General features: G+C 42.6%; 1 protein-coding gene and 2 long non-coding RNA genes across 22 annotated transcripts; 2 read left to right on the top strand and 1 right to left on the bottom strand.

The window, feature by feature from the left end:
- Positions 1-26,274: 26,274 nt before the first annotated feature.
- PAPPA (pappalysin 1) lies at positions 26,275-508,264 on the bottom strand. Of its 8 annotated transcripts, none has more exons than XM_072960003.1 (26): positions 507,880-508,264; positions 501,435-501,474; positions 491,824-491,903; positions 461,702-461,889; positions 263,997-264,114; positions 221,879-222,941; positions 202,923-203,068; positions 198,449-198,742; positions 191,009-191,201; positions 184,481-184,602; positions 176,693-177,191; positions 151,051-151,179; positions 146,002-146,093; positions 117,193-117,386; positions 91,539-91,652; positions 90,488-90,623; positions 88,284-88,497; positions 79,945-80,113; positions 77,568-77,751; positions 69,013-69,223; positions 68,206-68,377; positions 59,916-60,063; positions 54,946-55,055; positions 46,017-46,088; positions 41,706-41,804; positions 26,275-30,037 (listed from the first exon to the last, which is right to left on the bottom strand). In XM_072960003.1, exons 6-26 carry the CDS (start codon positions 222,733-222,735, stop codon positions 29,930-29,932), a joined length of 4,263 nt encoding a protein of 1,420 aa, XP_072816104.1. In that variant the 5' UTR covers positions 222,736-222,941; positions 263,997-264,114; positions 461,702-461,889; positions 491,824-491,903; positions 501,435-501,474; positions 507,880-508,264; the 3' UTR covers positions 26,275-29,929. The 8 variants fall into 8 exon arrangements, with proteins under 8 accessions (XP_072816104.1, XP_072816103.1, XP_072816101.1 ...); XM_072960002.1 differs by lacking the exon at positions 507,880-508,264 and adding an exon at positions 506,074-506,379; XM_072960000.1 differs by lacking the exon at positions 491,824-491,903.
- LOC140696143 (uncharacterized) lies at positions 34,691-49,368 on the top strand. The gene is made up of 2 exons (XR_012072226.1): positions 34,691-35,073; positions 48,727-49,368. It is a non-coding gene; the product is annotated as an uncharacterized lncRNA (long non-coding RNA).
- Positions 506,368-836,670, top strand: LOC140696136 (uncharacterized). Of its 13 annotated transcripts, XR_012072213.1 has the most exons (10): positions 508,060-508,548; positions 508,729-508,961; positions 515,373-515,468; positions 560,757-560,856; positions 574,936-575,079; positions 576,098-576,288; positions 743,318-743,450; positions 822,709-822,858; positions 833,563-833,699; positions 836,433-836,670. It is a non-coding gene; the product is annotated as an uncharacterized lncRNA (long non-coding RNA). The 13 variants fall into 13 exon arrangements; XR_012072203.1 differs by lacking the exon at positions 574,936-575,079 and having other exon boundaries at positions 508,063-508,548; positions 560,764-560,856; XR_012072205.1 differs by lacking the exon at positions 574,936-575,079 and having other exon boundaries at positions 508,063-508,548.
- Positions 836,671-853,809: the final 17,139 nt, after the last annotated feature.

Here is an 853,809-nt window from a genome sequence, read left to right as displayed (position 1 = left end):
TCATTGAGAACGGAGATCAAAGTAGGAAGAAGCAGGAGGTGAGGCTGGGAGCTAGGCATAGCATTGGAAGTCTCGGGGAAACAGTCTGATGGTATTTGAAGTAACTGAGAGTCACTGCAGAACATTAACACAGGAGTCGACTTGTTCTTTAAGAAAAACCATCCCAGATCCAGAGCGTAGGTTGGACTGGAGAAAGCTTCGAAGAAGAGAGTGACTTCTGTCATTTTCCAGACGTGATGGCAGTTTGGATCCTGAGGTAATGGGGAAGACCTTCCACCATTCGATCTCCTTTTAAATGGCAATTATTTCCCTTCCGTTGTGTTGCCTGGGAGGGTAATGAGTACAAAGAGGCTTGATAAGTTCTTAACTTCCTGGCAAAAGCTCAGAGAGGCTGGCTTGCTGGAGGAAATGGGATGGAGGTCAGGTATTTCATATGCAGGGATGATGCCCGTTAAAGAGTGTAGGGCCCTATGGGAATTCAGAGGGGAAGATACTGAATATCAATAAAATATATGCAGCCGGAAATAAGCGTACTTCCCGGGTTTGATGAGCACTGATGAGATCCATAACCCCCTTCCCGAAAACCTCCAGTAGAGTTTTTTCTCCCCGCCCCAGGACTCTAATAATCCTACACGGGGAAAGAAGGAGGTTCTTCCAGACAACTCACGTGCCTAAAGATCTGCTCAACTTCCAACAATCTAAGCTCAAAGATGCTCTTTCAAGAAGTTTTATTATTCTTGGGCTTACATTTCTGCAAGCATATAGGTGGCATTTAGACGAATGAATTCCCACTACACTGTGGATGACTCTTCTTCCAGGAATAGTATATTCAGAGAAAAGCAAACATCTTTTAGAAAAAAACAAAAATGAAAAGAAAAGGAATAGTTACCATTCATTGAGTACTTGTCAGTCTTAGTGATGGTAAAACAGAACCTCCGAGACTAGGTGACTTATAAATAATACAAATTTGTTTTTCACAGTTCTGGAGGCTGGAAAGTCCAAGATCAAGGCATCAGCAGATCTGGTGTCTGGGGAGAGCTGGTGAGTTCATAGACACCGTCTTCTTGCTGTGTCCTCACATGGTGGAAGGGGAGAGGGAGCTCTCTGGGGTGTCTTTCTTAAGAGCACTAGTCCCATTCGTGAGGGCCCCACCCTCATGACCTTATCGTCCCTGAGAGACCCCACCTTTAAATACCATCACACTGGGGATTAGGTTCCAACACAGGGCTTTGGGGAGAACACAAGCATTCAGTCTATAGTGTTGCCACACGCCAAGCTGTTCTCCATTGCTCTCATGTGCACCCTTTCCCGAGGCCTAGGCCCCAGGCCTTCGCCGAGTCACCCCGCTGCTGTAGCTTTCCATTGTCTTGACACAACCCGGGGAAAAGTTTAGCTCAACGGTTGCATTAAGTTAAATTCCCCAGTGCTCTGGGGCTGTGGTCTGATCCTGAGTAAGTGTGAGTCTGACTCTGCCACCGTTCACCAGGTCTTCCCCTTGCGTGAGTCACTTGATGCCTTCACCCAGTTTCCCCATCAGCAAAATGGAGTAAATGGTGGTCTGTCCCTGCGGGGTTATTGTGAGGCTTGAGTGTGATAACAGCTGTAATGCGCCAGCGCAATACATACAGTAGGGTCCTTTTTTTTTTTTTTCTCCTAATAGACAATATGCATAATGCTATTAATCTTGGAGAGATAACTAGGAAACTGTCTGGGAAAGGCTTAGAGAACTCTGCTTAAGAGCAGGAATTAATGACTAGCCGAAGTATATGGATTGTAAATAGTATCAGAGTTGAAGCCAGAGAGAGGTGGCCAGGGTGGTGGAACTTAGCAAGAGCCGCAAGAAGTGTGTGCTTGTCTCTGAACTCTCACAGGTGGCCGTAGCCTCTGGATAGCTGCCTGGTTTGCCAGAGTTAGCTGGCCCCTGAGGATATCCACCATCAGGCTGTCTGCAGCTTGATCTTCCGTCCACGCCCCTCTGGTCTCAACCTCCCTTTCCTGGCATCGTGGGGCCTATTGCCCTTTGCAGCCCCAGTAAGTCCCTCAGGAGTGGGATTGAGAAGCCTGGTGCGACAGGTGTGTGTGTCTGGGCCTTGCCATTGCAGGAAAGGAGGTTAGACCAATATTTCTTAAGATGTTTCATTGGAAAAAGAAAAAGAAAAATTCTTGATGTGCTACCGAAGCTGCCAGGCCCAGCGCCCTGGCCTCTGCACAGCCAGCTAGATTCATGTGCTTTTGCAGAAAATGCCAGGAACCTCATGTCCTCCTGGCTGGTGAAGGTGGGGCTTTGCATGTGGTCTCCACCCCTGAATAAAGACATTGTGAACACACGGAGGTGTGTGTCAGGGGTGCTCAGGAAATCACCCTCCGTGCCTCCTATCTTCTGTGTGGTCAAGAAGTGTCTCCTCCAGGCAGGCGTCGGGATTGAGAGTGGATGGCATGGATGCATGCTGACAACTGCCACTGAGGGAGTCCCCATCCTAGCAGGGACTCTACACACTTTGTTAATCACGTGCGAAATGATCATAGGCCAGGGGGATTGCCGTTTTTTCAATGAAAGAAAGTGAGGTTTAGACAGGTCGAACAGCATGTTCCAAATCCTATAGTTAGAAAGTCACTGAGATCTAAACTTGGACAGATTAAGTATTTCTATCTGGTGAGCCCTGTTGCTTACTCGAACAGATGCATGTTATGCACCTCTTCTCTGTCTTAAGTCAGAAGCTAAGTCCGTCTGACTTCCGACCAATGCTCGAGTACTGATTTCCAGGTTTGGGGTACTGAGATGAACAGGACCCAGATCCTGCCCGTAAGGAACTCCCAGAACTTAGCCAACTAAATGCAGTGTGATAAACTCAAGACATTTTGGAATCTAGCCAGCCTGAATTTAAATATCAGCTGTATATTTTACCGTGAGGGGAGGTTGGACCCTAAGAAATATATATGACACAAACTCAACAGATCTTGCTAATTAACAGGCTCAGATTGGCTGACAGTAACTTCTCTAAGCCTCACTTTCTTTATAAAGGGGATGAATAGACTACCTCAAAATACTGTTGGAAAGTTTAAATTAGATAATGTATATAAAGCCATTGGATGCTTGAAAACAAAAGCTCTCAATAAATAGTTATTACAATGACTTATTTATATGGGAAAGAATGGATGAGATCAACTCTGTATCAGGAAGGCAGGCACTGGGACGGCCTTCACAGTAAAAGGATGTTTACATTCAGTAAGCAGAGCAGTGGAGAAAGGTCATTATAAGCAGTGAGACCAGCATATTCCTGAGAGAGTGTGCCGCTTTTGAGGGACAGTGAACTGGTGTGGACTGAGAGATGGAGGGTGTATTTGGAGAGGATGGCAGTACAGACCACGTTGGCCACTGGAAGGCATTAGATTGAAGTCAGGGATGTGACATAGGCAGATAAGCATTCTGAAAAGACACTTCTGGCTGCAAAGTAGGAGAGAGGAGGTAAGGGAGAGAGCCAGTGGCACTAGACAGGTCAGGATGGGGTGGGATAAGGTGGATAGGGTAGGGCAGATAAGTGTTGTTTAGGAGGGAGATGAAGATGCCTGAGCCAGAGCCACTGCAATGGTGAGGCTGGATCTGAGTGGCATGAAGGAGCTTGACTCAACAGGAGTTGCTAAGAGGCCCAGAGACTTGGGTCTTGCCTTTCTTCTCTAGTGTCTGAGTGTTGGACTGGCAGAATGTGGGACATGAATTAGGTGATGAATCCACTTGGGCTCAGTGGACAGTGCATGGATGAGGCAGGATTTGCATCATGCAGATACAGTAACTAAAACATAAGAGAGCCAAGAGTATCATTTAGGTTTATGTGGAAACCTTGTGTGGAATTGCGTGCATCTGTGCACAAATTTGTCATGGGTTCCAAATGTCCCATAGTGAGGGACTATGTAAAGCTAGTGTAGAATCTTGTGGAAGGGTGAGGTCCTGGACTTATGAAAAGAGTGATGGATTCTTCACCATCATCTTCTCCTCTTCCTTCTCTTCCTCCTCCTTCCTCTTCCTTCATCATCATCATTATCCTCATCACCATGATCACTTGATTGATTGATTACTTACTATATGCCAGACTCTTTACACATATATTTCATATACTTCTCACAACTCTGCAATGTATAAATCATCACCTGCGATATAGATGAAACAACTGAACCCAAAGGATTCAAGAAATGTCCTGATTTTAGGCAGCTAGTAAATGGCAGAACCAAAATTTCAATCCAGATGTCATCTGACCCTAGAATGTTACCTATACTCTGTGGCCTTCTGAGGTGTGGAGCTCTGGGTTCTAGTTTTGCCTCCGTAGCAGAGTGACTGGGTGACCCTGAGCAAGCCGTTCACTCTCTGTGGGCCTTGGGTTCTCCACGTGCGCCTGCCATACTGGGGAAGATGCACGTGCCATGGATATGAGGAAGTATATTAGATGATGACTCAAGTGTAAAGAATATTTTTCACTTCACTCTCCCTTTTATCTTAACTACCTCCCTTTGAGGTTGACTGTGGCAGAATGAATGGTTCCATTTGGCCAGTCTAGAGAGAGTGAAGGTCCCAGCAAGGCTGTAGATCCTGGATTCCCAGCCAACTCTATTGCCCTAGAGACAACCCCAGTCCCACTCATGGTCGTACAAGCCACAGGTTGCCAGGGACCCAACAGCCTTGGCAAGTGACAGCCTCTCCATGCCCTGATTTTCTCTTCTGCCCAGTTGGGAGAAATAATAGCACCTCTCCTAAGATTATAGTGCGGATTAAATAAGTTAACATATATCAGGTACTGAGAACAGTGTGTGGCATGGAACAAGTACTGATAAGTAGTAGTTGTTGTTACCATTCTTGTACTCAGCACCGTACTCTGCAGCTGCACTGAAAAATCCCCAGAAATGCCCTTCCAGATGTTCCCTCTTAGCCTTTGCATGTACTGATCACCCTGCTGGGAATGCCCTTCCAGCTTGGACATACCCAGCTGAAATGTCTTTCACTGGCTCCGTGAGACCCGTTGCCCCTCTCTCCTCTGGGGTCTTACGGGGAGGAGTCCCTGCCTCTGTTTCAGCATTTTCCTCACTCGGTGTCATTGTCACAACCCCCAAGGACTATGAGGAGTAGAAGGGCGTGGCCTGGGTAAGATTCTCTCTGTACCTTGGAGCCTTTTCACTGGCCCTAGCTCATAGCTGGCATTCAGCAAAATCGAGCTTGATGCCTAGAACGAGGGGATCCTTAGGGAGGATCTGGGAAGCACGCAGCATGCCCGGGGGATCCCTTGAGAACAGTGGCACTTCCAGTGCGCGCTGTCAGCGCCGCATACGAGGGTCCTGGGGAGAAAGCCATAGCCAAACGAAACCCACGGGCTTTGTGTGGGGGTGTGCTTTTTAATTGGCTTCTGCCCATAAAACTGCCAGACCCTGAAAGGCGCTCACTGTCTGTCTCCCTTTGGAAACTTTGCTGCATGTGTTTGTACTTGTTACAGCTGAAGCCAAGCTGCTCTGTTTTCCTGTTTTCCAGGAGTTGGCAGCAGGGGAGGGCAAGGGGCCACAGGTGTGCTCTGCTGGACAGGCGCGTGCACGCACGTGTGTGTGTTTGCGCGCATGTGTGTGAAATGAGGAGCCTGGGGCGGAGGTTGTCCGTTCTGGTGGCAGTGAGCGCTCCAAATACAAAGTTGAGAATTCAGATTCTGGACCCATCTCTGGCGCTGGCAGACCGTGGGACCCAGGTCCAGTTTCTCCCCTGTCTTGCCCTCAGTGTCTTTTCATAAACACACTGGTAAGACTGGAAAATCACTGAAGAATCCTTCAGTGCTAACATTCTAGGCTCTCGAGCCCTCGGGGCCCACAACTGGAAATGGGGAGAGTAAACAATGCTGTGTATTTGCAGAGGACGTTGTTGTTTACAGATCAACCCCCCGGAGAGGTGCTACTTCTCCCAGGAAAGCTGCTCTGACCATGACCCCCCAAATTCAGGATGGGAACCGGCTCCTCTTGGTTCTCACAATCTCCCTACTCTTGTAATATTTCCACTTAGTCCATCGAGGTTTCATTTTGCCTTTAGGATTCTACGTTCTCCTAACATGTGAACTCTTGGGCGGGGCCCTATTTGTGTCATCTGTGCCCAGGACAGGTCAAACCATGTGGCAAGTGTTCAGAAAATACGTGCTGCTGCAGTTCCACCTGGTCTCAAAGCTGTTTTTTTTTCCGAGTCTTCTAGGACAGGGCTCATGACCTGTACTTTTGACATAAGAAATTGAGGCTGTATTTGTGGTCACACGGGATCTCCAGGCCAGAGCAGGCCTTTGGGCTTCTGACTTCTGACCCTCAGAGCAAGCCCCTTTGGGGTGTGCCAAGCGCTTCTCCGGTGGAATTGCCGAGGGCCCACTGGGTGCTGAAAGTCTTCTGTACCAGAACAGAAGTCTGTGCACATGTAAAGCCCCAGCACCCTCCCCCGTGAGCAGAGAGGCTGGTCTCTTGGGGATTCAGATTAGAAATGACAAATTTCGGTAACGAGCGCAACAATTGCCATTTGTTGAGCACTCTCCACAGGCAGGGTCTGTGCCACACGCATTATTTGCAATATCTCATTTAGCTGTCACATGCACCCCACGATGTATTTCCCATTATCCCCATTGTACAGAACAGGTCCTGAGGCGCAGGGAGCTTGGGTGATATGCCTGGAGTCACACTGTTAGTAAGGAGCTGGAGTACGGTTCTAACTTAAGACACTGTGACTCTACATTGCTGTTCTCATAGCCACCCCTGAGGCCAGTGCTCCCATTTTATAACTGGGAAGACTGAGTACCAGAAAGGAGAAAGAACCCATCCAGGGTCACGCGGCTGACAAAATCAAGTGTGGAATATTCCGATTTTTTTCCAGTGCTGTTCTGACCCCTCGGTAACCTCAGGCCCATCCCCTTTCCTGACGTCTGGGCGGGTAGGGAGGGGCAGGCAAGAAAGCCTTACCTCTGTTCAGGAAGCAAGGCCAGTGCCAAGTCAGGCCAGGCTCCCCAGGTGGTTTTGTAGTCCAAATACCAGCCTGGTTGCGGTTCACTAGGTTTTACGATCAGGGATGACGTAGTTTCTTCACTTACTTACAAGCTATTCAGCTCCACAGTCTACGAATAGCCTTCCTGGGCAGAGAAAGAGCCGTGTGTTTAGAGGGGCTGTCTGAGGGGGTCAGTGAGGACAGCCCTGCCTTATCGGCAAATAAAAACATGACCGATCAGCGGTGGCCTTGGGCAAATTTCTTGCCCTCTTGGGATCTCCATCTCCCATGGAATATAATTTGGAAAATGGGGTTGAAACTTCCAGATGACCTGAGTGCTTAGGGGAAGTGCTGACTTTTAGTCCCTGCTCATTGAGATTCCAATGAGTAAGTCTTGGGAGAGGCCTGGGAATCTGTAATTTTACATTTACAGGGTGGGCTTTGATGCATGCCATGTGGAAGAATCACAGATCTAGAAGATGTCCAAGAACCTTCCCAACTGGAGCATAGAGAGTTTGTGACTCTCCGTGGAAAATACACGGAGGCCCCGTCTCATCTTTAGATGCTGTGATAGTAGGCATGCAGCTGAGGGAATGGACTCTTTTGTTGGGGTTTAAGAGAGTAGAATGGAGACCAGAGGTTTGCCCAGGGAAGACCTCTTTTTCGGTCAGATGGTGAGCTTCCTATTGCTAGACAGGTGCAGACTGAGAGTCAAGCAGGTTGAGATTCGAGTCTCTGTGGGGAGGGAGAAATGACCACAGAGCCATTGAGGGAGAGAGTGATTCTGAGGAATGAATAGGGGTCTTCGGAGTCAGACAAACTCAGATTTAAATTCCAGACTCCCTAGGCATGGGAGTTGTATAGACCTGAGACTCACTGTTCTCACCAGAAAAATAGGAATCACCAGATTCATCTGTCTCACTGGGACATTGTAGGGAAGACATTATCTGTAAATAAAAGGCCTGACATAGAGCCCAGCACACAGTAGGTGCTCAGTAAAGGCCTGGAGTTTGCTTTTTCTTTAGTTTTCAATTACTCATTCCTTTGGCATTGTTATTAGTTCCAGGAAAGTCTAACTTCAGGGACAAAGAGCTGCTCGCCCAGCCGCATGTTCTGTTACATAGGAAACGGGTTTGTGCTAAAAGCAAAGCCAACAGACAGCAACAGAACAAAGGAGGATAAGACTGGGCAGGAGAGGTTTCTGCAGTTGGCAGGGGGCAAGGGGCATGGGCCATAGATGAGAATTTTTGGCCTTGGTCCTTTTAAGTCTTGAAGGGAAACTTCCAGTGGGGGATGAGCCAAAGCTCGGCACCCTCTAAGCACATCTGTAATCGGGTTAATGGCATTTGGCCTTGTTTAATCTCTTTGTCCCAGTATGAGTGGGATGTGACAGTCACAGAACGTGCCGTGGCCTTGACACTGGGCAAAAACAGCATAATGTTTCCAAGTAGCAGGGACACACGCAGGAGTGGCATTCCGTAGCCTCCTCCATCATCCCAGTCACTCCACAGTGCATCGTCAAGTCTAAGCACCGTCATGTCATGGCCCTGTTCACACTCAGTTACTTTTTGTCTCACGCCTCAGACGCAAGTAATGCCAAACTGCTGGAACTTCCCTGCCCAGTCCATATTTTTCCAGACCTCTGTAACTTTGCTTTCATGAGTAGGCATCCTCTTGCCATCTTTATTCATCTAAGTCTATTAGGTAGCTGCAGTGTCTTTTTTGGCTGTTCATCAACTGTTACTCCTTCCCAGCAACGCCCGGATTTGGGGTGAGGGAGGGGGTGGGGTTCACCCCACTGGGTATGGTCCTGGTGAAATGTAAATCAAAGCGTTATGTTCCCCGCTGCAGATGAACTCCTCTCATTACTGTGCATCCAGGCAGAGGTGCCAACTGGAGCCTCACTGTCAGGACTCTGAGTCTCGAGCAGAGTGATGCAAGAGAGGGACTGTGGGGTTTGTTTCGCGGTAGATCCTGGTTGAGATTTTTGAGCTTTTCTTACTGCTGAGCCCCTGAATCCACCTGGCTTTCTAGCTCCTTCAAGTCTTGTTCTGTAGCCTTCCCTCACGGGTGGGCAGAACTTCCCCGAACACTCGCGTTAAGTTCTCTTTGTGTCAAATTCTGTTGCTGCCACTTGCAACCTATGAGCCGGGGCACAGACACTCAACCATGGTTCAAGAGTGTTTTCTTTGGGAAGCCTTCGTTGAACTGTCAGATCTAAAGCTCATTCATTCATCAAGAGATTCCTCTCAAGACCTGCTCTGTGCTGGGCACAGGCAACACACAAGCCGGGCACCTGCCCCCTCCTTTGAGATTCCCCAAGTGCCAGGGGTCACATCTACGTTCGCCCTGCCCCAGCGGGTCAGAGAGCTAGTTTTGTATGTGATCTTCCACAGCGGGGCAGTGCTCCATTCACCTCAGGGCCTCTGTGGCCCAGGATGGCTGCCAGTGCAGACTTGATGCTAAAGAAATGCGTATTGAACAGGACTGACTGACTTTGGGAGACTCCCTACAAAGCAGTCTAAGCCTTCAATCCAAAACTGCTTTGAGAACTAACCTAGACAGTGTGGTATTTCAGAAAGCAAAGAGGGAAAAATGGTCGGGGAAAAAAAAATTGCAGTGGATGTGTGCTTCGATTCAATGAAGCTCTCTTTTGCTGTTGATCTATGTGTGTGTGTGTTTTTTTTTTTTTAATCACACTCTAGCCATGACCCACTGAGGGCTTTGGTGACTGGATGGAAAGATTTCACTTAGGGGCTCTAGTGAAAGGGATTCCCACTCCCTCTCGCTCTCCACACCCTTCTCTCTTCTCATAAGAAGCCTTAATGGACCTTCAGTGCAACTCTGACATGATGGAAATTGCGAAGAGATGGAATTTCCACGCTGGGCAGAGAACAGAGGAATGTTATTCTTTTTGCTCCATCCCTGGAACTGCCCGCCTCTGGGTGGGAGAAGAGACTTTGGGAGGAAAAGGAATAGAGCAGGAGGGGAAAGGGAGGTAGAAGTCAGGATGATGGAATGCCAGGCCTCCAGATGTTTGCTCCTTGCAAGATGCATCCACGAGGGCTTGGCCCACACATCTGGGAGATAATCATCACCACGGCTCACCTCTGGAGAGTGCTTTACAGGTTATGAAGTCCTTCCACTGATGCCTCTGATAATATTCCCACAGCAAAATGGGCAGCACAGATGTCCCTGTCCCCATTTGACCAATGAAGTTCCTAAAGTTGTCACACGCCCCAGCTTAGGCAGTCATGGCAATAGCAATGACAATGATATTCACGATAGCCAGCACTTATAAACCCTCAAACTGGGCCAGGCACTGGCCTGTGCATTCTGCATCTAGAGTATTCGTTGCTGAATCTACACGGCATTTCTGCAAGATAGGTGTTTTTGTCCCTACTTTACAGACAAGGAGAACGGATCACACAAGGGTCTAGCAGTTGGCCCCACGATCACACAGAGCGCCTGTGGCAGAGCCAAGAGCCAAGCCCAGACAAATTTCCTCCAAAAATCTATGTTCTTAATCATTATTTCATGCCTGCCTGTCTGTCAAAGCTGGGGCTAGAAACAGATCTGACTCCTAATCTCACTTCATTCACTCAGATATGTGCTGGGTGACAACAGCACGCTTGGTCCTGGGGTGGACAGTGGGGAGACGGAGTTGAGGGAGAGTGGTCTTACCACCCCATTAGACAGGCTGTAAGTGCCTTGAGCACTGTCACCATTCAGTTCCTGAAGCATGGTGGGCACGTCAGTAAATAGTGTTGAGTGAATGTGTTGTTTCTACTCCTGAGCAGTTCACAGTCTAGAGAAGAAAGACTTCTAAGTGAGTATATAGTCATTTTATTATAATTACATGTTATATATAAAAACATACATGTTATAAATGTATGTAATATATACACAACTGCATGTACAAATATGCATATAATATACTTTTGTATATGTACTCGTGTATAATATGAATAAATATATAAAACAGAGCGTTGAGAGCTGCAGTGCCGCCTGGAGATGGAATGGCAGAGCAAGAGTGTAGGAGGTTTCCTGGCCCTGCCAGTTGTTTCACACACACGAAACAGAGAGGTGTTGTAGGTGGAGTACCATCAGATACGCCTGGATGGGTAGGCAGTGATGTGTCCTACGGGGATGGGCTTTATCTAATAGGGTAGGGGTCAGCAAACTTTCTTTAAAAGATATAAACATTTTAAGCTTTGTGGACCATATGGCCTCTGTCACAACTACTCACCTCTACTTCAAAAGTAGACATACGTAAAAGTAGATGGTGTGTAAACAAATGAGTGTAGCTGTATTTAAAAAAGAATATGTACAAAAGTAGGCAGCAGGCCAGATTTGGCTGGTGGGCTGTGATTTGCCAACCACTGTTACAGGGTGTTGGGTGTCACTGAGGCAGTGTGACCGGGTTAGACTTCCTTCCTTCATGTACGCACCATGTACAGCAGCAATTCCCTCACTCTTGTTGCTTACAGTCTGGAGGGACAGAAAGAGTCCATCACAGCAGCCTGGCAAGTGCTGTGATGGATCAAAACAGAGGGGGCCATGGGGTTACAGAGAGAGGCTCTTAAACCCAAATTTAGAAGGCTGAGCACACACCACGCTATTCCAAGGAAATCATATTTGAACTCTGGCCCAAAGGTTGAGTAAGAGTAAATGAAATGAAAAAAAAATGTTCCAGATAAATAAAAGCCGGGTCGAGGAGAAGACTTTCAAGGCTAGAAGGCCTAAAAGGAGTCCCGTGTACCCGAACACAGATTGTGATGGGAAGAGTGGCAGGAATCGAGGCTGAATGTTACATATCTGTTATCTGATCAGTGCCACCCCATGGAAATACAGTGTCAGCCGTGTGTAATTTTAAACTTTCTAGTAGCCATGCTAAAAAGAAATGAGTGAAATTAAATGTAATGATGCAGATGATCCCTGAGTTTCAGTTTTTAGATTCAGCAGTGGTGCAAAAGTGCTAGACATTCAGTAGAAACGGTACTTCAGGTTTTGAACGTTGAGCCCCCCAGGGCTGGCGGCGTGACATGTGGTAGGGTCCTCTCTCCTGATGCTGGACAGCGGCAGCCACGGCTCCTCGTCAGCCACGTGATCACGAGGGTGAGCCACAGATACACTTACCACCCTTCTGTGCCCAGGCAGCCGTCCTGCCTTTCACTTCCAGTACAGTATTCCATAGATTACATGAGAGACTCAATACTGTATTATAAAGTAGGCTTTGTGTTGGATGATTTTTCCCAACTGTAGGCTAGTGTGTTCTGTACATGTTTAAGGTAAGCTCGGCTAAGCTATGATGTTCGGTAGGTTGGGTGTATTAAATGCATCTTCGACTTAAGACATTTTGAACTTACGACGAGTTTATAGGGGTGTAACCCCATCATAAATCAAGGCAGATATGTATGTTTTATTTAACCCACAATGCTCAACATATTATCCTTTCAACATGTGATTAATACAAACAATTAAAAATGAAATTTTACTATTTTTGGGGGGGGTACAAAGTCTTTAAAATCTAATGTGAATTTTCCACTTGTAGCACATCTCAACTCACACTAACCGAGTCTTAAGTGCTCGATAGTCACATGTGGCTGGTGGCTGCTGTGGCGGACAGTGCTGGGCCGATCACCCAAGGCCATGTGGGCCATCGATGGAGTCTGGGCTGTAGCATGAGTGCAGTGGGATTTTTATGTACCATTCTGGTAGCAGGGTAAGCCTGTTATCTTTAAGCTTGTGGCTTCCTTCTGACCAATTAACGTGTTAGGAAGTTCAAGGAAGAAAAGCAAAAAGCAGAAGAAAGGAAGAAGGGAGAATGGCCAACTTCAGATGGGAAAGAAAAGGAGTGTGTGTGGCTTTACTTGAAAACCTGTGAAAACTGAAAATGATGGAACCAAATTTCCAACTGACTTAGATAGATGATGGTCAAGAGGTCAGATGTCTGAGAGATCCTGCTCACACAGGGGCAGTCAAAGCCTTAGAGTCCAGTCGGTCATCAGCTCCGTAATCTGACAAGCAGCAGTGCTCTCAGGTGCTCAGATGTCCTTCTGTTGGCCTGATTCCCCGCCGGCCACTAGAACTTTAAACGTAGGCTTCTACTTATTATCCATATTTGACTCTGATTTATTCACACGCAGGCAGTTGGGACGCACTAAGTGATGAAATTACTGGTCATTTTTTAAAATCGTGTTTTCTGTTTCTAGCCACATGCTCTTCTTGGTTAAGCCTTAGCAGTTGGAGGTCTTTGGGGCACCTTCTGTAATGAAAAAAAATGAAACAGGTTGGAAATTAACGTAATTTTTGTGTTAGCATACTTTATCAAAGTGCTGAAAAAAATTTGTTTCATTAATTGGTTTGGCTGCAGCCTGGAGTTTATATCACTAATTGGATTAGTGTGTGTTTGCTTTATGAATGGTACTTAACTCAGATTCTGTCCAAATCTTTTCACGTCTTTCTCAAACAACCCCAGAAGACCTGTGGTGAGCCAGGAGATCCAGGGCGAATGAGAAGCCGCTTGTGTGTTTCAAGAAATGGAAGAAGTAAATGGCAAAGTAGTGGAGTGTGGGTAAGGCAGTTTCAGAGGAAGCAGGGGCTGGTAGGGTCCCACAGGCCTGCCAGGCTTGGCTGAGCTTAGAGAGGCTTCCCGGAGCACCAACAGACATAATTATATTAAGGGGTTCAAATTCAGATTTCACCCCTTAATGGTTTCATGACCGTGGGGGAAGTTGTTTAAAATTTCCTGCCTCAGTTTCCTCATTTATAAAATGAGAATACTGATTGCTGTATCTGTTTCAGAGGACTATTGTGTATGCTAAATAAATGAGTGCAAAGTACTTAGTTCCAGGTCAGGCATACGGTGGGCCTACAATCAGTGTAAGCTGTAATAATAATTACGAATATGCTTATCTGAGCTGAGACCTAAAGAATGAAGAGGAATGAGCTCTGTGTCGTTAAGAGAAAGTGTTCCAGGTAAAGGGCAGAGCCTGAGTCCAAAGCTCGGAATTGAGAAGACACGGCATGCCACAGTAACCAAGGGAAGTTCGCTCTGGCTGGAGCGTAAAGTGAGGAGTGGGTAGGTGGGAGTGGCGGGGATGGTAGCAAAAGACAAGTCTTGCAGGGTAGGCAGAATTTAAAACTTTGGGCAGCTGTATTCTTGAGAAGTGAGCCTATTTGCAAATTCAGGCTCTGAAGACAACTTAAATTTACAGGTGAATGGAGTCCCAATAACTGATGCTTTGTATGTGTTAACGTGAGTTACAGGGGAACTGCAGACGTTTGAGATGAAAGCATTTGGCAGGGAGCTTTGTGGAAAATATTTTTAAAATATCAACACAGAGAAAAATTAGTAACGACTTGACAGAAAGCCATTCTCCTAGCGGAAGAGAAATATCAAGGTTTTGGGCTCAGGTCTTGGATGGTGCACTAAATGTCTGGAAACTAAGTTCTCTCTTTGGCTTCTTGGGAGGAGATTTTGAAATTGGTCCTTGGGAATTCTACCTCCCTGGCCTGTGCTGGTAGAGAGGGTGTGTGTATGTATGTATGTAGAGATGAATGGATGGATGGATAGACACTTTGTGTCTGTCCAGGAATTGGAGAAAACGGGACGTCTGGTCCCTTCTTGTCCTACATGTGGCCTGTGTTACCTTGGCATGTTTTTAACCCTGGAAAGGATCGTGTTTGTACAGTGCGAAGTTATTGAGAATGAGCTGCTCTTTTTTCTTGCAAAGCCCAGACATGTTCCTGGTAGGACCCATAGGGGAAGACCCCAACTCCTAGACAAACTTTGGTCAAAGGACAGCACCTGTGTGCTCCCTCGTACATTGAGAAGGTGGAGGGAACGAGGGAGACCATGTAAAGTCCCTGAAGTCAGGTGAACCTGACCTTTTTATTAGCCAGGCCATCCTTCCTTCCCTTTTCTGAAGCCCTACTTGTTCTCCAAGGCTCATCTCAAGTGTTGCCTCCTCTAAGCAGCCTTCTGGGTTCTTCTCCAGTCCCATGTCCTCTGATTGCCCACAGGCTGACAATGTTACAACCTTACTGCTTGCTGTTCTCTAAACCCATCACCAAGCATTGTCCCACTAGCGTCCTCTTGCCCAGGCCGCCCCCTCTGCCTGGAACCCCATCTCTCCCTTCTTGGTCTGACCAACTCCTGCTCATGTTCAGAACTCCATTTGATCATCACACAATCTTATCCTCAAGCCTCAGTCCCTCTCAAACTTGGCTTTTGACATTAGAAAACGTGTGTTCCCTCTTGTGTCTTTACCAACAGACAAGACGCTCCCTGAGGGCAGGGGCCATGTGCTGTTCATTTGATCCATTTAGAATCCTCATCACCACAGCAGAGTGGGTGTGTGAATATGTGGACAATTGAGGGATTGGATCTGTGGTTCCAAATTGTGGTCCCCTGATCAGCAGCAACCTCATCCCATGGAAAGTTTTCAGAAATGCAAAATTCTTGGGCCCTACTCCAGAACTACTGAATCAGAAACTCTGGAATGGGGCCCAGAAATCTTAACAAGCCTTTCAGGGGATTCTGACGCATGCCAAAGTTTGAGTACCACTAGTCTAGAAGAATGGGTTGGACCATGGCGATGAGGATGCCATAATTTCTAAGAGGTTCTGTGGACACTAGCTTCAGTAGAACTGGAGGACATCGTGAGCTATGGACAAGTTCTTTGCTCTGTGAGGAGGCTAATTCTGGGAACTCTCTGGGAAGTTTGCTGTACATTTCAGCTGTTAAAAGGACTCAAGCAACCATCCATGTGTCATGACACATATTCCCAGCACTCAGTTCTCCTTTTCTAGGAAAAATAAATTGCTGTGGGTTTGAACCCTCATGTCCTTTGTACAATTTCCTGCTACATTTAGCTCCTTAAATACCCTGGATTATACAGATGTCCATGGCAAGTATATGCATTCTAAGTAAATCATACCACCTTTCCCCCAGTCACCAATATCAAATTAATCACTGATGCTATCCTGCTCAACTTCCTACCACCCTCTTGATCCCAGCTGCTTTTTTTCCATTATTGCCCATTGTGATCAGGTCACTTCTCACCTGGGCCCCTGTTCCAGCCTCCCATTTGGTCTCAGTACATGCTTGTTTTCCCCTGCAACCCTTGTTCTACACAAAGGGCTCTTCCTCCAAATTTAAATTTCTTACATCTCTTTCCCTGAAAATGTCCATTTCTGTCTGTCACCCTCAGAATAAGGTTCACACTCTTTAGTCCTGCAGCAGATCCCAGTGAATCCCTGCCCATATCCCTGAGCTTCGCCATCCTAGGGTATCCTGGTCTCACTTCCCATGGTCAGTATCCACACCTCTCTGCCTGAGAGCATTTTATGATGGCCCAAGTCTGTTCCTCCCACCAGCATGAAATACAAGCGTGCCAAAGAATTAACGTTCCAGGAGAATCCCCTGACGGGAGAGGCTGGATAAATTCCCCAATTCCCTATCATCTCAGGCGAGGTAACTCTGAGGAGTGTGTTCTTCACCAGCTCAGAGTCCCCTTAGGGAATTAAGCTGTAGTTGCGCACAGTCGTGAACTGTTTGATAACACATCCTCTTTTGGCTACCTTCCCATCCTTGTTTCACATCCCCTCTCCTCTCCAGTTACTGGGATCATTATACAGATAGACGCCTTGCACTTAAACACTTGCCTCAGGGTTTGCTTCAGGGAACCCAAACTAAGACACACAATTACAAAGCTCTTGGCAGTTTGGCGTCTGTATAACTCTGGCATCAGCTGGCAACTTTCTTCCCCGGTGTTGTCCCTTGGTTATTCTTATCCCCAAACCAGATCCCAGTGGCCTGAACACTTGCCACTCCCCAGGCAAGCCGGGCCCTGTTTCATCCTCTTGGTCTTTGCACGTGCTGTTAGCTGTGCCTGCAACGTGTACCATTTTCCCTCTGGGTTGGATTCCCCCATTTTCAACACAACATTCCAAGAGCTCATTGCTTGTCTCTCTCTATATTTGGATGGTAAACTCTGTGAGAGCCATGACTGTGGATGTCTGTCTTGGCCATCACTCTTCTCAGTACTTAGTCTAATGCATTACAGATAGTAATGTGCAATAAACAGTTGTTCAATGTGTAATTGAATAAATGAATATCTTTAATGGTTAACAAAAGTATTTTGTGAAGTATTAAGTCATAGATGAATGGAAGGATCTATTTGTACAATGATTTCAGCAAGCTGACACCCAGAGGTTGTCCAAAAGACTTGGTTACCATCTCTGCAGCCTCTGGAAAGAATTCTGCTTAGCCTGGAGAGCCATGAGTTAAAGGGGGAAGTAGAAGCACTTAGCTAGGCAGATAACCTGGGCGAGGCTATGCCTGGTGCAGCCGCAGAGTCACAGGGGGATAAGAAACGTTTCCCGCTCAGGGGTGGGCCATGGCCCGCTGTGTGTCAAGAAGAGAAAAACCAGATAATCTCAAAAACTGTGGGCCTTGGCTGCTTCCAAACCCCCTTTATTTTATCTCTAGGCCTGGAGTCTAGTCTTCTAAGACCCCGTAGGTCCCTACTTCTCATCAAGAGCCCTGTGGAAAGGGCCCAGATACAGGCAGCCGCAAGGCAAGTCGGTCAGCAATGTTATCCTGTCCCCTGCTCAGTGGTTCTGGGCAAGTGACGAGCTCAAGTTCTAACTGAGCCTCTGTTAATTTCCCCGTCTGTTTAAAAAAAAAGATTAGATCAGTTGCTTTTACATCATGCTTTTCAGAACCCCAGAGCTCTAGGGGGTTGTCACCGGGATGATCCTGGGTTGGTTAGAGAAGATAGAGTTGAGCTAACTAGGAGGGTCCTTCGTCCCCTCTTTGATTGGAGGAGCTCTTTTGACTTGTTGGCATTTCCTGTAATATTGTACTTGAAGACTGGATTGCATGGCCAAAGTGTTTAGAAATCATTGACTGGCCTGATTACATCTGACCCAGTTTCCCAAGAACATGAAGCCCAGAGAAGAAGGCAGGCATCAAAATGGGGCAGTTGGTGCCAGGGCTGCATTATTACAACTTGGAGACTCCTTGGGTAAAGCAGATTAAAAACTGTTCCAGCTCTGTTTGGGGTAGAATGAGGTTCCCCAGGGAGTGAGCTCCACCCTTCTGGCTGCTTCTTCCCCGCTTCTCCTGGGCACTTCATGCAGTAGGCTCAGGTCAGCTCATTTCATCTTCATCTTGCTCATCATTGTCTCATCATTATCCAAGATGAGAATGCAGGATGCCCTGAGGTGGAGTAGCTTGTGCATGGTCCCAGAGCTATAAAGCAGGACAGCAGAACCAGAATCCAGGAATCCAACTATTCATTCTTCCACAATCCCAGCCCCTGTTGCTTCTCTTCCCCACACTTTGCATAGTCAAGCTCTGTTGTATTGTAAAGAATCATTGCTAATTCGGGAAAAAATGTGGGTGCCAGTTTCTGCTGAAATGAAGTGCAGTCTTATTTCCACTTTCAGTTCCTCTAGGAAAGTATCTTCTTTCTAATGGAGAATTTTTAAACATTTTTTTATATTGACGAATAATATTCTTGCACAAAAGGCTGTGCACTTATGATAAGTGCTTGATGAACTTTCATAAACTGAATAGACTTGTGTAACCAGCATTCAAATCTGGAAACGGGACATCACCAGCATCCCAACAGCCCCCTTATTGTCCCCTTCCAGTGACTGCCCCTTCTCCCCTCTGAAAGGTCCCCACTATCCTGATATCTAACAGCACTGAAATTTTTCTTCTTATTTTTTCTTGCTTTTCATGTTTGGGTTTCTTTCATTCTCTTTTTAAAAAAAATACTTATTTGAATGAAATTCACATCAAGTTAACCACTTAAAAGTGAATAATTCAGTGGCATTTAATATATTCACAGTCTTGTGCAGTGAGTACCTGTATCTGATTCTCAAACATTTCCATCACACTGAAGTAAAACCCCCTACCCAGTAATCAGCTGCTCCCCATTTGCCCTCCCCAAGTCTCTGGCACCACCAATCTGTGCTATGTCTATATGGATTTATCTATCCTGGCTATTTCACATAAATGGAATCATGATCTGTAACCTTTTGTGTCTGGTTTCTCTCACTTCACATGTTTTGGAGGTTCATCCACTTTTAAGCATGTATCAATACTTCATTCTTTTTTATGGCTGAATAATATCCATTTGTTTTTGAATACCACGGTTTTGTTTGTTCTTTCATCTATTGATGGACATTTGGGCCATTTCACCTTTTGGCTATTGTGAATAGCACTGCTATAAACATGTGTGTACATATAGTAGTTTAAATATTTTTCAGTTACTTTGGGCATATATCTTGGAGTGGAATTATGGGATCATATGGTAATTCTATGTTTAACTTCTTAAGGAACCAGCAGTCTGTTTCCCACAGTGGCAGAACCATTTTATGTGCCCACCAGCAATGGACAACAGTTCTAATTTGTCCATGTCTTTGTCAACACTTGTTATTTCTCATTTTTAAAAAACTAAAATTAAGTTGTATCCATCCTTTGTCTTCAATCTTTGGGAAAATGTCTATTCAAGTTAATTGTCTATTTAAAACATTTTTTAATTGAGTTATAGTCAGTGTACAATGTGTCAATTTCTGGTGTACAGCACAATTCTTCAGTCATACATGAATACACATATATTCATTTTCACATTCTTTTTCACAATGAGCTACTACTAGATCTTGAATATATTTCCCTGTGCTATACAGTATAAAATTGTTTATCTATTTTATATATACCAGTCAGTATCTTCAAATCTCGAACTCCCAGTTTATCCCTTCCCACCCTCCTCCCCCCAGCAACCACAAGTCTGTATTGTATGTCTGTAAGTCTGTTTCTGTTTTATATACAAGTTCATTTGTCTTTTTTTTTTAGATTCCACATATGAGTAATATCATATGGTATTTTTCTTTCTCTTTCTGGCTTATATCATTTAAAAGTCCACAAATAATAAATGCTGGCGAGGGTATGGAGAAAAGGGAACCCTCCTACACTGTTGGTGGGAATGCATTTTGATGCAGCCATTGTGGAAACAGTATGAATATTCCTCAAAACACTAAAAATAGACTTACCATATGACCCAGCAATCCCACTACTGGCCACATATCCAGAAGGAACCCTAATTCAAAAAGACACCTACACCACAATGTTCATAGCAGCACTATTTACAATAGCCCAGACATGGAAACAACCTAAATGTCCATTGACAGATGACTGGATAAAGAAGTTGTGGTATATTTATACAATGGAATACTACTCAGCCATAAAAAAAACAACATAATGCCATTTGCAGCAACATGGATGTGCCTGGAGAATGTCATTCTAATTGCCCATTTTTAATTGGATTTTCTGTCTCTTTGTAGTTTTTTATATATTCTTGATAAATGATTTGGAAATATTTTCTCTGATTCCTTGATAATATTTTTTGATGCACAAAACTTTTTTGCTTTTGATGAAGTAAATTTATTTTTTTTATCTTTTGTTGTTTATTCTTTTGGTGTCATCTTTAAAATCCATCACCAAATCCAAGGACATGAATATTTGCTTCTATGTTTTCTTCTGAGAATTTTATGGTTTTAGCTTTTATATTTAGGTCATTGATGCATTTTTAGTTTGTGCATATCGTGTGAGGTAGGGGTCCACCTTCATTCTTTTGCACGTGTATATTCAGTTGTCCCTGTACCATTAATTGTGCTTTACTTAGTTTTGTACTTCATAAAATGGAAATCATACAGTATGTATTTGTTGTCTTGCGTCTTTTGTTTGATGTCATTTTTGTGAGATTCATTCATGTTGTTGTGTAAAGTTGTAAGATCTTTTGTTCTTATTGCTGCATAGCAGTTCAGTGCATTAACATGTATTACTTATTTGCCCATGGTACTGTTGATGGACATTTGGGTAGTTTCCAACTTTGGTCTGTCACGAATAGTCCTGCTATAAACATTCTAGAACCTGTCCTTTGGTGAACATATGTATGCATTTCTTTTGGGTGTACTCATAGAAGTGGAATTCCTGGATCTTAGGGCCTGCTTGTCTGCAGTGTTGGATACATTTATAGCACTTTTTTAATGAAGAAAAAACTAAGAGATTAGTTTTTTCAATGTCTCTTTTTATGAATAGGTATTCTACCTATTTTTATTGAGTATGGGAAGTAAGACAGGTAGATATGTGGAAACTGAATAAGCTACAAATAAACTACACATTTCCCTAATGAGTGCTTTAATTGCCAGCCTGAAGGTTCCCCTGACTGTGGACTGTGCTTCTTCATTTGCAAAATGAAAATTCTAGAAACCAACACTGATCCTCTCCAAAGATGGCATAATGATGCTCTCAAAAGCATCACTGAATGGTTTAAATGTCCACCCTCACCTTACAATAGGTAAACTCTGCCTTTATGTCCAGAAAGTCCCAGACTATCCATCACAGAATCACTAACCATAAGAAATGGAAAGATTCTTAGAAACCTAAAGTTTCATGCTGTTTTTGCAAATGAGAAGTCTCAGGACAGGAGAGAAGAAATTTGCTCTAGCCAGACAAACCTTTTTTTCTTTTTCCATTTTTATGATTAGGAGAAAGAATAGTTCAGGAAAAAAAAAAACCCCGAAACAAAAAAACAAAACATGGCTTTGGAAATCTGACATACCTGGGCTAAAATCCTGGCTCTGCTAGTACTTTACTGTGTACTTTTGAGGAAGGTACCTCATTTCTCTGGATCTTGATATCTTCATCCATAAAATGCATTTAAAGATGTGTGTTGATAGCGTTGCTGTTAGGATTAAATTTTAGAGTGGGTAAAGGATGATTTCTCAGTAAATGGAGCTTCTTTTTTTTTAAGATTATTTTGGGGGTGCTCTTTTCCGTGCTGTCAGTAGAACTAGAGGAGTCAGGGAAGTGCACGTGAGCCGTCCTCCCCCTAGGTCTGGGACACGACCAGTGCCATCCCAAGAACCAGGATTCTGCTAGTCGTGGAAGGAAACTTTTGGCAAAAATGCTCACTTAGCAGCAGTTATGGCACAAACTGGTACCTCATTCGAGGGGATGAGAACAGAACAAAGACGATTCTATCTCTCACCAGGTTAGACAAGAGGCATCCTGGCCAAGGAGGGAGAGTACTGGCTCAGGAGGCAGATGTGGGACTCTGTGGCTGCGCGATGTGTGGCCCCAGAGAGTCTCCTCCCTCGCCCAGTCTTCCATTTACTATTTGACAAATAAGGAAATTGTACTCAACACAAAAAAGCAGATATAACGTTTATATTGCCACTGTCCCTTCCCTTTCCGTGGTGAGCAGCTCTAGATGAGGAAAGAAGTTCAGAGAGTGTCTGTCCAACATTACCCTCTTTTTCTGCTTTCTAAGTATGTTGGCCTTTTCTTAGTTTCTTGAGATTACCATGTTCTTTCTTAGTTAGGATGCTGTACCCGCTGGTCCCATTTCCTTACAGATGTCTCCTGATTTTCTCTCATTGCCATGTCCTCCCATCTTAGCAAAGACAGTTGACTTGCCCCTGGTCACAAGGATCAGAAGGTGCTTGAATCTGGTTCCCTGATTCCTAACCTGTGTAACAGTCTTATTTTCCACCTCAGACCTTGTTCCTTTTGAGAGTTTAAAACATTCACCCAGAGAAGCCAGTCTTCTCCTGGGTTGAAGGCTGGAGAGGCTGTGCTTTTTGTCCTAGGTTCTTAAGGCTGGCATGAAAGGTTCAGAGCCGGGTAGACTTACTAATACCAGCATAGCATAATAGATCGCCGGCTCTGTCTTTGAAAACTTTTTTAAACTTTAAAACCATTTTCCTTGGTTAGACGAATTCTAAATCTCGAATAGCAAATATAAATAGATCTAAGTGCTGAATGTTTCTGCCTATTTCGAAGTGAAAAAGGAATCGTTGTCCCACTTGACAGATTAAGCAACTATAGCCCAGTGAACTTTTCCATTATTCTCTGTGTGTGTGTGTATGTTGGAGAAGGAGGGGAGAAGACACAGGTGTCACCTATTTCCAAGCAAAATCTCTTTGCCCCGTGGCTTTCTGTCTCTGCAGACAAAAACCGAGGAGTACAAAAAGCCTTATTAAGACTTTCTCTCTCAATCTGTTTGCAAAACATTTGCCTCTTTTCATGAAACTATTCTTTAAATCTTGTTTTAGTCTTCACAGTAAATTGAATAGAACTGAGCAAAACATTCTCTTTGGTACTTTGGAAATAACCAGTTATCTGGCAGAGTTTAGCAATGACTTACTTTATCATCGGTGCCCTCTCTCATGTCTCCCCATGGGTTGTGTTTGTAAAGAGTCCAAAAACTCTGCTATGGGTGGTTCTTGACTTCCCTACCCCTGCCCTTTTATGTAATTCACACTAATGTCCCCAGACTACTCTTTTGTGTGGAATTCAGCATTTCAAGTCTCAGCAGATAAACCTGTCTTACGGTGGTGCTGCCAGCCCGTGGCTCAGTGCACGGCGCCAATGACTTTACTCCATGGCGATGCCTGTGCAAATACTTGAAGGCTTTAGTGAATCTTGTTTTTATGCTTTAAAAAAAATGAACAGGTATTAGGAAAATGAGCGCATTATTAACATCTGTCCCAAGCAGCCCTACCTCATCATAACCCTGACAAGAGTTCAGTTTGTCTGTTACCCGGCAAAGCTCTAAAACCTTTGCGTATTTATCTCTTTCTACCAACAACTTCATGAGGTGTGGGTAGGTTTATTATTTCCATTCTACAGATGGGAAAACTAAATCTTAAAGCAATTAAATAACTTTCCAAAGATCCCCTAGCTACTAAGTAGTGATGAGATGAAAAATGAGACCCAGTGGGCAGACCAAAACCAGCAAAGCTTTTGGCCCCGATGCCAGTTCATTTGATGAACTGGATGACTGAGTGTTCAACCCTGAAGAAGAAAGATGAAAATAATGACTCTGCTGAAGTACAGTGTTGAAGACAGCATCCGAAAGGCTAGCTATGACTGGAGGTGATGCTCGTCGCAGCTCCCTGAAAAGTGAACTTCCTCATAACACGGAAGAATGGGCTGCAGTTTTTACACGTTAAACGTAGATGCTTTCGGGAACTATTTGTGTAGAAGACTGGGTGGATATTAGACTCAGCTGCACACTACCATTGCTGTTCTAACTCTCAGCCTCGGAATTCTCTTCCACAGCAGTGTGTCTATGTGAGAGTCTTTCAGGTTTCCGCAACAGACAAAAACCACGCCACTCCACATTGAAGCATACAAGCTATTATATATTTTCATAATATAGAACTTTAAGGTATAGTAATCAACAGTGGCAAAATATTTCTTTGACATTATTATTATTATTTTTTTTGTGAGATCCAACCTGTAATTGAGACCAGAGAAAACAGTATGGAAAAACAAATCCACGAGAACAGGATAAAAATATCATGAACAGCAAAATATGTCTGAGTATTTAAAACTGTATAGAAAAAATAAATTAGATGAACAATTGTGTAAATATAAATTAAAAAAAGATGACATTCTTAATAAATAAAGTTTACTATTTACATTTTTATATATTGCTGAAAGACTTAACTTAGATCCATAAAAACACATAAACAGGAAAAAATAAAACCCAAAAAAGGAGCAGCAAATTTATGCGCGTGAGGTACAGAAAAAGGGCTGGGATTGTGTTTTGGTTTTGGTGCTTAGTTTTTTTTTCTTTCTTTCTTTTTTTTTTTTTTTTAATAGTAGGCCAGTAGAATTCTCATGAGAACAGATTTGAAGCACTTCAATGGAGAGTCATTTTTTTTTGGTAGTTTCCAGAAGATGCCAAACAGATTTCAACATCATAATAATTAGAAATACCCATAATAATTATAAACAATAATAAAAAGGTATAATATGAAACATAAATATGGAAGAGCAGTTTGTAATATGAATACATTTTCTCTAGACGAGATCACAGTTTTATTTTGTAAATATTACATTTAAGTATATATATACACACATATATGTACAACTATATATACATGTGCATATATATGTAAATTTATATATAATATCTTTATATAGATAGATATCTGCGGACAGGTTATTGATTATAGAGACCCAAGAAAGCAAGTCAATAATTGTTCAAAATTCTCCTCACTGACTGCTGGTGTAGAGTTTAAGAAGCCCCGAGTTTGCACTCAGAATGCCGTATCTTCTTTTAATGGAACACTCGGTGTGGGATTTTAAGTCTGAGAAGAAAAAGAGATCTTAGGGACCCCCTTCCTCCATAAAGTTGGAAATGGCCCGAAGTCTTGAATAAACAGTGAACTTTTACATTGTAGGAAGTCATTGGTTTTTAAAATCAAACTGTAGAACTGGTAAAGGCCAGAATAAGGGGGAGAAAATCCAATTTACCTACAAGTGAAATATTCTCAAAGACAAGCCTCTCTCTTAAGGCGAATTCTAATCTAGGACCTCCACCTTCATTCCTTAAACTATCAAATGAGCGCTCCCTGTGTTTCCTAAATGGCCAGTGGGCCTGTGCATTCTTACAAAATAGCCCGCGGACTTTGCATCGAGCCTTGGCTCTCACAGATGGCCACAGCCCCTGTAAAACCTCAGGGCCTCACAATCCCCTGCCCTCCCACTGTGAGGTAGGTAAGTAGTAGTGTCCCCAGTTTGCAGCTGGAGAAACTGAGGCAGATGGAGAGGCAAGATGGTGACTTGTTCAAGATCACTGAGCAAACTGCTGCCTGGAGTCAAGAATTCTATGTTCTTACTCTAGGGACCGAATTCCTCTCTTGGCTGTTACACGTTTCTTTTTAAAGATCAAACAGTGGGTAGGAATTTGGCAAACCTCGAGCGAATTACAAGAATAGGCTTTTATTTCTTTGCTATTTAGTTTTTATGTTTATTGTTTTCTTGGTTTGTTTTGTTTCTCAAAAAACCATGGGAAGTACCTGTCTGGTCATGTAGCAGCTTTTTAGGAAAGTGGACTGTGCAGTGATTCTAAGTGCAGACTTTAGAAAGCCCAGTGCTCTACTGGTAAATACAAACATTTTATCATGTGAAACGCATGACACAGTATGTCCCCTTAATGTTTGGTAAGACCAATTTCCAGCCCTCCCCACGCCCTGCTATCACCGACTGCCACCAAACTAACAGACACAATGCTCCCCCACGAACGACAACTGCATATTCATGGGGGAGATGCCTTAGTGCCCGGACCTGCCACAATGTACGGACAATAAGAGACAGCGATATAAAACCCCACGCTGTCTCCTGCCCAGAAAACCTTTATGCTCATGTCTACATACTCAGTCTGCAGAATAAACATTTCCTTTAGGAAGCACAAAAATAGGGTTTTAAAATTCTCATTTTTTAATCATGCATTTTTATTTACTTTTAATCTCCTTGTCTTCTATCAATCTCTCTCTGTACAGTTTTGACACCATCAATTCATTCTTTTTATTTTCCTACTCGAAGTAGTTCCAGAAAAAAACATAAAACCTCTAAACTGTTCATTTGTGGTTTCCTTTCTCTCTTCCCTCCCTCCTTTCCTTCCTGCTCTCCTTCCTTCCATTCTTTTTTAAACACAGGTAAGACCTATAACAAACTGACAGTTACAACCAAGTTAAATCAAACCTGGAAGGGAGGTAGCTGAAATCTGTCTCAAAGGATTATTTTCAACAAATAGCACATAAGCATTGGCCAAGGTGGGAAGGACCAGGAGCGCTGTCTAGGCAGTGACTCCTCATGCCGAAGCCCAGAGGAGCAGCTGATCCTCTCCATCTTCAGAGCCCTACAATTTACAACCACTGTTTTCTCCCTGTCGACACACCCCCATTCAGCCACCAGAGTGGACTTCCCAAGGACTGTCGTCCCTTAAGGGTGGTTGGCATGGAACCTGGGGGTAACGCAAGTCCTCTGGCAGCCAGGAGGGCTGTGGTTTGGAAAGTCTTCCTAAGAGAAGGCTTGGAGAACTGTCCACCTCATCTTTTCTTTCTTGCTGCTTACAGGCTAATCCTTCTTCAGAACCTCCAAGTTCTGAAGAAAGTTCTGAAGAAGCTAATATGTCTTCAGAACCTCCAAGTGCTTTAGGGCCCCTGAGCTGCTGGCAGACAACAGCGCTTCAGAGCTGCCTCCCTGTGAGCACGCCACTGTCCCAGACGGGAGGTGACCGAAGGGATGAGGCAATGAGTTCATCCCCAGGAAGACATGAAACCGAGACTCAGGGTGTGGCACGGCTCGAGCTGACTGTCCTCCACTGAGGTTTGAGAGGGGCCTGTCACGGACACCTTCCGGGGAGGCGCGAGGTTGGCCATCAGCCAGGTAGCCTGCCGTGCCTCACAGCCTCGGCAAGTATGAATTTGTGAGTAACAGGTTTGAATGCTGGTAAGAAGGCGACTGGGGGGATCTTTGCTCGGAAGGGCTCAACTCAGTCTGAGCGTCTGAAGGTAGAAGTCAGCCTCCAGGAAGCTTTGCTCAGCTGACGAGTGTGTGGGGACAGACAAGGGTGCCAGTAAAGAGGGAAAGAGGGTGGGAGCTGATCTAGGGGAAGCTGGAGAGGCTCTCCCATGGCTTCTGCAACCCCATCACTGGTGCTGTTGTCCTCGGGTCTCCAAGGCTTTTTGTGCTGCTTCCTGGCGTCAGGAAGCGCCTGGGAGGCTGACTCCTGTACCTTTCTTGGTTTGTTCCTTCCTGGCTAACACCACACAGGTTGGTAACTCAGCTAGTGCAAGAGAGGGACTTTCCGAGTTGGCAAGGGTTCTAAGATGCTGGAGGGGGGGTGAAAAATGGGATCAGTTCTTACATTGTTGTTATTATTTTGCCAAGGATTGGCTTTGGTAATTATAGCGGGGGGGAAAACAGGCCTTGAATATAAATGAGATATGAGTTTGTAAGAAGGAACCCTAAAGGATTTGAGCCAGGCCTTAAGAGCGGGGAGCCTGGTAGTCTCTCCATTCCGGAACCCAGGCGCAGAGTCTGCACTGTGGTCCAGGCCATGGCATCCTTATTTGTGGGCACCTGTGTGAGAAGCACCTTGATCTGTTTCTTAAGATAACAGACCACAGATGGCCAACAAGATGTCTCCTCAAACGTTCCTGATCAGCAGGTAGTTGCTGTTGGGACTGATACAGAAAGAAGGTTTCTGGAGTTATTTTTGGTCCCCAGAGGAAAAAGGCTGGGGGATGCAGGGGTAAGGAGCGTCAGCACACGTACCTGGTACTTCCCATTTCTATGCTAAGCTTTGTTTTTGTGGGTTGTCTTCACCGGACTAGAGATGACTCGATTTGTAGCACTCTTTGTGTGACACATCTAGTTTAGACCCTCCCATCACCTCACTTCCTCCGTTTCAGGTCTCAGAAATCCTGTCATTCTCTCTACCTCATTCTGTATTAATTAATCTCTTCCCATGTGAAATTCAAAAGGAGTGGACAGGTAACTGGCTGAAAAGAGGCAAAGACGACCCCAAAGAGGTGGGGGCTTCTACATGCGTTTGACTAATTTCCTCTTAACTTTTGGAGGCTGAACATGGGAGGAAGGGAGGGGTCACCCTTCCACAGGTGTGGGTGGGAGGACTGGTAGATGGAAGGCTAAGTGCAAAACATACTGGGTTGTTGGGGAGCAAGGCTGTGAACTCTTCAGCTTCCCCCGATGGCCCTCTAGGACACAGTCCAGATAGATCACATCCAAGACGACTGATTCTCTGTTTCAAATCATAGCTAATCAGGGCAACAGAGAGGTGCTCAGAACCAAAGTGTGCTCTAGCCTGGAGGGGCAGGAAGGCTCAGAAAAGGATGGTAACTCAAAGTTCCGACAATTCCAGCAGTCTCTAGATGGCTCCAACATCATAGAAACTTAACACTGTTCCATGTGGTTATAAAATCTAACACTGGCTTGGACATTCCGGACTCTCAGTGAGGATTCCAGCATCTTAAGTCCCTCAGTTCCCTTCCAGGATGAGTAGCCCAGCCACAGGGCACTTCACTTCTCACCGTGTGGGCCAAGGAGGGGTATTCTCTTGCAGAAGGGCCAAGGAGTAGGGGGCTGTGGAAGAGTGTGGGTCACTGTTAAGGCAGACTGTCTGGTTGTGTGGGGTTTTCCCTAACGGAGTCCTACCGTCTCGGGGTACTTACAGTGGAGGAGAGAGCAGCCAGAAGAGCAGCAGCAAATGTGGTCCCAAGGCAAGATTTGGGGAGTGGGAGGGATAGTACGGCCTCAGGCCTCAAGCAGGGGGCTGTTATAATACCTTGACACTGTAACCCTAAGCCATTTCCAGCTTGGCCTCTCACCCTGGAGCTGGGGTAGAGTCCCCCATGGCAGCGGAGGAACTTGGGGGCTCTGCACACCTTGCATCCTTTACCTCTTCCTGGTCCTGCTTCCCTAGAAGGTAGGTGATCAAGGCCCTTTTACTTCCTATCCCAAAGGACTACACACTTGTGCGTGTCTTACATATTCCAGGCCTCAGGGTGTGAGCTTTCTTGGCATTTCAACACTTGGTCTTAGCAGCTCCTACAACTCTCTTTCTCCCAGGGACAGTGTTGGCTGTGAGCTTGGGAAAGGAAAGGCTGAGTCTGTCCCAGTCTCTCTCTACTCAGTCTCCAAAATCGCCCTCACACGGATGTTTGCATGGGTGCATACGCATGCATGTGGACCAACCACGGGTGGGCACACTCCCACTCCTAGATACAGAACATGTTTCTTGCCATGGTCATACGACAAATGGTTAGAATTTTTAGGAGGCTCAGGGACTGCACACTGTATATGCAGTCCATCTAAGACTTTGGGATGGGATTCCATTGCAACATTCAACATGACGAGACGTGGTTCACGCCCCCCCCCCCCCGCCCACTGCAAGTCCTTCCTGGGTGAAATTAAAGGCAGACCGGTCGGGTGCTAAGGGTCCCTGGTGTGGAGAGGCCATTCCGTTGAGCAGCTGACTGTGAAATCAATACCAAAGGGATGCGGGTCCTGGCGCTGGGAATTCTTTGACAACTCCTTGTCCTTCCTTAGCCATGGCTGTATCCCCGGAGGTCTTTCCGGCTGTGTTCTTGGGCCTGCGGGTCCCGACAAGCACAGTCACCTTGTATGTCACAAGACATAGGGAAGGGGGTGACCTGCAAAGAGAAAGGCAGAAGATGTGAGCCCGATGGTTGGGAGCAGAGCAGTAACTTCCAGAGAGCAGTGCAGGGCAGAGGGACAGTCACTGGATTTGCGGGGCAGCGGATTCGAGTTCAAGTCATGGCGCTGCTTCTTGCTAACCCTGTGATAGCTTTTATCATGATCACCATGGTCATCAGCATAGCAGTTTTCATTCTGAGGGGCGTTTGTTAAGGGTCAGGCAATGTGCTAAACACTTTCCAAACAGGAAAACACTGAATCCTTTGACAGCCCTGTAACACAGGCACTAAAACAATCACCTTCTTACAGATGGAGAAACAGAGGCTCAGAAAGGGGGCAAGACTTTGCCCAAAGCAGTAAGTGACAAATCTAGTATTTAAGGTAAGACAGCGAGCTCCCCCGAGCCTCACACTCCTATGACAGCACGCAGAATTGGTGTAAGATCCACCTTGCACTGCGAACTCTAAGGGCTGGAAGAAGCATGGGTGAAAAACTGCAGCGTCCTACACAGAGCTGGTTAGTAGACTTGCACGGTGGAGTATCTCACTTCTAGCACCGTTGTGGTGATCAAGTGAAATGCAGGATGTGACGGTGTCTTTTAAGAAAACGTTGAACTCTCTGCACTTATCGGTAATTTTTTGGAGGTGATGATGAAAACAGCAGAAGCATTTCTCAGCAAGCTCAGACCACCTTCTGAGGGCCTGAAATCCTGGTGGGGACGATTTTGCAGAAAACATAGTTGAAGGATCTCGGGAGCAGATTTTAGCATAAGAAGAAGTGAGAGGCGTACAGCCTGACAATCTGATACATGTATATATCACGAAAGCTGGGAAAAATGGAAAGAAACTTAAAAAAAGGGAAAGTGAGAGGCCCGAGTTTCAGTTCTCAGTCCTCCCTTCACACGTTTTGTGACCTTGGGCTGGCTTTCCTTTCTAGAAACTGAGAGAAAGAGCCCAGCAGAGTGAATGTCGCCCTCCCCGTGCAGAGATGGTCTGTCCTTCCAAAGAGCACAGCGTGGTCCCTGCTTGAGCCCCAGCCCAGGCTACCGCAAGCGGATTGCGCCTCATTGCATCATGACATTTGCATATAACTTTCCCCAGAGGGTCCCCCATCTGCGCAGACAGGTTTAATGACCTCACTCGCCTCCTGCCTGGGCCGGGTCTCTGAGTGCTCACAGGCTCAGGGAGCATCTTCATCTCTCCAGGTTGTGGGCTCATGTTCTAAGTCTGACTCTTTCTTTCTGCCTCTTAGCCCTCTTTCCCTCCCTCCATCGTTCCTTCCTCTGTTTCCCTCCCAACCTCTCTCCATCCTGCAACTTTCAATAATTTAAAGTGTAGGAATGAATACGAAGGTTGAAGTGGAGGCCCCAGCTCTCCCACCTAATTGAAGTGTGACCTGGAGCATGTGACAATCTCTCTGAGCCTCCGTGAACTCCTTCATTAGGTGGGAGCGATGAAAGCGCACACCTCACGAGCTGTGATGAGGGATAATGAACTGATGGTGACACAGGCCTGGGGCTTCTCTGCCTCAGGCAGTGAGGCAGGGACTGCTGGTCTTGCTCGTTCTCGTCTTCCCGGGGCCTGGGCCACAGAATAGGAAGACGTGTCTGTCTGTTCCTCCAGCTTTCTCTGAGTCTCTCATCGCGCTCAGGCTAGTGTGCCTCTTTGCTTCTCTTGTCAACTTAAGCTTACGGGTGTGTGATGCCACGGTGAGCAACTGGTGCAGGACACTGACTTCCCAGCCGCCATGCCTACGCAGAGGCAGTGCCTTCCAATCTAGAATAGTCTTCTGCAGTCTCTTCACTTCTAAGAGAAGCAGAGACTGTCAGAATTGGAAGAGACATAGAGAAAACCCTCCAGTCCAAGTGGGGAAACGGAGGGGAGGGCAGAGCCATGTCCAAATCTAGCCGCTGAGGCCGAGTGGGAAGACCACCACCATGGGAGTCAGGAGGCCTGGGCTGGCGTCCTCCCCTGCCTCACAGTCGCTGAACAACTGCGGGAAAAATCCCTTGGCGCTGCCATCACCCTGAGTTTCTGCGTATAACAAAAGGGTGATTAAAAAATAGTACATTTCATATGGTTGTGAGGAGCCAGCCAGAGGATGCAGAAACCCCAGCACGTGGCCTAACACTTAGGAGATACTCAATGCCGAGTCCCTGGTGCTGAATCCGGCTTCCCGCCCGCTCGCATTTCCCCATCGGTGACGCCGGTCCTGCCTGTTGTCCCCTCTCCCACCTCCCCGACGTGGGCAGCCTCTTCTTCCTCAACTCCCCCACCCCGGTGTCTGCCTGTCTGCTGCCCTTGCCCACGCTCTGAGGGTGACCAGTCACTGCGCATGTCTGCACACGGCTCTCTGTGCCCACTCCCGTTGGGCTCAGCGTCACATCTGGCCTCTCCTCTCTCATGCATTCCTGCGGCGCTGCATACAAGCAAAAAGGCGACAGATTCTCTCAGAAGAGGGCACAAAGTCCTTAGCTAGAGTTCAAGGCCTTGCACGGTCTCTACACGCTTCTCAGACCTCACCTGGTTCCCTTTTCTCTCAGTGTCTGGGCTCGTTTATTTACCGGTTCCTAAATACTCCAAGTGTTCCCTGCTTTTCAGTCTCAGCCGTTCACGCTCCTCCCCCGTCCTGCTCCTCCCTGGCCAGCTCCTCTTCATTCGTCAGGTCTTATCTCAGACACCCCTCCTCCTCCCTCGTTAGTCCGACCAAAGGTAGTGCTCATCCCACAGCCCGTCATTCTGTTTTTACACCATTCTCGTATGGACTCAATTCTGCACTTGTAGGCCAACTCAAGCATGGTCTGAGCAGGGGCCATGTCTGTTGTTGAACTGAGTCTTTCTGTTTTTGTTTTTTTGGTTAATTGAACCCAGGACCTCGTGAACGCTAGGCACGTGCTCTACCACTGAGCTATACTTCCTCCCACCCTCTGCCCTCCGCCGAACTGAACCACGTGGCAGATGCATGAACGGAGGGACAAAGGCACAAACACGCAGGCAGAATACAAGTCAGGGAGCCTCAGCTGGTGTGCGCATTCACTGTGTGACTTTGTGCAAGTTACTTCCCTTCTCTGGGCTTCAGTCTTCCTGTCTGGACATTAAGAGTTGATTTTAATGAGCTCTACCTCCCTATCCATCTGAAAACCCTTTTCAGTCTGAGAAAGGCAGAAGGCAGTGCCCTGGGCAGAGGAGACGGAGAGATGGAGACTTTCTCCACAAACCCTGTCCTGCGTGTTCCTCTTTCTGGCGTCCCCAGTTCCGTTAGCTTCTCCCAGATTCTCAGCTGGCAGAGCCCGACCCCCAGCGAGCTGCTCAGGCCAGTCCGGCCGCTCTGGCTCTGCGGGCATGCTGTGACCATTGTCCTTCCTCCCTGGGTCGGCCCAGGCAGTCTCAGCACTTCCTGAAGGAAATGCGTTTGGAACCTCAGGGCGGGAACTCCAACCAGAACACAACCAAGTGGAAGGTATGGTCTCAGGGGAAGAGCGGGACCTCCCTGTCTCCCCCACATGCTTGTAAACGCAGCTGCCACTACCAGCCCTCGTCCGGGGTCTGGGCGGCGGGAGGCCTGGGTTCAGGTGAGCGCTCCCACTGTCCTTGGCACCTGCGGGCTTCATCTCCCCATCCGTGAGACGAGGCTTCCCGTGAGGAGTGGGGAGGCCGGGTGCCGGGGACGTGCGGGGCATCTTGCCCCTCCTCCTCCCCTCCTCTGGCCTCTCTGTGAGCTGCCCGCTCAGAGCCTGCCTGGGGCCTCCTCTCCTCACAGCATCCTCTCTGATGGGGGCCTATAGCTGGGAAGACACGGTGGAGCTCGCCCACCCACTCTCCCAGGTGTCCCCAGGTCTGAGCTGGAAGAGACGGGGAAGCCCGTTCGTGCAGGTTCGTGGCCGTGGACACCCCCTTACACACACAGGCCCTTCCTGAGGCTGTCCTCGTGCCGGCTCCGGGCACCACACAACCTCCTGAGCTAGTGTCACTAGCTCCCCAGCTTCCAGGTGGGAGAACAGAGGCTTCAGAATGTTTAAAATGGAACAGACTTGCCTCCAGCCCCCAACCAGTCAGTAAGTGGATGCTGCAGGATTCTGAAGCCCGCTCCAAACACTGAGAGCGTTTCAGCAGGTGAGAGTAAGGGGGGAGGCCGCGCTCCTCACACCCGGGTGTGCTGACTGCTGCGCTGTCTTGCTACTCACCGCTACCTTCCATCGCTCCCCGGGGCCTGGCCCCCAGTCCCCCTCACTCTTCCCAGCAGCCCCAGTAAGGCAGCCATTCTCACTGTCCTCGTTTTACACCTCAGGACATGAAGATGCAAAGAGGTGAGTCACCCCCGTGGCAGGGGGCTTGGGATCTGCACCCCTGCTCCTAAGGACTCCTGGGCACAGCCTCGCAGGAGGTGGGGTCCCCTTTTCGCAGAGGCACAGGGAGAAGAGTCCCCGCCTGGAAAAGCTGCCTCTGAGTCCCAGATTCCCTGACTCCCCAAGCAGCTTCCCACCTTCTCCCCCAGACGGCCTCCCAAGAAAGCCTACCACCCACAGCACGAACGCCCCGGGCGGCCAGTTTACATTTGGGATTCCCAGCACCATGTGGCTAGGCTGTCCTATAAATGGCTTGGCCACCCACTCTGGGATTCTGTCAACAAGCCCAGGTCAGTGACTAAAGGCCAGGATTCTCTCTCTCTCCTCTGGGCTGGAGACGGGACTCGGGCTCGGGTTTATTCCCGCGGGTGAGCTGCCCAGGATAACACCTCCATCTGCGTGGCATGTGAGTGGCTCAGGAATGCAGCCCGGGCTCCTGCACCCCAGGGCCCTGGCTGACGGTCTGCTCGGAGGCTGGGAGACAGGCACGGGCTGGGTTCTGACTCACACTCAACAGGGAGGTCACCCGCTGAGTGTGTGCAGTGACGGGGAGCAAGGGGCACCCTGTGCTGAAGGTCGGGGAGCCTCGACTGTCCACCTGCCGACTGTAGGGCCCCTGGCCGGTCACTTCGCCGCAGTGAGTCTCAGGGTCTTCAGAGAGCTGACAGCACGATTTAGTGTGATCAGGTAGGCAAAGGCGTGATGCTGAGGGGAGGCCTCCCCAGAAGCTCCCGGGGCTGGGGCAGATGCCCTCCTGGCACGGGGTGCGCGGCAGCCAGGGCACGCGTTAGCTCGTGTAAGGGGAAGAGGTGTGGGCAGAGGGGAGAAACCCACCCGGCTGTCCCAGGAGACCTGGGTTTCATTCCTTGCTGTTAGTGACGCAGTGTATGCGATTAGGCAAGTTTGTCCATCTATAACATGGAGGTAATAACAGACTTGCCACACAGACATTCAAGGAAAGCACCTGCACGATGCCTGATGTATAATACGTTCTCGGTACATGGTGGTGATGATGGTGGCAGTGATACGGGTGGAAATGACAGTGGGTATGATGATCGTAACTTCTGGACAGAAAGTCCTGATTCCTTTCATAGGATCAAGCTGAAATGAGTGTTTAATTCAACCACATGAAAGTCAAAGCCACACACCCCAAATGGGGGAAATTGTAACACCCCAGGAATAGAGGAAATTAGTCTAATTTGCTGAGCCATTTGCTTGTTATCTCTTACTAATCTTCCAAGTTGAGCCCAGCTAGCCCCTCTTCCAGGAAGCCTCCTAGGATCTTCCAGGCAGGTTTAGTGCTTCAAATCACTGAATACCCCTGTTGCTTCTTGGATAAGGTTCAAATTCCCCAGTGCAGCTTATTAAAGCCTTGCTCACCCATCTCGGCTCCCTGCTCACTGCCCCCCACCCCCGCCCAGCCCCCCGCACTGTGCTGTAGCCGTACTCAGGGAATTAGGAGTACGCTCCCTTAGGCTGGGGCCTTTGCACGGGCTGTGCCCTCTACCAGGAGCACTCTTCTCTCTCATCTGCATCTTCCACCTTCCTCCTGTCCCCTTCACCTGGCTGCGACCCACTGCACCTTCCACGTCTCACCTCTGACGTTGCCTTTTCTAAGGAGCCTGGTTGACCCTCGTCCCTTGCTGGGTCCTCTCCGTGCCTGGCCACCGGACCACACGATGGGAACTCAGCACGGCTGGGCCAGGCCCGTCTTTCTCATGGTCTAGCACGGTATCTGTCACACGGCAGGTTCTCAAGAGTCGGGTACATCAGACCCTGGGATACATCAGCGACCAAAGTAGATGCATGTTCGTTCCTGCCCCCGTGAAATTTCCATCCTAGCAGTGCGAGGTATAGGGGTTGCCAGATGATAAATCATACATACATTTTACAGGAGGTGCCAAAGTGATAGGTGGTGTGGAAGGAAGGAAAAAGTGGAAGGCAAGGCAAAGGGCTGTGGTTGTGCCAGAGGTGATGTAAGGTAGGTGGTCAGGGTGGGGCACGTTGAGAACACAGCACTTGGGCAAAGACTTGGAGTGAGTCATGGGGATGAATGGAGAAGAATGTTCTCGGCCAGAGGAACAGCTAGGGGTGACGGCTGGAAGGCAGCAGGATGCCTGGCCTGTGCAATGGGTGGCGGGGAGTCTGGATGGCTGGAGTTAAGGGAAGGACGGCACCCAGAGTGGGCGGTGAGGTCAGAGGGGTGCGGGGGCAGACAGAGTGCGCGGGGCCTTGCAGGCCGGAGGGAGGGCTGGTTCTCACCCTGACACGGAAGGGCTCTGCGTGGAGGTGCGAGGCCTCCGAGGACCGTTCTGGTCGCTCAGCCGAGATGCTGCAGCTGCTGACGGCCTCCCCTTTTTCAGCTCTGCCAAGACGGCCGCTTTTCATCTAGTGATTTTGATTAGCTTCCCACATCTTACAGAATCACTAGCTTCCTTAGACCCACGGGCTACATTTGGGTTTAATGCCCTTTCTCAAGGAACCACGTTTTCTCACTTAGATTTAGCAAATAAACGTGGCAGCCCTACACTTCGTGCCATCAGTTGGGCTTGTCCTGTGCCGAGACAGGTGCCTGGGATCGATGCCTTACTGTCCCCTGGCCCCGGCCCTCGTTAGCCTCCAGGCTCCTGCTCAGTGGCCACCTCACCCAGGAAGCCGTGTGGCGGGTCCCCAGACATGACTCTAATCCCGACATCAAAAGGTAACCACCTGAGGGCAGCCTGGCCTGCCCACGGCCACAGAGCTGAGCTGTGGAACTGGGACTGCACCCCAGCTCCCCAGACATCTCCCAGAATCAGTCTGTCAGCAGCCGCCCAGAACGCAACTGTGACTGGTGTGTTCCAGGCCACCACGCCTCAGAAAGGCCTGGTATGTCGAATATGCTAGGGTTGTTCTTCCTTCTTCCCTCTCCCCCTAGCAACACATGCTTGCTTAGAATGATTCCAGTTGTAAAGGGGTATATTTTTGTAGTTGTTATGAGGGGAACCTATTGAAACTACCATTCTGGAAATCTGCTCTGTGTTCAAGGCTCCAACGGGAAAATAATAAGCTGGCACGTGGAGCAGCTGAGCCCTGCCCCTTCCTGTCTGCCCTGAGCTGCAGACAGGTGTCTGTGTGGGAAGCTGGTCACCCTTGTCAGACAGAGTTTCCTGCATGTCTTGCTTCTGTCTGCCAGCGGGGGCCAGGTCACCCCACAAGGCAGACGTGGGGAGTAGCTGGTGTCTACACAGACGAGCAAGGGGAGGGAGGCCGGAGGGAGCAGACATCGTCCTGGGCAAAGCGACCAGGCGGCTTTGGCTCTGGGTATTGGGAAGAGATTTAGATGGAGAGCAGGCGACTGCGATTAACCCTGGCTAGGACCCCAGTCCAGGAGGACCAGGAGGAGAGAAGCCCACTGTCTAGAGGGAGGGCAAGCCCACTGCAACGAGAAGTTCAGGATGGGGCTTAGACCCACAAGGTCTGCATCCCAGCTCTACCACCTACTGGCTGTATGACCTTAACCTGCTCAGCCTGAGTTGTATCATCTGGAAAATGAGGCTAAAAAAGACAACACTTACAGCAGGGCTGCTGCGCTTGGTAAGCAGGAAGCTCTCGAAAAACAGTCACTATGGTTATTTGCCTGGAGTCAGGAAGTCCTAAATCCTACACGCAGCTCTGCCACCTTGGACAAGCGTTCACCTCTCCGATTCTCAGCTGTCTACTTTGCTGGGCTGTTCTGCAGTCTGAGAGAACACGCACAGAGATTCCAGCCCACAGCCAGGCACGTGGTGAGTGCTCCAGTGCTGCAATTCAGGAAGGAGCATGAAGTAACTCTGCCCTGTCAATAAGGTTCTGAGCACCAGGCTGGGGGTTACAGGCAGGGAGGGCCTTCCCACGACTTTGGACTGGGGCCAAGCGTACAGGTGGGGATTAAACTGGACCAGCAGGTAAGGGCAGGGGGAGGAGAGGACGGGAGTCAGCCTCTGGCTCCTCTCCTGCCCGAGAGGCTTCCTGCTGTGGAAGCTGGATCCAGAAACCAGGACGTTTTTATGCGCAGGGGAAACTCCTGTCTGGGAAGTCGGGACGATTGGCAAGGCTGAGAGCCTCAGCTACGCCCCATCCGGTCTTTGCTGCTGGGAAAAGATTTCCTTTCACCTTGTCAAGGAGAGGGGTCCACACCCACGGTTCCCTGGCAGTCTGGGTTCACAGTGCAATGTTTCCAGCTGGAACCAGGAAGGTCATGCCCCAGGTGCACTGAGGATAAGGTCCTATCCCCACCTGCTCTCCTTTTCAGAAACTCAGCCCCGTGCAGGAGAAAGAGAGAACTGGGTTCAAACAGCCAGTGAACCAAGTCAGTGCTGTAAGCACTCGGAGCCCAGGCCGTGCCATGGGGCCAACAGCTCCCCTTCGGGGTGGACACGGGGATGAGTGGATGGTAGTGAGGACAGGCGGCAGGTTCACCGAGGGGCGTCCCGTCTCACCACCTACCATCTCTACGAAGCAGTCTGCCGCGGGGAGCGCTGGCTGTGCACGAGAGAGCAGAAAGGTTGCAAGGAGTCGGAGTTGATGGAGAAGTCAGACTGGGACGTTTAACTTCTAGGAATCTTTCTTCTCCAGGGGTTTCGACTCTGGAGAAAGCTCCAAACGCTGCTGAACCACTCATAACTAGGGCAGGCCGCCCGCACCGTGAGAGGGGCGCCCGGGGCCTCACACGCAGGGGTCACCCACGGTTCTCAGGGCGCCCTCCCCAGGAAAGTGTCTACCCAGCCTTCAGGTCTCGGGCTTAACCATCTCTTCCTCGAAGCAGCTTTCTCTTACCGTCACACTGCTCCCCTTTCCTCCACCGTCCCTTCCACCCAGGACATCACACGCACGGCCGTGTAGCTCACTGCTCACTGGCCCCCCTGACAGACTGCGCGCCGCACGCGGGCAGGAGCCGCGACCGTCTGGACTCCTCCCGGGCCAGCGCTCAGCCCTGCTCCCAGATCACGCGTCTCCTTGCACAGGGTGGCGTGGCCATCTGCCTTCCGCAGCCTCGGCCGACAGGAAGAAGCAACAGTTTAAAGTGCAAGAAGGGACTCTTTTAACTCAAAAAGCCAAAATTACATGTATAATGCGAGTGGAAAAGGAAAGGGGGGAAAAGACAAGACTCGTATTCAGAACTAGCAGAGAACCGACTCTGGGTCTTACCAGCAAAGAGCCCACTCACCTCAGGGCCCTGGGGTCTGAAACTGCTGCAGCCCAGCAGAGAACAGAGTCCAAACGGCCATTTGAGATCTATATTCAAGCGACTATAATAATTTGGAATCTGCACCTGAACCTCAATCATGACTTCATGTCCCCACCACGCACTCTGTAGAAATAACAATCCATTTAAGGAAGTTTCCCAATAAAATTAGTTTTTTTACGTTTTAGTACTTAAGTTATAGTTGGTAGGAAAATTCTTTTCATCGGAGCTGCTCTTTCTCCAACTGATGGCGTCACAATTCTACACAAACCTCTCACCGTCATGAGCGACTTGAGTCCAATGGAGTGAGAGAGAGACACTGTATTCATTTGGCCACAGGTATCAGGAGCCTAAAAAAAAATGCTCACACCTTTTCTCCTACTCATTTCAAATCTAAGAACCGGTTGTGAATGAGTAACTAGAAATGAAACTATTTCTGTGTAAAGATGCTCATTATCATAGTGAGAGAACGAAATAATCTAAAAGTTAAAATCAAAAGTTGAAGAGAAATGGTTACATAAATTATTGTACATCACAACCCATACAGGAAATGAAATAAAAATACAACCAAGAAGTTCGTTTATACTAATGTCAGATAGTTCATAAATAAAAGATTTCCTGCACTAGGTAAACACAGTAACATAGGCAGAGGCACAAATACCAACATACTTTTATCCACACCAAGAAACACACCAAAAGAAAAGCAGTGGCCGTCTCTGGGTTTATAAGTTAATCAGTGAATTCTCTTATACTGTCTGGATTTCCCCAAAAGGTAGACTACATAGTGTTCTATAATTGTGAAAAAAGAATAAAAAAACTCATTAAGGGAAATGAATTTTCTCCTCCTGTACTTGAACAGAAAGTGTATACCTTCAGTGTTTCATTTGAAAAATGAAAAGAAGAGGGTAGGCGTGCTGGAACGCGTTGCCCACACGGAACTGACTGAGCCCGGAGAACCCTGGCACCAAACAAGAGATGCCGTTACAGTTCTCCAATTTGAGCGTGTTTCTTTGGTCTTGCCTTGTTCACCCTGCCGTTTAGAATCAGAGTCTTAAGGATGCTGAAATATTAAGGGATGAGAGTAGGAAGCCAGGAACCTCACTCTATTTCCATCACTTGTTATGGTCCCTCGGACAAATCATCCCTCCGTCCCGGGCCTCAGAGCTCCCATCAAGGAAATGAAAGGTTTGGACCAGCTCATCACAGAGGGCTCTTTAGCTAACCTGAGTGGGATTATTTGCCCCTCCTGTCTCAAGAACGTAGTTTCCCCCCTTTAAAGTGAGAGACTAGGGCAAATGAGCGTTCAGCTTAGTCTATAAACAGAAATAGTTTTCCATGCACTCATCCATCACAAGAAACTGTTTCAGCTTGGGTTGCTCAGGTTTACCAGCTCTCTCCCAACTCTTGTCTGGGGCCCCAGACTCTGGTCCCCACTCTCAGCAGGAGGAAGTGGAGGTGGCCACTTCCTGTGGGTGGCTGAGATGCATCTCAGTTGAATGTTCCATTTTTACTATAAATACCTGACTCACCCTTGTTGCATTCCTTAACACACAAAGGAAGAAACTGGCAACCAAGACCACACCCCCTAATTCTACAGGTGTGAACAACAAAAGAGATTATAAAACGCTTCAAGGCTATGACTGACCTTGTGCGTGTCCCATCTTCCCCTAGACTTTGGCCAGACCCCCTAAAAATGAGCGTTCTCTCTAGGATTTTACATGCCAGACTCCTGCTCCAGACGCTTTTCCCAGCCACCTCCCTGCCCCTTCTCATCCCTCGGCAGAGCTCTAACCCCTTTGCCTGGGCCCTCACAGAAATCTGTCCGTCCCTTCAAAAAGTATTGCACTTTAATTCGCTTCCATACCGGACTCTGAGCTTTGAGGATAAGGGACCGCATCTACAAAGATCATCCGTGAAACTCACACCTAGTTCAGGGCTCAGCACACGACATTAGCTCCACTACTGACGAGGAATGAAAAATACAACACAATATACTACAGCAAAGCTTGTGAGCGAGCAGTGGCAGAGCCAGGACAATGCGCTGTCCAGCACGGAGGGGTGGTCCTGGCCCTGCACGCTGGAGAGGCCTGCAGAGGGGAGCACACTGGCTTACCTTTTTGGTCTTCACCGAAGACGCGCAGCAATCCCCACCATCGTAGTTGCAGAAGGCTCGGTTGTTGATGGCATCACAGTAATTGTCTCCCATGAAGGGCTGTACGTGAGGAGAGAGGCAGGAAGACAAGGAGGCCTTGTTAGCATCCTGGAGGGAGCGAGGTCAGATACTCAGCTGACCCTCATCTTCTCCCAAACTGCTACAGTCAGCCCGCCTGGCTGCAAATCCCAACACCCTTTTGGACAAGTTATCAAGTCTACCAGAGATTTAAATCTAAGTTCGCGCTCGCGCGTGCTCTCTCTCTCCCTCTCTCCATCTCTCTCTCTCTCTCTCTCTCTCTATATATATATATATTTTTTAGCATTCTAGACCACATAGAGCGTATGTTGATTTCTTTCTTTTGTTAGAGTTCCTCCAGCTCTATGATGCTTGAAAGATGAGGGAAAGGTGATGGAGTTAAGTCATTACTGATCTGAACCCAGAGTCATCTTAGAGGGAAGTCAGGAGTCTGCAACTCCCCCAGCACTTTCCTTTCCCCTGCTGGAACACTTAGCACACTGTCTTCTGTGGTCCGTTTATGTACCTGCAGCCGGAGCGAGACTATGAGCTCCTTAAAGACATGGCCGGTATCCAGTTCATCTTCGTCTCCCAATCACCTAGTTTAATGCTGGGCACAACTAGTTTTAAAGATGTTTTTGGAATAAAGCATCACTGGATTGGCACAGTGGAAAGGCAGTTGTCAGGGGTTTAGAAAACCTGAGTTCTAGTCTTCCAAACCTCAGCCACCTGGTTGGTTACGGTCATTTTGATTAAGTGGCTTATCCTCTCTGAGCCTCAGGACTCGCAGTAGTGAAATAAAAGGCAGGACTGGTCCACTGACTTCTCAGTGCCATGAACATACTCCTCCTCTCATCAAAGGTAACACCGTGTAACTCTTTAGTAGAGAAAGCAGATGGGAGTGACAGGCCTCTGATGAACGTTCTGGTTGGGGGGCCCTAATGCTCAGTGATGTGCTGGTGGGAAGGATGTCATCAGGTGGCTAAGACCACTGCATCCCAGCACATCCCCTGTGACCCAGTGGTCTCCCCTTCCCAACCTGACTCTCTGTGGCTTGCTCTGGGGAGGGCCGGTTCACAAGGATCCCATCCTATGAGGCATCTCTGTCTCGTGCACCTCGACTCCACATTCACAGAATCTTTGTGCCCCCAACTCATGATGCCTGATTCCACCTCACCACTGCCCTACTAGGGTCTACAGAAGATCTTAGCAAGGCAGAGCCAAGAGCAGGCGAGAGCGCTGCTCAGCTGTGTGTGCACACGCATGTGGCCACGAGCACGGGTGTGGCCGCATGACTGCATCCGTCTTAGAGCAGAGAGGCACACACGGCCAACAAAAGACAAGCCCCTTGCCCTTTCCTTTGCCTTAGGAGAACTGCCTGTGGGCTCTGTTCCCTATTCTCATATGTAAAGGCGAATGAAGGAAACCAAGTGTCCCTGCCTTAGAATAAAAGGAACTGGCTTGGTAAAGGAGTAGCTGGAGAAGCAGAGGAGGAAGGAAACATAAATAAAAATGACTCTTTTTTTCTTCAGTTCAGCCCCTGAAAAAATCTCCAGTCTCATCACTAGCTCCTCTCTTCTATGGACCGTTTCCTGCTGCCACATCCAAGCATCCATCCTCCCATCTATCCACCCATCCACCCACCCACCCATCCATCCATCCATCCTTCCATCTTCTGTTCAACTCTATCTATTGAATGCCTACTATGTGTTACTAAAAACACTGAAAAACTCGGCACTAAGAAAAAAGGATGCAATCATGAGCCAGTATAGACTGAGCTCCTGCTCCTCTAGACGCCCCACTGTAGTGAGGAGGCAGACTTTCTGCAAATCATCACATATCTAATTGGCCAACTGCAGCTCAGAGGAGAGCTATGGAGGAGAGGTCCACGATGCTGTCAGAGTTAAGAGTAGGAGGATCTGACCTAATCAGATAGCCCCGTGAAGGAGTCCCTGAGGAAATGGCATTTCAGCTGAGATCACTAGATGAGTAGGACTTAATGAGATGGGGGGTGCAGAAGGGAGGATTTCTAGAGAAAGACAACAACATGCGAAAAATCTGCAACTTAGAGACTTCTCCTGTCTCTGGTATCTCTCATGCTCCTCCTTCCACTCATAGTGTGTTCTGGCAAACAATTCATCTTCCAAGATCTAACTCAAACACCACCCAACAAAGGGTCTTCCCTATAACCCCCGGGATGCTCTGCACTTCTGCAGCTTCTTGGACCTGCCTTGGTTACAGCTTTTGGTGTATCTGTTTAGAATTCTTTGTCTACCTGTTTCACTATCCTGGGGGTTCCTTATGGACAGGGAATAGATGCCACCCATTTTCATACCTTCAATTTCCTAGCAAAATGCCTGGCAGTTTGAGCACAACTTTATCAAATACATCTTCCTTAAATGTTTATCTTCTAGTAAAGTGATGGGTGGACGGGTGGGTGGGTGAGGAGCAAGAAGACATCCGGGTAAGTCGGGGAAAGCCTGGTCACTGTTTCCACCCAAGACCAGAACCTCGAGGAGAGCTGGACACACAACATGCACTCAGTGAACCTTCGATGAACAACAGCAATTGCCTCCTTTGGACACAGCTTGGAGCAGAGGGCACAGGGCACAGGGCTCAGGGCTCCCGCAACCCCCTCTCAGTCTTGGCTACCTGCAGACATTCCAGGCTGCTGGCTCCCCCCTGGACCCAGTATTTGCACCCCTGCTGAGCATACTTTCCAGCCTCAGACAAGAGACAAACTACTAGCTCTAAGTTAGGAGGAAGGGAGACAAGGGGGCACCTGCAAGGGCAAGGGCGATAAGCATCACTGGCAGGGCTCAGAGCCTGACCGGTGAGGGTCTCTTAGGTCTTAGTGCTGAGTCAAGGGAGGGATCGAATTCTGCTGTCACACTGGTTGCCCAGACCGCCACCTCAGCAGAATGAGTGCCCAGGTAATCCAAGCTTCCTTCTTCTGAAGTGCTGGACTGATCCAGAGCGATGGGAGGAAGCAACTGCCCTGGGTCCTCGGCTTTGGTTTTGCCATTCCTGCTGAATCTTGGGACGGGGGGGTGCTTAAACACTATAGTGACTTGTGCCCTGAAAGACGGTCCCTAACCATTACGGAGGGAAGAAAAATGTCTGACCCAGGGACTGTTCTACGACATTTACAGGTCAGGGGGAGGGTCACGGGCAGGAGGTGGCCCAGTGGAGGAGAGAAATCATGGAAGCCAGGAGTCCTGGGTTCCTGCTTTGGCTCTGTGTCTATTATGCTGTGCACCTGCAGTCCGGTCTATCCTCTCTCTGGTCCCCCTTTTCCAGCCTATAAGGAGTAGGGTTAGATCACACCAAGACCCGCTCCCGTCTGGCACCCCATCAGGTTTTAGAGCTGACCGTTGGCTAGGGCTCAGTCTCCCCGTCATCTAGAGGAGTATTCCGGTTGTGACATTTTAAGACTTCATCAAATACAAAGTTTCCTAGAGCACAGTCTAGTCTTTTTCACCTGGAACGGGCTCTGGAGGCAGGGACCACAGAGATTTGGACATCCACCTGGATGGGGTTTGGGGCTTTCTTTTCATGCCAGCTGAAAAGATCCACCGTGAGCACAGGGCTGCACAGCATGTCTCTCAGTTCATGGACAGCACCCCCTTGTGAACACATGTGACATGCTGGGTACCCTGGCCCTGCCCCTCCCTAAGCCTGTCTCTGGTACCGAGGGACAGAGCTCTGGGATGCCAAGTTCCAGGGAACGGCTCAACTGCACAGTCGGAGAATCAAAGGGTCAGAGAGGGTCTTCCACCTTCAGCTCAGTGGCTGGGCTGAAGGTGTCCACATTCCTTCTGGAGTTGATGAACGAGTGAATGACAAGGACGTACGGCAGGAGGAAGTGATCTACAACTCACAGGCATCAGGAAAGCAGACATTTTAAAAAACACAAGCTGCCTCAGGTGGTTCTGTAAAAGTTAACCGTGGTCATGTAGGTAAAATGCCTGGCGTCGTAGAGATACTCCATCCGTATGGCCTCCCTCCCAGAGGCAGTATTCTGTCTGCAGCCAGAAACACCTGGCTTGGAATCTCGCCTCTGTCAGCTATTGCCTGTCTATTTGAGTGTGTCTGTGGTTATCTCTGTGCCTCAGTTCCACCTCCAAAGTGGGGCTGCTGATTCCCATCCAAGAAGTCTGTTAAAGGAATATTGATAGCCCTGGGTTGGTACAGTCGACGGTAGCCGTGATTAACATAATAGTCACCACAGGAGGACCATTTCTAGGAACTCACCTCACAGCCTTTGATACAGTGGATCAGCGCTGGATGAGGATACCACTTGAGACCAGCCGTGCAGACGACTCTCTATAGAGAGAAAGAGAAAGAGAAAGAGGTCAGATGGGTCTGGGGCTGGGAGGGAGCCATCTCTTCATTGGCATCACGTTCAGCCACCCCACCTCTTCTTAGATCTTCCAAGTCCTGACCTCACCTAGCATATACATGGAGCCTTGCCCAGGTCCTTGCAATAACACGGGCCATAAGACTGAAATAATGTCTATGTTCACCGTAGGGGTCATGACTCTATTTCCCTGCAGGAATAAGAGCTGAGACGCAGAATTTGGTGGGACAGAGACATGATCAGAAAGGCCCTTTGGAAAATTCCTGGCTGTTTGACTCATGGACAGAGCTGAGGAATAGGAGGGAGGAAGGAAGAAGGGTGGAGTGTGTGTGTGTGTGTACATGCACGTGCACGTGTGTGGCTGCAGCAGGCAGATGGAGAACGGTGCCGAGGACCAGTCTAATCATGATTGCCGTGGGAGCAGGGAACACCCTGAAAAGGCAGATTCTTCAGCCCCGCCATGGAGCTAATGAATCTGAATCTCCGAGGCCAGGGCTTGGGGCTCTGCATTTTACAACCAAGCCTCCCAGATGATTCTGATATGCGCCACGGTTTGAGAGCAGTGGGCTGAGGACGTGTGGGCTAACCTTTGGGTGGGAACCCTGAAAAGGCAGAAAGGGCTGCCGCCTGGCCATAGGAGCCAGCTCACAGTTCCTGGGGTTGCCCGTGCATTCCCACCTCTGTGACTCTGTCCTTGCTCCTCTCCTTCACCGAAAGCCCCTGCTCATCTTGTCACCTAGAGAATCTTTAGTTTTTCTTTTCCATTTCTGTTCAAGACGACCTTCCTTCGTGATTTTCCCAGCCCCCATCAGGCAGAGCTTACAGGAATGCATATATGTTCTTACTTATAGCCTCCCTTAATAATAATTATTGTTATTATAATGACAACTACAATATATTGAGTGCATTCGTAGTGCTAATTACTTCATTCATTATCTTATTTATTTCTCACCACCATGCAGGGAGCTGGGCATTCATCTTGTGTCATAAGGAGAATAAATTCCCCAAGCTCCATAGCTGTGAAGAAACCAAGATTTGAAACCAAGCAATTGTTCTGGGCATGATTTAAGGCAGCTCGTAATATAAAATCCAACGTGATAATTTTTTTTCAGGTCGGTGAAAAAAGAAAAAAACAAGGAAGATGAAATACTGTCCGGAATGGTGCTCACATAACACTCCTAGAAGCTCCTGTTCCTTTTGTGCCACAGATGCCTCACTTCTCATGCTAGATTTCAATGATTTCTTAGAAAAAAAAATTAAAATAACCTGGAGGCAGTGCTTAGATTTGCAATGATAGGTAACTGTGTTGGGGAGCAGCCAAGGAAGTCTACATGATCGAGGCTCATTCTGCTGGCCTAGTGCCAGTTGGTTAATTTTAATTAAGAAATGAATAGTCACATGGGCCAGAAGGTGGAAAATCTATGTGACCAGCCCATGCTCTCCCCAAGGGCAGATCTATATGGGAGCAAAACTGGAATTAGGTTTCTTGGTGAGTTTGGAACAAAGGGAGTCACATGACTCCAAGCTCTGGCTAAGGCTGGGTTGGGTGCCTTCCTTCTCTGCCCACAGCACCTCTGGTTCCCCCTGAGGTCTTCCATGCCTAGAATGGTGCCTGGTGCATGGACAATGCTCAGTAAATATTCATGATATAAACGGACAGATCTATCAAAATAGAGAGGATTTTACCAAGGGACGATTATTTTCTATTTGTCTTCCTCTCTTCCAGAGCATCAGAAGAGCATTTACAATGCCAGGCACAGTCTTGTTTAGAGGACCAGCTTAGTGTAGAGTGAATTAAGAAAGATCTTGGACAAACAACCTAACTTGAAGGTCTGCTGTCTCCCAGTGTGAAATCTACCATTCAGCCCCTGCTCCTGCCTCTGTTGACACTGTGTACCTTCTCCTAACACACACACACACACACACACACACACACACACATACACACGGTGATGTATGGGAAAGACTGAGCAGTGAGGCAGGACAGACACGGCTGCGATTCTGACTTGAAATGTTTACCCCGAGGTTAGGTTTTCGCATCTGTGAAATGGGTACAGAACGTGTCATAGGCTTATGGTGATGATGCACTGAGATAAATGATGTGCAAGTGGTCAACCCAGGACTGACTCCTGCAGGTTCTTGCGGCATGACCCGGTGTTAGACACCTCTGTCTCCCCTCAGGTTCAGGAGTGTTTGCTTCACGAACAAACCCACGCTGACTAAGTGAAAGAATGCGAGAACTCCTGTGCTCCCTCCTTCCCGCCCAGCCACTTCCTTGCAGAAGTGGAGGGGATCACCTGCTCTCTTTCTTCCAGGAAACTCTAACCAGACCTTCATCTCTGGGTCTAAGAGTCTGTTCCCGGCCAAAATTCAGGGATGTTGGAGGAGCATTTAGGTAACGCTTCAAGTAGTAGAAAACAGCAGGGTTTGGACCCACAAGGGGTTTGCTGCCCATCCCTCCCCTGTTTATTTGAGAGCTAATTTAATCCATCTGTAGGAGTGTCTCGGTGTGGTTGTACAAGTTTCTGTCAGTTGAGGTTTACCTGACGTGAGTTCAGAAAAAGGACTTTTATACTATCTGCATGAGCCTATTTATCTTTCCAGGTCTTTCGGATTTTCCACTATTCCTCAGGGCTGCACGCCCCACCTGTCTCACTACAGGGCCCCTCTGTCTGCAAGGAGAACTGGGAAAGGGGACAGGCAGCAGGAGCTGAAGGAAAGCCCAGGCTGTTTACACCGTGCGCTGGGAGATCCCAGATGGGGCCCCTCAGATGTCAGCCTGTTCCCCTTGACGCCAGTGAGACCTCCCACCCCTCAGAGCCCTCAGACCAGGCTCTGTAACACGGCTTTCCTCCCCGCCTTGCTGCATGGGAAGAATGGACTGTCTTTTCTTCTTGGCTGCAGTGGCCATCAGCATCAGCACCGTCAGCACCACCACCACTACATCATCAGCGTCACCCGCACCGCCACCGTCACCTCCAGCATCGTCATCACAGCACCACTAGCAACCACATCATCGCTGTCCTCCTCCTCCTCAACACAAAACCCTCTGTGAAGCATACATTATGTGCCAGGCCCTGTGCTCAGAGCTTCCTTCTCATTTAAGTTTTACCGTAACTATGAGATGCTGTGTTTTGTCAGGTGCACCGCAGTGCTTCACCTTTTTTGTTAAAGATTATATTCCATTACAGACTATACTGAACATAATCCCCCATGCTAGACAGTAAACCCTTGTTGCTCATCTGTTCTGCATGTAGTAGTTTCTATCTGTTAAACCCTCCCCTCCGTCCGTCTCCTCTTTGATAATGTCAATTTGTCTCCTATGTCTGTGAGTCTGTTTCTGTCTTGTATATAGATTCATTTGTATTATTTTTAGATTCCACGACTAAGTGATACCGTATCATATATTCCTATGGTTTTTGACTGGTTTACACAAGAGGAAACTGAGGCACATTAAACAACCTGCCCCAAATCATCCACGTAGGTAGTGACAATCAGGAATTAAACTCACGTCTGTCTTATTTCCAGGTCTACATTTTGAACACTATACTCCCCTCCACATCGCCTTAGCCCCTGAACCTGCACGTACGAAAAGGCCTAGTCTCTGGACCGACGGAAAGACCGAGGTTAGGAAGGTAGAGAGGCTTTGAGACAACTGCAGTAGGGTACGAGTGTTTAAAAGCTGAAGCCCAGAGAAGACGGGCCCAAGGCAGAGCCAAAGACGTGAGAGAGCAGACGTTCTGAGGGGACACCCTCGTCCCAAGGCCCAGACCCGATGCCCCCGCTGAGGTCGTCAAAGATGACCCCTTTTTTCTCCTTTACTTCTCCTTGACTTAGGGAACCTCTATGAGTCAATGACACCATTTGTGTTTGCCTTTTGGTATCAGTCATGGAGCTTCTGGCTTTCTTCTGGGTAAGCTTTTTAAAAGCCCAGGCGTTTCCCACCCCTGTGTGCCTTGTGTCTGAGGACCGCCTACCATTTGTAGGTGTGTAATCAGCGTTTATCGGATGAGTTAACGAGCAAATGGCCAAATGAGTGACTGTATGAGTGTGTCTGTGAGTGAAGGAAAGTGCTCTGGGCTGGGAACACATCGCTCCATCTGTGGGCTTCCCCTCCGTGTGTGCGTGGAATAGACTGGGTTTCGTGCTCACTCAGAACCATTCTACCTCTGACCTCTAGGCCCTGGCAGGGTTTTCCACACGGATGCCTCCTCTTTGAGGAATGAGTGCTGCATTCTCTGTCTGATGTTCGCGTGTATTTATTCTTTATGACGTGCGAGGTGGCTGCCTTGCAGGACGGAACGCGTGACAATCAGGGTACTAATCCTGATGGAGTCACTTAGTTATGTGAATCCGGCAGTGACCACCTCTCAGAGCCTCAGCTTTTTTGTCTGTAAAACGGTGGTAGTATTTATCTCACTGGAGTGTGGTGAAGACAAAAGGAGGTGGTATGTATGAAACTGCCTAACGGACAGGGCCCACACGTCACAGTCAAGGTCACGTCCCTTTCCTTTCCTTAATTCCCCCTCTTCCTCCTCCTCACCTCCTTCCCTCCCTCCTTCCCTTTCCTCCTCTCTTTCTTCCTTCCATCCTTTTTCCAGAAGCCCTTATACAAGCCAAGATCCCAGCGACCTAGAGTAATTACACTCCTGAGGTTGTAAGCTGCACTTTCTCAGCACCCTGAGACTGGGGGAGTGCAGGGCAGGTGGGGGTGCTTCTTAGGAGCTAAAGGAAGAGAAGGTACCACCCCTGAATTCTGGTGTTCAGCCTGGAAGAGACTGTCTCATCCAAGGCCTGCAAGCCAACAGCTTCCAGGCTACACAACCCACAGAAATGTTTGGTTTGGCACACATGGTGCTCAACAAAATTCAAAATTAGTTGCCAATATATATAAAAAAAGAGAGATTTTCGTATTTTTAAAACTCAAGCATTCCTGTACTCAAGAGGAAAAAAAAACAGACAAATCTGGCCACACTGAGCCCACACTTCCACACTCAGCTAGAGCTTTCCCCTTTGGAAGCCAGCGTGTGATCTCCACAGTCGACCATAGTCTCCACCATTCCCTGCAGTCTGTCCAGCATGGAGCCCGCGGGGCATTTCCATCCATCACTGAGGGTCTGCATTGTCTTGTCTGTTAGATTAGAGGAAGGTCTCTCTGTATCTCTGTCACTTTCACAAGTGCATGTGTCTATGTGGGGAGGGGAGGTGGGGAGATTTAAAAGGGAGAGAACTTAAATAAAGGGACAGAGTGTTTTTCTCTATGAAGGCAAAAAGACATGCCTACAAAAGAATTTCATCAGATACATACTCTCTGATTCTAGCTCCATGAAGTTTCAACACAAGCAGAACCAGTACAGGTTACCTTGGTGGTGGGGGCACCGCCCGGCATGAGGGGAGTGGGGAACCGTCTGGGGAGCTGGAAACCGCCCCACCCCGATCTGGGCTTCATGAGTGGAAAACAAAACACTGAAATTCATCAAGCCCTGTGCTTAAGGTTAGCACGTGCGCTTTATCTCAATAAGAAAGTAAGAACTTCAACTGCGTCTGTAATGGCTTCTTTCTTAGACTGAGTAGGATGCGTGTGGGCGTTTGTTGTATTTCCTTGCAGTCTGTCTGTCTGATGTATTTATAGTAACGACCACCACTACTAATATTACCACTAACACGTCAAGGTGTTTAATGTGCAAAGTAAATGCTTGACTCGCTTCTCCCACGTGTCCCGCCCGCCTGCTTCCCCTGGCGTCTGAGTTTGGGACCCTCCATCTCGGTCTCTCACTGCACAGGTGGGGAAACTCTGGCGCAAACAGCACGCGGGTGCCTGGGCTTGGACTCGAACCTCGGTCCCCTGACTCAGCAACCATTAACATTTCGGGAGCAGCCACACTGGGCCTGAGGGGCGGGCGTGCTACGGTAAATGACAGGAGCACGGGCCTGTCCTCACAAAGGCCACTGGTCACGCACGTGACGTCGGTGTGGGTCTTCTGCTCCTGAGTAATCACCTCTCTCGTCTACGTGCCAGTCAATACAGGCCAAGAGCTTAACGCTGAGCCCGGCACACGGTAAGTGCCAGCGGTGGCCAGCGCTGGCCGCAGCCAGTTTGCGAGGGCTCCTGAGAGCCAGCCGAGCCCGTCTCCTCGGACTTGTGTCTAGGGACAGCCACCTGGAAAACCTGAGATCTGCCACGGTGAGAGTATTTCCACCACGGGGACTGGCAAGGGCTACAAACCAGAGAGGGTACCTTTTGGTGGAGGGCCAGGTGCTAACTATCTACCAGCTGGTGCGCAATTATAAACATTCTGCCTTTATGAATTATTATCATACATCCAACAGAAGCTGCAGGGGTGGCTGGAGTAAATGGCAGCACCAGACTGGCCTGGGTCCATCTTTCACTCCTCTTAGGAAGTGGCTTCCATCTCTGAGATTCTGTTTCCTCCACAGGAAAAACAGAGACTGATCCCCACCTCATAGGCGTGTGTGTGTGTGTGTGCGTGCACGCACGTGCACACGTGGGCACACGGTGGGGGCGGGGGTGCAAATAAAGGCTGGAAAGTGCCTGATCCCACGCTTGATTCACAGCAGGCATCTATGACGCGTAAGTTCTCACCTCTCTCTCTCTCTTCCTCTGGGGACAAACGCGACAGTTTGGGGCAGAGCCTTGCCCCTGACCATCTACCTTGCACGGGTGCTCAGAGGCCACCCCTCAGACAGCGGAGGAGCCACCCCGGGCCCGCCCCGGCCCGGCCGTGGCCACACCAGCAGCTCTGTCTCTGTAGCTCTCACCACACGAAGGGCAAGGGTGCAGCAGAGGCCAGCTTTTCTGCCTGATTCCTGGAAATCATCAATCTCTGCCCTTCGCCCTCCTCCCTTTTTCTACCACATTTTTTCCTCCTGGATAATGAGGCCTCCGGAGACCAGTGGAGGTCTGAACCTCGTTATGGCCCTCTCGGTAGGCCGGCATCAATAAAGGCCGGCAGACCAGGGAACTGGGTGGGGGCTGGGGCAGGCAAGCAGCGGGTGGGCGACTGAAGAGGGGGGACTCTGCAGGCTTTCAAATCCCTGGATTTATTTCACAGTGAATTATAACTGAACTCTTTAGTGCCCGGGGCTCACGGAGGGAAGGGTGGGAATTCACCTGGGGGTCGGAGGAGGGACCTGAGTGGGAGACGGGTGAGGGAGCCTGGTCTGGGCCCCAGGCAAAGAAGACCGCCAGTACTGGGGTGAGTCTGCTCTGGGTGGGAGCACGGGTCTCCTGTGTGGTGTGGGAGTCAGGGCAGGGAGCAGGGAGGGCGATACGGCATGCAAAGAGTGGCCACTCGTGATCCTGGCTCTGCGGCCTGTGTGACCCTGGCCTAGTCCCCTCCCTCTCTGATACGCAGTTTCCCCATCTGTACAGTGACGGGCATGTATCTGATGGTCTCCAGCTGTCTTGAGACTCTGATTACAGGCTCTGTGCGTGAGCCTGGGTGTGTGCAGCACGTCCGTGCACACAGGCGTTCGGTGAGAGTCTGCATGGGGGCTCTGGGTGAGGAGTGGGCAAAGGCATGCTGAGTGTGGAAAACAGGATGGAGATTAGGGAGACAGAGATGGAGAGAAAGAGTGTGGGCAGGAGGGGGTCAGGGCAAGGTGACAGAGGTATTGAGAGAAGGAAGAGAGTCATGGAGTGAAAACAGAGGCAGGAAAAGGGAAATACAGCTGGAGACGGGCAGAGAGCAGCAGTGGAGGCGGGAGAGCCCTGGGGTGCACAGGGGAGCCGAGCGGGCCGGCCGGTCCAGTGCCAGGTGGCTGGGCCCGGGGCGCTGAGTCAGCCCTCACAGCCGTGCCCTCAGCTCGTGGGGGAAACAGTACACCCGGTGTCGGGTTCTGCCCGGTTATCCAGGGCAGGATCTGCAGCAGGCGGGCAGACGGCACTGAGGCTGGTGAAGAGACACAGCTGAACCCACCCCGTGCCCCTGCCTCCCTCTCTCCTTCCCTCACTTCCTCCAGCGTGAGCGGCCCTTGCCCGGAGCCGGCACACAAGGCCTGGGATGGCGCTGCCCTGGAGGACGAGAGTGGGTCCCGCACCAGCTCTGGGAGCCCCAGTGAATTGGGGACCACAAAGGAATGCGGGAGGGACCAACCCCAACGTGAAGCAGGCGATGACACCGGCACCATGGGAAGAGCACAGCCCGTGGACTCAGGCTTGGGTTCGAGCCCTCACTCTGGGCCATTGCTCACACCTGCGATCTCAGTGTTGAGAAGCAGAGAATGCAGACAATGTCCCTGCCCCACGTAACATCCTGAGCTTTAAATGTGTGCTGAGTGCTCGGCGCACGAACGGAGGAGGTCCTTCATACACAATTGTTAACTAGTTCCCCAAGTCACATACTAATCACCTTCTACCGAACAAGCGAAGCACGGAGGAGACCCCAGAAACCTAGGCTGCAGAATGTGGAAGGCCCCTGCCAACCAGAGCTTACACCAGAGAAGCCAGGAGCCTCGTCCAGTCAGACACAGGTTTGCATCCCAACTCTGCTCTTTCTGTTCTTGGAACCTCAGTTTCCTCATCTGTAAACTGGGTGCACTAGTGTTCTTACTCCTAGGCTGTCATGAGGATTCAGTGGGATAGTACATAAAAGGTCCTCAACACAGGGCCTGCCAGAGGGAAAGTATCAAATACTTAAAGGCTGGAGAAACCACTGTGAACAAGTCCCCAGCCCACAGAGCAGGTGTGACCACCAGCCGCTTTCATGTTTACAGAGGGACTCATGCGGGACCAGGGCGCGGTAAGTGGTCAACAAGGTCATTTCCCTCCCTCAGTCCCGGGTGGGGGCCCTGGTCACTCACCTCCACTCGTGTGGGGTTCAGCCAGTGGGGGATGTCACGTACGGTCATGTTCACTGGCAGGATGATGGACTCGCTGTTGTGGTCCAGGCACGAGGTGGCACATTCCGACCCTGACGGGAAGCAGACGTGAGGCGGCGGCTCAGCCCCCAGTCTCCTGATGCAGGGCTGCTCCCCCGTCCCCACTGGCCTGGGCCGTCCCACTCTCGAGGGCCGTGGGAAGGAATGGACCCCCTGGCAGGGCCACCTCTGGTCCCCCTGACTGTTCCTGCTGCCACACTTATCCACCCTGAGCCCAGTTTCATCATGCTCCTCCTCTGCTGGAGCACCTTTCCAAGGTTCCGCACATCCAGGACAAAGTCCATCCCCTCTGCCCAGCTTTCACGGCCTCCCATGGCCTGGTCTGTCTCAGCTCCCACTACGCACCTTCACACACTCCCACCACCCGGGCTGCGCTTGGCTTGCCGTCTGAGTCCACACTTCCTCCCCTCCGTACTTCTGCCCCTGTTCATCCCCTTCCTGAATCAGCCCCTGATGTGCCTTCTCAGGGTCACATCCTACCAGTTCTTCAAAGCCCAGTTCAAATCCTCCAGGAAGCCTGCCCTGATTCCTGCAGCTGAGTGAGAGCAGCACCGAAATGGGTGAGCCTCACTCCAGTGTCGGTCTTACCTCCCGCCTTCCATGGTGCTGCCCTGGGAGGTGCCTGACACACAGGGATTGCTCAGCAAGCAAGCATCAGCCAAGCGACTGAAGAGCACATGAATGCAATGTCAGCCTCTCAGCCCCACAATGTCTCCTCGCACGGGGCCTGCGTTCATACCCTGCCCTGTGCCTTCAAGACCCTTCCCATTCCTCCTCAACTAGCACATGACTAAGGATCCCTCAGACCTTAATTCAGGTGCCCCTTGCTCAGAGCAGACCTACATCCCTGACAGGCCAAGCCCTCTCACAGTCACCGTCACGGCAGTGGTCACATCACCACTTCCCACCGGCCTGCCGACTGTCATATCCATAGCTCTCTTCCCTGCTCGCCTGTAACTCTGTGAGGCCAGCACTGTCTGCCTTCCCCGTTCTAGGCCCAGAGCCTGGCACTGTGCTTGGCAGATGGGGGCACCCAGTAAGTGTTTGTGAAATGACTGTGAGGAACAATAAGTGAATGAGTGCACGGATGGCTGAGGAAATGAATGCACGAATGAGTGAATGAATGAATGGCACAACACGGATGAGTGAACGGATAAAGGCATGAAGACATCAATCAGGCAGTGAGTCAACGAGAGCACGTTGACCAACACGGCACGGTCAGGACACAGAAGCCCTCAGTCCAGGGACTTCTTGAAGACGGCTGACTTCTGCGCTGTGAGCTGGTTGGCACACTGACTGTAATTTGACTCATCCGTTCTCTGTCCTGACCTCAAGGATTCTGAAATCTCCTAAAAATCAAGCTTATCCCATGAGATGTCCCAAGGACTCTAAAAAGGTGCTGATTCATGTAAGCAAAAAAACTGATGTGTCAGAATCTGACCAGGCCACCAGGGAGGTCACTCCCCTGCCTTCGTGCCAGGACCACTCTTGAACACTAAATGGCTCACAAGCGCCAACCCTCTTAAAAAGTACCCTATGCTGTTCGCCATTCTAAAGGCTCCCTTCCAGATGAGTGTGTGTGCATACACAAGGTGGGTTTATATGCATGTGCATATGTGCGCATGTATGTACATGTATATACATAGATCCTTACAGATGTATATAGAGTTCATCCATCCAGGGCCCTTCCTGTTGCCATCTTAAGACTCACAAAGTCTGAAGAGGAGGCAAGGGTGGGGTGGCAGGTCCAGGAAATCTTTAGAACCTCTTTACTTTAAACGTGGGGACACTGAGCCCAGAACAGGGGGGTATGGTGGAGGGGTCCTGGTCTTGTCAGGTTTTCATCTGTCACTCACCGCCAGCCCAGGGTGAGACCAGTGTCACCACACCCATCTCAGAGGTGAGACTGCGGTGTGTGGAGCTGGGGTCACAGAGCTGTGAGCAGGGGCCATGGAGGAGAGCCCATGCCTCTGACTGCCCAGCCCCAGGGTGGGTACTGGGACACACAGAGGAGGGAGGAATGGAGAGGGGTGAAGGGTCAGAAGAGAGAACATAAATGGGGGACAGGCAAAAAGCCAAACAAATGTGTGATGAGAATGAAGGGGGGTCACTAAGCTGTCGGGGACTCAGTGGTGCGTGTCTGTCACAAGCTCAGCTCTGAAGCGTTTAGGGACCAAGGACACAGCAAGTCCGCAGTGATAAAATTCTCTTGAATAAAGAAGATCTGAGAAATGGCAAAGGCTATCTTATCCCAAAGGGGGGAAAAAAGAAAAAAACCTGGTCAGCACAGGAGGCCCGCGCTGCCCAGGGATGCAGACACGCAGCCCCGGGCTCCTCCGCTGTGCACCCCTCCCCCAGGCTGCAGCTCTCTGGGCCCCTCGGCTCCGGCGGGCTGCTGTGTTGTGATATATGAGCCCTAATTGGCATCATTACAGAGTGGTGATCTCACCAGGCCCCCGCCTCTCCTTCCCGGGAGGAGCAGGGAAGGTGGCAGCTGCCTTGGTGGCAGCAGCAACTTTCTGAGGGCTCCTCACTGCCACCGCTGCTGGGCTGCTTGGGGAAGGGCCGGAGGGAGCTTCTGGGGCAACTCTAGAATGTGGTCGCCAGCCCCCAAGCCGGACACACACCTCACCCCTGCTTATGAAGCCTTTGGCTGAGTCCCTCTCTGATGAGGTGGGCTCTCCCTAGGGAGGGTCCCAGCCCGGGAGTGGACAGACGGGGAGGGGCGTCTGGAGGTGAGGAGGGGGACAGAGCTGGGGAGTCAGGAAGGGAAGCCTCTCCCCCACCACCTCCTGCCTCTCCCCCAGTGCCCCAGGCTGCTTCTGCTCTCCCAGCTCTCCCCATGTGCCCCCACCAGCCCACCGCCCACCCAGACCACCTCATTCATAAAACCGGCGTCTGCCTGGCAGTGGGAACTTGGGGTACAGAGGACAGAAGCACTCAGGTTCCAGTGTCGGATGGATTGCTTTCCCTCTCTGCTTTGGCCATGACAAAGCTCAGCTGGAAAGGAATGCTACTGTTACCCCTCCCGCTGCCTCTTGACCATTCTGTGGGCCAGCAGAGAGCCAAGCATTCTGGCTCACTTGCACGCGCCTGCGACATGCACACACAACATGTGTACATAGTGGCCACACGATGTATTTGTGTATGTGTGTGCAAGCCATGTGTAGGTATACATGTGTGTGCTTGTGTGGGTGATGTATTTGCGCCGGTCTGGCTGATGCGTATGTGCTGTGCATGAGCTCACGGCAGGGTGTGTGTGTCTGCGTCTGGTTATTAAGCTTTCGTGCCTGTGTTCATATACACATACGTGAATACACGCACTTGAACATGTCAGTGGATGCAGACAGGAGGGAAATCTGGTTTTAATTAGAATTTCCCCCCCATTGTTGCTCAATGCCAGTCACGAGCATGACTGAGTATTCACGTGCATGCTCTGGTTGAGCTGGGGGCAGGGACCCCATCACAGAAGTGTCCAGAGCCACGCACACTCATCAGGAATGACGGAGAGGAGACAGCCTTGGCCTTAGGATGGAGCAGCTGATGTGACTCACCATCGTTACGCCTGTTGTCCCAACTTCCTAGGATGCCTACCTTGACAGGCCCCACAAGATCCCACCTCTGCAACCCTCCTGGTCAGGGTCCTTCGGACTGGTGGCTCTGTAAGCCCCCGAAGTGCCTTCCTAACCACCAGGGAGAGCAACCTAGGGGGTTCCCTAACCCCATCCTGGACTAACGCAGGCTGCTGATCCCTACTTGGAGTTCAGGCGAAGAACCTCCGTGCTCTGACGCTACGTGTTTCTGTCTTTAACAGGAAGCGGTCAGGTCCCTCCCCACTTTGCTCTCCAGTCACTGGCCTCCCTTCTGGACATGAAATGATAACGCCTTTTACTGGGTGAGGAACACACTGCTCTGTGTGACTGGGAGTGAGTGTGTGCACAGATAACCTTCTGCTCCAGACATCCCTGGTGATTGTCCCATAAATCACACTGGCCATGAGAAAGGACACCCAATTCCCTGGGCTTTTCATCATGGTCAATTAGGGAATCAGCCCAAGAGGTCGGTATCCCGGCCCTCCACTGAGGTCAGCCTCCGTCACGCCCAGATCCCCAGGAAGTGGGGAGCCTATGATTAATCATCTGCCCCGACGCCTGGTGTGAACCAGGCAAACCCCTGGCATCAAACGCCAGGTTGCCTCCCTTCACTGCAAGAGCCGGCCTCTGGCCCCGCAAACAGTATTTTGAAAACGCTGCATATCCTTCTTTTGGAGGCAACTAAAATGCCACAGAAAGAGCGCGGGCTTTGGAGAAGGAGCGGTCTCGGGGTTTGGGCGCGTTCTGCTTTCCCTTTGCGCCTCACTGTCCCCCTCTGGGAGAGGGCGCTGAGAGGGTAAGCGCCAATGCGCTGGAAGCGCTTGAAGCAGCCCTGACCCGCAGTCAGCATGACAAGCGATCAGCATTCTGCACATTTTAAGGTTAATAACAAAGGCAGCTGCCCTGGACCACTATCGCTTCCCTAAATAGGATGTGTGCTTTCATATCTCCCTTTGCCGCAGGATCCCTTCCGTCTGGAATGCCACCTCTGCCCAGCGAGCTCCAGCAGATCCCTGTGCAAGCACCCCTTGCTCTGGGAGCCATCCATGTGCCCTGAGGCACCGGTCAGCCTGCCCGTAGTCCAGTGTAACTGCGCGCTCGCCCCCCACTGCCTCGCCAACATCTGTGCCCTCCAAGCTCGCTCTGGGAGGACAGGGCCTGGTCTCCTTCATCTTCACATCCCCAGTGCCTCTCGCAGGGCCTCACACGGGAGGGGAGCCCAGTTCCCAGCAAGGCGCGAGCCCCCACACCCCTGGAAGGACGTGCCCTCCCGCGGCTCGCGCCCGGCGCCCGGCGTACCTATGGCGTAGCCTTCGGGGCACTGCAGCTTGAGGTTGCTGTTGAGCTGGCCCGGGGCCGAGCACTGGCCTTGCATCTCCTGGCAGATGTGGAAGGACCCGTTCCAGGTGCCGTCCTTCCGACAGTGGATGACGTTGCTCCCGGGACCCTGAACAGCACAGGCGCACAGTCAGGAGCAGAAGAGACTCCCGCCCTCCACAGAGCAAGCCCCTCAGCATGCCCCCACCCCCGAGCTCTGAAAGTGTTCCAGAACGAGCCCTGAACCTAGGCGCACACCCAGCCACCGCACACAGGCACTGCAGAGAGGAAACAAGGCTCGGGGTGGGGGGAAACTTGCTCCAAGCTTCCCAGAGAGTTTAACTCCCAGGCTTCCTAAATGCTCGCAGTGTTCTTTCAGGGGTTTTGGTCAGAGGACTCTGTTTTGTCTGCCGGCGTTTTCACTGAGAAGGTGGGGGCCGCATGCACCCCATGGACGCGCGCAGGGAGTGAGGGTGGGTCCTGGAGCTGTCCGTGAGGAGGTGGGCACACACCAGAGCTCGTTTCCTCTCAGCCCAGGAGACCGTGTCCCAGGCCCTGGGCTCTGCCTGGCTGGACGAGGCCACCTTGGCCCCGCCGAGAAGCTTCCACTTCTGGGCTTTCCCTTCCTTCCTTCTGTTCCATTTCATTCCATTCCTTTCCATTCCAGCAGTCATGGCACCGAGGAGGTGGTGTGGGATACGTCTATCTGTGCCTCTCCCCGGCTCCTGATTCTCTAAAATAAGCAATACCCCAGTTCTCAATCTTCTGCAGAGTCTTAGGCAAGTGCAACTTGCATCGTGGTCCTTTCTCCAAGCCGCTTTCCATATCTGAGATTCTAATGGGAGGGCCAGCTCTGTCGAAATTTCAGAACCAAGGATCGCTTCTTAGTCTCTACGCTGGGCTCCGCTCTGTGGGGTCCAGAAGTGAAGCGAGCTGGCCTCTGCCCCAGGGAGTCCGGAGGAGAGACGGTCATGCCAGTGTGACTGGGCTTTGAGCACAGAGAGGAGTGGATGTGAGGGGTAAGCAGGGAAGGCCTCTCAGGGAAGGTTATACATGGAAACGTTTTCAAGGATGTGTAGAATCAGGCAGAACAGGGAGGGCAGGACATTGTGGAAGGTCAAGGGTATACACAAGTTTGAGAAGGAGAGGTCAGGCAGGATGAGCCAATTAGGCAGGTAAAGTGTGGGGCCTTAAATGTCCGCTTACGGCGTTTGGAATTCTACCCCTTGGAAGTGGAGAACCATGGGTATTTTCTGCACAGGGAGCTCAGTCTACCTGAGAATAAGCTATCTATTGTTTCCCTCTTTCAAGTTTACAATAGGAGGCAAACTCCACATGAGAGCAGAGGAGCTGACCGCGCCCCACTGATGAAAGCATCTGTGGAATGGCTCCCGTGCCTTCAGCTTCCATTCACACCCCTGCGTCTGGCCTTCAGAGCCCACGCAGCCTTAACTCCGCCTAATTCTCCACCTCCTTGCTCCCCCAGCACCACCGCCAACCTTGAACTTCGTCAACTGCCTGCATTCTCGAAGGCACCGTATGAGGTTTCACATGGCCCTGCTTCTGCACATGCTGCCCCGTCTGTCCACTCCATCTCCTCCCACTGCCTCCTTACCCAAACACTGGCACAAGCCATCCTGTCCTAACGCCACCCCAGTGCTGCAGAGTGTACGCCCTAAGGTCTCTGACACCTATCTCCCCTGTGTTTATCCTCTGCTCCCTCCTAGGTGATGAGCTCCTTAAGGCCCAGGATGGCACCCTGGCCATCCCTGCGGCCCCAGGGCCTTCCATAGCACCTAGCAGGTCCTGGCCACTCGGTCCGCTCACTCATCACTCAATAGCTGTTTCTGTTCATTCAAGCCCTGTTTAGCAGAAAATGAGGTGAATGGGTGGGCAGGTATAGGATGAATTTGTTTAAAACACAAGAAGAGAAATGAGTGCATGGACGAGGAAATAAATTAGCCACTGAAGAAATGAATGAATAAGAGAATAAATGAATAAGTGTGCACGTATGAGATGATAAACTCTTGGAAAGGGCTGGTGCCGGCTGAGCGCCCCTGTCTGAGAACACAGCTGCAAGGAGACAGGAATTAGAAGAGAAAGGGGGCCCCTCTCAGGGCCTCACGTGGGCCAGCATGAGGACGGTCCGAAACGGTGGAAACGTCTGTGGCCACAGAGAAGGGTGGCCCAACCCGAGCACGCAGCTGTGAGACGACTTGCTGAGTCCACCCACAGTGGTTCTGCGTGAGCTCGGCTTCATATGGCTTCAGAGAACCCCGACTCTCCCTCCCAGAGCCCCAGGCCCCATGATTCCGTCGGGCCCTCAGGGGAGTAGGACATTGACCCCAGTTTCCTGCAGCCTTGGCCTGGGCCTATGATGCGTCTGGCCTCCAGCCCCTCAAGGGCTGCAGACCTCAGCACCGCGTGGGCCAGAGCTGGCTGGGGAGCTCGGTTTGCAAGAGAGACTGTTAGGACTGGCTGGAATCTGCTCAGGGAATCCAAACTGGGGAGGCTCCACAACAGAAGGCGGGAACATAAAGACAGGGGTCTCACTGCCTTTAGTCTCTCTGCCTCCTGCCCAGTTCATTCGGCACTTTCTGCTGCAACTAAATCAGTATTTCAAAAGATGGAGCCCTTCTGCCAAACCAGGCGGACTCGAGGGCCGGAGTCCAGGGCTTCAACAGTGGAACCCCGGCGACGGGTCCAGCCCCACCTCTTGCTATGCACACATCCTCCCTTCTAGTCTGTGGTCACCTGTCTCTCCTGCACACTTCTCCTGTTCCCCATCCCGACGCCTTTGCCCTTGCTAGGTCCCCTGCACGGCAGACTTTCTGGAGCCTCTCTGGATTCTGAATCCTCCTTTGGGAACAGATCTTGGTGCACTCAGGGCTGCCGGCCACGTGGTACCGATCCTCAGGGTAGATCCATGAAGTTGGGTCTAGAAGACCTGACACTGAGGTCTTCCCAATCTGGGAAGACCAGAGACCACAGGCAGGGGACCCACTGTGGGCACTGGGCTCTGAATGCGCAATTCTGCACGCTAGGGTGAAACTGAACATCCCTCAGCATCTTGTGTCTCTCTGCCTGTGCATCCGTCTGTAAAAAAGCATACTGTGCCCTCGCCAACTCTCTTTAGTTATGCAGGTCCCCAAAGAGCCAAAGGCATGCGATAATCACATTATCAAATACCTATTATGTGCCAAGTGTTTTCGACACATTTAAAAATGCTTTTAACAATGTAGTTTCTGTAGAAATTATATTCCTTTTACAGATTTGGAAACTGAGGCTTAGCTAGGATGTGAAAAAGTGAATTTTTAAATGATGTTGGTGTGATGGTTAAGTGTATGGACTCAAGCCAAAGTGTCCAGGTTTGAATCCCATCTCTGCCACCTTCCAGCTGTGTGGACTTGGGGACGTACCTCAACTTCTCTGTGCCTCAATTTCCCCAATTGTTAAATGAGCCCGGAGTCCACTGTCTGGGCAAAAGTCATCATGAGGATCAACTGAGTTGGGTTACATGAAGTGTTTAGAGCTTAACACACACATGGAGCTCTCCAAGCGTTAGCTAAGCCCTTAACTGCGCTGTCATACTGTCTCCAAGGGAACTCCAGAATTAGCCCAACCACTGCCCACATATTAGAAATGGCAGCAGCCAGAACAGGGAGTCAGCGGGCCCAAGCCATGGAGGTCGCCAATGCCAGCCTCCTACCGTGAGCCTCTGTAGAGGGGAGGAGGGGGAGGGAGACCTAGACTTCTTCTACTTAGCAGAAATGAAAGTAAACACGTTGGCAGAGAGAAATGTGGCAGCATCAGAGCAAGGCAGAGCCAGGAAGTGCAGTGCAGGGTATAATTAGGCAGCTGACCTAGTAATTGGACTCTCAGTTCTACCTGGACTTCCTAGTTGTACAAGGTGGGGCGAGCCACTCTGCCTCACTGAACCACGCCTTCCTCATCTGCAGAATGGGACAGTAATGCCAGATGCTGTGTAAAGGAGTCTGTGTAAAGCACTTGGCCCAGAGGCTGGCGTGTAGTAAATGCTCAATAAATCGCAGCTGCTGTTCATGATTTGCCTTGGTGTCCAGTCAATGGCTTCACATGCATTTTGCTTCCTCCCAGTAAGATATAGGGGTGACATGTGGCTCCAGGAGTAAAGATGGGCAGAAAACGTGGTTTGTGTAATGACTAGGTTAGGAGAGCTGAGACTGTCTAAGATCTGACTCTGCTGGTAACTTGCTGTATGACTTGGGGTAGGTCCCTCTCCCTCTCTGGGCTCCAGTGGTCACATCTGTAAAATAAGTGGGTTGCAGAGGGAGATCTCTGAGGTTGTGCCTACCTCTAACATCACACAGACCTGGGATGTTTCTGGCTTCCTCTAGGAAGCCCTGCGTTCGTGGGCAAGCACGTGACGACACTGAAACTAGAAGCGGCCCCTGCCTGGGGAGGCACTGTACCTGTGCGGGCTGTGCTACGTCCAGATTAGAAGCCAGAAAGGCGGGGGCAGCAGCACACCCCCAGTGGCAGAAAGGCTCTTACAGCCACCCTCTGTGACCCGTGCAAAGAACTGGGTGCATCTCTGGCTCCACTCCCACCCTTTCCCTCCACCTCCTGCTGAGTTGCTGAAACCCTCCAAGGAGTGCATGAGTTGGTGCACAAAGCACATTTAGCTTCCTCCTCTCCTGCTGCAGCCCTTAAGCATGCATCGCCCACAGATCCTGTCTCCATCCCAAGACAGCTTGCTCCCCTAATCACCTACAAAGCCTTCACAGTGCTTTTCACACAGAACGAGGCCTGAGTTAACACCTCCGACAGTTCAGGGGCATCTGAGCTGGATTAAATGCTGAGACAATGAGCACTTCTCCCCAGTTGCCTGGAGATGGAATTCCTGCCTTTGCCATTCACCTGCCATGGAAATGTTAGGAGGCAGTGGGATAAACAGGGCTGGGAAGCCAGTTAGCACCACCTACTAACTCATAACCATGGGCAAGAGCTTGACCTCCCAAACCTTCTTTCCTCATCTGTAAAATGGGCATATTGTTTCTTTTTCAGAGATTTATTGTGAGTTGTCAAAATGAGAGAAAATCTGCAGATCCAGTTTGGCATTCAGGAAACACTTAAAAATAAAAAAGCTCTTATTATGAAGATTCTCTGTCTTATGAAGATTCTCTGTCTAGCACTGTAAATTCTCGAGCTGAGCTGTCAAATATGGTAGCCACTGTACAAGTGCAGTGGTTTACATTTAAATTTGAAGTATTTAAAATGAAATAAAACAGAATACTCAGTCACTCAGCCACGTTTCCAGTGCTAGACAGCCACACGTGGCTAGTGGTCACCAGATTGCACAGCACAGATACAGAACATTTTCATCATAACAGAAAGTTCTACTGGGCAGTGCTAGTCTAGAGAATCTATATATCCTACAGGCTTATTTGAGCAAGAGATCAGGTCTCCCTATGGTTCCTATTGGTCAACCTATTCCCTGGCCTCATGCATGATGGATGACTTTCTGGGGCTAGTTGCCAAAAGAGGGCTAACTTTCAAGCACTGCATTTATTTCCAGGTTCTGTAGGAGCCCACACAGAGCATCATGGATTCTCTCCACTAGAAGTGACATTAAAGGCAGACTAGTTCATTTGTGTGTTCCCCAGGGCTGCCAAGTATGGTGGCACAGGTTGAGCACTGCACAATTCCAGGGGTAACGCATAGACATGCCCTACTTTAATCCTCACAAACCATGAGGTGGGTGGTATTCTCCCCTCTCCCCCATTTTATGCATGGGGAAACTGAAGCTGAAAGAGTTAAATCACTTTCCCAAGTCCTACAGCTAGTAAGTGGTAGAGCCAGGATTCAAACTCGGAGTCCAGATCCAGCATCATACTGGCTCCCAGGGAATGAATGAAGTCGAGGTTAGATTGGTTAATCCGCTTTTAGTGGCAGCGGGAAGGAGTATGCAAACCTCCCCCACAACAGACCCCGTCCTCTCCTGCCAGGATCTGGGACTTGTTTGGAAAGCAAAGACTTCCTGCTCCATACAAGCTGTTCAATTCAAGATCCTCTGAGCCGTAAGTTTCGGCTGTGTTTACAGGCAGCAAGAGGGGATCTGAGGTGAATACTAGATTTGGCTCTCAGGCCCCTGGTCTGAGGGTAGAGGAAATTCATTTGCAGTACAAACTAGAAACGCCAGTTGTATGAGGAGCCCATTTGGCACGCGTTCCCTCATTCTTTCGGCCGGCAAGCAATACCCTGCTCCTTTGCGTCTGGCCACTCCGCCCGTTGCCAAACAGAACTGCTTGAGTCGTCTGATAAATTTACATTTTCCTCCCCTTTAAATACAAACTGGCCATGAAAGGTACTTGGCAGGCCCCAGGCAGACTGGGTTTCGGTTTGATAATACGACTACGGCCAGGATATTATTTGGCTCAGCAGTTTGGGTAACTGCTAGCAACAGTTTTCTGCAAAGGAGTGAGAGGGAAGTTGATGGGCTGCGCGAGGCCGTGGCAATCTCTGGCCTGAGCATGTCCCGCCCTGGCTTCTGCTTCACTGCAGCTGAGGACGGGAGGAGCCGGGTACACAGACATCCCTGGGTGTGCACTTCTGAGGATTTTCAGGTAGTGCCTACTGGATTCGGTCTGTCCACAGCTGGGGGAACCCGGGTTCTGATTCTGACGCAGCTGACACCAGCTGTGTCACTTTGGGTGGTTGAGTTACTTTCTCATCTGGAAAATAAGGAGACTGGCCTGCATGTTCCCTGCAGCTCTTTCTCATGCCCTGCCACTTCCTGAGCACCTACTAGGTGCTTGGCACTGTCCCAAGTGCTGAAAATGCAGGGACAATTAATGTTGTGGTTAGGCATTTCACAACCTAGTAGGGGAATGTGAAATGAATGACATTGCAGTGTGGTCGATGCTGTGAAGGGCGTACCCCCAGGAGGGGCACAGAGCCCTCAGAGGAAGAGGTGCCTGGGCTGAACTGTGAAGGATGGTTAGGAGTGAGGTGGCTGGAAAAGGTGAGAGGAGCTCTTTAACAGAGAATGCCAAGGTGAAGGGATATCAGTCTTACTGGTGATGGGGGGAGAGGCTCTGAATGTGAAGTTGGGACTTTACCCTAAAGGCAGATGGGGGTCACTGGATCACAAAGGGCTCTGAGCAGGGAAGCTCTCATGATCACATCTGTGCTCTAAACAAACCACTCTGGCCGAAATGTGGACAACATGCTGGAGACGATCAAGAATGTGAAAGCAGGCGGCTGGTCAGGAAGCTGCCATGGTGGCCCAGGAGAACGATGTTGGAGGCCTGAGTTAGGGTGGTGGCACTGGGACGCATGGGAACAGCATCAGATATCTTAGAGGGAGAATGGGTGGGACTTGGTTACTTTTTGGATGTGGGAGCAGAAGAGTTGAGGATGGTGCTTTGGCAGCATCTGGTATTTGGCAGATGCCAATAACAACTAAGGACTGACTGGGGGAGAAACGTGCACTAGGGCCCAGTTGGCTGAACTCTGGCCTCACCTGAGTGAAGATCCTTACACACCTGTGAGCCATGGGGCTTGAGATGTCAACACTACATGGTTGGCTCTGTCAAGGCTGGGGCTCCCTGTGGACTTAAGTCTTCTTTGGAGCCAGCGGGCCTCTCATTTCTCTTTCCTGTTCTTGGTTCCCTCCCATGTTAGCGGGTGGGGGTGGAGGAGCAGGTGGAAGGATTACGGAAGATACATTCACAGAACGCCTTCAGCAGGGCCGGCAGGAGTGCTGGACTTGAGATACAATTCAAATGTCTGCCTCTCCTCTTCTTCCTTCTTCCATAGTATCCTCAAAACTGTACATCTAGTCTAAAGATGGTTCCCTTTCTCCTTTTGCTTGAGGGAACAACGGATGTCTCAAGATAGTGAAGTCATGATTTCAAACATTTCAGTGATGGTGACGGTGGTAGAAATCTGGCAAAACAGTTCTGGCTACTCCCTAACTTTGATCAAATTCATACACTGGGGTTCCATATATGATTTCTTTCATAAGGGTTCCAATGCTAAAATTTGTTCAAAGGTAAGGATCTCTGAACCAATAAAATACAGTGTCACAGGCAGGAAAACAAGGTTCAGAGAGATTACAAAGGGAGGTCCTGAGAACCCAGTTTCTTGACTTCTGCATTCTGCTATTGCCACTATGCAATTCTGACACCTGTAGCTTCCTGGAGGAGGAGATTCTTAAAATACAGGCTGATCTTTGGTCAGCAGAGAGGAGGGGGGCCTACGTATTGTCCTCAGGACCGAGGAGTCTTACCTGGGCGGCATCGCTGTCTTCACACTTGATCCGACACTCGCTGTTGAACCGGAAGCCGTCGGTGCACTGGTAGAGCCCGTGGAATTTGGCGGGGGGAGGGTCACACGTCACGGCAACGCAAGCTCCCTCCTGCCAGCTGCCATCTTGGGTACACTGGGTCTTGAAGGCTCGTCTTCAAGGAAGAGATGAAAGAAGAGATACCTCAAGGACCAGGCGGCTGGAGCCATGCTCAACCCAAACCCCCACGGTTCTCTGGAGCCAGCTGGCCTCTGGTTTCCCTTGCCCATTCCTGAGTCCCTGCCCGGGGTGGTGGGGGGGATGTGCAGGGGTTCACAGGACTCCTTCCTCAGGGCCAAGCAGGAGTCTCACACCCTCTCACAGCTACACGTGGACTGACGTAAAATCCAAGCCCTGCTAGCCCGTCTCCTCTCCCTTCCTTCCGGAGTGTGCTGATGGGTTGGCATGACGATACCAATGCCCACCACCTACGACGTGCCAGGCACTCTGCTAGCACTTTGCATACACATCCTATTCTATCCTCAGCACTTTCTCCTGTGGTAACTGTTATCATCATCCCCGTCTTATTGCTGAAAAATAGAGGCCCAGAGAAGTGAAGTCACTTGCCTGAGGTCACACAGCCAGTAAGCAGTTATTAATAATGTCCTTCTAGAGTCTCAGTGAAGAGAATGGGATGAGTGGAGGGTACTGCCTCCAGTAAGGAAATGAGCGCTTCCTTCTAACCAGACAGCCAGACCTGGCTCTCCTCCTCCCCAGAACCTGGGAGTTGGCCTTTGCAGCCCCACTTACTTCTTTGACTTCCGGGAGGAGCCGGGCACGTGGTATCCAGGTTTGCACTTGTACTTGCAGAAAGAGCCCACCTTGTGCTTGTTCTCGCGGCACCGGGCCGTCTGGAGGTCCGCGTTGGGCACCGGGGGTGGAGCCAGGCACATGAGCTCGCACAGGGCCTCCGGGAAGGACCACAGCCCGTCCTCCATACAGGTCAGGAGGCTGTTGTTGCCTGGAGGACACAAGCAGGCGGGGTCAGCGGAGGGAGGGCAGAGTCACTGGTAGCCCAGCTAACGCACAGGCTGCCTGGACTTCAGTCAACTTGAAGAACCAGAGGGTCTCCCAAGTGTAATTCCACTTACAACTGAGGAACCTAGGGAGAGGGAGAGCCGCCACAAAGCAGAGGAGATGCAACTTCGGGGTTGACTGATCCCACGTCTATAGCGAATTAAAACTCAAGGCTCCTGACTCCTGATTCTGAACCTCTTAACTGCGTAGAAAAGAGAACTTCATAATCCTTCCATCCATCCTCCTGGCTTTGCCAGGTGAGCACTGGAGCCCAGAGATGAAGGCGCTTGCCTTCTAACAATTGGCAGAGCAGGCTCCGATGGGAACACACTCGGGGCTCTGAGATCCGTGTGCTGTGTGACCTCCAGCTGCTGCTCCTTCTCTGAGGCCTGCTCCCTTGTACTTGTCCTCGCCCCTCTCATGCCTGGAAGTGACAGCGTCGTGGTATCTGGAGGTTTGATTTTCTTCTCAGGCCCCTATATTCAGTGAAGTTTTGCCAAAGCAGCTGAGAGATGAGCACGTCCCCTGTAGCCCGCGCCAGCTCTGACAGACGTGCTGATGGCCATCGGGAAGCTGGCCTGATGGGGAATGTTACAAGTAAAAGTAAAAGACGGGGAGTCGGCTTTCCCCTGCCAGGTCGTATATTATCCATGCACAGCCTGCCCAAAACCTCCCCAAGACAATTAGAGATGGACTTGAAACTTGGGTCTCTCAACCAAACTCTCCTCTTTCCAGTTATTCTTGAAAGGTGCTGACAACCAGGGCTGGAAGCACATGGGAGGCTCCAGGACTTGGAAGCTGGAGGGGTGACAGGGACGACACTGACACTTGCTGATCATTTACAACGTACTGAGTACTTCTGAGACGTGATCGCATTTACTCTCACACCAGTGCTCTTGGGGTGACAACTCCCACTTGCAAACAGAGACTTAGCGAGGCAAGTGACTTGACCAAGTTCTCACGGTTAGCAAAAGACAAAAGTGAAGTTCAAGGCCAATTCTGTGTAACTACGAAGACAGCTGTGGTTTTTAGTAGGGAGTTGACTACGCGTGCTCAGCAGAGCCCTCGATGCGTGTGTATTCTGAGAGACCCAAGCCCCAAGCCTCCTATTTAGGGAAAGAAAGTGAGTGCCCCGCCTTTCGTGGTGATGAGAAGATAAAATGAAACATTTATGAACACTGTCCAGAAAAGAGCTGCCAAATTCCTGATTTGCTTCTCCCTCCATCAGGTCCCTTCTCTTCTTCCTCCCCTCCTCCCTCCTCCTAATCTTTGCCTCCGTCAGCAGATCTGACAGGACAGACACCTTCATTCATCCAACAAGCATCGATTTAGTGCTTCCTAGGTGCCGGCTCCTCTTGTCTATGTTGGCACAAAGCAGTGAACAAAACAAAACGCAAGCCCTGCCCCCTTGGAGCTTATGTTCTAGGGACTAGGGAGAGACGCAATACATTATCCTAAAAACGCAAACCATTTAGGGTGCTAGAAGGCAGGAAGTACCACGGAAAGAAATAAAGCAGGAAAAAGAAGAAAGGTGAGAGGCCATGTAGGCTTCTCGCGGCTTCCCTCCCTGTTCACTTGCCTCCTTTCCCTCCGGTCAGTGGGAGCTGTCTGATAAGCACAAGACAACTTAGGGTCCGTAAGCCCCAGAGGATTCCACACTGATAAACGGTGACACTGCAAACTACAGCTATTTCTACATCAAGTAAAAAGAATAAAGGGTGTGAGAGGATGATTTATCTGGAAGAAGCTCTCAAACACCAGCAACTGCAAACTGCTTTTCTTTTGCACGGCCCTCGTGACTGGGGCAGTGTTTCAGAGTGCCCAGACACAGCGAGAGCTTAGGGGGCAGGGGAGTCACAAAAGACAAGGGTAGAACACCCTCTCTATACTTCCCAAGAAGGATAGAGGATCTCTGGGAAAAGTGCTGAGATTCTTTAAAAATAAGTGCACCCTAGCAGCTATGTGAATCGTAAATTGTGAGATGGAAGTCATGCTTTTTTGGGGGCAGGCTAAAGCAAAAATTGCAAAATGTTAATCAAGAGAGAAAATGCAAACCAGAAATGTAAATTCTAGGAGAGGGTAAATAGGAGTTAACCTTGCACTACAGTCCAAAGGAGAACCACGCTAAAGCAGGAACTGGCGGTTCAGGACCATGGACATGCCCCCGCCCCGCAACAAAGGAAATCCAGGAGGCCAGACCCTGCATTGTGCAGAATCAGCATTTCCATGCTCCCAGCGGCTCTCATGGAGCCGCCACCCTGCATCCACCGCGTGGCTTTGAAGAAAGCAGGGTAGGACACGTGCTGTCCCTGCTCTGCCCTCGTCCCCTTGGCACTGACCTCTATACTCTGAAGGATGCCTCCTGCACCTGCAGCTACCTGCTGCTAGAGGTCTTTTGTTCTGATCACGGAGGCCGGCTCTGCCTGCACACCAGGCAAGCTCACGGTGCTGAGGTGTCATTGCTCCCGGAAGTAGCACAGATGGAGCTGCTGGATTAGCATGGCAGTTTCCAGAGTTGCAGTAACTCTGAGGAATGTTCTATCCTGTCTCCCATGCCTCCCTGGAGGGACTGAGCTCCTGGTGCCCACAGAGGTACTGACTTTAGAAGAGGCCCTTGATGCTCCAGTCCCTTCCATGCCTCCCTTTCTCAATCCCCTCCCTGTCTTTCCTGGGGAAGCATGACTCAGGATGCAAGGTGAAGGTATTTCTGAGTCTGGGGTTTCTGGCTGAGGATAAAGAGCACTGAAGTCAGAGACTGGGTTTCAAAAAGTTATGTGACCCTGTACTTTTGGTTGTTTATTGGTTCGTCAGGAAAATAAATCTTGCTCACCCAGCCTATAAATGTGGCTAAGGAAATTTCAATCTCTAGTGATTATTAAAATAATTATAGATGTACTGTCAAAAGAGATAGATCTATTTTTATTATTTTATTTAAAAGAGTACCCAGAAGACCACATTTTTGGGGGAGTGCCTTTAAGATTGAAGTTAACCTAGAGAAGAATACAAAGAGGGACAGGCCAGGAGACCTAGGTCTGGTTTTCTTAGTATCTTGCATATGGTGCTGACAACGCGCGTAGCCTAAGGTCAGGGACTGCATTGTGTTCATTCTTCTATTCCTGGAAACTACCCTAGTGCCAAGCACATAGTAGGCCCACATCCATTTGTTAAATGCACGGAGTATTATGAATCTACGTGTGACCTTGAACAAGTCACCTAACCTCTCTGGCCCTAGACCAAAAGCTGTCTTTAACTTCTGGTCCAGCTCTAATATTTTTTTTAGGATGTGAAAGGATATTGGCCACTGTATTGTTTTAAGAAAATGAAAATGCAGCTAGCTGGGCCTGGGATAAGGACAAACCGGCATTCAGGAGGCTGCGTTAACCCAAGGTTAGTGCTGGGAGGACAAGAAGGAGATTGGGTTTCATTGCTCCTGGTGAGAGACTGAGCTTCACAGGAGTCACAGAGCAAGAAGAGGAAGGAGGACAAGGAGGACAAGGAGGACAGGTGGAGAAGGAGCCTCAGCTGGTGCCGGGGCTGCAGAAAGTCAGACGGCGAAGCTGAGGCAGAGGAAATGAGGCATCAAGAGATGCATGTGATCCTCTGTTGTTTTTCGTCCTGAAGGCACATGTTTAGGCTCCTGGGATCCCAAGCTGTTAAAGAGAAAGCCTGAGCTGGGCTTGGCAGTCCCAGAAAGTATGTCATCTGTTCAGTAAAACTGGGTTCTCTCAGCTCCAGCCTGGGTGAGTCACATTACATTTTGATTGTTTCATTGTCCAATTTTTTTTCCCCTCCTTAAATATCTGAAAGGAATTCTACCCAATAGCTGTCTGTATTAAGTCCCTGAGGCAGGCCCAGGAAGAATTACTGGAGCCACCTCCTTGATCCTCCTAGTGACCCCGTTTGTCATTAATCCCATTTTGGAGGTGAGGAAACTAGAGGAAAGTGAGCTGCTCAAACTAGAACTGGGGTTCTCTCCACGTCTGTCTGACTGCTGAGTGCCCTCCCGACCCCACAACAGAGCTTTAAGCCAGGAGCACGGCCAAAGAGGAACTGCGGTCGGGGGGAACCTCATGGAATCAGGAATGTGGATGATTGGAGGATCCCCAAATCAAAATTAATCAGACAGTAAGATTTCATCATCCCCATCCTCTCCCCACGGTCCAGAATGGTGTCTCTCACTTCCAAATTTCTTAACCAAGCGGTCCCATATGTTAGACACAAAGGGAAAAGAATGTTCTAAGAGGCAATCATAGTTGGGGATAATTGGTGGAGAATGTCCTAAGATGAGGGAGAACCGAGCCTGGAACGCTGGACACTTGCAGTACAGGAGGTTGCCAGGGAACGCAAAGAGCAGGTGCAAGTCAGATTATTTCACCGGACTGGTGGGAACCGTGTGCCTGGCAAGGGGGCACCATTTCCAGGGTCAGGACCCCTGGGTGACCTTCTGGTCCCAACGTTGCATAAATGTCTTTCCCTCTGGGACCTCAGTTTCTGCACTGCGAAGTGAAATAACTAGCTTTGATCACCTCCAGGCTTCTCCCAGCTCTGAGGTTTCAGGGTGTGATGGGAGTTCTGGGTTGAGGGACATGGTTTAGGAGAGGCCAAAGGGCTTCCGAGGCAGCAAGTAAGAACCCTGAAGTAAGAATAGGCTTGACCCTCGAAGCTTCAGCAACCATTCAGAGTGGAAGAGGCGGGGGAGAGACAGGAAGAATTATCTAAGAGCTGAAACTAGTGCTTACTCTGTGTTCTTATCACTGCTCACTTCTAAAGGCAGCTTCGTAAGCAGCTATGTGATCCTGAGCCAGCTTCTCCACTGAGTCCCTCACGTCCCCGGGAATGACCTGAGCCATGGTTTACCATCCGCACCCAGTGGCGGTTTGGACCTGATGACATCCCAGACCCCGCCATCTCCAAGGCACTAGCGTGGTAAGATGAAGCAAGCAGCCTTCTCTCAGGAGTGGGACAAGAACTCCTCTGTGCAGTGGCCCTGTCTTTGTGGGGAACATGCCTTGATGAGACCCTTGGGGTAAAGCTGAATCCTCCCAGGCTCGCTATCTGCTTCTGAGCAAGATGAGGGGGTCTCTGCCTGAGAGAGGAGAGGGGATGTGAAATTCCTAGAGGGAGGGAGGTCCTGTCGGGATTCTGAGGCGGGGGGGTCAAGGGGTGAGGAAGAGCGCTGAGGGCAGGGAAGAAGGTTCACTGCTGGACCCTGCAGGATGTGGCCACTCCCCGTGTCCTCCCAGCTCACATTCCTATCTTCTAAGTCTAAGAAATCAGAAAGTGCTCCATGGTCTTGGGTATTTCCGGACACTAGGGAATAAACTGAGTTCTAAATCTGAGGTCAGACGGGCAAAACTGAGGTAGCAAAGGCAACAACAGGCAGAAGGAGACCGACAGGAGGCCTTTGAAAAAGCTCTCTGTCGGTTGAGTGCCTGCTAACTTTAGAAACCCCGCTCCAGAGTGGACATCAAGTGCACCCAACACGGTTGAGTTGAGGTTGACAAGGTGATGTAGGTAAAGTTGCATTTTTAGCCATTTAATTAAACATTTATGGTTTTTGATTTTGAAGTTGTTGTTGTTTTTTTTTTTTAATCTGAGAGGTATTTTTTCTCTCGTGCATTGTTGTGATTCAGTCTGTGCTCTTACTGCTCATTTCATAAAGGCCCTTGGCAGGAGTGACTCGAGGGCCGTGAATTCACAGACTATTTTGCATCCATCTTGAAGAAGGCTCAGAACGTAAGTGAAAGTCAGGATAGTGAAGAAAAGTTCACCTGGACTCTAGGGAGCAATTGGGTTTGTGGTGCTGCCCGCATTATACCAGTTTTAGGGCCACACTCGGTGCTTCTCCTGGTTGGTGGCTGCTTCCAAGGACACGAACCTCCAGGTCCTGAGAGGGGCGCCGAGGACGAGCATGTCTCCATGCTCCCAGGACTAAGCCTCCCTGGGACAAAGGGGTCGGGGCAGAGAGCAGCCGCCCCACAGATTCCCACAAGGTGCCCCTTGGAGACGAGTACTTACTGGGACTTCCTCCTGCTCTGAGATTTTATACACACCAGCTCTTTTAATCCTCAACATGACCCTTCAGAGTGGGTGCTCTTACACCCATTTTACAAGTAAGAGCACTGGGGCTCAGAGACATGAAACTACCCTCCTAAGATCAAACAGTTGGGGCAGACCCAGGAGTGGAATCCCAGACTGTCTGGCGAAAGCTCGCATTCCTTTTGCTGAAATCATGCTACAGGGAAAGGAAAAACAAAGGCAGGACAGGGAAGCAAACAAAAAATGGGGGGAAATTTTGTTTTGATCTTTATCTTCTGGTTTAAGAAGGGAGGCATGATTAAGATGCTCAAGTGAGAGACAGCAGGACCTATGTCCCATCTTTGCTGCCAGCAGACCCAAGCTGAAGCATCAGACCTGGAATTTGAGCATCGGATGATGCTTAGAACCAAGGGGCATGATATGCCAATACCTGGTGGGTCAGAGTGGCCACTGGAGAGATGCTTGCCTGTATTCTCAAGAGAAGAGCAAAGTTGGGATCAACAACTATCAAAATGATGGTCCTCCTGGGGCCATGTCTCCCCTCCAGCAGTCAACAGAGGAGCAGCGGCAGAAGGGCCTGAGTCACTCTGATTAAGGACTGTTACTAGCTGAATGAGGGCTCTGATAATCAATGCTGATTTATACACCTCCCTTTCCCAAGGGCCTCTGATTGAGAGCACAAGTGTGCTTTGCTAGTCTGGAGTTATTAATACACCCCACGTCTGGGCAAATGAGGCCAAGGGTGATAACCTGAAAGATGAAGGGTTTACAATTTCCACTGGTGTCTTCACGTCACTCTGATCTAAAACTTTACAGAGGCTCAAATAAAATGTCTACAATTTTATATTTCAATCTTCTTGGGTGAAAAATGAGAGGATCTTAGGGATGTATCCCAGAAGATGTGCCCTGCTTTTCTTTTGGGGCAGTTTATGACCTTGCTGGGTCCTTCATTCATTTCTTAAAAGAAACATTTCCTGTGGTATGACTTTCATCAATTTTTATCCAGCCACCCAGTCAATACACTTTACTGAATAGTACCATGTGTGATAATCTTTTGAAGTTCTGTATCCCCTTGAAAATCTGGGGACACTATTGACTCTCTCTAATCATCTAAATGCCTAAAACTCATGAACCTGTAATAGGACATCTAAGTTTCAGGGAATTTGCAAATTCCCTCCAAAACCCCCCATGCCCCAAAGAAGTCCTATAGAGTGGAAATGAGTGGACACCAAGGTAGGACTCATGCTTGAGTGACATATGGTTTTGGGTATCTGATAAAGGGGCAATGTCTCCTCTGATAAACCAAGCAAAGGAGAGGGTCCTGGCCCCTCTGTGAGTTGGATACAATGTCAAAATCCAATACTCAACTGGAAACCAAGGCATTCGTTCTGATGATGCCGCTAGCTTGCTCTGCAACTCTGTACAAGCCCCCTCCTTCCTCTCACCGGTCCTCGATCTCACCATCTTCCCAACAGTCAGTCATTCCTGATGAGCTCTAAGGACCCTTCTAGGTCTGGCAGCCTAGGTCACCCAGGCCAGCCTCTCACTCGTCTCCAAAATGAGTCTGCTTCTCCAGTTTGCCAGACTGACTCACTCACCTTAACGCCCCCCAGTACCCAGCCCAGGGGGTCCCAGTGAACTGTCCGTCCAGAACCACGCCTCTCTCAGCTAGCACTTCCTAGCGAGCAGCAGTTGGCTTTGGAGAAAGACCTGGGCCCCGTGGTGGAATCCAGCACTAGCAGCGTGGCCTTGGGCCATGTTCTTTCTACTCTCTGAGCCTTGATCTCCTCTTCTATGAAAATGAGAAGAATAAAAGCTCTTAGGCTTACCAAGCCCTCATCCTACCCAGTGAACTAGACCCATCAGTTCCAAATGTTACTTTCTTAGAGTCGATTTCTTCCCTCTACGCTCCCTCCCTTCTTTCTTCTCCCTTTTCTGTCCTTTTTTTGCAAGATTTGAAAGAGTGGCTGTCATATTGATCCACACCCTTCTTTCTCCTCAGCGGCACAGCAAGGCGGTTGGCATACACAGTATTGGTGGAATCAGAAGCAAGGATAACTAATTACCTCCCTCCACCCCAAAAGAAGAAGAAAAAAGAACTTAATGTGAAAAGCCAAATTGTGGAAGAAAATACCTAAAAAATTAAAAAAAAAAAAAGAAGCAAGGATAAAGCCTTGTCCAACCCTTGGTGGTTGAGACCCAGAAGGACCTGGGAGCAGCCTCTGGGTTTCCCCCGGAAAAAACAGTACCTTTCAACTGCGCTGGGTGACGGCACTGGAACGAGCATTTGCTGCCAAAGGTGGTGCCCTCGAGGCAGGAGAACGAGGCAGCGTAGACGTGGTGCTGGTCCGGGACGCCACAGTCCACCGGCTCACATGCCACCTGCTTGTTCCACTTGCCCTCCGTGCAGGTGACTGTGACACTGGGTCCTGTCTGAAAGGCGGAGGCAGGCGCAGTGAGGAGCGGCGGACTGGGTCCCCGGTGTGCGGAAACGCCCTCCCCCAGGCTGCGGCGCGGGATCTTAGATCAGTGCTTAGAGTCTAACTCCAGCTCACTCTCCCTGATCCCAACAACTGCTTGAAGTCAGTACTTCAGTTCCCATTTCACAGATGCAGCTCTAAGATACACAGCTGGAAAGAGGATAAGTGGGAACTGAGCCCAAGTGAGCTAGGCTCTTCACTGCTGTCTGGAGAGTCTCCCAGATCATGACTTTCATTGTGTTGGTGAGAATCTTAAGACTCAGACTTCTTGGGACCTATGACTTCTTTTAGGTGACCACCTCTGAAACATGGCACAAGCATGGGGCAGTGGCTGTTGATCTCTGTATCTTTTCTTGGCCCTGGAAGAGATGATGGGGATCTTCCCAGTGCCTCCTAGTGTCTGGCACAGGGTGGGCATCACCTGGGAAGACTGGAGAACTGGATTTTGTCCTCTGTGCTATGAGATCGTGGGCAAGTCCCCTTCCTTATTCGAGCTGACCCTTTAGCACTGAACCTATGGAGCCACTCCCTCCTCTTGAGAAGTGATGGTTCAGTAGCTGGGAGAGGTCGACATGAAGAAGGAATGAGGCTGCGACAACAAAAGGGTGGACAGAGACTTGAACCAAACTAGAAGACGGCAGGGCTGTGCGGGTGGAAGGGTGAGGCCAAGCCACAGAGCCAAGGGAGGGCCAGGCATTCAGAGCCCGCAGGCTTCCATTCAGGGAGAAAGCCGCCAAATCCCAGGGGGCTGGGGATGCCAAATGTTGATCTGGGATTTTAAAAGCAAAGGACACTTCTCCCCTCTAAAGCACGCATCAAAGGGGGAAGAAGTCCCTCGCTGCCGAAGACAGCTAATTGTTTCCACAGGAGTTGAGACCTGCCGTGTCTGACACACGGAAGCAGGTTCTAAGACAAGCAACTGAGGGCCCCAGAGCTCCTCACTGGGGCTCTTTTTAAGCCCAGAAGCTCTGTATAAATAGGTGTTCCCTGCAACATGGAACGTGTCCCGTGTACCTGGAGCACGAGGGTGGAGTCCGAGGGCGGGGCCCTACAAAAAGCTGTGTCTGGAATCCCCAGATCTCGGGGCTTCACGGACTGCCACTCCCCGCACCCACGGGAGACCCCACAGCCACGTCTGGCTGAAGCAGCATTCTGCCACGTCTCAAGTCCACTCGCTGCCACTACCCTCGTCCCTCCTCCACACGCTCTTCTGAGGGCTCTCCCCATGGCCCGTCTTCTGCCAGGTCCACGCTGCACCAAGTGGGCAGCTGGAAGGACCTTTATCAACCATGGTCCGACCACGTCACACTCTTCAACAGCTCTCTGTTGCCCCAAAGACAAATCTCAACCTTTCTGACCAAGCCCACAGGGCCTCGCGCCCGTGCACCTCGCTGGCCCTCCAGCCTCACTGCTTGGGTGAGTTCAGAAAAACAAACATCAGTCTGGAGCCTGCTCCTTCTCACCACCGGGCATCCGCGTGCCTCTCCTGCCTGCGCCCAGAGCCCACACTTCTCCCCTCACCCCAGCACGTGCCCCTCTGCTTGTGTCTGCAGTTCTCAGTTTTCACGTTGCTTCTTCCAAGGCCTTTCCTTGAAACCCCTGTGCTTCCATGGTACCCTGCACTTCCCTTTACAGTGTGTATCGCTCACTCATCATCTGCCCCCCAGTCACTAGTCACTAAGCTCCTTGAGAGGAGGAACCAGATTTATCTTAGTGAATTTTTCTTCTCCAGCACCTAGTACAGAGTCTGGTTCTCAGGGCACAGATGTTTCACAATGAATGAATGAATGAACACCTCACTGACAGAGGGCTCACTGCTTCCTAAAGCAGCCCATCCAATTTTGGCAGAGTTCTGACTGAGAGGGTTTCAGTCTCAAGTTCACGCTCGGCCCCAGGTTGTCCAGACTTGCAGCAGCCTACGCAAGGACTCTGGTACGTGTTGTGCAGAACACTATTCTGCCCAGGAAGGACTGGCTCAGAATCCCCAGACTGGTTGATTCGTTCATCCAAGCCACACGTGTTTAGTGAGCACCTACTACATGGCAGCAGCATTTTAAGAGCTGAGGACTCAGCAGAGAACGTGTTCAGCACCCGGTCAGCCTATGCTGAGCTGGAGAGGGACTCTGCACCCAGCACCTGCACATACCTGGCTCTTGATCAGCTCGTCATCCCGCTGTATCTGGAGCACGTAGCCTGTCCGGCAGCGCACAGTGCACTGGGCGCCGTGGTAGTGGTCACTGCTGGAGCAGTTGAGAGAAGCATTCTCCACGGCCAGCTTCGGGCAGTCAGTGGCCTCACATGCAAAGTGCACACAGCTGGAGAGGAAAGAAGCAAGAGGGTGAGAGGGTGCTTTCTTGCAGCACCCCAGCACTCCAGCTGGAAGATGAAGGCTGGTGGCCTTCCTCTCCAGAATTTCAGGAGGCTGAGACTGGAGAGAGACAGGGTGAACAAGACTCTGGAGGCAGTGGTCAAAGTTTATCATCAAGAGCACCATTTATGGAAACAGACAAACCAGGGCTCAAATCCTACAGCTTGAAAATTTTGTTATCAACCATTAAACCTTGCAGAACCTCAGTTTTCCCATCTGCAAAATGGGGATCACTATAATTACAGCAAGTATTCATCAAGGCTTGTATCCCAGGCACTGAGTTGAATGAAAGCCTCTCCATATTTTATAACAGCACTCACTTTCGAGGGGCATTGTGAGAATTAAATCAGATAGTTCAGGAAAAGCACAGAGCAGAATCCCTCGCACACAGAAGCACTCGATCAATGGTAGCTAATGTCATGAGTAAATCCATGCGCTATTACCTAGAAGCTGTCTGAATTTGGGCAGGGCACACCACCTCTCTGAGCTTCAGTGTACTCTCAAATTCAGCCAGCCCACGGGGCCATGAGGGTCAGCTGAGGCGCTGAATGTAGAAGTCTTGTAGAAACTGTAAAGCGGACTTCAGGATTGTTAGTAAAATTGTGCAGAGGTCATGCCTTGCACTTCGCTGCAGCTGCTCTTCCAATCTCCCTGCAATTTGAATTCTACCCATTCTTCAGCTCAGAGCTACGTGTACGTCTCTACAGGAGGTTTCCCGTGTCCTCAGGCACGCAGCCCTGGGCCCTCCTTTCTCTAATGCTGTGGCCTCTTGCTTCATGCAGTGAAAGCACAGGTCCTGGGTGCCCGCCACGTGCGGAATGTGTGCTAACCCTTACGGAAACGGAAAGCACATAAAACCCTGGTGCTTAGATGATCTTTCCCCTCATATTCCTGTCACGCAGACGCTTAGTAACAGTAGTGACTATTCACCGACTGCTTATACACATGAGCTCACCCATCCTCACGAGGACAACCCTCATGAGCTAAGTGTTACTCATTTTACAGTTGGAAAAGTCGGGGACCAGCGAGATCAAGTTACTTGTTTAAGTTCCATCCAGATGTGTGACTCCAAAGTCTCTGTTGCTACCCTCACCCCGCACCTGGACTACAACTTCCCTGAGGGTAGAGAGGGTGCCTGTTTCACCTCCGTGTACTTGGCACTGCCAGTAAAGATGCCTCTCGTATGACAGCTATTTCCCAAGCGGCAGGAAACCAACAGTGGCAGTGTCCTACAATAACTCTCAGGCGCTCTCCAGAGGCTGAGACGTTGATTTCGAACACTGACAGCATCTAGGAGGCAGTTTTCTCTGACTTTTGTCAGAGAAACTCTTATCTACCCCAATACCTGGCATGGGGTACGTGCTAGGTTGCCATCCACAGCCCCAAGGCTTTGGTTTTTGTGTTTTTTTTATCGAGGACACAGGGAGCAGCGGGCGGTCAAACCAACTTAAGAAATTCCCAATTTTTCTCTTGGTGCCAGTTGCAGGATGCCCCGCCGAGGCTTGTATAGGAACGTGGTTATTCTTCCCCACTCCCTACCCCCTGTTCAAAAGTATGGTGAGAATTAAAGTGGGATAAGGGAGGAGGCGAGGAGCTAAAATCCCCAAAACATCACACGCACATTCATTTTTTTTAAGCACCCGGACAAGGGCAAGGGTTTGGTTCAGGTCTCAGCCCAGCACTGAGGCGGGCTTCGCAGTCTCCACATCCCCGCCCCGCTGCAGAAGGGCAGGTGAGCGGGATGAAGCGTCACTCGCTGCGGGTTCTGATTCTCCGTCCTGCCTCCTGCTCCTGACAGCCCCCGCGATGCGCCACGCGGCGCCAACGCGAGGTCTCTGACACTGAACAATGCATCTGTTCACGTCCTGTGAGTGCTGGGGGAAGAGCCACGTGGTTCCAATTTAGATAGATTTACTCTGTCGGCTACCAGCTTCCAAGCTGGTCTCCTGACCTGTGCCTTACAGTTTGGCTGTTCTCGCCCTGCACTCCTGGAGTGGCGGGGACCCTGGGATGTCGTCTTAAGACAGCCGGGGGCTCTAGAAGCCCTTTTTGAAAGACAAGGGCTCCTGGCTTCTCTTGGCTGTGGGGCCATTGAGGTAAAATCAGTGTGCCCTCCTTTCTTCCATGTTCATTAACGTTCTTTGTCAGAAAAAGATAAACTGAAAAACCTGGTTTCCTTAGAAAGGAAACAACACAGGGCTTAGCAAGAGGGCAGATCTGGGGTCCAGCCCCAGCCCTGCCATTTATCAGATGTTTGATCTTGGAAGGGCATGTGACACCTTGAGCCTCAGTTTCCTCCTCTGTAAAGTGGAGGCAATAAGATGATTTCTCTCTCGAGATTGTCATGTCATGTTCTTCTATTTATCACAATTGCCTGGGGGGGTCTTGCTGCGTACAAGACACTGTCTAAATAAACACTGGGTAGACAGGGGAAGATGCCTGTCACCCTGTATATCTGAGGAGGGGGCACATGTGCCAAAGAAAAGTAATAAATACGCTGGTTTCAGATAGGCACGCAGCCAGGGCACCAAAACCAGGTGAAATTATGGAGGGTTACTGCTGGGGGGAGGGCAGGACACTCAGGGAAGCCTCCTTGAAGGGGCACATCTGGACTAAGACCTGGAGGGACTGACAGGCTCAGCCACACAAAGGTTTGGGGCCGAAGGAATTTCAGGCAGAGTGAAGGCCACACGAGAAAGTCCAGCCCAGCCTGGAGCACGGCATGTTTGTAGAACAGGAAGGTGAATGCATAGAAATGCTTTGGAAAATATGAAGCTCCATGAGAAGGTGGTTGCTCTCCTCTGGCTCTTTCTACTCTAGAAGGAAAACATTCCCGGGTCATATGGGTTCCCTGACCAAGAGGGGCTATGCTCAGATGGGGAGGGGTAGCGCTGGCTCAGTGAGACCAGTCAGCGGTCTTCACTGCAGGACTTCTCAGAACCTTGAATGTTCTTAATGCACACTGTGGATTTCTAGAAGGGACTACGGGGCAAACTCTGATAACCTTCCTTTGTGGGACACTGCTTAGGACTAGTGTCGTCCCGAACACACCTGGGTGCATGTGGCATCCCTGGCTTTTCAGCACATCTGTCTGCACTTGGCCTACATACTTGAACACAGGAAGGAAAAGAGGGAGAGGAAGCAGCATGTACCGGTATCGGCTGCCATGTTTCACCACATCATCTTATCTGCATCCTCACTGTAACTCCTTGGGGTAGTAGCATTACTCCCATTTTCGAGAAGAGGAGACTGAGACTAAACAAGTTCAAACTGCTTGCCCCAAGTCACTGCGGACAGAATTCCAGTGCGGCTCTGCCTGTCTGTCCCTGAAGTCCCTGCTTTTTCCCTTTGCTGTCCTGTTAGTTGGAAAGGGTTGTGTGAACACATTGTCCAAAAAAATGATAAACACTATCCCAACTGCCCCTCCCCAATGACTCCCTGACACAGCTCTGTCATTTCTGAAACACAAAAACAATCATCATAACAAGGAAAATGAAACAAAGAAAAGCCTCTGGCTTCATTAGGGAAAAAAGCGGGGGCAATGGGGGAGGACTTCATACCAGTGATGGGCTGTCAATACAAATAACAAAAGAAGGGAAAAAAAAAGAAGACACTTCTCAGAAGAGAGGAAAGTGGCTGATCCCAATGAGGGAAGGGACAGATGCTGTGGGATCACCTGAGAAGTGAGACAGAAAGAATTATCAAGTAAGGACTGGCTTTTCTGCCCAAGAGGAGGCTACTGTGGGGAGAGGTCCTCAAAGGCTCTTCTACCCTGGAAATCTAGAAGGGAGCCGGTGACACAGTGAGTGCAGCACCGGGACACCATGTCCGAGGCTGCAGGGTCCGGCAGGGCCGACCATCTGAATGGCCAGGTGAGCTGAGTGGGGTGTGGCCAGTGGGAGACACCCTGTGGCCAGAGCAGTGGCCGCCCTCCCATCCAGTCCCACGTTGCCTAGAGGGACTGAGGGCCTGGTGTGTCCCATCTTTGATGTGTTTAAGAGGAGGAAGAATTCTGGTCCTTAACATTTACTCTTCCGACAGTTAAATATTGCTACTAATTAAAGAAGACATCCAGTGAGGGCCAAACACAAGTTGTTTGTGGCCTAGTCCGACCCACGGGACAGCTGTTTTGACAGCTCTGATGAGGAGGGAAGAGCGTTGTCCTGCAAGTCCTGAGGACTGGATTCCCATGCCGCCGGGCTCTGCATCCTAACCTGCTCGGCCACTTGGGGAAACACACTTTCCTTGCCTCGACCTTGGGCTTCCCATCCTCAAACGAGGGTGCAGAACTAAAGAATCTCTCAGAGCCTCCCAGCTTTTAGGGATCAGGTTTTCTGAGGACAAAACCACAGGGACATGTAATTTCAGAGCTAGTTGGGATGGGAACACATAGACTTTGATAATCCCACGTATTGACAAGGACCAGGAACAACTGGAGTTCTGATACACCGCTTCTGGGAGTGTGAGTCGGACAGCATTTTGGAGACGAGCTGGGTGATGTCTGTACAGCTGAAGACGCACACATGCTCGGGCACAGAAGTTCCATTTGCAGGTGTGTCCCCCAGGCCAGCGACCCCTGACACATGTCTGAGAGGTGCTGATCCCTTCGTGGGCTGGGGACATTGGGTGAGCCTGTGGACAGTAATCTGAAGCCTGCAGTCTCTGGCCATGAGAAGCCCCCTTCTGGGCTCCAAATCTTATATATAGATTCCTATACAGTTATCTGATGGGACAGTCCACATGGGGGCTCCTACAGTGCACAGACTCTAGGAACCTTGGCTCCAGCCTGTTGGCACCCCCTACCCCCACTGCCACCACAGTAACAGCTACAGTCTAAGTCCACCCTGGCTGGAAAGAGTTAATCTAGTCCCACGAGGAATTTATTTTCCCCTAAGACTGACCTTCTAAAAGTTAGCTGTCCATCAGAACTTCCTCTCTCTGGATGTGCTGGCATGAAAAGCGGGAAGAGTTTGGGGTAGAGGAAGAAAAAGAATGCAAAAAAGAAAAGGGGTGGGAGGAAGGAAGAAAGGAAAAAAGGAAGTAAGGAAGGAAGGAGGGAGGGAGGGAGGAAGGGAAGTAAGTCAGTTCTCTAAACAATCGCCTGTGGAATTTTATAATAAACTGTTCAATCTCTGTTGAGAACCATAGGACAGACAGAGGCTGGTGTGTGTGTGTGTGTGACACACTGGGGTCTCAATTCAGGACTGTCCCTTTTAACTCACTGAAGATGCCTCATAACTTCCCTCACCATCATCACTAGGGTCCCCCATCTTTCCTCCTTCCCCCAATCTGGTGTAGAGCTGGAATTTGGCTAGAATTCTACAACTGGACCTCTCATCTGAAACCCAATCCGGTTTCCCTGGGCCTCTGAATTTATTCCAAGTACCGCAAGGGATGGAGACCCTTGAATCTAGGTCAGAACACACCTGCCTGGATGGATTTTGCTGTAGTGACACTTCTCCCATGACAGCTCACTGGCTATCATGCTGCTCTCAGAAGAGAAAGAAAATGAAGAGGGAAAAGGGGAAAGAGAAGAGGGAGGGGAGGAGACGGAGGAGAGGGAGGGGGGAAAGCCAGGAGGAGAGAGTGGAGGGGGAGGAGGCAGGGAGGGGGCTTCGGAAGCGGGGAGAGGAAGGGGAGCGGAGGGGAGGGAGGGGGACGGGGAAGCAGCCCTTCCCTACCTGGGAAGCAGCTGAGAGTGAAGCAAGCTGGCTCTACCTGAGCGAGCTGAAAGCTGTGCTAGAAACAGTGCCGCTCTTTACCCTGCTGCTTGGAGAAGGAAGGAAAACATCCCGTGGCTTTTACACTTGTTGCTTATTTTTTCTTTTCTCTCCTCCTGGTTTGTTTGTTTTAATGCATTTGCACGTTTGCACAGTCCTGTCTGTTTGGGTAAACACCTCTTCAGCGCCCCAGGAGCAGCTGCCGTCGGCCCCTCCCTCCCCTCCAGGCACTCAGGAGGGGTGGGGTGGGGGGGTGGCCTGTCAGAGCTCAGGGCCAAGACAGCTGGCCGGCTGGCCCTCGGAGCTGCATCTCCCTCACTTGGCTCAGTCTCCCTGGCGAAATGCTGACAAGGGAGCAGCGGTGAAAAGTCTTCTTCTCTCCTGGATATATACCTAGTCCTGCTGGGCAGAGTGTGGCTTTCAGGGGCAGACCAAGTGGGATTTTACGTCCTACTGTCTGGATGGCCTTGCCTCACTCATTCCACCCATCCCTCCCAGGACAGGTGTGATGATGACGTAAGAGAATGAAATCGATGTTGGCCCCTTCCTCTCCCCTCTCCCTTCTCCTAGCTCCTGGGAGTCACAGACTGTCCCACCTGGAAGGAACCACAGAGAACCTCACCCCATCACCATCATCCTTTCAGGGGAAACTGAAGCCCAAAGAGGAGGAGGGCCCGGATCCCGGTCCCACAGCCAGTCAGACATGGGGCAACGTTCTGCCCCTGTCCAGTGTTTTTCCAGTACAGGTTGAAGAACTCACAAATACTTATTGATTGACATGTTTCCAAGGTTAAACACTTCTCCCTGTTTACTTCGGACACAGGAACTGCTAATTAAGGATTCAAAGAAGCCAGTGCTGGCCGCAGTCAACTTGGGGATGGTCTCGGTGGCTGGTTAAGGATGGGAAAGCATTGCAGAGGAGGTCTGACGGATTTGCGTCCATCGACATTGTTTCCCTGGGTTCTGAGAATTAACTTATTTTTATAGTCTGGAGAGCCAGGGATGAAAAAGCCCTCTCAGGGTGAAGTACAACAATGAGGGATATTTAAGGAGCTCTTTTGCCTCCGAATGATTGCGACAGACTTTGCACAACAGAAGCTAGAGACAGTGGGTGCAAAACAATGTGAGTTTTGCAACCACATTTTGTGTCCTCTGTGGTAGCAGGGGCGTGGGAAAGGCGGGTGTCCCCCTCCCCACTCCTCTCTCCTCTCCTGCTCCCAGGTATACAGGGCAGGGCTGAACTGCCTTTCAGAGGGCTGCCCTCTGGGGGAGCCCAATGAGACCCCAACTCTTTCTTTCTCCCAGATCTCATTAAACCAACGTGAGAGTTGCTGTGTGATCCTGGACCAGTCCTTCCTCCTTTGGAAATCCAGAGGGTTAACATGGAAGTTTGGACACTATGGAAGTACTAGTTCATCTCTGAGACTTCTTCCAGCTCTATGAGAACTTTATGCAGAATTCTGTGCAGAAAAGCACCACTATCACATTAGAAAGTGGCGATAAATACTCTTTATCAATGCATCATTTTTGCACGGTCCCTAACCATTTGGAGGGGCATTTTCATCTGCAGCACACCACTGAATCCTCATAACCACTTTATGCTGTAGATATTATCACCCATTTATCCCAAAATAGAAAACTGAGACTCAGAAAAGTGAAGTGACTTGTCTAAGAACACACGATCAGGAAGGGGCAGATTCAAACCCCAGTAAGAGTATCATTAAACTGCACAGTCTTTCTAGGAAACGGCATCCTCTCTGAGCTGAGAACCAGGTGCATTAACAGCTGCCAGATCAAAGGCGCTGATGGAGCGATGCTATGCAGTTACAAGACAGAGACCCAGACCACGGGGGGATCTCAGGAGCTAGGTTTGGGGAAGACATAGAGGTTTACCCATCCCTGGAATACACAGTGAACTGGGATGAAGCAAACAGAAGTATCCTCACACCCCACTCCCTCTGCCCCACCATCACCCTTTAAACTCAGGAAGGTTCTATGTCTTGCCTGGGCTACTGAGGAAGCAGAAACTCCCAGGATTTCAGAGCTGCAAGAGAACTAAACCACCTCTCCTCTCTGTTCACATGAGGATGCTGAGGCCCAGAGAGGGAAAGCGGTGTTCCCAGGGTTATCCTATCAGCCACCGTCAGCTCCAGGACTGCGAGCCAGGTGAAGGAGTCTGACTTCCACAGCACTTAACCTGCTTCCCCCCACCCCTGGCATTCAGAGATGTGTGGGCCTCCCAAGCCCAAAGGCAGAGCCGGCCAGAGGCCAGAGGACAGAGAAGGGAGAAACACACAGACTTTTTCCAGCAACACACGTGGCTACCCAGGTCCAGAGTCCCTCCATCTCCCCTTGGCGACAGAACAGCCCCGGGGCGAGCAGACCCGGGTGCCTTACCTCTGCTCGGCAGAGCTGTAGGTCTCCCCTCTCTGGCAGCTGCTCAGGGTGACGGGGTCAAAGTTGTCGAAGGAGCGGAGGGCCACCCCCGAGATGGCGACCAAGGGTGAACTGAAGCTCACACGGACCGCCTGGCTGTGGTAGAAGGGCTGGCTGAGGTCATGGACCACAGGGATAATCAGGGGATTGTTCCTGCAGCTCAGGACATGGAGGCCTGTCAGGGGAGACAGAGGGCCGAGGGGCCAGGCTCATTACTCAAGGCCAGTCACGCCCTCCCCAACGGGCCCTTCCCGAAGCCCCCAGACCCTTTCATGTCACTGCACAAAAGCACCATTGGGTGGCCGGTGGGGATTTTGAGTTTGATTGAAAGTTTCATTGTCTGCCTTTTTCTCTTGCTTCCAAATCTTTCCAATCCCCTTGCCTCACTGCCCCCTAAGCTTTCCCGTCACCCAGGGCCCACAGCCCCTCTCCCTCCCCCAAACAGCCACCCCTCGGCCAAGCGTCACTGGCCCTCACTTCCCTCCCACAGTGCATTAGGGCTTGATGGTCTGAGTTGCTAGTTGCCTTCCTGGTCAGTCATAAAGATGATGGCAATAATTCACAGAAATAGGCCATTCCTGTGGTAAAAAGCCTACGCCCATTTTTGATCTGGGAACCTGGGAGCAGCCCTGTGAGGTAAGGACCTCTGCACTCATTCTACAGAAAGGAGACTGAGAACCGTGACCAGGAGGTGGCTTTCCAGAGGGACACAGAGAAGCGAGCCATATAAAGACCAAGCAGAACCCAAACTTGCTTCACTCAGAAGCCCTCAGTTCTTTCTAGAAGAGGAAACAGGTCCCCAGGCTTTGAAAAGGAAGAGGGAAGGGAGAGGGGCAGAGGGAAAAGGTACATCCAGAAGGAGAGGGCAGGGATGATGGGGTGGGATGGAGCTGGTGAAACGGAAGCTGGCTTCGGAGTTCCATGGACATCAGTCATTCAGTTCTTGGTCTAGCTGCTTCTTTATCACGTGGCTTCAGCAACCCCCTTAAACTCAGTGTCTGCATCTAAAAACGGGCGAATCCTAGCCAGGTCCTAGGAGGCCTGATCTGTCGGGATGCGAGGCTCTGAGCCTGGCAGGTCCCCTTCTGTGGTCCACTGTCTTAGAGCTGCAGAGCCTTGCAAGGGATGCCGCGATGCTGAGGACAGAGGACAGGGGACCAGGTAGGGAAGGACATGCAGACGCCTCAGGCATTAGGTAGTGGGATCAAGGAGCTTCCCCTGGAATCCGACCTCTCCCCACTCCTCTGAAAACCTCTCCTTAGAGCCCTTCGCGAGGCCAGGACAGCTATGAAAATATTTGTTTCTCACTTTGGGACGTTTCCCAGGAATCCAGATAAATCCAGAGGGGTTTTCTTTCTCTTCCTAATTAATGTGTTTCCCCCTTGCCTTGAAAACTAACCAAATAAGTAAACATAAAAACAAAACAAAAGCCCTCCCGCTCCCTTGGCTTCTGCTTGACCCTGAAGTGACCCCTTGCCTGCATGCTTCCTTCGGGTCTTTGAAATGAGCTCCCTGTGGAACAGTGCGGGCACAGCTTTGAAACCCGGACTTCCGTGCTGGCCTGGAATTCCAAACCCCCGGACTGGCTGCCCAGAGGCAGACTGGGCAGGTTGCATGTGAATCGTGGGGTCGGGGGTGATGGGGCTTCCTGAGTGCCAGGTCTCGTGCCCGGTCTTGCACATGGGTCACAACAGTCTCAAGTAATAGCTCGTTTACTGTCCTGGACATCCTTGGCTATAAGGCAAAGGGCAGTGGGCGACAATTCTGAAATCTGGCTACCCTGCTGTCTTCCTGCTGCACCACGTGCCCTGGGTCTCCTCGCTTTGGGTCGCAGGCAATGACACGTACAATGGGAAACAACCTTTGCTCAGTCTCCTTCCCAGGTTTTTTTTTTGATGATCTTATGGGATGTATCGGGATAAAGGTGTCTGGCAGAAGGCAGCTACTGAAGGGAAGACTTAAACTTGAACACTTATCCCCATACCTGTCAGATTCAGGCTCCTCTGGACACACAAACACATCCTGATTTGAAGGCAGACAGAACGGCAAATAGAGAAGCCAGGAGGAGGAGGAAAGAACTCCTTCTCCACTGATCCTCACAACCGCCCATGGGCAGACGTGGAAGCGGGTCCCGAGAGCAACCTCACCTGAAGGAAGATGCTCACCTAGATCGTGGCTCTGGTCTTTGGTATCAAACAGCTGGACGCTGATGGTTTCCTGTTTTTGGTCCCCGTAATAGGTCCCATCGGTCACCAGGTGGACAATGACAGCGGCAGCAACCATCGGCTGAGAAAAGTAAACCTGAAATGCAGACGGCATAGTGGGGTCGCTAGTGCAGTCAGACACACTGGGGAAGCAGCCACAGGGCAGGGGTTTGGAGGAGAATCTTCCATCTCAGGAGCCGGACTACTTCTCACGGCCCACGTGGGGAAGCAGGAGGCAGTGCAGAGCACAGGTTCAGAGGTCAGAAATCCTTCTACTCTGGGCTCTGCTCTGTGATGTCGAGGGGTGGCCGTGATGTTCTGGGCCTGTGTTCCCTCACCTCCAAGTGCTGGATACATAAAGAGCTTCATCACAGGATGGCTGGGAGGTCCCAGTAAAGTAATGGGTGTAAGGTGTCTGGCACACACTAAAATCACACCCCAATGGAACATAGGACCACTCATCACTTCTCCATGCTAATCTCTGTACCAGGCACCAAGGAGACGAAAGTAAGTAAGACGTGCCCTTGTGTTTCTGGGGACTGTGGAGTTCAAAGCAGGTCGGTGACACACAGATCAAAACTTGACACAATCACAGTCCACAGTCAGGAAGATGGGCCCACGGGCAGCTATGCAATACTGTGTGGCAAGTACCATCCAACAGGTGACCAGACGTGCAGGACTAGAAGGGGAAGGACAGTCACTTCTCTCTTTGGGGATCAGTGAAGACTTCGAGGAGAAGACAATTTAAAAGGCCTTGAACAATGACTAGGTGGTTCCAGGCAGACAAAAGTTACTTAAACTCTTGGCCTAAACAAGACTGACTGGACGCGTCCCACAGGCCATTAAGGAATTCCATTCCAGGAAGCATCCCACTGCTAAGTGTTTTGTTCTCTGTCCTTACAATTAACACCCTCAGTGGGAAGATAAAATCATCCTGAGAAAGGGTCATGGAAGGCAGTTCTTCCCAGAGGCCACTGCTGGACAGTCCAAGGATCTCAAAGCTTTGACTTACCCGGAGCCAGAAAGTGGTCTGAGCCAGCTGGGAGTATGGGTAGCTGATGGTACAGGGGTACCAGGCGTGCTGGGAGATGCCTTCGCTGAGATCTATCACCTTGGTTCGACACACCTGGAAAAAGACACAGGAAAACACATGTTTCAGAGGGTCTCAGGGGTTGAATCAAATTCAACTTGGCAACTCTTTACTAGCCTATTTTGTTCTTGACACCACAGAAAGAAACAGGGATGAACAGACAAGGGTCTATTCTAGGAGCCCAATGTTAACGTAGGAGAGAAAACCTTCAGTGTTATTTACGGAAACAGCAGATAATACGCTTTTGGTGGTAGAGAGGTCAGAGAAATTCTCACAGGGCCAAGTCCTGGAGGAGTTGACATCTGAGTTGGGTCTGGAAGAATGCAGTAGCCATAAAGGGAAGGGTCTGTGCACAGAGAGAACAGAGGCAAAGGCTCAGAGGAAAGCAGAAACCCAGACTGATTACGTTGTGATGCGCTGCCTGGTATCATTAGTGCCTGGGGAGAGTGGCAGAAAAGGCAGGCTTGAGGCACTGGACCTCCTGAATACCAAGTAGGCCACTTTAGAACATATCTGTAAATGGTGCTTAGAGCTGCGTGGATGACAGAGCAAAGAGTAAGACAGTATGTGGATTTGCTCCTCCTAAAGGAAATCAACTCCACCAAATGTGAGCATGTGTGTGTAAACACACACACACAAACACACGCACAATGATTCTCAATGAGAGATATACCAAATGGTATTAAAAGAAACATGAAGCGTGTACAGACAAGTAGAACTCTTCAAACGTGGGAGTTCCTTGTGTTTCTAAATGTCGTTTCATTCCATTGGTTGAACCATTCATTCAAATAATATTTATCAAGTAACTGCTATTTGCCAAGCACTCTAGGACAAGACAGCAGACAGGAGCTTAGAGTGACAACCTGTGCGGATATCCATCAAGGAGTCACAGATGCACACATGACTGTGAACTGCAGAACAGAAAGCAAGCTAGGATGGAGAAGGAGAGGAGCAGCAGAGACATTCTTGAGACTGGCCCGACTTTCTGCAGAAGCTCATCCCAAATCGGCACCTGCCCTCTGATCTCTAACGTGGCTCCTCTCTCAAATCTTCCCTGGGAATTTTGGCCTGTTCCTCCTTATCTGTGGGTCTCAGGCTACTCATCGAAAAAGTAAGGCCAATCTTGAGAACCCTAAAGCCATAACATCTTTGAGGAAAAAAAAGTGAGATAATCTAATCTCAATCACATAAAACAGACACACAGATGTAAAACAAACAAACAAAAAAAAAAAAAAGGAAGGGAAAAATATACATACAAGGATCAAGACTATCCAGCAACATAAGATTGGGGATAGTTTATATGTTCACCTGCTGAAGAAGGGATGCATAAAATATGAAATATTCACATGACAGGATTCTAGGAGCAAAAGAATATTAAAAGGACTGAATGAGGTTCATATGTAGGGATGACACTAACAATATTTATACATAATATGGTTCAGTACGGGCCCTGGCCGAACAAAGTGGAAGCCCTGTCTGCGAGTTCATCAACATGGAGAGACTGCAACAGCGTAACACTGAGCGAATAAAAAAAGAACAAGGTATAAGGGGGTAAGTACATGATGATGTCACTCATAAAAATCACGCGAAGCAAGACTATGCCCAGGGATTCCTACAGATGAGTGTAGAAGAATTCAGAATGGAATGGAAAAATTATGTATCACATTCATTTATCAAAGTCAAGCTAAAACACATAATCTACAATTGCAAGCATCGATGCTTTTTTTTTAAAAATCAACTTCTTAGTTTTTTTAGAGCAATTTTATACTTCTAGAAGGTTGCAAAGATAATACCAAGAGTTCCACATATGCTTCATCCCTTAATATTAACATCTCCAGTTCTTTCTTGAAACTTCAAACAGGGGAAGGTAAGTGTGTTAACCAGCTCTGGAGAATCACATCGTCACCCAGGAAGTTCTGCAGTGGGGATCTGGATGAAGAGACCTGCTTCTGGTTCAAACTCCCTCAAAATCTGGTCTGTAATTGTGGACTAGTTATCCCCCCTCTTTGGACCTTGTTTCATCCTTCACATTTGAATGTTGAGTTGGGTCATAGGTTTTCAAGGTGCTGACTATGGATTCCCAGGGTTTCTTGGAGGTACGAATCTGGAGGTGAGGATGTAGGAAGACCTGTTTAATTTCTGCTCCATTGTTTCAACCAGAGCATCTCCATTCATCTGTTTTATATATCAAGCTGTCTTGCAGTGTTTCACTTAAAAGTTTCACTGCTTTAAAAACACTGAAAAGCACTGAAACTTGTTCATTGCCGAAGTTCCCCTCACCCCTCCCCAAGGTGTCAGTGGGTCCTGGGAATACAGCATTAGTTCCCTGAATGTCACAGGTAACTTCCTAAGGAGAGTAAAGGTGCCAAGAATCAACCCCTTCATTGGTCAGCAATTAGCTTCAGTTATTCAAATCTCTAGCAGCCTAATACCGAGGAGACTACGGGTAAAACATAACCACTTTAATGGGCTGGAAGACTTTCTCAAGTTTATTTATTTTTCTCAAAAACAACTGAGACAGAGCTTAGGCAGATCTGCCAGTGGATTGTGTTACATTTTACAACAGTGCGAGACGTTGCATAAACTATCTATGGCATTTGAAATCCAGGCCAGCAATTCGACATGTATCATTTTGGAATTCTTCCCCCTTGTGCTCTTAGCTGACTGTCCCCCAGCAGAGCACGGTGCAGCCCCTCTCTGGACCGCTGGAGTTGGGGGCTTATCTCCGCATCTACAACCTTCACGGTCTGAGAAGTCTCCTACGTGAACAAAGCCCTCTTACGGCGTAAACACAATTTCCTCTTATCTCGTCAGCGCTCTCAGCACCAGACAGTGCTTTAGAGGAACGCATAGCTGTTATTTTGTTCTTCTGTTTTCCCATTTAGTTTTGTGTTTGTTTCAGGCTGGCTGCTATCCTGACCAGGAACAGTCAAAAGCAGATGAGAGAGGAACAAACAAATCCAGCTGAACCTTTGCCCAAAGCCTCAGTTGATCTTAAAACCATCTATGTTCCTGGGGAGGTGGGGGGGGTGGCAGAAGAAGGGGGACCCATACACTCACAAGCCTCCTGTTTTTATAGACCTTGTATGACTTTGCTCACTCGACAGTCATTTGCTGAAGGTGCGTGTCACATGGGGCTCTCCCCGAGAGAAAGAGAGCCTTGCCCTGGGCCAAAAGGTCCGTCACACACCCACGTGTGATCCCAAAGTAACTGATTCTACAGGGATGCTCTGTTCTCAACTCTTTACTTTTTTGCACCTTTTAAAAATGCAAATCCGATTTCAGAGAGTTTTGCTGAGCAGTGCAGACTTTACTGAATATTTTGTGGGGGAAGAAGAAAGAGACTTACATCACATACCCCATGTGGAGTCAAGCTCTCCCGCCATCACCTCAAGTTCCTCTTCACTCACCATCTCCCTTCATCAGGTTTCTTCAGTCACCTTCCCAATCTCTCTCACTCCCTCTCCCTTCCATTCTCTACTCTTGCAAACACAAATCCTTCGGGTGACACCAACGGCTCAGCCCCAGGGATGTTGGGGGTTGGACACGTGAACCTTTTCACCCTCTCCGTCATGCTAGTACGAACAAGATCTGACCCCTCCCTTCACATCACTCACTGGTTAGTGGAACACATCACAGAGGCTCTAGAAACATCAGCAGCTTCTAGGCTTCAGGTTGTTCTAGGGAGATTAAGAGGGGGGTCTCCTATAGCTGAGATTGATCTTTCTGCATTACCTACTCCCCTGGTCACTGCAGCATCATTCACAACAGCCAAGGTGTCGAAACGACCTATACGTCATCAACAGATAAATGGATAAACTAAATGTGGTGCATACATACCATGGAATATTATTTAGTCTTTAAAAAAGAAGGAAATCCTGCCACATGTGACTGCACGGATGAATCTTGAGGCCATTATGCTAAGTGCAATAAGGCAGTCACAAAAGGACAAACACTGCATGATTCTAAAACAGCCAACCCCATAGAATCAAAGAGTGGAACAGCAGTTGCCATGGGAAGAGGAAAAAAAGTTGCTAATCAACTTACAGATCAACAAAAAAGTTTCAGTTAAGCAAGATGATTAAATTTTAGAGATCAGCTGTACAACACTGTACCTGTATCACCAATATTCCCTAGAGTCGGTAATACTGTACACACAAAAACTTGTAAAGAGAGTAAATTTCTTTGTAAGTGTTCTCATCACAATAAAATGAAATAGAACACTGTTTTGAATGACTAAAATGTTGATATTCATTAAATAATTGAATACATTGATAAATAAATGATGCAGTAAAGAAGGGAAAAGAGAAATTCATATAATGTGATTGGGCTGGCAAGGTCTTTTCAAGGTTGGAGGAGGAATTACCCAGCATCTTCTTGATTACTTCATGGACAGAGAACTCACTTCCATTTCTAGACAGCCCAGTTGACCTTTGGACAGCTTCTTCCTACCAGGCAAGGGAAGATTTCTGGGTATACTTTCTCCTACTCTTTCCTCTAAACAGCAGCACTTACAAGCTTCCTTATTTTAGAGTTTTGGAGTCAGAGGGATGTAAACAGGTTATCCACTGAATGGTCGAGGGAGGGCAGGTACCTTGCAAAATATAACACAGTAAGTAAGTGGCAGAACTGACAGGAGAACACAAAATTTTCTGACTCCCAGAATGGATGCCCTGCCCTCGCCTATGTTCTGCACCCTCTCAGTCCTACCCCTGTTGTGTGGAACCGTCTCCAGTGAGATTCCTAGCCTCCCCCAAGAATTCACGGCAGAAACAGCAGAAGGGAATGCTGGTGCTCACGTCGCTCTCTCCTGCAGGAAGCCCGGCTCCCAGTCTTTGACAGGAGCTGGGCAGGTCACTGCCTTTCACATCCATCTTGGCCCCTGCAGGCAGCAAGGGGCGAGCAACACGTTTCCCCGCTGGCCTTGAAGGGGGTCTCTCATCATTAGCACCCTCCCCTAGGCTCTCTGTCATCTTCAGAGATAACCTGTGCTTACTTCAAAGACCCCCCCCCCAAGAGAAACAGCGAACCTGGGCCAGTTCTGGCTGTGGCACTCGTTAGCCGGACACCTCTCCCACCCTGCTCCCCGTCTGTGAAGTGGAGTGGTTGCCCCCGGAGCTTAAGGACACCCCCAGTAACAATATCCACCAAGGCCTCACGGTCACGATATCATCTAATCCTCACAATTACTCAGTGAGGTTGGAATTATCCCATTTTTCTGATGAGGAAATGAGGCACAGAGGTTTTCAGTAACTCTTTCAAGGTCATGTATCCAGGTGTGTATGTTAGCCAGACACTGGACCCTGACCCCTCGGACCCCATGTGTTCTGTGTATTCAACTACAAAGCAGGAGTGCTGCTTTCCTTGGTCAAAACCTCCACCTCCTCTGATGGGAGAAAGGCTACCGATTACCACCCTCCACGTCTGCAGACGTTCCACACGCTCTCCCTGCTCCAAAGGTTCCCCTAATTAACTTCGCAAAGTGAGAAACTCACCATATCGCCCTGCTACTTATCGCCCCCTCCAAGGCTGCCCAGGGACCACAGGACGGAAAATGCCCTAGGCACAGCTTACAAAGGCCTTCGGGAGCTGGTTTCAGCCGCATCCCCACTTCACTGCCAGCTGCTCCCCTCTCTGCGCAGGTGAACAGCGGTGCTCTGCTCTCGCTGGGCATCCCTTTCTCCCACCCACCACGGACTCCACCACCATGATGCCCGTGCCCAGATTTCTCCCCCCACCTCACCCCCACTTCCCTGCGCTGCACTGGACTGCCCATTTTGTGAAATACTACACACACTTCAAAGCCAGTCTCAAATATCACCCCTCCTCTGAAAGCCTCTGCTCACCCCCCAGGCAGAATTAATTGCTCCCTCTTATGTGTCCTTATAGTTCTTTATATATACCTCGGTTACAGCACTTGTCAAGTTGGATTATAGTTGTTTAGAGCTCAGTCTTATCCCTTTAAACTCTGAAGACTTCCAAGGTGAGAACTATGTTTTATTTATCCTCAAATAAATCCTAGCAGATTGTCCGGCACACAGGACTCAACAGGGACCCAGTGAACAGCGGCGAACACTGAGTGCCTGTTCCATGCCGGGCACAGGTTTCAGGTCTCCACGTGTACGAAATCATGCAAACTTCGACGACAACTCTGTGAGAGGTTACTCTTATAATGGTCATTGGATAGACAAGGGAATTGAAGCCCAACAGTTTGCCTAAGGTCACACAACTAGTTTGTAGAACCAGGATTCAAATCCAGGTGCAAACTCAGCCCCAACCCTTTTTTTTTTTTTTTTAAACATAGCCAGTTTACAATGTTGTGTGAATTTCTGGTGCACAGCACAATGTTTCAGCCATACATATACGTACATATATTCCTTTTCATATTTCTTTATTATAGGCTCCTACAAGATACTGAATATAGTCCCCTGTGCTCTACAGTAGAAGCTTGTGGTTAATCTGTTTTATATATAGCAGTTGGTATCTGAAAATCTCTAACTCCCAATTTATCCCTTCCTACCTCCTTCCCCCACTGACAACCATAAGTCTGTTTTCTATGTCTGTGACTTTTACCTGTAGATAGGCCTTTTTTTTTTCACTTTTTTTAAATTGAAGTATAGTCAGCTTACAATGTTGTGTCAGTTTCTGGTGTACAGCACAATGCTTCAGTCATACGTGAACGTACACGTATCTGTTTTCATATTCTTTTTCACTGTGAGCTACTACCAGATATCAAATATAGTTCCCTGTGCTATACACAGTGCAGATGTAACTTGAAAAGGGCCTGCCTGCGTACAGCTCAGGGCTGTTACAGAGGATGAACTTGGGATTTCTTCTTATCGCTTCTCCTGGGCTCCTGAATGGAAGCGGCTTCAGCAGAGAAAAGCAGGCCCTTACAGGACTGCCCTGGGGTGGGATCGTGCGGTTGTAAGAGGCCAGGACAGCCAGGCTCCAGGACGTGCCTCCTTCCTCTGACATGCATCCTTCCCACTTGTACACGGATGGAGTCAGACAAATCCCCAAAGCGCTTTTCCCTTCTGGTATTTGCCAGCTTTTGACGTCCAGCTGCTCCCAGGGACGGCTGCTGAAGACCATACTGACTCTGCAATGAAGTGTGCTCCTCCTGTGGGTCTGAGGTGACTCACGGATCCCATGTCTCCGATACCCTGATGCCGAAAGCTAACTAATGTCACAGCCACCTTTTCTGTCTAAGACAACTGGAGAAGCAACTTAGAAGTTTACTGCAGCCATTCCAGCAACGTGTTTTCTGTTTTGTTTTCTTTTTCTTTTCTTTCTGTGCATGCTGCAAAAGAGCTGAAAGTTCTTCCCTCACAGCTTTGAGATCCTTGGATGTTTGAGCTGGGAGGGTCCTCAGAGACCTGATTCCAGCCATCACATCCAATGGATGCCCAGTGGGGAACAGAGAGACTAGCTTGAAGGAACACTGTAAGGTCCTGTGGGACAAGCAGGGTGTCTGATGGTGACTGGGGGCACCTTGACTGACAGAAACAGAGGCCTCTGTGGCCCCAGGACCTGGGGACGTGGGTCCACTCTATGCACTGCCAGCCACTACCCCTAGCATCCGCCTCCAAACCTTCTTCTTTGCCGAAGACTGCTTTCAATTAGAGGAGTTAACGATGTCTTGCTTTCAAAGGGTTTTTTAAATCCAGTTTATCTTCCACCCACACACGATGTACACAAAGGCGGGGAGATGGAGGGAGAACAGGAGGAGCGGGAGTTCTGGTATTTTCCCACACAGGGGAGATGCCATGAGGTTTCTATTGAATTTCACTTTTACAGATTTACATGCCCTTTTGTCAATCACAGGAGGGAGGAAGTGCTCGTCAAACCTCTAGCCCATCCTCTCCAATTTCCTTTTTCAATCCAAAGGGGCCTGGGAATGGGCCTCATAGAAAAAGAGAGGAAAGGACTAGGGAGGGGGTGTGTGGGGGTGCAGGCTGACAGTAACAACACACCGAAGTGCAGAAGTGCGCGCACGTGCACACACAAACGCTCCCCAGGCAGCGTTTCAGAATACTTCTCCTTAGGCCACATTTTAACCTCAGGCTTGCAGGTCCAATGCCAAGTTATTTCTCCAAGAATTGCAAGGTTGCAAGGGATGGGCAGAGTTCCTTGATTTTGAGGACTGCAGGAGGGGAAGCCTGCGTGGGGTCTCGGGAGACCGGGACACAGAGTGGTCCAGGTGAGACAAAGCCACCTCTGTACAGCTGGCTTGGCTGTTCCCTAGAGAACATGCTTCTCCCTCCTCAGAGCTCCTGTGGGGAGGAAAAGGACACCAACTCTTAAAGACGGCCCCCAGTCCTGGAGCTGCCCTTGTGTTATCTGTCTTCTCTGGCCTCATAATAACCCTGAAGAACAAGTATTTTTTGTCCCTATTTTAGAGATAAGGACTCTGACGTTTGGGAGGCACTGGTCACTCTTCTATGGCTGATGGGTCAAAACCAAGTGGTCTGACTCAAAGTCTGTCCTCTTCCCGCCCTGTGGCTGGACTTCCAGAGAACGCCTGGTCCTGCCCTTTGTGCAACACACCGCACTGTGGTTTCTGGCCTGTCCATCTGTGTCTGCGCGTGAGCTCCGAGAAATCGCCTGATTTATCTCTCCTTTTCATTGGTGTCTAGTGCAGGTCACTGGGCAGGGCCCCACGAACGTTGCCGATGTGGAATCCATGTGGCTTTTCCAAGGCTGTCCATGCGGTTCAGGGGTGACGTACTTGACCCAGATGCCCAGGTCTCTGTAGGCCTAGACCAACGTCCAGTGGAGATGGTAATGATCATCTGGTGCAGGGGAGGCACCAGGAGATCCTCTACTCACTCATGAACACGAGAAGGCATTGCAGCCAGATTCGTCCACCACCCAGGCTCACATGGCAATAAGCATGCGGGTGGCCATGATACAACCAGATTCACAGCAACTTCTCTCATTGGTATAATGCACTCCGGAGCCTGTTTCATTCCATTATTTCATTTAATCCCAGAAGCCACCCTATGAGAAACGGAGGCTGAGAGCTAAAGCCAGTGCAATGACCCTTGAGCCCACTGGACCCGCTGGGGCAAACACATGGGACCAGAGCAGCCACTCCCCCCTCTCCTGCCAGGGACAGACGGCATTAAACAACACATGCTGTTCCCTCGAGTGTAGACCTCTGAATCCATCTGAACAAAACATTGCAGTGAGTCACTCGAGATCAGTCAGGACCGGCCAGGAGGTGAACCTATTTGCAATCCTTGAACTTGGCTGTTAGACTTGGTTGCCTTATTTGTCACAGCTTCAGTACTAAGAGCAGAGGAAGGCCTAAAGTGGGCACTACGCAAACATTTAGTTGAATAAAGAAGGAACTCATAACTGTTATTGATCCTTTATGATCTATCAGGCTCGCCAACACGTGCTCCACACGCCTTGTCTCCATTAAGGCCACACGAACACAGTCAACCCAAATGCTCCAATGCACGTCCAGGGCCTGTTTCACCAGCTGTGGTCCTCTCCTGCCTGGGTTCCTCTTCCCACTCCTGTGCCCATCCAGACCTCCTTCCTATGCCCCTTATCTCTTATTTCAAACGGATGTGTACTTTCTGAACACGAAGAAACTTTCAGAGCAACCAAGGGTTAACATTACACAACTCATACACACACACCTTCAACACACCTTCAGTCCTCTCCTCCAAACTCCTTTCCACACATTTAATAGTGAGCAAGACACACATACACACAGACAGAGACAGAGAGAGGAAAAAGAGCCAGGCTTTCTTTACCAACCATGAGAAATTATTATCACTTCTCCTAGACCCCAGAGCAGCTTTCCCCTTTGATGCCTGCCTTAAAAAGATAGACGGGAGGGGGAGGGCTGGATTGTCTTTTTTTCAATTTCAGGATTTATTATTTGGCCTGGACAGACAATCAAGCAAAGAAGCATGTCCTACATATTGGGCGGGTGTGTGGAGTTCTGGAAATAGCAGCAGACCTCAGGGCTCCACCCAGAAGACACTTCCAGATAAGATAACCTGGCGTTAGATGCCCTCTAGCCCTGGGGCTGAGCTCTGGGCGATTTGTGCCTTGCTGCCCCCACGGTCTGTCCTTAGCAAGTCAGGCACTTCATACTCCTTAGGGGTCTAATCCCGGCCTGCACTTCCCCTACACGTCTGGAATCCCGTGGTGTGGGCTGCAAACTTCTGGCCTGATCAATGGTCACAGAGAAGAAACCCAGGCCTTCAAGGGGAAAGGAGCAAGGAAATCACTTAAGACATCACTGTTCTACAGCACGCGAACCTCTTTCCAGGGTGGAAACTCAATTTCTTAGAAAAGAAGTGGGTCAGAGTCACGGAATTGACTCTTGGGGACCACTCATTCAAGGGCTTCGTTTCACAGACAGAGGCCCAGAATTGCTAGGGGACAGAAATCAGATGTCCCAACTTTCTTCTACGGGAAATGTTTGTGCAAGAGGCCTGAGAAATTGTCCATGATAAGTGGAAAAAACAAAGTATTTTCTTTGCCAACACTTAAACCAGCACCTATGTTCGCAGCACAGATGCTGACCTTCTTGTGCAAGACAGGAGCCACAGTCCTCACTTCCTGTACAGGTGACGTGCCTAACGCTCAGAGGGGATGAATAGCATCCTTATGCCTCCCCTGTCAGGAATATGAAGTCTGGGTCTGATTCCTGCTGGTGTCACTGCAAGTCCACCTCGTATTACACAGATGAGGAAAACTGAGGCCCACCCAGTGTAAGTGGTGATCCTGAGAAAGGCCTCGTGTAATTGCAAAAGGGAGGTTGGTGTCACCCATTTTCAGACAGGAAAACTGAGGCCAAGGGAGAGGAAGAGAAATCATCATGGCAGTGGTTGCGATAATCAAAATAAGGGCACTGATCGCCCACTGACGTGTATGAAGTGTTAGTTCTCACCACTCCACCCCACGGGGTCAGCACCCGCTCCCCAGCTCTCAGACAGCAGAGCCGGGCCTCGGGCCGTGCGCATCGCCGGAACCCAGACACCCGTTCTGAGGAGGGGCTGGGCAGGGGGCTCGGGCTCCTCCAGCTAGTAAATCCTCTAACAAGAGAGAGTGATTAGTGTCGGATGTGGCGGTCGGCTTTTGTGCTGCTGACAACTCGTCCCTTTAAAGGCCTGGCGGGTTCCTTTCACACGGGCCCTCCGCAGGCCTGCTCCCCGTCTCCGTAATTACGCCGTTCACCAGTCACCCAGGCCCGCCTCTGAACTCCTGACCCAGCAGTGAAAGACTGGGGATCTCATTACTAATCTCTTAAGCCACCTAGTCCTTCAAAATACATCCATTTAAGTTGGAGGCCAAGGCTTTGGGGGTGGGAGCCAGAGAGAGGGAAAGTCCAGCGCAGGGACTTCTCATGACACAGCCGTGTTCCTGCTCTGGGGCCCGGGGCCAGAGCCACAGGGCAGCTGGCCTGGTTGTCCGGCTCAGGGCAGGGCAGGCCTTGCTGAGGCTCAGGACTGGGCTCAGAGACCAAGCCTTTGCACAGAAAGGGCATCTGGGCCCACCTGTTTGTAATTTCAGGGGTGAGGGTAGGAGATGAGGCCTATGTTTGTTTTAATTATTATTATTGTTGTTGAAAAGGAAGGAAAAAAAATGAGCAGAAACTGCTAACATCTGGAGGCTGCTGTCCAGCTTACGTAATCTCCCACAGCAGAGGAGGAACATGGGATCCCCAGCCAGATGGTCCGTGGGTGACTTCACGGCACACGTGTAAGATGCTGACAGGGTTAGGAAAGTGGGTTTCGAGACCTTCTTAAAATTCTTTAGGGGTGAAGGACAGGGGTTCAGGGGCTCCCAGAGATGTGTTTTCTTTTGGAAGACTCAAAGATTTTTTTTCTAGCCAAAGATCGAATTTTTCTTATATTTCTCTCTCATGAACTCATTCATTCATTCATGCATTCATTCAATACACATTTACATAGCACTTCTGAGTTCGGCTGTTTATCCTCCATGGTCTACATGAGGACAATGGACCCCAGAGTGGGGGAAAAAGGGCATTACATATAAAATTCCTTCTCCCAAACAGCTCCCAGGCCCACGGGGGATGAGGTAAACGCTTGTGCAAACACTCATACAATGCGGTGGGTTCTGTGTTCGAGGTCCGTGAAGGCTGAGGGAAGGGCACGGAAAAGAAAGTTCCTGGGCCATCTCTGCCCAAGGGCCAGGTCTGAAATGCAAAATCTTAATGTCAAGCGGGCTCTGAAGAGCAGGGGCTGGAGAAAAAAAAGGCAAGAGAAGGGGAAAAACTGGGCCACAGCTGAGCCATGACAAACCCAGTTTCCCAGATGATGTCAACAGCAGAGGCATGAAGGATAATGTTCAAGATGTAGAATCTTGCTGCAAACACAGTTCTGAGCACATTGTTTTTTTGAAAACACATCGCTAATGTTCTGTGTTTCCAAATCTCTTAAAAAAAATTTTGTACTGAAAGCAATTAATGACATTTCTTGAATTCTAGGTCAGGACATACAGGCAGCGTCGATCAGAAAGGTACTGTTAGCTTCAACCAGAATACTCACTCCACTCTGGACTGAAACCCAGAGATCATGCCAACAGGAACTGAAAATCCTGAGGCATCTGGACATGAATCCTGAAGCATCGTGATGTTGATTTCAGCGCCCAGAGGCCCTGTCAGTTCTAGAGGAGTATGCTGAGTGTGGAAACTCTTCCAGTTCTAGACTAGAATGCTGGGGTGCCGTGATTCCAGAACAGGACCAGCAATGCTGTCTGCTATAAACCCAGCACCCAAAACCGCCCATGTAGAGAATCAGATATCAAAGACACATATCCAGTTAGCTTTACTCTAAACTGCTCTCCCTACTGGCTCTAGAGTGGAACCAGGAAACACAGCCAACTCAGGAGCAAAGCACTGAAACACGGAAACCTCCAACACCAGCTCAGAGCTACTGGGACTGAAGCAGGGTGTCTCAGGAGGCCTCCAGACTTCTTCTGGGCCTACTCTGGGAGCCCTGAGACGTTCACGGATTAGTCAGGAGAGTGGGGACCACAGCCAAGCTTGGTGACTGGTCACCAAAACCCTTGGTTAAGAAGAGTTGAGCAGTGGTTAAATGGCAGTCTTGACCACATGCCTATTCAAGAAAGGTCAGAGGAGTGATTTTTCACTTAAAAACATCTGTGTGTTAAAAGAACACGACTTTCTCAAGTTCATAAAACTAGGAGTTTCCAGGTTTGTTTGTTTGTTTCTTCTCTCTTCTTGCCCTTCCTCCTCTTCTCCTGTTTTCCTAATAAAGATCTGTGCTCCAAATTGTGACCAAAATGAGGTATGAGTCACCTTACCTGGAGGGAGCCCCCTCAATGCCAAGGTGCTCATGCAGAGTGCCTTGCCCCCGGGTTCTGCCCTTCACTGTGGACCTCAGGGTTTCCTGATCCCTCATAACCCTAGTAACCGAGTGACTGCCTCTCTCCTCTGCTTTTGAAGAGCAGACAGTCCTCCTGTCAGGGCTGCCTCCAGTGTGATTTCTCCTCATAAGAGGCTCCAAAGAATGGAATGCACTGACGTACGCAAGGGACAGGAGGACAGGGGTTGCTGATGCCTTTAATGGTGTCCTGCTGACCTTCCAGCTCAAATAAGGGCTCTTATTCTTAAGGACAAGGGTGGCATTTCTATCTCTTCCAGATTTCAGATGGGAGGAAAGTGATCATGTTATGCAAATTGGGGGTTTGCCCACCAAACAGTCACTGAACACTTCTGACTTATATGTCCACCACCCCAAGAAAGATTCCTCTGAGGCACAGAGACCTTCTATAGTGATGCTTTCCCCCAGGACCACCCTTGGCCAAGGTAGCAGACATCTGCAAACAAACAGGGTGTTGAAGCAGCTGTTCTAAGAAGCGGTCCATGGGAACCGTCCCAGCATGATCTGGGATCCACAATCTGATCTCCTCAACAATCCTGCACCTGCCACTTTCCTGAACTTTCCACGAGTGGTGAAAGTCACATGTATGTTACAGCTAAAGGGATAAGGGCTGGTACCTCAGCTTCTGCCACTGATTGTCACCATGGCTGTGAATGCTTCACAAATTCCTCCCCTGCAAAACGAGATGATGGGACTTACTTTGAAGGGCTGTTGCCAGGATTCAAAGGGCTCTTGCAAACGCCAAGTGTTTACACACAGTGCTGCACGCCAGCAACACACTTAACATTTCCCTCCTTTCTTCCTGGCTCTAGAGGAAGACAGTCCTGGCTTCAAATTCTAGATTTCCCTGCCCCACCTCTAGGCTGGCTGTAGAAACTTGGGTAAGTTACTTAACTCTCGTGAGTTTCAATTTACTCCTCTGTAAACTATGAAAGTTAGTGGCAGGTGTAAATATGCTAAAACAGCGTGAAAGTCTGGGGAGAGGTCTTGCCGCGGAGCAGCTCCCCTCCCGTGAGAGCCAGGCCATTCACACAGCGCTCGTCATGTTATCAACTATTGTTATTCCTATCGCGGCACTGGTATTCCTGTCAATATTGCTGAGTCATTCCTCTCCTCTCCCCCTTAATTCTATACTCCTCTTCCCCTCTCACCCTACCTCTCCTTCCTCCCTTCTTTCTCTTGATCCTTCATGCTCTCCTTGGCTGGGTCTCTCACTAGAAAACCTCTCTGAAGGGAAACCACACACTCTCAAGCCAGAAAGACAGCCCTTTATGTTTCCATCGGGCTCTGCAGAAATCTAGTCACAGGAACACCCCCGAGACCTTCTTCTTCCCTTGATTAATAAGAGGCAAAAGGGGAGAGCCTGTTTCCTAGGGTCCAGCCTCCAGAAGCCGTTTCCTACTCTCTGTGCAAAAAGTGCTGATTGGGCCGTAAATACTGACTGTGTGCCTACAGTGTGCCAGGTCCTGTTCTTAATCTTGGAACACACAGCAGAGGCCACATGAAAACAACATTGGAACCCCCTGTCCTTGTATCAGTAAGCCCCCGGAGGGGTGGTGGGATCGCGGAGGCACAGAGCAACAGACAGAGTCCAAGGCCGGGGCTCAGGGCGGGCTTTCAGGACCTCTGCTTCCCCCGGCTCATGCGGCGCCACTCGCCTCACCTGTACCACAGCACGTGAACCAGGGGACTTAAGAAGACCCTGCTCACTCTGGTCACCTATTGTGTTAACCTGGCCACTTAAGGGAATCACTTATAGACACTGATTTGTCTACGTAAGCCGATCATAAAGGAGACATGACTCAGCAGAATCTGTTTCCAACAGCATCATTCAGTGAATCCATAAACATTCTCTGAGTACTCTCCAGGCAGCAAACCCTGGGCCAGGCACTGGAAATACAAGGTGCAAGATGGAGCCCAAATCCTTAGCGGTCCATGGGCCATTTGGCATGAAAAGCCATGGACATAGGAAAATGCAAACTAAAAGGCAGCTTATGTCAGGTTATTGGATGATTCCAGAAGTGCTATGTGATATCAAAGAAGACGGGCTATTCACAGGCGGGGTGGTCAGAGGAGGCCACGAGGAAGAGGTGCTGTTGGAGGCAGACCCTGAAGGATAGGTGAGCTTTAATGAAGTGGATGAGCAAATGATGGTGTTTCCAGGCGGAAGAAACGGAAACTCCAAGGCCTGCCTGGGGATTGCAGGCGGCCCACACTGCCTGGGATGCCTCTGTTGAGTAACGGGGTGTGAAGAAAAGCTGGTAGAGGTTGTGGAAAGCCTCACCTGCTAAGGCTCCTGGATTGTATAGGCCATGGGGCACAATATGGAAACCTTCACAGGTGAGGGTTCCCCGAGACCAGTACTTACTGTGAATCATGGAAAATGTACTCTGAAAGGAAAAATCCTCCAATGAGGATATGTGCAGACTTGAAAGATTTAAGGCAATGTATCACAAAAAGATTAGATTGTCATATTTCACTCTGGAAATGAGAGAACGGCTATTAAAAAAATAATTCTTGGGAAAAGCGGTGTGCAAGCTGGAACGTGCATGGGCTGTGGAGAATTGGCTTTACTCCTGTTTCAGGGGAGGAGGGGACCCTGTGTGGACCTTTGCTTCCCCACCTGTGAAATGGGAACATGGTTCTTACTACATAGATTGGTTATAAGGATTTAATGCAATAACTGAATTGAATAAATGCAGATAGCAGTTATTATAGGCCAAGCAATGTTGCAGGTGCTTTGCAGGTGCTCTCTTCTGGAATACTCACCATCGCCACTTGATTTTCCTATTTTACAGATGTGGAAACTGAGGCTCAGAAAGACTAGGTTAACTTGCCCAGATCTTACCACAGGTGGCAGCACTGGAATGTGACAGACTCTAGACCAGCTCCAAGAGAGTAGCTCATTATCTCCATGTAGCTATTTGACTTTAAACTAATTAAAATGAGAAGTTCAGTTCCTCAGTTTCCTGAGCCACATCTCAAGGGCTCTACACAATGGTTAGCTAGAGGCTACGGTGCCAACACAGAGCACTTCCATCATCACCAAAAGGACTACTGGACAGCTGGCGTGGAGCCCGGGCTCTCAACACCGACACAATTCTGCCTTCTCTGGAACATAAACCCCTGACCATAGCTCCCCGACCATAGCTCAGTTTACCGCCTTCCTTGCCCTGCCCTGCTCTGCTCTTCCCGCACCTCTCTGACCCAGACAGCTGCGTTGCAGACTTGGGCATCACCCCAGAATCTGCATTCCTCAAAGCGGTATCCTGCCAGCAGACCAGCTCTGTCCCAAATTCACGCCTCTCTCCCAGGTTGGAGGGAAATGCGGACATCAGCCAAGCTTCCCCTTCCACCAGCTGCATATATGGGTCCAGTGTGGGGAATTTCCTAGGGTGCACAGGAGCCCCAGGGAAATCTCTGTTGGACCACCCTGGCACAGAAGCACGCCTCTCAGCACGGATGCTTTTCACGTGCCTCTCTGAGCCCACCTCTCCCTGAAAAAGGAACATGCACACACATACCTAGGACCTCCTGGCCTTTGGATCTGGCTGAAGAATTAGGTGAGTTCTAAGTAACCTGGGGCTGGGGTGGTAGAGAGGACAGAGGCCCCTTTTGGTCCGGTTCTATAGATGGGCACATCCACGGTAATTTAAAAAGTAAGGATGTTGGGATGGAGGGTGGAGGGTAGGGGGCTTGAAAAACAAATGCAAACACAACAAAACCAACATCCTGTGCACAAGCAACCCCCAGCTCCCCTCAGAACCCCGTCCTTTGGGCCCGGCTTGAGAAAGTTTACTTCCAGACTTCGCGAAATGAGCATGTGGTTTTGGGGACAGAGTCCAGCACCGCCAAGGCAGCAGGCTCGGCAAGCCCGCCCGGCTGTTGCTTCCTAAGAGCATGACGGTTTCGGAGGGTGAACGCTGTTTACATATTTGACATGTTTCTTGGGTACAGGACATGAAACTAAATTACACAGTGAGGGCCGTGCTGGCTCAACACCGGTGCCCCCACTTAAAACAACAACAATAATTAAAAAAAGAAAAGAAGAGAAAAATGAGAGGCAAGAACGGAGAGGGATCTCGAGGGAGCCTGAGTGGATGACAGGGATGGAAGGAAGGAGTCTGGTCCTGGATGGATGAGGAGGGAGAGAGGACGTGGAGAGTGAGGGCGACGAGGTGGCAGCGGGTCAGGCTTGAAGAAGCAGGGAAGACACAGGCCTCGGAACCCTCCTGGAGGGGCTGCGGAGAGGACTGGCAGGGCTGTGTCCCTCTCTCTCTGCGGAGAGCCAGTGGAAGCAGCCCCAAACCACAAAGCCTTGCCTGTTTCTGGGCTTCAGGACAGGAGTCCACTGGCAAGGGGGAGCCTTCCCTGCTCCACGTGGCACCTTCCCCGGGGACCCACACGTGTCTGCTGCAGCTGCTGGGCGCCGTGTTCACGCTCACCCCTCCCCGTCGACGTCCACCCGCTAAGGGTAACTCCCTGTGTCCACGTAGCAGAGCAGTTTGCCAGACTTCTTCCCTTCTTCTTAGAAGCCCCTGTTTCTGTGTTCCCCCTCCTCCCTGGACACTACAGACTGCTTGAGGGCAGTGGTTGCCTTATTCATCTCAATCTCAACCCACTGCTGAAAAGGATGCTTTGGACACAGTAGGTTCACCGTAAGATTACAGTGGGTTTTGAATCCAAGTATCAAAATCATTTCGTAACAGATAGGGGATGGAGGGGTTTAGGGAAGTTATTTAATCAAAGCCAAGTATTAATTAAGTGGAGGAAGACCAGAGACTCAGAAAGTCTCTCTGCTTATATTTCTGTGCCCCAAAAAGTGTCCCTTTAAAAACAACAACACAAAACTCAGTGGTTCCTAATCGAGTTCTGCACTTGCTAAAACTACAGGCAGAAAGAAGCATTTCTTTAAAAGGTTTCTGTTGCTGTCAGAAAACAAACCACATTTGTGGATCAGCTTCTCATCCTGGACAAGCACCTGCCACATGGATGCCATTACTCATGTTTCCTGGATAAGAGATTGGGTAAGGTCACAGAGAACCCGCCTGCCTGAAGGGACAGGGCTGAAAGCTGGTGGACTCTGGAACTGGAAGCCAGCTTGACCTGACCATAAATCTCATTTTTTTCCCCCTGTGAAACTTCTGTCACTCAGAGTTTTGGGGGGCCGGTCATGGCATCTGGCATTTTGTAAGTTCGAATAAATATCAAAAGAGTGAATGAGTCAAAGGGGGGAAGGAAGAAGAGGAGGTTGGAAGGGGAGTCTGGGAGATTCCTTCGCTGGGGTTCTGAAAAATTTGGTAGATTCAAAGTCCCTCCAAGTCCACATTTCCATGACAAGTTCAAGGCATTACAGCCACCAGAGCAGGGGACTCCCTTCTGGTGCAGGAGCTGGTTTTACTCTCCTGGAGGGAGTTCTGGGTGCCCCACACCAATGGGACAGGCTGTAACAGACCATGGGACTTGCTGTTCTGTCTCCTTAGATGACTCACACATGTGCTCTTGAAAAATTATTCAGAAACCACCAGGAGAAAGCAGATCCCTTGGGTATCTGGGAAAACTGCTTGGAATCTTCTCTGACATTCTGGCACAGTCCCTTGGCCTCCCTCATTCCTCCACCACCGGCAGATGCCGCCCTGTTTCACCAGCGAGAAGACTTGCATGCTCTGGTGAAGGGACTGGCATCGAAGGGACCAACCCTAGGAGTGATCTCATCACTGAGTGTTGAGCCCACGATTGCCCTCTGCCCATCAGAGAACCGCTTGTCCACGCAAAATTTCCCAGTGGGGCTGTTTCAATGTAATACCACAAGCGAGTGCAAGAAAAGAAAAAGTACCAGAAAGAGTGGCAAGGGTGAGACGGTGCATCTCCCTCACTGAAGGCAGCTCTTCGTCTGCAGAGACAGGAAGCGAAACTTCCAGTCTCACGATGTGCTTCAAAACCCTCGTACAGGGTCGGACATACAGGAGGTGTTTGATCGACGTCACTCAGCTTCCTCAAATGAACATCTGATTCTGCTAGTCCCCCGCTTAAAACCTCAGAGAAGTTCTCCATCACACTCAGAACACAGTCTACATTTCAAGGATCTGAAGGACATCCTCGCATCATTTTCACAGCACATCTCTCTTGATTTTCCCCATATTTCTTATTGGCCTTTTGTTGGATGTCTGTCTGTCTGTCCCCTCCCTTGGTCTCTGTCTCTCCCTCTGACATTCTCCTCCATCCACACCCCTTCTCCTATCCCAGCTTATCCTCCTGGTCACAACTCAGCAATCACTCCTATAGGACAAGTCTCCCCCCTGTCCCCTAGGTTCCCCTGTCCCAGCTCTTCCCACCCTGCACTGTAGGAGCCTGCAGAAAGATTTCTTACCCTTACGTCCAGAGAACCCAGTGGATGTCTGTTCCCTTCCTCTGGACACAAGGATGAAGAAGACACAGATAAACGTCCCTGCTCTCCGGGCTGAGACTTGGTGGCCTGCAGTGAATGCACACGTCTTACGAGTCCCTTACTGACCTTTCAGGGTTTGCTATGTTTGGCACATGGTTTGTGACAAGCCTGTAAATGAAGTAAAGTTTCCTCTTCCATCGACAAGTGTCCTGTTTGTGCTTTTCTTCATTTTCTCTCCTATAACCCAGAAATAATTAGGTATGGGTCCAGAATCTAAGAAATCTTTTCTTTTTTTAAAAAAAAATACATTCAGGGTTTGGTAACTTAAAACATTTCCTCTGTTTCACACATAGTTTCATGTACACATTTTATGGAAAGGGCGATACTTAACCCAGAAGAACAACTGCCTGAAGACAGAGATACAGGCAGCATGGCAGGACCAGTGGGGCAATATGTGGGGTCTTGGGGAGGGGGTTCCTGCTTTCCTGGAGTTCCTTAAATACACATGACATAAGGAAAGCTGCAAAAGACACCAGCTCTCCTTGCTTATCTTCCCGTGTCAGTCGTGGAAGTAGGTGCGAGCTGCCTTGTCCTGCACCTGGGCTCCCGTGATGACCACAGCGGCCTGAATCCAGGGTCCGCCTCTGCCTCCGAGAAGGGAGGTCCCCCGGACTGTCAGTCACTCAGCTCTCTGACCCTGAGTGTCCCTCATCTGTGAAGTGAGAACAGTGATTTTTATAGCAGTTTAAGTAAGAGACTCAAGGAATCTGAGGCAGCGCCTGGATGAACTTAGTAAACGTTATTTTTATAATTTGTCCAGGACCTTCTGAAAGTGGGCAAAGGACTTTTCCATCCCTCCGTGCTGGCTTTCGTCCCTGCTGGCTGAGTAAGCTGATAGCAGTGCGGTTTCTTCCTCAGGGAAACTCCCTCTGAATCTCAGACTCTTGGGTCTTGGCTGCTATTTCTAGTTGGATGCACCTCTCCAATGAAACAGTGAGCACTTGGAGGGCTGCAGAAGGACCAGCAAGTCTTTGGAGTGTCTCAAAATGCCTGGTACAGTCCTGACTGTGCAGGGAACATGAAACTCTGCTTATTCAACCAACCGAAGGTTGAGCTTCTGTGCCGTGTGGGCCATGGTGGCCAGCACTGGAGTGAGGGGTTCTAACACAAGTGGAAGAGGGAATTAACATTTGCACCACCCAGTAAAATGGAGAACCAGCCAGCCAACCAACAACAACCACCGAAACAGCATTCAGGTGCTTCCCCTGTTTACTCCCTTGACCTCCACCAAGTAGATGCAACCGTCCCCTTTTCCTAGAGGAGAAAACTGAGGTTCCTGGAGGAACAATTTGCTCAAGATTCCCAGGGAAAAAGAGCAGCTAAGGAGGGCAGAGCCACCTCTGCACGATTTCCATGTCAACCCATCAATGCCCACGTGCTTTACCTGCTCACATTCCTCAGCGTAGGATTCACAGACATCTCTGTTTGATCGAATGAATAAGTGAGTTAATCCAGAAGGACAAACTGGGATTTGGATTTTAATAGAGGCACACAGTCTTATGGACGTGCCAAGTGGGGTGGCAAAGAACGGATACGCCTAACCACAGGTAGGTGCAGCAAAGTCAGAGCACCAGTCACAAAGGAAGGAAGGAGAGAGATCGAGGTCTTGTCCACCTTCTAAGGCAGGAATCTCCTGTTCCATCACCAGCTCAGCCTGAGTGCCTGGTGATGGGGTGCTCCCTACACCACAAGGCACTCCAGCTCGGTGTGGATAGTTCTCATTCTTAGAAAGGTTTTCTTGACTTTGGCCCTGAAACAACAGCCCTGGAAATGCTTGGTCTAAATTTTACCCTCAAAGGATTAACCAAATAAATTGGTTAGTTGACTGAAGGTCTGTAATCCCTGGGAGAGCAGTGCACATTCCGAGAGTCTCAGTGTTTCCATTTCCTCCTTAGGCCACTGCAGAAGGCGGGGCGGGGAGGGGGGGTTGCCTGTTTGGATGGGAGGAAATGGGCTTTGGTAGAAATGCTAGGGGTAGGGGTGGGATGAAGGAACATCTACATCTCATTTTGGCAGCCTATGGTGTAAAGCACAGGAGAAATGCGAAACACAGAGACAAAATGAGAACAAGATGAGATCTTTGCAAACACTTAAACCAAACCATGCTAAGATTCCCGGAAGAGAGATAACTCAATACTTTCAGTTTGTTTCCACTTCCCAGCACTTGAATTCCAGCTGGGCCAGGAAGGTGCATGGCCAAAACACCCAAAGAATGTCTCTTACTATAGGGTGTTCAGCCCAACTGGCACAGCCAGGAAGTTTTGATACTTCTGGTAACATTTGGATGTAAGACTCAACATTCGTGATGGAGTAGCTTAGCTCTGACCAAATTTGGGGATCTTGTGTGAAGAGAATGGACAGGAGAGGGTGGCAACTATTAAAGGGGAGGGCTCATACAGAAACGACAGCTGAAGTTTTCATCGTTTCCTAGACTCATCGAGCACGAGTGGGTGCTGTGCCTCTGCGGGAGCCCCGGTGAGAACCTGTCCTCTCATTCTGATGGGGCTGCTCCTGATGGCGTTCTCACACTAACGTCTCCCACGCTAACAAGGTCAGAGGTTGGGTCTTTAACCTCTTTGGTTTCTTCCGTGGGCTCCAGCACAGATTTAGGCACATAACTCTCCAACAAGCACCTGTATCTGTCATGTTTACAGCATCAGGGGAAGGCAGAGAGTAGGACAAAACTGCTTTGTAAAGAGGAACTGGACATCACTGTGGTGATTTTATCACTCCCCTAGTTAACGGAGTGTCCCAGTGAACACCAGGGGACCAAGGAGCAGGGCCACCTAGACAGGGAGCGGGACCGCCTGGAGTCTGCAGGAGAACTCCAGCCCCTCACGGAGTGTGCACGGGAAGTCACACCACTGCTAAGCGCTGTCCATCCACCATTCTCCCTGCTTGTTTCACAGTGATGCTTTGTAGGAATCCAGTTATTTCCAGCTCTTTGATAGGACGACATAGTCCCAAGCTCCCACTACCATCTTCCATGAGATCCTTTCAATCCTAGATTTCCCACTCTAGGCTGTGTGACTCTGGGGAGACCACTCCACCTCCTAGTTTCTCCAAGGTAGGTAAAGACTCTTTCCTTGAAGAATGGTTGATTAAGAAGTGTGTATGAGGGTCCAGTGCGGTGGCTGCCGCACCTTGGCAACCACCGGTTCCCTGCACGACTCCCCTCTCTGTGCTTTAGTACCCACTCTCCGGACCATTATTCCTATATGGCGAGTTCCTGTAGGATGTCCCTGTGTGTGTGTGCACATGTGTGTGCCTGTGTGTGTGTAGAAGAGACAGAAGGTTCAGGGGAGGAGGAGGAGAAGTATATAATTGCACTGGGAGAAGGTGAGGGGCACGTGGTGCATCTAAGAACCTCCCAACTCCCTCTCTCAAGCCATCAACCTCTTCACCAGAGGTCCTGACAGGGTGAAAATTAACTACCAGCCTCCTCTAATCACCGCACAAGGTAATGAGGGCCACAGTTAGACTTCCTCCTCCTCTCTGTTGTCAGAAAGGAGCTATGTTTACACTCCAGGAGGAGCCTTTACACAGAATTATGCAGGTTGTGTGTGTGTGGTGGTGACAGGGTGTGTGTGTGTGTGTGTGTGTGTGTGTACGCACATGTCCGCCTGTGCATGATGGGGGGCGATGTGTAAATGACTTCTAGGTATTTGCTTTCACATGGGGAATGGGGTGGGGGGACTTTTGTTCCGCCGGCCTCCAGGCCACCCTGCCCGGCCCTGCACCCAGACTGCACACACATCCCTCCCCTGACCCTGTATTCTCCAGTGAGCTGATCTCATTATGGCAAATTTAGTTACAGCTGAAGTCTCCTTGTAACAAAGATTATGTCCAAGCCCAGAGTAATGGAACCTAGTCGATTTCATTAAAATAAAATTGGTTACAATGAATAATTCAATAGGATGATTTTGTTTCCTCATCTCCTCTTTGTAGATCGAAGCGCTAGTATTTATAATGATTTTTTAAATTGGATTTTTGTTTAGGAAGAGATAATCACCCATGATTCCTGACAGCCCCCACCTTAAGAGATTGGAATAATTGCTCCACGAAGTCTCTTTTCAAATGCTAAGATTGGAAAATTCTTTCTCTCCTTTTCTCACATTAGTAGCAATAACCTTTGAGTGGTTTTTGAAGCCCAGCTGCTACCTCGACTCTCGCTCATGCAAGATTCTGAGTGCGTTAATAATACCCTTGTTTGAATGATGTTTTTTTAAACATTTCTAGGAACTAGATGCCAGCGTTGAATTTGGAATTCCTGGTCCTGTGGCTTGGGGCCCTCCTATTCCTGAAGCCGGACACTGTGTGACAGGTGACTTGGGCATTTTCTCTTAGTGTTGTTCACTTGCCTGTTGTGTGTGTGTGTGTGTGTGTGTGTGGTCAATTAAATACACATCTCCTGAACGTCTAGTCATGGGGACACAGAGATGAAGAAAACCTCAAATCTGTTTTTAAAAAAACTAGCAGCCTAATGGGGAAGCCAGACACATCACCAGATAATTAGAGTTCAGAGCACGGGTGTAACCAAAGATGAATGCAGCAAGCACAGAGGCAGCACGGAGCAGGACGGGCCCCAGACAAGCATTCATTTATCCATTCATTCTTTCCTTCACTCCTGCACCAAGCTGTTACTGCACACGAGAAGCTTCCATTCCTCTCCATTCTCCGCGAGGCAGTCAGAAACAAACACGAACGAATAAATAAAGCATCTAATGCATGTAAACACAATCAGATAAACGAAAAAATAATCAAACAAGCACTACAACTTAAAAATGAAGTCGGATTCGTCTTGTACCTCATCCAACGATTTTTCACTGGGCTGCAGGACGAGGTCCCAACTCTCTTTCACCTAGAAACCAGGCTTCCCCTCCCTTGACCCTGAGTCTGGGAAGCGATACTAGACCAGAATGGCTAACGGCTCACCTGCCAGGCCGGGAGGCAGGCCGGCCTCAGGAATGGCTACTGGGCCAGGCGGCAGGAAGCACTGAGTCGTGTCTCTGGGAAATGGGAGTCTCGGAAGAAGGCAGGTGCTTGCTCAGCAGGATAATTGGAAAGGGGGCTCTGGGGACAGCAGGGCCATCCCGAGAATCACATAAGCTCTGGTGGCCCCAGCACTCTTGCTCCCTCAACTAAGCTGACAGTTCCTTGGGGGAAGAACTCTGGAACATAAATAGTGCATTAAGGGACTGAGGAATGAGTCACAGCTTCTTAGGGTTGAGAAAGTCCTTGGAGATCACCCAGCTCAACTACCCTCTAATCTAAGGATGAGGAAAATGGGGCCCAGAGAGGTGGAAGACTAGTCCGAAGCCACACAGCAAACCCATCATGGCAGAGATACCGTTAATTCACAGGACAGTGTTCAAGCAGCACCAACGTGACACCCTCCCTGCCCAAAGTGAGACTTCTCCACTGAATTCCGGCGGTATGTCCAAAATGGAGCACTTTCCCCAAATACGAATTACAATGGGTAAGGAAACAGGAGGATGCTCGTCGCTGCCATCACATTGCAGAAACATCTCTGATATTTCTTGCCCTTAATCATTCCAGTCATGTCCAATCTCTGACAAACAGTATTTATGAGACCTTACAAGTACATTTGGTTAGAGATATGGTCCAGTGGCCATGTCCGAGACACTGCCCGTTGCGACGGGCCACCTTCAGAGGCAGAGCAGAGATTCAGAATGTCTGCAGGAAACATCACACACGGCGGGGAGCTTACCTGGGATGCTGCTGGTTGGCCGATGATGACCCAGCCTGGGCACTGCGGGTCTTGATGCGATACGGAAGCATTGGATGCCCACTGATCCAGGAACCCCTGGGGCGTGTAGACACCACAGTCCTTGATGCTGGTTTTTTGCTCAAACTCCTCACATACCCCATCACCATCATGGAAATAGCACCGGCTGGGTTCATCTGCAGCAGACAGACAGAAAAGAGAGGGAACAGATTAGTCTTTGTTCTTTGGCCTCATCTATCGGCAGCAGCTACGGAATCAGCAGATCATCACCACCAAACCTATCACTGGCAGTCACAGCTGACAATCATTCAGTCTTTACAAAGAAGGAAATCTTGCCGTATGAGACAACATGGATGGACCTGGAGGACATTAATGACATCAAATAAGCTAGTCACAGAAGGACGAATATTGTAGGATTCCACTTGTATGATGCATACAAGACAATTAAACTCACAGACGAGACAGTAGAATGGTAGTCGTCAAGGGCTGAGAGGAGGGGAGCATGCTCGAGATTTGAGAGTTGCAGTTCAGTGGGTATCAAGCCTCAGTTATGCAAGATGAGTAAGTTCTAGAGATCTGCTGTACTATGCTGTGATTATAGGTAACAAAACTGTACGTACACTTAACATTTTTTTTAATGGGATAGATCTTGTATTACGTGACTACAGACTAGCACATACTAAGTTAACACTTTCACCTTCATTATCCCAAGTGCACCCCACAGCAACTTTGTGAGGAAGATGTTACTATTTAAATTATTACTTTAGTCTTCCAGATTAGGAAACTAAGATCCTGCAGGTCTTTAATAATTTGCCCAAGGTGTGTGCATGCAGTGTGTGCATGCCAGGTCCTGGTTGCAAACTCAAAGATTTCACTTTCCAAGTTCTGGGTACGCTATCTGACACCACAGAACTCCACAAAGCTGAAAACTGAGGTTTATTTACCTGTAAAGAAGATTATAGTTTCACATGAAGAGTGCACCTTATGGGAGACTCTAGCTGCACTCCCAGGTCTGTAACTAAATTGCTCTGTTACTTTAGACAAATCTCTTTCCTTCTCTGGTCTGCATCGTCATAAAGGGGGTTAGACGAATGAGACTCCGGGAGCCCTTCCTGTCCAAGGCGCTGAGCTTCTTAGGTGTTTCAGTTAAAGGCCAAGTGAGTTCTCAAGCTCCCACGTAACTCATATCCCAGCGAGGAATTCTGCCTGGGACAATTTACAGCTGCAGCTGGCTGCAATGGTTCTCACACAGCTGCAAGAACAAAAATCACAGAAGCACAGAGCAAGCCGGATGCCTTCTATGTAGGTAGGAACTTTACAGGACATGTTTCTTGTTTTACTATAAAAACCATGCAAGGAGACATCTGGATGTAGCCACCCAAAAGAGATCCCCCTGCCTGTCTTTTCATAACTCGAATGCCAGGTATTCTGTGCTGCTTTCCTAGCTCTTCTAGGAAAAGCAAAATACCCTCTCCTGCATGGGCTCCTATTTTATAAAGAGCCCCATCTGAACACCTATCACACTGCACTGCCATCACCTTTACATGATAGCAGCTCCTTTGAAAGGCTGTGAGCTCCTTGAAATCCAGGTCCTATTCAGGGTTTTGGAGCGACCTTATAATTCATCATCCAAACAGTGCACTTTGAGAGTGAGAGAGATGCTAGTAAAACTCTGTCCAGGCAATAGGCACACATCCCGAGAAAATCTAAGTATCGCAGAACGTGCAGTCACCCCGAGGATACTGCTTGACCTAGGACATCCTTGCCCTATTCACTCCGGAATAATGGAGTGAAGCTCCATTTCCAACCAGGGTTTGGCTTCTGTCCTTAATATTAGCTATGGAACTTTTGTGCAGTTATCTTCTCCGTTGATACAGAAATCATCATCCTAGCCAGGGCAACCTCTCAAGACACCCACAGAACTTTCATTAAGAAATGGACATAAATGTGCTTCCTACATTCCAAAACAATAGTCAAGAGAAAAAGTGCTCTTCTCCTAAGGGCTCGATTTATTCCTAAGTGGCTGAATTGGACCAGCTTGTAAAAATTAGCACTCACTTGAAACACTTTCAAGCAGCATTTCCCCAAACAGAAAGAGCCTGAGTCAAGTAGAAATAAGACTTGGATTTCAATGATGCTGACTATCTGAAAAAAGGAGCCATTGATTTCAGGGGCCCCTTCCAAGCTCCAAAATCCCATGTTTATTTCTGCAAACAGTTTACATAGTAAAATATTATCAAAAGAGCCAGAATAAGTCAATTCATTATAATTCAATTACTTAAGGATGAGTTTGAGCCAGCTGAGGACTCCAGTGATCAGTAGCATGCCTGGCAGCTCAAGTGTGGAGAGAACACAGGCTTTCTCAGTAGCTCCATCTTCATGGTGACTGTGGCCAACTTACCTACAATAAAACGTAGGCCCAGTCCGAGAGCGACCAGCCATCAATCCACACTTGACTCTTTAGAAACCCAATAAAGGGATTTGCGAAGGGCATAGATTTTGGCATCAGGCGAGATTCAAATCCCAACTCTGTCGTACACAAGTGGTACAGGGCTTGAACAAAATAACCTAATCTTTCTAAGCTTTATTTCCCTCATTCAAAAAAAAAAAAGGAGACAATATTTACATAGCATTGTTGCAGTGATTCCATTCGATGATGTGTATAATCCCATTTTATCTAGTGGAACATTGAGAGCCATAGGAGGTCGGGCGTCTGTTTCCAGATAACAGAGAGTTGGTGGCGGGGCTAGGAGGAGGAACCTGGCCTTCTTGTATCTAGCAGACAGATCTCCCCCACAACACATCATATCGACAGAATGATGAAGGCACCATCCTCTTCAGGAAAAGATCATGGGGTCTCCTGACTCTTTGGTGCCACCTTTCTTTGCCTCCAACATGAAGACAAAAAGGGTAAGATGATCGTCAGATCACATACGATCTGTTCTCCAGGATAAGTTAATTCATCTCATCCAAGAGACCTCAGAGAGGGCAGGAATTAGGGCTGGAACTGAGTTCATGTGAAGGCTGGTTTCTTCCTGATTATGTTTAAGACCTCAGTCTATCTGCCTGCTTAGAGCCAGCGGAACCTGGCAGTTCAGGTGGACAGGTAGAGGTCGAGGTGGACACAGGGAGGTAAATACGGACTTAGGCAACTGTACAAGGTATATAAGATACTTGCTGTAAAGATGGGCAGAAGCAGAGTGAAAACAGAGATAGGGAGTAAAGCTAAAGTGGAGGGAGGGGGACAGAGAGAGGGAGGGATGGGAAGAGAGAGGGGGAGGGGGAGAGAGAGAGAGAGAAAGGGAAGGAGAACTGTTTTCTCCCTGACGATTCTGCTGACAAAGCTACCGTGAGCCCCTTTTCTTGGAATAACATCCCTGCACTCTGCTATTCAGTTTCTCTTGCTACTAGGGAGACCAGGGGCCCTACAGCGGCATCTGCCAGTCTTCATCTGGGGAATTCTCTCTCCCTCTCTACTCCTAGGCCCCAAGCACTGAGGAAAGCAGGGCGAGGAACAGAATACAAATGTGCGGCCGGGAAAAACAAAGGCGGCAGCAACAAAACACTAAGACAAAACCAGCCTCCCTGTTCTCATCACACCCATTTACTCGGTGCTCCTCGACCACTTTATGCTGGGGGCTGAGCAGGTTGTAGGGGAAAGCATTTGAAGTCAACACCAAGGTCAAAATGAGGGCCCTGACACCTGCCTTCCACGTAATAGCTAGGTGGCGTTGATGATAATACGGCCCATTGGGAGGGGTACTGTGAAAACCAGTATGTGTTGAATGAATGAATGAATGAATGAGGAAAATTCAGCACCCGTGAGGCACATTCTCTTGTCCAAACAGAGTTGAGACTCTGTACCTTTTGAAACATTTCTGTTTCTTTCTTAGACTGGGTCTTGGGGTAAAGGGAGCAGGGCTGAGACACCGGTGGTGACTGGCTTCCAGTGGAATTGCACGGGGCAGTCTGATTTCTCCATCTCAGCCCCGTCCTCCCCTGACAGAAGGGAACTCCTCATTTCAGATCCACTCCCTTTCAGGCAGTGACACAGTTACAAGTCTGTTCCATCCAGCTAGGGGACTCGATGTGGGTGGGGAGACACTGCCAAGTCCGTCTTCCCTGCGTGAGCTTTCAATTGCCAGAGACCTTCTTTTCCTTTTGGAAGAAATGAGCTCATCTCTGAGAGCCCGAGGCAGATGGACCCTGGGTAAGTGGACAGCCGCTTCTCATTGACTTAACTGCCAAGTGCCATCTGTCTGGGAGCATCAGGATGGAATGCTATGCCTCGGCTCTCCTGCAGCAGGTCCGGAGGACACGACTGGAGATGAGCAGGAATTGTCATCTGATTCAAAAGCTTGGAAAGCCACACCTCAGGGCGGTGAGACAGGTTTACTTTAAATTACAAGCAAAGGCTGGCGTAGGAGCTATCGTTAAGCGTTCTCATCCCTGAAGTCAGAAACCCTGGATTCATTCAAACTCCTTATTTGTCCATGATTAGTGGGTAAGCCTGGGCAGGTTATCTCACCTCACCGCGCCTCAGTTTCCCCATCCTTAAGATGCAAACAAGGTTACCTTTTAGACTGCCTCAGTGAAGCACTGGGTATGATCAAACAGTGTAACAGACTTGGGGACGGGACAGGGACACGAGTCTTAGGCACACAGGGCTCATTAGCAACAAGGGCAGTGGTGGGATGAGGCAGGGGTTGGAGGAGACAGCTTCTCTATTAGATTTCTACTTTGATGTACCCAGACCTAGATCCTAACGACTCTTCAAGGAGAAAAATGATTGAAGACAGTACACAGGCTATTTTCAATGTAAATAGCAAGGAACCAAGTAAACCAGCAAAAAGGGGGGTAAAAGCAACAATCTAAAGGAAAGAATTATTTATAGTAGAACTATTTCTACCCAACTGGGGGCCACTAATTAACTTAGCTTGATTACAAACTTTGGTAATTTGTGATACCACTGGAATCCTTGAGGTGACTGAGTGAGAGAGAGCTAGAGAGCTCATGGCTGGAAGAGGGAGGAACTTAAATCACTCCTGTCGGCTCAGTACAAGATCTCAGGGATGGTTTCCACTAGGACGGCTGCCCTCACACTGACTCTTCTCGCCACTTTAAGTGCCTTGAAGACAGAGCCACAAGTTATTGGTCACTGCAAAAATGAACTTCAGCTCACATGTTCTTCATACAAGGCCTGAGATAACATGTATTTGTCAGGATAGTGAGATAATTTAGAAATCTGGACCATGAGCTGTCTACCCCGATACATATCTGACCATGTCCCGTGTTCACACGTAAGTCTTTGATAGATGCCAACTGCTTACAGAAGGTCGTTTTCCCTAGCATGGCACAGAGGACCCTCCACAGACTGGCCTCTTCCTGCAGTTTTCCAAACCAGCCATACCATTTCATTCTTCTGTGCCCTAACAAGGGTTGTTCCCTCTGCCCAGGTGGTATTTCTGACTGTTCATTTCACTAACTCCCACTGGTTCCTCAAGATTTAGCTCAAAGTGTTTTTCCTAGCAAGTTTTCTCTCCCATTCATGCTCTTTGCCTGACTCCTAGCTGGGTTAAGTGTCCTTCGTCTGTGTTCCCACAACTCCCAGATTTTACCAGCTTTTTCCAGCCTGCCTATGGGTCAGTCCCCAGGTGGGGCAGATCCCTGGATGCACAACCACTATTTCCTTCCTGTCTGTATTCCCAGTTCATAGCACTTAAGAGTGAAGGACGTGCCTGATAAGTGGCTGAGGAGTAAACAAATGGATGAATGACAAAGTCAAGCTAGCAAATGCCTTCTATTTAATTTCAATTATTACCAGATTCTGCAAAGTCTGAACTAACCAGGTGGAGGTAAACTTTATTTTTTTTTTGACTGTGATTACTGGCCATACCACAATCGTAATACAAACCAGAATCAATCCATCAGTACAGAGGCACCTTTTTCCAGCACAATGCCATGTTTTTGCCTACAAGATTTACCAGTTTCATGATGAAACTTCTTCAGACTTCGGGACTGATTGTCATTGTTCTACAACAAACCCCCAAGTGGTTATGAGACAAACATCTTTTTTGTTTTCAATTGATGTATAGTCAGTTTACAATGTTGGCTCAATTTCTGGCATACAGCATCATAGTTTAGTCATACATATACATACATATATTCATTTTCATATTCTTCTTCATTATAGGTTACTACAAGATATTGAATATAGTTTCCTGTGTTAAAACAGTATAAACTTGTTGTTTACCTGTTTTATATATAGTAGTTAGTATCTGCAAATCTCAAACTCCCAATTCATACCTTCCCACCCCTTTCCCCTCCTAGTAATGATAAGTTTGTTTTCTATATCTTCAAACATCTTCATAATACCCATCTGGGAAAAAGAACCCAGTAATTCATTTGCAATCATTTCAGCACTGAATGGGCAACGCATAAGAGGTGCCAAAACTTCCTGGAGATTTTAGGAATGGGGACATTATCATCTCCACCTAACTCCCAGATGGGAACGGGAGAAGATGATCCATTCATTTGACCAATATTTACTCACTATCTGCTCTGTGTCTGTGCTGATTTCTGGGGCTACACTGATCAATCAGGTCACGCTTCTTCCCTGCAGGGGGAATCAAGACTGCTTGGGAAAATGAAGGAAGCTTCCTTGAGAAGATGTTTTTGGGGGCAGCGTCTTGGAGGAAGAAAAGGATTTGAGTGCATGGAGGACAGAGTATGACAGATGGATGAGCCTCAGCCAATAGCTGCGTGTACAAACGAGTAACCCGGCTGGCAAGTGAGAGTTAAGGGAATGCAGCGCGTCCTAGAACTGATAAACTGACCCACTGACCTGAGGCCAGGCTAAGGAAGGACTGCAATGCTATGTCCAGGTATTTGAATTTTACCTTTTAGAAATGGGGAGACTTTAAAGATTTTTCTGAACAGGAAAACCTGTGTTTTTTACACCCTTAGAGGTGGTAGGGTGTAAGTCTTGATTTTGCTTCTCACATGTGCCATTTACTATTTATTTAGCTTTTGGCAAATAATTTAGAATTTCTAAACTTTGGTTTCCTCATCTGAAAATGGTTGAAGGATTGAATGTCTATTTTGATGCTCAAAATTTATTTAATAATCAATGCAATTAGGAAACAAGCAAAAATATTTACTTAGTTGCTCCTGTGTGTCAGATGTCATAACAAACTGTAAGCATAGAGTGGTAAACAAATAATCCGTGACCTTTACAAAGGGAACTTACAGTCCAGTGGTCAATGTAGGTAAAGCATTTAATACGTAACAGGTGATCAATAAATAGTCTATGACGGTGACGATCATGATGCTGATGACCTTGGAGCTGAATGCTGTTATTTCACTTTACAGTCAGGAAAACTGAGGTTTGTAAAGTTGAAGTAATTTGCTGAAAGCTGTAAAGAAATTTTCCAGTAGAGACAAGGCTAGAACTTTGGTTCTTAAACCCCTAATGCAATCAATGCCTTTTCTACTGCGCCACGCCACCTTATTAGATCAGGTTTTCAGTATGTAATTCTGGCAACAAAATAGTTTGTTATCTTTTACCAAGTTTCAGTATTACTTTGGGGAATGTCTGATTTCACGTTTCACAACAGCCCCATATGGCTAAGTGTAACAAGTCTGAGAAGCTATTGGAGTTACTAAGTCAACAGCTCACTGAGGGGAAAAAAAAAAAAAACAACAAACCTGCAGATGGAGAGATGAGAGTTATAAGTAACAGGAGATGGATCTGGTTTAGGACTCAAGGAGGAAACAAAGAATTTGAATGCACACTTTCCTTAGACAGCCCATCTTTCAAAGGATGGGTCAATTTACCTGTCTTTCTAAACTTCTTGATTATGAAGATGCATCATTTTTTGAGAAGTTAGCATCTGTTTCCATTTCCAGCAGAGGGAACAGGACTGGTATTAGGTATTCTCTTTTAGTCCAATGATTACTATTTTTTCAAACACCAGGAAAAAAAAATGGTATTTTTTAAGTTCAGCTGTTTGTTTAGGGATGGGTCCAACCACAACAAGCTTCATGCCACTAACAATTCATCCAAACAACAACAACAAAAAGAGACCAAAGAATGCACAAGCTTTGTGTCCAAAGAAGAGCTTCTTGGAACAGGGGAAATTGGATGGAGTGCCTAACCCCCGACGGTTTCTAAAGGGGAAGCTTGCGAGGGGGTGGCGGCTATATTGGCAAATATTTCCTCTGGAACAGAAATATCTGGACTTTACGTTGCCTGTCTTTTAAAGGCTTCATGTCAAACCCGCATTGCTGATCTCATTTAATTCTATGCAAACCAAGGTTTGTTCTAAACCTCCTCAACCAGATTAGCCCATCCAGAGTACAGAAGACAGGGTGGTGAAGGGCTTCTAAAGAACCATGAATCCGCTAACAAGCTTCAGATGCTGATTAGGTCTACTGAATCTGAGAAGCTGAAGTGGGTTTCTGGTTCCTTCAAGGGTTGGCCACATACCAAACTGGGCCAGAAATTCCTTCCTGCATTTCACTGTGACAACTAGGCACCATCTAGCAAACCAAAAGCACTAGGAAAAGAAGAGTGAACCTGGATGCAGTCTCAGATGACCACTCTGACTCCATGCTTATGGAGAACACCCTTTGGAGGACAGCCTCCACTCTGTCCACTTGCCCCTCCCCACGCTCTCATAATGGCTTTCGGTCTTCCCCACTCCAGCAACTTCTCACAAAGCAGCCTATGAGTGATTCATCTAAAACATAAATCTGATCATGCTTGAAATTCTTGATTGACTCCTGCAAGATTCAAGCTCCCCCACCTAGCACTCAAGTCCTTCTGTAGTCTAGCTCCAACCTGCCTGTTTATGCTCATTTCCAACCACACCTCCACTCCCAAAACACAGAGTTCCTTCCCAGAACTCACGCCTCAGAGCTCCCTGCCCCCTTACTTCCTCCGCCTGAAAGGCTAGTCTCTGCCTTCGACTCTTCCAACAAGATTTAATTCTAGCATCTTCAGCTCCAAGAAATCTCACGTGTCACTCTTTCGTATCACTACTTGTCCAGCACAAACCATTTCCCTCTCTTCCCTGAGTCATGGTTCTCTTCTTCCAAACCAGTAAAACAGCGTATTGCCTATGTAAGATTTTTAATTTTAAAAAGTAATACATTTTAAAAATTTTAAAAATAAGTATAACCTCCCTTCACTCCACTTCTTCTTACCATCATATCTCCTACTTCACATTCCCCTTCCCATGATTCACAGTGAAATTTACTGAGGGTTAATCTAAACTCACATTACCCACTTTCTCTCCTACAGTTCACTCTTCAGTTCTCTCCGCCCTGGATGCTGTACTCACCACTCCACAGGAATCAGACTTGGCAAGGTCACCACTGACCTCAACATTGCTAAAACCAACTACAAGGTCAGAGTCCTGAACCATGTGAAGCAGCAGCCCGTTCCTTTCTTCTCGCAGTACGTGCCCTTGGATTCCACGACACCATGCTGCCCTAGTCCCTGCTGGCTCTCAGCTCTTCCCACACAGACTCGTTTGCTGTCTTCTGCTTCCCTAACTCTGCTAAATGCTGTCAGCTTTCAGGGTGAGGTCTTGGCCCCCCTTTCTTATCTATCTACATTCTCTCATCCAGCCCTAATATTTAAATAAAAAATTTAAAGCATCTATGTGCCAATTGCTCAAACATTTCTTTAGTTATGACCTCTTCTCTGGGTCCCAGCTGCCTGCAATAACATCTCTACTTAAATATCTATTTAAAGTCATCACAAAATCAACATGTCTAATACAGAAATAATAGTTTCTTCCCACATTCCTTTCTTTCCCATCTTAGTAAATGATAACATGGCCCAGAAATGGCCAAACTAAAATCCTCTGAGTCATCTCTCCAATTTTTTTCAGTCTACCCTCCAATACCACATAAAGTCCATGTACACATCCTGTAGACTCTTTGGTCTCAGGATATTCCAAAAAGATCCACTTTTGCTCCATCACGACCACCCTAATCCAAGCCATCATCACTATTACAATGCATAATTAACCAGTCTCTCTTCCATGTCTGTTTCCCAATCCTCCCTCCTCCAGAGCACAGCTAGACAGCAATTAATGACATAAATTACATCAGGCCACTCTCCAACGTAAAACTCCTCAGTGGCTTCCCATACTGCATGGAACAAAATCCAAAGACTGCATTGCAGCCAACAAGCCCCCATGTTATCTGACCATCTCCTACTATTATCCTTCTTGCTCACTACCTTCCATTCATCTCCTCATCCATCCATCCATCCAGACAGCCATCCATTCAACAAGGGATCTATTCCTTAAATGAGCCAAACTTGCTACTGTTCCAGAAAACTTGAACTTGCTATTTACTTTACCTGAAATATTTTTTTTTCCTGTTTTTTTTTTTAAACAATCTCTTATTTTCACCATGTAGGGCTCAGTTACTTTCTCAAGTAATAACCCTACCTACTTACAGTAAGCTCACATCTTATTCCTCCACCCACTTTAGGGAGTATGATCTTATTTTATTTCCTTCACAGAATTATTTACTATCTAAAAATAAACTGTATTTATGACAGTTCCCCCCTCTTCCAGATGACATAAGTTTCATGGAAGCCTTCTTCAAAGTGCACCTTTCTTTATGATCAAGAAAACTGCCTCGCCGTATTATGTACCTGATATTTAAGAATAAATGAATGAATGAGTGACTGAGTAAGTGAATATGGATAGTTCTTGGATTGTAAGGTTTTTCTGGGCTGGCCCCCAATCACTCTTCTACTTGCACCCGTAATTCTTAGGACAATGCCAGTCTCATAGCAGGTACCCACTAAATGATGAATTAACAAAATTCTTCTAGAGTTTCAGAATATCTGTCATTCATTATATTGAAGAAGTCTCAAACTTGATTTGAATCTATTTCAATAGATTGTACTATACAAATATTTTTAATGAAAATATTAATTAGAGTGATATCATATAAATACAAGCACATATTCAGGGAAAAATTCAATTCTATCTAAATCATCCCATAATATTATATTTCTCCCATGAGACATCCTGCCTCACCATCTGTCCTAAATATTGTTTTATTTTCTTTCTTAATTGAATCTGCAAAGAAATAGAATATCTGGATAGAAAAGGTGGTGCATACTAGGCTGAAATTTAATAAAGAGATTTAATGGTCTTATGAATTGGAACTTGAAGATATATTTATATCACCTTGAATTTAGTACAGTTTTTTGAATGGCCTAAAAAGACTAAGCAAAGATAGCGATCCTAATAAATGACAATACATTCAATAGAGCAGAATGTTCAAAGCCCTGAATGATTTTTCAGCTAGGTCTCTTTAGGGTTCCAACGCTATCTCACATTATGAAAGAGGGGGTAAAATTCAGTATCTCAGTGAATGACACAGTGGCCATGAAATAGGACAGGCATTCTAAGCATGGACAGGAGAAAGGGTGACACCTAGGACCCAAAGGCCTTAAAAAGTATGAGCAGGAAATAACAAAATGAGATTTGTTTTGGGTGATATAAGCTAATAATAAATGCAGGAAAACAATCTGAAGCATTCATATGCAGAGAGTCTGCAAAAAAGCAGTTAAAAAAAAAGTGATGAAAGATAGCCAACTATAAATGAAGCGTCAGTGATTTTAATGTAACCTCATCAGCAGACACCAAAAAGGGAAAGAGAGGAAGAAAGAGAGAACAAGAGAAAGAGGAAGAAAGAATGAAAGAAAGAAAAAAAGAAAAGAGAAAAGAAAAGAAGAAAGAACAGGACACTTTCTCAAGATTGGCAGCCTGATGAAGAGAACTGGTGTCTACAGTGGACGTCCACTAATACACTCTGTGGCTCTGCACAAGACATTTAGGGAATGGGCTGCAGTTTCCCCTTGTATAGGAGGAAAGAGCTAAATCAAACAGTTTTGGATTCCCCTCATTTGAGTCGCTCCAAAATATATTCGGTTCTTGATTTTTGCATTCTCCCTTTCATCATTAAATCCATTTTTCAATCCAAAGATGGAGAAATGTGTTCAGCAAAATTAAAACTGAGAAGGGGGCAGATGAACCCTTCCAAAGAACACAGAAGGGGACTATAACAAAAGGATGCAGATGGAACAAGGGACCACTGGAAGTCAAAATTTGAAATTCAGCTTTGTCACCAACTTCTGTCTGGTACTGGGCAACATACATCATCATTGTGGGTTTCGTTCTTTTTGTCCATTGAAAAAAAAAAAAGACGATATCACTTTTCTTACCCATTACAGAAAGCGGCTGTAATGATCAGATAAAATAGTGTTCTGGAAAATACTCAAACTTGTTATTTCTGCATTTGATTATTAAAATGCAATCTAGAACTCATCTCCCAAATTATCACATGGTTTTTCCAACTCATTCAGTCTCAGCTCAACCATCAACTGCCTAGTGAGGCCTTCTCTGACCATGCTAACGTCACTCCAGTCTCTCTCTACCCCATTAGTCTGTTTGATTTTCCACCTCACATTATATTGCTTCTTCAAAGTTGGCTTGGCTGTTGTGTTCGCTCTAAAATAAAACGTCAACTCCCTGAGATCCCTCCCACCCTGATCCTTAGTTGGTTTGACCAGCCTTGAAGACTGTCCTTCTGCCGTATAGTTGAGATAAGACCAAAAAGATGAGGCCTTCGAGCTACACTTTCCTTTACCTCCAAGTTTGGAAATGTGTGACAGTGCTCTAAAGAACAAAAGCCCAGTCAACACGCAGCGGTGCACTTAGGTAGGTAGGTTTTCTTTATCTGGCATGATGGATGGGCCACTCCTCTTTCCCTGGAGAGGATTTTATGTTAATCTGAATCTATATATCCTTTGATTTGTATTGCAGAACTGTATTATGTTTTTATAGAAATGTGTATATGTCTCTCTCTCTCTCTCCTCCCAATAAGGAAAGAAGAGGAGAAAGAAGGAAAGAGGAAAAGATGGAAGGAAATATGGAAGAAAGAGAGGGAGGAATGAAGAAAGAAAGGAAAGGAGAGGGATTGGTCTCCCATCTTAAGAGTTAACCTGGAAGATTTGAAAATATCAAACAAAACCACTGCTGTTTCTGATCAGAGATAAAAGATAAGGGTCAGCGTTACTATTCATGCTCAAAAGAAGTCCCAAGGAGTCGTGGTCACTCTGAGATCAGTTTCTAACCAACTGCAGAAAGCATCTGCCCAGACAAGAACATGAGACTGTGGATGACGTCACTGACAAGACAGCAGATTCCACAGGAGAGCTCAGAGTTAAGTCTCCTCTGGTCCTAGAGATGGCTGGACAGACCAGTTCTGGACCACTGATGACCTAGGATATAGTCAAGAGAATGGGGCCCAGGTAGGCACCATCACTAAGCAATGCTCATATAGGTATGGAGAGGCTTAACCTGCAGGAGAGAAGGATCAGAGGGGACACAGTAGAAAACTCTTCTAACAAATGACGGTTGGTCTGAAAATGAAATTGGCTACCTTGGATGGGACTGAGTTATTCATGCAACACTTTTCTGACAGAGGCTTGATGACAACTGACAAGGCATAATCTGGTTCCTTACTGCTTCTGCAGCTTTCTCCTTTCTAACGCATTCTGGTTTCAGCTCCAGGCAGGCTGAAGCCGTGGCCACCGCCTGAACGGGCCATATTCCCTCTCACCTCCCCACCTGTGCAGAAGCCCTCCTCAAATTCCCAACACTGCTCTTTCCATGACTAGTCTCCGTGCGTCCTTTACCCATATTTAGCCAGGCACTCTCTGGAAGACCTCCCTGGCAGTCCACCCTAGGAGGGCTCGTTGGCCCTCTTCATGTCTTCCCACAGCATCTTCTATTTCTCCAGTTAGAATGATAGCTACCATGCAGTAAGAGCATCTGCTTAGTGGATGATCCCGGTACACGCCATGCCCAATGTCAGATGTCTTTAAATATGCGATGCCATTTAATCCTGCAAGAGCCCTATGTGTTTGGAGCTATTGTTAGAGCAGGCAGATAGCAAGATATGAGCAGAGAAAGGGGGACGCAGGCCAAATGGCAGGAATTGGGCAAAAAGGAGGGGCATGGGGCCAAATGCAGGAGACCATACATCGTGTGAACAACAGGAGTCCCTAGGCAGACAAAAGCAGGAACCTCTGGGCTAATAAGCGATCACACATTTTAGGGTGACAAGTGGCCTGGAAGCCGACAAAGAAAGGTTGGGAAAAGGCAGGAATCTCTAGTGTCCAAATGTAACCTTTCACTCATGATGTCCTCATTTCAATAAAATTAGCCTTGCAGATTATAAGTACCCACCATGCACCAGGGCCATGACACTTCCAATCCAGACTAAATAAGGACAAAAATCCCTCCCTCCCTTCAGGAAGGGATGGAAATCAGGAAATAAGACCCCCAAATCCTTCCCTCCCCAGTGAATACTCCACCCATTCATTTTTACACTCTATATAACAAACCTGCCAAAGAAACTCAGCTCCTGAGTCTGCTCACCTGAGCTTGTCCGCTCTCCCCTTGAGAGCATACTACCTATCCCTTAATAAATATCAACTTCACTGTTTTTAACGTCCGTCTCTTCTCTGATTTCTTTCTGCAACGAGACAAGGACCTAACCAACAGCAACACTATTATTATTCCCATTTAACAGACAGGGAAAAGGATGCATCCAGAGGCTACAGCACGATTACCTAAGGTTCCCAGGATCAAATCCTGACTAGCAATATTCTAAAATCCACACCCTCCCGCCCACCCAGGCTGCCAGGTTCAAGTCTTTTGCAGGGATGCGGATGGTGAGGAGCATCTAATGAGACAAGCTGATCCGATTCTCTCTAACATGCTCTGCGATTCTGTGGATCTGATGGCGCTGTGGTCACATCCCTGTTCTCTACTAACTAGCTGGGTGTTGTGAGCAGTGCACTTCATCTCTGAGTCCCAGTTTCTTCTTCGGCAGCTGGTGAGATAATGACTCTTCCCAGACGTTAGGAGGATGCAAATGAGAGGCTGTACAGAAGACGCTAGCATGGGGTCCAGCATGAAAAGAGATTCTGTGGAGGATCAGGGGTCTCCCCTTCCCTAAAGGAAGCGATCTGTCTGTGCTGCCTTGTGCCAGTTAAACGGCGCCGGCTCAGTAACTCATGTTTTGGTTAAACCTTTTTAATTTTTTTAAAGGGGAATCTGAGTTTTTGTTGGCAAGTGATTGAACAGGCGTGGGCCCAGCCTCCAGGCCCACAGTCCATTAGGGAATTTACGAGGGGAGATGGGGGACCGTCAACTCAAGTACTCCCTTCAGAGGCAGTACTTACAAAGCCATCAATTTCCTTAACAAAGACCATTGGCTTAAATGCCCCTTAAAGCTGCGTTATTTACACAGTTCTCCACTTCCTTTTGAATTCTCTGCCTGCGGGGCGGCCTACCTGCAGTCCTTCCCAGCTACTAGTTAATTAGGCTCGCTTCCAGAAAGGAAGCTAGTGGAAAGTGGGACTCGGTTTTGAAAAGCAGCTCAATTTAGGGGTTATCAGAGAGTTCACCAAAGCCACCGGTACTGCCCACCCCTTCTGCTAATGCTCTAAAACGTGTGGACCTTGTCAAGGAGTTATGATCGTGGTCGGTACTGTGAGATAGAGAAAGGGTTACCATTCCCACCGGCTCTGCTTTGCAGGAAGGTGAAATAAGGCTCAAAGGTGCATTAATTTAGGCGAACATTCCCCAGGTGCTTTCTAGCTCTGTGGCAGAGCAACACTGTAATACTGCCGTTTTATAGACGAGGAAACTAGAGTAACTCCACCCCCTTTTGTGGTGGAACTGTGATTTGAACCAAGCAACAGAGCCTGGTCATGGAACCACCATCCCGAGCTACCCAGACGGAGACGTCTGGCCTGAGATGACAGCTAGGAAGTGGAAAGGCTGTGATTCCAACTGAGGTATGCCTGACTCTAAAAGCCAACAAAGCTCTACCACACTTTGGGGCCTAAAGAAAAACATCATCTCTTAAGAAATACATCCTTACATCCTTCTTTCACTCATTTATTCTAATATTTACTGAGCCGCAAATTAATTTGCCAGGTCCTGGACCAAATCCTGAAAAGTCAGACGAATTAAACTGGGGCGCAGTACCCCAGGAGCTCGGGGACTAGTGAGAGAAGCAAGCAAGCCAGTCCAGACGTGGGAAATGACAGAGAGGGAAGAGTGAAGGATGCTCCCCAAGCTTCTAGTTTAAATGTCTGGTTGGCTAGTGGCACCAGCAGTTGAGATTGAGAAAAACAGGACTTGCAGCAGGTCTGGGGAGAACACGGGAAGCCTTGTGCTAGATGTGCTGAGTCTGAGTGCCTGGGGGGCATCAGATAGAATAATTAGGCAGAATCAAGAAAAAGGCCTCAGACTGAAGACGGAGGTTTTGGAGCCTTCAGTTTTGAGTGACGGGCTCAGGGAGAGAGTGTAAAACAGAAAGTAAGCCCTTTATGGGACTTTCGGAGAAAGAACATTTAACAGGTAGGCAGAACAAGTCTGTGTAGGGATGGCCGAAGAGGTTAAGGAAAACTGGGAAAACAGTAACATTTCAGAGACTCTGGGAGTTCAGAATTTCAAGAAAGAACCAGGTAAGTTGAGGGAGGAAAAATACTGGAGCATGTCTATTTAATTATACTCTATTAGAATCCCCTTCACAGCCTCCCTGAGGGATGATTCACAATTTTCTGCTTGATCTCTTCCAGGGACAGAGCACTCTCTACTTGTAAGAACTAGATTATTATTTTCAATAACCTTAAGAATCAATATTTAAGGATCTCTTTCTGAAGAACAGGAATTGTCCCAGCAGATCTGGCATCCTCAGTGCCTTAGCATGGCCCTGACGTAAGAGGAGCTCAACAAATGTGTGATGAGCAAACCCACAAATTCATGAAAGAATACATCATGGCTACCCTGTGGAGTAAGGAACATCACTCCCATTTCACAGTTGGAAAAGATGTTTGGGGACCAAGCCTGGAGCAAGAAGTGGTCCCCTGTGCCACTGGCTTCTCCTCTCTCTCTCTGTCTAGGAGTCCTCTTGGCAGAAGGCACAGAGACAGATGGGAAATTCAGGGGGTTGAAGACACTAGTGCAGCCCTCTTGTTGGTAACAAGGCTGAACTCGAGTTAAAACGCGTGGTTTTGGACTCCTGAACTTAGGAACCAGCTCCAGCCAGGACCTATTATGGTCCTGCCAGCGGCAGTTGCAAGTTTAGTTCAAGCTTATGGATAATTTGGGCTGGGTTTCTGACTGGCGTTGAAAGCCAAAATCAGTCTGATTTCTCTTCAGGTCAGTTTGCCAAGAGTACTTTGTGGGCCCCTGAAGAGCATCCCACTAGGGGGAGGCTGGTCTTAAAACATTGCTCCTAGCATGTCCTGCTTCTGCCCAGAAACCACAACTCGCTATAGGATCATGACCAACCCCCCAGTCATCTTGTGACTTCCCTGATAGCTTTTTGCAGACTGGCCTACTCGCAGTACCCACAAAGGAACCCTCATTCTGGATCTTTACAGGACAGAGCCCCTGCACCTGGACTTACTGAGCCCAGCTGTCCAGGAAGCTTGCAAGGACTTACCACCCCACACCAGGGGTTTCCCAGCTCCTCCCGGGGCCCCCTCACATCAATCCCTGCACATCTTTAATGACCACTGCCCTCTGAAGTCTCCCAATGAACGACTTTTTCCACTGCATCCTGCCTAGCACAGAGCTTCGTATGCAGCAGGTGCTTAAAACAGACAAAAACTAGTGTGAGATGGGGTCGTGTTCGCTTCCGGCTGTCTTTGCAGGACCCCTGTGGCTGCTGCTCCAGGACAGAGAAGGCAACCCTAGGCCTTGTGAGGGGAGCTGCGGACACCCTGCGTAGAGTATCTCATCTTTCTTTCTGGCAAATTAAAATGGAAAATCCAGTCCCTTAAAAATTATTGTAATTTCAGATCTGCTTTATCTTAATTTCTCCTTGGTACTTAATCAGTAACAGCCAAGAAAAAGTCGTATTCAGTTTCTCCCTCTGTTAAGTAGTTAATGATCTGTAAACAAACAATTCAGACAGCATTTCTCAAAGAGACCCTCCATTCTTTTTGTCATGTGAAGATTCCCTTTGCACCTTGCATTGTTAACTGTTCTCATTATCTATTTGCTAGGAGGCTGTTCAGCTCTTGAGAGTGCACATTTTTATATTAGATAATCTTAATGATCAAGAGGTAGCATAAATTAATGGCTCAGCCTGAGGATTTAAGAGCCAGACTTCTAGGGCTGGAATCCCTTCCAGGGAACCTTGAGTTAAAGTACTTAACACCTCCGTGCTTTTTCCTTATCTATACGGTCAACGCAATTAATCAGAGGAGTTAACAGAGGAAAAGCATTCAATTAATTGATAACGAGCTTTTTCTCCAGTTATGGCTATTGTTTGAGAAGATGAGCTGGAAGAGAAGTGGAAATACATTCATATCTTATCATTCCTGCTTGTTCGGAAGGTGCGGTATTTTGGGGGCGGGCACCGGCTCCTCTGGTTTTGGAGTTGGGCAGATCTTGGTTCTGCCACCTAGTGATTGCCTGCTTTAAACAGGTCATTTCATCTCCCTGAGCCTCAGTTTCTTATTGTGTAAAGTGGGAGTAACAGCCCCTCCCTCCCTGCAGCCTTGTGAAGATGGACAGAGGAGACAGAAGTGCCGTGTGTGAGGCCGACTGCTGGTGCAGGATGTGACCCTCCAGAAGGTCTGTTTCCTCTTGTGCTGGTTTTCCAGCTCAATAAATATTTATTGAATGGAGGCCACTTTCTCAAAAGTCACTTAAACGCTAGGGACTCTGTGGTGTCATCTGGAAAGTGGAGATGAGAATGCCTGGTTGCCAGGGGTGTTGTGGGTTTGAAATGAGATCACGTGGTAGGTTCCTAATGAACGCCAGAGTGCCCCCTTCCCCAGCCCAGGGAGGAGCCAGGATGCTGCCTGGAGCTTGAGGCAGGAAACTGTCCGAGTCCCTCTGGCCACTCTTGTCTGCTTCAAAGCACCACTTGATTCAGTGCCTCAGACAATGCCTGGCTCTAGCTGGATGCTAGGAGCACAGGAGTGGACACGATGACTTCTTTCAAGGGTGAGGGAAAATGACGTGTAAACAAACAAACAAACAAAAAAACAAAAAGCGAGGAGTGAATACAATTACAGCTGCGCTGCTACAGGCCGAAGGCGAGATAGATGAGGTGACAGCCTCACCCGTCTCTCTCTCATCTGCCCTGACCTCCCTAATTGGCTGTTCTTTCACCCGCTGATAGACTCATCCATTCACGCCAGCAGCTGGTTAGCAACTCTTCCTGTAGGAGGGCAGATAGTAAATATTTTGGATTTTGTAGGCCATACAAGGTCTCTGAGAACTACTCAACTCTGTCTTTGTATCTGTCTTTGCAAATATCTAAACCAAGGGGTACAGGTGTGTTTCAGTCCAACCTGATCTACCCAACAGGCAGTATGTCATGTTTGGCCAGGGGTAGTAGTTTTCTGACCCCTGATCTAGGCGAGCCTGCCCTAGCCTCCTGTGCCCAGGGCAGGACTTGGCCCCGAGTATAGACGGTGCACACAGGACTCGCCTTCTCCTCCTTTCATGCCAGAAGCAGCAGCCTCCCCACGGTCCTGAGGGCCTGCGGGATTAGAGCCTGAGGGTCCAGCCTCTTCTTTCTTCCTCCTTCACTACTACCCGGCCATGCTGACTTTCTTCCACCTTCTCAAAAGCTCTTTCCTGCCTCGAGGATTTAATAGTCTGAACTTCTTGCAATCCTCACTCTGTTACCCCGCTCCCCATCTCCCTCATTTGTCCACTTCCCATTCAACCTTCAAGTCTCAGCTTAAATGCTGTGTTCCGAGGAGGCCTCTCCTGGCCCTGCAGTGTAAAGGAGGTCCTTCACTTACGCACCTTCATGGATTTCTACTCGGTGGTATCTACAACAATCACATTTAAATAATTACTTATGTCATTTCCCTGGCCTCCCTGGCCTTCCCCGTTCAGTACTATTTCCTTTGCAACTAGCACAGTGCTCGGCACAAAGCAGGCACGGATAAACGTGTGGATCAACAGAAAGGTGGGACCCAGCAGCCAGTGCGCACCATCCTGCGCCTGGTTCTGACGGCATATGTTAGAGCACACAGCCGATTTAGAGCAGTGGGGTTTCGCATAGTCCTGACTGCCCATCCATCATTTTATTTTAAGCACATTACTTCTCTGTCCAAAAAGAAAAGGAGGATACAATTAGGCCTATATCCCTCACTTGCTTAATATTTCAATTTCCCCCAGGGCACTCCCTTCAAGTGGAGATCACAGCTCATGAATATTAAATATCTTTCCCAACCCAACATGGTCCCCAGGAAAGAGCAGAGAGCCAGGAGCTAGGAAAGGCCCCTGCCCCCAGGCCTCTCACCTCTCCTGGGCTACTTCGGTCTTGATTGCACAGATGCACAGCAAGGCACATCTACGTGCAGGCAGGTTTCTGGTCACTTTAAATGCCACAAAGAAGCCCTTGTTCTTGGCTACCCAGATTCACCTGCCTTGGTCTCAGGCTGCATTTAAAATGCACACATCAAAGTTGAATCTTGATTCCTTGAATTCAGGCAAGCTCCAAGTCCTTTTGAGCCTGACCCCTCCCTGAGAGTCAGGAGGCTGACTGGGGCTGAAGATGAGAACTCCTCCCTCTGGCACCAGAGGCCATCCTGTTTCTTTTCATTCCTGACTGGCCTCTCTGTGGGGTAGGCCTCCGGGGCTTCCAAAAGAGGTGGTAAGCCGTGGTCTGAGGCTGGATGGCAAGCTTGATCCTAAGCGGTGCTGACTCAAGGGTGTTTGAATGTGTCCATCAGACCTCCCCGTTGAGGACTTCAGATCTTCAGGCTGCCTTCCGCCCCATCGCTTCCCTTCCCTGTGCCTTTGTCCCCTCCGTGACCCTCTCTGACCCTCCGGGTTAAAGGAATTCCTTTCTCCTCCCCAAGCCCTCATTGCTTTTAAAATGCACAGTTTAAAAACAATAATGATCTGGGATTTAAATTCTGGAAGTCAGGGCTGAAAGGGCCTGGGGAGCTCATCCACTACCCCCATGACTTTACAGCCGAGGAGACTGAGATCAAGGGGCCTCAGCCACTTATGATGGTAGTGTTACGGAAACGACAGGCCAGTCAAGAAACAAGCACCACTCGGAGGGTTGGAGTCCTCAGATGTATTACGCCGGCGGGCTCAGAGGGGCTTCTGCTCCGAAGCTCTGAGCACCTCCAAGACGTGCACATGAGGTTTTAAAGGGTAAAGTACAAGCTTGGGGTATTCGGCCAATAGGCATGGAACTACTTTAGCAGCATTATCATCACAAAAGTGGAGGCAGGGAGGCAGCAAACCAACATTCCAAAGCCAGATATGTATCTTTGAAAATCCAGCTGGCTAGCAAAAAAACATAAACAGCAAACCAACACTAATTAACTTAGATTTACAAGTTAGTCCAGCAGAACTCAGATCAGTATTCCAATATTTAGACTTGTTAGCCCAGCCCAGCCTCTCCTTCACATTCCTAGACCTGTGAGTTAACTTGCTAGACCAGCCCAGCTTTTCCTTCACAGTAGGATTCGGGCAGGACCATTTTCCCCAGGGGCGGATCGGTGGCCTTTGCATCCCTCACCATCGAGATGGGAAGTGAGGAAGGGGAAGATGAAGTGGCATGAACTGACATTCTTGGGTATCTACTAACTGCCATGCACTGTGCTCGATACTCTACGGATGCTATTTCCATCCTCCTCTAAACAGAACTCTGTTATAATTATGTCCATTTCCCAGAAGAGAAGACTGAGACTCAGAGAGAGGATGGGAGACACCCAAGATGACCCAGGTAGCAATTACAACCACTAGATCTTTGAACTCAGGCTCCTCATTCACCAAGACATTGCCATGACAACGGGAAAAAACATCAAACTTCTCCTAGGCTAGAAAACAATGGGATTACTGCCAATAAGAGTGTGGGCTGTTAAAAACAAAAATATAGCTCCAAATACAAAATGGCCCTATGTTGAGGGCATGGGCTCTGTGCAGTGGAATGTTTATAGAGGGATGATAACTGAAAATGATCGTTTTCATGACTTATGAAAAAGGCATAGAAAGGGCATTTGCAATCACTAATGTTTCCTGCTGTGAGTCAATGGCACTAAGGCAGAAAGAGTGTAAAACAGAGGCTCTCTACTGCTTTGTGTGTGTGTGTTTGAGGGGTGTTCATCTGGATACTGGACATGGACTTTAGAAGCAGGCGGATGGGACTGAAGGTCTTCCTCGATTTACTTGACTGTATGACTTAGGGCAATTCACCTAAAATCTCAGTGCCTCCATTTCCTCATGCACAAAATGGGCACTCTTTTTTGTTTTTTTAAATTTTGTTTTCTACTGACGTGCAGTTGATTTCCAGTGTTAGTTTCAGGTACAGAGCAAAGCAATATAGTTATACATATACATACTTAGATATATTTTTTTCAGGTTCTTTTAAAATGGGCACCCTTATCCTGACTAAACAGAGTTGACGGAAGAGTAAATGAAATCATTTGAAAAAAGGGTTCTTCGCGTAGAAGTTGGTAGGCTGGGTGCCTAATAAATGAACTAACTTCACAGTTTAGTGTGCAGACTGCTTAGGTACCATGAATCCCATCTCTGCTATTTCTAGCTGTGTGACCTTGGGCAAGTTACTTAACCTCTCTGAACCTCAGTTTCTTTTCTCTACAAAACTGGGATAACACTATTTCATAGAGTTTCTGGGAGGATTGATATAACTTCCAAATTAATGAAATTAGTATCAGTAATAGTAGCAGCATTACTCAACACATATATAACCCTACTACAGTTAACCCACTGTTTTAAAAAGCTTTCCATGCACAACCTCTTTTCATCTTCACAACAGCTGTGAGATGCAGGAACTATTACTAACCCATTTTACTGACGAGAAAAACTGAGGCACAGATAAAACGTATTTGGGCCTGGCTTTTCACCCCAAATCCATGTTCTTAATCCCTATGCCATGTGTCATTATTTGAGTACTAAGGAAGCCACCCATCCTACCCGACAGATCATCACCATCATCATCTTCACCACCACTCCCATGATTTCTACTAACATTTCCCCTGTCTCTGAATCACGAGAAGCTTCATTTCAAGAAAGTGTTTTGATGAAAGTTACTATGTTTTCCACAGAGGGAGTCCTGAAGGACTACGTACAGCCAGGAGAAGTTCTGTTTTCTTTTTTTCATATTTTGATTTTTCTGTAAGGTGAGAGGTGGGTCATCTATTATGATTTCGCGTTGTTAGAAAGAAAAATAGTAATAAACGCCAACTCCCATTCTTCCTCCCCTCCCACTCCCCCTCCCCTACCAAACACTGGTTTCCTTTTTAGTCATTGTTGTTCTAAAGTCTCATCAGAACATCCACCAAGAAGACACGGCGATTCATCTTCTTGTTTTCCTTTCTCGCCTTGGCTAGGAGAAGGCCAGGGCGGCCTGACAGAGGGGCCACAAGGCTCCGTGACCCCCGCCCCTCCCAGTGACTGGTGGGGAAGTGGACTGATTCCCTCCTCCTCCCCCTTATCTGCGCACAGATAATTGAGTTACTGGCCCTGGCTCTAGGATGGGGGCTGGAGATGCCTCCTTGGATGGGAGACAAAGTCCTGCTAATGGCAGAGGATGAGGGAGATGCGGGCAGCAGGGAGGGAGCGAGAAAAAGAGACAGGCAGGGAGTGCGTCTGTGTGTCTGGGAAAGACAACGTGGGGGTCCTTTCGCTTTGTTTTCCTAACTATTTATCAGTATCAAGCAGGATTTGAAACCCCAAAGCCTTTAAACGGATGTTTGATAAATCGAGGATTCCTCCCTGCTGGACGGGGAAAGAAGCCTTAGGGCCCTCAGACTGATCGTTCTCCTTTCACTAGGAGAGAAACTGAGGCTCCGAGATGCAAAGCTGCAAACCAGGCTCTCACGCATGAGCTAAGACCTGGACCCAGCTATCCTGGAGGACCCAGCGTGCTAAAATCAACAGCAGGAGGAGTCCTCCACAGTCACATCTCCTAATGGATGAAACGTCACCTCCGAAGGTAGCACATTTCCAGCACCCGCTCAAGATATATGACTAAGTATAACCCCTTCTGGGGATGCTTCCCATTTTGTCTGACTAATTTGACCATTACCTTCCCTCCTTCAGCTTTTATCAGCAGCCTGTCTGTAGTTTATGACTCAGTGCTTTAGAAACAGGATTCCCAACGCTGCGAACAATGCCTCCAGCCAGAGCCTGGTGGGACGGGGTGGGGGGAGTTATCATCTTACTGATACTGCACTTTTTTTAACTGAAACCTCAGGCCTGGTGTATGTTACGTTTTAAAAAGACGGGGAAAGGACAAGATAATTTCCCCTTTGTCGGGGACATGGCCCCGTTGCCTAAGAGGTCTTGTGGGTGGTGTTCCTTTTAACAAGCAACTTATTATGTGCTGGGGGATGAGGGCACTGGGGGCGGGAAAGTAGGAAGGGGAAGTCCCAGGGTGTTGCATAATAACACATTGGCACCTTGGGAATACTTCCGGATGTGTGGGCCTCTGAAAAGTGAATGGGAATGCCACCATAAATCTGTCACCCACCCTCACACTGGTGTTACCAAAGCCAGGGAAAACAGCAGCTCGACTAAATGGTTGGTGACCAGAGATAAAAAAGAAGAAGGAAGGAAGGAAGGAAGGAAGGAAGGAAGGAAGGAAGGAAGGAAGGAAGGAAGGAAGGAAGGAAGGAAGGAAGGAAGGAAGGAAGGAATTCAGATGGAGACACAAAATTGCAGAGTAGAAAAAGCAGAGGCTTTCTCCTTAGGCTGGAGATGGGATCACACCTCTGTGAGCTGCGTGACCTTGGGCAAGACATCACTGTAAGTCTCAGACCACTCATCTAGACACAAGAGCTCTCATTTAGGCTCACACGGAGCAAGGTGTGTGACATAGGGCATGCCACCTGGCGGGTATCCATGCATGGTGGTTGCTGGAGATACTGACCAGCCCTCCGACCCCGACACGCCCACACCCACTGAGGAAAGCAGTGTTGGATGTGCATGAAGCACGTCCACCTTGCTGGGAATGGGGCGAAACCTCACAGGATGAGGGCAATCTTCACTAGGGGTTCTAAGTGACAGTCAACAGAAACCAACTTCGGCCAAATTAAGCAAAACAAGCAAACAAACAAATCTATTCAAAGAGTATTAGATACTTATAGAAAACTCCCTGGGAGGGATGCAGAGTGTTTTGAAGCCCAATTCCAAGCTCAAGATTAGGCCCCGAGACTGGTCGTGGGAAGACATCTCAGAGCTGTGGCGACACATTTCAGTACTAACGCTGCATGGTGTCTTGGTACTCTGCAAACACAACACTGTCTTTATCAAAACGATTTCTGCAGGGTCCCTGTGTCTTCCGATTCAGTCTTGGGTTGGTGTGTCTGATTAGGGGTCGGAGGGGAGTGCAGGTCAGGTGCCCACACTCAGCAAAGAGGGACTGGGAGAAGGAGGTGCTCGCATTGTCACCTTCTGCAGTGGATTCAGCCCTGCCTCACTGTCATTACAACAAGGAGAGTTCTTTCCTAAATCTAGAAAAGGGATTCAGAGTAACTGTCCACAAACAGTGGTAAATGTCTTCCACAGTCAAATCTCAGGACTGTTACCATTTTCCGGACAAGAACATTGAAGCTCAGCCAAGGTCATGTGTCTAAGCCGTGGTATGAACCCAAGTCAGTCTCAGTCAAGCCTGCTCTCTTGGCCGCCATCTTGACCACTGTCTTGACACATGGAATAATGAGAACAAGATCCACCCTAGCAAAGCCTCCCACACTCCAGCCCCATTTCTCTGACTCATGAAAGCTGGATCTGCTGGGAGCCACAGAGTCACTGTCTATTTTTTAGCGGTTCTTCTTAGAGGAAGATGTTTTTTCTAGACTCAAAGCCATGGAGTTTGTCCTTGGAATGCAGTTCCTAGGAGCTGGGATCTCTGGACAGACCCCTTCCTTCCTGGAATGTCCTGCGTCTCTGTGAGTCTCAATAATGGAATTCTAAATGGTGAGGTGGGGGGGTGCATAGCTGAGGTCTTTCCTCTTAATGCAACCACACTTCAACACGCAGGCGGAACAGAGAGCCTTCTCTGGACACCATCCACACCACTGACAGTTTTGTATTCCATTCCATTAATTCATTGCGTGAATTGTTCCACAGCAGTTATGTCCCCAAAGCCCTACAAGACCAAGAGCTGTCTTTTTAAAGTTTTTTTTTTTTTTTTTTTTTTTTGCAGGAAGCTCACCGCAGTAAGCTCTGGAGTCAGACTCTCTGGGTTTAAGTCCCAGTTCTGCCACTTAACTGCATATCCTCAGTTCACCTCCCCGTGTCCCAGTTCCCTTTTTTGCAAAAGCAGGGCAATAAAAGAGTCATTATGAGGATGAGAGTTTATAAATGTGTTCGGCATATAATAGGTGTTCAATGATCAGAGAATGACAGTACGCAAGTGGATCCACGAGGCTCCGGGTCTCACCCTCTTGGTAACTCTCTCGTCTTTACTCCTCTCAACACAGCTTGAAAATCACAATCTACTCTGGTCTTTTTGGCCAGAGTATACGTGGGGAAGCAATGTCCAAGGAGGTAAAGCAAGGCAGGACTGGACTCAGAGTCCAGCTCTATTTCTTCTTTTTTTGGGGGGGGAGGTAATTCGGTCTATTTATTTACTCATGTATTTTTAACAAACGTGCTCAGTGCTCCTTCTGAGTCTCCCAAGCCCCACCACTGTATGCATAAAATTCAGTTATTTTTCTAAGAAATGGTGAATCATGTCATCATCTTCACCTTCTCTTTGCACTAGGCTCCAGCAACCTAAAGTACCAAAAGGTGGACCGGCAAACGTTGTCTGTAAAGGCCCAGACAGTAAGTATTTTAGGTTCTTTGGCCCAAAGGGCCTCTGCTGCAACCACTCAATTCTATGGTTGTAGGAAAAAACAAAAACAAAAACAAAAAAACAGCCACAGATAAGAAGACACGGGTGTGCTCTGTTTCAGAAAACTGCATTTCTAAATATAGGCGGCAGGCCAGTTCTGGCCTGGTTCTGGATGATAATTTGCAGACCTGTTCCATGGATGGTACCATGTGTTAACTTCACTGTCTCCCATTTTCTTCCTAGAAGCATTTAAGTCACATGTCATCCTAGTGCCGTAAGATAGACGTTTTCCAGGAAAGACGTGAGAATAATGTTGGGTGTCATGAGGATGAAGCAAAGGTGAGAACTGATTCAAACAGAGCCCACGATTATGAGAAATAGCCACACACTTGGAAATCACACAACAGAAGTACAGGTAAGGCTCTTAGGAGCACGTAACCCAATCCTTAGTTTCCATTTATAGGAGGTAAACTGAGGCCCAGACTAGGGAGGCGACTTGGTCATCTTCATGCAGTAAGTTCTAAGCAGAGCTGGGACCAGAGCTTGGTCTCCCTAAATTTAGTCCAAGGCCCTTTCCACTATACCACTAGGCTAATATCAAGCTCTTATTATAGATCATAGTCAAATCAACAGAGGAGAGGGGGGAAAAAAACCCCAACATCCGCACTTTTAAAATCCACGGCCCTGCCTGGAAACTCTCCCATCCTTCCTCCCACCACGTCTTCCTTTCTTCCACCCACAAACAGTTGTGGGACACCTCTATCGTGTTGCTCAGCCCCACTTAGTGCCAAGGAGATAGTAGGTGCTCAGTAAATGTGTTTGACAATGGAATAAAAAGTAAAAGATACATAGTAAAGACCTCACCGAGATCCCAACATACCAGAAGAAAGGTCTAAAAGCTCCCCTGTCATGTGCTGCAAATATGAGGACCCGATGGCATTCCCCCTCCTTTAGTCCTCCTAGAAAACTGCCTTTCAGTGAGAAATCTTCCCATCAACGTTTTCATCCCTTAGATGGAGCACCTCTGTCTTTTGTACTTGCAAATGAATTGTGATTAGTTTTCACCTCCAGCCCAGGGGATTAGCTGGGGGACCTTTGATCTTCAGGTATCGATTTGCATCTTAAAGGAAGTGTGATCTCATCTGGGCCAGCTCAAAATTCCATCCCTGCCCCCCAACCCCGTCTGTTTACCAGCCCCAGGCTGACCAGGGCCTCCCAAGTGGGGCTAAAACAACCAGATCAGTCAGGCTCCTAGGGAAGGCAGAGGAAAACACATTTCCCATCTGACTCCGTGAAGGTGGGAAAAGGACATTTGCTTTCTAAACACAGGCTGGTCTGCAATTCCTCTTCCCTCCAGTCGGAGAGACGGCCCCTGGATCCTGGCTAGAGGTTGTGCAGCAAAATGAGCTGAGCTTGTGGGTGCAAGTCAGACAAAATCAGGTTCAAGTCTGTCTTCAGTCACTTCTAACCTGTATGACTCTGGACACGTTTTACAATCTCTCTGGGTTTTCATTTTTCTCATCTCTAAAGTAAGAACAAAAGACTTATGAATCTATAATGATAATCGTCCTGGACAGGTGGCGTACAGAAGCGCAATGATGCGCATAAGATAAAGCTAGACCACAACAGTTATCACCAGCATCATCCATGGGAACGTAAGCTCCCTGAGGGCGTGGGTATCTGCAGTTTGTTCAGTCCACTGTTGCATTCACTAGTCCCCAAAACAGTGCCACACCCCCAAGGAGGCACTCAGTAAACACTTTGTAACATAGAGAAGTGAGTCATCATTTAGTTGTAACTACTGTGTTATTGTACTTGTAATTGACTGCACTGTCCTCACCTCCAGCCAGGCCCAGAGGAAGGACAAAGACTCACCGATGCAATTGAAGGACACTTCCCGTCGGCAGAAAAGGGAGCAGCCGTCCCCACTGACCTTATTCATGTCATCGCATTCTTCGCCTTGGCTTCTGCAGGGCGGGTAGAGAAGGGAAATTTGTCAGATCAGCTTCAGAACCACAGCTGGACATGGAAAAGTTCCTCTCCGGGGCCCTGAACTTCCCAGTGAGACCTCAGGCAAGTCCCCTTCCCTGTCCGAGTTTCTGTTTCTTCATCTTCAAAATGAGATGCACACAACGTGTAAATTTGTGACATCCTATTACATTCTGCCTTATTGTGTGTTTCTGGTGACAAAGCAGAACTCCTGCCTCAAACTGATTCTCTGAGATCTCCCCAGTTAAGTCAGCTGGTCAGATGGGAGTAAGAAAAGGATGAACGAACGAACAAATGGATGGACAGATCTTGCTCCACTGTGCCTGGGAAATCTCACGCCCGCCCCAGAATGGTGGATTGGAAGGAAATCTTCGAGTCTCTAAAACGTAAACGCTGTTCTGCCGGGGCCCAGCCTCAGCCTCTTCCCCATCCCCCCAGTGCACTTCAAGGTAAAATTTTTTCCATACATATGCTCAAGTGTGGTCTTCCTTAGATCAGAGAATGTTGCCTTCTCCACTGGGTGTGTCATTTCATGGTACCAAGAACCCTAAAGTCTGTGTATTATTCCCCTAGTAAATAAAAATGCCTCCTCTTGTTTCTTTAGGAATTATTTCCATCACCTAAGGATGATTCTGCAGAAGTTAGTATGGGCAAACAATAAGCAATGGTCTCTGAATAGGACCTAGAAGAGAAGGAGGAGTAATGACTGAAAGATTGGATGGGTTGCCCCTTCCTGGAAAATTTCCATCCTTCTTGAAACAGAAACTTGGGGTTAGACCCCCACGTTCTGAACTAGCTGAGTGATCTCAGGTGAGTCCCTTGATCTCCCTCTGATCTTTCTACCGTTGACAATTTAAATAAATTAAAATGAAAAATAATTCGACTTTCCATTCCTTAGTCACGGTAACCACAATTCAAGTCCTCAGCAGCTGGATGTAGCCAGTGGGAGATATGAGGGACAGCACAGAAGCTACTTCCATTATTGCAGAGAAATCCATTGGACGGTGTGATCTGAGATGCTGCATCTCAGTTTTCTCATGGGTTAACATGGAGATAATTGTACCTACTCCTTAGAGTTGGTGCAAGAGTGGAATGTCACTTAACGTGGCTGACACGGTGTGTGACATAGAGTAGATGGTCAGGGAGGGACAGCTCCCATTCCCACTTTGTGCTGGGAGGTCTCTGCAGACTGTGTGGCAGTCGTCCCTCCTTCCCCAGAGACCAGCTGGGATCTGTCACAGCATGGAAGAGGCCTCAGGCTTTGCCTTTCACGCAGGCAGTTAACACTGGGAAATGTTTGTTGCTGTTAGGAGGTGTCAGAGCAGCAGGATGGTGCCTTGCGATCAATCCTTATGACGACTAGGACACTGCATGGATCTCTGAAGAGCCACCCAAGTTCTCTTCTGTTTGCAAACCTATGAGCAAAGAATTCTATCTTCCGAGCTGGGCCAGAATTTCCAGTCTCTGCCAGCAAATCTTGCACAGTGGAAACTGGTGACGGCCTTGTGCTTCTTAGCTATTTCACGGGTTATCTGGGGAGAGGTTTTTTTTTTTTTTTAACCTGGGCTGGTTTCCCTAAGCCACAGAGAACACTTCTAAACCCGCCTTCCCTCACCACCCAAACAGTATGTTCTATTGGTTTAAGCAAAACATTAGGGTCACCACAAATATCTTCTAGGCATGACAGATAGACAGGTTCTGAGAAACCTTCTTTGACCTCCCAGGCTGGAGTGGGTGGCCATCTTCTCGGAGTCCAAAGACAAGGGGCTCCATCTATCACAGCGCTTGTCAAACTGACTGCCTTCGCCTGTTACTTGAGAGCCCCATCCCAGGATTTAAGATGCCAAAGGATGTGACAGTCTTTGTCATCCTAGCATCCTGACGCCCGGCACAGTGTCTGGGACAGAGAAGACAGCACGTAGCTACTCCTTCGCTTGTTGGTTTTGCAGGGCTGTCGGCCACACAGCAAGGCAATGGCAAATCCAGATGAGAACCTGGGCCCTGGGCTCACATCTTAGCTCTGCTCCTAACTGGGTCTGCAAGCTTTGGAAAACCATTTTAATCTTTGTGCACAAGTTGCCTCTTTCATAAAGTATGGTAATAAGACCTATCTCGTATGGTTGTTGGAAGGACCCAAGGAGATACTAATGTAGCACAGTGCCTCCTGCCTAGTAGAGGCTCAATAAATATTTATACTTATCATTATTATAACCTTCATCCAGTGCTTTCATTCATCAGGGGCCTCACTGAGTGTTGAGTCTCTCTGTATTTCTTTGTAAATTCCTTTGCATGTATACAGCAAATTAGTCAATGTATCATCCTCTGAAAATCCAATTAGCAAAGATGACATTCCTTCTCCCCCTCAAAGTTTATTTTGCTTTTTTTGTTTGCTTTGCTTTGCTTTTGCTTAGGGAATCATCCATAAGCTGCATTTAGTTTTCTACAAAGTGTGCCAACTACTATTTGGTACCTATAACTTAACAAGTATTTGATGTCTATGAAGGATACTAATTCTAGGTAAAAAACACTAAAGGAAAAAAAAAACCTTTGTTAAGAATACTATTTACGTTAATAACAATAGTAATAATTTCAGGCCAGTGAGAAGATTGATACTATTCGCAGTGTTTCACCAGTGTATCTATACCTGACTCCAAAATGGATAGACTGAATTGCAGATCTGGTTCTACACCCGGAGAGTTTCTTCCTTTATTCCTTGTGCTAAGTTAGAAAATCCCAGATCACAGTTAGGAGTTGCCAGCAGTGACCACGAGTGTTTCCTGGACATTCTGGACAGGCAGCTCAGTCTTGGACCCACAAAGGTGATGGGGCACTTTCCCGGGAGGACTTCTCGCTCTGTTGCTCAGTGTTTCATCAGACAACAGCCTCAATCGAGAGCTAGAAGTCGATGTCTTAATGTGGGAGAGAGAACAGTGATCGTCTTCCCTTTCCCCGATTTAGTTACATTGAGCCCTGAAAGCCGTATCTTCACGTTTGGTTGTTGCATTTGGATGAAGATCTTAAAGACACACAACAGCACGCCATCAATTCCATTCTCTGACAAGTGAGGAGCTTTATCTTCCACGTTTGAGGAGTCATGTTCTTGGCAATCAGGTGGTTTGCACCATAACTCAACACTTAAAAATCTTTATATTATCTCCTCGGTAGTAACATCTTGATCATTCAGCAAGGAAATCATAGCTGCAGGACATTTAAGAGACAATTATATACCCCTGAGATGACATCACTTCAGCAAGCCACTTGAAACCGTGTAAATAATCCTTACTGGCCTTATCAGTGTCAACGTCAAAAAAAAAGTCATTCCTTATTTCAAAAACTTGACTTAGTACCTTTCTCGTAACAGCCTGTATATTTCAGCGTGCGTGGGGGAGCAGAATCTTGCACACACTACTCCCTTTTGACACAGCAAGCTGAGATGTAACTCACTGGCCCTCATCGGATCATAGACGCAACACTCACTTTTCCCTTCAGCACTAAGTCATGATCCGAAAGCAAACTGCTGGCCAATGACCGATGTCCATGTGGATGGGTATCTGTGTACACACTCTTCCCTTGTGCGAATGTGTCGTCCTTGCTGTGCCCCGGCTGGGCCTCTCATCCCACAGCAAGTTTCCAGTTCATAGGACACACCACAGAATCACCAGGACCAAATTAAACGGCACTTGCCCTCCAGCGCTGGTGCCAACGATGAACTAGAAGAAACAGTCATCGAATCCTGCTCTTTCACGTAGGTACTACACCTACGAGCGGATTCACGTTCTGTACGTCAGTGCTTTCATCCATCTGGGGAACGAATTCTCTTGACGGTGCCCCGCCCCCTGCAGTAAGAGTCACTGCAATGCCGTGTTGCACAGAGACTACCGGACACCCAGCAGTGTCATTTAACGAAGGGATTTTGCCTGTAGCTTGTTGTATCACCTACGTACACGATGTTTATCGTCAAATCTGCCAATAGTTTTAAAAGTCCCTTAGCAATAGTGTGACCTGTGACTGTGTTAGCAATAAGGAGGACAACTTTAGTAATAAGGAACTTAACTGTGTGTGATTTTTGGTCACTTTTTCATCTCTAGGGACAAAACTATTCAATCCAGTGCCAGAAAACACTGGTGTTGATTCTGGAGGAAAAAAAATTAAAAGGTTTACTACTTTTTTTTTTTTAAACAATGCAAAAAAGCCTTGATGGCTTCTTGCCACTATTTCTCAGTTTCCTAACATCTTGCCCAGTGGACAAGGGGATGAATGAACTCATGATCCAATAAAATCCATCTTTCAGACACACAGCTTTATATTTTCTAATCATGCATTTCCCTTTTTGTCTGTTTGTGTGGAATCTTTACACTGACCATTCCTTTGCCTCCCCGTACTTACAGTCATATTCGATATTCACTCTGGAGTACTGTTTCCTATTTATAGTCTCAACATTACAGGGAATTAGGATATTTCGCTCTTTCTCAGGAGCCCGACCCATCTTGTAAATTGTTCATATAACAGGATACGACAGAAATAACAAGTGTGCAGTGTTAATAAACATAAATGGTAACCAGCAAAGAGCATCAAAGTGTTTGGGCCCAGGAACACTGTGTCCTGTCGACTGAACGTGGGCTGCGGTGGCAAAGACTAACGGAATCCACGTAGCACACGTAAAAACAGTTAAGAACAAGAGCATCCTGGTGGTGGGTGCGAAAATCCTAGATGGTATTACATACTTGAGAAATGTATGTGTTCAAAAAACAATCATTGCTTTTCCCCTGAGGTCAGCAAACTGCTTGCAGGCAAACTGACAGACTGCTTGTGATCCCTGGTAACTCAGAGCTCACACACTGGGTGGTACCTCTAAGCTCTTCTGGTTGGCACCCTGACTGCCTCTTGACCTCCTCAGCATCAGCCCCACCCCTCTCTTTCGTTAGATCTACTCACTTCTGGATGATGCCATCGCCGCAGTACCCGCTTCCATGGATGTAAACGGCAGCCGGTGATGGCTCACTCTCCTCATTTCCTGAAATAGTGATGACCCAGTACTGGTACACACTGCCAAGGTTTAGATCCCTGGAAAACATAAAGAAGGCTGTTAACTCGACAGGCACAAGGCTGGGGGCAGACAAAATGGACCTCCTTACGTGCATTTCCGTCAGTCTTGCTGGGTTTTGCTATCACATGCATATTCAGTTACCCAACAATCTTTCATGTCTACTGTGATTAAGGCACTCTCCTATGCACGATGGACTGCCCTGAAGTATAGCATCAATTGACAAGACCATGAATATTTACTAGGTACTTTTCATCTTTAATTTCACCTTTGCAATTACCCTGGTGGGGAAGAAATGAATGACATGCAGCCTGCAATGAAGGTGTTTGGGAGAATGCCGTCCAGGACAAGAAAGTGGGAAAAGCAAAGGCACAGAGGTGGGAAAGGAGAAGCACCATGCCAGACTCTGGGCGTTGTCTGATCTGTTCCCCTCGTTTGAAGACCTGGGCAGAAACCCCATCACAAGCGGGCAAGCCCTTTGCTTATATTTCACATCCAGTGATTCTCTCCCTCCCTGCCACTTGCTCCTCTTTGTGTCTCTCACTCTTGACTAAAATAATAATAGCAGCAGCCCATTCATTGAACCGTCAGGCCTGGCGATAAGCAGTTTCCATGAATTTTCTCATCCAAGAATCAGAACAACACAACATGTGTACGAGTATTTTTCACGTATATCTTACAGGTGATGAATCTGAGGCACAGAGAGGGTAAACAACTTGCTTATAACCCTGTCATTAAGTTATATTTTGCATTCTGCCCCCCTACACCCTACATCAGGCCCGTTTTAACAGTCTCAACCCTTGCGAAGGGGGAGTCCTGTCCTAGAGTTGCAATCCCAGGCATTGTTCCTGCTAGATTTCCAGTGTGCCTAGACTGCAGCTCTCCTCTGCTCTCAAGACCTCCTATCACAATGCCTGTTCCGCCTTCCTTGCACTCACCCTCACACCAGCTTACCTCCCTCCCCTGTGATGCCCTCTCAGCTCCCTGCTTGAAGTCACCCTGCCCTCGAAGGAACCTGGATACTGCCTGCCATTTATCCTCCAAGGCAAAGACAGATTTATAGAGACTCCACATGACCCAATCACCAGCCCCCTTTCCTTTTTGACCATTTGCAAAGGGAGATGTTACTCCTCTCCTTCATCTCCCTCTGCACCAGTTATTGACTTTTTAATAATAAACAAAAGTGTCATGGGAAAAAAAACACAAAATGATAATGAAGGGCATTCCTATCAGATTCCAGAGTTGGGGCTGGGGGGGGTGCGGATTTCATAAACAAAAGAACGGTGTCGAAAAATGTCAAGTCCTCCTGCCCATCTGTTGTTTCAGCTGCTGTTCGGGTTGGGGCTGTTTGGATAAGGTCAGTAGGATAACAGGTGCAGGGACAACAGACATACAACGTCTCCTGGCTCTCAACACAGCAGGCTGGAGCTTACGAGCACGGAAGGAGGCTGGTGAGGAACACAGCCTTCCTGACGACGCTGGGTTTATTACCCCGAAGGGCGTTCATTTCAGCAGTGCTGGAGCCCACAGTGATACTGGGGTAGACCAGAAGACCCTGGGGATTCCATCACTGACCTGTCGATGTAAACCAAGTAGTTGAAATGCATAAAAACCTTGAGATACCCTACGTACGACTGTATGAATAACTGTTGCCTTGTAAAACTCTGGAATGCTAATTTGTTGATATAATTATAGGCTTTTAAAAAAGTTTATTGGATATTTTAACCACCTCTACACTAATGAACGTATATATTTTCTGATGGTGCTTCTAAAGCTGGAATATTGCGCCCGGAGGGGAAAGAGTGGTTTTCCTAGGGGACACGTGAAGGCACAAGATAAAAATGACATGTGTTCTACTGCACATGAATTTTGCTCTAAAATACGGAGGTATGTTTTACACTATACAAATATGGCCACATTATGGAATAAAATAAGAAATTGTCTTCAGGCTACATCCTAGGCCACCAGGGGCATCTGGTCACTGTCTGAAGCAGATGGAGTGCTTCTGGGAAAAGCACGAGAGTGTGAAAATTACTTCTCCGTGTTGTGTTTTTCATTTGTGGTGTGTGTCACACATGATTTATGGTTGATAATATTTGGGTGCTCTGCTAACGTTTGTGAATATTTTCTTCCTCCCCCACCTTGCCCTCCCCTCCTCCTATCCTCCTCCTCCTCCATAAACACCACTTTGAGGCAAACAAATATGTTTCCACTGGCTTCATCCATGGCTAGCGGAGAAGTCACAGACAGGAGTTTCACTGCCCTGAGCCTATTTCAAATTAGTCATAAACCTGGACTCAGAGCATTTTCCCACAGATTGAATGTGAGAATGTATGTATATTGTGCCTGGCCAATAATAAGTAGTTAATAAATGTTAACCCATTACTATTAACGCTGCATCATCCACGTTCTCACTTACTGGAGTCATGCTATGCTCTCTTTGCTAGAAGGGACGGAGTGACAGATAACTATATGTACACCTGGTTTGGTAAATGCAAGAAGACGGACGGGGCTCACCTATCAAGTGTCATAGCTTGATGGAAAGTCTCTTTTCTACCACATCATTTGTCTAGAACATCCTCAGCGTCGGTAGGCTTGCTCTTTCTCGAGGTGGTTATTCCAACTTCAGAAATTTCTGGATCCCAGAAGGTTTATCTTTACCTTGAGGCAAAACCCATCCCCTAATAACTTCCACCCACTGTCCTCCTTCTTACCCACCAGCATCACAGAGAACACATCTGACTGGTAGAGAAACCCTAATAATAACCCTCCTTCAACTGTGAGCATGTGATGCAGGCATCATTATCTCACAGAAGCCTGACAGTGGCTCTTTGAAGCAGGCGTTGTTATCCCAAGTTTTCAGACAGGAAAACAGAAGCCCAAGTCATTCCCTTCATAAAAAGGTAGGGAAGGGAGAACAGGGTACAGATACTACAAAAAAGATTGTATTTTTCCACTGCAGAATTCTTGTGATAAAACTATAGTTTCCCCAAGTTAAAGTCACAATTAATGCTAAACAAGGGCTCCCTTCTCAAGAGTCTAAGGTAGAAGAGAATTCTTCGAGGACAGACCAGTGGCTGCTGGAGGTTAGGACCTATTTCATGGCTGGTCTAAAAGCAGGACACTTATGTCAAGTTGTTCCTTTCAGCTGCTCTGAAAACCATCTGGAAAGTCTTTGCACATGAACTGCTTCCCCTCCTGAGGCAGACCCTAAGCCTTGTCAAGCTTCCCCACCCAAAAGCTTCCATGGCATTCCCTCTGCACCCCTGCTGCCACCTACATTCCTACCTTGACGGCTGAAGCAGCCTCTGGCCTGCCCTCCTGCCCCTAGTATCTCCCTTGTCCAGTCCTGCCAACACCATCAGAATATACTTAGACTATTCTTAGAGCCACTCTCCAGCTCAAAATCTTCTAATTTAGTGCAGTGAGGGAGTGTGCTACCAAGCTGAAACTTCCTATTTACTCTTTGTTTGGAACCAAAATTTTACCACTTCATCTGAAACATGATTAGTTTTATCACTTCTGATTTCTAGTTTTGAACGGGTGTTTTTCACATCCTTGGTATGACTGTGTGTTTTTTTTTTTATGTTTTTAAACATTCAATCATCATTCTTTCACAAATGCCTCAAGTGACATACCTGCCTTAGGTTAGAAACAATAATCCTAGCATTTCTAACTGGTATGATTTTTTCAGTATTCCTCCTCAGAAATATAGACAGTAATATGTATCAAACTTGGAGCTCAATTTACAGAAAATTTAGTTATAGCTCATGAAATCATTATTTTAAGGAAATACACATTCTTAAGGAATCTAAGCAACCTATGACTTAGCTTCTGACAAAAACGCATATTTCTTAAAGTGTTGGTGTGCAGTTAATATCTTGATAGGTCAATTAAACACCCATCTAAAATCTACAGGCAAGTCATTTCACTTTTGGGGTCTGTTTTTCTACGTTTTAATTAAGATATATGATTCTTGTCCCATATCAATGTGAAGATACAATGAGAAATATGAAAAGTACAATAGGAAGAAGAGAGGGAGAACCTCACTGCACAATGGAAATATCCCATTTTGCTGCTTCCAGGAAGTTCTCTCGGAGTCTCCTGATTATTCCTTATTGACCTCCTACTGTTCCATGTTATAATATTAATTTATCACACTCTATCTCTCCAAATAGTCTGCGTTAACTCAACTGTGTCATCCTTTTTTTGACACTGCACCTTCTGCAATAATTATAGCAATTATAGTTTCCATTTATTGCCTATTTATCATATGCCAGGCACTAAGCCTGGTAGTTTCTATGAACAATCTCATTTAATCAAAACAACAGCCCCTTGAATAATTACTATGAAGAGTTTTAGGATGAGGGAACTAATACTTAAGGAGGTTAAGCTAGCTGCCCACAGTCACATGGCTTTCATCATAGGGAAGGGACTTGAGCCAAGTCACCTAATTCCATCCCAAGATAGTGCTTTCTGGAGGTGGAAGCCCCCAGCTCTTAGACACTGGAAAATACAGCAGTACAGAAGTGAAAAGACCTAGTTTCTGAATCGAGTAGAGTCTGCATTCAAAGACCAGTTGGAAAGTTCCAGAAGCTCCGAGAGACACACATTCTCTTAAATACCACCACCGATTCACTGACAGTGGGCTATTTCATCTCTCTGACCATCCATGTCTTCAGCTATGAAATGGAAATCTGGGGAGGACGTGATGAGCAGCTCTAATTTAAGAAGGAATGTAGGGTTGTGTCTTTCTCTCATGAGCTTCTCTGCAAGCTAGAAGCTGCCTGATTCTGCACTGAGAATGGGTGTAGTTCAGAATCTACCACCCAGATTGACGGAGCTGGAAGACGTGGTGGGGGGACCACCTAAGATGTCTCTGGCTCAGGAAGAGCCCAAGTATTCCAGCGCTGCCTTGGGCTACGGATGAAAGGGGAGTGCCTGGGCACTTTGGATACCAGCTTCCAGCCAAGAATAGGAAGAGAAGGAAACCATCACTTTTGAGCCTGAGATGATGTGCCAAAGGTCTTTATACATACCATTATTACTGTTTTGATTAGAAAATATATTACATGTAGAAAAGTACAGAGAACACTGTAACAAATGTCCTTAGACTTATTACCCAGCTTTGTCAAATTATAACGTTTTGCCATATTTTCTTCATGTCTTTTATCTGATGGTATAAAAATAAAATATTCTGTTTTATATATTTGTTTTCAACCCACCTAGGTGCTCTTCTTTTGTCCCATTTCTCTCTCTTCCATGAATGCTTTTATCCTTTTTGTACGTATGCATTGTTTTGCATGTTTTAAACTTCACTGATTTTTAAATACTGTTACTAATACAATTATTAATATTAATACTAATACTAGTATTAATACCATTATTAGTACTATTATTATGCAGCTGGCTTTTTTTTTTTTTGCCCAGCATTGCTTTTGAGGTCACACATATTGATCATGTAGATTATCAACAGACTGACATGTCAATCCAGCTCATTGCTTTCAGATGTAAGTCTTCTACTGTATAAGCATAACACACTTCGTCTGATCATTCTTTTCCTGATAGACACCTAGGTTATCTCTCTCTTATTATTCTATCACTATTATTTAATCTTTTTTGTTTGTTATCTCCAATAATGTTGCTTTAAACATTTGTGCCCATGTTCCTTTGCAAATAAAGCAAGAGTTTATTGAAGGAACTATGTCTACAGTGGTACTGCTAGATTGAAAATGATTGCATCTTCAACTTCATTAGATGTTGCCAAATTGTTCTCCAAAATTGTTGTACCTATTAACACACCTACCCACAGATTTCCCATTGCTCCAGGTCCTTGTCAGCACTTGATTGTAACAAACATTTGATTTTTAGCCAATCTGATGGGTATTAAATGATATTTAATTATTATTTTATTTTGCCTTTCCCTAATTACTAACAAGCCTGAGTATCATTTCATGGGTTTGCTGACCCCGTGTTTCCAGCTAGGTTGACTGCTTGTTCATCACAGTGGCCTATTTTTAAGTTGGGTCCTTAGTCTTTTTCTTTGTTGATGTTACGAATTAATGTTCACTAGATACTAATCCTTTGCAATTAAAGATTCTGCAAATAACAATTTCAAGTCTGACTCTTTTTTTTTTCATTCTGTTTAAGCTGCTTTGTTGAATAAAAAATTTTAATCATCTCCTTCATGATTTGTCCTTCTATGGCTTGTTGAATAAATGTTTCTTTACTCCAACGTAATAAAGTAGCTTCCCCTATTTCCTTTCAATAGTTTTTACTTTTATTTTGTATTTTTACATGTATGGCCTCAATTGACTACAATACAGTTTTTAAAATGATGTGTGGTAAGAATTGTTTTTCCTCCAAACAGGGACGGATCATTTGTCTGACATTATTTACATAAAAGTTAATCCTTGTACTACTGAATTGCGATACGGCCTGTACCATGTATCATTCAGTACTTAGATAAGCTGGTTTCTGGGTTACCTTGTTTCATTAATCTACTTTTTTTTCTATTGTCTTATCAATAGCAGTCTGTCTCTAATTTCCATAGTTTTAAAAAGGTCTTGATTTATACTACAAGTCCTTTCGATACTTCGGTTTTCTCCACCAAGAGGCCCTTTTGCTCTTCCATGTGAATCTTCAGTTTCACTTTTTAAAGTGTGTGTTGGGATTTTAATTCCAATTTCATTGAATTTATAGATGCATTTGAAGAGAAAAGACTTCTTTATGACATGGCATCCTCCCATTTACACACACGGTTTATCTTTATTTATTTAGGTCTGCTTTTATGATTTCAGTAAAGTTTTAAAGCTTTCTTCATAAAAATTGTGATGATTTTTTTATTAGGGATATACTCCTAATTCTAAGCATTTTTATAGATGTCAGTGCTACAGTAAATGGTAGCTGTAATGTATCTATCTATCTACCCCCACACACATATACACACATGTGCAAGTATATCTATATTTGTATTCTGGGGCTGACAAAAATGATTTATAAATTGATACTCTATTTATAAGTCCTTGTAGTCTATTAGTTCCAATAATTTGTTGATTCTTATTAATTTTTCTATGTATTCTTTTACAGATGCAGATAATGATAGTTTAATTTCTCCCTTTTCAATCCTCAGCATTTTTGTTTACATTTCTTGCCTAGCTGGGCTAGGCGGGACTAACGGTGTTACTGGGCATTCCTGGTTTGATCCTGGAATCAGAGGAATACTTACGTTGTATCATTAAGCATAATGCCTACTGTATTTCAGTGTAGACCCTTTATTCTATTAAGGATGTGTCTTTCTATTTGCAGGTCACTTCCTGTTTTGTTTTGTTTTGCTTTTTATCATGAAGAGACCTGATTTTATCAAGAGTTTTAAGACTGCATCTAGTAAGACAATCTCATTTTGAAAAATCATTTAGTATGCTGGTATTGTGAATTACAATAATAGGCCATCTAATTTTGAAGTCTCATTCTGTGAAACTCCAGCGTTGGCACAATGTGTGTGTTTGAGTGTGTGGGTTTTAACACATTGCTGAGTTCTGTCTGCTAGGATCCTAATTAAGACTTTCGCTTTTCAGTGATACATTTAATTGACCAAAAGTTTTTATCTTCTTCATTTATTTACTTGTCTGCTTGTTGACTTGTTTATATATTTATGCGTTGTGTTGTAAACAGAAATACTGTTCTATATGATACTAATTCTTAGATATTTGTTCTGTGGCCTGGGACATGTAAATTAAAACAAACATGTTCTACATATCCTAGAAGAAAATATTTATACTTAATTCAGCAGCAGGATCCTATATATTTTTATCAGATGAAACATTTCTTTGTGTTGTCCAAAATCTCTTAGAACATTATTCTATTTGTTTGCTTGATCTATTAATTATTGATAAAGGTATGTTAAAATAGTATAATATCATTATGGATTTATCACTTACTTTTTAGGTAAGAGTCATATTTGATTTATAGATTGTCAGGTCATGTTATTTGGTATATCCAAGTTCAAAATCATTATATAACTTTCTTTCACCATTATATGGTGATCTCTTTATGTTAATAATATTTTTTTTTTGCCTTAATGTTTCCTTTGCCTGATAATAATATTAATGTGCTTTGGTTCATATTTGCCTGGTAAATATTTACCTTTAACCTTTCAGTGAACTTATCTTTAGTTAAATACAACCTGAGAATCTTCATCTTCATAGTTGACTTTAATCTGATTAGTGTAATGACTTATTATATTAGATTTACTTCTCCCATCTTGTTTGTGCTTTCCAGTTATCATTCGTTTTCCTTGCTTATTTATTTTTCCCCTTTCTCACCTTCATTTGAATGTATTGGATTTCTTTATTTCTACTCTTTTCCCCTTCTTAGTGTATCTAATTTTTGCAGCTTATATTTTCTAATTTTATTTTTTTTTCTTGATTACACTAAAATACAAATATGCATATGTATTATCAAAATTGAAATTTAATTTAAAAAATGATGTCAATTTCTGGCCATTACTCATCATTTTTTCACATTTTTGTGTTTTTTAATTTTGACATATGAATTCATGTTCATTGGGTTTTAATCTGTGGGAATCATGTGTCTCCTAGGTCAAGTCTGTACCCTCCTCAAGAGGATAACTTCTAGGCATCTCTCTTAGAACATTACTCATCTAGAAAGAACCATTTCTTTTTCTTTTTCTCCAGTTAGTTTCTCAGTTCAGGTATTCTCAAACATACTGAGCAATATAAACTCAAACCTCAAATCTTTGTGAGGTACATAGAGCATAGATATAGATATTTTTTTCTCTAGTACACCCTTTCACTAAACATGTAGGTTTCAGAGGTGCTAACCTTACTTTGAAGCCCTCAGTTATAACTCCCATCCTTGCAGAGTTTCAGGGCCAATCTCCACTCCTGGAATAAGCAAGAATATTCAATTCATTCAGTTGCCAACGCTGACGGCTCTCCCTTATTCAAACTACATCAATAAAACATTAGATTCAGGGCTTACCTGTCTAGTTCTCAGTTCTATTTTATTTCCTTTGGCAACACATTTTTCTATTTCTCTGATCTCAGTCATACATTTTAAAGGATGTTAGTTACATCAGTTATATTTTATCTGGGATGTCTGGATAGATGTTTGTATTGGAAATATTTTTAGATTAGCTAGTCCACCATATTTCCACATACTATTTCTAATATACATCTGAAAGGTAGAAATCATTTGCATTGTTCAGTGTAGTTCAGTGATCTGCCCAAAGTCAGGGAGACAACAGTTATAAAGCAGAATTTAAACTACACTGTTTGACTCCAGAAGCCTTGACCTTTCCATCACATTGAGATGACTCCTTGGATAAGCACACACTAGTGAGCAATGCATTAATACCCAATCAAATACAGAACACTGAAACTATCTGAAGATAAGGTGAGCTCCCCTTTATAGTCCTAAAAGTCTTTCAGAAAGCTGCAACTCAGATGAAATTAGATTTTATTTCTCATGTAGAATTACAGAGCAAAATGGCTTAAGCGCTAACATATTACTAGGGTGAGCGCTGATTTTCTTTTTTAATTGAGAAGAAATTCATAATTGCTTTGGTTTTTTCTAACCATAAATGACACCCATGCTTGCTTTAAAAAATTTGAGCACTATGTGAATTAATTAAAAATAAAGCAAAAATCATATCCAATTCCATCACCTTGAGGCAGCTACCAAGAACATTCTGGTCAGAACCCCTGCATGTATCTTTTTATGCATAATCACACATACAATTTTCCATGAATATAAGATGACAAATATGTCAATATCACTTTATCTTTAATGTTCATGAGAAAAGAGCATAGGAAAAGTAAATCCAGCTAGTTAGCTTCGTGCTAGCTAATTACCTCCATTGTTTTGACCACTTTTTCAAATTCTGAATAAATATACTTATATCACTTCATCTGTTTATCCACTCATTCATCCAAATAGCAAAATTCACTGAGTCATCTCAACTTCTTCTAGGTTTCTTGGGTTCACAGTTCAATAAAATGTGGTCCTGACTTTAGGGTGCTAATAGGTTTATGAGGAAAGAAAGACCTTAAAATGGATGGCTATACCACAGCCTGAAAAGTGTAGGGGTCTGTAAGGAGCATGAGTGATATGAGACACAGGCTGAGGAAGAGTCTGAAAAGACTTCCCAGAGAAGGAATACTGGCTTAACTGGAGGGGTAAGGAGAAACCAAGCCATGAGAAGGCAGAGAGAAATGGCTTTCTGGGCAAAGGATATAAACAGGGAAGACAATTTTGGTAGCAGTACAGATTACCGGTTTGGGGGAAAGGTGGAAAGGGAGTGAGTACCTGATGATAGAGAGACCAAATATTCCTCATGGGATGGATGGTTCAGGAATAAAACTGACTACCTACCAAGTTCTGGCACTATGCTAGATGTCATCATATTCTATTTTGATTAAGGAGAACTAAAACTTACAACAGAACAGCCTTTCTCACTGAATGACTGAAGCTGTGAAGAGTCTTCCCCAAAGGATTTATCTCTTGACATTCATACATTAAGGTTATGTCCACTCAGCATTTTCCTACATGTGAGAACAATATGCTCCTCAATTCCAATTTTGTTTGGGTTATCATCCTGAATTCTTAAGAGGACTCTACTTTTGCTCTAGGCTGAGAGGTACTTTGGTCTTACTTTTCATTGGGAGAGGGTGGTGGTTAATTTATTTGAAGCAGACAGTATCATCTGCCCTTGAGAAGGGATACACTGGAAAGCAGTTTGGCATCACTATAGACATCACCTGGACCATGTCAGCAGAAATGACCATGGCTCTTCCACTAACTTTGTTGTGACTTTGGATGAGTTAGTTCTCCTCTCTGGGCCTCGCTTTCCTTGTGCAAGGCAAATCAAAAGCATGTATGGAGTTTCCAAAGATGAAGAAGATGCCATCATGGTCTTAATTAGTGCAAAGGGCAAAAGGGAGGGTAAGTCAAGTCCAGTAGGACTGCAACACAAGGTAGAATTCAAACACCGCCAAGAGGGAGGAGGATCCAACAGTGGTTGGAAGGATAAGAAAGGCTTAGGAGACTCCTGACACCTGGACTACGTTGATTCCTTCTAAAGGTGTCCATATCACCCCATACTTCATAATAAAACTCAGCGCGCCTTGTTGCAATCAGATGTTGAATGCGTTTTTTCCTTGGTATATGGTCAGTGCTTCAAGGACAGAGAAAAGATTCGCCTTTCATTGCCACATCTCTGCACCTGGCACAAAGAACGGCACAGAATGTTTTCAGTGATACCTGCTGAAGGAGCTAATAGTCTGTGACAATGCACCTGGGGAAAACGTCAAAAGACATAAATAACGAGCATGGTATTCTGCACAGCAGGAATAGCACAGAACAGGAGGCAGGTAAACCTTTTGAGATAAAGAACGGTGCATTCAGACTGGCCTTCAGGGTAAGCCAAAGGAAGTGCTTAAGTTTTACTAGAATGCTCAGTTGAGAGTGTGCAGGAGACGACGGACGGTTCTAAGGCAAGATACTGGGGGCTCGAGTCACTGAGTGGAGGAAAGGCACTGCTGTAAAAGCAGGGGCCTGGATGCAATGATTCCCCAAGTCCCCACCTCCATCTGTAGATGCCAGAACTTAGATGTGTTAACAGGAATTGAGATACTGAACCAGCATCCACATCTTTATACAGCCTGAGCTCCCTCCACTGCCACCTACCCTCCTAGCAGACTGGTTCTCAGTAGACTGCAACCCTTTCCACTCATGCGCCCTTTCATTAAAACAAAGCTGTGCATCTCAGCATCTCAGAATGCCGAGACTCTGTTGCCAAGAAAAGAATCTTTGTTTGAGAAATGGACTTTTGTCTTATAATATCCATCCACTATTTCTCCTGGTGACCACAGTGAGCTCCAACCCGTGTGGTCCGGATTGAACGAATGAAAAGTGAGATGGCAGGGATCTGAGAATCCACTGGGCACATGTACCCCTCCCGATGGGACTAGGGTCCACCCCTCTCACACAGGTAACACATTGTCATACTGACAATGCTGCCCTCATGCTGTACAAGGCTCAGGACGGAGCAAATGTATACATGCAACTGATTAATTCCAGCAGCCTTTGATATAATTGTCCAAAGATTCGCCCTGGTACCAATTTAAAACACAGTAGCAAATTTAATAAAACTAACAGTTTGCAGCCAAGGCCTTTGTTATTTTGTTTTAATCATCTCTTACCACCAATTGAAATGATTTTCTACTTTCTTGGTGCAATTAAACAAAATACAAGAGAAAGAATGGAGGGACAATGTGAAAATTATAAAAGAGAGTTTCAAATCCTGGGATAAGGTAACAGCAGCGCTGAGAGTGAACTGGTTGTCGGTGTCAGGCCGAGATCTGAAGGGAAGACATTTACCAGTTTGGGGGGAAACGCCGCACCTGGAGAGCATTAAGGAAAGGAGAGAGGAAAAGAACTACAAGGGACTCTTGTTTTTCCTGAATGCAACCAAAGGCGATGTGTGACAGCTTCCCCAAACACCCCTGCTGCTGATGGACAGGTCTCTTGATTACAGAGCAGGGGCTTGTGACAAGCTGACCGGTCGCCAAGACCCCTGGGAGCCAAAACACCAGATACAGTTGGAGGTAAACAAGGCAGGAAGCACAGTGTGAAGACGGAGGCCAAGCCGGGGCCAGCGAATGGAGCGGAGGGACCCAGTGACAGCTGGTGATTGAGCAGCACTAACTGAACACAGTTGTCGAGGACCAGGGGCTAGTGGGGAAAGCAACCTCCTTTCTCCTCCCTGTGGCCTCTCTGGGTGGCCAGCAATTTTATTACTGGCAGAGGGTGAGCCCAACGGCATTTTCGAATTTGGCACCACATCTAAAACCATTTGGGGGCCGGCCTTCTCTTTCTTCTCCCCCCTCACCCCGCCACCCTCCCCACGAATGCTTTGGATTCGGTGAAAGTCGGCGTGCAGTTAGCAAACTACATTTCCCCTCGAATTTTGAAACCCATGTGCGCTTGGGGAAAATGTAATCCTTATGTTTCTGATTCATTTACACTTAACTCATCAAAACGCTATTTTGTAAGAGCCATTTGATGTCCATGAAGTCTTCTGAGCCCTTTTGTAAGCCTGGCTTCTTAGAAGCAGGAAGTCACGTTTCTGACAAGAGGGAGAACTTGAACTTAAAAGATTGAGTTTGTTTTGAAATGAGGGCTCTTGGAGGGTCACGTGGACCTGGAGCTTGGCCAAATGCGTTCTCTCATTTCCTATACCACCCCCTTCACCAGCACCAGCTGCCGTGACGTTACTAATGTCAGAGCTCTCTGATTTCACTCTGAGAAACCAACGGAGACTGCTCCAGGATCAGAGAGGGCTAAGCTCAAATCGGAATCCCAAGGTCTGGCCAAACTCCAGCACTCTGTGATGCGGGGGAAAGGAGCACCCGGACTGGGAATCAGGGTCCCTAGGTTCAGTTCCCTGTTCTGCCATCAAAGGGCTGTGTGGCTGTGAGGACGGGGCCTCCCCTCTCTGGGCTCAGTTCTCTCATTTGTAGAGTGTCAGTGCTTCAGTGTTCCTTCCAGGTCTGAGAGTTTTCGAGTCTAATTCCTAGACAGTAGGGGGTCTGAGCACCTCAGAATTCTCTCTGCTGAAAACTTTTGGGGACTGAGTCTGTATTCGAGTTGAGCTCAAGAAGGGAAAACAAAAATGTAGAAATCAGGCTTTGGATATCACTTGCTTAGTTTCTCACCGTGGGATGGATATCAGAGCCCAGAGAAGGGGAAGTAAGCTACCCCAAGTCATACAGAAAATTAATGGCAGAGTCCAGCTTTCCTGGCATTTTTTCAACTAACATCCTTGGAGGGAAGAAGAGTTCAAACATTTCAGTTTATAGGGTATTGAAGCTGGGACAAAAAACCTGCTTCTTACTCTGGCAACAAGAATGTGAGCGCCAGCATTAAAATGGAAGAGGGGACTGGCACTGCTCTGCGTGAGGCGCAGTGAGGTGGTGTCTGGCTTGTATTAAAGCCCATGAGTGAATGATTAATCCTGGGTACGAAACAAAGCCCGTGCCGTGTAACATTATAGGTATTAGCGTTACGGAAGATTAACCCCACGACCCCCCTGGGGAACCTTTGAGAACACTGGACAACACTTTGAGAATCGATGGATGATGAAAACAGGTGGTCCCACAGGTCCTGTCTGCCCACCCCCACCACACACACACACACACACACACACACACACTCATGAATACACACACGCACAAGCTCACCTCCATTGCTCCTGAATCTGCACACAGAAAACAAATGTTATGGCGCAAAGTAAACTGTAGCTGTTTGCTTGCCACCAGTTCAAAGGCTGGTAATGGGAGGGCACATCTGACCTCCTCCTCTCATCCTTCTGTCTCCACATTCTGTGTTCCAGGGACACCAATAACCTAGGCATCCTCCATGCCATCTTCCGCTTGCCTCCTCCCTCTGACCGGTCATGGGCACACCCATCCCACTGGCACCGCTCAGCCCCATCCAGTTCTCTCGGCTCCCACCCGGACTGCTGCAGCCCAGGGCCTCCTTCTACTTCAGTTTCGGCTACACTGTCCTGCCTCCCTTACCGTTCACGATCTGGGCCCCTTCCCTCCATCCACCCCAAGAGCCGCACACAGCCAAAGAGCTGTCCTAAAACCAAATCTGATCAGGATTTTCTCCTACCTGAAGACACTCAGTGGCTCGTCACCTTCCCACCTGAAGTCCAGACCCTGTAGGCATCATTCCTGGCTCCTCAAACTCTCCTCCTCAAACTGTACCCCCAGCCACCATGAGCAACCCGTCTCGCCCTTCTCTGGCTGAACTGTCTGGCCTTAGTGTAGTTTTACTTTTTTGGTGCGGGGGGGAATTAGGTTTATTTATGGGTTTATTTATTTAACAGAGGCACTGGAGATCGAACCTAGGACATCATGCAGGCGAGGCTTGCGCTCTACCACTGAGTGGCATCCTCCCCCTGGCCTTGGTGTGGGTGCCGCCCTTCCCGGAAGTTTCTCACTGACCTTTCAGGCTGAATGAGGCTCTCCTAGCCTTGTGCTTCTCTTATCACTAACACCTCTCACACTTTTGTTACCACTTATTTGTCCCCTTCTCAGAGGGCTGGGCTGTTCCTTACCGCCTGCTTTATCTGTCTCCACAGCCCAGCACGGGTGGGGCACATTACAAAGCTCTAAATAAACGCCTGTGAAGTGAACAGAAGACTGAGTAATGTCATCTGGCCCAACCCTCCCCTTTAGGGAGACTGAGGCCCCAAGAGGAGAGAGCTCAGCTCATGCTGCAAGGTTTTCCTTGGTCCTTTCTCTCTTCTAGTGACTCATCCACAGGCCTCCAATATACCAGATACCATCTGTATTATCATGAATTTCTGACCACTCACCGATCTGCCAAACTGTTTACTCATTCATTCATTCATTCTCGCCTCTACTGACCTACGTTTACTGACCATCTACTCCATGCCTGTCCTTGCCTGAGCAGCTGAAGACGGGGTGGCAAATGCCCCACCTCTGGCATCTCACTGTCAAGTCAAAATGCCACTGAAGAGGAAAAAAACACCCATGCATTCTGAAATTGTCCCAAATGGGGAGCTTGGTAAGCCACGAGAGAGAAAGTAGGTCAAGGAGGAGCTCTGAGAGCCCCAGTGCACCTGGAAGGCTGACTTTAGAGATGGCCAGTCTCTAAGCCCCAAGTCCAGCCTTCCTGCCAGTGTGACATGCAGCCTGCTCTCCCACCCCTATGGAGTTAGACATCCTCGGGGCAGGTAGGAGCTCAAAGAGGGTCTGAACAGAATGTCAGAGCTGGAAATGACCTTCAGAGTCTTCTGCCCAGGCCTTCACTTTATAGAAGGGGGACGTGGACCCACACTGGGGACTCATGAACCAGGAATACTGCAAAACCTCAGGAGATCAGAACTAGAAGCCATGTCTCCTGATTCCAGGGCTAGACCTTTGGTGGGTTTCCTCTCTTTTTCTTTAGCTCAGCCACAGAGATTAAAGTGCAATGATCTTTTTTTTTTTTTTTTTAAATTCTGATCCAACATTGAACTTGGGTAGAGTCAGACGGGAAACTGTTTCATGTGTGTGTCTGTGCGTGTCTCTGTGTTTGTCTTTCACACATACTCTCCGGGCCAGCCAAGAACAAGCCTAATGAAAACCAAACAATTGGAAGAATTGTGAACACTTAAATTTTTATAGTTCCCTCAGATTGCATCATGTTCTTGCAAGTCCATTAGCTCATTAGTTTTTCAGGACACCCCTTGTGAGACCGTATGGGTAGGAACCATCACCCACTTTTTCCAAGATTAGGTGCGGAGGCTCAAAGCGTTGAAGGAACCTGGTCAGGGTCACACAGCAAGGCAGTTGTGCGCTGGCCTGCGAATCAGATCTCCTGACTCTGAACTCAGCATCTCCTAAGTAATGTCTGAGGTTCCTGTTTAACAGACACAACACAAACCCACTAAGTCCTGTCCTGAGGATTCTCAGCATCTCTGAACACAGACTGAATGGATTTTGTCCACTCCTCTTGCCAATGCCCAGTGTGAGATAAATTCCTCCATTCTTCCCACATCTGTAATTACTCTGACGGCTGTTATTTTCCTTCTCTCTCCTGTTCATTAATTTTTTTTCTTAAAAATCAGGAATTGGTGCCAGACAACGAAGTCCATTCCACCCTACCTACCCACGGGGAGGACAGCAAAAGAACAAAGAAGTAGGTGACATCAGGACACCCACTGTAACCTAACTCCACTAACTCATTGTTTTCCAAAGGAGCTCTTGCTCTACCCCACCCTGTAATAAAATACTAAATTAAAATCTATTCCTCCATTTCAGGAAATAACATTTCCCTCAATCCAGATACTCAAACCAGAAACCTGGGAGTCATTGGACAGCTCCTTCTTAAAGTCCTTGCCTCCGATACACCGCCAAGTCCTGTCGGTTCTACTTTTAAAACATTCCTCCAATTCATCCAACTTCTCCATGCAAATCAACATAATCTCTGGTTTGGACTTTAGCAATAACCCCTAAATGGACTTTCTCATTCTTCTTCAATTCTTTCTTCACAGAGCACTAAGACCAATCTTATAAAAACCTCAGATCTAATTGGCTTTGTCCTCTGCTTCCTGGTGAATGAATACAAACTCCCTTCATAATCTGGCCCCTGCTTACATCTCCAGTCTTGCCTTCTTACATCCCCCTTAACTGAAGGAGGACTTACACTCTTTTATAACCTCCTATAATAATGATCTTTGGTTTGTAATTATATTTTAATTTGGGCTGTTATTCAGACCGGCCCTCCTATTCAGTTGTAAGATTTTGAATTACAGAGCCAGCATGGACATTAACATGCAATAGGCACTTGTTATTAATGACTGCATAAATGAATGAATGAATTTATCAGCAGAGGCGTGGGCCCATCACTTAACTTCTACGAGTCTTATTTTCTGTCTGTAGAAGAGTCATTATGATGGCCAGTGGCTTAAAGGTCCAGTGATGCATCAGACTGTTTCACCGTCATTTAGATAAGTGATTTCAGTGGTGCTAGCGCCAAACAGGGGCCCTCCAAGCTTTCAAAATGGTGAAGGTACTTGGAGGCAGTCAGCACTTTTAAGACTGCTGCTGACCCTGGAGATCTGTTGATTTTGCTAGACCCCTTTGCTTCCCAGAATATGCCCGGAATCCGTATTTCATTCTAAGAGGTACTTGGCTTAAGACGGATGAGAGGGAGTTGTAGGTGGGTGATGCCCCACTTCCAGAAATAGAGTAAGATTGTGCTGACTGTGTACTCTGCTAGCCTGGACTAGGAACAGAGGTATTTGGTCTGGATTTGGAGAAACAGCTCTCACTTCTGATGCTGCTCATCCATCCTGGTGGATAGAACGTCAGGATGCAGGTAAGACCATTCTGCACAGGTGTGGCTGAAGGCCCTGCTCAGAAAGGGGTCCACCCTAGAGCATGCATTCTAGCAACAGGTTCCTGGAAACCACGCTGGTCTCATGATGCCCACACTTTGTCAAGCCTCTTCCTCTTCATCTATTTAAATGTTCAAAAAATAAATGAAAAAAAAAAAAGGGCTCTCTCCTCTTTTGTGTGTTTATTCTATTGCTTCTTGGGAATAAGAAAAGCTAGTTTTAATATCTACTCTCTTCATCCACCAAGATGCCACCTTACTCTTTTCCTGTCATAGCAATGATTATGCTCTGTAGTTCTGCCAGGCATACCCTTTGGGGTCAGTCAAAGAGACATAAAACTTTTGACTCCAGTATCTATTAACTGTGCGACCTTAAATGAATGACTTTATCTTTGTGAGTCTGAGCTTGCTCGTCTAAAATGAAGCATACTGATAGCTGCACCTCACTACGCTTATAAGAAACACTAAGCGTATGTGAAGGAGTCATGGTAATTGCTAGCACTAGTGATGCTAGTACTACTAGTAGTAGATGCTACCTGCATATGTGATGGCGACTAAATCTAGACTCCACTGAGGTCAGAAACTGGGTTGGTTTTTGTTAACCACTGTATCTTCAGAACGCAGTGTGGTTCCTAACCAGGGAGCATACTAAATTAGCATTTGAGAACTATATCAATGCATAAGTGATTACTAAGAGTTCCCTCTTGACGACATGTTTCACTCTAGATTCCAATAACATGGGTGGATATGCAGGAGGGCTGGCATTAAAATCCCAATTTAGCAGAGGGGAACACTGAGGTGTGAAAAGATTAACAACCAGACATAACTTAAAGATATTAACAGACAAGTCATGGAAGAGCAAATGGAAACAGCCAGTCAATATTTGAAAAGATGCTCACTCAAGATGTTCAATCACAAGACTGCCAATGAGGAGTCATGTTTTACCCCTTAAGTGGGCAAAGACAAAGCACTTCCACTTTGTTGAGTGATAGCAACCATGCAGAACAGTAGTATGTCCTCCACATGCTGCTGGTGGGATGTAAGCTAGTTTCCCCTCTCAGAATGCCATAAGTTGTATCCATTTAAATTAAAAAAAAAAAACAACTGTAATTTATAACCCAGCCATTCCATTTCTCAGTATCAACCCTGGAGAAATTCTTACACATGCCCACAAGGACATTTGTTTGTAATAGAAAAATGTATGAAATAACCTACATGCCCAGCTAATTAACCTGCAGCACAGTCTGACTGTGGAATATTATACAGCAGTTAAAAGGAATGAAACAGATTTAAGGACCAAAGAGGATAGACAGCTCATATTACTACCTTTCCCCCTCCAAGCTGATCTGAGATCGAACATACACTTCTGCCATGAAGTATACACAGCATATCAGTTCATTCATTCATTTGTTCATTTATGCATTCATTCATTTATCAATTTTTGCCAAGCATCCACTTGGTTTCAACCATCCATCCTATAGCAAATTTCTTCAGTGATCAACTATTATTCACCCTTCAGGTCTCAGCCTAGACATAACTTCTTCCAAGAAACCTTCCCAAGCCATCCCAAGCTGGGTTAGCTATCTTTCTTATGTTTTCTATACCCTTCTTATGTGACTCACACCATACGTTTCTCATGCTGCCGTATAATCACCTGTTTCCTTTGCTGGTTTCCCCATTAAACTGTGTGCCCACGAGGCCAGGGAATCAGGGCTGTATTCCTAGTTTCAGCACAGTGCATGACACAGAACAGACCCTTGGCAAATATCCATCAAATGAAAGAAGTATTACTGCATATGATTAAACCAGACTTTCACCTTTCAGTTGATGAACAAATGAAAAAGTAGACACATACTAGAACAAAGAATGCACGACTGGGTGACATACAGAAAGACCGTGGAAAAATAACAGGGCTGAGAAAAAAAAAATGAAGTGGAAACTCAGCTTGAGAGCTACAGAAACAGCAGGAGAGAGCCACCTGTGCTTCAGGTGACCCTGATTTGGTCTAACCTTTTCCAGTCCCCTGGGGCTTAATGTGGCGCCACGTGTCAATGCTAAAAGAGACCCCTCTCCTGAGAGGCTCCACTTTGTGCTACTGCTGACTCATTCTTCGCTCATTTATCCAAAAAGCATGCATGGACACCTGATACTGCTACAAATGAGTGTGCTAAAGTTTGTACTTGAGAATCTAAAGCAGGTAAGAGAGAAAAAACACACAAGCACAGTTAAATATAAGACAAGCCAAACAGTGATCAAGGACCAACGATCACGTAATAAGACATCGATGTTCCAAATAGGCCAGGATCTCAATGATGGCAAATCACCCAGCCTTTATAATGAGTGACTAGGAGACACTCCGGTCTCTGTTCATATGTCACTTCACAGAGGCCTTCCCTGACCAACTATCTAAAATCACTAAATCCTACCCAACTGGGATTTTATGTAGTGTTTTCCGGTGTGTTTCTCCCAACTACATCACAGGGATCAATGAGAGTGAGAATCTTCTCTGCTCTGTTCACTACTGTATCCCTATTGCCTTGAAAGTACCTGGGTTCATGGTGGGAATCAACATACATTTGCTGAGCAAATGAACTGATGAATGAACTAAAGTTTTTGAACTGATGGATGGTCATTCTGAATCTGTGGAATTCAGAGGAAGAGATCTGGGATTTGATTTGTAAAATATGGACTGATATTCAGGAGAATTTCCACCCAGATCATAAGACTATATCCTTTCCTTATGTTTATTCATTTACCCTAGGACTCATTGAGAATACCAAAGAGGTGAAGGAAAAGAGATTGTGTTGGCAGCTTAACAGGTCTGAATGTGAAAGAAGAATCAATAATTAGTTGGGGTACACAAATAAGCTGGTTGGGGGAGATGACTTCTAAAAATATTTCTAGTTCCAAATTAGTGATCCTAGGAATGGAGAGGCACAAATGAAGTAGGAAACACCAATGTAATTTGTCCAACTAGAGAATGAATTAGAGAACTAGCTGTGGAGTTGACAGATCTCCGTGCAAACCTCAGCTGTGGTTACATAGCCTAACAGCTGTGTAAACTCTGAGTTTCGGGTTCTTACCTGTAATTTGGGGACAGGACCGCCTATCTTGTGGAGCTGAAGTCAAACGAGATTACTTAAGTAAAGCCCCTAGAAGGTGCTTGACACATAGTAGGTACTTAGTAAGTGATAGCTTCTCCATCTCTCTTCCCATTGTTTATTCAAGAGCCATTAAAAATATTTACTGAGCACTTAGTTTGTGCCTAGAATTGTTCTAGGCACTTGGACTACATCAGCAGATAAAGAAACAAAAAAATCTAGTCCTCCATCAGGGCATTACTGTACCACAGTGCTAATGCCTGCCTAACTCTCTCTCCTCCTAAAGAGTGTGCACACCATGTGGGTGGACGGGCACCCCTGTATCACCATTTCCTAACACGGTGCATAGGATGTAACAGACACCCAGCAGATATCTGCTGAATGAACCAACGATGGATGGATAAGCAGATAAATAATTAAAGCGAGCTGCTATTCACTGTTTCTGCTTTGCTTTATACCTCACTTCCTCTAAGCCAAAAAAAAAAAAAAAAAGGCTTAGTTTTCTCCAGAGTCTTTACTACTTAGGGAAATCTGGAGATTCCAAAGGACCCAAGGAACGTGGTACCCAGTGCAGGAGCACTTGGCAGTCAGGTTGAGAACCAGAAGTATCTGTGCTCTTTCTTCCCAGCCAGACACAAAAAGACCTGGCTGTGTGTCTTGTGTTGCTGGAGTCCAGACTGGGTCTCAGGAACTGACTGGGGCCGGTGGCCTGTGCGTGCTAATCCCGTCTTCTACCTTCTGTGTCTTGAACTTCAGTCAGTGCAGATGCATGTCTGAGCTCTACAATTCTGCCTTAGCATGATGACAGCAGGAGGTGGTGTGGTGTTGTGGCTGAGAAGGTGGAATTTGGAATTCGACCTGGGTTTTAAACCTGGCTCTGCCATTACCAGCTGTATTAGGTTGGATAAGTCACTCCTCTGAGCTTCAGCCTTTTCTCTGAGCTTCACCTGCCTCATATACAACTGAAAGGTGCTTAAAGCAGAGTCAATATTCAGTAAATGGTTGTTATTGTTGCTGTTATTATTATTGTACACCCACTCCACCTTTCACTAGGGCAACCAAAACCAGTGAGGTCCGTGGTAGGTACTGATTTGGAGGTAAACAATCTCTGCTGAGCCCCTTTTACTACCAAAAAAGGGAAGGAGTCACCTGTCCCCCAAGAGCAACTACCGTCCACAGAGAAAAGCTTAATATGCCGTCCCCTCATGCTACAGACAGGAAAAACAAAGTCCCGTGATGCAGTGGGTCTCCATGTCCCACGTGAGTTAGCAGCCGAGTCTGCCCTGGTCCCCCTTCCCTCTGCCAGTGTCAGTCTTCATTCCACAGAGAGGCTTCCACTTATGGGAGATGGTCCACATTTCTCCCTTGCACCGGCCAAGAGCAATCGGTCTGTGAGAAGCGCCCACTGGGTAAGCACGGGAGCCTCTCCCTTCATCAATGTCATACCTTGGGAAACTATCTCCAGTATAGATAACAGAAAGAATAAATATTTTCGTTGAGAGAAAAAAATGAAGACAAAGGTCAAAGGGAATCATGTAATGGGTTGAGTCAGGGAAGAAAAAGAAAGCATTTTTTTCCCCTCTCGCCTCTTTTTCTCCAAAACAGGCTTTATATAGAACTTGTCTAAGAGCCAATTTATTTGATATGGAAAAAATGTGAAAGCCGTAAAACACACACACACACACACACAAAGAGGTATTTGTGTTGGAGTTTAGAACTCGAATTACCAAGAGATAAAGGAGTTGAAGTGGTAGGTTGACTTGGAATGATGTTGTTTTTTTGGGTTTTTTTTCCTCTCAGAGAACTTTCAAGTCAGAAAGCGGAGCCCGGCCCAGCCCAGGTCTCCAATAAATTCCTTGGGACTCAAGAAAGACAAAGAGGAAGGTCAGTGAAGTCCTCAGTCTCGCCCTTGTGCCTGCATCACAATAGGGACCAAAGAAACATTTGTTGGGATGAGAGAACAAATGGTACATAGGGCGGCCCTGAATAGCAGTGGTTTGGGAGGCAAACTGGCATAGGATGTGGCATTTTTACCAAGTGGTGAAGGTCTGCTCAAGTGTGAGTGTCAACAGGAAAGGGAAGAGGTCTGAGCTGTCCCTGAATCTCCAGCTCCCAGCACAGACTCTGGCACATAGATCGTCCTCAGTACATATTTGTAAATTGAAGCAGTAGCTGTATGAGTGGAGACCTTGAGGATTCCTGGGCCTTCGAGATCATTTAGAGCAGTGACTATAAACTCTACCAGCATCAGAGTCATCTGGAGAGGCCCTGTGCTCCGAGCTTCTCAGCCTTCTTGGCTGGGGCCTAAGAACCTGGTCTTTCTAAGTTCCCAGGTCCAGTGGACACTGCTGGTTGGGAGCCAGGCTTTCAGAGCCGGATTTAGTGCAGTGGTTCTTAAACGTGGCCGCATATTAGAATTATCTAGTGAGATTCTGAAGTCCTAGTGGTCAGGCCTTATTTTCCTTTACCACTTAAATCAGTAACTGGAAGGGGGAGAGGTTGCAAGTGAGCCGGAGGTGGTTTCAAAATGCTCCCAAGTTTTCGTAAGGTGCAACTGAGTTTGAGACCCACGGGCCTAGGACAACCTCCTCCTTGTAGATTTAACAGCTCTGAGGCCCGGAAAAGGTAAATGACTTGCCTAAGATCGTGCAGCAGGCTAGTGACTTGGCTGAGACTAGAACCCAAAGTGTTTCTTATTCTTCAGTCTAATTTCCACCATTCCACACTTACCAGCCCATGTCAGCGCTCACAGGCTCCTAACTCAAGGCAAGAAAATGAAAGCTGTGTTTAAACTGAGGTTTTGAAATGTCTATTATTTCTTCTCTTCATTGTTTTATACAGAAATTTTAAGTGGACGCATATTTATAGAACTTTGCCACTCTAGACAAGCGAGGAGATGGAAGGGACAGGGTTATGGAATATTTTCAGTGCAAGGCGATCCTTTAAGTACATTCTCAAACACAAACCAAGTGCTCGCTCTGAGCTCTTAAACAGATGTTCTCCATCTCTGAGGCAAGGAATGGGCGAGGGTTTGCTTGCGATGTGCACGTTAATAGCCGGCATTGTAAAAGGAAGTGCTGGTAAAGTGTTTGAAAGTGGTTCTGTCTCTTAAAAAGATTAAAAGTTTCCTCCAGAACTTGGTTTCTATTAATAATTGGCTTAGCAAATATTTTCAAGTAGACGGAGCAGAGGCTGTGTCTTATATCAGCTTAGAACCAAAGAAAGTGCCACAAAAGGCCTATAGAAACCATCGACTTCAATATTTTCATCACATAGAAGAGGAAATCGAAGCTCAAAGAGACTGATTGATGTATCTAATATTTAGTACGTGGACCAGCTGGGGCTAGACACAAGGCGTCTGACTCCTGAGCTATTGTTCTTTCCAACATTCAAAGAGTTCTTTACTGATATCACTTGTACAAAGTAGATGTCCAGCGAACGTTTGGTGACTGATTTCACAGACTCTTGGTACCCAAGGTAGGTGTGGAGAAGACTCCCTCATCTGTTAGATGAAAGCAGAGACCGGAATCCATCTTTAACCACCCATTGGTTAAGTGCACTGGCTTGGGAGTCAGAATGAATTCCAATCCTGATCTCACCACTTCCTAACTATGTGATCTTGGACAGCGACTTCACATCTCTAATCTACGGTTTCCTTCTTTGTAAAATGAGAAGGAGACTAGGGCTGTGGTTGTGGAGAGGATGAAAGATGTCAAAGACGCAGAGACCTCAGATCATTGTCTGGCACACAGCAAAAGCACTAATGACTTCATTAGAAGGTGGCCTTGCTCATAAAACATAAATCGTTAGGATGTTTGAGGAAGAGGTGACAGAGAAGCGGCTTGAGAAAGGAATATTAAGGACAAATGTTATCTCACATAAAAGCAATGAGTATCCCAAAAGAATGATGGAGACCTAGAGCTGCAAGGGCTCCTAAGGATCAAGTGAGTAGGCACCTCTCTTCCACCTCGGATAACAGAGCACAGGCTGTTACTGGTTATGCTCATCTTCCAGCCACATTCTCATGCAAGCATCCAAGGACATGCTCAATTCCCAGCCAACCTGCTGTAACTTCACCCCCTCCTCACCCACTGAGAAAGCAATCACTGTGCAGGAATACTCTTTAATATAAAAAGAAAATCATTAGCGAACTGCAGTTCTTGTACTTTCACCAGTAATAAGTGACTTTCTCATTGCTAATCTCATCCAACTGCCTTCATTTTACAGCTAAGTTGCAGGGAGGTCAGAGAGGCTTAGAGTTAACATGCTGGAGCTGCCACCAAAAGTCAGGACCCCTGGTTCTTTGCCCATTGCTCTTCCCACCACATCTCCTCCACCTTGTTGAGACAATTCTACACCCACTGCCAGGTTGCGAATCCCCTGAAGTGAGTCTGGCTGTGATAAACCTTCTTCCAGTGCAGGCCTCTCTGACCCTCCTGACATCCCTCCACAGCCCACCCACTTGATCGTCCCCTTACCCAGCAAGCACACTTACATGTCTGTGAATCTTCTACTGAAGTGTAGGATGGAGGCCACATCTGCCTGGAGAGGAGGATCCCGAACCACCTTGTACTGCAGGGGCTTACACGCCAGGCAGAGCGGGCTGTCTGCAACGGAGGTCAACATGGCAGCATCGATCTCCAGGTGCTCATCCAACGTGTAGATCTGGAGGCCATACACTTCCTCACCCACATCCCGCAGTCTGATGGTCAGTGGGACGTCGCAGAAGACGTTCTGAGGGCCCAGGGAGATGTTCTTCCCACTGACAGTCAACAATTTGATGTCATTGACAGCTCCACTAGAGTCCCAGTCAGTGGAGACAAAGGTCACCCAGATGGTCAAAGACTCAGGGACCAAGGGGTAGCGGAATTCCAGTTCAAGGTAGCAGCCTTGAGGCTCAGGGCAGGCTGGGGGCACTGTGTGTGGGTTGACAGCTGAATTTGGGCTCCAGGTGCGGACGCTGGACTTACAGGGCTGTTCGACATCTGGATGACCTGTGGAAAAGAGGTGAGAATGTGAGTTCCTGAAAGTCTTCATAGTTTCCTGCAGACCTCAGGAGACACTGGCCAGACTAGAACGCAGAGACGGGGGGAAAAGAGAAGGAAGGTTCTCGGTGTCTTGGTGAATCTGCTGTATGCACAGCACCCAGCTCATCCCCACTCCTGTGATACAGATCTTGACAAATCACCAGACATTTGGCCAAAACTATACATATATTCAAGTAAGTGTCTTATGATTGAGCTGATGCCCAAATTTTCCTTCCTTATCTCTCACTTGTAGGCTTTTCTGCCTCCGATGGAAAGAAAGAAGGGACACACGTTTGCTAAACACTATGTCCTCTGAACTTGTTTAATTTTTTCAAGGACTCATTTCTAAGGTGACCCAACTAAGGCTCAGAAATGTGGACTGAACTAACCAAAGTCTCACAGCTTGAGGTGAAAGGTCAACAGCAGAGTGCAGTTTCGTCTCACCCTGTAGCTCCCCGTTATTCTCCGACTTTGGTATAACCCGCTTGGAATGGCAGAAGGATCAGAAACCTCCAGTAAAGAGGAGGTAAGGATAGCTTCTGCCCCTTGGGTTGAGGATTCTGGGAGGAAACTGTCTAGAACCATGAATGACAGAGCTGGAAGACAGCCCTGGAGCCATCTTATCTCTCTTCCTCCCCTTCTCCACATGAGGTCATTCCATACCACTGAGCTGCTCTGAGCTCTGTCCAGTCTGACTCAGGAAGGGGAGGGTTGGGGGAGAGGGAAGGAGAGATTCTTCCACTCTTTCCCCAGGGAGACGATGCCTCATCCCCACTGATCTCAGCCTGCAGCAACTTCTGAATTTTTCTCTGCTGAGATCATTAGTCCTAGACCCTCAGAGAGCTCTCCTTTGCACTGCTGAGAAAAGTAATCAGGACTCAATGCGGTGATTGGCTCTGATTTATTTAAGGGTGTCGAGCAAGAGATGCACGTCAGCCGGTGAGGGTAGGATGGAGGATCTCAGGTTGTCCTATTTGCCACACTCCTTCTTTCTTTCTTTCTTTCTTTCTTTCGCATCAGCGGCGGGGGGGGGGGCGGGGGGGGGGGCGGCGGTGGAAATGCCAGATATTTCTAAAGCCAAAAGGAAAACTCAATCTTTGAAAAACAAATAGTGTCACAACGTAACAGGAATCACCAAAATATGAAAATTAGAAAGCCATTTTGGGTGGGAAAGCCATTCCAGCTAAAGCTGTTGATGCCTCCAATGTCCCTGTCTCTGCCCAGCCAAGGGAGAAGAGAGATGCCCAGTGGAGATGGAGAACAGAAGGGAAACAGAAGAAAGCAAGGGGTAGGGATGGAGGTGGGGTGGGCAAGAACAAGGAAAATTCAAAGGATTTTTTTTGACATAACACATCAGAACAAGAAGAGATGGACGTAACTCCACGATCCCCTCCACCTCTCCTGGACCAGGTTCATTGATTGCCTGTAGCAAACGCTGGCTAGAAGAGACCAGCAGTTTAAGTCAAAGGCACAAATTAAGACTCCTACTGAGGCTGAAACCATTCTTCCCATTCACTCTCCAACCCAAAGAGTTCCCGATTCTCTTGACTTTGTGGGTTGTTGGTACTGCTATCACTTACTCATTCAATAAGGTTTAGTGGAGCCAGCATTTTAACAGATTATGAAGCACATCCCCTAGCCATTAATTTATCTGATTCTGACCCAAATCCTGTAAGATAGTTACCATTTGTCTCTGTTTTGCAGCTCTGTTTCACTCAATGCTTAACACGGTGCTTGGCCCATAAATAGTGAACACAGTGGATGTTCAATACGTATTTGCCAAGTAAAGAATCTTCTGTCTTGTTAACATGGAGTTAAAAAAAGAAATTGAGGCTCCATGGAGTATTAGAGCCTGCTGTGTGATGGCGAGTGCCAGGTGAACATTCCACCGCCCTCCCTCCCCCACCCGGGGCTCTCCTGGAACTGGCAAGGGATCTCTCTCTCCTCCTTGGAGAAAATGACTGTCAGTGGTGGGAAGCCACAGGAGAGCAACGATGACAAATCTGTTTGGCTCATGCTTTCATCCCCGGTTTCTTGTTAGTCAACAGAGGAACCAAATGCTTTTCCAAAGGACAGGAAAGTGAGCCTGGTCATTATGCTCAAGTAAGTGAACAGGACTAGACATATTAGCAAACTGTGTGCTTGCTTGCTTATCAGAGACGAACGTTTGATGTAAAAAAGAGCCTCAAGGGGTACTGAGTCCAACCCATCCCCCGAAGCAGTGATCCTTTTAATAATACTGGGCTTCACACACTGACCATCCTCTGCGCACTGGGCGCTGTGCCAAGCACGTTACATGCCTCAGCTCTTTTCATCCTGGCAATAAGTCTATGATGTAGGTCTTATTAAACTCATTTTATGGAAGAGGACACTGAGCCTCTGATGGTTAAGTAATTCCTTGGTGGGGAGTAGAATACTATGTGATACTGTTGGTCCGGAGAGAGCATGTCAAGCTTTGAAGGAATGAACAATGCAATAAAATACAGCTCATTGTATCACCTCCCGTAATGGTGCCTATCCCACCAGGGTGCTATAAACCTCAAACAGGACAGAATATTTAATCGATGCTCACAAATACAGTAGCTCTGTTCTGAAACATAAGGAAGAATTAACAAGAAAAAGCTTGGGAGAAGGAGGTATTCCAAGCAAAGAGAACAGTTGAGAGATTATGAAATAAGATGACTGTGGGTTTGAGCGCAATGGGAAAGCAGCAAGTGGTGAGGCTGACAAGCTAAGCAGAACCCAGATTAGGAAGGGTCTTGTATGTCACTTTAAGGAAACTAAACTTTATGCTGAGAGATGGGAGGAGATACGGAAAAATTTTAAGGAAGCAAATGAAAGTTGTCCTCCAGAAAAAACAATGTTTAGAGTCACAGATATATCCATCCATCCATCTATCCATCCAGCCATTCAAAGAGTAACTATTGACTGCCTGGTCTGTATCTAGTGTTCGGATATCATCCCTGGAAAAAAAGGTTTTGCAGATGGGGTCTCTGCCCTTGAAGAGCTTCTAGTCTAGTGATATCAGTTAAGAAACTGCTGTACTAATGCAGACAACACACACCTATCGCTTGTATAAAGGGAACATCAGAGGAGATGAAGACAAATCAGAGTCCATAAGGAGGAAAAATGGACACAGCTGGGAAACTGGATGTGTGGTGCTGAGTCTGGGAGAAGGGGGGGAGGGGAGGGGAGGGGAGGAGGAAGGAAGGTACAAAAGTACTGATGCTTCATTTCTGATATATTTTTGTATACACGGTGACCAAATGAAGTTACATGTTCGTATAAGCTATCCGCTAGAAATGAGGCCATAGACATGTGTGAATATTTTTACACATACTTATTCTGATTTAAATGTACGTTTATGATGATCTGTACAAACATCTCTCACATATCTTTGTGTATATACACTGCAGCTGTTGACACAAATATAGCTATAAAAACTTGGTGCCAAGTTTTTTCCAGATGGATACTTCAGCATACCTGGAATACTGTGGGCAGAAACATAGGGAAAACACTCACATGAGTAAGAAGAAAACAGTGAGTGGCATCTGTTAATCTCTCATGGAAAACCCAGCAGTTGCAGTGTATTTTATGCCTGCATAAGTGATCTTAACAGAGATTTGAATCGATCAGATCAAGCTTTCTAATTCCTGAGCTACAACTGTACCATGGTATCAGATACCTCAGAAAATATTCATCTGTGAAATACAGCTTTTGCTCAAGAGATGGGAAAATACAGTTTCTTCTGAGTACAACCACTTTCTGTGGCCAAAGGCAAGAATTTCTGTGACTATATTCACCTGAAGTCCATGAAATGGAGTTAATGGAACATAGTGGACTTGCAATAAGTATCTGTCCAATGAAGAATCTTCTACCTTGTTAATACGGCGCTAAAATAATGAGGTTGCAGCTCTATGGAATATTAGAGCTGGAAAGGACGTTTGTTTTGTGGGTAAGATGCTATCTTCAGAGAAGCAAAGTGACTCACTCAAGGGCAGAGTGCACTGATGACTGAGTTCAGACCAAGATCCCAACCTTGTCATCCTCCCCACCCCCACGCTCTTTCCCCAACCCCAAAGATATGTCTGGCACTGCTCATGGATTGGGGAATTTTATGTTAGTTTGGGAAGTCCAAAAACTTAAACACGCAAAGATAAATAGGATGAAAATGAGTTGAGAAATAAATTGTAGAGTTTGGCTCATGGAAAAGTTTATTTCTTCAAGAATATTAAAAGGGTCTGAGCCAAATGGATCACAGAGCCTGCAATAGGATGATCTAAAAAAAGAACAGTGTCTTTTCCTGGCCTGCATGTACTAAATTTGCATCTCCTGAAGGAAAACCCGGGTCTGCTGGGTTTCCTAGGAGGCCTGAGTCAGCTCAGGGAACCAGGGGGCTCAGCGCTTCCAGTGGAACTCTGTCCTGCATATCATGTGTTAAGAGGCTCAAGGATGTACCAGGAATAGACTCAACCAATTGACAGTTTGGTTGGATGGAGGTGTGGGAAGACATTAGGAAATTATTTCATTCATTCAAGTAGTAGAAGAAACCAAGATGATTTTAGCCAGAAAAGTCTCAGGGAAGAGTCTTGCTACACGTACCTCCCAAATAGCTCTCAATTCCATCGACTTTTCTCCATTGTCATTGCCAGTGACCTCACGTAGGCCACCATCATCCCTCTCCTGGAATCATGTAATAGCCACCTGGATGCTCCCTCTCCTCCAGTGAACTCCTCCCCCATTCTCTTTGCCACAGAGCAGCTCAGGCAATCTTTATAACAGGCACATCGGACCGTATCTCAGCCCCCTCCCAAGACACGTGGCATCCCCTCACTGCCCTCAGTATAAATCCAAACCCATCTCCAGCTGCTCATTAGACGTCTCACCCCAGTCCACACTCCCTAGGCCACACCTTTCTCTTTACACTCCAAACCCACTGAAGTTCTTCTGTTACTAAAGAGCTCTTGTTTATGGGGGTTATATCTATCAGCCGTTACCATACTGTGAATTAGAACTGAGAAACTTTAAAACACAAGAGCCCAGAGCAGGACAACACCGCATGCCACGCAGCCTCTGGAAGGTCCCACCATACGCTCAAGAGAGAATGAGAGTGACAAAGGTAAACAACGTCATAGTATTCTTGTAAAAATAACTTTGGACTTTGAGGACACACTGAAAAGCCTCAGGAACCCCGTAAGCCTCCAGCTCACACTGAGAAAACCTCTACACATGTCAAACTTCTCTCACCTTCTCAAATGTACCTTGCTCCCTGGTGTGGCGACTTTTCCTGGGGCAGGGGGCCGTGAGTCTCTGTTCAGAGTGGGGTCCCCTTCCTACCGTGCTCTGTACTTCTCACTAACATGAGCCTCCACACACCCGAGGGTCACCGCCCGCTTGCTGACCTGACTCCCCATTAGAGGGTCAGCTCTGCCTTGCCCGCGTGCCTAGCGCGGGCAGAATTGAGACCGGTGCACACACACAAGCACAGTGAGGTGGAAGAGGTGCAGCCCTTCTTCTGTAAGAACCCAGCAGGATTTCAGGAAGAACTTTCCAACAAATGGAGCCACAGGAGGAAGGCCAAGGAAATCCACAGGCTGGTGGTAGGAGAGCCTCAGGGAGGGAGGGCACAGAGGGAATTCCCGCTCTGGGTGGGAACCAGGCAACCCTTCCAAGTCTGACAGCCTGGGATTCTGCGAGGCTGAACAGAGGGTTTCTCCCAGACATCCCTCTCGCTTTACATTCCAGATGGATTTGTTTACAGTTCCCAAGTTTGACTCTCATTTTTATTTTAAGCTACTTTGGAAGATAACAGAGTACAGTGCAGTCATTTTTCTCCCTCACTTCCCTCTCTGATCCCTCTCCCTGGCTTTATTCTATCTCTGACTTTTTCTTTGTCAACCTTCTTTCTAAAAATATAAAAGAAAATGGAGGCGTTCTCGCTGAACCTCAGTGAGAAGTCAGACTCCGCTCTCTGTGCTGGACTGGTGTCCCCACCCAGAGACAGGTGGCATGAGCTGGCCTGTGTGCACAGAAGCATGAGGGACTGCCAGGGGGTTTCCAAGTGGAAGTCTCTGAGGACAAGGGAGGGCGAGAGGAGAATATGGGGTCTCCGCCAGCCTGCCTTCAGGGGCTTGACCTGAGCCCCAAAGAAAGAGACGTTGCAGAAGGAAACAGAATAGGCAATTTTCCACGAGATTCTCTAAGCTGCCTTGCTTCAGGGCCAAGTGACATTGCAAGAAAACACTGGGTGAAAGGCACTTCCTTCATTTCTATAGAAAACCTGGTGGATGTGGCAGTGAATGGTACTATTAGGGAGCACAGAGGTTACTGGCCCCCTAAGGAGGCCTGGGAGACCCTTCCTGAATAGGGAAGGTCTGGTCATGGGTGGAGCCCACAACACTGGCAATCATGAGACACTTCCTTCAAGTGTTTTGCTGATAAATGTATCTCCAAAAGGAGGTTACATGGCAGAAAACTGAGCGGAATAGTTGTGACACGTGTGGGAATGCCCTGGGTATTCCCAGAGTTAATGGAAGAAGAATCAAAGGCTAGTGATGCCTTGAGGCCACCAAATATGTGTGCTGATTCTAATGTGACCTCGTTTGTACCCACAGGCTGTCAGGGGCTCGGGGTACATAAAACACACATATACTGTGTTGTATCAGGTGTGTGGCCTTGGGCACTTACTTAGTGTCTCAGGGATTTTGTTTCTTCATATGCAAAGTGGGATAGCACACCCAGAACAGTGCAGGTGCTCAAAACACTTGTGTTGAATGAATGCATGAATACTGGCCCTGACGAAGGGGAAAGGGTACAAACTTCTAGTAATACAGTGAATAAATTCTGGAGTTTTAACATACTGCATGGTGATTATAGTTAACAATGCTGTGCTATACACTTGAGAATTGCTTAGAAAAGAGATCTTAAATGGTTTCATCAAAAAAAAAATTGTGACGTGATGGATATGTTAACTAACCTTACTGTGCTAACCACTTTGCAATACATACATGTATCAAATCATCAAGTTGAAGTTGTACACCTTCAACTTACACAGTGTTATATGTCAATTATATCGCCATGAAGCTGGGGGGGGGTAGAAGACAAAAAAAAAAAAAAGGGACTACTGACCTTGCAGGGTGATCTTAAGATCAAATAAGATAGTATGTGGAAAAGACCATTAAAATTATAAAAGTACATCTACATCAGAAGAGTTCTTTGCACACTCAACCTGCAAAAGAGCTTCCAGGCCGGCTTACCTTCTGCTTCGCGAGGACTCCAGTGTCCCGATGGGCCACAGGGCATCGGGGAGGAGGCATTGAAGGCAAACTGCACCAGGATTCTCCCCTCCAGGCAAAGGTCACATGCTGATCCCAATTCTCTAGGAGGCCAAGGAAAGAAGGAAGATGCACCGACTTAGGAACAGTTGACTGAGCTCCTGACTCCACTAAGCCAAAGGCAGAGGTTACAACACACCTGTGTTACCCCATCCTCCCCTCCCTGACTTTGCCAGAGCCTCCAGAATATGACCATAAGTGAAATTCCTCCCTACTGCCCAGCAAAGACCTTGTTCGGGCCTCAGTGGCTTCTGTTCTGGTGGTGGATACACTTCTTTCATTTTAACCAGCCCAGCATCAACAGGTCGAAGACTTACTACATGCATGAATCTTCATTTTATCAGTCATTGAAAGTTCCACTGAAAATTTGATACGTGGTTATGAGAAAGTCTTTTGTCCCATCCAATCTCAAATTGTATTCTTTTAACAGTATCTGTCAGGTACCTACCACGTGCAGGAACCATCCTGCACCCTAGGTATTAAAGAGGAAGGGGGCATGGTTCAGTTCCCTCAGCTGAAGATGACTGGGCTGAACTAGACGATGCCAAAAGAACCTTCCAGCCCAGACATTCTGAAGATGGATGAGTCACTCTTTGACTGAACAGCTGAAAGCAGTCTCCTTACCATGCCATCTAATTCACTTTAGCAGTTTTCCAAGGGGCAAGCTAACCCCTCAAGTGGACCAGCCCCAGAAGTGGAACACTACGGTGGCTCCCCCTCCCATGTAGTGTCCTATGTATCTGGATTCAATCTGCCTTTAGCCACACGGCCTCTGGGATCCTACTTGTCCTCCAGACTTGGCCTCTGTTCAGGAGGCAGTTGCCGGGAAGGGAGAAAGATAAGCCCTCTCCTTGTGTACCAGAGTGAGCCTGAAATGCTGCAAATCTGAGCAACTCTTGTAGCAAGACTGGGAAGGGAAAATTTCTAGAAATGTCCCAACCCAACCCATTATTTCTCAAAATGCAGTGCTCCTGCCAATACCTCTTTCCTAGAGGAATCGCTACTCTTTGGCTACCTGGAAGACACGATGGAGGAATCCTATCTCAAGCCTTAGGACTGTTTCTTCGCATGCAAGCTCTGCAGCCCCTGGGTTCACGTGGGGAGGCAGAATGTGCGTGTGACCATCACAGTCTGCTGGTGCTCCCCACTCACCCTCCACCCGGCTGCCAGGGAGCTCAGCCCCAAACCAAATCTGAACAGTTCACGCCCCTGCTTCTCGGCTTATACAGTGGCCAGCGTACATAGTTTAATGGGTGGATGGATAAATACCAGCCACTCTGACATGTTGCTAAGACTCATGATTAACCTAGTCTAGACTCTCAAACTGCAGATTCTGCATCCCCAGCTTTATCACTGCAAATATGAAACCAGACACATAGGTAGAAATTTCGCAAGCACACTAATATTCAGTGACAGGAGAATGATTAAATGGCCTAAGATTAATCAGCTCAGTGGAATAGTAAGCGGGTATTACAAAAATATTCACAAGAATTATTAAATTTCATGGAAAATGTGTTAGCTAAAATGTTAACTGAAAAAGTCATATTCAAAACTGTGTCTCTAGGAGCATCTCAGTGTTGTTCGAATAATCTTAACGTGACACAACATTACCCGCACCAATTTTGGGGCAGTGGAATGCAGGAAGACTCCTCCCTCCCTATTTTTGTTCCTTCTGCTTTTCTGAATTTTCTATGTATGCTCAGCATGTATGAAGCACTCCTGGACTAGCAGTAATAACAATTATACAAATATGCCTGTAGGCGGGGAATGAGGAGGAGGAGAGAGATTGCTCAGCACCGCACTGCAGGGCAGTTCCGTTACAATGACCACAACTCATGCGCTGCAACCTAGAGTCACATAATGCGCTTTATGACGACGATGAGATTAAAGACATCCTGGGATGGAATCAGGGGTTGCAGTGACCTCAATGGCAACTGGGCCTTTCCATTTCTTTAGATGCTTTGTTTTGGATGATACACATACAGTCAACATAGTCACCTGCACCTTGAGTTCTTGACACATCCTAGGTTCCCAGTAAATACTTTAAAGAGTGGACAAACCATCATCCACCCGACAGTAGATGTGCCTTGTTTACACAGCGCCCCACAAAGTGCATTCCCTCATGTTCAATCACTGAGTCACGTGTTCATTCATTATTGCATCTGTTCATTCGGCGGGCAGTCATTGGACGGCCTCTGGTTACTAGCACATGGTAAATACCAGACATTGGCCATCCAAGGGCGAGCAGTTTCAGCGTGGTACCTGTCCTCATGTAGCATGCAGATCGTGGGGGCAGCAACCCATAAACAAGTAAGCAAATAGGTATCAACTACAGATCCAGTAAGTTCTGGAAGGAAAGTGGACAGATAATGTAGGAGAGAGTAATGGGCTTTTCAAGACTGCGGTAATCACGGGAGACCTTCATGAAGGTATGGAGAGAGGGGCAGAATGACACAGAGTGGGTGTAAAGCAGTCTGGGCTCAGTCTCGAGGTATGTAAAAGACCTAAGGAGGAAAAAAGGGCTTGGTCCATAGGGGCCCTAAAAGAAACCTGTGTGGCAAGAGTCACAAATGAAGGGAAGAGCAGTAAGAGAGGCAGTTGGACAAGTAGGCAAGGGTCAGATCATGGGAGGTTCTGTAGACTACACGTAGCTTCTATGTAAAAGTAGGGAGTCGCATGATCTAATTCACATTTTAGAAAGACCAGTCTGAATGATGAATGAAGAGGAAACTGGGAAAAGAAGGCCAAAAGCAAAAGCAAAGTCAGTAACTAAAAAGCAATGGTGTGGTTCTGAGTATGGTCGGTGATGTTCCCATTTTATAGGTAAGGAGACTGAGTATAACGAGTACAAAGTAATTGTGTCAAGGTCATGGCTCAGAGAGGCACCGAGTCAACACGGGCTTTACCAAAATCAGGCTGTATCCTACGCATTGAGAGACTGCATAATACTGTGCTTCAAACCTCTGCGGTAGATCCTGAAGATAGAATCAAGATGGTCTTTACACTCTCAGAACTGGCACTCTGGAGGATTTTGCCTTGTGCTTCTAACAAGAAGTGGTGACCTCATGCTGCATTTTCAAAACTTGTTTTTACAACTTTCAGGAACATCACCCTTGACCTACTGGCAGGTTTCCATTCTTCTACCTTACTGTTGTACAAAGAAACCATAAATCCTCTGAGTTTTTAAAATCCAGGAGTTCTGCTTTCCATAACATAGCACAGACACACAGACACACACACATATACAGGCTGAAATTATGGAAGTACAAGATGCTAACACTGGAAGAGATTGTCTTTCTTACCCAGGTTCCATGAGAATCAAAGCTTAGAGCTCCAAGTCTAGCCTGTCCAATACAGCAGCCCCCATCACATGTGGCTATTTAAATTTAATTAAAATTCAGTAAATGTAGAATTCATTTCAGTTCCTCAGTTATACTCGTCACATTTCAACTGTTCCATAGCCACAGTTGGTTGGCTAATGGCTACCATATTGGACAGTGCAAGTACAGACCATTTCCATGATTGCAGACAGTCCTATTGGACAGCTCTTCTCTAAGGCATCTACTGTATATAGTGAACTAGCCTCTCTCCTATGCACCTAGAATGGTACCAATTATATACCATCCTTAAGAGAATTGAGCAAATAGTTACTCAAGTCATTTTCTGTGTTCTAAGATTTGGAAAAGGAACCTAGTTGAGAAAGGCTAGGTTCCCTTTAGCTTACAGATCAGAAAACTGAGGCTGAAGAGGAAGAGGAAATGGATGAGGCTGCAAGGATCTCAGACCCAGGTCTCTTGGTTCCCAGTCCAGTGTTCTTTCCAATACACCACAGTCCATTGTTCAGAAAACTGAAACCATCTAGTCAACATATGTTTGCAAGACAGATAAAAATAAAGGAGTTAAAAAAGCCCAGGGTGGCCTTGAATTATTTATTCAGTTGCCCATGTGTTCGGACACAGGTTGTGGGAGTATCTGAGTATGTTTTTTTAAGGAAAACCCTTGTATTCTCTTAGACCACAGATGTGAGGAACAGCAGGAGGACATGAGGATGGCCAGGGGCGAGAGGTTGGCATTGATGGATGTAGTGGAAAACACCGGAGACTTTGCAGGGAAAGAGAATTTTCAAGTAGCTCAACAGCTCTGGACAACTTTGTACAAGATGGGAGCTACTATTTCCTGAACATAGAGTATGTGCGCTAGGCACATCACAGAAATCATCTTGTTGAATTCCCCAGAAAAGCCAAGTGAAGCGGGCACAGTTAGCACCTTTTATGGAAGAAGACTCAGAGGGTCAGAGAGGATCAGAGAGGTGAGATGACTTGCCCAGGGTCCCATAGGCTGGGAGTGGTGAAACTGAGAAGGGAACACAGACAACCCAACATCAAAGCTTGTGCATTTCATACTAAGCCAATTTCCAGTGTGAACTCTGTGCCTGGGAGAGCGATAGTTCATTTCATTACAACAATTTATTGAACTTGGTGACCTACTTCCTTTAGCCATAGACTATGGTCTACCTAGCTGTTAACCCTAATTACACGTTTCTAAAATGTCAGTTTTAATTTAACATATGATAACTCTGTTATGAAATCTTAGAATGAACAGAATAGCTATTGTATGAGCCTCAAGCACCTCCTGACTATAGGTTATTAAAAACATATTGATCGAAGCTGAGGGCTCTGTATAATAGAGACATATCTCATTACACAACAATTAACCCTCCAATGGGTTTCCAACAATCAGATGGTATTTATTTAATGGACAATAACTGCTTTATGAAATGCAAATTGAATACATACACAGGAACCTTCATTTACAAAACTTCCATTTTTAAGTGGAATCAAGGCCAAGGCTTGACCAAAAGTCTGATACTCCTCATTGCCACAGAAAAAATAAATAAATCTATGGGCTGCTGGAAAGGCTGCTCTGAAGTGTCACATGAGGTTTCCCAAACCCAGCTCCGAGCCCCAGTGAGGACGGCTGGGGCAGAGGAAGGCGGGTGTCTACAGAGGGCCTACGGAGTGCATTTCTTTTGACATTCACCCAGCTGTCAAAGGAAGGTCCTAGATTCAGGCACTGATAGCAGTGTGGAAAACTGGAGCCCAAATTTAGTGTGGTGCCATGATCTAATATAGTTTTTGCACACGTACGCACACTTCTGCTTGTAAATGAGAGCTCCCCACCACTTTCCGTGGCCTTGTTGAGAGGAGGGGTAACACCTCTTCCATAATTCGAGTTTTGGAAGGACTTAATGAAAGACAGGAGAGCCTGGGATAAGACACTGCAAGGTGTGAGTTGAAGCCCAGCCCTACCACCTTCCATGGGCTCTTGGTCAAATCTCTTCGCCTCTTTGAGCTCCAATCCCTGCCTCACCTGGCAAATGAAGAAGCTGGTCCTTTTATAAAATTACCAGAAAGATGAAATGAGACTCTGTCTGCAAAGCATTTAGTGCAGAATTGGGTGCAGGGTAAGCACTTGATAAACACGGGCAACCACAACCATAGAATAATATTCATTATGTGCTGGTTATTATTTCCACCATCATTAATGTTGTACCATCGTTACCAGATAAGACATCCCCAAGAAGGGCTGGGGGAAGGGGGCAATATACTAATCCGCCCGAAATCATAGCCAAGTTCCATCCAAAATAGATGTCAACATCTTAGCATGTTCTCATAACCCTTTACAACTCCCTAAAGCCTCAGCTCCTTAGGGGCTCCCAATGCTGAAAGGCACCGCAGGAAACCGCTTGATTCGGGTCTGCACCTTCCAGCCACTGAGGCATCATTAGACCCACTTTTCAGCAGCGGAAAATAAGACTGGGAGGGAAAGTGATTCACTGCTAGTAAGTGATAGACCCGGGAGCTGAAATGAGGTGTCTTGAGCCTCAGTTTATCATCCCCTGATCTTCTAAACATTCTACCTTCAGTTCTATAAAGCAACACTAGGCACAGGCAAAGATTCTAATTATACAAATATATATGTACATGCATATAATGCACACATATGTACAAGCTCATGTGTAAGGCATCCTTCATATATAACATGCATATGAAGGTGTTTGCCCATATGAAGGTGTTTGCCCATTAACCAGAGGCAATTTCAACTCTCGCGTTCATGGAGGTGAGGCCAGTACCTCCATCCCAGGGGAGGTTATGGCAAGAGAGGTTTCAATGTTTTTAATAATGAAGCCAAACATTCACTCACTTAAAATATGCACCATTACTTGCTGATTTCTATTAGTAATCACTCATTCCCTGACCCCTCAACTCTACAACACGCCCATGTGGACCAGTCGCCATACTAAATGTTGCAGGCACTCATTAAATAAGATCAAGAACCAAAAACACACTGAAATCCCTCTTCCGAGGCTGCTTCCCTTCCAAGTCTGCCTCTTCTGGCAGGAGAGAGAGAGAGAGAGAGAAGGATCGACACTTCATAGGCCATACTCACCTTTCAAAGAAGTGGCCATCGATGGGTGGGAACCACTCCAGCGTCACGGAGTCGGTCGTGTGGCCCATGATCTGGGGGGCGAGGGCGACAGGCGCCGGCTTCCTGGAGGGCTGCCAGCTCTGGTACACCAGGTCCAGGTAACAGTGCATTCTGGCGACTTGATTGGGCGTGAAGGAGTCCGTGCAGTCGTCATCTACAAGTGGGCAGAGGGAAAGATAAGAATCTCACTGCACGGGCGGGCAGGCGAGAGAATGATGACGTCTCCTGGTGGCCGGAGAGCCAGCACCCTGGCTCTTGCCAACTCAGAGCTGGCCTCTTCCAGTGCTCAAGAGTTAATGGTCTGTGAACAAATTAGTGCAGTCATCACTTCTGGAGACAGGTGAGAGGGAACAGGAGAAGGGGAGGGTGGATGGAACTGAAAAGGCATGTCTGAGCCTGGAGAGGGAGCGGCCCAGAGGTCATGGCTAAGGACAAGGGCAAGACAAGGTGCTTTCATGGGTCCCCAAGCCACCGGTCAGCAAGTCACCCTTACCCCTTCCCTCCCTCCCCTCTCATTTAGTACCTCTCATTCCTTCACTCATTTTGTTCACTCACTCACTCATTTGCTCACTCCTTTACAAGCTCACTTGTTCCTTCGCTCATGCCCTCAGGTTTGTTCAACCGCTAATTCTGCTATTTACTGATGCAGAGATATTTTCCTTCCAACAAACCTTCTGAGCATCAATTACATATTCTCTGCTCTGAGCCAAGGGTCATGGAAACACAAAATATTCTTGTGCTGAGGAGCTACCAGTCAAGTTATAGGGTTAAGGCCAGTTTATTGTATGGGTCAAGGTGGTTACAAGGCTGCTCGAGTCTGCGACGCTGACCACTGATGGAGAGGAGACAGCACACTGGGGGAGTCCGGTAAACCCACGAGGCTTCTGAAGGAGGAGGTACTTGAGGTCCACTAGGCTGCATGGCTAAGACTGGGAAAGAAAGTGGAGGGGCTGCGGGAGAGGGGGTTCAGGCCCGCAGAGGCGTGGTGTCCTACGTAGTGAGCACAGGCCAGAGCATCATGCAGGGTCAGACGTGGTCCAGGCTCAGTGTCCATGGCGGGGATACAGGACAGTGACACCTTCTGCGTGTGGTGCTGTCACTGGGACATTTACTGTGTGCCCAGTACCAGCCAGGCATGGTGTACTGTGCTGCGGACACACAGAACTCTCCTACTATTCTGGAGAAAATACTATTTCTCCATTTTACAGAGGAGGACACTGAAGCTGAGAGAGGTCAAGCTACTTTTTAGAGATGACAGAGCTGGGGGGCAGATCTGAGATTCGAACCCAGGCAGTCTTGACTCCAAGGCCACGTTTTGAATCAATATGAGAACTTCTTTCTGAGTGCACAGGAGAAAAAATTGTGGGCAAAGTATCCTGCAGGTGCTTGATAAATGGGAGTTGAGTCTGAGCCTGTGGGGGAAGGCGGGCTGGAATACAATCTCTTAATGTCTTTCGATCTAACGACCTTCAATCTACTCTCTCCCTTCGAGGATGCGGAATGAAGGCCATGACCCAAGACTCGCCCCTCAAAGAAGATGTTTGCCTCCCGTCCCTCCCTCCAGCAGCGTCATTCAGCTGCCCCAGGGGCAGAGCGAGGCACTGTTTTGGCTTGGTTTCCAAAAACACCACTTCCCAGAGGTGTCTGCCTGGTCAGGGTTTCCGCAGCTGGACCCCAGACGGAGGAGCACAGGGCTCGCCAGATCTTAAAATAAACCCGCCACTGGGAATCCTGCAGCATAAACTCACTCCCCTTCATCAAACAAACAGAAAATAAGTTTGGGCAGGTGCTGGGCAGTTGGACATGACCTTGAGAATCCAGATTGGGGAATGGACAGGGGTGCGAGGAGGCTGTGCACAGAAGCTGCCCCTGGTCCCCTTCACAATTTCTGACAGTCTCTTTCCAGCACCCTGGGGAGGTCTTCCATACGTTTGGAGGAAGCAGAAGAGCCCGCTGTCCCGTAGCAAACACTGTGACCAGAGCGACCAAATGTCTCTGAAGCCCATGTGTAACTCCCTGCATACCAAACATCCTACGCGACCCCACTGCCTGAGGAATAGCGTCCGAAGGTACTCAAATGCTTAAGAAGAACTGGATGGTCGGGGACGTTCTCCTTTGTGACCCTGAACTTTGTACTTCATCCCGAAAACTTTGGAAAAGTCACTGAATAGGTTAGAGGAAGGCAGAGGGCATGACGGCTAAGCTAAGGAAGTTAGGGGCTATATACATAGACTCATGCATGAGGAATTTGGAGTCAACCGGGCAAGTGATTTTATGCCCATGGTGCCTCAGCTTCCCCGGCCGTGAAGTGGAGATGATGATGATGATAACCAGATTGCTGATGTCAGAACGCCGCTGAGGGTTACACAAAGTGCAACACCAAGAGCGCTGCTAAATGCTCAGTAAATGCTCACTGCCTCGTGACTCAGAGTAAGTGCATGTGTGCGTCTGTGTGTGCGCACTAACGTGTCTGGAGTGTTGGAAAACTGGAAGCAGGTAAAAAAAAGAATGTAAAATATTCATTCTCCTTGATCTAGCAACATCACATTTAGGAATTCAATCGATAGATATTCATGAACAAGCATGAGGAAAAATATATGTACAAGGATGTCTTTCGAAGCATCAATATAGTGAAAGTATTAGAAATAACGCATCCGTCTATTAATTGGGGGATAACTGTGTACTTTAAGGCAAACGCATAGAATAGAATTCTAATCAGTCATTTCGAAAAGGAAGCAGCTTTAAAGCTCACATCCCTCATGTATAAACTGGGCACATTTAAATGCACCCCACCACACAAGAGTAGTGGTGAGGAGTCAATGAACTGGAGCTCATAAAGCACTTATCAAGATAAATGGAGAAGAAAAATGGCATTTTTTTTCCCTCTCTATATTCTGATTTGTTTGCTTTTCTTCTCCCAAAGAAATAGCAGTTTCCTTTTCTAACTTAAAAATTAGCCATTCCCATGTCTGTCAATAAAAACGTTTAAAAAATGGATAGGAGACGGAACCTGGTAGGAGAACAAAACTGTGTCTGAACTTTAAAAGCTTAAGTCGGAAAACGCCCCTCCCAGGGAAGCACACCCAGAGACTGAGCCGCTGGCGGGATCTTGGGTGAGGCACCGGAGGGCTTCTGTTTATCACACTTTGCCTCGATTAGCTAATGCCTCCGGGCAGCCCCTCTGGGCTTCCTGCCGCCACACGCTTCCCCTCCTGACATCCGTGGCCACCTGATCCTGGGCTCTAGGACCAGCTGACCCATCTTACTCTTCTGTCTCCAAGCAGAAAGGACACTGGGGATTTCAGTATTCCAGGAGCCTGCACCAGTCCCCACAGGGTGGATACAGTGCCCTGAGTTGGCTAACTACACTCTGTTCTCAAGAACACATTTCCACCTGTGGCTGGAAGGCCACAGAGCATGGAGGCGGCTCAGGGCCTGAACTCAGGACCTCCACCCCCCATGGAACCTCGGACACAAAGCTGACCCCGGAAGCCTCACTTCCACCCACTGTGAAGTACGGAATCACAATGTTACCTGCCTCCCACAGCGGATGAAAGCATTTCACAAGCTAACCCATCTCCAGTGCATGAATAACTGAGCTGCCCTTGGTAAAAGTCCCTGTCTTTCTGTTGTTTTAAAAATAATGATCATGATAATAATAGTGACAGTAATAAATGGTTATATTCACTGCAGAACATTTGGAGTGTGCCAAGAATGTTACAAAGAAATAAACATTACCCTCAACATTACTGAGAGAGAATACAATTAACATGTAGTATGTAAGTATGTGTGGATGGATGTGAATATCTATGGTGAATTTCTGTAATTCCTATCATCACAAAAATATCATATATACACTTGTGATGATACAGGACATTATGTGCCAGGTCCCATACTATACATTAGCCTCTGGGCTGTTTTCACATTAAATAGTTAACAAATAATCCTACTAATTATCATTTATTGAGCACTCATGAGGTACCAAGGGCAGTGCTAATTCCCTCCCCTGTATGATCTCACCTACCATCATGCAAGGTACATGTGATTATCCTTCGAGTATCGATGAAGTAACAGAGAAAAGTGACTTGCCCAAGGTCAAAGCACGCAGAGGATTCAAGCTGGTCCCCACACTCCAAACTTCATGCACTGAGCCACCATGCTACTCTGTTGCTCTCCGTTTGTGCCCCTCCACCGTCTACTATGTCATCCTCAGTGACCACATAATGTCCTGTCACATGGGTGCCTTGAGATTCACTTCAGCAATCCACTCTCTTCAGACTTGCAGGAAGTTCCTGATTTTTCACATACAAGCATTTTCCCCCACTCTGCCTGGCAGGCAGTAAATGCCCGATTAGTATTTGGAGAATTGCTAAAAACATTCTTAGGAGTAAATCTTTAAACTCAGCCACTGAGACGTCTTTCCCTTAGGATGTATTCCTTCAAGGCGGGCTGCTGGGTCAAGCCTACGTGCCTATTAGAAGGGACGCACAGAGTGATGGCGGCAAGACACTTGCCCCCGTAGGCTGGGGCAGGCCTGGTTTACACACTCTTCAGGAGGCCGGGACCGGAGCGTCCTCCTGGTGGGCTCCCCGTGGCCGAGTCTCTTCAGGAAGTAGAATCTGAGCTGCCGCCTCTCCGCCTGCCCGGGGAGCATCCAACAGCCCAATGTGACCACACGTGCCCGGTGCTCCAGGAGGCCCCCCCATCACCTGCCTGGTGTCTGCTTATCTGAGTGCCTGGGACTGTCCCAAACTTCCCCAGCGTCAGGAATAGAGCCAAACAATTATTGCTTAACACACAGGCGCCGCAGTAGAAGGCCTGCCTTGTTTTTTTGCTGTGTGGCCCTGGAAGAGTTACTGAAGCTCTCTAAGCCACACTTCCTCCATCTATAAAATGGGCGCGGCAGTAACAGCACTTACCTCCTCGGGTTACTCTGAGGATTCAGTGAGACAAGTCTAGGAGGTGTTTCCCCCAGAGTCCGGCACGTCCTAGGCATTCAACAATTACTGCAGTCCTGCCTCCAGCCACGTTCAATTCATTAAAAGCTGCGTAAGACTCACAGTTCGGTTCCTCGGTCTCACTCGCCGCGTTTCAAGGGCTCAGTGGCCACAAGTGGCTAATGGCTACCCTACTGGGCGGCAGAGACGCAGAACACGTCCACCTTTGCAGGAAGTCGGAGCGCCCAGGACGGAAGGCGCTCGAAGCAGCTGACCCGGCAAGGCCCCGCCCCCTTGCCTTGATTGCAGACCCCTGTGCATCTCTCTCCCAGCCCTGAGAACCTGATCCTGCTCTGCATTTTGAATTTCATCCAGCTGCTTTTGTCACCTCATCTATCAGAGATCCTAAGGAAAACAAACATTTCAAAGCTCGTGGTCGCCTTGAATATGCTTTTGTGGGTGTAAGTTTGTTATCGTAGCTCAGTGAATTAGTTCTGCTGTTAATGGGTCACTGAGCTGAGGGGTTCCTTTAAAAAAACAATGGTAAATCAATCACCCTTTAGCTCTGTACAAAGGGGAACAACAACAACAAAAAAGATTTAGTTTATGGGGGTCTGGTAGCTAGTGGCAGCTCCTGGCCCCTAAGAGGCCGGCAAACTTCCAAACTCATGTTATTGTTTATTTTCCATGTGCGTCGAGCTGGCCAAGGAAAGGTGCTATAGAAATGGAATGTAAGCGGGGCTCTGTGAGGGGACAGGGCACCGGATGTGGGATGTAGGCTTGGCTGGGGGTGGGAGCCCAGTGGGAATCTGCTTTTGAGGAAATACCCAGCACTCAGGTCTTTTTTAGGGACCTAAATCTAAGCGCTATTTACAGTGCCAAGGGTGGGTATGGACCTTACCTTTCAAGAGACCTCAGGTGTAAGTTGTATGAACCTTAAATGGGAGAGGCGCCAGAGGTCATCAGCCCATATGGGAAATCAGGAAGATCCTTTGGTGATCATCCAGTTTACTGGGTTTCAGGAGGGAAAGCCTCTCTCCCAATGCAACTGAGGCAAAACCCCACCAGAAATGGAAAACGGTTGGGGGAGCTCCCCTGGTTAAAGCAGAGATGGAAGCCTGGAGTCCCACTCACACAGCCCCCCAGGGCAGCCCCCCGCAGCATCTCTGTGGGGGAGAGTGTGAAATCCACCCAAATGGCTCAATATCCCCATCAACCGTCAGCTGGGTCTCATTTGATGAGCAGCACAAGAGTAAAAGGAAAAAAAATACTTGAGTCTGATGCTTATAACCTGGGGCCAATGACTTGTTTTGTCCTCTGTGAAATGCGCATAGTTCCTACCCCATAGGTTTGCTGTGAGAATTAAATAACATGTTGTATATTAAAGTTCTTTATGAACAACAAACTTTACACAAGTAGAAATACTGTTATTGATAAGAATCAATTTTATATACCTGTTACTGGAGAACTGATTCATTTTCTTCCCTCCCTGCTCTGCCCCCTCCTTTCCTCCCTCCTTTTCTTCCTAATGAGCATTTATTAAGCATCACGCCCTGTGCCAGGTGCTGAGGATACAGTGATGTATTAGAGGCAATCCCTGCCTTCACAGAACTCGCTTGTCTTCGTGGGGGGAAGAGACACCTGAATTGAATATTGTGATAGAATTTGATGGTGGGCAACCACGTGCAATTTTGTAGATAGTGCGTTATTCAAGCCTTACTGGCTTTAAAGGGCCAGTAGTGAGGGCTGTGACTGCCCTATGGAAGGGATATCTTGTTCTAATTTGCCAAAGATGTGATAAGGGCTAGAGTGGCCTTGATATATGCTCAAAGGAAGCATAGAGCATCCTAGAACCCAAAGAATGAGTCCTTAACACTGTTACTATTGGTATAAAAAAGAGTTTTGAAAGGATATATGCAGTTAGGGAAAAAAAAAACATATCTCATGTAACAATTACATATTTGCAAAACCAAAAGCATGCTATTGTTTTTTTCTGTAGTAAAACAGTAAAGGAGCATGTGAGAGTTTTGCGTTTCAAAAAAAAAAAAGTTTCAATCACCACCAGCTTAGAAAAATATAGCTGCAAAATGAGAAGGAAACTTGGGAGATCAATTCCAAAGATTCCATTTTCTTAAGAAAAGTGGGACCCAGAGAGGGGATGTGACGGACCCAAAGGCATTAGGTGACCTTGCAGCAGAGCAAGGACTTCTCCCCAGGTTTCCTGCCTTTCAGTCCTGGTCAGCTTCCTAAAGTGCCTTTCTGAGGAGCTCCGAGAGGCCACGTCTTCCTTATACCCCTGAGGTTCTCACGGAAGGAATATTACCCAGATTATTTGGAATGAGGAATTGCTGGGATGAAGAAATCTTAGAAAAGGCAAGCAGCTCGCTCAAGGGTGCTCTGAGCCAGGACTGGAGGCCACGTCTGACATCCAGCCCCGAGCACCCTGTAGAGAGCGGGGCCTTACCTGCGTAGCTCATGAAGTTGTTGAAAGGAGTGTTGAAGAAGCTATTAAAGCCGCAGGTGTCGTTCCCTGGCCCCGGGTCGCCACAGAACTTGTGTTTTGGGGCTGGGTTGGTGTCGCTGCAGAGGTCTCCAGTCTCAAAGGAGGGCTCTGTCTCCATGCAGGGGTCACTGCAAGACTGGATTTCCGAGATGCCTCGGAAGATGTGGTAGAGGCCCAGGCTGTGCCCAATCTCGTGGATCATGGTGTGGGTGTGCCCAGGAGTGCCGTAGAAAGAGGGATTCAAAACGATGCCACCTGCAAGGGGAGAACCACAGCGTCAGGCAAACGGGGCACCCTGCTTCCTGATGGAGGAACCCCCAAACCAATCCAGGGTAAACGTGGGTGCTGCCCAGAGTAACCACAGGCTTCTCCACCTTGTGACAACCCTACTGCTGAGAGCTGTTATGACTTGAGATGAATCACTGATTGAGTAGGAAGGCATCTCAGAAGTCATTTTCTGCAGTCCATTCGTGATTCCACTGAAAACACCAGTGCCTAAGAAGTGCGTCAACACACCCAAGGTGATTTCAAACTCCTTGAAGCAGTGGCATGACTCGAATTCGAGGTCTGTGATTTCTGGGCTGGTAGGCATTTCTGCTGCAACTTCTTAGGAAAGAAGGCACGGCCTGGTTCACAAACATTCCACACACGTCTGTTTAAACGAATCCCTCGTGGCCAGGCACCTTGGTTCTGGCTCTCATTTTGCCTTCACTAATTCTGTGAAGTTGAGCAAGTCAACCGCCATCCTTGAATCCGTTCCTGCAGCTCTGTATACCCGATGACAGTATGTATTCATGCAGGCCAGCGCCATGGCGTGCTCGCCTTTGCAACACTGGTCACAGCAGCCAACGTTTCTTGAGCATCTGCTATGTATCCTCAGGCCCTCTGCTTAAGTGTTTCATGTGTATAATCACACCTGATCATCTCGCAACTCAATGAGAGGAGCACGGACTGACAGAGAGTTCAAGTAACTGGCCCATGATCAAGTGGGAAACTGGCATCTGAACCCAAGATCCTCGGGTTCCAAAGCCAGGGCGTTTAATCTGAGTTCTGCTGCTAATGCTGACCACAGGGCCCAGAGTATGGCATCTTATTAAATGTAAGTTGAATATGTGCTGAACGCCAACCCAATTAAAGGAGTTTTGTGAGGTCTAACCAGTCACGGGTAAGCAGCCAGCCCAGCACCTGACACACAGCAAGCGCCTCACTTGCTGTCTGATCACTCGCTGCTCCAAGTGCGTCTCTAGAACAAGCAGCACCAGCATCGCTGGGAGGGTGATTAGACGCTCGGAACCTCAGGCCCCACCCCAGACTTACAGAATCAGAATGAGGAGTTAAACAAGAGCCCAGGTGCCTCGCCTGTATGTTCCAGTTTGAGAAGCAATAATCTACCCCACGTGTCTTAAAAGATTGAGTGTGGCTTAATTGGGGCAGATGGATGGACCAGATCTCAGTAAAATCAATGGATAAGCATGGTTCTCTGTTCGTTCATTTTTAGGCCTTGGAGAAATACATATAGGCTAGCAGAGAGATATTTCAACTGTAAAATCCAAATGTGTTTAAGGGAAAGTTAAGATTCAAGTCTGAGCAACCTGCAAGCAGTGACTCTAAGTGCAGAGTAGCATCTTACAAACGAATGACGGGAAGGCAGGGTCTTATTGATTTGTACTGACGAGCCTGGAGCAGGCGTAGGGGCAGTTTTATCTCAGGCTGAACTGCAGGGAGGGTGAGCTTGCTTACTCATGGGGCTCACGGAGTCTATTAATTCTGCACTGCTCAGAGCCTTCCAGCACAAAGATAAAGATGTATGAGAGGGTGTGTGGGGGTGTGCGTGTACGCGTGTGTGTGTGAGAGCAGGGGCAGGCAGAGGCAGGGAGGACGAGAAATTGAGACAGGAAATCTCTCTCAATTATTTTCTGTCAATCATAATATGAAACATAATCCCCTTCCCACCCAAGGCTTTTTCCAGGGACCATGGTGTAACAGCAGGAAAAGAGGGTGAAAAAAATATATATATATGGTTCTAACAAATTGGGTTTGGGCCTTCTGCAGAGGAATTGTTTATTATCAACACGTCTCAGGATGGGGAGGTGGAGGCCAACCTGAGTTAGCCTGGCATAGGTTGCAATCTTCATTGTATTTCACACTGGCTGTGTGATCTTGGGAAAGTGACTCTGCGTCTCTGGTGAGCTCTAAAACAAACAGCTACTATAATGCCAATGATTCTCTGTCTCTTTATGAAGCTTTAACACGGAGGTAAATGGGAGAGGGGGCAGGACCCCACAGGTTTTTCCCTGGATCATGGCAGCATGGTCGACTTAACGTCCAGGCGGGCTCTGTTTGCTTTACCTCATCCCCTCCCTCCCAGCTCTCCCCTTTTCACAGAACAACAGCACAGAGCTTGAGCCCTGTTTCACTGCTTCTCTTAAAAGGTGAAATAGCTTGAGGCTGACATCATCCTGAAATACTATAACATGCTATGGATTTATAGCCTTCTGTATTCCTGGTCCTGAGCCAGTCCCTGAAATTCGCGGAATTGTCAGGAGTATTTTTCTCCAGCGTTAGAAGCCCGCTGCTCAACCCTTCTAAGACTCTGATCACGACCCTTTTGGTGGATTTTTCCAAGAGGACAGAATTTTCAGCACGGAGAAGGGTCCTTGGAGGCCACCTGCTTTAACCTATTCATTTAAAATGGGAAGAAACTGAGACCTGAAGAAGGAAAGAGACTTGCCTAAGGCCATCCCGCTGGGTTAAGTCACAGCTGAGAACAACCATGTATTCTGGCCTGGGGCCGGCAAGATCCCCGGACTTCATGAAGGCACGCCATATGAGCTAATCAGCTTCAGCTTGCCTAAGCTGCACATTCTCTCCTGCCCAGCCCCTGTCTGCCTGGGTCTGCCTGTCTGCCCGTCTGTCTACCCACCCAACATCTGTCTCAGGGTTTCTCAACAACAGCACCATCGATATTTTGGGCTGGATAACTCTTTATTGTGGTTATTGTCAGAGGTCTGGCAGCATCTCTGGCTTCTACCCACTAGATGCCAGTAGCTTCACCCCAATTGTAAAATCCAAAAATGTCTCTAGATATTGCCAAATGTCTCCTAGGGGAAAAAATCCTCCCCTCCACCAAGAATCACTAGATATTTATTTCTGTATCTATCTCTACTTACACAACCACAAAGATGCATGTGCTCACACACACACACACACACACACACACATTAGTTTCACTCTTTAAAAGGACTAGGGAAAGAGAGTGGTCTAGAGAACTAAGTCTAGAGTTTGACTCAGCACAGCTTTATTGTTTGAAGTTGCCATGTCCTTCATCTCCAAGATCCTGTGGATTTAAAACTGCTACTGGACTCTGGCTGTACTACTGGGGTACTAGACAGGCCTGAGGAAAGATCCAGCAACATCTCTCTGCTAAGCCCTACCATTGTCAGGAAGGTACTCCCTGAGTCATCAGTATTCATTAGTGTAAACAGTAGGAACATTCTATAAAGGCGACATAGCTAAATAAACTGCAGTGCTCTCACTCAATGGAATATTATGTGGCCATTAAAAATCTCATCTTTAGAGAAATGGACATAATCCAGAGAGATGCTTTCTCTTGTGATGTTAAGTGGGAAGAAAAAAAAACAAGTTGGATGGGAAGTAATTATATGAAAACTGTTGCAACATGGAAAAATGTAGACAGCATAATATTAAGTGAAAAGAGAACAGAAAATTGCATCTATGCTATGATTTCAAATGTGTGCAAGTTAAAGAATGCATGTCTACGTATAGACACGTACTGGAAGAAAGCATGGAAAAGTTAAAATTACAGAACAACAATGTTTGCTTACAGGGCCTGGTTCAGAAATCATTGTCATTTCTGACTTTTGGTGATTAGTTTACATAAACATATGTCTTGTTTATGGATACACATAATTTGAATTTAAGAAGGGTTCCTGGTGGTGGTGGTGGTGGTGGTGGTGGGTGGAACACGGAGGAACAAGGAGTTCTAACGAACTCTCTCTTGCCTCTTTGGTGTCTCTCAAGCCAACCCATAACCGGCTGGGCCAGGCTCATGGGCTGAGAGGCAGGGGCAATACGGAGAAAGCCATCAGTGAACAGAGTTGGAAACTTAAATTCCAATTGTGGTTCTGCCGCTGATTTGTGTATGCCCTTGGGCAAGCCCCATTCCTTCTCTGGATCTTAGTTTCCCCACTAGTAGAACAGGATTAATAATATTAATATTTTTGTCAGAGCACTGCCTGATGGTTGAAAGATAAGGAAAGCTAAGGAGTTTTGAAAAATTAAAAAGTAATGAGTAAGTAGATTGCTCACCATCACCACCACAACCATCACCACCACCACCATCACCACCACCATCACTACTAAATGTATTCCTGTGTTAATCTAATATCTTCCTGAAGAAGTTTCTAATTCTCACCTAAGTGCATTAGGGCCTCCTTGTCCCACGGCCAAGTTGCTACTCCCGCCAATTCCTCCTCCGAAGAGTTTGCAAAGAAGATATTGAGGTGTGTTGATCCATCCAATCTAAGAATGTTCTTCAGCTCATTAACATCCAAGTATGCTCTGTAAGAGAAAAAGAACCTTGGCTGTCATCACCATCAAATAACAGGTACTCCTACATTAATTGAGTCACTGTGTGCCAGGCACTTTGCAAAACACTTTATAAACATCACCTCATTGACTCCCCCAATAGTAAGGGAGATGATCCCATTTTACAGATTAAAAAAAAAATTAAATCCATTAAAAAAAAAAGTCCTTGTGATTTTGAGACACTTGAAGGTTGCTCAGCTTAGAACAACAGCAGGGTTCAGTTTAGAACCTAGATTAATCTCAAGTCAACATCTGTGCCCCTGAGGACCCTGCTGTATTGACTGATGACAGAGCAACATAATGTGGATATAGATCAGGAACAGGCTATGAAAGAGGTAACGTGTATTCTAGTCTTGGCTTCTTCTCTATTTCATTCATTCACTGTGGACCTCAGACCATACATTTGGCAAATACAGAGCTACACTAGGAGGCCTGTTTTGAATCTCTATTCCAATCTTGCAAGGAGACATTATTACTCTGTTCGCAAGATAAGCAACGTGTGGTCCAAAGTGATGAAACAGGTTGCCCAACGTTGCAAAACTGGGTTTCAAGGCCAATTCCGTCTAGCTTAGAAACTTACTCTCTTTTCACTGAGGTGTTATCTGACTCCCATAGATGATTCTGCAGCCTGTAAGCCTCCGTTTCTTTGTCCATAAGATAAAGATGAAGGGATATTGTATTTGGGGCAGCTGCCATTGTATCTAGGGTACAGACTGACCTATTGGAAAAGTGAATTAACTCCCCATGCTACAATCATAAACTCTTAAATACACTGAACAAGTATACTTTGGAAAGAGAAAGAAAGGGTCTTTGCAAAGAGACTGGCATATCCCAGGTGCTCAATAAATGCGAACTCTTCCCTTGTGGTGTACAACTCTCCCATCAGACTAGTCACAGGCATGTTATTCAGTGGGTCATTTTCTAAACAGGGAGAGGTATCCGGCTCCCCTCTCATGCTTCTTCAGTCCCCATTTTATGTCTGTCATCATGTAGATTAAGGATCCTTATGAACAGGTGATACTCATTTCCGGAGTAAAGTTGGAAATGAATCAATGAATAAAAACATACATAAACAAGCAAGCAGGCAGCCTGCTGTCGTAGGTGAGATCAAGCCTATGAGTAATGATATTTAATGTCTGCTGGGCCCTTCTATGTGGTCCGACTTCGTGTGGGTTATCTTCTTTAATCTTCTTAGTAACACTGAGGTAGGTGGTATTATTATCCCCATTTTCCAGAGGAGGAGAAAGAGGCTTACAGAACCTTCACACCTTGCTCAGGTCACACAGCTCGTTGGAAGGGCTTCCCTTTCCTGTAATGCTGCCTCTCCAGGGGCGCTGGCACAGAGCCTGGCCGGTAAAACACGAATGGCGCTGCCCTTCTCTTTCCCTCCTGGAGTCATAGAAGAACCTCCCCGTGTGTGAAAGAGTGAAGTCTGAGATCCCCAGCATGGCCTACAAGAAAGACCCTGTCTGCCCCTTTAGCCTCATCTCTCTCCGAGGCAGAATGAGAATTCACAGTAAATTTCCCACTGTGTGTCATCAGCAACCCCCACAATGCACTAACCTCAGTGCGTTTACTCGTGCTGCTCCCTCTGCCAGAGACTCTGCTCCCCATTTTGTTCTCTGATGAACAAATCCAAAGTCTGTTCTGGTACCACTCCTTCAGGAAGACCTCCCTGACTCCCATCTCCCGGGTACCGCCTTGACCGTCTCTGTACTTATCCACCTCCTTTTCGCAAACACTCTTGCAACCCTCCAAACGATCACATCACCTGTCTGTAGCTACCACTGTGTGTGGCTCTCTGGGGCCAGGGAACGTGCGTAGCTCATCTCTGTCTACCCAGGTCCCAGCACAGGGCTTGACACTGGGCAAGCCCTCCATAAATGCTGATGGAGCCGAATTTACAATGGGAAAGAGAAAAGTTAAATATTTAGGTCCCAGCCTCAGCTTCAGCACTTCCTTCCTAGGAGGCCTCAGTTTCCTTACCGACACACTGAGATCAGTGAGCATCACAGAGCATCTCCATGGGTCACAACCTACACCTCCACTCAGACAGGAACAGGATGTGTCTCCGACTGACAGTGCCCTCCTGGACACCCACGTTATCGAGAGCCCATGATTAGTCATGTGACCATAATTTCTCCGGCTTTTCAAAGCAAGGTGAACATGATTTGGAGAGCTGGAGATACAGGCAGGTCCTAGAGACATCACATCCATGTCCAGGTGCAGCCAGACACTGATTCCGAGGACAGCCACAGAAGCGGAGATATTACCCAGAAATCTGGCTGCTGTGCCTTCTCTGCCCCGAGATCCCACCTTTAGCTTCCTGGACTAGAAGGCTCTTAATGAGTTGGAACAATCAGAGTAGGAATGAGGAAGGAAAAAGGCAAGCATTTAGGAAGCACTTGCGGTATGCCAGGCCCTGTGCTAGTGAAACCTGTTGTCCCATCTCTGTGCGGCAGCTGAAGCCACAAAGCAGAGGGGGTAAGGTGGCCCGTTCTCAAGCCAAAGTGCTGGATTTGAGTCCAGCTTGTCCACCTGATGTTTGGGTCACTCTGGGCTATTTACTTAACTTCCTGGGCCCCAGTTTCTTTACACACAGAACAAGGATGCTAACAGTATCTACCTCATAAAGTTGTTCAGAGGATTTGGGACGTTAACAAAGGAAGTGTAAACGGCTCAGAATAATACCTGGCACGTAGAAGCCCTCGGTAAATGTTTAGCTATTCTGGTTATTTATCCCCATCTTACAGATGAAGGAACAGGGGTTCAGAGATCACATAAATACTGACAAGGCCAAGTGCAAATCTAGACGTGTCCAACTCTTCCCACAACCTCACCCTCGATTCCAAGCTCACTCAGGGCCACAGCGAAAGGAAACAACGTGTGGGAGGAGAATGAAAACACAGAGAAGCCGAGGTTTTCTTGGATCAGCCCTTTCCACATTATTTATTATTTTCTAATTGATTTGTTCATTTCCATCATGCGTTCTCTCGAGCAGAGAACACACACGTTATTAGAGAAAGTCACCTCTTTGCCCTATTGCTCTAAGCTGAGAAAGCTTCAAGAGAGGAGGAGAAGGGGTGAGGTAGGGGCAGGGGGAACATTTTAATTGGTTGTTTATTCCGTTGTAATTGCAGAAACCAATCTTTTCAGGGGGGCGGTGTTCGTCCTGGCCCAAGGCAGAGATGTGGGATACTGAAGCCTCTCGCTTGCTTGTGCGTGGGCTTTTATTTCACACTTTGCGAAGCCCTCATTCCCCAAAGGAGCAAGAATCCAGGCAGCCACTCAGACCCCTGGCCCCATCGGCCTCTCTCCTCTCCAGCTCTTTCTGGGGACCAGCTCTGTGGCTAAAATAGTTCCTTGTACTGGCTGAGGTCTTCCCACCAATCCAGAGCCAAGCTTGGTGTCTCCCACAAGTATCAGGGGAAAATCTTGGGGGGCAGGAGTTCCTGTGGATATTTACCTCCCTCCCCCTCTCTCTTTAAGGTTTCTTTATTCCCTCTGTTGAAGGAGGGAGTAGAAAGCTCAGGTCAGGCTGAGAAGGACCATTAGAATTTAGGGAGATGGATGATGAGAGGAGGAAAAGGATGTGCTCAGGGCCTCTTACTTTCTTTCCATTTTGCCACTGTGGGGAGGTTGGAGTATAAATGGGCCAAATTAATTAAAAAAAACACATTAGCCCTCCAAAAATCAATCCAAACCCAAAGCTCTGGGTTCATTAGTTTACTCAGGAGTACTACTCAGGTGGACCTTGCTCGACCTCTCTGAGTCTCAGTTAGCTCACAGGGATCCCAGAGGGATTCAGTGAGATAGCTCAGCATGGTCCCCTCCAGAGTCTGGCCTCCTACTTTCTCCTACTGGCTAACACCCTAAACTGACAGTCTGCCTCCGGGTGGCTCTCCGCGTCTCAGCTCTCAGAATCGCATCCCTACCACCCAGTCCTCTTCTTCCTCCCCAAACCTCCCACTCAAGGCCTTATGGTTTCCACATCTTGGGAAACCACATCTGGTTTTCCCCAATTATGCCCATGCCCAAAGCATGTCCACATTTTCTCTTCTCTGCTCTGTAAGCTCTCTTCCTGCATCTCGGCCTTTTAAAATCTGACCCTCCCTGCTAAGTTCAGCTTCCATGTCACGCACTCCATGTATCCACTCCTGCCTGCCCACCCCTGTAAGATGGGGTGACGATGCCCACCCTCAGGGGTGTCAGGAAGACTAGAGGCAGTGCAGAGGAAGATCCTCGCACAGTGCCCGGCACACAGAAGGCACTCACTCAGTAGCCTAGGCTATTCTAATGCATCGTTGTTAACAATGATAATTACTAGCAACACCAGCATCATCAACACCGCCTCTGGCCGAAGACGATCCTCTCTCCTCAGAGCTCCCTGCTTTCGATTCCAGCACTTACCACCCGGCTTTGTGTTGCCGTCCCTCTGTGTGTGACCACCTGCCTCCTCCATCAGGCTGTGATAAGCTCCAGTCCAGTGTAAGTCAAGCCTTTGTCATCTCTGTCTCCTAAAACTTTCCATCGAGAGAGAGAACTACCCCTGGTTGGTGGCTTCTGAGCACTTCTCTTGTAAACTGCGTAACTTCAGAACAGGGTGAGGAAGCCAGGGCTCAGGGAAGTGAAGTGGCTCGCCCAAGGTATCAGGTAAAGGGCGCAGACCTCTATTCACCAGCCTGTATGTGACAGCACTTTCGCACTCTCCCTTCGGAGGGCAGGGGACATAGCTCCTTGCATGGGGACGTGGCCTGGAGGGTTCAGCAGGGGAAGGGCTGCGGCATCATCCGTCCCCCTCAGCTGGACACCCCTGTGTAGAACCTGCCATGCCTGAATTTCTGGCCCGTCCCCACTATGTTTGGCCACCTGGTCTGCAGCTCAAGAGTCCCCGACTATTCGGTGAGCTTGTGTACTACCAGTGTTTTCCAAATCACGGTCTGTAGACGGCTAAATCCACAAGAAGCATAGGCTGATTTAAAGGAAAAGAGTTTCCAAGCCAGATGGGTTTAGGACATGCTCTGTTAAACAAGGTTAAATACACATATATTTTTAATTGCAAGAATTTTCAGAGCCTTTAATATACAAAGTGGGAGTAAGGCAGAGAGTGTATGAAGTGTTCCCAGACATATTTGACCATAATCCTTTCCCCGCCCCCCCGCCCCACCTCTGCCTTTGCCAAAAATCAAACAACAGCATAAAGACTACAGTTTGGGAAATGTGAGGCTAGGCTGGAAAGTCCCTCCTAACCTAGATCCTCTCCCCGACTGCCCCTCGAGAGAGAGGTGTCTCAGTGCCTCTGCTCTTCCTGCCCGGCCCTGCTACCTGGCTCCTCCCGGGAAGGTTGCAGGTCCCCTGGAATGTCAGTTTCAGGGGGCCCCCCAGCCAAGGCGCCCAGACTTTACCCCTCTGCCAGAACTACATTTCAAAGCCATGAGAGCAACTCTGGAGGGAGATCAAAGCTCTCTCAACTGTCATTAGAATATTTTCTTTATGCATCTCACTCGCTGGTGAGTGCCAACTGCATATTTCCTAAATGCACTGGCCTGAGATGGTACAACTCTGTAATAATCTCAATGAGAGGGCTGTCAGGGCCTGTTTTATTGAAATGAGAAGCAAAAGGGAACTACATTCAAGATGCAGAACAACAACAACAATCCCTCGAATGGAATCATGAAAGCCTCCTATTTTTCGAACTCAAGAAGCCTCATACGCTGGCTCTCCCATCTTAAAGACGGTCGGTCAGAGGTCTGGCTTACAGTGAGCCCAGATCAAGGCTGACCAGTGTCTATTTCTGTTCCCACTCAAAGCGAAATGACTCCCCACTGCAGAAGTGATAGCTGAGATCTTTGAGAAGTGAGTGCCAGACCAAAATCCTGCTCCCTGGGCTCTGGGTAGGTGCAGGCAGGTTAGGGGGAAGGCGGCGGCCACGTGCTGATGCCTTCACTTTGAGGAGGGTTTGTTTGAGCTGATCCTGGCTAAGAGTGGGCCACTTGCAAAGCTAGAGGCTGGTGGTGTCTCTCTCAAGTTAAGGGAAAGAGTGGCAGAGTGCTATAGAAAAAGCCACATTTTTTTTCTCTAAAGGGAAACTTATTTAAACACTCAGCATAACATTTCAGCAGAATCCCTTAGACCCTTATTCTCCTTGTAGTCCATGGAGGGAACAGTCTTATACAGTAAGACTCTGTTATTTTCATAACTTAATGCTTTTGGATAGGCTTTTAGATAGAACTATTTTGGATTGAAGCCTATTCTTCATTCAAGGATATGAAAATGGGGCATAAGCATGTCAGTGTTTGTTATATATATTTTTGTATTTACTATTTTCTTCCAGACCTATCTGATTGTTGTAATTCTTGGCTTTATTATTTTTTGAAAAAAAAAAAAAGAGCCACATCCTAACAGAGAGACAGACTAGGGTTCAAATCCTCCCTCTTCTACCGAATGGCTCTGTGACTTTGGAGAAGTGACTCAACCTCTCTGATCCTCAATTTCCTCATCTGTAAAATGAGGATTATAAAATTCAACCTGGAAAGGTGAATACAAAAATTCTAGGAGGGAATGCACAAGAAAGTCCATAAAAGAGTGCCCCCTCATGAAAAGGCCACAGGATGAACAGTTCTATTTAGCTTGTTCATGGAGTGAGAGGAAACTGGTCTCAGCTCCCAATGCCCAGTGTGTCTCCCTTCCATCAGTGAACCCTGGTCCCCATCACTAAACCAATGTGTTTCTCTTCCTCCCAGGCAGGCGCCCTGTTTCTACAACTCACAGAGGAGAGCCCTGTAACAGTGCCTATTTCCAAGTTCTGATTGCAGCCTGTCATTCCTAAGGAAGATCTCAAGTCCGTGAACCACTACACCACTTTCAGAACACACCAGACCATTTGAAAGTGATTATCAAATACAGAGATCAAAGCCACTCAAAGCAAGTCATTAAAGCAAGATAAACCTCAGAATGTTTATTGCATCCATATCCTTGTTCCAAATAGCAAGCTTTCTCCAAACTGTGACCGGTTCTAAAACCTGGATTTTGTACTTTTATCCCAAGGGCCCTAATGATCTGGACTTCATTCTCCTGCTTAGTTTCATTGTCAGAAATGCCTAAATCTGCCTCTCTCGTCTGTAAGAAGAGGCATAGAGAAAAAAAAAAAAAGCTTGAAGAGTTTATTAAATCCTCAGAATCTTGAATGATCGGTTTCAAAAATAACAGCTTTTATGTAGAAGCTTGACGTGTAATCTAAGAAAAATGTAACAGCACCCATCAAAGATCAATTGAAAAGCTGAATATTCCTTCATTCTTTTACTGAGTAAGTCATTCTTTCATTACGTCCCCTCTACCCTCCCTCCCTGTCCACTTTCATTCTTCCCTAACTTCCTTCCTCTCTACATATCATCGTTCAGTCTTTTCCTCTTTCATTCTCCAACATTTATTGAGATTATACCATCTACCATACTTTAAGCTGGAAACTGGGCATAAAATATGAATGAGAAACACTTTTCACTATCAAAAAGTTGGCAGTTTTATGAAGGAAGCAAGACAAATTATCGGATGATCGTAACATGATGTGATATACTAATAAAACCTACCATTTGGGGGAGTTTACTACACACTGGCCATGTTGAAGTCCTTTATTTTTATTATTATTATCTCTCTGAAGCTTTACAAAAACCTTATGTGGTAAGTATGAGTATCCCCAGTTTGCAGGGGAAGAAACCAGGGCTCCGTGGTGACACCGCTTCTCTAAGACCCTCCCTCCTGCTCACAGGTGTCAGAGGCAGGAGTGGCCCCTAGTCTGTGGGATCCCACAGACAACAACCGTTAGTCCCTTTCCTCCTCTTCTGATATATGTTATGACAGAGGGAGTGCTGAATGGGATGGAAGCACAGAAGAAGGGCACTTACCCAGCTCAAGGCGGGTAAGAGATAAGGGAGGTCTTCACATGAAGAACAGAGCTGGGTTGGATATTGGACCAAGTGTGGGAGACAGGGAAAATGGCAGAAGCTCCAGAAAGCTAAGAGGCCTGAGAATGAATAAGAAGCGTCAGACAGTACAAGCCCTCTGGTGTGGTTTCAAACTTGGGAACATGGGAACAAATTCAGAAGACGAGGCGGGAGGGGCCAGCGATGGCCACATCAGGAAGGATCTTACATGCCAGGCTAGGGAGTTCCTGAAAGCGTCAAGCAGACCCTGGCAGACTGTATGGAAGAGAATAAAATGATCTGGTTTGTGTTTTTCAAAGAGTTTTCTGGAGGAATGTAGAAGATGGACTTGGCGGGGGCTTGCAGAAAACGGAGTGGATATGAGGGTATCTAAGAAGGAGAGGTATGTATGCACGAGGAACAATTTGATATATGGGGGTGGAGTTAGAGGAGGGGAAATGATGGGTCTGGGTTCTGGCATGGTCTACTAGAGAACTTCTCCTTTAAGATTCTCAGATGCTATACATCAAAACCCCTCTGTTGCTGCCCTAAACTCAAGGCCCATCAGATCTGTCTGTCTGGGGCTGTGACCTCTGCTGTGTCATGTGGACGGTCAAGGTCAAGCCCTAGGAAAATCACTGGCCCACAGTTCTCTGAAGAATAGGATCATAATGAGACCAGGAGATGGGTGGGATGGAGAACTCTGAGCATCTGGACAGGAGGAGAGGAAGGCGCTGATTCAGGGAGGCCATGTGGGCTGATGGAGAGGTTCTCAGATCTCTGGATCATCTTATAAAATTGAGGTGAAAGTAGTGATTTCTAATTCTGACAAATAAGTAAAGCATTCAAAAGGTGAATTCCCCCATTTATGCTGTCCCTTGTATAATCATAATTTTCAAAAAGGATAACTAGAGTAGTACGCTAAAGGAAAGAATAAAATAATCTCAGAATAAAGGACACCAAGTTAAAATGATTACCTTTTACCAGGACCTACTCAGCTCCTATTTTGCTCATTTGTTTTTTTGCTTTTTTTTTTTTGAAAATGGCTTTTAGAGACTTCTGGGGCAGGAGGCAAAGTGTCAGAACACCCGGTTCCTGGCCAGCTCAGTTCCACTCACTTGGTTAACACGACCCATCCTTCTGGATCCAGCCTAGAAGCAACTCTGACCCCTTCATGAGTCAAGTACATCCTCTGTTTCCTTAGCACCTTGGACTTCTCCGTAACATCACTTACCCAACTAGCTACTTATTTACCTACTGGAAATTCCACTAGGGCAGAATGATACCTATCTTGTAAAATGCTCATTGTTGTACCCTCAGCACCCAGCACCGTGCCTGCACATAAGGAGGGAGACACACACACACACACACACAGAGGAATGAACAGCCGCCCCGCCCCCCCCAACATCTTTCCCTGGGGTTCCACCAGCTCTGCTTTGGTAACGCCAGGGTCTCTGAGTTTACTTACTTTCAAGGAAGCCGCTGGCTTGAAGAACCCCCTAATAAGTAAAGAAGAGCAACAACTGAAGTGTGATGGTGTGTTCCAAAGTACCAGGATGGTAACGCACGTCCAATTATTGCCTTCACACGAGAAGCGTGCAGTTCCAGGGCCCACAGCTGTCTCTTTCCACCTCCTCGCTTTCTTCTTGGAGGATCAAAACCACAGTTGATAAATAATACAACTGACCACACTGAGAAGAGTACACACAGCTCACCGACAGCCCTGTGGTTGGCCTTACACTTGACGTGCAGTTCAATAAAGACAAACCATCTCTGTTTTGTAAGCTGTGGCCACCACAGCGTTCTCGGTACAGGTGGAATCTCGGCAGACTGTGTAGTTTCCGTCCTAATTTTTTAGCCATGGAAACCACGTAAGTGATATGAAGGCCGACCCAACAACAGTACATTTGAGGAGGACAGAGCAAGAATTACAACATCATCAATGTGTTGAATCAATATGGTAACTTCTGGGTTTTAGCCTGGACCGTGGCCTCACACAAATCCAACTTCAGGCAAATCCCAGATGTACCTGAAGGTAGAACCACGCAGTCATTATGGGAGAGGCAGCTCTCTCTGGAGGGCCGTGAACAAGGCTTCCACAAAATCTGGGTCTCTCGAGAGGTTAAAAAAGAGACAGCTCTCAAAGGGTCACGTGACAACCAGAGTTCAAATCTGGAGAAATAATGCTGCAAAGTATGACATTGTATGTCAGACTGTCGAAAGTATCATTAAATTGAAATTGATTTTTAGAAAGAGGATGCCACGTTCAGGGCCAGAGGGAAAATAAAACAGCAGACATGTAGGTCCATCATGGGGCTCTTTCACTGGGCTGTTGCTGGGACTTGAGCAACAGGAGTAGGATTTTTTCAGCTTGCCACAGAGTGTAACAGTTCCACCCCTGCTACCCCATACACGCTGCACTCAACTAGGTACAGGCGCTGGTAAATACTCAGAAGGCAGGGGCTGTCTCTTACTTCCCCGAATGCCCTCAGTGTCAATGCATTTGTACCTTTTCAATATCAAGCCCCTCCCCGGCCCCCTACTTGGACTCCAGCCTCAGTGCCCACAAGTCTGGAGTCAGGATTACAATGTCTGAGCAGGAACAGATCTAGGAACTCTCCTACCCCAATTCTCCCATTTTACAGATGAAGAACTGGAAGTCACAGAAGTGACTCACCCCACGCTGGCCACGAAGTTACTGGAAGGATCTGGTCACTTCCTTCCTTACGCTTTGCCAAGCCACAGCCGTAATATGTTTCTCTACCATGAATTTTCATGGGGAAAAGCTCTCCGTTCATGTCTGACTTCCACCCTCTGGAAGATTCTCCGTGCTTTGGTGGAGTTACAGTCACCACTGCCCTCGGTGGCCATAAAAATAGTTTAGTAGTCAGCAGCCAAGTTCAAGGGTAAGAGCTGTGGCTGGCTGGCTGAGCTCAAAAAAGGCTGGACTTGCAAACATCAGAGATGTTGAGATGGAGACAGTTATCCCCTTACCCGCCCTACGCTTCACCACCAGACCAGCAAAGCAACCTAGAACCTAGAAAAGAGAAAGAAGGAGAAGCAGAGAGAGGAGAAAGAAAATGCCCTTCTGTAAAAACGGGGACATGAGAGCCTGTTCATCGTCTGCGGACAAACCTGTGAGCAACACACACTGCTGTCCGCACGATGGCTCTGTGTTTCCAGAAAGTGTGTGTGGAGGTGTAGGGGTCCCCCAGGAGGCGGGAAGTGGCCGGCTGTGAGTGTGAAGGTACAAGCTGAGCAGTTATCAATTTGGGGGAATCTGTCTCACGGAAAAAAAAGTCAGGGTGTCTATCCCTTCGATCCTCCCTCACACCCCCACCACTTTGCTTCCCAGCCTGGAAGGGCGGTGGACCGAGCCTGGAGGCTGTCATGAGTGGTCAGTATCACCCGTGGATGGAGAAAGAAGAATGCCAGTGCTGACGGGGGCAAAGCCAGAGTGGAAAAAACCCAACTGCCTCCCGCTGAGGCCCTCGCAAGGGCACCGAGCGCTCCCAGCTCCCACCGTCCAGGGAACGGGAGAGGGAAGCCCACAGCTAGGAAAGGGGGGAGAGAGGCAGCAGCTCAGACCCCGGTGTGTCGGGGGCCTCCCCGATGTGTCCCAGAGGAAAGGGTCTGACTTTCACCTGTAAACTCTGACAGATGGATGTGCTGTGGCCAGAGTCCCAGGTGCAGGTGGAAAACAGCCCCATCCTACACTGCCTGGAGGGGTCCTGAGCATTGGGGCACTCATTTGGCTTCCAGCTCCCTCCCTGGGATGTGCACTGTCAACTACTCAGTGGGAGCCCAGGATCCCAGACATGCCTTTGCTTTTTGGTGGAAATGCATAAACTTCGTGCGGCCTTCTGCTTATCTCTTCAGAAAGTGGATACTTTAGCATTTAGTATGTGCAGGGCTTTTGGAATCAAGAAAATCTTTTATAAATGGAACCCACAGGAGCCAAAATCAAAGGGTCCTTGGTAGTACAGCGTGATTAGGTCATATCGACTCCCACTCTGGCCCGGAAGTTCTAGTGAAGGGGTTCAGGATCCCGGAGGGGCTGAGAATTAGGGGATATGAGTGAGAGAGGTCAGAGGATTTCCCAGAGACAGAAAATCCATAAACAACAAGCACTGTTATTCTGAGCCTTCACTACATGCCAGGCACTCACTGTTCTCAAGGGTTGACCAGGTATAATTTCACTGCATCCTCTAAACCACCCAATGTTACTTTCATCCTCAATCTTACAGAGGACGCAACTGAGTCTCTGATAAAGGAAGAAACCTGTTCAAGGTTACAGAAACGTTAATCGCCTTGACTTGCATCTGCTCTGTCTCCAACACTTGTGACTTATTTATTTGCTGGGCTGTCTGGAACCCCCTACTCTTCCTCACGGACCACTGTCTTGAGCTCCTTACTCACCTCATCTATAGGGGCCACGAGCAGTTTTTCTCTTGCTCCCCATTTACCCCTCCAATCTGCTCTCAAAGACCAAAGTCACGTGTGCACAAGGGCCACAGATGGGACCTGTGAGTAAAGGTGAACTTTGTTCAGAAGAAAAGCATGAGGGAAACCCAGACTGGATCTGAGAAAATGCGGTCCTGGATATGGGGTTGGTGAATGTACACTCAAGCACGCGTAGGGGCTGGTCAGGATCAAAAAACCTAGGAGCTTCAACCAAATCAGCATACCACCCATAATGACCAATGCCAGCACTGCCTGGGATGGTTCCATGCTGCGGAAATGTGTGCTTTAACACAGTTAGACGTTTGGGGCATATTCAAAGTAAACCAGTGTGCGAGCTCCATGAGTCTGATATAAGTGATGTGGTCTTCATTTTAAAAGACCAATTCTGTGGCCAGTCTTTAAAAAAAAAAAAAGTTAGTATTTTAAGAATGAAAGTCATCTGGGTAAACGTCCTCAGTGTGTGTAAATGCAGTTTCAGCCAGACCTTCTTTATGAGCCTGCGGTCTCCGGAAAACAACGCTGGCAGAGAGGAGCCCGTGTGCCCACCGGAGCAGGAAGGGAACCTCCCCCAGTACCTGAAGCACCTTCTAGGTGCCAGGCACCGTCCAGGTGTTTCATACACACGGCTTTACTGAAATTTCATGGCATGCCACAGGATAGCTGTTCTCACCCAATTTTTGCAGATGAGAACCCAGCAACTGTTACTGAAAGACGGGCCAAGAACGGACATGGAACCAAGACCCACATCCTGGTCAGTCTCCAATACCCCATCATTTTCCCACCACAGCAGGCCTGTTACTGCTTTCACGAACGTTAGTCACATTACATAAACTCTGATAGTCTGATTAGAAAATTCCAAGCAATTTATCTTATATGATTACCGAAAAAGAATGAACCAAGTTGCTGAAAAAAATAACAATGCCTTCTTTCAGCTTCATGCTGGTTTTCTCTTCCCAGAACTCTTTCTGGGATTTTATTTTATGTGACCCCCCAAGGCAACTGTGTGATCCTGGTGGTCAGATATTATTATTATTATTCCCTTTCGACAGATGTGGAAATGGAGGCTCAGGGAGATTTACAGACTTGCCCAAGATTGCATAACCAAGAAGCCACCAAGTCAGGGCTAGAATCTATTTCCTGAATCCTGCTCTCGTTCTGTATCAGTCTGATGGTTGGAGCGTGACAACCTGAAGACCAGGCGGTGGCATCTACCTGCGTGAAGTCCTGAGCAGACCCACCTCTTTCTCATATCCTCCCCACACCCTCCCACCTCAACCCCTTTGCTCTCACTTTTCTCTTTTCTATCATTCCAAAGCGTACTAACGCTAGAAGCCTGTTTGTATCCCTTCTCCACCAGGAAACCTCTCCTAATTTCTCTGGACCATAGTGATCCTGCCTTTTCTCAGAGCTCATGGAAGGAAGCCTTATCATCTGTGGGGTTCATGTGGAAATTAATCATCTGCTCTCTGGCCATCTCTTGAATGACTGTAACAAAAAGTCATTAAACCACAGCATACAAGCACTTCCAGGACATAGATTATATCCTGGAGCCCTAGGGCATTTATCACAATACCTTGGCTACTGAAGAATCTTAACAAAATGTGGATGATGAGTAAGAACACAATCATCCTGAACAGAAATTTTCCAAGTTTCAGACTGCCAGCTGCTGAGACACTAAGGCCATGCAGTGGGGTGGAAATGCCTCAGAAGCAGGAGTGAGATCTTGCCCTCAGCTCGGCCCCACTCCCGCTGCGAGGCTCGGGTCAGCGCTGTCTTTTTGGGGAATTCACTCTCCTCACCTACAGCAACAAGGGCTGGACCACTCCACTGCGCCTTTCCGCTCGGAATCCCTGATTCTGTGCAACTTCGGCAGATTTGGAAGGAACCGGGGAGAAGGAAGTATATGTTCTATGAGGTCATCCCAGAAAAGAAGAGAGAGACCCCAAAACGTGAAGGCAAACCGTCTAATAGCCTCTGATAAGGAGCAGGGGAGGAGACTGACAACCATAGATGCCAGCAAAGAGGGTGAGGAGGTGGCCTCAAGGCTAATCCCATCCCAGTCCTTTCCAAAGATTCCCAGCAATGTCATCTTGGGTCCCCACCCCCCTCCCAAAAAGTCTGGCCCCAGGGGAATGCCTTTTTTTTTTCACAGTATCTTTTTTTTTTTTAATTAAAGTACAGTCAGTTACAGTGGAGAATGCCTTTGTTAGATTAAAAATAGTAAAAATGTACATGCATGACTGGGACATTATGCTGTGTACCCAAAACTGACACATTGTTACTGACTGTACTTCAATTTTAAAAAATAATAATAAAGAGAAGACAAAAAAATGTTTCCCTGCGAGCCATCAGTGTGTAAGGGAAGTCTCTTTGTCCTGTCCGTCCTAATCCATATGAATAGATATCCAAGGACAAAGGTGAAGTTCACCTAGCAGTGCCAGAACTTGTGGTCTGGAGGGGTCCAAGCAGGAACTCGGGGGGTGTGTTGCAATATCCTCTCACAGTGGGGTATGTACAGCCCAAAGTGTCAACTGCCCCTGGATTTCCTCATACTGGGGATTTCTATTAATATCCAGGTCTTCCATCTCAGTTGTAAAAAGATGCATGAAACATATTCTAGCTTGTTTGTGGACAATTCTGATGGCCTCAGGTGAAGTTCTGCCCCACTCATTAGCAGGACGGCAGAGAGTGGCCAAGGGTTGCTTCCTTTTCCACAGGACAGGCCTTTAGAGACTTGAAGTACATACGTCACGGCCCTTAAGGGCATGGCCTCGTGAGAATTTTCTCATCCAGGCCAAGCGTCTTCGAGTGGTTCTACGACACAGCCCCTGGCCACCCGCTGCCTCTGTCCCCTCCTTTGCGCACATGTTCCTTGGCTGTCTTTATCATCGTCTCTTAATAAGGAAAACTCACTGCCAGTGAAGCTCGAATAGTTCTGCAGTGGTTCTTGGAAACTATGGCCCTTATCTGAGTGTCTTCTGAATTCCCTCACTCAGCACTTCATAATCCCAAACTCGCAGCGATATTCGGGAAGAAGAAGAGAGTGGGGACAGAAGGCGAGGGGCAGGTATCTGGGCACGGCAAGAACGCAGGGCAGCTCTCAGAAGCTGGGCCACAGCGGACCTGGGACCAGGACTCAGAGATCTAGAGCATCCTTAACCCCAGTTTGCCCACAGATGGATCATGTGAGCTTCAGACTCAGCTTCCCTCTATGGGGGAAAGGCGGTTTGGACCTAATGATCTCTGAAGATATTTCTAGGTCTGACATTTGATACCATTTCGATGTCTTCTGCAGCCTTCTGCTAGACTGGGTGCTCTCCTACAAACACAAACATGGACTAAGGGACCCAAGGACTTGTAGATAAAGAGTGAGTTCAAATGTGTTAGAAGAAATGGCAATTCTTAGATGGACTTGGCCAATTTGCCCAGCTGCAAGACTGGTGGATCTTCTTTTACTCAAGGGAACTGCTATGTACATTATCAAAATGATGAATTTTAATGAGCGCTATTCAAAGTAAGCAGTGCACGAATGGGTTCTTACTAGTCTACAGCAGTGAGCCCAGAAATGGAGAGTCAGCCTCAGGAACCTTTGAGAACTCTGGCACTGCCTGACCATTCTCGTGCTGTTTTCTGTTATAGCAATTCACTTTTGCTGCATATTGCAAAAGTATCAGTTTGCAACGCATAGGAAACAAAACAAAACTAAACTGGTTCTTCACTATAGATTGAAAAGTGGTAATTTAACTACTGTCTTTTTTGTCTTTACCCATTAAGAAAGAGAGTGAGAGAGAGAGAGAGGGAGGAGGGGAGAGAGAAAGAAAGAAAGAAAAAAAAGAACGAAAGAAAGAGCGAAAGAGCGAAAGAAAGAAAGGAAGGAAGGAAGGAAGGAAGGAAGGGAAAGAGAGGCAGGCAATGCAGGAGCACATTCTGAGTGAGAATTCACTGAAAGTCACCTAGACAATATCAATTTAATTTTCACTGCTTCTATTATAGATGCCTGTCTCCCTTCCTTCCTCCCTTCCTCCCTCCCTTCCTTCCCCCTTTCCTCCCTTCCTTCCTCCATTCCTTCCTTCTTTCCTTCCTTCCTCCCTCCCATCCTTCCTCTTTCCTCCCTTCCTTCCTTCTTTCCTTCCTTCCACCCTTCCTTCATTTCTCCCTCCCTCTTTCCCTCCCTCCATTTTTTTTTTTTTAAGTTGCAAAGCAAGTATTTCTCTGCAAACTTCCACAGGTTTCTCTCTGCACGCAGGAGAGCTGATTCAGCCAGAACGCTGTCACCCCTAGCTTCATCAGGAGGTAACACGTTCCTGGTGGGGCTCACCCAGGGCACATGACTTTCCAGCCTGCAAACAAACAGGCCCTGGCGTGAGCGGTCACAGCACTGGCACATGGCAGCTCACAGTCACTCTGGGCGCTCAATCCCGTGACTCAGAAAAGAGGAGGCCGTGGGAGCCTGCCAGCTCTGTCTGCTGATTGTGAGCTATCTGGGACCTGGGGCCCCACCACCCCAGCACAGCGTACCGCTGCAAAGGGCAGCTGACCTCGGTCCTGACCCAATCATACTCAGCAGTTTTCTCCCAAGGCTTTAGGAAAGCCACCCTGCCTGTCACCCCTGTCCTTTGACTCTGCCTCTTATTGCTCCTTGGACTTAAAAATACCCCCCTTCAGTGGGAGCTCTGTAGTCAATAGACCTGGATTTGAATCCAAGCTCTCCAATTATCAGCTAAATCTCTTCCCTGTTCTGAATCCTGGATTTCCTTCAGCAAAACAGAGCTGAGAGTACCCACCTTCCCGGTACTTGGTAGGTGCTGAATAGACAATTGTTGCAAGAATGAATGAATGAATGAATGAATGAATGAAAGGATGGACGAATGACTTTTAGCTACTCGTGGCCCTGTGCCCTCCCCTACGCCCACTCTGCCTGGGCATACCAGTAACTCCTGGGAGTCCAGCTCAGCAGAGCACACACTGCATTAAGCTCAGAAGACTTACAGTCCTGATTTAACCGAATGGCTTTCCTGATCCATGATCTTGGCCAAGTCATTTCACTCTCTAAGGCTCTCTGTTTCCCCATCAGTCAAGCGCAAATGCTAACTCAGTCCTGTCCTCCTCACCGAATCCTGTCAAAGCCCAAAGGACAGCAGAGATGAAGGTGCATCATGACCTGGAAGGAACTGGCCACACACCAAGGCTTCTTCCCACACTGGCTGCTCCTGACTCTGAGCCAAGGTGAGAGGGTCCAGGAGCCCGCCTGGTGCCAGGAGGCTGAGCTGACGTGCTTTCTGGCCTGGTGCCAGGCCTGACATCCTCCTGCCAGCATTGCCATTCCTTTGCGCATAGGTATTTTGTCTGTGCATGGGAGGCCCTTGCTCTTTTGAGAGAGACATAAAGAGAAGAGTCAGCAGAAAACCTGCAGAGGTCGGCAAATGTGCTCGAGCCATCAGCAAGTCCAGGGTCCTGCGAGGTGGACAGAATAGAAAAGTTCACTGTGAACCTGGGGAGCCAGGAAAGCGGATGCGGACTGTCTCGCCGGCTTAGAACTGGTTCTTCTGGGTCCCACATCAAACACAGGCCACCCATGGGTTCGCCTTTGGGCTTTTCTTTGGGGTTGCTGGTTTCTCTGCCTTGAGCATCCTCCATTCTCCCCTAAATCAATCTGGGATGTCCAAACTGTAACTAAGCTTTCCCCCAAAGAGTCAAGCAGCAAGTCAGCTGCTTCTCTTTGACCTCCTATGGCACCCCCTACACCCAGCACACACTACCTTACATTGTACAAGAACGACAGATACACTTATTGAGGGTGAATGATCTGCCAGCCCCAAGAAGACATGTGCTTGACGTACCCTCTCTCAGTCTGAGAAGCAGCTTGACAAAGTAGGTACCTTGACAAGTCCCATTTTACGGATGAGGGAATAGCTTGTAAGAGGTCACAAAGTGAGGCAATGGGATTGCTGAGATCCGGACCCAGCACTGCCTGACCCCAGCCCATGCCAGCTTTAGCGGCACTGCCTGAAGAACGTTCTGTCATGATGGGAGTGTTTATATGGCTCTGTCCGGTACGGTAGCCAGTAGCACCAGGTGGCTACTGAGTTCCTGAAATGTGGCTAGTGTGACCCAGTAACTGGATTTGAACCTGTATTTCATCTCGGCTCTAACTTTACCACAGCTATTTGCACTCAGCCCAGGTCATCCAGTTTAGCCTCAGCTTTCTGAGAAGACAGGGTCCTGAGTTTTCCCTCTTAGCCCACAGGAGGCTCTCAATACACATTTTTGTAATGGACTAAACTTGCTTAGGTCCCCGTGATTCCTTGGTGCAGCTGTGTGAACCGGATTATTCCGGGAGCCCCACTGGGCGTCAGGTGCGCAGGGATGGAAGTGGGAGGAGTTGGGCTCCCTTACTTACCTGTGCGGAGAGTCGGGATCGAAGCAGGTCTTGGTGACGTCAGTGATGTCGGGGTCGCAGCACTCCCCGCCGTCGAAGTTGAACCGCTCGTAATTGCAGTCCAGGTCGCACACCCCGTTCTGCTGCTTCTTCATGAAGGCGGGGTAGCGCAGGTGGCGGCAGTCCCCGCCGTCGTGGCCGGTTAGCGTGTGGTTGCACTCCGGGTCGCAGTTCTCGTCCCCGATCTTGCTGATGTCGCAGTTGGCCAGGATGAGGCGGTGGCGCAGGGACGAGTTGCTCACCTCGAGCACCTCCAGCTCCCAGGAGATGTTGTAGTGCTTGAAGGCCTCGGCCAGCTGCCGGTGCTGGAAGTCGATCTGCTGGCGGCTGACGGTGGGGTTCTCGCCGCCGTCGTCACGGAGGTTGACCACGCGGTAGCGCACCGCCTTGGGCCTGCGGAACCGCGGGAGCTGGTTGTAGCTGGCGATGACCTTGGCGTTGTCACACAACGTCTGCCCGCACAGCGGAGGCTCCAAACTCGTGTCCAGCAGGAAGCCGGGGGCGCCGCTGAGCTCCACGCGGGGGCTGCTCCCGTTCTTCATGGGGGACCAGGCGCGCTTCACATCCTCCCAGTTCTCCTGGAGGAGGAGCTGAGGTAGAGGAGTGTGCAGGCCGTGGGTTTCCATGTCCATCAGGACCTCCCGCTGCGTCCTGGCCACCTTCCATAGGCTGAAGCGCTCCATATAGCCCCGGTAGTTGTGATTCAGGGTGCTGCCTCCCAGCATGAGGACTTTACACTTCTCCGTCAGTGGGCTGAAAATGCCACCCACCTGCTCCCCAGAGGTTGCCACCTGGGCGCCATTCACATAGAGCTTCATCAGACGTCCATCGTAGGTGGCAGCCAGGTAGACCCACTGGCCTGGAAGGTAGCTGTGGTGGGCATTGATGGTGGTCACTTGCCGGGCCCGGTCTGTCTTCAAGGAGAAAAAGTAGCGTGGGTCTCTGTTGCCTTGGTCACTGACGGTGTGAATGCCCACGACCCATCCTCGGTCACGTGAGGCATAAGAACATTTGTCATATAGCCCTATGTGGCCCCAAAAGAGAAAGATGAGTCAATAAAGGATGGAAGAGGGAGAGGGGTAAGTTATTTCTCTCTGATAAAATTTATATCAGGATGTTCTAGACCAGGAATTTTCAAACTGTCCTCTATGGGATCCTGGCAGTTACTAACAGAGCCTCTGGGACCAACCCTATGGCAGGGCAAGGGCTAGAGGAATGGAGAACACAGCTCAGTTGCCTTTGGGAGGTTCTCGTCACAATTTCAACCCAAATGGTTTCACTTTTATTGATTTTTGAGTATGGGGCATAAAAGACATTTGAGAGGGGAGGATATAGCTCAGTGGTCTATTGCATGCTTGGCATGCATGAGGTCCTGGGTTCAATCCTTGGTACCTCCATTAAAAAAAATTAAATATCTAATATCTAATTACCCCCCCAAAAAAAACTAACTAAATAAATAACAACAACAACAACAAAAAACCAAGAAAGACATTTGTTTGCAGAATGGGTGCTTGAGCTAAAGAAAACCACAGCAAGAATAATAATTAAAATCTGTAAACCTTTGATTTTGCCAAACTGCTGAATGAGGAAGAGGACCTTCTCATTAAGAGCATAATATAAGTGTAGGACGACATCGGTGGTGAGAGGAGGAGGTGAGAGAGGAAAAGGGAGGTGATAATGAATAGAAGATGCTCATTTTGAAGGACAGCCCTGACTCCAGCCACCATAGCATCAGCCCCCAGAACTCATCAGTGAGCAGTGGTGGAGAGCTGTCGGGAAAACTGCCTGGAGAAGTGAGGGCCAAGGGCTGCAAAGCTCGCAGTAATGCTTCTGACCGTAACAGGGGTCCTGGCTAGCCCTGACATCACCCCCAAAGAAAGGCAGACACACTCACTATCTGAGCTGGAAGGGCTTAAAGATGGCCACCTCCAATTCCTTCACTTGAAAGGTGAGGAAGTTGAGACCCAGGGAAGGGAAGGCATTCGTCAGGTTACAGAGGGTCGGCGACACATTTCCTGAGACCCAGTTTAGCTTGTTATTCTCTTAACACTAATGCTCATACTAAAAATAATAATAATAATAATAATAATAATAATAATAATAATAATAATAATAATAATAAAAGCATCCTCTTAACATAAAAAGATGTTGGGGGCTCCTTCATTAAGTTAGATTTTCCAAGCCGCTGTGCCAGGTCAGGCATTGTGCTATGGTCTGTGAATGTGTTAATTCCTTTAATCTACAGAGCACCCCCAAGGTGGTGATACTAAGTTAACAGAAGAGGAAACAGAAATTGATGGAGGTAAAGAGAAGGATGGGTTTAAGGTCAACTGGTTGGCTAAGTGGATCCTAGATCCATCAGACCCTGGGATTCACTGTCCTATGTACTAACTCTAGGGAAACCTCCATCTCCCTCATCAGTGCTACCAGCGATCTGTCTGGATCAAATCACCTGCCTGGGGCTGTCCCTTTTAGCTGAGTGTTTGGGAAAGTTCCAAGCTCCATGTCTCTAGACTTACTCTGGGAACCCTAGGAAGTTGCTAAGCAGATTCTCTCTGGATCTAATTATCTTTATACTCACCAACTCCATTCTCATCCTTTCTGGAATATACCCAGTGTCCTTGGCACAGACAGGCTGTTGGATGGGGAAGAGGCCTTTCTAATTAAGAGTGTATTTTAAGTGTCAGATGATGTATGAGACCAGGTGGGAGGAGGAAGAGAGGGAAACAAGAATGAATAAAAGATGCTTATTTAGAAGGACAGTCCCTGCTCTCAGCTGAAGAATCGTTGCGGTCACCATAACTTTGAGTGTGTGTCTGCCATGAGCACTCATCAAATGAGCATGGAGAGCGTCCAGTAAAATCAATAGAGGAAGCCTACACATTCTGTCCCCCTTTGTGGGCAACGGGGCCTCAGAATTTGTGTGCATCTCTTTGTTAGCAGCTGACGTGGATGGTAGCTTTGGCCAAGCCCCTAGGTCCGCCTACACCTCTCCTACCACTTCCTGTCCCACAGTCCTTCAGGTAACGGCCAGAGCCCCCTGCAAAGGCAACCTGCTCTCACACCTTGATGAAGCACCGAGTGCCTCCTCTGGGTCTTGGCTCTTTACCTGGCAAGGGAGGGGACTGGATGAGGTTGCTCTCGTGTGCTTGGTCCAAGTCTGATTTTCTGTGTCCCCAGACTTCCCAACGGCTAAAACAGAGCCGCCTCTCCCAAGAAGCTCCCCGACAGCCCTGTGAGGAATAATCGTTCTCTTCTCTGAATGCATCTTACTTTCGGGAAACAAGACACATGCTCTCTGGTTTTGGGGTCCCCCCCTAAACTGGATGCTTCTTGAGTGATGCCTCTGTCTAGGTCACCTGTACGCTGTCAAGCACCTTGCACTATGCCTGGTACACAGCAGGCACTCAGCTTACACTTACGTCTCATGAAGGAGCACATGAATGATTCTAAATAGAGTGGGAGAAGAGGAAAGGACAAACCGAGTCAAAGGCACTAATTTACGTCTCCCTGGCTGAAAGACAGAGAGAGTCAGAAGACAGAGTGTGCCCTTGCTCAGGTAGAAAGAGCAGAATCTTTGGACTTGGGGTAATTCTGATGACAGCTATTCCTGGCCATACATCTCGGGCAAATCACTTCATCTCGTGGATCTTAATTCCCTCATCTGTAGCTCTCTTTACATATGTTGTCATACTTAAAAGGCACAGTGGATGTGCCATCCTTGGCATACAGCGGCTGTCTGAATGGGAGTTCATTTTTAAGATGCTGGAGGGTCTGGGAGTGATGTCAAGGATGAAAAGCGGAAAATGACTAAAAACAAAATACAGAAATGCCAGAGAGAGAGGGGACCCTAAAGGCATCTTGACGGATGTATCAAGAGCTAGTAGGATGAGGGCTTGAAAAAGCACAAGTCCTCCCCAACTCTACTGTCAGACCATACTTAGAGATCATAAATCCCCTTTGGCTTCGCTACTATTATGAGACTTGCATGTTAAAAGCTGCCTCCGCACTGACCTCTCCAGGGCCAAAGCTCTGACTCCAGATTTGGAATGAGTTACCCTGGATCTGCTGCTGCTGGCTACGGACGGGAGCCATCAGAACACAGATCCCGCCCTTGTGCCCAGGAGCCCACCGCTTGGCTCACCTTCTCTTCCTCCCCCGGTGAACCCCTACCCCTTGAACAGAAAATTCTTCTAATGAGAAAATTAACATCTGAAACAGGATCCTTCCTCCCTGTCTCTCTCTCTCTCTCTCTCTCTGTGCAGGTTTTTATTTTGCCAGAGGCTCTCAGTCCTGGTTTTCCTGTTGCCTTTGGAAGGCGGCTGGCTGGGTGAGCAAGGTAAAATGTTTACACATCTGTAGGATGCCCTCAGTTCAGAACCTTCCCGGGGCTCAGGACCCAGGCTCCAGCCACCTCTGTCTGCAGCTGTGAGAGGAGAGGGAAGCAGTGAGAAAGGCCAGACTCCACGACACAGAGTGGAGGACTAAGAGGTGGCTTGGCCCCAGGAGGCAGGGAGGAAGGGCACAGAGGGGGTTTTCAGTGGGACCAAGAGGAAACACATTAAGGGAAATGAGAACCTTGAAGCAGTGGCCTCAGAAGTTCAGAGGGAAATATTTACCTGGAGTGTTAGTGGTGAAAGGAAATCACGGCACTTCAATAGGGACGGGGTGAGGTGGAGTGGGGGGGTGTGGCGGTGATGGGGATTTATTTCTGTGTGAAAATAACGTAATCAACAGTAGTCACATTTCAGGGGGCTGGGAGGGAGGGACCGCTGTACCAGCAGCCCAGAACCAGGGATCTGGAACCAGAGATGTGGGTTCAGCCTGCTCGATGACCTTGCCGGGGACAAGTCACACCACCTCTTATGCTGCCGGGCCTCATTTCCCTTCTCCGAAAAAGGAGGGGTTAGGATTAAATGATCCCCCGCTACAATTTAAGGGCTCTTTTGTTCACTGTTAGAATGGCTCCTTGTAAGTAGGAGATGCTTCAACATTACATACTGATTTGAATTGGATGCCTCATGTCACACCTAATTCCTGCATGCTTAGAGGATCTGTCCTCTGTGTATCTACACACCGGACATGGAACAGTGTTCTCTGAGGACACAGGTGTACCCCACCACACCTCCATCCCGGCCGGCCCCATGGTTCTCCAGGAAGACAGAGATGGAGCGAAAGAAGCAGTGAGACTTGGTCTGAAGTTGGCACATCTGTGTGGTACCAGAGGTCCATCACAGGGGACACATCCCTGCTGGGCAGGATAGAAGGCCAGAGGCAATCCTGCAACCAGTCTACATCTGACTAGCCTAAACCTGCCTCAAAGCAAGAAGCACCGGAAGCAGATAGTGAAGGTGCCAGAGCCCACTGACAAGCCTACGAGGTGTCCCAGAGCAAGTGCGTGGATGAGAAGCAGAGCCCAGGGTAGTCAGCATCTAACAAGCCCGTCTTCCTGCAGCTAGACTTGTTGTGAAAAGGGCTTCAGGTCCCCCAGAGGCTTGATATTGTTTTTATTGCCTCTGTTTTCTCTCATCTCACCCCAGGGATGAAAAGCATGGAAGAAGGAGGCGAGTCCAAAGGTAGAAGGCTGGAAGGTAGTCTAACACCTACACGAGGGCCGTAGTGGGAGAATTCACTGGGCTCTGGGGTCCCCTCTCAGGGCCACTGTACCCGCCCTACCCCGGGGCAGAGTTGTGTGGCCACGCCAGTCCACCCCAGGTACAGACAAGTCTTCCTCCCACACGTTCACCATACTCCTCCCTGTCTGCAAACTCCCCACTTTTGTAATTACTCCTCGTCTGTTTCCCCAAGTCATATGTCTGTTGGATTCCTTTCTAAATGCCCCGCATCGAACACAGCATCTGTTACCTTGCAGGTGCTCCATAAAGTTTGTCATTGGAAGCATAAAATAAAGGGAGGAAGAGGGGAGGGGCATTTCCTTACTGCTACGTTCTTTATACGACCACACTACCCTTTATTTAGAACTTACTAAGTGCCATGTGCTCTACATGAATTCTCTTACTTAATCTTCACAACAAAACTATCAAGACAGCCCACTCTTCAGGGAAGACACAGACTCAGAAAGGGAGTGGCTCGTCCAAAGCAACACAGCTTAGAATTCACATCCATAGGAGTCCCAGGCCCAGGTTCTTCATTACATCACTGCATTAAGCGTCGAGTGCCAAACACTTTATTGTGGGCTGTTGGAAGACATGGTCCCCTCCAGAAATACTCCTGTAAGACCCACAGCACCAACACAAGCACGCTGAACTGAACTGCCAGTCAGGAGGCTGCTTTCTGTGTCACTCTTCTGCCTGGGCCTAAAAAATAATGGGCTAAGAGTCAGTGGTTCTCTATTACCAGTGCTTAACTGTCGTAGTACTTGGCTTGCCCCACTTCACTGGGACTCCAGGTTTGCCTGGGCACGGCTGTCCATCTGGAGTCCGCAACGCCTTCCTGGACTTGTCCCTCAGCATCTGAGCCTCCAACCCCAGCCTCCTTGCCGTTCCGACCCAGCTTTGTTCCAGTGTCCAGGCTCTATATCGCAATGTCTTTTTCTTCAAGTTTTCTTCCAGGTTGCTGTCACACTCCATTTTCCTTTCCATCTGCTACAGGCTGAACAATTCCCCCTCCTTCCCAAAACTCATAGGTTGAAGTCCTAGCCCCTACAACCTCAGAAGGAAACTTATTTAGATACAGGGTCTCTAAAGAGATAATGATGTTAAAAAGAGGTCATTAGGGTGGGTCTTAATCCGACTGTTGCCCTTATAAGAAGAGGAGATTCAGATACAAAGGGAAGATGACGTGAAGACACAGGGAGGAGAAGACGGCTATCTCCCAGCCAAGGACAGAGGCCCAGCCCTGTAGACGTCTTGATCTCAGCCCCCTAGGCATTAGAATTGTGAGAAAATAAATCTCTGTTGTTAAAGCCATGCAGTCTGTGCGGCTTTGTTACGGTAACCCCAGAAAACTATAATACCGTCGTTCAACAAGTTTTCTAGACTCTCCCACTGAAATTTCCCTCAAATCTTTCACTGCTTTGGACCCAGTTCAGAATCCTTCTCTGGTTACAATGCATTGCCTCAACTTACTCAGTTCCTACTGGGAGCAGGGCTAGGTGTGCTAGGAGGCTACATAGGGAGGGGTCCTGTGTTGCAGCCTGAATGTGCATTTCTGAAGCCCCTGCTGTGTGTTGAGCATGTACATAGCTGCTTCTGGGTCAAGGTGCCTCATATAAGCCTCACGGCAACCTTGTACAATAAGTGCTACTCACAGATGAGAAAACTGAGACTCAGAGAGGTGAGGTTAACTGCCCAAGGTCACACAGCACTACCTGGTAGGAAAGACTGGAATTTAAGACTCCTGATTTCCAGTTCAATCCCCCCACAGGACCTCAGTTTTGTCTCCATCCTGTCCCCCCTCTCCCAGGATGTTTCCCGGAAATGGCTTAATGCAACACAAAATTAGCTCTGATGACATTTGACTTTCTTTCATCACTATCTAGGTAGGGAGAATAATTAGCAAAGAATGACAATTAATATCAAGCTTGTATTATTGTTTCCTCTCATTGGGAGAGTGAATGTGAAAGGGGAGAAAAAAAACTCTTCCTGGATCATTTCTGCCTGTGACGAAGTAGCATTTTCAAATAAAAACAGTTGGCCCTCCAGTCTGCAGGTTCTACATCCATGGATTCAACCAGCTGCAGATCAAAAATGTCTTGAAAAAACATTTCAGGAAGTTCCAAAAAGCAAAATTTAAATCAGCCATGCACTGGCAACAATTTACATGGCATTTACATTGTATGAGGTATTAAAAGTAATCTAGAAATGGTTTAAAGTGTACACGAGGATGTGCCTAGACTATATATTCGCCAATACTATCTCATTTTATATAGGGGGCTCAAGCATCTGCGGACTTTGGTATCTGTTGGGTACTTTGGCAGGTCTAGGAACCAGTTCCCTGTGGATACCAAGGGACGACTGTAATGACGATAAGAAGAAACATTTGCTACAGACCTTTAGGTGGCAGCTTCCCTGCTAAGCACAGACACCCCATTTAGTGCTCATAATAACCCAGTGAAGTGGGCTTTACTGACGCTCCCTCAACAGAGAAGGAAACAGGTGCAGAGGAGCGAACTGATTTGCCTCCAAGGATCCCAGCAAGAGCGCGAGGGATCACAGCCGGGCTGACGCTGAAGCCAGAACTCTCTTCCCAGATGCTTTCCTTCAGTGGGAATAACTCTTAGCCCGTGGTCGAGGTCCCCGTGTTCCAGCCGCGCCCCTTCGCTGCTGTGGGTCAGTGGACAAGCAGCCCCCGTTCTCTGGGCATCCTCAAAGCCTCCCCTATGAGGCAGGAGAGTTGCACCAGACGGCGACAGAGGTCCCTTCCATCTCAGACTCCCTGCGACTCTGAGGTCCCAGGTCCTTTAGACGTCCCAGCCTTGGCTCCTACTGTGAGGGAGGCAAGGTGGTGGAGGAGGGCAGGAGGCCCTCCAGCTTAAGGATGCCAGATGTCCACTAGCTGGGGAACATCCTCCATGGGAATACAGAGGTGAGAGGATGTGAGGGTGAAAGGGGGAATTTAGGTCAACAATCTGGTTTCTTTCAGAAGGGTAAAAAAGCTTAAAAGCTAAAGGTTGGAGCTGGTCCTTTTTTGTTTTGTTTTGTTTTGTTTTCCCTTCCATGATTTAATGGCTGGTATCAAAGCCACAGAGAAATGCTTGAGAGAGCAATAGTATGGAAAGCTTTTATCTGTCTAAAGGAGGGTGATTAAAACAGACAGATTTGGGTTAAGTATACCCATGGTCCCTGCTCTTGGCTCATTTGTGGGGGAGGACCACCAAGATGACCCTGGAGGACTCGCAGCACCAGGCATTCGGAGGAGGGCAGGGATGTCACTGAGGCAGGTACCTGAGTGACTGCCCCTCGGCATCCTCACCCCTCCAGGCCCACCTTGGCCCGAAGGATTGCTCTTAGGCCAAGGGCGAAGGAGGGGGCTTGAAATAAACCATACCTGGCTGGAGGCTTATCCAAACTGGACTAAGTTCTAGACATCCTGGCTTCCTGGTGTAAGAGAGGCTGGAGCATCAAGAGTGACAGTGACTCTTTGGAACAATTCACAAGGTCTGGATTAGTTCAGCCATCTCCCATGTGTTGGCCGTGCAGGTGAACATGTGCGGCCAGACTTCCCGTTGCAGGACGAGGTGGAGCATCTTGACTGGTACCCATGGTGCCATCTGTGTCTGCTCTCTGCCTGTATTCTCTTTCCCTGCTGGAAGCCATCACTGGAACCCCCCTGATAACATGGGTCCACTTGCTTTTTTCACTAGCTGTGTGACCTTGGATGAGCTCATCTGACTCTCTGAGTCTGTTTTCCCAAGTGTATTCCAGGGATTAAAAAGCCTTATCCTGTATACTTCACAGGTCTCTTCTGATTTGAGAGAGAGAGAAAGGAAATAAACATACGCATACTTCCTTGTAAACTATTTAAGGCCACTCAGTTGTAAGGCAAGGTTGACGAGAGTATGCCTACGTTTCCCAAAGTCCATTCTCTGTATTAACACACAGACTTACATAATGCATTTGGCAAAGTGCTCTTAAGGGCTTAGGGTGAACCTGTGCTTCCCTCTGGACCTCGACTCTCCATCCTGCCTCCTTTGCTCACACGGAAGCAGGCTGTGTGGACACAGGAAGGTCAGGGTTTCCTCGGCCAGCAAACGTGCATTCAAACGCTGGCTCTGCCATTCCACAAGCTGCATGACTTGGGAAAGTCAGGGCATCTCACCTGTACACTGGGGACGGCACTCTTTACGTCTGCCGGTTGTAGGGGGAGCTACTGAGATAATGAATGGACCCGACTTGGCACATGGATGCTGGCAACATAACAAGCAGTAAGCACTTGTACTGTGGAGTTTTACCTGTTGGAATCCCAGCTCGGCTGCTTGTTAGTCCTGTAGCCTTGGGCAAAATCCCTTCACCTCCCTGATATTTCCTTAACTGTAAACTGATAATAACAGTACACAAGGCATAGTGCCATTTTGAGGATTTAGTAAGAGAATGCAAATACTCATTTGCATAGCACATGGTAAGTGTTAGTTATACTTCTTAATTGCTATTAATAATAAACGTCTCTTCCTTTTCCTCAGAACTGGGACTATTTTTTTTTCCCTCCTTCTTCTGTGCTGTTAACACTTCTTCTTTCTGACACTGTTCTCTGAAACAGGGAGACATGTTCATCACCCTCTTTTTCACACATTGTCATTGAAATGGGTGCACATCAACTTTAAAACAGGAAGTAGGAGGAGGAGAGGCAGAAAAAGACAAAGAAGAAAGAAGTGGAGGAGGAAGAAGAGGAAGAGGACGAGGCGGGAAGGAAGGAAGGAGGAGGACGGAGAGGCATGTACTTTCATTGTTCACCCTTAAAGGTTGCCATAGCATGAATGAACCAGACCTTGGTAGATTGAGTGGTGCTAGTGTTGGAGCTGCCCTGGAGAAGACAGCCTACCTTTGGTCTTTCTGATGATTTGAGGGCCTACAAGCTGTCCCTGCTCACTCACTAAACCTCAGAGACAACGGCATTATTTCAGCAAACTGACAAGGACCAGTGCCTCCTGCCACCCGCATACTTCACAGCAGCCCCAAGTGCTGACCCTTGACATTCACAGAATCAGGTAGAGTCAGGACTAGAGTTTCCCTTAAAGGTCATTCAATGACCTTTAACACCCAACCTCCTGAGTGAATCACCAGCACAACATTGCTACTACTCTGTTCATACTTTCAGAATCAGAGAACTTCTTAACCTCTGAAGAAGGCCTTTGCACCTCTGGGCATTTCTCAGTGCTTGCCTAGAGTGAGCCCAGACCACCTCCCTTTCCTGTCCACCCAGTGGTGCAAGATCTGGACTGACTGCAGAAACCCATGGAGTTACTCAGTACTCTTAACCCCAAGAGAGTCCTAGAGATGTCGGAGGCTTTTCTTTTCCCTTAGGAAACATCCTCAAGTCCTGCCTGATTTATTAGTCTGTCCATTCACTAATTCATTCAACACATATCCACAGAGCATCCACTGTATCTGGTGCCAGCTGGACATTCAAGGTATGGAGCTATACCCTCTGGTGAGAAACCTGCTTTTCCCTAAGGCTAGTAGTGGCAGTCCTCCTGTTGAAGCGATACAGATACAGTAAGAGCTAATACTATGCAATTAGGAAGACCTGCTATCACCACGCCTGCCTCCCAACATTACCCCTAGCATCATTACCCTGGTATGTCCTAATGCCACTCCAAGCCACATGAACCTACTGAGAAATGAACAGAGCCACCATTGATGATGTGCCATGAACAAGAACTTTACGTCCACCATCTCATGGAATTCCTGTAACTACTCTGTGAAATAAGGTCTCATGGTCCCATTTTGTGGGCGAGGAAATTGAGACTCAAGAGTCACATGGACTGGGCAGAGGTCATTTGACTTGTAATAACACAAACAGGATTAGAACCCAGCTCTGACTCCAAAGCCAGGTGCTTCACCAACACCTTATGTTTTCTATGGGTAAGTATAAGCAGAAAGTGTTTTTAATTAGTTGAATATTTACTTTTTCATAGAGTCCATATTTTCATCTTCTTCATATTGATATTTACTCTGCTGGTTTTGACAATACAGGAAGCATTCTTAAGCCTCCTTGAAGTTTTAAAGTGTACAAAGCATCTTTATTACTTCATCTGCCTCTCCCAGAACCCGCTAAGAAATGGTGATACTGACTGTACAAATGGGGAAAGTGAGGGTAAAGAGGACACATCTGTTTACCTCTATGCCATCCATAAATACCCAATAAACATTTGCTGAATGGACGAATAAGTGAATGAAAGAATGAAAGAAAGAATGAACTAATGAAATAGATGCCCAAGGCTTGTGAAGAAACCTGATTTGAGCAGACGCTGAGGTCTGGAACCATCTTTATAGGACTGGAACAAGAGTCTTGACGTGGAGGCGGGACTAGGCACCCTTGTGACGCTGGGTAAGCCCCGTCTACTTCCTGGCCCTCCAACTTTCCATCTATCTACTGGGAGGTTGGCATCGGTGCTCATTAGGTTTGGTTGTGTGAAAGACTGAAAAGAGTAACAAGAATCAGTGCAGTTGTTTGCAGTGTGACTAAGCTGCATGACCAGAGGCAAGCTGTGCTTTTTCCGGCCTCATTTTCTCATCTGTGAAAGAAGAGTGTGGCGAAACCACTTCTAGGCTTTTTCTTGAAAATGCAGGGAAAGATTTCTAAATTGGGAAGGCTATGACAGGAACTTCTGCCCTGAGTGTCCCCTAGCGCACTGCTGATCTTGGGCAAATTCCCTTTATCCAGGGTTGCATCATGACATTCCCGGGCCCTGGGGATTTTCTCTTCCCTCCCTAAATGCATCAAATTATATATTATGATTGTATTGGTATCAAGATGTATATAATCAAGAGGTTGGGTTCATTATTACATGTGTATTCTTGTTATAGTGACATTTTCCTTTTGATTTTTAAAAGAAATTAAGCAGTTTTTATGGGCCCCTTGAAAGTACTGTGGACCTCAGGCACTGTACCAAGTACAGCTCCTGAATGAGTTGGCCTTGGGTCCATCTCTACAAAAGGTGGGTCCCAACTGACAGAACAGCACCAGAGGAGGCACTGAGCATATGCAGCCAATCCAAGGAGCTCAGAGGGACAGGGAAGGTTCCCACACGGGCGAGCCCAAAGATGTAAACTTCATAACTGATGGAGGCTCACAGCATGTTATGTAAAAACTCACCCCAGACAGTGTGGGCTGAGTCCTGGAAACAAAAGCTCCTCTCTCGGGCGAGCCTACCATCACCTCATCCTGGCCCGCACGGCTGGGGTGAGCCTTTCAGGGAGAGAGATGGCAAAGGGAGATAAGGAAGGGATGCGGCCAGACAGGCAGATCCCTGCTTTGCCGGGCTGGTGCCATCCGGAATTACTCTCCACTGCAGGGCGGGCATGAGAGCGGATGCGTGGCAAGCATTTACTGCGTGCCAGGCACCGTGCTAAGCTCTCTGCCTGGGGTAGCTCAGGTAACCTTCACAGTAATCCAAGCAGGGAGGTATTAATTATCTCCATTCTACAGATGAGAAAACTGACACTCAGAGAAGCCCAAATAACTTGCCCACGTCTGAGTAACTCACTGGCAAATGACGGAGGTGGGAGTCAAACCCAGGCAATCAGTCCCCAGAGTTCACATTCTCGAGTTCTGAATTATGCAGCCCAGACAGGGGAAAACTGATGCATGGGGACAAGGGAGAGTCTCTAATTATAAATAAATAAAGCTTAATAGGGTAAGTTCTAGTAGAAGTATAAGCCAAAGGGCTCAGCGGAAGGAACACTTGATTCGGACAAGAAGGCTCCGAGAAGTTTTCTTGGACCAGTGACATGAGAACTGGCTTGCATGAGGAAAAGGAATTTGGTGGGGGGGAGGTTGGGTAAAGACCTTCCAGCCGAAGGTGAAGCATGAGCCAAGGCAAGAGCTGCGAAGTCACCGGAAGGTGTCTCTGGAGACTGGGAAGGCATCTGATTTGATGGAACTGAGAGTGTTCAGAGTAATAGAAATGGAAGCGCGAGGCTGGACTGCAAAGGGCTGTGAACGCCACGCCAAGAGAAATGAAGTTTATTCCATGGACAACAGGGAATCTTTGGTGCGTTTTGAGGAACAGAGTCCATGGCGGGTAGGGATTGTCAGCTAGGGATTTCATGGTGTTCTTATCCATAGAGTCACGGAGCTGGAAGAACCAGGACTCCTGTCTCAGGACTCCCTGTCCAGTGCTCATTGGCAGTTTGGAGCCATTCAGCCTTAAAAGCTTATAATGAAAAGTGTGGAATGTAAGCAAAATTTTGAAAAGAGGGCTGATAGACTTTTCAGATACGAATTTTCTATTGTTTTAATATCCGCTAGAAAATTGTGAATTGTAACTCAACTCAGAGGAGCTCTTTAAAACTCCAGATGGATAAATGGTATTTAGATGCTTACTGGGACTTCAGAATTTAAATTTTTATTCCACTAGGTGGAGAATGACCTAGCTCAACCTTCAACTTGGTCTCTGGTTGACTTTGATCAGATATCATCTACCTTCTGAGGCTTGGTTTTCCCATCTACTCAGCTGAGAGAGGGTGGAGAGTGGACCCCTAAGTTCCTCTCCAGCTCTAAGAGTTTATCCCATACACTCCTGAGGTGCAGGTACTGTGTCTCCTGTGACTTCATCCTCCGAGTGCTTAGCCTGGGACCTGACGCAAGGTAGAGCTGATAAACAATGTTGAACGTGTGGAATGAATTGAGCTTTTAACTCAAGACTCTGGCGGAATCTTTAGGGGATTTTAAATGGAAAGTTTGGAATCGGTGACCCTTTTTTAAACAAAAAAGCATAAAAACAAGCCGATCAGTAACCCAGACAGGCTAGTATTTCCTCTCTGGCTGTAAAAGCTGTTGAGGAACTGAAAGACTCTGGAATAGAGAAAAGGTTGATGGGGAGGGGGCCCAGGACCCTGCAAAGTCAAGGGGGAAACCAAATGTGAAAAAGCACAGAGGTGGGAATAGTGTTCTAAGAACACCAGATAATTCTGTCTAATCAGAAGAACCCACCTGAGACAATGGTTCTCAACCAGCTAACATGCGGTGAGGTTTCTGTGAACATTTTTGATCACAGCTAGGGAGGGGCTCCTTCTGCGTCCAGGGATGCTGCTTAGCATTTACAAGGCACGGGACGAAGTCCCGCGACAAAGAACTAAATATCCATTCCAAAATGTCAGCGTTGCTGAGGTTGAGGAATCCTGACCAAACGAACGAGGAAAAGCTACAGTAGGAAATGATGTTTGAGGAGGAAGTTTGAATGTGAAGCTAAGGAATTCTGACCTGATCTAGAGATGCGTGGAATGGTTAGCACAAGGACTCTGGGGACCAATTCAGCTCAGTACTTGCCGTGTGACCTTCAGCAAGTCACTTGACTTTCCCGTACTTCACTTCTCTCATGTGGAAAACGGGGATTTTATAACAGTACCTATCTCAGAGGGTCACTGTGAGGGTTAAAGAGTTTATACATGCAAAGTCCTCAGAACGGTGTCTGGCACACATTCTGTGCTAAATATGTTAGCCATTATCATTACCATGTGTAGGTAATAGGGAGCTACAGCAGACTCAAGTTTGAGAGAGGAACCAAAGAACCGCTTCAGTTGCTGATAATCCTCAAAAAATGATCTAGAGCTGTGTGATCATCATGTGATTGTTACATCCACCCAGTTAATAATCCTTCTTCCATCAGCTTCTGCTTCAGATGATACCGCGGGCTGGATGTGTCTGGGTCTGCCTTGCTGTTCAAGCAGCTCCCTGTCGGGGCTCTGTTTCCCAGATCTCCGTGAGGCGCAAGCCAGCAACCAACTGTCTCTTCAGTCCAGGATACTTACGGCTTTAATGAATAAGTAGAAGGAGACAGAGGAAGCCAGACATGAAGACAGATGGGAAGATGGAGAGGCAGGAAGGCTTCCACAAAAGCTGCTGCCAGTGACACACGCTGTTCGCAGGGATTCCAAGGACAGAGTTGGGGGCGTGTTTTAGAGGTTTGTTTGAGCTACTGATACTGTTCTCTGGGAGCCCTTGTTTGTAAACAGATATTTCTGCTGACACGGAGCTTTGTAAGGGCGGACAGAGTCGGGTAGGGGGTGGGGTGGGGAGAGTGTTGGAGAAAAAGGCAGGTTGTGTCCGCGAGCCTCAGGCCATGTGTTTGTTGTTGAGAATACAAAGACCTCACTGTATTAAACGAAAATGCTTGTTTTACAAGGCGAGTGGGAATATGATAGGTACATGTCGAAAATGCTTCGGAAACTGAAACAACCCCATGCCACAAGGGCTTCCCGCTACATCAGGCATCCAGAAGCACACACGGATCATGAAGGTGTGGGATCACTACACAAGGGCTTCGGGCTTCGTGGGCAAAGAGAGTCCCAGGGGCTGAGGGACTGTTAGCTCCCTTCCCTGCTCCCTTTTAGGAAGCCCGCCCTTTCCCAGAGAGCCCTGCCTCTAGTTCACATTCTTGATTGGTTTCCCACCACCTGCTGACAGATGGATAGAAGCTGTTATTGATCTAAAATATCAGTGTTGATAAAGGAGCCTCCAGTGCTCAAGACCCAGACTCAGAGCCCTACTGGGAACCCTTATAATTACACAACTAAGCAGGCTGAGCACTCGCATTTTTTTTCAAAGTAGTTCCCAACTTCTGAAGTGAGGTTTTCAAACTGTACTCTAGTAGAAGTGAAGGGGTCAGTGGAGGTGTCTCAGGAGATTTTTTTCAAGGACTCACAGAGGCAGAAGAATCAGAATTGGAGTCCCCAAATTCATGCCCTGGCCTTAGCATACAGCCTGGTAAATTGGATATTACCTGGATGGAAGGGTAGAATGGATGGATGGATGGATGGAAGGGTGGAGAGATGGAAGTGTGGATGGAGGGAGGAAGGGAGAAAGGAAAGAAGAAGGACAAAGAGAAAAGGAAGGAAGCAGAGAGGGAAGGAGGTAGGTGAGTGGATGGTTGGACGATGACTGGATGGACAGAGGAGTAGATGGATATTTGGATTCACAGATTCATGGGTAAAGTCCACAGTGAATAATTATGGTCAGGACCACCTCCGGCCACATTTGAAGTGAACTTGCCTAGTTTAAAACTCGGAGAAACTCAGAGACCAGAGTTTGAATAAACAGAGTTGTAGATTATATTTCTAAGGAATAAACTAACTTCTCTTCAGAGGGAAAAAAGTCCCCAATTCTATTTACTCCAACAAGGGTACAGATGAAGGAAAGTGCAATTCCTCAGTCTGATATGACAACTCAACATCAACATTCTCATTTTCACAGATCTCCCAGTGTTCAGATTTTAGAGCTGGGACCAGGCTTCAGGAAATGACCTCATATGCCCCTTTCTTTTAGGCATTTAAGTCACCATTTGGGGGCCATAGACTCTTTTTAGAAAGTGATGAAAACTTTCAACCCTTCCTCCAGGAAAATGCGCACAGCCTCAGACTTCAACAGAAAATATCCTGGGGTTCACAAATCTCTTCAAGTTCTCCTGGACCAAAGTGCAAGAAATCCCCCTCTCCTCTACTGATCTAAAATATTAGTGCCGTTCAGATATTTCAGTTGGTAATGGTATTAGTAAGGAAATAAATGGTAATGATCTTAACCAAAATACTGTTGTAACTAAAACAATGACAGCAATCGATTTAGGGGGAAGGTGTAGCTCAAGTGGTAGAGAGCATGCTTAGCATGCTTAGCATGCACGAGTTCATGGGTTCCATCCCCAGTACCTCCTCTAAAAATAAATAAATAAGTAAACCTAATTACCTTCCTCCCCAAAATAAATAAAATTAAAAAAAGTAAACTCGTACCATGATAGTGGTAATAACCGAGATTCTACTCTTGGTCTCATACCATTCATTTTCCACACAGATGTCAGAGTGATCTTTGGAAAACATACACTAGATCCTGTAAGTTCTTTATTTGAAACTCTGATAACTTCCTAGTTCATCTAGATTAAAATCCAGGCTCCATGAACCCGGGCTGGAACACACATCTCCCAATGGCTTGAATATCTGCTCCTTCGACATTCTGAACTTGCTCTGCCTCATGGTCTACGCGCTAGCCGTTCTCTGTCTCTGTCTCTCCACTCTCACTTGCAGGAACTCTCTTCATAGTCTCTTCATATGGCTTGTTCATCTCCATCTGTCATTCAAGCTTCAGCTTGACCACCTAAAGCAGTGTCCCTCTACACTGGTCATTCTCTACAGCACCCATTTTTATCACATGCCACTACTAATATATAAACCCTTACAATTTTTTTTCCTGTTTATTACCTTTCTCTCCTTGCAAGAATAAGAAGTCCATGCGGGCAGGGATCTGCTCTGTCTTGCTCAGTGCTGTGTCTCTAAGACTACCAGGCATATGCGACATATTTGTAGGCTCTATGGAGACACATAGAGGTTTCTGAGGGGAAGCCTTGATGTTGTCACTACCTCACTGTGGGACCCTGGACTAATCTTTCCCCCTCTTTGGACTTTAGACTCCCCAGCTATACAAGGATAGTTTGAGTCCTGTCTAACTACAGGATTCAAAATGATCTGAAGTCTTTGTGACCAAGTCCAAGAGAGCCGGGCCCACATCCTAGGACAATATGGTGGGATAGAAGGAACGGTCAGGAGAACTGGGCTCTGGTCCTTCTTTGTTCCTAGTTTGGAAAAGAACTTGGGATCATTTCTGTGCCTCCTCTGGACATCAGATTCTCCATCTGTGAACTAAGAAGACTGGACTGGATGCACTGTAAATTTACAGCATTTACTCATCCAGAATTTCACCCAAATATCTGCTGAGCTCCGGCAATGTGCCAGGCCCCGGGAAGGTGCACTGAGCATGGCGAATGTGATTCTTGCCATCACTCTGCTCTCATATCCTCTGGGAGGTCTCTAAGGCACAGGTGAGGGTTGCAGGAACAGTGTGGGCACATCCCACACAATTACACCTGGTTCTTCAGCAGCAGTCTCCAGGGATGGGGTTGGAGAAGTGGAGAGAAAACCATAGGGGAAACGACTTAAAACCAACAGAATGGTACTCTGGCTGAGCTGAAGGAAGGTAGGCTAAGTCAGTGGGAAAGGTGGCAAGAACATATACAGGTAACAGGTCAGCTCAGAGCGACCAGAGCCACACCTAACGGCTAATGCCATTCATAACATGTTTGCCTTCATTGCTTGGCCCTTCCCAAGGCCCGTATCGTTTCTCAAAGCAACCTTCTGTCACACACTCACTTTCAGTCACCTGTTTTCTCCCTTATTTGGAGTCATTTCCAGTTCATTTCACAAAGTTTACTGAGCACCACTGGCATGGCTGGCACTGTGCTACATGTAGGAGTATGACAGAACTGGTCTTTGTTCCTAAGGAGCTTGGATACAAGTGGAAAGAGACAGATAAGGATGAAGGCAATCAGAAGAGTGATAAATACAAGAAGGGCTGTTGGATTTGATTCGGATGGTGACGGACTGAATTGTCCAATCATTTCCCAGTGTCATACTCTTAAAAGCTACTCAAGGTCTGTGTCCTCAGCTGCTATATGAGTCAAGAAGTGTCCATTGTTCTAGCTTGATTTATGGCTCTACGTTTAAAATGACATACACGGAATATCCATGTGCAAGGCAAGGCACACACTCCACGTACATAAGCATGTTGCCTATTTCGTGAGCAATTCCCCAACTCTTCCAGGTGGAAGGACCTCTTATGCCTCTAAAATCTCAGAGTATTTTCTGGCCCCTGTAATAAACATGGGTGCACAACAACACGGTGTTTCTGCCTCTGTGCTTTTCCAGGACTCTATTAATTGCTTGGTTATAGCAGTTACCATGATGTCATGTATCTGTTTACCAGTCTGCTTCCGCCACTAGGACTGGGAGTTCCTCAAGGGATGGAACTGTGCCCTGTTCTTCTTTTTAATCCCCATCTCCTAGCTCAATGTGTAACACACAAAGACATAAAGATTGCTCAATAACTATCATATAGATGTATGGATGGATGGATAGATAGATGGGTGGATAGATGGATGGATAAATGGATGGAAGAAAGGAAGAAAGAAAGGGTGGAAGGAAGGATGGAATTAAGGAAGAAAAGAAGATTTACCTCTTCTCATAAACTGCCATTTCCTACTGACCTTCACAGAATACCTAGGACAGAGGTTTGGCATGTAGGAAATGCGTAAGAAAAGTTAATAAACAGCTGTATGACATTTTCTAATAAGCTCACTGACGTGAACCCAGAGATGTAGCTGTCATCCCACACTGTAAAGGAAAACCAAGTGGTCCGGTGGAAAAAGCACTCATTTGGGAGTCAAGAGACCTGAATTCCAGTTTCAGTTTTGCTACCAATTTACTGCTTAATTTTACTCAACTTAGTTTAATTAATTTATTTATTTTTAAAATATTTTATTTATTTATTATTGTATTATTTAAATAATTCATTTTGGTGTGAGGGGAGGTAATTGGGTTTGTTTATTTCTGGAGGAAGCACTGGGGATTGAACCCAGGACCTCGTGCATGCTAAGCATGTGCTCTACCACTTGAGCTACACCCCCCCCAACTTAGCTTAATTTAACAAGCTAATTTGCCTGGATTTCAGTTTCTCTATCTATAAGCTGAGCAGATTTCATACAGCAGGTTCTAACGTCTTGTGGAAGGGATGAACAAGATATCATGTTTGTTTCTAGCAGATCAGATCTAATCAGCCCAGCGGAGCTGTTCTGCGAAGGAGTCACCCAGAGAGCTTACCATCGGCTCTTCAGAGGCTTAATCGACTCCAATGAGAGCACAGCCTCGTTACCCCAGAGTCATTCTTCTGCTCAGAGCTCAGCAGTCCATGCAGCACGGTCACCGACATAGGCCCCAAACTGGTTCAGAATGCACAAGGCCCCTCCTCAGAGGGTGACAGTGTATCTCTGTTGAGCATATTTGGGGGAACATGCCCCAGGCTCTGATTCCCAAAAGAGGAATCCAGACACGGTTTTGGCAGAGAGCACCTTTGACGGTGTATTATCTCCTGGTAGACTACTTAAAAGGGTGACGTGCCCTGGTGAATGTAAATGGTCTTTTTGTTCAAAAGTTACCAACAAATAAAACATATTTTGCACAACCAAGAGATTTCTTAGCCAATCCCTTTGAAGTCTTATAATGTTCCTTCCAATTTTCTGTCCCCCCTCTCTCCCTCCATCCCTTCCCTTTTTGTTCTACAATCTCTAAATGTCTGCATTAGCCACTGGGGGCACCATTATCCACCCATCCATTAATTTATTCATCGTTCTCTCATACACTCATCCTCCTGTGGAACATTTACTGAACAGTCATTGTATTCCAAGCAGTGCGCTAGGCCCTGTGGACTGGGTTAAAATTAAACTGGCCTCAATCTGAACCCCAGTCCTACCATCCTTAAGCTGTGAGGCCTTCAGTGAGTCATGTCACTTTCTAAACCTAATTCCGAGGGTCCAGAGTGTAGCAGTCAGCACAGTGCCAGCACATAGTAAGTGCTCATTATAAGCTAGCTGCCTTCATGACTGTTATTACTGCTGAGAATGTGTGTTCTCCCCCAAGGGTATATAAATGGCAGATAGAAGATTCCAGATCCCGAGGTCACCACAAGGTCTCACAAGATCAAGGGAAGCAGACGGGAAGGCCCCCCGATCAGAAGGGAGGGAAATGGATGAAAACCCAGGCAACAGAAATGACTGCCGGACACTCGAGGCCCAAGAAGGACCTGCGGAGGGGGAGAGGGGGGAAATCTGAGAGGATAGCAAAGCTTGGGATTATGTGCGGCAGTGCACACGCACGACGAATGCTTTGCAAACAGGCGAGGGGCTGAGAGGCAAAGACCAAGGCTAAAACGTGGCTTGGATTAGAAAGGCTGAAATGTGAGTTGAGAAGGCGTTCAAATACACTGCCCTCCCCCTCCTGTTTTGGAAAGCCAGATATCTGTTCCCCTCTGACTTCTTTGCTCAAGGGGAAATGGAATTAACCACTGTGTAATGTTTTTGAGTGTGACGCACGGGCCAGGTCATGTGCTTTGGTTACGTAATGCAACATGCCTGAGGTTCCTGAGCTCTTTCTCCCAGAATCATTAGAAATGATTTAGCTGGTTCTCTTATCCGGTCATGCATTCATGGCACAAAAATACATACAGACCATTACACAAAAATACAAATACATGCATACCTAGTGCCTTTATAAGCCAGACACTTGTCTAGGCAGCAGAGAAGTTGAGAGGACCAGAATATGCACAGAATTAAATGTGATGAAGAATTCCAGGTGTTTTGATGTAAGTGTGCAGAGGGTCTAGTACAGAGGGGATAAGGGAGGTGGGAAACAAGTTACACCTGGGGAAGAGTCAGAAAGGGCTTCCCAGAAGAGGGGAACACTGAGCAGAAATCTATAGAGGTTTAAGTGTTCTATGAAATGGTGCGCGGGGATCCAGGAGGGACACCAACACAATGATGTGAAAAAAAGCCTAAGGCACCTGGGGGAACTGTAAATAACTCCAGCAATGGAAGGGCCTCTAGCTAGAGGCAGTAAAGTCAGATTTGCCTTTTAGGAAGATGTGACTGTGGGATATTGAAGGATAGGTTGAAGGGTATGCAGGGACTGAGGTTCAGAGAAGTGGGCATTTACAAGACTAAGGAAATAGTCAAAGCAAGAGGTAAAGAAGGTCTAAGCTAAGAAGGGGGAAGACTGGCTACAGGAATGCTAAGAAGATGGAATAGACAAAAATCAATGAATAAATATGGTGGGTAACACATCTAAAGTAGGTGACACCTGGATGAAGATACGAGGAATTTTGGAAGAAAGATGATTCAGCTTTGGACATGTTAGGTCTGAAGCACATGTTGACATTTCCAGTGGACAACTGGATCTAGGAGTCTAGAGTCCAGCAGAGTCTGGAGATAAACGATGCTCATCAGCAGAGAGACGGTACTTATTCTGTGGGAAAAGATGCAAAGTCAGGAGGCAAGTAGACTTAGCCCTAGCCTAAGACTCATAAGGCAGAGAGCATCTTACCCACTGTGCTCGCTGGTTTGAATAAATCACTTCCGTCACCACCCCTCAGTTTCTCACCTTTGAAATGAATGGTTTAGATAAATCCTTCTGACTCTAACACATCTTGGGTTCTTTGGACTTAGATGAAGTGTTCCTTCACAAAACTAAGTGCAGTGTTTATTCATTTCTTAGGTTTTCTGTGTACTCTCTTAGGACAAGGCCACCTTGTTCCTGATTGTCCTGTTATCATATCTTTCTCTGGACTCTCACCAGCCTTTGTGGCTGCAAGATCTCCAATCACGCTGGGGGAAATAACCTCCTCTTTACAAACACATTCGGTCACATTCTGCTGAGCCACATTTCATGTTTACAGAGCAACAAGAATTAAGAAGAGATGGATATGGGACAGATACAGGAAGAGCTTCTCGACTACCAAGGTGACAGGTACAAGTCAGACCACCAGTTTCTCAAAGGCTACTGGTGAGAGCAGGGGTCTGCAAGTAGTCACAGGCTCCCCTTACCCACATACTTAGATCCCCAGCTGTGACCCCCCCTACCTCCTAGAGTTTCTGTCTCTGTTTCCTCCAAATGGACAGGAACCTGGGACCTTCCCAGGTTCTCTAAAATTGAAGCATGGTCACCTCTCCTACTCTTCTAGGTTCTGTGAACCCTGGGTTTGTGGCAAGTAACACTGGAAAACAATTTTTTTTTGGAGGAAAAACCTGGGGATGACAGTGCTGAGGATTCCCAGAAGGAAGTGAGGCTAACAGATGGCCAGAAACTCCAGAGTTTCAGTACTTTCATTCATGAAGTGATGTGATTAAAATGATAAGCAAGAGTGAAAGGCCAGTGGCCTATTCCAGTGTCCAGAACTTGCCTGGAATGGCTTTTGTACAGTAAGAAATTAGGAAATTTGAGGACTCTAACCAGTGGCCAAGATGTAATCACCAGGAAGGTCACTCAGGGAGGGCTGTTAAAAAATATTCATGGCAGCTGTTATTAGCAACATTACTGAGATGGGTTCCAGTTCTTGGGAAGTACCAATATTCCGTTAACAATGTCTTCAGTCAGTCTTTGCCTGAAATTCTACCCACTGGTACTGTGCTTTTTGATAGAAAGCTTTTTGGGGAGACACTAAAGCATACATGTCTATGGAGGAGTGACATTCTATGTTGTTGTCAGTCAGTGACACCAGCAAGGAGGGACACTAAGGCCTCTTTCAAGAGAGAGTGTTGCTGGCAGAGAGGCAGCAGAAGGTGTGTGGCCCCTGAGGGGGACAGGCACAAGCACCACTTAGTGGACAGACCTGCCCTCAAGACGGAGGAAAACTAGAACTTCTGCCAACATGACAGTTTGTCTTAGGACAGTCCCAGCGGGGACTGTAGAACCCCAGGAGATCTCTGCTAGAAGGGTCTCCAGGGCAAAGATCGATAAACAACTCCTTACACTCATTGTTCAGATGAGGAAAATCGGCCCCAAGAAGGAACAGGAGAGGCCCGAGGTCACACAGTGAGCTAAGGACTGGACTGGCCTGGACCCCATATCCCCCGGCCCCTTCCCGAGCATGCCTCAGGTCTGCTCTGAGGTCTCAGCACCGACGTCACTTCTCAAGACGGCCTCCCCAGACCACCCTATTTAAATCCTACTCCTCCTATGACCCCACCCCTACATAGCATTCCCTAGACTCCCTTTTCTACCCGATTTTTCTTCATAAGCACTCACCTGGCATGACATGATATATCTGCTAACTCATTTATACTCCGACTCATCCTCCTCCTCACCCTCACCCCAAAATATAAACTCCCTGAGGTCCGAGATATCTTCTTCTGATCCTTGCTCCGTTCTAAGGGCCTAAAACTGAACCTGGCATGTAGCAGAAACTCAACAAAGACTTGTAGAACACCTGGGCAGGGATGAGCAAAAAATTACTTTGTCCCTTGTTTTCAACCTGTATTTCTTCATCTCTCTGCCATGAGCGCACATTGCTTTTGTAATACAAAACAAAGTGTTTATCCTGTCTGTCTCTCATTTAAGTTTTTGCTTCACGTTATGATGATAGTGACAAGCCTTTCCTGAGGGGTGACGGGGGGAAAGGCAATCCCTGGCTCTGCCAAAGGAGATTAACGTGTCTAATTCATAGTTATTGAGAGAATTAGAAATAATGCACAGCAAGGGCTGGATACACATAAAACCAATATGAGTTAACGTTTACTGGGGCTTACCCATGGTCTAGATTTCATTACTAAGCATGTTCCACATGGAGGCCCAGTTAATCTTCAAAACAACCCTATGAAGTAGGAGCCAGTATTAGCCGCATTCTACAGATGGGAAAAGTGAAGCTTGGAGACATTAAGTAACTGGCCCAGGGTCACACAACTGGCAGGTGGGAAAATCAGGAAATGAAACTCAGGCACCTGACTCTCCAGTCCTATGATCTACCCACTGCACTACAAAATACTCCCTCAGTAAACACATGCTCCTTTCCCTGTTTCCCAAGAGTGAGTTTCAGTCAGCTCTGTCTGAGATTAGTCAACTGCAGCTCTTTCCCCAACCCCCTGCCCCAGGCCCTAGACGGTTCTAGAAGGCTTGGAGGGCAATGAGAAATGCAGAGAAATAAGGAGCCAGAAAAATGAGAAACAGGGGTATGTGGAAATGTGAGTGTGTGTGTGTGTGTGTGTGCGCATGTGTGTGTGCCCATGCGTGTGGACTGTCATGCTGATGAGGAGATTCCAGGGGATTCTAATGCACAAAACCAAGGGTGCCAAATGCTTCACAGGGTGTGGGACGGCTCCATACAGCAAGGAATGTCCTCACTCAGAGGCTTCTTACTGCCCTGCAGGGCTCCACTTGCCCCTCCTAAGACTCCCTTTCTTTCTTTCCCTTCAAGATCTCCCAGGATGGTCAGTCACCTGAGTTTGCAGGTGTGCAGAGAGACGGGCAGGGGGAGCTCCTCCTAGTGTCTGAAGCCTAGACTGCACGCTGACCTTCAGTTACCCTGTGTGACCTTGGGAGAGTCCCTAACCCGCTCCAAGTTGCTGCCAGTGCATTTGGAAACCTGTCAGCTCACAGAACATGCAGGGATCTGAGACTTCAACTCCTCCTGCGGCTCTCAAACTCTTTTAACCTCTTTATGATGGAATTCTTCAATCACACACAGAGGGACAGACAAAATGCTATTGAAGCCCGTCATTTCTGTCACCTGGTTTCAACAATCATCAGTCCGCCAGTCTTCTTTCATCTACCACTCTCCCCCACAACATCCTCTTTTTTTTAAAGCACTTTAAACAAATAAAACAGACATAACGTCATTTTACCCATAAATACTTCAGTACGTATTTCTAATAGACTTGAATCTTTTAAAGTACATAATAACAGTGGTGGAGCACGTGCTTAGCATGTATGAGGTCCTGGGTTCAATGCCCGATACCTCTGTTAAAAAATACAAGAATAAACCTTAAAAAAATAATAACAATATCATTATCACGCCTAACAAAATTAACAATAGTCCCTTAACGTCAGCCCATGTCCATTCAAATTGTGTCATTTTAAGCAGAATGAGGTGAAGGGAAAGTGGGGGGAGGCAGAGTCCTCCCCTTTAGCCTGTCCTCAGGGCACTCCCCAGGGCAAAAGACTGGGGGATATAGTTTGAAAGGCCCTGTTTCACCCCAGTCCCATTGTGCGCCCTGAGAACACAGAGGCACAGAGAGGAGCAGTTACGTTGTCAAGGTCACACAGTGAGTAAGGCAGACCTGTTAAGTCCCAACGTCAAAGGACTCCAGTGACGTCACACATGTCGAAACGTTCACTAACTCGATCACTGTTTATCATTTGCAGTGTGAATAATGATAATAAAGGTGCCTTTCCAGGAATGACCTTCCTTGGTTGCACAAATCACTCACATTTCTCACTTTCTAGATCCTCCTACTACTGTTGACCTGTGGACCGGGTTCTGACCTCAGCCAACAACTTCTCCTGCCATTTTCTCACCTGGTTCCTGTGACAACCGGTGACATGGGGATGTTGCTTGTAACCACACCTGAAACTTTCTCCCCAGAGGCAGGGCCCAGGTCACACAGCTCAGAGGAGGCTGAGACAAAAGCAGAGCCCAGGCGCCTAGAGCTCCTGGGTCCCAGTTCCAGGTCTCCAAAGGAGCCAAGGGGCCAAGACCCACAAGTCAGTTCTGTTGAGCATTTCCAGTAAGTGCATCAAGCAAGGAAGCAGAGTCCTCAGTGCCACAGGAAGAAAGATAAGGGACACTGAGGGAAAAGAAATTAAATTCCAGAGAAGGGGTGGTAGGTGAGGGGGAGAAGCAGGCACCTGCTGGAGTCCTAAGCCCTTGGCCATGGGTAGAGGAGGCACGAGCTGCCCGTGTAGGGGTTCCTTCTACCTAGAGAGGCTGGCATCTTCTCTCTTCCTCGTCTGAGACACCTTGCCACCAGTGCTGGTTTCAGAGTGGCAAGGTGAGGGGGACTGACATAATGGGAACACTTGCCTTCCAGGAGGACTAGCCCTGGGCAAAGCAGGGAATGCCTCAGAGATGGGCTTCCCTCCCTCCTTTACACCCCTTACTCCGGCTCAGAGAGAAACACACTCCCCTCTCAAGCACAGTGAGAGGTCCGTTTGAAATCAGGTGCATGGAACTTCATGTGTTAGCCCTCTACTGGCAGTGCTGGCACTTTAAAGGAGACACCAGAGGGAGAAGATGTGGTTTCACACAGGGGACCTGCTCTGGGCACCTAGGGGTTTGGGGTCAGCAGGGGGACTGGGAACTGAAGTAGGGTCCTTTCTGGTGTTTGGCAACTCAGAATTGGGAAGGCTAAATTTCTCTAAAAGCTCAGCCCCTAACCTTCTGGGTAAGCAGGGAAAGCTACATCCCCCTTGGGCCTCAGTTTCTCCACCTACAGAGCTGAGAGACATCAGACTGGATCCGTGACTCTCCCCACTCGTGGCCCTTCCACATTACCCAAGAAGGCTTTGAAAAACACCAGTGCTCAGGCCAAAGGCAGACCCACATCATCAGAATCCCTGGGATGTAGCCTGGGCACCGGGATGTTTTAAACGCTGAGGATTCTCAGTGCTACCAGGGATGGGAGCTACTGGACCAAACGATCTCCCAGGCCACCTTGAGAGGGGCAGTTTGTGAACACAGTCTAATTCTCAGTCTGTGTGTGACCCTGGTTCTCAGTTTCCCTGTTGTACCACGAGCTGCTGGACCCAGTCCATGCCTGGCTGACCACGTTACTGAGCCTCACACCTCTGAGTCTCAAGTTTGCCTTCCTCTGTGAGGAGGGGCCAGGGCAATACAGCTTCCATCACCTCATCTGTCCACATGAAGGGCTGATTAGGGGAATATGAAAGGTGGAGGGCATCTGGGGAAGGAGCAAGTGAAGTTGAGCTGTGCCCTGGGCCACTGTCTGTGACCACTGTCTGGCGTCTGTTCCCGAGGATGCATCCTCCCCCTGGATGCTAACTGGTTTTCCTAGTCATTGGTCCGGTGGTTCTGGACCTCCTCTGGCTCTTACCACCAAGGGATCATCCAAGTAGGTCAAAGAAGAGGGATTCAAAATGCAAGGAAGGGATCTGAGGGGTCCAACTGTCTCCCAAGATGCACTGTCTACTCTAGATAGCCCTCCCAGCAACCCGGAAGGGAGGCCCTAACAATGCACAAACAGACTCCACATTCTGAAGGCTAGGCTGGCAAACTGGAAACGAGAAGGTGGTTACTTGCTGGATCTAGTTATCACTGAGTTCCTAATATGAGCTGGCACCATGCCAGGCAGTTTCTGCCTCTCTGTTCCACTGCACTCTTGTGATAGCATTATGCCCATTTTCCAGATGAAGAAACCGAGGGATCGAGAGATAAAGTGATTTGACTCAAATCACACAGCAAGTTATTGGCAACAGAAATCCCGAGCCCAGTCTGCCCGATAATCTGATGTGAAAAGAAAAACAGATCTGCTAGGTCAAAGGCAGGGGTCCCCATAAGATTTAGACTCATGTTTTATCCCCTTTAATCGGTAGGTGTATGGTCAGCACACAGAGATGCAGAAATAAGTGGAAACATTCTGCGGCAGGACTAAAGAAGGGAAAGGAGTCATTCCTCCTCTCTCCAAACAGATTGCTGCAGAAGAAATAGGCACTCAGGACTCAAGTTCCCATCTGGGCTCTACCTACCAGAAGGCGTGTGGGACTTTGGACTAAGTCGTTTCAACTCTCTGGGACTTCATTTCCTCATCTGTTAAATAGAGGCAATGATGTCCACTCCCCAGGGTGGTTGTGAGGGTGAAACTCGCAGGCACAAGGCAAGCACCTAGCACAGTGCTTGGAACCTTGGAAGCACCCAGGAAGAGCTGGTTTCTTTCCTGCCTTTCAGTGTCCTCAGTCCATAAAGCCAAGACTGCGATCTTTGGGAAGTCATGTCCAATAATAAATCCAAAAGTTACTGAGCACTTACATACACTAAGTCCAGTTCTAAGTACTTTCCATGTGTGAGCTCCTGTAATGCGTCAGGTACTCATGATATGCTCACTTTGCAGATGAGGAAGCGAAAGCCCAGAGGAATCCACTGACTTTCCTAAGGTCACACAGCCAGTTAGGGGCAAGGATAGAGTCACACTTAGGTAACCTGGCTACTAAAACCGGCTTCTAACCATTGCAATACCCTGGACCTCAGGTGTGATGATGATTGCTGTCGGGAGAACCGTGTTACTACATGAACTTCTTGAAACCTTGCCTTCCCTGTTACAACAGTTCTTAAGTTGGGAAAAAAGGGGCACTCTTTTCTCAGCGTTGGATGGGTTGCAGGACGTGGGGGCTGCGGAAGGGAGGAAATAAAAAGCCCCTTATAAGTCTCCAGTAACTCAACAGTCCAACATTTAGAACAAAAGGGAAAAAGTACAGCAAATGGAGGTGCTGGGTGAGATTCAGGTAAGTCCCTTTCCCCTTCCGAGCTGGGACTCTGGATCACTAAGGAATGGGGGTGGGCGGAGGCCAGCACTTGTGGGGTCCACATTTCACTTATCTAACAGGTCAGGAGAAACTTTAACAAGATTAACTGCTGCTCACGGCCTCTGCTCGATGGAGCAAATTGAGTCTATTGTTTTCTTTCTCTTCCTCTTCTTTCTCTTTCTGTCAGACTGGAGGGGTACGGTGGGGGGCAGTTGGGGATGAGGGGCAGGGGTCTGGATCCTGCCTGGTATGGTACAAAAGCAAAGGAATGTGTCAGAACGCCCCCCCACCCCCCCACCCCCGCTCCCCAGACTTGAAAGGGAGCCCACACTGAGCTGTGCAGGAAGGCTGAAGGCTGTGCCTGGGTGGTGGGTCTGTGAGGTGGTGGTGTTTATCAGCAGCTTTGGGAGGAAGTCCTGGAAATAGGGATGTCTAGGATCAAATGGTAGTTCCTGCCGCTGGGGAGCTGTGTCATCCAGCACATACCTCTCCCCTCTGTGTCTCTGTCTCCCTGTTCAGCCAAAGAGGGAACTGTCCTGGGTAACCTCTGAGGACCCTTTTCACAGTAGCCTTAAAGAATTTTTCAACCAAGAATGGACAATCCATTCTTGGTGGGTCCTCCAGAGACTCCTGCACATAGGCACTTCCTAACTTTAGCTTTGTTTATGCCTGCATAAGCCTTTCCATTTTTATTTATTAATATATATATATATTTTTTTTTTCTCCTTTCCTTTTGGAAAAAATAAAAGGCATGATGTCTGAGCTTCAGAAGCAAACTGCTCCTTCACTCCTTCCCTCTGCCTCTTCCAGCGCCTGTCTGAACTGGTGTCAGTGAAGTTTGAACCAGGGCAGAAATAGCATCCCCGGGCGGATCTGGGAGCGCAGCCCGCCTACCAGGAGCGGCAAGGCCTGCCTCTGCCAGACGACAGACCCGGTTAACAGCACCATAAAATTAGACCTTTACGAAACCCAATTGAATCCTGCAGCAAAGAGTGATGTAAGGCAGCCTGGCCTGACAGCAAGCAGCAACCCTCTGCCTGAAATAGCAGCACGGTCCCTGCTGAGAGATGCCTGCTTCTCTCAAGATAGGTGACCAGGGATTCCTACGAAAGTGGCAACGCCCAGCCAGAGAGAGCCAGCAGAGGTCAGGCAGCACACTGGGCACCCGAGGTCACGCGGGAGGACGCGGCTTGGCACCAGCATCCCAACTGCCCACCTCGGTCCTGCCTCTCCCAGACTGAACTTACACGAAGGAAGGAGCTGAAAAAGTGCTTCTGCAAAGAACCTCTGTTTGTTTGCTTTTTAATTCAAGGAGAAGCAGGTTCTTTTTAGTCCAACAGTCTGTACCGTGTGGAGGATACGCAGAATGAGTCTTTTCTGGCTCAAGGCCAGGTGTTTACACACCGCCAAATCTGGCTCAGACTCAACTAGGGGAGGGAAAAAAAAATCCACCAGAATCCTCGGGAGAAAAGCTCCTAGCTTTCTGGTGCTACACGGCAGCAGTGACTTTTTTTTTTCTTTCTCGTTTTGAGAGGAATGTTATTTCCACACATAAAATGGACCAGGCATTTTATACAAGCAATAATAACCTAACGTCCCCCATCCAATTAAAGTATTTTACTGCACAATCTTTGTGTGAGAGAGTGAATAAGTGCTCGAGAGAGCGTGTGTGAAGAGAGGCTCCTTGTCTGAATTACAGACATTTATAAAGCAGGCTCCTGTGGAATCCCAGGTGCTATATATATATATATATATATATATATATATATATATATAATATAATTTTTTTAATGCATTTACTACCTTTTCACTGATGATACCTATATAACCCTGGTTTTTTCTCTCTGGAGGGGAAGGCTTCCAAATCACTGGTATGACAGGTAAAGACTAGGAAACATCAGATCTACTCATTAAAAAAAAAAAATCACCTTCAAGCAGCAGGCTCTGTGTTTTCCCTCTGTTCCGAAAGAGAAGTAAACATACCACAGCCCTGAATTATCACCACCGTCATTATTATTATGAACAACGTCTCTTCTCTACACTATATTATACCCCCCTCTGGCTGACTAGGGCTTGGGGGCTAAAAGTGAATGAGCTCAGTTTCCCTCTCCTTCCTGAGGGTGGAAAAAAAAAAGAGACAGAAAATAGCATGTGATGACGTCAGATGTGGGGGAAAGTCACTTTCTAGCTCTCGGTTTGGTAGCGGGAAAGCAGGAGCTGTGGAGGCATATTCTTGGTATAGCAGTAGAGTTTGGGTCCCCGAAATGGACTTGATGTAAATAGGACAGAGTCAGCGCAACGTCTGAGAAAGTCCACGCCAAGATAGAAAAAGCGGACTGCCGGAAGAGCTCAGAGCTTTCCCTTCTAAGAAAGTGTGTGTAAGGGGGTGGGATCGAAAAACGCCTCCACACGTTTCCTGGCTGCAGGGAAGGGGGAACCCCTACTCTCACTTTAAGAACGTCCTAGGACATGGCAAGCTTGTTTGTGCAGGAAAGGGAATCTCCCAGCCAGAAGAGGCAAAACTTTCCTTCTCTCTTCCAGCGCCGCCCCCCGCCCCCCAGTTTTATTAAAGGCATTGCCACAGATTCATTGAGAGGGGGAAAAATGGATGTTGGAACATTTCTAAGGTTTGCAACCCTCGCAAAGTGTCCGGTTTCACTATGGGCTTTGCTGTGGACCAGCGAGGGGCGGGGGGTGATGAGGAGGGAGAACTCAAATTCATTACGGGCTCATAAAAGTCCCAAATGAGAAAAGCGCCCCGTTTCCAAGCCAAGTCGGGGGAAGACTGGCGGGGTGTGCGTGAGGAAGGTCTCGCCCCAGCCCCAAGTGGCAGGCAATGGGCTTTGAAAAAGAGAACATGGGATGGCAGTGCGTGTGTGTGTGCGCGAGCGCGTGTCTGTGTGTGGCTGCGGGAAGGGGGTGAATCCCAGAGGCAGGCAGCAAGCAGAGAGCAACTTCGGGGCACTTCGAGGACTTCTAAGTCCTAGTGATCATAATAACCTTGTCCTTGTAGGCTTTCAGGGCAACGGGGCCAAGTAACGGGGGTCACCTCCATTAAAAAGTCAAAGAAATCAACCGTTCCCTAGCCTCTTTTCACATGCATCCCAACTGGGTCATCCTCCCCTCCATCCCAAACGGAGCCAGTAGGTCCGACCATCCTCAACACGGTTTACGTGAACCAGTCTCCCCCGGGACCAGCCCTCATCGACTGCGGGTCTCGGGGCGGCAAGGAGCGCTCCTTGCGCTAGTCCCGCGGGGCTAGGCAGAGACGCCTTCGGAGCGCGCCCATTTGGCAGATGGGGCAAAGTGAGGCTCGCAGCTTTCCCGGAGTCGCCGAGCGGTCGGCGGAGCGACTCCCGCAGACACACCCGCCGGCCCGCGACCAGCCCGCCACCCGCACCCAGGCACCCGCGCGCCTCTGGGGCCGCGGGGCCGGTGCAGCGCCCGCCGGGGCGCCCTCGCCTACCTGTGATCACCGCCGGAGACTTCTGTCCCCCCTCCGCTCGCAGCCACACTTGCAGCGTGAACGCGTCCCGGGGCAGCTCGAGGTCGGCCCGCAGGCGCAGCTGCTCGCCTCGCCCGCTGAAATAGAGCGCCCGGCTCGGCGGGCTCGGCTCCTCCGCGGCGCCCCTCGCCTCCCGCTGCTGCCGCCGCCGGGGGACGCGCACGGCTTCCCAGGCACCGCCCGGCGGCGGCGGCGGCGGCGGCGGCGAGGCGCGGCGGCCGCGGGCCGCCCGGGTGGCGCAGGTGGCCGGGCCGGCGGCGGGGCGCGGGGGGCGGACGGCCCGCGGGTCTCTCCGGGCCCGGCGGGGGCGCTCGGCCAGCCCGCAGCCCAGCGCGGCGCTCAGCAGCCCCAGGCGCAGCACCCAACTCCAGAGCCGCATGTCCGACGGTCCCCCCCGCCCCCCCTTTGCCCCTGCACCGCCGCCCGGAGCTGCCAGCTTTGGGAGCCTCGGCGCCTCGACTTTCTTCGCTTCTTCACCCTTCTTGGGCGAGCCCCCCCTTCCACTTGCTTTTTTCTTTTCTTTCTCGCTTTCCTCCTCAAGGTGTGTGCTCCACTCCCCCCACCTTTGAAAAATACAGTCCAACTCCTCCTGGTTGGCAATTAATTTCTCTCTTCGCTCCTTTATCTGCCTTATTTCCCCCCTCTAACAGCTGGTTGCCTTCCTCCTTGTTTTATTTCATTTTATTTTATATGATTTCTCGCTCTTAAAAAAAAAAAGCTCCTCTAAGACACTGATCCGCTGAATTCCCTCCCCCTCAAAGATGCTCTAATTTATTTATTTTTTGCGTCCTTTATAACACAAGCCACAGCCCCCTTCTCCCCCCCCCGTCCCCCCTCCCCTCCCTCCTTCTTCACAAAATGAAAGGAAAGAGGGGGGGAAAAATCCCTCAGAAGATGAGTAAACAAGCGTATGCTAATCTGCTCCCGAGCGCTCCACCTTCCCAATTGAATGAGTCCCAGTTAAAACTGCGGGGATCATGACTAATCAATCAGTTTGGAGAGGCCGAGCTACCCAGCCTTCCTCCACTTTCGCGTTTGCCTCCTTCGCTCCCTCTTCTCCACCCCCTCCTTTTTTTTTTTTTTTTAAGAAGACAATCTTAAAGTAACAATTTAATGAAATTCTGTACACACCCCCTTATGGTCCTCCCAGCTCTCCTCATTCCTACTCAAAACACACATTCCTGTTTTTGTTTTGTTTTGCTTGCTTTTTTCCCTCCTTCACTCCCCCCCACCTTTTTTTTTTTGTTTTTCCTCCTGGCGGGAGAAAAATCTATCTCTTCTCTCAGGATCCCCTTTGCACTTTGCTGGTAAACCTCATCCTTCTCTATAGCACATAAAGAGTCCTGAAACTTGATTCTTAGATTTTTTTGTAGTGCTGTCTCTCTCCGTCTCCCTCTTTCACTCTCCTCTCTTTCTCACCCTCACTCTCTCCTCTCTCTCCCTCTCCCTCTTTCCCTCCTCCTTTCCCTTCTCTCTTGCCTCCCCTCTCCTTTTCCCTCTCAGAATTCCCTTAAAGTTATGCAATGATGTCCGTCCCCCTCTTCCCTGAGCCCCCCGCTGCTGCTGGCTTCAGCTAGTCTGAATGTTGTCTCCAAAGTCCTCACGGAATCATCAGAAGCAACCAGGAAAGGCATTTTCTAAGGCATTTGCCTTCTCAAAGCTGTAGACTCAGCACAACTAGGTCCTGAATACTCTTTAAAATATTCTGTTGGTTGTTAGAAATTAGTTTTATATTTAAAAAATGAGACAAAAATATTATTTTGCCTTCTTTTTTCAACCTAAGAAATTCAGGTCCTCTGACATTGTTCAAGTCACAGGTAAGGCTCTGACCATGTGCTGCTTTGTAGATCTGTTTTGAACTGGGACATATATGTAATATTTTTGTTCTTTTTTCCCCCTCTTTATAGAACTCAAAAGCTCCCCCTTATGGCAAAATGGTTCTTTTTTTCCCCTTCAAGTGTTTAATAAGTTAAAATGAGTTAGCAGTGGTAGATTACAAATTATTAGTTACCGGCCTGTTGAAATAATGTAATGATACAAATATGCTGTGTAAGATCTGCATGCTGGAAGCCTAAGGTGAAAGTAACTCGACTTTCCTCCCCCTGTGCCCCTGTCCTCAGGGCTGCTCCAGGTCCTTCCTGAGAGCCGGGGTCACTCCTGCAGCTTCAGGTAGAGTGAACACCAGCAGAGAATATGTGTTGGTGGAAGCACACGGATTTGAAGAACGAGCAAATGACTCAGACATCCCCTATAAAAGCCGGAATGTGGTGTACAGGGATTATGGCACCATTCTGAAAATGGGAGATCCCAGATTCAGATCTTCTGGGTTCGGGAAGAACTCAACATATAGTCTTATCCTAAGAACGTGTGGAATCAGTTTCTTCAGTTATAAAATGAAAATGGCATTATATCCTAAATGTGTTTCCAGAGACTGGCTGAAAGAATATCTCTGGTGCACAATGCCATGGATAAGGAACTTACCTGAGTAAATCTTTCACTTTCTGTGACCCCAGGTCACTCACCTATTAAAAGTCATGAGGCTGGTATTCAATTAAAAAACAACAACAACAACAACAACAACAAACAAACAAACAAAAAAACTAGGTTGAACTACATATATTATATCCTGCAAAATCCCTCTCTTTCCTCAATAGAGGTTTGGAACCTGACTACAGATTCACTTCAGTTGTGGCATCTAGGCATTTGGAAACTGTGTTCCTTCCAAGGGCTTCTAAGTCATTGTATACAGTAGTTTTGGGTATTCCTAGATGTTTGGGACTTTGTCAGTTCTCCCAACAAGATTCAAAACTTGGGAGTTATCCTATCAGTGCTATGCTCTGAGTGAGTCACTCTGCTACCCTGCACTTCCTTACCTTTAAAAATGGGTTATGGATTTCACAAACGTGTTCTGGGGATTAAAATACATTTTAGGGTTTAGTATTTTGGACACTGTAAAAATGCTACACAAGTACCATCTATTCCACTGTTATTGTCAAGGACCAAGTGCTCATCAGATTCTTAAAGACAAACAAAAATTCTGGGAGGCCATTTCTGTCCTGTGACAGGAATGAAAGGAAGGGACAGAGAGATCCAAGTCTCCTACCCCCTTGAGCTTCTTGACCTCAGCCCCTAAATGCCTTGGGAACAGTTGGCAAAACCTTTTACTGGTCTTGCCCCTGAACATACATCTGTTATTCTATCCTGCCGGTCCTGGAAGCCACACTTAACTTTCCTGCATGTATGTTATCTACATATGTAAGTGTCTGTTCGTTTCTAAATCAAGTGAATAGAAAGGGATGAACTGTAAGCCTCGGTTAGTGACCCACCCTAATCATTGGCCTATGCATGACATTCTTATTTATACATGACAAATAACATAGCATATGCTGCTAACCCTCTTTTACTACATCCCTTGAGCTCTCATGAATTTGACCCTTCTCCTTTCATCGTTTATAGTCAAAGAGCATTTACCTGAGAGCTTAAAGACTCAAGTTCTAATTCTGACTCGTGCGAATTCCTTGACCTCAGTTTGCTCCTATGTAAAATGAAAGGTCCGGATTCGAAAATTCCTAAGATCATTTCCACACCTGAAGTGTAATGGAGCCCCTTATTATTGGAATATGGCAGTAATTCCCATTGAATCATCCCAGCTTTGGTCAGTCCCCACCCCCACCCCTCCTTGTTTCTGGGGATTTTCATTCTAAAAACTACTTTTTAGAACAAAAAGACTTCTGTTCCTCCACTCTTAGGATATATTCCTTCATTATTCACTATATTTGGTATAATAACTAAAAGCAAGGCATTTTGCCAGGGAGGTAGGTATAGGGTCCACTGGAAGTTAGGAGGGTACCATCTAAGTGGAGTCCTAAAGTTTGGGAAGGGCTTGAAGGAGGGAGGCTGGTTCAAAATACACATTTCAGAGTCACCCCCTCCTGGGTTCCTATGGCCTGCAGCAAGTCACTTAATTTCTCTGATCTCAGGGACCTCGTCATGGAGCTGTCCTGGGGGTAGCGTGCTGAGTGACACATTGTAGGAGCTCACTGAACGAGCCCCCTCTCTTTCTTTGCAGGGATCTAAATTCCACGGCCCTCCGGGCTTTTGTCGGCTTTCATCGATAGCCTCATCCCCACCTACTTCTTACTCCACAAGGGTTTTTCTTATCTCAGAATTCCAAGGCCAGCATTGTCTGTCTGGTAGAATCTGGAACTTGATTAGATAGGATCCTGCATTGTTCTCAGTGTCCTGTTTTATGTTTTTCCTCCAAGATTAGAACCCTCCTAGGACAAGGATTTTCAAGGGCTAGTTCTGTCACCACACCTCTCCCCCATCAGCCTGAAGGGCTCCCTCCTCTGGGCTCTCATAAAATGTCCTCTGAGTTTCTCTGAGCATGTCCCCAAAGCTAACGATCACACTTAATTACATATCTGCTTGTCTCCCTTTTCCGTGTGGGACAGAGTCTACTGCATTCGTATTTGTGTTTCCCCAAATCCTAATCTAGAACTTTGCACATACCTATAGCTGCTGGTTCAGAACCATTAAATTGAATTATATATATATGTATATGCACATATGTATTATATATTATATACATATACATATACACACATAGGGAGAGGGATGGAGAGAGGGGCGTGGGGGAGGAAGGGAGAGATTTGTAAATCCACATACATATGTAGATGTATGTATGTATATATTTTTGCTTCTCAATGCTCCTTTAGTTATTCCTGTGATGTCTATTTGTTCAGTGCTATGAATGCATAATTTCTTTATTTTGCCAGCCTCCCTTTTCCCAGATGGTGCATCAGTGGACACCCAAACAGGTATATCGAAGTCCGTAGGCTGCCCAAGTGAGGGTCACTAGAAAGAATGTAGACTTTGGAGTAGAAGAAATTGGATTCACATCCTACCTTTGCTAAAGAACGATTCTAACAACAGCTTGTATTTATTGAGGATGCACTATGTTCGAAGCAATATTTAAATACTTTTTATAGGAACTGTCCCATCTAATCCTCCTAACAAGCCCATAGAGGAAGTCCAATAGTCACCCCATTTTTACAGGAGGAAAAAAAAAGAATCCTGAATCGCAGAGACTAAATAAACAGTGGAGTGCTCAGCCAATCTGGATCTAGCACTCTGTGTTCTAGCTCTGGGGGCTAGGAAGAATTACTTAACCTTTTGAATTTCATTTTTCATTTTTATAGATTTCATGGGGTTATCTGGGAGATTAAATGAGCCAGTGGGAATGGGTATCGTATTACACAGAGACTAGTACATATGTCAGTGGGTGTTGGATAAACATTAGCTTCTTCACTTCCTCCCCTACGGTAGTTTAATTATATTAATTTAACACATATACTAGAGTTGACAATTGTAAGAATCATGCCAGCAGTAATAACTACTCATCTGTGCTGAGCACCAGCTACATGTTAGGCACTGTACTGAGTTTTTAATTTTCCTCTTCACAAAACTAGGAGGCAGGTTGGAACTCAGTCATGTGAATTGCTCAGAAGTTTTCTGTCTATCCTTCTATCTTCTTAAACCATGTTAAAAAATAAATTTTATTTTTAGCCCTGTCTATTTTTTTTTAGCATCTCCAAGCTCCATCTGAAAAACAAACAAAACAACCAAAGTCCACGATTTAATAATTGCCTGTTCTATAAAATCGCATAGAAAAGAAAGCCAGTGACTACCCTGTTTGCCTGAGATGGGGGTGGGCAGATGAGGGTTCTAGACCACTCTGGCTGGAGGTGGAGCTGGCGAGCTCCAGGTGTTTTCCTCTGTATGTTTTGAAACTTTCGTGTTCTCAAGTGGGTGGCCCTGGAATGAACTGGAGTCCTCGTCTTCCTGCAGGTTTATAAAACAGCAACTTCTAGGTTCTAACCCTCTGCCTTTGACTCATGCCACAGAACTTCATTTTGTTCACCTCGGATGCCCAAGGCACTTCTTTAGCTGAGAATTTTAGTTGAAGATGAGCACTGCTTGACACTGCTTTTTTTGGTAGAAAAATATATACTTTTGTGAATTTTATTTCATGTTTTATTCTCTTCAGTAATAATAATTAGCTATAATTGACTATGAGAGACACTACCTTGAATGGTCACATATGTAATCCTCAAAACTATAATCTGTTGTTTGCCTTATTCCCACTTTGCAGATTAAAAAAAAAAAACGAGGTTCAGTAAAGTTGGTTGTTGGATTTTATGATGTTTGAACCCAAGTTTATCTCACTTCAAAGTCCACATTCTTAACTGCTTGGCTGGTGCCTCTAATCTACCTTCAATCTTCCTATTGTTTTACATTGGAATCAGAATATCTCCATAATCTTGTGGAAAAGGAAGCTTCATGAGAAATCAGAAATGGGCAATGGTGGACATGTTCTTCATTCGGTAAATTTCACCTTTTGTTGTTGTTGTTGTTGTTGAATGGAAAATAAAATGCTTGATAAACCCCTCCGCTTAATCCCAGGACAAATGTATCTTGCAGCTTATTTGAGAAGGGGCCTTAAATCACACATAATGGACAATCCTTTCAAACTTGTTTTTTCCAGAAAATGCAGAATCATTGTCCAGTTGGCCACTTTTTATATCAACTGAGATTGAAGGCGTGCAATTAATTGTTGCTCAGTGAAGCCCTTTCCATGGGAAACTAATCTAGCAATGCTTTCTGATGAAGTCAATCTATATCCATTAAGACAGCGTTACTTGCTGAGTGCCTTCTGTACGCCATGCATGGACCTGTGGGTACATATTTTTACTACAACTGTATTGGATTGGTTTTGATCTGCTTGTTTTAAAAGATGAGGAAATCCAAGTTCAGAAAGAGGGAGCAGTTTACCCCCAAATCACCTAGCTAGCTAGAAGATATATTTTCAAGCCCAAATTCTAACCTATGTGCTCTTCTCCAATCTAGTGCAAATGTCACCTTCTCCATAACATTATTCTTTATTAAACATCAAAATAAATCATTCCCAGAGGATTATTTAGCTTTGTTTCCTCTCCTGTATTGTTGGATTTATGTTCTTGTCTTCCTTTCTATGACAGATCTTAAGCTCCTTGAAGATGAGCCTGAGTTTTCTGCCTTTTGAGATCCCCCATGGGGTTAAGTCTCTATGGTTTATGTTGAATAGGAGCTCAGTGAACATTTGGTGAACTCTGTGGGACCTCTGTAACTCCTACCTACATGTGACTTCCAGAATAATGCCCTGCTTCTTTCATCTTACCTTAGCTTGAGTCCTTCAAATTCTTAAAACTCAACTGAAGAAAGCTGTAGCTCTTTCAGGAAACCTCACTCATGCCCTCCACCAATCAGATTTGATCTCTACCTCCTCTGAAACTCCCTTGTGTCTCCCTTCAGGCCATTCTGCCAGCCCAATCATGCACTGCCCTGTATTGCTACATACCTTGCCTGTCAAGAGAACCCTAGCCAGATGGCATACAGGGATGATGTTAGTATGTGCTGCATCAGTCCACTGACATATATATTTTTTAAATTAAAAAGTGCATTAAACCTAATATTCTCAGTTTGTAGATGAAGACTCACAGAGGAGAAGGGATTCTCCCAAAGTCACACAGGCAGACCATTCCAAACAGATGATTTTCTGGTTTCCTTATTCCCAAAATGATATTTTTCCCCACTATAACGCTGCCTTTCTCATTGCAGATGACGATAATTCACTTATTCATTCAATAATTATTTATCAATTATCAATTATGTGCCTGGCACTGTGCCAAGGTCTCGCTAGCTGTCTAACATGATTTTTCACTCTCAAATTATTATCTTTGTCTGTCTCTAATAGTTGAAATGTATTGTTGGCTTATATGTGGTGAGTGCTTATGCATAACACCATTTAATCTTTTTAATAACCCGAAGAGGCAGGTAATATGACGACTTCCATTCTATTGGGAAGCAAAAGAGCTTTAGAACATTCATGAATTTGTAACAGCTGAAAACCAGATATGCTTGCCTCCAAAGCCCAGGTTTTTAGCCTTTAGGACAAACTGTATCAATGAGAAATTTGGAAGTTCCTTCCAAACAACTGGAGATTTACTGTGCAGTTTTCCAAGCCTGTCCTTAAATTCATGGTTCTAGAGAACTAGCACTAGCTAGTCCTCCATGGTGAAGTCAATGGATGGGCAACACTACTGAAATGAACATTGAGAGAGAATGCCACTCAATCCTGAAAGCACACGGACCATCGACTGCCTTGGACCGTATGTGACAGCACTGATTTTAAACAGTTAGTAAGTACTAACAACAACAACTGTAGCCTTAGATAGTGGCCCTCGTGTACGTGGAGAGCTTTGTGCTCTTCACAAGAAAGTGGTGCATAAAGTTAACGTGCCATGTCGTGCCGAGACATGACCAACTTGCGCTCGGATCTGTTTCTGTGGTTTTCACTAAGGACCAGGAGGTAGGCTGGACTGACTGAAGAGTTTTCGTAGGAGCCAAGAGTCCAGGCTGTCTTCTCACTTTTGCCACTAAAGCTCTTTGATGTCTTAGACAAGACCTTTCCCTTTCCCTTTGAGAATCTATCAAAACTTTGGAGGTGGAAAACCACCTGGCCGCCGGTCTGATAGCCGACAGATACGCACCTGCACAGTTGTGCTCTAGGACCACTGTCCATCCTATTCTCAGGGCCAGTGTACCTTCTGATTGGTTGATATCTGAGACCTACCAGTAGCTACTCCATGTTGACAGTTTATGCCTGATCTTAGAGGGCTGATCATTATCCAGATTCCAGTGGGAATCCAGTTAAGACCCCAGGATGATATGCTCGCTGAGTCCTTCCCACTCAGTTCTGCCCTGATTCCCATCGATGCTCTGGCGTCACTCCACATTACAGTTGGCACAGTTCAGAATGGTGGGTGAGCTCTGGAAGTCAAATGGGCTCTGAGGTTAGAAGTGGTTCTCTGAACAGAAGCCTTACCCAGAGATCCAGGCTTCCACCCGCCAGAGGTCTCAGCACCTTTCTGAGGCTGTCTGGACCATTCCAGAACACATGTTCTCAAAGGCAACATGAACTTATCTTTATGTCCTGCATCGTTATACTCACCATTCAGAGGGGAGAGGAGTGAGCACTGTCAGCCCAGGAAGATAAGTGGGGAAATCACTGGGTGATGGTTCCTGGTCTCAGTCACTCAGTGTCTCCATGCGAAGCCCGTTAACAGTCCCTGTGGAGAGAGGCAAAGTTGGAGAGCGGTGATGAGTCCCCACACGGGGCCCACATTGGCCGGGTTTGAACCTTGACTGTGTGTGTGCAGGAGACTTAACCTGTTGCATTCTCTCACCAGCAAAATGAGGGCAGTAAGAGTAAGATCTATCCTTTAGGATTTCAGTGAGGATTAAATGATTAATATGCATTAAGCAAACAGGGCTTATCTGGTGCAGAGAAACTGGGTAAATATACCAGCTATCCTTATCTTTAAAGTATTTCTACCAAGCTTTCCCCGCTCCTTAGCAGCACCCCAGATAAAAGTGAACGTAGTATTCTCTTACCAATTTAAGAACCATTTATCAGCCACCCACTGGGTACAGACACTAAGCTAAGCACCAAGGATTCAACTATGATCCACGACTTCATGAACTTACCTATCCAAAAATAATACTAATGGGTACACACTGAAAATCACAAATGCTTGGCCCTGTTTATGTGTTTATTAACCTGATTAATCCTCACAACAAAGTCCCAAGTTAAGCACCACTAGTGCCTTCACTTCACAAAGGAAGAAAACTGAGACCCAGAAAGGATAAACAGTCATCCATATTATTAAAATGTGGTAGATCCACGATTCAAACTCAGGCAGTTTGGGTCCTAAACTTAGTCTTCAACTACTTGGTCACATATCTCACTGGAAAGGCAAAACATTCAATATTTAAAAAAAAAAATCAGGTGTGATAGAGATGTGTTGGGATATTGACCCCTGGGGGAGGAGATCAGGAGAGCCCAGGGCGAGCAAATGGGAATGAATCAGAGGGACTTTCGCTTTGTCTGTACTGTTTGGCTTCTAATTTTTCAGTGAAGATAATTTGTGCATGAATTTTAGATATTAACAAGAAGAGGAAAATACTTAAAGGTGAATTAGGAACCCTCTTTCTATACCAAGTCCACATCAGAGGTTGCAAAATGCTTTTCTCTCCCATCATCTCCAATTCAGAACCTCCCTGCAAGGCAGCGATCTTTACTAGCTCCATTTAGAGATGAGGAGCTTGAAGTTCAGGGGCTTCCAGCAACTGACGTAGGTTAAAATAGCTAAGAGGTGGTGAGCCTGGGGTTTTTCATGTGCACCTTGGTTGCTGAGCTTGCTCCATCTTGGTCGGCTAACAAGTTCCCATCACTGTTAGACAATAAAACACAACGATGACAACAATGACCGGGATGAGGATGACAATGCAACAACTAAGATTTTGAGCATGCTTGCTGAGACAATGCATCCTACTACGTTTTCCTTTTTCAAATATTCTCAATGCTCCTTTGAAATAAGCATGATTCTTAGTCATACTTTCCAGATGAGGAGCCTGAGGCTTCCCAGGAGAGGCTAACCAACTCACTGGAGGTTGCTGTGGGGAAGTCGATCAAAGTCACTGAACAAAAGACTTTTTGCTCTTAACTACTCTCCACTGATGCTTCCATTGTTAGTCATTGGGAGAAGAAAATAGACCCCCCACCACCGCAACTTCAAGGCCAACTTCTGACAACCTGAGCAGCTGTCCTGCCATTATCCTTCTGACAACCTCTCCACCCATCTGCACATCAGTCTCAGCATCTGAGAAATGGAAATAACAATGCCTCCTTCACTGCAGAGTGTGGCTATAAAATGACACGATCCGATATACCCACAGTGCCTGCCCAAGGGAGTATCTCCTGCAGAAGCAGCCTCCTGGCTTTGCAGTCTCATGTAAATACCCTCTCAGGCCAAGCAGGATGCAAGGACCTGGAGAAGGTGTGTGCCTCAGAAACAGGCTTTGGAGCATGAGACAAGTGGGGGTTTAATTCCTGGCTCTGTCACTTACAAGACGGATGCCCCTGGGCAAATGACCTCACCCCTCTCTGAGTCTCCGTTTCCTCATCTGTAAATAGGCTTAGATATTGCCTAATTCGCAGTGCTATTGTGAGGCACGAATGAGAGTGCGCTAAAGCCCCTGGCAGGGCGCCTGGCCCAAAGTACGTGCTCAGTGATGTGGCTGTCTGCCTTAGGTATCTGTATCTCACACCGCACCCAGCCTGTTGCCAGTGCTCAGAACCCAAGGAGTGATAGACTGAGAGTTACTCAACTTTAAAGGAGCAGTTCCAACCACAGATATGTGTTCCAAGGGATCCCATTCTATCCAAATGGACTCATTCATTCTCAGTCTATATTTCACGAGGAGTTAAGAGATTCTTTCATTCTTTATTTTCATTGGAACTTTCTCTCTCTCTCTCTTTTTCCTTTTTTTTCAAAATTTCAGATTCCAGAGGGACTAAGTAAGATAACCTGGGAAGCTAGAAATCGATGCAAATACGTATGTAATTTTTAGATATCCATGTGTCATTTTCTCCATGCCACATCTGATGTGTCTGCCACGCCAGGCAAGCAGGAAAGAAACTGAGACATCCCCTTAACAAGCGAACTTGAGTTGTGTCCTTGATTTATTTGTCCACTAACATGGCTCCCAAACTCTGCCCAGGCAACATACCCTGCTGTAAATACAGGTCTGTCCTTTCATCTGTTACCAGGGAGGCTTAATATTAGTTTGATAATGGCAATAGAACCTTTGCAGGAGGTGCTGACATTCAAATCTGAAGAATGAAATGCTGCTTACTGGGGACCACCAGCAAGGAAGGCTACTGGACTCATTTTTCTTTCTTTTCCTCCCTCCCTCCCTCCCTCCCTTCCTTCCTTCCTTCTTTTCTTCCTTTTTCCCTCCCTCCCCTCCCTTCCTCCCTCTTTCTCTCATCTTCCTTCCTTCTTAAGTAACATGCCATTATAGTAACAAAACATAGGCTCAGGAGTAAGGAGAACTGGCCTCTAAAGCAAACTGTATCAACAAGACCACTTGGGATGTGACTCTCACTATTGCACCTCCTGCCTACCTCACGGGTCGCATGTAAATGACAGCAGTTAACCCCACATCTACCAAGCACACAGTTTATGCCAGACGCCGTGCAGTAAGCTGCACAACCGTTATCCCTTGAAGTCACATAGGTAGTATCTGTCAGAGGAGGACTCAGCCCTGAGTAGCTTGCTCTCTTTATCCACCAAGAAAGACCGTGTATGAATTTAAAAGTCTCCTGAATATAATATAAACATAGATAGGAATGATCATGATCAGTATCAACGATCCGAGTACTGATTCAGGCCACAGTGGCAACTGGTCCACATAAGTACAGTGGGTGTACTTGATTTCATCCCTTACACTCAGAGCACTTGTATAGCAAATATTTTCTATGACCTGACTTACATGGTTGCCACTACTTTTTGGAACATTACAAACACTTTAATGAACATCACACTTCACTAAGACTGACTACAGGGTCTTTTATGGTAAGTGCCATAGAATCTAGAGCCATATACCCCTGATTTTATGAACGTTTTCACGTTCTAATGAAATTCCTCTGAAGATGTCCTTACAATATTCTAGTTTGGTGTCGTTGCTGAATGAGATGTAGCTTAGTTAATAAAACCCCTGGAAAGAGATGCCAAGAAAGGCAGAATTAGAGAGAAGCTTATCTTGTCCAATAGCTCTCATCTCCATTTTTAAAATTAATTAATCAACTAATTAATTTATATAGTCTTTTTTTTAAGAAACTTTATTTATTTTAAATAATTAACTTATTTTTATTTCTCCCCTTAACAGAGGCACTGGGGATTGAACCGAGGACCTTGTGCATATCAAACAGACACTCTACCACTGAGCTAAACCCCCACCTCACCAACCATCCCTGTTTTAGAAATGGCAAAATAAAGGAATAGAGGGGGACGTCGATTAACCCTGGGCTTTACGGAGCCAAGATCCCAGGTCTCCTGAGTCCTACAAAACTGCCCAGTCCCCTCTGCCATAATTCCTGTGGACAGTACTAGTTCAGCTGTATCTTCTTTTGTGCGATTTGCTCACAAAACAACTTTAAAGCCTAGAAGTTTTGTCAGGACAATGAATAAATCCAACTGGTTGTCAGTCATCATAATGACACTATCAGGAATTCCATGACCCCTGCCCATGGCGTGGTTCCAATCCAAAGAGTTCTACATCTCTACAATGAAGAAGAAAAGCTGCCACGCAGAGTAACATGCCATTAAAAAAATACTCATTAGTATTCCTTGTCCTTGAAGAGTGACTGTCATGCCCTTCACAGTTTGCTCAGTGAATAGTCACATGATCAGGGAAGTTATGGGTGGATATTGCAACTCTCCCCACACCCAGGTAAAATTTGAGGTAATTATATATTCTGTTGTTGTTGTTTTCCTGGATTAATAAGCTCCAAACAACACCTTTATTTCCTGGGGGAAAGAAGTCTGACAGCTCCAGATGGTGATCCATCAAAGGCTGGATATGCTCCCTGAATCTTTCTCCTTTATGATGATAGGGTCCCTGGTGGGACAAAGTGCTACTGGCTTGCAGCCTCCACAGAGGAGTGCGGACGCACTGGCCACCACCCACATGCCCACCATCTGAGCCTTGACAGGGAGAGTTGAGATCTTGTTAAAGATCCAAAGCTCATCCTTATCTGTGCCCTGGTCCCATGGAAACATATATGGGATGATCTCTTGCTTGAAGAAGTGTTTTGTTCATGACGTGACTTCTGATAGTCATGCTTTCCATGGCCCCAGGAGGCACAGGAAAATGAAGAATCTCATCTCCCTTGATTACTCTTCAGATCTCCGTGATGACACTAATTATGTAGTCTAATTAGCAGACTCCTGTCCGGAGAGTGTGAGCTCCTTAAAGAAAGAGGGCAAATCTTAAAATTTGCTTGATTTTGTCTTTGGCTCAATGCTCAGTGCATGGAACTTCCTACAGAATGAAACAGACAAAGAATGAATATATAAATTTGCTGATTTTTTGGTAAAACATCAACTGGTAGTTTGGACAGTTTCAATTTCTTGATTTAAAAATATTGTATGTTAGGCAACTGGGATGTCGTCTTTGTCTTCAAAGACTTCACAGTGTAGAGAAGATAATTTTGTAAAATGAGTGCAACAAAGCATTAAAACTACTCTAACAGAGGGGCACATGGAGAATTGGGGGTCCGTGAGGGATAAATGGTTAATTCTAACTTACATGAGTGGTGGAGAGGGCAAAAGTTAGGGAATGTTTCAAAGGGGAAGAACACAAGCTTAAACATATAAGGAGAGGATTGACAGTTCCAGGCAGGGGAAACAGCTTGTTCAAAGACCCTGTGGAAGGTCTTAGACAGATAATATGAAAGGTGCTGTTGGTTGGGCTGACCACAGTATAATGCACATGTTGATCAAAAGCCCTTATGAGATGTTCAGCAAGCTTGAACTTGATCCTGAGGCCAATGGGAGATAATGAATGGTTTCATTTAAGGCACTCATATTACAAGATGTGCATTTTTAAAGGATCACTATGGCTTTTGTTTGAAGGAGGGACACTGGTGGACGCTGGAGGTGAAGAGACAAGACTAGAACCCAAAAGACTGATGTGAAAGGTGGTGAGGTCTGAACAGAGATAATGCCTGGAGGATGATAAAAATATGTTTAGGAAGTAAAATCAAGAGGACTTGGTCATGGGAGAAGGCTGAGACGGAAGGAGGAGTTGCAGAAATTTTAGAGAAAGGAATTTTGGGACCAGATCAAGGGGCACTGGGGAATGAAGAGGGAACTTAGCCCTCATCCTTGCTGGTGGTCTAGGTTGAAATAGTCTTAATCAGGAAGCCAAGGCCAGGTCAGGGGCAGGGGTGGCCCTCTTGATCCCATTGGTAGGACTGGATTATTCCTCAGTGCCAGATGGCTGCTAGCTTCCTGATTTTGACACACTATCTAGGTTTTAGAACAAGAATCAAATTCACTAGTCTTATTTACAGCAAGGTACTGTAAATAAGAGATCCTCAGATTTACAGCCTCTCCTCTGTGTAGGAATTTCACATTCCTTTACACATTCCTTACGCAGGAAGCCATCTGGCTTCCTTAAATACTTCTAATGACCAGAAGCTCAACAACTTACAGGACTGTCCTGGGTGAATCTGGGAAAGTTTAATAGTGGACATTAACCCCAATAAATCGGTTTTCAGTTTACAAAGCACTGTTGCCTATATTCAATCATTAGGTCCTCTACCATCAGGTGATGAGATTTGCTCAAGATCACATCACCAAACAAGTGGTAGCCCCAGTTCTGAAACTCCAAAAGGTGCCTCGATCCTCTGTTCCCACGATGCACATTTGTGCCACTACAAACGTTGCCTCTTCTGGCTTTGTGTCCTTTTCCCTCCACTTCACTGTAACCTCCTTGAGAGCAAGAGCTCTGTTTTATAATTGTTCATCTATCACTAGTTCAGGGACTGGCCCAGAATATATACGTGGATAGTAAATATTTGCTGGAAAACAACAATAAAAAAGCCTATCTTCTGATTTGGTCCTTTTGTTTGAAAAGATAAAGTCTAAAATCATCTTCCCTGAAACTTTTTATCACAACTTCACTCTCTAAAGTTGTCAAGAAGAAATATCTGTCTTTCACCTGAGAATCTTCCATCATGCCACGTTAATCTGACCTTCATTGTCCACAGCTTTTACATATGGCTTCCAATTCTCCCTCCCAGTCAGAAACTTTCCTTTTCCCCTTTGCTTCTTCTCCTTTTAAAAATGTTACTAATTAATAGTGGGTGCAACAAATAGATCCCCCACCACAACCAGCTGTTCCCTGATTAAAAAAGCCTTGCCCTTGTATACAAGCCCTTGATGATTTCAAGAGACCAGAGGAAAACTGTCACGGCATCAGGGATTCAGTGCCCGACCTTCAGGCAGTGCCTAAGTCATGCCAAACCATGTGGATGAAAAGAAAACCAAGATGAGTCAGTTGCCCAGATGTTTTGTTGTTGGGTCACCAAGGATCTGGGTGATTGGAAGCCTGGATGCCAGAGTTTGTGTGGCCATGTTTAGCCTCAGCTTCTAAGAGAACACAAGCCTAATACAGCAAAGGAACTGATGGGACGTAAAACAGAGGGAGAGAAGGAAAGACTTCGGCAGAAGAGGGTCATTGAGGAGGGGAATTAGGCTTCCAGGAGACCAGGGGTGGGGAACAGCACTGGATATACCAAAAAGGGTGGTACTGGGGAGCTCATGTGGTCTTGGGTCGCCATTCCTAGAAGGCACAGCACCAAACATTTTCTGAACACCAACTCTGTGCTAGAGACTCTGGGAGTAAGTGGTGGACAAGATGATTATGGTATGTGCATGTGTGTAGCTTAGTGTTTAGTGGAGACAAGGGACATTAGAATGCCTCTGACAAGCGTTCTAATAGGGAAGTACAGGGCACTGAGAGAACTCAGAGGAAGATCACCCAATCTAGATCTGTGAGTGTGTGAGTGTGTGTATCAGAGGGCATCCCAGAAATCTTCCTGGAGGAAGTGAAATCTAAGCAGAGGCTTGAAGGATGAGTAGGATTTAGCCAGCTGTGTCAGGGAAAGCCTGTCCCCATCAAGTAAACAGCATTGTGAAAGCATGGAGGTGATTAATGGGAGGTTCAAGCAATGGAAGGGATTTTGGTGATGGGGGTTGGGGTGAAGTGGCAAGAAGTGAATCAGGAGAAGTACACCAGGACCAGATGCTGTGAGATCTTGGAAGCTGAGGTAACACTGAACAAGTGGTGGAGCGTGTGGACGTGCACCAGCTAGAGGCTTCCGCTGTGCAGTGAGAATGGGTGGGGAAGGACAAGGTGGAAGGCAAGGAGTCAGTTAGAAGGCTGCTGCAGGAATTCAGATGAGAGGTGACAGAGACCTGGATACATTCCATGTGGCATCAGCGGCCCATTCTCTGTTCTGCCTCAGTCTCTCCCAATTCCCTTTAGTGCTAGTGCTTTAAATGCATCTTCATCCTGTGTATCCCTGCATCTGGGACAACTCCAGGCACATAGAAGATGATCACAAAACAGTTGATGAATAAGTGAACAGGCTAGTTCTGGTCCTTCAAATTGGAAATTCTCATCACTTGACTCCTCTTTCTCTCTCTCTTCTCTCTCTCCCTCTTTCAATCCTGTTCATATGTACAATTCTCAACTTCTAAAAAGGACTGGGAGCTCTCACTGAAAGCACTACTGAATCCACCCAGTGAATTCCTGATCACTAGATTTATTTTTAACTTTTTAATTTGTTTTTTACCATCCCCTGATCACCATGGCAAGTGAATATAAAGACCTTCTGATTTAACAATTTCCCTGTGGAATCATATAACCCCAGACTTGGAAAGGACTTTAAAGATCACTAAATCCAACCTCCATAATAGTTACAATAGTGACTGTATTAAATGCTTACCAGCTACCAGGCAGTGTTCTAAGTGCTTTTTGCAATTTTACAATTTAATCCTTACAACAACCCTATAATCAGCTACTATTATGATTCCCATTTTATAAGGAAAAAATTGAAGCACAGAGAAGAAGGGTAAAAAGTACTTAGCCAAGAACACACGGCTAGGAAGGGGTACAGCTAGGCAGTACATACCAACAGTTTGACAACAAAGTCTGTGCTCTCCAAAACCTGCCAGCACTTAAAAAAAATTTTAGCCATTCTCAAAAATTGAAGTGTAATTTACTATATTGCATTAGTTTCAGGTGTACAGTAAAATGAGGCACTTTTTTTCAGATTTTTTTCCATTATAGGTTATTGCAAGATTTTGTAGTTCCCTGTGCTAAGGACAGCATTTTAAATCCCACTCGGAGATTGAGTTCCTTCAATGCCACCCCTAATAAACGGTCTTTCCGTTTCTTCAATGTATTTAATGACAAGAAAGCTGGAAACAAACTGAGGGAGAATGCCCCTTCCCCAAACACAAAGCTGGAATTTATTAAAATGCCACCCATTGAGATGGCTGAATGATAACTTTCCTCTTCCCCCTGGGGACATGTGGTTTGGGTTACAAACTCCAGGGAACGCTGTCCTCTTTATCATCCATCGATCCATCAGTCTCTTTGTAAGTCCCCTCCTCGGGCTTGGAAGGCTTTTAGTGACCACTGGGCTGGGTTCTGTTCCCCACCTCTGTGTTCTCACTCATCCTTTCACTTCCTGATCCAGCTCTTAGCACATTGTTGTACAAGTGCCTCAGTATCTGACTTCCCCTTCCTGGCCTTGTGGACATTTAAGTTCCCCACTTCTAGACCAAATGATCTCAAAGATCCTCTCCACATTTAAAATCCTTGGAAGCCAGCCCCTGGTTATTGGCCATAATCAGGGGCAAATGTCATCTACTGATTGTTTTTACCCTGATAGAATAAACATATTCTAAATGTACATTTAAAAAATTATCTTGTGATGGAATCACTTAAAGAAATCTTCAAGAGGGAGTTGGAGTTGGAATCATTTGGAGAAATTAAATCATTTTCTCCGACTGTGAAGGCCCTGGCTATTCCCCCATCCCATATGTCCCCCACCAGATAAGTCAGTATGGTGAGTAGTGTAAAAACTTGAAATGCAAGCCCACTTAGGAATGAGTAAGGAACAGAAGAACTCCCGGAGATGTATACGCATTATTTGGTGCTATCCCTAGCCAGTATTCCAACTGCAATTTTTCTTCCAAGGTGTGTTCCAAACTCTGCAAGACAAGATGGACGGGAAAGAAGAAACTGGAGGGAAACTTCAAGAGCAATTCATGCATCAAAAGTAAAGACAAGGATGAGATCTAAGATGTGCAGTCAGAACAACATCTAGCACACAGTTGGCATTCAGTAAGATGGTGACATACGGGGGGGAAATTTGTGATAGCAGCTTTTGCAGGAGAGATGCACAGGTGTGTGTTAAGGAGAGACCTGCATATAATGTAGAGCTGGACCACCTCCGGGTAGCATGCCCGAGGGAGGAGAACTGACATTTGGGGGCAGCTGTAGCATATCACACACTTCATATTTTGTGATCTCATTTACTATTAATCGTAACTCTGCAATGTGTTCGTTCTAGTAAGGCTCCTGTGGCTCAGGGAGGTGAAGGTCACTGCCTGCTCACAGGGCAAAACCTGGACTCAGGACACCTGGCTCCAGCTGAGTGCTCTTTCTGAGGCACCTAGGTGCTCTCCCTTCCTCTAGCTCTTCATGATGTTTGTTTCTGATAACACCTCCCACCTACTCAGGTGCTTTGTCTTCTGGTGCCCTCCGAGCAGGAACTAGGTTCCTGAAGTCCGACTTTGCAGCAAACATCCTCTCTGGCTTCTAACCGAGAGTGGTCCAGTCAGGTCTCTGGGTTGGTTCCACTTCCAAACAGTCCCTCTCCCTCTCTTTGAAAATGTCTGAACTCCTGGTCTCTTGCCAAGTATGAGGGAGACTTCTGGCAGACTGTCCCTCTACCTGAGGCCATAGTAGTCTGGTCACATGTAATGAGAGAGATGGAATTTCCCTGATTCAGCCGAATGAAATGAACAAGAGTTGGCCCGATTCTGTCTCCTGGTACGAATAAATACGTAGGATGCATGAAACTGTCTCACAGACCTCCTTGTCATTTTGGGTTTGATGAAAAGTAGAACTGGTCTCTGGTTTATAGGAGCCAGAAGAGGACAGGTGGGTCATTTTTTAGTGGCAGAAATGCTGCTGAGAAGTCATCCAGAGGAAAATGGAATGAAGACAGTGACCGACAAGTTGGATAGTGTGGAAATTTACCCCAGGATTCTGTCAGAACTGGATTTGAATTTTGCCTCTTGCTTGCATATTATAGAATTTTTAAATATGATAAAATATACATAACACAAAATTTACCACTGTAACCATTTTTAAATGAACAGCTTGGTGGCATTAAGTTCATTCACATTGTTGTGCAGTCATCACCACCATTTATCTCCAGAACTTTTTAATTTTCCACAATTGAAACTCAGGATCAGTTAAACAGTAGCTCCCAATTCCTCCTTCAGCCCCGGGCAAGCACCATTCTCCTTTCTGCCTCTAAGAATTTGACTATTCTAGGTACCTCATCTAAGTGGAATTATACCACATTTTGTGACTGGCTTATTTCACTTAGCATAATAGCTTCAAGGTTCATTTACGTTGTAATATGTATCAGGATTTCCTTCCTTTGTAAGGCTAAGTATTATTCCTTTATACGTATACATCACATTTTCTTTATGCATCTGTCGATGGCTTCCTGAGTTGCTCCCCCTTTTTGGCGATTGTGAATAATGCTGCTATGAATATGAATGTGCAAACACTATAAAAATAGTTTGATTGCCAATGATATATATATATATTTTAAAGCTTACATTATGTTGCCAAAACAGGAGCCCACTGAACCTACTGTAATGAGTGAAATAATTTTTGGCATAACATAAAATTGAATGTTGCTAAGGGGATCATAGGAAGTTGGTCTTCCCTCTTGTAACAGAAGTCTTTTTCTTAAAACAAAATGTCATCATGTCCTTTCCTTTAAAAAAAAAAATCTCCTAATGCACATTAGTATCAGAATAAAATACAAGCTCCTTAACATGGCATGCATGGTCTCAGCCAAACCTCCCAGCCTCATGTGCTGTCAGTCCGTCCATCCTCAAGCTCCCTGTGCAGCAATCAGACCACGTGGAGCATGACCTCTCCTTGATGCTTCAGGGTCTTCACTCTCCATCCCCTGCACCTTCCCTGTGAGAACCCCACACTACAGCACTTACAGTCCGGTGTGGCACCATGGTCTCTTCCCACGCCATTTCCCTATGAGCTACTGGGGGGGGGGGGTTACCTTGTTCGTTTCTATAATACATGGAAGGAACTAATTTTTTTTTCAAGTGAAAGAATAAATGAAGGTTTGAAATCTCTTCCAGTAGGTAAAACAGGATTTGGACATCTCAGTCAGACTCAACTGAACATCTTGATTTGCTATACAAATCCCTTCTAAAGACACAGTGCAAAAGGAAATTTAAGTCCCAGACATATCTGAAGCCTGGGGATTTTCATTTGCGGGCTCAGATAAGAGCTGGAAATCCCATAAGTTTTTTTTTTTTCAGCATACGAGCAGCAGGATGAGGTCACAGTAAAGGTACCACGAGCTAGAGTCTGCATTAGAGGGACGGGGAAGAGGAAGGCATCCCAACTATCCCAGCTCCTGAGGAGCTGCGGCCTTTCTCATCAACAGTCATTCCCGTGGGCCTTTCATAATCCCACAGAACAGGAATAATTTGGACAGAAGTTCATCGTGGCAGACGACTGAAGGCCATGTGACAAGTCTTGCTCTCTGGCTTTGGTTCACTCATTGATAAAATGAGAATGTTGGCCCAAGATTCTAAAGTGCTCCACTTCTGCCAATTTGGCAGTGCTCTCCCAGCACAAGATCCTCGGTGCAAGTATTTCCCAAGGCAGTCCTGAAGACCTTTTAGAGTTAGCTTTTTTTTGGGGGGGGGGGCAGTAAGCTGTCCAGAATATGTACCCATTGGTTTAATTTTTCTTTCCTGATCCCCAAAGAAGTCTGTTCCTTCATCTCCCTGAACCTCTAGACATTTGTTTCCCCTGAGCTCGCTTCTCTCTAGGCAAAGTTATCAGCTCCCTCTGGTTCATCATTTTCAGACTCTTTCCCATGCTGAACATGTACCAGCTGTTCTTTCTATCTTCAAGGGTGGTACCAGAGGTGGGTCCCAAGACTCCAGGGGAAATCAGCCTGGCACATCTAGAACCTGACTTTGATGTTTCTGTGTGTAACAGCAGGTCAGTGATGTCAGCTGAGATTTCATCCAGAAGCTGGGAGTAATTTGAATCTTAAGGTTTGCATTCCTTGAGAGAAGAATACAAAGTTCTAAGAGAGGAAGACCGAGCAAAAGAGATGGAGGAAAACTGGGAATCTCTTTCTTTATGGAGTCTTCCTGGATGAGCCGTCTCTTGGGGTATTCATCTTCTATTGCTGCCGTAGAAAACAGTATTCCATGAGTAGCTTAAAAAAGCATGATGTAGTATCTCCCAGCTCTGTATGTCAGCAATCCAGTTTGGCTTGGCTGAGGCTCACAAGAAGCTCGGAGGGCTCTGCTTAAGGTCTCACAAAGGCGAAATCCAGGTATCCACAGGGCTGCGTTCCTTCTTGGGTCCCTTGGGTGAGAATCCATGTCCAGGCTCCGTCAGGTTGCTGGAAAAATTCAGTTCCATGTAGCTGTTTAAGATGGAAGACGCAGTTTCCTCGCTGGCTGTCAGTCTGGAAGGATGGCAGGAGATGAAGTTGATGGTGAAAGCAAGGGCCAGATTGTGCCTTGTAGGTACTTGAATTCTATCCTAAATTCAACAGAAAATGCAGACACAGTCTCATTTGTACTTGTAGACCTCACTTTGGACTCTGTCTGGGGACTGAACTGTAGCAACACAAGACTGGAAACAGGAATACCAATTCAGAACCTATTGCAGAGGTCCAGGAAAAGATCACAGTGTCTTGGAGTCTAGTGACGAAGTCCAAGACCTAATCTCTCAAGCAGTGCAGCTTCAAGTTTCATGTCACAGTTTGGGAACTTCAGGATCAACTCACTTAGTTTTTGAAGTTAGAGTCCTGAAGAACATTCAGTATAACTTTGCATTTCAGAGGCAAATAAGAAAACTAAAATCCAGCCTGGAGTAACGTGTCCAAGCTCACCCAGTAAGCTGGGGCAGAACTGTGACCAGCACCTGGGCTGCCTGACTCCTGGCTCAGTGCTCCTTTTACTGCGCCGACAAGCTCAGACTTGGTCCTCGTATTTCACAAGCTCCTTGCTTGGGATTTGAAATGGCTCGTGAAATGCAGAGACTCTTTTTGGTTGACAGAAGGAAGATATGCTGTTCTTGATGCTGAGGGTTGCAATAGGTAAAATAAAAGTATGAATCAAAGGGAAAAAAGAGGGATTGTCTGCAGGTGTCAGGGAAATAAGAAAAAATCTTCCTAGAAACAGGCCAGCAGGAGCAGGACTGATTTACTTTGATGCCACCAGGATGACCTGGCAAATCTGGGGCTGGTCCCCTACCATCTACCAGGAATGGATTCTTGGAAGGTCATAACTTCTCATGTGCCCTTGGCAAAACTGTAAGGTAGGATGCAGGCACAAAAACATAGTTAATTCATGTCCTGCTTATTTAGAATCATTAAGAGAAGGTATGAAGTTATGTGTGATGCTAACGTACAACAGAGGCCAAAATAGTAATGACACTTGCTCTTAGTGGTAACAGTGTATTTTTTGCATAATGCAATCTTCTCTGACTTTAATCTTCACCATCTTCTTTGCTTCTTCATATTGATTTAATCTTACTGTGTCTGTGTAATTCGTACAAGTCACATCTGTGTGTGTGTGTGTGTGTGTGTGTGTGAGATATACTAGTGTGTATCAACTACATTTACATATACTTCTTTTTTCTATAGTGAGATCCTGGTTTAGCCTAAAGGGAATTTAGCCTTGACTGTGTATGCCTAATGAGGCGATAAATTTGGTATACCCATAGGCATCTATTTGCGTGAATTAATGTATATGAGAACTTTGCATCTATTTTTTTTTTCTCTTAGTGAAGGAGGAGCAAGCAGGCTGGTGCCCTGGTGAAGGTAGAAAGAGGAGACATGGAGGAGGGAGAAGACTTAAGAGTAGAATGGGCAAAAGGTCATCTGCTTCTTAATAGCACCATGGGTTAGTTTTGTAAGCAGATCTCTGGGGGAGAAGGTGGAGAGGACAGGGGAGTACAGGAGGCAGAAAGCAGAGGAAGATGCTTCTTTCTCAGGTGGGTTCTGACCCTTTGGAGAGAACTGTTGGTGGCGAGAGCTGAACAGCCTCTTTTCATGAATAATTTGAGACATAACTCACAATAAATAAATAAATTAGCTATAACTGTATAACAAACCAGGTCCAAAAACTATAGTGGTTTTCAATAAACATAGGTTATTTTTCACACGTCTCTGGGTTGATTGGGCAGTTCTTCCGGTCTTCCTGGGATATAGGTGATCAGCTGAGTGTTGGTGAATCTACAATAGTCATAGCTGGGCCAACTACCTCTGCTTCACACGTCCCCTTCTCCAGCAGTTTGTTCCCGGCATGTTCTTGCAAGCCCTTTTTCAAGTCTCTGCTTATATCAATTATCTCATTGGACAAATCAGTCACATGGCCCAAGCCCAGAGTCAGAGGGCTTACCATCAAAAGGGTACAGATGCAGAGGGGAGTGAAAACTTCTGCTGTTAGTCTACTGCACACAAGTGAACTTTCTTCACGCTCAGATGATGGACCCATGCTTAGTTGAGCAGTGGATCATCCTGCCCATTTCTGACTGAAACACACCTTGGCTCTGGTTGTAATGTGTACTGTAGACAAAACAGAAGAGTTGGGCAACTCAAGGAGCTCCTTCCTACTCATTGCTGAGATGGTGGTGTAACGTGATGAGTCAGTTACTCCATGAGCAGAGCCTCCGTGATGATCCACCCTGGGCATGTTGGGGAAGTCCTCGGTAAGTCTTCGGCGGTGTGTTCTGAGGGACCCTGGAATAAACCATCTCAGTGGGAGCACGTGAGTCCTTTTCAGGGTCCTGAGAGCCACATTAATGGTGAGCAACTATTCCAAGTGACGTTGTGCAGAAGAAACTAATGAAGGGGCCAGAAAAGAAGGACAGGAGTTAACTCACTACCCATCACATGTTAATACCAAAAAATAACTGGAAAGAGACTTCAGCTGGAGAATGCTGAGGTCCTACAATCATGGAGGTGGAAATTTGTAACAGCAAAATTTGGGTGTTCATGATTTACAAAGGTTCATGCATTTCCAAATATGTTACAACCTAGATTTCCTACCAATTATGATAAGATTTATTTTTTGATTTAGGAAGATTTTAATCTAATCAACATCAAGTGGATAATACCTAGTGGTTTTTGTCACAGATTTTTGCAGAAAGAGGCATGGAAAAGTAGGAAAATATTTTGCACTGGCATCAGGTAGACCTGAATCAGCACCATAATTTTACCTCTAAGTGGTGTTTAACATTGGCTAATTGCCTAACGCTTCTACGCTCTCATCTGTAGAATGGGAATAACCAGATCTTTGTCATGAGGTTGGAGGAAGGATTAACAATAAAGCATGCAATATATCTGACACATCACAGGTGTTCTAATAAATGTAGTTGTTTTCATCATTGAATATTTATTGCATGTCAACTAGAGGCCAGGCATGATCCTACATGTTACAGGTTCAAAAATAGTCAATAGTCCCAGCACATCACACAGGGATTCACAGAATAAACAAATGAGTAATGATATCTGTTCCCCCTATAGAGCAATGTATTTCTTGAGGTCACAGAGCTGTGTCCTTCTTTGTAGACCTAGTATCTCCAGCATCTAGCATAGAGCATGAGGAGTCAGTGTCTTTTCAATTAAACTGTATCACATCTTAGAAGTCTGGTCTTAGCACAATTAATGTGGAGTCTCACACAAAATAGCTGCTTAGTACATTCTGGAAGAATGAATGGCTGATCAAGAGAGAGAATGAGAAAAAAAAAAGGAAGAAGACAAGAAAGAAGGGAGGAAGGAAGGAAGTGAGGAAGGGAGAATAGGAAATGGGAGGAAGGGAGGCAAGAAGGAAGGAGGGGAAATAAAAGAAAAGAGATTGAAAGAGAAAGAAACAGAGGAAGATGGAAAAGAAGGCTCCTCCTTCCATCGTTCCCACCAGATTCCTGAATGTTTGCTCTAGAGAAATATCACTGTCCACCTCTGATGGAGATGCAGTTGCAGGAGTAAATGGGCCAGCAAAACAACACAATCATGGCCCCAGGCAACCGAGGCAGGGAGGTAGGGAAGACTGACAAATTCCTCAGTTCCCTATCTTCTTGGAATGAAGTTGTCTTTTTTTTCCTTCTATTTTTTTACCCTCTGATTGACAGCCGACCCCCTCCCTGCCCCCACCCCTAGTACTCATGTGTGCTCATCTCAGATACCAAGCTCTCCCCCAGTCCTTTTCTCTCAACACCAAGCACAGCAGTAATTTATCTTCCCCTGGCTAAACCCCTCCAGGGAGCTCCAATCTCCCACTCCCCTCACCCTCTGCTACACCTTAACCTCTCATCACCCCAACCGATGCCCCCCTCAGCTCTTGCTCCTATCCCTCAGTTGTCAGAATCTGCAGAAATTAATTGATTGGGGAAAGTAGAATTCAGGGGGGCTGTAGTAAATCAAAACATTCCATTCATTCTGCCCCAGCTTTCAAGGAGAACAGGGATTCTTCAAAAAAATAAGGAGGGAAAAATAGGACTGAGGGGGGTGGGGTGGGGGAAGGAAAAGCAGAGGAAGAGGAGGAGATCTGAAAAATTGGATTTAGGGTTCATGTATTAGATATTTGACCTATGTGCTTCTTGGGGCAATGTTGCTGCATGAAATAAATACTGTCTTGAGCTTTCAATGAAACTATTGCCATATGTTGTGGGGCTGGAAAGTTGCCCGTCCCTTCTCTGCACCCCTAACTCCCTTCCTACCCCCACCTCCGTTGATTCGCTTAAGGCTTTGATTAAGTTTGGTGAAATTCATATCTTTGCCGTCACTTTCCTATATGTTACAGATGGACTGGAGAGGAGAGTCTTGCTGCCAGCCAGTGGAGGAGAAGGGGGGCGCTCTTCTCGCCGGGTGCCGAAGGTCCAAGAGCTCAAATACTTGCAAGGGTTCGTGCCTGCTTGTGTAAGAACACTGGGCAACCCCAACAAGGTCTGGAGGCTGCCATGAAAGAGTACAGAGTCAAAAATCTCTCCTGGATGGAAGAGTGAAAGTTGCAGGGAGGCAGACTTCAGTTCAATTAAAAGGGAAAACAGGACTCTTCACGGCAATTAGAAATATCTTAAAATAAAGCAGACTTCCCCAGGAGGTAGGAACTTTCCTTAACTTATCACGTTTAAGCACACATGTCAAGATGCTGTGGAGAGAAACTGTAAATTGGATGAGGGCTTGACCTAGATCTATGGTTTATAAACTTCTATGGCTCTGGAAACCATACTGGTTGTTGGTTAATGTTTAATCAAACTGTACTGGGACCCCCAGCATATATATAAGGGGAAAAAAGAAAAACAGCACTGTGCTTTTTTGACCCCTGGGAATGATTTAACATTTTCATTTTCTTGATAAACATAAAAATCAAGATATTTGGAGTTTTGATGACACAGTATTGACAAAGTCCTGACTGACAAAGATAGGTGGACTCTATAACAACTTAAAACAAAAAAACTTGCCTTGGAGATTCTGGATATTTTCTAATTAACAGAGATGACTGGAGAAATTGTGAACAGAGTTCTAGGCCGAAAGCAGTAAACATGTGCTGAGCCCTGAAAACACCGGGAAGCTGTGGAACAGTTTTGAAAACAACTGCTCCGTAGATCTGCGAGCTCCCACTTTCCTCTGAAGTTGTACAGTTTTATGAGTTTTGAATATTCCAAGGAAAAAAGATTTCTCCTCTATGGGATAGACTGAATGAATCCTGTATTTCTTTAGAACTGGAGATTACGTCCAGGGAGCTAAGTAGTATTTAGGAATGCTTGTAAAACCAAGATTGAAAAGCAACTTAGTCTAACACAACTGATCAAGGCAGGTGGTGTCAATCAGCACAACGAGGGATAAGAAATAATCTCAAATATGCGTCTTAGTTCAAGATCCCTAAAAACAGACCCTGAGGCAGGAATCTGAATGTAAGCAGTGTACGTGGGAGGTAATCTGAAGAAACACTAGTCGGGGAGTGGGGAAGTATGGCAAGGAAGGGGAGGAAACCCAATAAGCGAGTTACCACTGCGTGTGGGCAACTGGGATTGTTATCTCCCTGAGGGACTCTGGGAGCCAGTCTTGAACATGCACTCAGAGTCATCCAAAGGCACTCATCTCACACTCATTAAGATGGCTACTGTCAAAAACAAAACAGAAAATAAGTGCTGAGAAAGTGGAGAAACTGGACAACTTGGGCAATGTTGATGGAAATGTAACAAGTGGAAAATAGTATGGCAATTGCTTAAAAAAGTAAAAATAGAATTTCTATATGGTTCAGAAATTCTACCTCCGTGTATATAACCAAAAGAATTGAAAGCAGGGACCCAAACAGATATCTGCACCCTCATGCTCATAACAGCATTATTCACAAGAGCCAAAAAGTGGAAGGCAACTCAAATGTCCATCTACAGATAAATGGATAAAGAAAATGTAGAATATATATATATATTATGTATATATATATATGTAATTATATATATATATGTATATATATATATATAAGCCTTAAAAAGAGTATTATTGAGCCTTAAAAAAGAAGAGAACTCTGTCATTTGGGACAACATGGATAAACCTGGAGGACATTATGCTAAGTGAAATAAGCCAGACACAGAAAGACACATGTATAGTGATCTCATTCCTCACTCACATATAACGTGGAATTTAAATAGTCAAACTGACAGATGCATTGAGTGGAATGGTGGTTGCCAGGGGCCAGGGGGAGGGGGAAATGGAGAAATGATGGTCAAAAGGTACCACATTTCAGTTACATAAGAAATAAGCTCTGGAGGTCTACTATATAGCATAGAGCCTAGACTTTACAATACTGTATCATACACCAAAAATTACTAAGAGGATAGTTTTATGCTAAGCGTTCTCATAGTAACAACAACAGCAGCAACAGTAATAAGGCAAGAAGAAACTTTGGGAGGTGACGTTATGTTTACGGCTGTGATGGCAGTGATAGTTTCACAGCTGTATGTTTATTCTCAGACTCATCGAGTTGCATACATTATATATGTACAACTTTTTACATGTCAGTCAGATCTCAATAAAGTGGTTTTTAAAAACTAGCTATATAATCATAGGACAAGTTTTACACTTCTCTAAGCCATGATGCTTTCATCTGTAAAACTGGTACGGTATTATCTACAGTAGGTGATTGTCGTTTGGTCTACCATCGATACAAGCTGGTTCCCAATTTTAGAGACCGAACTGTGAGTCTTGGAGGAAAGTAAGGAAGCCAACGGAAAGAAATTCATCCCTTTAGGTGTCCTGGGCTGGAGGGCATAACTTGCATCTTATTGATCGGATGCTCCTTCTTTGGACTTCGGGGGTTGAGTGGGTGGTTCAGGTACAAAGGAATGAGAGAGAGAGGATGCTCCGTTGAGGCAGAGATGTCCAGGAGGAGAGTCTGCATCCACAGGTGGTGGAGGCCCACAGATGACTCTGTATCTGCTACCCAACAACCGTCTGGTGCTTAGGACCAGCAGCGGTGACTTCCACTGTTGCTGATTCAGTCCCCATCTCCTAGGATTCTTGTGGGGATTAAATGAAATTAGATACGTAAGGCATTCTCTACAGCCTCTGGCAGGGAATTGTATGGTTGCTTTCCCTCCTTGACCAAGCAGAAATTTTTCAACAGAACTGCAGACTCTTAAGACTCTGAGTTCAGGTGACTGGCTCTTTCTCCATCTTGCACCCATCCATCATGCCCTCTCTCCCTTGTATACTTCATGTACCCTCCCAGGGAAAACAGAAAGGTGAGTGCTCACAGAATTTGTTCCACAACTTAGTTCTATCCAGAAGGAGGTATGGAATGATGAATCTGTTAAGTTTGGTTGTAGTTCATAGACATCATCTATGACAGATGCTCTTTTCCCCCGTTTCTTACCAGTGGACACATTTTTTTTTTCTCTCCCAGTAAATTCTACATAGAACTCCAATATATGAATGAAAAGTTACATTGCTACTTTGTCCCTGCTTTGCAATGTATTTTTCTCCTTGCCAGGAGTGACTTTCTGCCTTGTATTATAATAATTTGTGCTCTGTCTTATCCTACTTCCTTGGTTCTTCATCTGGAGAAGAAACCACTCTATACCTTTACTCTCATCTTTGTGCATACTATGATGTTGTGCACATAACAGACATTCAACAAAGATTTAGCAAAGGAAAGGGTCCACTATTGTAAGCAGTGCTCCTACCATTAGCTTAGTTACTGGTACATTTCTTTTCTCTCCTTTTTTTTTAAATTGTATAGTGCATTTCAATACAAAGTAGCACTTCTTTTTTTGTTAAAAACTTTCTCTACTAGCTGGGCAAAGGGAGAGGGGAACTGCTGAAATCATTGGAAGACAGTAGCTTGTGGTCTCATGGGAGCAGGGAAATAAGAAAAAAATCAGAGTTAAATGGAATGAGTAGAATATTCAACTTTCTTTTATTCTTATATTTTAGGAGTTTCAAAAATAGTTCAGAGTTCCAACATACCATTCATCCAGCTTCCCTGAATGGTAACTTTATATAATGACAGCACATTAAAATAAGTGGAGCATTGACATTGGCACAACACTTCTAAACTACTGACCTTATTTACACTTCACCAGTTTTTACATGCACTTTTTTGGGATTGTATAGTTGTATGAAATGTTATCATATGTATAGGTTTGTATAATCACTACCACAATCAAGATACAGATACAGAATTATTCCATCATCTTCCCTAAAACTCCCTCATTCTTCTCCTTAGTAATCACATGTTCCCTCAACCCTGAGCCTGGCAACCACTGACCTACTGTCCATTGTGATACTTTTGTCATTTCAAGAATGTTATATAAATGGAATCACCCAGTATGTAATATTTTAAGATTTATTTTTTTAAATGCATCCTAAGGACTTTGAGTCATTTAAGTTGTTGGCTGTATCAATAGTTTGTGTCTTCTTACTGCTGTGTAATATTCCATTCCATAGATGTACCACAACTTGTTTATCCATTCTGTTGTTTATCCATTGAATTGTTTCCAATGCTTTGACATTGCAAATAAAGGTTCTATGCACATTCATATACAGGCGTTTGTATTGTATTGGGGCATTTCTCTAGGGTAAATACCCAGAAGAGCCATTACTGGGTCACATGGTAAGTGTATGTTTAACTTTATAAGAAACTGCTAAGCTGTTTTCCAGAGTAAGAATAGCATTTCACATTTTCTCCAGCAATGTATGAGCTACCTTCTTGCTTTGCATCTTTACTAGCATCTATTATTATGAGACTTTTTATTTTAGTCATTTTATTAAGTGTGGATTGGCATCCCACTGTGATTTTAACTTGAATTCCTCTAATGGTATATGATGTCGGACATCTTTTTGCTTGCTGACTTGCCTTCTATATATTCTCTTTGGTGGAGCAACTGTATAAATCTTTCGTCATCTTCTAATAGGATAGCTTGCTTTCTTTGAGATTAAAGCATTCTTTATATATTCTTTATATATTTTTATCTAACAAATTCTTTGTTAGATAAGTAATTTGCAAATATTTTCTCCTAACCTATGACTTGTCTTTTCATTCTCTCAAAAGGGTCTTCAAGTTTTTATGAAGTCTACTTTAACTCTTTTTTTTTTTAAATGGGTTGTGCTTTTGGAATCATGTTTAGAATTTTTCACTTGACTTTATATGACAGAGATTTTCTCCTATGCATTCATTTAGGAGATTTATAGCTGCTTGATTTACATTTAGATCTATGATCCATCTGAGTTAATTTTTGTGTAAGACGTGAGGTTTAATTTGCAGATACTAACTACTATATATAAAAAAGATAAACAATCAGATCTTACTGTATAGCAGAGGGAACTATATTCAATACCTTGTAATGGTTTATAATGAAAAAGAGTATGAAAAGCAATATATATATATATACATATATATGTATCACTATGCTGTACATCAGAAATTAACACATTGTAAATCAAGTATACTTCAGTTAAAAAAAAATAGATAAATTGATTGATTTCTCTGGATGTCCAGTTGTTTCAGGACTATTTGTTGAAAAGACTATCTTTTCCCTATGGAACTGCTTTTGTACTTTTTTCCAAAATAAGTTGAGCATAGGTGTCAATCTATTTATAGTTTCTCCCTATTCTGTTCTGTTCATCTATGTGGCTATCCCTCCATCAGCACCATACTACATAGATTATTGTAACTATAAAGTAAGTTTTAAAACCTGGGGTACTTTCTCCAACATTCTTCCACTTATTCAAAATTATTCTAGCCATTCTAGTTACTTTTGCTTTTCATACAAATTTTAGAATCAGCTTGTCTTATCTACAAAAATCCTCATAGGATTTTGTGGGAATTGCATAAACCTATAGACCAATTTGGAATGAACGGACATTTTTACTTTGTTGAGTTTTCTAATCCATGAACATACAATGTTTCCTCAACGGAAGTATTTTTTAAAAATTTATTTTACATGTGTTTCGCAGATTTCAGCTATGTACTAACAGAGATCCCGCACGTGTTTTGTTAGATTTATACCTAAAACTTCAGGTTTTTTAGAACTATTCTAAATAATATTATGTTTTAAATTTGATTTTCTAATTACTCGCTGCTAGAACATAGAAATGTGGTTGATTTTTTTTTTTCTGTTGACTTTGTATCCTGTATCCTTGCTAAACTCACGTAAGTTCTAGAAGTTCTTTTGTAGAGTCCTAGGGATTTTCTATGTAGACAACTATTTTATTTTTTTCTTAATGTCTTCAGTTAATGAATTTCTTACGGAAGTGAGGATTGAATAGGGCCTGTTGCCGTCACTATATACATTCCCTCAAAGGAGTAGAGAAATAAGATTCAGGGTCCTGGGTTTCAAAATACATGGCAGAAAAAGACAGCTATCAAGATTGGGAGAAACACTTGATTGCTAGAATACTTTGTATTCAGAGTGTATATGAGAAAAATAATTAAATAAGATCAGTAACACTTCAATTCATAAAAAACATAAAAGCAATAAATGTAAATTTCTAGCTTGAACAATTGGCCTGTTAATTCAACATGCTGGTTTCTAAGTTGGGTCATATGAGGCAAGTAGCTACTATGCCGCATTTAAATACTACCACCTAAAGCCATTGATGTTTACTGTTCTCAGGGAGAGCACATTATTTGGTGCTGAGTTGTTGTTAACCCTTGATTGCAACCTTACACTTAAAAATGTACCTTAGTATATTATAGAGGTTTATCACAAATGACAAGGATTCAAGACTTCATTTGAACACATGGTTCTAGTCCATACTGAATGACCGTGAGTGAGTTACTTGTATCTCAGTTTCCTCATCTGAAAATTGGGAATGGTCTCCAAACGCTCTCATTTTATATGTGTATTTCACAAATCCTTGGGAAGCAATGAGGTAAATGCCATTGTCTCAGTTTTCACAAATGAAGACCTCCTGAGAACAGGCTTGACAGTTGAGCTTGCTCCAGATTACAATGCAAATAACAGGCCAAATGGAGACTGGTGTCTAAGAGCTATTGGACTCTAAATCTCGTATTTTAAACTATTAAACTAAGAAGGTCCCAAGTGGCAAAATAAAGAAGCGAATGAAGTTTAGTGGAGCCACCAAAGAGAGATGAGAGTAATCATGCACTACCAGGCCATAGTCTGGCCTTTAGGGGAGACAATTACCTGCCAGGAGAAGCTTATTGATTCATTGCTATTATCTTGTAAATGTGACCATTAACAGTGAGACAATACAAAGGCGCCTCAGTGCATTTAAAAACAGGTATCATTGGTGTATTTTAATTTTAAGGAGCATAGATAGAATTGGGTTTTTAATTAGAGAATTTTTCCCAAACTATTTACAGAAATTTCCACTGAAACAGAATGATGTCAGACATGCGTATCCAGGAGAAATAGGAAAATGAAAATTTCATTGTTTTCCTTTGAGATGTAGACATGGGGATAAATTAAGAGACATTTTAACCACCTTTAATTTTTTTTTTCACCGTATTTTAAGGAGAAACCAAAAAGAAAACAATTGGGTTAATAACATAGGCAGCCAACAATCCCATCAAGCAGTGGCTGATCTCATCTTGAAGATAAAGCTCAAAGAAGTGAATGGACTTCTTTCCAGTTGCATAGCCAGCAAACCATAGATGTGGTACCCAGTTCCAGGCTTCCTAGATTCCAAAACTTTGTTCTGTCCAATGCTTCATCTTGCCTCTCAAAGAATAAACAGTGCTTCTGATTTTGATTCTAAGAATTGACTTACTAATATTTCAAAGGAATTATATAATGGATACACTGCATGGCGTTATTACCAATGGCAGAGTTGATGAATCATTAACATCTCTAACTGGGTGGTGTCACTGTTCCTCCCATGGTTACCTTGTCCGCTTTCCATCCAGAGTTTTGGATTAAATATTCATTCACCATTAAAATATTAATGCAGCCCCACTGTTTCTGTAACAAATATTAATTTCTTATGGCATTTCCAGGCAATGCATAAGTTATACATTTCATATCCCACAGGAAACTGCTCATCTTCTGGCCCCTTTTGTTCACAGTTCTGTTCTCTCCTCCTGGTTGCAGGAATCTGGAAGGGAGCAGGAGGGAAGAGGTAACTGATCAGTCAAACAGGCCCCTGCCCAGTCACTGCTTTCCCTTTTTCTGGCTTCTGTGTTGTCTCTGCTCCAAGGAATGCTCCAATTAGCGATTCAGGAAGCCAGTGGGACAACGAAAAGTAAGATCACTGTGATAAGAACCCAGAAATCATTGAGTGTCATGATTTCAGGAAAGATAATCTTATCCTTCTTCATTGTCCCAACCTCAGTCACTTTTCCTCTCCTCTCACGTGGATCTATGTTTTTCCTCAGTTTTTTCAGCTTTCTTTTTGATCAGAAGGACACCATATTCACATTTTGGGGAATGGAGACAATTCATACCAAGAAAGAGTTCTCTGTATGGCCTCAAAAAGTTTTCTTTGCAAATATTGTGCTCAGAAGTATCTGGTGGTGCTGGTCAAAATGTAGATTATTCCGTGGCTGACATAGGTCCACCAAATCAGAGTTTGAACTGGGGTGTGCGTTTAAGGCCTAGCAAGTTACAAGAGATTTCAAAGTCTGAGAAGCCTCTGGCTAAGTATTGGTTTAACTAGGCTTTGATTTCAGACACATTTGTTTTTGAATTTTGGCTCCACTCCTCATTTACTCTGGAAATCCGGGCAAGTTGACTTTGGGGTTTCCCTATGGATAAAAGTGGGAATAATAATTCTTATCTCAATCAAGATACTAATCTTAACTATCACCCCCCCAAAACTTCCTCCTGTCCCTTTGTGATTTGTTGTTATTGTTTTAAAGATGTTCAAAGTAATACTAATACTTCAAATACTTCAAAATGCGATTTTTGATCATTGGACCATTGGGTGATGTTCATGGCACATAAATGGTATCTATTTAATTACTGACAGTATCGAATTCATAGGTGAACAACTTGGTCAACCCCATCCTGTACACAGGAGAATTACACCAGCAAGCCCTGCTTATTAGGTCCTTCTCCATCAGTGCAGGGGTAACCCCAGGATCTGAGGAACTTGTAAGAAGTGACTTGAGAATTTCAAAGGTGTATTCAAGGCAGCTTGATAGGAGGTCTCCAACGCGTTCTCTGTAAGGCTTCTGATTTTCAGAATTAATCCACACTGGGGGAACTGAGAGAGAGCTTCTTTGTGGCAGGCTGCGAAAGGGGGCTGATTTACTGGGAAGTTACTCATGGCTACTTCAGGTCTCTGTAAGATGCTCCTTGTCCAGCCCGCCTCTTTGAGTTTTGCTGCTATATCTCAGCACCCCTGGGATTCATCTAGGGGTCTTAAGGGAAAGGTCTTAAAATTACAGAATTCCTGGGGGCTTTACAATCAAATATACCTAGGCAGAAATCTCAACTCTATAACCTACCAGCTGATTAGGACTGGACAAGTCTTTTAACTTCTCAAATCTTTAAGTTTCTGCACATTTAGACCAGAAATCATATTCTTTTTTACATTATGAATTTTAAAAGAGAAGAGATATGTAAAACATTAGTTATAAAATTTTTTACGCTTATTTTTACTTCTTTTCTTTTGATCTGTACCTATAAGATTTTCATCTTTCCCGTGAAATTTGCCAAAATAATTGCTATAATTCATCCTTTACTCTTCATTATGTCTTCCCCCCAAGTCCTCTGTCCCTTAACTTATCCACTTCTCTGGGAATAGAGTGAGGTATTTAAACCAGTGGCTCACAGGGATAAATATTCCTTTGGGATCAGAGACATATTGAACAAAACTTAATAATCACTTATGTATCTGCTTTCTTCAAAAGTTGCCACTATCAACAACCTCCCTCCCCACTGCCTCTACAAAGTAATAGCTATTTAGGAGGTTGAACTGTTATTAACAGCACTTGGAATTCTTAGTGTGCTGTGGCTGCAAAACCAAACTGTTCCAATCTAGGGTATGTTGATAGAAATGGAATGTTTAGAGCATGGGAAAGTCTGGTTCTGGTCCTCATCCACAGTTGGAAAGGAGTGCCCAGTTCTGGGTATCACACTTTGATGAAAGCACAGATCATGAATAGTACAATAATAAGAGAATCATTTTGAGATGCGGTGATAAGAAAAAACATCCAAATAAGAACAGGTGAAAAACTTGAACCTTGAAATGTAGGGATAAGATGATGAGGGATGGACCAAGATTTGATCACTGGCTTCAGAAATCTGAAGGAAAAAGCAGCATTCAAAATGCTATGAGAAACTGAAAATTGGTAAGACTAGGCTCAGTGATTAAATTTCCCTGGGATATGTGGGTTAAATGTGTAAGACACAATTTGCTAACAACAGGGGTGTCCTAAGATGGATGTGGCTGGCTCATCCATCATCCATCATCATTCTGCAGATTTTCTAGCAAAGGTTGAAGAGAGGGATGTTACTCATGTCAATCTTTTAGTTTAAGTGATGTTAAACCATCTTCAAAAACCCTGAGATTCTGTGAATAAGTCATAGACACTGTACAATGAACACAGCATTTCTCAAAGTGTGCCCCTCAGAATAGATATGTTTTATTTAAGTGTTCTATAATCAAGTAAGCTTGAGAAATGCTTATTTGGCTTGGTAAAATTCTCTTACAAGGAATTTATTTAGCTAATGAATATTGTGGATCTTCAAAAATGTACAGCCTGTATTAAGATGTTTCCCAGAATTGTTCGATCATGGAACACTTTCATTTATGATGCAGTTGTTCCTAGTGGAACACATCACAATACTAGTGTATTATGTGTACACCTGTGTACTACTGAAGTGGAGGAGTAGGCTTCGGAGTATGAAAGAAAAGAGCTCAAATCTTGGCTCTATCAGCTACTAGCCATGTATCTTTGGACAAGTTCCTTTTACTTCTCTGAGCCTCCTTTATCTCATGTGCAACACCCATAAGATTTGAAGGTACCGCGCATTAACACCTGGTACCCAGTAAAAATATGATAAACGTTAACCATCACCATCATCAGTATTCTTAACAGGATCTGATGGGGATTTTTCATCTACAGTAGTCTTCAGTTATTTGAGATTTAATAGAGCAAACTTTTTGTGACATTAGCTTTTTGGAGGTGAGTTTAGTAGTACTGATTTAATTTTAAAATATGTATGTGCCCCAACTCCTCCAATCTTCCTTAGGGAAGCCACCTCCAAAAATATTTGCACATATATATTTGCACAAATATATCAGTACACTAGAGCATTGTGTATGATATCTAAGACTAAAAATAACCTAAATATCTACTTCTAGAGGACTTGTTACCAAAACAAAACAGTACAAAACAAAGCTTTCCATGGAGGAATTTGATGTGGTCATTAAAAAGGATGATATAGATCTGTTGGCGTTGCCATGAAAAGATTCTTCCCGGCTGTATTCCAGTGCCTGTAGCATAGTGCCTGACTCTGCAGGCAATCACTAAATATTTTTCAAATACAGTGAATCAATATCATGATTCATTTCTGAGCGAAAAAGCAAGTTGCAAAACAACAGTATGTATGTTTGTATGCATGTGTATAGATCATATGCACATATACATGTGTAGGCACACACATGCATGCATATATATGTATATAATAATAAAGCATAGGTTTATGTAATCCATCAGCAGCTGAGGACCCTTGATAGTTGAAGCACAGTTAATGTTGGCCCAAATCTAAATTCCAGGTCTTAATATTTAAAAATCTTCCCTCTGGTTTCTGTAAGTTTCAGGACATCTCACCTCATATGTTTTTCTTCTCCGTATATACATATGTTTCTGCATATACCTATGCCCCTTCCATTCTACCCCATTTCAACTTGGGATGAAAACTCAATCCTTTTACCTGTATCTCCAAGAAACAACTCACATCCAAGTCTTTTCTTGTTTTAGGTTGACATTGCTAAAGATTTGTAGAGTTATTATGGTGCGTAGAGGGTGGCACTGAAACAAGTGTGGCTTCCTGCCACTTTTCTGCCTTCACTGTCACTTCCTGCCCCTCCCTTCAGCTGTCCCATACCCTCCTCCTCCTTCAGGGTAACAGCCTAACTCTTGTATTTGTTTCCTTCCTAACTCTTCTACTCATACTAGGGACTCCTATTTTCTTACATATTCCCAAACAAATGTCTTTTATACAATGAATTCCACTGAATACAATAGTTCCCCCCCCCACTTCATCTAATTACAGTTATAAATTTACAGACAAAAATGTGGAAGATGATACATTATATCATTAACAGTCACAATCTCCGGGGCAGGAGCTTGTAGAGATTGGGATATGTGGCTGGCTAAGGAATTTTACACGTTCATGGGCATATTTCTATACTGCCTGAGTTTTCTTATACAGTCTGTTTTATGTTTACAATCAAAAAAAAAAAAAGGAGACACACAGTCCCAGTTTGCTATTTCCACTATCTGTATAGAAGGACATGAGACAAGTGAGAAATTGAGCCCATATGGTGATAAAATACTGCAAAAACGAAAGGAGAGCCCAACCAAAAGAGACGTGACTCTGTTCCAGCTGATGGAACTTAGTGCCTCACAGTGTCGGGGAAGGGGAGCTTACATCTTCTTGGGTGATCTCCTAGCAGAGACGTACAGGCAGCTGAAAACCAGCATTTCCATTTTAAGCAGCCGTTGTGCCCTCAAAGTAAAAGCCCCTCCACTGAGTCACAAGAAGAGCATGCTGTTCAGATAAAGCCCCGGATAATACCATGGTTGTACACCTGCAAGTCAGAGCTCTGCTGAGAAGCAGAGTGGCTGCCAACTGGGCTAACTAGCTGTGGAGGTGCTGGGTCCCTGGCTGCTGAGACGGTAACACCGAAGGCGTCCAAGCATTTAAAACCTGTGACTAATCTTTGTTTCCTCCTCTTTTATTAGGCTTGCGATTAAATATTTCTCTTTCTTTGGGGGAGTTGACTTCCACAGAAATTGCTACTGACTGATATCCCTGAGGATGGGAAGTGTCCATTGTTCACGGAGGCTCAAGAAGTCCACAGGGATACTATTTTGCTTCACATCTTTCTCTGGCCTCAGAGGCTCATGGTGCAGCAGAAAAGGTATAAAAATCAGAATAAAGACAATGCTGCTAATGATAGCAATGGCAGCTAAAATTTGAGTGCTCGGTGCTAAGTTCTGCAATACAGAATTTTACATGCCAGCACTGACTCTGCCCTTCCAACAATCTATGAGATAATTGTCATCTCCTCATTCTTACTTTGCAGATGAAGAAATATGCTCAATTACATTAATCTGCCCAAGGCTGGTGATACAACCAGCCTGTTTCACCCAAATGAGCCCTAATAGGAGCTATTCACTTTACTAAGTGACTGAAAGCCATGAAGTTTTGGAATTCAGAGAGTATTCAGGGACAAGAGTACGATCTCCTTGCTGTACAGATGGGAAACACATTCATAATGGCAGTGGACGTGATGACATCACAGATGTGTGCTAGGGTGATGAGGCCAGGAAACCACCTAGTACATCTCTGTGTCTCTCATGCACAACAATGGGTGCAAAGGGCAGGGAGCCCTTGATGGCCTTACTACTCGCTCACTGAGCCCCCACCAACCTCTGAGCACATCAGCTCCCAGCACTCACACTGAGCTTCTTGAGAAGACAAGGCTTCTCCTGAGGAGAGGGGCCTCCTCCTTCTAGGAAGAACCCTCCTTTGCCCCCACAACGAGACTGCCCAAATGGATCAGACAGACAGGAAGAGTGCTGGCTCGGTGGCATCTGGTTGGAGAACGGGAACAGATTGCTGCGTGTTCTGAAAGCCCATTAAATTTCACTGAATTATTCAGTCCCTTCCTTGCTCCTTCAACAGAGTGATCTGTCTTCTATGGTTCCATTCAGTTCTTTCCAACTCTCCAATACTCAAGGAGAAAGCCATGCTTAAGTGTTCCGGCATAACTGAGTGTAGAAGAAAATGCCTTGATCAGACCAGCTTTGGTGCCATTTTATCTTACTGCAGCACAGCCACTGGGGTAGAGAGGAGGCTGGACTGGGGTGGAAGAGCACTGGTGTCAGTACGTTTGACGTCCAGTTGTGTTTTTTTAAACCACTCCATTGGGGTAGGATTGACAACTCTCCCATGGATAACTCAACAAACTGGGCATGCTCCTTTACCCCTCTGAGTCCAGCTTCCTTACGTCGAGTTTTACAAATGCGTGACAGCATCACCTTAACTAACACACATGGTGTTGAGAGGGCTAAGTAGAAGGAAGTAAGTGCAAACCTGCTTGTGGACAAAGAAGCACAAAACAAATACAAGAAAGATGCTGATTTACTTACTATCACAGTATTGTGGAGCATGAAACACTGGCGGCAGAGTCTTATAATCTGTCTAGATTTTGTCTTTAACTTTCATGGGTTTTGATACATGTTAAAAAATAAGCAAGCTAGAATACATGTAAAGTCAAATACAAAGAATTTTAGATCACAAGGGTTTGAACTAACTGACTTTCTTAGTATCACAGTCCAGGCTGCTGTGTTTACTATTCAGGAACTGAGTCGAGAGATCAAGAGCTCCCTGTTTTGTCTCCCTACGTTTTTTGGATATTAATATTTTCCTAAGTTACCAGTCCTTCTAGCTCATATACACCTTTGCATGAGAGGAAGAAAAACACTTAAGGGACCTCAATACATCACATATGTTCCAAAATACCCACCCCTGAGCTAGAAGAGTCATCCTGGAATTAGGCATGTGAAATAGAAAAGGTTTATACCCTCGGAAGACAAACATGGAATGAATAATAGAGACATAAATGTGATGAAGACTGAACAGGAGCAGGTTGAGCAACTGACCTACATGACTCACTCTTACCTCATTCGTATTTACTAACAACAACAACAACAACACAACAACAATAATAATAGCCTGCAGAATGGCTCCCATGTGTCAGAGCTTTATTTGCATCACCTCATTTAATCTTCCTAATAAACCTGCGGTGTGAAGGTTACTACCCACTTCTAAGGGATGAAGAAACTGAGGATCAAACGAATTATGCAATTTACTCAGGATCACAAAATGAGCAAGGGATGGAAACTGGATTAGAAACCAGGGCTGCCTAAATACAAAACACTTGTATACAACACAGAGGCATTTCTCCTTAGGTGGACAGACTTCTCATGCCTTCTGTTTTTGAATTATGCTCGGCATACAGTCAACACCCATTAGGTGTTCCTTGATTATATTGAGTTAGCATTGCTACATAACCAAACAAGAAGCTGGAGAAACGTGAGAAACTTCAGAATAGATCGGGTTGAATGATCGAAGACTGAGCTACTGCTGGCCTATCAATCATAAATCCTGAGTTTTCTTTCCGTCTTGAACATCACTGTACTTCTGTGACCTTGAGCAAGCCACAAAACCTCTCCATGTCTCTGTTTTGATGCCTGAAAATAGGGATTATTGTACCTGCCTCACGTATCTATCAGGTGGTTCCAGAAATCAAATGAGATGTCAGGACAAGTACTTGGCAATAAAAAGATATTGGTATTTTTATTGCTCTTTGTGACTAAGCATAAGGGTTTATGGTATCTCTCTCTGAGAAATAACTGTGATAACCTCACATAAGCAAAGGGCTTGGAGGACTGTGGGCAAAGACATGAATGGAGGGGAGTAGGAGGTGTGTGGGTGAGCAAAATGAGTAATATGGGGACTTCAGAGCATTGGGGATATTACGAAAGTTCATGAGAGGCTGAGTCCAACCCAGGATAACATGTCTGTGGGGTGAACTGGAGGTGAGACAGGTGAGCCACAGAAGTGGTACTGGGAAAAGTCAGAGATGGGAATGACTGACTCACCGCCTCACTTCTGGCTCCGTCTCCTGAAACCACAAGGCAGGTATTAACCTCACGGAATAGCTTGGGGAAGAAAAAAGTCCCTTTAATAGATTTTTACTGGGCACCTACTAAGTGCATGGGAATGGACAGTGTAGAGTTGCAGTTATGAACTGAACAGTTGTAAGGACAAGGTGATACATTGAAAAAGTGATTAAAACAGAACCTGGAATGAACTGCAGCATTTGATAAATGGTAGTGATGATAATGGTGGTGTTCATTTGATGCTCAGCAAATGTGGAATATAGAGATATATAATATATCATGCCTGCCTTCAAGCAACTCATGATCAGTTGGAGCAGAACTAGAGTAGGACAAAAAAGATAGGAGGGAAAGAAGGATGGGACTAGGGTAGATTGCTTGCAAAAATGTCTCTTATGTCCCACTCAGTCGTGTATCAACACCTTTTGCTATGCTACTTGACAGCTTCCCACATCAAGAAGTAGAGTGTATCTTGCCAACCCTTGAATTTGAGCTAGCCTTGAGATTTGCTTTGCCAAAAAATGTGGCAGAAGTGACCTTATGCCAATTTTGAACTTAGGCCTGAGAGGCCTTGCACGCTCTTACTTTCTATCTTCAATCCTTGCCAGCTGCTATAAGGCTAAGCCCAGGCCAGCCAGCTACATGATGAAAGACATGTGGTCAAGTCTCCCCTGTTGTCCGAGTCAGTATTTGGCCAAATGCTAAACAATGAGTGAGGACGTTCTAGACTAGCCAGCCCCAGTGGACCCACCTGCAGACTATAAACACAGGTGTGAACCCACCTGAGCTTATCCAAGCCTGGCCAGATCAGTACCTCCCAGTGGATCTAAAGACTTGTGAGTAACAATAAGTTTTTATTTTGAGCCAGTAGAGTTTTGTGTGGTATGGTATGCAGAGATAATCAACTGATATAGGAACTGACATTTATGTACTACCATCTTCTCCTAAGATTGTCACAACTAGTCTGTGAGTTTTGGGTCATTGACCCCATTTTCTAGATGAGGAAAGGAAGATTTAGTGAGGGAAGAAAAACTCACCCAAGGTCACAGGGGTAGAAGTGGCAAAGCCAGGATTTTACTCAGTGTATCTGACTCCAAATCCTATGTATGTTATACCATGTCATGCTACCTTAAGTAAGATGGAAAAATTGGTTTATGGGTTGATCAGGGCGGTTGGCTTGGGATAAGACAGGAGGACAGAGCATCCACTAGCCATGGGTGGGGCTCTTTGAAGGCGTGTACTCAAGTCTGAGCAAGAGAACACCAGGAGTGAAATCCACAAATGTCAGATGGGATGATTCTCGTCTAACCTCCTTAAACCATGAGAAAAAGGAAAAGTTGATCTTCAACCAGAAATAGGTCATAAACCAGGAGGCACTTCAGTAAAAAAGAGACACAGGTGAAGACTCAGGACATGGTGAATCAACATTCCCATCCAAAAGAGACGTGACCTTACATGGGAAGAAGGAGAAATGGTGAAAACTCAGAATATCGCAGCCAAATTAGGCCTGCACAGTATTTCCAGTAATCCCTGCCGCCCCTTCCAAGGAGAAAGACATCTGGAAAAGTGTGAAAAGAGCGTTTCAATACTGGAGCCCAAGAAAATCTGTTCCTTGAACTATACCCTGAAATCCTTCACCCACCTCTCTCATCATCCTTTGTTCAAGATTCTTACTCTTGCCCTATATGTAGAAAAATTCCTCAAGGTTTTTTCCTTGGGATTGATGTTACTTCTGCTCACCAAATCATTCTGATAATACTGTAGGATAAGGCTTCTGAGCACACAGTAGGACCACCCTTCCAATCTTCTTGTGATCAAGTGGAACACGAGACTGATCCTGTCCAGTGAGTTGTAAAGGTAAGTAATAAATGTCTCTTCCATGCCAGGGAATTTAGTGGATGAACCTGAGACCCACCAGAGGTCTTTTTTCCTCTGGTGCAAAGACCAACAACATTAAAGATGGTGGCTGCTCCACCAATCTGTATCCTGGAGTGACAGCAATCAGTAAAGCTCCTCTGGCAACTGATTATGAATAAGCAATAAATAAACTTTTGTTATTTTAAACCCCTGAGAAATGGAGGCTGGTTGTTACTGGAGCAAAACCTAGTCTGGCTTGATCAATGGAGCCCTCTTCTATTTGCTGGTCTAGCTTACAATTTCTCGAAGTATATTTTATGAACACCAGTTTTGAGAGGTTCTCTGTTAAAAGGATTCTATGATGAATAAACTCTGGGATACACTACCTACCCAATTTTCATCTTAGAAAATCTCAATTAATACTTTGGAGCATATTGCAATATATCCTTCCCTACCTGTGGCAAACTCATCTATTCTCAAGGGCTCAAACACCACAAATACGTAGCTTATTTCTAAATATATAACTCCTACAACCTAGATATCCCCACATAGAATTTTTTCCCAGCATTTCAAATTCTGTTTGGTAGATCCCAAATTCATGATCTTCCTATAACTCAATCTGCTGCTTCTGTTTCTTTACCATAATTCTCCTAAAACATCAAGTCACCTTCTATTTTCTATATGTATACAGATTTAAAAGCTCTGTGAAATCATGGAACTTATCTAGTCTATCACCATCTGCACCTACACCAAGTTCAAAGACTGGCATATAGTAGATGCTAATAATGTTTGTTAAATGATTGTCACATGGGAAGAACCTTAGATTCTTGAAGATGTTCCTTATGTCCTTTGAAACATGACACTCATAAAAATATATAGGCTTTGGAGTCAAAGTTAGATATGAATTTCAGCACCCTCATTCATATCCTGAAAAATTGGTATGTTAATTCTCCTATCTGTAAACTTTAGCTAAGAACATTTACCACATGATGTCACAGTAAGTATTAAATAAAGTGCATTTTATAGCCTCACCAAGAATGAAAAACATGCTAAAAAATTTGAGCTCTCTTTCCTCTCCTCCTGAACAAGAAACTATCATCACCAACATTTAAGTCCTGCTGGTAGAATTTGAGTTGTTATTCTGGGAAACACGTACAAGCTCTATGAAAGTTATCCTCAACCTATTATAGAAAATTTCACTGTATCAAGACTTGACTGTGACTTTATCTTGTTTCTGGCCACCATCGTCCACCACTCATCTCCATGATTATGACTATTTCTGAACTATTTTCTAGTCTTAAGCCTTTTTACTAACTCATTCTCCAGATTTCTCCCAGAATGATCTTCTAAAATGAAAGCTATTACCCTTCTCCTCAGAATCTTTGAATGTCACTACATTGCTCTTGGAATAAAGACCAAGCTCCCTCCTTGGCTTGACTTAGCTGAAAGGCTCTTTAGATTGTGCCCATTATGACCATTTTAGCCTTATCTCCTGCCAGTGACCACTTCAAATCCAATGCTTCAACTGCACTGAACTAATTTTGGTTATGCAGACAGGCTCACTCACTCTCCTGACGATGCCTTTGCCAATGCTGAGTCACAGCTTGGGATACTGTATCTTAGCCCCCCACCTATCCAGCTCCAATTTATCCTTTAAGGTTTAGTTCATGTGTCAACCTGACCAGGAAACCTTAGCTGCCCTTACTCTGTGGCCAGTCATTTACTCTTCCCAGTGACCCTAAAGGTAGGTATCATTTTTATCGAATTTTAAAGATAAAGAGTGAAGACTCAGAGAGGTTTAGTGAGTTTCCAAAGGCCCCACAGTAAAGAAATGGTGAGGCCAGAAAAATGTGAGCAAAATGATTTCAAAGCTGGGCTCTAGACTACTTATCTCATTATAATGTCTCCTTGAGGAATAAACACGTTCTTAGTTTCTCCTTTGTGTTCAGCAATGGGCTAGATCCTCCCCAGAATTTTCACATGTAAAGCCCCCACAACCATGCAGGAGGTAAACTCAGGCTACTCTAAGTCATTCGGTCTGTGGTGGAACCCAGGAATTGTACTGTAAATCCAAACCCCAGACGACTTTGATGCAGTGTCAGGGGCTCAGTTTCTCATCACTCAGGACTGTTCCACCTCTGATGCTTCAGAAAGAGATGATCCTCTTCCAGAGTAGGTGGGCTGGGTGGGTCAACAGTTGACTTTGGAGTCAGCAGGACTCAGATTTCAAACTCCTCTATTCAGTTTCCATAAATCATGCTTATCTAATCTATAGAATGGGGGAAATTATGCCCATTTCACTGGGTTGCTAAAAAGATTAAATGAGATAATACACGTGAAACATGTGACATTAAGCTTTGGGGGGATCTCCCTAAGTGCTCTTTTAGTTCCTCTTCATTCTCCCATGACATTATCTGACTGGTTCCACCCCTATCCCTTCACAGACCCTAAAGAAGCTTAGCAATTCCCTAGTATTCTCTTTACAGCTTGAAAATCACTGACAAGTGTGAGAGTCAAGGAAGAATGACTTGGAATAAAATACCTTTATACAGGAAAAAAGAAAAAGAGAGAAAGAAAGAAAGAGCAAGACTTGCCCCAGTTACGCAGAAATTTAGTTTCTGAACCAGAATAAGAGCTGAGGTTACCTGACTCCCAGATATTTCTTTTCAGTATTTAGTCATCCCTTCCTCTGTTTTGGAGCTATGCTTTCCTGATTTCCCAAGGAAACAGAGGATGTTCTATTTAGAGACATCACAGCAGTGTGAACATAGGTTAGGTCTCTTCAATCAGACTGCCTGGGTCAAATCTTTGTTTCTATCATCTGGTTATGTACTTGCTGGGTGGCCTTAGGCCAATACATACGGCGTCATCTGTATTTCTGTTTAAAACATTTTTATTATATATGTGTATTTATGGGTATATTTTTGGAGCTGACAAGCAGTATAGCTTAGAAATTGTCATCACAAAACATGTAGTTTCAACCCCCTGTTCACTAGCTCTATGACTTTGGACAAGTAGTCTAAACTTCTTCTAAAGTAGGACCACGATATCTGATTCTTAGGCTGTGTGTGTGTGTGTGTGTGTGGGCGTGCACGCACGTGAGTTAAGATAGATAATGCATGTTTAAACATGTAGCACAATATCTGGCACTTCGTGGTTGCTGGAGAGTTGACATCTTCATACCATAGATGTCTATCAGAGTTTGAAAGAACACTAGACTGTCTGGACTAACTCTTTGCCAGCGCAAGAGCCACCTAAGCAACAGACCAGATAAGAAGCTGACTATTTATGTCATGAATTCTAGGAGCACCAACCTCAATACCTTGCAAGGCAGCATCTGGTAGCGCTTCCCCCCACCCAGACAGAAATGCAAACATTTGCTTCAGAAGAGAAAATTAAGTTTTATTCTACAGGGTCTGTATTGCTTTTCCTGGGCAAGGCTTTCTCATCCAGTGCTTGTTTTTCATTCAATGATAACTATTTTAGGTTCCTGTTGGCTGTCCTGTGACTCCATACCTGGCCACTGGCTCATCACCTGCTTCCTGAGCTGAAATATTTAAATCTACTCTGCAACTCTAATCTTATAACTTATGCCCTGTCTGAAGTCATTTCACAGTCAAAAGGTCAATATTTGAAAACTTGTGTCTAATAAGCAGAGGTGACATTTGAGGCTTTCCTGCATGGGGACACTATTTCAGGCATATTTTATTAAATTTATTTTTACATGTAATCTTATTTAATACTCATAAAAAACTTTTGAAAAAAATCTAGTTATCCTCATTTTACTATGAAGAAACTAAGGCTCACAGAGAGTGAAGGGGTGAAAACGTAGCCAAAATCACAGAGCAAATAATGTTTTGAATCCAGGCATACGTGTCTCCAAGTTTCATGGGAGGAAATGTTTTCTTGCTTTACTTTTTTTCTGTGAATGTTCTATAGATTGAGGAAATCTCCCCATTATTGAATTCAATACTTGATTAAGATGAATTTTCCATTTTCTAGTTTTAGTCTCAGGGAATTACTTAATTGGGTATTTTATTCTTTCAAGTGAGAAATATAATGCAGATACAGAAAACCACACAGAACAAATGTACGGCTTAATGAATTATTATAAAGCAAACACCTTTGTGACTACAGCCCTACTTTGTGTTCCAAATCAACCCTCTCTCTCCACTGCAAAACTAACAACTAACTGGACTTCCTTCTAGTCACTTCCTTTTGTTCTTTATAGTTTTGTCACTCAACTGTGCATCCCTAGAAATTAAAAGTTAGTCTTGCCCATTATTATTTTTTAAATATAATGAGCCTTTTAATCTATAGGTTCACCTTCTACCCCTTGCTTTTCCTTACAATTCATCTGTGGGAGAACCTAAGGCACTTGAGGAGTGTCACATAGTTTGGATTTTGTTGGTTCCACACTCATGGCACAGAACATCTTCCCCATCCTCTGTATTTCCTACAAGATGGCAGTTGGATCCCAATACCTGATCAGCCTCAATTCAATCCCTTTGGTAACATTGTAAACATATACCTAATATGTACATGAGACACTCCTTCCTTCACAAATATTCCTACTTCCCAAAGAAGGATACCTTATTCCTGACAGGTGAAGCATTTCAGGTAATAAAAAAAACTGAATTAGAAAGTGTTTTGTAGAAAATTGGTAATTGTGTACAATTTTTCTTCTCATCTTTTTCCTTTTTCTCTCTCTCCTCCTTCTTCTTCTTCTTGAGTATTCTTGGGTGCTGAGAATTTACTTGGAATTTAATCTTATTTAGACTCCACAAAGTAATAGGAGAAGCTGGCTGGGCGTCCTAAAGGGCATCTAATTAACCAACCCCTTCATTTTTTTGGCTTAAATTAGGCAAGACAATAAAGAAGCTAATGGAATGCTTGGCTTCTCAAACATGCATTGATAGGTCATGCAGACACTGTTTAGAATAAAAGTCTCCATGAAACTAAAGATAGATAATGTGGTTCCTTCTGAAATTTAGAGAGTTGAATAAGTATGTTTCTCTTTTCTCTACCAGTCCTATTGGTAATTACGTTCTTGGTTTACTCAGTGAAAGAAGTTGAATATAATTGTGTCCTGAGACTTGGGTCAAGATCTCTTTGCCTCTAAATCCTACACTCTACCACTTGTTTTATGGCTGGGTAATTCTGGGGAAATTCCTTAAACTCTTTTGAGTCTTGTGTTCCTTAACTGTTAAGTAGGAACACGCCAGCCTACTTCCCAGGGTCGTTGGGAGCATTCAATAAGGTATGATCTGTAAAATATACGGAATAATGCCAGGCACAGTTCAAGTGCTCCCAACATGTTGGTTCCCTGCTTTCATGCCATTTCTCTCAGCAAATCTTACTAACGCCATGATTTTTTCCCCCTCATGCTAAAAACTAGTGCAATTGGAAGAATTCAGGTAAATGGGCATCTACAGCATTATTGCAAATAAAAGATTATTAAACAAACACACAAATGAAGTTTCTTTTTTTTTTTTAAGAAGAGAGAGAACATGGGAAGATGGAGAATTTTTCTTAAGATGCTGTGAAAGCAAGGGAAGTCAGAAGGGAGGGAAGACAGACAAAGATACAAAGATGGGATAGGATAAGCCATATACAGGGATCAGCTGGCAGCTGGAGGAGCTGTAGTCAAAGGTGGATATAAGGATGCAGGGGTAATTGAGGCTGGAAAGCTAGACCTGGGGATGGGTGGAGGCACTGATGTGACCCCAAGAAAGGATGACTAAACTCTCAGTGGGTAATGACACGCCTGATTCTAAACATAAAATGTTAAAAAAAAAAAATCAAAATAGGTGTTTGGTGACTCAAGCCCAGGGAGAGATTCCCAAACACTGGTGAGAACAAAAACACCAAGGAAGGGAGAATATTCTGGGGAAGATTAATTATGTTTGAATAACGTTGTTTATTTTTATTGCTATAAAATAGCCCTACAAGTCAGCTTTCTTCTGGCAAAGAGAATCTCCACCAGGAAACACCCAGGGATTTCTGTGCCTCCCTCTGAGTTCCATCTGTTGCCGTATTGCTCAATAGCAAATGGCACCCATAGTTTCCCTTGCGGAAGATGTATTTACTTACTGGGATGTAAAAAGCATATTTCTTTTGGTTTATTTGATTTTATGAAGAGGTGATCACAGTGAATCGTAAGTATCTGAAATCTGATTCACTCAACCGCTGCTACCGATGTTTTCATTGAGAAGAGATACAGATGGAAGATTTCTGCCTTTTGGATGGCTGGGTAACCACGTACAACAGCGCAGATCATTTATCTGCAGAGGAAGGCAGCGTGGGGTCGTGAAAGGGGAAATGGGTTAGGATTCAACACTTTTGTAACCTTCTATGAGCTCTGTGGCAGGGTGGCTGTGTGCCCTTGGAGAGGCTAGACTGTATGTTCAAAAGGCACAGATTTTGGAGACACAGTGGCTCATGTTAAACTTCTAACTTTATCACTTACCAGCTGTGCAAACTTGGGTCCTGCTCTGAGTACCAGTGTCCTCATCTGAAATGTTTTAATAGTATTAATGATCTGCATTACCAGGTCTGAAGCCCTTTAAATGTTACACTTACTTGGTGATCAGGCCCTCAGACAATGCTCATACAAGAGGAGTTTTTCTTTCCTCCTAAATGTTCTGAATTTCTTTAACTGAAAAATGAAAGTAGTAATTCTCTGCCGGGTCTAGAGAGTTGCAAAATTCAAATAAGTACTTTTTTTTTTGCACATAGATAAGAGGCTTTATAAATCAAAATGGAATTAATACTTGAGCCATTTAAATAACTTACAAAAAAGTCACATGATGAGCAACAGACAAGCTTGTGTCCCTTAAATGACCCTGAATTATACACACTTTGAATCGGAAGCACAGGCAGATGAATTTGGAGGGAGGTCCATTCGCCTGGTCAGATTGGGTATATGGGGTGAGGATCACCCAAAGAAATGGTAAAATATTAATGGTCGTGGACTGTATGCTTTCAATGTCTAGCCTCCAACAGCCCCCAAATAAATATTATAAGAAATCATCTTCTCCAGAAATAAATTTGCATCAAAATTACAGTGTATGGGAAAAATTGAGATTCTTTATGTGCCTAGAACTGAGCTAGACACACAGAATACAACGAGCATATGAGGATAATTCCCAGTCCCAAAAGTCCTGACTTAGTGGAGGAAACAATTCAATTTTTGCATAATACTTAATAAAAATGAGATCCTTAGGATAAGAAAACATACCTGTAGAAGTCTATATGAGATAAATTTTAAAAGATCGACCTCTGCGGTGAGAGTATCTGGATTTAATCCTTTCTTTACCCCACTTACTAGATGTGTGACTTTGGGTGAGTTGTTTCCACTCTCTTAGTCCCAGTTTCCACAATTGTAAAAGGGGAATTTTAACAACTAATTACATCATAGGGTCATGAAAAGGAAAACAGATCTATATACAGTTTCATCTAAGTATGGTTTGGCTTAAGGTAGATGCTCAGAAAGCATTCACTGTCTTCTTCCCTTCATGTAATACTATAGAAACAATAAAAATACTGCCAAGTGTTAGAACCCTACTATGCCTCTTAATCCACAGGATATGGACTATCCTATTTAGTTCTCACCCGCCTCTTCTTGACATCACCTCCAAGTGGCAGAGCAGCTATTAGAACTCTGGTCCTCTGGTTCCAAATCCACTGATACCACCCAGCATCATTCTTTGGTAGTTTAGGTGTTTGGGCTCAATCATTAGTTGTGATTTGATTCTCTTTTTGACATCTATATTTAGATGAGAATATTTTCTTGCATACACTGGTATTAGAGAACTCACACCTCTCTCCAAACTTTATAGCATTTATGAGGCAGCTCCCAGGTTAGAAATTTATTTCTGTTGTGTGGAAATTCCCTTTCATATAATTTTCATCCATTGGTCATAGTTCTGCCCTCTGTGTTCACATCAAACAAGTCTACTTCTTTTGCCTTAAGGCTACAACTTGAATGTTTAAATATATTTATGATGAGCCTTAAGCCTTTTCTTCTCTGGAAAAATACTCCCTGCTTCTTTAACTTCTCTATGACATTGAGGTCCTTCACTCCCCAGTATAGTGACCCCTGGGCAGTTTCCAATCTGTTAAATCTTTCTAAAAGTGCTGTGTCCAGACACAGAGGTGGTTTCCAGTTAGAGGTCAGAACACTGAACAGCAGACTCTGTTTTGGACTCAGCATTTTCATTCATAAGAGCCTGAGATCTCACTTGCTTTCTTGGCAGTCTGATCTTTTCACTGGCCCATGCTTTCCTGGCAGTCACATTATATGCTTAGGCTGGTGAATTACAGGATTTCAGGGCTAGAAGGGCTAGAAGAAGCCCCAAAGATAATTTTTGATGAAGAGTGAACTGAAGTCTAATCGCCTACTCCAGTGGATAGAAGAACCGTCAACACATTCCTCTGTCTATCTATCCATCCACTCAACCAATATTTCTTGAGTGTCCACTGTGTGTGTCCCTGAGCTGACTACTGGGTGTACAGTGGTGAATAGGACAGAAATGCTCCCTCCTTCATGGAGCTAACGGTCAAGAGCAGGAACCAGAGTTGAGTAATCTCAAGTAAAACATATTATTAAACTCTGTGATGAGGACTGGGCAAGAAAAGACCAGGGTGCTGAGAAAGAGGATAATAAGGGACCTGATTTAGCCCAGAGATGAGCACTGTGTACCCCAAATTCAAAGTATATACATTTTTAACTGCATTTACATCACTTTTATCATATAATTCACTCTATGTAATGAAATAAAGATGGCCACGAATTCTTTGACACTTCTCCCAGAGATGTGCTGTCTGTTCCCTGCCCTTTTTTTGGAATCTGGGCTGGCCTGTGACTGCTTTGACCAACAGAATGTGGTGGAAGCAATGCTATGCCAGTTCCAAGCCTTGCCTTGAAGACAACTGGCAGATTCTACTCCAGTCTCTATTCTATTCCAGCCCTAAGCTGCTATGTAAAAAGTTTAACTACCCCCCTAGAGGGATCATGTAGAGAAGCCTTGAGACTTCATGAAGGGAGATAGGGACCTAGCTAAGCCCAGCCTCCCAGACTCTTTCACAAGTTGTCTTCTAGGTCTGATCAGCCATGAATTGAGTACCATCAAAGACCCCAGGCGATGCCCTATGTAGCTGAAGGATGCCTAGCCAAACTGTACAAAATTTGTGATCCACAATATCATGACATATAATAAAAGACCTGTTTCCTGAGGCTTGGGGGCAGTTTCATACACAGCAATATGTAACCAGAGTATTGTATTTCCTCTGTTTTCTTTCCCCTTTGGGAGGTTTTGTTATTTCAGTACCCAGGTATTCACATGGACTTATTCACTAAATATGCATTTTTACACCTACTCTCTAGGTAATGGGGATGCATATATGGAAAAATAATATAGCATATTATTAAGAACAGAAGCCTGGGAGAGAGATTTTAATTTGGATCCCATATCTGTCACTTATGTGCTGAATCATCTTAAGAAAGTTTCTTGACCTCTCTGAGCCTCCTTTTCATCATCTTTAATGTGGAGATAAAATATACCTCATTTTCTAAGTTTGTGGTGAATAGTAAAAGATAAAACATATGCGAGTATAACTGAAAAATTGTGCTCTACACTAGAATTTGACACAACATTGTAAAATGATTATAAATCAATAAAACATGTTAAAAAAGCAATGTAAAAAAATAAAAAATAAAAAATAAAAAACTAATTAAGTGTCAAAAATATGCAAAAAGCTTATTTTAGCTTTCTGGCATATAGTGAGTGCTCAATACAATGGCTATTTTAAAAATATCATTATCTTAAAAAAAATCCTTATTCCTAAGAATTTTACCTAATAATGAAATTACTGAATGATGGGACAGACAGCAAGGATCAGGGAGTGTAATGAACACCACGGTGGAGGAAAGAATAGGACATTACAAAAGGCAGCTTTTCACAGGCAGAGCATGGTATTTTGTTGTCCTCCCATGTCTTGCTGAGCTTGACCCAGTGGATCTCCCCGGGACCCTGACTCTAGTCTAGTGTGTTAACTATGCTTCCAATCCAATCTCTCTTCCAGAAACCTAATAGCCTCCTTTAAATTGTTGCTGGGAATTTTGAGCAGGGCCAGGCTTGACCTCTGTGCTCTGAGCACCAACACTAGAATTCTCCTCTGGACACAAAACACAAAACCTCCACAGAGGATGAGGTCAAACGGAATATTAAGTATTAAAAATCATATATAGAAATGGCCCACTACAAAGGACAGCAGATGGAAGAAGCAATTCCAAATACATGAGAAAATAAAACAACCTGAATTATACACATACGTGTATATAGACATATATACATATCACTATAAAAGTAAAATAATTTTTCTTTTTTTAATTGAGTTACAGTCAGTTTACAATGTTGTGTCAATTTCCAGTGTAGAGTAAAAGAATTTTTCAAAAGAGAACTTAGAGTCTGAAAGCTAAACTGATAATTTGGAGTGTACAAAATCAGAACAGAGTTTTAAACAGCAGTTTAAACACAACTGAAGAAAGAATTGATAAGACAGAAAATAAATTTTAGGATGCTGCTCAGAATGTAACACAGAGAGTCCAAGACCTAGAAAACAGGGAAGTAAAGCTGGGAGACTGGGTGGTTGCACAGCTGGGCCATTCAGAGAGCGAGTCTGCACGGTGCTGTCGTTATGAGGTTTAACTCTGAAGGTGGATTGTTTGCCAGACCCTGGCCAGCTCCACCACACGGCAACCTTCTTTACCCAATGAGTATCTTTCTCTTCTTGCCATTCTTCTCACCTCAAGCTGCCTTAACTGCCCTCCTGGTCCATCCTTGCTGCCCCAGAGTGGCAGGCTCACAGGAGCTGAGGCACTGATTCCAAGGCTTCCAAAAGAAAGTCAGGGGAGTTTCCAAGAACTACTTGAATGGCTCAAGTCATAATGCAAGTCCTAAGAATGCATACTAGTACATTTCTGGAATATTCTGAACTGCTTAGAACTATATAAATCTTCAACTTCAATGTATTCCCAGTTCTGTCCTCATACTTTTAAAAGAATGACTATATTTTTAGCATAGTTAGCAGTTATCCTAGTTAAAGATGATCCAAGTAAATAGTTCTGTCGCTTTCAACCTGCCAGGATCCACAGAAAACCTCCACCAGTGAATTAAACATTTTGTCATCCCTCCGTTAAAATTATTTCTGGAGTTGTTACAATTTAAATCGTTTTTTACAAGAATTTATGGGCACTTAAACCTAGGTACTGTCTGTAACGGTGTTTTATGGGCAGCATAAATGGTTCTGGGCCTTTCTCTTCTTTGCTTGTCTACTCACATCACAACAAATCATATATCATAAACAGAGATGTCTAGCACATAGTAAATTTTCTTTCCCTGATGCTGTAGGTAGGGCACAGATGTATGGGAAGATGCTGGCATGGTACACGGATGGAGGGCAGGAAGAAGGGATTTTGTTATCTCTTGCAGGAGCAAGTACTGTTAAATTGTATAAAAGTCCTCATAACCTTTTTTATGGACATTATTAATGGTTTCATGACAATTTTCAATTTCTCAAGGTAAAAAAGAAAATCTCAAAGAGATCAAACAAGTTGTTAGCTGTGGTGCTTGGGGCCTATTACCAGCTGAATAGTGTCTCCCTCCAAATTCAGACACTGAAGTCCTTATCCCTTAGAAAGTAGAATATGAAAATGTGACAGGGAGACAGGGCTAGTAAAGAGATAATTAAAGGTAAAATGAGGACATATGGGTAGGCCCTAACTTAATATGACTGGTGTTCTTATAATAAGAGGAGATGAGGACACAGACAACACACAGACCATGGGGCAACTGTGTGAAAACCTAGCAAGAAGGCTGCCGTCTGCAAGCCAAAGAGAAAAGCCTCAGGTGAATCCAAATCTGCTGACACCACGACCTTGGACTTCTAGCCTCCAGAACCATCAGAAAATAAACTTCCATTGCTTAAGTCATCCACTCTGTGGTACTTCGTGATGGCAGCCCAAGCTGACTAATGGTGTAGCCAACAACATCTTCAGATAGGTTGGAATCAGGGAGTTCAAGGCAAGTGAGGCACCTACTCCAACATCACAAGGACATCATCGGGGCTTCCATGACCCCACAAGCAAATGCCTTCTACAGTTTCTACCACAGCCCCTTGGCAGCCTCACTCCAGTCCCTGCTCTGCCTCAAACAACTATCAAGAGACTGCTCAGCCATAAAAAAAGAATGAAATAATGCCATTTGCAGCCACATGGGTGGACCTAGAGATGATCATATTGAGTGAAGAAGTCAGACAGAGAAAGATGATTATCATATGCTATCACTTACATGTGGAATCTAAAAGAATGATACAAAGGAACTTATTTACAAAACAGAAACAGACTCACAGACATTGAAAACAAAGGATGGTTACCAAAAAGAAAAGGCGGCGGAGGAGTAAATTAGGAGTTTGGGATTAGCAGATATAAACTACCTTGTAAAAAACAGGTAAACAACAAGGTCTCACTGTAGAGCACAGGAAATTGTATTTAATATCTTGTAGTAACCTATCATATATATGTATCATATATATATATATATATATATATATATATATATATGATATATAACTGAATCACTTTGCTGTACACCAGAAACTAACACAGCATTGTAAATCAACTATTCTTTAATAAAAAATAAATAAATGATTAAAAAAGAGGCTGCCTAGCACCAAACTCCCCTTCAGACCTCACAATAGGGTATTTGGACTGAGGTGGTAATTCTCTGGAAATTCCCTAGAGTTTTTCAAGAAAAGGATCTGTGTTTAGCCTGACAGGTCATCTTCCCACTCATTCATTTAAAAAAGATTACTGAGTGCCTACTACATTCTGGGCATTGTGTTAACTTCTAATAGGGACGAGCAATCAGGAGACATTTATGAAGCCCCTGCTGTGTGCCAGCATTATGCTCAGCCATTGGAAGGAAGACGCTTCAATGGGTATTTGTTAAATACCTTCCTTGAACGAGATGCTGAGCTCATCTTTGTGGGAGGGATGCAGAGCTGAATCAGACCTGGGCTCTGCCCACCACTGGCTCACAATCTTTCTGTAGAAACAGATAAATCAACAGTAACTCTAGCAACAGGGCTGGGGTGATGACAGAGAGGGAGGAATACTTCAGAGGCACACAAGGAAAGGAAAATATTTTCACTGAAGGGATTTGAGGAGGCTTTTGCAGAAGATGTGTGTTTTCAGTAAAACTTTGACCACTGAAGCAGGACTTCACAGGAGAAGACGGGGCAGGTATCTGGACTACTGGTCCTGAAGAAGCACCTATGGTATGAGCATCCTTTGTGATAACACATGGCAAGGAAAAGAGGATTCCTGCCTTTAAGGAGGAGACAGTTTTGCCAGCAGAGGCAGGAAGTAGAGAGCTTTGCAAAGTAAGGCTTTGCCTTACGCGATGGGGGAGCACTCTTAAACTTGATATCTGGATTCATATAGTTAATGTCCATGGAGCTCTGTCTTCTCTTCCATAAAAAGTGGAGGTTGTACTGAAACACGTTTCCAGACTTTCGACTTCACAGACTAGCACACCTTAAGAAAATCAAGGGTGGAGCACATGTTTCTAATTTTTCCAAGTCAGGACATTAAGGTGCCCACTGTTTTGCTAGTCAGTAGACTAACCTAGGAGGCACCTGGTTGGACGGTCCGGCTCTGAGACTCTACCTTCTGGGAAGGGCAGTGAAAACTATTCTGGAAGATTCTAAAGTTTAAATCATAACTTGTAAATTGGTAGTCCATGTCCATCGGCTGATTTCGACCTGTGGCTGTATTTTGTTTGGATGGCACTGTGTTTTAAAAGAATTTGAATCAAATGCCAACATTTAAAAGTGGTGAGGGTATATAAAAATCCAAATGTCTCATTATTGTTGTTGTTGTTTTTAAATGGACTATCTGGCAATGTTGCCTGCCAGTGACTGACAGAAACTGCTCCTTTTCCAGTGTGGGTCCTCTGTCTCATCCCCTCATCCCCAGGACACGGTATTCCACTAAGCTCCCTAAATGGCGTTTGGTTTGAAATTCCCAGTCTAAATCATTTACAGTCAGACTTAGATATGGGGACTCCACATTCATCAATGAGTCAGTTCTTTTATCAACAAAATGGGTATAAATACAAAGACTGAGTGGAAAAGTATGAGTATTTCGAAAGCTGTAAGGGCTGGGCCCGGGCAAGCTTATAAGAATTTGTAATCCATGGTGACTTGTGTTCTTTCAGACTCATCTCACAAGTTTACTGAATGAGGGACCTCAGATATGAGAGCCAACAGGGTGTTTCTGCATTCAGGCACCTCAGCATCTACTAAGAGGAGTGAGGTTGGGAAGTGAGGATGGACAGGATAACACAGTAAAAATGGGGGAAGTTCAGGCACTGTTTGTCTCCAAGAAGGCGATGAAAGCAGAAACGCTTGAACTGCAAGACAATGTGGGAACTATCCTCAAAAACCTAAGTCATGGCTAACTTTTATTATTATTGACGGTGATTTTCATTGTGCAAAATTATTCTGTACCACTAACATCAAATGATGTAACCCTCACAAGCTCCATTTACTGAAAGTCTGTTCTGGGCCAGGCAGGGGCTCCCAGCACATTCAACTATTCAATTTCATTCCAAACACATTTATTGAGGCCCATTCATGTGCCTAAAGCTGGGACAGGGTATATCATCCCTGCCCTCAAAAGGCTGAGTGAGGGAGACAGACACTGTACAGTTATACACATGAAGATATACTTTATGCTCAATGTAGTAAGTGCAGAAAGAGCAAGCTCAGGGTGCCATTATGGTATACAGCAGAAGGACCCAGCCTAGTCTGGGAGAGTCAAAGAAGACTTTCCTGAGGAAAAGAGGTTAAAAATTAAACCTTACAGGTGCATAGGAGTTAACCAGGGAACGGAGGTATGGAGAGCTTGAAGACAGAGTGCAGACTTCTACGCATTATTTATTTTAGGCCTTACAAGGATTTTTGCCATTTAACAGATCAGACACCTGCAGTTCAGAGAGACTGAGTTAAAACCGTAAGTGGCGGCAATGTTGGGATAGGACCTCAGGTCAGACATCAAAACACCAAGCCGTTTCTAACTCAGAACACTTCTCTTCAGCTTGTCAGTCTCCTATTGTCTAAGATTGATAGCATTTCTTATAACTGGGAAGGATGCTAGATAATTTTACTGTGACGAAGACATTTTCCCCTCTCTCTTCACCTATTCAAATCATACCTTTCTCATCTTAGCTCCAATCACATTTTTATAAGAATCTGATACATACTTACCTTCCCCTCCTCCCATACCTTGGACTAAAAGCTTCACAAAGGCAGAGGTCAAGCATGCTTTTGCTCAGTGTTATATTCCTCATGAGTAGCCCCATGCTTGGAATGTAATAGGTGCTCAATAAATATTTGTGGGGGGAAAATATTCAACAGACATAAAGCGTTGAGCCACTTGCCAGAATCTGTGAGCAAGGATTTGGACTTGAATTTTCCCCAGCTCAGACAACAGGGAACTGTGTAGGATTTCCCACAAACGGAAGATCAATTTTTGCTGTGACAGCAAGGTCCATCCTAGCGGGGGGAGGCAGGAGAGGAATAAAGTCACATGTTTGCCCCTGGCATTAAGTTGTAGCTTCTTGGCAGATGCATTCCACCATTTTGGCTGTCAAGCATTTGTGTGCGTCTGTGTGTATTTCTTTCCGACGGTTTCCTTCTGTTTCCGTGGAAAAAAGCCAAGAGGGGTGTGGGGGAGGGGCAGATCAAAGCAAGAGCCAGACGTTCGCTCAATTTCCATCAGAAGCAATCAAGGGAACCTCTTTATAGAGGCAGAAGACTTTCGAAGCAGCAACCGTCACAGTAGCCGTGCAAATAGTGATAGCAGTCATAACAACAATATTATCATCATTTCATCCTGTCAACGATAATTTAAAGCCACTAGGCATTTACTGAGTACCTGCTGTGTGCCAGGCCCTGTATTAGTTATTTCTTTTCTTTCTTTTTTTCTTTCTTTCTTTTTTTTCTCAAAAATGTCCCATTTAATTCTAGTGACCAACTTGTGAGTTAGGAAAGGCCATCTCCGTTCTACAGATGAAATCATCAAGCTGAGAGGGAGGAAAAAATATACAACATGACCAAGCTCATCCAGCCTGACCATGGGAGCATAAATAATTTAAACTCAGTCCAGCATGACCTTCTTTAACCCCTGAATCACTCTTCCCAAAAACCAGACGATCCTTTCTAGGCTGCTTCTCACTGTTCTGGGTTAGAGTCTTTGCGAAGGGGGATTTGATTTCCCTCGTCTTGACTCCTTAATGACGTTTATAGTTTTTATTTGGTTGAACTCTATAGTGAGAATTAAACGTCTGGCTCCTCATGTAGAATTGTATTCAAGTAGTAAAATCAGACCAGATCAAATGATCAGGTCTATATCTGGCCAACCAATCTCAAAAATACAGATTCCCTGGCTCATGTGGTAAGTTTAAGAACAAGAGGTTGGGAGTCTAACAAACCTGAGTTCAAAAACTCACCCGCACCAGTTTTTAAAATAGTTGCCTGATTTGCAGAACTGATTATTTAACCCCTCTAAGTGTCAGTTTCTCCTCTGCCATGGAGGTTAATAATGCTCATCTCACAACATGACTGTGAAAACTAAGTGAATTAGTGAACATCCGAGCTCTCGTTTGCAGGAAGGCAGTACCTGGTCATGTCTCTCTCCCACTCCCTCTCTCTCCTTTCTTTGAATCCTGCCTCCAATCATCTGTACTACCTTTCCCTGATATCTCCCAAGAGCTGCTCTCTAAACTTGCAAGCCTTCCTTAGGTTTTCCTTAAGTCTTTGTCCAGCTACGCACTACGTAGTGCCTTTAACCTTTCTTTCCTAGTAAATCAATCACACCAGCTCCTTTTCTTCCACAGGGTGATTTACTCTATTTCTTCTCCTACTTGGAGGCAAAGCAGGATGTGAAACTTTGCCACACTCATAGGAGCTGTGGGGGAAGAAAGACACGGGCTCCCTGGAAGACACAAGCAGTTTAGCTTTCCCTTCAGAGTTGGGAGGGGCTTTGGGGGGAGACTTCCCACGACTCATGAGGATCTTTCCTTATATTCCCAGCATCAGGAAGAATTCCATCGGGCCAGTTTCTGGATCAGCAGAGGATATCAGAGTACAGATGAAGGCACCTAATCGTTCACCTCCTTCTGACACGCTGCCTTCACATACCGGGGTATTTTCCTCCTTACACTCTGTCAAATGTGGTTTTAATCAGCTGCAACCACACAAAAAAACCCCAAACTTGAGGATTTTTTTTTCAATTTCCGTGCCTGAATAACTTTGCAGGGACCTACAGGAGACTAGTCGGACCCTCTAAGGTGCAAATGAGCAGATGGAAACCAGGTGGGCTGCGAACCAGGCACTGGCCACGTGCATCAGTTTTCACACAGGCAGCATGCCCATGGATGCCAAAAGAGACAGGGAACGCGTGGCTGCCCGGCTTTTAAAGGGAATCCCAGATCTGAGCTTGCTGCTGCCAGCTGGTGGCCGAAGGTGCTGCCAGGGTGAGCTTCTGCATATGCAGCTCTGAGTACTCCCCAGATAAACTCCTTCCCTGGCTTCCTGCTGCTTAATGTAAATTCAAGCTACTTGGACGCTCCCTAAATATGTCAAATTCTTGATCCTTTATGCCTTGATCACTCCATTCTTGCTTTGGCCAAACGACCAAGTCTTACTCATCCTTCAAAGCCTGACTTAGAATCACCCCCACCAGGAAGCCTTCTCTGATCCCCTAGATGGGTTGAATTGCCTTTCCTCAGTATTGTCCCAGCTTCTCCAGGTCTGCCTGAGGGGATCTTTTACATGCTACTGTGGTATAATGGTTTACTTATTTATCTATTTCTATTTGACTGTGAGCACTGTGAGGATAGACATAAGATTTTATTTATCTCTGAGTCTCCATAATTAACATGGGGCCTGACCCATGGGTAAGGATTACATATGACAGAACAAAACCCAAACAAACAAACAAACAAACAAAAAAACACATAGGCTTGCAGTTGGATGGACTTGGATTTGAATCCACTCACTGCCATTTACTCTCTAGGTCCCTGTGGGAAAGTTCCTTAGCTTTGCTAAGCCTCAGTGTGCTTACCTGTAAAACAGGGATAGTATCAGGGACACTCTCGTGAGCATCGTTCTGAGGACTAAATGAGATCACGTCTGCAAAGTGCTTAGCATGGTTCTTGGCACAGGGTGAACACTCTCATACTTACTATAAATCTTAATTTTAATGCCCTCCAAATGTTTCATGGGTGAGTGGTAGACATGAACCGTGATGGTAAATGGCTCTAACAAAATGGACTGATCCCAGAATTTTGCCTGAAACTCCACTGACCTAGGAATAACTCCGAGGCTTTGAGCTGTTCATTAAGACTTTATTAAAATTATTTTAACCTTTGGTGGTTGCCAGAGCCAGACAGGCCGGGGAGCTGAGGTTTGCCACAATGAGCTGTGTCCTCCCACGCACCCCCACCTCTGGCAGAGCTATGGAGGGCTCCGGGCTGAGGGCCAAGGGAACATACTCCTCACTCAAACCTGGGCACTGACGTGTGTCTTCAGAAAACTGGAAGAAAGGCTCAGCTGTTTGGCTCTTTCAGTGATGCTCAGTCTTAGAGCTTAAAAATATCTGCACACGCCCACCTGCCTCCAAAAACCTGGTCTGAACTCAAGCACGGGCCAGGAAGACCTTGTGTTGCCCTCCAGAGAAGGCACCCCTGACTTTCATTACTTGCTGTGTAGGGGTGTGTGTGTGTGGGTTACCATCAGAGCCACCAAAGAGCTTAAACACCAGTGAAAGATTTCCCAGGTGTTTCTTCTTGAAGCCGTGAACGCTCTAGCATCACTGAGTGTTCCACTTTGAAGGGACACTAGGGGTTTTCTGGCCCCTAGTGCTCTCAGTACCTCACCTTAATGTCTTCCATCAACGCGCTCTACTTTTGTGATGGTTTCTTCTTCTCTTTCCTTGTCCTTGCCTGTTTCCAAGTAACGCCAGCTGCTACTTCTTCACCCACAGTGCAGGGTGTCTTCTCTTAACTCACTGTGGGTCACAAAGTCAGCCTTTCATGCTCATTAGAACTGTGTTTCAGGAAGGCTTCTGGGGCTCAGCAATAGTGCTGAGTGTGAACCCAAGGTATTAAGAGGTGCGTAGGCTTCCAACATTGTTTTGTGTCCCCCAAAGCCATTATCCTCCCATCTTCCCAGATGAGTAACTTTGTTGAAGCCTGATCTCAAGGTTCACATTCATGGTCATATCCAGGGTTTGCAGCCTGTGAGATGCAGGCTACACTGTCAGAAGAAGGGAAAGAGAAGATGGCTGTGGATGAGGGTCGGAAGGGATGGTGTAATGACATGTACTAGGATGATGTACTAGCTCACAACAATTGTCCCCGAGTCCATGTCTACACTGTCCTCCCCTCCTTTCTTTGAGCAACCATCCAGCCATTCCTCCTTCCCCAAGCTGCCACCTTCCCTCCCCGTGACAACACGTACTTCTGAGGAAACACCACTCAACATAATGACTAGCTGACACTGAGACAACCAGCGTTCTTGAAAACAGGGGGAAAAAATCTCTCCCTTTCTTTTCTTGGGAAAATACGATCCTGAAAGCTGCTTGTGGCTTCATGGAGAAGCCATTCTAGTTCCAGTTCAACTCCTGTGCTCAGTTAGATCAGACAAAAACAAAACAAAACTCTCTCCTTTTGTATAAACTAACTCAAGCTGGTCTTCTGTCCCCGGGAGCAAAGAGTGTTCTCATTAATGGTGTAGGAGGACTGAACTGGGAATTGAGTGAGGAGAGTCTGTGGCTGTAGAGTTAAGTTCTAAACGAACAAAGTCGGGAGGATGGGCAGGACAAATGAGGGCAATATATTTAGAAGACGTCTCACAGAAGTCCAAGAACCAGATCAGATAGTGGAAGTTGTCAGAAAGTCTCAAATAGCCAGCAAAGTCATAAATCCATCCCCTTTCTCTGTCTCACCACTCTCCTCCTGTGACTGTGTCTGCTTGTCTGGAATTGGCTGTAGCTCACTATGCTTCTTCAAACTTCTGTGCCTTTGTTCACATGGTTTCTCTTTTTGGAGGTCACCTCCACTGGTAAGCTTTCTTGGATTTCTCTCACTCTTTCTCTGTTGTTCCATAGTGCCACATTTATGCCTTTTTGTTACAATGGTCTTTGTCTGCTCCACTAGACTCTGAGCTCCTTCAAGCCCATGATGGCACTTTCTGCCTCCCCATGGCTTGGGAATCCAGCAATGGTCTATGAATGGAGAGAGACCTCAGATGGCTCCCAAGAGCCACTGGAAAATGAACGTCTGGTCCCATCAGGGCCTGTTCACATGTAGCCTCCCCACTTCATCTTGTTATATTCCAGTGCTGGTTTAATAAAGACTAGGCAGAAGTAGAATTAGATAGAAGGACAAAGAAGGAAAGACAAGATGCCTCAAATCTTGTTTCATTTTCATAGTAAGAATTTAAAATTTAACTTATTTTGGACTTTTTGGTAATTTTTTTTTCCTCGGGGCAAAAACAAACAAACAAAAAGAAATACCACCAAATGTATTTGACTTTGTAGGAGTGCTATTATTTTAATTGAAGAACTTCTTAAAGGGCATTGAGTCCAACTGTCTCATTTAATTGAAAAGGAAATTCAGATCTCAAAATATCAAAGTGACTTATTCCAAGTGGTTTTCCCATCGAGACGTGGCCCTGACTTACCACCACTGCTGCACGCTGTGCTCGGCCAGCCTGGACTACCTGTAATTCACGCCGAGATGCCTGCCGCTAAAACTTCTCAGTGCTAGTTCCCATCTGGAATACTTATTGCATTGGTTTCTTAGGGCTGCTGTGACAAAGCACCAAAGTAGCAAAACTGTGTCCCTTAAAACAACAGAGACTTACTCTCTCAGAGTTTAGAATTCCAGACGTCTGAGATCAAGGTGCTGGCAGGGCTCGTTCTTTCTAGAGGTTCTAAGGGAGGATCCTTTCCATGCCTTTCTGGTAGCTTCTGGTGACTCCAAGCAATTCCTGGGATTCCTTGGCTGGGAGACACACACTCCAATTTCTCTGCATTGGCTTCACGTGGCCTCTCCCCTTCTGCTGTTACTATCTTCTCCTTTTCTGTCTCTCCACTTGTCCTTGGATTTAGGACCCACCCCAATCTAGAATAATCTCCTCTTGAGATTATATCTGCAAAATTATATCTGAAAAAAACACTTATTCCAAATAAAGTCAAATTCCAAGGTTCTAGAAGCCGATACGTATACCTCCCGACCCTCGCCTGTCTACCGGCTACTTGCCTTTGAAGTCTCTTTAGGACTGAGTCCCTTTGGGGATGCTTTTCTCACCATCCATCCAAGTTAGCTGCCCTTCTGTGCTCCAGCAGGTACCATGTTGCTTTCTGTTACAGCACAGAATACCCTGCATTGCCCTCATTTGTGGACTTGTCCGCTTCCTCTACTGGACTGGATACTCCTTGAGCATAAGGGCTCTCCTTATTTATTCTCCTGGACCTTTAATTAAGACAGGGACTGGCACAAAGAGGGTGATCAGTAAGGTTTTTTTTGTTTGTTTGTTTTAAAGAAGAGAAGAGCTGTCTTCATTTTCAAAAGGAGATCTTCCCAGGACACTTTAGACTCAGACGTAGTATGAGAATCAGGAGTGATACTGCCAACAGAAAATCTTTCAGAACTGATTAGACATTAGCATGTAAGGTGTGTCAGTGACAGACGAGGACCAGACTGAGGTATTTGAAATCATCACTTATTATGGACTGAATCGTGTCCCCTCCACTCTCGATTCATGTATTAAAGCCGTAATTTCCAGTGTCTCAGAATGTGACAGCATTTGGATATAAGGTTTTTAAAGAGGTAATTAGGTTAAAAAAAAAGTCATTAGGGTGGGCACTATTCCTATAGTTTTCCTCATAAGAAGGGGAAATTTGGACACTGTTACAGAGAGAAGACCATGTGAAGACACAGGGAGAGGATAACCATATACAAATCAGAGAGGCTTCTCAGAAGAAAAATTGACCTGTCAACACCTTGATCTTGGACTTCTGACCTCTAGCACTCTGAGAAAGTAAGTGTCTATTTTTGAAGCCACGTAGCCTGGGGCACTTTGTCATGGCAGCCCAGACAGACTAACACACCGCCTAAGAGGAGAGCTACTTACGATGCGCCAAAAAAGAAGACGTGGGATTTGGAGGTGAGTCTTTTTCTAACTCCTTGGGCAAATAACTCAACCTCTTTGAGTCTTATCTGGAAAACAGAAATGAGAACCTTTTCCTTCAAATATTCTTAGTGCCCAGAAAATTTAAGTCCATTTATTCGTGTATCTGTTTATTTATTCCGTAATTACACATGAGGTGCCTAGTCTATGACCGTGACTATTTCAGGCACTGAGGACAGATCACTGAATGTGATTGACAGGGTCACCACTCAAGTGGCAGCCACATTACACTGTGGGGAAATGGACACAGCAAAAGAATAAACAAGAAACATCAAGTAGTGACAAAGGTGGCAATGAAAATTGAGTGGTGTGATTGGATGAGACTGGGGGCAGGGGGGCTTCTTGAAGTTGGTGACTGATTTAGTTTGCTATCAGAAAACTGTCACAAATGCAATCCTCATTAGCAGCAATTAACAGCACCCTTCAGCCAAGCTGTGTTTCTTTTAACAAAGCTAACAATTTAGTTTTGTATCAGTGTACTGCCTCACTGCTGTGTTAACATTTCACAGCTTACAGAGCAGTTTTACAGCCCGCGACAACCCTTGAGAAGTGTGTGTCAGACAGCAATTCCCATTTCTTTGGTGCACAAATAGAGGCCCACAGGGTTTAATGGTCACGCCTTCTACTAACGGCCCACCAAGGACAGAGCCGGGATCCCATGACTCAGTCAACATTTATCAACTAAAAGCATGATTACCCTACCTAAGAAAACATGCAGGGAAAACTTCATGACATTGGTCTAGGTCATGATTTCTTGGAGATGATACCAAAAGTGCAAGCAACAAAAGCAAAAATAGACAAGTGAGACTATGTCAAAGTAAAAAGCTTCCTCACAGTAAGGAGACAAACGACAGAATAAAAAAGAAATCCATGAAATGGGAGAAAATATTTGCAAATTATATATCTGATAAGGGGTTAATATCCAAAATATATAACAAACTCCAACCACTCAATAGAAAAAGAAACAATTTTAAAAATGAGCAAAGAACTTGAATAGACATTTCTCTAAAAAAAAAAAAAAGACAAATGGCCAACAAGTATATGAAAAGATGCTCAATATTACTATCATCAGGAAGAGCAAAATAAAGCTACCATGAGCTATCATTTCACTTGTGTTAAGACAGCTATTATCCAAACAAAAACAGAAATGAAAACAGAAGATAACAAGTGCTGGCAAAGATATGGAGAAATTGGAATCCTTGTAGACTGTTGGCAAAAGCATTAAATGGTGCAGCTTCTGTGAAAAACAGTATTGTAATTCCTCAAAATATTAAAAATGTAATTACCATACGATCCAGCAATCCTACTTGCAGATATATATCCGGAGGAATTAATATCAGGCTCTCAAAGAGGTATCTATACTCTTATAGTCCTTGCAGCATTATTCAAAACAGCCAACACATGTCCACTGATGGATGGATAAAGAAAACGTGGCTTATATATACAATGCAATATTATTCAGTGCTAGGAAAAAGCCTGCTGTATGCAACATTACAGATGAACTTGGAGACATTACGCTAAATGAAATCAGCCAGTCACGGAAGGCAATGTTATATGACTTCTCTGAGATGAGGTACCTAAAATAGGCAAACTCATAGAAACATAGCAGTAGAATGGTGGTTTCCAGGGAAGTGCAGAGTATAAGAGTATACAAAAAACAGGAACGATGAGATATTTGTCCCTATATGCCCCCACAATCCCCACATTCAGTGGTGAATTGACTTTTTTTACCAGTATCATTAACAATACAAGAGATTAAGAGATACAAACTATTAGGTATAAAACAAATAAGATACCAGGAAGTAATGTACAGCACAGAGAATATAGCCAGTATTTTATAATAACTTTATAGTGCATTTAATCTATAAAAATATCAAATCACTATGATGTACACCTGAAACTGATTTAATATTGTATCAACTCTACTTCCATAAAAAAGTAAAAAAAAAACAAACAAACAAAACTAAAGGGCACATTTTATGTGCCTTTATACTGCCTAAATTTATTTTTCCTTGATCTTCTGATAATTAACACACATTTAAGATACTTTTTAAAATACAATACCTTTTTTTAAACCAAAAAATAGCTCATTTCCTCTTCTTTTTAAGAAGCAATGTGGATCTTATGCCAACATCATCATTCTAAAGAATGAGGTTCGTTTGGGGTGGGGAGACAGCAAAAAGGAGATAATTTTTTTTCAGACAGAGAAATCTAAGGCCATTTCCCAACATGTGCTCAAACTGAGTTTTCCAAAGAGAAGAATATATATTAAATACACCCAATACAACTGATTGCTAAGAGCTAAACGTTCAGAAGTTTTTGAGAGGACCTCGCCCCAGTCAGGTAATCTAACAAGGTGTACATCAATAAAGTGTTCTAGAGGAAATTGGTGTGGGACAGTGCCAACTGCAAAAACTACATGTATAACAAATTTAAAAAGACAGGAAATTCTTCTTCTGATGGAAAAGGCTTCTCTAATCAATATCACGTAAAAAGATTAAAATATATATATATACACAAACTTTATACATAGAATAATCAAAGGAAAGGAAATAAAATTATCTGCCTCCTTCCAACTTAAGACGAAAAAATGTGGTATGTAATTATATAAATACCTTTCCTCAATCAAAACTGTATTTTTAGCATTCTTTCATGTCAGCAAGTCTGTCTGTATCATCTATTAAAAGGCTGAAAACTATTTTATAAGTTAACTGTGAGCTTCTTATTTTGGACATCCAATTTTTACTTTGCTTTTAAATTTTTTGTTTTGCTTTGTTTTTGTCTTTTTCTACGAGATGCTGTGATGAAGCCCCCATACATGTGTGTCTGAACACTTGTCTGTTCCTCTCATTGCAATCCCCCATCCCATGTAAACATTCTTAGAATGAAGATTGCTTTGTTAGAGTACTTACTTGGCATAAGTATGTCATCCTATTCAACAAGAATTATTTTATTTAACTACTCTGGGCCAAGTGCTGTTCATTTTGCTGGCGTTGGTACATTGAAGAATATATATACAGTTCTTGCCTTTACAAAACTAACATTCTAGTAAGGATAAGCTTTGTAAAAGACAATGAACATACTTCAGTATTTTTATTTACTCTGATCCCTGTGACTGTATCCAGAGGCTAAGATTTTTTTAAATAAAATAAGTAAAGTATAAAAACAAAAACACATTAAAAAAATTCCTGAGTTGTTGAATGCAAATCTGGCAGAGTATTTTAATATTCATTCTTTACAGACAGAGGTAGGGAAGCCTTTCTTCTCTCTCCCTGAAGAATAAGGTTAAATGAACCATTTACAAGTTTGCAAAAACTCATTTTATTTACCCCAGAGCTTCCTATGTAACTCATCATCTGAGTACTGCTATAAAACATCCTGGCAGCTGAATAATCATAGCAATAACATTTGCTGTATTTTATTTCACAGGCCAAAATCACTTGATTATGCATCTCTAGGGGGGTGTTGGTTAGATTTAATAAGCAAGATGGCAAACTTTACAGCTACTAGCCACATAAAAAAGCAGAAATGCCATGCAAAGGTGCAGCCTTAGGCGGTATTTTATAAAGGAGAGAGCATCACACACACAGTGCAAGGGGACTACCGTTGACTGTGCACCTACTATGTGTTAGTTGCGGTGCTGAGAATATCTGTGGATTTTCTCTTTCGATTTTCAGTAAGTAGCCCTGTAACCCAGGTGTTCATTCTCATACGGCGATGAAGGACAAAGAGGGAAATCGCATGCTTACGATCGATGCGTGATTGAAGCAGGGTTTGAATATACCCACTAGTTCTAAGCACTCTGTCTCTTCAACGTGGGAGTGGGATTCTCACAATAGGGTATATCCAAGCAGAGACCGAAAAACCACATGGAGAGAACTTTGTGGAAAAGATTAAAGCATTTGTTGCGGGATAAGAGAGAGAGAAACTTCAAATTTTGGTCTAAACAAAAGAGTCCCTATTTTTGTAACTGTCTTAAAAAAAAAAAAAACCCTAACAAGAGCTAGAAATGCTTAAACTGTGATCATGGAGCAACGTTCCAAACTGTTACTACAGTAAAGATGTACTGTCTTGAGCAACCTGTATTCAAAGTTGTAAAACCTTCAACACCCAGTTTTTGTCACTCTGCCTCTTGGCTTTGTTTATTGGAAAGCCGATTCTTTTTTTAAATCAGCCATAACTGTTTCCTTTATGCCATTCTCTTCTTTCCAACTTTTTTTTTTTTTTACCATCCATTACATTGATTTATTTTCTTCTCTCATTGCCCTTGTACACTGTGACTCTCGGAGCAAAAGAATGGTGTCTGATTCTTTATCCCAAGTGCCTAGCGTTGTGCTTACCATGGAGGAGGGACTCCATAACCATTTAATGAAGGAATTCAGGACTGAGGTGTCAAGGGGGTAACAGGATCGGTGCCCGTGGAGAAGGTCCCAAGGCAGAAATGGCAGCGGGTAGAGAGGCAGTGAGTGAGAAAGCATGACTCATACGGAGACTTAGCAGAGGTTGAGAATGTTTATAGCAGAGAGTGCTTATGGGAGGCAGTGGGATCAAAGAGATAAATGGGCCTGTATCTAATTTTAAAAAATCACTTGAAATTCTCTTGAGGACAATGAGGAACTTCTTAGTGGACGGTTTAAACTCTAGAGTGGTGCTTTAAAAATACCACTCTGCTACCAACTAGAATAGAAGGGGTATAATTTAAAGCATGGAGACCAGTTAGGAGGTTATTGTAATTGAACGGATGGTAAGAAAGGCCCAACATCCACAAGATGGAGTGGAGGTGCCCGATGCAAGGGAGTCCGAAGAGGCAGTCTTACTGGGATTCTGAGAAGGGTAGGGCTTAAGGGGTAAGGGATAACGGTGTGTCAAGAAAAACGTCCTGGTTTCTGGTTAACGGATTCGTGGATGGTACTACCTTCCACTGGGATAAGGAATAGAGGGGGAGGAGGATGAGCTCAGTTTCAGACATGCCACATTAGAAATTCCCATGGGAATCCGAGTTGGAGCTGTCCGGTAAACAGTGCAATGTGCAGTTAGGGAACCCATCAAAGAGAACAAGGTGAGAAACTGAGACTTGAAAATGATACAGGTGTTCATTGAACATACTTTGGATTTAGATGCTTACAACTTTCTTGCGATAAAACCAAATGCTGGAAGTTGTTACCCTTGGACATATTGGACAACTATTATTGAGGGTTATATTGGAGTTCCCGATGACTTTTACTGTTCTAAGCCTTAACGGAGTAAGGCATTCATTCATATTCAGGTCACCAAGACTAACTAAAATGTCACATGTGAGTACTCTAGACCAGATCCATATTGATTCACTGTAGCGATATGGGCTATCTCCAGGGGGAAAATTATTTATATTTATTATGCATCAGGCTTTAGAGATAAAATTGTTCAAGGCAGAAGGGCCATCTGGAGGAGAAAACAATAATTAAATTCATAATAAGAGCTGAATGAATGAACAAAACTTTATATATAATTAATTTACATCATAGTAAAGCCAAGGTTAAAGATATCAAGGATCAACTTTTCTAGACAAATTTGGACAGAACAGAGGAAAGGTGCAGGATGAAGATTTGTAGATCAGGATAATATGACTTTTTTCCCCAGAGAGATCAACTATACTATACCTTCCCCAGCTCAATTGCTCTTAAAAATCCAGACATAAAAGACAGCATAAAGTCTGACTGAAAAAAGAGTTGGGTTCTAAGAAGTTGAACCCGGAAGACCAAAAAATCTCATAAATCCAATATGGCACACAAGGGGTAAATGCAAAAGGTAAACGTATTAGGATGTTCATCAAAGAAGGGGGAGAAGAGGAAATTGGGAACATGTGTCATAACAGATCAACCACATCCAACAAAACAAAGATAAAATGGGAGGAAGGCCAAGAGAGGTTTCTGTAAATCTCCAAAGTTGCACAAAATAGCTGAAGAGCCCCAGGCTTTGTGAAGCCTTTACGATACCCACCCTTGTTGTGTTGCCCTTTCCCCCTCCAGCCTCAACAGGATCCCCCTAGTTAGAAAATGTCAGCTTCTAAAACCGTGAGCCAAGCACGTTACAGAGACAGAGGGCGTCTGGTGAGCAATGGGTGCGGGAAGCTCCTTTGACAAGTAGTGTTGAGCCGGGCCCCACAGGAGTGAGACTGGAAACGGTAGTTTTTGTTGGCAAACTTGTGTCTTAAGCTCTTTGTGTCTTGGATGCTAGGGGAGGCTGAGAGATTTCCCAATATGATAGAGTAATGTAAAAGAAACCATATACCTTGGCAGGCCCCAAATATTTTGTATTCCCCTTGAGGCCAACAAGATTCTGCAAATACACACACACACACACACACACACACACACACACACGCGTGCGCGCGCACACACCCCCCACATGCCTAAGCTATTTACATATCACTCTGAACTATTTTGGTCCCTCCTCTCTCCTCCTCCTCTGGTGTCAAGTCCATAAAAGAACACTTAAGTATGTGATTCTTTGGAATTTGGATTGTGTGGTCAATGGAAACCACTGTTTTAAATTCCCTGGAAACATGGGTCATGGATACTATATTTAAATAAATTTCAGAGTCATCAGGTGGCTGGATTTTTCCACCAATATTTTCACCTTGTGTTGAGTGATTCACATACACAGCCCTCATTCCTCCCAACCTTCTGTAAGCAAATGCATCACAATCCCTACACTTTGATCCTCTCGCTCTCCATAGTGATGTCAGAAGCCCATGATTTTTCCCTTTTTAAGAGAGAGAATTTTCCATGTGGGTTGAAAAAACAAAAAGTAAAAGGACAGGGAGGAGGGCAAGATGTAGTCACTCAGTCTCTCAGCATGGATGGTGCAGGTTGAGAAACGGTTTTTAAATTATCATCGGGGTACAAGTCCAGCATGACCAGTTGCCAGCCAGAAGTGAGGGCTGGAGTAGAGGCCAGGGTTGAATCCCAGGGAGAGTTAGTTAGGGAGCAATACCCAGGAGGTGACCATCCCTGATGTGGAACATGTTGGATTTTGCTCAAGAGATGAAGATGTGGTTTTCTTTCTATTTCAAAGCATCAGCAAAACAGATTTTGTACCTAAGGGGCGGAACCACCCCAGGAGGACTGACCCGTTCCTCCTGCCCCTTCCAGGGTGCAGCAACCCAAAGTCGGCACTACCACGTGCTCCTCGCAAGGTCCCAAGGGACGGGGGTTTTACGAGCCAAACCTCAGGTCACTCCCTTGCCACCACAGAAGAAAGTGAACACTTCGGCCTCTAATTCGGGAGTTTTCAAGGCTCTGTGGTTCAGCTGCCGAATCATCACCATCTTAGGCCTCGTTACCTCACCTTCCTGTGATCAAATCTGTAAGCCTCAGTGAAAGGAATGGTGTGAGACCTTGTTCTCAGTTCTTAGCTAAGGGCAATAAGGCAGGATGCTTTTCAAATCCTCTGTCTATACCTGTTTCCGTATATAAAATAACTTAAATAAGGTATGACACTCTTTTTAGACCCATGTTTTCTCTTTCTTAGGAAAGACTGTGATAAAAGATTACTTTAAAAATAGTTCACATAGGTAAAAAAAAAAGCACATGTGCCTAATGCAAGAAACACTTCCTCAGAACAACATACAGTGAGTCTTCTTTGAATTAAATTTCAACTATGGGGTCAGAGGTTTAAAAAATAGTAAATACTGCCCACAAGATTTTGCATAGACCCAGACTTCAAGCCAGGGCTAAGTTACAGTTTATTAGAGAGAGCTATTTCCATGAGTTCTCTCTGCCACCACTTGGGAACCAGGGGACACAGAACAGATTACGGGCAACCTCTGAGGCACACGTGGTTCATCCATAAAACAGAGTTGTGCCACCTCTGGTTTTTGATTACTTCAAGGTGTAAGCATTATGTCATGCTGCTTGATCCTCTATGATTGTCACCACCACATAGTCACATCCGAATCTCCAAGTCACTCAAGTTGTAACATTCATATAATCATGGAGTTAGAGATAACATACCTTATGCAATAGTTTTATGCTCAGCATCCCTGAATGATTTATGCCCAGTGACAGGGAGCTTGCCACCACCCTAAGAAGCCTGGCTTATCCGTCCATCCTTCCAATCAGTCGTTTACTCATTAAATATTTGTTGAATACATACTCTATGCCAGGTTCTTGGTGCTGAGAATGTATCCATGAACAACAAAGATTGTTACCCACTTGACTCTTATATTCTAAGGAGGAAGCCCAATTAAAACACATACTATGTTAGTGTCAAAAATGATTAAAGAGAACAAAATAAACCAAGAAAAGAGGACAGGAATTGCTGGAGGCGTGGGAGGTAAATGACCGGAGAGGGTCAAACTGAGATGATGCCACTGTGTTAATACCTGAAGGAAGTGAGCCAGGAAGCTACTTGGAGGAAGAGCATGCAAAGCAGCTGGAACAACAAATACATAGGTGATCGGATCCTCGATGTGTTGAGGTGGCTAATGTGGTTGAAGTGGAGGGAAAGAGTACTAGGATAGAGGGTCAAAGAGACAACGGAGATGGCAGAGCATGCAGTGCCCTGCTGGTCATGATCTGGACATTGGCTTTCCCTCTCTGAGTGAGAGAGGTCACCTTTGGAAGAGTCTGAGTAAGGAGTGTCATGATACGACTTACGTTTAAGAGGACTACTTTCACTGCTACATTGGGAACATTTTGAAGGGAGCAGGAGTGGAGACAGGTCAAACAGAACATGGGCTATTAAAATAGCCCAAGAGGACAGGGGAGCTTGGACCAAGGAGATAACAATGGAAGTGTTAAGAAGGTAAAGGCAAAGATTGATGGGTTGCAGAGAAAGAGAGAAAAGGAGGGAGGGAAAGTGGTGTCCTCCACAGATGGTTTTTTAACCATCTGTTCTCCATGGTTAAAAAAATTCTCCATCAACTGTCCCGTGTAACATTTTCAGAACTTCTGTGACCTTATGCAGTCTTCTTTGGGATGCTAGGCTGTCAACATCTCTCTTAAAATGAGACATTCTGAACTAAAGTCAAAGCTAGTGGTGTGTTCTGACTACATAAATGACTGGACATCCTATTAGACCAACCAGATGGTACGAACTTTGAAAATGTCACTTTGACTTAGGCTTCTCATTCCACAAAACCAGACCTAAATCCCAAGAACCATCTCAACCTTGTGCCATTGATTTGTTCTGGATTAAATTCCGTCTCACACTAATTTTTTAAAAATCCCTCTTTGTTGGTTTCAGATTTAGCAGTCTAGTCTTTCAAGGTCACTTTGAGTGTTGTTTAAGTGCCAGAAAAGGAAAACAGGTGCTGTTTATTAAGCAAGTGGCAAATACTGGGGTAAGGTCTTTAAATGTATTCACTAACTGAATTCTCTACACCACCCTCGAGAGAGACGTGATGCTGTTTTACAGATGAAGAAATCGAGGTACTGAGAGAGGAACCGATTTTTCAAGTGTCACGGGGTTAACAAGGTACAGAACTGGGATTCAGATTCAGGGATTTAAAAGCCGATGCCTCAGCTCTGTTTTGAGTTTCACAGCCAAGAGTCAACGTGTTAAGAAATCTAATGGAAGAGCCCAAAGTAGAATTTAAATCTCCTGATTCTGAGAGCTCATCCTGAAAACTCCGTCCTTAACTCAGATCTACTGTCTTCTCACCCTCTTACAGACAGCTAGACCTAGAACTTTTGTACATCACTCCCTATGTCTAACCCCTAAATGTTTATGCTCTACCACTCATTCCTGAAATATTAGTCACTCCCAGGCTTTTTGCTTAAAAAAAAAACACTTAAACCAAAAGGACAGCCATGAGAGAGGGCTGGGACACCTGTTGAAAGCTTAAAAGCTATCCCATATGTGTCAATTCTATTCATCATAACCACATTTTGTCATCTATTCCTTTTTATATTTGATGATGGTCCTTTTTTTCCTGTAATGACCATTCATATTTAATTAGAATGGAAATCTCCCTGCCATCCTTGTCCTCATCATCCATGTGCATTTTTAAAGTAGTTTCTAAAATAAACAACGTATTTCAAAGGCAATCTCCAGTTCCAAAGACTATGACACCCTTAACAAGTTCTTCCAACTTTTAAGCCTCACAAGAAATTCCCAACTGTCCAGTGATTTAACTTGTCAGATTTCTGGAATCAAGTCACTCATACATATTACCCCTTGACCTCCAACTGGCAGCCACAGTCTTCTCCTTCGCAAAGAATGACACTCCTCCTGCTTGACAATCCAAACTGTCTGCTCACCGTTTGCACACAGCTGTGGCAGCTGAAAGCATCTGGCACACAACAGATGGAATTTAATTTCCTGCTATTTACATAGATTGAAACTGTTTTTGTTCCAGACTTCAGACGATCTTTTGCACCAGACCTTAAGGCAAAATTTTCAGACAATTTCATGCCCACCTCCTATTCTCCCCTGCTGCAATTCACTCGGTGAACAAGACAAGAATCAGAATGCAAAGTCTGCCAGGGCTTCAGCACGTTGAAAGATGGAAAGTCTTTTACGTATTAATTTTTGCTGTCTTGGTGGTTTATATGGGTTCTGTTTTCAACTGGGAAAGTCAAGGTTTCCTCAGAATTTTTAAAGAAGGTATTTAAAATTTTAGAACAGGTTTAGGTTTACAGAAAAATTGTGATGCTAGCACAGAATTGCCAGACACCCACACCTAATTTTTCCTGTTATTAACATTTTATATTGCTATGGTATGTTTGTTATAGCTGATGAACCAATGTTAACAAACTGTGATTAGCTCAAGTCCATACTTGATTCCAATTTCCTTAGTTCTTACCTAATGCCCTTCTTCCGTTCTGGGATCCCATTTAGGATACTCAATTGCATTTACTCATTATGTCTCCTTAGGCTCCTCTTGGCTATGACAGTTTCTCAGACTTTCCTTGTTTCTGATCATCTTAACAGTTTTGAGAAGTCCTGGTCAGGTGTTTTGTAGAATGTCCCTCCGATGAGCTTTGTCTGAGATTTTTTCCTCATGATTAGACTGAGGTTGTGTATTTTTAAGGAGGAAAAGGACAGAGGTAAAGTCCCATTTTCATCTCATCATATTAAAGATACATGCTATCAGTGTAACTTGTCACTGCTGATGTTAACCCTGGTCATCTGGCTGACATACCTTTTGTTAGGTTTCTCCACCCTTTGTTTATCCACTTTTCCTACTGTGTTCACTGGAAAGAAGACACTTTATCCAGCCCACGTTTAAGGAGTGGGAATTAGACTCCACCTCTTTGAGGGCAGAGGTAATCCACATACATTGCTCGATACTCTTCTGGATGGGAGATATCTGTCTTCTCCTTAAGTACTTGATTTATTCAATCATTTATTTACATTAGTATGGACTCATGAAGATGTATTTTGCATTTAGGGTTATTATCCAGGACCACTTTATTTTGTTGCTCAAATTGTTCTAGCTTTGGTCATGGGGGCTCTTTCCATGAGTTCCTTCTGACATACTCTCATCATTGTGGGATTTGTTTGTTTGTTTGCTTATTTCTCAAGCACTTCCTTACTTTGTGGCACCACAGAATGTTGCAGGATCATCTTGTATATTTCCTGCCCTTGTCCTAGAATCAGCCATTCCCCTCACCCCGCTGGAAATTTGCAGTGACCTGAATAGTAATAGAAAAGTTCTCACTGGGTATCTAGTAGTCATGGGTAGTGGAACTTGGGTCCAGGAAAAGCAGTTAGCAAGAGATAGGACACACTGCCATGATCTCAGTAACTGAACATGAGATAATCAGATGTTGAGGACACAGTAGTTCATGGGAACTGGTCTCTACTCTCAGAGAACGCACAGTGTGATGAAGGAGGCACGTAAACAAGCTGGCGACCACAGTGCATCAGCAAGTACGTGATCCCCAGGCTAGAGGGGAATACAGAAGAGCATCATCTAACTCAGCCTGAGATGATCTTCCTGGAGACAAATTTAATGAATGAACCAAGGAATTCACATCCATCACAACTTGTTTCAGCCTTCAGATCTAATAATGTCTGAGTTATTTTCAAAATATATTTCCTCATGGGTCCTCACTTTAAAAAGATTTGGGCAGTTTCTTTCTTTCAGGATCTGTGGTCAACTAGAAGAGCCTACCCTTTTCCACGATCTCATCATGAATGAAGAGACAGACGTCTTTGGTCCTTTCCTCAGGAATGGGCTATATGAAGGACTGGACTTGGAACTTGCTCCTGAAACTACTCCGAATCTTAGAGGTCCAGGATCTCTCAAACCTTTTGGTGGCTTCTGCATATGAGTAGCTGTTTAAGTTAAGGACTGTAAATGTGTTTATCTTTGAATATCAAAAACCAACACTGATTTGATATGTGTTCAGGCAGATTGTATTTTCCAAAGATGGTTGCAACCATCTCTGCCATTCCACAAATTCTTCTCATAGTGTAATTTTGACGGTGCTCCGATCAAAGCAGTAAGTTTATATGCTCTCCCCTTAAATTTAAGTGGACTTGTCCATGTGACGGAAGTGACATATGTAACTTCTGAGGTGAGGTCATAGAAGGCAAGTTCCCTAGCTTCTACCTAGTTCTGCTCTGAGCAATTTACTCCTGGCATCCAGCTGCCATGCTGCGAGGAAGCCCGAACCAGTCCATGTTGAGAGAGCACGTGGAAAGGCCATGCTTTAGGGGTTGTGCTTGACAGCCCACCTGAGGTCTTGGCTGACACCAACATCAAATGCAAGACAGATGAGTGAAGGTGTCCCATATTTTCCCAGACGCCAGCTATCAAGTGATCCCTGGTTTATGAGTCTGCCTAGCTGATGATGCAGACATCATAGAGCAGGGACAGGTCATCCTCTCTTTGCTCCGTCTCACAGATTCATGAGGATAATAACATTCTTGTTTTATGCTACTATTTTTATGTTGGTGGGGGTTGGGGAGGAGGTTGCTATGATGCAATAGTGGTAACTGAAATACAAGTAGCCACCTTCTCAGCACTGCAAGCAAGGGGCCCCTGAAAGGAAGGCTAGTCATGCCCTGTACAAGAGACTAGTACTCTCTCTTATAAGCACTTCTGCTGTCTGTCAACTTACCATTACTTATTCAATGTGTGTTCCCTATCCCTTAGTCATATACACGAGCAGGAGATTATGCTTTCTCATTCATTCATTTCTACCTATACAGTGTCTAACTTAGTGCCAGAAAATTAGCAGACACTCATTATCTATCTATTGGATGGACGGATGCAAGGAGGCACAGCTGGATGAATATGATTTCCTCTTTTGGGAATTTCTGGGGATATAGTAAAATAAAACCTTACTTACCACCGAGTAAACTAGAAAATGCTAAATTATGTTTTAGCTATCTCAAATTGTAAATGAACAGTATTCTGACACTCTCTCCTTACCTGAGAATTTCATATGGTTTTGCCTACCTATTACTATGTGACAATTTATACTAAAGCTTAATGAATTACAACAATTTTTTTTGTTTGTTTGTAATACTGGGTTGGGTTTGGCTGAGTGGTCATTTTGTTTCACTTGGTATTGGCTGGTATTGGTCCAAAATGGCCTCACTCACATGGCTGACAGTTGGTATTGGCTGCTACTTTGGAAGCTTATTTGGGGCCAACAGCCAAGGGTCATGTGTCTCCCCCATATAGGTTGCTACATATGACCACTTAGACTTCTGTGTAACCAATTCTGCCACATTTTATTGGTCAAATCAAATCAAGGGCCAGTTCAGATTTAAATGGAGGAGAGTAAATATCATCTCTTAATGAGGGAATGGCAATTTTACATTAAAGACACAACTTGGGGTGAAAGGTACTGTTTTAGCCAGAGGTGATTTGATTGATTGATTATGTTTTAATTTACTTGCTTGCAACTTGCCTATTTGGAACGCCCTTTCAATTCCCAGATGTTTCCATCATCTGGTTATGCACAAAAACTTCATGCATCCCACCAAGACCTTTGAAAACAGCATGAAACTTCAAATTGAGAGAAAGCAGTTCACGTTCTGGATCATGTAACCACTGTCTCTCTTGGGCTTATTATTTAACCTCCTAAAGCAAGTCACCTAGGTTATACAATAATACTAATAATCAATATCTTATCAAATATTGTCTTGAATTGTCTTTGAAATTTGTAATTGTCTTGAAAAATAAAACAAGTCAACTATCACAAAAACGCTTTAAACTCTGACGTTCTGTACCATAATAACAGATCCCAGTGTTCTATGCCTCCTGTGTGCTCAGCACTGTGACATATGCAAACACATACTAGCTATTTTAATCCTCCCGAACTGAAGCTTCAGAATTAGCAGTCCTACTTTACAGAGGCAAAGTTAAGTAATGAATCCAAAGTCAAACACTAGGGATTGGTGCTCTCAGGTGTTCAAACTCAGAACTGACTCCAAAGCTCATGATCTAAAGGATTAATAGCCCCTTTCCTTTCAACAACTCATGATCTTAGATGATATGAATACTTGTAAGTAATGTATCTGATCTGGGACTGACATCTGTAACATATAAGGAGCTCTTACAACTCAATAGTACAAAGGCAAATAACCTAGGTAAAAAATGGACAAAGCATCTGAACAAACATTTATTCAAAGAGGCACAGCAAGCAAACATACGAAAAGATCCTCAACATCATTAGAGAAACTCAAATCAAAACCACAGTGAGTCACCACTTCACTCCCACTAAAGTGGACCAAATATGAGGTAGACAATATCAAGTGCTGACAAGGTTGTGAACAAACTGAAGCCTGCACACTTGGCTGGTAGGAATACAAAACAGCGCGGCCGCGTTGGAAAATAGTCTAGCAACATCTTGGGAAGTTAAATGCAGACTTACTATATGGCCCAGCAATTCCCAGTGATACAAGCAAGAGAAATGAAAACATCTGACCACAAAAATCCTTGTACACAAATGTTTATAGCAGCACCATTTATAGTAGCCAAAGAGTGGAAACAACCCGTCCATCCACTGACAAATGGACAATATGGTATACCTACACAAGGGAACAGTATTCAGCCATAAAAAGAAATGAAGTACTGATACGTGCTCCAACATGAATCATGAAAGCAGTAAGTTAAATGAAAGAAGCCAGTTACAGAAGACCATGCACTGTATGATCCCATTTTAGTGAAACCTCCAGAATAGCCTAATCTGTAGAAACAAAAACTGAATCTGTGGTTATCCAGGGCGAGGGAGTTCGGGGAAACAGCCAGTAACTGCTAATGGACTCAGGATTTCTTTTTAGGATGATGAAAGTGTTCTAAAATTGACTGTAATCATGGTTCAACAACTCTGTGAATATACTAAAAACCATTGCATTTTATACTTTAAATGAGTGAATTATATGGTATATGAATTGTGTCTCAATAAGCCAGTTAAAAATAATACTAGCAGACATGTACATCATTAACTGTGTCAACCAGTCCTCCAAGCTCTTTACAGGTAGTAACTGAATCTTCACCACAACCTTTTAGGTAGCAATATTATTCTTTTCTCTTCAAATAAAGAGAAAGAATGAGAAGGTAAATAATCTGCCTAATATTACTCAAGATTCCAATCTGACAGACAGCTGCAGAATCTCCAAGCTAAATTACTATGTTATATCAATTCTTACCACTTATAAACTACACATAATACCTCTATGTTTCTCACTTTTTCCCCTTTTCAGTTCTGCTTTGTTTGTACACTTCCTACTCCAAATGATTTGTCCTGGGAGTTTTTGTTTACTTGAATGCCAATGTTATCTTGAAAACTTGTCATAAGTACCCAAGTTCACTGCCCCCTGACCCCCACCCCCTAAAATTCTGGTTAGTTGTAAACTAATGTCTCCTTTAAGGCAGGTTGGACTGTTCTCTTAAAAGTTCTTTTCCAGATGGGAGTAGAGGTGATATTGTCATGTGGTTTAAAAGAAGAGATGTTCACATGATCCAGAACTGGAAACATGGTTTCACCTTTGCTAGCTGTGTAACTTGGACTAGTTACTGTATCTCTCTGAGCCTAGGTTCCCTCATCTTTAAACTGGAGATGAGGACAGTACTCACCTGCGATGCTGAAGGCACTGCTGTGGGAATTAACAGGTCTGAAGTTACCTGGAGGGCTGCAAATGCTCAGCCAACAGAAGCCATTCTCTTTATCTATCCTGGAGCCCACTAGCATCCCAGCCTTCCGAGCAGGGTGAGCAGAACAGACTGGAAGACAAAAATTCTCCCCAAGCCCAAAAAGCTCTCTTTTCTCCAAGCCCAGGACGTTCTCTCCTCTCCAAATGGCCAGCCTAAACCAGATTGAGAACCTGAGGCAAAAACACGCCATGACTGGGGAGACAGTGAACGCCGGGAGTTGGCTCCGTCTCCCAGCTTCTCCAGAGAAATCAGAGCGGCTAAGATGTTTAAATCCCCAGCCAGGATCCCTGATTTAATTTGATTCTACAGTTCCAGGGATTGCCTTGTTGTGGTTTCCCTATATCACATACAGAGCTGGCCTCTCCCCATGGTGGAGGGGAAGCCTGTCGGTGTAAACATGTGCTGGCACAGCACTGAGTCCCCGAGGCTGTCCCCTGGGTGCAGCCAATTCTGCGTGAAGCCCAAACATAAGGGTCAGAGACAGGACCTGGGCTGAGTAGGGGAGGCTTTGTGCTGTCCCCGAAGGAAGCTGAGCCCTGGCTGGCACCCTCTCTGGCCTTACTGTGTACCACCTTAGTCAAGGGTCCTGCCTGAGCCTCCATACATCCACATGGAACATGGAAATAATAATCCACACTTCTCAGGATTGGTGTAAGGATGGGAGAGCTGATGAATGACATCAAGTGCGCCCTCAATCAGTATTATGAGAGACCCACCAGGAAACAGAAGCAGATAAATAGCCTGCCTAGCTCTGCTGACCTCATCTTCACCAATCTGGGCAAACAGAATTGAGAAGGAAGATGTATCTTTTCCTTGGGTCTGCAAAGTCATGCTGTAAGATCTCTTGACATGCTCTGTTCATTCTACACTTAGCTCTAGAATCCTAGAAATCGGTGATGGAAGGAAGAGTAGAGATGAAATAGCCTTACTCACTCATTTAACAGCTAGGGAGACTGAAGCTCAGAGAGGGAAACTGACCCACAGAAGAACACACAGCAAATGAGTTGAGACTGGATTTGATATTCGTGTTCTTTTCATTCCATCAAATTGTTCCTGGGAAGTCATCTGGGACAAATTTAAAGAGAGGTATGATTGCAGTGTCTGCAAAGTACAAGACGTGTCCAGGAAAAGAGAACTCCTCTATTTGGCCAGAGGACGTGTGAAGGTGGAGCAGAGGCAGTCTGCCAAGGGCCTCCTGGGCTTTGCTTAGAGTTTAAGCTTTAGCCTGAAGGCAGAGGGAAGCCATGCTCACTAGAATATAAATGACTTGAGGACAAAATTCTAGTTCATATCATTTTTGTGAACCACTTCCCGGCATGTAACATCTGGCATATAGTAGGGGTTGAGAAGTGGTTGCTTGATGACGCTAGATTTTCAAATCTGGGAACCTGCATGGCTGGAGAAACATCCAAATGCCTTTGGAGTTTGCTCAAGTAGAAGAAATTCTGAAACCTATCGGCAATCATTCACTTTCCTAAGAATTCTTGAACATGGGAAAGCAAGTGCTGGAAAAGCCTTCGGAAATGACATGCCCCTATTCACCTACCGAGCTGGTAATAAGTAACCATTCCTGATAGCTAGTGCGTAGTGCATGACCCTGCATAATGCTGGTTCCAGTGAGTGAAGTAAGTAGATGCTACATAAACAAAAATTAATAGCCAGAAAGATTCTCCACCTCGCATTTGCTGTAGCCTCAACTTCTACCCTGAACACACCTGTGTTCCACTGCTTTTGGCCATCAACACAGGGACATCTAGTGACCTGGCAACCCTCGGTCATCCTCCCTGTATTTATAACTTTGTAATGGATTCCTTAAAAAAAAGGACCTAGGGTTATCATGACTGGGGTTTGGGATGAATTAGTAGCCCTTAGAAGTCTAAGGATGTAGGGGAATGCCAAAGTGTGGAAGCATCCTTTCTGCAATGCGGGATCTATTACTGAGAATTTTTCTGGATTGAACAAAGACAGCGCTAGCTAAAAATAGTAAAAAAAAAACAAAAAGACCTTGAGCTGGCCTCATGAATGATGGTTTCATAATGGAAAGGGAAAGTGCACAAAAAGTTATTGGACTTTTTCCTTGTACCAGGCACTGAGCTAGGTGTCTGTCTCTGGTAATCCTGCTTGATCATGATAATCTTTACGACATGACAATTATTTTGGGTCAGGAACTCCAACTTCAGAGAGGCAAGGTCCCATGGAGATAAGAACTGTGTCTGTTTTCTTCACCACTCTATGCCTGGTGTATAGTAAGTATGTTAAATGACTTTCCCAGGGTCATAAAGCTGGAATGTTTTAATATAGGAAATTGGATAGTGGTCTGTGGGGATGTACGTGATGCTGTGTGTGTGTGTGTGTGTGTGTGTGTATGTGTAGAAAGCTACACTTTGAATGACATCACTCTTTCATTAATAAACTTCCACTAACTGTCCATTCTGCAAGGCTTTCTTCTCTCTGGTCCAGCTTCTTCATCCCCACCTCATCCCCTTTTCATCCTCCAGCTTCTAGTCCCATTGGTTTCATTTCCTCCCCTCCCACAATCTGAGCTTGCCGTTGTCTTGCTCTTGCTGTTCCCTGTGCCTAAAACCATCTTATCCTATTGTAGGACAGCTAGTTTTTCTCATTTTTCTGGTCCGGCATCAAGTGATATGCCTTCAGAGAAGCCTGCTCTGACAATGCAGTCCGTATTCACTACCCAGCCACTCACTGTCACATGGCTGGCTATTTTTGCCCTGTGTTTGTTCCTATCCGAGGTGAACCCCTTTACTTATGTTATCTGTTTGCCATTTGCCTAATAGAACCCTCATTCCATGAGAGCAGGAACCTGGCCTCATTCGTAGTCACTGTTGTATATCCACCACCTAGAATGATTTATGTCATATGGTATAATGTTTAATAAATATCCATTTAGCGAACAAATCAGAGAATAAATGAACAAATGGCCTGCTCTCACCTTGTAAATAAAATCCCACAACCCTCAGGCCCCAGTTTTGTTTTCACTGTTTTCTGCATTCATTCTCACTATTTTCTGTCTTTTCCCCTCCTCCTTTTTCAGTTTTATTAGGTAGAATTATTACAGTTCGACTGCACACACACATTATATTGCATGTAAATACATATAACGGTATGCTGCACATTTTTTTAGTTTATATATATGTACTAATTCTTATTTCTAAGAACAGTTAGATCTTTAGCTTTTTAAACATACATAGTTATCAAAGGAATAAAGCCAACCACAAAATAAGAATCAACAGAATGCGGTAATCCAATCATAAAGGACACTGTTTCTGTCTTTTATCTCTGCCCCTTCTCCCAAATGCGGCTTTCTCTGTAACGGACAGGAATTTGCTTAGCGGACATTCTCCCTCTCTTTACCCTCTGCCTCCGATCAGGGTCCTGGCATCACCATGAATCCCTCATCCCGTGCTCTAGCCATTCTCAGCTCTTTATAGTTTCCCAAATGCACCGAACCTTTCTCTCTGACCCTTTGTTCCTGCTCTTCCCTCTCCCTGGACCATCCTTCTCGCCCAGCAGCCACTCCGTCCTTTCCAGTGCACAAACCCCAGAGAACCTGCTGCACTGGGCATGAATATCCCCTTTCTGGGAGGCCTTTTTTTGTCTTCCTAAATAGTAGTGTCCCCAGTACTCCTTTAGTGCCTGCTCCGTTTTTATATTGCAGCATTGATCCCACAATGGGATTAGGTTTTTCTGTCATTTTCCTCTTGGAAACAGTTAACCAAGTGAAGAATGGAAGTCAGTTTTTCCTCTCTCTCAATCCCAGCTGGAGGACAAAGGTGAGTGCGAGATGGCTGTTCAGTGACGGGGCATGAAGGAAGGAGTAAGTGAATGAACATGAAAGAATAGATTCATTGATTCTTTAATCAGTCTTTTGGGGGGGGGGTAATTAGGTATTTATTTTAATGGAGGTACTGGGGATTGAACCCAGGACCTCATGCCTGCTAAGCATGGCACTCTACCACTGAGCTCTACCTTCCCCCTAGATTCACTGATTCTTGAGAAAATATGTCTGTGAATGGACTCACTGTGTGGTTACACACTCGGGGTGGTCAGCAGTCCTGGCTTGCCTGGCATGAGGTCTCTCAGTGCTACAACTGGCAGAGTTCTACACAGAGGGGGACGAGTGGGCCACCCCGTAGACGCCCAGCTTTGCAGCCAAGTGAGGACTCCTCCCCCAGCCCCTACAAAGGACAAGATCACTGTGGTCATAAACATCTTCCGTGTACTCCAGGGCCTTTGGGGGGGTTCTCCACCTTCACCATTTCTGCCTGTTTGATGTTCTTGCTTTTGTGTTCATCTCCCTTGTCCTTGCCCCGCCAGCTTCATGTCGACAATCACCAGCTTTTCTGAGTGGATTCCTGACCCTTTTCCTCACCCCTATCCTCACCTCTGGTTTGTTTTATGCCATTTGGCTCCTTTTTTGGCAGAACAGTCACTGTCCTTATAGAGTTTTTAAAATCAATAAAGTCAGTGGCCTTCAGGGAAAAAAAGAGAGAGAGAGAGGAACTGACAGTCACAATATGACAGGATCCATGCAGTGAGCTTTTGAGGCTAGTCCATGTCAGTTGAGGTTAACAGAAATGCCTAAGAGAACCCAGGACCAAAACAGAAGTCTCGTGCGGGAACCCAGGATCACAGTGGCATTTCCTCTGACAAGTCCTGATATAGAAATGTTAAACTTTTGGGCTCAGGGGTATGGAAGGGGCAGAGTGAAGACAGGCAGGCCTGTGCCTGATGCTGACGGCCTCCCACTATCTCTACGACACTGGATACATCATATAACCTTCCAGTTTTCTATCTGTAAGTACATTTTCCGTTGCCCAGTGCAGGGTCATTATAGCACTGAATTCAGTGCAGACATGTATCAACCACTCAATAAATTGCTATTCCCTTCTCCACACCATGAACCTGATTGTCTCCAGAATCTGGAGTGCAGCTGTCCCAATGTGTAGGGTTATGTAGCTATTACATTTTCTAACCGTGAATTAGCAAGAATTCTGTTCTGATGAACTATCAGTTTTACATATAATAAATATTGGGTTATGTGTAATGTGTGTGCCCTAACTACAGTTTTGTGACTTTTAATAGTTCCCTTGTCACAGTAGTATGGCTGATGTGGTGAAGTTAAAGAGAGATTTACAATTTCTCAAGAATCAAACTAACAAACAAAATGCCAATATCCACATAAAACGTGTCAGACTCTTTTGACTGTGCAATTCTATTCCTAGGAATTTATCCAAAGGAAATAACCAGAGAACGCATGTACAATGATGTTCATCTCAGCATTGTTTATTACAGTGAAAAATTAGAAACATCTGAAATGCTTGACAATAGAGATTTGGCTAAGTTAATTACATTTCAGACATTCAATTGAGTACCACGCAGACATCAAACAATTGTGTTCCCTAAAAGTATTTAATGACTTGGAAACAAGTTTAAGGCATATTGTTAAGTGAAGAGAGAAGATAACAAAACAATATGTTCAGCATGTTTCCAATTTTGTAAACTAAAAATTATGAAGGAAACAATAATAATATTAAAGAGTACCAGGAGTATTATGATTAATGGTTAAGGACATAAGCTGTGGAGTTAGAACTCCGGGGTTCGAATCCTAGCTTGGACATTTTCTTGTTATGTGATTTTGGAAATTACTTTGCCTGTCTTTGCCTCAGTTTCCTCATCAGTTCCCATAAAATAGGGACAATGTTTGTATGCATCTCATATGTTTTTTCTGAAGTTTCAGATGAGTTTATACATAAAGCTTTAGAACAGTACTTGACACAGAGTAAACACTCGAGAAGTGTTGGCTATTAGTTTCATTTTTAAGTGATGTAATTCATAAGTTATTTTAAAATAATATTTGAAATAAACAAAAAGACGAATCATATATTTATGTGTGTGTGTGTATATATATATATACATATGCAAATCCATTCAGCTAATAATTGCTTGAACTGGGATTTGAACCTAAGCCTATCAGCTCCAGAATTTTAGCACCTACCCGTTCTGTAATTCAGAAAGAGAAATGTTAGCCATGGTTTTCTCATATTCACAGGATGAGGGATAACTTTTACTTTCATCTTTGTGACTTTTTGGACTTCTAAAATTTTAACAATAGATAAGTATTGCTTTTATAACTAGAAAAATACTGTTATTTACAAGCTACATTTTAAGTTGTTTAAAATGAAGCAAAACTTCTCACACTGAGTTGCTGTCTTTATCAGTCTACTGGCCAACAACTTTATCTCTGCCCCATGACTGGGTGAACGTTGAACTTCCTGGGAGATGCCTCAAATAGCACAGGGTGTCAAATTCGTGATCACAGAAAACAGGTCATAGGCTTCCTATAGTGTTGGCACAGAATACCAGAATCAGTATGAGTTTCAGAATCAGACAGAACTGAGTTTGAATCTCGAACTACCAACCAGAGGCACTGGGATATATTTCTTAACTGCTCAGAGTCTACTTTTTTCCTCTGAAACAGGACAGTAATAGCTCCTCATGGTGTCCCAAGCTGTCAGAGCTTTATACAAAGAGGTTACCACTGTTCCAGGTATACAGTAGGTGCTTAATTCCTGGTAGTATGTGGATGATTACTGAATTTTGAACTACCTCTCAGAGATACTGAATAGCCCTACACTGACAATGTTGGGTGGGTCCCACTGTCTAAACACTAACCTTAAACAGTGGCAATAAATGCAAAATTACCAACTTCTAGTTGGTGGACTAACCTCAGAAAGCTCTCTCTGTAACTTATTTCCAGGTTGAAGGAAATTTTTGTCATTGCTTTTGAGTATGTTTCCCCTCTTCAAAGAACAAATAAAACACCAAATGCAACAGCTTTTTACAAGATGTTAAAAATACATTGAGGATTAAATCCTGCCTGCCTGTTACTGATTTGGAAATGCACTTGAATGCATTCCTTACACCCATATTGGATTACTCTTACTTATACTCTGCAACATTGCCAGTATCCTTTTTTTTTTAATATATTATTATTATCACTAGGACTGGCTTTGGGTCCAGAAAAATGGCAACAGAAATTATCTCTGGCAACTCTACAGTTCCATCCTCTCACCAGCCCCTAAATCTCAACAAGCGTTCTGAATTTCAGCCAGAATTGATTGGAAAATTGGCCTTATAATTCACAAGGGTTCAGATTGGAGATCAGTTAACACCAGACTTCTGGAAAAATTGGCTGCCTCTTTGGGCCAATGAGTGGTGAGTTTTTTCTCCTTGAAAAAAAGAACTGAAAGTTATTCCTTTCTTCCTCACACCTAGTTATTACACACTTTGCATCCTGAAAGCTGCTCCGAGAGGGGGAGTACATGCTGTCTCCTGCAGGCTTCATCCAGAACAAGAAACTTGTTCCTACAGAAAGGATCTCAGGACTCATTTTCTCCATGTACAGAGGATAAAAATTGAGTCCCAAAGAGGAGGCAGGACGTGCTGAGGTTACACCAGGAGTTACAGAGGACTACATGTCCTCTTTCCTAAATCTTATGCTACTGCCATTTTCTCTATCTGGCCACCTCACATGCATGAAAGTCTCTGATATCACTCTAAATGGTGGGTCATCTATACTGACTCACCATACCATGTCCTAGATGTGACCCAAACCTCAGCAGCATATGAGCTGCCCACTTAATGGGAGAACCATGCACATTCACCATCTTTCAAATTGTGGCTTGCTCATGGACTCCTTTGGTCTCTCAGGGAGCCATTTTGCCATGCAGAGCAAATATAGATGCCTTTGAGAAGTTGTAAGCTGCTCTGGAATGTGTGTTCCTTGTTCCAGTTGGACTGCCTTCTGAACGTGGAACTATTCAAAATCAGGATACTGCTTTCTTGGAAATGGGAGAAACATAGGAGAAGATGCATGCTGGCAGTGCTGTCTGTAAATCAGGCTCCAAACCAACCTGAGGTTAGACTTTCAAACCCTGCATCCATTTCCAATGTGATGGTCGCCAATCTGAGAAGGGAACCTATTTGGAATTATGGATTGAAACTACAAGAATGAGGCAGCGGGAGCTTCATCCAACTTGGACTTCTGACACACACTGAGAGGCCATTTAATTGCATGATCAATAAGGTTTCAAAGAAAGCTTAGAAGGTCACCAACATCACAGTGGAATGTAGTAAAATATGATGGAAGGAAAACCTGAGAGCACTGTGTCAAGAGTCCAATCAATAGCCACTAAGTTTTAATCCATGTCAGATTTAAGAACATCTGACATCTGTGCCAGAAAAGTGTAAAGGCAGTTATGCAAACCATCCAGCTGCTTCCCAGAACCCAAAAGTTCACTGAAGACTATCTGCAAGGAATACACAGAAGACAGCTAGCAGACGGACTCAACGATGCTACTCATAAGAGCCTGCAAACAAACAGATTTCCACTTTGTCAAGCCAAGTTCCAAATGCTGCTTACAGCTGGGTAAATGTGACCTTCCAAGTGTTTGCTTTCTGTGTGACCCATTTTAAAAACAAGAGACCTAACTCAGGATTACATGGAGGGAATTTTAGCATGCCAGGTTGGCTAAGAGTTCGAGTTGCAGTGCTGGACTTACTCAGTTAGAATCCCATTGCTGCTGCTTACCAACTGTATGACCTTGGGCTTGGCCTCTCTAAGCCTTTATTTCCTCATCCATAAAATGGGGAGAAACTGCTGTGCCTACCTCATCAGGTGCGGTGAGGAATAAATATGTTAATCTCTCTAAGGTACTCAGCACGGCGCCTGGAACATAAATACAAGGTTATCACTGAATTCGTTTCTTGCTTCTCATATGTAAAATGTTCTGTAAATACAACAACACACTGAATATATCTGAGCATATGAGAGTGAAGAAAGGGGCCAGGAGCTGAGTAGAAGAAAAGCAAAGGTGGCTTAGCATGGTCATTATAATTCCTACTTCTTACTGAGAGCTGATTAAGTGCCTGGCAGTCTGTAAAGTACTTAACATCACCTCATTTAATCACCATAGGATATTATAAGGTAAGTACTGCCCCCCGTATTTCATACAAGCAATCAAACCATAGCAAAGTTAAGTCATTTATCCAGAGTAAGATATCCAAAAAATAGATTCAAATGTGGGGCTTTCTGACTCTACAACTTTTGCTCTTCTGAAGTCTACTGGGGTCACCTTTGAGTGTCTTGGATGGATTGGTACAGTTGTGGCACAACACACACAAACCGTCTGCAGATACTGGGAGAGATCTGGATTATACCACAGCAGCCTGGTCCTGTGTGGTCCCAGGGAGCTCCACCACACAGAGCTGGTGCACCTTCATGGGAATGGAGGGGATGGAAGTTCTACATCTTCATCTACGTTCAGAAAGGCAGAACAGAGCAAATGCATGGACAAAGCCAAGACATAGGTTCTCCTGTCTCACGAAGTTCTCTAACCTCTAATGATACAAATTTACAGGGCTAAGCCTCAAAATGCATTCAGGTCAGGTGAGTACAGCAACCAGTTATAAAGAGTGGCACATCACAGGTATTGTGTTGGGGGCTCTGCACAGAAAAATGAATCATATTGAGGTTATGCACAAAGAAAGCTCACAGAAAAATTAAAAAAACAATGATAAAACTATATATTAAAGCATAGTGATGGAGAGTTTGGGCTTCACATACAAAGAAACTTGAATTTGAATCCTGGAGGTACACTGACTATTTGCTCGTACCGATCATTTTTCTTTTGCATTTGTAAAATGGGGCTACTGTGTCATCCCTAACACAAGCAACTACTTGAAGTATGAAATGGAATAAAGCACGCAGGCAACTTAATATTTGCATATAACTAGCTCTCAACAGTGTAGTTGTTATAATTGAATTAGATCACTTGCCTGGGTCTGGTCTTAGCTCTACCTCCTACCAGCTGTATGTCCTGAGCAAGTTACTGAAACACTCTATGCCTCTGTTGTCCCACACATAAGCTGGGATAAGAAAAGCACCCGCCTCACAGGGTAGTAACAAGGATTAAGTAAGTTAATATTTATAAAACACTTAGAAACATGTCTGGCGCATAGTAAAGACTCAACGTTAGCTACCACTATTATTGTTGTGATTGTTTTTGCTAAAAGTAAGTACAAGATACTGTAAGAAAACAAAGAGGCACTTTCATAGAGAACTGTGATGGGTGGGCAGGAAAAGCTTCCTAGAAAACAGAGTGAAAGTGAGGGGTAGGGGACAAGAGGGGCAAGGGCAGGGTTTAGAAACCGCATTCCTGGATTTCCTTTACAATCAGTCTTCAGTGGAGATCATGCTCCTCACATCTCTGGCTCTTGCCCATTACAGTTCATGAGTCTTGCAATTGGTTTGAAGGCAAATTCCAAGCTAGCAGTGGAGTGGGAGGGGGTAAGAAGAGAAAGCAGTACCCCGTTCTGAAAAAGGGCTGCAACCAGTTAGCCGATTATTTAACACTGTGGAATGCAGTGAGGTCAGAGCCTGGATCACCTTTCAGTGTAACTACAGCCCTACTGAGCAAGCTCTGAAATTGCCTGAGGTCATTTACACATTTACACCAGTGAATGCATATGCATCAGGGCCTGGTTAAAGATTTAGAGGATAAGCTGGTTAATAGAATGAATTTGATGTATCCGGTATAATTCAGTGGAACACGTGAGTGCCCTTCAGAGCCTGAAACTGATGAGAGAGGAACACATCTTTGTATTGGCCATTAAAGAAGGATTAGTTGGACTCCTGAAGGAATAGACCACGACTTGCATCCTTTTCTAGCTGTATGCACGATGGATGTCTTGATAAATGGCTACGTGATAAGCAACTTACTGGAAACAACTTGAACTGCTGATATATATATAATTTATATATATGTATATACATATATATATATATATATATATACACACACACACACACACACACACACATATACATATAAATAAATTTTTGGCCGCTTCAGATTTATCCCACAGTCGTATCTGATCCCTTTGCCTCATTTCTGAAGCCAGGAGGGAATGCATGAAAGACCAGGATATCATAAATTCACTAAGGGCACTATCCTTTGTGAGGTGAAGTGGGTGGAAGAAAATTACCTTCATCCTTCTCTGGGTAGGTTGAATAGGGCCCCTGGATTAAAATATGGGCTGGCCCGAGGCTGCTGGTAGAAGATGAGATGGAAGCCAGCAGAAAGAATCTAGCATTTACTACAGTTCACCAAGATGTCAACATCCCCGTATTTTGCAGCTGAAACACAACTTTGTAGGACCAAATATCTAGTTTTTTGAAGGTGATTCAAAACAGGAGTAGATCATATTTTCTAGTAGAAATAAAAGCTTCTTCCTACATTCCTGTTCATTTTGCGATGCCAAATTAGGGAGAACTTCTGGCCCAGAAATAGGAAAAAAAAAAAAAACGGAGATGTTTTAAGATGAGAGAGGTTCTTTTTATGCAATTCTCAGTATATATGGTTTTTAAGGTGTCAAACTGGAACAATGATAACTTTTTCCAATCTGGGAAAAAGAACTTGGGAGTAAATTCTGATTCTTCTTTGAGGGTATGCGTGTCTGTGCCCAGCATGATCATTAAAATATTCTGTGTTACTTGAGAAGGATGCTGGAGGGGAATTTTAACAAAAGGAAGAAAATAAAGAAGAAAGGAAGAAAGTATACATTTTCTTTTTACACAAAAGGATTACATGACAAAGTTGTTTTGACTTTCAGGGATCATGCACAGTGTCCAGCCTAATGCCAGGTAGATAGGAATCATGGAAAAAGCAAACAGAGAACAGAGATGTGCTTCAAGTTGATTTTTACCAAAAGGGTAGAAGTACTGCATCTTATATTAATTTTTATTGTTCAATAAAGCATCCTTCCTCATGGAAGACATTCATTGTTTTCCAGCTTCTCTCTCTGTCCCTCATTGGGTCAGCTCAAGTGCAGACCCTGGGCCACCGAGAAAGGAAGGCTCGGGCAGGTGGATCACTTCTGATTGATCTTGGGCAAGTCCCCACACCTCAATATGTGTCCTCAGATATAAAGTGGGGATAATGATGCTTCCCTTACAGAGTGGTTGTAAGGATTCAGTAAGAATCTTTTGACAGCTACTGGCAAGGAAAACACACATCTCCTGTTTTCAGTAATTGTCCATCCCTCTCCCCTTTGTTCTTCATCAGAGACCCTGTGTGATGCATAGGAGGTGATCGTTAAGCATGAGCTCAGCCCTGAGTTGGTGGACAGAAGTTTCTACATCAGTTGCAGCTGCTCCAGTTTGCAGCGTCAGTGGATGCTGAGAAAGCCAAGGGTCAGCACTGCAGCGGAGCAAGTCCTGGGCACAACAGCCTTTTCCGTGCCAGATAAAATCCACGCCATCCAAGTAGGTCAAGGAAGAAAGAAGGACAGAGAGAGGAGCAAGGAAAGAAAATAGGGGGAACAGAGGGATAAAGAGAGAGAGAGAGAGAGAGGGAAAACAAGTGTGGTTTTTGAAATACTCTTTTAATTCTTTGGGAAGAAAAGACAGCAGTGTTGAGCTAATGCCCCCAAAATAGATCTGAGCAAACATTTGCCAACGATCTGGAAAAGAAAAAATCTTTCCTGACAGTTCTCTTTAAGCAAGACTGGAACGTGGGACTCCGGGAGGGGTGGGTAGTACTGAGGCCAGGCAAGGTCTTGCCCACACTGCATCAGGTCCTCCGGAATAGCACTGCCAACGTTCAGACCTGGCTCATGAGACAAGAAAACCTCTGAGTGCTGTGGTTTGGACCTTGCTTGTGGCTTTATTTTCATACGCGAGGTCTTCTCAAGAAACCCAAGAAACCAGGCCTTGGCTAATTGATATCAGACCGAAAGCCTGCCCACACTTGCAGAGACCCACGCCATCTTGTCCTTCTTTACAATCTCCACGGATCTCTCTCCAGAGGACAGGAGGAGAGGGGAGTGGGAATCATAGGTGATCAGTTCTTCTCCTTGCCTTGTATCTGCACCATCGTTTTACAAACTGAGTGTTCCAGGCGTGGTAACTGATACTAATGAGAAAAATGCGTTTGGGCAAATGAATTTGGGAGATGGGTTCAATAAAGGTAAAGAGGTTTGTTTGTTTGTTTGCTTGCTTGGCAGAGCACATTGATATGTTAATGAGTATTATGCAGGTTCCCAGTCCCTGTGCTGGTTCTTCTATTGGCACCACTATCTCTTTGAAATACCTTCTCCAGTTAGTATCCGGGTTGCTACCCTCAGTTTCCTCCTGTTTCACTGGCCTCTCTTTCTCAGCATCGTTTGCAGGCTTCCCCTTCCTCTTCCACACCTGCCTAGGGAGACTGGGCCTCAGTCTCAGGCCCTCCCCTGCTTTAGGAACACGCACACCATTGGGTGGTCCCACTGACTTTATGGACCTTCAGTGCCATGCATATGCTGATGATTCCCACATTTTCTCTTCTCCTACTGTGACCCCACCCATTATCTGCAGGTTCAAGCCTTTAATCACATAAATGATATCTGCACTTGAATATCTAACAGACATTTTCCATGGTCTATGTCCAAAACTGAACTTCTGATATCCATTGCCTCTCTCCACACCCCTCCTTCCCACGGTTTCTACATACTTTTCCACTTTCAGCGAATGACGCCATGTTCCCTCCTCATTGCTCAGGCTCAAAATCTAAGAGTCATTCTTGATTCTCCTCATTCCCTAACCATCCATATCCAACTTAACCCACATCTTAACTGCATTACTTTCAAACTATGTCCTGGATCTGGCCATTGTTACCACTACCATGCTATTCCAAATCATCATCATCTTTCACACAGACTACTGTTAACGGCCTTCTACGCAGCTTCTCCCTCTCCACTGTCAATTATCAACACTTCATGATTTAAAAAACAGAAATCAGATCATATTACTCCCCTCTTCAAAAAACCTCCCAAGATTTCTCATCTTACTAAAAATAAACTAGGAACCTCTCCCACATCCTAAAAAGCCCCATATAATCTGACTCCTGCTTACCTCCTTGCCTTCATCTATTACCATTATCCCCTCGACTCTATTCCCTAGAGACACACCAGTATTTGTCCTACTCTGAACAGACCAAGGTCAGCCTCAGGGCCTTTGTACTTGCTGCACCATTGGCCAGTATTGCTCTGCCTCAGATCCTCAGGCGGCTTTTTGACACCAGTTCATCAAGTCAATAAGTACCTTTCCTCCTCTGAACCTCCATTTTTCCCGTGTGAGATGATTTCAAAGGAAATTTGTTGCATGGTTGTTACATAAGGGGGGCTCTATGAACAAGGATGGCAAAGACCAGAATTTGTAGACTGCAAAGTGTTGGGACATGGAACAACATTTGGACCTATATAATAAAGTTGATTAGTACTAACAGTAACCAAATAAAACACAGGCACATTAGAAATTTAGCACTATCATTCACCATAGCCCTTGACATTTCAGTGTAGAATGTCTTAGTCATTTCAAAATGAAGACAAAATTTATTACAAATCTGGCTCTATTTCCATGTTTACTGTGAAGATGTTCCATTCCTTGGTTGGAGGCAGAGCTGAAATGGGACAGATGAATCATTTATATGAACAATGACACCATATCAGAGCCTTTTCTACGTAGTTCATGTGGTAATAGATTTTCCTCCTCATGACAATCCTCTGAAGGGAATCTCATTATTCACATTTTACAGATGAAGAAACTGAGGCTTGGTGAGTGACACTGATTTCCTCATGCACACAGAGCCAACAAGAGGCACAGCTGACTTTAGAACCCAGATTTTTATACCAATCCGCCTCGCTTGCTCATGAAATACTATGTTCCATTTAGCTATGAAATGTTAAGCACACTGGCAAAGAATATTTCATCAACAGTAAGAACATCTGAGTTTGTGTGGTATTGTTGAAGGCCCTAGACTTAATACAAAGAGGGGAAGTTTTAGTTTGCATTGCTTTTTGGTCTTTAAGTCTCTGAGCATTTTTATAAGGAAGAACATATGACATTACAGAAGGATTAAGAAGATTAAACTAGGAGTAATGAGAGCACTTCTCAAGGAAGCACATTTTTACTGATAGCTGTCTTGCATTAGGATGGTTTGTCCCATGAGACAGCATGAGGACACAATGATTTCCCCATCCCTGGAGGTGCAGAGTCAGAGGCTGCACAGCTCTGGTGAGAGATGTTATAGACCAAAGGGCCTTCCTGAATCATAAGAGCTGGACTAGATATTTCTACACAAGCTGGACTGGGTGTTGGTTAGGGTACCTTCAAATCTGAGGCATCAATGTTCGGCCAAAACCAAACACTGAGTCTTAGCTTGGTTTCCCACAAAAGCAGGGTCTGAGATAAGGTCTGGATATCAGGCAGTTTATCTGGGAGGTGATCCAGAAAGTAGGGGAAAGAGTCTGGAGAGAGAGACAGAGGGTGAGGAAAAGCTAATCAATGGGGGTTGTTGAGCTGACGATTATGTGGTCCTGCTGAGGCCCTTCTAGAAACCATGTGAACTGAGCCTCCACCCATTGCTTCTCAGAAGGCTGGGCATTTATTCATGCACTTCCACCCAACAGGTGAAGGCAATGTCTACATACGGGCTGAGCAGGCTTCTGTAGTTCCAGAAGAGGCCATAGGAAAGAAATGTGGAGATGAAAATGCACAGAACTACCCATCACAGCGGCACTAAGATAAGAGGTTGAAGGCATATAATGCGGAGCACCAAAAACACTTGCTATACCTAGTCTCTGGTTTGGTTTAGTTTATAGGATGGGGTATGGAGGAATCAGCAGGAGCGCCAAGGCAAATCCTCCTTCCAATCTTATCTTTCTATGAGTGCAAGATCAGCCATGGTGTCTACGTTAGGCAGAATTATGCTCTCCTACCCCCAAAGACATTCACCTCCTAATTCCTGGAACCAGTGTACATGGTCGGTTGTATGGTGAACAGGAATTAGTGCTGTCAATGGAATTCAGGTTGCTAACCAGCTGGCCTTGAGGTAAGATCATCCTGAATTATCTGCATGGGCCTTAATATAATCACAAAGGTCCTTATAACCTGAAGATGAAAGCAGAAGAAGAGAATCAGAGAGATGACAACATGACAAGGGCATTGATGTCCTTGAAGATGGAGGAAGGGAGTTATGAGTCCAGGAATGTGGGCAGCTTCTAGACGCTAGAAAGGACAAGGAAATGGATTCTTCCTTAGAGCCTCCCAAAGAAATGCAGCCTTGCTAACATCTTGATTTTAGCTCCATGAGACTTGTTTCAAACTTCTGACCTTGAGAACTACAAGGTAATAACTTTGTGTTGTTTAAGCCACTAATGTGTGTGGTAATTTGCTACAGCAGCAATAGGAAACTAATACTGTGCCCTATTCCACAGCACTGCAGGGCAATCTATGGAGTCTAATCCAAAGAGGATCAGCACATTAGCCAGCTTTTGGCTGAAATATTGCTGTTACATGGCAAACAATCCCCAAGTCTCTGTGGCTTAAAACCACGAAAATACATTTCTCAGGCTCACAGGTAGATAGACTGATGCAATTCAGTTGCAGTATATACAATAATCCATATATCATCAAATGGCTGGGCTTTACTGGGGGCTCTGCTGGGCTCTAAGCTTAAGGATGGGCTCAGATCAGCTCCAGAATTTTTGTGCCAGGGCCCAGGCTGAAGCAGCAGTGGCTCTCTGGGACATGCTGCTCTCCTGTCAGAAAGAAGAAGCTCCAAAAGGCTGGCATAAATTTTCCATGCTTAAGGTCACAGGTTGAAGCTGACATATTATTACTTCTGCCCACATTCCATTGTCCCAAATAAGTCGTAACGTTAGTCCCAAGTCAGTGGATCCAGGGAGAATACTTTTGGAGAAGGATAGCAGGCAGGGAGAAAAGGAAAATTGCTGACAAATAATGCAATCGACCCCAGTCACTGAGGGGTGTCAATGTCTGTGAAGTTGTGGGTTCATCAGTCTCCTGCATGGATAGGTTCCATCATGAACTGGCCAAAACGGTTGAGTTTTCCAATGAATGGTCCAAATCTACAGAGATCCACTAGGCTGAAAGCATGTCTAAACAGACTCTTAGGCTCCTACACTTAATAATCACACAAGAAGTCATAATCCAATTACCGTCTTTAATAGGGAAAGGTGAAGTCCAGAGAAAGAAATGTCATTTTCCCAAGACGAGATAGTTATCGGTAGAGGAACTGATAATAGAACAAAGGCCTTTAAAACCTCAGCCTAGGGCTCAACCCACAGCTTTCTTAATTCTAGAATCCTACTCCTGGGTACCCCAACAGCTTTGTTCCTGTTCCAAGTCCTTTGGGGTCTATATACTAATAGTACTACTGAATTTAGAAAGGTGAGGTTAATTATTCCAACATCAGACACACAAAGTCTTCATTTTTCTCCTCTAAAGCTTAGGTTTGAACAAGCTTTATTTTGGCTGGGCCTAGGGAAACCCACTCTGCCCCTGCCTGAGGTCCTGCTTGGGTGTTGTAGAGTAGTGATTCAGAGGGAAAGCACCTCCCAAACCCACATGGATTCCTTCATTTTTTCCCCCTACAGCAGTCATTTTTGGACCCACGAGAGATGCCCACATCAACAGGGCTAGAGACATAGAGGGTCTCTTTTTGGCCATGGGTCAGCTAGGGCATCTCGTGGGCTTTCTCAGACTCTCTTTTCCAGGAATCTCCAGTCCTCCAGAGAAAGAAGGTTAGTTTTGTTTCCTATGGCTGAAAAACTCTTCTGTTATCCTTCTGTTCCTCCTAACTACGGGGAAGCCCCAGGTCAGTTGTCGTCTGCTCCAGGAATCTTCTACTTTGGGTGGAATTAATTGCTCACTTGTTCCTGCTCACACAGCATTTTATGCAGTTTCTCTTCTACCACTTACCATATTGTAGTATCCTTTTTCTTTATACAGCGACCTCCCTGACCAGATTATGTCCTCTTCTGTTGCTAGGACTCTATTTCCTTTAGCATTATGTCTCAAGGATTTAGTACAATGTCTACTATATAGAAGACATTCAGCAAATACTTGCTTGCTTAAGAACAGAAATGATTCTATTGCTTAATTATTTTAGCCAACGACAGTTCATGCTAATGTCACGTGCTGAAATACACACCGTAGTTATTTATCAAATAAACCTGAATAAATCTATGAATGAAAGAGAAGTGACAATTACTAAATGTCTTCCAGAGCCAATCTCTATTCTACATGTGTCCCTTTGACACACAAGCACAGACATCTGTGTGTACATGCTGAACAAAATAATAAAGCAGAGCGTGGTGAACATCATAATCAACCTTTTTATTACTAATGCAGACAGAAACAGATTAAAGAACACTTATTTAGATGACATTTTTTTTCAGAGCTGTAGCTTTCAAATGATTTGTGTGTGTGCCCAGCAGTCAACCCATGAGCTCCACTGTATTGATCTAAAAATAAACAGAGTGCTACTTTGCCAGAAATGATCTCATCAGCTCACCTCTGGGAGGTAAAGTCTCCACTGGAGGCATTTTTGTTGCTCAGCTGTAGAATAGAGGAAGGCCTTCTGCAGCAATATCCAATTAGCTAAAGGGGCTTGGGGATGATTTTGGCAAATTTGACCTAGCTTTGAGCATGAGTTTGTTTCATTCCTTACTGTGCACATCTTGCCATTTCTGTGAGTCAGCCTGATGTCAGCCAAGCAAGTAGCTGAACCAGCATGTCCAAGGAGATTGGAGGTGTCCTTGGCAAGAGTCTTAGGTGCTACCTACTAGGGGCAGATGTCCTAGAAGTGATGTCACTTTCCTCTTATTTAGGTCATAGCTCTCCAACAGCCTTTGTGCAAAGATGTCAGAGTGAAATTATGAGTATACTGAGTGCTTTCTTAAAGAATGGTTATATATGCATGTATGTATTTATATCTAATCAGTTACTAGAAACTAGAAGGAGATATGAACTCTAGTTCTTGCTCTGTCATGATTCATTGCGCGACCGTGGGAAAGTCATTCCTCTTTCCTGGACCTTCGTTCTTCCATGTGCATCACCTCTATGTTGGAAAGGTAATCTCTAAGACCCTTTCCAGCAACGGTGTTCTCTTGATTATTGGAGACCAGTGACAACATTTATTTTACTGCATTTAAGGAACTGATGTGTCCTTTGAGGACATTTTACTATCAGCTTAATGCTCTTATTTTGTCTTTCATTATCATTGCCTCAGACAGGTCTGAAATTCATCACCTCTAGTACTCTTGCCAACCTGTAGTGGGATTTAGAAAGGAAGCTGTGTTGCCTTCTGCTGGTTGCGAATGGCCAGGTTTAAGCAGCACGGAATTGGGAACCAGAATCCAGTGGGTATAGTGGAGTTTTGAAGATGGTGAAGCTCCATGATTGAGTTTCAGAATGTAGATTGGAATCAAGATTTTGGACACTTAAGACTTGAATTTTTTGGTAATTAAAAAAAAGCCATAGCACCACTGAACTCATTGAAATAAGCTTTCCTGAGCTTTACAACTTAATATGTGCAGTAATTAGGAAAGTTGTTTCCAACTTCTGAGCTCTGATCCTGTGAAGTGTGGCTTTTGGTTCAACCTCTAAGATCTTGCTTAAATTACAACTGATATCCATGCAAACGTTGTAGTGCACAAAGATATTCATGTTAACTTTATTTCCATTATAACTATTACAATATCTCTAGCCTCATCTCCTGCAACTCTCCCTCAAGTATTGTTATTAGTCTGAATATTGAAGTGAACAGAAAGTTATGGAATAGGCAGAGGAACTAACTTTGATTGAATACTTTCTGTGAACCAAGGCTAATGCACTGTGCTTTGAGTATTTTATCTCCTCCAACCTCCCACCAGCATGGTGTTTTAGGAATTTTATTGATGAAGAAACCTAGAACTCAAATCACATTCAGGAAGTCTATATCAAATAGTTTCATCACTGGAAAAAAATTACTCAAAGGCTTTTGATGAAAGTGATATTTCAGTCTCTTGAATTTGTTTAAAAATTCTGCTTATTTTTGTGTGTTTAGTGGTAAAATGAAAAACTTAAATACGTTTGCCTAATATTGAGTTGATGGCATTCCAAGCATAGATCTTAATTAACCTTCCTTATGAATCTTCTTCTTCTTAGCTTCTAAGGAGTGTTAAATGAATCAAGTCTAATGTACAAAATCAGCAAAAATATTATTCATTTTGGCAAGTGCCTTAGACATCAACTGGAAAGGAAACTGAGCATAGGAGAGGAAGTATCGTGAGAATTTTTACTTCTTCTCCTTTGCTTATGTTTCTACCTTCCTTCTGCAACACTTTCCCTGTTGGTTTCCATTCATGAAGTCTTGTTTGGGTAAATGATAAGACGCTAAGAGACTGGCCTAAGAGACTGGGTGTGAGTTGTGCTCAAGCTTCTATTAACTACACGGCCTGGGCCTTGCATGGCCTCAACACAGAGCTTCATAAGGTTGGGATGCAAACAACCAGGAAGACGGGGGTTGCCATAAGGATTCAATGAGGAACTGCCCTGTACAGTGGTCCCCATTTATCTGAGGTTTTAGTTTCCTCAGTTTCAGTTATCTGCAGTCAACTGAAGTCCAAAAATATTAAATGGGAAATTCCAGAAAGAAACAATTTATAGGTTTTAAAGTGCACTCATTCTGAGCAGCATGACAAAGTCTCAAGGTGTCCTTCTCAGGATGTGAATCATCCCTTTGTTCAGCCTTTCCCACCCGTTGGTCACTTTGTAGCCAACTTGGTTATCAGCTTGACTGTTGCAGTATCACAGTGCTTGTGTTCAGGGCACCCTTATTTTACATAATGATGGTCCCAAAGTGCAAAAGTAGTGATGCTGGAGAAACACCGTGTATACAGAATTCAGTACTACCTTTGGTTTCTGGCATCCACAGGGGTCTGGGAAAATCTGTTCCATGGCTAAGGGGGAAATGCTGTACACACCTCATTAACAGGTGAGGTTTTTTCCCTTCAAAACTGTGCCCCATACAGTAGAATCGCCTTTCATTTAAGAGTGTACAGTGCTATCTCAGTTACTATTTGGAATAACCAACTTTGTTTGAGAAAGGCATGTTATCCTGTAACTTTCTCAATCAATTTCTAGAGTTGGGCCCTTCTGAAATCATTTAACAAAAGCAGTTACTAAAAGAAGGCACTTAAATGTAACAGATATTTAGTGACTGCCCCATCCTGGAATGAAGTGTGGGTGGAAAGGACAGGGGGGGTGGGAGAATGGGATGAGAGGGGAAGATGTTCTTATTAGGCAAGATTTACGTATAAACAGGCCCCACAGGACTTTTAAAAGCAATACACCAAGTGGTTCCATTGTGAAAACCTTGATGATCTATAGGAAGAAAAAATAACCTTTCACAATCAGACACAAAGGAGTGCTTTTGGCTTAGAGAAAAAAATAGTGAACAGAATTATATATGGTTTTAAAAACCACTATATCTGAAATAACTTAGGTGGAAGAAGTTACAAAAGGCTATCTAATGGCTGAGCAATATTGAAAAAATGCATGTCAAAAGTTTGAATAAAATTGCTCTATGAAATAAAGGGGTGTGGAAAAAAGCCTATTTCTAAATTAATATATTATTTGATATAATATACAGTATAAATATATTTAACTCAACGAATAAACTATATAAGTAGATGTTCAACTACCTAATCTATATCACTAAAATAAATTATTTCCCAGTTGGTCAAATGTGTCTTAATTTTCTCATTGGAAGTGTGGAGAATGGCTGTCTACCTAGGGTTTCTTTATTTCTGGACACACCTGATAAAAGCGTCTGGCAAATAGTGGTCTCCCAACAAAAGGTAGGTAGTCATTTTGGAAGCAGCAGTAGTCCTAGTGGTCTGAAAACTAACTTCTACGTGAAAAAAGACTCTGACCCACAAACCTAGGTTTTTGGTAACAAACAAGATATTGATTAGTGGTCTTCCTGTTTTTCGTCTCAGTTATGCTCATCGTTTACTCATCCATTCACATAACAACCAAATATTTAATACAGCTTATATGCGCACAGCTCTTGGCTCGGCACTGGAGATTCAGAGTTAAAGGCCGCAAGAACCCTCCTCTTTAGGATCTCATGTTTTAGTGAACTGTCATCAATGTCTCTATCAGGGTTTCCCAGTTTGGGCACTGCTGACATTCCCGGCTGGATAACTCGCTGCTGGGGGGGACTGCCCTGGCAACTGTAGGAGACCAGGCAACGCCCCTGGCCTCTTAAGTTCCAGAGCCAGCAGTCCCCTTTCTCAAGTACGACAACCGAAATACATGTCCTGCTGTTGCCAAACGTTCTCGGGGGTGGGAGTTAGGATGGGGGCAAAATCACCACAGACCCGTTACAGTATACAGAGCAAAGATCCTATTCCCCTAACGAGAGTAAGCTTTCGAAGACTCAGAACACAGTTGATACCTCTCCAGCACCTACACAGTGGTGCCCACAAAATAGACATCTTGCCACTGGGTTGTGATACTTTTTTTTTAAATAGTGGGCAGTTTTTTTTTTAGAACCCAAAATACTGAGCTCTAAGATCCGATATGCAACATCAGTTTTTGCTACTATTCTTGCTATCAAAGTTGTTTTGCACCATATACCACCTTTTCTGAATCCAAGCATTCAGTTACAGTAAGCAGAGTCATGCACTAGAAACTGGGGCACAGAAAAAAAGAGACAGAGAAGAAAAGAAAAGAAACTTGAGATTCTGTGGCCCCTGAACAGACTTCCAAATAGAAGGCATTACGTAAACTCTCTGAAGCTTTCCTCATTCTGACTAATACACATCTATCAGTATGAATCTGTAATGCTTTGAATTACACGAAGTTTTAAAGTAAATGCAGATTATCTTTTAAAGAAGATATATTAATTTAAACTTGACTTGCCAAGTAGGTGTCCTTAGGGATATATCTTAGTAAATAAAGGCAAGTGATTTGTAATAAGCTTATCAGTGGTTGGTATGTAAAGTGCTTGAGAATAGCTTGTTCTCTGATGGTGTTTAAACATTCTTTCCAACGATATCAAAGTTATTTATTTGCTAAGCAAATCCTTTCTCTCAAGAGCGTGGTGGTAAGCTTCATTCATTCACACGTATTTCTTGTTCACACAATTGTATAATTTTTCAAACATTTAAAACATTAAGAAAGTAAAGGCATGAAGTTCTCTTTAAGATGCTTTGGAAGAATATAAACAAATGGAAGAAGGAAGACTGTCACTTGTTTGTTTTTTTTTTTTTAAGTACTTGATTTCTTACCCATTTTAGCTATTTCCATAGGAAGAACTTGACTGGGGCTGGGGTGGAGGTGTGGTAGGTAGGAGAAAGCTGCAGATGTGGAAAAGATGGTTAACTGCAGGTAAGCTTTCCCCACCAGCCATGTGGTGAGACCCTCAAAAGACAGACATCTCACTTTTTCTTACAACTTACACCCTATGCTCTAATATTTCTACATAATAACCACAGCATCATAACTCTGTTTTTACTGTCAAGAAAACATCAGTGCATAACATTTTTACACCTCAGCCAGGGAGGGAGAAAGCTTCCCTGTGCTCCAACACACAGGACCCCCGTTTCCTGTGAAGTACTTCTCCTCCATGACCTCCCCTCCCTTGTCCGAGGACCACAACCCCATCCAGCATCCACAGACTGTGCCCTCAGAACTGCTGATTTATTTGCAGGCTGCAAGGAAACTACTTCTGGGAGTAGCCAGATGAACAGGCTCTCTGCTGAAGCGTAAAAGAAGCAGATTATGGAGCTGTGGAGACTTGGTTTTAAGTCCAAGCTATATGGCCTCTGGCCAGGTCCTTCACCTCTCTGAACCTTAGCTCTCTCAGCACTTTTGAGGGAGTTGAAGGAAAGATATATAGAAACCTCTTGGCCCTGTGCCCAGTGTTAGGGCTGCACACTGGTAGGTGACCACCACAATCAAGACTATCACGGTCACCATCATCACCATCGTCTTTGTTATGGGGTGTGGTCTGTGTGTCCTGGGGTCCCCCAGAACCGAACTCATGACTTTGATTTCCCATGGTAGCGAAACCAGAAATAAAGTTTCTTTTACTCATTTGACAAATGCTTGGTGATTATGTGCTATTCCCCAGTCTCTGGGAATAAACAATATACAGAAAGTGAACAGTCCCCTGCACATCTTACAATCAATTAAGCAATTGGTCATACATAAACTAAAACACAGTTATAAATGGAAAGGTTTCCACTGAGTGGCCGGGGGTGCTGGGTTATTATGAGAAAGGCTCTTGCGTATGTATGTGTCCTGATTTTGACTGAGGGGATGGGTTAAGAGAAGACTTCAGTGACACAGTAACTTGAGAACTAAGCATGAGTTAGAATTAACCAGGTGTGAGTGAGGATAGATGGGCATTCCAGATGGAAGAAAGAGCATACACGAAGTCTTAGAGCCAAAAAGGAGTCAGGTGTGTTCAAGAAAGTTGACAGACAGTGTGTCTGAAGAAGGTGCTCAAGGAAGCTATGGGTCTTTAAGGAGAAATAGGAGAGGCAGATGGACATCAGACCAAACAGAGCTTTGTGGGCCATTCATGGAAGGAGCTTGGTCCTTATCTAAGGAGCAACAGGCAACCACTTGAGTGTTTAGGCAAGGAAGCAACAAAAAACAGTTATTATCTTTAAAAACCAAACTAACTGTGGAAAAGTTGTTGGAGGGGGAGCACGTGGGGCTGTGGGGAAAGCTTTACAAGGTTGTTGTAGAAGGCCAGGAGAGAAGCACAGTGGCTTGGACGAAGACGGTGTTAGAGAGAAGTGGACTTGCAGTGCACCCTTTGTAAGTGCTCAGCTGAGATGGCTGAGCCCTCAACATATGGACCCACTGGCTGTAAGTCCATCTTTGGGACTGGGGAAGCACTGGAGCTGAGACGAAAGAGGTGGTGACATGTGCACCACACTTAATCAAATCATCCCCATGTTGCCTGCAAACCTAGGCGTTCATTCATTTATTCGTTCACTTATTTTATTATCAAACATTTATAGTTGTAAGGATCTGTGAGAACCCCTAGATGACGTATCATATAAGACCTTGGGACTAGATTTGCCACCATAACTGAGCTCTATCCCCCTCTACCACTGCAGATGAAATGGAAAATATTTTAAAATGAGACATCCTTGAGTAATTTAGAGCATATGTGAAAGAACCAAGATCAACATAAACATGGCAAGGGTAGCAGACTCTAGACCAAATCCAGGGAGAAATCACCATGAAGAGATCCCGAAAGGAACAAGAAAGATGGCACGGTCCTATGTGGTGGGGGGAAACCTTCTCTGGGATCACATATTATGATACATGTTAAGTGAGTGTCTGACTTCTGGAAAAAAGACAAGTCAAGAGTTCTCCCATTTCTCCTCTTTCAGACCAGAAGGGCATGCTCAGCAGAGTCATGACAGAGAAGGGCCTGCTTGCTGCTCCGCCTGTTCTGATGGGCTGTGGACATCCAGGCTGCCAGAGCCAGAGCTCACTGTGGTTTCTGCTCTGCTCTCTGGATAATCTAATTACCCAGGGAATAGAAAACGGTAGGCCAGCCAGATTTTAAAAATTCCTCCCTTTAGATTCTGCTGCAACCAGCTCCTTTGACTTATATTGAAATTGTGTCCCATCTCTTTCAGCCACATTGTTACAGTTTTATTATCTAGACTGATGATGACATCATTTGGAGAGGGACCAGGGCTGTGGTCATCCATCTCCTCTTTCCGCATTACATAGGCAGCTTCTTCTCTCCCCTTTCAGGTCATTAATTTTTAAAAAGAGGGATTGCTTTAAATATCCAGAGTAGTGCTTTCAGCTGTGACACAGAGAAGGTTTCCCCTTTCAGAGCCCACAACACGTGCCTGTTTCTGATTGAAGGCTGCTTGCCCAAGTGGGCATTTGAGATCCCTCAAAGTGTCTCCTGAGAAGTCCTTGGTCAAAGTCATGCTAACGGCACTTGTTAACTTTGTTTCCAGTTTGGAAAGAGCAGGAGAGCTGGCCTGGGGTTGTATATAATGGGTTACAAGTCAGGAGATTAGAACAGCTCCTTCAGACTCATTGCTGGGTGTTAATAATTCCTTTACGGCACAGCATCCTTCTGTGTAAAACAGGAGTGTTCCCACTACCCATCTTCAACTTCCAGGGTCGCAGGAAGACTTGGAAGTAGTAGCAAGTTTTGTAAGAGCGCTTTGAAACTCATAATTTTCACAAGTATACATTGAGTGTCAATTATATGTGGAATACTACGCTCAGCTTACAACGGGGGGCTTACAATATAGTTGGAAAGACAGATGATAAACAAGGAGGCATACAAATAAACATACAAATAAATACATAGTTATAAACTGAAAAATGCACTGAAAGGAGGGGTGGGGTATCACGGCATGGGAAAGCATACTAAGGAAAGGGGAGTCGATAGTCATTCCTTGGTATCTGTTGGGGATTGGTTCCGGGATCTCCACAGAGAGCAAAATCTGAAGATTTGCTCAAGTTTCTTATATAAAATGGTGTAGCATTTGTATATAACCTACCCACATCCTCCCTTATACTTTAAATCAACTGTATGTTACTTATAATAACTAACAAAATGTAAATGCTACATAAATAGTTGTAAACACAATGTAATACTATGTAAATAGTTGCCTATGTGTGGTAAATTCAAGTTTTACTTTTTGGAACTTTACGGAAATTTTTTCTTTGAGTATTTTGATCTGAGGTTGGTTGAATCTGCTAATGAAGAACCTGGACATTTGAAGGACTAACTATTGGATGATTCAGGAAAGTCTCACGGAGCATTCACACTAAACAAAGGCTTAAAGGCTATGAAAGACCAGCCATGCAAAAGGTATATATGTGTGGTGAGTGGTGTGTGGTGTGTAGTGTGTGTGTGTGTCTATATACATGTACCGAGGGAAAGACTGGTGTTTCGGGCAGAAGAACCAATCTGTGTGAAGGACATTAAGTGGAAAAGAATTTGGTGTGCTTAAGGAACCAAACTGATGTGGCTGGAGGCCAGTGAAGAAGGGGCTGGAAAGTGTAATTCACATATAAGAAATAATAGTTCTATGTTTCACAAGCAACTGAGTAAAAATGGTTAAGCTAAACTGCATCCAAGTAATAGATTAGATTTTCCAATCAAATTGCCAAACACCAAGGACACATTGGCAGGCACTGCAAAAATGAGTGAGTCTGGTGCCTTGTCCTCGGATAGCTCACAATGTGCTAAAGGATGTCAGGACATAAGAAAGAGCTATAAATCACTATAAATACAAGATAAAAGTAAATAAATGCAAAAAAAAATGGTGGATAGAAACTGTTATGAAGGACAAAAAAGAGGGAGAAAGCACACCTTCTGGAGTGGGTATGCATATGAAGAAAAGCTTCCTGGATATGGTAGCATTTAAGCTTGTCCTTAAGGAAAGGTCATGTCTCTACCCATGACTCTGCCATTTGTAACCATGTCATTGACTGCTTTTTACTCTCTCTTGAGGCATCTAGTGTAATCAGCTGGAATGTAAGAGTAATTAAATGGTATGAGGTCAGGACCACTTTCCAACTCTTGTTTTTGTCCTTTTCTCCTGCGATAAACCAAAGAATGAGGAAGAAATCTCCGAGTGTGCCTCTATGCTATTTGCTCATGTGACCTCTTATACCTAGAATGTTATGCCTCATCCCACTGTAGTTCCTGCTGATTCTTAAAATTGATAAAGGTCCCTCATTCACTCGTTTATTTACCTACTCGTTAAAAACATACCAATCCACTATGCCCAGCACAGAGTCTGAAGTATCATAACCACTCAATAAATACTTGCTAAATGAATAAAAGACATGGGTGAAAGGAAGTGAGGCAGAGGCAACAACACCTGCAGAGTCACAGAGGCATGAAACATGATACAAGAAGTGAAAATTAAGATACTCGGCTGGAAGAAAGATCATAACAGAGTTGGTTGAGGATGATAACCTTGAGTAACAGATGGGCATCAGGTCATGATGGGTCTTGAGTTCCAGACTAAGGATTTTGAATGTTGACCTCAAGACTGTGGAGCATACATTGCAGGGTTTTCAGCAGCTTAAAATAATAGCAACAACACTTAATGAAGCAATAAATAAACCAAAATACACTAGAAGGAGCCACATGAACTGTATTTCAGCCTTCCCCCAAAGCACACTTGTGCAATGAGAAGGAAGTCAGTCTTCCCTTCTTGAAGTATTTTCTCACAGGTAGACTGTGCATATAGGATGGTCTAATCTTGGCTTGGAACACACACATTTTACAGTTTTTGATATTTATACTAATTTTAATTCTTTCCTTACCTGTTCAAGGCCAATCAAATAAGATTATTTTCAACCAGGATTTTAAGTCAAATAACATTTTTTTTTTGGAAGATGGCTATGCCAGGAAGGAAACACCCTGAAGCAAGGTGACCACAGAACTCAATTTGCCTGAGACAAATTTTCCTGTTGTCCTAGATTACCGTTTGTCCAAGTTTTTCCACATGTAATAAAGCATTATTATTAATAGTTGCATTTAAATTAGTTGGAATGGTGTGGGAGACTGCCACATTGTGTTGCACATTTCACCAGGGCCCCATCTAATAGAGGGTGAGACACACGGTAGATTGAGGTTTTCCTTTGACTTAAGAGTAAAGTCTAAATAACAGTCACCCATAGCCCATTTTTCTTTTCAAATTCTTTCTACACTTAAAAATAACCAGCACTTCCTTTTTGGACTCAGTACACAGACCGGACTGACAAGGAAAAGCTACATCTTTCCTGTGTTGAAAACACTGGAAAAATAATTTGACAGTGTTGCCTGCCCCTGTTGGCCATTTGGTGAACCACGCTGTGGTTCAGTAATGCTGTGCAGTAATGCTGCAGCCCCTGTCACAGCTATGAGATGGAGGAAATGGCCAGGCAGATCAGTGAGAAGTGCGCATGAAATAGGTGTGGGTAATAAAGACTAAGTGGTCCTTCCATAGACAGTGGTCCAAATTGTACTTGCTACAGGGATTTTTATAATTGATTGCATGGTGAAAATCTACAACTAAATATTGATTTAATTTTGTTAATTCCTTTAAGAATTTGCAATAAATCCTTTCATTATCAATAAAATTTTTTAAAAATGTATGTATTTTTAAAAAGAGCCAAGACATGGAAACAACTTAAATGTCCATCGACAGATGACTGGTTAAAGAAGTTGTGGTAAATTTATACAATGGAAAACTACTCAGCCATAAAAAATAATAAAATAATGCCATTTGCAGCAACATGGATGGACCTGGAGATCATCATTCTAAGTGAAATAAATCAGAAAGAGTAAGAAAAATATCATATGATATCACTCATATGTGGAATCTAAAAAAAAAAAAGACAAATGAACATATTTGTAAAACAGAAATAGACTCTCAGACATAGAGAACAAACTTGTGGTTACCAGAGGGAAGGGGGATGGGAGGGGATAAACTGGCAGTTAGAGATTTGCAGATACTAACTGACATGTATAGAATAGACAAACAACAAGTTCATACTGTATAGCACAGGGAACTATATTCAATATCTTGTAGTAACTTATGGTGAAAAAGAATATGAAAATGAATATATGTATGTTCATGTATGACTGAAGCATTGTGCTGTACACCAGAAATTGACACAACATTGCAAACTGACTATACTTCAATGAAAAAATACATATATATATAAATAAAAATTAAGTACTGAGTTTCTGAATCTATTTCAAAATATTTTCTAAGGTTATTTTGAGATGGTTGCCAGAGAATGGTGATGCAATGTGGATCGTGGCAGAAGGTGTGGTTTAATGTCATTCTGAAGTACTCAGATTTGTAGTAATGATCCTTTGAAGAAGCTCCTTTTGTTCATTGGATAACTTTATATTTCATGCTGTATCGGAATTAAACTGAGAAGGTATACAATTTTGTAGCACCTAAATTCAGTATCATAGATAAAACTTATTTGATGAGTTTCTGTCTTGTAAAAACATTTGTTGAAAAAGCCACTTAGCTAAATTGAGGGGGAAAGAATAGTACCTGTAAAAATACTTGGGTTGAAGTATTTACACATTTTAATGCGAAGAATAGACTTGATAATTTCCTCTGCTTAACAGAAATTGCTCTGAGCTTCCCAGGTACCTTGGTATCTGCTGAGTAATTTTCTCAATACTACAGTCTACTGAAAAGGTCTATCAGTATATTAAAATGAATTTGGAAAAGTGTCTATTCAAGTCCACTGCCCATGTTAATTAATTGGGTTATTTGTTTCTTTTGATACTGAGTTGTATGAGTTCTTTATATATCTTAGATATCAATCCCTTACTGGCTGTATCTTTTGCAAGTATCTTCTCCCATTCAGTAGGTTGCCCTTTCATTTTATCAGTGGTTTCCTTCAAAGTGAGAAAGATTTTTAGCTAGATATAGAGCTCTTTTTGTTTATTTTTGCTTTTATTGTCAGAGGAAACATACCCTCCAAAATATTGCTAAGACTGATGTCAAATAGGTTACTGCCTATGTTTTCTTCTGGGTGTTTTATGATTTCAGGTCTTATACTTAAATCTTTAATCCATTTTGAGTTTATTTTTGTATATGGTGAAATAAAGTGGTCTGGTCTCATTCTTTCGCGTGTAGTTGTTCAATTTTCCCAGCACCATTTATTGAGACTGTGTCTTTTCCCCATTGTATATTCTTCCTCCTCTGTCATAGATTAATTGACCATATGAGTGTGGGCTTATTTCTGGAAACTCCATTCTATTTCATTGATCTACGTGTCTGTTTTTGTGCCAGTACAATACTTTTTTTGATTACTGTAGCTTTATAATATACTTTCAAATCTGGAAGAATGATACCTCCAGCTTTTTTCTTTTTCAATTTGATTGCTTTGGTTACTTGGAGTCTTTCATGGTTCCACATACATTTTAGGATTATTTGTTTTAGTTCTGTGAAAAATGCCATGGGTATCTTGATAGAGGTTGCACTGAATCTATAGATTGCTTTTGGTAGTATGGACATTTAACTACACTAACCTTCTAATCCATGAGCATGGCGTATTTTCCCATTTATTTATGTTGCCTTCAACTTCTTTCTTCCATGTCTTATAATTTTCAGAGTACAGGTCTCTCACTTCCTTTGTTAAATTTATCCCTAAACATTTTATTCTAGGTGTAGGTTATGTCTTAAGGGAAGAGTTATTTATGCTCCCTCTGCTTTAATAAATGTGGATATAACAAAAGATGTTTTCCCTCAAATCAGTTCTAGAAACTGCCTCCCATCTCTCTGTGCAGTTACTTGTATTTGGAGACTTGATGGATGATCAGGCTCTCTAGAATGAAAGTCTCAGTGGATGGTGGCTACAAAGGTCCTACATACATAAATAACCCACAGTGGGGGCTTCCTAATAGCATGGATGGAAGTGCCTTTCCAAATTAACCTACCTTCTTACTCTGACTATGAACAGAGAAGAGTGTTACTCCCAGACTGTTTAGTTTCATCAAAAACTGCATGTCTTTCTTTCTATTTGTACCACAAAGGAATTACTTGAGTTTTGTTCTCCTTCCATTCACATTCATGGCATAAGGAATGCAAGATGGGTCTCTATCTTAATTATTTAATGTTTTACCAATATCCTTTGCATGGGTTTTCTCTGATTATGAAACCAATCTAAAATTTAGAGGCTTAGGACACTATTTCATTTTCTCACAATCTTATGGGTCAGAAATGTGGGCTGGGTTCTTGGTGGGTACTTCTTCTGCTGGTCTCATTTTGGGTCACTAATGACTACAGTGAACTGGTAATTTTATTAGATCTGGAGGGTCTCATATAGCCTCAGGTCTGGTGGTTGGCAGGCTGTTAACTGGGATGTATCTCTAGCAGGTGAGTTGAGCTCTGACACAGTGTGGTCTCAGGATTCCAACAGAGACAAAAGAGTATATGCTCTGATGAGTAAGCACTTTTCAGGTCTCTGCTTTTGTCACACTTGTTAATGTTTTGTTGTTCATAGCAACTGACATGGCCAAGCCCAAATTCAAAGGGTAGAGAAACAGACTCCACTTCTTTATGGGAGTAGTGGCAAAGACACATTGACAAAAAATGGACACATAAAGATGGTAGAATTGTAATCACGTTTGAAAACAATTCACCACGTATTCTAATTTTTGCTCACATTTAAAACATCTTAAAAATTCAATAATTGCAAAACGCTGATGTAAAGAATATAAAATGTGCAATGAGGCGCATCTATGGGTGAATCCTTTCAAGAACCAGCTGCCCCTACTTTAGTGCAGGTAATAAATAATCCATGCCAACCTTACAGTTTGCTGCAAGCTAGATGGACATCGCAGACAGAGAGATGCCTTCTAAATCACAGAACAGATAATCAAAATCTAGCACAAACCCTGCTTCACCATTCTGGATATTCCATCCCTCAATAATTTCTGGAGACTGCATTTTATTGGCGTGGAGTCTAAACCATATATTTTTTGGCCCTCAGTTTTCTGCTGCTTCATGTAATTCCTCAATTGCTGTATTCAACAATTAAGAATACATGTGCTGAGCATCATCTGAGTGTCAAGTCTAGCTAGTCATTGGAAGGACAGGAATGAATTAAGCATAAACATTGATTTGGGGAGCTTATATTCAAGTCTTTGACTTTGGCTAGTCAACAGTCTCAAACACACTTTGGGGGAGTTTAAAATTAGGTGTCCAGGCTGGTCATCTGAGGAGCAAGCCATGACCCTTGGAATCTCTCTTGGAATCTCTCTTGCCCTGAATCACATTCCTCTCTCTTCTCACAACTCTCCAGTTCTTACAGACATGTAAATGTATAAGTCAAACTTCTTTATATAGTTTGGCTATTAATACCCTAAAAACCACCTTGGTAGATAGGCAGAGGCCTTGTCTTATTCAAATCCAAATCCTTAGTAGTCAAGACAGGTCACTGGTAGATGTATATGTTGAATACATGAAATGACAAATTGATGAGTATAGGATGATGCCACTAACTCTTCTCTTGAATTGATTAATTTTTCTGGACTTTCAGTACTTTTGTTCTAGCCTCATGTTAGAGATTGCTTTCAACCAAATATTAGTTCTGCTAGCCACAGCAGTATAAAAACTGGAAGCTTCAAGTGGGTGTTAAATTGTCTTACTGGAAGTATGCAACCAATGATTAGGTAACCAATAGGCATAAAATGGTGGGTTCTAGTCCAGGCTCTGCCAAAATGTGGCTATTTGAATTTGCACAAATCACTTCCCCTCTGGGCTCTAGTTTTCTCTATTAATCAGAAGACAAGGGAGTCATCTAAGGGAGACAGTGTCCCCTCAGATCCCAGCAGCCTGCATTAGCCTTCCAGTGGGTGGATGAGGGCAACAAGTTTTCCATGGCTCAGATGAGCTCATGTCTTCCAAATCACCATTGATGAAATTGACCAAGAGGAGGCTATGTCAATTCTCCTCCTAATACAGCTTCCAGTAATAAATTTAGAGATATCTCCAGTAATGGGTGTGAGCTCAGTTTACTGGACCTGTTTTTCTCAGAATAGCTTTATGGACAACTGCTCCTCACAGGCAGATGCCTGCTTTTATCACGCCATATATCAGTGAGTGAATGACCGTGAAATTCCTGCCTTACTGTGCCAGCCAAATGGATAAACAGAAAAACACAATCAGCTCACAGCCAAATCACCACTGGCATTTATATTGCTTAAGGGGGAGAGGGACCACATGCTCACATATTGTTTCAGGATCCATTCATTCATTCATCAAGCACCTTCTTGCATGCTCCCTTCCTCCAGACACTATACCTAGGGGATGGTGTGAGGTTGGGGTGGAGTACCGGTGGGGGTAGGGTATGAAGAAAAAGGGATCATTTAGCCCTGGACCAACTCATCAAGGAGTTGAGGAACAGTGAGAGGGATCAGATGTGCACAAGAGAGTGTTTATTTTGTCCTTTGGCAAAGTCATTTTCACATTATTTGATATTTATTTGTTTTGTTTATATACTCCTCTGGAAAGCTAGAACTCTTTTACTAGGGGAAGGATAATGACCTGCTTATTTCCCTCAGCTATCCTAGTCGGAGTTGGCTGTCTCTAATTCCCTACCACAACACTTCTCAGATTGGGTGTTGAATCAAGCATATCCTCCCAGTGGTCCATGAGAAACAAGAGGCTGAAGGCTAAGCATGTCTTGTTCAACTCTGTATTCCTTCATTTATTCAACAAATAGTGACAGGACTCCTGTCATGTGTAAGGTGCTTTCTCTTGTATGAAGTATTCAGCAATAAAGAGAACCCCTCATATTCTAGTGGCAGAATCAGACGATAACTGGATAGGAAAAAATACACAGTGAGTCAGAGGACAATAGGCATTATGGAGGAAAGTTGACTGAGCAGAGAATAAGAAGAGTCAACATGAGAGGTGACTGCAATTTTACACTAGGTAGTGAGGCAAAGCCCACAGAGGAAGGAGCATTTAGGCAAAAACTTGAAGTAGGTAGAGGAAGAGGCAGGTCTGTATTAGAGAAAGACCATTCTGGGCAGAAAGAGGAGTAAGTACAAAACACAGAGATGGGAACATATTCAAGGAACAGAAAGGAGGTTAATGAGGCTGGAAGCAAGTGAAGGGGGGTTAGAGCAGGGACGAAGACAGATCATGGGGGGCTTTAAAGGCCAGTGAAAGCCATGGGCTTTTACTCTGAATGAGCTCCCTTAGTCATAGTTCCCTTCTTGGTACTCCAAAACACATGTTGAATAAATGTTGAGTCAATTCCTGATGCAGGAATGGGAGTCAAAATACCTGGGTCCTGTATCCAGTTCCTATCACTCAGTGTGACCTTTTTTGCACTGGGCAGGTGAGGAGGCTGCAGCTAGATGGCAAGTTCAGGCACTCACAGACTTAAACTTTGCATTCTAAGAGCCATCACCGAGCAACCAGCCAAGCACACTAGACTTCAGAGGACTGAGAGACGCAGCAATGCAAAGGAATCAGTGCAAGGGATCATCTAAGAAGTAATACTGGGTTTAGGCTTTGGAGAAAAAGTGAGAATTGGGAATGCAGGATGAAGAGAGGGACATGGCAGGGGAAAGGAATAGCAGTCACAAAAGCATAAAGGATGGAGTACATGTTCAATGAACATGGAACAGTCTATTGCTGGAACAAAGGATGGGTAAAGGAGAAAAACAGGTGTACACAATGCGCAGCCCCATGCCTCGAGACCAGGTAACAAAGACCTTGACTACCAATTCAAGTGTCAGTAGGGAAAGAAGAACCAGGGATGATGCTGGAAGAAATAAGTGGCAAAGTCAAGGAATCAGTACCAACCAATTTTGGTCTAGGGACCAAAGGGAGGGAGAAACCAGTCAGGGGGTTGTTGTGATGAGGTCTGATCTAGGCCTGTGGCTGAAGCAGCAGGGAAACTGAGTGAAAGGTACACAGGAAATATGGAGGAAGGCAAATCCCCATGACTTACAAACACATTGCATGGGGGCAAAGGCATTTTCCCAGCCCATATTCTCTGCAGGTTTTCCCAGCAATTGTTTATGTTCAAATATTAATCAGCATGACTTGTTCATTTCCTCTGTCTTTTTTTCTTAGAGAAGTGATTTAGAATATCTTGAAAACTCCTACACTTTCAGAAAAGCACATCAAATGTGTGCCATGGCTCAAGCAGATCCTTCTTAAATGCAGACTCCAAGCAAGGATTATTTGAAAGTGGCTCGAGTGTGAACAGTTATCAGAAAAGCCTGGGGAAGTGCAAATGTCAAGGCAACTGAAAGGTGTTTTCAGATGTTAAATTACCATTGATTTGTGATACACAAGGAAAAAAGAATGAGGTGCCCCTAAGACATTTTACTCAGGAGGAGCTGTGTAATATGGAGGTTAGGGGCAAGAGATCTGGCAATAAACAACCTAGGTTCAGATCTCAGCTGCTCCACTTACTAGCTGGGTAACCTTTGTTTGTCTCCATTAGCTGATGAGTGAGAATGATCCATAAAGGGGGTATGCACACTCCATCACATCCACACACCATGTCCAGGACCAGCCACAGTGTGGGTGGGCCCCATGGACAAACACACATGATTAGTACTGCCACTGAAAAAAAAAGCAGTGTGGTGGGTAGGACACAATCTCATGCATGGTGGCATGAAGGTCACTGTCATGAGCTCCTGTACATGCAATGAGCCAGACTACATGCCCGGCTGACCTTGCAAGGCAAGGAGATGATCTCTAGGACACATGGCTAGTAAGTGGCACAGCTGGGAGATGAAGCCCAGTCAAGCTGTTGCCACTACACTAAGTTACACCTTGGTAATCACCTGGTTCAAGCTCTTTGACTCACTGAGGAAACAGAAATTCAATGAGATTAAATGATTTGCCTGAAACCCTGCTAACTAATAGCAGACCTGGAACCGCTATCTGGTGGGTCTGACTTATAGGTGAGGAAGTTTCCTGTGTTCCTGCCAAAAACAATCCTGCCCCCAAACTTACTCCCCATAGTCTCTTTGCATTTACTAAAAGTCGTGGCATAACTGAAGAATCCACTGCTTTCTCTGCATAGTAATTTCCCCCCAAACAGCCTCTAGATTCTCAGCCATGACTTCAGCGTGAACTTCATGTATCACTGGTGACAAAATCAAGACAGGGAGGTGGCTCGGCTGCTCCTTAAGCTCCCACCGGACGTGATTCACCAACAATAACATCCTTTCTGCTAGGCTGAATGCCACCTCTTACTTTCCACCTGAGGCTTGATTTTCCTGGGTAGGGTTTCCTGGTTAGACAAACTTGTATGCAGTGTGTGGGATGGATGAGGGAGGGTTAAAATAGCCATGTTACAAAAGGTTCCTTCTAAGCTTAGTCTCCTGAAGTTCCAATCTCCTCATTCCTTTGTATTGAAAACCATGCTCTGTCCAGAAAAATCTCCAGAGAGTGGGTTGCTAGGTTGTGGGAGTAATTAACCTTTCCAGAATTAACCTGAGGCCAGAAAATACCTTGCTGGGGTCCTGACATATGATGCGTCCTTCTTAAATTAGAAGTCCAGCCTCCCAAACTCAGCAAGTGATAGCCACTTTCAAACTGCTCTGGTCAGACCACATAGAAAGTATGGCATTTCATTTCAAACTCTGCTTTTATTTTTTAAAATGAAAGTATATGTATTGATTGCTTCTTAGTATAAGAAGTAATTTGTGCTTATTTTAAAACCTTCAAGGAGTACTAAAATATATAAAGTAGAAAATAAAAGTCCATCACCCATAATTCTCCTCCTGAAATAACCAGCAATTAATGGATGGAACTTACAGACTTTCTCTGTGTGTATGTTTGAGTGTGTTATTTTTTTTCCTTAAGAAAATAAGATTATAATGGTATATATAATGCCTTGTAAACTAGTTTTGGCTTTCAAAGAGGTTGTGCTTTTCCTTCTGTGTCAGTATTTATACATTTACTTGTTTCTTTTTTTAAAATAGATTTATTAATTTATCACTTTTTTTATTCATTTACTGTTTATTCATCTTCAATAACGTTTATTGAGCACCTATTATGTGCCAAGCATCATAGTAGGTTACTGACTGATGCTGATTGATTTTCTGTTATAATGAAACATACATAACAGGAAATTTCCACTGTAATTATTTTTAAATGTACAGTTCAATGGCATGAAGCACATTGGCACTGTTGTGTAACCATCACCACCACCCATCTGAATTTTTCCATCTTCCCCAAATGAAAGTCTGTCCCCATTAAAAAAAAAACTCTTCATTCCCCCTTTCCCTGGTCCTGGCAACCATCATTCCACTCTCTGTCTCCATGAATTTGACTACTCTAGTGAGTGACATCATACAATATTTGTCTTTTTGAGTCTGGCTTATTTTACTTAGCATAATGCTTCAAGGTTTATTCGTGCTGTAGCATGCATCAGAACTCCTTTCCCTTTTAAGGATGAATCACATTGCATTGTATGTATAGACTGCATTTTGTTTATCCAGTCATTTGCTGATGGACACATAGGTTGCTTTCACCTTTTGGCTTTGGTGAACGACACTGCTATGTACATAAATGTACAAATATCCGAGTCTGCTTTTAATTCCTTTGGGTATACACCCGGAGTGAAATTGCTGGATCACAAGGTAATTCTATGTTTAATTTTTTGAAGAACTGCCACACTGTTTTCCCTAGCACTGTGTTATTTTATGTTCCCACCAGCAGTGCACAAGAATTTCAATTTTTCCATATCCTCACCAACACTTGTTATTTTCTGCCTTTTAAAAATATATAATAACTATTCTAATGGCATGTAGTAGTATCTCATTTCGGTTTTGATTTGTATTTCCTTAACGACCAGGGATTGGGCATCTTTTCATGTACTTATTGGCTATTCGTGTACCATCTTTGGACAAATGTCTGTTCAAGTCCTTTGCCCATTTTTAATTGGGCTGCTTATTTTCTGGTTCAGCTGTGGGGATTCTTTAAATATTCGGATACTAATTCCTTACCAGATATATGATTTGCAAAAATTTTCCCCTAATCTGTGGATGGCCTTTCACTCAGTTGATAGGGTCCTTTGAAGCACAAAATCTTTTATTTTGATGAAGCACAATTTATCTATTCTTTCTGATTGAGTTTTAAATAAGACATAGGTCTGCGCCTTTGTGAAATTTACATTTAGTGGAGGAGACATAAATTCAACAATTAATTACACAAATCTGCACATACTGTATGGTAATTAAAGCTAATTCTCTGACTGCATAGACCAAGCTTACCTAACCTATTTGGTAAGGGAAGACTTCCTGAAGACCTGAATGTGGGGTAAACAGGACTTAGGTAGGCAGGAATGTTAGGAGTGTTGGGGAAGAGCCTTCCAGAATAAACACACAGATGCAGCAAAGTCCTGAGGGAGGCAGAGGAAATTGGAAAGGCTGCCAAATTTGGATGAGGCAGAGTAGAATAGGCTGGGAACAGATCAGACAGGGTGTTGAAGGCCATGCATTTATAATCAGGGCCAATCTGTTGCAAGAGTTTGAAAAAAAAAAACACCCTAATTCTCATTTGAATAAGAAAATGTGCTTGGGACAGGAGAGAGGACTAGGGCCTTGGGGGTAGACATCAAGGAATTTTTTTTTTTGAAGTATAGTCAGTTTACAGTGTGTCAGTTATCTCTGGTGTACAGCATCATGTCTCAGTCATACACATCCATTTTCATATTTTTTCATTATAGGTTACTATAAGATACTGAATATAGTTCCCTGTGCTATACAGAAGAAACTATCTGTTTATCTGTTTTATATACACTAGTTGATATTTGCAAATCTCTAACTCCCTATTTATTCCTTGCCACCCTCTGATGTTTTTGCTTATACTGAAAAAACAAAAAGAAAAAGAAAAATGGGAGTAACACTAGCTTTGGTGATAATTAGACTTGGGGACTAAAATCACACTGCGAAAACTCTCCTTAACTCTCAGGTCTGTCTGTTTTCCACTTTACTTTGGCCACGTTGTCTCACCTGGCAGGTAGACTCTTTTTAGGTGTCAGGTGTTTGAGGTTTTGGGGCATTTGTGGCTCCAAACGTCTTTGTAGCAAGAGAGTCTCCAAAGGAAGGGGAGAACTTTTCTCTCCTCTACTGAGTACAGATGAACTTTTGTGGCTGCTCTCTGGCTCATGCCTGACCTTCAGCCTTAGTCCTGGCAACAAGATCACCCTGGAACCTGCTCTGAACCCGTATCCTCTGGCCCCACCCTAGGCCAACTGAAATGGAAACTCTGAGGTGAGGCCCAGCAATCTGTGTTTTCACAAGCCTTCCAGGTGGATTCTGATGCATGCTCAATTTTTAAAATCACTGTTTGAGACATGTCATTGTGACTAAGGAGATGAGGTACCATGGCTGATCAGCTCTTAGTCATATGCTCACCCCTGTGGTCTAGAGGGCAAAGTCCTATACCTGACAGAGCCACCATAAGCCCCTGAAATATCTGGCATAGAAGTGTTTTCCAAAGGCAAAGGTGGAGAGTGTGGATTGTTATAGCCAAGATGAGAAAAAGAAACCAGACAGATGGAAATCTCCAGGACAGACTGAAATCTGTCCACTGCATGGTGGAAAATATTTGGGAATCCATTTGAAAGCAAGGGGACCCTACTGAAGAGTTTTCATCAGGAGAGAGACCCCATCAAATATGCACTGATATGATATCTGTGGCTGCTGTCTGTCATTCTGATAGGGACAGAGAGCAGGTGGAAGGCCACCAAAGTTGTCCAGAAGTGACAGTGGACAAGTAGAGAGACTGGGGAATAGCTAAGAAATGGATTCAAAAGGAGAGAGGTAGAGAAATATTTAGCAAACAGATTCAACAGCTCTCAGTGACCAACTGGACTTGGGACTTGAAAGAGGGAGAAGTGTCTGATCTGACTCCACTACAAGGTCAAGTGTATTGTCCCTTGTACCTTGAATTTCTCTTCTCTGCTCCCCTCTTACCTGGCTAAACATTACTCACACAACAGATCTCAGCCTAAGTGACTCTTCTCTAGGGAAACTTGATCCTCCAGCCTCTCTCCTAATGCTGTTTAGTTTTCCTTCATATCACTTATCACAGTTTATAACATTACATTCATTCATGTAATTATCTCTTTAATATTTTAGCTCCTTTAAAATTCTTGATCATCCCTGAAAGCAGGAGCTTTTTCCTCCCGAGAGACAGGAAATCTAGGTCATTAAGTACACGGACTCTGGAGCCAGACTTCTTGGGTTCAAACCTTGGTCCTGCCACTGGCCTGCTGTGTGATTCCTATGAGTTACTCAACTGCTCTGTGTCTAAGTGTTCTCACCTGTTCAATGGGTGGAACTGCTCCTGCCACTTCATAGGATGGCTGTGAGGAGTAAATTAGGTAGTATGTGCAGAGAGCTTTGCAGTAAGCACCAGCTCAACAATAGCTGCTTTAATTGTTCTCTTTGTTGCCCCCACCACCCGTCCCAGGGCCAGCATTTAGTAGGCACCCAGTATCTTACAATAGATGAAAAATAAATGATGATCTTTTGCAAGTGACTGTGTGGAGGTGGGGACTAGGTACTGAGCAGAGAGAGCACTGAAAGTGAGCATGGTCAAGAGGGCAGGTGAGGTGGTGAAGTCAGGGTTCAACATTCCGAACACTCTGCCTCAAGAGACCATTAAGGGAAGATGCTGAGGAGTAGGAGGAAACGAGTTCGAAGCATAGAATCGAGACCTGAGAAGGGGTTGTATTTGGTTTCCTAGCACTGCCAGAGCAAAGTACTACAAACCCGGTGCCTTAAAGCAACCGACATTTACTGTCTCACAGTTCTGGAGGCTGGAAGTCTGAGATCAAGGTGCTGGCAGGGTTGGGCTCCCTCAGAGGTTCTAGGAGAGGATCCTTCCTGTCACCTTCAGCTTCCAGTAGCCCTAGGCATTCTGTGGCTGGTGGCAGCATCACTCCAGTCTCGGCCTCTTTCTTCTCATGGCCATTTTTCTCTCTGTTTATGTCCAAATTTGCCCCATCTCTTCAGGACACAAATCATATCGGATTAAGGGTCTGCTCTACTCCAGTATGACCTCATCTTAACTAATCACATCTGCAACAACCCTATTTCCAAACAAATCCACATTCTGAGAACGTGAAGCTGGAGTTAAGGCTTCAACACATCTTTTGGGGGAATGCAGTCAACCCAAATAGGGCTGACGTCCGTCTGGGAGTGACTGGCACTGGATGCTATTTAAAGCCATAGTAACAGAGAGAAGGTCAGCCCAGTGCTGAGGAGCACAGATGTGGAACTGGCTCTTCTCTCCCCTTCCTCCTAGTTAAGACCTTGGGTAAGTTGCCTAAGCTGTCAAAGACTTGGTTTCCTCAACTGTAAACTAGGGATAATGAAAGTATTTACCTCTAGGTTTCTTATAAGTATTAAATAAGGGGGATACTGAAAAGCGCTTAGTGTAATGCTTACCACAGGAAGTGTTCAGTAAATGGTATCTGTTAGCTAAGCTTTCCTGTGGAGAGAATCCAGCATGAGAAAGAAACAGAAGCAAGGAATAAAACTTCAACCAAGAGGAATGACCCCATTTTTGGTTAGAAATGACACCGGGGAGCAACTGAGATAATGAAAATACTCGGAATTATGTCCTGGTGTTTAGGATGATCTCATCTGGTTCCACAGCTTTAATTTAATTAATTAACTATTTTAAATTTTTGTTATTTTTTTAATGGAGGTACTGGGGATTGAACCCAAGACCTCGTACATGCTAAGCATGTGCCCTGCCACTGAGCTAATCCCTCCCCCAACCATAGCTTTAAGTATCACCGCTAACTTCCCAACATTCCAGATTCAGGTATCTATGTTGTCACCTGGCAGCTCCTCTCAAAAGTAATGTGTACTAAAGGAAATCTCTTGAGTTTTATTCATCTATCCCCCCCCCGAACCCATTTCTCTTCCAGTGTTCTTTATGTCAGCAAATGGCATCAGTCTTCTTGTCATATTAATACCACTCCACTACCCGCTTCCTCCATTACCGACCAAGCTCAAGACGCAGGCTTCTTCCACATGGATTATTTCAGTCATGTTTAACAGACCTTTATGCTTTACCTCTGACCTTGCTACAGTCTAATCTTTATATGATGGCAAAATCAAAATTACATCTGGACAATTTGCTACCCAATACTGTCCAATGGCTTTCCACCTCATTCAGAATAAATTTCAAACCTCCTACCAAGACCCAGAAGGTCCTAAATGACCTGGTCCCTCTTCACCTTTCTGGCCTTGTGGTCAATTATGCTGCTTCTTGCAACCTGATTTTCTATATGAAAATTACTCAAAAGTAGTATTTAATGTGAAAATCTTTTTTAGACACACGTGGTCTTGAGGAATTTACCTCCTATCACCTTTTTTTTTTCATGAATGTATTGGAGGATATGCTCCTCAAAATTGAGAGAGTAGACGAAGAAGAAGACAAAACTCAATATAACTTGGACCCAGTGCAGGAGGAGAAAGGCAAAGGGAACCATGAGAATGATGAAGGTTAAAATTCTCAGGAAGACAGGTAAGAGACCCAAGAACAACCATTCCACACGGGAGCCAGAAGACAGAGAACACTAGAAGGGTCATATCCAAATTAAAGTAAAAGCTAGAACTGACTGAACAAAGTACTGTTTTTGTTCACAAGGAAAGGAGCTTTGCATTTCTCTTGGTAATATATACAAGATCTTGTGGTAGCTCACAGCGAAAAAATTCTGACAATGAATATATGTATGTTCCTGTATAACTAAAAAATTGTGCTCTACACTGGAAGTTGACACAACATTGTAAAATGACTTTAACTCAATAAAAAAAAAGTTTAAAAAAAAAGAAAATACAGGCTAATATAATGGTAAGCACTTTAAAAACTGAGAAAGTCATAAAAGGAGTCAATTATCATCTCCAATAAAAATAAATTAAAAAATTATACAAAAAGAGAAATGTAATTATCATGTAGAAACTGGTGGCTCAGCTGGGTACAATAATTCTATAAGTATATGACTGTATAGGAATGAATGCAGTTTTAACCAATAGAATAAAGTTCAATGCAGGGGCAAGACCTTTAAAACCAGGGACCCAGCAGAGTGTTCTAGGTATTACTGTAATATAATTATACTTGGAAGGTCATAATTAGAGGATGTGTGTGAATGTGTATGTGGTTGTGTGTGAAGAAAAATATAAATTCTTATCTTTTGTAAGAAAAAAGTTTAAAAAAAAAGTGCTTACAAACAAAATAATCCAAACTAAAAAATAAAAAGATGAGTGTTGAAATGTGGCTGTCCCTCTAAGTATGATGATCTAAGGTATAAAAAGGGAACACTATCTTTTGTATGTCTTTTGTAAATGTGTTGATCTTTGTAAAACACATAATGTATTGCTTTCATAATTTTTAAAATTAATTAAGGAAGAAACAGAATAAATCTATCAATCAAATAAGATTATTCTGGCTTTTTCTGTACCAGACTAAATTTTCCTCTCCCCTGCCCCACTTTTTTTTTTTAAATAAAAGTTAAATGGCAGAACATGCAAAGTACCTAGTACATAGTTAGCCTTCACAAAAACATAGCTAACTCCCTCATCATAACAAACAAGGGGTAAAATTCCACATTGGAATTTTAGCTTGGTTCATAGCATTTAGTTTGGCTATAAAAACAAATTAGTTTACAAAAATGCTTGTTTTCATAAAAGCATTGCTAGACTTCAGGAAGGGCAATAGTTCTTCTGCCAGCTTCAATAAAATGGTGACTAAACTGACAGTAGACACTCCCCTCCTCGGCCTCAGTCATCAACTTTCGAGCCATCCATCATTTAATGCGCTGCTGAGAACCCTGCAGGAGTTCAGAAAACAACTGCCAACTGACTGTCTTGCTAGGATGAGCTATGACACCACTAGAGAGAAGGAAGTGAAATTGATTTGTAGGAGGCCAACTTTTACAAAGCACAATTCCATTGGGCTGGTTACAACTATTCAATTTCCCAAATGAAAATAAAGGGCTCACTAAGTAACAAACTGCACTATCAAAGGAGAAAAAAAATCTAGCTGTTGGATGATAACGCGATACTTCTTTATTCTGTACAGTTAGAGAGAGACTGTATTTTCCTAAGATGCTGTATTCTGCTTCAGAAACATGTATCTTCTCTGATGGAATGTGTTCTTTCATGAATTAAAGCCATTTTTTCCTTTTCTTCTGGAGCTGGTTGATGCTAAAGCCATGTATGACTCACCAAAATATGACAGCTTGTGACTGTTGCTCAGAGAAGCCCGTATGTCTGAGAAACGTACTCTTCCAAATGTGGCATATTTGGGTTGTTTCTAATACTGCCGAGCCTCTCTAGTAAACCCAAGGATCAAAGACTGTGGGTGGCCTTGCTTTAATCCTTATGTTTCTAGGAAAGGGGGTAGGGAGGGCTACTTGCATCCTCAGTCATGATAGGAATGACCTTCCACCAGGAATCAACCATTTTATTCATTAAGAATATATCGAAGACGTTTTATGATCAGGTTCTCGTAGATGCGAGGATAAACTATCACGATCCCTGGCCTAATGGGGGGGGGCACAAGCACATAAACAGATAACTGTAAGACTCTCTGCAAAGGACTACGACAAAGAGAGGCAGAAACTGTAATGGCAAGACCAAACTGAGAATCTAACCAAGCCGGACTCCCCTATACAGAAAGGAGAAAGAGGAACTGGGAGACCCCCAGGGAGCACCTAGAACAAATCAGGCCCGTGAGAGGCACAGCGACCATTTACCCACTAATCCCAAGACAATTCATCCTTTTCAGGTTATTAGTAGTATTTTATTACTATTCCTATTTTTAAAATGTGGAAAGAGATGTTTAGAGAGAAGTCACTTATCACATCTGTTACTTCCAAAGCAGTAAAGGGCTTAAAAAAAAAACTATAAACTCTCACAGACATCCCCCAGAAGAACATCTAACACAAATTTCCCCTGCTGGGACCACAACCGTTTCTAAGGAGAAATGGAAAATATTTAATTCAGGACAATATTTTAATTGATTGGAATTAAAATAGGCATTCTTGTTTGGTTGTAATAAACATTCATTGTTATTTACTTGGTGCCTGGTTTAGGTTCTTGGGAATATATACATGGATACGTGTATCCCCAGCCATTGAAAAGATCATAGGCTTTTGAGGGCGGAGCCTGTAACAATCATCAGGTCTCATCGATTTTACCTCCATTCTCTTCTTTCCCTCTCCAATGCCATTAGCCACCCTATTTCATATACGTTTTTATAATGGTTTCCTTAGAGTTCCTCATCTCATTTCTTGCCTCCCTTCAATCTGTTCAGTCATAGCTAGAATGATCTTTGAAAACACATAGCTTCACTTTGTTGTTTGAAAATGCTGATCCCATTATTTTCTCTAATATCAACAAAAGTCAATGAAAAAAGAAGCCGAAAGTTTATGTGTCTCTCACTTTTATACCCCTACACATACATATAAACCCCTACACATACACATAGTGTTGTACATGACAAGGGGTTAGACTGCAAGCTGGTGAGTCCTATTTGTAACACTTCCCTCCCACCACCACTAATTTTCCACAAAAACAATAAAGGAAAAACTAACCTTATTCAACAATGATAGTGATGCAAGAAAATTCAGCATAGAATCTAGACTAATACCCACAAGAAGAAAGGGGAAAAGGAAGCTTACAAAAGAAAGACAATTGAAGAATATCCTAAAAAATCTTACCACAGATAAAATTACATTTGTTACCAAATATTTTGCTGCATTTGAAAGATGTAAACACAAATGTCTGAGAATTAAAATCTTTAAAAAAATATTTAGGGACTCAAGAGCCAACAACAATAAGATAAATGAACTACAGGAAAAGATGAGAAATGAAATAAAAGTCAAAGATATAACTGTCACTGAAACCTACATTAAAAGCACCATCTCTATTGGTGGAAGTAATGTTAGAGCTATAGAAATCATGGAAGACAGGCCTGAAGCAAGTGAAATAAAGAAATTAAAAGCAGTTAAAAAAAATTAGGAAAAAATATTTACAGAAGATGAAGCAAGGAGATAAAACATATATATAATTGGTATCACTGAAAATGTCATCTGGACAAATCAAAGAAAAATAAAATAAATCAAATAGTCTAAATATGTCATTCTTTTGTTTAAAACTTCAAAATACTTCTCATTCCTGACAGAAGGATCGAAAGTCTTATTTTGCCAACAAAATTTTTTCAAGGTATACCTTTATAGATATGGTGGGAGAAGTTAAATAAGGGCCCAATGATGGAAGCCCTCAAACTTAAATAAGGGTTTATTACACTGAGTGTGAGCCAGTGAGTGTTCTGGGAAGGGGATGACATGGTCATCTTTGTGTTCTAGAACAGAAAGCCTGGCTGCCAGGGTAGAGGAGAAGAAGGGAATTTAGATTATAGGAGTCTTACTGATTCTGACCACCTTACAATGAAATTTGCAGTCAATATTCAAGACAGGGTTGTTGATTTGAAAGCAGCTCATCTGCCCTGAAATGTTTTCCACAAAGGATTTCCATCAGTCAAAAAGGGAACTTTCGTTATACCCCATGTGAAGTTTCGCACCAAGAAAATCTCACTCATTTGTTTCAGAATTCCAAGTTGGCCAAGGGCTTATTTGTTCATTTTGCCTTGACTTTGAATGACACACATCTCAGATGCACCTCAGGATGTTAATCACAACTGTGCATAACTCAGGATGTTAATTATAACTGTGTTAATTACAACTGTGCATAACTGTCCATAATGTCAAGGCCCAAACTCAAATTTTAGAAATCTAAATCCACTTGGTTAAAGCTTGCATATTCTCAGACATTCAAAGAAGTCTTTTCTTGAATGCTACCAGAAAATGTTCACCTGCGAAGCCAGTTCTCCAGACTGGGTTGCATCTCTTGGATCCCACTTCCACAAGTTACTTCCTAAACGAAGGCTGGGAGGCTTCCTAATGCTCTGCCTAGCTTGGGCCGAGAATTTACCCTGAACTTAGGTGGAATAAAAAGCACTATTTCCCCAGAAGCAACAAAAACTAGACCACGTGTGTATAAACCCTTCATTTCTATGATCTAGGAAACTAGTTCTTTGAAAGTCAAGAGCACCGATTATATAATCACACTCTATACCAGTTATTAGCTGTGTAACTTTGTGAAATTTTCTTAAATTCTCTGGCTCTCAGCCTCTCCACTTGTACAGTGGAGATGATAACAACACAGTTTTTACAGGGAATATTGGGAGTATTCGATGAGAAAATAGTTGTAAAACATCCAATACAGTTTCTGATCCATATTTAATGACTCAATAAAAGAAAGTCATTACTATTTACAAGATTATTATTGTTATTACTGTCTCCTGTATAACTCAGCATCTTGCACTTATAGGGCATTGTATAACCATTGGTAAAATTCAACTTTTTAGTTCCTAATATAAAGCAGAAATTACATGTTATCCAAAACAGTAGAGACAATACAAAATAGGTCACAAACACTTATAATAATAGACGACTGTTCAGTTAACATGCATTGTTGATACACCAATAGACTATTTATTTATTTATCTTAGAAACAAAATATTGGGTAAAGATATTTGAGTACGTAAAATCATGACTTTTAGACGAGGCACTAGACTTTCTCTAAAGTAGGATATTAATTTCCCTTTAGTAAGATGCTAATTCAGTATTTCTTTAAAAAATGTTTCTATTGTTTAATAAATGGGGAATATCTGATAGTTTTCTTCAAAGGGACTCCTCAAAGTCCTAAATATCCTGATGTACAATGTAACTACCTAAGAAAGGGCTACATAATATGTATCATTTCCCAAACTTTTTGGCTTGGAACCATTTTTTTACTCAGCATCTATGAACATTTCTCACAACAGATGTTCTGTGGGAGTCACTTTGGGAATTACTATACTAGCAAATACAAAGAGTTATGCCCATTATTTTTATGAGGAACTATTGTTACTTCTGCTATGTTAAGGGGGCCATGAGGGGAGCCTAAGAAGTGTTGGGGGATTTCTTCTAATTTTACTTCTCTTCCTGGTGTAAAACCCATGTAAAAGGAGAGAAGCAGAGACAGAGATAACCTAGTCATGGTGATTATTTGAGTTTGGAAGTCAATTGTCAGTGCTCTATTTGATGGTTATAAGTTCCTTCATGATATCTTTAGTTCTATAACCGTCTGCATGTGAACATGGTATGTTCTGCCATTCCTTTGGTCAAAACGGGTGATCTAGCCAGGAACCAACTTTGAGGTTACCTGGGACCTTCAGTGTCTGTCCCTGTTTCATAAAGCATAGGATGTTGCCCAGAGTGGAAAGGCGACATTTGTGGAATTTATTTCTGAAAAATTCCTTACTCCCAATTATTCTTCTTACTGCCTTGTTCTGACTACAAATAAGTTTCCTCTAACCAGAGTCTCCTTTGACTGTCCCCTCGTTCTTACCCTCGCTGAATTGTTTTCTGAGGCTCAGCCTAGCACGCTCTGTCTTGGCAAGACACAGAAGGGCAGCTGTCCCTCTCCTAGCAGAATCTCATGACCTCCTTAACATGCCTGGTTCTTCTCTACCAACATTCCTATGCTCAAGCCCTTAGTTGTGTATCATGAACACAAAAGAATCCAATCCGGTTAATTAATACACTCCCTTTGAACAACTTTGTAGACAGGGCAGACCTAACACAGCATGCCCACACTTGTTCTCACTGTACTTTGTATCAATGTTTTAAAGTATTACCAAACTCAGTGCCTATGGAAAAATGTAAAAACTCTGCTTACTATCAACAGTCCTGATGGCCTACTTGTAAATTATCGGTGAAAAGTTGCACCAATCTCCCCAATTCTGCAGATTTTCAAGAGAAGTATTTAAGTATTTAATCCCCAGGAAATGACAGAGATCATTAAAGGTTTAACAGGATGACTTCTGGGGTCTCATTAAATAATTTAACAAATATTTATTGAATGCCTAAACATGCCTGATACTACACTAGGAATAGAATGATAAATAAAACACAAAGTTGGTCTTTAGTTTTGCAGCGCTTACAGTCAATAGAGGAGGGCAAATTAAACAGGCAGTTACAATAGAGCATCCTAAGTGTTGAAATAGTTGTCAAAACAGGTTGCTTTAGAAGGACAGGTGTTCCCATCTAGCCAATGAGTCCAGGAAGAATATTTAGGAAAGGCTTTCCAGAGAAGTCTTCTTCTAATCTTCTAAGTGGAGATAAGAATAATGAGCAAAATTTAGACAGGCAAGTGCAGGAGGGGTTCGAGATGGAAGGGAAGGGAACCCACTGAGAGAAACGGAGAAGCCTCAAAGGTTACTGCAGTTACAACAAAAGGTATGGATGAATTTCTGAAGGTCATAATTTAGTTTGGAAGCTAGGGGGTGGATGTGGAAGAAGAGCAGAGGAAGCTGGAGAGCCACGTGGGGACTGCAACATAAAGAAAGTTGATGCAGTGGCGAGAACTTCAACATGCAGGGACCCGCTAGGGTGCTTTAAAGTAGAAACTTGATGTGATTGGATTTGCATTGTAGGAAAATCCCCTCAGATTCTATGGAAACCAGAGGTGAATGTCCAGTTCTCAAAGGAGGATTAAAGAACCAGGGAAGACTTACAGGAGACGCTTCCTGGGTTCTTTCAAGTCTCAGCTTTTCTGAGAGCTGTTAGTTTCCATCCTCTAGGCAGCTTTTGGCCAGCCCCTCCTAAGTGACCAAGCCCACCCACAAACCCAGCTGCACTGCCCTGGCTTTCTCCAGCCTGGAGGAGACGTTGTCGGCAGCCAACAATTTATTTCTGTACCATTCTCCAGCGTAGAAGTCAAAAGCCTTAAATAACTGGACACACCCCAGGAGGGGAAGGTTGGGACCACATTATTTCATGAACAGGAGGATTATGAACTTTTCACTTGGGGAGAGGCACAAGCAGTCTCTCTAGGCCCCAGAAGAAGTCCATGGAGCAAGGAAGGTGGACACCTGTCTGGATTGAGTGACTGATCCACACAGGGGCCCGTGGCTGAAAAACAAATGCCCTGGATATTAGCTGGCTCTGATCCAAGAGCTCCAAAGCCCCTACCTATCTGCAGGAGGCCACATCTCTCCCTGGGTGCAGCAATTTCCAATTACTTTAGGAGGAAGAAGGAATAGGGGAAATTTCACAGAACGACAGCCAGGCCCCTGCGGGAGGCTTGTCCTGAATGCTCCTCACCTCTGAGCTCCGTACACACTGCCCACCCACAGGCTCCTTTATGAAGTTCAGCCAGCAGAGCCCCCAGGCCCCAGAGGGAAATGGCCTAATTAAAATCACACTTCTCGCCACCAAATTGGAAATGCTAGTCTCAGCTCCAAGAATGTCTTGGAAAAGTATCTGGAGTTGAGTGAGTCTTTCCCAGAAGGGGCTTTTTCTTGTAAAAAATGGCAAATTCAGCAGATGGAGAAGGGAGAATCTCGGTTTTAAATTTTCTGCTGGTCCAAGTCTCACTCCTCTTGGTTTCCCTCTGTGCCCTTGTTTCCTGTTCTATGTTATGGGACTTCCATCTCCTCCATTCACATGAATCTTTTAAGAATCACAAGAGGGGAAATTCCCCATCAAGCACCAGAGTTTGGGTGATGCAGTGAAAGAAGGTAGGAAAACTGGGAACAGCAAGACTTGTGCCTGATTTCTGACCTTCACCTTTTAATAACGAGGCAAGGTACTTTATCATTTGAAACCAGGGTTTTCCTATGTATGAAACAGGGATAGTAAAGACCTCAGGGGGATAAACAGTGCTTGACACGTTTGAGTACTAAAAAAATAAAACAGCTGTCATTATTATAATTACCAGATTCCTTCGCATGGCAGGTATGTGAGCAATAGAGAGCACTGGAGTAAGGCGCCGGGCAAATATAATATGTGAATGCCTGGCCACTAGGTGCTAGACCCTAGGAAAGTAATTTCCCTTCATGGGCCTCAGTCTTGTTATCTCTAAGAGAGGAATTTGGAACAGCCAATCTCTAAGATCCTTTCTAGGTCTAATATCCTAGAATTCTAGACCTAAAAAAAGATCGACTTCCACTGTTTATTTATTTATTCATTCAACAAGTATTTCAAATAAAATTTAGTGTTTATTCAGTCCTTACTGCATGCCATATGCTATATGCGTGCACATAGCATATGGACATAGATTATCTCATGTAGTCCTTGTAACAATACAATTTATAACCCCCAAATATTTTTCTTCTGTTTTAAGATTTGCTGAGAATCTTATTCTCCCATATTCAACTTATCTTCTTTGGCAAAGAGATGCTAATTTTAAATGAAGCTTTGATATATATTGGAAGAGGAAATAATAGCTAATATTTATTAAGTGCCTCCTGTGTGCCAGACACTGAGATCAGTCCTTTGCATGCTGTTTTGAGCACATCTTCTGCACCATACTGGCTTCTCTTAGTGCTGATTTCTCCTGGCCCTAAACTGCCGGTGCCACCTCAGCTATCATACCTCCTTTCCACTGGGTGGTTCACCAGCTTTCCTCTAGGGCCACTTCGACTTGAGTCTGGATGGTTCCTGCCTCTTGGGACTGGTCAGCAGCTTTGCCAGGAAAGTCAGCCTCCCACCCCTTGTTTGCCAATGCAGAGCCAGACTGACCAGCTGCATGCCCTGAATTTCAACTTCTCTTTGCTACTTCCAGACTTAGATGAAATGCAAAACACAGGGTGGGAGATCAGATTTTCTGAGCACTTGTCAAATGAGCCAGATGCAGTAGTCCAGAAATACTGGGTATTAACAGGGGGAAACAACATGAGGAAGGGGAGGTTGAATCCCATTTCCTTCCTGTGTCATATCAACCATCATAAGCAACAGGTTCTCTATACTAACTGCTTGCAAATGGCCCGTATGACCAAGCAGATCCACCTCTTAGGATACAGCTGTGCCTCTTCATGGTTGACCGTCAAACAGTGGACAGCACTGTAGTGTATCATCTTGCATTTATGTCTATCTCTCCTGCCTCACTTCACTTTTCTCATGCTCTTGTTCCCCTGGGATTGTATCTGCCAAAATGAAGCATTTGCACTTAGTCCTTGCATCAAGCTCTGTTTTCTGGGGAACCTAGGCTAAGACCATACAACAGCACATTTACTTCTCACAATAACCTTATAGCATAGGAAATTCTTTATTCCCAATTTACAGAGGAGAAGAAGTGTTAAAAAGATACAAAATGAATTGGCCAATATCACAAAGCACAAATGGAAAGACAAGTTATTTAAACCAAAGGCTATCTTATTTCCAGGCCAATGTTCTTAACCAATATCCCGTCTCTATGACAAAATAATCTGTAATGAAATATGCAGTCAATAAATATCTACTGAGTGCCTTCTATGAGTCAGGTACTCTTTCAGGCATTAGAAAATTAAGGGTAAATAAAGTAAATAAAACAAACACAATCCTAATCCATAAGATGCTTAATATTTTTTGAACACATATATTAGACTAAGTAACTTCAGTTGCTATAACAAACACCGTAATCTTTGTGGATTAATACAATAAAATCCATATTTAATTCATATCCCAATATAATGAGAGTATTCCTAGTCATCAACCTTACAATGATAATAAAAGAATTAAGAATAAGTTCAGGGTATGGAGCTATTTATATAGCTTCAAACCATTAAAGGAACAGAGAAAAAGGATCTATGTTTAAACTGATATTCTGAGCAGGAATTGGCCAGGTGAAAGAGCTAGGTAAAAGTGGTAGAATTTTTTTTTTTTAGATTTTCTTAAAAGTTTTCCTTTTTTTTGGTAAAGAGCAGGTTCAGTTTTACATAAAACTTGAAAAAGTACAGAAAATTTCCATATACTTCCCCTTCCTCTCCTCGCTCCCATAGCTTCCCCTAGTATTAACATCTTGCATTCCTGTGGAACATTTGTTACAATTGATAAACCAATATTTGTAAATTATTGTTAATCAAGGTCCCCAGTTTACATTACAGTTCACTATTTGTGTTAAAGTGTGCTATTTTAACAACCCCAGGTCAGGTAACCACATGCCATGCAGAATTATAACGTAATTTACTTTGTTCTAGTTTGTCCTGCGTCAGTGTATGCCTTGTGCATTGCCAACTCTACTCTCCCACTGGACTGCTCTAATTATGAATTTTTACTCTTTAGAATCCCTTCAGATTCTTCTGAATCCCACTGATTGGAGGATCGAGTCTCAAATCCTTATCTGCCTCGATTTGAAGGTCTGCCTCCTTCTCCACGCTCATCTCCTATAGCGACCCTATTTTTAACCTGCTATTCTAGCAAAACTTCACTATTTGGCAACCACACAGCACGATCTATGTGAAACTATTTTTTCCTACCTGCCTTTACGCAAACCATTCCCTCTATTTGGAATATCTTTTCCCCGAGTGACATGCTCTTATTCTGCCCATCTTTAAAGAGCCAGCTCCAATGTCAATTCTTAGATTTCCATGGTTTCTCCAGTTGATAATCTCTCTCTCCTCTGGGTTCTTCTGTACTTAAACTTCCTGCTCCTTATAAGACATTGAGTTCTTCATGCCTTGTGTTTTATTAAGCCTTTTTCACTCACTATCTTCCCCAAAGTGAAAGCCAAGCTTAGACATCTTGGTTGCCTCCGTACCACTGGGCATACGACTGCTCGCTCAGCAGGTGCACAGATATGTATGTGCTGTCTTGTTGTCAGGACCTTTGGTGTCCTTTCCCCTCTTTATTATATCCTAAGGCAGAATTCTTACTCTGGTTATACTAGGATGCAGAATACAGAATGGCCGCCTCTGGTCTTTGTATTTGCGGTGCCTAGCAGTATTACTAGCAGAATGGACAGGTGCTTAATAAATGTAGAATAAAATAATCAGTTCCTCTGTCTCTGGATTTACAGCACTCTAGGATTCTAACTGGTCCCTCTATAGATTTCAACCCCAGCATAGTAGTAGTAGTTGTTGACGCCCTCACAGGTTCCCTTCCATCCCTCGGCAGTCAGGAGTTGCTAATAGATCACTGCACTCACAGATGAAGAATCTCCATTGGCCAAAGGCATGGAAGTAACCTAAATGCCCATCGACACATGACAGGATAAAGAAGTTGTGATATATTTCTACAATGGAATACTACTCATCCATAAAAAATAATAAAATAATGCCTTTTGCAGCAACATGGATGGAACATCATTCTAAGTGAAGCAAGCCAGAAAGAGAAAGAAAAATACCATATGATATCACTTACATGTGGAATCTGAAGAGAAAAAGAAGACACTGATGAACTCTTCTATAAAACAGAAACAGACTCACAGATACAGTAAATAATCTTATGGTTGCCAGGGGAAAGGGGGTGGGAAGGGATAAATTTAGGAGTTCAAGATTTGCAAATATTAACTACTATATATGAAAATAGATTAAAAACCCAATTTCTTCTGTATAGCATAGGGAACTATATTCAATATCTTGTAATAACCTTTAATGAAAAAGAATATGAAACCGAATACATGTACATATATACATATATATATATATATGCGACTGGGACATTATGCTATATAGCAGAAATTGATACATTGTAACTGAGTATACTTCAATTAAAAATAAAATAAAATAAAATGTCAAAAAAAAAAAAAGAATTTTCCTTGGCCAAGGGTGAGTTACCTTACTCAGACAACCCAGGAGGTGTTCTCACCTTCATACCCCTTGGAAACCCTGCAGACACAACGGATCCTCTTGTCTCAAGGTGGGGCAGCTCTGTGGCACCAATGATGCTTCAGAGTAGCCCATCAGACAATGCCAAAGCTGTGTCCAGCTTCTTCCTTTGCTCTGTTAGCAAAGGTCTTTTTGCCTTTTCTACAGTGAAGGCCTCTACTATTGAGGGGTTTTAGAAAACAAGGGAAACTGCCAAGAGAATACATACATAAAAAAACACACAACATTTCACTGCACCTCAAGCACAAACAAAAATGTCTAGAACCAATCTGTGTGTCGTATCAACCTGTCAGCCCAGCAGCATCCGCCCATTGATGTACCCTTGTGGCTCTCCACATCTCCAAATGCTCCAGCCATAATTTCTCATTCCTCTTGGAATCAGAGGTTTTGTCTAAGTCCTTGTCCACTCATTTGCAACCCAAGGCCAAAAACCAAGGCCTTTTGCATTTTTCTAAGCGTTACTTCTTCGTATTATAGCTTCCATATTTCTTTCCTTTATATCTCTCTTCCCCCTTGAGGTCACAGCTGAATCTCTGCTGGCTCTCAGGGACCATGGAGCAATAATTCCAAGTGGCTTGGTAGAGAGTTCCATGGCAGAGGGCCAGTTCTCCTTTCCAACAACTCAACCCAAAGAGAATGGAGGAGAAAAATAGAGCACCCTGGAGGCAAGAAGACTTGAAAAGTCCCTTCTCACTTAGCGAGAAAGAAAAAGTTCCCTTCATGACTTTTACCACCAGGTTTAGGCCTCTGCTGAAAAACAACAAGGAATTTGGAATATCTGTTTAAAATGAGTGTAAATATTTACCCACATATGCTGAAATATTCTAGTGACATTTAGTCTGATGCACACTGCCAGGAGAGAAGCAAGCTTCTGAGCCAAACACAGGAATATTTTTTTTAATCTTCCCTGGGAGTAGAGCAAACATTTGCAATGATATAAAATGTATTAAATTCACTGACCCTGGAATTCATAGCTGGTTATGCATCAAGTACTACCATCTTGTTCAGAACCCCAACATTTGCAAACTCCACATTCCTTACTCTTCTCATTAGAGCTCAAGAACACAAACAGGGTTATTTATATTACCATTACTACAATTAAACAAGCAGCCATGTATACACATATGTGTCTTAATATTGTAGCAATCGCATTATGATTACTAAATATATGTCTCCTTTTGTAGAGGGCTTAATCGTTGGCAGAGCATGTTTACACTTTTGATCCAGGACATGGTAGGCACTCAGATTTCTGTTAATCACTCGCACTTACTGTATGACAGGCACTTGACTAAGCACTGCACACACATGACCTTATTTAATAGGAGGATGGATGAACTGAGTAAGGGATTATTTTTCATTTCCACAGGTGAAAACTCTGAGGTTCGGAAAGGACAAATGACTAGAAAAGGCATTTGATTAACAAGCTTATATTAAATGCCCCTTATGTACCAGACATTGCACTAGGTGTTGGGGAAAAACACACACACACACACAATCAACCCATGCCATGGAATTACATAGATCAGTGAGAGAGGAAGGCACATAAGTAATTAGAGACTATCACAACAACTGCTACCAGTGGCTTAAACGCAGCAATGGGACCACAGAGAATAAGGCAAATAAATACAAGATCAAGAGAAGTTTAATGAAAGGGACTGAGATCCAGGTTAAGACTGAGTAGGAGTGTGTGCCCATGAAATTATTACCACAATCTAAGCCATAAACCTATCTGTCACCTTCAAAAGTTTCCTCCTGACCTCTTATTTATTATTATTATTTTGTGGTAAGAACATTTAACATAAGATCATATTTCTTCATTTTGAGGGGTGTGTGGGGAACTGGTGAGGACTGGATATTCAGCCAAGAGCAGCACAAATCACAAAAATATTTCTATTTCAAACACGTTCAGTGACTGGAATTAAGCTGAGAAAAGTTACGTACAGAAGAGTTGCTGAAGGTTCCAAAGCAGAGAAAAGGAGATTTGTAGCTGGTTAAAAACATTTGTAAGTTCCTTGGAGCTGTTAAAGTGTTTGGATGTTGTGTGTTCCTTGTAAATTGCTAATGTTCCTGGTGGACATATTTACCAGGATGCTTTTATCCACTTGTATTCTTAAACAGATGATGCTTTGGAACATTCCATGAAGTCCGCTATCCAAGCTGAATGATCCCCAGGATTGAGTTAGTGAGATCTGAAAGAGGAGGCTCACGTCTGTTCCCTCTGATCCAAAATCTTTTCTCCATTGTTTCATTTGGCCAATTTCCATTCATTCTGTAACTCTCAGAGAAGCCTCTCTCGAGCCACAGCCTAGCTCGGTCTTCTAGGTGTGCGCCGTTTTCAGATCTGTACTTCTCTTTCATGTAACTTATCACAATTATTATTTAAATAACCATTTATGTAACTGTTTGCCTAGTGTTCATATCCATTTTCTCTTCCATTCCGTTCAATGCTTGGGCATAGAGAGGATCCAGTTCACTGCTGGTACTCAGTCTCAGTAGGCATTCAATAAGTGTGAGTTGAATGAATTAATGAAAATCAGATTAAAATCAGGACAGATCAACACCATAGCCAATTTGGTGTTTAAATAAGTCAGTAGCATCTGGAGAATTCCACTGGTGTTTACAAAGAATGAAATTAACCTTCTGGCAGTAAGAGTGATGGCTGCAGTTAACATTTATTGATTCGATACTATGTACCAGGCTCTGTGCTAAACATTTGATGTATATTTTCTCATTTAATCTTCATAGCAACCTTATGACTTGGTAATGGTGGCTGAGACAGAGATTTGCACTCTCCTTTCATAATGTAAAGTTGATGGTGGGAAGTGGCTGCTTGCCAGGGACTTTATTCAAGCCCCCCTTGCATCTGCGTGGGGCAGAGTGAGCGGCTCTCGTCAACGAAGCCTGAGCAGAAGAGATGCGTGTCACTTCTGTGTTGAGGCACTTAAGTCTCTGGCCTTCTGTCTCCATGGTCTCCCTTCTCTTCCTACAGTGACTTTGGCAACAACGTGTTAAAGATGAGAGCCACAAAGTGGGAAGGAGCCTGGCTCCCTGAAAGCCTGCATGGATAAAAATCTCCCAAACTGGCTAATTCTTATTTGACTAGGACATGAGTAGACAATAATCTTTCACTTCGATAAGGATGTCACTAGGGTTTCAAGGTTTATCTGTTACAACATTAAGCATTACTTATCCTAACCAACAGAGGTACAGTTAACATGGCCATTGTGCGGAGGAGGAAAGCAACGCTCAGAGAGGTTAAGTAACCTCCTCAGAGTAACCTAGATAATAAGTGGATGGTTACCATGAGTAAGGACTTCATAGGTAGGGTAGGGGGACTTTATGTAGCCACCTGTGTAGAAAGGGGCAGCTTAGGAGCCTGCAGCTCAGCTTGCCATAACACATTACACATGACAGAGAAAACTTCAGCCATCCAAAGTCGAACAGTGGGGACATGACAGCCGCTCCACCTCAAGCCACCTTGCGGCATCACCACTGATTTCACATTGGCCTTCATATGTGCCAAATACACACATATCTCTAAGTCTCACAGCAACTACGAGAGGCAGATGGTTTATACCCACTTTACAGATGACAAATTAGAGGATGAGCAAGGCTAGAAAACTTGCCTAAGTCTCTGTAGAGCTAACAAGCAATGGGGCTGAGAGTCAAGCCCAAAGCTTTGTGTCTCAGTCAACCTGCCTCTGGGCTCGCAAAGATTTGACTCTGTGAGTCTCAAACTGAGGCATACACAATATCAAATCCTTCTTTTGCCCTCTCCAAAGTTATCCATGTTTCAAGTTCATGACCAATAATGTTGGTTCTTTACCAGGTCCTAATGTTTTCATATTCCGCCTAATTGTTCAGGACCTTATAAGAACGTAGCCTGGTAGACTTTGTTTTGCTCATTCGACAAATCAGGTTAAAGGGGTTTGGAGAAAGAGCACAGAACTTGATTAATGCCACTCACTGAGTAGGTGACCGACCTGAGATTTGAACATGGCTTTGTTGAACCCAAGATGTTTTCACTACAACACAGAGGCAGGGTACAGAGGAAGATCTCATGGAATACTAGATGCAGACTGAAATTTGCAGCAGTGATCCTCAAGTGTCACTGGGCAGAAGAATCAGCTAGGAACTTGTTAAAAGTACTCACTTCTAGGCTCTGATTCAATATGCCTAAAATCACAACTAGGAATCCAGATTTTTTACCAGCTTCTCAGTTTAATGTGCTGCAGGTAGACTTCCATTTTAGACCCTACACCAGCCATCAGGCAGGACCTCCAGTTTGGCATTTAGTGAGGCTCAGCTTTTGAAATCTTTTATTGCTGTTCCCAGCACTGGAGGGAGAAAATGACACATCTCCTTCTGGAAGGAGGCGGAGGCCTGGAGCTTCCAGTTTTGAGCATTCTGCACTTGGCTTCCGTTCTCTGTGTCGATTAGGCCTTTCAAACCAATTACCATTATATATTGCTGAGATTTACAGTCCTTGGTATTTGAGGTTACAGGACTTCCGTTCTCAGGAAGAAGCACCATGCCATCACTTCTAATCAGCTCAGCACAATGTCTGATTTCTCCTCTGTCAAGCGGGCATGACGGTCCATTAGAGTATTAACAGCCAGGCAGAGGAGTCTCAATTGCAGTGCTTGGGGAAACATAAAAACTGGCTTCAGGGGGATCCAAAGTTTTGAAGAATTGTCCCCCTTGTCAAAATCAGCTCAATGATTTAACAAAAATGACTAAGAACAACAACAACAAAAAGTCCCTGTCTGCCAATAGGTAGTGTGTACCACATTGAAAGTTTCTCTCTCCACAGGGTAGGCAAGCAGAGAGGAGAATTCAAGGCACAAACGGAATGCAGCACAGTTTCTGAAATACCCATTTATTTAATATGTACTAAATACCAAATGAATGAATGAATGAACAAACAAGTACAAGACAACTGGGTGAGTATCTTCCATAACCATTATTTAATTCATCTGTTCATCCATCCACCCACCATTTATTCAAACAATAACTGAGTGCTATTTGTCAGTCATTATATTAAGATCATGAGAAAGTCAGACACAAAACTCAAGTATTCTATTCATAGAGAATTGACAGTCCTCTCAAGAAAGATGTGTAATGCTTCTCCATTGCCTATGAAGTTAAGAATTTCCTAAGACCTGCCATGTGCTCCTAGCTTACATTCTCAGCCTCATTTCTCAGTCCTCTTGTCACATGTAAACATGTATGTGGATCTCTGTACTTCCATCTTCCTCTCACTGGAGTATCTGTCTTTCTTCATTCACATCTGTGTGTGTCCAAATGCCATGCTTTCTTCCAGGGCTGTTGAGAAACCTCTGTTTCATGAAGTCTGTTCTCACCCTCCCATTAGGTAAAATAATCCTCTCCTTTCAAAGGACAAAACAATTTTTAAACATTAATGGCTGTAATTACTCTCTGCTCTGTCTCACAGATATTTCTGTTAATTGTCTTCTCACGGCATGAATTTTGAAACAAGAAAGTCTCAATAACCTTGATAATCCTGATAATGCCTTGCCAATATTAAAAGCTCAGAAATTTTAGTGAATTGAATGGAGGCGTCCTCCTTGGGTAGGATTATCCCTGAGGTCCTGCTGTCAAATTTCCATCCAAACTCTGCTGGCAATAGTAATAACATATAGTATAGATATTAACAATTTATTGACTACTGACTCCTGCTAAGTCCTGGTCTAATTACTCTGTATTTTCCATTTTATATTATCCTTAATGCCTCTTTGTTGGGATAGCTGTGGCCACCTGCATGGAAAAGAGTGTCTGCCGCCTAAGTTGACCCATGGTTTGCCTGAGGTCCACGTAGGCATGTTCTAGGACTTGTGCTCTTGATCTTTAGGAGATCCTTCCCCCGACTTTCACCTTTGGCTGGATTTCACATACTGTTAACAACACCTAGAAAAGCATTACCTCTTAGAAGAAATAGTCCCTGAGGTCATGCTGGCTCTGGAAGAGCAGGTGAAGAAGAGGAAACTCACTCTTAATTCCCTGCTGGGGAAATGCACACTGTACAATGCATGGAGACTACCTCGACAACTAAACTCATGGTCTATATAGTTCCTGATCTGGGCAAACACCACCTATGAATAGAAAATGCTCTGGGATCCATGGTCCATAAGGAATACACTGCCGTCCTAGGAAGGGAATCTTCCTTCAGCCCCACTACTGTAACTTTTATTCCATTTTAAGATTTCTCTATATCCACACTTCTTTACTTACTCCAATAAGAAAACAGCTGGTCCGGCTGCGACATAAAATTTTATGTATGGCCCGTATACCCAGAGAAGTATCTAAACTCTGGGTCACTGAATTTAGACTGTCTAGTAGGGCAGTCCTGTTGATACACTGTGCTACTCTACGTAACCTAAGTGTCCCTCTTTTTTTAGAATCTTCAGAATAGAAAAGACACAGGTACATTAATTCTGGCTTCCAATATAACAAAGCTGATCCAAAAGCAATATCCGTCTCTCCTGTCATTTTCCCCTGTACTCCCTTCCCCACCAGAACAATTCTGGGCTTCTTCAAAGGTTGTCTTGTATGCCTGTTAATCAGCGCTGGCGACCTACCATGAATCCCTGGTGTCTACCATAAAGAGCTGTGGAGATGCGTTGTTTGTAGCCTCTGCATTGTGGCATTTGCACAAAGTTGTCTACACGGGCATCTTCCTTGGCACCTTCTCCACGTATTCATCTGGTGCACCATGCTCCCCGTCCTACTATGTGGCAGCTCACCATTTTCCTGCAAAGGGAGGATTTTCTTTCTCCCCCTCACTTGAGGAAGTCCCACAGCAGGGCTGCTTAGGTCCCTAAGTGATATGGAGCTTATTCAGCTAACTCTCTCCATTCTGCCCACATTTTACTTCCGATGTCCTCTTGTCATTCCATGCTCCTCCTTCTTCTGTGATGCTTTCTTTCTCAGCAAACCCACTGTCCAATCTTCCTTATAATCCAGTTTTCAGTTCTCTCCTCTGCACATCCCTTCCACACACAGAGTATTATTAAATGTGTCTGCATATGTCTGTACCTGCTTTTCCTAAGTAATCTCCTCAGCTCCCAATTCATTAGATTATGCAGATAGGGGCTTCGGACAAGTAGTGTCGCTTAACATCCCAGCCCAGACCTTAGGTCAGTCATCTTCACGCTTGCTGTATTTACAAAGTACTTTCATACTCAACATTTCACCAGATGTTCGTAGAAGACCTATGTAAGGCATGGCATGCATAATTATCCTCATTTTAAAGATTAATAAAATCTAGCCAGCAAATACTACTTGAGTAGTTATGATATGCTAATGTCAGTACTAGGAACTGAGAGTATAGTTAGGAGTATGCCACAGGTGCCCCTTAGGAACCTAACAGGCTGACACAGAGGACATGATCAATACCGTTTCCTTTTTCCCTGCATCACTTTCTCTTCCCTTTCTCCCTAGCCACCTTTCTTCCTATTTTTCTTTTTCCCTTTCTTTCTCTTTTCTTTCTCTCCCTCCCTCTTTCCCTCCTTCCCTTCTTTCCTTTTTATCTTTCTCTCCCTCTCCCTTCTCCCCTCTTTCTTTCTGTCTCTTCTTCCTCTCTCGCTCTCTCACTCTCTCTTTCCTTGTTTTTTTCTTTCCTGTGGGAATTTCTGGAAGACCCGCCATATGCCAGGCTTATGTTACATATTAAGGAAACTTAAGGGGAAACTAAGATTCACTAAATCTTAAGATTATATATAGGTAAGCATTTTTATATGTGCTCTAACTTAAAAAAATGAAGTATAGTCGATTTACAATATTGTGTTAGTTTCAGGTGTACAGCAAATTGACCATATGTATTTCAGATTATCTTACATTATAGGTTATTGTAAGACATTGTGTGTACATATATATGTATATATACATACACTCTAATTTTAGTATTCAGAAGCACCTTAATAAGTAGATATTAACATCACCATGTTTTGTTTTCCTCCCTTTATAAAATTAGGCATAGCAAAATGACTTGCTCAAGGTCATACACTTGAGAGGGTGGAGCCAGGATTTTAATCCAAATCTGCCTCTAAAGCTCAGATTCTCTCACCTCACATGAGCAGACCAAGCATACAATCACAATCCAATGCAGCAGGAACAATCAGACCATTGAACCGAGTACAAAGTTCTATAGGAGCAACTGCTATTATGGGACAAAGAGGCTGGAGGGCAGAGAACATTTACAGAGGAGGAACTCAGGCCCAGAAAAGACAGTAACTTGCTCAAGAACATGCAGCTTGTGTGTGTGGAGGGCGGGGAGGTGAGAGAGAGAGAGGGCAGGGTAGACAGACAGGCAGGCAGGCAGAGCGAGTGTTCAGATCTTCTGCTAAAGTCAATTCCAACCCACCTGGCATATCCCTGGGCAGCTACTCTCCACTGTTCGGATTTTACATTCTAAACTTCTAGGATGTGTTTTTCTACAGGAGCATCCCCTTCTTGGAATACACAGTGGATCCTAGAAATTGGAGTCAAATCCCAATTTTTTATATTTTTTTGTATTAGATGTTTTTTTTTTCTGTCCACATGTTTGTAGGGATGTACGTTTCCCTAGAAGCCTAAAATATGCTGTGAATTAGTCAGGGAAAGCTTGTAGCCAGTTGGTTCAGAGCCTACTAGGGGAAAATAAAAAGGAGGGTGAGAGACAGAGAGATGGAAAGGATGGGCAGCTTTCTGTCCATTTGAGGCTCTGCAACACTAAGAAGGGTTTGTTTGGGTCGGATCAGCTGGAAGGATTAGAAAATGGAGGGGAAGATTCTGTTCCATCACCATCTCTCCAGCACATCTGTCCAACACTGCTGACGTCTGCTCTAGCCTCTTCCCATATGTTACAAGTATGTTTGGCCTGGCTAGTTCCTCCTTGCTTTAAGGCAGGGCTCTTCTTTCTAAAATTCTCCTTCACATAATATAGAACCTGGCAGGCTCAAGGAAAAAAGAGCTACCCACATCCCCACAGATGAATAAAAATCTGGGCCTTGTTTACTCTCTTTGCAGACAAGCATCAATTAGAGAAAGGCAGGGAAGGCTGGGCTTTCCTTCTAACTTGAGAACATCCATGAGGAATCCACAAGTTCTTCCCATGCAGCGGCTGGAGTTGAGATGCCGTGACAAGGTCATGTGGAGGTCTAGGGGCCCCATCTGGGACCTTTTCGGGGGGAAATGTGAGGAAACTTTGTTTCACTAATAGTTTTGTTTTTGCTTCAAATTAAAAAAAAAACACTTGGAGAAATGGATGGGCAGGTAGTGAGTCTCTTCTCTACCAAACTGGAAGACAACAGGTTTGAAGTCATTCCAGCTTGATAAAAAGTCACATAAGAGAAGTCAGGAAGTCTAAGCTCTGCATCTGGATGACACCTGTCTGGTCACCATTACTTTCTAGCTCTAGAGAATGACTGCATTAGAGCAGATCACAGATGGCTTATGTCTGACCTATGTGCTCCCACCAAACCCTTCCACGCTCATGGCAGACATTATCAATCTACTGTGATCCTCTCTCATGATGTGCAAGAGTTTAGCTTCAGGATTCTCAGCACATTCCACTAGACAGCAGCTGTCTACTCAACATATTTATTGTTCACCTCCAGAACAGATCATCTTTTATATCCTTTCTAGACTTTAAAAAATATTCTATTTCCACAAAGTATTTCTCTTCACTCTAATCACATATTTTTCTTACACATCTGGGAAGGCAAGTCCCAGCCCCACCCAACAAGTGAAACCAACAGCTGTGTCTTCTTCAGGCATGTATGAATTTATCCACAATAAACTTTCAGCAACTTTATAGAATTTGGAATTAGCGTAGATAAGGAACCAAATGTTTGGACACTGAACTGAAAACCATCTGAAGTGTTGCGTGTGATCTATTTGAATTCAAACACTCAGTTGGCAACCTCACAGCAGACTCTCAAGACATTCTTTCTTCTGGTATTTCAGATCCAGCCATACATATGAGCAAGAAGCCTGCTCCAAACATGTTGCAGACCACTTCAGCCTCACTGATGGCCACACATTTTGTCACTAGAAGGAATCAAGATTCAAAAGGTAGAAGATAAAACATATGCATTTTTAAACAAGCTTCCCTTTCACGTACTCAGATGAGAGAGGATGGAATGCAGTGACCTGGAGACAGACAGAACCTGGTGTATAAAGCAGGAGCCCCAGGAGGGCTGGTAGCCAGGGGACTGGAATGTGGGTCCCTATCTACCCCTATCTTGCTATGAGACTCTGGACCGCTCTCATCTCTTCTTCAGCTGTGCAGCCCTTGCTGCTGCTGAGAACACAGCGTGGCTCCTCTGCTCTGTGATCCCATGAATCTGCTTCCTGGCTTCTGAAGAGTGAATGGATAATCCTGGGGTTCCTGGAGCTAGTTTCGTTTACAGTCTCTGTAACTTTAGTTGTTTAAACTTTGAGGAGGGAGAGGAATGCTTCAAACATCACCCTTGTTTTTCCCTTCAATAGTCCAAGAAATTAACTTTTCATTGTATGTTCAGTGACTTTCAATTATCTAAACAGGAACTTCCTGAATTTTTCATTTTTTCATGGTGGTACTTACTCTGGTGCTTTTGTTAATACATTTTCTATGAGGTCTGCCTAGATCTTTGCTTTTTTTCAATGTACTCTTTCTCACCAAATTCTCACTGTCTAGAATATCCTCTTCTTGTCTTCATGTATGTAAATCTTGTGCATCCTTTAAAGCCCACTGTTTTATCTTCTCTATGAAGTCATCCAAGATCAAAATCTTGTTATCTGTTACACACTTAATCATGGGCAGTCTTGTTGCCTTCCTTGTTATTTCATTTGTCCCTGCGTTTATTCCTCAGTGTCCAATAGGATTTGAAGAGGCACAAACATAACTGAAAAAGGACCTCCTCTTAATCTGAAGCACTGCAGTTAAGTATGCATATATATATTTATATTTTCACATATAATGTTCATAACTACACCTAGATGACATTATGTTTTGGCTTTCAAGTTGAGATAACTGAGGGTAGAGGAAATTAAGGTTATACATCTAGAAACAAACAGAGCCGACCTTGAAACTCAGTATCGTATGACTTCAAAATGCACGCTTCTACGAACACATACCTCTCTCTGCCAGACATTCTTCTAGTAGGTGAAAAAAATCACATATTAAAAGCTAGAAAAGGAGCATGGGAATGAGTAATGGAAAGAGAGAATAAAAGTATATGTTTAAGAAATCTTGGTCAAGTTATAGCAATTGAGTGTCAAAGTGAGCATTGAGTTTCCTGGAAGCCTAAGGAAAGACAGAAACGTGATGGGTATCTATCTCTTGGCATCTAGTAGAAGAAAACATAGATACATATGTTGTCCTGCATTTTTACTTCTGAGATGAACTTGTCACAAAAGACACTGAGCAATACATTGGAAGATGTTCTCGGTAGCACTTTGATCAAGAGTCCAAAAGATGTTCTGCAAACATCTGTTTTTTATAATAGCAGCAGCATGGATGAACACCAAGAGAATAGTGCTAAATCATAATTCCAAAAAAGACAGTTCTTCAGGGGGCCCAAAGAATACAGTCCAGGGATGTGACTTTCTCCTGATCTGGCTTAACACAGGAATAAAATACGGAGCATTTAGAGGTTTGAATAGTTAGCATGTTTTAACCCAGCATTTCCTTGAGATGATAAAGATTTTGTTTTGTTTTTTCATAAAAATAAAATACAAAATAATTTTTCTTAGTTTTTAATATGAGAAAAACTGTTAATCGTTTAATAGTTAAACACAATTACGTGGTTGTTTTGCAAAAGCTTGTTCGTAAGACTCAGTGAACTACATCTGTTAAGTAGCAGGAAGGCACAGGCGAAATAATCTGATGCAGAAATTCACAGCTTTGGGGTTCTTTGAGGGTAGGGAATGGTCAAGAAAGCTTTTTCTGAGGAGTGACATTTGACCTGAAAACTAATGAGTAATTAAGAGAAACCAAGAGTACTAGATTCAAGCTACGGAGACTGCTCAGAAGATGATCAACTCATCAACTCTCTGAGAACGGGTCACAGTTTTAGAGGCGACATTTGAAATAAAGATTGAAGAGTAGGTTTTCCCAGCAGGCAAGCGGGGAGGGCCTTCCGAAAGGAGGAAACTGTGTATGTGAAGGCTTGGAAGCACCAAACGTGAAATATCACATGCATATTCAGGTCCTTTTAAGTTGCTTCCTGGGTCAGAGCCTGCTCATGTAGGAAAGGGGCCAAAAATGAGGTCAGAGACCAACAGAGTCAAATGATGAAAGACCTCACAGGAAATGTCAAGGAGTTTGGGTTTTGTGCTGGGCAGGATGGGGTTTGTATTTGAGCAATACGGTTGTAACTGACTATGGAGAGTAGTTGGCAGGAGTGTGCAGTGGAACCAAGGAAAATAAGATGCTATTGTGGTGCTACGGGCAAGAGATGATGAATGAGGAGTTAGTGAGAAAGAGATGGAGTGAGAAAAGCAGGTGGGACTGACAGGTATTAAGGCAATAGAATCAATTTAATTTAGTGATCTGTTGGCTGGGAGAGGAGTAACAGAGAGAGGAAGAGGCCAAGATGACTGCAAATCGTAAGAACCATGGAAGGAAGAAACACATCTGAAACACAATTTGCACAATTACCCACTCACGATGGGACTCTGATGACCCTTTGTTTATGAGTAAACATTTTCAGCTAGGTGACTGGAAAAATAGCAATGTTGCAATAAGGATTCAACTAATGATATAGAATTGAGGACACGAGCTTATTTATATAAGGCTTCTCTAGGACTAGGGCGTATTTACCTAATAATTGTAATAACAGAACATTTACTGAGCTCTTATCACGTGCTAGGTACTTGGTTAAGCACTGTATATTATGGCATTGCAATTAGTGGTCATGATATTATAACTGTCATTCTAGGAATGAAGAAACTGAGGCTCTAAAAGGTTGAGAAAATCATCCAAGGTCACAAAACTAGTGAGTGGCAGAGCTAGGATCTGGACCTAGGTCAGTGTGATTCAAAGCCTGCACTCTTAATGATGATGCTTGGAGACTGAGAGAGAGCAACTTACTCAAGATCATGTATTAAGTCAGAGTTTTCTAGGCACTGAAGCTGTATAGCACGTTTTGGCTGAGAAGGCTAGGTAAACAATGGTGATGTACTACTGTAAGACTGATGCTATAGATACACACAAGCCATTTTGGAGAAAATACACAGCTACAATTTGCTGGGCAGATACCAATAAGTCCTCTATTTCTGTTAAGTCTTTAGCCAATGACCTGTCTAGTCCACTGCCCTCACTGCTAAAAATGGGAAAGTGTTAAAAGACAAAAAAGAGCAGATAATGAGTTGGGTTTCCCTAGTGAGTACCAAAATAAAAGAAGTTATTTTATTCTTACTGTAATTTATTGACAACTAAAGACTTGGGAACTGCAAATTATATTAATAAACAAGAGTTTTTGCAGAACACTGGCATCTTCACATTCCCAGTCAACTACAGAGATACTAAGAAAGAACGCTGGCATTCATTTTCTTTCCTGATTGCCCAAGGCCAAGCTTCTCTATCAGTGAAGAAGGAGCCTGAGAGGGATAGGAAAATTCTGTCTTTAAATGTCTCTGTCATTGACAAGCAAAACAGAGGTGCACTGACAGAGGAACTTCAAGCACCAAGAACAGCTCACGGGTGATGTTACCTAGAGTCAATTTTACCTATGATTGTCCTTCCAGCCTCTTCTTGAGGACTTCAGGTGTGTGTTGCTTCACGACAAAGCCCATTATTTGCTGGGCAGATCTAGCTTGTAGAGAGCCAAGTTCCTGGATTGACCAGGGTCTGTCAAACCGAAACTTCAGTTGTTTTGTAAATGCATTCCCTTCCTTCACAAAAATGACTCCTCACATAGTGGAAGACAGTTCTTGTATCTCACAACGCCCTTTCTCCTCAAGGTTTTGTAATGAACAACTGAAGTCACCAATACGACAAGAATGTAGATGCAACCAAGAACAGCTTTCGTTCACGGACACATTAGATCCTGCTCTAGATGTGCTCAGTGAAACAACCCTGCCTGGTATTTTATTTAATCCTAACCATAATTCAGGAGGGGAAGTGATGATTGTGTCCATACTATAGACAAGGATGTTGAGTCTCAGTGAGGTATTAACAAACATCCCTGGTTGCTCAGCGAGTAACTGGTGCTTACAGAATTTGAATTCAGATAGGTCTGATTCCAGAGATCAGGATTTTTCTCACATACCAAACTGTCTTTTAAGTTTTGCCTACTTTGAGTTTTTTCATCTTTTATTTGCCCCCCTTTACACACATAGTTATAAGCATAGAGAAGGACTCTCAGTTATGGAGGGAAATCTGCTTATTCTTCAGAGAGTTTTGTACTATACTTATTTCGAGTCATTTTCTAGGGAAAATTACAATGAGATGAAATATCTAATGCATGTTTTCCCTAACCAATAGCACTTTTAAGAACACTATTTTGTGGAGATGTCAAGAAAAGAAACATGAAAATAGTCTGGGCACATTAAGTTCAAACTATCCCCTTTGATTCTCTGCTAGTGGGAACAGAGGTAAGATACACATTTTGAAGGACAATTGGGCAATGGGCATTCTAAAGCTTTAATATGCCGCATACTCTTTGATAGAACAATACATTCATTCTTTCATCTATACATTCAATTTATATTTATATGTTAAGCATCTAGTAAGGCAGGTATGTTTTTCTAGTTTTGGCGGGGCACAGTGATGAAGGATTTATGAAGCTAAAATTCTAGCGTGGAGAGATGGTAAAGTACATTTATGACATAATAAAAGAGCTTATGCTGTGGTGAGAATAAAGCAGGGTCCTGACAGGATAAGTCTGGGCGGGGAGAGAGAGAGAGTGATGGGTGGTAAACTCTTTTAGAATGAATTAATGGAGAGGTTCATATAAATATCTGGATGAAGAGTTTTCTGGAGGGAAGAAAAGCTAAAAATGTCTTGAGGCAGGAAAGAGCCTGCTTCCTTCAAGAAACGGTGGGAAGGGCCAGTTCAGCTGGAGTGGAATGTGCCTGTGGGGACGGTGTAGCCAGGAGAGGATGCTGTGACCCAGGCAGGGGCTAGATCTTGCAGAATGTTGAAGGCTGTGAAGGCCATGATGAGGACTTGATTCTAAGTGTTCTAGGAGTAGGAGGTTGACATGGTCTGACTTCATATTTAAAAGAGTCCTCATTCTGTTAGGTGGAAAAAACCTAAAGGAGTCAATGTAGAAACAAGGAAATCAACTGTCAAACTACAGCAGTGAGAGGAGGAGGGATGGATCAGGGTGATGGACTAGAGGAGATGTTCCAGGGTGATGGATTAGGGGGAGACAGACCAGGGTGATAGATTTAGGGGGAGTGAATGAGGGGAGGATAGACTAGGGAGGAGATGGACTAGGGGAAAATGGACCAGGTGTAACGGGACATGGAGCAGAAGAGTAGAAGAGGAACTGGTGAGCAGTTCTTGGATTTGGGATAAATTTAAAGTCAGAGCTGGCATAACTTGCCAAATGACCTACGGTGGAGGTCTGTGGCACTAATTTCATTTCTAGAAATTTATTCTAAGCTAATAATCATGGCTCTCCTCAAAGATATGATTTTAATAAAGTTCACGGTTTAAAATGGCAAATGTTGTGCTTGCTTCGGCAGCACATATACTAAAATGGCAAAATGTTAGAAATAGCTTGTACTTCTCAAACTTTTAACCTTGTTAAATAAACTATGAAAGGTCCTGGAATGACATAAATCAAAAATTAGCAGATATCTTGTCTGGATAGTGGGATTTTTTCAGTCATTATTTTCCTTTCATTTTTGTTTGAATTTTTAAATGTTTAAAATGAGACTATTTTATTTTGTAAAACACAAAAAAAGTCGAAGTTATGTTTTAAAAGTAAACTTGTCCTTATTTGACTGCACTTCTGCACAGCAGGGTCCACTGGTTTTTCCATTTAAAATGCATCCCAGGAACTCAGTTCAGCTGGACATCCTGTGAGGACTTCACAAATACTCATGATAGATTTACTGTGTAGCAATATGAGCCCAAACTGAGGCTGACACTGGGATTCACACATGTCTGGAGAGCTGGCTGGGTGCATGTTTATTTGTATGTGTAGTTTGCACTGGTTGGAGGGGGTGGAATGGTGAAAGAGGAAGGAGGAATGGTGAGAACAACTGGGTGCCTATGATGTGTCTGGCAGGGTCCAGGGACTGAAGCTGAAGGAGCTATTTATTCAAAGGTTTCGTAGGACACAAAAGTACAAAGAAGGCATCCTCAGTGCCCATGCACAGAATGGGTGCAAATATCCTCCTCCTCACTCTGGAGGAGACCACAGTCAAACCTGGACATTCTGAAGATGCTTGAGCATGCAGAGCATCTGGAAATAACCAGTTCGGGTAGCATGCTCATACAATAGTACTCTTGGAAGTGCTGAGTCCCTCTGCAAGTGGACTCATCGTCATCCAACATAGAAGAGGGGGCACTGAGAAAGTAAAGGAATGGAATGGTGACATCATAAAGCACCCTAAAGAGTGAGTGGGCTGGTTTGTGAACCCACACATGAAATCTCCTGCAGTCTCCAGGGAGTTAACACTTAGAGATTTGGAATTGGAATTCTTTGTTATGCAGAAGAAAATATCAGTTATCACCTTTAATGTGACCCTGTTTATATACAAAGTGCACTGTAATGTGCTGGGGGTGGGTGAGGTTACAATAGAATAAAGAGTCTTAGCCCCTAAATCCTAGGAATGGAGAGAGCACTGGAGGTTTCCTAAAGCCTTCGTTCAGCTGTACAGCCACCCACAGAGATGGTTTCACTCCCCAAATGCCCTTAGTGGGAACTCCTGACTCCTTTTCTGGCGTATCAAGGTCAATTCATTTCTCTCCCCTCCCGGTCATGTTGTTTGGAAATATGGGCAGGGCTGTCATGGCTGAGAGGGTGAGTGTGAGTGGGGGCTGAACTCCAATCTGTGCTCTACTCACCAAGCTGTGTGTCTGGGCTGGTGAAATGAGGGGTTTTTGTTTATTTGTTTGTTTTGGTTTTGGCTTTGTTTTGTTTTAATCTGCCAAGAGAGAGAACGATTTCAAAAATCAATTTGTTCTAAAAGATGCTTTTTCTTTCTTTTTTCATTATTCACTCAGAGCCATCACGTGTGCTCAGGGGCAGTGCTAAACATGGGCCAGGGTTCAATGACAGTCCTCACCCTTGACAATCCTAGAAAAGGTCCCAATGCTACAACACAGCCAACTTCATAATTTTATAGAATCTATCGTTGTGGCAGTCCCTTCCAGCTGTAAGTCCTTGACATTATCATTTAATTCCTCTGCACATTCTAAGACATTTTAACAACTGCCCAACGTAATTCTTTTCCTCCTTTCAAAAGAGCCTTCTTCTGCTCCTTCACTAGTGCACGGCTTTGGGTCTATCCAGGATTTATTTACAGCCTCGTTTCTCTCCCGAAATCCCAGCAGAATCCTAGCAGCAGCCTTATTCTACATCTCCCTGGCAGACATGCACACAAACAGACCTACATGACCACACAGAACTCTTGCTTGTTTCTCCCTCTGCAGCTGGTCTCCAATTAATTCTTGAGCTTTTGTTTTCTTCCTTCAGCTTGTCTATAAACTCCTTGACGGCAGTACTGTGTACACAGAAGGCATGCAATAACTGCGTGCTGATTGATTTAATCCTTTTGTTACTCAGACCCACTGCCCACTCTCTGCCCCTCCCTCAACTGGTCACCTGGTTAAATAGGCTTTTGATAAATACTTACCGAATGAAATAATGAACCAGCACTAACTAAATATAAGGTGTTATTGTAATAATTGGCTGGGTCAGACAGATACTTGGATACCATGTGGAATTCTGTGGCAGCGTTGGAATGCCACTGGATATATGGAGGTCTGGCAGAGAGCAAACTGTGGTTGGATTTGGGCACAAGAGGGTGAGGGTGGGAGTGGGAAAAACTGAGCAGGAGTCATGTCTGGGATGAAATGGAAGGTCTGAACAGGGAAGAAAGCAGCTGAAGGGCAGACTGGCCTTTTAGTATTAAAAAATGAGGTGTGAAAATCAACAATAGCAGTAACTACAACAACAATAATAAAAATGATAATATTAAAAGTAAACGATACCATGGTTTGATGTTAGTTTAATTATTTTCTGAACTTGCCAAATCTTCATCATGGATATGGAACCTAAAACACATTTTGGAACAGAAGAAAAACAAAAATAAAGAATCACAAAGCACATTAAACTCTAATTAATGGTATGCATCCCGGAGCACTTGAGAGTGACTGCAACTCATTTTGAAATGTGTCACACATGAGATGGACTGACAGAGGGAGAGGGATGGCTAGATCTGTGATAAGGCAAATATAGTAAAATGTTAATTGAAGTAATCTAGATAGTAGGTATATACATGTTGACTGTAAAACTATTTCAACGATTTTGTACGTTTGAACATCTTCACAAACTGTTGGGGAAAAAAATGCATTGTAGAGCAATTGTTTCAGTTCCCTTCAAAAGGGGTCACATTGGATCCTGCAGTCATAGAAGCAAAATGTAGTTCATTAGGTAGAATTTTCCAGAGTAGTAATAATAAACCTCCATATTTATACAGGGTTTTATAGTCCACCTAATACAAAATGTGATGACTGAGAGAAAAGACTCTGGAGCCAGACTGGCTGCTTTCTGATTGCTAGCTGTGGACAAGTCATTTAACTTCTTTGTCCTTTGGTTCCTTCATTTGTAAAATTTGTATTATAATTCTTCTTAGAGATGTTGTAAAGTTCAAATAAATCAGCAAATTGAAAATTGTTAGAAAGCACTAAGAAATGAGTAAGCTCTGTATTAACACTAGCTATGAAAATGTATTACTACTACTACTAGTACTGTTATTATTATTATTTTGTCTCATTGGCTCTTTGGAATAGGAATAATTAATTTGCTTTATAGCCAAGTAAACTGAGGTTTAGAGAGAAGTCTCTTGTCTAAGACCATGTAATTGGTCAGTAGAGATGCTTCTTAAGTAAAAGCCTTCTTTTCCTCTTTCAAAAGATGCTTCTCCCTGTCTCCCTGTCTCCAACTCATTCAAATGTTCAGCCAACTTCAAGATGGAAAAGGAATCCTAAGGGCCCAGCAGAATGCTTGGTACATGGTAGGTGCTCAAAAAGCAAGTGGATGATAAAAGTTCACTCATAGCACTTACTGAGTCTGCTATCCTGCTAAACACTACACATTATCTCAAAGCATCCTCATAAAAGCTCTGAGTTTAGTTTTACTACCCTTCCTTTGCAGACAAGAGAAGAGGATTTTAAAAAGGGTACACTGCCCAAGATCCCACAGCCAGCAAGTTTGAGCCCCAGATCGATCTGGTCCCAAAGCCCATGCATTTTAAACAGCACTGCAACACTTTCGTGAATGAAGGGAAGGCTGCTTCAAAGCTAAGCCAAATGGTAGAAATTAGGAGGCATAAGCCATTTTACCCTTAATCCACCGAGCTCCCCCTGGGTTCTTCTCATCATAGATGCATTGTATTACTAGCAAATGTGAATGTTTTGATGAATTAGGCAAACACTCCAATTGCCTGTACATTGCAACATCTTCCCTTCAAAGGCCAGGGAATGTAGACTGTACGTTCTTTGTCCAGCTTGTCTGAATGCGTCAATGCTGTCTGGGAGGCACAGAGGTGGACGCTTTCCTAGCAGGGGTGAGGCCCCTCCTGCATGTCCAGCTCCTGTATTTGTAACATTGCCATGTGCTGTACCACTGGGCCAAGGAATGAAGGGGCCCATGGTCCCAGCCACCTCAGATTATGCAAGCCAAGAAAAATTTGCAAATCGCATGAGAAAAGCAGGCAGTCCCCAAACATCTTTATTTGTTCATTTCTGTGCCCTGACACTTTGATTGCAGTCTTGCACTTAGAAATTTCAAGATAAGTATCAGCAGCTGGACACTGGGTAAATCAGAGGCACATTCTCTGTGTAAATACTGAAGTTTCGAAAGCACAAACTTATGTCCAACAGCTTGGAGCACAGGATCCAGTGGGAAGGGAGGGGGAGCAGTGCTCTGGCTTTGGCAAAGTTAACCTTCTGAGAAACTCATGGACATGTCTGTACATGCCTGAACTTGCCTGACAAAGCCAAGCAGAGATTTCAGGATCTGCCAGATCCAGATACAAGTGGCCTTTTGCTCAGAACCAAAAAGGAACAGTCAGAGGAAGTGAAGGATTAGGATGAAGAAACAAAAGATTACAGGGCTGAAATCTGTTAACAGAAGAGAGGTTGAAGGCTGGGTAAACACAAAATAGATAGTAAACTAAATTGCCATCTCTTGAGTGGTACCATTGACAAGATCCAGGGTTAGGTTTTTTACATCCATTCACATAGTTAGCTCTACCATTCTTCCTGAATTTGGACTGAATTTAGCACATTGTATAAATAAATTTTAAGAAACTGAGACTGAGTGGTAAAACAACTATATCAAGGTCAGGAACTAGCAAATTTAGAGATAAAAGGGTTACAACACATGTTAATCAGACCCAAAGACCACAGTGTATTACCCTGAGATGCCCTCATGACCAGTGCACATAGACTTAAACAAAGCAGGAACCCAGGACCTAAATTCCCCCACAGTTAGAATAAAGAATAACATTACACATGACTTTACAATTTTCAAAAGGGGTTATATAATCTACACACACTGGATGCAAAAGAGATAAAAGTGCCTAAAAGGGTTTTGCCTCAAGGACAATAGAATTTCATATACTAGATGTACATTTTAGCTAGTAAATATTCTCCACCCACCCCCTCTCCTGGGAGAAGTGATCAGAAGGGGAATTCTACCTGAGAAGACAGAAAAAAGAGTGCGTGAGGGAAAGAGAAACTCTCTCTTCAGGGCTTGAAATAATGGGTGGTAGCGTTCTCCTAGCATAGTATAAGCAGGATGAAATAGTTTTGCTGGTGAGATCTGTCAAGGACATACCAAGAAGATGGACTGGAAAAGCATGGATAACACTCCGTATCACAGCATCCTGGTCAGTTCAGCTAAGAGTGTAGATACACTGATAAGCAAAATTAGAATAATGAGTAATAAATATAATGAGTAGAATAATGTGAAGCTTAATGTGTTCTTTAGGATTCTTTGATTGCAAGTAACAGACTCCAACTCAAAGTAGTGTAAGCGAAAAGAAAATGTGAGAACTAATAAAAGAACACAAGGATTTCTCTTTGGAATAGCTTGTGCAAAATATGATGGGAAAGAAAATTTAAGACGGCTGGGAGAATAGGGAGAGGTGGTACTGGAGAGGATGACAGAGTCCAAATCCTGAAGTTCTTTGTAGACCCCACGAAGGCACTAGGATTCGATTCTAAAATGCAAAAAGGAGCCAGAAAAGTAACATGGTCGAGAAGTAGGAAAATGTGATGATCAGATTAAATTATCATTTGATCTGCTGGAAGGGTTAAAGAAAAGAAGGTTCAAGTTCAAGGGTGACTGTTGGTTTTGACTACCTATATAGTGTTAGATATGAGATAGGAGAAAAATGTTAATGATGCATTTAGTTTGAGACAGACTTGGTTTGAGATGCCTGTAGGTCCTCGAAGATATAACAAGAGACATTTAGATGCATGCATGTGTTGTTCAGAAGGAGTGTTTGGGGTGGAGTTACAAATGTGGAGTTGCCAACATAGAGATACTAAGCGAAGCCACAGCCATGGATCAGGACATTAGAAAAGATGATAAACGATGTGAGAGCAGGAAAGAGGGTCCAATACAGAACCCTACAAAATAAACAAAAATAGTAATTGTGGGTCAGACATATTAAGAAGAATGCCTTCAAATTGCATAAGAGTAGCCAGAGAGATAAGGAGAAATTAGGAGGAAGATCACTTCTGGAAAGGAAAAGCAAAGACCGCTGAAAATCTACTCTTCCATTAAAGCAAGGAGAACACTAGAAAATCTGTCAAAATCAACATTTTCAGAATTCTAGACATTAATCAAAAGCTTGCAATAATATGAAGAGTGTTCATTGAAGAAAAACAGCTGAATCTCAATAAGAAAGCAAACAGCTTTGCAGCATTTTAACATGCCCTATTTCTATATCCTTCTTCCCAAATACTAGCCATGAAAACCAACAATCTCATATCATGGTAGCCATAGAAAAGCTAGGCTACAAGGGACAGACTCTAGAGATCCCCCCAAAACCCCATTCTCAGAGAATTATTACTATTGGATCTGCCTGGAAGCTCCCTGGAATACCCCATCACAGGGCTTGTCTTTATTTGACCAGACTCAAAGACTCCAGAAATATCATGTTGTTTTAATATCTAAAATTCAATCAAGGTAATATACCATATTAATAAAAGACAAAAACCACATGGTCATCTCAGTACACACAGAAAAATGACTTGACAAAATTCAATACTCTTTCATCATAAAACAAACTATGAATTGATGGGAATTTTCTCAACTTGTTAAATGGCACTTAAGAAACACTCACAGTTAATATCATTCTAAATAGTGAAAGACTGAAATCTTAGGATCAGAAACAAGACAGGGGTGTCTATTTTTACCATTTCTTGTTTACTTTTGCACAGATTCTAACCAGAACAACTAGTCAAGAAAAAGAAGCTAAAGCAATCCAGATTAGAAAGAATAATATGAAACTATCTCTGTTTGTAGATGGCATGATTATTCATGTAGAAAATCCTAGGGAATCCACAAAGAATATTAAAACTAATGACTGAGTTCAGCAAGGTTACAGGATACGATATCAATCTGCAACAATCAATTGCATTGTATACACTAGCCATGAACACTTCAAAAACAAAATTAGAAAACAGTTCCATTATCATAGCATCAAAAATAAAAATTAAGGAAAAAAATTTTTAAAGAAGTATAAGATGTACTCTGAAACAACAAAACATTGTTAAAAAAATTAAAGATGTCCTAAATAAGTAGAAATATATTCCACATTCATGAACTGGAAGACTGAATATTGTTAAGATAGCAATATTCCCCAAATTGAATGACAGATTCGATGCCATCTAACAAAATCTCAGCCACGCTGATCTTAACACTCATACAGAATACAGATGTACAAGTAACCCAGAATAGCCAAAAAATCCCGAATAAGACAATGAAGTTGAGGAGCTCAGATTTTTTAATTTCATACCTTACAAGAAAGATACAGTATTACAGACAACACAGTACTGACATAAGGATAGGCTTATAGCTCAATGAAATAAACCGAGTGTCCAGAAATAAATCCTTACATTTACAGTTAATTGACTTTTGATGAGGTTGCCTAGACAAGCCAACAGGAAAATAATATTCTTTCAACAAATAGTGCTGGGACAACTGGATATCTACACAGAAAAGAAGGAAGCTGTACCCTTCATAATACAGAAAATTAAATTAAACTGGATCATAGACTTGCATACTGGAAATAAAACTACAAAATTCTTAGAAGTAAACATAGTATTAAATTTTTGTGACTTTGAGTCAGGTGAAACTTTTTTAGATATGATATAGAAAAGTGTAAATGAAAAAAGAACAACTAGATAAATTGGACTTTATCAAGTTTCAAACCAAATTCTGCTTCAAGGGCACCATCTAGAGAATGAAAAGACAATCCACAGAATAGGAGAAAATACTTGGAAATTCTATTCCTGATAAAGGACTTATATCTAAAATATATGAAAAATTATTATAACTCAATAGTAGAAAGTCAAATAACATAATTTTAAAATAGGCAAAAGACCTGAATACACAATTATCTCTTAGGAATGTACCCAAGAAAAATGAAAATATATTCGCACACAAAAATTTGTATACAAATATTTGTAGCAGAATTATTCATAGCAGCCAAAAAGTTGAAATGACCCAAATATCCACCAAGAGGTAAATGGAGAAACAAAATATGGTATATCTATACAATGGAATATTATTTAGCCATAAAAGAAGGATGTACTGAAACATGCTACAACATGAATTAACCTTGAAAATATTATGCTACTTGAAAGGAGACAGTTACCAAAGAACACACTGAATGGTTTCACTTACCAAAAAATTTCCAGAATAGATTAAAAAAAAAAGTAGATTAATGGTTGCCAGGGACTGGGTAGGGGAAGGGAACTGAGAATGACTACCATGAGATACAAAATTTCCTTGAAGTGATGTAAATGTTCTGGAATTAGACAATGGTTAGTACTGCACAACTCTGTAAATATACTAATATAGTATAACAGTTTGTAAAAAACACTGAATTGTAATTTTAAAAGGTAAATTTTATGATATGTGATTGTTTCTCAATTTCTATCACAGAAAGAAAAGAGGACATCAGGAGACATGGTGATGTGCTATAGATGACTGTATAAGGAATGAGAAATATTTATGGGATTTAAAAAGAGTGAAGTGTCTGATGAATTGGCCAATTAGATAGTGAAGAGGTAGGGCAAAGCAAGTTTGATTTATCAATCAATATAATATTTATGAATTGCAAATGACATGTTGGCATATACCATTCAGATGGGAAATAAATGAAGGGAAGAAAGCTAGATGGTGATGGGTAGAATTGAAAATGGTGGGTGAGAAAGGGAGAAATTGGGAGTATAGACAATTTTTATGGAAGTTTGGCTGCAAAAAGCAAAAAAAAAATACATTAACATTTGGAAGTAGACATAGATTTAGGTGTCTCTGTAGTTTGTTAACCTGAGAGAAGATTCACTATCTTGACGTGGGTGAACTAAACTTTAGTACTGATGGAAACAGTTCATGGGAGAAAGAAGGGTGAGGTTGATGACACATAATAGGGAGGAGATAGCTAAAATGATAAAGTTCTGGGGAAGTTCACCAGAACTCTGATGAAGGAATTATCTTTAGATAGTAAGGAAGAGACATAAATAAATGTTTTGTGGGATAGAAAGAACAAGAGGGCAGAGGATGGATATGCAGCTTATCTGAAAGACTTGTGTGAGAATGTTGAAGGAATTCCCCTGTGCTGGCTTCTATTATAAAGGAGGGTTTATCTGTAGGGAGCCAAGAAAGAACTGATGGAGATTCCAGACCCAAGAGGAGGTGGTGAAATAGGTGCAAAGGAGGAAGCCTGAGAGTAGCACTGTGAATTGGAAACATGAAAGACTGTTCTTGGTGTTGAGGGCCAAGTGAGGGTTGAGTTTATCAATTTGTTGTAGCTTCCATCCACAGGGAAGGGCAATTATTTACTCTCCCAGGGCTCACTAGCAATGTTCGGATGGCAACACCAATAAGGAAAATCTTTGGATTTACCAGGATCATTTTTCCAGAGAGATCAGTAAATGCTCCATGGTGAAGGAAATGAAAATAGTTTATTGATAAAGGAATTCTCTAGAGTGAGCACCCAGAACCTAAGCCATAGGAAGGTAGAAAAGTCTGAGTATGACTGTCAGGGAGAGACTAGAGGGGGTCAAAGAAGTGGAGATACTTCCTCCCCCTTTTCCTGACTTGTTTTTTAACTTCCCCTTGCCCCTCTTCCCAGAAGCCTTCTCCTTCTATTTCTTCTTTTTCTTAAGGAGATGCTTGTTTAAAATTGCTTTTCTGAACTGTTGGTTATGTTCCTGATGGATGAGCCCATCAGTTTTTGGAGAACTCTTAAGGTACTGGCACTGGATGGGAGGCCAGTTTAGGATACAACATGGTCAACTCAGTGGCTAAGCATTCAGAGGTGTTCTTAGCAGATCTTCACAGCAACTCTGCCCTGTAAGTGAGGCAAAGAGAAGAATCAATTCCAGTGTGCTAGGGGAAATTTGAGAGAAGTTCCTAGTACAGGGTTGGAATCCAAGCCTGACTTGGTCTGGCTCGTCTCCATTACTGACAGATGATTTAATTTACATATGAGAATGCATACATTCAATGTAGTAAAGAGAGTCCTACTTATTTGGAGGGGAGATATTAATCATAAAAACACTTTTAAAATCATAATCCACCACACATTTTAAAATATAATTATTACTCTATCAATGTAGTTCTTCCTTGGATTTCTAGGCCATCTTTTCAGTATATTCTGTCACTGCCCTCCTCTCCTTGCAAGCATTTTTTTTTTAATTAGGGCCCAAATATGAGCTCGACAACATTCTACATATGATAGGAGAAGGGTCACTTTCTTTCAAGGGTCCTAAAATCCAACTGGGAATACAAAATATATCCGTATATATGCAAGTTTGAGTATATAACATATGTTATGTTGGAAAGAATTAATTATTTATGTTAACTTTTTAATTAACTTTCATGTGATGACACAGTTTTCCTAGCAAATTCATCTGAACATCTGTTCCTTCTAGTAATTTAGAAATCAACAAAATTCTCCTTAACATTATTATATCCAGCCAATATTTAGATAAAAAATTACTACTAGTCACCGAAAATTTGATGGCAGGAATTGTGTCATTTTAGACCCTCCAAACTTAGTGTTGATGCCTAACACACATTTTCTGATTTTAACTGAAATGTTGAACCAAAACAAACATTCAATCTTAGTACAAAGGCATATCTATATTGGCTTCTATATATCTGCTCATTTTCTAGTGTTGAGGCACAAAAATCTCCACTTCTTAGTAACTGTGTGACTCTAGGCAAGCCAAGGAATCCCTGGATATGTTTGCTTATTCTCCTACAAGGTACAGGAGAGTAGAAAGTATTAGTTAGTCTGAGGATAAACTAATGTCAGTGAAAATTCTATGAAGCCCGGTAAATGTGCAACAGTTTTAAGAGGTTATGTGTCATTTCCCCAGAATAGAATACTTTTCTACAGACTCATAGGCCTGTTATGATCTTTCACAAACTGTTATTTTATAGGCAGAACCACAGAATATTCAAAGAGGATGTTGAACACAGACATGTGCATGCATATATACACATGCACAAACACTTCCTTTTGAAAAGTCATTAGATCAAAGAATCAATAACTTCACCCCTGATATGGGTAAATGTAAAGAGACTAAGAGATGAATCTAATCCCTGATGGCTGTTACTGGTTGGTCATGTGAGGAAAAAAAAAAAAAGTCCTTGAATGTTTTTACTTAGATACCACCTTTAAATTTGAAGCTGAAGATAATTAGTATTATCTCAACCTTTAAATAAGAATTTCTCAACGATGCAATTTGGATCTGGATAATCATCTTTTGGGAGGTGAGAAGAGCTGCCCTATGCATTATAGGATGTTGGGCAGCATCCGTGGCGTCTACCTCCTGAATGCCAGTAGCATCCCACCCCCAAGTATGATAACCCCAAATGCCTCTGGATGTTGCCAAATGCCCATTGGGAGGGGAGTGAAATTACCCCCAATTAAGAACTACTACTTTAAATGATACAAACCAACACATTCATGCAGTATTTTGCAAAGCTCTTTTAAACAGATTATGTATTAAATTCCTTACAACAACTAAGACTTTGAGAAAGTAAGTGACTCGCCCAAGATCACACAGCTGGGGATCATGGGGAGGCCAGGATTCAAGCTCAGTCTCCTGGTGTCTCAAACTCATGCCAACACCACAGCTCATCTAAGGCAGGGACTTGGAAGAGTCACAGAGTTCCAGGAATCCAGTTGGTTGGTGAAAGGACTTCTAGAAGAGAAAAACAGGCCAGATCCTCTTTCCTTCTCTCACTTATTCCAGCTCTCACCCAGTCTTCCCTGATTAACGAGACAGTGGGAGTCTGGCCTCTAAGAAGCCCTGTTATTCTGTTGGACAATCAGGGTTCAATGTCAGGGTGTTAAAAATTGCTGTTTCCGCCCGGCTTGGCAGTTCTCCCTCTTTCGGACTAACTTACTCTTAGGATGTGCGTGCTCCTCTCAGCTGTTGCTGCCATACAGTGAGCTCTAAAGTAGGTTTTGCTCCCTATGGTTACCCTGGTGACTGTTTTTCAACTGGGCCAAAGCTAGGAAGTAGTGTGACCAACTCACTCCACTTTGCCTGGGACTTTCCTGATTTTAGCACTAGAAGTCCCCAACCCCAGGGATCCCTCAGTCCAGAAGTAGAATGATATCCCCCATGTAACTAACTGGTGCTCTCAGAAACCTAGAGAAGTTAGGAGGTGAAAAATAGAGTCTTCAAGTTGGTAAAGGACAATCAATTCCCTGACATTAGCCCAGGAAGAGAAATTTGGAAGGGAACAATCACTTATTTTTAATACAGTATACTTAAATGCAGACAGAGAGAGAGATGCATAAATCTGACTATGTTGACATGTTGACAGAGCAGTATGTTGACTTGTATGGATAGATGAGAGGTTTCTTTAATGTAGGTTGTAATTAAGAGTTAAAAATATTCATACGCTTTATTCTCACAATATATTGTAATATCCAAAAGCAATTAAGTATCAGTATTTCCAGTTTACAGACAAGCAAGTCAAAACCCATTTGAGTAAGTCCTTTGAGGATACAGACATTTAATGACACAATTGGGATTCGAATCCAGATCTGTTTGATTCTAGTCTTTCCTCTCTTCTATCTCATCTGTTTCCCCTCCTTCTCCGTATCTGACATTTAGAAATTTCCATCATCAAAATGTAACAGGTAACTATTAGTGCTCCATAAATTCCTCTGAGGAAAAAAAAACAAGAGTCATTAATAAGATTTCTACTTCATTCAATTCACATTCAATTAATATTTATTGAGGGTCTTCAGAGGATTTGAAACTGCACAGTATTCCTAACGAGGCAAAGTGTGAAAATTTCAGTCTTTCCTAGAATTACAAACTTTGAAGTCCCCCCCCCCCCGGCTTTTGAGAGACTCTCCTTGCCTCAGTGCACATCAAAGTGCATTCAAGGGCAAAAGGGCTTCTTTTCTGTTATCTAAAATACTTACAGTATTTTATGATGGGGATATTAATGCATTATTAATCTATCCTGCTCTAATATTTCCAGACAGACTGTGAAATGCTTACAGCCCACCCGCTGAGTGTCCTGCTGCATTCAGGTACTGTGACTTCTGTTTTCAGGAAGCAAGAGTCTAATAAGGAGGGTGGGAATACGGGTGCCTTTAACAGGAGATGCAATTCCCTCTTCATTAGCCATTTTTATATTTCAGATTTCCAAGAACCTTTAGAGCATAAGGGAAACCATCGAACTGGATTCTAATTTCCATGACAGCCAACCATGAATCTCTCACAACTGTTTATTTATTATTTCATTCATTCAGTAAATACATATTCAACAAATACAGCTAGGGACAGGGGACATAATGATATAAAAATGGCACAGTCCTTGCTCTTATGGAGGAGACAATCTTGTGAGGCAAATAAAGAAATTAAACTATGGACATAGGAGAGAAGGTGTGAGGAAGGTCTGTGTAGCTTGCAGGGGAAGCACTTAGGAAGATCGCCTAACCTGGTTAAGGACAATCAGGGCATATGTCCTGTAGAGGTGACATTCATGACAGCTTATATAGAAGTGAAGGATAAAAAGGAGTTATCAAGGTGGGGTGCATCGTGGATGGGGCAGATCAGATTGAAGGCCCAGCACGTGCTAAGCTACAAGGTCAAGGGAAAATTATGCCACTCAATTAGAACTAGCAGAAACTTAATTCTGAGTAGAGAAAAGAGTACATTTAAAAAAATGGCAAGAGGTGAGGCTGATGAGGGATATCAGACTGGAATGCAAAAGATCTGTTTTATATGTTAAAGGGGTTATACCACCGAAGAGTCTGGATAAGGGTTAGATCAGGTGCCAGTGTTCCTTTTAAGAAATACTGCACATTCTTCACTGTGGACGATGAGTAAGTAAGAAACAGCCTCTGAATATCCACTCTGGATGAGAGGTAAAAATGCCTTGGACCAGGGCATTGTTGCCAGGATAGAGAAGAAAACAGATACAAAAAAAATTCTATTGAGGGAAAGAGCCATTTTTTAGACAAGGAAAACTGAGGTCAGTGGAGGAAAATTGTCTTAGTCATACATGGACCTCACAGGAAGGATGTCATATAAAGCTACAAAACAAGGCAGGAATTTTGGAGAGAGACAATAATTCAGTCTCATTTTGGCCACTTACTAGATGTGTGACCTTGGATGAGTTACTTCAACTCTGTGTTTCCTGCCTCAGTTTCCTCATATGTAAAATTAGGATAATAATGTAATTACCTCATAGTGTTGATTCAAGAATTCAGAAGAATGGTATATAAAGCACTTAGACCAGTAACTAACACATAGTGGTCACTCAATAAATAATCACTATGATTATCATTATATCTTTTCTTCCCTCACCCTAACGGACCTCAGCTATGAGGGGTGGGAGTCTGCTACTGAACTAAGTAGATGGGCTATTTTGAATACACTGTTCTTCTGCCCCTCCTCTCCCAGTGAGAAGCATGGAGTTGCCAAGATCTCCACCCCACATAGGGCTTCCCCTGAGATTTCTGGGGAGTCTTTGCTCACATACAGACGGAGTCAGAATTTGGTGTTGCCTCATTATGGTTTGCCTGGGCAAGACCAGAGACACATCTGGTTCTCCTTGATGGTTTTAGTTTTTGACTGAAGACTAAGTGAGCACAGTATCCAGGAGGACGTGGGTGGTGTCATGTCACCAAGAAGCAGTATGGATCACTCCTCTGGGGGATGACCTAGGATAAAAGAAAACCATGCAGAGGTATGGTGGGTATAGGCAGGCAGGGCTCTCCCTCCCCGTGCCTCCTTGCCTAGCCCCCAAAGAACAGCAAGGTTTATTTTAAGATTCTCCCTGCCTTCTGCCCTTACAGAATCTTAAGATAGAGGAAGAGAACCAACTGGAGCGTGTCAGCCTGGGAGGATCCTAAGGGGCCATGTCACTCAATGACCCTCCTCTATTTTCAGATGTGGGACCGAGGTCCAACAAAAATAAAGAGCTTACTCTAGGCCTTACGTCGGTTTCATGATTTTTTTAAAAAAATGAAGTAAACTGCTTTCTTGTAGGGTAAAAACAATGAATGGCACTTGCTACCTGCCAGTTTCCCATGGTCATTCTGACTCTCCCTTGCAGTGCACTTCTTTCCTGCCTGGTTGTGTAAATCTGTATACATTGTTCTTTTTCTCACCACGAGCCCGGTAAGTCCCTGGGAGATGAGGTTCACTCTTTTTCCCAACTGCATGATACACAGCGCCAAACACAGAACTTGGCACCTGGCAAATTCTCAGTAATTAGTTATTGATCGTTCGTCATGGGGAATAGATGTATCAATAAGAATGCTGGCTCTCAGACCACACAAAGTCCACATTAGAAGAAAATACACCGGAGAATACGCTGCCTAAACAGAACCAAGGGCATCATATTAATCACCTGATCCATGTTATTTTATTTAAACCCCGCTGGGATTTTAGGGAGTCTCCCAAGTTCTGAACTTGTATAACCAAGTTACACAAAGGACTGGGCAGAGAGAGAGCAAAATGTTGGCTTTATGACTGAAAGAGCTGTTTGAGAATGGGCAGTGAAGGCCTTTCAGAATTAGACAGAGGTGTCTGCCTAGTCACAGAAGCCCTGGACATCCCCAGGCCTCTCAGGCACATGCAAGGCCTTACTGTCTAGTTTACTGGATGACAGAGGGCAAACCAGAGCAAGTTCTCAGAAGGCAGGAAAATTCCAAAGAGGAAAGAGATGGTGCTAAGCTATGACCTCCTAGTTCTTTGCCCCAGTTAGACAAATGAGGGGTGGTGAGAACCTACAAGTGTTTGCTTATGGGCCTCCTTCCTCATGGAGACACACAACCCTCACCCTAAAAACTATCTCACCTAGGAAATAGGTGCAATTAATTTGTCCTTTTTACAAGTGAAAAAGCTGAGACTCAGAGAATAATGGTCTTTTCTAGGTCTCATGGCCAGGAAACAGCCGGGCCAGATTAGAAACCAGGACTGTCAGCAAGTCCCAAAGGTCTAGACAGTAAGCTGTCTTACATCACTGCCTCTTTCTCTAAGGTGGTCAGTCCAATTCCCTGTGTCAGTTAACATAAAAACTTTTTAAAGGATGCTGATTCATTAACTCATTATCTTTATCCGTGGGGTCATTTTGCTGGCATTTGAATGGAGATTGATGAGGGCAGAGTATTTGGCAGGGCTCTGCTGTTTGAAGTGTGGGAGGGGTTCTTCTTTGTAGCTGAGGAAGGATAGAGAGTGTAAGCTGGGAGGGCGAGGAGGTTGGTTGACAACACTCCCCTGGAGAAAGCGTGCCTTGATTCTGTGTTACTGAACCAGATAATCCAGGTGGAAACTCTTCCACTCAGAGTCTTCTCCCACTGGCCACTGACTCACCTTAAAAGTAACATTGGTGCTTTGTGCAGAAAAAATAAGCAGAAAGCAATATATATATTTTTTGATTGCTTAGAAGTCAAGAGTTATAACTAAACCAATCTGCCTCACATTTTCTGTATTTTCTGAAGATATTCTCTGTCTATAAAAATGCAGGAATATAAGAACCTCTGTACTCTGTTCACGTCAACCAGTGTCATATCTGATAGAACAGAACATAATACAGTTTAAGCTGGAAGGGGCTGAGCATACGGCACCTCATGTCAAAAGACTCCTGGGACCCTAGGAAATGCATTTCACCTTTCAGAGCTTCTTTTTCCTCCCTCATTGATAAAATCAGTTGATTTCTGCCTTAACCACTCACGTTGAAAGCTGTGTTTATGAAACAGTCCGTTAAACTCCAGAACTAAGGAACACTAAAAGCAGAGACCTTGGAAGTGAGTAGGCTTCCTAGTCATGCCAGTTGTTGGTGGTTTGACATTGGGCGGTCACCCAGCCTCTTGGAACCTTAGATCCACGATGGATGGTAATTTTTGCCCTCTCCCTTCTTCTGGGGATGCATGAAGATGACGTGAATAAAAACACTTCACACAGTGCCCGACACATAATGAATGCTTGCTAAATGGCGGCTGCTTTCATTACTATGTAATATTAGACACTATTATCATCTGGTCCCCAGTAAATATGCATTTATGGAGCAGTGTAAACAGAGAGACTTTATGAGAAGGAGGCTCATAAAACTAATTTTTAAAAGCATTTTAGAGATACTGAAGGGGACACATCCCATTATATCATACATTAATTAATTCTTTAATGAGGACCCAGGAAAGAAATTGATTTCAGCATTAAATCCAGCAAACAACCGTTTTCTCTTGAGAAGTGATATTTGAATCTTATAACTGATCCCACTTCTCTCTTTGTTTTCAATGGTAGGAGGCTCATGTTTAAAGTAGGACAATAAATTAACACTTATGTAAATACCCTTTTATTCAAGGGCTCATTATACCAATGAGAACACTGTGGCCTCAAATGATTTATTTTATGTACTTGACACAACTGATCTTTTCCTCAAATTTGGGACTCTTTTGTTCCTTGACAAACTACTCTTTTGAAAATCCATTCCCTTTCTTCTCTCTTGGCTTTTTTGCACTTTGATGCCTCTTCTACTCCATATTTTTCATGTGCTTTAGCCATATCATCATATTTAACTCTCAAAAAAATGTTCTGAAACATGATTTACTATTATTTTCGCTCTACAGAGAAGGAAATGGAGGTTTAGAATGATTTGGATCCACCTGATATTCTAGTCTTTCATCCATTCCTCTCACTATACCCTCTACCCTCCCTCCAAATGATGGGATTCATTTATATGACTTGAGCAATAATGCTGGTAACCCAACATTACCAACATGACCAAACTTATTCTATAGCTCTGTACTACCTCTTGAAAACGTAAGTGTTACTTCCTGCAAACACTCTATAGTTTATGTGTTTATATGTTGAGATCCAAACTTAGTATCCCTCATCTGAAAGCCATTTCTTTTCCCCTAGACACATTTTTTACCCAAAAGAACTAAATCATTAAATGAAATAAAATATTTGAGCATTCATCATGTTTCCGGCATCATGCTATGTGCCTTAAAACGCATTATCTCATTCAGTCTCCAGAATACTTTCAATAAGTAAGTTTACCATTTTCTATAGCTACTCACTTGTAGTCAGTCTGATTCTATAGGAGAGACATTAAAACAATAGCCTTTCCTCAAGTTATGTAGGCTGGAAAACCTTGTATTTCAATCTTCCCTCTTCCTTCCTGGTCACAACCAATTAGTCATCCATACCTGTACTTCTTAAACCAGTGGTTCTCAAACTTGGCTACATGCTGAAGTCATCTGGAGAGATTTACAAACTGTTAACACCCTGCCCCATCCCTAGAAATTCTGATTCAACTGATTTGGACTATGTCCAGGGTGTCAGAATTGTTTAATCTCCCGAGGTGATTTAATGAACAGCCGATTTTAATACTCAAAGTGTGCACAACTACATTATTATCATCTGTCATCCCACTTCCCCTGCCCCAGCTCTTGGTTTCATCATCTCTTCCCAGATTTTGCTAGGCCCCCACTACTAGCATCCTATCCCCACTTTTTATCCTTGTCATCTATCCTCCATGATGAGATTCAGTGATCTCAACAAAGCACAGATCTGACAAGGCCACTTCCCAGATTAAATCCAGCCATGGCTCCCTATTGCCCTTAGAGAAAGTCCCAGACCCACCTGCTCTTTATGGTACCTGTTAAGCTACTTCCCACACTACCATGGCTCCATCCTCTGCTTCTGCTGCAGCCCTGCCTGGAATGCAAAGTCTTCCCTCTCCTGTAGAATTAAGTTTAGATGTCATCTCTCTCTGAGTCTTCCTTGTCTAACTCCACCCTCATGAAATCAACTGCTCCCTCCTCTGTGCTCCTAGAGCACGAAGCTATTCAAACACTTTTAATTTTGTATTGGTGTCAGCTTTACCAGATTGTGACCTCAATGAGGGCAGGGAATATTCTGTCCATTTTTCTCCCCTAAGGATATAGCATATACTGTAACAGAATTATGACAAGAATCAAATCACAGTAGTTATTGAAAAAATAAAGAAATATATGAATAAAAACTTTGTTCCTTTTTTATATGTGACTTCTTTTGATTTTTTTCTTTCTTCCTTTAAGTAGGATAGCTCCATCCCCATGAGAGATTTCTAAAACAGTATCCCATGGATGGGAACAGAGAGAAAAAGAGCTGGCTTCTGGCTGTCTACACAAATTGTTGTAGTGATCTTGAGAAAGTGAATCAGCTTTTTGACACTACAGTTTTCTATTCTGTACAATGGAAGCCACAACAATAATAACAGTAATGATAATAATACTTCACAGGGTTGGTAGGAGGATTTAATGAGATAATAGATGTAAGACATTAGCTTAGTACCTGGCACACAGTAAATACTCAACCGACTTTTTCTTTTTCTGTTCCATGAAGCCTTCTTTGCCTATGCCAAACCTTACCGATGCCTCCCTTTTCCCTGCTTGCTTGGAGTTATTTACTTAATAAATATTAATTGAAGGCCCAGTACATTATAGACATTTCTGTAAAGTGCTTCACATATAGCTGTGGAAAACCAGCAGAAAGCCCTGCCCTCGAGGTGCTTACTTTGTGGAGAGAGAGAGAGAGAGGGAGAGAGGAAAAAAAAATCCAAAAAACCCAAACAAGTAAGATATATAGAATAAGAGATGATGGTAAGGGCTATGGAGAAAAATACAGCAAGGGAAGGGAACAGAACATGCTGGGATAGGGTTGCAATTTTAAGTAGAGTAGTCAACTATACGCTCTCTAAAAAGTTATATTTAGGGGAAGGGCTGAAGGACGTGGAGAAATCAGCTATGTAGATGTCTGGAGGACAGAATTCCAGGCAGGGGGAGCAGCAAGGAGGCCAGTGAGATCAGAGCAGAGTGAGTAGGGGTGGGGTGGGATGAACGCATGATGAGTTCAGGGAGGGAACAAGAGGCCAGATGGAGTAGGGCCCTGTCCATTGTTTTAACGACTCTGGCATTTACTCTGAGTGAGATGAGAAGCCTTTGGAGAGTTACACTATCAGGGGCAACTGAAAGGTTTTTCCTGGACATCACCCTGTCCACCACGTTGAGACCAAGCTTACAGAGCAAATGCAAAGGAAAGGGAGAGCACACAGTAGTCTGGGTGAGAGATGAGGGAGGCTTGCACCCAGCTGGTGCCTATGGAGACAGTGAGGAGCAGCTGGCTCCTGGATGCTCTGGAGGTAACTCAGACTAGGCAGCCTGTAAGACTGGGGGTGGGGTATGAGCAAAACAGAAGGTTTTGTTGTTGTTGTTCCAGCAATGGGGAAGATGGAGCTGCCATGAATTGTGACTGGGGAGTCCATCAGAGGCGTGGGATTGATGGGAAAAAAATAAGGAGTTTAATTTTTTAAAGTGGTAAATTCTGAGACATCCAAGGAGAGAGATCAAGTACCCTTGTTGTACGTGCCAATCTGAAGTTCAGAGAAACGGTCTAGAGTGGAAGGAAAACAAGCTGTTGGTGTGCAGATGACATCTGAAGCAATGAGCGGGAATGAACTCACCCAGGGAGGGAATGTGGACAGAGAAAAGAGGCAGTCCAAAGACTGAGTCCCGTGAAACTCCAGTATCAAGACATCAGGTTGATGAGCAGATGTCGGCTAAGAGAGTAAGAAAGAGCTGGCAGGGAGGAGTCAGCAAAATCAGGACAGTGTGTGTGATATCTTGAAAGAAAATGTTTTAGGGAGGAGAGGGTGAAGAAGTGTATTACACGTTGCTAACTGGTAATGGACCTCAAAATGGGGACTGATAATTGACTACTTGGTGTAACCCTGTGATGTCAATGATGACTTTGATAAGAACAATTTTAACGGGGAGGTGAAAGACTGGTTAGAGGTGATGGAGGGAAAATGGGTGAGGAGCCTATTTACCGGCTGTCGGGAGTTGTACAAGTCATAGAGCTTCAAATTCTTCCTCCCTCACCTTGCTCTTCCCTTCCTCCCTCCTTCACTGCTTCCCTCTCTCCCTCCCTTGCTTCCTTCCTTCTTTCCCTGGTCTGTAAAGTGGGATAAGACTATTTCATGGGAATTTTAGGATGTCCTGTCTGTAAAGCATGGTACCATGTGGCATGTCCCTTCCTGCCCTTTTAGGATCCTGTATCTTGAGCCTCAGTAATGGGGGCAGGATCTGCACAAGTGGATGCCTGGTAAATGCTCACTGATGGGGATGAATTAGGTCCAGAATTCTCCTTCTGGCCCAGGTACCTGGTTATGTGTTTAGATCAAACAGGAAAGCTTTCTTGTTAAAGGTGAGGGTGAAATGCTGGAGGCCACCGCCGGCTTTTCAGGAAACAAGGCTTTTGGCTCGGAACTCCATGGAGCTTCTGACTGTAAATAGGAATTGCAATTCTGCTTGGAAATGGGGATAGAAGGTCTGAGAATAAGTGCACTCTGTCCAGGGCGGCCTCCTGTGGAAATGATTTCCGGAGTGGAGTGCCAAAGTGCTTTCGTAAATGACTCTGGCTCACCCCTCTCCCTATCTCCTGCCCTTGTATATGCAACATTTATAAAAATAAACATTTGCAGGAGGCGTTTGGGAGAAGGCCAAGGTGGAGCACCCAGCAAAAGAAACAGACACACCAGAAAACTTAGAACTCTGAGAAGAGTATTAATTGTCAGAGGGGGGAACAGACGGACCGGCGGGTATGAGGGAGGGTGGGGGGAGGAGTGGGACATGTGGGCTCCAACCTTGTGTTTTCCTGGCTTTTCCTCTCATTCACTATCTTGTACCTCACCCTCTTTTCCACTAGAATGCATGATTCCTGAGGGAAAGGACAGCTTTTTACTCATCTTTGGATTTGGATTAGTTATCTAGAGTGGCATGTTTATCATGGTGCCAGGACCCTGCCCCTACGGTCACCTCTACCACACATTAGATGTCCCGTAATTAAGTAAGCATCCCGTCACCCTTAAAGTTAGAAATGCATTTGCTCCACTCAAGTTACCAAAACTGTCACCTTCTCAAAGAAGTCACCTTTTCCTCTTGTGTGATTCATATCTCTTCAGATTCCCCGCACTTAGAACTCAACAATAGAAGCTCCCTGAAGGCAGGACTTCCCTGCCTGTAAGAGGGCTGGACATAGAGTAGGCATTCAATGAACATGAACACATGGTCAGCATTCATTTCATGGTCATTTTAGTCAGATATTTTATGTCTGTCTTCATTGCTAGGCTGAATTCTTTGATGGAAGAGATGGTACCATTTTCCTCTTGATTTGTCCATTTTCTGGCACTAAGAAGGTACTCCGTACATGTTAATGGGATAAGCATACAACCAAACCTCTCTCATTTTTTATGACTCTCATTTAAATTATTCTCCACTTTATTAAATAAAATATGTAATTTTATAAAATAAATATGTATTGCATAAAATATGGAATAAAGCTGAAAACAGATGAAAAAAGACTTATAAGATAAGGGAGGTATAAAAACATTATGTTCATTACTATCGGCAGCAAATGCCTGAGCTATATTCACCAATTCAAGAGTTTATAAGGCACCTGCTACATGCTGACACCATGCAAGGCACTGTAGAAAAAATGGAGATCAAAGCTTATAGTCTTTACCCTCAAATAAGTCAAAGGCTAGTGCCCAGATAGGGGTACTAATGAGGCTGTGGAAGAAGATATTCCAAGCCAGTCTGGTGTCACCAGAGAAAAACTCCCAGAGCAAGGACCTGTAAGGTGAAAGAATAAGTTGAAATAAATCATGTAGTCAAGTGATAAATCACCTGGGACTGGGCAAGGGGTAGAGCATGAAGTGAGGAGGGTAGGGAGAAGTCTGCCCAGGCAGAGGGAAAGGTACTTATCATAGCATATAAGGGGTGGAGTGAAAGCACGTTCAGGAAAATGATAAAAGCTCAAAATGGCCAAAAAAGGTAAATCACCAGTGGGCAGGGGCAGAAAGAGAGAGCACAGGGTTGACGAAGGCATGTCAAGGAGGTGCTTGCATTTATGAACAGTTCGCTCAATCCTGTATTTTCTCACCTTTGGCTTTCATAAATACACAGAGACATGCAGAAGGCAAGTAATCCACTGGGAAGACTAGTAAACTGATGTCCAGAGAGAGCCTGTCAGATGAAAATCTCTGGTTGCCAGAAGACCTGGACCTAGATCCCAAACCTCGACACTATCAAATCCAAATCACTGCACTAGGAATGGAAATAAGATAACATCTCTCGTGCTAATTATAATTAACTGGTCATGGATGTGCCTTCAGAAGGATTCTGTGGTTCCATCTGCCTCTGTAGGAAAGAGAGTGAGGCTGGATTCCTGCTGTGTGCCTTAGGTGGGTGAGGGAAGAATGCAACCCCATCTGTCATGTATCTGGCATTTCCTGCAACTGCATTGTGCAATTCCTCACTTACACCACAGAGACCTCTATTTCTTGTTGAATTCCTTCTAAATGATTATGATTCTTCATTTACCCCTTTTCCCTGTTTGAAACATTTCTTTACCATGACACATAACAGAGATTTTCCTAGAAATCCAGAAAGCTGCTAGCACGGGCCAATCTGACTGATGATTGTGAAACTGTCCAAATTCAAAAATGGTTCACTTGAGTCAGGTATACCAGAAGGAATTCTCACCACTGCCTTCTTCCCCCCACCCTCTATGCCTCAATTTGTGACCTAAAGGGAATTAGGATGGTCCAAACACACATATCCCAACAGTGCTTACCATCTCTGGATAACTGCTTGTTCATTGCCATAGGAATCATTTTTATTAATCAAGCCTTAAATGTTGCAAAATATGGAAGCTAAGGTTTCAACCCTCTCCATAGTAGGCTGTTGGGATTTCCATGTAAGCTACTTCTCATGCATTTCCTTGTCATTTTGATAGCACATTTCATTTAGTAAATATTCAGTAAATGTTTACTGAATAAATGAAGGGATGAATTCACTGATGAAATAAATAGGTAAGTCAATGAAGGCAAACATTAATGACTCTTATCTAGTTCTCATTAGCTTTTTGAGGAAAGGACTCAAGAATTTTTCATCTTCATTCTTCCACGGTGGTTATCATAGTATCTGATGCAAAATGGTTTCTCAGTACATGTATATACTATGGTCTATGTGTCTCATAAGTATAGGAAAAAATATATACACACACTTTAGAGAACCCACCCTAGCACCTGTTACTCAGTAAGAAACGACTGACCAATGCATATTCAATGCATGTTTTATGTCATCTTGAGGATTCGGGTTTTTCCACAGTGGTTCATGAACCATTTGTATCAGAATATAAAAATCAAGGTAGGAATAGTTCCTGGGCCCCATTCCAAGATCAGTATCAGTCATGGGCATTTTAACAAGTTCCTGAGTGGTTCTGACGCACAGAAGTTAGAGAACCACCTTCTAAACCAACAGCTACTTGAGAGCAGGAACTAGGTTTACGCACCTTTGATTCTCTCAAGGGCAATGCAACTGAATGCCCAGCACAGAGTGGATTTTACTTACTGAGTGAAGGAGCTTTCAGGGGCAAGTTCTTACCAGGTGGGATGACAGTCAAACTGGTGACATTTCAAATCAAGCTAATTGAAAAACAGATGATCCTACAAGGGTCAAATTGTATACCACAGTTGTCTTCTTCAACATGCTTCTGGAGGTTAAGAGAGAGTGCCTCAAACTTTATGGAACCATGGCTTTCAACACTCTCTACTCTCTGAGACCAGATTTAAGGAGTACGCTACTGGTATTGTCAGTGCAAATCTCTGAACCTAACAGTACTACTCAATTAACTGACTCTGATCAGGTTTCTTGGAAACACACTGGCAGAAATTTGCATGTCCAGAAGTTTATTAAAAAGTGCTTTGGGGAGACACACCTGCCGGGAGTGAAGGTGCTAGAACTGAGTAGCGGGAGGGGTTGAGCCATGATCCACAACAGGGACCTCAGCTGAGCCCACTGGGGAGCTCTGGAGTTAGGATGGCCCTTCAGAGGCACTCCACATGCAGCAAGCACGCCGAAGAGTCATTGGATGTGGGCTGACCCTGCGACCTTGGCGTAGGAGTCTCCCTTCCATGGAGGACAACTGATAGCTGGAGAGCTGACAGTGACCAGCAATCTCAACATCTGGACACATGAGTCCTTCAGTCCTAATGGAGGACATCTGCTTGGGATACCTCTGCATCCAACACACCAGTGATCTACAACTATCTTCTCTACAGAATCCATAGTTTGGACATGGTGCCGTGTGTTGTAGTCGGCCATAGGCTTTGGGGTCAGGAATAGCAAAGTCTGAATCATGCCTCTTCCTTTTACTGTGTAACCTGCATAAGAAACTTAATTTTTTCAAACTTCAGGTTTCCCTTTGTGAAATGGTGATTGACAATGCCTGGCTTCCAGGAGATAATATATACAAAGCACCTCTGTCTCCTCACTGTTTCTTCTTAAAGGTTTTTTAACATCAGTTTAACATTCATTCATTCATCAAACATGTTGGTTTAACACATTGTGTACCAGTAAAAATGAAAATGACTTGGGGGCGGGTGCAGATGCATCCCCCGAACATGTTCTCAAAATCGATGTCTTTTTTTTTTAAGTACATTTTAAAGGCATAATAAAAACCAATTTAAAAACATAATGAAAAGCAACAGAAGGAAACAATATAAAGTAAACAATTATTTCTCTGACAAATATCTGAGTGCCTACACCCTGTGCCAAGCCTATTCTCTATGCTTGGGATTCATCAGTGAACAAAGTAGATGAAGCTCTTCTCTCTTTCAAAGGACATCTTCTAAAAGGTACCTACATATGTATTTATTTATTTATTTTCTTCAGCAAATTTAAGCAAATAAATAACTACACAAATGCCTTTACTTATTTACACATAGGTAGGTAGGTAGGTAGATAGACAAGTTTAAAAGTTGTAAGTGCTATGGGGAAAAACAAGGAAATTTTGAGGAAGGATGAAAGTTGCATCTTAAAACAGCATAGTCAGGGTGAGCTTCATTGAGAAAATGAAAATGACCTTTGAATGAGAGTTGAGGAAGGTGTGGGAGCCACCTTAGTAGAAAATTGTTTCTTTCACTCTCTTTTTTTTTAATGGAGATGCTGGAGATTGAATCCAGGACCTCGTGCATGCTAAGCTAGCATGTGCTCTACCACCAAGCTATTCCCCTCACCCACTGAAAATTATTTCAATGAGAGATAATAGTCAGTGCAAAGGCCCTGAGGCAGAAGCATGCCTGTCATATTTGAGGAGCAGCAAGGAGTCAGATCGTGTGACAAGTAGAGAAAATAACCAAGCTGTGGCACCTTCACTGTCCTAGCCTTTGTACCGACCCACCGTGCTGGGTCCCCCTGCCCTCCCCTTCCCTGACTGAGCCTCTGCTCAGATAGAGCAGCCCGACACTATTGTATGTCTCTCTTCACTTCCCAGCTTCCCACGTAGAATAGCAAACTACACATACTATGGCATGTTTGTTCTAGCTACCCTCTCGTTCTATAGAAACCACAATAATAGATTCAGTCTGGAAAAAAATTACTGGCATAGAATAAAAAACATACACACAATCTCTAGGTTACAAACAAGCTTTCCACAAGAAAGCTCAGGGCTACCTCTTACCTTGTTTCAGCCTATCAATGGGAGTCACTAAGAGAAACTGATCTCCTATAGCCCACAACTTGAGTGTTTCAACCTAGAGTGGAACTTAATAGAATGGAAAAATAAAAAAGGATAACTTGTGGTATAAATAACACTGCATTCTCAGGCTTCTTCCCCTATGATCTGAGTTCCATTTGGATTAAAAATTCTGGTGGATGTGCTCACACGGAGCAGTCCCCACTGTTTGAATTCATAATCATAACTCAGCTTTAACAACCCCAAAGGATTTAGTGATAGATCTTGGAATCTTGTAGAGAAAACTACCTGAAATTAAAAACTTAACTTTTGTACCTTCTGGGTCTCAATTCTGAGTATTCACGAGGAAGAGAAATTCTGGTTCCTTTTCCCACGTCCAAAAGGAGCTAAAAAATATCAGTCCTTGGGCCAGAGTTTCATAATCTAGATCTTTGCTGATCAAAGTTTGGTGCATATAGTAGCATTCAGTTTTCTTGAAAGGCCTGAATGGAGTTACCATATTTCTGACGAACTACACAAAGCACATTTTTTGCTCTATCTTATTTTTACCCAGTTTCTCTAATAGCAGCTTTGATTCTGCCATCAAACAACTGTGACTTTGGCCAAGACACTAAAAATCCCTCAAACTCTTTCCTTATCTACAAAAAAAAAAAAAAAAAGAGTCCTACACCTAGAACATGAAAACTTGGTTCCTGGCTCTGCTACTGACTAATTCTGTGACCTGAAGCAAGACATTTAAACTTCCTGTGCTGAGAGCTCCTCGTTGGAGTGAGCTGCCTCACCAGATATCAGGGCACTTGAGCTTTGCAGAATAATCATGGACTGATATTGAAATAAAAGAGGTATTAGTATCTGTTGCTGGGGGTCACTGAGATCTGCTCTCTGCTGTAAAGTTCTATGACATCTAGAGAGATCACTTAAACTTTCCTAACCTACTTTGACAAAAAAAAAAGAAAGAAAGAAAGTCAAAGGCACCCACATACACACTTTCTCATTTTGCTAAAAGGATGGGGGTTTCCTCTTATAGGATTAACCTCTCTGAGGCCCATATTTATGGTCTTATGGCTCTTGAATCTTCATCCTGTTCTTCACTAAGACAGTCAGTTTATGTTAATAATTAAGAACTCAGCCTCTAGGCTGGAAAGTTTCCAGAATTTTTTATTCACTAGCGGCAATCTTGGGCAAACTCCTTAACTCTAAACCCAAGTTTTGCAAAGTAGGAGTAATAAGAGTACTTTTTAAAATTAGAATGTTGATTAGATTTAATGAAACAATGCATATGCTTTGTTTAGCATGGTGTCTGGCACACAGAAAGTGCTTAAAGTTGATTATTACCATGATTATTCTGTTGATGTTATCATATAAGTATATTTTTAATGTTAGGCATTGGGAATCAGCTTGTCAAAGAAAATGGCTCTGTGGTTCATTAAGGTTGTAACTTCAACATGACTATGATATTGTTCATACGTTTTGCCTGCAGATCATCTACTTGTTTTAAGAAAGCCATTCCAACACATTATTCTGATGTGTATGTTGAAAAGCAGGTGTGGGTAGAGGATGACAGAGAACTGAATCAACAGACAACTGAGAATCCATTGTAATTAAATTGCTGGACTAAGAATAGAATGGAGGTATTTGGACTCATACTTCAAAGAGACAGAACTTTCAAGTGGATGCTAAAAGAATTCTCTGCCAGCAACAATTCTACCACTATGCACATTGCTGCATTCAATCCTGCTAACAAACCATGTGCAGAGAAACCACCAGAAATGTCTGGATCCAGGCTGCTTTTACTTACTACTCCCAGTTTGCCATGCCCTCATTACAGACGGATGTTTTTTTCCCCAAAGATTAAGAAAAGAAACAAAAAAGGCGTTTGAGATTTATACAGGTACTTTGTGATGACGCAGAACTTCACGGAATTTATAGTCTTACAGACTTCTGTTTGAATCTCAGCTCTGCCATTTACATTAGCTGTGTGACCTTGGGAAGATTCTTAGTATCTCAACACTTTTTCCTCCAACCTGATGTGATGATTAAACGAGACAACTGGACTTACTGTCTGTTGGTTACCTACCATGCATCAGGTAAGGTGAGACGATACAGAGACAGCTACTAGTGGAATCTAAATTTACAAGAAATCGTGGGGATAATATGAGTCAACAGCAACACAAGGACTGTGAGCATTAAACGGTTAGATTCAAAGCAGGACAGACAATTCAGACAGCAAATGATAGTCTGGCCTCAGTCACTGAAAGTCACGTGATCACTTGGCCTCCATCTGCCTCAGTTTCCATATCCATAAAGGGAGCGGGGGATTAAAACCTATCCACAGGACAGGTGTGAGGAATAAAGGAGGTATGTATGCAAATCACACTGCATCATCTTGCCCGTAATGATGACTTAATAAATGAGAGTTCATTATTGTCATTACAGCGGTAGTAGTAGTATAGTCATGGTCATCTGTTATTGAAGGGAAGAAGGCAGGGAAATGTGCATCGGTTTTTGAGAAAATGAGATGCAGTAACAAGGTAATTGTAATGCGGTAAGGTGAGGGGCAATGAATACACACGTGAGCTGACAGCACTTTATAAATGGAAGAATCAGAAAGTAAATACTGGATCTTGATCCCACCTCCAGAGCCCACCACCTTACCCCCACCCCTTCGTCAGTAAGGACAAACCAAAAATAGGAGAAGATGCAGATCTTGATTCACCTCAAGTGAGTTCCTTTCCCTCCATCCCTATAGCTAGGACCGTGAGCTAATCCTGTCTCTGGAGTAGAAGTTCTAGTAACCAGAAAAGGATGGAAGAAAAGAAGATTCAAAGAAAGCATCCCCGAATGTCCCTTGGAAGTTCCCACAGGTTTCTTTCTCCCTTGGTGTGGGAGCTGCTGGGGTATAGGGTACAGCCTTCCTGTAAAACAATAAGAGTGGAACAGGATGCTAGAACATCAAAACAGAGCTCAGTGAGTTTGCTCAGCTCCTTCTCTATTTTAATTTACATTTGGGGAAACTGAGGCTCAGGAATGGGCAACTTGGATGACATCATACAGCCAGAAGGCAGGAAAAGGCTGCAGCAAGTGAGAATCCAGGTGAGTGGTTCCCACCTGAATGCTGTGTTCCCATATCACACTGTTGTGTCCCTCCACGGAGCATAACAACGGAGTCTGACAAGCGAAGCACTAAAAATGCCCGAGAGACTCAAGTCTCCTCAATTTATAGACAGGAATTCTGGTCCCCATACAGAAAAATCAGCTTATCTCAGGCAGTAGTGGATGGATGGCTGAATCAGAATTATAGTTCAAGTCCCTGTGCTCAAGTGTACTTTCTAGCTCCCACTCTCAGTCTTCTGCAGAAAGCCCGCAGGCTGGAGTAAATTGGCAGAGGGCTCCGCTCTGCAAGGTTTTCTGCATATAGACCAGGAGTCAGCCCATGAAGGCTTTAAGCTCCCTGTCTGTGGTTGGCCAGGCCCCAGGTTGGCTCCGTTCATCTCTCAAGTAGCAATTCCCATGAAATATCTCACAAAAACGTAGTGGAAAGGAATGAGGTCTCTTATTAAATCTGTTTTTAGGCTTGTTGCCTGCTGTCCTATCTTGGCTGGTTCAACGTCCTTCTCAGTCTCTTGGCTCCTAAACATAAGGTACAGGTGCTGAGCCCAGGGACCCATAGGGCTCCAGAACACTGACCCCAGGGTGAGCAATCACCCACGTGCTCTCTTCACCTAGAGCACGTATCAGCTGAGCGCTCCTGGCCAGAGCTGCCGAGAGAGACGAGCCATTCGGCTCTTTGGCCAGGTAGCAGTGAAGGAACCACAACACACAGCAGAGTCTGGAAACTTGTAATCAGAATTGGCGCAGCTGCAGGGGAAATGCAGTGCAGTATATTAAATTAATTCGGCAACTGTGGCTCTGTCTTTAAAAGGAAAAAAAATAATCATACACAATGTTTCATATTTCAATTTTAAAAGAGGGAGGCTCAGTTTTTAATGTCAAACACATAGTTCAGAGCGAGGCATGCAGTTGGGTTTGTAATTTATTTCCATGGGCTTATTTATTTATTTACGGTTAGCTGAGTTCCAAAAAGGATTTGAAGCAAAGGATTTGTCATTTTTTTCTTTTCCAAGTTTGGTCAGGCCAAAAGCTTTCTTTGAGTGGCTTATCACTGTGCTGGAAATTTGGGGGACAGATAAAAGAAAAAGTGTGATCCTTGGCCTCAAGGTCTCAGTCAGCATGAAACAAAGATGGAATAATGACAATAATAATAAATGTACAATGTTATGGTTTATCAAAATATTATCACATGCTGTAACCTAATCAAATCTTTTCAAAAGAAACGGTGAGCAAACAGAACTTTCTCTAGCTTGTTCATGATTAAACTGATACTGAGAGAGGGAAGATTGTGTGATCAAGTTCACTTGGCTGGCAGCTGGTAGAACCAAACTTGGAATCTCAGAATGAATCTGAAAATCACATCCTTGGTTGACCAGAGTGGGCATTAAGAAGGAAGAGGAGAAAGGCTGAACTAGTTTAGGAAGACTTTATGGAAGAGATGACATACGGACTGAGTAGGAAAGATGAGTAAGAAGGGTCTGGTTAGAACTGAGAAAGACATAGAGATGTAATGGAGGACTTCCTATCCCTTCACAAAATGTACTAACCCAGTTTATTCATATTCCACATCTACACGGTGTTTAATGCCTGCTGAAACTCGGCCACTTTCCTTGCTCCCTAGACACAGTGGCTCTGCTGATGGCTTAGAACATTCTTATGGTTACAAAGTCCATCTATCACCTCTCCCCAGGTGAGGGCTTGGCTTTGGCCATGACCTCCATTGGGTCCACCATAGTTAGAGCCCACCATAGTTAGAGCCACAGAAGCTTAAGCTATGATGGGACCCAAGGATCCCTGGACCCACAGATAGGCTGGGTGGTACAACCCAGAGATAATGCCCACAGGGATGGCTTTTGTCAATGGAAAACAGAAGGTTGCAAGGGTGCCAGTAAACATGTGTCTTTTTTCCATTTTTCCATTCCACCTTTGACAGGCTGTCCTGAGATGCACTGGTTCCATCCATGTAGGACCTCTCCAGAGAGGTTCTAAATGACCAAGCACCCAGCTACACATTTGCGAGAAGCTGTGATCAGCTTGTTAACACACTGCCATGTAATAACTTTCCCTTGAAATACCTACTTTGCTTGTTTCTAGAATATTAAACCCTCCTTATTTTTCTTGTCCTTCCTGCTCACTTCTTCTCAGTCTCCCTTGCTAGGTCCTCCTTATTAGAACTGCTTCAAGTTGAAATGCCCAGGTTGCAACCTTTGGAACTTTTCTCATCCAGGCTCAATCATTTTTTTGGAAGCTGGGGGATATTCCTATTGTGGATGAATCTCAAACATCTTTCTCCAGCCCAGACCTGTCTTCTAGACTTCAGACTTGTGTATTCAGCCAACTGCCTGATCAGTATCTCCACATGGATGCCTAATCAGTATTGCAAATTTAACATGACTAAAACCAACTGTCTGTCTTCTCTGCATACACTCCACACACAAACAAATCTCTCCTGTGCCATCCCCATCACAGAAAATAACCGTACCAGCTTGCTGACTCTGGAGTCATTTTTGACACTTTTCCCCTCACTTCCTTCCCCTCCCTCATCCTCATCTAATCCATCAGTTTATACAGAACCAATTCACTTCTTTTCCTTCTGCGGCTTTTATTCTGCAGAATGGTCCAAGGTGCCAGTTTTCTCTCGCTGAATTATTACAGTAGCTTCCTAACTGGCCTCTTTGCTGCCACTTTGTCCCCCTATTTTCAACTCAGCAGACTGAGTGGTTCTTTTAGAACATAAATCATATGACATCTCTCCTTAGTTTAAAAAACATCTTAAATTTTCCATCCTACGCAGAGCAGAAGCCAGTCCTCAAAATGACCTACAAAGCTCCCTTTGATCAGCCTCCCCAAGAATTCAATGCCCTTTTCTTTTCCCTCTCCACAACAGTTCCCTTGGCCTCCTTGACTGTCCTCAAACATGCCACCCTTGCTTTCATCTCAGGGCCTTTGCACTTGCCATTCCTCAGCGAGAGGGAACATACCCTAGATACATGCCCAGCTCACTTTCCCACCTCCTCAGGGCTCTGCTCAAAAGTCCTCTTCTCAGCAAGGCCCATCCCGACCAGCCCTCTTAACATGACCATAGACTCCTTTTCTCCTTTCCCAGCTTTGTTCTTCTATATAACACTTCTCCCACCCAACATGCTATCTATTTTACTTATTTGCATGGATTGTTGCCTGCCCCCTAATAGCAAGCACCATGAGTCTGTGATCCTCCCTCCCTCTTGGACCCGCAGCCCTGTAGTAACAGGAAGGTGCTTGATAGACCTTTGTGGAATAACTGATCACCTCCCTTTGGGATCAGTGTTTCCCACCTGCTGAGGTCACGAGGAGGGTGTGGCAAAATGCCTCTGTGGCCATCACTGTGTGGCTTAGAGCACAGGCAGAAGCTGCATCTGCCACGTGGAGGAAGCTCCAGCACACCCTCTGCAGCGTGACCATGGCTCTCGCCATCACCCAGGAGGAACAAGAGCGTGAGCACGGGCACAGCCTGCAGACTCATGGGGTAGGTGGGCCCTCCCGGGGAGCTGCCGTCGTGTGCTGCCGGCTGCGAATCACAGAGTGCCATTTGTGCACACAAAAGGAAAGGAGCGGTGGTTGGGAAAGGCTTTCATTTTTCATGGGAGCCAAGTTTTAATGTGGCGTTTCAATAAGCAAAGATGAGACAGAAGGCGGGGGCATTCCATGTGAGAGAAATAAATAAAAGGGTTGTTAGCATGGGAAGAGGGGACCTGGCAGGAATGGATTTGGGAAGCCATGGCTGAGTGGTGGCCTTTATTCACGTTCTAAGGGTGGCGTTATGGGTGGGCCCCAGGAGGAACAAAGGCCTCACAGAGCCGGGCACTGGGCAACAGTCTGTGGGAAGATCACCATCCAAAACGAAGCATCTATTGCCCCTGTCAGTATCCCAAAAGTCTCTTCACTCCGAGAAAAAAAAATAGAGAGGAAAAAATAGGAAAAATACATGTGTTTGAGGGAAATACACGGTATGCCTTATGTACATGCGCTAGTTAGGGAAGAAGAGAAGGAGCACCCTTTATCATCATCATCATCATTGTTACTGTTTACGTGACAATTCATGGCTGTGTTGAGCAAGGAGTTCTTGGGTGAATAGCCTTTAATAATTACTGATGAACATCTGGGCTTTCGTGTATCACACCAGTTTCTAGAGAATTGAGCTTAAAATTTACTGATTGCTGCTCCCATACCCTCATCCTTTAAAGGTTGGGAAAGTTAATAGTTTCCATAGGACAAACAATTTACTCCATAAAATGTGTCGTGTGGCTGTTAAGGAACTGACACAGAAGGAGACGCGGAGTATACAATTCATTAAAAAGCAGCCTCTGCCCTCAAGCAACAGACCAACAGGATCTAGAACTAGAAGAACTGAATTTTGAACCCCAGCCCTGGTGATTTTTAGCTGTGTGAACTTAAGGCACCCTTCCTAAACCTCGATTTTCCCTTCTGTAAAATGGGGGTTACACTATGGCAGTTCCTAGGAAGATCTAATGATGAAAAAGTGCTTCGCAAGTTATAAATCTCAGTTTGTGAAGAGAGGCTTTGTGTTTTGCTGCAGTTGTTCCTTAAGCTTCCACTCTTCTGTCTCCTCCCTGGGGTTCCCAGTAAGAGACAGTGGATTTAATGTAGGCTCTGGTTTTTGAGTTCCCTCTGTCTTCCTCCCAAGAGCTCAGTGCTGGGGTGACCACCAGCAACCTGCAGTCCTCAAAGAAAGAAGGTGAGAGGACACAAGGGAGGTCCCTAAAATGGCAACTCCAGCTCTTCCTGCAGTGAAAACAGCAGGTATTTGAGGCTCATGCACTCACTGGAGACGGCAAGGATAAGACCTACGTAATCCACGTGCTATTCAGTGCTCCTCATCCTCTTCTTCAAGGACCAAACATAGTAACAACTTAGTATGTCTTCTGGGGAAAGTAAATATTTTCATGGGCTTGATACAGCTGTCTTTTAAAAATTATTATTAAAAAATTCACAGATCAATAGATTAAAGGATTCATAGCCATAGCATATAAAGAACCTGAAAAATCAATTTTAAAAAGTCAGTTAAAATGGGCAAAGGATTTTAACAGCCAATACACCAAAGAGAAAACTTAACTGCCAGCCAATAATGGCCTAAAACTTAGGAAAATATGCTCTACCTCACCAGCAATCAGGGAAAAGTAAAACAAAAACAAAAGCAGAAGCAAACATCTATAACAGTATCAAAGCAGACCACTTTACATTCATCATCTCATCAAAAGTCAAGAAGTCTGACATATTCTTTTGATAATTCAATAGATGCTAATCATCCTGAGTCCTATGTATTTCAGTCACTTTAAAAAAAAACCTCGGAATCTTTTGTGGTAAAAGAGGTCGGGGGCACTATGATTTTGTTTACATAAAGTTTTCCATTTATTTGCAAAGTATTACCCTTTACTTTGTAAATTATTCACTCAACAGCCAGCTCTGAGCTCAATCAAATTAAAATGTGTGCTGATTCCATTTTTGTTTACGGAAGGTTTCCTCTTTTCCCGTCCTCAACCCCACCGATCACTCTGAATATCTGTAGTTTAATAAAACCTAACCGGGGTGTTACCAGGTACTCTGAACTCTGAGGTGTGCTTCTTCCATGTGTTGAGATAAAAATGAAACATTTCATTAACAGATAACTGCCTTTGCTCACATCACGTCACCTTTCCACGCTTTAAAGATACTTTTTTAAAAGGACCATTTTACCTGCATTAAGAGGGACGTTCGGCTCAGTGACATTTAGTCTTTGCAACTTTAGGACCCTGTAACTCCACAGCATTCCAAATGCTCCTTTATTATTTTAAACATAGTGTGTGATGACAAGTCAGAGGACTAGGGGATGGGGGCTGGGGTTTGGCAGAGAGGGAAATAAGGGTGGGGAAGGAGGAGGAGGTCAGCCGGTCCCAACTGCGTGTTAGAATCCTGTAAACGCAGCCTTGGGTCCCAGGTGAAACCTACAGAGGGTTTAAGTCGTAGCACGTGCTTTGCCAGAGCACACAACTCAGTGTCCACATCAGGCCTGCAGCCCTGGGAGGTGGGCCATGTCACAACCTTTAGATGCACTATGTATAGCCTTCCTTCCAGAGTCCTCTGAGACTCTGTACTACATGCCTCGACTGTCCTGTCCTAATATGGAACATCCCCTCAAAGTCCTCTCTCCTCAGCGTTAGAATGGGTACCACCTGCACAGCCAAGCCCCGGGACCATTCCCTCCTGCCTAGGAGAGGCTGCTGAGGGACATGCACTTGGCTCCATATACATCTAGGGGCTATGTCAGAGCCTTGAGAGGAAAGATCAAGCTCTCTGGAAATGTGACTGAGTTTGTGATAATTTCCCCAGCTTCCTAGAGAGTTGGGTAGGGTGGAATGGGGAGAGGGAAGACATGGCCAAAGCCAGGATCACTGAGCTGGGAGTCAGCAGAATTCCTTACCTCAATGAAAAAATGGTAATAACAAAAGGACCAATGAATAAAAAGATTTATTTCATTTAGAAATATTTACTGAGCACTTACTATGTGCTAGGGATGGTTCTAGGCTCTGGAAGCACCAAAGTGAAACAAGACAGACAGGTTACCTGCTCTTACAAATTCACATTCTAGTGGAAAATAGGGGATGTGAAGCTAAAGCAATAGCTTCCTTAAATGGTTCATCACTATTTCTGGTGCACAGTAATAGCTCAAAAAAGGGTGGTTATTTAAAAATACCCAGTAGGTAAATCCAGAAGGGCAAGGCTATTTCATTCATTATCCTAATCACTGTTATAGGCACTTAATAACTATTTACTGAATGGCTAAATGAATAAATGAATGAATCTGAGTTCTGGACTTGTCTCTGCTAATTAAGTCAATGTGAGATTTGGAGAAAGTAACTTTCTCTTCGGGGTACTCAGCTTCCTCCTCTGTACAATAAAGGAGAAGGACACTACTGATCTCACGGTACCCAACCACAATTCCATCACAATGCTCCCTGCCCTACTAGTGCAAAGAGTTCAGTCCTGATTTCTAGTCTCACTTACAGAAACTTCCACAGGTCCTTCAGTATATTTTCAGTGTCATTTCTCACTAGTGTCCTGCGGGACCTCTATGCTTGCAATGAATCCATCCAATCACAACCTTCTAAATTTCCGGTGTGTTTCTTGCCCCTAGGTCTTTGGCTCACAGTACTTCCTCTAAGGGCTTTCTTTTTTCTTCACCCAGCTGACTTTTTCTTGTTATTCAAGTTTCAGCAATAATCACTTTTTCCAGGGAATACCATCTATCACCTTCTCCCATCCTACACACCTAGGGTGGGACAAAGACTCCTATATTGTGCTAGCAAAGATCTCTGAGCTTACCCCTCATTTGGCGTAGTCCACATTTAATTGTGATTCACTGTTTTTGTGTATTTCTTCCTTTTGAGACCAGTGACTATTTAATTGTCCTTTGTGTCCCCAAAGACTTCCCAGTGCCTTTATCGTAATAGATGCTCAATAAAGTTTTTTTTTGAACTGAACTGAAATGTTATTTTCTGCATGTCACTGGGAAGAAATTTCCAGCCATTATTTTAGAGTGAGTTCACATGAGTCTTCACAAGAAGTAGTTATTTTTACAAAGTCTTGGAAGGCACTTATCAAATATAAAATGTCTCATACACTGTCCAGCTGAAGAAACACATAGGGAATGTTTCAAAGTCTGGATGTGAAAAATAATCTATCATTCCATGGTAAGATGAAATGATATTACAAAGAAATGTGAATGTATTAAAGTGGAATGTCAATTATACTTGACATAAATGTGTCTTAAACCCAAGCTCTGCCACTTAATTTAGGTCTCAGCCTTCTCTTGAAGGCAATACAATGCAGTAGAAATAGTATCAGTTTGGCATGACACAAATCTGGATTCAGTTCCTATATGCATCTTTGTGTAACCCTGTGAACAGATGAAATGTATTTATATTCTCTTAGGCTCAATTATTTCATCTGTATCATGGCCTAATTAGATGTAACATGTGGGATATTCCTAATATTTTAGGAAATCACGTAAGTAAAGAATTTACTATATGAAATTCATATTGGTAGCCCCACCCCATTTATAAAATGAGGATCTTGGGGCAGAATCCATCTAAGGCCTTAGCCATGTCTATGAAAACGGTATGCCCAATTACTGGCAATAATTAACATTCAATATATATCTGTTAAAATAATGAAAATGGTGGCATCATAATTGTCTTTCTGTTGACCATCAGCATTACTTCTTGAAGTGCATTTGACCAGTTAGCATCTAGTTTTCTTGAGCAGGAGGAGAAGAGGAAGGAGGAGGAGAAGATGAGGAAAGAAGGAAGAAAGAAGGAGGAAGAGCAGGAGGAGGAGGAGAAGAAGAAGAGGAGGAGGAGGAGGTGGAAGAAGAAGAATAAGAGGAAGAAGAAGAGGAAGAAGAAGAAAAAGGAGAAGAGGAAGAAGAAGAGGAAGAGGAAGAAGAAGAAGAAGAGGAAGAGGAAGAAAGAAGGAGGGGGATGGGAGAGGAGGGGGAGGGAAAGAAGAGAGGAAGCGGGAGAGGAATAATAATTAAACAGCTATACAAAGATGAGAAAATGTAAAGTTTTTTTTTAAGGAGCATAAAATGTGATACCCATGTTTTTGAGGGAAAGGAAGAATTAACACTAGGAACTATTTCTTAGTGCTTACAGCCCAGAACCGTCCTAGTGGATTTTGTCTGTACCAAAGGATACCATAAGATGAAGTGGGATGAGGTTGCTTTCATCATGATTTTAAAAAGGCCTGTCAGCATCTCTAAGGATAAAGTCCTAGATACTTGTGAATTTCTTGGAATTCCAAGATGGCCAAGGCCTTTGTTTCTGTGACCCAAAGTAGCATAATTGCAAGGGTCTCAATTGGATTTCCTGATTTAGGTTCAAAAGTGTGTTTTTTTAGATAGCTCATAGAAGTTAAAAATAACCAAGACTTAACTTCAGGGAATTACCCTTTAAAAAGTATTCTTTCTTTAGAAAGTGCCACATGTTTGCTTTTTTCCATCTCATCATTAGCATGACCATTTTTAAAGGTTTAGTAATAATACTCCTTTAAAACTTCAGTCTCAGTGATGAGGCCCCTTTAGGAAAGAACCAAAGTCTCCTGAAACTGAAAAGCATGGGGAAAGAGCTGATATTGATATATGCCTCAGAAGCAGTTAATAGTGCAGCAAAAAGCAGCCTTGGGAGGCAGTCAGGTCCGCCTATGCTCTGATTTTAGGAAGGGGGGCTATGTATGCCAACAATTAGGACTTTGCTTTGCCTTGACTATTTGGTTTAATAATTTCATCAGCCATTTTCTTTGTCTGTTTGATCTTCTTTAATCCATTTTGTGCTTCTTTCATATGTTATGACATTAAAAACCAAAATGTCAAAATGGACTATAGATGCCTTAGGCACAAGTTTTTCTCTTCAGTTTTTTTTTCCCCTTGTTCTTGATTATGTAAGAAATGAAGGCTCAATGGAGAAAATGTGAAAAATACAGAAAAATTTAAGAATATAAAACACCCATATACCATCAACATAAGCATGTGTGTTATATGCATATACACACCCAGCCCCCCTGCACATACAATTTCATAAATATATTGGTCTATTCCTTCCTAGTTTTTAGTCTGTGTTTTTTATTTTTTCTCTTCACATACTGCTTGTGTAATTTTATATTCCGTTTTTGTTTGTTTGCATTGTATTGAGTTTTTTTTTTTTTCAACCTCAGATGAGACATATAATTGAGTCAATATTACTCTTTATTTCATGGTAATTATCAAGGCTTCTTGATAATTCTTTCAAGGCTTCATACTTGCTTTATTTTACTTTATATTTTATGTTCTATTCATTTCCTCTCCTTCCTCCTATTCCCTTTTTTCCACAAAGCATCCAGACTAGTATATTTGATGTTTCCTTGTATGTAAAGTCAATATTGAAAAATATTTTTCTATGTATATATTTTTTCATTTAAATAAATAAAATTAAGAATGTCCTGTTTATTTTATTGTATTTCTTAATTTATTCAATAAATCCTATGTTTTCAATAGCTAACCTCATTCCTCTAAGGGTATCTAATTTATTTCTTCTTTCTAAGTCTATTTCATCATGAGTATCCTCTCTTTTTAAATTTATCCAATCTGCTGGTAACTGACATTTAAGTTGGCTCTACTTTCCCACGACCACAGATATTTTATGAATAAATTTGTCATGTATGTGCTTTGACAGGCCTGTGTATTAAATAGCACTTTTGACCTCTTATATGTTAACTTTTGAGACTGCTTCATATGTCCTTGAAAAAAATGTATATTCTTTGTTGCATATAGGTTCTACACATATCTTTTAGTTTGCATTTACTAAGTATGTTTGTGCAATTTAAAAATATTTTTCCTTATTTTTAAAGTCTATTTGATCTAATAGAGGAATGTATTAAAATCTCAGCCTACAAAGTATTCCCACATCTATTTTTCCCTATAGTTCTTCCAGTGTTGCTTTATTGATTTTGAGTCTATCTTACGTGCATTTATGTTTATAAACATTGTACTTTTTTGATCTGTTGTTCTTTTAATTATGATTTTCTTTTACTCTTATGCCCACTTTTATCTCAAATTATATTTTTCTATATAAAATTGCCACCTCAGCTTCCTGTGGTACATATTTTCCTCATATCCATGTTTCTATACGACTGTGTACACTTTTTATATTGCTTTGTTTAAAAATTTTCCCTGAAAGATAACAAATTGGTGGATCTTGAAATAAGAAATACAATTGGAAAATCTTTGGCTTTTGAGAAGTGGATTTAAACCATATACATTTAATGTATCATCATTATATTGATACAATGCCACTTATTTCTTCAACTTTATTTTGTACTTTCTATTTGCCAAGTTTTCCTTTTCATGTCCCCTTTCAAAGTGTCCAATGGACAGAATAAATTTAATTTGCTGTTTTTGAGAGTTACTTATTCTATTGAATTCTTTCAGATAGTTAAAATCAATTTACTAAAATTTTAATTATTTTGTTTTTATTTTCTCATCAATCCTTAAGACTTTCAATATGTATGTCTTCCTCTGATCAAGACACTTTAGCCCATTTTCTTCTTCTTTGTTCTTGACCCCTCTACTCCTTCATTGTATCATAGAGTTTTAGTTTGAATTCATACATGTTTGCCTATTTATTCCATTTTTATTTGTGTGAGTTATCACTAAGATTAAAAACTTTTGCTAAGTTAATTTTGTTCCCCAGTTCTTCCCCAGATAAGTAATTATCTACTTGTTATGCTTCCCATAAAAGTAGAAACATATTTTCACTTTTCGCATTAACATTTCTGAGACTTTGTATGCCTAAGACTAAGTTTATTTCATTCCTGCATTTGATTTTGATACACAAATGCTTTTTTAAAACATTTTGAAAATACTTCTCCACTCTCCTCTTAAATCCAGTACTGCACACAGAATGCTGATTTCAACCTTATTTCCTATTCCCTTATAAATAATGTGTTTTTACTCTAGAATTGGATAGAATTCTCTCTTCCTCTGAAGTCTTTAATTGTATTGTACTATGGTTAGTTATTGGTTTATTTCTTTCTCATTTGTGTTGATTTCTTTGTCTATATTATTTAGTACTCAGAATTTTAAATCTGAAATGTTACTTTAAAAAATTGGACTATTCTAGTTCTATGAAAACAGAACTAGAATAAATAATCCTAAAATTTGTATGGAACCACAAGGACACAGAATCGTCAAAGCAATCTTGAAAAAAAAAGAACAACGCTGGTGGTATAACCCTCTTAAACTTCAGACAATTCTACAAAGCTACACTAATCAAAACAGCATGGTATTGGTACAAAAACAGAAATATGGATCAATGGAAGAGAATAGAAAGACCAGAAATAAACCCACACACCTATGGTCAATTAATCTTTGATAAAGTAGGCAAGTACATACAATGGAGAAAAGACAGTTTCTTCAGCAAGCAATGCTGGAAAAGCTGAATAGTTGCTTGTAAATCAATGAAGTTAAAACATTCCCTCACACTACACACAAAAATAAATTCAAACTGGCTTAAGGACTTAAATATAAGACATGACAGCATAAAACTCTGAGAACATTGGAAAAAGATTCTCTGACACAAATTGTAGCAATCTTTTCTTAGGTCAGTCTCCCAAGACAATAAAAATAAAAGCAAAGATGAACAAATGAGACCTAATTAAACTTATGAGCTTTTGTACAGTAAAGGAAACCATAAACAAAATGAAAAGATAATCTACAGAATGGGAGAAAATATTTGCAAACAATGTGACAAACAAGGGATTAATTTCCAAAATACACTAACAGCTCATACAGCTCAATTAAAAAAAAAAACAAGTCAATAAAAAAATGGGCAGAAGACCTTCTCTAAGATAACATACAGATAGCCAACAGGACATGAAAAGATGCTCAACATCACTAATTATTAGAGAAATGGAAATCAAAACCACAATGAGGTATCACTTCACACTGGTCAGAGTGGCCATCAACAAAAAGTCTACAAATAATAAATGCTGGAGAAAATGTGGAGAAAAGGGAACCCTCCTACACTGTTGATGGGAATGTAAATTGGTGCAATCACTATGGAGAACAATATGGAGGTTCCTTAAAAAATGAAAAATAGAGTTACCATATGATCCAGCAACCCCACTCCTGGGCATATATCTAGAGAAAACTTTAATTCAAGAAGATAGATACATGCACGCCAATGCTCATAGCAGGACTATTTACAATAGCCAAGACATGGAAGCAACCTAACTGTCCATCAACAATAAAAATGTAGTATATATATATACTATATATATATACACACACTTGAGTGCACACACACACATACACACACACAATGGGATACTATTCAGTCATATGAAAGAAGGAACTAATGCCATTTGTAGAAACCACAACATAAATGGACCTAGAAATTATTATACCAAATGAAGTAAGTGAGACAGAGAAAGAGGAAAAATTAAGAACGAAAAATTAGGAGTCTGGGATTACCAGATACACACACTATATATAAAACAGATAAACAACAAAGTCCTACTGTAGAGCACAGAGAACTGTTCAATAACTTATAATAAATTATAATGGAAAGAATATGAACAATATTATTTATCTATATATCTGAATCACTTTCCTGTACACAAGAAACTAACACAACATTGTAAATCAACTATATTTCAATTTTTAAAATTTGGGGGCATTCTCAATTATTTCTTCACATAAGACAACCTATTTTTTCTTCCTTTCTAATACTCCTATTATATGAATATTAATACTTCTGCTTTTTTCTTCACATTTCTTAACTTAACAATAATATTTTTCAACTTTTATCATTTTCTATGCCTTCCAGGAACTGTCTTTGATCTGATTTTCCAATAAACTACTTTATTCTTCACTGTATCCATTCTGTCATTCGTTCATTATGAGAATTCTATTTCAATTATTTTATCTTGCCCATCTGATATCTTACTTTTTAAACAATTTATTTTTTTGCTTTTGTTCCTAAGAGACTTTTTATTACTCTGGGTATGGTTTTTTTATGCTCATGCCTATGTTCCCAGGCAGCTCCAAGCTTCATGAAGGTAGAGGCCATGTCTTATTCCCCCACTTCTATAACCCAGTGCCTGATAAATATAAGAAATTCAAACAATATATTCCAAATTAGCTCAATTTCTGAATGAAAGGAAAGATAAATTGTATTCATATTGTAGCTTTTCAAATGCTTTGATGAATTTTCAGCATTTTCAGATCACATTTATTGATCAGCAGCAGAGTGTTCTAAAATTTATTCTATTAAAATTTTATTTGCTGATGAATCTGTGGTATCTAGAATAGTGCTCGACATACAGTAGTAGCTCAAAAGATTATTTATTGAGTGGTATATGAATGAACAAAAGATCCACTCGATGAAATGCTCCCATGATGTAGTAGGCTGAGTGGTGCCCCTGAAAAGGATATGCCCACTTCCTAATATTATCTTATATGAAAAAGGAATGAATATTACCTTATATTATAAAAGATGTAGCTAAGAATTTGGGAAGGTGTGGCTTGTCCTGGATTATCTAGGTGGGTCCTAAATCCAGCAACAGGTATCCTTATTGTAGTGAGTCAGAGGGACAATCAGCAGACACACTCACAGCAGGAAGCAATGTGACCAAGAAGGCAGGATTGGAGTGATGGGAAAACTGACAACTGTCTGAAGCTGGAAGAGGCCAAAACAGGTTCTCCCCTAGAGGTTCTGTAGGAAGCGTGGCCCTGCTGATACATGGATTTAGGACTTTTAGGTTCCAGAATTATGAGAGAATAATTTTCTATTATTTTAAACCACCAAGCTTGTGGTAATTTGTTGCCGCCACAGGACTCTAATAAGCATGGTAAAATGTTTTGGGAGTGCTTTATACAAGGGTCCCTCTCCCCACCGTTTTGAGACTTACAATATACATTAACATATTCAAAGATCTCTAAAGCCCTATGAGTTGATATAAGTTAATCCAAAACTTTTTGAAACTTCAGGGATTTCCCTATCACATTTATAGCCTGGGTAACTATGGTTTTGCAGAATTCACTTTGAAGAATACGGAATTAAATATCCTTCACCCTAAGGTTAGGTCAAACACAGCTGCAAAATCATGACATACTTTTGACTATTCTTAAAATAATCTGTACATTGTTAGTGGTATTTTACTGATTATTATGGAATTCATGTTTTCAACAGCAAAATGGACTTTGTGAGATATCACACATAGATTGGGACAAAATAAATTAATAGTCTGAAATTTTTAGATGAATTTCAATATTGCTACCTGACATTTCAGAAACATTAATAACATTCTGTATAGCATAGAGGTCAGCACATTTCTTACTCACTATTCCAACACACACTTATATTACTGTCATTTACCTAAAGACATCAGATTGTTACTCCCCAAACTGCAAACTATATTTGATCTACATATCCATTATAGTTCACAATAAATTAAGTAGATGTAAGTATTTCAATAAAGACAAAAAAATCCTAATCCCTGCTCTACCACATGTTGTAAAAAAAGACATATTTTAAAGCCAGAAATGTAAAGGATAAAAAGCAGCAACAGTAATCAAAACAGCATGGTATTGGTACAAAAACAGATAAATGGATCCATGGAACAGAATAGAGAGCCTAGAAATAAACCAACAGACTTTTGGTCAATTAATCTTCAACAAGAATATACAATGGAGTAAAGACAGTCTCTTCAGCAAATGGTGTTAGGAAAACTGGACAACTGCATGTAAATCAATGAAATTAGAATGTTCCCTCACACCACACACAAAAATAAACTCAAAATGGCTTAAAGACTTAAACGTAAGACAAGACACTATAAAACTCTTAGAAGAAAACATAGGTAAAACATTATCTGACATATTAGCAATGTTCTCCTAGGGCAGTCTACCCAGGCAGTAGAAATAAAAGGGAAAATAAACAAATAGGACCTAATTACACTTATAAGCTTTTGCACAGCAAAGGAATCCATACGCAAAACAAAAAGATAACCTATGAAATGAGAGAAAATATTTGCAAAAGATGAGACTGACAAGGGCTTAATTCCATAATATATAAACAGCTCATACATTTTAATAATAAAAAAAACAAACAACCCAATCCAAAAATGGGCAGAAGACCTAAACAAGCAATTCTCCAATGAAGACATACAAATGGCCAATAGACACATGAAAAAATGCCCAGTATCACTAATTATCAGAGAAATGCAAATCAAAACTACAATGAGGTATCATCTCATACCAGTCAGAATAGCCATCATTCAAAAGTCCACAAACAATAAATGCTGGAGAGGCTGTGGAGAAAAGGGAAGCCTCCTACACTGTTGGTGGGAGTACAGTTTGGTGCAGCCATTGTGGAAAAGACTATGGAGATTCCTCAAAAGTCTAAATATAGACTTAACATATGATCCAGCAATCCCACTCCTGGGCATATATTCAGAGGAAATCTTAATTTAAAAAGATACACATACCCCAGTGTTCACAGCAGCACTATTTACAATAACCAAGACATGGAAACAACCTCAATTTCCATGGACAAATGATTGGATAAAGAAATTGTGGTATATTTATACAATGGAATACAACTCAGCCATAAAAAAGAATAAAATAATGCCATTTGCAGCAACATAGATGGACCTGGAGATTGTCATTCTAAGTGAAGTAAGCCAGAACGAGAAAGAAAAATACCATATAGTATCACTTATATGTGGAATCTTAAAAAAAAAAAGAAACAAACAAACTTATTTATAAAACAGAAACTGACTCACAGACATAGAGAACAAACTTATGGTTACCAGTAGGGGAAGAAGATGGAAAGGAATAAATTGGGAGTTCGAGATTTACAGACACTAACTGCTATATATGAAATAGATAAACAAGTTTATACTGCATAGCGCAGGGAACTATATTCAATATCTTATAGTAACCTATAATGATAAAGAATATGAAAACAAATATATATATGTATATGTGTGACTGAACTATTATTTTGTACACCAGAAATTGACACAACATTGTAAACTGACTATCCTTCAATTTAAAAAAAAAAGCAGCAGAGTGCTGTCAAGCATCTCTTAAATCAGAACAGCTGCTTATTCATTCATTTAATACTTTTTGGACAACTATTTGTTGAGATGCCCCTTCTATATGACAGAGTTTGTGCAAGGGGCTGGCTTCATCAACAAAAAGTAGAAAAAAACTTAAAAAAAAACCCACTGTCTAATTAGTACCAAACATTCATGTTTGAAAAAACTGAGGTTCAGAGATACAGAGAAAGTTGCCAACAGTCACATGGTAAGTTAATAGAATAATGACAGGCTTGAACTGTAATGATATTAATTTATTAATTCTACTGACATAATGCAGATATGATCAGTTTATGTTAAGGGTAAGAACAGATCTAAATGCTATCCTTGGTTTTTTCTCAATCATTTAAAACGTTATTGATTTTTTTTATTGTCCAGTAAATGGCTTATCTTTGTGAACGTCTATGTACACATGGAAAGAATGTGTTTTCTGCTGTTGTTGGGTGGAGTGTTCCATAAATGCCAGTTAGAAAGTTTGTTAATAGTGTTGTTTGAGTCTTCTACATTCTTGCTGATTTTCTGTCTACATGTTCCATCAGTTACTAAAAGAGGAATGTTAAGATCTCCAACATGGATTTGTATGTTTCTCTCTTCATTCCTATCAGTTGTTGCTCATGCATTTTAAAACTCTTATTATGTGAATGTACACTTAGGATTGTTAAGTCTTCTAGGTGAATCGACTTGACAACCTTTGTTATGATCAAGTGTCCCTCTCTGTCTCTAGAAATATTAATTTTTCTATCTTGACTGATACTACCAGCCACTCCAGTTTTCTTACAATGTTTGCTTTGCATATATTTATAAACTTTAGCTTTTACACCTTTTTAACTTTCTACTTACACTTTTACGTATTATACTTTTAATCTCTAGCCTATATGTCTTTTTAAACTTAAAGTGTGTTATTTGCAATCAGCAGTTGGTTGGATCTTACTTGTTTCCAGTACGATGCTCTCTGAATTTTTATTGGAATGCTTTTATCTTTAGATCATTCACATTTACTGTTAACTATTGATGTGTTTGGTTTTATGTCTACCATGTTGGAATTTGTCTAGTTCTCTCTTTACTCCTTTTTTCCCCTTCTCTGCCTTATATTGGAGTAAATGAGAATTTTGTATTATTATGGTTTATCTCCAATATTGGCAACAGCATATCACTCACTTTACTTTCGTCCTTGCTCTAGAGTTTACAATATGCATCTTTATGTTATTACAGTCACTATCGAATAATTATTATACCAATGCACAGTCTCCGATATCCTTTTCCCTTCTTTACCTGGCTAAGTCCTAGCTTTCCTTGATAACTCCATTCAGGTTTCACTTCTTCCTTTCTCCTAAGAAAACATAGTCATTTCTCCTCCCCTAGTTACCCAAAGCTTCTGTTGTACTTATAGGTCTAGTTTCATTATTTCCTGGACATAACCTTGGGTAAATACTCAATCTCTGCATACTTGATTCCTTTCACATCTTTAAAACAACAACATTCTGACCTTCTGTTGTCATCACAAGTATTGAGGTCAAACAAGGTATTCCATGTGAAATACGTTGGCTATTATGATTATCCTATATTGTTGTAGGTCCTGTTACATGTATTATAATTCTATTTACTTCTCTTTTTTTATTTGATCTAGACTGTAGTTTTATGAATTACTTTCATTGTATCCTTAGTACCAAAAATGTGATGGGGTTCAGTATATCTCCACTTGGCAATTCAAGGAAAGGGTCTTCATTAGGAAGCAAAAGATCCAGACCTGTGACTGACCTGCTGTGGGATTGTAGGCAAATCACTTCCCTTATTAGGAATATCTGGACTGGAAGGTGGTTAAGGCCCCTTCTAATTATACAATGCTATTAAATCTATCAAACTATATAGGATATGACGCTTTGCTGATTTTCACATTTTTTTCAAAGAGTTTATTCCAACTCCAGTGTCTGGTGCCACCCAAGTACAGGCTCTCTGAGGTTCCCTGGCAAATCTGGGAACCCCACAGACTGAGCGGCGTGAATGTTACTTAGGCTAATAACTCTAATAGTCTCAGTCCACACTACTTAGCAGTTGGACATACATTATTACTCTTGTTTCAGCAAGACGTGAGAGGACTGTTTATGATTTAGGATGTCAAAGTCATAGACAGTCTAGCTACCACCTGTAATTTTTACATGTAAAAGTGACTACATGTTCAGCTGACAGAATGAATAAAGCTCCCTTTCTCACTTATTTTGTGCCCCCACTCCAGTAGCCTGATTTTTTTTAAACTAAGACCTTCCCCAAACTAAAGCTGTTGAGACCTTGACAATCCCGGCAGAAGGAGTATTTTCCAATGGCAGAGGAGCAAAATATACCATCATTCCTTATGGAAAATTCCAAGAACTTGTGCATGATCTTTTGAATCAGGCAGACCTGACCAGGTTCTGCGTGACTGAGACCTGTCACTCAGTGGCTGAGAAATTTACCATCATCTCTATGTCTCGGTTTCGACGTCCGTAGAGTGGAGATAGTATCTACCTGGTATGATTGCTGGAAGAATTAAACATAACATATTCAAAAGCTCTTGGTCAACTGTAAATTACCAACAAACGTGAAGTTATCGTTAAACTGAGAGAGTCAAATTTTGATTTGCATATTTAGCATCTTTACAAACCACATAATTCCAGTTTTTACTCATGGGATATAGATTATATTGAAATATAATGTAAATTTTGCTTAAACATCTTAGATCTGACAGAGCTTTGGGAACATTCTTGTGAATGGAAATTTTCACTGTCCTGGAATGAACAGAAGCAGAGGGAATTCGGTTTATTCTAATTTTTTCGCTCCATTGTGTTTTCTAGAACTTGAAGTAGAAGGAGAGTTGTGTTGATTAAACACACACACACACACACACACACACAATTTCATCCTTCAGCTTTATACAGTTGTCTCATTTCTCCTAAACATGTAGGGAAGAAAATCAAAGAAAGCTATACACCTTGGTTGTAAAGCAGGGACACTCATTTCAATCCCATATGGTTGTTGGGAGGAGTAAATGGCCTAGGTTCATGTGACTAGAGCTTTACCAACTGTCACATTATACACAAAGGTGCGTGTCTTGGAGGCAGATACAGAGCATGAAGAATCACCAAAAGCTCCTGAGTCCAAGTATAGCCTCTGCTTCTCTGCCTGGTCCTTCCCGCATGATCTAGGACTTATCTCTTAATAATCTCACAGTTCAGTCTCCTTGGGTGTGAACTGTGATATCCCCCCTTGCCTCGGAGGGCTGTCATGAGGAGGAAGTGAGAAGATGAAGACAACCTTGCTCTGCCACTGGCAGTGTGTCCTACAAACGTACTGCAAACAGTGGGTTCTACTTTAGTTACAAGAAAGCAGAGCTCACCCACCCCACCTCCAAATTAGCTAGGGAATTATCCCCTTTCCACTGAAGCCTTGATAAGGAGTCCAACAGCAAGACTCCACCACCAAAGACAGAGAGGTTGAGCTCGTTACTAGGCAGTAGCATTCTCACCCTGTCCCCACAGCGCTCAGTTTCTCAGCCTAACGATCTCCCAAGTGCAGTCATCAGCCACAATGAAGAAACAAGCATTTTCTGCAAAGGTGAGTTCCTCTGCAGCATGTTGGTCCACCCTGGGTCGAGGGCAAGCACCATTCCCTCCCCGAGTCTCAGCTGTGTCAATTCGCACAGAAGAAAGGGATTAGCGAAACAAAATTTCTGCTCTGAGTACTCAGCCATCCCTGACTGAAAAAGAGGAGAGGAGGCAAACAAAAGGAAGGCTGTAACTAACCTCTCGGCTAGGAATACAGCTCCCTTTAATATTCATATGGGTGACATTCACTGGCAATAAATTGTAGACACACGTTCTAATGAAATATTAGGAGCAGAGTAACAACATCCAGAAACTTGACAACACAAATGATGTGCTAAGAACTCTATGTCTGTTATATGGCTGTTTTCTGTCCCATCGGTGGAAAGCTACTTTAGACCTCTTGCCTTTTGTTTCTGTTTTCTGTGTTTACAAACACTTGATACCTTTGTTTTGCATAATGAGCTCTTCAAAGACACAGGCCAGGTCTTCTTCACCTCCTTATTGCCCTGCTTAGCCCAGGAAAGGGAATGAAGAAGTTGCATAGGGGGACCATGCATTTCTGGCCACCACTGTTAAGGAAGGACACTGGGACTCTGGATTAAGACGGACTCATGCCCAGAAACCATGTCACGTGAGGAATTAGTCAAAGAATGGAAAATAAGCTAGGAGAGTGGAAGGTGGGGTGGGGACGACAAGGCAGCGCAACCACCAGTCAGCAAAAGTCCTTGTGGCTGGACAGAACTAGCCTGGAGTGTAGTTGCAGGAAGGAAGGATTCTGCACTCCCACATAAATGGACAGTTTAATTTAGGACCCTCTCCAACTTTGGTGGGTTTTCACACTATGGGATTTTTACTTTTAAATTTTGGATCACAAAATCTGATTTATTGTTGAACACCACCTGTTTTTGTCTACCCTTGAACATCACTCTAAGAAACGCAGGGTCCCAAGTGAGGTCATTTGACTTATCTGAGAGCTCAAATACAAAACAGTAACGAAGTTTCATCTGGGCACATGATAATGTTTTTTCATTTTTCCTCCCGAGAATCACTGATTTTTTTCCCCTCTGATGGGAGAGAATTTTTCTAAAACAGCCTGATGGCATTTCTTTTTCCCTGAAGTCCCAACCTCATAGCTTTCCAAAGAATACACATTCCAGATCCAGTCATCAGGGACCCCTCATTGGACAGCCAATGTTTTGGCACAAAAAAGCCCAAACAGAAGCCACGGGGAAGAAGTTTCAATTGCTAACACATTTCATGAGGGGAGGGTGTTAGATGATCTAAAACTGTAGAATGTTAGGCTTTGAAAGCCTTTGAGACACTGGCGAACCTGAAGCCTAAAGGAAAGTGACTTTCCCGAGGTGCCTCAGAGTGCGATTCACCAGGGATAAGGGGTAATCCGGTGTAATACAGCAGTAGAGATGCCACAAGTTCCATCCAGGGGAATGGACTCTACCTTTGGACTTCAGAGGCCACCTGGCTTCCCCAGGAGTCGGAAACAAAGCTGGACCCTGAATTCTGGGGTGGAACCAAAGACGGGAAAAGGAGGAAGGAGAAAGGCATTCCAAACATCCCTGCCCAGACTCCACAATTTCCTTAAGTCAGTAAGGGAGGCAACAGTAAATTCACGAGGGCAGGGCAGTGCCCTCAGTGTCTCTTTGTTATCGTCTCAGCACCAAACTCAAGGCCAGGCACCCAGCAGGTGCACAGCCCAGCCTCTGCACCTGGTAGGATCTCAATAACCATTTGTCAACTCTGTAAGTGAGAGATAAGGGGGAAAGTAATTTTTGCCTCAATAACTTCTAAAAATCTAGGCTGAAGACGAAAAAACTATAGAGGAAGGAATTTAACATGTAGTAGGATCATAAGTCAATATTCTGTAAACTGATTTCAGGATCTTGTGTGTGACAAGTGGGCACACTCCCTGCCCTTGGCAGCATTTACCTTCTAATTTCTTGTACCCACTTTAATCAAGGAAGTAATTTTTTAGAAATAACACATTGATGTACTTACACTTTGCTAAGTTGATGGGCTACGTTTCATTATCTGGGACCTAACAATGGGTAATGTATTTCCCTGCCTGATTAGTACTTGGGAGATTATTATGGGGAAAGTATGTCATCATTTCCAGGGTCCAGGAGGTCCTACACTGTGCCTCCCTAGGCAGGTTATGCCTTGTCTCTGAGCCTCAGTGTCACCATCTGTAGAATGAGCAGATTGGGATAGGTGTCCTCTTAATTCCTAGGTGTGGAAGACCAGAGCCTCACCTGGGAGCGGCAAGGAGGTTTGCGGTATTTCACTTTAATCTGCAATGCCACCTTGTGGTTATCAGCAAGGACGGCACTAGGGACAGGCAAGGCCGTGTGGTGGTCTGTAACTCAGCAGCTGGGTCTGAGGATGACCAAGGGCAGGCAGAGCTTGACTTTCCCTCCCCATGAGACTGGATCCAACGAACAGGATGCAGGAGTTTTCTTTCAAGTCCAAGTCTCATAGCCCTTGGAAGCCTCACCCAGCTTAGAAACACAAAGAGTGCCCTCTTGTAACACAGTCTGGGGCTGCCTGGAGGCTTGGAAAACGTCTCAGCCCCCATCACTCCACACTTACATGTCCTTCCTTAAGTCTGCCGGACAACGACAGATGGAATAAGGTCAGGGCAAGACACTAGAGACAGAGACAGAATGAAGACAAGCCAGTTTTCCAGGCCTAACTCCTCTCATTCAGGCTATGGGGAAACCACGTCGTCGTTTCCAGGGTCCAGGAGGTCTAAACATTTTCAAGCTTCGGATTCCATTTATTTCTTCTTGTAACCACCTTTTTATTCTCATGGATATATTATAAAATTGAATAGTTATATCCCAGGGAGGCCATATACCAAGTCCCTGGCCTCAGTCACATGCCAGTCAACCCTATGGCTGTGATATTCCAGTTCCAAACACCAAGCTGCAGATGAGAATTCACCGCCTATGGAACTCTCAACAGAGTGAATGCAAGGGTATTTGCATTTGGATGGCCAAAAGACTAGGCTTGCAGGAGGAGAAAGAACCAGTTTGAAACTATCTGATCCTTAAAATCATCAGGAACTCTGAAAGTTCATGGCTTCAGGATGGGAGGTGATGTTGCACAACAAACCAACAACAATAACAACAAAAAACCAGCTAAGGGGTCCTCACTCTGTACTCGGCACTGAGCCAAGCCCTTAACATGCATTATTTTATTTAATCCCCATAAAACCACTATGAAGCAACCAGTTTCATTGTTCTAATTTTTATAACGGAAAAAAAACAAAACAAAACAAGGCTTAGTACAGAGAAAGTAACTTACAGTCTCCCAGCATGAAAGTGGTGTCACCAGGATTTGAACTGCTGCCTCTTCTAACTCCAGCAAGAGCTCTAACAATACCCAGAAGAGCATGAGGCAGTGAATACGGAGACTTCTGTCCTGGTTCTCAGGCTGTCACCTTGAGAGCTTGGACCAGTACTCAACCTCTCCAGTCTCTGGTTTCCCTGGAGCTAGAAAAGAGACGATAGAACAAAATCAGACTCAAGGCAAAACTTTAAATCAGACCATAATGTCAAGGTCTTCCTAAAATCTAGCATCCAATGTGGTACATTGATGGGGACTGAAGCTGGGGCTTGTAAACCAGCACCTTATAAGGGAATTCAGGTCGCCAGTGTGTTTTGTTTGCTCTGAAATTGGTTAACATTTGCATCTGAAAAACTGACCCTCCACTGCTTCCTCACTCCCATCTCCCTAAACTGTCTTATGCCGGGTCAGTTGCCTGCCTGAACTTGGCGCCGGACATGTGAGTCTGCGACTCTTGGTTTAAGTCAAATCCAAGGTTTGATATGTTGGTAATCAGACAGCAGGCTACCGTAAAGGCCGACCTCACTGCCAAGCAACCTCTAGCATTGACAGTGATGATGATGATGACGATGATGAAAGGAATGGGTGTCTCAGACTCTGTTTTCTGCTCTGGGTAGCTTATGAGCAACTCAGGCTGAGTTTATAATATTGTAGAAAATATTCTGACCTAGATGTCAGGAGTCCCGAAATCTCCTTTAAATTGTGTGATTCTGGACAAACAGGAATCTCTCTGAGCCTCAACTTCTCCATCCACTGGAGGTTTAGTGTAAACCTTGAAATGTTCCATGTCCTGAAAAGCGGATGCTTTCATTCTGGTTGGTGAAGCACTAGTGTCTATCCCTGCTCCACATTCAGGTTGCAGTTTTAAAATACCTAGGTTCCACGCAGAGGCACATAATTGACTCCCACATCCGTATCTTTTAAAGCTCCCCAGATTACACGGCCGAGATTGGGAACTACCCCACCAAAGGGTGAATTTTGAAACAGATTTACTTTCTCATACAGGATGTAGAGAGGTTAAAAATAAGACTGCCCAAAGTTAAAAAAAAAATTAAATGATACATTCAAAATCAAACCTAGGACCGTCTAACTCCAAACCAAGGATCTTTTCCATTATACTCCACCATGGTCTAGTGATTAAAGCATCCAGTCTCTTTCCTTAGAACAAATAAAAATACTTAAAAAAACATTCAACTATATAAACAATGTGTAAAGCGTGTAAAAGTAACATGTAAAAACAGTTATACCATGGCTTTTTCTGATTTTTCTAGTTGCTGGCAATAAATAGATGGTATCCTCTAAGTAAGTGAGTCTTTCTAATCCCTTAGGTCTCATGACTTTATATCCATTTGCTAGACAGTCCTCGAAGTAGAGAAGCTAGAATGAGGTGGACAGAGTGAAGGAAAGGCTTGCTGAATTCCAGCAGTTAGCTGATTCTCAGATTTTTTGATTGTCTAATCAGTTAAAAAGCCCAGGTTATCACCATCCAAGGAAAGAGAAATGGCTCGGAAGTCAGTTTCTGCCAACACCTGCAGCTTTCAGCAACACTGTTCCCGGCTTTGGGTTCCAAATCCATCCGTCAAGTCACACTGGCCCATTTGCAAATGCTATCTGGCTTCACAAGGACTCTTTTATTCATCACATTTATTAAGTAATAGAAAATGAGTTATGGTCATTAGAGAATATAAAAACTATTTTCACTCAGGTGTCCAAATGAGCCTCTTTGGCTAGAACATGAAAAAGGAACTCTGGCTGACTTCTCTCTGTGCCCAACAATTGAGCCAGAAGGTAGTGTGTGTTGGGTAGTCCTTTCTAGAAGATTAGCTCAGCACTTAACGCTAATTAAGCTTCATTCTTTTAGATTTGATTTGCTGAGTGTCAAGTATGTGCCTGGCTCTGTGCTAGAAAGGTGTGACTCTGGACTAGCAACTTACTGTGTGAGCCTCTTCGTCCTCATCTTTGAGATGGGCACAATAATGTCTATATCACAGTGATGAAAGTGACATAAGAAATAGTAAAGCTTTGTCAAATGTAAAACAACTTCTGCAGAGTTTCTTTCACTTATAACTACTTTTTTCTCCCCTAGGGCTATATTTAAGATGAAGTTATTTTTTATGCAATGGACAACTGTCTATATGATGCAATTTGAGGTAAGTAGCCCACTTAAAAGAGGGACTCAAATTTCCCCCCTTGCCATTTTGATTGCTGTTTTGTTCTATGTGGCCCTGACAAAAGCATTAAACTTCTATTTTCTGACTCAGTCCTTCAGAATCTTGGGCTCCTTTCTTCATCTCCTTATGTTAATTCTCAGTGCAACATTAATGAACCTTAGGCATATAAATCCTTCCAGTGAAGTGGTTTATATTCACGTGGAATTACAGATCTTAGACTTGGATGACTCCTTAGAGTAACTTGGTCTAATTTTCCACCTAATCTGGAAGGAACTTTGACTATTTATTTGTAGAGATACTCCATTAGAACTATCTGCACGTATTTCAAATTTTGACATGGAAGAGAGATCTCGCCTATTGTCTGAGATGAATGAACTGAAGACTAGGTGGCAGACCGCAATCCTTAGAACTATGATACATTGGTCTGGGCTGTTAGGGAATTCACTGGGTCCTCTGTCTCTGCAAATACTCAAGTGACAGTTATATTAATTAATGTTGGGCATGTTACATGCTGGGCTGAAATTGATTCAGTTGTCAAAATACATATTTTTGGTTTGTCCTTCCACATACACTTTCCACTCTTCCCTATCCTTTTCTGCCCCCCCAAGTGTCATCTCTCTGGGCTTCCTTGCCTTCTAGCTTCAGGTTAGATTCATCCACTGGGGTGAACACTTTCAGAAGAAGAGAGGGAGAGAGAAGCATGCAATCAGGGGACATATTCCTCCCTGCTGACGGGTTTGTCATGTGCTGGCTGTGTTCTTTGGAGAAGGACGGCCACAACTCCTGACAGGCAGCCTTCCCCTCTGCGTGGGCATCTGTGTCTCAAGGACTCCGGAGCACTCTGTCTTCCTACCCTTTCAGCTCTGGGTGTGATGTGGGTGCCCTCCTGGCACTAGCACCAGAGGGCTGCACTAAAGCTTGGGGTTTCCCTACACCTCACCTTCACCTTTGTCAATAGTTTCTTGATCATATTCTTTTCAAATTACCCATCTTTCTTTCTACTGGGACTCTGACTGATAAAGTGAAATAAAAATAAAAGCTGCTAACATAGAATCTAAGAAATAAGACCTCAGAAGGTTTCCCTTTTCCTTTCAGTGTTTTCTCTAAACCCCACAGAAGTAAAGTGACACAGGAAATCAGAGGTAGGGCCAGGATTAAGAATTTATATTTCCTGACCTGAGATCAGACACCTCAAAAGTCTGCCTTGTTGCCTCCCTAAATATTAAAAGAAAAGCTGGTTGAAAAGCAATCCATTTCCAACCTGGCAAACGCTTTGCAGGCTGGGTCATCGAGGTTAATGCCCTCCGTGATAAACCATGTTGATGGCGTGCACCCTCGGTGTGATATGATGAGAGTGGCACTTCATCTCTGAGGTCTTCCTCTCTAAACTTCTAACCCTGGCTTAACCATGAGAAAAACATCAGGCGAATACACACTGAAGGACATCCCACAAAACTCCTGACTTGTAGACCTCAAAACTGTCAAAGTCATCAAAAACAAGGAAAATCTGAGAAACTGTCACAGGGCAGAGTCATCTAAAGAGACTTGCCAACTAAATGTGATGTGGTATCCTAGATGGAATTCCGAAACAGGAAAAGGATACTAAGGAAAACTGGTGAAATCCAAATAAAGGGTGGCATTTAATTAACAGAAAGGTACCAACATTAGTTTCTTAGTTGTGACAAATGCATCCTAGTAACGAAAGATGTTTATAATAGAAAAATGGGTAAAGGATATACAGGAGCTCTCTGTACCATCTTTGAAATTTTTATGTAAATCTAAAACTGTTTTTTAAAAAAGTAAGTTACCATTGTTTTCTGAAATAGGGCCTTGGTGTGAAGTGCCCAAACACCTTCCCCGTCCAGTGAGTCGATAAAAGACTACGCAGAGAAAAAAAAAATGTCAACTTCAAGGTTTAAATAAGGAAAAAATGCTTTAGGGCACAAATTCTGAAAAAAAGTGTATTTCAGAAACTTTTATAAAACACAAAAGAATGCAAAAAGACTTTCTAAAAGCACAGATCTGTAATTAACTTACACTGTTTGGTAGTAGTGTTATATATATATACATATATAAAAACTGTTTTATATATATATAAATATATATATTTATATATATATAAACTGAATAGAAGATAGAGAATTGGGTGGGGGGGTGGCAGAGAAATAAAACACATCTAAACTCAGATAACATATATGGCTGTACCTCAGCCTACAAAGCTCAAATATACTTAATCATATTTAGAATTCTCAGAATTTGGTGTCTGTATTTTTTAAAACAAAAATCTATCAATTCTAACCTTGTGGTGTTTGAAAGGAAAGAAAAATATTTTTAAATGTAATTTTTAAGAGAAGATATCAAATATCCTATAGAAAAATCACATTTTGTGAATCAAATTCTGGGATTAAGTTTTCCTTAAATTGCACCTGGGGTTTCAAAATTAAGAGAGAGAGTGTTTGGTCAAATATATTTGGGATTTTATAGAATCTGAAATGAGACAAACCCAAAATTCTTCAACATGTAGACACAGCTCTGAAACTAGCCTGAGTTTCCTTATTACATCTGGGCATGGGAAGGCCTAAGAATCCTGCAGTTCACCTGCTTGTCTGGGCAAGGAGGAGGCTTTCTATAAATCCAAAAGCATGGAAGAATGGAGGGGAGGGGAAAGATAAAGGATGGAGGGGGGACTGGAATTGAGGGGAGCAGAGAAGAGAGAGAGAGAGAATAAAAACCTCTAAAGCCTGACTTGGCAAAATGTTATTCAGGTATTTCATGAGAACCTGATATGCCTCTAGGGTTTTGATAAAGGCTAGAGGCATGTTAAATAGGCTGGCTATATAATCTATCTCTAAAGGGGGATGCTTTTGAGAGTGAAAGAGAATGCTACTAATAATTACACTAGGACAAAAATGTAAACCAAGACTTTCTGGAGAAAAGCAAGACACACAGGTCCTCTAGTTACAAGGGATAATAAATTAGTATTTCTCAAAATGTGAAATAAGAGTGACATTAAGTTTAAAAACACCACTTTGTCATACCTATCACAGCAATATCCTAGTGGTTACCAGAAAAAGTTTTTTTTTTTCCTATGGTGAAATGCTTTTGGCAGCTTATCCGTGTTCTTGATGTAAACTTTGATGGCTTGTGCCATAATGTGTATGTCTTACACATGGTGCAGCATCTTGGCAAGCCACTTGCCTCGATAAGTTTCAGCATTCTCTTCCATTAAATGGGACCATAAATTTCTCCCTCTTGGGGTGGCTCTAAGGACTGGAAGCAGTGTTTGTAAAGCTTTTAGCATGGTAATAGAAAGCATATAATAATTGAGAGTTCCCAAGGTTTTTGACAAAGGTGTCATGAAAATCAAGTCTGTCCTTTTCATTCACTCATTCACTTATCCATTCATTCAATGACTATTTATCATTCTGTGTTTCAGGAACTATATGGTAGATACCGGTGACAAAAATGGTGAGTGGCACCATCACAGTCTCCCCATTGGAGCTCAGATTATAGACTGATTAGCTAGTTACTCACTTCCTAGGGCTATGAAGGCAAGTTAGAGAGCTACGGGACCTCATGTCAGAGGAGCCCACCTTAGGCTGTGAGAGAACTCTTCCTGGAAGAAGGGAAGACTAAACTAAGACCTGGAAGGTAAGAAGGACTCATCTAGGTGAAGAAGGTGCAAGGAGAGAGGGTTTTCCCTGTCTACAGAGCCACTTGGTAGGCTCTTGGTGTCTTCCATCATAATCAGTCCTCTCCCTCTCTGAACCAGCTAACTGATTATCAACCAACACCGCCTTAGTGAAAGCAGATTAAGTCACAAAACCGTAGAATTCTAGAAATGAGAGATTTTGTATTTCAGAGAGGGCATTATACCAAGTGGATTTTAAAGTTCCTTTTAATCTTGACAGACTAAAATGCAATGGGTAAGAAAATTACATGATAGCCATGACATTTTGAGGATTTCTGTTTAACAGTAAAGTCTGAGATGGAGGTAAGGAGAGACTGGAGGTGGAGAGAATGATTTATGACATTGGAAAGGAAAAAGCAACCACAATTAAAAATATCTAAAATGAAGACTCAGTACCATGCTCTGCATTGTCTAATAACCTTGAGCAGTAACTCTTTATCCTCACTGTAAAATCGAGATATTACTTATCTCACAGTTTTTTTTTAACATTTAATAAGATAACACAACACAAAATGCTTAAAAATTAAAAAAAAAACACATAGCAGTTACTTAAATACACTAGCAATTGCCATTTACTATTTTATACAGGACTTTCCAGTTTTCAAAAGATTTAATCCATACATGGCATCACTTAATCTTCAGTATCAAAATGGTATTAGGCCATTTTATAGGAGACCAATATGAGACGAAGGTAATCAACAACTTGTACAGCACTTAAATGTATGGCTGAGAACCCCTCCACCCCTTATCCTCAAGACTTTCATTTCAAGACCCCCAGGGGATGCCTGAAATCATGGATATTTGTACCTTATATATATACTGTTATTCCCTATACATACACACCTATGACAAAGTTTAATTTATTAATTAGAAACAGTAAGAAATTTACAACCAAAACTAATAAAAATAGAACAATTATAACAATATACTATAATAAAAGTTGTATGAATGTGGCCTCTCTCTCAAAACATCCTTTATATTGTACTCACTTACCCTACTTCTTCTTGTGATGCTGTGAGAATGTAATGTTAATAGTTCATCTGTCCTTCCATGTCTCATGCTCTGGTACCTCCTTTGTGAATAAAGGTTCTTTCTGCAGAAGAATCTGGTTTCATCACTGTTGAAAGCTTGCTTCAGATGGTATCCTCTCCTTAATCAATGGTTTCAGCACTGTGTTAGCAGCTTCTTCATCAGCAGATGCAGCCTCTCCAGTAATTTTTAAGGTTTCCAGTCCAAACCTATTCCTGAATCTATGTAACTATTCTTACTTGCAGTAACTGGCTTGGTGCCATTGGTTTCAGGAGATCCCTTGCTAAAGTCTTTGTACAGACTCACACTTTGGCAAAACATATTGCTGTCAGCTGGGATCTGTTTTCCGTTCATGTCTTCCATCCACAAACTGAATACCTTTCCCATCTTAACCAAGCACTTTTCACGGGCTGTGGCCATAACTTCTGTAGTTTGAGGTGCAATAGCAAAACTAGCACAAATTTATTTTCCCTTCTTCACAATTTCTTTGATAGAAGGTTCATTCCTACTGTAGGTCTTAGCAACTGCAGCATAAGATTTTTTTTTCTTTAATAAGTCGAGAACTTTAATCTTTTCACTTAGTGAAAGCACTTTAAAGCTTCTCTTTGGCATATTCAAATTGCCAGCATCACTATTCTTGTGCTTCCGGGCCATTATTAGCAAAATAAGGGTTACTTGAACACAAACCTGGTGATCCCTCAACAGTTGATCTGATAACCTAGATGGCTACTAAGTGGCTAATGGATGGGGATACTTTGGATAAAGGGATACTCTGGATGATGTGGGAAGGCCTGAGATACCATCACACTACTCAGAATGTCAACATTTAAGACTATGAATTGTCTATTTCTGGAATATTCCACGTAATTTTTCACATCACGGTTGACCATGGATAACTGAAACCTCAGAAAGCAAAACCTCAGATAAGGGAGGACTATGGTAATTCCAAATCTTTTTTCAACTGTGCCATTCTGCCTCTCCTGTATCAGAAACATGGGAGCTAAGAATTCTCAAGAATGCCACCATATCACTATATTTTCTCTGGGAGCTTTACACAGTAGTTTGTGTTTTAATGTATATCAAATTAAATGAATATTAAATAATTTGCATTATAGTCAAATTTAATCTGCATTCAACTCACGTTTGGTCTCTGAGTTGAGGAACCTGAGGATATGATAGGGAGGGCCAAATGTACTCACAGATTATGTAAACTCAAATGTGATCATCCTTCCCCTTACAGTTTGCATTTTTGTGACTTTGTTTAATAGCTCTTACAATTTACATACCAAAAAATTCATCACTTTTTAAGTGTACAATTTGATAGTTATCAGTAAGTTTATGAAATTGTGCAACCATTACCACAATTCAGATTTAGAACATTTCAATAACTCCAAAAAGATCTTTCGTGTCTCTCTCTGTAGGCTTACCTTTTCTGGACATTTCATATAAATGGAACATACACTATGTGGTCTTTTGAGTCTGGCTTTTTTTACATAGCATAATGTTTTTGAGATTATCTGCGTGGTATCATGTATCAATGATTCATTCCTCTTCACTGCTTAGTAATATTCCATTATATAGATATATCACATTTTGTTTCTCCATTCACTAGTTAGTTGATAGATATTGCCATTGTTTTCATGTTTGGGCTATTATTAATAATGCTATTATGAATGTTCACATGCAAGTCTGTGTGACAAATGTTTGTATTTCTTTTCAGTATGTACATCAGCATAGAACTGCTGAGCCATACAGTTAAGTTTACATATAACTTTTAAAAAAATCGCTGTAGTGTTTTCCAAAGTGCATGCACCACTTTGTTACTACCAACATAGGAAGATTTCTACATCCTCACTGACACTTATTATTGCCTGTCTTTTTGATCACAGACAGCGGAGTGGGTGTGCAGTGGTATCCACCTGTATTTCCCAAACGACTTACAATGTTGAGTGTATTTTCCTGTGCTTATTTGGTACTTGTTTATCTTATTTGATAAAATGTCTATTCAAATATTTTGCCCATTTTAAATGGGTTATTTGTCATCTTATTATTGAGTTACATGGGTTTTTAAAAAAAATTCTGGGAAAAAAGTCTTTTATGATATAAGGTTGCAAATATTTTCTCCAAGTCTGTAACCTGCATTTTCATTTTCATCATCTTTTTTCTGAAGTAAAAAATTTTCATTTCGATGCAGTCCAATTAATTTTCTTTTATGGGTCATGCTTTTGGTATTATATCTAAGAACTCTTTATTCAATCCAAGGTCATGAAGATTTCCCTTTAGATTTTCTTCTAGAATTTTTATAGTTTTAGTTCTTATATTTGTGTCTTACCTATTTCAAGTTGTTTTTTGTGTGTGATGTGTGATGAGGGTTGAAATTGGTCATTTATTTGTTTGAAATGTATCCAATTTTTTCCTCTTTTTTCTTAGATCATTTTAGTTCCAGTCCTTTCAAGGATAAAATCACATCAGTTATTTCTTTGTTTTCATTTTTCTTATGCTTTGCTCTTACTTACTTTCTTCTGCATTTTTTTCTAATTTTTTAATGCAATGTGATCTTATTTGTTTTTAGTTTTATCAAGATATAATTAACAAAAATTATATATATTTAAGGTGATCAACCTGATATTTCAATATATGTATAGATTGTGAAATATTTACCACAATCACTACATTCATCACTATACCTAATTACCATTTTCTTTTTTCTTTCTTTTCTTTTTTTTTTTGTGGTAGGAACACTTAACAACCACCTTCTTACCAAATACAACATAGTATTGTTAACTGCAGTTATCATTGTGTATATTACATCCACAGAACTATTCATACTATAACTCAAACTTTGTACTTTCTGACCAACATCTCACTTTCTCCCAATCTTCAGCCCCTGGCAACCAACATTCTCTTCTCTGCTTCCATGAGGTGACCATTATAGGTTTCATATATAAGTGAGATCAGGCAGTATTTGTCTTTCTGTATCTGGCTCATTTTACTTTGCATAATGACCTCCAGGGTCTTCTATGTTGTCATAAATGGCAGGTGTTGCTTCCATCTCACTTATTTTTAATCTTTTGTTAACAGACTATAAATTTTCCCCTAATCACTGCTTTAGCCATATCACAGAAGATTCATTAATGCCTGTTGTCACTGTGGTTTAGATCTAAATATCTCAGTTTCCATTATGCATTATTAATTGATAATTTAATTAATTTTAGTCCCCCAAATGTATGAGAAGGACTTTGGTTATCTTTTTCTTATTGATTTCTATTTTGCTTGCAGTGTGGTCACATGATATGTTTTCTTTTTTTTTATATCAGGTCTTTAAAATTTGCTTTGGACTCTTGTGTATCCTAGTTTATGGGACATTCTTTAAGGACATTTCATATGCTTATTTATTCTTTTCACTTCTTTGCTTACCAGTTTCTGAGAGAAGCAAATTAAAATTTCCTACTGTAACGATGAATACATCATTCTCTCCTTGTGGTTATGTTAATTATTATGTAATATACTTAAATTAAGGTTAGGATGTTAAGGGCATACACATTCAAGAGTCTTATTTTGTGGGATTATCTCTTTATTGCTAACTAGTGCACTTTTTAATCCCTAAAAATACTTTTTACTTTAAAGTGCTTTCTGTATAAAACGAATTTCCTTATTCCAGCTCTATTTTGGATCTATGTGCCTCGTCTATCTCATTGTCTTTTTATTGTTGACGTTTCTCTATTTTTTTGTTTTATTTGAATATCTTATATACAATATTTAACTGTCATTTTAAAAATCCAATCTGAGAATTCCTGTCCTTAATCAGGTGAAATGAATATTGTCACATTAATGGTGATTGACTTTTTTAGTTCATGTCTGTCATTCTACCATGTGTTCTGGATGTAATATGCTTTTCCTTTGTCTTCAGTTATTTCCTTGTTTCCTGCCTTCATTTGGATTGATAAAATTTTGTTTATTCTTTTAATTCCTCTACTCATTTGAAGGTATGTGTGTATATGTGTGTGTGTGTGTGTGTGTGTGTGTATAGTGTATGTATGCATATATACTGTATAAAGCTATTTTTTAGTATTTTCTTTTAAAATGTTAAAATACATATATAACAATAAAGTCTACAGTTTATCAAACCTCTAAATTCCCACCAAACAATTCAAAGAGCCTAGAATATGTTATCTTACTCATATTCAAGTCATCCTAATCTTTCATGTTATAATTTTGGAATGCTTTCTTTTCACCTTATTTCTAATTACCTCACTTTGGTCATTATCATTTTTGTTTCTGTTTATTTAGATTTACTTACATATCAAGTAATTTCTTTACTCATTATTTTTTGTGCATCTCTAATTCCTTCTCCACACAATTTGCTACTTTCTGAAATAAAATCTTTAGCAACACTTTGTGTGATGATTTGTATCTTCAGTCTTTCCTGAAATGTATTCAATTTATTATCAATCTTCAATGACAATGATGTCATAAAATTACTGTACTTTGGCACGTTGAATGTATTATTTCATTCTCTAGTCTCTATTGAAGCTAAGTCTACTGAACGTCTAATTTCTGTTTTTGTTTTAGGTATTTTTTTCCTTTGTTTTCTTTATAAGACTTTGACTGTGTCTACAGTGTCACTATGTTGTATCTAAGTGCATGTTTATTTTGATTTTTCCTCTTGAGGACTTGCTGTATTTCTTTAGCTTATGTCTTATAACTCTCTCCAGTTCTGAAAAATTTACAGCTATTACCTCTTTAACTTTCACTTTTTTTTCCTACAGTACCTTCTACCTGCCACATATTATTTTAGGCTGTTAATAATATATCCCCAATATAAAATACTGAAATTTCTAATTATCCGTAACTCTTAACCTCTTTCTTCTTTATTTATATCTGTTTATATCTTTGTGCTTCCATCCAGGCAGGCAGGCTGACCTTTTTTAATCTTCCAGGTCTCTTCTTCTCTCCTCATCTAGGACTAATCTATTTAGCCCATACATTGATTTTTTAAAAACTTTAAGATTTTATATTTATTTTTTCTTTTACAGTATCTGTTTTTTTAATCCTCATTATTCATTTTTGATAGTTTCTTGTTCTTCCATTTTAATTTGTTTCCTTCTATGTTCTCTTTAATCATTTAAAATGTATTTATTTGATAGCCTCTTTCTTATGTTCTGTAATTTCACTGTCTTGGGGTATTAATTTTATGCTTTGTTGTTTCTGTTCATCTCCCACGTGGTAGATCATTTCCTCAAGTAATTTGTATTTTTGGATTATGTGTTTATTTTTCGTGGTGGTCTTACCCCCACACTCTATCCCCTCTGTCAATGGGAGGCACATGTCCTCTGGGTTTTGGACATGTCTTCACAGTGTGGTTTCTTTTATAGCTTTCTGCCAAAACCATGGGGTTTAAGAATGTTTTTTTCATTACTTCCCTCCTTGAGATCCCTACTCCACGTGACTAACATAAATTCTGACCCAAAATGCATGTATGGCACATGCTAGGTTTTTCAATTTCTCATTGTAGATGCACTTTTTCCCCCATGAGCATAGGCAGAAGATGAGCACTATTGCCACTTTATTGGACTTGGAGGAAGATTATTTTTTTTTGCTGCATGAATTCTGTAATATTTCAGGGTCCTGACTTTATGTCTAGCATATAAAGTTCCCAGTTTCCTGCAGTCATAAGTCCATACTTCCTGTGTCTACAGAGAGTTCACTTTTTATCTTGTCTGTAACCTTTTTAAGCCACCATTGCATTAACTTGAAAGCACATGCATTTGGCTTAGATTTATCTCTTAATTCTTATCCTTCAGAATTTGTTTCAATCTTAGCTATTTATTTGTATATTGTTATTGTTGTTATACTTAACACAGCACCTCTTTGTGTTCAGAGTAACTGTAGGTCTCTGAAGGCTCAGCCCATGATATTGCTAGAGATGTGAAGTCAGGTCAGAAGGAAAAAGAGGACTTATTTTGGTCTTTAGCATGCTCATCACAGAGCTAGCTCTCCTGGCTCTTGGCTTAATGTTGGTAATTCCACTATAGAATGAATGAATATCCACATGCCTTATTTATACTTCCTCCCCCCATAGCTTACATTTACTGCTGCTTTACATTTCTGCCTTTGTCACTACATTCCTTCCAAACACTTTTTTTTCAAACAAACACTTTTTAAGCCAACTCTTTATAAAGCTGCAGTGCATATTACATCTTTAAAGCAGTGGTCACATCTCTGCAGAATGCTGTGTAATAATGTAATACTCAGTAATACATACAGTACAGTAATAAATCCCCCAGCTCAGTTCTGGGATGACACTCGAAAAATCTAGAATGAATCTCCAGAAGGCATAGACTATTTGAACATTTAAAGCTACCAGGACTGAGGGACTACATTTTAAAATTGTAATTAATTTTAATTAATTAAAATTTAAATTTAACAATGGGTGTCCAGTTCAATTACTGAAAATCTTTCAGGTACATCTGAAGAACTTTGATCTGTGAATCCCCTTTACCAACTGTGAATTTGATGAAATCTAAATATACATCAGCTATTTCTGATTACAATTTAATGTTCAAATTAAGATGTGCTTTTTCAGACTGGGGTGACCAACTGCCTCAGTTTGCCAGGAGTGAGGGGTTTTCCAGGATGAAGACTTCCAGGGCTAAAACCTGGATAATCCCAGAGAAACCAAAGGGGTTGTTCACTTTATTTAAGGGTAGATACCCTGGATTTCAAAGACAATGTATTTTTAAAAAGAATGCAAAATATTTGACATGTTGAAACAATATTTTAGATATACTGAGTTAATAATATGTATTATTAAAATTATCTCACTTGTTTCTTTTTGCTTTTTTAATATGGATAATGGAAAATTTTCAATGATATATGTAGTACACATTATATTTCTAATAGTGAATACTAGAAAATGTGGATACTAGAAAATTTTAAATGATATCTATAGTACACATTATATTTCTGTTGGACAGAGTTGATGTAGATCATAGGCCATTTACAGTAATTTTTATCTGTCTATATATCTATCCACCCATCCATCCAAACGTCTTTCTATCAATCCATCTATTTACTGTGAGAACTCAAAGTTTAACATCTGGACTTACAAAGTCCTTGAGTAGATTATTCAATTTTAATTGATTTTATATTCCCAGTGTCTCATGATTATTATTGTTCATTTTTTGAGCAATGATTATATTCTAGCCACTGTCCTTTACTATGGTCCTAAATTCTATATATTCAAATAGCACTGAACCTTTAAGAGAGCCCAATGATCTAGGAAACTTCACAATTGAGTCACATAATGGAAAAATAACTCTTCAGTGGTCACTTTTCTAGTCAGTGATAAAGCCCAGGTATCTAACACTGAATGATAATTCTCGCCCAGGTGACAGGCACACTTCAACACAGGTGTGGTCACCTGGCCTCTGCATGGGCACTTATGGGACTGGAGTTTAGAGTGACACACAGGGGCAAAGTGAGAAGAAGGAGCACTGGGCCATCTGGACAGATGCTTCTAACCAACGTATCAATAATATAAATATTCAATATTGTTTTCTTTTTATTTTCAATTTTACATTTAGTGTTTGTGGCGACTTAGCTTGTGTCTAGAGAAGAAGTTGATCTTTCTAACAGATTACTGCCTCCCGGCTCAGCGTTTGCTGTGATTAAGAAAAAAATCAACAACAGTTAATACGTTCCTGATACATAATACATGCCAAAAATCTATGCTAAGTGCTGAGCATGCATTATTTCATTTCATCTTGACCTAAGTTTTGTGGTATTATTATCAGCTCCCTTTTACAGATAAAAACATTGAGGCCCAGAGAAATTAAGCAATCTATTGAAAATAGTATTATTCTAGGTAAAGGCAGAATATTAATCTGGTTTCATCTGCTTCCAAAACAAAAATTTTTTCTGCTCTCTGTTATACTGAAGATGAACCAGATGCTCTCAAGAGTCTGGGTCCAGTGAGTCTGAAACTCGTTTAACAGAGTATAACCCAATGTTGAGTTAATAAACTGCATCTCCTAGGGGGATGTTACCAATGATTTGAGGTTCATATTGCATTAATTTCCTACTGTTTCTGTCAAAAAGTATTACCAACTTGGTAGCTTAAAACAACACATATTTATTCTTTTACAGTTCTAGAGGTTAGAAGTCTGAAATCAGTTTAATTGGGCCAAAACCAAGGTGCCAGCATGGTTGTGTTCCCTTGGGAAGCTCTCAGGGGAGAATTCATCTCTTTGGTTATTCCAGCCTCAGGAGCTGCATTTCTTGCATTTCTTGGCTCATGGCCCCTTCCTGCAGCTTCACAGCCAGCAGCATAACATCTTTAAATCTGTTTCATCATCATATCACTTTCTCCTCTTCCATTTCTGCGGTCAAATCTCTTTCTGCCTCCCTTTTATAAGAACCATTGTGATTATATTTAGAGCCCACCTGGCTAATGCCGTGTAGTCTCTCCATCTCAAGATCCTTTACTTAACCACATCTATAAAATCCCTGTTATCATACACGGTACTACTCATAGGTTCCAGGGATTGAGACATGGACATCTTGGGGGAGCTGTTATTCAGCCTAGTACATACACCTAAAAATAGTACTTATTTCTGCAAGTCCATGATTTCCACAATAGTCATAAAAGTGAGCATAAATGGATCTTTTAGAAAAGGTTAGATCCTAAGCAGTTGTACAGAAGTCCATTTACTGCATGTCCGAAATACTGCTAAACAGCTATGTAAAGTGAAGTTTTACAGGAGAACCAGAGATGTTGACAGCATTTATTCTGAATCTTACTGTTTCTTGTCAACTTTTAAAATATATATCCAAAGATGACTGCATTTTGGCTTTCTTCATCATAAAATGTAAAAGTGTGCTACGTCGAACAGTGCATGACATAAACTAATAAAAATATGAGTGTTTCATCTGCTTGTGGTGGAGCAGCTTTAAAAAAAAAACCTTATGAACACACATAATTTGAAAGTTCTTAAGTAGAGGAGCTTTTGTACTTGTAATAGTAAACTTAAAAGACACTCACTGAAAAGATGCAGATTATTATACCTGAGATCTTTTCAGGCAAATAAAGCATTATGCTTACAATCTACTGAGAGGCAAAATTTATCTTAAACCATCTTGTTTCCATATAGGATTTTTACATGTTTCACGGTGCAATTATGTACACTCAAATTGTTCCTCATAGAAATCTTTCAGATGGGTAGAAAGGAATTATCCTGGTACTGAAGAAAAAGGCTACTGAGAGAGAAGTTCAGGTTAGTTTTCACCCAAGGTTTCTGAGCTAGTTACACGCAGAGATAGACCAGAACCCAGAGATCCTGCAGCTCCTAGTACCATATGCTCTCTTTTCTCCTACGTAAGCCGTTAACTGATATGACTTGGTTTATTATATATTTTCTCTAGTGTAAAAATTCTGTTTACTTGTCTTAAAGGAATTGGAAGTTCTATTACTAGACAGGGAGAAACAAAGACTCAGAGAATTCGGTATGTTCAATGCAGATATTCTCTTGGTCTTTAATCCACAGCTTTATATAGTCAGGGAATTTACTCATTTAAGTTGTGGCTCAAATATCATCTTACTTTGTTCAATCTTTTTTCCATCAAACTTACAGTACTATACATCATGTGGTTTGTGTGTGTGTGCGTGTACAAATAAATTATATATGTATATGTGTATATACATATATGGATAATTTGTTATCTGTGCCCCTGTGCTAGAATGCAATCTCCATGAAGGCAGTGGTTTTGATATCTTTAGTTTAACAATTTATCCCAGGAACCTAGAATTAAACTTGGTCAAAAACAGGTACTCAATAAAAATTTGCTAAAAAAAGAATGAAAAAATTCAAATTCTTATCCAAATAAATGAGTGTGCCTTCAATGGAAATAATACTTATGAAAATAGTCCCTTAAATTTCAGAGTATTTTACCCTTAAATGACAACTTTCATATAATTTTTTCCCATTGTACAAAGGAGAGAACTTTTGCTCACAGAAATGAAATGACCTCTGCATGGTCACTTGGTCACTCAATAGGTTGGATATTATATATGATATTTATGATATTTATGATATATATAATACATATAATCTCTATTTGGATATAATATATGCAATAATACATTTAGATTTGAATATAAATGGCTCCTCCTTCTCCAACTGTACCTGACCAATGATGACAAAATTCAAAGTTGTAGAAGGATATTTTACCTCTTGACTGCATACAGGGCAGGATTCAAACTTTTATGGAAATTTAAGAGAGAAAAGATAATAGACCCTAGGAGGCTGATTTTCACAGATAGTACAGAATAACAGACTGAGTATTTCTATTAATATTTACCATGGATTAACACATGCTTATAAACTTCCTTTAAATCACCCTCACCTCATCACCCCAGATATGTTTAATTGCTTAGATTCTCTGAGGGATAATTATTTGAAGTAGAACAGAGATCAATCAGCCAGCCCTCATCTTCACACCACTCATACACTCAGTTGAACTGAGACTCAGTATCAGACACTAATTCTTATGTCTCAGGAAGAACAGAATGAAATTCTCCATTTGCCAACATTGTCCACATTGATTAATCTGCAGTCATGTTGTGGTTAGGTCTGGAGGAAAACATGTGGCCATATTTGCATAATCATTTGTAAATGCATCCTACTCCTCAGTGGGTGCATATTTACACCACAGGCTTCGTTCAGCTGAGATCAATACTCTCCAGACTGACCGCAGAAGAACTGCAGTTACCTGTGTAGGGCAACCGTGTTCTTCAAGGGGCAACAAAAAGACCTAGGTCCTTCATTCGACTACATTCCAAGAAAAGGCCATTTTTCTGGCGTCTTGTGGCTGATGAAGAGAAGTAACAGTTATTGAATGTCCAAGGATTGAATAAACTCATTTACATCCTTTAATAATCAAGCAAGTAAAAAGCAAAGCAGGTGTTGTGTCTTATTGTACTACTGAGAAAACTGTGGCCCAAAGAGGTTGAATAATTTGTCAATGTCAAACAGCTACTAAATGTTGAACCAAGATTTGAGTTCAGATCAAACTGAAAAATATTTTTACTACATTTCAATGCCAATCTGTTTTGTTCTAAACCCAAGTATGCTTTTAAGAAAGGGAAGAGGGTCTGGAGAAATTAACATATTCATTCTTTGCCTAAGAGTAGGCATTCAGTAAACACAGCACTGAAAAGTCTTTAAAGAACTTCAAATTTTGGGGGTGCATATACTTATTAAGCACTCGTGGTGCATCTATGTATTTCTGATTGCAGGCAGCAAATTGTCATCTCTCAGTGCTGTTGTTGCCAGTACTTGGGTTCCTTGGGATTAGAATATAAATAAACACAACCAAACAAATACAAAACACCAAAAATATATTTTTATTTTATCCAAGATACACCATGCAAGGGAGAAGTTAATTGGCTGGAACTCTGTTGTTGGTGTTCATTATTAATATTCTAGAAACCTGCTATGAATAGTTGTCTTTTTTAGAAAATCCTTTGCTCAAATCATACTAAAGGCTGTAAGGAAGAGGGGAAATTTTCTAGAGTTCTCATTCTTGATCCAGTGAGTGGAAGCTAGTGAATATGATCATGTTGAGATCAGAGATGAGAAGAGGAAGATGTTTGAGGTTGTACTCTTTTTATTACCCACACTGATTATTTCTACTGGATCCTGGAGTTATTGAATTCTACCATGAGTAGAGTAATGAAAACACAGACCACAGAAAGACTATTATTGAATAGCTACTCCCTGCACCACTAATAACACTGGCATCATCTATAAACCACATTAACACCTCCTCCCCACTGCAACATTCACATCAGTAAGCATGTAAACATGACAAAAAAGTAAGGCAGATAAATGAAGTTTGTGAAAATTGCTGTAAAGAAAATATAATGTTACATGGTAGTAACTGGGGTGGGGTAAATGTTACTTTAGCTAGGCTGGTCTTGGGAAAAGCTCTTTCAATAGGTGATAACTTGCATTTGAATGATTATAAGGATCTATTTATGAAATCTTCTGGGAGAGGAATTTTCTAATAGAGGGCTTGGCATGTGCGAAGTCCCTGTGTTGGGTCTAAGTAAAATAATGTATGTGAGAAACAGAAATAAGGCCATTGCAAGAAAGGGAGAGGATGAGGGTAGGTGAGTACAGAGAAGAGTCATGGGAGACCTGGTAGGTCACGGTGATGACTTAGGATTTATTCCAATTCCATTGGGCTTTGTTGGAGCGATTTAAACCAAAAAGATGTAAGACATGATTTATCCTTTTTAAAAAGATTGTTGAATAAAAACTCAGTAAATTATCACAAGGGGGAAAACAAGGAAGGACAGTGCACATGACCAATAGGAAAAAAATAAACATTTATTGAGGAAACTTGGTCTATCCTGATGGGAGGGGTGGTTAATGCAGCAGGCTGACTGAGGAGTGAAGGATTCACAGTACTTCAGTCCAAGTAGAATGTCAAATTAGGATGTTATTACCTTTCCTTGCATGCTGTGAAGTATCTATGCCACAATACACTTGTGCCTTGAATCTGCATGGGACTATAGCATGAAAACACTAATGACTGTGCATGTGGAGGACAGGAGAGTGATACACTGAGAGAGTGAAATATAAAGAGAAAATTTCAGTCGACTCCCTTTGTGTTGAAAGAGGTTTAGAAGGAACCATGGTGGGGGTGTATCTTACAGAGTCACAGAAGGATAAAAAATAACGAAGATGGAAGCACTGAGAGAAAGGAATTAAAAAAAAAGTGTGGGGGGGATGGCAAGGAGGATGGGCAGAGGAAAAGAAGAAAGAAGAGAAATGTATGTGATAGGGGACATGATAAAGATCTAGAGCAATAGGTTTAGGAATTTCTATTGAATCTTAGAATAATGGACCTCAAAGGAAACCTGGATGTCAGAGTTTGGAATCCTAATAACAAGAACTACGATTTTCCATGTATTTTTTTTAATATGAAAGACATTGTGTTAAGTGTTTTATATGCCAGATGGGGAAACTGAGACTTTGAGACCTAATGTAGCATGTCCAAAGCCCCACAGCCATTAATCTGCAGACTTGAGGTTCCAAACAAGATCTGTACAGTCCCCAAACCATTTCTCTCACTATGAATTAGGTTTGCCTGTTTTTAAACTGTACATGAATGGCATGGTATAGCAGGAAATCTTCCATGCCTGGCATATTTCCTCAACATTTCCATGACTTTGCACATTCCTTTTCATTGCTATATAATATTCTATTTTACAAATATAACACATTTTAGGGTTGATGGACACTTGGGATATACCCAGTTTTATTATTAGAAGTCATCCTCTGTGTATCTTTGGGTGCACATGTCCACTTGTTTCTATTAGTACACACTTAGCAGTAGAATTGCTGGATCAGAGTATACATACAATTGGCTGTAGGAGATACTGCCAAAGGGTGTTCTCAAGTGGTGTACAAAATCCTTTCAGTGTTACAGATGGAACACTGAGGTCCCCTGAGAAGAAGGACTGACCAAAAAAAGAATGAGCTGAGCCCAGGTTGCTAACCTTCCAAACTTAGTGCTCTTTCCAGCACAATGGCTCACTTCCCTTCCCCATTTTGAACCACTTCAATAAGAACTTGCTCATTCCTTTCTATAGTTGGTCTTCTACCTAAAATGTTGTCCTTCCTCTTCTCTAAAAATTCAGGAAAAAATTCTCTAAGCAGAATTAATTTAAAAACAACAAAATAAAACATAACAAAACAGTGTTAGATGTGTGGAAAGGCTCTCTCATGGAAAAATCAGAGAGTTACTGCCACAGGTCTTCAGTGTACCTTTGAGTCAGCCAGGCCTCCTTAGCGAGTTTTGTTATAAAGATAAGTCATTGGCTTTTGACCACGCTTGACAATAAGTATCATTGTATTAAAGAAGGAATAGCATCGTTTTCCAAAAAACCTATTCCCCCCCACTCTCTTTTTCCTGGACACCATGATTCCTGTATCCACCTCAGTGTGAGAGGAGCAGCCAATTCCACTTACTGCTATGCAAGCCAAAACTTTCATTTAAGCACATTACAGTAATAATAAACATATATATTTCAAAGCCTTATGAAAAGGAACAAAACACAGTGGATAACTCATTTCCTGGTATTTATTAATTACAGAGAAAACAATTAGCTGTGCAGGATCCAAAGTGTGGGTGTGTGTGCGCTTTCATTTTAGACACTGTTCTAAGGGTTATTCACCAGTAAACACCCACATAAAGCATGGTGATTTTAGGGACAAGTAGGTAGAGAGAAGTTTTGTGGGATTCCCCACCACTGCTCAATGTCTGACATTTTAATTTTCCTTCTAATGAAAAGTCTATGTATTATTCCGTGTTTATTACGATCACCAAACACAAATCTTGTCTAGTTATTCTCTCTCTGAATCTCTGATGCTCCATCTAATCAGTAATGCCCCTTTTACATCTGAGATTCTCTACGAGAGTAATTGTGACTTGGGAAAATGGGTCTAACATTTGCCATGGCTATTCAGTTGTTTCAGTCTTTCATTCAACAAATTGTTGAGCACCTACTATGTGCCAAAACCCTAGATGCTTCATTATACAAGATTTGTGTGTGTGTGTGTGCGCGCATGCGCGTGCACGCACTTTGCAGGAGAACATTGCCTAATGAAGGTCCATCTCTCTTTATGATAGCACAGTGAGTGGCTCTGGAAATGTTTCCTACATGTGTTTGCTGTTTAGAGGACTGTATTAAGACAACCTTTTAGATAGCTTCCAGACTCAGTGAGAACAAGGGCCAGACTCAGTGATCGGCATTATCTGCTAAGAGAAGTGAGTGGAGAGAAGTATGTATTTGCATCATTGTTTAACTGAATTCTTGCAAAGAAGGAATCAAAAGATCACAGCAGATGAAGACAGAAAAGCCATGTGTGGGCAGTTTAGCAACCAAGGATCAGACTGCACGTGTCCAGGAATCCAGAAAAATTCTCAGCATGTGAAGATATTGGGTGGGTCTTGGAGAGATTTGGGACACGTTCACCATCACTTTCATTCCATTCTTATCCTATTAACTCCCAAGGAAAAAAACGTTAGCAAATGCTGAGTATGGCACATTGCACAGTAGAAATGTGTCAGATTAACAAAAAAGAGATCTGGATGTCTGTTTGTGCGACCCTGGGAAAGGCACACCTCCCCTCCTTGAAACCAGTTTTGCTAAAAGAGGGATTGGAACTTGATGAGCTCTAAAGATGCATGGGGAAACTTGCCGGCTTCTTTAACACAGTCTGATAAATAACTGGATCGAGGGCTTTGCTCAACACACACTTTGAGAGCAAGCAAAGTTTCCTCCTTCCAAGAGATGATCTGAAGAAGTTTTCATGGGCCCCTTTTGGGTGGGGTGGCTGGCCCTGCTCAGCAGATGGACCCAGATTGCAGTCAGGATTTGGTAAGTCATTTGCAACACACGTTAGTCATTCAGGTGCATTTGCATTGGACTCCACAGCTGGGAACGGCCCCAGACTCAGAGTTTGTTTATTTCCATGGAGGATGGATGTCCCAGAGCTTGTTGTGAAATAAGAAATTTATAAATTGTTATGTTCTACTGCTGACAGCCTTCTCCCCTCTCTTGATGATCAGCAGCCTCTCAGACAGTCCCTTGTTCCATTCGAGAGGAAGAGAATTTGTTGGACTGAACACTGACCAGGTTGTCCTGCCCTGGATTGGGAGCTCAATATTGATTATCTCATTTTACCTTCATAACAACCCCGTGAGAGAGGCGTAATTATCCTCATCTTAGAGATGTAAGAATAGAGGCCAAGCCAAGGTAAGAGGATTGGCAAAGTTCAACAGTGAGGAAGTGTGGAACTTAGATTCAAACCCAGAGCTGTCTTTTCCAAAGCCATGTTCTTTATTCTAGAGTGTACAGCTTTCATCCTGGAAGAGATCACACATTTCCACATTATTTCGTGTTGGTTCATTTTGGTTCTCACAATTACCTCCTGAAATTGAGAGGTACTATGAAATGACACCTGAAGGCTGGAGAAACTGCAACGAAATTTAACATTCGCATTTCCTTTTCATTCTGTTTCTTTTTCTGGAGAAAAACCACTACTATTTATGTCTGTAACTTCGGGCCAGAAATACAGTAGTGTTTCAAAAATATTTCTGGAACTGAACTAAATTAACTTTGCATCCACTAAGATGATTATTTTAGATTTTCTGTTGCTGTCCATTATTGCAGTTAAGTTTGAACTACAGTAATATAAAAAAGCAAAGATATGTTTAGGTGATACTTCAAGGAATGAAGACGTGATAAAGGAAATATAAAGTAATCATATCATCATTGTAACATCAAATTTTAAAAACTCAGCAATCTCATGGTTTCATTTTTTTTACAGGAAATGATTACTGAAATCTTGAGCAACCATGTGAGAATTAAATTCAATGGTATACGTTCTCCAGGTGACTGTGGGCCATGACTTCTATAATCCTTATCAGCTTTGAGACATTACAACTTTTCCAAACAACCATCTGCAATTGCCCAAGATAAACAGATCTATATAAATATCAATCAATCTACCTGTCTTCCATCTACCTAATATGGAAGGTATTCACGATATTTTTCATTGAGGGTATCTACAATGTTTCTTAGCAGTCCCATGAATGGAAAAGAAAGAAAGAAAAAGACAATTTGAGGACAGGCAGTACTAGAACAAGGTAATATGTATTTGGAAACATGGAGTATAACTTTGTGGAGGAAGACTGCTACTGAAGAGGCCCGTGAAAGGAAACAGATGTCTCCATGTCTCTGGCTCACATGAGCTCAAAAGAAGTAAGCTATGAGGCGAAGCATCAGCAACACTTGCATTCTGAAAAAATGCCGGCTTCAAAACAATTCTTAATAAGTAGTGCTTGTCATCCATACTTCTTTTTTTTAAGTATTTTAGCTTTTTTAGATCTTTTGCATTTTTATTTTAATTTTAGAGGCAGTCTATAAAAATCCCTGCTAGTGTTTTTTGTGGGTCACATTGAATCTTTAGGTTAATTTTGGAATAATTAACATCCTAACAATATTGAACTAAAAATACTGAGGGCATCCTCTGCATATGCTTAGAGCCCTGTCTTGATGTAGCTAACTCTCTGTTACTTTGTTTTGGAAATTCTAGCCACCTTAGCATTCTGGGATTCTGAGCTCGATCTCCTCAACTCAGGGAGTCTTTTTTTGGCTCAGACTTTGTTCCACTTCCCGGCCACTAGGTCTGGAAACTCTCTCAAGGCAGCAAGCTGTGACAATTACAGGGCTCACATTATTTGTTTCCTGTCTCTGAAGGACCACTGTGCTTCGTTGCCTGACGTCTTCAAAACCAGTGATTTATATTCTTTACTTGTTTTTAGCTCCAGGGAAGTAAGGTAAATACGATCACCGCTACTCCTTGGTGGGAAACCAAAGTCGTTTAATTACATTTTAATTAAAGTTAATAAAACAGAATAAAAGTGTTTATTGTTTGATATGTATTTGCCATGTCCAGCGTTGTCTTTGTATAGAGGCAAATATCCCTCTCGTACTATTTTCTGTCTGCTTAAAGGACTTTTTAAAGACATTTCTTGTAGAGGTAGTTGGCTACAGGTGAGTACTTTCAGCTTTATTTTTGTATGTAAAATTCTTCATTTTCTTTAAATTTTTTAATGTATTTTTGCTGGTTATAAAATTCCAGGTTGAAGATTTACCTTTTTTCATTCAGTACTTTAAAAATGTTGCTTTGTTGTGTTCTGAGTTCCATTTTCCCTGAGGAGTTCTCAGTGTTATACTTATCTTTGACATTCTGCATAATGTGTTTTTTCCCTCCATTGCTCTTAAGATTTTTTAAACACTGGTTTAAGATATTTGATGATAATATGCTTTGGTGTAGTTTTCTTCATATTCTGCTAGGGGTTTGTTGTGCTTCTCAGACATGTGGGTTTATGGTTTTCATCAAATGTGGATAATTTTCAGTCACCATGTCTTCAATTTTTTTGTTCTCTCTCCTTCCCTTTGGGAACTCCAATTATACACATATATAGCCCACTAATTACTTGATTATGGCGGTATCTGTCACTTTTATGCGTGGAAAGTTACTCCATTTGTAATCAGTAAGCATCATGTGGGGAGACACTTTGAAACCATTCAAATGTTCTGTTTCTCATCATCTCTAACTATAGTACCCATTGATGCAGACAATAATTATTATAATGGTTTTTGCCAAATGATAATTTTCTATTTACATCACTCCTTTTATGTTTATTATGTGCAATTCAATGTGATGGACAGAATAATAACACCCTCTCCCAAAGACATTTACATACTAAACCCCAGATCCTGTGAATTCTAATGTTACATGGCAAGGAAGAAATAAGAGTGCAAATGAATTATACATGCTAATCAGCTGACTTTAAAATAAGGAGATTATCCTAAATCATCTAGGTGATCCAGTGTGATCACATAGGTCCTTTAAATGGGGAAGAAGGAAGCAGAAGAGTTTAGTGTCAGAATGAAGTGTTACAAGAAAGATGCTACTGACCATTCCTGACTTTAATGACATTGTGGAGGGGCAGGGGGAGTGGTACTCTCCCTAAGAATGTAGAAGTCTGTAGAATATGGAAAAGGCAAGGAAACAGATTGTCCCACAGAGCCTCCAGAGAGGAATGTACTCTTGTCAACAACTCGATTTTAGCCAACTGAAACACATTTCAGATTTCTAACTTCCAGAATTATGATTTTTTAAAATTTTAATATAAATACACATTTTTAGTATTTTAAATTTGTGGTAATTTGTTACAGTAGCCATAGAAAACGAATGCACTCTACCATAAGGAAAAATGTGGCCCTTTCCCTCTTTTATTTATTGATTCACTCACTCATTCACTTGTTCATTTATTATATTAGTGTAGGCTTATGGATTTCATGGCTTTTAATTCAGTACTCTCATTTTCTATTCTGTTGCCTGAGTCATCCCAGATTTGACCACAAGGGAACTTCTTCCAACCAACTCCTGTGTCCTTTCTATGTCTCCATCATTTGAGGGAGCACGTTCTTTTAGTTACCCTTCAGTCTTGCACTTTTAACCCAATGTTACACTGATCTTCATGAATCAGATTTTATATATTGAGTTGCTCACCAGGATTACTGGTGAACAAGATACTGCCAGAAGAATAGCGTAGTCCAGAGAAAGGAAAGATATTAAAAAAAACTGTATAAATTCTCACACCTTTAAAAGCCTGATTAAAACTGTTCAGTCATACATCTCTAATGTTTGGAATTGACATAAATGGCAACCATGAGTTCTTAAAATGTCCTTCACAACTGGAATTGACATCTTGAACTATAATTCTGTCTCATAACACCTTCATGTCAATATTTACTTATGTCTTTATTTATCCTGGAAGGAAGCCAAAATACTAGCATCCAACACTGATAAAAAAACTCATCATAGGCAAAGCTTGAACTTTCAAAAGTAATGAATTAGTAATTATTACTCATACAACATAATGTATTTTTGCCTAGTTAAAATGTACCTTTAGGAGATTCAGTTAAATACAGATCTGCCTCAACTCAGGATGGTGTTATGCCCTAATAACCTATATCCTACCGTAAGCTGAAAATACTGTCAGTCAAAAATGCATTTAATGCACCCACCATACCAAAATCATAGCTTAGCCATTACTACCTCAAATGCACTCAGAACACTTACATTAGCCTACAGTTGGCAGAGACCATCTAACATAATGCTTATTTTATAATAAAATGTTGGATATCTCATGTAATTTATTGAATACCATATTAAAAGTGAAAAACAGAATGGCTGCCTGGGTACAGAATGGTGGTAATTGTCTCAGTGGCTTACCCTCGTGACCGTGTGGCTGATGGGGAGCTGAGGCTCACTGCCACTGCCCAGCACCACCAGAGAGCATATTCCTAGCCCAGGAAAAGATCGAAATTCAAACCTGGAAGTACAGTTTCTACTGAATACATACTACTTTTCCATCATTCGAAAGTCAGAAAACCGAAAGTCAAATCATCATTAAGTCAGGGACAATCTGTATGTACTGACAGAGTTGACAGGGAGTTGAGATATTAGAGGCAACTAAAAATTAAAAAAAAATCCACGCAGTTCTTTTCTATAATTAAAATGTATGTAAATGAGAATATGGTATCTGATTTACAAATGATTTCTCAGAAATACAGGTGTTGTGCAGAACAAGACTTACTTACAAATGAGAGAAAATATTTACTGATACCTGATACTTACAGTGAATTATAACTTTTGTAGCCTTCCTTCATTAGTTTTTATGCATTTAAGTAATAATGTATAAGCTATTAGGTTGTAATTCTTTGACTATTCCTTTGACAAAATAAGAAGCTGTACAGATTTTCTAAAATTTCAGCTCAAAAATCTAACTTAGTAGGGTTTAGATATTTAAATAAGAGGTGATGTTATTGACCTATAGAGAAATATCCGAAGGCAAAATATAGATACTTTCTTGGATAAGAAAATGAAAGACAGAGAAATTAGGTCCTCAAAGAAGATTAGAAAAAGACCAAGAAGCAAGGCAGTCTTACTCAGCCACTCCCCAAGGAAGGGATAGGTCCAGAAAGCGAACCTAATTTGGATGACTGTGAATTCAATGTTTTTTTACTCCACTAGAGCTGAAGAGAGAGGCTGGAAAATATCACAGGATTCATGAGGAGATAGAATTCAAGGTGGGTCTTAGAGAATAGGTAGGGTTCCCTGGGGCCGAGAAGGGCAGGAGTTTGGCAGGCCACCCAGAAGTCAACCTGGAGCAAAAGCACAGTTGGAAACTAGGGACAGTTAATCCAGTTTGACAAGATTAATATAAGAATAGGAACGACGGGAAATTGGAATTGTGGATTGAAGCTAGACTGTGACACATCTTGGATGACATCCTTGGGGGAGTAGCATCATTGCTTGCCTTCCTGGCATCTATTGTATGCCACCCCACTTCAATGGTTCATTTTGTTTGGCCAGAGGTTGGTCCAGATCCCTTAAACTAACAGGTTACAGTAACCTCACATACCTCCTACAGTGCTCAATGCAGAGATGGTATTAAATTCAAATCTAAGGTAATCAGAAAAAAAAAAGAACAAAAATTTAAAAAAGAAAAAGAAGACAAACAACAACAACAACAAATCTAAGGCGATCAGCTTATAAGCTCTCTAGAGCCAGTGACTGCTTCAGAGGAGGGTCCACAGCTTAAGATGAAACAGTTGGAAGAAATCCTTGGCTTGTGTATGTCTCTCTCTAGTTGGATGGTGTGATGTGGAGATAGGATACCTATGACTGCTTGAAATACTTTGCCAGCAGGAAAGAAGCCAGCCAGAGAACAAGACTGACATTTGGAGGGAAACCGAGAGAGGAACAGAGAAACAGAGCTAAAGTCCTGATCAAGTTGTACCCAAAGCCCAAATCACCTCTGGATTTTTCAGGTAAGTGAAGCAATATATTCTCATTACCTTTCAATTTGATATGTTTTGTTATTGTTCCTTGCAATGAAAAGTGTCCTGATAGACTTATTATTCAAAAAACAGAGCATGTCTGAAGGTTTTCAAACCTGAATACATAGTGATCGCTGTGACATTATAGGAAGAACATTCTGATATCTCAGTGGAAGCTGGATTGGAGCAGGCCAGTTTGGAAGCAGAGAGAGAGGGGTGTGGGAGAGAGGTAGGGTGGGGATAGGGAGAAAGAGGGAGAAAAAGGGAGAAAGATGAGGGAGAGAGGAGGAGGGAGGAAGAGAGAGGTAGAGAGAGAGTGCGCACGCTCGAACAAAAACATGAAGGCATTGGGTTTGACGTCACACTAGTCTGGATGGGAGATGAATCCTAACTTCAGGTATGGCAATATGAATATGCAAATACAGAGAAATTGAGAAGCATTACCAAAGTTAAATGGAAAAGTCTCTTCAATGTTGACAACTAGATGAGAAATACCATTTTATCCATAATTTATGCTCTGTTCCTTTCCCCTCATAAGTGGCGGAGCATGCTAATGTCAATTTCCAACTAAGCTATGCATAGAATTTATTCTTAATGTGGTCCTGGCATGGAAGTAATAATACCTGGGACTCCATTATTTTAGATTATCCACTGTCCAGCTCCTGGGGCCAAACATGGTGGCATGTTAACCATAGGAATGAGAAGTTAAGGAAGAGAAAAAGACAGATGGAGAGGGAAGGAGAGAAGGTGGGTAGAGAGGGGATCCAGGGTCAGGTGGCTACCAGAAAGATGTTGATCCCAAATCACCTGACTAGAGGGGGCAAAAACAATAATAACAAAACAAATAAACAAACAAAAAACAGAGTGGAGAAGATAATAAAGCATGGTGAAGATGAGATAAAAATACATAACAGTAATGATAATCGTAACATGAGCTAATATGTACCAATATGTCACCATGTATCAGCTGGTGTGTAAACAATTCCCATGTTCTTCCTTATTCCACCTTTACATCCATCCTATGAATTAGATAATGACAGTCAGCCTTAGAAAGGTTAAGTCATTTGCTCAAGAAAAAGCAACTGTGAAGAGTTGGAGCTGGTGTTGAACACAAGTATGTCTGACCATGTTGCAGAAATGAGATATTAAAAAAATACCCTCCAGGTCCTTACCTCCCTAGTTGAATCTCTCACCAAATAATACACCAACTCTAACCTAGAACATCAATCCTCCCTGGTGCTAGTCTCCTGCACCCATTCCTCTCTTTCCTCAACTTGAATATCACTTCCCCTGGCATAATTTCCATGACTTCCGAAACCATATAGATCCCCTCCTGGGGAGTTCCCTCCCTCACCCCCATGATGGCAATAACCACTGAACTATCTGCTTTCCATGTCAGACTGTGGCCTCTATGAGGGCAAAGACTTGCTTGTCTTGCTCACTGCTTGGCATACCATGAATATTGAATCAGTGTGTTGAAAGAATGAATGAATGAGGTCCGTAGGGCATGAGTTGAGAGCAGAATGCTATATGCAATAAGGAATATGTGTGCATGTTTGTGAGGGAGGCTTGTTTTCAAAATTAAGATTTGAACAACATCAAGAATGTGTTTGGGCTTTTTTTTCCCCCAGTGTCTGGAGTCTGGCTGGGAGAGGGGGATTTCTGCATTGGGCAGTAAGGTATGTTTATTTACCTTTATGATTCCCACTCCTACTTTCAAACGGCTGGATTTAGCATGAAGATGTCAACTTCAAATGGTCTCCAAAGACAGTGCTGGTGACCAGCACAAGAATTCCGTTGATGAAAGGGAGTTAAGGAAAGCAAGACAAGAAATGGTCAAGGAGAGAAGAGGCCAGAGAACTCAGTCTTCTTCCACAGGCACACAAGTAATTAAAATAAAAACAATTACTCATACACATAGAGCAGGTCAGCACATTTTTTCACAGAACAAGGGAAATGCACAACTCCTAAGAGGCAATGAAATAAATATTTCAGCCGATAGTACAACCAGGACCAAGAAGGTAAAATAAACTAGATTTAAACAAACAATTTGACACAGAACTGCAAAAAGGCATTGTGAAATTCTGCAAAATTGCAGATCCAATTTCCCTGGAATATACTTTGGCCTAGCAGAACCTTGACAATTATTCATGTTGGAGGTCTAGGCAGAAATGCAGACAATGGGAAAACAAACACTCAATCATCAGGTTTCAGAATGTTGCAGTGTCCAGAAAATGCCTATGTTTGCCTCTTTTTCTTTGAAACCTAGAGCTGGCCTCCTGATCCCTGTACCTTCCAATAAATATCTTGGCATTAACAATAAATATGGGTCCATGGGAGTGAGGTTAGAAGGGCTCACTGGTTGCAAAAGCTCTCTGTCCTCTAATTGCTAAGAACAAGGTCTCTGCACTTTTGGAACTTACACTGAGTTTGCATTCTGATTTTCCTTGTTGAGAATTTACTAACGTGCCTGGTCCACAGCTACTCAAGGTTTTTTTAAAAAAAATTTTAATGAGACCCTGTGTTATGAAGTTGTGTTCTTCCCTGTCTATTGGTCATTCAGGTTATCCATTTGAAATTGCAGATCTGACTCACACCACTGCTTGCCATCCTTCTATGACCTCCCAGTGTCTTCAGGACAAAGTATAAATTTTTGAGCCTACACAAGAAGTTCTCATGCCTCTATTCCACTTAAGTCTTTAAGCTCATTTCTCAGAACTGCGTGGAGATTCTCAGCTGGCTGGATTGCTATACACCTGTAGCATTGTTGTGATGGATTTATCACAATCACACCAGCTCTAATACCTGTCTATACCCCATTACCCTTGTCCATCTGGACTTCTGAGTTCAAGAGTCATCTTTCTGAAATCTTTTCTCATTCTATAGGTGGACTTTGGACCTCTTCTGTATATACCCAACTTCAGGTGGTTCAGACCACCACCAATCACTGAGGATACTGTATTACCCCTTTTCACTTACCAATCAATTTGCTTCCTATGGCTATGCCTCCTAGAGCAAAGGCTATGTATCATTCTTGACTGTGGTCCCAGGGCTCAGTATCCTGCTCAATGCAAAATCAGTTCTCAGCAAATAGTTGTTGGCTCAAGAGGCTGGAAGTCTGACTTCACTTTCCCAATGATTGCAATTTTTGTTCAGTTTTCATCCATTCATTAAATAAATGTTTGAGTTTCTATCATGCTAGGTACTGAGGACACAATGGTGAATAAAAACAGACAAGGGCCCTGTTCTTAAGAATTATACTGGCTGGAGGGGAAGTCAGAAATTATTCCAACGATCCCAGTGATGAACAAGTGGCGACAAATAAAGCCCAAATACAGCTGTTATTACAGCTCTGTGATTGGTGGATCAGGGCAGGTTCCACGGAGGAAGCAGTAACTGCACTTGAATAGAAGCAATGTTAGACCATGATTTGGGGTTGGGGTGGGGAGAGAGAGACTATTTCAGAGAAAGTAGGTGGAGAGTTTGGAGGTTCTGTAATGAGAAAAAGTGTGATAATTTGTAGGAACATGTGCTTGGAGGATAAAGCTCTAGACCAGGAGAGGAAATTTTGTTGTCGTAACTGAGAGTATTACCCAGTGGCTAGAGATCAGGGATGCTGCTAAATATGCCAGGATGCTCAGGAGAGCACTGTTCAGTCCAACAAGTCAATAGTACCAATGTTGAGACACTAATACAGCAGAATCTGGTATCCAACGAGACTGAGGGGGCAGCTGTGGGCAGACTTCAAAGTCTTTGTAGCCCGTGTATAATAGTTTGGTCATGAAGAATAATAAGGACCTATGAAAGTACTGAGGGTAGAGAGGTGACATCACCTGGTTTTCCTTTTATTAAAAACCACCTAGGCTTCAGGATGGGGACTTACCAGATGTCTGTATGATCTCGGATGATAGAAACAAGGATGAATGAGAAAAACACTTAGCAGACTTTTGAGTGTGCAGGCAGGATAAAATGTGTTGGGCTAGCTCTGCCACCCCTGTTACTGTTATCGTCCATTTCAGTGCCACTGTTCACTATCTTTCACTGCTCCTAAAACTCATTATTTCTTTTATTTCCTTTTCTTTTTTTCTTTGTCTTTCTCATCTCATCCACAAAAGTGATGCTTATTTTGAAAGGCCACTATGCCTAAATAAAGTATCTTATAGCTGGAAAAAGATCTTTGAAGTCATATAGTCCAAATTTTAGTCTGACACTCAAATACTTCGAATGCTGACAAAACCATGGGTGAGCTTAATATTTTTCAAAGCAGCCCTATCATTTTGGAGGGGTACCACTTACACCACATTCTTGCCAATCAGTGGTTTACAGGAAGCAGAGGGAATGGCTTCACATGGCATTCTAAGTGGTCCATGAGACATCACCCATGTACCTCTCCATCCTTCAACAATTCTCCTTCGGCTTCAACACTGAGCACAAGCACTGACTTGTAACTGTCTTAACAGATCATCCTGCTTCACTGCTCCGTAGTTTGCACATACTTTTCCTCTGCCAGGAATGCCCTCATTCTGCTAACCACGTCAGCCTGGTAAACCGCAAAACATCCTCCACCGTGATACTAGGGCATGGCCTGCTCCGAACAGCTCCACCAGAAAGTTTTTGTTAATTAACCCCTAAAACTGCTCATTGCACACACTTATGCAGAATATGATTCCTTAAAAGTAGAATTCTTTGTTCTTACTTGGTTTTCAGTGCTGCTGACGTAGGCTCAATCACCTGACAACCACTTTCAGGGCTGCACAGACTAAGAAAGACTCCTTTCTCCTGTGTCCTTTCAACCTAGGACATTTCTCCTAATTTTGTGTCTTACTTTTTGCTCTTGACCATGAGGACTGACCTGTCATTGCCAGTGCTTGCAGACTGCCTCTGCTTGTCCCATGGAACTTAATGCTCTGAATGGCCACTGTTTTCTGAAGGGGACATGCCACCCAGGACTCAGGTTTCAGTTTCCCTTTGGTTTATCACCTGCCCCTGTGACCCGTATAGAGCCCCAGCATCACCTGTAGCTTGCCCAGGGAGGGGAAACCAAAGAAGCAGCCAGCCTAGTCCTTAGGGCAAAGTAGGTTATCTATACATATCTGTAGACCTAGGCTAAAATCTTATTTACACTTTTTGAACATACATAGAATAGTGTGTCTTTTTTTCTGCATCCCTACACAATCTTGAGTGACTATAACATTCCAGGGTCATGTAATAATTACAGCTCACATTCTGGAGTTCTTGAGCAACAGGCTAAATAAACTTTGTGAATTTTGGAAAGACTCTTTCCTCTCCTGGTTTCCATTTTAAATGGAAAAGAGGGGTGTGTGTTCCTGTACTGTTTCTCAGTCACGTCTGTTCAAGAAGTTATTTGGTGACAGTCTCTAAGGACGTCTGCTCAAGACCATTGTGACTGAGTGAATCAAAATCTTCACAGGTGGGAGTTAAGCATTTATAGTTGAAGAAACATCTCCAAGTCATGTTGGTGGTCAGCCCTGGCAGAAAGTCACTAAATAAGAGTGTCTCCAAGGTTTCTGTGATGAGCACCTAAGAAAAAAGACCAAAAAGTTCTAGAGCATACCGATAGATAAAGCACTTTTTTTTTTTTAAAGGATAAAGTTGTGCTGGCTGTTTGTCAAAACTGCCACTTCCTTCAAGAGCCAGATATGTGTTGAATACGTTCATATGGAGGGCCACTGCTGTAAAATTCCACAGTCAAAGGATGTAGAAGTAAGACTGCTCTATTACCTGCTCTGGCTAATGCCTCAAGTTTCTGCACACAGCTTGGATTTTCTGTTAAAAATCCCATCTTTAATTATTTCTTATTTGCTTCTTAGTCACCTAAACCTAGTGCTATTTCCTGTAAGTTTTTCAGATAAAAATTTTTTCCAGGGGATGGGAATATGCTAAAAAAAAAAAAGCAAAAGGTTATAGCTAAGAAAATGGGCAAAATGCAGCTGAAGAATTATTAAACTCAAACTCGGTTCAAATTCTGGATCCTGTGGTTACATGCAAAGTGTTCTGTGGAAAATCAGTTTCCCTCTATGGACTTCAATTTGCCATCTATAAACTGATGGATTACCGTAGCTTATAGGTTCTTAACTAATGGATAAGGGTTCAAAGTATCAATAAATGCAGTGAATTTTTTACATGATTTTATGAACAGTGATGTGTGAGCATGTCTCACTTCAAGTCTATCTGCAGGAGAAGGTTCACAGGTAAAATTCGGGTCTCAGTGGAGACAGTAAAGTTAACAGCACCAGATGAGCTATAAGGCTGCTTATTCTGTCTGTTATACTCTATACTTACATTAACCTACTGAGTGCTAATTCAGAAAAATCTAGTTGTCTGGATTTGACACATATTGTAGCTATGCAGTGCACAATCATGGGAAGATTTCACAATTGTATGGACATAGTCATTTTGAGATATTAAATTATACGATTCAAACCAAAAGTCATCTCTGGTACCTAAAATACTCTACATTTTTGTTCCTATCAAATTGTGTCACACCAGCTATACTTTTGTTAAGTTTCCATAGCGCTTGCTACAGTGATGATAACACGTCCATGTCAACTCAGTAACAGAATACATCAAAATAAAAACCTTCCTTGTGACAACAAGCCCCCATAAGCCTGGAACATTCCCACTTCTTGAAACAGCCTTAAACACGGGGGGAGTCATGAATTGTTACTTCCTCTTAGAATGAGGGAACTTGTGGGTATAGACAAAGAACAGGCTCACAGTCACACAGAACAGCAGCACTAGAGCTGTTCATTTCTGACTCACGGCATCAAGTCCAACAGATTGATGCCATTCTCTGCATCCTTCCCCATCATAGCTAGTGATAGCTCTCAGAAAGGAAAAATGCAACATCTTTTTAGGATTCATTGTGCCACAGAAAGAAGAAGAAACCAATTCATAAAAACATCCCCCACCCCAGTGCTTTCTCCTAGTCAAACTGTCTTGGAAAGGCTAGTTCTCTCTTCCTAGGTGAGTGTCTGTACACAAGGTGTTTAATGACTTTGAAGTTTAGTTTTTCTTACTTATAAATGGGGGATGGCTGTAGCTACCTCATGTGGTGTTGGAAAGTTCATTTAGGGTGATATCATCTCTTTCCTCAGGTTGATCTCGAGCACTGAGCAGGACAGCTTATACGTAACAAGTGCTGAGTGGTTCTTTCCTGACTACTTCCTTTCCCCATTCTCACTGACCAGGTGCCTGCAGGAGCCAATATCAGCCCCAAAGTGTCATAGAGAGAATACGAGAGAGCATGCACTCATGCAATTTTAAAACCCCGCCCCCAAACTGTCTTTTCTTCCTGATTCTCTCAATTTTGTCACTCTCCTAGAGAACTGCTTATCCCCACAGCCATTTCAACCCCTCGCTCTCAAATTCTCTTAGTGTTTCCAGCTGTTTTCCTTCATTTCCTATTTGGCTTTCATGTTCTGCATTGGACCTCAAGGAGTCTCCAGTTCACTGGTCACAGAATTTCTCAGGTCATTAGTCCCAGTTTGTAAAGAGTTTCTCACCTAATCTGGTTTTTGAGAACCCACAGTTACCTTATGGAAGATGAGCCCAAGTAGTTCCCATTAGACTCAGAAAGAAGAAAAACATTTGGATTTCATGGCCTTCCAGGTCTGACCCCAGTGACTATCCAATCAAAATACTTTCTAGCCACATAATTGGAACCATTGTGAGTCAATTTCTCCCTAGGTATTAACAGATATATGCTTAGGGTTGATCAATAGTAAAACAATCACACTGTATTTATATTTTTTAAATAGTGAAACTCATAATGGATAAGTAATAGTGAGTAAAAGGTCTTCTGCACTCTTCTAAGAAACTGAAAATATTACTCTGCTTCAAAATACCAAAACACATGATTTTTTAAATACTCTAGATAAACCTGATCTAATTTCTCTACTTTGTTTCATTCTTGTCATTGTCTTTATCATTGTTCATTTATTTGTGCATTAAAAAATTGGAGGAAGGGGAGACATCTATTGAAACAGTGTACCAGGACACAGGTGTTTACAAATAAGATACAGTTTCTGTCTTCAAGAAGGACAAGGACAGAATCAGTAGATAAAGACAGACATGCACACAAATGAATAGCAACACAGTGAAATAAGCGTAATAAGAGATGGGTATGCATGATTCAAAGATGGCATTAATGAGTCAGTGGCCATGTCTTGTGGCAGACAATAAGGCAGGGGTTCATAATTAGGTGCTTTGAATGGTTTTTTGAAAATACAATAATCAAATGATGGAGGCCATCATGCTAGAGAAGTCATCTGAGACATCATTGTGAAACAAGCCATGTTCTGGAGTTCAGACTTGATCTTCCAGGGAATGGATGGCTACTGGAAAATATTAAACAGGAAAGCATCCATTTAGACTGCTCACTCTAACAACCAGTGGGGGACATGGATTGCTGGGAAAGACATAGGAGGCAACAAAAATAGTACTCAAGTGGCAGCAATAGCTCAGGTCAGGGATCATGGCTGTCAGAATCAGGCAAAAGGCAGTAGGTATAAAGAGAAGCTTGTGATATTTAGGGGTGAAATTGATAGGATATGTTGGTTAATATATTTGAAAGGTGAGGAAAGGAAAAACAGAGTATTGATCCCATACTTAATGACTGAAATGTGGTTCTTAGATACAAGCATGGCTCAAAACGTCATATTAAGCTGTTTTTACTTTCTGACAATATTCCCTAACAAAGAAAATAGTAGCTTTTCTGAACTGTTAACTCCATATCTTGTCTAGTTTGGGTCATAAGTGGTTTTCTCAAAATAAAATTTAAAAAAAAATCATCTGTCCAGTTTACTTCAATGTGTAAATGTCTCCCTTGCCACTCCTTTGCTCTCAGAATTAAGCCCAAGCTCCTTAACATGGATTACATGTTTCATGATTTGGCCTCTGCCTGTCTTCCTAGCTTTATTTACCCACAATTTCTGCATTCCCAATCCCATTTCCCTGTACACTACGATCCAGCCACAGTGAACTTTCCTTTTGTTTCACTTCTGTATCACTGAAAATGCAGTTTCCTTTGCTAGGAACCACCACCAGACATACACACACACACACACACACACACACACACACACACACACTCACACATACAGTTGCCAGGCAAACTCCTAGTTATGTTCAAAGCACGGTTGAAAGTCATGTCCTTTGTGTATCCTCCCCATTACTCTCACCTCTCAAATGCAGAATTTATTCCACATACTCTCTCCCTAGACCCTTTGCACCTACTCAATTATAACACATGCTATTCTTATTTCTGTTAAAAATATTCATTTAGCCAAATACTATGCCAGGAGCTAGGGATATATTGATAAACAGCACCATCAAAGTTGCTACCATCTTAGAACTTACTACTGCTAGGGGTCAGGACAGTCAGATATGCCACAGTGGCACATTGATTATTTTGAATTAAAGTTGCAGCTGGTTCCCCTCCCCATTTATCCCCAAATGCTATTTAAAGTAAAACACACTCTGACCCTTCTCTTCCCCTCTGAAAGCAGAAAATAAATCTTCCATGTAAAGGTACCCTCCTTATACAAGGAGCATAGAAAGCATCCTTATTAACAGAGTTAGGGAATTCAAGGCTAAGAAAATTGTATAAACAAACTTTGTTACCTCTTCATTAGTCTGCTACCCCAAACACACATCTCTTTGTTTTGCTAAATCTTCACAAATATTTGTTTCTCTATCTAAAAGTAATATATAAACAGCCTGCTTTGGTCACTTTGGAGGTCTTACTTCTATGAAACCTCCATACATGGGAATTAAATTTGGTTTTTTCCTCCTGTTTATCTGCCTTGTGTCAATTTAATTAGTCCAGTCAAAGGACCAAGATGGGTAGAGGGGAAATTTTCCCCTCCTGACACTCCCTAGCAGTAAAAACAAGTATTAAACACTCACCAGTTGTGTGGATTATTAAGAAAAATACTTTGTGCTTTCAGAGTATAGCCCTTGAGTTTAACGAAGTCAATGGTCATTTGCATTGGGTTATAACATAATATTATTATAATTATAATCATGAAAGAGGCAGCTAGGGTAAACATTCTTCTTTTGACATAGATCAGTTGAAGACTAAGGAAACGGCAGCAATCAGGGACTACAGAGCAACCACCAAGTTGTGGTGAAGGCCCATTCATGTGAGGCAAGGGCAAGAGCCCTGGGAACCTGTGACATTTTGATTTATAAGATACACATATATATAAAATCTTAGACCCTCTTTCTGGTACAGAGCTCCTAAAACCCTTGGACTCTCCTGTGATAAAGAGCTACAAAGGCCTTTTTGTTATATTAATAAGGTAACTCTTGGAAATCCCTTAGGTAGCCTAAGAAAGAGTGCTGGTTTCCAGAGGAACCCACCACAAGGTTAGAGGGCTGGAACTTTCAGTACCTCTCACTTCTCAATCTCTGAGGAGAGGAAAGGAGCTGGAGGCTGAATCAACAACTATCAATGGCTCTACCACATGCTGCTGTCCAGTTTTCCCAACACCATTTGCTGAAGAGGCTATCTTTATTCCATTGTATATTCTTGCCTCTTTTGTCAAAGATTAGTTGATTGAAAATTTGTGGGTTCATTTCTGGGCTCTCTATTCTGTTCCATTGGTCCATATGTTTGTTTTTGTACCAATACCATGCTGGTTTGATTACTACAGCTCTATAGTATTGTCTGAAGTCTGGGAGAGTTATTCCTCCAGCCTCTTTTTTTTCCTTCAGTAATGTTTTGGCAATTCTAGGTTTTTTGTGGTTCCATTTACATTTTATTATGATTTGTTCCAGTTCTGTGAAATATGTCCTGGGTAATTTGATAGGGATTGCATTAAATCTGTATAACCATTTTAACAATATTGATTCTTCCAATCCAGGAGCATGGGATATCTTTCCACTTTTTGTAGATACTGACAGGCATATGTAGAACAGATAAACAAGATTATACTGTATAGCACAGGGAAATATATAAAAGATCTTGTGGTAGCTCACAGTGAAAAAAAAGTGACAATGAATATACATATGTTCATGTATAATTGAAAATTTGTGCTCTACACTGGAATTTGACACAACAGTGTAAAATCACTGTAACTCAATAAAAAATGTTAAAAAGAAACTATAAATGGCTAAAGATTTCATCAATCATGCCTATGTAATGCAGCCTCCATAAAAAAAAAAAGGTCTAGTCTACCGTTCTCAAAGGGGAAAAGAGGAGGGGAGGGATAAATTAGGAGTTCAGGGTTTATAGATACACAGTATAATATATAAAATTGATAAACAACAAGGACTTACTGTATAATATGGGCAGCTTTATTCAATATCTTGTAATAGACTATAATGAAAAAGAATATAAAAAGAAAAGATTCAGCATAACCAAATCACTATGCTATACACCAGAAACTAACACAGTATTGTAAATCAACTATACTTCAATTAAAAAATGACCAGGTTCAAAGAACTTAAACATTGGAAAACACATCCACACTGGGAGGGTGACACACCACAACTCCACAGAGACAGAAGCTCCTGTACTTAAATCCCTCCCAGACCTCACCCTGTGTATGTCTTCATCTGGCTATTCATCTGTGTCTTTTATCATATCTTCTTATAAACTGGAAAACATAAGGGTTTCCCTGAGTTCTGTGAGCCGCTCTAGTAAATTAATCATTGGAAAACTCCCATTTACAGTTGCTTGGTCAGAAAGTGAAAAACTGGGCTTGCAACTGGTGTCTGAAGTATGTGTGTGTGTTGGGGGAGGCAGCCTTGTGGAACTGAGCCCTTAATGTGTGGAATCTGAAGCTAGCTCCGGGTAAGTAATATCAGAACTGAATGCAACTGCAGGACATCCAGCTGGTGTTGAAGAGAATTGCTTGGTGTGGGGAAAAGTCTCCATACTTTTGGTGACCAGAGGTGTCAGAAGTGAAGTGTTTTATGTGAGTAGTAGAAGACACTCAGGGAAAAACACACAGTAGTGTAGACCTCCACTTTCCCCTACAAAGGAAGGAAAAATCTGAGGCTTTCCTTTTTCAGAGTCCTAAATCTAGGCTGAAGTTTCTGGGCTGATTCAGAGCTAATGCAAGGAAACAGAATTTGATCCAAGTCCAGCCAATGTGACTGGCAACTAGAAACTGCTAAAAATGTTGTCCTTGTGTATGAACTAAGGAACTGGTAGCTGCAGAATGGACTCCCCAGTGCATTCACGGGTGGAGGTCTGAAAAAGGTAAAGCCAAAGGAAATAATTCAGAGCTTGAGAAGGACTCATGGGTGCATTGCCAATTGATGCTTGTGGCTCTAGCAGAGGAAACTTGTATGAAGGTGTGTGTGTGGGTGTGGGTGTGTGTGTAGGTGTGTGTGTGGAATGAATGAGTAAATGAATTAAAGGGTGAGTGAACACATACATGATTGGAGAATCAAAGATTGAGAAAACTGTGAAAAACAGTATGAGTGAGTACAGGAAGGATCAAGTGGTTGAGAGTGTCATGAATGAGTCAGTAAGTGATGATAAAATATGAGTAAGTTGATACAGGAATATGTGAAAGAATACATATGAGTGAGGAAGGATAAGTGAATATGAAAGTAAATAAATATGTGATTGACTCAATGAATATGCACAAGAAACTTACTAAAATCAATTTTTCCACAAGAAAAAAAAGTCTTCCAATTTGTAGGAATTAGTGCTCAGAGAAAGAGTTTGATTTGTCTGCCTCTATCAAAGTCATAAACTCTGAAGCATGCTCTCACCTCAGGAAGAGTTTAGTTCTGTGAATGTCTGAGGTTTGACTGCTATCTCCTGAGATTGGGATTTGAAGGCTTCAAAAACATGGACTTGGTTTACTAGCAGAACCTCTTCTCCCACCCAGTCCTGCTGAAAGGATAAAAATGGCAGGAACTGTGGGCTGGATGTCATCAGGTAGGATGCCTCCCATGAGGTATCAGACTCACAGACATTAGCTAGCAAATGTACCAAGGTCTTTCATTTTAGCCCAGACATCTGTTTTGCTTCATTGTGAAGAGTAATGTCTTACTCAAATGAATGTACACTCTTTTTATTTTTCTCTTCTCAAACTCTGCCAAAAATTGAGATATAAACCAAGCACCTCGATATTAATTTATACTGAGAAACAGTCCAGCCAAGGGGACGCTCGTACTCTCATGTAGGACAGTGACTATCAAATGTGGTCTTGAAGTCTTTCACTTTATTATCTCTTGCGATTTGTGATTTAAAAAAAAAAACAAACTTCCTTACTGAGTCAAGCATAATTTGGAGTCCTATCTGGAGTCCTACATTTGAGAACGACTGATATAGGCTGATCTCTTTTACTTGCTACGTTTTAACTGGACAATTTATATTATTTATATTCTTAAGAACAGGTCCTCAGCAAAAAGAACTTGGAGGTCCCCACTGTATGGAATTCTTTCAAAGGGAGGTCTGTTGGTCAACATGCTATCTTCCTTGAACAGTTCTTGAATGGATAAATTCCTCTCCGTAGCTTTCAGTTGATAACCCAGCTACCTTTTGCCTTACCCACTCTTACTCTGGCCTGAGAATCTTACTCTCCTGTTTTGGTAGATTTTGGTTTTGGTTTGTTTGCTTTACTTGGGGGACTTAAATGCTCTCTAATTTCATGTCTTCCTTCTAGTGTTTTAGAGGTTATGCTAATAACTATATACATAATTAACACAAAAGTTTCAGTTAACAGTTACTTTCATTCTCATGCTAAACAACACAATGGACTTTAAAATGCTTTTACTCTTCCCACTCCTCCCCAATTCATGTACTGTTTTTGTTCACTATTTAAGATGCACCTTGGATTTTTTTTTTAACCTCGAATTAAACACTATTACTGTTTTTCAGATACTCAGTGTTTGGATATGCCCAGATTTTTTTTTTCTTTGCAACATAGACCTTATTACTCGGATTATTTTTTCCCCATATGTATGTACATCCTATACATGTCACTTTCATGAGAATTTGTTCATAATCTATTCACTGCTTATATAAAAATGTCTTTATTTCAGCCTGATTCTTAAAGGGTGGTTTTGCTGGCAGTACAAACTAATCAACCATTTTTTTCCAGCACTTTGAAAATATTTTCCCATTTTCTTCAATTACTCTATTTCTTCTGTCATTATAATTTAAGTGCCAGCATGTATACATTTATTTTCATCTGAATCATTTTAAAAATATTTGATTGAAGCAGTATACCATGTTGGAAAATACTTAGGATTTTGTTAAGATTTCTGATCCGGCTTGCTGTCTTTATAGACTAGATTTATTAAGACATTTTTGATAGAGTTGTGAGAGTTACATTAGGTGAGTTAGGTAAATTAGGTAGGTAAAATAGGGGCCTTTGGTAATTGTTCAACAAATTATATTTATTATTAATAGAGAACCTTGCACATTTTACTGTAATTATTTTATAGTGTTTCTGCAAGGGTGAGTTCATGCAAGGTATTAATAAACACTCAACGATTTAATATCCAAGGAATCCCAAATTAGTACAAACATAGAAGTGATTTCAACTCTGAAGTGGCTGGACATTCCAGATGCTCTGACACAGGGTAAGAAGACAGGCAAGAATGATCCATGTAATGCTCACTGCACTGTAAAATCTGGCTGGTTTGAGTAAGGACGTCTGTCAGCTATTGGCTAACCTTTGGCATGAAAAATTACCCAAGAGTCCTCCCAAAAACACGGCACAAATACATTAGGTTGTGTTACAAATATTGGATAAAATAAACAAGCTGGTATTTTTCTGAGGCCTTTTTTTTTTTTTTGCTTTCATAAATCACAACATGCCTTATTGTTTTTAAATTTACCAAGTGTAGCTCCCCTTGGCTTTGGAGGATAATGGTACAATGGTAGTGATTAATATTGTAATTATGTAATTTCTACAATTCCTTATCCCCTAAGGGTTTCAAAAATCTTGGCTTGCTATCGTCTACAGATATTTTGACTACCACATACTTCAAAGATCTATAAAGGTAAAAAACAGCTGCTAATAACTGTGCTTTAATAGGGGGCCAGAACTTTACCCAAATGGAATTGGAGACCAGAATTTTGAAGTCAATATATAATTACCTTCGGACTCCTGGCCCAGGGCTCAAGTTTCAGAAAGGATAATTCTCTGTGCTTGTGAAACATGGAACCATGTATATTTAAAGGCTGATTCCAACCCCTCCTCTCACAAATGGTGACTCAGACTTGGTGAAGAAAATGGGCTTTATAATAAATTAGTGGCAAAGCTGGGAGGTGGAAGCTAAGTAATCCTATTGCCTTCCTGCTTAGGGTTCGGGATCACTCTGGACTCCACAGAGAGCACCCTTCTTACTGACCCCTGCTCTCTGTAGTTCGGTGCAAGGGATTAGATAAGCCATTTATTCAGTTCACATTGACTAGCACTTACTATATGCATCAGAAATAGTACACATACTGGGAATCAGAGGTGAACTGAACACAAGCTCTGTCTTCGAGGATTGGAATAATAATAGCTGAAATGTACTGGGTATTTATCATATGCTGAGCAGCATTCTAAGACCATCACACACACTCACACACACACGCGCGTGTATGTGTATATGTCCATTTAACGTTTTAACTACGCTACAAAGGTGATGCACATACTGAGCATTCAATGCATATTTTCAGAATTGAATAACATTGTAGTGTTTCAATTAAACTTTTTGAGATAATTGTAGAGTCACATGCACTTGTGAGAAATAATGCAGAATGATCCCATGTACCACTTACCTAGTCTCCCTCAACGACAGTATTTTGCAATATTACAACCAGGAATCTGACATGGATACAATCCACCTACATTATTCAGATTGCCAAAGGCTTATATGTATTTGTTTTGTCACCAGCAGAGCCCGTTCACAATTCCCAGGGAAAGAAAAATAGAATTCGGGTAATAAAATTAAGTCTAACCTTTTCTTTTCCTTTTCTTATGTGCTTTGTCTAGTTTCACTTGCTCATAGGATACTGTGTGTAGAGACCTCCACTTCAGACCAGAGTATCAAGTGAAGAGCGGAGGGGCCTCACACTGCAGCTGGTCCCTGGCAGAAGGGCTGCTCAGCACGCCGCAACTGAAAATGGCGGCGGCGAGCTGTGTGTAGAGAGGCTGCGTAGCACCGTGGAGCTCCGCTGGTCCCGCGAGAACCCCGCTGGTCCCGCGAGAACTCCGCCCCCTCTCTGCTGATTCCTTAAAAGCAGCCTCGACGGCACCCTGTCAGGGAGAACATGGACTCTGGAGCTGGAACTTGGGCCTCTCCATTTTTCCATTAAGGACTCAAGCTGACCTTTGCTTCTGAACCCAACTGGGTCTCATTCTATTGGCTCGAGCAACACCAGACAGGAGGACCGTTGCTGGGGCTAGCTGGAAAGGGTCAGTAACAATTCGTGTGTGTGTTTAGTTGTGTGCACTTTTATACATTTGTAAGTTTGCGTCTCTACCCCCACAAACAGCAGTTTAATCATCACGTGTCCCTTACACTGTCCTTTTTTATTTCTGTAAATATTTGTATTTCCTCAACTTTCTTACACAGAAGATAACATACTACTCTATGTACAATATTACATGGTCTTTTAATGAACACATCTGCCTCCCTCCCTGTACCACCATCTTCAGCCCTAATCCCTGGAAACCGGTAATCAGTTCATCTCTTTAATTTCACCATTCGGGAATATTATATAAATGGAATCATTTATTATATATATCATTAATATAGCCTTTTAGGATTTGCTTTTGTTGGTGGTGGAAGTGGGTTTTGTTTGTTGGTTTGTTTTTTCACTTCGAGATTCATCTGAGTTGTATCAACAGTTAAGCTTTTTTTTGTTGTTGAGTCATATCCCATGGTATGGGTGTACCACAGCTCTTATAAATATCTGTGTACAATTTTTTTTTAACGTGCACATAAGTTTTCATTATCAGGGATAAATGCCCAAAGGTACAATGGCTGGGTCATATGGTAGTTGCATGTTTAGTTTAATAAGAAACTGTTTTCCAGAGTGTCTGTGTCATTTCAAATTTTCACCAGCAAATGTCTGAGTGATGAGCTTCTCCACATCCTCACCAGCATATAATATTTATTATACTGGTTTTCATAATGTAACTGAGACACAGGACAGTCAAGTAACCCCAATTATTCATTCAGTAAATATTTGTTGAGCCAAATACCACTCTATGTTCTAAGGACACAGCAGCAAATAAAACAAGAATCTGTCTTTGTGGAACAGATATTCCAGTGAGAAACATAGGCAATGTATAAAAGAAAGGCAAATAGTAAAAACCACAGAATGTTACACGGTGACCAGCTCTAAGGACAGTGATCGAGCAGGGAAAGGGGAATGGGGCATTCTAGGCTAGCGTTTAAATTTTAAAAAGCATTGGCTGTTAAGGTGAGTTTTTAGTAAAGACGAGATGAAGGAAGGGAGCCAGCCTTCTGGACATCTGCAGGAAGCACATTAGAGGCAGGGGGAACAGCAAGTTCAGTAGCCCGTTTATCCATGAGGGACGCACTCCAAGACCCCCCAGTGGATGCCTGAAACTGAGAATAGTAACCAACCCTAATTATACTCTTTCTCCTATACACACGCCTGCCTATGATAAAGTTTAACTTATCAGTTAGGCACAATAAGAGATTAACAATAACAAAATAAAACAATTATAACAATACATGTGATAAAAGTTATGTGAAGGTGGTCTCAGCCTCAAAGTATCTATCTTGTACTCACCCTTCTCGTGATGACAAGAGATGATGTAATGCCTTCGCGATGAGATGAAGTGAGGCGAAGGAGGCATTGTGATGTAGCTTCAGGCCATTGTTGACCTTCTGACATCGCGTCAGAATAGCAGGATAACCTGCTTCGGGTGATTTTTTTCCTTCACAATTTCACAGATAGGCGATTTTCTCGAACTGTAGTAGATCTTAGGAAACTCAGGATTCGATTTTTTCCCTTCCTTTATTATGCCGAGAACTTTCATCTTTTCACCTAATGTAATCACTTCATGGCTTTTCTTTGGCATTTTCGAATTGCCAGGATCTCTCCTTTTGTGCTTCGGGCCGTTATTAAGTAAAATAAGGGTTACTTGAACGCAAGCACTGTGATACCGCGATACTCGATCTGATAACCGCGACCGCTGCTAAGTAACTAAGGGGCGTTGAACGGAGGTTGAACAAAGAGAGGCGTCGCGTCGGTAGAACATCGCGAGATTTCTGTTCGCCATCTTGCCACCAGTCCGGACGGATGTGTTTTAAAACTTAGGAATCATTTATTTCTGGAATTTTTCACGTAATATTTTCAGACCACGGTTGACGGAGGTTACCTAAAACCTAGGGAAGTGAAACTGTGGATAAGGGGGAGCTACGTACGGTACATAGCCTTGGTGCCGGAGCCGCTTTGGTGAGTCTGAGGGACCTGCAACGGTCTCCGGAGGCTGGACTGAGGTGACAGAGTATGGGAGGAACAGGTGGAAAAATCATGTAGGGTTTGGGGAATGGCTTTAGATTTTACTCTGAATGAGACCGAGTCACCAGTGGGTTTTGAGCACAGGAATGATGTCATATGACTGCGTTTTCACAGGATCATGGTGCCCTCTTTACCCAAGATTCTATAGCTAAGAAGCAGAAGAGCCTGAAACACCTCAGGTTTTAGTAGAGGAGAGACACACAGCATTTTATAACAAGACCACGTGGGGAGGGGCACTGTGGAGATTTTATGAATAAGCTGAAGGAGAAACAAGGAAAGGACCATCTCCACCTGGGACGAGAGGATGAGTCCCTTTGCCTCCCATGTGCCTGTACGTGGACTTCCAGGTGAGGTCCAAAAGCAGCCAGCGATCATCACTGCTCTTCTCTCTCCTCCATCCTTTTCCTCCCTCCCACTTCTCTCTGCCTCTCCTCTCTCCTCTTCTCCCTTTCCTCCAGATCTTTTCTTCGAGGGAACAAGGTTCAGGGCAATCTGTGCATCTAGACTCTAAAGGAGTGTCTCTCTTTCTCTTCTCCTGCTGACCTTATTAAAATGTTAACGTGTATGAACCACTAGCTTCTCTCACTGCCAGCACTAATCTCAGAAGACACCTCCTCTTAAAGCTTCATTCACTACAATTTTTTTTCTTTTCTAACCTCCTCAGAGACTACTGGACTGTGAAGCAAATCCATTAATAATGCCCAGCTCACCTACCTCTCTAGGGCGTAATGATGATAAACAGGGTGTCATGTGTGAAAATGTTGCTAGACAGTTACATGTAAAGTGATAGTTGATCACTGGTCTCATAATAATTTATTCTGCAGTAACTTCAAACTCATAGAAGAGTTGCAGGAACAAGATAAACACCGTCTGTATCCTTCTCACATGGTTATTGGTTTGCTAGCGATGCTGTTAACAAAGCGCCGCAGACTGGGTGGCTTACACGGGAGGAATGTTGCCTCACAGTTCTGGAGACACAAATCTAAAATCTGAAATCAAGCTGTTGGCAGGATATATTCCTTCTGAGGGTGTGTGAGAAAAGGATCTGTTCCAGGTCTCTATCCTTAGCTTCTAGATGGCAGTCTTCTCCTTGTGTCTCTTCACATTTGTTCCTTCTCTATGTGTCTCTGTGTCCACATCTCCTCTTATAAGAGCATCAGTCATATTTTAGGAGGGCCTACCCTAACGACCTCCCTTTAACTTGATTACCTCTCTAATGACCTTGTCTCCACATAAGGTCACATCCTGAGATACTGGGGGATAGGACTTCAGCATGTGAATTAGGGAAGGGGGAACATAATTCAAATCATGAATTCTCCACCTTTATTCTGTGCTTTCTTCTCTCCCCACACCCGTGGGTCATTAGTCTTTTTCTGAACAAGTTAAGGGCAATAGCAGATATGATTGCTCCCTACCCATGACTCCTTAATCCTCCAGTGTGTATTTCCCCCAGGCACTCTATTGCATCACCACCAAATAACCGTACAAACCAGAAAATCAACCTTGACACAACACTATCGTCCAGTCTACATACTCCATGCAGATTTTACCAACTGTATCAATAATGTCTGGTTTGCCCCTCTGGCTGAGGAACCTATTTAAGAATATGTTGTTTTTAATGGATAGATCTCATCACTCTTCTTTAGTCTGAACAGTTGCTTGGCTTTCTCTGTCCTTTCTCTTAACAGCTTTAAGGGCACAATGCATTCATTTTGTAGGACAAACTTTAAATGGATTCTCCCTGCTATTTCCTTATGGCCTCACACAGGCCTGCCTTCTTGGTAGAAACACCCCAGAAATTACACTGTTTTCTTCTCAGTGACTCACATAAGGAGACAGATAACGTTGACTGGTTCCACCAATGGTCATGACAACCTTGATCACCTGGTCGTGGTGCTAATTGCCAGATTTCCCTACAGTGAGGTCATGGTTTTCCCTTTGTCATTGATTAGTACTTGGCAGGTAGATATTCAGAAATTAGCCTGACATTTTGTTTTTTTCCCCAGGACCCCACCCACTGCCTTAGGATCCATTGATAACTTCTGCCTAAATCAACCCTGACTGTGATGATTGCCAAGTGGTGATTTTTCTGTTTCTATTCCTTCTGCATTTATTGGTTGGCATCTTATACTAGGAAGAAATACCCCCTCACCCTGTTTCTTTATATTTTCATTTGTATCAAGTGTGGATTCATTAATTCCAATTAATTCAGTGGGTTGTTATACATAACCATCATTGTTTATCTTGATGTTTAAATGGTCCCCTCTTTGGTCACTGGGAGCACCTTCTAACTGACTCCTGTGTCTTTTTGACATGCTTCACATTTTTTGAGCTTTTCCTTACTTTATGGCAAAACAAGATAACCCACACTATCTGTTTCCCTTTCTTAGCCTTGGAGACAACCATTTCTCCAAGGCATCATTCCTTCTAATGGAGGAAGATATTTAAAAGCCAATATCATCTGAGTATTCACTATGGTCATCACTACTGTTCTGTCATTGCTCTAGGAACTCTCAGTGGACAGAGGTAGGAAAATATATATGTATGTATGCATGTACATGTGTGTATGCATGTATATACATGCAAATATATGTATACAGATAACATATACACATATATGCTTAAATATGTATATGTACATACATATACAAGTTCATACAGTCTCTCTGGCTGTTTTGAAACATCCACAAGTTTGCTGTCACTCCTTCCATCAAAGGGTAAGTTTATGTCCCCTCCACTTGAATCTGGGCTACCTTGTGACTCATGTGTCACTGGATGATCCCAGTAGAAATGATGCTGCATAACTCCTGAGGCCAGGTTGGAAAAGGCTGTGTATCGTCTCCCTTGTTCACCACAATACTTCCCCAGAAGCCTTGGGCTAGTGTGTAAGGAGTTCAGCCACCCTGGGGATTCCAGGTGATTTCAGCCCTAGACATCATGGAGCAGGATCACCCTGTGCCCTCTTGTGCTTGCCTGGGTTCCTGACCCACAGGCTTTGCAAACAGAAAAAGTGATTGTTAGATGCAACCGAATTTCAGGAAGATTTGTCATAGAGCAATTAATAACTAGAACAACTTCCAAATCTAATACCTCAGGGTTCTTTCTAGATTTCTCCCTTTTTATGTTTCTAAATTGTTTTTCCAACATTGAGAAAACTGGCTGTCATTATTCTCAAAATATTTACTCATTTGCTCAATCATGTGACTTATTTGCTTAATGTAAGCAATCTCCCAGCCACACGGGTTTCGCCTTCAGCCCACCCACATCCATTCTCTCAGCCCCTAGGCGTGACTCTGCCTCCTTGCACTCCCCTCGCTGCATGCACACATCAGCACTGCTGGACAGCCAGGTACACGATGCCCCTGTGCCTCCACCCCACCCCCACTCACCTTAGCTGCAGGGCATGCTTTTGCCTCTGTGAAGGAAAGGGAAGGGGGTGGGAAGAGGAAGGAAGGAATATTCTGTTGTTATTTTCATTTTATTATAGCTGTAAGAAATCTCATGGTCTAGATTTAGACAACAGTTGGCAAGTTACAGCTGTAAAGACATTGGTATAGTGTCCACTCTGCTCCAGTGTATGAAGGACACTTAATGATGAAACTTAATCACGTGTGAGTTTCACCATACATCCCTAGTGGTGTCCTCCTCTCTCTGACCTTTGGCTCCTTGCTTATGCAAGGGTCTGCTCTCCATTTTACTTGCATCCTGTCTTAATAGAGCTGCCTTTCATGGTCACTGTGGGTTTTCAGTTTGCTAGGCTACTTTCAAACTGAGGGCAGAGGAGGCTGGCGAGGAGAGTGCAGGACACTGTTCTTGGGCCACCCTCAGAAGTACCTGGACGAGACTCCAGGAGGGACTGGGGATTGCACAACAGTGGGTGGGAGTGAGAGCCAGAGGAATTCTTTTTATTACGCACGAAATGACCCTGTTTTTACAACCTCAAGAGCAGCTCGTGTAATACATACGCACTTTGAAAAAGAGAGTGTTGTTTATCAATGTAGAGTCTTTCTTTTCAGTGTAACAGAACTGAAGTAAGAATCCTGGTTTGCATTTATTAGCTCTTATAGTCTTAGTCAAATCATTTCCTTCCTTAGTCTCAGGTTCTTTTTTGACACAATGAGGATACTAATTCTTACCTTACAAATTAGTACCTAGAAAATCGCAGAAGTGTTCTTACACTTTCCAGTGAGTTTCTTTACAAAGAAAGGGTCTCATTAAACCTTTTTTTTTTTTTTGTCGTCATTTGACCCCTGTAAGCTCTATGCTGTGTGGACTCTTAGTTTGTGTTCATGTGCGTTTCCCACTAAATGCTAAGTCTAGATATATAGGCTTTATCCCTGACCCTAGATTAAAGTCAAGTTCTCAGAGTTCTCAGTGTTTGTCTTTGGATAAGACCCTTCCTTACTGAGGCCCTGAGCTTCCCACATTTATATTGAGACTATCTTAGATTCCTAAGTCTGAATTCCTCTTAAAAATATCTGATAAAATTTTTAAAAATACAGATTCCCTTGGTGTCATCTAGACTTCATGACTCAGAATATGCAGAGTTGGGTCCTGCTTGCTTGTTTTGTTCAAAAGCTTTGATGTGATTTATGATGTAGCCAGCCAGCTAATCCCAGCTTGATGACCCAGAGAATCATCTTAGAGAGACAATGCAACGTGGTAACTGAGGATTCTATTCTAGGGACAGATGGGCATAGGTTCAAATATCAGCTCCCCCACCATATACTTAGCTAGCTGACCTTGGACAAGTCATTTAAACATCTTCCAGCCTTCCTGGTAAAATAGAGACACTAACACTATGATTCATGTGAAATCTCGTGGGCATCTAAGAAACCTCCAACAAACAGACAGACATGCACACTTGCAATTGATCAAATTGCTTCCAACCCTCAAACTGGCCTGTGGAAGTCCAAGTCCTGCCCAGGGTTTATAGGAATCCCTGGAAGACACTTAGTTTCCCTTGGGATATGATTTTCTACCTACATCTTCCCCTCACTGCATTGGTTTAGGCATCACTTTCTCCTTCAGTTTACGTAACAGTAACAACACAGTCCCTCACATCAGCATGCATAAGTTTGGTAGACCTTACTGAAGCATTTTAGGGGGGGCCTCCCTGGAAGGCTGTGCACAGACCTCTGTCATGAGGCTCCCTGCTTCTCTGTCTCTCTTTTCTGTTCCCACTCATCCTTTTCTTCCTGCAATGCCTAAAAGCAGGGCTTTGGCCACTTTTCTCAGGTTTTAATACCAAACATGCGTATCCAAAGCCACTGAGTTTTCAGAAGAACAAAGCTCTTTCTAACTGACAGGCTTCTCCCCCCTTTGAACATAGCTGCGGTCTGGGGATAGCAAGCAGACACTCTTGGCTTGCTGTCTGTCTTTGTTTTTGTTCTTGTTCCACATGTAAAGTACTTAGCACAGTTCTGGCATTTGTGGTTCTCTGATCATGTGTGACACAGCTACACAGATGCAGCCCAGACACTCTTGCCTTCTGGGGATGTTAGTCCCTCTATACCACACGAGCAAGTCACATTTCTTCTTATTGGAAACCAGCTGATATCGACCACTTTCCTCAGATCCACTTGAGCGTATAAATACAAGCATAGTTGGAGAATGATATCCGGGTACCAGGGGTTCAAAAATCTAAAATTGACTCTAAAGTGATAATCATTGCTAACATTAATTGACTGCCAATCAGGTACTTCCTGTATAATTTCTTTCATCCTTTCAAGTATCTCTGCTTCCTACACCCCCCACCCCGCTCCCCACCCCATACAAGGAAACAGGCTCAGGGATGTCTCAGTCAGCGTTTGAATTCAGAGCATGTCACTACAAAACCTTGGTTTGTCCCACTCATTAAAATAGAGGTCTGATCTTTGTTATATTGCAAAGATGTTAATGGATCTAAAAGAGAAGTCATTCATGCACACAGATACCTAATAATAAAGTAGTTGTAATTTAATGACAATAGTTTCTTTGTTCTTTGATAGTGAAGCTAAATTGAACTTTATCTGTAACTTCATAGAGCGTGTCCTTGTCAAAAACATAGGCAATTCAAAAAAGGAATTAAAAGATGATTCAATGTTTCCCTGTACATTGGTGACTTAACTATATAATAGGACTGATTATCTCTGTCTGTTTATCAGAAAAATGGCAGGAAAATGTTACCTTGGGCAAAATGTAGTTGGTTCGTATATTTGAGGACTTGTGACTCAAGGATATAAACGTAAATATTTGTGGCAATTCTTAATATAAAGTCATGAAGACTAGCATTGTGTTTAAATTTCTCGCTTGTAAATGCAGCTTGGAAAAATAACACGTAAAGAGACAAATAGAATGAATCCAATACATAGAAAATATATGTCAGAAAGATTTCAGTCACAGATACAACTGACATTTATATGTTACTTTACAGTTTACAAAATACTCATTTGTTAACTAATTCCCTCTCTATAACACGAGGAAAGTCTTATTATCATCATATAATGGATGAAATGGATGAGAGAACTTAGGCTCAGAGAACTGAGCAGCATTGCTCAAAATGACAGTCAGTAAAGGACAAAACCAGAAATTACCCTAGTCTCTGTCATTAAATTTTATACTCTTGCCATTATGTCATTTTAGAGGGAAGGGGGGGGAAATAAACAAATGTAAGTTTTGGGTATAAACCTATACAATTTTTAGTAGGCCAAACCTCAGGTTAATCAATAGGAAAAAAAAAGATACTTCAGTCATTCATTTAATTACTATTTATTTAGTTCTCACAATGTGCCAGGCAAATGGCAGGTGCATCCAGGAATGCACAAGACACAAGATCCCCAGCTGCATGGAGCTTGCAGACAAAGAAGGAATGAGTAAGTATCGGGTCTGCCCAGTGTTAGACCCATTAGAAAGAGTAGACAGTTAATGTTTAGATCTATTTTGATACAAGTTTGCCACCATTTTTATCAGCAAACCCCAGGATGAGAGACAGGTATAATCCCAAGGCATCCTGTGTAAGAGTCTGTAGCACTAGAACAGACATCCGTGAAATGTGTCGTCCAGCTTCCCTTCTCCCAGCTTGTGGTCCCTAGGGTCTTACGTCTGACAATGCACCTTTTGTTCAAACACACCAAACGTTGATTTACCCATGGTTTACCAGAGACTTGTGTAATGCAAACACCGGACACTTTACTATTTTGTTTATTTATTTTTTAATCAGAGGAAAAGAAGCTCATTGAAAACTCTGTAGCCAATAGTCTGTAGATGCTTGGGGGAATCCATTTCCCCATTTCTAAAAACCTCAACATTTCACACAGATGAGGTTTTTTATTTTCAAAATTTTTAAATTGAAGTATAGCTGATATACAATAACATTATATTAGTTTCAGATGTATAGCATAATGACTCAGCATTTTTACAGATTATACTCCATTGAAACTTATTACAAGATAATGGCTGTAATTCTCTGTGCTATACAATATGTCCTTCTTGCTTATCTATTTTACATCTAGTAGTTTGTATCTCTTAATCTTGGACCCCTAACTTGCCCCTTCCTCCTTCTCTCTCCCTGCTGGTGACCACTAGTTTGTTTTCTGTACCTGTGGATCTGTTTCGGTTTTGTTATATACATTTGTTTGTATTAATTTTCAGATTTCACATGTAAGTGATACTATACAGTATTTGGCTTATTTCACTAAGCATAATATTCTCTAGGTCCATCCACATTGCTGCAAATGGCAGAATTCCATTATTTTTTGTGGCTGAATAATATCATAACACACACACACACACATACATACATACATATATATGTATATACACCACATCTTCTTTATCCATTCTTCTGGTCACAGACGCTTGGGTTGCTTCTGTATCTTGACAATTGTAAATCATACTGCTGTGAACATTGGGGTGCATATATCTTTTCAAATTGGTGTTTTCAATTTTTCCAGATATATACTTGGGAGTAAAATTGCTGCATCATAGAGTAGTTCTATTTTTAGATTTTTGAGGAAACTCCATACTGTTTTCCATAGTGGCTTCACCAATTTACCAAGTTTTTCTTCTAGTATTTTCTTTTAGTAAATGATTATATATTAAAACACCCTTTAGGTATATGATACATATAAAATAATATATGATAATATAACCAACACTTTTATTCAAGGACAAGAACATGAACTTTGATTTGCATCTACCTGTGTATTCCTCCCCATCTAACTCACTGTGTCATTATTTGTATGGAAATACTTTTAAAAAGCCAAACATTATCTGACTTTTAGCAAAAAGTAGTAATCCTTTGCACCTTTTCATCACCAAGTGTTACTTCCCTGAGGCTCACAATTTCAACACCTTCAAAATATTTCTTTGGGTATTTGCTTCCATTTTTCTAAATTATGCAGGATATATTTTTTGTCTTAATCTTAGACTTTATCCATTGACTTAACTATGATAAAGATCTGGCTACTGTCTTACAGTGTGCTCCCTGGCACCCTCGTCCCAACACAGATGCACACACATTTTCTTTTCCTTCACTTTTCAAGATTGTTCTATCACACTTTTAATTAAATAAACAATTTAGTGTTTATATTATTAGACCATAAATATTTTCAGAGCTGAGCCATGAAATCTAGCATAATTATTTCCTTTCTTTGTATAAATTTTCTTCCCCTTGGGTTAAAAATTGCCTTACTAATCCATTTCATTTGTTCAGGATTTTTTTTTGTGCCTTCAAATATCTACCAGAACAGTAAAACTTTTATTATTTTTGTTAAAAAGTCTATGTATCAATCATGTATGTATGTGCATGTATGTATATGCGTTATCTGTCTGTTTGTCTATTTCTCCTCCTTAGAGATCTCCCAAATGGAGCCCAACATCCTAACATTAACTGCCTTCTAGGTTTTTCAGACAGATCTCACCTTAGACGTCCTCTTTATCATCATACCAGCAGTTCCTTTTGCCTTATCTTCTGTATAGAACTACTATTTTCTGAATCCCAACTTTTTCTTGTTTAATTTTGGCTCCTTCTGTTATTGGGATACATGAGTTTTCTGTGCAGAGGTAATTTTTCAGCCCTTGCATATTTCAAACTGTCCTTATTTTACTTTTACATTTGAGTGAGAGTCTAGATAACTAGATGTTAGAAATTCTTCACAATTTTAAAGACTTTGACCTGTTGTTGTCTAGTGTCTGGTGTTGTGCTAAGAACAATTTTAAAGACCTTGCTCCATTTTCTTCTAGTGTCTGGTGTTGTGATAACATTTGGATCCCCAATACTTTGTATATAAACTTGTTTTCTTCTACTCTCTGAAAATTCTTGTGATCTTCCCCAAATCCTCAGTGTTTATAATTTCCGCCATGTTGTACCTTGATTGATATTTGTATAATGATTTCAAATACCCATGTACACACTTGTTTCTTACCTGCCACTATTTCTGGAACCTCTATTAGTTATTTCTTGGACTTTATGTTGATCCTCTAATATAATATTTTTCTTTCCCATTTTCCATATATTTATCTCTTCTCTACTTTCTGGGATGTTTTCTCAACATTGTTTTTCAATTCAATTTGAAAATATTTTCAAGGGGCAATCATAATTTTAATTTCTAGTAACATTTTTTGTTCTGAGAGCATTTCTTTTTATAGCATCATGTTCTTATTTTGTGGATGTAGTAATTTCTTTTACAATTATTAAGCCCTTGATTATAGTTTTACACTTTAAGTTTTGTCTTTTATTTAAATTCTGTCCTCTAATGCCTGGGAACATTTGACTGTTTATATTTAAGAATGAAGACTAAAAATCTGGTGCAAGGGTGGAGTTTGTTGATAATGAGTTGCCCTCTTTGTATGATGATCTAATCATGACCCAGTTGTTTCAGTGGGCCAGTCAGTATCCCCAGAGAGGAACCACCCTGCTCAATCTCTTATCCACACTTAGTTAACCAAAGAGAGTATGGAGGGTGTGGTCAACATTGAGAATATTCACTTAATTCTCTTATGTTCAAAGTGGCATCTCAAGGCTACCCTCTCCTTTACTGGCCTCCTCACTTTAAAGCATCCCTAGAATTATTCTCACATAACAAAATGACCCCTGCTAGGGTCATGAAGGAGCAGTTGCCTGGCTGCACAGGGCGTGGAAGAGCATCTGGGGCTGTAACTCCTTGTATAGATTCTTGATCAGTCTGGGCTTTTCACTCTATACCTTTCAAGCTACCTAGATCCTTCAATTTTTGAGCTTTTCCAGGGTTCTATGATGTAAATCAGCTTTTTTTAAAAAAAAAATTAAGATCCCTTTCAAAAAGCATTTAGGTTTAAGATTTGGTCAGTTACTCCTTCCTCATCTACTTTTCATCTCCAAAAATTTGTTGATGTGTCTTTTCCAGGTCATCTTCTTTCTGGTTAATTTCACTATTATCATTTTCATGATGATTCAGAAAGAAACACAGAAAAAACACATATGCTAGATTAGCATTTCCACTGAAATTCTTCTGTTCTGTATTCATAGAATATGAATTTGTATGAGGCGAATTATATAAATACAGGTGATTTGAATATTTTGATTATCAACAAAGATAATATAAATGTATTATTTCCAGAATTGCAGAATACAGTAAAAATCCTGGAACTCACTTCTTTGCTATCATTTCTTATGAGAACTACTCTATATAGGCATTTTTAGTTCTCATGTACTTTTTCAAAAACACATAACTCAAGCATATTGATTTTACAAAAATACTTGTGAATGTTATGCTAATAGAAGCTCAGGAATATATGAAAATACATGTAAAGGAGACCTCAGGACCTGGAGGAGGAGAGGCCTTCCTGAGGAAATGACATTCAGTTAAGATATGGAGGAAGTTAAGGATTGGTCAGGATAACTGGGTTGAGTGTTATGTGTACGTGTGTGTGTGTACTGAAGGTGTAATGTAGAGAGGATTGAAACCTAAGGCTGAGATCCTTTGAGTAACTTTGAGATGTCAAATATCGTTGGAGAGCAAAGAGAAAGCACTGGAGCAACTTTAAAAAGAAGACTGAAAAGGTCAGATTTTAATTTTAGAAATATATCTCTAGCTCTAGAATGCAGAATGAACTAAACAAGGGTAAGAGTGGTGGTTGGCAGTTCAGATAGAAGGCTGCTGTTGATATCCAAGGAGAAAGGATTAGGTCGTATTATGCTTATGGTGTGTTGGAAAGAAATAGATTACGTAGTATTAGGTAGATGGATCAGACGGACTTGTTGATGAATTAGAGTTAAGATAAGACAGAGAGAAAAGTTGAGGATTACTGTTCATTCATTCATTCATTCATTCATTTGGCTTAGAAGCCCGAGTGCAATTTACTTCCAAAAGGGGACGTGTGTGGTAAAACATACTGAGATAAGAGATTATCAATAATTTCAATTTAGACATTCCTGCAGGTCATTCAGGTTGAAACTTCATGTAAGAAATTAGATGTGCTTTGGAGCCAGGAGTTCTTCTAGCCTGAAGGTATATCTGGAATAATCAGCATAACAGGGTGAAATTGGATCCCCAAGAGTAGGTGAGATCACTCAAGAAGAGCATGACTGTTGAGAAGGAATATGAGCCTAGAATTCATCTCTGAGGAAAACCAGCATTTAGAGGACAGCTAGAGGAAGAGAAGCCTCTGGGGGAGTTTGAGACAAAATCATCAGAGAAGTGAAAAAAATACCAAATCAAGTAAGTGGTCAATGAAGGAAAAGGAATAGCGTGTTTCAAGAAAAAAGAGGTGTTTGATTAAGAACTAAACGGTGCCCAGAGATTCAGCAACAAAGGAGTCACTGATCTTATTGAAAGCATTTCAGGGGAGAGCTGGGAGGCACCTAATTGGTGAGATTTGAACAGTGACTGAGAAGTGGAGATAGGTAGACAGTGCAGACAAGATTTTCAAGCAGCTTGGCTAAGGAGAGGGAAGACAGAACTGGAAGATAAAACAGGAGGAAAGAGGGAGGAGAAAGAGTTGTTCTAGACTGTTTACAGGGAGAGAATTGAACGTGTTAAAAATGTCTGGAAAATCCAGTGGGGAGAAAGAGGTAGAGAATGAGACAGGGATATACATAAAGGAAGGAATTTGAAAACTCAAGAAAGGATTGGGGTATGTAGTATGCAGCACAGAAGTAGAGTCTTTTCTTTTTTCTTTCAAGATGAGCAGAAGAAAATTGGGTACACTTGAAGTTAAATGTACAGGTCAGGTTGTGAACAGTTGAGGACATTTATTTCTAATGTTTTTATATACTTGGTGAAAAGGAAGTGAAATAATCTTCTGCAAGTGGAGTGGCAGAGAGAATGTAGACATTTTGAAATAATTATTGTGGAGAAGAAAAGGAAATGAAGAAAACATAACTGAAATTGCCTGAAAGAGTGAAGGGTTAAGTAGAAACTGATGATCATAATTTTATAATGACATCACATGTCTAATATTGTAGTAAAATGTTAGCATTGGAGCCACCAAGAGCTGTATTTGAATTCTGCTCAACAGTGTGCCAGTAAGCAGATTAATTAAATTTCCTGAGTCTCCATTTTGTCATCTGTACAATGGGATAATTTTATCTATTTTGCAGAATTGGGCATTGGCAGCCCTTGGCACAGAGTAGCTATTATTTTTATTAATACATTTCATTTCTTTTGATGACTGTCCAAGATATATTTTGTTCCAAGTTAAGAAAATTATTCTCCAAAAATTACTAAGAGCCTTTACTCTTTTTTTCCACGTAATTATAGAACGTAATTCTGTCAGTGTTTTCCAATGTATGTGCTTCAGAGAGATTAATCCCTTATGATGTTACTATTTACTGAGCCAGACCAGTTCTAGTGATCAAATACATTTGGGAAAAGCTTCTTTCCATTTACATCACAGTCAAGAAATAGGTGTCTTCACTTTAAGACTGATCAGTGTCTTTACCATATCCATGTGCATGAATTTTCACAAGAAACATATGGTATGTGATAGTACCCAAGGTTTGGGATCAATATTCTCTTTTTGGAGGGGCAACACAAGGGACGAATGTTCTGTAGAAATCTTCAGTACATATTCCTACTGGCTGGAGACCACTTTTAAGACGATAGACAAGGTTATTGCAAACTCTAATTAATGGTAGAAAAGAGATGTCTGCACTTCCATCATTGCAGCATTATTGACCAAAACCAAGATATGGAAACAACTGAGGCGTCTGCTGATGGGTGAATGGGTAACATATTATTCATCCATAGAAAGAGAAAGAAATCCTAACATTTGTGACAGCATGGATGAGCCTGAGTGCAGTATGCTAAGTTAAGTAAGCCAGATATGAAAGACAAATACTGTATGATCTCACTTACATGTGGAATCTGAAAAACAAAAAAAGTTGGTATCATAGAAACAGAGTAGAATGGCAGTTTCTAGGGAATGAGGGAAATGAGGAGATGTTGGTCACAGGGAACAAAACTTCCAGTTACTAGTTCTGGGGATCTAACATACAGCATGGAGACTGTCGTTAATACCACTGTGTTATATGTGTGAAATTTGCTGAGAAAGTACATCTTAAGTGTTTGCATACCAAAAAAAGAAAGATAACTATGCGATGTGATGGGTATGTTAATTAGCTCACGATAATCATTTTATAACATATAGGTATATGGAAACATCCTGTGGTGTACCTTCAGTAGATAATTGTTATTTGTCGGTTTTTACCTCAATAAAGCTGTAGATAAAAAAATAAATGGTAGCATGGTCAGTCTCAGCACTGAGAATCCCTGGTGTGAATCATTAATTTCGGAATTTGTTCACGTGTTTATTCTTTCTCACTGTCTTTGGTACATGCATTCAGTGGGGTTCTGAAGCTGGCTTGTGTTGCCCCACAAGAGACTACTGTTAAATTTGCAGGAATTTTGTGAGTCAGTTGATGTCCTGTTGAGAGCCTGAAAACAACCATGGAGGGAGTATTTACACCACAGAAATTGGCAAACAGGACACATGGGAGCTACCTTTTCAGGGAGCCAGTTGTCGAACCTTTACCAGCATGCCACTGACACTGAGTTCAGACAGTACCATGTTAAGTTGAATCTGACATGTTTTCTGCACTCGAGGGGCTTCCTTTCTGGTGAGGAAAAATAAGAAATGTACCCAAATCAATATAAAACATGATGGAAAGTGGTCCTTAATCCTTAAAGCAAATAACATTGATGGAACACTTGCTATGTGGTGGGCATTGTTTTAAGTGCTCCTAATGTATTTTCTGTCAAATGCTCAAAAAAAAAAGCTTGGTGACGTAGATGGTGTTGTTACCCTTGTTTAGATGCCAAGGAAGGAGGTGTAGAGAGCGTAAATAATTTTTGTAGAGAGTAGGTAGGTAATAGGTGGCAGTGTCAGAAGTCTAACTCAGAGTGTCAGAATCTGGCACCCAGGCCGCAAGCACCGTATTTGATTGCATCTTTGTGCATTCAGAGGTGGTCAGCTAAAGTAGCTTGGGCATTCCCAGGTGAGGGAAAGAGAAGACATAGAGTCAAGGAACATGGCAGCCTTTCTGCAAATCCTTCATTTGCGCTGGCTATGCGTAGACACAGCCCTCTTTCCGCCTGCCTGCCCTGCAGGAGTACAAAGGAGTGAGCTGAGGTGAACCATGTCATTAGAGGCCTAAACTCCAATTGTCCTTCTCTCTGGCCAGGAGCCAGATCCCCTGCTCTCTCGTCCATGTCGTTTTTCTCTGAGGTGTGTGCAAAGTAGAGGTTACTCGAGTCACATCTGTTCCTGCTTTGTGGCTCTATTCGAGGAGGAAAAAAAAAAAACACTGACTTTATTTTCCAAGAGAGACCCTTTAAGAAAAGCCGGGTGCAGGGTGGTCAGGAAGGAAACCTGTGCACGTCCTTAAAAGCGATCTTTTCAGCTTTAACATTCATAACACATACCTTGGCATCTGTGTCCAGACTCTAATGATCCCCTCCGCCCCCCGGCTCGGGTTTAGAGTTTCAGAAACATCACAATGTTACATTCCTCCCCTGCAAAGGAAATCGAACCTCTGTGTCTGTATTACACACCCAGATGCAAAATCTTCAGATAGGATTGGCTTTTCTAGGGGTTTTCACCCGAACGGCTTCTCAGTTTAAAGCAGCCTTGTGCTTGAGTCCTGTTTTGTTTCTGTTTCTGTTTTTGTTTTTCACTAAAAGACTTTCTCCTGCTAAAAGCCTTTGTTTGAAATGAATAGTGTTTTTTTAGGGAGCCTTATTTCTTTGATTCTTCCAGATCATCTTATATATTCTCTCTTTTAAAGTACTCATAATACACAGCTGGATATGGTTATAGGCAAATTCTACGTTCTTGTGGCAATTCACATGTGAAAGTAAACTGAAAAAATGTGGATGATTTTCAGGGCAATGTGCACATGAATCCTTGAAATGGGGCATCCTATCAGGCTAGAGGGCTGATTTCAGAGAAACTAGATGTTCTTTTCTTCTTCTCTCATGGTGGATTAGTAGTAATTCAGTTAGTAAAAAACCTCATAGCTGTGTAGAGCAAGGCCCTTTATCCTTGGGGGCTAAGGAACCGGTGAATTGCTAAGGAGAGTCATATTCTGACCTCTATTTTCATGAGGCCCCTCTGATAACTCCACAGTTAGACGGGGACATCCTGAAAGGAGAGATCAGAGAGAAGAGGAAAAAGGACATTAGTCACATTCATCAGCAAGTTAATTAGGAGTGAGGACAGGTCTTCCTTCCAGTCAATCTTGACTGCCCTACTTAAAACAATCTCTTGACTCTGAACTTACTGTGAAGGGGGTGGAACATCCCAGCCTCATTATCCCAGGTAGCAAATTCTCTATTTATGGGCTTACATCTTGTCTCTCCAAGTATATACTGGAAATTCTCTGTGGGCAGGAAATACGCTTTGCAATTATACATGGCCCCCTGTTTAAGACAATGCTTTCTACTCATGTATTTTAAAAATTTGTAATTATTTTTGACAAGTAAAAAATGTGTATATTCAAGGTATACACCGTGATGTTTTGATATATGTATACCTGGTGATGTATGATATACGTATACATATGTATACAATCAAACTAATTAACATATCCATCACCTCCCACAGTCACCGTTTTGGGGGTGGGTAGCGAGTAGGAAGAACATTTGTGATTTACTCTCATAGCACATTTCAAGTATACATGAGTATCAACTGTAGTCACCAGGCTGTACATCAGATCTCCAGAATGTATCCTTAAACCTGAAAGTCTGTGTCCTTTGACCAGTAACTCCCCTTTCCCTCCACCCCATAGCCTCTGGTGGACACCATTCTACTCTCTGTTATTGTAAGTTTGACTTCTTTTCCCCCCCAGATTCTACATTTAAATGAGATCGGTATTGTTTGATTAAACTATTACTGGCACTTCTCTCTCTCTTGTTTTCTCTTTCCCACTCCCTTTTCACACCCTTTGCACAGTCTTCACAGGCCATCCTTGATGACCTGATATCTGGATACCTCTCACTTCTCTGTTTCCACTTATTTGTTCAGACAGAGCCACATATTGGAGATGATACATCTGAGTTTCTATTTCTACCTCTGTGTTCACTCTTACAGGACTCATGGCAAATCATTAACCGGTCTGTGCCACAGCTTTCTTGTCGGTCATATATAACTATGAAATTAAATATATGCTAAGGGCTTGGAACAATGCCTGAATGTATTAGGCATTCAGTACATGTAACTTCCTTTCCCTTCGTGAACTTCCTACATCCTTTGGGTCTGTCCCATGCCAACTACCTCAGCACCCTTTGTCTTTTGTAGCTCTCATCCTTGCTTTCTAACAAGAAAACTAAATAAATTAATCAAAGCGATTGTAATTTTATCTTAAAAAAAGACGTGTTTGGTTGGGGAAGAATGATGTTTTATCTCACTGCCACCACCTGAATAAGACAGTTGACTAAAATACAGTGCTGTGTCATTTACTGAACCAGTTACTTGTATAGGTTCACGTCCTGCAGCAATTTGAAAGCAAACTGATCTTCACTAAGTGGACTGCCATTTAGCAAAAGGAGAGGGCAGTTGGAAAGAGGGTTATGGCGTGCCATTCATTTTATGTTCCTCAGTCAGAGGAACCCACAGAAGGTCTTAAGGGTTCCTTTATTGAGAACCCATGTATCAAATACCTTCAAGGCTCCACACATAGGTGCCACAGGTGCCTTTAGCTTCTACAGTGAAGTGAGGTAGGTGTAGGTGCCACAGGTGACTTAAGGTGAAAGCATCTTTACTCCAAAGGTGTCCATTCAGTGGGGAAGACAGATGCACTAAAGCTAAATGACAATGAAGTAAAAGGGTTTTCTGAATACAGGATGGTTTGGGAACACAGGGAAGAAAACAGGACACAGAGGATGTTTTCTAGCAGATGTGATGCAAATATGAATGGAGGAAATGAAAGCTCATGCAGTTTCAGCACCAGAAGGACCCTTGGGTGTTATGTGGCCCAAACCTTCCTGCTAGAAACCAGGTAATAAAAGGCTAGCAATAGACCCCAGCTCTTGCAACACACTACAGGAATGAGAATCTTTTCAATTTACATATAAATCTGTGGGATGTGGGTGGATGTTGCAGGTTGAGCTCTCTGGGGGCAGACACTGAGGTGCAGTTTAGAATGCAAGGTGCTTACTGGGGATCAATACCTGTGGAAGGCAGAGTGAGGTATGGGAGAAGTGACACAGCTATGCAGGCCTGGCCAAGGCTCCACCATTCCCGCGAGGAGCTTGTCAGAGTGTCCCGCGTAGGGCCAAACGGTGAGACATGATAGCCACCTGGCTCAGTCTCTGGGTCCAGGCTCTCCCAGGGATGGCACAGCCTCCATGAGGCAGTTTTTTGCAGCTGGTGGATCTGGAATTGTTGGCAGTTGGAGGCTCTCTGCTGACTGCATCCCCAGTCCCTGGGTAGCATGACCTTCCTTAAAGGGGACCTGTGCCTCCCAGAGCAGAACTGGACTCAACTAATATTTGCTGAAAACTTAGTATGTGCTGGACACTGTGTCCAGCCATTTTATATACATTATCTCTTTTGATCCCCCCAGCCACCTTTTGGGGGAAGGGTCATTATGCCATCTGTAAGTTCACAAATGTATGGGCCAGCTTCTTCATAGCCACGAAGATGTCAGTAGCAAACCCACCTTTCAGGTGAGCCTCCCAAGGAGCCTGGGGCATTTACAAGCATCATCTATTTCTGAAATCAGCAGCAGGCATTGCAACAACCGTTTATCTCAGGAGGGAGCTGAGACGGAATCAGGCTGTGGTTTTGTTTAAGACAACTATCGAATCTGAGTCATAAGGGCCAGTGTCTCAGTCAGTTCCACTTCCTCACCTGAGGAGTTTATGGTGATCACTGAGGAAACAGCCTATTTTTATCACACAAATATAAGCTCCAACTTTGGGAAGAGACCCCTGAAACGGACCACCCGAATCCCTCTATCCAAATCAGGAATCTTGTCTATACTGTTCTAGACAAGTGGCTTAAATATTTCTAATTTCTAATGACCTCATAGTGCGGCCCTTCTTGATTGTGGTTCTGCTGCTCTCTGGAGTCACAGAGAATAAAAGCAACCTCTCTTCCCTTTGGCTGTCTTTTTAGCTAAGTGAGAGCGGCTTTCATGCAAATTTCTCTTCTTTCCACCAAATTGCTAACCCTGACTCTGTCACTTAACTCTGACCTTGGTTCACTCATTCAACCCTTACCAGGTTTTCTTCCTCATTCTGATGGTGAAAATGCATATATCTATCTAGTAGGATTGTGGGCTTCAATGAAACACTGCATATACATTGTAGGCACTCAAGAAACAGTAGTCACTATCATCAATATTATTAGTGTGACGTTTATACTTAGGGCAATCCTGATGGTGAATGAATTAGCACTAGGCTTTTAACTCACATGAGCACAGTACTTCAGCTACAAAGATCATTACTGTACACACATTTGTTTTGTTCATGGACTTTTTTTCTCCCAGATGGAACATGTGGTGGGTCTAGCTGTGGTGCCTAGTCTCTGTGTACATCACAGATTGCTTATGAGGTTACGAGAACCCCTGCATCCTGTGGCTTCCTATTTGGCATGTTTAAATACACTGGGTAATTTGAATTCACCTCCACATAGTCTGTGGAAGTAAGATGAGACTTGGAGTGATAGCCTCCTTCAAAATCAGAGCCAGTACCTGAATTTAAGCAGTGCACTTCCTTAATGAGCAGAGACACTTCATCATGTGTGGGTTGTGGTCTTCTTGGAAAATCTCATGGATGTGCTCCCTGGAGGGAGGGGAACTTGAGATCCATACATACAAACTCATTTTTGTTTAATTGTAGGAGGTACAGACACGCTAAAATGAGAACTCCTTACTCAAAGACACTATGGTTAATAGTCTTAGTGATTCTGAAATCCGGCTGGTAGGGGATCATTTCTGTGATCTGGCTCCTGGATGGAGAAAGTAGAATTGTCAAAGAAAAGAGCAAATGGGTAGTAGACCCATTGCAAGAGATTCAGTGAAACTTGTATGAAAATTTCACATCTCTTCTATATTAGGAGAGGCTAATATTCTTGGAATAAAGAATGAAATCATGGGCACTCAGAACAGAGCTTCTAATTTTAAAGCTAATGCATGTTCTATTAGCTACATATGTCAGAACACTCTGATTCATAACTCCTTGAGGCCTGGAGCTATCTGTCCCAGGGGACAGCAGAAATAGAGAAGAAGAAGGAAAAAAAAAGATGTTTTGTGATGCCTTTGGCCAGGCCTAGACACATGGAAATATTTGTTTGTTTCATTTGACTTGCAGTTCTTTTAGCCATCTTTTCCTCTCCACACAAACCTGCTAGTATTACTTAAAGCCAAGGCATCTTTTTTTCCTTAAACTATGATAAGAACTTCTCAATTCTAATGATCTCTCTTCCTCCCTGCCTCCAGATAGCCCCGCTTCCTTATATATCCTCTGTATAAATCTTGCCCAAACTCAGAACCTCTGAAACAGTTTGTACCCACAGAACTGCTTAAAAGTACAGATTCCTGGGCCACACCATCAAAACCCAGGTTAACATAAAGTTTGACATTCAGTATAGGCACCTGGATTTGTGATTACTTGCTTCATTGTCTCTGGGGCTCGGTCATGTCTGAGAAGCTTGTCTAGGGTATACGAGTTGGCTCTCTGCAGTTCTCAAACCTAGAGTATACCATGCTAGTTGTTCACAGTAGCTCCTTTGTCCCATGAAAGCCTCAACACGACTATCCAGCCCTTCATGAGCTCCCATAAGAAGTCCTACAGCCAGCGTCTTTCACTTCCTTAGATATTTTACTGAGGATATTTGCAGTTCTGAGAAAGAGGAATATACTATGCTTTACACTTGAAATAAACCCATGAGACGTATGTCTTCCAAGGGTCTCCTCACCTCCAGCCCCATCTAAGTGACTCCCGTCTCTGGGGGCTGACTCTTCCTCCCAGCAGTGCCAGTCTTTGCTCTGGTCTTCCTCTCACCTGAATTATGCAGAGTAGACTCATTTTCCTGGCCAGGAACCAGAGATGACTTCCAGTCTAAAGGGCTCTTTTAAAAAGAAGGATCTCTCCCTCCCAAAGCAATTCATATATCAATTGCCAAGAGGATGTACATCTTTCCAACTCATTACAAGACTATTGCAGTTTTATCCTTCACCTGCCTCACACCTTACATGGCCTCACCATACCCTAAATGTTTGATTCTCACCTGTAGCTACATGTTACATTTATCTGAAGCTTATAAATATGCTGATGCTTAGGATCCAGTATAGACCATTACACTAACTAAATGTCTGAAGATGAGCACCCCCAGCATAGATAATTTTTAAATGTTCCCTAGGTGATTCTCATGTACAGCCAGGGTTCATAGCTACTAATTTGAAATTTAAATTCCAGACTCCTACACCTGGCCCTGGGTTCCTTTCATGATTCACTCTCATGTCCTGTTTATGTCCTTCTTGTTTTTATCACACTCATGGTATCAGTCATAACTCTAGCAGGTCTCTTACTGAAAATAAACAAACATTGATCCTTCGAATGTCCATCAAAATGCTTCTATCAATCAAGTCAGCCCGATTCTCACCAAGAGAAAGCAATCTCCTCTTCTAAGCCCTCCACCCTTTCATTTTATCTATGCCACACTCATCACAAGCCTGTGCCTATCTCATGTTGAAGTTTTCATATTTATGTATGTTCCTTTCCATTAGCCCATCAGCATCCTTTACTATAAGGAATTAAAATTAGCATTTGTTCTATTTTAGTTGCTATATTAATACAACTTGAATTTGATGAATAGTCTTATTAGTGGGAAATTTAAACATCCATCACACTACATTTATAATACTTAGCTTCTCATGTCTTACAGGAGACAGCAAAATTAGGTGTAAAAATGGTAAAACCAAAAATAGATGATTTCAAAATTGACAGAGATCTTTAAACTTTAGAGATGAAAGGACCTTAGAGATCACCTACTTCTATCACCTTATACAAATTGATACATCAAAGACTCAGGGGGAAAAGGAATTTACCAAGCTCATACAGACAAGTTAGTAGAGAGCTGGCATGAGACTCCAGGTGACCCTGGTGAGCGCCATGTTGCTTTCTCTACTTTACCAGGTCAGATAATTTGCCATAAAACACCCATAGACATAGTTATTTTATAACCCAAGAAAGTTCACTCTGAAAGCAACTCGATGACATGATACTCTGCCATAGGTGGCTGAACAAAATTTGATTTTGATACAGGGAACAGCTACAGGTTACTTTGTCCCTGTTAAAACCAACAGTGAGCATCTTAATGCACTTTGCATGAAATCCTGCCGTTGATAGTGCTTAATCATCACAGACACATCTGAATGCAGCAAGCAAACATGCGTCAAAACTCCTACCTAACCTGATGCTTTGAAACCTTTCCTCAGAACTCAGATGGGTTTTCACGTGTTGTGACCCAAGAGCATGACTTAGTATAAAGGAAGTAAGATTAATTAGAGCCCTCTAGGTCCCCAGCACGGTGCTAGCAGCTCTAAGGAAAACCAGGGTGTCTATGTCATGGTAAGTGCCATCTTCAAACTTTTAATGTAGTCTGGGGAATTTAAATTTTAAGTTAGCATTAATATCCAGTTGCTCTGAAATAAGGCCAACTGACAAGTATAACTTATCTATGGATGTGTGGTAAAGAAACCCCTTTGCTATTTAAAACCAAAATTGCCTTCTCAAGGGACTAGAACTGCCAAATGAGAGACATTTATTTCAGTTTTTCCAAGCATCTTACTGGATAGATTTATAATAAGCAGACCCAGAGCTGAGTTCAGGGACAGGAAATATGGGGACCCAAGCACTCAGTTTTCCTAGAGAGCCACATTCTTACCTAGAACACTTTGCTTCACAATCTCCTTCTTTGAGAGTCTTATCAGAATTCATAGAACCTGCTTTTATTTTTCCCTTTTAAGTGTGTGATTGTTACATGAACCAAGCAGAGCAAAGTGGAGGCATTCACTCAGACCATAAACAAAGCAACAGCATGTGAGGTGAGATTGGCTCTGTGCTGTAAATTCAATGCACCAAATTATTACTCGAATTACCATTACCTCAAGGATTTTTCCGATGCACTAACAAAGTCTCTTACAGGAAAGCGTTTTCTTCCTCATATGCCATTTGTCCTTCCTGACGCTTGTTGGATTTATGATGCATTATCTGTTATGATCTCTCAATAAAAGCCTCTGCCTCATACACTGGGCTTAGGCATGGCTGAAAGCACTATGAAAATTGTTTTTTTTTCTACCATTATCATTTATCTTTTCCTTTACTGCCCTAAAGAGGTGCTAATATGACTCTTGGCAATGAAGGGCAGTTTTTCTTATCTGGATCTGGGTTTCAGCATGCTAATGTAAAATATTAGGGTGATGCTAAATTACCCCATTTCTTTAAAAACTGAGACATAAAAGGTATTTCACATGGCAGCACCAACCAAATCATATCTGACTCACTCTGCACCCCCCAGTGACATTTATGGAGGAACAGGGCTATTATTGGCTGGTTGCAGAGAGGAAAGTGTCTTTGTCATATAATTGATATCCCCAAATCCTATAAACTTCATGCTCTCTAGAGAGCTATATTTTATATTCGAGTGAGCTCATGTTTTGTCCACAAATTTTAGGGACTTTGCAAGAGGATTTGGAGTTCTGGATGTAAGGCAGACTTCTGAACACCAAATATTCAGGACTGGATATTTGATTTTCTCTGTCTTTCTTAATGCAACCTCAAATGCCAAAATTTGAATCAGATATCTCAGAAGGGTCCTTTTGACTCCTGAAATGAAATAGAACAGCGAATTTTGCATAAAAAAATCCATAGACATAGTTATTTTATAGTCCAAGAAAGTTTACTCTGAAAGCAACTAGATGACATAATACTCCATCATAGATGGCTGAGGAAAAGCCAGTTTTGGTCCAGGAAACAGCTACAGGTTCTTTGTCCTTCTTAGAACCATCACTGAGCATCCCACTGCACTTTGCATGAAATCTTGCCGTTGATTTAGCTTAATTCATCAGAAACACATCTGAATGCATCAAGTAAACATGAGTCGAAGCTGTAACTTTAGTGTGCATAAAAATCACCAAAAGTACTTACTGAAGCACAGATTCTTGGACCACCCCCACCCCTACCACCAACCAGTAAGGTTCTGATTCAACGGATCTAGGGTGGGGCCCGAGAATTTCTTTTTCTCAGAAGCCTTTGGGCGATGCAGGTATACCCATCCACATTTCCAAATCATGACATAGACTATTTAAGTTAGGTGACAAAATATAATATGAGCCTTCTTTCAAATACGCAGTGTTTGTTTTCATAATTTCCACCACAGCTAGAACTCTTTTGCAAGGGTTGCCTTTTTTAGTTGCTCTAATTAGTTGACTATGTTGAAGCCTGTAGGGTTTTGCACCTGTTTTATCTGCCTAGAACCTCTTTAATTATCTGTTAATGTGGTTCATTTTTCAAGCCTCAGTTTCAGAGACATTTCTTGAGAAGCCTTTCATCACTTCTTTGTATTGCTCAGTTCTCACAACTGTGTTCCTGTAGCTTCCTGGACTTACCCTGTAACTCACTGCCCTTTCATATTATTTATTTAATTGTATGTCTAGCCACTTTTGTTGAAATCTTCATGAACTTATAGATTTTTCTAGCAAGCTCACCATTATGTCTTCAAGCAATGGGATTAGTACATGGTAATTATAACTACTTGTTAATTGCCCAGAAGAGCTCACAACTCCATTTAAAGGATAAGAAAATAATTGATAAAGTTCTGGAAAAGAAATAAAACATTATAAGTACAGAGCCACACAACACTTTGGAAATTATCAGGTTCAACTGATCCATTACATTGGTGGGAAACTGAGACCTGAGGAAAAATAGGACTGGTCTAATATGTTTCAATTAGTGCTCACTCCTTTCTTATCTCTTTTCACTAGCCCCACCTTTATGAAATTTGTACATCCTTAAAGAGAAGACAAAAAGATCCATGTCCAAATAGAAGCTAAGTTAAATCTGGGTGACAGAGAGGCTACTTAACACCTATTTTCCCCAGACGTCTCCACCTCAAGAGAGTATGACATGAGGGCACATTGCTGTTACAACCTGAAATTGCCTTGCTCATTGCTCCTTTGAGCATAGCTGCAAGACCTCAGTTTGCATTCCTCTCCTAAAATCCCCATGTTATTTCTGAGTGTCATAGTTTGGGTGCCCTTAAAAGCAGACGGTCACCGGAGACTTGAATGCAGGTGGTTCATTGATAAGTTCTCTCAGGAACACCTGTAAAGAAGTGAGGGAAGCAGAACTGGGTAGAGAGAGAAGTCAGCTGCAACTTGGTAACTTATAAGAACTGGGACTCAGTCCTCAGGAGGTGTTCAGAAATAGACGGACAATCACCTCCATTGGTATTGCTTTCTGTTCTTACTTATTTAATCAAGCATTCACCAGACTGGCCCAAATGATGCTGCTTTGGAATAGATTCCTGTAAATTAGTAAGGTTCTAGGAATGAAGGTGCCAAGGCTGGGATATATTGGATACAGTGTTATGGGTCATACATGTATTGTCATTGTCATTGTGTTGTCATTTATTTATCACCATAGCTGTATGGAGTTGATTTAATAAGATAGATATGAGATAAATACCTCTCATTAGTTAGGTTAAAAAAATTGAGATTAAAAAAGGCTGTGAATTTTTCAAGAATCTCACGCATCTACTAAGTGGAGTAGCTAAAAAAAAGAAAAAGAAAAAAAGAACCTAGATTTAACTAATTGTGTAAAAGCTCATGGTTTTAACTGGTATCAGTGGTCAAAATTGAGGAGACTTGAAACCATGCTATATAAGAAACAGTAAAAGAACCAAGGAGTGGTTAACAGGAGACGTTCAGGCTTTTGAAAGAAGGGGAGAAATGATCAGCATTTTGAAGTCTTTGCAAATCATCTGTGCAGAGAGATCAGTATTGAGGAGGATCAGTATGGCAGCAAGTGTGCTGGAGCTGAATATTATGATTGGGAACCTGATGATTGCCTTGTTGAAAAATGTGGCAGGTTTGTGAGCAACAGTCACATCATTATTAAGCCCTTGTTTTCATGCACAGGAGACCTGGCTGAGAGCATATCATTATCATCTGCTCAATGAAGTTACGGTTTGATAAGGGCCTTGTTGCTGTAGACACTCAAGCTGGACATTACGTGGTGGCCCTGCTGGTAGAGAAACTAGTGTCCCGTGAGAATGGTCGAAAACAGCACTTCCAAACTGTATTCTGCAAAGTCCAAGCGTTTTCCAGTATGTCAGTAGGTAGCCACAAGGAAGATGTTTCTGTAGTCAAATGAGTTTGGGAAACACTTAGTTGAAATTGAATAGTTTCTTTTCTGCTAGACTTCTTAGAGCTTTGAACATGGGTGTATGGATTGCTAGTGTAGTAGGCATTGATGCATAAACTGACTCAATCAGGAAACTCCTTTTCCATGGAAACTTACTAATATTCATTTAGGGTAATGTTGCTCAAGTGAAGATCTCTGAAGTTCTGTGTCATCCTGAAATTGTTGTAATTCCTCAGGCACCAAACAAGAAAAGGAACTTAGAACTTAGTACTAACCTTGGAACAGAATCACTGTGTTTTCTTAAACAACTACCTTCCCTTTTCTGAGCCTCAGTTTGGTGTCTCTGGCAGAAAGAATTCTTGCTGAGACTTTTTGCCCCTCCAGTATTTTGTGGTTTTATGGAAGCTTTGGGGCATCAAAGAAGTTTCTCCTCCTTGACAGTTCTCTGGGGCAAGGCTCCTTCTAACATGAGTGAGTTTCCAACCTGGTGACTTTGAGTAAGTGCATATTGTTTTCTGGTTCCTATTCTGCTGGAGAGCAGCTTGAGGATGGGAAGCCAAAAGGACCTCCCATTCTGAAGGTTTCCAAATTAGTTTTGCAGACCTCAGCAATTCAGAATGTTTGAAGACACTGCAGAGATGTGCAGTTCTGTGGTTGACCCCTCTCAAACAGTACATAATTCTGAAAAACTTGGAGCTCCTCCATAAAGCCATATTTCAGTTGCACATTTTAGGCATGAGATTTCAGCCAAAAGCCATAATGTAACACTGCCGAGGATCTTTTTTTTTCCTTTTCTTGCAAAAATATGCATTTGGACAAAACTTAGGGACCTAAAATTACAGGAATTGAATGTACCTTCTATGTTAACCAAAGTGCTACAGATCAAATGATAAATCATAGAAATGTGGAGATTTCCCAGTGCAAAGTCCCATGCAAGACTTAAATCTTCCCTGTATCTGTGTGAGGTCATTTCTTAGCTTATTGATCACACTTAGTATGAAAAGCATGCAATCTCTGAGGCTGACCTATCAAAATTATACATCTCTTACCATTAGGACAGCCTCTCTTCTCTTGAAAGTATGTCTTTTATACCCATCTGTGTTCCCTGATCAGCATTCTGAGGATACAAGGGAAGAACATGGGTTCATTACTCTCTAAAGTGACCTTGAGTTTTGAAGATGAAAAAAAAATGATCTTCCATCTCTAAACAGAGTTTCAGTCTTTCAGCATAAGCATACTCTGTTTCTTCATGGGAAGTCATGTGAGCAACCAAAATGAAGCACAGTCTCAGCATTCAGAAAGTCCTGCAATTCTAGAACTTAAACTTTTACGTGAATACTAATAACCTTGAACTCTCTACTTAAAGTCCATGAGCCCCAGCTTTTTCATTTAAAAAAAGTGGGCAATAATTACTATATCACAGGGTTGTTGTGAGCGATAAATGAAGGGGAAGGATGTGAAGCCTTCTCCATGGTGAGCAAGCAGTACTGCTCCTTCTCCCCACCCCCCATTGGCTTTTCTTCTCTTTATGCAAACCTGAAATGATACGATGTGATGTGACTTCATACTCTTTTATCATTCAGTGCTTCTGCTTATCTCCCAGAAATTCCCAGGTCTGGAGGTGAGCACAATTGCAGGTAAACTGCAGAGCTGAAGTCTCACCTCCACAGTTTTGGCCGTCACACTTCTATTAAATGAGAGTACTTCGTGATACTAAAACATCTCATTTCTCTTCACACATTGTAATGCAGACCAAAGAAAGAAGACCTTGAATATTTTTCAATACAGTGTTAATATTGGTGAGACTGCGTTTGAGGAAGTCAAAGCAGCCAGTGTGCTTGGACAATAACTAATTTCCTTAAGGATTATTTTATTATGCACTCAGTGTTTTGAAATGCCAATATCTGCAGATGCAATATGATTATATTGCCTTTTTCATTTCAATTATTCTTTAAGAAGGGTGATCATTTTTCATTATGAAGGAAAAACTTGTGTGATCTGAACTAAGATAACAGAACAAAACAACAAAACATCATCTCTCTGTGAGGTCTGACGTCAGATTTAATCATGTTGGAGCAACGCAGGTCACTGGACTGGGATGCAGGGCCTGGGCCTGGCCCTCACTCTGCCTTGTATTGAAGTGTGGCTTTGGGAAGCCAAAGCTTAGCCTTTTGTGAACCTCATTGTCACCCATCTGATCATTAAGGGGTAGGACTAGGTGACATTTAAGGACAATTTCACCTCTTTACTTCTAGTGTTTATAATAGGAAAGAATCAAATCAGAGGGGCTACACTCAATGGCAAGTCCAGAGAGCTTCCTACATAAGGGTGCAGAAAATACCCACTCATTTCTGGAGAAACATGAAACAAGTGGGCACTGGATGTCAGGGAGGTAAATATTACCTGTTTTTAATCTGAAAGAGGAGAAAGCAACTTGTCCAGCATCTTTGCAAAACAAATTACCTGCCAATCAAGAACTGGAATGTATGCCTCTTGCCTCCCGGGACAATTGTCTTTCAGTTCTACCCTTCTGCCCCTGGAAACCAATTAGATATGGGCTCCTGCCCATATTTCTCTTGTCTCGCCCATCTGCACTTCTGCATCAGTAGTAAATAAAGATGCAAGAAATGCAGGTATGGCGTTCATAATATGTCGTCTTAAGGTGTTATGCTGGAACAGGAAATGATACCCTGAAATTTAGCTCTTACTTTAGACAGCCTTTATAATTGAAAATGTGTCCTCCTCTCTTAAAATTATCCTAGAACAGTATGAAAATTCTTTCCCAAAGCAAAGTTTTCTAAATTATGTGATATAAACTGCCAATCTATACTTTGAATTTCTCTTTACATAACCTGTTTGATTAAAAGTATAGAACAGTGTTGGATGATGGAAAAACATAGGAGTGGGGGGATTCATAGTTTGACGATTGACTCTGAAGGTTAGGAGTTCTGTGACCTTGAAAAAAAATTACGTCCAAATAAGCCTATTTCCTTATATAGTAAGGATATAAAAAGCCTCAGTTTCCTTATGTAAGGGGGCAAAGTTCCCATCTCACAGAGTTGTTGTAAGACTTAAATTAGATGGATTACCAACATCTTTTGCATAGTGCCTGGCATACATAGAATCTCAGTAAATGCACAATTGGTAATGTAAGTGAGATCTGAACCAAAGCAAAATTTTATAAAACACTGCTTCCCATGCCCTTCAGGGAGGTTTATTTAAATCATTTTAAGTAGAGTTCCTAATTCCAAAGATGTCTGTGAAAAAGTGTTTCAGTGACTTGAATTTTTATGGAGAATGTGAACTGTCACTGTATCACCAGCCTATAAATCAGATTCATCTGCTCTTCCTACTTTAAAATTCTCTCATACCATACACTTTGATTGCATATCAATGTTGCATTTCCTCTTTTTTTTTTTCACCCATCAAAAGAAAACTGTAAAAACTCTACTCTTCAGTGATTGGTGGTAGATGTATTCTTTAAATTCACAAAACAGACATCTGCAGAGAGAGTTGGTAAGGGAATGGTAAGATCCAATTTATATCACTTCAGCCCTTGGGCCAACAGAGAAAAGGGAAGAAAAATATTTCTGGTATTCCTAAGTATAAATCAATACTTATACAAGTTTTATAGTTATATATAAGTCAAAGCTATGTCAATACTTGAGCAAAGGCTTGAACATATATGTCTGCAGCAATGCAACTGAATTTGTGGATGATGGCTTGTAGCTTTCAGAAACATCTGCACAGTGTAGTAGGTTATTCAAAACACAACATTCACAGTTTCTTTCCCCTTTAGTGCCCAACAGTTTCAAGAGCGTGAAAAAAACCCCACTTATAGAGCTCCAGCTCTGTGCCAGGCTCAATGCCAGGTTTTTCACAATCACCATCTCATTAAATCACCACTAGTTCTCAGTAAGTTACACATGTTAATGACCATTTTACAAACGAGAAAACTGAAGCCCAGAGAGGGAAAGCCTTTTTTTTTTTTTTTCAAAATCTCATAGCCTGAAAACATAAATTTGTCTTCAGCTTAAAATGGTTCTAGTAAGACTTGGAATCACAGTCCCTGGTTTTCTTGACTGGAATTCCATTACTTAAGCTTTAAAGCCACAGAGGCCTAGAACTAGAGATTGGTTTTACTGTCCATTTTGCTATTTTGTTGTCTCACAGGCCATTTCTGTGTCTCTGCTGTCACTAACCCCTGAACCTTCTTCAGGTCTTTACTTAAATTCCACCTTCTCAACAAGGCCTACATTGTCCACCATGTTGAAACTCGCAACACGTCTGCCAGCTTGCACAGCCCACATACTCTGTCTACACTGTCTTGGTTTCCCACAGTTCTCTACATTGTCTAACAAGCCGTATGTTTTATTTTTATATTATTGTTCCTTGTGTCTTCCTATAAAATATCAACAGCAGAAGGGCAGACATCCATGTCGATTTTTATTCACCAATATTTTCAACTCATTTGCAACAATGCCTAAAACATAAAAAGAGCTCAGTGATATTTGTTTTATGAATTCCTAATTAAGCATGTCATTCTAGCCATTCTTATCACATGTGGCTTCCAAATCCTTCTCAACACACCCTTAGGGTTAGCCACTACCATTGGATCTGAGTTGCAATTTTGACTGAACTTCAAATAGTGTGCCATTGTTTCCTTTTCTGTAAAATGAAAATGGAGGTGGTACCATTGACCACAGGATGTCAGGAGGACTGAGTTCATGTACTTAAAGTCCTTAGCACAGGGCATGGTCTGTAGTATCTGGCACTCACTTCTTGCTCACTGTCATTTACTAAGTTTCATTTATTTGGTCTGTAGCACATGAATCTACACAGTTCTAGTTAAAGCATAGGTAAGAATCAGTATTATCAAGAAAGTCATCTTGATTTTCCACATCATTCTGACATGTGAAACCTTATTGCAACCCTATTTCAAAAGTCTTCCTTAATCTTTCAAGGCAAAATAATTTATTTATTTTCGTGCCTGTAGCATCTGGTATCAACAAGCTTTTACATCCTGTTTCCTGTGATCACTAGTTCCTTTATGTACGAGACGTGAATTCTTCCAGAGCAGGGTATATGTCTTGTTACTTTCTCTACTTCATTTCTTCAGATGGCAAATGACTTAAAGTATACATTTAGCACATATTTATTATATGATTAACATTACTATAGCATGTTGGCACAGGACCTGAACATGGAAATTACTAAATTCCATCTCTATAGTACAGACAGGAATACTGAGGATCAGAGAAGGGAAATGAATCAAGGAAGTTACACAACAAGCTATTGTCCAAATTAAGCCTAGAACCTAATTTTACAAACTCTGTCTCTTCTGGCATAACACTTCCAATTTTTATTAGATATGCCTTGACATAATTCATTAACTTGCTTTTCTTTTTTTCAATTTCATGGTTAACCTTGAGGACACACCTCTATAAAAAGTGAAGTTCACATGACCACTTTCATTTGGAAACAAATTCCAACTGGATAATTCTACATAGGAGGATCAGAATAAATACTACAGTGGATTGACAATTTATAATATCTCTAGCCTGTGATTGAACTGACTGACCCATGGGGAAGGGTCAGTCAGTAACTATCCTAGAATCAAAGAATTCAGAGTTGTCTATGTGTGCTTAAGAGGAGATGCACTGTATTCTTTGAATCTTTTCCTCTCCCAGATTACAGCCAGAGCCTCACCTGTACTAGACCCTCATTACATGTGTGCTGCCTTGAATTGCATCTAGTAGAACCTCCCACCAAGTGTGGGAATCTCTACTGCTTGCTTAATTGTCCAGTGTTCACCCAGCTTCAGCTTTCATACATTCAGTAACAACGTGTACCCCCTCCAAAGAGTCACGGTGAGGCTAGTAGTGAATTGAACTGAAAAATGTCTCGTGATAACTGTGACCTACTGGCCAGAGTTCTCTTGTCTGGACCACAAAGGACATCACTTCCCTCCCACCCCTACTTCAGAAGGCCATCTGATATTTGGAAATGGTGACCACTGCCTCCCCACCTACCACTCCCACCAAGCACATACCAATAGAGGTCATCTCTCCTCTAGGCAAAACGTCCTTCTGGCTTAAGCTATTTTCAATGGGTAGTAAACCAAAAAATGTTTGGTCCTTTTCTTTTCTTTGATGGCAAAATCCCTTTGATTTACCATAAAAGATTGTTTTTGGACTCCCAAAATGAAAGGGTGAGTTGACCAATAACAAGCATATCATTCAATGGTGTCTTTCAGAGACAGTCTCATTCCACATCATTTAAGTGGTGTGTGGGAAAGAAAAAGGAAAAAGAAATAGCGTTTATGGAATGCCGACTATGTTTTGGTCATATCACATTTGACTGAGTCCTGGGAGCTTCACAACAATCCTTTGAAGTATATATTATTATACCCAATTTTATAGGTGAGAAAACTGAGACTCAGCGGTTTTATGTAATTTGCTCCAAACCAAACATCTACGGAGTGGTAGAGCTGGAATTTGAACCCACGCCTGCAGAATTCCTCAGGTTGTTCTCCTTCTCCTGGCATTCTGCCCAGCTGTCTCCTGTCTCAAGGTCCACAACTGTGGTCAAAATTCTGCTTCTTTTACTTGCCGTGAATGCCTCCCACGAACCATAAACAATGTGGTCTTCCAGTAAATCAGACATAAATTTACTAAAAAGGTCACAGCTGGCCAGTTGAGTGATGCATTTTGCCCAGTATTCTGTGTCTGAACATGGTCTCCAAGGGCAAAACCGTATGATCACTGATACTCTGTGCAAGAGCACAAGAGAAACCCCCAGACTAAACGCCTTGCTCAACATTTTAAACTGCGTTGCCTTATGCAGTTTTCCTCTCCATGTACGACATGGACATTGTCTTGTCACTCTCGTCTTTAGCCACACTTCCTCCACACCTCTAAACCTTCACTATTAACTCTGCCTGCAAAAGACTTACATTTGCAGTACTCTCTTCATCTCTACTGCAATCGTCTTTATTAAAACTGCCCTCATCATTCATTTATCCTTATTACTATACTCTCCCCTACCTGGCCAACCTAGCTGCAGTCATACTTACGCCAGTCCATCCTCCAGAGTGCATCAAGAGAGAGATTTTGGAAAGAGACCTGAGTGTGTCACCTCCCTCTTTGAAAAGTCTTCAGTGTTGTTAGGGGAGGAATGGTGATTATATTTCTTCACTGCAGTACCACACTTTGTCATTTAGTCTAATTTTACCCTTTCTTTCTCATGGAGGAGAAAAAAGTAAACCAACTTCTGGGTAATGGAATTTGGCCTACATTTCTTGACTGAGTGGAGCTAATCTATTGAAAGATAATGAAAATCAAGAATTTGCTCTTTCTTCCTTTCTGCCAGGAATTCGGATGACACTTAGGGTCACTGTGACTTAGGATATTCTAAAGTAAGCACGTGTACTTTGCAGACTAGAATTTTTCCTTGTCCTGTGATGGGTTTTGCTGCAGTAACAAAAGACCTCCCAAATCTCAGTGACTTAAAACCACTGATGCTATATATCCATGGCAGGTAAGCAATAGTACAGCTTCCTGCCATCTTCACTCCAGGACCCAGGCTGATGGATTAGCTTCTGTTTTTGGACCATTGTTGGTCATCAGGGCAGAAGGAAAGAAAACACAGATACAGTGAACCTCTCATTGGCCCTCAGATCTTCCACTCAGGCACATCACTTCTGTTTTTCTCGGTGGACAACCAAGTCTTTTGATTCTACCCGAGTTAAAAAGAGTGGGGTGTTACATCCTGTCACAATTAAGGGTACCACAGTGATATGAGTGAATGTGAGTGAATAGTAATACACAGTAGCACACCTGAAGCTCTCCCAGCGTCTAGACTGGAGGGGTAAAAGGAGAGAATTAGTAAGCCCATTTTGTTCCATACTCTGCCAAGTCATCTAACTTAGAATTTAGTCGTTAAAAAGAAAACACTGGCATTTTTTGCTGATGCTCAGAAAGGGGAAGTTATTTGTCTCACTCTTCAAATCTTGTGAGCCTCAGAGCAAGGATGAGAGTCTAAAGCTCTTTCCACTAAATCAGAGTGTTTCTCAAGCTTCATTGCCCACATCTGGCACAAAGTAGGTGGCTAGTATATGCTTGTAGAATTAAATCAACTGTATAGGATCCACTGGTCAATCTCTCCCAGAAATGCATATTTTTCTGTTCAATAAACACAGCTTCCACCTGTGTTCCACGGGCTAGGAAACTCTACCACACTCTTAACACAGAGCTTCCACAGGATATATATCCCCTACCCTTCATCCAGCCTATCCAGACACACATTTTGATTTCTATATTGGTGTCATATCACCAGACCCCATAAACAATGAATGAAAAACAGACAAATGTCTTAGGAACAGGAAAAAGCTCCACGTGCCACCCCTCATTCTTGGTTTAATGTTAATCCCAACTGCTTGCTTCTAAGCCAACAATCTTCTCCCTCAAGCCCCAACCCCTTCCCTCTCTGGAAGAAAGACTAGGTATTTCTTGAATTCATTTAGTGTGTTTTTCCTTCTTTTCAGGCGTCTTCCCTAGTAACGTCTTCCATATGTCTATGAGCCATTGTGTTGAAGAGCTCTGCCCAAAGCCCTCATTTATTCTGAGTAGATTGGAATGGTAGCCCTAAGTCTGGTATTTCCTCACGTTTGACAGCTTGAATTACAGACTTTGGGTATATTTAACGTAATCCATTCATGTGGAATGGCTGTTGTTCCTCTCATAGTAGTTTGAAAATATAAATATTTACAAACCCCTAAGACAAAAGCCCTCACTGACAATGTTTCTAAAGCACAGCTCCATGGACAGAGCCCTTCCCCTTAGAGTTTTCCACTGGCAGAGTCTCAGTTCTCCTGGGTCATGTGCACTCCATTTAATGCTAATAGAATCTCAGTGAAATCACTGGAACTTCTCTCTATATGTGTCCAAAGAGAAAAGGGAACAGAGCAAGAGTATGGGGTCAGGTTTTCTCAGCAGGATACAGTTAGCTAACTCCTTTAAGGCTAGCTAGAAATGAAGTTCCTGGAATTGAAGAGAGTGTCTAGCCCCATGGGAATTTCTACTCTTTGGTGCCTTCTCTATTCTAGGCACTATGATAAATACTTTGCATATCATAATTTATTGATAACTCATAATCCATTTCATTGATGTCTAGAAATAAGGCTTTGAGAGAGAAATGAGTTCATCCAATGTCAGACACCTAGCATGGAGAGATTCCAGGGATTCGATTGCAGATTTTGTCCTTTCAGATAGGACTGGGAGGATGAAGAGAGCATTATATGTAAGTTGTCTGAACGCAGAGATAACAGGTAACACTGGAACAATCTACACTTTTGAACAAATTTCTCTTAGTTGCACATGACCTGCAAAGCCTCGCTAGATACCCTCTGTTCATGCCAGTTACCTTTATTTTATCGAAATCTCTCTATCATCCTTTTTTAAAGATCTATTCATCTATATTAATTTGGACTGGTTTCAGTTGTGTATAAGGGAAATAAATAACAATACCTTAAAATAAGATAAAAGTTTAGCTCTCTATTTTAAAGCACATTGTGGTTTGGAGGTCTGAATTTGGTATTGTGGCTGTATTTATGTCAGAGACACAAGATCCTTTTACCTCTCCTCTCCAACATCCCTTGAGTATGTACCTTGGCCCCATGGACCAAGTTGGCTGCTACAAGTGGAACCCATCAAAACCTTGCTCCAAGCATCTGGAAAGAAAAAGAGGGGAAGGAAGGGCACATGGCTTCTCATTTAAGAAGACTTCCCAGAACTACCTTCTACATACCATTCAGCTTACATATCTTTGGCCAGAACTTCATTGCATGATGGCACCTAATTACACAAAAGTAAATCAGATAGGAAATGTAAACTTACAGGTGGATGGCAACATGCTCACCTGACAATTGTGGCTCAATGTTACTGGGAATGGGACTATGAAAACTGGCCCAGTTGACGACATTGGGACCAAATGAAGAAATCCTAACTTTTGCTCTAGAATTTTTGTCTTGGCTAAAGGAACCTTTAGCAGAATGGATTTTGGGAGGCAACTGGAAGTCTTTAGCTCACCCTATTATATTATACCTCTCAGCTCCAGTACCCCCATAAGGAGGAGGAAGGAGCCTTGGCTTTAACGTCAGACTTGGGTCTCATCCTGTTTCTTTCTGAAGAGATGGTTATGATTTAGGCAGGGGTATAGATATAATTGAACTACTTGAAGAATGGGTCCAGGTATGAAATTTCTCTCTGTCTCTTTCATATCCTATAGTATTTATGTAAGTAGGTATATAAGTATTGGTAATCTAAGTGAGTCAAAGGGCATACCTGCACAATATGTTAGAGACAGCTCAGGGTCCTAAAGAACCAAAAAGTCGGTACACAAGACCCCAGAGAAAGTGCAAATGCTAGAGCAGATGCTGAGTCAGTGTTTGTCTTGGTCTAGACCCAAGATGTTAGGTTGAGGCAGAAGAAAATGAGGAGCTTGCAGATAGGCCCTTCATCCAGGGAAGGTAGAAAAGGAAGAAGAGTCTTTGGGGCTTTGTGCTTTTAAAGTGTTCATGTAAAAACAGGATGCAGGAATGGCCCCATCTGGGAACAGGAACTAGGTGTCCAATTTCTAGGTACGGAGACCAAAGTCAGTTAAGGAGACCAGCTCTGAGCCCTGGCAATAGAAGGTCCCTAGGAGTGGATGTCAAACAATTGAGGAACCGATGTTTCGGCACATCCTAGAGAATCTGTAGTCAGTGATACATTAACCAGCCTTGGCCTCAGAAAGTTTAATAGGAGTCATTTCCCATGAATGTGGCCAAGAAAACCATAAAAGAAAAGAAGAGGACGAAAAGGAAGAACAAACAAAACCATTCAGAGGGGGCCCAGTAGATTCCAGTACCAGAGCAGACAGAATGGAAGTGTATGGGATTTTAACACTTTTTCTACTTGGATTCTGGAGTCAGAATTGGATTCAGATCCTAGCCCCACTACTTGCTAACTGCAGACCCTTCGGGAATTCTGTCATGTCTCTGATCCTTATTTGGGGGATGTTTTTAAAAGAATACTTGCCTCACAGGGTGGTTATGTGCATTATATGAAATGAGAGGTGTAAAGGCTGCAAAACACAATATTCATGTGATCATCTAATGAAGAGTAGTTTCCTAACAGCAGTGCTTCTAATTCTGATGATTCTGTACCTAGTAGCTTTCTACAGCTTGTCCTCATTCTAATACGATCAATTTATATTTTGCAGTTTTGGTGGTTTCATAACACCAACAAATTGTCTGGAGCTAGTACAAATCATGTCATGATGCCCTATAGCTTAACACCTTGTCTGTGGAACAGCTTTTATGGAATAGGGTTATGAAAGTTCGTCAAGATGAAACCCAATTTTCACAAGGTGACAATGAGGCAAAAACTATAAATCCTAACCATTATTCTACACTTTCTGTTTTAGAGAAAAAGGGACTTTAGGAAACTCTGCAAAAGTTGCATATAAAATGCAGCAGAGTATTTCTACATGTGACTGCACAAATTACCAATAATAAAGAGTGAGAACTCAGAAATCCTAATACCGATTAAATCTGAGTTTGGAATCAGCAATTATTCCCTATATTAGGGGACTATGATAATGTGCTAATGATTTTAAGACATTAATTTGGTGATAACCGTGGTAAAAAATGAAAGGCATACTAAACTTCAAAATGAAATTATAGATTATATTTTAAAATTGATATGCCATTAAGTCAAAGTAACATGTGTTTCCATGAAGTTCCTCCAATAATTTCCTTACAAATAACATAGGTATATACTATATCCAGTGATTTATGTTATATTTAACCCCTCTTGTATGTCACACAACTCTAGCTCATAGAGAAAATGATAAAAATGTAATTTTAAGAATGTATGGAAAGGAAAGCTTTGAAATGGAGAGGCTCGGTGTATGTGGAAAATACTATGGGAACTAAAAGATAAAAGTCATGTTGGAGTTAAGTTTTAAGTTTGGGCTCTTTTATTAATTAGCTGAATAGCCTTGAGAAAGATAGAAATACTCTGTAAAGCCTTCATTTTCTCATCTGAAAAATGATATTCACAATACCCAGTTCTCAGTCCTGTTAGGAGGAAGAAAAGTGTTAGGACAAACCAAGAGCAGGCTGCCTCCCTTTGATCCTCTCCTCTGCCCTGTGTTCCTGTGTCACCTTGGGAAATTTCTTCACATTTCTGTGCCTCATTTTTTTTCATTTGTAAAATGGTAAAAGCATCAGCACCCATATTATTTGAGTGATGTGAGTGTTAAGTATGTTAATGCATATCAACTCTCAGTGCCTGGTACGTATTAAAAGCTAAATAAATGAAGATTACTAATGTCTGTAATATAGCACCTGACATATGTTAAGAGCACAGTCCATTGTAAATATTACATTAATTCAAGAATGTTTTTTCTTTTCTACTCATAACACAAAACGGAAAAATTAAACCCATTTCATAGATGAAAAGAGTAAGGTTTAGAAACTGGGATCTATTGGGATCCCTAAACTTTTCTTGAATTCCACAACTGACTATCATTACATATAAAGTGTTTCAGAAGTCAGGCACAACCTCTGGTTTCTCTAAGAACGTACTATTTCCATTAGAGCTTTCTCACCCCAAATGTCAATCCCCAAATTGAAAAGGCAAGTTACTGCTATAAACTGACAGTTTGGAATTCATTCCACTTGTCTGAGTTCTTAAGTTTCATATATATGTATAAGAAAGTTAAATATATTTTCTTGAATGTGATTTATGAGGACTTTCTGACAAGGTTCAAGAGGATCACTCGTAACATACCCCAAGACTGCGTGCTATAATCTAAACTCTGGAAGGAAAGTTTAGGAAAGTAGTTCCCCAAACAGTCTCACCATCAGTGAAATCACAGTATCTTGTACTTGAAGCACTGGCCTCAGTGTTTCAACTTGCCTGTGAATTGAAATTGTCTAAAGTTATTGTAAGTTTGTGGCTTATCTGGTTTACATTAAATACCCAAAGAGAAATGAATGCATCTGTGGCGTCAGTGGAAGAGAGAAAAATGGTGTCAGGCTCCAAGCCCAGGGGAGGTGGCTCTTCTCAGGGAAAGACTAAAGTGGAATTACTTCCTTTCCTCTTCTGGGAGACAGAGACAGAAGTCAAATGACTATGCAGGGGATGAGAGAGAAATAAGACTAATCTCAGCTTAAAACACTGGCTGAGTTTCATAGCCTCTGTTTCAGACTACCTTGATTTAATGGTGTTTTTTGCACTGTCCCATATTATGGGGGGTTGCCTTCCAGGTTATGGCACTCTTGGGGCTACAAATATCAGTAGATCCTTATTGCCAATCACAACCTGCATGTACCTTCCAAGGATTCTGTATCAAGATGCTTCAAGTGGTTTAAACTCAAGTCAAACTGGTTTAAAACATAAAGGGAATTTATTGGCTCACATAACACGAAAGTCCAGAAATAGCACTGCTCTCATGTGAAGCTTAATCCATTGGCTCAAAAGAAAAAATGTTAGGACACAGTTTTTCTCTCTCTTCATTTTTCAACCTTGTTTTCTCAGGGCCAGCTTTATTTTTAATTTTTTAGAAATTTTCTTCTGGTCCCAAGATGACTGTCAGAAGTTCTCAGAGCTTCAGGTTTCCTTGTTCACATCCAGTCGGAAAAAGAGAGCATTAACCCTTGGTACACATGGAAGATAAAGAGGTTTTCTTACATAAAGGCAATAGAGGAGTATCTTTTTTTTTTTCTTTTTACTCCCACCATCTAACATCCCTGAACCAATCATTTTGAACAAGGGAATAGGACACACTCACAGGTTTAACCTAATGGGAACCTACCCCCATCAACTGGGAGTGGAGCTAATCCCATCAAATTTTCAAGACTTAGAAATCTGGAGGTTAGTGAATTGGATACTTGTTTCTTCAACTTCTGGACTCAACCTATTATTCCATCCTTACCTCCCACTTTGGATTTTACTTCCCATGCATTCTGAACTACTTCTAGTTTGACAAACATACCTTGGTCTTCTAGCCTCTGCTCCATTCTGTTTTCCTCCTAAAATGCCGCTCTCTTGCCATGTTTTCAAAATCATATCCATCCTTTGATGTCCTGTTCAAACAGCCCTTCCTCCATGAAGCTCTTCCATATTCTTCTCAGCTGGAGTTTCTCTCTCCATCATTTTTCTTCCAACAGTAACGTATTTGTCCTGGCCTTCTGAGTCTGATAGCTTCCAACCTTGTATTCTACTGTGCTGCATATATGTCTCTTCCAGATGCTTCAAGTTCTCTGAGAAAGAAGATTGTGTCTCCCATGTCATTGGTTTCTCTTACAGCACCAAGTACCTGCCCTGAATATTGTAGGGAAATCAGCCAGTGGGTTTTGGAGGTCATTTTTCTGGTGACACACCTTATTTATTTTTTTTGTATTTATATTACTATCAATAACCCCACTCCTGTTTCTTTGAGAAGGTCTAAAGATTTAGCATTCTGGTGATTTGCTTATCTGGTAGCCAGTTCTTCACATTTGGCAGTGAGTTTGTCAGCTGATGGCAGAAAAGTAAGAGCCAGGGGCTTAGAAAGTATTTATTTTTTACTTTCAAACTCATCCCTAATACAACAGCCTTGGGCCATAGCTCATGATTCATGGATCAGAACAAAGCAACATTTCCTTTCTTTTTCATTCTCTTCTTTTTCACAATATCACTCTACTTAGAGGACATGTACCTGAGAGGGGGCGAAAAAAGGATTGCATGTTTTCAGGAATGAATGCCAGGCTAAGAATCAAGATCCTTGTGTAAGAGATAAAATGGGGGTCATAGACGGGCTTAAGCTAACAAGTGCCCTGATCGTGCTTTTGTTTACCTTGTTGAGAGGAATCCTACCAGTTTTCTTACCACAGGGAAAAGGGTTCCTTTTCACTCTAATTGCACTAATCTTATCTTTGACTGTATCATGTACAGGTATCTCAAACATAGCACATTTAAAACTGGATTTTCCTCCAGAAAAGTGGTTCTCCCTCATGTCTTCTTTATCTCAGAAAATGGCTCCACCTTTCACCTTGTTTCTCAACAAAAATCTTGGGGAGACATCTCTGATTCTGCCCTGTCTTTGGCTCTACCTGCAGATCCATATGTGAGTGCTGTGAATTCTGTCTCCACCCATAAGACTGAATCCATTCATCTCTTTCTCTGACAGCCAATGTCTTAGTCCAGAAGCCCAGATGGCCATGATCATCATCCCATGATGATTTCCAGGCCCGTTATTGTCCACTTTTAATCCACAGTTCACACAAGGCAATAACCTGGCCCCTGACTCCTCCCACTTCAGTCTTCCCTGCTCTCCTTCTCATCAGCCAACTCCTTCCTGCAAAAGGTTTGTCCAGCTTTTCCCTCCCTCAGAGCCTTTGCATATGCCATTCTCTTTACTTGAAATGTTCTCCCTTCCACCTTTTCATAAGACTGCGCTTTCTCTAATTAAATTCCTTGTTCACAGTGCTTATCATATATTTGATATGTGTGCTTGCTTATTGCCTTTACATTTTGGGTTTTTGTGTGCTCTCCCATCAGAATGTGAATTCACAAGGTGAGGATGGTGTCACCCTAGTTCCCCATTTTATCTCAGCCCCTAACACTGTTGTATGGCTGGGGCTGGACTGGGTACCTACTGAGTGGAAGAGATTTTGATTAAATTCTGCCCATCTATTATATTTCATAGGACGCCTATTGAGTCTAAGCTCCCCCTGAATATGAAAACAGTTGGTAGTTTAAACTCATTTACCATCTAAATGACCAAAGTCTTTTTGAAAAAGGATTCTTAAGAACTTTGTGAGGTTTATGGTTCCCTCACCACCAGGAAACATCCTTGATGAAATTAATGAATGCACTTGAGGCATATCTTGAGAAACAGAAGGTTGGATACTGTGAAAAATGACCATTTTTACCCTAATATGGCAAACTAGACTTTGCCAAACAAAGGTTCTCAAATCTACGGAGGCCTTGTGGTCTGAGATGTGCCTCCATGATTCTCTCAGTGACACTGGACAGTGTTTCCCAGGGAATGAAAGCATAAGCAGCCACCTGCTTTTCTTGGTCTCTCCCACCTAATTCTTTTCCCTAACAAGGGTTTGCCAAAGTCTACGCCTACTTCTATTGTAATTCTGTGCTCTGTTTCCATGAGAGAATCTACCCTCTTCTCATGCTCCCAATTACTAACTTTCTACTGGCAAATCTTAAACATAAATTTCTAATCTCTATCATATCTTCTAATCAGGTCTGTTTTTCCATCAGCCTGCATCATGGATTGCGCATGTTGCTCTGCAGACTGGATTCACATCTAAGTCTGACAAATATAAATCTATCATACCTCGCTCTAAGCCTCAGCTATACAATGTGTTGCTTTCTCTCATCAGTGTCTTCTTTGCACATGGCCTTGTGTTTTCACCTTATTAATTTCTGCCATTACTGTATAAACACGTGGAAGTGGGGAGTGCTTCTCAATCTCATTTTACACAATTGTGAAGACTGTGCCCTGCACAACTGTAGAGGGTAGCACTTACACTGCAGTCTTTGTGAATGGTGCTCTCTGGAGTTGTGTCTGGATGTATTTCTGACTCTTCCACATTTTCCACCTTCTGTGCCAAACACAAGCCTTCCTATCCTGTGGCCACCAAGCATTTGGCCAATGATGAGGAGCTAGAAGTGTCAGAGAATGTCAGGTCCACACCCTAAATCTTCTTTACTGGATTTTGCGAGATGTTTGCCATATCTCTCTCCTCACGCTGGTTGCTCCATTCTGAAAAGAAGATGTTTATGTTAAGTGTTGTCAGTTTATCTCTTACTTCCTCCTATAATCCTCCTATTGTGAGGGCATCAAGCTCAACAAAGCAATGTGAAGCTAAATCCGTTATTTCCTGATGGCTCTGCACAGAGATTGGTCACGGTGTTTACTCAATCAGAAAATGGGAACATGGTTCTTTATGCTGAGCACTTAGATAATATATTTAGTGATGGACAGAGGGGGCTTTCTCCCAGGATCACCCAAGAAGGAAACTCAAAAACAATCTCGTTGTCCTGTTGCCTCACCTAGGACCTGGCATTGGTAGGGACCCACCAAACCTATGCTGAATGAATGAGCTGGAGTTACCCTTGCAAGGGTGGGAATGTCCTTGGGTAATTATCCTAAATCCAGTGTAATTCAACAGAAGAAATCTAGCTGGGAGACTAACTAGGTACATGATAATGGACAACTCTTAGAATTTTTAAGGGTTTCAGGACTCTTTCATTATAATGTATACCCACTTAGACTTTAAACACTTAAATGTGTACCTTTGCAGGCCTGGGGCTTTATGAATCTATATTTACCACAAGACTTAAGGGTGTCTGTGTTTAAAAAATAATAGATCTGTTTGAGTATTCATATCAAAACCAGCTTTTGAAATAGTTTGCATATGGACATAATTTATGATCGATATTCATACATATTAAACAAGTTATTAAAAGAATGAATGCAGAAAATCTTTTGAAAGTTATTTATTTACTTATTTATTTTTACATTTTTATCTTCCTTAGTGCTCCTAGTAAAGGTTCTGGCACGTGATAGAGTCAGTAACTTCATGGGTTAATGAGTGAATTGATGAGTAAAAATTGCATGTCCCATTACTGATCAGAGCTCCTCGAGGTATTTCATACAGCCCCCAAGAGCTGAGGATACTCTTTGAGCCATTGTAGCTGGTCTGGTTGCACTGACAAAAAGGGGAGATATGGGTATAACTGGAACCTGATAGGTAACAGTTACTGCCATTGTGCACTAAATTAAGCTCTGAACTTCTTAAAGGTCAAAGCATAAAGGGTTGCACAGTGGATTAAGTGGATCTCATTGTCTGCTTAAAAAAAGAACAACATAAAAAAGTGAGTGTGCGAGGTCATATGGAAAGCTCAAGGAAAGAAGTTCATACTGGGACATCTCCAAGATCTCTTCCAGCAGGGGTTTCTAGACTACATGACTTTATGGTTTAGAATGTGTCTGTATCTATAATGAGACCAGCTTGAAGCAACTCTGTGATTCAGGATATTTCATTTTAGCCGCTACCCTCAGTTTTCCCAGACAGAATCACCCCAGTTCCCTTAGAAACTCTCAGAATTTCTTGGTTGGTCAACCACCACCTGCATTCTAATTATGCTTCCAGACTGGTCTCTTTCCATCCTATTTTCTCCCCACCCCAAATCTTCTCCTTCTTGGGTCCCTTGATTTCTGTCTCCCTCTCCAAGCTTTTCACCACCAAGGTTGAACATTAGCTATGCATTGGTTCCACATCAGGCAACATGTCAGGCATGGAAAAGTCAGCAAGACATTCCTCTTCCTCCAACGTGGGCCCCAGCCTTTCACATTTGCTGCTAAAATGTTCACACGTGTGGGCTACACCTCCCAGGTGTGAGCGGCATGAGAGTAGGACAGTGGCTACGTGTTAACAACTACATCTTCATTTCTTAGCACAAATGCCTGACACATCAAAAGCACTCAATTCCTGTTTCTTGAACAAATAAATCTAAGCTAATGTCTTCATCCAGTGTTTCCCCAGTTATTCTACAGAACACTGGTCTGGGAATATGCTCTTCAAAAAAAAAAAAAAGAAATCCATTGGTCTAATGTCTTTGAGCTGTACAACATCCTCTGTCTCCTGCTTAGAGAGCCATGAATTTTTATGAACTTAGTAAAGGCTCTGAGAAGTCCCAGAAGAATGAAATATAAGTTTAGCCCAACTTATGCTAAGTTTATTTGACTACAGAAATCTATGTGTTTAACACAACATCACGTGGAACTTGTAATTGGTGGAAAATATCTTCAGAGTTCGTTCCTCTTCAGAAGAAGTGAAGCAAGCGATGGGAAATTGATGGTGGGTAGATTTGAGGACAGAGAGCTCTAAACCAGATCAAAGCCATTCCTGGAGCCTCACCTGACCTTTTCAAGCTCTTTACCCTTTGTTTCCTTTCCAACATACCATGTTCCAGCCCCTTCCGAAGGACCAGTGACACAATCCATGTTTATTCCTTTGCCTCTGCCCTTTCCTCCTCAAACAGCCACCTTCTCCCTCATCTTGCTCACAGCTTCCTTTTGCCACTTCCTTTCCAATGTCATCACAATAAAAAGTCCTGTCCCTGAGACCTGGGTCAGATCCCCCACCTTTTGAGTCATTTCATTTCACAAGCTATCCCATCCCACCCAGTGCCCACCCTCCCAAGAGTTTCCTCTTTTCTCATTTCACTCTAAGCGGGTGATTCAGCAGTTTTTAATCTGTATATACTTTTAATATTCCAATAGCATATTTCAGTTTAGCTCTTTGTCTAGTGACTTGCACACAGGATCTTGTCAATAAATGTGGATTCTGGATTGAAATCAGTATTTTATTTTTACTGGATCACAGCCGTCTTATATCCTCCACAATTGTTAGGACAATGACCTTCTTCAACTACTACTAAAAAATTGAGTGACTGTACCAAATTATGACCATAAACCAGTTTGGAAACTGACCTAAACCATGTCCCAGGTTATTTACAACATGTGTACGTTCAGTCAGTATGTATATATGGTGTGGCATTTTAAAATATACGTATTCTGCTCTTAATATTACTTTGCAAATAGTAGGTAAAGCATGCATCAACTATCTGCTTCATTTAGTACTGATGTGCTTCCAAAATAAAAGGGCATTTTCTCTTACTGATTTCTAAGTTTATGGCTTTACATTGCTATTTGAATACAAAATGTATAGGGAGAAGCTATCTGTGGAGAGTGTAAGATACATATATTTCAAGTTAAAAGTCCTCACAGATTAAAAATGTCTTTTGTAACTCGTAACTTCATATTATTTGTTTATTGTAATTGTTTTCCTGACTTTGGAAGGAAGAGTTTTTTTTTAAGTATTCAAAAGCTCGAATCTGTAAACTGATTCCAACAGAAGACATTTTGGAGAAAGTTCACTATAAAGTGAACTTTGAAAATGTCTTAGAAGAAAATTATGTCCCATAAATGGTATGAATAGTCTTTGGGTTTTTTAGCTCATGATCTCAGAAGGATTTTTGGAACAAGAGGGCACATTTTTTTTCCAGTTTTAGAGAAAAAAGCATATTAGTTCTACTAAGTCTTTATTTTCCATTAGTACTTTAAAGTTTACAAACTGTTCTCATTTGATCCTCCCAGGAGCCTGAGAGGTTGGCACAGAAGTAAAAATAACTACCATTTAGGAGAGGTGCTGTTGGCAGAGATCTACCTCATAGATGCTCAAGCAGTCCTTGGAGATGAATACCCTTACTACCATTTTGCAGATGGGGAGAGTGAGGTATGGGGAGGGGAAGCAACTTTCTTAAGGCCACACAGACACTGGCAGTCTGGCCCCCTAGGTTATGTTCTTAACCAGTGCACTAGACTGTCTCCTGAGACCACCGTGATTCTCATTCTTCACAACTTGCATAAAGAAAGGTCATATGTTGAAGCATTAACATGACAGAATGGCCGCTTGAAGGGCAAAGAGTTGTGTACAAGACAGGTCTCTAACAGCTCAGAGACCTTTGGGGCCCCTTAGCCTAGCTGAATTGGACCTCTGCTATGGGTATAGCTCACCAAATTATGGATCTTCTCAAGGAATCACTTTTTAAGTGCAGGTGTCCCTAGAGGTGCCTGATGGAGATAGAGATGTAATCTTCCAACATCCCCTAAACATTTCACCTACAACCTTTCTGAACTATACCTCTATACTCTTAAGAAGATTCTATACTAGAATACACATTCCCTACCTTCAAGAGGTTCGTAGTCAAGCGGAGGCAACTGCCTGCAAATATAATGTCAGGCAGGCTATTAAGAGAATAACTTAAAATTGGGGGAGGGTTTTAAGAAAGAGGTAGCACTTATATAGGCATGAGAGATGGAATTTCAGCAGGCTCAGATGAGGACAGAGAACATTCATTCTTGGTGGAGAGGCTCTGCAGACAAAGGCAGGACAATGAGAAATGTCAGACGTGTTCAGAGAATATGTATTTATCTAATGAAGAGATACTCAAGGTTGCTGTACTGTCCAGTGGAAAAGAAATCAGAAGCCAGACCTCAGAAGGCCTTGCATGATGAATTAAGAGACATGGGCCATTGTTCCAAGGCAGGAATTGAAGACAGAGATGTTTTGTGGAGCAGAGCACAGGAAAGTCAGAGCAGGAAAAGCTCTGTAGGAGGCAGTAATCCATCCAAACTTGGGCAGGGAGACCAGGTACAAAAGATTACATTCAAATAAGTGTGGGCAAGGTTCAAACAAAGGCAGTGGGCTTGGGAATGAGGGAAGAGGTAAATGGATCTGACTCAGGGCACTCTGAATGGATGAATAACAATCTCTCTTATCTGTGAGAAGGGGTCAATAAAGGGACTCCTCTGTGTGTGTGTGTGTGTTTGTGTGTGTGTGTCTGTGAGGGAAATGAGAGAGAGCTAGTTTGCAATTCATTTTGGCATAACAACCAGTTCATGGGAAAGATCTAGGTGCTTCAGAGCATCATCAGTTATTCACCTGGTTTCTGGCAACCTTTCAAAACATCGTTTAGGTTTGTATGTTATTTACTCCTTTGCCCTAATGCATTTCTCCTCCTCTGTTAACCCTACCTCAACCCTGAAATGAAACAAAACTGTAATTAATTTTATAGCATGTAGAAAAATAAAGTCCAGGGAAACGTTCCTCATTTCCTGGAGGGCAGTGACTCTCAACTGCCTGAAGAAATGGAAAATGATTTTTACCATCTCAGGGAGAAGAAAAACAGCAATTTCCAATTAGGCTGTTTGCTTTCTGTGTTCAGAGGGAGGGAAGGATTGGTTTGGACCTCTTTCTCTAACACAGAATTCAAATCATGGTACAAGGCAGAGGGCACGAAAAGGACATGATGCAAAACGATGAGTGATACAGGGGCGTCAATAAAGTGGCCAGCACAGGGCCTGGCACAGTGTGTGTCAGTGTTTTTCTGTTTTTATTACCCAAAGATTCTGAATATAAATTCTTTGGTCCTGGGACTCTGAGGAAGTCAGACAGATAATCCCATTGAATTATAGGGACAACGAAATACTCCCTCAGGATTCTGGCAACAGATCTCATGACCACTTTTTCCTATTTTCAGGGACCTAAATGCGTGAATGAAGTACGTATTATTTTTATTTGGAAAAAAAACTAGGCTTACAAAAAAGTTGAAAAACATAGTATAAAAATTCCCATATACCTTTCACAAGGCTTTTCCAGATGTTAACATCTTACATAGCTTTGGTACAATTATTGAAATTATGAAATTGTGGATGCAACTTTATAAACTACAGACCTTTCATGAAGCTTTTCACTTGTCCCATGGACGTCCTTTCTCAGGCCCCGGGGTTCAGTTGTGGATTATGCATTACCTTTAATTGTGTCTCCTGAGTCTCCCCTAATCTGGGGCAATTCCTCAGTCTTTCTTTCCTTCTTTCTTTTCTTTTTTTTTTTTTTTTAATGATTGTGACACTTTGGGATAATATGGGATACAGGTCAATGTTTTGGTAGAATGTCTATTAGCTGGAGTTCCCTCATAATTAAATTCAGAAAATGCATTCCTCTTCATCCTTAAGGCACTAATTTTAGTTTCTATTGATGAAACTTGCCTGCAACAAGTGTCGCCATGGTGCCTCATTAAATGATGATGTCCCATCTACACGTCTTCATTTATGAACTGGGGTTCTGCTAAGGAAAGAGCTTTCCTTCCTTCTCTTCCATTTAGCTGTTTGTTGAATTACTTATATGTGTCAGTGTAGATCAATGAATATTTCCTTTCTTTACAGATGACAGTCCATTAATATCATTGCTTATTTTGTTGCTTATTTTTTCATGAAACTGGCTGTTGGAATCTCCTTCAAGTTGGCTCCTGTGTCCTTTTAACAGGTCCCAATCATTTTTGGAGCATTCTCTCATTTTGTCCCAGGCTTATCTTATATTTCCCTGTGCTAATTCTGGAATCATCCATTTTCCTGAGGAGTCTGTGCTCATTTTATTGAAGAATGGCATTTAGAAGCCGTCTTTGGGCTCTAAGTGTGCTCAGTGCGACTTCAGTAATGCTGCTTCTAGGCCTTCTCGGCAGACAAAGATAGAAAATACAAGTAATCATACACACATGTATCCACTTCTGTATTTATTTATCTGATTACATACATTTTCCTGTATTTGTATGTGCAGACATGCTTATCTATGTGTGTGAGCTCGTTGTAAAATCTCAGATTCTAATCCAACTCTAAAGTTTCCTTTTCCCTTTAATTCTAACTCCTTTCTTCAGCAGTGATAAACTTGGCTCCCATTCATTATCCACAACCTATTTATTTTTTGTGTGTGCAATCCTAGAATGAATATAAAGTAATTTCAGAATTACTACCTCTATGGAAAACAACTTCGCTAGCTAGAGTATAGTATTGAGTATAGTTTTTTTTTAATTAGCTTTACAATTTAGAGTCAAAATACTGTTTTCCAATTAGTTAGGTTAGTTCTTATTTTCCTCACCGTCTTTGTACGGTGTTATTTATTTTTAATGCGTGTAGTTCATTTGTTACTGTTTGTATTCTACTTGAGATTCACCTTACTCCCAAATCCTGGTATTGGTGTACTTACTTGTCTGCTTGTTTGGTCTGTGATTGATACACTTCCATGGTTCTAAACGTCAGAACTTTACAGGGAGGTATAATCAAGGGACTGTCACTTGCCCTTCATTCTTTCAGCCCATTGCCACTGTCTCGTCCTTTCGCACACACCCGGTAGGCTACCAGTCCCATTAGTTTCTGGTTTACTTTCCTGGGTTTCTTTTTGAACAAATGTAAAGATATAGGAGTGTTAATTTATGCCACCTTCTTTGTTATATGAAGGATTGTATACCAGAGAGATTTCAGGAGAAGAAAAAGCACCTGTTTTTAATGTTTCCAGGTACTGAATAACCTGAAGATACAGAACTAAAAGCTGAGAGTAGACAGTTACTGAAGCCACAGAAACATAGGGTCGTAGAATGACAGGCAAAAGCTGAAAATAAAGTTAGGCAAATTTCAGTCTCAATCCCTTCTGACAGCATATACAGTAAGGTTTCTGTGTGTTCTCCAATGACTGAGAATTCAGAAAAGGTGGAATGCAGAACCAATCTTATACAAAATTATAGCCATTCATTTTCATGCAAATGATACTTTATAAGTTAAAAAGTGTTTTGACTTTACTAGGCACTCCGTTACCCTGTGAGGCAGCTGGGAGAGGCTTTCTCATCTCCATTTTACACAGAGACCCTCCTCTACGTACAAAGACTCAGTGACTTGCACATTTGGCTACCACCCCGACCAGAGATGATGAGGTTCTGGAAAGCAGTAGACTGTGTCTTATTTATTCACTCCGCCCCTCTGATGCCTAGCAGAGCTACCTGGTACATACAGAGTGAAAAGGAAATACTGACTGGACAAAGTTAAATGATAAATCCAAGGCAAACAGCCAGTCGGTGGGGAGGTCAGGAACCCTCGATACATTTAGTGATTCAATGAGCACTAAGCATTCAATAAGCATTGAACTTCTACTATGTGCTTGGTACTGGGAACACGAAGATAAATAAGGAAAGGGTAGTGTTCTCAAAGAATTCACTGTCAGTAAAGACAGACGGATAAACATGCACTTAGAATGTAAGGAGCATGCTGTGGCACAGATAATTGTTCTGGTATTCAGAATATACTTCAGAGTCAATAATGCTTTTGGAGAAACTGGAGTAACTAAGTGTGAAAGCTACATAATTCTGGTGTGGCACTCTTCTTGGGTCCTGGAATATTTCTTTCTGTCCCTCTACTTCCACTGTGTGTCTCCCACCCTCGCCTGTGTAACTCAGTCTTAAGGTGTCACTTTAGAGTTTGTTTCTTCCTTGAGGATGCTTCCCTGATTCTGTCTAGGTTTGAGGATCCTCGTGTGGTTTGCTATCATCCTACATTTCTACACCCAAGCATTTCTTACACTGTATGAACGTCAGAGGTATAAGGTTGCATTCTTCCCTGTCTTCTTGGAACACTGTCTGGTGGAGAAGACATGGGCCACGTTACTGAGCCTCAGTTTTCCTGCTAGGGCAGAATGGAGTCGTCATTAGGAGATCTAAGGTCAACTGACTTGTTTGGAACCTGTCTTCTGCTTCTCTCCAGCTGTGCAGTGTAGGACAACTTGTTTCAAACTCTCTAAAGTCACTTTTCTTTTCTGGAATTTAAGAATAAAAATGATATTCCAAGTTTTGTGGTTAGAATTAATCTGAATATAATAGTGAATGTCAAGTGCTTATAAATCTCTTGCATTTAGAACATGCCCGTTAGTTAAGAAAGCATCTATCGTTATTCTGTCCTTTAACTAACTGCTAGACCCTGTAAATCACTGTGATGTCTCCTCTATCCCAAACACTCCGCAGGATGTAAACCAGCAGGCAGGAAGAGCACACCAAAAACAGCCCCCCTTTGACCCATGAATCTTTTCACCTGCCTGCTCCCAATTTCACTTCTAGATTATGGCTCAGTGTCTGTCTTCTACCTCTCCCCAGAAAGTCTGATTTCAGTATTCCACCTATGTTACCTCTATTCCATTACCCTGGCCATGAGGCCAATGAAATGTAGACCTGAAGACATTAGAGCATCCTTTGGATTTTGGTAGCAAGTGTCTACGCCTAAAGTTACATAATTGCCAACCCGTATATCTCAGAGCCTCAGGAAATCAGAGTGGGAAGGAATCTTCCCAGAAGACCTCACTTCACAGATGGAAAAATCTGAGGTCATAAAGCAAATCAGTAATATTACCCAGATTAGAACTCAATCTGCTCTCTCCAAAGATTGAATTCTTTCCAACCCATAAATAGGTACATGAAAAAAATAAATCAGATCACTGAACTTACCCATTTGAGACAAATTAGTCCAAATTTTCTTTTAGTATATAGATATGGAAATCCTTGGGAAATGTAAGCCAAACTTGAATTTTCTTTGGGGACCTATCTCTGAGGATTGAGAAATTAAATTTTTAAAATGTTGGAAACCCCAGTGCTATGGACTGAATTGCAACCCCCCTCCACCCTGCCAAAATTTATGTGTTGAAGCCCTAACTCTCAATGTGATTACATTTGGAGAAGAGATTGTTTTAGAGATTGTTAAGATTAAATAAGGTCATAAGGGTGAAGTTGTAATCTGATGGGGCTGTGGCCTTTTAAGAAGTGGAAGAGAGCACTCACTCTCTGTCTATGTCTCTCTTTTTTCCTGCCTTGTGAGGACACAGTGAGAACACGACTATCTGCAAGCCAGGAAGAGAGCTCTCACCAGAACCTGATCGTGCTGGCACCCTGATCTTGGGTTTCCAGCATCCAGAAATGTGAGAAAATTAATTTATGTTATTTAATTCACCCAAACTATGGTATTTTGTTATGACAGCTTGAGCTAACTAATATTCATACCCAGGATATTCCATATGCAATTTGAGTACATTTTAAGTTTTAACAAATATAACTTATGGTTGACTTCCTAGAGACTGGGAATAGGGCATGACTTTGCAATGGCTTTTTTTTTTCAATACGTGCTCTTCAATTCTAGAATTAATATTAATGAATCCAGAATGGTATTGCTAGGTGACAGGTAGAAGAGGGAAGAGGACCTCAGAAATAATATTATGTGTTGTGTTCTCATTAAGAGGGTTAGTGCTCAAAACAATCAGAACTGGGAAGACTTGTGAGGCAACGATGGAGAGCCCTTCTTGTATTCCAGCAGCAAATGGGTCTGTCTCTCCTACCCTCCCACCAGTACAGAACTGCTCCCAGAGGGACACTGGGATTCCTCACTCTGGTCTAATTTTAAGTGAATCAAATGAGGTGGCACTCTGCCACATCCCTCTGGAAACTATTTGAAAATCGAGCAGATCTCATCTTTTGAAAATGTTCCCTGAGTAATGGAAACATGAGGAAGGGGAATATCCTACAGACCCCGGATGCATCTTTCAACCACAGTGGAATGCAGTATGCCAGACACACTCTTACAGTGGTCAGGACAGACGTGGGAAAGATTTGGGGGAATAGAACAATAAGGTCTGCTGTCATCTTAAATCACTTTCACTGCTAAATACTGTCAAGGTCTACATGGCACGATGCTAGGCACGCTGGGAGGGACTCAATCCCATTTCAATTCAAGACATGTAGATATTGTTACACGGCTGCTGGCTACCATCTAGGTAACAGACTAGAGTTTTCTACTTTTCATATAGATAGTACACTGGGTTGGAAAGGTTCTAAGAGTTCACCTAGTTCTAGATTATTTTGTTCATTTCAAAGTTGGAAAAACTAAGTCCAGGCAGGAGTCTAGTGTGGATTCACACAAGTAGAGAGTGCCAGGACCTAAGTGAGAATCCACGACACCTAACCTTCATTCCAGCTCCCTCTTGGCCACATCTGTGCTGCTGCTTTACCTTGGAAAAAATCAAGTAGCACATTGATTTTTCAGGAAAAAATATTTTCTTTTTGTTTTTATAGGTATACATTGAAGGGATTGAAACTTTAGTTGAAAATGTAAAGCTTTTAGATTTGAGATTTCATATTTCCATCAGAAAAGCTGGGGCAACAATTTATGCCTTCTCTCTTTCTGACATCTCTGAGGTTGGAGTAAGATTCCTGAGCTAGGAATCAGGCAGAACATGTTCCTTTTATCCTAAGCAATGGACTCACAGCATCATGGGAGCATCAGATTGAAAAGCACTAGAAATACCATCTTATCCACTCACCCACCCCCTCTATACACAGAAGGTAGTGATGTAAGGCCTTCTAAAATATGTTGAGTACCTGTCCCATTTGAATGTCTCTGGGTAGGGGAGTTGCCACCCATTTTCTGAGGACCCATCATATACTAAGACCAGCATCTCAATGTTACTAATTTAATTCCAACAACCACTCATTGAGGCAAGTATAATTTGCTATACATAACAAATGAGAAAATGAATTCTGAGAGAAAGAGGATATTTTGCACAAAGTTCAGGGCAAGTTACTTGTAGAACTGCTATTCAACCAGGCATTCCCCACCCTGCCCCCCAATTTGTCTACAAGGTTGTAGTTAGGGGCAAAGATTTCAGTATCAGTTGGAATTGGGTTGGGCTCCTGAGCCATCACTTTTTAACTGCATAGCCCTGGCCTGGCTCACAGCCTGTTTCCTCATAGGAGGGAAAAAATAAAGAAAGAATAGTAGGACCAAACTCTGAAAGAGTTCATGAGAATTGAGTTTGTCTTTGTTGAAGTGATTTCCATGGTACCAAACATAAATGCTCAGTAAATGACAGGTGTCATTAGTAATACTGTGCCAACCTATGTTTCTGGGCCATGGTTTGCCCATTTGTGAATGAACATATATGGACCAGAAGTCTCCAGAGTCTTTCCAACTCTGATAGTCCGTGGCTGTGTGCCCAGCTGTCAGTTACTCTGTTGGTACAGCCGTTAAGTCTGAGTCTAACACAGCGATGTACATGGTTTGTTCAGCTTTTGCAGACTTCATTCACTTCGGGAACTCATGATAGGGGCAGCTCTTTTTTTCCTTTTTTTTTTTAATACCCCTCCATGGCAACATAGACAAAATCCATTATTCCCTGCCTCAAAGATGGCTCAGGCATTCGGAAAGCAAACAGAGGCTTTCGAGTGTCCAGCTAGTCAAGATTTCTGACACTCCTGCCTTGCATGGGATAGGTGTTCCTGATCAGGCGGAGTGATAGTCAGTTCACGTCCGTTCATTGGACCAGAAAAGAGAGCTCCATCTGGTGTATTTCATTCATTTACCGCCAAGAAGAGAATCCTAGTCAAAAGTAAAAAAAACAAATCTGCCTCTAGTTGTACCTAATTGCCCAGCAGCAGGAAGGCATGTGATAGAGGTGCCTGCCCAGTGTCTGAAAGCAAAGCAGATGTTTTCAATTCCTCCCTCTTTTGTAATTCTACCCTGGAAACAAGAATTTAAAACCTGGGAAATAATAAGAATACATGAGCCTCACAAAGGGACGCACATAGCAGAAGACGACGAACAGCATGGGGTGAGAGAGTAGCTGCATTGAAGGCCAGCGCATGGGAGTATTTAGGAATTATTTTTCCAATTAGATCAGTACCCAGGGGCACAATTGCACCTCAAATATATTTCACTTGAGGGGAAAATATAACGGACTCTGTTGAATGTATTTCCTTTTAATAGAAAATAAGCAGGATTTCTTTATGGTGCCATGATTGAATGGTGAGCCAACAGTTGTCTGAGAAGCCCTGAAATTCTAACAGATTCGGTTTGCAAGAAGAAAATACTGATTAATTCCAGAAGAGTTTATCAGTAGTGCCATATATTAAGTTTTAGTAGAGTTCTAAAAGATTTCTGAAGATAACTTAGAATCAGTGTCACCAAACATATGAGCTAAGAAGAATCTGGAAGTTTGAGTGATCAAATAAATCCAACATATCCACTTTACAATGGAGACACTAAGACATGGAGAAGTTAACTTGCCTAAGATTAGAGAATGAGTCAAAGACAAAATACTATCCATTCCATCAAATTTAGGAAAACATGAAATATATGGGTAGATAATCATATTTGTTTGTCTCCCATATAGTTGATTGCATTAATTTGAAATGTGCTTAAAACAATTCCAATCCCAATTTTCAAGCTTATATGATTAGTACACCAAGGAAAGAGAATGCCAATTCATGCGTGTAATGTTGGCTTTTACACTTCAGCCTTGCTCTGGCATAATATGAAGAAAACAATCAGCCTAAAATGAGTCTTACGTCAGGTGGGAATCAGTGCCTTTGGAAAAAGTACCATCAAGGAAAAGTAAAACATTAAATAAATGAAATGTTTACATTTGCTCCTTGAAAGGAGGCAACCTGTGGCCTCGTAAGAGGAAAGCACCTCACACAGCAATGAACTGCAATTTGAAAATTGCTCTAAGTGATTCAGAATGCTTATTTGACATCATAGAATCTCATACTTCAGGAAGACCTTAGATGCTACCTAGAGCCGTCCCATCCGATGCTCATCCTATGCAAGCATGGCATTCACGGAGGGTAACAGATCAGCTTTGTTGTGAAGCCTTTCATTGAATCAGAACATCTAGCATCTGACGTGTGTAGCTGATAATATGTTCTTTCAGCCAGAGTTGGCCTCTCTGGAGCTGCACTTCTTGTTCATTGCTGCGCCGTCAGTGACCTCTAGAAGCAGGTCCCACTCAACAACTGCCCTTTGGTGTTGAAGACCAGAGATCATGTACTCCCTAGGCCCTCTTGTTTCCAAACCACCACCCAGTCCACTTAGAAATCCTCCATAGTATTTTGTGTTGGTTAAGTGTGAACTTGGCGAGGCTATGGCACCATTTGTTTGGTCAACACCAAGCTGGATGTGAATACCTGTGAAGGTATATTTTAGATGTGATTCACATTTCAATCACTAGACTTTCAATAAAGTAAATTATTCTCCATAATGCGAGCGGGCCTCATCCAATCAGTTGAAGGCCTTAAGAGCAACAATTGAAATTCTCCAAAGGAGAAGGAATTCTCAGCACTGGAAGATAGGCATTCTGGCTGAGTTTCCAGCTTGCTATCCTGCAGAATTTGGACCCCAGACTGCAGTATCAACATCAACTCTTACCTGAATTTCCAGCTTGCCCACTTGCCCTATGGATTTCAGATCTAAAGGCCCCCATATCCACATAAGCCAGTCCTTTAAAACAAATTTCTCTCTTTCTCTCCTTGTCTCTTTTTCTCACCTTTCTCTGTTTTTCTCTCTCCACAGGACAAGCTCTTTTCATTAATCTTATTTCTAGCTTGTTGCTCACAGTGTGGATAAGACAATTTAGAAATGACATTAGCTTGAGAGAAGAATGGAGGGTGTTTCATTTCCCTCTAGTGATGGAGATGGCAAAAATAAAAAGCCTCCATGTGGTTAGGGATTTAGTGTTGATAAACTATTCTCACTAACATTTTTCTCAGGGGAGCTAGAGGTTGATTCTATTTTACAGACAAAGAATGAAGGTCTAGGGATATAAAATGATTTCCCTAAGACCTCTAAGCTCTGGAGTGATGGAACTCCAAGTTCGATATTCTCCCTGCCACCCCTTTCCACGTCTTCCTCTCAATACATAGACAGAGGGGGTCTAGAGGAGATTCTTCCATGGTTCTGCTGCACACTCATGGGAATCTGACCCATTGCGCCCAGGAAAGACTTCTTTTGCCAGAGTCAGACTGTGCATTGCCTGGGGTTATTATTCACCATACCAGCCTCAAGAACGCTCAGAGATCAATGAAAGCATACATTGGGAAATAAAAGAGGCATGAGAAAACTCTACAAATTGGCCAGTTTTTGTTTCCTGTTGGCTTTTCCAGCACATTCTTGGCACCAGATGAGAGTAATGTGGTAATGCGGTAAAACGTCTCTGTGAGACGCTATCCATTTAGAAACAGGGGGCAGTGAGCTAGCCTAGCCCTGGGTGCCCTAAGGGCTCATCTGGACATCCTGAGGTTTTTCCTTGTAACCCATGTGGTTGACGTTTTGTCATAGTACATAGGTTTGCGTTTTAGAGGCTCTCAAGGCATCAGGGTTATGGTACTATCTGTAGTTCCGCTGCTGGCTCTGATTTGGAAATGCCAGTAAAGGAGGGTTGCTTCATGCTTACTTGCTGTGTAAAGAAAACGTGCAAGTCTTGTCTCATCCTCACTGGCAGAATTGCCCATCATAGTATGTGCTCCATAAGGTTAGAATCAGTAACAAGTCACACTGCGCCCTGTTTTAAAGAAAACAAGTGTCCAGGTCCTGAACTTGGAAAACAGACTCAATAAGGGAGTTAACCTTCACGTTTGAAAAGGATTCTCATGTTATGATGTAATAGCAACAGCCATGATTTATTGAACACCTACTATGGGGCCAAGCATTTCATAGACATTATTTACAATTCTCAATTCTCCTAACAACCCTGGAAGGCATGTAGCAGAAAATTGATATTTGGTGAAAGGAAATAATTTGCTGAAGGTCACATAGCTAGGAGATATCTAACTCAGGCAGGCTCGTCCAGCAGATGTTTCTGCTACTACAATGAAGTGTATCTCTTCAGATCATATGAAAAAACATATTAATTTACAATGGAGAAATCTCTCTCCCTCCCTCTTTCTCTTTCTCTCTCTCTCTCTCTCATGCATGTGCACACACACACACACACACACGCACACAGAGTACACACATGCACAGAACTTCCTATTGAAACAGAGTTTTAATAAAATCCTGATAAAAACAGCTTTTCCATCAAACAAAGTGTATTCATCTTTCTGGATACAGAAAGTGATTGCAGTTATGTTTGGTGTTCCATTAATATTTGTGGAATTAAAACTGCATCGTTTATTACAATGGACCCAAAGCATTTCATCTAAAAACCTTCACCCTCTAACACCCCATCAGTTACATTTCTAAAAGAAAAGTCACCAGTCCTTTCAACAAGCACGCACAGAGCACATACTCTCATGGGAGATGTAGTTCTAGAAACAGGGATACAGATTTAAAGGAGAGCACACGCCAGCCTCTAGAGAGGCAACTGACTTCTAGGAGACAGACTTGTAAACTGACCTTATCTGACAGTGTAATTAGTCTTAGGCATGCACATGGGGCCTGAGACAGTGTTGTGGAGGACCATACAAATGGCCATGGAAAGAGATGAAAAACCAAAGCACTCCAGTGCTTGGCCAAATACAGGATTCTCTTGTTCTCTCATGCTATTCTGATTCAGAGGCCTTTAATTATGCACGGGTCTAGGTTTTCCTCTTAGAACCATAGGACCATGGAATTTGGCAAATTTATAGATCTTTTTAAAATCAGAATTTTGGTTTTGGTCATAGAATGGGCTAGAAAATCAGAAAGCACCACTGCTAAACAACACTTGGAAATCCTAGATGTTATATAAAAAGGTCCCTTTAAATGCACAACTGAATTCACAAGCAAATAAGAGAAATTTATAAGCATGTGTGCACACACACACAAAGAAAGAAGGAATTGAGATTCAGGAAACGAGCAAGTAAGTGGATGCCGTGACTGTCCTAGGAAGGTGGGGGAGAATGAGGAGGGCTGCCTTGGGGTTTTGGTGATGGAAGGATCTGGAGCAGAGGATTAGGGCCTGCTCATGGGTAGGAGTTGAAGGTTAGACTTCTGCATCAAGCCAGGCCTCTCAAAATTCTACACCTCAGTTGATGGTGAACCGAACTTGAATTTGCCCTCCTGAGCAAAGGTATCTTTCACAGCAGTCTATCCCTGTGGAGCCTTGGAAGCTAACCCAGTATAAAGTATGCTTTAGAATCATGTTATCTCCCTTTTATGTAAATACCTCTGCATGTTCTGCATCACTTTCCATTAGAGAAAGCGTATCTCTCTTGTCCTTGGCTCTTGGTTGAAAAATACATAGAGATTTCATAATGATATGAAGCACTTTTTGATAAACTTGTCCTAATGCTCATTAGAAGGGTTTGTTCCAATTTACATGTTCTCCAACTGTGTATGACAAAGCCTTTTGCTATCTCTCCATACCAGTTTCTGGGTTCACTACACAAAGTAATTTAATCTTTGCCAATCTGATAGAATAAAATATCTTTTAAAATGTTAGGTGCATATAATTGTTTTCCTGTGAAGTCAAACATCCCTTCATATGTGTTTCAACTGTATCACTTGGAAATTATTGTTACATATCTATGTGTCAATTTCCATTTTTTAATCTGGCTGCTGTTTTTGGTTTTTTTTTTTTTTGCTGATGGTTAATTATACTTAATATTTATATTGCATACATGTCTCAGTATCAAGCACCAATTTTTTTCTGTTCTGGATTTTTTTTAATTGAACTATAGTCAGTTTACAAGGTGTCAATTCCTGATATACAGCAAAATGTTTCAATCATACATATACATACCTATATTCATTTTCATATTCTTTTTCATTATAGGTTACTATAAGATATTGAATATAATTCCCTGTGCTATACAGAAGAAACTTGTTGTTTATCTATTTTATATATAGTAGTTAGTATTTGCAAATCTCAAGCTCCTAATTTATTTGTTCTCATCCTCTTCCCTCCAGTAATCATAAGTTTATTTACTGTCTATGAGTCTGTTTCTGTTTTGCAGATAAGTTCATTTGTATCTGTTTTTTGTTTTTCGTTTGTTTTTTTAGGTTTCACTTGTGAGTGATATATGAGTGATATATATATATTTTTCTTTCTGTTTCTGGATTATTTCACTTAGAATGACAGTCTCCAGTTCTATCCATGTTGCTGCAAATAGCATTGTTTTATTCTTTTTATTTTAACACTTTATTATGGTATGATTTCTGTACAGTCAATGGCACATATTTGAGACAAATAATTTGATGAGTTTTGATAGATGCATACACCAATGATATTTTATTCTTTTTATGGCTGAGTAGTACTCCATATAAATATACCACAATTTCTTTATCCAGTCATCTGTCAGTGGACATTTAGATTGTTTCCATGTCTTGGCTATTGTATACACTGCTGCTATGAACATTGGGATGTATGTATCTTTTCTAATTAGAGTTCCCTCTGGATATATGCCTAGGAGTGGGATTGCTGAATCATATGGTAAGTCTATTTTTAGTGTTTTGAGGAATATCCATACTGTTTTTCATAATGACTGCACCAAACTACATTCCCACCAACAGTGTAGGTGGGTTCCCTTTTCTCCACACTCTCTCCAGCATTTATCATTTGTGGACTTTCTAATGATGGTCATTGTGACTGGTGTGAGGTGATACCTCATTGTAGTTTTGATTTGCATTTCTCTGATAATTAGTGATACTGAGCATTTTTTCATGTGGCTATTGGCTATTTGTATGTCTTCATTGGAGAATTGCTTGTTTAGATCTTCAGCCCATTTTTGGATTGGTTTTTTTTTATTATTATTAAGGTGTATGAGCTGTTTATATATTCTGAAAATTAAACCTGTGTCAGCCTCATCTTTTACAATTTTGTAGGTTATCTTTTTGTTTTGCTTATGGTTTCCTTTGCTGTGCAAAAACATAAATTTAATTAGGTCTCGTTTGTTTATTCTTGCTTTTATTTCTATAGCCTGGGTAGACTGCCTTAGGACAACATTGCTAAGATTTATGTCAGGAAATGTGTTGCTTATGTTTTCTTCTAGAAGGTTTATAGTGTCTTGTCTTATATTTAAGTCTTTAGCCATTTTAGGTTTATTTTTGTGTATGGTGTGAGGGAGTGTTCTAACTTCATTGGTTTATGTGCTGCTATCCAGTTTTCTCAACACCACTTGTTGAAGAGACTATCTTTTCTCCATTGTATATTCTTGCCTCCTTTGTTGAAGATTAATTGACCAAAAGTCTGTGGGTTTATTTCTGAGCTCTCTATTTTGTTCCATTGATCCATACATCTGTTTTTGTGCCAATACCACACTGTTTTGATTACTGTAGCTCTGTAGTATTGTCTGAAGTCTGGGAGGGTTACTTCTCCAGCCTCATTCTTTTTCTTTCAGTATTGCTTTGGCAATTCTGGGTCTTTTGCGATTCCGTATAAATTTTAGGATGATTTGTTCTAGTTATGTAAAAAATGTCATGGATAATTTGATAGGGATTGCATTAAATCTGTAGTTTGCTTTACATAGTGGCCATTTAAACAATATTAATTCTTCCAATCCAAGAGCATGGGATATATTTCCATTACTTTAAGTCATCTTTAATTTCCTTAATCAGTGTTTTGTAGTTCTCCACGTGTAAGTCTTTCACTTCTTTGGTCAGATTTATTCCTAAGTATTTTATTGTTTTGGATGCAATTTTTAAAGAGATTGTTTTTTACTTTATTTTTCTGATATTTCATTGTTAGCGTAAAGAAAAGCAACTGATTTCTGTATGTTAATCTGTATCCTGATACATTGCCAGATTCTTTTATCAGCTCTAGTAGTTTTTGTGTGGAGCCTTTAGGGTTTTCTATAGATAGTATCATGTCATCCATATATATCACAGAATGCTCCTTCTCCTGACCTTCATATGTCTGTCTTGCTTGTGGCCACTGCCCAGCACAAGTAGACAGCCAGAAGACCCTGGGAGTTCATACCCTTCTCAGACGGCTCTGACCCATGGCAGACTAGGAGGGCAAAGTGAAAACCCAGCTCCTTTGCCTTGAGTCAGGACAAACTCTGAGGAGCACATGCTCCAGAGCTCCTTGTGGGTCCAGACTGAGATGGGGACTCGCTTGAAAACACGCCCCTGCTTGATTTAATCCCACCCCTCTCAGACTTCTCCCTGATCATACTCTCCTGGGGGCATTTCCATAACCAATAACACATGCACAATTCCTCATTCCAGGCATTGCTTTTGGGAGCGCTAACCTAAGACATAGCATCAGCAAGTGGTAGAGCCAGAATTTCTGCCTCTGATTTCTGTATCAAAATTTCACACATTCTCTTTTACACTGCAGAGGGGAGGAAAATAAGATTCAGAGAGTTTCATATTTTTTTCTTAAGGCCATATGTCTTGTAAGGGACACAAATCTAGTATTTGAAAACCCAGTGATGTGAGCTGTACCCCATTGCCTTTTAAAACTTATCAGAGGGAAGTAAATTTTTATCAATAATCTGCAAAGATTTCTCACAGCCTCCCAATTAGAATTGCCTTTATACTGAGTCTGAGTTTCTCCATCTACAGTATTAGGACATTGCTGTTTACTTCAGTGTCTTTGTTAGTTTGTTTAATTAAATGGAATAACACATGGAAAGAAAGCTTGGCATATCTTTTGACACACCACTAGATGGTCATTGTATGTGTCCTTCACTGAAGTGCCATGGTAAAGAAAAATTAACCAAATAAGGACTCCAGTGATCAAAACTGTTTTGACCAACCACAGGATTTTCCTGAAGCAAAGCCTCGATTTCCGGAAAAATACTGAAAATAACAATCTTGTCAGTTCCACATATAAAATGAACTGCACCAGTGTCTCCATGGACCTGATGGGTAAATAAAGGAGCTCATATCCTCAGAAGTTTTCTTAATGAAGTCCAGCCCCTTCCCAAAGAAGAAAAGCCACGGAAGACAGGCATGCCACATTAAAACTGCAGTGACCCAGTCAGCCCTTCCTAACTGCTAACTAGGCAATTCTCAGGAGCCCAGGAAGGAAATCCAGAAGTATATAAACATAAAATGAACCAAGCGTGCAATTGATTTTCTCTTCTTGCTTTTCTTCCCTTCTGTTTTATTTTGGGGGGGGTGTGTGTGAGAGAGTGAGAGAGAGAGAGACATTATTTTTATCATCATCAGGACATTAGTACTCAGAGGGAGGAAAATGACTCTTGAATGAGATGTTTGCAGGGAAAATTACAAGGGAGAGGATGCTGACTTTGACCGAGCAATGCCCTCTGAGGATTGGGGTGGATCAGAATGGCTTCTCATGTTTTTTCTGCTCCCCTAATGGAAGTAAAATAACAACATGAAATAGAGGGGATGGAACAGTCAGCACGAGGATAAATACCAAGGAAGCGATGTAAACACAGCCCCCAATTTCCCCAGCGAGTAAGAGAATGAGGAATGTGTTATTTATCTCTCCTTGCAATCTCTAAGGCAGACTATGGAGTGTCCCTCTTTTGGGAATATCTTCTATAAATAATCAAAGAATTGCAGGATGAGGGTTTGAATGAAGTGAAAGGAACCCAGGAGACTGAGAATTTCTCCAAATTCCAGGTCTTCTTACATCTCTTCCAAAAAGCCTCTCTTGAGCCTCCCAAGCAGTGAAAGAACCGGGAGAAGGGGCCCTTTAAAACAGAGATGCTCGAATCATCACTGACTGTGCCCACTCCCCTTGTTATTTCAGGTTAGAAAAATTGATGCGAACTGTAGCTAAATGGGATTTTTAAGCTTGCCCTGACTTACAAGTGAGTATGTAGTGTGGGTTCTCAACCACCCCATTTAAACTCTGCATTCATTGCCTACTAAGTGTGTTACCTTGAGAAAGTTACTTACCTTCCCTAAGCTTCAGTTTCCTTATCTGTTAAAACTGGGGTAAAACTCATAGTAGTTCCTACTTAATAGGATTAACGTGGTAACATACATGAAATTCTTAGCACGATGCCTGGAATATATTAAGAGCCCCACAATGTCTAGAGATTAGTCTTGTTATTGTTGCTATTGTTAGTCACTAAAAGGTAGGAGAACTTATATTCACACCCTTCATCTTCAAATTCACCGTCCTTTTTCCTCCACTCTGTCATTTCTAATCTCTCAATTAAGATTTCATATTTTTTTCAGAAAATTTAGTTGTTCCAATATATAACACCTGGTGATTGATCGATCGATCGATCGATCAATCTATCTATCTATCATATGTATATCTATGAAGCAATCAGGTAATAGGGTGCTTGTAGAACTCCTTAGACCAGTCCTCAACTCGTACAAATCCAGTATACTTTAATAAGTGCTAACTGGATGAACATGGACCCATTTCATCATTTACAAAGAATATTGATGGATTTGCCTTGGCCACTGGAGTCAAATATCTCTGATAAAGGGTTCGCTGAATATGAATTGAAATGATTAAAATCTATTCTTGGAAGGAAAAACGTGATGTTTTTTAGAAAAGGTGTGGCTAAAATAATATGGGTAGAACTGGTGGCCCTTGTCCTGGGACTTGACGAGCATGTGGGCCTTAGATGAAGAAAGGAAAACAGAAGGTATACTCCAAGTGGGCCAACCACACAAGCAAAGGTGTAGAAGACCAGCTGAACTTGCTCAAAAGAATATTCTTTCATCTTTTGTGGTATATTTATACAATGGAATACTATTCAGCCATAAGAGATAACAACATAACGCCATTTGCAGCAACATGGATGCTCCTGGAGAATGTAATTCTAAGTGAAGTAAGCCAAAAAGAGAAAGAAAAATACCATATGAGATTGCTCATATGTGGAATCTAAAAAAAAAAAAAAAGGAAAGAAAAGAAAAAGACAAACAAACATAAATGCAAAACAGAAACAGACTGATAGACATAGAATACAAATTTGTTGTTGCCAGAAGGGAGGGGGTTGGGAAGGGATAGACTGGGAGTTTGAAATTTGTAGATACTGACAGATATATATAGAATAGACAAACAAGATTATACTGTGTAGCACAGGGAAATATATACAAGATCTTGTGGTAGCTCACAGTGAAAGAGAATATGAGAATGAATATATGCGTGTTCATGTATAACTGAAAAATTGTGCTAAACACTAGAAATTGACACAACATTGTAAATGAACTATAACTCGGTGAAGAAAAAAAAAGAATATTCTTTCATCTTTAAGCTTCCTCTTAAAAGTCACTCCGTCAAACATGCTTTCCTCAATGCTCCAGTTTGACACTGTCCAGCCTTTTTTTCCCCCTCTCATACCATCTTACAGTTTTCCTTTGAGGCACATTATTACTATTTGAAACTGAATATCTATCCACATATGTTGGCGAGAGTAGAGTGGAGTATACACGTTTTCAGTTGACAGCAGTTTCCTTCATTTTCTTTATGAGGCAAGAAGTCAGGCCTGTTGTGACATTTAATTGTCCTTGGTGCCAACACCATGCCTCCCTGACACACTGTAAGTGCTATTAAACATTTCTTCGCTGAGTGAATACATGAATGAATGAATGAATGAGACAGTCAGGAGACTCCCCTGCATGGAGGGAGATGGAGGGAGAGAAATGGAAACGAATGAGGAGCAAGGCAGATCACTCTGCCCCTGCCCCGACAAGGGCCGTAAACACATTCCTACTCTACTCTGAGTCTCCAGTGTCTCTTAACGTAATGTCGGAGTTGGAGCCTAGGCCAGAGCATGGGTTGTTCTAGGTTTTCATGATTCTCTAATTCTTTACTTAGAAGTTCTGTATTTTACTAGCTAGGACTCCTTGGCAAGAACACAGATGTGACAGTGCTTTCTAAGATGCAGAGAAAGGGCGCTAGAGAGTTTCTTTCTTTCTCCATTATATAAATATCCACTGAGTACCTGCTATGTATGAGGTCTTAGGGGAGGCAGAGTTGAGTAAAACACGGCCCATGATGTTAGGGAGTAGAGACAGAAAATGAAAGAGGAAGAAAAGCGTGAGGATTAAAAAGACAAGAAGAAAGAGGTGGTGGAAGAGGGAGAGGAAGAATGAGGAGGAGGAGGAGGAGAAAAGGGCATTTTATCGAGCATGCATGGTACCCTATATTTTACCCATCTTATCCTATTTTACACATGTTGAAATGGAGCTGCCAACAGATAAACTATGAATCTGTCAATGGGTCTGGATTTATACCAAGTCTGACTGCTCATGGTCTTGACAATGAGGGCCTGGACACCCCACTGCCTGATGAAAACACAAGCAGGTTAAGAGGCAGGTACTATCACTTGAGAAGAACCTTGACGGAGAACTGTATTATTTGCTTTTTCAGTCCAGCACCGAAGGCCTGCTCTCTTATTCTTCTGGGATCCCTCTCAGTGTCTCAGCATGTTCATTCTTCCTCGGCACTTGCCCATAAAGCAAAGCAAAGCTTCCCACAGCCAACTGCAGGGACAAAGACCTTTTCCCTGGAAAGGTACTGAGAGAGAGGAAGTTGCAGAGGCTTGGGCCAAAGACAGGGTGGGGAGTCAGAAGAAGACCCTGATGAAGCCTGAAGCATTTTGGCTCCTCTCCTCAATTCTTCCTTCTCTTCCTTTGCAGCTTTTACGTTTCATTCACTATTTCAGTGGGATTTGGGGATTGAATTGAAGTTGTAATAATGGAGGTGCTGGAGGCAAAATAACTGTGACTTTTCAGCTTCCAAAGAAAACAATTACCCTAATCTGATCTGCCATCCCAGCTTCTCCCCTGGCAGTGGAAATTCACTACTCTCAGACAGCATTCTTGTAGCTGGGACAAGGCACATTGCTTTGTGTGGTCACACTTTGCCCCCAGTTCTCTTTTTTTCCATTCATTTTGTTGCCCACTGGTTTATCAAGCATCTACCATGCTTCATACAACTAACATTGTTTGAGCCCTTGCTAGGCACTCAGTGAAGAGCATTAGATACGTTATTTCACTTCATCTGCACAGTGACCCACAAGGAATGCAGATCATAATCCTTATTTGTCCCAGAGAGGGAAGGAACCTGCTCCGAGTCACAGCTATTAAGAAAAGGAGCCAACATTTGAACTTAGGTGTCCAACTTCAGAGCTGGAGCTTCTAACATGTTAGTATCATATAATTTCTCAACCACAAACCCTGTATGTTTATTACCATTCTGTCATTGTTATAGATCTTAAAACCAAGGCTCAGAGAGCTGAAGAGATTTGCCCCGGGTCACACAGCTTGAAGGTGATGGTAGTGGCAGGATTGGAATTCTAGCCCATTCAATCCCAGTGTTCCTGTTGTTCCCACCATACCAAACTCCACATGGGGAGGGTGCTTGCCAGGGTTGAGGGTGGCCAGGGAGGTTTGTGTCTTAAGAAGCCCATCCTGGCTGGCACATGGAGCACCCCTCAGTGCAAGCAGCTTGGACGCGGGAAGTCAGTCCTTCATATCCACACCAAGGCAGGGCTGTAAATGTCCCTTTTTTGTTTTTTCTCCCCTTCCAGGATGCCCCTACCCACATATGTTGATTCCTGTTCAGTTTCCATCGTGGGATGAGAAGATGAAAAGGTGTGATTTGCCTCAGACACTGCGTTTCCCTGTAGGGAACACCCAGCTGCTTTTGGAGACCCTCACATTTCCAGGATTTTGAGAACCTCCGTTTTCAAGGGCTCTGAAGAAGAAATCAGATGATCAGGTATGGACCATTCTTCAAAATTTTTACCAAATCAACATTTGACTTTGAGGGAGGTCGCTTTCTCCTTCTGGCTTTTAGTTTCTCAGAACCATTAGGTGAGGGGATTAGATCATGTTTGAGTAACATTCCTCATAGTAGGTACCAGAATCACCTGGTGTGTGTGTGGTGGTGGGGCGTCTGTTTTCAGTGCAGATTCCTACAGCCCCAATCCAGGCCTATTGATGAGAATTTCTAGGGTTGAGGTGTAAAAATCTGCATTTGAAACAAGCAGCCCAAGTGAGGCCCATTGATGTTGAACTAAAGGACTTCAGATTCCTAGACTCATTAAAATCAACAAAAAAGAAGAAAGAAGAAAAGAAGGGAGAGAGGGAGGAAAGAAGGAAGGAAGGAAGAATGAGAAGGCAAAGGAAGTTAAATTCTCAGAAAATCTTTCTTTTCCTGTTGCAGCTATGGAGAGATAAACGTTATGGTAGATGGTTGGTGGAGAAGAAGGGGGTGGCCATGAATTGGTGAAATTTAAACGTGTGTGCATATATACTAATACAGAAAGCAGATGTGTGTGTATGTTATGTGTGTGTGTGTATGTTATGTATATATATGTATATATATATATATATACATATCTCGTACTTAGCATGGTGTCTAAAGCATAGGAGAGGCAGAGTAAACCCTGTGGATTTGGCCATTCCATTGGTGTTTCTTGATGACAGTGTACTTGGAGGCTCCACTTCCAATTTCCTCTCACACTTTAAACCCCTTTTCAGGGCTGGGTACATGATTTGTGGGGCCCACCAAGTACAAAACGAAAATGCAGAGCCCCTTGTTCAGAAATGACTGAGGATTTCAAGCTGACAGTGGAGAGCTCCGCGCTGACCGCAGGGCCCTGCCAAACGTGGGTGCCGACTGCCCACACTGCACACCCCGGAAGCCGGCCCTGGCCCTAGTAGACTCAGTCCTGTCTCACAGCATTTGATGATAACAATACCAAAGAGGACATGTAGGCCACTGTTTTGTCTTCTGTTGTCTAGAACTCTGACCCTTCTTTTAGATTACTAACTACTTGAGAACAGAATTAGTTTGCTGCCAAAGTTGTAGACCCAGAACTCAGTGCAGAGTTTCACATCACAGCCGCTAAACAGGGCTTTTATGGATTGATTCACAGGAACAGGGGGATGGGAAGAATTCCAGGTGTATAAGGTGATTTGAGCTGTTTTCTAGAAAGTAAAGTGCCAGGTCTGGGTGTCTAGATTGTATCTGATGGTCAGTAATGGTCCATTAGGGACAATTGCCTTGGCTCTATTTATATGGCTTGAATAGAGTGTGGGTACTTTTATTTTTCTGTTCTTCTCCAGTGACTCATGATACTGTGATTTATAATATATATTTGATCTTCATCCCCATTTCTGAACTCCTGAACCCATAGAACTCCTAAAACCCTTGGAATTTCCTGAGTGATCAGAGTATAAAGGTATCCTTTGTTATGTTAATAAGGTGACATTTAGATTACACCTAAGGGTGGGGGCTGATTGCCAAGAGAACAGAGCCATGAGGTTAGAGGGTTGGAACATGAAGTCCCATCCCTAGACCTCCTGAGAGGAGAGAGGGATTGGTGATTGAGTTTAGTTGCCAGTAGCCAATAATTTAATCGATCATACTAATGTATTGGTACCTCATAAAAACTATAGAGGACTGGGTTACGAGCACTTCCGGATTAAGGACCATGTGGAGATTTGGGGAGAGTGGTGTGCCCGGAGAGGTACAGAAGCTCCACGCTCTTTCTCCATACCTTGTCCTATACGTCACTTCCCTCTCGCTGCTCCTGAGTTTTATCCCCTTATAATACACTGCTAATCTAGTAAGTGAAATATTTCTCTGACTTCTATGAGCCAATCTAGCAAATTAATAGAGTCTGAAGAGGGGTCTTTGGAGACTCCTATTTATAGCCAGTCAGTACAAGTAACAACCTGGACCTACAGCTGACTTTGAAGTCCAAGAAGGGGGTCATGGGAGTCTCCAATCTAAAGCCAGTTGTTTAGAACATTTGCAACAGGCGTCTGAAGGGTGCGGGGGCAGTCTTGTGGGACTGAGCCATCAGCCTGCGAATCTGATGCTATCTCAGTGTAGAACCAGTTGCTGCTAGAGCATTGTTTAGATGTGTGGGGAAGCCCACTCTCCATGCATCAGAAATCAAGACCAGGAACCCAAAAAAATCTCTGATCTCTTTATATATACATATTTATTTAAAATTGCATGCATTATTTTTTTCCTCTGATATAACTGGTATATAGGTTAATTAAACAAAATATAGAACATAATTCAAGTATAAAGAAGAATATAAAAATCACCCATAATGTCACACGAGAACTGTTGATATATTAGAATATTTCCTTAAAAAATAGTAAATATATATACTACTATATCAGACTCACTCCAGAGATTTATTAACACCCATTAAGTTAATAAGCCCCTGCTGCTATTAATCCTGGAATGTAACACAGTGTCAGCCAAATAAGAAGCAGCTGGATCCAGAGTCTACTTTGTAATGTAGAGTGTCCTCCCTTGTGACTTTTAAAAAAACACTTATGTAGACTCACCATGAGCCAGCCCTGTTCTCAGCTCTAGTGTTAAGTGACTTAATAATTTGAAAATATTAACTCACTTAACACTAATAACCATTGTATGAGGCAGGTACTATCGTTTTATAGGTGAAGAAACTGAGGGCTGAGAGGGCTTAAAGCTCACAGGTCACAGTTTAAAGCTCTCATATTTGTTACCATTTTTCATTTTCTCTATCTACGGCCCCTCTTGTTAAGGATTATGTGGTAGGTAGGAAAATAGACCCTCCATCAAAGATGTCCACGTCCTAATCCCTGGTACCTGTGAATATAGCCTTTATATGGAAAAACAGACTTCCCAGATGTGATTAACAAGGATCTTGAGATGGAAAGCTCACCCTGGATTATCTGGGCTAGTCACATGAAATCATAGGAGTCCTTATAAGAAGGAATGAAGAGTGTCAAAGTTAGAGAAAACGTGTAATGACAGAAGCAGAGGTTGGGGTGATATGGGGTCATGAGCCAAGGAACGTAGGCACCCTCTAGAAGCTATAAAAGGCAAAAAAAAAAAAAAAAATCTCTCCTAGAGCATCCAGAAGGAATCATAGCTGTATTGACACCTTGATTTTAGCCTTGTAAGACCTCCCCCCCTTTTTGTTTTTTCAGATTTCTGATCTCCAGAACATTAAGATTATAAACCTGTGCTGTTTTAAGTCACTACATTGGTGGTGATTTGTTAAAGAAGCCATAGGAAACTAGTACAGATGACATCTAGAATTTACATCCAATGTCTCTGAGGTATAGGCAGGGCACTTAAGTGAATTTCGCAGGTGCTACATAAATCATATTTTAAATGAGAAGATTGTAAACATCTCCACCTGTACCTCATCTGGTTCTATAACAACAGTTATATAAATACCTACATATATCTGAATATATATATATATATAGGTATATACACATGCAGATATATAGGAATACAGGTACACACACATACATACAATATGTGCATATATACATACATGCAAGTTTATATGTTTACCTGGCTTTCCATTTATTATTACTGGAGAATTTACCCATGTCATTAAACGTTATGTACCAAGACATTTCCTTATATCTCTGAGTCTCAGCAGATGCTCCAAAGGCCCAGATGATCAGTTGCCGCCTGTTGATGTAGGATGGAGGAAGAGCTGTGGAACTAGTTTTGCTGCTTGGTTCATCCCCCAGTTGTAGGTATAGAGGAGGTACTAGAGGATTGATTCAGATGGAGGAGGCTTCAGAAAATCATATAAATACCCTGGACTTCGGTGAACATGGAGTCAGGAACTTGATTAATTCCTAAAATGGTCTAACAGGGAGACCCTTGCTGAAGGAGTCTTTGGCAGCTGGGGCAAGTGTGGCTGTGGAGTTCCACTTTCTACCATGACAGACGAGAGGCACATGTGTTCTCTGGTGCAGACAGCACAATAAGCCTCTAGATATCTTGAAAGGAATTCTATTCAAAGATTCTATTCTATTCTATTCTATTCTGCGGGGTGAAGAAACCCAACAGAGATGGTCTATGTGTGGTGGAGATGCGAGTTACAGGACAGAAATATTCAGCCATTGGAATCGGAGATCATCAGGTGGGAGGGTCCTGGAGTGGAAGGATGCCTAATAACTCCCAAAGCACCTCACAAAAGAAAGAACCAGCCTTCAAACACCTGCCACATTCAGTCCAGTGTCAGCTTTAAATTATACTGGTCAGGAGGGTTGCCTCTCTCCCTATATACCTTCTGAAAATTGTATAAAAGACACACCTTCCTTTTGGAGGCAACACAAAACTAAGTGATCAAGCGGCAAGGTGATAATTGACAAAAATGTTCCTTTCCCTCAGATGGATGCAGCTCCACACCGAAATACTTAGTAATTATGGCTTCCTAAGCAGAGTGAGCTAGATTCCATGTTCTATTGCCTGGGTACCCTTGTGCAGTATGCAACCTGCACAACTGTATTTGGCAGACCTGGTTGGCAAGGAAGACATTCTTTGCCTTTGTTGCCTATTGTGTCACCCTAACCCCCTCTCCATTCCAGGAGGAGTCAAAGGAGTCATAATGTGTGGGGAAAGTGGAATAGAAGAGCATGGTGGGGAAATGGGAAAGAGGCTAATGATAAATCTCTTTACTTCTCTCTACATTTTCCCAATTGTGTGGACCAATGCTTGGGAAAGGGAAATTTTTTTAATTGGCTGAGATTAACTTTAGTTTTACAGTGAGCTGGGAAACAAGATTATTTATTAATACCTGAGAAGGACCAGAGAAACTATAAAATCCCCCTGAGACACAAACCAAGTGTATGAGAAAAATCATTCTATAGAGTAAGTCAAAGAGGTAATGATAAAAAGAGTTACTTTCTTCTTCTATTTACAGGTCAGTACATTCAACAAACATGTTACAAATATTGTAAAATGGTTCCTATTAAATATATCACGAAGAGCTCTATCAGAAACTATGATGTGTTAATGGTTAGGTCCCCAGGTCTCTTGTTTCCACTTCAGCCACTGCAGGTCCCCTATCATCAGCTTTATTTACTGGATTCCTCTGTGAAATTTCCCTTAAATGAAGATTTTCACAGTTGAAAATATTTGAACATCACTAGTTTAATATGTAGTATTTTAACAGCTGCTTATAATTAAATGTATCTTCTACAGTAGTTGACTGTATACATATTTAACTGTCCCTACTGGACAGTAAGATTCTTGTAAGAATAGAGATTTTATTTTATTTATCTTTGTATCTGCAAGGGTGCCTAGAACACAGGAGGTCTCTCTATGCATATTAAACAATTGAACAGTTCTGCACTGACCTGCCTCACTGGAGTTAAAATCTCAGTGACAATCTGTTTTTTGTCTTCAGGCAGTGAAAAGATTTCAGCTTGATAAGAAATGGGCTAGATTTTAATTCTTACCTTTAATTACATGAAAATATAGCTTTGATCCATTTTTCCTCTAGATATAGGATTTGGTCACACAAAGGCAAGCAGCCTGGGCAATGATAACTCATAATGACTCCAAATGCCTCCCAGTACTAAGTGTCACTTGTAGCAGGAAATTGGTGATTTTCAGTTGACATGAAGTGGAAGATTATTTCATGTGAATTGATGCTGGATGGCTCCACTTTTACTAAGCACATGCAAAACGGCTCGGTGCGCAGGAAGCATTTAGCGCTAAGTGAGCTGACATCGATTGGGCTGTAGGGCAGAGGTTCACAGAGGAATGAGGAAACAGAAAATGCCAGAGGAAGACCAAAGTTGTCACATCAGATGAATCCAGCATGCTTGCCTTTCAGCCCCTAATTCCTGTGGGATGCCCTGGTGGAAGGCAACCAAGAGGCTCAGACTCCGGGCTGCTTGTGGAATGTTGTGGGAAGCAGGTGTGGAATTTCGTTCTTGTAACGCATCTCCCTCCACATTCTCATGCCATTGTGTAATCTGGCCTGGGGTTTGCCACTCACCCAGTGTATGACCCCATCCAACTGCTCCTCCTCTCTGGGTCTATTTTCTCATCCGTGCAATATAGGAACTCAAATTGGCCCTTTCAGTGAGTTGTTCATATAAACCGTGTGCTAAGTGTTCAAGAAATTACTTATTAAATACTCCCTAAATCCCTGCAACATGGGTCCTATCCTTTCCATTTTATAGATGAGAAAATTGTGACTTGGAGAAACAAACTGGTTTGCTCAATGTCAAGGGGTTAGTGCGTGGAGGAACACACTTCTAAATCCATGTGTGCTTTATCTTGGAGGTTGTATTAGTCCCAATACATTTTTCTGCTCGTAGGGGAAACCTGAATTCATGCTTGAGCTGAATGAATTTTGTTCATAGTGGGAAGAATTCAGAGTTAGAAATCTTACACCTCGATTCAAATTTAAGCTTTTATTTATTGATCATGGGCAAAGCATGCTGATCTTTTGGTCCTCAGTTTTCTCAAGTGTGGTAGGCACAATAATGTCCCCCAGAGATGTCCCAGCCCTAATTCTAAGAATCTATGAATATGTTTCAAGGTAACACTGAAAAAGAGACTTTACTAATGTGATTCAGGTTAAAGACCCTGAGATGGGGAGATTATCCTAGATGAATCCTTGAGAGTAAAGGAAGAAGACAGAAAGCAGGCAAGGGAGATGTAAGATGAGCAAGATTTGACACCCTGCTGCTGTTTCTGAGATGTGGGGGGCTAAGAGAGGTCCCCAGCAAGAAGACAGAGATGTAAGTTCTGTAACCACATGAGACTGAATTAATTCTCTCCTCGACTGCCCAGAGAGGAACAAAGGCTTTCAACACCTTGATTTTAGCCCTGTGAGCCTCATGCCAAACTTCCAACCTATAGACTATAAGATCATAAATTTGAATTGTTTTAAGCCAAGCCACTAAGGTTACAGTAACTTGTTACAGCAGCAATGCGAAAGTGATGTATCCCCTCTGAAGTGAAAATATCAAACCAGGCAGTGTCAGAGTCTTCTAGATTACTAGGGCAAGTATGAGACGGGGAGTGAGAATGAGAACAGATTAACTCAGGAGAGAGACAGACAGAGGCAGAGAGACCAAAGAGAGTGAGATTTTTGCTTATGAAAGAGGAGACTTGTGGAAACATCCTGAGATAATAAAACCCAAGGTAACATGGGGATAGCATGTTATAAGAACACTTTCTTGTGTTATAAGAACACTTTCTGCTGGGCAGAGTCTAAAAGAAGGACATCATGGCTTATTTTTGAGACTGATTTGAAAGGGAAGGGTTCAGAAATAAACTTAAAATCCCTGGCCAAAGGCAAATTCAGTGTGACAAAGAGTCTCTAAATTGCTTATAATCTATCCTACTCTCTCAGGTAGTGACACTGAAGTCTGAACTGAATTATGCTGGATGAGATTGCCAGACTTGGGAAAAGACAAACACTAATGAATTCAATGTTATGCAGAAATAAAAAGGAGATTTTCTCTAGTTTGAAGAGAAATGAAATAACCTGCAGGCTCTATCATTATCCTTAAGTGACTACTCTTAGCTATAATCCTTTATTGACTTTGAACCCAAGTATCCAGGGATCTAAGATGGCTAGTGGATGTTTCTGGAGAGAAGCTAGTGCTGCTGTTATAGACAGTGCTGTGCAGTGGTCTGAGCTCAGGCGCGGAGAGCCCATTGGACCTTGGTCTGACCACTTCAGCTCACTGCCTTTTCTCACTCAGTCCCCCACCCCCTTCCACATTCTCAATCATTGATAAAATCCTACTTATCCTTCAAGAATCAGTTCAAATGGTATATCTCTCTGAAGCTTATCAAGTATCATCTAAGTGCTTATCACTCCCAAATTTTATCTCTAGCCCAAACCTCTCTGGGAGCCAAATCCATATACTCAACGTTCTGTTTGATATCTGCACTTGGATGTTGTAAAATGTACATGTCTCACATACTGACTCCTATTTCACTTCCAACATATTTCTACTCCAAGTCTTAGTGAATGAGAACAAATCCAACTCAATTGTAAAGCCAAAATCCTTGAATCATTCTTCAGTGTATCTTTTTCTTCACTAGCCGCAATCAATGCATTGATAAGTCTTAATTCCCCATTCATGATCTACTGTAAATTGCCTGCATTTCTAATACATCACCATAGCCCAATCCACCATCTCTTACCTGAACTACTGGCATACCTCAGGAATATTGTGAGTTCAGTTCCAGACCAGGGTAATAAAGTGGATATTGCAATAAAGTGAGTCATCTGATTTTTTTGGTTTCCCAGTGCATATTAAAAATTATATTTACACTATATTGTAATCTGTTAAGTGTGAAATAGCATTATGCCTAAAAAAAATACCTTGATTAAAAAATACCTGATTGCTAAAAATGCTAACCATTATCTGAGACTTCAGGGAGTCATAATCTTTGTACAATAGTAACATCAAAGACCACTGATCACAGACCATCATAAAAGTATAATAATAATGAGAAAATGTGAAATATCACAAGAGACACAAAGTGAACAAATGCTGTTGGAAAAATGGCACACATAAAATTGCTTGATGCAGGTTTGCCACAAATCTTCAATATGTAAAAAACACACTCTCTTAATTTATTATGGCAAAGCTTAATAAAGTCAAGCACAATAAAATGAGGTATGCCTGTATTTTATTAGTCTCCTATCTGCCCCTGCTACTTCCTCTAATGTCCTCCGTAATCCATTGTCTACACAGAAGCTAGAAAGATCTCATAAAATATTAATCAGGTTATTTCACGCTTCTGCATAAAATCTTTTCTTGAATGAATGAACCAACTAAGCAGAATTAAGTGATTCCTCTTCTGTGTGTTCTACAGAACTTTCCTTTTATTGATCATCTAGTGTTTGTGTAGAAAGCTGATTCTTCGCACTCCTCTTGCCTTTCTGACTGTATACCCCTTAACCACTACACTAAGACTTTCTAAGTTCATAGGTCTAGCTTAGTAAAAAGAAGACTCAGGTGGGGAGGACTTATGCATAAAGGATCTAACCAAGTTGGGGGGAAGTGATATATGCAGGATCAAAGAGAGAGGTAGCAGCTACACCAGGACTGGAATCTGGGCCTCCTGACTCCTGGTCCAGTGCTCTGTCCACCACACCTCACTAATCCCTGGTCATAAAGGCATCAGGCAGCAGAGTCTTCACCTTAGTGAGTGACATCACCCCTTAGTTCTAAGAAGGCCACATGTCATTTCCTTCACCAAACACCCAATTCTGTGCTAGTTTCCATTCCAATTAGACACTGTCTGGAAAACATGAAAGGATGGAATGTTTTCACACAAGACCAGAACTCCAAGTTGGTCAAGGAGAATGCGTCCAAAGTACTTAGGTTGTCTGGAAAACAGACGTAGGTGCTCAAAAGTGTGTGTTTTCATGGAGAAGGATGGAGGTTTTGGAAGTTGGTTTAGCACAATGGAGGTTTTTCCAAAAACTATGTGGAAGATGATAATCTACGAAGAATCAGGATGCACTCCACAGAGAAATCTGTCTTATAAGACCTTTGGTAATAAGAAAATACTAATTTCCTGTATTTCTTAATGGTAGCATTTCCAACCATGAGGAATCCTGTTACTGAGGTTCAGACAGGAAACTCACCAATACCTGACACATGTCAACTCCACATGAACCTACCTTTCTGTTGTTTCATGGTTGTGGAGTCTAAGAGAATGGACTGGGCGTGGAAAGGATGAATAAAGAGAGGACTCAAGGAACTTAAAATCCTACCCCTGTGATGTATGTTGTTAAAAGATAAACGGAGGTATATTACAATGTTTAAGAGTTTATTTGAGCAAAAATCAGTTCAAATCAGGCAGTGCCAAACCAGAAGTGGTTAGGAACATTTTTATAGAGAAAAGGTGGAAGCAAAGGAAGGCAATTACCAATCGGCTGTAGCTTAGAGCCTAGCTGGATGTTTGCGATTGGTTGCCCTTCGTGTTTTGACTTCTTAATCTTGAGGCATTTACACACTTAGACTTTGACTTGCTTACATATGCTTACGCCACAGCATGAAGCCACATCAATCTAATGTCCTCCTTGTTTTATTAATTTAACCATTCCTCGCTTTCAGTCATGCTCTTATAGGTGAGAGATTGACCAAAACTTTGGGATTAGCGCCACTCTCAGTCACCATCAGAGCTGAGTTGCTAGTGTCTCATTGTGAAACTCGTAGGTTGTGATGTCAGATCCCTCGAAGTATTTATGCCGTTAGTCTCATTGTTCATCTTGTTTCTGTTCCTCCAAGCACAGCATGACCATCTGATGTACTGCTGTGGCTGTGATCATGAATCTAGGACACCTGAGAGAGCACACAGCACATGAGGGAGACTACAGTGTTGACCAACAGCAGTGTAATATCTCGATACTTAAGTATACTCCTCAGCCAGGGACCCCAATAACTAGACCAGTTGGTATCAGATAAATCAAAGAACGTACCTAAAGTGGCATCAACCTGTTTTAGCTAAGTGGATTGCTTGTTAATTTCTTGTATTTGCTACAAGACCAGAAGTGCTGATCCAGGTACAGAAGGAGCTATTTGCTATGCCTCAGACTCTTCATTGTTCAGCCAATAAGTAATCTAAAGCAATTCTATTGTCTAAACCCACCTTAGCAAGAAAATTTAGGAACGTTTGTTGTGCAGCTCTGGCCTTAGCAGTAGATTCAGCAGTAGTTGCCAGAGTGAAGGGACACCGCCTTCCTGTGCATTAACAGAGAGAAAACGCAGGTAGCAGAAGGCAGAAGGAATAAAATTTTCATATTGGAGATGAAGATGTTGATCCATGATTCTGGGAGCTCTGTTCACCACAGGATGCTGTCTGCTTTAGGGAACGAGCCTTCTTTTGATTTTAGATCTCTATTCAGCAGGCTGTTCTAAGAGTCCAGAGGAGCCCTTTTAAATTGGGAGATATGGACCCAAGCTTCAAATCTCCGAGGTTTGGCTGCCATCTGGGTAGTGAGGAAGAGCTGGTATGATCCCTTCCAAGGAGGTTCAATGGCAGTCTTTTCTCTTTGTGATTCCAGATCAGAAGATTGGGTGAAATTGGGAACATTCATTTGAAGAGCTGTAGCTAGATATTTGAAGAAACTAGAGGAATTCAGGATCCAGTTTGGTTTACACATATATAACAAAGCCTCAGAGACAATGAATGAGACTAGAATCTGATATTCACAAGGTTTTGTTCTAGTTTTCTACTGAACTATGTATTTTTCCTCTATAATCACTCCCATTCCTATCAAAAAAAAATCATGGTGAGACTAATTTGTTTTCAAAATAAGTCTAGTCTCATTAAACTTGGCATGATTATTTATATAAGTGCAGCAAGAATAGTGATTGACCACACAGGCTCTTTCAAAATCTGCTTTGCTGAATCTTTGCATAAGGAATCTTAGACTGGATTTGTAAAAGCCTCTGTAGGCTAAGACACCAAGCCAAGAACTTACCATCAGAATTTTCCTGGAATACCTATAAGTTTGGATACACTTCTCTCTTCTTGAGGTCCCCAGGAAATCCTGAGGTTCCCGGGCCTGCCAGGAAGTGACCATCCTTACTCACCTGTTACGGCTTCTGAGAACCATGTAAGCAAGATATGAGACCACTTTTTCCACGGAGGCTTTTACTGGCTTTTACTGGCTTTAAAAAGTCAATCTTAGTTCCTTAAAACTATCTGGTCATATCTGATTTTATGCATATTCCCAAACATGACATCCCAGTCAAAGCCTTGGTAACCAGTGTTTCCAAATGTGTCCTGTTATAAGGAGAACAGCCGTTTATTGAACATGTGTAAATAACTACATAGCCATGAATATAAGAATACTCAACAAGCTTCTGAATTCTAGAGGGATCAGGTCTGGAGAAAAAGTAAATGTTTTTAATTCTTTTTACAGAGACATATTTTACAAAATTACTGTAAGTCATAGATAGCTTAAGAGGAAAAATTTTCATTAAATCTGGAAAAATGTAACACTAAGGAACCAGCAATGTTTCAAGAAAAAAGTTCTGAAAACAATTATAATCACCCTCATCAGTTTATTCAGTCCCATATTTTTAACTCATGTTCTGCTTGAATCCAGTTTTTTCATTAGTTCTGGAAGTTACTAGCCAGTTCAGTTTTCTGATCTTAAAGTTGTCAGAAATCTATATTCCAGAGCTCTTGTCAGAATCTCTTCCATGAATTTCTCTGAAGATGAAGCACCTTTGCAAAAGTATTGGCATGAAACACTAACAATCTATGAATGACAAAAAGATTTTCAAAAATGGTTATGGTTAAATATCTAATGAGAGTTTATTTGATAAGAAAATGTACTTATTTTCATGACATACAATAATTTAGGATAACAATTGGACAATGAGAATATCGACAAATTTCTAAAAACTTAAAACCATTTCTGGAATTCCTATATTAGTAACATATATCCATGCATGTACAACCCAAGAAAGTTAATCATCATGTCTTATTTGACTGCTTCCCATGTAATTTAGTGTATGAAATAAATCTAATTATTTTAATATCTCTCTTTTGTAAAGTGAGAGATAAATCCTATGAGATTTCCCAGGAGCTCTCTGGGAAATCTCAAATTCACTTTGAGGTTAAAAAAAAAAAAAGCAAAAACAACAACAACAACAACAAAACCTTCCATTTAGAATTTGATTTGACAAATTTCAAAATATCCAAAAGTTTGAAGATTTGACTAAGTGAAATCTCAGATAATTCTGAAATAATATTTAATTATTTAACTATGACAATAAAAGGTGTTAAAGGCAAATAAAGAAGGTTATGTAGCTATGAGTATCACTTACCTCTTTTAATATTGAGAAGACTGGGCTTTCTTAGGTAATCAAAGACCTGATAAAGGCAACATGAAGCACGCTACATTATTTGGGTAAGACACAAAATTTTTGCTTTCCAGGTAGATTACACAAAAGGTAAAAACAGAAGCAAAAACAAACAAACAAAAAATTCACAGTCTCTTATCAAGAGCAGGCCAATAGTCCCAAATCACTTTGTCCTTTTAACAGGGAGAAAATCAAATTCTAATTTTGTACTGTGTACTTTTGATATTAAAATTCGTTCTTCAAAAACTTAACTAAGTCCACTTTTAGTCAATTTTACCCCACAAAAAATTCCTTTTCCACAAATCTTCAATTTTTTTCTCCATTCACGTTTTGTCTTGTGCTTTTTTTCCTCTCTCTCATTCTGGAACAGCTGGTCGTTCTACTTTCCTTATCTACTTCTCATACTTAGTTGTCTCCTTTCACCCTTATAATTTCTAAGTCATTTTAATTACATATATTGGTTAGAATTCTTAATGGTTAGAATCCATTATTCCTGGTCAAATCTAAAAACTAAGCCGTTGTGGACTGTCTGCTCCATGAGCATTCTGTGGATTGGCAAGTTATATATTTCATGATTTCTAGAAGTATATTCCTCCTCACAGTAAATTTTTCAATGTGACATAAAACATTTTTACTAATAGATCCAAATATCTTAAATTTCTAGGTAAAAGGAAGCCCAAAGTAGATAAACCTGTGTTCTATCATTAATGTTTCAGTATTTTGTTTTATTTGAATATCCATCATTTAACTTATCTCAGTATAACTTGAAGGTTTTAAGTTACCAAGAAGATTTTGGAAAAGTATTTTTAAGTAGACACGCCATAAAGACATACCATACCACACCATACCATCTAGCCATATTTAGCCACAAGTGAGGCACCACCCATATTTCTGTTTGGCTGTATCTTGAGGACCACCAGTATGACAGTTGCCAAGTTCTCAGGACACAAAATGAGACAAACAAGAAGGCAGCAGGTGTCCCTGAAAGGAAAAGGATAGATAACCAATTTTTTCCTGCCAATCTGAGTTTGGAAAGGAAGGGACAATGTGAAATTGTTCCTATCTCTCTCAACTAAGCATGACTTTGGTAAGAATTCTTTTTCAGCTTCTGCTAAGGCTCCAGAGCAAGAAGGGTGTCCCGGTAGACTTCATCCTGGTCACCAAACTATAGAGGAGGAGACATAACTTTCTCCCTCCCCTTTATAGTGAGTGTCTGGCTGAGACACTTTTTTCTGTAGGGCACCTCATAAATTAATAAGCTTATCTAAGATGATTGTGCACTGTGCCGATTGTAATTCAAGAGTATTTTTGGTAAGGATAACCTGCTTAAAGTTAGCCTTAAAACAAAATTTTATTCACCTGAGGCCTCACACTGAACCCAGTCCTGTTTAAGTCAGATCCAGTTCAGTTTCTAAGTTGCACCCGGTCTGACCCCAGACACAGTCTGGTTTTTAAGTTGGACCCAGTCCAACTCCAGTGGTTTTAGGACCCATTCTGGACTCCCCCCACCCCCCCCAAAAAACACACAAACATATAAAGTCTGAAAGCCTATAATAAAAAGCTGAAGAGGTAGGATCCAGGATCCAAGAGGACTTAGCTCCACTGCCAGAGACATCGAGGGAGCAGTGAGTACGAGGAGTTCCACAGGCACGCCCACCTTGCTGCTCATTGCTCCCGGGGGCTCCTGGGAGTCCCCTTTGTTTCCTCTTTCTGTCACCAGAACTGTTAAGAGATAAACTGATACATATTAGCACTTTTAAGAGTTTATTTGAGCAAACACCAGTTCAAATCAAGCAGCTCCAAGCCAGAAGCAGTTAGGAGTGTTCCACCAACAGGAGCTGGAGAGAGCCTTCCATAGAGAAAAGGCAGAAGCAAAGTGAGGCAATTGCTGCTGCCTGTAGCTTAGAGCCTAGCTGGCTGCTTGTGGCTGGTTGTCCTTAGTGTTTTATCTCATAAACTTGAGTCCTTTACAGGCTTAGGTTTTCGTTTGCCTGTGTAGACTGCCACAGCATTAGCGCCACCTCATTGCCCTTGTTTAATCAACCAGATGGAGAATAATAGAACTCTGGACTAGAAACTCAGAGACAGCCCCAAAGCTCTGCCCCTGCCTACCTCAAGCAAGAGACTCAAATTCTCTAAGCCTCTGATTCCCCACTTTTTGAATGAGTAGAGCTCAAACTATACCAGATCTCCACAGAGCAACATCTCAGAGAACATCACTGCTCAGGATGCTTAAGTACGGAATCTAGTAAAATGAGTTAGGTAGGTATTATGACACAAATAACACTTTATGATTCATGAGGCTTATTAAGTATCGAAATCCCTGGTAAATCCTTTAGCAGTGAAACTCATTTTTCCATGGAATCACTTTAAAGCATCCTGTAGAAACAAAATCCTATTGAATGCTTGGGGGAAGGCTGACTAAAGTACTTTCAAATATTTCTTTGGAATTTAGTCTATGACACTGTGAGGAGTACACATGCCTCGTGACTTAAGGTTTCAGATAATTAGCTCACATTCAACATTGGCCCTTCCCCAGGATTTTTCCTTTGTTAACCTGATTTACCACTTATAACCAACAATACAATATATTTACTTCTTTTACATGTATTAGTCAGGGCCCTTTAAGTCTCTAGTTACAAGAAACCTGATTAAAACTATTTAAAACTCCCAAATGGAATTTTAATCTTCCACCTCTTGGACGTGAGCTCTAAGGTAGAACACTGTGTAAACTTCTGATCAGTCAAATACGTAAATTGTGCTGGAGGTGGAAAATACTTCAGACAGTTCTTACACCCTGGACATCCATCCATTTGTCCACTTGATCATTTGGAAAATATATATTAAGCAGAAATAAAATAAATGCACTTTGTGTTTAGAATGACTTGGATTGAAACTCCAGCTCTGGAATTCATAAACTGTTTGATTTTGAGTAAACCCATTATTTTCTCTGATCCTAACATCGTTTTCTTGAAAATGAGAATAATCATACCTATTTTATAGGATTGGAATAAAGATGAAATGAGATCATGTGTGTAAGGTGCCAGGGCAAGGCCAGGGACACGTGAAATAGTTTGAGCTTACCTTACATAAGAAGGACATTTGACTGCAAAGATGGAAAAAGATGCTTCCTTTATCCTTGAGTACCGTATATACTTGGGGTAGGAGAGAACGCAAATCACTAGGATACCGCGCAGCGAGAGCCAGATAAATGGAAGGTTTAGGTTGCAGCAGGGCTGATTTCACTTTCTTCAGAGAGAGAAAAGTGAGTGCTATTATAGTCACAGGTAGATTTGTAAATTGTGAGCCTGCTGTACTTATGGAAAGATGGCCAACATTGAGCCATCACTATGATGTGATTGAAGTGTGTCAAGCATGTGGAAGTTAAACCTCAAATGTGGAATGAGGCTTAAAAGATTGAGAACTATTGAAGCGAGGTGGAGTTAGCACATGGACCTAATGCATGTCGCTATTACACTGTCCTCTGCTTTGGCAGACATCACTGTCAAACCACATTGCTCTTTGTTACTTTGTTCAAAATGTAGCCTCAAGATCTTCAGTGACTTCAGTATCAAATGGATATGGCTCCTTAGAAGAAATATACTTCTTTTAAAAGCCTTTTGTTTTAGATAAAGATGGGGTTGATAAGTAAAGTTTCTACTTATTTACCAACTTCAGTTAAGTGATAGTGGCTACATCACATTGTGGAGGAGGATTCTGGAGTTTTGTTCGAGCTTTCAAGAAAGAGAATCGTTAGCCTGTTTTAGTGTATTTTCAGAGGTCCTGGGAAAGCATTTTTGTCCCTAACTTTCCCTCTCACAAAGCCTAGCATCAATATGATGTATTTATTTATTCAAAATGACATACACAGTGCTAAGTCAATAAAATGAAAATTCTGTTCAATTTAGGAAGAGCAACCATAGAAATAATCATGAGATGCCATGGGAGAAGCAAGGTGATATCACAACTAGTGTACAGAAAGAGATATGTTGCAGGATGCTTCAAAGGGAGTACCAGATGAACTGAGCCTTAGAGAAGGAGAAGGGAGAGAGGCTTACAAGATGAAAGAGCAGGAGAGGCACAGTATTCTCGACAGAGAATGAGCAAAAACTGGAAGCCAGAAATACCACCATGTATGAGAGATGCCAGGAAAAGCCAGTTGTGCTGGCACATAAAAAGAAAGAAAGGAGTGGCAGAGGTAAAGCTGGACAAGTAAGGAAGGACTTGTGTCAAAAGGGTCTTGATCGTCATGCTCAAATGTTTGTACCACTCCATAAAGATGGGAACCATGAAAATAATGAAGAACAGAAGTGACATGATCAGAATTGTGTTAGGAAAAAGATACCACTATTCACAACACACACCAATGCACCGATTAGAGGGGATAAGAGACTTGGAAACAGCAATCTGGGCTTCCAGTTCCTGTTTTGGGACTAAATCATTGCACGTCGCTGGGGAGACAGGTTTCTCTTTCTGGATCTCAGTCTCCTCCAGTGGAAAATGATTAGGTTGGACAAGATGATTTCATTGGGCTCTTATAGATGTAACATTTTATACCCATCCTTACAAAGCCTGGTAACTGGCATATTTAATTATCTGTTCCTCAGTTACATCACTTAAATAATAGAATCATCTCTGGGTTTCCTACTAGGTACAAAGAAAGTTTATGGTGTAAACAAGGTTACAAATCATTTTGTTTGTTTGTTTTTGACGAGAAAGCAAACAATTTTATTACCAGATAAACATTAAACCAGAATGTGATGTGCATCACAGTTAGGCAGCTAAAGAGGTGCAGAGACAGAAAGAAACCCCTTTCTTCTGTATAGTTAAGTTCACATAACCTATTACACTAGGTAGATTGTGCAGTTTGGAGTCCAGTGACAAGTGGGCCCTAACCTCCCAGGACACTAGGAGATCGGGGTTTCTCTCCATTGACAATAACTTCAGAAAGAGGGTTCCCAGGCCCTTGGGAAACATTCATGAGTTATGAGACTAGCCGCGGGCTTATTTAGCTATTAAGGATTTACATTCATTTGAAAAGGGCAGAGGATGCAATTCTAATAACAAAGGGGATGTCTTCCCCTATTTTGAGCAGGAAAGACCCAGTGGCTTTCTCTCTGCCCCACCCGGCCAGCACCGGGCTCCCAGCCCTTTTCCTTCCCTTCCGAGGGTCCCCTCATCCCAGACCCGGGGTCGTAGGCACACGACACACCCTGCCTCCACCTGTTTATCCGCCTTCTACTCCCGTCCTCATGGGGCATAACCCTGGAGGCGCAGCTAACGGGCACCAAGGCTCGCCCCCATGCCCCACGTCACAAATCATTTTGAAGAATGAGAAAACACTCAAGCAAAGATAGCAGGTTGTCAGTTTGTTTTCTAAACAAATAGCTAGCCCATAAAAATGGGGAAGTTCAGGTTTAACATGACAGGGAGAGAGTGAGGCTAGACCTTGTCACCTTTTTCTCAATGTAGATGTCTTGACCCTCAGAGCCTCAAGAAATTTTGAGTCCTTTGGTTTTTAGTTTCTGTTTCACTCTAACCTGTTGGAAGGATAGTTCTTTCTTCCCCTCCAATCAGAGAAATCCCAGTTTTATGCATTTTTTAGTGCGGGTTATCTTTCCTTCCATCCTTCCTTCCTCCTTTTTATCTACCATGTGGAATATTCCCTTCCTCACTCCATGTTACTTACTTTGACGAAACTGGCAAGCCTGCAATCTTGTCTCTTTAACAACAGAGACATGCCGGTTACATTGGACTTTCTCAGAATGTAAGAGAGAGGGAGTAGGGAAGGGGGCCAGAGCTGTTCGCCCTCCTCTCTTTTCTAGGACCATCTTGCTACCACACGTTGAATGTCTGGCTGAGAATGTAGCCAGGTGGTTATAGGTACATGGGGGTTGGGGGGAGAAATGGACCTCTGATGACAACTTTTGATCCCTGAACCAGTCGTGTCTGACATGTTTTACTTTTTTTCCCCTCCTGTTTTACTTTTAAGCTTGTTTGAATTCCATTTCTGCCACTTGTAATGTAAAGAGTTTTGAGAAGTATTTATATGTGAGGATTTCATGTATGACTTTATTTAAGGAAAGATGTTTTTCCACTGTTTTTCTCTGACAAAATATAAATTTGGGAACCACTGATCTCATCCAATGTAATTGCTTACAGAGGAGGTAACTGAAGGAAAATACAAGATCATTTTCCCAATGTTACACAGCAAATACATGGCAGAGCTGGTACCAGAATGCAAAGTCCATACTTGTTTTATCCCCGTGGCATTTGGAGCTGTTTGTCTCACTGATGTATCGGATACATGCATAATTTTACCACCCATCTTTATCCAGCATCACTGTGACTTACCAAATATTGAGAAAGAATATTTCCACTGTCCAATAGGGAAATACTCGAAGAAGAATGTTAATCCATCCCAACAGAGATCAAGCAAAGACTTCTCACATTAGCCACACACAGAGTTGTGTTTAGCAATAGAGGAGGAAAATGTGCCCAATCAAGCAGACAGTGTGGAAATGACCCTGCAGGATTCTTGGAAGCCCTTATCCCCAACTGGGGCAGTACTTCTTGGACACTGTTGTTGCTTGTATCATTATGGTACTGGAGCACCACCTCCTGGCTCTATTAGAGGTTCAGCTTGACTTTTCTAGTCAAAGAAGTTCCAATATTTACTAGCAATTTAGGACCTCTGAGCTAGAAGGACCTTTAGAAATTAACTAGTCCATCATTTCTATTTTATGGATGAGGAGATAGGTTCAGAGAGGAAAGGTATCATTCCCAAGACTGTAACAGTCAATTAAGAGCAGCCATAGAATGAGACTCCAAATGTATTTACTCCCTACCTTGTACCTGATTCTGTGGTTGCAAGAGTTAAGTGTAAGAAATTAAAACTAGTCCTGGGGTGGGGGTAAAAGTATGTCGAGGCAGCTAATAAAATTGAGAGGTCAGTTGAATAATTAGATCAGAAACAAGAAACAATGGGAATCTAGGCAGAAGGGATTGTAGGTATTCTCTTTAGGACACCATCCCAATTCATTATAAATTGGCTTCAAATGTTCCCATTCTTATATTACTTCACTCAAGATTTAAATCCCAAGGAGATGAAGACTGACTGGCCTAGCTCGATAAGCTTGCAAACACACATGACAAGAAAGTAAGTTTCTTCCTCCTCACTGACGTTTCCTTCAAGACATTAAAGGAAATACCTCTATAGGGAGAAGCATTTTCCCAAAGGAAAATTGAGTGCAATTCCCAAAAGAAGGGAGAAGGGAGACGAAAACAACAGATGTCCACTATAGGAACAAAGCCAAGGAGATGACTCAGGCATTTCCAAAGTAGGGTCATGAAGCATCGACTCAGAGACCGCAACACATATTCACATCAGGAGCGCTCCCTACACAGCGCAGATGCCTCAGCTCCAAGCATGGAAAACTCACCTCCGAGTATCTGATGGACCTTTTCCTCAGTATTGTTAGCTCTGCTCATCTCCAAATAAGGGCTGTTTCACTTTGAACTACAGTTGCCACGTGAACAACTCAGGGGATAGGGGCACCAACCCTCCGCACAGTTGAACATCCGCATATAACTGTACAGTTGGCCTTTGTCTCCATGGTTCTGTATCCATGGATTCAGCCAACTGCTGGTCGTGTGGTACTGTTGTACCTATTTATTTATATGTTTATTTTTGAAAATCTGCATGTAAGTTGGATCTTCGCAGTTCAAACCCATACTGTTCAAGAGTTAACTGTATTTTAGGACCTGGGAATGAGGTATTATATATAAGACCATTTAATTAATACCTGGGCCTTGGTACTAATGGAAAATATGAAGGGCTCAATGGAAATGCTCCAATTAGTCCTAGGTGGCTAACTCCTGATCTGTGTGTTTGGAGATGACTCCAGGAATTCAGGAAAGCACTTAATTTCTACCTCAGAGGGACCATTTTCCAGTCAGTACTATTCAATAATGGTAGGAGGTGCCCTGGAAAAGAGAGAGTTCCCTCCATTTCTAGGGATATTAAGCAGAAACTGAGTAAGTACTATTTAAGAGATGCTGTAGGGAGAAGAGGGACATCAGATAGGTGGGCTTTCTGTTTGTTTGGATTCATTTTATTCTTATAAATGAAAAAAATTCAGATATAGTCATTAGATCATTATATTTTTGTTTATTCAGGAGGTATGTATTTCTTTTGATTATAAAGAGCCAAATGAGACCCAGTTTAACTCCAAGAAAGGAGTTCATGTGTACAGGAAATGGAAAAAAATGTCACTAAAAATAAAGTTATTTTATAGGACTCAGTACTCCTTCCATCACTCTCCTTCCTTCAGGGAGCTCATGATCAGTCTTTTGATGTCTTTCTGACCTTTTGCTCAATTGTCTTCCCTCCACCAGCCCGCTACCTCTGCTTACTTACAGTGATTACTTCCTTAAGACTCAAGTTTGGTAGTGACACATTAAGGCAACTCCAAACTTTTTCTCTAATTAGTAATCTTACGGATTTAGCTCCTAACCTAAAATTGTCTTCTTTCAGTAGTTCTAAGTTCTAACAAAAAAGGCAAAAAATTAAAGGTCAGTTCATCTCTTTGTACTAAGCAGCTACAAAGATAATTGGATTGACGTTTGTATTTGTTACTGTGTCTTTGGTTACAAATAACAGAAAACCCTGATTCAATTGACTTAAACAAAAGAGAAGCCTACCATCTACTAATATGAAGTCCTGAAGTAGGGCTTCTCCTGGGTCATTTAATTCAGTATTTCTTTGATGACTCAAGGATCTGGGTTCCTTGCTTCAGTCTGCGTTGCTGTCCTCAGCATGATGGGTGTGTTCTGAGGCTAACTCCCCCTAATGATCGCTGTTGTAGCCAATCTAAGCATCTCAACCAAACATGGCAACATCCTGTACAAGAAGACACTTACTAAGTCTGCTTTTTAAGAATGAAGAAACTTTTCCCAGAAGTTCATCAGGAGACTTTCCCACATCGACTTCACATTTCATTTACTGGAATTATGACACATACCAAGCTTAAACCACACACCGGCAAAGGCAATAAGATTACTCTGATTGGCGTAGGTTTTACTTCTGAGCAGGAGATAGAGTCAACTCCCCTAAATGATTGATATCTGCACAAACATCAGATTATGTTATCAAGGAAAAGGTGAAATTGGATGTCGATGGTAATCTGATTCAGCTGGCTTTGGATTGAGTGACCACTTCCTGTCCTTTCTTCTTTGGCCAAGGAAGATGATTTCCCATGGCACAACGTTGCTGTCTAGCTAACCTATGGATGTGTCTATTCTTGGGTCTGGTACCCACTCTAAATCCAGTAAACTGCCCATTCGTAGAAAAGGCAGCTTTCTCTGTGGCAGAAACTGTCAAGGGGGCATTTTTCTTCAGATGAGGCTTTAGGAGTTGTTAGTGCCATGATTATGTGCCCAATACAAAATTTTCTCTCCCATTCACCTTCTGTAAGTCCTCATCTTCCTCATTTTTTTTTTATCAAGCTTGTGTTGAGTGCCCACTGTGTATTAAGCCCTTTAGGCACAAGGATGAATAAGACATAGGACAGAAATAAAGGAGTCCATGGTCCTGGTGTGGATACAGAAGTATAAGGAGAAATTTATAAAGGCACTTTAGGGTGCTAAAGTAGAAGTATGTCAAAGTACACATACAAAATTAAATAGAGCCAACTTTTACATAGAAGAAGAGCCTAGGTAGTGGAGCCAGAGGAAGGCAAAGGCATCTGGAGTTTGCAATGATCAGCAATAGCTTACTGCAGCAAACTACTCCAGAAATGTACAACTCTAGCCAGGCATTCATGTTAGAAAGAAAGTGCTAAATAGAGGCTATTGGAAAAAATAATAAACTGGTTTATAAAATATTGTCCTTTCTTTTTCTTCAGTTTTCAGTGTTTAATAAAAGCTAAAAATTATTCTGCATTCTGATACTTCCTCATAATACACTTTCATACATGTTAGCAAAACTCATCTTTGGTTCAGCTCTATGTGTCCTACAGCAGAGCTGTCTTTATCCCATTTAAGATAGTTCTAGAGAGGAGATTAATCTCCATCTAATCTATAGTATGTGCAAGGTAACGTAACACAAATAAGCACAAGGACGTGGGCTTGAACCCAAGGCCTCTGGTTCCATATCTACTCTTTGTTCCACACCATATGCTGCTTAAAGTTCTGTGTTTCTTTCTTGATAGAAGTAAAGCCCTAGGTTATTAAGTGGAACTAATTATGACACTCAAGGTCTGTCTACATTAGTGTCAATATTTTAAAAGTTTGATGATTATAAAATCAATGCAAATTGACTTCTCTCAGAAACACATACTTTGGGTCAAACTGAGCTAAGTCTCCTAGATAGAAATCATCAGAGACCTGCTATACTAAATAGATAAAAATAATCTGTAACTAACATGTCATATCTGTATGTATAAATTGTTTTAAAGATATTGGGAGAAAGTTTGCTCTCTTAAAGAGGTTAAATATTGCTGCCTGCCATCCTGTTTACACTGTTAATTTGCTTTCCAAATCCTTTTAGCCAGATAAAGCTAAGGTAAACTTCAGAATAGGCCCTGTACAAATTATCACCGATTCTAAATTAATGAGCTTTTTGCTTTATCTGAGTTGAAGAAAGACTAAACAAATGAGCTGGAATCATATGTTTTCTTTCCATCTGAAGGGCTGTATTCCCCCTTTTAGCACTATTTCCTCTCTCAGGAAATTCAAGAGGTCCACTGATTTAAAAAGTCCAATGTTTCAGTAAGAAATGGACAGCCAGTCCTACCCCCTGACTTTCTTTCTTCTACCTCCTGACTGGCTTTATTCCACTCAGTAGGTGACTAAGCCTCAGTTACTGATTTAATCTAATTTTTCCATTTCCAAATTCACATTAGACATCAAGCACTAATGCAATTGTGCATGAGGTCTTCTTTTCTCTACAATTGCATGATGAGAGGAAAAGCTCTTCTTAGTGGGAGTGGTGTCCTATTTAGTTTAACTAAAATAGCAATGATTTACTGTGTTCCCCATCCCATCGTCTGGCCCAGTTGAGGTCAACAAAATTTCATTTGTATACTGTTCTTTACCCCTACTTATGCTAGGACTTTGGACCCACTTTTTCCAGTTCTGGGGCTTTGTGATGGAAAACACTGGATCCAGACACATCCTGCCTTGATCCCAGGTCTACACCTTCAGGCACATTACTTCCCCTCATTAGACTCAATTTCCCCATATGTAAAATGAGGACATTCAATGTGATTAACATCTCTTCAAAATATTCAAAATGTTTTACTTCCACTTCACTAAATTTTTGTCAAAATAGTGTTCTTTAATTGCCTACACCATCACAACTACTCCAATAGTGTTCAGGCATTTCCCAGAGCACTCTGGAAAATACCAGCAGGAACAGTTATCTGCTAAGCCCTACGCCACAGGCATAGGACCCAGTTTATGGTATTCTTTTGCAAAATGTCTAACTGTAACCACAGCATAAACAGCAAACACTGGTTTTGTGGCAAAGAGCAGATAAACCCTTTTACTCTGGAATATTTGCCAGGAGAACAAATGTTGATTTTTGAAATTTATTCTTACCTTCCACTATGACCAGACTGAATGTATATGTTCATGACCAGACATTTTTCCTGCCACCTCCAAAAAAATTTTCACCATTTACCTTTCCATCTTGTATTGTATACAAGATGATTTCAGAACCTAATTAAACCTATAGATAAGTTTGTTTTTCTCTCTCCAAAGAAAACAAAAATGACAAAAAATAACAAAAGAGCAGCAAATTACAAGCAGGTACATTTTTTCTTCCAAATTGACAATTTTATTGAGATAATTGTAGATTCACATTCAATTATAAGAAACATTTCTATAGAGAAAATTTATATTCTCTACCCAGTTTCCATCAATGGTAACATTTTACAAAACTATAGTAGAATAGCTCAGTTAAGCAGGTACATTTTGTAAAGCCTACCTGCTCTCTCTTTTTTCGAATACTTTTCCAACAATGATGGCCAAAGAAGCAAATATTAAAATGATGATAATAATAACAACAACAACAACAACAACAACAACAACAACAACAACAACAACATAAAAAACCAACCAAACAAAAGTTAATTCTTAAAACCAATCAACCATGCAACCAACCACAAGCACTACCAGCAACAACAATAGAAAATGCATGGCTTCAATCACCACCAACTGCAAAGGACTATTAACTCCATACTCCCAGGCCAGATTGCTCTCCTTCTGGGCTTTAGTCTTATGTACTTAGTGCCTCTCAAACATTTCCACCTGCATATCCCACAAGTACTCCTAAGGAAAACGCTCAACCCTGAACCAATTTCTATTCAAACCTGCTTCATTATCCGTGTTGACTTCCCTCAATGAGTGGCAAAATCAAGACAGAAATGTGAGGCATTATCCTTTTTTTTTAATTGAAGTATAGTCAGTTACAATGTATCAGTTTCTGGTGTACAGCATAGTGTCCCAATCATGCATATATATACATATATTTGTTTTTATATTCTTTTTCATTAAAGGTTATTATAAGATATTGAACAAAGTTACCTGTGCTATACAGAAGAAATTTGTTTTTATCTATTTTTATATATAACGGTTAACCTTTGCAAGTCTCAAACTTCCAAATTTATCCCTTCCCACCCCCTTTTTCCTCAGTACCCGTAAAATTGTTTACTATGTCTGAGAGTCTGTTTCTGTTTTGTAGATGAGTTCATTAGTGTCCTCTTTTTTCTTTTCCTTTTTTAGACTCCATGTATGAGTGACAGCATATGGTATTTTTCTGTCTCTTTCTGGCTTACTTCACTTAGAATGACAACAATCTCTAGGTCCATCCATGTTGCTGCAAATGGCATTATTTTATTCTTTTTTATGGCTGAGTAGTATTCCATTGCATAAATATACCACAACTTCTTTATCTAGTCATCTGTTGATGGACATTTAGGTTGCTTCCATGTCTTGGCTATCGTATATAGTGCTGCTATGAACACTGGGGTGCATGTATCTTTTTGAATTAGAGTGGACATTATTCTTGACTCCTCTTTCTGCTGCAACTTTCACACCACCCCCCCCCAAAAAATTTCCCAAGTCTTTATGCTCCTAACATCTAACATTCTCAAATATTCCTACTTTTCTACCATCTCTGTTATATATCTCTCACTGCCGTCATCTTTACAACTGTCTTCTTAATGATGCCATTCTTTGTTGATCAGTGAGTTCTCCATATGCAAGCTTCAAATGTGAATGGAATTTTGTTACTTCACTGCTTTAAAACTTCTCAGTGGTTCCAACTGGCCTTTAGATTAAGTCCAATTCATTTACCTGGCTTGCAGGTCTTGATGAAATCAGGACCCTGATGACTCTTTTCATGTCACTTTTATTTTGCTCACTGCCCTCCAATTCAGTGTTCTCAAATCTGACTATACCTTAAAATCACCTGGAAACATTTGAAAGATAAATAGATACATGCCTCCCCTCCTATGCACAAATATGATGATTTAGTTGGTCCAAGATGAAGTCACTCATCAGTAGGTATCAAAAACTCTTCCCACATGATTCTACTGGATGCAACCAGAATTGAAACTGCTTCTTGAGATCCAGCTTCTTCACAGTAAATTTCAGTTTCCAAATACACTACGTATTCTTTGTCTTCATATATTTTTCTCCTAGAACCCTCCTTTTATCTGACGGACTCTTTCTCATGTCTGGACCTCAGATGGAAACATGATACAGTGAATATTTATTGGATCAATGCAGACACGCAGGCAGGTAGGCAGGCTGGGAAATGTGGAGATGAATAGGGAAATGTGTTAAAAAAAAGAATAAAAAGATCTGGACTCGGAACCCCATTCTGTCAGACAGTGAGTATATTAAGAACATTACTTAAACACTCTGAACTTTATGTTCATCATTTGTAAAACATAGAAAGTATTATCTGCTGCACAGTTTCTGTGATAATTACACTTGATAGAATATGTGCATTTCACAGAATAAGGACTAGAAGACAACTTTTGTAAAGGGCAGTGGCTTTGAAATCTTCCAACGCACATAATCAAGTCTTAAGTCAGATGCGTAATAATAGCAATAGCACCTATTTTAAGCAAGTTGCCTGAATTCTCTCAGCCTCGTTGTCTGTGACCTCAATTTAGGAATACCATTATTCATACCTAAGGTTCATAACAAGGATTCAAATATTCATGGAAAACATTTATAATGCATAAAAATGCCCTCAAGGCCTTTGGTCTATGTATTATACTTCATTAAAAACTTGAAAAGTATGTACACATTTTAGATAGCATAATGGTTGTAATGGAATCCATCACTGTCATGATTATATTCTTATTTGCATAATTTACCCCCACTTTTTTAGTATCCTATGTCCTTTCACCATAATCACCTATAAAATATCAGTTACTTACTTTATGTGAAGCTTTCCACTATAAAGGGAAGTATTTATCCAGCAACCACTATTTTAACTTGGTGTCAGTGAAAGCTGCAAGCAAATATTCTGATGATCAATGCTAGGCTCTGTATGAGCCTCCTTATGAAGTCCCTTCTTTTTTCTTTTTATCTGACTACTCTGGCTAGCTCTCAGAGACACTTGGAGCATCAATCTGATATTAATACCATCTAGAGATCATGTTGTCTCATAAAATGCAAGTCATTCTTCAAATTACTCAAAAGATGCTTCTATACTGGTTCTAATGTCACATGTTGTGAAATTAGCTGGTTGTATTTCCTGGATGTGCAGTAATGCATTGGTCACACCCTTGATCCATGATGAGTGGTCTTATTTTTCTGGATTTATAGTTTCCAGAAACTATAAATACCCTCAATATGTGTGCCTTTTTAATCAGAATATGTGAGGAAACTAAAGATGGTTATGTGTTTATTACAAGATAGTACTTCAAGATGGAGAGTTGCACTTTAGATGAAAGGCATGCTTAGCCAATTTGTAAATGATAGTTTTGTTTGGAGAATGTAGAGAAAATGGTTAGCCATCAGAGTTAATATCCAAAGAAACAGGAATGGAGTGGCACAAGGGTAAATCATTCCTAACAGAAAAATATCTAGCAGAAATAAATTTGAATTCCTGCTGTCAAGTTTAAATAAGTGATTCTGCAAGAACTATTTGAGGAGTTGCCTCTAAGCAGGTACACTGTTAGAGAGGGCTATGATTAGTTGACATAAGCTTAATAAGTCAATTGTACAATGTGCCACCAGGAAAATGGTACACAGACCTTTATTGTGCACTCTGTTGGATTATTACTAACACTCTGTTCAGGCCTCACAACAACCATTTGAGACAAGTTTTATTTTCTCCATCTTATAGTTGGACAGTGAGGTCTTCAAAGGAGACAAAAATTTTACAAGTTTACAGAGTAAATGGAAAAATCAGAAATAAAAATCCAGATAAATCTGATCTCCAAATTCTTTCATTCGACTTGGTTTCCTTCTCCTGACTGACAATCTAACTGTGTTTTACTTCTGGCAAAGTTGGAGTAACACAGACAACTTACCTTTTCACCTGAAACAACAATAAACAGACAAGATACATGAGATCATGGTTTTCAAGACATTGGGCATGAGGCAAAAAGGACAGTGATCCCTGAGAGATGACACAAAAATTAGATGAGCCTTATGACTGTCTCAGTTTACTGCCTTGAGAAGTTTCCTAGGTCATAGCATAAAGAGGGAAAACACAGACAAAGCTCAGGGGACTCTCTGAATTGAGATAATAGATTGTTGAATCCAGGGAGAACAAAGTGGGACAGAATACTGATTAGGAGAAAGCAGTATATGGAGAGAAATGCCCAGATATGCAGAGGATCCTTGTCTAGTATTCAGCTGACTACTGAACAGTGCTTGCATGTAGAGGAACTACTGGAAATTGGGGGAAAACACCCCCCCCCAAATTAGAAGGAACAGTACCAGATATTGAGTCAAGACCAGAAATTGTGCATTTTCCTATCAGCCAGACTAGAAAACCTTGTCATTCATGGGGCAGTAGGTAGAAAACACAAAATGGTCTTGCCACAGTGGTGAGGAATAATTAGCCTGAGACTGATGATTGTTCTTATCCCAATCAATGAATCTTGAAAGCAAGACACAGTAGGATCAAAATACTTCCAACTAAGTTAGCTGTATCTCAGAAAAAAGCTAAATGATATTTACAAGTATATAAATATATCCAGCCCCCAGTAAGGTAATATTTACAGTGTTTAGAATCCAGGTTATAATTACTTAGCATAAAATAAAAGAGAAAAATATGGCTCATAATTAAGAGGAAAATAAATCACCTGAAACCTGTCCAAAACTGACACAGATTTTAAGAGTAGCAGGCAAAGACACTAAAATAGTAAGAAGTCATGCAAAAAGACAGTAAAGCAACAGCTTTAAAGTAGTGAAATTATAGTATTTTTTTAGAAACTGTCAATGTAGGATTTTATGCACAATGAAAATATCTTTGAAAAACAAAGGAAAAATAGTTATTTTCAGACATAGAAAAGCTGAAACAACCACCACTACACTTGAATTAAAAGAAATGTCAAAGGAATTCCTTCAGACAGACAATATCAGAGTGAAATAAGAATAAACACAAAGGAATAAAGAACACTGGAAATGGCAGCTGCATGGGTAAATATATGAGTTTTTCTTCCTATTTAAAGCATTTTAAATGATCACTGTTAAAAAAATAATAATTGTAATAATAGAATTTATGACATGTAAAAGTAAAATGTATACCAATGATAAATAAAATTCAGAAGTGGAAAAGTGATACAGTATCATTTGAAGGTAGACTGATATGTTAAAAATAAATATATATCCTAAAACAACCACTAAAATAGCAAATAAAGTATTATAATGTATAAGCCAAAAAAAGAAAAATTACAATCATAAAGCATTCAATTAATTACAAGTAAAGGCAGAAAAAGATAAATGAGAGTATAGAACAGATGTGACAAATAGAAAACCAATAGGAATTAGCAATGGTCAATTTAAAACTAATCACATCAATTATAACTTTTAATACATATGATCTAAATAGTCTCAGTAAAACAAAGATTCTCAGATGGATGAAAAAACCTAGAAGAAATACACTTTATCAAATATAAAAAGACAAATAGGTTAAAATTTGAAAGATGGAAAAAGACAGACTACAGTAAGACTAAAAGAAAGCTAAAGTGGCTTTATCAATATCAGAATAAGTAAATTTCAAAGTAAAGAACAGTGCAAGGGATTAAAAAAAAGTCATTCCATAAAAGGGTGGAATTCATCAAGAGGACATAATAATCCTAAACCTAATAATAGATCTCTGATGTATATGAAGCAAAAGTATAGGAATGCAATAAAAAGTAGACAAATTCACAATTATACCTGATGATATCTACACACATTTGTTAATAATTGATGAAAGTAGTAGACAAAAGACAAGAACAGATATAAAAGATTTGAACAAAAATCTCAATCAGTTTGACTTACTTGACTTTTATAGTACAGCACTCAACATGAGAATGATAAACATTCTTTTCAAGTGTACAATTCGTTTTTTTACCTAGATAGACTACATTCTGGACCATGCAACAAGTCTCAACAAATTTTTAACTATTCAATTCATACAAAAGTATGGTCTCTGACCAGAGTAGAATTAAATTAGAAAGATCTCCAGAAAATCCAGAATCATTTGGTAAATAAATGACTCACTTCTAAATAACCACAGGACAATTAGAAAATAAACACATAAATTGGAAAACAAGGTAAATTGGTGAAAATAAAAAGGTAAATTGGAAAAAAAATTGGTAAATTGGACAAAATACACAATATATCAAAATACATGAATTACTGCTAAAGCAGTTTTTCAAGGAAAATTTATAGCACTAATACCTTTATTAGCAAAGAAGATTCTAATACAGTTACATTGGGTCCACTTTTAAAAACTAAAGAAAAGAGTAAATTAAATCTAAAGCAAGTTGGAGAAAGAATATATTAAAAATCGGCATGGAAATCAATAAAAATTAAAAAACATAAAAATAATAGAGAAATCATTGAATCCAATGTTTCTTTTAGAATATCAAAAAATTGATTAATAACTCATTAGACAGAGAGACAGTGAGAGAGTGAGAAATAGGACATAAATTGTCATTTGTGAATAAGAAAATTGACATTATAAATTGTACAGATATTAAAAGGTTAATAAGGTAATATTATAGCAACTTTACACTAGTAAATTCAACAATTAGATGAAGTGAGAAAATTCCTTGAAAGGCAGAAAATTCCAAAGTTTATTCAAGAAGAAAAAGATAAAGTAAATAATCTACATTTCTTAAATAAATTAAATTTGTAGTTACATGTCCCACAGGGAATACCCCAGTCCCCAAATGACTTCACTGGTGATTGCTACCAAACATTTATGGGAACATTAACTACCATTCTACATGACCTCTTCCAGAAAATTGTAGAGGAGGAACTGTTGCCCAACTAATTCTATGAGCCAAGCTGTATTCTTATCCAAAACCCGAAAAAGAACACTATTTAAAAAAAAGAAAACTACATTCCAATATCCCTTGTGATTATGAAGGCAAAATTCTAAGTAAACTTTTATTAATCAAGGAAATTATACATGACAAAGATAATGCACAAAGACCTAATGAGGTTTATTTTGGAAATATAAGGCTGATTTAACATTTGAAAATAAACTAATATAATTCTTCATATTAACAGACTAAAGAAATTTAAAAATATTACATCAATACATGCAGAAAAAGCATTTGACACAAACATCCATTTTTGATAAAAACTGTAAGCAAACTAAAAACAGAAGGAGACTTCTCATTCTGATTAAAATTAATAATAATAAAAACTAAAACTAATATACTTAATGGTGAAAGACTGATTTCTCTATGATTTTTAACAAGATACAGATTAGTCTCACCATTGACTTTTTACATTGTCCTGGAGGTTGTAGCAAGTACAATAAGACAAGAAAAAGAAAATAAAGACTCCTAGATTGAAAAGGCAAAAACAAACTGCCTTAATCTACAGATGACATGATCTTTTAAGTAGCAAATTCAACAGAATCTACACACCCAATTTTTTTTAAAACTTGAACTTCATAAGTTACTTTAGCAAAGTTGCAAGATATAAGAAAAATGTAAAAAAATATATATTTATAATTTGCAGCAAACAGAAATCAGATTAAAGAAATAATACCATTTATTATTAATAGCATCTAAACATGAAATATTTAGGAATTAATTTGACAAAAGACTTGTACACTGCCAATTCCACAACATTGCTGAAAAAATTAAATAAGATTAAATAAATAAAGAAATATGTTATGGGTCAAATTTTCAATATTATTAAAATGTCAGTGCTCCCCTAGTTGATCTTTAAATTCAGTGCAATCCCAATAAAAGTCCTAGCAGACATTTTAACAGAAAAATGTTATACAGAATATGTATTTAAATTCGCACAAAATTGACAGAGAGGAATTAATTTACTTTGTCTTAAAGATTCAGCTTATGGTTTGGCATTTAAAAGATGTTTTCTTAGTGATTTAATATTTAAAGTGACAAACTTATTAAGATCAGTAAATTGAAACTTGAAGACAGATTTATATTTATTAAATGGCATAACATTAGACTGTCACAATTGTTGATGACATGGACTTCTTTGAGGAGTTCAAATTCATATCAAAGGAAACAAGTATTATAAAATATTAATAGTAGAAGCTATGTGATGAAGTTATTGGTAGTCAGTTAAAAAATTTAAATTTGTCTATGTGTTTGAAAATTTTCATAACATAAAGGTTGGAAAAAATCTTCACTTTTGTGATTTCTTAGTCACTCACTGTAAAATCTGGGAGAATCCAAGACCTCTCATTCCCATCATTCCCACTTTGGGGAAAACACATAGTTGTTCAAGAATGATGAAATTAAAAGCCTTCCATATGCAGAACCCTTTGGGAACTGTTTTCCACTTTGACATTTTTATCAAAGAACATCTACTCACACTGCTATTTGAAGAAGTGCCCTCATCCGCTTTTCTTCTCCATCTGCCCCCCCCCTACTCCTGCTTAGAAGGCGAGGCAAAAAACTGAGTAATTACTGTGTCAGGCACTATACTGAGTGTGTTTCATATTTTAACCCATTTTATTCTTAATTTGGTATTTGTATTAGGGTTATCTAGAAAAATAGAACAAATAGGATGGATGATAGATAGATAGATAGATAGATAGATAGATAGATAGATAGATAGATAGAAAGAAAGAATAGGAAGACAGATGATAAATTTATTATAAGGAATTGGCCCATGCAATTTTGAAGGTGGCTAGTCCCAAGATCTGCAAGTTCAAGATCCAGGAGAGCCAATGGTTTAGTTCCAGCCTGAGTCCCAAGGCCTGAAAACAAGGTAAACCAATAGCATAGTTTTAATCTGAAGGTCAGCAGGCTGGAGACCCAGGAAGAGACAATGTTTCAGTTTCAATTGGAAGACAGAAAAAGAAGCAGATGTCCTACTTCAAAGGCTGTCAAGCAGGAAAAGAGCTGATACCTCAGTTCAAAAGTTATCAGGCAAGAAGAATTCTGTCTTATCAGGGGAGGGTCAACCTTCTTGTTTTATTCGGACCTTCAACTGATTGGATGAGGCCCACCCATATTAGAGAAGGCAATCTGCTTTACTCAGGCTACTGATTCAAATGTTGATCTCACCCAAAAATGCCCTGAGAATAATGTTTGAGAAAATATCCGGGCACCCCGTGGCCCATTCAAGTTGACCCATGTAAATAATCATCACTGGCCTATTAAATCTTAGCAAAAAGTTTTCCACCATGACAGCACAAGGATGCTCTTGAGATGTTATATTTGAGCAAAAACCTGAATGTGCTGCAGAAGTGAGGCATGAGACTCTTATGGAAAGAGCCTTCCATTCAATTAGAAAGGGAACATCAGTTCCAATGACTCTGAGTCAGATAGTGCTTAATATGCTTTAGGAGTAGCAAGAAGACTGGAGTAGCTCGTGTGGGAATGAGTGTTGGAAACAGTGATAAAGAAGTCAGAAATATAGCCGGGGTTAGATCACGAATGGCCTTGTAGGACATCAAAAGAACATGAATTATATTCTGTTTTTGAAAAGTCAGCTTTAGAAGAATATGAACAGGGATGTGACATGAAGTGCTTTGAGGAAAGACATAAGGGTGAGTGACAAGAAGGAAAACAGGGAATCCACTGAGAGCCTATTTCTGTATTTTTGCTCATTCCCTTGAAAGGAGAGTAAGAAGGTGCCCTGCTAGATTGCAGTAAGTGTCCCAGTTTGAGTGAGGCTCACATGGACAGACGAATCCTTTAGGATTCTGCTCTGAAACGTGGAAGTTGGCATATGTCAGGGTCATTGATCATCCTGATCTCAGAGGGCAGATGCTAACTACCCTCAGGATTTCTTTTGCAACAGCAGAATCTGTGGGCTCATTAGACTCAAAACATGTGAACCACCACCACCACAAGTCAACTTTGATTTAGAGCAAAGAAGCTGGCATTGCTTGAAGGTGAGGTCACTGGAATCGGAGCCTTGATGAAGTTTCGCAGAAAGAAAACATTGTGCTGTGTTTGTGTCTCCCTCACATTCCTCCTTCCCTCTTGCCTTTCTTCCCACCACATGTGGGTTGGCTGTTCCCAAGGCCCCAGGGACTGAAGGAAAGTCATTGAGTTTGGAGCTTATCAAAGCATCTATACAAAACTAGGGAGAAGTCTCCTTAACCTGGGCACAGTTTTCCAAGGGAAAAATACTCCATATTTAATGGAAGAAAGAGACTGAGAGAGGAAGCTACTTCAGCCTGTTACAGAAAACACTTGGTGTGTACTCATGGAATTCACTACATAACAAGAAGGCTAATTCTCCAGCTGTGAGTCAGAGTCTGGCTGATGTACAGTGATGAAGGGAAAAGCTCCTGGAGGTTTATACACAGGGAGATTTTCCAGGACTCTTTGTCCCATCAACAAAGGCTGAGACCAGAGGACCAAGATACCTGCATTTCAGAATCAGCTCATCCAGAGAAGTCATTCAAGCCTGAGCTGGTCACTTATTCCTTTGGCTTCAGTTTTCTTTTCTGTAAAATAGGGGTCATGATATTATTTCTTCTATAGGGGTAATGTGATGATCAAGATGGGAACGTGCTTTGAAAACTCCAAAGTTTTTGCTGGTATAAGTTTGTTTCACTCTCATGCTATTCAACTAACATGTATCTATCTTTATCTTCAAGACTTACTGTATGTATAGCTTTGTTCTAAATCTGGAGATTGAACCACAATGAAGCATCCAGTAGAAACAGAAACTTAGAACTGTTTTGTTTGCTTATAAAGGTGAAAATACTGGTATTTTTAAAGGTATAAACTGTTTCTCTGGCTCCTTAAAGATGAGTTTGAACTCATCTTAGGAGGTAGTTTGTTCGTTATCTATCTCCAGTTATCCGTCCTCTAATCTTTTCATCTCAGAAGGTGCTTTCAGGTGACACCCACTCACTTGCTCAAGTCAAAAGCGTAGGCATCATCTTTGATTTCTCTTGCCTCTACCTCTTCCACATTGAATCTGTCATTGAGTTCTACTTCCTCCACCTGCAGAAAATATCTGGAAATCTCTCCTCCCCATCCATCTCTACTGCTACCATTCAGATACAAGCCGTATGCTTCACTCACCCCACCTACCACAATGGATTGCCCACTACTTTCTCTGTTTCCACTTTTATCATTTACCGGATCTTTTCTCCAAAGCAGTCGAAAGGATCTTTTAAAAATGCCATACCATTTCCTTGCTTAAAAGCATCGAGTTATCTGGATTTCAAATTCCTTAGCATGGCTGCTCATGCCCTACATGAGTGGGCTCTGTCTCCACTTAGCACTGCTCAGCTCATACCTCTCCACATGTTCACTCTGCGCTAGTCATAGCAACATGCAACCTGTTCCTCAAGAGCTGATTGTTCCCACCTCAGGGCATTTCTATAGCTGTTTCCTTTGCCTGAAAGCTTTGATCCCAGATCGTTGTAAGGCTGCCTTCTCGTCCTAAATCAAGTCTCAGTCAAACATCTTGACCTCAGCGATGATTCTCTGACCACCTAGTCTAAGGACTATCAGCCTAGACACTTTCTCACTACACTGCCTTTTGTTTTAATTCCATTTACCATTATCTGCAATTATCTTGTTAATTTGTTTTCATCTTTGTTGTCTGTTTTCACCTATACTAGAAACTCCATGAAAACTGGCATCTTTCTTATCTATCTAGCTCCCTACTAAACACAGCCGCTGATCTCACTGTGACACAGGCATGGAACAGCATCTCGTACATAAGAACCTCATAATCAGTATCTGTAAAGTGGATGAAATGGACCCTCTTAAATTGAGAAAATCACTTTATAGTGCCTTTGAGGTACAAATGTAAAATAAAATCTCCAAAACTCACTCCTAGTTATTCAGGATGATGTCAGTTGAACAACACCACCCACCTAAGGTAAATTCCTCAGATTTACATGGTAAGTTAACAAGTGCTCTTGTTTTATAGATAGATAGATAGATAGATAGATAGATAGATAGATAGAGATAAAGATATAGGTATAGATATATATAAAAATTAGGCTTCAGAAAGTTACTTCCCTGGAAAAATGTTTTTCCTAAATTATGGAGCATTCTTGTGGAATTATAAATAGCTACATAGAGGGGAATAAGCAGGGTAGATAGAAAGGAATTAAAAGTATGGTGTGTGTAGATCTGGTCTGTTCATCATCTCAATCTAGTGGAAAGCTTGTTAAAAAAAAAAAAGAGGAATGGACAGAACTCCTCAGTAGAGAGAACATAGGCTGAATCCCCCTCACTTGGTATTATTTGCCAGTGCATAGAGAAATACCAAACGATGAAGACTGTCTACGCTGGATCGAGGGGCCATGATACTCTATTGTGGGCGAGTGTGGGTGTGAGGTTCTTCCTGAAGAGCATGTATATGCCCTTTTGTCAGTCTTCTGAGGAGCCATCTAATCCTATTGCAGAAGACAAGTCCTGGGGCAAGAAAGCTTTAGAAAGGAGGAGGGGAAAGCCCTCACTATTATATGGAGGCAGGCTTCATTAGACTCAGCTGTGGTGGGGAGATGCTTAGAAACCCCAGGCAACAGGGGGAACCGTTTCCTGCATATAGAGAAAGACTGAGAGCCAGGCAGGCATGACTAAGTAAGGGACCATTGAGTCGTACTTGACTAGTGGATTTTGAACGAAGCTGCTTCTTGGAGCAATTATGTGTTACTCTCTGTTTCCTATGTTCATTTTGTTATCCTCAATGTCTAAAAGAATGTTCCCTCATCCTTGGTCAGGGCAGGAAGTAGAAATGGACCCTAGCCAAACAAGGACAGCTGTGCCCAAGGAATGGCAGTCTAGTGAGGCTTCATTCAAAATTTACTCATCACCATTCTAACCTAGAAAGTTAGATAAAGTCACACAAGAACTAAGGAACACCCTCTGTAAGTATCCGAGTATTACCTAGAAAAGTCTCTTAAATGGCCAAGATGTACCATTTGGGGCAGTTACACTGGCTGGAGCACATGCTACAATAATCTTGGTGTAGAAAGAAGTATGGCTTGTTTTGGAGTCATGGGCTGCTTGTCTGGAGGCAAACAACTCACATAGAGATGGTGAGAGGACACAGAGTGGCCTTGAGGGAGCTCACAGTTGGGTAAATTGTTTCAGAGTCTCTCAGGACCCTACAGTCCTTCCTTGGTCCTTCCATGAGCTAAGCACAATAGTTGTGTTTTTCAAATTCCAATTTGGAAAATAGCTGAGTGAGTCCTTCCTAAAGTCGCACAGAGCTCCATGTGGGAAGATGTGGAAAGGGTCTTCTGGAAACGTTCCCTAATCCCGGGAAGCTGTTCTTTAGTCTGGAGGGGAAAATCAAGTCAGTCACATACGTCACAGAGGGGTCAGTTACCAGAACTGTCTTCAGGCTTGTACTGCTGGCAGGGCCAGCTCCATAGGTGTGGGACCAGTGCAGCCACATGGACCTCTCACTCAGAAGGGCCCTACACTTTGGGTTTAATGCTCCCCAGCCACTGTTTTGAAATGCTTATTTTTCTGTTTGGACTTGTATTGTGTAAGTGAAGTTGAATGGGACATGGATGGTGTGCCAGGGGCATAGAAACTTAGCTCTGTGGATCCTACCTCCTGCTGCCTTCCTACCTCCATGGGGTTAGGCATTAAAGCACCCACTCCAACAGGCCTCCCTTTCCCCACCCTACCCTTTGCCTCCTTCATCCAGAATGATGACTGGATAGTGACAGCCAGGGTGAGGCCCATGTTCCACTGTTGTCCTCCACCTCCGGTGGGGACCTGAGTGCAGGGCAAGGTGCCTGGAGGTGGGGCGCACCTGCTGAATGGTGATTCTGGAGGGGGCGTGGCAGCAACGTTCCCTGCCCCAGGTTGGCAGCGCCTCAGCCCCTTCTGCATATGAGTCAGTGATGGGATCGAGCCTTTATCCACCCATGATCCCAGTACCAAATCTGCCCAGTGCAGAGGCTGCAGTTCTTTGATCGATGTCCAGCCCTGGTGGTTGGACCAGGGGACTCTGGGAAGGGAAGATTGCCTTTCCACTTCCAGCCAGGCAGGGCACGCCACATCAGCCTGAAGGAGCCCGCCAGCAGCCAGGTGAATGTAAAAATTTGTGGGGTGGGACCTTGGGCATCCAGGAAGGTCTGCACTCACCCTATGAGTACCCTCTTGCCAGAGGGAGTGCAGCAGTGATAGCAAACACAAAACACCATGACAGCTTGCAAGAGAGACTGTTGAAGACAGGAAGATAATTATGTTTTAGTACCTTTAATGGCACTTCTGTCCTGCTTCTGAAACAAGGAGCCCCACAAATTATACAGCCAGCCCTGGTTGCATGCATAGTTTTGTGACGGTCCTGATAATCTCTGCCCTCCTGCCCTCAGCCTTTATCTGCCCAAAAAGGCAGTGACAGGGTTTAGAAGAGCAGTGGCTGAGAAATTGGTGGCTGGGGCTGAGGGATCTCAGCTGAAAGTCTGAAAAGATAAAAACTGTCCCCAAAGTTTCACTTTAGCCATCTCCCTGCACTTCCCAAAAGTGTATAGGAGGGGAGCCTAACTAAAATCTGTCCCTAAAAACAAGTCTTCAGAACTCTGTGAAGTCAAGACAGTGGCTAGAGGTTTCCTTTCCTGTTGGACTGCAGGAATTTTTAGGTGTTTTTTCCATCCAGTTACTCCCAAAGTAACCTTAAATGTTATACTTGTCCAACTCCAGAATGTCAGGAAAAGGGAAGAAATCAAAGGTTATCTGGTTCAACTCATACAATTTACGAATCTGCACCAGTAAATGGGACAGAACTGTTCAAAGTTGTTAAAATTAATTGGTGAGTGACAGAATTTGGAAAGGCACTTCTGAGATTCAGACCAGAGCGGTTTCTACTAAATCTGAGTATTTCTTTCTTCCTTTGGGTTGACTTTTATTTTCATGAATATCAGATGGCCAAAGCCAAAGTTTATTTATTTATTTTTTTAAGTTGTTACCATGTATTGAGTACCTACCACATGACAGACACTCAATATTCATGGTTTCTTTTAAGGTCACAACAATGTTGTAAAGATAATATCACGGCAACATTTTACAAATGAGGATGTGATTTCTACAAAAAGTAGAAATTGCGTGGCTACTCTGTGAGCTGGGATTAAAATCCAGGTTAGCATAACTTTGGGACTGTTGTAGTAGGTTGAATGGAACCCAAAGGATTAGTCCACCTGGAATTTGTGCATGTGACCTTATTTGGAAAGAGAGTCTTTGCTGAGGTAATTAGGTTAATCATCTTGAGATGAGATCATCCTGGGTTACCTGGCAAGTCCTAAATCCAGTGACAACTGTCCTTACAAAGAGATACAAAAGAAGACAGAGGAGAAGGTGATGGGAGGATGAAGGCAGAGATTCGAGTGATGTGTATATAAGCCAAGGAGTGCCAAAGGTTGCTGACAGCCACTCAAAGCTAGGGGGAAAGCATGAAACGGATTCTCCCTCAGACCCTCCAGGGACCCAACACTGCCGACACATTGGCTTCAGACTCCTGGCCTCCAGATCTATAGAGAATATATTCCTGTTGGTTTAAGCCACCGAGTTTGTTGTAATTTGTTTCAGCAGTCCTAGGAAATGAATACGTCTACGCTTCTTCACATCTTATAGCTTCTTCCCTATACTTTCTTTAGCTTACTTCTGAGTCTCAAGGTGTGCCTCAGCAGGAAGCTTCTCTAGGTACTGGAGAGAAATGGAATGAAAAGAAAGTTGCTCATCTCCAATTGCTATTTTGTAAGCCCTATCTGGATCCGTTGATTCCATTACACAAGCAAGAGTTCTTAAAATACATTTCCTCAGAAAAATTAGGGGAAGCACCTACAGTGAATTGCAAACCATTGTTCTAGTTGCCTTTTAAAAAAAAAAAAAGACAAAAAAAGACACAGGCCACTGAAATGATTCACAGATCATGTGATGTTAGTACGGACGATACCGTGCAAGGACTTCTTTGTTTACCAAGACCTTTCCTTCACAGGCATGATCTCATTTCATCCCCACGTCAAGCCTGTATTCTTCATGTTAATTTATTCATGAGAAGACGGGAGTTCGGCGAGCTGTCTGCCCAGGACACCATAGCTAATATGCGTCAGAACAGAGACCTAAGCCCAGCTTGCTTGCTAAAATGCTTTTACCACTAGGAAGTAAAGAAATCACGGGCCTTAATGGTACAAGCCCCTTGTTTCAGTGGTGGAGGAGTGACTTGTGCGTCGAACTCTTGAGTACAGGCAGAGGGGAGATCAAAAGACAACTGGAAGGGTTACGCACCAGGCTCTTACTGTTCTTATCTGGTCTTATTCAAAGTTGTTTTCTGGATGAAGAAAAATGATTGTGTGAGGCACTGTGGAATTTTAAATTGGGATTAAAGTCATAAAATGGCCAGATGTTTTGGAGCAAAGCCTCCAAACATGCTCGAGAATGCACTGTGATGACCACAGCTCAGCCACAGTTGAGATGCAGACTTGGAAGAGGACCCTCACTTTTCTAGTTTGTTCCAATGGCCAAATTTAGGGTAATGGCTCCAATTGGATTAGAGGTATACCTTAAAAGTTTATAATGCTTGTAATGTGTTCTGCTTCCTTTATGTCTTTGAATACCCACAGCCCTGAAACATGGAAGGTATTGTCACCATTTTATAGATGAGGAGACTAAGATTTAGAGAGGGCCAGTGACTTACCCAAAGTGACACAGCAAGAAAGGCTTAGTGACACTGGGATTCTAACCCAGATTCACACACACCCCTTTCCATCAGACTTGGTGATAAAATCTCACTAGAGAGCTAAATTCAATTCCTGCCAGTGGGCCAGAAGTTTTACAATGTGTCGTCTGCAATGTTGGGCACTGGCAGCAAAGATTAATGTCCCCAAGGAGCTCACAGGCAAGTTGGGAAAAGGCAGAAATAAAAGCCTTTACATAGCACCTAACTTACAACTACCATTCTGAATACTTATCATTTCAAAAGGCTATGCTTGGGTCTTTACCATGAGCTGTTCACAATTAGGCACTTACTGTGTAATGTCCAGGATGCCAATTAGACATAAGCAGTCCTGACTACTAGTAATTAAAAGAAAACAGATATATATTAACTAACGTATCAAGAAGCCTGGTAACTGACACTTCCAGGGCTGATTCTGTGGCTCAGTGATGCCATCAAGGTCCTAGGATTTCATCTGTGTGCGCGTTATCTCATGGTTTCAAAATGGGTTCTGTAGCCCCAGACCCCCAGTGCTCATGCTAGTGTCCTAAGACAAGGGGAAAGGTGCTGTAAAAGGCTTCTAGGAGACTTACTCTGTGTTGGGCATTGTGTTTATATAATTTAATTTTCACACACATACACACAAATAATACTGAGAAAGTTATAATATTGTCTACACCGTACAGATAAGGCAATCGAAGGATTATTTAATTTGCCCAAGATATGGGCCCAGAATTAAAACTCAGGTCTAAAGTATTCCAAAGGGTGGGCCTTTAACCGCCAGAGTGCTATAAAACCCACTTTGCTGAAAGCTGCAGTCCTCCCACAGTGAAATTCAGGCAGCAGTCAGATATTTGTAGGCCTATCACATGGCGGAGCAAACTGTTCTACGCCTTCATTTAACAGATGAGGGCACTGCAGCAAAGAAGACGGGGGGGGGGGGAGGTCCTCCAAGTTCATACCAGGATTTGACAGTGAGCCAGACTCCAGGCTCCAACTCAGGTCTCCTGATCTGCTGCGGAGAAAACTTCTTCCTTATCCCCCTCAATTTTATTCTCTTTCAGTCTAGGGAAAGACAGGCCGAAGGTGAGCATATGCTTTAAAAATTTCAGTGAGCAGGTGGAGCGGGGTATGCATCTTTGTCATATCTTAGGCAAGGCTAAAATACGAAGAATTTTCCTCCTTTTCCCCATAAGAAAATGCCATGAAAGAAACCATGTCAAGATACTGTTGTTTGGCTGTACAGGAGTCGGGGGTTGGGGGTGGGAGGGAAGAAAAAAAAGAAAGAAAGTGAAAGAGAGCCTAGAATGTCTTTCAGTCTACATTAGCAGCAGAACTCCACCACTTTCTCCCTTTCAACCAATGCTTACATCAGATGAGAGACTACCTTATCCTTCATCTTTGTTTCTCTCATGAAGACCTTCGCTCCTTGAGGTCTGAGGCAGTGCTGGCTGGACAAGGGCAGATGAGCCGGAACAGTGCATTCACGTTTGCCCTGACCTTAATGTGTCTTAGGTCCCTTTTCATTTTTCTCTCATTCTTGGCTATGCTGTTGTCACTTTCTCTGCACCAGATTTTAATACCTTCACAGGATGGGTCTTCATCATGATTCCTCTGTTTTGACAGCAATATTCAATTAGCTTAGCCTCTAGCTGTCCTCTCCAAAGTCATGTCTTTCTTGTGTCTCATCCAGTGGAATTTAGGAATTGGATTGGGAGGGTGAGGTAGAATCCAACAAAGATGTATGCCCCCATAATGGAAAACTTAAGCCTATAATATCTTCATGTACATTCTGAAAATTTTAAACTGTAGGGAGAATGTAGCGGGCATATTGGGGTCCTAAATCAGTCTAATTTTCTAGACAAATTAGGTAGTTAACAAAGATCTTCTTAAAGGGCTATTAGCAAAGTTAGATCTGAACATGTGACAATTATATGTTTTTCTCATCAAGCAGCCAACATGATGGCTAGTCATTAACCTAGGAACTGACAGAGCATTATTTCTCCTGTTCCTTTCCCAAGAGGAATTGTACCACAATGGCAACAAAGCCCAAGAGATTTTTGATTTGTTCAGTCTACATTAGTTTCATTCATTCATTCATTCATTCATTCATTCGTTTAGAGTAGGGGAGGTAATCAGGTTTATTTATTTAATGAAGGTACCGGGGATTGAACCCAGGGCCTTGTGCATGCTAGGCACGCACGCTACCACTGAGCTACACCCTCCCCCCTCATATATTTATTATTTATGTCATACATTTGTCCAAAAAAAACCTATCTGGCACTCCAATAGTAATAACATCAGCATCAAGAAATCTTACTTATTTCTCATAATCTGTGGTGAGATAGTTCTAAGTAATGTCTCCAAGTTATGGAGATAATATGCCTAGATTTTTTAACATAGAAGTGGAGGTAGATAATGTATTGTAGGTAATGTCAAGCACAGACACTGTGCCATGCATGAAACTAAGGGGCTTCTATTTATCTCATCTAATTCTTCCAACAACCTTATGAAGTAGTTTTTATTAACCCCATTTTATGGAGAAGAACTCCGAGGCTTACAAAAATAAAATGATTTAAATCAGATTTATCTGATTTTGAAGCCTAGGCTTTTTTTCCTACATCACTGTGCATATGCACACACACATATGTATGTGTCCATTTATATTTGCACTGAAATTCTTCTGATTTGACACAAGTTGGAACGTGATAAATGGTCCATTGAGCTGCGTTCTTCCAGGGTCACACATCCAGAAGCCACCACACATAAACCACACCATTTTAATTGGTGATCCTTCCGAAACACTCAAAGGTGGTAGAGATACACATAAGTTCTTTCTCTTTTTCTTAATAAAATGTCAAGTTTACTGGGCCAGATTTACAATGAGGCCACATAGTGCAGGAGCTAAGGAAGCATGTCAGGATGGCTTTACCCTAATGAAAAGGTCCCTTTACCTTAGGGACCATTCTCAGTAAAGATAAGATACTGCCAAAGCTGAGAATATCACCAAATTCTTGTTACACAACAAAACTTTTATACTTGGGATTTATATTTCCATCCCCAGGCATGGAAAGACCAAACATTCCCAATATTTACTTTCCTTCTGAGGGCATTCACAAGTGAGAACTATATATATTTAAGGTACACATGATGATTTGATATACATACACATAGTAAAATGATTGCTACAGTCAAGCTAATTAACATAGCATCTCCCCCACCTAGTTACCCTTTCTCCACCTTTTTTAATAGAGCGCTTACAATACACTGTCTTAGAAAATCGCCAGTATTCAATATATTATTAACTGTCATCATGTTACATATTAAGTCTTTATACTTATTCATTCTACACAACTGCAAATTTGTACCTTTTGTCTAATATCTCCCCATTTCCCCCACCTCTCTGCCCATGGTAACCACCATTCTACTCTCTGCTTCTATGTATTTGACTCTATAGGTTCTACATATAAGTAAGATCATGGAGTTTCTTCTTTCTTTGTCTGGTTTATTTCACTTAGCATAATATCCACCAGATTCATCTAGGTTGTCCCAGATGGCAGGATTTCCTTCTTTTTTAGGGCTGAATAATATCCTACTCTAGCTAGTTAGCTAGCCAGACATATATATATATAGATAGATTTTACTTCTTTTTCTTGTCTGATTGTTCTGGCTAGTACTTTCAGGACTATGTGGTATAGAAGTGGTGAGAGTGGGTATATATCTATATATCTATGTCTATGTCTGTATCTATATCTATATCTATATCTATATATCTGTTGTGTCCATATCTTGGCTATTGTGAATAATGCTGCAGTTAAAATGGGAATGCAGGTATCTCTTCAACATGGTGATTTTATTTTCTTTGGCTATATACCCAGAAGTGGGATTGCTGGATCATATGGTAGTTCTATTTTTAAGTTTTTGAGGAACGCCCATCCTTTTTCCCATAACAGTTATTCCAATTTACATCCTGCCAGCAAGAGTTCCCTTGTTGCCAAGTACTCGCCAACACTTGTTATCCTTTGTCTCTTTGATAATAGCTAGCCTAACAGGTGTGAAATGGTAGCTCATTGTCCTTTTGATTGGCATTTCCCTGATGATTAGTAATGCTGATTGTCTTTTCATGTACCTATTGGCCATTTGTATATATTCTTTGGAAAAATGGCTATTCAAGTATTTTGCTCAATTTTTTAAATAAGGGTACTAGGGGATTGAAACTGGGACCTTGCACATGCTAAGCACACATTCTGCCACTGAGCTATATACCCTACTCTCTTTGCCCACTTTTCAGTTGGGTTGTTTTTTTGCTATTGAGTTGTAACAGTTTCTCCTATATATTTTGGATATTGATCCCTTTTCAGATGTATGGTTTGCAAATATTTTCTTTCAATCATAGTTTCTTTTTCACTCTACTGATTTTTTTTTCCTCTTCTGTGCAGAAGCATTTTAGTCTGATATAGTCTCACTTGTGCATTTTTGCTTTTGTTGCCCAAGCATTTGATGTCATATCCAAAAAAGCCTTTGCCAAGGCCAGTATCAAGGAGCTTTTACCCTATGTTTTCTTCTAGAAGTTTTATAATTCCAAGTTTTACCTTAAAGTCTTTAGTCCATTTTGAGTTGATTTTTGCTTATGGTGTAAGGTAAGGATCAAATTTCATCCTTTTGCTGTGGGTATACGCTTTTCCCAGCTCTATTTATTAAAGGCTATCCTTTCAGCATTGTATATTCTTGGCACTCTTGTAGAAAATTAGTTGACTATTTATGTATAAGCTTATTTCTGGACTCTTGATTCTGTTCCATCCATCTGTGTGTCTGTTTTTATAACAGTACCATACTCTTTTGATGACTAAAACTTAGTAATGTAATTTGAAATCAGGAACTGTAATGCTTCCAACTCTGTCCTTCTTTTGCAAGGTTAATTTAGCTCTTTGGAGATTTTTGAGGTTCTATACAAATTTTAGAATTTTTTTTTTCTATTTCTGTAAAAGATGCCATTGGAATTATGATAGGCGTTGCATTAAGTCTATATATCTCTTTGGATAGTTGGACTTTTTAACAGTATTAATTCTTCCATTATATGGATGTGGGGTATCTTTCCATCATTTGAGTCTTCAATTTATTTCCTCAATGTTTATAGTTTTCAGTGTACATATCTTTCCCCTCATTGATAAAATTTACTCCTAAATATATTATTCCTTTTTGATGTTATCATTAAATAAATTGTTTTCTTAATTTTCTTCTTAGATAGATCATTGTTGATTTAAGAAACACAACTGATTTTTGTATGTTGATTTTTGTATCATGCAACTTTCCTAAATTTGTTTATTAGTCCTAATAGTTTTTTTTGTGACGTTTTTAGGATTTTCTAGATATAAAATAATGTCCTCTGCAAACAGAGACTGCTTTACTTCATCCTTTCTGATGTGGATGGATTTTATTTCTTTTTCTTGTCTGATTGTTCTGGCTACTACTTTCAGTACTATGTGGTGGTATAAAAGTGGTGAGAGTGGGCATTCTTGCCTTGTATTGGCTCTTAGAGGAAAAGCTTTCAGTTTTTCCCCATTTATTATAGTGTTACTTGTGTGCTTTTTATAAATGGCTTTTATTGTGTTGAGGAAATTTCCTCTTATATCCATTTTATTGAGAATTTTTATCATGAATGAATGTTGATCTTTGTGAAATACATTTTCTGCATGTGTTAAGATGATCATGTGTTTTGTCTTTCATTCTGTTATTGTGGTGCATCATATCAATTAATTTGAGTATACTAAACCAACCTTGCAACTCAAGGATAAATCCCACTTTGTCATGAGGTATATTTTTTATGCGTTGTTAAATTTGGTTTGCTAGTATTTTATTGAGGATTTTTGTATCTATATTCATTAGAGATACTGTCCTATAATTTTCTTCTCTTATGGGTCTTTGTCTGGCCTTGATATCAAGCTCATGCTGGCCTCACAAGATAAGTTTGGAAGTGTTCTCTCTATTTCTATTTTTTCCAAAGAGTTTAAGAAAGATTGACATTACTTCTTGTTTGAATGTTTCGGAGAGTTCAACTATGAAGCCACCTGGTCCTGGGCTTTTCTTTTTTGGAAGGTTTTTGTCTTTTTTTTTTTTTTTAATTGAAGTACAATCAGTTACAATGTGTCCATTTCTCATGTACAGCACAATGTCCCAGTCATGCATATGCATACGTATATTCGTTTTCATATTCTTTTCCATCAAAAGTTATTGTAAGATACTGAATATAGTTTGTTGGGAGGTTTTTGATTACTGTTTCAATCTTCCTATTTGTTATTGGTCCGTTCAGGCTCTTTGTTTCTTCTTGATTCAATCTTCATAGGTTGTACATTTCTAGGAAGTTATCTATTTATGCTAGGTTATCCAATTTGTTCTCACATAATCGTTTAGAATAGTCCCATATGATCCTTTTTATTTCTGAGCCATCTGTTGTAATGCCTCCTCTTTCATTTCTGATTCTTACTGCTTCTAGCCTGATGGCTCTCATTGCATGGTCTAGCTGTGAATCTCTCTCAAAACTGTTAGGAATAAATGATAAACAAAGCATGACTTGTATCTTATCCATTTTCTTAGGTTGCCTTTAAAATTCTTCCTCCAGAGACCCTTGTAAATGCAAGCTCAGTGTGACTTCTTTTTCCTTGGAATTCCTTTTTTCTTAAGAACTATTGCTTGAGTATTCATGTGCATATGAATCACCTGGAAAATGTGTTAACATGCAGTAGGTCTGGGGTGGTATCTGTGATCCTTGATAGCTGTCAAGCTTCCAAGTGTTTCTGATGCTGCTGGTCCAACCACCCACTAAGTAAAGCAAGAGTTTTTGGGGGCACTGGACACTTTTTGCCTCATATTACAATTACTTGGTTGTGTGTCTGACTTCCTTAATTGGATTGTAGTAATTTTCTTGATAATCTGTTTGTAGTTTATAAAGTTACTTCTCAAGGATTTCTCTGAACAATCTAAATAGACATTCAGTGGCTATCAGCTAAGCTTGTATTAATCATCTTACGGGATTTATCCCTTTGTTTATTATAAAGTAAGAGCATGATCCTTTCAGCTGGAACACAGGCATTAAAATGTTACCTGGCATAGAGTCCATACTTGATAAATGTTTATGGAAGTGGTGAGAAAACCTTTTTTTCTTACTTCCAAGTTCATCTTTCTTATACATAATGGCAGATACAACTATGATGGAGTAACTGTGATGGCTTTCTATGTTAGAGTTCATCATTTTCTGTAGTTCATACACACTGTAGGAAGGCAGACTGACTTGAGGGTTACTAACAAGACAATTGTTACTAACAATCTTAAACCAAAAGTCTTTGTGTATCAGTGTGGGTGTGTATAAGTGTGAAATATATATAATACAAAAATATGAAATAAATAATGTATGTTTTCCTTCTTCCACATGGGTTCCTATTCTACCTTCCCACTTGTGCTATTTTTTTCTTCTGAGATTTTTGATTAGAATCATGTAAAGCACAGTCTCTTTCCTGGGCAGCAAAAACCCAGTATTGATTTTTCTTTATTGACCAATCATACATTGCAGCATAAATATTTATGATGGCTGCACATAATAAAAAAAATAAGTTAAATACCACAGAGGAAAATGAAATGTAAATGGGAAAGGATTTCTCGTGGGTAATACATCACTTTATAATCTAACGTTACTCTGAGAAGCACCCAAAGGCTTTCTAGGATCAATGCTCAGATTACAAGACCTCCATCATAACAAACAGACATTTGCAATTTGGTCTTGAATCCTCTTGGGGATCACTCACGTCAGGTTTATTTGGCGATTTAGCAAGTGAAATACAATATATATGCAAAGCCCTTCTAAAGTGGCCAGGTGTTTAAATGGAACTCTTCTAATATCTTGGAGCATTTTTGTAGATTCCCCCCAAATGTCAGAGTTGAAAGGAGCCATGGAGATCATTATTCTAAGGCTCTCATTCTATGGTGAAAGGAACTGAGGTGCAAAGAGGAAAAAGGCTGGCTTCAGGTCACACAGCGTGCTGTTAATTGAACAGAAATTTCAGGCAGCTCCTAGTTCAGCTGTCTCTCCTGAACATGTCTCCATTAGTTCTGGAGAAGTAAGGGTGGGTTTGGGTAAGGCCGGCAGAGATTCAGTAGGAGTCGAATGTGAGCAGATCAGATTAGAACAGGTAGTTTTTTCTTTAAATTCTTAGCCAGTTTTGAAATCCCAAAGGACTCAGTAAACCGGCTCATTCTCTCCTGGAGTTATTACTGACTTGGTTAGAATTTATGGAGACAGCCATTGGTTTTGACATCAATTTCTGTTTTATCTACCTCAGAAGGATGGTGACTGATACTGAAAGGGTTTGAGGTCAAAAAGGTCCTTAAGTGTTAGTGATAAAGAGCTTTAAGGAAAGGTGAATCCTCCTTTTCCCCCATTCTTCAATCTCCCTGAGGCGAGGAGCTTCCATCCTTGTAGACACAGATCATTTTTTGATAATTCAGGATGGTGGAAAATGAGAAACCCCAATAAACAGTATACTTAACATATAATGCATATGTGTTTGAATGTGAACAATGTTAGTGCAATAAAATGTATCTTACACAGCTAAGAGTAAACTATGTGTTTATCTTCTGTTCTACAATTTGTAGGAAAGAGTAGGAGAGCATAGGGTTTTCACCCTGTGTCATTGCCTCTTTTATTATCCTTTAGTCTCTTCACAATTACAGTAGCAGGAGGTATACAATGTCTCTGTCATTAACCTCCCAAACACACTGACTGAACATGATTCCCAAACAGCAAATGGGTGTGAGAAAATCTCAGTGAGAGAACACCAGGGATCAGACATACACCTACACTGAGGAGATATTTCAGCCTCCTTATTCAAAACTGCCATGTTTGTCCTCAGAAAAGAAATGCCTTTTCGGTGAAATATGTTTCTGTGCGTGTATACATTTTTTTTTTTAAGGAAAGGGCAGAGTAAAGTAACAGCTGCTTTCGTGCATTGAAAATGTAGCTATTCAGAGTGACTTGAGTGTTCATACCAGATCAGCGATGCAATGCAGTTTGAGATTTGACAGAACTCCCTCCATAGCTCTAAAACCAGAGTCTGGATGATGAGAGGGATACCTGACGTTTGAATTGCCTTTGCAACTCCGTTTTTTAGGGCTTTCAAATTGCTGCTTGCTAATATTTACAGTTCTCTGCAGCCATAATATACCACCACGGGATTTGGGAGGAGATCAAAGAAGCAGGAAAGAAATTGCTATTCCCAAATTCTTACCAGTGAAAGATCAGTGCATGTCAAATAGCTTTTAATGTCCACAAACACAGTTCGGTATACACACAAGGCCATTTCCATTAGCAAAACCCACAGTTTCTCCATCGAAAATCTGTTCAGCTCCAAAGAGGAAAGAAACTCTGCTGCGAATCTTAATAGACAGATGTTAGCCTTCAAAGGAACTCAACTTTCCAAGTCCTTTTCCCATTGGTTACAGAATATAAGTGTGCCTTTTGTTAAGAAAACTTGCTCTACTTTTAACTAGATAATTAGGGTAGGTATAGGAAAGTAGAATATTTCAAAGGAAGGATTCTTCATTTCTGTAATAAGGCTTGACATGGTACAGAATAGCATGAGTATCATAAATTACCTCTTATCCAAGATCCACATGTGCACTTATATAAAAATAGAAGAATAAGCAAATGTAAACAAATTAAAGTGGTTATCTATAGGGAGGAAGAAGGGGATAGGTAGAGGTTAAAGTAAAATCTAGCTTTGTCTGAATGTACCTCATTTTGTAAAAATTATTTTAGAGTCATGTAAACATTTTACACAACTTTTAAAAAATCAGAAATAAAAATGGCAATCCATAAGAATCAAATAACAATCCATCAAAAAGTGAAATGTAACAAATGGATTTGTGTGTTAAGTTGGTGACGTAGCCACACATGGAAGACTCATTTTAATTGACTGTAAAATAGGATAATGTGGTAACATATACCAACGACAAAATGAACTGTCAAAAACAAGCTTGCTTTCGTCAATGACATTGATAGTAATAATATTGGTCTCCTTATTCTAATACTATTATCCATTATAGTTCGATAAAGAAAATAAGTATTTAGGGATTAGCTTTTTTCAGCAGATGAGCTAAAAATTTTAAATCAGGATATTAAGCAAAACCATAAATTTCTTAAATATGGTTGGAAATAGGGAAATATTTTCTCTAAAAATATATATATTTCCTCTGTCCACTGAAAATACTGAGAAGCAGTGCCTGATCCATACTGACCGGTAGCAATGATCACCCTTAGTTCACAGATGATTGCTGTTTCAAAATATCATTTCCCCTGCACCTTTGAGAAATAATTACTTCCAGATCTTGGGTTAGAAACATGAGCTGAGGCTGGGACATCTTATCACATCTTATCACACTTGAAAGCAAATCTATCATTGAACGAGATTATATGAAAAGGTATCATGAGCTGCCATTGGCCAAAAATAGGGCATTTGGGCCACGAAGAGAATAATAAATTAGCTAGATTAAAACATATAAAATATTTGATAATCCACAAGCTCATAAAGATATTTTAAACAAAAATCCCAAACTCCCATTTTTTGCTTTTATAAATGTTACCTTACTCTGAAAACTGTTTAACATGGGGAAAGAATCAAGCATTAACTCATCTTTCTGATAAGAACTGAATTTCATGCATCCAAACAATGTGGAAGAAAAAATCTGTCTTTATAGAGCAATTGTAGCTGTTAAACCCAGGAGTAAAAGAATATCCACATTTTGGCTCATTTAATGAAATGATGAATGAAATGATCATCAATGACTTCTCAAACCTCAGGGAAAAAGCTAAGATAAGGAAGTTTTAAACTAGATGGATCCACTGAAAACACCTGAATGCCCTGATCACTCTTAACATCACAGAAAGAGATGCAATCATACGTTAATTTTCTTCTGATGTGATGCAACAGAAACTGTAGAATACCTTCTGTAAGGTATTCTTGCCAAAGAATTGAAGTAAACCTTATCAGTTCATAGAAAATACAGGGCCAGAGTAGGACAGTAAGCAAGAATTCAATCTAAAACTCCAGAATAAGGAAAATTCTGTGGGAACAGAGTGCCAAGTTTCTTCAACAAAAAAATTACATGCAGGCTCTCGTCTATGTGCACATATACACATACGCAGAGGGATTGGGAAACTGTAAATTAAAATAAATTTAAGAAACATATTACTCAGATTGTTTTTGATATTATTTGAACCCTGCTTTGAAAAAATACGGTAAAATTACATTTATTAAATAATCAGGGAAATTTTAATATTGTGCTTCTGATAATATTAAGGGAAAATTTTTTGGTATGATCTTAGTATTATGGTTATATTTTTAAAAAGAGTTCTTAACTTTAGAAATACAGAAGTATTTATGTGCAAAATATATAGTATATAACAATATACTAAAACTTGTTAACATTGAATATTCTTTATGCTAATCTTTCTATTTTTGTATATTGTTGAATATTTCCATGATAAAAAGCATTTTAAATCTAAAGTAGAGCTTAACACAGATTCTTTCAAATATTAAACTACATTAAGGCATTAGTACATTTTTTGAGAGCAAATGAGAGAAACCCACTCAAACTGCTTTAAGGGAAAAAAAGGAAATGTATGTATTTATATTATTGAAAATTCCAGAGATGGAACTGGCTCAGAAACTCGGAAGATTCAAAGTCTGCTGTTCCATTCCTTCCCCTTTCCTCTCCCCATCTCCCTCCTTCCCTTCCTGCTGTATCTCCATCTCTCCTGTTTCACTCATCTCCCTCTTTTTCTCCTCTAAGCTCCATTTCCCTCTGTATTTCCACAAGTGTTACACAATCCTAAGTTAGTTACTCCTGGAAATAAAAAGAGAAAGACTCTTTCCCAGTGAAGGTTTTAGTTTTAGGTACAAAAAGTTGAGTTAATCACACCCCCAGGTATGGCTCAATCACCTCTGTCCATTTGAAGACTCTCACTAGTCTACTTTATCCTAGTTTACATCTCTTTCATCCCTAATCTCACTAGCATTTACTTCCCTTGATCCCCACCAAAAATACGGATTCTAAATTTTTGTTATATGTCCTTTTGTTTATAAGTAACTTTAAAAAATACATTTTGTGGTTTTGAATGCATATATACATAGTTATGTATCTCATCTGAAACTAATCTCTTTGCCTTTAAGACTATATATATTTTTTAAATAACTAATTTTATTGGGGTCTATTTACATATAGTAAAATACACAGATCTTAAACGTGTATTTAAATAAGTTTGACAAATCTATATTCCCATGTAATGGACACCCAGATCAAAACATAGAACACTTCCATCACCCCAGAAAGTTTCCTTCTTTCCCTTTACAGTAAATCCCCAATTAGATGCAACCACTGTTCTGGTTTCTATTACCAAAGTTATTTTTCATGTTCAATGAACTTCATAAACATAGAATCATAAAGTATGTACTCTTTTATGTCTGGCTTTTTTTTTATTCAACTTAATATCTGTGATATCCATCCAAGTTTTTGCATGTATTATTACTTTTTAAATTATTTTACTGCTAACTCATATTCCACAGTAAGAAGATAAAAGCATGTTTTTAAGAGAGATATGTGTGCATCTAGTTATTTGCTTCTGGCTGCTTCACAGTATTCTGTAATCTTACTCATCTTCCATATTTTTTATGCGTCTTCCATATTTTACTCATCCCATCTTCTGGTCATGAACACTTTGGTTGTCTTCCATAACTCGCCAGCCCAAATAATGCTATGACAAACACCCTTGGGTGCATTCTCCTTGAGATCTGTGTGATAGTTCTCTAGACCTTGTAAATATCCTTAATTTTATTAAGAACCATTGCACTATAGAATTCTCACATCAGTTTACAATCCCTTGAGCAGTGCTTGCAGGCACTATTTTCTGATGTGATGGCCATATATAGCATTACAATGAGGTAAATAATGTTAACCAGTTTTCAATATTTAGAACAGGGCTCTCCAATAGAAATTTTTTGTGATGATGGAACAAGCCTATATCATCATTATCCAAAATGGTAGCTGCTAGCTACATATGGATATTGAGCACCTGAAATGTAGCTAGTGTGATAGAGGAGCTTCATTTTCAGCTGTATGAATTTTTAATTAATATAAATGCTAATTAAATAGCTACATGTAACTAACCTAGTGGCTACCACACTGGGCAGTGCAGATTTGGAGCCAATCAGGATGATGAGATTGGACTTAAATTTCTGAGACCAGTTGGGAGTCACTCAAAAGGGATTCAGATGAATGACTTGATACAATTGGTGTCTTAGAAAGATCATTCCTACTACAGTGAGGCATGGATGGAGTGTTCAACAGAAGTTAGGAAATATTAGTTGGGATGATGTTACAGTGACCCTAGCTAAAACAGATGTTAGCTTGAGTAGGAGACTGAGAGAATGGAAAGAGTCAAGAGCTTACGTGGAGACACTGATAGAACTTGGAAACTGATTTGAAATGGTAGATCAGAAAAAAAAATCAACAATTAATTTCACATTCCTAGCATGGATAACAAGATGCATGGCTGTATATAGTTTCTGATGAAGAAGGTCCCAGCAAATTCATATGAAAAAATCATCCATCAACCAGGAGTGGTGACAGAAACTTAGTCAAGGTCCATTCAGTCATGGAAAGATTATGTGTGGAGCCAGAGTGTCTCCGGGTCTGGAACCCCATCTGTTACTGCTCTGGTTTCACCAAGGCTCATGCCAAAGGTCACCTTGATCCATCCCATACCATCTTTTTTCTTAGTCGTAGGTTGATGGAGTTTAACACAAGAGGAATGAAGCAACCTGAAGGAATCTATAAATATCTGGAAGCTTTGAGGTTGACACAGAAGGGAAAGTCTGGGAACTGATATGCATCCATTGTTTAATGTTGCAGGCAATTAGTGATCAGGAGCAGCTGCTATGGTTAAACTGTTAAAAATTCCAAAGTAAGTGAAACAGAACATATGGGATGGGTTTTATCTCCAAAATACTGCTTTGAGGATAATATTGACATAATTTGCCTATCATATTTTCCCCCTTTGAAATGATTTGCATAACATTTCCTAGAAATAGGCTCCATATGGGTGTTAGCAGTTTGGTGGAAGAAGTACAGCTCAAACTCATTGAAGGAGAGCCAGCCACGAGAGGAGTCATAAGTCTACAACTGGAGCCAGGCAACATTTCTCTTCCTGGGAAACATAGATTGTCAACAAAACGTCAATAAAGGGAAAAGGAGCTAGGAAATGGGTAGTTAGTGAGTCCTTTCTATATGCTTACCAACTGTACCAGTAAACTTCCCATGTGTTTATTAGCAGCTCCATTGCATAGACCTGAAAACTGAGACTTAACTAGAGGAGGTAATTTGCTCAAGTCACATAGGTAGAAAGTGCCAGAGAAGGATACAGACCAGTTTTACTTGACTGAAAAATAGCTCTAGACTGGAAAAAAAAATCTATCTCTGGTTTTGGATGAGTGTAGTGATCTCTGGACTAGTAGCATAGACCTCACCTGAGGATAGTCTATGGACAGGAAGCCCTTCAGGCCCACTGAGTCAAGATTTCTGGGGGTGAAGCCCAGAAATCTACATTTTAACAAGCCCTCTAGGTAATTCTGATGCATGCTACTATTTTGAAACCAATGAATAAGAATAAATGAGATTTAATTAATCATATGAGAAGCAGGTACTCAGGAATGCTACAGTGGGAGGATGTAGCTGGGAGGATACAAAGAAATATAACACTTGTTTTCTGCACAAAGAGTAATGCAGAATGTTTGGGAGAGTATATGTACCTGAAACAACAACACAGTTTAGTGGAAAGAATGCTGGATAAGTAATTTTGAAATTTTACTTCTAGCCCCAAATCTGACACTAAAGTGCAGGCTGGCTTTGGACAAATCATTTAACTTCTATGTATGTCCTTTTCATCCCAATTAAAATGATAATGGTTGAGGTGGTACCAGCTGGTACATTTTCACAGCCCTTTAGCATTTACAATGCCTTTTCATTATCTTAGATGTAGGTGGGACAGTGGTTAGCCAAAAATAAAAGGTGTTTGCTTAGAAAATCACCGATATTCCTTACAGATCGACATTCTAGTAGACTTACATGTGTGTGTGTGTGTCTGTGTGTGTATGATTATATTCACCTTTGGGTGACTCTCATATGCTTCTAAAGTTGAGAATTATGGCTGTAAATATTCAGTAAATCTAAATGAAGGAGAATCGCAGTGGTCAGCATAGTTTGCTGACAATGAGGGTAACATTCTAGCCATCTATCTTCAGTGAGTCTCCATCATCTATGGGGAAAATCTAGCTTACTTAGCATGAAATTCAAAGCCTTCCATGCTCTACTTCCTGAGTACATTTCCTGCTTCCTGTTCTGTTAACCACTTCTTAAACCCTAGCTTTAGCCAAATTAGACTCCTAGCTTTTTTCCAGCTGTTCCCAGATTATGCATCCTTTGTAGTTTTACTAGTGGTATTTCCTATGCCTTTTATTGTCTACTGAAAGCCTATCCCTCCTTCACTGCACAATTCCAGTGTTGGATCCTTCCCTTGTGACATCAACTGGACAGCATCTCTCCTATCACATTTTGGATAGTGTATCTTTTAGAACACTGTCACTGCATAACAGAACGCCTCGTCTTGCACAGCTTCAATCATAAAGGCAGTGCCCCTCAATCCTGACATAAGATGGCTTCAGGATCAGTTCATTTCATAATTCAACAATGTCATAAAAGACTCAGTTCCTTTTCACCTTCCCCATCTTCCGGACTAGCTCTAGTTCACTTGGTAAATCTAAAACAGTGTCCAAAGTTCACTTATAGACATAAGTATGTCCAGTCGGTAAAAAGAGCTTTTGTTGATGTTGGTTTCTTTTTAAGAGCGAGGAGACCTTCCCAAGAATCTGACCATCAGACTTTTTCTCGTGTTTCATTGGACAACAATCTGTCACATGCTCGTTCCTAAACCATCCACTGGCAAGGGGAATGCAGTTTCTGGGACTGGCTCATTGGAGCACATGTTCAATAGAAGAATTTCCTGTGCAAAATTGGACTGCTCTTAGAAAGGAGTGATGCTTATTGGTAAATGGTGCTTGGCTGAGCTAACTCCTCTCAAGCAAGTAGGCCCTTTCAACGTATATGATAGTTGTCTGTTCTCCTGTTCTAGTTCCCCTATTAAACTTAAGTCTCCCTGAGGACAAGTTTTTGTTTTATATTTAAAGGCATGAGCTTTGGAGTCAGACAAACCTGGGTTGAGATTAATGTGACAGACTCATTCCAATTTACCCAAGACTTCCCTGAGTTCAGCACTGAAAGTTACATAGCCAGAGAAGCTCCTTAGTCCCAGGCAAACCAGGACAGCAGGTCATCCTAGTTGAAATCTCATCTCTCCCACATACTGGATGCACAATCTGGAAGTCAGTTGTTTAATCCCTCTGTGTTTCATTCAAGAACCACTCCTTGAATGCCCATGATGTGCCAGGCACAGTTTCAGAAAGTTCTCCTTGTTTTTCCGACCACTCTGGCAGTAGTTCTCTGGCTTCCCGCAATCGTGCTAAGGCTGCCCCGGGGCTGCCTTGTGTGTGACCCCCTCTCTGCACCGCATCACTCAGAGATGATGTCAGAGGAAGCCTGGCCGCCTGACGAATGGAGCTTGGGAAATCCCCAGGAGCTTGCAGACACTGTTTCTGGCTTGAAAAACAAAAACACCCGCAAAACAGCCAAGGGTCCCAATCTACCCAGGGAACATGCTGTCCTCTCCTGTTTGCAGGACCATTTCTTGGACAAGCAGTGGCTCTGTTTGCTGGACTTTTGGCCCCGTGCAGTCACAGTGAGGCAAGGCTCATCTCGCACAAACGGGCCAGTGAAATGAGGTCATTGCGGCTTTCGATGAATGCTATTTCTGTCTCCTGGGCGATGTTGGCTGGGATGGGAAGAGCGAGAGCTGGTGTGTCTGACACGTTAACGGCTCTCCCCACAAAGCGGAGGGAGATAACGTAGGAGTGGGAGGGCTGCCTCTTGTTTCTCCTTCTAATGATGAGTAAACACTGCACGCACATGCCTTTTTCAGACACGACCTGCTCCATGTTGGAGATCTCTTTCAAATACCAGAACTTTTCCACTTGGGCATCAAGGCTGTCCTTAAATGTCATTTAATAGAGCCTCTATTAAGCATAATATGTGCCAAACATATTATGTACATCACCTGTTTCCTCTTCACAGGGACCCTCGGAAATAGATACAATTAGTATTCCAGCTGTAGAGAGGAGCAAAGTATGACGCAGAAGGGTGAGGCCTCCAGCCCCAGCGCTGACGTGGGCAGGGCCCGTGTGGGCACTTTCGGCCCCTCTGCCCATAGCTAGAGCAGGTCTGCTGCACCACGGATAATTTCAGCCATTTGTGTTGGGTTATTGTTCCCTGAATTGTACTTTAGGCTTCCATGCTGCTTCAGGCTGGGAAACAGAACAGCTAGGCCTCTTCTTAGCGCTCTTCACGGTGACATTCTCTGCCGAAGTACAGTGGCCACTGCCACCACTGGACCTAGGACCCAACTCCTTCACGTTCGGTTGTTTCTGTTTGTTTGGGCTGTGTTTTTTGTGGCTTGTTTTGTTGTTGCTGTTCTTTTCATCTTCACTCTTTGGTATTTAGTTTTCCTACACTTGCTAAGGTTGTCAATGGATCTACTTCTCAGATTCCCTTAACCACCATTCCTCATTAAGTGTTTAGTTTGGATGTTTTGATAAATCATCCAAATAGTCACATAGCATGCTGTTACAGAAAACGTAAGTAAGCTGCGCTCTGGAACCTGAGGGACCGTTTCATGGCTCAAAGATGGAGACGTGGTGTGGTACGCACTTTGGGTTATCCGGAAGAAGATGTTTCTGGTTAAGAATGTTTGGTGAAAAATAGGCTTTTTGGAATCAGACTTCTAGGCAAGGCTCTGTCATATTCTAATCGGAGAACTTTGGCCTCCATGTAGGTTTCCAAGATTTAGCTTCCTTATCAGAAATATGGGAAATATGCAGGTGATTTTTGCAAATACTGCAAGATATAACGTATGAGGAAAACCACTCAGCAGAGCACCTGATGCCTTGTGAAAGCTCTGTCGATGACAGTGATGCATTATTACTAGGGATTACTATTTGTGCCTTTATGTCAGCTGCTCAGAAGCCTTGCATTGTCTACCCCTAGGTCATGGGCTGTGTTAGAAAGTGTTATTTTTGAATAAGTAAGATATTGTGCTTATAAATGTGCTTGCAGGTCCACAGCACCATTTCCATAAAGATGTCCCATGCTCTTCCTTGTCCAAGGAGAAGTGGCAGATGGCCATTGTGTCATCAGTTACCAGTATTCGGATGACCTGAGTTCAAGCTTAACGTGTGCTCAGGGTTCAGGCTCTAATCCCTTGCCATGTTGCCCATTACCACTCACTCCTCTGCTCCTTCCTATTCTTCAACTTCACTGCTTTTCCAATACTGAGCAATTTATAATCTCTTTTACTTCCTGACTTTTTCTAACCATGTCCTCAGAGTCTCACCTTCCACCACAAGGGATTATTCAAGGTACTTTGAATGACAAATATTTCCCACCCTGGGGAGGGATTTTTGTGCCAGCTGTTAGATTCATGTATGTATTTCTTCCCTCTGCAATTAGAACAGAAGTGTGTACATAATCCAAGAGGTTACTAACTGCCTGAGCCACGTTGAGAGGCAGGTAGGGAAGTTAGAGAGGGCTTCACTAAGCATATATTATTTGAGCTCTTTGAGCTGAGCCTTGAAGGATGAGATAACCAGGTTGTCACCACTCTTCTCAGTGCTATTTCAGGTCACAATGAGATGGACCTAATTAGCTGAGCTTCTAGCATGCTCAGAGGGAACATTCACCACTGGCAAGGACCATTAGAGTTAATAGAAGTTGCAAAATCAGTGAAGGGCTCACGAAGGATGCGGAAGGGAGGTGTTCCTGGACATTTTCTCTGAGTTGGAAAATAGTGTTGTGTGTTCATTAAAACAACATCAAAACAAAAGACCCTCCAGGAAGTCCGGGTAACCAAGGTCATCAGTATTAAGGAAGCAGAGTCCTTAGTCCCTGGGCAGACGTTCTGTCGTGGAAAAGCCTCATTTAGAAATATTGATGAATTGATCTATATCATGTTGTGTTTTTTTAATGCTTAAAGCACTGGTGGTGTGTTTACGTAATTGGAAGGAGGAGGCAGGAAATGGAAGGAAAGCCATATTATTTACTCGGAAAGTGCTTTTGGATGAGCAAAACAAGGGCAAAACCCTTGGCAAAGAGGGGTTTCAACAGTTTTGCTCATAGAAGCACCAGAGAGGGAGAAGGAGGTTTTATATTTGGAGAGGATATCTAAGTACAACTCAAGAGGTGTAGCAGCTAAGGACTGCGATGTTCCTATAGGTCTGGCATTGTATCCCCATCAGCCAAAGCAGCAGACACTATGGCCACCGCAGGCCCAAGTTCCCTCTGACCCACCTAGTCACCCACCCTTATAAACTTCTGCATCATCTTTGACTCCCCTCACCCCTGATCAGTCTCACTCATTCAGTCCCCTACATTAATAAGTTATCTCTCCAAAATATGCCTCTTCTGTTGAATTCCTCTCTCCCTCACGTGACTACCATGGCACAAGCCACATTTCTATTTTTGCCTTATCACCCCAGCTCATTCCTTAAACTTTGATTTGCATTCAGAGGATTCGAGGTTCTTATTAAATGGCAGAGTCTGATTCAGTAGGTCAGGGACGAGGCCCAGGATTCTGCATTTATAACAAACTCCCAAGTGATGTCTCTGGTGCTGCCTGGAGAACTGCACTTAGAGTGGTGAGGGACTAGGGGCGGAACCAGGTCTTGAACTCTCCATAGCCCAGGTTCTGCACTACCCCAGGCAGTCCTCCAAAGGGCTTGGGAGGTAGACTTTCTCTATGGGACCCAGAAGATGAAACAAGGACTGTGGGACGGGATTAAAGCAAAATCCTGGTATCTGGAAGATGATTCTGACATCAAGAGCTGCTGGACAATGATACAGACTGTCTTAGATGGGTACCCTTCTTTATAAATATTCAAGCAGAGACCAAGCAATATTTTTTCTGACATTTTCCTATGAGCATTTCAAACATAAAAGTGGCACAAATACCATATGTCTGTGTCCTGGATTCTACCATTAGCATCTTAGTGTACTTGCTTTACCCACATCCACTCATGATGCATTCATCCCTGTATTTATCTGACAATACAGTGTTGTTTTTAATGCATTTCAAATTAAGTTACAGACATCAATACACTTCCCTCTAAATATGTTAGCCTACATATCTTTTGCTGAATTTGTTTCCTTTTCGTGGGGTGAAATTCACATGCAATGGATGCACGAATCCTAAGTGTACCATTTGATGAAATTTGACAAATACATATACCTGTGTGACCCAAAACCCTATGAAGATATAAAATACTACGACACCAAAAAGTTTTCTCATCCCACTCCACAGTCAGTCCTTACCCCTATCATCCTAGAAGCGACCACTCTTTCAAACTGTTTTCACCATAGTTTAATTTTGCCTCTTCTAGACTTTCATATCAATGGAATTATAAGATACCTATGCTTTTGTGTGACATTTCTTTCACACTGCATAAATTTTTGAGGTTCACCTATATTGTTACATGTATCTGTAATTTGTTCTTTCTTGCTGCTTTTTAAAAAAATTCAGATGTGATTCATATACTATAAAGTCACCCTTTTAAAGTGTATAAATCAATGTTTTTTAGCATATTCACAAGGTCATGCGACCATCACCACTATCTAATTCCAGGACATTTTCATCACCACCAAAAGAAATCCTATACGCATTGGCAGTCACTCCCCAGTCCCCCTTTGCACCCCAGCCTCTGACAATCATTATTCTACTTTGTGTCTCTATGGATTTGCTCTATTCTGGACATTTCATATAGCATTCTCTAGCATGAACTTATCACAGTTTATTTTTCCATTTTCCTGTTGATATAAACCTGGGCTGTTTCCAGTTTTGTGCTATTTTGAATAAAGCCTCTATGAATATTCATATAAAATGTGTTTTGTAGACATATGGTTTCATTTTCTTGGACCAGTACCTAAGGTTAGGATTACTGGTTGATAACATAGGTATATGTCTAGTTCTGTAAGAAGCTGCAACAAACGTTTCCAAAGTGGTCATACCATTTCCTTGAACAATGTGCAAGAGTTCCAGTTGCTCTATGTGCTCAGAAACACATGGTGTTGTCAATTTCTTTTCTTTTTTTTTTTTAACTTGGGGTACTCTGGTGGATCCAAGCAATATTCAACGGGTATGTACTGGCAAAGATTCCTGCAGAATGAGGAGCTTGGACAATAATGTCTCCACAGAGCTCAGATCACCTGGGGTTCCAATCCAAGTTACATGCGTGCCTGTATTACCTTTATATTGCTGCCATAACAAACTACTAGAAACACAGTGGGTTAAAACAGCACGTATTTATTATCTCACTGTTCTCTAGCTCAGAAATCTGGGTAGACTCAGCTGTTTTTCTGTTTTAGGTCTCCCAAGGCAGAAATCAAGTTGCCAGCTGGCTTGGGTCCTTATCAGGAGGTTCTGAGGAAGAATTCACTTAGGTTGTTGGCAGAATCCAGCTCCTCGAGGTTGTAGATCTGAAGTCCCTTTTTCTTTCCTGGCTGTGAGCTAGAGGCCACCTTTAGTTCTTCAAGGCCTTTTTTTAGCCCTTGCACACGGCCCCCTCCATCACAGAAACCAGCTGTTTTTGGATTGTTCTCATATTTGTGATCTCTCTGACTTACGCTTCTGCCACAAGCCATCTGCTTCTAGCTGGGGAAAGTTCTCTGTTTAAGAGTGCATGCCATTAAGGCCACCCTGGACAAATCAGAATAATCTTCCTATCTTAAAATCTGTAACCTTAATCACATCTACGAAGCCTCTTTTGCCAAGTGATGTAACATATTCACCTGATGCAGGGACTAGCACATGGACTTCTTTGGGGAGCCATTATTCTTCCTGCCGCAGCTCCATTAGGTGACTAGTGCCGGGACCTCTGGTAGCTGAAGAGGTTTGGAATTTGGAGCTTCACCAACCATACTCTGTTCCAGTTTTCCCCCTTTTATCATAACTTTGTTGACTCTCATTAAATGCTTCTGGCGTTTTATGTAACCAGATCAAAGACAACTTAACATGGACGATCTCAGTTTCACTTGGTGGTTGTAAGAATGCTACTTCACAGCATTGTTGGAAGAACCCAATGAGTTAAGCAAAGCAAGTAAAAGCATGTGGGATGGTGCCTGTCACAAAGTAACAGCTCCATAAAAGCAGCCGTTGTCATCTCAGCTCTGTTAATGAACCTTCATGCCGGCAAGTCACCATTCCTGCCCAAGCCTCAGTTTTCTCTCCATTGGGAGACATGTGCTGACTAGCCTTCTTTGCACCACCACCCTTTTTCCCCTCTGCTCCCTGACCTAAGAGGCTGACCTCTTTGTGCTGTATCAGTGAGGTCCCTTGCCCACTGATGCTCAGTTGAGTTTGGATAATGGGAGGAACTGGCAAGAGACTGAAGACAGAGAGAAGGATTGTTATTCTTCTGCTCCTTGACAGGTCACACAAGAGCAGTGGCTGGTCCTTCGTCTAAAGGCCATGGGCCCTGTCAGAAGGCATCTCCTACAACCGTAGCCTGCTCTCTCCAGCTCCAGCAACACTGTTCCCTCTACTCATCCCTTCTGGCCTGGGTGTGCTAAGAGATCCCTGCTATTCTTATCCTTGTGCAGCTGCACCGTCTCTCAGTGGTGTCTCTGGCCCTGATCACGCCTTCATAAATCATCTCTTCATTAACCTCTCCTGATTGTCCCTCTCAAGTGTGCCAAGTTAATCATGCCTAGGGGGAAAAATGGACAGGTACTAGACCATCTCTTTGGACACTTATCTATTTAGAATGTAATTCCTTGGTGCTCAGAATGTATAAGCTCTTCACAATTCAAAATATATTGAGTGGTTAATTTTGGTGGAAATGTTGAAGAACACAAAGAAGTAAAGACACATCAGAGTCTTTGGAACATTCACTCTTTCAGTAATTCATTCAAAAATATTTAGTTGTGGGCATGCCAATGAGAAACAAATGTCTTAGCCAGCTCTTAAGTCTTCCTGTCACCCCCTTTAAAAAAACCAATTCCCTTTCCTCTAAAATATTATGTCAAGGAAGGTGATGAACATTTACTATCTGCCAGTTGCTTTAAACACATCTATTCAACAATCCTTCCAGGAACCCTTAAGAGAATGGATTACCTCCTCTTATCAGATGAGGAAATTGATGCTCATTTGAGGAGATAAAATAACTTATTTTTCCAAATATGATGCTAGTGAGAATTCAGATTCAGATCTCTTTTCCTCAAGTCTGCAGCCCTTCCTTTAATTAGGCTGTCTTTAAGTTCTCCGCCACTAGGATGAGGATTTCAGTGACCCTTGCCTTAAAATCATGTTGATGTGCAACATCAGCAAGGGACCAGGGATATGGATGCAGTCAAAATGGTCTGGATAAACGAATGACTTGTTGAAGCAATGGATGAATGAGCAAACAAATTTTTGCTGGTAAATTTCGCTTTCATAAAGAAGTCAGAAGCAGACACAGATTAATACAAAAGCCACCAGAGCCAGGGGCTAGGATATTGGCTGGAACCCCTGGGCGGGAGTATCTCCAGGAAGATGAGGTACTTGATGCAAGTGGGGTTCAACAAGCCTCCACCGCTGCCCTTCAAGCTCTTTCCTACTGCCAGGCACAGAATGTTCCCATGGAGGGGAATTACCCATGCTTTAGCATTCTTTAGGATGACATCTGTTATTGGGTGGATAGACAGGGATTATGCTTGTTGTTATACGGCTATGGAGAGGATGCCAGTACAAGGCACAGTGCTTACCTAGAAGGATAGTATGGCGGAGCAAAGTCTGACTTGACTCCAGAAACGCAAAGAGGTTCTCAACAGTTCTCCCTTCTGAGTAATGGCTGTATTATTAACATGTATTCTGCTTTCTGTAGTTCATTATACATAAACTTCGTAACTGCTTTATGAAGAAAGTATTATTAACCCCACTTTAGGTAGGAAACAGACTCAAGGTTCACATGATTCAGGGTCCCAGAATGGATAAGTAGCCGAGTTGGTACTGAAAAGCAGACATGTCTGACTTCAAATGCCTTCCTCTTTATCCTATATCAAATTGGCACAACAACACTAGTTATTTGGCTCTGTCTAGTGTTTTAGTACAAGGATTATGTTCTGCCAATTACTTTGGCAATCCTTATAGAACTTATTTCCCTTTCTGGACAATTAACACTTTGATGACTGGTTCATGGAAAATATAATTCGTCACTGTCTTCTTTCTTATTCTTTCAGCTCAAATTTATATTTTTCTTTCTATGAATTCCAAAAGTGCATCTTAGATAATGTATTAGCTAGAACTCTGCATTTTAAATTAGAAAATAGGGGCCATAATCCCAACCCACAATTTACCTGTGTAGCCTTGAATGATTATTTCAATGATCTGAGTGTCAGTTAAATCACCCATCAGGTGGGAGTAATTATCCCTGTCCAACCCAGGTCAAGGGACTTTGGGAATCAAATTAGATAATGGATGTGAAAGTAGTTTGTAACTATAAAATACAATGCAGATGTTGTAGGTTATTTTTATGAGTTTATCATCTGACATAATGCATGTGTGTGTGTGTGTGCGCGCTCTCTCAATCTTCAATCTATCCTATGATAGGGCAAGTTTGCTTATCTGATGTGTACATTTCTTCCTTCCTTCTTTCTTTCCTCCCTCCCTGTCCTGCCCTTGCATTTTCTTCCCTCTCTATCTCCTTCCTCCTATTTCTTTCACAACCTTTTTTTAGAACTTACCATGAACTTGGCACCGTGACACAGCATACACTAGGCCAAATAAGCATAAAGCAGCCTCAAACTGGGCACGAGAAGTAGACAGATACAGGGTAGGACCAAGAGAGGAGAGGTGGGATAACTGAAGAAACAGGCTGGAACCTTCAGTTTCAAATTCCAAGACTGTATTCTTTCTACCCATGTACAAGATTCCTCTGGGGAAAAATACCACTTCGAAGCCAGTGCTTCTAAGAGCAGGTTCTGGTTTAGAAGAAGAAGAGGGCGCAGAGCATTCACTGAACATTGATCCATGTAGAGCATCATGCTGCCTTTTCATGTTCCCCTAAGTGCTTCTAGCCCATAGATTGGGACAAAAGGTCTAGAAAAATAAAAGTGCTTTGTCCCAGATCACAGAACTAGAAAATGGCATAGCTTCATTCTCATTCCAAGCCAGTGGAACTTCAAATACGTCAAGGCAGAGGCATCTTTAAGCCATAGAGGTTAAGAGTGAAAGCAACAGGCTGGATTTCATAGGCTGGTAGGGTCTGTCCTTCACAGCGTTAGGGCCTCTAGCTCTTTATAGCTGCTCTTTCAATACAGCCTGGGATGACTGTTAACATGGCCACTTTAGTCAATGTTTCTCTTCTTCTGAGATATTCCATTTGGAGCCTGTCTGGAGATACAATTACATAGACCTGTCGATGTCCTTTGAAATCGTCTAAACCCTTCTCTTCAAGTTGAACAGAAACCCACTCCAGCTCAAAGGAGCAGCCTATGGAAAATTCCTGACACTGTATGTTCTCGTAACTTTTGGAACACTGTAAATATTTGAGTCAGTAGATCTTAATCCATAAACACAGCTGTACTTAAAAAACCCTGATGGGGAGTTATTATAATTTAAACAATTGGGTAACAAAACAAATCAATGTTAATCATTTTCGTTTTCTAAGGACAATGGACTCAGACTTCTCATAAAACTGACATGATGAGCTGCGCAATTGCATCCACAAATAAACGTACAAATGCTAAGATAAACCATTCTCAACTTTTTAAGAACATTATAAAAAGAAAGTGAGGTGGGGGAGGGCCAGGAAGAAGAAGAAAAACAAAACAATCTTGAGCAAGACCAAGGCTCTCATAGCCATATTTCATATGAGGCCTCCAAAGATAAACATTAAGGGAGAAAACCCTCTCTGGCTTTGTCCTTTCTCAGTCTAAATTACGTTGTCAATTACCCTTGCTGAGGGATTATTCTTATTTCCATCAGAGCTACCTTCGGCTCTCTTCACAGACTTTCTTTTTGCCGCAGTTTATAGAAAGGATTCAGAATAACCAGTTCATTCACAGGAGGTTTATTGGGCCCTTGTGTGTCAAGCACCCTGCTAGGCACTGGGGTGGATGTATAGAGTAAGATACAGCCCCCAGCCTCAAAGGGCTCACAGTACAGAATCAGACAGAAGATGGTCACAAGTGATTTTTTTTAAAAAAGTGAATAAACCAATGTTTTGCATGAGATGGGGGGAAAAATGGAGTACAAAGACTGGAGGACATTTCCAGCTGGAAATGGGAGGTGTTTGGGGATGAGGCTGGGTAACCATTGGGGTCTTCGTGGAAGAAGAGACATTTGAGCTGAAGATGTAAATAAGCAGAGTTTGGGCTGGGGGCAGGGAGGAGTCCAGGCAGAGCAGATCAAAAGAGCAGTACCAACAAACAAAAGCAATAGTTTAGCTCAAGTTTAGGGAAGATAAAAGAGTTCAGTGGTGTTGGCAAAGACGTAGCACGAACAGTTGTGAAGCGCCTGGGATTTCAGGCCTGGGGGTTTACTTTATAACATCCCTAGTTGATTGGGAAGCATAGTCTGATTTCAGTCAAGTCTTGACCAGAGCTGAGATATAAAAAGATTCATCTGGTAAAGTGTAGGAATAGATTGAGATAGGAAAAACAGGAGGTGGAGAGACCTAGGGAAAGGTTCTGAGACCTCAGACCATGACAATAGCAAGTGGATGGAGAAGAGAAAAACTGATGGGAGAGATATTTGGTGGGTAAAATCAGAATGATTTGCTAAGGGGTTGGATATGGGGAAAGCCAGATTTTATAGACCAAATAGAGACAAAAGGTGTCAACTGGAAGAGACTGTTAAGATAAGAACATTTAGTATTTGAATTCATTCCAAAGCACTCCTGGGGATCTGAGTTATTCTTTTTCTACATATAAGTAATAAGACCTTATCTTCCTCTGGGGTTTTAACAAACGTCCTTTTTCTTCCTTCTGCACTCCTCATTTCCTGCAGGACTGTGCAGCATGGACATCATGACCAAAGCTCTGTAGGGGTTCACAACGGACTGACAGTCTAGTATATCCTCTCACTTGCCTTGTTTGTGACCACCTTAGCTGATCTGAGAAGGGAATACGTGGATATTCCTTCCTTTACAGAAAACAAAACAGAAGGGCACAGTAACACCCAAGTAACTAGCCTTGGGTCGCGTATTTAGAGGCAGAGTGGGGATTCAGCACTGATGTGAGTGGCAAGGATGGAAGGAGATTAGAGATGAGGAGTTGGAGATAAAAGGGACCGGACGGGAAAAGGCCAGTAAGGAGGAGACTTGGGTTTTTATCCCACTGTTATCACCAAATAGCTAAGTGACAATTGAATTGCCTAACTTTCTAACATCGATACGCTTTGTAAAAGAGACCAAGGAATATATATACACACACACATATATATATATATACACACACACATATATATATACATTTTATATATACACACATATATAAAATTAGTAGTAATACTGTTGTTTAATTTTTATATTTTGCCTGGAGATCTTCTGGTATGCAAACTTTACCTAACAATTTAGGATAATTTTTACCTTAAATGACAGTATCAATGATTGTCTAAATTTAAAAGCATGGGACAGAGGCAAAGGTTAAGAACTTTGACTCAATACCCTAAGTGCTGGGTGCTTTTCATGTACTGCCTCATGTGATTATCATAATGCCCCATTTAATGGATGAGAAAACTGAGGCTCAGGTATGTGACGTTCCCATTTCCCATAATACCTCTACTACAGCAGAAGAGTCTGTCTGAGGAGTGAACAAAGAACAACACTTTAGTGGATTCTCCTGGGTCAGCTGTTGCCTCACACAACACATTTATTAAGAAGCTACTCTGTGCAGGGCTCTACTCTGCAGGGGACGCAGTCACAAGCACAGCATGAGACTAGAGTCTGACGTCCTTTATGCAGCCTATAAGGCTTTGCATGATCTGGACATTGCCTCACCATCCTGCCTCAACTCTCACCACTCCCCCTCTTCCCCCGATTCCCTACAACCACAGCTGAAGTTCCTCCAGTGTTCGCTTTCATTTGTGGGGTTTACTTACTGATTTTTTGCTCTTCCTAGAAACAAATTTTTCTCTTTTCATCTGGCTGAAATCTATTCATACTTCATCTCTCAGTCAAAATGTAACTGCACTTAGAAAAAACCATCCCAATTCTCCCACCCAGGTTAGATACCCAAGTAAATTGTCCTGTGCTTCTCCTTCACGATGCTTGGGAATGATTTTTGTAATTGTTCGTTATTATTTGACTTTCTCTTTCTACTATAATCTCAGTAAAGGCAGCACACCATCCCTTGCCTCCCTCCCTTCCTCCTCCTCCGCCTCCTCCTCCTCCTTCTTCTTTGCTCTTTCTCTCTCTCTCTCTGTGTGTGTGTGTGTGTGTATGTGTTTGGGGGGGGGCACAGTAAAGCCACAAAAATACTTACTGGCTCTTGAATGAAAAATTGAATGCACAGTACAAAATATGACTAAGGCCAAAATACTGAGGGGCTTGGCTGGGTGGTGGCAAGATGAAGAACCAGTAAACTTTCCTGGAAAATATGTTGAAGTTGGATGGAGAAACGTGGGCCAGAAAGCAATAAGCACAGCTGATCAAGCTACTAATAGCTGCAGTATTTAATAAGACTCAAACTCAGTATGTGGCCTTGTGTGTAGAGTCTTACTTCTTTCATTCCATGTACATTCTAGAATAAGTCCTAGTCTTCTGTTTCTCCATTTAGTGCTCTTTCTACTACCTCCTACATCCATGAATAGTCTAATACTCTAACTGTATATAGGAATATAGAAATGAGGGACAACTACAAGGTAGACCAGGTGTTCACAGAGAATCTAGGGTAGGCAATTAAAGTCTTGACTTTGCCTCAGTTGGGACTTGAGGGCCCAGAGGAAGGAGCACATTAGAAAGACTGAGTGAAGAGGGGGTCATGCACAGACCATTATTTATAAGAGGAAGAAAAATAGGATGTTGTCAGAATTTCATAACCTGCACAGCAGAATGTCTCTGAGACCTCACCAGAGGCTCTGTGGCCAAGCCACACTCTCTATCCAAGTACCAGAAGCCCCATTTCAAAACTCTTTTCAGTTTGTGGCAGCTTTGCTCCTTCCTCTCATGGACCTGGCTGTGCCTCACCAGAGGAAGAAAACCATTCAGAAGCTACAAACCATTTCATCCTTCAAATATGCAATTAATCCATGTCACTCAAGGCCGAGCCTTTTCCCACCACTGAGATTAAGGAGGATTCTCCAAATCTGCCCCTGCCCTCTGGCACTGCTGTCCTTTTTCTCTCCACTTCACTGCCTCTCTATCCGTGTGAATCACATCGGAAGACTTCATCTTTTCTCCTTCGTCATGGACCCATAATTCTCTTTTGGCAACCAAGCTGCAGTCCGGGGCACTGAGTGATCCCTCCACTTTCATTCCAAGATAGCACATTAAATTCTTATGGCGTTAATGGGATAAATTCAAATATTCAAATAAAAAAAATTTGTTGTCAAGTTTGCTTTTCAAATTTGGGGAAGAAAAAAAATTACACATACCTTTTAAGTCTTTTTATGGGGTTCTGTATTCATTTTCTTTTGGCCTGTTATTTTGTCCAATTAATGCATGTATGAGATGCTTTAAAAATTATACCATGGGAAAAATCCAAAGATAGTATCAGAGCACAGAGGGGAAAGTGAGTCTTTGTAGCATAGTGAACATAGTCCTGGTTTAAGAGTCAGCAAGATGTGGGCCATTCCTTACCTCTCTTGTCTTCAGCTTTTCCACCTGTAAAATAAGAAAGTTGAATATGAGACAGTATGAAAGTTGAATTAGCATACAACTAAATTCACTCAGTACTTGTACTCTATAGTTCTGTTTTTTCCCACATTTACCAATTGAGTAATGTTGAACAAATTGCTTAGTTTCTATATATATAGAGAGAGACATGAAGATGAGACATGATGAGACATGAAGAAACTACATATATATATCCAGAGACACAAAGATAGATGATTGATAGATAGATAGATAGATAAAGGGATAAATGAGTTAACAGATGTAAGATGCCACTCAGTAAAGGATAGTTCTTGATGGTTTAGCGGTGTAGTAGGTACTTGTGCTCATGGTGATAGTGGTGGTAAGGTGATGGTTGTTTAGTTTGGGTGTTGGTTTGATGGTGCTGGTGGTGCCGTCATAATGGTAGTGCAGATTTATTGGTGGTGGTGATTGTGGTAGTGTTAAATTTTGGTGTCGGTAGTAGTGGCGAGGCAATGCTGGTGATGATGAGGTCATGATGAGGTAATGATGAGAATGGTGATGGTGTTATTCCACAGAAGGAGAGGCAGTCAACTCAAAAAAGAGACAGTCAACTCCATCACAAGATTGCAACTCAAATAGAATAATTAAGAATATTTCACAAGACCTCCTTCTCATTATCCAGAAAAAAAAATCCACAAAACTGTAAATTAGGTGCTCAAGAAGTTGTGAAAATAACTGAAGATGCTTTGAATCATTGGTTATCTGTTGAGAGAGAAATTCCTTCAGTTCCATGGGTTGCAACTAGCTCTTAGTTGGGATGTTAACACATCTTCAAGATTAAGGGCATTCTAAGCAAAATCAACAGCATGTGCAAAAACACAAAAAGATGAAATGCTGTAGCACGTTATGGAAAAGGTGAGGAACTCAGGGGGCAGGAGCACAAAGCATATGGGAGGAGCAGTAGATGGAACTGAAGAAATTGACTGTGGCCAAATCATGGATGGTCTTAGAAGACACGTTAAGAAATACCAGTTCTCTCTTTGAGAGCAAGCCGGAGCCTCTGTAGGGGGTGTGATCTGATCTCCACATTTTCAGGACATTATTTAATCTGCAGTGTGGAAAAGGGATTAATTGGGGGTGGAGGGTCTGTAAAGAGAAAGACCAAAATGTCACAGTGTTTAAAATGAGAAGTAATCCAGGCCAAACTGAAAAGAGACCACGAGGGGAGATTTGAGAGACATTTTGGAGCTGAAATGAACAGACTTTGGAAACAAGGGATGAAGTTGGAAGAGGGTGTAGGAAATAAGAGAAAAAGAGGAACCAAAGAAGTCGTCGCTGTTTCTATTTTAGGCATCTGCTTCAATTAATGAGAAGAAAGTTAGGAATCAGTGTGATGCAAGATCTCTGGCAGCAAACCTGCAGGAGCTCTGAACGGCCAAAGCCGAGCGACTTCAGCAACAAGACAGAAAATGATAGTACTGAATTGTAATCCATAACAAATGCATAGCCATGAGTTTGTGAGGATGAAAACTATTTGATTATATAGATAAGCGGCCGTGAACGGACGGGTACTCCCTTACAGTAGAATTCACATTAATATAACCAGAAGGAAAGAGAGACATTGAAAGTCAATAGTGAGCAAAGAGCACAGGACATGTTGTGTAGAAATTTTACTAGTGGATGCTAACTGTTGAGTGAAAGTTTGAGGAGAAACAGGAGAGATAGAGTCTCAAAGTATCTTCCCTAAGTGGTGGTGGGAGTGGGAGGGATAACAGCTTTACAGTGGAGCAACCAGCAGAAATGACCTTCTCCAAGTGATCAAGGTTACACCACCAGTAATAAGGCACATAGACATCATAGATCTGGTGACATGGTGCCATAAGAAAGCTGCAACATCACTTTGGTGATGTTCTTCCCCCAGATGCACAGCCTCAGTCCAGTCATGTGAGACCTCTAGACAAACTCAGACTGAGGGACATTCCACAAAATAACTGACCAGTGCCCTCCAAAGGTGTCAAAGCTGTGAAAGACGAAGATGAAAGAACGATTGTAGACTGAAGGAAACTAAGATGAAATAGCAACTAAATGTCATGTGGGATCCTGGTAAGATTCTGGAAGAGAGAAATATCATTGGCAAAACTGGCAGAACTTCAGTAAAGCCTTCAGTGAAAGGTGCACCAATGTTAATTTCCTGGTTCTGACCATTGCGTTCTAGAAGACGTTGTCCCTGGGGGAGGCTGGGCAAAGGATACATGGAAACTCTGTGTTCTGCTTTTGCCATTTTTTAAAATTAAGTTTCAAAGTAGTTCAATGTGGAAAGTGTTTTTGTGTTTTAGGGTATCTGACAGCAGACTGGCTGTTTATCCTAAATCATTTTCTTGAAGACAAGCGTCCTGGTTCTAGTTCTTGCTCTTCTGTTCACTTCCTGTGTGATTTAGGGCACGTCCCTAACCTGCTCTGGTCCTCCTTTTCCCCCATCTGTATAGTGGGATGATGCTCTCTTCCCTCTGCACGAATAGCAGGCTGGCTCATGGGGTGCACGGAGGTACTTCCCTGAAGAGAGGAATCTATGCAGGACTGTCCATTTGAGATAATATTGAATTCAAGTCTAGACCCTTTTTTCTGGTCAACTGTGAGGCCTTGGGCAGGTTATTCAATCACTCAAAGATTAATTTATCCCCAATCTTCAGAAGGAAGCTAGTAATAGTACTTAATCCATAGCGTTGCCATGAGGATTAAATGAGATAACAAATAGGGAATGCTTAGCCCAGTGTTTTGTACATGGAGAATGCTTAAAATTGCAATTATTAATATTTTCCAAACGGTATGCTCCTACAAGAAGTTAAAGGAAAAGAATATTGAATCATGCTTGTGCACAGAGACGCTGAAATGGTCATCTTGTTCAATTCCGTTTGAAGAAAGCAGCTTGCCTGTAAGCCAGTCACTGTGGACCAAGTGAGGTTTCGGGGTGGAGGACAGAGTTAGGAGTTCCTGCCCTAATCAGATTGGCTGCAGGAGCTGCTCACATTTTCTTCTCTAAGGCCCTTTGCCATCATCGCCTGCATCCCTCCCTGGCACACCCTGACATTATACGTTCTGGGTAGAAAACAACCTCAGACAAGGTACTGTGCCCAAACGTGGTTAAGGAGTTAAATTTAGAACAGACGGATAGCCTGACTTCATTTGGCTGCTGAGCTTTAAGTCTCACATCCAAACCACAGTGGTTCTCTATGCATTCCCAAAATCAAGGGGTGGAGGAGGACGAACATTTGAGAAACTCCTACCTGGCATGCCTGTGCTCCTCCTGCAAGCAGTGGTCCCCAGGGACCCAGGAGCTGAGCTCACCATCCTTCTTGTGTGCTGAGCCTTGGCTCCACAGAGCAGCCCTGGGGTGGGTAACCATCTCAGCGGTCAAGTTTCTGAACCATAGCATGAAGCCCAGACTGGCGGCCAGTCTCAGAGAGAGCTGCCCTTCCAGCCTCCGAGAGGGTTGGGACTGGTGCCTCCACATGCCCCTGGCCACTGCCTGCATCCAGCTCACAACACCCCTCCACAGATGACCACAAAAGCCTCTCTGCAGGCCTCCCGAGGTCCAGTTTCTCTCTCTTCCCTCTGAATCCCACCATTGGCAGTGCCAAGAAGTGGTTTTGGGAGAGCCCCCAGGACACTTCATCATTCATTCAAGCCCAGCCTCCCAAATCATTTCTAAATCAACACACAATCTAAATAAAACCAGCTCATTAGCTAAGTGTGTGTTGGACAGAAATATGTACATCACCACTGTTCTTGACTTTACAACCCAAACCTGATCTGACAGTCCTCTGGTCCCCACCACCTTCAGTAAACAGCCCTCCTTCTGTAACCTGCCGTCTACGGTGCTTGCTGATTCCCCTCTGCCTGTTTTCCCAGGCTAGCTTCCTGCAGGGGCCCCACCCCACTCCATAGCATGCCCAGTGTTCGAATCGTTAGGAAGCTATTTCACTTCCCAACACAACTTGCTCCATCCTGTGTATGTGCTGGGCCCTCCTCCTAGAAGGCCCTTCCCCAACTTACAACTATATTCATGGCTCAGGGTTCAAAATCTGTACCTAGAGTCTGTTCTTAACGATCTCAGGTAGAGTCTTTAGAAACCAGCTGGTCTACAACATGTTATCCACAAGCACTTTCGTCAAGAGGTCATCAGCAATAGTTCATTAGTACTTGACCAGGCGCTAGGCATAATGCTGGTCATTTCTCACGCATTAGCTCACTCAGTACTCAACACAAATCCTGCAGCGAACTAGGTCGTATCACTTCCATTTTATAGCTAGAATAACTGAATTTGAGTGAAGTTAAGTAGCTTGCAAAAGGGCATACATGCAGACAGGAGATGCTTAGGATTTAAACTAAGCACCAGCACCTTTGTATGCTATAGTCCAGAGCCTTCTAAGGTCTCTGATCCATGCCACACTTCCCCCTCATTTACAGCTGGGGCAACTGAATCCAAGAGAAGAAAATGTACTTCTCAAGGAAAAAACAGCAAGATTATGGAGAGAAAGAGAAAGCCCTATGTCTCCCACTTCCAAGCCTACATATGGACTTCACACTAGGCAGTTTCTTGGGGAAAGAGAAGTTAACAGATGGCTCTCTGGGTGTTGCCTTTGCATCACTATCATTTGTGTAGCTGAGGCCCCCAGGCAGTAGAGAACTTGAAAGGAAGGAAGGCACTCAGCTGATGTCTGTGTAAAGCTCATACCTGTGAAGCTCCTATGAAGGCATTCCTTTAAAAAGGGCCACCTCAGGACTTACAAGATCAAAGCGCGCTTCCCTGAGCTCTGGCCCTCGCCTATCAAACAGAAGAGCAATGGCCTCCTTTAGGGCTGTTCGGAGGATTAAATAAGACATGGCACATAAAGCCCTTCCCAAGAACCTAGACAGCACACTCAGTGAAAGAAGCTACCAGCCCAGCGGACGCCTTCCTTCCAAGTCCTGGGCCTAAGTAGTCATGGAAAAAAGACCAAACAGAAAACTTCAAAACTGAGGAAACCCGAAAGATGTTTTGTTCTGAATTCCTCCACTCACAAGAGCAAAGCTGAGGCTGTAAGAGAAAAAGGTAGTCTGGGGTAGGGCCACAGGTAAGTGGTGGCAGAACTCAAGGGCCTGGAAGCCTGGTCTTCTGATCCCAGGCCACTCTGCCTCCTAGCACAGCATTCTGCCTCTAAGCGCTCCCAGCCCACACAGTGCTATGGGCTCTGGGCAGGGAGTCAAACTGTAACAGGTTCCAGTCCTGGTCTTCCCTCTGAGCCATGAACCTGAATGTGAAGCTTAAGAAAATTTTCTAGCAGATTCTGCTGCCTCTATAATATATACATAGGAAGATAAAATGTGTGTGTGTGTGTGTGTGTGTGTGTGCGCGCACGCATGTGAAGTGAGACAGCGGCAGGGAACTGAAGTGCATCTGTGTAAAACCGGCATGAATTCGTAGGAAGGCGTGAAAATAGAAGTCTGTGTCACGTACACCACTGAGCACCTTACAAGCACCCCCACTGTGAATTCAGAAAGTTCGGACTCTTTGTCTTGTTCCTTGCACATGCCAGGGCCCAATTGCACTGCCCTTCCTTTTGTGTACTTTCCCTCAGGCAGGATTTAGCGGCACATACCTGATTTCTTTCTTCTCTTCCTTCCTCTTTCTTTCTCCGTCCACCCCCAAAACCCCCAACTCCAGCTCCCCACCAGCTCCTCCTCTCCTTATTGCCTCCACCTCTCTCTTCTTTTCTTTCCATTTGGTCCAAAAAAATTCAGAGTCTGGTCTTACCTTCCTCTCTGGGTGATTACCCAAGGACATATCTTGCCAGCAGTAGATGAAGTGATGGTTCCTTGATGCCTTAATTTTTTTTTTAATTTTCAAATAGTAGCTAATTCATTCCGCAAGCATTTACCGAGTCCCTGCTGTGCCCCAGGCACAGCACATGTTGTTTGGGATGTAAGAATGAATAAGACTCTCTTGCATCATTAACGTTTAAAATCTAGTTGGGAAAATTCTCTGTGCTATATTCATGGATTTATTAATTTTTAGGTTTTTTTTTCCACTGGTTAAATTTTCATTGTTGCCCTTTCAAAGGTTAAGACAAGTGAAGGATACTGTACATAGATGTATAATGTATGTTTTCAAGGAGTTCACGATGCAGGAGAAAGGGATCAGACCATCTCCACCAGTGGGTTCAGTTTGTTAAAATCCCATACTGAGAAAAATCCCAAGAATACTGCACCCCTACCCTCTACCCTAAGATGGGAAATTATCTGTGGTACCTCCAGAATCTCAGGAGGATTCTTAAGAAAACGTAGATCTGGTTAGTCTGTGAAGAGAGTTCTGGACTATTCGAGCAGCCAGGATTTAAAGTTTTCTTTTATTTCTTCCTATTAAAAAATGGAGATAATAAAGCAAACATGCCCTGTTTAACGATGACAGTGAGGATTCAGAGGGACCCACCTGGGGTCCTGAGAGGGTAGATAGCTTGGAGTCAGAGGATCTGGAGTGTACACTTTCTCTCCTGTTGGGTGATCTTGACTTAACATCTGGACCACAGTCCTTTGAACTATACTGATAGCACCGATATTTGCTCCATTGACAAAGCCATCCCCTAACGTTCTGTGCTCTACTGGACACAGTATGTGCATTTTTTTAATCCACATGGAAAACCCCTAAGATATTTTTAAAATATCTCCATTTAGATCTTGGCTCCTTTGATGAAATTGATTAAATTACCTGCCCCAGTCTAGCCAGCAAGTAAAAGGTGGAACTGAGATTCTATATGCAAATATATAGTTGACCCATATGAACTCTTAAATGTGACTTTCTGTCACTAGCAAGATCTCATGCTTAATTATCCATATGACGCAAGATGCAAGATGAGTAAAAAAGCCAAGATAAATAAAAGCCAGCTTGCATGTTCTCTTTATGAAAAATATGTAAACACATTTTTAAAAGTTGTTTCTTTCACATTGTTAAAAGTAACGTTCATTGCATTACCATGAGAGGCATGTACTCAAGGCTGTAAAAAGAAAAAAAATGCTCTTCTCCCACCTTCTCACTCCTCCTTTCTTCCTCACCACCCTTGAAGTAGCCAGCGTTAACAGCCTGGCATTTGTCTTTATTTTTCACATTTAGTGTTTCTCGCTCACATAAGTCACCACTTAAGAACCCCTAAAAGTCACAACCTGTCAGGGAAGATTCAGGTTACAGTTTGTGAATGACCTGGGCACCGCCAGGAAAGTGAGAGGTAAATCATTCATGAAAAACAGAAGATGACCTACAAAACCAGGGCCTAATTTGTCTGACTGGAGCCTGCTAAGGATCCTTCTTACTCTCTCCGGCAGGAAATGTCATGTGGCCATTACCAGATGAAGTGGCCTGGCTGGAGGGCAGTCTGCAAGGATGGTGTGCAGGGAGATCTTGTGTGGAGGGCAATTTAGCATTCACACTTGCTTCCTTGAATTAAACTGCATGAATCTCCATAGAGCTGGTGGCCATAATGACAGTCATAGGGCAGAACCCTCATTGCCTCCTATGCCCCAATTGCTGCCACCACTGTAGCACTACTTATTAAAATAACTATTTTCTGCTACAGCTCCCTTTCTTGGCTGCTTCCTGTCTTTTCCTAAGGTGTTTGTTAACATCAAGCTGTATGTTGCTGTTTTTCCACCATGCCAACTGATTTCCAGGTCGATCCCAGGAGCAGCTATGCTTTCTGGGAATAAGTTATAGACATGTTAGCATTGCCAAGCCTGAGAAAGTGTCTTCAGTAGCAATCAAGTTCCCACCAGGGTGGTAAACAGCTCTCAAAGAGTTAATGGGCCCCATTCCTAATGGGGCAATCAGCAGCCTGTTTGATCCCCCTTCTAATCACTTCCTAAGTCTCCATCCCATCACATAGACAGATGAATGTGTTTGGGCCTGAAGTTTGCTGCAGAGGGCAAGTGAGATGTAGACAAACTTCCTCTCTGAAAGGTTCATTGAGAGAGCCAATTAGCCAGGGAGGAGGTGCTGTTCTGCATGCTCTAATTACCCCGGGATGCGAGGGGTCAGATCAGAAGCCTGACCCCCACAAGTAACCACACAAAACGCATCAATAGACTTTTTGAGGCGGGAAAACTTAAAAGCAGGTCTTGCGTCTGCCTCAGCAGCCCTTTCTCAAGAATCCAACAAAGGTTGGAGCCTCAGACAATGGCCTGGGTCCTCCCATGGACCACCTCTGGGACAAAGGGGGAACGCAATTGCTAAGATCCAAGAAGCCGAAGCTGCCGCCTCTTCTGAGGGAGGGTGGGGAAAGTGTGGCAATTTCTAAAACCTGATTTTCCCCTTGGTCCAAAAGAGGACCTTTTGATCTTCAAAAAGGGGGTGGGGTAAGGAACACCACAAATGAAAATACAAAGATTTCCGAATGGAATGCAACATGAATTCATTAGCTTGTGTGCTTGCTTGCTTTATTTATTTACTTACTGATTTCCACCAAGGCATTTAATTCTGAGACTCCAAAAACTTGAAAAAAAAAATTATCACGATTCTGCAAAAATTAGGCTGGAGCTCCCCTAAAATGCACCTCTACTACTAGGTTGGTCAACTTGGCTTGTACATTTGATAATTCAAGGGTGTAGGTTAGAAAAGAGAGAACTCACAAATACAGCAACTGACTCAGAGACACATCTAGAGTAAGATGAAAACTGAGTAATCTGACCAAACCCTCTCATCCTTAAGGGCTAAAAGTCTGAGACAAGAAATGTGGTCTCGCTTGTCCAATGTTCAAAAGCAAGTCAGTTGCTGGTAGGACGTATGTTGTGGAATAAACACACACACACACAAGTGTTTAAAACTGTGTGCACAGATACTAGTTTTGTAAGTTGGAACATATTTGTTGTCAGTTGACTTCCCTCTGTTGAGTTTTTGCTGGAGAATGCTCTAGGGTTGAAATTCAGAATTGGAAAGAGAGTAACCCATTTGGGGGTAAAGTTAGACGGTTTTGAAATGGATAAGGAAAGTAAGATAGATGAGTATCATTTGAAGCTCCCATGTCAGGAACCTAGGGGTAAGGAGGACAGGGGCAGAAGTGGCAACTCAAAATACCTGAGGTCACTCCGACATATCTCCAAGCAGAAGATGAGACAGGGACGAGGGACTAGAGCGTATCAGAGAGAGACTGACAACCAGAACAGCCTTTGCCTCCACAACCTGGTGGTCGAAGTCCCTTGTCTTGTGCCTCAGTTTCCTGATCTCTGAAATGCACGAAGGATTCTAGATGATTTCTAAGGGCCCTCCTACCCAGTCTGGTTTAGTGTTTGGGAATAAATAAATTCGCAGTTCTCTTCAACACTGGCAGCTTAGGAAGCTAAATTTGGGTAATTCTGGATAACTACAACCTATCCTCTCCTTTACATTCTCTCTAAGTGGGGGGCTCTCCTCATCCACATGAATCTGACCAGTTACATCCAACCTCCTGACCACCACTCCCCACCTCTACAGCTCACCTCTCAAGAAGAGGATGCATCCAGAGATAAGGGACGACATGGGGACTTGATACAAATGGACAAAGGGCCAGAGTAGGAAATGAAGAGGAGAGCGTGCAACTGGAGGGAAGATAAAAGGAGAAAAAGGGGGATTTTCTTTATGAATGTTGCCCCCATTCATCCTGACTATGATTCCAGGAGCACATGGTGGACTCCCAGAGTGTCACCTACGTGATCACACAGGCAAACCACATGTCAGCACGCAAGTCAGGGGGACAATAGCAGTGTGTTTCTTCTTGTCCCCTTCCCCTCCTCCTCTGCCTTAGCATTACTCTAGTAGTTTATTCACCTGTTTGTTTGAAAGAGGCAGCCTGCTGTAATAATGATGATGTCAGCGACGTTAATATTTACAGTTTGTTACTAAGGATTCCATTCACTCTGGTTAAAAGCATCACATGCACCCTACACTCCTTTTTTTTTTTTTAATAGATGAAGAATTGGAGGCTCTGCTGGGTTAAGTAACTCATCCAAGGGAACTTAGCAAACAAGTGGCAGGGCCAGGGATGTTGAGAATAATTTAGAGTCTAGATCTCAAAGGCCTGTTGGAGCCACTGGTTTTCGGCAGCTTGCTAGCTGTGTGAACATGGGCTGTTATTTTAAGGGCTACAGACTCACTTAAGTTCCTTCCTTGGAGAACAGAGGATAATAGCTCCCTCTCAGGACCTGGGCAAATGTGAGTAAAGGTACGAGCCTGTTTTTGGCACGTAGCTGGTGTCAGTAAACATGAGCTCCTCTTTTCTCTTTTCTCTTTGCCTTTCACTCTCTAAAATCTGATTTTAAAAATGGTCGACTCTATCACATGTTCGATCCTGCCATTCTATAATCGGGTGCTGAATCCACACCCAAGAAACCTCATTTTCCCCAAGCCTTTGCCTCTGCAGACACTGAACTCAGACAATACACACTCTTTCCAGTCGTTGAAAAGGATATGGCTTTGGAGTAACAGGGGGGAAAATATATCATGAGTAATATTAACAAGAAACCTCCATAAAAGTTGGCCCATAGCTTCTAAAATTCTTGTGGTTTATCATCTAAATGGAAACTTGGTCTCCCCATGGTCGATGGCAGCACTTTAGGGCTCATCTTCTACACGTCACCAAGGATTATTGATGGAAAAAATTATAAGATACCATTTCAGCCGAGGATAGAGACACTTAAAGAAATTTACCCAAAGAACATCAAGAAACAATATAATATCAGCAGGACGTCAAAGACCTCATAATTCCTATTTGTGAGTCGAGAATATGGAACTGAGAGAGGCTTCCAAGTGTCTATTAATTCAGTACGTTCTGAACTGAGTGGTGAGACGGCATGAATTGCCACTATCCATCTGTGAGTATTTTGTCTCGGCTGGGTTTTGAGAGAAATACATCCTGCCCTGAAAAAGTGAGTAACAGATTAGAATCCTTTGTCAACATCACTGTTCCATTTTTTTGAACATTCCCGATTTTTTTTTTTCCTGCCTGCTGCTGTTGTTAGAAAGTAAAGTCATTGGCCGTTTGGTTCTTGGTTATGAGATGCTTAGTGCCTGTTTCCTATGGAACCCAAAGCTTTGCTTGTACTGTGTGAAGTTAATGCCTAGAATTTCTGATCAAGAAGAAGAATGCCTGACCGACTCTTTGGGCTGATCCCCACCTGCCTCCCTTTTTTAAGATTAGATGAAGACATAAAGAAATTAGCTACTAAGGAAATGTTAGAACTTAGGTGTTCTGACTCCCGGCTCGACGTCTTTCCTATACACCACCATGTTCTCTTGGAGACTAAATGAGTTAGCTTAGTATTTGAGAGCATATAGCCAGTTTGCAGGAACATTACAATCACTTTTCCACTTATAGCTTATGAATTCAGTCCACCAGAGCCCTAATTCGTTTTTCTCGTGGGCAACTTGTTATGCCTTATTCTATCTGTAGGAATAGGAGCAAAAGTAGACTCAGGTAATCGATAGGGCCCATTTCTATGGGGAGGATCTAATATGACTCGTGACATACTTTATGTATCAGTATGTCCAAGGCCATATACCTGTTGGTGACTGGACATAGTGTGGGGAAAAAAAAAAGGAAGTTGGTGATGATTACAGTGGCTCCTCCTCCTCCATTGCCATTGTTTTAGTTCTGGCTCAGATTAGTAAATGCCTGGACTCATTCTAGAATCCTGCACCCCTGCACCCCACCATTTACCCAGCCATTCCTTGATTCACGTTATGGGTTCAAGAGGTGTGTTGGTATCCAAGTTTTCCCCTCCTTCTCTCCATGACTCTCTGACACGTGGAGCTCTCAAAGGAACAATGATTCAATCATAAAGAAAGTGCTTCTCTAGCGATGGTTCAACAAGAGGTCTGAATCTAGACTTTAGAGAGGTCTTCAGGCCATTCAGATGCGCACTTAGCGTTTGAGAAGCACTGGCCTAGGTTGCCTAAACCTTGATTATTTATCTTTAAAAAGCAAAAATAATACCCGCCTCTCAGGTGTGCTTCGACAGTGAATCAGATCGCGTTATGGAAGGTTTCAGCTAAGTGCCTAACAATTCATGCTCAGTAAATTGTAGCTGCTATTATTAGTCCCTTTATAGATGAATCCCGCGTTGAGTTGGAAGTTGAACTAAATTATTTCTCCAGTATCTTTATTACTCCAAGATTGTATGATTCTACAGTTTTATTTCACATATTTTGACATTTTGAGGTCAAATCATTACTCCAACTCCCACACCAAGAATATAAATATATTTGGAAAAATCCTGTTACATTATGATATGTCTGTTAGGCAGATGTTCTTCCTGTCCCCCCCGCCAACACCCACGTTGTAAAGAGAGCGCATTGAACAAGCTTGACAGCAGGCATTTCACTCCACTCACCCATAAATACGGGTTTGGTGGGAAGTGGGAGCATGTTAGAGTTGCATTCCATCCATTTTACTTGGTCTGGGAAGCAGAGGTCCTCCTTTCTTGCTGCTGCTGAGAGATCCTATACTGTCTTTGATCTATCATTCTCCAGTTGAAATTTACATTTGTCATGCTTTCATGCACAGCACAGTATTCAGTGCCAGTAAGAAAAAGAAATTTAAGCACACAGTTGATCTCAAGGAGTCCACAGGACCATACCTGATGACTTCACTCCTCTGCTTAAAGCTCGCTAATGATTCGCTGCTGTTCTCAAAGTTCTAACATTTTAATGGGAACTAAAAATCCCACATGGTTTGACTCCTGCCCCCTTCCCCAGTCTTAGTGCATACCCCCTTTCCTCTTGCATCAGTAGTCCGTTGCTGTGCAATAAATTACCCCAAAGTTTCATGCCTTAAAATAATACTATTTATTATCTTACACAGCTCAGCTGGGGATCTCTGGCTTGGGATCCTTGTGAGGTTGCAGTTGGGATGTCATCTGGGGTTCCAGTTATCTAAAGGCTGGACTGGAACTGGAGGATCTTCTCCAGTGTAGCTGACTCATGCCTCTGGCAAGGGAATGCTCATTGTTGGTGGAAGGTCTTGGTTCTTCTCCACGGGGTCCTCTCCACAGGACAGCTTGAGTGTCCCCATGACATGGCAGTTGGCATTCCGTGAGGTGAAGTGATCCAAGAAAGGGCGTGGTACAAACTGTAATGTCTTTTTGACCTGACCTTGAAGTTCACACACTATCATTTTCAAAGTATCTTAGTGATTGCACAGATCCACCCTATTTAATGCAAGAGGAAACTACACAAGAGTATAAATAAATACCGGGAGACTGGAATCACCAAGGTCATCCTGGAGCTTGGCTGCCACACCTTCCAAGCTCTAAGTATTTCAGTTGGTCAGTTCCTATTGTGGTCACAGAAGAACTATGCTCTCTCTTGCCTCCCAGCCATTTACACATAGTTTTCTCTGCAGAGATCTGGATTAACCTTTTCTCGTCCTTCATTCCATACATCAGATGCCATTTTTCCTGAGGAGTCTTGCCTAAATCTTTTCCCAGGCAGTTCAGGGATCCCCTCCTATGGGCACCCAGTATCCCCCACATCCCAGAACTTTTCACTTCTTCTTGCCAGACTTAAATGGCATGAAGATACCATTCTATGCCTAGAAACTTGCTCTGTACCTAGAATCTAGTAGACGCTCCATAACTACAGAGCTCTCACATGGAAGCAAAGGTGATAAAATTAGATTTGTCTTGGCAAATGGGTCATACTTGGATTGGAGAAGAAAGGATCTGAGGTATGGGGACCTGGGTGAGGACTGCTTTGAGCAAAAGTACTGCATCACTCCTCACTAGAGACCAATGACATCCAAGCTCCTAAACTTCATTTTCAAGAAACTCTAAAACCTACCTTTAATCTTTCTCTTCAAACTTTTGCTTTGTTTTGGCAATGGGAGTGCAGGATGTCTCAATCCATCTTTAAGGTTAAGAGGTTTTATCTAAGGAGACAGTGATACAGAGGAGAGAGAAAGGAGAAGTGAAGAATGAGAGGACAGAGATGGTTGAACAGAAGGGTAGAAGGGCTGATAAACAGTTGATATATTTAGGCAAAGCATAGGATTCAAATCGAAAAATGGTTCTCAAGGCCTGTCTTCAAGATATGAACTTTGACGTTCTCCATCGATGATGCACAGAAGCTTCCGGTTACAATTGTACATCCCAGATCTGCTTGAGACAATCATCTGAGCAGTATTTCCTGGATTTTTTTGTATCACCTCCTATCTCGACGCCTGACTGTCTACGCCTTCCCCCGGCGCAAGGACCAGGACGCTGCATGGCCTCTGTCACCCTCCACTGTGGTGTGAGATCCATCAGCTCCAACCTCCAGCTCACTCAGGTACCACCGATGGACAGCAGGTCATCTCTGGGGGTGTCAGATGATGCTAACTCTTGGAGAGTTAACTTCTGTGGGGAACATTATGACCAGTGATATATAGCAGCAGTAAAGACGAAGCAGATAAATGGCTTCCCCTTCCTCTTCACTCAATCATGAAACGTTCTGATACGTAGTGATTCTCTCCCACCTTTCCAAGGCATCCTCTGTGAGCCAGCCATCAGTTGGATGCTCTTGGGAAATGGTGGACAGCTCAGTCATTCATCATCTTGTGTTTGTTTTTCCTTCGTCCCTACCTCACTTCCCTTACCCACCCCCGAGCCCTCCTTTGGAGTGGAAGTCGCAAGAAAGTATTAGAATGTAAAGCATTACCTTATTCTCTTGTGTTTGAAGGAAAGAGGCTTTTCAATGACCCCACGAAGTGTAACTCTGAAAGAAAGTCCAAGGAAAATGGGGGAAGTGGCAACCATTGTGAAGAAAGGAGAGCGTGAAGGGGCAGATCCCAGAAAAGTGGCAGCGTGGGTCCTGGGAAGATTTACTATCCATAAAAATGAGAATTAACCATAAAAGACCTTATAGATCATACTTTTGCTTGGAAAACAATGAAAGAGAAAGGACCAAGCCCTGTTTTGGGCACGGGGCCTCTGTAATCAGCCATGGTGACAATGTTTTAAGGATCACATCAGTTGTAAAAATTAGCTACGAAGCAGAGATATCCATTCTTTATTTGTTGGCAACTCACTGTATGACTTTGGGACATGTCACCTCCCTACTCTGCCCTGTGATTTTCTCCTTTAAAAAAAAAATACAACCGAGATTCAGATAAATCGGCAATAAGATTCCTTATAGCCTTAATTTTCTTTCCTGATATGTTTTAAAGTCTCCAAATGCTCATAATTAATATCTGCATAGCCAGGCTTTAGATGTGTTTCAAATAGTGACACAGAGGCAGTGAGTAATTTCTTCTTCAGAGCATAATGTCTTCTCAGTAGGGTCAAATGCACAGCACTGCTTTCCATCCTGGTGTGCCATTCAGGAACACCCAAGGAAATAAAAGTATGAAAGGTCCTATGTGGAGACCTAATTTCATTCCCTCTTAAAATTCAACAGGAACAAGCTTCAGAGGCAGGGCACTGGGAATTGGAGCCAGCAACTGACAAATTTAAACCAGCCCATCCACTCCACCACAGCCAAATACGTGAGTGGACAGTGGACACGACCTGCTGCCTTTTCTCTCTTTCTTTCCTTCTTTCTTTCTTTCCTCCTTCCTTCCTTCCTTCCTTCCTTCCTTCGTCTCCTCTGATATAGAGAGATGATAAATGACATGGAAAATAGTGAACATTTAGTGTTGGCTCTGAAAAAAAAAATTGTTCAAATGAAATCATGTTATCAGTTTCCATGATTAATGGAACATCTCATCCCTCAAAATGAATTTAAATGTCCAAACCCCTCAGAAGCTTGCTGAGATGCTAACTGCCCGTGGTTCCAGGATAAATGGCATTCGTTTTTCTGGCTTTTCAACCTTGAGTGTCCATAGAGTTGTTGGAATAGCTGAAAGAGCAGGAGATATGGAATTCGCAGACCTGGATTCTGGCTCTGCGGCTTTGTTACTCACTGAGTGGCCTTAGGCACATCTTTCACCTCCTGGGCTCCTTTTTCTTCTTAAGGAAATGGGAAACTCCTTCGCAATGACCTCCAAATGTAACACTGGGCTTGTTGGCAGAGGTGTTCCTTGTGGGATTCTGCAGTCCTTCCCAGGGTGATGAAAGCTGTTTTAGTTATGTTAAAGTTTCTAGCCGAGTAAACACTGCTGGAAGCATACGACACGGGAGAGAAGCACCGCTCCGTGTGTTTGGTTTTCCAGGCACAGTTACTGCTAATTTACTTGCATTTTCCTTTGTGGGGTAGGGGGCTTGGTGAGGGATAGGTGAAACAGCTTGGCTAGGCAGACCCACGTTTCTTTCACCTTTCCAGCAGAAACAAAAAAAGCAAGAACCACAAAACTTCTTGGGAATTTCTCTCTTCTTCTGAGAGAGGTGAAGACCATGTGGGGTGCAAACTCAGAGTGTAAAAGAACTAGAGAAGATAGTAGAGAGATAGTGGAGACAAGATGAGACCAGATAAGCTTTCTTCGCAGGAAACATTTGAACAGTCCAACTACATTTCATTATGGTGTATCATAAATTATATGCTATATCACATCCATCTACTGGAGCAGAAAGAGTTATGATCATTCCTGCAATTTGGTCTCTCAGTTATTTTTTCCCTCCATGCAGCACTTGACATAGAGAAACAAGATTGGGGTTTGAATAGCAGTCCCTTCACTCTGAGTGGAGGACCTCAGATAGCTTACCGTACCTCTGAAGCATTCATCAAGGACCTACAATGTACAAGACTGCTTCTAGAGCCTACAATGTGCATGACTGCTGCCAGAGCACTTGAAGCTAAAGTTGAATAAGACACAGCCTCTACATTCAAAAAGGAAGCAGAGGGGGAAAAAAGTAAAAATAAAACAGTAATGAAGTAAGCGTGATAGTAGAAGGAAACATAAAATACTATGAAAACCCAGAAGAGGCAACTTGGACAGGTACTCAAGGAAGACTTCCCGGAGGAGGCAGTGTGACATCTGAAAGCACACAGATGTTAGCCGGACAAGAAGTGGGGAACACAGATGAGTAAGGTGTGGGTAGAAGAGAAAAATTTCAACCTTGTTGAAACACAGTCTCATGGCTTGGGATGGGGTGTAAAATGGTCTAATATGGGAATCCAATAAATAAGAGACTAGAATAGAATAAATACTACCAATATTCAGATCACAGATAATCAATAGTAGTCAGATCACAAATAATCAAGTATATGAATTTGTCCTATAGGCCCATGAAACCAGTGAAAGTTTCAACTTGCAGGAGGGGTAAAGGGCTACGATCAGACTTTCACATTACAAAGACCACTCAATCAGTTGTGTAAAGTGGACTTGGTGGGACCAAACTCAATATACAGAAGTTGGTTAAGAGGCTGGCAATAATGGCAGCTCAGACTGGGTTAGAAGCAGTGGAGGCGGACTTTTGAGATTAAAAGAAGGGAGAATCTACAAGAGATGGTAACTGATTGGATGTGGGGCTGCAGAGAGAAAAAAACAAGTCTCTCTCTTGGATGATTGGATGACTAGCAGGGGCTTTCCACTGAACCAGAACCAGGAAAAACTAAGAGCGGGAAAGAGGGAGGGGTGAGAGGTGACACAGCCAGTTACGAATACGCTGAGTTTCAAGGCCCTGTGGATCGTCAAGGTAGTGATGTCAAGCAGGTAGAGGGCTATGTCTCAAACTAAAGTTGAAAGCAACGCCAAGTAGAAAACAACACAAAGAAGAAAACAACCAGAAGAAAATATTTGGGAAATCATCAGCTCATAGCTGTTCTTGGATCTCAGCTTTAGGAAAATGGGGATAATACAGTTTACTTATTTATTTCATGAAACTGAAGTGCAAACTGAATGAGGTAATGAATCTAAAGTTGGTTGGTAAACTATGTGGGACCATACAACCGCAAGGTGTTTCTTATTAACCGCAGAGCCCCGGGCATAAATAATCACTTTATTAAATTCATTACATCATCTCTACTAGTAGCACTATTCTTACAGATGGACCCTTGGCTAAAAGAAGCCCTTTAGAATTTAGTCCGGGTTTGCAAATAGAATCAGAGGGAAGGAACTGGGTAGGAAGGAAAAGACAGAGGAAAAGGAAGACAAAGCTAGAAGGCACTGGCTACTCCAAGTATTTGCTCAGCACCTTCGTAGGCATTTGCTTAACTCTCAAAAAGGTCCTGATGAATGGAAGGGACACGGCTGTCTTATTTCCTGCCCGGTTAGATTTCCCTATCCCATCCTCACCAAAAGAAAGTCTGTCGTCTAGGTCAGTTACCTATGGACTACTGTTTTCCTACTCAGTTACTTGGTGCCGGTCCCTTCTGGATTCCGCTTGGAGAGAACCACCATAACCCCTAGCACCACCACCTCCCTAAAATGGAGTGAGACTGCCCACTAAACACCTTTCCCCTGCATACTCATAACGTTCTGATGAGGAGAAGGGGGGTGACTCAGCCACAGACTAAGAGATGAATCAGTATCGCCAGCCCCACTCAGTTATGGGGCCAGAGGGAAAGTCAGTGTTTGCAAAAGTCAAAACAAATTTTCGAAACAGTTTCTCTTCCAGCCTCTGAAAAACCTGCTCATTCAATTCCATTTCTGTTGATGACTTTGGCTCCTGAGACAAGGCCTTTCTCTGGCAGCCCAGAGCTCTGACAACCCCTCAAATGTCAGGGGCTTGGAGAGCTCCTTGGCGTAAGGTGTCCAAAAGGACAAGGCTCCCAAGCCTCAGGGTCTGTGCTGAGCTCCAGAGTTTCCAAAACTCCAGGCTCCTGTGGAGACACTGAGTTGCAAATTGTGAATTGTCGAAACTCCTCAGCCACAGCCTCCTGGGTGTTCTGACAGCTTGGGCTCCTTCTTTGCTGTCTTGGGGTGATTAATTACAACCAGCCAGCCAGGTTTCATGGGACCCCACTTCCACAGCAGCCACAATTGACTTAACTTGGCCCTTTGGAACAAAAGACCCAGCTTAGACCCTGAGTGCCCTGCACTAGCCCACCAGAAAGCGAGGATTTATGATAGGAAAGGAATTCCCATCCCCTCCTCTCTTCAATTCAGGGTAAATGAGGAGAGGTGGATTAAGGCTGTAAGGTGATGGACAGGGCCATTTGGTCCAGGCCACAGTTGTAATCCTGGCTTAGACCCCCAGCTGCTTGTGTGATTCTGGTCAGGTAACTTCTCTGAGCTCTAGTAATTCTCGAGGCATTGTGGGAGGGGTCCGTGCTCCATCACAGGAGAGACGGGATGCAGCATGCTTGACAAAGTACCCTCGACTTCCTTTCTCCAAAGCTGTGCACAGTATTACATAAAGGACATAATGGTTTATCACAAGACATTTTGTCTGGCATCCCCATTGGAACAATGGTAGTTCCCTACACATGTATGTATTACCCATCTTTGCAGTTTTTGCTCAAGCTCTTCCCCCTGCTTGGAATGGTCCTCCTTCCAAACGCACCTGCAGCATCACCTCTTCTTCCAGCATCCTCAGTACCATCAGGAAGTGATCCTTCTCTGTGCTCCAAAAGCATCCTGTGCCTACCCTAATCTTGACCCTTAACCTTTTATCACATCAGTTGACCGTTACCTCTGTATCGGTTTCCCTCTGTCATATTAAAGCTCAGCAAATGCGTGTTTATTTGAATAAGCTTGGCTCATTTCAAGAATAGACCATTTTCTCTATAATCATAAAATAACTAACTTGAGTAACCCTCCAGCATTTACAAAGCACATTTACAAATATTTCCTCACGTGAACATAAGGACATCTCTATAGCACAGGCAGAATTAGCCCCATTTAGTAGGTACAGAAACCAAAGTTTCCTAATCAATGTATATGGCAAGTACATGACAGAATAGTCATACAGTGTATCTGGGTCTCACCGCAGTGATCCTCCTTCAGGGGCTGCTCAGAAACACTCTTAAGGGCAAATAATTGTAGCAAAGTTTTTGTTTTATTATATTTTTTCATTTTTGTGGGGTTTTATGTGTGTTTGTATGTGTGTGTGTGAACTACTATGCAGTGTATTAGGCACTGTGCTAGATATGGGGGAGCAAAGATGAGTGAATCAACTTGAGTAAGACAGTTGAGTGAATTGATAAAACAAAACTTATCACCTATTCAACTCACCTTTCCTGAGAACCTACGGTGTTCCAGAGGCATCAGGCAACATGCCCATTATAAGACAGTTTATACTGTTGTGAGAGAAAGGGAATGAAATCCTGGTACAACCCAAGGTGGATTCTACATTTGTACAAGTTTAAATTTTATATAATAAACATATATTCATTCATAGTCAAGGGAAACAAGTTGGGGGGGGACAAGATAGGACATATGGTCAGCTTTATCTGTTTGTACATCTGTCTCCTGCCGTTAGCTTATCATCTTTAATCTATAAGCCAAAAAGGCCCTAAAGGTAAAACAGTGCAGGATTTCAGAAGAGGGAGAGTGTCCATCTGTCTGAAGAATCAGTGAAATCCTCATTCTATGTGGCATCTATGATGATAACTGAATACTTGGCATAGAGATTCCTAGGGTGTTTTCTGGAAAGCCATAGTTCCCATCTGTGAGAAGATGTTTCCAGGGGAAATTTTTTCTTTTTGAAAAAAATTTACATAGGAGAAAAGGCAGAGCGGTGAAACAAAATTTGTGTGTGTGTGTTTTCTTGTCTTTCTCTTTTTGTTTGTTTTTCCTGTTGGACCTCTCAGAATATTTATTCAGTGACCACACGTTTCTTGAAATAATGAGGGGAGATAAGGAGAGGGGGAATATTTAGGATTTCTCAAAAAACTATTTATTCTGAAAACAAGCATTGAGACTAGTGTTCCCTCCCAAAACACGTTGATACACATTGCCCTTCTCACCTCTTAACGTCTCTTCAGTTTCGTCCATGGAATGTTGATAACTGCTCAGGTTAGTCCCAGCAAGGATGAGGGAAAAAACGGTCTATCTAGAAGGTGTTTGGCATCACAACAGTTAAGCAAGGGCAGGTCAACTCCACCTGAATATTGTATCTTCTGTGGAAACAGTAACAACCCCTCCTTGATATAAGAAAGAAAGCAGTTTCATCTTGTTTGCAGCCAGGAAAACTTCCTTGGAAGGCTGGTGCATAAACTGGGATTCTCAAACCATCTTCAGTTCCCATCAGGCCCCAACAATGGAGACACTGTGACAGTGTCTTCCTGGACACAAGATTGCTTTGAGGATCCATAGCCCTCTCTCCATTTTGAACCGTGAGGAGCCACCTATGTACTGAAAACAGCATGCTGTTTGGAGTCTCCCCATCTGACAAATGGGGATAATAATGTGTATTGTAGGGCACGTGTGAGGATTACATGGGCTAATTCATGAAGAGAATCTAATAACGCTAGACACATGGTAGGCACTCAGTAACGAAGGCCATTATTAGCAGCTACTTACACGAGAAGCTGAAACTCCTTTACCGTAATGTAAGATGAAGCACCATCTTCCGACCCAACAGAGCAATACAATTTAAAAGCTCCTGCTGAGAATGAAGGTCCGGCATTCATCTTCAGTAATTAATACATGCCCTGGAGGATGCTTGGGTTGGAGATGGGAGGGCGGGGGACTGTTTTTCCTTTTTGATTGAGTGTCTTTTTTATCCCAAGCTATTCTGAATGTCATGGAGAGTTAATGAAGACATGTTGTACACCCACTGCAAACGCAATAAAAGGGAAAGGACAACCGATTCTACCACTGTCTGAGTAGATTAAACCCTCAGTTACACTGGAAGTGCAGGGGAAGAAATGAGAGCTGTGTTAGGAGATGGATGGGGGTGAGGCTGGTTCCAAAGGCAGAAAGGACAGAGGGCGATGCTCTTTCATCTTTCCACGTTTCTCCTGCTACTTTTTCTTCCTGCTTCAACACCCCCCACCCCCATCCTCCCCGACCTGCTGCCCAACATGGCTAGGCACACTGCTCTAGCATCAGAACACGAAACCAACATAATTCAGCCCCAATAGTGTGTACAGAGTGATGATCTCTGTGCTTTTCTTATCTAGCAAGCTTGCCACGGATAATCTGAAAAAGGAAAAGCAATATCTATTCCATCAGTAGCTCCTGCAGCTCAGGGGATGGCCTCAAATAACAGATGTGCAGTTCTTCAGGTTAGCAGCCATTCATGCCACTCGAGATGTCCACCCGGGAACAGTCTCCCACTGTCGGGATGAACCAGATGATCTAAAGCCTGAGGATCCCCCACCGCCGCAACTCCCGCCCATCTCTCATGTACATGATATATCTGAGAAGTGGCTGAGTATGTTCTCCCCAAAAGGCTGGGTAGGGCACTCCTTCTTTCATGAGACAGCAATCTAGAGGGACCTCAAGGGGGCAGCTAAGGAGGATAAGAAACTCTGCAAAATTGTTTGGAATCCTCTGGAGAAAAGTTTGCTGCATAAATCTTAGCGATTATGACTCTCTCTTAAAGAAAGAAACAAAGACCAAAAAAGAAAAACAGTAAAACAAACCCTGGAGTGATTTCTATGGTGTGGCTATAAAGCAAGCTTTTTTTTTTTTTTTCCCAGAGGAACAAAGTGATCTCCATTTTTAGAGAATTTTTAGTTCCCCTCTGCTCTTCTAGAAGGGGTCTGGTCTACTTCAAACGAGTTGACTGAGTCGTTAAAAGTGATGCTCTGCTTCATACCCAGAGCAGTCCCCAAGCAGAGCACTGCAGCGGCATCAGACGAGGAAATTCTCTCCAGAAGAAGAAAGGGTGCATGTTTATGATCTAATGCTTTCCTGCACGGGTTCAGGAGTCAGACAGGACTGAGCTCAAATTCTGACTTCCCCCCCTTATCCGACTTACTTAAATTCTCTGAGCCTCAGTTCCCTCCTTCACCAAGTGTTGATGATGGTAATAGTAATAAACAGCCTCCCTCATGAGATTATTTTAAAGAGAACTGTAATCATTCATTTACTGTATCCATATTGACATACACTATTCAGTGTTTTTATACATGGTAACACAAGTGTAGGATGTCATCTCTGTGTCAGGTGCACTGAACCTTTCTTTTCCTCATCTTGAGATGCCTTTGACCATCCTATAAATAGCAGATCCCATGAGAATCAGCTCTCATACTTAAGATCCCAGAGTCAGTAAGCTGCAGAGGAAGGGATCAAACCCAGTCCCAGCTAAATGTAAACTCTTTATCATTTCCACTTGACAGTACTGTTTTGAGCTGAGAATATATTCATTCGTTCATTCATTCAATCAGTCAGTCATTCAAAAAGTATTTACTGAACAAATTTAGGGATACAGATTAAACAGGTAAAAGCATTAGTTACTGAAGTACTGTCAGTTACAATGTGTCAGTTTCTAGTGTACAGCACAGTGTCCCAGTCATGCATATACATACATACATTGGCTTTCATATTCTTTTTTGTTAAAGGTTATTACAAGATATTGACTATAGTTCCCTGTACTATACAGAAGAAACTTGTTTTTTAACCTATTTTTATATATAGTGGCTAACATTTGCAAATCTCAAATCCCCAAATTTATCCCTTCCCACCCGCTTTCTCCCAGTAACCATAAGATTGTTTGCTGTATGTGCGGGTCTGTTTCTGTTTTGTAGATGAGTTCATTAGTGTCCTCTTTTTTCTTTTTTTTAGATTCCACATGAGTGATATCTTGTGGTATTTTTCTTCCTCTTTCTGGCTTTCTTCACTTAGAATGACAATCTCTAGGTCCATCCATACTACTGCAAATGGCGTTATTTTATTATTTTTTGTAGCTGAATAGTATTCCATTGTATAAATATACCACAGCTTCTTTATCCAGTCATCCGTCAATGGACGTTTAGGTTGTTTCCATGTCTTGGCTATTGTAAATAGTGTTGCTATGAACGTTGGGGTGCATATATCTTTTCAAATTAGAGTTCCCTCAGACATACACCCAGGAGTGGGATTGCTGGACCATATGATAAGTCTGTTTTTAGTTTTTTGAGAGATAAAAGCATTTTAAAAACTAAAGTCCTGTGTGAATGTAAGGTATTGTAATGAGGAGTTGAAAGCGTGTCTGCTCTCCCTAGTACCGTGAAGTGGAAACAGGAGCAAAATCCACATCCCCTCATCCCATGGCATAAAGAGAAAAACCTGCATTACAACCCACTGCGGTGATATAATCCGTCTCAAAACCACCAGCTCTTCAGCAGATTCAAAGTGTAACCTCTTGGGTTAATTGTCTGTCACACAGCAGTGGAGACAACTGTCAGGAAAGCCAGACAGACCGCCTCTTCACATGACCCACTTGGGGGTCAGGTGGACCTATGTTTATGGAGTTACATAACTTTTTGTAGCTCTGTTTCCTCATTGGTAACGTGTGTTTAATAAACAGTCATGATGCCGTATGCAATGTTGTAAGCATCTTAGCAGATGAGTACTTAACAAAAGTACCATGTTTTTATACTTTTGGCATAGTGGCTTTCCAGTGGCCGAACATCTCAGAGATACTCCTGGACTGCACCAAGGGACCCAAGTTGGAGTAAACGTTAGTTTAGTAAGAAAGTTCCTAGTGTATCTGCAGTCCCATCAAAGTGTCTTCATAATGGAACAAAGTTTTCTACACATGAGAACTTTTTGTTCAATTTTAATGTAGATGCCTTCATTTTATAGATCACAAAACAGAGGCGATTAGAGACATGATTTGCCCAAATCACATAGGGAATTGCAGGAAGAATAGGAATTTCAATACTAGTGTCCCAAATACTAGTTTGAATTTTTTCCCATGCAGTGAGTTACATTTTTTCCTTCCAAATGTGCTTCCTATATAATCTTCAAAATGAAGGAGGAATCAGAGATGTACAATTTAATATTCCAACATTAGACATCAAAGATTTCTTCAAGTATGGTAGTGCTGATTAGCTGAGAAATGTACACCAGTTTTTGTGGATTTGTATTAACCAAGAAAAGGTGAATTTGTGACATATTCTTGCAATAAATTTGAAGTAATAAAGAAAGATTCCCCTGGGTTTGTTTTGTTTCTGTTTTACCCTAGCAACAATTAACATAATAGTTAAGAGAATAGACTTTGGAGCCAGGCAGATAAGGATAAAATTCTGGCTCCTCTGCTTACCAGCTCTGTGGCCTTGCTCACTTTATTAAACATTTCTGAACTTCACTTTCATCATCTTTAAAATAGAGATGGTTAAGATACAAACTCCACGAGGTTTATAGGAATATAAAATTGAATACCATTTGTACTTCATAACAAAGAGCTTGGCTCATAATAAACACTCATTGAACTGTAGTTATTTGTTGTTGTTGCTGTTATATTGTGTTCTTTTCTTGGGAAATCAATAATTTGTGGTTCCTAGGGAGGTATTCGGCATAGCATCATAAGGCAATGTTGAGTCCTTTTGGCTAGGCATCAGGAGACCTGGTTTCTCTTATGACATACTTACAACTTACTAATTGTGTGACTGAGTCAACATATTCCTTCTCTGGCCGCAAGCTGTCCGTATTTCAGATAGAACATTTTCTATTGCACGGAACAAAAACCTGCTCTCAAGAGGTCTTAAACTAAATGTGGAAGTTGCTGGTTTAAGTAATTGAAGTCTCCACAGGTAATTTCTCCTCCAGGCTCAGCTTGATCCAGGACTCAAAACACGTTTAGAAACTTGTGTTTTTCTCCATTGCTGAAACCTGTTCTCCTCAATGCTGGTTTTACTCCCACATTCCATGTGGTGGCAATGTGGTTGACATCAGCTCTCAGAGCTAAATGCCCTCAGCTTCCATTTCAGTGGAAAGAGAGCACCTTTCTTTCCTAAACAGATCCAACAAGAGCCCTTGGGCTGATTCTCACAGGCCCGGATAGGCTCACGTGACCATCTTGGGCCCATTGCCGTGGACAGGAGGATGGAACCAATGTTTAGCTTAGGCTTGGGTCCCCTGCCGTTGCTTAAGATGAAGATGAGACAGTCCTGTACATACAACCAACAGTCAAGAAATGGACCCTCTATTGCTGTGTAAGGAAGTACCACAAATGTAACAGCTCGAACAACATAATTCTTTAACCTCATAGTTTCAGTACGTCAGAAGTCTGGGTGCTGCGCAAATACGTTCTCTGCGCAGGGTCTCACCAGGCTGAAATCAAGGTGTCAGCCAGCCGGGCCTATGGTCTCCCCTGAGGCTCGGCGTCCTCTCCCAGGTTCGCGTGATTGTTGGCAGAATTCGGCTCCTTTCGGCTGTGTGGCCAAAGTCCCTATTCTCTTGCTGGCTTTTGGCCAGAGCATCTCTTAGCAGTTTAGAGACCACCTTCAGGTCCTTGCCACGTGGCCCTATCCTCACAATATGGCAGTTTTCTTTGTCCCTAAGGTCAGCAAGAATGTCTGTCTGACACACCACCCTTTAAAAAAAAAAAAAAAACGACCGCTCTGATTAGATCAGGTACATCCAAGATAATCACTCTTTGATCAGCTCAAAGTCGACTGATTGCCAGTCTAATTGTAAGACTGATATACCATTATAGTCCATTGGTTCTGTTACCCAGAATATACACAGGAGCAGAAATATTAGGAGCCATCTTTGAATTCTGTCTACAACAGGCCAACCAAAGGAAAATGGGAGTCTGGTTAAACAGAGGACATTAAACGTTGGGCAAGGAGAAAAACAAAACCCCGCACTTCTCTTTAGAAAAGAAAAAGCCCTGGGATTGGCCCAGATTATCTCTAACATCACTTCCAATTCAAATCACACTTAATTTTTTTTTAAATCAAATACAGAATCTAAATATTTCCAATGCAGTTGGGAGAATCGGCAGTAACTTTGTATGAAAGTCATAGAAATAGAGGGCAAATTCTTCAGAAATGTCATCGTACCAAGTGTTTTCTCAGCAATTTCTCCAATCCTCCCCCTTTGGGGGGCATCTCTTGCCCACCTCATTAATATTTCCTGACTTGCTGTTGACAGCACATTTTTTATAAGACTGGAAGGACACAGTCTAATCTAAGGCTCAAGGGGGTTGAAGGAGCCTTCCTGGAATATGGCCCCGACCCAGCAAGCGAGTCACCTTCTCCAAATTCTTAGAGCTTGAGCTATGGTTTATCTCTGGCCCCTTGTTTTTGGCAGTGGAAGAGGAGGATGTGGTCAGGATCGCAGAGGCATTACTCAGAGCCAATTTGGTCTAGAGGAAAGAAATAAGACTGAGATCTATTCCTGCATGGCTCCATTTCTGTCTGCAAAAGATTCCCAGAGGACCACCTTCAGGGCCTTGGCCTTAGTTAGGAGCCGACTGACCAGCAGAATTTGAATACAGATCTCCCAGCCCTGGCCTTTCCCCATGAGTAAGTGGAAGAGAAGATGTGAGAAAACAAACAACCTCTTCCTTGGGAACAAAGCTCGCTGAGGTGTCTCCGATTCACTGGGCTGGAAGTTTCTAAGTAATGGAGCATCTGCTCTGAGTCAAAGCAGCGTCTATACTGTCTACCTCTGACTATGCACAGTGGGGGACCAGAGAAGGTCTCTGTCATGGAGGAACTAACAGTCTACTGGTTGAGATTCATAAGTGTGTCTGGATAATTCCAGCAAAATGTGAAATGTTATGATAGAGAGAAATGTAAGGCACCACTCCCACTGGAAGCCAAGGCAAAGGGAATCAGGGAAGGCTTCCTGAAAGAGTGCCTAAGCTGAGCTTAAGAAACAGAATGATGTCAGGTGAAAAATGAAGATCAGAAAGATATTCTGAGATAAGCAAACAGCATAAGAAAAGGGTCTGAATTGTAAGACATCCAAGTGCATACAGAGGAAAATACAAGTAGATTGATAGCATTGGGATCTGAACTCAGTGATGGCGGGAGAGTGAGGAAGAAGTGAGTGAGTATGGAGAGATCAGCAGAAACAAGCCCTAAAGAGTCTTACGTGCTGCATCGAAGAGCTTGGTCTTTGTCCTGTGGACAATGGAGAATCCCGTGATGCGTTTTGTGTTGAGGTGATGCTTATGTGTTGTGAATTCCTCTGTCTGTGGTATATGGAACATATCAAAGCTACAAGGTTGAGAATATAAAGCTCTTGACTCTCCGCCATTGCGATAGTTCAGGTGAGAGGTGGTGAGAGTTTGAACTACAGCATCAAGACTGGAGGACAAGAAACAGGCTTAAAAAAATATATGGGGCATATTATCTGCAAGATTGGTGATAGATGGGCTGTAGTGTCTGATGAAGAGAACAGCATTATAAACAATGGCCAAACTGACTTGCTAAAATGTTTCCGTGTGTGTGTGTGTGTGTGTGTGTGTGTGTGTGTTTGTGTGTGACTCAGATAAAGTTCAACAAAGATTTATTGAGCATCTATTGTTTTCCAAGCCTGTTTTAAACCCTTAAGTATACATCATCACATTTTACTTCCCGACAGGTCTATGGGACAACAGATAAGGTAATGGAATCTTGGAGAAAGAACCAACTTGCTTAAGATTAGCCAGTAGCAAATCAGTAGTGGTACAGAAGTAGTTTGTATTTGTTTCACAGAATGGATGGACTTAGCCTGAGTCCTAGGCTGTTGAAATGAGAATTGGATAAACTCAAAATGCATGTTTGGATTTATTCCAAAGAGAAGCATAGTGGAACAAAGATGACAGCTTTCACAGACCACTATCTGTGTCACCCGAGTGGTTACATTTAGAGACCTCTGGACCATTGTTTTTAATCCTTATCAGTACACTGGAATTATCTGGGTAACCTTAAAACACATGGTTGCCTATGCTCCATTCCAAAAGACTCTGATTGAGTTGTTTTGGGGTACAACCTGGACGTCAGGATATTTAAAAAGTGCAAATGATTATCATGTACAGCCAAGGCTGAGGACCATAAAGCCACACTGCGGAACAAGCAGCAAATGATCCCCTCTGCTGAGCTCTGCCCCCGATCCTGTCTCCCTTCTGCTGCCTTAGGTAGTGTGACTCACCCGTGACATGAGAGCATCTTTCCCAGCATGGCCCTCACCCTCTGCCGCAGCCTCCCCACTGCTGGTGGTCCCATGTTCTTGGCACAGATGGATCTGCCACCTGATCGCCTGCGTATTTGTCAAGTGGTTGTCCCCAGCAGATGTTCCCATGTGGGAATCTGAAGGCCAGCATCTGCTCACAAACAGTTGATTGCATCACCGTTCTGCTTTTGATCTGGTTCAGATGGGGCACCATCCAGGCCAGGGATGACCTTCCAAAACTGACCTGAGCGTGAATTTTCTGATCCCTCTTTTTCATCCCAAGCCCTTTCTTTCAATCCTTAGTGATTTTAGAAGCTCTGAGTGTATTCTTGGATCTCTTTCTCCCTCTGCTTCTTCCTCCTCCTCCTCCTTCCTCTTCTTCCTGTTGCTACTGATCTTTCTCTTTAAATGATGGGACTCAATGGGAACCTCAGTGTCTTCATGGTACAAACATGCTAACTAGGACCCAGAGAGGAAAAGGAACTGGGGACAGCCATTTGGGGACAGAGCTGAGTTTCAGTTCTTTTATCTCTTACCTCCATTATCATGCACTCACTCCTAGACCCAGACTCACAAACCATGGCTGGTTTGAGAACCTCATAACTATGTGACTTTCAACAAGTTACTTCACCTCAACTTGCAAGAGAGTGATCATCTATGTCTCACAGCATCGTTTAAAAGTCATAATTAGTGAATTTTTAAAACACGGTGCATGAAGTACAGAGCACCATCTTAAAAGAGTTGTTTAAAAAGTATGCAGACATTATAGAAAATGGATAATGATGGTTAAGTGCACAAGCATATGAGTTAGAGATTCTCAAGGCTGCTACTCATTAGCAGAGTTTCCCTGGTCAAGTTGCTTTATTTCTTTCAGTCTCCATTTCTTCACTTTAAAAATAAGAATATAAGTAATGTTAACTTCACATGGTTGTAATATAATACTGAGTGCTTATTACACAACCTGGTACATAGTGAGCATCAGGGATAACAGTGAATATTAGTAATGATGATGAGAAAGAAGGAAAGGGGGAAAGGCAAAGAAGAACAAGAGGACTATGTTTTCTGTCATTTAGAAAGAGTTTGGCTTGAGGAATCAGGACACCTCATTTTTAATCTTAGCTCTGAAACTAACTTGCTGTGTGACTGCTGACATAGTACTTTCCGTATCTGTGCTTTAGGGGTCTTACGAGGAAGACTAGGTGGTCTTTGAGCATCCTTCCAAACTGAATCTCAGCAAAGTTCTCTGCTTATCCCTCAGTGGCCTCATCAGCTGAGGGATGTGACATGCCAGAGTCCTTCTGGCTTCACAAAGTCATCTGCCTGTGATATTTCCTTCCTTTTCTTCCTAGCCTTTGTGGTGTGGACTTACTCCCACTGCCTCTGAGTCTGTACAGAGAGAGGCAGTCTGGCCCTCTCCTAAGACCCCTCCTTAGATGTGGGGAGAAGGACCCAGGAACCAGCCTTAGAGACGAACTACTGAGTGCTTTCAGAGATAAGCCATGAGCACCTTCTGAGAAGACAGGGCTGTCAAGTGGAAACACTGACAGCAGCCTTGGTTCCAGCCGTGTAAATAATATTACTGCAAAAAAACGTATATTTAGCATCTATGACATCAGCTTGATTTACCTTGATTAACGGAGCAATTTGCTGTACATTTTTCCAAATGCTGTAATCAATTAGAACTCAAAATAGATTAGAAAACCCTCTATGGTGTGGCCACAGTCCAAAAAGGCTAATCCATCATAAAATAGATGTATATATCCTTTTCTAACCATGCAGTGGATAAAGATTTGTGTCTGGGAGGAACTCAGAGTGGTTCAGGTTTGTACAGTTGGGCTCCAGGCACTTTTGCCTTCAGCCATTACTAAAGGCAAATCGTGGAGAAAGGATCCTTGCGAATGTTACCCCAGTTTTGTGTAGCTTCCCAGCTACTTATAGCTTCCTCCCTACTTATAGACTCTTCCCTGCCCAGCCCCACAATATGTTTAGAAAAGACCCAACTTGTTAGAGACCCCCTTGTAGCAGCAGGTTAGATTCTAACTCCTTAGATGGTGTTGATAGCCCTTTAAAATCTGGTTCCGTATTGCTCTTTCAAAGTCATCTCTTCCTAGGTCCCTACACATATACTTTATCCTCCTCAGGGTCACCCCCGCCCCCAAATATATGCCCTTCTGTCTTACAGTTCAGTGTTTGCTCTTACCGTTCTCCCAGCTTGTCTTAGGCTCGAAGAACCAGTTGTTTACTGAGTATCTACGGTAGATGAGGCACTGTGCAAAACAGTCCCCAGACAGGATTGCCCTTAATCCTCTTCACCTTCCCTTACGACCTGAGCATTGAAATACGTGCATGAAGGCACACGCAAGTAAGTGGCGGAACCAACATCAAGCGCAGGTCCGACACCAAAGCTCCTCGGTCTTTCTTCCTCTGTTACTGCACCGTTCCTTCGTCTTTCACCCTTTCCTTTCTTCCTTCTTCTTCCCCACATCTGAGGCTCTCACAGTGCTCATCTGTCTAGGAGGAAAGTTATTTCTTAGGCTTAGTGACAGATGTTAGGGGCTGGATGTGTGGTCCATTCACATGTTATCCAGTCTATTCACTCTAGGATGACTGAGTTGCTCCTCTAGGTAACAAGACTCCCCGAAGCCCTGTAGACGGCATAGTGGAATGGAGTATTGTTTAAGGAATGGGCATAACAAAGTGCTGGCTGATAAATGGCTTAGGATTAAATTCTAGGTCTTCTACCAGCCATTTATAGAATTTGGGGTCTCTCAGAGCATACACTTCATTGTTAGTAAATAGGAGTAATGTTACATATATACAACTACATATATATATACACACATTGCATCCATATCAACTGAATTGATACGAAGAGTTGAATTGATATAAAAGTGCTTTATCAAGAGTTGCTTATTCTACCTGGCACCTGGCCATAAAAAGCTTATGATCTCATCACTCGTTCTTTAAATTGCACGTAAAACTACACAATTTGCTACAAAGCAGTGTAAGTTCCTATTAATTTTGAGCAAGAGTTAGAGGAGAACTTGCTATAAAATCATTGAGATGACTGCCTGCTTCTTCATGACTTGACCAGGACTTCACACAACACCTGAGCCGTAACTGGCCCTCGGAGCACACACACTGAATGAAGACACCTGATGCAGAAACACCAGGCTGGGAAGCCGGGGACCTGGGCTCCGGCCCCAGCTCCACGCCTCACAGACATTAGTAAGTAAATTCAACCGCTCATGGCCTCAGTTTCTTTATCTTTAAAAAGAGGATATTAAACCCCTGACTTCATAAGGTTGCTATGTGGAGCAAATAAAACTGTCCACATGGAAGTGACTTGTAAACCATAAAGAAATGTATGCGCACAAGAGGATGAACAGGATTGACCTGCATTCTCAGAGGAGCACACAGGCATGTGAGCGCGAGGCTTTGAGGCTCTCAGGGGATGCCCATCCAAAAGTCTGCAACTCAGAGTCCAGTGGTTTATCCCACTTTAACAAATGACAATTCCTCTCCTTGACCTGACACTTGGCAAATGAACCACAAAATCCTCCAATCTACTGCTTAACATACTCTTGGCGGAGAGGACATTAGAGACTGACGAATCAGCTACCCTCCCCTACCCCAGCACTCACCGTTGTCTTGTGAGGAGCCTGACCCGCGGAGGGCAGGGACCGGTTTCTCCCCCTTCCCCAGCACCTAGCCCAATGCCTCACCTATTTCATAATCACTGTCTGCCGAATAAGCGAGTGAAGGAATAAGTTAACTGGTATCCTCGGTACTGAGCACAGTGCCTGATCCATAATAAGTGCTTATTTGTTTGATTATCAATGGAGTGGATGAGTAAATGGTCATCTAGCAAATTGGTAGTAGCTCTGGGACCCAGACCTCTTGCCTTGAGATCCATTTCCCAATACATCACAAGTCAGTGTTCATCCTGGCTTGCATTTATTACTAATTGATTAATGTGTGTGCATCTTGCTTCTACATCTACAATTCCAAATCATTTGAAGAAGCAAGGGCCTATGTCTTCTGCTGCTCTGTGTCTTGGAACAGGAGGCTTGGAAGTGGTCATCCAGTAGGTAACCAATAAAGACATCTTGATTGTTTGAACCTGGACAAATTAAAGAGGCTGTTTGGAGTGTGACTTCTGAGGAAGAGGCTGGGTAGGGTGTGCTTTGTGTGGTCCGATAATGTATTTATTTATGAGACTAAATGTTTATCTAAGCCTCCTGAAGATCTCTGGCTTCATTTTGGTGTCTTTGTGCATTTGTGTTATTTTCCATGGTCCACAACAGCCCCATCCTTCTGGGGTCCAGCTGGGCTATGGAGTAATAAACAATTTTTATAAATTGGCTCACTCCATGACAAGAAGTGGGAGCAACCCAAAACCTTTAAAAAAAAAATTCTCTGAGTCGTGAATACACCAGCATCCAGCTGGTTCAAGTAGGGTTCAAGTAAGCACTCTGACTTCGTGAAAGCTATTTATGACCAACACAATAAAACCTCTCTACCTATTCAGGCACCGGGCATTGGAGATGCAGTTGTTTTTCTTTCAGTCTGTTCTTTGACAGCGTTCAACAACATCGTTGTTAGTTTGACAACTTCAACAACCAGTTCAGGGTATGAGCAATCCTCCCCTCTTGTTTCTTTAGTCCGTCCCTTTGCCATTTGCTCATACAAATCAGTGGTCATGCTTCATTCTGAACAGCTGAACTGAGTAAGTTCAAACCTTGGGCCAGAGGGACTTGGATGTTTCTTAGAAGCCAGATCACTTACCAAGGTTCATCACATCTCATTGCTTATGATACTTCCTTCAGAAAGAATACAATATATTTCCGAAAGTCGCCACCCTGAGACAGTTGAGTTGCAACTGCTAAGCCGTTCGTTCACCAATCTGTCTGCTGCATGAGCACTGACTGAGTCAACCTGGGCCGAGAGGCAGGGTGAGAGGTATGAGCTATAGTCTGAGCCCTCCAGGATCTCGTGTCCTGGCATGAAAACTCAACTCTGAGTATCCATGTCGGTGGCATCAGTTACACAGTACTCACTGCCACAGAAGAGGGCACGTGGTGCTCCAGCAGCTCAGAGAAAAGGGTGGCCACTTCTAGAGGATGGACAGGAGGAAGAAGATGGACCCAGAAGGCTCCATGGACCAGGTGACTGTCGAGCTGGACTGGAAGTGTGTACATATGACTAATTGGTTATAAATGAGGGAGGGAGGTGGGAGTGTAACCCATTCAGGAGGAAAGCACGTCCTCCACCAGCTCCCTGTGCCTGCTTGTTCCCTGCAAGTCCCATGGGTGCCAAGCATCCACCCTCTCCGGGCCACTCCTGGAGGAACAGTAGTAACTACAGTTGCTTGTGCCCGAGATAGTTTGAAGTGCTTCACATGCACCAGCTACTCACCACACAGGCGTACGAGGCGGAGATGATCCCCATTCTTGTGAATGTGGAAACTGGAGCTGAGTCACTTGTCCAGCATCACAGAGTTAGTCAGTGGAGCTTCTGGGCTCCATCCCAGTTGCCTCCTACTCCCTAACCCACCTTCTTAAACCATGTTGGCCACCTCCTTGGTCAGATGGTTCAAGTGTTCCATGGCAGAGAGGAGGTAAAGAGGGAGGGGGTTTGTGGAAGCACCTGGGGAGGTGTCCCCTCGGATCCTGTGCCCAGAGCCATGCACATGCTCTAGAGCTACCCTCAGATGAGACAGCACTCCCAGTCCCCACTGTCTGAGCCCAGGGTCCAGGGAGACTTCAGAAGCTCCCACTTGCCCCGTGCTCGTCCCATCCCGTGTTGCACTGTGGTGTTTTACTTCAGTCTCTCAGGTCATCCTTAAAGAAGCCCTGGGACGACGGATTATTTCCTTCAATTTGTGGACGAGAAATCTTAAGTCCCTGTATAGTTTCAGGATTTGCTCAGTTTCCCATAGCCAGTCCCTACCCAGACCAGGATTCACAAGGAAAATATTTTTCCCTCCAAAGTCCATTTTTTCTTTACTCCTTTTCTCTGTACACTGCAAAGTGTCCTAGAGCAGATGACATAATGGCCATGGTGAAAAAGGAGAATAAAAAAAAATAATGGGGGGAGGGGAATGAAGAAGGAAAAGAAAATACAGATGGAGGAGGAAGAGAAAAGATAATCAGAATATGCCTACACACGAGTCATTTATATACTTTAAGGGAGTTCCAGATACCGAGGAACACTCAGTGTGGCAGGACATGGATGTAAACACCCAGGGGACATGTTCTGACCTGGGTTTTGAACAAGGACCATAGCATGGGAGTAAGTAAAGTTTTCAGCGTTGTGAGACGCTAGACTGGACACAGGAGGGCAGGCGGCATGACTAACGTAGGGTGGCCATGGGGTAGGTTATTCCACAGCAATTCTCTGAAGTAACCTCAGCGTGACCACATAGTCCTCTTAACCCTGAACATCTACTCCCATTGTTTATTGAATTAAATGGTGAATAAAAGGCTCAGTCTTTTTTTCTATCAGCCTAGGGGATTTATTAGTCAAATAATAATCGCCCTCACCTCAAGTTATGTTTTCATTGTATTTGTTACGTGTCTTCTGGGCTCCAGCTTCCTTGGAATGAGGCTCGCATCTCTGCAAGATCCGTTAAATCCCTCTCTTTTGCTGACAGCAAGCAGCTCAGAAATAAAACGAAACAAAACAAAACAAAAGCCTTGAATCTATAACACATTTCCCGGCCTCCTTCCTTCCTTTTCCTCTCCGCTCTGACCCCTCCCCTAGAGAATGCCAGAGGAATAAAAATAAAGTCGTAATTAAGAAAAGGACTAAGAATAAATTCCATGCATTTAACCGAAGTTCCATCTCCAAACCCAGGAGGATTGGCGCATAGCTGTGGTTGTGCGGGAGGAAGCCCTCAGCGAACTCATGCTGGGCTTTCAACACAAATACAGCTCATAAGGAATAGCTTATCACGTAAACCGTGTTTTAATTCTGTGGAGTAAAGGCAAGACCTCAAAAAGGGTTCAGATACCACCACCACTGCCACTGGGGTCTCCCATTTCTGGAGTCCCTCTGGCCCAAATAGCTCAGAGCAATTCACAAACATTTATTGATGGAACCCCATGACCCATCCCCCAAGTGAATACTTTAATATCCCATTCTGCAGAGGGCAAAATGGTAACATGAAGAAGTTCAAGGCTTTTGGCTGCCTGCCACATAGAGAAAAACGACATAGTGGCTGGACTCTGAAAGAAAAGCATCGCCAGGTGCATGGTGGATTATTCAAGAAATGTGGTGAAAAGAGCAGTGGGCTGGAAGTCGGGACACTGGGCTCTGATCCCAGCTTTGTCACTCACTCACTGGGGGACCGTGCCTAAGTCACCTCCCCTCTCTGGGCCTCAGTCTCCCCAACTACAAAATGAAAGTTTGAACTAGAAGACCTGAGAGCCCCTTTTCCTCTCAAAATGATGGCGTTCAACATCCACCGAGCCAGAGCGCTGGGCAGGCTTTCTTATCACTGTGACTCCTTCATCACACAATCCCCATTCCTGCTGGAAGGATTCCTCTGCCCCTCTCCAGATCCAACCCTCCGTTCAAGGCCTGGTTCCACCCAGCCTCCTACTGGGGGTGGTCCTTGATTCGCTGCTGCCCATAGGAATTTCTCAACCTTTAGAACGCCTGACGACTTACTTTTCCACCTAGAAGGAGCTCAATAAATATTTGCTAAATTACCAGATTCTGTGTAGCTTAATCTTTAATTCATCTACCTTCATCTGACCAGTGAGACAGTAAGGAGCTTGAGGACAAGGATAAGGACAGTGCTTGTTAAACCTTAAATATCTATTAAGAGGTGTCTTTTCTATACCCATCTGGATTTTAAACCCTTGATGATACATGTGCAGGGAGGTGGTTTGTAACGGGCAGGCTCAATCCAATGCAAAATGTAACTCAATTTGGCAATGAATTATTGATCATCTACTCTTTGCCAAAAACTGTGCTAGCATCTGAAGTTACAAGGATTTCTAAGCTTTGGTTCTTGTCCTCAGGGATATTTTGCTCCGTTGGGGGAATCGTGGTAGGTGGGGTGGTAGCAGAAGTGTGTACAAGACAAAGAGAGGGCATGAGACCAATGAAATACCAAAAGGCTAACTACAGCCCAGATTTCTGGTGAACGTGCTTTACCTTAGACTCCAAAGTAAAAAAAAGCTACGACATAAAGATTTCAACTCTCATGAAGTTTCACAGCACCACGTTTATTTGGTTATTGTTCATATGTGGCAGGGGGCAGCTACATCTGTGAAAAACTTATATGAGACACTGTTTTAGAGGGTAATTCAGTTGGCATGCACATAGTTTCCAAACTACTGGATATCAGGGTGTAGACGAGCTTTAATGAAAAATAGGTCATTTGAGAGAATCCCATGGCATCCATGTCTCCTCCTTCCTGGTTTGGTTTCCTTACACGTAAAGAGGGTGCTCAGATGCGATAATCCCCATCATCCCTTCCAGCTCTTGTGTTCTGTACACGGGACACAAGCAGTGTCTCCTCTGTTGCCTCCCACAATACTTACTGTTGGGCTGGGCACTGGGATGGAAGATGGGAGGCGGGCAGAGAAGGAGGGAGGGAAAAAGAAAGGGACTCTCCCCCCAGGGACTCTGAATTTTTGGGAGAAATGAAATTCAGAGACAATCAGAAAAGTAAAGGAATAGCAGTAGAGAAACTGTCAGAAATGTATTGCTTAGGATGTAATACAGGTCTTCAGTCTCATGTATTGACATGAATATGATACTTAGAATCAGAAGTCTTGGGTTCAAGTTCTAGCATTTTGGTTGAATAGCTTGGAGATTCTTGGGAATTCGCTTTCTCTCTTGAGCTCAACTTCTCCTCTGTAAATGGAATAAAAACCCCTGACCCTGTTAATTCAGGTGTGTTACATAAAATGATAGAGAGAGGTGTGCTTTGTAAACTATGCAAGACTAAATAGAGGTTGGTTATTGTTGCTATGTTATTATTTTGACTATTATAATAAAGGGGTACAATGACTTAAACAAATAATGGCATTATAGACACTTGTAACAGGCTGTGAGAGGAAGAACGCGGGGTAAGGGAGTCATCACATCTCCTGGGATATTCTGCTCTTTCCCTCAGATCAACAGTGAGCCTAGCCCGTATTCCATGTCTCCTTTCACAGAGCAGTAAGCAAAGGCCATGAAGTGCTGGTGGGCTCTCGCGGGCCCATCGATCTATACACTCGGAGAGAAAGCTGCTAACGATTCCCAGCTCACCCTGGAGCAGAGACACATGTAACACTGCGATTGCTCGTGGCCATGCAGGGGCCTCAGCTTGTGAATTTATAGAGGGCTGGTCTGCATTTTTAAGCAAGATAACTAAGCCTCCAGAGTTCACCCTGAATATTTTTTTTAAAAAAAATCTTTACAAGTATATGAGTCTCACAAGCTGGGATTTATGTAGAGATTTAGGTCTGTTGATGCATAAGGTAAATTTTTAATTCACGCAGAGGGAAAGCTGTTAAGCCAAAAGCTAGGGTATTGGCGCCATCTAGTGGTTGTAGGTAGCCAGTGCACACACTGCAGGAGAAAAAGGTGAGCAAAGGCAGTGTATTCTCTAAGCTTGGGGGAGGTACTGCAGCGGCAAAAGCCAGTGTAAGAGGGAACCTTAGTCAGTAGCTCTGGTGGTCAGTATGGTTCAACTCGTCTATACCACAGATAATGGCATCATGAGACATTCGGTTAAGGAAACAATCCTGTCAGAAACCATACACTGTCTACTTTCAAACTCTGTGCCTCTGGGCAAGTCACAACCCTCAGTTTCTTGCCCTGTAAAATGGGAATGATGATGCCTAACTTAGAAAGTTGATGATGAGATTGTAGTACAGTATCAACCTGTAGGCATTTGGAAAAGAGTCAGACGGGGAAAGTAATCATCAGTCTGTCATCTAACGTCTTGACCCAGCTACTTCACATCCCCGGCCATCTTTAGATCTCAACACAAGGAGCCATCAATACGTTAGGTTTCCACATAAGAAACTGAGGTTCAATTTGAGTCCAAGGTCATGCAGCCTAGAGGTGGCAGAACTGGGGTTTGGACACAAGTTTGACATGTTCCAAACTCTTGTCGACTCCCTGTACCAGTTAGTAGACACACAAAGTGTGCTTTTCCTTCCCCGCCCTGCTCTGTTTTTCCTTAAGATGGATACTTAGGCACGGTCACGTACCTGGCTTTGTGTGTGCGTGATTGTATTCAGTTGAAATGTAGGTATCCTCACCTACTCTGTACAGATGGAGAAGCTGGAGTTCAGAGAGACTAAATAAATAGAGCAAACATAAGCAAAGAGTGAGAGCGCTGGGACCCAGACTTTGTGATTGCAGACCTACTGCTTTAATCCACCCTGGACTGACTCATCCATTCATCATTTATCTCTAATTGGGAAGGATGGTTCTGTTTATGTTTATGTCCTGAGAGTTACTTGTTTATTTAAAGACATCTGCAGTTATTAAGGTCCCTGGCTCATCTAATTGTAATCTGTTTTCTACCCTTGGGAGAGCTGGGGGTTAGCTTTCATGGACAAAAAAGTCCCCTTCAGCTCAGGGAAGAGTGAACGGCCTACTGAGGACAGGAGGACAGGCGGGCTGCATGAAGAGGAGGTCGGTTCTGGGTCTAGCTTCTGGAGGAGCTGGTGCTCTGTGGTTGGCTTTAAAAATGGAGACCGAAGGGCCTTACAAAGACAGCACTGGGAATGGTTAGGAAAAGAAACACGGAGGCCACTCATATTTCTTCTAGTCACTGTACTATATGTCTAGAAGGACCCAGAGACACAGAGAGCTCAAACCAGCTTGCCCAAAGTCGGAGAAAGGGCTAGACAAAAATCAGCTCCCTTTTGACTACTAAATCCTGATGGAACTAGACACTTTGCTCAAACCCTTAGAGTCTGATCCAGAGACATTCAGCGTATCCACGTTGTCAAGAGACGGCTCTGTCTGGAGGTTGCTTCCCTCTAGTGGTCATATTGCCTCCCGTCAAGAAGATGCTTATGATGGCATCTCAGAATTAAGAATCTCTCTTTTTTTCTTTTCTTTTTCTTTTTTATTGACGTATAGTTGATTTACAATGTTGTGTCAGTTTCAGATGTATAGCAAAGTGATTCACTTATGCATATATATGTACATATATTTCTTCAGATATTTTCCATTATAGCTTATTATAAGATACTGAATATAGATCCCTGTGCTATACAGTAGGTCTTTCTTGGTTATCTATTTTATATATAATAGTGTGTATCTGTTAATCCCAAACTCCTAATTTACCCCTTTCCCACATTTCCCCTTTGGTAACCATAAATTTGTTTTCTATATCTGTGAGTCTCTTTCTGTTTTTTAAATAAGCTCATTTGCATCTTTTTTAGATTCCGCGTATAAGTGATATCACATGACATTAGTCTTTTTCTAACTTACTTCACTTAGTATGATAATCTCTAGGTCCATCTGTGTTGCTGCAAATAGTATTATCTCACTTTTTATCTTCTATCTCTTTTTATCTTCTTTTTTATTTTATTGAGTTATAGTCAGTTTACAATATTGTGTCACTTTCCGATGTAGAGCACAATTTTTCAGTCATACATGAACATACATACATTCATTTTCACATTCTTTACCCCATGAGCTACCACAAGATCTTAAATATATTTCCCTGTGCTATACAGTATAAACTTGTTTATCTATTCTATGTATACTTGTCAGTATCTACAAATCTCGAACTCCCAGTCTGTCCCTTCCCACCCTCTTCCTCTCTGGCAACCACAAGTTTGTATTCTATGTCTTATGAGTCTGTTACTGTTTTGTATTTATGTTTTTTTTTTTTTAGATTCCACATATGAGTGATCTCATATGGTATTTTTCTTTCTCTTTCTGGCTTACTTCATTTAGAATGACATTCTCCAGGGACATCTACATTGCTGCAAATGGCGTTATGTTGTCATTTTTATGGCCGAGTAGTATTCCATTGTATAAATATACCACATCTTCTTTATCCAGTCATCAGTCAATGGACATTTAGGCTGTTTCCATGACTTGGTAGAATCCCGACATGAGAGTAGATTGCTGCTCCACCAGAGCCTGCCTGGTGTGGCCACCCAGATGGTCTCAGAGGAGTATGACGGCAACAGCTACAACATGAAACACTGGGCGTCACTTGTGTTCTCTTCTTTGTGAAAGTGTGTTGTCTGAAATCTTCATTAGAGGAAAATATTTTTAATCAAATTTTCTGGCCTGAGATGTGCACACACACAGAGAACACATGCTCCTGGGAACACAATTTGAGAAGTGCTGATCCAGTGCTCTTCTTCCTGCACCAAACCATTAACGTGCATTTTAAAGATGAGACGATTGAGACCCAGAGAAGGACAGTCATTATGAGTGGCCCAGCGTGGTGCTTATACCATGGCAGTGTCTTCTGGAAGTATGCATTAAGACAGAGCCTTCGTCAGCCTGTGCACCTGCCTGAGCTATACCAGCAGAGACACATGCCAATCCATGGTGGACCGCAGTGAGAACAAGAAATCAACTTTGTTGAGTCATTGAGAACTTTGGGTTATTCACGACCGCAGCAGAACCTCACCTATCCTGAGTGATATACCACATCTTCCACTCGCCAGCTTCTGTTTTGCTCCCCTCTGGGTTAAAGGGTGCTTTGGACAAGAAGACTGGCCATTTCTCATGTTTGGTAGACTCCTCACTCTCCAGGTCTAGTAGAAAATTACAGCTTTTTTTTTTTTTGTCTCTCTTGAGGCTTATTTCTTCCCCTTGTCAGAGGTTCCATGTCGCACATCTCTCCCTGCAGTTGTCTTGACCCCAGGCCCCTCCAGCTCTATTCTGGGAGGCCTCTGGGGGCCTGTCCTCATTCCACAGGCCTCCAAAGGTACACCACCAGTCTCTCTTTGCTGCGATCGCCTTGTCCCTCCCCAAAGACCCATGGGACAAGACCCACCGAGAAGCCCCCATGTTACTCTGTTCCTCACTTGGCCCACATATGTTCCTCGGGAAACAGTCATAGGCCCCCTGCCCTGACAAACTTTACTGCAGGTCCGTCTCACTGCAACGGCCTCTCCTGGCTCTGATCCGAAGCAGTTAGTCAGTCAGCCCTCTGTTTCCCTTCCACACTTAACTGGGTTGAATCCAGGCCTCATTTTCAATATAGCCCTTCTTGATTTTGTTAACTTAAAAAAAAAAACAAAAAAACCTGGGTTTAAGTTTCATCTCCTTTCATCTGTATCATTATTACTCGATTAGCTCATCAGTTCTCTTTGCTTCAGTCTTGTTGTTCTCTGACTTGTTAGATGCTTGCTTTATCGATCTGTAGCCATTTTTCTTTCCTAATATGATTGAGGCATCTCTTGAAATACTGTTTTCACCATACCCCAAAGTTTTGACCGGTTAGCGTTTTATTACACTAATGCACGTGGGAGTGTGTGTGCCTGGTGACTTTAGTGGGAGACCTGGAGCTGCAGTGATTGTGGGCTGGGGCTTCTCCCCTGGTGTGTAGGAAGCCACGACCTTGACAGGGGTGGGCTGGCGCTGGACAAGCTGGAGCTGGAGCCAGGCATGGGTCAGGGCTTCTCCCCAGGGGTGTCAGGAGCCACCACTGCCTTGGTAGGAGGTGAGGGTGGAGCTGGAGCCCGGCGCAGGCTGGGGGGTGTCCTGGAGCAGCCTTGCAGGCCAGCTAGACTGCCAGACGCCTTTCAGTCTGCAGCCTCTGGATGGGACTTAGAGCAAGTAAGCTTTTGCATACATCCTTGAAGAGCAGAGTCTGTTTCCTACAGCCCTCTGGTTTTCCTGGTTGTAAACCCTGCTGGTTTTTAAAACCAGTAAAGAGGACTCATCTTCCTGGTACCAGTCCCCAAGGCTGTGGTGTCCCACACGGGGCTTGAACCCCTCATTCCTCAGGGAGGACCTCTGAGCTTGTGACGTCCCCTCCCCCTTTGGGGTCACCCACTGGGGATGTGGGTCCTGACTGGATCACTTCTCTTCCCCAAGTACCCATCACAGTGTGTGTGTGTGTGTGTGTGTGTGTGTGTGTGTGTGTGTGTGTGTGTGTGTGTGTTGTGTCCTTAGTTGTAGAAGAGCCGTTCTGCTTGTCTTCAAGTCATTCTCAGAGAGTTGTTCTGTATGTAGTTGTAGTTTGGGTGTGTCTGGGGGAGAAGGTGAGCTAGGGGTCCTCCTTCTCTGCCATCTTCATTCTCTTTCTTGAAAGAGAATTTTCTAGGTACACAATTATACTCATATGTATACACATTTGGTACATATTTGCTTTTTTCTCACTACTTTGAAGTTATTTTGTTAATGTCCTTTGATTTTTTGATGGTTGAGAATTCTACTCTTAGTCCATTTGCTATTCCTTTGTAGCTTTAATGGCTGCTTTAAAGATGTTTTTGATATTATTGTGGTGGGGTTGTTCTTCAGTTGCAGAACAGTGTGCATTATTAGACCATTTTATTCCATTCCATCCTCTATATCCCTTCAACCAATTCTGATAAGTCCCATCTCCTAGTCTCTTTGTGTTGCAGTCTAGCATTATTTTCAGAACTACCTTACAGTAATTTTCTCCTGAGTTATGCCTAATTTGCTATGTAATCCATCTACTAGGGTTTTAATTTAATGATTTTAGTTTTTATTTCTTAGAGTTTTATTTTGTAGGGTAGACTTTTAAAAAATATTCTTAGTCATTTTGGTCCTATATGTTTTGGGGGTATGGGGGGAGAAAGCAACTGGTCATTTTTAATAGTTTGTTACATTTTGAGTTAACTTCTTATATGATGTAAGGCAGAAATCCAAATTCATTCTTTCGACGTAAATGTCCAGTTGTCCAAACATCAATTGTAAAGAGACTATTCTTTCCCATTTGAATGGTCTCGGCACCCTCTTCCAAAACCAGTAGCTTCAGATGGTTAATTTTATTACTGGGTTATCAATTCTATGCCTTTGATGGATGTTTAGCCTTATTTCAGTGCCGTACTATTTTGATTACTGTAGGTTTATGGTAAGTTTTGGAGTTGGAAAGTGCAATTCCTAGGTATTTTGTTCTTTTGGGTGCTATTGTAAAGGACATTGTTTTTGTAATTGCCTTTGGGGATTGTTCATTGCTCGTATACCGAAATACAACTGATTTTTGTTTATTTTTCTTGTACCCACCTCCCAGAATCTTGAAGATCATCTTTTTGTCATTAGAGATACATTTATGGAAAAGGTTAAAAAAAATTTTAGGGTTTGGGGCCTTGGAAAAAATATCTCCAATTAAAGCTAGTGATTTTTTTTTTATTATTATTGAAGCATAGTTGATGTATAGTATATGTTAATTTTAGGTGTACAGCATAGTGATTCAGTTATTTTTTTCTGATTATATTCTGTAAGAGGTTATTATAAGATATTGAATATAATTCCCTGTGCTATACAGTAAATCCTTGTTGCTTATCTATTTTTATGTATTGTAGTTTGTATCTGTTAATCCCATACTCCTAATTTGTCCCTCCCCAACTCCCCTTCCCCTTTGGTAACCGTAAGTTTGTTTTCTATGTCTGTAAAACTGCTTCTGCTTTGTACACAGATTTGTTTGTATTATTTTTAGATTCCACATGTAAGTGATGTCATATAGTGATTGTCTTTCTCTCTGACTTATTTCACTAAGTATGATGATCTCTAGATTCATCTAGAGATGAATGAATTCATCTAGAGATGCTGCAAAAGGCAATATGACATTCTTTTTATGGCTGAGTAATATTTCATCATATTGGTACACACACACACATATACCACAACTTGTTTTTTTGTTTGCTGTATATTTTTTCTTTTTTTAAATAGAAATATAGTCAGTTTACAATGTTGTGTCAGTTTCTGATGTACAGCATAAGAGTTCAGTCATATGTATGCACACATATATTTGTTTTCATACTCTTTTTCATTATAGGCTACTACAAGATATTGAATATAGTTCCCTGTGCTATACAGTATAAACTTGTTGTTTATCTGTTTTATATATAGTAGTTAATATCTGCAAATCTCAGACTCCCAGTTTATCCCTTCCCATCCCCTTCCCCTCCGCCCTCACCCTGGTAACCATGTTTGTTTTCTATATCTGTGAGTCTGTATCTGTCTTCTAGATAAGTTCATTCATCTATTTTTTAGCTTCCACATATAAGTGATATGGTATTTTTCTTGCTCTTTCTGGCTTGCTTCACTTAGAATGATGATCTCCAGGTCCATCCATGTTGCTGCAAATGACATTATTTTATTCTTTTTTATGGCTGAGTAATATTCCATTGTATATATGTATGCCACATCTTCTTTATCCAGTCATCTGTCAGTGGACATTTAGGTTGAGTCCTTACTACAGTTCATGTCAGAGAATGTGTTGCCTGTGCTCTCTTCTAGACGTTTTATGGTTTCATGTATTATATGTAGGTCTTTAAACCATTTTGAGTTTATATTTGTATATGACATGAGGGAGTATTCTAATTTTATTGAAGTACATGTATCTGTCCAGCTTTCTCAGCACCAGTTGTTGAAGACACTGTCTTTTTTCCATTGTATATTCTCTTGCCTCCTTTGTCATAGATTAATTGACTGTAAGTGCATGGGTTTATCTCTGGGCTCAAAGCCAGTGATTCTTGAACTGACCAGTACAACCGGGCAAGATTTGGTTCCCAAGCATAAGAGGAAGGTAGGAAAAGGAGTGGTATTTTTATAAGGGCATTTATAAAATTATGTCTAAATTATGTGCATCCCTCTGCTATCAGCAGATATATCTAAGGAAAGCCTAGAAAATGGAAAATGTTATTAGATCCTTCCCAGATGGCCAAAGGTAAATCTCATTCAAGGTCTGGACTGCTTATTAAAAACAAAAAATATTTCTGTCCCCTCTCTTTCCTAGAAAGGGTCGGACATTTTCCTTGAAATCAGTTCTCATTGCCAAGTAATAGTTTTAAAAACTACTTTTTAAGGTCATCTTTTTTCCCTTTGAAAGTCCACTGAAGGGGGAAAAAAAGACCCAATTTTCCAAATTTCAGACAAATATACATAGAAAAATACATGATTCCTTACAGAAGAATTCCAATTAATAAATGTAGAAGAAAAGCAAGAGATAGAAAATAACCATTAACACACCAGAGCAATAACTGCTACAAGCAAAATCCATCAAAGGTTGCTAAAATGGGTCATAAAATGTTAAACCAAAACGGGATATTTGCACAATGTCAAAAATTCAACCAAAATATTATGTGATTGTAAAGTAAAACTACTAAGTTTATAGTGGATAATTCTGTCATCATTCACCTTAGCCAAACGATCAAGGTTAACATAACCAATAATATGTATTAACATTGTATCCCTTGATATAATGCAGTGAGAACCTCACAGAGTCTAAACCATGCGTCTTCCGCTGCCTTCAGTGCTGTCAGGAAAGACTCGCAAGATGGAAAATTTCATCAGATGCTGCCTGCGGAGTTAGAGATTAATCTCACTCAAAGCTTGGAAGACTCATTAAAAACAAAAGTGTTTCTGTCCCCTCTTTTTCCTGGAAAGGGCCAGAAACTTTCCTTGAAATCTCATTTATAATAGCATTCAAAAGAACAAAATTTATTTAGGAATAAATCTAAACAAAGACGTGAAAGACATGCACGCTAAAAAGGGGGCAATTCCCTCTGTGGTTTCCTTACTGGGAAATAAGGCAGAACCTCAGTATAACCAAGAGAAAATCTCAGAAAGTCCAAACTGAGGGATGCTCTACAAAGTAACTGACCATTACTCTTCGAAAGTATTAAGGTCCTAAAAGATGAGCAGAACTGAGACATTGTCAAGATTGGAGGTGTCTGCAGAGACAGAACAACTAAATGCAATGCGGGATTCTGGATTGGATCCTAGAACAGAAAAAAGGGCATTAGTGTAAAAATGAGTGAAGTCAATAAGATCTCTACTCCAGTGACTAGTCTTGCACCAGGTTAATTTCTCAGTTTAGGCAATATCTTCTGATAATGTAAGATTCTAACACAAGGGGAAGCTTGGTGAAGGGTGTATGTGATCTGTACTGCTTTTGAAACTCCTCTGAAGTCTAAAGTCATCTCAAAATAAAATAAAAATTAACAATTAAAAAAATAAACAAATATTGTACAGCATACAATTCACAGTGTTCCCCTACCCTTTGCAAGCGCATTCCTGGTGGCTGTTGTGAAGAAATCTCTCATACATGAAAGGCAGGTGTGGAGCTTGGAGTTTGACTGTAAGGGATTGACCATTGCTCTATTGGGGCAGAAGATGGCAGGCTGCTGATAACTTTCTCACAACCCTGAAAATTCAAAGAACAGTACATTTAACGATGGTGTATAGGATGGGATAGTCATCAATGCTGCTGCTGTTGTTTATCTTTTGAGTGGCCAGAGGTGATGTGGACAGGTTGCAACGCTGCATTGAACAGAGGTGCTAAAGCCAGTAGAAAGTGGCATATCTCCTTTTGTTTTTTCTATATTGGCATTTTTTTTAAGTAACACTGGTCTGGATTGAATTCAGAATCTCCTGTTGAAAGATGTACAGCTTTGGGGAAAGTATCTAAGTTTCTTTAGCATCTTCAGTTGGAAAACATGGAAAGCAACACAAACTGTCTATTGGAAGAACTGCATGAACACACAGGCACTCCATTACTGAATATTATTATTCACTACAAGAACATGGAGAGAGCACAGAGAGCTTTTGTGAAAATGGATGATCTCTCAGGAGAAATGCAACCAGGGGTGCTTGTCTCGGTGACTGGAGAGCAAGAAGGACTTTAGCACACGCTTGCCGTCTGTCCACTATGAGACAAGCAAGCACATACAAAAAGGAGATGCTTTCTGACTCTCTTGTCTTCATGCCTCAGAATATATATTAAATAGCACTATTTTAAAATAAGGTTGTTTGGAGGGGAAGTACCTGTTCTAGTTGAGGGTTGGCTCTGGAATCATAACATTTGGGTTTGAATTCCAATTATGCCACCTGTTAGTATGTGTCCTTAGGAAAATTCCTCAACTTCCCTGCACTTCATCGTTCTCCTCAATAAAATAGGTATATAGTAATTTAAGCCAGGGGTTGGTGTGGTTATTCAATGAGTTTATTTATCTTAAGCACTTAAAACAGTACCAAGAACAGAGTGAGGGAACAATCATTTATCTGCTATTGTATTTTAGGAGAATGTGCTCAGGAAAGCTCTGCTTCTGGTCTATCCCTAGATTGACAATACATGAGTCCTGATCATGTCATCAAGTTTTAATCATTTCACCTGACCTGCTAGGGTAGTTTTGTATCATCAGCCCTTTGGCCCTCTGTGCTATTTTCAAGTGGGAAGCATTACATCTGAGTAACCCATCTCAGCAAGCAAGGCTTAGGGAGTTGGTTTTGATAAGGCTAAGCATACAATAATCTTATTGACCTACACTATTATACCTAATCACAACCCCAAGTATTATCTTAACTCTCCGTATTTGGTTCCTAAACCATGAACCAATCTGGAAAGATAAAATAATCAACCATCTGTGACCCAACCCTGCATGTCAATGACTTTTTACAAATGGGCTCATCTCCTGTTATATTCATGTGTACTGGCTAACATATTTTTTTGTATAGTTCAACAATTTTTTTAAACACTTGATAGATACCAATTCCCTCCGCTGGACAGAGAAGAATATTGACAGATAAGTTACTCATAGCATCATATGTAGCTTGTGTTTGCTTTAATTTTTTTCCAAATTTATATATATTTATATATATTTATTAAATATATTTATATATATAAATATATATATATAAATTCCAAATTTATATAAATTTATATAAATATATAAATATATATAAATGTATACATATATTCAATTCTAACAAGGTATATACAGACAAAAGTGGAAAATCATCTTTATGTTTCAATTCATTTATAGTCACTCAGTATTTTGTCATATGCTGCCAGTATTTTCTCTAGGCATATATATATGTTTATCTTTTAAAACAAGCATTATTTCATCTATATGACAGACACTGCCCCAAAGGTCCCATTATTTGCCATCCCTAAATTTGCTCCCAGTATCTTCTGGCTAACCAATTCCAGTGCAGCTCAGGTGAGCTACCTTTTGATCAACTAAATAGTGTCATTCCCACCCTCGTTTCTAGCTAAGCATTTTTGGTTAACCTACCTGGGAGTGTGGAGAGGGTGGAGGGGTGAGTGCTAGTGACACCTAGTGGTCAGAGGACAGGGAGGCTACCAAGCATCCTACAATGCACAGGACAGCCCCCTACAATAAATAAAATAGTTTTAAGAATCCTGAGGTTAAGTCCTGTCCAATGCCAGCTTTGTTAGTGTCTGTTCTTTTATTTTTGCCAATATGTTGGTTGTATAGAAGAATCTCGTGGTTTTGATTTTCATTTCTCTAATGATTGGGGAAATTGAGCATCTTTTCATACGTATATTTTACTCTCCTTTCACGGTGTTACTCAAATATTTTGCGTATTTCTCTGTTGCTTTTTCTGCCTTTCCCTTATTGATTTATAGAAGTCCCTTATGAAGTCCCCAAGTCTACAGTCTGTTCAATGAATATATAAATCAGCTTGGGGAAAATTTGCATCTGAACATTATCAAGCCTATCAATTCGTGAATATAGTATGTCTTTCCACTTATTTAGGTTTAATTTACTTTCAGGTGTGTTCTGATACTTACATTTTGATGTTTGGGACATCTGTTATATTTGTTTCTTGCAGTTTGTTGATTTATGTATGATTTAATTTATTGAGATATATTTTAAACTGTGTTGAGGTATAACTGAACTGCAGTAAATTTCCCATATTTAAGGTTTACTCTTTCACACGTTCTAACATTTGTATACAACTGTAAAGCCATCACCACAGTCAAGACAATGAACATATATATCATTTCCCAGAAGTTTTCTAGCATCCCCTTGTAATCTCACCTTCCTGCCCACCCCCTTTCTATCCCCATCCCTCATACCACTGATAGGTTTTCTGCCATGATACATTAGTTTGTATTGTCTTCAGAATTTTATAAATGGACACCTGTAGTATATGCTGATTTTTTTGTCTTTTTTATTTCACTCAGTATAATTATTTTAAGATTTATTCTTATTGTTGTGTGTGCCAATAAGTTATTTTTTTATATTCCTAAATAATATTCCGTAGCATGGTGACATCATAATTTCCCTGTTTGCCCTTTGGCTAACATTTGGGTTGCTTCTAGTTTTTGACTATTACGGCTACTAAGAATATTTGGATACAAACCTTTGTGCATATGCTTTCACTTCTCTTGGATAATACTAGGAGTGGAGTGGGTAAGTTATATAGTAAGTCATGTACGTTTAAATTTTTCAGAAATTGATAAACTGTTTAATAAAGCATATGAACTATTTCACTTTCTCATCAGAAGGGTATGAATGTTACTCCAGGTCATTATCAATACTTGGTGTGGTCTGGTCAGTCGTTTTAATTTCACATCCATGTATCCCCTGCTTTCTGAAAGTTTGAGTTATGCCACTTCCGTTTTACAAAAAACACCTACATTCATGCCTGTTTTTGCTAACCAAAAGTATTCAAAGAGGATTTTCACTTTTAGAAAGTTACCGCACTGATGTAGGTCTTTCAGAAAAGCAAAGTGGCTGAACTCGAACTTTCAGAAAGCAAGGGGGTACTCTTTGCTTTACGCCATTTTGGCTGAGATGGGTTTCATAGGAATGCTCTGCTTTCAGATCACGAGGAAAACCTGTTTCTCAATGTGGGTTTATTTTTCCTTTCTTTCGGAACTAATAATAGCGAGAATATTTTTGTGTACTTATTTATCAGGTGTATACATTCTTTGATAAAGTATCTTTTATAGCTCTTGCTTTTGTTAATTGAGTAGTTTGTTTTCCCATTATTTGAGTCTTTGAAAGGTTGTTATACAATATGGGAAAAATCCTTTATCATATAAATGACTTGCATTTACTTTCTGGAAGTCCACATCTTGTCTTTTCATTCTCTTAACAATGTCTTTCAAAGAGCAGAACTTAATAACTTGATAAAATCCACTTTATCCATTTTTTTCTTGTATTCGGTTGTTTCAAGAAATCTTTGCATAACCCGAGGTCACAAAGATTTTCTTTTGTTTTCTACTAGAAATTTTATACTTTCAGGTTTTACATGTAGGTGTACAATACATTTTGAGTTAACTTTGGTGTATGCTATGAGATGTGGATCAAAGTTAATATTTTTGCATACCTATATCTAATTTTTCTAGGATCTTTGTTGAAAAAATTATTCTTTCTCCTTTCAATTAATTTTGCAACTTTGTTGAAAATCTATTGTATGTTCAGGCCTATTTATGGACTCTCTGTTCTGTTCCATTGATCTATTTGACTATTTTGATGGCAATATCACATTGTCTTAAATAATGTACCTTTATTTATGATAAATCATGAAGTCAGATAGTGTAAGTTGTCCAAATTCATTCTTCTCTTTCAGAGTTGTTTGACTATTCTGGGTCTTCAAGGTCCTCTGCATTTCCTTATGAATTTTAGAATTACTGTGTCAATTTCTATAAGAAAAACGCACGATAGGATTTTGATTAGAATTGCTTTGAATTTATAGAGCAATTTGGGGATCATGGATATCTTAACTCGTGGATATCATTTGATCAATAAATATGGGATATATCTATACTTTAGGTCTTGAATTTAATCTCAGCAATTTTTGTAGTTTTCAACGTACTCTGTCTTGCACACCTTTCGTCAGATTTATCCCTAAAGTGTCTAATTTTTATGCTATTGTAAGTGATAATTTTAACTTCAATTTCTAATTGTTTGTTGCCAATATACAAAAATATGATTATTTTTACAGATTGATTTTGTATCCTGCAATCTTGCTGAACTCAGTTGTTATTCATTATAGATTTTGTATAGATTCTGTATGATTTTCTACAGAGATGATTGTGTTATTTTTGATTGAAGACAATTTTAGTTCTTCCGTTCCAATTTCGGTAACTTTTATTTATTTCCTTTCCTCACTACAGTGGCTACGACCCCACCAGTACAAGGTTAAAATAAGGGCTGAGAGCAGATAGCCTTTCCTTATTCCTGTTCTTAGAAGCAAAGCATTCATTCTTTTGTGATGAAGAAGGACGTTAAGTGTAGAGTTTTGGAAGATGTCCTTTATCAGGTTGAGAAATTTTCCTCCCATTTTTAGTTTGCTGAGAGATTAACTTTGTCAGGATTAACTGTGGAATTTGTCAATTGCTTGTTCTCATCTATTGAATATAGAACCAGCTTTGAATTACTGGTATAAATTGACGATGATCTTTTCATATATTGATGGATTTGATTTGCTAAAATTTTGTTAAGAATTTTGCATCTGTTTCATGAGAGATATTATTCTGTGGTTTTCCTTTCCTGTAATGTCTTGGTCTGATTTTGGTATCGTGTAATGTTTCCCTTATTGAATGAGTTGGGAAGTATGCTCACCTTTTCAATTTTCTGAAATATTTTGGTGAGATTTCCCTCATTAAAGCAATCTAGGGTGGAATTTTCTTTGTGGAAAAGTTTTAAAGTACTTGTTCAGTTACTTTAGTAGATATAGGGCTATACAGATAATCTAGTTCTTCTTGAGTAAGTTTGAAATTTTCTGTCTTGCAAGAAATTTGTTGATTTCATCCAAGTTGTTAAATTTATTGACATAAAATTATTCATAACTTTCCTCATTAGCCTTTTAATATCTGCAAAATCTGTAAAGAATTCACCTTTCTCATATCCGATATTGGTAATGTATCTTCATTTGTTCCTCATCTTTCTGAATAGAGGATTGTATATTTTATTGATCTCAAAGTAACAGGTTTGGTTTTATTGATTTCTTTGTTGATTTTTTTGTTTTCTATTTAGTTATGTTTCCCTACAATATTACTTTCAAAAGGTGTTTATTGCTATAGAAATTTCCAAAATACTGTTTTAGGTGCATCTCACAAATTTTGATATATGTTTTTATTAATTTCAAAATACTTTCTAACCTCTCTTTTGATTTTATCTTTATGTGTCATTTCCAAGAATGTTATTTAGTTTCCCAATATTTGGAGATTTTCCAAATATTTTCCTATTATTGGTATCAAATATAATTCCATCATGGTCAGAGAACATACCTTTATATAACTTGAATCCATACACATTTAATTTGAACATCTAATTTAAAACGAATTTGATTTATGCTCCAGAATGGTCTATATTGCTAAATACTCTTTGTGCACTTAGAAAGAATATGTATTTTGCTGATGTTGGGTGGAATGTTTTATGATGGTCAATTAAGTCAAGTTGGATGATAGAGTTATTCAAGTTTTAGCAATTCATATGTATTTATCTTAATATAGTCATCCTGACTGAGTTTGTGTTTAATCCTTCTCTCAATTATTAATGGAAAAGTAATAAAAATGTGCAGCGATAATCATGTATCAAGTTTTGCATCAAGTACCTGCTATTTGTGCTAATTTTTTAAGAATTTTTTTGTCTTCTTGATGAATTGACCCTTTTATCATTATGAAGTGAGCTTCTTCACCCCCAGTAATACTTATCTGAAATATGTTAAGGTTAATACTAATTTTAGCACTCCTATTTATTTTCATTAGTGTTAGCATGGCATGTCAATTTTTATGCTCTGTGCTTTACGTTATTTTTTGTCTTGTGGTTAAAGAGGTTTTCTTGTAAATAACATACAGTTAGGTCCTGCTTTTTAAACCAATCTGACCAGCCCTAACTCTTAATTACGGTATTGAGGTCGTTTACATTTAATGTAATTATTGGCAATATTGGGCTTAAATCTATCCATTCTTGACGTTTGTCTTCTCTTTTTTCAATCTGGCTGTTGTTTCTTTGTCCTCAAATTCTGTTCTTTCTAGGTATGTATTTTATATGATTCCATTTTGTCTCCTCTCTGCTTGTTCGTCATTGCTCTTTATTGTGTTATTTTAGTGGTTGATTTAGGGCTGATAGTATACAGCTTTAACTTACCACAGCCTACCCTCAGATGACATTATCCTACCTCATGCAGAGCATGAGAATCTTAAAAGAGCACATTTCAACCTCGACCCTGCTGGCCTGTGTGCTATTGTTATCAGTTCATATGTTACATATGTTATAAATGCCACAATGTTCTCTGTTTATACAGTCGAACATACTGGAAGATAATTTAAAAATAGTAACAATTATTTTAATTTTCTAATGCAGTCATTATTCTGGAGCTCTTCACTGGAGCAAAAGAGCTACATCAGTGGCAAAGAGTTGGACCCACTCTTATGCCAAAACCTACCCAGCGGGAGCTTGTTGTGCAGGGCGAGGTGAGGGTTAGCCCGCTTCAAGAAGCTGGTTCCCTTAGCACTAATTTGCCTTGCTGAAAGAGCGAGACATCTTCTGATTGTCCCCATAAAAATCCTTGAGGTCAAAATAAGAAGCGTAGCATTCTACGCTCTCAGAATGTCTGCAGAGATATCTCTTTTAATCTTTGTTATCCAGAGAACTTCTGGGTAAGGTACCACTCAGATTCCAATGTTTATTTTCCACTTTTAGTTATGAATCAACCGGAGTTGGGAGCATATTCCATAAAGTAGAAAGTGTTAGAAGATTAAGTCTAGGCACAGGAAGACCATGAGTCTCAGTTTGCCTGAGATTTCTCTCTGGGGTAATTATTCATTGTGGTCTTTTTTACTGTCAAATGCATCCTGGTTTGGTTGTTAATCTGTATGCTACCCTGTACAGATGTGGCAAAATTCAAACACCAAACAGGAGACTAGGCAGGTATGAGTGATATGAGCCAGACTGAGTAGTGGTAACTGGGGGCTAACAAGGCCCTGTCTCAACATGTCAGTTGCCTCTACCTGATGGTCATGAAAGTTTAGACCCAGTAATATAATATATTATTATTTTTCAAAAGGAATGAGTCGCCTGTCCTTATATGAGAGATGCATTTTTAAAAGGACAAACAAGTCTAAACGAAACTCATGTTCATGGTAAAGTAAAAGCCTGAAAATTTACACTGTGCTAAAAAGTAGAGCAATGCTCAGAAAATAATGGAGTTCTATAAAAAGGAAAGAAGCCAAGTTGAAGGTATAATTTGTATGACCATAGAGCAAAACATTTGTCTAAGTGTACTGTGGTTATAGGCACACTTTCCTTGTTCTGAGGAAATACATTGAAATAAATAGAATAAAAGGGCATGAGATCTACAACTTCCTCTCAAATGGTTCAGAGATAAAATAACCATTGGTAAGTCTCACATTTGGGAGTTTATTGTACTATCATTGCAGTGTTTCTATAAGATTGAAATTTTATCCAAAAAAAAAAAAAAAAAGAGAGAGAGAGAAAACAAAACCAACCAAAAAACAGAAGCCGTAACACAAAAGTCTGCAGGCCAGGTTTTTCCTGTGTGCCCAAAATGCAACTTCTTATGTAGTTCTTATTTTTCAAAGAGAGAACATGAGACCTGAGTGTGCAAGAGGCCCAGAATGCATAAAGGACTTGTCCAAAACAGCACAGTCACGGAATGGCAGAGCTAGCTCTGGCAAAAAACCTCCTCACACCTGACCCCTCCCAACCCCCAGTTCTTTCCTCTCCCTTATGCTGTTGTTACATGGCCACCCCCCCAACTTTTTTTTTTCCTCTTTTTTTGTATTCTCCATTCCACTGCATTTCAAATATTCAATTCTGGAGCAAATGCTGGCATTTAAAAAAAATACACGGAGTGTTTATCTGCCAACAAAAATTTGTTTTCTCAATTCATTCATCCTGGTTCACATTTAGAACCCAGCAAAGCCCACTAACTTTAATTGGAATCAGTATTTGACTCCTGTGTAAGTTATTAGCTAGTGTCAGGTTTCTGAGGCCACTTCTGATCAAGATAACATTCTTGCCCAGGAACTCAGAGCCTGAGGCCCTGGGACCAGGTTACGGAGATGGGAGACTCAGAGCTGCCAGTGTTGCTACCCTGTGGAGAACATGTTTAATATGACTGTTGCATGACATAGACACCTGAGCCCTTTCTTCTTCATAAATGACTCTGTGTGTGGATGAGAAATCACTTGCTGAAAGCACTTGGAACATTTTACCTACCCTGGAACCAACACAGAGGCTCCATAAGGGAGACTCAGCGGGTCAGGACGATTCTGTGTGTTCTTAGCTAATCGCTGAGATATGCAGAAGCAATGCAGAAGTAACCTTTGGAAATACTGGGGCTTCTCAATTTAAAATCCAATGTTCATGGATGTTTCAAATATTTTGCAAAAGAAAGCAGCCATTTCTCTACCATGTCCATTCTGACTGCAACTTCCCATATTTCACAATCCAATCTCATAATTTCTGGAAGGTATGAAACTGGATATCAATTTTTTAAATGATTCAGGACCTGGAGAGAGTAAGCACTCTCTCCAAACTAACAGCAGGGTACTGACAGCATTCTTTGGAAAGGATTAGTTAACCAGTTGGACCAGTTGTAAATCTGCCTTGTTTCACAGCAGCCCCATACTGTTTCTTCCCACGTCTGTTTAAACTTAATAAATATTTAGAGTCCTTACCAGGGCAAAGATGTCTCTGGGTCTTCTCTACTACCCTATGTTTCTCTGTTTCATCATCCTGCTTATTTCCTTCTGAGCACTAATTGCAAGCTGTAAGGACTTCTTTTTTTATTATTATTATTTGGTTATTGTCTGTATTCTGCATTAGAAGGCAATGTCTCTGACATCAGTCCTCCGTTGTATCATTACTGTTTTATGTCCGACCTCTAATACCAGTCGTACCCTAGGCACTTAGTAAACCTTTGCTCCATAAACAATGGCACTGACTGAGCATCTGTGATAAGCCACGCACTGCTAATCCGGAAAGCTGTGCGGTACAGTGGTTAGCAATATTGGCTTCAACTGCCTTGAGCTGAACTCTGTCTGCACCACTTACTAGTTCTGTAGCTGGGATGAGCTTCTGCTGAACACTTCCCTGTGTCTCCATGTACCTATCTCTGTAAATTGGTAACAATGCTACTACCTTTCCTTTTTTCGTAGCTTTATTGAGATATAACTGATACAACTGAGGTTGTGTAAGTTTAAGGTGTAGAACATGTTGATTTGATGTACTTATGTATATAGTGCAAAATGATTACCACTGTAGCATTAGGTTAACACTTTCATCATGTCACATGATTAACATCTCTTTTTTTGTGGTGAGCACATTGAAGAGCTACTCACTTAGCAAGTACATACACGTGGAGATGAGGAAACCCTATGCACTGTTGGTGGGAACGTAAATTGGTTCAGCCACTACGGAATACAGTATGGAAGTACTTCAAAAAATTGAAGATATTTGATTCAGCAATCCCACTTCTGGGTATATATCCAAAAGATATGAAAACAGGATCTTGAAGTTTTACCTGCACTCCCATGTTTATTGCCCAATTATTCACAATAGCCAAGACATGGAAACAACTTGTGTCTGTCAACAGATGAACAGATAAAGACAGTTATCTTTGAATAGTATTCAGCCATGAGAAAGAAGGAAACTCTGCCATTTGCAACAACTTGGATGAACCTTAAGGGTATTATTCTAAGTAAAATAAGTCAGACAGAGAAAGACAAATACTGTATGATATCACTTAGGTGTGGAATCCAACAAAGCTGAACTCATAAAAACAGAGTAGTAAACTGACTATAACTCAATTTAAAAATTTAAAAAAAAAACAGAGTAGAATGGTAGTTATCAGAGGCTGGGAGTTGGGGTAAATAAAGAGACTTTAGTCAAAGAGCACAGACCTCCACTTATAATATGATACTATATACTTGATAGCATCTTTATCGGGGAGTGATGTGAGGCTTTACCTGAAGTTGAGAATGAATGGCCAGTAAACATTATCTATGATACAGGAATGATGTTACTAGCTCGGGTTCACAGATGAAGAAATTGGCACTCAGAGAGCGTAAGTAACTGTTCAAACACACCCCACTGGTGAGAGGCAGAAACAGTAACGAATTCACGTTGGTCTGATTGCAAAGTCTAGGTGGCTTGTACCAATCTCTATTGTCTGCCAACTTCCTAAGACTGAGAACCCTGACCTCCAGCAATTCAGTCTAGGAGGATGTGATGAGCACACATTAAGGACTCTGTCGAAGGGCAAACTGGCATCCCTGCTGCAAGGGAGATGATCACAGGGCTCCTGATGTTTAAAGCAGTAAGGGGACAATCCCCTTGCAGGCGCTCTGGGAGCTTCCTGGAAAGGGAGAGATCAAGTGCTTTTCAAAAATCGAGACTCCACTTCCAAAGCAGCCCCAATTCATCAGTCTAGTAACCCTATCAAAAAAGGAAATGAGACTGTCTGGATAATGGTTTCCACTTGTTCTCTTTATATGATCGTAGGTTCCAAACTGCATGCAAGGGCAAAGGAGCAGAATTTAGTCATCATTGTTTGTATTTGCTCCTTTCTGTCTTTGCAGCTGGACTCTGTGTCCATTCCGTATAGGACAGCCTGGCATGAGTAGATAATGACAACTGTCCGTGTTTATTAAGCCCCTACCTGTGTGCCAGGCATAGTTGTAAGATATTTATATGTAGGAACCTCATTACTAAGTCAGAGAGGCACTAGTACTGTCCCCATTTCACAAATGAGGGAACAGAGGCTTGGGGAGATTAGGCGAGTGCTAGGATCACACAGCTAGATGATGAGAAATCAGGGTGTGAGCTCAGGGAGCTGGCTGCCAGAGCCTGCGTGTTCAACGCCAAGCTCTTTCTACTGCCTCCATGAGCTCCAGGATTTTAAGCAAAATTAAAACATATTTCTGAAGCTAGAGACAGGCACGTTTAAGGCAAGTTGAGTCTCCTTGAAAGTTTCTTCTGGGCAGGACAGCACCTCTCCCTTCTTTGACCCTCCTTCCCTGATCCCAGTGTCTTATACAATAACAAGGTGACAATTCATTGGGAATAACTAAGAGACTGACTATATATTAGACTGACTATTGTCTTAAACATCATTAGATATTTGACCCCCTCGGGTCACCTGGGAATCTCGTAAGGACCAGCTCACCTGTCTTATCCAGTTTTACCTTCTCCAGGTCATCCCCTGCTCTTTATTTGGGTTCTAGCAGGGAAGAGTTAGCACACTCAAAAAGTGAGTTAAATAGTGTTAAATGTGCAAGTATTTAGGGAGAGAAGCCATTAAACCCCAAGGCCTGAAGGGGAAGGGGAACAGAACATAGTTATCAGAATCTGACAAGAACTGTAGTTGTGGGAGAGAGATGGCCATTAGAGCAGGAAAACACAGCTGCTATAAAGATCAAGCACGTGCAGGAAGCAGGGGCAAGATAAGGAATAAATACCCCAACCTCTCTCTCCTCCCATCTTCTGAGCAAACTTCTGTTTGGCTTTTTATTTTTTTCTTTTACGAGAAATAACTATAATGAGTATCATACGTACATCTTCGCATATTGGGCTTTTAATTCTGTTAGGTAGGTGGCTGGTTGTGGGACGGTCAGCACAAAGGGTGTTGGAAGTTTTCAGTGTTTACAGATGCTGCGAAATAACTTACCCAAAAATCTGTAGCAATTTCACCACAGCATTGTATATGCACGTTTATCAGCAGTAGATGTTTTTAATGTCTTCAGGTGTGTTGATCAGTTGGCATAAATTATTACTTCCTGTTTTATTTTGCATTTCCTAGCTGGCTAGTGAGATCAAGCATGATTTCACCAGTAAGGGATGAGATCACCCTGTGAATTTCCTGTTTCTGTTAGGGATATTTAGTATTTTAATTGCCAATCCAATCTTCATTTCACTCGTGTAGTCTTTGCCATAGACAAGTTTGGGGTACTTTTGGTTTCGTTTAGAGTCAGACTTCCAAAACATAAATATGACCATCTCAAGACCCATCGGCAGCTGCCCCTTGTCTTTAGGATAAAGCCTAAATCCTTTTGTCGACTTAAAGAGCTTTTAATGATGTAGTTTCCAGAAATTCCTCAGGATCACCTCCTGGTCCTCGCCACCAGCTCTCCGTCTGTATCTCAGGTACAAATCTAAACTCGCCGTGCTCTCGCCCTCACCCTCAGTGCAGCGTCATGCACTGTCTTCCCTTCCTAAGATGACTATCGTTGCTTCCTCTTTGTCCATTAATACCTTTCCTTTCTCAAAAATCAGTTTCAACATTGTCTCTCCTGCAAGGCTATGCGTGTTCCTCCCTCCCTTGTCTTTCCAGATTGAGTCACCGAGGGGTGTCAGGCATGGTGAACCGGATTAAAGGCAAATGACAAGCAATGTGCTGTGGGTGGAGAATATCAGGATGAATAAGCTCCAGTATTCGTGTCCCCGTGTCTAGCGGCCGAGTTACATTGCCCACACGGAACAGAACAAGCATCAGCAAAACATTAACAATCCTTACTCTGATTTTTCCTTACCAGCAGTCTTCCCAGAAAAGGCTCAAGGAGGTGGTTGTTCCTAGAAAAGCCACGTACCATTTGTCAAAGTCCTTTCACAGTGACCTCAGTAGGCCAGCTGCAACATTCTAAGGTGACTCCAGGGAATCATACAACTGCAATGAAACATCCTCCAGCCACCACCACCACCAAATCTTCCATTTTGATGTCCTGTGGCCTCAGAGACCCCCCCCCCCACTCCGTGACATAATGAACGAGGCTTCACTGCACAAAGAAGCACTGTTCTAATGTATCACTTTCTCAGCAGGCCCATTTCCCCATGGCATGGTGTATAAATATGAACTGGACATTTTGCCCTATTTTTTTATCCCTATCAAGACAACCTCCAATAATCCAATCCAAGCACTTCCTGCCACCTCCACTTTAACCAAACCTAAGCATGACTTACAGAGCAGTGTGATATTCTTTCCAAAATAATTCAAATAAAAATCAATTTTCAAAAAAATCGTTCAGATAGTTAGTTCCCCACTGCGCTTAAACTAGGGTTTGAGAAGTACTGTGTCAGAGCACATGGTGAGAAGAGTATGGTATAGGCAAGGGGCTCTACCACTCTGAGCCTCAGTCTCCTCATCTGTGAAATGGAGATAATGTCTATACTGCAGGGCAATGTCTATACTGCAGGCATAAAGAGCTCGTGTTTATGAGACACTCACATCGTCAATGAGAAAACAGAAAATAATATTAGGCAGTATTTCCTTTCGTTGTTTATCTAGCTTACATCTCCTCCACTATTCTAGATACAGAAGGAGACACACGAGTGTCAGGCCAACTTCTGACACTAACTCATTGCATTTCTTTATCTAACCTACGTGCGTTTCCAAGATTTTGAGATGACTCAATAGCCAGCAAGTAAGATGGCACAATAATTACAGATTCATATCATCAAATGTGGGCAACCACATTCACCAAATTCTTTCTTGGAGAAAGTATTCTATTTCTTTGGGAAAAAATAATAATAAAAAAAATAATAAAGCACCCTGGGTGAGGTCTGGTAAATGTGCTGTTTAATGCAATGTGTATGATCACCCATTTTTAGTCAGCTCCCTGAGGGTGTAGGTCTATAATTTAGGAGAGCGGTAAAAAGGAGAGGGTTATTTGACTTTGTTTTAAATGAATATACAAAGGTAAGAAAATTAAAGGTCATCTTTAATTTTCTGAAAATTGAAGTTCAGTTGGTGACTATTGTTGGAGGAGAATCAGGCGAATGAAGAGAGAATCTGAAAAAAGGGTTATCTGCTGCTTGGGAAATAGGACAAAAGGAAAAACATCCTAGCAGTGACCTGGAGGAAAAGGGGCTTTGGAGAGAAAGAACTATCTAACAAGAAGGTTTAGTTGTGTACAGTGTTAATGGTCTTATTGATTTGAAAATATTGTGTTGAGAGCAATTAGATTAGAAATGAGAACGTAATCAATAATCTCCTTTTTTGTGCTGGAACATCTAGAAGATCTAAACAGCACCGTTCTAAGCCTAGGTTGTCTGATTAGCATGAGTATTAACATCCTGTATTCTTCCAACACTTCAAACTTCACAAATCAGCTTTAAAGTACATCTTAAAGAAAAACAAATATATGAAGGAAACTCATTTGGACTTGCTTTACAAACCATAGAGTTGCAGTATCTATAAGGATGCTTTTTTTCCTGTACATCTGGAAAATCTTGAAGTAAAATTTATGGTGTTTGGGTCTGAAATGGAAAAAAATACAGATTAACATCAAACAAAACGAGGGATTTAAATGGTATCTTTTCCACTTATGGGTGGCTGTAACTTAGGCAAGTTACTTGACATGAGAGTCTCGGTTTTCTTGTGTGAAAAAGTGCTCTCCATCTCATAGGATAATGGTGCTTAGAAAGCACTTACACAGCACTGCATTCTAAGACAGGTTTCTTAAAGCACTGCCTTTCCCACCTCTCTCTTCCGTTGCTGCTCTCATTGGCTCTTTCTTGCTACAGAGCAGAAACTCAGCTGCTTATGTGGCCTTCAAGATGCTCACTCTATTTTGACCTTGGGTTGCCTTTTACAAAATTCCTGTTTTATGTGCCCTACATATACCCACACTGAACCACTCGCTATTTGCTTCAGTATCCCAGAAGGCCCTAACTCATGTCTTTGCTTTTGCTATTTTCTCTGACAATCATGCTCTGTCTCCAACATGTCAAAAATCTGCCCAGCCTTCAAGGTTTAAATTGAAATGTTTCCACTTCCTTGACATTTTGAAATTGTCCCTGACGTCTTCAGACTGGAAATGCCCCTTATTCTCACAACCCTCACAGAATTCAAGTCAACAGTCATTTATCATGTATCAACTGTGTGTCCAGCTCTGTGCTAACCAACAGATATACAGAGACAAGAGAGACACAATTCTTCTCTAATAATGAATAAGTCATAATTACATAGAGAAGAACTTAAAATTCTTACAGTAACAACATATCACATTCTCCTTCTTCTTACTTTATTTTGCATAACTGCTAATGACTACCTGGCCTGAGATAGACACATTTATAATGTTAGCTTCTATGTGATTATTATTATTCCCATCTTACCACCACCAACAACAAAAATTAAATTTCAGAGAGATTAGAAAACTTTACCTCTAGGTTTTATAACAGATCTATCTGACTGCATGACTCTCAACTACGCTACTCACATCCAAGAGTTTATATTAAATACAAAGATGGCATTCATTCTGGACTTAAGAAGCTCTATTTCATTAGAAAGAAGGAACTGTGAAATTCTGAGGTGCAGTAGCTCAGGGGACACATTTGATTAATTTGTATGAACCTCCATAGCATTCAGTGCATATTTGATACTGGGTTAGTTAGAAAAAAATGAATTTTGGATATGACTTCTCCATCAGTTAGGATGAGTTACGTTATGTTGCTATAACAACCTCCAAATCTTAACAACTTACAGTGACACGGGTTTAATTTTGCTTACGCTGCATGGATGTTCATTGTAGGCGTCATCTGGTAAGTATCTTGGCTGTAGTTTAGGTAACAGAAGAAAAGAAATTGCATGTTGTAGTTTAGGTAACAGAAGAAAAGAAATTTGGAAAGCCCTGCACTGAAAACCATTGGTTCTCCAAGACTTAGCTCATTCTTTGTTGTTCCTGTTGTTAAATAGGAATCTGTTGAATATCCATTGTGTGTGTACCAAATAACATGGTAATCACTGGCCATAAAGCAAAGACTAAAACAAACAATGTATCTACACTCCAGCTGGTGAGTTCAATGTTGAACAAATAACTAGCCCCAAATTCTTTCACTACAATTGTGATAAATGTTATGAAGAAAATTATGTGGTACAATAACAGCATATAACAAGGATACCCATAATCTGAGAGTTTAGAAAAGATGTCTAAAATTATGATATTTAATCTGAAACCTGAAAGAAATTGAAATAAGCCAGGTAAAGATGGAGGTGATGGGAAAGGAAGATAAGGAGAATGAAGAATTCTGCAATCTTGCCCAAAATACTCCTCCAGAACTGGGTTAGTGTCCACCTATAACTATACTCACAGCCCACTCTTTCTATGTACTAGCATTTAATATATTCTATTAAAATTGCTGTTGTTAGTATGGTTGCCTATCCCCCTACCCTAGACTGCATTTCTTGGGTAGATTTTTGTTTTCATCTCTTTTCAAGGTTTGGGGACTCAATGCATTTTCAGAAATCTTTGTGGAAGTGATAGAATTTATAGCTCACTAGGCCTGTAGAGTAAACAAGTATTGAATTAAATTCTAATTTTTAAAGTATATACATATATATTATATAATACATAAAAATGTTTTAATATAAAACAACACCAAAAATTCTACCAGAATTTCCCTTACCTCCCCTCTTCATGTTTCGTTATCCAGCATACCCAATATTTCATAAGAACAGGATAATAGTTTCCCCATTTATATATCTATTGAATTGTGAGCACCAGCAGATGATTTCAGGTGCATTTTCCTGCTAAGCAATGTTCAAATAAAAAGAAGGTTATTAAGTTTTGAAAATTGATTAAAAGGAAGATATAAACTAAATTAAATATATTTTAATTTCCAAAAAGGAAATTTATATTCAGAAATGAGTAACAACAACAAGGAAAGACTCAACACATGGAAACAATTAATGCTGTTGAAAAACTGGGGTGTTGAGCTATGGGGAAATGGAAATTAATGTTCCACACATTTATTTTTGAAAAATGTTTGGTAGGACTTATCCCATTTATAGCAAGAGGAAAAGAGAACCTACACATTTCTGGCAAGAAAAGGGCTCCCCAAGTTGCAGATAATATTGATATTGGCTGTAAGACAGCAAAAATCACACACAAAGTCAAATACAATAGACACACGGAAACCTTGAGGAACATTACAATATTGCATGCAGGATCTTTCCATTTATAGGAGATTTTAATCAAGATTTTTGCTGTTGAAGGTAACCAAGCCAGCATTTTGGCTGCCAATTCAAGAAGCATACAGATTTTTTCTCTTAGTATACTTTAAGATAAAATTAAATTCTGGGAGATATGTAATCTTACGGTACGATTCCATTAGATTTGACAAATGCATCCACCCATGCAACCTACATACCTATCTATAGAATGTAACTGTCAACCTAGAATTTTCCCTTCAGCTTCTTCTCAGTCCAAGTGTCCCCCAGAGGCACAACTGCTCTGAATTTTTCTTCAACTTAGATTAGTTTTGTTTATGCTAGGAATTCACAAAAATGGGATCACATAGTGCATTCTCTTTTGTGTCTGGCTTCCACGCTCAGCATAATATCTGTGCAATCCCACCATGTTGCTGAGTGTGTAAGTCAGTCCTTGGTGTTCTTATTATTTAATATTACTCCATTTTGTGAATATACCACCATTTGCTGATCCATTTTAGTTTTAGGCTATTATGAATAAAGTTTCTGTGAACCCTTTTAACAGGTCATTTTGTAAACATGGATTTATATTTCCCTTGGCTAGATACCAAGAATTGCCAGGTCACACAGCAGAGTTTATTAACTTTATGAGAAAATATCAAAACTTTTTCCCAAAGTAGTTGTACAGTTTTACAGTTCCACCAGAAATATATTAGAGTTTGGTAACTCCCAGTCTTACCCATATTTAGTGTTACTCGTTGTTCAGTGGCACCTCGCTGAGGTTCAAGTGTGCCTTTGCCTGATGATTAATGGCGCTGAGAACTTGCCATGTGCTCATTGGCTGTTCATAGGTCATCCTTTGTTAGCATTACTATTGAAGATGCTTTCAGCATATCGATAAAAGTTTTGTTCTCTTCCTGATTTGTTAAAAGTTTCTATCATGAAGATGTATTGAACTGTTAGACATAGGTTTTTTTTTTGGAATTCATTAAGATACTATGTTTTTCTCTTTTACTCAATATAATTAATTTTATTGCTTGATTTTTAAAATACACAAAAGGACTTTTTTCTTGAGACAGAGGTCACATAGTCCTTTCTATGTATTTTTGGACTCAATTTGTTAATTTTTTTTTCAACCATGAGAATTTTTAACGGTACTAATATGTTCGAAAAATTAATTTAATCCTACCTACAAATTCTGCACCAACAAGATATCCTGTGCTCAGGATTTTACTTAAGGGAAAAGAAGGTCCACAAAAAATGAGTCCATACATGTTTATAGCAGCTTTTACAGTTCACTTGCGTGACTGATGTATAATAGTTACCAGTACTGTCTTGAGAAATGAGGTCTAATGAATATTCAAACTAAGTAAAAGATTCCCCTCAGTTACCGTATTCCTTTCACCATTAAGAAGACATAAACCGAGTTTTTGCTGAATATAGAAAAGGGTCATCATTTCGTGGTGTGTTCTAAGAATTCCAATACACTTTAGACAAGAGAAGTTGACCATGGAGGAATTCACTGTTGTGCACAGAATGTGATGCTGGAGCAACTCCGCTTAAAGGAGGGGCTTGCCCTGCTTCTACTGGCTTCAAGGCAGCTCAGGTGTTGATCCTTTGAAATGGATGCCTGAGTGGACGGCAGGGAACAGCCAGTCCTTAATATCTAGGCCCAACCCTGGGAAAAGGATCAATTTTTTAATATTTTGTTTAGGCTTTTTCTCCTAAGTTCATGCCTGGGGAGCTTTTAAAAACAAATTGTTGAAAATTGTTTTCAGAATTTCTGGTTTAGTATCTTTGAGGTGAGGCTAAAATTTTTTCTCTTTTTTCTTTTTTTATTGAAGTGTAGTTGACTTATATAATGTTGCATTAGTTTCTGGTATACAGCATAGTGGTTCAGTTATACACACATATATGTTCTTTTTCGTTATAGGTTATTGCAAGCTTTTGAATGTAGTTTCCAATAGGACCTTATATATCTATTCTGTATATAGTACCTTGTTTCAGCTAATCCCAAACTCCTAATTTATCCCTCCCCTCTTCCCCTTTGGGAACCAAAAGTTTACTTTCTATGTCTGTGAGCCTGTTTCTGTTCTGTAAATAAGTTCATTTGTGGCGTGTTTTTAGATTTCACATAAAAGTGATATCATATGATATTTGTCTTTCTCTGAGTTACTTCAGTTAGTAGGATAATCTCTAGATCCATCTATGTTGCTGCAAATGGCATTATTTTATCCTTTTTTATAACTGAGTAGTATTTCATTAAAAAGAAAGTCCAAAAAGATAAATGCTGGGGAGGGTGTGGAGAAAGGGGAACCCTTCTACACTGTTGGTGGGAATGTAATTTGGTGCAGCCATTATGGAAAACAGTATGGAAATTCCTGAAAAAACTAAAAATAGACCTACTATATGATCCCACAGTCCCACTCCTGGGCGTGTATCTGGAGAAAACTCCAGTTTGAAAAGATACATGCACCCCATGTTCATAGCAGCATTGTTTACTAGAATTTTGATTTTAATACAGAACTACATAATTTTGATAATCCCTGCATGGGGGCCAGACTTTGAAAACTATGGCTTTAAAAGATAGAGCTACTTAGATATTGTATTTCTTCTTGCATTCGTTTTTTAAAGTTTTTTTTAAAATTTTTTTCCCATTTCATCTAAGTTGTCAAATTTATTTAAATTAAATTGTTAATAATATCATCTTACTATGTTTGTGATACGTGTAGAATATTTAGTGATGTCTTCTCTGATATGATAAGGAGAATTTTATGTTTCTGTCTTTTTCTTAGTAATTCTTGTTAGAGACCCATCAATGTTTTATAATTTTCTAAAGACCTACATTTGTCTTTATTAATTTTCTCTATTGTTTTCCTATTCTATTGGCTTCTGATCTTAATTCTATGTTTCCTTCCATTTACTAATTTTGGGTTCATTTGTTCATCTTCTTAAGGTGAAAATTTAAGTTATTAATTCTAAAGCTTTTTTATTTTCTCATATAAGCATTTAAACTATTTTTACTAAGCATTGCTTGAAATGCATTCTGACAGGTTTAACATGTGTTTTTTCTATATCCTTTAGTTGATAATAATTTCTTGCTTTCCTCATTACTTTTCTGTTGGCCCATAAGTTATGTATATGTGTGCTGTTTAATTTCTGTGTGTAAGATATAGTGTTAGTTATCTTATTTTTCTAATGTTCAGATTTAATTTTATTGAGGTCAGTAAATAAATTCAGTAAGAAAACAATTTTTTTTCTAGTTTATTGGGACTTTATATGACCCAGCATGTTGTCTATCTTGGTGAAGATTCCAAATGAAGTTAAAGAGAATGTGAATTATGCAATTGTTGGATATAGCTTGCTGTAAATGTCAGAACAGTGGTGACTGACAGTGTTAAAATGTTTTATAGCCTTAGTGATTTTTTTGGTCTAGTTTTTGAATTTGCTTGTTTGTTTTTAATGCTATGAGAAGAGAGTTAAAGTTCTCAAATCTGGTTGTGGATTTGTTTATTGCTTCCTTTAATTTGGTGCATACCAACAGATGCGTTCTTGTTTTTCCAGTGAATGGATCCTTTTATCATTAAGGGATACATCTACAGTCCTCTGGTAATACTCTTTGTCTTAAAGCCTATTTTAAGTAATATTTATATGAGCACGTCAGCTTCCTTGTAATTAGTGTTAGTACATTATATATTTTTCCATTATCTTTCCCTTTATTGTATTATTAGGCAACAATTTAACCTTAGTTTCTATCCTAGATGTGTATATATATATATATATATATATATATATAGACTTTCTTACATCTATATGCTTGGACATAATCTTTTATAGAGTAGAATATGCTTCCAACATCATTTTAGAATAATCACAATGATTGTATTAGAATGCATTCCTACTTATCATCAATCCTTATTCTATAAGGATTTACAGATCATTAGAATGTGTTTAGTACTGGTCCTATCAGTTAAACTCTATTGAGTATTTGTGATACTAGGTGCTGTTTGAAAAATGTGAGTAATAAATATTTAATCCTTTTTCAGCTCTATTAAGTAAGAACTATAATTTCCCCTAATTTTCAGTTGAGGAAACTGAGGCGTAGAGAGGCTTAAGAAACATGCCCAAGGTCACACATTGGGAAACAGCACAGCAGGCTTTGAACTCAGACATTCTGGCTTTAGAACTTTCAGTCAAGACTTGGGCCCCAAATTGCATACATTTGTTATGAATAAGGAAGGATGGAGACGTAGACCAAACAGAAGGGAAGACAGAGAAGAGAAGGGATGGAAGGAAACCAACACAGCGGAGAGTGAGGTAGGAGGGAACTGTCAACAGCTCCAAATGCAACAGAGACATTAATCAAATAGCAACAGAACACAATCATTGGACTTGGCAATACAATGGTGACTTTCATTAGAAGGTCTCAGCCTGGTCCAGGATGCAGATGTACATGATGGAGGAACGAGAAATAAAGTAGAGGTGTCGAAAGCAGGCTTCTGAGAAGCTGGTGTGGAAATGTGTTTCAGGATGAGTGGAGGTGGGAAAGGGCATTGTGGTTTGTGATCTTTTTGTTTGGGGGTGACATGACGTGTCTGTTTCATGTTTGACAATGAAAGGAATGTGAGCGTGTTTATGGACAGACAAAATGGAGTCAGCAGAGCGGGAAAGATTTGTGCGTAAGCCCAATTACAAAATAATTGAGAAGACCACCAGAGCTGCCTAAAACAAAGAGAACACAACAGAGGGCTGTGCATATTGGAGGGGCTGGGGTGTGAAACCACCTCACCTGCTTTCTGCGGGATTCTCGCAGGCCACCTTGCCCTGGCGTTCCAGACAGACCCCTATTCCACAGTAAAATGCTAGAGGCACACGGGAATCTTTTTCTCTGACAGAGCCATCTGCTGATGAATTAAGTGTGAATGAATCAGATACAGATGGGCTGAATTTTACTGAAAATAAACATGAATTACAAAATTGGAAGAGGAAAAAAAATGCCTAAGGAAAAATCACTTTGCGCCAACTGAAAATTGTTTGGAAGGTTAATTTTTCACACTGGCTCAATATTCCCATCCATTGCTTTGCCCTCCTTTAACTTGCTCCCAGTTTGTCTACATCAATGACATTGTCAGTCCTTTGGGATCTTTGGAACAGTTCTGGGGAAATCGTGGAGGCAGGAGCTAATGGGAAACAGTGATATAAGATGTGTGTAGGCATGTATTAGTCAGCGTGGGGCCTGCGGGGATGCTGGTGAGAAATGATTCTGGCATGCCTCAGGGTTGTCCTTTCTCCTTAGCTAGACAGTCTCGGACGTGGCAACATATCAGAACGGAAAAGTCCATGAGCTTCAGAGTCAGGCTGACCTGGTTTGGAATCCTGGAAACACCGTATATGAGCCCTGTGCCCTTAACCAAGTGACTTTACCCAATAAGCCTAAGTTGCATTATCTGGAAAATGCAAATAACAAGTGATATCTACACATATTAGGCTTCAGTGGGGATGTGCATTCAGAAAACAAGCAGAAAGTGACTGACAAAGTCTATGCATCCAGAAAATGTACACCAGTTTCCTGCAGAGGGGATTATAGAGATCTCCAAAGTCATGTAAAAAGTGACTTTGTACCGCAATTCATCCTATTCTTAAAAGGCCTGTTCCGAGGGCTAAATGAGAGAACATAGAGGGAAGACCTTGACATTCAGTAAATGGCTTTGGTATGACAGTATCAATAACCCAACGAGAAAACGCTAACTGGAAGTGGCCACGTGACTAGGGTCCAGCCAGTCAGACGTAAGCAGAGCTGTCGGTAGAGTTTTGGAGAATGGTTTTTAAAAGGAGTTCACTCAGCCAGCACATACCTTTTATTAATGCCCTTCCTCTTCTTGTCTAGACCATGACTGTGTTACTGGAAGTGGTTCAACCATTTTGGTAGCAAACACACGCTAAGGTAGGGTTGAGGGGAAAAGACAGTAGGGGCCTGGGTTCCTACTGGTGTCTGGAACAGGATTGCTGACCTCTGGATTTATTGTTATAGATGAATAACAAAATCCCTGATTTATCTGTGACATGTGGTTTTGGCTTTCTCTTACCAGAAGCCAAAGCAATCATTAATATGTGAGCTTATAGAACATCATAGAAAACGTTGAGTTCAAAACACTATAGGATTAATACTATATGGGGGTTACTTTTACGTGGAATCTAAAAAAAGCAAAATTCATAGAAACAGAGTAGTTTCCAGGGACTGGATGTGGGAGAAATTGAAAGAGTTTGATCGAAGTGTACACCCTCCTAATTATAAGATGAATGAGTTCTGGGAATCTAATGTACTGCATGGTGATTATGGTTAATAATACTGTATTATATACTTTAAAGCTTCTAAGAGAGTAGATCTTAAATGTTCTCACCACAAAAAAGAAATAATAATTGTGTAATATGATGGAGGTGTTAGTTAACATTATGGTGGTAATCACTTTGTAACGTGTAAGTGTGTCAAAATAACTACATCTCAAAGCTGGAAAGAAAAAGAAAGCAAAGGGAAAAATCCTATAAGATACATTTCACTCTGCATATGGGGAGTCACCTTCTAGGAGCCTGAAGTAAGTTGTTTCTGATGGCTGGATACGGGAAATGAAGATCCAATGCTGTTAGACCCAGGCTGGCTGAGAAGTGAGTGGACTGGGAGCCAGGGAGAGTGAGTAATGGTCAGGCACTAGGGGCTGGTGTTGGATCTGATTATGAGAAGAAGGCTATCCATCCACTGGGTCTGGAGGGAGATGTGATGGTAGGACCGATGGGTGACTGAGCATGTAGAGTGGTACGGCGTCAGAAGTATCAGATGAGGATGACCTCCAGTGCCAAGAAAACTGGGAGAGACAGGATACTAGCCAAGAGCTCTCACTTACTCAGAGTCTACACAGTTGAGCAACTTTCATAGAGGCCACATGGTATAACATGAGTCAGGGCATGTTGTTGTGGGGAGAGTGCAGACCCTGAAGGGTATTCTGGACCAGGTTTGAACTCTGGCTTATCCAGCTACCCACGGTACCAAGTGATAGCATCTCTGTATTCTAGTCTTCTAATCTTTCAATTGACGTAACAATAGCTATTTTAGTGGGTCATTGACAGGATTATAGAACATGTATATATGTGCCTACTGTAGGGCTAATAAATCTTAGTCGTTATTATTTTCATTCCTTATTTCAGCAACAACCCTAAGTGCCCAATGTATGCAGCCACCTTAGGAGATGCTACAGCAGTACGGAATGCATTCTTTGCTTTCAGGTAGTGTGGAAGTAGCCACATTCTCTTAAAAATTAGAGACACTTATCTTTTAAAATTAAATTCTGGTCAAGTCATTCTTCTTCTTACATCCTTTCTGGGGTTCCTATTGTTCCTAGAATAGAAACGTGAAATCTTTACTATGACATGCAAGATCATGTATGATGTTATGTTGCCTCTGCTTAAACAAAAAAATCAATCTAATCTCAAGCTACCCTTTACTATCTTGACTCCAGCCACTTGGTTTTTAATATATATGTCATGTTTACAGTTATCTGATTGTCTATCTCCTTTGTTAGATCTAAGCTCTTGGGTGAGAAGTCTTACCTGTCTTGCCTGCCAAAATCTTAAAACTGAGCAGAATTCCTAACACTTAGGAGATAGTCAGTAAAAAGGTTTTAAATAAATGGAAGAATGAATGACAACTGAGAGATACTGTGTCAGATAGAGTTATCCCCGAGCAAGCGGAGCATGGAGAGGGAAATGGCCACTCCACACGGAGAGGGGGAAACAGGTAGTCCTTCACGGAGAACAGGACAGTCAAGCTTGCTTTAAAGCTCGCTGCAGAAGAGTTATCCAAGCAGAGAAGCGTTTTGGTAGAAAAAAATCCAAGAAGCTACTAATTGTTCAGGTCTCATTTTTTTCGTCTGTAAAGGAATATTTGATCCCTACCATACTAGAGAGAGGTTATGGGTATCGACTGAGATACAGGATGAAAAATTTTCCACCCAATGTATATAAGGTATTATGATGAGTATCTACTTTTCTCAGAGACCCTCCTTTATGTTATGGGGATCTTAAAAAATTTTAAGTCTGAATAATAATAATAACAACAACAACAATTGCTCTTTGTCGATTGTTGATTGTGGACCTAGCACCTGATATGCAGTGTATTACTTCAATTCTACAACACACCCTCAGAGTAGCTAGTATTGTCTTCATTTTTAAAGATAGAAAAACTGCTTTCTAGGGAGTTCAGTTGATCTATGCAACATCACAGCGTAGTAAGGAATTCACCTTATGGTGAATTTTCAACAGAATGGCTAGAGATAGAGTTATTCAACAAGCATGATTCAGTGTCTAGAGTGGAGCCGTCCATTGTTCTCTGTGCTGGGGATGCAACGTATAATAAAGACAGAACAAAATTCTGCTTCCACGGAGCATACAGTCCACTGGGGTAAAGCATATATTGCAGTTATCTGGCTGGGGCTGACTGGAGCCACACGGTGAGGGCGGGCATCTCTTCTCTGCACTGATGGGTATCCCTCCAGATTGATGGCCACTCATTTCAACCTCATGACTGTCTTGCTACTTCACCTTGGTAATTAATCTCCTCCTCTCAGGAAACCAGGGTCAGTAGGAATAGGGAGGAATCGGAGAACAACACGGCCAGTGGGGGAGACCATTAGTGGGGTGACATGAGCACTTCTCCGGTTGTATGGTCCAGACCAGAGAGCAGAGCCGGGCTGGCGTTGGACCCAGGGACTTGTTCACCTCAGCCTGGGACACACTGGTACTCAACACAGACTGTGAGATGTCTCCGTAAGACATGAGACCAGTGATGTGCTTGATGGTGCACTTTTCTTCCCAACTCCACATTGAATAAAATAGACCACATAAATTAGCAAATACTGTATAAACTAGACTGACACCACCAGCACCCTGAGCCGGTTGTTAAATCCTGATCAGCGCACCGCTGGTGTAGCATCTCTCTCTGAGTCACAGTTTCTCCATCTGTGAATGCAATAGAAGGATGAAATAATGGTAAAACCTGTAGGAGCCTGGGTGATGTATTGGGGAAACCATGGTTTGGAGCAGCACAGACTTAGATTAAATTTTAGATGCTGGCCATGTGTTAATAGTGGGCATTCAGATAGTTATTTACCTCTCTGAGCCTCAGTTCCCTCCTGTGTAGAATGAGGCTACCAATTCCTACATCATGAGGTTTTTCTGTGCATCAAATGTAATAAAACTTATAAAACCTGGGATGTATAGAAGCTAGTAAGTGTTAAACTTTCCTTATTCCTATCACCTCCATGAACTATGAATAAAAAAGGAATGAATATATGAATACTCTTTCTTTTTTTCAGAATTACTTTGCCTCTCTGCCTTAATCAGTTTTAATTTCCTGGTATTATTTAATAAATATCCATTATTTACCACTTTTAAAAAATTATTATATGCTCTAAATTCTTGTTCTACAACTATAATATTTTTAAAGGATCTTCTAAACACAACAGTCTGAAGCCAGTTTCTTTTGGAAGGGACAAGTGAACGTGCATTTATTCAACCGCTATTCGGTAGCAGGCATTGTGTCGGCATGCGGCGTGTTTTGTTCATTAAGCCTTCCAATAGGAAAAGAGTGGCGTCTACCTTTCAGAGAGAGACTCTCTTTGGGCATCTGCAGAAGCCTGGTTGAACCACCAGGGGGCAGTAAATAGCTGCGATTCAGAAATTTGAAAACTCCAAGTACCCGCTGTCAGATGACTGCATGTCTCTGGGGATACAACACGCTAGCGTATGTTGGTAAGTCTTCCCTGGCCAAGATGTCACCTGAGGGTAAATGGTGAAGGTAGGGACCCGTGAGCCGGAATGATGTCACCCCTATTTATAAGCATGTAGCACAGAAGAACGTCAAGGAATTGAGTAAACAGGGATATAGTTTTCCAAGTGAGCATGGAGATAATATATCCATGCCCCTGGTTGGTGGAGAAGGGGAGACTGAGGCCCAAAGAGAGGGAGATTTATTCAAGGGCATCCAGTGAGTTGGCAGCAGAACCCAGTGGACACCATGTTCACATGAACCCACTTGTTGACAAGCAGGTACATACGTGTGAGATGTTTGGGTATCGCTTATATCTGGTGTTATCAAAGACGAAACTTCAGCTTCATGGTGGGTCTTTCCATCCTGGGACTTCGTAGAGGTCTTTTCATATTTCACATAGTACTTCCATTTGCATTGTTATTAGACAATTCTGGGTTTATTGCTTCTCAATAGAAGACAACCAGGAATCCAGGTAACATGAAAGTGGGCTTATTAAAGTCCAAAAAGACTCAAATGTCTTTTTCAGAAATATAATTCTAGTAGCCACATGTAAAGGATCTTTCTCATTTTGAATAGGTACCCAGAAAGGACTCTAGGAGGAAGTCAATGCGTTCATTCGTTCTTCTTCCTTTCATTAAATAAGAAGTAAATGACTGGAGTCCAACTCTGCTTCAGGATCTAGATTAGAAACTGTGAGAATGAATAGAAATGAGAAGTAATGCTTCATGGCTGTCCATGAGATACAGTTCCACAGTCTAGTGGCACTAGAAACCAGATAACTGCAATACAGAATCATAAATTTAATTGTGACAGGATACATGCCAGAGATTATTTTTGTTTTTCTTTCTCTTCCTAAGTAAGGTACCTGCCAGGAATCCACTGTCAATTCATCAAGCGTAGTCTCTCTTTAAAGGGGGCATGAGCATAGTAGGGTACCTTGCAGCTACAGATGCACACATAGATACATTGGAATCACTTGATGGGTTTCAGGAAAGGTCAGTCACTCTTGAGTCACTGAGGTTAGAATCTCCCAAAAGGGAGGTAGAAACTAAAGGCACATCTCTTGGAACTTCATCATACAGAGGAAGAACAATCCAATCCCACATGCATGAAAAATCTGCCAACCTTTTAAGTTGATTCCCAGGAAGAGAAGGGCACAGGGATTCTAAGTTGGTGACAGGTCAGATTCCATAATCAGTTTGATCGGAATTTTTACATGCAGCTGATAACCTGAGAAAGGCTGGGTATGTGCTCGAAAGAACTGAACGTGAGGGCTTTCAAACGAAGAGCTCAACCGTGGGACCCTTAGCCCAGCTTAGTTCAGAGGATGTGAGCATGTCCTCCCTTGAAGAGTCATAGCAGGTGGCACAGCGATTGGACAAGGGAGGCTTTGTGGAAGAACGAGCCAGCGTGGCATGTCAGAGTGGGGCTTAGAGACTTCCGGAGGGATAGATTTGGCAGCTTTAAAAGAAATGGCAAAAATGTTTGCATTTGATGCCACTCCTCTTACTTTATTTTACAAGTTAAACTGGCTTGACTCTGGATTTTATAAGCCCAGGTTTTGTTTGTTGCTTGTTTATCTTTAACAGTTTTTTGGGAGAGGGTTTTCTACAAAATTGTTACCGTATAATAATGAAATAATGGAGTGATACACAGCAATGAAGCAAATGGGACCCTGAGAGATTAATTAAAGATATAAAACGCATGTGACCATTTTTTACTCTGAGTGCAAGAAACAAGTTGTAGAGGTTAAAATGATATTGAAGATGCAGTTTGCCGTGGACGTATAGAGGAGGGATCCCAACTCTGACTGCACCACGTTTCAGAAAAGCCTTCCCAAGGAGAAAGGCCTGAAAATAAGTGCAGGTGGACTCAGGAAAATGTTTGAAAGGGGAAGTTTGGGCAGCGGGAAAAACCTTCCCATCTATGCAAAAGCATAGATGCCGAAAATCATATCCAAGCTCAAGTCTTCTCAATTAACCTTGCATTGCTGAGGGGATCAAACTTACAGACAAGGAGAGGGTATCATTTTATTTTGTTTGTTCACTTTGTTTTGATATTGGCATACCAGGTTTGGAATTCTGTACGGCCAGAGGATGGGGTTCATGAGCAGAATGAACAGAAGAGGCCACTGGCCTTGCTCAGTGGGTTAAAGAGTCAGAGGTTATCTTCCAGACTGTGGGAAACACTGTCAGAGAAAGAACCTCTTGGCTTCTGGAATAAAACCTCCCAGAATGTGGGGACATGGGTTAGTATCTCCATCCTGAGGTGGAGACCTGAAAGGAAAGGGGTCGAGATTGCACTGTCATTTCCCTGTTGCTATTGATTTGCTCCCTATCATTATCCAAGAGGTACACAGGGCAGGGCTCTTGTCCTTTGATGGGGAGGAGTGTGCGCCCCAGAACACAAGATGCCCATTAGAGAGGGACAGAGCCCGGCCTCACCCAGCAGCCGCGGGTGAGAAAAGTGGGTGGTGCCCTGCTCAGGCTTTCCATCATCTCCCCTCTCTTCACCTTATTGCTTTCTTTAACCCAGCTTTGTTACAGCATCTGCCTTCAGGCAATACCCCCCCCCCGCTTCATCTCCTGATCCTCACCCCATGCCACCCTCTCCTGCTATCTAAGTCACAGTGAATGACTGTATTATTTGCAGCCATCATGGGCACTCTTAAATCCAGCCCTCCAATCTTAGCACAGCCTCAGCCTTTTCTCTTCATCCAAAAAACAATTCTTTCCATTCCCATTCCCGTCCCCATTACTAAAGAATTCCCATTATTTTCTCAGGGCTTGGCTAACATGTCACCTCCTCCAGAAATCCTTCCCTGACTGATCAGATGGTGTTTGCTTCTGTGTCCTTCCTGAGCTTTCATCGCACATTTACTTCTTCCACAGCACCTGTAACCATGTTTCGGAATTGCCTGGCTGTTGGCCTGTCTTTTCCATCAGGGAAATAGACTCTAGCAACTAGTACAAAGGGTTATCTTATTCTCCGTTTTCTCTCCAGCATCAAGTGTGGTGTTTGATAATTATGCATGTTCAAAAAATATTGATCAAATGAGTATGTAAATGAATGACTAAACAAACTAGTGCAGAAGACTTGCAAGAATTTGAAGGGGGGGTGGTGAGGAGAAATGTAACAATGTTCTGGTATAACACATGCCTATGTTTCCGTGGTGGCTTGGGGCTCCTCTGTTCTGTCTCTCATAGCCATATTCCCACATTCTGCCCTTGCTCAAGGGGTCAAGCAAGGTCTACTCAAGAAAGGAGCCCATTTTCCTTTGAAGAGTGTTCCCTGCTTCTGTTTTGCATTCTTTTGCCTCTGATGTTGTCAGTGAAGCCAGGAGCTTCTGGGATCTCTATTAGCACCAGGCTGTGTGAACAGACTCCAGGCCAGAGTTGCAACTGGGAAGAATGCCCACGGTATGAACGGAGTTGTTCTGAAAGCCTGTGGAGAGAGCAAGCAGGGTGGTCAGGGGAATGAATGAGAGCTGAAGATGTGTTGGGACCCTCAAAGACAAGGGGACACTGTAGAAGAGTGAGCTTAAAATGTGGAGGCACAAACCCCATAGTGAGAATGCAAGTCTGCACTAGCCTTGGGTAAGACCTTGGGCAAGGGCTTTACCTTTTCTAACTCCAGCTTCTTGTCTGTTACATTAGACTAACGTCAGTACCCGATGCTGAGGCCTGTTCTAAAGACGAGATGAAATGTTTCTCATGGGCTTCTTCAATGAGTGCTGAGTAGCAGGCTTTGTCTGTCTGTCTGTCTCTCCCTGTCAGGGTTCTCCAGAGAAGTAGAACCAATATGATGGAAAGAGAGAGCACACATGTGTGCATGATTGATTGGTTTTAAGGAACCAGCTTATGCCATTGTGGTGGCTGACAAGTCTAAAATCTGAAGAGTAGGCTGGCAGGCTAGAGACCCAGGGAAAAGCTGTTGGTGAAGCTCCAGTCCAAAGGCAACCTGCTGGCAGATTTCTCTCTGCTTTGGGAAGGGGTAGTCTTTTTCCTTAAGGTCTTCAATTGATTAGACAAGGCCCACCTACATGAAGGAGGGTAATCTGCTTTACTCAAAGTACTGATTTAAATATTAATCTCATCTAAAAATACCTTCATAAAAATATCTAGAGTAATGTTTGATCAAATATCTGCATACTGTGGCCTAGCCAAATTGACAGATAAAATTAACCATCATTCTATCTGTCAATTTATTGCATTAAATTTGTGAATGAATGAGGGATTCCCCATCCTTTAAATATAATATGAGCCCACAATTCTTAAAATTAACGCAGCATCAGGGGCCTTCGTTCCATCTTGATCTTCCACTATCGATGTCTAGGAAACAGTGACGTAAGTCTCCAAGGCAGTGCCAAAAACCTGCTGTATTAAAGGGTTCTATGTGTGACCAGTTCTCTGCATCCAAAAGATGCACATCAAAATCCAACATTTCACCTGGTTTTCTGGAAATGTGGACAAGTAGCAGCCCACACAACAACTGTGCCAACTGAGGGATATCTGCTACCAAAATTGGTGATAACAGAGAAACCCTGATTATTTATCCTTCTCACCCCACCTTCATCCATCCCATAGACAGCCAGGTCTAGTGAGACAGGGAAATCAGACACGTGTGCAGTTACCATGACTGCCAGCTGGGAAGCCTGGATACAAGACAAGCCCAGGCTCCCTCTGTGCTGGCACATCAGTTTCCAGAGGTACAATAAAGAGATTATTCATGTGGTGAGCCTCGTTTAGGATCAGTGCCGGAGGAGTGACCCCGGGTTGACGATTCCTCTCGGGCTTTGATCCAGCAGCACACAGCTCATTTCTCCTCTCTCTATGGATATAATGGGGCCATACTCGACTTCCTAGCCAACCAAATGGGAGCATGCCAGGCTTTCTGTAAATCCTGCTAAAGAGGTATTTGCATCAGACAAGAGACATTCCTTAGATCTAGACATCAGGTGTGAAACTGACAAAGTCTTTGTTCTTAGCTCTTTGGGTTATTATTGTATGAACATAAACTAAGACATCATCTGCACAGGAGGTATAATGTGCACTGAGCATACTGTACTATGATGTCCATATTTTTCTCCTACCCAGTTTGTACAACCCTCTTTGTCTGGTAATAGCATCCCCCTTCCTATGGTAAAATCGTCCTTCAATCTATAAGGTCCTGGTGGGAGAAGAACGCGTGTCATTCTTTTGGATTCCACTTACACAACCACAACCACTTACAGATCTAGGTTGGGCCGGGAAAAATACTGGATCTCACTGAACAGAGATTGTCCCAAGGATGGTGTGTGTGTGTGTGTGTGTGTGTGGCGAGGTGAGGGAAGAAAGAAAGAAAGAAGGAGGAAGAGGAGGAGGAGAAGGAAGAGGGAGGCGAAAAACAAGAGGAGGGAGAAGGAAACTGTTTAAGACTTTTACCCAATAGGATCTACCATAACTGAAATCAGTCCCACTCCCTGGACAGCACAGATTGTGTGTGTGTGTGTGTGTGTGTGTGTGTGTGTGTGTGTGTTGGGATTACAGATAATTTGTGTTTTCTGTGGGTCTTTAAATTTATTTTTTCTAAATATAAAGAGAAAAAATGCAAACAATAGGAAAAAAAAGAATAAAATAAATACATTCCAACAGAAGGAGTTCAACGTTGCAATTCAATAAATGCTATTTATAGTATGCAGTTAATGATACCAATTAATAATAATGATAATAATAAGTAACAGTAGCAGGAAGAAATCTCCCAAACATAACGCTGAGCTAAGGAAGCCAGACCCCCAAAAAGTGCATGCTAGCTGATTGCATCAATATGAAGTTCAACAACAGACGAAATGAATCTCTTGGAAGCTGTGGTATCAAAAGTGAGGAGGGTGGCTGTCCTGGTGGAGGTCCTGGAGGGGCAGAAGAGGAAGGCTTCTGTGTAGATGGCAATGTTCTGTTTCTCATTTGGTTGCTGGTTACACATGTGTGTTCCACTTGTGAAAATTTATGGAGACATGCACTTGTGATTTGTATACTTTTCCTTATGTATGTTGTAATTCAGTGGAATGTGAAGAAACTTTTTTTTTTAGACAAACCTTGTCCTGAATCACCTATTTCAGTTGTTCAGGAGTGACAGCTAAGTTGTTCTGAGTTATCCTTGCTCTGGAGTGCTCAGGGGGCCTATCTCGTAAATTTGTTATGAAATAATTCATATCATCTTTTTTTTTAAATTCCAAACCAGCCCCTACTGGTCTGAAAATTAATGACTTTTGCACTTGCATTATTTCATGCTTTTTTTTGCAATTCTTGGCAGAACGCTTCTGAACCCACCCTTATCAAAAATTACTGTGGCATTAAAGTCATGGTTTTTCTGGGTCTTATCCATGATCCAGGTTCTGAAATGGTAAAGAGAAACCAGCTCTTCTTTCTCTGAATTGGTAACATGGGCATGCCTGATGGTTTATGAAAGGAGAGAGAAATAATTACTATGCAGCTCTTTAGCTTACAAAAAATTCAAACTGAAATTCACATGTGTAAAATGTTCCCAGATTTTAAATGTAATAGATGTAAATGTAACTAGTACAACAAAATATTATTGTTTTAACAACCAGCACCAGTTTCCTCTTTGGGAGCAAATTGCCTTTTATCGGGCAAAAGTTCTTTAATACGTGACTGTGATAGAAATTGACGTCTCAAGGACCTCGATCTTGGCTGATTGCAGGAGAAAAAAGGCAAAGTAGCTCTTCATAAGAATGGGAGAGGAGTGGATTTGTGGTTCTTTGAAGAAAGGGAAGATAAGAGAGTGAAGGGAGTTCAGGAAAGATGAGGGGAAGTCTTTGCTGGTGTAGAAGATTTTTAAAACAAGCGTACTGCTGTATCTCATTTCACTGCTTGAACTACTCTGATACGAACTCTAACTCTAAACTCTGCTGAGTCAACGGCTGTCTTGTGTGAATGGGGTTTTATGGAACCTAAAGACAGGGCTATGTTTTTCACCAAGCCTGACATTGTGCATGTTATCAGAGAAACAGGAACCAGAAAAAGAAGGCGCTCAGGAGGCAGAAAAGCCCTGAGAAGTGAGCTGAGTGTCTGTTGAATACTTGATTAAGCCTTTGACTTCCATGGAAGTGCACAGCTCATGGAATCAGGGAGGAGGAAGGATGGGGTTCAGGCAGGAGATCCCAGTGACAGCTGCGTTACACGAATGTAAAACTGAGTTACCTCGAAATCATGCTTCTCACCACACTGTGGATGGAGTTTTGCTGTACTTTTGAATATATATGTGCAGCATCTCAATGGTCCCCAACACTTTTGCAGAAAGGAGAGTTGTGCTTCCTTTCATGAAGGCAAATGACTCATCACAGGTTGGAGAGTTGACAGTGTGCACCACACCTTGTACTAGGTGCTGGGGACACAGTGTTGAACAAATCAGACATGGCTCTGGCTTACGGTCTAGCAGAGGCAACAGAAATGAAAGAAATTATGACCCAAGTGCAATGTCCTATTAAGGAAGTCAAGATCCTACAAAAGTCTGTAATAGGAAGTGCAAACTTCATCTGGAAAAAAAATCACAACATCTCAGGGAAGAAGATCGACAAGGCAGACGATGTGCATCAATCTGCCTTAAAGACCAAAAAGAAATGGGATTAGAAAGTAGAGACACTCAGCTGATATAAAAACCCAACCTGGTTCGTCCCAATCCATCTTAGATGTCTATTCAATAACTTAAAAATCAACAACACTCCCTTGTAAACCTGTCTTTACGGAAAATATTAAAAATGATTTGTAATGAAGTTGTGTGTTATATCTGATAAGTTAAAAATTGCTCTCAGGTTTTATAAATAATTCTTTTGAAAAGATATTCAAACCATTAACTTTTTATTTCTAGAAGCAGTGTTACTTTAAAAAGTGGTAAAGAGCTTCTGCTTGATTTATCGTGAAGGTCAAAGAAACAAAATACTGTTATTCTACACCTTAAGCATCAAATCTTCTTATAAACAGATAGCATATATATGATGTTTAACATTAATAAGTCTAGGTGTTTAAAGAGCTAGAAATACAACAGCACAATGAGAGATTTATCCAATTAGAATGGCAATATTTAAAAATATAAAAAATAACCAATCATGGCAAGATAATGCTGAAAGGGGAACACTTGCAGAGAATTTAAATCAGTGCTCTTTTTGAGAGGAAGGATCTGTAGAAAACTTAACTTGCATCTGTCCTTTTATCCAACAATTTTATTTTTAGGATACTATATGCAGATTAATTTTCATCTTTGCATACAGATATGTGTATAAAGATGCTCATATTGTAGCATTTTTGCAATTATTAAAAATGGGAAAATTGAACGTCTAATAGTGGAGAAAAGGTTACATTAATCTGCAAGGATTCTTCCTGTGGGAACAGTGCAAACTTTACAAAGAATAGAACATTTTTCTAAGATATAATATTAACTGAAAAAATTTGAAATGCTAGAACTGTGTATAATTTATGCATCTATCTTTCTATTTTTCTATTTTCTGGTCACACTTATATCCAAAGAATCTTCAAATTATAGGAACACATACTCTGGGTTCTGTGTCTATATGTGTGTGTGTGTGTGTGTGTACTTTTTTCACAAGCACTAAAAAAACCTAGAAGGACAGATATTCATTGTTGCAAGCATAAGGCGGTATTTCCACTTTTTCACCTGTGTATTTTAATAGAGTTAAGTATTTTTGAATGAGAACATATTCATGATTTATCACTTACTTGAAAAGAAATAAAAGAGAAAATGCTTTCTCTGATTATCTTCATCTGCCTCGGGCAATAACAGTACAGTCCTTTTCGTGTGGGGTCAGCTCTGTCTGAAGAGCAGAGGTTGCTTTTGTTTTTATATTCTGCACCGAGCACCTAATAAGGGCTCAGTGAATCCTTGGGGACTGGAGCAGTGACTCCTCGGCCTAAAATACGTATTTCCAAAATATAAGGAAATCCAGAAACAACCTAAATGTCCATCAGTTAAGAACCGGTGTAATATAAAGCATAGTTTATCCAAATATCCAAAGAGAGGATAGCATGCGGCTATCAAAAACTGTTGTATAAAAGTGGTGAATAACCTGGTAAGATGTTCAGAATATACTATTTAGTAAGATGTGGAAGCCCCTAGATGCAGTGCCAACTAGAACTCAGGTTGGGTACTGAAAGGCAGACTCTTCCCTTTCCCCCATCCCACCACAGGCTCATCGATGTTCTCCCCCTGGAGAATGTCAACAGGAGTGCTTTCAGCCTTTTCATTCTGTCTTCGGAGTTTAATGAAGAGTGTGACTCCACTGTTGATGTTTGGCTGCTGATGGCTTTTAAGCCTCCATCTTCCCTTTTTTCCTTCTGCCCCACATCTGAGCAAGCTGATAAGAAAGCCTGGTGCACCCTCCTTTGGGACCAGTAATAGATTCAAACCATGCAAGCCCCTGTCCACACTTCTTGAAAGTATGGGAACCTTCACGCCAGCCTACCCATTGGTCACATTAAGCACCCCAAGCCAGTTACCTTTTTCTGAACCCTCAAGTTTATTTTGAAATCAGTCTGGGATCCTGCCCTGTCCTCCCCAGAAAACGTATTTCTGTGAGTAAGAAATCTTTTCACGGGAACCAAAGTTTGTAGGGGGGTCCATCCTCTCTCTGCCAAGTGGCTACAACACTGCCCTTGGTCCATTTTGCTGCATCTAAATTTTTAATTGAGTCTGAGTTCCAGAACCACCTCTCTACACTCTGAACTGTGAGTCTGGGGTATGGGCTTTGCAAACCATCTCTCTCTTTTGCCACTTCTCTTCCCGTTAGGCTCTAGAAACATCCTGGGTCTGGGGAGGTTAAGGCACTTACTCCTTCTGGACTACTTACCTTTCTTATTAGCCTAGCTCTAGCAGTGACGCCTCACCCAAGTCACGGCAGTTAGTTCTAGAGTCCAGATTTCCCCCACACACACTCAGAGCCAGTGTCATCATGCACCCTGAGAAAGGCCGGCTCCAGCCAGGCTCTGTTCTTAGCTAAGTCACGGCTCTTGAAGCTCCTTCTCCAAGCTGCTGACATCCCAGGACCTGCTGGCGAGAGCCCACAGGACGGCGTCTCTGTGCTCTTGGGACTGGCCAGTCTCAGCCTCTTCTCTCTGTTCCCCTGACCCTGGTACCTGCTTCCTGCAGTTATTTTGTTGTTGTTGTTACCTCATGTACTCTCTTGTTTTCTTTACCTTTTTATTTGTCCTATTCCCTCTATTAAAATTTCCCTATTAAGATGCTTAGTATGGTTTCTGTTTTCCTGACTTGATCCTTCCTGATACAAACTGAAATTTGTACTGGTGGGAGAGGCTGTTTTGTACCAAACTTTGGGGAAAAGTAGTCACCTTTCTCTTTCTCATAGATTTGAAAGAAGAACTTGGGTTCCTCTTTGGTTTACCTGTTTTCAAGTCTGAGAACACCTGGAGATGGCCTTCGGGTCAGCCTTATAAAGATGAGCCCAAAGTACCACCAGCCACCCATTTGCTCAGCTGTCCATTCTTTATGAGGCAGATCCTTTTCTCCATGCAGCTAACTACATGAGTCCAATCAGGTGGAATTCCCCCCACAGTAATTCTGAGGGCATAAGTTTGGTGGGTAGGTTATAGGAGGACCCCTTCTTTGACATCAGATCTCAGACACGTTCTCCAGTCCTGCCTTCTAAAGGAGCCGAAGTTAAAAATTATTAAGTCTCTATTACCATCGGCTCCACCTTTTACTTCTTTTGCTTCTTCCCAATGTTTGTTATAATCTGGAAAGGAAGACCATTAAATGAACGGTGCCCTTAGCTTCCCATAGAAAAATTAATAATAAAAAATCAAGCAAAGAGAGACTAGGATAATATTCCCCTAAATACATGGAGCAACTGTTATCTCTGAATGATTTGCAGTATTTTTTTCTCTTCTGTGTCTCTCTGAATTTCATTTAGAGTGAATTTGCATTATATTTCTGTTAAAGAAAAGTTATAGTAAAATTCAAAAACGAGAAGAACCTAAATCTAGAGAGATTACACTATGGGAGGAAACATGGAACTCTCCAAAGCATGAAATTTATAACCAGGTTATGTCTCCTTAACCATGCTTACACTATGGGAGGAAACATGGAACTCTCCAAAGCATGAAATTTATAACCAGGTTATGTCTCCTTAACCATGCCCCCAGTTTCTTGTGTATCCTCTTGGCCATGAAGAAAAATAATGGTCCAGAGAGTACAAGATGAAATCAACCAGAGCAAAGGCACATAATGGGCTCCTTTAAGAAGCATAAGCAAAAGAGAATGATCAGGTAGGAGACAGAAGGAGATGTGAGCTGGAGAAATGAGGAGTAAAGAGGAGGAGAGAAAAAGCACCAAGTGTGCATGCAGCAGCGCCTGGTCCATCACCATCTATGGAGATCTCAGAGAAGGAGGTTGGCTCCTGGCCCCACTGGCAGCATCTCCAATCTCACTCCTATGTCAGACATCTGTCAGCACTCTGTGAGGACCGTTGGAAATCAAGGCCATTCACAGTTTGTCTTGGACCTCTTCAAGTCTTTCCACCCCCACCGGCTACTGAAAAGGAAAGGGGAAAAAGTTATAAAGTTTCTCTAGCCACAGTAAGAACAGCCAAAAAAAGGAAAAAGAACAAGGCAACTTTAACAAAGGAGACAAGTTCCCGGGACTCCTCATTGTCAACGGCTCCATTCATTCATTCATTCCCCCAAATATTTATTGAGCATAACCGCGTGCCAAGCATTGCAGTCAGCGCTGGCGACACATTAGTGCCAACCTGAGCCAGGCGTTCTTGGGTTCTTTATCTTGCTGAATGTTCTTCCCCTAAACAAGCTACAGCTCCTGGGACCTCAGCCCACTTCCAACCCATCTTAGGATGTTCCCTTTTCCCTGAAAGCAAAATGTGAATTGTACCTAACACGTGCCTAGATACCTGGGGAAAGGAAAACAAGACAAGGAGACTCGTCTCCAATTTACTACCCCCGAAGAGGCCCCTATTGGACCATCAATGCTTCCACCTGCTTTTCAGTTGACTCTGAAACTTTCTCCAACCTCAAGGATACATACATGAATTAGGTATCATCCTTCAAAAGAACATCCATCCAAACATATTTTTTTGCCTTTATCCATGCTGGTTTTTTCTGTGTTTTCCTTTATCTTTCTTTTTTTTTTCCTATTTGCTGGCAAGCTCCTAGTCAATTTGCATGTATTTTTCTTAGAAAATATTCTGTATCATATATGTATAAATATATCTAATGTGTGTAGAGAGAGAGATGGATAAAAGGAAACAGAGAATGATGTCTACTCCACCCTGCTTTAGGAACAGAACATTACAGAACCTTTGGAGCTGCCTTTGTGCCCTTCCCCATGTGCTTTCCCTTCCCCCTCTTGCAGCCTCCGGAGGGGACCACTACTTTGAATTCTATGTGAACTACTCCTTGACTTCCTGAACAGTTTCCCATCAATATATCTTTCTGTTTATTGTGCCTGTTTTATACCTTTACATGAATGGAATCCTGCTACATATATTTTCCTCATGAATTAGTGCTCTCAATCAATTTTGTGCCTTGAAATTAATCTACTTTGATTTTTTTGCACTGTGGGTCATTCCTTTTCTTTCTGCTGTAGAGTATTCTAGTGTATAACCATACTACAAGGTCTCTATTCTGCTGACTATGGGACTTCGCTATTTTCCAAGTGTCCTGCTAGTAAAGTCAGTGTTGCTGGAATCATACTTGTAGAGTCTCCTGGGGTACCTGTGCAAGTTTCTCTAGGTAATATTCCTAGGCATACAGTTGCTGAATTTAGGGTTAAGTTCCATAACTAATGCCAAGTTATTTCTGATGTGTTGGATTAATTCACATTTCATCAGCCAGGTATGAGAGTCACTGTTGCTCTATACGCTTTACAGCATTCAGTATTGTTAGACTATGTTTTCACTAGTCTCAAGAGTGTTGAATGGTTATCTTATGCAACTTTTGGGGGCATCTCCTTTATAACTAACGAGAAGGAGCATTTTTGTTTTCAAATGTGTATTGGTTATTTGTGTTCTTGCTTTCATGATGTCTGTCCATATCTTTGTTCACTTTTATATGTGGTTGCATGTTCTATACTTTTTATATCCTAGATACTGACACTTTCTTATTGTTATTAAATGTCAGAAATGCCTTTTCCAATTTCTGGCTTATATTTTCACTCTGATGACTTCTGATGAACAGAGATTTTTAATTTTAAAAATGTACTTAGCTTTATCAATTCTTCCCTTTTTAATTTGTATTTATGTGTCTTTTTCCCTCAAGATCACAAGATCTCTAAATGTTTAAGGTTTTTAGTTGATTTTTACATGTAGTATAAGGAAATATGTTCCCAGCCAGCCCAGTGCATGAAGTGTTTGCTAAATAAATGGTACATCCTGTTCTCTACTTTGATCCATTTCTAGATTGAACTGTTCTTCTTTAAAAGGAGATTTAAGATTAAGTAAGGGTTTCTTATTTCCTCCTCACTTTATTTTCAGACTGGGGCAGTCCATCTGTGGAAGCATAAAACCATCTTGAATATATCTGATGGAAAAATGATGCTGTACATCAGAAATTGACACATTGTAACTAGCTATATGTAAATTGAAAAAAAAGAATCTTGAATGAAAGCTGGTTTGGGCCAGCTCAGAAATATTAAATACAATAATACCTCTCTTGTGTTTATGGTTGGTTCTGGGGCCTCATATGGACTGATAGCTCCGATAAGGCTTTTGAGAATTTCAATAGCACATGGCATTTCAACAAGTGCAACGTGCCCCCCAAAATAACACTGAGCTTGACCTCTTGCACATCTTTTCCAGACAAATAAGCCCTTAAATGGCCAATATCTTATTTCAATGAGTCTTGAGTTATGGGGGAAATGTGAGTTGTTACCATGGAGAAGTTACATCATTTATGTCCCTTGAACTCTCCATTCTCAACACATTATTTGCTTTTTTTTTTAAAAAAGCAAGGTCTTCAGCTTCAGAAAAGGTTTCCTCTCTTCACTTCTTGCTGAAGAGATTTTGATGAGTATCTTCTGCTGTTTGACTTTATTTCCACTCGTACATTTTCTTTATTTTAAAATTATTTGCCAGTAAAGTTATATAGTTGCATTCTTACCGAGAACGCAGTGGAACTGGGTGAGAGTCAAGAGACTTCTAACAAAATAAATAATAAAATCAGAATGATAGCTCACATTTAATGAACTATGTACTAATACTCTCAAGAATTTAACATGCCTCTTATTTCATGTTCATAAAAAAAAACAAAACACCTTATGATGTCTGTATTATTATCCCCCAGACGCAAATGCAGAACATGAGATTTAATGAGAGGAAGCCATTTGACTACAATCACTTTAGTTGTAGCATTAGACTTGAATCCATGTCTGTTGAACCCCAAAGCCTGCATTTTTAACTTTTGTAATGTCCAAAGCAAAAAATCATTCCCATGAAAGACTCATCATAAGGAAGGAGAAGTACAAGTAAACTGTCACTCACTCATTTATTCAGAAGTCCAATTTATATTCATGGAGCATGCTATGAGTCAAACACTGTCCTAGGCAGTGGGGATGGAATGCCTAGAATAGATACAATCCTCACTTCAGTGGGCTTAAAAAGTGAAAGGCGTAGCCACCCAAGTAAACGTACTATTGAATTGTGCTAAGTGGTACGAAGGAGAAGTTCAGCATGCTCGGTGAGTGTATAACAAGAGAATGGGTCCCAATCTGGTGCAGCAAAATAGGGAGGTCCCCCTGAGGAAGCGACACTAGGACTGGGACCTAGAGAATGAGTAGGGGTAGGTGGAAAATGGAGTACCGGCCTGAATCACTCTGTCAATGGGGGCAGAATTCTTGGGATGAGGAACATGATGAAAGCTGCTGCAGGACAAGGGCAGGGAGAAATGTGGGGAAAGAGATCCCTTTTTCATATACAGTTCCTGAAATTCTTGTGATATAGCCAAGCAGAAGTGTTAAGTGGGCCATCTTACATACAGGTCTGGAACTCAGATGAAGAGTCTAGATACAGATGTGAGGCTAGTTGACAGAGAGACATTATGATAAAGTATTACAGGATGGGATGAAGGACAAAGGTAGAAGGATGGGGTCCTTGAAAAATAGAAGGGTACATTTCTGCAAGCAAACAAACTTTGTATTATGGTCCCTGCGTATCTCTGTGGCCTTCTCACTGTGACAACTTAGTTTGCTTATTACAAGCTCTTCGTGATTCCCTAAATACCTCATGCATTGTCGGGGCTCACACTTTTATTTTTGCTGTACCCTCTGCAGTGGTTCTTTACCAGATTCTCAATATCACTCTTTCTCTCTCTCTCTCCATATATGTATTTCCCACTTATCGCAAGACAACGTATCCCATCCTCCATCCCATCCTGTAATATCTTTTTGTAACACCTCTGTCAACTAGCCTCTCTCTATATATATACATAGAGAGAGAGAGTGAGAAAGGCATTTCCAGGCCTAACTCAGAGCTTTTTCCTCTGTAAGGGTCTTTGCACGACTGTAATGGATTTCAGTTTCTCTCAATAGGACCATCAGACTATAGGCAGACATAAAATCTGCTTTGCACTGATGAGACTCATATCTAAAGAAGTAGTCTTGTGAGTGTCTGAGTTTCCTTTTGTAACTGTCTGGATACTTGAAAGACGCGATCACTTTTCATGAAGCACACACACGCGCACATCTCCTTCCCTAAATGTTCACATTTCTCTGGATGGTCCCATCCTGTTTACCATAAAACCAAACAACTTTGAAGCTCTGAATACGTGTAAGTTCTCTAAAGGTTTAAACATGATCCTTCCCCTTGAGATTTATGTGTGTACACTCAGGGTTTCCAAGCCTTGGCCATTACTGCCTCAGGGAATAAGACCGCTTGTTTTGGCTACAGCTTGGGAACAGCGCGATTGAGAGGTTGCTTACATAAATGACACACACCCTGCCGGTGATGTCATGGCTTTGCATGGAGATGTTGCAAAGGAGTCCATTTAAGTTATTGAAAAGGAACACTTGAAGGGTTGATCTTTATCCTGGGCTTTTGGGAAACTGGATCTTTATTATAACTTCATTATTTTAGGTAACTTGACTATGACTGGAGTTCAGGTCACTCTCAGAAATGCACATTTCATGTCTACTATGTACCAGGCATGGGGTTTAGTGCTAATAATTTCAGAATGAATTAAATATTATCCCTGGTATCTCTCCTTTCTCTCCTGCTCTGCTCTTTCCTCCACTACTTCATTTTAATTTTTTGATGCTTTAGTCACTGGAAGACAATTTGTATTTGAAGAAATGTTCCTTAATTACCATATTTCATGAACTCCAAGGGAAGTTCCATTTCAATTCTAAGCTTCCTTGTAGGTAATGAATAGAGAGCACTGGCTACAAAGGTAATTTCAAGAAAATATTTTTTAACATCCTGTGACAAAAATGGACTTAAATTATGAGTCTTACTGTCATAATGGCTTTTGGAATGTCTTGAATATTTTAAATGTTGTGAGAAAGATAATAATAATAAGCACAAGGTGGTATGGAAGCCTCAAAGAGGAGCTCTTGATTTAGGCTGGAACAGAGGATGGGTAGGGAGGGCAGGGGCAATGCCTGAAGAATGAGAGAGACAACTTTCAAGAAGGAGGGAACAGGAGTGATATTCCAGACAGAGCAAATCCTTTGGATAAATGCGTGATGATGTAAAACAGCAGGATGTTTAAAAACTTCTCCAAGGCCAGCTCCATCGTCTTGCCGATAGAATTCCTAGCTTTTAAAGAGGGGTTGTGGGTCTGAGGACTTTACCTCATGTTTTAGAGCACAGAGCAGAACACCAGCTTCCTGACTCCAGATTACTGGTTTTCAATGCCAGTGTGAGATCTTTGTTCTGCATGTTTAGACTACATTCCAAGACCTCATTGTTTCAGAGTTCCTATAAGCATGCCAGTTATCCCAAGCAAAATTCCTCACCACAGGTTGCTTGAGGTATCCAAGAGCACCCTCCTTGCTAGATGAAGGATTTCATTGGAGTTTGTTCTCAAATAAACAAATCAGGGACTGTCTCTAACTTTCTAATGGGGATGGGTCTTAGTTACCGTTATTTTGAAAAATTCCTTTGAATAACTTTAAATCGACACAAGTGGGAAATTCAACTTTGACCCATTTTCCTCCTCCTCTTCTCTCTCCTTCTCTGTCCCCAACCCCCACCACTTGTCATTTCGTTCTCAGAAGCCACTTAATGACAGTTTATGTTTTGAGGAAATAGGTAATTTAATTACCATATTGCAGGAACTTCAAGAGAGTTCCAGTTGAATTCTGTCTTTCTTAGAGCCCAGGTTGGAAATGCAAGACATAATCTATTTGACCTTGAGCAAACTGCTTCTTTGGTCTCATTCTTCATATCTGCCCAGGGAGAGGGATTGGACTGGCTGACTTTTCAGATTCCTCCCAGCCCTAAAGTTTAATATTTTGTTTTTCTAAGTTGCTGGCAGAAAGAATGAGTTTCTTGCAACTTGTTTTCAAAAATTAAATATTTTCCAGGAGTTTGATCTAAGGAGGAGCTAAATTCGCAAGCATGAGCCCGAGATGGCTTGCACAATCGTCCCCCTGGTTCTCTGAGCCAAAGACCATCACTGCCTCTTCCCAGCTCTTGAAACTCTCTTCATTTTTCTATCACAGCTTTCTCTACTTCTCCTTGGATGGTTTTCCATGTTTCTCCTGTGGCCAAACAAAAACAAAAACTAAACAAAATAAAAAGCAGCATTTCTATGATTTTATGAAGGGAAGCCATTTGAAAGACTACTATTAATATTGCAGGACTCTAAAACAGTTTCTCAAGGAGAGTTTGTCATGGTCCCCACTTTTCTACCATCTAAGGAAACTGTCCCAAGTAAGTGCAAGGCTAAAGTTATAAAGCTGGAACTAATTTCTCTTTGGGGATTGCTACAAAATGGGAATTTTTTTTTTCTTCTCTCATGTCTAAATGTGGCAACAAAATGTTCCAAGGAAGCTAGGTGGAAAGAATGTTGACATCTCTTCATTCCTCGGCTATAAGATCACCCACATCCTTTGGAGAACTGATAACACACTTAAATTGGTTCCTGCACACTAAAAGAACTCCTGTTTTCACAGTGGAACAGTTGGAAGGTTCGGGGAAATACTCACAGAAATCTGCTAAACATGCAAGTTCTAGGATAGTCATGACTGCTTTCCCCATCTCATTGCCTTTGACTTGTTACCTTCTCCTTGCATTCCTGTAATAATGTTTTGCTTGGAGTTCCCCAGATACCCTATGTTATGTCTTTGTCCAAACTGTGTCATCTGTGAGGGATGCCCCTTCACTACCTAGTCATCCTGTCACTTCCTCAGATCACTCCCCCTGAGAATTCTGTCCTAATATCCATGAGTCGAACTGTCACCCTTACTCCAGTCCCACCTCTGTCAAGACAGATCTTAGATTTCACTCTGATTACTTTCAGGCGTCTACCATGCAGAGGACAGGGTCTCCTTCTGATTCATCTCAAAACACTCAGCATGTGCCCAGCAAGGAAGGCTCTGAGAGCTAGTCAGGTATATCATGATAAGCTTATCATCCAAACACAGAGATGAGCACATGGTAGACCCTAAGTGCATGTGCTGAAATGATTAATAAATTACCTTTAATAGGAGAAGATAAAATGTATTGTTTTGTAAGGGCCTGAATGGAACCAAAAGGTTGAGTAAGATGGAACTCCTCCTACCTGACTGCCCTGAGCTGGGACAGAATTACTTTCATGCCAGAGCATCAGCTCTTCTTGGGTTTCAAGCATGCTGGCCGGCTTTAGGACTGGAATTGCACTGCCAGCTCTCCCAGTTCTTAGGCCCTCAGACTCAGACTGGATCTATACCATCATCTCCCCTGAGTCCCCGGCTTGCAGAAATCTTGAGATTTCTTATCCTCCATAATTGCATTACTCAATTCCTTATAAGAAATCCTTTTTCATATGTGTGTATGTGTTTGTGTGTGTAAATGCATTATATGTTATACAGATGTATGCTAAGATTGTGCTTGAGCCAATGTCCTGGTGTTTAGGAACAGCGTGACTCTGCAAAAACATCTATACTGAGTGGGAGCAGTTCTATTTGGATGAGAAAGTTACCAGCTTGATACTAGGCTAAGATACCTGGACTGTCTCCTCCGAGCATGGAAATGCTTTGGAGGGCTTTAGTCAAGGAATAGGTGTATCTGATTTGCATTTAGAAACATCACTTTGGCAATTATGTGGGTTATGCATTGGAGGGGACCAGATTAGAGGTACTTAGATATTCCACCTTCAATACGCTGGTGGATTTGAGATATCCTGAACACCAGTTATGTGACAGGCATATTGCTGAGGGCTAAGGCTGGGACAAGGACAGAGAGTGGAATAAATCAGAAGATTCTCCTGCCTCCCATAGATGTCACAGTCCAAGGTGGTAAAATCATTGCCATGTATTCAGGAAACATTTTAAAATTCTTTCCAGGCTTAACCTCAGACTCATAGCAGTTTCTCAGTAATATATGTATGGACTCAATGATTGAGCAAATGCCTAAATTAAGGTATACCTCCCAGTCATTGTCCAAGGTGTTAAGTGAATAAAAAATTTAGCTGACAATTAGCCCATATCCATTTACAGAACTTTCTCATCCTCTACCATTATGATTCTCAGAAAGCTCTAAAAAGACAGTCATCTTTTTGATCATGTCCATTTGTTGCATGAGGTGACTGAGACTTTAAAGAAATTAATATTATTTATTCATTACACGGCCAAGACTTGAAATTACATTCTCTAATTTCTTTCTGAATCTATTTTCAATTTTCGTTAGTCTCTCTGTAGCAGTGAATAATATGCCTCCCCAGAAGGCAGTTTATAGAGAGACAGCGCCCTGTAATAGTCTCCCAAACGCAAACGCAAGCATGGATGGAAGAATTCACTAGGCTATGAGATACTCCACGCGCAGGCTGCTGAACCACCCTGGCACCAAGCTGGTAGGCAGGTAATTCTGCTCTTCTGTGGCAGACCAACACAACTAGCAGGGGCTCAAATGGCTTGTTGACATAGACTCTGTTCCTGGATTCCCGTGGAGTCATTCACTCGTTCATTTACGTATTCGTTCATTCAGAATGTCGTCCAGCGTGTTAAAGCAGGCCAGGTCTGAAAAGATGATCTCACCCCGTCTGGGGAGCTCAGACCCTGGCATGGGATCTGGCAGTTTTCTCTCCTGTAAATGTGGGTCATGAGACCTGGGAGACAGCAAATCAGACAGAGGGCTATGGGCTGAGTAGCCTCTCCTGAGGGGAGGATGGCCCCTTCTGAGACAGACATCTGGATCGTGTGTCTGTCTGTCCCAAGACTCCTCTGAGCCAGGACACTGTGCCTGTCTTTTTTAAGTTCTGGAAATAGGAAAATCAACTCAGATTCCGCCTTCCTTGCACTGAGCAGAGTAACTTCACATAAAATGCAAATTCAACCCAATCTCCAGGACGACCCACTGCTTTCCAGTTCAGTTATGTAAGCTCCTGAAAAGTGACATGTTAATAATGAAGGAAATAGGGCTTTGAGTTAAGAGAAAACAGGGTTCAAATGTCCATACTGAACTCTCTGTGTGAACGTTACCAAATAACTTATCTTCTCCAGGCTGTACTTTGCTCATCTGAAAGACGGAGAAAATAATAACTTCATAGGATAGCTGGGAGTAACAGATGGAAAAAATTAAAAGGATATTAAGAGTGGAACCATTTGTTGTGTGCTAGTCCCTGCCCTACTTATCATTTCTAAAACTGAACCATCACAGAATTCATTTGACAGAGGAACCCTGAGGTTGAAGGATAACATAGGGCTTTTCTAGCACAGAAGTTCAAAGTCAAAGTCGATGTGTCTGACCACACACATCCGTGCCTATCAGCTTGATGACATGTAACCTCTGTGCTCTTCTTTGTGCTGTTTTGCTCTCCTCCCCTCAGCTTCCTTTCTCTACCTTTTCTTTCTTCATCAGTGAAAATAATCATTTGGGTTCATTTACAGGTGAAGACAGGTAAGCTTGTCATTTGAATTCAATGCAGCCCAACACCAATGCCCTGTGGTCCTCCTACTAATGAATCACATAACGCAGGTCACATATCTGGCACTCACTAAGTGTTCACCTTTATTTCTTGACAGTGGACTCCAGAGTAAAAGCAGATCTGAGACTTTGCCCTTGGAAAAACCTCAGCCACGACCGCATTTAAACTGGAGGACACTCCCCACTGTGATGGAGAGGATACCCGGGTGCTGGAGCGTGTAGCTGCCGGAGGTAAGCTGGTGTCTGGAATGCTCACTGCGCTTTGCCTGTGTCTCTCTGGTGGTGGCATTCGTCCGTCTGCTCTCACCCCTCCAGGTTTGGTTCACAGCCAGCCGAGGTCTGGGTGGGCACCAGTACTGGTCTGCACTATAGACTAGAAGAGAGTGCAAAGCCGCTCTCCACCCCGCTCACGCTTAAGGCAGTAACTGGAACCTCGCCAGGGGAGATTTGCTCTCTGGGTAAAGTTCCTTCAGTAAAGATACTGTGATGACACTTCACATCTGCTGTTAACACTGCTGCCAAGTCCTGGGAATTATGCACACTGGTGCTTGATCCACACCCCTGAATCTCCTGGGGAGCCTTCTCTCCACCCTTCCCAGAGGGTGAGCCACCAGTCCTCAGTACATCCACTTCTCCCACCTAAGGGGCTGGTCGTAAACCATTTTCCCGTTGCTCTCTGTGTCTGGATTCACGATGTCACTGGGAGGGTGAGACTTGTCGAGAATGGATGCGGATGCCCTAGCAATGATGATGGCTTGACAAGGACTGGATGTGTTGTCCATCAGAGCCAGGCTGCCTGGGATCAACAGTTGTCATCGTTTAGGACTTTGCATGTGCTGCTTCCTCTGCCTAGAATCCTATAATCTTTCTTTCATTTGCTAATTCTATTGATCCATCTGCCTTTTGCAATGAGGCTGTTTGGACAAAATATGATTACAGTCTAATTACTGCTAGGTTTGTTTCCAACATAAGCTGAAGGGCAGTCCTTTGCCCAGCTGTGCACTGAGAATTCTGTACCACTCACACTGATGACATGATACGATGGTATTAACTGCCACAAGGGTAAACAGGCAAAAATTCAAAATGTCAGACTGGTGATCGATGCTTATGTGACCCAAATATATTTAAGATGCTACTTTGAAGTGGAAAATGTGAAAGAGGTGTCCAGCTTCAGAGACAGAAATTTGAGTCTGGGCCAGTAATTTCAGTGTTAGAATCCTCAGGGGGCTCTGTGGATACCTCTCTCCCTTCTGGGGGCAAACATGTGTCAATGTATCTATATTGGAAATATTCTATAATAGTCACTATAAATAAACACAGGGGTTCATAAACACATGTATATTGTAAAAAGGAAATAACCAATTACTGAGTAAAGCATTGAATCAGGTGTTTTTGAGTGTGATCGAATTTAACTTTCATGGTAATAGAAAAGAAAGATATTTCCTCTGCCAATGTGGAAGAGTCTCAAGGAAACCAATCTATTTGTTTGAGATAAAACTGCCTGGAACCTTTATCTGTCAGATCTGAAAATCTAAGTTCCTATCATTCAATAAAGCCCAGCGCTGGTGGTGGCTTCTCTCAAGGACCTCTGCTTTTCAGGTCCTTGAAATTCTCCACACAAGTGGAGAATCGGGCTGCTTTCCAGACGAACACACTCAGACAAAGAAGTTGCCAGCCAGTTTGGAAATGGATACCTGCTTGTCTCAAGCAGGCTCACCTCTTGGGTAAAGTCCAAAGGCCTGATGCATTCTACTCTGTGATGGATTCCACCCCTTTGATAACTGATTATGTCCAACCTTGTCAAAAAGACATCTGGGCACCGTGGGGAATTTCCCTGATGATCAGTGATGCTGAGCATCTTTTCAAGTGCCTGTTGGGCATGTGTATGTCCTCTTTGGAAGAATGTCTGCCTATTTTTTAATCAGGTTGTTTGCAGTGTAAGGGGGAGGTTGATATCGAATTATATGATTTCTTTATATATTTTGGATATTAACTTTTTATCAGACATATCGTTTGCAAATATCTCCTGTTCAGTAGGTTGGCTTTTCATTTTGTTGATGGTTTCCCTCACTGTGCAAAAGCTTTTAAGTTTGATTAAGTCCTGTTTATTTTTGCTTTTGTATCCCTTGTGGAAAACAAAAACGTGTATGTGCAAAGGCCTATGTGATGAAAACTGTTGACCCCAGTCGAAGAGGGGTGGGTCCTCCTGGACTGTCTTGTGGCACCCTCCCCTCCACGTCCACCAGCAAGCTCATGTACCCAAAGTGTCCCTTGGCTAGTGGGACCTTGGACGTTTGCCTTCTGAGAGATTGTGTGTGTGTGAGGTTATCAGAGGTCTCGCCCCTGCTGCTTTTGGTTGCTAGGAAATTGAATCCTGTCCCTCCACAGTCATGTGGTTTGTGTCTCTCTCGGGATTTTGGAAACAAGAGTATTAACTTTAAGCCTTTGTTGTTCTTGTTGTTGTTGTTGCTTGGGGTTTTTGCCTTTTCTAAGATTCATTCGGTTGGAAGCAGTTTGTTGGAACACGCTTATGCCCCTGTTCAGAGCCAAATGACTCTAGAGATGTTGTGTGTGGCCCAGATTTTTAATCTGGGTTTTGAATGTCCTTATTGTCTGGACCCCGTGTATGAGAGGGAAGTGGCGAAAAATGTAAATATGGTTCCCTGTTGGTAGAGACTTATTGCCGGTAAAGTAGACAGGGGAGGTGCCAAGAGGCAGTACTACGTGGTAAGTTCTGTGGCAGAAGAGCCCTGTACTCGAGACAACTGGCTTCCCGCTGATCTCCGATACCAGCAGAAGAGCTCGTTTCGCTGGCGATAGGAGTTTACTGTATCACTAGGAGCAAAGTTAAGTTCCCATGAGTGCTAGTAGAAGTGAAGGGGCAGGAGTGTTGTGAAAAGTCTTTCTGGAAACCTCAGAGACCAGCACATTCAGCATCCCAATTTTGCAGATGAAATAAACTAAGAATCTACCGAGAAACAAACAAACAAAAAGGTTTTAAAATGTTATGCACTATGGGTGAGGATTTAATGTGCCCCCTTCATTAACACATTCATTCATTCAACTCAACATACATCAGTGCCAAGCACTGATGCAGGTATCGCTGAGGATCTGACGGCAAGTAAGATGGATAGAGTTCTTTGGATTTTGTTGGAGAAACAGGCAAATAAAAATATAAGCAAATGTGTAATACTCTATTATAGTAGTTACTATGAAGGAAAAAGAAAACCAGTTTGCTGAGCGAGAGGACTGGAGATGAAGGACATCTCCCCAGGTAGAAGTGTTAGTGGGAGATCTCCTTTGAAAACTGGAGAGTGAGAGAAAATTACCCATGTGACTCTCAGAGCAATAAACATGTCTGGAAGAGGAAACATTTTGTACAAAAGCCCTGAGAGAGAAAGAATTTGGAAAGTCTTGGGATCTTGGCAAAAAATGCCATTTGGCTGGTTGTGGTTGGATCATGTACTGGGAGACAATGGGGGAAAGAGGAGGCAGCAGGCACAGAGGTGGGAAGGAGCATGATCTTGAGACGATGAATGTTAGAATTTATTCTGAGGGTACTGGTAGTTATTGAAGTTTTAACTTAGCTTTTGGGTTTTTAATTTTTTAAATTTTTATTGAAGTATAGTCAGTTACAATGTGTCAATTTCTGGTGAACAGCACAATGTCCCAGTCATGCATATACATACACATATTCATGTTCATATTCTTTTTCACTAAAGGTTATTATAAGATATTGAACATAGTTCCATGTGCTATAAAGAAAAATTTATTTTTTAATCTATTTTTATATATAGTAGCTAACATTTACAAGTCTCAAATGCCCAAATTTATCCCTTCCTTGATAACCATTAAATTGTTTACTATGTCTGCGGGTCTATTTCTGTTTTGTACATGAGTTCATAGTGTCCTTTTTCCCACATTTTTTTAGATTCCACATATGAGTGATATCATATCATATTTTTCTTTCTCTTTCTGGCTTACTTCACTTAGAATGATGGTCTCCAGGTCCATCCATGTTGCTGCAAATGGCATTATTTTATTATTTTTAATAGCTGAGTAGTATTCCATTGTATAAATACACCACAATTTCTTTATCCAGTCATCTGTCAAAGGACATTTAGGCTGTTGTAAATAGTGTTGCTATGAACATCAGGGTGCACGTGTCTTTTCAAATTAGAGTTCCTTCCGGATATATGCCCAGGAGTGGGATTGCTGGATCATAGTGTAAGTTTTTGTTTTTTGAGGAATCTCCATACTGTTTTCCACAGTGGCTGCACCAAACTGCATTCCCACCAGCAATGTAGGAGGGGTCCCTTTCTTCCACACACTCTCCAGCATTTATCGTTTATGGACTTTTGAATGATGGCCATGCTGACTGGTGTGAGGTGATACCTCATTGTAGTTTTGACTTGCATTTCTCTGATAATTAAAAAGTTTTAACTTAGCTTTTGAATGATTCGTACATTCATATGGTTCACACATTTATAAATTTAAGGAAGTATCCACAGAAAGTGTCCCTATCATCTCGATCCCAACTACACTGTTCCCATCCCCACCTTGCCCTTCACAGATAAATGTTGTCAGCAGGTTCCTAGGTTTCCTGCACGTGAAAGGATGTGCACACACACTTCCTCTGTATGTTCTGAATCCACACACAAAACACATTTTTCCACCACTTGCTTTTATCAGTTAGCATATCTTGGAAATCTTTCTCTATAAATGTAAATACATCTACTTGACTGTTTTTTTACATTTAAAGAGCACTCCATCTCACAGATGTGCTATAATTTATTTAACCAATGGATTTGGTGTTTTGGCATTTTTTTTTGTCATTTACTGTTGCAAACCATGCCAAAATGAATAACTGTGGGCAAAAAAATCTTTTTACCATGTGCACAAGAATATCGGTGGAACAGACTTCTAGAAGAGAAATATGTGAATCAAGAGCTAAGAGGTTTATGTTTTTGAAGATGTCATGAGGAATGGCAGGTTAGGGAGTTCTGAGATTCGGTCCTTCTGCTGAAATAACCATGAGGAGTGAAAACAGACAGAATCAACCTTTCAAGAACTCTGGAGTCTAATAAAAATCTTACAGAAATCAGAGGAGTGCTTAATGAAGGAAAAGGGGTGCTAGATTTTGGTGAGAAAGTGTTGCGATACTTTTTCTTACCTGTCTGCTATCCCCCAACCCCTGCTTGGTGGCAGCCTTGGGAAGGGGGTCCGCATTTCTGGTGCAGCTGCTGATGCCATGGGGTTCGGAGCAATACAGACTTTGTCCTCAAAAAAAAAAAAAAGTGTATCTTGACCTATCTGGCAGTTCCCTGAGGGGCTATCACTAAGGCTTGCTTTTGTTTAACTCCCACTCAGGTTGGGTGGCATCTGTTGAAAGCATTAAAGATTAATTACCCATAGCTGCCTGGGGCAAGGGATGACATATGGGGCAAGCAGCAGACAGACCCTAAAGCCTGGGGAGGAGGAAACTGAGAAGGAAGATTCTTGTGGGAATGCTGCTTTGAAAGGCTGTCATGTACGCAGGGGAGTCTCAAGTACAGTGTGCATGCTGGGGGCTAGACACATGCTCTGGGAAGTCCTAAGAGAACCCAAGTCTTGCATCTCCTGCTGATCTTTGGTTTCTTTTCTTTTTCTTTTTCTTTAACTGAAGTACTGTCAGTTACACTGTGTCGGTTTCTGGTGTACAGCACAATGTCCCAGCCGTGCATATTCATAACATATATTCATTTTCATATTCTGAGCTTTGGTTTCTTCACAAGCAAGAGATGATGGCTAAGGCAGAGTTGTAGGCACACTGGCAAAGCTTTGAAGGAGTGCTCCAGCTCAGAGCCCATCTGCGAAGAAAGACCAGGAGAGTATTTTTGGTTTTTGTCTTTTGGTTCCAGGCATTTAAGGAAATCTCTGTCAGTGACCGATTACTGACGTAAGGAAACCGAGACTTTATAGACCACAAATGACAAGTAAAACAGTTTAGAACAGTCGCTAAACAGAGAGATGACTGCAGCCCTCAACGAGCAATGACAACAAACTTCAGGGAGGGAGAGAGTATCTGGTTTCCAGAGCTACCACATTAAACTACTCAAAGCGTCTAGTTTTCAACAATAAAAAAATTATAAAACATACAAAACAATAGGCAAGTATAGCCTATTCTCAGGGGAAAAAAAGAAAAAGAAATTGACAGAAACCTTGAAGAAGCTCCCAAATTGGACTTGGCTATGTTGCATATTTACACGTGTAGTTACCTTTACCAGGGTTCTTTATTTTTATGGTTGGGTTACTATGAACAGTCCCTTCATTTTCACTTGAAGAACTCCTTTTGGCATTTCTTATAGAGAGTATCTCCTATTAAAAAAATGTGCTCATCTTGTGTTTATCTGGAAATGCCTTAATTTCTCCTTTAATGTTGAAGTCCCGTTTTGCTGACTATGGAATTCTTGGTTAATAGGTTTTTTTCTTTTTTCTTTCAACACCTTAAATATGCCATCCCACTGCCTTCTGGCCTCTGTTGTTTCTGCTGAGATATTGTCTGTTAATTTTATCGAGGATCCCTTGTACCTGATGACTCATTTCTCTCTCGCTGCTTTCAAGACGTCTCTTTGTCTTGTGATAGTTTTATTGTAAGTCTCTCAATGTGGATCTCTTCGTGTTTACCCTTCATGGAGTTTGTTGTATGTGTAGATTTGGAAAATTTTTAGCTTTCATTCCTTCAAATATTCTTTCTGTTCCTTTCCCTGCTCTCCTTTTAGGACTCCCATTATGCACATGTTGGTATGCTTGGTGATATCCCACAGGTCTCTACAAAATCTTTAATACACTTTCCAATCTTTATTAATGCATTTGTATGGTAAGAGTCTTCCCAAAGACTCACAAAATGGCTAAGATCTGTTTAGAGAACGGTGTGTGCAGCAGGATACCACACATGGGGATGCAGAGGTGCCAGACAGAAGAATGAGTCCCCCTAGAATTGGCAGAGACTATGACAAAAGCTCTGGGCTTTCAAAAGCTATGGTACTGTTGGAGAATTTAGTCCAAGACCTGAAACTATTGGGTAATCTGAAGGACAGACGGCCCCTTCCAATGACTGAGCAACAGTTGTATCAAACATGCCTTTAACTTGGTAGATGCTGAGAGAAAAGTCACAATGAATGAATGAGAACGAGAGAAAGCACTGTTCAATAAAATCGAGATCAGATGAGTTCAAAAAGGAGAAGACTGCTTAGGTCTGTTGAATTTTAGTTCTCAATTTGTCAGGAATGGTTGGAGCCCAAGCATAATTTCTAAAACTGTGGAGGAAGTCTGGATAAGAAGAACTGAACTACATTAGGTGATTACAGTCTTCTCAATGCCCTTTTATTATCTTTTCTGTTTCTCTGTGGTCTGCTCCATCCTTCTCACCACAGTTCTGCGCACCTATTCATTGATAGCTTGATTCTCTCTGCCTATATTCTCAGATGTGCTAGAAAGACGGATGCTCTCAAGGAAAGCTCCTTCATTCGCAAACATAAAGTGATTGAGGCTATTCTAGGCTAGACCCTATGCTGGGTACTGGAGATTTAGAGATGATTGGACATATTCCTTGCCATGTAGAAACTGAATCTACAGTGAGAAAAATCTCACACGTGCACAAATACAGTATATACACATATAATCTGTCCTTGAATTCAAGGAAGTCATTTATTCTTCAATTCCTTCAAATCTTTATTGAACATCTACAGAGGTCCAGGCTCTGATCTAGGACAGGAAATGCACTGGAGAACAAAACAATCAAAATCCTTGCACTCATGGAGTTTTCTTGTTTTGTGTGTTAGCAAGAGATAGAAGAGCATACACAAATCAAAGAAATGGGTAAACAAACATGGTAATTTTAGATCGTGTGGGGATTATGAAATGAATTCATTGTGTGTTAATATGACTAGAGAGCAGCATTATTCTGATGAAGAAAGAGCCACTTAATCCAAGAGGGTTGTCATGAGTCAAGGAAAATCTTAACGGGAGGTTGACATAGATAAGTCCTTACACTTGTGTTTACAAAACAATTCAGTTCTATTATTTACTGTTTATCTAACACTAATAATAGTCCTACTAGCCACTTTTACAAACAATATCAGCTCCATTATTTTCACTTGATCTTCACAGCTAACACATCAGAATAGTTTCATTGTGGAACTTCAGTTCTTTACCTGAGTAATTTGTATTACTAATTTTTTTCCCCCAGAATCTAATTCCCCCATCTAGGGAAAAAACAAACAAACAAACAAAAAGGTCAGTGAATTCCCACCTCACAGCATTGTTTGGGGTTCAAATCAGTGGGATAAAACACACAAGAAAGTGCTTACCAGTGGTACTTAATAGATTTCAAAAAATGAGAGTTGAATCTAAATCAGAAACAGGTTATTAAGGGTCAATTATGTGTTGAAATTATGGAAAGTGCTAGACCTTCATCTCTAGAAACATCCAAACAGTTGTAGGCTGTCTCTGTATCAGAAATACTGCAGAAGAACAACCCAATCCAAAAATGGGCAGAAGACCTAAACAAGCAATTCTCCAAGGAAGACATACAAATGATCCATAGGCACACGAAAAAATGCTCAATATCACTAATTATCAGAGAAATGCAAATCAAAACTACAATGAGGTATCACCTCACACCAGTCAGAATGGCCGTCATTCAAAAATCCAAAAATGACAAATGCTGGAGAGGCTGTGGAGAAAGGGGAACCCTCCTACACTGCTGGTGGGAATGCAGTTTGGTGCAGCCACTATGGAAAACAGTGTGGAGATTCCTCAAAAGACTAGGAATAGACTTACCATATGACCCAGGAATCCCACTCCTGGGCTTGTATCCAGAAGGAAATCTACTTCAGGATGACACCTGCACTCCAATGTTCATAGCAGCACTATTTACAATAGCCAAAACATGGAAACAGCCTAAATGTCCATCAACAGGTGACTGGATAAAGAAGAGGTGGTATATTTATACAATGGAATACTACTCAGCCATAAAAACCAACGACATAATGCCATTTGCAGCAACATGGATGCTCCTGGAGAATGTCATTCTAAGTGAAGTAAGCCAGAAAGAGAAAGAAAAATACCATATGAGATCGCTCATATGTGGAATCTAAAAAACAAAAACAAAAACAAACAAACAAACAAAAACAAAGCATAAATACAGGACAGAAATAGACTCATGGACAGAGAATACAGACTTGTGGTTACCAGGGGGGTGGACGGTGGGAAGGGATAGACTGGGATTTCAAAATTGTAGAATAGATAAACAAGATTACACTGTATAGCACAGGGAAATATACACAAAATGTTATGATAAATCACAGAGAAAAAAAATGTGACAATGAGTGTGTATATGTCCATGAATGACTGAAAAATTGTGCTGAACACTGGAATTTGACACAACATTGTAAAATGATTATAAATCAATAAAAAATGCTGAAAAAAAAAAAAAGAAATACTGCAGAAGAGATTCCTGGGTTGGGTTGGGCCACTAGATTGAAAATTCCAGGACAAAGATTCACCTGACTTTTTTATCATACCATTTCCTGGACCTGGTTAAGTATCAAACCAGCTGTAGGTATCCACAGTAGACAATTGTGAATAGAATAAGTAAATGTGTTCAGTAACTTTGGATTTGATGCCTTTGACTTTCCTACCCTTATCACTCTGAACTATGATTTCTAGATTCTTTAGCATTTCCTTTGAGCTAGCATTTGTCAAAATCAGCGATTCTACAGCTCTTAAATCAGGAATACTTATGCTAAAGATCCAGGGAAGTGCTCCAGGACCTCATCTTCCTCTCAACACCCTGCTCTGACTCCCAAGTACAGAGACTGCACATGTCTCAGTCAATGTAATGCTCACTTCCAGGAGCCTCTGGAAAATTAGATATTGGTTAAAAAGTACTCATGGAGTGTCTAAGAGCTCTTGCCAAGCACGCCTAGGAACATATGAAAACAGTTAACAAAATATACACTAAATCCGACCTACTCTAGGGATTAGGTGTTCTCCGAGAAAAAAATTCCAGGATGGTTGATTTGGGATGATTTCTGTCCACTTTCTTTAGAAGAGGAACACTGTTACTTTATAGTATTATTTGTTCTGTGAGAGGCAAGGGCTTGCCATGCAATATTCTCAGAGAGGACAGTTATGAATACAATTTAATGAGCACCAAAAATGCAAAATAATAGTCAGTCAACATACATTTCAGTATCCCAATGCTCAGAGCTTCCTTGTATATTTTCTTAAAATGGAAAACATTAAGAGGTGGTCTTTGAGCAAAAATAGGAGCATTTCCTCCCATAAACTTTTTATAAATGTCACATCAGAATAACAGAGCCATCCTGGAAATTCAAGTAGTGTTATAGAAGGACTTGCTGGAGGCTGTATTTATTTTTCGTCTACTTTTACTATCTCTAGAGAAACAGTATTGCATGTACAGAAAAGCACGGGACATATTTTGCCAGGATCTCTCTGTGGGATTCCATGTTACTTTTCGAAATCTTTGTTTACACTGGGAGTGTAGTTAGATGATTGAAACCAGAAATTGCAATGGCTGCTTGCTGTTTGAGAAGGCCAGACACCTGGAAACTGAAGGCCGGGACTCTTGCCCTGGCTTCACCACTCCCAGCTCCCTAGATACTGGACACAACTCCTCACCCCTCTGAGCTATGTGTGCCCCTCCTTACTGTGGGCGTGATACTACCCAGCTCTCTATCCACCACTGCGAAAATTAGCTGATTAATAATCATGCAAGAGCTTTAATAAAGCTGAAATAAAAACTGAAGCTACTCATTCTGTTGCTTATGAATTTTAAATTAGGGACTCTCAGCTTGTGGGTTTTGCACAGGATTCGTGATTTTAGTTAAATCAGTTTGCATACTATTTTCCGTCTCTTCTGTACTCATAAATGACACCCATTCTAATCTTTGAACCTGCTCTTTTCTTTTCTCAGGTATACTATCTCTGAACCTTTCTCTCCACACAAACCCCACTTATTCTTTAAATCCCAGATTAAATATCAAATGTCCATGATAACCTGGGATTCAGCCTGAGAGTAGGGACTAGGGTTGGCCCTGGTCTAAGTCAGTGCTTTAATCACTTACGTTGCATAAACTTACCATGGTCTTTGAGTTTTCCAATGCAGTGGTTCCATACGAAATTTTGAAAATTAAAATTTCAGTGGTCATGAAAATCTTTGCAAGTTTATGGGTTTTACTTGCCACTGAGCCTCTGTAAGACAGTATTATCATTTCTTGTTCCGGAAGGGCCAGTTGAACACTGACACTCTTGAAAATACCAGCTTACCTTTACCATAGGATGCCATGTAAGGAATTGTACACAAACTCCTTCTTTTGAAAAAGATTTTGCTGTAGACACCCATTAGTGTAATTTCCAATCAATATTTGGTAGTAGTTTTTAGTCCATAGCTCAAACATGAGGATCCAGCCTTGAGATGAGAACGTGTGCCCAAGGGACAATTAAATACAAGTCTCGTTTTGTACCAGCGTCAGTAAAGGATGCTACGAGGGATTGTCTCTGGCCAGAACGCAACTAAGGCTGGTGTAAGGACGGTGACATCACCCTCAAAGCGAGCACTTTCCGCAAGAGCACAGCCAGTGCACAGCCGGCTCTCCGGGCTCCATCAATCCGTATACAAGCAGACTTGCAGTAGTTTATAGATTTCTTTTTGTCCCGATGGCTGAGGGCAGGATTCCAGGTGGAGAAGAAGGAATCACTGACTTCTTTATTTCCTTGACCACTGTGGAGACTACACCGTGTTGACTTTGGCCTGAAGTGAGGCAAAGTCTAAACCTTCGCACTCCAGACTAAAGTCTGGAGAGGGGACGTGACCTGGCTAGGGCCCCACCATTTATTAAAGTGACAAAATCGGGACTAAAGTCTGTATTTTTTAACGTCCATTTCCAAGTCAGGATATGAAATCTATTGTTGTTTTCCTAAAATTTAATATGAATTGGTCAAAAGTGCCCAGAGGTTTCCCCTTTCTTATTATGACATTGCTGCCGCCCATAAAATCCCCACGAACTTACTATTGAATAGCGTCCCAACCATAACACCCTACCTTCAAATTGCAAGTTCCTCAAAAGTTCCTAAGCATGTCCCAAGCTCTGTGCCTCTGACTTTGCCCTCCCCTTGGCCTGAAGACTCTGCTTGACAAAATCTTGTAATGATCAGCGCAGACACCACATCTAGTTTCTCATAGCTGCTTAGTTGATTGGGTTATTATCCTGAATGAGTAGTTTATACTTTTTACTTCAGGCAGTAATCATATCTTTTCTTTTCTGTCCCCCTAAAATGTGATCCCCAGGATCTGAGAACTGTGTTTTCTTCACCTTGATAACTTCTACAATCATTCACACATTCTGTAAGTGTGTGTTGAATTTGAACCTGCCACTGGCCAAAGTCATAGACCAACTAGTTTAAAAAAAAAAAAGAAGTAGCACCTAGATCTTCCAAGCCCCAGTTCTGGCCTTTTTCCATTCCAGCTTGAAAGTTGACTTCAGTTTCGACCTTGAATGGGGACTTCCTTTCTGTCCCTGGCTTCATCCCTGGATGCTCTAAGCCAGTGATGCATGGCTTGACGTATAGTGAAGGATGAACTCACCCTCACTTGTGCTGGGGCCTTGGAAGGTCTCACATCTGGCAGTCCCAGCTGCAAAATCCAAACCCACTATCTGGGAGTCCATCTGGCATTTTGAAATTCAGAAATGTCTTTGTCAGCCCAGACTGCTGCATACCGCACCAAGCTGCCCCTTTAATCTCACCCATCAAGTTCTCAAGAATAGTCATGTGGCAATAACGGTCTCACCCATTCCCTGTCGACACAGGAGATTTAATGCTGCCCAGCTGGAGGGAACATGCAGAGAAAAACTCAAGGGCAACAAAGACACACGGCAGAAAGACACAAGCGCCTGCCCCCAGCCCGTGATTCAGATGCTTTACACATCAGAAATGCTAACCAGTTTCATCCTTCCCTTTGGAGGTGTAGAGGGCTAGTCACATGAATCACTTGCCATTTGAAATTAAAATTTCTGCAGTTTCTAATGGGAATACTATTTGGCTTGCCTGAGAGAAATGGGAAACAGTCCTAATGTCTGAGCTTCCTGGACATTGGTGACTGGCTAAAGACAAGTTTGAAGAGATTTATATGGGGTCCTGGGAATTTTTTTATCTATACTGGGGCCAGTCTAACCAGGAGGCTGCTTTTCCAGTGTGTAATATGTGGTTCCCCAGAATGACTTCCTGAGCATACTATTTCCATGGAAAGTTAATATTGAAGAGAAAGGTAATGCTGCTAAAGAAATGTGGGAAAATCTAGGTTCAACACAATCTAACCTTCTTCAACTCCCTTTTTTTAAACATTTTTTACTGATTTATAATCATTTTACAATGTTGTGTCAAATTCCAGTATAGAACACAATTTTTCTGTTACACATAAACATATATATATTCATTGTCACATTTTTTTCTCTGTGAGCTACCATAAGATCTTGTATATATTTCCCTGTGCTATACAGTATAATCTTGTTTATCTATTCTACATTTTGAAATCCCAGTCTGTCCCTTCCCACCTCCTGCCCCCTTGGCATCCACAAGTTTGTATTCTATGTCTATGAGTCTGTTTCTGTTTTGTATTTATGTTCTTTTTTTCTTTTTTAGATTCCACAAATGAGTGATCTCATATGGTATTTTTCTTTCTCTTTCTGGCTTACTTCACTTAGAATGACATTCTCCAGGAGCATCCATGTTGCTGCATTATGTTGTCGGTTTTTATGGCTGAATAGTATTCCATTGTATAAATATACCACATCTTCTTTATCCAGTCATCTGTTGATGGACATTTAGGCTGTTTCCATGTCTTGGCTATTGTAAATAGTGCTGCTATGAACACTGGGGTGCAGGTGTCATTTTGAAGTAGGGTTCCTTCTGGATATATGCCCAGGAGCAGGGTTCCTGGGTCATATGGTAAGTCTTTTTAATTGAAGAAATCCTTTATTAGGATAATATACTTTGTAATTGCCCAAGAGGACAGCTGATGTTGCTTAGCTCATGTTTAAAACACTTTTTCACACGGAAGCGCTGGTAGGACTAATGGTAACTGGAAAATATTTAAAGAACAAACAAAAACAAACGAAAACCATCAAACAACGGATGAAGGACTGATCTAGTCCTGTTAGTCCTTTCTTCTCACACCAACCATGTGTAGTCGCTTCTCTCTTTTGCATTCTTTTTTTCTGTTTTACTTCCATTTACTGTACGTCTTTATTTTATTAGTCGATTTATGAGCAACTACCTGCCAGTTTCTCCCTTAAAAAATTCCATGTTCAATTTTGCCTCCATGTGTTAGTCTGAAGCAGGAAGAGCATGGCCTTGAATTCAAACAAATATGAATTCAAGTCTTTGCGTTGAGTCTCACCGACTATGTGGCCTGGAACAAATCTCTCTACTTTTAATGGTTTCAACTTGTACTTCTGTTAAATGAAGAAGAAAATAGCCAGCTCTCAGGATGATTGCAAGACTGGAAAAAAAAGATTTGTGTGAAACGCAACAGGTCCTCAATATAAATACATATGAGGTGTTATTTATATTATTGCTATTGTTGTGTGGACGGCAGGGTTTGCAATAGAAATAGGGGAATGAAAAGGTCTTTGAAACAGCATATCATATGAATGTAGGAAGACTTATCAATGCTATTTTAAGTCACAGAGCACAGTCCAAGTCTTTATACTCTCGCTCTGCCCCCTAAAACGTTATTCTCGTTGTCATTGCTCCTTTAATGTCATCTAAGGGGCTGTGGTGACAATGCAGGGATACTGAACCCCTACATTATTGGGGCAGCCAGAGCCCTGGGCTGGTCACTTTTGTCCCCAAAGCTGCTTCTTCAGTTAATCTGTTGTTTGGTATAAACGTGATAAATATTAACTCTGCGCACCATGATGTAAAACCATGTGGTGAAACACACTGGTTAATGTCATGATGCCAAAAAAGACAGTCATGATTGTAGAAGTAGCTCTAGTCAGGTGATGGATGATCAGTTTAAACACTTTTGCTTTATTCAAAACCAGCCATGGTTCAAGCAGTGACTGAGAGACTGCTCTTTTGGGGTGTGGCTTAAGCTTCATGCATCATTAGGGAGCGAGATCAGAAGACCTGTAAAGATCCTTTGTGTCCTGAGATAAATTAGGTCTTGTAAATTGCTTCCACACTCTGGCTAACTGCTTGGCCCTGAACGTTGCAGTCACTCGTTTTCCCACTTTGTAACCCAGAAATAGAGGTAACAACCTCTTCCACTAGCATCTGTTTGCCACTCGGAGGGAGGCTGAAGTCTCAGAGGCGAAATATGAAGAGAGCTGAAATTTCACAAGAACAGGGAAGTGGCTGGAGAGCTCTCTGGTTTGTGTGGCTTGATTTCTGTCAAAGGTTTTAGAGCCAGAAGGGCTCAAATTAAAATCCCACCTCTAGATCTGTCTCTGAGCCCTGGTTACTAAATTTCCGTTCACTAAATTGAAGTGGGAAAAGGAGCAGCTCTGATGATAAATTCGGGAGAACGTTTCACAAATGGTCAAGCGCTGTGAACATGTGGACTGTCATATTCTACTGGTCTGGATCTGGAGGATTGGTTTGGGCAAACGGAAGCTGAGCCAAAAAGGCAGCATTTTCAGCCCAGACCTGACTTCTGGCCCCCTGCCCTTCCCATTTTCACATTCTCACATCGGGGCTCAGACGGAGGGGAACGCACCCCAGAGACTGGTGGTTTCCATTAGAACACGAGCTCCATGTTCCACGGCCGGATTCCTGGCCTCCACACACGTTGGTCCAGCCCCACGGCCCTCCTCCCCCAAATTGTTATCAGTCCCCCTGGGATGGCTTCTTGCAGAGCATTGTTTTGTCGGTCCCCTGTTGCTATAGCAACCCAAGAAGGATTTGTGTTTCCAATTCTCTGAAATGGAGACATCTGTGTGCAATTTTGAAAACCCTTGTCAGGGTTCTCGTGTGCTGTTTTGATCAGTTCTCTCTGACATGTGGACAGGGTCCCCAGAGAAGTTCAAAGGGAAAAGACCCCTCTAGGTAAACAAGTGCTTCCCATAAGGGCAGCCTGCCTGTGGATTCCTGTCCCCTGTAGAATGAAAGCACACAGTAAAGCCATGAATGCTCAGACCCTAATTCCATCCCCCAACCCCAGCTGGAGAGGGAGAGTGGTCAGATCAAAAGGCTCACGTTAGGAGCCCCTTGAAGTTCACTTCCATGAAGGGGGTTGTCTCCTACACTTCCATGTGGGCCCATGTGAGTCCTAAAAATTCTGCCTCTTACACGTGCCCCATTTTGAGAGGTGAGGGGAGGTAACCTTGTTTAGTACTGGACAGCAGGAACCCTGGGGTTTGCTCCTCATTCTAATTAACCATGAGTCAGTAGGTGTAAGAATCACCTCTAGGCTTCTGTTCTCTCACATGTATAATAAGTTGGTTGGATGCCCATGGCCTCTTTCAAGCCTTAAAGAATCCCAGGTGTAAAGATTAACCAGGAGAGAGGCTCTCACACACCTGCTAACCCCAGGCAGAAATTTACCATTTTAATCATTGGATCATTTCTGGGATAATATTAGAAAGAAGTAACTTTTGGCTCCACAGTGGAGTGGAGGTTTTGTCTAGATCTTAAAGTCAAGACCTAAGTTCAAGCTCTAGCGTGCCACTCTTGGGGAGTATGAGTGGGGGCAATTTATGTAAGGTCTCTAAGAAATTGGCAGCAACTTTACAGACGATTCGTGAGAAGCAGGTAAAGTAACGAATGCAAAGTATAAGGCATGGTGCGTGGAACCAAGCGATACTTATGTAATTTCCCGTCCCTCTCCTTTTTTCAGTCTATCAACTTTCTTCCCTCAAGCTTTCCCAAATCCAAGCATAAACAGACATTCAAAGTCATTAATGCATTTATGTTATTTTTACTAGATGTAGTATATGGATGCTTCCTTCAGTGCGGGGTAGCTGTGTGCTCCCACACTGAGCCTCCGACACCAGTGAGCTCTGGGAGGTGCTCTTCCTCACCCCTTACACCTTGCCTTGCTGTGAGGCTGAGGGCTGTTAAGGACTTCCACTGAGGTCAAATTCCTTTCCCGGAACAACTCTTCCCCCTCTCTTTCTAAGTTGATGCTTCTCATTTGTGGCAGGCCAACTTGGTGGAATTTTTGTTAAAATAACAGTGCATAGGCTCCGGCACCATGAAAGTTTGGGACTTTTAGCTCAGTTTATAAATAACATCTGTTTGAATGACTCTAAAGCCTTTTGTTTCTTTTCTCCTTAGCTGTGTTCCAGATTTACGAAATTATTAGAAAACTCAGACTGGGTGGATACATTTCCACCGTAATTATAACTCAAAATCCGTGGCTTTTCAGGGTTGCTGTGTTGGTTTCGTACTGCTGCTGTAACAAATGAGCACAAACTAAGTAGTTTAAAACAGCACAAACGTATCATCTCACAGTTCTGGAGCTCAGACGTTTAAAAATGGGTTTTGCTGGGCTGAAATCAGGATGTCAGCAGGACTGTGTTCCTTTAGGAGGGTCTAGAGGAGAACTTTTTTCTTTGCCTTTTCCAGCTTCTAGGGGCTGCCCGCCTTTCTTGGCTTTATGGCCTCTTCCTCTGTTTTCAGAGCCAGCAGCAGCACACATACCCGTTTTTCAGTCAGTCTCTCTCTCTCTCAACTCAGTTTCCATCTTCACATCTTATTCTGTGACTCTAAAACTCCTGCCTTCCTCTTAGAATGACTTTTGTGACTACACTGGGGCTACGAGGGTAATCCAAGGTAAACTTCCCATTTTGGTACTTAATCACATCTGCAAAGCTCCTTTTGCCATGTAAGATACTGTGGTCACAGATTTCAAGGATTAAGAAGTGGACATCTGTAGGAAGCCTCTGTGCTCCCTACCGTGGTAACCAACATAGGGTTGCCCTAAGCCATCTCCATCCCACTGTGCTCCCTCTTGCCCACCCAACCAACTTGGCAGCCTGGAGACTGGCTTTTGGGGTATTTATCTAGCTAGACTAGCATTTCTACTGGGCCAACCAAGAAGACACTTCTGTTGCCTCTCCAGCCATAACAGTATGGGCACCTGGCCTCCTTGGGCTCAAGGTCCTAAATTGAATCTTCTCCATCCAGTTCTTATTAAAAACCAAGCAGGTATTCCCACTGGGATCCATTCTAGGTCTGTGTAGATGTGGTATCCACATCTGGAAAGGTGACAAATGGCAGCAAAGCCAGTGGGGCAAATATGGTGCATGTCTCTTGCCCAGCCCAGAATGAGCAAGCAAAAACATTTCCATATTAGGAAAGCTGGACAAACACCCCACAACTGGAGGCTGCCCCATTCCTGGTGACCGATCCAGTAAGACACCTATGAAGGGGAGAGTAATGTAATAGCTAGCATTTACTGGATTCTTACTTTCTGCCAGACATTGTCCTAAGTGTGGGTGTATGTTATCCCAGTTAGTTCTCACATCCACCCATATGCAGTCTGTACTAGTATTTGTGCCCTTTTCTCTTAAACAAAGGAGTTGACCAAGTTCAGGCAACTAGCAAGTTTCATTTTTAGGATCTCCCACTATTTCCTAATCTTCCAAAAGATTGACTGCTTCAGGGTTTGGTTCACATACCTCTTCTTTATGCTCACTCCTTAGGTGATGGCACACAGTGCAAAAGCTTTAAAAACTATTTATATACGAAGTGTTCTTAAGTCTCCAGCCTGGATCTCTGCAAGGAACTCCAGACTCATAGATCTAACCACCCATTCATCACTGCAATTTCAAGGTCCATTAGACATCTTCAACTTGTGTCCAAAGCCAAATTCCATCTCCCCAAATGTTCCCAACACCTCCAGTGATTTTCATCTTAGAAAATGTCACCATCATTCAGGGATTACCTTCTACACCCTGCGTACTACCTATCAGCAAGCCCCATCCTCTCTGCTTTCATAAAATACACAGAAGCTGAGCACATTTCACCATCGGAGCCTAAACTGGGATGTCCAGTAGATACATAAGGTGAACCACAGATGCGATTTTAAGTTTTCCAGTAGCCATATTAAAAAAAGTAAAAAGAAACAGTTGAATAACATATTATTTTAACAACGTATTTTACTAACATTTAATAACACTTTATGTCAGTAATTATTTGAGCAAAATGTTATCACTTGAAGATGTAAGTGACACAAAATAAATATTAGTAAGGTATTTTACATTCTTTATTTCCTACTAAGCCTTTAAAGTCTGATGCTTACATTACACTTACAGCACACTGCAGTTTGAGTGAGCTGCATTCCAAGTGCTCAGTAACCATGTTTGGCCAGTGGCTTCTGTGTTGACAGTGCAGATCCAAGATCTTAATTCCCCTAGAATTCTATGCTACTCTCCTAACAAGTTTTGGTGCTTCTGCTTTTATTCCCCTGAGTCTATGATCCACACAGTAGCTTAACTGACCCTTTTAAAATGTAAATCAGATAAGATTGTGCCATTGTCTCACCCAAAATATCTCCAAAGCTTCCCACTGCCAATAAAATGAAATTTCAAAGACCTTCAGCTACCTGGTCCCTGGTCACCTCGTTGACACAGTTTTCAACCCCTCTGCCCTTTCTCGTTGTCTCCGGTAAGCTGGTAAGCCAGCTCTAGCAGACACAGCTGATGCTCCACCCAGATTCCCTTGGATCCCAATGCGGGTTCTCTGTGCTCATCCTCCAGCCACTGGGAGCTGTACCCCTCTAATGACTGATTAGAGGACTGTCTTTGCGTGCCTGGAATTAGCCCTCTTGCCTGTCCTGACAGAGTCCAGGGGAGTTTACTTCCTCCCTGGATCCCTGGTGTGTAGTATAATCTCCAGGAAAGATCAAACTGAGGCCAAGGCTTTGCCTGAATTCTTACCCTTTCCTCCCCTACCTCCTTTCCTCCCTCGCAGGTTCCTCCTGACAGCACTTCCTTAATGAATCATTTTTAAGGGAATGTGGGCAACCCATCCTAAGCCACTGGCTTTAGACATGCTCCTACATTTGGGCTGCCTTTCTACATGCTATTCCTAAGCCTGGAATTCTCTCCTCCCAGAGGGAAACACAGCCTGCTGCTCTCACTTTATGGGTCTCTGCTCAAACGTCACTCCTCCGGAGAAATCTTCTGTTTGTTTCTCCCCATCTCCATCTCTACTTTTTTTCCCACATAATATTTATCAACATCAAATATATAAAAGTAAGTTTTACGATTGCTGTTGCTGTTTTTGCCCGTTTTATTTTTCCGCTAGCATACAGATTTCATGAAAGAAACAACTTTGTTTTGTTCAGATAGTATCCACAGTACTCAGAGGCGTGCTCACAGATGCTGCTAAACAGTTGCTGGGTTAACAGAGAATGCTTGAACAAATGAACTGGTGGAGACAAGACCAAACCAGACAGTATAGTTCCAGGGTTTGTGTTGTACATGTTTAAAAAGCCTGTTCTGTGAAGAGCGTTTCAAATGATTTGTGTGCCCGTATGCTCTTCCTTAAACATTTGGCATCATTCATTCTCATGTGTCACACTCCCCCTGTCCCTGCTCTGTAACAAAGGAAGTGGCCCTATTTCTTGGGGCAAAGAGAGCAGACGTACACTTTACTCCTGAAACCCTACCAGCTATTAGGAATCTTAGCTGCTTACATTCCAATCCCAGCTGTGACTCCAGCCAACAGTGCAACATCATTAACCAGTGTCAGATGGGATACATGAAATCTCAGGTTGAATAAGTGAAGTAAATACAAAATGCCTAGTACAGCTCCTGGCATATCAGATACCCTTTATTCCCAGTAGCTGTAATTACCACGGTGATTATCTGCACCCTGACATCTTACTTAAAACCTGAATCTGTTGCTCAGTCACATCAATGTGAAAGAATGAGATCTGATGGGGAACAGAACTGGGACTCGGAGGGGGAGGCTGATTAAATATGCAGTGCCACGTTTCTAGGACATTATGTGCTAAGCATTGACTACTGGAACCTGCACAGTAGAGGCGAGAAGTAACAAGGGGAACATATGATTTCCCTGGAGGAAAAGAATTATCATCTCTGTGGCTTTAGTAACAAGGCTGCTCAGTAAACTTGCTTCGTAGTTTGCAGCCTGTCTGAAAATACTAGCACATTCTTCCAGTGCCCCAGCCAAAATTGCTTTTGGAATAGAGATTATTGGCAGATGTGAAAAGATGACTGAAATAGCTTAGAAATGAGCTTTCTCTTGTGCTAATCACCCCAGCCTTTTCCTGTTTAAGTAAACCAGTGTCGGGAGCATGCACTCTGTCTTTTAAATGTCAATTAGCTTGGGAGTCATTTGATTCACCAAGGAAATGTAATCAAATGATAAATGATGATTGCATTAAGATCATTAATATTAATATCAAAACCACAAGCAACATAGTAAATGCCACAACATTCCTGGGGAAATGAATATCAACCACGCTCCTGTTCTACCAAGAAATTGTGCTCCTAGGAGTAGTCCCAGGGCACATGCTTTCCTTCAGTCCCCCGGTTGTTACAGCCCTCAGGAGGTAATGCCAGGGCCTGGGGGGAGTGGTGGAGTGGGCAGCTTGAGGCCTGTGTAACAAACGACCACAAGCACAAGATTTAGTGGCTTAAAATAACACGAATCAATTATCTTACAGTTCCGAACGTCAGAGGTCTGAAATGGCTCTCAAATCGAGATGTCAGCAGGGCTGTGTTCCCTCAGGAGATGGTACGGAGATTCCGTTAGCTTGCCTAATCCAGCTTCTAGAGGCCACCCTCATTCCTTGGTCCTGGGCCCTTACCCACCTCCAAGGTCAGCAGCATCTTCAGATCACTGTCTGTCTCTCTCTGACCTCTTCGTCTGTCCTCACATCTCCTTCCCTCACTCTGACACTCCCTTTTGTAAGGACCAAGCAGATAATGTCGAGTGAGCTACTCATCCCAAAGTCCCCAACTTAATCACATCCACCTGCCAAGTCCCTTTTTCCCAGGAAGGTAACACAGTCACAGATTCCAGGGCCTGGGATGTGGACACCTCTGGCGGGGGTTCTTCCGTCTACTGCACTCCCTGCAGTGGCACCTCCCTTACTCCCTCTGTGTTGCCTGTTCTTTCCCCGGTGGACTGTGAACTCCCGTGTAGCACCAAGGAGTTGCCCAAACACTGTGCTAACGTATTTGACCAAACTTCAGCTTGGTCCCCACCTACACTAGCCTGTGTCCCTAAAGATGATCGTAGCCCCTATGCTGAGTCTTTGCTCAAGAAAATACAAGGCTTTCAAATCTCAAAATGCACATTGTTCCAATCCACCTCACCAGTTTTCAGTAATCCTCCACTTACCGTCTTCTAAATTTTCTATTTTTATTTATCTTTCTAGTCCTATTTTTGATCCCCTCTTTTCACTTCTCCGTAGTCCCTTTTTGTTGCCCATCTATTCTCCCTCGTAAAAAACCTCAGTTGCCTTTGTCTTCGCTGGAGTTGAGCGAGCTCTGTCTATGCACACCGGAGGCCCACTTCTCCACCACAGCAGGCTGGATAAAATTTGTTTGGCCCCTTTAACAAGTGTCAAGCTCTGTTTTTGCTTTGGCACCTCTATCACAGCAAACACCATAAAAGGATCTGATATAAGCCTTGGGCATTTTTGTGTCTCTGTTTCCTCATAGAAATGCGGGTCAGAGGTTTTGAGATACTGAGAGATCAAGCAGACTTACTGGTTTGACACAATCATCAGGGGAGGAACTGGTTTTGTGAGGGTTGCTCCTGGCCTCTGCCCGAGTCAGGGAACTCATATGGATGAGGGCTGCATCAAAGAGATGGAGTTTGAGTTAAGACTTGAAAACTCTTCTGGTGGAGGAAGAAAAACAAAGAAAGGATAGAGGACTGGGAGGCAGGAGCAGTCTTAACACTGCATCTGATTTTCCCCGGTTATTGAAACTCAACAGAACCAGGTAGCACATGATAAACCTCCTCTCTGAGGATGCCTGGAAAAGTCCTCCCCTTTTTTTTTTTTCAAGTGCCATTTCCTTTGCTGATCAGTCACTTTTAGAATCCTCTCCTCCCTCGCCTGCTTACTCTCCATCATTCTGTTGCTCATCCTCCCTTTATAATTCAATCTTTAGAAGGCTACAGCCAGCAGACTTGCATACACTCTCCACCAAGATACAGTGCCCAGCAGTGCTGCCACCACGTGGAAGGACAGAAGTGTCCAGGTTCCAGTCACCTGTGTTCTCTTCCGCACCGTGTGAGTCATCAAAGACCCGACACTCCCAATAACTTGGAATTAAGGACCCAAATGAAGCTTGTTTCTACTGTTAGTGTTTGCTACACCTGAGATTCCAGGAGTAGCTGGGATGGCTGACTCTTGATCTGACTTATTCTGCGTATGTAATCCTGCCAAAATATTCCTTCCACGTCCAAAACCAGAGTAGAATGATAAATGTTATAAATACAGGCATGACTCCCTTCCGCGATGATTAATCGCCAATCAAGACTTTCATAGGAGCAAGGTTTACTCACCACCCTAGCCCACAGGTACCTTGCAATCAACCTTCAACTGAATCTTTTATAACCCCTTAGGGTTTTACAGCCCAACCACCAACAAAAAGACTCCAGTCATGGGCTGTTGCCTTCTTAATGGGCCAAAGTTACTTCCCTCAAATGCTCGCACATCTGAGTAAGAGAAAACTAGTTTTCCACAAAATAAAATATACATTTATAAGTTTCTTAAAACATTAATAAATAACCAGATCTGTGCATAAAAAAGAGTGAAGAAGATTTTTATTTCCTTCTAATGTCTATAGTGTCTAATCTATAAAACAAAAATGATGAAAATAAATATAACAACATACTTTTATAAAAGCAAAATGGGCAACAGGAAAAAAAATGGCCTATGTCATCAGGGAAGGTATTTCAGAAGAGGTTATAGTTAAAGTGATACTTCATGGGGAAATATTATGAATTTGCTAGGTATAGGGTTTTAAGGGGAACATCATTATAGGCAAAGGGAATAGAATTACAAAAGAATACAAGAATATGATGTATTTATGAAATGCCACTAGTTCAGTGGTTTAGATTTTGGGAACAGAAGGGTTCTTAATGAGAAATAAAATTGGCAAAGGGAAACAGGATAGACCCTGAGTGCTGCATATGAGATTTAATCTTTGTCCTATAGGTAACAGAAAGGGACTGAAAGACTTGACACTAAGAGTGACTGTGCCCAGATTTATAACTAAAAATGATGGCTTGATCAAGTAGCGTAAAGGATGCTAAAGAACATAGTGAGACAGAATAGCGAACCAAAGAGACGGAATTCCAGGCCCTTTTAGTAGTTGCAGCAAGAGTCCAGCCTACTAGAAGTGTTAATAGTGGAAAGGAGCTGAATATAAGAAAAAAAAAAAAACAACTTAGAATGGACTGGACATAGAAAACAACTGTGAGGAAGGAGAGAGTGTGGGAGATTTTTGGTCTCAGCTACTGGGAGACATTGGAAAACTGGAATGAGAGGCAGTAGGAGTAAATGTTTCTCCAAAGATATTTCCACCGCTAACTTACAGAATTGGCTGGAAACAGCTCTTATGACTAGGCATATTCCATAGCCACTGGGAGACTGTGACTTCTTATAGAACTTCTTTGTAGGAAGCAGTCACCTTCCTGATGCCTCCAGTGCTTAAATGGGTGGAAATGCTGAAACAAATTGTCTGGAAAATATTTCATCATCAGAAGTGATCTAACTGTGAAAGTGTCCATTTGGAACCAGCCACAATTCCCAAACTCCTTGAAGCCTTGTCCTCTCAAAAGGAAAGTGAAATAAGCAAGACTAACTTCTTCCCCACAGGGTTAGGAATTTTGCAAGAAGAAATGCTGGGAAGAGCTAATTCATCTATGAAAGTGAAGCCTAGCAGGGACGGCAGTGGTCCACGGAACTGCAGCTCCTAAAACTGAAACAAAATTGGAATGGAATCTGGCTGGAGCACAGTCTCGCATTGACCTGATAGTATGAAATCCTTTGTTTGGTGACTCTAAGACAGACAACGGAAAGAAAAGAGTGGCCAATTGAGTGACATAAACCAGTTTGTCTGACCTTTCTAAGATGTGTGAGTTCACTTCGAAGTGGAGAATAACCAAATTCCAGGCATAGGTCACAGAGTAGAGACGGGCTTCTCTAAATCTCATTTTGTAAAAGAGGAAGTTGGTATCCAGGAGGCATTAAGAGACTTGTGAAAGATCAAACAGTAATTTGAAGGTGGAGACAGGTTGACTCACATGATGGACAATGTTTGAAGGATTTGAATTAGCATGTAACTGTATGCCTGTAAATGAGTAGTATTCATTTGTGTGCTTGGTCTATGCAGGGATGTATCCCAAATGCAAGACATCCCAAGTTTCAATAAGTTCAGGTCAGTTCTGGAAGAGTAAAATATTCGTGGACTAGTTGGGTATATTAAAATTTTCATTACTTAAACCTATTTTACTATTGAAAATTCTGTTAACCAGTTCCTCAACCTATCTTCTCTACAACAATAACTTGAGCCCTTCAGAGACCCTGCAGTACCTTTGGAAACTACAACATCATCTTCTTCCTCTTCTTCTTCTCCTCCTCCTTCTCCTCCTCCTCCTCCTCCTCCTCCATCTTCTTCATCACTGCTAATGTTTATTCAGTGCTTTATACATGGCAGACACAGCACTAAACCTTTCACACACACCGTCTTAATCTACTCCTCATAATCATCTTATAATTAGGGAGGTATTATTATTATCCCCATTCTATAGAAGAGAAAAATTAAGCTGGGAAAAAAGTAACGTATCCAGTATCATATAGGTGGTACATGGAAGAGCCTGCATTAAAGGCTGTAAGAATTAGAGAGAGGGCTTTGGGGTCATATATGCCAAGCCTCTGAATACTTCTCAGTAACAGGACATTAATTGAGCTTCTGCTTCAAGTCACTCAGGGATGGGAGATCGTTACCACCAGGAACAATTTATCTTAATTTCTGACATCTGTAACTGCTCTTCCTTGTAATGAAGCTGAACTCCGTATCTTTGCAACATTTAATCATTAGTCTTGGCCATGTTCTCTTGAGACCCACATAGTAGTTTATGTGTGTCATCCACTAGAGAGCTGTGAAATATGTGAAGACACAGTCTTCTCTCTCTAACGTTTTATTTCCTTCAGTTACTTTTCATATGTCCTGACTCCTAGACCTCTTACCATTTTTATTATTTGCTTGGAATTTCTCTTTCAGTCGTCAAGAATTCCAAAAAATGCCAGAAGTAGACCAACAGTCGTTTAGAGGGCAGAATTAGAAGCATGACTTTAAAACTGAGTCAGCTTAGGAAAAATATATGCAAGAGATCAGGTGTAAATCCTAACTTTGTATTTTGCTTAGCTAAGTCCCTTACCCTCTCTGAACCTCAGTCCTCACATGTTTAATTGATATGATATCTCACCCATTGTTTATTAGGGACAAAATAAAATAATGTACAAAGAATATCATATTGCCTAAAATGGCCGTAAATATAAAGTCTAAAAACGTATATCACTGTGCTTATAGATAATAAACATTCAAATTTATGGTTTAAAATTCTTGATAAAGGACTTCCATCTCCAGGAAGATGGAGTAGACCTAATAAGTACAACTAATTTTCTCCTAATAAGTACAACTAAAAACTGTAAACATTATACATTAGACACATGTAAGAAGACTCTGGAAGTTGAATAGAGGAAGGCAGAGAAGCCAGGAACCACAAGACTCAAGGAACAATAGGATGAGGCATTCCCTGGGTTTCCTTTTTGCTTTATATATCCAAAACTGGGAGGTGAAGAAGCTAGCAACATGGAAACACCAATGAACACAGACAAAAAAGCTTCAACAAAAGCATCTTCTCTTAATCAAAGGACCAGGAAAGGGAAAGACTAGCAAGATGTAACAGTTTTAAGCAATAACCAATCTACAGCCAAACACTGCAGAAAAAACTCTGGTCCACCCACTCCAGCAAACACCAAGCAAGGAGCATCTTAGATTTCCATCCTCACAATGCTGTAACGAAATAGCCCAATACCCAAGACTGAGGTGATGGCAGAAAGGCCAAATTGGAAGCAGGGCTTTTACCCCCACCAGCCAGTAAAGAGCCACCCTACTTGTGTCACTGGAGATCATGTGGGATGCCTGGCTTTTCTGCTCTAATCCAACATTCTCCTCCCCTGGAGCAGTGTTGGAAAAATCCTAGTGAGGAGTCAGGACTTTAACCATCACGCACCAATCATAAAGCCACAACCACAGCAGTGTCCACAGAGATCCTGCCTAGCAGTAATGATGAGCCTCTCATTCTTCATATCAACCAAGACCACATGAGGAAACTGGACTTTTACCTCCATCTGTCAGTAACAAGGTAGTGTTCCCCCTCCATCTGCCAGAGCAGTGTCAGAGAAAGCCAGCTCTTGAGTAATAAATACATTTCAATAAAGCCCAGAGTTTTATAACATAATCTCCCAACTTCAATTGAAAATCACTTGCCATACCAAGAACTAGGATGATCTTCAACTAAATGAAAAATGATATAATCAATAGTTGCCAAAATTGAGATGGGAGAGGTGTTCACTTTAACTGCCAAAGATTTTAAAGTAGTTCTAAAAAAATACTTTAACAGGCAATTACAGTCTTGAAGCCAACGATAAGAGGAAACAACAGCAAACAACTAGAAAGCTTCAGCAACGAAATAGAAAGTCCTTGCAAAGAAATAGAAGATATAAAGAAGAACATTCTAATTTTAGAACTGAAAAGTGGAATAACCAAAATGAAAAACTCAGTAGATAGGCTTAACAGCAGGATGGAGGAAACAGAGGAAAGAATCAATGAAAGGAAGACAGAATAACAGAAATGATCCTGTCTAAACAACAATCTGAAATATGTGAACAGACCCTCAAAGACTAGTGGAACTAGAACAAAAGAGTAAACATGTGTATCACCTGAGTCCTGGACGGAGAAGTGAAATAGGGCAGTGGTAAAAAAAAGTACTCAAAGGAAATCCAATTGAAAATTTCAAGACCTTGGCATGAATCATAAATCTATAGATTCAAGAATCTAAGCAAAAGGGGAGGGAATAGCTCAAGTGTTAGAGCTCACGCTCACCATGCAGGAGGTCCTGGGTTCAATCTCTAGTACCTCCTCTAAAAACGAATAAATGAATAAACCTAATTACCTCCCCCCTCAAAAAAAAACAATTAAAAAAAGTATATAAAAGAAAGAAAATGTATCTTAAAAAAAAATAAAGAATCTATGCAAACCACAAACAGGATAAACCCAAAGAAATCCATATCAACATACATCATAATTAAACTTTTGAAAACTAAAGACAAAAAAAAAAAATCTAGAAAGCAACCAAAGAAGAATGACACCTCACCTATAGGGAAAATAGAATTTGAATGGCAGTGCATTTTTTTTATCAGACACTCAACAGGCCAGAAGGAAGTGGTACAGTATATTCGAAGTATTGAAAGAAAAGAATTGTCAGCCCAGAATCCTATATGTACTGAAAATATCCTTCAGGAATAAAGGGAAAATCAAAAAATTCTCAGATAAAGGGAAACTAAAAAAGAAAAAATTTGTCACTGGCAGACTTACCCCAAAAGAATGGTGAAAGGAAGTTCTCCAAATAGAAAGAAACCAATAAAACCTGAAACATTAGGAAGGAAGAAAAATACAGTAAGAAAAAATATGAGTAAATATGTTTTCTCCCATTGAGTTTTCTAAATTAAGTTTGACAGTTAAATTTCACAATTTTAACACTGTCTTGTGTTTCTAAACATACATAGAAAAAAATATTCAAAACAATTTTAAACAGGGGAGGATAAAGTTAATTAAAGGAAGATAAACTTTCTATACTTCTAAAATGATTGACATCAGCAGAGTGTGATAACTTACATATATGTAACATAATACCTAGAGAAACCACAAAGAAATATACTCAAATATACTACAGATATATCAAATTGCAATACTAAGAAATGCTCAGTAATTCACAGGAGAACAAGAAAAATAAAACAGAGAAGTGAAAAACAGTACAAACAGAAAACAAAAAGTAAAATAGCAGGTTTAAGCCCTAAAATATCAAAAATTATAATAAATGTGAATAGCTACATCAATTAAAAGATAGAGATTGACAGAGAAACTTAAAAAATATGATCCAGTTATTTTCGTCCATAAGAAACTTACCTAAATGTGATATACAAAGTTTGAAAGTAAAAGGATGAAAAAGGTATATTATGTAAACATTAATCAAAGGAATGCAGGAGTGGCTACATTAGTGTAAGATAAAGCAGACTTCAGGGTGAGGAAAATCTTAAGAGACAAAGAAGGATCCTATATAACAAACAAACCAAAAAAGAGTCAATTCATCAAGACGTGATAGAAATCCAAAATGTGTACTCACCAAGCAACTGAGCTGCCAAATGTGTGAGGCAGAAACTGATGGCACTAAAAGGAAAAATGGACAAATCCTCAAGTATGTTTGAGGAGTTCAACACTCCTTTCTCAACAATTGGTAACTAGACAGAAAATCAGGCAGACATAGAAGAATTTACAACCCCATCAAGCAATAGTATCTGAACAACATTTAAAGATCATACTAATGCACTGAATATAGAAACTATACTCAATGGTTTGTAGTAACCTGTAACGAAAAAGAATATATGTAACTGAATCACTATGCTGTACACCAGAAACTAATACAACATTGTGGATCAACTATACATCAATTAAAATTTTTTTTTAATTTTAAATAAAGATTACTCCAACCAACAATAGCAGAATACACATTCTTTTCAAGTGCCCATGGGACATATATCAAGATAAACCATCTCTTGGGACCAAAAATACTCCAACAAATTTAAAATACTTGAAATTACCCTATGTTCTCTGACCACAGTGGAGTCAAACTAGAAATCAAAGACAGAAAGATAAGAGGAAAACCTCTGAACCCCTTAAAAATGAACAGTGCACATTTGAATAGTCCAGAGGCCATATAGGAATTCAAGGGTCTTTTTAAGAATACATCGAACTAAATTGGAAATAAAGATACAATATGTAAAACTGTGTGGGACAATGTCATTCTAAGTGAATTAAGCCAGAAAGAGAAAGAAAAATACCATATGAGATCGCTCATATGTGGAATCTAAAAAAACAAAAACAAAAACAAATACAAAACAGACTCATAGACATAGAATATAAACTTGCCGTTGCCAAGGTGGGGAATTAAAACTTACATTCACACAAAAACCTGTATACTAATGTTTATAGCCGCTTAATTCATAAGTGTCTAAAACTGGAAACTACCCAGATGTCCTTCAATAGATGAATGGTTAGACAACTAGTGAGTGGTACATCCATATCACAGAATACTTCTCAGCAATAAAAAGAAACGATCTGTTGATGCACGCAATGATCTAACTATGGTTGAATTATGTCAGGTGAAAAAACTCAGTCTCAAAAAGTTATATAATGTATTATTCCATCTTACAACTTTCTGAAATGATAAAATTTTTAGAAATCGAGAACAGATTAGCAGTTGCCAGGGAGGAAGGAGGGAGCAGTGCACCTGTTTCTTTAATGTCAATATCTTGGTTGTGATTTTGTTCTATAGATTTACAAGACATTATCTTTGGGGGAAACTGGGTAAAGGGTACATGGTGTCTTTATTATTTCCTACAGTTTTGTGTTAAAACTACAATTAGCCCAAAATTTAAAAAATAATTAAAATGCATTGATAAAAATAACATGTATCATAATTCTTTATAATGTATAATCTGTCTGTGACATATGTTCTATATTAACTTGAACAGGTGTTTCCCACCAAACTGTCTAGTATTTGCAGCTCTCATAGAGGAGAAAGAATTTGTCCTCATGTGAATTACAAAAATGCTGGCTTAACTACATTTTTCTTTTTCAACAGTTCTCAGAACCTTGATTATATTTCTCCGTCTTGTGGTTTTTCAAGTGATTGGTAGAATAAACAGCATTCTTCCTAATGTCTTAATCACTAAGACTTAACTCCTCCTCTTCTCTCCAAAACATATGCTCAACACATCAGAAAAACATTTTTGAGAGTGGTATTCCCTGGAATTTACTTAAGAAAATGCCAGTGTTTACAGATACGCTATTTGTTACTCCAGCTTCACAGTGGATGTAAGGAAATTCCAAGCAAAGGCGGTAACTTATCAGAAGGCACGAAAGCATAACATAGTATAGATTTCTGGAGTTAAGACTAAGAGCATGAGAACGTGCAGAGGGTTTGGAGGGGGTACATCAGGAGGGGTGTCAAGTGGCCAGATCATGAAGGGACTTGAGAGCCAAGCCAGGGAGTTTACACTTTGGTCAGGAAGTTTCACTTCCACTGAGTCTGCATTTAAACCCCTCAGCCCATCCTTCTATTCTAGAAATGAGGACACTGAGACAGAATTCTCAGAATGACCTGTTTACTTAGAGCTGTCTAGATTTGACTTTACGAATTCTAAAAATGTGAGTGAGACTTGCATCAACCTTTGACTTCAGTGATTACAGAGTACATATAGATAACACTTAAGTTCGAAACATGTCTGCATTATCTTCTCAGTATCCTGTATGGACCACTAGCTGTGCAGTCATCCTTCCTCAAATCTCCTTATTTTGCAGGAGGGGCAAACAGCTCCAGGGTAACAGAAACAAGATAAAATCCGATCTTTTCTCTCCAGCAAAGATCTCTTTGTATTCATTCTGCATCCTCTCTTTTGAAGTGGTCTGTTAGCCTGTACTCAAACCTAACCCTTAGAGGGGTATAGCCTTGCACCTGAACTTCTGGGAGAGGGGGCAGCCCTGGGATTAATCAAAATCCTGCACACTGATTAAAAGCGTCCCTAGCCCTTCAGGTCCCATTACGAAAGCTTTTCATCATGTAACCTCAGTTAGAAAATTTTGGTAAACAGCTTCCATTTCCAGCCTGTATTTTGAGAACAAAAGAGCAGATCTGTCAGGAGGAAGGAAGGATGGGGGCTGGCAGTAGGGACCGTTTTTCTGTGGCTTCGGTATAAAATAATCTGGTTTGAATTGTTGTAAAGTACAAAATAAACGGCATTCAGCCGTGGATCTTAACTCAACGATCAGTTTGAAAAAATATTGTTTTCCCTTACAACTCAATGGAGCATCGTGTTGGGCAGCTGGGCTCCATTAACGGAGTCCCCACAAGGGAAATGTCAGGTCAGGCATTATTTACAATCCCAAATTCATTTTTTTAGCTAAGGCCTCTTGTGGCTCTGTCCACATTTCAGATGAGAGGCCTTCAGACTAAAGTCATTTACACTCTGTCCTATCACATCCTAAGCTTGCAGATGGTAACATCTATAATAGCAGAGTCTAGGGTAAGTCTTCTCAACCAAAAGTGTACTTAGAGTACTGGAGATTTCCCTTACCCTATTCCCGGGCAAGGAACAATGGGTATGGGCTAATATTAACTTATCCAGTATCATTACAAATGTGCAGAAAGCAAATAGAAGTGGTTGCAGGCTGGTTCCTGCCCTATGAATGGCACCAGATGATTTCAAGCCGGTCAGAAAGGAAACATACACATTATATGCCATGTCTGCACGCAAGACCATCAAACACACTAAGTCTGAAAGTTTCCATTGCTCTTTTTTTATGCGGATTTGACCTCTTTCAACCATAAGACGGATCTGTTTCTACAAGAAGATAAGTCTCACACATAAGGCTGTGTCTAATGGGAATGTCCAAATCAGGTTTTCTGGAATGCCACTTTTTTTTCCCCTAAGCTCTCCTTAATTCGACGTAGTCCAGAAGGAGTAGAGAAAACATGACTGTGTAATTAGAAACACCTAATTTCAAGCCCTTTCCTGCAACAATGGGTAGCTGGGTAGATAACCATTATCTCTAGGCAGGTTAAACTTTAACTTTTTAAAGCTTTTTTTCTTGGTCATAAAACGAAGCTAAGGATGTTGATTTTGGTCCACTGTTGTGATAATTGTGGGACTGTATTTGTAAAACTTCTGGCTTTATAGACGATGCTTTCCTTCCATCCAAATAACCTTGATGAAAACTCTCTCAAAGCCTCTTTGTCTGTAATCCTTATATTACCACTGTTTATATACATGATTTGGGCAGTACACCGTGAGCTTCTTGAAGACAGATGGTTCCTTGGTAAATGATGCCGTAGATATTAAAGTATGTTGTTCCCAGCTTTAAACACAGTGAATATCACATAGTAGAAATTCAACCAAGGGAGTAAGTAGTTGAAATAATTAATTGGGGCCATTCCATCCCCTCTAGTATGTGCCTTGGGTTCTGAGACTCCTGAAGGTTCAGACAATTAATTCATCTATGTACCCTCGTTCCTAGCACAACAGTCTGCATATTATTAGTCGTCAATACACGTGTTGCTTTGAGTAAAACACACTTGGTATTTCTTGGTTCTCTTCCACTGCCTAATTCTGTGCTGTGCCTATAGGAAGTGCTCAATAGAGCTCAGTAAATCATTTTACTGAAAGAACTCATGGAAGCTCCCTGGGAAGCCACAAAGCTCATCACCCAAGGAGTGTGCCATTCGAGAGGTACACAGACACATCACAGTAATTTCGCCAATCTTTGAACATACCCAATTTGGGTTGCTATAATTTTACAGGTTGGAAGACAGACAGGCCAAAATACACACTTAGAGTCACAAGTCAAAGCTTCTTTACATGTTGCCACACTCCACGTGATTGTCCTCCCCATGGCCTCACCTCCCCCACATCTCACTTGACCTGCCCTGCACTCCGGCCATACTGTTCTGTCCTGCATCCACAAACCTGTAGGAGCAATTTCCGTTGCCTGCAGTGTCCTCATGCTCTGTCTGCTGGGCCGTCCTGTTCCTCCTGCAAAGCATGACGCGATTGCACGTCTTCTGTGAGACAGTCCCCAGATTCCTAAGCAAATTTAGACAGGCTCCTCTTTCCGTTCATCATGACCCTCACATCACACTTCATAGCACTTGTCCTGCAGCTTCATAACCTGCTCTTTAGTAAAATCATGAGCTACTTGGGAACTGGAATTTCAGGACACTGCAATGCCTGGCACATAGAAGATGCTTGGTAAGAATTTTCCAAATTCAGTGAAAAAGCATCAGTGAGTAGCCTGGAAAAGGAGGAAAGAGAAGTTAGCTGAATAAGATAAATTAGCTCAACGAGGGGAAAAAAATGTGTAAATAACAGACATATTTTAAAACAAATTAATTTTCTAAATGCCTTAATTCCATACATTGTTTCCTTACTGATTTGAAAAAATGATATAAATATATACTGTTTGCCAATAGATAAATTCCTTGATTTAAGTGGAAAAAAATCTGATACTTTACTTACTAGCAAATTTCATATTTTGAAATCTAAAATTCATTTTCCAGAAAAGCTTCCTAGCCTGCTTGGGAATATTTTAACTATGGCAAGGGGGAAACTAGAAAGCTGAAAAAAATATATATATGAAAAAGTGTTCATCAGATCAAAAAAAAAAAAAATCCTTAGGTCTGCAGTTTACTCACTTCCATACGTGTTTCAAGAAAAGTTCAAAACCACCCAAAGAGAATTCAAATCTCCGATTAGTCCACATTTTCTGGTTGTTCAAGCATATTGTAATTTCCAAGTTCCTAGTCCTAGTATTTTGCCAGTGAGCTGAGGATAACACATACACACACATACTCTTTCATGAGTCATCTTCAGCTCAGAGCACAGTAGCTCTGGGGATAACACTTTTTTCCTGTCTTTGACATTTCAGTTCTCAACTTGAGAAATCTGTCTGCAGTTGGATTAAGTTTAAATATGATGTCAGGTTTTCCACGACTTCACGAGAAAAACACGTCTCTCCAGAGTTTAAATAAGTCTAATTGTGCTTACTCTTGTGTTAATTCGGGGAATTCCTGGATTCTTCTGCGGAGGAGGGTAACAGTAGCATCCCGCTGTGATGATAACAGGAGAGGAGCACTGGGGATGGGCGCCAGCCAGCAGCAGCGCTTCTTCACAAGCGAATTAACATGCATAAGGGTGGGAAGAGCTGAATAGGAGACTTTAGAGACGTGATAGACAGCATCTTTGGTGAGAAAATGAAGGGACGGTCATTTTAGTGGGCACTGTGTCCTTTGCACCTACAATACTGCATATAGTAATTGTTCAAATAATACCTGTTGAAAAATGTATGTGTATACTGCTTCCCCAGTTAGAGATTAGTATATGTGAATGGCAGAAACTTCAAGAAAAGGAAATTTTTTGCACAGCGATGGAAGCTGCAATTTCGTTTTCCACCAAAAAATGCTTTTGAGTAGTACAAAGATGAAACAACCCTAGAATTGCTGAAGAGGATTTAGTCCAAAGGTCATTGCCCTCCCTACTCTCCCCTCTTCTGCTTATAAACATCACCATCCCCACACCAGCCACACTAAACAGTTCTGTGGCCTTAGGCAAATTCCTTAAAATCACTGCATCTTAGTTCTTTTTGTGGTATGTGGGAAGAAAGGGCTCTTTCTGTCTCTGTGTTATGTATTTCTCCCCATTCTCTCTCCAATTGTGAGGATTTTATTAAGGTAATGACATATCAATGTTACACTATGAGAGATTATTAATATAGTAGTAAAGAGCTTCATTTCTATTGCTGGTGAGCCAATCTAAAGAGGTAAGGATCCAGGCTAAACGTGACTGGGAAGTCTGAAAACAGATGGTAGTGATAAGATGTTTTAAGACCCTGGGGGGAAAAGAAAGGAGAGGAAAAAGAGGGAAGACAAAGAAAGTAAGATTTATGAATATCTAACTCAGATGATCTATGGAAAATAGTAAATAACTATGAGGCCTGCACTTGCTTGTGAATGGTCACAAATAAGACTGGATTTCTTTCATATTGAGCAATCCAGACATTTAAGGTATAAGGGTAGAGTTATTCAAAATGGAGAAAAGAGGACATGCTCACCGTAGTAGAAATTACTAACACTTTCCAGATCTGATTTTCTTCTCCTTCCTGGGAATATGGGAAGACTTCTCAGATTCCCTGGCAGTTAGCTGAGGTCATATGACTAATTTTGGCCAATGGGCTGTGACAAGTGTCACTTCTAAAGGGAGACTTTTAGAAGCAAGGGCGAGTTCTCTATACTTTCTCTTCCCCTGCAGCAGCCATCAAGAAAACCATATGTTGATGTCAGAGCCACAAAGTAGAAAGCACCCTGGCTCCTCGCATTGCCACATAAAAAAGCTGTCTAGAAGAGTGGTCTATCTCCCCATCAGACTTGGTATGAGTAAGAAACAAACTTCTGTGTGTAAAGCCATTGAGAGTTATGGGTATATTTGTCACTGCATCACAGCCTCGCCTATCCTAACTGGTTCACTTAAATAGCTGTCATAAGGATTAAATAAGAAAGCATTTATCAAGTGTTCTGGAAACAGTGAAGTACGCTAAATATTAGTTGTTAATAATTTTAGTGAAAGGCTTTCTGTGGCAAGTTTTTATTACCAAATATCTCTAAAAATAAGTGCCAGTGAAAATGTTCCAAACAATACTTGCTATAGTTTTTCATCAAGGAATTGTATCACATTTAGGTTCAAAACATGTATGATGACATGGTAAGAAAGAGCTTGCATTTTTGGAGTCTTAACAAACTTGTGCTGAAATCTCACCTCTGTCATTGACTGGCTTGGGATTTTGGATCAACTAATAAAAATTCCTAAGCTTCAGATTTCTATCTGTAAGATGTGGTAGCAAGAGGTATGGAGGGGGACAGAAAAATGTCTTGATTGGATCACTGTGATAATGAAAATGACCGTATATGTGCCCAATAAACTCCAGTGCCCCTACATAAAATCAAATCATCTACAGTGGGCAAAATCCAATTAACATTAAGTATTTTCTGATGACTACAAATCAGAGTGAAGGATAAAAGTAAACAGCTGACAAATATAGTTGGTCTTAGTATAATTTTATCCTATGGAATGAAAAACAGGAGAAGAAAGTGAGAAACCAAGTCAGTAGAGAAGGTTCTGGTTATGATCCACCTTAAGAGAAATTTCAAGAAGAAGGCAGCTGTCTTTCCATTGACATTCCATTGGCCAAGTCCAATGATAACATTACCTGGTTAAGAATATGGACTCTAAAGATGGGCGTATACTTAGACAATTAAAACCAGCCTAGCTGAGTGATGTGAATAAAGGTTGTCCTCTCGGGCCAAGATGTAGCTGTCATCAATCATCAACAGACATAAACTCAGGATGGAGTGGATCTTTGCAGAAAATATTTATGTCGGTTACTATGCACTTGGGTTTTGTGGGATATGCCTATTTTTCCAACAGTTAATGATGTGGTATTTAATGTGCTCAGGTTAGCTCTTGAGCTATTTTCTCTCTCCCTCTTTTTCTTTTCTTTCTTCTTTCCTTTCTCCTTTTTGTCTCTCCCTTCCTTTCTTGCTTATGATGACATGTTCCCATATATTTTGCCTACCTGCCCCGTTTTGGGTACATGAAATGGCTAATACTCTTAGATTCCCTCCTTAACCTTCATTCCTGGCTTTGAATTAAATTTTTAAAAATTGTATAAAGTGTCAGGATGATCCTTAATAGGAACGGCTTAGCTGTTTGATCACCCTCTCCATGGTTGGTATTCAACTCTAGCCCTGGATTCCTAAGTAACTTTTAAATTTTTGTCTTCCACTGATATCCTAGAAATAGTGAATAAAAAGGCTTCGGAAATATTTCAGGGTTCTTTTTATAGAAGAGAAACCTGAGACTCATTTCATGTGATCCAGGGCTACTGGATTGAAAGAACTAAGACTCCAAATCCCAGATTCCAGTGGCCCCATTTCTAATCATAATTAGCCGTGCCTACGTCTCCTACGGGACAGAACCTGTCTAGAAGTGCACAGGCTTAGAGCAATGTAAGAAACACTGTTTTCTTGGTCCACTTCTCCAAGTAAAGTCATCTCTGATAGCTCAGTGACATCATCATTCTCCAACTTAATACCTTTTCCAGGTTAAGATGAAACTCCCTTGGGATTTTTTAGTTTTTTATATCTTAGCATGATTTAACTTAATGATGATCTCATAAGGATATTCCTGGATGCGGAAAGAGCAGAAAGTGCAGTAATCAGGGAGAGAAGAGAAAGTCACCAATACCAAGTCTTTGAGAAGAAATACCAAGAGCCAACTTTCTTTATCAGCTTTTGCCTGGAGCCAACTCAATATTTAATAACCTTATCTGTATTTGTTTTTATTTATTTATTTATTAAACCATTTTTTTCTACTAAATGAAAATCACTATCCTAGGTACTGTGATACAACAGAGTTTGGTAGGGAGTGGTTATAAACTACTGGGCTTTTCGGGGTAAGAAGGCAGTGTATCTCATGTCTTGTAACTAACACAATGATAAAACAGAGCAAAATGCTAATAACAAGGGACATACACTCAACACTCTTGGGAGTAGAGAGGCTGATTTTAATGGGGAAATAGTGGAAATGGAAAAGGATTCCTTGAGAATATGACCTTTAAACCGGACCTTTTAGAGTTGACAGCAAGGAAAAGGAATTTTGAAGCTGAGAGAATGCCATACCTAAACGTCAGTCGGCATCTTACAAATATTTCTTGTGTTCTTTGCTGAGCCTCAAGGTATAGCAAAAATAGAGAGAGAGAGAGAGAAACATAAACCTTGACTCAAGGAGTTTTCTGCCTCATATAAGCCATTGGAGAAAACATGAATTTAATATGAAGTAGCTGGAAGTGAACAAAAGCACTAGGTTAGCTTATTAAGTTATAGGCAAATTGCCCATCTATAGATGGGGCTTCTTGGATTGTATTTTGGGATTGTATTTTTTTTTTCAATAATGGTAAAGGAGACAGCCTACAGAGAGTAGCCTTTTTTATTTGGATCTCTTTTCCCTCCCTATACTCTTCCCACTTTACACTTAGGCCATAGAGGTGACACCCCCTCTCTAGAATGAATTTCCTAGTCCTTTTGTCACAAGCTAACCATCATAAGTTTTGATGGTTTAATCCTGTTGGAAAAACTATGTTCCTGAACCCCAGACCAGGCTCCTGTTGCTCCAGGTACTGTTCCTGAATTCAGATCCAGATTATGTGATTTATGGTTTGGTCTCTTGGGGATGCCCTGTGTCCTAATGCTCTGTGACGTCAGAGAACTCACCACACCTCTCTGAACTTCAGTTTCCCTACTTGTACAGTGAAAATAACTTGATGTGTGTGTGTGTGTGTGTGTGTGTGTGTGTGTGTAATTTGTGGAAGAAAAGTAGCTGCTCTGAAAATTAGAAAATCTCAGATCTTTCCCTGGCTATATCCCTATTTTCTGTTGGAAAAATGATGTTATGCTGTGTTATGCCTAAGTTTTCCATTTAGGGTGAAATACATGAAGACTAAATTTAAAACTGATCAACAATATAATCAAATAAGCCAATCTGATGAGGGGAGAACAGTAGAAAGAGAAATTGATTGCTTGGCTGAATGACTGATTATTTGATTCAGTTGACCAGACTAATCAGAGCCATCCGTCTAGTAGCCAAGGGTGTGCACACGTATCAAAACAACCTCAGGAAAGGACTTAGGAACATCTGCTCGTTTGAACTAATGTAGACAAAATATGGTTGACTGAATGCTTTGATATCTTTTCATCCTAGATGAAGCCTTTGGGAGGGTGGAAACAGTATAATGAAATCCATGGGCTTTATTAAGTCTTGGAGTGTAGACAAAACTCTGTCCCTAGATATTTATTTTAAAATTCTGATATCCCTTCTTGATCCAAATACAAACTCAATCATTTGTGTTTCTTATTTTTCTTTTCATGAGAGCAAAAAGACCATGGTAATAATAGATAATGAAGAAGAAGCAAACAGAAAGAAGGAACCCTCTTTTTTTTTTTTTCTTTTCTGCTCCATTTAGCATGTCTTATGCTCACTACCTCGTTTTCTCTCTCTCCGCTCCTTCTCCAGACTCCCTTTTGGGTTTTCATTTCCTGGAGAAGAATTCATCTCTTTTTTTCCTTTGATCACTTTTAAATCCCCACAAAGGTACCCTGATGGCTCAACTCCCTTTATATCCTCAGCCCTGATTCAATCATCAGTGGCCTCTGACGAGTTCACAGCTGCTGGGATTCTTTTAACACGTGAGTGGAGAAGAGAAGCAAGGTTGAGCAGACAGCCTAAGATGCATCTACTAAAAGTAGTTTGACTCTGGTTACAAAACAAATTCAGTGTTGAACAGCCCAGGTCTGTCTGGTTCTAACATCCAAGATGCCTTTGCCACCCAATGATGCCATCATGCTTTTCAGTTTGAAGAAAGACCGTACAAGTTTCTCCATACCTAATGGGCATCTATACTTTTTCAATTAGAGAGACTCAAGCTGAATTAATCTTAAGCAGCCTAGGTGTTTACTGGGTCCCAAGTGTTGGGTTTCCATTTCGTGATTACAATGCTGGTGAGCATAATAGTAATGATGGTGGTGATGGTGATGCTGATAACAACAGTCCACATTTATAGAACTTTTTCTACATGTCAGGCATCCTCCTAAATTCTTTACACGTACCAACTGGATCCACCCTCTCAACAACTCCATACGGTCAGGATTATCATAGGATCTCTATTGTACAGATTAAAAAAAAATTGAGGCACAGTGAGAAAAGTGGAAGTTTTTAGTCATTTTCATTTCACTCAGTCTTTTATTGGGAATTAAAAAAAACACTTGATAAATTAATTGTAAACAAGACAACGTAACCCATGATGTATACATTCTATGGCACAGAAGAAATCTTCAGCAATTATTGCAGTTCACTATGCGCTTTATTTTTAAAGTTCTCCCAGCAATCTCAGGAAGAGCAGAAAGAATATCCCACCCCCATTCTTTGATGAAATTACTGAAAACTGAAGTCACTGCCCCGGCATTTGTGGAGTCAGTTCTCAAGTCAGCAGTATTGGTCTCTGAAGATTTCAGAAGAGGGAAGACATGGAGTATTTGAGTATTACACCAGTTTCCAAGGGCCACCATAAGAAATTACCACAAATTGGGTGGCTCTAAATAATGAAATGTATTCCCGCACAGTCTGGAGCCCAGAAGTCTGAAATCAAGATGTCAGCAGGCAGGACCACACTCCAAGGCTCCAAGGGAGAATCCTTCATTGCCTCTTCCAGCTTCTGGTGGCTCCAGTCAATTCTTGGTTTGTGCTGCATATATTTTCCCCACTATCCTTGGAGGTAGGACCCACTGGGGTAATTTAAGATGCTCTAATCTCACAGTCCTTCATTTAATGACATCTGCAAAGATCTTTTTTTCCCAAATAAGGTCACATTTACAAGTTCTGGGGGTAGAACGTGGACATATTTTGCCGGGGGGTGGGCCAGAGGAGCACCATGCAATTCGTTGTAAATAACTAGGGACATTCTTTTAGGTTTTTCTAATAAGAAACTCAGTAGTGTTCAAAACACAATTTTACATAGTTTACTTATAATGGAGATCATTGCCCTGCAGGGCACAGTGAATGCCCTGGGGCCATGACCTAGGAAGATAGACGATTTTGAGTGAGGGAGAGGCTTGTTTTGACCTAATAAGGCAAGAATAGGATCGCCATGTAAACCTCCACTTTCCCTCTCTAAAAAAACCGCTAACTTTCTTAACTACAACTTTGAATTGGCAAAACACTCATTCAAGCTTAATTAGGATCATATGGTTTAGTAGTCGCTCTGACAGGCTATAGAATGTCATTGAGATGTGTTAACTTGGCAAAAAGAGGAAAATAAAACTGGGGAAAATGAGTACGAAGATTTAAAAAATGAAAAAGTGAAATAAATTTTAAGGCTAAAGATAGGTTTGTATATTACTTTCAGTATCAAAACATGCATTCTTAGTTATCAGCTACATTTTTCAGCGCATACGTTTTTGGGTATCAGAAACTTAAAATCTCAAGAAATTGTCATTGATTTAAAACTGGAAATAGTTTGAGTCATTATAGGAAAGATGAGATTATGGCTGTGAGGCTATTTAAATAATGCCTTTGAGAAATGACCTGAAGATTTATCTGAATATCCGTGGCTGTTTACTAAATGTCTGTGTTCCCCCAAAATTCATATTTTGAAATCCTAACCCACAGTGTGATGGTATTAGGAAGTGGAGCCTCAGGGAGCTGATTAGGTCAAGATGGTACAGCTCTCATTAATGGGATTAGTGACCTTACAAAAGAGATCCCAGAAAGATCCCTCCTCTCTTCTATCCCTCCTCTCTTCTGCAATGTAAGAACACAGGAGGGAGACAGCTGTCTATGAATCAGGCAGTGGGTCCCCACCAGGCACCGAATCTGCCAACGCCTTGATCTTGGACTTCGCGGGCTCGAGAAACATGAGAAGGAAATTTCTGTTATTAATAAGCCACCAGGTCTATGCTAATTTGTTATACGGCCTGAATAGACTAAGACATCTGTGAATCTCAAGTTGGAATGGTTGCAGGGTGGTAAGAGCTTGGCAAGATTCTAGGGCATTTTGTTCCTTGTTCTCAAGAAACAGTAGTTCCCAAAGTATGGTCTATAAAACAGCTGCACAATATTCAGTTCCTTAATTCCAACACATACCCATCCCCCCATTTTAATGTGTCTGAAATTAGGCTGCCCGTTACGCAATGTCAAAGGATGTTTGTTAGCAACTAGGCCTTGCTTGGGCAATCTTAGCTGTGCATGGATAAGGCCTTTCATCTGATGATCACTTCAGTTGGGTTATCTGCATTTGTTGCACCACTTGTGGCTAAATTTAACTTGAGTCCTCAATTGTTGCTTATAAAAGATTACACTTTAATGTTGCATTGAAATGAACATTCTTTCTGAAGGCAGAAGATTGACAGTCAAATGATAAGTAATCCAATTTAAGGTGGTAGACACTTGCCAAATTTCTTGAAGTAGATCATAAAATGTTGAAAGCCAGGAGAAGTTGATGTGATTTATTTAGTGGTTGAGCTGCTTTATCTGTCAGATTCTTCCACCTGAATTGCAAGAGAAGCTGATTAACTTCTAGAAATACATGCCTAAATTTTGTAGTAGTAGGAAAAGCAGATGAAACCCTAAAAGCCTTTCATATAATATAGAATTGTAATGTTAATCCTGAAGATATTAAAGAAGTCAATATGATGAGCGTAATTTATGAAAAACAACATGTCAATCTGATGTTGAACACCAGAGGATGATGGAAATCTTCCTTTTGGGATTTCCAAAGGTGTTTTTAGCTTATTAGAAGCCCTTAAATATCCTATAACAAAGAGCTATACTTAGCTTTGTTTTTACCATCATTTCCAAACATACATGAAACCAGAACTCTCCCCAGCGTACACACACACACACACACACACACACACCAGCTACTACCATTTACCAGTGCTGCATCCTAGTGAACATACCTTAAGGCATGTTACCCTATGGAAAGATTATCATGTGAATTTACCTGATCTTCATTTTTGTAAGTGATAAAGTCACAGATACAACTGAAAGAATCAAAAACTGTAATTCCGAAGGCCCTACTACTATTTTTTCATTAATTTGCTTTATGATCATGAACAAAGCCCTTCTCTTTCTCGGAACTGGTTTCCCCATCTCATCAATAAATATATATTGGTTGCAGAAAATAATCCACAGTTCCCTTTGCTGCCCTTGCCCTTTGATGCCTGCAATGAGGTCCCTTATTTGGGGATAAAATACAATCATCTTTGGTTAAACATACTTTTGTAAACCTTTTTTTGTAAACCATAAAACCACAACTCATTTTGCGGTTTTCAAGAATAATATCTGAATTTATTTGATAGTTATTCTTTTAGATCAGTCAGCCATCCAATGCCACATTCTGAGAGTCCTATGCCAGCCATCCCAGGGAGAGCAATGAAATGTACCATTCAGTGTTTATCTGTCAAATTCCCTTCACGTGCTAACCCTATTCTTTGCATTGAGTAGAGCCATCTGAGGCCACAAGGGAGGGGCCCTTGATTTTTTGGCCACATATTCCTCTTTGGTGGCGGTGGTGGTGATGGTGGCAGTTCTCTTCTCCCTATTCTTCTTTGTCATTGTCATCAGCAGCAGCACATGTCACCTTCAGTTCACCTTCTACACAACTACTTATAAGATTTGATCCTGGCATGCCCCTGCTTAACACTTAAGATGCTTCCCATCTCCCCAGGGATGGAGTCCAACCTCCTTGCATGGTTTGTTTTTCAGGCTTCTCATGATGTATCCAGACTTTTCCCCCTCTTCATTCTCATCTCTGGTCATTTTCCCACCAACCACTATACAGTCCAGCTGTGAATGATCTTTATTCAGTTCTTTGAATGTGCCGGGCTCTCTTCCATCTCTGTGTTCTGAACATGCTGTTTCTTTATCCAAGGATGCTGTCTCCATCCCCACCTCCCCCGTTCACTACTTCCATTGGGTTATTTTTTCAATACGATCACTTCCTCTGGGTGAACTGATAGCGCCTTGATCACCAGTGCTGCAGCAGGTGGCCCCCCATCAGCCCCTGCAGCATCCCGCACTTTCCCTAACGTGACACTGTCAGCCGCCTGTTAGAGTCGCCTTCGTCCTAGTCTGTCTCCCTTTGGGATGGCTTTTCAGCTGGATGATCTCAGATGACATAAAGGTCCTGTAAAACTCCAGAGCTCTGTCCAGCAGAGTGGCTAGATCCGAAGTCCACTGTGCAGAGCACAGATGTGAGAAGACAAAGGATCCAGCCTGTTTGTAGTCACTGTGGGTGACATGACCTTTTTGATCCCACCTATCCAATGTGATAGCAAAACAAGTGTCCAACAATGCACTGTACAGACAAAGCCCGAACAGCTGAGACCAATGTCATGCCCCAGACACAGTCCCCAGTTGTCCGTGGACTGGCTTGCACTCCAGAGTGCTCTTATCTTGTCTGGAGATGTGAAAGCTTCTCTTTACTGTTTTCACCTCCCTCTGTCTGACCACAGGTTCATCTGCCTGGGGAGTGAATTCTCTCGCCCTCCTACCACCAAACACAGCTTTCCTTTAGAAGCTGTGAATCAAGCTAACTGCCTGGTAATCTCTGGTATTAGAACCATAAGGCACTGTGTATGAAGGATCTAGAAAACAAGTCTTTTTTGTGACAGCAAGTTATTAGTTTGCTAAGGAAAAAGGTGATGATACACACTGTGACTTTTCCTTAGAGTCCACTATGATCTAGGCATCTTGAATACATTATACAAATTACTCCACTCAACAGTCCTGCAAGTTGGTATTACTGTCCCCATTTCACAGATGAAGAGACAGAGGCTCAGGGGCTTAATCTCTTGTCCAAAGTCATCAGCTGATAAGTGTCAGAGTTGGTGTTAGAAACCACATTGGTTTGATTCCAAAGCCTGTGTTCTTTCCCCTCCACGGAGATGATTCTCAATGTTTCAGAGCAAGGTATGCAGTTCATGGAGAGTCAATTTAAAAAAGTGATACATTTGGAAATGCTTGCTTCTTATCTTAAGTGGAATAGAGTAAAAAGAACCCCGATTCTGGGCCAACTGTGCTCACTAGTCCCTGAAGTGGAGAACTGCCCAGCTATTCCACCAGCCAGGACACATCTGTGGCAGGTGGGGTCACTGGAGCTCACTGCCTCTCTTCTAAGGAGCATTCCCTGAACAACCCTCCCCCTGCATCCAGGCAATTCATTTACTGTCACATTCTAGGAGATGACAGAGCACAGGGCCTGGGGTTACCCAGAGTTTGAGTCCTGACTCTGCCACTTAACACTCAAGTGAATTGGACGATCATTAAATTACTTCATCTCACAAGGAAGAAATGAGGCTCTCACAAGTTTGGAGAGAGAGCCACATGAGTGAAATCGTGCATGTGAGGGAACTCTGGACACTGTAAAAGTGTCTGAAATCCTCTTCTGCACTTGCGATCTTCCAACTCCATTTTGCTTTGGTTGTTTTCTATTACATGCACATAATAAGATTGACAGTGAACGTTTATTAAGTGTTTCATTTGTGCCAGGCAAATCGCACTTTAATCTTTATAGATACCTGACATCTTACTTTTGTACAATAAAGATTGCCATTTCACATGTGAGTAAACTGAGAATCAGAGAACAGTCCCCTCTGTCTGATTCATCTGGACTCTCTGACAGAGGAAGGACCTGAACTCAGGGCTCCAGGGGCCCAGAGTCCTGACACAGCCTCTGTCTCAAGCTGGCTTTGCTTTGCTAAATTCTGACCTTCAAGTCAGAGAATGTGGATTAGCCATGATTGTCTTCTCCAAGGAACCAGGGACTTGCATGGAGTAATTAAATTAACATTCTCAGATTCCTCTTCTGCAAAAGAGAGATACTAGGAGTCCCTGTGTCATGAGTATGCATGGGGATAAAATGATAGGATAATATCAAGTGCTTAACAAAGTGTCTGCTGCAGATAAACATTCAATAAGTGGGTGGCTGTTATTACATATTCTCTGTGAATGTCATTTTCCTTATTACCCTCCCTCCTCTGGAGAGTAACATCCTCAAGAACGGTGTCAGTGCTCACATTCCCTTTATTTTTGGCCCACGTGGAAACCTGTGCTGGATCTGTAGCCCACCAAAGATGTCAGTGGCCAGGATGTAAGATCCAGGAGGTCTACTGGGATCTGACTCACTGGGCAATCAGTTTGAGGGCAGAACTGATGACCGAGTAGAAACGGTTCCTCACGGGTGAACAGCACTGTACAGTGTAGAGTGAAGTGATACAGCACAGTCGTTGGTGACATAGACTTTGGAGTCAGCCTGAATTAAAAAACCAAGTCCGATACTTTTATTCATTCGAGAAGTACAAATTCAGTGTTCTCTATGGAACAAGCCCTGGGAAAGAAATTTCACACTCACCAGCTTTGAGAACTCACGCAGGTCACTCGGTTCCCCCCGCTTCAGTTTCCTCAGCTGTAACATGAGTGTAACACAGTCCATGTCAGGGTGTTGTCAGCTTCCTAGGAAACAGCATATTGACAGTGCTGAGGACAGTGCCCAGAGATGGCAGCTCTAAGTCTTTGGCCCGTATGTGTGAACTCTTTACTGCATTTGATTGTCACGACAATCTTCAACAATATTTTTATTACTACAAATAAATGACCATTTTAAATGTAAGGGACTAAACTGACTTGCTTGCACTTCCCACCTGTTGTGAGTGGCATGAGGCACCGACAGGGCCGGTGTGGTGACAGCAGGTGTCCATCAGTCCTCCCTAAGGAGAGCTAAGCGTGTGAACTGTGCAGGTTGCCCAGGGCTGCAGGAAAGCACAGTATCCCCGCTGTCTCCGGATCTTCCCACAAGTGAGTCCTAAGCACCAGACACGGCCACGTGAATGTGCTGGGTTTCCAGGAGCTGAATGGAGGTGGGAGACCTGCCAGCCTTGGCTTCATCCCCAGGAAAGTTCTTCCAGCCCTCACTGCCAACTCAGACGTTTGTCATATTATTCATGCATGTGGTATCTTCCCCAAGAAGCATTGGCTCCCCAAAGGCTGGCATGGATAGGCAGGCCGTGGGAGCTCAGAAATCCAGACCAGCAGTGGAAAAGTCTGGCATGAACTGGGGAGCCTGCTGGGCTCATCAGTGTGTGTCAATTCTAGGCAAGCCAAGTATAGCCTCCTAAGGCTGGCATCCCCTGGTCCAGTCTATCAGTCACACCAGGGAAAGCCAGCACCATGCTAGATACGGGGCGGGGGGGAGCAGGAAGGGAGAAGTCTTGGTCTGCTCAGGCGTCCATGAGAAAATACTGAGTAGCTTAAGCAACAAAAATTAATTTTCCCTTAGTTCTCGAGCCTGAAAGTCTGAAATCAGGGTGCCTGCATGGTCGGTTTCTGGTGAGATCCTCTTCCTGACTTGTGATTGGCTGCCTTCTTGCTCTGTTACCACGTGGTAACAGAGTGAACAAGCTCTCTGGTGTCTCTTCTCCTACGGGCTCTAAGCCATCATCAGGGCTTGATGACCTCTAAATCTAATCACCTCCCGAAGGTCCCATCTCCAAATACTGTCACATTGAGGGGTGGGGCTTCAATATGTGAATTCTGGTGGGGCTGGGACATAATTCAGTCCATAGCAGGAGGTAAGCACTTGGTTACATTTGGAGTCTGGCCAGTTTCCAATGAGGTATTTAAGAGAATCAATGACAAACTAGGACATGCAGAGAAGAGAAATCAGAATAGTAAAAGATCTTTAAATCATATTATAGAAGAAAAATCAATCAGTCATAAAGGAACCACGGGGACCTATACTAGTGCAACAGGAGAAAACAGTTATTACAAATGTTAAGGCGCTAACAGAAGGATACAGGGGCCCTAGCTACAAAACTATTAGGGTAACAAAGTACTTACACACGTTCAGTATTTTTATTACAATTTTACGGTAGAAGTTATATGGTTAGACTGTCAATTGTAAATAGCATAGGTGATCATTACAAATGACTAGGACCACTTATCTGCACATTAAAATTCAGACTTTCTGGTCAGCCATTCTAGTAAAACTCAAAATATTTGAGCAAAACTTTTTCTTTAGTCTGTACTCATAGGTGAGCAGCCAGATAATACTAGAATTCAATAGTGACCCTTTGTGGTGAATGAATCAAACCCTGAGTGACCCCTTATATCAGGGCCTTGACTCACTTGGTTGAGGTTAAGGACCCATTTGAGTAGCTAAGGAAAGCCATAAGCCTTTCCCTCAGAAAAATGCATTAGTGGGCAAATAGTTTTAATGATATATAGTTTCAGAGAGTAGCTGGGGTCATAGTTGGTGTTCAGTGATTATTTGTTGAATGGCAGTGAATGACTGAATGAATACATGGTGTAAACTATTTTATCTTGAGGTAAGGATATTTCATATGTAACGTTGGGTACCACTTCTCCCTTCCAAGGCAGAGGTGTCGAGACACACCTTGTGACGTCAGCTGGACTTTGTTGGCAATGTTGGGTTTAGCTTCCAGCTGTGGATCTGGGTCAGGTCTGCCCCTTCTGTCTCCTGCAGCCCAGGCTAAAGGGGGAGTGAACACCAGGCCATGTGCTCACGGTGATGGCAGGAGCAGAAGACAGCCGGTCCTGGCATTGTTGATGACAAGCCAACGGCCCAAGGTCACAGAGAGGAGTACGTACTCCAGCTACCACGAGGCCATAGCAAGGGCGTGGTGGCTAGTACTGTCGTAGGGGATTGAATAACGAAGACCAATAACTCATAAGTTTAACTCCCTGCCTTCCATTTACTGCATGGAACTTTCCAGAGCTGGGTTTTGAAGGACAAATTGAAGAGGGCAGAGAAAAATTTTAGACAAAGGAAACAAAGATGAAAAATTTGGAATAAACAAAGGGAGCGAGAGAGAGAGTGCGAGAGGGCATCTGAAAGAACAAACTGGTAGGAAATTTTAGATAAACACTATCAATATTTGCAGGCTTTTATTTGTTTGTTTGCTGTTTGAGAATTCCTTGTGTTCTCAGTTCTGGATAAGAAGCTGGAACACCTAGATTTAGTCCCAGATCTAATGTTTTGAGTGCTCAAAGCTCTTTCTTTGTAGTCTTTTGTTTCTCCACTTGTAAAGGTGAAGTCAAAGGGTCCTTCTAGCTTTGGAAGTGTTCAAATTCTAATCCATCCGGAACCAAATGGAGCTCACTCTGGAGTTCCCTTCTAGAGCCAGGAGAGAAGGAATGAAGGAGGGGTTGTCTGGCCATGCTTATGTCAGCACTGCCATGGGGACTGGCGATAAGTAGGATGACACTTTCCAAAAGAGAGGACAACCAGTATGGGAAATCCAGGCTGCAGTCTTCCCTCCAGGCTGGCCCTGGAAATCCCTGACCGTAGAACATTCTTACCTCCAAAATCTTGAAGGGGCAAGGGGAGGGCAAGCTTATATTTGATGCCAAATATATAAAGGCCATTCCAGTTAGGTAATGGAATCTGCAGCTTGAGAAAAGAGCAACTTGTTTTTGCAAGCATTTCTGGGGAGCCAGTCCCTCTGTTTCCACTCACACCAAATGACCTCAGGTCAACAGAATATGGAAAGGATGGCCTCGGCCACTGCTGCCAATAGCCAAGGCTAACGAGGCTCCAGGGGAAAGGCCTTCAAAGAGTCCGCAGATAATTACTCACCCTGTTTGCCAGTGAGGCTTTTGACCAAAACAAAGCAGGACTGCTACATCGGGCCAGACACTTGGAAGTGCAGAAATGCTGCATCAGTGGCCACTGGACTACGGACACTTCTATAAGCTTGTCCTTTGAGGTCTGGATCGGCGATGGGGCTGTGCTAGGGAGAGCCACTTCCCCCCAAATTCTCTAAAGAATCAGGGAAACTGGGAAGTTGGACAACCTGCTTATCATCCCCCAGCAGCAGGTACCACTGGAAGGAAGAGATCTGGGTTCTGACTCTGAAACAGCTCCCCCTCCACTCCTGTGTGATCTTGTGCAAGTTACTCTCCCTCTCTGGGCCTTGGTTCTCTCACTCTTAGAAGAAGGAAGTTGGGTTAGTCCTGATGCTTTGGGAATATAAAGAAGCGAGCTTTGCTTTAAGTAGCTAATATGTGACTGAAAATATACTTGCTGGTGTGTGTGTGTGTGTGTGTGTGTGTTTGTGTGTGTGTGTGTGTGTAGCAACTTTCTAATAGAAGAAACTAAGGCTTAGATGTAGGCATTTTCTCGAGTCAATTCAGTTGGGTGAACATGGGTTGGTTATGTTTCTAGGTCGGAGGGTAGAGGAGTGAATAAAGCTCAGTTCTTCTCTTGAGGAAATCCCAGCTGGTGGCGAGACAGGCCTGTAGAAAGCTGACCATAGCACAATGTGGTGGGAGCAACGGAGAACCTAACGCCACTGACCGGGAGACAGAGAGCTAAGGCAGGGGCGGAGGTCGACCCTCCTGTATTAAGCTGTGGGAAGGGAGACTGGGGGAGGGGTTTGCAATAGGGAAAAAATGATGATTATGGTTTATCTTTAAAAAAAAAAAAAGGAGGGTGGGAGCGGCTGGAAGAAAGGATAGAGGAAGGCTTTCCAAGACAACAGGCAAAGCACAGACATGGAAATGTAAAAGCAAGAGCACCCACTGCATGAGATGGAACTAGAAACCCTCTGATTGACTCAGTGCTGCCGGAGTGCAAAACAGAAGGAAATGAAACATGGGATAGTGGCCCATCTGAGCTCTAGCAAATATCTTCTCAAAGCAAACCCATCTTTCTCCCATTAAGCCACACTGCCTTTTATTTCACTTTGTTTGAAGATACCTTATAAAATATTTTGATGTACAAAAATGTTCCAAAGAATAAAATAATGAACATCATATACTTCACATTCAGTTTAAGAAATAAAACTCAATCGACATATTTACACAGCCTTGCAGTCCCCTCCCGGAGTCTGCCCATGGGGAGCAGATTCGTCTTTCAACGTTGGCATCACAGTCACTGAACCTTCCAGAATGAGACATAAAATTGGGATTTTAATTTATTAATTTATATTGCAAAACCTAACTGTCACATGGACTGGAATATGACTGTCCCTGAAGTCAGTACATTCCTTCCCTGTACCAAGCTGCAGGGTACACCACAGCTTAGTCAAAAGCCAATTTGCCAGTTAACAGTGAGAAATTCCAGGCAGTCTGACCGGTTTATTCTTTCCCAGTGACTAGTTCCTCATGAAATGTCAAATTATAGGCAGATGTTCTCTTGGTGAATCTGGAGTCAGAGGAGCCAAAAATCTAATGGCACGAACCAGAGGTGGCCTGATTCATATCTTCTTCCCTTCCTTCCTTCCTTCCTTCCTTCCTTCCTTCCTTCCTTCTTTCCCTTTTTCCTTCCTTCCTCCCTCCCTCGCTTCCTTCCTGCCTGCCTCCTCAGGGTTGCAAGATAAAATAGAAAACACTCAGTTAAATTTGAACTTCAGGTGAACAACAAATAAATTTCTAGTATAACTATGTCCCAAATATTGCATGAGACTTTTTTGTTTTTAATCATTCATTGTTCATCTGAACTGAGCATGTTGTATTTTTACTTGCTAAGCCTGGCAATCCTATAACCCTGTCTTCCTTTGACAGGTTTTTATGGAGAATCAACCATGCGTTAGCGAATGGGACAGTTTTCATATTTTCTTGCTACCCAGCACCCTTTGAACTCCCACATTATGTTTTCAGGGGTTTCTAGCTTTCTGAACCCTGTTTGACAAAGGTAGAATGGAAAGAATTCAAGTGACCCCAGGTCCCTCTGAAGCTGGGTCACAAGCAGGCCATCCACTTTACCAATGAGACTCACCTTTCCTAAATCTGATTGGGAAGTCAGAACTATGGAAGGAAGTGCCCCTCAGAGCCCCCGTCATTGGCCAGGGTCCCAGAGGCATCCAGCTTTTAATGGTGGGAGTACTTTTAGGGTCAAGTCTGGAGGTTTGCTCTGCAGAGCACTCACCAGGGCAGCAGTGGGGACAGAGGTGCCCCATCAGCTCAGTAAGCATTCTTTTCTGGACGTTCAGGCCTGAGTGTGGTTCTCCACCAACCATTACTCTCAACAGTACCAGGAAGGGTGACCTCCTATCCGTTTAACAACTAGTTTCTGCTTAATCACCCAGAGCTGATTTCTGTAGCTTACATATAAGAATCCTATTGACAGTAAGAGCTGTACAAACCATGCACACACATGCACCCTGACCGCCTGATACTCACAGATGCATGGACGAGGCAGGCATTGCTTAAATAAATGAACATTATAAGTTGTGATCATTTATAATCATCTCTAGGAAGGCAAACCACATCTATAAGAAGTATTACTAGAGGGACCCTAACATCAATTTCAGGGGATTGTACAGCAGCCCCGGGGATGACACAGAATGAGGAAGACATTTCTCCTGAAGACAGTGGGGAGCCACTGAAAGCTGTTAGCTAAGAGTGCTGCCTAATCTAGTGTTTTATTTTCTTTTTTCTTTTTCTTTTTTTTTTAACATTTTTTGTTGAGCTTATAGTCATTTTACAATGTTGTGTCAATTTCCAGTGTAGAGCACAATTTTTCAGTCATACATGAACATACCTATATTCATTGTCACATTTTTTTCTCTGTGAGCTACCACGAGATCTTGTATATATTTCCCTGTGCTATACAGTATAATCTTGTTTATCTATTCTGCATATGCCTGTCAGTATCTACAAATTTTGAACTCCCAGTCTGTCTCTTCCCACCCCCCACCCCCTTGGCAACCAGAAGTTTGTATTCTATGTCTGTGAGTCTGTTTCTGTTTTGTATTTATGTTTTTTTTTTTAGATTCCACATATGAAAAGTATTTGATAAAATTCAACACCCATTTATGATAAAAACTCTCACCAAAGTGGATATAGAGGGAACATATCTCAACATAATAAAAGCTATATATGACAAACCTACAGCCAGCATAGTACTCAGTGGTGAAAAACTCAAAAGCTTCCCACTAAAATCTGGGACAAGACAAGGCTGCCCACTATCACCACTCCTGTTCAACACAGTCTTGGAAGTCCTAGCCACAGCAATCAGGCAAGAGAGAGAAATAAAAGGGATCCAAATTGGAAAAGAAGAGGTATAAGTGTCACTATATGCAGATGACATGATACTATATATAGAAAACCCTAAAAGGTCCACACAAAAACTACTAGAATTCAGCAAGGTAGCAGGTTACAAGATTAACGTTCAAAAATCAGTTGCATTTCTTTATGCTAACGAATCAACAGAAAAAGAAAGTAAAGAAACAATCCCCTTTAAAATAGCATCTTTTTTCTTTTTTTTTTTTTTTTACATTCACTCAGTGTATATACTGGATTTGCATTTGGTCAAAAGCAGGAGGAGGCAATTCCTTCCCTCAGCTTCCACACCAACACCGCCACCTGAGCGTGGTCTATACTCAGTGATCCACTTTCCAAAAGTAGATTATGGAAAAGGGAAGAACAGTACCTCTAAAGGGAAGAAAACTGGCCAACATGTCCTTAACCAAATGAGCAAGGTTAATGTCACCAGCCGCTCTAGACTAAATGTTTGCATCCCACCCCCAGCCCCCAACAAAACTCATACAAAACGAATCCTCAGCGCGGTGGCCTTTGGAGGTGGGGCTTTGGGGAGGTAATTAGGTCCTAAAGCTGGAGCTCTCATGAATGGCATTAGTGCCCTTATAAGAGAGCCCAGACAGGTCCATTCCACATGAGGAGACGGCTGTCTGTGAACCAGAAGGAAGGCCCTAACCATATGCTGAATGTGCTGACAACTTGATCTTGGACTTCCAGCTCCCAGAACTCTGAGAAATAAATTCCTGTTGTTTCTAAGTGACTCAATCTGTGGTGTTTTGCTATAGAAGCCTGAATAGGCTAAGATACCAGCAATGGGACATGCTGATAATAAGCACCTCCTGATCGCGTGGCATCAAGAGGGAACTTCACCTCCGTGGAATTCCTCCCCTAAACCCATATGCTTAGTCTAATCACGAGACAAACATCAACCGCAAATTGAGAGACAGCCTTCAAAATGCCTCCCCTCACGCACTCCTCAAAACTGTCAAGCTGTGAAAAGTAAGAAAACACTCAGACGCTGTCACAGAGCAGAGAGGACCAAGGAGACGTGATGACTAAATGCACTGTGGTGTCCTGGACTGGATTCTGGAGCAGAAAAGGAGACTGTAGCGTAAAAACTGGTCAAATCCAAACAAAATCTGCCGTTCAGCTAATAGTGATATATCAATATTACTTTCTTAGTTCTGACAAATATGTCATTAGTAATGCAAGAGGTCAAAATAAGGGGAAACCAGGTAAGGGATCTCCAGGAACTCTCTATTAATTTTGCAACTGCTCTGTAAATCTAACATTACCATAAAATAAAAAGTTTATTTAAAAAAAAAAACAGGAGCAGGAAAACTTGTTAATCGACTATTGCAGGCCGTTGTCTAGGCAATAGAATGGGCTGCAGTAAGGGCGTTAGGATAGCCAGAGAGACAGATCGGAGCAGAGGCAAATCAGAGCTTTATTTTGGGAAGTAGAATTGACAGTCTCGATACGTCCTTCTGACATTAGGGAAAGGCCTTCCAACTGGAGGAGCCCAAGGCCCACAGACAAAAGCCTTAAAGTGGTCCAGGCTTTACAAAGTGACTGAGGGCCCCAGCAACACATACCAGATGCGTGCATGCCCTGACTCCTGATGGATTTCCAGTTCTCCAACTCCCATGGAGAATAAATTTTTTGTCCAAATCCCAGAAGCTCTCCCCCTAAGCTTCTTACTCAGCTGATTTATAAATGTTTAGTTTTTCATTTTCATCAAATAAATTGTTCCCAACAGTGAGCTGATGATTCAGCCTGGGTGGGACTCTCTCTCCTATCCTAGGGCCACGTTCCTGCTCATTTGTCATGCTGCACTATGGTCTTAGGGTTTCTTTATTTATCCTGTAGGTGACTACGGTAGTTTTGCGTTCAATTGTTACAAGTCTGGGTGGAGCTGAGGTGTATGTATTGTTTCTTACTGCAGAATGGTTTTGATGGATACCTGTGGAAGGAGACCAAGAGGAGGGAGAGTGTATATGGGCAGAGGTGGGGAGTGATGGGAGGGGGTGAAGACATACACTTAGCAAGTTTTCCTTAAGCCTAAGGTTACGGTTTTTAAGGAGTTTTCAGGTTATCATTAATTAGTGTTTGAGCCACACAATCCAACATGATTACTAGATAGAAAAATAAGGGACCTGATGGCCAGGAACACTGAGATCTTTGTAAATGTCATCCAATAACAAAAGGCAAGCTAGAAAAGACCTATGTTTTTGCTTCCTTGTTCCTCCTTTACCCTTATTTTGTGAGCTTTGGGTAAGGCGGATCCCAGCCCTTGGTAAATGAGAGAATTCCAACCTCCTGTTCACGGTCAAGGATGCCGCCTGCTGTAGGATGGGCCAAGGAGGGGCATATCTGGAAATTTTGCTGAAGATATTGGAAAAGAGACATTCTTCCTACGCAGGTTGCCAGTCATTGGTCTACCAACTCAGTGTCAGAAGGACACAGGTGGTGGACCCTTAATTAATCCTGGGCTTGAGGTAGGACTATTTGACGATGAAACAGTTAACAGGTGGTAGCCTGTGTCTAGGTTTTTCAGTGTCTCGGTTTTCAGTGTCTCACATTATCAAGTTAAAGTCTGTTTGATGATACAATGAATAGATCTGAAAGCAGAGTGAGACAGGAAAACCACCTGAGTACTGATCACCCTGGATCAGCCCTGCCTAAAACCTAATGTTTATTCTTTCAATGTATTTTCAGTTGTATGAGATACTGAGTTTTGTTTTTATTTGATTTTTTTTAAAGACTCTTAACTCCATACTTCTCATAGAGAGAGAAATAACACCTTCCAAAAGCCTGTGAAAGGGGCAGAGTGTGCCTCTTTAGCATATTGCTTATTTTGAGCTGAAGAAAATGAAAAGAAACAGATGGAAAACTCCTTGAGCCTAAAAGCGGGTTATACATTTACAAAGTGTCCCCTCTCTCCTGTCTACCAGGAAGGACAGAAGTCAATCACGGGAGACAACCCTAGACCCTTGTCACCCTAGACACGGCACCAGAGAAGTCCACATAAACTTTGCTGAAACTAGCCCTTGCCTATCACTTGTCCCCCCATATATTTGCCTTCCTACAACTTGCCAACCCTGGAAGCTCACAGTCCTTTTCCTTTGTTTCATCCCTTCTCTACAATGTTGTTCTTTGCCAAGATGCTATATAAGCCTGAGATACCATCATCCCTTTGAGTTACTCTCCACTAAGTAAGTCCTCCTGTGTGTACGTGTGATGCACTCGTCCGTAAACTTCTGTTCATTTTTCTCCTGTTCATCTGTGTTGTGTCCGTCCAATGTGCAGGGCTCTGGGTGCTGACCCTAAGATGAGCAGAGGAAAAGGACATTCTCCCTCCTCTGCTAAGCACTCCACAATAACCCTCCTGGGAGCCTATGTATAATTTCCCCTTTAACCATCATAAGAATATTAAGAGGCACTATTTATCTCATTCTGGTAAGGAAAATGAAAAATAGAAAAGTTAAAAATCTACCCAAGCTTACAAAGGAGTTTCGCGGTGGAGGTATCACACCTGAGGTCAGTCCAATGAGTTGCGACCTCGCCTGCACAGACTTTTTCTTTAAGGACTGAAACTGTTTTTGTGACTTTTTGAAGGAGGCATTTTGGAGGAACAATGACCCAATTCTGTGTATTAAACCTCCTTAGTGTCTCCCACATCTTTTCTCCATTCCCACTGCCAACACCGAATTCAAGACAGGACCTCCCCTGGGCACTGTGACAGCAGCCTGCTGAACGATCTCACGGCTCTGGGTCTTTGCTCCCACTTTGTTCTCTACTCTGCAACCAGAATTCATTCTAGCACGGTGTTAACTGTTATTTCATATATACTATTGTTTTATTTATTGACTTTGTTTTATTATGAGGTCTACAAGGACAAGGAACTTGTTTATTTTTCTCACCACTGGAAGCCTAGTGCCTAACAATATTTGATGCTAAGCCCTCAATGTTTAATTCATTCTTCTATTTCTAAATACCTTCTGTAGGCTAAAAACTCCCAACTGTGTATGTCCAGACCATAACTTTCCCCAGGACTTTTGTATCTGTCGATTTGGTTTTTGCACCTGCATTTCTAATTAGTATCTCAAACTGAACAAACTGGGGGTGGATCAGGGATTCAAAAACGGAATCCCTGATCCACCCCCAGAATCTCCTCCCCACTGCACTCTGCCATCTTCCCCTTGGGACTTGAATCAGGCAATCATCCCTCCAGGGGCTCGAGCCAAAAACATAAATTCATTCTCTGGACTCCTCACCTGGCCTTGCACACCACATCCAATGATCAGCAAATCTTGCTGGGTGTCTGACCATACTCACTCCTCCACTACAATCCAAGTCCCCACTATTTTTCCTTCCTCCTAAGTTGTTTCCCTGCTTCTGCCCATGACCCATCCCAACCCCCAGGAATCCTTTTGACTCAGAAGCCCAGGCACTTCCTGTCTCTGCTCAGAACAGTCGGGTGGCTTCCCCTCTGGTTCAGCATAAGAGGTGGGAATCCATCATCAATCCGACTTCTCCCTCGCTCCAGCCCCAGGGCAGGCTTGGTGTCCCTCAAACACACCAGACATTCTCTTGCCTCCGGACGTGTGCCCTGGCTTTTCCCTTCACCTAGAACGTTTTCCTCCTGGACATCCTCATGGCTTGCCCTCACCTCCTTCATCTCTTTGCCCAAATGCCTCCTTCTCACTGAGGCTCTCTCTGCCCGCCGTACCTAAAATGGCCACTGGCGCCTTCAAGCCAGGACATTTTGTTTTGTTGTTTGTTTTTGTGTTTGTCTATTTGTTTGTGCTTTATCTTCAGTGCCTGTCTGTGCTCAATAAATATTTGTTAAGTAACAAGTACCTGATAGCAAATATTTAATAAGTGAATGCACGAATAACTAAATCTCACCTCGGCACTGATGGCTTCCCACTGCCCTACAATAAAGTTCAAATTCATTAGAGCACAAGGCCTTCCAGAATCTCTGGACTCTCTCTCGAGCTTTATCCCTCAATGGCAAGCACACCGCAGCTCACCTACACCCACCTACCCTGTGTCCCAGCCACACTTCAGTGCCTGCTTAAAGTGCATGCGAAACTCTCTCTGCCTCCAGTCCATTGTGAAGTCTTCCTTGGCCTATCATGTTGCCCTCAGATGGAAAAGGTGGTCTTTGTAAGGTTCCTCCAGCACCTCATTCTTCCCTGCTTTCAGCATTCACCATCATGTACTACTTTACTATAATTCTCTGGTTCTGAGAGGCCTCCACAGTGAGACTGACAACCCTAGCCACGAAAGACGTATTTTTCTGTCCAGTGTATCTTCAAGCCTAGTACAGTGGCCAGATCTGTTGACGACTTGTCACCAATACTTTCTTTCACTGCAAAACACTGCCTCTATCTCAGGTAACCTATAAAGCCCCATGTCAAGCCTTTGGTTCATCTAATCCTCATTTGTTCACGGGTTGAATGAGAGCATTAACAATAAAACAAAAAAGTGAAACTTTCTATCCTTCTAAGCAAAGCAAAACTCCAAAAGTTCAAATAACTTTAATGTAACCTTTTGACTTTAATACGGATCTTTCCATGTGTTTTACTTGAAAACTGAGATTATTCATGACACACGCTAAAAGTCACTTCTGTTTAGTTTCTACATTAACAGTCATATGAATAGTCATGGTTGTATTTAGAAGAATTAAAACACTAAAACATAACAAAATGTCAAGTTGGCGTAGCCCCACCAACAGAAGTCATGCAAGACGCAAATGATATTAACTGGCTTGATCAGATGAAGTCTTGAGAAGTGATTACCTTTCCCTCTGGGAAGAGAGTCCCGTCACCACTGGTCTGGCCTCTCCTCTCAGAGCCTTTGATCTGTGCTCTCCCTTCATGGTAAACGACATTGGAGACACTGGCTCAGATCACACACTGAAGGCGCAGCATACTTAGAGCTGGGTGCCCAGAGACGATGATGTTCTGCAGACCTGCTGGGGGAGGAAATGACTTCCCCTGGTGGGTGTTGCGTCAGTCAAAGAGGGTGGCAGAGGATGTCAACGGAACAGAGTCAACATTCAGAGGCTTTAACTTCTGCTCTGGAAATCCTATCAGCTGGGCCATCAGTGACCTCTTTTCCACACTCAGATCCTTGGCTTTGTCACAGAGCATTTTTTGATGGAACGGGTTGGGGGAGGCAGAGCAGTAACTACACACGTTCAAGGGGAAGAAGGTTCTGAGTGGGCTTGTTTATTTGACCTAGCCTCTCCAGGTCCTGGGTTTACCCGAATCAGTCTAAGAGACTTGTGCCTACAGCTGGCCCATCAGATGTGTCTAAAGCGTTCTCCTAGTGGACACTTCCAGGCTTTGTCTCCAAGCTGGTGATGTGTTGAAATGTCTCCTTGGGGTGCCTGCAATTTGTTCTTAGAAACGCATGAAAATTGTTTAGTCGTTTCTATAACCGATGGAAGAACGGTTCTGCAAGGACTGGCCTGCAAGGACAGTTCTCCCACCACAATTCTGATTTTTTCCAACCTGGGGCTCCATTGTGCTTTGATGAAATTGTCAGGAGATCAGGATTCAGGAAAAAAAAAATCTAAGCTTTCTCGAAGATATTTTAGCTGTGTGAAGGACTGACCCTATATTGTATGTTTGGGAATAAAAAAATCAAATCATTGTAAAGCTGTAGTAATTTCAGTTACTTGTGGTTATTAGATGCTTGACAGCTATCTTCCCTGTTCTCTTTATTCTATAGGAAACTTAAATTTCCTAAACCAGGAGTAAACCAGGTGTCCCCAAGCGCTGCATTCTTAGGGCAGCCTTCTCCTTCATATCCAAATGGCAAAATCCAAGTCCCAGCAGCACACATGGGAAGATGCACCTGTTTCCCAGGTGTTTCTGAGAAGCCCTAGGAAGCAACTGTATGTCCCACACGTGTATGTTGGTTGGGCCGTTTCTCTCATTCCAGGTCAACACCCTCAGCCTCTCCTCCATTTTGCTACCTCCTCTTCTGCCACAGTTCTTTCTTCTTACCCATCACTTTATCCCATTAAGTACCACTGAGGTGCACTCAACTTTATCCAGGTTTACTAAGGCTTGTTAAAGGGAGTGACAACACAGAAAAGGAAAATCCAGCGCTGAATGCTGAACATTTGTCTCCTTAAGTGCACAGCATCCCTCTCTGCAGGGCATCCTCTAGGGTCCCCTTTCTCCCTGGCAGGTGATTTGGTCCCTCTTCTGAGATGTCATGGAAAACAGTCCTTTTCTCAAGTTGCCTCTCTAAGAATCTAAGGCCTCAGCTTGCAGTCTCCTAACCCCACCAGAAGAATGAAAAAATTAAAAGTAGTTAACCTCATAATCCACAAGAGATATACCCCACTTACCATGAACATCTTTTATTTGAGAAACTTACAGCCTAGGCTAAGCACAAACCTTTCATGTTGCCACTTCGGTTCTAACCTTTCCCGAGCACAAGCAGTGAGAACTTTATCTACAAGGCAATGAAGTCTCACCCAAAATAGACAGAAAGATAGATTTCATCTTTCTCTACAGAATGCAGGAAACACCCACTGATGTTTTTTGAACTATCGTTAAGCAGAGCTGGGGGAATTTTGAGGGCATTCTGACCCTGTGAACAAGCAGACTTATGAAGGTGACTGTTTAGGTTCTGAGGATATAGCAATTCGAAAAGTCAGACCCAGACTTCAGTGTCATGAGCCCTTCAGACAAAAAGCCAAGCTGATTTAGCAGCCATGATAAGTACCATGACAGGATGTGGGGTCTCGTGGGAGCAGCATTGCACCATATACAGCACCAAATACACTTGAAGGCTGTGGCTTGGAGGTTAAATTCCAATTAAACCTCTTGAGTTTTGACACTTGGCAATCTAGGAATTCCTTTACAGACACACGAATAAACCACACTGCCAGAAAACCACATACTCTGCTTCTTAAAGGTCCCATGGTATCCTGGATGCTAAGTAGCTCTTGTGAAACAATCTCTCTTAGGAGTTAAGAAAACATTAGACAATATTTATTTTAAGCATCCATTAGAAATTAAGAAAGAGAGGTGCATGAAAATAAAAAATGGCTGAGCCCTAAAATGATGAAATAGTTGAAAGACAATTTAATATATTGTGCAAAATGCAGGAATAATTGTGCATTTTCGGGAGAACAAAAATTCTAAGTTATTTTGTTATAATTAAATTGCATTCTTGTATCAAAATCATTATATATTTATTGGAGTACAGAATAACAGTAAGGAGCATAGTTGTATAGCAGAAAATATTTAAATCTCAGCTCTGCCACTCCCTTAGACAACTTAGTTGCTTCTCTAAGCTTCAAACTGCATATTTATAAATAGGATAGGATTATTGTCATGAGGAAAGAAAGAAATGTAATTAAGTCAGAACACTCAATAAATGCCAGTTGTTATTATTGCAAAATGAAATTCAGAAAATTAAGGAAAGTTTGAAGAAGTGAATAAGAGTATCCTTTATTCCACTGTCTAAAGCCAACCACAATTAAAATTGTAAGGTTTAAATGCATTTGTTCCGGGATGTGTGTATGTTGGGGATGGGGGAGTCTCCATTTCAGAGAAACAGGTTTATTCAGCAACTAAAACATAGTTTTTGAAATGCTTTTTAACTGGACTGTATATTAGACATCTTTTTATTTCAATAAATGTCAATGTAATTCATCATTTCAACAGCTGCATTTTATCCGTTATGTGGCAAAGACAGTATTTTCCCAATGATATTATTTGTGATGTTTACATTTTTATTTTCCACTACTGCTTCTTCACTGTTGTTTTTATAAGCACACACAATAATGATCACCATATAATGCATTTTTAGCACCTGTCCTATTATTTATAGAAATAGAATTGTTTTGTCAAGAGATGCCCTCCTTTACATACTTGACAACTATCATCTAAGTGCCCTCCAGAATTTATTCACTCCACACGCTGTACACGAATGTCTGGAACATACTCCATTTGAGGCTGGGCACGTGCCTGGGCACAGGGGGTCTCCAAGTACTGATGTCCTGGAGGCTCAGAGCACCAGTTCAGGCTATATGTAGCTTGGTCCAGCCAGACATCTGGCCTGGATTGGTGAATATTCAGCCAAGTCAGAGCTTCTACTGGATGTATGATTCTAGATAAGTTTCTTTAAAATTTCTTGGCCTCAGTCCCTTTGCTTGTAAATAGGAATAAAATACATACTATGGTTGAGAAAATCAAGAGGTAATATAATAAGACACATAGTGCCTGATTTATCATAGGCATTTAGTAAATACATGCCCTTTTCCTCCATTCTTCTGTAAACTGTGAGGATTTTATGCTACGGTGCCTTATAAAAAGTAGATGCTCATAAGCGTATGTTGCTGTTTGAATCCTTTTACTCCTGAAAAGGGTATTAGGAAGTAATGGGTCAAAGACGATATCCATGGAGTCAGAGAGGAAGAAGGAGGAAGAGGAAGAGGAGAGGCAAGGGGAGGGGAGGGGAAGAGGGAGGAAGAGGAGGAGAAGACAGGGAGGAAGAGGAGAGGGGGAAGAGGAGGGAAGGAGGGAGGACTGAATTTTGAATACAGGTGGACCTAGGGCTGAAGTCTAGCCCTGTCACTTACTAGCTGTGTGAGTTGGGGTTTTGATGTAACTTCCTTGAACCTCAGTTTCCTGATCACTGATGTGCAGTTAATGACTTCTTCCTCGACGCGATCTTGTGAGGATTAACTGTGAGAGTGCACGTTAAGTGTTCAGAGGACTTCAGACAGACACCAGATGTCCACTAAAAGGCAACTCTTCTCTGCCGTTGCCATCCATCAGTATTTCCTCTGTTGACGTTACTCTCCCATCATTATGTCCACTGTTGACATTATTAAATGTTGCTTCTTGTGGTTCACTTTCCAAGTAAGCCTTGTAGCTTAGCACCATAAACCGATCATGCCCCCCTGGTCCACTTGAGTGTCATTTGTCCATTCATGCGCGGGAAGGATTAGAGGCACATATTGAACTTACATCTCCGTTGATCCCAGGTGGACAGTGAATGAACAATGCATGTTATGGGCTTAGGAATCAGGCAAGCTCAGCATGGAGACAGAGTCTTTTCTGTTTTTGCTTTCTGCAGACAATCTGCTCATCATTCCTTGCAAACAACCATTTCATATATTTATATATATATTTATTATATATATATATTTATATATATATAATTGTTGTTTTGTGGTTTGCTAGTTTGTTTCTTGTATTTTGCCACAAAATGGGAAAATGGACGTTAAGACCAGATCTTGAAATCAGAATAAAGAGTGGCAGACTCTCTATTCACTGCAAGAGCTGGTGATAAAGGACATCTTTGGAGCAAGTGCTTTCTGACAGCTGCACCATAATGGACTGAAAGAGATGAGATGAAAAGGAGGTGATTTTTTGCATTACCTCTGGCTGCAAACTCCCCAGACTATCTGGAATACGAAGGAACCACCAGGTATAAAGAATGCCAGAGAGATCATATGCACAGGTCTCCCAGATCACGGTCCTCCATAGCTCCAAGTTGCACACATACCTTTCAGGGAAGCCCAGTTAAATGCTCAGAGGAAGCTCATCTGTACCTTCTCATAGAAAGAGGCCTTCCTAATAAGTGATAACTGAGTCTTAACCCCCTCTTTAAAATGCCAAAACATTTTAAAGTAAATTCTTGTAGGTGAAAGTCACTCTGAAATAGTCTGTGCACGTCTCCTGTGATCTTAAACTTATTTAGTTTTTTGTTGGTTCAGCAACTCAATGCTATATTGTTTCATTGTCTGCTTTTCTTTTATTTTTCCCTCTTCTATTCTCAAGCTGTCAAGTCTTCTATTGACATTTTTACTGTTTCCGACATCTCCTCTTTCTTTTCCAAGTCACTTATATTTAATCTGTCGGGGGGATAAAAAAAAAAAAGCAAATAATCAAGCTTGCCAAATAAAGTGTGTTTAATAGAATTCATGAGCCCCAGCAGGAGAGCCAGAGGGTTTGTGCCTTCATTCATCAATTTCATCTACAAATATTTACTGGGCTTCCTTGGGAAAATCCATGGGCTATGACTTGTTCTAGGCAGTAAAGCACATTATTTGGGGGCTGTAACTTTTTGAAAAAGTATAGTCTCATTTTCAGGAGCCTTTTCAGATGTCTGAGTTTATGGCTGAATTGTGAGTGGTCAACATTGTTAACTGGTAACCTCTGAAGATTTGATTAATGACTGAACCTCTCTGCTTATCCTCTCTGCCTATATATGTATGGATTTTCACGTCTCCCAAAGCATCAACAAACATGATCTTTTGTTTTGATGCTGCATTTGAGGTAACCAAGGTCAAAATGTTTATCCATGTCTTAGAACACAAGGAAAGGAGACTCATAAACTCTGAATCATTTCAAAGCTTTTAAAATATCAGACTAGAATCTGCTCTCCACTTAAGCTAACATCCATGCCCCAAACCACTGTCCAAGCCTCAAAGAAGAGTTTCTAGACCCCTTATTGCCATACTTAAGATCCCATGTTGGAAAGAGCACTGACCCAAGAGTCAAGAGACTTGGATTCTAGTCTGAAATCCACAGGAAACCCACAAGCAAGCATCTCTGGGTCCCAGGTTTCTCTCTTTCCCTCTGTAAAATGAAGCCAACCATATTTTCCTGGTACAGTGAGATGATGACATATTTTAAAAGCCTATCATGAAGCCAGGTATATAACCAAGTCCCTCTGTAGCCTTAGACCTCAGCAGGGTTTCATTCCTTGGTAGCAGGGTCCTGCCTGCCAGTTCATAGGCCTCCCTCCCTGCAGGTGGGAGGCTTTTGCATTGGCAAAAGTCGCTAGATGACAGAAACACAAAGAAGCTGTCTGTATAGACTGCCTCTCTGGCTCCGCCACTCACCTCATTCCTTCTACACGAGGCTGAGCAGGAGGAACGATTCTGGGAAAGACTACAGTTGTTCATCTGAGGCTTCCCTGGGAACCTCGACGTGTTTCTCCCTCGCTGGCCGCTGGCTGGCCTGAGGTCATGCGCACAGAGGAGCACCAGCTCCAACCAGACTCCTTGCAAGAATTTCAGTGATGTATACTGAAGACTAACAGATGGGTGCTTTCTCCTGAGCACAGTCTGAGGCCAGACACCGGCTCTCTGGACGTGGGTCTCTCTCAGGGGTTCTAATAGCAAGCACCCAACAGTCCCTTGAGAGGGTAGGACCACAAGCCACAGCCTTTGCTTTAAATCTGGAGATGTAACAGAGAGATAAGAGCAGATAAGGGACTGGAGAAGACAAACCTGGGTCGATTCCCAGCTCTGACACTTTCTAACTATGTCCTTTTTCCTAAAATGCACTTCCCTTATCTTTAAGAAGAGGATAGCCACCTTTTGTAGAGATTGAATGAAGTAATGTCAAGATGCACATTGGTGTGGCATACAAAGCACGTGCTTACGACTCAGTGGTCCTCCTCCTCTCACCAACCCGCCCAGCAGACCCAGTGGAGATCACTCTGGTCCTTGTAAGGGATGGTGATAAATGAGATCTTCAGGGTCCGTTCTTTCTGACAATCGCGCCATGAAGATGAAAATGAAAATGGTGATGTTTTGCTTTCTTGGATTTTTTTGCATTGCCTCAACAGCAGGCTCATCAGACTCCCTGGAATACTTCACGACCAGGGCCCGACAGAGTCCCTCCTGCTCTCCAAACTTCTACCTTTACTCCCGGGTTCTCGGGTGTCCTTCCTGCCATCTGCCCCTCCCTGCCCATGGGTGGGGGAGGGGATGTGTGGAGAGGACAAGGCCCCTGCTCCCTCCCCCCTACACAGCACCCACTGACGTGACAGGAGACAAGCAAAGATGGGCAGGGCTGGTTCCCTCCCTGCTTCCAGGAACCAGCGCGCCCTTCTCATCTGAATCCCTGGAGACACCTCCTTGCCTAGCCAGGTTCTGGCCTTCAGGAAGGAGGACTCACAGCCATGCCTGTTAAGAGCATTTTGCAGATGCTGGGGGTGTATCTGAGTGGGATGTTTTATCGATCTATCAGTGGACCTAACAGTGCTCTGGGGATGCTCCTTTCTGAGTCAGGAGACCTCTTAGTGGCACTAGAATAACCACAGGGGTTACAATTTGAGTACTCACTGTAAGCCAGGGCGTTGCACTGAATGTTTTATGGTCATTACTGATACTTGAGGACACTAAGAGTAAGAGAGATCAAGCAACACTGACAAGGTCTGCATCTAGGAAGTTAGACAGTGACAAACGCAGGAGCCACACCCCATCCTGGCAGGATCCAATGCTGGTTCCTAAACCTTCCTGCTGCTGTTCTCCTGATTGGTCTGGGCTGGTTTTGCCGTGTTGCTCAGCCTCCGGCCTCTCCAGCTAAAGAAAGTCGCACCATCTGCGCTAATGTGGGGGTTCCTCATGATGCCTGAAGTCCCTCCATCCAGACGCTCTTCCTGGTCCTGTGGCATGGTGACAGTCACGTCGACTCTCTGAGTCTGTTCACCTACTAGTCAGAGGGAGATGATGCTAGCTAGCACTGGCTCCCTCCACCTTAACCACCAACCTGCTGAGTGTGATCCCGAAAAGACCAGTGAGATGTTCTGAATGACGTTCCTAGAGCAGAACCCGGCGTAGAGAAGCCATGCTAATCCCCTCTGCCCCGTTTCTATGTCCAAGGGGAGGTTTATGCTGGATCTTGGGGGAAAGTTCACTGTCTGCCTAATATGAGGCCAGTTAGGTTTCTGGCTTTCGGAATTTTCTAATAAATGCTATTTGATAAAATATCTCAAAATTGATGGATGATAGGAGATAAATAGATAGAATGGCTGGATGGAGAGAAAGATAGATGACAGATGAGAGAGAGACAGAGAGAGAGAGAATATAGCGGGGAGGAGTTTATTTTTCAGTGATTGGTGTAGTGAATAATGTTCTATTTTAAAAAGACTACAAATTTAAGGAAAAGGAAACCTGTTTCGATTGTAATTATTTTATCATTCTTGCACTGTTGTCTTGTTTTCCGCTCCCAGCACTGCAGTGACTTAGAGCTTCTCCACCACAAGCGTCTCAGGTTCTGCTGCTCTGCTGTGAGGCTGACAAGGGTGACAGCATGTGGGTGTGATCTGGCACAGCTGCTGGTGAGACAGGGAGAAGAGGTGCAGCCAGTCTGCACTGCGCTTGCTGCTTTGGAAAATCAAAACAGGAAGCGAATCTCAACAATCACTAGTAACAAGGCCGAGAGAAATAGAGCAGGATCAGGAATTTTTTAAAAAATGTCCTTCCTTGTTTTTTTTTTTGTTTGTTTGTTTTTTCTCCCCATAGTTTCTAAACATACTCAAGCCACAGTGCAGTGTGGTTGGTGTGGAAGGAAGCAGCCCTGCTCCCAGTGTCACTGAGAACCCAGGCTCCTTCCATCATAAGATGCTTCTATACTCAACCCGGGGTCTCCGTAGGTGCTGCAGAGGGACGAAGTTTAGAGGGTCACACATCAGGTTTCAGGGCCAGGCCTGGAAGTGGTGCCATCACTTTGGGACAAAACTCAGTCACACTATGCTACTCTCGTTGCAAAAAGAGAAGGGGAAATGCCTTCTTGTGTATCTAAGACAAACGTGAAAGGTTTAATGGGTACGTTTCATTGTCTCTGGGTTTGGATTACCTTCTTTGGATTTCCTCCTCCTTCTACTCTGCCTTCTCCAACCTAATCTCAACCCTGCAGCCAACAGAATGACTTCAAAATATAATTAGATTATGTCACTTCTGAGCTGAACACTGCAGAGGCTCCATGATTTTGCAGAGTAAGAGCTAGAGTCATCACAATGACTTGCATGGCCCGACATGATTTGGCCCCTTGTCTTGCTAACCTCAGCTTGGACCACTCTGGCCCTCACTTGTCTGCTCCAGCCGTCCCAGACTCCTTACAGTCTCTTCCTTTGTTATGTATCCTGCCTGAGAAGCTCTTACCAGGATGACTTTATCTCTTACCTCCATCAAACTCAAATTCACCTTTTCGGTGAAATCTCCCATGACCGTCCTATTTAAAATGTTAGCTGTCTCTCTACCCACTACTCTGACTCCCTCTACCCTGCCCTCTTTCTTCCAGATTACTTACCACCTTTTATCTAGCATTTAAACTGGTATCTTGATCATTGTCCATTGCTTGTGTCCCCTACTTCCCTAGACAATAGGCACCCTGAGCTGGAAGCCGTGTTGTGTAAGATGGTGCGTGGTGGTGCAGGAGACAGTGCACATATTTTATGCTACCTCTGGCTGCAGGGACAGATATTTCTGTCTATCTTGTTCTGTGGTGTTACCCAAGTGCCTGGAATCGTGCATGCAAGGTGGCAGGCACTCAAGTCATATTTGCTATAGGAATGAGTGAAGGAATGAGAATTATGTGACAGAATGGAACCAATGGCCCCAGTGCAAAGGCCCGAAGACTCTGTGTTTCAAAACAGGTTCAAGTCCCAGACTGGGCACTGAATAGCTCTGGACCTTGGTAGATTGGCTGTATCTTGCCTTTGCAGTGCTCCATTTTCTCTCCTGCAAAATGAGAATTTTCACCACGTCTATTGCATCTATGTCTTGAGGTCAGTATACACATTGACACTTGGAATAGGACACTATACGAAGGGAAATAATTTTAACAACAGAAGCACTTGTTCTCATTATTCATCTAGAGATATGATTCAGTTACTCTACTTCTTGCACAGAAAATATGTGTTGCTCTGATCTGGTTTCTGACTCAGGATTGATAGGAGGCCCTGGGACCATCCCCCAGGGGCCTGCTGCCTGTCTGCTGCTTGCCTGGCTACTCCTGATAAGAGCCGGGCTGCCCTAGTTGGTCCTGTAGAGGCGCCCTTTGGAGAGGATCGAGGGCTATCTTTGATACAGCCAAGGCAACCAGAGACACACCAGGCCAGTGCTGCTGTCCCTAACCCCGCTGGGACCTTCTGCTGAAAGAGCTGTCTCCTCTCTGATAAGGGAACAAACAATTCATAGCCTGTCTGGCATCTCCTTTTACTCTGTTTCTCCGATGCAATCAGCTTGAACTGGGAGGCCGGATCTCGTCTGGACAGATGAGAAATAACAGACAGTAATCTTTAAGGCTAAGAGCCCACCCCCACCCCCACCCCTGCCAGCCCTCCTGTTCTGTCTCAGGTGAGCCAGCACTGAATAGCTCTGGACCTTGGTAGATTGGCTGGAGATTGGAAGTTGGAGTTTCTTATGCTTTATCCATCCTCTGTGAGTCTGTGTTCTCACATAAAAGTCTGCTCACCTAACAGAGAACAAACCTGCTTCAACTTTACCCTGGAACTTGAATGCCAACCCTTTCCTGGAGGACATCAATGTCAAGGGATTGGTGAAAATTATATGGCTACTTGCCAACGAATAAGGATTGTTTGTAACTGAACAAAGATTGTTCGTAGCTGCTTACAACTGAATGAGTATCTAAAAATGCTTGAAAAAATGTGTTCTTTCAAACAAGGTTATTTTCCCCAGATGGTTCTATTAATATTACTTACCGTTTGATGTGGAAAATTATTATCTTGAAGGAGCCTATCTAGACCACATCCTGTCTGAGCACTCATCTGCATTTTTATTTACAAACTTGAAATTAGACAATTTTCCTAAGCAGACCACCTTCACTATGATTATATCTATGTTCTGTTCACCTTTTTCAACCCTATCAATATACCTTTAGCAAATTATTTCTTTTTTCTCTTACAATCTGTGCCTATGTATTTAGAGTGTTTAGAAGTCCTAGGGGAAGTTTCAGAAAGTGTTTCCAGAAGCTATAAACCTCACAGAGTTTATAATCTGTTGATTGAATAGGAAAGTTGGCATCTTGCTCCAGGATGGGAAGTAAGATAAAACCCGGGCAAGGTAGATGTGAAACATGCCCTCTGTGACCAAGTTCTAGCCTGAAGATCCCTTCTAGTTCATCCAAAGCTCTGTGAACACCCTAAAAGGAAGACTCCCAAAGAAATAAATGTTCCCATCCGTGACTGCCTCATTCCTGGATTCTTCTAGGAACTCCTGAAAGCCCTGAAGAGTCGTATCTGGAGCTGTGGACAAACTGATTTCAGGGGGTTTCCTTGTTTTCAGAATGACATCTGGGCAACAGTAGATGGTGTACTTAAGCAGGGGGTTTCCTTGTTTTCAGAATGACATCTGGGCAACAGTAGATGGTTTACTTAAGGACATGCCCCCTTTTCCTTCATCTCTCTGTTTTCCTAAGTGTGGGAACAGACAGGCATAAATCACTCCCTCATCTCCCTTCAGCACTGCCTCTACCTCACAAACCCACTCTCTCTGAGCTTCTGACTTGATAAACACTTATTACAATTTTAGATATTGAGGTCCTATTGTGGGCCAAGCCCTGTACTCAGAGACTTGCCCGCATAGCATCATTTAATCCTCACATACCCCAAGGGGGTACGTTCTGTTATTCTCACACAGAAGGAAGCTAAGAGTCAAAGAGTTTAAGAGACTCATCTGAGGCCGTGCAGCTAGGAAGTGGCAGAGGTTGCCTCGTAATAATGCATACTTCTTTTTTCTTATCTCTTCTCCATGGACTTCCTTGATCAGCTACTTCATCAGTTCTTGGAGGACGCTGAGGAGTCTACAGTTTGTCACAACAGCTGTGTGGCCTTGAGCAATCCCTTCTTCCTCCCTGAATCTCAGTTTCCCTTTCTGTGAAATAATGAGATGGCATTAAGTTTTGTTCATGTTCCACCATCCTTGGACTTAAAGGATACAAATGATGGCAGCAAGTGATTTTGCTGAAATACCCCAATTTGTAAAGGCTCACCTACCTGTTTTTACTAAGTCTATTGAGAAGGTACCAACTGTCAATTCTCTGTGGCTCAGAAAGAGGAGACATCTCAGCCCAGAGGTCAAGAGAAATAAGGCTAGATACAGAGTTTGGTCACTGAACATTTTTCAACTTTTGAAAAAAGTTTAAAAGACCATTGACTGCTCAAACAATTTCAGTGTAGACTAGAATTGGGGATACTTTAGTTCATATTCTGTCTCTGTCACTAGCTTATTGTGTGATCTTGGGCAAGTCACCAAACTCCTTGGGAATCCAATTTCCCATCTGTAAAACGAAGGCCCTAATAACCACACTACCCTCCCAGGATAGTTGAGAAGGACAAACTAGCCCCATAAATAGAATTAAACCTCTGACTGGCCCATCACAGCCAGCACATGCAAAAGTTCATAACTAGATATCCAGTATTTTCAGCCATAGAGGGTTGAACTCTTATGGGCATAACTCTAGACAACAAAAATAGTCAGAAAAGAGAGCGAAGTGGTTAGCTTTCTCCCCCAGAAGCCTGACCATTAATGGAATTGAGCAAGAATAGAATCTCCCTCATCCTAGCCCTTTCTCTTCTGAGCCAGTGAGACCCAGAAAGTGACGCCCCCGAAGACACTCATTTTGGTTTTTGGCCAGTGGTTTTAAGTCCTTATTTGATCCTGGATTTCTTAGTTTTGGACTGAATGTTGTTTGAAAACTCCAATTAAATTTACTACTCTCTCCTCTCTTGAAGTAGATTTGTCTTTGGATAACCTTGAATAAGAATGGCAAACAAAGACGTATTCAAAAACCCTGTTAAACTTTCCAAAGCAAAGGCTCCTGGTGGGACAGTAGTCTTGACTTTTATTTGAATCTGTGTCTCTAGGCACAGAGGGAACATGCACCCAGAAATGTGCTTTCCCAGCATGCTTTGCTCCAGGGTCATACTCTTTGGGGAATTAGTCATTCTTAACTCATAAGATCAAAACTAAAGCTAAATAAAAGCTAAAAATGGGTGATTTGTCAACCAGCAAGCACCAATAAAATGTAACCACATGGAAAAAATGAGTTAAGCCAAGCCTGTCTTTTTCTTAAAGAGAATTCCCTCTGATGTCTCATGAGTTACCATGTTTATTTCCCTACAAATCCTTCCTGACCCAGATAGCCAAGCTCTGTCCTTCATTCCTCCTTTCTGAGCCCACTGGCTCTTTCCTCACAGGAAAATGTTGTTGCAGGGTTCTTTGTGAAGAGCCGGGATTGGCACCACCCACCTGCAGCTGCCTACACATCCCGCCAGCACATTTGCCAGTCCACTGTCTAGCCCCCAGCTCCTAACAAGACCATCCCAGATGACTTCCGATACAACAGCAAACTCAAGTCTGGTTTCCTGATCGTAGACCTTGTAGGGAAGATGAAACCTAGTCTTGGCCCATCTTTTCAAAAGATTATTTCATCTTGCCCAGCTCTCACCAATGTACCCCTGACTCAGTCATTTGTGAGCAGTCCTGGCTAAATGAACCAATATCTAAACACCACTTGAGCCAAAGAAATAAAGGGTCATTATTATGCATATTAGGAAAGCGGAAGGGTTTGGGATACATGATTTTTTTCAATCTCATCCTTGTCTGTTAATCCAGAATTTAACGGAAGGAAAGAAGAAGAGAAGAAGAAAGGCAGGGAGGGAGGAAGAGAAGGAAAGATAGCATTTATTTGTAATAGCAGTTAACATTTATTGAGTTGCAGTAATTAGTGAATAGCACTAGCTCTATATATGGCATCTCATTGACTCCTTCCGACAAGCCTAATGCAAATGAGAAACTTGGCCCCTGCTGAGGTTGAGAGGTCACATGGTGGAGATGGGATTCAGACCCTGGGCTGGTTGCCCAGGGAACGTGCATGTTTTACCACGAGGCTGTAATGCGTCATGGGCCTCAGGCACAGAGCTGGACACTCCACACCACACCGTGCACACTGCTGCAGCACTTCGACAGTATGCAGTGAGTGTTTCTTTCCTCCTTCACGCCTTCATTCGTTGTGACTCTTTAGCATGGTGTACAAAGCCCTGCAGAATCTGTTCTTTGCCTGAATCTCAGCCTTGGCTCCTCTCGTTCTAATCATCTAGCCACATTGTACTCCTTACAGACTATCTCACCTCTGGCTCATCTTGCCACGTGTTAGCTTCCTGGAACACCTCTCCCTGCCATTCACCGAGCTCATTTCTTCCGTGCTTTTAAGATTTGGCCTAGGACTTGCCTCATCCAGAAATCTTTCTTTGGATTGCTCTAAGCATGGCTTAGATGCCTCTTTTGTGTACTTCCTCCATCTCCCGAGCTGCTTTCCACTGTAGCACTCACTGCACTACCCTTTGCTTGTGGGGGAATGTGTCTGTCTCTCCCTACCCCCATATCTGAACCACTTGAGCATACAGACTGGATCCTATTCTGTATCACATCCCCACCACTCAACACAGTGTCTGATGCGTGGTAGACATTCTAAGGATATTTCTGAAATGAGCAAATGAGAGTATGTCTTGGTGGCTGGATGATAGTTGGATGGAACAAAATTTCAGAATTGTTGTAATGAGTTGTTGGAGATGCTGACGTTTACAACAAAATAAGCCACGACCCCTGACATTCCTAAGGACTACAGAGAGGACAGCACAAGAGTGGGCAAGACCATTTAGGGAACTAGGGAAGCACATTCTAGAGAATCAATAAAGAAAGACTCACAGTTTATCACATTCAGTTGTCTTATTTTACAAATAGGGAAACTGGGGAAAGAGAGAAGAGAAATGGCCAGACAATGAATTACAGTCAAGTGGAGAACAGGGTAGGTTCTCCTGGCTCCCCACCCCATGTTCTCTATCTTTTCCACATCTTGGGATGCATGGACTGGGGTATTGCCCACATGAAGTATTTGTTTTAATGAGGAGCCTGGGATTGAAATGGATTCCTCTTAATGAGAGTGTGTGGAGTGCCAAAGCCAGCAGAATTTGGCCAATAAAAGGCAGTAATGAGAGCTGCAGTTAGAGTTTCGGGGGTGATAGGAAGTGCATCAGATTCCCTGGAGAAGGAGCAAGGCGCAGAAGCTCCCCTATGATACATCAAGAGGTGCCCAGAACTCTGGGTGACCTCCCTGAGGATTCTTGGTTGTAATACATGTATATAATCTCAGATGTGGATGAGGAGGTGCATGACATTAGCAGGAAGATTTGATGCCAGAAAGTTTAATGAGTTGGATTTGAAAACAGTCAGCTCTGATGTGCGTGTCTGATAACGCTGAGATCACTCCATAATCTAGACTCAGGTCTCCAGACGGCCACCCAGGGGATCTTACACCACAAGTATCTATTCGTGGTCTCACTGCTTTAGGCTTCCTTCCCCCCCTGTACAGTCTTCACAAAGAATTCAACATGATCTCATTAAACTATAAATCAGATCTGTGTCCCTTCGCTTTCTAAGATCCTTCATCCATCACACTTAGAATGAAATGTGGACTCCTCGCGGTGGCCCGCCAGGCCCTGCGTGACCTGCCCCTGCTCACCTCCCCAGTCTGCTTTTCTTCTTCCTCACCAGGCTCCAGCTGCTGGTCTGTTTCCTTTTTCCTTCCCCGCCTCCCCCCATCCCCTGCAACATTCCAAATTCTTTCTTGCCTCTCAGTCTTTTTACTTGCCCTCCTTGCGACCTAGAATATTCTTCTCCCTAACTATTCGTAAGACTGGCCCTTTTTCATCTCTCATGTCTAAGGGTGAACGCCATGTCTTCAAAGACACCTTCCCTGACTGCCCTTGCTGAAGCAGCTCCCTGCTGCCATCCCCACCAAGTCACCCTCTGCTTGTTTCCTCTGTGATAGTCTTCGTTATCCGAGCTCACCGTGTCTAAGCCAGGCCAAGTTCCTAGCGGGCAGGAACCCCGTTCACCACTAGATGTCCTAATGCCCAGAAAACTACCTGTCACCTTGAAAGTTGCCCACTCTATGTGGTTAATGAATAAATGAACAGGTTCATACAATAGAGGCTTATGGAGTATCTACCATGCGCATTGCAGTGGGTACCCTGGAGGCAAGGAGATGAATTAGTCACAGCATCTACTAGGAAGGGTTTTACAGACTTAGAGAGAAGGCGATTCTACTCACTGATAATGAACAAATACAATTCCAGTGCTATTTAGACGTGACTGGAATCACAGGAAAGAGGTAGATAAAATGATGTGGGGGATTGTACGGGAGAGGTTAACTCCAAATAGAGTCAGAGCCTGGGAGAAATAGGCAGGAGTTCCTCAAAGGCAGAAAGAGAAGGGTAAGTTTGCCTGCTGGGCAGTGAGCTCCAGGAGGACAGGGGCTCTGACCACGGTGTTCAGTGTCTTATCCTGGGTTAAGAAAGGCTCCTGGCTCATAGCAGGGATTTGATGACTATATATTGAATGAATAAACAAATATATAAGTGAACCATTACAATAACCATTTCTAACATATTTTAAAATGTGCTCGTGTCCAAACTTAATGGGAAAAACAGTCCCCTGTTCTTGTCATACTCCATTTACAATAATAGTTTCCTTTCACTTCTATTAAAGCAAGGAAGCACCCTCTTCCTCTACCTGCACCCACTCAGATTCCAGGATTATTGTTTTGGCAAGAAATTAGCACTGAAGGAGAAGTCAGCCCTCATCCCTCCGCGTCCTATCTTCAGAGACGGAATGGGGCCTGAAAATCCTAGGGGAGCGCAGACCTTCCTGTGCTCAGATCTGACTGTGGCCGGAAAGAGAAATGAAGGTGCCCACATAGGGGGAGTAGCTATGGGGATGAAGGAGAAACCTTTACAACTTCTGTCCACATGATTCATTTTTCACAGCTTTATTGAGGTTTAACTTACACGCCACAAAAATCACTAATTTCAAGTATGAACCAATCAATGATTTGTATAGTCAGTTTATAATGTTGTGCAACCATCACACAGTACAATCTTAGAACATCCCACCAGCCCCTAGAATCTCTCACGGCCACTGTGGTCAATCCCCGTTCCCACCTCAAGCCTCAGGCAACCACTGATCTGCCTTCTGTCTCTATAGATAAAGCTTCCCCGGCCATTTCATATAAATGGAATCATGCAAGTCTGCACCGTTAATTTTTATGTCAAAAATTTGCACCATTTGTTATTTGGAGGGAGAACTTGTGCATAATTTTTTTTTGGCATGACTTACTTATCCTTTTTTATGCCTCAGTTTCTTCATCTATAAAATGGGGCTCGTAATGCTCCCACACATGATCACGGCATGTAGTGCAATGCCTGGTGAACAGCACATGCTGGGTAAATGGTCAACTATTGCTGCCGCCGCTGCCCTTGTTATTATTACGACTATGATTTTCACCCCAGGGCAGTTCAACAAGATCGGCACAAAGAAATCAACATGGCACGTTAAAGTGGGAGGAATTATTTCCACTCAGATTCTAGCAGAAGGAAGCCTGTTTCTATCCAGAGCTTTCTGTTTCCATTTCTTCTTTGGGGATGGGATGTGGATGGATGTGAGTGGCCATCTCATTCACTGCTGATTTACTGCCAAAGAAACGATTCTGGAATTCGAGTAGATGGGAGTGGAGGGAGAGGGTGTTTTTCTGTTTTACTAGAAATGAAAGGAGACCTTTAATATGAGATCCAAGTGACAAGGACAGGGAACTGGTATTTCCATTAAGTAGACATAGCGGTGTTTTCATGTCTGACTATGGCATATCCATTAGCAGGAAAATTGAAAAAAATCCGTTTCTGTATTAAAACCCTAGTGGAAATAAAGAGGTTTTTTTTTTCTCTCTCTCTTTTCTGAAGGAAATGATTTCTTCCTTCTTTCAAGCTAAAGAAAAAACAAAACAAAACATATAGTCCCTGATTTGGAATCAGGAGACTAGGTTCTAGAGCTTACTCTGTCCCTAGAGCAGTTGACTGAGTAAACCAGTTCCCCTCTCTGGGCCTCAGTTTATCTTAGCTGTAAAAAGGGGAGATGTGAAGCCCTTCAGAAGCCCTTCTCCAAGATAAGACTCCGTTTCTAAGGCTATGAAGGCATGGCTGATGGCAGGTGGGGAAGACCTCAGAGCCGTGAACTCTGCTACAATATCACACGTTTTATGCATCAGAGGACTATGTTACTTCCTCATAAATCACCAAACATTTACAGTTTCTGTAGTTTAAAGCAGAGGCGAGCAAATGATGGCCTCTCGACCAAATTTAGCCCATTTCCTTTATTTATTGGAGCACAGACACCCTTGTTTTTGTACATACTGCCTATGGCAAAGCCTAAAATATTTACTGTCTGGCCCTTTACAAAAAAAAAAATGCTGATCTCTGGTTTAAAGAATTGATTGTTCTTATGAACCATTCTAAGTAAAATTGTAAAATAAGTATGGTATATAGTTGAGCAGTTTCAGAAAGCTCTGTGCAGTGGCTTATATATGGGCTGGCAAGTCACGGAGCTGGAAAGCCAGGGCAGGGAAAAGAGCCAGTGAAAGATGATGACGATGACGATGACGATGATGATGGTAGTGTGATGGCACGCACTGACTGTTCAGGGAAGGAAGGTAATTACTGAGATAACTTACACTAATTTATTTAATCCTCACAACTGTCATTGTATAATCTCAACTTTATAAATAACAAATGTTAGGCCTGGGAGTGTAAGAAAGTTGACCAAGGTCATAAAGCTGTCAAGTCACGGCTTGAGCTATGGGACCACGTGGTCTGGAACAATTTTTCTGTTTTGAATGGGGAGACAGCAATCTAGAGAGAAAAGGGGGGCTTGCACAAAATCCTTTATGACAGAGGAAAAGGGGGCCCAGGCTTCCTGACTCTGTGACCAGTATTCCTGCCAGCACAGCCTCTGCGGACCTGGTCCGTCTGCTCACTTACAGGAGACCTCAAGTGTCTATGTACTACCTAACCGTTTTGCTTGCCAGGCTGTTAGATCTAGGAAGATGAGCCATATTGTCTGTTTCTTTGCCTAGAGCCCTAGCATATGATCGGCACATAATAAATGTCTGGTTATAATGACAGCAAACATTTACTGACATAACATGAGGTTGTAAGAAATCATTTTAGCACTTTGCCTGGATTACTGTAGTATCTTCCACTATTGGGTCCTTAAAACAGTCCTGTATGTCCTGTATGCCAGGCATTCTCATCATCTGTAAACATTATACGCAAATGTTTAAATTGAGGAAATGGAGACTCGGAAGATCAGTAATGTTCCCACAGTCTCACAGCTGGTCTCATAGCTAGTGTGATGGGTAAAACTGAGATGTGAACTTGACTGAAAGGCCGTGCTCTAAGACCTGGTTCCTCAGTGTGGCCCACCAACCAGCAGACGTGACATCACCTGGGGACTGGTCAGAAACGCCCAGTCTCAGGCCTGTCGAATCATGATCTGCATTTTTAATGAGACCTCAGGTAAACCCTATGCCCATTAGAATTTGAGTATCTTTGCTCTCAGTCAGCTTGCTATGCTCTCTGTTGACTGAACAAAGGAAGAAATGAATGAATAAATGATTGCTTTCTGTGTAATGGCAGGGAACAAACCGGTCAGATGAAAACTGTGCTCCAAGGGGAGGGATGAGAGTGTTCATCCTATAAATCAAGGCCATTGCAAAACAGAAATGTCCTTTCTCCAGATTCTGTAGTGATACTGCTGCCCCTGTGGGCTCCTCAAACCCCCTCACTACAAACGTCTAAGATCTGTATTTATCCCCTTGGCTGCAAGATAAATACAGAAGCAAATGCTTTAGGACTGAGTAATAAGAGTTGTAACCAGGCCAGGCTTTGCTTGTGACGCACCCAGTGTGTGTTTTTAGGCAAGAGGCAGAGGGAAGACTGCCACCTGCTCAGTAACCTGTGTGTTACCATTTTCCCAAAAATCTGAGCTTTTTCCAATTCTTTTACCATGAATAAAAATACAAACTTAAAGCAAGAGTCATTTTGCCCATGGAAAATGCCTTTGACTTTCTAGATATATTTAGAAGTAGCAAGATCTAGAGGAATTCTTTCAAGATGGTAGGATTATTTTATGGTTGATTATAATTTTTTCAGACTTTTAATAAAAATGTTCACCCAATAATCAACAGAAGTTTCTCAGCCTAAATCATCTATCTTCCCCAGGTCATGGAAATGCTCCCTGCTGCTTTGGGGAGATGTGAATCTGGGCCAGCAACTTACTGCCACTTTCATGTAAAGTGGCAAAGAACAACTATCTCCCTCTTTTGGGTCTCCTGCTAATTCTAGTTCCTCGGATCCTTAATTTTCTCGATGGTAAGATTAAGATAGCGGTAAGGTCTTGACAAAGGCTTTTTTTCCCATCGTTACACTAAATTGTTCACAGAGCCACTAACCTAACAGTTTCTAAACATTTATGAGACTTGAAATACCTTGTGAGCTTGTTTATATTCAGATCCTATTTCCAAAGAGTTTAATTAGAAAAGTCAAAGACCTGGAAATCAACATTTTAAAAGACGTTTTTCAAAGTACTTTAACCCAGCAAAGACTATAATTTGATGTCTCTCTCCAGGGGGTCTTTGAATTTCTCTAATACAAATTTCAACTCCCTAAGCAATGATGGGTCCCCAGACAGGTTAAGCCCAAATTTGAGATGATGTCCTAGCACTTGGCCACAAATCCCATGTGCGCTCTCACTCTTGGGGTATCAGGCTGGGCTGAAACTTAAGGATGTGCCCAGTGGGGAAAAAAACAATAGAGGCAGGACCAAGGCTTGAAAAGCTTTGCCTTGGGCTGGAGTGGTCATGAGTTAAGTGCATCCACTTGTGTCTCAGATCTCCACCAGCTCACAAGTGATGGGGCCGCTCCTCTGCTGCCACACCATGTAGAACAGCCACGAGCATGTCCCACCGCCTCTCTGTGAGGGCCTGTGCTCCATGGGCCCAACTGTGATTCCATTCGGCAGATTCCACTCAGTTTGTTTCCCCCTGACTTGTTATTATGAGCAATTGGACTTGGTTGGGGTCCTTTTCGTTTACTGCAGTAGCTTCTGTACCTCTGCTGTCACTCATGCTCACAGTGATCTGTTCTTATGTGCACAACAAACTCTTAGTAAACACTGAAAAAAAGGTGTAAACCTCTCCAAGACTGCTTGCATCATCTTCATATCTTGCTTATTTTGCAATGGATGGCAGCCGGTCCACTTATTAATTACATAAATGAAGATCTCAGGTCAGGAGATTATCTTACCATTCATTCTAATACCTGGGCTGTGTTCGTATTTCTCTTTTTTCCTTCCTACATCCAAGATTCCTCTTGTATTAATTAAAATAAAATATTTCGTGGGCCAACTTATGCCATACACACACACACACACATTTCAAGATCCAAAATGAAGAGTTTGCTTACAGTTATTTCAAAACTTCAAATCCACCAATGCATACTGTCTACTAGGTTTCAGATATGGATACTTGCAGTGATACAGAAAGTAAATTTTTATTTTGTTAATAATATTAATCAGTGCTCTAAACTATTATCAATAAACTATGTTAAACAGTTTTCCTACATCATGTGATTGAATTTGGCGAAGTCAATCTGGCTAAGTCATATATTATTATTCTTATTAAGAACTTGAAATTAAGAAGCAACTGTCATAGATTAATTGACAAAGTCAAGATTTGAACCCAGGGGCACCAGAGACTGGAGGCTGAGTGTTTTATCCTCAGCATTTTGCCTCTCTCACAGGGGAGGAATGTGACGTCTGAACTTGATGGGGAGGTCGAGCTCCAGATCGGAGATCGGATTGGCAGCAGAGTGGACTGCTAACTCCCTGGATGTGCTGTGACCATCCTCTGCCCACCCTGAGCCTCAGAAATTTATTCCAGTGGCTACAAATCCTGCACAGCTCTAATATAATATGACTCTTTAAATTTAACTCTAGGATCACTTGGTTGGAGAGGCTTGATGGTTCCTGGTCTTTTTGTGACCCTTTAGAAAGCGATATAGTTCAGCTATGATTAATGAACCCACACACTTTTCAAACTGAGAAAACACTGAAAACAAAAGGGGATATTATTCATAATGACACCGGGACATTAGGCAAAAGCCATGATTGTCCTGAGCAAACTAAGAAGTGTGATCATCGTAGCTGTGATATGCTGATCTCTCTAAATTCACAGCTACTAGCTGAATGTGCTCAATTGTATGCAAGATGAATGCCTCTGGAGAAACGACAAGGATGGGAGTAGGGAAAGGAGCCAACTGGATAGGTCAAAGTTAGCACCACTGTCAGCCCAAGATGGCAGAGGAGTGGAAAAGAGACTATGCAGGGAGAGGTAGCACATGCAGAGAAGTATAAAAAAAAAAATCTAACTTCCCCATTGTGTAAGGTTGACCCTGGACGATGGCGCCTCTGTTCATAATGATGACATACACTCAGGGCAAGATTTTTCAGGATTCTTGTAACTCGATCTCTAGGCATTGCAACTGCTGCTAGACTACCGTTCTCTTTGAACAAAGACTCTGTGGGGCTGACAGACGTGTCAGCTACGGGTAGGTCATATCTTATCTCAGAAATAGAAGATGACAGCTAATCCTATTCCAAAACAGTCCCCCAAGCCATGAGGCCACAGAGAACATGCCTCTACCAGCCTCGGCAGCTGGGATGCCAGCAGCTTGATCATTAACTGTGGCTTATGAATTGCTGTCCTGACCTTTCATATTCAAGGTGACAGCTCCCCTCCTTTTTTTTCGACAAAATGTGAATTCTTCAGAGAAAGACATATATACACAGATGTCCTCTGCATCTTGCCCCTACTTTCAGACTTCCTTTGAAGAATTAAGCACATATATTAAGAGAATAAAGTGGGTCAAACCTTGTTGGGCCTTGGGATTCAGTGATGAATAATACTTGGCTTTTGCTTTTGATGAAATTCATGCTCATTTAAAAGAAAACAAATAGCTACGTAGAAAATGCAAGGTATCACTCCCTGTTTACAGAAATTTTTTTCTACACTGGACGTTGTGTGTGTATAAAAATTAATCTCTATGTCAACTCAATAAAGTAGATTTCATTATCCTACATCACGTACCCCACCCAGCACATCGTGAGTAGCTGAGCTAAGATCTCAGCACAGGTCTATATCATCCTACAGTCACTCTTTGGTTCTCCTCCAGTGGCTCCTCCTCTTACTTACAGGAAACCTGGAGTCCTTACTATGGCCTAAATGGCTCTATTATCATTTGTCAAATTTATAGGTTTCCCCTCAATCTGGACACATGATTAGACTGTACTTCCTGGTTCCATATTTTGGGTCAATCCAAGCAATCAGTTCAGTCCAGTGAGTTATGTGCAGAAATAATCTGTGTCACTTCCAGGCTGTATGTTGCATTACCAGGGGGAGAGGGATCTTTTTTTTTTTTCCCTTATGCCAAGGTTACCAGCAATGCATCAGTCTGGGTTCTAGAGTGAGGAAATAAGTGAGGATGTGGGAGCAGAGGCCTTTCTTGGCCCACGATGGGCATTAGGCTTGTAGAAGTCACTGACCCCAGAGTTGCTGACGACTGTGTCATAACCTAGCCTCTCCTGATTGATACAGATACTTTATTTGTGCTTAACGTATCATGACTCATCATACAGCTTAATTGTTTTTTTATGCTATTTTCTGTCACCTCCACTGAAGTGCTAGCTCCATGAGGACAAGGAATTTTGTCATTTTTGTTCCCTAATATATTTCACGTCCCATGCCAAGACCCGTGCATGGCTCACTGTAGGAACTCAATAAATCTTTGTTGAATGAATGTAAGAACAAAGCTACCTCATTACACCTATGGGTGGTGAGATGGGGTAAGTTGAAGGTGCTATTAGAACACAGAGAAGAGAGACTGATCCAAAATGAGGCTGGACTTATGTCTTCCCCTGTCTAACCTCAGAGCCTAGTTAGCGCCTGCAGCATTGTGGGAACAAGTATAGGACTGTTGAGCCATTAAAGTAAAGAGCGACCACTGTGGTTTTCACAACCAAGTGGCTCACCGTGTACACATACATTAATTATGACTCCACTCACCCAGTGGTGAGACCTTCATCCATTACCTGGAGTTCTTACTTATGTCTTAGTCATGCCCAGTGACTAAGCTCCATTCAGCTTTCCTTCTGGCATTCCTCTCCTCCTTCCTCTAGTTCATTCTTCTTTCTCTTTTAACTCACACATTCAGGTGTGCCTTCGAATATTTAGCTCCAAAAGACTCCTGCCTCCTTTCAGAACAAAGTAGCTCTTTTGTCCCTGTGTCACTGGAGGCCTTTCTTGCAGATTTCAGCCTCAGGAAACTGTTATGGACAGACAGGTGTATCTCTCAAAAGATTCTAAAGGAGATAAGCACTTCTCACCAAAATATTTTCACACACTGGAAATGATGCTGGCTTCTCTTTACCCCTGCATGAATGTGCTTCTAATGGATGCCCACTGGTTGCTCTTCCAACATTTAAAATACAAAAGTCTAAATCAAAACTCATCTCTCTCTCTCTCTCTTCTTGAATTCCTTTGCTGTTTTGGAGTTGACTTCCAGGTACCCAAGCTCTCCTTTTCCCCCAACTTGCCACCTTTACTTAAAGCAAGGAAGTCAAACACCATCATTGCTGTTGTCATCCCTTGGAGCAGTCAGGGTTCTCCAGAGAAACAGAACCAGTAGGAGAGATACATAGATAGATGGATAGATATACAGATAGATAGATGGACAGCCAGATAGATAGAATTGGCTTCACGTGACTGTGAGGGCTAGTGAGCCTTAAATTTGTATAGCAAGCTAGCAGTCTGGAAATTCAGGTAAAAGTTGACATTGCACTCTTGAGTCCAAAATCTACAGAGAGGCGAGCAAACTGGAAACTCAAGCAGGATTTATATGTTAGTCTTGGGGCAGAATTCTTTTTATTCAGGTAAACCTTAGTTTTGCTCTTACGACCTTCAACTGATTGGAGGAGACACATTATCAAGGGTAATCTCCTTTATTTAAAGTCCCCGATTGTAAATGTTCATCACAGCTACAAAATACCTTCAACCAATATCCAGACTATCGTTTGACCAAGCAATGGGGCACAACAGCCTGGTGAAGTTGACACATAAAATTAACCATTGCACCTCCGCATTCTTTAATCCATAGGAGACATTATTCATCAATCACTGTGCTTTCCCAGGCAAATTCAGATGAAGTTTTGTGATTCCTCTCCTAGGAGCATTGTTGCCAGCTATCACCAATTGATCAGCTCTGCCAAGTGAGCTGAAAGGCATCTCTAGCTTATACTTTTAAAAGTACTTCTAATCATGTTTCTCTCATGCTTAATGGCTCTCCATTGCCTAAGATTCCATATGCAAAGCATGTTTCACAAAACATTAACCTTACAAGATACTCTGTTGTGGAAAAAAAAGAGATATTGCAATCAAAAGGTTTTTTATAATTGAGATATTACGATTCTTTCCAAAAATCTTGAGAACGCCTCCAGAAACGAAAACAATTACCATTTGATAACCCAGCTTTTCCAAAACCTATCTGACCACACAAATCATTCTTACATGTCACTCACTAAACACTGAGGAAAACATATTTTGGGAAATGCCTGTCACTTAAGGCTTTTCCATATCTGATATCAGCTATCTTTCCAAACCAAATATCCTGTGAATCAGTGTTCCTCTGACATCCCTGACACTATCTACATCCTGCTTGGCCCTCCATTTGCTCAGTTAAAACCATTCCACAATATCTGTCAGTATCCTTCGTGGCAGAAATAATGCTCTGTGATCATTGAAACTTCTGTCCAGGGCACACAGAAAAAGAACGTATTTCCCAGGCTCCACTGTAGTCATTTCGGGGCCGTGTTACTGAGCCTGTCCCCTGCAATGTGTATGAGGTGAAATAAGCCACTTCCAGGCCTGGCTTCTCACCCTTTCATTGACTCTCCACTCTCTCTCTCTCTTCCTGGCTCATGTGGCCAGAAACATAGGACCATCAAAAGATAGAGCCATATGGTACAAAAAGCCTGTGTTCTCCTTCGTCACCACTTACAAGAGAACCCTGCCGATCCCCAGCCGAAAGCGAGAAGTGAGGAAGACATTCTAATTATGTTCAGCCACTGAACTCTGGGGGCTGTATGTCACAGCAGCTAGTGTTAATTATCTCGACTATTACACTCTTCCATAAGCCTGATCTGATGCCTTGGCTGGAAAAGACTTTCTTTCTCAGATTCCCATAATACTTTGGCCCACTCTTAACACATACCACTTTTTACCTCGCATTAGGATGGTTTCTGGATCTCTTTTCCTAGACTTTGAGATTCTTGAGGGCAAGAGCCATACACATTTCATCTCCACGCCTCTCCACCTCACTCTGGAGAATGAACTGTAAACGGTAGTCATCAAGGGTTGTTGAATAAAAGATGGCATGGAGGGTGTTCACATCCTAACAGGAAATGTCAGCGTAGGAAGACAAAGCTGTGAGCCTTCAGAGAATCTGAGTCCCATAGCATTTGGCAGGGACGCTCTGTTGCCAGCGTTGATTACGCCAGTCAAACTGACTCATACTCATCCCTAAGTCTTTGGTATTCGTGGATGGAGAAAGCCAGACGGAAGAGTAGAAAATGCTCAGATTTTGGAATTGGAGAATACTCGGCTAGATTCCAATCCTCTCACTTGTTTTTCTGACTTTAGACAAATGATTTTACACTTTGAAGGCTCAGTTTCTTTCTTTAAATCCGACAGTCATCCCCATTTCACGGGACTGTTAAGTGGACAAAATGAAATCTTGACTGTAAAGTACCCGACGGAGGGCCTGGCCCATGAGCACGCGCTCCGCAAATGGCACTCCCTCTGCCCGGGCTGCTGCTGCCGACATGTCAGCAGGGCCCGCCCTGGGCTGGGGAGGCGCTCCAGAGCCCCGAAGGGAGTTGAATGGCTTTTAAAGCAGAGTTGATTAAATATGATTTTGCAGCTCCTGCTGAGAACTGAGCTGCAAGGGAACAGCTGTGTTGTTTTATCGGGGAATCAAGGATTGAGTGTCCTGTGAAGTCCTCTGAAAAGGAATCCAAAATGAGTTTTGATGCTGCTGAGCAGTTCGTTTAGTAAATGAAGTCCTCCCTTCAAAAAAATCCATGGCTAAATAGTGAGGTCGGAACAAAAAGTCAGTAGCAGTTCTCTGTCTTCTTCGGTCCTGACAGATGAAAACATACATCTATCAGTGTGCCTGCCGGTTTCAGGCCGAGCTAACCCAACACTGATGCAACTCTCTTTCCCAGTGGAAAAATGAGCAATTAGAGCAAAGAGTAGCCTAATCTTTTATACAAACATGTTAGAAACAGGAGTCCTGGATGGAAATTTTAAATACAATGTATTCCTGTAACTGTCCTCCTTCTTCATTTGGGAGTGGTTACGAAGGATGGAGGTGGAGACGTAACTGTTTAGGATCTGATTTTGGTTTTTTGTGCTTTTGGTGCGTATTTTTGTTTTTCTCTATGCGTGTCAGTGAAATGCAGCAAAAAGTGTACTCAGGAGATCTGGGCTCAAGTCCTGGCTTGTCCACTGTGTCATCCTGAGGTCAGTCCCTTCCTTTTTCTGGGCGTCAGTCTCCAGACACAGGAAGGAGTCACACCGGGCAACCTCTAAGCACTCCCTGTGATTCTGCTAACTTTAACGTCTTAGGATTCCTTCTCATACGTTCCTTGGGCTTGGGGAAACAAATAAAATGGTTACACATGAGGTGGAATTGAGAGACTTAGTTTAAAAGAGAGCATTTCATCTGGAAGAAAAATAATGGGAACGTTTGGTTCAGTCCTCCATGAAAAGATAATGTTCACATTTGAAATAACCAAATGGGACAAAAAGATGATGGTCTTCAGTTTACTGAACGTCCCTTGCCCATCCGTTATTATTCATAATTGCTGTATATGCATAGACCATGGCAGGAAGGATTCTAAACCAAACCCCACAAATCCTGTCTCCTCAGAGGAGCAAGGGCCAGCATTTACTGAGCCCTCATGATTTGCAGGTGTTATGCTAAGTGATTTATAAACTTTATTTCATTTTCTGTGCCACAGCTATAACAAGTAGAGATAAGGATTCCCCTTTCACTAGTTAGAGGCAGGAAGTCAATTGCCCAAAGTCCTGAAATCAGGGACAGTCTAGAATGCAAAGCCAGCTCCTTCAGGTGCTCTCATGGAATAATTCTTCTATTCTGTTATGCCTCCTGGTGCCCTTCATTTATTCCTTTTACAAATGTCTACCAGAAGCCTGCAGCAAACCAGGTGCTGGGGAGACCGGAAGGGCTCCTGTTCTTAGAGAACTTGTATTCTAGCTGGGAGGTGGCAGAAAGTCACAAATAGAAATATAAGAAAAATTCCAGATAATAGTAAATAATATGCAGTTGATAAGCTTAGAGTAAACGTCACGAGGGAGGGAGTTGCTGCTTTACATCGGGTAGTCTGAAGCATCTCTCTCTGAACATGTGACATGTAAGCTGAGACCTTGGGAAAAGAGCCTGACCTCTGTGAGCTTCGTGTTTCCCAGCTGTAATATGGGGAATAGTAAAATGTGCCCAGACAACAGGGTTTGGAGAGGAGCAAGTGGAACAGTGAAAGTTAATGGCTTATTACACAGTCAGATCCCTGCAAATGCAAGGATTTAACACCCAAGTGCTGAATGCCTAAGTAAAGCAATTTTGCACTTGAAGATATAGGATTTCTCAGTAAGAGGTTAAGCCAGAGTAGTAGTAATAATAATAACAACAACAAAGGTGTATTGAGTGCTTACTATGTGCTAGGCAGGGGTCTCCATACTTTGCATGTATTAGACAATTTAATCTTCGTAACGCCCCCACGAAGCAAATACTATTATCCTCCTAATTTTACAGATGCTGGAACCAAGGCTCACAGAGGTTGGGTCCACTGGCCAATTATATGCAGACAGCAGTGGAATCAGGCTTTGGACTCAGGTGTGCTGGATCTTGAGACAATGCCCTCACTGTCAAACGCTGCTATTTCTCCTATAATTATCTCTGTTTTTTCTTTTTATTGTTGAAGTACAGTTGATTTACGGTATTATGTTAGTTTCAGGTGCACAGCATAGTGACTCAGTATTTTTATAGACTGTGCTCCATTAAGTTATTACAAACAATGGCCCTAACCCCCTGTGCTGTATAATATATCCTTCTTGCTCAGCTACTCTATACACAGTAGTTTGTATCTCTTAATCCCATACCGTTATCCTGCTCCTCCCCCTTCCTTCTCCCCACTGATAGCCACTAGTTTGTTATCTCTATCTGTGAGTCTGTTTTGGTTTTGCTTTATACATTTGTTTTATTCTTTAGATTCTACATATAAGCGATATCATACAGTATTTGTCTTTCTCTGTCTGACTTATTTCACTAACATTCTCCAGGTCCATCCACATGGCTGCAAATGACAGAATTTCATTCTTTCTTATGGCTGAGTAATATTCCACTGTATGTATATACCACATCTTCCTCATCCATTCTTCTGTTAATGGGCACTTGGGTTGCTTCTGTATCTTGGCAATTGTATGTAGTGCTGCTGCAAACACTAGGGTGCATGTATCTTTTCAAATTAGGATTTTTGTTTTTTCCAGATATGTATTCCAGGGGTGGAACTGCTGGATCATATGGTGCTTCCATTTTTAGCTTTCTGAGGAATCTCCATACTGTTTTCCATAGTGGCTGCACCAATTTACATTCCCACCAGCAGTGAACCAGGATTCCCGTTTTTCTACATCCTATCGAACATGTATTATTTGTAGACTTTCTGATGACAGCCATCTGACAGGTGTGGGGTGATATCCCATTGTTGTTTTGATTTGCATTTTTCTAATAATTAGTTATGTTGAACATAGTTTCATGTGCCTGATAGCAATCTGTATGTCTCCTTTGGAAAAATGCCTATTTGGGTCTTCTACTCATTTTTTGATTTTTTTTTTTATATTGAGTTATGTGAACTATTTATATATTTTGGATAGGAACCCTTTGTGAGTCATATCATTTGCAAATATTTTCTCCCATTCAGTGGGTTGTCTTTTCATTTTGTTGATGTTTTCCTTTGCTGTGAAAAAGCTGTTAAGTTTAATTAGGTCCCATTTGCTTATTTTTGCTTTTATTTCTTTTGCTTTAGAGACACCACACATCCATAGTCAATTAATCTATGACAAAGGAGGCAAAAATACCCAGTGGAGAAAAGACAGTCTCTTCAATAAGTGGTGCTGGGAAAACTGGACAGCCACATGTAAAACAATTAGATTAGAACATTTCCTCATACCGTGTACAAAAATAAACTCAAAATGGATCAAAGACCTAAATGTAAAATCTGAACCCCTCGAAGAGAACATGGGTAGAACACTCTGACATAAATCATAATAATTTTTTTGGAATTGTCTCTGAAATAAAACCGAGTCCCTCTAAAACTCAGTTCCCTTACCAAGTTTATGATTGATCTCTCTATCCAAAACTTTATTCCCTTTCTTGTCCTCTATGACCTCAGTCCTGTGCTAACTGAACACTTACCAACCAGCATCAGATGACTAAAATAGCTCTTGTGGATACCATCATTCATGTACAAACTCAGGGTGTTTCTCCAGGGCAAGATGAGCTCACAGGCCCCCAAGCCATGGACCACCTGGCCAGAGACTCTTAAACCAGAGGCATCCTGACTCCTGAAACTACCATTAAGAAATATTACAGAAATGTCACAAGACAATGATTAATCCCAGCCGCTTTGTTTTTCCCCTAAAAAAAAAAAAAAAAAAAAAACCTCGAAGACCAGGTTGAGTGCATCTGAGGTTTGTCTCCCACTCTTCTGCTTGGCGCTCTGCGATAAATCCTTACTCTGCTGCAAACTCCAGATGTCAAGTTGGGCTTTCTGTGCCGCAGGCAAAATGAGCCCTTTGCGTGGTTACAGAAACCAGATCTCCCAAATCCCCTCTCCTCCTGCCAAAAGTGGGTAAAAATGCTTGTGAACCCCTATTGCTCTTGCAGTCTTCAGTTCTGCACCAGACATGATGACCTCAGCCTGGAGAGGGATCTGCCTGGAGGGCAAACACACAGTGCTGCGTTTCTCCAAACGGTTTGAGATCCTCCTGACTCTCAGGGCGCTCCAGGATGAGAAGCACGAGGTAGTAACAGCGAGCTTCCTGAAGTAGTGAGCTCCCCATCACCAGAAGTATACAACCAGAGGCCTGGCAGGCCTCTGTCAGGGGTGTTGTATAATGAACGTTACACTTTTAACTAGAGCATGGGTCTAAGATCGCCTCAGCGCTAGAATCCCACCTTCTCAGAGAGCTGCAGTAAGGGTCTCCTCTGACTTCTGTGCTCTTGGTGAGGTAGGAAGCTGCCTATAAAATAACTCTGCAGCACCGCGCCCCTCCCTTCCCGAGTGTATAGCCCACACACATTTGTTACTCCTGTAGGGGAACAAAATTCGCCACCCCAAAATGTGTCTCTCTGGTATGAGGGTTAATTCAGTCTGATTACTTTTAAGAAACAGAAGCCTCAAGTCTTTCTTTTTACCTTCCCTAACTGCCTAAAGAATGTAGCTAGGGGACCTGTCTCAGAAAGAGAGCTGTCACCACGCATAAGTACAGGATGAACTAGGCGTGCAGACAGGGAAGAGCCTAGCAAAGTCCACTTGTTAAAATTCCTCTCTCAGTCCCATTTCTCTTTGTGTTTGTGTTGCAAACATCTGTTTACTGAACATTTGCTTTTCCACCTCCATGTGAATTGCCTTCCTCCTCTTTGAAGTCCCAAACCATTGCCCCCACACCTCTTTTGTCTTCAGTTGAAGATGGTGTTTAAGGTGTGGGTTTAGGACAGTGGGTGAGTTACTCAGTTCCCCTGGGTCTCTGCCATGTTTACAGGTGATTAAACTTTCGTGTGATTTTCTGCTGTTCATCTGCCTCATGTCAATTTAGTTCTTGGCCGGTGAGAAGAACCTAAAAGGGCGGGAGACAATTTCTTCCTCCCTGACACTCAACCTGGAAATCGCTGCTTCTCTGATTTAAGACACAAAAGGCTTCAGCGAGAAGGAAGTTGTGGTTCTTGGAAGGAGGTGACTTATCCATGACCGTGTAGGATCTTTCCTGACAGAATTAAACCGGGGACAAGGAAGACTAGCTGGGCTAGTGAAGGAGTGAGGGCAAGGTCCAGATTGGAAGCTAGAGACAGAAACTGAGATGCTGGAAGTTAAAAAACCCAGAGGACTTGATATTTTGCCTGAGGCCACCCTCATACTTCTAAAAATATCTTAAAACCATAGGAAATGTTTTCAGATACAAATTATAATCTAAAAAAATAAAAAAAAGTGGAGTTGGAGAAAAAAAAGAAAGCTCCTTATAGACATTCCTGCCCATTCTAAAAGAAAGACCTTGTACTCACAGTCTAAGAGGGAGAGGAAATACAGCAGTTATATTTTCCACACATCCAGGAACGGGTCCGGCTTATAGACCCAGACATGTGGTTCAGAAGCAGGGTTTCGTTTTCTTTTGTCTGTGTCAAGTCACAAATGTCAGTCTGTACCGGGCCATCAAAATGAAAAACAAAGGTTGAAGTTAAATTCCCTGGAGCTCAGGGAGAAGGGGCTGTTTCTGCCGTCTGAAAGGCTGAGCAGAGAGGCTCCTTTTTAATAAGGGTCAGACCTAAGGTGATCCTTGAAGAGCCGGCGTCATGAGGACGCGGGCACGGCAAGCCTGGCGGAGCCTCCGAGGGGAAAGCAGGCACCTCAGGACAGGTTCCAGCTCTGCACTGAGGGTGGTGCTCAGCAGAAACGCAGGGTTCCAAGCTTCTGTTTTTCTCAAATGAGCTGGAGGTTTTGTTTGTAGGTCATTTCTACCTGAGGGATCGATTTATCAGGCCAGCAGCAGATCGGACCAGATTTATACCCGGGGACACTAAAGACAGCAATCACTTCGTGGCAAAAACAAGCAGAACAGACGTGGGGTCTAATTCCTCCTCTACTGCTGAGCCAAGTTGCTTCCACTCTCTGAGCCATTCACATCAGCGCTGAGTGTAAAACAATAATCCAAACTTCATTCTCGTGGAGTTTGAATGAGACGATGTAAACAGCATGCAAAACCTAATACAGTATGAACGTTCAGTCAGTGTAGTCATAATTAGCATTGTTTTTATAATACATACTATATAAATTTACATTTATGGTTGGGAGAGCGTCCTCTTGTGAATAGCTATCCCACTTTCTTTTGTATCTTCAAATCCTAATGTTAGAGGTAGTCTGTCTGAACAGATTAATGAGAATACATTACCTCTGGGTCATCGGTCAGTGGCTGCCTCGGGTCAGATGTCCACTTGAAGCCCAACCAGAGGCACAAAGAACGGCCTACAGAGCCTTCCATGAATCAAGACCGTGGACACGACATTTCAAGTAGAGGAGGCCCGAGGCCGACTGGTCCAGCTGAACCAACCACTTTGTAACGTAAACCCTGACAGCTGGGCTTCCTCTTCTTTGGAATGCGTGTGTCTGACTTGAGTTTTGATTGTTGAAGCATCCATTTCAAAGAGGCATCCACTTCAAAGACAGACTGTTTCAACTAAACAGGTTGCCAGCCACAGAGCTAGATAAAGAGCCAGGTCACCTGCCCCCCAGAGGCTCCGTCCTTTTAGAGATCTTGGTCGGTTTCAATAACTGTGCATTTGGGCTACTTGTTTTTTCTCATGCGTTAAATTCCTGCTTTTGTTTCAAATTCACTAATAAAGAGGGAGCCCTGGAAACCATAGGCCCCCGGGCTTGACCCCAGTAAAAGCAAAACCCCAGACCCTCTCTCTCTCTCTCACCCCTTCCCCCCACTATCCACCACCCCCAACCTTGTAAGTAACAAACCTCTATTTTTTTTCAGTTTCCTGATGGTTATCGCTGAAGGGCGTCTTGCAGTCATAATAAGAACCACAGTCTCATCCAACCTCAACATTGGTTATTGACTGATAGGCTGAGACAGACACAAAACACACATGTACATAAACAAATTTAAGAGAAACTCCAGGCATGCCTGGACCCGCTACACACGCTGGGAGCTAATCGGCAACATGAAATCGAGAGTGAAATAAATATTCCAGCTGCAGTGGGCACCACTAGCTGTTGCATGTCATCTTTATTATAGACTTTTAACAGAGTGGCATCAAAGCCCATTTTGTCTTGCTCTTTATTTTCCTACGGGAAACCTAAGTCCAGAGAGAATAACTGACTTGGGAAAGTCACACAGCAATCTCTTCTTTATTACCCGAACCACACAGGGCTTCAAGGCTCCAGCCTTATCTCTTTGGTAGGACTTTCACAGCCTTGCATATCCTCTCCCCCATGGTCCCACTGTTCTCAGTTTGGGACTTAACTATGTTCATTCACTCACTTTATGTGGAGATGGATTCTTGAGTGTCTACCACGGGTCAGATTCTAGCGGAGACCAAGACATTATTCCTACATTCAAAGAATTCACAGCCTAGATCAGTGCTGTCCAAATGAAATAAAGCCACAAACCTAATTTTAAATTTTCAAGTAGACCCATTTAAAGAGGTTAAAAAAAAAAAGATGAAGTTAATGTTAATATTTTTATTTAACCCAGTGTAATTCCAAAATATTTTAATTTCAACATGTAATCATTATACAATTATGAATAAGACCTTTTACCCTAGTCTTTATACCAAGACTCTCTAGTGTGTGATTTTTATCTAGCACATCTCAGTTTGGACCGCATTTCAAATGATCAGCATCCACGTGTTGTTAACGGCTACTACATTGCAGAGCCCACATCTAGACGGAAAATAAACAAGTAAATCCATAAATACAGAAGATAGGTAGGTAAAGAGTGTGTTTGGGAAGGGCAGATTATGGGTCTCTAATCTGGTATCGTGTGTGTGTGTGTGTGCGTGTGGGTATCTGCTTCCAGGTACCCAACTGTGTGTGGTAAGAGTTAGGTTAGAGAAGAAATCATCAGAAGAGAGTTCTCAAAGTTGTGGGTTTTGTAAACAATTTTTTTATTTACATATGTCACATACCATAAAACTTACCCTTCCCAAAAGTTCTGATACTTAAGTTAAATTATAAACAATGATTTCATTATTTGGACAAGTAGGGTAGATCATTCCTGGCTGAAGGAACAGTATTTGCAAAAAGCTTAGATACGTGACTAAGTACATAGGGCATGTAACAGAAAATCAAGTCATTATTTGTTTGCTGGTAAAATGAGAGTTTGAAGAACAGTGGGAGATGGGGTTAGAGGAGGCTTGCACATCTTCTAAGGCATCTGAACTTTATCACGAAGGCCACGAAAAACCGTTGAAATTGTTTGCGAAAGTGGTAAGAACAGATCAAGGCCATGGGAACTGGAGGAGGCAGGCTCAGCGGCAAGAGGGCTCATGCTCTGACAGTTTTATTTATTTTGAGGAAGAGACTGATACGGGATCCACCTTGTGTTTTAACAAATGGTACATTCCTGAGTTGTATCAAGCAGTGTTGGGGCCCCCCAAGAGCAGTGAGTGTTTATTATAGTTTCTTTTTGGTTCAATGTTATTGGTCACTCCAATTCTTTTAGCTGTTTTTCAGCTAAATCTGCCCTGTGACCAGAACAAAAAAGCTTTAATTCATACCATCTTCTGATGACAAAAGACGAGCAAGTTAGTAATTTAATAAATGCAGTCAAAGCTGACCTTTGAGATGAACAACAAACATCTTGTAGCCTGAAATTTAGTCCTAGGGACTTGCCAGGGACATTGGATAATATGATACCTTGATTCTTCTGCACAAAAAGTCCTGGGCATGCAATTTCAAAAGGCGTGTCCAAAGTCTTTCCATAAAAGATAATTGTGGAGTGAGTTCTCCCTTCCTTCTGAGATGCTAAGATAGTTGAATGAGGCCTCATAAAAAGCCGTGACTTGTCGAGTTGGGCCCAATACGTTGGGAGGTAGCTTCAAAAAATGATGAATTATATGAAAAGTAACTTGGGATCAGCCAGATGGAAGCTGTCGCCTACTGCTTTTCCGTTATGGAAGAGCTGCCTAAAGGAAGAAATGTTGCGAGCTGATCATGGAAAACTTAAACCAGACTCAGACTCAAGCCCCAGTCTTGAAAAATGGCAATACAACATGTCCCTTGGATACTAAGCCCTGTAAACAAACAAGAACACAAACACACTACCACTCACACACATGTCTACAGCGCTTGTGTGCACCTCTGCTGTATTCTCGTCCTGCCTCATTGGTGAGCTAGTGTTTAAAATCATCAGGGCAGTTAGCTAAGTTGTTTGGGTAAAGCTCTCGAATAGTGCGCTGCTTGTCATGACTAGTTGAAACCTTGCTTGTTTATCTCTGTGTGCTTAAGAGAGACAGCAAGGAAGAGCATTATTCTCATGCCTGCTTTGAATTTATCAGCCTGGGGGACTTAGGTAAGGCATTTTATCTTCTAGAGCATCAGTTTCCCTATCTGGGAAGTAAAACATTCACCCTGCAATATTCCTCTAAGCTCTGAGAATGACCTCCAGATGGTTCTGGGCCAGGTGATCCGATCAGGCTAAGTGAACCCCGATTTTATAACCCAGCTGATGAGAAGTCCCTTCTTAATGTAAATATTGACTGGATTTACACAATTGTTGCTTCAAAACAATGCTTGCGGCTTTTGAACTGCATCTGGAAACCCTGATATGATGCTACATAAACTGAAGTCTCAAGGAAGTTGTCTTCTGGAACAATCTCTTCCAAGAAAAACATGGCTGTGTACACCTTGGTCTACTGTTTACCATCCATTTCTCTTTCCTGAGGGTAACATTTCCTTTGGAGAACTGACAGTCATTCTTAGCTATGCATTCAGGTAGGACTGACTCAGCCCCATCGCCAGAGGTAGACTCTGACAGGTGCATGCTAATCAGTGAAGCCCATCTACTTGCCAGCATGGTTGGTTTAGAAATGGTCACATGACCCAGTTTAAGCCAATGAGATGCAAGGAGCCATATGCCCAGCTTTAGGGAATGAAACTTTCTCACATTTTAGGGAGAGCTAGTGAGAGCAAAGTTCTTTCTATCTCTGCTTGTAAGTAAACGTGCAGACCTAGAGCATCTGGCCACTGGCTTATATCCATCTTATATTCTAAGATGATAACAAAAAGGTCAAAAGCAGAGAGAAGAAACAGACAGAAAACAGACCTTTGGTCATAATATCGAGCCACTCGAGTGATCTGTACAGAAAGTTGGCCCTACCTCTGAACTTTTGGATCAACCATCAGTGAATTCCCTTAATTATGCAAATAAATTTGATTTATTTCTGTTATACACAACCAAACCGTCTAATGAGTTCTGCAATGAAAACAACCTCAAAGCTGAATATCCTTTTTGCCCCAAATATCTTTTCTTTAGAAAATCAGTTTCATGGACAGATCCCAGACACTTGGGCAAGTCTCCTCACGTCAAACAGAGCACTGTTCTTCTTTGTATATAGAAGGTGATTCTCAAGTAGATAATTAAGAAAAACTTTATACAATACCACAACTTATTCCAAATAAATCTGTGTGACTCAGAGGCTTGGGCAACACTGTAGTTTAGGTATTGGTAATTGTCTAACCATCTACACAAAATAGGATTATTTCTGATCTGAGTGTTAGGGGGCTAAATGAGATGATATAAGATTGTTCCAGAAGACAACTTCCTTGAGACTTCAGTGTATATAGTATCAGATCAGGGTTGCCAGATGCAGAGACTTCATGTGTGGCATTTTGATATTTATTACATACCTGATTATTTTTTATGATAAAAGAAAGTATTTCAGTCCTGTCCTCTCGAGCAGACAGCCTGGGTTTGAATCCTAGCTCTGCCACTTCTGGCAACACACCCTTGTATGAACTCAGATTTTCTCCCTCGGTTCTTCCATTTTTCTCCTTTGCAAAATGAGGCTAATAGAATTCCCTGTCCTGAAGGATCTTTGGAAGGACTAAATCAATTGTCACTTTAAATTCTAGAACAGTGCTTAGTATAAGCACTCAGTCAATACAGTTATTCTTAGTGATACGTTAGAAAATACCCAAATTATGTGATGGTGATTTACCTTACATGATCTGTTTTGGGCATTCCAGCAGAAGAATGGGCACTGTGCTAGGGATTTTATATACAAAGACATTATATATGAAGCAACCCATACTCACAATAACCATGTGCCTGAATGTTACGACTCCTTCATCCATAAGAAGAAACTGGGTCTTGAACAATTTAAAGCCCAGGGATGTAAGGAACAGAGACAAGACTGGAACCCCACTCTCTCTAAAGGCTTAAACCACACATGTTCCATTCATTTGCTTATCTATGACTCGTCTCCACATTTCTTTGGGTTTGGCATAGACCTGCCTTATTTAGTCTGCTCCCAAGGATGAATCCTCTTCTGTCTGTCTCCTTCTCCTTGTTCCCTCTGTCCCCAGAGATTGCAAAACATGGAGGAAGACTGTTTCTGTGGGGTCAATTTCCCACACAAGCTACTCGGCTAAGCATTTGTTTGCCTGAATCAAATGATCACCTAACAAAATCAAAAGGGAATCAATTAAGGACTCCTCATTGCCTTCAGAATAAAGTTCATTGATCCATTCAGCCTTTCAACAAAGATGTATTAAAATTCCAAGCACTGTGCTAGTTCAGATTACTTAGGCAATGTATATGGCTGTCAAGATTTGCCTTTTGTATGTTTTTCCAACCTCAGCTCTGGCTACATCCGATTTTGCAAACTAGCTTTCATCCACTTTTAGTATTTCCTGTATGTGCCATGCTCTTGCTAGTCCCCAGGTCTGCATATGCTGTTACCTCTGGCTAAAATGCACCCCCAAATCCCACATCCACTTTGTCTGGCTGACATTTACTTGTCCTTCAAGCCTCAGCTCAGATAGCACGTCCTCGGTGCTTTGGCCCCTAAAGGAGATAGGAGCCTTGATTTGGGGTCCAACCCTGTACCTGTGCCAACATCCCATCAGCTATAATCTATTGAAATTTCTTGCCTCCTTATGTAATCCTCGACTGGAAGATAGTATTTATAAGAGAAGGATGGCAATTTATTCACATCTAAATCCTTAGCACCTAGCATAGTGCTTAAGATACAGTGTAAGCTCAATAAATACTTGATTAATGAGTGAATAAGCTATGTGATCACTGAACCAGTGAAGGTAGGACTGGGAGTCCCCATCTACCTCTGCTCACAGAAGCCAGAGGAATCTTAAAAGGTAGGTTTCAAGAGATCCCAGTTATCAATTCATTTAAATGGAATCCCTGATGTTTGAATGCCTGACAACACTGTAATTCTCTTGTCCATAACTTCTTAAGAAATCATGTGCTCAACCACAAACTCAAGCAAAAGACTTGGTTTCAGTGTCCTTTAAGGGGAAAGTAATCTGTCTCTCTGGCCAAATTCCACACCAATGAAGAAAGTGGAAACTTGAGGGAAAATAGTCCTCAGGGAGATGAATTGGAAGAATGAGTGAAGTTTTCCCAAATTCCCACAAGTTGTGTAATATTCTTAAAGGTCTTTGTTGGAAACAACACCTCTTAAACCTTATTGTTTTGGGAAAGTCAGACATCCAAGAGGAAACCAAACTCTACCTATATCACAAAATTTCATTTTCTTCTGATTTTAGTGAATGACATCAACAAAGTTTAATTGAGCATTTACTGTATACCCAAGAAATAGCATCACTGAGCATTTACTGTTTGATAGACACTAAATGCTTTCCATAAATTATTTCATTTTCTCTTACAGCAAATGAAGTAAGTATCATTTTCCTCATTAAAACTGAGGAGAGACGTGGGGCAGAAAGAGGTTTAGTAGCCTAGATTTGGGATTTAAACCTGAACATTCTGGCTTCCACCCCTCTCAACCGGTTAGCCATGTTCCCTTGCTTTCATATATATCACGTCATTTAACTCTTTCAACTGCCCTAGCAGATGGTTACATTTATTTCCACTTTATAAATGATGAAATTATCATAATAATGAAGAAGACATACAGAGAGCAAATACGCATATGAAAAGATGTTTCATATCGCATTGTCAGAGAAATGCAGTATAACACAGGATACCACTACACGCCTATTAGAATGGCCAAAATCCAGATCACTGACATCATCAAATGCTGGTGAGGCAGTAGAGCAACAGGAAATTTTGTTCATTGCTGGTGGGAATGCAGAGTGGCACAGCCACTTTAGAAGACAGTTTGGCGGTTTCTTACAAAACTGAACATAGTCTTTCCTCACAATCCAGCAATCATGCTCCTTGTTACTTACCCAAAGGAGTTAAAACCTTTTGTCCCCACAAAAACCTGCATGTGGATATTTATAGCAGCTTTCTTCATAAAAAACTTAGAAGCAGTAAAGATGTCCTTTGGTAGGTGAGTGGATAAATAAACTATGGAACATCCATACAGTAAACTATTATAAAGAAATGAGCTTTCAAGATGAAGAGGAAATGTAAATGTGTATTACTAAGTGAAAGAAGCCAATCTGAAAAGGCTACATACTGCCTGATTCCAATTACATGACATTCTGGAAAAGGCAAAACTGGAGACTAAAAATCAGTGGTTGTCAGGGGGTTAGGGGAGAGAGAGGGATGAATAGGAAAAGCCTAGAGGATATTTAGGGCAGTAAAAATACTCTGTATGATTGTATAATGATGGAGAGCTGTCATTATAAATATAGCCAAACCCACAGAATGTACAAACCCAAGAGTGAACCCCAACGTAAACTACGGACTTTGGATGATTGTGCTGTGTTGCTGTAAGGCCACCAGTTGTAATAAACGCACCACTCTGGTGGGGAATGTTGATCCAAGAGGCGAGGCCATGCATGCGTGGCATAGCAGGTATACGGAAACTGTACCTTCCTCTTAATTTTGCTGTGATCCTTGAACTGCTCTGAACAAGAGTCTTAATTAAAAAAAAACAAACCAAATATGTGAGTTCTGCCAAAAATTTACAAGAAGATAACTCTCTACAGGCAAGGATTGCGTCTTTTCTTATTCTCTGCTGTAATTTCAGTGCCCAGCACTGTGTTTGCCACATGGCAGGCACTCTGCGCACCTTCCTTGAATAAGTAGGAAATGCTTCATTGCGTCATAGTCTGCCTTCATCCTAGTCAATGCCGTGGCAGTCACTCACTTGTAATATGTGGTGTTAGGGTCGTTAAGCAAGTCAAGATTTGCTTAAAAAAAAAAAACACTCGTGGGAGTACTCAGAAGTGGACCCTTAGAAGTAAATGAAAAGAAAAAAAATTAGAAGATTTCACTCATGTCTATTCATTGAAAACATCTGGTCACAGAGACTTCTCAAATTTTGAAAAAAATTTACATATTTCTAGAAAGCTGTAGGGTTGGAGACATCTGGAGAAGTGTCTGAATCTTGTTCTTTTCCACTGAAAATGTAGAATGTAAGTGCGTGTCTTTTTGCACATCTAGCCGTGGTAAAGTTTAAAATACAAATAAATAAATGAGGGAGGAAGACAGGGAGGGAAGGAAGGCTATGGTTCTTAGTCCCAGAATGTAAAACATGCTTTATTTTGCTCCCAAAGCTCTAATGAGTCCAAGGTTACCATTGAGGGAATGTGTCTGTCAGAAATTCCTTCAGCCAAATCCAAGTCTGGAAATTCAGCCACCTCCATTCCTACGGGGACTTACAAAGCCCCACTATTTCAGCAAAGTGTCCTTCCACGAACAGGCAAGCCCGTTCCTACCATTTCTAAGAAAAACTGCTCTTTCAGACTAGAGCCTGGAGAGTAGCCTCTGCCCTTATGTCATAAAACTAACACCTCAGCCCTGACAAGGAAGGACAGACTTTTATGGGCAAATGAATAATGAAATTGCTTTATCTCTCCAGAACGGCAACTATCTGCCCAGCTGGTGAATGTGGAAGCCTGCTGACATGGAGACTCTAGACAGGCGTTCCTTGAACCCCAGCCAGTATTTCTAGTCTAAGAAAATGTTTCCAACCACTTCTCCCCCTCAGATGGCACAGTCAGAGAGATAAGAGATAAATCCTGGTTACAAGGAGGAACAACAACAAGAAAATTCACATCCTTTGAGAGATGCCCTGGGGTCTCCTGGTGATACTGGAAGATGCACCTCCCTTCCATCTTCCAGCAAGGGAAGCTGGAGAACTAACATGAGTTAAGCCTGTGCTAGATATTCTACATGTGCCAACATATTTACATTCATTACAAACCAACTAGAGAGTAATCTTCCACTCCATTTGCCAGGATACCGAAACCCAGGGAAACACGTGTTCATAGTCACAGAGTAAGTCAGTGGTAGAGCCTGGATCTGGACCAAGATCCAACTGGCTTCAAAACCCATACTCTTCCCAACACACTCTACTGCAAGGAGAAAATAAAATGAGAAGTAAGAGTCTGAACCTAGCATTAGAATCTTCTAGAGGCAAGATCAGGAGAACAGGAATTATAAACAGAGGTCCCAGTTCTGACTTTGCCACTAATATACCTTGGGCCAGGGCTGAACTTTCCTGGCCCTCAGTTTCCTACTGTGAAATACGTGAGGTTTGGGTCTGCATGCAGTCAGCGGACCAGGGCCTGACTGCTGTTATGTAGGTAATAAACTTGAGTCCTCTTGGAGGGGGGCATCTGTCTTACTCATTTCCGCCCACTTTCTTCAGTATGGGGGCACCGGGGGTGGCGTGTGGTAGTTCCCAGTGTCTGTGTGTGTGAATGATGAATGACTGGTTCAGTATTCTCCCAGCTGTGCTTTGCCATCTGCGCACACTTGCTACCTAAAGTGAGGAGTTCAAACTCCCAGGGCAAGCAGGGAAACGACCTCATGATCCAGCCCACTTCTACCTCTTCAGTCTCATCCCGGCCATGCCTCTGGATCAACCCTGCCCTCTGGGTAAACCAAGCCGTTGCCTAACACAGAATGCTGTTTCACACCTCCTTTTCTTTTTCCTCTGCTTGCACTGCTCCCTGCCCCTGTATTTCCTTCACCCTAACCGCACATCACCCTTGTTCACCCGACAAAAGCCTTCTCACTTTGGAGGGCTCCCACAAAGATTCCTCCTCTCTGGTGAACAGTTTCTGAATGTTTCCCATCCTCTGATAAAATTTAACTACCTCTATCCCCTCCCCACCCAGGGATTCCACTGGGCTCCCCATTACCCGTAACACTTCAGTCCTCTTATTTCTTTTAAGTAGTACTTTCCCCCTGTGTGACAACAAATTCCTTTAGAGCAATGGCCATGCATTAATTTTCTTTATATCCAGAGATTAGCATAGGGTCCAAAGCACAGTAAGTGCTCAATAAAAGGATCTAACTCATTTGTTTATAACTGCTTAGTGGCAACTTCTAACGTGTCAGGCAGGGACTATTCAGGCGCTGGGGCATTTCCATCCAGCCATGTCCCTCGCCTTCATATAGTAGTCAGCTAATCACTCAAAAAGGCTCCATTAGTATTGTGAAAGGTACAAAGAAGTAGAGATCGGGGCCTATAAGAGAGGATTTGACCCAGTGAGGGAAGAAAGTAGGCAAACCTCCCATGAGAAAGTAACGTGTGAAGTGAAGCACAAAGAAGAGTCACCAGGTAGGTATGGGATCAGAGAGGGGAGGTAGGAATAAGGCCTCCAGGTGCCCAGAGGAGTGTGGGTTCCCCAAGTGCACACTGACTCTCTGAGTTTTGACATCCCCATCGGCACCACTGGGGCGCAAATCCTCCTCTCAATGTGTGGTATTTAAGGATGAAATGAGAAGATGTACTTCACGTACTCTGCACAGTCCTTGGCGCAGAGTTTCTGCTGTACAGATGCAAGACCCCAATCATTCCCTCAGTAATGGCAGGAGACAGAGCAGGGGGCTTCTGCATGAGACACCCCCAGGGACTGGCTCGCGCTGAGACGTGACAAACACAGTACTCCCCCCAGGGTGTGCGGAGGGTAGGCCTCCTTCTGAATACTCTTTCCAGATTTATTGTGTTTATTTGTCCATTTATTTTATCCAACTGAGATTCAGGAGTTCCAGATTTTAGCCCTCAATGCTCCCACTGACTTACAGCTTAGCTCGTAAGTTGAACCTGATGACTGAATGTTTCTTTCACATGGAGTTCTCTTTTTCCTTCTTTCGTCCCTTTCCTCCCTCCTTCTCCTTTCCTCCCTTTCTACCTTCCCTCTTTCTCTCCTTCGCTCTCTCCCCCATTACTTACTCTTTAGTACCATGTCCAGCCAGACCTACTGCGGGCCAGTTGCTGGGCTAGGTACTGGGAATGCAGGGATGACCAAGGCAGATATGTCCTAGCTTTCATGGAGCTCACAGACGTGAAACATAGCTAAGGAATGGCAACTGGGATAACTGCAGTGAAAATGGTCAAGTTGCTAGGGAAATATGCGTCAGGAATCCAACCTAGTCACAGAAGTTATGTTCCAGCTACATCCTAAGGATGAGCAGGAGTTAGCCAGGAGAAGGGCTAGGGGGCAAACCTCTCCAGGATGAGAAAAGAGCATTTTCAAAGACCTTGAGGATTAGAGGGACTGAAAGATGGTGGTCAGTCTGGCTGGAGAGATAAGGGTAGCCCAGGAGGAGGCTGCAGAGACAGCCAGGGGCCTGCTCGCACCAGGCCCAGTCCATCACATCAGGCAGTTTGAACTTTATCCTAAGAGCAATGGAAGTGGCATGATGCAGATATCCCTCTATGTCCTCCGTAAAACTCTGCTTTTATTTCTCTAATCCGCTAGCCATAATTCACAGAAACCGTGTCCTCCTTTCTCCTCTCCTCTCCCACTCATATCTGTTTCCTTACTAGTCTCCGTCAACAGGGCCTAATTGTAAGGCGTTCCAGCTTGGAAAGTTGCTTTTGGATCCTGGGGCTACAGCTGACGCTGCCCACCTCATCACTGACCCAAATAGGAAGCAGCCAGGAATTACTGGGTGAAGCCATCCACTAGCTGTGCCCCAGCAATTCATTCAGAGCAGGAGAACTGGCCCCCTGAAAGCACTCGCGTCTGCCCGTGGAAGAACAGCGGAGTCAATGGCCCTATTCACGGGCCTGCCCGTGCCGCTCAGCTCCCCTTCTCTCCAGAGATATATGGCAGGATATCCATATATGCAGCTGTCAGTGGAAAACCATGGAATGGGTGGGGTGGGTGGAAAATATCTTTCTTTTTGCAAATTTATGGAAAGCAAATATTGCAGTTCTGCTCCCTCGTGATGCTAAATATAGTGCGTCACAGATCCTCCTTTTACAGCTTACAACAGACATTGGTTTTTTTTTTTTTTTTCCTTAAAGAAGGAATAGCAAAAACACAGGAGACAGGCAAATCTGCTACAATCATTGAGTACTGATTCAAAGGCCGATTCTTTCTAGCTTGACCCAAAAACCACCTATGCGAAGGATGGCTGGCATGCAGTCTCAGCTCGCAGTTGAGTATTAACAATGACACGTCCATGGTCAGCACATTCCTCCCGAGGCTCTAAGCCCCACCCCAGAAAATACTGCTTTTCCCCTTCTTCCTGCACGACAAGCCCGTTTCCTTGTGCACTTTCAGCCCCTCTAGACATGACAGCTCTGCTTGATATTAATGAGATAAAAATGCAATTCTAGTAAAGTTTAGTAGCTTTAGTCCATTCCAGGGTTTCGCAATCTCAGAATTACTGACATTTTGGGCCAAGTAAATGCTGTGGGGCCATCCTGCGCAAGGCAGGACACTTAGCAGCATCCCGTCCCCCTTCCCCTCAGCAGGTGTGGAGATAAAAATGTCCCCAGACATTGTTAAATACGTCCTGGGGCACAGACTCACCCCAGGTTGAAAACCACAGGTCTATTCGGCTAAAAGTAGTAGTGTCATCTTCTCACACCCCTAATACCGTGCAGACCACGGTTCTACATCACAGCAACGAATACAGATCACAAGTTTCAGTACCTCAGGTGCTGCCTCACATTCCAACCTTCCAATGACATCCAGGAGCCCTGTATTCTCTTCAGTTTCTTTTCTACATCAGAGACTTTTGGAGGTTTTGTTTGTTTGTTTGAGGAACCCTCTTTTAGATTCTTTCTCACTTAGGAGGCAATATGATTCAGTGGTTAAAGCATGATAAACTCTAAAATGGGAAAGAAACTAAGTTTAAATCTTACCTCTGCAATTTAATGGCTGTAAGATCTGTAGGAAGTGACTTAACATCCCCAAGCCTCAGTTCTCCATAGTACATGAAGCAAAGAATGTTTACCTTTTAATGTTGTGTCAAGAATTATATAATAGGATGTGGGCAAAGCACTTTACCGAGTCCGGAGTGTAATACTTGCTTCATAAATGGAAGTTGCCATTTGCTGGAATCATTATTAATCCTGTTGTTCAGATGCTTCTCTCCCCATTTTCAAGTTTAATCTTCCTTTCCTGCCTATCATTCTTGCTGTATTCACTTATTCTCTCAGAATCAATTCATCTCTAAATTAAGAACAGGCAGAAAGATGCTGCATCATTAACGTGCCCCCTGAATTCTAGCCCTCTACTTCTGAATGTCTAGACACTGCCCTACCTGTGGGCCATGGGGTGATACCCGAAGCAGAATGTCAAAAAGCAAACAAGCTCAGGTGCATCGGGGATGGATGGAAAGATCACTAAGGGGAAGGCAGAAGCATGAATTGTTTAAATGACGCAAATGAGGCCATGGTTCTCAGCAAAACAAAACATATCCCATCGCTTGAGGGGTAAAGTCAAGATTTAACATGATCAGAGCAATTTTAGAGATACACAAACAGACTGTGGGGAGTCTAGATTAAGGAACTGGAATTAAAGAAGGATCTGATAAAGATCCTTCATGTGCCAACCAACCACACCCGCATTCACTATTAAAGTCCAATTGTGTCTAGACATTGAAATTGCCTACAATGCGGTGTAGCAAGCAAAGTGCTGTCTGTAGTCCATAGAGGAAAGATACGGCAGGGAAGATACCTTTTACTGGTATCATTTAAGGACAAGTTAAAGGATGAGAAATGGTAGAAATGACTGAGATGGTTCAACTGGAAAAAAAAAGGTATTTAAAGGAGATTTGGCCATTGTAGCAGAAAGATTCTCATGTATTTAAGTATTTAAACTGGTTTAATGTGGTGTTATAAGGCAAGACTAATGGGAATGAGCAGGCATATCAAGAAGTTGACTTCTGATGCTTTACAAAGGATACGCTTACAGCGATGGGAGAATTAAGTTGGAAGGAGCTGTTGAAGGTTAGTTCTTTCCCAGGCATCAGAGTTTAGCTAGAGGCTTAACAAAGTCTTTATTCCCAACTATCTTCTTAATATCTGCTTAAGAGATGGGAAGTGGAGTTATGGTTAGTGGGTAAAGATTCTGAGCTGGTTAGATTTTCGCAGAAACCTGGACTCTGACCCTCACTAATCATGTGGTGTTGGTTAAAGTGCTTTCCTGTTAGTCCCAGTTTCTGAAACTGTAGTGAGAGACTGTGATACCTACTGCCCTTGGGATGGTTAATAACAAGATTAAATTCGTTCACATTCATAAAGCATCCAGCATAATATGTGGAATGAAGCAAATGCTCTGTAATTGATAACAGTTATTTTCATTATATCAGAGGGGAATCTTGCATAGGGTAAGGTTGGACTAGGAAAATAGATGGAATTCAAATGTAGTGAGTTTTGAACCCTCCAGTTTACCCTCCTGCAAACAATAAAAGTATAACCAAGACACTGAAAAATCAGGACTCCAAATGGCATGGTGGGGTTCGGGGGCCACAGGGGAGCATTTTTTCCCTTGTCCATTCAGACACTTTCTGGATACTGGTTCTTCTCTAGATATAATATTGAGTTGGTTCTATGGCTTGTCTGGTTGCTCTCCAATGATAAAAGCATCCCCTGGAGAGCCTCAGTTCAGAGATTAATAAGTTCAGTCCTATGGATTTATCACAATATTAACTTCCTTTGTAATTAAAGTCACTTCCTTCCCCAGGTCAGGTCTACATCAGGTTTGGCCTTTCTCTCTTTTTTCTCCACCCCCTCAAGAGGCTGCCTGTGGCTCTTCTAGGACTGAAGTGGAAGACGAGGAGGGACAAAGTTCAGGAAAGTCCCTGTTGATCAGTGCTGATATAATCTGACGCTGGTTTCCTTTGGGTGTAATGGTGGGTAAATACAGGGATGAGGCTCAGGGGATGTTCAAAGCTGATCCCTTCTTGTGGCTTGTTGTAAATTCTTTACCGGCATTCCTCCATCGCTTCTCAATACCTCACATTCAGTTCCCTACATGGCAGTCACCTACAACTTCTCCTTTGGCCTCTTACAGTCTCAATAAGGCTCCCTTCACTGGGGTCCCAACACTCATTCAGGTGTCCTTTTCGGGAAAAGCCTTTTTAGGATGACACCCAGCCCCATCTTTTCTCATGACCCATCTGGTCCATTAGAAGCAGAAATACTTTGCTCGAATGAACTCTGGAGAGCTAGTCATTCCCAGTAAGACTGGCCTTCTTCATCTTTCACCAGAACAGATCCCAGTTTTCTCCCACCAGGCTTTAACACTCCATTATCAGCCGCTTTAACACTCCATTATCAGCCACTGTGCCCGCAGATCCCAGTCTCCTTAAAACTCTCATCATTCAGCCCGAAGTGAGGTAGAATGAGCTCTTGTCTCCTTTCCATGTGCAAGAGGCAACATCTCTAACATGCTTCTTACTTTTTAAATCTTCTCTACACTCACTTTTATACCTTTCAGGGGAACATTGGGCTAGTGGTCACATAACCTTTGATCTCATCCTTGACAAGTGCTGCATGTGCCATCTGACAGCACACTAGAATACAGAAGTAGTTAGTACTCTATTCTGAAACTAACTCGCAAAAGGTTCCATCTTAATATCTCATTACAGAAAACAATCTTCCAAAATACCAAAGCACTGAAGTCATACAGTGACCCCTAAAGTTGTGTGACGAGGCAGCACCATGGGAAGATAGAATCCCAGCATTCCCACCATTTGATGGATGGGAGAGCTGAGTGGAGCATGTGTGACAAGGTCTTTCCAAGCTGTGAGCCCTTTATCCAAGCGGCATGAATGCCTAAGGATCTTGAATCACAATCTTTTATTTCTTTATACCTGCAGACATAACCTCTTCTAATACTTTTTTCTTTCTCAAACTCATAACGCATCAGAAGGACAGCCATACGTGGTAGGCTCATGGGCCAGTGAAGACTGCCAGAGTGTCCTTTGACACTTGACAAAGGGTTTCATGATTAGATTTCTGCTGTTCTTTCTCCAGAGCGTAGGGAAGCGACTTTGGTGCAGCAGAGAGCAGGGAAGCCAGGGGTTAAATCCCAGTTCTGTCTCTCTCTCGCTAGGTGACCTTGGGAATAGGGATTGATGTTCATGCATGCATTCTTCATCCATTTCTTCTGTTTGCAAATATTTATTAAGTACTACTACATTCCAAGCACTCTGCCAGGTTCTGTAGGATGGTGAATAAGCATAAGAAAACACACAATCCAGATCCTTCACAGAGCTTACACTCATCAGGGTAACAGATATCGGAGCCCACAGTCCAATGAGAGAACTCTGGAAAGAGAAATACAGTTCTCCTAAGTGACAGATTTCAGAAGGTAGAAACAGATTCCATCAAATATGAGTCCTGAAGACTTTTTGGACAACCTTTGAAAAGGTTAAATATGTAAGACACTGTTGTATTTTGAATGCAAAGGGTGTATTAGCATCAGATGTAGTAAGAGGTGTAGAGAATGTGAGTTGTTCAGCTCTGCAAAGCTCACAGTTGTAACATATTTCTTGCAACATCCTCCTTTACTACTGGTTATGGCTCATTATTATATTGAGTCACCCCAAGGCACAGCACATTCCCTAATTTCCAATCATCGTATCTTTCTTCTTTTTCCTTCTTCATGTTCATGGATTTTCATTTCAACCTAATTCTAATTGATCACTATTCTGCTGTTTTGTTAGCAAGGTTCTTTGATGAAGAAAAGAAGTCACAGATAAATATATTCTTTAAACCAGTCATTACCAGTGTCACCTCTCAGTGGGATCACAGTCCAATGCAGGCCATTTAAAACATAACGAAATTATTTTCGTTTTTCTTGAAGTTAACAGAAGATAGAACCCAACTCAAAACTAAAGGAGTTACCGAATTTAAATAAAAATTTCCTTATAAAAATAAACTCCACTTATTAAAATTCCCTCTAAAGTTAAACGGAGGAAATTTTATTTAAAACATTGTAATTGAAGACATTTTTAAAAAACTTATACACTTCCACCCTAAATAGTATCTCTTGAATCCTTGTTTTCCCCATGTACTGATTTTAAATATTATTTTTCACTGGCAAGTTTTATGATTTTTTTCCTACTAGGTAGCAGTAACACTCACAGTCATTAATGTTAGTTATATATTTAAACGAATTTAAATTTCACTATCAATCCATTTGACCATGATTTTTCTACTCCTAGGGTTTTTTTTTTAATCTCTTCATTGGATGCATTTCTTTGTCTAATGTCTGTTCCTTAATTCCAAGGAAGATGTATGCATGTTGTACGTTAACATTCTGCATGCTTGAGGTGGAGATCTGTGAACTTAATATTCCAAGGACAAACTACAGCTGGATATAAAATTAATGAGTCTAATTTCCTTCCCTCCAAACTTTATGGACACTATTCCACTGTCTCCCGAGTACTTATTTCTGTGGAAAAGCATAAGGCAACCCTGAACTTTCCCTTCTATATTATTTCTATCATTAGTAGTAGGAGCAGGAGTAGCAGTATTGGAATATAATAAATTTACTAGGATCTGTGCTCATCATTCTATATAAAAAGTTGGAGCATAGAATGAATACAGTAATTTTTTTCCTATTAAATCATTTTTATTTTATAAAACGTTTTCTTATGTGATTTTTTTTTTCAAGCACAAGCCTGTCCTTGACTATGTTGTCAGTTAAGTTTATTCTACTTTGGGAACTTTTCATGTAGCTCAGTGATATTCTATATTTTTTGTTCAGTTATTTCTTGAGCTCTTCTCATCTTCTATTATGACTTAATTTTTACTAAAATTCGTGCTTTTTAAGCATATAGTTCATTTTTTTTTAATGCAAGAGAGATATCAAGGTAACTAATTCCCTTGAAACTATTAGGAAATGAAAACTTGAACTCTTCCAACAGGGATATAGTGTTCTTTTTGTTTTTCATTCCTTTGACTATTAAGTATCTATGCATAGATTTTTATGCTTATTTCTGATAATTTTTTAACATGACAGCATTGGCTGCACAATATTGTACAGGGTGAGCG

This window comes from Vicugna pacos, chromosome 4 (genome assembly GCF_048564905.1).
Source record: "Vicugna pacos chromosome 4, VicPac4, whole genome shotgun sequence".
Taxonomy (NCBI): domain Eukaryota; kingdom Metazoa; phylum Chordata; class Mammalia; order Artiodactyla; family Camelidae; genus Vicugna; species Vicugna pacos.
The sequence above is the reverse complement of the archived record's forward strand: the minus strand, read 5'-3'. Positions and strand labels throughout refer to the sequence as shown.

Coding starts and splice junctions, on each gene's coding strand:
- PAPPA (XM_031677147.2), bottom strand. CDS start 255,323: ATGCGGCTCTGGAGTTGGGTGCTGCGCCTGGGGCTGCTGAGCGCCGCG. Junction 151,180..176,692: donor AGTAGAAGATTCACAGACAT/GTAAGTGTGCTT, acceptor TATGTTTTCCAG/GGATCTAAACCTTGGCAGTG. Junction 30,038..41,705: donor CTTCGGTGAAGACCAAAAAG/GTAAGCCAGTGT, acceptor TTCTCTTTGCAG/GTCACCCCCTTCCCTATGTC.